The 1,119,414-nt window shown below is 39.5% G+C and overlaps 3 protein-coding genes across 12 annotated transcripts; 2 read left to right on the top strand and 1 right to left on the bottom strand.

Moving 5' to 3' along the window:
• The first annotated feature begins 12,828 nt into the window (after positions 1-12,828).
• Positions 12,829-77,439, top strand: BCAT1 (branched chain amino acid transaminase 1). 3 transcript variants are annotated; one of them, XM_051639845.1, is made up of 12 exons: positions 12,829-13,021; positions 30,520-30,591; positions 46,997-47,197; positions 48,806-48,862; positions 50,945-51,055; positions 51,960-52,079; positions 54,287-54,450; positions 56,134-56,276; positions 61,803-61,888; positions 63,710-63,850; positions 65,622-65,696; positions 70,172-77,439. In XM_051639845.1, exons 1-12 carry the CDS (start codon positions 13,013-13,015, stop codon positions 70,211-70,213), a joined length of 1,221 nt encoding a protein of 406 aa, XP_051495805.1. In that variant the 5' UTR covers positions 12,829-13,012; the 3' UTR covers positions 70,214-77,439. The 3 variants fall into 3 exon arrangements, with proteins under 3 accessions (XP_051495805.1, XP_051495812.1, XP_051495821.1); XM_051639852.1 differs by lacking the exon at positions 48,806-48,862; XM_051639861.1 differs by lacking the exons at positions 48,806-48,862; positions 63,710-63,850.
• Positions 77,440-190,998: 113,559 nt separating this feature from the next.
• SOX5 (SRY-box transcription factor 5) lies at positions 190,999-822,120 on the top strand. Of its 8 annotated transcripts, XM_051632698.1 has the most exons (18): positions 190,999-191,169; positions 335,814-335,900; positions 369,561-369,617; positions 483,519-483,679; positions 567,398-567,629; positions 600,838-601,048; positions 660,010-660,096; positions 673,959-674,131; positions 676,590-676,658; positions 720,758-720,878; positions 733,115-733,200; positions 761,967-762,113; positions 784,475-784,652; positions 789,481-789,653; positions 805,160-805,268; positions 806,172-806,345; positions 812,697-812,913; positions 816,310-822,120. In XM_051632698.1, exons 5-18 carry the CDS (start codon positions 567,399-567,401, stop codon positions 816,611-816,613), a joined length of 2,280 nt encoding a protein of 759 aa, XP_051488658.1. In that variant the 5' UTR covers positions 190,999-191,169; positions 335,814-335,900; positions 369,561-369,617; positions 483,519-483,679; position 567,398; the 3' UTR covers positions 816,614-822,120. The 8 variants fall into 8 exon arrangements, with proteins under 8 accessions (XP_051488658.1, XP_051488675.1, XP_051488666.1 ...); XM_051632715.1 differs by lacking the exon at positions 369,561-369,617; XM_051632706.1 differs by lacking the exon at positions 483,519-483,679.
• Positions 822,121-1,079,623: 257,503 nt separating this feature from the next.
• Positions 1,079,624-1,111,914, bottom strand: ETNK1 (ethanolamine kinase 1). The gene is made up of 8 exons (XM_051619854.1): positions 1,111,640-1,111,914; positions 1,100,566-1,100,825; positions 1,099,580-1,099,720; positions 1,097,951-1,098,093; positions 1,091,481-1,091,564; positions 1,089,678-1,089,838; positions 1,087,343-1,087,416; positions 1,079,624-1,086,150 (listed from the first exon to the last, which is right to left on the bottom strand). The coding sequence occupies exons 1-8, from the start codon at positions 1,111,793-1,111,795 to the stop codon at positions 1,086,078-1,086,080; spliced, it is 1,092 nt and encodes a 363-aa protein (XP_051475814.1). The 5' UTR covers positions 1,111,796-1,111,914; the 3' UTR covers positions 1,079,624-1,086,077.
• Between the last annotated feature and the right edge of the window lie 7,500 nt (positions 1,111,915-1,119,414).

Below are 1,119,414 nucleotides of genomic sequence, written 5' to 3'. Positions count from 1 at the left end.
CAGGGCTTTTAATTGGTTGTTGAGGGGTTGTTTTAGTGCTGTGTGTCAGTTAATGCCCTAAAACTAAATTTTGACTGAAGTTCCAGCCTCTCCACTAACTTTTACTGAGGTTGGTTCTATCCTAAGAATTCCAAAGAATTAGCCCTTCTTAATTTCGAAGGAAAATAACTCAGATCTAGTTGTATTTGATAAACTGGGGGAGGTATAATGCCAATGTAGCTCATGGCCAGTTACTTTCAGTGAACACTTGCCACTAATGAATCAGGAATACTTTGTCTTTGTTACAGCTCATCATATGGTACCACTGTAGTTTAGAGCCTGTGTCAAAAGCATTGGAAAGACAGGGATCTTGTCTGCAGTAGATGTCAAAGGCAAGGTTTTATTAGTTTACTTTAAAGTCATTTCCTTGCTAGATTCCAAGGTACAGACTCACTTAATTGTTGCCTTTCTGGTTTGCTTTATCATCAGGATGGAAAGCAGAGTTCATGTCCCTAAACCAAATATAATAGGTGTATCTCCCTGCTGGCTCTTCAGATGTCACTGCCAGCCCCTGGACTCCTGTCTGTTTCTGCCATGTCCTGGCTTGCTTTGGCTGTTAATTCTACTCTTCAGATTGCCATTACCAGAGAAACACCCAGCAGAATTTGGCGTTTGTGGCCCATTAGGTCTGAGCTTCACCCCTCTAGTCTTGGCATATTAAAGCATCTTTCAGAAGACTTGGATCTCATGCTCAGTCCAACAAAGAGTTTCTGCAGCTGCTGAAATTCCTCACCAAGCCTAATTTCAGCACAATTATGATACAGTAAAGCATCCTTCTCAAATAGTAGCAACTTACAGAAAAATTAACGGTACTGATGTGGAATAATTTTGTGTGGAATTAAATATCTCAAACTGTTATGACTGGTAACTTGTGATGTTGCTTGCAATCTATTTCTAGAAAAGCACTGATGTGTTTTTTACCGCTCATAAATGTGTCTGTTTTACCTGCTGAAGCAGTGCATGTTTGGAGGTGTGCTTGCTGCAAAGCACGTGTTCCTGTACTTCCTAGCAGACAGCGTTTTTCATTGAAGTGGTAGGACTGCTTTGCTAGGGAGCGTAATGGATCCCCTATGAAAATTCACAGGTTTGACGTATCTGACTGCACGTGATGCCAAAAGCTCGTTAAAGCACTGGGGTTCTATCTGACTTGCCGCACACGGGAGGAATGTCTCTGCTGAAATGGCAGCAGCGTTTGACCTCCTGTTTGGTACAGCAGCGTAGGTCTCTGAAGTCCAGGAGTTGAGATGCTCGTAACGGAGAACTGGCCTCTGACCATCAAATTAGCGGTGCAGCTGACCGCGGGCAAAACCTGAGTGACCCACGCTCTTCATATTCCTTTTTTCGGTGCCTGGCTCTGACCCTCTCGGCGGCGACGGTGACCCCGCGGGCCGAGGGGCGCTCCGCGGCCACCAGGGGGAGCCGCGGGGGAGAGAAGCGCCCGGGGCCGCTGCGCCCCGCCGGGCTCGGCGGAGGCTGGAAGGGCGGGGTGCGGGGTGCGGGCTGCGGGGTGCTCGGTGCTCCCTGCCCGCTGTGAGCGCCGGCACCGAGCCTGTGCTGCCCGGGAGCCCTGAGGCAGCAAGCGGGGCTAGACCTGCAAAGCCGGGGACTGCAGAAGCGTGTGGTGATGTCTCGTGGTCAAGGGTGAATCACAGAACGGTAGGATGGTTTGGGTTGGAAGGGACTTTAAAGATCACCTAGTTCCAACCCCCCTGCATGGGCAGGGACACCTCCCGCTGGACCAGGTTGCTCAAAGCCCCGTGCAACCTGGCCTTGAACACTTCCAAGGAGGGGGCATTGACAACTTCCCTGGGCAACCTGTTCCAGTGTCTCACCACCCTCATAGTGAAGAATTCCTTCCTAATGTCTAACCTAAATCCATCCTCTTCCAGTTTAAAGCCATTACCCCTTGTACTATCACTACATGCGCTTAATAAAAAGTCTTCCACAAAGACCTGCATCCCTGGAGTCCCTCATGGGGCAGAGCCCTTAGAGAAACAGCAGCATCAGTGCTTTCTTCAAGCCTGGAAAGCAGATGAAAGCATGACATGGCACTGGAGAAAACCCAAAGCATAGGATAAAAATGACCAAAGGCTTGAGAATTACAAAAAAGAAAGGAAGCATTGGGTGTAACGTGCTGAAGGTAACCCAGTGTTTCCAAGGGGCTGGGGGTAACCTGTGCTGGATAGGGTGAAGGTGTGAGGCTTTGTAGGAAACACAAAACACACCAACCTGCCTGTAGTTTTCCTCAAGTCTCTTAATCTCCAGGCAGATGTTGACCTTTGACTCTTTGCAAAATCTAATTTATTGGACCTAGCTGAGCTGTCTGCCCTGAGACAAGATCAATGAGCGATTCCTAACAAGGGCCAGTTTCTCTGCAGGGATTCTGAACAAAGCCTTTGGAGAGGGGTCTCTTCGGTGCCTGTCCCTGCAGGAATGTGTGTTTGGTGACACAAATAGGAGGCATCCAGGTGCCAGCTGCTTGCAGAGAGATCCATGGGGACACTTCTGCTCAGTGAGCAGTGGTGGGGGATACGGCACCAGCAGAGCCAAGGACTCCTTGGCAGGGTTGGGGTCCACCCCCAGCCTTCAGACTTGCTTCTCTTTAATGTTATGCATGATGGCATCTGTCTTCCCCTGCAGGTTGATGTATTTCAGATTCTCTAGGGTGCTGAGGTGCTCAGAGGAAGTGAAGGAGCCACGGCTGGCAGCCTTGCTCCCTCAGGTCCTAGCATGCTGCCTGCCAGGTGCCAGGGTCCTGCGCATCCAAGGATCACAGCCCTAGTGATGCCCTGGGCCTGGCTGCAGTGGGTGCAGCTGAGCCTGCCCACCCCTTGCTGCCTCCAGAACAGGGAAGGGCACCTGAGCCATGGGGCCAGGAGCCTAGAAGTGATCTGTATGGCCTCTCTTCTTCCCTTTCATCTTTGCATCCATGTCCCTTCCTGAGTTACTTGCAGGGCTCCACGTTGTGGCTGACGTGGAGGGCACCCTCAGCTCCTCCACCATCTTGCCTCTCCCCTTTTCCCAGGTGCAATGGAGGGAAAGGAGGTGGTGCAGTACTGGGGCTCTGCAGCACGACTCACTGCCTCTGGCTATAGGCTATCTCCTGAAAGCCAGAATCCAGCCCAGCTCCAAGGCCTGCAAGGGTTGTCCCAGCCTTAGAGAGGGGCCAAAGCAGGTCCCCAAGGTGGCACCACAATGGCTACAGTTGGGCTCAGCACACCTGGGGCTATAAATCCTCAAGAAGCAGGAGGCAGCAGTGGAGCAGGGCTTGGGATGCTGCTCACAACAGCCAAGCTCCAAGGCCTGGACAAGACATCCCAGAAGGAGACCAAGGTAGGCTGCATGTATGTGCATTTGTTAGAGAACCAGAGACACCACCTTTAATTAGTTCATGGAGCTATATTGTCTGGAAGGTAAAAAGCTTGCTCAGTATCTTCAGCAATGTCCACCAAATTGCCTGTACTGCTCTAAAGGCTGGAGCCCCACTCTGCTTGTGGCAGACAGTGGAGCAGTGCCCAGCAACACAACATGGGCTGAGCAAGCTCAAGTTTAGGATCACAGAATCATTCTGGTTAGAAAAGACCTTTAAGATCACCAAGTCCAACCATTAACTTAACTCCTCCAAGTCCAGTGCTTAAACCATGTCCCTAAGCACCACATCCACACATCTTTTAAACATCTCTGAGAATGGAGATACAACCACCTCTCTAGGCAGCCTAATCCAGTGTTTGATTACTCTTTCAGTTAAGAAGCTTCTTCTAATATCCAATCTAAACCTCCCCTGGCACAACTTGAGGTAATTTCCTCTTGTCCTGTTGCTTGTTACTAGGGAGAAGAGACTGACCTTCAACTCACTACAACCTCCTTTCAGATAGCTGTGGAGAGCAATAAGGTCATCCCTCAGCCTTATTCTCTACAGACTGAACAACCTCAGTTCCCTCATACTCTTCTCATAAGGCTTGTGCTCTAGACCCTTCACCACCTTGCTCTTCTCTGGGCTTGTTCCAGCACCTTGATGTCTTTCTTGTAGTAAGGGGCCCAAAACTGAATTACAGTACTCAAGGTGCAGCCTCACCACTGCTGAGTACAAGGCAGCACCTGTATTTTTCCTATGAGCTACAGTTTTGAAATAATACATGAATTTTTGTAAATAATGATATAAAGTAGAACTGCTTACTTTCTTTCCTCATCACATCATCATATTGTGTTCTGCTGGTCACACTATTTCTGATACAAGCCAGGATGTCATTGGCCTTCCTGGCCACATGAGCACACTGTTGGCTCATATTCAGCCAGCTGTCAGTCGACACCCCCAGGTCCTTTTCTTCTGGCCAGCTCTCCAGTCCTTCTCCCCCTAGCCTGTACCATGGCATGAGGTTGTTGTGACCCAAGGGCAGCACCTGGTACTTGGCCTTGTTGAACCACATACAACTGGTCTTGGCCAAGATCCAGCCTGTTCCTCTATAGAACCTTCCTACCCTCCCAGCTTAGTGTCATCTGCAAACTGAAGGTGCTTGATCCCCTCATCCAGATCACTGAAGACATTAAAGAGAACTGACTCCAGTACTGATCCCTGGGGAACACCAACTGTGACTGGCCACCAGCTGGACTTAACTCCATTGACCACAACTTTTTGAGCCTGACCATCCAGCCAGTTTTTTACCCAGCAAAGAGTACTCTGGTCTAAGCAATGAGCAGCCAGGTACTCTGGGAGAATGCTGTGAGAAACTGTGTCAAAGGCTTTAGTAAAGTCCAGGTAAACAACATTCACATCCCCTCATCCACTAAGCAGGTCACCTTTTCATAGAAGAAGTAGCTCATCAGGCAGGATGTGCCTTCCATTAACCTATTCTGAATAGGCCTGATCACCTGGTTGTCTTGTACATGCTGCATAATGGCACTCAGGATGATCTGCGTCAGATTGACAGGCCTGTAATTCCTTGAATCTTCCTTTCAGCCCTTCTTGCAGATGGGGGTCACATTTGCCAATCTCCAGTCTACTGGGATCTCCCTGGTTACCCAGGACCGCTGGTAAATGATGGAAAGTGGCTTGGTGAACACTTCTGCCAACTTCTTCAGTACCCTTGGCTGTATCCCATCTGGCTCCAGAGAGTTGTGTATGTCTAAGTGGTGCAGTAGGTCTCTAACCATCTCCTTTTGGATTACAGGGACTTTAAACTGTTCCCCGTCCCTGTCTTCCTGCTCAGGGGACTGGGTACCCAGTGAACAACTGCTCCTACTACTAAAGACTGAGGCAAAGAAGGCATTAAGTACCTCAGCCTTCTCCTCAGCCCTGATCACTCTGTTTCCTCTGCATCCCATAAGGGATAGAGGTTCTCCTTAGTCCTCCTTTTGTTGTTAATATGTTTATAGAAGCATTTCTTGTTATCTTTGACAGCTGTAATTTCAGGTTGGGATTTTCTCCCTGCATAGCCTGATGACATCTTTGTAATCATTCTGAGTGTCTTTCCCCTTTTTCCAAAGGCCAAAAACTCTCCATTTGCCCTTGAGTAGAAGCCAGATCTCTTTATTCAGCCAGGCCAGCCTTCTTCTCTGCTGGCTCATCTTTTGGCACAGGGGAATAGCCTGCTCTTGTGTCTTTAGGACTTCCTTCTTGAAGAATGTCTAACCTTCTTGGGCTCTTTTGCCCTTAAGGACTGCTTCCCAAGGGACTCTGTCGACCAGTCTCTGAAAGCGGTCAAAGCCTGCCCTCTGGAAGTCTGAGATGACAGTTCTGCTGACCCTCCTCCTTATTTCTCCAAGAATAGAGAACTCTTATCTTTCGTGGCTGCCAATCCCAAGATGGCCTCTGACCATCACATCCTCCACAAGCCCACCTCTGTTGACAAACAGCAGATCCAGCAGGGTGTCTTCCCTAGTTGGCTTCCTCACCAGCTGCTTCAGCAAGTTTACCTCTACACACTTTAGGAACCTCTGGGACTGTTACCTCTCTCCTGCATCATGTTTCCAGCAGATATCTGGGAAGTTGAAATCCCCCATGAGGACAAGAGCACGCAATTGAGAGACTTCTCTCAGATGTCTATAGAATATTTTATCTCTCTTCTTGGGGAAGGGCCTAGCCAGCTGCCTCCTCAGGTAACAGCTGCCTGAGGGACACTTGTCTCTCCCCTGAGACAGATGGTTTCCTTTGGAGGTTTTTTTCTTCTCACAAATCAACAACACAATGAGCTGACAGTTCGAGATCCAATAAGTGAGAGTCAAAAAGGTATTAAAAATTTCTGGCTAGCTTGTTGTGTATTTTGGGAGTCTTTTTGAGCTTGATTAATTTAGATTGGGGAACCTCAATGTGACTTTAAAACATGAAGCGGATGTTTAGCTTTTTAGAGCAAGCCATTTGTGCCAAAACTCTGCACACTGGCCCCTCACTCCTCTGGCACAATTTGAAGCAGCTGAGTTGTAATTTGGAGATTAGAAAAGCAGGCTTTCCACTTGCCACAGCCCAGCTGCCTTGCTGCTTTCTTTCCTCCAGGCACTCAAAAGCTCTTCCAGTAACATCAGAGAAATCAACATTTCACATTGATTTCTACAATTTAATTCTCCTGGTTTTAAATAATAGGCATTTTTGGCCCAAAATGCCAAAACAAATAACCTTAGATCAGTCTTTAGAAGTATATTGACTTAGTTTTCCTATTGAAAACATGCAGTGCAGAAGGGAGTCTTCCACATGGTCTGGCTGACTCACTTTCATCATTAGCCATCTAACTTACATGGAGAATTATCCTCAGCTAGCTCACCCACACCAGAAACAGTCAAAACAGCCCAACATGCAGAGTGTTTCCCCTCTCTTACTTTTTTGTCAGTTTTTTAAGCCAGCTTGAGTGAGGGGGAAGTAAGTGACTTACTAGTTATTAAATCTTGGGAGTTACCTTGGATGGAGAAAATGGGCTGGAGAAGAATCATGGCACTTCCCTTAAAAGGTGAAGAAGTGGGTTGATTTTGATGAGAGCTCAGGATTCAGGTGGCCTGGGTGCTAAAGCCTCAAATGGCACCAGCTGAGGGTAGTCCTGCAGCTGCCCTGGCCTCTGATCTGCTGCTGCCACCTGCGGCATCTCCCTGCAGCCCCACCCCTGGTGCACCTGAGCTAATTAATGTTAAACCCTTCTGAGGGTCTTGCTTTTTAAGCCTGATTGACACCTTATCTTCTGTGAGTGAGTGAGGGAAGCCAGCCCTAGCCTGGCAGGACTGTGGGGGCAGTGGTGCTGAGTTGAGGGAGTAGGGGCAGCCTAGAACCTTCTGGAGGAGGCCTGTGTGGAGGGGCCTGCCCTGCTGAGGAGGTGGAGAGGTGAGTGCCTAGAAAAGAGAAGTCTGTAAGAAGTGTTGGTAACAAACTCTGTTATTGGTTAATTTGCAGGACATGATGGTTTTCTTGCCTCTCAGGGCAGAAATAAGTGACATATTCAAGTGTTCATTTAGGAGGAATGTGTAAAATGTTATTTCCATGGGTGGGAATGAAAGAGCAGGAGATGTTGTGTTTATTTGGTTCTGACTACCCTCACACATGCAGGCCTTTTCCATTCAGTCTTTTTCTTAGTGTTTTCCTGGTTGTCAGGTGTTGTGTTGCCACGTTTCCCTTCCTATTCTCTCGTTACTTGTTTTTTGATGTTATTTTTTTAAGAGTGTAACTATGCAGTCTCCTTCTTTGTGAGGATGTCAGTTTAGTTGTTTCTTGCCCTTTAGCATCTATAACAATTATTTTATTTTTTTTTTAAATCCATATAATTCTGTTAATCCATTTTACAGCAGAACTCACAACAGAATTGGCATGTCCAAGGAGGCAGAAAATGGTATGAGCACTAGAAGGTGCTGCCACAAAAAACCCCTCACTTCTCTGAAAATAACATTGAATGAAACCTCATGTCTCACTTGAACCCTTCTGTGAGGTCATGTGTGCCTATGACTACAAGAGAGTCCACTGTGTCTTTGTCCTTATTTCTAGAATTCTAACAGTTTCTTCTCCTTTTCCTAAATTAAGACTAGTAATTGCAACCATTGTTTTCTGTTTATAAGTCTTATTATTTGAGCTTCTTTCATAATTTTGTTGTAGCCCAAGATGACAAGAGTTTAACTGATTTTGTATGTATACTAACTCATATATACATATCATATTTACATAATACTTTTCCCCCCCCGTTATGAAATTTCTAAAACACCAACCTGATTCTCATCTAAGGGTTTTCCTTCACTCCCACTTTAAAATCTTTCTGCAGCTCTATTCCCAGGTCTGCAAGGCAGCTAAGGGAAAATTATACTTGGCAGTAACCTTCTTAATTGTTCTGAAGAGTTTTGGTTTTGGGATTGAAATCCATCACAGGTTTTCCCTGAAGAATACTTTAGGTGAAAGTTGATGTTTCCTTATTTTAAATGTCTGTGCCAAAGCACTTTCATGCAGTTGCAGAACCAAAGCACAATTCATTTTTTATTACTAAAGTTAAGTAGAAGCAAAGTATTTCAGAAAGATCCAAACATACCATTCTGATATAGTTGAAGAAGATGCATTTATTTTTTTAAGTATCTTTGGAACTTATATTGCAAAAAAGCTTTGAAAAAATTAGAAGACCAAAATCAAACTAAGACATGTTTTGTCAAAATTATGACTCTTGATTGAATCAAAATTGCTTTCCCTGCATTTTACTACAAAAAGTTTTCATTCTGTTTTGGAAGGAAAAAATAATTGGAATCCCAGCTTCTCTTAGATGGAAAACCTGGTTTCTACCCACCTTCACCCTATCTTTTTTATGCAGGCAGGGTTGGAAAAGGAAACCTTTGAAAGTGCATCAAGCTATGGAATTATAAAAGCTGCCTCTTTCAAAATTCCCTGTTTGGCTTCATATCATAGACCCTTTTCATTTTCCCAATGGTAGCTCCTCATATTTCAGTGGCTAAAATATGAGTTTGTTCACTTCTGGTTTGGATAGTGTGTGCAATTTAAACCCCTTTGGTCTCCTGCAAAAATTGCACTCATGAGCCCAGAGCAAGCAGATGGAATGCTGTGCTCTTTGTGGCTTCTGTGCAGAGCAGCAAAAGGAATGAAACATGCTAATCACAGGTTTTTGTGGCTATTCTACAAACCTCATGTGCCCATAGGGCCCCAGGTATCACAGCTTCTATTCACCTTGTGAATCTCTAGAACTTGCAGAGACACTTTGGACTCGAAGCATATAAATTACCTAGTTCTCTCATATCTGTGAAAAACTTACTCATTAAAACCTCTAAAGTTTAACAGTGCTGTCAAGCGTTGACAGAATGCTTCACATTAATGGAAAATCTAGCGTAGAAATTAACAATGGCCTGTTTTATCAAAATGAAATATTCAAAAAGTAGAAAATTCATGTCGATGGATCAATGCAACTGATTGAACAGGTGGAGGTGAAGATAAACCCAGTGTGCCTTGCATTTATAGCTTCTGGAGTCTTACATAAGCAAGAGTAACTAGATTGAGATAATGCAAGCAAACACTGCAAAAATATGTCCATACGGCACACTTATTAAAAGAAATTTCAGGTTTTGAGGTGTTGCATCAAGATCCAAGTCTTGAAGTAAGTATGTAACTTTTCTGAGTTTTGGTCTCCTGTTTGTCATTTTTTATTTACAAGTATAGGGCTAGCTTGGCTCCCCATAAAAATAACTCTTTTTAAATATATATACTAGATTACCTGATGTTTTGGCTTTGCACAAATTCAGGTAGTTCTAGAGAGTGATAAGGTTTCCCCTCAGGCTCCTCTTCTCCAGACTGAACAACTCCAGTTCCCTCAGATGCTCTTCATAAGATTTTTTTCTCCAGACTCTTCACCAGCTTAGTTGCTCTTCTCTGGACTCACTCCAGCACCTCAGTGTCTGGCTTGAATTGAGGTGCTCAAAACTGAACACAGTATGGTACAGCATGATGCAGAGGGTTTAAAAAGGAGAAAAAAAAGGCTCATAGCAAAATACTTTTCAGACTGGCAAACTGAAGTCTGAAAACAGTAAAACTGCATTCAAACAGCTAGAGGGTTCCAGGATTCTGAAGGAAGTGTGGAGAAACTAGAACCTGTAATAAGAAATGCAAAAATATAAATATGGATAAATATGACATTGAAGGGCAGACTCAGCATAACTTTTCTGAAAGGAAATCCTGACCTTCTGGTCTAGAAGCTTCTCTGAGGGAATCAATGAACATGCAGACAGCAGCAGTCTAATTGATATAATTTCTTGGATTTCCAAAGGCCTTGACAAGGTCCCGTATCAAAGACTAGTAGAAAATAAGCTCCCATAAGAAAGGTGGTTTTATGGTTGCACTTGTTAGTTGGTTAAAAGATAAGAAACAGAAGAGAGTCGGTGCAATAGAGAAAATGGCAGGGAAATGGAGAGAAATAAAGATAGGGTGAAGTTTGCTGTTGAAATTAAAACCTTCAGGGTAATGGTGTTAAACAATTCAGCCAAATTGGAGCTATCTGCAAAAGAGCTGCAGAACAACCTTATGAAACGGAGGACACAGTTATCAAAACAACATGTAACAATGTCTGCAAATGAAAAATTATGAACATGGGGGGGGAAGCATCAATGTTTATGTAAACAGTGATGAGTTACAGACATGTTACCTTTCCGGAGAAAACTCTTGGAATTAGATAACTTGCAAAAATATAAGTTCAGTTTAATGCTCAGAAAAAGTCAAATTAGGAGCCAGGACACCAGACATTATTAGGAGAAGAAACAGGGAGGGGAGGGGGCAAATGTTGTATAGTTCATGCTCCCATCCTAAATCAAGCATGATCAAGAGTAGGGAACTATTCTTATATTCAGACTAAAAAGATTAGGACTCCTCATCTGGAAAAAGGAGATAGCTGACAGAGGATTTAAACAGTAGTCAGTAAAATCACAAATTACAGAGGATTAGTATTTTCGTCTTCGTGTTTGCAGTCTTAAATATCAGAAGAAGGGAGCATTATGTGAAATTTTTCAAGTGGCAAGTTCAAATTAACCAAAATTATATATTTCTCTACAGAGTAGAGCTAAACTTGGCCAACTCACAAGCACAAGATCTTATAGATGCCAAATTTTACGTGGGTTCAAGAAACAAATTAATAGAACAAAAATCCATGGAGAACCATTACGCCTGTCTTTTAGGAAACTGCTGTGGTACAAACCCCTGGAGGCTGAAAGAGCATATTAGGGAAGTGCTCCTACGTGCTTATTCTGTTCTAGTAGCTCTTCTGTAGGCATCGTTATTGTCAACTGCCAGAGACAGGATATTGAATTAAATGGACCTGTGGCCTGACCCAGTATGGTTGTTCCTATGTTGTGGTTGTAATAGGAAGATAATTCAACATGAGTGGCTTGAATTGCTCTGGAGAGCACTGAGTTGGAGTTCACTGATGATGAATTTCATCTGTCTGCTACTTCTTTGCTGCCTTTTCTGCCTCCTGATTTTTGCTCCATCTTTCTGCTTGCTTAAACAGCCACTAAAATGTCAGTGTTCATGTGAACTTTTGGTTTGGGTATCATTGTTTTCCCATGTTTCTTTGGGATCCGAAGTTGTGTAATTCCTTTAAATAGTACTTTCTTACCTGGCTGAAGAGTGGCAGAAACAGAGATCTGTTTACATTTATGTAACAAATCTCTGTCATTATACAAGACATCATGCAAAAGCAGAACCTGGGACTTTTGACAGCAGTATGGAGGTAAAACAGCTTTCTACAGCTACTCTCAAGCAGATCAGAAAACGAAAATACTTACCAGAACTGTGGTAAAGGAAGAAAAGTTGTGACTATAAAATCAGTAAAGTAAGATGTAAGTAACAACTTCACAAAAACTGGGATTTTCTCTTAAAAATTCATGGCTTTGTTGTACTACTACTGTACGGTTTCAGTGGCAGCAGCACTGACGGAAGTAACAGAGTCGACCAGCTTCTGATATTTATTCTTTTGTCTCCAGGTGCCTGCCTCTTTGTCTTCACCTGCCTGCTGAGCACCTACGCCCAGGAATCGGAGACACAGTGGCAGATGCCAGCTGAGGTACGAGAAGCTGTGGAGGTCCACGGAGCTCAGGATGGGGAGGACCCAGAGCCCCGTTGTGAACTATCTGGCAATCCCAGCTAGCTCCAACGAAAAAGGGATGTGTGGGCCCCGCCTGTGATCCTTTCCAATGCTGTAGGAGTTGGCAGAAGTTGTGCACGCAGGGGCGGGGAGGCCTGGGGAAAGCCTGCTCTGCCGCCAGAAAGCTGAGGAGCTCGCTAGCCATGGGAGGGATGAGCTGCGAGGTGTTTGATGTGTCAGACAACTCGGATGCAAGGAGGAAATGAGTCAGAGACAGAAAATGATGGGTTTCTTAATGCTTGTTAAGGAAGAGGGGTAAGAACAACGCGTGTATCCTCAGTATACATTACAATAAAAGCATGTAATTGTCTCCGCCGGGTAGGGCGCAGCTCACGGTGCGGGGCCATTTTAGGGGCGAGCCACAGGCCACGGCTGACCCCGCACACTGACCTGCCCCAGCAGGGAGGTGCGGGCGGTGGGTCGGGTGGCGCCGGTCCCGGCCGGGGCGCTGCCGGTGCTCCCCCAGGGCGGGGGCCCGGCGGGAGGTGTGCCGTGCCGTGCCGTGCTGTGCCGTGCCTGCCCGCCGGGAGGAGCGAGGCGGGGCGGCCGCAGCCCCTCGCCGCTTTCCCCAGCGGCGGCCGCCGTGCGCGCCGCCCTCGCCCGCTGATGCAATCGGAGCCCGCGAGCGGCAGCAGTGGCAGCAGCCCCGGTAGCAGCGGCAGCCCCGGTAGCAGCGGCAGCCCCGGTAGCAGCGGCAGCCCCGGTAGCAGCGGCAGCCCCGGCGGACCCCGCAGGCGGATCGGCCGGCCCGGAGCCCGCACAGCCGCACCCAGGGGCTCAGCCACCCGGTGGGGGCTCCCCCAGGAGCGCTGCCAGAAACGAGCGGCTTCCCGCCCAGGGCTCGCTCCGCCGCGGCAGGGGAATACCCCCCGTTTGCCAGCATGATCAAGGTAAGCGGGGCGGGTTTTCCTGCCAAAAGCCCCTCGCCCATCCTTCGGGGGAGGCGGAGTAGCAGAGGGGCTTTTCCTTGGCAAACAAGGAAAAGGGGTACTGCTTTGTGTTTACAGATTTCATTGCTGTTATTTGTTACATGTGCTTTGCGATGGAGATCTCTGTCCCCAGAAGATTTATTGTTTGAGATTCAGAGGCAGGATGTGTGGGATTCTACCTCTTTCCGTGTTCTTTCATTGCAGACAGCATGTGTGGAAAAGAAAATGAGTCGGGAGGGAGAAGCGGGGAGGGGGGAGGGAAGGTGTTTAATTCCTTCTTGGGGGGAATTTCTTACTGTTTGTTTGTAGTATAGGACCCTTAATTATTAAAAAAACTGCAAAGGATATGGTCTCCTGGCAGACATCATGCCTTTTTATGCCTATGAGTTTACTATAGGTCTTATGTCTGCCATTGTACTAAAATAGGCTCTTGGTAAAACCCAGTAACATATATTTGGAAGTTTTGAGTCATTTCAGAAATAACTAAGTAATCGGAGAGAAGGTGTCAGTAGCGAACAGCAACGTGAGAGATGAGCATCTGTGGGAACTATCCTGTTATAAATGTTGTCTTTATGTTCTGCTTAGTGAGGCTGATCTGGGGATTAAAAAGAAGTCTTCCTTGTCAAGACAAAGGACATGGAGGTAGCATGGGTGCTTTTCAGTTAAACTGAGGGAACATCACAGCAACTTACACCCTGTAGAACAGCTGCATGAAGAATAATTCTTGGGTTTTGAAGAAGGACTGTGCTGGGCTGACTGAACTTCACAGCCGTAGCGTGATGCCAAAGTAAACAGCTGACAAAAAACCAAGACTGAGTTATTTGCTTTCCTTGGGTAACTATAACAGATGGTATATGGACACAACAGGTATGTGACTGGCAGGTGTCTCCCCAGCTCCTCTCTGTCACTGATGACAAGCGTTACTCTCATGCCATCCTAGGTCACGTCTGGGTGGGTCTAGCAGTAGTGCAGGTGCTGCTGATGTCACCAGGGCTAGAGTGGGTGAGTGATCTGGAGCGGCCTCAGGAGGCTCTGATTAGTCCCGTTTGCACTTTATGCAACTGGAGAGCAGCAGACCAGATATGGGAGAAGACTGATCTGAAACTGCTCAGGGAAAATACTTAAGCAGCTGTCCCCAGCCAGAACATGTAGGGACAGAATGCAAGCATATTAAGGAGTGAAAAAAAACTGTAATGTTTGATATCACTTTTGATGTACCTGTTGTGTGTCTAGGAGAGAGGGCGTGACCCTGTCTCTGGGGTGTTATCCATGACCTGTCATTAGTGCTCTGGCATGCCTGTGCAAAAAACAAGTTGAAGGCAAGCAATAGATTTACCTGCCTGTTCAAAGCATCACTGATGTCTCATTGGGTTCTTCTCACCTGCACAACACCTGACTTTGCCTTGTATTTTTACTGTAGGAAAGACAGCATAGAGGAATAGCTACAGCAGTAAAAGTACATCCTTGTTGCTTGCAAATCGTGTAGCCTTGGGCAAGTCAGTTCTGTCTGAGCCCTTTACCCGTTATTTGCCTCATCTGTTCAGACTGTGAGCTCTTCAGGGCTATGACTGTCACTGTGTATTTGTAGAGCATGCATCAAAGATGCAGAAAATTACCATTTGATTATCATTACACTTATGCAACACTTAATAAATTTATCAAGGTATCAAAAAGCGACAGCATTATTATAGCTCCTTATCCCTTTGTCTCCCCCTTCAACATTTCCTGCTTTTATTGACAACCCTTCCTTTCCCCTTGAACCATTTCCAGCTCAACCTCAACCCTCTCCTTTTGTCCTGTTTAAAGGAATGTTATGCATAAGGAATGAATTATGTCTCTGGTTTCTTCAGTCCTGCCTTGTCCACCTCTTGCACTGATTGTTACTGACAGGCCTAGCACGCCTAGGATTGTGTGATCCAGTAGATATTCTGATTTTTCACATGGAAATTGAGTACTGAAATATGGTGCAAAGTCATAAGTAAAAAAGAGAATTGCAGAACGATTAGGTAGCTCTAACATAGTTGATAACTTGCTAAACCAGTCCATAGGTCATATCCTTTAATTTCATAGCTGAAAATAAATTCATCACTAGTGAATTCCACTTGAATTATCCCTGGGAGGACAATGTTAGGAAAGGAAGTAAATCAGCTCGTTAATTGTGTAAGCACTCAGTTACTCTGAATTTGTTAAGCCATTTTAAAGCAATTTATTTGGTGTGGGCTTAATAAAGAATCGGAACAGGCATTTTCATTTCTTCCCCATGTTACACCATTTTCTTAAATGGGTAATCATACCTGAATGTATGGCAAACTGCAGATTACTAGTAGGTTTGAAGGCAAGACCTTCAGTGTTAGAATGAAGAATTTAAGGGGTAAATTCTGTTTGGAACATTTGCACAATTAGCCTTCTTAGGCCACGGATGTGAGGACTGGCATCTTTGTGTCACTACAGTGACATATTATGTACTCCACAGCGCTAGATAAGCTCATTAGAGGCATTTGTGAGCTCAAGCCACTCAGTACTGATTGTGGGGTTTGATAATAAATTGTGGCTCTCCAGCTGCTGTGATGGCTGTAGTGTAGATGTTAAAAGCACAACCTTCATCTTGAACCACGTCTGAATTTCAGTGATACTTGGGCATAAATCAAAGTAGTATGGGACCCTAATTTGTAATTCATAGTCACTGACATGCAGCTCGGTACCTCCAATTCTTACCTAGTATGAAGTGAACGGGTGGTCCCATTTACCTTGGAAATTATTTCATTACTTCATGACTTTATGCATTAAAGGGATAAGTAATATTACCTTGTAAAATAGAGCACCTGTTGTAGAAGGGGCAATTTAGCAAATATTACTATATGCTATTGCAGATGAAAATCCAGTGTTATGCTTATGGAAAGGCCTGATACTGTCTTTTGGTGTGACTATCAAATGATCCAAAAGGGTTAACATTAACTAAGTAATTTAATCTATCTTTAAAATGATCAAGATTTTTTACCCATCTGTCTTTCATGCGTCTGGCCCATAGTTTATTACTGTTTTTACGAGCTAATGTCACAATACACTTCCAACAGTTATTCATTTACTTTTTTGCCTTGAGGCCTGCAGTTTGTTCCAAGTTTTATTTTAGATTATACTTGATGCATTAATGAAGCACAGCATATGACTTCTCAGTAGTTACACAATTATTCCTCCAGTTTACTTATTAGAGCATTTCACACAGTAATTGATAAAAACACTCCTAATAAGCACAGAAAATACATTGTTTTTTTCCTGGTATATGAAAAAGGTTTAAGTCCACAAGGTTCTGGTTGTATTAATTTCCACTAGCATTCAGAGAGATCACTGCCACACAAGTCATGTCCACTTGTTTATTTTTATGTAGACTGTTGTCTTAGGGAATATCACTTTCATAAGAAATGACTGAATTTGCATTACCTTTACTGAGAATTAAATTTTTTGAACTTTTATATTGAGAGGCTGAGAAAATTTGGTTTGTTCAGTATGGAGAAAGGAGGCTTTGAGGTGTAATAACAGCAGCCTTTCCAAATCTAGAGCAAAATCGAGCAGATGGGGCCAGGCTCAGCAATGATGTATGGTAGGAGGACAAAAGACAATGGCATAAATTGAAACAAAAGGTTCAGACTGGATAAAAGGAACAACTTCTCCCCACAAAGACAGTCAGGCAAGTATAATGGGTTGCCAAGAGGGGCTGTGTAGTTTCCATCCTTGGAAGTTCTCAAGAGCCAAGTGAATAAAGACTTGAGAAACCTGGTCTGAGTTCCGAGCTGAACCAGCATTGAGTGGGAGGTTGAACTGGAGACCTTCTGAAGTCTGAAACCTTTCCAGCTTGGATTTTCATATGGTCCTGGAAGACACCTTACAAACTAAGATTTTTAATTTTTTTAAATTTTGTTGTTTAATCTAGCCTTAGTCTTTGACAGAGTAGTATGGATCAGTAGCAGTTTGTCCAGAGCTCTGCTTGCTAAGCTTTTAACGGTACGAAGAACTCTGTGCAAAGAAAGTCACAAGTATCAAGTCATCAGCATAGGCAGATTTCTTTGCAGAAGGTAATTTCTTTAACATGTTGCTGTAGTGTTAATACTTTGTTCTTCTCTGTCTCAAGGAACTCCAAGTGCTTAACAGAAAAGGTTGAACAGTAATATTAGTGCAAGTTTCTTTACAAGATTGCAGCTTTATTTGCAGCCTTTGGAGTTTGTTGGGGATTGTTTATGAGAGGGTGGGTTTGTTTTGTTTCCTCTGGGACTCTTGTTGCTTTAGTTACCTCATTAGGATCCATGGTAAGATTAATCAATACTCCACCAATGTGCCTACCACTGAGTCAGGAAAGAGGACTATACCTCCTTCCTACACTCTCAACATCTTCCCCCTAAGGACTCTTTTTTTTTTTTTTTTTTTCCCCTATTCACAGAGCCAAGCTAGTGCTTCTTCCTCATAATCAGAAAACATCCTGGTTTTGCTAGACTTGTGGTTGTTTGTTGTTGTTTTTTCTTCCCATGTATTTTAAGAATATTTAGGTGAGGATCATTGTATCTGTAAGCACTGACTATGGAAAGGGAAAAGAGGTATGTTGAAGCTCTTAGGGGAGTTACTAAAGTCAAGGGAAAGTTAAAGTGATATTTCAGGGATTCAAACCTCTTTTTGTTAGGGTTGGGGTTTTTATAATACAGCTAGGTTTTTAAAAAATAATGTCATCTTGTTGGTTTTGCAATTAATTTACAAGGTCGTCTTTTTACTTCTTTTCAATGCATCTGACTGCAAGTAAAGTTCAATGCACTGTTGAAATTCTTACGACTTTTGAAAAGCTCCTGTCTAGTAGCTTTCACTTCTTTAATATTGGATGCTATATTTTCTAAATATGTGATCTTTCCATTAATATGTAGAAAGAAAACAACAATGGCAAAACTATACGAAGTACTGAAAAAAAAGGAAACATTTTTTATTTTCTGGAATGTGATCTTTAAATTACTTTATCTTAAATAAATTTGATTTTATAGAATCATAGAATGCCTAAGGTTTGAAGGGACCTTAAAGATCATCAGGTTCCAACCTTCCTGCTATGAGCAGGGACACCTCACACCAGGCTGCACAAAGCCTCATCCAGCCTGGTCTTGAACACCTCTAGGGAGGGGGCTTTCACAACCTCTGTGGGCAACCTGTTCCAGTGCCTTACTACCCTCATGGTGAAGAATTTCTGCCTGATGTCTAACCTAAACCTGGAACATGGTATGTTTATATTCTATTCTTACAACTAAATTATTAATGCACAAGGTTTTATACAACTGCATACCATAATGCAATTAATTGAAAATCATATAAAGTCCACTTAAAATCAGCAGTAACGTTATACTTTCTGTTGATGCATAGAGTTTCTCATGCTCCAGTAAAATAAAGGAAATTCTTAATAAAAACAATATGGGAAAGAAAACTTTATAGCAAATTCTAGTACTTGCAGTATCCTCAAAGTACTTAGGAGGCTACTTGTGAAGTAAGTTTCTTACTAGGTGCATGATTCAGATTTCATTTCTATGATTTCAAAGACTGAGGTAACAGGTGGGGTGGAGAGGTGGAGAGGTTAAGTTTTTTATCCTGGAAGAATAAAAGCAATAAGTAATTATTTTTTTTTTTTTTTTTTTAAATAGGATCTATAGTTTTAAAAAATTCAGAAGTAACAATTTTTAAGAACAGAATGTCGGAATTTATTGAAATCATAAAGTTATCAAGGTTACAGTCAGTGCTAGTGTTAAGTGTCAAAACTGTAAGTCCTTCTGAATCCTGCCCTATGCTGTGGCAGCGCTTACACAGCCAAATAACCCCTTCTTATTTGTCAGAAAGTATTGCCTGAAGTATAGGGAGTAAAGTTATAAAAAAAAAGAATATCTGTGTAATAGTACAAAAATGTAATGTGACCCAAGTTTATTCCTTGCACAGCACGAAGTAGTAATTGTAACATAGGGTATTATAGCATAGATTGTTTTCACAGCCACAATTTTTGCCACAGCTCTACAGCTGCATATATACATGCATGTACTCAGAAAAAAAAAATAATAATCCTATTCACATGCTCGTATATTGAGGCATTTATCCACTGCGAGTCTATAATTTGGTTTTAAGCAAGTATGGTGGTTAGATGTGCTGTAGCCTATTTATATGTGCATGGGAACTAAACTGCAGACTGCCTTAAACTCGATTAACTGCCTTTCAAAACCGAAGTGCAGTTTGGGAGTCAAATGAAACAAAGTATCCCCCACCAGGAAGTGTTTTGTTTCTGTAACCATAAAGGACGTCCATTGGGTTGTTTGACTGTATTTGGTTTATGTCCTTCTGACATAGCTGTGCTTTTTTCTAAATCTGATCCTGTGCTGTGGCCCAGTTCATGGCCCAGACTTCATCCTCAGTATTACAGTGTTTTGTGGAATAAAGACACAAGTTCTTTATTTAGTCTATGCCTTTTTCATACTGACAAGTGCCTGTACCATTAGAATAGTTTCATTTCTTAATCATTTGCCTTTCAACACCTTTTCAGAGATTATTTTGGCATTTATAGGTTCGTTCTCTTCTTGACACCTGGAGACGGAAATTCAGTCATATCAACATTCTTTTCTGGTTTTCCATTGACTGGAAAATGCTGCATTTACAATTGTTTCCTTTTGGTTGTTCTTCTAAGTGGTTTTGCTATAACCAGCAATGTTTTCATCATGTCGATTGGGCAAACTATTGTGACATACATAGAAAATTAATGTTCTATCCTGCTATTTCCAGGAGAACTGTATTTCAACAATGGATAAATCAGATCCCATTCTAAACTCTTTCAAGATGCTTAAGATCAGCTTCATAAATTCAGAAATGATAGGGACATATGGGTTGAATCTGGACAAAACCCTTCAAGGTGGTATTATAAATAACTCATTTGTCAATTTAGATTTATTGGGCTGAGCACAGCTGGTTGATCATTAATACTGGACTATAAATGGACAAGCCTACATTACTTGTCATGAGCCTGTTTATAATCTTCATTACTAGTGCCATTTCTTATTATTTCAAGGTTATCTTTTTTCCTAATAGAGACTCTATCACTCATTATTTATGATGGCCTTTTACCATGCTATAATTTTGGCAAAGGGCCTCTGCTTTGCATGCTTAATGCATGCTTAATGCTGACACCTCTACAAATACCTCATTTGTGACCATACTTTCTCAAGGCCACTTTTAGTGTGCTGAGTACTATTTTGCTGTCAAATTCCCTGGGCAGAATCCAGTGTTCTCTGGTTACTGTCAACAACAGATAGGGGATTTCAGATGAAGGACTTGCTCAAAGGGATATTTGGAAAGGATGAATAGGGTAGCTATAACACAAAATTTTGGAGTGCTACAATGTGTGTTTTTTCCGTGTCTTAGAGGTGTTATATATACTAAGTTGAATATATACCAAGTAAGTGGAGTATCTGGCTTTGTCACTGCTTTAAAATATTTTACCTCTTTTGAGCAGACAAGAAGAGCAGCTTCTTGCGGGTGTTATCTCAGTCTTTTTCCACATTCAGGGGAGTCATGTGTAGCACTGTATGGTGACAATGTAGCTGTGGTCTGCTTTCTGCTAGTGAACTTCCATGGGATCATTGACGTGCTTGGTGTGGTAGATTCGGTTTATTACCTTTTGTTGCACCCACTGAAACTCATGAAGACTGTAAAGCAAGAGAAGTTCATAGCTTATTCTGAGCTAGATGTCTGTTGTGCAAATACATTCCCTCTCTGTTGTTAATTTGAACAAGAACACAAACATCATTGTAGGTGCTGCCTTTAAACAGGTTTCAAAGATTTTCCCTGCAGGTTAGCTCTGCTTCTAGTGCCCTTTACATCAAGAGGAAAGTTTTACATTTCTTTCCACTTTGTTGAATTGTGTCCGGTTAAATCAAATTAAGGCAGTGTTTGAACACACAGCAAAAGACACATCTAAAGGATATAACCCGGGATTTGGTATAAGCCAGGCAGAGAACTCCCATGACTTCAAACTTATTATGCCAGGCTTAAAACCCATTTGAGCTAGAATGGACAGGTCTTCTGCAGCCATCACCTGTGTGCTGTTAATCAAGACACTTGCATAGGGCGTAGCTGTGAGTTGAATGCACAGCCAAAACCACATCAATTGATTCACACTTGTTCTTCCTTAAGAACAACTATAATGAATCTTATTCATACATCTCCATAAGGAAGAGGAGCTATAGATTGAGTTCCTGGGGAGCTGTGCATGCCCTGTTCTGGCACCTGGCTGCCTCCCAGTGAGTTCTCTGAAGGAACTGCTAACTAGTGTTAGGTATGCCTAAATTTCCTGTCTGTAGAATGGAGATATTTCTGCCTTGGGTGTTGTGACTGTAGAGCCAGTATTAATTTTTAAGGCTTCCATTTATTGCAATGAGAAGATTAATTTAAAGATTACTAATAATTAATGTCCCAGTTCTTTATCTGTAACAAACAGTAAAATAACTGCAAGCATCATACAGACCAGCCCACCATCTGGATTCAAGAGAGAGCCTAATATTTGAAGCACCTCTAGACAAAGTTTGCTGTCTTTCTGGTTGTTTTGATTTTTGTTTGTTTTCCTACGCTAGCCTGCATCACATGTTTAAAGAGACTTACTAAATCACTCAATCCACTTCCAACCTTGAAAGCTCAAGTCTGGGTCCTTCTGCAGCATTGTGGCCAAATGATCAGGGAGAACACATATGTAGGTGCAAGCAAAAACCAGGAACCATGCTCAGCCATTTGAAAAGAGCAAGGCGACAGAGAAGCACATTTATAAGGAGTATTCTGACTAGTCAGGCAAAGTGCACCTGCAGTATGGAGCCTGTTCAGATGCCCAGGTTAGATAGCTGCTGCCATGCTCTATCACCTTAATCTGTTGGACACTTAACAGCTAAACAAACTACTTGGGGAGCAGGGAACAGGCAATAAGGGCACTGACTGCCTAATGCAATACAGAAAGTCATGCTTCTTATGCTTTTGCACCAGTGGCATTTGATACTCAGTGATTAATTAAATAGGCCATGCAAAGTTATCAAGGCTAGACGTGCTATCAAGCCAGCATGTCTGCCCTTTACAGACCAGCAACCACATGCACAGTTGCATAATGTTTTATTGTACTTAGTATTATTCGAGAGCCAGCTGTGTAAGTTACTGTTTTATTATCTCTAGTGGGACTCTATACAGGAATTGTGGTGAAAAAAGTAACTAATTTCTTCTCCAAAAGCTTCCCTCCCCCCAAGCTTTTGTTTCCAGTGTGTGATTCATCATTGCTCAGCTTCTTATGTAAACCTTTATTCCAGTGCAAAATGGACTTAAATGGGACACGGTCTAAGCACTCTGAGAACAGCTACAAATGACCCCTTATACAGGCCAGTGATTCCTGCCTGACCCTGTGTTTCTTCTGGTTCCTCTGTAGTCATAAGGGAGCTTGCAAACAGGAGTTATGTCCTTTAATCCAGGTTTTTGTCTGCTAACTCTTTTCTTTAAGCATGTCAGTTCTCATTTTGGAATCCATCACTGTCTCTGCTGTGGTTTGGGTTTTTTTCCCCCTAGGAGTCTACAATGATGTATTTCCAAACTGCAGAAGCTTTGGTCTTCCACACTAAATCGTCTGCTTCCAGTTCTAAGCTCTCAGTGACAATTATTTTGTTTGTTTCTGCTGTGTATGCATTCATGTTATTCACATTATCATTTGTTAATTGCATCAAGCCCCTTGCCTTGGTCATCAGCTGTAGAATCTGTGTAGTTTCCATCATCAGGGAGTTTCACAAAGAAATTGTAAGTTATGTTTTATGCATCTTTAAATCAGACCTGTATTTTATGCCGGTAGTTGTCTCAGGATAAAAGATACAGCCACTATAACTGAATTCCTGAGGAAGATAAGCAGAATAATTTTTATTGAGCTTGAACTCATCTTTGCTGGTGTGACAGTGTATTTAAAAATGCATCCCATAGCTAGTTAACTTTACTATAAAATTTTCAAATGCTAGTTTAGTACCTGGCATTATAGGATACGTAAGCAAAGAGAAATGTTAGAAAAAAAGACCACGAGCTTCCTTATGGTTAACAGCAAAGCCCTTTCAGAGTGTTAGGGGAAAGTATACAATAGCATTTTTACCCTTTCTTGTTGCCAGTTTGATGTAAAAGATCTCCTATCAATGAAAAGACAAAAAAATCATGACCTCCAGAATTTTAATGTATTTTGTTTAAGAAATAACCATATCACACAGCAATGAGCCACCATCTAGTTAGAAAACAGGCGGATTAATTTATGGATCAACACAATCTAGCTGGTTCCTTTAACATGTTTTCCTTTACGCCATTCTAGCGAACAATACACTTGTTAAAAACCTAATTAATGCTCGAGCAGGCAAACAAACCAACAAAAGGGGCACTTAGAGACACTGTTCATAGGAGTTAGAGATGGAAGAGCTCCATTAGGTCATCTGCCTATTCCCCTAATAGTACGAGGCTGTTTTCCTCAATCAAGGGAACCGTCGGTGAACTGAGACAGATGGTAAAGACGGAGGAAATGGCATTGAGGACTGACAGAGCAAGAACAGGATCATAGGAAGGAAAACAAACAAGAACAAACAAGAGCAGTGGGCTTAGAAATCAAGGCTAAAGCACATGGCATTTGGAGGTCATGTGCAAAGAGGATTTCTTTAGAGGATGCGCCTAGTCTGTAAAGAAAATAGGAAGGAGGGTTGTGTATGATTGTGCAGGCAATGTATTAAGGCAGAACTCTTGAATAATGGGCCACCCTGTGGAAATCTGCTGCTTTATGTCCTGTCATTGGATAGCCCTGCTGGTAGGTTTTCAATATTTTTAAATTTGAAAGGATCACAGTTTAGTCCCCACTTTGTATGAGTGTACTTCACAGCTCATGTAATTTTTCTGAAATATCTGGCAAAATAATTTTAGCCTCAAGCTGAGTAGGTCCCTGGTCAGGTTCTCTTTAGTTACATCAAATTAATTTATCTTCTATTTTAGTGAACTCTTTTCTTCCCTTTAGCCTTCTTGATAATCTAGTTTGCCAAGCACACGTTCTTTTTGGATTTCAGACTCCAAGATTCTCCTTCACCTTGCCTAACCTTGCTACCTTTCAGGTGAACTGATACAAACTTTCTGGTACAACTGGTTAGGCATTACTGACCTAATTCAGATATTAATTGAAGCACTGAGTCAAAACATTGGCATTATTTCCTAGAGAGGTTTCTCACTTGATTGCTGACTGAAATGACTTTATTTTGGCAATATTGTCCTGCATTTATTTCATCTCATGGTCTGCTTTTAGAGTTGCTGTACAGCTATAAATGTTACTAAATATGCATCTGGATTATGCTGACTGAATATTTCCATTTGTTTATGTTCTCTGTTTCAAAGTTTTCCTAACCAATAAGTTGTGCTCATGTAAGCTGAATTGTCATTTATTTAAACATATTAAAACAGTGATACTTGTTTTAAGAGGAACATATTTCAGTTTTATTCAAACTACTTAAATTGCTTTATATTAAACCAAATAAGCTGCTCAAGTCAGAAGATAAGTGCCTGCACAGTCTTTTGGGATAATTTATTAGTAATCTATTTAAATTCAACCTTTATGAAATGCAGCTTTCTTAGATAAAAAAACCCAAAACCCTCTTTTACATTCTAAGCCTGGATGTTTTCATTCTGATGCAAAATTAAATAATGTGGTAGCTTTCTTTTTCTGCTGTGCTAGTTGCCTCATATTTTTCTTTATTGTATATTATTACACTGCCTCACTGTTTAACCAACATCAGAGCCACCTCAAGATTGAACAAGCAGCCACAGTAAGGTGATAATGCCCAGCTGACAAGGCATCAAGGCTGATATGTTAGGTAAGAGTAGTCTTAGAGAAATGCATTAGAAGTGTAGAAATTAAAAAAAAGAGAATTCTTGGTGAACCAAGTAAAAAGCTAAGCACTAGAACTGTGTATGTCAAGCTGTCTTTCCTTTTTTTTTTTTCCTTTGGGTGGTTTTGTTTTTTTGTTTGTTTTCCCCCCAGTGCTGATCTGTGCACACATGGAGCTGTATCATTGGAGCTGCTCTAGAATTTGTACTGTACATGTTCTTCATTATTGAAGACTGTCAAGCCAATGCATGGAGAATGCTCCAGCCTAATGACCAGAGATACCTCAGGGATCTCTGTTTGGCTTGATAAGTAGTTAGAAATGCAATTTGAGTTAGTCTTCTTTCTCTTTCTGTCTTGATTTTGTACAGAGTAGATTTAAAAGAAGTTGTGTGGATAAGGCATGCCATGCTGTTATGTAAATGATCCAGCCAAATTAATTGACTTGTTGACTTTTCATGATAATGTATACATATGTGTATATTCACATTCATATACATACAATATAAAGACAGTATTAAAATATTTTTATATAATGCAACTGCTTCCATCACAGCTGAGGTAAACATGCCTGGCTGTTAAATTCCATAAATAAGCTTCCTGAGCTCTGGAGGTCTTTCATAAATGTTAAGTAAATAACTTTTAGCTGATATTAAAAATAGTATTATATGACTTGGCCCTACAGCAATATTCAGAATTTCTCTCTCAGTCTGACAGCAAGTGGTTTATTTTTTTCTTTAAAGCTATGAACATCATTACCGTGGTTTTGTTTGTTTGCTTTTTTTTCCCCTGCAAATTCATCTTTCATGTGGTGTGGCTGCCAATTTGTATCAACATTTCCTGGGGGCAGACAAAAACTGTTTTGAAGTCATTGAAGTGTTTTATATGACTGTAGCATACACAGAATATGTAGCATTTGTACATGTGAGACTCTTTTATACTTGGAACAGAAGGGCAACATGCCAAGGTGCCAGTCATCACACACCTAGTTTGACTTGCCTGTAGGCAGTAACATATTATAGACATATATTGAATGTATTGATCTACTAGATTCCTGGAATCTGACAAGTATTCTAATTTCATTATCCTTCCAGTGTAAATTAGAACATGAAATAATATTTAGACACTTAAAAGCAAGCATGGGTAAAAGTAGTAAGACACTGCTTTAGCTTGGAGAAGTGTATCAGGAAAGACTTTCTTAATTGAAAAGTGTTTTTCGTGTGACTTCTGACTGAGAGCAAACTCCCACTCCACCTTTGCTGGGGCCTGATGATTACCAAGATAGTCCTGTATTTGTTTCCCTGCATAGCAGAAGATGGAGTGGCCCCAGTAGAAGAAACTATATGCAGTCTTATCTGTGTATCTGTGGCTTATGTGCTTCTTTAGGTTCTTGTCCTCCATGAGTAGCCACTGCCTGCCCAAAATCACAGTCTACAATTCTTTCATGGGCACAAAAGTGGGTTTTCTGATGTTCCCTGTCACTCATAGCACTCTAACAGCACTAGTGCTGTTGATGAAATTTTTACTCAGAGTGGAGACTGTCTAGTGAGAAGTGTCCCTGCCCATGCAGGGTGGTTGGAACTAGATGATCTTTAAGGTCTTCCAACCCAAACCATTCTATGATCAGAGTTGTCTGTGGGCTGATTTGGATAAGCATGTACTGATGAAACCAAAACAATGACTAAGGAGTTTGTAAAACTGCAGGTCTTGATTTGTTTTGAAATGCAGCCAATATGATTTCCTAGCTGAAAGTGTGAACGCTGTAGAAATTATTTGCAATGTGAGAAGAGTAATCAAACAACAAGCAAAATTAGTGAGCAGAGAACTAATTAAAGAATTAGATGCCTTGAAAAAGGGGGACAAAGTACATGGCATATAGGGGTAACTGCAATTTTTTTTTTTCTAGAACTGATGCCATTTTAAAAATCAAATAATGTAACCCATGGTGTATGAAAGTAAGTTTGCAGCTTAAGTTTACAGTGATGAAATGAAGTTTATGGAAATTTTCTGTTCCTATTTCATAAGCGAGGATGAGTATGGGATAATGAGCTAGCTAAAATTTAAGAATAGTGGTTTGACAAAGGATCTGGAAGGGCTGTAGTTTATAGAACAGATAATCCCAAGAGAGAACAAAGACATTGGTGCTAACACTGGGTCTCAAAAGCCACCAAGTGTGAGGGCACAGGAAAAATTAAGGCAGATTCAGGTAGTCTAGGAAGCCTAAGGAGTTCAGGCAGAAGATGTGCCTATTTTTGTTGCAGAGGGTCTTTTTGGCTGAAGGACAAGTGATCTGACTGCATAAAAGGGATAGATAATCTGTTTTGGTGAAGCAGTGAGATGCAGAAAGATACCCTAAAAGATGACCATAACTAGAGGCTTGGCAAAATGGTGATAGTGAAGTTGATGGGCTGCTCTTGCAGGTCAGTACTGTAGCTGCAATGTCTCATGCTCTTCTCGTAAGAGTTGTCAGAGAAGGTGTGCCAAAGACAGCAGGGAAAGCCCAGAGGCCTTAATTGGAGCATCCTGATGTGAAAAGATGTTGAAAATCAGTATGTCTAATGCAGTCTGAGGACCAAATGCAGGATTTGAATGATAAGGTTTGTGAAGGGTCTAGCAGAAGTGGAGATGGCAACTATTAAGTAAAAAAATTCCAGAACTGTTACACACAGAATAGTCCCTCACATGTTGGGAGGAGACTAACCTCCCTAAGGCTTACTTCTTCAGTACTTACTTCCAATCTAACTCTTATATAATGTGAGGAAGCACTATTATCCAACTGAATATATGGTGATTAATTTTTGTGAAGGCTAAAGCATTTGCAAAACTTAATACTGCACTGAGATCTTCTGTAAAAGTAAAGACAGAATTACTTATTGCTAGGTCTTTAGTAGTGTTTCTCAATGATACATTGACATATAAAACTGATTATCCAACAAAATGTAATCTAATGTGATGCATTGTGCATTTTTTTCTCATACAGGCTTTACAAAATTATAAAATCTATATGAAATTTCAATATTTCTGAAGGAAAACGGTGCAATATTGTCCTGTTTCAAATTTAGAAAAAGCAGTTACATACAACATAAAGAAAATGGTGTTAGATGTACATCACAACATAAGAAATACAGTCATGCATTTGTGTAATTGAATAGCAACTTGATACAGACTTGAATGACTTTTGAGGAGACATTGACCCAGTATATTTAGGTTAACATGTTTTAATGGATGCAGTTTTAAATCTACCATGCTATTAAACACAAAGGGCAAATTGATGGTTGGCATATCTCCCTTGGCAATGCTGGCACTAAATCAGGGAGTAATTTTCTCTATTGCATTTAACAACATGTTTCAGATTTAAAAGCCATGGAGCCATTAAAATATGACTTCATCAATTAGAAAGCAATTGTGGTTATGTCTTTCTTGTCCTGGGGATTAATGCAATTTAATCTCAGTGTGGTTAACAAAAGCAGTTAGCTACTTGCTTTAAATATTAGTTAAATCTGTAAAACATAATGGTTTCATGGAGAACAGGATTGGGCTCTATGGCATATGCCCAAAAACTGGGCTGTTGACTTAATTGAGTTCAGTGGAAACTATGAACTAACCAGCAGCACAACTGAAGCCCGTAAGAGCTGTTCCTATAGATGGTCCACCCTTGAAATGCACATACAAATTTTATTTTTTAAAGATCATGAAAGAGCATATGAAACTATATCCAGATTAAATCCTCTCTGTGTTGATGCAAACACTTACTTTAGGGCAACTTGATAAAGCAGAGATGGGAAGAAACCAAAGCCTGATGGGTTATTTGTCAGTATTTGCTGTCACCAGTAGTAATAATTAAAAAATCCAGCTTTGCATGCTAGATATTAGACAAAAGCCAGCAATGGAGCTTGAGCTGCTTGAGAAATTCTTGCTCCACAGCTACCATCCTGTTAGCTGGTGACCAGCATGATCTCCATCCTAATTCACTACACTGCAAAGAAAAATCAGTTGGCTTAATTGATCTACAGAATACTTAACTATTATAAACTGGTGGTGGCATGAAGGCCTTCTGGGATTCTACCACCGAATGTGGAAGTATTTAAAGAAGGGTTAAAGCTGACTGTGACAAAAGGCAGGAGGGATGTTATGGCCTCTCTGGGGCACTGCAGGAGGAGAGGAAGTGAGATTTGCTGTGGCTGAGAGTTTGCTTTTTCTTTTGTTGGTAGCAAGCCTGCCATTGGCTAAAGGCCCACTGAAGTTACCTCTTTCTTTTTTTTTTTTTTTCTTTATCTACTGTACCATCAAGATTTGCAAAAAGGGAAGAAAATACTGTGTTTTGCCTTGTGTGTCATGTTTCCTAGTCTGTGGGCCATGTGGCCCCAGTCTGCAGGACTGTGGTGCTGGTGTCTCCCTGACACTGCCATCCACCACTGCCTCCTTGCAGGGTGAGGGCTGTCTCCTGGTAAGAACTTGGGGCAAGGATCTCACAGGCTGACTATGAAGGGTTTTCTTTGCACAGCTCTCCTTCAGAGGACTATACCTTTGGCCTGGGGCTTTCCCACCTGGGTGGGGACTTCCCAGTCAAGATGCTACAGGGCTGAGGGGTGGCAGGGTGAAAGCCAGCCACCAAATGGTGAGCAGCCAGTGCAGGCACCTGCTAGGGCTTTTCCCTTGTAGTGTTGAAAGCCCCTTCCTTACCTGTCACACCTGGCAACAACATCCCTTAGTGCCTCTGTCTTTCCTTCAGCCCACTACAACAGCACTTCTGACCAGCCTGTTTCCCCATGCCCCACCCATCCCTGGTCTCAGGAGCCATCCCTTCTGCCATCCCCCTCCATCTTGCAAGTTCTACTTCCCTTAAGCCATCCCCTTTGTGGCCCATCCCCATGATGTTCCTTGCACCTCCCTTCCTCTCCCAAACCTCTGTCCCCACATCACCTTTCCAGTTCTTTCTTAAAGGCTGCTTGGAAACAGGAAATACCATCTGGGCTGTATTTTTTGCCTTCACTCCATGCTGTTGGGTGCAATATGCATTTACTGGCAAAGAGGGTCTAGGTTGTGCAGGAGGGTCCACAACAGTGCTAGCCTAATGCTGTGAAAACCAGGAATCTAGATTTTAGGTAGATGGTGTGCACCTGTCTGTTATCCTTCTGTCCTTTTGTTCTCTGACAAAAGGCAAAAGCAAATCTGATAGGTGAATACTTTAGTAGAGAATCTAGAACCTGATGGAATTGTGTAAAACCACTATTTATTTATTTGGCTTTGAATGAGACTTTTGACATTGTCCATACCCTTCTGCGCTGCAGAGTGATAATCTAATCTCCTATAGAGGCCTGGAATATAGTTGCACAGAATAATGTAACTGAAGTAAAACTAAAAACCCCAAATGTGGAAAGTTATGCTGAGAAACTACCAAAAAGTTCTTGCTACTGTATTTACTGCTGACGAAGTTTGAGTGATCATTCAGTACAATCTGTCCCAAAGAGTATTTACCTGCATGTGTATCAACTTTCCTGCAATGTTCATTGAATTAGATTTCCTCTGGTTTTATTTCTTCTAGGGCTGTCAGAATGAATGCACAGGTGGAGGATGTTCAGGAGAAACAGCAAAGCATGTGACAGAATCTTTCAAGGTATGTTGTTTGTCAAAGACCATCTGAAGCCTTTCAGTTGATGGTGCCAGGCAGCATCTGTAACATGGTAGTGATTGTTGTGCAGGTGTCATAATTCTGTAAGTTGTATTTGCTGAAAATGTTTTCAATGTAGAAATTAAGGATGTTACAAGAAGAACTTTAATTTATTATAGTTTCAGGTACTAACTCAGAGGTTATTATTCATTAAGCAAAAATTAAAACCATACAGGTGATTATGTTTTTAACTCTGATCTGCTTTGAAAGCAATAGAAATAAAAACTAATTCTCCATTAAGGGTTTTTTTCCAAAGTTACGTAACACTATTTGTTGAACTTTGGCATTATGGTATTCAAAAGTAACTTTTTTCCATCTGGTCTTGAAGTTGCAGAGCTAAGGATGTTAGAAGGATTCCAAAGCACACCACAGCTCTGGCACATTATCAGCATTCCACAAGCAAACAGGGCTATAATATTAAGGAATGCTGAGCAGTTGCCACAGACTGACATGAAATTGAATTTCTTTTTTCTTTTTCTTTCTTTCATCTTATGCTTAGAACTGAGCTCAGTTAAGATATCACTCTTTTCCTCTGCCTCCTTCCTGAACGCTGTGCTAGTAACTAAGATCTTATTTTAAATACTGTATGAACACAGATGTCAGCTTCCAGTTTTCTGTTGGAAATGTAAAGCCTGTCAGCAGGTGCTCCTTCGAACACTACCTTCTGTCCTGATCCCTTTTTTTTTTCCTGCCTCTTTTATACCTCTTTTGCCTTTAGTCTTTATGCCACAGATCTGTAATTCCTTCTCCATCTCTTTCCCTGCTTTACAATCTTTAAAAAGCTTCATCTCTGTTTTGCAGCTGTGTAAAAGTAGTACCCAGAAAAAGGTGACCTCACTTGTGCTTTTTCAGCAGTTCCCTTCCTGTTATTGCTGACTGTTGTCAGCAGTACGTGAGATGAAATTGTAATGATATACACTTCGTAACTGTCATGTTCTTCCCGATTTTTTGGGCAGTGTCACTGTTGTGCAATCTTCTGAATCATGCTTCAGTATTTTCCTTTTAGTTGTCAGGCGTCAACCAGATACAAAAAATAAATGCTGCAGAAAATGTGGGGCACTCCTTGGTAAGGTTTATTCTGATGCTAGTCTCCTTGAAATCAGCAAAGAATAATTGTGAGTCCTGGACTATAGAATTTTGTCACGTAGCAACATGCCATTTATTTCTTCTTCCTCATTCTCAGCCCTTCCCAGTTCTTCTCTTCCTCATTTCTTTGCTTTTTGTCTCTCTGGTAATTCTGCCCAAGAAGGAAAATTTAGGATCATTTTTTATCCAGGAGGTCTGATTTGGAAAATGTTGACAAAAACAGCCATGCAACCAGTTTTGAATCTTCAAGAATTCACAAGTATGGAGTGCAGAGTTGTTTTGTGAATCCTCCTTTAATAAATGGACAAGATAGATCTCAACAGATTCGTTCAGTAGAGTGTGCTAGTGTATTTCAGAACAAAAACTTGCTTTACAGAGAGGACACTTGGGTATCTTCACTGTATGGTTTCCTTCCATTCATTGACATAGTCCGGAGGGAAGACAGAGTGACAACAGAGTGTTTGGGTCATAGGTGAACTGGGCATAAATTAAAGCAGACTTAATTATACCAGCAGTCAAGCAGATGCCTTACCAAAGCTTCAAATATTGAGTGGCACAAAGTGGGATTTAATTTTTTTCCTTTCCATTAATACTTTTAAGTCAGCCAGAATGGCAAATCATTGTAGTGGAGAGTGTGTGAGCAGGAAAAACATACTAGTAGTTGGGACAGATGCTCATAAAGTGAATAATTCTAGAAAAAATAGCTGGCACAGGCTGAAGTCTAATTTCTAACTCCATTCCTGCCTTATGGCTCATGTTTCTGAAGATTAGCTGCATTCACCAGCAAGGGGTACAGTTTTTTAGAAAATATTGTGCTGTGGGGGGCTTGTGTGTGAAAGTTATGATGGCAATACAGTACTGATTGCAGTGTCATGTATTATAATAATTTGCATTCTCTAACTTTTTTGTCAAATTAAAAAGAAGAACTTTCTAAATTAAGAAAAAAAATAACACCAATGACAATAGCTTGGATTAATTCTAGGGAGCTTCACAAACTTGTATAGTTATAATTACAATTTCAGAAACTGTAGCTAATAACATTTCAAAGGAATCAAGTTGACTCATGGGGCTAACTGTGCTCAAGAAAGCTGCTATTTTTTTTACCAGTAACCAAGTAATCCAAAATTGTGGGAATGTAGAAAACAGGCTATGGTTTTGTTCTATGCTTACATAAAACATTTTGTTTAAAGTGGATGATGTCCAATGTTTGAATGCCAGATTAGCCCTCTGAAGACACTGCTTTTTAGAATGCAGGGCTGTGCTTTTTAGCTGGGGTGACCTTCCTAGAATTTTACTGCAATTTCTGCCTGACTTGGAAAGGTGGACTTGGAGAGTCCCTGTACACTGACAGGAGAGGAATGAATAGTACCTACAGCTTCTAGCAAGCAGTGAGCCCCTCTGCTACCTGCTCACTGTTTTCAGTTCACGTGGGTTTCTTTTATGTCAATAGATCCAAACTGGCACTTTATCCATTTTTATTGCTACTGAACTACCTTAATTTGACTCACTTCTGCAGTTAAAAATCTCACCCTAACAGCTTTGTTATTTACAAGATCCTTAATGTATCACATGTGAGCAGTGATCTTGGAACTGGTAAGAACATTGAAGGAAATAGTGATTATGCTAGAGTTTCTTGTGTTGTAGAAAATGTGAAATCTCCTAGTTATCTACCCATCTCCTTCCACTGGAGTGAAATCTTCCCACCTCCCCCAACTGTTGTTTGCACTTATTTAAATAAATAACTGGCTGTTTGTAAGCATAACCTAAGAAGTTATACTTATAGTTTTTGTGTTTTGTCAGCATTGGATTTATAAGAGGGGCATATGAAGCCAGTAAGAGAAATTTCAGTCATCCTTTGTACCACTGAACATATTTCAGAATGCTGAGACAAGAAATGCACATTACTGGTTTTGCTCTTATACATGTTTCTGCATTCAGTAATACCATGAAATGTCACTTAAATCACCAGATTTTTAATCATAAACATTCTTCAATGCATTTATTCTGCTTATTGTACCATCACAACACAGAGTGAATGTAATTTGGATAATGTAGTGATCAATTTCTTGATGTAACTCTAATCTAGTTTATTTTAATGTGTGTATTAGCTCTGACTTTGCTCTTAAGAAACTAAAGGCAACTATTATATCCTTTCCTCACCCTCATTTTACCAACACAGATCCAGAAAGATTATTTTAGTTTTTATATAACCTTTCATAATTGGATTTATTTTCTCCTTGAGAGACAGGTACATGGAACACTTTAAGAAGGTATTACCTATTCTTTTGATGTTACTCTTTGTTTTAAAGAACTGAAGCTTGTAGAATTAGTTGGGCATCTTAATGGTGCAAAGTTCAGTTCTTTTGCTCTGATTTTTGAGGGACTATTTACTGTACCAAAATGTTGCAAACCTTCTAGGGAATACTGGCTAGCCTGCTTCACTAAAGCAGAATAGAGTAGTTGTAGTTTACACTTGGGTCTGGATTGACTTGCTAATAGAAAACTTGTGGTGGTGGAATGAAAAATGTGGAAGTGGAGCTTTGGTATCTGAATGGCTCCTCATATTATTCTGAATAACCGTGAGTGTTCCCCAACAGTCTTCTAGAGGTAGACCTGACCTTTCCAGGCTCCAAGCCAGTGGGATGTGAGGCCATGGCAAACTGAAAGCTATATAGGCAGGTTAGTGCAGTGCTGTGCTCAAACTAATCTCTGTTGAGATCTAGGACTTGCTAGACTGAAAAAAGTGTTATGTTAATGTTTGCATGGCTCCTAGTTTGAAGCTAGCTCATGTCTCACTGTGTGAGATGCTGGATATAGTGAATTTTCTGTAATGCTGTATGTTCTAGTATTTGTTTCTTGCATTGCTATGTTTTAGAGCCCAAGCTGTGAACTAGCTGACATTGTGCTAGGTATTGGTACGAATTAGAGCATAAAAGTTTTTTTCCACACTACAGGTATAACCTACAAATAAACAAGCAAAATCTCTGGCAAATTTCCCACAGAATCTAAAGCTGTAGTGTACCTCTGGATGAAGTATGAAGAAACTGAAAATTTATGTCCAGTGTAGGATTTTGTGGTTCAAATTGAGAGGTGGACAATGAAAGCTTTACAGATGTTGATCTTGTGCCTGTAGGCCTCTTCACACAAATGTAGTTGATCCTTATAATACGACCTTTAGTTGCAGATTTTAAAATGTGTAGCCTTGGCATGAAAATGACTGAACTTGATTGGATCTGTGCAAAACATACTGTGCTGATTCCAGTTCTCTGCCTTGTTTCACATTCTTGACAAATAATGCAGTAGTATTAAATATGAAGAACAAATCTATGTTTTATCCTGGAAAAATTAAAAATAAGGTAGTATTACAGGAGCAATCTGTGCACTTAAGAGATAGGTTAGATGTTATTGCAGTATGCAGCATTTCCTGTACATTAGAAAGGGTTGGAAAAATTCCTTTTTTTTCTGTAGAGAAAGATATGCCTGGTTTTGAAACAGTCTTTCAAAGGAAAAACTGAGTAACTATTGCATTTTCTAGATTTACATTAATGAAGCTACATTACTATGATTCATTACCATGTTTAAATTAATGAATTAATTTAATTCATTAAATGCATTAAATTCATTAAAAGTGCATCTTCAATCCCTGCCAAAAAGTGGGATGTGTTACTTCTTATTCTGGGATATGAGAGAACCACCAACCTGTTTTGAGATATTAGACAGTTTTAAGCTTTATTTTTGGAAAATATTTTACTTGTAAAAGGTTGCTGGCAGAGATAAGAAATGAACAATTCTCCGTTTTTTTAAAACAAAAAAATAGTTTCATCACCTCATTTTCTTCTTTCCTCTCCAATGCAAAATTAAAAACCTATAAAATACAGAAAAAACTACTTGTTTAAACATCTTTTAAAAATCTGAAATAATTGGCAGTATCACATTGGCACAACATTAGACTTAGATGGTGAAAGTTCCACTCCTTGAAGAGTTTAAGAAGTATGTAGCACTTCTCTTATGTTTACTCTTTCTATGAGTAGTCGGTAGAGTTTCTGACATGTTCGGAGCTTATGGAGCAGGGGAAGGCTAAAATATTTTTGGGATGAGGACACATATGTGTTGTAGTTAGCTCATTATGTACAAGGCTAAAATATGCAGTTTACATGGTTTATATGTTCTCACATCTCTTCCTTTCCACATTGTTCTCAATTTGTTGTTTTCTATTAATATCAGTAAATTATTTACCTGCCAAAGCATACAGGCATTTGGTGAGGCTTTTTGTCATGATGAAGCTGTTGATTCTTCTGTGTTTCAGAGTTCAGGATCTGTTAGAATGCCTTGCATTTCCATTTTAAATTCTGTATTAGACCCCATTTTGAATTTTGATAGATCAGATAAATCTTTTCCTTTTTGTTAAGTTGTATGAGGGAAGATTGATTGCAGAAATGTACCGATATCTTGATGCTGTGATGAGCAGTAGATCCCCAAAGTGTGTATATAGAAAAGATGCTTTTATATAAACTGTCCTGAGGCAGTAAAAGAAAGGCAACCAGTTGGAGATATATGCATAGGTGTATGTGTGTATATAATGTTACACAATAAGGCATCTACAAGTATTTTGTCTTAGGCCAACTAGTCCATCCACAGGTCAGCTGTGGCTTTGTCTTTTGAATGCAGTGCTGCACTACTCCCTTTAAGAAAATATTTTCTCTCGCGTCCGGTTTGCACCTCCTAAGCTAAAACTGTCCTCGTTTGAGAAAATTTGCTTCATCCTCGCTTAAACCAGGACACTGTGTTAGTTACAGTTTGATGGGTCATCTCCATAAAATTTTCATGGAACTACATAGCTTTTCCCACTGTTATATCGAGATGCCAAGCTACAAGCCAATTGTCATTGTTGTAACAGTATTTTGCATGTAGAAAAGGTCATTCTGATTTTATCTTTATTTCAGCTGAATCTATTCATTTAGCTTTTTATTGATGGGAGGAATATTATTTGCCTTTTGTCATGTGTTGAATAAAAAAAAGAAAATGGGAGAGTATGGTCACAGAGCCTTCATAGCACTTGACTGTGCCTCCTAGCACGGTATGTATATGCTGCAGCATTACTTCAGGTGATTTACAAAGACATTCCCTCATTTTCACCTGCCAAGAGGGAAACCAGCTGCAGCACAGAGAAGATTGAGTGCCAAGGGGTTTCTGTGGCATTCTGCATCTGACATTGCTCAAAGTCGTTTGAGTACTACTCTCAGTAACTGGGCAAGACTGGCTTATGTATCTGCTGCTGCCATTCCAGTTACTAGGAAAGTATGGGTGTAGGTCACAGTCATAATCAACACAGTGTGCTTATGGCAGAGCACCATGTTGTGATGAGAGAGAGGAGAAACAAAGCTCAGGTTGTGTTAATAATGTTCCAGTGGTGGTGGGTTGCCAGGAGAAAGTGGCTCTCCCGAAGGAGACCACATGAGTTGTGTGTGCAGGTGGAGGGTATCCTAATGCAGCTTAGTATTACTGATAGCTCTACTTGGGACATCAGTGTTTCTAAATCAAACTTGTTATAGCACAGTAGTAGCAGTAGTGTCACTGCTTCATGATTGTAGTAGACAAGAAATTCTACTGAGAAACAAGAAGTTGTTAGTGCTGTGAAAATAATTCACCGTGATTCTTCCATGATACGTTAAGGGGTGATTTCCCAACAGTCTGCAACTAAGTTTCTCATGCTATCAGGAACCCATCTATACTGTGGCATTTGAGATCTGTGGCAGTGCTATTCAGTTTTAGCTTGGTGGCAAGTAGTTCTGTGTTACTTTTCAGGGAAGTATTGTCCTTCAAGTAGTTGCAGGCTTTTAGCAAATGGGTTTTCTAAGCTGTAGTAGAGAAACTGATTGTCCCAGTATCTGAAGCTGTAGGATTTGCACATAGAGCTACTTGTCTTCAACAAATAACAGGAGCTTTTAGCAAAGATAAAAGGAAGATGCTCGAAAAACAGCTGGGGCTGTTGACTAACAAGCTGGCTGACGATTTATACCATCAAGAAAGTGATACTTTATCTTCTTTTTAACTAGGAGCTGAAGATATAGCTGCTGTCTTTAAAGGCACGGAAATTCTATTAGAATTTTGGAAATTCCATTTGGGTTATATATTTTTCTGGATTTATTTTTCCCAAGGGGAAGAATTGCTTTTAAAATTTAGGGCTTTAGCACCAGCTAATGATTCCCAAAGGAAATTATCTGACTCCAAAGCTTATAAAATACATGATGTTACTTTCTAAGAATTCTTACATTCTAATGTCATTGTGTTGTCACGTCCCTAGATCTGATATTAAATGTTTTCTTTGTTTAACACACATGGATAGGAACTACAATTTAAGAAGATAATTTAGTCTTTTTTTTTTTTCCCCAATAGGATTCTATTGACCTTTCTGCTTGCTTTTGAAATTTTCTATATCCTAAATCTCATGAGCCTAGAGAGCTAGAAAAGTTTCCATACTTTGTCCCCATTTCTAGGAACTACTGAATGAAACAAACTGGCAAAATGTTGCACTTTCAGTGGCAGATCAAACATGGAAATACATGGCAATTTCTAAATTTGTCTGTCTACCAGTGTGAGAGGGAGATGGGATAAAATAAAAAGGCAAGTGTGGTTAACTGAATGTTTGAAATTATTCCTGTAACCTCTACATAAGAGACTGTACTATGAAGTATGAAATTCCATATGAAATGATAAATTCTGAAGGCCTTCATTCCTTGAATCCACTCCCATGCATGTCTGCAAGCTTATAATCAGGGTAAGAAGATTTAATTGCAACTGCTCAGGATTTGGACATGTGAGATTATGATTCTATTCTTGGCTATTCCACATAACATGTTTGTGACTAGCCGGGCTACTTAGGCAAAATATTCCCAACTTCTCTGAAATACAGGTTTGTAATTAATTTCCTCTTTAATATGCTGCTTTCTAGGAAAGCTTAGATGTAAATGTCTTATTTTTGTTTTCACTTTCTTCACAAATAGAAACTGTGTTTACCAGATGAGAAGACAGTGGTATCTTAAATCTTTGTAGACCAAATGAATATGTTTTGTTTTCATACAGCATTATTTGAACACCTGAAACACTGTGCCACTGTACAAAAATGTGGTATCAGTGAAATGTCGCAGATCTCTACTCCTGATTTGTGTCCCAGGCCAGTGTAAGCTCTCAGCTTGTGTTAGGCTCAAACCTTCTCCCAGGCAAACTCTTTCTAAAAATGGAACGTTGTGTTTATGCTACAATGCAGAAATACAGTGGTTGTGAGGCAAGGAGCAGCACAGCATCAGGAACTGGGAATTGCATTAACCGAGCTGTCAGATCTTTTGAGAAGAAGCAGCATTTACTAATATTGAATAATATGTATAGTTTAATTAGCTAATATGTTCCATTAGTGAAGAATGGTCCTAGTTTTGTATTTATGGAAACATTTGAGTATGAGTCTGAGAGGATTTTCTGTGAAAGGAATCAGTCTATTAATGACTTGCAGTCTGTAATTTTCCCTTACTTTTCTCTATGGAATTGCTTCTTTCTAATCAAAAGCCCAGGTATATCTACATTGCAGACATGAAGCGCAGTTGAGGATTTTTTTGAATAGCTAACTTGACCAGCAGTGAGTTCTTCAGTCCAGTACAATGACTGCATTGAAGTCTGCTCATGCTTCCTCCCTATAAACACTTTATTATCACCTCACTGAGTTAACTGTAAGAGCTGTTAGCAAACAGAAATAGTTCATAGGACCAAAATGCAATAATGTTCCCAGTTGCTGTTTCTGTTTAATAGTCTTATCAGCACCTTGATGGTTAATATTTTAGAGGTAGTTATATTTGAAATGTTTAATATAATTCTTTGATAGATGAAATACGATGTGACTGTTTTTCATAGCTCTGAAAATACCATTAGCTGGAGTGGAGGAAATAGACCACATTAATATCAAATAGGCACATTCCTTAGGATTTCCTCAACATCAGGTAGGTTTCCTTAGGATCTATAGGAACCCCATTTCTTCATTTTTTTTTTTCTTTAAAAATACATATCTTCTGAAACTTACGTCAGTGGAGAACTGACTACTCTAAGGGACAAAAAAAACCAAACCAACCCCCTGCCCACCACCCCCCCAAAAAAAACCCCACAACTAAACAACACCAAAAAAAACCAACACAAAAAAACCCTGAAAAAAACCCCAAACCCACAACAAAACCCACCAACCAAAACTCAAACCATTACTAGTCCATTTAATTTTCCTGAAGCAGAAGAAATGGATAAGGCTATAAAGATTTAGGTAGTTTTGCCTGCTTTACAATACAAATTCCTGCAAAGCTAGAGGAAGAAGTCTGGGTAAATTTAAATAGGCTTTGGATCAAATCAATGGGAGTTGGTGCAGGGCAACATTTCAGCAACACATGCAAAAGCTCTCAAAATTTAGTTAGTGCCATTGAAATCAATGACATTATTCATTATCCATGTTCTTGACATGTTCCATGTTTTTTAGGCCATGATTGGTTTCTTCTATGCTTTCTCTACAGTCTATCTGGACTATAGCTTTTCAACATTTTCATTTCCCCTCTGATGCATTTTGGGGACTACATTATCAGCTGTGCTGCTGTCCCAGGTGTCCTCCTCTACGGCAAGAAGACTGTCAATTCCAACCACTTCTCTGTTTTGTCAGAGCTGGTTTATTTCCTTGCCTTTTGCTTCAAAGCAAACATTCCTGTGTTGGAGTTGGAGCATCCATCAGGTCAGGGCAAAGGTTAAAGAAGCCAGCAATGTGTTGTCCCCTTCTCATTTTCTTCCTATTGCTTGCAGAGTTTAGCAGAAGCTCATTCTATGGTTTGACAAATATTTGATAAATATCTGTTATGAATAGTTTAGGTAGATGCCCTGCAGACAACAGAGTAGACAGTCCTTCCACCCATATTTTCTTTTGCTTCCATGATTGACTCACAACTGATTCAGAGACTTGACTCCCTTTTGCTTTGTCATTTGTTCTGTGTTTTAATAACCTATGTACTGTCAACCTGATGCAATGATTCTAGGCCCCAGTCCAATTGCATGTGCTAACATATCCACAGATGAAGTCTCAGGGAAGCTTTATAAAGATTTCTGGGTATTCTCACTGGGGTTGCAGAAGATATTTCATTATATTTTTCTATCTCTCTTTTTTTAATAGGAGGAAAATTTATTCCTCTCAAATCTTGTATGTTGGCACACTTTGCATTCTCGAGCCTCAAGCTCTGCTGCAAATTTAAAATAGTAATGATGGTAAAGGGATTATAGGATAGCTTACATTAACATTACATTTTATACTTACAAGCTAGTAATAGATTTCTAAGAATTTATTTAACTGTCTTATTCTATTTTGAGTTGATAGAACTCTTATTATTCTTATTGTTTCTATTATGGACTTCATTATTGTGATCAGAGCTATCAACTTAGCCTTGTACCAGAAGTGATGGTCTCTTTCCCAGAAAACTAGCAGTCTTTTCCAGGGACTGTAAGGATGGAACAAGAGAGAAATCCACAGACCTTGGTTTACCCAAGGACTGTAGAACATAAATCTCCTATTTTTTTTACCCAAGGAGATGCTGTGGTGTCAGCTAGTGATTAGTGGGTAGAGCTTAGAGGGAGTAAGTCAGGCAAACTAGAAAAAGAAATAATTTCTGGAAGCGGTTGCATTTGGTTTCATCTGCTGGAGCAGTATTCAGCATTTCTCTTTCTAAGATATGGTTTAGGAATAGGCAGAACAGGTGATTGCTTATTTTGGCCAAATGGAGGACAAACATACCAGTTTCCCTAGCACCACGCACAGCCTCCATAACCTTTTCCTGCTTTCTAGTTGCATAGCCTGGTGCTGCTGCTGTCTGCTCTGATTCCACTGATGGAGGAGTTGGCACATCATTGCTGATTCTTTTCAGAGTTGAGCAGTAGTTTGGCACAAGCTTTTTTTTTTTGTCTGTGTGCAGTAGTAGCTGTAAAGCATGATTCATGATGTCTGCCTACAGAAAGCAGGCCCATGTGTGAAGGCTGTTCCTGGATCAGGAATTCCCTGTGTGCTGCTCCTAGTAGCTGCTCTACAGGAGCAATTACCTGCATCATAAAGTAGCCTGAACCCTACTGCATGAGCCTGCTGGGCTGGAATATCTAATGGATGAGCTTCTCCAGCCAGCTAAGATCACTGCTCTGGTCAGCAAGAAAATTGAGGCAATTCTTTGCCATCTACAGCTGGACATCCGGAAAGCTATGAAGGTGACTGAATTGCAGGAGAATGATGGTAGCTTGCTCACTGACTGAAATGCCAAAAAAAGAGGGAAAAAGAAGTTTAAGAGAACAGAGTGTTTCAGCTTCCAAAGGTGAATTAGCAAGCCACTTTCTTCAGCCTAGCAAATATCCTAAACCTAATTCCCCACCACTGCTTCTCTTTGACAGTGCAAATCTCTTCAGTCTGTCATATACGAGGAGCCTCAGGTTTAGGAGGCCAGACAGATGGTGTGGGGTGAAAACAGCTGCTCCAGCAGAAACAATGCCTTCCTGGGATAGAGATGTATGTACTGGGGAGGGCTCAAAAGCCACGATGAGGGTGCCACAGCCATAAAGACTGAACAGTAGGAAAATGACATCCTCATCCTTGGAGCCCTCCTCAAAACCATTCTGTCTAGTCCCAGCCTCATTCTCTCTACCTCCCTCTGGCTTTCTCCTTTTTTAGTAATTCCTCATGTGGTTTGTAATCTGTCACCTCAAAATTTGCTTTGCTACTGCAACCACATTTTGCTGTTCACAAGTGCAAGGACAAACCAAGTTACTCTATTTTGCCTATGCTTTTGTGTCTGTTATTGCAACAGAAGGCCATGATCTTTCCTAGGATATGCTTACAAACTCAGCATAAGTAATAAAAAAGAATAATTGCAGTTGCCTTGTGATCTTAAATGAATCACCTTGACTAGAAGTCAAGGAGATTACTTATTTCATGTTAATGTTTTGAGGATCTCTGCTGAAACTTGCTGTTGTAGTTAGGTAACTTGCCAGTTCTTTTTTTTACTAGGTAACTGATAGAAATGTTTGACCCAGCACAATGTTTAGAAAAGGAGGTATGTCAAATGAATTACACCTGTTACAGCTGCTCAACCTAGTGCTTATGGTCTAGTAGTTTCAGTGCAGTGAAAATAACCACAGCCAAGGATTGTTTGAGAAGGCTCTGGCAAAACTTGACAGAAAAAGTAGGACAAAATATGCACTTGCCATTTACAACAAGCTGAGATATCTCTCTAGGGTAAGAAAGGTAGGATTGTAGTAATGAGAGTAACAGCTGTGGCCAGAGGCTGCTGTTAGCTCCAAATCCACTTCAGGCTATTGCAAAGGCTGGGTAGAGTAAGCATCAGACTGACATCTTGGCTAGAGGCACCAGAATGTCTTACTACAGCTTTAGTTAAAATTGACACTGACCAACACATCACTTTTAATTTGACCTAGCTCATAATTGACAAGATCTATTTTGATCAAATGATGAATTTTAATTTCAGGAGCTCACAATATATCATCTTTGCTTGGGCTGGGTAAAGCTTAGCTCTGGAAGAACTTGTGTGAGAAAAGCAACAAGCACTTCTCAGATGAGGGGCTATTCAGAAAAGTGTGTCGTGTAGAAATGGGCTGTTTGAAGTCGTAGAGCTACCCTATAAGGCCTGAAAATCAGTGGTATCCAGCTGGCTTCCCCACCACTTCCTTTTGCCTACTATAGGCAAGGCAGTCTGGTTCTTTCCATGTCTTACCAGTGTGCCCTGGGCTGAGATATATCTTGTACATACTGTATTGCTGTGACATGCAGAGTTTGCAGGGCTAGAACTATGTCACTTTACTGAGGTAACAGAGGCTGAATAGCTGCACTCAGTAGACTGGGTGCCACATCTGTTTTTCTTTATCTCCTTTATCCACTTTGTTCCTGCATTTACTTGTTTTCCTTCCAGTTGAATGGTTTTATTAGGCAGCAGCGTCAGAAGGTGCTTGAGCACACGCTGATAAACAAAGCAGGCAAACACAAACCTAGTTGAAAATTGCCCTTTGTATTGGCAGTACAAACAGCGGAGATCTGGATGGGTGTAAATGCCAATCCCTAATGCATCCTTAGTGCTGCTTTCAGGGTTGGGGAAATGTTGACAAAGGAAAGAAATAAATTGCCATTTGTAAGGGTCATAGGTGTCACCATGGTAGCCTGCAATAGTTTTTTAATGAGTAGTATTAAAGTAATAGGCATTGATACTTAATCTGGTATTAGTCACCTGGCCTTCCTCTGATCTCTTGAACAGCACCACAGAATGCTGGGGCAGGACTTTGGGGCAAGTTAAGCCAAAAGAGTGTGGGCCAGGTGAGATGTTATGTAGTGGGTCTTATCATTCAGGGACCTAGAGGAAGTCGAGGGTACTGGCACTATTTTGTGCTGCAGACTATACTGTGGAAGAGAGTATTCCAAGGATGGGTTGTCCAACTTCCCCCTCCATATCCATCCATGGAAAAAAAAATTGAATGTGTCGTAGCTCTTGATGGTGTCTTGACATAAAAAGCATTGGGGCTCTGAATGATTCAGGTGGTTTTTTACACTGTTAACTTGCATTACTCACTGGTTGGTAAAAGAGGGAGAAAAATACAATAGAATGGATATGGGGGAAGAGCCTTAAGAAAGTAAAGGCCATAACAAACCTTAAATGCATCTCCTGAGAGCTCAGGAGGATTATAAGGATCCGGAAGTTACCTTTTTGCCTGTTTGATTGTTGCCTTCCTCATCTATGCAGTTTAGCCTATATTTGAGGTCTTATGCAAGGTGTTCCTACTGTTTGAAGGAAGTGTTATGGGTCAGGTGTTGTACCTGTTGTTGTTGAGTCAGTTGTTTGCAGAATGTGTGAATGACAGCTGGTTTACCTAAATGCTGAAGAAGAAGGGCCTCCTTGTTCAGAGTGCACAGCTCCAGGAAGGAATGAAGACTTGGCCCACATCTTACTTCTGACGAGACAGTTTAGGAGTGACTCTATCTGTAGTCCTCTGTGGATTAACCATTAGAGCATAACAGTGTGCTTGTATTTGATCGGTCTGGTTTTACTGAAGTGTCACTCACGTGACAAAGACTCTGTCCAAGACTTTCTTGAACCCCAGGTCTCCAAATCTGGAGAAATATCTTTGATGGCAAAACTGAGTCAGAGAAAGCATATGTGCTCCCAGGTGAGCCTGCTTGTTTCTTTACTTGATGCTGCAGCTTGCTGTTCCTTCTGCATGTGCTTGTGGGCCTGTGAGAAGAGCCAGGTTAAAATCCTTTCCCATCTTTAAAGTAAAAGCTATTTGTTAACCCTAGTGAACTAAGCAAAGTGTTTTATAGTGTTGCCTTTCAACTAGGTGTGCTGCCACAACTGAGGATGTGAAAAACGAGGCATAAAATTAGCACACCGGTGGGAGTCCTAAGGGCTGAGACTCCACACAATAATTTTGGTCCCCAGGCCAGGTTGTTGTAAAGATAATTGCATTAATAAAACTAACCTTAGATGAGACAGAAGCCTTGAATATAGGGAGAGCTGTTAATACCACTGGCAGTAGGAGTTCTTTGGCAGCAGTGGTTCTGTCCAGAGATAAAGTCAAGGATTCTACATCCTCCCTTAAGCCCCATTCACATCCTGCTCCGGTGTGTTTTCCTGTGCTGAGTTTTGCATTGAGAATAATTGCAAACTCTCCTTTGGGGCTTTTGTTTTGCTCTGTGCTCTTCTGTGATGTCATCTTTTGCAAAGCACGTGATAAGGGTTGTCAGGTAAAATAAATTTTTATTTTCAGGACATCATTAAGCAGTGCTCTTTCCATTGGAGCATTCACTGTCAGCAGGATAAAGGGTACTCCAAATTGGAGTTAAGAAGAGTAACTGTTGTTTCATCAGATTATGTATTAATTCAACCAAGCTAATGCACTGTAATATCTAGGCAAGGCCTATAATTGGAGATAGTTTGAAACAAGCTTTTAGTGAATCATGTGTTCCAGCTCTAAGTTAATTGCACATCTAAGCTATTAAGCAAAAAAACCCCAACACATCAAAACACCCCAAACCAAAACCAACAAATCAGTTAAAATAGTTCATTATTCATTAAAGACATATTGAAAATCAAGTTGTTTACAAAGACTGGGCTGTGTGTGTTCTTTTGGGACTTTTTCTCATGTTTCAAAATGTGTGTTGAATTTGAAAAGTCAAAGTCAGTGCTGTCTCTTGCAGAACGAGCTTTTTAGTGCATGTGCAAATAATTTGAACAATAGTCTGAAGTACCTATGTTCTGGTCTATTCCATATATATCCAACATAGAGAAGCAAGATTTCACTTGGGGGTCTGTAATAAGGCTCAGTGCTTTTTGAGTCATGTTAGGAAGGAAAATGGAACTTCAAATATAACTCTCTGAATTCTTCCTTGCCTCTCTGCGAAGCACTGTTTAAAGGCTCAGGTGGCATTGAAAGTGAATGGAGAGGGGTGATTCAGACTGCCCACTTCATAGCCTTCTCTAGTTGTTTAGCCCTCCCCTATCTGTGTATAAAAGGGGAGTAAAGTGCTAGAAATCCTGCTTTCCTTCTTCACCCTGTAGGATGATTTGTACCATAGGAACTACTATAAAAAAATTAACTAGTCAAGCTAGCAAAAAATAGTACAAAAAACTATGCTGCGTTTCTGCAGCTCGTCATGGCTTGTAAGAGGAAATCTCTACAGTTAATCATGCAAGGCAACATTTATCCTTCTTTGCTAATGGAATCTTTCTAGTAAAATACGAATGTGACTGAAAAAGCTAGCATGACTCTAGTAGTCTGCTGACTCCACTCTATAACACTGGTTCTATGCATTAAAGGAAAATCAGCATAATGTATCTACTTGTGAGGAGGATTAGTTTCTGATGATCAGCTTAAGTTCTGAGATACAGCAGTTGTGTTTCTGAAAGTTGTATAGATGGGTTCATCTAAATGTCCAAGAAATGTTTGTTTGCTAGTTTTCTGTTTTTACACTTTGTACAGTGCTTCAAAATATGCTAACAACTGCTGGTATGGGCAGCACTGTGTATATGTGTGCATACACAGTGGGAGTACTTTGCCAGCTACTTAGAGGTAACCACCTTTTGACCATTTAGTTATTAAATGTCCCCACAGATGAAATATTGCATTTGCTTGTGTTCACTGATGCAGAATAATTTTTAAATCCATCTGACTTATTTTTATATGCTTCATTTTTGTCTTCATATTCTTTCAGGCTTCAGACTTGGTTATCACCCCAGCTACAACTTTCAAGGAAAAGCCAGACCCCAGTGGTTTGGTATTTGGAACTGTGTTCACTGATAATATGCTGACAATTGAATGGTCCTTGGCTTCAGGATGGGAGAAACCTTATATTAAGCCGCTTGAGAACCTTTCGTTGCATCCAGCCTCCTCATCTCTGCATTATGCTGTAGAAGTGAGTACTGAATTGATTTGAAAACTGCTGTTTTGTTCCATTAGCTCTTGAAGCCATTGCTTTGTAATACAAAGTCTATTACTGTCTTTTGTGGTTTGACCTGGTAGGGCAGCTAAACACCACACAGCTGTTTGCCCACTCCCCTGGCAGTGGGATGTGGGAGAGAACTGGAAAAAAGGTAAAATTCATGAGTTGAAATAAAGACAGTTGAATAAGACAGAAAAGAAAGGGAAAATATTAAGAATAATAAAAGAATATGCAAAAGAAGCAATGCACAGTGCAATTGCTCACCACTTGCTGACCAATGCCCAGGCAGTCCCCAGGCAGCCACCTCTGACCCCCAGCCAACTCCCTGCAGTTTTATTGGTCAGCGTGTTCATCATGACATCATATGGTATAGAATACAGCTGTTCCAGCTGTGCCCTTTCCCATCTTGTGCAACCCCAGCCTGCTCACTGGCAGGGCAGTATGAGAAGCTGAAAGGTCCTTGACTTGGTGCAAGCACTAAGTTGTGCTTGGCAACAGCTAAAACATCAGTTTGTTACCAACAGTATTCACATTCTAAATCCAGAACACAGTGTTATACCAGCTACTAGGAAGTAAATTAACTCTATCCCAGCCAAAACTAGGATACTGTCTGAAGTTTATTAGTATTGAGTTACGTTTTGTTTTGTTAACTGATGTTCTTCAAGTATAATTCCATTATTTACAACAGGGTTATGTTTATGTTGCTATAACTCAGAAGCAACTGTGGTCTCTGGATTCTAGCTCATTTAACCTTGTGAAGGTGAACCTTTTCTTCTGTGGTGACAAATTTGAGAAAGGATTCTAGTTCACTGATGGTGGATCAGTGTAGCTATTCTCATGTGGTTATAACCACTGGATATAAGACCATGTGAGATTCCAAGAGTAGCTTTAATCTGGGGACTGAACATGCACTTTGTGGAAGTTATTTTAAGCTGTTTTAAAGATTCATATATTGGATTGCAGGACAGGCTAGACAGATGCTTGTTTGCAGCTCCAGGCAGGTCTAGAGAGCTGCACGTACACATGTATTTAAACAGAGAATATTCAGCAAGGAACTTTGGAAAGTGAAATGTTAAGTCGGAAACCAGCGTGGTTAAGTTTCCGTGCTTAGCTGCTGAATGTCTGTAGCTGCCTTTTGTGTCTCCAGCTTTGGCTATACTCACATCTGTGTGAGAGCCTCAGTAGGGTGCTTATGCTGAAATGGAAGCCTGCTTCTCCTCCCTCCTCTGGGTCGGTGGGAGCATCTCCACTGAATGGAGTTGCTTGTGCTTCTTTTATTATTTTTTTTTCCTTCTTTTTTTTCTTTTTTTTTTTCTTTTTTGACCACTAATATAAGGGCCAAGCTTTTCCCTCCTTGTTGTCCCTGAGGTCCTGCCTTCAAGGCTGCAGTTCTTGATCTGCCCAAGAAGTAAGAAACCACGCTGGAGTTCCAAATCTGTATTTCACTCTTAGTAGCATATTGCTTTAATGCTCAGCCTATGGCCCAGTCTGAAATGATTGCTAATATGAATATGCTCTTTTTTTTTTCCCCAATTTTTTTTTTTTTATTCTTTTACCCTTATTGCATCACGTTTCCTCTAGCCAAGAGGACAGACAGACGAGAATCTGGTGCCAATGCTGTGGCTCAATGAATACACAGTGGGTATAGTAAAAATGATGAATTTGGCATTCCCTCCCCTTTCTCCTTGCCCTCCATGATGCAATGTGATAGTCTGGATCTTCTGTACTCCAGATCCAGTTCCTGTGATGTACAGATGTCAGATAATTTTGTTTGCATACCACTGTAGCAACCAACCATCAAGCAATCACAGCAGTTGCTTTTATTCAAGTTGAGCATTTCTGGAACACATCACTGTCTCCCTTTTTAATGAGTGAAAGGTTTTTAACAGCTCTGGAAGGTTAAAAGAATTTCTCTTTGGAGAAAAAGATTGAACAGCTCGAGAAGGCTTTGTGTTTCAGTAATGATGTGATTCTTACTTCTCTCAAACCATTGATCAAATCTTAGTAGTAACATTCCTTCCTCTTCCCTCTCATTAAAAGTTCTGTGAATGTGTTTGGGAGAAGGGGGGTGTGGGGGGGAAACAACTGTTCTGTCATAAGAAAGTAGCATTACAGAAATGTGGCATTAGTTAGCAACTGGCACAATAAAAATCATATCAAAGTATCAGCCATACTACCAGCTATGCTGTCCTTCATTAAAGATAGAATTTATTTCTTGTATCTACAATGTCTATCCTAGGAACAGGTTTTTTTTCAAAACTTAGTACAAAGCTTTTAATAAGGTTGGCATTGCCATAGGAATAAGATAAACGTTGAAGGCAAGTAGTTCTGGGTTCTAACTCTGGTTCTAATTCTGGTTCTGCTGCATGGTTGGCATGTAGCCTGAAGAAAACTGCTGGGATTCCTGCAACCCAGTTACAACCCAATTGAAATTTGTCATGTGGAAGGACCTAGCTCTGTCATGGAACTGCACAAAAGATCTCTAAACATCCCATTTCACTGATCCTTATGGGAAAATTGTATAGAATTTAATAATAATGAAGCCTTGAGTATTGTACAAAAACTATTACTACACAAAGAGACAGGATTGTTTTTTTTTAAAAAAAACAACCTGCATAAGTAGACTTCCAATGGCATAGAATGTATTTCCAGCCAGTTTTTTGTAACAGGACAAAAAGTCTGAGGAGTCTGATAGCAGTGATGCAGTTAAATTCATAGAACTGGTACTCTAATGTAATGTACAGATAAATGCTTTAGAAAATAAATTGTAAAAATCTGAACTCTTTTCTGAAAGCATAGGTGATCCTTTAATACTTAATCTAAATAATACCTCTATGTATTAAAAAATGTCATCTCATATGTGTGGTTTCTGTCTATAACTGGAAATTATCAACCTATATCTGAGAATAGCTATGGATATTTTATGGGCATATGGGGTTTTTTTTGCAGTGGTTAGGAGATGCTGTACAGCATTCTGTTGAGAGGGCACTGGTGGGATAAGGGTTTCTGGTAAATTAATTGTCAACACCAGTCATCCAGATTCTGCAGTTTGATGCAATAATTATGGCTAATTTATGTTTACCTAACATATAGATAAAACTTTTGCATGCATTATTCCTCTGTTGTAAGGCTGATGCATCTGTCTTTCATGCTGGCTGAATCCCCTTCCACAACTTAGGGGCATAAGGGGAAAATAAGTGACAAGGTTTTCGCTACTAATAAAGCAAGAACTGCAACAGAGTTCTCTTAATTATCTTATTTTGTATTTCCTGCCAAAATGCATTTTGGACAGAGCTCTAAAAGTGATTAATGTATGTAATTAAATTCTATAGATGTTTTCCATAAGGGACAATACTCTTTTGGCTCAGTCTTAGGTATTAGTCAGGACATGATGGAATAGTTAAGTCAAACACGCTACAAATTTTAATTGCTGTAACCAAATTATGGGGGGAAAACAAAAGGTTATTGTAAGTCCCTTGACAGAGAAAGATATACCTGAGGCGTAGGCAGGTCATCTTTGTGATATAAACTTCATGATACTATACACAAGAGTGTGTTGCAAGGATTAACTAGTTAGCATTTATGCTTTGAGTGCTGTGAGCAGGAAAGTGAAGTTCTTTTATTTCCGAAGGATGTGTTCTGCTTTTGCACAGATCATCCTGGGAACAACAAGTCTCTATTATTATTTTATTTCCTTTCCCTCCTTTTTTGGCTTGCTAGTTGTTTGAAGGAATGAAGGCTTACCGAGGAGTGGATGGCAAAATCCGCCTGTTCCGGCCAACCCTCAACATGGACAGGATGGCACGATCAGCAAGACGAGCAACTCTGCCAGTATGTAGCCAAGGCATCTTATTCTCCCAAAGTTAGAGTGTGTTTTAATTTTCAGAGTGCAAATCTCTGAAACTTCACAGTAATGTAATGTTCATCTAACACACCAACTCTTGAATAGTTCAGTTAAACTTTGGTAAGAGATCATATTCAGTGAATTGTCTGAATAGCTTTTTTTCTGTTAAATCACAACAGTGTTTTGCTTTCTTAGTTTTCTCCCTACTGCCTCTATTTCTAAGGGGTGAGCACTGCAGGTACTTACATGCAGACAGCTGATGAAATTGTTCTGGCACTAATGTTCATCCTTTTCTTCTTTCCTCTTCAGTTAAGTCCTGCAGCTCCAAGTGCTTCATACTTGGTCACGCTAGCAACCTAATGCTGCTTTTAACAGTTCTGTATTGGCCAATGAATTTCCTCCTGGACTTAATAGCTTATTAGTAAGCACTTTGCAACTTTGTAAAAGTGGGAAATTTGGTGGGCCCCTAGGAGTTATAACCCAAAGTACTCTTCTGCAGAATAGGTGGTGCCATAACTTGCAGCATGCCGAAGTGAAGGTGCAAGCTGCACAGGGAGTTCTCTCTGTGTGTGTTGGAGGCAAGAAGGGTTAATGATGCTTTTTTACAATCTCAGGAGGATACTTTGTAGTGTTCAGGGTATTGTATTAAAAGGCACAGTGACAAAGACTATATATAATATAATATATAATTTTTATATAAACAATATATATAATATATATATGAAATAATAAAAGAAATTAACTTAAGGATTATCATGTCCTATGAACCTCTACTTACTGTCACTAACATACCCTGATGAAGTCTTCCCCTTAGCATATAGGTCTGTAAAGACCACAGTGTTCAGGCTATATTTCTCCATTTTTTTTTCTCCCTTTGTTTTTCATTCCCAGTGTTTTGACCAGAATGAGCTGTTAGAGTGCATCCGGAAGCTTGTGGAAGTGGAAAAGGAGTGGGTCCCATACTCAACTACTGCCAGCCTGTATATCCGTCCTACCTTAATTGGAACTGAGGTGTGAAACATTTCCCCTCCCGCCCCCCCCCCTCCCCATTAACTTCTTTGTATTTAAGCACGAGGCAAAAGCCTCCGTCCATAAAGGGAAACACGCAGCAGTCACTAGACAACAGTATTACAGTCTGGAGGCAAAGTCACCTGTAGCTCGACTTCACAAATTTATGTTGACCACACCACCACCTAGTGGACACACTGATTCAGACCACAGAAAGTAAACTTCGGTTAACTATTCTGAATGGTAACGGCAACATTTAGATTAACTAAAAGGAGAGCTATTTGTGAGATGGTAGTGTATGTCTTTAAAATACTAATAATCAGGAGAAAAAGTGAGGAAACAAACTTTCTTTGTAGAGTATGTGATTTCATCTCACACCTCCATCCTGACCTTCAGAGATTTCTACCCAGTAAATAAGGTGGCTCTTCTGAGAGAGACTTTTAGCAGAACTAAGAAAAGTTATTGGATCAACTTATTCTTGAACCCCGATAAACCCGACCCTATAAAAGGCTCCTTAGCAACTAGGTATTAGTGTGTACTCCGTGTTTCATGTGGGTGAGTTGAGCTTATAGTATTTATAAAGAGAATTAGAAACAGGAAGTTTATTTAAATTAAAACTCTGAGGTTTTTTTTTAACAGTGGCAAGAGAGAAGTGTAAAAGGTAGAGCATAGGGCAAGGAAGCCAAAGAGTGTATAGTTCCCAATTAGGCAAGTTACACTTCTGCAATATCCACATCTGTAAGTAGTTACCATACGTGAGCATGATACATTTCACATGTGCTCTAGAACACTGTTAATTTAATGCTTGTAAAGTAGTTGCAGATTTTCAGATGGAAGGATCTCTACTCAATGACTGTACAGTATTAATATTAAAAAAGGAGTTTTCTTCCTGTTTAGGTTAGGCAACATATCTGTCCTTTCTGTGATGTTGTATGTTGTCTCCAGGTTGCATGTTCTGATAATATTTTGTGAATCAGCACAATTAGGAAACCAAATCAGCATGATCTATTGAATGATTGTGTAAGAATCAGGAAAAATATCAAGATCTCAGTTAGTTTATCTTTCTCTTTTTAGAAGTTTTGCTGAAGGAGTAAGGTAGACAGAAATCAAAAGAACTTGGCAGCTGAGGAAGGCCTTTTTTCCAGTATTTCCATTTTTACAGTGTTATTTTCCTTCTCCCTTCCCAGTTTAGCTTGACCTGTTTTGTGCACAGGACCTTTGATCCTAAAAATTTAAGTTAAATAACTTTTTTTCAATGAAGACCTAATCTTAGAAACCAAGGATCAGCGTGCTCTTTTTACAAGACTCATTCTTCTGAGTGGAGATAAAATACAAACCCATTCAGTTGCTCAGAAGATCATAAGAATTGCCTGCAAACAGCTGTATGAAGCATTGCTTGGGCAAGGGATTTGGACAAAGTGACCTTCACAGGTGCCTCGTAACATCAGTCATTCTGTGATTCTGTCAGTCCTAAGCTTTTTAAAGAATTGTTTAATTAAGCAGTCTCCTACCACCATTCCAACTTCAACCAGTGTCAGACTTTTCACCTCCACCATTAAGTATAGAAGGTGATGACTTGAAGTATGAGGGGCTGTCTCGCAGACAGGAAATGGGAAGTGATACATACCAGGTTATTTTCTGTGCTTCTGTGTGAACCACTTCTAGGAGGCAGATAATTTTAGCTTGTCACAGTCATTCACAGAGCCAGCGCTCAGCTCTACCAATACCAGTTCTAAGAGCCACTGGCTAATTCTCATTAGTAGTGCAGCTAAGTGGTTCCTCCATTGTTGTTGTTAGCACTGGCCCTTGCCACTCCTTTTCCTAAAAGGCTTTTGCAGGCTTCTGCTGTGATTAATATAATTATATAGCATCTTATTAAGCTAATATCTGAGTTCTCATAAGCTTGAAATAATTTGAGAAGATTAGGTATGTCTGTGTTTAACTACGTATAGGTATATATAGAATGCATAGATAAATGAAACAGCTGTAAGTTAATGGTAACAGTGTGTAAAATTAGGGCTGTTTATGTTGTTTGGATGGAGAGGAAGTTATATAAATATTTTCTCTTCATTGTAGCACTTTATATTGTCCTAGTAAAAGGACTCTTGTGCTGCGAGTCCTCTGAAAGTAGTGTTTCAGAAGCTAATTGTGCAGCATCTCATGTTTGAAGTGAAATACACAAGTAACTTCTGATTTGTTTACATTTTCAGCCTTCTCTTGGAGTGAAGAAGCCGACTAAAGCCCTACTGTACGTCATACTGAGCCCTGTGGGCCCTTACTTTGCAAGTGGAAGCTTTAGTCCAATATCCTTATGGGCAGATCCAAAATATGTAAGAGCCTGGAAAGGAGGAACGGGGGACTGCAAACTTGGAGGGTAAGAAAACAAAATTCTGCATCTTCTGCATAGCTTACAAAGGGACTTTGTTTTTTAGTGAAGTATATAATCCAGCAAAAGTAGAGGTATTCAATGTAGCAGTTAAACAATGTGTATACCTATATATCTATAACAGATGTCTATAACAATATATCTATAACAAATATTTCAAAATTGTACTTTGTATTATTTATACAATTCAGTGGCATGTTTTTGTTTGGCTATTACATCCAAGTGGACTATCTGCAGGAGCAGTTTCACAGCATCTCAAGCTGAGGAACTGTACCTGGAAGGTGTCTATGTAGTACTTTGGCTGTTCCCTTTGCAGAAAATGACCCTAAATGTATCACGTCTGTGATGCAGCATTCAGCATAGGAGCCTGCTGCCAACTGGGCAGTGAGCGGCATTGATTACTGACCTCCATCCTTGGCAGAGAGTCCTGACAAGCCATCTGCAGTTATGTCAGGGGTATGGGTGTTTAAGGGAAAGCAGGAGACAGTTATCTGCCTCGGCTGGACAATAGTCTGACAGTTTTCTGCTGAACTAGGCCAAAGCACTAGTTAGGTGGAACGGTGATTTTTAATGTTTGAATACTTGACTTGTAGAGTGAAGCTGCTTAGGACTTGACTGGAGGGAGCAACTTGGAAGGGGTTAAATAAATGACTTGATTGTGCATCCTTGGTCTTTGGTTTAAACAAAGGTTATTGTCTCTAGCTATGAGTTTCTTTTCTAGGCAGGAAGTTAGCAGTTGTTAAGGGCTGCTCCACTGAGCTAGTAGAATAATCAAAGGGCAAGAAAATTATTTAGAACTACTCTTTCTTTGTGATTTTTTGCTTAGTTATAGAAGTATATTAATTGTTTCCTGTGCATCCTTCATACATCAGCTGTGAAAAAAGGAATAGTCTGGAGTCACTACTGCTTTGGTTTGTGCCTAGAGGTGGCAACTTAACTCCTGTGTGGTCAGCACCTTAGAGCTGCTGACTTTGGGTCTTGATAATTGTTGAATATCAAGAAGAGAAAAGGGCTTTTCTCCTCCTCAAAGCAGCTGCAGAGTAAACATACTATTCAGCCAGGTTCACAGTATAGGCAGCATTTTAGGAAAACCTTTCTTCCTTGAGGATATGGAATTCATCGAGGCCAATTTGCAGCTCCTGAAGCTGTTAATTGTGCAAATATCTTTTACTAAGAAGAAATAACTGTCTTCTGGTGATTTTTGTGTTTCAAGAGGTTCATCTAACATATGTGACCCATCTCTTTGCCTGACATATATGAGATGAGGTAAATGATTTTGTTTTTTGTTTTTTTTTAAACCATGAACTGTATGGGAATTGCTGCATTCTCTTAAGAATTCCATATGCTAAATTAATAAAAATGCTTTCCTAAGGTGTCTAACTGCAATGATTAGGATGTCCAGAAAATGGAACAAAAGGTATTTTAAAGACAATTTGGATGGATATGTTTGAGCTGTTGGTGCTGTTCAGCCCTTCAAAGTTTTTGTTGTAGATACAAATGACCTAGTAAAATACTAGTAGAGTACTTCCAATGAAATATTTCAGGGGCAAGTAGTGACTGTGCAGAGCACTTACTGATAAGGTTAAAGTGTACACATCCTTGCATAGAAATGATAAAATATTCAACCAGATACTTACAACTCTTTGCTCTTCCTTTTTTTATTTCTGGAAGGAATTATGGTTCTTCTATTTATGCCCAACAAGAAGCCCAGGAGTTTGGCTGCCAGCAGGTTTTGTGGCTCTATGGAGAAGATCACCAAATAACTGAAGTTGGAACAATGAATCTGTTTCTCTACTGGATAAACGAAGATGGAGGTACAGTAACACAAAATATATAAACTTTAATATTAGAATAGACAGTTGGGACTATAATCCATAAAATTATTATTAGAATGCATATCATAAACTCTTAAATGAAGTTGATTTAACAAAGGAAATACATACTGTCTTCTTAAAACTGATGGGTGACTTAGTTATACCATTGTGAAATAGGAGTTTCTGGGGGAGCTGTGAGTATTGCCTGCTGATAACATACTAAATTTTTGGGCTAGTCCATGGGCTCCAAGGGTAAAATCTAGCTGTATACAAGGTCACACTGCAGGTTTGCTGTCAATGTTATTAGCGTGCTTGATCTTGAAGGAGGTGTTGAGTTAGAAACCACACAGTCATACTAAATACACCTTATGGCTGTGTAGCTCTTCAAACTTTGTGGTTTTGGACATGAGTGGTTCCCATCTTCACTTTCTGGAGAGTCAAATGTTCCTGAAACATAGGCAAAAGTGTTTCAGCATCCAGGTGATGAAGAACTCAGCTCTTTCTTTGAGGAATTTGAAGTCCTGTCCAGAGAGAGAGGAACATGTCAGTCAATGTTCCAAATGCTCAAATGATGCTTTCAAGATACACTGCCTTTCCTTAAGCCATTGTACCTCTTTGTACCCAGAGTCATCTCTGAATAATGTAAAAGCTGATTAGAGAGCTATTTACATAATGAGCAGCCAACTATTTAGTAATCTCAAAAGCACTGATCAGGCATGCAAGTATTCAGTGCTTGAGAAGTGGTAGTTGCACCTGAGAACTGGTTTGGAAGGCAACATGACTGAGCCAATGCATAAAGGAGGATTGAGCCAATGCATAGGGAAGTGAATAAAAAGACACCTCCTGACTTTCATGAGTACTGGCCCTCAACAAATAGGAAGTGTTACTGAAGTTTTGCATGGCCGCAGATGCAGGGTTCAGATGCAGATTTTATCATAGTACCATGGATACCCCAGAAAATTGTCATTTTTCTGACAGTGCTCAGCTGCAGTACAGAGGCAGCATTCTGTGGGGACAGCAGTATGCTGTGGATAGTGCAGAGTAATGGGAATCTAGCTACCTGACTCCCATCTCCAGTTTCATTACTTGTTCTTCTGCAAAAGCTTTACCAATTTGGTAAGAAGAAGAATGATGCTCCCTCAGTGCTGCATCTGTGAAGCTTTATGAATTAACCTATAAATATGAGAAATCTTGTCAGTGTTAGAGTAGTGGTAGATTTGTCAGTGTAGCTAGAGGGCCAAATTCAAGCCTTGTCTAACTTCACTGGAGAGACACAAAAATAGATTTTGGCTCATTCTGCCCAGGGAAAGGACACTGAAGGGAGGACATAATTAGAATTCAATGTTCTCATTGTACTTAAACCAGGAATATGCTGGAATTATCCAGCTGCAGCACTGCACTGTTCCAAAGATCTGCCAATCACTGTGTTACCAGTGCACTACTGAATAGTACTATTGTGAGGTGGCCATAGCAAACAACTTGTAATTCATGCCACTCAAGCTAACTGTACACAGGCAAACCTGCAGTTTCACACGACATGGTCATTAGCATCATTGAGGCCACTTTGCTGTCCTCCATCAAAGTGCATTAAAAAATTAATGCTTAATTTATGAGATCTTTGGCTGAGAATCGCTCTTGCTGCTAATGTGTGTCATCCCATACCTGCCTATGGCTTTACATTGTGGTTTGAAAAGTGTTATGTTCTGTCACTTCACAACAGATTCTTACTTTGGCTGTGGTTCTGCTTTGTTATGCAAATTTTGCAGCTGACAGAGTGATCTAATATAAAAATAGACAGAAACTGCAAATCATGATCAAAAAGAACATGCCCTTATTTGTGTGTTAGGAGGTCACTGCAGAGTAGTCTCAACTGCTCCCCTTGGTACCTAACAGATCAGACTCAGCCCAGTAAAGCCTAGACTAAAGGACATCTGTGCTTCCAATGAGAGTAACCTTTCCTTGCAAGCCTTTGCTATTTTTCCAATTAAAGCATTGTGACTAAACATGACACATTATCTTGGGCAGCAGGAGGAGCCTGGTAAAATCTTCCATTTGCAACACTGAGGAAGGAGTATGGGAGCTAACTACTCAACCTTGTGGAAAATAACAGGATGTATTCTCTGCTGCTCTTCTGTGCCTGCAGATGCTCTGGCTGAGGCTTGTAACATGACCAAATCTGGATCCCTGCTGTTGCATAAATGCAGAAGTGTGATATTTCATTAATCAAATACTGTTCACAGTTTATGTTCACAAAGTGAAAATTTTGGTCACTTGGCATCCCCTTCTACCTGCCCCTTCAGAGCATGTAGCAGTCTCAGGAGGCTGTTAACATTGAAACTAATTTCCTTTGACAGTGTCTGTTCTTCCATCTAGAATGTAAGCTTGACTTTATGGAAAACCTTAAATTTTAAACATACATGCATCCTGAAGATTGCTAACTATGAAATTTGTGTGTACTTTCCAAGAATTCAGTTTCGTGAGGATAGTTTGGAACCATCTGGGCTTTACTTCTAGCTTTAATGTTAAGGTATTGTGAATAGCATTGAAGTATTGCTTAACATTTTTATGCTGTTATTAAAATGGGGATTAATACTGCCCACTTCAAAATACCTTACATACATTAAAAATGAAATATCTTAAAAGATTCTTTGGAACAGTCAGGTAAAATACCAGGCAAGTTTGCATAGTGTTCTGTAGGCAGATCATTATTTGTGCTGCAGAAGTAACTTGAACAAGTAGACTATTAACAAAATAAGTATTGTACCTTCTGCTCTAATAGAAAGACACAGCAATAGCATGGAGGGGAGAGCAGCAGCAGAATGAGATGGCAGATGAAGAAGGTGAAGTAATTGAGGAAAGTAAATTGACAAAGAGGTGAAGACAGAGTGATGGAGAGAAAGAATATAAGAAAACCCTGAGGGAAATAAGGAGAAAGAAATAGAAAGGTCCAGAACAAAATGGAGGCAGAAGTCAGCTATCAATAATAGTGAAATCAGGATTTCCTGGACTGATAGTGCTACTACTATAACAGTAACAGTAGTCGACTGAATGGAAAGCCTGCCATTTCTCCTCACTCTTTGCAACTACACATTTGAAGGCTTTTAGCCCATCAAAATAATTCAAAAGGCAAATGAAGTCTGTGATCTCACAGTCTGTGTTTTTGGAGATGGACAAACTGATGTCATATGGAGCCTGGTTTGGCATCAGTTCACAGAGCTGATGAGCTATTTGGCATGCTGTGTCTTACAGCATTATCATCTCTGCCGGAAACCAGGGGAGCAGATGATCCTTGGGTGGACCCAGACTGGTAGGCATCATATGTATACTTGACAAAATTCTGTAATTCAGGCTGTTTGAATAATTTTGAGGTTCCCATGTCCTGTCTGCTCAGTGCTATTTGGTGGCTGGTTAGGCTTGGCACTTTGTCAGACTAGCTCAAATCAATTAATATGTTGTTGAGCTTGAACAGGTCCTGGGTAAGATCTGTGGCAAAATCACAGAACAGAGAAGAATATCTTGTGTATAGTCACAGTCTTTGGTATTTAAGTCCACATTATTTGAAACTTTCTGATAATGAAAGGGGAGCACTTTTATATGACTGGGTGACAAATGCAAAGCATCAGGTTTTCAGTGTTTAGAATTGGGTGAGCCCTTTGGCTCCTTGAAAGCTTTTAAGTACTCTTCTTTTGATGTGGTGCTATCAAATGTGCCAGAATTAGGACCAGGCATCATGATTAGGAGTGATGCTAGATAGAATCCAAAAAAGGGAAAGCTATTGTTTCTGACTCTATGAGAAGAGACCACCTCTGTACTTAAAAGTCTGGGATAGAAAGGGCACTATTGGTTAGTCAAACTAGGGCAGAATATATAGCCTGTTCTAGAGCAGCTTTTTTTCACGTGTTGTCATGGCGGTTTGTATCTTAAGTATGTATGGATCCTCATAAAAGGAACATGGAAGCATAGGAAGAAAAATCTTGTAGTCCAAATTAATAAATCCAGGGATGGCTGCATTAAAAAGTAACAGATGTTTCCTAAGAGAATGGACAGTGAGTAGCAGATTAAATGAACAATACCATCAATTTATCCTCCATTTCCACTATCCCACCCCAGCTCCCAAAGAAAGCAAAGCAGGAGAAAGTCCATCCATGCTGTAGTCAGTCTGGAGTTGTGTATGCACAGGCTAGCAGCACTGTTTATGCAGAGAATTCTCTTGCTTTCTACCCAGCTGCAAGTTTTCACAGGACCTATAGAAACATTTTTAAGACATCTTCTCCTTTGAGACTGGTTCAAACAGGCCTGAATTCTGTGATCTTTTGCAGGTACGGAGAAGGGGGCATAACAAAAACATTAGATAAATACCTTGTTCTTTTATATGACCTAGGTAAAAATTAATAAAAAACCTTAATAGTTTGTGGATTTAATGGGCACAATAGAATCCTCATAAGATCAAGAAAGAAAAGAGAAAAGGGTTAAAAAAAAGAGTATTACTGAAAGGTCTGTGGATGTCTTCACTTCTCATTGCAAATTTGAGGCTGTCTTAAAAGAGTCTGGCTGTCTGAAAGAGTAAATGCTCAGTATTCTCTGATAATAGAAACTACTGAGTATGCTATGTGATATTAAAAATGAAAGTGATGGTTTAAAATGAAAAATATTAACTCTAGTTTGCTGAAAAGATTAGATGGAAGACCATAGACTACATACCTACTTTTGTGTTGTAATTTAAATGTTTACCAAGTACTGATTACCATTTATCTACTGCTTCATTAGTTATGTTAGATGAAAATTTATTTGACTCTTTTTTTTTTTCTTCAAAAAAAAACAAACAAGAAAAACCAATTAACAAACAACACTAGTTGAACACTTTGAATTGTTGGTGCTTTTGGAATTTTATTAGGCTTGCTCTTCTTGTGTAAAGAGAAAATTAGGAAGAAAAGGTATATCTAGAGTAAGACAAAAGATCATTAAGGAAGTCTCCTCTCAAGATACATTTGGCAAGATTTCTACTGCTTTGCTTATTCAGTAGATGACCCTCCAAATTTCTGAAAGATGTTTCACATTAGTGCTAAGAATTTGATATACTGGATCCCATAATCCTAAATTAAGTGAAGTAGTTCAGGGAAAGGCATGATCTGCCCTGGGACTATTAGAATTTAGCTTTCCTTTGTACCTCACTATTCTGAATTTGCAGACTGAGCCATTCAGTGCTTCCTAGAAGTTATAGAGTGAATCTATAATACCCTGACGAGTAAAACCTACTACTAGGCTCTAGCCACATATTTGTTATGTATTAAGTGTTTCTTCCCCCTCACTGAAGCCTACTCAAAAGGTTTGAAACACTCAACAACTTATTGAAGTTGAATTTGTGTACCTTCTGTTCTTAGAGAACTCTGATAAATGTTACATCATACTGGATAGGCAACTTTATTGTTTGACTTCTTTCTAATTTTTGTGTTTGGTGTAATATCAGTAAACATTTTTATTTCTTTGTTTTTCAACCTGTGCTTCTGTTTCTTCTGTATCTGACAGAAGATGAACTGGCGACACCACCTTTAGATGGCATCATCCTTCCAGGAGTGACAAGACAAAGCATTTTGGACCTGGCACACAACTGGGTGAGTGTTTTGACCTTGGCAGTAATCGTTTTGACTATCACATTATTACGTCAATGCGAGTAAGCATTTCTGGTGCTCAGTATCTTGAAGTTCAGCTGATCTGGTCAAATCCATCAACCTAAATGGGAACTAAGGGCATGCTAATTCATAGATTCCCAGCAACATCATCAGAATAGCCCCACCTGTCACATAGCACAATACCAAGCTTGTTAAAGTAGATCCGTGTAGTATTTAACATGGAAATTCTCATTAAATCCTCTGGTACTAGCAACTTAAAGCAATGAAACAATTATCGTGCATGACCTCAGCTATACTGCAGTCATCAGCTCCCTTAGTTGTCATGGTTCCACCCTTATTTCTAATAACTAGCAAGGCAGTCTAAAATCCAGCCACAGTTTTGCAGTTGTCTCTTTGTTTCCAGATTCCAGTTCTATCATGTAGCCACCAAGTATTTATTTTGACACTTGGAATTACCTCATATCTCGAAATGCTGCTAACTGTTAACTCTGCCTATATAAGAATGCAGTCAAAGGCTTATCAAACCCCATATCCTGTCCACTGGTTCTGGTGCAGCTTATGTTTAGGGAAGAGTAAAAGAAGTAGCACAGGCATGTGTGATATGTTCCCCTGATATTAACTCTACTTCCCTTTGCCTGTATCTGAAAGGCTTTCTGAAATATAGTTCACAATTGTATCACTCAAATCTAATTTGCAGTGAAGAGAGCTAGGTGTGTCCTTCATGGTGCATGTGTGCCATTTGTTGACCTGTTCTGAGCTCTTATGCACCTTTAGTCGTACTGGTACTCCCCTAGTGCAGATGTGCATGTGTGCTTCTCAGTCCTGTCTTCTTTACAAGACAGACATATTTCTAGTTGATAGGCCTTGTGTGTGAGATACTAGACTCTCACCTCAGTCCTCTTGAATAATTAGGTGTTGTCTTCTCTCAGAAAGGTTGTTTTCTTCCTGACCTCCATTCCCTGTCTGAAACTCTGCTTACCCAGTGTCTCTGTCTCTCTCCAAATACTATCCTGTTAAGAGCTAATAATGTTCTCTGCTATCATAAGCATCTCTGTTTCATGTTCAAGATCTTGCATATAAAATTAATGACTGAGCTTTCGTTTGCTCTGAGACAATAAAGTCCACATAAATCCATGAAATGAAAATTTCTAAGTTCTATTTTTATCTTTGTTCTTTAAACATGTCCCTTCAATCAGTTGCTATGCATTCTTCACTTATAGAAAGTAAAACTCCTCTTATATTAAGACTTACTAATGTTAGTTGCTATACTTATACCTGCAGTACAGTCATTTTTTTTATGTAACAGCTGTGTACAGGCTACAGTGTAAAATTTCATCAGGGGTTAAAGAAATGTGTCACATCTAGTTGACATTGCAAGTGGAATTATCAATGTATTTTGCATAGGAGTTGTCCGAGAGTGGGATGCAAAGCTCTCTTGACATAATTGAGTAATTTTTGTACAAGCTCTAGCATGCTAGAGGTCTTGAGTAGTCAGATCTTTTGCCACATAACCCATGACAAATTCTGCTGTGTTATTCCTTAATGCAATATTGATATTCTGAGGAAACTTCCACTTCATTGTCAGCATTGTATCTGGCACACCACTGGCTTCCTTAAATGTCATTGTTTGATTAGAGTTTATCTTCTGTGATACTGGGAGATTTGAAAAGATCGAAAGGTCACAGTCAACACTTGTTGCCACAAGGCTAATAGTTCTGATAGAGATGTTTTAACATGGAAAATAAAAAGACAATCAATATTTAAAGGTGTTTACAGTTTTTATGGTTGATTCTTCTTCTGAAGGGAGAATTTAAAGTGTCTGAGCGATACATCACCATGAGTGACCTGACAGCTGCCTTGGAAGAGAACAGAGTAAAGGAGATGTTTGGTGCTGGAACAGCTTGTATTGTATGTCCTATCTCTAAAATTTTATATAAGGGCAAGGTAAGATAGTGTCTCTTCAATTTTTTTTTCCTCTTCTTTCTTCAAAGTGGTTTCATAATTAATTGCAGCTGAAGCATAAAACAAGTGAGTTAGAAAAAGAGTGCTGCCAGAGGCCCCTGGAAAAATGAATAGTGTCAGTATGTTTTTTCCCAAGTGAGTTACTAGTTGTCAGAAGACAACATTTCCCTCATATTTTCTGGGGTTTTTGAGTAGTTAAAATTCTTAAATATCATTCCTGGGAAAAGGAAGAAACTGAAATGAAAACCAACAGTTCCCAGCCCATTTGAAAAGATAGAAAAATACTTTATCCTGCATTCCTTCTATTGAACATTTTCCAAAGCAAAGGCACTTGGGAAAGGTGAGGAGAGGAAGGACTTTTGCAGGGGACAAAATTTTGTTTCTCAAGTTAATTTCTTCCTCACCCCTCACTGCAGGGAACCCAGCTCTGATGGAAGCAGTTTCAGGAGGGTGCACAGCTACTTCCACCTACTATACACCATGTGGGAGATTTCTCCTGTAGAGGTCGAATTCCACAGGCATTCAGCCTGTTAAGCTGACTTGATGCTGTTTAGCTAGGTCTAAGTTAGTTCAGAAGGCTGGTTTATTGCAACTGTATATATAGATGTTTTTTTCCATTAAATGTGACAAGTACAGCAAAAGCCTGTTAGGTGATACTTCTTGAATTAATAAGATGGAATGAATAGAGTAGAATAGACTGTTTCAATTGGAAGTGACCTACAATGATCAATCTAGTCCAACTGCCTGACCACTTCAGGGATGACCAAAGTTAAAGCATGTTGTTAAGGGCACTGTCTGAATGCTTCTTAACTACTGACAGGCTTGGGGCATTGACCACCTCTCTAGGAAGCTTGCTCCAGTGTTCAGCCACCCTCTCAGTAAATAAATATTTCCTAATGTCTAGTCTAAACCTCCCCTGATGCAGCTTTGAACCATCCCCATGTGTCCTGTCACTGGATATCAAGAAGAGATCAGCTCCTCCCTCAATGTAGCAGGATGCTCGATCTCTCAGTATGCCCTCCTCAGGAAGATGTTGAGAGCAATGAGGTTGTTCCTCAGTCTCCTTTTCTCCAAACTAGACAAGCCTGAAGCCCTTAGCCACTCCTCATAAGACATACCTTCCATCCCTTTCACCAGGTTTGTTGCCCTCTTCATGACACACTCAAGGACCTTCACATCCTTCTTAAATTGTAGGGCCCAGAACTGCACACATTGCTTGATGTGAGGTTGCACCAATGCTGAATACAGTGGGAGAATCACCTCTTTTGACTGGCTGGTTATGCTGTGATTGCACCCCAGCAAGCAGTTTGCTTTCCTTGCTGCCAGGGCAGCCAATATAAAATTATATTTCTTATATAATATTTATATATTATCTTATATGATGCTAAGATAATACAGGAGACATCAAGGTGCTGAGTGTTAATAAGTGCTATAAATGTACCTATTGTATTTCTACGTTATGTACTTTGAAATTAAATATTGTACATAGTGTTTCTACTCCTGCCTGTATTATATACCCTCTGGTTTGAACAGGTATTTTAGAAGGTTTAGATTAAAATAATTTAATGTTTCACTGGCTCAGCATGCCCTCCTATAATTACCTTACAACAATTTTTGCCTAATTGTAAGGAGGGCTGAAAAGCTTGATAAATATTTATTAAAATTCTTGGTGACCCTAAGGTGTAAAGCTTCTATTATATGTTATTCTCTCTCTCTTTTCACCCCCTCTTCTCTCTTCTTTATTCAACATCAGCATTTGCACATTCCAACTATGGAGAATGGACCTCAGTTAACAACCCGTTTCCTGAATAAGCTGAGTGATATCCAGGTGAGGTGCTTCCTCTTCTTTAAGCAGATAAAATAGTAAAAGGTGAAAATTTGAAAACACCTGAAAATAGTGTTTTAATGGTGATGTTATAGGCACCATTAAATAACAATATAGGCTCTTTTGTTTGGTGTGGTTATTCTACCAATTTTTTTTTCCTTGAGAAAACATGATACAGATGTAGAGTGTTATCTTTTTCCCTGTTCATCTTGGAAGCTGGAAGAGAGTTGTAAGATTTTACTGCTATCAGTGATATCCAGTACTGTTGTCATAAGTTCCTTCTTAAAGGAAAAAATAGATTAAACATCTTAATAATCCAAATTACAGATTAATAGAGGCTAATCAATAAAGAGATGGGTGAAGTAGTAAGCTCTCACTGAATGCCTCCACTGATCACAATTTGTTTCTCAGCATCTTTCCAATCATATGGTCACTACTTGTTCAAAGAGATCCTCTGTGATTGGCTAAATACCAAAGTCTTTTTGGAATCTGTGCTTGACCTTGATATCTGGGCAAAGGAGTCAACAGTGTTTTAGCTAAAGTCAATGAGCAGAATGTGATGACCCTTCTTATTTTAGTTGCCTGTTTTCTTTTACTTAGTTTATGGTGAAGACGATTTGGGAATAAGAGTAAGTCTTGGCAAATTAGAAGTCACTTAATTTAACATCTGACAGCAATTGCTTGGCAGTATTGTAATGATTTCTTCAAATCAACTCTGATGGTTTCTGTTCTACACTTTCAGCTTTTGGCTCAATAGGTTCTTAGATTTGCTACCAAAATTTTTATCTTCCTGCCTGTAAGCCCTGAACTAAGAATCATCTTGAAAGCTTGTGAGATGTACTGCACCACATTGCAAATCTCTGAATACCAGAAAATAATCAGAATTTTTTCTCTAAAAGTCTTCAAAATTATTTTTCTTTTTATTTTACAGATCCTTTACTAGTGTGTAGAAATAATCTGACACAGGGCTCTTCTGATGAGACCCTAAACAAAAATGCTTATGAATTACATTTTGCTGTCATATGTTGACCCCCCTGAAATGCTGTGATAAGCAGGTTCACTCATGTAGTGTTATTTATTCAGTATTTAGTGCCATGGTGCAGTCCAGGTTTAAATCTATTGTTACTGGTTGTGGGTTTTTTAATTGTTCAATTGCAGTAGGGTGAAGCAGTCACCAGGGGAAGTCAGGGCGTCTCATGGTTCTTCTGTATTCTTTCTGCTCTACATATTTTCACTTTTCACAGCTGCTGGTCTCCAGCATAACTATTTTTTTTTTCTTTCCCCAGCACCTGCCCAAGACTTATAGCTCAAATAATGCAGCAAAACCACTTGACTGTTATTCACTAGGAGAGTAGCATGGGATCAGCATCTCTTGTTCTTTAGAGTAGTCTTGGACATTTCTGGCTGTAACTCAGGGAGGAAATTCCTGATATTGTGGTACCTTTTTGTTGGTGGCTGAGCCAACTTTCAGGAGGCGGAAAGAGACACTCTCACCTATGATGTTTTTATTGTTTCAGCTGTGTAATGGCTTGAGATCTGGGTCTTCAAACAGTAGGACTGATAGGAAGAAGCAAAGGCTCTTCTAGTTCTAGATTTTAGGGGAAAAAGAGGCTTAGGATTTCATTTGTCCATGTCAGTTACATTTTTATCATCTTACTGTATGACAATACACAGTAGCCTTTCTCCAGATTCCCACTACATACCACAGTTCTATTTCATCTTTCTCATCCCAAATGCCTGATATACATCTAGCTAAAATAACTTCTGGTGTCTATCACTTTATTTTTCTTGTTCTTGTATATCCAGATCTATTTTAGGGACAGACTGTAAGCTGATTTTATTGATACATTGTGATGCATACTGATCATCACTCTTTCCATAACACTCTGTATTAAAGCCATCATGTTAGTATTTAAAGTATCTGCCATTAATGTCTGAAGGCACTTGTGTAACTCCTGTTACCTTTTGGTGTCTAGGTGATGCAGTGTATGTCAGGGCCTTCAGCAATTTGTGGTCAGTTGAGTCTCTACCGCTTGCTTGTAATTGCAGTCATGGAACAGCTCAGCATCAGAAAGAGCTGAGGCCATTTGTAGCTCTTTGTTGAGTGCTGCACATGGCAATAGGTACTGCTTAGAAGTTTGTGCTGTGAAACAAGCAAGAACCGTCTCTAGAAGAAGGGCTTGCAAAATCCAGAGTTCTGTTTCAGAAGACAGCAGTGGAATATGTGTCTTTCTCTCTTGGATAATAGATAATGAGTGAATTCTTAAGAAAAATTTGTCCAGCCTGTTCCTTGAGGCTTCTTCCCATGCCCTCCTCTATCATCCTAGTTCTTCCATACCCCCAAACCCTCCCCGACCAACATTCAAGCAGAGGCTGGAAATGTATGGATTGCTTCTAACCATTATCTATCTTGGACCTTTTAACTTTCAGACTACTCATATAAACCTTTTGCCTTGCAGCTATGTACATGGCAAGTGTTTGTTAGTTACATGCCAAGAGTAAATCCATCTCTTCTGAAAAGTGCTAGACGATTATGCATATGCTTACTTCTGGGTTTTCTTCCTTTTTTAAAAAAAAGCCAAAAAAGTTAGAACACTTCATAGTTAAAAACATGATTTTAAAGAGAAAAATGGCTGCTTCCCCTTAAAGAGTCAGTCAGTGGTTGCTGATTGTGTTCTGTACTTTCCTGTCTGTGGAGAGATGGATTCATATCCAAATGGACTCCAGGTCATCATATGGAAAACAATGCTGCAATATAGAAAATGGAGTATATAATATTCTTAAACTGTCCAGGGAGTTTTCAGGGTCTTTCACAAAAATTCTTTATGTATTCTGCTAGGATGGAAAAAAACCCAAACCAAAACAAAAAACAACCTCTTTGCAGTGTCATTGGGCTATTGTCATATCATTTTAACAGTCTGAGGCTGTTGCTCCAAAGAATGTTCAAGCTCTAAAGAACCAAATGTAATGAAAATTACAGACAAACACAGCTTTGGTCTCTGTGCTGTGCTGTTGCTCTAACTAGAGCAATGTATCCATTTCACATTGGACAACGAACATTTGTAAAAGAGTGTAAGTTCTCAGTACCAACACTGTCCTGCATTTGAACCTGTGACCAAGAGGTGCAGAGCTCCATATGTAATATCATTATGCCAGTTCCCTTGTGTACAACACATGCTTGTTTAACATTTTCTGATTATCGTTATTATTGTGTTTCCAAGTCTGTTTTCATGCTGCTCATTGTTCTTTTGCAAGTCTTCTGTGTTCAACAGGATTTCTTTGGATTTGAACAGCTGTTCAGTGGAACTAGAGCTAGAGTGACAAATTAGAAACTCATGGGCAGAACTGATTCCATTTCTCATGCTAATGGAGAGAGACAGCAGTAGCACTGCAATACACATTTTCTTTCCTATCACTGAGTTGGAACTCATAATTACTAAAGCTTGATAAAGATTTCAGATTAAATCATTTACATTGTGTAGAGTAATGGTGTGCTTATGAATTAATTAGTCATAGTACACGGTGTTCTTTACCAGCTTGAGTTAGAGATGAGATTCTTTTCCCTGGGAATACACTCAGTGAAATACCACTCAGATGTGGTTTTGCATTCTATGCTTTGAGAATAAACAAACCTTTCCTATACTATTTAAAGTGTAATTTGGATGAAACTTGGAATGGATGGAAAGAAGGTAATATATGATGTTTACACAACATGATGTAGAATACTTTTAAACACTGCAGTCGAGACAGCAGTGAATAGACAGGAGGTCTAAAACCCTGTCTTTCTCAAAGTTGCATATTCTAAATGGGTAGGCCAGTAGAGAGCAACCAGGGAAGGAGAATGAATGTGTTCATTTTTACAAAGCAAGAGCTCCAGGGGGAGAAAGAGGGATAGGATTGTCTAGCTGGAGGTCACAAGGACTTTGACAGAATCAGAAAAGGAAATCTGCTAAATCTACTTTTATTTCCAGACTGAAAACATCTTAATTGTGGTATAACATAGAGTCATAGAAAGATTTCAATTGGAAAGGACCTTAAAGATCATCTAGTTCCAACCCCCCTGCATAGGTAGGGACACCTCCCACTAGATCAGGTTGCTCAGGGCCCCATCCAGCCTTGTCTTGAACACTTCCAGAGCTTGAGAAGGAGCATACTTATGAATGAATTAGTGAACTGATCTCAGGTTATAACTGTATTCAGCTGTATGGAAAGCTTTAGAGAAGCAGGACTATTTATATCATCTCTAGTGAATATAATTATCGTGCCTTCCTAGGCTACTTACTGGAAGATGGATAAAACTTCAAGCTGCCTTGAGGCTTTGCTTAAATCGAAGACAGAAGGAAAGGCATAAGAAATAATATAAACTAGTATCAGAGTGGTGGATATGAATCTTTCTGAGGATAGACCTAAGAAGTTATCGTCATTGTACACTGTTACTCTTAACCTTTGTTCTTAAACGCTATTTTTTTTCATTTCAGTATGGAAGAGAAGACAGCGATTGGGCAGTGCTGGTGTCATGAAAGTAGAAGAGTTGAGTCAGATTCTCCAGACAGAAAAGCCACGAATAATGACAACTTCTGTAGCTGCCTGTGCGTAGCGTAGTTTCTGTATCAATTTTGCTCTCCAGGATGATTATTTCCACAATCTGGCAAATGTGAACACAATCATTTTGATTTCTACTGTAATCCTGTTAGTAGAAGCCCATTTCCTTGGTAGAGGTGCTAAATGTTAGCAATAGAACTTTCCTAATGGGTTTCTTAGTGCCTCCTTGTGTCTTATGTACAGTCTGAAAACTTGTAAAATGCTCTTCAACTGCTCTTCAGTTTGTTCGGTTTGTTTTAACTGCCATCACCAGCAGAGCATGTGTCAAATAACACAAAGACGGTGCCTGTTAGTTTGCCACAGGGTTCTGTTGACATTATTCTGCCTTTTGCTCTGTGTTTGGGAAACAAGTTTAGCCATATGTTCTTTCCTTTCATACTTTGTTTGTATGGGAGATTCCCACGTTTGCATAGTCTGTTAGATCTCCTCATGCTTACTCTGTCAAATAACAGCTCTGTCCTTTAGGCCAAAATTCTTTTTGAGTAGATCTAGCCTGCAATATGCTTTCTGTTTGCCTATTGCCTTTCCCTCCATGGGGGATATGCAGTGGCTGCTTGGGCAATACATACCTCTCTAATAATTAAATCATCCTTCCACACATGATATACAGGGCTGGGCCAGGCCCTGCTGCGACAAAAAACACCCTTTGTCTGGCCTAGCTCAGAGCTGGGCATTGCAGACACAGTGTAGCCTTCTGAGTCATTGTCTGGAAAATAAGATTAGACAACTATGGTGGTGAAAATTGAACCACTCTTCAAAGAAACCCAACCTTTGTTTTGAGGAATTTCTTTCAACATCAAGTCACTTAATTTAGATCAGCAAAACATTTTTCTTGTTCCCTTCACCACTCGCCGTGAAATGTATCCAGCCTCCATTGACACCTGCCTTAATAGGGCCTTCCTATTAAGGAACAACTGATGTTGTCAACAGAAAATACCTAACACAAGAAGGAAAAATGTTTAATTCAAACTCTGGTTTTGTTCTGATACTTCATGTAATGCTACTCTCTCACATGCAGTCTTGGTACTATTGAGAAGCAATATAGAGCATGTAGCCTGCAGTTAGGGAAATAACTTGTGCAAATGTTCACTAACAATTATACTGTAATGTTTATTATCTTTCTCTTTTTGCACACAGCTTTGTCGAACAGCTTTAAGATACCTCTTGCCAAAAATAATCACCATATTCTATATCAATGTTCCAAAGTGCTACTTCAGTGTAAAACTGGTGGAACTTAACTAACACTGATGGAGTCCTATAAGAAGTAAAAGTGAAACATTTATTGCCATAGCTGCACCAGTATTAAGGGAAATATTTAGCACTTTATTTTTTTTTTTTTAAGACTCAGAAGTATCTCTGCCATGCTTTATAGGCCCATTGCAATTACTGGCATTCATTAACGTATTTTAAAAAGGCAAACTATAATTTCTGTTAGACTGTGCATGCCTTATGCAACTGCTAAGAAGTAGCCTTATGGCTTTCCCTGATCGTTTTTGGTCAGATTTTAAAGACAACCATCACTTTCCTTTGCTCCCTCAAATCCTGTCTTTTACTGTCTTTCACTGTAGTCCAATCTGATCTTTTAACGAAGAACAGTTGAAGGTTCTCTCTAACAATGTAACCATTGTTAAAATTTGTTGGATAGTTTTCTCTTTAGAGTACTACTGTGCAAGCACAAAATGTTGTTTCACTTACAGTAGCAATAGTATTATGTGTCTCCTTTCCTGATTATTTGAATCTGTATGTATTGTGTGCTGGTCTTCATTTAGTATCTTGCTATGTATTATAAGCTGCTGGTAGTCTTTCTTTTTTATTTAATTAGGTGGGTGGAAAAATGAACATGGGCAATATTTCAAGATGCAACATGGGGTAGAGCGTTTTATCCAATAAGATAAGTATCATAAATGAAGAGTGCCTTTAACTAGAGTATGGCATGGAGCTCTCTGAAGATTTTGTAACAAGCAACCACATGCATTTTCCTGTTACTGAACCATCTATCCTGTCTCCTTATGTTGATCTTGGATTTAGCAGCAGAAGGAAAAATGGAAATATCAAATTTCAGATGCATGGCAAAGTGGTTGTATTATACTTTAACATCTCAGGATGTTGACAGAGTTGACAGGTGTCATATATCAAAAATCCCCATGAAGGCCTCAGTATACCAGCAGTAATCTATTCACTAGTCAGAACAAATAAGCACTAGCTAAAAAAATTGTTTTACAGCAGTGTCAACATTAAAGCTGTGTAAAACTGTTCTTAAATTGGATGCAAGTAATTTAATGAGAGGAAACAAGGTGTTTTCATTTATTGGGGTTTGCACTACACTGACCAGAAAGACACCTTTCTTTTTACTGCACGTTTTGAACTCATGGAGAGTTCATTGTGAGAGTTGAAACTGGAATCGCTCACAGGAATGCTTAGACTTTTCTAGCAGAGAAGAATGAAAATGTAGTGTGCATATGTTAACTGTTGTCTTTAATATCTTGGTTAATTACTTTAGTCTGGCTACGTCAACTCGAAGTTGTGCTTGTTTCCAAATTGTATCCAGGTGAATAAGTTCTAGATTTTACACTTTAAAATCTCTAATAAGGGAGCTGATGGGTCAATATAATACAGAAAATTCTTCTGATGATGCATGTTGTCCTACCCTGTGTTCTGCTACTGTTTTTTTATCCTGTTAACCAAAGCAAAGAAATAATACATGTAAATAATAGTATTTGGTATTACATTCTTCCTATTTTTTCCTGTAAAATTTAGGAAGGAACTGTGGTATTCCCTGAGCTAATAATGGATTGTAAAAGAACATCTGCAGATCTTTTCTCCATGTGCCCTATTTGTTTAATTGCAACAGATTTACATATAAAGAGTTTGGTACATCATAACTAGGCAATTATCTATTCTTCATCACTTAGTTATAGTTCTGCTAATTGATCATTGAAGACATAAGATAGTCTAGCATTAGGAGAATTTGAGACTGTTCAAAAAAGATAAACAATTTAATATTGTTGTGTGATACTTGCATAATTGGCTGCAATTATTTAATGTTTAATTGGGTTGATCAAATGAGACTCAGCCTTTCACATGCTTATGTTTTACAAATAATGGTACTTTAAAATTATAATAATGAAATCTAATTTCTGTATGTTCTTTCTTCTCCCCTTCATTCTTTTGATTATTATTTTCAGTATTGAGCATGTCCTGAATTTTCAGTTTGGTGAGCATTATTCATGCATAGGAAAGAAGTCTTTCAAATGAGAGAAATTTCATCAATCTGGCATTTCATATAAAGCTGTTCTGATGCCAAGATTTATGGCATTACTCAACTAGATTCTTACCTGTGCTGAGGGCAACTTTGCTGTGAATTTACAGGGACATATTCTGGTGCCTGCTTAAGTTAGATAATCTGCTCAGTTTGTAGCAGTCCAAAGCAAGCATGAGTTTTCTGGGATATAGAAGGGAAGCCAGGTAAGATAGTGAGAGTTTTCTCTGCCCAGCCATTGTTTACACCTTATCAACTATCTCAAGCCAAAAAAACCCCACTTGTCCTCCACTCCTCTTTCTAGATAAATTATTTGTTAGGGTTTAACTAATTCAACAGAGATATCATTGATCCTCTCCTGTACACTTATTTTATACTTATTTTTCCTCAGGTGTGAAGAATGGTAATTTGGAAAAATGTGGTATTTGAAAGAGTCACACTTGGTCTTCCAAGGAGGCAGACAGAAAAACATCTGGGACTGATATCATAGCCACCTAAGGAGAGGAGGAACCCTCTCAAATACAATAGCCTCTCCAAAACAATCTGCGTAGTCTCAACAGATTTCTTAGTGTGAACTGTCTGTTGATAGTGCCTTGCTATGAAATAGAATACAGAGATGATAGCACAGCCTGCCAGACTATGGCACATTGTCTCTCTCTGCTTGGGATTCACCCTACTGATGGTAGGTTTTAATGTTCTAGTGGCAGGCTTGGACACTGAGATGTGGGCAGGTGTAAATGATGGCTGAGTGTGCCCTGAGGTGGACTATTCCTTCCTGTCCTCTCCGCACAGACTCGCAGCCCCTTTTCCTCAACCTCCTATCATGATGCCCCTTAGTCTCATATCTAAAAGTGACCATTTAATCAAATTTTCATTATTTTTGTTTTTAGCAGTAGTGACTGTTTAGGGGGAGAAGTGTTTAATCTTATCTTGCAGGTTTTCAGGACTCAGAATTGCTCTTTACCACCTGCATATGCAATGCCTGAACAGACTACCACATTGTGACCCTGGACAAGTTATCTAACCTCTGTGTAAGTGTAGAGTAGTAGTATTTATACCACTTTTAACTCTAAGCCAAATTTTGCATAAAAAAGTTATTTTACTACAGATCAAATAAGCTTTCTAGAAAGCTTTTTAAGGGGCAGAGAAATATGTCATATAAAGGTTAGTGTATCAAGGATTGCTTTAGAGTGGGAGTATTTTGATTATTCAGGAGAAAAATGTTACATGAATGAGAAATATATTTAAGGTTTGCTCTATGAACCCATAAACAAGTAAAATATGTAGTTCAGAATATAAAGGAACATACAGAAAAATCTTGACAAGACAATTCACCTCCACCTCTCAAACAGTGCTATGTTATTTAAAAGTGATGTTGCAAGACAGCATTGTACCTCTCAATGTAGAGTCATTAGATGAAAACTGTTCTACAGGTACACTTTTTCACATACCAGGGGAAAGACCTCTTTATTGATTATGACTACAAATTTTCTGAGCTGTAGTCTTTGCTGCATTTTGCTGTATTTTGTCACTATCCTCAAGTTTGGGAAAAAATAATTCATAGGGTGTAAATCACTTAAGTCATAACAGCACAAGTCAGTACTGGTATTGAATTGGTGAAAAAAAGCTATCGTAGCAATCCATCTATCCAAGGCTTGCTTTAAGCATGACAGTTATTAGTGGAAATTCCAGGATATTTTCCCTGACTGCAAAATCTGAGTGCCATCTATAGCACAGTTAGCAAATATGTCCCCAACTCCATAAACAAAACTAACTTACCTGTTATCTTGAGCTAGATCAGTCAAGTACATTAGGGCTTAGCAGTTGTGGAGCAATACTAAGTTAGAATAGTCAAGCCTCAGATTTGGAATTAGTAGCTCAGATAGAAATAAATCTCATTGACCACAGTAGCGAGGTTAACCACACCCAAATTTACTAATAGTGGTGTTTAACTTGGAATAACAGCACAGCTAGATCTTTGTCCCTTTCTCTGAACATGGATTTATGCTGTTTGCTTATATTAAAACTTAGCTTATTGTGTCTGATTTTTACTACAATCCTGAATAATCATGCTATGCTTTTAAAAAAAGCATCTTAAATTTTGTGTTCATAGAAGATCTTAAGAATGATGCAAGACCTTGATATAGAATTTTAAAGTCTTTTGAATATCTTCTGGGTAAAGTTAAGGTAGAAAAAGACAGCTTTGTGGAAATAACTACAGTGTTCCAAATGGCTTTTCAACACTGATCATTTTTGTTTTTTACCAAAGAAGCATGCAGGGAATAGTAGATAAGTGTACTTTTTTTTTCTAAGCAAGAGTTGGGAGAGTTTTTAAGAGCTGGTTCTCTTAATAATGTTAACTCTTCATAGGACTTGATTCTGTCAAGCTTATAGCAGTCATTTATGTGTGAGATGGAGGAGCTCAGAAGCTATCTCAGGTGGTACTGTCTTGCAGGAACAGATGTTTTTTCATTTTATGATCAAAGTGGTCAAGATACAAAAATGGAAGCTTTTAAATTTTGCAGATTTGTATTTAAAAAATTGCTTTTCATTTGAAAATTCTGATATAGTATCACTGAACTGTTATCTTAAACTATCGTGTCTCAGTAAGTTAGAAGAAGAAAGCAAACGTTCTTATTCTTTATATTATCACCTTCTTCCTGTATCCTAAATCTCCTCTTCATTATGATTTGGTCACCACTTGAACTGTGACCTCTTTGGGTGAAATAACAGGTTGTCTTTACTGCACCTACTAGCATGCTCTCAGATTTTAAGTAAGTACTAAGTGCTTGCAGCAAATGCCAGAGCAAAAAGTAAAATGAAAAGTCTTCTGTCTCCAGAACAGGCATACTAAGGAATTCAAGTAAATTTACCCAGCAAGTCAGTCAAGGCAGGAGGTCAGAAGATCATTACCAGTCTCAAACAGAGACTACCTAGACATAGCAAATATGTCTAGCAGGATGGTAGATTGCTACTGCTATTTAAGAACACTCTTAATCAGTTGCTTAAATACTTACATCTGTGCCTACGTTTTCATAACTTGGCCCCAGTATCTTAACTGAAACAGTAAAATATTAGATCAAAACAAACAGGTAAAGCTCCAGATCATCTAACAGTGAGAAACTGCTGTCTACAGGGCAGTGGTCTGTTCTGTTCCTATAATGTATGTTCATTTTCTAATGGCCTCATAGTTGACTAGAACTGCAAGATGGAGACAAATGTATCTTTAACTCTATCCCATAGTTGATGATGTCGACAAAGAGTTAATCTATTCCTTCCATCTCTTGGGGACATGCTTTGGACTCTAGCTTGGCCACTATAGTATAGAGTGGCAGAATGGGAAAGGTTCTTTGCCATGATGGAGACAAGAGTTTTATCAGAAGCTGTTTGCAAACAATTTCTGTCAAAGCAGTAAATTAGGAAAGACGGATACCCCAATCTACCTGACCTTCGAGGCATTTGGAAGGGTGCAGTACTAGTTACTGGAATTGTTGCATATAAACAGTGGGAAATTAGCAACTTACATAGGGAGAAGTAAACGCCTCTGAAGGGTCTCTGTTTTCTCCAGTATTAAAGTTAACAATGTATTTTACAAGGATCTGAACAGTAAAGGATAGATGTGTGAAAAAGTGCTGGATAAACTAAAGGAAACTCTACCTCATTCTTCTCTAAAGGTTTTGTAGAAGCACAATTAAGCACTCCTAATGGCATTGTTATGTGCAGACCATCTGGTATGAAAGGAACACTTTATATTTGTATGTCTATAAATCCTGTAATAACTGTTATTTTGCTGGCAGTAGAAACAGTCTATACTATTTGCAGTTTTCCTCATCAAATCTGTAATTCTGCAATGTTTCTGTCTCCAATAAAGGAATTTAATGGGCACCTGCTTGTGGCATGTTATGAAATCATCATTGTTGAGTACAGCTAACTTAGCATAATAATCCCATAGATGGGAGCTATTGAAGCCCGAGTTAAAAGAGAAAAGAATTACTGAATGAAGTGTGGCATTTAAGAAGAGCAGAGCAAGATGGAAGTTGTAAGACATAAGCTAACTCTATGATCAAAATGCAAAGCCCTTATTCTCTCTTCTGGCTTCCACTGAAGAGTAAGGATATGACAAAGGTAAGAATGAGGCCTTAATAATGGCAGACATGCATTTACCCTGCCAAGCCTGGAGGCTGAGACAGTTGTTTCACTTACAGTTAAATGCTGGACAAATCCAGCAGCAACACTACCTACCTGATAACTATGTTGGAATAAAATAGCTTTTAACATGCCAGGATTATGTATCAGTGATTGAATCCAGCCACCATTCTAAGGCTTTCAAGGTGGTGAACTCAAGGGAGAGAGGAAAGCCAGAAAACAACTTTATACTTTGAGCAGCTTTGAATAGTCACTTCTCCTAAGTCAACCAATGGGAAGCCCTTTGAAGATGGTAAGCACCAAAAAGTGAGTGTCATTAAAATCTTGACATTTGCCACATGTATTAGCTATATTTTCCAAAATATTTGACGTGTTCCCCCTTTTCAGTGCAGAGTATACTGTGATTAAAGGTGATGCCGATCCATGCTGTGGTGAAGTACACACCAGGGTAGATTTTCTGTCAGGTGTAGTTCTCAGTGTCTTCAGAGAAAGCTGGCATGGATACAGGATGCTTTAAAGAAGCTGTAGACAGGTAAGTACTAGGAGTTGTTAATTACTGCTAAGAGAATGAGCCCAACATGTCAGAATCAGACTTTATTCCTGTATTTGGTCTCTCCACTTTCATTCTAGGGGAGCCTTTCTTAACTGTAACTCTAACCTGAGCTTCAGTAAGGCAGCTTTCAAAACTTTCTTGGCCCAAGTAGTAATAATTTGAAAACTCATCCTAAAAGGTGCTGAGTGGGCTTCAGGGACAAACAGACCTGTGCCTTTTAGCAAAACTTAAAAGACTAATTTTTTCCCTCTCTTTTGAAACATCTCAGTAGCTGCCAATAGTTCTGTTTACTAAAGCAGTACTGCCACCAGCACTGTGTTCTTGGGGATGGAGAGTATAAATTCTGAGCATTCTGATCTGGGATGTACATAGTCTTGTAAAGTCAATGTGACAAAAATATTTTAAAATCTTACAAGGGGAGGACAAAGCAGAAAGAAAAAACTGCATTCTGTATGTATAAACAAGGCAGGGAAAAAGTTTTGGGTTCCAAAATAAGCAGTCAATACTGGAATTAAAAGTGCCAGTTTTGAGGGGTATATCAAGAAAAGTGTTGAATTCCAGTTCTTCCTTTCCTTTTACTCAGAGTTCTGATATTGTGGCATCACAGTGGTGATTTTAACAGAGCTGCTAAAGAATTGGCCTGTTGCCAAGAAGAACAATTTTCAATAATAGCATCGTTGTTATTCTGGGTGCTTCTCCAAAGAGGAGCTTTTTAAAGCAAATGCAGGGCTGTGGAAGGTGTGTACTTCTCTCTCTCCCAAGGAAATTATTTTTAATGCTAGGTAAGAAAATTTTTGCCTGCTTCACCTGCAGGTGGTATTGTATCCATACAAATTTAGGATATTAAATTCTGAGCATTGCCAATGCCATTTTATAAAATACAAAACTGTTTATTTTAACTCATATTAGTTCTTGTGGGTCATTCAAAGAAATCACTTTCTTCTGAATTTATTAAAGAAGTTATTACTGTTTTATAACTTTCTTAGTCTTACTCATGGATTAATTATTTTCAAAGGCTTAACTTTGGTTAATTATGTTTTTGTAGTGATATAGAGGCATTTATCCTTTACTTTGATGGCAGTATAGGCTAACATTTTTTTAGAGTGAGGTAAAGAATATTCAAATAGAACAAAGATATTCTAACCAAACCAAGTATTTGTGAGATAAACGCCCAATTTTAAAGGATAAGCAGAAAAACAGATGTTTAAAATGGGTCAGTTCTACCACTGACTGTAAAATGCACCCACACTTTAACATTAGGCACTCTACATACTAACAAAGGGACTCAATATTTAAATATTTTAAATAATCTTCTTACTGGGTGAGGTAACAGTTACATGTCTAAGGCACATATGTATATTCATAGCCTATGAGACACATGCCTTTCAAGCAAAAGGCTGATCAACTCAATACTGATTTGCTGTGTGATAACATTTGTGAATATTTTATAAATGCTCAGCAGGCAGGCCAGGCATCTTCAGTGCACAGCAGGTATTCAAGGATGCCTCTGTGTCTGGCCAAAGGTAAACCCTTGGTCTAGATGGAGCATATGCAGCTGAAGCTGTGTCATAAGTTGCTGGAATGTGTACACAGAAGGGCAACTAAGCTGGTGAAGTGGCCAGAGCACAAGTCCTACAAGGAGCAGCTGAGGGAACTGTTGTTTGCTTTGGAGAAAAGGAGGCTGAGGGGAGACCTTATCACTCTGTACAACTACCTGAAAGGAGGTTGTAGCAAGGTGGGGGTTGGCCTCTTCTCCCAAGTAACAAGTAATAGAACATGATGAAATGGCCTCTAGGTGTGCCAGGGGAGGTTTAGATATTAGGAAATGGGTTGTCAGACACTGGAACAGACTGCCCTGGGAAGTGGTTGAGTCATCATCCTTGGAGGTATTTGAAAGATGAGTAGAAGTGGTGCTTAGGGATGCGGTTTAGTGGTGGACTTGGTAGTGTACTAGGGTAATGGTTGGACTCGATGGCGTTAAAGGTCTTTTCCAACCAAAACAGTTCTATGACAGAGAAGTGTGTGCTTCACAGGCTTGTATGTTGGGAGGCTGCTACTACCAGAAACAGCATCACTTGTAAAACAGCTAGGGCTCTTCTCTCCTTTTGACTGGGCTGCAGTTCATTCAGTTTATCTCACCTAAGTTCAAATCAAAGGCTGTGACTCACCTGCCTTCTAGGGGATGTTTATAGACCATTACCAAGCAGAGCTAGTGGAAAACATATCAGTGGAAACTTCAAATTCAACTGGTATTAGCTTAGACCCTAACTTGAGGTGACTTCATGGTCTGAGCATGATGAAGAAATGGCTCCACTCTTATTATTTCCAGCTGCTCCATCCCTAACCTTCCCTTTGTGGCATGGCTGGCACTAAAGCAGTTGCAGAGTGATCAGATCACTGCTTGACCACACAAAGGGAGAAGCATATGCACAGACCTCATGGATAGAAAGAGCAGGACTGCTCTTCTAGCTGTGGCAGAGATTTTAAGGAACTGAATTCAGCTAAGAAGTCACACCCATATGAAATATTTGGATTTTAATATCTAAGTGCTAGATACCATCTGCTAGCCACTTTTATTTTAGCTCTTAAAATTTTATGCACCAGACCTTGCTTATGTCATTGCTGAATTCTGGATTCTTTTGGTTGTTGGTTTGGTTTGTTGTTGTTTTGTTTGATTGTGTTTGGGGGTTTTTTTAGCTTATGTAAGCCTTGTGCCTGAGCAAAGACTGTAATATTTGCTTTGCTGTGAGGTTCAAAGTTGAAAAAGAAAGGAACTTGTAAAGATTTTATATCTTCATCATAAGGGCATGGCTGAAAGCTGATTAGGACAAAGTGAAAAACACTCCCATCTTTTTAGGAAATTTTTAGGTGCTTGAAAATTTGAAGAAAAATGCCACAGATCAGACTCCTGTCCCAGTATCTTTTACCTCTAGGTGATGGGACTATGACAATCCAATTGCTCTGGATCCTAGCAGCTAAGACTCACATTACTCCTAAATGCTTGTAAACTTAACATTATTCTCTTCCTTTAGCACAGAGTCTGTTCTTGCTTATGTCACACAAAGAACAGAAAACCTGAGTGGTTTGTCAGCTGATTATATTCCTGTCTCAAAAAGGCAACCCCCAAATACCAAACTCTAAGCATCATTCATAGCACAGGTTCCCTTGGCAATTCCTTCCTTTTGCAGGTGGAATATTTTTATGGCTCTCAAGGAAAAACAGTTGAGTTTGAGCTGAACTCAAGGTGAGAAATTGTCCCTAATAGCTGCTGCCTATCAGTTTTCTACAGGGTGGTCTCCCTCTGAAGGAGTAGGGTCAGTAATTCACTGGTAGGGAGAGATTCTGTCTGTCCTGTACTTGACGTAGTCAAGATGCGAGGCTTGCGGAGGTGAGGCAGAAGTTGGTTATCCATGGATACATTGCCTTACGAAGATAAATTACATTTTCTCTTGCTCCATTTTTGTATCTTCATCTACCGTTGGTGATAGTGTTATGCTGGGAAGTGCTAGTAGCTGCTATCAGGCGAGTCATTAATCCCAAAATCATCAGGTTTGTCAATGGCTATGCCAGGGACTTTTCAGATTGCAGAGCTTGTAGCCTTCGTGCTGGAAAGCAGAGAAAGGCAGTGTAGCATATGCTTTTCTGAAGAAGAAAAGAAATCATAGGGTTTACTTGCATTGCACACTTGAGGATTCCTGAGTGAAGAACCTACCTCTTGCTGTTGGGTCCCATCATATTCTTGAATGGAGAGCTTTTTTTTTAACAAATAAGCAATTTAAGAAATTATATTACCTAAATTCATTTGCTGTATATTTGCTGTCATGGAAAAAGTCTGGTGAGGTCCCAAATGCTGGTGCACTTTCTCCGCATGCAGTATGCCCTTTATTCTTTTGATTTCAGGGAGACAAGACAGTCTGCCAGCTTAAGCAGAGGCTTATTTCACAAGATGTGAATGAAAGCCTTGCAACTGATAATGTCATTATGCATATGAACCATAACCAACCAGCAAATTTTTTTAGGTCAGATGGCTGTTCTGTTTTTGAAAGTTAAGTGTTACTGAGTTTCTACCTTGCAACTCCTTATCTCTGCTAAGGTGACTCTTAACATCTGTAAGCTCTTAACTCGGAGTCCATTGGAAGGATTCCCTTTGTCAGCCTATGTGCAGCTACATCCAGGTAGCGTAGAAGAGAACTTGTTTGACATTTCACTTCACATTCCAATGAAAAAGGTATCAACATCTGTACTATTTCCCCATCTTTTCATGCCTATAATATTAGCAAGCTTTTTCAGTATTGGAGAGATGTCAATAAGGCCAAAAGGGAAATTCCCCAAGTTTTACAGGGTAAGAGCATGTTTAAACACAAACTTTATTTTCTGAATGCATATATATCTCTGCCAAATTTCACAGCCTCTTTGTGGCAACTTTTTCCTGGAAAGAGAAAGTAACATGAACAAGGCTTTGCTATCTGTTACTACAATTTAAGCAGCATGAGGGAGAGCCAACAGTGTTTTAACCAGTGAAACTCATCAAGTCATATATGACTTTCAGGGCAAAATTCATCTGCTGTATAGTTGTTTAACCTGCTTTAACCATTGTTGTTCTGTTGGGTTGTGGTTTTTTTTAGCAGGAAAATTATTTTGTGTTTGTGCAAAGCTGGTAGCCAGAAATTGGATGGTTTTCATTTTTTAAAATGAAAAGTAATTTTTCAGGGGAAAAAAAGAAGATGAGGAACCACAGATCATCAGTAATCAATCAAGTATATTTTAACAATTACTGTTTCATTCAGTCATAAGATGATAAGTTTGAGATTTTTCACAGAAGAACTGAAAATCAAACTGCAATTATAGTAAATTGCTAAAGCCATGTTGGCTTATAATGATTTCTTTTTAAAGGACACTTCTTCTCTTGGTTTTCTCTGCAGTGTATAATATAAGTTTATCAGATAAGAAGTGATTTTCATTAGGGAAAAATTATAAGCAATCTGGAAAAGAAGAAAAGATTAGCGGTTAGTCTTGATCAATTTCTTTCTGTGCCTTTGAGCAAGGCAGGTAACTCTCCTAGCTCCTATTTTCCAGCTGTAAAATGGGGTAATAGTTCTCAGCCAACTGAGAGACTCCTCTGAGGGTAAATGCATGACAGGCTGTATGATCAATGAGCAATGGAGAACCATATGGACTCGAAGACAGATTCTACCATGGCTGCCTTCTCCACATTAATTTGTAATAGTGTGCTTACTCTTTCAATTAAACCTTACAATCAAATTTCTGCCAAGCTCAGTGTTGCTTCCAGTTTCACTGAAACTTTGCAAGCTGGAACATTGCCTACAGCTGACAGTGACATTTAAATGCAAGAAAATCAAGCTTATGCATGGCCAAAACTCTTATAATTCCAGGCCTTGTCAGTCTACAGCATAGATTCTGGTTAAACAAATAAACACCCAGCTCATTTTCACCTAACCTTGGAAGAGTTTGTAATGTCTAAATGTTCCACTCTCAATCTCAGGTGATGTCTTCTGGGATTATGAGTATTCAAAAAGCAAGTTAATTATACCAACAACAGGCACTTGGGCACAGTGCTGTGTTTTTTCAAGAGTGGCCACCTGAAATTTAAGCCCTTCTTCTCTGTGCATAGGAATCAAACACAACTTGGACCTCAGAGGAAGGATGCAAGTAGCAAGAGGAAGGACATTGGAGACTGCACGAAAGTCAGGTTTCTGTGCCTTTGTATGTGTTTAGTGGCCATATTTTTGGCATACACAGTTTTCTTAATTGAGGACCAGCTGTTTTGCAAGTACAAAGTTCTTTTATGTTGCTAACCAGCAGAGAGTCAAAGAATCCACACAGGTGAGACTTGAAGCATTTATTGTGTTTATTTTTGTGATCTTGACCCAAGCCCACACAACTAGGAAACCCCACAGCCATTTGTGGAAAAAACAACACATTGGTTACTGCTTATGAGAGACAAGATGGACTTGAGTCGCAGTTCAGTCACTTAACCAAGATCTTCCTGCTCCAAAACTGCCTGGCTGCATGTGTAGTTCATAACTGCAAGAGCCTTTTGGTGCCTCTGTGTGTTAGTGAAGAATGGAGCATTGTGGACCCTTGCCTGGCCAGCCCAGGGCAGGATGTGGTCAGGCTGGCTCTGCTTGCTCTACCTGCAGGAGAGACCCCTCCACAATGAGGTTATTCTACAGCTGCCTTCTGACTCCTTTAAGTAGCACCACATTTATTTCACTGACCAGATAATCTTTGGGTGTACAAGATGAGGTAAAGAGGCTGACATATAGAAAGTAAGCCCCATGTTTGGCCTCTTCCTTCCTGCCTACAAGTGATCCCTCTGATTTCCACTGGCAGAATGACTCTAGGTTATTTATTACAATTTTAACTTTCCAGGCAAATTATTATTTTTACTTGAGATGCATGACTGGATTTTTCTTCCTACATGAAGGAAGATGTCCATTGAGGGGTATGTGCAGTTGTCTCCTTGAAAACTGTAGGGAATCAATGAAGTTGTTTTTCATGCACAAAAGAAACAAACTAAAAAAAGCCTTGCATGTTTTCAGGTCCCAATAGCTTCCCCTGAGTAAAAACAACACTGCAAAAGAGAACAGTAAAGCCTCTGTGAGGTAGCAATGGATTTGTAGACCTCCTGTACATAATCCAACACTGCTTACAACCTAATGTGATGTACTGTGCCCTTATATCTATGCTTAGGTGCATTTTATCAGTGCAGACAGATAGCTGCAGCTCTACCAGTGAAGCTGCATTTTTTGTTTATATAGTAAGACCATACTTGGCCAAGACCCCCCACAGGAAAAGCTATATAAAGAAAAGCACTTTTTTACTAGAACAACGGAGTCATTTGGGGCTCTGGTTGGCACAGCTTTGCTCGGGAAATCACATTTCACCATGGTCCTAGTTGGCATTGCTGTTAGCAGAAGTTTGGAATGGAGTCGTGGTCTCACAGGACTCTCATAGCTCAGGAAGAACAGATTGCCTTTAAACCTACTGATCCCAGGTGACTCTAGTCTTTGGTGTTTTCTTGACAGCCCTGGGAGTTTGTGTAAGTTAGATCACGCTTTTGGTGAGCTTTTGTAACATACCATGATTTGTTTAAAACTAGAATATCCCTTCTTCACCCATAACTGCTTATAGGAGTAGATTTGAATACTGCCTTTTCCAGAAGATAATTTGTAACCATTTTTGCTTTAACCCATAACCACTTACTTGATCTGAGAAGTCTGCCAATAGATAGGGAAATCAGATCTTTTTCTGGTTACCTTCCCAGCTTTAAATTTGGTGCAGGAAAAAAACAAGTAAACTCTCCAGACAAAACAACATCTTCCCCTTCCCCTGCCATCCAGCACCCTGTCCTCAAAAAAGAAAGCAAAAACAAATAGAGAGAACAGAGTTAGAGAGTGTATTTCAATGTGAAACCTTCTGTGTCAGTTCTGCCAAGAAACACAACAGTATTAATTCATTTTGTACTTATTTAAAAGCTTTAGTACTATGTTTCTTCCAAACCAAACAAAAATGGAAATAAAATCTCCCTTATGCTGAAATAATGTACAAAGAGGAGCATTTGGAATAATCTACTGAATAATGGACAACAATCAGCATCATCGTCCCATGAGCTCTACCTTAAGAGTATGTCACATTCTCCGCTTTCCATTAATACACCTCAGACCATTACCAATAGTATTCAGATTTGTAGTAAAATAATTTTTAATTCTTTGCTGTCTGAATTTCAGCCTGCCACTCACTTTTCAGTTATTTTACTGGCCTGTTAAGTAACAGTCTTGTGGTGGAAGGATGGCCTGAGCAGACACAGGGCAGCTTTACTGCTCCTGAACCCTCTGTGCTTGTATCTCAGAGAGCTCATGGACTGGCCAAGTGGCTTTGCACCCTGACTGTTCCTATTGTGTGCCAGAGCTGAGCGAGTGAGTAGGTATCCTCTGCTTGCCTTGTCCTTGATATTGCCCTAAATTTGAGCTGACCAGTGGATGGGCCAGATCTGGTCCGTAATCAAGTTTTACTCTTCCCTTCTCCTGGTAAGGCTGATAGGACAACTTGATTGCTGCCACTGCTGATGTAAGGCTCTGGGAAACAGGGAAAGGAGTTGGGGATAAAATAGAGAGTCAAAGTCAAAGCTGTCAGGACTGGCTTAGTGACAGGGCTGTGTGAACCACATGGTGTCCTATAAACACATGGTGGGAAACGAAAGTGGTCTCCTAACTTCTGGGCAGTATTAGGAAATTATCTGGACTATCAAATTAAGCTGAGGGAATAGCAGAATGTCCAGGAGAACACAGCTGAATTTGTTATTTAATTCTCTTTTTGATTTCTTGTTCACCTTTATGTGTCTTTTTGAGGAAAAAAGGTGTTTTTTTTTATTGTTTTGTGGGTTTTGGTGTTGATTGGTTTTGGTTCTTTGGTGGTTCTTTTTAATTTGCCGAAAGTAAGAAGTCATTGGCATTCTGACTGCAGTTTATGTTGATTTTTTATGTTGATTTTTTAGGATCAGTAGTTTGGCGGAACCCAAAATCATGAGTCAGGTCTTGCAACCCTTCAAGAGAACCTTCAAAAGATCCCAAGCATCTTTTGCAATGTAAATGAAACATTTGGATCTCACTTTCTTGGCTTTCCTGTCTTTAAGCTGCATGATACACATTTCCACCTTCCCTCTCTATCATATGTGCTAAAAAAGAATGTTTAAAAATATTTTTTCCTGTCTACAGCAAGTAGAGCTTTTAAAAAAACTTACTAGGTAATATGCAGCTAGCAATAAAACACAGACAGCTGTTTACATCATATCAGGTATTTTTTTTAACAGTTCAAAGGTGTCCCTTTATGGCTGCAGGCACTGAAATATTGTTGCTCATCTTTTTTGTCATCTTACCTCTCCTTTTCTTAGGGATCTTTGCAGCCATATCTATTGGATAAATCACAGAGACAATGTGCTTCTGTCTGTGCAGGTCAGGTATAGCAGCACTGGTTTAATAAGTGTTATCAAATGTCTATTTGTCTATCCTACTAACTGTAACTGTCACACCACAGTTTCTACTTTCCATGAAAAAGATTTCAGTATCAGAAGTAGCTTACAGTAAGAAGCAGAGACCAACAGCATTATAATCTGGCATTAACATGTCATGCAATTAATGCACATCACTTCAAATGTATTTAAATACCATCTATGGAGCTCTGAAAGGGTGCAGCTTTTGCTCCTGTCATGAAAGCCGACACACCCTCCTCTCTAGCCCTTGTCTCTTGATAAGATTTTTCAGGGTTTGTGTCATATTAGAGATATGAATTTGGTTGGACTTGATGATCTCAGAAGTCCTTCCCAACCATGACAATTCTGTAAATTATTTACTTCCATGCAAGTGAAGACCTTTGACTTGAATGTAACCTTCAGCTTCATTACTGTCTCTTCAGAAGCATAGTCCTCCCCATCAGCCAGCAATGCTGACCATGTAGTCTCCATCTCAGCTCCTTGGGGTGTCCCTCTGCTGCAGCTGAGCTCGGAGGGAAGCTTCTTGCCATCGAGTTTACTTGCTTCTTTCACTTAATTTGCTCACAGTAGGAAAGAGGTTACAGTCAGTGTTGCCATGGGCTTGGGCCTACAAACTGTGAATAAAAGACCAGCTTTATAGTTTGCCTATGGTAGATGTATGGTTTAGGGAATTGTTACCAAAAATACCAGTAGGGTGACAGGGAGAGAGAGAGAGAGAGATTAGCACCACAGTATTTCAGGACAAATTTTAATTCATACATCTGAGAAATTGTACAAGAATGCCGGCTTTCACAATATTTCCAGAAGACATTTTCTGGGGTCACACCTCAGATTTATAGTTGTATTTTCTAAAAAACTGCAAGGCTTTAGGGAGCAGAAGAGTTTCTGGCAGCCGTGGAGCTGCTTCTGCTGTACAGCAGGATTCCTACAGCCAAGGCTTCTGCAGGGAACGGGCCTCTCTCGCATTCCTACAATAGTGTTTTACTAGTAAGCAATAGATGGCGCTAAATTTCCACCTGTCCGACGCCGTCAGCCAGAAAATGTATTTGAAGTAATTAGGCCTGCAAGATAACACTTAAAAGGGTTACTGCTGAAGTTGATGAAAGTGTGTGGGCATAGAGAGGCAGGAGCGCCAAGATGCTTCACCAGCTGGAGAAGTCTTAGGTGAGATAGTCTGGCTGCCAGAACAGGCTGCCAAGATAGTCAAAGGGAAGGAGCCAGGAACTGGAGAACGATTTGCAAATTCTTGAGAACAGCTATTGCGATCCTCTTGCTGGCTGGGTCAGGTAATGCCTGTCATTATCAGCGATTGAGGATCCCAGGCCAGACGTGTTAAAATCCCACTAGAGATTCTCAGTCTAGTCAGTGGTTTGTCACAAACTCCCCTTGTCCTGCGATTAACCCCTTTGCCTGTGCAGGGGATGCATTTGAGCTGTGTCATTTGGAGCGAGGCAGTGCTGGCAGGACTGGGGAAAAGGGCTTCAACAACTTTTTCACAGTCCTGCTGGTTAATCACCCCTCTTGGCACTTAAAGGTGTGGGGAGACGACAATAATTTCTTACATGAAGGAGAAGGGAGAGGCTACCCTACTGAATTTTGCACTCTTTCTGGTGGCAGCAGGAAGCACCTCCACAGCATGGGGCTTGGTGCTTGAAGTTTTTATTGCACTGGCTTTTCCCCCTGTGTGATAACCCAGTATCCTGGAGGTGACAGGTATAGGAAAGGAAGAGGGCAGAATAGCTTATTGCAATAGTGATTCATTCTCATGCATGTTGTGGAAATTATATTCCTAAGAAGAGATGTCCTGCTGGGAGCCAGAGCACAGCTGGTGCCATATGGCCTTCTCTATACTGCTTGGTTAGCTATCCTCACCTGGCTACGCTGAGCAGCTGCTCAGTTAGCCCCCTCATGGATTTCTTAATGCTTCACAGTTTGCCTTTGTGCGAGATCATGCCTGAGATCTCTGCTTTTTAAGGTATAGACATGATGTTTCTTAGAGAGGTGTGGAATGGGGAGATGAGGCTGTGTCTACCGTGGTTAGTTTGGAGGAATATGTATTATGTGCTGCTAGGCAGTTGTGGGCACCAGCAGCCCTCAAAAAGTGAAAACACATCATGAAGAGGACTTGCAAACCTGTTTGCCTAAACAACTTGTTTTCCCCTCACAGAAATGCCTAAAAATAACTTGCAGGGTGTTTCTTTTCCCTGATGGAAAATACCTTTCTGCATGTCTCAGAAAGCTTCTCCTCAGAGATATTTTGCACATGAATTGTTGAAGTGTCTCGTGGATGGTGGCTGCATTGCATGCACACTTTGCAATACACTGGCTTCTTCATTAGGTGGGCAGGAGCTGGTGTTGCTGAAGCCAATTCAAGGAAGAGTGTGCAGAAAGGAAAGGAATAGCCCACAAAATAAAATCCTGACCAGCTATGTGAATAGGGCATGGAAGATAGAGAAATACAGTGTCAGAACAAAGAACACAGGCAAATTTGGATCAGAGGCACATCTGTATTAACATTTGAAAATGAAAATGAAAACATGGAAATCTTGTATTAACCTTGCCAAATCATCAGAATTTGTCAGGTCTCACCCTAGATCCAGTTGCCCATCAGGAAGAACCAGACTGTGACTTGCCTTCTGTAAGGAAAAGCATCAGGTTTGTGAGGCTCATCTAGACTCTCAGTCCCGCATCCTCTAAAAAACTGAATATTGCAGGACATAATAACCCATCTCCTGAATAATGCCTGTTGCTTTAGAATGTGACAAGTCACCAATTCAGCACCATTGAAGCAAGGTACAGTGGATTTGATTCTTGAAATGTGTAGCCTAGAGATTTAAATGCAGAAACTCCTCTTCTCCTCTCCTTGCCTCTTGTCCCTTGATCGAGGCTTTCACCAAGGACTTCAGTTCTCTCTCCTTGTTCCTCTGTACTCACCTCATGACAGTGGTGTGAAAATGGTTGCTTGCATCTCTGTTCAAAGATACAGTTAGAGGTGGTATTATTATTTTATTATCATCATAATCTTTATCATCATCATAATTACAACAATGGTATTTCTCTCCAGTACAGAAGCAAATATTGATATAGATTGAAGTTAAAGATATTTAAAGGGGTCTCCATGCCACCAACCCCCTGTTCCCTCCCTGAGCTCACAAAGCTCTCTTGTAGCTACATGCAGAAATGTTTGCCTGTCCTCTTTGGCAGCAGCTTAGGAGTCCCAATGTCAAAGGCTTTTAAGGGTGCTTCAGTGGCTGAGGTTTGTTGATGAAGACATTAGGAAGGGTGTGGTACTTATCTAAGGTTGTGAGACTTTGACACACTCACTTGATGTTAAATATAGGCTGTTGCACTTTGGTTGCCTGTCTGTGGCTTCGGGAGCTCTGCTGCAGGCAGCAGGGTTTGGAAACGCTGGTCTTTGTGCTGGCAGCTCCTGCTGTTCTGAGGAAAGAAGAGGTGGCTGCTGCCACCGAGCAGCAGGGCGCTCCTCTGCTTTTTCATATCAACAGACAAACGGCGTGTAGAGCAGAGACTTAGACCCATAAATTCTGTGTAATTAAAATACTGAATGTTAACTGCTAAAAGTATTCCGAACAAAAAGACTGAAAGAGTTATTAAAAAACCATAGAGTTTTCAATTACTGCTAAATGAAGCAATAAATGCACACAGAGTTAGTGATGTATCCTAATTATTATTCTGAACTTCTGCCTTATTAGTAACGTATGTTGGCTGGTGGGTGCAACAAGCTGCAAGAGGCAGAAATGGTTCTCCAGTGTCTCCCTTCTTCCAGAAGGTGTTGCTGTTATACAGCTCTGTTAAAGACACAGAAAGTGCAGAAAGCAGGGTGGAATAAAATGTGGTAAGGCTGGATTAAAAAATGTAAACCATACTAAGTATATAGAATTCAGTCACAAGGATTTCTATTATGCAGGGAAAAGAGAGCCTTTAGTGTAGTATGTGTCCACAGTATAAATAGTTCGGCAAAATGTAAACACCAAATATTTCCACCAGAGATCTTTGCAACCTCACATACAGTAGCTCTACTTTTCTTTTTCATTAAGGACTTCTTTTAATAAAGGGGCTTTTGTGAACTGAATTGGGAAAAATAGCAGCCACCTGTAACTTTTTTTTTTTAAACCTAACAGTACATACAGTACATCTATCAAAAGCAGAGGAATTTGAAACCTGCAGACTTTTTAAAGAAGCAAGTTCCACACATGACATAAAACAAATGCTGTGTGTGCACCAAGCCAAGCAAATTAACAAAAGGGCAGGGGCATTTCCAATATTGCTTAAATAACTCAGGCTTAATAATGGGCTCTTTTCACAAAAGCTCACAAAAGCTAAAATGTGTTTAAGAAGAAAAACATGCATTTTCATTGTATTGTGTGGCAAGAACCCTGATTCTTTTTTTAAAAAGCCGTTAGCGTAAGCACATGAATTCCCCATGGCTTTTTTTTTTTTGAGGGGTGAGTGTGGCACCTTGACGTAGAGCTGTTCTCTGCGGATAAGGGGGAAAGATTGGTTTGTCTGGACCATTATGTATTGCTTTCCCATCAGAAGTACTGTCCTGGGGTCCCTTCTCCACCAGATAGGCATCACAAGAGTCCTTTGGGTGTTGCTGTGTTTGCTATCAGTACTCGGGGAGAAGCCAAGTGTTACGTGGGTAGAGAGACTGATGCAGTGCGGAGGCTGGTTTTCAGAGAGGCAGAACTTGCTCCATTCCTGCTAGAGATGGGTTTGTGCCTTTGGATGCTCAACAGTTCACATGTATAATCATGAAATGTTTGCAGAGGTGCTATCTTTAAGTCAGGGCAAGTGTATTCAGTTGAATTATTTCCCAGAGCTAGCAAGTCCCGTATTCTTTGCAGTCCCAGATAACTTATAAACCCCTTCCTTAGCGTAACCATTCAGCTTCAGCTCTTGGTGGCTGGTGTGCTAGTAGTGAATCATGGTGGTGTTTACAGGGATCTAGATTAATTAGGATTTCTTTAAAAAGGAAAAAAAAATGTTTTTAACATGATCATGCTTATATTTTTCAGTCCAGTGGAGAGTTACAAAGAGGACAAAAAGATACCAAAAAAATTACTCATGCAGGAAATTTAAAATTATGTTATAAACAGTCCTTTGTATAGAACTGTTGTTCCCAATCTTCATTGGCTTTGAATAAGCAATACAACATGTCACACTTTGCTTTTCCTGTTGGCCTCTGTTTAAACTTCTCAATTTCCTGTAGCCACAGCAACATTAAAAGGTCTTGTGAATAAACTATTTACCCTCCTAACATGTAAAAAAAAAAAAGGACTCCTACCACAGATCCAGTAGAGATGAACTTGGGCAACTCTGTCCCTGTGATACAGAACTCTGTGACTACAGCACTTAAAAATTCCTGCTGTTTGACTCCAGCCCTGTCTGATTGCTCAGCCTGAGCCTAAGGACTTATGTATCACAATGCTACTGCTATACTTGCCAGGTGTCTGGAGATGTTAGTGGCTTGTTCTGTGTCTCAGGTGTTACAGAGGCCTCTGCATCAACTGCTCAAATGCAATTGGCATTCAAGGTGTTCCAGAAACTTCCCAGATGGCATTTTGTGAGTTCCAGGGGTTAAAAGTGGGAACAAGAGCCACTTGCACCCATCAGAGTCTGTGTTGTAGCAGAAAACCTAGAGCTCTCAGCTAGGCTTTATTATGGTCTTTCTAGTGTCAGCCAAGATCTTCCCTCCAGCTAAATGTTCTTTGTAAACATTAACAAATAACTGTATGATTTCCAATTTTGTTCCCCTTTGGAGAACACAGAAGTATGTCAGAGAAGCTAGTATGTCCAAGAATCAAAAAGTCACATGAGGGATGTGAATAGAAGCTATTAGTTCCCAGTTCCTCTTTTCAAGCCATGGGTTTTTTCTTGTAATTTATTCTCAGTGGTCTCCTATTGTCTTGCCACTAAATTAGATACAGCTTTTTGAGACAGGGACCTCACCAGGTTTTTTTGCCTGTTACAGAGCTCACAAATTGTTACCTTTAGGGACATAGTGAGTATAATGATCGTTATTATTCGGTTGGACTTTAAGCTGCTTGGCTGCATAATTTCACTGCACTTGAATTAGAGCCCGAACTTTGATTTGATGTTGAATGCAATGGTTCAGATGCAGAACCAGGTCATATTGGATGAACTAGCTGCTGTGCATAAGCTGAGAAAGGGTAGATTGAATGCTAAGGCCTGATGCTGTACCAGTTCCTCAGTTTTGCTGCTCATTTAAAAAAGATGTGGCTCTGTGTATAGGCTACTGTGGCATTTTCAGCCTACCTAAAGAGCAACTGTTACTGTTACTATCTGCCATCATAATAAAAAGAGACTTCTTTTTGTTAAGTATTTTAAATGTACAAATTGCATCCTAATGTATTGGCCTAGTATGTGTATGAAACAATTGCCTTCAGTAAGTAGAGTTAGAATTGTTTTACTTCATCCTGTACTTGTGTATGTGACCTGTTTGCACTGCCCTGAAATGTCCTTAAAAAGTGAGAGCTATGCTTCATGCTACCAGATGCTGTGGAGTAGTTGTTGTGCACTAGATGAAGTTCCTGGATAGGTGTGCATTTGTTACTGTGCTCATCAGTATGAAACCAAATAGCTTAGTGTAATAGATATGTACATAAGCCAACGTAAGGAACAAGATACAATCTTTTTCCACCATTAAAACTCCTTCACCTTTTCTCCTTTGAACAGTATTGAGGTTTTTGGATCCAGCTGTAGCAAAGAAGGTAGATTGTCACTATACATTTCAAGAAACAAGATACCAGACTTTGGGAAGGGGCTTCTGTCAGCTTTGAAAGAGAGTACTAGTTTGCTATTACACTCTTTCAGTTGGTACCTCTGAATTTGGTTGGTTTTCCCACATTTATTTATTTGTAATTATTAATCATGTTTTAAAATACAAGAATAAATTATGTATTTGTCAATTTTAACTGGCAAATGTGTCCCCCAGCCTCTCCCTACATTCTTCTTTTCCATACAAAAATGAAAAGGAGAAAATGTGAAAAAAAAAAAAAATAAAATGGAGGAACTGAAACAGTCAACAAACTGCTTTAAACTGAAAAACTGAAGGATCTTTGAAGATAACAGTTATTTGCAAAATACCTGTGTTTTTAAATAAATTAGAAAAAAAAAAGGTGGGATTTTTTAATACCAAAACAGCTTTCAGGACAAAGCATTGCAACCAGCTTTGCTACACTGCTATCTGTGTTGGTGTTGATTTTCCTGACATGGCTCTGCATTACTTGCCTACCATAATAAACTATAAAACTGCCTTTAGTGAGTGCAGTGTCCTCTCCCATGGCTGGCTGCACTCTTAACCTGACATTTGGTCTGATTAAAGATGAGGCAGCTTAAAATGATGACTGAAAATAATGACAAAGTGACAGTAACCTCTTTCTGATCTGATGCTGCCCTTCACCTCTCCTGGGCAGACTCATGCATCTTCAAAACCCAATAGGCCAAGCATTTCAAAAGCCTTGTCTGGGCAATTTTGTCAGTGGATCAGTCAGATTTCAAAACAATCTCTGATCTACATGTAGTAATAAAAAGGGCCCTTTTGAACAGCCCAGTAATAGAGCAATCCCAGAGCTCCAGTTTGACCAGCACAGGTCACTGCTGCCTATGTGCAGCCTGTGTCTGTTAAGGAAACTTGCTATCCCACCAGCTGTAGAAGCCAAAGGAAAACAATTGCATCTTGCAGGGATTTTTTCCTCTAGTGAAGGAGAGGAAATGCTGTGTAGAAGTCATCAAGCAGCAATCTGTAAGGTTTTGGTTTGTTTTTTAGTGCTGAGCAATCGGGGTAGTAATCTGCACTTAGCAACTGAACTTGGTGTGTCCTGGTGCGATTGCTTGTGGCCTCAGTATCAGTCTAATGATTAGAAATTCAGGACTATGTGCTTTATCACTCTCCAAGTAATCTAGATTTTAACAGGTCTCCTTTGGAGCTCTTCTCCTGACAGTTTCAAATGTAACCCTCACAGTCTGTAGGTGTGAGCAATACCACTCTTTCTTACCCTACATCCTTGGGGCACCTATAGCAGGCACAGGCAGAAGCCAGCTCCCACTCTTCTCCTTAGTATCAAAGAGCACCCTGGCTCTGTGATCCTTCCTTGTGGCAGGAAGGGAGGAAGGGAAAGCAGAAGGAAGTCCATCTATGATTTTCAATAAGCAGACAAATTTTGCCGGGGAAATGGCCCATACATGGCTTGCTGGCTGGATTCAGCAGCAGGGGAACCCACAGTTAATCAGCTCTGCCTTTGCCACTGGGTTTCACAGCAGCTGGAGCCATGTCCCAGAGGAGGCACAGATGATTCAGCTGCTGGACAAACAAGGAATTAACACAGCAATATTAAGCAAGAAATATCACTGTGAGCTCCTACTTCTTTGCCCTCTCCCCTTCCTCCCCTTATATAAGCCTGTATTAAAAAATCAAACCTTGGCTGGTGATTTAAAGAGGAAAATTTGACATGCTGAAACGGATAAGTAAGTCTAGCGTTGTGGCTCCCTTTGGCCAAGGCAGAGCTGGGGAGGAGGTAGCAGAACCCCTGCAGCTGTGCTGGGTGCTTGTGCATGGCCAGGAGCCTGGCCCATCTCCAGCTTTTTGACATGCCTGGCCAGAGAGATTTTACTGTGTGTAGCCATAACAGTGTTTTGGGGGCAGCCCAAGAAGGAGCGTACATCTGTTCCTTGCCTACTCTGAGAGAAGTAGCAAAAAGTTGAGGAATGGGGCCAGGTCATGGTGTTTAGATACCCCACAGCATCACCTTATGCCAGTGGGGAGAAAGCCCTGTGAGAAATGGCTCCTTCCCTCCCCCATCCCAGCCCTCACTCCTTCACAAGCAATGGCTGAAATCTGCTCAAGGCTGAAACGGTGTTAGTGGGAAGCTGAAAAACATGTTGATGCACTACCTCTTTGCTGGCTTTCACAATCTCACTGCACCAGTGATCCATACTGCTCTTTGAATTGAGCTGACCCTGAAAAACTTCTTTAGCTGATAAATAAAGTAAAGAATATCTCGACTTATTCTGCTTAGAAAAAAGCATAAGGGGACATTTGGCATTGCTGCACTTTCCCAGTCAGTTCTCAGTCCTAACAAGTAAATGACTGATGAACTACCTGAAGACTGTCTTCCTTTGTGATCCAACATGCCACTGGAGCTATTTTTCACCTGGATGGCCACCTGTGAGAGAGAGATTTTAGTGAGGGGGCAACCTAAGATGGGGTTCTGACACTGACTAGGGAGCCCCCCCTGACATCAGTCCTCTTACATTCATGTCCACTGGGAAGCACCTGCACTGGGCTGAATTCCTTCCTCATTCAGCTGATACTGATAAGTTTTAAAATATGTAGATTCTGCTCAAGATCAAGGAAATGTACAGGATATTCACACAGGCAAACATAAGCCACAGAAAAATGGTCTCAAATACAATAAAGTTATTCTTCCTACCAACCAAGGTGGTAAAAAGAGAAGTGGATTGCTGTTGTCATCCAATTAAAAATGCTTAGGCAGCACTCAGGCATAGTTCTATGCCAGATATAATCTGTATTTGCATAGATAAACCCACCATATCAGTCAAGAATGTTGGGCACTTGAGGGACGTGCATTGTCCTCACAGTTGGAAGGAAATTGTTTGTGATCATAGTTATCCTTCATTATTGCTTAGTGTTACTTAATGCTCCTATTTCAATAATACCCTAAGGCTTTGATTAAGAGCTGGCAATGAACTAGAGTGCAGTCAAACTGCTCTTGCTGTTACTGCAGTTGTACCCTGTCACAAGAGAAATGACCTTTTCCTTTAATTCTCTCCTTCTGCAGGTCTTCCTCTGCTTTTCCTACTGTGTATGTGGGCATGTCAGCACTCTGAGCAGTGAGATGTGCTTACTGGGCATTTGTCCATCACTTCTTTGATATCAGTCACAGTATTTAATTTGCATCTGCGTTTGGAGACGCAAAATACTGAATGGTTGGTGGGGGCTATTGCTGTTATAATTTGATTTCAGATGGGGGTTTGTGTCCCTGGCATGCAGTTGTGGTTCTGGCAGTCCTGGTAGGTGATCTTTTGCAAGTCACTTTCCTAACTGCTTCTTCAGTCATATACTGGCTGGCATGGGTGGTATAAAGTAGATGAAGAAAATAATACTGTTCTCTACCTAGAACTTCACAAATATTGAAAACTGCAATATCTTGTTTACATTTTACTTTTGTTCTGTAATACCATTAACATGAGAGATATATATTATATATCTTGAGGCTTAATACATTGCTTTGATTATTTATCTATATCACATCCATTTTGTTATATTTTCTAGTTGTCATGTCCACTTGTTCTGCCCAGCCCCTGCTCTTGAAGTGAAATGTTTCAAACCTTGATACTTGCTGTTTACTCAGTAAGTGCCCTGATAGAAAGTGGCTATCAATACTCTGAGTGACCTGATGCAATTTCCATAAGACAAAACTTTGGTCAATTTAGTCAGTAAAAAAACCTAGCAAAACCCATACAATTAATCAGAAGGTATTTTAAAAGAAGAAAAGCTTGACACATCTTACCCAAGCTTGACCACCTGAATGAGAGAGGACATCTCTCTGAGTATCAGTCTTTTCCTCATGGAAAGTTACCAGTCAATTGCTTTTCTTCAGGTGGAATTAAATTGAAAAACTGTTCTTGGTCAGTTGATTATCTGAGCTTCAGGACTGGCAAAATTGGCAGTATAACTTGCCTCAGCCAAGAAATCAAGACAGACTCAGTTCCTCCCAGAGCACTCACTGGTTCATCTCTTAACTGAAGCTATTGATGTGTCCTTTGTCTTCCATAGCCTACTGTTAAATTAAAACAGGATGCAAGAAATAATGTATCTGCATCCTATCAGCTGATGAGCGTTATTCAGAGCAGCCCTCTGGTCCTCATCTTTAAATATCCAAAAGGATTGATCTTTCTACCACTGAAGATAAATATGTGAGATTCAGTGTCCTTAGGGAGGCACAGGTCACCTGTAGCAAGGGGCAATGCAAATCTGAAGAAAGCAAAGATGTTACAAAGGTATCTAGATTAAGAAGGGTATGAAACATGATGAGAGGTACTGGGTAATGAGTTTGAATAGGAAAACAAATAAGGAGATTGGAAGTATCAATTGTAAAGTCTTGATTTATTCTAAGAAATAATTAACTGGGGGGTTATTATTGTTCACTCACTCCTGTAAAAAATAGCTATTGAGCAAAATCTCACGTGATTTGTAAAAATGGTTTGTTTAATTTACAAGGCATTTGTGAAGTGTGTTGACCACTGTGGAACTATAATGCTTACAAACACCACCTGTTGAGGAAACCAAGTGTTAATATTTCCTAATTTCACAGGGAGAAATGGAGATGAGGAGAACAGTCTCATACTAAAGGCTGAAAATCAAACATTTCTGATTCCTTTGTCTTTTTCACTGGCTTTAAACCATGGAATGAAGATGCAAAAAGAGTTTTGGAGAAGTCACTGGTGACAGCTCAAAGAAAATGATACAGATTCTGTAAGCAGTAAGTTCTTACATATCTAGTATTTTCCATAATTTGCTTTGCTTATAAATATTGATCCAATCCCATGAATGTGTGTAATGTTTCAATACACAATTATGTCTATTTTTAGTTCTTTGACTCATGAGAAAAGTTTGGGATCTTGGCAATCCTGGAGTACTTTTTCTTTGTTTTTCCTCTCACGTTGTTACACTAAGGCTAGCTAAATTGTTGAAAGTATTTTTGAACCTTGAGAAGCCAAATGGAAAATTGAATTATGCGTAGTAAGGGCCTTCTTGTTCCTTACCTTGCATCTTAGTTAGCAACTTACAACTGCTATGAGTACATGAACAGCACTGATCTGGTAATATTTAGATGCTAAATTTGTTCAGTTAAAAGTGACTGTTCAGTGTGCAGTGTGGTGAAAAATCTGGTCTTTTGTCTTCTCCCAGTATTGTTAGGATGGGTGCTGTATGTTACTTCTGTCCTCTGGTAACAATTCAGTATCATATTTAGGGTGACCAGTTTAGCTGAGAACATTCTAACCAAACTCAGCATTAAAATAACCATGTCTTAAGTCAGACATCCGTTACTCTTTATTTTTTAAATGGTAAATGTTGGAACAAATAGTATCCCATATTGCTCTTGTAATTAAGATATGCATATGTTGGCTCCAGAGATCCCTAATTACATCTGCTTTAGGGATGAGGTTAGAGAGGAGATAATTGTATATAGTTGCTGCAGAGACAGTAGAGGAGCTTACTCTGAAGCACAGGAAAAGCTCAGAATAGTAGCTGTGGACCACAGCTTGTGAATTCTTTGTTGCAATATTACTGCAAGCTTTCATTGCCCAACACATTTTATTAAAAAGATGATAGATATTTGGATTTAAATACAGCCTTTCAACTGTGGGTTTCCTCTTCTTGATTAAGTCAATGACAAAACTCCCATAGATTTTAATGGTACAGTCTCATGTCCTCGAATAATAGATGCAGCTCCTGCTGAAAATGGCTTTCATTATGTATTTTATTTTGTCCTAAGATTCCTGAAACGTCCCAGACTTCACGAGCCAAGTTCAGCACCATAAGCAATTCTTAAGGCTAAATGTACAATTTTGTCCAAAAAGATAGGTGGGGGTGTCAGATGCCAGGTAAAAATCTCCCATAGAACTTCTTCCTTTGTGGTTGATGAGGTAAGCCCAAACAAAAGAACCAAGAAGCACATGATACGGGCATAAAAAGACATGATGCCACGGAGCTGCAAGCTGCAGTATACTAGAGACTGCAGAAAACATAGCAGTGAGGAACTTGGAGTAGAGGCACCAAGACAAAATGGCCACAGCCTGCCAGTGCCTAAAAGAGTAATTTTAAAATTATCTGTGAATGGATGCTGTCTGATGATGTAGGCAGAATTTGAAGAGAAGCTTCCCATCTGGGCATTGGCAACCTTGCAAACAGCAAGAGTTAAAAATTAACAACCTGAAGACAAGTCAAAATATACTCCCTGTCTTTAAATCAAAAAGTACTGCTTCAAGCTCAGCCAAATCTAGCTGCTCCTTTATCCTCCACAACCACCATCATAATTACAGCAGCTGATTTTCCTCACACCCACCTCAGAGATTTCTGGGGGTTTTGGCCAGGTTTGCATCCCCATATGATTCAGCCTACTTTTACTTATGTTTAGCTCATTGTGCAATAAGCAAAGCTTACATAAGCTGAGGACTGTGGCTCCAGCTTCACAAACCTTCATCAAAAATAGGAGATCAGAAGCAGGATAGCAACTCATGTCGTTTTTTTCTTAAGTACTGATACAGAATTAACTGTTTAACTAAATGCTCAGCTGTTTAAAGACTGTGTAGAAACATTCATTCCTCCTCAGCTAAGCTAATTTACACCTTGTTGAAGGCCTGGTTCTCACCAGTAAGTGTTTCAGTGTTGAAACCTTGACAGTAGCTAGTCAAAAAGAAGCAGGTTGAAATTTTGACTTGTTAAATTCAGAGGGAATTTTCTCATTACCACTAGATAAGCCTTACCTTACTCCAGAACAACCAGCTATTTAGAGTAAAAAAAAAAACAACCAGAACAGACTCTGCTGTGTCTCTCTGTTCCTGTCCTGAAACTCTTTCCACTAGAACAGCCAGCAGTCCCCGCTCCAACTCATTTTATCTGGAAAAGGTAAATAGAAACTGTCAGTTTCTCACAAGGTGTTTGATTGTTTCATTGGACTGATACAAACTGGATTGAGTGAGCTACAGATGCATGGAACATTTTCACATGGTCCAGAAAGTGCTGATTGGCTGTATTACTCTAGCACCTCAACAGCCAAGGATGTGGGTTTCCTTGCAATAGATACTGCAAAAATATAGTCAGAACGCTTATGGAGAAGTTAATGTTATGGACATGATATCTACTAGCCTGAATGATGTAATGTTTTCTAAAGGTTAGTTTAATTCAGTTGGTATCTTTTGGGGTGAAATTGCTTCTAAAAATACCTTTATTTTCAGGGTAAGCAATCACAGGATCACTATTACATTGCTGTAGACCCAGAATTGTGCTTCTGAAGTTAATACTTATTGCAAAGTTATGCTGTAGTGGAGACCAGTCTCCAGTCTTGTATTTTAAAACATTTGTGTCCTTATAAATCTAGTGTTTTCCACTTTATGAAAAATAAATTTATAAGGATATTGCTAGTAATGAAGGATTTAAAAAATACAGCCCCAAAAAAGGCCCAGCTAAAACCCAGGCAGCTTCTGTATTTAAGAATTTATTTTTTCACTGTCTCTGCACCTTCAAGTTTTTATGTTGTTTTTTTTTCTTTTGCTTTAACAATTTAATCTTTCACGTAATGGGACAGACACAAAGCCTTGGTTGGAAATCTCCCCCTAGCCTGTTGCAATATTTATAAAGCTGTGCTTTTTAAGTGTGCTGCAAGATGGGTTTAGTAAAACAAAAGGCATTATAATTTATTGTTCCAAGATTATTGATTCAATAAATTAACATTAATTTCCATGGAGGGTAGAAGCCCTGGCACTACAAACGTTTATTTATCTGTGCTTTAACTAGCATTGATTAGAGTATTCAAATTGTCCCAGTGCTGTATAATTGCTCTTTATAGGTGGAATGCCCTCTGCTGTGCAAGAGACAGTAAAATAAACATTCAGCCAGAAGTGACAATGGCTCTTTTAAAAGCCAGGATTATTATTTTATTTATTTTTGTTTTAAGAGGAAAGAAATAGTTTGTGTAATGCTTTAAAAAACACAGCCAGCTTTGGCCAAACTACCTTGTAACATTGCAAGGACAGACAAGCAAAAGGTTGCTATTGCTGTTGTTCTGAGAGGCACAAGACAAAGATAGTAGTTATATCTTTATATTTGAGTAAAACCAAATGAGACAGTCTTTTGCTGTTGTTGTTTTAAAGTGCCATTTTGTGTAGCACTGAAGGGCCTGGTGGAAAATTTTGTTGCACATGCTTTAGCCTTTCTCCCTTTTGTTTCTGAAGTGCCCGCTGAACCTGTTCAAGGTAAGTCTGAAGCTATTGTAGATATGTTAATAATTCAGGCAAAACAAGCCATACTTCCAGGTTCACATTCACCATGCAGGATTGCTCAGAAAAGAACATCTTGCCATCGTGGAGAATAATAGCTGATTTAGTTCATAACTAATTGTATTCCCCTTATGTAGAATACTTAGAAGAGTTACATTTTTTAGACAGAGTTATGATAGATCCATCTTCTGATACCTATGATAACACTACTTTTATTTTACATCTCTGTTGATGTAAAAGATTAACAGTACCTTTTCCCTCTTTCAGATTTAATAAAACATCCAACTGCTACAAATGTCACTTAGAACCATGAGTTTGCAATAATTCAAACAAATTATGCATCTTAGTAACCCAAGGTGGATGATTAATGCAGGCTTTAAATGATTGTTTGTGTTAAATTGTTTCTCCAAATGCAATTCAGGAATTTGAAGTTGTCAGATTAACTGCTGTATTTACTGGTCTGTTTGATTAGGTGAGCATAGTTTTATATTCCCTCTTGGAGACCTAAATAGCAACCATTTCCTACCAAAACAGCACACAAAACAAAGGCCCCATTCAGAGGACTATTCAGAGTGGGCAATGCTCTATAGCCCTTTGTATCCTGAAACAACATGGTTACTGAAGTGCCACTAAAAGGTAAAACAAATTTTTAAAAGAAAATAATAATGGCCATTTTATATAATATTTGGAATTTTATATTTTTGTCTAAAGGTAAATACATTCCATCATCAATTAATGGATTCATTTCATTATTGAACTTAAAGACACCTCTCAGAGGTCTTTATTATTAATACTGTGAAATAGGGTTTAATGAATGCTGTTAAAAGGATGGCTAATATTCTTGTGAAACTAATCCACAGTGCCAGAGTTTGACCACTCTGTACTCTGTTCATGAACATCCATGGAGTTGAATTTTAATTAGCATTCATAGGAAATGAATTCTGGGCTTGGAGTTGTGAATGTTTAACCAAAGTTAGTTTTCTTTTCTTCTTCTTTGGGACTTTTGCACCAGAAACTTGATCAATGGGACCAAACGGAGAATGGAAATAACGCCATGTGTCTTCTTTCTCTTTTTCCAGTCAGTAAGTGCATAATAAACACAGCTTGAATTTGGTCCTCACAGTTAAAATATCCAGACAAATTGAGTGTTTACAATAGATTTTGATGAAAATTGTATAGTACCTATGTCCAGATGAGATACTAAGCATTTTTCTTTTTGTTTTATAATAGGAGAGTTTTTTTATATATACTTTTCAAGAGCAGCTAGCTAGCAGCTTTGCTAGGGCAGTGGAAAAACACTGAGGAATAATAAATATTATTAATAACTTCTTGGTATTTCTGTGCAAAGCCAACCTGACTACCACATCATTCCTGAGAAGGGAGGGAAACTGGAGGACACAATGTCCTTCACTTTCTCTTGATGCAATTTCTCTTTCATTTTGAAGGATGACTTAAGGTAGGAACAACTACAAACACCAGTGGAGGTGGGAGGGCTCTGCCTTTCAGCATCTCATGCTCAGTGCTGTGGCTGGAGGAAAGTCAGCTATGTGTGGAAAGACTTTGGTAGGGGCACACTTACATGTAGCTCCACTTCATTACTTTTAGACCTGGAAGGGTCAGACTCCTATTAGGCTCAGGGCTGGCTCTACACTGTTCAGAGAGGACGTGCAGATCAGGATTTTTGGAAAAGAGGATATGGTTTCACCAGAGGAGGAATTTTCTGAGTAAGAAATTGTTGGAAGCTGAGGGAATATTTTTGAGAAATATCCCTTTCTTGTTCTATATTTTCACTCTTTCCCAGGCATTCACTGGTGGCCTCAGTTGGAGACAGAATAGCAAACCAAATGGTCTGACCCACTACCGATTTTTTGCTCGTATTTTCTCGGGATTATCCTTTCTAGAAAAACATGGTCCATTTGCCATTCATGTGGACGTAGGTGGAGTAAAGCAACATGTGCAACATGGGATTTAGAGAGATAAAAAAATATCTACCTTCATAATTATTAATTTGCTGGTTTGAGGGAATCTAACATATGGGATGAATACTAGTGAAATCCAGAGAAGCTGTTATGGTTTTCCAGCTCAGGATTCTATAAAGTCTTCAGCAGCACTGAATCCAAAGCACCCTTGGTGAGAAGACTTGGCTATTGCTTTTTTCTCATCCTTATGGGGAGATACATGATGCTCTGCATGGTTAGCAGGAAAAATGTACCTCTGGGAATTTTCTGTGGCTCTTTACTCTGGACTGCTAAACCGTATCAAAGCAGCAGACTACTGGAAAAATCTAATGAATGTGTTCACAGCTGTAAGAACACATGCTCTTCCTCCATAGTTTGAGTTATAGAGATCTTGAGGCAATGCCTCTGCAGTCTGCCTTCCAGATTCCCAGGTGAACTATGATGGACAACTGTCAAAAATTGACACTCTGCTTCCCAAACTGCCTCCCAGACATTAGCAGTAAAGGACTCATATCTAGGATGCCAGCTGCATGGTGTAACCAGGGGTAGCTGTTGGGAAACTGCTTGTTGGAGAACACCCACAGGGTTCTCAAACATGTCCTGGACACTGGAGGAAATGAGGCACTCAAAGAGAAATTCTTCCATTGGTATCAGTAATGTTGTTTGACATGGTGCTGCTGTAACTGTCTCAAGGCCTAGATGACTAATTGCAAAGGTATAAGCAAGGGGAGGAGACTTCTTCATCAAGCAGGAATGTCACAGCCCTTGGGAAAAAAACAGGAAAACTATTCATTAAATTTAAATTTGGAATTTACAGCTCAAATTGGTTCCTATTCCTAATAAAGATATGGGTATATTTCAGCTAGTGGTGAACTATTTCTCTTCCTTTTCTGTGGTACTCAGGGGAAGTCACTTGAACAAGCCACATACAGAAAAGCAGACTGGGAAGCTGGACTGTGATTTTAGTTTGAAGGAACTATGGATCATAGAAAACTGCCCTAGTGGTACCTTCTGCTATTTACATTTAAATTTCAAGTAAGAACTTCCGCACAGATGTGTTGCTAGAAGTTCTTCAAGCTTAGCAGCTGGATGTCAATTTCCAGGAAAGCCTGGCTTGATCTCTGGATTTGGCCTGTTGGGTGCTCTGGGAGTCAGATGTTTGTTGTATACCCACTCACTCTCTGATTGTGCTTGTGAAGTCTGCCTAAGCTTGTCTTTAAAAATGACCTTCACCCATGTTTTTTTTTACTAGCAGTTTACCAATTAGTACATTAATTTCCCCTTCCTTCTGACTGCCAATGAAAACGTTATTTTCCTTGACTAATTTTAACATGTAAAACATGGTATCTGAGGGAGATCCTGACTCTTCTCTTAGTTAAGGAACTGCTCTGCTACAAAGCTTCAACTATCTGAAATGCTTTTCTCTATGAAAGCAAAACAAATCCAGTCACACTGAAGGCACTGAAGTTCTGAAGGCTGTTCCACAAGAGCAGTAACTCAGAATAAATCTCTCAAATATACTGCTCAAACACTAGTGAAATGACTCTGCAAATCTGAACCAAAGTTGCACAGCTAATGTGGATTATGCTATTTTGGTTGTATTATCTCATTTTAATTTTATATTCAAGCATCCAAAGATGACATAAGGACTTCTGATTGAAAGAAATAAAAAGAAAAAGAGGTATGTGTTAGATATTGCAGATTTTCACTTTTTGAGTGGACATTGATTTCTTTCACACTACCACACATCTCTGACAGAACTAAATACCTACATAGATGTCAGTCTCTATGTCACAGATGACAAGTATCTTTTCAGTATTAGAGCTTGAGCCTGCACACTCAGTCAAACCCACTGAAGTTAGGCGCTCAGCTTCTGCTGCTGAGTGTCATCATATTTTGGAAGCTAATTTCCTTTGAAAATCCCAGCACAAAGGAACATCAAAGAGAAATGACTGAACGTCATACTATTGTGAAATGAAAGAAGGAGGGAATGTATAGCAAAGGACATTTTTTTGCTGTAAGACTCCATTAGCAGTAAAAAGTGTAGGGAAGCATGGAGACTAGTAGAGGTAACTCCAAAATATTTGTGGCTAAAATACTCAAACCTTTTGTTTCAACAAAGTTCAGATGATTTCTAAGGGAAGAGTATGTTATTCAACATAGCAGTGAGCAAAAAGTCAGTCTTCTAGCATAAAGCTCTTTTTAGCTTTAAAACAGAAGAGGTGACTGAAGACACTATTTGTGCTGTCAGCTAGGAGAGACGTTCCTACTACTGGATATTGTGACTCTTGCAAAGGTCATTAGTGAAGGGAGTTGTTTGTCCCTTTCACTGTGTTGGTAAAGAGCCTTGAGGTGGGCTATCCAGAGTCCATGCCCCCTTCCCCCCCTTCCACCCCCCCCCCTCCAACAGCCCAGGACCCCATTTTTGCCCTGTGAGGCCATCAGATGCTCCTCCAGCAACCCCACAGTAGGGCTGGTCTCCAGCTCCCTGCAGCCCTGCCCTGCCTGGCCATGGGTCCACATCACACTAGAAAACACTATTGCTAGTAGACACATAGAGCACAGAAATAACTCAGATAGCAGTATACTGCTGCTTTTTGCAGGGCTTATTTTTAAAAATATAAATAAATTAAAATAATCTAGTATTGAGATTTATAAAAAGAAATGTTTCCATTGTCTTTAGTCTGCTTCCCCTGCCTGCAGTGAGAGATTTTTTCCCCCCTTGAGTGTCGTGGGATCAAAGGCAGGTCAGTATTGAGCACTTCAAGCTCTTGTCCAGTATTGTGAGTTGAAAATATTTGATACAGAATACACTAAGGGTCTGTTTTCACTGAACTATTAACAAGAGTATTGCCCCTAACATGAAACTTACTGACACAAAAAACTCTTTAACTATTCATATGGGTTGTCTGGCTTGTTGTGGAAAAGTGGGGGAACTTGCTGTAGCTCACACACCTCATCTGTTGCTAACCCTGCAGCAACTCAAGTTCTATCTGTCAGCATGGTTATTCTCACTTAAGCTTCCCTAGCTCTAGAGGTGAGCAGGCAAGTTGAGCTAATTCTGTAGCAAATGTATAGCATGAGATGGTTAACTTTACTAAATTATTTTACAGCACAACATGCTGAATTATACCTCATGTTGTATGAACCCAGGTTTATACACATTTACTTAAAATTCTGAAGTAAGAAGACCATTCTGCAGAGAACTATATTAGAGTTTGCAAGGGACGTAGAATTACCTTGAATAAAGAAATATTATCTGTAATTGGTAACCTTATGCCAAGAGGGGAAGACTTTACATGGCTACCCAAATTTTTTTAGATAACTATAAGCAATGACTGTTGACTGGATTCTCATGCTGCCTTGCCTTCTGCTGAGCTGTTTACTCATGACCAAAAATGGTTTGCAATTGTGGAGTGCTTGCACTGTATGCAGTCCTGGAGCTCAGAAGCATTAGATTCACTGCTAACAATTGAATCAGCTGGTTAATGAGTCTGTGAGATCTGGCAGTGGCATTCCTTAGTTCACAGCAGTCAGTAATATATAGGCTCTGTGTGTATACATGCTGAAGCTTAATTTGCAGTCCTATTTAAAGTGGAAAAAAATGCCACACTTAAAAAAAAAAAAAGTGCAAACAGGGTTCTTTTCACAGTGGACAGAGAATACTGTTAAACAGAGGAAGCACAATATCCCTTTTCATAGCAGGAGATCAAATGTCTGCTGAAGAGTTTAATTTATACTTCTTCATGTGCCAGAGCTGTGCCTGAGACATTGCAGCATTTCAGTACTTTCAATCAGGTCATAGTTTCCAGCACAGATGACTTCATCGCTTTTAAAATAGAACAAATAGAATAAATGGAATTCCACATAATCATGGTAGGGGCTGGGATTGTAGGAAATTAAAACACATATTTAAAAGCAGAGGTCTGTGTGGTAAATAATTGTGACACAGAGGTAGGAGAGTAGTGCTTGGTCTCTTCTTGGTAGTTAATGGGCAACAAGGTTCTTTGGCTCTGCAGCTTTCTGTAGCATGGGGGTGTGGTGGTTTCCTAGAGGAGGATGACAAGAGTGATGGTGGATAATGAGCAGTGTCACATTTAATTAAGTTGCTACCTTTCCAGAAGAAATACTGAAATAACGCCACTTGATTCAAATGCAACTTAGAGGAATGCTGGCTGATGCAAACTGGGCATGGACATGATAGTCTGTGCACCACCATGCAATTTTGATTGCTTTCCCCACTTAGGTCCTCTGTTCCCTAGCTGCTACAGCATATTTCACATCTCCCAGCCACAGCTCTGAGTTGGCAGTCGGAGAAAAGGTGTTGATGAATTCTGTCTCAAATTTCTGCATGTCTGAAGAAAGCCCTTACAAAATACCAGCATATATTATACTGGTATCCCCCAAGCAGAAAAGTAGCTCACTGCAACGTGGAATGCTTTTAACTGGCACTGTAAGACAAGTGTTTGCAGTATTTATTACAACAGGAGAAAATGAAAACAGAAACATGTTGTTCCTTATTTGCCCAACACTGCCCTCATTGTGATCTGTTTTTGGCAACTGAAAAAAGGACTATCAATAACTTATTTTTGACATGACAAAATTCCAACTCACCTCAGAGCTATTTCACGAGGCAATGTACAAGCATGCCGTGAAGGCAGCCCTTGCCCCCAAAGGACTTTTTTGTCTACATAAGTGAATGAGAGGCTAGGATAGTACATGTATTACCTCAAGTCACAGAGTTCAGTAGCAAGGCTGGGAATCATATTGGTTTCCTGAGTCACAATTCTGTCTCATTAAAGTTAAGCTCACTCAGGTCATGTGAGTATGTATAAATATGCGTGAATACAATTGCATTTATCTAGTTTGACATACAAGCTGAACTGTGGGTCTATAACTTGCATATTTGTATCCTTTTTTTGCATCATGTCTAACTATGGTAAAGATTGCACTGACAGACTAATTCCGTTTGTGAAGGTTTCTGCTTAACAGCAAGTAAAACTCTGGAAGAGAAGGCAAATTCATCACTGGTGAGTTGGCTGAATCCAGTCACATGCTGTATAATATAACTTATCCTTAGGAATTCATGCCTCCATTGAGTCTGCCTACCAGATAAGCTACACCGAGATGAAAGTGAGTTGCATCAGATTCTGGTGCCCAGAGCACAAAGTTCAGGCTCTGTTTCTCCTTTGTCAGCTGGATGCAATATAGGAAACAACATTATCTCAGAAAAAGAAGTTAATCGAGAGGAAGATACACAGGTAAAATTTTTATGCGTGCACTCGGTTAATATTTCTGAACATGTAAAAATGTGAGTCAAAGTTACTTGTGTTGGCTTGGCTTCTTAAAGAATTTAACCTGGATTGCTTTAATGGCAGAAAGCAGAACTCTTTTGCTTGATTTTGGTAAATGCAGTCTCCTAATGACATCAAAGATTATAGTAACTGCAGGCCACTAGTTTGTCTTTGTAGTCTCAAATTGCTCAAAAAACTTTTAATGTATTCTTGTAGGTGTAAGCATGTGTCATCAATATACCCACCAACAAGAGACAAACCCTAACTTGAAAACAACTGTTCATCGATTACTGCAGAAAAACTGGCAAACTCACAGTGAATAATGCTAAAAGGTGTTAATTTGTGGATTTCTGTAGGCTTTGAAAAGCAAAATTAAGTCTATATGGGATTTTGGATGTGCAACATAAACTGTGGGCCCTGTGCCTCACTTGTATAAATCAGCATAATTGCACTGAGAGCCAGGAGAGCTCTGCTGTGCTCCAGCTGGGGAAGTGGCTCATGATTCTGAAAACATGGTGATCAACATCAGTTTTTGTTTGGTTTCATTTATTTGGGGAGGGAGGGAAACAAATCTAATGGGGATTTGCTAGGCTGTTACTCAGGTCCCTAAACATTTTTCATTTTCTGCATGAATGCTGCTGCTACTGACTGGTGCAAACTGAGTATGACCAATATTCCGTGCTTGCACCAAGCTCTAGACCCCAAGCCTTGGGGACTGTGGCAATGATGCTGGGAGATTATATGATCCACAGGAAAACAAATCCAGGCAGGCAGCAGTAGCCAACACTGTCAATTAAGAGGGGCAGCACTGGCATCTCTAAGCATTGTCCTGCCTTGCTAAATGGCCCCTCTTTCCATGCAAAAACACAGGCACACTAAAAAACACTTCAGATCTAGGCAGAATGTTTGCCGTGAAATTTCTTACCAAGTCTGCATATTTAGCTCCAGAAGAAACAAATTCACAAATCTGTCAAAAAAAAAAAAAAAGTTTTTAATTTAAAAAATAAATGTTTTGTTTTTTAAAATGTTTTTGATTTTTAAAAATAATGTTTTTATCTGAAGTGCTTTGTTCTGTTATCTTAGATTTTACTTACATTCATAGTTTTAAAAACAATTATAAAAAATGACCAAAGGGTTGATTCAGGTAGAACAAAGGAAGGAAAAAATGGAATGTAAAACTAGAGGAAAACAGATGTTTGGTTTGGTCAGTAAGGGAAAAGATCACTTTAGTCATAAACTTACCTGCTTGTTTTCCTTTGCTCCATGCTTCTCTGCATGATTTTGCAAGGTGTACATCAACATTTATTAAGGAACAAATTCAGACAGAAGGCCACTAGAATATTGGTTGAGATGGATATCAGACACCATGTGACTCTAATGTGCTGAAAAGTCAGGTGAACTATACGTTTGCCTTTGTGGCAGAACTGATATAGGGAAAGGCAAACGAGGGAGCAAATAATGTTGGATGTGTGTATGTATGTACGTATATGTGTATTTTTATTTTAATACTTCAAGGTAGAATTGAGAAATCTCCTTCCTGCTTTTGGATTGTGCTTGCAAAGCTTTATGTAGCTTTTTGCCTTGTGTTGGTAAAGAAGAAGAGAAGATAGATTTACTATCATGGGTCATAGTAACCATTGAAGTTAGTGATGGGTATATTAAATTTAGCATGCTAAAAATGTCAGCAAACAAAGCTCCCCTGCTCCTTGGTGCCATGAAGTGATGATGAAACCAAACAAGCTTTAGTATCCTTAACAAACCTTTTGTCCTACAGCATTGTGAGTGAACCAAGCCTTGTTGTCTCTGGGACTGCAGAGGTCTTGTGAACAACGGGATAAGGCTGATGGCAGGCTGTGCTGGAAAAGGTTGGCTTCACTGGCATATGTCAGGTTTGGTTCTACGGCCTAGGGGCTGCTCAGCCTCATAGGAGGGCTGGTGGCACTGTCCTGCTGAGGGGATGTCCACAACCTAGCACCGCCACTGCGCTTGACTCACATTAAAGTGAGAGACAGGGAAGCTGCTCCAGGCAGGGAGCAAATTGCTCAGCCTTGCTGACTTCCCACTGGCTCAGTTTCGTGGAGTGGGATGAGACTTGGAGCTGGCAGGGAAACGTTTTAACTTGCTCAGGTTCTTCTGGGTGCAAATAGTTGCCCTGGTAAGGGTTTAGGGTGGTTGGCAGTTAGATTAGTGATGTAAAAAAAAAGTGAAGGGCAGGCATGAAAAACCCTTGCCTCGAGCACTTCCCACACTATCTGCACTGCTTTAGCCTGCTTGATGTAGGTGGGGCCATAACCCGGAGCATCATAAAGCACATCCATACCAAAGCACTTGTCCCTTCTGTAGGGGTTGTGGTCATTTCTGGGATGGGAAGAAACTGCTAATTTTGCAGCTGAAATTATTCCACAGTTACACAAACTACTGAGGTAGCTATCATGTTATGCAGGCAGTGCCTGGCCCTCGTCTCAGTAGTTGTTTTCTCAAAAGAACCAGAAACAAAGCAGCCCAGCCTCAATCATCATGCGCTTTTCATTTTTATGTTATTTGCCTAGTTTTCACCCTCACTGGCTATAGGCATTTTCTTCCCAGCAGGGCCTGATGTTGTCATGCAAGGGGAAAAAATCTCACATTGCAACTTTTAGCTGATCTCAGGATGCATTGTAGATTAAACCTTTGCAACTCAGGGTCCATTTGAGTCCATTGTACTGAATATCTCTTTGACTACACTGACATCAGTGAGACTTTTTTCCCCACCCTGCACCACCAGGACCAAATGTTGGAAACAGCAAATTTGCTTTTCACAAATTGAGATAAAAGACAAGGTATGCGTAACGTGGCTGAGTTAATTGTGCAGGAGAAACATGGGGCCAGATACACAGCTATTATCGATTGAACTGAAGCCAGAGACTCAGCCCCTTAACTTTTCAAATTTTTGACTCCCTGATGTTGCCTCTCCCTCTATTGCACTGCATTAACTCACAGTGTAGCTGGAACATTCCACAGTTACTTACAAAAAAGGATCTGTGTGGGAAGGTGAAGGAGGATGGTGGGGGCGACAGGCAATTCATGGGGAGGAAAAAAAAGGAGCTGGAAAAATCAAGAAATAGAAAGAACATAAGGGGGAATTGCATCTTTCCCTATATTTGAGTGGGACACTCTTGGCATTTCTGCCACTATGAAGTGCTGCATGAAGTTATATATTGGCTCACCTCTAGCTCAAATAATTTACAATGGTGTTTCAGAGCAGTCGAGTGCTTCATTATCCTGTCCCTAATTATGCATTGCTCCATCAAAAAACTGTGGTGAAACGAGTCCATTTAATGGTCTTGCAATGTTGTCTCAGAGTTCTGAAATATTCTGGAATGCGGATGGCATAATTTTTTATAATCGGCATCTGCGAATGTGGTCATTCAAATACCCTTTGGCCACTTTGCCTCAGACTTTATTTTTTTCAGTAGGGGCTATAAAAACTGAAGGAAACTGTGTTTGAAGTTTCCAATATTGGCCATTAAAAAAAAAAAAAAAATTACACTTGAAGCTTACAGCAAAAGTTTTTTCCATCCCACTTTGGCAAATGACATCAAATGTCTAAGCAGACTTTCTCCCAAGCTTTCTATAGATTACTTTCCATTGGGACCACACATGGAAAATTCCAGTGCAGAATTTATTTCATAAAACTGACAATAACAAGAGATTAGAGTGGAATCTCAGGGTATTTAACTAAGGCACCTGCTCTTCTCCAAAGTTATGTTCCTCTGACATACACACACACACAAAGAGAACTACCACAGCAATGCAAAAGCCACTGTTTGTCAACAGACAGGAGAAGTCATTGCATTTATTTCCCATTCAAAGCAATAGAGAGGAAACAGTGGTGTATCAGGCCCTACTGTGTGATAAATAATGGCTGGTAAACAGAGAGCTAATTTTTACATTTATGAATGTAGGTGCAAATACAGAGGTGTGTGGTATGTGTTTGGACTCCGTTGGTGTGCACAGACAAGATACAGCCAGGAAGGTGGGTAGTTCCCAGAATGTGTATGTTAGGGGAGAATGGCTTCTGAGAGAAACACTTTGACATCCGCTGTAGATTTGCATAATACTACGTGGCCACTGAGAGCGGAAGCAAGGACTGAATCTCCCAAATTTATCTCTATAATCTCCTAAGAAGCACACAGCAAATGATCTGCCCAAGCATGTATTCCTTCTCTGTAAAATGGCTGGTTTTCTTCCTCACTGGAAACCTGCGGGTCTTAACTGATGCCTGTGAAACATCACATGCTGGGATGGCATCATGTGCTGCAGAAATGCAAAAAATATAATAAGCGTTGCTGTCCAGTGGTAGAGCTTGATCCAAAGCCCATTGACTTCCTTATATCTTGTCTCAGGTCAAATAATTTGTAAGTGTTATGATTGCACACCCTGCTTCTCCAGTCTTTTGATCCTTAGTTACAAAGGAGAGATAAGGAGCAGAAAGGAGAAGAAATGCTTTGGGTTTGCTGCTGAGCATCTCAGGAAAAACTGGCATTTGGGCAGGAGAAGCCTGCTGTGCAGCTCTCCACTCAGACTTTACTGACTAGAATAAAAATCTAAGCTGTATCAGAAGAAACCTGCGTACCAAACCAGATTTGAACTGTTTTGAAAGAGTCTTGCAAACTAGGGAGCCAGTGTAGTACAACACATGGGACAAAGTATTTTTTGCAGAAGTAATTAAACTACGAGTATTTTGCTGAAGAAGAGAGACAAGGGGGCACTGCTGCATCAAGCCCGTGAAGGCCCTGGCTGGCAGAGCACAGGCTTGCTGCTTTCTGTTTGTTTGTTTGTTTTCTTTTAACATTTCCTATCTCGTTCTCTAATTACCACCAGCTCTTAACGCTCCGTGACAGCACCTGAGAACATGGGCCAGCCACGAGCAGTTGTGCCGAGCTCCTCGGAGCCGCTGGCAGCCAAGGCAGCCGTGGCTCCAGCAGAGCCTGCCAAGCGCAGGCAGCACCGGCTGGGCTGCGGGGAGCCCACGCCTGCCAGGGGCAACCTCTTTGAAGTGCAGCCACTCTTCCCGGCCCCGTTCTCTCCCTTCTGCTAGGTGTTAACACAAACATCTCCCCGTCCAAAAAAGAAGTTCATTATTTATCGGAGGCTACTTTTCTGCCAGCTAAGTCCCAGACTTCAGGAGCTTTGCAGGAGCCAAACAACTGGATATACGTCTCCAAAGATACCATAAAAACCTGGGTAAAATGGCTATTGAATGGGCATAGGAGCACCTTATGAAAGTAATCTCTTGTGAGTGTCAGAGCACCGTGAGCCAAGAGAAACAGCTAGTGAGTGAGGGAGCTCTGGAGAGAGGTGCTGACAGTGACAGGTATTAGTGCACCAATTACAATGGAAACATTTGTATATTAATTGCAAACCACTCAGACTTATTCCTCTCCTTGGTTTGCCTTTTTTTTTTTTTTTTTCCTTGAAAAGAAAAAGAAAAAAAAAGAGAGAAAAAAGAAAAAAGGTGGAGAAGGGAGGTTGTTATTATTGCTGGCCAGGGAGGATTACTTGCATCTCTCTCATGGCATATGTTGATACGCCTGTGGGCTCACACACACAGCGTTCCCGTTTCAAAGCTGAACAGCTCTCTTAGCTATTTTTCTTTTCCCTCTCCGGGACTTCAAGGAGCGAGTAGGATGTAATCTCAGAGTGAGGAGGCTTGGTTCTGTGCCAGGCACTACTGACTTGCCACATTGTCCCTGAGTAAGTCACCTCGTCTCTCTTCTCCTTCATCTTGCCACCTGTAAAAAAGGGAGTGTGACATTTTCCTTCCTTTGTTTAATTAACTAGCAGCACTTTAAAAATCCGTGGACTGAAAGCTTTCTCTTCACTTTTTTTTTTTTTTCTTTTTTTAATTAAAACCTAATTGACTTCAGGGCATTGTTGAGTCTTATCTTACATGATTACTGTAGCCTCGTTGTTTTAGATAACTTCCATCATTTTAAATGCTGATCTGCCTGTTGCAGGGGATGTAGTAAGGGGGCAGTCCTAACCCAGCAAGGCTCATCACTGGCACAAGACTTACAGAGGCCACTGCTGAGCGGTAGGAGGGAAACACTGCTACAGCAAGGGCCACAGGAAAGATTTCACACTAACAAGAAATGGACAACTTTCCAAAGCAGGCACTGAATTTGTATCGTATTGTAAAAGAGTGCAAGTTGCAGGACATAGGTGAGAGGAAAACCATACCACTGTCACCTGACTCAGCTTTCTGCTTGTTGTCTTATGCTTTTTAGTTTTTCTGTATTTATATAATTGAAGCTTAAAAATTAGAGATGGAAAAGGACACTTGGGTCACCTAAATTGTTTTTGTGTGCTACAAAGTTGCCTCCAATGTATCTTCTGTTTTATGTGTCAGCACATAGGGCAGAAAGGAGCAGAGAGGTGATAAAAAATAAGGGCAATTTGGCCATGCCAGAGACCCCCATTCACACTTTTCCTGTAAGCCCTTCTTTCAGGTAGCATCTGGGATCTGATTCTGTGATTCCTGCTAATTTGAATATAAGCCATTTTTGTATGCAAAAGATTGCTGACACCAGCAAGTTTCACTGTAATGATTACTATGGAAACGTTTATCTATAAATATAAAATTCTTTAAAGCTTAGCCTTTTATCTTTATAGAAAAAGGCCTGTTTATGTCACTTCTAAGCTTCCAGCTTTAATGTAGACATGAGCTGTTCTCATGCCAAACAAGATAACCTCAGTGTTAGAGCTGGGGGAGCTTTGAAACATGGGAATTTGAGCTAAAACTCTTATTTTTTTTAATACAATATTAATAGCTGAATGGAAATATTTTAAAATGCCTTTCTAGCCCAAAGCTCTAGTTCACTTGCAGTCTTCTTTTCTATAGGTTTTACTGTAGTGTTGCTTTTATGGAATAGCTGCTTTAAGCTCTCAGTCAGTCCTTAAAATCTGTGTTCATGTGTGCGTGTGCACACACACTTGTGCACTTGTGTGTATGGATGGTGGTGAGGCTCTTAAAGCAGAGGAAAAATGCAGAAGTTCCTTACTCATTAACCTTTTTCCTTTGGAATGTTTTTAGATATTGCTTTTCAAAGCCTATGCAAAATACGGTTTCTAAGTTTAGGCCCCCAAAAGAAGTTTTGGGGTGTTTTTCTTTGCCAAATGGCAAAAAAGATATATGATCTTAAGTTAATAAGGTTAAGGGGTTTGCCTCATAAAACATACAGTGAAAAGGATGAATTAAGGAAGATTAGGATGGGTGTTTTTCTTGCATTTCTATCTAAGAATTTTTTGGAAATATTTTTCCATAACTTCAACATTTACACTTGAGAAATATTATAATAACATAGATTTTATTTTTTTTTTTCAAACATACACACTAATACCACAAACACATTTGCAGATACTCAAAGCTGCTCCATAAAAGTTATTCTCAAATAAGATGGAATCATGAGGGTTAAGTAATGTATATCTAGGGTCAAAACCTACAGTGTTCCAAAATGTTTGCAGGATCAGATCTTCACTGACTTTGGGGACAGAATTCATGACATACGCAGAGTAAAATCATAGCTGCTGATGATCAGAAGGTTAATTTGTTATTCATTGCCAGGGAGCAATTGATAGCAGCAACCTTGTCTACAAGGGCACGATTCATATGTATGTATTAAACTTTCTCTTTGTGTAGGTTTTGATTATTAATACTGATGATTTTTTCTTCCACTTTGGGATGGAATGAGAAAATGGACAATTAAATATTTCATTTAAAATTCAGCACTAGCCCAATGAGCTAAAACGAAGTTCAGTTCAAGGATAGAGAGGGCTTTAAGTTGCCTTTTGTTCTTCCAGTATTATAGGAGGAATAGAGAGATCCTTGACATAATATAGACACCAGGGAGAGTCAGTTTTTGCATTTAAATTTCTTTTTTGGGTTGTTCTAGGGACTGCAGTCCCATCCATAGTGCGTCCCCCATGGGTGTTTGAGAGGGAATCCTGTGTTACAGGACTGAGGAGGCAGTGAGACATGGTCTCATCTTCCTGTTTGATTCTCCCTTTGTTCATTTCCCTTCCTCTTTTTTTCTCATCAGTGGACTGTTATTAAAGTTGTCTGAAATCTTTAATGGAAGTGCAGCTGAAGTACAGACAAACCATCCCCGACTTCACTGGTATATACTTCTTCTTGCTCTCACTCTGCTCTTAAAAGTTCACTTAATGGTTTCATGGTCTCAGAATAGCAGCAATCAGAGGAGTCAATTGGACACTGCTATTAATTGAACAGATTGTCTGGAAATAAAAGATCTAAGAGCCAGCATTAAACCCTTAAATAGGACATGCAGTAAAAGCACAACAATATACTGTGGCTCCCATAAGGCTGAGGGAAATTCAAATAGTGAAGATCTCATATTGGATTCAGAGAGATACTCTCAAATTTAGAAGCTTATTTGAATCCAATCCCAATAATTCAAACTTGTTAGAGCTGTAAAATTAGTCTGTAAATCTCACAGGAAAGGCTGTGGGGTATTTCAACACTTTCATTTGTGCTCCTGGCAGGAGCATGAGTATTAGTATAAAAACATAAAAATGACCATGAAAGTAACTTTTAAAGCAGTAGCAGCTTTTTATTCCCTTTCGAATCCTACAGAAAGGATTAGAGTTGTGGGAAAAGATTTAGCTTACTTTCTATTCAGTCCTAATTGGCTTGCCCAGCCTTGATATAATAAACTGTACGTTGTGAATGTCTTTATCATGTCTTTATTTCTTGTCCCATTTCAAGGTTCAGATCACGGTCATCAATCCTACCAGAAAACAGTCTCCTTTCCTAGAGTGTTGCATTGTAAATGTAATGGAGATTAAACTGGGAGGACCGAGGGTAGAGGGTTACCATGATCACTGGTACTTGGAAGGAGGAGTATGGATGAAGTTCCTTGAAGTAGAGACAGGAACATCACTGAGAGGGACTTGCATGTATGGCATTCTGCTCAGCCTAACACTGTGCAATATTCCTCTATTCCCCTGCTCACAAGCTGGTTCACTGCGGTGCTCCAGTAACACCATAATCAGGATTAATGTGTCTGGGTCTTTGGGATGTGAAATGTTTTCTACTGCATGTCTCTGTGGCATCTTACCCAAGGGGGCAGAGCTACAGCAGGCAGTGAGAAATGCATGGGTCTATAGCAGAACTATAGCAGTAAATTCAGCATCTTCTTTCCTTTAGGAAGCTAGAACCAGGCTGTTCCCAGCTTTGCCCAGTGATAGAACAGGAGACATTGTGCACAGAATGCAACCCAGGAAATTCCACTTAAACATAAGAAAACACATTTTTACTCTGAGGGTTGCCCAGGGAGGCTGTTGAATCTTCATCCTTAGAGGTATGAAAAACCCAGCTAGACATGGTCCTGGACAAAGTGCTGTAGATGACACTGCTTGAACAAGGGGATTGGGTGAGATGATCTTCAGGCATGCCTTCCCACTGTGGCCTTTCTGTGGTATGGCTAACTGATGGAAGTACGAGTGAGACACTGCATAGGAGGAATGGTTGTGTGGGGACCACACAGAGAAATTTGCATAGCTTTGCATGTTATAAAGCCTGCCAGACCTGATTTGAGATTGCAAACATTCACTGCAACCCACAGAAATACCCCAAATTTGTTTGGCCTGAAGACTTGCTGACATTTTGGGAGGATAAGTAAAAGACAGTAACCTCTACTACTTGCAGATACACTGGTGCAAGTGTGATGCTTTGTCCCTCTTCCAGAAGATGAAGACAAGCCTGTGTGACAGGGAAGCAAAGTTCAACAGATTTTGCCTTCATTGGCAGAAACTTGTACTAGGTAAAATTGCAAGGCAGGTCTGCCCTGTTTGGTCACATCGGGATACTCTGCCTTTGCATTCTGAGAAGGTTCATGTGTTTTCTATGCACCCTGGAAGTGTTCACCCCATCTTTCCAGCACAACTGTAAATTTTATGCAGAACAAGACACACATGTATTACATATATATCTACATGTACACAGGCAGTAGGTCTGAGGGTCTGGTGGAATATTAGGTCACAGCTCAGTCACTCAGTTTAGTCAACACCTTCTTTGCTGGGAGATATTGCTGTTATATGATAGCAGGCATCAACCTTTCTGATAGGTATGAACCTGGAGGTTTTTAGCCTTCTTAATCAAGTACACCATAGAAGTGATGATTTGTCTGAGAAACTAATGCATCAAGTTGGTCAGTTTTAATCACCAAGAGCTAAAACGCACTCTTTCCAAATTAAGCACATTGTTCTTTGGACTCTCTTTCCATAAAGTTTGTGATGGAAGTACCTGTTTCCATTCACAAACAGATAAAAACAATGATACGTTTACTCTTCTGACTCTGGGAAAAAGATTGCTAGCAAGCTGACATAGAGGAGGCCCAACATACCTGGAATAATATGAAACACCCCTTTTGTATGTATTAGTTTACATACTGTGTTCAGGAAACAGGGTACAGAAACTTCCTAAAAACTCCAGAAACAATAGCTATTGTTGGTTGTTGATATGGCATGAGCTCATATCCAGGATACCAAGAAAGGAACTCCTGGCTACAATAAATAACACACTTCTTAACTCCTGGTGTGAAAGAATGTAGTATTGTTTTTGCAAGGAGTGATGGAGAAACTGTGCTTTAAAAAGGGGGGGGTTGCATGGCAGGACAAAAGCTCTGATTTTTTTTTTTTTCCTTTTTTTTAGTTTTTCTTTTTAGAAATGCAATTATGGAATTTCTTATGGAAGAAAAAGTTTTATAGCCAAGTTCCCAACGGTCTGTGTTGAAATCTAGTTTGAATCTAACTGCATTATGTGAAAATTTTAAGATTAATGTGACAGGTCTGTAAAACTATTCTTTCTGGTTTTTACTTGCCTACATCTGCAGTGGGGTGGGAAACTATTCATCACATAGCTCAAAGCTCTTGGTCAAAGTTACATAGGAATATATTTCTCCAGATTTTTACAAAGTTGATTAGGGTAGAGGAGCTTCTTTAATGCTACAGTCTGTCAGTCCTTTAGGAGCACAGCCTTAAGTTGTTTGAAAAAGAAATTTGCAGAACACTGGCTGTTCTATCTCAAACTGACACTTAAGCCGGATTTAGTGGATACTCATGACTAAATCGTGCACTAGAAAAGGGAAGGCCTTGAAGGCAGCCTAATCTTTAAATGGTATGCACCAGTTAAAACACAGGAGTGGGAGTTAGGGGGCTCTGCAGCATTTCTGATACTGTGGCACCAGTCATGTCACTTACTAGAGGAAAAGGGGAAAGGCTCCTATCTGTCCTGTGGATCCTCCACCTCCTAGAAGCATTACCTCTTTTCATCCCTTTAATGCTTCCCAAGAGAGCCATCTGGAGTACTTTGGTGAAGCAAAACTTTGTCACATTCATCATTTTATTGAAATGTTAGCCTCTGCAAAGCTTTGCTTTTCATGGATTTTGGGTTCAGAGGGAGTGCTTGCTTGGCTTGCTGGAAGTCTGGACTGTGTAACACTGAAGCTGAATCCCCACTCCCTCCTACTCAGTCCCTTGGAGCAGACACTCATACTCCTGAACTCCCAGTCTTGTCATAGGCACCCAGCTGATGCCTGTGAGGTAGACTCCCCTGGAAAACTGAGTTGTCTTTCCTCGTTCCTAAGACAAAGCAACAGACACTCAAAACTATTATAATTTTTTAAAAAGGTCTCCTACCTCAAAGCCTAATTTTTAACTACCTAAATGACTATTTCAGATGTTTTCCGAGCTTATGTTGCTATACAGGTGTCTTTTAAGGGCAAGTATTACACCTTGCAGTGACACTTCTTAAATGAAGTGGTAAATTCTGTAAATATAAGCCCAACCAGTATTAAAACCCAATATATTCTAAGCACTGATGTCCAGCAGTGGGTTTTTTTTAATGATAGATGTGGTTGGAGCCACAGTTTCCTGTATAATTATGTATTACTGGCTATTGCACTATGTAGATGCCACAGAAATAAAAAGTCAGCATTACAGGCTCCAGTCCAAAGGTGAAAACTGGAGAGTGACCTTTATTGTGTTATTTTTTCTTGATATCTTCTAGTCACTTGCTCCTAATAACTGAACAATTATTGGAATATCAAAGTCTTACGCTAAGTTTTGCAGTAAGTAATTCTTGGTTAGAGACATCTCCGATTTTTTTCATTTGAATATGTGCACTTTATATGTGCTTGGAAGAGAACATGGCATTCTTTTGGTTCCTCAGATGCAAGGCTTTAAAAATAAACTCAGTGCAACATTGGAAATGAGATAAGATGCATACTTTGACATTTACTTTTGTTTCTCCAAATTTTAATGAGAAATTTAAATAACTTCCTATGAAACACGCCTAGGAAGTGGTAAAGCTGTGCAAGTGAATGGCTTCAAGGCAAAAAGCGTCCAGTTCAAGTTGGGGTCTATGAACAGGCCAATATTTGCTCAGCCTGGAGTTGCTTACACACTTAGGCCAAATTCTTGATTTTCCCAGGTAAAAAACAAGGAGTTTTGGATGGGGCTTGTTCTTAGACTTTCTCATTTTAACTGAACTTAAGAAAAGAGTGAAAAGCAAACCTAGATCTCTGCAGAGTAAAGCTGTGAAACTGCTTCATAGCTGTTAGGGCCCAAAGTTGTGATCTTGGAGGGGCGTTGGACAGATGCTCTGTACCCGTTCAAAGCTCTCTGCACACACCAAACAGCCAAACATCTTTCTGTCAATAGCAAGGTCAAGTCGCACGCTTATAATCTACATTTAAATGTTTTTTCAAGCAAACCTCTGCCAGCATTCCCCATGTAAAAAATAACCCATATATGGTTAAAACCATTTACCAGAGGAATAACATCTCCTCAAAACCTCCCCAAGTGTGCTGGCAGAGAGGTTTAATATCCATAATCCATCAGAAATGTTCCAATATCTAAAGCAGAGACACTTTTTAAATTATCTTGGGTTTAAAGTGAGCACTACCATATTTAAAGAATAAGAGTAATTTTCTTCTACTGGCTAACCAGTAGCCAATTCCCTATGGAGTTTTCTTCAACAAAGTTAGGACCAGTTTGTCTTTAGGTGATTAAAAATCATACCACTTAGTGCTGAAGTGATTAAGACTTTGTATCTAGTCTTAGAATATTATTTGGTGTTCTTGCTGATTCCTTATATCAATATTTGAAATTAACTTACGATGGTGAAAAAAGTTGTTCAGCTTGGAGAAAAAAAAAAGAGCGCATTTCACTTGACAGATATAATTAAATAATTAAATAATCTTTAAGTATGTGGAGTCTTTGCTTATGTTTGAGAACATTTTTCTGAATGTCCACATTCCAAGGCAGCCAACAAGTCAGCTCAGCTAGTATAAATCTGAGCAGGGAGAGAAGCTGGTTTAGAACTAATTTTGTAGGGCTATTTTTGTTACCTTGGAAAACTACAGGGACATTAGTTTAGCAAGTTGCAGCTTTGACTAGAAGGTTATATACTCACCACTTTCCACTGTATAATCCAGCTACAAAAGCTGCCATAAAGGCTGCCTTTTAAATGTCCAAGTGCAACCTTGCCAAATTAGAATGACAAAAACATTCCTTCCTAATGGATAAGCCTTGCTCTCCTGCCTTCCGATGTGACTGTGTCTCCTCTGATTATTTTACAACAAAAACCAGAAGTTGCTGCACCAAAAATACTGAAAATACTTAATCCTCTCATGCCAGCTTTTTCCTGTTGATCCTGCTGCCAGTTCCTTATCAATGTTTATAGAGATTATTCTTCTCCCCCTCTCTTACTTAGATTCCCTTAAAAAGTACAGGGAGTGTAGTTCAAGTACTCAAAAGATGATTCTTGTGGGATGATACTGAGACAAATAGCTTACAGATTTGATTTTATTTTTAAAACAAATAGATTAAGCACTTCTGTCAGTACAAATAGCATTACAGTAACTGGAACTAAAAGACAAGGACTCCAGTCACTCTGCTTCTCTGTAGGGGACACTTGACATCTGGGGCTGTGACTCAGTCTCTTCAGTATTATGATGAACGTGCTATGAAGTGCATCATGAGAACTTCTTTCTTCTTCTGATGTACCAAATGGTAATTTTTGTTACAATCACTACACCAGTGATATGTAGTACTTACCCATGCTCTGTTTGCAACTCTTAAAAAAATTGATGTACTCATCATCTAGCAATTGTCACACGAGTGAAAAAAATATTTTCCTTACCTTTACCCTCAACCCTGATCTATTTTTGGAAGTTTAAGCACAGATGCTGAAAATTATTTCACACTGATTCTGTAGTAGAAGCAGCAATCTAGACCCTAGTATAGTTTTGTAAAGTTCAGAGGAAAAAGAAAGGTAGGAAATAAATTTATGTAAAAAGCTAATTATTGTTTTGTCTTCTGGGTTCTGGTCCAAAGACAGGGCTTAAGGAGCCATGAAGGGTGCTGCAATATTAAAACACATTCATACAGGCTGTCCAGAGTTCCTAGTCCCCCTCCAACATGCCAACTATACTAGTACTTGCAGAAAAATGGCCATAAAGACCTTAAAGTGTGTTCTAGTTTGTCTTGGATGATTAGGAGCCATATACCACAGTTATCATGTAAAGAAGCTTGAACCATTCCCTCTGATTCTAGTTAAAACAGCTACCTTCTTAGATAAGTGCTTTGGATGTGTGTTACAAAAACATATTTTAAATTTTTTTCAGAGAAAATTTTGAAAAGTATTCTAGGAGTCCTGGAGTAGTTAAAACACCCCCTTCTACCCACAAGGGGACAGACAATTTTTTATTATTTTTCCCTTTTGGTCATCTGGTGGCTTCATTCTTTAGACTACTTAGATTCTTTTAATAGTTCTTGGTTCTCTACTTGGATAATCAAGTGTTTATGCAAGCATAATTCACCTTTTCAGACTAAAGGCAAATTTATCTGTGCTATACTGCAGAATTCAGAGTAGGTTTTATTTTACTTTGCTTTGTTTTTTTTTAAAAATGCAATAGTTTGGGTAAGAAAGAATTCCTCTGGTCAGCCTGGTGTACTCCAGAATAGTTCAGTTGCTATGGTTATGAGCTTCAGCCTCTGTAAAGACAGAAAACAAGTAGTAAGAAGATAAACATCAATACAAGAAATCTCTGTTATGTGGTTTCCAAAAGCATCACCATTACGATGGCATAATCATGATGGAATTGCAGGACACCAGAAAGGTATTCGGATAGCAGATAAGGCAACATATAATCCAAAACTTCTTTGTCACAATCGTTAAAGATAAGGAATGGAAAACTGATACTAGAGAGGAGACCTCTTCCAGCTTGTTCTGTTTCTTTTTAGTGTCTAACATTCAGAGTCATCACCAAAATTCTATGGCTTTGCTTTCATCAAAGCATTGCAATTCCTCCGCAAAGATAAGGTAGACAATCCATCAAGGGGAGATATATCCACAGAGCTCCTTAAGGCACATCGAAACTGCCTTTTGTGGCAGCTGCCCTTCTCAAAGCCATCCCACGAAAAAGGTGTGATCTTGCTAGGACTGACCTATCCATTGTCTTCTCTTAGCTTTTAGCTTTACAGTTGCAAGCAGCTTTGCAAAAAAATTGTGTTTCTGACCTCCAGAGAAGAGACTTTATATTGCTGTGCCATGTGGCTTTTTTTTTCTTCTTTTTTCCTTCATGCCAAGCATTTGGAAGCTCTCCAGTATTTCCAGTATTTGCACTCTGCATCCCTCTCTACTGATGCTATTTGGAGCTGCTGCATTTTAGTCCTTTAAATTGTAATGCCTTTTCTCAAAGAGTAACTGACTACATTTCAGAAATTAGGTGCACTTTGGACATGTGAGACCAAGTGCCCAGGTAATGAATGACTTTTTAAGTATGGGGAAAAAATGAAATTATTTCAAAAGGAAAACCAAGTATTGCTTTCCTCAGCTTTGCTCCCACCTGTAGTTCTGCATCTGTATACCATAACAGACATGACCACAGTCTATTAGGAGATAGTTTTTTAAAATACCCCTCCAAAATGGGAGAAATTAAAATTCAAATGCCTGGATTTAATCATATAGAAGAAGGAGAAAAAAAACAGAGCTCTTCAAATATCAGCTGACCACTCAAATTCAAGAAGCTACAGGCTGTTTTTTTACAGTAGAGTTTATTTCTGGTTTTCAGAATGAAGTTGAGACTGAGAATTAGTTGAAAACTTCCAAGTTTGTCTTGGAGAAGAGGTAGATTCTGTATTCTCTGTGACATTTAAATTAAAAAATTTGCTTTCAATTAAGGAATCTGCTTCAGTGTGCTTGGTGAGCTGATAATCTCTAGCCTTCATTTTGATTTTATATGGTAGACACCTCTTACAAACAAGGCAAGAGCAGGATGGGCAAGATGTTAGTGAGATGAGAGGGAGCTCCCTAATTTCTGGTGGTAGTTACTGGCATGCCTAAAATGGAGGAAGGTGACTGCTCTTTGTAACTGTGAATCATGGGTTAGCTATATTGTTGGGCACAGAGGAAGAAGCTGCGGCCAGTGCTGTTTTCATTAGTGTTCATCAATGCCCTTCTTACCTCAAATGCAACTTCCCCTAATGGAAGCAAAGGCACTCAGCAGAGTAATAAAGCACTAACTCAAAGGCAGAAACCACTCCAGAATTTTCCCTTTGCAGAGCTTTGCACTAGGAACATGTCAGAGTCATGATCTCAAGTCTAGTGAATACTCGTGGTCATGTGAGTGGCTGTTTGTGTTGAGTGGGGAACAAAGACAACAGTTGCCAGCTGTTCTTTTTAGGGTAAACAGCTGTGTATGGGAGGGGGGAGAAAGTTCCAGCCCACAGTGATCAGGTGGAGGTAGGGTGAGTGTAAGGAGCAGGATCTTGGGACAGATGCTCACAGAGCAAAAAAGATTGCTGTAGAGAGCAGGGTGTAAAACCCATGGCCTGGTCTGGTGATGAGAACGAGCAGTTCCTAGACATCAGAGGGGACTGGAGTACCTGTGCAGTTTGCTGCAAAGAGCCATTAATTTGAATCCATGCTTAGACGCAATGACCTACTTCAATAATGTAGCTAACAGGGGAAGCCTTGGGTATAAACCTTTTTTATTTCTGTTCTGCTTTACCTACCCTCTTTTGAGTTTTCTCCATTTAGAACCAGCTAATTAGTTTATAATCTAATTAAATTTGGGTTTTGGTTCTTTTTAGCTTGGTCACCTTTAGGGAGCTCACTATAAGGAAAAGCTCTGGGAAGATGTAGTTCAAAGCTCTGACTGATGAGGAATCCCATCAGGTTTCCTGTCTCATGCAGGGAAGACCTGACCTGCATGGTTTGCTGCCAGTTAAGATCTGGGCAATGGTGCAGCCCCTCCCTACCCCAATTAAGATAAGGAAAAGGAAGGAGCTGATGGAGGTTAGAAGCTCCAAGCCTGCTGAGCCAAGCCAGGTGCCTGTCTCTACCCTGAGCATGAATGGTGGCCCCTGCAGTAGGGTGTGCAACTTGCTTTTGTTGTTCTCATAGGTGGAAGGTTTTTGTGGTAAAACTGAGGAATATAGTCTCACCTTTTCTTACATGTGATTTTTGCATGTAATGCCATTCTAGAACTAACTATAACCTTCAGATGAATTGATAATTATGAAAGAATAACCAAACTATCTGCAATACAGCTGGGCATAGGAGCACCTGGCTGATACCTTAGAAAATGAAAAGGGGATTTTGGAGAAACATTTCCTATTAATTTGTGCTGCCAGTTGGTCCTGGAATTCCTGTGGATATTACTGGGAGTGGTTCATCTAATTATGAAGGGTCTTCAGTGACTCATTTGATTCTCTTACACAATGATGGTTAGAGTTACAAGTTTTAAGTGCATTATTTTTTTAGGTCTGTCTCCCTGAAAACTTACTGCTGTCCACATACCTCTTAGAAGAGACCATTTTGTATTGAACAAAGACATTCATGCAGGTCTCATTGTTGGGCTTGCTGTTATCTATTTATTTCTAAAGTAAATTCAAGGTTAGAACTAACTGCAGGTATTGGTGATTTCTTACAGTAACTAGTACCCATGTAAAAATCTCATTTCCATCTGATTTTGAAAAATCTTGGCCTTCAGATTTTATTGTGAAGTTCTTAGTAGGTCATCCAATTAATAGAATGACCTATATTTATTTTATTTCTCTTGCTATAGGTTAATTTTGACCTCTGGAACTCGGCAGAAAAATAAAGTACAATATAATGCAGCATCAGATAAATGAAACCATTGCAGCATAAGTTGAAAAGCCAAAGCTGAAGGGCAAAGGTGGCAGGAAGGAAGGCACAGTACATAATTTCTGATGGTGATATTCATGGCGTCTCACAGTAAGTGCATTCAGATTTGTTTCTATTGCCTAACAGTTGCTTCTTTTGGATTGGGGGGGTTTAGCAGTAACGGGAGGTAGGACTTTTAAGTGAAAACATATTAAAATAGACTATTTACAAAAGAGTTTGGCTCTCTCGACCTTTTCAAGGCTCATGTTTTCATTGCTATGTACTGTGTTTGTATCAATAGAACAATTTGTGTTTGCAGCTTGTAGGGATTTGACTTGGCAACTGCTACCACCTTATTTAGAGGACTGCATGTTTTGTTGTTGTTTGTTTGTTTTTGAAAAAAGTAAGTGCTGTTCTTTAGCATATTTCATGTCTAGTCTCCAGAAGTAATGTTCTAGGTTTTAGGCCAATACCTTACTGCGAGGAATCACCTGCTTTTGCCTAGTTTACAAACAGAACTAGTTGGGTATGCGGACTTGTGATGGAGCTCATTTGGGCACCACAGGATTTAGAGCTGCAGCCATTCAGAGAGCATGAACATTTTGAAAGGTTTAACCAACAAAAACAGACTTGTGGCTTGGGGAAAATACGGATGCTGGGAAAAGATTTAAATTCATGTAATGATTTGGATCTTCAGGACCGCTTGATTCACCCTTGCAACCTTGTCTCCAGACAGTGCCACAGGCTTAACTCACCTGCCAAGAAGTGTGAGCATTCCTTGAGTCTCTGTAAAACGCATCTGTGTGCAACTCTGATAGCTTGTACAAGGCATAAAATTACTGTTCAGAGTCATTCCCTTCAGCTACTTTTAAGTCAAGTTAAGTAAGAGTAAATATTTCTCAGCAGGTTGGAATTCCAAATGCCACTTCCCTGTCTGTCTTTGGAGCCTCTTTATATTTTTGTATGCCATATACTTCATGCAGGCTCAAGATGAGACATTTAGGGGTCAACAGAAGAGGAGTCTGGAAAAATCACAGAACATTCTTGATAATTATTCACTAATATGGTACATTCTCTGTAAGGGGTGGGGAAGGGATATTTAAAAAACATATGAGTACATAAAAATGCTAAATCCACATGTAGAGCTTTTTGTGTGGTGATGAAATGAGAAAAAATTACATTTACCTTGAGATTTTGTTGGTACTCTGAGTATATGAAACTTCAATATAACATATCCATTACTATTTTTCTATGTTGGTGAATATGGGCTTTTCTGAGAAGGAAATTATGTGCTGATGTGATGGGCATTGCACTAACATGGTCTTATTGCTAACACAATGAGGGTGGGAAAACTAAGTATGGTGAAATCAAGCTTGTAGGGAATTGTGTCTCTGGAGTAGAGTTCCTGTGTCATTGCTCAGTAGCAAGGGTTGGCTCATGAAAGCATGCCAGTGGGTGGTGGAGAGGGCTCCCACTGTACTGTGGTGCTCCAAACTTTCAAAAGGGTACTTTCATAAAGTACTTTTCATAGACTTTCACAGAGTACTGTGGATGAATTCCTGCCCTGACCAGGAGTAGATGCAGCCTTGATCTCCATGGTCTCTAGGTTTTGCAGTGTTGCAAGGGATCCCATGCTATGCTGACTGGTGCTAGAGCCTCATTACCTCTGTGATGGATGCACACCTCAAGTATTTTTGTTTGGTTATGTATGTCTGCTTCGGCAAAAACCTTGGGTTTAAGCCTTTTCTATCTCTGGCCAGGCTGTTTGATGTATAGAAATGTACATGTCTAAAAATTTACATCTCCTTTTCTTGCTCCTTCTTTCTCATGTTTACAGGCTCCACATTTCTGATAAATAGTGGTTAGCTGTGATTTTTCCACTTCCGTAGAACACATTTTAATAGTGGCTAGTCCCATATTTCCCAGTTCTGCATATGTGTTGGTGCACAGGGGAGTGCTGCTCTCATCTGGGTCACCTCTGCTCTCACAGTAAGCGAGACTTGCTCCTTCTTTGGTTCAGTGGTGTTTGTACACAGCCCTGAAAGAAAGACTATGGTTAGCTCAAAGCGTAATTGTTACTTTTTCAGTCCATAAGGCAGATAGGACATATTGCTTTGCGTCCATGAAGCTGGAAGTTTATTTTCCCATTCTCAGTCTCAGAACTGAATTCTTCCAAAGGGTTGAGTCTTCAGACTCTAAACAGGCTCTTTTGCAGTGACTGTAAACATAGTGCAGGTGTGATAATTCTCAGAACAACTTCAGACAGTTCAGGTTTCTTGCATGTCCTCAGCAAATGTCTTCTGAATTGGAATCAACATGATCAAGGTCATGAAAGATGAATTTGTGGTTCTTTGCTCAGAAGGTGTGCTGGCTTTGCCTCTTTACTCCATCTGAAAAGGAATCTTCATTATCTCATTATGCATGCTCTACAGTGGTTCACATTTCAGATTGTGCTTACTTCCTTGCAGTTCCTTTGGTTTTGTTTTCATTTTTTCTAAAGTCATGTTATCACCTTCTGTTAACTGATTAACTCAGAAAAGGGCTGGATGAATAATTCATTATGTATTATTTAATCAAAGAATTCACGTTTCCTTTTGTTTCAAAAAATGTCTGCAAATATATCAAAGCTTTCTTTCAGCTATTTGTTTTTGCAAAGTTATTTTATGAAATAATTGCAATAAATATTCCTTTGTGCTGAAAGTGAAACACTCTTTGTGCAAGAATTTGATATGGATATCTAACAACATTACAATGCCAGTAGAGACAAAGGGGAAAGTCATTATGGAGTAGTTTGGTTGGAATTTTTTAGGTCCATGCCCTCATCTCCCTTGAAGAAGCAGAGGAGGATAGGTCTGTTTTGGAAGTGGGTAGGTAACCAGATTGCTTCCTCTATGATTCTGTGTCTGAAGAATTAGACAGGTGACCTTGTAGTAATTACACTTTAATTTCTTCTTTAGAGCTAAAAGGACTAAAAATTAGATGTACATATAGCTTTAAATATTTCCCTTCTAGCTTCTGATACTCATCAGTCTGAGAGTCAGGTTATTAGGTATGCACCTAATAATGTATATGGAGCAGCATAGACAGTTTGTTCCCAAGGAGATAGTCCTGTTACCTGTTTTGTCCTGTTGTAGATCTCTTGCTTTTTGTCTATCAAAGCTAGAGAACAAAATGGCATTTGTTATTCACAGTGTTTCAATCACTCTTTGTAATCCACAGACTTAGAAGTCTATTAGAAGTCTACTGTTAGAAGTAGATTTTAAATGGAAAAATCTTATTTGGTGGAGGAAAAATTTACTAGTTGTGCAGAAAAGGCCTGGAATCTGGGGGCAGTGAATGAGCTCTGAGCACTTCTTTCTCTGCAAATGGCTAAACTGGTAAGAAACTATTGGTATCTGGTGGTGCCTGTTAACTAGAGACCAAAGCTTCTTTACCAACATTTTCCAGCTGCAGATTTTGGGTCTTGCAGGTACTTATAATATTTTTATAAATTCTATATATTAAACAAATTTTATTTGTTATGTTGCATGTGCTTATGTGTGTGTGTTTTGTTTTATCTTATCTTCATAACCACTCCTAAGGAGACAGAGGGAAGATTTACCCTCCTAAAGTAATGGCAAAGATAGTAAATCAGATGGTAGTGGGGGAGGGGAGGAGCAGCCTTGAGGAGACTGTTTATGAAGGCTTTCATTCCATCATGTACCTTGGACATAGCTCAAGTGAAGGAGAATCTGCTATGCCAAATCTAAACTTGGCACTGGTAGAGGCAGATAAGGACCTGTGCCTAGTGCAAGCCATGGGAAGAATTGTATTTGGAGACAGACACAGCTGATTGAATCAAAGATAGTGATAACCTGTGGATCAGACTATGCATCTTTTTGACAAGCATCAGCTGTTCATTCCCAGCCTCTGGGTGACTCCTTTATACCAGATGCAGTATTTCTAAAAAACAATTGCTAGTGATGTGGATTAGGGAGGAAAAAAATGTAAATTGGAAGCAACCCAAGTTCTGACTGTGCATGGGTGTCTCATGGGTCAGATGAGAGAGACTGTTTCCCAGGAATCACAGGCCAGATGACATTTGCAGAAAATGCAGAGGCAAAGGCTATTAGAAATGGAATTGTCTGAGTAGGGAGAGGCCACCTAAGAGGACTTAAATTCACTAATGCCGTAAGGTCACTTTTAGCAACAATTAGTATCTCCACTGTAGCCAGCTACCCTTAAACCAATGCCGTTATTTGTCTGGAGTCACAATGAGATAAAAGGTTACCGTGGACAAAGGATGCAAATTGTGTGATCCCTGGAAAATGACATGTATGGAGGACAAGCCCATTTTTGACTGCAGGAGTCAAATAGGTGGCCACTGCTCGTCAGCTACTGCGTACAGCAGGAGAAATCCAGCTGTTTATTCCATCAAGGCTGCTGCATAGCTACATGCTGTTTCAAGCTGGACAAAGCAAAAGTAAAAGCAAATGGCATTACTTACTGTGAGGTGCAGTTAGTGGAAAAATTGGATGTCTAGAAAAGAGTTTCAAAGCTTCTCACAAGAGAAAGATGTCAACAGCTTTGGGCAGGACTTGCCAGAAGCTTCTACTGATGGCAGCTAAGAGAAATATGCAAGCAGTTGAAGCAGTTGTTTTACCTTTCTTTCTTTTTTTTTTTTCTTTCCCCCAGCCCCCCAAAAAAAAGGTCTTTGTAAGACTGTGCTTAAATACTGGAGTCCTCAAACAGGCAGCTTTCATGTCTTGTTCCTCAGGAATGGCAGGTACTAGAGACAGCTTGAGTGTCTGCCTTGATTCTCATGTGTTTTACAACTTCAGATGTGATCTGTGGTTTTGGATACATACTGCCAGCAACATAGTTTAGCAAGTTCAGAGAGAGCCTGAGTGTATTTCTGTTTCCCAGAACTTTTTTATCAGTGTCCAGCATGGTTTGTTCTCACTCCTGCTCATATTTATCTACCTGTGACTTTCCCTCCATTATGACTTCTGAGAAATGTCAATTCTATGTGAGCTAGTGCAGGGGCAGTGGCAAGAGCCTCCTAGAGCCAGCTATAAAGGCCTATGACTGAGCTGAGCATTAGATCTGAGATCTGAGGACTCCTTTCTAGAAGGGTGAGGGGAAAAAGTAGGATGTGAAGAGCAGGAAAAAGGTGGGGAACCACGTGTCATGCAAGAAGAGAAAGCATAGCAATGATCTGGAGAAAGAGACTGAATATTTCTTCCTTTCTTGTGGGACATCATAACTAGTCACTTCAAAGCAAGAGCTCCTCACATCAGTGTTTCGAGATATGAGGAGAGTAAATGCTGGGAACAGCTGAGAAGGGGTCCCAGAGGTCTGCATGCAAGGAATTAAACAGCTCCAGCAAGGATCTCCAGCTCATAGTGTGAGCTCAGCTGGAGAGAGGTATTGCTAATACATTCTCAGGACATTATAGTCTTCCACAAATTTACCAAGCCCACAAACACCCTCCTACTAATCCAGAACTTTGATTGGTGCTCAATGTACGCTACTCACACAGTCAGAGCACCAGAAAAACTTGTGGTGGACTGTGTGTACCTGGTTTGCAGGGGCAGCAGTAGCATCTGAACTTCTCATTGCTGCCATATCACACTGGAAATTTGTGCTGTCTTTATTTTCTGTCCCTGGGAAGGGCACGGGGGAAAGAAGAAAGTTAAGGCCCGTATGTGTCAGAATGGGACTGGTAAAACAATTCAAACCGAGTGGAGGTGTTTTGTTTTCCTAAAGAAAAGTGTTTTTTATGGTTGAATCTGCCGAAAATTGTGTATGGTTGGATTTCACTTTTGGCATTGGGCTGTTTCTTATAAGCTCTTATTGAGAGCTTGATGTGAGTCAAGCTCAGCCCCAGCCAAGCACAACTCCTCCAGTAATGGCACAGGCATAAGACCTCTGTTGCCAGACACACTGGAAAGTCACAATTCCTGTCCCACGGTGTCCAGTTTGGAATGACAATAAGCAAGTTGCACAATGACAAAGATTCAAAATGATAAGGGAAGATTAATAGATTATTTTCTTTTTCTCCCTAATATTCTGAGGAAATCTCCTACATCTTTTAAAATACATTAAAAAGGACAAGAGGAAAGGAGGCTAGTTTTAAGATAACATAGCCAACTAATGGGAGTCATTGCTGTGAGATAACTTAGAGCCCTGAATTTTAATGGATTTGAAAAAGAAGTGGGTGTATTTGCAGGGATGGGAAGATTAAAAACAGAACCACAGAGAGTTGCACTCAGCATTGTGAAGATGAAATCTAAGCTCAAATTGACAGAAACAGGCAGATGTTTCTCTTTTTTTGTGTATCTTTCTGTAATTGTCCACAAGGGTTTCCTTGCCCTTTCCTCTGAAGCTTGAAAGTATGAGTGCTGTCAAAGACAGCAAAAGTAGAACTGCTGAAAGCTCTGTTATGAAGCTAAAAACCCAGCAGAATGGCTTAATGCTTGAAAATTGCATTTTGTAATGTGAGCATCAGACACAAAAGTTCCAAGCCATGAAGGGTAAGTAGCAGTAGATGTTTAAAGAGTAAAGTAAACTGGTTTTATCCAGAGGGTCTTCTTAAGGCTTCTATTAGAAGGATTAGGTCTTTTCTTCTCCATTAACTCTTGTTCTCAGCTTGTACATCAGTCTTCCAGCAACATAAGACTAAAATTGTCTGAGACAACTGAATGCACTTTGTGGGAGAGGAGGACTTGCTGTTTGGAGAAATAGTTTTCAAACTCTATCACTTTGACCCAGGATACTTCAAGTTAATGACAAGTGTACTATTCTTAAAGAGGAGGGATTAGCAAGAACCAGGTAAAGACACTTCCCAGAGTGTCAAGTGTTTCATGTCAGAACTATGACAAGGCAAATTAATAAAGTTATGAACTTTCATTATGTGAGGGTGTTTGTATATATGTGTATGTATGTCTATGTGTATAGAATGAGTTCTGAAGATGCCAGGTCAAATAATTTCATGAAATAGCAGGTTCAAAGCCAAACAATTCTTTTGTTTCATTTTGTTTTCTTAGCATAGGAATAGCTGGTTTGAAACCCACAAGCATTTTTATGTCCGTAAGAGTATTAAGTGAGAAGTTTCAATATGAAATCATTATCTTCCCTCTTTTAAATCCAAATACTAATTGCAACCTTGCTGTGAGCCTACAATATTAAGGCTATCATAGCCATGGCAACCAAAAGCAACGTTAAATGGAGTACATATTTGCTGCACAAGACTGAGTTTTTTGTTAGGGCAGTAGACATGCACGTCTTTTCAGCAGCCATGATATACAGGTCAAAAGAACTACCAGTTCTTCAAACCTCTGAGCCATTTTGCCACATATGCTCTGCTATCACTCAATGTTTTGTGTATCTGTATAATTAATTTCAGCGCAGAATGGTTTGTTAATCCACAGGCACAACTAAAAGGACAAATTAAAATTTCAGCATGCAATTTACAATGGCCTATTTACATTTCAGGATTAAATCCATAAGAAAAACTTTTGTGTTGTTATAATTGGCCTGATTTTTCTTAAAACCAAGAGATAAACATCTATGTAAATAGCCTCAAAAAGATATTGTGCTTAAGAAAAGAGCACTTCAAATGAGCTGCTTAAAGTCACCTTCTATGCTTTGCATGATAATTGTTATGCAAAATAATAAACAGCACGGGGCACCAAGCACAGCACTTCAAAAATTATATTCTGCCATTTATATGAAGATAACTAGGCATTTAAAAACAACCGATGTAACTTTAAACCCTTCCAATTAAAATCAAATTTAAAAAAAAGGAGGGATGAGGGGGGAGGGGTAGTGCAAGGTAAAATTCTTGAAATGTTTCCATTTGATTTTCCTGAGAGTTATGTGTCCGTAATGTTCTGACTTCAAAGAATATGAGTACACCATGAATATAATTGCTGGGGACATTGCAGTGCACAGGAGTTCTGTAGGCCATGGGAGATGCTTCAGAGGTGGATACGCTTTACCTGTTTGAGAGTATATATGAAGGTTAGTTTCACCTGGAAAAGACGCTGTTGTTTCCTCATGTAACACGGTGAAAAAATCACTAAAGAACTGATTGCTTGGATTGCTTATTCCAGTTTTAAAACGTGAGAGAGAAAGCTGTATCAACACAAGTGTCTTGATGCAGGTATAATTATGTTGATGCTAACAAGGTCTGTCTACCAGAAAAAGCTCTAAAACATTGCACTTTAATTCAATACTACTGTCAGCAAAAAAATGTATTCTATAATGTAATATTTATGTGTGTTTATAAATGGTTAAGAAAGGGCTAATATAGTCAGACATCATTAGCATGGGCAGAAACTACTGGGAGGTGTTAGAGATTAGCTGCTTATACCCATGATTTACAGCAATTGTCCTGCTGGAACCAGTAATTATCTAGCAATTGATTTTTAAAACACCCTTTAGCAAATTATTTATAAGGATGATTTTCATGTAAATTACACCAAAAGTTATTCAGGGGAGAGCTTTACATTGATAAATAAATATTTTAATGCAGACTATTGAAAAACAGCTTTCACCAAGTCTTGAAGCTTTGGTTTTAAAGGTAAAAATCTGTTTGGGTGGTTTGTTTAGGTAATAAGAAATATCATGTGAGTCCATTTCATCTGAAGAAATCTCTCACGTCCTGCTGCTCTGTGGCTGTAATTGCAGAGGGCAGCAGTGGAGGAGGTGCCAGCTGCTTGTGGCTGCTCAGCTCTACACCTTGAGCAGAGTGCTGTGGGCCAAACCCAGTGTCCTCCAGGTGCAAACAGGCCTTGCCTGAAGGACTCCTACAGAGCACCTGAAATTGTAACCCTTTGTCCAGAATGGGATATATCATGAACTTTTCTAGATTCTGTCCCACATGCAACTCATGTAGTGGTTGGGTGTAAAACACAGTGTCACTTCAGACATCCATTCCGACCTGTAGAGAGAAATATTCCTCTGTGTCTCAGTAGACATTGTGGGGATGAGGGAACTGAAGACACTCCTGCAGTGACACGTCATGAATTCCAATGGCCATTTTTTAAAAGACTATTTGCTGCTAATGAGTCTAAACCAGGAATCTCTGCAGTGCTCAGTGTACCCATACCATTAGCAAAGAGCTCAGTGATACTGCTTCACTTCCCTCTGAGCTTTGCCTGGGTTCTTGATTCTCTCGTTCTTTTCATGGGGGGACTATTCAGCTCTTCAGCTCAGCATGGCTATTTTCTTGTGCAAAAATTCAAAAAAGGATGCTGTGATGAGTCTGAACTGTGATGTACACTTAGCTGAACAAAAGCTTGTAGACTTGATGGTGGTATGAATCAATATAAAAAGACTGATTATCTTATCTCAAGTGTATCTGCTTGGGTGCTTGGCTATCATGGCTACAATTACACTTGGACATCAGCTTCTGTAGGGAGAATGCATAACATTTTAATTAATTCTACAAGGACTCAGTATAGTGCTCAACTAAGTTATTACAGGTATATTGTTTACCCTGGGCAGGCTCAGAACTTTAAAATGTGTTTTGTGTAGCTCCTTATTGCTATTTTCATGCTGGATCAGCCTTTTTTTCCCATGCTAATAGTGTGACACCTGACTTTGTGTCATTGTTGTAGGAGGAAAAATAAGGCTAACCCTCATAAATTCAAATATACTCATATGATTTTGACACAACTTGTAAAAATTAAAAAGCACTTTTAATAGCAATCTTGTCAGTAATATTCAAAGTGATAATTCTCTAGTATTCTAAAGGCACAGATTACCCAAAGTGACTGAAAGAGACTTCAAAGAATCTATAATTAAAATCAGTAATATGTACCATACGTTTTAAAATCCTGAACTCTATTTGAGAGATTATTTTCTTTATATAGTACCTAAGAACATATTCAGATCTACTGATATCACTATTGTCCTATTTAATGACTATTCCTACTAAAGACCAGCCTCCCAGTCTGCAGGTTGAATCCTGCATGTGGGACGATATGCCATTTTACTGTCCCAGGAGGCACGCTGACAAAAAATGTGTCTCAGTCACAATACTGTCCCATTCTCCTCTCTCAAACCAGAGAAAACAAAAAAGGTGCAGTTTACTTCCCTTTGCCTGTCTGTGGTTCCCCTGGCAAGCATGGTATGAGCAAATTCCTCTTCGTCTCCATTCATGTGCAAAGGCACAAAAGGAGAGAACAATATTTGCATTTGTCACTGTAACCCACACAATATCTGGTTAGGCAGTGTGGCTAGACAGGGATTTGGGGAATTGTTCTCCTGCTTGAGACTGAATGACAAACTGTTCTTTTAAGAGCGGGGTCTGCTGGTGTCATTATACTGAACTATCACTGACACCAGCCACACGCATCTGGAGCCACCTGTGGGGGAAAGGCACTTTAAAACCAAAATTTGTGCCCTTCAGAAGGATTTATGGACTGTTTGGACAACAGTGTAAATTTAACAGTACTGCTAGGAAGCTTTTGGTGAATTGACTGTGAGTTATACATGCAGAAGAAATGAGCATTCAGCTGCCCATAAAGATTCTGAGATTTAGAAAATGGAAAGAGGCAAAGGGCTGGCCTGTTTCAACAATCTGGGACCCTATTCTTTCTTCTCATCCTCCACAACAGTTAGACACAGCTGTAGTAAGATCCTTAAGTGTGTCACAGTGACCTTCACCTGGAGAACTGCCTTAAATACATCTACCTTTTATAGATGTTCTTGAATTCTTCCTTCCTTAGTCTGTTCTTTACCTTTATTCTATTATCAGTGTTAATTTTGTGGGTGCATCTTGGCATAACTAACATTTTATGTGGATGTGAGAGCAAGAAAAGACATGACAGTGTGTCAGCCTTTTGTTGTCCCCCATTCTTGTCCTCCCTCATTGAAGAATGGAATTATTTTCTTTGCCTTCCCCTTATCTTGTTGCATATAGTAGTAATACTGAGAAATATACAACTTTTTTTAGAAGTTAACTTGTTAAAAATCAAATGCTAGTGTTTTTTTGTGGAGAAAGGTTTTGGATTTTAATATATTTTTTAAATTATTATTATTCGAATAAAACTAATTTTCAGGCATCTTCATCATCTGGTTTTCAAGTGAGCTTTTAGGAGCTCCCCTTTAGTATGGCTTTGAATATGAAAGGTCTGAAAGCAAAATGGGTTATCTCTTAAACTGTTACCACTGGGTTGTTTGAAATACAGATTAAGCTAGAGACAAAATAGTTTTGTTGGCCTGCTAGCCATTTATTTAAAGAATTATGTTTTTCTTTCTCCGGCTGGAACTAGCAGGTCTGCTGGAAGTAAGGAGTAAATAGGGAGTAAAGCTGAATCCTTTTTTTTTTTTTTTTGTGTCCTTTCACTGGGAGCAATGGGAAGATAATTCCTTATTGCTGGAATTGTTATCTGGAAGTAGAAGGAAAGCCTATGTAAAGAGAGTGGTAAGAAAGACGATTTGGATTTAAATATTCATGTTTTTGTGGCTATTCAATGACATCAGGAATAAATTACCAGCTAAGGACACACTTGATTGATTCTGTCTGAATTTGTTTTATAATATTTTCACGTAATTTCATTTATTCCTTAACATCCATTAGAGGAAGAGCAAAAATATACAGCATATGAAAAGAGCACGGGGAAGTTTTTAATATAATGTTAATAATAGTTGATATTTAATTGAGATCGTATCTTTAATCTTTTCTTCTTTTCCCCTGCCAGTGTTTCATCTCTATTCTTATTATCTTGTTTTCAGTACAGAATTATCACCCACTGCTTTTCAATTACAGCGATGCCCATATTGATTCTCCCCTTGATTTTAACTCAAAGCTGAAAAATTGCTCACTTAAGCCAATAAAAGTAGATGATGTGGTTAGTTTTGGGTTCCTTTTCTAAAATGATAAACGAATAAAGAAGACTGATAAGCTTATAATGATTCTGAGTTACAACAAACTGGTATGGAAATGCATTTTAAATCATTAGAACTCAAAATAGTGTTATAAATTTATATTTATCTCTTCATGTTGAAGTAAGTGGTCCCTAAGGACACAAAACCTGTGTCTACAATTCTAAGTTGCATTTTTCTGCTAGTACTTGGGCACTGAGGCCACCTGGCAGAAAATGGATTCTGTCTCTGCTTCTCTTAGCTTCCGAAAACAGGGTGTCTCCATGCAAAGTGCCTATTGGGAATGATCCACGGTCCATGCTAGCTCCCAGACTGCAGCCAGGAATTGTTTGGGGGACTGCCAGCTGGCATGGGCCAAAGTCACCACTCTTTTGGTTTAATAGCAGAGATTATCACATTCCCGGGCTTGGGAAAGTTCCCAGGCACTGCTAAATTTACTAACACAGATGTAGCCAGAGAACACTGTCCCATCTAGAAAAATGTACATCATTTCTCCAGACACTTCTGTGCATACCTATCTTCTTAACACACAAATAGTGGCATGATGCAATGACAGCAAATTACAGGCTTAAAATCAAAAGTCAGATTGCAGAGGGAAGTGTTAAGAGCTATCATGGTGTGGTTTTGGTGGCCATGTGCAATTAAGAAGCGGTCTTTGTTGATGTTTAGAAAGTATGATCCAAATGAATTCAGGAGCAGAAGCTCTACGGAAGCTTCCCTGAGTGGTGTGCTTAAGGGTTTGATTCTGCACCTGTTGATGTTAACGGAAAACCCTCCTTTTGTTAGAGCTAGCTATGGAGAAACATCACTTAAAGCCATCAATTTCACACACAAAAACAAAAATATAGATAGGGAAGGGTCAAAGTTATCCAAGTCCAAAAGATCTTCCTTTTTATAAACTTTAATATGACAAGTAAGTCATCTCATACTTTTGATGGAATGATTGATTTGTAAGGCAATCCACCTAAATGCACCCATTAAACTATTGGTAGGTATACATGTAGGTGGGATTTCTCCACAGGAGGAGGAAAGAAAGGTATTATGTCTCAACTTTAGGAAGATGCTCAATATCTACAGAAGGAAATTCCTTTACTAACTACACCATAGTGATCTGGGTTTGATACTCCCAGCTACATCCAACACCTCCTATGTAGACATACTATAAAACCAATTCTTATTACCCTGACCAAGAAACACTGAAAAGCTAAAACATGTACACTTTTGAGCTGCTACTGAGGCTGCTGCATGTAATCTTTCCTTTCCTTTGAGTCCGTTCAGTATTCCTGCTCATGTTTTATTCTGAATCTAACTTTCAAACCGGAGTCTACTAATCCCTCATCTACTAATGATACTTAAAAATTTGAGTCAAGATTTTCAGACATGATCTTGTAGTCACAAAAATTCCAGAGGACCCCTAGCCTAAGAGGGCTTTTCTTAGGAGCAGAGCTATCATGAAACTTCTGGTGTCATCCATTTTCTAGGCATCTGTTCTGCTTTAGTCGCTGGTTGTCCTCTCCTTGCTTCATAAAATCCTACTTTCTCAGGGGCTCAGGTGTATTTGCGCCATTTCAACATCCATTTCGTGTGCTTAAACCAAATATTTGCTTTAAGGAAGGCAAAGTTTTTCCTAGAGTTCGCAATGCACTGGATTCTTTTTACATGTTTAATTTTGAGGTTCTATGCATTGTAGCAGTGTTCCCCTCTTTGAAAATGTTTCAGAAAGCACCTGTAAACACTTGCTCATTTGTGAAATGTCAGTATGGTAGGTTGTAATTTGCCAGCCCGTTTCTTCTCCAGGAGGAAATTAATGGAGTTGATAGGAACAAAGTTTGTAGTTTTAGACAGGCTACATATACATGCTATGGTATATTTTAGCATTAGGATGGGGTAAATGAGTCATGACTGTTTACGGAGCAACTCCTGTCTAGGAAGTGATAGGAAACAAAGGCTTCTCTTTCTATTTAGTCTGGGACACCTATCCTGTGAGTAAGTTACCTTGAACAGTTTCCTATTTCCCCTCCCTTCTCTTTGGAACTTAGTATCATGTGTCTCAGGGCACAGATCTTCAAAGGGTTTGCAGAACTGCAGAAGACACACGTTTTCTGGGGTGGCTTTCCATTATGTGACATTGTTTTTTACTGCCTTTTGTATTTGAAGCAGGCATGTTGATGAGTGCTTCAGACTTGGTAGGTACTCCTGTGCATCATACATGTTCTAATTTTTATCCCTCAACTGCCAATTCTTTAAATGGAATTCATTTTTCTTTCTTTAGGGTTAGGCCAACAGGTCTGTGGCTTTTTCAGAACCTGCATAGAGGTTCTTCTACCACAGCCAGTCCTTCATCCCGCACCTCCATCATACTAAAACATTTATTTAGACTATAGTACCCTCTATACCATCAAAAATGTGTTGTTGTTTCCTGTGAAACACCTTGGGTGCCAAACACAACCCCAATGAAGCCTGTGGAAATTGAGTCTCCTAAAGGGGATGCTGAGTATGCATAAAAGTGGGCTCTGTTTTTCCAAGGCACCTGTCAGAACCTTGCTGACATATTCAGCATAGGAAAATATTTGGCACTGAACAGCTGCTCAGAAACTTTTCCCCTTGTAGGTAGTAGAAAATGTTCCCTTTTTAAAACCTATTTTTATAACTCTTTTTGGGCCTATACGTATGTGAAAGGCTTCATTTTTTTCCCCACTGTGATCTTCAGGAAATTTACCTCCTCAGTTCCTCCTGTTTGCTCTATCATTCCTCAAAGTGACCATACCCAGCTCTCCTTTTTAGTCTCTGTCTTTTCTAGCAACCTGAGCTGCAGGATGGTTAATTGCTTTTACTCCAATTTCCAACAAGTCACCTTAGAATTTGGATTCTAGCATCTATTTATTAATTTTAGATTCTTCTAATAAGTGCACCTTGTTGAATGCTTAATATGTTTGTTTTTTAACACCTCCTCCCCCAGTACTTTTACAATTTTTTCTCTTCCAGCTTATTCACTCACAAAATTAATGGGGATAAGATTGTACCTGCAAGCACCAAGGTTTACCACTTTGCACCTTTCTGTCAATAAGATTATCAAGATTGTGAGGTGCAATTAGCTTCTGTTCTTGTATTCAGCATAAAATTACCAAGCATCCTATTGGCTTGTAGTTTGAAATTTTAGCACAGGTAAATTGATGTTTTAACTATTTCTTATACAAAGAATTCATAAGAGCTAGTGGTCCTGTGTTTGTCACCTTTGTGTCCTGCACAGTTCACTTGCTTTGGCAAAGAGACAGTCCAGCACAGCTGCAAGTGCCAGGCAATGTCTTGACTTGGGGTGGTTGCTCTGGAGTGTTTGTTGCGTTATCCTTCCTCACTACTCACCTTGCTTTCCTTTTTCTTTAAATCCCAGCTAAGAGCTTTGCATGCCTTTCTCCCCAGGTCTCTTTCCTTTCAGCATTGTGGATTTTCCAGAAAGTCTACTGAAGGGTCATGTAAATATTGTCTGTGAGACTCTTGATGGTGATGGCTCTTCTTCTATAAACCTTGTTGTTAACCTTATTCCACATACTGCAAAGTCTATTTGTTCTCTATGGTTTTCTTTACTTCAAGGGTTTCTAATCATCTCCCTGAAGTTGGAGTTTTTCTCTGTCTCGCAGCTTAGACATAGTCACAATAGGCTACCTTCTTCCCTTCTTCAGCCCATTGCAGTTAGGGGGGAAAAAAAACAAAAGAAAGAAGCAAACTGTAAACCTACTCTTCAGCCTTGGATCATTTACAGACTCATCTGTTTCTGCTACTATTTTATACCTTGTTCTAAGACATTTGTAGATAGAAGTAGAATGCAATATTCAAATGCCTCTAATGCACTGCTCTTCAGAACTAGAAATTGTCAGATTTAAGGTAGTCTTGGAAGTTTTTGGTTGTTTGTTGTTTTGTGGGGTTTTTTTGGTTGTTTGTTTTTTTTAAAAAAACGTGCTTGCTTGGTGAATACAACAAATACTGTGCAGGGAGAAGCTCTGAGATAGACCTTAGTCACCTTTCATTTTTCAGGATAGTTTCAACAAAGGAGTGTTGTTTATCTTGTTATTAAGCAATTGATCAGAGTCCAAGATTGGCTTTCCTTCAGTGCTGAATTCTCACTGATTAGCAGTATGGGACCCAGGTCTTCATACACCACAAAAGACAGCCTGATTCAACAAATTCATTGTGCTGGGCTGAAAATGGGAAGGAAATACTAGTAAAGTTGTGAACTGTATTGTCAGGACATGCTCTTTCATTTTATTCTATTAAAAAATACCAATAGGATATAACTTAGCCGCCTCTGAGGGAAAATATAGGCTGCATTATAGAGAACTACACATGTAAAGTGTTAGACCATGGATAAGATTATATGCAATTACTTCAGTGCATCATAATTGAATAAATTCAGTCACATTGAGAAATTTCCCGAAATACCTCTCCAGAATAATTTAGGACAGTATGTTCTCAAATGTGTGCATAGGAACAGTGCTGAATAAATACATGCACAAACCGCACGTCCCCAAAACTCGTCGGAGTTTGTTGTCTGTTCTCAACTACTATGGACTGAAAAACAACAAAAAAAAGCTTCAGTCATAACTGTTTCTTCTACTCTCACGTTCACTAATTCTGCAACCTGACATATGCTTTCTGTAGGCAGGAAATAACTGTATCTCTGGTTTGATAAAACTGTAGAAGATACTGTAAAATTGATCTGCACAGTTTCTGTCCTATTCATCAAAACAGGACTCGAATCATCTACAAGTGGTGAGCAGTGCAATGCACACCACCAGCAGCTTCAACCTTCTGTCCTTAGGAAAGGAATAACTAGACTGTGAAAGATGTTTTTTAAAGGATTCAGGCATTTGTCTACTAAATAAAATTAGAAATAAAATCTAAAGTGAAACCAATACAACCATCAGACAACAGAAAATTTCCTTTTAGAAATTTCCTTTTAGAAATTTTCCTCTGGAAAACAGACTTACAAATGGGTTTTTAAAAAGCAAGTTGTTCCTGTTAGACTAGATTAGTGATAGGCTGTGGTTTAAGTAAGCGAGATGAACTAGCTGTCAATACCAGTTCCTTGCTCCTCAAAGTTTTAAAATTTTGGAGCTCTGGTTTATGTGCTAGCCTTTTCTTTTTTGGGAGGAAAAAAAAAAAAAAAATCTATTCCTTCAAAATGGGGCAGGCTGGAGTGTGGGGGAGCAAGAATTACTGAATAAAGATTTCTTTTAATGTATTCACTAAAGATTTCTGGCAGGTAAAACTCGTTTAAAGGAAACACATTTTTTCATGATCTTCTGAATTCCCATCTGTACTCAGACAGTTGTATTTACACTGTTACATTCTTCAGGAGCAAAAATTCTCTGATGTGAAATGCTGAAGGAGTTGTGCATGAAGGTTGCTGAAAAAAATGTCTGTGAATAATATATCTTGAAAATGACAGTGGTTTTCATCATGACAGCCTCGTGTAATCAAACTCCCAGAGTACCATATGTACTGATCTATTAAGTTGTTGCAGCCCTAGCTAAGAAGACAGGGCTCTTTTCATTAAGTTGTAACAGCTCTTGGTTTTAATTCAGAAAGTCCTCAGCTTGTTCCCTGATCTGTCAAGCTCAGGATAGCTAACATAACTGTGGTAAAGATATTTTATTTCTGGGATACTTACGTATAAGTATACCAAAAATAAAGCAAATGAGGAGAGGAACTGACAGCAAGAGTGATGTCCAGTAAGTGCAATCAATAGAAATTACTTGAAATTACTTAGATGACTTAAAAAAAAACCCCAACAAAACCCAGAAAAAAACCCAAAACCCAAATTACTTGAAATTGCTTAGATGGCTTAAAAAAAAACCCAAACAACACACACACACAAAAAAAACTCCAACAAAAAAATACAACAAAAAAACCCCACAACCAAACAAAAACCAAAACCAACCAACCAAACTAAAAACAAAAAGCAGAACAAACAAACAAAAAGACAAAAAAAACCCCAAATCAAACCCTAGCTCCCATTCTTTGATTTGTTAGCACTTTTATATTTAAAATGTTTCACAGCTGCCTTGTCCAGAAAGTTCTGACAGTTTTGTATTTGCCAGATTTAAATCTGTATTTACTCTTCATTCATCTTGGACCTAAGAAACATTTTCTCTCCATGCTCTTTGCCGTGGCCTGGATTTTTGCAGCGTACTTGGGCATTGGCATCAATGCTGAAGTAGAGTTTCTCTCTTCAAAGTCTCCAATTGCCTTCAGAGGCTGACAAATCTAGGTGGTATTTGGTATCTGAAGTCCAAAGGAATGAATTATTTCAAAATATCAATAGAAGAGTGGTAAATTTTCATTATGATGTTTACAGCAGTAGCATTTTCTCTGCTCACGGCAGGGGGTTTGAAACTTTATGCTCTTTAAGGTTTCTTCCAGCCTTTCTGATTCTATGATTACAACAAAGCAATGCACTTACAGCAGTTAATTTTTTTATATTTTCTGCCAGACACTAAAACTGTGCTGGAATAGAAAACCTATATAACAGTACTCCAGGCATGGATTTTGACTTCTTGGATGGTACCGTATGCAGGTTGTCAAGATCTCAAACTCTGTGCATTGTCAGGATCTTTGTGTTGCAATTTCTGAAATGCCAGAAAGTAAAAAGTTGTCACTGTTTATAATACCTGCAGAGAGTAAGACAGAATTCACCATCCCTTGCTTGAAATTGTCAGCATATGCTGAGACATGTTCTTCCAGGTTCCTTAGTAGATTCACAAATTAGGTTTTCTTTGTGGGAAATGTATACTGGTGTGGGAAATCCCTGGACTTCAATTGCATAAAATAGGGTATCTACAAAAGAGTGAAGTGTTAAAATACGTGCATGACAATTTGGTAGAGCAAAATGGTACATTGTTGGAAGCATCAAAATAATTGAAGATACAGTGATGGGTGTTTATGCAAAGCTTTCTGTGTAGACATATGGAAGCGATACAGTATAAGGGTTCACAATCACAAGCTTAGGAAATTTCTGTAATTAATTCCCAGTCAGATAACAAAGGAGAGCCATGATACATAGACTGCCTTGCTGTCCTTGAGTCAAGTTAGGTATTTGCTTGTTTACAAGCACTGACAAGAAGCTCTGTGGTGTCTGACTCCTGTTTGGGTGGCTGGGAAACAGATCCCTTGCATGCAACAGCATCCACTCTCATTGAGAGCTCATTTGCCTGGCATGGAATTCCAGAGACTGTAATTACAGATAATGTAACTCAATTTTCCTGTCAGGAATCTGCTATTTGTAGTACCAGCAGAACCAGAGTGTGTCACATCCCTGCCACACTCCAGCCAAAGCAAAAGCAGCTGTCAGGATTGCTAAGCACATTGGCACAAGGGATGCAGAGGAAGCACTTTGGTTCTCTGTTTGGTGCTCAGCAAGTCTATAGGATCATCATATGCCACAACATGCATTGATACTGAGGTGCACAAATGCTGCAACTCAATCAAGGTAGAAAAGCACTTCATCTGCTGTGGACTAATCAGTAAAATAAGACTGTAAAAACTAAACCAAATAGATTTCCTTGAGTGAAAAGCTCTGTTATGCTCAATGTTACGTCCCATACAGCAGCAGAGTACGAGGGCTTATTTGAATAAGGATGGATGTAGTTCAGTCAGAATATCAGATATGATATGTAGTCAGACAGGATATCAGAATCAAAGCTACACACAAAATCAGAACCAAAGCTGTTAAATTTAAGGATGTTGTATTTGTTCGAATTCATGCATTTAGCAAACTAGGCCTCTGGCTTTTTCCTCTGTTTACAGTAAAATATTGCCTTCTTACCAATAGGATGCACAAGAAAAGACACAGTATGAAATTCTGGGCAGTTACTGAACTTCCATTGCCTGGGACTAAACACTGAAGCTTAGAAGTAAAACATCATCATTAAACCCAGTGGAAATGACAATAAGATTTCTGTTTTAAAAGCTAGCATCAAGACACCCACTGTTAGTGAATACTGGGTATCGAAGATTTTTTCACCAAACAAAGGTCATCCTTTCTCTTCAGCTCTTTGTATTTGTAAAAGTAAAATTGACTTGACTCAGTCAAGACTGGCTTTTTCACCTCTATGCATAAAGGAATTTAGTTTACATGAGAAAATGAAGGACATTTCCTCAGGTTCCAGAAATCCAGTGGCTATTTGTGACTCTTTTTTAGTTTTGATTCAGGTTAGAATAACTGGTCAGTGAATCTACCTCTCAGTAACCCTCATTCTTATACACATTGACTATCCATCCTACAGTTATTTAAAGCAGAGAGGTCTTCACTTGCAGTCAGCTGGAAAGAGAATCTCCACTCTCCTATTCCTGTCTTCCATCTTACCCAATAATTTTATTCTGAAAGAAAATTTAAAATCAACTTAGAGGAAGATGAGAGTTATGTTTCAATGCATGCAGAAGCAGTGGCTCTGAAATAGCACTAATAATGCTATGACAAGCACCTTGTAATTCCTAAAGATGTTCCAGTTCATTTGATGTCATTCATATGCCATGTACTAGTAAGAAAGGAGAAGTGCCTAGGATGTATAAACAGTTGCATGCTGGTGGGCTGGAAATGAGGACAGACTTTGTTGGGGCAGATTAGAGTCAGAGAATCTGATAATTCAGATCATGGAAGTCATGTAGCCTAACCTCCTGACCACTGCAAGGCCAGCTTGACAAGGATTTCAGGACTGTATTAAAATTTTGAAAATCTCCCGGGGATGAAGCTCCTTCAGCTGCTCTGCATTTTTTTTCAGTTCTGCACCAGCCTCAGCAGGAAGATTTTCATTTAGCCCAGTCAGAGTTTCCTTTGCTGCAATTTGTTATCCTGGCTCAGTCTTCTTTGTCACCTCCCTGTAGGACCGGGCAGGCTGTCATTAGGACCCCCGAAGCCATCTCTTCCCCAGACTGAACCAGCCCAGCTCCTTCAGGCTCTTCTCCCAGGGCAGGTGCTCCAGCCCCTGACCATCATGGTGGCCCTCTGCTCATTCTCTCTGGTTTGTTGGTATCCCAAACCAGACACCACACTCCAGCTGTCTCACTAATACCAAGCAGAAGGGAATAACCACTTCCTTTGGCCTGCTGGCTGCAGTCTTGCTAACGCAGCTCATGATGAAGTTAAATTTTGTTGCCAATCAATTCATTTTGCCCTCCTGCTGGGCTTTGAAGCATGTGAGAAAAATATGGATAGATAGTAGGTTTATGAAGGCAAGCAGGCGAAAATAATTGTTCTTATGGCAAATCATGAGCAACATATCTCATCCAGAAAATTCAACATTATGCAAGACTTTGAGGATAAAAAAGGAAGAAATGGGGAATGACAGAAATTGAAAAAAATGTGGGACCAAAGAGAGCTTTTAGGGCAAACACACACAAAACCAACAGCTTCTTGTTTCCAAATGTATCCAGATGGGGATCTCAATATTTCTGGAGATGTTAAAGAGCTGTGTAATGTGGGTTTGAAAAAATACCTGTGGATTCTGGTGGTTTTGGTGTGGTTTTGATTTTGTTTGTTTTTCTGCCTCAAACCCACATACTTGTTCATAATGCTGGGTTTATATCCCTAATTTGTGAGTACAAACAATTAATTTTCACAATTGATGCACCAGGTATACAGTGGGACAATCATGCTTTTTGGCCACTAGCCATGCACCTCACTTGTCTAGAATCATAGTATGGTTTAAGGGACGTTAAAGATCATCTAGTTCCAACCCCTCTGCCATGGGCATGGACACCTCCCACTAGACCAAGTTGCTCAAAGCTGCATCCAGCGTGGCCTTGAACATTTCCAGAGAGCGGGCAGCCATAACTTCTTTGAGTAGCCTGTTCCATTGTCTCACCACCCTTACAGTCACTAATTGTCCAGCAATCCTAGCAGCTTATTGTCTAGAAAAGTGGTATATCACTCCTCAAAACTGCACTCTCCTCCTTAAATCAGGAGAATGAGAATTGCAGCTTTAGCTAGCAAGATGGATTAAAGCTAGTCCTCCAGCTAACAGAACACTCCCAAATACATAAAAATTTGTTTTTAGATGCTGGTGTTTACCTCCTTTAAAAAGTTTTAAATTTTCCAAGAAGATGCCATATGTAGAGTTACATAGAAAGGTTATACTGAAAAGACAAGCTTATTCACAGTGACATGATATTCTAAAACTTGAGTATCACTATGATTTTTAGGTTTTCTTCTTTAGCAATGTCTGTCTCTGTTTTGCAGTGTTTATGGCATAAAATTAATAAGTAAAATGGTTAGGTAAGATATTAGCAGACATACCTCATGCTTTCATTTATGAGTATAAACTCATCAGGAAAATGTTAATATTCTTAGGTTTGTGTCACTTGGAAGAAAGTGAACAAGAAAGAGAATAAACATGTTGAGAATATATAGCAACATTGGGTTAAATGTGAGGACTTCTCAATGGAATGAACTAGAGAAAACATTGCAGTCTTTTGTCACACCTGTTAATCTAGAAGTGAAAGGGTGAGTGCACTGCAGTCACAAGGTATTTATTTTTAAAAACAGTCCTCCTGGAGTGGCTTACTTTGTATTGTGATACTACTTGGAGTCTTTGCCAGGGATAAAGACTTTTTCCTCTAAATGCCATGCAAATGCAATCGGAAGGCAGTACTTTTCCCAGCACACCACATCTGAATTTGTGCCTGGAAGCACCTGCAAGATCTGACACTGAAAACTAACTAGTGAGTGATCTTGGCTCTGCCTCTGCGATTCGATGAATGAAACAAACTGTGTCCACTGAAACAGCAGCAACTGGTGCAAATACCAGAGGTGTGTAACAGGAGCAAGGGCTTGGCTGTACTCCACAGTGACGGATGGGAGGGGAGGTTGATGCCACGCAGAGCCCTGGGGCAGCGTCACGGGCACAGAGTTGTGCCAGCCTCACCCCCCTGGCTCTGCCTGCCCCGCTTGGGAATCTGTCTGCCACAGTTGCTGGTCTCACCTGTGGATGTGCCTGGCGTGTTTCAAACAACCGCTACATCCATTTTGCAACTTTTTAAAGGAGGAGTTTCACTGCACATGAAATGCTCTGTTTGCTTCTAAGATTAACAGCCTGAATTAGCAGGGGAAGACAAGAAAAGACAGAAGCATCATTCTCTCTGTTTTGTCACAACTTCTATTTACGTGAGGAAAATGTTAGCGTTCCTTAGTCTCCTCGGGGTATCTGTCAGTGCCCCAGTTCCAGCATTTGCTACATCGCTCCTCAGGGAAACCCTTTAAGCCATATGGTTCACTTGCTGTTCCTGCATTTCTGTGTGCCTAAGGAGTTGGTGGTGGTAGTGGTCCCTGTTCTTTCTGCTACTTCACTCTGTGTCTCGTTTGCTTTATATGCTTTTTCCAAATGAAAAAGTGTCTGTGGCACTCTCTAGCTTTCCTCCAGCTCAACACTAGCAACACACAAATACGTTTCTGCCAGCACATGTGTTCCTTCTCCCATTTCAAAGCAGCCAAAGAGAAAAAACTTTTCTGCATAGTGAAGGTATTAAGAAAATCAAGATTATTCACCTTTTACATATAGTTAATAGTTTCTTAGTTAAGTCAATGGACTAGAATTTTCTTCCAGTGTAATCGTATGTATCTCTCCAGGCCTTTTCCTCTGTGACTCTAACCCCACAGGGAGAGAAATCTTATAGTGTGTTTTACAAAGGCCAAAACCAAAGAAGTTGCTTTTGGAGAGTGTGTGCATGTGCATGGATGTGTGCAGCATGACACGGCTGGCTAATAATTTCTGAAGTGAATGCAAGGAGACTGTAACAGGAAAGGCTGTTTGAAAGTGAAACAGACTATACTATGATACATACAAACCCCACCTAAGTGTTTTCACCGGGTAGGGATCCCCAGTGTGTTTGCAAGGGATCTGTTAGTCCCAAGTGACAAAGATCTAAATGGTGCATAATGGCCTGATAAATTTTATCTTTTTTGTCGGAGCTTGCTGGGACTCATTCTTAGACACAATGAATTAATGAATTCCACTGACATGTCTCTGAAGTACTGGTTCATATTTTCAAATACATTACATTTGGTTCAAGGGTTGCAGAGACCTTTAGTCTCTGCAGGCAAGATCAGTGGGAAAATAACATGAAATGCACTATCAGCAACAATGTTCCATAGCTACATGTAAAAGAATTACATACAAATGCCACAGTAAGTACTACTGATGTGAAGGTCAGTGTTGTATGCTAGAACTGTGGCTCTGTGGCTCCAGAATGCAATTGCTTTCATTCAAAGCAGTGCATGATCAGCAGTAGAATGGGAATTCATGGGATTGTTGCAGGAGCTACTATTGTCCAAAGTGTTTGTCAACAGCTCTCGAAACATGAGCTTGCAAAAAGAGCTGGCAAAGTACCCACAGCCTGAACCAGCAAACCAGTCTGCATTTCTCCCAAGCAATTCAGTCCATGACAAGAGCTTAAAATAACCTTCTGAAGGCTAAGAATTTCACTGCACCTAAAGAATTAGCACTTTTAGAAGCATTAAAGAGAATAAACTGATTTGTGTGTTCAAAGATTTGACCGTGTATTTCTCAAGGGGAAGGTATTTGTGACAGTATGGTGTTTTTACATCCAAGAAATATAATGGAAGTTCTCTGTAATGCATTATTTTGGACATTTGCATCTGAATTCTGCTTTTATATTAACATTTTTTTCCAGGTTCAGACTTGTCCCTTAAAATTTTAGTGCTCGTTAACAACAAAACAATTTAATATGCAACATTTTTTTTTTCCAATTTAATTTTACTTAAGTCATTAGGAGAAAAAGATCCAGAGATAAACAGAGATTCTGCAAACACTGAGTAGTACATCTGTTCCTGAACCTACTCCTTGTCCTAGGAGAGGTGATGGATACTAAGGCATCACATCCAGTATTTCAAGAACTTAGGCACATTTTATGGCATATCTGAAAAATGGTTGTGTCATTATTTACATCATACAGAACAAAGGAGTGCTTCAGAAAATGTCATGGGTGATTAAAGAGGGGAAAAATTGATTCCATCCCCCATACTGCCAATAATTTTGTCTGTGTCCTCATACAAGTTTCATCTTGCAAGCTGTTAAGCACATGCTTTCTAGATGACCCAACTCACTTCAGTGGGAATACTCCAATACATAAAACTATTATATATTCAACACATGCAAGTGTTTTCAGAAAGAAAGGCCTTCAATTTTGCATGCCTCATTTCCCATATCCTTAACATCAGGAGGATATATTTATTAATTTTATTGGACTGTGAGGGTATATTAATATTTGAGATGTCAAAGGGAATGTTTTAGCAAGTAAGATGAACATAGAGATAGCAAAAATGCCAGTGCACAAGGTCCGAGTGCAGCTGGATTGAAAATCTACCCTTTCCAGGGATGTAATATACCCACTATCCTAGAATTTTATCTAAATGTTTCATCATCAAATTATTTTAAGCTCTGAAACAAGAGTGCTTTAAATAAGACTGCCTTGTAGAAGAAAAAAGACATCAGAAGCAAAATATTTATACATCTTGAGATTACAGGCTTTTAAGGTATTTAGTTCAGCATTTACGTAAATGGTTGCCCATCCTTAAGCATATCCGTAGATAAAAATGAATTATTTAGTGTGACACTTTGGTGTCATTCAGAATTCTTATTTGATTTTATTTGATTCTCAGTGTTTGTTAGGTGGCTACATAATTGTGATGGCTACAGTTGATTCTTACAGAATCATCCTTTGTCACACACAATAGGTTTAAGCTGAATATAAGATAAATAGCAGATTCACACCATCTTGTTCCTTATAAGGAATTTTAGTCTTTTGAGTGTTAGTGTTGGCGTTTTGTTGATGTTCAATTGTTTGTTTTTCTTTTCTAGTGGTTCACCATTTCTGTGAGGTGTCAGCCTAACAATCCTCCAGCTAGTGATCATTATAAGAGTATAGTACAGTATGATGGGAGCAAAGAGAGCAGAAGTTTTATTGGAGATGGACACTGCTGTAAACTGTGTTTTATTGGTTTAAAGCGTTGGGATTTTGCTTACCTTTCCTCATAGTTCTGTACAGTAGCAATTCTACAACAAAAGAAACACCCGCACAAACACACACAAGTTTCCTCAAGACGTTTTTAGATGCAATAACCTATGAGGTATATTTGTTGGTTTTCCACAAAAAGGAAAACAAAATTTTCAAATAATGGATATGAAGCTTCCTTATATACTAAAAAGTAAAATGTTTGTCCATAAATGTGAAAAAGAGTTTTTCTTCAATCCCAGGATTTCTTTCCTTTGTAGCAGTATTTGTGATACGTCTTGAGATCCAGAATGAAATCATTACACTTACTTCACGTTGTGCAGAAGAGAACTGTTGGACAGGTACAGTGTGGTAACTTGGGCCCACTGCTAACTTTTCATGGAAATTGGTATAAGTCAATACTTAATTGCTTTTGAGTATCTGGGCCTTTTTATATAGTCTAGATGACTAATCCAAATGCAAGAAACCCTGTATCTTTCTACTGGTTTTACTCTCTTGCTCTCAGAAAATGTTCTATTAAGACCTATTTTACTGTGAAAAATGATGTCCACTAGTCACCTTGCAGTCAGACATGTACTGGCACACAGCAGGAAATTCCTGCTGTCTCTCTCAGTTATTAAACTGTTGAAATATACGGTGCCATCAGTATTTTTAGATTCTAAAAAGATTTCAAAATAGGTTTGCCATTGAAATATTGGGATGTTCTCATCCATCTGGACCTTAATTTTAAGAAAATATGAAGGAAGATCATAGTAGATGCCTGCTGAAGGTTATTTTATTCATCACTAGGAGTCCTCTGCTAGAAACATCTTTTCTGGCCATCAAGTTGTGTTCATTTTAGATGAGATTTCACCATACAGAAGCAGGTAGGAGGCAAGAGGTGTACCAGCTTTGGTTAATAGGTCAAAGACCTGTTGCACGAGCACCCCACCCCTTTCATAAAGAAGAGCTGTAGGTCTCTGGTACCAGTCCAAAGCAGGAAAAACAAGGCTTGAGCAACCCTCTTTCTATCTTTCCTGAGGCACTAAAACTTCTCCTTGAAAGTGTCTTTTCCTTCCACTTGGTCCCTTTTATTTTATAATGAAGTAGAGTGAAAAGAGTAAAAAAACTTCAATTTACATACTACTTACTTTATTGTGGCAAAATTATGCTTTATGAATGGACCCTTTGAAGGTCTCTGAAATGAGTGTTCCATTTAGGTGAACTCCATCCCTTCTTAAAGGGCTTTGTGAAGTTTCTTCTTTCTCAGTCCCCCATGACAGTTTTCAAAATAATCTTGGTGTGACCTTTAGCTATACTGTTAAAATGCATGCGAAAATTCTACACCTTTTGAAAAAAAATTGGCTTTATTTATAGGATTGATTTTCTTAAACTTACCAAGTCCAAATGGGTACCTCATACACATTGATTGCTCCCGGCCACGCATAAAATCTACAAGAATAAATGGAAAAAGGCAGAATCCTCACCATTGTTATGTACACAGACTTGGAGTCTGGCACTTGCTCATTTGCACAGTTACCTGGCTGAAGGCAGGAAGGATTTTGGATGAGGTAACATGAATAACCTGGCAGTTGTACTACTGCATCACGCAGCAGGTGCAGCAGCTCCAAATTCTGCTGTTTGCTGGCTGGGACATCCTTCTCGTTAGGCTAATCAGTCCTGGCTGCAGAGCTATGAGTTAAGGGGTAAGCATGTCAGTTCCATGAAGGTGGACTCTGTTTTGGGGAGAAGCAGAAATAGGATCAGACACGGATACCTCCTCTTCAGCATACAATTCATAGAAATTAAATGCTCTGTGTTATAGCTATAGATAGGGTGGGATTTGAGGCATGTCACAGCATGGAGCCAGGAGCAGCTGCTCTCATTTTTAGTGGCAATTCCAGAGCAAACTAAATTTGAAAGCCCTTCTGGTAAGAGCATCCTTATGAATTTCATCCTTATGAATTTACGGGCTACATAGATAAGACAATGGGTGAGAGGAATGTATATGAACATATATATGAAATGGATGAACAGAATAAAACACACCTCATAAATGTAATATATATAAAGGATATAATACAGATTATATAATTAGAAATAAAATTGAATGTATGGACAAAAATTATGATTCGCCTAAAGCATGTGGTAAATTGGTGGTAGAGCTAGAAATTATACAACACCATGTGTTAGGTGGAAGATCACTCTTCTGTAACTGCAGCAAAAAGCTGAAGGAAGGTTTATTCCTACATTAACTTTCATTTTTTTCAGGCAGCATTGCCCTTCTAAAGATTTCCCTTTAAAAGATGGACCTTTTAAGAATGTCTGCAGATCTGGACTCTCTCAGATTAACTGGGGGCACACATTTCAAAGGCAAGTGGTGTTCATGGGGAATTCTCTGCCAGCCGCCCAGATCTCGGCTGTAGAAGTAAAGGATAAGTAGTAAAGGAGTTTAAATTTCCCCAAGCTGCCTTCTGTTGTGCTTCAGCTTTGATCTGCTAGGATTACCTCAAGAGGTGGGAATAGTAGTTAATTTTCCACTTGACAGTTCCCCTTTCTCTAGGGGCTGCTGAGTTAGTGCCCACTACCTACTAGGTGAGCTGAATGTAGTACCAGAACTTGCAGTTTCTTGGCATTGACCATCTTTACAGGCTGTCAGATACAGGAGACATTTGATTTTTCATTGATTTCAGTCTAGCTGCCAGGCACCTACAACCAGCAAGGTAGACTTTCTACTCTGGTCAGCCCATGATGCCATCATCTTTATCTGGCTTTTTCCAGTGTTCCTCCTGTAGTCTCATACAACCTTAGTCCCCAGAGGACATCCTTTAAATGTCCTTATTGTTTCTGTACTTTTCTCCAGCTCCAGATTAAAACCATTCTTTTTGGTGATGCTTACCAAAACTTGACTGTACTTAGGTGACTTCTGCTATGCTTATTAAGTTAAATGTGTTATTTTACTCCCTCATCTTTAGTCTTTGGCATTATATTTAGGCTTTGTGTTTTATTATTAATTAGACATCATCCTTTTGTTCTGCTCTTGTAGCATCCTCAAACAATGGATTCTCAGCCATGACTAAGGCTCCTGACTTCTTCAGTAATACAAATATTTGGCAAGAGAGTAGAGTATGTGTTGTTTTTTATGCAGCCATCAAATGGAAGTTCTCATGTCTTTACCCTGTTGTCAGCAGTTGCAAAGGACAGAACAGCAGATGGGAAAATGGACTAGAAAAAATTACTGTGGCTTGAGCTCTACTCCTGCATAGGAGGGATCAGAAATAATGATGCCCTTGCCTCCAGGCCCCATCTTTTTGCAAACTTTTTGCACTGGTATCCTGGTTGCATGCATACTTGGGTGGTCCTTGTGCTATGAGCTATGTTGTGTTATAAAAGGACCAACCAGGCCTGCCTCTGTGGTCTGTGTTTGGGGTAAGCCTCTTCTGGCCTTCTCAGTTTCACTCCCAAGACACAAAAGGCAGATAAAATAGGATCGTGGCAATTTCTAACAAATGTAATGAGTCAGTTCCTGTTAACGATGAGACCCCTGTGAGTAAGATCATTAGCACTGATTTCCATTTCCATTGCTCTTGCTGGTTTGTTGTTTTTTTTAATAAAGGGAGGAATTTTTTTTAAGCTGCTTTCCTAAGGAAATAGGTCTTATGTGGTGATGATCTCTGTTTGCCCATCCTTCTTTCCCCTCTCAGGAGCTTTTGTGCCCGTCAGCAAGAATTGGTAGAAAGACAGCAATTTCTAAGTTGCTAAGTCCCTGCAATCTTCATGAAAGTAGCTTGCTAGATTGAAGAAAAAGACCCTGTTAGTGCTGTGGTGAGAGAGATGCCACAAAGGCAACTCACTCTATTAGTCACCAGAGAATCCACACCTCTAGATGGCAGGAAAAGCTTCAGACTTTGCATGTTATTAGACCTTGAACAGAGATCCATCTATTAGAAACTAAAAATAATTCTCACCACTGGTCCCAGAAAAACTGATTTTTTAATGGTATAAAATCTGTCCTGTACAAGAAGCATCTGTACCTTGCTCTGTAGGTTCCTATGCTTCCCTCTCCCCATTCACATTAAGATTTAAGGTACTCATCAGTGGGAAATATGTATAATCTCCCACAGGACTGCAGTCTCTCCTTCAGTACTAACATATTAAAACTAGATGACTTAAACATTCATATTAATTAGTCTGTAAGGAACCATTATCAAAATCTGGTGTGAATATATAATGACGAGGGTGTGTTGTCTGGCAGGAAAATGAGGGTCTGATCCTGCTTCCTTCAAAATAGATGACAGCTTCACCACTATTTTTTGTAGAAGCAATAGTGAGCCCTAAGGCAGCAGAAACAGGAGACAGTTTCCCCCTTCCTGCCTCATTGGAAGCACTGTCCCACCCTTGCTGAGAAAGCACTTCACCCCTCCTGGGAGGGGAGATAGAAAGAAGAGCATTTGGTGGCTATTATCAATATTCATGTACAGCTGCAATTCATAGGCCTTGTTCCCTGCTGAAATGTGCCATTAGCTTCAGCAGGGCTTGACCTGCCAAGAGTGGGACCTATGTTAGCGGCAGTCAGGCATGTCCAGCCAGACCACAGCCTGTCAAGCTCTAGATGCATCTGCTGTCCTGCTCCCAGAGAGGACAGCCTGATTCTTCTCCGGTGTTGGTGTTGCCTTTGACACCTCGTCCTGGGGCTTGTGAGGTGGAGCAGTAAACCACCCTGCATGTGGTAATGCTTCAGCATAGACTGGAGGCTTCAGACAGTTGCAGAAATTCAAATTCTGTTGTTTCACTGGGAAAAACGTTTGCTTGCCCCAGATAAATGCAGTGCCAGAGCCTACAAGATACAGCAAGCTACGTGTTAATTTTCAAATATCAAGCCTGCAGTTCATCTCAGATTAGGATCTCTTTTGTGTGTGTGTGCGTATTTGTCTGGTTTTCCTTAAATAAAAAATAGCATGGTCTAGGAAATGCAGAATGGGACTGGAAAACTAGAAAGAGATCTTAGATCTTGTTTTTCTGCTACTGATTTGTTTGCAGCCTTGGGAGAACATGAGAAAATTTTTTTCTCCCGCCCCAATTACTGTCTTGTTTATAATCTGGTGGAAGAGCTTTCCTTGCTGTTTCCCATTCCCAAGTTTCCCTTCTTCTTGGCTTAGCTGTATGCAAGAGCAGTGTTTTTTTGCTAGCACTAAACATTTTCCCTCCTTAGCCAACATTTCTTTCTCTCTTGTGGCTCCTGTCTCTCCCATTCACTGCAGCAAAGTAGCATAGCACTGGGAAGAGAAAGGATATAATATGGGCTTGTTCCCAGCTGCCACCCTGCTGCCCTCCCCACCCACGTGCTTTGGGGGCAACTGTCCCAACAGAGACATCAAGGTGTCCAAAATCTGGGTGCTCCACCCCCCAGCATAGCTGCCTGATGTTTTAGGGAATGGTGCTCTGGCAAGACAACTGCAAAGGGATTACATTTCACTTATACTCTGTGCTGGTGTAACTGAACAGGTATGCTTAAGAACACCATAATGAGATTTTTAGTCTTGAGGCTTTACTGAGTCCTATTGCAAGATATGCAGCTTTGGAGATGGAAATATTCTAATTACACACACAACCTTGTCAGTGGCAGTATAGAGCTCTCCTCAGTGTCTTACTGTAACAAGTTCCTACCCCAGTCAACATCAGTGACCCTGGTGGTGGTTGGACACTAAAGGCTGGATAGAAATGTGTATTTTCTTTTCATCGAACAAGTGCTGCATATCAGTAAAAGTGAAGGTCAGTTGTTGTATTGAGAAAATGGAATGTATAGCAGTTTTCAAAAGGGCAGGCATTCAGTGGGATTTTTGGATGGGGCTTTGAGCAACCTGGTCTAGTGGGAGGTGTCCCTGCCCATGCAGGGGGGTTGGAACTAGGGGATCTTTAAGGTCCCTTCCAACTCAGACCACTCTACAATTCTATTATTTTCTCCATACGTGCAACAGAGAATTTCAGAAGTCCCTTTTAGGGGCATAATTATTATCTTTTTTGTATCCAGTTACCTCTAAAAATCTGGCCTTTGGTCACCAGTTACTTGAACTGAACTGTTGTTTATGAGCAAGAAGAGAGGAAGAGAGAACCTGTATCAAGTTAGCAGCCTCTTAACACTCAAATATCACCCTCTTTTATTAGCATATCTCCCTCTTGAACATTCTCTCGGCTCTTAGGAGAACAAGAAGTTGAAATACATCAGGAGGTGAGAGAGAACCTTATTCTCGCCCTCTGCCTCAACATTATATATCCTTGGGATTTGAGAAGTGTCCTGAGACACCCAGTGCCAAAAGCTTAAGTTTGGTTGCGATATACTTAGCCAGAAAAGCTTGGGTATTTTCACCAACTTTCACCTCTTTCTAAGCAATATGCTTGCTGTAAAATTAAACAGCTAACAATCCCTGCAAAATGAGCATTTGCTAATTGGATTTAGTGAAATCAGGACTGCATGCTGATGCAGTGCTCAATGAAGTGCTTAGACCTGGGACCTTTAGCACAGAATTTGACTGCGGAAGCGATTGTTTAACTAGAAAATGTCATCAAAACTGCAAGTAAAGCAGGCTGCTATACTGACTGTACCTAGCCACTAGAGAGAGACATTATCCCATGCAGCATGTAGGAAACTGAAATGTTTCATTTGTGAGTGTCCAGGGACCTCTCCTCAGAGGGAGGTACCCTGTTCATCTGGAGAGGATGACACTGTCAACTCACAGACTAAGTCTTGGAGAGCCATGGCTATGAGCACTGCTTGTACAAGGAGGGCATTCCAAAGTGCTGTAATGCTAACTTGGGGGAAGGTTTTAAATGTATATTTATGTATTTTCAATCACATCAATGCTTCCGTGGTTAGACAAAGGAAGAAGCAAGTTAACCTGTTCTTGGATGAAGCAGAGCAGATGCTAGTCAAGCCCACGCAGCCAGCTTCTTGCAGCTTGACACTTGGGCATACACAGACTTCTCAGGTTTTACAAATAGGTCAAGACCCAGATCTTAAAAGGTGCACAACTCTCTATATTTTTTGTACACATTGTTGCAAAGCCCTCAGCACCAGAGGTGCCCTCTGTGGTGTTTACTGAAAATACATAATGCTGGCCTTGTTTTGTCCAGACATGTCACCATGCCTATTTGCTTTCAAGTACTCCTTACAGGTGCTACCTGCACCTCTTAGGTGCCAGCAGAGTGATTGGTGACTGCCCCAGCATGGCGCCTTTTGCGTTGGCAGACCTGCTTTGTTTCGGTTTACTCTCGGTTTTTCAGCGCTGACACAAGCCTTGTGTGCCCATGGGATTTGCCGTGGGGATGTGGGAGCGCTCAGGTGCGCTGCGCTGGCGGTGGCGGCCTCGGAGGCTGCCCCGGAGCGCGAAGAGTTAACGTGGGCTGCCCGGCCCTGGGGCTAACAGGTGCTCCTCTGATCGGAAAGGAGAACTGGGCGGACTTGAAACTTGCATGAACTGATAGCGGAAACGTCCATAAAACTAACACCGCGTTCAGGCTGATAAATGTGTGGCGAGGACTTGAATAATGCCCGGAGGTCAAAAGCTGCACTTCTATTTGTAAAGCCTGCCAAAACATTCAAGCTTCCAAGCGCAGGAAAATCCAGTTAAAGTAACAGTGGTGGGAAACGTAGTAAGTCAGATCGGGCTAAAAATCCATCTGGAGACAAAACCGGCTTGTCCTGTGACTAAGCAGGATAGTGCCTGATGTGTAAGTGGGGCTGCGTGTTTAACCTCGGTGATTTCCTGCAGTCAGGTGCCAGCTCGGAGTCCCAGAAGGAATTCCTGGAGTGGGGAGTAAGCACTGCCTTGCCGTTTTGATCTTTCACAGAGCACTGAGCAGGGATGTGCTATTAGGATCAAGTGGTCATTTCCTACATGATTAGTTTTCTTTTAATGCAGGCAATGAACGACACCAGCATAGCATGAGTTCTTGTGTGTGCTGTTTAAGTTATTTAGCAAGTCATGTAGTTCTCCTTTTTGCTAATGCGTAGATAAGAAGCATTTGATTTATTACTTCTAATTAATTATTTTTATAGGTTCTTTAACTTCGAGATAGAATTTTTATTGGTAACTTTGTTTGCACCTGCACTTACTCTCAGTTTCTCAAAATAGAGTAGAGACTTGCATTGTGAAAATCCCACTACATTTCACAGGCTGCTTTGAAAATCTCGGTAGCAGCAGCACTTTAATGCTCTGAAGGTACAGATTCAGCTGTATGCAAACATGCAAAGAGAAGTCTCAGCCATGGGTTTCCTCTAGGACTTAACATGGTGCCTGTTGAAAGTGAGCATTCATTTTTTTTGTCTTGCAAATTAGCAAGCACTCAACTGAGGGGAGTCCTCAATCATTATACAAATAATAAATGGGTGAAATCCCCTTTCCTCCTTTTTTTATATAGCAGCACACCCTTTAGCGCATCCTCAGAATTAATCAGTTTTAAGGATTGATTACTGTAAGGCGCCGCAATCTGCTGTGACTTTAAAACATTAAAATGAAACCTTCTAAAATCCCCTTGTTGAAAACTAACAAAACGTGGGTTGCAGGCAGGGGTATTTCCTGGCCAGCTGTGTTGATTCCGAGAAGCTTTTCTAGAATCTGGCATGACACTTTCTAGCATCTTACAACTGTTTCACACTTCTACTTTTACCAAGTTTTACGAATACTGGAAAATTACCTGTAAACATGAACGTTTAAATGAAAAAAAAAACCTGTGTAGTACATACTCATGTGTCACAGGATGGTGCAAACAGCACTTGAAAAGTCTGTAAATCAATAAAGAGTTTTGAGGTTATACACTGAGTGAAGAATATAGAATTGTAGACACAACTAACATCTTGACAGCTGACATTAATCTTGTAAGATGAGAAAACAAGTTAAAAAAAAAAAATTAAAAAATTAAAGGAAAATGCTTCCTTCAGTTTCCATGAGAAGAAAAACATAAAAGTGAAAGAGATTCACAGAAAGGAGAATTGTTTTCTGTTTCTGCTTTGAAAAAAAATGTACCAGGATAGGGCTTTCTGCTTCTCCCATCTGAACAGTTGCCCAGCTTCTGGCCTCCATGGCATATTGCCAATATGGATCCATCACCCCACCCTAAAATTCAGTAAATGTATACTTCTGTGCAGAGGGAACAAGACTAGGTTCGGGAACATTCTGGAGACTTGAGCTTGGCTGTGAGGGGGCTTCACTTCTCTCTTGAAAGAAACCTGCTGCGAAAAGTTTGTGGCATTCCCAGTCTACCAGGAAATCTACTTCTACCATACAAATCTAACTTCATTACAGCTGTGCATAGACACAAAATGATTAACCTAATCTTGCAAAGAATGGTGTATTAAAGCTTTTCTTTCACAATTATCTTTTTACCTAATGGAAAAAACCAAAACCAAACAGCATTTCCATGCTCTCACCCAATACAAAGGACCTCTTTTGGGGGTCCAGAGACCCTTTTGTCCTGTGTCTAAAGTTATTTCCCATTTTCATTTAGATATGGAGGTGACACAGTGTTTAAAGAGTGGCTGTCATTGCAATACAAGAATTCCTGACCAGGAGAAGGAGCACACAACTAAGATGCCATTGCTTGGTGTACCCAGAGCAGTTTTCATCTGCATGCAAAGGTGGGGACTTTGGGAACCCAAGTGGCCAGTGCTGTGTGCTTACACACTTGTGCTGTGTATATATACTTAACAACTTTCCTTTGCTGCTGAGTGTACACTTCACCTCTGAAGAACCCCAAAGGAAAGTATTTTCACTAGTTTGAAGATGGAGAAACTGCGATGGGAGAAAGCCAGTGGCTTGTGTAAGGAAGGAATTCCTGACTAGCTCAGGACTCTGAGGCTTATAGTTCTGTGTGCAGAACCATGCAACCACAGCATTCTGCAACAGTAACATGTTTCAGTTCATTCCCATTTGTGGAAGAAATACCTAAACAGGATCCTTCCCTGGAATGGGAATGCATCCTACTAAAACATGGTTAACAAGAAATAACGGTAGGCTAAGTTTGTACCTGTCATTTTTTTTCTTTTTCTCTGTTGATTGCGTTGTTTCAGAATCCACTTTCTAAAGGACATTGTAACTGAAGTGGCTGTTTATTGAAAGGAAACTTCTTAGGGTGGCTCAGCTTAACTGTGTTCTTGTTGGACTGAAACAGGATGCTTGGCCCAAACCTTATTTCCTTCATTTCACTCTGTTCTATTCCAAGCACTTTCCTGTATCCTGCAGTAAAATAAGTGCGACGCTGCACCTTTTTCTAGCCCGGGCCATTTGAAAGGATGTGTGATCACGGAAATTTTCAGTTATCAACCCTGGGGGCAATGGGGATGCCGGAATCTTGTTCTTTAGAGCCACTATTCATTTTTCACTTTTTCCACTAGAGGGCGTTACATGTTCTCGTTCAGAGCGCTACAGCAGCCCAAGAGAAGATGGAGCTGCCCCTTGTCCACCTATATTTTTAACTGGTGCAGTTAACTCATAAATACAATAATAAACTGACAGTACTAGGACTTGAGGCCTTAATAACCATTACAAAAATCATTAATTATCAGGAAATTAGAGAGGTGTCTGTTAAGTGCTTATATTTGCAACCTTCTGTCCACAAACAAGAAATCCAAACGCTTGCCTGAATCATAGCTAACTTCCCACACATTGCTTATAAGCTGTATCTTGTTTATTTCTCCATATACTACTCTCAGTAAATGATTAGATTTGTCACCCATGACCCAGTATGCTGTTTGCAATTATTTCTTTAATTAATCACTACATATTTACTTTGAGAAATTATGTATGATACATCAATGCATGCATGTGTGTAAGTATGTGTGAGCACATGAACTTTCCTGATTGCCCTTACTCTTGTATGGCAAATTAGAAATAATGGCATTCAAGCTAGTAGAATTATGCTGGCGGGGAAGCTAGTACAGGAAGAGGGGGGAAATTGCTATACAAGCTTACTTTTTTTTCCATATTTTAAGTATTTCTACTCCTTTACTGGATTCTGAGGATATGGACAGCCTAATCTCTGTTAGCAGATCTGCGGACACTTGTGGCTCTAAGTGTTAAGGATACTGGTGTGAACTGCTCTCAGCCTTGCTGAGCCCAACTCCCACGTCCTGCAGTTGCACCTGGGTGGGGTGATCTGCATTCATATGGACTCTCACCTTATCTTCGGCACTTGGTGTAGCAGTAATACTGCCCCATAACTACTTTGCAGAATCAGACCCTGTGTGAATTACTTACTGGGTGGAAGTAACTCACGTGGCTTGTGACTTTTTCCCGGGGCAATGCAAAGCCTCTCCTCTGTACAAAGGTAATGAATTTGTTGCAGCTTATCTTCTAGGAAAACTAAAGCTTATACTATGTATAGAAACAGGACTTATAATAATTTGGGTTCCTGTAATGTAATTTTTTTGGCTTTTCTTTCTTTTTTTTTTTTTTTAGAAAAAGGTTTATATTTCTGTTTAGTTTTCATCTGATATTTTAGATTTTTTTTATTCTCACAGATTTCTCTGTTGTTTTATTTTCATTGCAATGCTTTCTCTGTCTTCTCTGAACATAATTTCTTCTCACCAGAATTCACCCCAACAACTTCCAAGTCTAAGCTGAATATACAGATCCATTGTGTATGAGTTGAGTTCAAAACAAGACAGAAATATTCATTTTTATTCTGTTATATTTCTGAGGTGCTAATTACTTTGCCACATCTTATTTGCCACCAAATTCAAACTGGCAACCCAAATGCTATGAGAAAACCTTTAAATAATTTTAAGAAAATTGTATGAAGTTAATTTACTTCTGAAACAAGTAACTTCCTTTAAGAGGGCATCACTGGGACTCAGATAGTTGTGATAATGTGGATTTCAAGTCATAAACACTTCAGGTTGAAAGGAAACCAGAATTATATCTATTAAGAACCGAGGTTTAACCAACCTTGTAGGTTTCATTACTTTTGTCTGTAAACATAGTGTTCTTTATCTCCATACAAAGAAGCCTCTAGTATGAACACATACAAAGTCCTTTCTTGACTTTTTGACTCTGTTCCTTGCTTAACTTGTACTAAGGATGAATTCAGGGACACTGGGTTTTACATCACCTCAGTGGTTGATCTTCTCAGTCACACCTTGTTGCAAAGCAGCAAGGCAGAGATGGGAGAGTAGAGATACTGTTAGAAAAGAAATAGCCTCGTACCTTCACAGAGTGAGTATGTGTGTGAACTCTTATTGACACATATGAAGTGTGTTTTTTGAAGTATTACATTGTTTTGTCTTGTGGGCTACCTGGAGTTTTTCCAAGCACAACTAACAAAGGCTTGAAGAAAGGATTCAGAACATCACAGGGAGAAGAAAAAAAAAAAAGAAAAATTATCTTTGCTGAAGACTAGAATGGTTTTTTGGTTTGTTGCCATGTACCCAGGGGAGGGTGCATCCAGCTCATGCAAAGGCAGTGAGCTCTGGGCAGGTACCCAGCTGCCTGCAGAGATGCCAGGCAGCTGCCACTTCTCAAGCTATGGGTGGAGGCTGAGAAGGGTGCAGCAAAGCAACAGGTATGGGAAGGAGGAAAGGGGCATCCCTTCTAGAAAATGCTTCTGTGGGCCCCAGCTGAGACCTATTCTTAGACTTTTCCTTTATTGCCTGCTTGCGTCCCTCCTCTCTGCTCTCAACCAAAAATACTGCTCATCACAAATGAAAGCAACATTGGTCCAGCTAGAGATTAGTAAATGTATGGATTACAGACAGAAAGATGTGCTGAGTAGAAATTATTTTCTCATTTTATATAAACAGAAGTGAACTAGCTTGCCTTCAGAAATAAAATCAATAGATGGTAGTACCAGAAGAACCCTGCTAGTCACAGACCCGTCCCCATGTTTGCTATTCAACTCAAATGTTCAGCTCAAATTTTGTAAGATTTTCCTTTCTCTTTTGGACTTAATGGAGGCTGCTGTGGGCCATTCTGATAACAGGTTTCACTGCATTAATTGAAATATCCAGTGTCTGCTCACATACAGAAACATAGTTTCCTAGAAAATTATTTTACTAGTCCCTGAGCATTAAAGTCCCTTAGCTGTTAATATATAGACATTGTATATTTCAGCTGCTTTTGTGAAAAAGAGCATGTTAATGGCAAAGCAAAATATGGCATGGCCATGCGTATACTCACTTTGTAACACTGAAATTTATGAACCTTCCATTAGAAATAAATCCCAACTCAAATAGCTGTACTTTGGCCCTCAGTCTGCAATACAGGGATTTGGCCTATGGATTCAGCTTATAGCGAGTACAATTTATCTATGTACTGTGTCACTGGAAGACACCTGTCTAGAAGCCTCCCAGTTGCCCAAATGAGTTGTGGAATGAGTTGTCAGATGTAGAAGCACGTGGAAAATCCAGCTGTCACCCTGCCAAGTAGTCCCAACACTAGCTGTGGAAATGCAGCTCTTAAAAATGCTCACAGCTCCTTCCTACAGGGGCATCTCTGGAGAACTCCTCCTCTTCTAGGGTTAAAAATACCAGTGGCTAGCAGTATACCTAAGGAAGGCCCAGTTAGCACCTTTTAGCTGTTCTGCCTGTGTGAACACACATCCCATTGAACACAGCTGCCAAGATGATAATCACTTTGAGCCAGTGACATTTTTCATGAATGCTACAGTTTGAGCAGAGCACATTTTTTGATCTGTTATCCTTCCCTCCCCTATCTGTCAGAAGTTGGTTGTAATCAATTGGCATTTGTACAAGAAGCCTTCAAACCAGCCGAGGATCTTTAAAATAGCTTCACCTACTTCTGTTCTCATTTTTCAGAGAAAGGATTTGAAGCCAGGGCGGTGGACATGCCTAACTCTAGGTCACACAGGAGGAATCAGTGACAGAGATGCAGCTGGAACTGGGTATCAACCCTGTTGCTTAATTTCCTACACTAGGTTTTCCTCTGTGCTTACCTTAAGCATGTTTTCTCCTCCCATTCCTGTCTGACATCCTTTACTAGAAATTTGCTAATCTCAGGATTATGAAGGGGAGCATATTTTCAGTCATAGGATGCTCACATGCTTCACGGACCAGGGTGAACTTGAGCTCTCTGTTGCACACTTTTTGCCTGACACACATGCACACAGGCATACACAAGCATGGGCATTGATCATCAGGGAATTGATTAGGCCAAGAGGAGTGAAGATATGAGCTTGTCAGTGACAGTAACAAGCAGGATCCTGCATACCACCTCTGTTGAATAAATCTGTCCAAAAAAAGTTTCCTACTGCTACAAAAATAATATTCAACTCTGTGCATTCTTCTCTGATGAGCTGTGTCACCACACAGTTTGTAAGCCTGCCACTTTTCAGTAAGCTGGTTTTAAAAAAACAACTGGCTGAAGAGGGTAAACAGGTTGTAGAGAAAAGTAACACAAGAGTGGGATGGTGATTAGTTTTCAATGTCATTCCAACTACTCAGCAACTAAGTAGATTGTAACTCTGAACAAAGGAAGCTGAAATAGGAAAACACAGCTTTTCCAGCTCTGGAGTGCTTAAAAAGGTGCTCACCCTTCCTAAGCAAAACAATGTTACCTGCTATAATCTAAATACTAATTATTTAATTATCCTGAAACTGGTGTGTCTTTCAAAGCCTCAAAAGGCCAGGAGCAGCCTAACTACCATAAGCAGTGTGAACACTTGCTACTTCATGACTGATGCTGTTCAGGGTTCCTGTAGAGTCTTCTTTGGTGTCTCTTCCTCTTGTGGCAGTTCTTGACCCTTTTTTGCTCCATTAAAATTCAATCTCTGCTGCCTTATGGCTACTAGTTATCTCAAGGTTTTGTCTTTGAAGACTTCTGTACCTGAAAAAGATATTTAATTAATCAGCTGCATGAAGGCCTTCATTATTGAAGTGTCTGTATGCATCTAAGAAAGAGAAAAGACTTCCAGTTATTAACAGCTGGTGTCTGGGTGAGAAGGACTTCAGGAATATTATAGTATGAGAGTCCTTGCTGTGAATTCTTGGATTTACTCTTTGTCTGCAAGCCTGGCTTCTAATCCCTGCCCTGGTTTACAAATACCAGCCCTGCTTCTGGCTTGGAAGATGAATACAAAAGAGGCGGGGGTTTTTTTGGTGTGTATATATATGTGTGTGTGTATATATGTGTGTATATATATATATTTCTTTTTTTAAAAAAAAGAAAACTCCAAACCAGGGGTCTTCTGTGCTTTACATTCTGTTTCAAAGTCAGTTAAAATATAAAACCCCAAAAAACAACAAACCACAAAAACCCAACCCATCTAATTCAGATTCCAACTAATGCCTAATATATCTCTTTCTGCAGTTACTAGGAAGCCACTTGATGTTTTGTTTCTATTGTGATTTCACTCTTCTGGCCTGCCTTCTTCCCGTCTGTCCTTTTTTTCTGCTTTGACTCTTTTGCATAAAGACCTGAAACTGCTGCTAGCCAGTAGCTAAACCTTGAATTTCCCGGCCCAGGAGCACAGCCCAAGAGCTCATTTTTTAATTCTAGCAAGTGCTGGGATAGTCCCATGCTTAGCTATACTGCAGGCCTTGGGCTTTTCACCTACAGCAGATCATCTCACACAATCTGGTGTTTCAATGACATTGTCAGAAGAGAAAAAAAGCCAGTTTAAACAAATTCAAAACAACAGTGATGTTTTTACTAGTGAAAATTTCAAGTTTATCAATAACAGCTCTTCACAGAAACATTTTCATTGGTTTACTCAATCTCTTTACTTCATGTTGTCTGGAGGGAAGTAGTTCCCTAGGAATAAAAAAAAAAAACAACAGAACAAAACAAAAACAAAAAACCCAAACATTTTCCTGAATAACCTTAATTTTTTGGCAAAAGATTTGCAATCAAGTCTTACATGTCAGAATGACTAAGAATGAATGGATGGTGGGACACGTTCTTGAAAGCTCTTCTGTGCTGCAATGTGAACCGAGACAGCCAGGTGACCAATCATACAGCATACGTTTAAATATATAGTTGAAGTGAAACTCTTTTAAAAATTAGTATACAAGCCAGTAGCCTAAGAGGGTTTTTGTGACTGCATGCACATACATCTTCTTTGTGTTGGTGTTTTGGGTTTTTTTTTCTGGTGACTGAAACTGAGCACCAGGGCAGCTATTTAGGGACACATGTAAGTGCCGTTGACTTTCAGTCAGATAGCAGGTATGTAATTGCTTTTAAACAGTTCCATCAGTTATGTGACAATAAGGATCAATGTTTTTAACATGTGGTCTAAAAGTTTTGCTCTTCTGCAGAGAGAGGTCTTTGGAATTTTTGGATGCTGAAATCAGCATGTTGAAATGTAAGAATATCTGTGCCTTTCTGGTGATAAGCTGCAATCTGATTCTCACTGAGGTTCAGCATATGAAACTTCTAAGATTTAGACAGCTTTGTGTGTTTATATATTTTGCTACTTCACATTGCTGGTATCTGGCACTTCCTATAGCTTGATGATATTTGCATACTGTATATAATGATTGTTTATGCAATAGTATTATATTTCTGACTTAAATGGAACATTATATAAAGCTGTAAAGTTCCACAAAACAGCTCTGCAGTGTAAAATACCATGATGTAAATTATGGCATACTTATTATGTGTTTCCTACATTGTGGACTATGTTCTTTTACCACAGAAGCATACAAAAATAGTAAGAAAGTAATGTGTTTGGGTTTGTTGGGTTGTGTTTTTTTTTCCCTTATGCTATTATTTATAATTTCTAATGCTGTGTCTTACGTCCTACTTCACAACAAGAGTCAGGCTGGTTTAACCACTAAGGAAGTCTGAGCAATTTGATCACAAATGAGGACAGTTCTGTTTAGATACACCAAGAAAATAAAAGACAAAACCCAGTCTCCTCTCCTGGATGCAACCTGACTGCCAGAGTAGTTCCCACAGTACTGCACAGATAGCTAGGTTCATTTTGGAGCATCCAGCTGTGAGGTGACACACTTAATGCACCAGTGATCTGATCCAGTATAGAAAATCTTTGGGGCCTGATTCTCCAGTGCCTCTCACCTTGTGCAGTCATTTGTAGTGAACAGCCTGAATGCCTACACACTGTAAAAGCAGAGAATAAAATATTTTGCATTGCTTATCCTTCACTGCATACCTGTAACCACAGAAGCAGGTGTGGGAGGTGAAGTGTGCTTTACATTCCTAAGGGAATTTTGAGTAGAATTGTAAGACTTCTTGATTTCTTTAAAGGTAAAATAGAAATATGTATGAGCCTTCTAGACAGTGATCTTACAAGCATTACTATAGGATACTTTCAGAGCAACAGAACACTCACATGTAAAAATGTGCAGGTCTAATACTCAAAACACATACTAGGACAAGTGCTCAACCTGAGCCTCTCCTCAAAAATTCTGAGGTTGCTAGTTGTTTTGAAGTGTTGTTTTCCTAACCTAGCAATCACTTCAGAAAGAGTTTCAATGCCAATTTTAAATCAGTGATTGCCCTGTTACACATACCAACAACATCTCATTGCAGAGCAGCCTCCCTCTCCTCTTTGTTTTTATGAAGGTAATTTAGTGACGTGAGGAGCCGTGTTACTCCAGAAAAGATGGTAGAGCAAGAAAACAGCTTTGCACGAAAAATGTTGCAGCAAAAATACTATATGCTCTATTATTTTTCAAACAAAGCTCACAAATTAACAGAACAAACTTTCTTGTAAAGAACAGTACCTTTGTCTGGAGATTTGGCCGCTACATTACTTAATTTTTTGTTGTGTTTGTTTGCCTGCCTTGTGGGTACTGCTTACATGCTGGATGGTAAACCTACAGCAACTGTGCTAAATTTTAAACAGGGTCACACTATTTTTTCAGATTTATTTTATTATTAATTACTGCACCTAAATATTAAAAAACCCCTCTGTCTTGTGGCATGGAGGTTGCTTATATTCAAAATTAGAAGCTTTAGGCAATGAAGGGAAATTGAGTCACTCTGTCTGTCCTTTTAGGGGTTTTTTTATTATTTTATTTTCATTTAAGGAACACTGTAGAGATACTAATCTTATTAAAACAGTATATACAAATCCCTGTTCCTGTGCTACTGATAAGACATTAAGTGCTCGGTCCTGTTAAAACCTACCCACAGGCTCTGGTCTCTATTTTAAGAAGTCACAGATGATTTTGATTACCTCCCTCTTTCAGTTGATCACCAGTTTTAGAAAACAGGGCTGGATTTTAAAAATGAAAGACATCTGCTCTTGGAAAACTCTGTGCCACCTGAGGCATCACAATTTCTTCAACTCACAGAGCATCCAAAACTCCTAATCACTCTGAAAACTGTATCTTGCAGACCTTGCTTGAATTTAATGTGCATGCTGTGCACAATGCTTAGCCATGCTGACATACCTGGACTACTTGGGAGCCTGGAAGTACCATACTTGCACTGTCCTAATGGTCTGACCTGACTAATTAGTCCCAAATGGCCCCCACTGAGCCATGAAAGACACATTCCTAGTGGTCTCCATATGTAAGTAAGCATCACCACATGATTTCTCATCCTGCAAGGGCTTCCTCCACCTCCAGAGGAGCCTCCATGAAAAACATGATTAATTAACCTGGCAGTGGGGTAAACAGCCAAGAAAGAGGACAGCCAGAATATATGCATAAGACTGCTGGCTGTAATGCTTGACTGGTTCTCTGGCTTTTGGTAGGCATGTCTGTGAAGCTACGCTTTGAGGGTGTCTCTACCTTAGGCTACAGTATTTCTTCTCCCTCTGTGCCATGGTGTAGGAAAGGTGGTCTTGGGATGCTGTAATTTGATCAGGAATTCTGGTATCAAGAAATGTATGTTCTTTTACTAGTTATAGTTGAGGAAGGCATAAAATGTTTTCATGGCCTTTAGAGCATCATGGGGTCATGGATCAGCTGAACAGTTGGATTTGCATATGGAATATATGAGAATACACATATTTATTCATCTGTTTGGATTCATAGAAATTCTGAGACAATGTCCAGTGTAGACTAGGGCTGAAATCTGGAACTTCACAATTAGATCTGTGCCTAGGAAACAAGCAAGTATAAATGAAGTGTTTTGGGGTTTATGTCCTCCTTCCTTTTCTTGGGGAAGAGCTGACAGGTGGACTTCTGATGTGAGCTTGTTGTGAGAGATTAGGGAGGATGTGCCCTAAATTGTAGTTTTGTAATCCTTGCACTGGGCCCACTTAACTGCTTGACATATGAAAATATTGCATTAATGAAGTTTCAACCTGCTTCTTAAATCCATCCTTGTGACTGTCTTTATTCATCTGTATGTCCTGATAGATTTTGCATATTTTTATATACGTGAGTAATCTCATTGAAATCTGCGTGACTAAGGGTAGCATGATAGATAAGTGTGGTTCGGGCCTTCAATCCATTACTGAAAGAGAAAGCTTTTTACAGATGGTTGTAATATTTAATTTTTGCTCAGCACAGCCAACTAAAAACAAGTATCTTAACTTTTTCAGCTGGCTTTTTTCTTTTTATCATTCCGTATGCCTGCATAGTTTAAATTACAGAAAACCTAATCAACATTTGATTTAATTCACATTTCCTGTTTCTTTCAGCTCTTGTACCCACCTTCTACTAAAAATGGGTATATTCCTTATTTAGATAATATGACCTAAACACTGGATCAAAACTGCATTTAAGACCAGCAGTTATGCTGCTGGAACATCACTCTATCACTTAGTTCAAGGAACAAACAAGGAACTGGATAGAGAGCCCTATTGAGGGACACAACAGCAGCACGCTTTATGTTCCCTAGGAAGTTATTTGGATGTCTTTTTGAAATATCAGAGCTGGGATTCTCTGTTGCCTCTGGGGGAAGGAGATAGGACCTGCATGGAAGCAGATTGCTTCAATTTAAGTAACTGAGGCTTTTCCTGCTAACAGAAATCAGTGTGAGTATCACCCTGATTTTATTATGGAGAAGCAGATAAGCTGTGCTGAATGTAAAAGGCGAGAGCGATACTTTGACTGATTAGGACTCCATAAGGGTGTTCTTGCACTGATGCACTCTGATACAAAAACAGATGTTTGTAAGTTCCTAAGTGGTTTCTTCATTTTGATACGGCTCTAAGGTTATCACAGTAGCTCAATAATTGGGTTACTCTGGCACAAAGATAATGTTGTTTTATAGGACTAGGGCTTTGTTCTTCAATGCTGTCATGTACCTTTGAAAGATGGTAAAAAACTATTGTAAGTATGGGGGTGGGGGCTATTTAGTGGAAGTGTACCTGTGTTTAAACCACCTTCACTAAGCATGCACGAGTAGATTTCTAGGTGCACACTGCTCACTGTAAAGATCCGTGATGCTCTTTCCATTTGAACAGTCATGTTCCACAAACTCAGCTAGAACAGAACCAGACTCAAGCTTTGCTTCCCTGAAAATTAGCCAGAGCTTTACAAATTTCAAGTGTAAAACAGGTAGCAATCTTTGCACAGTAGCCTACCTTTCATTGGTTAAGTTATGATGAAAATTTTCTTCAGTGCTTTCTTGGGTTATTCAGGGTGGAAAAGCTGCTCGAAGCTGTGCTCCCAGCTGTGTCCAGCCCGTGTGTACTAATATTCAACATCCTGTGCTCTCAAATAGGCACAGCTAAATAAGGAGCTGTCTTTAGGTTTTACTAAAAATCGTTCGGTTGACTTAAAATTTTGAAATGAGTCAATAGAGAAATGGAAACATCCTTCTGTTAAAAAACAATTTTAAAAAGGCAGAAAGAATCCTCAGCAATACATACTAAAAGTTAAAATTATTATTGGCATTCACAATTATTGTTTTTTAAAATGTTTGGAAATAGGATATTGGGTCCTGGAGGGATGAAATATCCTCATTATTTAAGAAAAACTCAAATGCAGCCAGAGCCAGTCCAATGGGTTGTTGTTCTGGGTTTTTTTTAATTCTCTTTTCCACTGAACACCTTAATCCTATTGTAGAAGTAGAAAAATACATCTCCTGTGGAGAGCATAATACAATCTCACACCATTGTGCTTTTGATCTTAAATAAAATGCACCCGCATCTGGCTTTTTCTCTTTGCTCCAGATTAGTTTTAGAACCAACCACCCTAATTCCTTTCTTGTGTTGAACTGCAAAGAACTTCAGCATGATTGAAAGGAGCTGGCACAAAGCAAGAAGTGAAGCAGGGGGGTGGTGCCAGTGTTTACTTAAAAAAAAAAAAAAGGTAAAAAAAAAGGTGGGAATTGTATAAATAGAGAAGAACTTTGGAGATCTGGAGAGGACACCTATACCCATGCCAGCCTAACCCTAAGAGTTCCGGCTCTTGGTCCCTAGGCTTGAGATTGCCTGAAACAGAACAGAGCTACATGCCCAACCTGTGTCATTGTCCATGCCAGTTCTGGGGGCCACCAGCCATCAGAAGTGGGGTCTGCATGAGCAGGCGGGGACTGCAGAGTTCTGACTCTGATGACCAATATGAGAACTTGTGCAGAATTTGGTGGCTTGGGCAATGCTGGGTGAAATGTTGCCATTCAGAGCGTGGGCACCTTCCTCAAATGTCTAAATTTGTTCCAGATGAGGCAAGTTTGAGTAGTTTGGATTTGGTTGTTGGTTTTTTTTGATCCAAGTGGGCCATGGGCCATTACCCATCTGGCCTGCTTGGCTCTCTGCACCCATATGCAGCAAATGGGTCCTGAAAGTCACGCTGGGTCCTCAAGCCCTTGCCAGCTCAGAAATGCTGCTGCAGAGCTTGGCATCCTGTTCCTCTCCCAGTCTGGCTTTTCCTCTGGTAAGAGAAGTTACCGGGCTGCCTGGGAAGGCTAACGCTCACAACTAGGCAGCATTGGCCAAACTAGTGCCAGGTAGTGTGTGTTACACATCTGTGCTGCTCCCATCCCACCCACAGGACTCCCGTGGGAGTTCCTGCCACAGAGGTAGGGAGGAAGCCAAGAAATTCCTCCATCTCTCTTTTTTTTTTTTCTCTTTCTTTTTCCCGTCAGGGTTACCACCCCCCCCTCCCTACTCCTACGGAAAGGTCTGAAGCCTCACTAAATAAGCAGTTGTGAATATTATCTGTGCCGTTAATGGTTTGCATCTTTTTGCATCAAAGGGTAAAACCACTTAGGGACACACACCCATACACACTGAAAAGCTCGTATAGAATAATGCATCCAAAAACAAAAAAAAAAAAAAAAAAAAAAAAAGGAAGAGGAGGCTGTAATGCTCATGAATTCCAGATGATGACTTTTTAAATCCCTGAGAAGGCAGTGAAATTGTTTGATTGTTCTTGTTAATTATTGGACTTGTCCCAGTATCAAATATTTGTAGAAGATAAGACTTCCCTCGTGGAGATGAATAATAACCGGACTTGCTCTTCTCTGAACGGTTTGGCTCAGGCTGCACGGCTCTGCCTTCCCCACTCCCAGGCTCCAAGCCCGTCCAGCCGGCTTCGCCGCTTCCTAACAGCACGTGTAGAAACCTCTCAATTAACAATAAAAGACCCCGTAAGTAAACAAGGGAGGAAGAGCGAGCGAGCGAGAGAAAAAGAGAGAGAGAGAGAGACCTCTTACTTGTGGAGCGAGACTTTTATTAGCAGCGGGGGCGGCGGGCGGGCTCCCTCCCTCCCCAGCCCCGCTCGGCCCGGAGCCGCGGCCGCCGCTTGCGTCCCTTCTCCCCCCGCACCCCGCGCCCCGGCACCGCAGCCCGCCGGCAGAGGTACTTGCTTCCCCAACAGCTGGTTGAAGTACAGGCACAACAAATGGCTGCGGGGAGGAAAACACAATCCCCCCCCGCACCCACATCCATGCCCCCGGGAACGGGCCGGCCGGATCGCCGCTGGCGGGCGCGGGTTTCCCCCCAGCTGGTGGCGGTCGGACCCCGGGGCCAGCCCGGAACAGGGGGCTGCGCTCCCCCGAGGAGCCGGCGGAGAGGAGGGGGAGGAGGTAACGCGGGGTCCGGGGCAGAGGCGGGCTACGGAGCCAGGCGCGACCCTCGCTGCCCGCCTAGCCTGCGGGAGCGGTGACACGGCGGGGCTCCCCCGGCCCCTCCGCCCCGCGGACGGGCTCCAGGCCGCCGGGCGCGGAGCTGCGCGCCACAGCCCGCCTCCCGGCCCCGCGGCGGCCACCGGGGCGGGCGGGGAGCCCGCAGGCCGCCCGCCGCTAAGGTAACTCTGCCGCTGCGGGGACCCACCCCCCCCCCCCCCCCCCGCCCGGGGCGAACAGCGGCGACATCCGAACCCGCCGCGGCTTGCTGAGGAGGGGAGGGCGCGGCGGGACCCCAAAACTTCTGCTTCCCCCTCGGGTTCCTTCGCACGCGTGGGCGGCTGCGCCCCGGGCAGGGGTCTCGGAAATGAAGGGGGGTTGAAGAGAGGGGCCGCGGCCGGCGTCCCCGCGGGCGGCCGAGCGTGTGTGTGCGCGGTGGCCCCGGTGTGACAGGCTGCCGGTGCAGGAGGTGCCGGCGGACACGCACACGGCCACGCAGCTCCCGGGTGTTTCCTCTTAGCAAAGAGCCGGAGGGTGACCCGGTGGCGACGTCCTCAGGACCCGCGACAGCCTGGCTCGCACGGTGAAGAAGTTGCCGGGGGGTGGCAGCAAGGCGAAAGGCGGGAAGGGCTCGGTGCCCCCCGCCGCTGTGAGCCCCCCTAGTTCAAGCGGCGGCCGCCCGCCCTCCCGCCCTCCCTCCTCTCCGGAGACCCTGCTGGTGCTGCTGCTGGCGGCGATGGCCGTTCGCGGGGCCGGCGTCACTTACCGCTGGCCGCCCCGCGGGGCCGCCCCGGTGCGCGGCGGGGCGGGGAGGAGGTCGGGGCTGGGCTGAGGCAGCCTCGGCGCGCCGGGGGGACTCCCCGCGCAACCCTCTCCCTGCTGCCGCCACCTCGCCTTCCTCCTCCTCCGCCTCCTCCTCCTCCTGCCTGCCGGGGTGCTGGCGCGGCCAGGCGCGGCGAGCCTCTCCTCCCCCATTGTTCCCGGTCTCCCTCCTCTGCCTCTCCTGGTTTTGTTTTTTTTTTTTTCTGGTTTTTTTTTTTTTTTCCCTTTTGTTATTTGCACTCGCATTGTGGTGTTTGTCTCTGAAGCCTCCTCATGACCAGCAAGGGGATTTCACCTCGTCCTTGAGAGACAGAAGGGAAAAGGGGGGGAAGAAGGGGGAAGAGAAAGGAAGAGATCACCAAACACCCATCTCCCGGTCCCTCCCCGCACCTCTGCCTCTCCCCTCCCCGCCAGTGTCTCACAGGGAGGAGACACTACAGACAGCGGGTAGGTGCGCGACCACCGCCGTTTCAACTTTCTTCCCTCGCTGCGGCCGCTCCGCGGGGCTGCCCGGGCGGGCCCCGGCGAGGGGCAGCGCGGGGGGTGGGCGCGCAGCGGGGCGGGGGAGGCGGCAGGGCCGGCTGTCAGCGCGGCCGGCTGCCTGCCGGGCGCTCCGACACCTCCCGAAGTTTGGCACAACTTGTCACGCCCCCCCCCCTTCCTCCTCCTCCTCCTCCTGCCGCTGCCGCCGGGGCTGGGGGCGGGCGGGGGCGGGCCAGCCGCGGTGCCCGCGCGTGTGTGGCGGGGGAGCAGCTGCTCCGCGCCCTGCCCGGGCATGGCTCAGCCCTCGGGAACCCGGCGGACAGGAAGCTTTAAATTATTGTAATTGTCTCTCCGTGCGTGCGTGCGTGAGTGCCAGAGCGGCGGCCGCCGCCGCTGCCGGGGAAGCGGGCCGGGGCGAGCCGGGCGCTGCGCTGCGGGGCGCGGGGGGCACCGGCGGGCACCGGCACCGGGGGAAGGGGAAACCGTGGGCTGGAGGCAGCGGGACCAGGGTGTTGTGCGGAGCACGCTCCTGGCTTCCGACGGAGCAAGCGGGTGACTCCGTGGAAGGGGCTGAAGGCTCTGGGTTCACTCGTTTTCGGCTGCTTTCCCCTCAAAAAGAAAACGGGTGGTGGGGGGAAGATGATCTGGTCAGAGTGCAGAGCTCGTCCCCGCCGTGCCCCGATCGGGCTGGCCCAGGCACTGGCGGTGGGAGCGAGCTGTGCCTCCTCAGAAAAGTTAAGGGACTTTACTCCAGCCTTACTGCGGTCCTGGAATAACTGGAGCCGCTCGCCGGGAGGAACGTGATCGGCTTTTCCCTGGGGATGGCACTCTGCCTTAGCCCTGTACTTTGGTCGAGGGTAGAACCAATAGCAAGCTGTGGGATTTTGGGTAATAAGTGTGGGAATCTGCAAGAGCAGTAGGACTAAGAGTGATTTGTTTTCTTACTTCTCATGAATAATGGCCTCTAGCATTTTTCATTTTTTTTAAACCAGCAGGCCAACGAAATAGGCACGTGGGAGATTTGTAGGCGTTCAACATCGCGATCATCAACAACAACAACAATGCAGTAGGGACGTCCAGGAGAACGGTGTCTGATGAGAACTGTTCTTTGAGGGGCTAGTGTCGCGTGCTGGCACAGGTAGCTTTGTTGCTGCTACTGCTTAACTCTTGTAAAGAAAGAAAGCCAGCCGGATCCTAAAATTAAGAGGAGAAATTGTTCTGGTTTTATTTTTTGTTTTATTGTGTTTTTTTTTTTTTTTTTTTTTAATACTGCTGCCTTTTGCTCCATTTTCGTCAAATAATGGAATATTAGCCTCAATTCAATTTAAAGAAGGAAGTTTGATTCCAGCTGTGGAACTGTACTGACTTCTCCTAGTTTAAATACAGCTAGCTGTTCATAGCCTTGCTGAAATGAACCACTCAGATTAAAAAGCAACTCCTTATACATGAGGAGTTACTACAAAGTTCTTCATAAAAATATTTTATCATCTGAAACTTAACTGAGAACAGCTACTTGTATTTCCTGCTGTTTTAATACCGTCTTACAACTTCTCAGAGCAAAGAAATACATTGTTGCCTCAGAAAGTCTTCATCCTGCAAAATACACTACTTAGAACTATTAAATTGGAATGGCAAGGGCATTATTTTTTTTTTAGCTATCATATCTGGCAAGGTTATAGAAAGCTTTGTTTCATGATGCTTATCCAGCTGAAGAGGGAAAGGCTGGCACCAATGTGTTGCTTTTTGTGAATGGATAACATGTCTATTCTGACATGATTTGAACGCAAGGACCAAATAAACACATGGTCATTATGCATGGAAGTCTCGCAGGAAAGCTTTCTGGTTGAACTTCAGCTGTTTTGGTTGAGAGTTACACTATAAGGAGTACAAGACTTGAAAGCTGCAAGTGTCTTATGTAAACAGATGGACATTTAAGATGTATTGACTGCTTCAAGTTAATTCAGTTAACATGTGGGTGCACATGTTTTTAATTTATCCTAGTATAAGTTTTTATAAGCACTGGAAGCTAATACATGCTCTTTAGGAAGAAAAGTAAAGCCTGTTCATTTTTTCTATACATTCTGGAGCTCCAGCTGTAGAGATTCTTCAGGACTGTGATTGTCCTGTTGTTGTGATCTTGTAGTACCAGGTGAGACTTAACAGCTTACCATTTTTCACTTAAGTGTGCAGGTAGTTTGCTAATGAATTTTGAAACGGTAAGGTACCTTCCTATGCTGAGAAAACACAAGTGCTTAAACATACATCTTGCTGCACCTTTATCTTACGTGCTGCTTGCTAAAACCAGTTAGGTTGAGCAATATCATTAAACTGTCAGATGTGTTGTTTACAGTGAGATAGTTCCTCAGCTTTCAGGATGAAGAAATGGCAGTTTCCTGTTACTCATCGTAAAAATGCACCTCTGTGTTCCAAGAAGGTTCCTAAGTGGGGTAGCCAACCATCGCTGCATAAAGCACAGGAGGAGATTGAGACCTGGCATCTCTGACAGAGCTGCTGTGGTGCAGCGTGTGTGCAGGAGCTTTGTTTCTGCCTGTGGTTCGTGCTTACCCTGGTACGAAGCACCATGGTGTTGGCACATGGATACACCAAAAAAGAGAGCATTTATTGAAAAACAAGAATTCCAGCATTTAGGAGAAAGTAAATGAACAGTCCTTCTAAAAATACAACAGTATGCTAAAATATTGCCAAAGCACTGCTGTGACGCTGTTGTAAGCTGTCATATTTTTTGACCATTATAAATAGATTAGTATTATTATAAGGATTTTTTTCCGATTAGCAAATACGTTTTTTTCCCCTGTTTTCTACATAAGGATCCTCATGAGTCCCCTCAACAGGCTTCTGCTGAAGGAAGGGAATGTTGCTGGTGAGGAAGTGGACAACTCGGCCTTACACCCTGGGAATGGCCCATGTAAAGCCTTAGAGTCTCCTGTATTGTCAACTTGGTTTTTTATAACCTGTTTTGCTTCTGTTGTGCCATTTCTACAAGACATTAGAGATGGTCCAGTTAATCACTTATGATACATTGTGTAGTCAAGTTCAGATCCAGATTTGGTTTAGATAGTGTACGAATTGAAGTCTGAAGCAAGAATGAGCTCCTCTTCAGTGGCACTGGAGTGCTGGGAGTTTTCCTCCTTTTACTTGGTGTGCTTACACCCAGTTAGGACAATTTCCTTTCAGATTTGTGACCAAACTGTAGGAGTAGGGGAACTGGAAGTTGTTTCTGTTTTCCTTTGTGAAATTTACTAGCTAGTAAGAACATTCAGGTCAAGACCAAAACATTAGGTTCACATCCTAATGCTAGTTATTGCTACGGTTAAGCCTTCTTAGGGTGTTCTATGGAGAGTGAAGGCTACAGATCAAGTGGATTTCCAGTGTCTTGTGTACAGTTTGTTAAAAGCAGCTTGAGTCCATAGGCTAGATAAGATGGTAATTCTTCCAGTATCTTTTTCCGTATCTCTGGCAGCTTCAAACACGTGGTGAATACACACAGGCACATACACAGTGCGTTCTGTATACGTAAAGTGCATTATCTGGACAAGTTTTTGTTGCTTGCAGAGCACACCTCCTTTCTAGTTGCACACATTTCTAGGGGAGGAGGCCATATGTTTCATGACAGCTTGAGGAGGGTCTCCTCTAATATTTCTGATGACTTTATTTTCTGCCTTCTCCAGCCTCTCTCTTCTTTGAGCTGCAAGCATAGATTGAAACTCAGGTGATCCATAAGGGGATCATTTAATATTGGCTATTTTCAGAGGCACAAAGGACAATTACTTTCTCTTCCTACTAGCCTCCTGCTGGCTTACTAGCTGCTTGGGAGGCTGGTGATTTTAAAAATGCCACTTTACCCAATGCATCAAATACAGAACAAATCTTAGCTCACCAAGATCCCGGTTCCTACACCCCGTGGTAACACCAAAAATTGAACTTGAGTGGCCCAGAGCACGAGCACCTACTGTGACGACTCATACAAGCATCAGCACTTTTTAGAGTTAAATTTGATCCACTGGCCCTGAGCAGTGCTGAAAATTGCCAGCTAAAAGACTCTTCAGGGAATTGTCCTTTAACAGAAGTCTTTCCCCCACTTCCCATTTCTTCTTGTTCTTTTAAATAAAAAGAAATCCTGGTGACAAAGCTAAAGTGTATTCTGTGATTATTGTTTAAAGAAAGAGCATTTACCTAGATCTCAAGAAAATCACCTGAAAATCACAGGTCAGAGTTGCTTTATAAGGATAGCATTCTTCACTACTGCAAAATATCCTCAAGGAAAAAAACCTCACACTATTTACATGATGCATTTATGTACGAGTATATGATCCCTTGAATGGTTGTAGTTAAAATACATGGGAGAGCCTGTGCTGTATTAGTACTGTCTTAGTCTGATAAAGGACACTGAACATGTAAGCACATCTGTTTTGTTCGTGAGCATATCCTGAGAGAAACTGACTAGGCTCAACTGGCCTAGTTTGATGACATTTTGTACTTTATGCAAGGAGCACAGTTTTACAGAACTCAATCCAAATAAAACCACATCCCATAGAGGAGCGATTCCCATTATAGTCTCCTTGTCCCCAGCAGGGTGGTCCGGGTTTTACCTGAAATGAGTCTAAAAGGTCTTGGTAAAGCTAATGTCTTGTTCAGTAGGCTTAGATTTACTACATACGATACTTGCCTTTGCTAGTCAAAGCCTAAAGAGATGTCTAAGGTATACTGGAGCATTAGTAAAATTGTCTTTAAGGTCTTGCTCTTAGTGGCAGTGATGATAATCTACTTAATTTTAAACCAGATTTTCAGCACTTCCTTTTGGTCTAGGTAGGGTAGAAGTTTGGCTAGGACAGCAAAGAATGAGTGGGAAAGGGTGAGGTTGCCCACTCGTAGCAGAGCAATAATGGCTCCTCCTGTTCTGGGAAGTTGCTTTGCCCACATTTTTGAGGAGAGGGGACAAAATTGAGTTCAGTTTTCCCTGGTCAGAAACATTGAGTTGGCTATGGAGCAAATGTAAATATAGTTTGCAGTATCTCCAGGTTTTATAAGGGATGTGTGAATACAACAGGTCTAAATTTGACAGAATGCCATGCTCCAGTTTGTAGGAGTCAGTCTAAAGACACATTTAATTAAATTGGTTCAATTTCTAAACTAGGATTATGGAGTCTACCTTTTACACTGCCATAAAATCCTTGCATATGAGTAAGCTTTCAGTGTAATGAAAAGAGCTGGGGGACACAGTTGTAATCCCCAGCTAACCAATTAAATATTTACTTAATAAGGATCTAAAAGTTAATTTCAAAGTCTGTTTAAAAAAAAAAAAAAAAGAAAGCAAAATACCTGTTACATGGCTAAGTCAGTGTCTTTGGTCAGTGAATGGAAGACTCGCTTTTCTTAGCTGGGAGCAGCATTTTAAAGTCACAACTGACCTTCTAGTGGGAGATTAGTCCTAATGGTCCAGGTTTATAGTGAGAAACAGAAACCATTAGAGGAGAGAAAAAAATGAGAAAATGAATGATTTTCAGATGATTTCAGAGCAGACTGAACTAAAGGCAGATACCAACTTCTGCATTAAAGAATTACTTACAAACACAAAGAAAATACCTATTCCGTAACAGTGATTCATCCACCAAATCACCCTCTCTGGAGTCTCTGCTTGTTCTCTGACTCAAGGAGCCCAGGGACATTGAGGTTCCTGGGGAAAGAGCCATCATGGCTCTTCATGTGCTGCCCTTATGTGTGCACATACAACTGTGTTTTCACTGAAATGAGATTGCTCCTTATGCCATGGTATTAAAAGATCACACTTCTCATGCCAGAATATAGGCAAATGCATAAATAATAACCAGAAATGCAATATATGTGTCAATTCTGCTTCCGTTTAATAATAAATTGAACGCATCTGCTACGAAGGGTATGCAAAATGTATAAGAAGCGTATGTAGTCACAGAAAAGTGAACGTGCTAATGCAATAGTCTGCTTTATGAAATCAAATCTGGGAGAAGAGTATGTTTAGTAGGAGATACTGTGCACTTTGCTGTGCTTCAGATTGATTTTATATTTGTAATTGTATGCAGGTAGCTGCCAGAAGCAGGACAGTCTGATTCTGAGAAAACAAAATGATTTGTTCCAATTCTGGGAATGTGAATTTGTTTAGCAGCACCATGGTGCATTAAGTGCGTTGTGGTTGAGATTAACAAATGTAGGACAATTAATTAGTTCAGGTTTGCGAGTCATGCACAGATAGTCAGTACATGCACACACAGTGGGAGTTTTTTAGTTCTCACTGAAACTTGTTGCTGAGGTCGGTTTCATGTCTCTTGTTGAAAGTCAGAAAAGACAGAGCTGGAGTAGAAATACTGAAGTACATGTCACTTCTGTAAAACAGTTTCCATTTGAAACCTGAAATCATATATAATGAGGCATTCCTATAAACAGGGTTGCTGTAGGTAAGTAGCAGTTTGCATGGGAAGATGTATGTTTTGTGGCTGTAGAGGAATAATATTAATTCTCATGAGAGATTACAAATGAGTAAATGCTGTATGTATACATAAGGATATGTATGTGCAAATTCAGTGCTTCTGAAAGGCAACTGGCAGTTTGGGAAACTGAAGGCCTCTCTGTGCCAGGAAAGTGCTGCAGAGGAAAGCAGCACTGTAGAAATGTGTGTGGTGGTCCCCAGTGTGAGCTGGGGCATGTTCTGTGGGCAGCCCCTCTTGCGGTGACAAGGGGAGTCAGATCTGCACACATTTGGGGTCCTCTCGGTGAAACTCTTGCGGGTGTGATTCTGTAAGTGTGCGTGTAGTAGATTACTGACACCTTAAAATGTGTGCTTGGGAACTTTATGTGGAAGCTTAACCTCCTTCCCCAGTCCCAAAATATCATTAGACCATTGTTTTTCTTTCTATAAGTTGTTATATTTGAATTATAGCAGTATATGTGTTTTGATGAACAGTAATGGGGGAGGAGGGAAGTAACACTGAGTCTTGCACCATTTACTGGATGTCCCGCTGCTTTTTTATAACTAATGCATTGTGTTGGTACAGAAAGTGGCTCCTAGTGAGAAGTAACAAGCTGAAATGGGGTAGAAGATGGAGAAACCAAGATATTCTAATGCTTAAAGGTGTACTGAAGTTAAAGGTAGAGGTACAGCAGCATGAATATCAGCAGCAGTTCTATACCCAAGCACCTGTGCAATGCACACAAAAATAGCATGAAGAAGTAGCAGTAAGAGGCACAATAGTGTACAGTTTTAGGAATGCAAGATTTTTCTTCTTGCTTTGCTTAATTTTAAATTCTGTGGTTTGTGTATGAGAAGAAGGATAATGTTTACTTGTATAACCGTACATCTTTATATTATTTTTTTTTATTTCATCACTGGTAATTTTGCTCTTTCTAAGCTTAAGTGCTGGGAAAAGTTTCTGTGTCTTCGCTCGCCATTTGTGGTGAACTCAGAATACGGCATGTGAGTTGTAGAGATGCAGTTCATGGCTTTCATTCAGAGCAATATTGGAGTATAGGCTTAACTTTAGGAATGTAACTTAATTCATTTAAATTCAACAAAATGTGAGTGTTTGCATCAGAGCAGTGTTCAGTTGGAAAAGTGAGATTTCAGTGCAGCCAAAGCCACATTTTTGAAGGTAGCATACATGATGCCCTGTTGACCTTCAGGGAGGTCTAGGTGCCTACCTCACTCTAGTGAAAGAAAAACAAACAAACAAAGTCTGTTTCCTAAGTTACCCGCATTGTTAAACATTAGTTGTCTGTTTTGAAACCCTGCAGGGACTGTGACAAGTGTATGTGAGAGGTGTCTTCCAGGAGCTCCAGAGACCATAGAATTTACTGGCATTCCAGTTCTAAGGAATTATATGAAGGCACTTTAAATCATTAATGGTGGGAGAGATTGGCATCTCTAAATCCCTGTAGAGTTTTGTTTTCTTTCATAGCACCAAGGATGTTGGTCAGGTCAAGCGTCAATGTGGTAATCTGGTGTGGACCAGGACTGGTGCCAGCAGCAAGATCTGGTCAGCTGTGGTTTTGTGTAATTCAGGGTTTAAAACCTTCATGTAATGAGGTGTCACAACCTCTCTAAGAACCCTTTGGTTTGTTTTGGTGTGTTCTGTTTCTCTGATTATATTTCAGTTTGTGTTATGTTGCTGTCAAGTACATCTGTGTTCATTTTATGATACTTTCTGGTCTTTTTTCATAGTTTGATATGCTAGATCAATAATGTGAATATGTGTAGGATCTTTGTTTACAGTTTACTTACAAAGGGTAGCTTCAACCTAGTGAGGCTGACCCTTCGTGGCTCCCCCCGTCAATAGAGGGAGGCTCCTGCAGAAAGTAATGCAGAGGAAGAACTTCCATCTCACCGTTGACTATGATAGGGATGACTCATCTCAGGAGGCCAAAGTTGCCTGGGTGAGAGTGGAGCCGTAAGCGTTGGGCTTGGTTTTGTACCTGCTGCCATCAGGGCAGACTTTGCTAAGTGTTTTAGTCTGTTGATGTGAAAAGCCTGAGGTGGTGAGCCTTTGGAAGTGCTAGCCACTTGAGGGTGCACCCACGTGGAATTTCCAAAACAGTGGAAAGAGGCTGTGCAGTTTCCAAAAAACAGCTGTTTAAAAAAAAAAAACAAACCTCTTTCTAAAAAACTGAGTGAAACACTGGGAGTTTTGCTATTAATTTTCTTTATATTGTGGGATAAGATGTAGCCCTCTTTTTTTTCTGTTCAGAAAGTATGGAGTCTTTTCAGTGGCTTAATCGGTTTTAGTTCAGCCCCTTGTACAGTTTTCCATGTAGAGCTTTTGTTTGTTTGTTAAAGCTCCAGCTTTGGAGAGCAACGAGTGGGGTGTTTCTCTGGAGCTGTGGACTTCTTTTATTCACTCAAACACACAGTTTAAGGAAAATGGGGTTGTATATGGGGGAGCAAATGAAAGTACATTGTTTTTTATAAAGTGTCACCTGCAATGTGCTTTTAAATAAGCCCCTGTATAACCATGTGTGGTTTTTTTCACTTGAAAGACACTATCTCCTTCTTCTAAACATTTGCACAGCAAAGTAATGCATTATTGCATTTTCATAAATAATTGAAAAGCAACTTAAAAGAAAGTAGGCCAACAGAAAAAAAAAAAAGGAAGAAAGTGTCAGTTTCAAATTTGAGAGAAGAAAAATATGTTTCCTTCTTGATAGCAAGTCAGTTAAATGTTATTAAATCCCATTTTCCCACCCTGACATGACCAAAGACAAATCTGACAATTGACAGTTTCATTTAAATGAGGGATAAATGGGGAAAAAGGTTTTGAAACACCAAGTCTGGTTTGTTTAGTTTCTTCTTTTTAAAAAAAAAATAAAAAAAATCCCCTTGCTAAGAAAGGAATTGTGACCCCTTAATCATTCTGCAAGTGACTGAGGAGCAGATCTCTGGAGGTCTGCGTGTTGGCTTTTCAGCGCCGTTCTCCGTGCTGGGCTGTAATAATGCAAGCTATTTTAGAACTGTGCATACGTTAGTGTTCTGGCGCGGCATGATACAATAATGTGTGAAAAAGCAGAAGATCACACCTTGGTGAAACTTGCAGATTTCCTGCATAATCCGACAGTGAGCTCTTGTCAGGTTTTGACTATATGTAAAGTGAGAATAAAGTTTCCAGAAGCAAAGCGCACGCCTTGGATGCATTTTGAATGGCTGTGCAGGGATTTTGGCCCTGACGTGGTTATGAATTGTGCCTGAATTAAGGCCCTTTTGTCCTACCATAGCCAGTGGGCATCCTGTGGCACTTAAAATTTGGCCGACACAGTCAGCCCTTAGCCAAATTGGAGCTTTATTTTTGCAAGTGCTGTGAAAGATCCAAGAGTCAGGGTAAATAATGTCTTAAAAACAATCAGTGACATGAGCTGTTTTAATGGAACATACAGTGTGATGTATCTGGTGACAGAACCAGGTGTCATCTGTGGGAACAGTTTATGGCCATGGGTCTTTTCATCAGGCTGCTGGCTCATTGGTCCTGAGCTGGTGTGGCTGAGAGAGGATGGGTGGGCTGGAAGCAAAAATGTATATGGCTACAAATAGTTTCAATGCAAGATAAGGACCTTTGTTCCAGCAGAGGCTGTTCATAGGCTCTGGACATCAACTTGCGCTATACCAGAAGTTACAGGCATCTTGTGGGAATTGCTGGGTGAGGTTCCTGCGTCAGGCAGGAGGCCTGACCAACTGCTCCTAACAGTTCTTTCTGGCCTGGAAAAGAGATCAAGAGATCAGTGATTGCTGGTATTAACGTCTTGCCTAGTGTGCTTTAAGATCAGAGATACTCAGAGAGTAGACCCCAGTGGAGGGGAAGCTTCATGCAATTGGTCTGTCCTCCAGAGAGGAAAATGTCAGCATGTGCATTGTTTCCCACTTTCCTCCCAGATTTACTCCATCTCCTTTTATTTTTTATAACCAGTGTGGCTGTTATTTTAAGTCACAGCCCACCATTTTCAAAATGTGTGATGCATTTGTTAAGGGTTTGGAATTTGGGATGCTTGATATAACTTCATGTAGGTTTTATAGAAACACCTGATGTGTATGTTCAGTTCCTAAACACCTTCTGTGCTTGATTTATCCTCACAGGTTGTCAGGGTATTCAGATGACCTGAAACTGAGGAAGTGAGAGGGAGCTCAGCTGGCAAAAGTCTGACATTGAGTCTGACTGGGGCTCAAATTTGTTTTGCAGAATTGAGCCCAGGCTGCGTAGGCAGTGAAGAAAGCTTTCTTCACCTTCACTACTGTATCCAAAAAGCTCTGAGCAGCATGATTTTTTGCAGGTGATGAATAACCTCGTTAGTTCACATTGTTTCAGTCCAGTGACAGTTCTCCGCTGAGTAGCCACGGTGGTAATTCGTGATAGCAGACTCATCTTCAGGCTCGGTGGAGACACTCTGCTGCTTCTTTGGTAGGTTTTCTCAGCCAGAGGAACCACGCTGTCAGCCATCTACCATGGACCACCATGCTCTAGTTACTTCTTTGCAATAGACCCTACTGTTGATTTTGGCAGGTTGGTCTCTAGTGAAGCAGGCTCACAACTTTTAACCTCACTGGGTATTTTAAGGGTCCTGTGGCAACTGTGATCATCAGAGACATGAGGTTAAATGGATGGAGGATGGTATGTGCCAGAGGCATGCAGATCTCAAAATTAAATGCATGGAGGATGCTCATAAAGCAGTGCAATCTTCTGTTGTCATGGAATTTCCTCTCCTTTTGCTTGTACTGACTGGTGTCTCTTAGGGTGTAAGGCCAGGCCTGTCTGTCTTGGGGAGGTTTCTTGTATAGCTTGAAGGAGGGCTTTCTGGGCAAAAGACAGACATTTTGTTGACAGAAAACAGTGTGCATTATTGCTTGTGTTATTACTGTTTTACATTTTTTTGTATTTGTGATAACAGCATCTTGATGACTGCGTGTTAAAACTCTGTCTTTTAGTGGCTCATTTTCTTCCTGAAAAAGGAATAAAGCTACATTCTAAGAAAAACCCAGAATTACATTGGAACGAGTACTAGTGCTGTATTCATACATGATCAAATTCAGGAAGATTAGGGCACTGTGTATAAATTGCCTTCATGTTCATTGGGTTAGCAGCTGTCAAATAAGTGATTATAGATGTTGGCAAAGCTTTTCTTTCCATAATCGCTGTGAAACAGGAATGGAAATATAACAGATGCCATTTAATATGGACCAGCACCTAGGTTCTGTTTCTTGGTCTGGCTCTTTATTGCCTCATGGCCAAAGTTTCTAAGCATCTTTTTTTGCTTTAATTCCTCAGTACTTATAAATACAGATAAAATTACTCTCCCTTTACAGGAGGTTTCTGAGGCTGTTAAATCATTTGAGATCCTTTGATGAAAGGTATGAAATATATGCAATAGCATGAATGATAACATTAAATAGAAATAACTCTGTTGAGATTGAGGAAAATTATTGCTCCTAGATGAGCTTTGCTTTGCTGGGCCGTGTTAACCTTCTGCAGGAAATAATTTGGTCCAAGACTGTGTTGGGGTTTCATTTCCTGGGATTTTTTAATTTGCTATCAAACAAGGCTTTTTGGTACCAGGCACTACACTTGAAGTCCTGTTGAAGAGCAAATGAAGCATTGTGGTGCTATTTTTTGCAGCATAGGAGTCTATGGTGACTCATTTAGTGTTCGTAATGCCTGTGACAGATTAAAAAAAATCAAATCAGCTACTCCCAGTGAGACGGATACACTCAGCCAGACCCTATTTGAGAGTTATTTGCTGCACTGTTGAAGACCAAAGTACACATCTTCCCCCTCCCCCCTGAAAGAATCCAGCTTATCATGAAATGTTTATCAGAGCTGTATAAACATTTCTTGACTGCTGAATTTTGAAGGGAAATTCTTTTGGTCTAACATATGAATTACAAGCAAAACTCTTAACAGATTGAAAAAAAAAGGAATTAGCTCGGTTACAGCCCTACTTATTACCAAGCATGCCAGCATCTGGCAAGGGTACGGCGATCTGGGAATTCACTGCTTGAAGCCATGGAACAAAGTGTTCTGATCCGACCCCAGGCAGCGAGTCCAGGACTTGAACTGGAATCTTCAGGAGCAGAGAAGTCTTAAGTGTCTGGAAAATTGGCCTGTTGAGTCACCACGCAGGCACTAAAAACAAAACTAATTTTAAGCAGGTCAGAGTTCAGTGATTCCCTCTGGAATCTAATTTTTTTTCCCTTAAAAAAAAAAGAAGTCTCATGTTTTAAGTGAAAAGGGTCAAAGTTGATGCACTGCTACAATTTTTGAATGCTTTCCCTTAAGAACAGCCACCCAGGCTAGGATTAGCATGAAGGGCTGCTAGGCTGGCACTTCACTGTCTGGGTTAAAAATATTTTAAAGCAGTAAATACAGTCAGAACGGATAGAGAGATCCCTGGGAGCCTTCCTGTTCAAAAATGTGCAAGCTCAGGGCAGCAACTGCAATGTAATTTAGGGCAGTATATGCTTCATAGCTTTGGAGAATATTGCCTCTTGTTAATGTTACATTGGAGGACAGTGGGATAGTAGTAATTTTAGAAAGGTGGTGTTCCTGTTTGGTTTACATTGGAAACTTCAGAATAAATAAAAAGGACCATCAATTGAGAAAGAAAATGTGACTGCCGAAACCCAGCTATGAATCCACCTCTGAGAAGACTATAGAAACGACAGGGGAAAGCGGGTGTAGAAACAATTTCGTGGAAATGCAGCTGCAAAAGGAACTTAACAGCGAAAGGCAAAAACAGGTATGTACTTCAAAAGGCATGTGGGCAAACTTTTGTCTGGGAGCCCAGTGAGGAGCCTGCTCACATTAAATTACAAAACGTTTGGGGGGATCAAATGACAAAAAGCTTCTATTGCTTTTCCATTGCTGAAGAAGCGGGGCTGTCTATAAGCAGAGATGATTTAAATAGCCATTAAAAAAAACAAACAACAAACAAAAAGCAAAAATGTGAGAATGAGGAAAATATTTTGTTCCCATTCCTTAATGAAAATGATTTCCCTCTTTTTCCCTTCGGATCTTGCAGAGTTCCCTTCACATTTGCAAATGAGAAGGACAGGGACTAGGCTCTCTAGTCCCTAGCTTGAATCTGAACTCTGTGTCAGGCATTGTGAGCTTGGTGATCTCTGTTTATCTCTTAGGAAATAGCCGTGCTTGCACAACAGAGCAAATGCAATGTGCAGATGACAGAACAGCTAAAACAAAGAGTACTGTCTGGGAAGAGATGTGCCAAACCTAATGACTAGAGTGGAGAAGTAGCAGCAAGGACTTCTGGCTTCTTTTCTTCCCTGTGCCTCTTCATAGGGGCAGGCAAATCTCTAGGCCAAACAGAAAGCTCCTTATTCTGGGTAGTGAATTGTAACTCATGTGAACTATACTGTTGACGGAGGATGTTGGTGGGGATGGTTGCCCACATGTGGGTGCAAAGATTTGTGCTCTGGTCATCGGTGCAATAGTCAGACCATTCTTCAAGATCATCTATTCCACAGGACATCCCCCTTTAATTATGAAGTATGTGGTATTTTGAGTGAAGGAGATAAAAAGCTTAAAATTTATCAAGAGAACCTCAGTCTGCCTTGCAAGTACACAGAGTTATTGGAATGCTTCTCCTTTGTATTCCTCAAGGCATACAATGCACAGGGTTTTGAATGGATGTGTGAGACTCTGAGATCCAATTTGACCTTCAGGGTACAGCAAGGCTCCATTTTTCTCAGCCTTAACAAGTAGTGACCATCATTTACTGAAATATTTATTTAAATTTAGAGAAAACTTACTGACATGCAATTGCTTTTGCACTTAAGACCACAGTTTATAGCCCTTTGAAGTCTGCATGTTTGAAGGAGAAAGAAGTACTTAGGATAAGCTGAACTCAAATTAAATCGTGTGGGCAGATAACAGATTGAATTTGTGGTATGGCTCGTTTTGCCAAGGAAGTAAGTCAAGCAATGAGTAATGCTGGGCCAACATGTATCACAACAGGAGGTGGTGTAGCTTTAGTGCAAGGTAATGTGGTTCTCAGAAGCTGAATTATGGACCAGTTCTCCTAGCTTCAGGGATGATGGTGGTTCTGAAGAAAAAAAGTTCATTTATGATTTGTATAACTTTATGATTCACAAATGTAAAGCTGGAATAAATCATGCAGATTTATTTTCAAATAAATATTTTCAAATACTTTCATTTGCAGTGATTTGAAAAATGAAAACTACAAATTGTTTAAAGGTTTCTGGTTTTGTTGGTTGTTTGTTGTGTTGGTTTTTTCCTTTTTGAACAATGTATTTCTCTTTTTTTACTTTTTAATATGTGACCCAGTGGAAACTTTGCAATAGGGGAGAATTTTTGGGAGCTAAGAGGCTTTCGCTTAGTTCCCAAATGTAGTACTGCCTTTTTTTTTTTTTTTTTTCTTCTTTATGTCTGTGTTAATAATTCCACAGTTGTCCTTGTACCCAGCCCCTTTTGAATCTTCCGTTAGCACAAGGGGGTTGCTGCATGTGCATGCTGTTCTGATCCCTTTTGTTTAACTGGTGATGCTTTTGCACTCAAACTGGCTGTCAGAATATGATGGGTCAACAGGATTGTTCTCTTTATCACAAAGCACACCTGAAATATCTGCTTAGGTAGCTCCTGTGATTTCTCAGCAAATATTCAACCCAGTAGGGAGCTGCAGGACTCACCTCCATCTCCCAAGGGTTAACAGTAACCTATAATAATAATCTTGTGGCACAAAAATGCTTCTTTTTATGCATTACCTATTTCCAGAGGCCTAATTTAGGTTTTGTATCAAAATGGATATCAAAAACGCTTGAACTTCCTGCTGAGAAAGAAAGTGCTAGTGAGAGACTTCCTTCTCTGTTATTCTTATGGTGTCCGGGAGGGGTGAGGAACCAAGGAAACAATTGCTGATACCTAACAGTATAAATAGTTGCAGGATAGGTTGCAGAGGTAATATAGTTTGACAGTATTGTTCCTCTGAATGCCTGGCTTTTGCCTTTGGTTAGAATATATATGTGCGTATATAAATATATGTCTTTGTATACAGGGCAAATTTACAAACCAACAAGAAAAAACCAAAACAGTTATAGCTGCACAAAAATTACACCTGTGGTTAAAAGATAATTGTCATGGAATAAAATGAGATTGTGTGTTCTTGCCTAAATCATACAGAATCACAGAATCTTAGGGGTTGGAAGGGACCTGAAAAGATCATCCAGTCCAACATACACTACGCTCAAAGATCATCACGTGTGTGTCCCTGCTCTCTCTGTGTTCATTTCATGCCAGATTCTGCTGCAGATCGAGTTGAGCTGTTTTCATCAGTTACCTTCCTCAAGGATCTGCTTGTTGAATATTTTCACATAAAAAAAAACCAAACCAAAACAAAAAACAAAACATGTTTGGATTTGTTGTTGTTGTTGTAAGAAGTAGAAACAAGGAAGGCAAAAGCTGGATTTAAAAAAATACTTTTTTTTTGTGAGATCAGAAATGCATACTGAACACCCAGATAGTTTCTTCATCCCTGGTATAGATTTTTCCATTGGAAGCACATTCGGGAGCTGATTTTAACAAAACTTAAAAATACTTGTGTTTCTGGATTTCCTGGCAGTTGGTATTTTTTCCCGCTCTTTTGTACAGAACTTATTTATATCGAATTTGTCCTAAATTTGTTCTGGACCTCCTCCATCTGCCTGTGCAGATGCCCTCAGGAATGGAGGAGCTCTTGCCTTGCAGCCTGCCTCCTGCCCAGCCTGTAGGCCTGTGCCCCATTCTCCTCTCCCCAACCCCTCCTTTGGATGGAAGGGCAGTTCTTGTTGGGGAACCTGTCATCTTTGCTCCATCTCTAGAAACAAGGGAATTTCTAGGGTTCCCCGTTGCTTTAGTCTGGCAGATTCGGGTGCTGAAATGCAGATGATGTGAAAAGTGCTCAACTGGTCTTCCACCTCTAAGGGGTGTAGGCACAGTGTGTTACATGTGAGGTCTTAACTGGGCACAGCGGTGGGGTCTGGTGGGGAGAGGACAGGAGTCCTGCCTAGTCCCTGATACAGGTCTGCCTTGGCTTGCTGGCCTGCAGAAGGCCATCTGTGTTGGACATATGGTAAGTGTGCTTGGGGGGATACATGTGTGTACTGGCTTGCATGCTGTGGGAATAGAGAGGGCGGAGCCAGTCAGGTCTGGTGACATGTATTGAGTTGGTTTCAGCCCTGCTCATCTAGAGTTGCATTGGCTTTTGTCTGCAGTTGCCTGATTGAGCATAAAAGTGGTCCTCGAGCAGACTGGCATTCACCATGTCAAGTGTAGAGGATGAGTGCATGGCGGAGAGCATGGAGAGCATGAGCTGCAGGCCCTTCTGCTGCTGAAGTGCTCTGGTGTGCTGGGTAGCTCTCTTGACCTTTCATTCCTCGGTTTTCTTGTGTTTAAGGATGTAGACTTAACCATCACACATGGGTGTTGCAAGAATTAATTACCATTCGTATGGTTTTGAAGACTTATAAACCTAAGTAAATAAGAACCTAATCAGTTATTTTTCTTCATATTTCTACTATAGGAAAAATCTAATTTATTTCCAAGCACATGACACACAAAAACTATCTTCGCACTTCTAAGTGGAGCTGGGGCTCGATGCCAACACTTTTTTTTCCTGCTGAGTATGGTATACTTGTACACTCAGATAGAATGTTAGAACCTTACAGTTTCACTCAGGAGGTTGAAATTTTTTTTCTTACTATGTTTTTATATTTACAAGCTGTAAATATGAGACACTTTTATTTGGTCAGGTTCTTTGTCCTTGTGACTGCACCCATTGCCAATGTCCTTTAGCGTGTGCACTTAACTCCTTTGGAGTAGCTCTGGCTAAGTAATTAACTATACATGTGGTGTTTTTTTTTCCCATATGTTCTGTAGTCTTCTTATACATTAATTACTACACTTACAGAATCTGGGAATTAGGGAAGGGGGATGGAAACAAAATATAATAGGGATTCTTGTCACCTCTTGTCCTTGTTCCTCTGTGTGTGAAGACCCTGTTGCTGGGAGCAGGAGAAGTAACTTGTCTCACACCTGATGCAACACTACAGAACTGCTGTATAGTGCCCTGGTTTCACATAGAACATCTAGGCACAATGGGGTGAAGGAAGTCAGACTTTGTAACTGTCTCTGCATTTGCCATCATAAGGGAGTTAAATCAGAGCTAGGGTTTTTTTTTTCTTTTGTGTTATAAGTTCCTTTGTTTTAAGAAAGTATTTTTTTAAATGAAGTGGGGGAGGAGGATAATATGCCACTGACATGCTTTGGGATCTGAGGCTCCTGTGGACCCCATAGGATGTCAATGGACTCATTAAGATTTAGCCAAGTTTTATGCATTATTCATAATACACATTCACAGCATGCACCCTAAAGACTGTCTCCTGTGAATGCTTAGTCAGAATCATTTGCATTCTGTATTATGGATCCACAATATAGAACACATTTAGCTACATTTTGTGTATTATCCTTTACACATATTTCCAGCCTTTACTGTTCTGGCATATGCAGGAAATGTGTTTAAACAATAGTTTAGATGCAGTTGTGTTTTGTCGCTCCATAGAAACTAATGCATAATAAGGACCCCAATGAAAATTAGTTATTGCATAAGAGCAATGGACAGGCTTTTTCTTCCCTTTAGCTTCAGTGACATTTTAAATGTACTTCTAAAACATATTTAAGAAGTGTTTTAAATTCTAGACTGATATTTTGTAAATTTTTTGTTTCAAATACACACAAAATCATTTTTGATGTGGAAGGTTGGCAGATGATGAAACATCAAATTGAAGCTGAGATGCTTAATAATCATAAGAGTTGTTTGCTGTGAGTTTACTCTAATCCTATCAACATTATTGCTGCTGTACATGACAAGACAAAAGAATCAACAAAACACCACATCAGAAAATTAATTCCTTTCCTGTCATCTCGAGTGGTGAAGCTCCTCTGTTTTCTCTTTTCCTTGGCTGCCATTACATCATGGTGATTGGCCTGATCTCAGCTTTGCCACTGATGCAGAGGGTGGCTCAGATGTGTTCCTTAGCACATCTCTGCCTCGGTTTCCCTGTCTGTTACACAGGAATAGCAGAGATGGTGCTGCTTAAAATCCTCTATAGTAGCTGTCTACTTAGATTTACTCCTTCAGTACCCTGTCACTGCCAATAGAGAACATTCCTGTAGGAAATAATTCTCTTGCGATAAAACAATTTCTTTTATGGTCTAACTGCAGTAGAGTCAGGTAGTTATAAGGATTATCTTCCTTGTGCAGAATCTTTTAAGGGATCATTTTTAAGAAGTGTCTTCCAATTTGGGGACCATTAAAATATTTCTAGTTCTCAGTCACTATGCATAGAATCATAGAACTGTTCAAGTCGGAAAAGACCCTTGGGATCACTGAGTCCAACCATCATCCCTACTCTACAAAGTTCTCCCCTAAACCATATCCACCAACACCACTTCCAAACGACCCTTAAACACATCCAGGGATGGTGACTCCACCACCTCCCTGGGCAGCCTATTCCAGTGTCTGACCGCTCTTTCTGTGAATTTTTTTTCCTAATGTCCAGTCTAAACCTACCCTGTTGCAGCTTGAAGCCTTTCCCTCTTGTTCTATTGCTAATTACCTGTGAGAAGAGACCAGCACCAGCCTCTCTACAATGTCATTTCAGGTAGTTGTAGAGACTGATGAGGTCTCCCCTCAGTCTCCTCTTCCTCAAACTAAACATTCCCAGCTCCTTCAAGCGTTCTTCGTAAGATTGATTCTCTAGGCCCTTCACCAACTTCGTTGCCCTCCTCTGTACTTGCTCCAGCACCTCAATATCTCTCTTGAGGTGCCCAAAACTGGAAGCAATACTTCAGGTGTCACCTCAAATGAAAACACCAGACAGGCCAAATCCAGGATCTCGTGGCATCTTTTGCAGATCCATTTCCTCTAGGGAGATTCCTGCGTATCTTAAGGAAGACATAGGGAATGTCAGCCTTTCATCCCTTTCCATGTTCAGGGAAGCACTACAAGGTTGTTGAGGTTACAGAAAATCTGTTCATACAGTGATGTCCTCATCTCAGGAGCCTAGCTCACAGTGCCCAACAGCAGTTCCTCGAGCCTGAATATATCAAAGGGTATCAAGTGACTTCCTATGTCAAGTGTTTTGCAGGTGTTGCAATATGTGATGAAAAGCCAGTGCTTATCAAAATACTTACAAGAAAAAAACAACACAACACTTGATACCACATAAGAGTGAAATGTTTTTTCACATCATAGGCTTAACACAGGAGAGTGTTTTGGCCAAGTGCACTTGGGGGGCAAATAGTTGCTATAAAATGTGTTCAAAATGTTAAGGATTATTTATATTTCCTTTTTTTCCACTAGTTCTTGAAGTTTACCTTTAGACAGCATTTACACATACATGCCCTGAAGATAGAACAGTTAGGAAGGATTATGCTGTGGCCTAAGCAAAGTGGAAACATGGTATTCTTTCATGCAAAACTGATTGTCAAGCTCTCAGTAGAATAACATCTAAAATATAAAAGATTTTATTGCCTTTCAGTTCAAGAGAGATGATCAGTTTTTCATGAGAATTTTTCACAAGTGAATTGTAAAATGTAAATTTGTCTATAAATACATGTATTTTACAGCATGTCATTGCTGTTATTTGTTCATTTTGCTTACGTAGCAATTGACAGTTCGTAATGTTTAAGTCTTATGCATAGAAGCAAAGTATTTCTTTTTTATTTTATATAAGACGTAGTGCAGCGGAGTCCTCACCTATGTGCAGTGTAGTAATAGTCTATGTAAACTGTAGTAATGTGAAGTAAGAGTAATCATAGAGGAAGTACTGGCTTTGGGAGCAAACGTTGGCTGCATGTGGTGGCTTCGTGTCCAGTGGAGCCATTAGTTGCTTATGTTACTGTTGCATCGATGTGACAGGACAGGAAAGAAAGACATCAGGTCTGAGGCTGAGATCCAGGCTTCCCCTCAGTTTTCTGCTGAAGTTTTTTCTTAATATCTCCCTTGCATCTTGAGCTTTCCTTCCTTTTCCTCTTGTATTCCTTCCTCAGCTCTTGCTGCAGCCCTGACGCTTCTCTGCTGCACCCTTCTTGCTGTATCCTGAAAGCTCAAGCACAAACCCCGAAAAGAATACATGCATGAAAGATTATTAGCTTGGTCTCTGCTGCATGCTTATGGCATTTAGACTGTTGATCCACCTCACTAATTGGACATCAGCATCTGAGACTAGTGAGAACATATTTTTTTCCCCATTGCAAATCAACGGAACAGGAACATAACGCTCAAAAAAACAAGATGTCAAAATACCCCTTTCAGATTCATGAAAATGCTATATATAAGCCTAACTTCTGAGATTTTCTTTTTGCTCTCATGAATACCATTTACATTTGAGCAAATGCAAATTCATTTCCACTTTCGATACTCTGGAAAGTGCTTCTGGAGAGTGAGTAAAACGTGCCCTTTAGTCCATCCCAGTTCAAGACCCAGCGCTGCATGTATAACACCTGAATCTGCAGCGCATTTGGCAGTTCTCCTCCATTTGTATTTCTTTTCAGGAATCCAAATTCATTTTGTAAAATGTGCAGTAGTGTAATGAGCATGGTTTTTGTTAGTGTTATTAGTCTTATGATGTGGAAAATAAAGAACTTGCTTCCTACTGTTTCTAGGAAATTCCTAGCAGTTTTATTTAATAGTTGCAATAGGTAGCTTTATCTTTCTAAATTATTTTAAACAGTCTTTCTTCAGTGAACAGCTGTTTAAATAGCAACTAGGGTACATAGAAAATGAGCATTGTACATTAGTTGGATTCACAAGGGATAGTAAGAGAAGGAGTGTTTTCTTTTTCTGCGCATATTTCTGGGCCTTCGTGGCACATGGTAACTGGCCTAATAGAATACCTCTATACTGGTTTTCAATTCAAAACTCCTCACGTACTGTGTACCATTATTAATAATTATACTCTAGAAGCAGTGGTTTGAATGGATAGATTTTAAAGGATTTCACTCTGGGTTGCCTTCTGTATTGTTACGCCATTTTACGTTTGGAAATATTCTGCATTTTTACTTCTGACTAAGCTCGCCAGAGGAAAGCCAGACTTTCCAGTTAGCTGGTACTGTTGTACACTTTGTTCTTTTGGTGTTCCCTCTGTCCTTTGTCCAAAATCATCTGCATAGTGTTTCTGTCCAACCATAGTGTTAAAAAGTTTACTGTTAAAGCCCTCATGCATCATGGGGTTTTAAAAGCAATTCTGATTTTTCTGAGTCTGATTTCCTTTTTATTTGCTCTGGTTCTCAGCCTTTATAGTTCAGGCTCTTTAAATTTGCAACAGTAAGATTCAGCGCTGTAAAAAAAGAAGCTGAGATTTTCATGTGATCACAAGCATTGAGGCTTTAAGGAAAGCACCAGGTATTCCGAAACAATAGAAAAAGTTCATGGGTATTTGAAACTCTGGAACTTCCTGGAATGCATGATTAAAAGGGGCCACAAAGACTCTGAGGTTGTGTGTTCCTCCCACACAGAAGATCTTTCACCTTATGGTGTTCCATGGGGTACATAATAACCAAAGAAGAAAGGTGAGACTGCACCTCTTTATATCCCCATTCTCCATGTAGTGGAGTTGGAAATGGAGGAACATGGAGAATAATGAACTGCATTTAGTGAAGATAACACTTTCAGATAATTCTTTTTGCTAGGTAAAATTAGCAGAGGGATAATTTTCCTCAAAATTCAGTTGAGGGAGTGATGAAAATTTGCACAAATTTCTGTACTGGGCATAGCTCAACAGCTTCTTTCTGAAGATTTGTGCCTTTGAAAGGAGTATTCCTCATCAGTGCTCTGAATCTGCCCCCTTCCTTTGGATTTTGCTTCATTGCTTGTATCATCAGGAGGGCAGGGAGCAGAGACCCTTCTACCTCCCTGTTTCCTTCCTTACAAGAGCTGCAGAAATCATCTGTGCTCAGCTGGCAGGACTCTTCACCTCCCAGTGTGGACAAAGCATCACCTATGTTCTGGGTTGTGTTGTCTGTCTAAAATACTGAGGTCTCTGATAAGACTGTTCAGAAGTAGTTTTCTCTGCATTTTTTTCTGGAACATTTTTTATGCACATACAGGTTTCTCCTAAGAATAACATGAAAATTTCCCCTACCCCTTTTCTGGTGATTGCTAATAAAGCTTTGCGTCATATTGGGGCTTGCAGTCCTTGCTGCTCTGTTCCTTTGTCTCTGTTGCATCTCATCTTCAGCCCAATTATCAAGAGGTACAGTAGTCTGCCTGTTATTTGTTCCCAAGTTTAAAACCCTAAATGGACTTTTCTCCATTTTCTCACTTTTGCCAGTTTTGCAACAGTAGCATTTGCTTTGATCTTACTGATTGGTCTTAGCGCTGAAACCATTTTGTAGTGATGACAAAAAAAGCAAAGACAAGAGTTTAGAGCTGCATTAATTCATCTCTGTGTTGTTTTAATGCTAAATCTCAATGATCGATATTAGTGTTATATTACTGCTGATTAAGATGTAGAAGGAAAAGAGTCCTGTTTTGACGATCTGCCTGTAGTACTGAGCAGAGGGGATGAGAGCCCTGTTGGAAAGGGTAAAAGCTGAGAAGCCTGGTAGGTATGTCCATCTTAAATGTGTGCCATGTGTGCTGAGAGTGACTTGGTTCACACAGAATATTTGCAGTCAAGTCAAAAATAGAACTCATAACTTGCATGCTTGTGCTTCCTCAGTCCAGTCCCTTCAGAAACAAATCTCCACATTACTTTAAAAGAACAGAACTGAAACATGACCGCTGGGGTTTGCATCAATTGCCTGGTGATCTAGAGGGAGAGTCAGGAGGAAGGCAAGGGAGAAAAATTGGGACAATATAAAATTGGGACAAGGATTATGCAGATGTTGTGAGTGCTGAACTAGTGCTGCTCTGTGGTACTTTGGTCTTTGTGGGTGTCAGTCCAGCATCTTCTTTAAGTACTGGATTAATACAAATATTTCAAGACTAGTGCTAGTACAGTGATGCTGTACTATTGTAGTTCACCAGGACTAGGGTTTATGTGTAGTAAATAAACTGCAGACAACTGCAGTCTTGATTGCAGCTGGCTTGTTTCCTAAATATTAATACTAATACTGCACTGAAAAAGTAAAACAATTTAAAAGAACTGGTTGGAAAATCTGTACAGGTGTAAAAGTTAAGCATATGGCAGAGCGGGGACTGCCAATGAAATGACAGATGATTAACATTCATTAAAACTTTCAATTAACACCTTGAGAAATTCCATAAAATATTACTGCCTGTAAATAATGTGTGCTCTCTCGAACCGTTCTTCTACCTGATTTTGAGAGAAGGAAAGAGAGAGAGAGAGAGAGGAGTGGAAATGTATTCCAAAAGTACTTACTACAAAGATTTTTTTAGCCCTTGGTTTGTTTTGGAGTTCAGTGGTCTAGTGGTGAATAAATCAAGTTTGAGCTGTCAGTATGGGAAAAGATTTGGCCTGGATAAAAGTTAGTCCATTATGTTCCCAAAGATGAGCAAAGATTTTCTTATCCGTATTTTTATTGTGAGCATGAGAAAGAACCCGTGAGAAACTGCAGGACAATGTGAAAGATGCTCTGTTCAGTTAGCTAATTACAGAGATTAGTACATGACAGTAGTTGCAGTCTTGCCTGTCATTCCACATGGCTCTCAGCTTCAGTGAGATCTCTCCACATTATGAAGATTTCTAGGTCTGTGCCTTTATCTTGTTGGTGCATAAACATGAACTAAGGAAGAAAGATTTGTCTCATCTAAGTAAGCTTTGTGATAGTAAATTAAAAAGTCAATATTAAGAACTGATTTAGATGTCAGCTCTTAACATCAGCTATTAATTATACTGAAAAAAGCTTCCAACATGAGGCATGCACTGTCTGCATGTTTGACCAAAATAATTGTATTTCTGGAGGGAAAGAAGCATCTTGGTCTAGTGTGGTGTGTAGTTTAAGCAATGCAAGTAAATTCATGTGAATATTATCTATGGATTCTTTGGCCTGTGGAATTTGACTCGTGTATTTCAGAAGACATCCATTGACACTGGCACTTAAAATCCTTTTTCTCTTCAGAGCACTTCTGTGGTCCTGGCTGGACTCAAGTGCCACAGAGCTCTAGGGTTATGGGGATCTGAACTTCAGGCTTCATTTCCTCTACTCCAATCCTGTTTGAAGTTCCTGCATTCATTCCTTCATCATCTTTATCTCTTCTTCATAGCTGGGTCCAATCAGGCACGAGTGGGGCATTTTAAAATGTAAACTCCCTTTTCCTTCCATCTTAAAATGCTTTCTTAGGTTTAGAGTGTGTCTGCATGTCACCATGTTTTCACACTCTTAATGTCTTAGAGCTATTTGTTTGACGTAGCTGAGGACTCATGAACAGGATGTAATAGCTAGTAAAAAATACTACAAAATAACTTAATTTGTACAAGTGTTGTACACTTGTACACAGCACCCTTTGGTGCTGTGGAAGGGATGGAGGAGTACCTAAGAAAGCCTCTATCTAAAATACCAATTAAAGTGCTCAGGACCTACTTTGACCAGTATTTTATGCTTGTTGTTAAGAACTATTTTTTCCTGTTTTGGACTTGGCCGTCACTGTGTTCCTCTTAGCACCACCTGTAATGACTGACTAGACTGCCATATCAAGACTGCAGCTCCCTCTCCACCCCACTGCATCTGCAGTTCGGGTTGTGTGTTTCATGTTCTGGGTTGTCGGTTTGTGGGTCTTAGAGGATGAGAGGTCCATCAGAAAGGTTGAGGGAGCCAAATTTGGCATTACATGTAGATCTGCTCTTTGTGTAGCAGACTTTTTCCCCTTGGAGGGTCCTCACAATTTACTGCAGAAGGGAGTCAAGGAGAAAACTAGAGGGTTTTTTTGCAGTGTGGGTGATCAGAGCACTTCAGTACAGGAATAAATAGGAAGTGAACTAAATAAACTGTGGGCACACACACACCCTTCCAGTTGAAGGCCAAATGAGAAGGCTGTGTTGCAGAAATAGCATCAATTTAACCATACTTGCGAAGGGCCTTGACCCCTCCATTCTGTCCTGGGGGCCTTTCCCTGAAGCAGCATGCAGATGATGGGTACAGTGAAACGAAACTACAATTAGAAGCAACAGGAGGGAAAAGAAAAATCTGTTGGTTTGCTATCTTTTTGCATTTGACTGTTCTTCGATTGCTGTTTTCAAAAGTGATCCTCAGTGGCATCCCTTGGCTTCCAGGAAGGCAATGGGAATTTTATAGCTGACGTCAATGGGAGCAGAATGAGACTGATGTGCTTTTTTATAACCCAGTCCCTAGTGTACAGTCAGTTTCATTGTTTTCTCTGATATTTTTGTGGGTGTTACACAGATCAAAAAGGAGAAAATAGCACTTAAGAAAGACAAGTTATGATTGCAAAACCACAGAACTGCCATAGAGGCTCTGGGGAGGCAGCTGTGGGGCTTGGGACTGCTGTTAATTACTGTTAGAGATTTGACTAGATTTTGATACAGCGCTACTTCTTTGAGCACCTTTCCAGAGGACATTGTCAGTAAAGTCCATCCTCTCTGACACAAAATTGAGAGCAGTTCTACCAATGAGCTCATGATTTGCTGCAAATGAGAAGAGTTGCGCTGTTTGGATGCCAGCTTGTGTTGTCCACCTGATGCCTGACACCATTCCTAAGTTCATGCGTTTGGCATGGGTAGTAGAAAGAACATGTTTTCCTGCAGCCTTTTGGCAGGCTGATCTGTGGTGAGACCTTTACACTGTGGTGTCTACTCTCCCTTGATCCATGACTGACGTTCACTACAATGAATGGCTGATACATGTTCTGTTGTTCTTTTATTTGTTCTTTTACTCATTTTCTTGTTCCTTTGTTCTTTTTTTTGTTCTTTACCTCATTTTCTCATTCCTTCATTCTATTTTTTTGTTCTTTACCTCATTTTCTCATTCTGTCATTCTTTTATTCATCCATTTACTCATTTGCTCGTTCTGTCATTCTGTTATTCGTCCCTTTGCATCATTTTCTCATTCTGACATTCTTTTATTCGTCCCTTTGCCTCATTTTCTCCTTCTCTCCTTTTATTTATCCCTTTGCCTCATTTTCTCAATTCTGTCATTCTTTTATTTGTTCATTTGCCTCATTTTCTCGTTCTGTCATTCGTTTATTCATCCATTTGCCTAATTTTATCATTTTGTCATTCTTTTATTCGTCCATTTGGTAATTTTCTCATTCTGTCCTTTTATTAGTTAATTCCCCTCATTTTCTCGCTCTGTCCTTGTTTTATTCGTGTTTTGCAAAGGGCTGGTTAGGCTCAGACTCACTTACCCTGGCACTGACGCCCATCTCTCTCACTCCACTAAGGTCCAGGTTGAAAGATGACTCCAAAGAGCAAAGAAAGGGAAGACAGGTTTGAAAACGGATACAGGGAGGATGCACAAAACATGCCACCGTCAATGCAGATTTGTTATCTCTCCCTTCCTCTCTTGCTGTCCTTTTTTCTTTCCCTGACGTGGGTTATTCAGTAAGTGTTTATTGAAATACATGGTAAAAAGAACGTGTGTCATAGTTATAAGTGCTGATTTTTGGATTAGGCAGTAGGTGGTGGATTTAAATGTGGAGAATTCATATTCAGACACAGATGCCTGAGGGTGGGGTCAAAAGTTACCTCTGCACACTTTGTCTGTCTGACAGGACGGATTCTCACATACTGCAATAGAGTGGTGCTCCTGTGGCATGTGGGGAAAAACTTGTGGTATGTGGGACAAAAACTGATTAGGCTGATCAGCCTTTGCCCCATCTCCAGTGGGTTGCTTTTTAGGTCAATCAGGAGAAATCTGTGTGGAATGTAGTGGCGTTTGTTGAGCAATCAAAAACTTACCCTTGAGCCTACAAACTGCTCTTATGGTATTTAAAAGGACAAAAAAACCCCAACAAAACAACAAGATAACCTGTGTTGGTTTTTCCCCCTCTCTTTAAGCAAGGAATAATAGACATTTGGCACTGGCAGGAGCTGTTGTAGCTATGTTACTGTTTTTAACTGAGTGGTTTAAAAAATAATGTGAGGGATAGTTTTAGTACAGATAAGTTAGAGGATGCAGTAAGCCTAGTTTTTAGTAGTCAATGTGCCATCATATGTAATACAGTATTTTTTTTAAATTATAAATGAAGTGTAACATATGGGAAGAAGCCAAGCCTTGCACTGAAAGCATTGATTTAATTGGTCTGTATCTGTATATTTCTTTGAGTTCTAGTACTAGCAAAACAAACTAGTACTAACAGTACTGGCCAAAACAAAATCTTTGCCTCAGTGTTTTTCTTCTAGTAGAAAGAAAAAAATAAGGTTTCTATGTGTAGGTTTATCACCTTTATATCTAGTCGGAGAACCTTACATGAAAAGAGTACCAAAATTATGATTAAGTGCAGTGGATTTGTAAAAGTGGACTCTTTAAGGTAGCATTTAAGTGCGTAAGATGAAATAACTTCCTGCTCCAGAGCTCATTTAATCACACACGTGAACTCCTGACATAAGAAGAGTAGCAGTATTCTGACTGCTGTGTTGCGAAGACAGTAGTAATTTCAAACCTCAGCAGCCCTTCAGATGAGAGTTTCTGTCTGCCTGTGGTTCGTTTTTCTTCAGAGTAAAATGTGTGTTCACTGAAGCCCCAGTCACACAAATTGTTTTGCAAGGAGAGGAGCTTTACTGGTACTCTCGTGCCAGTGTGGAAGTTGATGAGGCTTTGCATGCAGTGGTCTACACATGTGTCTGGCAGGACTTTGGCCTAAGTTCTCTGGCTCATGATCTGAGAAGAAAGAATTCACCCTTCCGTCGTGAAGAGGCTCTTATTTCTGCTCTTGTATATATGAAGCCTGAGATTGTCTTTGTTTGAAAATAATTTTAGTATTTCTTTTGTTTGGAGCATACCATGTCATAGCATCATCTGACTTTAGCACAGCATTTGCTTTCAGTGTTGGAAAGCCAAAGCTCTCGTAAAGATTTTAAATTGTCTGATAATATTTAATCAGTTTGTAGACTGCATGCTTGAATAGTAAGCACTGCTGAAGAGCTTGCACCTTTTAAAAAAAAAGTGAAGTACACTGATAATATTGCAGAGCAGAGCATAGAGAGGTTTAAAATTATTGCAGCACTTAATTTTTTCTATAATTGCTTCAATTTGAAGGGAACTAGGCAAAATACCAAGCTGAAATTGAGTTGCATTAATCGAAACATTCATCACTCAGAAAGCAGGATTTAAACCAAAATGCCCAATTAAAAAATAAAAAACAACAACAACAAACCAAACCACTAAGCATTTTGGAGCTAACGCCTCAAAGTGATGGGGCTCATATTGCTCCGTGTTGGCTGTTGACTTTGGGGGATATTAGAATAGCTTCACACATTCATTTCACTCAAAACAGCAGAGGAGCTAAGGTGGAGTCTGAGGCATGTTGCTGAGAAAGGAAAGCAGTGCACAGGGAAACCCTGGCTCCTTGCAGTGTGCTGCAGTGGATAGCAATCAAATGAGGACAGATCAGCTAAAGGTTAAAATCTTTTTATAGTAAGCTGACAATAAGATTAAATATTTAGCACCGCTGTGGATACCTTATGGTGGATAAAGAGTTTTTTGGTACTGTGTAATTATATTTCATAATAATTTAATGAGACTTATTTAAAAAAAAAAAAAAGTTGTATCACTTGAAAGGTACCACACAAGCCTAAGCAAAAATGAGGCACGTTGCTGCAGTTCAAGGCTCTTATTAAATTTTCAAGTCAATAAGCTTACCATTACAAGTAAAATTTGGTTAATGGATAGTCTGCTTTCCTGGTCTGAAAGTTTGCTTATTAGCATAAACACTGTTACTAGATGAGGGAGAGCTCAAAAACTTTATTTTTTAAAGAGGATGAAATAGTAAGTGTGCATAGTATGTGTCACTGAAACAGCAGGTCCTAACAAGTCCTGACCACATGTGGCTCCCATACACCACGTGGTAGATTTTCATATACCAGGTTTCACTGGGTGGTTGGCACTGATGCAGTCAAGCAGAGACAGACGCCCAGCTTTCAGTAGGGAAGTAGTCATCTTTGAATCCCTGCGACAGCTCGTGGACTGGAACTTCATTATGGGCTTGTATATATTTCTGAACCTTGTTCACCTTTTCTTTGCCATCATGCAGAATATTTCACAATGCAGCACTGTGGTAGAATGTGAACAACTGCTGTAATTTCCTATTTTGCATTTACTTTGCAATGTTCAGCTGGTTGTGATACGCAGAGGCATGAGAGGTGACTAGTAGCAAATGTCCAGGGGAAGGCACACTGTTCTGTGTGGATCTTGAGAGCGTTTGGTGTGCTGGTTACCACTGGGTTCCTGTGAAGGCAACAGCACTTGCATTTTGTCCAAGGTCTCTGCAGCAGCAGCTGGCTTCACAGTAACACTGGCAACAACCATTTATTTCCTTGTCTCAAATCACCAGCTGTGTAGCTGCAGGATTGCATCCTGGTTGTTCCTAAACCGCATGTAAAGAAAGGTCATGGGTAAGGTCTGCTGCTGTTGATCTTTTTGTCATCTCTTACAAAAAATGTGTTTGGGCCAGAACATGTCACCAGTGGGTAAGTGATGTTCAATTTTTTTGTAAATAATGAGTGGAGAAAAACAATGCACTTCATTTTTATTTAAAGTCTAATAATTTAATTACTATTTTCAAAGGTTCGTACTCCTTTTGTTCATACAGGAAAGTGCTGTTTTGTGTGTGGCCCTGGTGACAGGACTGGGCTAGACCCACAGCCCTTTCCAAAATGGCATAAAAGTTTGAGGGAGGGAAGCCTGCATCCAAGTCCCAGTGTTTCTTAGCTGGGGAACATTAATCTGACCTGCACTACAAGTACTGTTACTTGGCTTGAATGCAAAGTGATGTCTGCCTCAGTAATATGGGGGAAAATATTTGTAGCCGTGTCCTTTGCACTTGTCTCGCGGGGAAGTACCACATGGTGTTGGCTGTGGTGGTAGCAAGAGCAGGGGGACTGGATGGAAGGACACAGTGTGTGTGGGAGTCATGTCAGAGCAGCAGATGAAGAGAACATCTCTGGTTTGATAAAACCAAGAGGCCTGGAGGAGTTGTAGCCTTGTCCTCACAGCTTCTTTGCTCCTCATCCTTGTAGTCGTGGGAGGACTTGAGCTGTGTACCCCATGCAGAGCTCAGGGAAGCTGCAGTAAGGCAAGTAGGTTGGAGGTTGTCAATGATGGAGCCTTTGGCGAAGATGAGCTCTCTGGTTTTTTGGCCAGTTTTACTTCTGCTCTTCCAAAAGTATGTGTTGCTTTACAATTGCCACCACTCTGTTCAGATGAGTTCAGTATGGTCTCTCAGACCAAGGGCCCAATTTGGGAGACAAATTAAAGGAAAGCACTTGTAGCTGTGAAAACAGCGTGTGGTCAGGCCTAGTACTATTTTCTAAATATCTTGCCTTATTTACTTAAAGATGATGACAGATAATTAAGATTTTGTAGCATTTCTCCAAATAAAGAGATGAAGGGTCAGATTTTTGAAGGAACTTGAACATTACTCTCTGGTCAGGGCTGGAAAAGCTTCCCTGGACCACTGTTGACATTATGTGTGAGTTTCTAACACACCAGTTTTGATTTATCAGCCTCCTCACCTAACCAGTCCACAAATCATTGTCTTCTTCTGTGATGTCCCCTTCTTGTGCCACATATATCTCAAGTTTTCCTCTTTCTGTTCTTTCAGCTGAGTTCTAGCCTGCTACAGATAATATGCAACTGTTGATCTGAGGTGATACTTGGATAAATTATGTTTACTATTTTTATGCTTTTTTTCCCCAGAAATGCGCACAATAAATATTAATAAAATACTTGATCATTACTTCATATGACCCAACTGCATGCTTGATTCTTACTTCTGATACTCTGCTTCCATTCTTCCCCTCTCTTGATGGTGGTGATATAAAAACATCCTCAAGAGCACAGATAATGTAAGTTGCTGTGCTGCAAGTTAATACTTTTAAGTAGTCAGAGGTTTGGGTTTCTTTACCCCTTTCACACCTGCACTTAATCCTATCTTCAGTGCAGAATGAAAAGAAATGAGAGGAACAGCAGTGGTGGTTAGCTGTATTGCAATTCCACTGCATTTTGATTAGCCTTAGGCTCAGTTTGCTTGGGTTTCTAATCCACTCATCAAGGTGGATACAAACTCAGAGAAATTAAACCCCAACTTTGTTAAGAGATCTTGCTTTTCTGTTTTTTGTATTGGAAACCAAATTCACACCATTAAGCAGTGTGGAGAGAGGAGAAGAGAATCTGCTTCCTTTGGAAAATGTCTGCATTTTTAGATTAATTTTTATTCCTCTACTTCTCTGTGTCTGGTAGTATTGAAAAAAATTGTTGTCCAATATGCTTATTTAAACCATAAAGGCAATTTTTTTACTTCTCAGTGAATGTTTCTTGCTTTGAATAGCTAAAGCTGGCTTGTGTGATCTCTTTTCTTCCCACCTGTGTTATGTCTCTGTAACATATCTGTGAACACCTGTGAGCACTTCCTAAGGTTATACCTCTTCTGGAAATAAGTATTATGGTGGAAATACAACAGTGGGTCAGAAAAATGTCAATCATGAATCTTCTATTACCCTGCTTTGACATATACAGTGCATTCTGTTTCTTGGTTTTAATAATCTTTGTTTGTTTGTTTGTTTGTTAGCTGCTCAATGCTCAGAATCCGTTTTTGAGAGACCTATGGAGGGTGTGTGGCTCAACCCCATACTAAAAACAAGGCCAGCTTTGAAGTTAGATCCTATTTTTAAGTTAAATCAGGGTGCTCAGGTCACGAATCATGCCAGGCACCAAACAGATAGAATATGGTTGTACAGGTTTTCTCCGCACAGCCTGGCTGTGTGAATTCCAGCTCCTGTGCCTCAGATGGGCCCCACAATGAAGAGCTCCCTAGTTGCCGGAGCCTTGCTGCCACACTCGCGCTCTGCTCCTGCGAGGGCTGCGTGTGAGGACCAAGGGCTTCCTGCATCTGGTCTCACAAACATTCTGTGCCTCATGGCGAGTCAGTACCGGGCTCTTCAGTAGCAACTTCGTGGAGAAGAGACTCGACAGCTGAAATGTGAGGTCTAACTTATTTGTAGGAGGAGACTTTATTTTGAATGCAAATATGAATGTTTTCATCCACACATGCATTAATCTTGTTGAGTCCTGCCAGGATCTTTTAGCTAGTTTCTCCAGTTAATTATATGTTACAGAGTGTCTGGATCTTTTTGTATTTCTTGAAATAGTGTTTTAGTTTTGAATGCATTGTATGCCATTTAACTGTGTGTCTCATGTTAAGAAAAGAGGTAAATATGAGCAAATTATCTTTCCCCCACTTACCATTTCACATGAATGCCCTCTATGAACTGCAGAGAATTTTTTTCAGGATGTCACGTACACGGATCCCATGCTTTTGAGTATGGGAGTAAGAGGAAAGAGATTCTTTCCAATTTGTCCATTTTAAGACAGAATAATCAGAACTATCAAACATTGTTTTCAAATAGGGGGCTCAGTTCACGGAGGATTTGATGGGAAGTTCTGCCAGTTCTTTTATTTCAGCAAGGTACAATCTTGTTACAGGAGTCCTTTTTCCAGCCCTTTCAACCAACAGTGAATGATTGTGGACTACTTCAAAGCACCTGTGAATGGGAGCTGGGAAAAGCAAGTGGTTCTCAATAGGCTTGAATTTATTGTCTAGGAGCCTGAGTTTTTACTGGCAAGTTGTAGGGTTACTACAAAGTGATGACGGTCATAACATATTTTGCTAAGTACTGATCTATCTCAGAATCAGTGGACTAAAAGTGAAAGACACAAACTGTACCTGCATAACCACTTCAAAGTGGCACCAGAACAGGATGTCACTGAATAGAGCAGTCATGCATCCTTTCTAGGTGCTCAGCAGTTGTGGAGAGCCAGAGCAAGGGACTGATCTAGCTGCAAAGTAACATTTAGTTTGTTTTTTACATTACATACCCTCTCACATGAGCATCAGCAGTTGCCTTAATGGTGTAGCATGAGCACAGGGCTAGGTGGCAAGGGGAGGAAACTTTTAGCAGACACTGGCTTTTCCATTGTCTTCTGGTTGATCCTGCTTTGATCACAGCTGACCCTGTTTTGAGCATTAGGTTAAACTAAAGGCCTGCTGTGATCTGTCTGAACCTGAATTTTTCTATGATCCCATGGAAGTGATTGTGGAAGTGCAGCATCTTTTTAAATAGCTCGGTTGGGTGGGTTTTTTTTTCCAACTGCAATGTTGAAAGTAGCTGAAGGAGGAAATTTTCTGTTTGGCAGTTGGGTAAATACATGGATTCTGCTTGTGCAATTTGCCTTTTGGGGAAGGCAGCTGACCTGTGGGTGTGAACTTGCTGTATGTGTGCTACATCACTGCCCTTGCTGCAGCCTAGTGGTTTATGGGGAATATACCAAGACCGCACCTGCTGGCGATGTTTGAAGCTGCTGAGCAGGAGCTGTGAAGATCTGGTTGCATTGACATACAAGGTAAAGACAATGGAGGAGCCCTATTGTGGGGTTTTATTCTGTCTTGAGTGGCAAAGGTATAGTTAGATACACTTTGGGGCTAAGTATGGACTGGTATTTTTTAATACGATCCTGGTTATAGCTAGAGAAGGGGATGGATGAGCCTTTTTTCTTACTGGATCTGACTCCATACCACCCCTTGAAGTCCTTTTTTGAAATCTGTTTTCTATAGTTGTGTGAATTGGGGAGTGTAGTCAAACTGCTTATACTCTTCATGGTGAGAGTTTGCTACTTGGAGTTGAAATAGCTTTGAACTACTTGATGATTTTGCACTGCCATTTAAAAAAACAACAACCCAACATGGTAAATATTATTGTTATATTTTCTTATTTGACTTCTGTTTGCAGAACCAGCTGTTACTGTGTAGCAAATCAAGATTTTGACTGGTGAAGTTACAGCACATTTAAATGGGCTAAAGACAATATCCTACATCAGTCTGCTTCTTGTTGTACTGAAGTATGCTTGGGTATGAGTCCTGGTCCTCTGAGACCTCAACAAAAGTCTCATCTCCAGATGAGAATTTATGAGACTTTCCTACTGTGTAAAATAGATCCACTACACTGACTGTGCAGTTTGGAGATACTGATAAGGGATTTATATTTGTATGTCTAGATGCCATTTGTAAACGACAGGAGAAAAAAGGCTAAGCTAAATATTTTTATAAATTCTCCTTTCTGATCCTCATTTTAAAATAGCTCTTGCTGTATTTCTTAGGAATTATGAGTCCAAATCTTGCAGTTAGGTCTCTGCTTTTGCAGGGCTGAAGTCAGCAGGGCTCCACAGCAGCACGGGGATTTGTCCACTAGGATCCAGCTGCAAGCCTGGAAGCAGACTTTGTTTGTGTGTTGATCTTAGTTGCTCTGGACTGGAGTCAAAGTTTTGCCTCTGCTTAAGGGCAGAATTGTACTCTGACAGGCCTTCTGCTGGTGCAAATTGCTGCTGGACTGTATGCTGATCCAGTATATTCCAAACATATAATGCAGATTAAATTGCTACCCCTAACTGACTGTTAGCACTTCCGACTTTTCCTCCTGAAGCCTGGTTATACTGGCATTGATACTCACATGGAAAAGTTAGTGAACTAACTTGTTCACTGTGATCAAGGCCTGGTTTTGAGAGGCATCATTAGGATCATGTGTGTCTGTGTGCTTCTTTATGGGCTGTGGGATTTGCATAGCCTCGTTTGTTTAATCTTGTAGACTAGTTATGGGCTTTTACATACTTTTTCAATGTCTGTCTGGCTTGTTTTCTCAAAGTGATGGGCAGGCCTTTCCCAAACAACTCTGATCCTCTAATTGATCTGGTTTTGCAGCTCCCATTGAATTCAACAGATGTTTTGAGCATGGAACAATTACAGGATCAGGACAATGTCTATTTAAGTTTAGTCAAGTCATATAAAAGTGTCTTTTGCCCCTCCCTCCCAGCAGGAAATTGATTTCATGCTTTTCAATCTCTTGGCATATTTATTAAACTATTATTTATTAATTTAGTTACTTTCTTATTTGATTTTATACCAAGATGTGGCATTAGATTCTAGAAGGAAAAGTGGGAAACATTTCAATACTGTTTTTTTTTCTCAAACAGTACTTATGGTCTGGCCTCTTCTTTTATGGTACAACACTACTGTGCACCTTGGAACAGCCACAGCTAACAGCTCTTAACAATAGGAGCAGGAATAATGGCAGGGGTAGCAAAGACATGAAGAATTTTGAAAAGCAATATTCTTCAATGTTGGGAAAGTAATAAAAGGTCAGAAGGAAGCTCAATAGAAAAGCCATTATGAAAGGAATGGGCAGAGTTCTGGTTTTATGTTGTTGTCAAGGCTTTGGATTTGTTTTCTTTCCATTCTGACAAGTTTTATTTAGTTTAATTCAGATTATTATTATTATTTGCTTTAACTCGTACAGTTTTAGTAGGTGTGATTTTAACAGTGCACAACTGTAAATGGCTATGTTTCAGAGACTTCTTTCTCTTTCCCTTTTTTATTTGGATCCTTCTGTACAATGAATTCTTAACCAAGAATTATTGTTTAGTATTATTTACTCAGAGTCAGGCTGTGCTACCAAAATACAGACTGAGTAGCACCATACTCAGCTGTTAGCTCTGCTAACTTCTCTAGGACAACTTACAAAGGAGGGTAGGTGCTATTGAGTGCATTTCATATACTGTCCAAAAGTCTTTGTCATTTGTTGAATTCCACTGTTCCTGCAGTCAGGGTTGAAATGTCCACTAATTTCCATGTCAGCAAAACTAAATCAGCTGTGACTGCTTTTGATAACATCATCCTAGAATTAATTTTCTTACCCCTAATTAATTAAAGAGATATTCTGTCCCCATTAGTTATGGCAAAAGTATGTTTTGAAAATAGGACTGATGAAGGAAAATATGTATAGTTTAAAGAGACACATAATAGCTATCATTCTGGAATCTATCCTCATTTCCTTTTGGTTTTGATCTAAGATCTGTATGGTTCTGTATGATGGGGCGCTTTTGTAAAGCACAATCCTCCTCTTCTGTTTTTCCTTCCCTAGATGTAAGAGCTGCAAAGTTGGCCAATACAGTTTAAAATCAGCATCCTTCAGGTAGGTCTTTCTTCCAGATACCTCACTGGTTGGTCAGCAGATTCTCAGTCATATGTTCAGATAGCCAGTAATTTGGCCTACTTTGAACCTAAATAATGTGTAGTGACTACACGTGGGGAGACCCAGCATAACTCACATTTATTTCCTCTCTAGCACATTTCATATTTTTTCATCATTTTCATTTCTCCCAGCAGTGTCTGATAATAAGATCCTGCTGTAGCTAGTGCTGGAAGTCTGGAAGGTCTGTAGAAAAGTCCTCCTGGAACTGTTAGGGACAGATTAGACATCCATAGCAAATAAATAGTCCAAACCCTGGACCAGTCCATCAGGGCAGTTTTATGCAGACATCTTTTTTTCTGCAGTTTTTTTGAGCAGAGAATGTTTCTGGTCTTGTTGTGTCGTAGGGGGTGGTGATTTAAAAGCACTCACGATTTCTCTCTGCTGCTATGGAATTAAATACCAAAGCTCTCAATTACCTCAAAGGCAGATGAACTCTGCCACAGGCTGAATGCCTGGACATTCCCAGCCTGGAAGTCTAATGATGAGCCCCATATGCAATCCACCATTGCCACAGTAGAGGTTAGTCTCAAATATAAGCAGTGAGTACAACAGCTGCTGGATTGCTGCTCAAAAGATGCAAGTCCCCAAATAAACAAGTAATTTCTTCATCATTTCCTCTTCCATTATGCACAGGGAGGAGTTTTCTGTTTTCTTTTATATGTCTTCAGTTGTTTTTGCCAAGTGCACTTAACAGATGAGAGTATCCTTCCTTGCCTTTACTGGATATCAGCATTCTGAAAAATGAACACAAAATGCATTTGGGCTTGCTTTTAGATCCAGAGGTTGGAATTAAAAATAATTGTAATTCTAAAATCTTGCTTACATTTCTGTCTAAGTTTACCTTTTTCTCTTGCCATTTTTTAATTCAAAATTGTCAGACTAACATGTTTGTTGAAAATTGTTTTGTTACTGGGAAAAGGCAATGTTTTCAATATATAAATCCAACTGAAGACTGGCTTATCCTTTTTCTTTCCTTTTTTAACCTCTCCAAACATGTACTTTTCAGATTCCTTCTTAGCTGTCTGAATTTCCCCTATGCCCTTTCTGGTTGACTTTGTTAGCATGGTACATTCCTTTTATGGTGTTCTCCATTTTTCATTTTTTGTCCAGTGGATTCTTTGGATGGGAGTCTTGGTTGCCTACGTCCATCTCATTCTGGGTACCAGTGTGTGCTATCATATCTTTAATGGGTAATTTGGCTTGTGTCCTTTCCTTAGAGAGTCAACATGGAGAAACAAGGTGCAAAGTTGTCCCTTGCCTTAACCAGGGCTGCTGCTGAAAGCATGCCAGAGGAAGCCTCTTTACATGTTGTAGTACTTGAGCACACTATTTGGCAGCATTCCTGGGATGCTACACTTGTTGTGTGATTCAGGCTCTCAAAAGTTTTGTCTGCAGTGGTGCTACTGTGTGCACTTCTTACCTCTAAGGAAAGTGAAAGTATTCAAATTACCAGGTTGATCAACACTTGCTTTAAATTTTGGATGAGCTTAACAGGAAGAATACATACATGTCCTTTTAATCTACTGGAGCAATGGGTAATGTAATGTTCTTGATTACAAAACTGGAACCCAAGCAGGTGGCAAAAAGAGTGCAACAACAAAGTACACCTCCAGATTGCGTTCCGAGCCTCCTCTTTAGTTGCAGTAGTGCCCAAACTGATGTGAGCACTGACAGCCTAACCCCCACCTGTACCTCTAGCCCTGAAAAATTCTCATCTTTCCTCTGTCTTGACATCAGATGCCAAAACCTGAGATGAAATTGTAGAGCCATCGCTGGAAGCTAGGGTTATTTCTTTAGTTTATGGGGTTTGGGTTTTTTCCCGCCAAGATTCTTCTATTTTCTGTCTTCCTGTCTCTCTCTTACAGGTTTACTTTTACATTTAAATAAATTGTTATTCTGCTTCGCCTACTTCAAGGATTACAGGAAAGCATACCTTGGATTTTTAATACATTGAAATGAATGATTTTTAATCTAATTGTAATTTGTTTAACTTTATGTCCAGTTTAGAGCTTTGAACTTCTTGTAAAACACCATATAAAGTACTGCTTGTTCTTGTACTTCCTAATTCTGTCTGGCATTTACAACAATTCTTTCACTATCTGTGAGGGTATGGCTCCTAGCTGTGCCAAGATGGGCTTAGAGACTGATCTACTCTTTTGCTGTGAATGTCTGTCCATGGACTTCAGTGAGAGTTGATTCAGGCTCTTTATTGCTTCACCTTTACAAACTGAATTCCAGGCTGTTCTCCATGGTAAAAATCTTAGCAGTGTTTAAGTGAATGGGATGTTGGCTGTGAAATTAAAAGAAGCCAGGATTTCAGCTAGAATATTTAATATCTCACAATTTAAAATAACCTATTTTCAGCTCTTGATTTTGATTTGGACATTCTGCTTTGAAATAGACACAGGAGATTAAGGTGAAATAGAATTTCCATACTGAAGGTTGATTAAGGTCAGAGTTACTATTAGATAATTGGTGTTAACTACACCTGTGTAGGACAGTATTTGTTGAAGTCTGTAGTTTGCCCCTTGAAGGAAATCCTGCAACATGTCTGAGTCAAGGGGATACCACCCAAGTGGTAATTGACTTTACATCTCATGTGTCAATACTTGCTTTTGACTAATAAAAGTGCATATACTCCTTGCAAAAAGGAAACAAACTGTGTGTGTGTGGGTAAATCTAATTGTCACTTTATTTATATATATCTTATGGGGCAGTATTTAATACATTTGTGAGCCAACCAATGAACATTGAAAAAAAAGTCAGATGGTGGCTGCTCTTGCAGAGGCTTCACAGGGACCCTGTGAGATTTTCCATCTTTGACCTGAGGTTTTTCTTTTATAACTTTAATACTCACCACCAAATGCAAAATCAAAACAGGAATCATAACTACATAGGACTTGTTGCAGATGTGCTACCCTGCTTAAAATTTCCCACCCCCAACCATAACACCATTTTTTTTTTTTTTTCCCTTTTTTAAGTGTGTGGCTAATACTAAATATAGTTGGATGGCCTTCCAAGAGAACGTATTGGATAGCCAGGTAACTTGTTCACTCTTGGATTCTTACATTAAGGAAAAGAAATGTTGCATTTGGTAGGAGCCATGATTAGGAACCATAATTTTACCTGTATTGTTAACTAAATTTTTCTTCACAAATATTGTCAACTAACTGAAAATGAAAAAGGCATCCAGATCTGTGCCTAAAATTTATATATTGGAATATATGCTTGTGCATATTTTTATTTACTATATTAGACTACACACACGAAAGTCTTCATTTAGAATTTTATGAAGGCTAAGGTTGCTCTATATTTCATAATGTTTTAATTTTTAAAAATCCTTTTAACAGTTACCATGTAACTAAACTCTTAAACTGTTTCTGTCTGCCCCAAGGGTTTTTTCTCTTCTTCTATGTGTTGAAGGGAAATCTGAGCCTAAGAACACTAAAGAGGAAAAACATGTCTCATCTACTTGTCACGGCATCTATACTTTGCCATTTTTTTGCCACCCAAATGTGACAGGGCAGCACATAAATGTGTGAAGTCTGTCACAAATGGCAGCCAGAGCTGGGAATTCAGGAAAATGAGCTTTGCCTTTTTGAGGCTTTTGCATTTGAATCCTGCAAAGTGCTGGGTGCCTTCTGAAAGGTTATGCTAAGCCTGCTCAGTGATAGTTCATGGGAGGCATTCACCTTGTGGGACTCAGCCTGGAAAAGGCGTATCTTCTACATGGTGAGGGATGCGTGGGGTGGGAAAACATGACATGTTGCCTGTACTCTCATGTGTCTCATGTATGTGATGTATTGTACATCAGAAATGACAGGTGTGGCTCAGAAGTGTGGGATTGATGGCTGTTGAGACAGGAAGCCTCACTGCAGAAGAGAGCAGTGGCAATGCAGGCAGTAGTGGCGGAGTTTCTCCTAGTGCAGCAGGATTGTCTCCTTGGAAATGCAAAGGTGTCCACAGTTCCACAATGTGCATACCGTAGTTCTTTCTTCTAAAGTGCTGTTTAGTGTCTTGTAGTGTCCCATATCTGCAGGAGCTCACAATCTGCTCAGACTAAGGAGATTTGAGGATAATGTGACAGCACTGAGCAGGAGGATGAGGCCGCCACATTGATCTTACACTAACACTGAAGAGAGAGCATCTGTGCACTCATAAAGATGGGCTGTGTTTTAAATTATCATGTGAGACTCCAGGTGTTTTGCCAGTCTGTAACCATTCAGAGCTATGGACTTCATACTCAAATCCATCTACGTATCTCTCTGCCTCTTTGTGTGTCTATCATATGTGCATGGGGTTTTTTATTTAATCAGCAGCGTCTTGGCAACACTGAACAGTTACAGCCAGGCCCTTCTGAGAGAAGCAGCTGGATATGACTGCAGGAGGCTCTGTTTAGGTAGGAAAACAGCATTATCATAGATTTTTGAAAAAAGAACTGACTGTGTCACCATGTCCTACCTTCTAAGTCAAATGGCATCATGTGCTCTTTTTCTTACAGGAGGCGAGGGGAGGTCTGATACCTTCCCCTGCCTTTTCTCTCTCTCACAAATGCTCTACCTTTCACTTGGTTGGAGGGCGGTTTGGGAACCAGGTACATCAGCAAGCTGCTTGTCTTATGTGTCTGGCAGGATGGGCAGAGCTGTGGATGAGCAGCACAAGGTGTGGAGTGGTTATGCAGTCCGTGCTGTCTTCTGTGGTGAGGTATTTCTTTTGAAGGGGAGAGGGTTAGAAGTATAAGGGAGGGGGAGAGAGTGAAATGCAAACATCACCACTATCCTCAGTAAGAGATTTAGATCTCTGTGTTGGCATAAAAAGGTCATTTTGGGCCTGAGGGTTTTGACATTGTTCCTTTAAGTTAGACCCACAACATAAACTATTTTCAACACTTGCCATGAAGAGCAAATGACCTTTACTAACTTGCCCAGAAGACAAATGGTATGTTAACACAATAAATACACTTTGCTAGTATCATGCTTCTTGCTTTAATTTTCAATTAGAAATGTTACCCTTCCCTCTCCCTTTTACTGAAAGGACTGCACTTTCATGCTTTGGTTTTGTAACAGAAATTTCTTTGACCTCTGTGGCAGTGGTAATATTCACTGATAATTATGGGCTATACAGTAAAATTCCTTCTGTTCAGGGACAGCATTTTGTACTTACCTGCTCAAAGTGGGCTGGATGGAGGATAGGAGGGGATAGTTAATGAGCGTCACCAGACAGATCTGCTGCAAGAGGAAAGGAAAGGGAGTCAAAGGGACAAACAGATAAGAGCTAGTGCTGGTAAGTACACCTTTGGTTTCACTGAGCTTTGATAGCATGTAAAGTGAGAAATGAAACTGAAATTAAAGGTGAAATTATTTCAGTTTGCATCAGTAGGAGGTATGGATATTGGCATGTTGACTTCTGTTCAGGGAACTGAAGGCACTCTGTGTTCATTTTTATTTTAGTTAATGTGTCCAGGCTGGGTTGTTATGAAGCTAGCTGCAAAAAGCACAAACTTGTTGGAGGACCTGGAAGTGCATCAGTGGTTGTATGAGAGTGGGAACACCAGGTTTTCTGCTGGAAGGGGGAAGAAAGGGAAGTCTGCAGTGTGCTGGTGTGGGGAGGGGAGGACACCTGAGGGAAGAGAGGAGGAAAATTATAGTAGGGATGCACCAGCTCTCCTCCATGCAGTGCTGTGGCTTCCCTGAAAGGGTGGGGAAAGGAGGCGGAGAATAGGAGATGCTACTAGGGAGCTGGCTAGAGTTTTCCCAAGGGTATGAGGGAAAAGATGTCACTGTCACACAAGCAATCAGCAATCAAAACCTGGAAGAAGGGGGAGCGTGTTTGTGGTGGGAAGATAGTGGATCAAGGGATGGCACACTGGCAAGGAAGTATTTAGAAAAAGGAGAGTGATTTGTCATCCATTGGAGTCACAGATACAGTTCCCTTAACATTAATAGTATTTGGAAGGTGGGAAGATCTAATGAGTAATGCAGAGGCTCATTTGGCATTCCTTAAATGTTGGTTAATTATTTTGAGGGCTGATACAGTGCTCTTCATCCCAAAGGGATTCAGAACACTTTACACAAAAGTAGATTTTTCAATTTGCTGATTGGTTTGAGGGTTACAGTTACTTCACATAAAATAAAAGCTTTTTGGAGAAGTGTGAGGGTTTTGTTTTGGTGGGGTTTTTTTGGTTTTCTTTGGGGGGGCAGGAGGGGGAAGATCTTTTGTCTCAGCTACAAAGAAGTTATTTTACAGAACCAAAAATGAAAGCTTTCTTTTCTGTATAGGATCCTAAACCCTTCAGAATCTTACTGAGGGTGTGTTTACGTAAATAACTTTTAAGCAAAATACCTGGACATGTAAAACTTGAATACTTAAATTTGAAATAGCCCTTTTTTGCATCAGACTTTCAACTGAGTCTAACCTTACTTTATACATAAATTAGTCTTTTTTTTTTTTTGATCAGCTGTAGTAGTCTCAATTTTTTTTTTTCCTCAGCTATATGCTTATGCCTTTTTATCCTCATTGAAGTGGACTTAAATAGAGCTGCAGAAGAGTGCTGCTCTGAGGCAGTTTTATTAGGGAAAAGCTGAGCTGGGGAGAAGGAGCTTGAAGTGGAAGGAAGCAAGGGATTGAATCAACTCCAAATGGAAAACTGAAAAGAGCTGGACAATGTGAATAATGGTGACAGTTACTCCTTGGAGTAAAAACAGGAGTGAGGAAATGAGGATTAGGGATATGAAGATGAAAAGGGGAGTTGAGAGGAAAAAAAAACAAAAAAGCTGAATAAAAGGGCAAAAATAGGACACTCCACCTTTATTTTAGGGAATTCTCCATTTTCCTCAGAAATGCCATATATTTCTACATTTGGAAAGGAGGCTAGGATTACTATTTTTAGGAATTACTTTCTGGCTGCTTGTGATTCTTTAGTTAATCAGAGAAAAAGGAAAAATACAACAATGTAAAAGTTAGTGGAACTTGAGAAAGTTCTCGAGAAAGGTCTGAGAAAACAGACCCGAGCAACACCTACACTGTCAGGTCATTCTACTTCTAAAGCGACAACATGAAGGCATAACCCTGTAAACAATCACAGGTCATTGGCATTTATTTTTTTCAAGTGGAAACTGATACCCCTATGCAATCAAGTGGCTCTAGAAACTAAGGGCTTCAATCTTGCTAGACTTGTGATAAGAAATCACAGAAGTTTGGAATGCATTTTTATACTGGTCTTTGGCCCCAGGAGGGGATTCACCCTTAAAAGTTGGGTTTTTAAAAAATTATTTTTCTTCAGACATTTCAACTGTGTGTGCCTGGTTCCCAGCTTAGGGACCCTGGCTTGTGTTTATTTAGTAGATAAGACTACTGGAAACTGATAATTCCTTCGGGTCATCCTTCAATCTCACTTTTTCTGTGTTGTTTTTTTGTTTTGTTTTGTTTTTCTTTTACTTGAAATTAATTTGTTAAAGTGGGATACTGGTCTTAACGGCCCTCCCAGAAGCCCTGAGGCGGGTTTTGCTGATCTCTGCCTTTCGATTGTTCATCCTTTTATACAACAACGTAGGGGAGCCTTGAGGATATGGTTGACTAGCAGCCACAGTCAAGAGCTCACAATGTGAGAAGGGGAAGAAAAAGAAAAAAAAAAAAAGACCTGGGTCAGCAGTACAAACAGGGAAATGACACCAGCATGGTGGTGAGACTTGAGGATTTCTGCTTCGCTGGTAATTTCTAACTTTCTCTTTAAATGGGTTTTAGATGTGGATTTTCAGATGAGCTCTTTGGAGACAAGGCTATGCAAATTTTTTTTTACAAAAAAAAAAAAAAAAAAAAGGAGGGAAAATTTAAAACATCCTCCACTCTCCCTCTCTCTTTCCCTGCCATGGTATATACAGAGAGGGACGTGGTTATTGATTAGCGTGTCCATGGACCAACTACATCCAAGCTAGAGGTTAGGCATACTGCAGTTACTTGATCAGCGGTCACCATTGCAACACTCTTACTAGCACCTCACTTCTACATTAGGTCAGTGCTTGATTGGTTGTTTTTTAATGACATACTGGGTCACAATCCTCATCCAATGTTGTTAAAGTCAATGGGTATTTTGTTACTTCGTGAAATTGGGATTTGTGTCAGATACTTTGTGGGTTATTTTATGGTTCTCTCCTTGCTTGGACAACATGTAGAGTCACAGTAGAAAATCCGTGCTGTCAAAATTAACTGTTGCTCTACTGTAGAATTTTATTACATTTTGGTCTTAAGTAGTCATTGCCCACACAGAGTTAAGATACTAGCTCAGTAAACATTTCAAATTACTCTTAAATGGAAACAGCTTCTTCCCTACCCCTCCCCCCACCCCCCGATTTCTTTGCAAATTCATTCTCCCGTCTGTCTGATTCTCCTTGGAGCGTTAATTATTAAGTTGTGTGGTCTGGTTTTGTTGATGGCTTCTTTAGCTTTAATTCTTTCCTTTCACTTGATTTTCTACCCAGAGAAGTTGGCTGGTGTGGCTCTTCAGCCCTGCTAGGCAAAAAGATGTCATTATCAATATTGCTGGAAGATTAAACACAGAAACTGGGCTGCTCTCATCCAGGTGAAGAGGAGTCTTAAACATGAGCTGGTGCCCTGAGCTAACAACTGCTTTGCCTGCAAAAACGTCTTCCCCCACTAAAACTTTATTAACAGTTGTGTAGCTTCATCAGTGGGAGTAATGGCAGGAGGAGGCCTGATGTAAACAAAGCACAGGTGGCTGTGGAGGGGATTTTATTGCAACGGCATCTGGACCTGTTCTGAGCAAAGTTATATGTATCTATAGAAGCAATCCCATTATTTCTACCATTGGGGGAACAGAACTGGTTTTAATAATGGTGGGAAATGATAGGGAAAAGGAGTTAGGGCCACATAAGGGAGGGGTGGATTCTTGTCCTCTCCGTGCTTCTCTGTACACCTCTCTTGACCTCATTTTCCCAGCTGGTGGAATTGGCGTATTCCTTACAGACATACAGGATGAGGCTCATGGGTAGTTAATATTTTTGAACTTGAAATACTAAGAATGATGAAAGTAGTAGGGATTGTTAATATTCCCCATTTAGCATAAAGTTGAAATACTGAGAGGCTAAAAACTCTCAAGCAGTTAGCCACAAGCCCCAGTTTGACTACAGGGGAAATCTGTTACTCATTTCCTGCCTTTACTTAAATAAAGAACACCCTGCTGCCCAGCACCATGTCTAAGAAGACACATCATCACTAATTTTTTGCCAGAATAATAAAAGTGACAGAAGGGGATTCCCCTGAATGTTTGATGCTTTTCTTCTGTGTGGCCCTGTCAGTCTCAGAATAGCCATGCAGAATCTGCATCGAAACGGGAAGTCAAAGGCTCACACGTGCCCCTTCTCTGCTTACTGGGAACACGTGTCCCTGTTTCAAGAAATAACTAAAGGGGCATGGTGGGAGAAGGCTGATGGACTTAAATCCAGGAAAAAAAGTGTCATTAAGGAGCAGAAGAGAAACAGCCTCTTCAGAGAACTTGGGGGGAAGGCACTGAAGTGAGCTGAGCACAAATTCAGTCTGGCTCCTTACCTGTGACACCACCTTATTCTCTGACATGCAGAAGGCATATGTGCTTTTGGTATTGTATTTCTGGATAAGGACGTGACATCTCACTGTTACGCAACACAAGTCCTAAGGAAATTGTCATCATCGTGGACTCAGGGCATGTGTACCTGTGGCACTATGGAGGGTTGTACATACAGAGGTTGCAGCAGTGGTGTGCTGGTCTGAAGACAGTTGCGAGTAGAGCCCTGTCTGTACTTACAAAGAGGTGAGCTATGGATGAGTTGTCATACTGGAATTAATCTGTGTAGCTTTAACTATATCAATGCAGATAAGTCGGTACAAATTTTATGTGCTGACGAGAGATGAACTTCGTCAGCATGTGCTAATTGCATAATGAATTGAAGGCATTCAGCTCTCCTTGGCTGATACTTGCAGTTCTTAGGTTTGGCCTCTTTGAAATTAATCTGGTGTCTGCAGTGAGGCTAGATGTGAAAACAAGGTTTACATGTGTGGAAATTTCAGCATGCCTGGTAGGTAAGCAGATGTACACAACTGGAGTTCTAAAGCTTAGAGAGGTCTTGAAAATTTGTGCCTTGTTTAAGTACCTGTGCAAACCTCTCCAAGAGCTCTATTTAAAATATGGATGTTGAGTACCAAAAACTCTGGGCCCAGTGTAATTTTTTTGCAGTTATTTAAACTTTGGGTTTGAGTTACTAGAACTTTGCAATGGGGATTACATGTTAGAAAACTGCAGTGCTGAGGCCGCAGATCAAGAACATGCCTTCTAATAGGTCTCCATTGAACAGAAGGCCCTCCTAAGCAGCTGCTGACAGAGAAATAAATATACTGATTACCTGGTGTAAGTGAAAAGCTTTTAAAATTAATTCAAAACTTGCAGTATGCTCCAAAAGAGTGTTATTTCTACATCTGCATGTTAATTTACAGACAACAGGCGACCACTTAGTGAATTCTAAGAAGCAGAGTATATTCGCATTACTGTTATTGTCATGCTGACAACTGGAACATCATTTTCTAATAAATGAAATTAAAAAAGCCAGACACATAGCCAGCATAAATCATATTAATTCCACAGACTTCAGTGAAGCTCCAATGCCATTCAGTAACTGCACTTCATTTGCCCTTTGGTGATCTGTGGTTTGTGTTCAAAGACTGGTAACATGGAAACACTAGACTTAAGCACCATCTGTAAGCCACAGCAGTATTTAGTACTACCTATGAGCATCTAGTACCATACACTCCAAATATCTCAACTTAACAGTAATGGAAAGAATCACAGAATCACTAAGGTTGGAAAAGACCTCTAAGATCATCAAGTCCAGCTGTCAACCCAGCAGCACCAGGCCAACTAAACCATGTCCTGAAATGCTACATCCACACATTTTTTTTAACACCTCCAGAGGTGGTGACTCCACTGTTTCCCTGGGCAGCCTGTTCCAATGCCTGACCACTCAGTTAAGAAATTTTTCCTAATATCCAGTCTGAACCTCTGAAAGTGTCCCCCTGTAGCAGCACCACTCCACACAAGAGAAGGGTGGCTTTGCAAGGGAGCAGTTGTCAGATCACAGGGCAGGCAGGCACATGCCATGTGCCTCTTCTTGCACTCCCCAGCACTGAGCCGAGGGGATGTGCACAGAGCACAGCCCCAGCTGCAGAGCCATGTGTCAGTGAAGATGGGGCTTTGCTGGGGGACCCCTTTTCTGGCTGCAGTGCAGTGTCATGGCCTCCTGCCTGTTTCCTTTCTTCCAGGTTCACAGGTAGGGCTGTACGTGGCTTCCTGGAGAAGGAGAGACTGGAGCCCCGTGGTTTGAAGGTGGGAGATACGGGCCAGTGGTGGGGGAGCATAAGGAAGGAGCCAGTTGTGCATCTTGTCTTCACCACATACAGCTTAACATTCCTGTCTCCTTGGGCTGAAGCACCCTCACATAAGGGTATCACAACACAGGGGTTTTTTTGGACCTTGGGTGAGTTGTAAGAGGTTGCCATCCTGTTTGGCTTAACTAGAAAAGTAATAAATAAACTCAGGAAATAAATAAATACAGTGAGAAAGAGAAGCTGGAAGAAGGATCTTTATCTCTTCATTAGTATTTGTTATGAGAAAAGGAAAACCTGCTCTTTTTACAAACCACACATTTTAATATTGTCTACAATAAATGGTGCTTGAGAGAGTAAAGGGTCTGAGGTAGCTGGTGAGTGTCAATAATTCCACAGTTGTCTTTGACTTCATCTGCATCTCTCCCACTCAGAAAAATACACCCATGCAAACATGTATATGTACGTGTTCATATATAAGGCACAGCACTGCATATGATACTTTGTGAGTGTTAACTGCCTGGCCTAACACCTTCCTTTTGATTTTTCTCTGTCACAGAAGCACCCCTAAAATGACTAAAACGTGAGTTTTTCACATTTTGTTGGGGAGCCTCTCTTTTTCTGGGGAGGAATGCTTTCTTGGGTGGTTTCAAGACTCGCTGAAATTTCAAAAGAGCTGACTTCATCTTTCTGATAATGAGCAGAACATAAGGTTGAATTCTGCCCTCAGCTGTACAGACACAGCTGCCATCGACTTCAGTGGGAGCTGCATGTACACATTCAAGGGCAGAACGTGGATCAGAATTTTTAGGTGCATGTAAATGCTGTTGGAGGCTAAACAGAGGTCATGGAGAGTTGCTGGCATAGAGCCACATATGATAAAGTAGACTGTGTTTTATCCTCCTCAGGATGCTTACTTTTAAAGCCTCTTGTGTGTTTTAGATATGAGGACATAGAGTGTCTTCAGTTAGTTGGTGATTTTATTTTGGAAATTGTATCTAATACATTGATTTTGTACTATGAACTGTGCTAGAAGAGTTATACGCTGCTTTTCAGCTCCTGGATTCCTCTCTGGAAGTGGCTGCGTTTTCAGTGATGAGACACTATAAAAATTCTGCAACCCAGAAGATGAATCAATTCTAATCAATATTTTCGTTAGGTTAAAATATTTAATCTTTTTTTAATATGATGGCATGTGATCTGGCGAAAGAGGAGTATGTACAATTTTAGAGTTTTATATGATAAATATTTCTGTCACCAGAAGTGCTTTAAGGAAACAAGGCTTGTACTAATGTGGCATGCCACCAAAAGGTATGTACCTTTTTTATTGCTTCATGTATGCTGAAAGTATGGAAACTTGAGTCAAGGTTTGCACTGATGAGTAACTTTGCAAGTTGCAAAGTCTTCCTGTGTTACCTGCTCATGTTCTTTTGAAAGAGAAATTTTGAGACCTGTAGAAAGATCTTCCCTGAGACCTTTGAGATGGTGCTGAAGTCCTTTAAAAATGAATTTTCAGTGTGCTTATTTAAGTGCTGTTCAGGTGAGCTTTAGATCACTGAGATTAAGCCTATTTTAATAAACCTTTTAAATGCAAATCAGCTTCTGGAGTTTGTGAGCATCTCATGGAAGAATGTGCAAGAAACCTCCATTTATGTAGTATATCACACGCACACAAGCACACTGACAGAGACATTTATTACTTTGATATTTCTAATATTATTGAAGTTACTACATGTGAGGCAGAGATCCTGCAAATCTATGAAAACTAATTCTGTTGAATGATGCTGTGGTCTAAGGATATGCATCTTCTCACATGTTCACGTTTTAAGTTTTTTTAATCCATATGAAGAATATCTGAAGTGTCAAAATGTTTAGGCATTCTAATCCAAATGGTATGAGTAAGAGGGACAAGTATTCTTCGTTTAACAGAAGATTATATAGTTGCAATGACAAAAACCCCAAAGCTAAATCTGTTACTCTTCACAAAAAATAATTTTGCTTCCAAAGTATCTCTTGAAGCCACCTGTGATGCTCGCCAAGCCACCTAGAAGATGAATTTCTTGATAAAAACTGCTTACTTCACTATGGTCTTTGATTGCTGGGGGGGGATCTAGTTTTAGTATCTTACTAGAAATCCTGAACACTGGAGGACTTGCTAGTGATTAAACTTGTTTTAAAGTATGGAGTTTGGGTTCGATTCAGCAATATACTTTCTGAATCCCACTAGCAGGAATGACATGTTTTCCCTTTTCTTTACACAGTGCATGTGAGCTTATGAATGAGGTTTCAGTAGGATGCAACTTCCCACTGTAAGAGACCAGCTTCATTGGCAAAGGGGTTCACCAAATTGTTCTAACCTAAAAAAAGCCTCCTCACTAAGCAATAGTTGTGAGCTGGAATATAACTCCAGGAGATGATTTACAGTGAAATTTCCTCTTCCGTCATGTGTATATCTGAATGTCTTCATTTGCAAATGAAACCTGCTGCTTCTGTTGCTGATCCTGCCACTGTTGTTATGAAAGAGTTTACCCTGTACATTTGAAGCTCACTGCTTCTTTTCTTTTGTCCTACACCAAAAGCTCATGTTTGGTAGAAAATACAGCCTAAATGGTGTATGTGAAGAGAACACATTTATGATAGCAAACACCACCAGTACAATAATGTAAACTTCCACTAATGCAAGTATCAATGCAGTCCTGAGGTGTATATTAGTAAGAAGATAATCAGAGCTGTTGAAAGGACCCGTTTGGCTCTGTCCTTGGGTAATACCATGGTGTGGCGTTTACACAGTCCAACAGTGATGACGTGGCTTTTTTTTTTTAACCTGGGCAGAGTTATTCTCTGCTGTAAAGCTGTAACTAGTGACACTGCATGGCTTGGCTTTATGCCTTACTATACTCAGGTATTTTCTCTTAATGAACTCAGAATACAGGACATGCAAGCTGGCTAGATGGGCGGTATTCTACCTTTACTTGTCTCTCTGCACTAACAATTTACGTATTATAGATCATCATGGCTCAATAAATATCCAGCCATAGTTCTGATATGAAAATAGGTTTTCCTCTGACAGAAGTCAGTGCTCTAATTTAAGCTTATTCCACTTTTTGAAACTGTACTGTGATTGGTGTGTCACCCAGATGGATTTATTCAAGCAAAGTATAAAAATGGCCATTACAGAAATAGGCACAGTCATGATGTAAAACCTGACAGAGATACCACTGTAGTGGTAATGTAACTTCATAAAATCACATTTACAGTTCTCCATTCAGTAAAGTCCTGTTATTTAGGTATTGGAATGAAAACATGATTTAGTACCTTTCGGTTTGGATGAAAACTAAACCCAAAGGTTTTTCCAATGGAAAACATAAAATATGGAAGATTCAGTGATACTGTATAGGAATTCCAAATTCCAGCATGCAGAATTTCTAAAAAGTTCCAAACATATCTTTTTGTTTGGTTGGTTTTTTTGGTTTTGTTTGTTTGTTTGAAAGTAATTGTTGGTTGTTTTTGATCCTATGGGAAAAATTCTTTGAAAACCTTTTTGATAAAAAAAACCCTCACCACATTGTGCTGTACATTACTGTTTATTGTTTGCTTCTGGTTTGTTTTACTTTTGTCCTACTCATGATTATATTCCCAGTTATTGCCATGCTTCTTAGTAAGGTAAATCATGTACTTGATTTAAACAAGGCTTCCTAATATGGAATTAGAATACAGTATACTACTTACTTGAGATTTCAAATTCTAAATTCTTCAAATGAAAAGACTTTAAAAATTATCATTATTATTATTTGATGCCTAGGTTTGCCACACTTTTATTCAGAACTTGATTTTGAGGAATTGGCTTGTTATATGTTACTTATGTTTCCTTTGGAAGAAGCATGATAGTTAGCAAGGGTAGTCAGATCTTTGGAGGCAGATAGTTCGTGCCATTCGTTGTGCTGTGTAAAATTGCTGCTGAAAGCCTTAATACTGATGCAGCTGATAGTAGTAGCAGTTTGACATCTGATTTTAATGCAGAGATGTCCTTTTAAACATCTAAAAGAGAGAACAGTTGTTACACACACACACATAGAGGAGGGAATGTGCAAGTTTGTGTGCTTATTTTGTGTTTATATTCTGGGCTTTGGTTATGCTTGCTAAAATTGGCCTTTTAGGTAAGATGAAATACTGTTTTGTTTTGCAGAGCTAAAACTTGATGGATTTTTTTTTTTTTCCCTGATGTGAATTAGGCAGGAGAAACTGAAGTCAAATTGAAAAGTTAATAGGTTCTATATTAAAAAATCAAATAGCTACTTTGGCAATTAAGAGCTATGGTTGTAATTCTAGTTGTTTGAAACAATTTTCATAGAGACCAGAAGCAAGCCAAATTATTGTTTCCTTCTCGGGTAATCTTTTGGTACAAAAATTGTGATAATTTTAGCATAAGTGGTGGTACTAAAGTAATTACTGCCTTTAACATTCAGTGTATAACTTGTTGATACATAAATATGGCCTGAATTTGAAAATACTGCTTTGGCTGTAGTGAGCTGATAAAGCAGCTGCTTATCACTCATTGCTATCCAATATGGTTACTGATGTGATGCTAGTGGTAGGATAACATTAGTATCCAGCTGGGATTCTGACTTACTTTCCTTTTTTTGTCTTGTTCCCACAGTGTAATTCTTTTAGGCACATTTTGGCAACCTTGGTTTGTGCCTGTTGAAAAACTGTTGCATCTTTCTGCTTGTCTTTTTTCAGGCAACACCACCATTGCTGGTGGGTTTTCATATTTGAAAACCAAAACATGGCCTTGTCTAAATCGAATTAGCCCAGCTGTAGTCTGTTCTGGCTGCTGATCTGAAAGCTGAAGTCATTCAGTCTGAGATTCCCAGCCAGCAGCACAATACATCATACTGTTTCAGTAGTAATGAAATTCCTCTACAGTATATAGTGATACTTGTTTTTGATAGGGAATATGTCTGATGTTCAGAGTTATATTAACAAAATATTTGAAGGCCAGGGAGATTGCTCCTGTGATGAAGTTCTGCTCTGATGTTGTTATCATTAAAGCTGACTGAAAATGTGCTGTTTAAAACTGGTTTTGGAAAGCTGAGTTCTAAGAAATGTATGTAGGATAACTTTTACTTTGCAGTTTCAGCTGAAAACAGAAAAATCTTTGTATGTGGATGCTGCTGTGATGCCTCATGGGAATTTTAGGTCAGCCGCACCCTGCAGTTTTGTGCGTTTGGCAGCCTGACTTTCCTGTGCATCCCAGAGTGCCCATAGTCACTTACCTCCTGTTGTCCCAGCAAGAAGAGGGACTGTAAACATTTGAGGAGATGTAATGTGTGCTGCCAGCTCTGTGCCACTTTTCTCGCTGGAATACCTAAATTTATTGCAGCAACTTGTTCATTAATGTGGCTAACACCTGTTAGTGTCTTCCAGTGCAAGTCTTCAGACCCTTTTCAAGTGGGGCTTCTTTTGTTGTTTTAAATAAGCAAGCTGTGGTGATTGGCATTAGGAAAAGCAGGTTGACGAAGTTCATCCATCAGATGCAACGGGAAATGATGAGGTTTTTCCACAGACCCTTATTCCAAGGAGAGCTGCTGCCACATTTTTTACCAGCTTCTGCGGAAACTCTGCCTCCTGCTGTACTACTACCATGATGGCTTAAGACTACAGTGCTTAAGTGGAGCAATTCTCTGTGATTTTTGCAAGTTTAAATGATATTTGGAATACGCTGAAAAATGCAGTCCTGCGGGGTCCTGAAAACTGGGACCTTGTCCTTATATCTGAAGGACCGTGGAAGCTCATGCAGATGACTCAGGACATGCTGTTACACGTGTGAATTAGTGATGCTGAGGAAGTGCTGCAGGTTGCTGTACCAGAGGGCTTCTTGTCAAGAGAAGGGTGGGAATGTTGCACACTTGAAGTGCAGGGAAGCATTTTTTAATTGGTGATATTTATTCTTTATTCTTTGCAGCCTAAAACATCTAGGTTTTTTGTTTTGGTTTTTTTTCTGTTGTTGTTGTGGTTTTTTTGAGGGGGGTTGGAGCATGGGAGGAACAGAGGGAGATTTATTACTTTCATTGGTGGGTAAAAAGTCAAGGGACCTTTTTCATGTATCAAGAATAATGTTTTTGCTTCATTGCCTTACTCTACAGTGTTACATGTTTTAATGCACTTAAAAATGCACTTGGAAGCTATGTTTGAAAATCAGTAAATGACATTTGTCTAACAGGATTAACCAACACAGATATAAAAAAATTGAAAACCCGAAAATTGTTGTCTTCGCTGCAACTCCAGCCTGCATTTCAGGTTTACTGAACTTAGCTGGAAAGCTGGATTTTGTCCCAGCACTTGCTGTGCATGTTACTTACCAGGACTTTTCAGGGACCTCAATGGACTTTCTGTATATCCTAGAAGCTGGCAAACTGAGCAATACAGCACTGTCTGGCCCCTCTTCTGGTGCCAGGGTTAAGTGCAGGCAGAGAAATCAGAGTGCCCTTGTTTCTTCCTTTTCTACAACATTTTACTTTCTTGTTAGATTCTGTACAGAGATGCAAACCAGGCTTGTTGTGTGATCTGAGGATTTAGCAAAATAGGATGTCACTGGTGCATGCTTGGCCCTGCAGAAGATGAAACTCCTTGCAGCCGGATGCTCAGATGGGGAGACTAGAGAAAATAGGGATAGACTAGAGAAAATAGGGATCTAAAATACGGTATTTTCCTGCTGGAAGGAGCTGTGGCCATGCTTTTTCACCTCTGGAAACCATTCCTCCCCTTGCTTTGCTGTCTCCCTGCTGTCAATCCAGAGAGTGTCTCAAACTTCATTTGCGCTCCTTTCACACAGAGTTTGCTTATCAGTCTGAAAGGCGACTGTCTGATCTTTCCTTTTGCATGCTTTCACTTTTAAGATCTTCCCTTTCTTATGTAAAAAAGGCAATTAGAGTCGTATCTGTTTATTTTAAACAAAATGGCTGTTAATTAGCGTGATCAAAAACCCTGCCATTGTAGACTATGGGTTTCACTTTGTAGTCGCACTAAATTGCATACAGTTTGGTGCCAGCTGACATGATAGCAACACAAAGTCTAGCTTTTTTTAACTTAATGAACAAACAGATTTATGAGGCTTTGTTATCTTCTGGTTTAGATCTATAGGTTCTGAATGCATTATTTAGAGTTCTTGTTTCTTAATGACTAATGTCATGTTGTTACTTATTAAGAGTGCTTTAACTTGCTGAAGAAGTTTCCCTCTCTTTTGTATCCCCTTTTTTCTGTTTTCCTTTTTTTGTTGTTGTTTTTTGATGGCTTAATTAAACAGTACGTCTGTGGTATACAAAACAGTCGAGATGCACTTCTCTGATCGTGTTGAGATGTTTTAGCACTCACTCTAATGCTGGTGTCCTTGTAAGGAAATGGGATATTCTGTTATCCCTCCAAATGAGAATAAGGGCAGTTCCTTTTTTTTTTTTTTTTTTTTTTTTTTTTTTTTCTTGCCTCCATCACTGTCTGGTATTGATTCATGGTGTCTGGAAAAAAGACACCCATAATAATCCATCAACACAGACTTGAATTGGAAAAGAAAAAGAGTAAGAATATTGCTGATAAGCTGTGATAGTTTGGTATGCATCCATCTCAACTCACACATGCAGATCTGCCATCTTAATGTGAATGACAGCTTCTTGTAAATGAAAAAAGACATTTTAAAAATAAAGGCATTTAAACTAATAAGTAAGAATTCTGGGTGCCTTCTTTTTTTATTACTGTTACTATTTTTGGAGGCAAGCTGCTCATTCAAGACTATTTAAAAACCTGGTTTTTGTATTTGGTGTGGTAACTTCTAATTGCCATTGAAACAGCAGCCAGAACTGGTGAAAATGTAGAGTTGTACATTGCTCTGAAGATCATCTTCTCTTGTCACCACTGGAGAGCTGGGAACTGCAGTGCAGTTTCCAGAATTTACTTTGCTTTGAATGCACGTATTCCCATCACTGAGGTTTTCACTGTGTCCTTAGCCATTTAGATGTTAACTTCTTCTGTAAGCTGATACAAGGCCTAATTGACCCAATATTTCTAAAAGGAGCTGATTATTCATGTATGTAATTATTTTTCTGCCTTTTTATCTGTTGGTCATTATTGAAGGACTCAAGCAAAATCCTTATTTGCATAACAAAAATCAAAGCTGAAGTGAAGTCATAAGCGAAGTCAGTGAGCTGGCATAAATTTGAGTATCTGAAGGTGTGATCACATAGGAGTTTTGCTTTCATTAAAAACTTTGCACTGAGTATAACTCTTGGTTATAATTTGCCAAATACATATTTAATTTAAATATGTAAGGCAATTAGTACTTTTCCACTTCGTTATATTTGAGTATCAAATCATATGTGATTTAATATAAAATATTGAAGAAAATGTACTTGCTATTGCAAAAGAAACACTAAGGTAATAATATTCTATTTGTTCCACGGGGTAAATAGTGTGTGCAGACTCACAGCAAAGAAAAAAAAAAAGACAGGAGAAAATTAATATGAAAATAAACTGAATGTAGTGCAAGTGTTAGCTCTGATAGATTTTCATCTTTGTAACTGTTGCAATTGTAACTTCCTAAGAAGGGGGAATGAAATAAATTTGAAATTTCCAGAGAAGCATTTTTAGAAAGTTTTATAGTTTAATCTGTCACGACATAATAATGAAATAAAATGAAAGATTCCTTTTCTATTTTAACACCATAAAGTAGAAACAGAAGCATAAGTAAAAGAATTTTCGGATCATAATTTGTCTTTACATATCTGATAGAGCTTGTTAGGGCTAACAACTGAAATGGAAAATTTTCAACCTTGTCAAGAGGTCTTGTCTAAGTTTTAGAAAAAACTGGACTATTTATTGAAAATGTTCGATATAGATGAAATAGCAATTTACAGTAGAAATATTGTTTACAAGTTCTTTTATTAGATCTGTTCTTGAAGTAGAGAGCAAAAGAATAAACAATTACAATTAACACAAATGATTCTGCAGGGAATGGAAGTCAAGCACTGTGGTCCGTTTAATCCTTAATTCAAGAACAAGGTATTGGTCAATGAAAATAGCAAGGAAAAAAATTTGATAAAATAAGCTTATTAGGCACTAACTGCAAATAACTTCTGGATCTTATTAATAAAACGAAACTTATTTTAATAAAATTGAAAGTTGACAAATCAAGCTTTCACATTAATGATTGAAGTCTGAAGATAAGTAAGATGTGCTTTCTGTCTCTATTTTCTACTTTATGCCTCAGAACATAATCTACTTAGTGAAGAGATGGTTTATGAAGGAAAGTCTCTTATGGCAACGTATTTCAAAATTGTTCAGTTCCAGGAATTTTTCACCTTTTGATGAAATGGCTGATATTAGCAGTTTTTCTTCACATTGGTTAACTGGAATATCCCATTATTACAAATTGTATAGGGGTATAAAAAATCATGCAAGTGCTCTTTTTCATGTGCTAGTTAATTTACACAGTTTTTACGTTTAATTAACATATATAATATTTTTTCTGTATTTGTGATTGAAATGGGGCTTTGATCCATCCTAGTTCTTCAGCAGATGCTTAACCTTAAGCACATAAATAATCCCATTGTTTTCAGCATCTTTAATTTGTGCCCTTAAGTGCTTTGTTGGATTGTGGCCTAGTATAATTATATGTTTGCAATAACAGTTGCTTATTAAAAGCAGTTGTTAGATCTCAAAAATAATACAAAAGAAATAACATGAAAAAGTATGTATCAAACAGTATTGCAAAAAAATATGAAAATTGGTTCAGAATCCTTATTTGCTTGTCATTGCCCATCACGTTGCAGATTCTGCTTTTTTGGAACACTCTTAATTTGTGAAGTAAAAACCAAGGCACATTAAGTAAGATCCCCCAGATATTTATGTTAAAATCCAGGGATTTTTAATACAGTTTTATTTGTCATCACCACTCAATTCTATAACAAAAGTGAGATTTTATTATATGTTTTTCTTACATTTCATTCTAAAGTACTTAGAAGGACAGTCATTAGCTGTTATTTCCTACAGGACTTTGGTTTGCTCTTTAATAAGAACAACTGAGTAGAAGTAGTGTTCGTATATTAGACATGCTGATCTCTTTTTCCAGTGTTTCATGTCTTTATGTACTCAGGGCCTTTCACATTTCCTCACTCTTCTTGTTCCTGAGTCTGTACTGTAATATTCCATACTGTGTCAAACCACTTTATTACTTTTAACCCAAAGCAAAGTGTAAAGACCTAAGGGTCAAACATTGATTTATACTGTGGTAAAATATTCTGATGGATGTGAGTGATGTTGTTCACCTGACTGCCACCCCAGCTGCATTTCACAGATACTTGCTATGAGAGTGCCTCGGTTTCTAGTTTGCAAATCCTCTGAAATTTAGGGTTGATACTGACAGAGGTGCATGAGTTTTCCACTGACAAGTTTAAGACACCACTTGCATGGCAAAAACACTGGTTTTACCATGCATTGCTTGTGCCTGCAGCTTGGTACTGATATCTCCTCTCTCCATTAATTAATTTACTGCTTCCCCAGCAATTTCAAGGCAGTTTTCCTTGGCCTTCTGTGTTTCTGAGTCAGAGCTTAAGTGTGTTTTACAACGAGTTGTCCCTTCAACTCTTCCATCGTAAGCATCAAGCCTGGACTGCCAGCCAGATTTTTTGAGTGCATTTTCAACTAATGGGAGCGTGAGCGAGCGAGCCCAAGCAGATAGCAGCATTTGAAGGGTAAAAGAAATGTGAAATGATCTGTAAATATCACTTTTGTGTGTGATAAAAAGGAGGGCATGGCTCTTCTAAGTTAGAATATCCAGCAGTAATTAGTGAATTTAATACTCAAATAAATTCAAAGCAAATTTGTTTTCTTACATATAGTGGAGGTTCTCCTGTAGGTGCAATGAATGGGTCATGTGCCTACTGTTGAGTTGTTTCTTTGCAGAGGGGCACACAGCCCAACGTGCTGTGTTGCTATTTCACATGCCTGTTGTAGGATGGGTCACACAGAGCTTCCAACTACATGGCCTTGCCTGAAGGTGCTGTGTATAGCTGTGTGAAGTAGCACTGTTTGGAAAAGGTGAAAATACAGCAAAAGATCACAAGAAAACTAGAAGCCCTTCTGGTTGGAGTGGCGGAGTAGTCTCCTCCCCCACCCACTTGGGAAGTAACAATTTCCCCCTAGAAATTAGTTCATTAGTGTGTATTGCTGTTCATGCAAGAAGGTGTGTGATGTCCTGCGGCTGTATGTATTTGAGTAGAAAATGTCACCTCATATCAGATTTGCAATACTCCAGCCCGTGCTGGCCCAGGGCATACAGTCTCTTGAGATCTTCCGTAATGCACAGTGACTGCCTCACTACAGCTGAATCAAACTTCACTGTGTTCAAGGAGAAGATAATGGTTGCCACCTTACGCAGCTTAGATAAATGACAAGTTTGGGGAAGGTCACAGCTCAGTATGTAAAGTCTTCCACATCTCACAAGAAAAAGAAAAATCCCACATCGCGCTTGGCACCTCCCATCCCCCTCCCTTTTGCTTACATGGGTGGAAATGCTGAGACAAAATAGGCACTTGGCAAAGTGAGCGTGAGTGTATGGCTGTTACGTTGTGATGTGGTTCTTAAATTGCCCTTCATTGTCAGAAGCTGTTAGGCTGAGGAGTGAAATATGCTCCATGAGTGGTGGTAGGAATTGGTAATTATCTTTAATTCTCTACAGGGGCATGTGGAGGTGGGATGATTGCCCGTGTGTCTGTCAGAGCTGACGGAGGGAGAATAGGGGCAAGGGCCGTCTGTGACACTCGAGCGCATAGAGGACAAAATGGGTTGATGCTGTCCCGTATGTCAGTGACCCCTGTGTGCAGGGAGTGCTGTGGATAGGTTGCAGGGCAGCTGGGTGGGAGTTTTTTGCTGGGGCTCCTACCCTGCTTCAGCCCCACTGCAAAGGGAGCCTTGGGGTTGTGCAGAGGAAGGGCTGCACACACAGAGCTGGGAGCATCCCTGATATTTTTTTTAGCAGGTCTGATGAGCCCTTCACCATCCCAAGTCCTTTAAGAAAGCAGGCTTCTCATCCTGGGAGCAGGCAGAAGGGTGAGGGAGATACACGCTGAAGGTGGGTGGGATGCTAGGAGCCGTGAGCAATCTGCATTAGGAATTGATCTCAGCCATGGTTAAATGCATTTGCAAATACACAAGGAAGTTTTTGCAGTCTCCAGCCCTTCAGTTGAAGCAAGACTGAAAAATGTAACACACCATGCCTTAATCCACTTAATATGGTCTCTGTCCGTAGCTACCCACTAGCTGTCTTACAGTAAAGCTGTTTGGTTTCTCCATGTCCAAGCAGAAGAGAAAGATTAAGTACGCTGCTGCGCCACTTATTTTCTGGCAGAACTTCTTTTCTGCTACACAGACTGTAAGATGCGTTTTGTTTTATTTTCTCCCTTTCTTTTGAAAGGTACAAAGTACAGGGACAGGAACTATCATATTCAATTGGACATGCTTTCTACAAATTTGTTAAGGATTTACTCTACACATTTGTAGCATTTAGTTGCCATGGCAATGACCTCAGTGCAAGAGGGAACAGCCTTTAGGTTGGACCTCAGATTTCCCTTTCATTTCCATTTAATTTGATTTGACTGCGAAATGTCACTTCCATTGCATTGATTAAGTTTCATTGTGGCCACCAGCTCTGTTAGAAAGGTTAAAGGGCAGGCCAGTGGCTGTCATTTTTCTTCCCCCACCCTTTTCTGATACCAGTACAGATGGGTTTTTTTCAGAGGAAGAATAAGGTTTTACCCCATGGTGTTTCACAGTAAAAGCAAAACTAATGCAGCAACAGTTTGATGCTGTGCTAACCTGCAGCTTCCCAATGCGATTTTGTAGCACTTTAAAAACTCGGGATTTGTTTCTCTTTTTCTTCCTGACATATGCTGCCCCCAGATAAATAAAAGTGAATGTACCCTCCAGCACTAGTGAGCATACTGGAAGGAGGATGGCCGTCTCTTTTTCAAAATCCCCAGGGTGTATAATAACTGCTTGCCAGTTTCCATGAGGCTGGTAATTACTGCGAGCTGGTGCAGGGAGTTCCCCTTTGGACAGACTCTTTCTAGTTCATTGGGTATTTGCTGATTATGCAACAAGTGTAAAATAGAGAATAGCAGCACATTGCGATGGGAGGCTCCAAAGAAGACCCAGGCGAAAGCAAGGATCGCTTATGCAGTTTTATTAATGGCAAACAAAATAAAAACATAACCGTGGTATTTCTTCAGTAATAGTCAAAAGCATTCTACTTTTGAAAGTGATGTTGCCCATCTGCAGAATACAAAGGTACAAAAATGGTGCTGTATTTATAAAGACTTCCCCCTTTGGGTGCCCTGAGACCTCTGCTTTGTACTGTGTGGGCTGTCAAGGACTGAGATAAATTAGGTCTGTTCATTTAGGTATTGCAGAACCTAGGACACCTCTTTTGTCTCCATCTTTGTAGTAGCAGGCACACAAGCCTTACTGGCAAGCTGGCTTTTTGCTGTAAGCCAGGTTTTCTGCCACATGCTTCAACATCAGCTAAAATATCATTTTGAAATTTGCATATCGCTTGCTAACTGAAGTTAAGATTTCTCCTGCCTAGTTTGGTCAAAACTTCAGGTAAGAGCCTTAGAGTTACATTTTGGATTTTTAAAATATATCAGATGTTCATTTTGAAAACACTGAGAAACTTTGCTTTTATCTTACTAGTGCTGAAAATAATTCTGTCATTGGTTTTCTAAGTTTGTTTAGTTGGATGGAAATAAAAAAATGAATAAAGCAGAAATATTAAATAAGGTTAGTATGAAGGGAAGTATATAACGATGGGTCATTAAAGCAGGCATGTGAGTACGAGCAAGTGGGTTGGTAAGGTAAAGGCCTGGAAAGGTCAAAGGAGAGAAAATGTTTGTCCAGCCACAGGGTAAACAATGCAAGAAAAAAACTGGAAAACTACGTACTACATACAGCTTGAAAGACTTTGCAGTTGAATTCCCATTTTTCTTTCCTGACTGAACTAAGCTTCAAATTAAGCCTCTTTCTCTTTGGAAAGGAATAAACTAGCATGAAAAAATCTCAAGTTCTAGAGCTTGTATACTGGCTGATGTTGAGAAATAACACACGTGAGGAAGGGGGAATGTATTTAATTCCTTTTTCTTATTTCTGCTCTCTGTGATCTGCAACATAAAATATCAGGGCCATCCTGTCACAGAAACATCTTCCCATCACTGGTGGTCAGAGCCAGGCGTGGAAAGGTGCCAATGCCTGGGGATGCACATTTTTACTTCCACAACACAGCTTGCAGGTGGAGGAGGCTTGAACTGAAGAAAGGGCTTCAGAGGGAAAATACTTTCTCATGTGTCCCTGTGTGTCATGGAGGAGGGGTACGACTTGACCTGGCAGCCTTGAAGCTCAGAGCTTCATTGGTGATTCAGGTAAAGGAGCAAGCCACCTGGCTGCAAGCATGTCTTGGTTCAAGCTAGGACAGAACCAGTTTTCTTTTTAGTAATTTTACATTTAAGTTAAGTCTGCTCTAGGTGACTACTCTGTTACTGGTGTTTCACTCTGCTGATGGGCTGACTGTCAGAGAGGGGACACAGCCACACAGTGGGAGCATCACCCGCTCACCCTTCCTACGAGCACTGGCTGTGCTGACTCCCTTTTTGGTTTGCTTCCAAAAAGTTATTCTTTTAACTGGGAGAAGAAAGAAGGAAGGGAGGGAGAGAAGGAAGCAACTTCCCACACCAAAGAGTAAGATGAAAAAAATATCTTCAATCTGAAATACCTTGGAGCAGTCCAGCTGGTGACCTGTGAGATGATGCAGTATGGACCTGCTGGCTTTTCTGCTGTGGCCTTGCACTGGGACTGGGGGTGAAGGAGAGAAGTCGTATGTGAAATCCAGCAGCTGTTGAAGACTTTTGCTTAGCCATGCAAATTGCTGCTGTGCCAGTGGAGGGAGAGGAGGAGTTTGGCATTGCTTGAGGCTGGACACTAGCCTGTGAAGGTGCCCCAAAAAATCAAGATGTTACTCATGGCTTTGGCAGCACTGTATTGACTTGGCTGGGTTTGTAACAGAAAACATTAGTATTCAATTTTGTGTGTATTTCTGAAAAGATACTAACTACTACTTTTTCAGCTTTCCATTGTTTCGTAAGGACACAAATTTTAGAGGAAGGTGATTAATTCTCCTTTTGAACAGAATGTTAATATTCTTAAGAGTATAAATTTGGATGCTGTGGACTTCCACAGAAGGTAAGTTCTTCTGCAGTAGTATTTTAAAAGCTCCAAAACTCCAAATTACTTAAACTCCAAGTTAGTGTTTGGAGATGAAGAAAATGTGGGACTGTGAATAAAACATCAGGTTAAGAAAAAAGACTTGACTTCTCCTCTGTTCATTTTATGTTTTTGTTCTTTAATATTGATCAAGGTGTCTGGTTTCCTATGTAAAACCAATTTGAGGCTCTTAGGGGTTTTTAAATGGTCAGTGTTGGTATTGCTAATTTTTGTTGTGATTTATGAAGTGTTTTTGAGGAAAGTAGTGTTTAAAGATTCAATGTTTGCTCTTCTTGGCAGTTCTGCTATGTGGTAGGAATACCAGCTTTCTGAACTCTCAGCCACAGTCTGTGACAGGGACAGAAGAGCAACTGATAGATCTCTCCTTTGCCATCCTCTCAGTTATGAACAGCGTACAAAAAATCTGAAGCAGGTGCTGAAAGTGGAAAGCCAAATTCTGAAAATCCCATTTTATACAGTATCCCAGGTCTTTGCTCAAAAATGAGACAAAACTTATTTATTGGATTGATTTGGGTAATTCCTTAAGGCTGCTTTTTTTTTGCCTTCCTCCCCCCCCCCAACGCCCCCCCGGGTGCAAAAACAATTGCTTCTGTCACCAAAAGCTTGTCTGTGACTGAAGGTCTGAACAATTAAGATGCTCCTTCATGGAGGAGCTGCTGCACCCCCTTGCCTCCCTGAGGCAGGTGTGGAGGGGCTCACCATCTAGCACACAATTCCCATTTCCCATGGATGCTGCTTGTGGCAGCAGTGGGATTGAACTGACACATCCTTTTTTACCACAAACCTACATGTTTTTATTTTTAGTATTTATGGTGCACCATCAGTGTATGACACTGTCCTGCCCAGGTAAACAAAATCTGCCCTATTTAGTCAGGGAAGGGAGATTCTGTTCAATTCCATTGCACAAAGTGAGCAGGATTCAGCAGCTCCAGCTCCAACACATTTTTTTTTTCTCTTCTCAGCAGGAGCTGAGTATTGGCATTTCTCCCACAGCATCATTCCTTGTTGTTTTCGCTGAAGCAAAAACAACAAAAAAGGAAGATTAAAAGGAAGAAGTAGACAGATTTGAAAGAGGATCGTTAGCTCCAAGGTCTGATGGGACCTCCTTGAAAGTATTCACAGCCCCGTGTCACTCATGCCAAAGTCACACTGCAGTTTTCAGAAGCTTTTATAATCCCCAACATATAAACAGTCTTTGTCTTTTCCTTTTTCTGTTTGCTCTTGAATGGAAACAGTTTATAGTAGATACTGTATATTTACATCTTCTTTTTAGAATTTAATAATTACTTTGTGATATTCATGTTCATGTCATGGTGCACTATTAATATCTTTGTTTTGTGTGAGCCTTCTCAAAGCCTTTGTACGGAGGCATACATGGAGAGGAGTCTCCCCTGCTTTCAAGTTGAATTACCAATTTGAATGTCAGGCCAGGTTCACAAAAATTTCCAAAATAGGTGAGAGGTGTAAATAAAACTGAATGTGTTAGTGTTTTAGGGGAAAGCTGTGGAACTCATTTTTTTCTTCCAGCTCAGCCCCAGAATAGATACATGCTGTTAGTTTTTTCACTTTGAGCTTTTCAATTCCAGCAGACCTAAAACTTAGCAAAAAGATAAGAAGAATTTTATGAACTGAAGGGTGACTTTCATGCAGATATGAATCAGCACTGATATCTTGGCTATGGTCATCATGTGAGTATGCTGTCATTGCAGTGTATATGATAAATCTGAGAATATTAAACTGAGCACACTTGTCCACCGTGCCTGTGAGGCAAAACAGGGAAAAGACAATTTTTCACATGCCAGAAATGGCATATTTAGAGAAAAAAATGTTACCTGGAGTATCTTAATTCAGTCTGTAAACTCCATTCAGATCTTGAGATGCAGGAGGACTTACTGGGGTTTTTGGGCATCAAGCCAATATCAACATTAAAAATAAGAGGAAACCATAGAGCTGTTGTCTTATTGTCAATAGCATAATGCATCTTTTGTTGGGTTTCCTCTCTGCAGGACTCTCCCTGCTGCAGTAGGGCTGTTTACCTCTGTCTTGTCTTATAAACATAGTTCCAAAAGCCCTGTTCTGCTGAACTGCTTCCACAAACTGTCTTAAAGGCTGAAAATTCTTGCAGAGAACTGCACAGATGTGAGTGACCAAGTAAACATAATTCCCAGTGACAACAGAAAAGCATTAATTCAAGCATTTAGAGATGAGATTGGGGGGATTTTTTAGTGTTAGTCTATAATATGAGTCTTTAATGTCTGAAGGCTTGAGTCCATGTTTATAAAGAAACCTTTTCACTTTACCCCCATTTTGAAGCACTTATTTTCCTCTCTGCTTGCAAAGATCTTAGAAAGATCTCAAGTCTTTGTACTCGAGGTTGCTTTTGTTCAGAGTTGTACAGTGTTTTCTCCCCTTTCATGTTTTTTTACACTGCTTTCTTTGCTGTATGTGAACATGCAGCCTGGGCTGTGTGCACATTGTGAGTTTTAATGTGAATTTTTGGTGGATTAAACTGTCCATATCTCCTCCTGTCTTGTCCTTTTTACTTTGTGAAGGAACCAGCAAAAGGGAAAATGTTGTACTAAACATATAAATAAATCATAGAGTGCTAGTTTCATAATCAATTTAGCAGATTTTATTCTAGTTGATAGATAATACTGCATGTTTGTATGTGAAAATGAAGAGAAAGTGAAAACAAAATTATATTTATCATCAATTTTGTTAATTACAAGAAACTAGTTCACAAATACACAGGAGTACTATCTCCAGCAAATCCTTTGTCTTCTTGTTAGTTTAATAAATTAGATGGATGTACCAAATAGCATGCTGCTGGGGCAACATTAATTTTATTATAGAATAAAAAGTAGAACTATTAGTCTCTGATTCTGGCATGTTTGTAAGCTATCTGACCTATTTTCTTCTCCTGCCCCCTTCACAGTGCTTACCAAATTCCCCTCTCCTAAGCCTAACATAAAACTGTCTTACAGTTAACCCAGCTGATAGTCAGCCCTGGAGACATTACCCAGTATCCTGGCAAATAGATAAGATACATTGTTTTATATATTTGTGCAACAGGGAGAGACAGCTTCATCACTTTAAGCAAGGGAATAATCTGTTTACACTAGAGGAATAGGCTCACTCGGTTTTCTTCCCTTCAGTTGTGGAGATATTTTCAGGGGGCAATATTTAACTCATTTTTACCAATAGAGATATCTGGGTGGTTTATCTTACATTTATTACATTTTAAGAGAAGAGTAAGCTAGGAGACTACAGTTCCCAGAATCCTCAAGAAGTGTATAATGCCTCATATGGACTTCTAAAATTGAAACACTGTGTGCGTGATGAGTTTTTTGCTACTGCTTGTCTTCAGGAGTTGGAAGTCTCATCTGGACTGTTTTAAAATTATGTTCCTTGCAAAAAACCCAACCAAAAAAGATCTACCGCTTAGTGCTGTGCTGTCACTGAAGAGGAAAAGCAGGTCTTTAAGATGGAAAAAAATGTTACAGTCATTCCAGATCTTCAAAAATCAGGACTCTGATGAAAAAAAATCTGTTTTGACTCAACAATCTTTGACACATTGAAAGTCACAAGTCTTCTTTCCTCTTAACAACTGCCTTTCTTTCTTTTTGTTTTGGACAGTACGTGATGACTTTTAGATTTTAGTACATTGAAAGAGGTATTCGTTATTTAAGATATTGTGTGAAAATTTAAAAAGTGTACCAATTAATATAGCACTTAATACAACATAACTTGGAACTTCTGTTATGACCTTGACTTTTTTTTTTTTTATTGAGGGCCATGTCTGCAGGGAAGGGCATGCTCAGACTAGTGTGGAAGTCAAGAAACTAGGTTAATGTATGCCAGCACTGCAGGTGGACAGAACATCATGTCTCTGGCCACCCCTTGAACTGCAGGCATTTGTATAATCTTCAGCTTGGCCCAACTGGCTGCATACTTGGCCCGAGGAACAGAAGTGTCTCAGCAGCCCAAGTAAGAAATGCAGCCCCATGTGGTGTGTTGCCCAGTTCAATGCCTTAACCAGTAGACTGTGCTGTTTCCTCATCTCAGTCCTCATCAATCCGTTTCTCTATTTTGTCCTGAGTTTTGAGCCTTCTGTCACACATTAGCAAGGCCAGTGTGAAACATTCGGATATTGAGGACTGCAAGCTCTCAGTTGTACTGATTGTGTTTTATTACTGGACACAGTTACAATAATATTTTTCCATGTCCTCTATAATTTTCCTGTAGAAAGCACATTGTAAACTTCATCTTATTAATAGTCAATAATGCATGTCTAGTGCATTTTTAATGGTAGTGGAGGGAACTGCCATTTGAGAAAACTCACAATGTGCTGAGATCCTAAAATACAACATTATCTGCTTCTCCACCATCCCTTTGGTTCATACATTCTTTCAAGATGTGCCAAAACAAGTCTTAATCTGTTTCTTCAAGATACTGTATTGTAGTGTGTGTTTCAGCCTAGCTAAGCTATCCGGGATGAATTTTTATTACAGTGCACGGTACTATTACTGTTCATGTACAGTAATAGAAAAAAATACTGATTTTATAATTTGTATTTTTTGAGCTTTGTATATACCCCACAGGTAAAGAGTTTATGAAGAAAGGTTATATTTAAGAGAAGTGGGTATCAGTGCTATGAGATTATACCCATGACAGATGGTTGTAACTAAAGCTTCATCTTGGTGCTGAAAAGCTGAATGAAACAGTATTCAGATTTTGAAGTAATGTTGGCTTCATTTCAATGGGACTTTTGCCTGAGTAAGAACAGACTAAAAACTCAGTAATGACTCTAATTTTTTGTGTCAGGTTTGAGTAGATTTTAAAAACTCAATTTTCTTTTTTCTTATTTTGGATTGATAAAATTCCAACTGAAAACATGGAGGATTGGTTGTTTGTTTGTTTAAGTAAATGTGTGCAACATTATGCCTTTGTTCACTGGTATGACAAGTTATAAAACAACATTGTTTTTTTATTTGCACTGAAAAGTAAAACATCTTACCCAGAATCATGAAAGAGCTGTTAAAGTAATTTCTTTTGCTCTTAGTTTCTGAGTTGCTTGTGAACCTCAAAATTTCTTGAGATTCAGTCTCAATAGTTATGTGAAAGTTCAGACGCTAACCTTCAGCAAATCCAAATATCTTGAGGCTGGAAATCTCGACAAGAACATATTTCCCCTTGACTTGTCTAATACAATGAGTTCAGCGAGGCTACACCCTGGGGAGTTTTGGCCCACCATGTAGTGTGTTTGCTTTAAGTGCTCACACTCAGCCATAAGGGTATTTTTAATTTAATCTTGAGAAACTAAACTGAGGGACTTCACAAATGAAACCATCAGGAAGACAAGGTTAATTCTGGCCGCTGTTTGTGGGAGTATGGTGCCTTCAAATACCAACACTTTTTTTTTCAGTGGTGGCATTTGGAAGAATAAATGAAGTGTGACTCCCGGCATCTCTTTAGTTGCCCTGAAAATGGAATGTCAAACAGCATATAATCATCTTCCTTGTTTAAAGAAAGAGGAGCGAGTGAGAGACCTAGTTTTCTATTTGCGTCAGTTTTTGGATGTCTTAATATTCTATCTTGTCTAATTTTCCAGAGAGTGATAATAGAGTTCCTGTCAAATTAAAGGTTACAGACTTTTTAACCTATGTCACAAAAAAACCTCTACATTACTTGTTATTACCATGAATATAATCCAAATAAAAATTTAGTTTTTAATGCTGTTATGCTGAAGGTTGCATTCCAAGCATATAATTTTATTCATTACAAATATTAAAAATATTCAGCCTGACATTACCCTGCTTGCTCCCCCATCGCTTCAAAAAAAGGCTGAATTTGATGTGGACCAAATGTGCCACCGCTTGGTCAGGGAAGCTGAAATTTGTCCTCAGCCCCCTGCACCATCAAGACTGAGCAGGCATCGTAACTGTGCTGCAAAGTGCAGCTCTTGGGTCTAATTGATGTAGCAGAGAGGCTATTTTCAGATGGGCCAGCCTGACGTAACTATCTTGTAGCAGGGAGTGGGGATGAGGCAGGAGGGTAAATTAAAAGAAGCATACGGGCTCACCTACATAAAAGTATTATGTGATTACGTATTTTTGGTTCAAAATCCAAATTCCCAGGACTTCTGTACCAAAGTCTGTAGTGCCCAGTGTTCACAAAGATGCAAATCCAAGACTGTGGGTTTTGGTTTTCTTTTAAATCAGGTGAGTGTCACATGCTTCGGTTTTGTAATGGGAGTTTTTTTACTGTCCTAATTAATACAGTGTGCCTGTCCTGGACCTTTGAAGTAAGTGGGAGTTCTGCCACCAATTTAAATAGGAGAAGGACTTGAGCCAATTTGAACAGAAGTTTTCACTTATCTTAGTGCCTAATCTTCTTTTTAAAGGGATGTGGGAGTATCAGCACCTCCTACGTAACGCTCAGCAGCGTGCAAAAGTAGACTAGTCTGGTCACTTATGGAGGCCCATTTAAAACCAGTAGGATTGTTCAGGTGAGTGACAAGGCTTTCGGAACAGATTTTAGGGAAGTTAATTCAGAGTGCAAAATGACATTTAACCCATCTGTGTGTATATTACCAGTTGAAGCAGTGAAGCAGGCCACAGAATCATTTAGACATTGTAGGGTAAAAAAACCCCACAGATCCCTCTCTATATTTTTCTTGCTTTTGAATTGTCAGGGTTCACACTTTCAAGGGTGGAGGTTTTTTAAGCATCAGAGCTGGTAGTTCCATTTCTTCATTAAATTGAAGCTGATACTCTCCAATATGCACAGCACATCTTTAAGAGAAAAGCTTGTTATGAATCTTACAATAAACTCACAATATTTTGACAACATTAGGTCTGTGTGAATGTGTATGTATTTTTGCAGTGCTTTGTCCCTGGAGAAACAGGGTCTTCTAGACTTCTTCTACCATCTCCTGAATTGCAATGTGTAGCTCCAGAGTGGCTGACTAAGTATGGTTGATTTATCAGGAAACTGGCAGACTTCGACTGTTGATTTAGGAGGATATTGCAAAAAGTAATGTAAATTTGCTTTAAGGTTTCTGCATTTCACTGGAATACTTCAAGTATCTGTAAAATGAAGAAGGTAGAAAACTGATGTTCTCTTCATACTCTGTCTCTTTTTCTTCACTGAGTGCAGAAGGAGGCTATAAACAATGACCTCCTCTAGTCTGCCTCATGGTGTTTTTAGATTAACTTTGATTTTTTTCCAAACTTCCAGTAAAATTATGTGTTGGAGTTTGTGTACTACATGCATGTCTCTTCAGTCTCCATACACCAATAACCTAACTAAAGCCTTGCAGACAGCAGCATTAAAAACTTTGCATATTGTGTTAGTTTTATAGAAAGACTTTTTGTCCTTCACTCCAAATGGCATGTTACATCACATCATTGACAAAGTTCTATGCATTTTTAATTTAAAGGGAATCTCTTTCCCTTAGATATTAATTTTCAGACTGTTAATATAGTAGCCACAACTGCAGGTACTGCTGCGTGAGGACAGAACTGGGAAAAACACCCCCCATTTGCTCTGGTGCATCTCTGGCTGCCACTTAAAATAGGGTTGCATTTTTGAAAAATTACAATATAGCTTTATTTGTGTGTTTTATAATAGAACAGAAAAGATTTTATAAGTTCTTTGAAGCAAGTACAGTGAGATTTTCTTTGCCTAAATTTTTGTTTTGCTCTGTTGCATAGAGGCCAGCTGGTTTGGTAGCTTGAGTGACCTCACATTCCTTAGATGTACTCATAAATCAAGCCAAGGCCACGCTTTAAAAACTCAGCTCTGACATTAATTCAAAGGGGGGAAAGTTCGATACACTGTGGGGGAAGTACATAGGTGGACACCTAAGGCCAGATTTTTCAGTTCTTACCCACATCTACCAAAGTGGTGTCATGCTGAGATTTTCACAGAAAACATGGAAATCAACTGGACCCTGTAGTACTTAAGGTGAATGCAGGTTGAAACAGCATGGCCCGAAGAACCAATAGCTATTTTAAACAGTGCAAACAAGGTGATTTAATAAAAAAAAATAATAATATTGACTTTATTATTTAATACTTAATTACTTGAAAGTGTCATTCTTGTGGATGTCTAATAAAGGAAGTTGGGCAACATGTTCAATGAGATTGTCAGAATGGATCATTTTGGTGTGATTTGTTGAAAAGCATGTAAAGCATCAGGTTTGCATTAATAGGCTAGCATGTAATTGTATTTTTGGAAAGTGGTGATGTTTCTGGGTCACACAAGGATTTTGGGCTCTGCAAATATTTCATTATAAGAACCCAAGAAATAATGAGCAAAACTTGTTTGATTTTAGAAGCAGAAAGAGAATGATGATTGGAAACACAAAAGTAAATTTTTTTTTTAATGCCTCTGCTTTTTAAGACTGCTTGGGTCCCTAAGAGATTGATAGTAGTTAATTTAATATCCACTTAATATTATAATTTATTTTTATTTACAAAAAGAACTCTATACAAAAACTGAAACAAGCTGAAGATTAATATTTCCAAGACTGAAAGGCATTGTAATGCTGTCTGCTTATCACTATGCTTGCTGAGTGATCCTTGCTAGCACAGAACACTCACCTCTGGACTTGGTATGGATGAAGGCAGACCCAGGCTTAGCACCACCAGGGCTGCAAAGACTCTGTGGTGTGGTTGTGTGTGTTAGGGATCAAAAAATAAGGACACACAGAGACAGCTCTGGACCAGAAACATCTCTTCATCAATTAGGATGGTGTAGATAGATTTAGTCTAACTTGGGAAAGAGGGAAGGCCTGCATGAATTCTTGGGTGTTCCTACTGGCCACAGTAGCTAGGGTTTGATGGTAGGTGAATTTGTTTATGTACATGGCCTCATCAGCTTGTACACAACACTGTACAGTCATCTCTAAATGCTTCCTGTGATGCTCCCTGTCTCATTTGTACTGTGTGGTATCCAGCTGTATCTTGAATTTTTGTGCAGAGCTCACATCATGATTATCTTTAAGATTTTGCTCCTGTTTGAATCTATCTTTAAGGTATAAGGTATTCAAACAGCATTTGTCTGGGGCATTAGAACATTTTTAAATTATTAGAACATTATTTAAATATAAACTTGTTCTGTGGATGCCTAGCCACAGGGACTAACTACAAGGTAATAACAGCGAAGTAGCACTAAAATCTGGTTGTAGTAACTTCAGGTTAATTCGGATTGACCTTAAGTTGAAAGGGTATATATGAGGACTGTAACTGAGTATCAGTAGCAGGAGTCCAAAAGAATATAGATAAAATAAATAATACCATTCTGCAAGTGGATCCAAATTAATACCTCGCAAACCTGAAATACTTCTACTTTAAAGAGTTTCTAAAGCATTTTTAATGGAGATTACAAATTAAATGTTAAAATTTGGGAATACTTCAGTGGGATTTGGCTGTCAAAATTGAGGCAATTGCACTTCAAAATAAAACCATGTATTTTAAACCCTTTAGTTAAAGAGATAAAGTATATGGAATGCTGTTCACAAAAGGGTTATTAAGAAAGTCTAACTTAAGGGCTAACTTTCATCTGTTCCACTACTATGGGGAAAGGGCATGGGTAGGTGGCTCAGAGACAATGTTTTGCTCAGGTGCTCTAACTTAAATACTCCCTGAATAAGCTTTTATCTCTTTACTAGTTACAAGTAACCAAAGAAGATTAGCTTCCTGGTGCTTGAAGTAACCTTTTTGAATATACTCCTCATTATTGTTGATTGCTCACTAATTTCACCAGAAGAATAGAAGTCTCCACCTCTTGTAGTTAAAAACACAGTAACAACAACATGGAAGTCTTCCTACTAGAAATATTGTTTGGCCTGTATCAAGATGTTATCCTTTTTCTGTACTTACTAAACACTCTTAATACTGCCCTTATCAAATGTCTTTATACAGTCACTCTCCAAATAATTGTTTCATATACAAAATAGGACATAATTAGGTGTACTTTAAATGGTTATGTATGTTCTCTGTTCCTTCAACAAGATAAATGCTGTAACAGGATTTGTAACAGTAAAATGTCCTTTCAGATCAACAGTAATTTGGAAGATACAACATACAAACAAAAAAAATAAGACTAATGGTTAACACTAATATTTAAATACATTACTGTTGGGAAAAGTACGTTTCTAGCATAGATGCTAAGCCAAATAGTTCTTCAACATAGTGTGACTGTATGAATAAAGACACTGTGATAGAAACTGTATCATGGAGTAAGACCTGACTGCCGTAAGTACTATCCCAAAAGTTTATGCCTTAGACCAGTTATGCTACAGTGAGGAAACTGGTTTAAAATATCTGGCACCAGATATTTATTTCTGCCTTTGCACATCAATTATTTGCACTTTAACTTGTGCCATTTGCACTTCAGCTTGTGCCAGCTGCTTGTGAGTCCATGTAAACTGCAGCCAGAAGCAGTCTTTGTAGAGTGGCTACCACCAAAACTTGACATGTTGTAAAACTTGCACATATCTTGAAGATTAAAAAAAATCAACAAAACACAACAGGATATGGATAAGGAGATGGAGGGAATGCATAAAGAAAACCTGTAGTAGTCAGCATTGGTTACACCTTTTTTTAGTATTTTGGTTTGGAGCACTAAGTGTGGTTTTGAAGAAAATCTCCCTGGTCGTTTTACTTATCATATGTCAGCTATTGAAGAATGGTTTTGGTTTGTGTTGAACTAAATTAATCAGGAGGAATATAAAGCGGAATCTCCTTTCCAGAAACACACAAGAGGTGCTCTGAGCACTGATTGAAATACAAATATCTAAACCAATGATTGGTCCCTCAAGACAAGTATGAACTACGTGCAAGACTCAGTATAGAGGACAAGGCTGAATCTAGTCAATATTAAACCTCAGCCCCAGATAATATAGATGTAGGTGCCTCAGTATCAACTTCTATAATCTACTGCTCAGCCTCTATTGCACTAAATTGCTTGCTAATGTAGACATACTTCTAATAGGCAGATATCTTAATACACCAGCTGCCCAACAGTCAAGATATCATTTGTAGACATCAAGGCAAGGAAGGAGCCTTGAGAGAAGATTTGCAGGAGGGCAGTGAGGTAGCCTTAATTAATATAACTTAGTTAAATCATCTTGATAATACACCCAGGAGGACAATACTATCACCCCATTAGACATGAAAGGAAGTGGTCTAAGAGATTGTATGGCTTAACCAATTTGGCATAGGCATTCTGGAATTAGAGGTAGGATTATGAGTGCCCAGCTCTCTAATTTGTCTTCGTTTTCTTACCACCTTTCTTAAATGCTGGGCATAAACCTTCTCTATTTGCAACTGTGTTCTTAAATGTTTTTTTAAAGTAACGAGTCCATGTAAGACATCACTTCTCTCACTTCTTTTAACCTCTTTTTTTAGAATTTTTGTTCCTCCCTATGCCCAGATTTTTCACACCTTGTTTAGACTTGTGTTTACTGTAACTCTACTGTTTCAAGTTTCCTACCTCCTTAAGACCACAAAGCACTTCAAGAAAGGATTTCCATGTATTATATTTTGTTCTGAAAGCCTTATCTCATACAGACATATTTGTAATTTTCTTTTATATATATATAAAAAATATAAATGATGTTTCAAAACCATTATATATGCAGCATTCTGCTTCCATAGCCTGGGTTAAGATCTCTTTCTGAAACTGTAGACAACAAAGCATTTTCCCCTAAGAAAAGTTAACAATGTGATAAATACTGATGCAGTGTTTCAACATACTTAATTATTTCTTTTTTCACTGTTTATCATAATTTTGTCAACTTTCCATATCATTTCCCACAATGCCTTGTGCTAGATTTTCTTTGAAAATTCCTTTCCTCTGAACTTACAGTGAACTTGTCTGTAAAATATGGCTGTAAAATGCCACTGACAAAACAAAACAAAATCCTCTATTCACTAATAAAAGAACACCCCGTTTCCATTTCATTCCTCACTAAAAAACGAGACAAAACCAGAATTTGTGTGGAAAAATATTTTTGTGATTGCAAGTAGGGAAGTAGGGAGCAGAACATGAAGGCTGATTAGAAAACTGAAATAATCAGTTGTGAGTATGTGGTATAAGCCGTGTATAGAGTTTGTGCTTCATTCCATTTGTTCTTGCTGTGCTGGTGACTATTTAGTGAGTAATGTCAGAAGTGTTGGGATTAGACTTGGTGTGATTGATGGGTAGGAGGAGAATTGTGTTTCTTGAGATGCTCTGTGGGAGGAGAAGGATTATGCATGTGCCTTATGTAATGACGGAGAGGCTGAAGAACTTGCATGTCTAGAAGGAGGAGGTAGGAGGATAGGCTTTTGATATAAAGGCGAGGGAATGGCCCTGGTCCTGATCGCTGGAGAAGGAAATCAGAAATACATTACTTTCCTGTATATCCTGTTTTGTATATTAAAGAAAGGCGTATTGTTTGGATTTTTTTCTGAGGTGGAAAACAACTGGATTGCAGGAGAGACAGGAAGGCAGGGGGTGATGTGGGGAGGCTGAATTATGCCAGTGTGTTAGGTGACGGTTTACAACGGAGACCTGGGAGAGGGCTGGAGTTGTGACTAGAGCTACCTGGAATACTAATCTCTAAGGATGGGATGTCCTCATGGTGCTCCAGACGACCAGCGAGAGGGTAGGGAAGTCCCGGTGTCTCGGTTTAGGTGAGCTTTGGTTTCTGTAGCAATGCCCTTTGATGAGGGATGGCCAGCTGGCAGTGCAAGGTGAGGTTTCTCCAAAAGCCTCTGCAAGCCCTGCCCCTTCCCAGGCCCTGCACATAAGGCTGCAGGGCCCACCGCAGGGCTCAGTAAACGCAACTTTTTGCCCTTTGAGGGAGAGATAAAGAGGGGGGAACCAAGACACTGAGGGATGGAGCAATGGGGATTCAGGAAGGAGGAGTCACAGAGGTGACCCTTCCCCCTGATTTGAGACAAGATGTTGGGCCCCAGAGCGCTGCCTGCACTTTCACCTTGCTGGAACAAGGCATGGTGACATGGCTTTGGGTGAGGCCGAACAGTCTTTACACCAACAGGGCTCAGAGGCAGCTTAGGAGTTACCACAGGCCAGGCAAGATTCCCGGTGACCAGTCTGGGTGTTCGATATGGGCGCAAGCAGTGTTGCACCATCTGTTTTTAAGGCCTGTTTTGTTAAATAATGCCGATGCGGGCCCATCAGCTGGGCCTGTCCTTAGAAAGGCGGCAGGACTAAGGCGAGGTAGCTGCCACCTGCAGCCCGTGGCTTGTAGGGGCTTTTGGTGTGCCATGGCAGCGGCCAGCACCCCAGCCAGGATCTGCACCTCATTTGAGGGACAGTGGCAACAGAGACATCCTGTGAGGCATCTTGGGCGAGTCTGTCCTGTGCAGGAGGAGGAAGGAGCATCGAGCCGCAGAGCTGCAAGCCATGTTGTGCCAAAGAACAGGCCGTGGCCCGCATTTGCCAGTCTGGGTGTAGCTGGTTGATGCTGCCAGCTTCCCTCTGAGAGACTACCCCTGCTGGCTTTTGTCCTCCCCTCTTGGGGCTGCTTCTGGTTGAGGACACCAGGTGTCCCTGGCACTGCTTTGCGGCCTTTGAGCAGGCCCCAAATTCACCGTGCAGTGGCAGTGAATGTCCTTCCCCCCACGGATGGCTGCTTCCTTTTCTGACCCCAGGAAATCCAATCTCAAGCAAAAGTGAGAAGACTTACGGGAATCAGCATGGAGAAGCTGGGTAGGATTTTTTTGTTGTTGTTTAACTCTGCCTCTGCTTTACCAATGAGTAAAAACTGTACAAGTACAAGTAAGGGCTGAAGCACATCTATCCCAGGAGACAAATTCAAAATTAAAACTCCACAGCCAATGAGGATTCTGACTTTGAAAACTTGGGCATGAGCTACTTTTTCAAACTGGTCAAGTTACCACAGTTTAAAAGATTTTCAGAGGCTCTTGCAACAGCCCGAGGACATCCTCACAGAAAGTTACGGCTCAGCCGACACATCTTGACCAATTACTCTGTGTTAAGTTTGTGTCACCGTCATGTCTGCAATTGCTTCACAGATGCATTTATCCTAAGCATATTAACATTCATTCTTTCTAATGTTGAGTTTACAGTTTGTACAGCTGAGTGAAGAAGGTAAAGATGGTCTGAAAGACTACCCCCAGGAAATAAGTAACAATAAATCAGAGCTTGGATGCTTTTATGTTCTCTTTATTTTTGCCAAATGCTACTTAGACTGTAATAACACCTAATTATGAAATTCAGCTGTTTCATGGTGCCTTTACTAACAGATTTCAAAATACTTTATCAAAGATGTAAGTTACTGTTATTCCTATTTTATGGGTGGAGAAATGACAACAAAAGTGGTTAAGATCACTCACCCAAACAAGGATCAAGCTGGAATAATACATGTGTATGTCTTTACTCTGAATCAAGCATGTTACCCATTGAATCCTAATACTGTTCTCACAAACATGAAGTTTTGAAGAGTTTTGAGAAATGGACTAGGTTCAGGATTTACTGATTGTTCAGGGAATCAGAGCTGAACCTAAAGATCTCCAAGAGACAGTGTTGACTTGCAGATTCAGAGGGAAGGAGATGATTAATAGAGGACAGGGTGGACAAGATGATGGGCCTGTCCTGTGTCTGTAAGCATGCCTGCAGGACCATATATGCAATGTGGGGTTGAACAGTTTTACCCTGCTTTTGGTGTGAGAAAAAGAGACAAAGGATCTCAGGTTAGGCTTACCCCTGCTAGATTATTCAGAAAATCTCCACTTATATTGGTGTTTGTGGAAGCCATACAAAGCATTAAGAGAGATGTACATTAGAAAAGCAAGCATTTTCAGTACTTTCAAGTATCTGTTTTTTGTGATTGGATCCAGGTTTGGAATTATCTTTATTTTCTGCATAAAACCAGCAATACTTGCGGCTGACAGGTTGTGGAAGATACCTATGTAGAGACTGGGAGAATTTACCCCACTGACTTTGTGAAGCAGCAATGACATTTTCTTTAAAGAGGTGGAATTATTTCTGGAGAGCTATCAAAAATAAATCAGATTTTATTGCATCATTTACGTAACTCAGAGAAGCTATCATAAGTAGTTGTGTCCAGGGAGAGGTTAATAATGGAACGAGGAGATGACAAAACCCACCACATACCTTTTAATGCCTGTGGATTTACAGTAGCTTTTGGGTTTTAGTGCCATTGTCTTTTTCCCAGTATGATTGTCTCTTTCTTCAACCACTATTGAAAAAAATAATAAAAATTACAAAAGTTTTCAATGTACAGTAGTTAATTACTATATTACAAGCTCTAATTAAATTCTTGGAGACTCAGCACAGTGTGATGTCCATGCCAAGAGGGACATATCCCATTCTTAAGTGAATACATATTCTTGTCAAGTTAACTTACCTGCATTTTACTTACATGAAATATTCCTCATCTCTTGGTTCTTGACGCACGTGACTGATAAATGTTTTAAAGGCACATTTAACAATGATATTTTTGTCATATGAAATGACAGTGGTTTCAATAATTCCCGGATTTTATTTTATAGAAAGTGACACATTATGTGATGGCAGACTCCCCAGACCATAATGTAAGCCACACACTGGTAGGAATATATATTGCATCAAAACTTGGTCTTTGTATGATTCAAACATAGGCTTCTAATGTTTCAGCCATATGTGAGTAGTTAAACCTTAAGAGTGTTAATATTACAACATGTCTTACAAATTCCATGGACATTGAGAATAGTCAGAGCTCAGGTTCCTCTATCAGCTATACAGTTTTCTTTGAGATATTTAATGCACAGGGATTTGTTCTTACTTTTTTGTAATCAAGTAATCTGAGAAAGGAGATACAGTAGAAAGATAGGCAAATTTTTATTAAGTCATTTTCAGATTAAAATAAAGTGTTACACAGAATTTTATTAATTCTTCTATACTTTTTATCAGACATCTATCAGGGTCATAGGTAAATTTTTTTGTTCAGCTTTTTAGATAAACATTGAAGTCCTTGTTCTATGTGTGGAAAAGTCTTGTCTTTACTCTGAGAGTAAAGACAAGCTTTACTCTTGAGGAAACTTTTCTATTCACAAACCAATAATTTTGTTTTCACATTGGAATAGATGGGAAAGATCATTCTGCTTGACTTCAGAGTTCCATTAGATCAGATGTCTCCAGGAATTAGGTGTGTGTGTAGCTTAATGACAGTGAAATTCAGCTGAATGAGCTTTGTGTTGGCCTCATTATTCATTTGCTATTAAGCTTTTCTATTATACCATGTCAACACTTATTCTGACTTTGGCCCTGATTCAGCTTAGTACTTAAACACCTGGGTAACTTTAAGGACTTTAGCAAGCACTTACTCAAACATTTAAAGCTAGACACTTGCTGAATGTGGGCCTGCTTACGTCTCAATTAAATAGTAATGCAAGATTTAACAAGTGAGTTATGTTGGCAGCACACATATGGACTCACGTGTATAGTAGCTACATTTATATCATAATATGCATCTTCATTTGGAAACACTACAAAGTACTGCAGAGCAGCCAAATATTGAATCTTGATGATGGCCGTGATAAGCAGAAATAGTTCATGCAGTTAGAATAGTGTATCCCAGACTTAGTTAAAAATGCAGTTGTGTGCTTTGATACTTCAATTTGATTTTTTTACATGAATTGTAAGTAGGCTTTGGACTTACATTACTGCTCAAAGCTGCCAGAAAGTGCTTTGTTCAGTTTATGATAGTGCATAGTGCTGACCAAAGCATGAGTGAGAACTGTGTACAATTATTTATTTATTTACTAAGTATGTCTATTTTATTTTTTTTTTCATTTATTTTCTCTTTTCCTATATGGGTCAGTTTGAAAGAGACAAGCTCTACCTCTGAAGTTAATATTGACGAGACTATCACTGTATAAAATACATTGCCTTCCAAGCAGATGACACGAGGCCAAATAGGCTTACGTTACTACTGTGAGTAAACGAGTGGCAATTCTGTCAAAAGCAAGTGAAGTGGAGTTTGCCGTTTTTCTATATTTGCAGTATTAATGCAGTGAGATGTCCTCATAGATGAGGAAAAGCTATTATAGACATATCTCAGGAGCCAGTGAGAATTTAGCTAAGGGACATGGACAAGTTTACAGCTTGGCACGGACAGATATTTTTAAGATAGATTGTGTGGGTTTTTGCGGGGGTTTTTTTGCCTTTTTTTCTTATCTTGAACAAAATTAATTAATTGGTCCCTTTTGCTGGTCAGCTTCAGGTCTTAGTTTTCATTGAACATAAAAAGCTTACATAATTTCTTTTTCTGTTGAGTTAAGACGAAAGCTAGTCAGGTGAAGAGGATTACACTGATTTAAATGTCTCTGTGTTGATTTCTGAAAGTTGAAGTGCTGACCCATTGTACTTTTCATTAACCTTTAAAAAAAATCTAGTGTTCTTGTCTTTTTCTGAAGCAGAATGAAAAAGGAATTTTCACTTGGAAAAAGAAAAAAAAAAAGCCCACTGTCCCAGAAATCAAATCTAACCATGGGACAAACACATCACTTTGGACTTCAAAGCCCAGAGGTTAATATACTCCCATAAGATGTGGAACTGAGGTTCAGGGCTCTCTGAAGCAGGGGTTTGATTGAACATGCAGTGTGGGTAAGCACCCATCCTGCTGGCCTGTGAGGTGTTTTCGGGGTGAGGTTTTTTCTGTTTTCTTCAACTCATTCACTCTGGGCTTGAGAATTTTGCTGTTGAAACTAGCCAGTTTCAATTTGAAAAAATATTTCAATTAAAATGCATTTAATTGAGAAAGAGTAATTATTATTGCTGGGTAAGTTCTGGTTAGTGTACCAAATACAGCAGCTGAGATGGGAGATACAAAAGTTACAGCAAGTGAAAAAGTAAATAATTTTAGCCTGTGAGGAACAGGCTCTTACTCCCATTGGGAATCCCTTGAACTCCAGTAGAAGGGGAAGGGATCTGCACTTGCAAACTGCCTTGCTGGGCTGTCATCTATAAATTGAATTTTTGCTGTAGGGAAGAATCAGCTCTAGAAACATACATTACTGGTGGCCTTCAGTTTTATTATTTCTTGTTAAACTTCCATAGATCTTTTTATTACTGATTTTATTTGGAAGAAAACACTTTCCCAGGTTTCCCACTTCAAATGATATGTAGCTTCACTGGAGATGTAGTATTGTTTCCTAGTCATGTAATTAATAGTTTTTTCCTTCCTTAAAATGGAAGTTATTTTCCCTGGCAGAATGAAATGCCACTGTCAGAACTGGAGATCCACAGACTGCAGTTTTGTACCAAAGCATAAAAGAGATCAATTGCCTTTGCTCAGAGTCATCTGTGTTGAAGAACTGTCCCACAGAGTAAGGTGAGATAGCTCGGAGGTTACAGTGCAAGAGAACTGCTTTTTTTTTTCCGGAGCAATCTGCAGCTTTTTGTCTTCTATGAGTCAAAGCACACTGAAAGAGGGGAAGGATTTCCACTGACTTGTGTACTCCTTGTATCAAGTGCTCCATCCTGTGCTGCTGACCTTTACAAGTGATGGTAATCCTGACTTAAAGCTGTATGTTGTGAATTGGCTGGGGGTGGCAAAGGTGTTTCTTTACTGCTTGTGCAGTCATGGTGAGGCCCTAGTTTTGGTTGAGGATTCTTAAGCAGTAATGAAATACAAATGATGTGTAGGAGTAGTGATTTACCCTCCTGTTATAATACCTGTGAAATTGCTGGACCAAACTGGGAGCTTTGGTATAGCTGACTTAAGTTATGACAGACTAAATCAGAAGCTTTTCCTTTTTTCGTTTACTGTTTCCTTTTTCCTTTCCCCCTTCAATTTCAATATTTCTTTTTTTGAAATAAATTATTGCCACATTCAGGTTTTTTTAGTGTTGTTTTTTGAACCCGTTGTTTCTTGTTTTAGAAGGAGCATTTCATATGAGGTCCCTATTCAAAGTGAATATATATAAGAAAAATTGTTTCAACACTTGCTTGTGAGGCCAATAAAAAGCTATGCTGTAGTGCAAATTACCCTTGCAAATGCTCTCTAAAAAGCTAATAACATTCTTCCCCCCAAAGGATAGTTTCCAGCCATAAGGAGAGTTTCTCTTTCATGTTCATTTGCCACACAGATTTATAAAATGATCCCAAATCCTTGCATAGGCTGTGAGGGATTGCAGCTTTGAACTGCTGAATTGGAAAAGCTATTAATGGAAGAGGAAAAGTTTTCAATTTCAGTCAGATTGGGTCAGGATGGTATAAACTCAACCCTCTGAGTTTTGGTGTAAGATGGAAGGCTGTTTCTTCTTTGTTGATAATTTTCATTGTAAGATTCACAAGGTTTTCTGTTTAAAGGCATGAAACGAGAGGATAAGAATGTAAGGAAAATCATTAGCCTATTCACTGCTTCTTTTTTTTTTTTTTTTTCTTCAAGTAAAACCAGTCATTTTAATTTGCTTTCTGTGGAACATGGTATAATTGGAAACTTTTCAAAACCAGAACTATTAGGCAAGTGGTCAAAATCTCTCCAGTCCAGCCCTTCTGCACTGGAGCTCATATTCCATGAAGGCCTGCAGGCAAGGCCAGGGACTGTAGTTTCCCCATCGGCTTTGTGTGCTGGCATGTGATATTTTCCCCTTCTTTAAAACCCAGGGCAGCATAAAGGGGCAGCCCTGCAGTTCTCACTCCTGTTTAGCCTTGTAGTGATTGGGGGTGGGAGGTGGGGTGCTTATCCCCCAGTATCAGCAGGCTGCATTTTCAACCCTGCAATAACCCTGGACTTCTTCCACCCAGGGACAGTTTCCAGCTACGCAAGCTTTTGCTTTTTAATCCAACCTGTGGTGGCTCAGTGATTGTAAAGGGCCTTGAAAATCGGAGCTTGGCCAAATTACTTCTCCTTCATGCCATTTTGACAGAAGGCTTTCACAAAAATTAAACAGTAAATAACTCCTGTGAAATTGCATCTTGTATTTACTGCTTTTAGTGATGGTGAGATAAGCGATCAACTGAAAGCCAAGCAAGCTGGATTTGTGTGTTTAGACAAAGAATGGCTACCACCAACTTTTCCTGCAGCACTGCGCTACACGCCCTGGGTAGATTGGGAGGGGGACTTTGCAAATAGAGTGGCTGTTTGCAGTTCTTTGCTTCTCAGCCTCTGTAAGTGACTGTGAAATGCACTGGCCACTAAGCACTGGGCTTGGAGCACTGACTGATGTTATATGGGCTCCCACCAGATACCTGGTGGTACCAACTCTCAGACCTTTCCAGATTTGCCTGTAACAGCCTCCCTAGCCTTACCTTGCACACACTGTGATAGATGGGACTGGCGAAACTGTAGCTGCTGTTTCCACTCTTGTAACTGTTCATGACATCATTTTGAAGTGGAACATGTGTGGTGGTGTGTCCTTCTGATGGAGCCATCTCTGTCTCCTTCCCCTGCTTCCTTTCTGCTGTTAATCTGGTAACTGACCACTTATTGCATTTATTATCTTTGTAATTGAAAAAGCCTGTGGCAGGTAAGCCTCGTGCCCCTGTGCGCTTGCTTTGATTTTTCCTCCCACAGCCCTGAAACCACAACCCTTCCCCCTCTCCCCGTAACAGCAGGCTCTAAACACAAGTAACTCCCAGAAGCCTGATGCTACTCTATATTTGATTTTGTTTGCAAGCTTGTCTTATGACCAGCTCTCAGCGTGGGAAGAAGCAGGGAGTAGGGAGATGGAGAGAGAGAGTTGTTGCAACATATTTTAACATATGTGCTTTAGGCCTCTTGGTGGACTCCCTCTTGGGAAGAGGGGAGGGAGCGTGCCCCTAAGCAGTTGGTTGGCTTTGCTTGTTTCTATAGCAGCCTGAATGAGGAAAATCATGTTTTAACTCTTAATATATTCAACCAAAAGCCCCTAACAATTACAGGAAGATTCTTTTTTATTATTATTAAAGAAATTGCATTAAAAATAAATGAGCATATATTGGAATAATTATGTTTTAAGGTGTGTAACATTAAAAGGTACTGAATGGAATATCGACTGTTTTGTAGGAACAGTAATAATGAGATTTCTGTCACCTAATCTTACAATAATTGGGTTATTACTATGCAAATTAAGGTATTACTTAAATAAAAAAAGGAGGTAAAACAGATCCTTGAGGCAGCCGTTTATCTATCCTTAAAGTTATGCTGTCGATTCTCTTCAGGCTGAAGATCCTTTTTAAAACAATTTGGAGATGCTAATTTCATTATTTTTTTACCTATGTTTCCTACTAGGTCTTTTTTTTATTCTCCCCAGGTAGCAGATCAGGAGTGGTGGTTTCTTATGTATTTTCTAGTCTCTTATGGATACCTTTAGGAATAATTAGATCAAATAGCTATGATTATTACCTTTTTGTCCCCTCTTTCTTTTAAATAAAACAATGATGTGTGTATTTTGCCTGAGATTTTTACATCAGGATCACAGAGAATATACATAAATTATTTTTATCCTTCCTTCCCTTTAGCAAAGAATTATTGAGCAGCTTTTTGTATTTTTCTTGATATTAAATTATTATTATTAAAGTTTACATACTGGCCAGTTAATGGCCTTGAAGAGGAGTCGAAGAATGCTTGGAATTGCATTTTCGAGTTTGAGACTGATAGCTTTCACTGAATCTGCCAGAGGCCTCATGGCATTTGCTCTGGTTGTTGGAGGTAATATGTAAGACTGAGCTGCTGATGGGAATTTTCTTGTTCATCATGAATATTAGTTCCTTTGTAATGCATAATATCTGTAGAAATGTTGTTTGTAGGTGAAAAAGATGCTCATAAAGGCTTTCTGAAGCCTTGATCTCTGCACTGTGAACGCTGTGATTATCTGAGGTAGTTCCATTCAAACTGGCGTGGTTTTGCCCAGACACGCTGCCATCACGCTTCTGATTGCAGAATACATATCCCGTTGGAGGTGCTGAGCACTTCTAACTCCCACTGACTTCAGCATTCCCAGTTTTTTCTTTGTATCAAGAGTATAGATGTGTCACGGCATTAATCCAGATATTTACTACTTCTGTCAGCAAGTCACTCTGGAAAGCAACGCAAGATTTAGCAGCTGCATTTCAAGTAATTATAGTGTGTTACTCCATGTCAGACCCCCTTGCAGTGCCTGCCTTGGTCTTTTTCCTAGGGAGTTCGTGATGACTCTTGCTTTCTCCTATTTTGGTTCACTGTTCTCCCACTCCATTGAAGCCTGGTTTTGATTACATTTAGTTTTAAGACTTTCAGATCTTTCTTTTTATTGAATACGTGACTCCTAAAAGAAGTGTATAATCAACCAGAATGGGCACAGAATTACCATTTGAGGTCTTACCCCATCACAGGCAGCTTCCTCTGCAGCTTTCTGCAAGCAGCTAATCTCTCCTCACTTTCTGTCTTTATTACAAATGGGATGTAAGTATATCTAAAATTCATCTACCCTATGGGTAGTTAAAGGAAAGTTTAATTACCTCGCTATTTACCTATTTATACTGCAGGAAGAATAAGAGCATACTGAGAACATATTTATAGATTAAAAAGTAAATTAATCAGGGCTTTTAAGGTGATTTGTTTAATTAATTAATAAGAAGTTTCTTCATGATGCTGAGTAAAGTTACAAAAACATACTTTGGTCACACTTTAGATTTTGCAACACTGTGAAGTAATTTGTATTACTTGTGTCAGCAGTTGTTGCGAGGTGCTGCCTGTGAAAGGGGAGGGCACTTAGGCCGATACTGGTCAGTTCCAGGCCATACTTCAGGCCATCATAACTCTTCCGAAGCATTTGCTGCCAGTATCATTTGTAAAGGAGAAAGCTTGGTGAAAGCTCTGAACTTCCACAGTGTCCTTGAACATGAAACCAACAAACTACACATTAACAGTAATGTGGGGTCACAGTTACATGTTTCATGGTACCTGTCATCCATCCAAAAGAAAGCTGTTAATCTATTAGGGATTCGCAAAGAGATGAAGTCCTTTTATTGACTCTTAACTGACAATTTCTTTTATGTTCAGTGTATTCATTCTTGCTTGATTAACAGCTCTGGCATAAACTGAGCCATTGACTTCATGGACCCCGGGTTGTTTGACTTAATAATCAGGAAAAGCCTGTCTGTTTACCTGGGTGTGCCTGAAAAAATGAGTTGTGATCTTGGTTTTAGCTCTGAATTGCAGCAGCATACAGTGAAAGAAAATCCACCATAAGAGAAATAACAAAATTTCCTGAAAAAAAAAGACTTCTACAATTTCTTCCTAGAAAGGCCATGTAAAACACTCACTTGGTGATCCCTGCATCTTTGCTGCACCACTGTTCCTAATGTGGGGCATGGTTGAACCTACTGCAGTGAAATAAAATGAAATAAACCATTTTCCAGAATTCAGAGTAAAAAAAAAATCAACAAACCAACAACAACAAAAAACAAACCAACCAAGAACAAAAAAAACCTGCTTGAAGCTCAAAAAATTATTTTGTTTAAGATTTCAGTATAACACATATGCAACCTGCCCTGGTGATTGCTGGTGGTTGCCAGGAAGTTCTCCAAGAAATCTGCAAAATGTCTAGTCTGTGTAACAGACGGGAGAGCTGGAAAAATTGTGTGAAAGTCCAGAGAGTTTTAGATTTCTTTCTCTCTTTTCTCCAGAGAGTGTTTTGGACCATTTAGATAAAGCTTAAAATCTCTCTTTATACCCATTTGAACAGAACCTCTGAGCCTGTATTGATTCTGTTCTTCCCTGTCAGTTACAGGTTGAGAACAGGGTGAACTCCTAAGCAAGCTGTGCAAGGCAGAATTAATGAGTGAACAAACTAAACCTTCCTTAGGCAGGAACTGAAATCTGAGCAGCTACTTTGCATGTTTTAGTTAGTACTGCTGCTATTTTCCATGGTGTGGAAGACCTATAGTATAACTAGCTAGGTATGAAGATCTCTTGAGTCTACCGTGGTGTGTGTGTCACATGGTTGGAGAGCTGGCACACCTACTGGAGTGATGGGGATCCCATGGTGACACTAATTAATTGATGAAATAAAAACTGCTACACTAAGACTGCATTTCCATTTGCTGACTATTACTTCTCTGACTGGGGCCATGATTTCCCATGCTAGTAACAGATCAGAACAACAGGGGAAAGGAGACCCTGTTTGATTTTGATATCTGCCCCAGGTTCCCTCAGCTTCGCATGCCTCAACAACTGGATGCACCTTCACTACTTTTAACTCCACCTCCTCCAAGGGTCCTTTGACAAAACATCACCCTCTTCTGTGTCGCCCCAGGCTACCTCTACAAGTTTATTGCTATTTTTCTTGGTTTAATTTACTCTTGATCTCCTAAACCTGTTATTTACTATTTGCTAATCATTACTAGGTAGGAGGTGTAAATTCGGTATTGGTCTGTAATGAACTGAACTTGTTGGTAGGTAGTTCTAACAGCCACATAGAAAGAGTGGTGTTTCATTGTGGGGGTTTTTCTGTTAAAACCCATGATTTTTCTAAATCACTTGATTAGAAGTTTACATAGTGAGCCTAGAAGTACTCTGATCTTTCCTAATGCCATTGACTTTAGTGATAGATATTCAGTAATTCCATTAGATATTTTATAGTCTGTCTCTTTATAAAGGCAAATAAAACAAAACAAAACAAAACAAAACCAAAAAAAAAAAAGAAAAATGCTGTCCCATCACTGTGTCTGAAGTCACTGCTGTTGAGTCTTCAGTAACAGACGGAACAAGGTTTTAACAGTTGTAAGATGAAGCAAAACTGGCTGAAATGTGTGTTCAGATAGATGGATTAGGAATGAGATGTGGTAGAAATCAGCACAGAGGTGGTGAATTGAAGCCATCATTCCTCAGTGATGTGAAAATACAGAACTATAATGCATAAAATTGCTTGGATGCTACAAGGACATTAAAAATATGAAAAATATGAAGTGTTTTATGTAATGTAGCAATTTATAAGATGCAGTAGCAGTTAGTGGGGGGGTAGTGGGGAAACCCTATAATTATTTGGGATATGATGTTAATAGATCCAACAGTTAAGTTGAGATGCAGCTCCAGAGTTAACTTTTGTTTTACTTTTTGTTGGTTTTGCTGGCTTTCATCTTTTTTCTCCCTTTATATTTCTCATTTTAAACTCTGTCATCTCTTTCCTTTCTCACTTATTGGTAGGTGATTTCACTCTTGTTAGTGACGGCAGGCAGATGGCTCTCTCTGCAAATAATATTTAATGCTGTTCTGTCACTTGGCCACTGAGCAGTGTTGTAGCAATAGGGCAGTTGAACTCACTGTGAAAAGTATTAACGCACTTGGCCTCTTCTGGTGTAAGGTTTGTGATTCTAGGCTTGCTCATGAGCGTGCTTTTTTCCAGGGGACTGTGCAAAACACTTGCTGAGGCACCAGGTCAGCGGTTAAAAGCTAATTCTCAGATGGGTTCAGCTCTCAGTCCATATGTGGATAACCTATAAGTGGCAGTAATTTAGACATTTAACCAGACAAAAATCCATGCCACAAACCAAATGAATGTGTTATTATAGATTCATGATGCATTGTTTTTCTGTGTAGTCAAAGATGATGATACTGGGTGGATGTCAAAAGAAACATATACATGAAGGTAGAAGTGTTTATAGGTTTAAACCTGAATAAATAAAATGCTATTACTTTAAACTTAGCACGTGCCTGAAAATATTAATGGATTATATGAGGCAAAGTCCTTCCAGCTAAAAATATGGAAGGCTTCATGAATGAAAAGTAATTTCTATTAACCTCACATTTCCAAGTCTGTATAAAGAATTGCTCCAAACAGATAGCAATAGTGGAGATTAGAATTAGCATTATATATATGGTGAATTTTAAGCCCCAGGCCTGTGTGTTGGTTGGGGCTTTTGCCCTTCTCCTCATTTCTTGAAACCTACTCCTTCTTTTCAGTGTTCATGCAAAACTAATTTCCGTTTCGTGTTGAGAGGTTTCATGTCTCTTTAGTTTCCCTTAGAATTCAAGCTTTGAACAAAACCTAAACCCCAGAATGAAACTCAGCTGAAAGCATCACATTTTGCATAGTTTCCACCAAAAAAACATAAATTGACCTAGGTTCACTCTATATTTGGCCTGGATACACCAAAAAGTTACTGAAGCCTTACAAAAATTTTCTGTGAAACTGGATTCCTTAGATTTCTATATTCCCTGATACTCTGCTTTCAAGCATGGGTGTAGTAAAAAATGTTTGGAACTGCTCTTTAGGATCTCTGATGACTTTTGGGAGCATAGGAGTTTGGTTTTGACCTATAAAATGGCTTAAGCTGGCTTGAAAGATCTATCTGAAGAGCCTCTATTTCTTGCATAGTGTGCTAGAAATGCAGTAAGCAGAACACCTCATGTTCCTCTGACAGGAAGGGTGCTAAGTGCAGGCTCTTCTCAAGTGTCCCTCTGAATCACACTGGATTTGGGCATAGGTGTGCTCGTTTTTTGTGGGTTTTTTTATGTTTTTAACATGGGGGAGAACCTATTGAATAGTTTTATAGCATTAACAGTAGTATAATATCTTGGGAGTTCATTTGACGTTAACAATACTATAATCTCCTTGGAATTATTTTTTTATAATTTCATGAGTAAGAATCACTTTGATTTTTGACACCTCCTCTCTTACCCCATATCCCCTGAAAAAGTCACTTGTATGCAGACTGCTGGTATTTTTTTGTGACGTTCAATGAGGAGTGTTGAACAAAGATGCACTCTCTGTGTGTACAACCAGTTACAGCTTTATTTCTCACAAGCTATATGTGAAGTGCTTGGAATCCATAAAAAGCTAAATCTTTACCTTTAAACAGCTTCCAGAGTTTTCCCCTGTAGACCCTACTTCTGGGCCCAGGAGTTGCACTTCTGTTTGTGAGCCCTGCTTCTCTGATTTAATTTTGTTTAGGCTTGAGACCCCAATTGTCAAGGCCTCCACCTCTGAATTGGGAGCCACTGGCTCAGGCAATTTGTGTTGTGTTCTGGCAAATTGCCGCTTGGGTAATTACATACTGTTTACTTTTGATATCTTCTTTGACTTCAAATCTGGGAGCAATTCTGTGTCATTTGTTGTTGTGAAGTGGTGCCATTTCTTGGTTGTCACAGTCTGTTTTAGAAGAGGGCTGCCTCTTGAGTGGCTGGAAGGTGGGGGAAGTGGTCCCTGTTCATAATCTGTAAATGATGGTTGGGTGCTTTGAACTGCAGGGAAGTTGGTGTCTGTGGATGCATATGTCCATGTATGTATGTTTATATATAGTTGTGGGACTTGCCCAAACAAGAGTCGTAATGAAGCTAAAAACATCAGGGTGTAACAGCTATGATCTTTGTTTAAGATCAGATGGCGAGCTTGTTCTTCAGCATCTCCATGTATGACAGTGGGATGCTCTGTAGGGACACAAGGTCTCTAATTGGGTTTGTAATGGGAAACTTCATTTGTGGTGTATGTTTTAGGTTGCTTTTATCCATTTTTTGTTCCAGAAAATGTTTGTTTCATTTATAGCTTTACAGTACCTTCATGAGCAATGGGGATACCATGCATTCCCACATGCAGTTTTCTCTTTGCATTGGTAAAATTTGGTTTACAATTGTTGCTGGGGGATTTCTTTGGCAGTAATTCAGTAGATGACAGTATTACAGTCCAAAATCAAATATTTAATTCCAGACTGTACCTAAGATAAGGAATTTTGATTTGAAATTTTTTAAGAGTTTGTTCCAAGATTTTCTTCAAACCAGATAAATAACTTATAATTCTGATTGGATGTGCAGTTTTTAAAAGGCGAATATCATATTTATTCTTGTAAGACATCAGTATCCAAACCTTGACCAATATTTTATGTTGGTTAGGAACAACATCCTAAATCAGTACTGAAATCTTCTTCCTGACCCATTTGCCACTATTGTATTAATAACTGTCATTTATGTAACATCTTTCATCATGCTGAATATCCAAGCAATTTACAAACACGTGCCTTCATTCTTCAGAGAAATCTGCAGTTAGTCAGGTTTAAATTTGTCTGGGGTCACAGAGGTTAATAACTTGATTCCTTCAAAAAGTGCCACAGTTTTAATGACCACAGCCCTTAGGATCTTTGAGACTCTCATGCCTAAGTCAGTGCTTCTGTCTGCAGGATGCCTGCAGCACCATGCTGGCACGCTGACCGACTCGTGCAGCCCAGTGGGGAGAGTGCTACCTCTTGGATTAGCCCTGCTTTCTGCAGGACCTTTGTTTTTTTGGGTTTGTTTTAGATCCACCCCTCTTTAGAGGCCATCCATCTCCATACTTGGCCATCCTGACATATGGGTCTTTCAGAGATTCAGGTCGGTCAGATATCAGGGCAACAGGATATGTCTGTATGATTTTATTTTATTTTAATTTAAAAAACTGGGAGGAGAGGAGAAAATATGGAACCGTAATTCTTCCAAAACTGAGGTTTGGAGGCTATCTTACCTGTTGGGCTTTATCCTAATATTTCAAAGGAGTGATGATTTTGAATTAGCAGAAAGCTGGGGGTGTTTGAGCCCTGGTGATTCTAAAAGCAGATATTTATGCAGATGAGCATGATGTGTGCATGCTGCAATTCACCACTGTTTAACTCCAGATGTCAAGCTCCTCGCTGTTCCCTGTGCATAGGTCTAAAATATGTTTGTGCATAACATAAACTTGGTTTTACAACCAGACTCACATTTAGACTGATTATAGGAACTGGGCTATATCTGTGTACTTCTTGCATGAATTCTTGTACAGAAAAGTATCAAAAAAGATTACTAAAAGGAGTGCTTCATTTATTGTTTCTGAAGTTAAAGAGGTTAGTCTTTAAAGAAATAGATCTCATAACATGAAAGACTTTGTTTTATTATGACAGATGTATATTTTATATGGAGGCATTAACATCCTTATGTATTTAAACAGCATTCAAGGATCTTCTTGAATTGGGCCTTACATTTTAAGCAGATAAAAAAGAGTTAAGTATAGTCTCCAGGATACCAAATGACAAAAAAAGTCCTAGTAACTAAATTGTGTACAATAATTACATCCAAGATACTATGTTTAATGTTTTCATTCTCCTGTTAACTTACTATTACCTGCATTCTTGAGCCATTTATAGATAGGTGCATATTTATCCAGATAACTAGTAAAGTAAACATGCAGTCAATGAGATTTTGACTCTGTGGAAATCACTACAATAAAGCTGGAATTTTATCCTATATATGCAAGTAGAGAGTATCAGTGTAAGTGCTCTTACATAATATTCTCATATGAACTATGCTGTAAATGTCACAGTAAAGTGTAGCTGCAGGGCTATTTGAAATTAGTCGTTTAGGTAATATAAATATTATTTTATGAGGTTTATCCATTTATCAGCGCTTCACAATTCTGTTGTATCCTAGAGAAATGCCTTAGCACTAGATAGAGACAAATATATACGTACAATTCACTCTTTTGTTGGCGAGGGGGGGAAGTTATGATTTTGACTGCTCCAGAGCAGAGTCACTTTAGTGGTTGTCTTCTGTCAGTATGACTGCGGTTTGTATAACTAGTGATATTTTTAATAGATATGCTTTTTCTTTGTCAATTTAGTACAAAATACAGATCAAAGGGAGAAATTGGTACAATACTTGTCACTATGATTATAAGACAACTTGTCACCTGTGCTTGAGCTGTTGTCTTAAAGTACTAAAGAATTTCTCATTAAAAATAAAGCTATTACCCTCAATATTGCAGTTTATAATAGTATTACTTTTACAGCATTTGGGGCTGTTACTAATATTTTTGCCAATATTCTGGGTATGGTTTCTACTTTTGTCATGGGCTAAGCAACCCAAGCCCTGTGGTGGGAGCAGGTACTGCTGAGCTCTCTGAAGCATCAGGCCCTTCAGAATAAAGCAGTGACACAGTGCTTGATGCTGGCACAAGTGGAGTTTTATTTGAAAGTGCATTTCATGAAACAGTGTTAAGCCTTTCTGTAAATAGAAGCTTTGCATTAAGTCAAGCCAAAGGAAGACCAGTTAATAATATCCTTCTCTGGTTTCAGGAGAATGGGCATTGCCTGCTTGAACATTCACTACCTTTCCTGTAGTAGCCATTCACCTTATGCTTAAGATCGTTCCCTGAGAGGGAAGACTGTGCCTGGCCCTGTGCAGTGGAAACGCTGAGGCACTTACAAAGTAGGTTTCAGAATAGCTGGAGGCGAGGAGCCCTGTGGCAGCAGGGTTTGAAGCCTTGGGCTGTAGTGCTCTGTTGACAGCAATAGGCTGTCTGCACACAGCAACAGCAGCTGCACACTTGAACAGCGTTAGCCATTGCTTTCTATACATTGCTAGACTATACATTTCTTTTGACATACTGTTTACTATCCAGAGTTCCTGAAACTTAAAATAAAACAACACAACAAACAAACAAACAAACCCAACTAACCAAACAAAAGCTAATTCTCTGAGAGCAGTTCATCATCTGGTTGGGGTTAAGTCAAGGTTAGCAGGACTTTCACAGGTGTGAGGAATTAGGTGAAAACTATCGTTAATGGCAGCTGCATTCTTGCCTTCATTAAGCACAGGAATATCCTTGACCCTTGCTAAGTATTGTTTTGTTTATCTTCTCTACAAAGTGGTAGAAGCCTGGAAGTTAATTTTTATTTTCCTTAAAGTTCACTAATTGGAAAAAAACCAACAAATATCCTCTTGCTGACCTTTGAAATCTGCCTGACTGTTCAAGGCCTCGGTTTCAGGCAGAAGCAGAGCAGAGGGACAGAGAGTGAGCAGTTGTTGTGGCGGCACCAGCAAGGGTTAATCATCTTTGCCAGCCTGAACAATGGAGACAGGGGCAGCTTTAAACGAAATGAGCTGAATATTTCATTCGGCCACTCAGCTGCCTGCTCCAATTGCCATCTTTGCTAAAACGAGAGCTTAATCTAAAGTGACAACAACATCAGTTTCTATGTGCTCCAGTCACACAGAACATGACTTCCTTAACATAAACACTATTTACATGGACCGTCTGGATATAGCAGGGAATCGGGAGCGTGCCCAGCTAAGACAGAAGCTACAATGAAGGACGAATAACAGGCAGCTGAGAATTAACTTCAGCAAATGAAAGCCTGACCCTCAGAGGGCATGTCCCTGTTACATTTTAAAGCTAGAAAGCCTTGCACCGGTAACCCTACTTCCAGTAAAGACTATATAATTTAGAAAGAAAATAGTACCTTTTCAGCTTAGATACTTAACCAAATGCATTACATCTGACCCATTTTCCTACTCTGTACGACACGAGATGAAGGACCCCCAGCTGCAATTACCAGTTGTTCAAACAGCTGTAACTGATAAGCCTCCCCCTTCCTTGTGCTCTCATCTCAGAGCAGCTCCTGCTTTTTTTTGGCACAAAAGTGGGGAAGGTGCTAAGCAGAAGCAGGGGTCTCAGCTCAAGAGAGCTGAGAAACTCTGTTCCTCCAGCCCTGTGCTACCAGGGTTAGAACCCTGTGCTGCTGCTGCCGCCGTGTGAAGATGCCATTGCTAAATGCAGAACCTTGGAGTTGCTGTGTTGCTTCTGGAAGATCAAGCTATGCTTTGACAAGTCACAAACAAGGGGTGTTTGCAGCCTGGCTTCTTCCCCCAGACTGTGGAAAGCGGCACTATTCAGAAGTAAGTGTTTATGGCCTCCCCTCCACCTCAACAGGGGAGCTCTGCCGAGAGCTGTGGTATACAGGCTTGGTTTCTTCCTCCTCTCCCTCTGCTGTATCTATAAGGCAATGGTGTTTATTCTAGCGGAATCCCAGACTTGCAATCTAGCTCCCTCCTTTCTTTGGCTTTTGGTAAGGAGGAGGGGCGGGATTTGTTTTTAATTTTTTGCTAGGCTACAGGATTTTAGTCCACTGGAAGATTTAGGTATTCAGACTACTCTTTGTCAAATCTTTGAAAAGAGAAGGCCTCCTAATTGGGAAAACTGGAGGGTAGGGCAGAGTGCAAGGGAGCTTGGGGTAGTGTGATGCTTTCCACAGCTGAACTCAGGAGGGATTACTCCAACTTCTTTCTGCCCTGATGTGGGTGCTCTGAAGGCCTGGCCACGCTCCAACAGGAACTTGGCTTCTTCCATCTTCCTTGCAATGGATGCTGGGGCTGCTGAGGAGGACAGCTCTGTTATTTCCTCTTTTCCTCATTCCTTCCCCCCTTCCCTCAGGCTTGCTGTTTATGCAGAGTCACTTCTTCAGCTGGGCAGGCAGACATACTGTGCAACAGTAGGTCCACATAGCCATTCCTCTTTGGGTAGTACTGGCAAATTCACTTTTCTTGGCAGCTGTGTTAAGCTGACAATTCCTCGAGCAGGCATTACTCACTAGTTATTTTATAGGATTTTTTAGCTGGTTTTACCATCCTCAAATTACAAGTCTGTCTAAAAAATAAAAAAGAAGGTGTGGAATAACTCAGTGGTTGAGCTGAACTGTGTGACAATAAGGTACCTAGCTCTTAATCAGACCCTGCAGTTAGCCTTGAGAAATAGGGCAGGATTGTGTGTTTTTAAGCAGTTTTGTTCTCCATCATGCAGACAAATACTTTTTGCTTAAATGAAGGGCAACAGATCTGTCCTGCTGAAGAGGAGACTGTTTCTTTCCCTTTGTTGGGTTAATAGCAGAATCAACAAAAAAAGTACTGATCTTGAAAGGATATTTTTTAATCATGTTGGAACATTAGCTATTCTGGAAATTCAGAATGTGCACATCATAATTTAATATGTACCATATTTTATTATTGACTGTTAACTATAAAAATTTAGGAAGTTTTTAATGTGAAGAAAATTAACATCTGCATCAAAATATGAGAGGTTCAGTGAGTATAATTCCATAGCTGAAATCCTGAGCAGCTTCCTTTTCATATTAAAGAGTAATTACTGTTGCCAAGTTAAGTGGACTTTTGTGACACTTTTTTTAAAACATACTGTAGTTAACTTTGAGCTGATGTATCTTAACTTTAAAGAAAGAACACAGATCACTTATGGTGTCAATACAAGACTTAAAATAGTAGCCAAAATCTGTGCTTTTTGATTCTGTCTGACTACCATCTTTCCTTTTTCCTCACTTTTGGTTCCAGGAGGGAGTGTCAGCAGTCACAGATTTACAGAATTACAGATGTATTCCTTACCACCATCAGAAAACAAGGTCTACTATTCTTGAGATGCAATGTGCTGGCATTGGTTCAAGAACTAACACCTCTTCAAAGAGAGCAGTCACTAAAATCAGCTCATCATTGAAATGCAAGGGAAAAAAAAACAAGACAGAAATGGGGCTATAGGGATTTTTAGGGGTCATCCAAAACACCATCTCACAAATCACTTTTGTTAGGTAATGATGTGGCCATCAGCTGGGAGTGATAGATTTCCAGAGGTGCAGGATTTAAGTTTATATTCTTACTGTTATATTAAATAGCCCTTACAGCTTCAGCTGAGGGATTGGTGATCATTCTGTTAAGCTTATTTCCTAAAAAGGGCACTCAGTCCTATTCTATAAATAGCTCCCATAGTTCCAGTCCTAGAAATCAGGACCAAGTCTGTCTGCCTTTGGTTAGTGTCTAACTGGAGTTAGGTATCAGATGAATAACATGGTATGCCTGTCTCTTCATAGCCTTTTTTTGAAAAAGGTACCAAAAGAATGTATGAGAAATAGAAGTGCATCTCTGCACAGCTGGGTATGCATTTAGCCTGATTCCAAACAACTGGGAGCCCCAGAGAGTTATTTGGTTTTAGAGATTTATCTTGTTGAATCTGCTTATCTCTTTTAGACTAAATTCTCTGTCTTGAAAACAGACTGATATTTGGCTGTGTCACACAGTTGATGTTAGAAAAGAGGTGTGATCTCAGGTGCTTCAAGGGAATATGAGAGTTGTAGGTAGATGAGCTTCTTCAAGCTCCCCTGTCCTCATCCTGCATTTCTGTAGGCAGGGGAAATGCAACACACTGGCCATTGTGTTGATGAGTAGGTCCTGGGTGTATTAAAAAACCTCCTTTTCTGAAAATTACTAATCTGAGTATTAGATGTATGCTTATTACATAGTTATTAAACCTAATGAATTTATTTTTTAACATGCAATAATTATCTAATTAAATATAAAGCGCGAGATTAAGTAGGCTAGCTCTCATACTAAAATGCTGTCTATTACAAGTAGATTTATTGAGGATTAACAACTACATAATAGAATGGTATCTATTTCATGATTGTTAATCCTCACCAAATGTTTTTAATAATTAATTGGCACTTAACGAAAGGATTATGTTCATTGTGTGATGGAGTTTATGAAGCAATATAACATTTTTTGTGGAAGATTAAGTGCCAAAGGGAATATTGCTGTGATATTGCTAAATAACTGGGGAGGATGGGAAAACACCCAAAACCCCCCAACAAACCAGTCAGAAAACCCAGGAAGCTGGAGGGGAATGGGCAAATCACATGTGGTAGCAATGTTCTTATTTCTGTTGTTACCTGATAACAATGTGAAACTTTGTTTGGTTTTGTATATATTATGTAGGAGACGTAACCAGGTACTTAGGCGGCAAGATATTTAATGCTAGAAAATAGTTAAATGGCAGTATTGTGGTTACAGACAGTGAAATATTTCAGTGTGGCTGACAAAAATCCTTCAGTATTTAATTCATTATTTCATTCTTGAAGCCTATTATGTGTGTGAATTAGTGAACTAGAACAGAAATGCACTATACATTTTGACTAAATGAGTTTCAGGAATATGTCCCCATGCTGGCTCTTAGACGATACAGAAGAAAGTTGCATGTTTTACTTTAGCACAAAGATGTGCCCTAAATTTTTCATAGAGTCAATTATGGAAGCAAACAGGAGAAAGCACGTATTCTGTTGGTTTAGCTGACCCCAAGAGAAGACATTGGTCCTGGCATCCAGTTAAGGTTTCAGCTGTTAACAACTAGGAAGGCTGAGTCAGTGGGATTAATCATCAGCTGTTACTCTGAGCACCTTAAGATTTTTAGTGGATGGAAGAATTCTAATGCAACCAGGAAGCTTCCAAATGTATACTTGGTAAATTCCTGTAATTAAGGTATGTGCACAGATCCATGCACAGATATATATAGTGAGTTGCTTCAGAAAGGTGTTGCATGCATGGAATATTTTCAAGTGAAAACTGATAAATTGAAATAAATGGCAAATATTTTATCTAATAATGAGGGATATTGATAAGTAAATATTCTGTTGACATTAACAAACATAGCCAGCTTTACTGTTTGAGAAGCTTTGAGAAAAATTATTAGACTTCATGAGAAAATGCGGCACCTTTTCAGGTGAATCAAATGGGGGAAAAGGTTTATTTCTGTGCATGTGAACACATATATTTTTCTACTTGAAAGGCATACATTAAATGTTCCTTCTTTTTAATTGAAGTTGTACTTTGTAATATTTGCTGTAGTTGTTTGGGGGGGAGGGTAATGGGATGCTTTGTCATCCAGACATCTTAAACAAACTATTTGCTGTGATTTTTATTGCGTACTGTTGAAATTTGATCTTTCTGGCTTGGAGTATGTTTGAATCTGGGCATTTTTTCTGGTGGGTTTTGGAGGGGAAAGAAATTATGCTGTCTCTTTTAGGCAGTGTTGGAAGTGGCAGCATTATATAGGGGTCAGAATAGTTTGAGGGCTGGGAAAAAGCAAGGTACATTAGATATCCAAAAATCACTATTTTTTAACAATAATGGATTTTGGTTACCTTGAGAGAAACTCTGCGAGTAATGAGGAAATCGGAGTGTAGAGTCAGATCTCAGTCTGAGAAGTCCTGGTGTCCTCTTCAAGCTTTGGATCTCTGAACTTGGACTTTAATTAGAAGGACCCTAACAGCTGGCAAGGCCTTGAAGGGTCAAGTTCTGCAGATTCCTAGAACTTCAGAGGGTGCTGTGCAGGTGACCATCTCCATCATACACAGCTCTGTGGGCTTTTTAAAAATAGAAATTAAAAACAAACCCCCAAAAATCTTGTTATCAGATTAATTGCATTTTCCAAAGGGTGGCAACCCTGACTGCCTAAAGGATTTGGCAAACTACAAGACAAAGCTCGGCTTTCCCCCTAAAGCTTAACAGCAGTTGTGTTGCAGCAGCAGCTGCTGCAGAAGGTGAATGTAGTGACGATATTGATGAGATTACTAATTTGTTTAGTAGACAGGGAATGAGGATTCGTCTGTTGGCTGTCATCATCCATCAGCCGTATGTTGCCCCAGGCAGTGGGTATATGCTGTTAGCCTGTTACTAATTTTACTTTGTTTTTTCTCAGCTTAGTTCTTTTCTTTGGTTCATTTCATTCATTTGTTGTGACTGAAAACTAAACAAGAAGGAGGAAAAAAAGCCCGCTGCTACCTCTCTTTGTTTGTCAAAGCAGGTACCCTGCAGCTCCTGCCTGCAGCCTCTTCCATCCGAGTTGGCTGAACGCTGTCAGCAAGAGATGTGGTGGTCTATAATAAGTTTTCTCTAGAAACTGGGGTCTTATCTGTAGTTACACTTCAAAATCAGCAGGTGAGAGCTGCTTCATCATTACATGGTATTGCACCAGCCTGCAAATGAATTGGTGATGCCTTGGCTTTGCCATACCTGTGTTGACATATTGCATTGTTGCATGTGTCATGGCTGTTTTGGTTTTCTGTTTGTGGGTGGTTTTGTTTTGTTGTTGTTTGTTTGTGGTGGTGTTGCTGTTGTGGCTGGTTTTTAGTTTTGTTTTTCTTTAAATTCTGGGACTTCCAGTTTTGCAAGGGATAGGAAGTTTGTGCAAAGAAATTTCGGGGACAGCAGTACTAATCGGATGCTCATAGAGGGTTTTCTCTCATACCGATTATAATTTCCCATTAGGCCAGTTCTAAAGGGGGAGGTATAATTTGTAACTGCAGATTATTTTGCTTGGATTAAGCTTTCCAAATTAAGCATCCCTGTCAGAAATTGTTTAATATTGTACCAAAAGAATCAGTTCCCACTGTGGCAATTAAAACTGTACCATAACATCGTCACACTCTTCTCATTGAAAAAGTGCTTAGCATTGTGTTTATGCGTATCATCAGGATCTTTTCCAGAGATGAGAGAGGTGTGAAGAGCTGTAAGGCAATCTGAATTTCCAGGCTTCATAGCAATGTCTCATTTTTAAATCCTAATACTTCTAGGACTGATTTTTAGTGGCACTGGCCACAGCTTTAGATATTTGATAAGTTTTGCAGCAACTTTGAAAAGTATTAAGGAGTCATCCACAGGGAAGTGAAGTTGTTGGTACTGTTGCTATGGAAGACGTGTGAATTTGAAAAAATGTAGTTAAAAACTTAACAGGAGGTAGATGTTGGTAGGTAGTGAGGAAAATGTATTGATTTATGGCTGTATTTCTTTCTCTTCTTTGTATTTTCTCCTGTCTGTTTCCTCTCCTGGTAAAAAGTAATTTATGGCCCACCTCCTTAAGTTGTCATTCATTTGGAGTCATCATTTTGATGATGACTATACTGTTAAATAGTATTGGTGGTGTGGTCAGCATGGAATAGACATCTGCTTCCTACCTGAATGAATGGCAGTGGTGGAAGGCATACTGTCGGTGGCCTTGCTGGGCCCTATTGTGCTTCTGGGTCTGAAGTCGGTCTCTTTTGTGCTCCCCTTCCCTGCCTTGTCTTGTCCAATGCTGAGGAGACTTGCCAGCCCACTGCAGGGCCTTGAGTGACAGCTTCCCAGACTCCCTTCCTGGCTTCCTGCCTGTTGCCACGCCCCAGTAGAGGTGAGGAGTCGTTCAGACCAGATCTTGAAAGAATTTGCAAATCAGATGTTGGGTGTTCGTGGCTTTGGGTAATCTCTCCTGACTACGGTGACTCTGGCTGATGAAGAGTCTTGTAAGTATCACTGCAGACCTGTCTCTCCCTTACAACCCCTGCCTCAACCAAAAACATCTGAGATAATTTACAGTATAGGCATTGCAGAGAGCAAGTGCTCAGTATGATCTTGTGGTAGTAAGTTCATAAAGAAGTTGTAGGTTGTACAGGCAGAGTAGGATTAGACAAGTTCAAGGAGATTCCAGGGAACAGACAAAAAATAAATGGTGTGATAATCCCCCTGCAAAACAGAGGGATTCTGCTAATCGCATAAAACTACGTTTTCTAACCAGATCTTTGTATCAGGTTGGTGGCTTGGTAAGCCATGAGCTGAGGGATGACTTTGGGCAGACTGGAGTGAGAATCCCAACTTTGAAAGCTTGTTAGTTTAAGCATCTCCTCACATATAAATAATTTCAGCATGTTTTCTGGGTGTCTTTCAACATTTCTCTTTAATTTTTAAATACAATTTTTGGTGCATATCTACCATAGTTTTATTTTGCTGTTTGCAACCGCTTTCTTTTGCTTGCATTAGCATTTGTTGATGCTTTAATTCCAGGTTATATTGAACCCCACGCAGGGGAAAAGTAGCTGCAGGAAATGTGTCAGGTAGCAATGCAGTAACAAATCCTCTGAATGATCGATGGGGCCTGGGAGAGCAGAGGATGGTTAGAAGAACTAGGTAACAGCTTGTAGGTTGGCGTTGGTGGTCAATGAAACTTCCATCTCTGTTTGAAGTGGTTAGTTGCAAGTTAGTGGGATAAGACATGCAACATGGTCCTCCTTGAGCAAAGAACTTCCCTGCATGTGCCTTGGCCTTCTAGTTAGGAAAATTGGATGTTGTTTTCAAGCTCAGTGTAACCATTGCAGTGCCTTGATATTTATCTTTTTAAAATGTATAGAAGAAGCAAGGCTTAGACATTTGCATGTTAGATGGAGTGTTTGTAACATTGAAATTAGAGAGCACTTTTCAACATGCCACAAGGATAAACAGCGTTCTTGAACGCTGAGGGAAACTCACTATTGGCTTTGCCCCTATTTTTTGGTAGTTGTGAAGACGTCCAGGTATGTGATTTTTCTTGTCTAACACTTTGAATGGGAGCATTTTTGTTTGAATGTGTGGTGATGATTATGATGAGATCCTTTGTGGTATCTCATAAATTCCCGAGGTGAAAAGAGGTTTTTTGCTGTCTAGGAACTTGTGATAGTTTGTTTTTAAATAGGCACAAGTAAAGTTGGTGTGTTTTCCTACTTTCTTCTCAACTGACTTATGTGAGGGGAAAAAAAACCCCAAAACAACAAACCAAAACAACTATCAAGAAGTGATGAGAAGTGTGGAAGCTCTTTCTGTAAAATACTACTGTTAAAAGATGGCAATATTTTGAGTACTTCCAGATAGTTAAAAGGCTTTTATCAAAGTGTTCTTTTTGCAAATTGTTTCTGTGCTCTGCATGTGTGTCTGTGTACTTTAAGAGAGCAAATTATAACAGCGAGGGAAGAAAGCCATCCTTCAGTAGGTAGCAGCACAGGGCTGGCTGTGTGTACATGCTGGGGACTGTGAGGTCACATCCTGGTCCACTTGGGGAGGTGAAGGGAAAGGAAGGCAAGGGGGCAAATCAGTAGAAGGAGGAAAAAGTAAAAACAAAGAACGGGAAGCAATCCGTGTGTGTGTGTGTTTGCGTCTGTTAGTGATGCCTCTAACAGCATTGGATGTACCCAGAGGATCCTGAGTAGGGGCAGTGTCTCTTTAAAAGCAGTAGGGGGTTGAAGGGGGGGAGTGCTCACAGCAGTAAGTATAACACAGCTGTGCTCTGTTTATGCTTAGGCTACAATAAAAAAGCTATAAAATGTGAGATGTCATAGCTCCACTTTGCTTTATTTATACTATTTCCTCTGAGCTCTGTCACACTGCACATTCATCTGCTAAGTTGCAGCAAGAATGGAGATTAAAATATCACAGCTCAAAATAGGAGTCAAGCGGAAGGAGATTCATCATAGCCCTATTAAAAATATGTAAATATGGGAATGAAGTCATTTTAAAGCTGTATGGCTCTCTTCCTCAGTGGGCTGGGGAAAGCTGTGAGTGATGTGCTATGCAAGTGACAGATTTATGGGACTTGTTCTTCTTTCTATTTTTCACTCCATTCCACCAAAATACTTTTAAGATTAAAAATATCAATTTGAATTGCAAATGTTCTCAATGCTATATATATTTTTTTAAAAAAGGTTTTCTTCTTAACCATTGCCTATACTAATAACAGAAAGAAACAGTATGCCCGATTAAAAGAAGTTGGAAGCATGGTCTGATGTTGAACTTGCAGTAGATGAGATTTGCCCTTCTAGAGCACTTTTCATCCAGGGTCCTCGGAGCACTCTGCAGGCATTATGTCAAGCCTCTTGTGCCTGTGGAGACTGAGACCTGCCTTACCCTCTCTACATGAAAGCATACTGAATACTTGAGGATGCGGTTCTCAGAAATGCCCCGTGGCACCCAAACCACAGTATTTTTAATGGAGGTTTGTTCCTTTTCTCACCTACAGCTATTCTGAAAATGAAAATTAAAAATTGCGGTAAGAACTTCAGAGTTCTTACCCCAATTTCTGATTACTTTCTCTAAGTGTCGGACAAAGAGAGCTGCCTCCACTAGCAGGAGCAGTGAACTTAGCAGCGAATCTGTGGTTTTTGATGTGGTCAGATTTGGGTACAAGTTTTTCCTCTGGAAAAGAAAAACACAGATGCTACAAGATATTAGAGAAATAAAGGATTTTAATTAATACCCTGACAATGCAAGAAAGTCACCAAGATATTTCACCCATGTTTGGTTCTGAAGCCTAGTTTTGAATAAAGGAGGTAAAATGTGCTGCCGTTAAATAGAGCTGTGTTTTGTAGGTCAGTGTGGGTAGAGTGCAAGGATGGCAGAGTCAAAGGGGAGCCAATGGAAAGAGAGGACTGCCCTGCCAGTGCTGTTTCTTGAAATTGCCATGTGAGCCAAGGGGCTTTAAGAAAAGCTGGGAAGTGTGTGAAGCAAGGTAGCCAAGGACAACTAGCAATTTTGTCTGCACAACCTTTGTAGCCATTCAGTTGGCCTGCCATTGAAGAACAATGTTATATGTATGTCCATTTAGGTAGGATCACTCTTCAGCTTTTGATCAGCAGCTAAGCAGTTTGGAGAAATTTCATTCAAAGGAGGTATTAAAATTTATCATTAAAGATGGTTGAGAAACAGTAGCTTTCCTCTTTCTTTTTTCATTAAATGATGGTATAAAACCACCAGAAGTTAACCAAAACTTGGTTGACCAACATCCTTAGCAGTTGATGCTTTGTGGATAAACAAAGGGCTGAGGTCAATTTTATGAAGTTCAACAAGGCCAAGGGTGAGGTCCTGCTCTTGGGCCACAACAACCCCATGCAACCCTACAGGCTGGGGGAGAGCGACTGGAAAGCTGTCCAGCAGAAAGGGACCTGGAGCTTCGGATTGATAGGCAGCTGAATATGAGTCAACAGTGTGCCCAGGTGGCCAAGAAGGCAAATGGCATCCTGGTCTGTATCAGAAACAGCATGACCAGCAGGGCTAGGGAGGTGATCTTCCTTCTGTACTTGGCATTGGTGAGGCCACACTTCAAATACTGTGTCCAGGTTTGGGCCTCAATACAAGAAAGATATTGAGGTGCTGGGGTGTGTCTAAAGAATGGCAATGAAGCTGGTAAAGGGCCTTTAGAAAGAGTCTTAAGAGGAGGGGCTGAGGGAACAGGGCCTATTTAGTCTGAAGAAAAGGAAGCTGAGAGGAGACCTCATTGCCCTCTACAACTACTCGAAAGGACATTGTAAAGAGGTAGGCACTGGTCTCTTCTCACAAGTGACTGGTGATGTAACAAGAGGAAATGGCCTCAAGCTGCACCAGGGAGGTTTAGACTAGACATTAGGAAGAACTTTTTCACTAAGGGGTTGTCAGGCATTGGAACATGCTGTCCAGGGTTGAGTCACCATTCCTGGATGTGTTTAAAAAATTCATCTAGATGTGGTGCTTGGGAATATGGTTTAGTGCTGGACTTGGTAGAGTAGGGTTAATGGTGGGACTTCATGATCTCAAAGGTATTTTCCAACCTAAGTGCTTCTATGAAGATTCAGCTGAGAAAGACCAGGTGACCTGTCTGTCCTGGAACTATGTCAAGTGCAGTGCTAAGAACTGAAGGAGTCAGACTGCTATTTAGTCTCCAATTGTCTTATTCCTGGGACTGCCAACACATCTCATAGCTTGTGCAAACAGGTTCTAGTGCAAGTTAAAAGTTTTCCACTAAGAACAGGACTAAATTGACTTCTCATGGCATTTGATTTATTTCCTGGAATGGTGGTTTTTCTAATCGTGACACTGTCTTCTGTAGTTTTGGTTTTAGGTTTGTTTCAGTTTTTTATTTGTTTTTTTCCTCTTTTTTCCTTTGATACTGTGAAATTTGAGAAAAGTCAGTAACTATTAGTACCTCCGTATGTGATTCTGGAGTAGTCCTGGGGTATACTGATTTATTCATTAAGCTCTTATTGCAGGCAGAAAAGACAAATTTCCTTGATAAGCTGCTTTTGTGCCATGCGAGTTAGCGCATTGCTGCTTGTGGCTGAGGGCAGCACTCTCTTTTGAGTTGTTTAACCTGAGAAGAGCTGTGCATACAGGATTCAAGCAGAGGAATAATTGCTTGTTTCTTTAAGAAGGTTCTGTACTCCATCACAGCTTATGAAATGAGTATCCAGGAAATGCTTTGCATTTATGAACATGTAGCCTTCTCTATACTGGGTGCGTTGGTATCCTGCTGTGTTCATCAATGTGGTGTTATAATAGAGCACCTTGCTTAGTATGGGGTGAGAGTAGCATGGACTTGTGCAGGGTTTTTTGTTTGTTTGTGTGCTGTTTTGGCATGTTGGTATAAGCCTATTGACCTGATAACATTAACATGTGTATCTGTATTTTCTTAATGCAGCTATAGTCTTGTAAGCTAAAGAAAGCTAGAAAAATGTAATTGAGCTTGACATATTTGTAACTCTTTGAAGCACCAGTATGTTGTAGTGTACATATAAATAGTGATCCTCCTTTGCCTGGTTCAATTGTCCTTTTTCTTCTGTTTGGTTTTGCTTCAATCTAATGATGAATTATTTGGTGGAGGAACTAAGAATAACACTTTTCAGGACCCAGTATGATTTTTATAAGTGCAAGATACTGCTTCAGAAGTGACTTGGGAATAATTTAAGAACTTATGGCTTGTTGGAAAACAATAGCTTTGGACAAAAAAAGTGCTTTGTAATATCTGTCTCTTAAAAAAAATACTGCCTAAGCTGCGAATTTTCAGGATATATGTGTTGTTTCATTTAGCTAATGTTTTGCTTGATATGTTTCTTGAAAGAAAGGCATTGATATATATGAGACAAGGCAATAGTCTCAATATTGTGATACCTGTTCAGCAATGGGCCTTCCTGTGGGGACCTAGGAGGTTTCAAGGTCCAGGCAAGTTTGGAAGAGCATGTGTCCTTTCATTAAGATGGTGCTGTGCAGAAAACTCATGAATTTAAATTGTGTTTTGGGGGGGATTCTCAGTGTTCTCTGAATACCAGACTCAGCTCATGCTTTCTCAAGTCAATCAAATTCTTGATTTCTCCCAAAATCTTATCCCATGCACTTCTAAAATAAATTTCTGACTACATATGTAACCTGCAGTGATGTATTTGTTCTGTATCAGTGATATCAAGCTTAATGTTTAAGAACCAGAAGTGTCCCCCCCACCCATGGCTTAGAGTTTGGATCTAGGTGATCTTTAAGGTCCCTTCCAGTCCAAACCATTCTATGATTCTATGAATTAATGTATTTCATATGTGTGACAAAGAAAATAGTGGGTTTACATTAACATAACTGATAATAAATTCTAATACAAAATTCTAAGAATAAAAGTCTTACTTGATTATAAATATCAGTGGGTTCTGACTTGAATCTTAAGTCAATGCTTTTATATACATATATAGCTTCATAAGGCTGTCTTATTGACTGATTGGATTTACATATGAAATCATCAAAGTATTATGCAAAGTTTAAGGGGTACAGCTATGATACATTTGGTTAAAATTGGAAATTAACTTTGGAATTAGTTACTAAATTTGAACATCTTAGTCCAGCAAGAATGTGATTTAATTATTTGGGAGTCTTCCTTAAAAATCCTTGATCTGTGAATTCAGTAGATTATGAGAACCTAAATTGAGACTAAGCTGTATAGACAGTTTTTATGATAAAACTGAGTTCTTGTTTGCCCACAGTAATCTGTCCAGTTGATATGACCTGCAGCTGTTTTCCTCTTTGAATCCAAGCAAAGAAATATTAGGTAAGAAGTCAACATTGCTACATGTCTCTTCCTTGCTAGCAATGTTAATTTTAAGCCAAATGCAGTACAGCTGGGCTATGCTGAACAATAAAATACAGGTAATTCAGTGAATCTACTAAAAGATTAGTATTTACAAAACATAAGGCTCTCCCAGGCATACTATATCTATTTAGGTAAGTATGGAAGACTATTAAAGCTTGACAATACAACAGTGTAAGTCATTTGCTATCAGTTACATTTTAATGAGAGGGTTTCCTAATGCCCTGGTTGGCACTGATGCTTCACAGCCTGAATAACATTTATTCAATATATTTAGTAACAGTCTTAATACTACTACATTGAGTATCAGAATTGCTCCTAATGCTGCCCTGAATAATACTTTTTTAGGTAATTTGAGAGTAAATTTTAAATTGTTTTCCACAGCTGCAAATTCATACAGTCCTGTTGATGTTGTGAATGGTTTTTTTTAATGGACAAATTCCTTTTTTTTTTTTTACACATTTCAGTCTTCACTCTCTTTGAAAGAGCAAGTCTTTAAAATTATATAAGGTGTCATTAGGTTAATGACTTTGAAAATGGCCATGCTTTTAAAATGTGCATACAATTTAGAAACAAAAAAAGAAATTAAACTTTCACTGTTTATAGACCTTTTTGGAGGCAACTGCTAAATCTGTTATTTTTCCACATAAATACAATTGTATCAAAGGGTGTACAAGAAATTATGAAATAAGCTTTATGATTATTTTGAAATAGCTACAATAGTAATTAAGGTAAAATTAGTTTTTGGCTTTCCCAAAATAAACTTATAGTGCATAATTTGTGTTTCAGTAGCACCGGAAAATCCAATTCCCTCCTCTGTTCTGTTTTGAAGGCTGTGAGATTTCTTATTACTGTCTAGTTACCATGCATGACTCTCTCTGAACCAGTTGCTTAAAGCACAAGGCTGTTATGCCTGTGGACATATACCTTTCCTGGAAGAACTCTAATACCCATGTTAACTAGTTAGCATTTTATTCTTGTTGCTGATTCAGTGTAAAGTTGAAACCACCTGATTTCCTCTGATTCACAAGTACTTGAGACTCTCTAGAGAGGAGGAAAGAGGGTTGTCTTTTGTCATCTTATTCTCTGCTTCTAGGAATACAGGTATTTGTGTTTTGGTAGATAGTATATTTAGGTGCTCATGAGGTGCAGACCATGCTCTGCTCTCAGTTAATCTGTGTCTTTTGCATCACAGGTTGCAGGTCAGCAGGTCTTTGTTCCTTCCTGAAGTCTTCTGTGATTTCAAAGGCTACCTTCTGTAGTGAGTCACTAGGTCAGTCTTTCACAGAATTACAGTTTCTTGTGACCTGCCTTTGACTGTATCAGTTAGGATCATACATCTCCCCCTCTTCCATTCTGCCAACCTGTGTAAAAATGAGCAGCACTTAATGTGCAACTTCTCTTTCCTCCCAGACCTTGCTGGGTGTGGCTTAGATGTGGGCAGGTCAGATGGGGGACTGTAAGTCCTTCCCAAGCTACTAGACATGATCCAGTCCTGTATAGTTCTGTGTCTTGTGTTCTAATGCCATGATTGCTTCCATATTACGTATTTTAATGTGGGTCTCCACTGACTACCCGCAAAAAATAATTGAATAATAAGAGCAAGCAAAGAGGCTAAACTGGAAGCTTCTGGCTTAATGCAGCATTGACATCTGAGTCAATAAAAGGGGCAATTTTCTTTCTTTTTTTTTTTTTTTAATGTACTTGCAGCTCCAGTAATCAGGAAAGAACATGCCTCCCTCGTTATGCTTTTGAGGTAGGCTTGCTAGCCATAATTAAGAAACTGCAGGCAGTGGTGAAGCAACTGGTAATAAAAGTGGATGGAATAAATTCCCTTGGTGCCTGAAGCTGCTTGGATGCTGTCCCACCACTGCCCGGGAGCACTCCTGTTTAAATTATGAGATCCTGTAGTGGCCACACATCATTTTGGGGACCACACAGATGTGGGTTCCTTGAATACAGCTATTGATCTCTTTGGCCAAATCAGAGAGGTTACAGAGCAGATCCAAACACTTAGCAGTTAGTGAGGATGATTGGGGGGGGAGAATCTTTTAAAAATACAGTTCTACAAAGTACAGTAAAGAAAATGAAGTAAATGGCATTACACACTACTCACCTGCAACCCCTGCAGAGACAATGAGTTTACACTTAAATTTACAGCTTCCAAGGATAATGAGGAGCAGTAACTACATGACTGTGCCCTGGAGGAAGAAAGAAAGAAAACTAAAGATAATGTACTACTTACTAGCTACCCTAATGACGGCTATGAGACAGTGCACTATTAGTCCTACTATGTGCAACAGTTTATTGAGAGAGAGTGGCTCTCTGACTCTCTTGCTCTCAATGGAGTCACAGTTACATTTTCTCATCTAAAACACAACAGATAAGAAGACAAATCCTTCCTTTGGATACAGTGTTGAGATTTTTTTCTTTGTCCAGCAAACATCACAGTTATGTTTCAGGGGATGAACGGAGTGAGAGTAAATCTCAACTCAGTTTATTTGGCTGGAAAATTTTTCACTAGTAATGTGGGAACACGTCAGACTGTAAAAATAAGCAAATAAGTAAAAACAAGGCTGCTATTCTAGTTCAGCAGTCATTTTTATTTTTATTTTTTTTAAAGAGATGACTGTTTAAGTATCTTTTTTTTCTCCCTACTGCAATTTTTCTGCTATAAGAAGATTATAGGAAAATATGTACATAACTGTGACAACTTTTTAGTGTTGCAAAAGATTATTGATAGCATATCATGATGCCAGATTACCATGTTATTTTATTTCTCAGATTACACTTGTTACTTGCTTTTAATACCTTTATTCCAAGAATCCTTAATGTGCTAATTGTTTTATTATTAGTAGTAACGGGAATGATAAAATGTTTATTTGAATTGCAGTACTTACTTGAAGTCATTGTCTCTTATTAAAGTCTCAAAACTTCTAATATCAATGGGAATTTTTTCACTGACTTCATAGATTTCAACCCTGCCCTACGAGAATATTCGAATATATTCTTAATGCTATTGGTTATGCTACTGTTCACTCCGATACTCATTGTAATTTGTAGGTTCATCACACTTGCCTACAATTAAACTTTTTTCAGAAGTATGATGATAATTGGATTTCTCAGTCAAGACAACTGCTGACATCAGTGCAAGAATAACAGCACAGAATGAGGATCCTTGAAGTCAGATAACACAGAAGTGTAAGTGAGGAGCTAAGTTACAAAAAGGCCTGAAAAGTGGCAAGCACAATGGTTCCCAGAACTCTGTGCAAAGTGTGGAGGGGGTGAATTGCCTGAGAAGAGGAGCTGCAAGAGAGACCTGCTGAGCAAGAAACAGTCTGCAGCAAATGAGTGCTGAGGGTATGAGGTGTTACTGCCCCTTGGTAGGTGCTGTTCTGTTTTATGGGGGTCAAAAGCCATGATACACCATGACCAGAAGAAAAATAGAAGCAGCACTAGTGTTTAATGGAAATAGTGATATTTCAAGGATGGTGTACTACTTAGTGTTTTTTTCCCCAAATTACAGGTTAAGCACCCAAAGGACAACAGCTGAGTATGTTGTACAAGTACGTGGGTGCGGGGGGGTCACTGTCTTTTGCAGGAGCCAGATGCAATCCATCAGCTGCTTAGCAGTGCTTTGCTTTTGCATGACCCTCTCTGCTTATCAGACAACCAGAAAAAGAGTGAAATGACTGAATGAAGTTGTTCCACATTAATGGAAATGTATTTAAACTAATGCTGCAATAACTGCCTAACAAATAATTAAAAAAAAAATATATTTACTTACTGAGGAGTAAAATAGCTGTTACCTTTTTTGTAATTTATGTATGGAGAAATCTGTGTCCTGTACCAGTTTTATCACCTCAGACTGTATTGTATTTTATATGGCCCATCATCCAAAGCATAGATGAAGGTTTGGCACACTTATTTTATAACAATAAGCAAGACTCTTCTCTGTGCCCTTTTTGATATTTATATTTATATAAAACACTTCAATACACTAAAGTTCATATAGACAAATACTGTATCTTGAGGGGTAGACCAGATTAAGAGATGATTAAACATTCCCATATATCATGTTAGATACAGATTTATAACGTGTTTCATGGTGTATGCCAGTCACTAGGTGCCCACAGTCAGGAAGAAGTTTCCTGTGTGATACATAAGCTGTGACAGGACTGCAGATACCTTGTACTTCTGAGCTGTTGGGTTCTGGTGGTTGTTTGGATACTGGACAGGGAGCTACTTGGTTTAGTGAGCAAAGCACATATATATATATTTTTTTTTTAATTTCCTCAATAACAGCATTGTTTTGTGAGTTCACATAGAAATCTTTGTTAGCATTAGTTACCAAAGATATAGCAGTATTAATATAACTAGCAGAATTTTTAATCCTGGTTTTCTTTTGTTTGTCTCTCCATCCATTTGTGATCAATCTCTTACTAAAATACAAACCACGATAGTGTCAAGTTGATTTGCACTTGCCTGTATGGATGTGCCAAATGTGTACTGAGAAGCAGTGCCTGTGCACATGCTTTTCTTGTTTTGTCTCATCAGGTAACATCTGGGATGCCATGAACTTTTCTTTAGTCTCCAGTTGCTAATCATTTGCTTTTAAAACAAGGATGATTATTATAGACTGAGAAAGTAAAAGCCGTCCTGCGGGGGACAGTGGTATCTAGGCATGTTAAGTTTGACTGTAATCACCTAATCTGAGCTCCTACTTCTTTATGAAGATGATACCACTAACTCTATAAAATGCAAAGTCTACAAATGTCCACAGGTAAGACAACAGAGATGCCAGCTAGACTGCATTTTTGTGTCGGCTAGGCTAAGTCAGCAGTGTGCATTAATGACAAATGATGTGAGGGGAAGTGATAGAGAAATATCTTCACTATGAATGCTGAGATTTCAGTTCTGCATATTGGGCTGCAGTCACTAAAGAAGTGTTAGCCTGACCCCAGCTTGTATTTCCTATCTGCTGGTCCTTACTGCTTGAGATGATTCTCAAAACTTGACTCTTGTGGATTGCTATCTACCCCGTTCCTGAATGGGAACTCAAACACTATCTGATATGTTTGGTCTTTTCACAATATGTGCTCTACTGTTGCAGCACTGCTTTCATTGACACAGTACATAATTCTTTGCTACAGAGAAGTACAGTGTAAAACCAGAAGTGCTTAAACTTGTTTATCTAAACCAGCATCTTGAATTTTTATAGTGTGGTCAAAATTATAGATGAGGTTAAAAACAAAACTCTGAACCTTTCACTTGAGGAAAGGCTGAGGGAGCTGGGTCTCTTTAGCTTGGACAAAAGGAGACTGAGGGGTGACCTCATCAATGTTTACAAATATGTAAGGGGTGAGTGTCAGGGAGATGGAGTTAGGCTTTTCTCAGTGTTGACCAGTGATAGGACAAGAGGTAATGGGATCAAATTGGAGCATAGGAGGTTCAAGGTGAATATTCAAAAATTTTTTTTTACTGTGAGAGTGACAGAGCACTGGAACAGGCTGCCCAGAGAGGTTGTGGAGTCTCCTTCTCTGGAGACATTCAAAACCCACCTGGATGCGTTCCTGTGTGATGTGCTCTAGATGACCCTGCTTTGGCAGGGGGGTTGGACTAGATGATCTTCTGAGGTCCCTTCCAACTCCTAGGATTCTATGATTCTATGAACACATACTGCTCCATTTGGAGCTATTCAGGAACAGAAGAAAATATGTCAATATTAAAACTGATTAATATGTTAACTAATACAACTCAAAAGGCAAGTGCATGTTTTTAGTGCCACCCTCTGCTGCTCAGGGAAAATATGAGCTGTTAACCTCCAAGCAAGGGGGTCTCTGCTCTTTGCTTTAAGCTGTAGCTGCTTGTGCTTTCAGTTTGAGATCCCTGGTCCAGTCCCCAGTGTGTTGGCCAAGAGAGCAGCTGTCATACTAGCATGAGGCAAGAACAGTCTCTCTTGTAATGTTTCTGGCCTGGAAGCAGAGAGAGAATATTTAAAATCTCATGAGAAAGAGCTTGTCCTGATAAGTTCTCTGTTAGGAAGATATGATGGTTCAATGAGCCATGGGAATGGACAGGCAGCTTTCTACAGGAAGTCTTGGAACAGAAAGTATCTGTACCCAGCAGTAAATTTGAGTTTTTAAGCAAAGCAGGGCTCACAAGACCCAAATTGTACAGAACCAGGCCCTTAAAAAATGTACTAAGATTGTGTAGTGAGAAAATATCAGGAAACAGAGACTAATATTCTATCTGCCTTTAAGTGCCCAGAGTGTTTTGCCCTGACCAGTGTTGCTACCAGGCCATTGCTTCTCTGTGCAGAATCATCCAGGAGGACCATCTTTCCCAAGTGGTGACCTGGTCCTAGCAATTAGGTCAGTGCCACTGCAGACTGAGTTCCAATAACTTGTATTTGGACCAAATGCTTAGAATTTTTTTTTTAAACATGCTTTACATTATGGCTGTGTATTTGCTAAAGGTAAGCCATGTGCTAAAGGAATGGGTTGGTGGCTTCTGGATGCCTTGGTGGGGACCACAAGAGAAGGCAGCTAATCTCTACAAATTTGGTGAAAGCAGAAGCTGGTTGTGCATAACAGCATCAAGGTACTCCAGGCAGCACAGAGACAAATCTGTGGTTTAGGATATGCAGTCCTCTGGCTGTACTCACTTTCTGAGACTTTTTTTCCCCAAAGTTGTTAATCCAGCGTGACAGATAAGGACTAGTACATATTCTTTACCACTGACCTACCTTTCCTGTCAGTAGAGCAAAAGACAGGCAAGAAACTGTATGCAGTGGGATACTTCCCCAACAACTAGTTCTTCTGTAAGTAATAAAGAAGTGTAGTGTTAAAAATGGTAACATTTCTGGATAGGTGCCATGCTTTCAGGTTAATTTAAGAATATATTTTCATTTTGAGGAAAGGTTAAATTTTTTGGAGATTTGCTGCTGTCATCAGTTCCTAGCATCAGTAAATAGCTGAATTCAGAGGAGCCCTCTCTTGCAACTGCTTTTTCTTCGAAAGCACAAGATCCACCTGCAGCTCCTGAGGGAACTGATGGATGCAGTTGCAGTGCTGCTTTCCATCACATCTGAACAGTCATGGCAGTTTGGTGAATTTCCCACTCACTGGAAAAGGGGAAACATGACCCCAATTTTTAAAAATGTAAAATAAGGTCTGGGGAACTACAGGACAGTCAGTCTCACCTCTGTGCCCATCAAGATCATGAAACAGATCCTCCTGAAGGTTCAGTGAAGGCACATTGAAAATGAGGACATGGTTGGTGGCAACCAGCATGGCTTCAGCAAGGTCAAATTGTGCCTGACAAGTCTGGTGGCTTTTTACAATGGGGTTACAGCATGGTGGACAAGGGGAGAGGAACTGGCATCATCTACCTGGACTTGTGCAAAGCATTACACACTGTCCCACACAACAACCTTGTCTCTAAATTGGAAAGAGATTGATTCGATGGGTAAACCACTCAGTGGATAAGAAATTGGCTGGATAGTTGCACTCAAAAAGTTGTGGTCAAGAGCTTAATGTCCAAATGAAGTCCTCAACAGTTTTTACTAAGACCAGTGTGGATTAACATCTTTATCAGTGACATAAACAGTGGACTTGAGTGCACCCTCGGCAACTTTGCTGTTGAAATACAGGTGGAGCAGAGAATGGCTTGGGAGTGCTGGTTGATGAGAAGTTCAATCTGAGCCAACAATGTGAGCTTGCAGCCCGGAAGGCCGACCATGTCCTGGGCTGAATCAAAAGAAGTGTGGCAAGCAGGTCAGGGGAGGTGATTTGCACCTTCTACTCCACTCTCATGAGACCCCACTTGAAGTACTGTGTCTACTTCTGGAGCCTTCCAACACAAGAAGGACATGGAGTGAGTCTAGAGAAGGGCCATGAAGATGATCAGAGGGCTGGAGCACCTCTCCTACAAAGACAGGCTGAGAGAGTTGAGGCTGTTCAGCCTGAAGAAGAGAATGCTCTGGGGAGACCTTACAGGGGCCTTCCAGTACCTGAAGGGGGTACAAGAAAGCTGGGGAGGGACTTTTTATAAGGGTTTGTAGTGATAGGATGAGGGGGAATGGTTTTAAATGCTAAGAGGAGAGATTTAGGTTAGACATTAAGAAGAAATTCTTTAGGGTAAGGCTGGTGAGACACTGGCACAGGTTGCCCAGGAAGCTTTGGATGTCCCCTCCCTGGAAGTGTTCAAGGCCAGATTGGATGGGGTTTTGAGCAACCTGGTCTAGTGGGAGGTGTCTCTGCCCATGCAGGGGAGTTGTAACTAGATGATATCAAGGTACCTTCCAAGCCAAACCATTATATGATTCTGCATGCAAAATATTGTGGGAAAGTTTGCTTTCATCCCTTGACACTGTTTAATGTTTAGGATTTATGGTAGTTTATTGTGTGTAAACACAATAGACATTTTATAAATTGGATTGTTTGTAGAGTAATATGAGACGTAAATGATATTGTTCCTATTGGTTACATTATATAAAATATATAACTAGCTGCTGAATTTGTAGCACAGAGGCCTGTCATACTATCTTTCTTTTTTTGTGCTGTGAGCTATGTGCATCACTTCATTTACTCCAACAGCATACTTTTGGAAATATTACTGCGTATATTGGCTATGGAAAGGAGTAGCTATATTTTGAAGTACCAAAGACTGTAATGGCAATTTTCCAGGAGCCTTGAGATCTGCATGTGATTTGCATAAAATATAGCATGTTTGTATGTTTTTTTCATCTCAGATAAATGTATGCTAATAAGGTATGTATTAACTAGATGGATGTATACTAATATTATTTGTTTCATCAATAATCATTCTGTGACTTGTGCCTTCTATCCAATGTGCCAGCATTTGTAACTGTCATGTAATGTTTAATTCAGAGTAATTTTTGGGGGGAGGACAGGGTGGTGGTGGTGTGGGTTTTTTCTCAGGTATTTTAGACAATATGTAGAAAACACATTTGACCAAGCAGCGTTCTAGTGTGCGTGAGGAGCAAGTTAGTAAAAAGATGATGAGGATGTTGCTGACACCAGTATCTGTGAAAGAATCTTTCTTTTAGTACAAACTAGAAATGACAACATCTGGCCTTTCTAAAGGGCATTTTAGCACTATCCCTGTGTTTTAAAGCCTGGCTGCAGAGTGGATCTGCAAACAACAATCAGCAGGCGTGGATTCCAGGGAATGGGCAAAGTGTCTAATGACTAAATGCAATGATTAGGGGAGGTAGGATCAAGGCAGGACTGTAATCCCCAGAACAACCAATGTAACTTTTTTCTTTCCAAAGCTAGTTAATATCTTGCCCTTTTAATTATCCTAGTGGCAGAGGGCAGTGCCATCTTCTACCTGGTTTTCATTATTCCATCAGATGCATTAATTTAAATTCTTCTGAACATACAAAACAGGCTTGTTGAGCAAGAGGCTTCTTTATTTTTTTACAGAGATTTTTAGACCTCTCTGGGTTTTTATGTTTTATAGCCTGTTCTAAAGTGTGCAGCTCTCTTCAGCTGCATAGCATGCAGAACTGGGGTCCGCTCAGGATGTCCAAGCTGGATTTGGCAGCTTCTGTGAGACTTGTGCTAACAGCCCTGCTCCAGGTAGCAGATCCCTAGAGGCACAGAACTTTAAGTGGATCCCCATCGCTGTCTACTGTGAGCTCCAAGATCCAGTGGAGAAAACTGGGTGGCTTCAACTGGGAGATTTACTTCTTTCCTTCATCCAAAACTTTTATCACATGAAGGAAGTAGGAAGGAGCTGTGAGTAGTTATACCTTCCTTTTTCCGATCCTGACCAGCAGTTTGAGCAGCCTTGGGATAAAAAGAAGTGGAAGGAAAAGAGGGGTAGGGAATCAGCAGGTGTAAACTCTGGAAAAAGGGAGTAAAAGCAGTTGAGAGAAATCCTAGGGAGTAAGTGAAAGGAACGCATATGCTTCTTAAGCTCCTGCAGCTTTGGAGACTTCATCACCAAAACTCAATTGACCTTTCAGCACTTTTGGGTTTGTTTGTTTTTAATTATTTTTTTTAAAGTTTTTATTATGCCCTTGACTGTATGGGTTTTGTCCTCCCAGGTCTTTTGGAGGTGGTGGTAGTTGTGAAAAATGCTGTGAATTGTTGGTGTGGCTGCAAAAGTAATGTTGATTTAAACAGGGGTTGTAAATCCCTGTTTAATTTCACTTAACATTTTGGTTTTTGAAAATTCATTTGGCATTGATAATGTGAGCAGAGCATTATTGCAGGAGTGAGAATACTGGCCATTTTTGCCTTACGGGCAATGAAGAATGTTTTTTTTTTTCTGAATTTAATAATTTGTCAAAAAGACTTGTCACTGTGAAAAATTTCTTCATAGCTCTTCCTAATAAAATCTTAAATGAGTAGTTATCATGGTTTTAGTTATTTTTGATGACCTGCCATTTGTTCTTATTGATGTAAAGGTAAAACTGGAAAATATAAGGAAATAAAGCTCTTCTAAAAGCCATGAACAACACAAACATTACAGTTTATTGAGGCTCAAGATTTTGATGACTTGTGGAAGTTGTAGTAGTCTTTTTAGGCATCCCAGCCCTTTTAAAAGAAACAGAAGACATGAGGCACACAGTGACAGTTTTGCTGAGACACTATGGAAGTGTTTTCAGGATTCACTTTGTCTTTCTGGGAAGGGCAATAATTTGTGTTTCTAAGGTTCTTTGTAAAGAAACCCTTATTTATAGTGTGCAGGGAAATATCTGACTGTTGTGTTGTCGTGTTTTTTTTTTTTTCTTGTAAGAATCCTGACATATATAGTAGTTTTAAGTAGGAACATAATTTGCAAGCAAAGGGTGGTGGTATACTCAGGGTGAAGGACCACCGCTTCATGCTTATCTTGAAGATAGCTGTAAACCAGACCATGTTTCAGGTTAAAAGGAAGGCATTGGTATAAAGCTGACCTCTGTACAGAATAGAAAGCTGTTGCTTTTTAATAAGTGCCCTTTTAAATTAGATTTCCTTTTTTTCAGACAGTGGTTAAATTTCGAATTGCTACTTCACTTGCAAAGGGATTGAAATAAGCTAAGACAGTGAGTAAATGGTCTTACCCATTCTAAATGTGCTTTTTTTTGATAATTTATTTACTGATACAGATGTAGTCTGAAAGTACTTCCTTGACCACAGGATGAAATGGAGAGAAGCTAATTTGAGACTTTTTCCAAGCATGTACTCTAGAAGTGTTGTGCTTAAGGGGACAACTACACAAGAGCTTTTGATGTGTAATGCCTGTCTGGTGGCACAAAATCAGTGTGGTAGGTGACCTTGTGGAAGATCACTTATTGTGGTCAGCTGTACTCCCTGTCCCACTCATGACACTCCCCTAGCTATACTCTACCCTCCTGATGGAAGGAGCTCCCTGCTACTTTCTACTTTCTTACACTCAACATACTGTCCTATGGTATACAGACTTTAAACAAGCAGTATTTCCAGGTTTAGTGGTAGTATCAGGCTTTATTTTATAAGTAGGGCGAAAACCTTGGGGGATGATGATGAGCTAGTTCAGGAAAATAAATTAATAATACTCTCTTACTATTCCCCAGTAAGAAAGAAAAAATATGCTGAGGAAAATAAACAGTGGTAGTTGTTCCTATAAAAACTATAGAAGAAAATGAAACTCTTTTTAATTGACATTTCAGTCATGGTTTTTTTTTTTTTCTATTTCCTATGTAATTTTTGTTTAATTTTATTTTTAATTATTTTCAGTTGTGGTTTGTATTACAGAGGAACTCCGAGTTAGATTAATAGTTGGACTCAATGATCTTAAGGGTCTTTTCCAACCAGGACAATTCTGTAATTCTGTTAATTTTTTGCTTTCTCTTTCCCTACTCAGAAAGAGTAAGAGGAGAGCAATTAATATATAGAAAAGGAAGAGTAAAATGGGTATTCAGAAAAAAAAACATAAATTGATTAATATGTGATAAATTGAGCAATGTAACTAAATGTAGAAATCTTTCATTCTTTTCTGAAAAGCTACACTTGTAAAAGCAACCTTATTTTACCTTTTTTCCACCCCTTACTCATTTTTAAAAAAATTGTTTTAAAAATCTAGCAATAAGGTAGAGACAAAAATGTAAGACCGTTGATAGAGTAGGAGTCTTCATGAAAAACTGTGGGATGGCAATGTGTGTGTCTAAAAAGTCAGAAAATTTCAGGGAGTAGTAGGCAGCTGAACTGAAAGTTCATCAGTATGCAATAATCAGTGTCTGATGCTCTTGAAACACATCATGGAATTTGCAGTGATCTCAATCAGGTGAGATCGTGTTTCTCTAGCAATATGAAATAAAGATGGAGGAAAAAGATTGGTGCCCTCCAATGTTGTGCTGGGAGCTCTTTATGATTTTCAGTGATGAAAACAAAGTAAATCTTAGATATTTGAGGAAAGTTTTGTGTGTTCTTGGTAATAGTTAACAGTAGGTTTTTGTTGACTGCCTCTTTTGTACACTTACATTGAGGAAGTAGTAAGGAACTTGTTTCTTCTTGCCTTTATTGATACTGTCTTTTATTTTCATTCATGACATTCAAAACCTCTCAGTTAGGTAACAGCAGATAACAGGGCTGCTGGTTTTATTAATATGTCTTTGGAGGATAACAAAAGGAATGGGTGTAACCAGCTGAAATGCTGCTCTTGGACTGTCAATATTGGGAGGCAGTAGCAAAGCCTTTACTGTCTCTAGATGAGCAAATAGATTACTTTTCCACTCAGGCTCTCCTAGCTCTTTAGGATGATTGTAATTGAATCTTTGCCTGCTGCTTAATAGAAACTTTTACAAACAGCAAAAATGTTTAGAGAGAGAGTGAAATCTCAATAACCTTGCTTACACGGACTCGTCCTTGTGAACATTTTTGTGTTTGTCTTTTTTCATCCTACCTCCAATGATGTCTGTGTGTCAGTGGAATTAACAGTTACTTCAAAGACTTTCTTTGGGTCATTATGAGAGATATCTGAAGTGACAAGGAAATAGGAGGCAAGAAAGAGCTAATTTTTGCAAGGATGTATAGTACTGGAGTGTAAAGAAGGATCTGTGCCTTTGTTTTAAGGGTCTGACATATGCCCCCTACTTCTGCTGTGTCTCCACCTGCTAGTTGAAACATGAGGTAGCTTTCCCCATCAGACAGAGGGAGAAAGTGACAGTATATTCCAGGCTACTGATCTCTTTTTGTTTGTTTTAACTTTTCTAGAAAGAATGTAGTAAATCTGGGATTTCAGTGCTGTGTTTGTCACAGTTCCTCAGCTGTTTTGGGATGGTGAATATCTAAGCTTGTTCTGTTCTCTGATGGATATTGGCCATCAGGCATCCCTGAGGTGCTACTATTAAAGCTCTGTGCCACACTACATAGATTTCAGGAACTACTGAAATTAAAAAAAAGTATACTTGCCCTCAATGCAGCCCTACACCAGCACAGCTGAGAAAGCACATAATGCTTGTGTTTATCTAATTGATATGGAAGATGGTTGTAAACAGCAAAGAATACAATTACTTAGTTTCTTACCAAACTTTTGTTCTTTTTAGGTGTATGGATCAGTTAAACTCTGTAGATGTGGGACATGTTTATGAGCTTCTGTTACACTTTCCACCCCCCCCCCCCCTTTTCCCTGCATTTTTCCCATAGGCTTGTTCACAGCAACACCCACTGGAGGTAATGAGCAGTGACAGTATCACTGCAGCTTTCCCCTAGGGAGCCGAACAACATTGGCTCTTGTAAGCCAATGCTGTAAGCAGTGGTTTTTTATGCAAAGGGTGGGATGCCTCTAGTCTCCAGCAGCATGTTTGCTGTCAACCAGGAGAAAACGCTTAAATAAAGAGGTCTAATAAACCTGGTGAAAGTGAAGCTGGGCTTCAGTTTACTCGGCTGCTACAATTGGTTATGAGAATGACACAAATTTTAATGCAATCTAGTTTATTTTATTCCCAAAGTAGTTTTATTGTAATCCGAGCAAGAAGTGGAGCTGTCACAATAATGTGAGCATGTTCAGTAAAAGAAGCATGAGAATCTATTTTTAACAGAAACTCAACCCTAAGTGTATGAAAATGTGGTATTAAGAGTATAAATGTAAGAAGCTTCTGCTAAAGACATGGAAATGGCCCTTGCATGGCCTTCTGATAGGAAGACAGATCAACTGAATGTACAAGACCTGAGAGTTGTGTTGCTGTGAGAGCTGGGCTATAATTTAGCAACCTGACAGGACGAGTGAAGTATCTCCTCAATATCTGTGTTTGGCAGAGGAGATGAATGCATACATCAGGAAACAATGTTTAAGTGTTTTATTTCCTTATTTCAGCCTGTCAAACTGTCAATGTAGTTAATGGCCACCAAGAGAGAGTGAAGGGAAGGAAGGGAGGGGAGGAGGAGGATAAATAGAAGGAAACAAAGGTGCTGTGGAGTCTGGAAGAAAGGAAAGCTGGGAGACATTAGCAGAGTGCTGAGGCATAATGGTCCCCTGGACCCAAATGTCCCAACTCCCTCCATCAGCTTGAACCTCCTCTCCCTCCCCTGCCCCCAACCATCCAAGGAAATGTGTAGAGATAATGAATGTCCCAGTACACTGCACACAGTAACTTTATTTTACTATATGAATTTTGCAGCAGTAGTACTTAAGTCCAGAGTCAGCAAGGCACTTCAGCGGGACTTCATATCATATATAAGTTGGGTATTTTGCTGAAGTGGGATCCAAGTGGAACAAGATTGAATTGGCTTGTCCAGACTTTGAGATCTTGGGATTCAGGCAATTTCTTTGTGTTGTTTTACAAACTGTCTATTGCTGGGCTCTTTCTTTTAAACAAAGAAGATTTGAATTGTTATTTTATTAAATATACAGAGATACAAGTGTCTTGGGACTTAATTCTTCTTTCTGACACACCCACGCACCTTCCACTAAAGTCAGTACAAATGGAATGTTTTTCATAAGAGAAGTATTTTTAAGGCGAAGCCAATATTATGTATTATTTTCATTGCATGGAAACAGAACAGAGTAAAAAACTTTTTTAATATATGAAAGACTGTTTGGTTCAGTAACTGCAGAGGGGAGGATAATGCAAACTATTTCTGTACTTTAGTCAAAGATGACACTTTGTTTTTGCTGCCTTGTTAATCATGGGGGTTGGCAGCAAAAGGACTTAAGGTTCTGCCATGGGAGGTGGAGTTAGCTTGCACACACGAAGATGAAGCACCTTCCAAACTGCTTTTTGGAGGTGCCGTACCCATATACCACGTGTCCTAAGCTGGATAAATGACAAAGCTAAAGTTTTCCAGGCTCTGTGGGGAATATTTGACTCAGTTGTGGCTTGACTTGAGCAACAAAAAGCCCTCCCTCTGTGAACCAAGGCAGAGAGCAGAGCCCGTAGCTGTTGGGCTTAAACCTTGGGATATGCATCTTTGACTGAGAGACAAGCTTTAGGTTTTGCCGATTTGTGTTAGTAGAATTATGAGGCCACAATATTTTTCATGGGAAGCCACTATCTCATCGTGCCATGTCATCAGGTATGAATTTGAATGGAGCATGGTAAAAATGGGTTTTCCTTTGGCATAGCATTGTCATAATAGAGTTGTGTACATTCTATCCAAAATATACAATTTATGTAAATTGGTCCAGTAAAAGCCACTTTAATCCTGTAGTTCTTGGTTTTGCCTGTCTGGTGCATCTTTTAAAATTTCCCTCATTGGAACAAAGAAATGTAAAATAAGGAAAGAGTGATACAATGGCATTCAGCATGGTTTAGTGTTTTTATTATACTAGCAGTCAAAAAAGTTGTTAAATTTTCTGTAGTCATTTCAGCAGAGAGGGATTTTAAGAGAAGTTTTGAAGGAGGATAAAGTAGTAGTTTTGTGATGTCTTATGTGGTTTTGGTTATGAGGGGAGCTGTGGAGGAATAAGTGATGTACATTTTTGGAAATGCAGTTAACAGTTGAAGGGTGGTGCTGCTGGCTGCCTTGAGTGGTGATTCATTCAGCCTGGCCATACAGAATTGAAGAGAGTAAGATGGCATTAGGCTGGGAAGAGCCTCGAAAGTCAGGACAACAGCAGATACATACTGTGATGGAGAAGGTAGTTATGTTATGAGGAATGCAAGGGATAAGAAGGGGGATTTTTTTCTCTGACAAGTGGCAAGAGGGGGATCAGACTGCTTTTGTGGACACTGAAATAGCCGTGTCCTTAGGCCACACTTTTAATGGCTTTATAGCGGAACTCAGGCTGAACTCTCGGTGGTATTAGAAGTGCTTTGGTTTAGCACCCTTAGAAAGAGGTCGGTCTTGTCTCTATCATCGTATGGGTAACTGAAAGGATAAAGCCTGAAAACAATACACAAACTTCAGAAACGTTATGTCAGTAGAATACAGTTGTGCTTTTTAAAATGCAAATTTATTAAAACTTGTGTACCCAGCTTGTCATATGTAAAATCATGTCCCCAGGCTCTGTGGTCTCAAGAGATGCAGCAGATTAAGAGAGCAATGTCTGCCCAAAATCTGACTTAGGGATTTCCAGTGACTCAGGACAGATGGAGCTGGTGATTGAGTGATACATGAACTGAATGGACCAACTAGTGGACCACCATTGCTGTGCTGAGGAGAACTGAGCTGCTAGTGAGCCTTTGTTTCCAGTAAGATGTGAAATCCATAGTTCATTGAAAAAGCATATGCTTCATTTCACACCTGTAGCAGCATTACTGATGTCTTTGTGAATATGGAGACAAGTAACTGTATCTGCATGTTTAAACTTTGCATATTTAAGTTTTACATATGATCCTGATTCAGATGTGAGTTACCTTTCTATGCTAAGCTGTCTTAAGACCTCAATACTAAATTATAACTGTGTTTCACCCCTGAATTGAAGTTTTTGCTAGAGTGGACAAATGAGCCCAATATGCAGGCTTGTATGGCTGGAAGTACTGAAGAGCTGAAGCAGAACTTGCAAAGGAAGTGACTGTTAGTCAGCCAGTTTTTGAAAAGGAAAAAAGTTTATGTGAATCACTGGAAACTACTTCACATTGTTCTCACTCAGGAATATACATAGGAGATACTTTTTGCCAATAAAAGCATTAATTCTTGGGTAATGAGGAGTCCTTGCCATTCCCATGTGAAAGCTCTGCCAGATTGGGTCAGATGACTCCACCTACTAAAACTATGTATGCTTATGACATGCACTGCTTTAAGCCATAAATAAATCTGTGGCATTGTGCCTGTAATAATCTTTCTGCAGAACTCTGCAGCCTACTACCCATTAGCTGATGTATTTATCATGCTTACTATTCTTTTCCATTATTTATGTAGTATACGTATGATGGTATCTGGTAAAGTAATTTAAAAAGTATTGTTAAAAGTACAAAACTACAGACCATATGAAGTACCCCTGGAGGTAATGGAGCTCTGTGTGGGTGCAGAAGTAAGTACTGTGGATCAGCTTGTTGCTCATGTAATGGAAGTTCTTCATCCATATACACATGCTGTGTGTGGATATATATATACACACACACAAATACATTGGTTTGTGTTATATTTAAACTTTAGTGCTTGTGCATACTTGGCTATTACAATAGGAAAGTGTATTTAAATATGTAAGATTATAAGATTCTACATTTGCAGATGTACATAGAGAGGTACTATTTTAGGATTCAGGAGAAGGTGATGGTGTAATTAAAGGGAGGTGGTGGAGGCACCATCCCTTGAGGTGTTCAAACAACAGGTAGATGTGGTGCTTTGGGAGATAATTTAGTGGTCATAAAAGTGGAGGGCTGACAACTGGACTTCATGATCTTGAAGGTCTTTTTCAACCTTAATGATTCTATGATTCTATAGGTGACATTTGTGCATATATAATGTTAGTCATGTGCGTTTTAGTAATTACAAGTGTGTTTTGATAATTACTTTATTGTAACTTACTTGAATTAAAGTGATTGGCTCAGTGTTTTTAGTGTTGAAAGGTGCAAAAGAGAAGTGTTGGGGAATATGTAATGAAATTCATCACAGGATGATGCTAAAATTTTTTTAGAGTAATTTGGGAATTAAAATTATCCTTCTGTGTGTATTTTTATGTGTAATAGACTGGTATCATCAGGTAATGATTATTCAGTAGAGGTGACACTTTATGTAGGATTCCAAGTATGAAAAACAATATTCAAATTAAAGGCTAATTTTTCTTCCACCAAAAGTGATTAAAGTATTCCACTGGACTTCAAGAAGGACTATATGCTTTACATTGTAGTGGCTGTCCTGCAGGTGCTTTAGAATCATAGAATCATTTAGACTCAGAAAGACCCTTAAGACAGAGAGTCCAACTGTAAACCTAACACTGCAAATTCCACCACTAAGCCATGTTCCTAAACGCCACGTCAGGGTTAGAAATGGCTGTCTGTAAGATTCTTCAGGGATACCAATGCAAGAGTCTAAAAGACTTTCAAACAAACTTAACCCTTTTTTTTTTTTAGGGTGTTTTTTTTTTAGTTTTCAGTTTTTGTTGCCTTAGGAATTAGGTTTACCAGCTGTGCTTCAAACAGTGTTTTATATCCAAGAAGGGAAGTATATCTCACACAGGAAAATGGACACTGTCTTTTGTTGTTGCACTCATGAAAACGTCTTATTTCTTGGGAACTTTTTTATTAATTGTCTGTCATGCTAAAACCTTAACACCATTTTATTTTTGTGGTTTTCCATATATTACTTTATTAGGGAGGGGGAGCCAAGTATAAGAGCGTATTCAGAGAATAGTAATTCTTACAGTTACCATCCTTTCTGGTAAGACTGTGATGCTAAATTTCAATTGTGCCCACTCTTTTGATTTTTTTTTTTTGTCTGTTCTGCATTCTTGCCTTGTGAGTGTAACTCAATAACTCAGGAAGCAGCTGCAAGACCTCTTCCAGTCAAGCAAAAGTCCAGGAGTCCAGATCCCTGGTTTCTATTGCTGATTCTGCTGTAGTATCACCATGTTATTTATTTGTCCCTTGATTTACCTGTATGTAAAATGAGAATAGTGATATTTATCTTGCCATTTGCTGGAGACTTGATCCAAACTCTACTCCAGTCACTGGGAGCTTTCCACCTCCATCTAAATTTCTGAACCAGACCTTTAGTGTACTGCTGTTTGCTGAGTCCTGTGAGATCCTTAGATAGAATTAGGTATTAAATGTGCAAAATTGCTGGTATTTGCACATTTTTAGTGTGATAAGATAAATGCAAATGAAGTGTCCTTGACCCTGGTTGTGAGCAGTCTAAATTAGACATAACACATCAAGAATATGGGTTTATATATTTTTTTAAGTCTGGATGGGGAATCATAAAATGTGTTGTTTCTTATGTCTTCCCTAAATGCAGCAATAGGGTGCTTCCCAGTCTCTACCTTGTTCATAGTTTTACAGCATTCTGTTCATTTCTGAGACTGGAAAACCACAGAGATCAAAATAACTGTTGATAGCTCTGTCTGTTACTCTGGTTTGCTGGAATGCCCCCATCATGGGTATTCATGTAGTAAAAATCTCAGTAGCACAGAGATTCCCACTCTATAGCCCTCTAGCTTGCATTTTTCTCTCAAATACAGCATTTGGGGGAGGGGGGGGAGGAAAAACCAAAACCAAAACCAACACAAAACCCAAAACTGCCAAGATAAGTTTAATTTTTTATAACTAAGGCAAAACCAACAAATTATCCCTGTTTAGTATATATTTTGAGATTGCTTGGGTGCTAGGAGTTCTGCCACTTGTTCCCAGCAGGACAATATGGGGCTAAGAAGAAAACTGGTAATCTTTGTGGAATGATATATGTATGCATTTACAAAGTGAACTTTGATATCTTTTTAGTGAGGGAGATACACCTTTTAAGTATTGCAAATCACTGCAAGGATGAGCTGCTTTAGTGTAGCCCAGACAGCCAGGGACTGTTTTCATTTATTTAAAGGGACCTCAGCAGGCAGCTTCAAACAGAAAGTAGTGAGGTTTTTAAAAAAACCCAACAAAACAGCCAGAGAAAACCAAACCCACAAGGCAAACAAACAAACATTCTGTGATGGCAAAAGGTCTGTATGATGTTCTTTCCTTCCTTCTGTGTGTTTTGTATTCTGCTTTTCCTAATGCTTGCAAATGAGACAGCAAAATTCATTCTACAACAGAAGTGATGCTGCTTGGTGTAAACCAAGAAGTTTGAGTATAAATTATATAGGTGGTGTGCTCAGGCAAATCAGCATAACACTTGGCACCTCGGTGGCCTGCTGAGGAACTGACCTGTTAGGTGATGTGGAGGCAAAACCATTTATAACCATTAGTAAATTAGGAGGTGCCCTAAGCAAAACAGAATGCAAGAAAAAAAACACAAAACAAAACCTTTCCAGGCAGAGGTTGGGCTGGGGGTCCTCAGCAGGAAGGCCTACTTCCCCAAAGGCATTTTCCCATCCTTGCTTTCCCCCAGCAGCTGTTCTGACAGACCCTCTCTCCAGCAAGAAAGGGGACAAGAGAAAGGCAGGGAATTAACACTTTACTTACAAGAGAATAGGCTTAATCTCATAGTTGGCAAATAACAATCAGAAGATAATAAGTAAAGAAAAAAATCTGCATGTGGTGTAATCAAAGAGGGTCAGAGGTCACAGATAAGAACATCCTTCTGTTTAAAATAGGTATTTTATAATATCTCTTTAGATAGATGCTGTTAAACCAGGGGCAGTGGAGTGTTGTGTTCTGGTAGTAATGAAGGGGTTAAATAATTTTGGCAGCCCGTTGATCATGTAAAACCATGAAACAGTTCCAGTAGAAAGAGATGTGTAGAGGTAGAAAATATCGGACAGAGTGCATGCTCTCTGTGGATAATAAAAATTACCCACTTTCTCACAGATGTCGAATCTGGCAGTTTTCCACTAAAAATTTGGATTGCATATCAACTATCCAAATTATTTTAGTGTCTGTTGAAGAGTGTGTTTGGCAGGGTTTCCAGTAGGAAAATAGGAAGTCGATTTGAAAACATTAATACTATTTGAATACAACTGCTTAAGCTGATTGTTCCTTAGATGAACTCCAGTGGCAGCACACTCTGCCCTGCAAGTCCCCAACAAGTGTCCAGGTGGGGAAAGTGAAGATGTGAAACTAGTGCTTGAGAAGGTAGGGAGAGGTCTAGCTCCAGGACATGGGGGTTTTAACTTCCTTTTTTTTATTATTTTTTCTTCTCCTTCTTTCTGTCTTTCTCAATTATATTTAGCCTGGTTAAATAAGAGGGAGATACAATGTTTGGACAAGCATTTGAGAGGAACAGGAACCAAAAAAGATGGTATGGTCATTGAAGAGAGCAAATATGCAAAGCTTACAGGATTTTGAATGGCCTTCACCAATTTGGAAAAGGGAGCTGAAATCATAGAGGCCTCAGCTAAGATGTACATGTCAATGTGCAGATACCATGAAGAAGGTAACTGAGGGATTGGGTGCACCAACCCTGGGAAAAGAGAACAGAATAGAAAGCAGTCAGAGGTATGTCTGCATTTAAAATTGTGCATATGGCACTAGTCTGCCCCTCTCAGAGTAACAGAGGGTTATTTGGGTTACAACTGGGCCTTGTAAGAGAATGGACAAACAAGCATAGAGGAGTCTAAAGCAGAGATGGGATAATGAATCAGAAGAGCGGCAATACTGCTATTCCTAGGCTATAAATGAGATACAGTAGGATGAAGTCAGGAGAGGAAAGCATCAGAAGAATAAACTGAACATTTCCTGATGCTGAGTTTGGCTAGAAATTAACTTATAACTATAGGTCATGGATATCATAAAATACTTGAAAACTAAACAACAGGACACTGATGCACTTCTGAAAGGAAGTGATGGAAGTGATGTTCTGGCAGACACTTCCACTGGCTTTGACAGACTATTTTAATGCCAGCAGAAGTTAGTATTTCTAACTGGGGATGTAATCAGAGTAATGTTGTACTGAGTTTTTCACAGAAAAAAAATTAATAGGAAAAAATGCAATCTGATTGTCCTGGTGTTCTAGACACCTTCTGTCAGATCATGAAAATATCTTGTTCCACTGAGCATCACAAAGGATGCAGGTTTGATAGCTTGGGCTGGGAGAAGTGCTAGATATAATAAAGCTGCTGCACTAAGGTGAGTTTTATTTTTTAAAGCCAGTGCAGTATTAACAGGGCTGCAGGCAGAGTAGCAGAGTGTTTCTTTTGGTAAATCCTGTGGCTCCTCTGTTTTTTCTCTCCTATCTTTGTCCCTTTACTAGGCCTAAATATGCTTCAGCAGAGAACTTCAGTCCTGCCTCTTTATTTATTGTTGTTACTACACTGCCAGGAAGATTGGCATATTGCTGTAGTATGAAGTGTGTGTGTGAGAGAGGGAGTTTCTGCTCCAGAGGGCTTGTGCTCTGTGGAGGTCAGAGTCAAGTGCTTCTCCTGTCTCTGCTCTGTCAGTACGTTGATACACTTCTGAAAACACTCCTCATAAAAATTCTCAGGCTTTACCACATTTAATCTTTTGATCTGGTGCTTGGAGAATTATTGTCAAACCCTACCCGGTATCTGAAGGGTAACAATGGAAATTGTATAGTTTTTTGGTCTGGTGAAATTCTTGACATCATGAAATTGTTAAAAATATATTACTTGGATTTCAGAGGAAATCAGAATTCCATCTTTTGGAGGACTTTTAGGACTCTTCCAATAGGTGATCTGGTCCAGCATTCCCATTTGCCTGGAGTCAAACCAGATTCCCAGAGGTGGTATGTGACGTGTGTTGTCTCCCAGGCAGTGTTATCCACTGTGGGAGAATAGATCTGTGGATGGAAGGTGCCACAGCATTCTTGAGCTGAAGAAGACCATGGAGTAAGTCTTAGAGGATAGGAAATACACTTGAACTATGGGACTTGGAGCAGTCAAGGGGAGAACGAAAAAGGTAGAGAGGTGTATGAAAGTTACCTGTTTTTTTGTTTGAAGTGAAAAGTGTACCAATCAGGTCATAACTAGATTAATTTTTTAAATAATCTTTTGTTTGTACTTAGTCTTTTGTGTCAGGAAATGTGTCCCCAGATTCTTAAATGGCCTATTGGAAAAGCTGAATTGATCTGCAGAGTATTTGAATAATTTTGACACATCTTGTAAAATGGTGACTACTGTACCTTTGTGAATAGGTGCAGTTTCTTGCATAGGTGTGTTAGAGCATCGCCTGTCTATCTTCAGCCATTGTCATGGCACACAAGATCTTAATTGTAGGATCCCTACATTCACAAATGGTGAGAAGTGTTCAGTTTTTACTTCACTGTGTCTGTTAGGGAATGCCACGGGCCAAAATGGTGGGTTTGGGTAGAGTAGTTCTACCTCTTCTTTTTGCCAGCCACCAGAGAGAACTGGTGAGATTATTCAGTATGCGTATGTGAGATCTGTCAGCTTGCTGAAACACCATCTTACCAGTTTTGATACTGTAATAAGACTAAGAGAAATCCTGGTCAAACCTGAAGCACAGCTATAATTGACCATCCAACCATCAAATAGGGAAAGATTTCTTTTTATTATCAAGGAGGACTTCTGACAAAATAACTTTTCAGTCTCTTAATCTGTGTCTGTGTTCTCAAACCCTCAAAAAAACCTGAATTCTGCCTTATGTAATAAGGCTTGTTCATATATAAATTCAGGCTTTTTAGTATGCATCTTTTGTTGTTTGGCTCACCCATCCTTTCAGGATAGACGGTTTGATAAAAATGTCTCTGCTTCTTCCTAATCTTTAATGTCAAACTAGGATACCAACTCAGCAATAGGCCCTTTTGTCTAGATCGTTTGCTTGGAACTGTCAGTGCAATTTTTCAGTTAAAGACCTGTATTACATGTTTATTTAATTTTAGGTTTGAAGGAAACCTTTCAGTATTTCGCTGCTTTCTAAGTTTTCTACAACTTGGATTTTAGAAAGTAAAAAAGCAAGTCAAAGCCTGATACTGTGGTGGAGTCTAGGTCCAAGTTTTAATCTTTGTGGCTTCAGCCCAGCTCTCCCCCAGGGCTTGTACGGGAAACTGCTTTTGTCATTCCTGTCACATGAAAACAAGAACTTATAGGAGTTTCATGACAGCCAGTTTGTGTAATATTTCAACCCCAATTATATTAATTGTTTTTTCATAGTTTACTTAAGATTATAATAATGCTTCAATTATTTATTTATTTTGCTATTCTTCATGATTCAACAGAACCAAGTTTAACGTTTTGCTGATACTGCCAGCACTCCAGTCCTCAAATTTACACAATCATTTGACTTTTGGGCATACTTTCATATGTAAAATATGACTATTTTATTGTAGAGGCTTCCCTAAAAGGACGGGCACTCTCTCTTACTGTTCTTTGGCCATGTATATTTCTTCTGGTATGACAGGTATAAATGTCCTTTATCTTCACAAACATATAGCTGGTGGGCGTTATAACAAGTCTCGGCTTGCTGGGAGAATTCTGTAAAACTAAGAATGTTTTTCCAGTGTGGACGATAAAATACTTTCCTGCTCCTTTATATGGTTTTAACAGATGCTCAGGGTTCCAGTTCCTCTTAACCTGCTTTCCAGATTTATTTGGAAATCAAACTTAAAGTTGTGAGAGCACCAGTGGCTTAGAGAGATCCAGATTCTGCAGGTTGTAAGCAATCAAAGCTGTTTAGGACTTCTGGTTGTTTACAGAGTTAAAGTTTATGGAAACCTGTTATTTGTGATACTTTTGCCGTCAAAGCTTGGATTCATCTCTCTAGGCTTAGTATTAGAAATTTCATTAAATACTCACTTTTGATCTTGCTATCTGAGATCTGTGGCTTGGCCAGAGAACCAACTGTCAGGATTTTTAGTTTGTTTAATTTTTGCTTTAAAATGGGCTGGTGCACTTTTTTTTTTTTTATCCAGTGGAAAACCTTAGCATGTGCTAACAGATGAAGTTAATACTGGTCAATCCCAACATAAGAAGAAAGCATACCTTAAGTGAAGCATCGACAGGTGTATAAAGACAATATGTAATTTTCTGATTCTCATCCTCTCATTCCCCATCCTTCATCCAGCTTTAGGTGAAGGTGATAATAAGGACTTACCTGAAACAAAGTATTTTTGTCTTGTTAGTTATTTGATTTAATTTTTCTGTATTTGGTTACACTGTAGTCTCAGCTAGACTGTCTTGGTAGAGTTTTAGCAAGAATTTCTGCTAGCTTTCATCACTTTAGCATTTTTCAGAGTACTTTTGTGTTTTTCAGGTTTTTCCTAGTTTCTGCATCTTGGAGGATTAAAAAAATTTCTTCCATGCAGCTCTACCTCAAATGATGACTTGTAGAACTGCAAGGTACTAAGCATGTATTCTGGATGACTGAGATGAAGCCTTCCCCGTTAATCATCAGGAGTGGCTTTGGCCACCTTTCCATTTGGAAGTTGGAATTTGAAAAGCTCCTGTATCTAACCATTCTGCATTTGAAAATCAATTAACAATTAAGACTTTTGATGAATCAATCGATTTGGTATCCTTAATGCAGAAAAGGCTCTTTGCAGGAGTAACAAGAATAAAATGCAGGTAAATACTTGTGTTGTTGAATCTGGAAACCAGCACTTGCAGGACTATGCTGAGCCCCAGAGTGCCAGTGTAGAGGGATAGGTGCAGGAGCAAGCATCATCCAGATATGAGTAGGCTTGCAGTCTGGGCTCAGCCAGGCAGTAATCTGATGGAGACATATGGGTGCATGGTTGCCTTTGTATGAATGGTGAAATGAAATCAAAGCTACTTCAATTATCAGATGCATTTATGCAGTTAAAGGGCGAAACCAGGTCTGTATCACTCCAGTGAGAACCACCCAGGTCTTTGAAGCTCTCTGGAGCCCATTGGTTTACTTACCTTGTGTCATTTTTACTAATACACCTACATGTATCTAAACAATTATTGTTTTAAAAAAACAGTATCCTACTTAAGTGAAACCAACATACAAATGACATCTACAACTCTCCAGCTACCTTTGGAAGGAAATGTTCTCCAGATCCTTTCTTGGTGGTTCCTTGTAACTGGAAAATGTAGCTGAAATTTCACTGAATTTTCCCTTTTTTGCAGGCAATTTTTAGAAATTTATTTAAATACCTATTGGAAAAGGAGCTTTATCCTTAGGCAGGGTAGTCCTTACTAGCTTTTTGAGCAATTTGACAGAAGAAAGTAAATGAAGCAGTGCATTTTAAATGAACTGCATTCTAAAAAGAAACATTTTTTTATCCACACCACCCACATATATGTTAACATACAGAATTAGTCCAAACCTGCCAAAAGAAGAAAATACGCAACACCTTTCAGAGATGCAAATTGACAATTAACAAAACAATAGAGTTCCTGTCTTCCTTTGCTGAGGTGCAAATTGATAATCAGATTGCAAGGAAAAACTGGTGGCTTCTATTTAAAATTTAGTTTGAGATGAAGGCTCCCTACTGAAGAAGGGGAGAGAAGGGGACAAAGTAATGCAACCACTTCTACAGTGGGGAAAAACCTGCATAAGAAGCGCTGGGATATCAGGCCTTCATCAGCTGTATAGTTTGTACATTTTTAGTTGTGACAACAACAGTAATGAGAAGGGAATAGTAAAATTTGGTTATGTTGTGCAATGGCAGAGGGCAGAATCTGAGTGATAGCAATCTTTGTTCCTGTACACACCGTATGCCCTGCAGTGATGCTGATGAGAGAAACTGCAGACCTTGTGCGAGAATTTTTTGTCACTTATCTTTGGCAGTCTCGCCTTCATTCTGCCCATTAAACTCCTTATCTTGTATTTATCCTAATGTTTCACATACCCCTGAGCTGCTGCAGGTAACTACCCATTTATTTTATCCTGACTTGCCTCACATATTCTCAATCTTTTCCAAATACCTAAGTTCTACATAATGATTTCTACTTGAGTTTAAGAGCAAATAAATAATAAGAACTGCCATTGGCTTTCCTAACAGTAAGTTTTAGTGTCCACTGCTTGGCAGATGGCAATGCAGGCTGCAGGAGGTTTCCTTCTTAAAAATTAAAGTGGACATGAGGAATTGGAGAGCTGTTTGCAAGTTGCAACTTGGATGCAAATTTTGAAGAATTGTTGTAAACTTTTTGTATTTTCCTACTGTATGACTGGTTTGTTCTGTGCTTTTGGACAACTCCAATGAAATTGGTACCATGAGCTATGTCACTTTGTGGCTTGTAGTATTCCTGATGCTATGTACTTAAGACTTGTTGCTGGGTTTTAAAGGGATTTTTGCTTATTTTAATTTTTGTTCACCAATGACTGTTGCCAACACTATTTGCTTTTTTAACATTGAATCCCCCTTGAAAGGTCTTCATTGTAGGATGTGTATGTTAATTTTAATTTTGTTCTTCTAAATTCTTTTTACTGGAAGTTTTGTTACTATGGGAGCAGAATGTTAAAAGTAGAAGAGTAATTTAAGGATAAGACCTTTTTAATAATCTGAATAATTTGTGGCATTTGACAAATATATAGATGTATAGTCTAGGATTTTAAGATTGGTTGGAGTATTTGAGACTTTGCTAATTTGAATCTACACTGTATGATTAACTGTCCTAGATATCTTGGAAAGTTTCAGCCATAATTATACACTTTTAATGAATTTGTTGCTCTTGAAAATGTTGAGTTGACAGCTGCTTAGGATAAAGTCCTGGATAGTTGCAGCACATGATAGGTAGGGGATTGCAGAGCTCTGAGTGTGCTGTGCATTACTCAATGCTCTCTCAAAATGAAGTTGAAGATCACCCTGTAAATGAGCTGATGAGCTTTCCCTTCCCATCAACAGGAGCAACTAGATTTTATTTTTTTGACAGCTGATTAGTATCAAATATTTGACATTTTCCTCTCATTTGTTGTAGGCATATGTCAGTGCATGTCAGTCCATGGGATGGTTGTCACAGCCCTCATCATGTGAGGACGAATGGAGAAATTTTGGATGCTGACACTGGCAGTGACAGTACTCTAGAGCCTGTATTCAGGAAACATATTAATCCCTCTTTTAGGTGTCAAGATTTAGCACCTCTTATGTATTTTGACTAGCACTGAATAGGAGGTTTTTATTCTTAGTGATATAGTGGCTTGTTGCATTTAGATACCATTTATTATGAACTAGATCTTGACACTGAATATTATCTGACTTCCCTGAAAGCCAACCCCTCTTGAGTGAATGTAGTGTTTGACAAGTAAATAATAGTGTATGGTGCCCTGTGAATGTGTTTTAACCTGCTCCGCATAAGTTTTCTTAGGCTTGATGCATGTATTTAAAGAGTATGGTATGCAAGACATGTAAGGATGGAAAAGTTTGTACATTCAATGATTTCTTCTTGGGCATGATTCATGTTGATACACAGCATTTTATTATCCTGCCTCTGGTACAAATGGGTATGTAATTTGAAGTTTGGAGGGTGGACTTATTTTTCAAATAAAAGCCACTAAGGCCAGTGCCTTTGTCCCCTTTTCATGTCTTGTGAAGTCTGTGTGATTTCTAACCCTTTATTTCTTTTTTCTGAGCTATTCACGTTTGCTGTCAGGCAGGGCAAATCAATCTTTTCTAACTACTCTTTAATAATAAATCTAGATGTATTAACCTTGCTATTACCTAGCCAGTGGTAGTCAGAAACAGAGAAAGGCAGGGATGAATATCTAGTCAGTATGGCTGAACTGGAATTGGGATTGTGGGGTTCTTGCTCTGTACACCTTGACTCTTGACTTCAGTGGTGCTTTTGGTTTTGTTGGTGAGCTGCTTTTTTTTTTTCTTTTTTTCTTTTTCTTTTATTAGGGGCTACTTCAGTATTCTGTCTAATTAATGTGCTTTGCAATGTCTGCTTCATATGTTCTGAATGTTCATTTTCCTTAGCTTCCATTTCCCCTCTGGTTTTCAATAAATCTTGGTGCACCTTTGTATCCTGCCGTCTTTCTGCTCTTTCTCCCTAGAGTGCTAATTCCCACCCCCTGAATATCTGTAAAATCAGCATTTTATTTTTTCCCTCCTGAGCAGCTATTGCCATCAGCTGTTATAAAATAATGGCTTTAGATGTGTCCCTTATAGTACATTGACCCCTCTGTCTGATATATCATTAATTTCCAGAGATTTGTTCCAGGCTTCAACTAATTCCTTCCCCCAGGGTCCTGAGTTAAAAACCATTCTGAAATATACTGCCTTGTTCTTTTGTATCTGGGATATTAATCACATTGCCACCAGCATCTCTGGCACTTGGAGGCATCCCGCTACGGTATTCTGAGTGTCTTCTGTTGGCTTCTGGTACGACAACATTCAAGCTTCTCAAACTTATTTCCGAGCTTGTATCATATCTTGCTACTGTTTCTATCATGCATTTCTTCCCCAACACCCACACTCAGTGAAAAAGTAGCAGTTGGCTCCCCCAGGTTCTTGCCCGATTACTTCTTTCTGCTTTTAGATTTCTTCTCTGCTTCCCACAGTTAAAAAGGGATGTGCTGGCCGACTGGACAGAAAATACGGTCAATTGCAGGAGAACTCAGGAATAGGAATATTTGCAAGTTACAGGTTTATGAGGTCCATAAGAGTTTCTATGTGTAATTAAGAATATTGAAAGAGGATAATCTTATGATTGCTGCAATGTGGTCAGCAGAAAGTATTGAATCTTGGGTTGTAGTTTTCTTCATTTGAATGCATTGGTCGTGGAGTGGGATGTGTTTGGAACTAGGAGGAAAGAGATACGGTCCCTGGCAAAGCAGTTTACAGTATCTGCTTGGCCCTGCTGAGCATAATAAATATTGCTGTGTTCACTGCAGGATTTTTGGAAATAGAGGTAAAGGAACCTTAAAAGACTTGTGACCCACCATACTTGACATATTCTCCTAACTTACCCACCATACTTGACATATTCTCCTAACTTACCTTTCTAGGCACAGTGAAAGCTTTGTTGCCTCCTGAAACTTAAAATCATACATATCAGCTAGTCCTTTGGAGATAAATCCCATGGCAGAATGCATTTATTAATGTCCTGTTTCTTAAAATTGCAGTCAGCTCTTTCTAGGAAAAGGACTGAAACATTGCTGTGCCAGAACCTGTTTTTGTAGCTAAGGCTCATCAATACCCTCTATAATTTTCCTGTTGCTGCAGTGTAGCCTGGCAAGCAGTTACAAACGGCTGCTTAGGATATGATTGCAAATGGAGTTTACCCATACATCTCCCTCTCAAGACAATAGGAGCTGTCAGTGCTTGCTAGTTCAGAAAATTAACACCCCAGAAAACTAAATCCATCCTGCCCCATTTTGAATTTTAGCCCTCCCAATATTAAAAAAAAAAGTTATTTTGACAGTGTGAAAATCTTCATATTTAATTGTTTGATTTGGAATTGCTTTGGACTGCTACTGGATTGATTTATCATAGAATTGTAGAAGGGTTTGGGTTGGAAGGGACCTTCAAGATCATCTAGATCAAACCCCCTGCATTGGCAGGGACACCTCCCACTAGACCAGACTGCTCAGAGCCCCATCCAACCTGGCCTTGAACTTCCCTGGGCAACCTGTTCCAGTATCTCACCACCTCACACTAAAAAATTTCTTCCTAATGTCTAATCTAACTCTACCATCTTTCAGTTTTAATCCGTTACCCCTTGTCCTCTTTTTACGAGAGCTTGTAGCAAGTCCCTCCCCAGCTTTCCTTTAGCCCCCTTCAGGTACTGGAAGGCCCCTATAAGGTCTCCCCAGAGCTTTATCTTCTTGAGGCTGAACAGCCCCAACTCTTTCAGCCTGTCTTTGTAGGAGAGGTGCTCCAGCCCTCTGACCATCTTTGTAGCCCTTCTCTGGACTTGCTCCAAGAATTCCATGTCTTTCCTGTGATGAGGGCTCCAGAAGTAGACACAGTACTTCAGGGAGGGTCTCACAAGAGCAGAATAGAGGGGAGAATCACCTCCCTTGACCCACAGGCTGTGCTTCCTTTGATGCAGCTTGGGACACGGTTGGCTTTCTGGTCTGCAAACGCACATTGCCAGCTTACATTGAGCTTCTCGTCCACCATCATCTTCCCACGTCATCCTTCTCCTCCAGGCTGTTTTTAATCCATTCTCCACCCAGCCTGTAGCTGTGCTTGGGATTGCCTGGACCCAGGTGCAGGACCTTGCACTTGGCCTTGTTGAACTTCATGAAGTTTGCACAAGCCACCTCTCAAGCCTGTCAAGGTCCATCTAGATGGCATCTATGTAGTGTGTCGACATCATCACACAGTTTGATGTCATCAGGAAACTTGCTGAGGGTGCATTTAATGCCGCTGCCCGTGTCACCAACAAGATGTTAAACTGCACCGGTCTGAGTACTGACGCTTGGGAAGCACCACTTGTCACTGGTCTCCATATGGACATTGAGTCATTGATCACCACTCTTTGAGTGCAACCATCCAGCCAGTTCCTTACCCAATGAGTGGTCCATCCATCAAATCCTTATTATTTCAGTTTCAATACCAGGATGTCTTGTTTTATCATATAAATAAAATGTATGCACCTTTATGTATAAGAAGCAAAGAATAATGACAGGTATGCTCTACATGACTTCTTGTTTGCAATCCTGATGCAAACTAAATTCAATTTTAATCTACAAGGATCCACAGTCATATTAGCCAGCAGAGCTAATATGTAATAGCAATACAGACAAACATTTTGAAAGGAAAACGTCTGACCCATACTCATCAAAATGTTTATTGATTTAGAGACTTCAAACACTGAAGCTATAGCATAGCATGCAGCTTGCTCCTCGCCTCTGCCCCATGTTAGGACACACTGCTTCTCATGCCTGGAGTAAATTTGCTCAAGGCCAAAGTATATCTTGGAAGTTTTGTTTCTTGCAGACTCAATTTCTGAGTAGTAGTACAGTTAATAAATGGTACCAAGAGCTATGCAAAAGTAATACTGCCACATTTTCAGGTCTGCTTGCCAGATTAGGGGCATGTGGGGGTAAGACATTGCTAGTTATCCCTTCACTCACACCTGGCATCCTTAGTTGTTTTTCTGAAGGCTCAAATACCTGAGGACATTTTCTAGTAATAGGAGGCCAGAATTATTTTTTTTAAGTGCATAGTCTAAAAATATCATAAGATTGATCTATAAATGTTAAACATCAGGATGTATTTTGTTTTAATTCTGTTTTACTTCAGGCCTTAAGTCAGAAGTAGTGCTTATACTAGCATTCCCCTGAAGGAGGAGAGATAAAGACCTAATAAAACTAACACAAGCTGGATTGTTGTGTATTAACAGATGTCTAGGAGATGGAGCTTTAAGAGAAGTGCAGATGCAATGGCTTGTGTGCTAACAACATCAAGAACAGTCTTGTGTGCACAGTGTTACCACATATTGGTGTGTGATAAAGCTGCCAAAGTGATGGCAGCCACATAGCCATATACTAGCTGCCCTTAGATGTCATTAATAGTCTGTCTGTCCCTACTTAGGCTAATCTACCCAGTGTAGCTGAGCTCCATGTTGTGGAGCACCTTCTGACTGCAGGGCAGATGGGCTTGTTTTGGTGCTTGTGTAGTTTCTTGGGAGTTTTTTGGTAGTTTGGGTGGGTTTTTTTAAAGCATATCTGGTAGTTTTTTGTGACACTTGTCAACATAGACTCTTGCCTTTGCTGGCTTGTAGTTGACTATACCAAGTAAGTGGCATGGCATGGGAAGCATCATGCAGCATTATCTCTGTGGGCCAGGAGAGTCACTGCTGGTGGTGAAATGTGGTTACTGTGGGTCATCTCAGGTTTCACTGATGACATCTTGCCTTCAGCTCCCTGGGTGGGCATCACTGCTTCGAAGCCACAACAGTGTGTGATGACAGTATAGAAACCAGATGCAGTGGTGACTTTCTGACTAGAAACCAGTATTTCAGCTGTCCTTTATGGGTCCGCTTTCAATTGCTGCTAGCAGGACGGGTATGACGGGCAGCAGCAATACAGTCATAGAACAGCATGCACAATATCTCTACTAGAGGAAAATATCCCAAAATGGTCTATTTCTATCAAATCTTTCAGACAAAAGGGTCATTTGAGGTTTTGGAGGGCTTGGTAGTTCTTTGTTCTCTTCCTCTTCTCTGTGCTTTAACTGCTTCCTGTTTGAGCTTATGGGAGCACCCATGGTCACAGAATCACAGAATTTTTGGAGTTGGAAAGGACCTTGAAGATCATAGAGTTACAGCTCCCCTGCATGGGCAGGAACACCTCCTACTAGAACAGGCTGCTCAGAGCCTCATCCAGCCTGCCCTTGAACATCTCCAGGGATGGAGCCCCCACAACATCTCTGGGCAGCCTGTTCCAGTGTCTCACCACCCTTACATGGAAGAATTTCTGCCTGATCTCTAACATAAATCTCTCTTCTTTCAGCTTAAAACCATTACCCCTTGTCCTCTCACTGCAAGCCCCTGTAAAAAGTTCCTCCCCAGCTTTCCTGTAGGCCCCCTTCAGATACTGGAAGGCCACTATGAGGTCCCCCTGGAGCCTTCTCCTCTTCAGGCTGAACAACCCCAACTCCCTCAGCCTGTACTCATAAGAGAGGTGCTCCAGCCCTTGGATCATTTTCATGGCCCTTCTCTGGACACGTTCCAACAGGTCCACATCTTTCTTGTGCTGGGGGCACCAGAGCTGGACACAATATTCTAGGTGAGGTCTCACCAGGGCAGAGTAGAGGGGCAGAATCTCCTCTGTCAATCTGCTGGCCACACTTCTTTTGATACAGCCCAGGATGGAGTTGAGCTTCTGGGCTGCAACTGCACATTGGTGGCTCACGTTCAGCTTTTGATCCACTAGTACCCCCAGGTCCTTTTCCACAGGGCTGCTCTCAAGCCTGACCCCCCCCAGCCTGTATTCATATCTTGGGTTACCTCAGCCCAGGTGCAGGACCCTGCACTTGGCTTTGTTGAATCTCATGAGGTTCACCTGGGCCCACTTCTCCAGCTTGTCCAGGTGCCTCTGGATGGCATCCCTTCCCTCTGGCATATCAGCTGCACCTTTGTGCAGCTTGGTGTCATCAGCAAACTTGCTGAGGGTGCTCTCAATGCCACCAACAATATAATTCATGAAGATATTAAACAACACTGGTCCCAGCACTGACCCCTGAGGGACACCACTTGTCACTGTTTTCCATCTGGACTTGGAGCCATTGACCACTGCCCTCTGGATTCGACCATCCAACCAGCTCCTTATCCACTGAACAGTCCACCCATCAAACCCATATCTCCAATTTAGTGAGAAGGATGTTGTGGAGGACCATGTCAAAGGCCTTCGAGATGTCCAGATAGATGACATCCGCTGCTTTTCCCTGGTTGACTGATGTAGTCACTTCATTGTAGAAAGCCACTAGGCTGGTCAGGCAGGATTTGCCCCTGGTAAAGCCATGCTGGCTGTCCTGGATCACCTCTTTGTCCTCCACATGCCCTAGCATGTCTTCCAGGAGGAGACTGATCATCAGTGTTTACGAATATATTAAGGGCGAGTGTCTGGAGGACGGAGCCAGGCTTTTTTCAGTGATGTCTAGAGATAGGACAAGGGGCAATGGGTACAAACTGGAACATAGGAGGTTCCATGTAAACATCAGAAAAAACTCCTTTACTGTGAGAGTGACAGAGCACTGGAACAGGCTGCCCAGAGAGGTTGTGGAGTCTCCTTCAAAACCTGCCTGGATGCATTCCTGTGTGATGTGCTCTAGGCGATCCTGCTCTGGCAGGGGGGGTTGGACTAGCTCTTTCGAGGTCCCTTCCAACCCCTAAGATTCTGTGATCTGTTCCGTGATCTTCCCAGGCACAGAGGTGAGGCTGACAGGTCGGTAATTCCCAGGGTCCTCCTTTCTACCCTTTTTTAATATGGGTGTAACATGTCCTTTCTTCCAATCACCAGGGACTTCACCTGACTGCCATGACTTTTCAAATATAATGGACAGTGGTTTGGCAACTACATCCGCCAGTTCCTTCAAGACTCTGGGATGTATCTTATCAGGTCCCATGGACTTGTATATCTTCAGATTCCTCAGATGGTCGTGAACCTTATCTTCACTTACAGTGGGGGGGACTTTGTCTCTCTGGTCTGCATCTTGAGGGCCATCAACATGAGGGTTGTGAGGAGAGAGGCTGCCAGTGAAGACTGAGGCAAAAGGTCAGGCATTGCAGTGTCTGGATTCTCCCCTTCCTCATCATGGTTGCCTGTTTTCTCTCCTAGAAACTTCACACATCACATTTTTGCTATGAAACAGTTGTCTCCTGGGCAGACAAAGGAGCGTAGTGCTACTGGCTTGCTTGTTGCTCCTCCTGCCCACCCATGCTGCTGCAGACACCTTGCAGAGTGTGGGGAGAGGTGTGAGTGCCACAGTGGCAAGTCAGACCAGCTCCAAGTCCGTGTGCCTGAAGCAGGGCCAAGCTGCATTGAGCAGAACAGCTCAGAGGAGGCTGCAGGAGCAGTATATCAGACCCCACAGTGGCAGTGACACCTAATAATTTTGGCATTGTTTGGAACTACGTACATTTATAATCAGAGTCTTACTGCCGGGTCTGCACTGCAAAGAGAGCGATTAACAAGGAACTTGAGGATGGTGAGGAGTCAACTGGGAAGCTGCAGTTTCTGCCTATTTTGGTTAACTGATTCAGCTTTTCGAGGTCATTTAGGGTGGATTGATATGTTCTTATTCTCCGTATGTGCGGCAGTGCAAGGATCCTGCAGATTGCAATAAACGGGGAAAGGGAAGGAGCAGATTGGCCTACCGGAAAGTAAAAGACTCTTTCAGGATTGTGTAGGTTGTGCAATTTGAAGATCAACGTTACTTATGGTGAACAGATGGAGAGGATGATTAGAAGCTACAAGTGCCCTCCTGTGCTATAGGCCCAATGTCAGATAAACTACCTCTAGAGAAAATTATCACTTTCTGAAATTCTAGGACAACTGTAGGTTGCATTCTATGAAATTGAGAGAGAAAACTGGTGTGAGGAGGAGGAAAAAGGATCTAGACTGTTAACTGTGTGAGACTGCAAACTGCCTCTCGGGAAGCTCAGATTCAAGGTGGTTTTAGTGTCTGTGAGTGCTCAGTGTTGTTTTTATGAAACTCTGCAAGAGGAAATGCCCATTATTTCAGTCCCAGAGTTCACTGTGGCTATCATTAGTGCAAACCAGGGTGATTTTTCCCTCAGTGAGGGCACGCTTGCCTGCCTCATGAGGTCTAGCAGTGCAGTATTTATTGTATGCCAGAGCACACATGCTAAAGCCTGACCAAACAATGCGTTTTGTCACATATGGCTGTAGCGATAGCATGTCTGAGAGTCTCTGGTTGAGAGCTGTAGACCAGCGTGTGTGTATTGCAACATAGTGTGTAGTTAGTATTTAAAGCTGGTTGTGAGGTTTTTATTGTTTGTTTTGAAAGATGTAATTAAGGTATTAGTGAATGACAATGATGTAAAGCGATGGACAGTGATTGGGGATTAAATGGTGGGTGTGCACTGGGTTGACACATCTTCTTCCAGCTGGGAATGAAGCTTCTTTCTCTGAGCTTAGCTGGCAAAACAGGGATCCCAGCTAGAATCAATACTGTGAGATTTGGAAGGGCATATAAATGGTAGGCTGGAAAATCCCATAACTGGGTGAGTAAATGTTAGTGTCTGATCAGAGCTTGGCAGGCAAAAGAGGCAGTGTCTTAGTAGAACACTTTCTGCTAGTTCTTTAAGGGAGGGGATAAAGTTCTACTCAGTAAGTAGAAAAAATAGTTAAATCAGAGGAGGGGGAGAAAAAATGTATTTACCCACAGATAAACCAAACTGAACTACAACATGTGAAAAGGAAGAATTTTGTCATACTCGTGGTTAAATAAGTGGGAGTTAGGCCAATGAATTAGGAGGGAAGATGGTCAAGCTGCTCATCCCCCTCTCTGCCTTCTATGGGGAGTCTTGGTACTGCGTGTGGAGAGCAGTTCCTTCTCCAGCCCTAGAAGCCAAAGTCTTCTCAGGCACCCACAGCAGGCTGAAGAGTTGTGTGTGCCATGGGTCCAAAAGCAACGTGTGCTCAAATCCTGCCTTCTTAAAATGCCAAAGAATGATCAGCTCTGCAGGCTTTTCCTAACAGTGGAGCCTCTGTTCAGACCCCAGGGCGCGTGCTTCACTTATCTGTGCACGTGTGCTCTGATTGACAAATGGCTCATACACAGTAAATGCTATTTAAAATGGTTTTTAGCAGTGGGCAAGAGGCTGGAAGTGTTGACACGTATTCTGTGTACTTAAAAGAATGTTTTAACTGCTGGCAGTCCTTGTGCTGAGGGGGTGATTCTTGATGGTGGTAAATATAATGGTGGGAGTATGATGCGCAAGAGGTAAAGGGCGATGGCCAGAATATGATACTGTTCTGCTTTTGCAGTATGTGTCTGTTCATATGTGTGTAAACATGCCTTACGGAGTTAGAATATGCAGCAATATGGCAGATGTTACCAACACATGTATATAATGTATGGTATTACATACAGAAACTTTGTTAAATGAATGCTAAGATTGTGAAGTCAGGCACTCAGAGCATAGGAAATGCCAGAATTAGAATTGCCTGCACAACCTTAATTCAGCCCTTTTGTGCATATGCATTATGATACAGTCTTTAATTACACGTTCACGTATCACACCACTGAAACGATGGTGCTGACAGAAGAAGATGATATTAATTTTTTTTTTAATCCCTATTGTTTGTGTGGCCCTGAGGCAGGCATACCCTGTACACATTCAAACCCCATCTTAAAATCAGCAATTCCATAATATTCCATAATACTATTGGTATAATAAATACATATGAATATTATAAACTTCCTATTAACTTCTCTGTGATGTTTATCACTAAATTACCTGTATATTGTAAAGATGTTAATTGATTATCATAACATCCATCTTGGTGATTTTATATCCATTTTACATTAGGAGAAATAAACTCTTAAAGGGGGAGAAAACAGCCCAATCCCCGCAAGACCTACCTATGTAGCTACACTGGACACAAATCCTGGCAGATGTACAGTTTATTTAAGTCGGCCTAATTCTGATATTTATTTTTCTGGGCAGTTTCTGGAACTTCTGAAAGTGTTTGAATGCCAGAGAACTGCCCTTGTCATCTGTCTTAGGGGAAGCCTGAGCAAAAGCATCTTCTTCCCTTCCAAAGTGAAGCTACTGTGCACCCAGGAGATAAAAGCCACATGGCAAGCCAGGTACCAAGCTGGCCTGGCCACAGGCTAGTAGGGGGACTGGAAAGCCAACTGTGTCCTGGGCTGCATCAAAAGAAGCATAGCCAGTAGGTCAAGGGAGGTGATTCTCCCCCTTTACTCGGCTCTCGTGAGACCCCACCTGCAGTGCAGTGTCCATTTCTGGAGCCCCCAGCACAGGAAGGACATGGAACTGTTGGAGCACGTCTAGAGAAGGGCTACAGAGATGATCAGAGGGCTGGAGCTTCTCTCCTACAAGGACAGGCTGGGACAGTTGAGGCTGTTCAGCCTGGAGAAGAGAGGGCTCTAGAGATACTTCACAGTGGTCTTCCAGTACCTGAAGGGGACCTACAGGAAAGCTGAGGTGGAACTTTTTACAAGGGCTTGTAGTGAGAGGACTAGAGGTAATGGTTCAGAACTGGAAGAGGGGAGATTTAGGTTAGACATTAGGAGGAAATTCTTTAGTGTGAGGGTGGTGAGACACTGGAACAAGTTTCTCAGGGAAGCTGTGGAAGCCCTACCCCTGGAAGTGTTCAAGACTGTGTTGGATGGGGCTCTGAGCAACGTGGTCTAGTAGGAGGTGTCCCAGCCCATGCAGGGGGGTTGGAACTAGGTGATCTTTTAAAGTCCTTTCCAATCCAGACCGTTCTATGATTCTATGACTTTCAGTGAAGTGGTTGATCCCAGGTAGATGCAGGCACTTAGCCTTTTCTGTTAGTTTCCTATGATGATAACTGAAGAGAAGGTATCTATCTTAAGCAGAACTTATCCTATCTGAAGGCCTCTGTTCAGTCAGTGAAGAGAGGGAAAAGCAGAGTTGTGTTGGACTAGACTACTTGCGAGTCTTCAGAGGTACCCCTCTGTCTCCATTTGATGTGTGGGGAAGCCCATCTAAATGCATGTGAGTCATATCTGACTTTTTAAAGTGTTATCTTTGCTTTATTGTAACTGTAAATTTAAAATATAGCATCAGTTGACTTGAAAATATGGCACCTGCAAGTGTCTGTTCAGGTGTATCGGGTCAGAAAGTGGGGCATGTATGACTAATGACTTCCTGCAAAAACTTTGGATTCCTGCAAAACTGTCCTCCTTTTTGCTTGCAAATGTTGGCCACTTTCACTTCTCTTGTTCCAGTACCTAAAATGAATTAGTTAATGGTCCAGCAGGCAAGTTTGTCTTTTAAGTATGCAGCTCATGTTCATTTCCAGAGCTGGCTCTTCTTGGGTAATATTCTTCTAGAAAAAAATTGGAATGTGATCATATAATTAGAGAGTATTGCAATGCATATGCACAAAGACTGAATCTTAGCTCATGCTTTCAATGTCTAAATTAGGAACGACTGTACAATCTTAAGTATAGCATTTTGTAATTAAGTATAGTATTTGGTTGAATGCTCACTTTTATTCAGCCTTTTTTAACCAGATAATTTTTATAATGTAAAACTAAAAAACAAGAATATCCTGTGCAGCTCCACTGCCCTTTCCCTCTTGCTCAAGTCACCAGAGGGCTATTACTTACAGATACTTAGTAGAAAGTATTGCCACCTGAGCTGGATTAATTAGGCCATTACTGCTGCACTAAGTAGGCTATTGCTACTGTCCACTCAGAGGTGTTTCTGCTGGTAGTTGTGGACTGCAGAAGATGGGTTGAGTTGGTCAGCAGTTACTCCAGGTTGTGGGGGGAGTGGTGTCCTCTGGTAGTGCTGAGGCGTTCTGCCAGGTGCTCTGACTTAGCTTTGTTTTTCTTATCATCACCGATGGTTCTTGCTTCTCTGCTCCTGCCAGCACCTGTTGCTCCTTTTTATACTCAGTGCCACTTTTCTGTGCTTTAGGTCTTTTTGTTGTGTCAGATTGTTTAATCTGTCTTCACAATTTGGAAGCATTCAGAGTGGTGTTGAGATGACCCCACAATCGCTGCTGGAGGAGAGGCTTCTGAAGCCTTCAGGGTGAAGGAGGTTGGCACCATAGGGGCGGCATGCTGAGCTGTGTGGGATGAAGCATGCCCAGCATACCAAGCTGTTCAGTCTGTTACGCTGATTTTCAGCAGATATTTTCTGCATTTGTGCAAACTGAGCCCCTCCTCTTCCCCAGGCTTGGACAACACTCAGGTGGATAGTAACAAAGGTCATAAAGGTCACGTTCCCCCAGTCACATATCAAGGTCATCCAAGAATGGTTTAAGCTAAGTCCCTTCACAACCACTGTGACCAAAGAAAAGATGTGTACCTCAGATCATGAATGGTAAGTCATGTAGCTGCAGCTTTTCAATTTTTATACTCATTGCAGTAGTACTGCCTGCTATATTTATTTTCTTAATATAAAATACGTATTATGTTAGGCCAAACGCAATTAGAAGTGTGGCATTTCTGATGAACTGGTGGTAAAGGTCTTACCAGCACTGGTGTGCTTCCAACTGATACTTACAGCAGGTATCTGAGGAGAAATGCAAACTGTGTAACAGAGGCTTTACAGCATAAGTTGGAGAGAATTCTGTCCTTTGCAGAGGACTAGTGGAGAGGTTTAGAAAAGTACTCTAAAACTTACTTTGCCTTCTACTATGGGGCTGCTTGTTCTGACTGGTTGCATGTACTGCAGTTGCTAAAGTAAGAAATACTGCTTTGCATTCAAGGAAGCAGACTTTCATGGTTGCATCTGAAAAAATTGTCATAACTGAAATAAGCAACATTATCAGCAATATCAATTTTCAGAAATAATCTGTATTAAAGTATTATAATTCAAGGTTGGGGTATGTAAGGTGTAGCCATAGTTGGAGGTTCTAGTCAGCCTGCTGTATTGGTGATTATCTGCTGTGAGGAGGGATGAGGATTTGCTGCTTTGTCAGTTTTCATAGAGGTGAGGTAACTAATTTGATTCTAGATACTCTCATCATGAGTTGCTTGAAGGTGTTCAAATTTGCTTATGAAATAGTCCCTTCTGAGCTAAGGAGATGGAAATGAGACACTAAAAGGCTTTCTTGAAGTGCTTCCATGTTTCTCAGCTCAGAACATCACATTTGATATTAATATTAGGTACTGAGGCAAAGTCATCAGGTAGAAAAGGGAGGAAATGTAGAAATAGTAATTTTCTTGTGTGTTTCCTCAGGATGCTATTTTGAGGCTTTAAAAAAAATTCATGCTTTGCTGATGAGGCTGCTGTAAACCAGGAAAGTGGCAGATGTAATTTAAGTCCCAGGGCCCTGCCCTAGAAGAGGTCCAATACTGGCAGCATACATATTGCTTATATGAAAGCGAACAGATGGATACATTTGGTCAATTCTGCTGGGTTCATATGGAAACCTTCAGAATTTTTCTTACTATTTTGAGTGGAATACTTAAATCTGTTATCTGCTGAGAGTCTGTACTTGCATGGGATGGGTGCTTTTGTATTTTTGAGCAGGGAGCATTGCTTTACTGTGAATGTCTTCAGATCAGATATGTTTATCTGACTGATGGCAGTTTCACCCCACCCTTCCCCGTCCCCCCCATACTCCAGGACCAATTCAGCTACTGGAGGAGTGAGCTGGATTTTTTTTTTTTTCAGCTTCTGTAGCATAAGAACTGTCAGCTGAGTCTTAATCATGGAGTTATTACTAGTAGTGAAAATGCAGGAAAGAGGAGAAACCCAGTTTGCTTTTCAGATGCTAGATTTTTGGCAGAGGCACACTTTTCCTTATTGGTGGGGTGGGGAGGGGAGAGGAAGGAGGAGATGGGGAGAATGAACATGTAATATTTTCTTTAATTAAGAAAACCACTAATTTTCTGATAGTAATTAATGCAAAATTCTTGCTGACAGTTTTTGATGTTTCCCAATTCAAAGCAACTGAAAGCAATCAAATGAAGGGAGAAGAATGGAGAATCAAAGAGGAGGGATGTAGCTGTATTAGAAGAACATAGCTTGAAGTGTTAATACTTAGTCTGGGGGTGGAGGGGAAGGTGGTATTAATCTAAAATGCCTAAAATTAAGCTGTTTTGAGTATCCTCATAGGTTAGTGTGTGTGCATGTGTGTAATAATCTAATAACATATGCTATCTATAGCATCAAGGAAAGAATTGGCATACAACTAAATTTTTTTGAAAGCTTATCATACAGATATGCCAGCATCTGTATTGTCATCTAGTTACCTTTGTTCAAGTGTATAACATGTTAAAATACATACATCAAGTATTTAGACACTATCCTTGACTACTATGTTCAGTATTAAACTCACTCTTGCATTTGGAATCATGTAAGAACTAGGATACTCTTACCAGAAAGTTTTAGATTTAAAGCTTTCCAGGAAAGTGGTAAACAAAGCAGAAAAAAATAAATCTCTGATACTAAAAGGATAATTCTGTGAAGATTGTGGTTGTGCAAGTACTCATTGCTTTTTCTTTTTAAAAGAAAATAAAGTCCTTAAACCATTAGTAACAATAACTTTCATCAGAAGTGGAGGTTAGAAGAGTTGGAGCTGAGCTCATTGGGAGAGAGAAAGAGGGCTTGAATTTGACAAAATAATTTCTTCTCTATTTCCATCTCATCCTCTTGAGCTGCATACTTCTCACAAAAACGAGTCCACCCACTGTTACAGAAAATGGCCATCTCTTTGTAGTTCTCTGGAGGTTTTATTTTGATAGTGCTAGTGCTAGTTTTGGGGATTAACACGAATAGCCCCATCAAAGTTTGTTAAGATTTGGTACCAATACAGACAGATCTTTGTGTACTCTTTAAAATACACTTGCTAACAGACATTTAACAGTCATTTCATTCTCCACTGTTCATCATATTCACACATGTAGGATGGGCATTAACAGATTGAGGTACATCTTTTCATTTCAATTCTGTGGCAGCATCTCTTTGCAGGAATATTTTATGTAGTAATAATTTTCTTCCTATTACAGATTTCTAACTATGTTAATGGCAGTAGACTGGCCACAGAAGCATTCGTGAGAACTACCTTTGCAGTGACATTTAAACAATTTATTTGATCTTGCTTTAGCATACCTGCTCATGCCTTTTTGTCTCTGTTGTCAACCTTAGGAGAACTTTGCATATAATCGTGGGTCTTTCAATCACACTTAACAAAATGGTATGCAAATTTCTGTTATATGTCATTTCCAAACTCTTGAGGATTTGCAGTGTGTATGCCATCAGGTGGTTACCCCTTGACTGTATGGGCATGTTTAAGTAGCAGCTGCCTAGCAGCTTCGAGCCCAGTTGCAGGAGAATGCTCTCCCTTACAGATACTGCAGTTGTTGGGTGTGCCTTGACTTGCCCAAAGCAGGAGATGGTATCAAAATCGTTAGGGTTTTTGGTTGGTGATTTGTTTGTTTTTTTATTGTGCTAATGGAAAGAGCAGAGAAAAGTTGATGGCAAAGGGGGACTTCTATATATCTCACCATGTTGTATTGATCATCTTTTCGTCATTTAGAGAAACTGAAAGTTGTGGATTTGTGCCTGAAATGTGTTACTGGTGTAGGAGTGCTCTTGGCTAAAAGCCTAAATTGAGGGCTTTAGCTTTGTAAGGGCATATCTGGTCCTGTGTTTGATGTAGTTTCTCCCATATGGAAGCATGTGAAAGAGTGCTCTTAGGATGAGAATGGTTAAAACGAATTACCACTGGCACGATAGTTGTTAACACTTGTATCAGTTTCTATCAGAATCAAAAGTCCTAGTGTAAAGTGGTCTTATAAAGCCATCCAAGCTGAAACCAGGGAAATTGAAAGGCAATGAATTAACTTATTTAATTGGCAAAAAATACATTTATCAGCTGGTTGATTTTTAGTATAATTCATGGAAATTAATTCTGAAATTTTCATTCTGTGACAGCTGATTGGGTGGCAAAAATGTAGGATTCCTGCTTTATGTTTGCATTGACAGGAACATTCCCATCCATTAAAAATAAAAACCTTGGACACTAATGTAATAGAAATGTGTGTGTGTTACCTGCTGTATTATGTCCCCTATCTGGGAAACACTGGCAGCACATAGTTAATCTCTTCAATTTCTGTTGAAATTATTTATATTTATATATATATATATATAAAAAATATAAGCCCACATGTTTTAAGTTTGGCTTTTTCATAAACATTTATCAAATGAGGTGCAACTTACTCTGCTGGGTATATTTCATGCTTTTCCATTTCCTAATCCTGGTCATGAAAACAGAATTAGTGCCTCAGAAAGTTTTGTGGAAAGAAAGCTGGTTGCTTGGATGGGCCATACAGCTGCCCTTAGCATGTGCAGGTGAAAATGTGTTGTTACTGAATTACTGAACTGTATTGTTATTCCTGTGTAATAGCCTGCCTACAAACTATAATAATAATGGCATATATCACAGTCTGTTCTCTGCAGCACTGAAGCTCCTCTGTTGAGGAAAAAAATCAAAGCAATCATCATTTCTCCTAAAATTGTCAGGTTTAGTTTCTATGTTCAGACCAATTTATTGTCTGGGTCTGATTTTTTCCATTATCCTGCATCTTCTATACAACTATGGTTTGCTGTCAGAAATGAGTAGTCCAATGATAAGACAAGGGAAAATCAAGCTTTCTGTCCCTGAGGTAAAGGAAATTATATATAGTTCAACTTTCTCAAGTGACAACATACATTAGGCTGTTAGTACAGACATTTGTATGTAGGCACAGATTAGTTGGTATTTTCTGATCACTTCCAGTAAAAAATCCTAAATCAGTGTTTACAGATGTGACAAGCTTTTTTCAGTGAGTTCTTCACATGTAACTTTTCTCTAAAAATCTCTGGAAATCTGCAGTCAGTGAAAGCTAAGCTGAGGGTCCACTATGAATCTTCTTAGACATCATTATTTTGCTTCATTCCTTTGGAGGTGTGTGTGGGTCCTGCTTAAGATGTACTCAACCAAATGTACATTCTGGTTGCTCCCATCTGGGCTCTGCATTAGTACCAGCTCCACTGTTAGCCTCTGAAGAGCACCTTAGCTATCTGTCTACTGGAAAAAAACAAAACCCAGAGTTGAAGATATGAGTGTGGGGATGGAAGAGATAGTTCTTTCCATTTATTAATTTATTTATTTGCATTATATTTTGTTTGCTTTTATGGTTTAGTTTTATTTTTTGGGGCAAGTTTCTTGCCATTTACCTTTGCATTTGCATTTCCTATTGATTGGCAATTTTTAAACTGTTTATTGTGTTCTTTTGTTTAGCTGTTCAAGAGCTAAAACAAAAGCCACCAGGCCCTGTGAGGGACACATTTGCATGCGGCAAGCGTTGCCCGAGGAAAAAGTAATTGCTAATGCATATTTATGTGGCACAAATTTGCCATTTGTTTATGCATAAAATTATCAATAGTGCAGGGCGGCCCAGCCGTAGAAAATGGTGACCTTTTTAGCTTAATAAATAGAAATCAGCTGTTATTGTGAAGAGATCAGCCATTTATTCTGTGTTGAGGGACACTGTCGGGAAAATGTAGATTGGTGCCGGCAATATCATTAAATGGAAGGCCAGTGACCCTTTCGGTATAGTCTATTATACTTTATCTAATAGGAGATAAATGACTCTGGTTGGCAAATAGATTAAAAAAAAGAAAAAAAAAAAGAGAGAGAGAAAAGAAAAAGATCTTCCCTCCAGACTTCTCTCATTGCTCAGCCATATGAACAGGTACATACTGAGGAGGTAATCTTGCACAAGCCAGCTGGTATTTTTTTAGCAGAAAAGTGAGTTTACAAACCAGCAAAACCCAACAAAAACAATCAAAAAAACCTAACCCCTAAGTCCACTCTGTTTATACTAGTTTTGACTGTTTCAGAGTGGGAAAAACAGCCAGAGCCAGCCTGTCATTCTTCCTAGTTCATGCTGTCAAGAGCAATGTTCTGAAAGGGTATGTACATGGATTGCATTTTGTCTTGTGAAATGAGAATGCATAGTTTGAAAGCAGAAGGTAGGGTCTTCTCTGAAGACAACAGGTTTTCAAGAACAGCTATGCCTTATTCGGGTTTTTTAAGAGTGGATAAGAAATTATACCCCAAGACAGTGAAGATTTCATCTGCAGAAGATTTAGCAACTGAGTTTTCTTAATGCTTCTCCACTGATTCACCTCAACCTTGATGGGCAGGTCTAAGACTTGAAGAGTTAAACCAACAGCCGCAAGCCTCAGGAAGTTCTTCTGAAAGTGAAAGTATATGCAGAACACCTCAGGTTTCTGTGTTTCTCCCATTCTCTGTAATGCACTGCACCGTGTATAAAGGGAAGCAGCTTTAACCACCTCACAGGTGAAATCTGGAGAGATGTGAGTCACAGTGACTGTAAATGGTTGAGTTTTCAGTGCACATTGTGTGGTGGGCTGGGTGTTTGGCTCTTGGGGGTTTTTTTGATTCCTGAGAAAGATCCAGCAGATGTTTGCCCTGGCAGTATTTTACTTTGCAAAGGCTGTGTTAGTTTTACCTGTATATCCACATTGGTTAGGTGAGATGAGATCCCACCCACCAGCACTGTGGGACTGCCCACCTTCAGAAGATGGTGCCTGGTCTCTGCCTATACTTTTCTCCCTTGTTCCTTCAGAATGTCCTGCTGTTATTCTGTGCTGGAAAAGGACTGTTCAGAGTAGTTTTGTGGCTTTGCTCCATTTCCTTCCTAAAAAACCTATCACAGACTAATGGCATCATCACAGAAAAGTTAACACAATGTTTGTCAGGGTGTGACGTCTTTCTGGTGGCCTCAGTAAAGAGGCAAAGGGTTGAACATGACAAAGAAACTTGCAGATTACATCAGCAGAAGCCTTTTTGAGCCAGGGTTTTCTGGGGACGATGATGTGCAGGTTGTGGTCAGACACAGGGCTTAGGCCTTACTGTTGATCTGTTTTCACCACTATTAAAATTCAGGGAAAGTGTTAGAAAAATAATAAAATACATACAATTTAGTTTAGGAAATCTTATACAGTATATGATGTATTACTGTCTATAATAATGTTGTAAAAGTCTTCATAAGAATATGTGCTGCAGTTTGAGACTTAATACCTACAACTTTCTCTCATGTTGGGACAGTTTTTGGAAAGTGTTTCTTTCCTCTTCTGTTTATGCTCTTCCATGTATTTAACTCCTATCTGTAGGGCTCCTGTCTGCTTCTGGCCCTTGCAGTCCTCCCAAATGGTGGTCCCCAAACCATATTGCTGTAGAAACAAAAATATTGTAGGACATGTTATGGAAATAGAAAGCCAAACAGCTAAAAGTTTAAATTTTCTGAGGTACCTCCTATGGAAACCATAGTTAAGGTGAACGTCTAATTGCAGAGTAGGATCTAGGTTTTTTTTCACAGAGCAACAGGTCCTTTTTTTTTCTGCTCCTGTCACTCCATTCAAGACCATAAGCTACGAACGACAATTTCTGAAGTCTCTATTAATGTTTATGGGTGGCCTCAATTTCTCCTTAATAAACAGTGGTAATTAGGTGGTATTTTACCTTTATAAACAGATTTTTATTTTTATTTCAACAAATTATTAAGCTTTGTTTATTCCAAGTAGATCTAATTTTTCCAAGGGATCTTCTGCCATACAGGTATCTCCAGCTCTGCTCCTGAAAAAAATCTTACACGTTTAAAGCTTGTGGCCGGTCATTAGTCTCAATTTTGCTTTTTCATTTTTAACAGTCATAAAAAAACCCTTTTGAAGTATGCTGCTTGACACCAACTAGAAATTTTTGTGTAGATAAAATTAAGAAGTAGAAAATGCTTAAATCTAATGTGTGGGAATAAACTGGAGGCCACGCTGTTGTAAACTAACCTGGATTCAGCTGAGATTCTAGATCTAAGCTATTATTATTGCTACTGTGACTGGTTTTACTACATATTTTTTGTTGTATCTGTGCCTGCCCAGGCCTGGTTGTGGAAGATCCTGTACTAAGTACAGAGAAATAGAAAGGAAGGCTTCTTCAAAAATCTGAAAATATCTAGGTTTATGGAAAATAGCAAAAGTTTCATAAAGAAGAGTTGGTTAAGAGAGGAGATAGGTCAGAGACAAGACAAGGATGAGCAACTTCTCTAATCAAAGTTTGTAGCAGAATGAGCAAAAGGAGTATTACTTTTTCCTTGAGTTCTGCTTATATGAAGAAGACAGGGAGTAGCATCCTGCTTGGTTCTAGGTTGCTGAGACAGACAAAAACATCCTGAGGAATAATTGTTTACTGTAAACAGGCATTACAGGTCTCTGTCCTGTGACTTGTCTTCATTATCCTGGAATCTCATTGTAAATAGGAGTGAATTGAGTGGGGTTTGCTCTTTCTTCAGCTTTTGGTGCATGTCTGCTGTATTAATAATGTGTTGGTTAGGGAAGGAAGATAAAGGACAAATTCTAGATTATGCTAGTTAGTTTGTGAATGTTTAATAGCATAACCAAGTAGAAAGAGTTAAGCATCTTTTATTTTCTGGTTCTTTGAGATGTTGGTAACCAGGCAGCTTGATAGGTCAAGATTTGCAGGATCTTTCTTTGTCAAATGAAATGTTGATGATTTATCCTCACTGAAGACTGACTTTTTCTCCTTTCTTCAGCATAGATTTATTTGAAAAACCCATAGAGATATTAATCTTTCTAAGAGCAGAAGTATATGTTTGAGAAACTTTTTATAGAGAACACATTTCTGTTTGCTCATCTGATTGCTAAAAAAAAATAACATAGGAAATTGAGGTTTATATTCACAGAGTTTGTCTGCGTGCAGAGCTCAGTATGAACCAGAGATGGTTGTCTTTTGAAACTTCATGCACCAGTCTGCTCTTGGTGGTAGTCTTATGTGCTGCCGCTTTTCACGGAGTGCTCTCAAAGCTGTAGGGCTGGCAAAGTAATTCCATCAAGTTAAACCAGTAGGGAAAGTTCTTGAGTTTATATATATTGAGATTACTTGTTTCAGAATTTGGTTGTATATGTATTTTGTAGTTTAAAAATAAAATAAATTCCTATTTTAATTTTGTTTCATACTACACATTATTTGCTTTAGCTAGACTAGATTGATATTAATGGAGTGTAACACAGCTTAGGGATGCAAAACCTGACTTAAAGGAGACTTTGGCTGATGTGATATCAGCATGTCATGTGACAGGTATGGTCTCAGGCTTGCTTATGTGTTTACATTTATGTGATCAAACTAAACAACAGTAGTACTAGAGATGTAATTATTTTTTATATCAAATCACTGCTTTGATGTGCACTTGACTGTCATCAAATTTATTTTCCTGGTTTTGCAATCAGGTAAACCAAGGCACAAAGTTAGTAATGAGGAACCTATGGCTAGGCTAGGTCACTGGGTTAAACAGCCCAGCTGTGCTCTTCCATGCAAGTGTCATGGGCATCTGCAGAGAGGTTTCGGCTTCTACCTCATGTGTCCTTCACATGTACACCTTGTGCCACAAAACACTTCTCCCCTTTCTGCTGAAGGCTTGGGGATAAAACAACAGCAGCCATAACTGGAACAGGTGCCCAGAGAGATTTGGGGTGCATCGCGCTCCTGAACTGCAAAGCATGAGGTAGGGCTTGGGAAGTCATGCTGTGTAATGTTAGTTATTGAAGTTCTGGGCTTTGTCACTCCATCACCAAGGCAGGAAGGTCAGGTGCAGTTCAGAGAACCTTGAGACGGGGGTCTAAATCATGGAGTAAATGTGGGAGTAGCCCTTCTACTCATGAGGTGACAGCTGAGAGCAGAGGCAAAGGCAGAGGACTTTGTGCTCCCAGTGCTGTACTTGCACCACTAACCAAGCTAAACGGGCTAATTCTGCAAGCAAGCTATGCTGGGGATATAAATAAATAATTGGCGAGTGTAGGTGAGCTCTTTAAATGCTCAAAAGAAACAGGAATATATAGTCATATCTTTCTCCTAGTTCAATCTTTGTATTGATTTATCATAAGAGGTGCCATTTTAGTTCTAATAATGTCTACTTTTTTTTTTTTTTCCTTGGTATTGCCTATTTCTATGACAGTTTTTCCATGTGATGTATTTTGGGTCACACATTAATTTACACCAGCCTCTGTTCTGCAAAAAAGAATTCATGAACTAAATAAGATGGAACAGGGAGGGGGATGTCTAGCAGAGCCCAGGCTTTTGTTTCATGTTTTGAATGTATTTTCTTTTTAAAATCAAATTGTTGATATGCATTTGCTTTTATTTTTTCTAGCCTTCCGCTTGCTGATGACCACGTTCCTGTTTGATCCTCTTTACAAGCTTCTGAAGATAGAAAATAACCCCAACTCCTCTGCATTGGGTAGGAAAACAAAACGACATAAAAACATAAGGCAATTACTCTGGAGGGCTAGCAATATGGAAGTGTGTGGTATGAAGGAAGAGGCTGTGGAGAAAAAGGAGAAAGTTGTTAGGTTACCACAAATGACATTAGTGTACACAATATTTCTCACCCACTCTTTTGGACTGGGGAGGAGGGGGAGGAGTATGCATATCAACAAGTAAATACTGATGGTATCCAGCATGTGTATTGCCAGTGTGAATGTCTATACTTTCTGTTACTCATTCAAGCTGCTTTGCAATTCTATTTTAATCTAACACTCCCAAAAAGGTAACTTAAGCCCCCACCCCCCAATCTTTTTGTGTGTGTTTTTGGTTTGTTGTTTGTTTGTTTGTTTTGTTTGGGTTGGTTTTTTTTGGAGGGGAGGGGGTATTATTTACATTTATTTATTAATTTATATATATATTTTATATTATTCTTTTTTTGTTTTTCTTTTGGGTTTTACTGGCAAGATAGTCTTTCCTAAATTGCTATCAACTTAGCGATATATGTGTAATTTTTTAGTAGTATTGGTGTGTAAGTATATGTATCCCAAGTACTACATTCTTACATATACTTTTTAAAATGACCTTTTCTTGGAGTTAGAGGGAGTGGGTGGGGAACAATCCGAGTAAGTGTTGTGGTGGGCCTGACACGACACTTGGATAGGGGTAGTCCCACTCTTCATGTGTCTGCTTGATCCTATAGTAGTTTTTGGGCTTAACCTGACAGACATGAATAGTAAATGTTTGCTAAATTCAGGTGTCAAACACAAGCACGTCCTTTTGGGTTTTTATCTGGTTATTGTGGACTTTAGAAACTAGAGCTAAATATGTCAAATGCTGTTGAGTGTGATGAGTTTGTCCTAGAGTTAGGCTTCACCTAGTTTGACCAGGTTGCTGTCATAGTCATGTGTTCTGTTATTATAATTAGTGCCTTTGCAAAGGGAGAGGCAATTGCTACCACATCAGGATTAGAAATGCAGCCATGGTGACAGGTAACACTTGTGTCCAGTTTTCATAGGTGGAAACGAGGAAAAGGTTTGGAAGGCAGTACAGGGCTGGAGCTAATGTAAGGTAGGATTTAGGGCCAACTCTTAGTTGAAATCCTGGGGCAGTCATATTGATTTCAGTATGTATGATTTTGTCCACATGCAAAGGGCTATTCTACTGTTCTTGTTGGGACAAAATTTCTAGTTAAGTTTGAATGCAGGATTACATGATTGATTGATAATATGTTGGTGTAAACCAGTGCTTTTCTGCTTTGTAGTGAGGCCTTAGACATTCATATGAGATGACAGTCAAAGTCATGATATTTTAAAATTATTGATTCATAAACAAAAAAGTTTTATGATTCACTTTTCTCTAACTGCCACAAGTCAGTTGTGACATTCTTGTATTTTTTCCTCTTCTAAGTAAGCTTATCAAAGAAAAAAATCACTAATTTACCAGCCAGTGCTCAATAATCAAGGAAGTGAAACTTCTGATTTAGAGGAAATAAAGAAATAGTTTGCTGAGTTTCTGAATGTTTTTTCAATAATAAAAGCTAACCATCTACGGGACAACTGATGATTTTTTTCCTTTTTTTTTCTTTTTTCTTTTTTAAATGGCTATTATTTTAAAGGTTTTCATTCTGAGAGGGGTCACTAGCCTTTGAGAATTGAGCCATGTTGTTGACAAATCTGTCCTCTAAATTGAACAGCATTAATTAGAACTTTGTGCTGCAGTTCTTACTTTTTAATGTGGGTGGTGGTATCAACAAAAATGTCTAATGTATTTGATTGAAGATGATTTTAAAAGGTCTGCCACCTGTAGATAAAAATGTGCATTACTACACATGGTAATTATCAAGACTGGAGGCCGTGACATGATCCATTGACCTTTTGAAATCAAAACACTTACTGTAAAGAAAAAAAGATGCCCATTTCTCCATCTATGTTAATATAGGATGTCTGGATATTCAACTATATCAATACACTGTTATATATCTAGCGGAGAAAAAAAGATACTTTTGATTACTTTAGACCCAAGTTTCCCATCTTCTGTACGGGCTTGTAAAGCTCTTGCTATTTTTGTAAGTGTTGAGGGATCTTTTTTTGATCTAATGAAATAGATTGCTAAAAATATTCAGGTGTCTGAGACAGCAGCAAAACATCTCTGAGCCACCCTACCAAAATAAACTAGTTCTGTGCGAGCAGGATGAAAAAGAAAGTGCATAGGGAAAAGATGTCAGCTTCAGGCTTTCTAGAAGGGCATTTGCTATAAGGGAGGGGAGCAATAACACAGCAACTATCATTGTAAAAATTATGAAAAGCACTTTGATGCTCCTTTTTAAAGTCAGTTCACTAAACGGGGGCCAAAGCAAAAGACTGAAAGGCAACTTGTAGTTTGCCATTAACATCCTCAGCCCTTTGCTGTTATTTGCAGTCGAGAACGAGTGCTTCTGCATACAGTAATGGTGAGAAAAACTAAAGGGAAATAAAGGATACAAATGAAATATTTTCTGTTTTCATATGAGTATTTGGAACACCAAGCCAGCGAAGAAGCAGCAATTTTAGCTAAGCTAATGTAATAGAAGACCATTGCACCCAAACTGTCTCAGCAGAACTTCCTGCATAATTAGATTGTAAATCTCCTCAACTGAGGAGGTTTTGCCCAGGGTCAGATTGTCTAAGTAATAATCCATTCTACATAAATTAGAAGATTTGAACTGCTGGGATACATTATTACATTAGTTTTGGGTTTTTTATTTCTAATATAACTAAGGAGAACAACAGCAACAGTTATTTTTTTCTTCTTTTTTATTTTGTTATGTCTCTTCAGCTTTTGATTACCTCAGAAGGCCTTTCCTGTAGGTTTTTGGATTTTTTCCTGAGCAGTGATTATGAAGTTGCCATATAGGCAAATTAATACATTTTTTATATACTTTAGAAAGTGATACCGCAGAATCCTTTGGCCACTGAGTTCTGTGATATCACTTCCTCAGAGAAGCATTTAGCCAGAGGTGCTGCTCTTCTTTGTGCTGAAGTTTTACCTTCCACTATGACCCCCTTGTTCTGCAAAGAATAGAATTGCCATTCAGGGTAAGAATTAATGGATGAAAATTTACTAACAACTACTTTACAGTAAACAAACTTCATGGTTTTCAATTCAATTATTTTGTTTGAGAAAAAGAAGACTGCAGGTACTTGACATGCATATACAGCTATTTATAAAAGTGACAGGTAAATCCTGAGGTCATTATTTGGGAAAAAAAAATTCCTATTGAAACTTCAGTATTTAATCTGCTCGAAGGAAGCAGAGTTCACAGTGTAGCACGGATTAATTCGTATGGACTTGTTAGTGATTTTTATTTGTTTGTTTTACATATGACTTCTACCATGAAATGGAGTAGTGGCCAACTTTTCAGGAGAGCCTTTTGGAGTTACGGTTTTTGAACTTCAGACTCAGGGTGTCTGTGTATACTCTGTTGGTGCTAAAAACTAGAGATAAGAGAACTTGTGGAAGTGCTCACAATGGTGTGAACTCCCAGTTCTTGAAGCTGCTTGGAGCATGCACCAACTCCACAGTCTCCTTTAGATGCATGTATTATGAATCTAGACCTGCTCAGTGGCAGTGACTGATGGTAGGATGGCAAAACCAACTTAATCTACCTCCCTGAAGGGTTGTCTTTTTGTTGTTTGTTGTATGTGCAACTGTGGGGAAAAAGGTAATATGAGCAAAAGGTTGGCTTCTGTCCTTACTGATGTCTTTAAATATCTCTGTTTTTACTGAAAGTTCATGCATAATATTACAATAGTTTCCTTCTTCTATTTCAAAATAATGATCTGAGGTGGGGGAGGTGCTGAACTGCCCATTTCCCATCTGCTTCCTTTGATCAGGGGTAAAAAAAAAATTAAAAATGTAATAGATAATGCTGTATTTTCAAATACCAGAGTAGTTTGATTACTTGATTCCAGTTCTGTGAGCTCAGGTGTCTGGTGGGTCTATGGTCAGCCTACTCTGCAGAGCACTGACAAGGGAGAAGCATAAGTTTTGGTGCACTTCAGTGCTCTCAGAGGTCCTGGAAATGGGTGTTCTTCCAGATGCAAGGATTGTGGTTGCCCATCTTTCAACAGCTGTGCAAGGAGCAGACTTTGTTATACTTCTTAATTTTTCTCTATTGCTATGAGATACAAATGGATGTGAAGAAAGGAATAAGACTTTAGAAGACATGAAAAAAATAATGAAGATCTGTGAAAGCCCTTTGAAAGTGGTATTTTGGGAAAACACCAAAGCATTCAGGTTGCCCTTGGAAACATACAAGAGCACTGGAAGTCAGGAAATAAAACATTGTATTTTGCTTCCACTTAAAATCCAGACTTGCTCTCATTACTTCCATTATAATCCTTATAAAATTAATTTTACATCTTTAAATTGTCATTATTATTATTAAACAGTAAGTAGCTGTGTCTTTTCTCAGGAACATTAGATATAAGGAAAATCAGAAATCAGACCTCAAGACTACTTTTGAGGCAGAAATAATCCAACCATTATTTCTGGTGTAAAAGGTTTGCAAATAGCATAATTTGCCTAGAAGCTGTTTTCCAACCTAATAACTCCTGGAATAATGATCTAAAACTGTTTCGAAGAGGATTAAGACCCACATAACTATTAGGAAGTATAAGTTTCTGAAAAAGCTTCTTTCTGATTGGCAAATAGGTGAATTTTGATTTAGGTTAAAGCTGCTTGCTTAGGAGAATCCGTTTCAATCTCTCTGAAGTCAAAAGTGTTGAAGTAATCCTCTGAAGAAGGATTGTCTGAGGGTTTATTTTTCTTTATATATAATATATGCATATATCTAGATATTACTTATTGCTATAATGACCTCAAAAGATGGCCATTTAACTGAGTTTTTAATCAATTCGGGAAGATTTTTTTTAATATTTTGCTTTAGTTTGCCTTGGGCAAAAAAATGTTCAAAATGAGCTGAGACTGCAGCTGAACACTTAGCTTGTTGGTTAATCATCACTTGAACACTCTTCATTGGAGAGACTGTGGCACAGAGAATTTATCATCTCTAATGATATTGGTGTGTTTTTAAGGTTGTGCTCATGTTGTATGCACTTTGTTCTTGTTAATTGCTTTTTTTAGCTAGTGTGATCTGAAAAAGGGAGAGCGGAGAAAATGGGCTCAGGATTATTTGGGAATATGCACTGTACAGGGGTCAGGTATTAGAGGTTAGAGAAATACAAGGATTTGCAGCTGAATCTGTTTGAAAAAGAACTGCTTGCTGAGTTGCACTTTTACGTTGGCAAAACTTCCCAACTGTGCATCAAAATATTGGTGACAGAAGTTCATTCCAGAAAGCGTGTGAATTCATATTCACTGAAATGGCTGTTAACTGTTGACCACCTATTGTCTTTCACTTCTTGAGTTAACTGGAGCTAAAGCAGTAGCTTCTGGCTGAATCCCAGAAATGTCTCAGCAGATCACACCAAGAACCAGAAATCAGCAGTGAGTTCAGCCAACTTTATCCTAGGGTGCCTTCATTGACAGCAATCAGGATTGGTTTACATTTGTCCCAAGAGCATACTTGTGTAAGAGTGTGAAATAAACATCTGGCATAAGCAATGTAAAATAGAGTTACTTGTTTTATTTACCTAAGGAACTAGTATCGCCATTCAGGAATTTGTAATAATATGCATATGCTGAAGTAAATCTGGCCTTTAGATAAGTTTGGCCTTGTGTGCAATTTAAAGGTTGTTTAGCAGATCTTCTCACTAATAAGGTAACAGTAAGTTTTGACTCTCAGCTAAGTTGTTACAGAACACAGGACCAGTTCTGTGGGGCACTGAAATCCCTCTTTAAAAAATGCAACTGAACTGAGCCTTGTTCTGAAAACAATCACTCTTAAGTTTTGCAGTGGTTGACTGTAGTCACAATAGCGAAAGGTAAAGGAGTGTTTGCTGATCAGATCTATGGCCAAATTTTGATTTGTGATGCAGAATGAAGAGTGCCAAAAATCTGATGCATATGCTTATGAAAGATTTTTCTGATTCTATATGTACTATAAATACATTCCACATGGCTTTATACAAAGCTCTCTGTTATTTGAGTAAATCACATGCTACTAAGCCAGATTCAAAGAAGGTGAAGCTTTGAATAAAATTCTTCAACATTTTATAACTTTGAAACACCATTTTAGAGTATACTTGTTTCATTAATTTGTGGCTTTCACTGTCTCAGTTGGGTAAGCATTGAAAAGATAGGCAAATTTTTAATGGAAAAAATATTTTCTAAAAGTTCATAGAATCATGGAATGCCAATTTGGAAGGGACCTCAGGGATCATCTGGTCCAACCTTTCTAGGTACTACTACAGTTTATATGAGAGATCGCAGCACCCTGTCAAGCTGAGACTTAAAACTGTCCAGTGGGGTGGAATCTACCACTTCCCTTGGGAGGCTATTCCAGTGTTTGACTGTCCTCATAGTGAAAAATTTACCTCTTGTGTCCAACTGAAATCTATCCAGGATCAACTTGTGCCCATCACCCCTTGTCTTTTCCATGTGACTCCTTGTAAATGGGGAGTCTCCATCTTTTTGGTAGCCACCCTTTAAGTACTGGAACACAGTAATAATGTCTCCCCAAAGCCTTCTTTTCTCAAGGCTGAAGAAACCCAGTTTTCTGAGCCTCTCCTTATATGGCAGGTCCTCCAGTTCTCTGATCATCCTTGTGAACCTTCTCTGGACCCTCTCCTGGCTATCTGTTCTATAAATTCAAGGTTTTCTCTTCTCCCTTGCCTGTCTTTACGAAACAGCCTATTGCCATCTATCATGATCCTCCAGCCATGTGAATCATCCCAACATGTTTCAGTTATTCCTATGATACAACTATCTGACTAGGCACAGAGCTCCAGTTCTTCCTGTTTATTTCCCAGGCTGCATGTGTTAGTATACATACACTTCAGGAGGCTGATCTTTTGGTTCTTATTTAGGGAGATAGCTGAGACACATTTTACACTACTCTGGTTGGTCTGGTTTATTCTCCAATTGGTTGTAGTGGTGATGGTTGCCTGATCACTGCCATTTTGATTCCCTCCCACCCAGGTCCTTCAGCTTAAAGCCCACATCACAAAGTTGGCCAGCCTGTTGCCAAAGATTCCCTTGCCTCTCTTAGGAGGATTCCAACTCTTCCCAGCTGGTTGTAGTCCTCATAGAAGGTCCCTTGTGGTGACACCAGCCATGTAGCCAGAAGTTGATCTGCATTATGTGTCTGTTCCTGATTGCCCCCAATCCTTGAACTGGTAACATTGAAGAAAAGATAACTTCAGGACCCTAACTCTTAACTTTCTCCCCTACAGCCTTATAGTCTTTCTTGATTCTGCCTACATTTGGTCTTACGTTGTTGTTCATGCCCACATGAAAGAGTAATAGGGGATGGTAGTCCGTGGTCTTGAGAAGTTGTGGCACCATCTCAGCAACATCGTGGACCTTAGCTCCAGGAAGTCAGCATACCTCACATGACTCCCTGTCAGGTCAGCAGATGGGCACTTCAGTGCCCTTTAATAGGGAGTCTTCCACTACGAGCACACGTCCTTTCTTTTTGCAGTATCTGCCACGTGCTGTTGGTTCTGCTGCACCTTGTGGGCCTTGCTTGTGGGTGTCTACTGTTGTTAAAACTTCAAATCCGGTTTTAGTTGTGATGCTGGATGGTGGAGACTGTGGTGGAAATCTGAGTGTATGGGACACCATGGTCCAAGGTGCTTCATCTTCAGTGGCGTCTGTGGTTTTGTTGCACTTCAGCTAGCAGACAGAAGAAGGTTTCTTTTATTTTTGGTATTCTAGTTTTGATTTAAAACCATAATATGTAGCTTTATTTAAACTATCTTGTTTAAGGAATACTGTTGCTGAAGATATTATTTGATGTGACTGGGTTTGGCAAGACTGCTTGCCTGATGTAAATATGAGTCTTTCTGAGATTTCAGAGGGAAAAAATCAAATAAATCTGTGCTTTCTCCACTGTGATTGTGCAGTATTGTCTTCCCAAGGCCCCAGGCAGTTTTGTTTGGTGGCCAGAGAGCTCCTTGTAGTGTCCCCAAGCAGCAGTGGAATGAAGTCTGGCTGTGGCTGGGTTGGTTTCCCTTTTTTATATAAAAAGTTATAATTTCAGCATTATAATTAAGAGGACAAGAAGAGAAGGTGGATTAGATGCAGAAGTAAAGCAAAGAGTAAACTAAGAGTAGAACTGCAGAGATACTTTCCCTGCTGCTGCAACAGATTGCTCTAGTTTCTCTCCCTTTTTTTATAAAACCAGCACTATATAGTCAGGCCTCAGAGTAAAATGACATTAAGAATGAACACTTCGCCCCACCCTGCAGCAGCTAGATGTTTCCAATGGCAAGTGCAGTTTTGTTCTCAAGATTGGTGGTACAAATACAGTATCGTCCCACTCAGTTGCTTTGTGCCTTGCTTGTAGACTCAGAATTATGCCTTCTTATTGTACCTGTTCCACATATGTGAGCTTTTATGCTTTCTAGCATTGCAAGTCTGGGAGAGTAAACTGTCCTACTCCCTGCCATGCATTGTCTGCGCATCTGCCAGGTAAACACCAAGTATTAAGGCAGCTTATGGTTGTTGCTTATACTGGTGTAACTGTGGTGGAGGTTACTGGGTTTGGGAATTGACAATTTTGGGACATTTGCAGTGCATAATATCTTCAGGGGAGTGTATTGGGGGTGTCTCATGGGCACACTGAGAACAAAGCTGGGCTTTGGGGTCTCATACCAGGTACTCATCAGCCACAGTCATAGCAAGTGCTCTGCATCCCTTTCCTCAGGTATGAGGGGAAAGGGAGCATCAAAGAATACTGACATCCTACAGATACTTTTTTATGAACCTCCACAAACTTAAATGAAAGATGTAAAATGTGAAGATAATTTTATAAACAGGCCAGTATTCTGTGGCTTTCTCTTCTGAGTTGTTCACAGGACAATGTCTTGACTGACAGCTGGGGAGTGTTGGGTCCCTACCCTTGGAAAATTAGGCTTCCTTGCAGCATCTCGGGTGGGGTGCCCCAGGCTGAAGCACCTGAAGACTCCAGCTGCTCCTGTGTCATCAGATGGGAGCCCTCATAAGGAAAAAGGAAACTGGGAGTCCAGCACCTGGAAGTTGAGAGATGGGAAGCAAAAGGCTTCAGATTTCTGTGCCTTTGAAAGGGTTAATGCTGAGGTGCTCTATTGTATTAATGATGGTTGTCTCTTCACAGAGCCCGTTGGGCTCTTTCAGGGCCCTCTCAAAACAATGAGTGCAGTGAGGCTGTTCTGTCTAATTACTCCAAGACAGGGATGCTAAAGAGGAATTAATGACAGTTGACAAGTGCAATTAATAATTATAGCAAAGCTGGGAGTCATGCAGCAGGCAGATGACAATAACAGGGTAACTGTACATGACAGCTTTCATTCGTTCTTCCCCTCCCCACCCGCTTCTTCTTTCTTTTACCCTTTCATGTGAGCTGCTGCATGCAGCCAGGCTGCACCGTGTGCACACAAGGAATGAGAAGGCACTGAGATCTAGTCACTTAGGTTTCTCCCATTTCCGGCCTGTCCACCCCCCCTCCCCAATCTCTCCCTCCTAAAAAAATATTATTTATTTTTTTAAAATTGAAATTTAAAAATTACCAACAGGACCAACTAGCAGCACAGGCTTCTGTTAGCTTTCATGGTCAGGTGTTGACAAGACTACTTAAAATTCATGTTGGGAGATTGGAAGGAGAAGGGGACTGGGAAAGGCAGCAGCAAGCTGGAGTTGAAGTGGGATTTCCATATCAAAGGCCAGGCCTTTGGCTCTGAATGGTAATTAAAGTACCCAGATTTCATCTCCTTGGTCAGCTCATGAAAAGGAAAAAAAAATTAGAGAGAGGATTTTTTCACTCCCTTTAGACTACAGTACAGCAAGCAGTAAATTAAATGAAAGTTGAGCTAAAAGGTGCCTAACGCTTCAATCTTTTGCATCTAATAGAATCTATGATGTTTTTAAAGCTTTTATTCAGTTCACATCTTCATCTTGCTGTGATTATAAAGGATATCATGTCTGCTTACATTTATTGGGCACACATCTTGGCCTTCCCAGGGTTGTAAAGGGGTTTCACTTTGCATTATGTTGCTGTTGTGTTACGGCCTTTTGGTTTAAAAAAAAAAAAAAAGAAGGAGGGGGAGAGAGAGCAAAAAGGAAGAAAAAAGGCACATTTCTGTGTAATTTTTAGCTGGTTATTGTAGGAACCACTAACAGTGAGAACCAAATAAATGCAAATTTAGTGAGGCTTTGGGAACTAGTAATGAGATACAACAGCCCTTCACCTTGTGGGTGCTGATTCAAACCTAGACCATGGCACTATTGAAAATGGCTACAAACCAGCAGTCACGTGGCAGTAAATGTGCAAAGTTTTGTCACTTTGGTCCAGTTCCTAGTGGATGCGTAGTGATGAAATGAAAGCCCTGGTTGCATTTGCTATTACTCCCTCTTCAGGGACAATGACTGCGTGCTCTCTGGATTTCCTGCCCTTGGCATATGTCACGTTCAAGTCAGAGTTATGCTGTAGTGTGTGGAATCTTGCCTCGAGCTCCTCCTTGGCTGTCCTGGTTCCAGGTCTTCTATAGATGTGCTGAGGTCTCCAGTTTCTGGAGCTATAGGTCTGGCCTTTCAGCAGCAGCGAGTGAACACCCAAAGCCTGTCTCACCAACACCATTGGTGTCCTTATGTGCCCTGCAGTTTCTTTTTAGACCTGAGTGGGTCTAGCAGTTTCTTAACACCTTAGGCTCCTGCCTTTGGGTTTGCACCTCAGTAAATCTGTGGTTATACCCTCTTTGGCTGAATTCTCTGAAGGAAAAAGTAGTTTAGCTCTTTTCATTTCAGCTAGGAAAGACTGGAACCCTAAATCTCAGAGCCTCACATACATGACTAAAAGTGACTGGGCTGTGTCTCTTTGATCTTGGGACTGAGTTGGAACCTGCTACAGGTCACAGATTATCTCTCCTGACCCCATGGGATGCTGGGTCAGTTCCTTGAGCTGAAACCCTTAAGTCTAGATGTTGTGGTGTGTTTTCCTGTAATTACATCTCTGCTATAGCAACTGTGTGCCTTTTGACATAGCCATTTTGGTATGAGGCATTATAGATGGGGGCAGTGCTGGTGGAGTCTCATTTGTAGGAGTACAGATTCTGTGATGGAAGGAGTAAGAAGAGCTCCTTGAAACAAAATATGGAAGAGTTAGGGTAAAAATTTAAAATGGGGGGGGGGAGGCGAATTATTGTTGCTGTAGCAAATAACAAAGACTTTTAAATGAGAAACACTAAATATTCACTGAACACAAAACCAGCCTGAACATCAGAGATTTTTAAATCTAGATGTGTATTCTAAATGCGGAGGTTATTTTTCTTCCTCCCCTTCTTCCTCTTTCTTTCTCTTCCTTTCTTGCTCCCTCTCTAACGTGCACTCTCCTTTTTTCCCCTTTCAGCTCAAGTGCATCATTTTCTGCTATTGTGTTTAAAAAACTCTGCTGCAGGGGCACTGAAATGAATAAAAATGTAATCCTCAATGTGCCCATTGTGCGCTCTCATTTGTTTTTGCTGTATCGATTTATCAGCGGAGGGAAATTACTCGCTGGAAGAGAGGATGCCAGTCAGAATGACATTTATTTCATAGTACAAGGAGGCTCTCCAGCGTGTTTCCATGTAGCCCAGATATTGGAGCTGTAAAAGGGCTTGTAACAAGGTTTAGTGCTACGATTAGATCATGTGGAGCACCTTGCTTTCATAACAACAGGCACTTGGATGGAGCCAAGGCCTCAGGTTATGGTCAACTTTTTCTTTTTAATTCCTTTTTCCTTAACATGGAGTATTTGGCTTGCACTCCAAAATATGTTTGTTCAAAACTCAACCATGCAAACTTGTGAAATCTCATTTGGTGCTTATAAGTGTCTTGAGCTTTCATGTCACTGAGTTAAGAGGAGAAAAAAGATAAAATATTTACCTGTTAATATTTTTAGCTTTTTGTTTCCTTGCATTTCTAGTGAAATCACCCCATGATTTTAATCTACCAAAGCAAACCTTTTCCTTCAGTGATGGTAAGCTACACTTGCTCAGGGTTAATAATTACCTGCAAAAAGGAAGCATATTCTTTACCAAAAACCTGTAATAACTATATATGTGTTGCAAATAAAGGTGGAATTGAGGAGGCAGAATCCTGGCCCTGGGGTTAATGTTTGGCTGCTGTTGCTGGGTCGTTTGCTCTGAGGGCTTTGCTGTGCCAACTGATGTCCAGTGTCTGTCAAGCTCAGCAGCCCCTTTTCAACATTGTCCAAGGTGACATGGTTCAAAGGAAGATCCCTAAACTCCAGACTAAGTCTTCCTGCATGGGGACTCCTCTTTAGCAGGTAGATGTTGATTTACTCTACACAGGATGTTATATTCCTTCAGAAATGTCCTGTCAGGAAGCATTCTTAAAATTCTTGATGTATTTACAGGTACTTAAGAACCTGCACCTGAAAGTAACTTTCTGAATTGTCAAGCTGTTCCCTCTGACATGGATATTGATACCATATAACCTTCATTAATTTAATGTGATTTTATTTATTATCACAGATATTAAGTTACTGCTGATTTCTGTACATCTATAGTTATCCCTCTTTGATTGATCTGGTCATGATATAGTGTCATCATATAACAGGGAGCTTTGGGGGTGAAACCTGCCCTGTGTAGGAGCACAAATGCTGGCAGGGAGCCCACCACCTCTGACCATTGCAAGGATGTGGGGAAATAGGCAATAGGAGGTAAGGGAAGTTAGGTCTGTGCTGAAGATTGCTTGATGCTTTCCATCAAAAACTCTCTTTTCATCTGTTTATATCTTTGCCAAATGATTTCAGCTTTGGCTGATATTTTCCATTTTGGGTGTTTGCCTCAGACATTTAAAAAAAATAAATTTTAAATACTTTTTCGGCCAAAATGGCTCAGCTGTCCCCAAGCTAAGAGAAAAAAATAAGTTGTTTTGCTTTCATTAAAAATATTCTTTGCAGTGTCTTGATGGAAAGCTCATCTTCCTAGTCACAAGCCTCTGAAATCTAAATTACTTGCATCTACTAGTAAATTTATTGAGTGTTAAAACTAAGCAGATTTAACAAATACGTGGAGTTCCTTGGGTTCCTTGGAACTGTGAACCTACTGGCCCACATCTCTTGCTGCCTTTCTTTTTGGGATGGTGGCTGGGAAGTACTGGTTAAGGTGAACTTAACCAGAGCTAGTTAGCCCATCTGCCTACATCACTCTTTCTGTTTTAAGCAGGGGATAATGCCATTTCTGCAGCTGTATCCAGTTGAGCTATAGCTCAGGCTGCATTTGAGCCATAGAGTTAGCTGAACATCTTGCTAGCTAAGCTTGACCTAAATTGAACTGTTCCTTTCTAGTCTAGATGAGGTGTATTACTCCTAAAGTTCAGGTCAGAAAGAAAGAGAGACCAAAATGGGGAAGTAAAATTGAGTTAAGTGCCTGGCAGAAACAGAGGACAACACTATTGCTTTTGGTAAAGTTGGGAGGAGGCATTTGAATTGGTCTGATGGCACTTGTCACAGCAGTGGGAGCGTGGCTCTTCCCTGAACTGGCAGATGCCTATTATTTGTTCCAGACATCCCATTCTGCAAGCAGGTATTGAACTTTTCAGGAGAGAATAAATTTCATATTTCCTTTTTCTGCCTTACTGTGATAGCAAATGGCTAGTGCAAGGAAATAGGAATGCCTGTTTGGGGAGTAAGAAATGGAGTCTGTGAATATGTGAACCTGAGGAAAGGAGGTCGCAGCACACCAAAGATCGTGAGGAAGATGTGCAAGTGGGTTGAAGTAGCCAGGAAATCATCCAGGTAGCTATGCAGGCCTGAATTCTTGAAGTCTGATACTGTTTAAGAATTACCTCTTTTGTCAATTGTCAATTCATTGGCCAATGGGGAGTTTGATTTTTATTATTTATTTTTTTTTCCTCTTGGTTGTCTGAATACCCAACCAGCTATATTTGGAATGAAATATGGATTCTGATAAGAAGAAGATAAATGGAAAAAAACCTAAGTTTAAATGGTGTTGTTATCTTAAAAGAAATGCTTCAGTAGCATACAGTCTGAAGTTATTTAAGCATATGGAAATGTATGTAAAATCAATATACTACTATGTCATTTTTTGCGTCAGAATCAGCATGTGTCTTAGCTGACAAAATGGCATGCATTACCTTTCCCCATCTGTTCAAAGCACAGTTAGTAGTGCCTTAAAAAGCTTTTGCAAGTCATGACATAAATACACAACTGGATGGTGCAGTGTAGATAGAGCAGCAATCTAGTGCAACCTCCTTTAAAGGGAAATTATTTTAATCCTTTTCAAGCAAGAAATTAGTTTTCAACAACAAGATTTTGGTTTTAGTATAAAAGTCAAGTAGCATTTACCAGTCATATCCACATAAAATATTTCTTCCCATTACAATCTCAGAAAATAGCTTCCAATGTGGATAAAATCCAAAATCAATTAGTTCAGTTGAAGTTATGTGAGATTTCATTGTTAGTTTTTAAAGAATGTCTTCCAGATTGTCTCTAAACTTTGCATGAAAACTAATTTAGTTAGAAGTTTCTTCCCACTTGCATATTAAAGTTTAGAGGAGCTGAAGATTTGCAAAGATCACCAGTAAAAATAGTACTATTAATTCCCACGCAGTAGTACCTGGGTAGTGCTTCAAATGTCACTTTCTTTGTAATTATTGACTTTTAATTGGATTTTTAGCAGAGATTCTTGTACTATGTATGCAGCAAAACCACACCACTCTCCCTTACCTGATGAGTGTTAGGTGTTACGATGTTATTGAAGATTTTACATCAATATTAAAAATTATTTTGAGAAGTCTTTTGCTCATAGGTATGTAGAAGGCTGAGAGGTAGCTCACTGTCTATATGTTGTCCTAAAATATAAGTCTCTTTACATGCCCCAGGTGATTGCCATTTCTAGGGTGGAGTAGTGTCAATTTTTTAGGCAACATGCAGGACCACAAAATTTTAAGCTGTTTTTATCCATGGTTTTGTCCTCATCTGTGTAATTTGAGTATAACTCCTTCTATCAATTCAGTTTTCTTCTAGCAAAACTCCTGGTAAATCTTGATGTACAACAGCTGGTGGTATGTGTGCTTGTCACGTCCATCTCCATTATCAGAAGGAACCGTATAAATGAGACCTGGTCAGAGAGTTTAAAATTACTATTCAGTAGTGAGTGGGTTGTTTGGTTGGTTTGGTTGGTTGACTGCAAGGCCTTAGAAGTTTTGGGGAGCAAAGACCTTAGGTATTAGATAAATGCTTGTGGAGTACCTGTTCCTATTTCTGTGGCACCTGGTGCAGGACTAGGAGAAAATAATGGAAGTATGAACAAGTGAATTATTTTGGAAGGTTTCTCTTTAAAATCACAATGTAATTGGAGAACCTCCAAAGTATTAACAGAGTCAGGGCCAAGGGGAATCATAGGAGGGTGCATCTAATCAAGTTCCTCCTACGGGCTTAGAATAGTCCTTAGCAGTTTTCTGCATCAAAACTGGTGAAATAAAGTTTTATACAGGTGGGTATTGGTAGTAGCTATTATTGTGACTTTTATCTTCTAATTCTTTGCCTATGTTATATTTGGAAAGTATTTGAAACAAGAAAAAGCAATGGAAAGACCTTGCTTTTGAAGCAAAATTAGAACCGTTAGTTGGAAAATCTCGCACTGTGATGTTTGTTCATCTCTTCACTATTGCTGAAATTTGCTTTCACTTGCAAGTGTGAACCAGCAGATTAGACACTTCCAAGGGCTCATTCACTGTGAGGTTTTGCAGGTGATTTCAGTTTAATGCAACCAGATAATTGTAGCCCTGGGGCCTGGCTAGGTTATAAAGCTGCTAATCCAGACAATATTATCCGATCACATGTTGTGCTTATATGAGAGACCTCTGCCTTTAATAGTCTCTCCCCGTGCTTGTAAGTGGTTTTTCTGTGTGTGGTGGTTTTTGGCTTGTTTGGGGGGTTTTTTGTTTGTTTTGTTTTGGGTTTTTTGGGTTTTGTTTGTTGGTTTTATGTCTTTTTTTGTTTTGGTTTGTTTCAGCAGCCCTATAAAAATGAGACACAGGCTAAGATTAAGCCCCTGAACAAGTCACTAGAGTTATGCAGCAGTGTATATACACCCTACATGTACTACACAGAGTGTAATATCAGGTGGTTCATGATGCTATTGTGTATACTCAGCTCCATATTTAAGAGAAGGTCTTCTGAACCAGCCAGCAAAACATGCTCCCTGGGTTTGGGTGAAGTGCTGTAGCTGGAATAAGAGATAATCTGGAAACTGAGAGCAGCATTGGTAAGACTTGCAATTTAGTGATTTGACAGAAAGAGATCTCTATTCTGTTCATTTTATAAGTGTGATTGCTTCCAGTTACTCCTTTGCATGCCACTTATTTCTCTGTATGTTGCTTGAGCAAATGTATAGCCTGGCTGTGCAGATCTGTATGCTGAGGAACAAGGCAGAGTCCTCACCTTCTTGGAGGATGTTGTCGGGATGAACAGCATGCCCATAGAATACGAGTGCTGGGCTTTTCCCTGGAAAAGTTGTTTGTAACAATTTTCTCTTCTGTCTTGTATTACTGTTACTAGATACTACATGCTTATATAGCTAATTTCAACTCTTTATCACCAAATGTTTGGAAGTTTCAAACTATCAGAGCGAAATAAATCCATTTACACTTGTCCTGCTTGCAGAAAAAAAGTAGCTGTCAACTAGGAACTACGCCTCTCGGTTGAACCTGTTCTGATGCTTGTTTAACCATACTCTGAGCTCGCTCAACTTGCTGAATTTCAGCCCTTGACCTAGTGTTGAGCATTGTTTTCCTGCTTCCTTAAACTGGAGCAGAGAGTGCCTGTTTCAAAACGTGCTGTTTTCTCAAGGAATCACGATGGCAGTACAGAGTTACTGGGGTGTAGGAAAAAAGTCACTCCACTTCTTTGCAGTACTTCTAGGCTTGAACTGATTTCAAGGAAGGAAGAGATATATAAAATTAGTGGGATTGTGCAGTACTAGAGTCTTTTGATACCTGTTTTGTTAATCTTTTAGAGGAGAGAGACCCAATGATTTTCCCATAAAATTTCTGTTAAGTATATTTCTTTTTAAATGAATTTGACTTCAGGCAGTTGTGACAAGGTCTACAGTGTTCAGTGTGGTACTGCCTGTGGCTCTTATTTTGCAAAGGCTTAGCAAGTACATGTTAGTTTATTCATCTGAACATTCCCTCTAACTTCAGCAAGACTATTGACTTGTGCAGAGTTACAGGCTTGCTGAACTCTTTGTAAGATGCAAGTCTAAAAAATTACACAGATTTTACACTGGGGAATATTAATGTCAAATGTGTAATTAAAAATCTTCAGGACAGGCAAATTTATGAGCATGTGTGGTGTCCTTTTTGTGGACCTCAGGATCTCAGCTGGTTTTGGTGAAAAACAGAAAGCAATTATCTGGCATCTTAGAGGCTAATAATAACTGAGCCTTTTGGCAGATTTCGTGATGGGATGATTTTCTCTCAGTGAGAGAAGCCAAATGAATTAATAAAACAGATTTTTAAAAATCACTTATTCTAACAGTCATTTTGCTGTCAGAGGTGCATAAAAGTGAAGAATTTGAATCCTGGACTCTGCTGCTCTGCACTTCAGACCTTTTTCTAAGGATCAGTTTCATGTATTTCTGTCATTCTAAAGCAATTTTCTCTGGATAAACAAAATGAGTGAGATATGGAGATTTGGTTCTAAGTCAGAAAACGGGGTGTGGTGCTTGTCCTTGAAATCAATGTCTGTGTTCCCCAAAAAGACAATAGTAGTAAGTAGGCTTACCACCGACTGCCTTCTTAATGTACTTCAGCTCTGACCCAAAGTGACCTTGCCACTGCACCAATGTATTCAATCCCTACGATTGGTTGGTCATTGTGGTCTCTCTGAGCATCACCAGAGATTCAGCATTGCAATGAGAATGGATGAAATGCTGCCTGCGTGCACACAAATGTCACAGTTCTTTGCATGGACAAGTCCGGTAGCTTTAAACAAGGGTAATACTGGTTGCTAAAATGCAGGCATGAGAAACCCTGGTTGTGAAGAGAAATATGGTCACTCCTGTGGTAATAATCTGAGGCTGAGGCTTGGTTCCAAGTTTTGCCACAAGCTTTCATGGCTGGCCAAAGGCAGGACGGATCATGCATATGTCTAACTTCCAGAAAAGGAGAACAGTGAGGGGGGTGTGCTAGGTGGTGATGCAGCCCTCGGGTGCTGCAGTGATGTGGGCCACACTGGGCCCAAGACACAAATGATATGGTCAACCCTGGAGTTGCCAGGTGGGTATCTGGACCTTACTGGTAGAGGACAGTGTAATCACACAGAAGTCATGGCAGCAGTGCTTTACAAATAGTGAGAAGGAGTTCTTGTGGAAAGAAGCAGGAGCTGCAGGAAGAGAGAAAAGTAAAGGAGTAAAGAGATGTACTCCTAGTTATCTTAGGTTAATTTAGTTAGTGATACAGAGGCAACACTGAAGAATGGTGCCTGTTAGGTGAAAACTTCACTATCATGCATTGGAATTAGATGTTTCTGGAAAAGAAGACATCACTTTCCCTTTTGAAATTGTAACTGGCTTTATAATGCATCCAAACAGGACTTAAATTCCCTCAAGCCTCTGTTCACCTTGTGTCTGTTTCCCAGCTCTGGAGTTCTCTAATGTAGGACAGTGCTGAGACACTAGAAATGGTATCAAAAGACATTCCCTCACTGTCTCCTGCCCTTGTCTTAGGGTGAGTCAAGCTTCATGCCCTGGACTGAACCAAACATGCCTGATGCGCACTGGGCATTTTAACTGTTGTTTTGATCTTGTTAACTGTAAGCCTAGAAGGTTTTATCTCTTCTGCTGAACTATGAAACACATGCTGATTCTTCTTAACAGGTAGCCTAGAAACCAAATGTTTATGCCTCTTAGTTTTAAAACCTATAATAGTGTTGTTTGATGTTACGTTTGAAAAAGACTTACACCCACACCAACAGTCTTCTGAGTAACCAGAAAATACTGGAAGTGCTTCATCCTCACCTGGGGCTCATGTCCAGCCTTAGGACTCCTTAGCCACTTTTCCTGTTCCCGTTCCCTATCAAAAGCAGCGATGTGCAAAATACAGGCTGAAGCCGTTGCTGCCTAAGGCCACTCTCTGGGCTGAGAATCAATCTGATCAGCTGCAGACTCAGAATTTTCAGTGGAGCCTCTTTCTTCTGTCCAAGAAAATGTTCACACAGCGCTTATCAGGAGAATTACTTTTCCTTTCAGCTTCTCATGGTGTGCACCCATGGCCATGCTCTCTGAGGTCTGGTGGTTTTGTAGGTGGAACTCTAGAGTCTTAGTGCAGGCAGGACTGTCCTCTGATGATGTGACTTCTTTGTGCCTTTTCCTCTATGCTTGCTATGGAAATGCAATGCTGCTTTGCATCCTGGGGTTCAGGATTAATGAAATAGCCATCTGAGAAAGCTTTTTTTAGATTAAAGGTAAGAGGAGGCAAATTATCATTTGGTGCTTACGCCAGTCTCTCAAATGTAGGCTTACAATACTAGATGAGGTGTTTTAAGGTATTCTGACTTGCATCCAATTGCCTTCCCAGTAATGTCTCAGTCTGGTGCTATGCCCTTGTGTCCAAGGGGTAGGTACAGGTTAGCCATAGCTGGATTTTCAGCTCAGTAAAAATGGGGGCAGTGTGTATCTGTGGAACCACTGAAGAATCTAGCTACTAGTGCCATTGTGACATCTCTCTGCCTGGCCCAATTAGCATTGCTGTGAGGCCAGCCTTATTAGCTCAGAGTGAGTGCTTTGGAAATACGGTGCAGTGCAGCTGGGTATCTCTGCAGAGCAATGTTTTTGGCTGTGGGTCTTCACCCTGAGGTTTCTTCCCTTGATCTGAAGGCACTAGAGGAAGTCCATTAAACCTGGCCCTTCGTTTTCTGATGAGCTGTTGGTGTGGTGCTCACTGTCCCCTCACCTGGGTGTCCCTGTTCTAGTGCTATCCTTCTTAAATTTTTGTACCCAGTGCAAGTCTTGCCCACAGTGATCTACCCCACCTGGTATGTGGAGCTCTTTTAAAGAATAATAACCTTCATGGAAGCATGTTCAGAGAAGTTAAAGATCAGTGTAACCTTTTGCTCCTCTCTGCCCATCTCTTTCAAGCAGCAGTGAAGAGGGAAGATCTCTCCTCCTTCCCCACTTCCCCTCTGCCCCAGCTCCTTCTCCTTCCTGCCTGGGAGTAAACAGTAGATGTTACATGTATTAACACCACGCTCTAACACAATGCTCCTGGGCATGCTCTACGTGCAAGTCCCTGGCAGCTGTAAATTAATTAAAAGTAGACAGAAACCCTAGAAGAAAAGCAAGTTCCCTTCCCCCTTCTCCCCCGCCCCTCTTTTCCTTTCTCTCTCTGTGGGTAAATAGCTAATTCCTTTGTTCCTTGCTGCACTATTTCATTTCTGCCATCATTGTCCTCATTGTTCTGTGAAACAGGAGGGGTCTGGGCCAGGAGCAGCCAAGGTCTTGGCTAATGACGGGAAGTCTTTAAAGTTTGCGCTGCATTTCATCTTCTCTGTGGGAGTTTTAGGACGCATCCAGTGTTTGATCCCCACCGTGCAACTTTGCTTCTAGTTAATTAACAGATCCCCATTACACTCTCTCATCTGCAAGCACATGGGAGGCCTATCAGGAGGTAATTCAAGGCCAATCTGAGTGATGGCAGAAATTAGTGAAAACGGTTGTTTTAGGGTTCTAACATTCAGGAATGAAGCTCTCTCTTTGCAGAGGTGCCCTGTAAATTTGGGCTTGTTTCATTGTATCATTAAAGTTTTTAAGTGATCTTCACCATCAGGTCTCTTTTGGGGGTTCGGTTTTTTAGGAACTGTAGATGGGAAGGCAGTTCATTTGTTTTGCGGCTGCTTTGCCATGCTGGCAGCCTGCATGGTGTATGGTTTTGAGGGCTTGTTGAAATGAAACCACAGTGTTATTAGCAAGATGTTTGCACCTTCCTTTCATTCCCAGCTTCCCCGTTCCCACCAAGCCTATTATACAGGTTACAAGTGTCTTATGGCAACTTTTTTAGTGTTGAGTAAAACCACCACAGGCCTCCCAGCTGCAGAGCTTTGTCAGGCTTTCAGCTAAATACTGCATCTCTCAGGAGTGCAACCTTCTGTCGACTGAATGTTTAAAGTTGTCTGATATTTCCCCCCACTTTCCTCTTTCCCTCCCTCTTCCCCACCCTATGAGCAATGACCCCCTTTAACTAATGAATTAGGAACTGCTCCTGCAGTTGCAATTCTCAGTTCAGCACTTGGCAATGAGAATCAAACCAGGGCTATTTAGTGCAGCGTTAAATGGCCCACCACATTAGCCCCCTGGCATGCTAAGCTATTAGATTGTTTTACTGTTGTTAAAGTTACATTTGTTAGGTGGAGTTGCTGCTCTAACAGAAACTTGGTAATGTAGGAAGACACAGACAGCCTGGTGTCTTTTGGATGTATTGTGTGGCTACAGGAGGCCAAAGTGTCCCCCTCGCTCCATGAGTCTATTACAGAGGAAAGTTTTTAGCTTTGTTGTGATTGAGCAGTCTCAACTGACCAGTCCACTGTGGCAGGGAGTAATGAAATCTTTAGTTGTTGCTTACCTGTTCCTCGGTCATCTTTCAGCTGGGCTGCAGCAAGCTGGCGTACCCTGGCAGGAAGCCTCCAGCACTTTGGGAGCTCCAGGTAGTATCAAACTTTAGAGGCCATGTCCTCAGTGTCACGGGGTACTGCTGCTATGCTCACCTGGATCTCTGGACTCATCATTGCATCTCAAGTGAAGAGCAGTACATGGACTTGTTCTCCATTTGTACATGTTGGGCTGACGTGAGGACCTCTGAATGACTGTGGCTGCACAGTGTCCCCCCAGAGGCTCCTCTAGCCCATATCATGCAGCATAACACAGCCCAACAATGGGTCTTTCTCAGAAATGCTCTAAAACTCCCTCATAATAGGCTGTTACAGAAGAGGGAGTCACTATTTTCTGCTACAACTGAGAAAGGAGTATTGTTTCTATCATCTTGCTATCAGGACTGTCTTGAAGATCATGGGCACAGTTTCTGTATCTGCAGAGGATACATACCACACTGGGAGGTGGGATTTACCACTGGCCATGAACTTAATGTACAAGTGTAGAAAGTTAACTAGAAGTTATATGCATCTTTGGTATGCTTGACTTTCCAATGCTTATTCTCAGTCTTTGTCTAAAAATAGTATTACTTGTCTGCTTATTTAACGAGCCTGATGCCTTATATTCTGAATGAGTATCTTACTAGTCTTTCCCTATATATATGCATGCAAAGGTATAAAATTTGTGCCATGGGTTAAAATGACATGCATAGAAAATAAAAATTTAAAACCTACCAAAAAAACCCAGGAAGGACAGCACAAGGAATTACTTAGTATTTGAGCCTCGAATACCAGTTTGAATCCAGACAGGGTCAGCAAATCTTTCTCTGTTCCTGATTTTTCTCTAGCTCACTGAAGGTTTTATGGACAAGGGGCAAAGGAGTGACATCCTTTTGCTCCAGTTAGACATCTGTGTTCTGTGGAGCTAATTGTAGGTGCAGGAGTTTGCTCAGCTTGCCTGACTGATGTCTATTTTGTTGTTGTTTTGTTCTTACGTTACAGCAATTTGCATCCTCTCTTTCTGCAGCAGCAATACTTCTCCATTGCTGAATACAAAGATATTATAAGGCACAGACTGATTCTTTGGGACAGGAGGGGGAATCAATGCACCCAAGTGTCATTGTTTGATTTGATTTGAGTATAATAAAATGGGCAGCGCATTCACAGTCAGAGCACCCTGTTGCTGACGTGACTGGGGCAGACAGGGTCCTCAGCTGCTAAGCAGGGATGCTTGGACGTGCCACAGGGTTTCAGAGAGAATCCCCCTGCAAAAGGAAGTGTGTGCCAGTATTGTAGAGTGCTTGTGCCAGCCAGCTTGCAGGGTTGATTTGGCATTTGGCGTATTGGTAGCTGCTGCCAGTGTATGTGGTGGAAGAGAAAGGAATAGACAAGAAAAACACATAGGGGTTTAAAATAAAAATGTAAATTATTTGCTTTGTGCCATATGGACTCCAATATTTTGACAAAACTAAGGCCAAAAGTAATCATGCCAGGTTAGAATTTTCGTTGAAAAACATATGCATAACTGTCCCCTAGAGTGTGTATTTGAGTTACCATTTTAATGTAAAAAAACCTTAACCTTTTCAGTTTCTTGTTCTCTACTCCACTGTCAATTGCTCCACCTGGGTAATTTTTCCTATTGTGTGAACATTTAAAATAACTTTTGCCTTTTTGATAGTTTCTTAGTTAAATATCAAAGGTACTGTTGTTTGCTCTTTACAATCTTATTTGTAACTTTTCATGGAACTAAATGGATTTTGACAAAAGTTATGTAGTATTCAAGCTGGACTGTTTGGTCAAAAATAAAGGGAGAAGGGATGAAAGGGTAAGAGGATGAGGGAGAAAGAGTAACCAGGAGTGCTAGTTAATGGTAAGAGAGGTATTATATGAAAAGTGGAAGTCTGTCATGCCAATCCTGCTTGTTCTAAGATGCTGTCCCCACTGCACCTGTAGCATAGGGATTTTAGAATCTTTTAAGTTTAAATTTTTAGATTTGAGTTTAGACATATGCAATGTGGCCCATCTGTGGATTTTTAATTTATAGAGACCGTTCTGAATATCTACAGTAATATGACCTTTTCCACAATGTAAACCATCACATTTTCCACTACAACTTTTTCATCAAGCACTGAGCATCTTGTTATACCCAAGCACATTATTCAGGCTTACCCTGTATTAGGTCATTATTGGACAAGGTTGGCTATGCATTGAAGCACAATATTGTTCTGCACTAGTTCCTGGTGTGGGCACTTTGCTCCACCACTAAAAATGCCATATGGAGTCTAGCTTAATCCACTTCAAAAGCAAAGCTAAGCCATACAAAGGCAGTCCTGAAAATGAATAAGAATGATTGAGGAGTAAGGCTATTCTGTATTAGTTTTTCAGGGCTGGTTCACTATAAACCCAAGTCCACAGGATGACATCAAAACTTGAAAGATCCTGTTTTTTATAGAGTTCAGGTGTGATTGAATCAGATATTTTTGTTCATCCCACTATAGAGATATGAGATGGATATGAAATTCAAATATAGATCTCTATCTTTTTAAAGTTTGGAAATGTTCAGAGGCAGGATTTGGGCAATCTTTAATTCATGTGAAAGTAAGCAATAGTATGACTATCCGAGGATAGTAAATATATCTCTATCTGTGACTGATCTCCAGATCAGCCTATATATTATCATAAAGACCTTCCTTTGAGAGTGGGAGGAGGTGGGTGGAAATTTGAAAGAACAAATTTAAGCAACTGGTTTCCTTTCACTTTTAAAACCAAATAGAGAGAGAGGCATAAAAGGGCTCCAGTTTGGATGATAACGAAGCATTGCTTTGAAGTTCTAACTAAATTGCATTTCTTGTTCACTGCTGTCGCCTTTAAGACTCAAAAAAATTGGACAAGCAATGATTAGTATATAATAATGTATGTTCAAATAGCTTATGGTATTATGAAAACAAAAATTCAAAAGGCCAATAGACTGACAGTTAAAATCTGTCTAAGGGGCAATAGGGGGGGAACCTTCACAAAAACAATATGCTGATTGCATGCAGCTATCCTGCCGAGTCAAATCTTAAATAAATTATACATACATAGCTGTACTGGAGTGGAGTAATGAAACAGTTTCAAATGTTCCTGGTTCTGTGCTTTAGGCAAAACCCATATCCACTCTGTGTCCTTAATGCATCAGATGTTTGGTCTGTTAGTTTGGGTGCACTGCTTCGGAGGCCTGTGGAAAAATCCAGCTTAGTGCTAGATCAGATACAGGGACAAGTGTGAGTGATAAACAATCTCTCTTGATTCTTTGATAAAGAGTCCCTTTCTCTCAACTGCACCTCACCCCCTCAATCCCCTCCACCCACTGGTAAGAAATCCCAATGAAGTACTGAAATGTCACATATTTGGGTAGACTTTTATTCCACAGAAAAAAAATTATGCATCAAAAAATTCAGTTTCTAAGCAGCTGAAGTTCTTCAGAAATTTGGGTCAAATCTGATACGTAATTTTAGCCAAAATAAAGATAGAAATAAAATTCTGAACATCAAAATTATTCATTTCAACATGATACTAAGCAGATTAATTTCTTGGGATTTCCAAGACTCAGTAACTATACAGCCCAGTTATGAGGACTGTTCACAGGCACAGGGGAGATCCATGTTCTTATCTGCTTTTCTCCTAAATTGAAGAAATGTCTTGAATGTAGTTTTTCCTCTTCTCACATTCCATTTTCAGTCTCTCTCTCTCTATATGTATGTATGTGTGTATGTATGTACACTCATGCATCCGTCTTCAGGGAGGGATAAACAAAATAATTCTGTAGGTTTTTGAGCAGGCTGATCCCTGTGAAAAGAGGTGACTGGAGTCCACTCCCTGTCCCAAGGAATATGTATGTGCTTATGCTGAGCTTCAACTGGGAAGACTGATAAGTGGATCCTCATGTACCATGGGTTAGGGCAGATAGTAGGATATGGTGCAAACACAGGTCCTTGCTCCAAATCATGTTTAAGTTCAGGTCTTCCTGATATTAGTGGATACTTTCATTCCTAAGACACAGTAGTAGGGAGAATTTGGCAGTAGCATCTTGTTCACAGGATCTACTTTTAAATTGCTCACAGCACCTTCTTCTGCCCAGTAAAAGTATTCTTAAACCACAGTTATTTTTACAGCTCCACTTTCAACAGTGGAAGATTTGGACCTAGATTAGCAGTAATAATTTAGAAATATTTAATGAAGATTAACAGACTTTGTTCAGGTTTTGTGAATTTCTTGGGGTCAAATCACACTTCCTAAACATCAACCATTCAAAGCCCATGTTAAACAAACAAGCATAGAAAATTTTGTATACTACTCAGGAGACAATGCAGTTTTGGTCTTTGGCTATCAGAATTCATCAAATCACTAACTGTAAACCTAGCACAAGAGGATGTAAGCAAAGCACGCTGCTGCTCCAAGCCTAGAGAACTGTCATTAAACTCTTGCTGTTCTACCAAAATCCCCTTGCAAAGTTATAGAGTTAAATCACAGTGAATAAGAGCAAAATTTGGCCCTGACTTTTGGCACAGTATTGGTAGCTTGGCATCTTTTTATTGGTTTTATTTGCTAGAATATATACTACTTGAACTTATTTTAAAATTTTATTTTAATATAACTTAGATGCAGATAGAGGCTACTTGCATCTGCCTTTCAGACAGCTTATTACTATTCAAATACTCTGTAGATAAATTATATTTAAAAAAAAACCAAACAAAACACAACAAAAAAACAACAGAAAAAAAAAAACACCCAAACCACCAACCACCCCATTTCAGCTCCTGACTCATTCTGAATGGAGACTTAGCTCCAAGTAATCAAAATTGCCTTGGTTGCGCATAGCAGCATTAAAAGCCTTGTCCACTAATTGAGTGAAGCGGCTCCAGTGAAGCAGCCTTGCCCCCTCATTATGTGATCTTGCAAGTGCTGTTTGTCGTCGCTTGCCGGTCTCAATCTAACTGTACTGCTGGTGCAAATTAACAGTAATTCGTTATGACACGCTGTGTCCTTCCAGTGAAACAACAATATGGATCTTATACCACCGCTGTGCTTCTCTCCTTTCCTCCCCACACCTTCCAGATCCTTTTCCAACCTGTGACTGAGCCTTGCAACTCATTCTGACTAGCTGGTGTGTCAGGGTGTATTGTGGTTTGACTGATGGAGGGCACCCCGTGCTCCTCTGCTGACATGTTATAGAGATATGTGTCAGACAAAAGGCAGCACTTTCTGGTGGCTCAGGCAGCCTCAGTGCTGATGGAGGACCTGTACTTCAGGGAAATGCTTCCTGTGCACAAGGGTATGATCATCCACCACCTTCTGCAGCTGAGGAACCCTACAGACAGCATAGTCCAGAAAGCAGGAAAGATCAGCAGGTAACACTTTAAAAATCAAAGTTAGCTAATATATGCGGAGTTTGGATGGGTGACTACTGTACTTAAACACTATTGGTTGTTTTTAATTTATTGTTACTTCCTTCTTGACTGTAAAAAATGGCCTTAAGAAAGAAAGGATAAGTTAGGGACTCAGAATTCAAGAAATCCATGCCTTGCTTTTCCCCAGTTTTCTTTGTCACTTTGTGACAGACACTTGGTGCACCTTTTAATAATGATCCCAATGATCCCTACTTCTCATCTTTTGCTTATACTGTCCTTTTAAATTACAAACTGTATTGTGAGGGATGTCTCTTGCTTTGTGTGTATAGAGAGGTTCCTAGAAGGGAGCCCTGATTTCAGCTGGGGCTTCTGTCCCAGATTCTCAGCTGGTGGAAATTGGCTGAGTGCCATGGAAGTCATTAAGTATATGTGAAGGGCCTGTGGTGTATCGTTGTTATTTGCTTTGCTGGAGAAAGGGATCTTCAGCTAGTTTGATCTTAGCACACATCTTAGAGAACATCCAATTCTTAAAGATATGCGGTCTTTTCTCACTTCAGTTATTTTAATTTAAAATTAAAACAAACAATTTTGATGTGAAAATTGAATGCTTTTGTTTTGAAATATCAGCTTTGGAACAAAATATTTGTATTTTAATGGGGGAAATTATTCAAGATTTTTGCCAAAGTTAATAGTTTTTAGTAGATTTTTCACATAAAAGTAAACCTGCTGTAGTTTCTCAAAAAAAATATATATATTTGGGGGTTGAAGCAAGAAAAGGAAGGAAGTTCAGATCAAACTTTAGGTTTTTTTCACAGAAAATTTCAGAAGAATCCAGAACTGATTAAAATCAAGGTAATAGCTCGAGATTCATCCTAAGTAACGTTAAGTACTTTTCTGAGGTCACTAGATTTTGAATGTTGTCACCTGAGCCTTTTTGAGTAGTCAGCACAGAGAGATACTTTTCAGCAAAGATTTTTCAGCCCCCATTAAGTCTTTGCAACTGGTAGGGCAGTATGTCCATCTTTGCTGGAAGGATCCTGAGCTGACTGTGTTCTTAATCTGGACAGCTGAATTTAAGTTAGGTTAGTCATCACTTGCCAACTGGTAATTGACTCTTTAATGATTTTATTTTTTTAATTGATACTGAAAGGTCCACAAAATCATCTGTTATCACTGAAATATAACGTAAACCCATCTACAATGCTATTTATCATTAACAGGGTTAATGCTATTACCTTTGTTCCACAAATGAGAAACCTGAAGCAAAGGAAATGACTTGGCAGAGGTCAGCCAGAAAAGATGTGTTTCCACCCATACCTCACCCAGCCAGTCTCGTAGTATTTATTAGGAGAGGGCAAAAGCAAGGTTTTCTCTAACCTTAAGTCCTGGAGTCGTTATTTCATATGTTAGACTTTCAGCTAAATTAGTTCTTTCCCTGGTGAGTTCAAAGCTTGAAGATGTGATTTCTAACAGTTAAAAGCCAAGTAAATAATCTCCTACAAGAGTTTGTCTGTAAAATGCCACTATACCTTATTGCTGATTGTGTGATTTTGAGGTTTTGAAGTATGCCTGAAAACAGCACTTCCAGAATCTACTGCATCCTAAAACGTCTCTCATGGCTGCATGGGCTATTTAATGTGCAAGACTAAGGGCAAATATTTTAGAGGTTGTGTCCCTGTGGATATATCATAGAAAAGGAGAAGGCTGGGAATTCTGACCACAGAGAGGAAGGGTCAGTCACCTTCTTCAGGTTCTGTGCTGTGCCCACTTTCCTGCAATACCACCAAGTTAACTGGTTTAGTGTAAGCTCAAGGATCTCTGTGCTACCTTGAAATAATTGCTGAGAAATACAGCATATGTAGAAACTGGTGATACAGCAAAAATTACTGTTATAGACACTTCAGGGTCAATACTAGGATAGGGGTGTATGCTCTATCAAATTATTTTGGGAAACAAATCTGAATTTTACTTCTTCAGAAGGGTAGAATTGTCAAGATATTTAACTCTTTGCCTAGTGTCCTGTCACCTCTCCATTGAAAGTAGCAGCAAAAGTCCTAGCTGATTTTGGTACTTATACAGGATCCAGTTGCTGATCAGGTGTTGCAGGGCACTTGCATACTCAGTGCAAAGAACTTTGGGTTCTTTGAACTGAGGAAAAATACCTTTACTTTAGATGATATATAATCATTTTTTATTAGAGCTTTACCTTCTTAAGTATAATCAGATAGCTATTGTATAAATTAAATGACCAGTGATTGTTATTTGATAACTTACATTTATATAGTGCTGTGTATCCCAAAGGGATCCCAGTTCTTTAAAGACTCAACAAAAAATACACAACAAAGTAAATATTAATTACAATTAAATCATTTCTTGAAAATATGAGAATATTAAAAATCTGTCAGAATGTGGCTTGCTTCTGCTCTCTTTTAATTCATTAGCCAAACTTGCCCAGAGTGCAAAGAGATTATTAGTGGTTCTGCCGTATCTGAGTTAAGACATGTTCTGTACAAGTATTGCAGTGAGAGCAGAGGAGGCTAGAAAGGGGTGTAAATAGCCTTCTGAGGTTCCCTACAAAAACAGCTCCATTTGTGCAAGTTGCTTAAGTGGGATGTTATTTTTGTACTCTGTTGAGCCATTTGAATTCATCCCTCTTTTATTTGGGCAGTTGTTGTACTGTGTTAGCCTCTGTGAATTGTTCCTTGTTAGATGGGAGGAAGCTAGACAGGTTATCTTTCAAATGCCACATGCCTGTAACATCAGAATAGGAACTCCTGTAGCCCTTTGTATGACCTGTTCTTTTTTTATACATAAGCCTTGAAATAGTTAAAACTTTGACCCTGTTATTATCATTCAGTGTTAACACCTCACAGAGGTGAACAGACCAGTTTATTCCTCTTGAGCTGCTCTTCCGGTCTTTTGTATGTTCAAGTCCAAATTTCTTCACTGTAAGGGTTGTCAAGCATTGGAACAGGCTGCCCAGGGAAGTGGTTGAGTCACCATCCTTGGAGGTATTTACAAGATGTGTAGTTGTGGCACTTAGAGACATGGTTATTGTCTCTAAGTGTTAGAGTGAGTCCAGCTGTTAACCTTAAGGGTCTTTTCCAACATAAATGATTCTATGATTCCGAATGTCTAGCTTTATACTTTGTTTCCCCTGTGTTTGAGAGGTCACTATGTAGGACTTGAAAAGCAGAAAAATAAGCCCAGAATTGTTTGGGAGGGGAATCACTGAAGTGATGGGACTGCTTTCAGAGTAAAGTTTTGCTGACCACAAAAACAGAGCCAGGAAGCCTGGTTTTGTGGAGTGTTCATATAGGTGGCTTGTTTTGTCCTCCTTCTTTTTGAACATAGATTAAATTCTAGCTTAATTTTGAAAAAATTCAAGAACCCCCTGAAATCCTCTTAAATTATGAAGTTTTTTCAACTGTTGAGACAAGTTGTTTCCTTGCACCCGAAGACATACTGCTGTTAAAGATGAATATGGGGATGTCCAAGAGGATATGTAAATCACTTCTTTTTACTGGTTTGCAACAGTTCTTGCCTATCAAAATGCTTTTCAGTTTCTAAAAATATTATTTTTCCCTGGCTTTTAGCCACAGCATATGAAAACACTTCAAATACTTTCTTCTTAAAACCATAGTTCTTTCTCAGTTTCAGAACTTTTCTTAAGTTTCTGTTTTATTACTCTTAATCATCATGTAAAAGTTATTTGCTGATAGACTGTCTTGTTTTTTAGATTTGTAATGAACCATGAGGGATTTTTACATTTTGTGGTGAAAGTTTTGCATGGGTCTTACTGTAAACCTTCCACAATGTCTTTAATTGTGTCTTTTTGGGAGGTGGTAACTTACAAGTTTTCTGCTCAATTTCCTCTATGCAGCAGATGATATCTCCAAAGTACAAATACTGTTACACCCAAGACACTGAGCTCTAGTTTTTGATCATAGGTATAAGCATTAGTGACCTATTTACTAACCTGTAATAAATTTCTCATAATATAGTTGAGAGCTTAATCTCTGAGTAAAGTTGAGAAGACATTCTCAAATAAATATTCAGGTGGAACCTTCTGAAGTTCCCTCCCAAAGTGTTTTGGATCATATCTTTCTGATCCTGCTGCAGTCAAGTGTTGGGAATCAAAAAGCATGTAACTCCCAGGAAAATGCTCTAAAACGGTTGTTTCTTTTTCAAGCTGTTGTTAAGAGTGGGTTGACTAGTAATAGTAATAATAATAATAATGGCAGTTTTGATCATTAGTCCCTGGAATAGGACCTGTGGCTTTTCACTCATCAGTGTTACACAAACTATGAGAAGAATGGTAGGTTGGAGTGTGTCATGCTATGTTTGACATAGCGCTGTTATAAACACACATATATGAAACACAAATTCACCATCTATATGGGAAGGTGTAGCTTGCCACTTTCTACTCCACAGCATTATAGGAAGTACTTCCTTTTGTTGAGGTTAAAGTTGTCTTATGTTTTGGAAAGTCTGGATATATCCTCTGAGAAAATAATCTAGCCAAGGACATAATCTTCTCTGAAGGGAAATACTTATTCTCCCTTAAAAGGCCTTAGTAAAATTATTTTATCTTTTATAAGCTTACTTGATAAATTTTTCTTTAATGGTCTGATTACTAGTTGGAATATAGGGACTGAACTTGCAGTTACTAGTCAAAGTTTACCTGTGAGAACAGGAACCAGATAGAACCTCATTTCACTTTAGACATAAATCTCTACAATTTGAGATTAAATAGATTTCTGTGGGTTGCTAGTAGTAGCCACCTCTCCTTTGTGCCTGTAGGCCAGCTACTAAAAAGTGAAAAAAAGCCTGTGTATGTGGGTGACAGTCCCAAAGTGTGGCTCATTTTGTTCTAGTTATCATCAGATATGGGTGGATTTTGTGGGCTAAAGATGGAAATAAAAGGGAGACTTAGTTAGAATTTATATATATATATATATGTAATAAAACCAAATAATGTTAATTTGAAATCCCCGTGGTAATGACGTGGTTACAACATGATAATTGCAGTGATTATAGAAGGAAATAAGTAAATAAAAGGTAAGAAATATTAGCTTAAGTCAGAGCTATAATTTTTATTTAGGTTTGTGTTTTTTAGAACACAGGCAGCATGTACATGACATAAGGAACAGCAGTGCATCAGTGAAAGTGGAGATGTCTGAAAGAAACTGATCTGTACTTGTGGGAGCATGAAACTGTTGAAAAGAAACTGCTACTTTCATACTGTCATACACAAAACTCACAATGAGCCTAACAATGAAGTGTAGAGAAAATCTCAGTTGTTCTTCCAAGAAAAATAGTGCATGTCTCCTGGTATAAATAGGTCTGGGTTTAGTTTTTGTAGAGCTTGGTATTAGTCTGTAAGACTCGAAGATGACACAATCTAAATAAGAACATGAAAGTTCTGGTTAAAAACTTTTTAAAAATACTTTTACAAAACACCTTTATGTTAGCACTGACCTCAAGAGTGGGAAATAATTGTAATTATTTTTACTGCAAGTTCTATAAAGCATCTCCTTTGTATGTTTATAATATGCAGGAAAATATGAATAATAGCTCATTAGTAATCTTGACGTAGAGCTCTCTATTTCCTCCCGTTATTGCATAAATTTCCTACTGATGGATCAATCTTTTAATCAATCTACTAACATGGCCTTCAGCACTATAGTATCTGAGTGCCTCCCAGTGTTGGAACGCTCAATAATGCTTGGTTTTTCCCCAGTTACTCTGTGCTCCTTAATTTGATTTTGTTCTTAGTTACACTGATGTAAATCCAAAACTAGTCCATTGATTTTGATGGAGCAAGCCAGCATTTATCAGCCTGAAGAGCTGAGTCTAACCCAGCTACAGTTCCCCAGCTATTCTTAAATTGTAGTAATAATTTCTTGTAATTATTAATCTTCTCTCTTGTTTATTCTCACTGTTCCTGCTCTGTCTTATTTTCTTCTGCTGCTTTGGCTGTGATCCAAAGTCCACTGAAATTGCTGTCAATCTTTCTATCCATTTCAGCTGACTGTGGCTCAGTTTCTCACTTACCCCTCTCCTTGTTTTGCACCTCTGCAGACCCTGAAGGAGTTTGTGTCCATCTGAGTAGAGTTGTCTAATTAATTAAAGTTACATGTATTCCTACAGCTCTGTGATTAAGCACCTTCGTGTACTGGAATCCTAATCCCCGTCTTTTCCTTAATACACATTGCTTCCCTTAATTTAGTTTTCCTCTAACGAGATACCCCTGTCCTCCATACGCCTCATGTCTCACCCTCAAGTTCAACATCTCGTATTTCAGGGAGGTCTTTGCTAAGGGCCTGACCTGAGTTCTGTGGAAAACTGAATGGAGAAACCCCTCTTATTTCTTTGAGATTTTTGCTCAGGATAAAATGTAGAGTGAATATGAAAAAGGTTTTGAATTTAGATAGTTGTGGCTCTTCCTTTAATGTATCTTTTTTCTTTTCTTTCCTTTCCCTGCATTCAGTCTTGGAAGCAGAAGAAAATAAAAGGAGTTGAAAATTTAAGCTGGGATACTTGGCAGGTAAGAGGTGTGTTTTCTTGCTTTCCAGCAAAGCTTTTCTAGAAGTGCTGATGTGAATTGGCAGAAGGATGGCTTAGCTCTGGGAGACAAGGCTGGCCCAGGACCTGGACAGTCAGGTTGAGTTTCCGGTTCCTTCACAAACTTTTTCTGTGCAACCACGGGCAAATGCTCCTGTTGTGGGTTCCTCACCTGTGACGAGGCAGAACTGCTTCCCTGCTGCAGGAAGGCAACTTGAGGAGAAATGCGATAAAGCCTGAGAAATATCTAATGAGAAACTGTAATAAGCAGCAGTGCATATGAGATAATTGGACACAGTTGCCCAGTTTAAGGGTAACAACTGTGTTGTGTGGACAGCTGGTGTTTGCATTATTTCAAGAAATGCTTTCTGAAGGTCCTTGTGTGATATCTGTAACTTCACTGCATATTCTTCTTTGAAGACTCACTTGATTACTTTAGCCTCATTTCCTGTTCTACATGTTTTTTAAATGGCGTGGAGGTGAAATACAGATGCAACACTTGCTTTCAAATAAAAACTGTACTGAAAGCACAGTAACAACTTTGGAAAGTCTGCTGTTGTTGTTAGGAACTGTCTTTACACACTGCAGTTCTCTAAGGGTTTATTTGAGGCACATCTGAGTGCAAAAGGCTTTTCTCAGGGACAAAAGCTACAGCCAGGCTGTCAGATTTAAAGCCTTCCTCCAAAGCTTGAAGTGCCAGAGCTTTTTTTCAGAGGATGAGCTCGAAGAATTTTAAGTGTAATATTCCATAACCTTGTTCTTGGAAAAAGTTGTCCCATTTCCAGACTGCTCAGCCTGAGGCAGTCATGCATCATAGATAAATCAGCTGAAATGGCAAAATATTGGCAGGGTATGAACAACTGCAGGTAGTTGTTTAATCGCTTGTGTCAAGTAATCTTAATAACAGGTGTAACTACTGATTCAGTCAATTATATAAATTGTCCTGCAGTCTTTTCTGGGTTCTTACTGAGGCTAAGCTATTGATACATAAGATGTGCCTGAGTGAAACTGCAGTACTTGGCCCTGTCACTCTGTCTTAAAAGACAGAACTTATCCAAACAGGGAGTGACTGATGTATTTCTGCTTCCCTGCCTCATCCTCATAGCACACTGTAACAAGAGTCCTTGATTTTCTTCCCCGTCCTATAAATTTGTGAGAATACATTTAAATATTAATATTCAGAGATCCAGAGGATGTAAATAACACCAAAAAGAATATTGCCCTGTTTGAAATTCTCTGCTGGGTCCACCTGTCATGCTTTGTCTGACACAGGGATAATAAGCTCCGTGGGGCTGCAAGTGCCTCCCTTACTCATCTGCACAGCCTTCAGTATGATGGCACTGAACTGCTTTTATGGAGGGGGCTTCTAGCAACACATAACACGAGGAATGTGTGACTCCTGTGACTGAGAGTTTACAGGCACACAGAGCAAGTTTGGCTCAAACACAGAGGTCAAAAGAAGTTCGTGGCTGATAAAAGAATAAATAAATTTCTAATCTGAAATAATTCTCTAATCTAAAATAATTCAGTCCCCGAGCACTTCTGAGAAAATTCATCAATGCAGACTAAACGGCATCACTGGAAAAAAAAATAATTTTAGTTGCAAAATTTTTCTGAGAATGAAGTATTTGTATTTTCACTGTCTATGTCACTAATAGACCTCTAACAAGCTGTGCATGAAGGTGATTAGGGATGTGTTGTTTGGTTTTAAAGAATTTATCTCCTGGGTTTGGATGCTTTTTGTGTTTGTTTTGTTCTTTTAATCTGTGAGTGCTTTCTTGGCTTCTCGAAATTTTCAAAACTGTATAATGACATCTGGCTTTTGCTGTGAAGTTACATCATCTCTGAGCAAACCAGTGTAATGCATCAGGCTGTCTCCCTGTGTGTGCTAGGTCATATGTTTAGTATTAAAGCTCTGTTTCTGTGCTTTTTCATAACAGTTTAGTTGTCTGCTAGGAACTGGTAGTTTAAGTATGGCAGACTTCAGATAGTTCTTCAGACTCAGCCTATGTTTCCCCTGCCTTTGATCAGGATTCCTTCAACTCTCAAATATTTATAATTTTTTTCTCGTGTGCTCCTCTTTATTTTCCTGGATGTGCCTTTCACACAATAGGAATAGTGAGGGATTCATTAATATAGTTCCTTAGCATATGAGCATTATGTTATTGTAAACTCTCATCAAATTTGGACCATGAGTGCAATTAAGAATAGAAAAACATTGATCCCATTATGCAGATTTTGCAGTTGAGGTGGTAGCAAGTGACATGGAAAAGGTGAAGACAACTGTCAAATACAGCATGTTCGTGTATATACAAATATACATATAGACTTATATTCCCTTGTTTATCCCCGCAATTTAATTTAACATAATATTTTTTTTTGAGTGACAGTAGAAAGATTGATCTATAAAAAATTTGAACCATGTGGCAGAACTTGTCTTACTGATGAAAAGGAATAGCAGCCAAAGATTGAGAGAAGGGGGGATATTGTTCTTTTTTTCTGGATAGGTTGTCTTAATGTCATTAAAAACCAAATTATTCAACCTTTTCCCAAATAATGTATATATTTTTATGATTTTTTTCCCTCTGTATGATTTTCGTTATGCCACGGCCGGTGAAAGGGTGGGTATTGGTGCAGTTGCATAAACTTCCTCCATGCAGATGTGTTAAAGTACATTAAATCTGTAGTCTGCAGTTTGGATTCTCACTGCAGACCAGAGACCATAGCTCTGTGAAACAATGAGAAGGAGTTTTTCTAAAGGTGTATGTCTGACTCAGATTTTGCTCCTAGTTTGGTAAATAATATAAATGTTCTCAGGCAAATTCTCATTATAATCCCATTTTCTGTTGCAGATAAGCTTTTGGTCAACCTGAAAGTTTGAGTCTGTGTTGCAGTGGTGAAAAGTGGGTTGGGAGGAATTGCTGTTACTTTATTACTTCCCCTCCACAAAGGTCTCAAAATGAAACCAACTGCTAAATTGGGAATCTGCAAGCTCACAATATTTGCATGCACTTCTGAGTGTGGCAGTGAGAGGGAGGAAGCCCCGTTCTTGCACACCATTTGTTTTCTGTGTCATCCTGAACTTTGAGATCTGAATCTTTTATTTGCATGCATGGCTTTAGTTTTGGTTGGGTTTGTGCTAGTTTTTATAAAACTCCAGGACTGAGGCTTGTTTGCAAGAGTGGCTTCTGAGTGGGTACCTCTCCATGATTGATCAGTAGACCCACCAGGTGTGTAAAGAGGATCATATTTATATTAAAGGAACAAGTCCAAATCGTATGGTGTTATTTTATTGGAGTATTCATATGTGAGGGTGCTTACTGCTACATCTTTGCATTTCAGCTGCAACAACTGTGACCTAAAAAGGAGTTAGGATGATTTTACAGCACTGAAGAGGTTTAGGATAAGGTTCTTGTCCTTTCATTTTACATCCAGCAGTTGCTTGAGTAGTTGAGAATCAGTGGATGACTACACCTAGATGACAAGCTAAAATCATTCACTGATATATCCATGAGAATGGGACCAAATAGGAAATGCTAACTAAAGAATCTGAGTGTACCAGCAAACATGCATGTAATGTCTTTTCTCGTGTGCCATTCTGACGAGCAGAAACTATTGGTTTGTCTCTCTTTTTAAAATAAAATGTTTCAATGCAACTGAGACCAGATTGGGTAATCTTGGTGGGTTTGGGAGTCACATTAGGTAGGATGAGTGGTGATGTCTTGCCTAAATATTGTAAGCAATGAAAATCATGTGGCTCTGAGAAACAGCAGAGTAAATGTCTGATCAAATGTGATGACTTTATAAAAGCAGTGTTGCTAGGGCATCTGAGATGATATTGGGAGTGAGAAAGTGGCACTAGACTCATAGAGAAATGTCATAAACCTAAAAATGCCTTGGATCACCTTGCTTGGGACCTGAAATTGTAATTTGGTGGGTTATGGCTTGTTCCTGATATCCTCAGGAATAGAGCAAATTTCTGTGTGCGTGACTGGATTCTTTTTACCTCTTTAGTTTAGCTTGGTGTGCTCCTAGTAATCTTTCTGCTCTTAATTTTGCTTCTTCTTTAGAAACACTTTTTTAAAACAGAAAAATTCCCATTATTAAATTGTGAAGATTTGTGAAGCATTGTGAAGATGCGCCTGAAGATAAGTGATTCATCTGTCTTCCTCCTGGAACAAGTTGGTTTTGGTTTTTCTTTTTTAATGTATGTGTCCTCCACAGGGGTATACTTTGTGATAGGTGTATGAATAAGTGAATGAGTAGTTAAAAGCTCGAATACTTCATTCCTGCTTCCTTATGGGAAGTCCCATAACTGTTTCCATGACTGGTCTGTGGGATCTAACCAGCCCTGATGTAGCTGGGCCAGCTGAGGGGCACAGTTTCTCAAAAGGTTTGCCTTTTTTTGGCTTTGAGGCTTATGTGTGGGTGTTAACTGCTTGTTAATTTTTTTTTTCTGAAAGAGGAAATGGTCTTTATTTAGGAAAAAAAGAGTCAATAGTTTTATCTGACTTTCCTGCTTTCTGTGTGTGTTTAGTAATGTTGCTTTATACGGGGAGGTGTTGGTCCAGCTTACCTGGAAGCACTGTACATCTGGCCTGTTTTTCTGAGGTAGTGACTAAGTCTCCTTCTGAAGCTGACGTGGTGTGTGGGCACATCAGAACCTGTGAAAATCAGCTAGTGAACATTTTTCACGGTTTTCTTAAGCGTCACTTAAAAGTTAGTTAAAATTACAGCAAATGACAGTTCTGTGAATCTGTTAAGCTTCAGCAAAATACAGGATCAATGCAGTGGACAAATCTTGCCTTCTCTCTTTGGCCAATATCAAGATCATTTACAAAGCTAAATGAAGTTTTTGTCTGCTTTTCTTCTTCGGGTTAAATATTTGTTCAACAAAGGAAAGAGACCACCTCATCTCCCAAGTTCTGTTCTGAAGTGTAAGTAACATTTATGGTATTTGTTCGGGTGAAAAATCATAGATTTTGATTTCTAGAGTTTTAATTACTTTAAAGAAAAATATGTTAAACAGATTAATGTAACTGTGTGAATAAGTAATCACATTATAAACATAGAATGATTTATCAAGGAAATTAACTTGGTCAGAGTAAGGATGCAAGAATGTAGATGTGCTCGCTTTTCACATGAAAGGCTTGATGGTCACAGAATAAAGTGACCAAACCAAGCTGGACCCCTCTTGTTCCCACAGGGCAAGTGAGACGGACACCCAGGGCTTGTAGGTGCAGCCACAGGTGCAGGTGTCTGTTTGCTCCATAGATTCACCGGAAGGAGGACTTCGGGTTTCAGTGCCTACGCTTCGTGGATCAAAGCACACTTTGACTGTGGCTTCCTCTGAGAGGAAACAAGATCTACCAGAAAGTTATCTGGGTGATTTGTGTTGGTTATCTGCCACATAAACTCACCACAGAGCAGCTAGCAGTTGTTCTTCCATTTCCTGATATGGCACAGAGACCATCCAAGGTTGAGCGTGAGAGAAAGAGAACGAAGAAATATTGGGCAAGAGCTTGCAAAATTATTTCCAGTCGCGAGTTTTGATATCAAGTGAAATGTCAGTAAAAGGGATTTCAGATTTTTGTTGTTGCTGTAAGCACAATTGTAAGCTTTCCAGTTTGTCTGACCCATCATCCTGAAATGCTGTTGCCAGTATCATTAGCAAGTCAAGTGTTGCTAACATACTGAAATGCACAGCAGAATTCTGGCTCTTAGGTGTCTGGATGGACTCCCAACATTAGGAACAGGAGTCAAATGGCCATCCGTTCTTCTGTGCTAGCACACACCTCACCATTAGCAGTCTGAAGGCAATTTTAATAAAATACCTAGGCCTGCTGAGCTGGTCTCGGAAGATAAATAAACGGTGTAGAAAATAAGCTTTTGTTTAAAAGTAATTATTTAAACTATGCATTACAGGTAATTTTCCTTTACCAGTAAAGCAGGTGCTATCAGAATGTCAATAATAGCTTTGTGTTACTTATCTGGATAACATGATATTGTCATTTCCAGGAGCTTAAAATGCTGTTTTAGTTTCATTTGTGTCAAATATAACAGTAAATGAGAACTGAATATATATTTAAAAAAAGAAGATGGGTTTTGTATAATTTTCTGAAAGCAGTATTTTGTTTACCAACCTTTTTATATTAATATAACAATCTAATGATTGTTATGTTAAGTGTGGACTTAAAACAGTAGGGTGAGTAGCATCTTTTTTTCTGTTTGCGTCAACATGCTGCATTTCATTTTTGACAGAAAACACTGTTCTTTGTAGAGGTTTGTCAATAAAAATTGTAACAGCACAGTAACTTTATAATGTACATATAGACATAGCTGAACACTAAGTGCTTCAACCCATCTATGGCTCAGAAAGAGCAGAGGTGTCATTTTTTGCCCACGAGATTTTTCACTTTCAAAAATTAAATTAAAAACTTAGCCTCCGTGTTTCTTCTTCTCAGCATTATTTCTGCAGTTTGAACCTCTCTAATAATCACAAAAGAGTTTATTATAAGGAAGATGAGGCAACTGAGGGAGGAGAGCAACTTTTGGGTTTTTTTTCCGCATGAAGAGGTATCTTCTCTGCATTGGATCTTTAACTGACAGGATGGGCATTTTGTTATAATGAAAACTTTATTTTTATTCCTATTATGGATATTTGTATATTTTCAATTTTAGTTATGGATGAAGGAAGGGTTGCTGCTTTCAGAACTGACTGTCTGAAGCCCTGGTTGCAGAGCTGAACCCATGTGGGGTTATCCCCTGTGGTGCTGGGCTGCAGCCAGAGCTCCTAGCTGGGAGCTATGTGGTGTACTTTGGCTGCAAGGAGCTACAGCAGGAAAGATACCCAAATGCATTAAGGGCAATTTTCAACCAAAATTTAAGTCTAAATTCTGCCTAATCCCTAGCCTAATGTTTTCTTAGTGGATGTCTTTAGAAATACCTAGCCAGTCGAAAGTGGAGGCCCAGGGATTAGGTGGATTTTTAGATCATTTACATCTGGCCATAGTCTGTCTGCACCGGAGTTTCCAATTACCCAAAATGGAGAAAATAGCATTTCCCTACTTTGGAGAAGATTTGTGAGGATCAATGTGTTTGAGATTGTGACAGTAGAATATATCTGTAACTTACATAGGCAATAGATCAACTTAAATACTTTTAATAAAAGTGGGCACAATAATTCATAACTCTGTCACAGGAACATTGTGACGCTTAGTGTTTGTGATCTATGTGAAAGAGGTTGAGATCTTTTGATTAAAAAGTGATATTGATATAACTGTGTGAATTACGAGCACGGCTTCTTCCACGCTGCATTTACTTTTCGACCTAGCTAGACTGGAGTTTGAATCTGCAGCAGAGGAAAATTGTTGTTCCCCCTGCAGAGTTTTGCCCATTTCCAGCTGTGCTGACCCTTGCTCAGCCTTTTTCTGCTGCTTGGGGAGAAGGTGGCCTTTCTACCTGGCAGAGGGCAGAGCAGGCAGGCGATGCCAGGCAGGGGTCTTGCTGCCCAGGAGCCCAGCCGATAGCAAGGTAGTGCCGCGACTTGGAGCTGGCAGGCAGAAATCAAAATGTGGCCCCTTGGCTGCAGAAAGACTTGTCTCCAGCAAGTGACAGGAGCCAAGGTACTGTCTCCCGTTTTCTAATTTTAGCGGGAAGGCTGGCATGGATCTTACCTAGACAGACAAGTGTAGTTTCTGCCCGGGCTGATCTGCTGCTGCGGGTTCTGTTCCAAGTTGCTCGGCTTGGTGCCTCCCTGGCTTTCAGGAGGTGGTGTGCTGGCGGGAGGGAGAGGGGAAACCCCAACCTTTCTCTCAGAAGGCTTGTGAAACTTCCGAGCCTGTTTCAAGACAGTAAAACTCATACATTATACTAGGTGTCTGAAAATAAGTGTTTGTAGGAATGTTAGTAATGCAGTGATTGATTTACAGAGCCAGTTTGAAGTGCCCGTGACTGTGTATGTGTGGTTGCATGCATATGAGAAGGTCTTGCCCGATGACTTGGGTGCGGTTCCAGTACAGAAGCAGAAGTGGTTAGAGGAGTCCACGAAGGGGGAAAGAGAATGGGCCTTTCCCTCTCCAAAATGAGTGGGGCTTGTGCAATTATTACACAGCCTTTTCTGTCAAGTTGCTCTGTTTTTTACTTTTGATTTTTGGAAATAAGTGTCTGGTGTGATGTATAAAGGAGTTTGAAATAGTCTTCTATCTCCTCCTAGTCTTTAGTTAGAAGTAATTTTTGCTGCTTAGAAGTTCTGCTCCATGATGCATCCACCTAGGCATTTTTCCACTTCTCTGCCTCTTGCAGAGTGGCGTGATATTCAAGATGTCACTAGAAATATCTACATTAGGGAGCTGGTCAGCCAGTTCCAGGATAAGCTTTGTTGGCACTTTACCTAATTGTTCCCATGGTCTCATGGTCTTACTTTAGAAAGGTGTTATTTGATATTTTGCCTTTAGAGAAATCAAAGCACAAGAGAGAGACTGCAGAAGGCTTCAGTAGCAGAGCTGGAGGTCACTGTAAGTCCTCTTCTGGGATGTGGTTTGGTAATGCTCTTATTCACACCTACTGCTTGAAGAAAGGGACAGCCCTGCTCTGCCGCTCTTCTGCCGTGGCCACGTCATCCCTTAGCTCTCCTTTGCCTGGCACTGGAATCTTCTGCCACATCCCGAGTCCAGCCAGAAAATTAAACTGGCAGTAAACTGATTTTGGGACACACTGAAGCATTTTCTGCTGGTTTAGCTCACCGAACTGGTTCCTTGTGAGCTCAGAAAAATGCCAACAAGGCACAGTTTTTGTACAGTCTTAAATAGCAAACAGGAAGTGATCTGTCACGTTTTGAAGATATCTGTAAGTACACTACAGAAAATAGTCTAGCTGTACTTTCTTCAAGTAGCTCATATTCAGATGTAATCTTAAACTGAAGAGAGCCTATTGGCATATGATATTACTGTACTATTAACACTAGCTTTTATTAATGTGCTTTTCATTGTTGTAACAATGGCATATCCAATACTTAGCTATTCTGGGCATTACATAAATAATAATTGGGAGTTTCCTTTTGTCAAACGTGGCTGAGATGGACAATATTTATCACATATTTCAGAGGTCATTTTACCATCTCCACTGAAAGCTGTGCTTGCTCCAAGCACATCTTGCTTGATGGAGGATAAGTTCTGCCATTTTGAGAGGGGTAGTTTTTATTTATAATTGTGAATGTGTTTACCTACAAAAGGCTGTCAATCAGTGAGAAGAAATCCCAGTAGGATTATTCCTGTAAGTGGCCAATTTCCCCCGCCCTTCCGCTCCAAATTAAGGACACATGAAAGGTCATGATTAAACCAGTGATTTTTTCCTAAATTATAAGTAAGAGTTTGTAACTGTTTTTTTACCAAGATGTCAAAGCTGTATTTTATCTTGGGGAAAGGCGAGCAGAAGAAAATTATAAGTTCTTGAAAATGTTGGCAATTTTCCAAATGGCTGTGTTGAAATTTATTTTAATTACTGTACTTGTGTCAGTTCCTAGCAGGGGTAAAAGTGGGGAAAATAATTCAGTACAGTATTATGCAGCTATGGATTAAACAATTAATGGTGAACCTCTATATCCTATTAGTATATTTGAATTCATTATTTCAACAAATTGTTTCATGACCCAGTGACTAGTGGATTTAACTATTTATTTTGTAGTCAAAACAGAACAGAAGAATAATTGTCTTGCTGAAGTACACTTTTATGTGTATGAACCTATCCAAGGAATTAACTTGAGACAGTCAAATAATGCAGAATGTCATTAGGAAGTTATCTTGTCCCAAGAGTTTTGTTTTTCTTATGTGCAGTCAAGGAACTTGCTGTTTGGGAGGGATTTGGCAGCTGCCTGCTAAGCGTTGCAACAGCTACAGTCCCTTAAAAATGTTGAGGACTTCGGCCTAATAAGCATTTCCTGAGAAATATCTCCATTGGCATTGTATGTGGTGTTCTTCTCTTGAATATGTGCTAACCACTCACAAGTCAGAAATAACACTTCTTGACTGATGGTGTGTAGATAATCACCAAAGTAAATAATCCCGTGAGCAATCTGTGGGCTCAGTTTTGTGTGTAAGATCTATTAACAGTGATCAAATAAAAACATACTCTCAAGAAGTACCATGGGGCAAATGAACCACAAGAGGACATCACTGGTGTTTCTCTTTGCAGTTCACATTAAGTGTATGCTAAGACCCTCATGGAATTTGGGCCAGACACATCTTCATAAACATTATTTATGTTAAATATTTTCTTCTCAAATTAGGCATGAAACCATGATGCTGTCTTTCTGTGTCATTAGGTAACAAATTTATCTTGATAAAGAAGGTAAAATGGGTAATATTCTAATCTCAATAGCTTCTAGTTTTTCTATTTAGTGGTTTTTTTCTGCAATGGTATGATTTCCTTTTTTGCCCTAAAGAATCCTATGCCTTTGTAATGTGTGATAAAATATGTCATCTTCCACCACCACAAGAGATGCGTAATTGGAACTTACTCTTATCACTGATGATGTGAGTGGTACAAGTTATACTGTGTGACTTCAGTCATCTTTGCTCTAGTACACAGTTAATCTACAAATTTGATAATGCACAGGACCCATGAATCAAGTACAGTTGACTGCTTAAATGATAGCGAATCATTGCAGGGTGTATTTTACAACTGCCAAAGTCCTTTCAAATAGAGGTTTTGTGTTTGATGTGTATGTAGGTTTTATGACCATTTTTTCTCATTTCCTTTCATTCTTCTGTGCTGAGCCATTGTTTTCAATTAAAGAGCTTCCTTTTTTTATGTTTGGGTTTGGTTTTTTTCCATGTGAGCAGATCAGCAGGACATAATAGTCCTACCCTCCTTACGATCTTTTAGGTTGCCTAAGAAAATTGGCTGTTGGTTTTGGTTGTGTTTTAGTTTTTGTTGTTATTTTTTGGTTGTGTTTTTTTGTTTGTTTGTTTTGTGAGTGTTGTTGTTGTGGGGTTTTTTTTGTATGCAAATCCTTCTTTAGTAGTCAGTTTTAATTACAGGCAAGATGCTGAAGCAACCTTCTGAATGTCTGTGGTGGTTGGTGGAACTGACAGTGTATTCTGCTGAACTTCTGCTGCAGACTGTTCTCTTACTTTCCACCTCTGGGTGAGTCACATAAAATCTAATGTCAAGCTGTAGGACCAAGAGATGAGATAGAGAGACTAAGCATAACTATTCTAAGGACATCTCCAAAACATCAAGGGTGTTGATGTTCTATATAGGTGTGTTGCAGAGAGGTGTTTATCACTGGGTGTGTTCATTGCTGGGGAGGGGAGGTAGAAGCAGAGGTGCTACCCAGGCTGGTTATGAGGAAGGGTGTTCTGTCCTTTTCTTCTCCAACTTCGATAGCCTGGATTAACTAAAGGCATTTCTTGTCTTGACTTTTTAAACTTCATTTATTTGTTGACCTGTTTTCAACATACGAAGTCAGGTGGACATGGAAAGGGAAGAAGGTACGGGAGCCAGCTGAGAAGAATATTGCAGGGGTCTTAATCTTTCATGGATCACAGATAGTGCAAGCTTTAGGGCAGCAAGACAATTGATATGAAGAAAAAAATGTGAACATGGTGTTGGGAGCACTTGCAGGTTATGCCAGTATAAAAATATAAACAGTAGGCCATTTAAAGGGATGAAAATAAGTGGAAAAAGTAATTTTTTTACATGCACAAGCCTTTCCTTACTTTTCACTACAGAAGTAAAAACAAGAAAAAAACAAAAGGGATTATTTGTTTCCAAGCCTTTTCTGAAACTCTGAAATGATTTATAGGTGAGGTGTGCTGTATACAAGAGCTTTTACTGGCTGCCTTGCCAATGAATTAGGGCCCTATTCTACAAAAAAAAAAAAAAGAAAAAAAGAAAAAAAAAAAAGAAAAAAAAGAAAATGTTAGCACTTTCTTTGCAGCCATCCGAGGCATCTGTGGTGTGGAAGTCAAATGTAAATTCTGGCTGAATTGGACCTTTATGGAGGCAGTGTTCAAACAGCCTGTGAGGAGAAGAGAAACCATTCAGGTTGTGGGCCTCTGTGTGCTTCAGAGTCCTTCGATCACTCCTATAATTCTCTGAAAGCAAACTAATAAAACTTCCTATTGACTTGCACTTGTGTGTGCTTTGAGCAGTTATTTACAGTCTACCGTCAGCAGATTAAAAATCAATTAAAATCCATAGAAACAGCTGAAATTACATACTCCTCTCTGCTGGTAAAGATTTTTTAAAAAAAAAAATATTTTACATTAATGCTTGCTGCTTGGTATTGCTGAAGATAGTTAATCACATTTAGGCAGTCCATGCATCTTTAACTCTACAGATTTGTGCATCTTTAACTTTACAGAAGCTCTGCTAAGAACATCTTATCCTCTGTGCCTCTCGCCCTCTGTAGAAATAGGAGGATTTATGCAATTCATTTAACTGAAATGGAGATGTTGAAAGCTCTCCAATACTGTCATGATGGATGCTATTGCGAATGTGTGGGGAAAACAATGATCTTAATGATAAAATGATAAGTTTAATACCAGTACATTAGAATTGGAAGTGAATTTTAGTGCCACCAATACATTAAAGTAAAGGAGACTTCTGTTTCTATTCCTGATTTTCCACAGAAGCCCTGCAGATCAGTTTGGTTCCATTCTGCAATTTAGGGGGAGGCTCTCTCTTGGGGAGAAGCCACTGAGCTGGAACTGTGGAGACCTGGGTCTTCCAGCAACCTGCTCTGGGGGATTTCTGCATGTGTGGGGTTTTTTCTTGAGTTTCCTCTCTGTCTGCCTCACCTTCTTTGCAAGTCTAATCTGTTTATATCATTAAACTCTCAAACACAGTGCTGTTTTCTCCTTTCTTTAGCGGTATGTTCTCCAAAGACTATTATGTCATTGAATAGTCATGATACTTGTTCTAATATGTTATTCATGTGTAGACTGGAAGGATAAAATTTGCATTTCTAATTACTGTTTGTATTCATTCTTTCTGTTTCATATCTTAATGCAACTTTTGTCTGAAAGTTTACAGTAACTAAAGAAGCCATTACTTCAGTGCATTGCAGTGATATTCAGGTATCAACCACAAAAGGCAATGTTGATTACGCTAGTAAGATGGAAAGCAAATCACTGGGAAACTGGGGGGAGAGACAGAATTAAGGTAACTTGTGCAACCTTAATTTAGTCCTCTTGTGAGTATGTAAGTTGGTAGACTGCTTTATGTGATAAAGCATAATGATTCTGTTGATGGGCAGGTACAGAAAAGCCAAAAAGCAGTTGCCTTATAAGAGAGGAGTCTGAATAACATAGAGTAAGTCCAGGCTTTTACAATAAATGCTGAAAATAAAATATTAAATGACTGCTTGTTAAGTAAATAGAATCTATTCTGGGGGGGAATGACATTTTACATAAAAAAGACTGGCATGATATATTTAAAGACTACTATAATACACATGCAGAAGACAACTGAATTAAGATTGCACCATCAACTTAAATCTTGTAATTCTCTTTTAGTTCTTTACTTTGCAAACTGATTTGTGCCTATGTATGTGTGTGGTGAAAAAAAAGGGAAGTGCCATCCTGTCCATCATACTGACTCCTTGTTGTTTTTCCTGTGAGAACCTCACATCCAGCTGCACCGATTTCTATCCCTCTCTGCCTACAGGAGTATAGTTATAAGTTGCTGCCCTCTCATCACACTGGAGAAGGGGGAGAATTGTCAGGGTGTTGGCTCTTTTTCTTAAGCTCTTTTCCCTGTTTAGCCATCTCCATCAGGCAATTAATGGCTTATCTACAGCATTAATTATCTTCTTGCCTTAGTGCCTTTTTTCCCAGTAAACTGGTTCTGGTGTCCACCTTTTGGTAGATGTTAGCACTCCCTGCATGTTTTGATTTTGCTTTTTCAGATTACCAGGTGTTTTTTTTCATATTCCCCATTTGTTCTGCAACAGCCCTCGGTTACCTGCTCACATTATTCATCTCCCCTAGCTCCAACTGTAAGAAATCCTCTTCTCCCGGTTCTGCGGTCTTCTCTCTTTCTTGATGGTACATCCCAACACCTCATTCTGTTGTTTTTAACAATCTAGTAACTCTCTTATTTCTCCCACCCACCACATTCAGTGGCTCAGAAAGCTACACTCCCACTCTGCCTTGGCATGGGCACTGACTGCAAAGGTGCACTCACCTCCCAGTGGGTGTCTGGGGCTCAGGGATGCTCAGGGCTCTGTGCAAGCACAGTGTGATCAGACCTGAGCATTGGGAAAGGTAGGCTTCTGCCCACTGAAGGTGGGATCTTAAAATTACTTATTATTGTTTTTTTAAGCTGAGGGTGTTTTTTAAGTCTCGTCTGTATTTGTAAAGCTGTAGACATTTTCTGGTATATTTGCCTAACTCCCTCTCCAGGTTTATATTGTTAGCACTAACAAATTAATTTACTGAAGTTATCATATTGAGATACTGAAGTTCTTCTGCTTTCCTTTTCGTTACTATGTATACCTCCTAAAATCTGTCAAAAAAATATGTCTTTTTGAAGCTATACAAAAATACCATTGCTTTCAATAGTGCTACCATTTCATTCTTGGAACATATCACTTTACTGCTTTTGGGATTGATTTGGCTACTTTTTTCTATGCTGAGCCCTGACTCATAACAATTAGCATTACATATGTGCTAAATTCATTTCTCAAACAGAGAAGCTTTTCTGAGAGGGATTTTACTTCCCAAACATTCTCACTAACTGAGACTGCTCGTGTGTTGGGGTTTTAGATAGCAGAGGGTCAGAGTGTGTCCTGCAATGCAATCGCATTCAAAAAGAAACAAAACTAAACCGATGGAGCTTTCACTATTTTACTTAAATCCAAAGAGTTGTATTTGCAGGTAAAGTTAAGATTCCTACATTTCTGAGTTATTTTAACATAGTATATTAACTGCTCTCATAGAGCTATACACTCTTTCAGTTCTTTCTCAGCATATAATTACTCTTTTTAGATAACCGACCTTTCTGTAATTCTTCTAATCCATAGAATAGTGCCATTTATCTTTTCTTTTACACATCATCTTACTTAAGGTGGCTGAGTGGAGGGACCGAGTGGATGTGTATATCTTCTTGTTACTTTCTTCTGACTCAATGTTTAGTCATTATTTTCAGTATCATTTAATCTGTGGAAAGTTTTCCCGTATGTCAGGCATATCTTAAACATGCAGCCGAGATCTATATTACAGTAAGCCCTTTTCAGATATGATGCTTAGCAAAGGGCAAAGTTAAATCCTACAGCATTTATGGAAGGGAAGCTTTTTCAAGTGATGTTATTTAAGCAAATACAAAAACTATGCATTTTTGTCTTGTTAAACACATGAATCAGGTTTCCCTATATGCCTTTTTTCCCTTGAAGTCCATTTCTTCTACAGAAACACTTAGAAGTATTAGGTGAGCAAGGTTTTCTCAGTCTGTGGTACCCATTGTTTCAAGATATTTCAAGTATTGAAAGTTCTTGCAAGAATCCATTAAGTACTATGAAGAATGGAGATGCAACCTGTGGCTGAGAAAGTTCCTGTGTCAGATATCCCTCCATGCTTGTAGATGTTATATTGAATATTACTGTATATTTGTCCTCTCTGGCCATCTGCTGCCCAACACTGTTCGAGTCAGGCTGATGGACTAGGCAGTTCTTTGAGCTGACCCAATAGGCTTCTTAGAAAATCAATACAGTTGGGTATGTCTACAATTGTCAAATGGGTATAAAGCAATCCTGTGGTTTTGTACTGACCTCTTGTTCTTCTTATGCATTACTAATAATAATTTCTGTTGGGTCTGTCGTCCAGATTCCATGTTTGTATGTGTACACATGCACACAAGAATACGTGAGTGTTTTTAGAAATGTTCTAATATATTACAAGCCTATGAGTTCCCGATTTGGGGTGCAAAGAATTCATAGTGGTCTCCCCCTAGATTTCGGTGCATGTTGAATCTCAAACTAGTCAATAATTGTTTTAGAGATGTGCCAAAAATGTCAAATGGTTTACAGAAGGAGCATTTAAAAAATACAGCAAGCAACTGTAAGAATACTATCAAAATTATATTACAGAAGCTTTGATTATTAAGTTTGTTTTCTGCATAAGTTTTATGCTAGTTTATTGAGAATGTTGGACCTAAGAATATTGACTTTTCTTTAGCACATATGTTTGGATGTTTAATTGAAAGTAGTGGGTTTTGTATGCTAATAGTGGAGAGCACAAGGTTATAGGTATTCCTTAACCTTTCTCTTTGCTGCAATTATTGAATAATGCCATTTTATGGTTGTGTATGTGTGCATGTCTTGCGAGAAGGATGGGGGATTACTTTTTAACAAAGAAATGGCATTCCTTTTCACAGGGAATTAGAATTTTGATTCTAGACTTGCTGATTTAAATAACTTGCTGGCTAAACAGACTTTTATAAAGCTTTAAATGCTATTATGTTTTGTGAACATTATACACATTTTCTGAAAATATTACTTCCCATTGGTTTTCTTGCTTTCTTCTTGTTGCTTTTACTTGAGACTGTGTGATAATCCATCCTTGACACACCAAAGGCCGGGGATTTCCATGACTGCTTTGCTGCCTGGTTTTACCAGTACTGTTACCCTCCCCTACAGCTTTTACCTCTGTTTTCTTGAACAGGAGGAGTTCACCATGTGGACTGATTCAGGGTGAGGGAGTAAATGAGTTTGCAGGAACCGGGTATCCTTGGTGATAATGTAAACCTTGAGTGTGGTACCCTAGCAGCTGTGAGCATGGAACTTCCAAATTTTGAAAAAAACAGTAGCTAGCTCTTTCTAAAGCCTGAAGACCAGTGCAGAAATAGGATGAAGAAAACAGCAGATGGTCTTGGATTTTCAGGGAAAATAGGTAATGAATGGTCAGCTCCAGAAATTAATACACATCAGTCTGACTTGTGTTTTGTTGACTAGCTGCCCAAAGAAGGGATTGACCTTTTTTTGAGTGTTATTTGAGGTGGGAGGAGGACGAGGTTGGAATAAGTTGAAATTCCCTTTATATAGGTCCATCTCCCATACCCAGAAACTTGAAAAGTTTGATTTTGATCATAGTTATGTTAGTGTGTGGGAAGGTTTTATGGCTGCCATTTTTCACAGAATCACAGAACAGCCATGGTTGAAAGGGACCTCAAAACTTCATCTGGTCCAGCTTTTCTAATTAGATAATTTTAAGCTGAGACATATCCCGGGCAAATCACCTTGGCAAGCAGTTGTACCTATGAAGAAAAAGAAGCTTTAAAACTGAACACTGCAGCTAGTGCTTATCCTCAAGTCAGACAGTGCTGTAGGCCATGCTCCATTACTACAGGTTTTAGAAAGTTTGAATGAAATATGAGTGTAATTTTGAACATTGTTTATATAGCTCCTATTAACTCATATTGGCTACTGATTATGTAGTTTCTGTTCTGGTCACTTCGATTAGCCTTGATCATTTGGAAAAAAAAAATCAATTCACTCTCCTGGTTTTAATTTTGATAATTCAAATTCACGGTGTTCTTCATCTGCTTTGTTTGATGCTATACATAAATCAAAGTTATAGACGAAACCAATTCATGAATGAAAAGTCTCAATTTTCTTTTCTTTTTGGCTACAACTATGCAAAGAAATCATCGTTTGGGCAACTAATATGCCTAAGTATCCTTCAAAAGTAACCATGATATATTAGAGCTGTTCAAACGTCCTCACAAATCATTTTGCCTTACAGCTTTGATCCTGAAATATGTGAAATGATGTCTGATTTATGCCACTGATCCTTCTTTTAGATAGTTAAGTGTTCTTGCTTAATGTTATTAAATAAGTTCAAAGCAGCAAATAGGCCATCCTGGGCTGAGGACATTGAAAAATAGCATTCTCAGCAGGCTGCATATACAATATACATTCTTCAGTTATTTCCTTTGCTTTTCTGTGTACAGCAAGCTACTAGAACATTCTTCTGTTTGCATCCTTGGTTAAAATGTGTTTGGGTTTGCTGTGGTTTTTTATCTCTTCTTAATAGCTTTCTCCTGGGCTTTATTTTCATTGGTATATTTTTTCTGGGGAGGTGGGCAAAAATAACCTCAGGACAAGATGGGAAGATGGAAAATATGTTGCAGTCTCCCCAGCTGGGAGGCTGGTAACATGTGCTAGAAATGGTATAAAACAAGTTGTGTGACCCAGCTGAAAGAGTAAGAGGGGAAAAAAAAAAAACACAACTCTGAGGGTATAAATCAGTGGGTCAAATTCACACCAAGGCACAGAGTAAGTTTGACTACTTTTAATGAAAAACTATTGATGTGTTGTGATTTCTGTTTTAACAGGCAAAAGGAGAAAGAGAGATGAGGAAACACTTGATTCTAAAATATTTATCAGTAGAAATATTCCAAACTTGCATCACAATACCAAAGCACAAATCTCTCCAGCTATAAGGGTTGCATAGGAATCACATCAGCTCTAGATTTAGTAAACCTTTTAATGGAAATGTCACACAGTTCAGACACAAGATTTAGGGATTTCAATATGTTATATGAGCTTTATAACCAATATTATTCTTGTGAAATTTCAGTAGGAAATATTAAATCATCATTTCTAGTCTGGTGTGATCCTTGTTGAAGCAACAAGAGCTATCTCAGTTACCTTCTGATGGAGAAGAGCTATTAGCTAGAAGGAACTTCCCAACACTGTGCTTTCAGCAATACCAGCCCCTAAACATCCGGCTTTCCGATATAAGACCGAAAACAAGGATTACATTTGAACATGAGATATCATCCCAGTATCTCTCTAACTGTGTTGACTTTCCTGTCTAGATTTGGGAGCTGAAAGTTGAGAACCTGATCTTGTCCTGAGTTGCATGCCTCCTTGGCTTCTGAACTGGTTTTATGTCTCTCTCTCCTCACTTACATGCTCCTGGAGTACAAATGTAAATGTGTACAGTGGCTTGTCTAGAGCCAGTCCTCTTTGATAGATAACAGTGGGTTTTGCAGTTCACAACTCACTGTACTTGGATGCCATTAAATGATACAAGAGGCTGTTTCTGGAGCTGACTGCGTTGGAGATATCATTGTTATTTTGCCTAGTGTGTTATTAGCACACTAGCTGACTCTTCCCATCCTTAATTCCTTTCTAGAGGTTCCTGATAGGTTTTTATAAAATATTATTCCAGATGTAGTTGTATGTACGTTTATTTAAGTTTGTGGTTTCTGTTATCCTACAAGCTTTCACAGAGACTGCTGATGATGAGGTAGTAATACAAATGAGACAGTTTGGGCCTCATGAAACTTACCATCAGTTTTAGACACCTATTTCTGCTGGCAGCATAGACAAAAATATGCTTCTTGGTAAGGAGGTCAGCTAATTATGAGTTCTGCTACTCCAGTTGGTCTGCTTACACATAGTTTGTCCATCTCCAGATAATGCTACTACACTCCTCAGTAAAGCATAACTTGAATGATCCTGTGTTTCTTGGTGTTAGCTGCTGGGTCCTCCTCCTTTTTCTTAGGAAATTGGGACCTTCCAAAAGTTGATGTTGATACCAGTTTTGAGGTTTTGCTTTGTTGTTTTTTTTGTTTGTGTTTTTTGTTTGTTTTGTGTGTTGTTTGGTTTGGTTTGTTTTTTTCTTTTTATAGCCCTTTTCCTTGTGGAGACAGCTGTGAAAAGCACAATGACAGCAATCTGTAGGATTGCTTTTTTTCTGTGATTTTCTGATGCCGAGTCTTCAAAATTATGTCCATCAGGTTGTCCTGGAGAGAGGGTCAGATGGGTTGATGTTAGGTGTGGTGTTAAAGCCAAGATTGGTCTGCTACCCAGATTCTGTAACATTGCACAAGTGAATGAGAACCTGGTGTAAGCAAGCGAGAAACTAGCTGAAGTCTATCTGTGTAATATTTAAAATTCCCAGTTTTTCTTTGTTTGGCTTTTCTCTCATGAGCACTGTTTATAAAGATCTCAGTCTTCAAATAATTTGTTTAGTAAGCTTCCATTAAAAAAAAATAAAATGAGTGGGACAATGGAAACAAAAGTAACAATACAAATATTTAAATGTTACGGGTACCAAAATCTTTTAAATTAATAAATACATATATTTTTACTTGCTTTTCCAATATTTTTATATAGCATCCTGAAGAAATATGCATGAACAGGATAGCAGCAGAGGCTCATCAGCTGGCTATTTTGGTGACTGTATCTGCTGCTCTTCATGCCATCCATTTAATTTCCCTTTCACCTGCTTCAAAGACATTCTTAGCCTGGGATTTAGGATGTCTGGATTGATATTAATTCTCTGCCATGAAAAAGTGTAATCATTGTTAAATAATTTTTATGTCTTTGGGGCCACAGTGGGTGTGTGGACAGGAGACATGCTGACATGACTTCTTACTTGTGCAGTTCTAGCCCTGTTAAAGGATAGGAGGGGTTCAAGTACTGCTGTGGCATTAAAGAGAAGTTAAGATAGAGGTGTTTCAGAGGGATTAAAACAAGTGCTCCCATCTCTGACTTGGTGCAAAATACTACAGTATTCTGGTTATGTTCCCAAAGGATACAATTTGCAATCATGTTTTCACAAGGTTTTAGACCATTACATTCATGGAGAGATGGATTGTATTGTTTTTCATGTTTGCTTTTTATATTTTTTTAAAGGAATAAAATCTTAAATAATAAATGAAAGCACAAAAGACAGTGAGGCGTGTTTTTTGTGGTTGGAGTTGGTTGGGGTTTTTTATTTTGTTGGGAAGCTGCATTTCTGACACTCAGATGACTGTGAGCATTGGACTTTTGCTGTATATGGACAGACAGATCTAATCATTAGTGAACGCCAGAAAGCAGGAGAGCCGGGAAGGGGGAGAGAGTGTGCAAGCGGGAGCTGAGTTTATTTCTGCGGTGTCACATCAATCTGCCCAGTTAAGTGATTGAAGGGGAGAAACGCAGGCTGCAAAAGAAACTGGGCCCTGATTTGTTCAGGGTCACCAGCAGTGGTTTGAAACCATCTTGTTTGCAGATACCTCTTTCATGTTATTAGGCTGTCAGTTGAGTGACTTTGTAAGATTTATGGCTCGAAGCTGGAGCGCGTGCATGTGTGCGGCGACGGCAGTGATGGGCAGCGGGCGGGGGGGAACAGAGACGTTATTGAGAAGACAGTGATCCATGCCTGCCTTGATTGAGCTTTGCAGCCTTTTGTCTCGTCCTAGTTAACCTCCTTATGCATTTTGTTTCACATGCCGCGTAAGTAGTTCAAGCAGAAGGTGAAGCAACAAGTGGTGAAAGGTTGCTCGTAACAACGTAGCTCAACAATGTGATGGACTCGGTGCAGACTTTATTCCATCGTTATACAGTCAATAAGCTGTTTACTGGGCAGACCCCAGGTTTAACTAATGTCTTTCAAATAGTTTTATTTGCTGTAATATGGTGAAAGCTGTTGCTTGAGCATTCTGTTGTCACTGGTAACCTTATAGGGAAATGTGGTCTTTGAAAGAAAATTTAGAGGCAACACTGGCTTACACTAAAAGTGAAAATATTTTTTGTTTAATTTCAAAAAAAGGAGGGGTGATTACTTGATCCAAAGCAACATTTAATTTAACTTAACTTTGTCTGTGTATTAGTACTAAGAAGAGATTTTATTTTACATAAATTTGAAACTTTTAAAGTACTGGGTTTAAAGAACCTTGATTTGGGTTTGGTTTTTTTTTTTTGTTGCAGTTGGTTAAAATTCAGAAAATAATGCTTTCTTCTCTTCTCTCTATAGAGTTCCTAGTTGTGCCAAGATCGAGGCAGGTATTTTAAAATATGAGTAAGAAAATTTTCAGGAACTAGACTCAGTTTCAACTGTGGTGATTTGAAGTCAACAAAATAAGTCCAACAGTATGAGAGCTGGAGAACCTTTTGAAGTGAATTGTCACAGGCTCCTCCTATTTGGAGGTTTACAAGAGATAATTTTTTTGTAATTATTTATCCATAGGTTAAAGGAGTAAATAGAAACTGCTGTCTGTTGACATTCACTTAAAAAGCAAGCCTAGTAAAGTTAATTAACTTAGAAAAATAGACTCTGTTATAGATGTGTTGTAAGGATCTGCTAATGCGTTTGGTGTCAGGGCAAGTTTCATGTACTTGACCATGAAATGCAAGTGCTGCTTCATGAAGATGTTGTACCACACTGTTGTTTGCTAATTGACATAGTTATGTGAAAACTTACAGTAGTTCTGCAGAACTGTAAAGGGAGCTAATATTTGTCTGAAGATTGTTTCCTCTCTCACCAGTTTGAAAATGAGCCCCTAGTGGTGCAGCCTTCCTAGGCAGTTGTTGTTTCCATGTTAAAATGGTCCAGCAGTTCCAGCAGGAAGGATGCAGTATGAGTCTTGCAGGGAAAAGAGTATAGCTGCCTGCTTCCTCCTCTCTCCATATTACAGCAAGATTTACTTACTGCATCACTTCTCTAGCCTTTTGAACTTTTTGTTATGTAGTGTATGATTTTCAGTTTATATTTTAAAATTTCCCAGAAATAATTCTGGTTTTTGTTAAAAGCAACACCCCAAATCCTTACCTAGTTCATTTTTTTGTATTAAGTCACCAAGAAAACACCTGTTCTTTTCATCTGTGATTACTGTGCACGTTTTGACTTGATAGTAATCAGATACATTTTAGTATAAATGGGATCTTGGTTGTACAGACACAGAGATGCCATTCTTCCTCTATTTATGGAGGAATATTGATGGGAATCTAAGGTTCTTAAGCTGAATAAAATACTGCTTTCAGTAGAGAATTCAATAACAAAGTCCTGCCATAATCCCTGGAGAAAAGATGATACTATCTCTAAGTCACAGAATGGGGAGTTGGCAGACCATCACCTTGCCCGGTGCCTGGCATGGCCACAGCCATGCTGTGTGACCTTGCACCAGAGCCATGGTCCCATCTGCTCTCTGTGTACTCCTGCTGCAAAATGTATGATGTGTTGGTTGGAAAATGCCCGAGATCCTTGAATGGAAAACAATCTGTAGTGTAAGTGCACTATGAATTACACCGCAAAGTTAGTAGTTGATTTGATTGATTATTTTGCAAATGAAGATTCAGATTCGATTTTTTTTTTCCCCCTTCATTTTTGATCAAAAGGTAAATGGTATTTTGGGGAATTTTTGACAAATATGTTAACATTTATTGTTAAGATAATTTAATTAAATTCTGAATTATATGAAAAAAAAGTTACTTTAACTATTTTCAGAAGTATGAAATAATTCTGATCAACTACAATTAAACATAATTTTGGGAATTACAAAGGAGGAGCTTAAGAGACACTGCCTGGGCATACAGGGACGGTGTCAGGAATGACAGACGTCAGAAAGAGTGAAAACTTGCAAAGAGCATCAAGGGCTGCAAGAGCAGCTTGGTGGGCAGCAAGCTGCACATGAGCCAGCGGTGCCTTGGCAGCAGAGACAGCCAGGTGCTTCCTGGGCTGTAGCAACAGAAGCACAGTCATGGGAGCAAGGGGTCATCTCCTCTACTCAGCGCTTGTTAGATCATACCCAGAGTGCTGTGTCCAGTTTTGGCCCCTCAGTAGGACAAAGTCATTGACAAACTGCTGTGAGTTCAGTGGAGAGTCACCATGGTGGTTGAGTGCTGGAGCACCTGCCCTGTGAGGAGAGGCTGAGAGAGCTGAGTTGGTTCAGCCTGGAGAGGAGATGGCTTTGGGGATCCTAACAGCAGCATGCCTGGTCATATGGGGAGGGGACTGAGAAGACAGAGTCTTTAGGGTGGTTGAGGGTGGCAGGAAAAAAAGGCAATGAACACAGATAGAAACCAGAGGAGTTCAGACTGGACACAAGGGAAAACCTCTTCATACAGGACAGTCAGGCAGTGGGGGAGGTTGCCAAGATAGGCTGTGCAGTCTCCATCCTTGGGGGCTCTCAGGACCCTACAGGATAAAGCTCTCAGCAGCCTGGCCTGAACTGACCCTGCTTTGTGCAGGAGACTGGACTAGGGACCACCTGAAATCCCTTTCAGCCCATATTATTCAGAGAGGGATTCTGTGATGTCTTCTGAGAAATTAGTTCAGATTTGTTATTCTGCATCTCATTTCTGTAATTTTAAGAAATTCTTCAGAGAAACTTCCTGATGTAGTTGTTTGTTGTGCTGACTAGCAAATACAATTCCTGGAACAAATAATATTTGCATGTTGCAAAACATTAAATGTAGATTCCTGTAGAGCTGGGAATGTTCAGTATGTATCTTAAATAATGAAAACTGTTTTCAAGGCAAAGTATTTGGAAAAGAGAAAAGGAACTCTATACCATGTGGTTATTTTAGGCATTCGTGTTTTGCTTTTTTGACTAGATTCATTCTACTCTTGAAAACTGTCCTGTCTTAACTCCATGGTGGCAGCTACTGTATTGCTTCATTCCCTAATTTAAATGCTTTCAGCCTCTACTTTTCAGCTGCTCACACTTAGGTGAAATTAAGAAGTCTAACTGTTGGGTATTACCTTTTAGGCCTGCTGAAATAGCTCTTCCTGCTTGCATCCTTATGGTCTCATTAAGACGATACTCACAGCATGCCTGACTCTAGTGAATATTTGCCTATCTCATTTGCCTACATTAGAGACAAAAGGTTTTTTTTAAAAAAAACTTCTTGAGCAATAAAAGGGTGAGTTTGTCAGTATCGGTGATGCCAGAGCGGGTGCCTCCCAAAGCAAGGACTGAATGTTGTCCTTGTGACTGTTGAAATGCTTCATACAAGCCCTTTCCATTGCTGTGATGACAGACTTGCTTCATGGCTTTGAGTACTGGTTTTAAAGTGTGAGGGCTGCTAAAATTGGTGAGAAGTGATGGTATGTGCCACTGTTGCAGCAAGCCCTGTAGATCAAGGATCTATGTAGGCAATATTATCATTATCTTTCCTAATTTTTTTTATACCAATTCCTCTACTTGTTTACAGAGTTCGGGGGGGTTTTTTAATTATAATTTTATTTTAATGAGTTCAGTTTTGTTGAGTCAAGTTATGGTAGGTCATCATAAAGCAAGACCTAAGATCTTTGGAGCAAAATCCAACAAGTGAGAGTCATCTTTGTAGTTTACAATTGTGATTCAACTCTTTTGTCTTCTCTGTGCTCAGACTTTCTGGCTAAGACTTTGGTTCTCTAGGGGTTTGAAAAATCCTTGACCTATTCTGTGAAATTGAGTTCATGCTTTAATGCCAGCCAAAATTTCCATTCTTTCTCCACTTCAGTTATGCATTGTGTTGTGCTTCAGCTGTCCATGTGCCCACCACAGGTGACTCATTTCATTTTTGGGTTGATAACGATATATGATGGATATATATTTTTTAAAGCATGTTAGAATCACTTTGCAATGAAAGATGTCATATGAATCTGAAGTAATATTGATGGTACATTTTTGTTCAACAAAATGGAAATAGAATTAATTGCAGAAGTGTTAATCACACAAGATGTAACTATCATCTTAATGAGAAGTGCTTGAAGATTCCTGAGCTCTGCTCTAAATAGATAGTAATCTCATGGATTTTCAGCCTTTATTTACTATATTGAAATCTTGTGGTCCTGAAGAAGTAGTCCAGAAAACTTAAGATGGAAGTTTTTCCATTATAGTTATTGAATTTTCCTGACAAAACACTTTTTATAGCACTCCCTCCATTTACATCTATATACCATGAAAATAAAGTTTCTCATTATATTAGAGTAATGTTGCTGCTCTTGTAGCTCTTGTGAATATAGGAATGAGAAGCCACTAAAAAATGGCAGTCTTCATTAGAAGATTAATTTTATTGTTGAAATGCCAAAGAAGAATAATTTTTTAGAGACAATTTGGATAAGCTTCTTTTAGTGGAACCTCTAAAGGAAGTGAAGAAAGGATGATAAAAGGGATTTTCTCATCTAAAGTGTCTCTTATTTTCTTTTTTAATATATTTTTAACCCTTCATAATATAAAGCTCTGAATGGTAGGAATCCAAATAACTTACACATTTGTGCAAAACTGTTTCTTCTGTACCTCAGCTTTTTTGATGTTGTTTTTTTTTTTTCTTTTGGAAAATTAATCTCAGACATAGTGGAGAGGAGGGCTCCAGAAAAATAATTTTTGTCTGTGTTCAGTTTTGTAAAAGTTTTGTTTCTTTGGATAATTATCATCCTTACCTTTTGAAGCAGTAACCTGAAATGCAATAATTGTTGGTCTTTGAATGCATATGTGTCTTCTATGTCAGGAATGTTCCTTCTTCGGTTCCAATGCACATATAATAAATTTTAACCCATATTTAATCAGCCTATAAAAATCAATTTGCAAGTGGTTATTAGAGTCTTCCAGGTTTTTGCAGATCAACCTCCAGTGCATCCATTCTTACAAAGCTTGCTCAAGCCTTGAATAGGTCACAGCAGTGACGTTTTTATTTCATCAGTCTCCCAGGTCATAAGCCATTTCATTTTTAGTTCGAGTAGGTAACCAAACTAAGATGTGTCATTCGTAGGCCATGGTAGTTTAAAAATACTCAAATTGTTTACAGTATCCACTTCTTCCTAGACTATATGTGCACTGTCCATACAGTATGAAATGCAATTGCACAGTGAACAGTATTTCTTAGTTTTTGAGAGGTCAGTTTTGCAGTTCTCATAGTTAACTTTTCTGTTGCTATCTTCAGTTTTAGCCTTTAGTTTTTATGTGCAACAGGGTATCACTGAAGCAAATTTCAGCAGCCTTCCAATCACTTCTGTTTATTGCCCTAATCTGGAAAAGTTATTAAAGATAACTGGATGGTGATATGCTTCTCTTGAGTGATCCTGAGTGATGTTGGACTATTACATGGTCTGTGTCACAAACCTCTTCCACTTTTGATCAAGGTGTCTTGTTCAAAGAGCACTGGGATCTGGCAATGCCTGGCTCGTGAGAGGACTAGATGAGGAAAGAAAACACTGGACAAGGAATGTGTTTTCTTGTTGCTTGAATTACCAGTAATGCCATAAGCATTACTATGGGAGCAATGCATGTTAATGCTACACATAGGTGTTGCAATAATAATAATAATAATAATAATAATAATAATAATAATAATAATAATAATAATAATAATAATAATAATAATAGAGAAAGCTTTACTTCAAACTTCCCCCTAACAAAGTGTGTGGACATTTTCCAATCTGCTGACTTATGACATAAGAGCTGTTATTAGATGCATGGTTCCTGAAGACATCAGGGTGCATTGCAAAGCACACTTTTTGTCTGTATGTAGCAGGGTTGACCAATATGTATTCTGTAGGGCACACACAGCCTAGCAGGAGGATTCATCTGATCCATGGTCCTCTTTGTTGTGCACACTGAGCCCATTTCTGACGTGGGCTGCAGGCTGGTTGACTTACTGTGGTGGTGGTAGCTGTCATGCAGCAAAACGTGGTGTATGACCACACTACTTTATTAGAAAAGGCTCAGTCATTTATAGAGATGCAAGATCGGGCTATACAATGTTAGAAAATAGATTTTTTAGGCAGAAGATTTCCTAGCTGGCCATTGTCACAAGATTCCACCTTTGTGTGTGACCTCTAGTCTCCAATCAGGTAATTTTTTAAATCAAGTTTTTCTTTTCTTCATAGAAATTGAGGCATTTAACCAAAGAGTGTGCTTCATCTTGGATTTCCTGTTTCTAATCCATGAGCATGAATTGAGTACTTCTGGAATTTGCTATTAAGCAAGTTATGAAAGATTGCCTGCATTCTCCCTAACGATTTTCATTTCCACTTTATTCTGTGTATCAGTGCAGATATAATCACTGTAGTGTTCATAACTAACATAGTTTAAAGTTAAAGTTTAGAGCCAGTCACATTTTAGAACTTATTTTCCTCTGGATTTTTTCTAATTAACCCATACATTTCAGTTGGAATGTGTCAAATTCAGTAGTTTCAAATTGCACAGTTTTTCTCAAGGAGAGGAAAACTAGTCTCTGCTCAGTTAAATTTGAGAATTTTGAGAAAAATTGTTTGCATGTCTCTTCTGTACTGTCATGATGCATAGACCTACTAAACAAGAGAAATGTGTTTTTTCATTTGTTGCCAGCATAAACAGGTGTTATGTCCCTGGAGGATTGTGATAAGAGAGCTGGCTGCTATAAAGCTTTCAAGTTTTGCTATTTTATATGCAATCAGTAGCAGTCTTGTCATTTCTCTCAGGATTTTTGGTAACAGTAGTAGTGGGCAAGTCATCTGAAGGTCTCCAATTCTGTCCCAAGAGTTGAGAGTTCAGAAATGTTATAAATCTTAAAGTATATTTTTTGGATGTGATGTTAGTGTTTTTATATTAATATCAAGACTTTATATGTGGTACCTTTCATTCTATAAGACTCCAAAACATTGTGTGGAACTATGGGAGAGAAAAAGCCTCCCTCCTTCTCCCTCCCTGCACAGCTCCTCCACCCCCCAACAAAAGGGAAGGAACCCCAAACCTGTAGGCAGTGCTTGTTTCCTTCAGTGAATTTATTCTGTTTGCTTCAGCTTCCCTCTGTGATGTTCCTCTCTGTCAGACTGCCTGGAAGAGAGCAAGGAGGGAGGAAGAAGGGCTCAGAAAGTCCCGTCAAGGAACCAGAATTAACATGCTAAACTCCCATGTGCTTTTAAGTTTCCATACACCTTCCCATCCCTTTGCATAGAGCTTTGTGGATTTGCAGGAACTATGAAAGGAAAAGCCTGAAGCACTCATTGCAGCAAATATTCTTCTCAAAACCATCCATATATCAAAACAGGATTTAATGCTTGTAAAATGTGGAAATCTCTCCTATGATGTTTAAGGCTTCCAGAAAAGGAAGCACTGGGGAGAGGGAGCTTTCCTGAGCTGCTGCTTTTTAGGAACAGACTCTCAAAGAAAGACTTCTCCTATATAACCTGCATGGTGAATGCATGAATGAAAAGCAAGCAACAGTAAATTAATTTGAAGGGCTGAGATGATATACAGGTTTGATAGCCTGTTTGAACAGGGCATTTGTTGTACAATGCCAATATAAGGCATGTAGCATCAGAGAGAATAATCAGATGCTCTAACCTGTACTAGAAATAGAAGTAAAAATATGCAAACTAAATGACTCAATGTTGGAGCTACTAGGAACTGTGCAAAGAACCAAACCCAACTCAATTAAGTATGGAATATTTCTATTATGTTTGTAAGGGTCAGGAGACAAATCTGATACACATTTTGTGCAACTGCAAAATTATAGAATAATTTTGTTTGAAAGGGACCTCTAGAGAACGTCTTGCCCAACATCCTACAGGAGGTTGCTCAGGGCTGTGCCCAGTTGGGTTTTCAATGTCTGCAAAAATGGAAACTCCATAACCCCTTTGATCACCTATGCCAGCATTTGACCACTCTCCTGCTGTAAAAAAAAAAAAAAAAAAAAAAAAAGGCATTTCTGTTGCCTCCTGTCCTATTGCTGTGTGGCTCTGAGAAAACTCTGACTTTGCCTTCACTCTCCCCTCACACTGGATAGTTTTAAGCAGCAACCTACCTCTGCCTCTGGGCTTCCTTTTGCTTTCTCTTTTTTAGTGCTGAACAGACCCTGTTCCCCAAGCCTCTCCTCACATGCTATGTGCTCCTGTACCCAGCCATCTTTGCAGCCCTTCACTGGACTTGCTCCACTGGATCAATGTCTTCTGAGGGAAGCCTGAAGCTGGACACGGTGCTCCAAGTAGGGTCCCACAAGTGCCTTCTGGTAGCATTCCTTTTTGCACAGCCTGGGAGGCTGTTGGCTGGTTTCACTGCCAGGCCCACGCTGGCTCACACTTAGCTTGCCATCTATCTCCCTTAGTTGCCATGACCCTTCAGAGATGATACAGTGGGACATTGCTGTGATATCAGCCCTCAAATGGAACTCATCTGTCTGGTGCTACTGCATATGTCCCATTGGCTTAAGTGATCCCAAACATGACTTTGGTCTGCTGTAGGTGCTGCTTTATACTCAAAGACTGCAAGTGGGCTTGGACATCTGGGAGGTCTGAAGACAAACCTTACCAGTGAAAATGAGGAAAAAATGAGTTGAGTATATTGAGTCTTTTCCATGTCCTGTGTCACTTGCTCCTCTGCCTGACTAAGCAGTGGAACAGTACTTACAGAACTTTTCCTACTGCCTTTCACATCCTTTGCTAGTTCCACCTCCAGCTGAGCTCTTTGAGCTTTTCCATTTTTAACTCCCTCCCTGCACGCTCAGACAATGTCTCTATTTGTCTTGTGTACCTTCTTCCATTATCTGTAGACTTCTTGTGTTTGAGCTATCCAAGGAGTTCTCTGTTTCACCCATGCTGGCCTTCTGCCTCCCTTGCTCGACATTCTACACAGAGGAATAGACTATTTGTGTTTTCAGGAGGCTGTGGCTGGAAATCAAGCAGTTCTCCTTGATGTCCTTTGCCTTCCAGGGCACTGTCCCTGGGATCCTTACAAGCAGATCCCTGAAAAAGCTGAAATCTGCTTTCCTGAGGTCCTAGGCAGTGTTCTCACTAGGTCTTTCTCACTCCTCTGTGAAACTTAATATCCTGAATGTCACAGACACTGTGGCCAAGTTTCCTGGTGCCTTTCAGATTCACAACCATTTCTTCTGTGTTCTTGAGTAAAAGGCCCAGCAGAGCATCTTCCTTATTTGGCTTGTCCATTTCTTAATTAGTTCTTTGGATGTTTTGCAGAAGGTTTCAAACTATGTCCCTAACGGTACATTCCTGAGATAATCAAGGTCTTCTGTTAAAATTATTTAATATTTGTATTGTGTTGGTTGTAAAGTGAATCAATAAAATAATGCACAACCTCCATTCATGGCAGTGTTAGAATGACCTACAGATGAATTAAGCTTAGCAGAACAGTGTGAAAGGCTTTGGTTATTGGAATGGGATGGAGTGTTTTGCTTGTTTAGTTTTGTTTTTCTCTTGTAGGGAAAACAGTGACCTTGGTAGGTAGACCCTTTTTGTCATTCTTTGAGGAGTGTTCTCACTTGAGTTTTTAAGTATATAAAAGTAAAATAATACAAAACAGATCTTATGCACACATATGCTTAAGTGCAAAAGCGTCCTTTGTTGTGTGGGAGACAGCACCTTGGTATTCTACAAAAGCTGATAGACAATAGCCACACGTTTTATACCCTCTGCTAATAACTCTGATATTGAAGATTGTCTTCTCCAGAACATAGATGCTTTTCACGGAGGGTCTTCGACGCACTTGTGCTGTGTTGGTCAGCCACCTTCTCTGTATAGCACGTGGGAGCCGTAACGTTATGGAATATGCCAAGGTTTTAGATCATTGCTAATGTACTAATATTTGTTTTGGTTTTTTCTGCATAATCTTTTTTTACATCCACTGCCAACTGATCTGATAACACCTGCGTGCTAATAGAATTACAGTTAGCGATTAGCAAAGGTGTCTTTGTTTTACACCCTCTTCTCTCTTTATGCTTTATTAAAGAGGATTTTAGTACAGATGCTGTGACTTTTTTTCTTCTGCTTCCTCCCACACCATAACAGAATTTCTGCCTGTGAAGTCTTGCTTCGTTACTATATTAATATGGACAAGGGCATTCCACCCTTAGACATGAAATGAAAAAATAAACATATAAGGACTCATCTTTCTCCCAGAGTTTTGGCTGACAGAAAGCACTTTCAAGGGGACTAAATCAGGCTGTGCAAATAGTTGAAGGTTCTAAATTCAGGTATAGTTCAGGGAAGCAATCAACTTTTTTTTATTCAGCTCTGCAGAGTTTGAAGTATGCTGTTAGAATAGCATTATGCCAAAATTTTCTGCTGGGAAATTTCTTGTTCTGGTTTTTGGAAACTGAGACCAAAAATTCCTTTAAACAAACATTTCAGGGTTTAAAAATTAGTATTGCCTGTAAAAAGTAAATTAATTTATTTTGCTTTCTAAACCAATTAATGCATCTTCATTCTTTATGTTCTTGAGCAAAAGTAATACTTTAACTCCATTCTTACAAAGTGGAAACTCCAACTTATACTAGTAACTTTTACTTGTCTCTATCTTGTTGTGCAAAATCTCATTCTAGTTATGTGTTTCTAGGGATTTTGTCCTAGTGTGCTAATGAGGGGTTGAACTAGCAGGAAATTTTCCATCATCTGGCCATCTTTGTTGTTAAAGAGATGTAAACTGTATTGTGAAATAAACCTGTGTACAATTGGGATGCAGCAAGAAAACAACACTGCTTGTAAGACAAAATGTTTGTATACCACAACATTTAAGCAGGAACTTAGAAGAAATAGTGAAGTTTTAGATATTTTAACACTTTGACCTTTTCCAGAAAATGAACATATTCTCCAAAGCACAGAATATGTTGAATCAGCAGCAGGCGATGTGAAACCAGATTGTGATGTAATCTTCAAGAAAACCATATTTGTAATAAGGTTAATTAAATTTGCTGCAAGCTTGTGACAGGCATGCTGTAAGTTTGCCAGTAAATCTGGTCTTGCTTTATCAAACTGAAGGGCAAGCATTAAAAAAGAAAAGGGGGGGAGGGAGGGGAAAGAAAAAGCTTCCCTCCTCCAGAACAAGTAGTGTGTTGCCAAAGGACATGCAGACTGGCAACAATAACTAATACGTTATGAGAGGTTGAACAAGTTTAAATGGGATTTGTCTCTGAACTGAAAGGCATATTGTAAGAAATTTCTTTGTCTCCTTGTGATGCTGTTAAATTGAAAGCGCGATGGGAGGCTTCAGTAGAGGCAACAAAGGTTGAAATGATAGCCTGCTGTTTGCAGCAAGCATCATGGTTCCACTGATGGTCCAGACATCTGGTAACAACAGCCACTCCTTGTCAGGTTTTGCCCCACACTGGGCTCCTGAGCACTTTGCACTGTTTAACTCATCAGACTCTTCTAGCTCAGTATGCTCTGCATCAAGAATGTTTATGTAATAAAACAAAGCTAATTAAACATTTCAAAGGGAAACATTATTTTAACTCTAATTAGATATGATTACGGTTTCCTTATGCCTGTGCTGGATTGGTACTGAAGCTCTCTTATGTTGCCTCCTTACTGAATTCTGCAGCATTGTTGTTTCAAAATAATTTTTGACATCTGCTTAAATAGGCTTTTTATTCCCCTTGCCCAGTAACAAACTCAAAATCTTTGATCCAGGATCCATGTATTTCAAGTAACAGTGTGTGACCCTGAAACACATGGGGTAAGTCGATACCCCAGGCAATCAGGGAAATAAGAAAAGCCCCCTTGCTTGAAACGGTTGAGGAGATTCCAGACAACCAGCAATGCTGGCAGGTGAGTGCAAGTGACGTACACAATGTCTGCTTTCCAGCTATTTGTTCTGTGACCCAAACTTTTCATAGTTAATAAATCTAGCTTGAGTGGAGACAGTCAGGTATCACAAAGTTGTTCTCGCATGCACAGATCGACAGAGGTTCTGTGACCATCCTGCAAGTCCATCGTTAAAGAAGGCACTTGTCGCAGGCAAATATAAAGCATATCTTTCTGTATGTATTTAATCTAGAAAGATAGCATCTGACAAAGCTTTGGAGACACATCATGTCAGGATACTAAACATCCAAAATGCTGAGAAACAAATACATAGCGAAATCAAAAAGAACAGGCTAATGGCAGTAATAATCAGTGAATATTTTGTCAGTTAAGCAAATGCTGTATAACTTGTTTAGTGTTTTCTAGCTTTTATGACAGAGCCAGTCTGCAGATCATATGGGAGAAGCAGACTGAATATAAGAACCCATCCTTTCTTTGTCATTCCTAAATCCAAGTTTTTATAAGGAATTTCTTCAGCTTAAGAACCTTCAAATGCAAGTTTAATTCAGCTTTTCACTTGTTTTTTACCCCTACCCAAGAATTTTTTTACACTTTAGCTTGGATTTTAAAAAAGAGAAAAAAGCAAGGGGGAGTGGGGGGAAGGGCAGGCTTTCATTCAAAGCAGTTCTCTGCAGTCCTAATTAAAATAGACTTCAATGAGAAGTTTTCTTTTCCTCTTCCAACTAAAGCTTAAGGGCATGGTTCTAGCTGGAGAGTATATTGTGTTCATTTTACTGTTTGAGTGGTTTGGTAGAGAAGCTGTCTTTCAAAAGCAGAGTGACTACTATGATGCCTTAGGACTCAGCTGTCACATCAAGGCTGTTTTCCACATATATGTATTATATAATGTGCATATATCATCACCATCATGTAGCTGAACTTGTACATCTTACATGGAAGCAACTTTTTCTCACCTTTAAGAACTTCTCTCTACAGAGGGATTAGACATAAATGTGTCATATATTTTAAAGGGAATACTGACATGTGTTGTCCCTTTAAAAAGAAAAGAATGATGCAAATCGAAAGACATGTATAAATCTCTACATAAATTCAGCTGCAGTATTGGTGCAGTATTCTTTCCTTTGTGCTAGGAAAACCAAAGGGGGGAATTATTTCCTTCAAATGTTACAGTCAACTTAAGTGACTGCAAGAGTTGCTAGACTGAGAGCAGCACTAGAAAAAGAAACCTCCCATTTAGCCACAGAGGAAATATTCCATTTAGCTGTTTAATTAAATAGGAAATGGCAGTGCATAGCCCAGTCATTGTCTCAGCCCTCGTGGAGAGGATCAGAAGAAGGTCAGGAGCTTGTTCATTTTCTGTGCCCACGGCCTCTGTCCTGAGACCACCAGCAACGATAGCCAATTAATACCAAGTGCTTTAAGGGGTTCTGGGTTGTGGGATGGTGGGTTTTTTTGTCCACTGGGATCTAGACTGAGGTTGCAAATTCATTTCAGAGAAGCTGCTGCACAGCCAGTGACAAGGATTTCAGAGTATGAATGAGATTAGTCAATGAAAAGTGAAAAATCGGTGCCTCGGGTTTTGTTTGTTGTTTGTTTTTTGTTTTGGTGGGGGTTGTTTTGTTTTTAACTAACACTGCCACACCATCAAAAGACACTTTCTTGAAAGCTCCTGTGCAGTTTTGGTTTCAGAATTCAGTCTCCTGCCCAATGCACTGAAAATACAGCCTATGTCAAAATGAAACACAGAAAACCCCCAAATTTTCTCAGCTTCAAATAACTATTTTTAAATTTTATTGTCAAAATAATTTTCTGAATCACCTCTACCTTTAGTTGTGTACAGTTTGTACACAGCTATTGCTGCTTGCTGATGAACTTTTTAAACCTTACCAAAACAGCAGTACTGCTGCTGGGCTCTCATTTGCTCTAACCCATTATCTCTGATTTTTAAACACTCAGATTGATGCAGTGAAATTCTGGCAAATTTGAGCTCTGGGAGCATCCACAAGCCAGGCAGTGCACTATCACTGGTAGAGTCAGCATCAGCAGTAGCAGTCTGCTTGAGATAGTATTTATGATGATATCTCCTGGAAATTAGACTGACAACCTCAGTTTGTGTTGCATGCTGTAAATCACCCAGCAGAACAAAAGGTTGGGGTTTTTTTGCTTACAGTTGACCTCAGCTGGATTCACTCTCTCTGCGAAGTGAAAGTCTGACTGATATTACTGGAGAAGGGTGTCTGAGATCTGCTGGCTGCTGGCTTCTTCTGGCCTGATTCAGGCATGAATGCTGGTGCTCACGTTGCCTCCAAGCTGTGGCTGTGGCAGCCTGGTCTGATGCCATGATCCAGGGCTGGCTAGTTCCCGAGTAAGTTGCACAGGCTTGAATGCTGTGGGCTGGAGGTCTGGAAATCAGTGAAGTATCAGGCAGATAATTGAGAATTTAGGAAACCATCCAACTCTTACAACAGCCACTGAAAGTCTTCTGTTTCTTCTGCTGATTGCAGTGAGATGTGGGTTTTCAGTGCTGTTTTAAAAAATGTGTGGCTTCAGTTGGTACCTGCTTGGCTATGCAGGTTGCTGTGTGCAAAGATACAGGTACTACTTACGTCATGAACTTACTTGGAACGAATGCATGATTGTAGAGATAATCTCATGAAGACTTGTGATGCAGTTTTTCTTGAGGAGCTGCAGTCTGATTCATTGGTGGTGTGTGTAGCTGTGCACATATATGTGCTGTACACACACATGCCACATATATAAATTCCCAGTTTTGATGGTGGTGAGCAGAGGTTTGGAGGTAACTTTTTAAAGTAATTAAGGTTTCATAGAACCATCTGACTGTACATGTAAGGAAAGGTTAGCAGTTATCTTTCATTGCTCATATTTAAAAACTAGTTTCAGGAGCCCATCTTTACAGTTAAATATTTAAATTCCCTGTTGGGAAACTCAACTTCATTTATGAATGTATTTAAATGATAAATCATTACAAATACAAAAAAGAAGGGAGCATCAGGGAGATGCCCTGCTCACTTGTGTAACTCAAAGGCAGTCTAGGCCGAGGGAGCAAGTACATAGGTCAGTTTTGTGTGGGTCCAGCCTGCATAGGGGTCCAGGGTCAATCTCGGGGTTTACCCTGGGATTGCCTGGGTGAGATGAAAGGAGATGGTGAGACATGGCTTGTTGCTTTGCTCATCCTCAGAGCTGCCAGGCTCTGCCCAGCATCACGAAGGGTGTGGGACTGGCTGCCATCCACCCTACCCATGTGTTTTATTTATTTCAACATCTGAGAGCAGTTTGTGGCTGTGCAGTTTAGCTCTGGGGAGCAGCATGACCATGCCCAGGCTCTTTGCAGCCCCCTACAGCAGGGTCCAAGGTGCTGTACGGCCGGCCAGTGGGAGCTGGGGGAGAGGATACCAGGACAAGCTTTCTTCTGTCGAACTGCTTGCAGAATGGAAATGCAGCCTGACATGTCTGAAGCCGTGTATAGAAAGAGATAGATAAACTCTGTTAACCACAGAAGCAGGTTTTAAACACATTACAATATTTTATCCCATTATTTGTTTTGACCAATTGACCACAATATTAAAAATTCAATCATGGAGCAGCTGACAAGTGCAGTTGCCTAATTTTATTTAAGGGTTCTGTCCACCCCCCCTTCCATTTTTCCATCCTGTTAACGCTGCTGCCTGTGCCCAGACAGTAATGGGCTTCTTGTATGCCCACGACTGTTATGATCATGTAAATTTATTGGTGCTTAGAAGAAGCGAGCTATTAAAACATTACAACAACCATTACAGCCAGGCTCGTGTTGGCTTTCGCTCCCAATGAACATATGCTTCCGAGTGAATGCCTAAACTCTTATTTATGGATTTAATTTAATATGCGGAAAGAATTCAAAATTAAATTTTGTGTCTGCCTCCAGAGAGTGTCAGTGTATAATAACATGGTAATTTTTACACATCTTTATGAGAAATGGGAAAATTAATTCTTTCTGACAAGTTGTAATTATTCGACTTGGAACAGTTGCAGCTGAGCAGTTTGCATGCCTGTTGTCTGTTGTTGCACAGTGTAAGGGGAAAACGTGGGGATGGAGATATATTGTATGTCTGAGAGGTTCTAATAGCTTCTGACATTTTTGCCCTGTGTATTATCAGGGTGCTCTTTAAAGAAGTGGGGACCGTAATCTGCTGCCTGGCCAGGGACACACATGCAGCAGTGGACCCAGTGCCGGGAGATGGGGTAGGAATTATTTTGGTCTGAGGCTAAGGAAGGGGCTCTCTCCATTACTTTTTGAATGGTTAAAGCTGCAAGTGAGATAACATTATTTGTACTCTTTGGCCTGGCTTATTTTTCCCCTTGAAGATACAGGTGGAAGAAAAGTGTTGATTTTAGCTGTGTGCAAGTAGAGCTATCCTGTGTAAGTGTATTCTCTTTCTCACCAAAATAAATGACAGTCAAAGGCACTTAGCATCTTTGGACCACTAGGGACTGATTCCCCATAAAGTTAGTGGTCTTCTGCAATGAGAATACTTAAAAATAAAGCACACCTCTTGTTTAAATGTGAGCTTTCATGACAATTATTTTCATGAGGGTGACTTTATTCTTAGCTAACTTAACTTCTGTTTCGAAGTCTCTGCTGAAAGGTAGGACGTGTTCATCAAGTACAAGCCTGAAGCATCACTGGATGTACTAGATAAAAAGGAAATTTATTCAAGTGAATGAAGTGTGTGTTCATGGCTTTGAAGACAAACCTGGCAGTAGTGGGTGCTGCATTTTTTGTCCTTCTGGAATGGTCCCTTTGGGATAAACACATACTAACGGCAATGCTTAGAAAACATTTTATCAGACACATTAAAGGAAATAGAAGTGCCACAAATAAACCAGCACTGTGCTTGCTTTTATTCCCAGTGACTTATCATAGTTGCACTAGCTTGAAGGGCGCTAATGGTTTAGAAGGTGCTACACTAGCCTGTAAGTCACTGAAGAGGTTTTGTTGATGCGGGTAATTGGCATATGAAGATACCATGGTTTAGGAATATTTATTTCTCCAGAATATAGTGTGCTAGCTCTGATATATGTCCTGGTTACAGTCTGGATTATTACTGAAGGTAGCTAAGTAGTGCAAAACCCTGTGAATTCAAGACTGCTTGGTTTTTGTAGGTGTTTACCTTGAACCAAAGAATAACTTGGCTTCCAAGGTCTCAGAAGTCTCTACCTAGTGGACAGCTTGGCCTGGTAAGACCCCAGCAACTCTGTAGAAGGCTGCTAACAGGCATTGCAGCTCAGTGTGGCTTAGCTGGGTGCTGGAAGCTTCTGGGAGAGGGTGGAAAATGCTACTGGTTTCATCTGAGCAAGCATCTTTATGTAGTCAAAAGGCTTTGAGGTATTGTACAGATGGGCAAGTCCAAGGAGTTTTCGTACAAGGTAATATGCTTGTAAGAGGACTGGTGTAGATCAAATTTCATTTGGAACAATTCATGTCCAGAGATCCTAAAGTCTTTGGATATCACTTACTTCATTTAGACCTCCACAGTGGGCTCATCAACAACGCTTAAAGTTAGGGATCGTAGTGAAGCAAATACTCACCAGCTGGCACAGCAAGAGCACAGGGTGCTTCCCCAGGGAACCTCCTCTTTTATTTTTCAAACCAGTGAAAGTGTTCTTTCCAGTTGCAATAAGTCAAGTATTGCATGAAGAGTTTCTTTCACCAGCATTAGTAAATAACATTCAAAACATTTAATGAGTTACGAGAATTACTCCTTAGCAAGAACACATGCAACACTTAGTGTACGCTTTCAGGTCTTCATTTCTCTTTCCTTCCAGGAAAGGCTGAAGTTTATTCCTGCTTTGGAGAAACCTTTCCTAACTGCTGTCATCTGGCACTCTGAGCCCCTTTATTCTCTCTGTTCTGCTGTTAAAGAAACATTGCTCAGACCTCTTTCTTCCTGAGAACATGTTCTTCTTGCTTCATACTGAGCAGCTGCATTCAGGAATGCAAGAGTACAGAGAGATTGTCAGTTTTCTTCCAGCTCATTTTGAACCACATCAGGATACAAATTTAAGGGAAAGGCAAAGTTTGGGCTTATTTAGGAAGACTTAAGAGTAGTCTTGTAATGACAAGTTGGAAACAGAAAATATATTTTTTAAAAAGGCAAATAAATGTTGCAATTCTGTCTTAACAAGTGGACATATTGGCTAGGTAGAATATATGCAGTGTATATATGCATACATTTCTGTAGATGGTTAAGTTCTTACCTTACCTAGAACCACCTAGAGAAGGTTCCAAGTTGGTGAGAGCTTGAGCTTCAGCAAAATCCCGTGACCTGTGCATGTTTCCTTCAGTTTTCACCGTCCTCATTTTTAATTTTCTCCTTCCTCTCTTACTCCTGTTTGGAATTAAATGTTTGCTGCCACGTGTGGGGCTTGTGTTAACAGTCGTAAGTATGTCACACAGACTTCCTTTCATTCACACTGACTAGCGAAGGGTATCTGTGACCTTTGTGATTGCAAAAATGCTTTGACCACATTTAGCTTGGAGCTGATCAACTGCTTTCCACTTGCCCTTACGTATTCTCCATATAGGTCTACAAATGGATTTGCGCGAAGATTGTACATAAGAAAATACCCTGGTAACCAGTTTTTACCCCTGAGCCCTCCAGCCCATCATGTCTGAAAATAGGTGTGCAGTCGCACTGTACTGCTGTGTCAGCACAGCCCTGTTTCTAGTAGTCTTTCCACATTTTTGCTATCAGTGAGAGGTGTCGGGGTAGAGGTCTGTGAATTCTCTTTGGCTGCTGATTGTGCCAGCTGTGCTGCCCAAGGTGCCTAAGGAGGATGGTTACGCCGTGTCCTTGTTTGCTGGGAGGTGTTGGAAGCCCAGGGAGTGTTTGCTGTTCTGTCCAGTTGACTAGCATGAGTAGGTCATGCTGGTCATGTTGAAGGCATGGTGGAGTGGGAATGGTTTTTGGGAAGAATTGGTGAAAGAAGGGTTTGTTTCATGGGTATTCAATACAGGAGGATACGCTTTACTAGTTTTGGTCTTGCAACACACATAAGGTATATCTAGAAGTATATGGAGAAATCTACCTCAGAGCATCATGATTTTTGCCAAATTACTTCACTTAATAAAAACTTGGTTAGTTCAGATTTCATCTTATTATTTTATCTACTCTCATGATGTTTGTGCTAGATGGTATTACTTTTCAACCTCTGTCCTCATCCCCCAGACAGCTAAAGAACCCACCAAAACAAACAACCCCCCCCCCCCCAACCCCCAAATCAACAACCCAACCTCCAAAAAACCAAAACAAACAAAACCCCCACTCAAAACATCTTTCAGACCTTAACTCCTGTTAGGTGGCAGTTGGAATGATGGTCTTGTTTCAATAAGACAAATGCAACTCCTGGAGAGTTCATTGCTCATTAAATAACATACATTTTTCTTAAAATAGGAGAGCTTGCCCTTCCTGTCTGAACATGAGTGAAAAGGAACATTTTGAGAGGTCTTCAGGCCATTCTGAAAAGCTCATTCTAGCTAATACTCTTACATTTGTAATCCTCAGCTTTAGTATTATTGATAGAGAAGGAAGTAATGGCAAATCATAGAATCACAAAATCGTTTGGGTTGGAAGGGGCCTTAAAGATCCTCTAGTTCCAACCCGCCTGCATGGGCAGGGGCACTTTCCACTAGTCCAGGTTGCTCAAAGTCCTGTCCAGCCTGTCCTTGAACACTTCCAGGGATGGACATCCAGAACCATATCTTACAATAACAGGTTTTGCAAAATGGTCGTGGTTGCAGCATTTCTTCTTTTTATGTGTTTCAATTATTTGGGGAACAGACGGTGGTTTAGAATGAGATGTCCAGGCTACATACCTTTCCATAGTTCATGAAACAGAAAGATTGCCATTTAAACATAAGTGAGCTTTTATCTGTAATAATGCCTCCCTTCTGTGGGGCATTTTCCACAAACCCAGTTTCTCCATACCACTTTTTTCTTTTACAGATGGCAAAATGAGACTCAGAGAGCTTAATTACTCCAGGACTCACAAAAAGATAGCAGCAGATTAAGGAATAAATAATGTTTCTTAAATTGCAGTCCAGTGTTTGAAAATAACAGCATCTTTCTTTACTGTGCTAGATCAAGCTTAGTGATGAGTGAATAAAATAATCACTGATACAATAAAGGGATCTAGTTGAAGTATACATTCAGAATTTGAGGTGGTGGTGTTTTGTTGTTGTTTTTTTTACTGGAAGTTGCTAGAGTTATCCGAGAGACTTATATTGCCAAATGCATGCTTGTGCTCTTCTGGAGTGCTCCCCTTCAGAGGCTTCCCTGTACTAATGGCATCCAATAAAATACTGTACATATTGCAATATCTGGCAGTCTTCTGGAGGTTTTGCTGACTGAGCAGCAAACTTGCTGAAGAAGTTGGGTAGACAGCTGATCATTGCTACTGATTGTTCTGTGGCTTATGGTTGCTAAATTAATCTCTCTATTGCATTTTCTCCTGTAAAACAGAAATAACACCTCCTTCTTTGGTGTGTGAGGTTTAACAAGTTGTATTGAGTTTGGTGAGGTAAAGTACTGTAAAAGTTTTAGCACAGTGCATCTGCTTCTAGTTTCAGCACAATTCAGGCACTCTACAGAGGGGCTTTGCAGTGTGAATAGCAGTTACGGGAAGGGATTGAGGAACTTTTGAGCACGCTGCTACAATTTGATCTGGCTTGAAGGAGCAAATCTGTATATCCTCACCTATTTATACAAGTCACCAAGCACCACCGTGGCTCCTTCCTAGTCTGAAGCCTGTAACTTGACCCAAATTTTTATCCAGTCACAAACCTTGAAATTCAGGCCTAGTTAGGACTTGGGTGCACCAAACCTGCCCGACTCTTCCTTGGCGATAGGTGGCATTTCCACCAGCCTCCCAGATCGTGTTTTCCTTCTCCGTCTTTTTTTGGTTCTGCATATCAGAACGTGATTAAAATCATTAAATCCCTATCTATATCTTGCTGTCTGTTTTCCTTTTAATTAGGTTGTAAAACAATTAGTTACCACCATGTCTTTCTCTTCCCCTCTCCATCTCTTTCTTTTGCAACTCCCCCAGTGTGCCCAGAGCTGTTTGTTCTCCCAGGGCAGGGAGGAGGGGGCCCTACCGTCTTGCTTTATTTACAGCAGGGTGAAGGTCAGATATAAACAGTTTTTGTTCTTGTGCTGTTGCTTTCTTTTGTGACCTATCCTGCATTGTTTGGCTTTTTTCCTCCCTCGTGCTTTGAAGTGCCGCACACCAGGTGTTCCTGTTCTGAATTACACATGAAAGGACCACATCCCTGGACTAATTAACTAGTAAACTGCTCCCGTCTCCCCTGGGTTTAATTGATGCTGCTCTTAAAAGGGGAAGCCAGTTTCTTATTCCTCCTGATTTCACACCGTAGTCATCTTCTCTTTATCTCCCTAAATACGGGAGATACTCTCAAATTTCTCACTCTTGAGCCAGGCAGTTCTTAATGTCTTCTCATTTCACAATTAATAAAACAATTATCCGGCACAAAATTTTTTAAAGAAGCCCTCCACGTTGGTTTGTTGTTGTTTTTTTCTTGGCTTCTAATTTCTTTGTGCCTGATGGTTGCAGCCTCTCTGGGGAGTGTGATGTGTAGAACCGCATTGCTTCCCCAGAGCAGGAAGATCCAGTATCTTGCTGTTAATTATTTTAGTTGATTGTCTTGACCCAACAAAAGCATTGGTGTATGCCAGCATCTTCCATGGCTCACAGTTTCCTTCCTCGGGCAACGCTTCTCGCAGTGTAATGAGCAGGAGCTTTTGTGCTTTCTTTGTTAGACCTGGTGGTAGCACATCCATACACATCTAGGTTGTCTCTGTGGTAGGGTGGGCCATGCAGAAAACTGCATGAAGTGATCAAAACTAGTTTAAAATCAGCAAGCCTAAATCAAAACCAGTTCCTTTCTGTGGGCCCTCCAAAACTGCTCAGTGCAGATTTGTCTTAAATCAGTAAAGACCCATCTTCAGCCAAACTAGGATAAAAGTGGTTGGGGATCTGTAGAATGTTGTCATGTGCCAGTCACTGTGCCACTTATCCAAATCGGGGTGTGCGCACGTGTGTGTATTATCCTTCCCATGCTCCAGCTGTGTCCTGTAACAGCTAAAGGGCATTTCAGGCTGGGGCACAGCAAGCAGCCCCTCGTATGTTTAGCAGGTGCTCTCTTCGTGCCCAGACCTCTGGTTGGCTTCCCGATGCTGGACAGAGGCAGGACGCGGTCCCTGGGGCAGCAGCCCAGCCGTAACACGGCACGTTGCAAATGATGTGCTGTATTGCAGAGATGTGCAAAAACAAACATTGTATTTGGGCTTCAGGACCCTGTGTGCTGTTGGGGCTGCGCTAGTGCTGGGGTGTGGGGAGCTCCCAGGCTGGCAGTGCTGGCAGAGAAACGCTACACAAATATTTGTATAATGGTTTATTAATTATTGATTTCCAGGTCCTTAAATGCAGTTTTTGTGTCTTACTGGTGCATTGGCATTTTGAGGTGTTTGGCATTATTTCATTCCTTGATTTTCTTTACTCCAAATGGGAAATTTCTTCAAAGGGTACTGGTTTAGGTTTATGGTTGGGTTATGCTTGTTTTATGTACTTATTCACTCACCATGAGCATCCTGTATTCATCTTTTAATTGAAGTCCTTGTGAAGTTCAGTGAAGTCTTCCCACCGACTTCAATGGGAGCCAGTCCCTATTAATTTGATTCAAGTTGTTTTCAATTTAAAGTGGAATTTCAAACTTAACTGTCTTATGAAATAGAGGGGAAGGATTCGGGATATTATCAGAAAGAGAGTGGGATGTAGCAACATTTTTACTTACTTAAAAGACATTTTCCTCTTGGGGTGGATGCCACAGTATAGGTATCAGTGTCTCACTGCCTCTTTCTTGGATACCAGCCAAAGGGAAAACTGTAACACCTTGCTGTATGTGAGCATTAGGTTTCAGAGGTGGAACCTGAATGTTGGTCAGATATGTATTTATTCCAGGCAAAAGTCCATGTCTGCAAAGTAATAGTTTGGGGCCAGATGCAGAATGGTCAAAAGAAATAGGAGCTTTGCTGTTAATGCCAGAGTTTTGGATTAGGGGTTTAGTGTTGTGACATACAATGTAGAAGGGAGAGCATGCTGCTTTCCTCTGAAATTATGGCAGTTCAGCACTGATGTGAAATAGGGCTGCAGTGTGCCTGCTGTCGGGTTTTGTTGCTGAAGATTTCACAAAACATAATCTCTTGTCCTGCTTCCTTATTCTTCCTAGCCCCACATGCTAAAGTTCCCTACTTGTGTTTCTGTTTGGTTGGTGTTTTGTGTGTGTGTGGTTTTGGGGGGCTTTTTTGGTTTTGTTTGTTTGTTTGTTTTACTCGTTTTTTTCTGGCAAGACCCAGCTAAATCATCCTTTTGTTTTCCCCAAGGAGGGTAAATTTTGCATGTTTGTAGGGTGCAAAGTGACTTTTGTGGATCATGCCATTTCACGGAGGGACCTTAGGCTTAGGAGCAAGCCAGCTAACTGACACCAGAGAAACAGAGCTCAGTGCAATTAATTGTAAACTGACTGAAGCTTCTATGTCAAAGATAGACTGAACTTCAATTAACATGCAGCTTAACACAGACATTTTTATACTCTGAAGCAACTATTTTAAAACAAACAAAAAGCCGTGAACTCATTGAATTTGAGCAGAGGGTGAAGGTAGAACTTTAGCCTTTATAAGCTTTATAGCTCTATTGAAATCAATGTAATGTTATCTTGATTTAAACAGCTTAAAATCTGGAGCCTCTTTTGTATTTCATTTGATTGCTTAGATTTAGTATTTCCCAAATTCCTAAATTTTATTTTAATCAGTTTTTTGCTAGCATTTGCAATACATTAATTTTTAGGGAAATTTTGCTTTAAAAATACTTTCAACCTGGTTTTGCTTATTTCCTGTATTATTTTCTAGCAAAGATGTTTTCAGCTTAGGGCAGATACAAATGAAAACTCAAAAAAAGACATTTTATTGCCAAAAAGCACTGGTATAATTCAAAAGCACTTCTTGCTAAATCATTTGTGAGTGTCTCATCAAAGCATAGGATATGGTTTTGCTAGTGTAGATCAGGTCTTTGAGAATGGTTGTCATGCACTTTCTTAATCTTAGTCATTTTAACCCTTTTACAATTCTTTCTAACTTTCCCTCCGAGCTCTGATGTTCTGTAATTTTTTGCTGCCTTCCTCTTCAAAGGCAGGTTTGTCAGTGTTTTTGTGATTAACTTTTATATGTCTGAGTTTTTAAAAACACTATCAGGTTATAACATATGGTTTAAAAGCCCATACTAATATTTTTTTATTATTATTCCAACCTTTCTTAATCAAAACTGAAAGTCTTGTCACATCCTGTTTACATTTCAGCTTTTATTTAATTTCATCCTTCAGAGAAAAGGAAAAAGGTATCAGGGCAGAATCTGAAATTTGAGAGAAAATTTGAAGTGGCCCCTGTTATTCTTGCCATCTGGCTACTAGCTGGGTTACCCCACTTCAAAGAAGCAGCAGTCGTGGGTAACTTATTTTTCAAACTGCTTTACATTTCATTATATCTCAATTATAATATCTAGACAATATATGACAAGTTGGCATTAAAAATGTAAAGGAAAAGGATATATGGATTTGTTGTTGCTTAAAGAAGATGCTGGCAATGCTTCTTCTCATAAAACATGTAACAATTTATTTTCAAAATTTCCCTTGTTCTGTAGGCTTCGATGTTGGGCTTAAAAATGTTTGTAATTACCATTTTTACAATGGCTGCAGAACAGGAAAAGGCTAGTATATCTTAATGTGCAGAGTTATTTTTTGCTGCTAGACTTAAATTAATAAAAGTTAATATTTCATATATAATTGTGTTTTGGCACTTTACTCTTTCTAGCTGGCCCTTCTCCCTGAATGGGTCCTACCTCTGTCTCATCTTTGCTCTCCTGCAGTGCCCACCCACTGAATCTCCGGGCAAAGAGATTTCATAAGGAGAATGCACTGAGCTCTCATTTGCACTCAGATGAAAGAACTGATTTGTTGATTTGATCTCTTTTTCAAAATAAGACCTAAATTAAGTATTATCTTAATCAGCAATAAAACACATTCTTTCAATTACTTGTTTCTCTGACTTATTAAGAGAACTCTAAATAGTTTCAGCAAGTATTGTTGTAATTGTTTCCTCCTTTGATTTTCACTTCCTTAGTTGTCATCATCTCCTGGCAGTGGCAGCAGCTGTAAAGCAGATCTTTCAACAGCCTTGTTAATTGTGTAGAAATTAATCTGATTTAGAAAACCTTGTTGATATACGGATTCATGTGCCATAATGTGTGTGTGCATATGCCTGCTCACCTCTTTTACTCAGTGTATTCTTCTGCATCTCAGACTGACCTAATGTGCAGGTTGGGTCATTATCTCTGCTTGCCCGTGAGGACTCACACATTCCTGTGGGGTCAGATTTCATTTCAGTGTTCTTATCAAGTGCACTGGATACCTCCATGGAAATGCAGAAGCTTATATGAAATTCATTCATGGCTTTTATGTTGGTAAGGAAAACATTTTTTCTAACCAATCTGTCTTCCTTTTATTTACTTCCATTCTTTGTGTGCAAGGGGAGATATATAAGTTATATAAACTATATAATATAGTTACATATATATTTGATGAATATATATATATATATTCATCAAAGTGTGTTGCTATTGTCTTGTTCAGTTACTTATCACTGTAAGTGAGGAGATCTACTTGGAAGGAGCTAGGAGCCCCACATCTCCTGAAATCCTGACCAGTTAGTGGATAAAGAATGTTACCAAAATAAGGTTTCATTCTTTAAGGGCCCTCAGATGACCTGAAAGTACATAATGCTCAATATTCATGTTTTGCAGGCAGCCATCTATGTTTTCTTGAGAGTGAAGATAAAGCTCCTTTATCAGAAAAAATATTATAAAAGTAAATTAACATATTCAACAATATTTCATAATAAGGAAAAATATTATTATAGCATTCTATAACTCCACAAAGAATATTAAAAAAAAAAAAAAAAAAGGTTTTCTGTAGTTGGTACTTACTGGTCTATGCTGCTAGGCAAATGAGAAGGTTATTGTTAAATAATAAAAGTATTAATTTAAGTTGTATACAATTGAACAATAGATAATCTTCATGAGCCTACTTGAGGTCATTACAACTTCTGTGGTACCAGTTATTAATTTTAGCATTCTATTTTAATTTCCAGACTGTAATCTGCAAAGGCTGTGCTGTCTACAATAAAAGGTTACCTCTTTCTTCCTGTCTTATATATCAGTGCTCTGGTAGAGAGCAGCACTCCCTCGATGTGTTGGTGAAATGATAATTTGTACATCATTATGTACAGTGCTGGATAGTCTTTGCATTTCTTTAGGATAAATAGCAACGTAGAAGGATAACATTTTATCATTTTAAAGATGATAAAACAACAGGTTCTGTATGCCAACACAAGTGGCAGAGGCAGACATAGCTTTTTCAACTGCATTTAGATTTGGGTCAGGTTCTTAAAAGAAATTCAAATTGAAGCTCTCCTTTCTACACATGTATCTGTCAGTAAAATGAACAATTCTGTCGTGTAGAGGAACTTTAGATGTGGAGCCCCTGCACTCGCTTGCTGATGACTAGAGCTAGATTAGTGTTTTTGTATTTTAAAGCCACTATTCAGTGATTTTTAGCCCAATAGGAGATGAAGACTGAGTGTTTTCTTTCTCTCATCCTGTCATGTAAAGTCAGGAATCTGGGGAGGAAACTTCACATGCAATTCAGGCTTGTGAATACCTACAAAAAAAGTTACAACAATTATTTGCTTTGTAGAGTTGCTCTTTATCTCATTACTTGCAACGCCAAACAATAACATAAGTAAAAAATTACCAACAAATGTAGTGAAAATGCTATTTGGGAGTCATAAGTAAACTCTCCATGAAAATCCCAGACTCAAATTGCTGGAGAATAGGCTGAACCTTTCATCCTTATGAGACAGATAAATTGAGTACCATGCAGCTTACAACTAGCATTTCTTCTGGATGAGAGTTATAAAATGAGCATTCCATCTTTCACTCATTGACACCAGACTGCTTCCTACTTTATTTTTTAAATTATTGTTTTTTATTTGGAAGACTAAGAGTTCTTCTTCCTTATACTAGCTGAGAGTTTTATTTCAGTGGTTGTATACATGCTGTATATATTTGCAGAAGACTTTGCATTTGTTCAGGTGAAAATATATGCCACGGTATTAAGTTATATATAAAACATGAGACCAACTGAAAATTCATTCCTATTGTCAAATGCAGGCTTTTGCCAGTGACTCTTCATTTAAACTTTGCACATCTAACTTGAACAGAAACATAAAAATGGAGACCAACCCTGTGCTAAGGCGTGTCTTCAGTCATTGCGCTGAAGTAGCGTATGTATTTGGGCAAACCTTGAATTTATTATTTCTGTGCTGGCAGAGATGTAGGTGTTCTTGCAGTCTGATGCTTACAGAGGCAACTCTCTTTTAGAAGTGATAAAAGAATAAAGGGCAATGCTTGAGTTTTAAATTTGCAGCCATGGGTGAGATTATATATGTACACATGGATGCACACACTGGTTTAAGGTTGCTCTCCAAGAGTAGATGAGTTGGGCTGCAGGAGTTTTTTCCATATAGTATTTGGGGTTGATGAAAATGCTACAAGGCAGTCTTGCTGAGACTGATACACCTCTTTTCCTCAACTTCCAAGGACTTTGAATTCTGTCCTGTATGAATAGAAAATATTATTGGTCTGTTGTTTATGGTGACAGAAGGTGACAGAAATGAGGAGAAGTTCCAGAGTGTTACCTACGTGTCAACTGTTACTTGTCAAATGAGATTCATCTCTTATTGATCCAGCAACTTTTCTTTTAGGTGCTTGAGCTAAGCGAAAAATTTAAACTTGTTTGATCATTAATAGATACAGATGCTTATGTGAAGTGAACAGTTCTTCCTGCCTTAGATGCTCATTTTCTTGGATGCTCTCTGCAATGATCGAAGGGGTAATTGATTGAAAGTAATCACTGACTTTCAGATTATCAGTTACATAGGACCAAAACCATCTTTTTCTTTATCTCTAGTCTTCATAGAATCATAGAATCATAGAATCATAGAATCCTAGGGGTTGGAAGGGACCTCGAAAGATCATCTAGTCCAACCCCCCTGCCAGAGCAGGGTCACCTAGAGTACATCACACAGGAAGGCGTCCAGGCGGGTTTTGAATGTCTCCAGCGAAGGAGACTCCACAACCTCTCTGGGCAGCCTGTTCCAGTGCTCTGTCACTCTTACAGTAAAAAAATTTTTCCTGATATTCATCTTAAACCTCCTATGCTCCAACTTGTATCCATTACTCCTTGTCCTATCACTGGTCATCACCGAAAAAAGCTTAACTCCATCGTCTTGACACTCACCCTTTACATATTTGTAAACATTGATGAGGTCCCCCCTCAGTCTCCTTTTCTCCAAACTAAAGAGACCCAGCTCCCTCAGCCTTTCCTCATAAGGGAGATGTTCCACTCCCTTAATCATCCTTGTGGCTCTGCGCTGGACTCTTTCAAGCACTTCCCTGTCCTTCTTGAACTGAGGGGCCCAGAACTGGACACAATATTCCAGATGTGGCCTCACCAATGCAGAATAGAGGGGGAGGAGAACCTCTCTTGACCTACTAACCACACCCTTTCTAATGCACCCCAGGATGCCACTGGCCTTCTTAGCCACAAGGGCACACTGCTGACTCATGGTCATCCTCCTGTCTACCATGACCCCCAGGTCCCTTTCACCTACACTGCTCTCCAGCAGGTCAGCCCCCAACCTGTACTGGTGCATGGCGTTTTTCTTCCCCAAATGCAAAACTCTGCACTTGCTCTTGTTAAACTTCATCAGGTTTTTCCCCGCCCAAGTCTCCAGCCTGTCTAAGTCTCTCTGAATGGCAGCACAGCCTTCTGGTGTGTCAGCCACTCCTCCCAGCTTGGTGTCATCAGCAAACTTGCTGAGGGTACATTCTGTGCCCTCATCCAGGTCGTTGATGAAGATACTGAACAACACCGGTCCCAGTACCGACCCCTGAGGGACTCCACTAGTCACAGGCCTCCAACTAGATTCTGCCTGTATTTACACTATCTCATAGCTGCCACTTATGTATTACAAGGCAAAGAGTCTAAAACAGGTTTTAGAAGAGTTTTGCTTTTCAGATAGGAAAATGTGTATTTTATTTTGGCCATTTTTTCATTAAATGTCTCTCAAAACTGGAGCTGGACAACAGCAAGTCCACTCAGGCAACATCCTTGTGGAAAGACAAGGTGCCATTTTGAGACTACCCCGCTTCGCAGAGTTTGGGAAAGAGTAGGAGTCAAAATCATCAGATACTTCGAGGCTCCTTCAACACATGAATAGTTTGAAACTCTTTTATATGGCAGGTTTATCCACAATGGTCTATGTTAATACATTGCCTCTTCCTTGCAAATGCCTGCTTAATGTCTCTGTGGAACACTTGGAACAACACAAAATATCTTTGAAGGGATCATGAGGGCTTCCAGATGATATCAGATGAGTCAGAGGTCTGTTACTTAAAAGGAGTCCTGCAGGACTCTTGTTTCGCTGGCTTCCATTCTCCTCTGGTCTCCACTGGAGACTAATGGACTAATTGGGCTAAAATATTACTCAAATGAAGCTGCTGCCCTTTCCTAAACTAAAAGGGGTTACTGAGCCACTATAGTCATTTAGTTATTCAACACAGAAGAAATGAAGAATACATTAGTTATAAATATGCGTGGGATGGCTTTTTAATATACAGTCTGCTCAGTGTTATTTTGCAGTAGGTGCTCTGTTAAAAACAGAGGACCTTAGTGAAACAGAGTTGGTGCAAAGTACCGGCTGGGATTTGCATGACAAAACCTGTAGGGTTTTAAGCTTTTCTGACTGGTGCCGGTATCTTGTATGCAGCATCCTTTGCTTGTGTAAAAGACAGGAGCTATTTTCAGATTTGAATTTTATGTCTAGACTTAGATTTTTGAACACCCAGATTTGCTTTTGTCTGTATTGGGGAGGGTCTTGTCTATTTAAGTGTGTGTGTGATGCACCAGATGAGATGATAGGGAATGATCATACGAACACAAATCTGCTTGTACTGCTGACAGAAAATACTCTGAATATTGTCTGCCAGAACCCTTATCTACTGGGAAAATGAGAGGTGGGGGGTGTGTCACAGGATCTGACTCAACCTCCAGTTTCAGTAGGGAAGGACAGAATAAATCAACAAAATGTGGAGTATCACATTACCAGGACTGGGTAGTATTCATCTATGATCTCTAAAGGAATTCAAATGGGAACTAGACACCATAACAGACCGTTTGGAGGAAGCACTGGTGAAAAATAGCATAAGTAAACACCAAGATAAATATGTTATATTGCAGAAGTGTTAATGTGGTTTCTGTTAACAGAAGTTGTGTTTCACCAATTACTGCAGTTCTGTAGAGGAGTCAAGCAGAGATCTGGTGTTAACTACTTTGATTTGAAAGGGCATTCAACAGGTCCCTTGCCAAAGGCTCCTGGAAAAACTTAGCTGTCATGAGATAAGGAGTAAGAGTCTCTATGGATAAATAATTGGCTAAAGGGTAGGAAACAAAGGGCAGGAATAAACAGACAGTTTGACAGTGTAAGGAAGCCAGTGGTGTAGTCTCATAGGTTGTCTGTGCTGTGAGGATCTCTATTGCTCAACATATCGTAAATTATCTGCAAAAGGAAAATTGAAAATAAGGTTGCAGGTGCTAATAGGTTATTCAAGGAGTTGAAACCAAAACAGATTGCAGAGAAGGATCTTAAGTTTGAGAGTGACTGGTTGCTAAAATTAATGGCAGGTAAAAATCTGTGTGTATAAATTGTGAAGTAATGCATATGGGAGGAAAAATAATTCTAATTTTGCATACAAAGTGGTAAACTATAAACTAGCTTACCACTCCAGACTGTCAGCTCGATGCTTAGTACCAAAGAATAAACAAAGTAGTATGCTAACAGCTATCAGCAAAGGAACAGAGAACACTATTATGCCACTGTATTTATGTGGTTATTATGTCCTTACTGTTGTATCCATGGTTCAACCACATATGTAAGACTATGCCTTTCTGATTGTTCTCTCTCCTCTCCACATCTCCAAGGTAGAAAAGACGTAAAAAAAGATCGCAGCTAAAATCAGCTGTACAAAGTGAATTCCACATGAGGAAAGGTAGATTGAGATTGAGATGCTGCATTGCATTAGGCAGAAGAGAGAGCTGAACTGTGCTAGCTGAACTGTAAAAACATAGGAATATGTGAATAGGTATGGAACTTCTTTAGTGTCCGCTTGATAACAGAAATCTTTCATTATCATCCCATGGTTTCCTGCTCAATTGTTTCAAGCAGTATTTGTGGGGAGATCAAGCTGACAAAAGCTGTGGTACAAACTTTTTTTTTTCCATCAAATGTATGGATCATACTTGTGCAGTAGCTGGATGGCCACATAGACAGGGCATTATGCTATAGAGAGAGAGTCAACCCTACTGATACAGAATGCCAGAGCTACTGAGTCACTGGGTTTCCATTTACCATGCTCCAGATAATTTTTAAGTGGAGATACTAGGCTCCTAGTCTTGCTAAAAGCTGTGAATTTTTCCAGTTGATGCCAATGGAGTTAGATTCTCTCTTTTATTATTTCTTTTAGCTTGAGTATAATATAATTTGTTCAAAAGGAAGTTGTATATTTTCTCTACACTTGTTTCTATTTCCACAAGCAATGGCTGGAAGTCTTGAAGGAACCTGAAGCATAAGACTGATCTGTATCAGTGGAACTGGGTCTCTAACTCTATCAAGATTCTTTGTGAAGTCCTTGACAATGGATTACAATTATTAGATTGCTTATCTTAGTGTTATTAGTGGACCTACATTTGCATAATCAGAAAAGCACCAGTAGTGCAGTGCTTTATATAAAAATAAATGTTAGACTACATTATGTTTCAATTTCTGATACACCTTTATTTCTCGGGAAGGTACAGGCTTTGGGGAGAATGGCTAGACAGCAGTCCTGAGGAAAAGGACTTGGTGGAGGTAGCAGGTGAGAAGCTCGACATGAGCCACCAGTGTGTGCTGGAGCCCAGAGGGCCAACTGCATCCGGGCTTACAGGGAAGCTGGGGGAGGGGCTTTTCACCAGAGAGTGTACTGATAGGACAAAGGGTAATGGTTTTAAACTGACAAATTTAGGTTAGACATCAGGAAGAAATTCTTGACCATGAGGGTAGTAAAGTGCTGGAATAGGTTACCTAGGGAGGTTGTGGAAGTCCCCTCCCTGGAGGTTTTTAAGGCCAGGTTGGATGAGGCTTTGTGCAACCTGGTCTAGTATGAGGTGTCCCTGCTCATAGCGGGGAGGTTGCAACCTGATGATCTTTAAGGTCCCTTCCAACCTTAACCATTCTATGATTCTATGTTTCAAACATAATGTGACACACGTAGACTAAAAGTTAAACGTTTATTTTGGTGGTTAGATGTGTTATAACAGCCAAAGCCAAGAAATGTGAACTATTCCAGGATTAGATCCAAGAGTTTGTAAGAGCACGAGAGATAAATGACCAGGAGATCTAAGAGAGATCTGAGCTGAGAGAGGCCAGGTACAAATTAAAATAGCTCATTAAAAACATCTATGTTAATAGGACATTTCATTGCCTAACTGAAAATGTCTCTTATATTTTACATAGTCATTAACTCAATTGTTCGTGATTCTGCTCCTGGTGTAATAAGCGCTTTTAACAGGTGTTTTTTTTTGAAGGGAATCTCATTTGTGCTTTGTTCACATAATAATATAGGATAATATACATTCCCATAATCTTGTTAACGTATTGTTATATTTAAAAGGCAAGATGTTGAAACTGTGTATAAAAATAAAAGAATGGAAAGTTCTTTACTAGGTGGGCATGCAGTGAATCTTATTTCCTATTCCTTCAGTCCCTAGACTCTAAATGGTGAGGGTTCCAGAGACTTTTGGGTATGTACATGCAGCGTAGTTGATTCTGATACAGACAGAGCTCAAGCTGAGAGAAGGAATGATGTTCAGAAATAGTTTTCAAGGGATAAAGTACTTAGATATTTTTAGTTCTAAGGTAAAATATATGATGGCGTCTCAACTGCAGGACTGTATGTCAATTTACAAAATGTATTAGACATTTTTTACTCTAATTGCACTGATATTATATTATTTTGGTCTGGTATCATTTGTGTGTTGTTATTTCAGTACTGCAGTTTGTAGAAGATGCAAGCAATCACACAAATAATTACTGAAACCAGAAGGGGGAAAAGAAAAAAAAAGACCTGCATCTCTGTGGACAAAACTCTTGTCAGTGCTGATAATGCAAGATGTACTTCAAGAGGAAACAGAGAAAGCAGAGAGTGCAGCTGTCTCTAATTAATTGAAGAAATAATATAATAACTATTATTAGAACAAACCAAACAATAGTTTTGGCAAATATTTTTGTAGTGACTTAAATGAAGATGATAAGCAACTGTCATAGGGACAGCATTTATGTACTAATGATGATCAAAGGCAGCAGTCAGCAAAGGTTGAATGGCACATAACCACAGTGGAAACCTGCCGAAACCCCTCCTCACTCTCGCCTCTCCAGATATGTGACATATCTGGTCTTTCATCCCCGGAATGCTCCACTCGCTGTTCACCAGCCACAGTGACACGGGGTACATAATGCATGCCCATACAGACGCATGCAACACTTTGCCCTGGCTGAGAAGTCCTCCTGGGTCTCCGAGCTGCAGCCCAAGGGACCTTTCCCGCCCTTTGGTGGACCTGTACCTGCTCTGCTCTTGGCTGATCCCACTCTGCATCCAGTGGGAAGGCAGTTCCAGCTGCATGGCATTTAAATGTTACCATAGTGATGAGTAGTGGACACTGCCACCTTTCTCTTTTTAATTAAAGAACAGATGCAGGGAAAGCTGATCTCTCGGTGACCCTCTTTAAGCTGACATCAACACGCTAATTGTTTGCAATTCTTTTCTTCCCTCAGCAGTTGCAGCTCTGTCCTTCATTCCTATCAAGGTCTTGCCTCCGGTTAGGTTAAAGAAGCAGTAACTCTTTTCAGAGGCTCCCTTTGGGAACTGTTTCATGCGATGGCTGCTTCAGAGCGACTAAACACTCTCCTCTCCTCTTCATTAACGAGGCGGGTACAGACGAAACAGTGCTTCTGCCTGTGATGGGAAACTTCTGGCTTTCCTCTGCTAAAATCAATCCTAGCAACAGCACTAAGTGGGGATTTGCTTGGACTATCCAGAAAAGTGTATGATTATGAAACGTAGGCATGCCTCCTTCCAGCCTCCCCTCACCTTGCCCCATTTCAGTACAACACAATCCTTGCAAAACAAACAAGGCAGTTGTGGCTGGGATGGATTTGACTCAGGAAGAAGTCACCTGCCTTTTAATCCCACTCTCAAAACAGCCTCAGCTTTCTGCCTTTGTTTCCTCTTTTAGAAAACAGCAGTAGAGTTGCCATTCACCTCTTACAGAAAATAACTGTGCTTTGCCCAGGTGTTTTAAATGCATAGAATATTCTATAAAGAAGAACTGCTGCTAGAGCAGTCAGTCTTCATCAGCAATTGCTGTATACCAATGTCAGAGATTGTTATGGCTTTTCTTTAGGAATTGAAATTGCACATGGTATTCATGTTAATGATAGGCAAAAAAAAAAATACATTATTTAATGGCTTCTGCTGTATTATCTGCCCTTTTTGCTTAGCTTCAGGCTAGAGTCAATAGGCAATTTAGCTCAGGAAAAACAGTCACCAAACAAGAAAAAGGATATTATTCATCTCATGCAGGTGTAAGTAAAACAAAAATAGTCTCAAAATACCAAATTCAGAGTTGCAGAAAGCACTTGCATTGCCTAAGTTAACTGGTGATTGCCACTGGATGTCCTCATTGCTGAAGTGTAGAGTTCAGCTACAAGATCCCAAAGATCATCAGTGACAAGAACCCTTGAAATGCAGGAGGCTATTCAAACTGTTTATACAGGGAGATGGAAGGGCTGATATTCTTTGTTGTTGTTGTCTCCTTTATCTCTGGGCTTGCTTGAGTTGGAGCAAGATCTCATTTTTGTGATAACCTTACAAGACAGAAGGTAATTTATACATATGAAATACATCATTCTAACACATTCACAATACTAAAAAAAATAATTATCTGTAGAGCCAAGCTATCTGATGCAGCAAGATTTACATTTGGGGTCATGAGTTGCTTTGTATACAGTTCACATGGCTTCTTTCCTTAGTATTTTGTCTATTGAAATGTAAAACAGAAACACAGAATTTGTCAGTTGGTCTGTGAAGCTCAGATCACTTTGTCCATCATTTAAATACTCTTTTATCTGGCAGTTCTTGGTATTTGTTGTCTAAGAGGAAGACAAAACCATCTAAAATACCCCTAAATACATGGTTGTTCCTGGAAGGAAAGACGGATATTTTCTCTCTGCTTTTGTCAACCTCAACTGAGAATTGAGGTTGAAGAATAAAAGACCAGATGACCCTGTCATAATCCACCTAACCACTGTTCTGTTACCTACAAACAGATGTGGTCCTTTTTAAAATACACCAGAAGTGTGGCCTCAATAAGTATTTAGAACAAATGCTTCTTTACACACAGAACTCCTTCATTTGAAATAGGCAGAAATTACATAGCAGTGTTGAGCTGCACAGTACAAGCCCTAGTGAGCTTCCCCAGAGTTTGCCAAGTTTTAGGACGTAGGACTATATTTTGCTGCATCGTGAGGTTAAAGTGAAGGTGTGAAGTTCGTATCTGAATGTCAACATCCCACAAGTAATCTTTTAATGCATTATGCTCCCACTTTAATTTGTCTGTAGGCATTTGAATTTTCTGTATCAAGTCAGGGAAAACTGACAGGCACAGCCAAAAATGCATGTTGGCCTTCTATTCAAGTGAGACAGTGTGGGGTTTCCTTTCCCAGCAGAACCTGGAGTCTCATTTATTTGACTGTAGCTGAAAAATGGCAGACTGTTCATTTAAACCAAAATGCTAATAATAATACTGATGCAGAAAGACCTTTAATAATTTTAAACAATGGTGATTTGTGACTTCATTTATGCCAAGAACACGACCACAGAGAGAAGTGCTGTGTGCTGTAATAAAGTGCAGAACGTAAGAACCAGCTTAAGCTCGGACTAAATGCTCAGTAGGTCAGTACGTTCTGTCTTAATTTGAGCCCATCTACAGTAAGCCTTTTTTGCAGGATATGAAGCTGAAAGGGCAAGGCTTGTCACAGTTCTTCTGGGGAGAGCATCTGTGTGCTTCTGAGGTTTTATTGGAAGTTATTTGGTGCTAGATGTTTGCTCCATCATGACAGTAATTTTAACAATATTTTGGAATGAAAATAATTTGAGCAGATTAGTAATTGGACCACCCATTTCCTCAACATCAGGAGGCCAATTTCCCTTTGAGAATTGTCAATTGCAAAGCCACAATTTATTCTAAGTTACATATTTGGTTGTATTTATTTCCTTTGCCTCCAAATACTGGTTTAATATTTCCTTTGTTGTTGACAAGCTGTTGACAACATGCCAAGGAAACAGGGCCACAGCTTAACCAAGGGCCCTGGGTTTTCTTACATTTTCTTTAAGGTCCTTCCTGCTAAGTATTTGATCTTTGTCACATGTAAAGGTTGTGAAGTCAGATTCTTAAATACAATGCACTCACACATTTAAAGATGACAAATAATTAGTTTGGCACTTCAGCAATGATGCAAGGGCTCTTACTGGTGCATTTCAGAAGGTTGTTTGCCACTTTGTAGTTGATATGTATGTGACTGTGTCTTTAAACAGAAATGTCTTGTGAACACAATGCATGTTTTAAACACTTGAAATTGAATTTAGTTTTATGTGAATCTTGCCCCATATAATATGAATTTCTAAAGAAAGCACATGGGGCTAAAACTCTACATCAAGTTTTTGTCATATGCTGAGTGTCCGAACTGTAATCGGCTCCTGCCTCATGCTCACCCACAGCTGCAGTTCCGTTTTGAAGTGATTTGTCATATATCAGTACAGCCAGCAGACCAAGTACATCCAGTATTTTGACTCCTGGAATGCATGATCCCACCCCATCTTATCAACATAGCCAACTTTGTTTCTTATAACACCTTCAATGCACAATATGTGCATCTGACATTGTACCCTAATGCTCTAGAGGCCCTCCATGGTGTATGCAGGGTCTCATTCAGAAAGAGGGGAGAAACCTGGGAGAGGTGCTTCTGCTTTTCCCAAATAAGGATTTTTTTTAATTGCTGGAAAAGTAGGTCCTCAAATCCATATATAGCTATTCAAATTGATGTTCTGACTTTCTGGGAAATTGTTGGACACTTTGGAGTCTTGAGAATTAGATTGGCGCATGAGACTGGGAACCCAACTTTACATCATGTCTTTGAAAATACTGCACCTACATGTAGTTGGCCCAACTCACTTCTGCGGTCCAAAAGGGAGCCCACAAAGCAGAGCAGGAGGACCATACTCTCCTTGTCTATCATCAAGTATTCTCTTGTTCCTTCTCAGTATGGAAGCAGTACTGTACAGATCCTCTGTCAAAAACAGGATAGGTTGGCATCACAGAAGGTCACTATTCAGAAAAACTACTGGAGATTGTCTGTGTAAAGTCGTTTTGCTGTGGAATGTATAGAGGGATTTACTGTCATCCATAACTACTGGAAATACAAATCCCAGTTAGGAAGCAGGCATTACACAAGTGTGTGGTGAAAAGACAGAAACTCATAGAGCTGCAAGGGTCCTTTGGTAAAATGCGTGTGAGTAGCCAAGTGAGACAATAGTAACATTGCTAATTCATTTAATTAATATGTAATTTACTTGGAGTAGTGTTCATTCTAGTCTGTCTTTCTTCAGAAAGATGTTTTCTGCTGTGATTCATTTCCATTTCACTACTTTCATTTTCATGGTCTCTTTGTTAATTGTCAAGGCCTGTTTGATGATTACAGTGGCTAGTAAATGCATTGCTAAATTATAGTCATAAACAACAATGGAAAAAAAAGACCCATTCATTTAGAGGGTTTTTTTCTCTTTCTCTTTTTGTTTTGTTTTTTTTTTGTTGTTGTTTTTTTTTTCCCCAATCCCAAGAAAGAGACTGTGCTGTGGACTCTAGCAAAACCAGTGTAGTTTCTCTTACCCTGTTCACTTTGCTTCACAGCTTCTTTGTTTTGGGGCTTTTTTTGCTTTCATACGCTCTTCTATGGGGTTATGTATATTTGCTGTATGACAACTTGGAATGTACCATATGAAGTAGAGCAGGAGTTTGAGTAGATTGAAAGTCTGAGGATGCAAGGGGTGTACAGGTATATTGGGTCCCCTTAGAGGGAACTGCAAATCCCTGAAGCATCCCATCACTCCCTTGTGCATGCTCCTCAGAGGAAATCCCCCTGAGGAGAGTTTCCAGCTAGGTTTGAAAGATACGAGCTAGAAAATTAGATAACTTATGTCTGCTCTGCAGCAGAAAAAAGGATGTCACTCATTGGGCCAGAAGTTAGGGCACAACAATTTGGGGGAAATGTAAGCACCAGCCTTGTTGGGTTTGTGCTCTCTGTGTATGCAGTTGTATTAAATTAAGCTGTGCAGAAGGAAATAGAGCTTGAGACTTTTGCCAAGTTGGTGTCAAACTAGGCATTACCACAGGCTCTTTAGCAAAAAATCTCCACAGAGGATATTTGTATGCAAGCCTTTAAATTTTTTTCCTTGGTTTTGCTTTTGATGTTTTGCTCCTGCTCAACAACAGCAAGTATGAAAATAACTCTCTTCAGTCTGGCTCTAATTTCAGTCCTCCTCCTTTTTCTGCAGAATTGTGGCATTTTGAGCTTAAAACCATCTTCACTTCAGAATATATGAAAACATTTTGCCCAGCCAAAGATGAAAGATTTTTTTGTGCACACACTCAAAATATTGCTTGGTCCTGTCTAACCCGTGAGACTAGTTTGATAAGTTTAACATAGGTAGCTTTCCCAATACCATAGCATTTCCTCTTAGAAACAGAATCTGAATTGGTTTCAGTGTAATGGAATATTTATTTTGCCTGTTTTAGAAAACTTGTAGCTTGAGAATGTATGTTTGTAGCAGGGTTTTATATAATTTATTCTTTAAAGCAATACAGTTTTGGATAAATTTTAGATGTTACAGTTAGGAAGTTAGGCTTGTAAATGAAATCTTTTGTGCTTTCTATTAAATGTAGTTCCAATTGACTCAACCAAAGTGATTAGTGCCCAACCTGTGTTATCCAGACATTTGTCAGATATTTTCTTTCATTTTATACATCTTGAACTACCACGGCAACCTTGTCATTGCAATTTTCACACCCTTTCTTTTTCTTTGTTCTTTATGTCAGTGAAATCTTATCTCTGCAGTCTTCTGTCATAGGTTAATAGTGTGGAACAAACTTCATTTCAGACTCTTACACAGGAAAAAATGGAGGAGAAGGTTGGTGGCCACTGCTAGATGGTATCTCACAGACAGATAGTTTTGTAATACCAACCAAAAGTGTGGAAGAGGCAGAGAAGAGCCAGCCTCAAAAGATTGACTCTCTTACTTTAGGTGCCTGGCTTGAAGCCCCAGGACCTCCTTTCACATCACAGAGTTTGGTTTTTATGTGCAAAACTAGAAGTTGTTCAAGTTTTACGTGGCTTTTCTTTTCAGGATGGGAGAAAACCACACAGGTCAGGCCTGGATTTATATTTGTTCAGTGTTGTTGTTATTGTACATATAAACGTATAAAAGTATGCATAGACTCCTGGAAAACCTTTGGGAAAGTTTTCTTATTTCACAGTCTTACAAAAAGATCTACGCTTGTGTTGGGTTTTTTTTCAGTACATCCTTTCATTGACAGGTCCAGGTACATCTTTTAAACAAGGAACTGTCTTGTTTACATGTTCCTTTCTTCCTTCTGTTTCCACCTGCAGTTGCTGTTTACAGTGGCTCAGAACAGCTTTTTAAAAGCAAAGCATTATTTTTGCACAGAAAGAGAAACTGCAAGCAGAAAAAATGTAAAAAGAGAAGGTCTGGAATAAACCCTAGTCGATCTAGAATCCCTGCTTTTTGCCTGAGAGAAGCAGAGAGCCCCTGAGTAGCATTTTCCTTTGTCCCCTTCCAATATTTGCTCAACTACCCTCTCTGTTGAGGACGTGGACTTTTACTATCCCCTTTGATGCTGTGCTCAGTCCTGGAAAGAATAAACTTTGCCAGCCTAGATTCAGACAGCGGGAGGCATTCTCCTATTAATAACTTTTCTACTGTTTCCTCCAGGACATCATTATTGTTTTTAACAAATAATCTTTACTCTCACTTCATTTCCTGTTTGTCTCCCTGTCTGTTCTCTTCGGTTTAATTGTTTCCAATTACCCAGCATAATAATAAGGACACCGTGATTGATAGCAGCTTCTTAAAATGCAGCATTATTTTTATTTTTTTTTTCCTTTTTCATAAGGTGCATTACAGATCATAGACTCAAAACTCTTTGACTCCCTGGAGGCCTTACTTCAAGTCCTGGTAGAATAGCCTTATGTTTTGCCTGCCCTTAAGAAAGAAAATAAATCAACACAAGTTGCTATTGAGACTTTGCATGGATAAAGCCTTACAAAACAGAGCCTCTCTGCTGCTCACATGGGTGGTTGTTTACAGATAAAATTTGATGAGGAAGACATTACTGTTATGCTGGTGACATTATTGGCTTTCTGAAATGTGGGCCAACATCTCCCAATGCACAGAGAACTCAGGAACCTCTGGTAGATACAAAACCCAGATTTTTGAGGTGACCTTCACCTGCTGATAGTTGTAATAATTCTCTAATCTGAACCCACAGCAGTCTTTGACTGGTCAGGCAGCTGTGGTGTGATGGGGGAAGAACCATGTCTGCACCCTGAGTGCTTGAAACCTTTGGAAAGCAAAACCCTGGGACTTTATATCAGCAGGTCCCCTGGGTAAGACCAGCAAAAAAAAAAAAAAAAAAGAGCATAAATCTGCTTTTCTATAGGATGTTTCTCGCCTTTATAAGGTTGGCCACAGTCTTCATAAAGCACCAAGTCACCAGTGAAAGAGGTGCTGGGAGACCCATGTGTGCCCTGCTTAGCCTCTCTTTGTCCAAATATTTCTAACCCGTCTTTCCTTTGAAGACACAGAACAACATGGGGCTGCTGACCAGTGTTGTATCAAACACTGGTGTGCTGCTCCCACATCTCACGAAGGTCAGGCACTCTATATGTGGGGCTGTGGAGGTACAGCTGCTGGGGAACAAGTCTACAGTGCTGCTGAGACTTCAGGTGCTTTGTTTTTCTTCTGACCACTCTGTTTATATATTACATACAGTTTATATCTTTTCTGTTTGTTGTTTTTTTCCCTAAACCTCCTTCCTTTTTGCTCCACACACCTGCCATACCTCCCCCCCTCCCCCCAGCTCCCGTGCCCCAATTTCTTGTATCTCTTATTTTGATTTATTTTAAAGAAGATTCAGTAGTTCATAGTGGAAGTTGAAAAATATGATACTTTGCTGGGCAGGCCAGGGTCAGTCAGAAATCACTGTAGGTTAACCAAGAATGTGAGGCATTTGGGAGCCACTTAATAGCAATTGTAGCTCAGGTTTGCAATTACAACACTTCACTGATGTTGAGTTTGCATCTTCCGTATAAAAACACACACTACAAAACAAGGAGGCCTCTTTCTTTGACAAACAGGCCTTTTTCTTTAAAACTAGGTCTGCATGAATTGCATTGGAGTAGAAAGTTGAGGTGAATGGAAGATTGTGTATCTTGGGGAGGGGGAATATAAGTTTTGATAAAAGTTAACATCTTACTAGCATGTTTTGCACAAGAAGAAAAAAACGCAGACTGGAAGGATGAGCTATAGACCAGAAGTATTATTGTTCATATTCCTTGAGGAACTGTTTTCCCCTATTATATGTTATTATCTGGTCTCAACAATTACAGCCTCTCCAGTGGAATTTTGTGAATGTAACTAAAATTTACAGAGTGCTAGAGAAGAAAAATATTTTTGAAGTTGTCAAACACTTCCTGTTATAAGACTGTATAGTGTTGAATATCTGCCTCAGGCAGGTTTATTGATTTATTTAAATTTGCTGTTCCCTAGACATCTGTTTTGGTCACTCTCATAGAGAAGATAGCAGGCAAGATGGACCTTTGGTCTGACCTCACACTCTTATTTTTGTTTGTGTACTGTTCTTACATTGAATTATATGAGAGAAAATACTTGATTTACCCATTTTAAGAAAGAAAAAAAAAAAAAGAGAGAGAAACTGGTAGGCTTTCATTCAAATAGTCTTAATACTCCACAGCCATGAAAAAAAGCAGAATTTCCCAAGTGGTCATCTCTGAGTCAGGGATATGCCTTTGCCATGCTCTTGAGTATGTGCCCATATATGTCTATTTTATGTGCTTTAGAGATACGCTGAGGTAGAGGGGTGGAAGTAAAGGGAAAGATTTGGTCTTGGATGGTGAAGATTGTGTGTTAATACTGATAGACCAGAAGACTAGGGCTGAACTGAAAGAGGAGTGGAGGAAAGGTAGAGTTAGATAAAGTATGGAGGATTTAGGGAAGAGAGCCAAGTAAGTATCCTTTATCAGGAACCTGGAATGCATCCCCTTCCTTTGCTACCATCAAGTATCTCAAGCTTCAGTGGAAGATTCACTGTGTAAGTGCTGCACAGGTATTACTTTATTTTTACCTCCATTAGCAGAAGAATGGAGATGCAGGAGGTGGAGCTGAAGGTCCTGAGCCAGATGATTAACATGTTGTTGGCAGCATGATAAATACAGTGAAACTGCTCTTTTCTCTGTTTGCCTTTTTTGAAGAACGTAGGAAATGATGTGCACAAAAGCTGTATTAAAATAACATTGCTTGCAAAGTCAAGCACTCAAACAAATTACATTGCTCAACACTCTTGTCTGTGTAATTTCTTTTCGGGATTCTTCTATCTGTTCATATGATACGGTCTACAATTACATGATCATGTACCATTTTTCTCCTACACAGAGCCTCATTGACCACATAGCATGAAGATGGTCAATTAATGAGCAACTGTTCAGTGTTCCATTATTCCTTATTGTACAGTGTGTAGCACTATCCCTGCCATTCAATCACATATCATTCTTGCTCGGAAGACAGAATTATTTATTTTCTTGTAGTCTTTTGTATGGCAATGATCAAGAGAATATCTGAATACATCATCTTCACAATAGGTGTGTTGGGAAGCTGAGAAAGGGGAGTATCTCCGTTTTCCAGATGGGGAAACTAGACAGCAGAAATTTTGCTAATACAGTGCATCTAAGACAATTTAAGATACTAAAAATTGTCTGGTTTTTATGTATTACTTTTCAATGATAAACCTTATCTTCCACTTTTTATCCTTAGAGTAATGCATCAAATTATTCAGGTTGCAGCCATGAGTGCTCAGTGGTTCTGCATATCACTTTCAAGTCCCACACCAAGAAAATGGGGAAGACAGTTAGAAATACCTAGGAAAGTTCAGTTACACAGGTGGCCTCACATAGGCTGTAGCAAGGTGGAGATCCAGCCCTCCCAAGCAGGATCCACCTGTCTGCTAAAGTGAGTTTTTGCTTCCTTCCTTTCATCCCTTGTCTCATTCACAACAGACCTTCACAATCTGCAACAAATGAATGAAACCCCCAAAACTCCATCCTCACTGACAACCCATACTTGATTTGTTCTGCAAGATTTGTTCTCTGCAATGATACAGGGATCTTACAGAAAAATAATATGTGATTATGCAATTATTGTATTGCAATTCATCTACATGATAGGACCAAATAAAGGTTGCATAGGCAGTTATAATTGTGCATGTCCCAACTTTAAAGCACTGGTTTTAGAAGTCTTTGTAGTATTTTGTGTGTGTTATTTTGCCTTTCAGACTAGGCCTGATGTATAAAAAAAAAACTTTTTTCTTCATTTCATCTTCCTTTTGCCTTCTTTATCCTTCCCCAACAGCATCAGGTGATTTTATTTTTTTTTTTACCTTTTTTTTTCTACTTTTTACAGCTCTAATACAGATATTTCAATGTCCTGTAATTTATTTTCTCTCTAAATGTCAATTTCCTTGCTGCTGCTGATTTGCTTTCAGATATAATGCCTAAAGCAGACTGTCAGCCATTCTGAAAGTATATGATTCTTCCTTCTCAATATCACACAAGCCAAGTCTGGCTGGAAGGACAGGGGGAAAATGAAATTGTTCTCATAAAAAAGAAAACATAGCACTAATATATCTTTATACTTATGTTCAGGTATCCCCTTTGTGTTATTAAGGGGACTCATGATCTTGTGTGTTTTCTCTACAGGGGATCACATTAATTTATATTTATAAGGTCTCCCATAATAGATGCTTTCCAGAAACATAAAAGCAAGTCCAAAAGTTCTTTGGATGCTATCAAACCAGAAATAAACACTGCATTGTATTATCCAGCAGCAAAAGAAAAGAGCTCCTCAGGATTAAAAAAAATAATAATAATGAACTGATAAAGTTGTATATATTAGCTTAAGGCTGGTCCTACCACCATTGTGGAGCTCTCATGAGTTCAGTGCAAGGGAGCATTGAAATCAAGCATCTTCATGAAAGCTTGGCACTCCCTGAGATGGCTCTAAGACATCAGGTGTGTGGATATATTTGTGTATACCCAAGTGTTTAAGTCCTCACATACAAATGATTTGCTACAATTCAACAGGTTGCCAACCTGGGCCAATACCTAGTTATTGTTGGTCCCTGTCTGGGTGTGGTAACCTGTCCCAACTGCAAGGTAATGAAACAGCAGAGTAAAAGCAGTTCAGATGAAGTTTTGTTACCTTCCAATTGGGGAGGGTTGCAAGGCGCGTTGTGCTAGCTTGGCTGGTGGACTTAGATACCCAGAGAGTTTCTGAGTTGCAACTTAACACTCAGAAATATAATTTCACTTCAGAAAACATGATCTTTCTTGGTGGTTCCTGACATCCTCTTAGATTTTGCTGACTGTGTTTTTAGAAAAGCAGTGGGTTGGTTTGCTTTTTTTTCTTTTTTTAAATCTCAAGAAAGGTCACATCAGAAAGATAGGTGCCTGAATCCCACAGCAATAATGGCATAACTCTTGAGTTGAATACAAGTTTAAAAGAGCAGTAAACATTGACTCCATTTCAGTGGTTTCCAAGGTATCTCTAAATAGATTATTATAAACAACTTAAAGAAAAACATAGTTCAGCCTCTGTTATTCTCCCTTCCATGTTCCGATCTCTGGAACAGGCAACATTTTTTCAAGTGTCATTAGCTGTTGTTCTGTTGAGGCTTCTCTTCTCACCTGTGGGCATCATGCTGTTGCCCTCCTAGGAGTGAATTCTACTGCAAACCGAACAATGGGCCTACACTGGTTTCATCAAACAACCCTGAAATATTAAATAGCACTCACTCCAGTGCAATTAGTCAGGTACCTATAAATTTCACCTGGTAGAAGAGCATCAGAGTTCACCCACTTGTGTTGGTGGCCACTGAAAAGTCAGTAACACTCCCACAGTGGCCCTGTTTGCTGGGCACAAGTTGTCCCAGCTGTGATGAGTGAGCAGCTGTGTTGTCACACAGCCCTCTCATTGAAGCTCCAAGCCTCTCCTGGCATCCATCCTCTCATGGGACTGTGAGTCAGCTAGAGTTTGGGGGTGGACTTGACTTTAGTGAGCTTCCTAGAGGGCTAGAAAAAAAGCTTTTAAACTCTACATCTGGGTTTTACTTAAAGAAACAAAGACTTTTTTTGTATATGTATACATTGAATGCTTTATATATGGGGGTCAGGAGGGTGGGAGAGGGGAGGATGAAATCACTCAGAGAAGTGAGGATAAATAGCATAGAAAACCTGGTTATTAATATGTTTCTCCTGCTCTTTGTGGTTTAGACTCTGCTTCGGTCTTGGTTTAAGCCTAACCCATGCCATGGTCACTTCTCTTCTAGCAAACTGTCCACAGTCCAGTCTGAGACACCACGAAAAGTCTCTTTCCATCACTTGAGGCGCTTGGCTGAGCGTAATCTCCTTGCTCGACAAGGGTGTTTCTCTTGATAGAGTGACTCCCTAGGAGCTGAACAGGCATACTTGGTCCAGGCACTTTTCTCTCTTGCCATCTCTAGCTGTCCCCCTGCAGCATGCCCCTAGAAGAGAGGGTCCTTGTTCCCTCCAGGACATGGCAAGAGGGGCAGAGAAGAAAACCTCCTTGCTGACTCCCAGCCCTAGCTTTTCAAAGAAATGTAACTGTGCAAGCACCCACCCTGCAATCCTTCAGAAACCTGCAGGATATGAGCTTTAAAGGAGGGAGGACATTTTCCAGCAATACTTTAATTAGCTTACATATGTGCAGCTATGGAAAGGCATGAAAAATTTTGGCCTAAAGATCAGCAGTGCCCCGTGTTCTCACATCAGAGGTTTGTTTGAGCAGCTGATTGTGTTGCTATGTTAATGATGTGCATTTCAGGTGATGAAAAAAATTGAGGATGAAGGGAGATCTCCTATCAGAAGGCAAAGCTGGACTTCCCACCCTGTTTCCTCCCACTTGTTAAGTGCCATCTTATAATGGAAAGAAATCCTGGGTCTGAAACAAGAGAATTTAAATCTAAGATCTAAAACCAGTTGCATTCATGATGAAGGGCTGTATACTTTGTTTAGTTCAGTTGTAATTGGTTTTAATTTGTTGTATTTAAAAAAAAAAAACAAACTTGATTTGAATATAAATGTGGTTCACATTAGCTTTTGATTATAAAAAATAAATTATATGAGATTAAGTAGATTCAGCAATTTCTTTGAGAGTGGTACTTTCTCAGCCCACCCAACAGTGGCATCTGCCAGAAAGAAGCGTTTCAGCTTGTAATCCATAACTGTGAGGCATCACTTGGAGGGCTGCAGTCATCTTCAGGGCTGAGTATGCACAGCACCAACAATGGCTGAGAAAATAAGCACCTCTTCTCTGGGGTGTCAGTTTATCTGCCACTCAATCATTGCTAGTAGCACACAGGGATAGATTGAGCTGTAGTCCAGGGTTCAGTGTAAAAGGACTAGTTGCATATTTTTAGTAAATATGTTCAGATTTCTTCTGTGACATTTTAGATCAATGTCTGGAAAAAAAAAAAAAAAGAAGAAAAAAAAAAAGAGGGCTTAAAACCATGATCCATATATTTCTGCCTTTTCCTTCCTTTGTGCCTGGTGTTTGGTTTTTTCATTGCTAGATGGAGCATTGGCTACAGAAGTTTCTTCTAGGACCCAGATTAATCTACTGGAGATCTACAGATCTATTTCCAGAAGTATGTTAGATTTAGTAAAAGTGATCTTTAGTAAAAAGATCACAAAGAGTAGGGCTAAGTATTTATGGTTTTTTTCTATGTATTTGGGGGGCTCAGAAGAAATTTCCAAGTCTACTTATCCACTAGGTAGTAAACAAAAGCCTATATTGTGGCTTAAAAGAAGACCTAATATAGAAACTGTAGAAATCAAGCTTCCAAAGAGAATGTGGTCTATCTCTTGAAGATACTGTCTTATTTTTAGTGTACAAAGACAGTAATTGCAAGTAAGACTTGTTAACAAAACACTTTAACATGTATTCACCTAGCTGAGCAATTTTAAAGGCAGGTTCAATACAATAGATACAGGTTAAATGCTGTGTTATCACATTTTTTCAAGTAGATGTTTTATTCTTGTATTCTTTCATTAAGGAGTCTTATAAGATGTACTTCCTTATTTATTTATTTAGTTAGTTTTTAAGAAAGCAGAAAGAGATGCTATTGACCAGCAAACTTTCAATAAGTCCTTTTTCTAACCTCTTAATTTGCTTTTTCCATTTGACAAAGGCTACCACTGTAGACAGAAACTCTTGGCTATCAGTCGATAGATGATGCTCACGTGTGTGATCAGATAGTTAAGTTTTACTCTATCAAATAAGAATGTGCTAATGGTATGACTCACTCCTTTCTGGATCTGCATACCATCAAAATGTGGGGAGCAAATTTGGAAGTAACTTAGTGGTATTAAAAAATTGGCTGTCTTTTCCACATGTCTGGAACCCATGAGTCAGTACTCCAACACATACATTTTGCTGTTTAAATAGAATATGCTGTAGGTTTGATTTTTTTTTTATATTAACAATATGGTTTATCATTCTATAGAACTTCTCATCCATAGATCTCCTGTAGGTTTACCAGATAAGTACCTTACTCCTGATGGATCCTGAGATTCTTATAGACATTAATACACCACTAGCTTCAGCCTGAATTAGATGTTCAGCTTCTGATTGAGATGAACACTCATACTGGGAAAAGTTCTTAAAATTAAGCCCATGCTTACGGGATTTCCTAAAGTGAGCTGGAATTAAATACTTGTTTGTTTTCCTTGGGAGTGAAAGCAGAATTTGGTCCCTAGCATCATGCTAGTTCCGTGACATAACTGTTCCTGGGAGGCTTAGTATCATGATTCAGTTAAAGTGTGTTTGTTCCTGGTGGAAAAAAATACCCAGCCATCTAGCTGAAGCCATATTTCTGTGATTCTTCACTGTCCTAAATGATCGTATATGGCATGTAGTAGGTATGGCTAACCGTGTCCTCGGTGTACTGGGCCTTTTGAGAACAGCTAGATGCAGCTTTCAGGTTTGCTCACCTTGGATGTCTCTCTTCCAGCTGTGTGAGGGGGAAACAAAGCGCTTTCTGGTGCAGGAGCAGCTCCTAACACTACCAGGATTTGTTTCATGAGGCTGGGGCCTAGCTTTTTGAGGAAAGGAAGGTAGGAGTCTGCAGCAGCTGAATGCCATGAAAACAGCATGGTACAAAATGGAGGGAAAAACTTGCCTTAAAGGTCAGAAACAGAAATGGAGAAAAAACATCATCTCATTATAGGGTGAGTACTCTGAAATTATTCTCTGACAATGAGTTTAGTGGCATTTGACTGTCTGCAGGTTAGGTTGCTGTGCGCCCTGTTGTCAGGCAAAGGGTTGGGAGTTCAAAGCTGTGTGTGTTTTGGAGTTGTGTGGGTGAAGCAGTGCAAATGTCAAGTAAAGTGCTGGTTATAAACAGTCTTTTTAAACAGCAGCACATTTTCATTCAGATCTTTTTAGGTTGTGAAGAATACTGTATCCCTAGCGCATATTTAAAATAAAAATCTTACTGGCAGCAAGCTCGCCGTATCTAGTTCAGAATTCTCACTCTGTCTTTCATCCTCATCTGTTGAAGGAGTAAAACTTCTGAGGTACATCTTCAGAAATAGCAGCAGTAGCCAGCACAAATGTGCAGTAATTGATTTGGTGCTGTTGTTTGCAATTGAAGCAGTTAAAGCTTTCTAAGTAAAACCAAATCGTGCATGCAAGCGTCTGCATTGTTGTTCAAACCGTGAGTTTTCTAATGCAGCTAGTGGCAAACGAGAGGATGAAAAAGAATAGCTTCTGTTTTATCCTTCGTTTCCGTTTCGCGCTGAGCAGTACACTCAGCCATGCATATGCAGGCTATAATGTAGCATATTTAATCTTCCACTTCATCTCTGCAGCTTCTCCCTATATACCAAAATAGCAAGGACTGGAGTAGCTACTCTCTCAAACGGCACTTACTGTTCCTAGATGGGCTTTTTTGTTGTTTTTAGAGTTTTCTTTTTTTAATCTGAGCTAAGTTTGAACAACTGTAATGGTGGGAAAATCTATCCAGGGTTCATTCTTTTTTACCGCGGGATTGGCAAACCAGGAAGAATAGACTTTGTCATGTGCAAATATGGTGACCATAAATGGTGCTGGAGGCTTTCTCCATTGTTCTGTGACTTTGCCACGAGAGAAAGCGCGCGCGAGAAAGAAAGACACATTTGATAGAGTTGTGAAGAACGCCTGAATGGCTATTGGGTGTTGGGCATTGTCTGGCGGTGACCTCAATTCGGTACAGTAGAGACCCTTGAAAGCACTGTCTGAAGTCACAATACCACTATTCTCCTCTGCTCCCCAAAAGGGATTAGTTAAAAGGGTGACGTTCCGTGCAGAGAGTTCCAAGTATTCCCTGAAACAAAGGGCCCTGAAATGTTTTTGAAGTTATTTTTAATTGAGTTGAACTAATTTAATAAAGGTCCTAAGAAGGAGGGGGGAGAAAAAAAAATATAAAGGAATGTGATTGTTTTATGATTCTTCGCAGATGGAATGGACATTTATAGCATACTTCTTTAGTCTTCCAGAGAACAGTAGCCCCATTTACAGCTACAGTTAGCAATTTAAAACTGCTCCAAAATGAAGTCTTTCAAGAAGTTGACAGCTTATAAATAAATCTGTCTGATAAAATTGAACATAAACTGCATCTGTGGTTAGTTTGCCAAAATTAATTTTACATTTAATTAGAGATAGCAGTCAAACATATTTAATAAAAAACAGTCTTGGAGAGTAAATCAAATGAAGTCGGATTTTAGCCTTGCTTCCCCCCTCCCTTGCCCCCATTCCCTCCTTTTCTTTTTCCTCCCAAGGAGTGACAAAATGACCTCACCTCTATGACCCTCAGATATTTAGAAGACGAGGTTGAGGGGAGGCCCGGGCAACCCAGTGAGATTATGCGGGAGAAGCCATGTCTGACTTGGCTCAGATAGAGGGGTACAATTACTGTGCTGTAATTTTTTAGTGATTCTATAATTAGGATTTTCAGCAATGCCACTGTGTTTGCTGTAAACATGAAAATGAATTAATATGCAAATTATTAACCAAATGGCATAATTTGGGCTCAGTCTGGATTCAAACCCTCTGCAACCCCAAAGTTCAGGTGCATTGGCACAGGTAGACTGGAAGTTAAACTGTGCTGTAATTATTAGTTACCAGCACTGTGAGCAAAGTTTTGTTGTTACATCTTCAAATCGAGGAACCGAGCACCCGCATGCAAAATTTATATTCACTGCTTCGCATCTTTTATCATGTGCAGCTCATTCACGTCTCTGCAAAAATATTATTAGATAGACTCCTTAGCTGGTGTAAATAGGCGCAGCTCCTGCTGTGTAAGGGGAGTCTGGCTCTTGGCAATAATTTAAAAAATACAAGATAATAAAATAATTCACTGTCCCTGTTCTCCACATAAAGTCAGACAAGCTGTATCAAAAACATTTGATCCATTACCTTTTAAAATGAAGTGGAATGTTTTTCTTCTATAATCCTCCCTCTGAAAGCAGCTATATTTCTACCACCAAAACCAAACCAAACCTTATTTAAAGCTCAGGCCTTCTATAGGAGATTTAAACCCACGCTGTAAAGACATTAAAAACTTGTTAAGGTTACTAGAGAAATCCTGTCTGCTTGGCTTTTTTTTTTGTGCTGTAGAAAACGACATGATTTTTAGGCATAAGTTTGAGTGCATGTGCTGATAATAGACGATCCTTCTTTCAGGAGTTTAGATTGTTTTTGTATATTTTGTACCTCAAAATAAATACTCTAGGAACTCACTGTTTCCCATGTAGAAGGTATTGATTAACTATAACTACAGAATTCTTTCTTCTCTTTTTTTTTTTTTTTTTTAAATCTAGTAACTATTTTCAGAACAGTTTTAAGTTTGTAGAAATAATAAAAAATAAAGGAACACATACAGGAAACCCTGATAGGTAGTGTTGCTTAGACATCCCTGGAGGTCATGATTAAAACCTTATTTAGTTAACCTTGTTAAAGTTCTACTGTTACCAAAAACTCAAGTGATCCAGCTATAGATGGGAGCCCCTCACTAAGAATTGTGGAACATTTTTTGTTACACTTTTTTGTTACGTGCTGTAGCAGCAGCACAGTAGCTTGCAGACTGAAATAAATATTTGTTTCTACTTTGAACTCAAAGAGAAAGGGATCTCATTGCTTTCCTTTTCACCCTTAAATTATGAATAGTAATGTTGTTCAGCAGGGACTGTTTTTTTAAATCCAGTTTATGAGGATATCATGCATGTACATCTCATTTTAGGGAAGCTGCAACTTGCAATTCTAACAAATCACAGCAGAGCTACTGCCTTAAAATAAACCATAGCCATGTTGGCTTTAACTTTCTAGGAATTGTGGCTGAAATTTCCAGTCACCTAGGGAATTGGAAGTCACTGTCTGTATTTAAATTACCTGGAAATTTAGATATAAAATTCCACAGGTAGCTCTGAAATACTCAGCTCTTTCATATTCAAGCAGTGAAGAACTATTTTCTTATTTCCAGAATATTTTGGATTAGATAGGTCCTGAATCCTTAGAGCTACCATGTTACAACTTCTACTGATTTTTAGAAAAACTGGATTTGACCCTGCTGACATCTGTTTATGACGTATGTGTAGCTATTTTTCAGAGCATTCCTTGAGTGAAATGTTGACTCAAGCAGGACTTCATATGGTTCACTATGCTGAAACAAAAGCTCTTTGCTGAATGGGAGGTTTTAACCCTACTGTTTTGTGAGCATTATTCTTATAGGAGTTTTAGTAATTATATATATGTGTATACTTTTTACCTGCAACACATGTTCATATGAATACGTGTCTTTTTAAGAACAACTGATTCTTCAAGATCTAATGTATTTCTCTGAGTATGGCCTAGTGATGATATATGTCATTCTTCTCTTTAGCCTTCATAATTACTTATTCAAATATTTCCTACTTACCCACATTTTTTAAGTTTTCAAAGGCTTATCTTTTTAATGTGATGTTCAAAAGTGCTATGCGAAGGTCATTAAGACTTTAAATTGCCATTTTGAAGCCAAGCTAGAGATTTCACTCTTCACTTAACACACAGTTACAGTTTGAATTTGGAAGAAAAAAATATCGCTTACATAAAGATGTCTTTAAAAGTAGAGAACCTCCTTACAGAAATTAGCTCTTTCTTTTAATTGCATATCAGTGCTTGAATCTGGTATGGTTTTCTGAAGTAATAGGAGGCTTTGATATTTAATAAAACATTTTTTAAAAGGTGGGACTTTCTGAGAATTAAGCATGCATATTGTATTTTATGTACCAGGAGCATGATGATTTCTGTTACCAGTACTCAAGGAATCTAATTGGGAACTGCTTTTCCATTTGTTGTAGTTTATATTTAACACTTGATGTGTGAAAGCTGTTTTTCAAAGGTATTTATTCAATGCAAGTAAAAGGCAAGGAGATCATGTGTGTGAAGGAAAGCAAGGACACTGTCTTTTTCCCCCTGCCTCCAAAGTGAGGAAGTCTGTCCTGTGGTAAAGAACACTTTCTGCACAAGTTGTCATTTTTAGACAGGGTGGAAAATTTGGAAGTTTTGATTGCTCCCCTGCAAAGGAGTGCACAGCAGAACCTCTCAGCATCTTCGGATCCTTTGTCATCAGAATATGAATGAGAATCTCAGGAGTTTGTTTATTTTGTTGTGTTGTTTGGTTTTGGTTTTTTTTAAAGAATCTGGTGCTTGTTGATCACATCCAGTATGAAAACAAAGAGCACTCAGGCTTTCCATTGTGATAAGAAGAGAGCCAAGGTTCAATAACAGCCATGTTCCCCACCCCTTTACTCATCTTGTGTCACCTTTGGTGGACATATCCCATTACTCCATCTCCTTCATCTGCTTCATTCTATGTATTTATGCAGTGGAAATAAATGGTGGGTATCTGAAAGTAGAGATATTTGCAGCTGGTTTCCTTTAATTGCAGTGGTTGGAAAAAAAGGAAGAGGTTTTTTATTATGTCATAGTGGGTACAAGTTGAAGTAGCAATAACAGTGTGTCTGAAGACAGGGATTCAAATGTTGGATGAACTTTTGGGTTAAGCGTATCTATCTCTCTCAAATACATGGATAGAGGAGACTATTATTAGGCTGAGAGATTAAACTGAATTAGAAGTGTGAGGCTGCCCACAAAATCATTCCCCATGCAGAGATTGCTGTTATGAAGGCCAAGTGGAATGAGGAGTTATTCTGAAAGAAGCAAACAAAATTGGGTACTTTTATAATAGTTTGAGTGGAGTTGGTTAAATCATTTTAGGGGCAGATGATGTTGAGTTGGAAAGAAGGGTCTCTAATCCATCAAGCTTTTCAGTAAGCTGCTCTTTAAGAAAATGTGCCTGCAGGTGCAACAGAACTTGAACCTGATTGCTGTGTTATTCTCTCCATAAAACTGGTTTTGAGTATTTTCTCTGTCTTACTAGCTTTCCTTCCTGATTGATATAATCTAAAAAAGTTGCCAGAGGGTAAGAGGAGGTTTTGGGGGAAAAAAAAAAGCAGGAAAACATGTTCTCATGCTGTTGCAGCCACCCCACCAACCTTTACCATGCTGTAAGCAGTTCTAACTTTGGGGGAGGAGGAAAAAAACAACAACAAAAAAGCAAAACAAAACAAAACCAAACCAAAATAAATAAATAAATAAAACCACCACAACAAAACCAAACAAAAAATACCTCAACAAACACAAAAGCAAGAAAGCAAGGGTGAAGTGGTTTGGATGAAGTTGCTCAAGGAGCAAACGGATTGAGTTAGAACAGTTTGCTTCTCCTACCAGAACATAAGGGGTTTTATTAACAGAGAGGAATTACAGGGGGAAGCAGAGTAATTTATGTAAGATCTGTGCAGGTGTTGCTTATGCTGTTCTTTATCCTTTACCCTGTACTTTGCAGAAAAATAAATACTTTGAGTGCAGGATGGTATTATTTTACTCTAACTAACTGGCTGGCCAGAGTTCCTCAGACTGACAAAACCTGCAGGCATCAAAATGAAGTGGTCCTGCCATAGAATCATGGCCAGGAAACAACAGAATAATGCTCAGAGACTTAATCAAGTATTCAGCGACACATGATTTGCACCACTCTGAGGATGGGGAAGGCCAGTCTGTGTCTCACAGGTTCTGTGCAGGTGCAATTAGAGAGGAAGAAGGCACAGTTTGTAACTGATGAACTGGAAGCCATCTTTAACAGAGAGATTTCTTTTTTTTCCTTCCCTTCCACCCCCTTCACCCCTCCCCCATGTCACTCTCTGAGACTATAAAAGATTCTTAAAAATCAGAAGGGGAAAAAAAAAGTCTTGGAACCTTTGCAGCTTTTTGTACAAAATTCTCTGTTGCATTTAGAATTGCTGGAACATTTCCATTCCTGTACAAGGGACATGAAAAAACAAGCAAAAACATTCTTGACTGAATACAGTGCTTAGCACCTCTGGTGATTGCTGGCTCACTTGGATGAAAGGAGAGGCAAAAAAAGCATAGACTGCAGAGTTCTGCATGCTCTACCTTATCGTCATTATAGACAAGTCACTCATGGCAGGTATTTGCAGGATAGTATTGCCTAATGTCTCTAAATCAAACAAGGATGTATCGCAGAAATGAACTAAGAGGATGATTTCAAATCTGAGTAAAGGCAGAGGTTTGGTTTAGATAAGAGGCCAATACTGCTGCAAACACAGAACTGGTTTGAAGCTGAAAAAAAGCAGATTGTTTTGTACTAAAACTGAGTGAAGATTTTCAGGACTAACCATTTTAATTAAATTTCTACTGTAGAGGGAAGAGCTTTAATGAGAGGAACATTTTTTCTCTTCCTCTATACCAGTGCTGGAAAATGATCCTGTTCTGGTCTCAAATACAGTCTGCGTTCAGTAGGCTAGTAAGGAGTTCATATCGTGGGACCTTAGAGTAAACTCTTGACTTAATTCTGTGTATTTCTGTGGGGTCTGGGCTGTGGGTGGGATAACTGCTTCCAGCAGTTTCATTTCATAAATGTGCCAGGCACCATTTCACGTCAAATGTCCTATGTATCACTGGGCTTGAGTTGTCAATGGAGTCATCAGAGATGCCTCTGAAAACAAAACTGACCACTTTTCATCAAGCCGTCGGAGGTATATTCTGTATTGTGGCTTCACTTACCCTGCATTCAGCTGAGGAGAGCCTAAACCTTAAGATGGAGTAAGTACTGGTCCCAGTGCAAATGTCCACAGCCAAAATGAACATCCATTCAGCCACTGAATCCTTTTTTGGGCTGGTACCTGAAGGGAAAAAAGTGTATGTTATCATGGAAAACCTTCTCATGGTATTACCAGTTTGCCCACAATAGAAAATACTAAAGAAGTTTTTTTGTTTATAAAAAAATAAAAAGGCACTCTGTCTCTGAATAAGTCTGTTTCTGAGCAATCCCAGGTCTGAATATTTTTGAAGATTCAAGTTTTATACTGTTTGACTGAAGCTCACCTAAGATCCCACATTTTGGGCTTCCTTCTTTGAATTGATGAGAGCCTTGTGAGGATTGCTCGTTACACCTGGAAACCACACAAATTTCCCTCCTCTGTGCTGGAAACTCCTATACTTTTGGCTTCTCTCCCATTCTGAATTTAATTATTTTGAAATCCAGCATGCCAAGCCAAGTTTAACTGCTACTTTTCTGCAAGTACATTTAATGCTTCGACTCTCGTGCTGCTGAGTCTGTCGTGGTCTGAAAGTGAGCAGCAGCAGAATGACAGGGAAGAAGGTTTGTTAAATTAAGACCTTCTTAGTCCCAAAGGAAAAGGGTTACTCACTCTTCCATAGATGAAAAATGACCTCTTCCTCTCCCCTTGCCCCTGAGGGATATTTTCCTGATATAACAACATGAAAACTTGGCAGGCTCCATGTGTTAGATGACACTGTGTGTTGATGAAGAACATTTCTGCGATATCTCAGCAGGGGCAGACAAGATGGTATTTGGAGAGCAAGAAGAAAAGAAATCAGATGGGGGGTAGAAGTGGATTTGCACAGGTCATGCAGGCTGCTGGTTGCAACTCGTAACCTGCCAAGACCCACATGCATGACACAGGCCTTTAAAAACATGTGACAAATACCTCAAATGAGGGACGGGACACCAAAGCGCAGGGGAGACAAAAAGCTTAGAATGAATGTGGAATTTGCACCCTTGTGTGTGTGTGTGTGCATGAATTGTAATCTTGGCCTGAAAAATCTTTTTTTTTTAATATCCTTAAACTCACAGGATTAAAAAGAGTGCCAGCATTAGGGAAACAAGTAAATTGTTTTCTGATTTATTTATTTTTTAGGAAATTATGCTTGAGTACAATCAAGTATCAAATCCATTTGTGTGGAGCAAAATACATTCACAGGCAGAGGGGGAAAGAAAATGCAGGAGTCGCCACTGCAGAGACATGATAATCAAAACACAGCTAAACAGATTTGGATATAAAGTTAGGGGTGTACTTCATAGTGAGGGAGTGGAGAGCTGTGTGGCTCTCCTAGTAGTAGAGGGTAATGCTGCTGACAGCAAATAGCATTGAGATAATGGAATTTCTTTCCACCTTTTTTTTTGTGGAGGATGAATGAGAGATTTGAAGAGATATTAAGATTTTAATATATATTTAACCAGCTAGATTCACTCCTGGCACAGACCCATTTATGTCAGATTTCACCTAGCAATTTTTTCCTTTCCCCCCCCGCCCCGGTTTGTATCTCTACAATTTTGTCAGTCAGGTCTGATACACTGCATCAGTCTGATTGCTAACATAACGTGATTATATATGTGAGGAGAAAACGTTAATTCCCCGAGACATGGATAGTTAAGTCATCTAACTGTAACTTTGGGTTACACATCCCTTTTAATTCTCTACCGTAGTGTTTTGAAAGGAAATCATCAAAGCAAGTGAGAATGAAATAAGCTGAAGGCTCTTGTTTCAACGTGGCACCATGAATAGTTTGCTGTGCAGTGTGGGCTGGGCTGGGGAAGTGCTGCCCTCCAACCTGTGGCACTGGCAATGGGCTCTGTTTGTCCCTTGGAACAAGAGGTGTGATCCAAGGATTTTGTCCTGTGAGGCTTCTTCTAACCAGCATACGCAACTGGAAGTTGAAGTTCATATGTTAGGATTTCCCCAAAATTCTGACATTTATCAAGTGCTTTTGACATGATAATGGCAAATTGAGTTTTATTTCAAGTGTGGTTGAAAACCACATGAACTCTCACTATCTAACTACATCTGTTGCTTGCTCCTTCCAGAACAAATATTGCAGTTCCTGATGCCAAAACAGCTGGAAATCTTGCGTTCATTTTTCTCGACATGAAGTGTGTCCTGTGGGTTTACCTGGTGACACTCCTTATGTACCATTTGTTAAAGAAAGCTAGCTATGAAAAAGAGATACACAGTGCAATACTTTTAATGCTAATAATTGCCAGCCTGGATGTCTAGAGCAATGTGTCTTGATCGCTATTACCTGAATGTCTCCAGGCAGATTCAATTTTTAGAGGTGGTTAATATTTCTAATGACAGTGGCTTTCTCTAGGAAAGAAATGAGAACTATCTTAATCAAACCAGCTCATCCTGACATGAAGTAGCACAATGAGAGCTTAATCTAGGTGCTGCTTCAGAATAAGTAACTGAAATAATTCGCAGCTGACGGAGAGTAAAATTTGCAGTGTGTTTCAACCCCAAACATACAAAGTTTTTGTTTTTATAATGTCATTTTAGGTAATTTGTGGGTTTTTTGCCCCCGTAACATGATGAACACTGGTCTAACTTGCTGTTGCAAATAATATAATGTACTCATTCCAGTTGTGCAGTGGGAGGACTGAGGTGGAGTGGCATAAACATTTAACCAGTACACAGCAGTGAAGAAAGGCATCTTTTGTCTGCCTGTTTCCAGCAGAAGTTCTTGCTTGTGCTGCTGAAGATAGGCTGAGAAGATTAGAAGAGACTCAGCTGGGGCAAGACAAAAGGAGACTGTGTAAAGCAGGATCAAGCCTGTTTGCTTAGCAGAGCTCTCTGTCTTCTTGTTGACAGATGTGGCCGGTGCAGTATCAGACCTCGCAGGCTCCTCCTCTGGATTGTCAAGTGACAATGGTTGCGGTAGTAAATGACAGTGTAAAGAACTCCATGAATCCTTTATTTGTTTGGCAGTTGTAGCCTGGGATGAGGATTTAATATTGAATGGACTCCAGATTGTCTAAATTGCAATCGCAGTGTTTGTTTAAGCAGTCTGTGGGGACTGCTAAAGCATGTCAACTTTTGCTTCCATCCTTTTCATGTTGCAAACTATTGAGGTAGGAAAAAAGGATGAAGGGGATTGGAAAGGAAAAGTTAGCACTATAAAAACATAAGGATGCTAGCAGTTCTCCTTAGCTGCTAAGGAATCATCAGGAGTTTCAGGTCACCAAATTAACATGTAAAATGGTGGACAAAAGCCTGCTGTGTTACCTAAATAAGAGCTTTTCCTTTTGCTGGTGCACTAATCTGTCACACAGGACATGCCACTATCTCAGCTCAGTTAAGTTGCTTTCAATGCCAGATGCAGCGTGTAATGTCAGCAAAGAGCATGTACAGTAATTTGTACTTTGATAGCATCGCGGCATCTAAAAAAACCCGGGCCAAGTTCACAAAGCAAGGGACTATGTACTGAAGTAATAAAAAATTGCTTTCATTGATTCCTATTTCAAAATATAAGGGAAAACTTGATCCCCTTTATGAGTCAAAAGTACCCTGAATGTACACTTACCACTAAGTGAGCTAGAAAGTTAGGGGAAAAAACAGCCAGATGTAATGAATTCTAACTATAGAAAAAAAAGTGTTATTACAAAATCTGGGACAGAGAAGGTTTTTCTTTAGCAGAAAGGGCCCTTTATTTCATATCAAGGTTCAAGACACACGATCACGTTGGAAGTGCTAACAAACACATTCAGTAACAGGTCGCTGCTTGTCCAGTCAATAAAGACCCTTTCTTGCTCCATGTTTTGCAGGATCCTAAGCCTTAGGTATCTTTGACAGAGCTGTAAACAATTATATGTGGCTATGTGTTTGCACAATCTGATAAAGAGAGCTTTAATAACCTTGATGCCACATCTGGAGCACAGTTCATCTTTACGACATTGGGATCCTCTGCAGCTCTTCTCTCGTCTTACTAATTCAGCTGCTTTTCCCCAACTACACACTGATCTGCAGCTTCTGTCTCCAAAAACCCCCTCCTATTCACTACATTGAACACAGCTCCTATCTGACCCATCTGGGGCAGGGCAAAGGTGGGGAAAAAAGCTTATTTTCCCACATAATATATAGTTGTTGAGACTTCAGCCCTGGCATAGAGGGCATGTGAGACACTTGTCTGAAGATCGTTGTCTGAGTCCTCCCCAGCGAGCTGGGGATTTTGCAGGAGCATCCTTTTGCTTGCAGAGGTATGGGTGTACAACACTGGTCTGTATTCACTGCCAGCAAGGAGAGAATGCTCTCATTTTCAGGAGAGTTTCTTTCTCCAAGTGCTTCGTTTTCCCTTAAAGCAATCATCCTTTTCAAAGCTAATAGAGTTTTTCAGTGAGGGAAGAGGTTAGTAGTCATGACTTGATGTCTCAGGTGGGGTAGGACCTTAACGTGTACCAAGGAAATCTTGGCTGTCTGAGTTTTGCTGAACCTATGCACTTCATGTGAAAAATATAAAGCACCTAGAGATTATTTTATGTAGAGTTCTTTCATTTATTTAAAACCAAGGAATGTTTGGGCTCTTAGTTTCAGAATTAGGGTGAGGGTTTTTTTATTTATTATGCACAAATTTAAAGTGTCTGTTACTGTACTTCTCTGTGTCTTTGTATGTAAATATATAATACAAAAACTGGCCAGATGACAATTTTTTAAAGGGTTTGGTGTTCATAAATCACCAGTCACATCATCCAGACTTGTGCTGGAAGCCCAGTTTTTAGTAGGCTTTGGTAACATCAGCTCTGAGAAACTGAGAGCCCAGTTCAGAGAAATGCTTCTTTGTTTGAGTACACATCCAAGTTTTCCGAGATACAGGTACATTTAAGCATGTCCTGAAATACCTTCTCCATTCAGGGACTAAGAGGGGTAATCAGTCTTAGTAGGTGGATGTAAAATCTTAAGATATAACACAGGCTCAGCTTGAAGTTTGGTGGATGATTTTGTTGCAAGAGCATCAGTGCTGTTAATTTCTGAGTTGCCATCTATATTCTTCACACCCTGAAATAGCTCAATTTAATGACAGACCACAGTTTTTATTTATAATCACATAGTACATTCCTTCAGAGTTGCACGTCTCCAGTACTTAAGCATGGATTAAGTAAAATCTAATATCTGATTATTTGTTTTTATAATTACTATTGCCATTGTATATATGGAAAGCTGACGATGGGTATGAAGTATTTTTGAGGTCTGCACCCTCCCTGCTCTAATATCCAAATTAGTCTCCTTCCCCTTTTTTTTTTTCCCATCCCCCCCACCTCCTTCTGTGGTGTCCTTTTCTCAAATGAACAGGAAGAACTAATCCTCCTGTCCTCTAGCATAGATCTTATCTTCTTTATCCTCAGACACATGGTGTTCAAGGCTACAAACAGTAAAGCCTCTCCCCCCCCATTAATTCCTTTCATCCCTCGGCAACACTTGTGAGTAAGAAAAAATTTCCCTACCAACCCCAGCAGTAATTTTTAATCCCCCCAAATAACTGATGTGAATGTATTTTTAAGAGATTACACAACATGATGGGAAAAGGTTGCTTCTGTGTGTGGTTGTCACTAACTCTGTGCAGTGTTTGCACTCAGATAGTGATTCACTGCTTCCAAGTCCTCCCTGGTTACTGTAGGGCCTTGAGCCATCCCTCACCCAGCAGCTGGGCACCAGTGACAGCAAAGTCATCAAAGAAAGGAGCAGTGTATGGGACAGCAGCTTTGCTTTTTTCTCTTCCCCGGCCCACCCAAGGGCAATGCATGTGCTGGGACTTAGAGTGGCTATGAGACCTGGCAGTCAATCTGAAGTCTGAGTTTTGGTAATTGCTTGATGGACACCTTAGTTCCACTGAAGAATCCATTAGTGTGTAGCTGGTTCATGGTAGGTGGACAAGCTGCCCTTCAGTATGTGCTCTTCTGTGTTTCTGCTAGCAACTGCTTGTACAAACATGAGAAAAAACCTGCTTTTTAGGTGCATATATAACAAATTACATGAATTCTCTCTGAAAAAGGTATGGCATTGAATATATGAAAGTGCATCTTATTAGTATGTGGCGATGATATTACTCCATTACTCCATACAACAACCATTGTTGCCAATAGTGGGATGCATGGTATGATACCAATTTTATATTAAGAATGTACCTAGTGTGTTCAGCAGCTGAGCAATTTTGGGTAATGTTCAGCACTAAGATCCTGGCTTAGCAAAAGAGATAAGCCCTGTCTTCACTTGCGCTGGAGTCAAGCTAAACATGTATTTATGTGCATTGCTGATCACAAGTAACTAAATTACTCTGACTTTTGTGTGGCTTTGGTGTGTCCCTTTCGTTTTTCCTTTTTAACTGATATTTTTAAAGTGTCATTCCAAAGAGATAGTAGTGCCAGCTATGACTCTTTTAATGCACAGATGATTGACTCAGTTAGACCACAAACACTTCATTGGAGCTGTTACAATCCAGTGCATTAAAGCCTGCTCAGGGATGGAGAGATGCTGTATTTCCCACATTACTGATACAGTGGCTCTATTGTGTTGGAGCGGCTGTTGCGCATGTGTATCGTTTCCATCTGTCTGCTGAGACTCCTTAGCAAACTTGTGATGAGAACTAGTTACTGGGCTTGTGCAGCAGCCAGATCTGAAATGCTTGCCTCAGAAAACTGTGGAAGAGCATGAATCACAAGACTGTGAAAAAGAGCATCTCTGATACACTAAGTCAGTCCTGACCTTCCCAATCCCATCTCTTCACACACACGTATTATTTAATTGAAATAACAATAAAATATATCTGGCTAATTTTTAAAGTAACCCAACATTCAGAACATTTTTAGTAATGGTAGTACTGTTCAAATATGGTTTGTTTATTCTGTTTTGGATCATGCATTTGTCCTTGTTACAGTCAGTGAATATGAGGAACTGTAGACATCAGTGCAAAACCAGAAGGAACCATCATCTGGGCTGTGCATTCTTCCTGCCTCTGTCTCCTTATGACAGACCATAAAATTTCAGATTACGATTTTATCATAAAAACATAGCACTGTTCTGTCAGATCCAATATATATTTGAGGAGTCCAGTACATAGAAAAAAAGTTATGTTTTATAAGACTATGAGAAGTATTGGCATAGTAGATCATTAATAGTATCTTGCATGTTATTTAGAGAGAAAATATTATATGTTTTAAAACTGTGAACTCTAGTAAGAGCTGACCTTTGGCAAAGCCTGTTGCCTGATGGGGAACTGCAGTTTTGAGGTTTTTTTTCTTTTCTCTTGTAGTGTCAGCTTTGAAAATGTTCAATCAATATAAATCTATCATGGGGGTTAAAAGGAATAAACAACCTACCAGTCTTTCAGCAGTGAGAGGGGTTGGTACATGACAGTTATGGAATTAATGCTCAAAACCTCATATGGTTGGCTTCTCTTTAAAAGAAACAAACAAAAATACTAAATCATTACTTACACTATCTTTTTCATCATTCATGTACCTAAATAAATGTGAAAAAAGAGGTCAAATAAAGAAAGAATTTTAATTGTGCTTTCAATTATGTTTTAAACAAAAAACAACCATACAAATTTGAGAGGCACTATCATTTTAGGTGAGGATCAGAATGCCATCATGAAAAATTAGATGACATTGAGGAATAGGGGCTTAACGGTCAGATAAAACTTTACAGCATAAACAACAAGGTCATTTGGTTAAGGACTAACAACAAGAATGTTTGCTATACCTTGTCATCTCCTACCTTCCTCAGAGTGAGAGGGAAACACCTGGACATCAGATGATCATAGGATTACTCTGAAATGTTAAGTGTGACAATGTGGAAAAGGCAATAGGAGCGCAGGTTTGGTATTGCCAGCAAAAGAGGGAAGAAAGACATTGTACAAAGCATGTAGAATACTGTGTATAGCTCCATTTATGTGTGTTTAAAGAGATTCATTTAGACTGGAACCAGTTGAAGAACAGCTAGAAAAATTATCTGGGGAACAGAGAGTCAGCTTAATGAAAAAGAATGAAGAGTTTGATTTGTTTAACCTAGCAAGATGGAGTAGTTACAAGATTTATCTGGTATTAATACACCAAGAAAAAGAAGAACAATTTAAGTTAAAGCATGTTCAGATGTGTGGTGGTTGTTAAATTTAGGTTCGAAATTAGAAACCATTTACACCTAGACCACATCTCTTTTTGAGAGAAGTGTCTCCAAGTAGTTCCCTACAGAGCTCTCACCAGTGATACAACAGAGTGAAAAATTTTCTTTGTGTACCTTCGTGTATCACAGGATGATATGTAGCCCAGCATGAAGCTGGCCTTTTTCAAACATCATTGTGTTGTTGGCTCACAATTGACAACATTTGGCTCCTTTCCCAAAGAACTGCTCCCTAATCAATTGTTCTACTTAATTATAGTTGCATCTCCTTGTCCCTTTGCATTCTTTTCCTAAGTCATAAGTCATAGAATTGTTAGGGTTGGAAGAAACCTTAAAGATCATCTAGTTGCAAATGCCCTGCTTGGGTAGGGACACCTCCCACTAGATCAGGTTGCTCAGGGCCCATCCAACCTGGCCTTCAATGCTTCCAGGGGTGGGGCTTCCACAACTTCCCTGGGCAACCTGTTCCAGTGTCCTACCACCCTCACACTAAAGAATTTCCTCCTAATGTGTAACCTAAATCTCCCCTTTCCAGTTTTGATCCATTTCCTGCTTCTCCAGTTCTCAAGATCGTTTTGAATTCCAATGCTGTCTTCCTACTCACAGTCTCTGTTGATTTAATATTATCTGCAGATTTTATAGGGACACTCTTCATTGTCCCAGTTGTTAGTGAAAATATTGAGTAATACCAGATCCTTACAGAACACCGCTCTATGCATTATTCCATTTTAGCAATGAACTATTAAGAGTGCTTTCCTTGTAATAATGTATTGTTTTCCTATCTGCCCTTGAATATCTTATAGTTTACCTATGGGAAGGCAGCATCAGGCAGTTTCAAAAACTGAACCAAACTCCAGGTATGGCAACTACTACTTCTGTGTGCTGCACAGAATTATAAGTAACAGAAAGAAACTGGATTTTTCTTGACTCATAAATACTGATGTGTATTGTTTATCTTCTTGATACCACCCATGTGCTTACAAAAAATTGTGTATTTTCTCAGATTTTCTAAGAAGTGAAGGTAAACAGAAGTGTGTATTTCTCCCAATTTTAATTTCTTTGAAGGCAAGTATTATTTTGTTATTTCCTACCTGTACTTCTGCCCTTCATAAATTTTATGCTAGCAGTTCCAGAATTGCTTCAGTTGCTTGCACAAATGCATCAGGATAAATTCTATCAGTTATAGTCATTTTCAGATAGCTTAATTATACTGAAATTATTCAAATTTCATTGATCTTTACCCAAAAAACACTTAATTTCATTAGAGTATTCTGGCACAATCAAAATTTACTTGGCACAATCAAAATTTACTTGTAGAAGTTTTGATACAGGAAAGGCTATTTTTCTGTCAAGAAAACATAACAAAGTTCCTGAACATCCCTAAGAAACATGGAGCATATGGTAATTTCAGCTTCCGAGCAATTAATATTTTAGATCTATAAAAATTAGTTCTGATACTAATTGAAGTATTAAGCAGTCATAGTAAAATATATTTAGTAAATAAATGCTGGAGTATCCAACTATGTACTGTTCAGCATCAAGATTTTTTCACTGCATCTTCTGAACAGATGACGGTGCTGCCTGGCTAGCGCTGCCACAAACCTGATCTGGAGAAATGCCTTCTAGGAGTAACTCTGTTTCCCGTATATGGTCTGTGAGCTGAGACCTTCAGAGTTAGGGTCAGCTAATATTAATTGTAAAGGTGATTTTTGCAGTGCTAGTTCCTAGTGGTTTCGTGTTAGCATGATGCACTCCTATCCCGTTATTCAGTCTGTTCTGATCTTCAGTGTGTTCAAACAGCTGGCCAAAGTAATACATATCCTGTAATCAATCCTTGTAGACATCCATTCTCAATCTTTTTTGTGTAAAAAACATATTCGGGGTTGAGGTTTAAAAATAATAGATAAAAGAATGGCTTCCTCTAGAAAGGTTTTGGGGTGCTTTTTTTGTTGCTAGTGTTCTTACCAGACCATGAATTCCCACCAAAGGAGACTATAAAAGGTCCTTGAAAGTTTAAAGCAGAGATGATCGACATTGTGGATCGGAGAGCTCAGGGAGGCTGAATATCGCCCTGGCTGGCAGTTGCGAGGTGATAGTATTGATTTCTATTCAAAGTACACACAGATGCCTACAGATACATTCTGTGTCCATTAGGTTCTGAATGCAGAGCTTTTAATTCTTGGTAAGTAGCAGCACGATGCGTGGGCAGGCTTTACCCTGGTTTGTTTGTTTTAAGCATAAGTAGAAATAATACTGTGTGCGTCCATTTAAAATGAATTGACCTTTTGTTAGAGCGAGGGTTGTGTGTTACTTGTTATGGAGTGACTCCATTTGTCCATGCAAATAGGTGCAAAACAAGGATTATATCAGGCTACTACAAAACTGAAAGGTAGGTCAGATTTAATGGAAACATCAGTCATTAACCCTTTTTGCAGCAGCTGCCTAGGGATATCCTTGCAGAGAGAAGTTGTGTTACGTTATCTTACCTAGCTCTGCTGAGCTGTGAAAAAACGTGAGCCTAATGCACGTACTCAGCCTAGCAGAGTTTACTTAGCAGCTCTGCAAGGAGACAAACATAGACCTTTTATTTTTCTTTTCACAGAATATGAATCAATTAAGTCTGCTAAGTTCCAGGCTTTTACCATTACTCATGGTCCTGCTGCTTTTCCACTGCTGTGCCAAGACAGCGGGGATTAGGTACAGGGTGGGCAAAGGCACAGAATGGGAGTCACAGTGCTAAAGCATGTTGCCTTTTCTGAATATAAAAATGAACAGTTTCTTGAACTTGCAATTATAACAGAAAAGGGACTACATTTTTTGCAAACTGTTGGGATTTCCATGCTGCATGTGATCTGCACAACAGCAATAATAAATCCAAATGGTTATGAGGACATAAATAAGATTAATTTAAAACACTAAACGATTGTTCATTTCAAAATGATAGTAGCTCTTAGAAGGAAATAGTTGCAAATAAATAATAGCTCACGCAAATGATTTTAAAATATTATCTGCATGATGGTTTTTTCTATGGCACAGAAACAAGAATGATCTCTACCCCAAAAAGCCAGCATACAAAACAGAAGTAAACAGTTTCTTGGGGATAGGTTACTGAGGGCTAGACCAGGGAACAGTCTAAATCAGGTATCATCTCGAATAAGATGCTAAAATTAGAAGCCTGAACTACCTCCTCTGTTGAGTGGGAAAAAATGTCCTGTTTAGTCCCCAGATTTTGTTGTAAAATTGGTTTCATGTTTCTTTGTTCTGCTTTGCTTGTCATGTTAAGCGGCAACATTACAATACATGGAAACTAAAAGCATTGATTGCAAGTTGTAGGAAAGTAGTGGGTTTTTTTTTGTAAGCGCTCCCACCCATCTGGAACTTACTGCTCCCTTATAATCAGTCACAGATTGTTAAATAAAGTAGACTTTTCTTCACCCTGAGCCCTTGCTTTATTCTTCTGTAAGTAGTCCAATGTAAGTATTGGATCCCTTAATTAGAACTGAATAACCAATTGGCTTGCATTACCTGCTGGCCTTCAGAGGTCTGTAGCCACTTTTCTATTTCCTTCTGATCATATTGTATTTAATGAAGGGGTTTGCTGGCCAGCTTCCACGCAGGGTGCTCGCATTCTTGGTGGCTGCAGTTAGTGTTTTTATTTATAATGTGTGCAGTGCTGCTTTAAATATTTCATTATCCAAAATGCAAATTATCTCCTTTAGCTTCCCTTTGTGGACGAACCTGTTTGCTTGACTTTCTGTATGTGTGTCATCTTTCCAAGTGCCATATAGCAGTGTGGGATCTCACATTTGGATACATCTCACTTGGTGCCGTGCTCATCCTTCCACTTACATTTTGAAGAGTAATTTCATATTTTCTTCTCTATCATTTTGTTTGCCAGCATGGATGAGAGCCATTCCTGGAAGGGGGTGTGCATCAGAGCTGGCACTGAGCAAACCACTGGCATAGGGAAGAGAAGCTGTTCCTATGTCAAGAAGGCTTGGGCATGTCTAGGTTGTGCCGCCTATTCCACTCTCAGCTTGTTGCCAAAATTCTGTGTGCTCCCTTATGCCAAGACCTATTGAGAGAGACTGTCTGTGAGTGTGTGAATTTATAGATATTTAACTAATAATCAAGCAGACAATTTCCATAGTAATCACCTTACCTAGGGTGAGGGAAGAAAGGGAAGGTATGCTGGCACATCACATACTTTACCCTTGACTATAGCCACAGTTTGATTTCCAACCTGAGCTTGACAGGTGAGAGATTTATTTATTTATTTATTTATTTTCTTTGTTTGTACTCTGTTTTTTGTTTTGGGGGAAAATCTGTGAGGACTTGTTTGTTTTGCTTAACTGATGCCATACAGGGTTCTTCCAAACCAGCCCTCTCATCAGAAATCTTTGTTATCAGAAGCCTACACTAATAAGGATTTATTGCACATTAATGTAACATGTTGGTGATAGTGTGCCATAGATACTCCTCTACGTTTGAGCTAAACATGAATCTTTCAGTCCTAGCTGGTGAGCCGTGACTGTTTTTAGTTTAAGCTAAAGCAGCTTGTGGTTTTAGCTGTAGTTCTTTATTAGTCATTATGAATGTTAGTCATTACAGTGGCTAAAACTAGACCATATTTTTTGGCCCCACTACAAAAAAGTAACCTCTCCTAAGGAGACCCAGAGACATGGGATCTAGGAGGCGAGATTAAGAGTCATCACATTGTTGAGACCTGAGCACATTCCACACACAGTTAACTTACTGGCTGGATCACTTGAGGAGCAGTGATCTACGGACTGCTTTGTCCACTGTCTTCAGTTGTCCTTTCGCCCTTCAGAATTTGCTGGGTTTTCTTGTGGGATTTCTAGGTAAACTTCAAAGTAGTTGCGGAGTTTAGATGCCATCATTATCCTTTGGGTTATTTACGTATTTATAGTACAAAACACTCAGTCTCCATCTTGTCACTATAATTTTTGCCAGTTTAGCAGCCCTTAAGTCCAGGGAGATGAGCAGAGACTCTTCTTCCATTCTTGGTACAAAGCTGCCTTAACTCTAGGATTTCTTGCAAGATTTAGTTGCTGTGCTAACACCATGTCAGCTGCCTATAATTACTGGTGAGGCAGCATATGACTGTGCTTCCATCATGCCAGAGCTGCAAGAATGAGACAAGTGTGGCCATTTTATTGAGTACTGTGTGCATGTGCAGCAGTGTGTTTGTCTGTCAGACTGGGGGCACTGGTCAAAACAGTGGAAAGAAGGACACCCAAAAAACCCATCCAGACCTTAAGGCCTAGTGAACAAACAGCAGATAAGAGGTGGACTGTAAAACAACTGCATTTTGCAGAACTTCAAAGTGATTTTGAACAGTTGTAGTCTAGTCACTGACTCATCACCTCCTCCCCCTTTTTACTTTTCCTGCCACTCCGTGAAGAGCATGTAAAAGCACTGAAAGAAAATGAGAATCTTAAACTCTCAAACATACCTGCCTCCCATCTGGCACTCATCCCAGCAGCCTGGTGATCTCTTTAGTTGTCCAGCAGATAGTTGAAAAACAAGAGTCCTGTGAAGATTAGCGTGTCACCATATCCCTGCCAGATGGTGGTTAGTAAAACATGGGCAAATTGCATTGGCTCTGCTTCCATCATGACAATCACAACAGAAACACTACAGTGTTGCAACATAGCTATTTTTTGAGCTACGAAAATGAAGGGACCGTAAAATAGGGCAATCGTGGAATGCTAAACACCACTTAAACCTAATTGCAATGAAGTAAGTAGACTCTGAAGAGTACAAAGCACTGCTGAAGGTGACAAAGCACTGCTGAAGGCGACCCATAGGTTTTAGCTTCTTGCTCTAGGAGTATGGGGATGAGATTCAGAAACATGGCACTGAGCATATTTACCTCACCACTCTATTGAAAACTTCTTGTCAACTTCAACTCTATTTTTAATCCATATTTTGCTAAACGGCTAGTCTTAATTTAATAAGCTTTTGAGTCTTCAGACCTCAGCAAAAAGGGAAGAGAACTGGACTGTAAGGCTTGATCACTGAGAGTCTCATGCTTCATGAAGATAAACACTTTAGGATAATAATGGCACAGAAAAGAGAGAAACTTCAGCATGCAGTAGGAAGTCAGGCTCCTGCTCGTGTAATGTGCTGCAGCAGGAAAATGCCTTGATGCCTCAACTACAAATTTGCAGCACAAAATGCAAAAGATAATCTCTTCTCTACCCACTTTGTCATGTAGTGGTACAATTCAATGCTCTGCTGAGCCACTGAACCTGCTGCTGCTGAAAGGGGAGGTCCTGCTCCTCCCTGCTTGCAGCCACTTGGTCCCATGCTCTTCTTTGTACCAGTTATGACATTTTTCAGACCCTTCTCTGAGCTGTGACCAATTAGATGAGAGATTTGAATCAGTGTGGGCACAATCGTTTTGTTTCTGGGGTGAGGGGCAAGAACCATCTCCTCAGACACTGCTTTCCAGCTGGCACAGAAAACCATTTTCCCTGAGGTGAGTGGAAGCTGACTGGCTGTGTGGATGCTCAGGAAGCAGAGGTCTGGAATGTTGGATCTTTTCTGTGCAGATCAGAAAAAGCATGGCACAGGGCACTGACTTTCTGCACCATACAGAGCTGCCCTGAGCTTCGTGCAGGGGTGCAGGACTGACCCAGTAATGTGCCTTAGAGTTTGAGGTAGCAAAAAACTGCTGTGAGGGAGTATAGACTGCTTTTTGCTGTTGACTTGTGGTGGTGTTAGTGCGCATTCAGGCTGACTGAAGAGTCATCCTTCTCTTCTCTTCCCAGGTCCCTCACACCATTATGAACAATTTGGTTTGGCTGGTAATGGTAGAAAGTCCCAAAAGCATCAGAACTTGCAGAGTTATCCAAAGATGTTTGAGCCTCTGTAGTCCTGCTGGTTAGTAGCTAATCTGTTACTGCAGGCTTTCTGCAGGCATTTGAGTTCCTTCTGAACCATCATAGTAAAAAATGCTTGGGGGATGACTTTGGTAGGAGTGTCTTACAAAACAAAATTTTAGATCAGCCTCAGATAAAGAATTCAATCTGAAAAAGGTGCTTATTTTTGTGTTTGGGTGTGTTTTAGGCAAAAGTGTCCATTACCCTTGTGGTTACTTGAAGCTGTGAACAACTTACTTCAGTCCTATTTTAAGGATAAAAGCAAGTAAGTGGGCAGACTGAAGCAGCTTTACCCGCTCAGAGTAAATGCACTGCAAGCTGGGATGCTGGCAAGGTACGTGCCTCTGCTATCTGGAGAATTAGCTTTTTTGTTGCTTTGGATTAATTTTAGGTCAGGTAGATGGGGAGAGATGGAGTTTTTTAGCCCTTGGATGAGTAAAAAAGCAGTTTAGCAGTTGCAAGACTATTCTACTCTCAGGCAGGTTGAGTGCCATGGCTTTCAGTAGAGCTGCCATGCCCAGCACAGACCCTGCCCCAGGTTAATTTTCTATCTAGTGACACCAGGCAAAGACTTACGAAGTCTTCTACAGGCATCAGATGAACTCAAATGTAATTTATTTAAAAACTCATGTTTAGTTTACAGCGTTTATATGTTTGTTTGAATTCAGCTTGCTTTCCTCTTAATCATGGATATATTTCATGTTTCAGTGCTGCTTGTTCTGCTGAGACCAGAAAAAGACTAAAAATTTTCAGCAACATTTTTTAAATTCTTGTATCAATCACAGCAACTGTTTTTCTGCTTTTATGATCTAAATTACCTGCCAATTTCTTGTTTCAATTGATAACATTAGCATTATTATCTTGGTTTGAATCAGAATTCAAGAGTTATTCCGTAGCAGCAGTTCAGCTTATTGCTGGCTGGAGAAAAACAGGGCATCTCCTCCAAACCAAACTTTTTACATCGCATCTTAATTTCTTTCCAGTTCTCCCTTGCCCCTCTCGTTTTTATTCTTGCCCTCAAGCCTTATCCCCTTCTCTCACCATTGCTCTTAAACATGCCTGTGCCCCACAGGCTTTGACCTTGCACAGGCAGTAAGCGCAAAGCCGTGTTATTTGGAGTGAAGTAACACCAGTAGTCAGGAAGGAACAATGTAGTTCAGGCCAGATAAAATAAATCTCGCATTTCCTGTCAAGAAACTGGGCCAAAAGCAATGATGAGAGACAGAGGGGGCAAACCACGCGGCTCAAAACTAGAGACATATGGGTTAGAAACAACCGCAACCCTTGCTTAAAAACAGAAAACAAAAAGCAAAGGCATTGGATGAAAGAGAAATAATACCAGCTCCTGGGCAATAAAAACCACACGACGTGGGGTCTAGCCAGCTTCCAAACCCATCGCACATGTGGCACAAGTGGGGTCTGAATTTCCTGCTACTGTACAATATATTATTTGTCCTTTGATTAATTTCTGTAATTGATGCTTTGTGTTGTAAATTAGAGAGCTGATCTTACTCTGAGTGATTTGTTTCTTCACCAGACTCCCTTCTAAACCTGGGGAGATACGCCGATTAGAAGTTGTTGCTCCTTTTGTTGTGTTTTAGGAACTCTCCAGCTCGTTTGCATAGCAGTAAAAATTTCAAAATTATGTAGGTTTTATACTTTTACTTCATCCAGCCATTCATCCAGCACTGCTGGTGCAAATGAATATTAATGTGTATGAGTAAAGGGTTCAGGATTGGTCCCCAAACCAGCAGGAGTTTTGAGAATGTGTTTATTTATAGAGAAAGGTCTGTAGTATACAGGCGAACTACAGAGTTAAGATTTGTAGGTTGTTTTTATTTTTTCTCTGGGAGGATATTGATGTGTGTGGGGAGAGTGACGTCATCTGAGGAGCATCCCAACAAGGCAGAAAGCGAGGGTGGTGGCTGGAGCTCTTTGGGCTGGTTCCCATGGGGACCACTGTTGGATCCTGATTCGTTTGGGAGACTAAACCAAAAGCAATGCACCAAGTGGTGTAAGAATGTTTAAACAGACATAGCACTTTTAATCTTCCGAGTATTGTGTAAAGATTAACTAATTAGATTGTTCCTCCTCCTAAGGAAGAGTTTGCAAAATAGTGGTCAGGGAGCAACTGGGGATATGATTTATTTAAGTGCTGAAATGCTTTGTATAAAGTCCCCCACAGGAGGCCATTAGGAAAATGCAGTTACTTTAGGAAGTGAAGAAAAGTCCTTTGTGGTGAAGAGGCAGGAAACAAAGAGCAGTCAGTTTTATTATGGACAAATATAGTATTTGAGCACCTCAGTTATAAGTGCTGAGAATTCAAAATGGTCTTGACAGTATATTGGAGAGGCAAAATTTTCTATCACAAAACGTGTTTGGATTAAGTCAGAGAGGGGATATTTGTGAAGCACCCCAGGAAAATTTTTCCATTTTCAAGAGTCCAGTTGAATGGGTGCAAAGGAGACTGGCAGGATGGAGTTCTTTCTCCTGTCCTAGAAGAGATTAGGCATTGAGTTGAGGAGGGCATATTACATACCTGCTAGTAAAAAATTAAAGCCCCAAGAAGGAGGCATGAAAGGACACAAAAGGAAGGGGCAGTTTGAAGTCGTAGTCACTTAGACTGGAAATAAAGAGAAGCAGTCCATGAGCATTTAGAGGACAAGTGTCTACACTCTGTGTAGAGAGGAGGTAGTGAGCATGTCCCATAGGGTGCAGTGTGCTCCCTGAGGTGCTGATGGAGCTGCCTCTCTCCTGGGCAGCCCAGGAAGGAGGAACGAAGCAGGGCTTGAGTGCAGTACAGTCCCACCACAACCTGTCCTGTGGGCTTGTATGTGCCGACAAGCCCAGAGTCTGATCGTCACCAAAGTGAACATCCTGATGGAAAGCTTAACTGATCTGACACAAAACTCCAGCCACAGAGTCATCTAGCAGGATATCAAATAGCAATATATTCAACCAGTGAACCACTGTGTTAGAACAACACATCATCAAAACAAACTGAGCACACCCTGCAGGTGTTTTTTTCTAGGTATTTCTGAAAGCTTTCCTCACTCTCTTAACCCTTTCAGGTGCTCTACATCCAGCACAGATGGAGAACTATCACCGAGGCATGCTCTTTGCCTGGTTCAACATAACTGCATTGTGCTGGTAGAATTTTCTTTGCAGCTTTAACAGGATGTAGTTGTCTGCTTGTTTTCCACCTCTGTCTTGTGAGCTGGGGGCAGAAAGAATGGAGGTAATGCTTTAATGGGGAGTGATATGCAAATGCCAGGCATGGGATTTGTACTTCTCTGTAAAGATTTGTAAAGTTCTCTGCCACTTACTAAGTATAATATAAAAAGTATAATATAAAAACTGTTCAGCAATGATGACTGAACAGTCAAAAACAATTAACATTGCCATATCATTGAAATAAAACAAATAAGGCACCTGTGGACTATGAGTTTATAACTTCTTTTAGGAAAAGAACAATCCAAATTTTCAGCCATAGCTATAGGTAGGTCAGAGAAATTTGCATCTAGAATGGGATATTTGATTCTTAGAGCTTGAGGGCATCTAGATATGCATTTACTTAGGCCCATTTTTGGCTAAAATCTGAATTTAATACAGACCCCACTCATTTGGGATTGAGTTGGCTTGCGACTGACTAACTTGTATATATGTATGCTACAGTAGGACTTGAGGACAAAATTATGACACCGTGTAACCTCATCTAAATCAGGTACCTAAATTTGGAGCCAAAACCACCTGTACAGACAGGCTCATCCAAAGGGGGCTTTGGAACAGCCATGATAGGAAGCTCCACTGGGTCTGTGAACAGTCAGATGCCTGAAGTTAGGTGGTACAAATACCCTCTTAGTTGCCTGATGAGTGAGTTTTGTCTTTTGATTTCAGTTTTCAAAGGACCAAAACAATATGAGAAACTCTGGGCTTGCACTTGAACCAGGAATTCAATCTGAAACACATGATTTTTCTCTGATTTAAAGAAGAAGGATCTTGGAGAATTATTTTGAATTTCAGTGTCCCCTATAGCAGAGTTCAACATGCATTCCTGATCAAAGTCAGGATTAAAATCTCATTTTGAATGTGCATATCTGTTAAAATATTAACCTGTTATGTATCAGAATTCTGTAGGTTTGCTGGCAAGTCATGCTCAGGATAAAGTCTTTCCAACTGTGTGTGTTTTCGAGGACATATTTCTGTCTATGAGTATATACAAACACATTCTAGACAGTGTGTAGGTAAGAATGTTATTACTAAGAAAGATTCTTCCAAATTATTTCTTGCAAGAGACAGTAGCAGTCCCTTGCATTTGGGTCGCCTCAGTGAATTTTAAAAGTTCCCATTAAACAAAAAATTGTTAATGTTTGTTCTTCATAATTCTTTAGAATTTATTAGTGAAAAAAAATCCAGTTTCAAAAGTACAATTTTGTCATGCCACGAGGGTCTGTTCAAACCTGGTGGTCATACAAGCCTGTTAAAGTGACCATTTCACTTTCATTGTAATTGTCTAGGAGGCATGTCACAGTGTCACATCAGCAGCCAAACAGGGCTGTCATAAGAAGGTGAGCTCAGCTGTGCCAAAACACCTTCAGTTCTGCAACATGTACCAAAGGCACCCTTAGACCTGCCAGAGCAGTGGAAGCAAGACAGGCAGCACGTGCTCTCCCAACCTCCTCCCTGAACATCCAGTTTCCCCTTCTCCCTCCCTAGGCTGGTGTTGGCTGGAGTTGCCCCAGCAATGTAGCTGGGAAATGAGAAAAAATGGTGACGTCTCCTGGCTAAAGACCAGACTGTACCTTATTTTTTGCAGACTCCAGCTTCTACCCTGAAGTTTAAATGATAGACCAATGTGCAGAGGGGCAGAGGCTCAGCCTTGCCGGGAGTTGTGATTTATTTATTTATTCCTTTTAGAGAAGGAGGAAAGTTCATGCAGAAACAATGGTTAAAGCAAATGGCAAAGCCAAACATTGACCATTAAGGCCAAATTCAGGTTGTCCCTCCAATCACACTTCTGCCCTCTTGTGTGAATGCCCTGTGATACACTTTTGAACTGCAAGAACCTGGGCGAGTTTTCCCTCTTCAGTGCAGAGGATGGACTCACATTGGGACAGAATTAATGGGCAAGTTGAATACCAGTATTTTCTAACTTTGAAATTCTTGACTTTAACCTTTTTTCCCCAATGTTTTTTTGAGTGTAGGCTCTCTTATTATTGATTTCATAATAAACACTTAACTAGACCTGAAGAGAGATATTTGTGTCTCATAGAGCTTCTCTGAAGTTACTGGTTTCATCAGGGGTGAATTTGGCCCATTACATCTAATGAATTGTATATTCTAAAATCAATATTAATAAAACTGGACACTCTTTTAAAATAGATTGCAGAGATTAATATATTCTATGTAAAGCTCATTAGAAGTGATACTTGCCTATTCTTTATGAATCCTTTTTGTTAATAAATAATCCTTTTCCTTTTCAGTAGTTGGTTTCTGGGATCCTGTTGGACATCTGTATTTATCATTTATCACCAGTAAATCTTTCTCTCTTTAGATTTTTGACAGAAAGCCCAGGGTTTTCAGACGTATTGGCTACTTACTGTGTTGGGAGTTTGGCTTTTTAAAACTATATTTATAATCTGTCCTATGGGTGAACTACAGTTTATCAGTTGAGAAGTTGTTTAGCAAAATGCATGGCATTGGTGAAGCACTGAGAAGGAAAATCAACCATCCACTTGCTGAATCTCTGCAAATGCTGCGAGGCATCATTTCATCTGGGGATATGAGTGACTCACAGAGGTTGGAGGGATTAATAATTTCCATACTACAGCTCTGTTTGCTAGGATTTTTGGACTTTTGTATTTATCATTAGAGGCAACGTTACATGATGTCGAAGAAAAAAAATCTAGCCTTCATAATGTGCTTTCCTGATTGTGAGACTGGATATCCTCTACTGAAATGTCAGGTTAGATCCTTTGTAAACTCTGAAGCCTGCTCTCAGAATAGAACACTTCTGGAGTGTATTAAATTGGTGTTAATTGAGAAACACATATGCCAATGACATTTTAAGCTACGCTAAATAAAACCAAACCTTTAGCAGGTCCCTATCACAGAGAGATCCTGAGATTTCACTGAACCTGCTGCTGCCGTCATCTTTTTTCCATCTATGCATATGTTGCTTGCAGTGATATATGGTAACTCCTGATGCAAATACCACTCATGCTGTTACAGCTTAAAAGGCCCAGAAATAGAATGCAAACACAATGTCTGTTTTTTTCTGCCACACATTATAAAAACCTATGACCAACAGCCTAAAGTTTGATTCCTTTTCCCTGCAGTTTTCACACCAGCTGACTTCAAAACATACGTTTAGCGGTGTAAGTCATAAAAAATTCATCGTCTCTTTCTTTTTTTAGGGAGACTAATTCTGCAAGTGTCTCAGGGTTCTCTAGCTCCTGTTGCAGCTGAGCCACAGGTCAGCACCTCAGGAGGGGCCCCGTCCTCAGGCGACCCAGTGCCCAGTATATTCATTGACTCCACTTCCCTGACATGCCTGGCCCCCTGGATCAGGCCCTAAAGCATATTGGTAAAGTACACACACTTTATCTTAAAATAAATAAAGCCATTTGAAAAACACAAAGCAAAATTGGGGTTGAAGTCCCAATTGTGTCAATATACTCATGGGATGTGGCAATATTTTGTTGCACATTTGATTTGTTGCAGAAAAGAAAGGGCAGCCTGGAAGTTAACTAGGGCTGGGTCTTGGCAGTGCTGGCCACACAACAGCACAGCAGAGCAGAGGTGAAATCCTCTAGTGCAACCACATCAACTCTCCCAGCTGGCTTTGTGGGGCTGTTCTTGTTAGAGCAGCTGTCTTCTGCTGCAAGTTAGGGCAAGAGGTCAAGAGCCATTTATGAAAGGTCTGGTACCATTAAGCTGGCATGATAACAGCTACGAGTCAGTTTCTCACTGGCAACTCATTGATTTCCAAGTGACAAAGCCCGCTACTCCTTTGCCACTTAGTAACTTTTTGCCTTTGAAGCAAAGAACCTCAATTTTTCTTCTTCAGATAGCTTATGCAGCTTTTGAAGGTGCATTGTATTGCCACTGTGCAGCAGCACTATAGGACCTCTCTTGGTGAGAAATTGCTATGTGGCTGTGTCCTGACTATGTCCTGAAGGTGCTTAGGTTTGTTTCTGACTCACTGCCTTTATGAGCATTAACTAAATAGATGCTAAATCCTTGAAAGGAATTTGGTGTCTATAAAACCCAGACTTGTAGGTGCCTGGCTTCTAAGTGGAGCAGAACAGGGGTCTCTTCCCTGATTGCTGCTCCCAGGTGTAGACACAGGGAGTACACCAGTGCCTGCCTGATGCTCAGCTTGAAAGAGCAACAAGGAAGTTGCTCCTCTCAGGACAGATGAACAAACTGCTAAGGTGTTGCAAAGTCTGCCTTATCCTACTGTAACCCCCAGCAAATGTTTATTCCTTTAATGTACAGTTCCAGAAGTTCATCACACCTGCTGCCTACTTACCAAAGAACACTTATTTCTGGTGTTTCAGATAGGGCCTTAGGTTATGGGAAGTCTGGTGGGAAGTGTGTCAGTGGGAGTGTGTCACTATGTGGGACATGGTCAACTAGTGGCTGTGCTCCAGGTGGAGCCAATAAGCTGGATGTGGGCCTGTGGTGTCTGTCAGGAAAAAGGACTAGGGTTTGTAAATCCAGTTATCTGATAAATGGAAATGAATGAAGCCATTTATTTTTTGAAGAAATATCTCCCTTCCAAGTCTCTGGTGTGAGAAGTATTAGACTGTGTGTTTTGGTAATTTCTAATTCAGGATATGTATTTTTCAGGTCAGTCAGGTTTTCCTGCTCTTGTTTGTTACATACAGTACAACACATGGTTTTAAAGTGAGTACATACCTACCACGTCCTACAAAGATGGTAGCACCTTTATTTTCATTTAGCAAGTGAAAAAACAGAGCGATCAAGTGTTTTGCTAAGAGCGGAAAGGAAAACTGTGACAGGAGGAGGGAGGATTCCTCAGCTGTCCTTTGTGGACATTGTCTGTCCAGCCTATCTATCTGTCCTTCCTCCTTATGGCATGGCATCCCACCACCATCTGTTGGATCAGCGCCAGAGCACTTGCTTGCTGTAGTGACCAGCCAGCTGTTTGTCATGCAGTCTTTCACAGGGTTGCTGCATGCAGAATTTGATTATAGCTCGCTTAATTGTCCACTTCCTTGTAATTGTTCATGCTGCTGCCTCTCCTCTTAATGGTGCCCTCATGTTGGCAGCACCAGGAGGGCAATGCTGTGCTATGTCAGAGGAACCCTCTTTTCTCCTTTTGCATGTCTCTCAGATATGATAGCTGTCCTGCAGCCAGCATGCAACCACAGTGTTACATGCTCAAACACACTTCTATTAACCCCAGAATGGGGACTCCCTCGGTGATAGCACTGCACATGCAGTACTCAGGCTATGCAGACTTTAACATAAAGTATTACATTCTGTCTGTCTGCTTGTCTGTCTGTCTGTCCATCTATCTAATGGACCTATGCACACACTGGAATAGCTTGGGAAAGGTCAGAGAGAGTTCAGGATCACAGAAAAAAAGGTCAATTTTTGTGTGCCTCCATGTGCTGCCCCAGCTAACTGATGAGGCGTCTTAGCAGAGCGTTTCGACTTAAAGAGACAGCCCCATCCATTCAGAGGAAGTGAGCACCCTTCTTGAGAAATGTGGTCGAGAGTTAATTGCAAGAGGTGACTTTTTTATGGCTTTCCCAATGATAATGTTGCCTTGCAAATGTCTCTGCTGGAAACCTGCAAATATCTCCAGCGATTCTGCTGGACTTGTTGGAGATAAGCATGGTATGCACAGCAGGGCCCAAGATTTGGTTTGTGTTTAATTGGGACATCTGTACGTTTGCACATGTTGTAAAATAGAGGGAAGCTGAGTGTGTGCAATGGGGCCAAGGGGGCTCGAGCATTTCAGGATGGATGCATGCGTGTGGTGGGGTCTGTTGGATACATCCAGAGGGCTCTTTTTCGATTCCAAGCAAGTTTTTGTACATGAGCTGTAGATTTAATTCCTGATCCCTGTCCCCAGCCACTAAGTTGAGGATTGGAGGGCTGGCCTGGCACTGGGTTCCTGCACTTCAGAGCCACCAGTGGGAAGGGAGCAGCCGGGTTTCCAGCAGCAGTCCCAGCTGACAGAGCAGCCATTAGGCAGGCGGAAGCCCCCGGCAGGGTTACGGACCAGACAGTCTATCCCAAGGCAGGTCAAAGGGTGAACTTACTGTTTACTGAATCGGTAAATAGCTAATTATTCAGCCCAGCAACAGGGCAAAACCCCACACGGGATGTAAATCCTTGGCAATTCAGCGTTATCTGGTGGGAGAACTGATTTGATATCTGGGGATCCCTTGCAGTAGCAAAGGGGAGCTCTCTGCACTTTAAAACCTTTTAGGGTCATTGTACAATACCGTGGAGCCATTAAGGAGCTCTCACGTGCCAGCAGCAGTTTAACAGGCCCAGTGTTGGGCACTTAATTGTGTCAATAATTATTCACGCATTAGCACCAGCTCCTCCTTAAAGTGTGTACTGCGGTGACTCATTAAGTTATTACGGGTATTCATTACTAGTAAAATTAGCCTTTTTTTTAAAGTGTAAAATTTATGTTTTATAGAAAAATATTGCTAGGAGTGCAACAGCTTTGCTCTGTGCTTGATGCAGAGAAAAACAACATTAGGTCGAGATAAAGCAATATTTTTTGTCCAAAAAGAGGCCCTCAAATTAGGAAGTCTTGTGCTTCCCCCCCCTCTACCCCTGCTCCCTTTCACCCCTCCACCCCCTTTTTTTTTTCATTTGTGTGGGTTTTATGTGCTTAAAATTGGGCTAAGGGAGAAGCTACATCTCTGCCTGGCTTTGGCTGTCAGTCCTGTGTGCGTAAGTGCTGGTATAATGAGTTAGAAAGATACCCAGTGTCTTTTGATTAATATACTATTAATGTATATACAGCTGTCTTTATGTTAAGTGCTTCATGGTGCACTTTGTTTCTTTAAATGCTGATCATTTACAGTGAGCGTGTACAGTATATAAGCCTGGAGGGAGAGCAATTGTTATACAACTCTTTAATCCGAACCATGATTAAAACCCCTTTTGTTCCTCCCTCCCCGCATTACTCCAGCCTATCATCTTCTCCAAGAAATCATTTGGCAAGTAGATACATGTGTATTTTAAAAGAATAACTCCTTTTAAAGAATCAGTTTTGCTTTTGTTCTGCTTTTAAAACTTATTTTTTTGCATTTCAATATACAGTGCTGTTCAAAAGGTGTAGGAGGGTCATAGGCATTTTTTTGCGTGAATAAGGTATAATTGGAACATCATGTATGCAGATATCATCACTTCTGCAGCAATTATGTGGATTGTTTGTTTAGTGGGAACATACTTTCAAGTAGGGGTTGGTCAGTGGCAATCATGTTGTGTGACATAGCTAAGAAAAATGACAAAGAATATGTAAAGTCTCACACTGAAATTTTATGTTAGGCAGGGAGCATCTACTGGGGGGAATCATTAGGAATTTTTAAGGTGGAGGGCCGAGGCGGTTTCAGAGGGAAATGGAAAGGAGGACTGGGAGGCTGGCGCTTAGATCTTGGGGAGAGGCTGGGGTTTGGCATTCTGTTTCGTGTGGAGATCAGCAGTTAATGTGGTCCTTGTTGAAACTTGAAACAGCTCTATTAGTAGCTTGATTGGGAAGGGGAGAAAAGACCAAAAGTAAACAAAAAATCTGCGGTCTGGAGATGGGCTTAATTGTGCACAATACATCTTGCCTCTGTGCTGCTTATTCTAATCACTCCAAATGGCAACACACGCTCGCACACACACACACACAAATTTGATCTGCTCAAGCAGATAGAACTGCTACGTGTATAATATTGCCAGGCTAGAAGGAAAAAAAAAAAAAAAAAGGACATCTGTTTAACAATTCTCTATTGTAGACAGGATCATAGAAACACTGTTGCCTGCCTGTCGTGTTCAATCAAAATGAATAAAATGCTGATTTAAGAAAAAAAAAAAAAAAAAAATAAATAAAATAAAATAAAACAGCAGAAGAGAGCCTTAAAGTATTTGCTTACACTTTTTTTGCTTTAATTTCAACAGCATGATGAGGAGTGGGAATCCCAAGGGCAGGAGGAGGTTTCAGGAACAGTGAAGGGAAGAAATTGTTTTGTTTTGTGTTGGTTTTTATCCTCCGTACAGCCGAGAGAGGCAAACAGCAGTCGGAACTAATTGTAGCTCGCTCAGGAAAGTCTTCATTAGCACTTGCCACACATGGTTACCAGATGTGCTGAAGAAGGGGTGGGAGAAGGGGGGAAGGGGTATGTGGAGAATGGGCTACATACTTAAACCTAATAATCTGTCTTTTGTTTTCAGGTCTATTGTGTTGGGGAGGGGAAGAATGGGGAGAGGGAGAAATCCCGGCTGCTTTTTGATGCAGCCAGTCCCTATTAGCTGAATGGCATTCCTTGTCTTGCAGCCTCCTTCAAGGATAGGAAAAAATCCTCAGTCATGGCCAAGTAAAGTGGAATTTATTTAATTTTATTTTTAAAATTTTTTAAAGTCTATCGGTGAGCTATTATTCCACTGATCCTGGCTGGAAGTATTTGGATAATCAAACTGGTAAACCACTGTATTTCTGGCCAGCTTGTGAGGGTTGAGGGTTTTTTGGTGAGCTTGTGGGCTCGCAGAGTATTGGTGGGGCTGTTGAACTGTCAGCGTCCTCTTAGTTCACATGTACTTTGCTAGGGAGTGTGAGATGTAAGCAGGAAGGTAATAAGCGCTCTGTGGTCCTGTCAGTCAGCCCTGAGACTGTCGTCTTGCTCAGGTGTTTAACTTCTTGCCTGTTGCTTTGCCTGTTGCTATTAAAAAAAATAAAATAATTAAATAGATCTTCCAAATATAGTGGCTGTCACTGCTGCAGACCAAATCACTGTCTTGCTGCCCACATAGATGATTTTCACAGGAACCAGTGTTAATTTTACTGTAGACGTTACCAGAAACGTCGCTGGTTGCTCTTTAGGGAAAAAAAGAGCCCACCCCTCCCTCATCCATTGAACAGGTCATCTCCAGGGGATCCTGCATAGCTCTCCCCACCATCTCCCTGTGCTTCCACAGCACTGCAGCTTCTTTCCCCTCTTGGCCCCTGAAATCTTCCCACAAGGTGAGCATTTTTTGTACTATCATTGTACTTGGATGTCTTCTTTCTTACCAGACTCCCTTCTTCATTCCAGCGGTAAGAGAACATCACTGTCTGGATGACAAGGCTTAGATGACTCTCCAAGCTCTGAATAATCAGGGATGAAGGTTTAATTATGGCACTACACATGATATCCACAAGATTTGGCACTCTGGTCATGTGAGAGAACAGCACTAGATGAACTTTTACTAATTAAGCACTCTGTTTCCTTTCCTTCTGGAAATTGCAAGGAGGTATAAATGTGGGAAATTACTTATGTTAAAGCAAAATAGAGACATTTTTTGAATCTAAATCGATCTGAGTTGAACGTAAACCTTGTGGCTCCAGCCTTGTTTTATCCAGCTCAGTTCGCCAGTCTGTAATCTCATCCTGCTTTGGAGCCTGGAAATGTTCTTGCTCACAATCTCAAAGTGGAGCAGATGTTGCATAAATAGAAAATAGGTTGTGTGTGCAGCCTAATCTAAGCACAGAAGGGCACAGAAGAAGGTTTGGATGAATGTAAGCTAATCAGGGCACAGATCTGCTGTACTTTGGGACTTAGGACCAAATTTTTTTCAGATATATTCTGCCTACCAGATCCCAAATATGCCATTCACATTTTTTCCCCACTGCATGGCAACTCCCACTTGGAGCTTTTTTAATTTTTGGAGAATAGGGTAATGCCTGTCAGCTCAAGCTCACCAGAGCAAATGTCTGGTAAGAGTCCATTTCTTCTGTTCTTTCGTCCATATTTGAGTTCTCCATCCAGTCGTCCTGATGTTCCAAGTCTGAATTAATCAAAGTCCAGGAATTCTTCTTTCAGATTCTCTCAAAGGAAATAATAAAGGCAAATCACTTAGATCACTTAGCTGACTTAGTTGTGTCTGCCTTTCCTACTGTAGGATTGTAGAGACTCCTTCGACCCTATTGAAATGGGTTGGAACAACATAACTAGCATAGACAGAGTCATTCAGTGTATGGCTTTTGTATACTATCTTTATTAACTGTCAGAAAGGATCAAGGAAAAGTTTGATAAAAATTAACCTATTTACCAGCCCAATTTTGCTGTAGCTGCTATTGCATCAGTTGTTTACTTTAATAAAATTAAGTGCCATATTTGCAATTTGTATAATGCTATCCCACATTATTTACACAAGAATGAATGGTGGTTCTGCCAACATGCAGTATGTAGAGACAATACCTCCGCTTACAGTAATTCATGATTAGGAAAAACAGCACTGCAGACTTGATGTTTTTGTCAAAGTTTCTTTCTTCTGGAGGCGCACATATGTGGGGGTTTTTTCCCCATGTGTTACCCACAGAATGGTTTTACATTTAAGTGCTGGTGCGTTTGTGGTGAAATCACAGCAATACACAACAAATATAATCTTAGTTGATTTTTATTGTCATGTATTCCACAGAGATATTAAGTTAAATTTGAAATGGCTATTGATGGCTCAGGTGTCCGTGCTCTCCACTCAACAGGTTTTCAGTTACTTGGCGCGGAACGCTGAAGCAGAACTTAGACAAAAGTGCTTTCAGAAATGTGACACACTGTAACTTCAATATATTCTTCGTATTAAAAACTTCATTTTTAATTATTATAAGTCAATTATATAAACATTTTTTATTAACTTGTAGATGGAAAGCAGAAAGATCTATTTCCTGCTTTTTGTGCATTTCTGCACTGAAGTGAAGGTTTCAGGCAACAAGGCAAATATTTTTATGCAGATGCAAAACTAATCAGCCAAACATGAAAATACTCCTACAGGGTTTCCTGGGGGCCTTGCTAGGGGATACTGCAATGCAAATAATATATAATACAAATAAATAATATAGTATAAGTACTGTAAGGCAGTAGGATTCAGTTATGACCAAACATAGTGGGTGGTTCATGTGAACTGGTACTACTGTCCTTTTTAAGACTCTCAAAATCACATGTCTGTGCTGCCTGGATCTCCTGTCATGTTTTTTTAAACTCTCACAATATTCTTCTATAATACACTCCATCAAAATGCATGTTTCCTCACAGTGATGTCATTTAAGTGGAAAAGAATTGCAAATCCTTCTTTGGCCTCCTGTAGTTTTTCCTGGGTAACTGGCTGAGCTCAAACTACTTCGCTTTCCAGTATGTTATATAAGTAATCAATACGGGGTTTTTTATATGCATATCAACACTACTCTGTGTAATTAGAGAGTATCCAGCACTATTATAATGCTATGTAGTAATTACATATGGCCGAATTTTTGCTCCTTGTGGTTTGCAATGTTCTCCAATACACAGCATGTGACTGAAACGATAGGCAGGAAAGTTTCATTGTAATGTTAGGAAAATCAAGAAGAGCAAGTTTACTGGGGAGAGTACAAATAGCTTTTCTCTTTTCCAGGGTAATGACTCGAAGATAGATATGCAGTGCAGCAACATGAGGTCCATCTTTTTGTCACCTCAAAATGAGGTTCTGGCAGTGTGCTGTCCAGGGAGGAACCTGCAGGCTGCTCACGGACAGATGCTGGCACAGGAGATTGCAGCCTGGTTTGTTTACAGGATGGCACGATGAGAGCAGAGCAGCCTGTTGCTCCCAGCCTGCACTGACTTCCAATAAGTTTATGATACTTAAAATGGATTTGCAGGTGTTGGCTCTAACCTGTACTGTTTCCAGAAAGGTTGGTGACTCAGTTACATTCTCTTGTTGGGAATGTTGCTACAGCTGAGACCAGTGCAAGGCTAGGCTGAAACTTAGGAGCAAGGGAAGGTGCTGGTAAGATATAAAGCATCTTGGCATAAATATCCCCCCACAGCACCACCTTTTCTTTTTCCTTCTCCACCCCTAAATCTGCTGAAAAAGATAGGGGTCAGATTTATATAGGGTGATCTTTATATTGTAATTTTTAATGATTGAGTATTTACGGTTTCACCATACACACTGGAAGAAACATAACTATGAAATGAGAAGAATTCCTGATTGAATAAGTGTGGGGTTTTTTGTTTGTTATTTACTTGATTCTGTTTAAGTGACAAAACAGATTAGTCTCCCAACACTACGTCTGCAATTTTATCATAAAGTTTACAATATGTAATGTGTCTTCTAAAGCCCTGTTCTGAGACTCCATCAGTGTGTAAGAATCTTTACCTCCACTTCTGTGAAAGTAATTTTTTTCTGGAATGAATTGCATTGAAAATATTAAAAATATGACACAGAAGCACCCTAAAGAAGTAAGAGAAAAATAAAAACAAAAGGATCTCAGATGCATTGGAAGGTATTTGTGTACAGTTTAGCATCTTTTTTTTTTTTTTTTTTTTTTTTTTCCCTAAGCATCACTATTTATGGCAAATCTTATGAATTTTAGTACTGGAATGATGACTTTTGGGTGGTTGGGAGAGGTAGTATCTAAAATATCCTTCAGACTATCAGTCCTCTCCTTGAGTTGTCTAGTTTCTTCTGTCCTAAAGATATATACCTAATTCTGCGTGGTTTTTCCCTTTCCCCATGCTCTTAGGTGCTGGGTCCTGACAGTGCTCCTTAGTGTAACTGTGGAGGTCTTGGCTTCTTTCTGGTCCTAATGAAGCCAAGGTGCCTGGGAAAGTAAAGCACTTCTAGTCCTGCTTTCCCTCTCCCCCCAACACCGCCTTCGGCTCAGTCTCCGTCGTTTCCCCATGTGTTGAGCATCTTCACTTAAATTTGGCGCCGGGAACAATGAGTTGTGCTGAACATCCAGCCATCTTTTGCATTAAATGTTAAGGAGCATAGAAAGCAGATGACTTAGAGTATAAACTAAGTCCTTAAGTAAAAGTTTTAATCTCACTTGGGGCAGTTTGACAAAAGAATGAAAACATACCACGTGCATCTGTGTCTGCACATAATCATTGTCATCCTGGTTTGCTTTTGTTGTCAGCAAAATTAAGCTGAGGAGCATTTGCAATTTGGTGCCCAGCCTGAGCTCGTGGCAGGGGTGCCCAGCTTTTGCTAAGGGCATCGGCAGCACAGGAGCTGAGCCTTAGCCCTGTGGCTCTGCAGACCTGTAAGGACGGCCTCTGCGTGTGCACAAGTACCTGCTTTTTACACCACGGGAGAATCAAGGTCTCAAATGCTCATTCTTTGGTTTCACCTGAAGGTATGGCTTGCCAAATTTCAGCCTGTTGCTGAGCCATGATAGAGCAGTGAAAGCTGTAGTGCTTTCTAGAGATGAGGTCGCATTGTAATCCAAACCAGAAGAAAGAAATTGTGTCCCATCTTGGTACATTAATTTCAAACTCTGTGCAAATGTTTGAGTGGATTTTTTTTCACCAGACAGTGCAACTGTGATCTTTTTCATCAAAAGGAAATAAACAGCAGCAACAGTAGTTCTCACCGGTGCATTATCAATTGTTTGCACCATTAGTGAATTGGAAACAAAATTAAATATGCTAAAAAAAGAAATAGTTTACTATAGAAATAGCAATTTCTAGGCCATTTCTTGACTTCTTCCAGTTTATGAAATTCAGGTTTGTTTTCACGTTTTTTAAGAATGGAACATCTATTCAACAAACGATAAAGGCTGCTTAAACTTGTTAAATACTATGAAATAGATGTGTACAGCTAATTAAGGTATGTGTTGAATAGTAATTATGTCATCCTGAGGGATTTACAAATAGAGTCTAGTTAAAATTTGATTCAATCTTCTATCATTCACAGAAGGTGCAAATTATTATTCATTTAATGTGCTCTGATTTCAGTTCTAAAGGTAATCCAGAAAAAAGGGAGAGGGATTTCTGTTTTATCAGCATTGTTTAAGAACTAAGATCCCTTAATTATCACACTGTACCAATAGTCTGCTACCCAAATTACTGAAGCAGTCATTCAGCTTTGAAACTAACAATTTACCCTCCAAGCAAAGAAAGATATAAGAAAAAGTGTTTAGTCAGCAAGCAAATATAAAAAATTGTATGTTTTGGCTTTTGTTGGCACTTGTGTTCCTCAGCAGCACAAACGTGAGTCACCTACACAATACCTTTCAATCAAAGGCATCAAAGCAAAGGAGAAGGATTTCACAAGAAAAAGAAAAAAAAAAAAGAAAGAAATAAGGCTCCATGGGATCTCATTCTGTGAAGCTTCTGGAACCTCTTCCCAGGCTCTTTCTTTTTAGGTAACATTGGCAGACTCTTGACCTTACTCCTTAGTGTAATTTCTTATCATAGTAACAAAGAATTACGTAAGACTCTAGACCACCTTGTGAAAGTATTGTAGTTTCTTTTACAAGGAAGTTTCTTTTAGTGACTTAAAAGAAAAACTTCCTGTATTTCTGGATTTAGAACAGTAATTTTCCCTCCCTGTAGCTACCATTAAAACTGGCCTAAAACAAAAATAAATAAATAAATAAATAAATAAATAAATAGGTAGTTGTTCCATTATATGCTTTTATGTCTTGGAATGAAAAAGGTATCTTCCAAAGTTATTGTGAAATTCCTGAGAAGCCAGAAGACTCCAGAAGCTACAGTGGTAGTGGTGGTGTGGAAAACAGGTGAATTTTCTGTTCTGCCTGATTTGGAGTTCCAGACTCTCTAACTGCTGGACCTTGCCTTCTGCATGTCTGAGCTTTTCTGGAAATTTTGTCAAAACCAAAATATTTTCTCAATAAATTTTTTTTTGTTTGATGAACTTTATATTTTTTAAGTAGGAAGAGCTTTTCCCACAATATTTCCTCACTAAGCTTATTTCTTCCATTTAAAAAAAAAAAAAAAAAAATTAAAAATCAGCCAATAGTCATATTACCAAAGATACAAGACATTACTCTAGTTTTTCCATAAACTAAGAACAGATAATCTGTGCACTTACATTGGCGGTTGTTGTATGGGCTTCATGGGAAGTAACTTCTACTAGGCTTAGACTGTGTATATTTGCTGTGTGGTTTTATTGCAGAAAGGTGAATGTTCTCCTGCACTACTTTTTTTTTTTTTTTTTCAGTATGTTTTTTCCTATTTATATCAGTGGGACTACATATATTGAACAGCTTTGTAAGAATAAGGATTGTGTATCCTGCCCTGCTTCACACCAGCCAGTACTGAGGAGCAGCCACCCCTGAGAGGGAGCACAGTAGCTACCCAGCAGCTCTCACAGTGGTGTGCAGTTCTTAAAGCTGAGGTTAAGCAAAGGTGCTGGATTTCTTTGGAAAAATTATCCAGAAATATAACCTAGTTTGCTGTATTCTGATTTTATCTTTCTAACTGAAGTGGCATTTGGGTAAGGTGAATACAAGAACCCACTTCATCTTTGGTTGGTTGGGTAGGGGTTTTTTGGAGAGAGATGAATGTGCTTGACGTAACTGGTTTCCTCTGCATGTCCCATCATATTTAATCATTTGACAGAGCTGCTCACGTACAGTAGAGTTTGGAGTACTAACCACTGGAAAACTGTAGTCCTAATTGTCACTTGGAATTTGGCAGAAAAGCATATTTATGCTTTTATTTCTTTTTGTGCTTCTGAACTGCTTTATAGATGTGAGTAACTTTGTGGATTATATTGTAATAGAAGTGGTAAGTGTTCCCAGTTCTTAGCAAGATAAGAAAATGTTCTTTTATGTTATTTGAAAGGAGATGAAGGGTCAGAGAGGTAGAGATACATGAAAGCTATTGCGCACTTGGTAGGAGATGCAGAGGAGGAATATCTCTCACCAGTGGCTTGTTTGAGTGGAAGGGAAGAGAAAAGGGCAGCTTCTAAGTAAAGAAACAGGGTTGGAAAAAAGGTCAAGTAAAATCAGACAAGTTTGTTGGTTTCTTTGCTTGAAGAAATGAGTACACAATTTTGAGATGGTTACTGAAAAGAAGAATGCAAGTGAAGTTGAGGGCAACTTTAAATGCTTGCCTGCTGTTGATACTTTGGGATTTATAAAAATTCATAGGCCCCTTTGGTCTTTGGAGACAGAGCTGAGAGAAGCAAGGAGAATGGGACAGACTCTAAGCTACCTTCAGTTCTGAGGGTTAGCAGAAAGTACAGGGCAGTCTGCTGGTCCCCTGGGATAGCTTAGCTGGAGTTTGCCTTGTCTTCCCATCTGCCTCAGCACAGCAGCATCAGAGAAGACAGGAGTTGTGTGGAAGTGGTAAAGGAAGATTATAGGCTACATCTGTCACCAGCGAAGAGTTAAGAGAATTTGCTTTTCTCAGCAGCATATGCAAGAGCTATGAAGGTGGGCAATGTATGATTTCAAGATGCAGAACGTGTGTGCTAAACTTGGCAATAGGGTCTGGTTGGGTCAGCAGGCACTTAAATTCCTCACCATCCTCAGCAGATTTGTAGCTGATTTTCATCTGATACAAATGCAGGAACTGCTGGCTACCTGTCCTGTGCTGACATTTGAGTTGGGAGTGGAGCAGATGCCCCAATACCTACCTGCCCTCTCCTTCTTCTCTACAAAGCAGAAGAGACCTGTCTTTTTTATATTACAATAGCACTTGATGTCACTGTGGTAAGCAAATACTGAGTTTTTCTCTTGCATTTATTTACACACCATCCTCAGATCAGTGAGATGTGCATATCCTGTACTGAGAGGAATAATGACATCTCATGGGCCTGAGGACCAAGGCTATGAAATTAGGCCCTGAAATACATGAGTGTGTCCCAATGGTTGAAGAAAACCTCATGTTTGTTCTTGAAGAATTAGAATACAATGGAAATGTGTGGCCAGTCTTGCCCCTGTTAGACTGACAGAAGGCTACAACCTTAACTTTGAACATGAAAGCTGAAATTCTTCAATGTTCAGCTGATGCAAAAAGTTGAAGCTTTGTGTAAAGCAGTATTGCAGGATGCTAGTGTGCAGCCTGAGGGGAGTCCATTTGGATTTTATGAAAGTGAGCCCTTTGCTTGCCTTACAGAAATAACATAAATTAATACCAACACTGGAGAGTAATTTCCCTAAAAGTGCTGCAGAATGTTTCCCAGCAGAGATTTTTGCAATGGAGTCATTATCATAGAATTGTATCGTAGAATGGTTTGAGTTGGAAGGAAGCTTAAAGATCATCTAGTTTTGACCACCCTGCATGTGCAGGGACACCTCCCACTAGATCAGGTTGCTCAGGGCCCCATCCAACCTGGCCTTGAACGCTTCCAGGGATGCGGCTTCCACAACTTCCCTGGGCAACCTGTTGCAATGTCCTATCACCCTCACTAAAGAATTTCCTCCTAATGTGTAACCTAAACCTCCCCTCTTCCAGTTTTGATCCATTACCCCTTGTCCTCTCAATACAAGCCCTTGTAAAAAGTCCCTTCCCAGCTTTCCTGTAGGCCCCTTCAGGTACTGGAAGGCCTCTATAAGGTCTCCCTGGAGCCTTCTCTTCTCCAGGCTGAACAGCCCCAACTCTCTCAGCCTGTCCTCGTAGGAGAGGTGCTCCAGCCCTCTGATCATCTTCATGGCCCCTCCTCTGGATTTACTCTAAGAATGCCCCTGTCCTTTTTGTGTTGGGGACCCCAGAACTGGGCACAGCACTCCAGGTGGGTTCTCATGAGAGCCAAGTAAATGGGGAGAATCACCTCCTTTGACCTGCTGGCCACGCTTCCTTTGATGCAGTCCAGAACACGGTTGGCTTTCTGAGATACAAGCACACATTTCTGGCTCATGTTGACCTTCTTGTCCACCATCACTCCTACAGTCAAGGACTGTAAAGTCTTTGACTGTACTCAAAGGCTACTGTCATTTATCTATATGCAATGAATTATTGTTTCATATCAGATAATAAAAACAACTTCAAGTTCAGAATTTATTATAAAGCAGGAGGATTTTTCCAAGAGAGTGCTGTCTCTTAGGGACAAGGAGATGAACTGCTCCACAGCACTTGTATTAGGTACAGTGGAAAAGGACAAGCTTGCCCTACTATTTCTTCCTACTGGGATGTGCACACAGCTTACCTTCTTTTACAGACAGATAAGTTGGGCTTAAGTTTTTGAGCTGCACATTTAAAGCTTAGCTCTTACTTTTGCCCTGAAGAGTGGAAGTAGCTACAATAACTGATAGTGCGCATTAATTCATTTGTTACTGAGCTTCTAATAGCAAGAGATTTAAAAAATTACGCTTGCATTTTGAAGCTGGTGGAACATTTGAGGGATTTATGTCTAACAGAATTTACATTCCATGTAATTTGGGTTTAATGACACAGGCAAAAGGGTTTCTGAGTATGTGACTCTCCTTTTCCATGGCACAGTAGGTATTTCATCTTAATTTTTAGTTGCACACTAGAAATCAATATGTAAAGTAAAAGTTAACAGATAATTAAAAGGAAAGCATGAGAGAAATTGAATAGTCATTTACTGGGTTAGTATTTAAAGCTGGCATGTATTTCTGAGTGGGAAAGAGCTTCAGAATGGGGCAATTCACAAACCACTTCTTCCCCTTCATCAACAGCTAATTCAGAGACAGCAGGTGTGTAAGCAGCCCCTTGGAAAGAGGAACAATTGTAGTTTGTGACAGAATTGAGTGGAGATGATCCCAAGCTGAAAGTCAAAACAGGATCTTCTTTTAAGTTCACCGAGTGACCTGCACTTTTATTCCAGTGCCTAACACAGGTAAGAGATTTCTACATAATCTGCATTTCCCAAGGTGTTTTGATATGTGAATCCTAACCCTTATTCATTGTTGCCTTCAGGTTTTGAAACTACTGCTGCAGTGCCAGGAACCAGTACCAGGTTTTTAGTAGTTTTATTGGGCTTTAAGGCATGTCTTTTGGCAAAATCAAGGCAGAGAGCCATGGTGCATTTGTCAGCAATCCTTACAGTAATGAATGCATACACAGAATATGCTTGGGACCAGAATTTGAGAATAAAAGAGGACTGTTCTTAAATCTTTGTATCTTATTTCCATGTAAATCAAGAGAAATTTGAGTTAAGCAAAGAGGTCTGCAGGAAGGGAAGTGTTGGCTCTTAGCCCCTTGCTGGAGATGATTCCTGGAGAAAGTTAATTTGGTTCTAACTGTGTTGTTATTACAGAATATGTAACAAAAAAACCCCACCATAAGAAGTTCCAGCATGCCTTTTAAATGTTGTGTATAAATACTAGGAATCTGGCTGAGAGAGAGAGACTACCTGCACCATCCAGGCTGGGCCAGCTGCAGGCAGACATGTGGCAAACTGTTGTTACTGGGCTGATGGGCAGAGTCCTTCAGGAAAGCAGTGCAGGCAGGAATGGATTCTGTGTTGCAGATCACCAATCTGAAGCTCCTTTCCATTTTCTGTAGGAATTTATACTTGCCCTTGGGCATGAGGTGGCAGGTTTCTGGGGAGACCTGGGCTTTCCTTTTTACTTTATATAAGATGAACTGTGCAGTCCCTGTGAAAGATCCTGCCATGTAAGTTACTTGAGAAGTTGTGTTCGGTGGGAGTAGAGGGCACTCTCTGTGTCTGCTCACTGGAGGGACAATGTATTTGAGATCCTGAAAACTGAGGGCTGCTTTGCTCCATGATCATTTCATTGGGGGTCAACAGCAAGAAAAGATGCAATTCTATTCTCTGTGGCTTAATTTCAGTCAGAAATAGGTCTTCAGGGCAGTAATATCCTTCTTCTTCAGCTGACGTAACCACAAGACTTCAGTATTAAGATGTAGGCCGTGCATTAAATGTGTGCAGCACATCCTATTCTACCCATACCCCACACTTCCCAAGTGCTGTTTGTTGTAAGTGACTGCATGATGCCAAAGGGCAGCCACAGTATGTGGCTACAGTTGTTGTGGAAGACCCCCACTCAAAATGAGGGGGCATGGCTGCATGGGCAGTGAGAGCCAGGGTGCTTCCATGCAGCAGCAGCCACAAAAAACCACTTTCTGACAAATAGTGTCCTTATTCCTGAATCATTAGCCCTAATGAAGGGGTTTTGTCATATTTATTTAAAACCAAAAAACAAAACAACTGAGAAAGAAACTGAAAAAGAGAAAAAGCCAAGAAGGAGAAAAGATGGGGAATAGTTGGGATTATCTCTGTGCCGTCTCTCAGGTCCAGTGACAACACGACTACAATGGGTAGCTTTCAGGACTGCATATGGTCTTCCTTCCGAGGGAGTTGATTAAGCGACTCCGGATGAAATTGAAATCCTGTGATTTGACCTTTGTCTGGCCTGGGAGGGCTGCAATTCGCATAACAATTTCCTTTTGTTCTTTGTTTGGAGTTATTAATCCAACATGAGCCTCGAATTAATCAGGGGTAGTGCGTTGTTACATTTCTAATTCACAGCTCTACTGCTTGTGTCTTTTTTAATTAAGGCCGAATGATAGCAGGCCTTAGCCCCTGATTGCAACACTTACTAACCACACATTGAGGGATGAAGGGGCTAAATAGGCAGAATGAGATTACTTCAAGGTTTCACTTAATTGTTTTCTTCCTTTAAGTAAAGAGCACTGAATGAACATTGTTAATGCCAGGCTGGGAGTATTTCTTTTCTATGTGTGTTATGTGTGTGTGTGTGTGCTGGGGTGGGGGAGGTTATGATGGGTGCACTGAGGACTCAGAGCTCTAATGGCTCAAGGGTTTGTAAAATTGAAGCCTTTGGTTATTGATTTAAACCATTCCTCCCACCTCCCCCGGGGGACAGGGGCAAGAGCAGAGGAAGGAGGAACAAAGTTGAAGAACACTGAATTTAAGTTAGCTGCTTGGATTTTCTTATGTCCTGCATGAACCCATTTGTTAATGTAATTTTTCTTGCTGTTTGAAAGTGGTTCAAAGGTAGAAAATGCAGGAAGACTGAAGGCTATAAGAGATGCTAAAGAAATATATTGAGAGACAGAGCTCTCCAAAGCCTAGGAGTGGTAATAGTATAATAAAATAAAGGTGAGCCAGTTGTGTCACATCAAGTTTTGCTTATACTCAAGGATCTTTGAGTCATGTTTCAAAAGCTGTTTGTATTTGTATTGTCAGAGCAGTTCAGGGCCACAAAGGCACAGGTGCTGTTCCAGGGGAACAGTGTAGATGCTCTCAGGTTAATGCTGGATAACGTAGCCTGTGCCAGCCACTCGGGATGCTGGGAAAGAAAACACACTGAGCATCCAGCCTTGCAACATTTATTTGCACAAATAGTTTCAGTAGCTTAAAATAAAATAGAAGTAATGATGACAGGATTCATATTGCAGGATCAGGCCCAGTGTTTTGGCCTCCTCTGGTGCAGTACATTGGATATGATTGTTATGGAAAAAGGTTAATATTTAAGTTCTCAAACATTCAGTTGCTGCATATACATTGAACTCAATTTGTGTTTTGTGCCTTCAATATCAGATAGAGCTCTGCAGCTGTGGGAAGCTTACTCTTCCTGAGTTATTTCATCCATCCAAGGAGTTGGATGGATGAAGGAAGCACTTGCTTGGAAGAGTTAATATTTCTATGTAAAGCAGCAAGTTGGTGTTGATCATAGCAGGTTCCACAGATACAGAGCTGCAGTTCTGAGTCTGGCGTGGGATATACTGGACAGCAATGATGTTTCTGCTTTTCTGAACTGTCCATATGCAGTGGCTGTTCCATGCAGGATTATCTAAGAATGCAATGATAAAACCTCAAGACAGATTAAGCAAAAGTAGGGTATAAGCTCTAAAGGAGAAAAATGCTCCAGGTAATAACTTATTTCTGTGTTTAGAAATCTAAACCATGAACTGGGTCTGCATTTTCAGATGAGCCAGAAAAGAACAGGCTGTATAGTCAGTCTTCCACAGAAATGTACGTACTATTGGGAAACAAAAATAAATACACACACAAATCTTTAGGTCTGGCCTTCAGTAATGGCAAAGAAGCACCAGTGACTCCATTTCTTTCCGTGCTCAGTCATGTCAACACAGGATTTACACTGAATTGGGTTCACAGGTTCAAAGCCATTTTCTTGACTTTCCTGCTCTTTTCTTAGGTGCTTTCTGATCCTGTGTGTCAGGATACTTCTGGTAGATTGCCAGCTCCTGTGCAGGGAGAAGTCAATGGGATAAGAAAATGCTCAGCATTTGTTGGAGCAGGGCTACCTTACTGGCAGTTCAAGTATGTTACACATAATTTTGTTTTTCAGAACCATTTCTGGTGTTGTTACACCAAATAACACCTTATTCTGCAAGTACCACTATTGAATCAGACTTTGCATGGAGATAACAGTATTAAGTATAAGTAAGCACATCAGAATCTGACCATCAATCACTTATTGTTGTTTATTTCCATTTAAAGACCTAGTGCTTCATGTTTGTCCACCTTGTTCTCTTTTTCCTAGAAATCTCTGCAGAGCAGGGTACGTTTGTTTATAGCAGACACAATTCCAGAGTTGAAACCTCCTTTCAGTGCCATTCTGTGCTTTAAATCTGCATGCTTCTTTTTAAATTATATTTTGAAGTTTCACTGTCATTGATTTAAAGGTGTCACATTACACTTCCAAAGGGTCTCAGGATGAATGGGTATCCCCATGTGTTTCTTGTGTGAGTGTTTTGAATAACATCTTAAAACCCAAAGTCCAGTGTGTTCTGTCTCCTGTTTAAAAACCTCATGGCAGTGGTCATTAGAATGGGTATTTTTGGGGTACTTCTGAAATCTCCTTCTTTTCCTTATTCTTGTGTAGCACAATGTTCATCATTAATGTATTCAGGAGCTCTCCTCAGCAAACTTATAATACCATTTAAGTGCTTTGAGGTCCCTGAGATGAAAGAAGTTGTATAAACAGATGGCAGCAGCATTACAATGCTTCTTTGGATGGTTAACCCTCAATGTAAACTGTTGCAGGACCTTGCTGTACAGCTAGAGCCAGGTACCCTGTCAGCAGTTTTCAGCAGTTGGTTTGCTCTCTCTATAATATGACATTTCTGATTCCTTTCAATTAGTCTGTGAAGGAGGTTAGGATTCTTGCCATACTCAGGAACCAGAAGACAAGGTCAGGGTGCATGATAATGTTTTCCTGTCCTTGCTCAAAGTGGCTTTCATTACACTTATTTAAGGCACAATCCATTGATCAGTAGTTCTTGAATATTTGCAGCTGCAATAGTCAACAGCGATGAGTCCATAAATAAATGAGGAATGACTTTTGCTGCTGCTGTTAATCTTGGTAGTTTTAGACAATCTGTTGCTATTTATGAAGTACTTCTATTGAGATCAAAACTGCCCCGAACTCTTCCCTCTCTGCTCCACTCCAGCAGGGATGTTCTCCTTATGTCTGCAATGACCAGTTGCCCTTGTGCAGCAAAATGCCAAATTTCAGTGGCCGCCTGGCAGCTGTGCCGCTCCTCCACTGGGTGTAGAGGTGCTGTCACTCCTTCACCTTGAAATCGGCGGCCGGTCGGCCCTGGCCCGTCAGCTCTCCCCTTTCGGACATAAGGTAAAGATTACAATTAATGGTACTTTGAGTTGCTGAGCGCTCCTCCCTCTGCGCTGTCTCCCCACGATCCCCCTTCCCGCGCCCTCCCTCACCCCCCCCCCCCCCGTCAATGGGAGCCTTTGATGTCGCACAAGAGAAGACTGTTGGCTAACAGTCTGGAGGCTGCTTCGTTTGAGCTAACCACCACATGAAAACAAATGCGATCCATCATATTTCATTAACTAGCTGCCCCCTGTTCGGGTGCCCTTTTTTGATGTCAGAGCGCATCCTGACAGAAATCAGAAAGATATGTGTGATTAAGACCAGTAATAATAGTTAGTGCATTGTATTGTAAATTACCTTTCTGGGCCCTGGTACTTTATCAGCTCCACTGGCCTTGGCTTGGGTACATTTTTGACTACTCTGTATATACAGTGTATTAGCGCAATGGAGATCATTATGTGGCCTGTATTTGAGTCATTTTTATTTAAGATGCCAAACAATAAGCTGTTGATTGGGGGAACAAGAGGCGAACAATAATGTTCTGTGTCACATAATACACCACCATTTTCCAGCTTTGCTTTAGAAGGGCCCTCTTTATTGTTTTTGTATAAAAATGGTTCTTAGGAGGAGGAATATTTTGCTGAGGTATGTCATTATTTTGCAAATTTCTATTATCTCATCATGTTGTCTTCATTGTAAATTGCAGCTAATTAGGAACCTAGTTAGAGCCCCAGCTTTGAGGCTGGCTTTTTTGTGAAAAGAGCCCACCGATTACCGCACTACAAGAGAGGAAGGGAGAGAAAAAGGAGATTAATCTGGTTACCTAGGCGACACTCGCTTCCATCTGCGAGGAACAATACATTTTTGTTTCCTTGGCTCAGTTCAGATCTGTTTTGTTTAGGGGGAAAAAAAAGAGAGAGAGCGAGAGGGAGAGGGAGAGAGAGAGAAGGGGAGAGAGGGAGAGGGAGAGGAGGCAGCCCCACAACAATGCTGGACTCTGTCTGGCCCCGGCTTACCCGCTTCCATCCCTCCGCAAGTTAGGGGTCTCAGGGGAGTGGGAAGATGAAAGAGATAAGCTCCAAAGTTGTCAAAGGTCATAACCTTGCCACACAAAGCCAGCAGTTTTACTTCTAAATCCCCTTCTCCCGAAAAGCACTTAATGAAATAATATACTGTGCTTCTCAACACCCCAGTCTTTATTAAGCAGCAAGGCCCCCAAGATGGTGAATTTAAGGAGTCAGTTGAAACTTCTGACTAAACAGTCGCTGACTTGGAGCGTCTACAGTAGATGTGTTGGGATTTTTGTGAACGAGAGACAACTTTTCTTCCACTGTCTCTTGTTAGCAGTGTTGTGGCTTCCCTGACATGTTTTATAGCTGCCTACACACAAAAGGCAGAGGTCTGTGAAGGCAGGGCAGTCTGATTTTTTTATTATTTTTTTTAGATTTCTTTTTAGTTACCTTCACAAGGTGATGGTTTAACAGACAACAGCGACCTGTGTCTTTTCTGTTGTGCATCAAACTATTAAACCCTTGCAAAGCTTTTGCATAGGGTAGACAATGCAGCTGCATTATTTGCTTCTTATTTTGGAGCAGCTTGCCAGAAAAAGGACAGAGGTAATAACCAGACCTGATAGAGCCTGGCTAAAAGCTCAGAAATGCTCACTAGCTCTTGAACTGAATTGGCTAAACCCACAGCCTTTTGATAAGCATAATGCTTTCTCCAGGTGTTATGTCATCATGTATAATGTTTTGCTATCTGGTAGCATTATGGATGATGACATAAAGTCACAAAAATATCGAAGTTAACAATTTTAGCTTATCTGAGCTTTCCAAACCTGGACTGTGCCGATACAATCACACCAAGTATCAGGTTAACAATCCTAAGCCTCCTATTCTGCATTGCTCTGAAGTACTGTTCTTATATTTTCTTCCTCTAAAGAAGGTTCAGAGAGCTGCTTCAGTGACAGTGCCTTCCTCTCTCTGACTGGAAATGACAGTCATCGTATTAAAAAAAATACAAATATTTAGGAGAAAAGAATGAATGAAAGTACAACAGTTTTTCCATATAGGGAGCATAAGGAGTTTTGGAATTGGAGTAATTTGAATTTCCAGTTGTGCCAGGTGCTTTCTGTGGGATCATGTCCAATTCATTTGGCTTGTTTCTTCCTCAGACCTTGACAGTAGGCAAAGATAGATTTCTCTACCACAGAGGATAACTTGAGTCTTAATTAATAGAGGACTTAAAGAGAGTTTGATCATTTAATCCTTACCTATTCTGTTTCAATAAATGCCTTGTTTGGTACACCTGAACCAATTCTTCTGAGAAGAACTCTGACGTGAAAATTAAATCAATCATACTTGACTTTGTTAATTGAAGAGACTTACTGAGATGTTTTGCAGACATTTAGATGGAGCAGTTGTCACCTCACAGAGAATTAGCCCAGTGTTAGCTGTTGTTTTACAAGCTCTGAGGAGAACGTCCTCAGTAGTTCTGCAACATGTTAAGATGAGACAGGGGAGGAAAGATGTTGTATGTTATTCATGTGCAGAAAAGAGAAGGGACGGTGCTCTTTGGCACACAATTGGTACTGCTTGAGACAAAGATTTGGGGAGCAAAGTAGCGAGTAGAGACTGTTAGCAGTATAAAGGAAGGAAGAGGAATATTTTACAAGTTTGTTTAAATAGCATTTTTGTAGGTTAGTAGCCATGTTCACTCTGAAGCAATCATTAAGAACTCTCCAAAATTGTAGGGAGAGCAACTTGCACCCGTTACTAGAGAGAACCAGTGTGACTCCATGTAACAAGTTAGAGGAAGGTGTTACTTTGAACTCATTATAATTTGGGGAAACACTAGGGTTACCCTTCCTATTCTTAGATATGGGTGAGAAGGTGGAATTTAGTAACTTTTGTTGGCCCACACTTCTTAGAGTGATGGAGTGTTGGGACAGCCCATTACTTGTTAAACAGATAACATAACATGAAAGAAAAAAAAAAAGTTACATTACTCCTACTGGAATGTGCTGCGTATGTGTTTAGTCACCAATTACCAAAGAAAGAGAAAAATAAAGAAAATGCAATGTCACTTTAAGTGACTGCTAGGGGAAAATTAGAGTACATTTCAGTCTGATAAGGTTTCACTTGGGCTCAGAAGACTGGGAATCTAGGATCAAAAAGGAAGCTTGGAAGAGATCTGTTATTCCAAGGAAGGGAACTGCAAAAGACCCCATTTCCTCTCGCATCCTATACACTGTCTCTAAGGTCTGCAGTACTAAATCTTTATCTAGATAGACCCTATTTACAGTTGCCCCAAACAGCTACTGTTTCTGGGATGATGAAGGTGAGATACTCTGCACTGCTGCCTGCAGTCTCACAAGCTGTGGCACCGCTGGTCTGTTGCCCACATAACAGCACCCTGGAGCATGCAATAGGGACAGATTTCCAGAAAGGAGTGCCAGGATCTTACTCCTGGAGACTCTGATGCTTCCCTGGAAGGTCTTTCTGTCTTTATTGCTAATTGGTATAAAGTCTGCTTGGATCTGTCAAACAAAATAAAACCCAGAAGGGAATACTGTGGCAGCTTCACATTATAACCTTCATGTTGCATTTTGGAGCAACACAGAGTGTCATCTTGAGCTGTTAGTCTGAAAGTTCCTCAGAGGGTTTCTGTTCAGGTCAGTCCCTTATCAGAGCCAGTTTAAGAAATTTAGCTCTTAAATTCAATTTCATTTGAAACTCTTTTTTCTGTGTTGTGTAGTGGTTTCCCTGCATTTCCAGTTCGTTACTGTCAGTTCTTTTTGGGAATAGCAGATTGCATAAAAGTTGATATAAACATTCAGCAGAGCTTGAAGCAGCCCCTGAATGAATTCTGTCTTGGCAAACCTACTAGTTTACCAAAATAATTCCTGAATAATCATTGCAAGGACCAAGATCTGTGTAATTCTGTTATTTTATAATAAAGAATTGGTAATTATTTTGCATATAGGAGTTTGAGGACAGGTGAAGAACTCAGAGGGACAAGATACAATAGTTCATGTTTCTTAGTCTAGCACTTCTTCAGATAATTTTACTGTCTCTTTTGACCTGATGAGAAATTTTCCCTGGGATAACAGTGTATGTTGCAAATTTGTGACCAGTCTGCCACATAAGCAACTCTGCAACTAGCCAATTGGCCTGGACAATTTGGCTGTTTAAACCCTAGTTTGAGTCAGAATTTAGGTTGGAAAGAACCTATGAAAGTCATCTGGTCCAACCCTCTGCTCAAAGGAGGGCCAACTTGGAAATCAGTTTAAGTTGTTCAGGGTCTTAGTTTCTGGGCACTTGGTCTAATGCTGTACCACCCTCACTTTCAGTACTATTTTTTCTATGTATCTAATTTTTATTTCCCTTGTTATTATTGTTTTACTTCATAATATAGGCTGGATCTAAAAACATTGTAGTCAAGTTTTGGGATAATGTTAAAGCTGGTATCTGGTAGAGGGAATTTACGTGGTACAGAATTGAATGTCCAATTACTGGCAAACTTGGAAGATGCAGATCATGACTGGGTCCGCTGAGATGACAAAATTATTATTGGTGCATGTTGGCTATTGGAGAACATGGTGCTAATGAGTAACCATCTCTCTGTCTTCCTCACTTATACAGCAATCTCTTTTCTGACAAAAGAGAAGGGAGGAGGGGAGGAAACGAAAGCAAGAAAATGCTACTTCTGTTATTTAGGTAGCAAATACTTTATAAGAGGCCAGTGTGCTATATGCACATGAGCTGTAGATAGTAATTTGGTTTATCCCTTTCTAGGCCATATCACATCAGTGGCTTGACTGGAGGCAATTGAAAAGGAATTAGAGGAAAGTTGCTGATCACTTTTACTTCTTCCTTACTTTATTTTTATCCATGGTTACCCAGTGCCAAAATGAGAGGACTTCTTTTGTGTGTCATTTTTATTTTGTCTGTGAACAGGGAGCTATGTTTAGATTCTCATGACTGAATAAATTTCCTACAGATAAGAGCTTTCTTTAAGACAGGGCCTATCATGTGGACACTCTGTGAGACTATTTCTCTGTTCTACTTCAACCCCTTTCTGCTCCTTCAAAAGTGAAAAAGACCAGTAGAAACAGATTTTGAGGAAATATCCTTGGTATAAAGAGTTTCCCAGGTTAATACAGAACCAGCAGAATAACTGTGTTTTCCTCTGCAAATGAAATTGTTCTCTATTAGCTCTTGAGAGAGGCTGACAGATACTAACCCTCTGTTTCTTCATGAAACATATGTTTGAGATCTTTGAAGAGGACTTCAGTACAGTGCACAGAGATTTTATTGGTTGTTTCATTAATATGCTTTGGTTCAATAGTCTGTAGAATAAAACAGATGTATTGCCAGCAAAGACTATTCAAAAGTCATAAATTAAGTCCCAAAATGTGATCTTGGCATAATGGTCCTGGTATTATAAACTAATATATCCTGCATGCTTTTCTCTTTGCCTTTATGTTTCTGAACTTCTTAAGGGCGTTCAGCTGATACATTCTAGGCATTAAAACTAAATCTCAGATTTTACAAAGTGAAGCCCAATGTGATCTAGTGTGGTCACTTGATTCAAGGAGTAGCAGCTCTGAGAGAATCCCAGACACTGTAAGACTTCTGAATAATAAAGGGTGACTCTCAGAAGACTCAGAAAGTCAACTCCTGAAATCTTGTCTGTGTAATTCAGGCAGTTAAATGGGTTTTCCTATGAGCTCCCCAGGATTTTGTCTCCTGCTTATTGTTTACCAACATGCACATATTTCCTGTGACAGATGATGACAGGAGAGAGTGTTTGTTATAATGGAAGTACTATGACCTTCAAAAAAGAAAGAAAAAAAAAGATGTGTAACAGAAAAGTAGCAGTCAATTGAGGTTTTGGTTTTTTTGCAGTAGATATTTCATGGTGCTCTGTTAAGCCCCCTCCTACAGAGGTTCTCCTTGAGCAGGTTTACAGAGCCATTCCAACCTGGAATTCTATGAATCCTTAAATTGCAAATGATATTTTTTATCTCCCTTGGAATGTTGCATCTGCTATAATTCATGAACAATGAATAACTGAGTTAGCAGTGAAAAAAAATAATATTTTTTCTGTTCATTGTGATCTGCTTCTTTGTTGCATACACTTTTGAGAGACTTTATTCTCCACCTGATCCTTCTAATGCTCAGTTGTGTGCTTGGCTCTGTGCAGGTCAGTAGTTCACAGGTCTGGGGTACCAGTTCACGTCATTCTTGCTGAAAAGATCCTTCTAGACAACAAAAGGGGAGTTCGAAAGTAACAAAAAAAGAACGTGAAGCATGTATTTAAAGTATATACAACATTTATCAGGAACTCAATTTGAAACATTTTAGATATGTATTTATTTTTAATTGAGACTTCTAAAAATGTCACGCTGATTGGCTTCTTTTCAGAAGATTTTTTGGGTGTTGTTTTTTTTTCTTTACTAGTGCCCCCTGTGGACCTGCATGCATTGATTACTCTTTCTTCAAGCTTTCAGTCTGTAACTTTTCATCACATTGATGATCAGTAATTAAAAACAACAACAAACAAAAAAGTGAAGGGAAATGGAGGGATTGACGATCTTTCACACTTTGAAAAGTGACTTTGTGAGTCAGATTTAAACAGAAAAAGACAAGGAAATTAAGATTTCTCAAGAGTTGTTTTTTTCTCAGCTGTGCTTATATGTGATGTTACAAAATTCCCCAAACTCGGCTGATTGCATACATTGGATTGACTGAAGGCTTTGATAATTTAGCATAAAAATCAAGTGCACTGTGCACTATTCTCCATACTTCCTCAACTCTTCCTGCCATCTCATGTATATTCCAGCCTTTAAGGACAATCTTTCTGTAGACAGTGCTTTGTATATGTAAATGTTTCAGCAGCTAGATGAAGTCTTTGGCCAGCAAGTCAATAAAACTTGCTGTGAATCTGCACATTTTCTGTTGCATTCAACTTTTATGCTTCCAGAGTGAAGATGATTAAGTTTTAAAAAGTTTGGAGAATTTGACTTTAAACATTGTTGACAGTTTCAGGAATCATTGGGCAGCCTGACATAATGTTATTCATGATGAGAGAGCTGTCAGCACAGATCAGGAGTAGTACCAGTGAGAAATGTAAGGCGATATTTTTGCTATAGTATGTGGGGATTTAGCTGTGTGACTTCTATTTATTAATAATGGGAGTTTTGCTGTTAAATCCCCAAGCATCATTCTGAAAAAAATGCTGAAAACATGCCCTGTAGTGTAGCTTGAATTAATTTTTTTGTTGGCTGTTGTTTGGACATTGAAAATCATTGTGTCTGAGCAGTGGCTCTGGTTCCAGTTTCCTTCAGGTGCTGCTGAAGACTAGAGGACTGCAGCAGTGGATGGATGGAGACAAACCACATGACCAATTTGTGATCTCTGTCTCTTTTTGTGCATTTAAGCATCAGCAGATACATCTGTCTTCCAACAGATGTGCCATCTTTGGGCAGATCTGATCTATCAGTATTCATATACATTATGACTGGTCCATCAGGATTCTGTTCTGCGCATCGCAGTCGCCCGGCAATGCCTATAGTCATGTTTGTCAGAATTTCTGAGCGAGTTTCTGTTTGGACCTTTCTTTTCTTGGGTTATGTTTTCGCTGAGTTTCCAGCACACTGAGTAGTACCTTGCTCCAGATGATGCAAATGGAATTAATAACTGGCCTGGAAAAGTCAACAGGAGCAAAGGCACGAGATCTTCTCTGTAATAATTCTCTCATTCTCTCTCTCTCCCCCTCTCAAACTGACCAGGATTATGCATGGCTTGGAACATCAGAAAAGGAGAGGGCAGTCTGTATGAGGGGTGTCTCATCTTGTGAAGGCTCAGGGAGGGAATGGAAGGCTGCTGGGAATGACCAGCAAGCCTCAGTAATGAGGGCAACCCATAGGCTAAATGTCTGAATTTGCTTTTAAATTAATTTATTTCTATTGCTATATAGGGTCTATTAGAAATGCAGGGACTTTAGGAGCTTTCCTGTCTTGTAACTGTATGGAACAAAGAAGGAAAAGCAAACTAGTCCAGAAATATTCTGTAACTGGCATTGCATGTCCAAGTTAATGTATTTCTGTGACAGAAACAGCCATAAAACTGTGGCTGCATGCCATTAGAAAACTCTTTTTATTTGGCTTCACAACTGACCAGTGAAAAAAGCCATAGGTAGTGACTAGAAACCAAACCCAACAAGTTACATCTTCCAAGAGGGTACAGCTCCTCATTCTCATTGTCTTCAGAAAGTAATTTTTTTATTCTAGGATAAAGATCATGTGTCTGTATTTGTCAAGTGTATATTATATTTTGAGTGCTAATGTAATGTCAGTAGTAATAATGACAACTTCAGGATTTTTATGGCTGCTAAATCTTTGTTATCTAAATGATTCCGTAGCTCTTTTCCCTTTTCCTTACATTTATGTATTCATTAAATTTGATGCAACTCTATGGGGGGGAAAAAAAGGAAACATAATGTATTTATCCATCAGAAGGTGTGATGAAAATGTTTGCACACTTCTGCTGAAAGGTCTCCCGCCTCAATTTTAAGCCACAGCCTCAATCCATTCTTATTTCTGTTTGCTTTTCAAGTATTTTCAGACATTGTATACTTATGAAGTAATTAGCATACTTCAAAACCTACTATTTTTGTAAAGCCAAGGTTTCTATGGTATTAATTCTTCCCAGCTGTGATAAAACACACTTGAAATTAACAGTAGATCGATGAAATCTATATGGGACTTAGTAAACAGGAGCAACTTTTGTGCTGCTGTGGCTGAAGTTACCTCAGCACTTCCAGCTGCAGCCTGAGTTTTCATGTGATTGTTCAGCTGTCCACACATCCTCTGCAATGATGTTTATTGTACAACATTTCAGGTTTCGAGCGCACATCTATCAGATGTAAATATAAAACATTTGACTGTTTCTTTTCTAATTATACCCCTTAAAAGCTGTTTTTTCTCATTATATCATTATGAATATTTCCTTTCTTTCAAAGTAATTTGTTAGACTCACTGGTAAATCCTGATGTCAGTTACCTTTGGTTTTGTATGCATGTCTCTTAAATATTTTATTGAGGCTTGCTGTTGTAAGGTCCAAAGTACTTACTTGATTAAATATGGGTAAGTGTTCTGCAGGATCTTCAGTGAGAGTGCTGGGGCAGAAGAAAGCCTTATAGCAGTGCCAGGGTGAGCTTTTGGCTAAGGACTGGCACTCATTACTCCTGACAGTCTGGGACCCAGGGATTCACTTCACTGTTGGGGTTTTATCAACCGATGCTTGAAAAATTCTGAGTTCTTACAGAGAAGTACACAGCGTGCCTATTTGTACTTTGTGTGTATGTGTGTTTATAAATATGCTAAATATGTATTTATTTCAATATGATGTAGTGATAGTCCCAGCTTGAAAGTAGTCTCCTGCAGATGTACTGCAAAATGAGTAAAAAACCCAAGCTTTTAAATGCATCAACCACTGTAATGTGGCCATGTCCCATCCTCTAAGCTGTTACAATGCTAGAACTGGAATAGCTGCAGAATGCCAGGTGAAAATCATCTTTGGCCATATATAAGGGTTTCAGGCAATTATACATGTTTATGCTGATTATGGACAGGTCTAGTCTCTATGGCAAGTGTTTTAATTTAAAAAGCTTTGTGACAGCCTTGAAGTCTTTTAGAAATGCGAGCACAAAGGAACTTGGTGTTCCCCAAATGCTGTACTGCTCCACAGAATAAGGCTGGGTAACCGCTGATTTTTGAAAAACAGAAGTGTGGCTCCCAAACCTGAACTGAAGCATGAGATCAGCCATAAGTGCCCACTATCACAAGGTCTGAAAGCAATCTAAATCTGGCATTACCAGGTGTCTTTAGGATTATTACACATACTGATCTATGTACTCAGATGAGGTAGAGCGCTGGAATTCCTGGAGGAACTTTGCTGTCTCCTGTCCATGAGATTCTCCTCTCTTTGGCTCTCAAGCTATGTGATAAAAGCACTGAGGATCCTGGCCAGAGAAAGATTTTGTTGTATGGTTCCTGGGGGCAAGGTACCAGCCACCCCAGCAGTAATGTGTGTCACAAGCAGAGTAACTCACTTTGAAATTCCCTTTTATTTTCCAGTAGAGCTGGGATGCTAACTCTTTAAAGACTAAAGCAGTGGATGTATTTCTTTTGAGTACTTTGTTGTGGACTACTTAGCTGATCTCATTTTTCTGGGGTGTACAAGAAAACAACAGGATGATAGAGATATTCTGATTGCACTGAAGCCCTGGGCTATGGTGTTCAGCTTGTTATGTTGCTTCTCACATCATGGTTTCACTCCTGTGTGATGAACAGACTGCTAAGACAGCCTTAAGTGTCAGAAGATGTTCTCAAATTTCACGTACCTGGTTTTAATCCTATTAATCAGCAATGTACCAGAATTCCTGACTTTATTTTGATTAGCATTCAGGGATACAGCAAAGGTGATTCTTCCATCTCCATCACACTGGGCTACATGACAAGGTTTGTGTTCTTTAGGTTTTTCTTCCCTCCAGCAGAACTCTGTTATTGTACATTAATTAATTCTTTGACTTGGATGGGTTATTTGGGTCTGGGTGGTGATGTGATGTTTGAAGGCAATTCTGCATGGTTAGTCCACGTGCAGTTGTTTCACTTAGAGTGGTTGCATCTTCCTGTGTTGAAGGAGATAAAATAGCTCCTTTCTGGTTTCCCCAGAGACCAAATGACCATCTGAAAAACCTGATTATATTAATTCCAGATGAACACGACGATCTTTCTAATAATTAGAAGTTACAATGCATTAAGCAACAAGGAGTTTCTGTTGTTGATTATTCCCTTTTCAGCTTTTGATTCCTTTCTGCTGCCATACTGATTACCAAATTTATTCAGATATTGACTGGAGTTTTTCCAGGTAGACTGAGCACTGTGGTGGGAAGGTTTATATTGTGGAGTGACTTGCTTAGTGTGTCAGTCACTGAAGACTTGGTGATAGAGATTCTTTGTACTATGTATATTAATTTCCTTCATGCCCTGCTTTTAGCCAAACTTGTATCCAGCTAATAATGCAATAGACATTAATTGTTATAATCTGGCTAAGAAAAGCACACAGACAAGGCAAGTTTTTAGTATTCAGTTTGTATTGGTGTACATGAAAGATAACCCCCACAGGGGCTTTGTCTACAAGCACGAGGGACTTCTCAGAGGAAAACGTACTGACAGATCTCAGGTCAATACCATAATCATCCCTCACAGAGATTGATTCTGGACATACCATAGGTAATGGATATATTTTCATTCATCTGGGATTTATGTCACTTTGTGGTCCAATTGTTCTAGACATCTTGTCCATCAAAATAGGAGCATCTACACAGAGCAATAAAATAACAGCTTGTCTCCTTGGATCTAACAAACAAAAAACCAAAAATGCTTTCTGATCATTCAGGCTTTTCCATATCTGTAGCACTTAAAAAATGTATTGCAGTAGCTTGTATTGGCAAGACTTAGCTACTAGGGGCTTTCTTGACTAGGAATGAATGCAGTTACCTACCGTTGTATCTCTAAATGTGCACCTAGGAAAAGGTAGCAGTTTTACCTGACTCTTTTAGGGTGTATCCCCCTCCTTCTTCCATACCACGATGGCCTGTAGTGGCTACTACAGAGTGCTTGCAGGAATCTAACAGTGGGACAAAAAAGGCAAGCCCTACCAGGCCCAGTGTGAAGGGAAACTGCTCAAAGATGGTTATGTCTGTAGCAAAAGAAGGTCTTGGGTTGCCTCAGTGCCTCTGGAAGTATTGTAGGGGATTTCTTTGGCGAGAATCAATCCTGCCAGGCAGCAGAATGGCAGAGTGAGCTGCAAAGATTTATGAGTCTGAATAAAAGAGGAAACTGACAGAAAATTTTAGGGCTTTGGGTATAAACTTGGTCACTCACAGGTTAAGTATTTGTCCTGTCCTCCCTTGCTCTCTACACATCCTGTGGTTTTCTTTAACCTCTTTCTGCATTTCCAGTTTGCCTCCTTCCAGTGTCCCTCTCTCCATGCCTGTTCTTCTTCCTCTTTCACTGTTTCTTTCAGTCTTCCTTATTTTCTCTCAGAAATGGCTTACATTTTTACAACGTTTTACAGCCAGCCGGAAGAGCTGCTTCTAGCACTGAAAGTTACTCTGGCTCTGGGGTCATTTAGTCTGGCCCATTGAGGTATCTAGGAGAAACACTTGGTATGTTGACATACTAAGATGAAGTTGTCACGATGGCTGTTTGGAACTCTGTCTGATTTGACAGTATTTACTTTCTGTGCAGTTTCAGTTGAAAAGAAAATCAGTGCATCTAGGGAGTAAAGCTGCAGCTTGTAGCTGGGACCTAGTGCTCTGAAGAAAAGCCTTATTTTATGAAGGGAGAGTGAAATGGTTAGCCATCAAAGAAGATCACGTGTTATTGATCTGTGATAATTTTTCAAGGCTATTAAACTTCCAGGCATCACGGAAACAGTCTTCACTTGTTAAGCCAGAACTTTTTAGGTGAGGGTAATGTATTTTTATTCATAAATGTTGCCTGTTAATAGCCTGATATCACCAACTAAAATATATGAATGTAGTATGTTCTATTATATTGCACATGTATATGGAGCCAGTAATACTTGTGAAATAGTCCCATTCTTACTCTGTTTCAAAGAAATAATGTTAATGCTTTTGCAGGATAATGAATTGAGCTCTAGGGACTGAAATTCTCTGTTCATTTACAGAAACTGTTATACCACAGTCAGCAGCAAAGTTCAGCCACATTATATTACAGAAATACCCTGGTTTTATGATGGATTTCTACTGCAGTCAGACAGGTAGTTCTCCATTTGGCTCATTCCCTGGCCTGCTTAGTTCTGTAGACAGAATCAGGATTATCAGTCCCAATCCTGAATCTAATTTGCTGAATGTTGCAAACAAGAAACAGTCCTGTTGAAATCATTACTCATAATTGGTAACCAGAGCGATACATTTCTTTGATATATTTCTCTGTTCTAGGAGTATTCTTAGCTGGGTTTACTCCCAGTCCTGTCATTTGTGCTAGGTAGTGTCAAGAAAAGAGCAAAAGCTGCAGCTGAAGGCTGGGTCACATCTTAATTTCTAGTAGAAGTTATTTTTCTTTTCTCTGTCCTGAAAAAAATATCTGAATCATTTGAACAGAAGGAATATCTGATTAATGTAATATCAGATATATTATCTAATATAATAGATAACACTAATCCTTAAATGGTGCTAAATGGAAATTCCTGCCTGTTTTGATGTGTTTACTTAGGCATGATTTCATTTCAGCTGGAAAAAAAAGGAAAGTGTCAAATTGTGCCCTCACAGGCAAATCCAAAGAAAACATTTACATCTAAATATACAATTAGGTCATAACAAATCACTTGATCAAGCAGTGAGCTGCCTGAGCTTTTCTGCCTGGCAATCAAAGGGCAGATTCTGGTGCATTTTTGGTAGGTAGCCAAATTGATTCACAAGAACTTTAATTTAAAGAAACTTCTTAATTTGTATTTCATACATGCACGAAACCTGTAGCTCCCTTTTGAGTTCACAGATCTGAGTACAGAAACAGTGCTCAAGATGTGGCAGCCTAGTTTCCTGCGGATATAAAAAGTAGCTGGGACTGTACCCCTGAGCAGTTACACCTTACATCATAAAAAGAGATGTAAAAAATTTGTCCCCCAAATTCCCATAGTTATCTTGAACAGCTCTATGAGTGATCCCAGTTCCAGCTGCACTTCCAGAGGTTTTCCAGAGCTCTGTTGATTCTTCTGTCAGTAACTAACTCTCCAGCTGTTGACAGTGACTTTCTCCTGTAGTACCTATTCAAACCAGAGCCTAAAAATGCATTTAAAAACCTTTGTAATTGCTCTTTCATGCTACTCTGACATCAAAATCCACAGAGGGCAATCGGAAAACCAGGGACTTCTGTCCTCATAAACCTCCAGGAGTGCGTGCTACTAGTCTGTTATGTGTTGTTCTAAACTTTAATGTGTTTTATAATCTGTTCAGCTGAATAGTCTCCCGTGGTCTGCAAACATGAAATGCTTACCTTAAAAACCTAGTGCATTTCACAGGAGAGAAAGGCATGTTAAAACTTCTCAGGATTAATTACATGAAGTGGTTAGGAAACCTCGGAGAGTCTAATAACCACAGAGAGTTTCCTCTACTTTTTCACGGAGACCAAGTGAATCAGCCAGGTTAGTAGAATGCTGCACAAGTCAAGTAGGTACAAAATATTAGCTATGTAAAAAGTTACCTGCTGTGTAGATGGGCTTAGCCTGTGCTATTAGGGTATACGTGAATTTAGCTGGAAAGCTGGATGGCTTGCCTGTAATCTTTGGGGTCACTGGGATTGCTTTTCATGAGTAACACTGTCAGATTTTTTTTTTAATTGAAATGGTCAGCTTCTGGAGTATAATATTTATTCAAATAAACAAACACTACTTCAAAGCCAGGGCTCTAGAGAGTAGCAAAAATATACCCCATCTTCACTTCTCTACCCTTTATTTCCCAGTGAAATCCATTATACAGTTTTGCACACTACAGCAGGGTGAGCATATTGGCTGCTATTTCCACCTTTTAATAGTATTAACTGGCTTCCTATAATGCTTTTGGAATGTGATGCTCTTAATTTGCTACGGTTTATATCTAAACTATTGTACATTGGCCACTGACCTGCCATCAATCAACTCAAATGCCTCAGTGCCCTTTCCATCCATTTGTGTTTTCTCTATGTGTGCTGAGAATTAGATTTAAAGCAATGTGCCAGTGATTAAACAATTACTCTGTCCTCTCTCTTACATATCAATAATTTGAAAGAGAAAAAAGCCAGCTATTCTTTTGTGTGTTTGACTGTGGCCTCTCTCTTTGAATCTAGTATATGATGACAAAGTGGTGTCTGCTTAAAAAAAAAATTATAATTGTAACACATGTGGCCTTTTCAATTCCATTTGGGGACCTCTAACCATCATAAAACAAAGAGAGCAATTTAATGTGGGCTTTGATAATGTCATTTTCGGTCACCTTTTAATTAATAAACATGAAAAGCCTGAAATTGGATAGATCTTCTGAACTAACAATGGCAGCGATATGAACTCATTTTCAAAGACAATTTTAAGGGTATTTGAAGGTGGGCATTACTATTTAGGAAAAGAGCTGGGATGACAAGCTACCAATTAACAGCCACAAAGATGTATTTGGCTGAGACTGCAGGACACTGATATTAAACTGCTCTTCATGTGAGCAACTATTTTATGCTAAACAGTAAGAGAAGTTTATTACTGTGAATGCAAGGAAAGCACAGGGTAGCTGACTTCCCTACTAAACTGGAAGGAGGATTGGCTGTGAGCCTGAGCCATGTCTGATGCATGTCTTCTCCTTGTCTCCACAGACCTTACTGAAGGGTGCCGCTTCTCCATATGCTCACTGTGGAGGAAGAGGCATAATCCCTGCTACTGTAGCCCATATTAGTATACACACTAGCCTTTTGGATGCTGTTAAAATAATCATTCTAAGTGGATAGAAGTCCACAGAGACTGCATGTTGTTTATTAGACCCCAGGGCTTCTGTTCTGTTTCCTGGTATTTCTGGACTCGATAGCAGCACTGCTTCTTGAGGAGGCCTGTTCCCAGACTTCCTCTTTTCAGGAGCTCATAAAACAGGGGAGGGAAGAGACAACGAGAGGCAGAATGGCTGTGATACTGGAAATGGCTCTGCTTCTGACTTCCTGTGGCTTTTCAATTTCTCTTGCACACACGTGTGATTACACATGCAATGTGGAACCTGCAGCCAGAGCTGAACTCCTGGTATTTTGAGATAAGTTTACTCCAGGTTCCTACTTTGAGCAATGAGCAGCAATGAGATCAAGGAAAGTAAAAGTTCTGTTCCGGTTTACATAGTCCTGAAAAAAATTATGTTCAGTAATGTTTATTGGAACATCAAGTGCTGATTATGATTATCGGGGGAACTTGTGTCTCAACAATGGCAGTACTGTAGCAAGAAGTCTTGTTATTTTCAGAAGGATCAGAGTATTACTGGTCATCAGTGTTTTGCAGTGGCCAAAACACTTTGATTTTGGTTTTGGCTGGTTGGTTTGTTGGGGTTTTTTGGTGCTTTGTCTGTTTGGGGTTTTTTTATTTTGTTTTCCAAAAATGGGCATGCCAGTATTTTTAGGTTATTTCAAAATGCTTCAAAATTCAATACATTCATACAATTGAATTCCTCAAATTACACAAGAGAAATTCCATCATAGTCCATCTAATTGGACAGATAGTAACCTAAAGCATGATCTCTGTATTACAATGCTCCTTTTGATCTGAAATGGGAAAGACTGGTGCCCTTTGTTATTGTGACCTGAAGGAGTACAATTCCATGCACTGATGTAAGCTATTAAGGAAGCAGATAAAGGGGTCCTGAATACACATACAACCCTGAGGTTTGCATGTGGGGAAGGTATCTGCCTGCCATGTGTCAAGCTGTTAATCTTAAGTGTATAGATGATGTTGCTAAGCCATCAGTGATTCACCAATCCTAGGTAAATGTAGAATATGTGAGGCTCTGTTTGTAAAGTAAGCAGGACTATTCTCTGGTGACTGCTGGTTTCAAAGTATAATACTTTTATAATTCATTATATTAGAGTAAATCCCCAATCCTTAAAGAGATTTAAATTCCTAAATTCCATTGATTCGGGTGGAAGTTAACACCTAACACAGTACGAGCATAGGTTTCCAAGTGGCCACAGTGTTGATATTTATAGTACAAGTTTCGTTTGAAATGGAAGGTTGTACTCTGCTTGGGAAGGATGAAAAATAAATACCACTGAGGAAAGTCAAAGGGTGTGCTCCCGTTAAAAGCATTACCAGTACCCACTAAAATAAGGATGTTCTGTATCCCACAACCTTGAGTTGAAAATGCTTCACAGATAGTCAGGAGTGGGATTTGGCTCAGCCACTAATGAAATACAGAAGTGGAGACATCATTGAACTGAATGAAAGGCCATTGAGCTGAAGGAAAGGCACAACAGGCTGAAGGGAAAGGCCATATCAATTTGAAGTAGCAGGCACAATTTAAAGCCTACAGCTATCCAGATTTTTCCTAACAGTGTTCTGTCCTGGTACTACCTGCACTCACACTGGTGAATTTGCAAGAACACATTTGAGTAATCCTTTTGCAAGCATCTTTTCTGAACAAAAAAAAAAGAGCAGTTAATACATATGCAGAAAGGAAAATATTCTTATCTCATTAACAGACTTTCTTTAAGCTTGCTAAGATTAGAATACTTAGTTATTTCAAATTGGTAAAACATGCATTCATTATAAACATGATTATAATGATAACTTTGTAGATAATAATCAATTATTTAAATATGAATTATTTCCCTACATTAGAGTCATGTTTTCAGCTATAATCACCTCGGGTGCTCGATTCCTCCCTCCTTTACAGCACCTCTGGCTGTGTGTGGAGCATTAACCATTTGCTTCCAGACACAGACTGGGAGAGTGCCAAATCAAGAAACAAAATTTACCACGTTGTCCTAGCTAATAACTTAAACTTTCTTAGACGGGAAAAGGGAAAAAAATAATCCATGCAAATGGCCGTTTTAACTCTCACTTTTTTTCATTTCATTTTTATAAAAAGATTGCAAAAATGCACTGGGAGCAATGCTTAAGGAGTTAGTAAATCAAAAACTGATGCCCTGGCTGTTTGGAAGTGTATGCAATCATCCATTTTTAATAAGAATTCTGAGAAGATTAGCACCCTGCAACAAGAGCTTCATTTACACTGTTGCAAGGCTTAGCAGCACAATAAAGTCTCCTATCTTGCATATTCTCTGTAACTCTAGATGACAATTTATCCAAGTTCTCTGCTTCTCCTCATGGTATGGAAAAAATCCACCTTGAAATATTAGATCTCTTGAGCATGTGCAACATGCTAAACATTTGTAAGATAGACTATTCACAACATTTATGTGCAGCAAGTGGAATTTAATGTCTTCTATTCCTTGCTCCAAGTATTGTTCAGTTGTTTTCCCCATTCTTTAGTAGTCTCTTTAATATGGTTTGCACATACTTAATATATTCCCTGTGAGGTTCTCAACACACTTTCAAGAGCTAGTTTTGCCTTGGTATGACTCTGCAGCCAATCTAGAATGTAATAGCACTATAATATACCTTTTTTATAGATACGTAAACTGAAACATTGAGAAGTTAAATTATTTGCTGGTGGTTATGTTTGGAGTCAATGACAGAATGAAAGAAATTCATAAAACTGGGCTATTGACATTCTGTTTTAACCTCCAGACAGTGGTATAATCCATCTCAGCTAACTTAACATAGATACTATGGCAAAGTTAGTTATCTCCTCTTCCTTTCTGATCAAAGCAGAGATACATGCACTTCTGAGGTGCAACTCACCAAATCCTTTAGTCGTTATGTAAAATAGGTCAAATTAATTCTGACCTGTGAGACCCTACTTCTCTCTGCTAGCTGTGAACGGAGCCTAGCCCAGATATTAACAGCTATGCTGAAGGTGTGTAATGTTAGGTGAGATAAATCCCATCCAAGCTTTCCTTCGCATAAATGTTAATTTTGAGTGCTAAGTGGCTCTTTATCAACATTTCAAGAAGAATACTTCGGCAATAAGATTAATTAAATACTTTAAGGGAAAACCTGGCTGCTACCAGATTTAACCCAGGAAGAGAAGGTTTGCTATTGTCTCAGAGCACTGAGCTGTGTATGGGAAGAGGAGGAGGCTTTGAGCCTTTTTTTTTTAGTATGATAGGTCAGTACTTAAGATATTTAGGTACTGGGAGGTTCATCAGGGTATCAGCCGGGATTTTTAAAGGTGCTTAAACGCTACTTCTGTAAGCACTTTTGAATACTACTGAATGATCTTCTAGTTACGTTTTAAAGCATTTTTGAGAATCTGGCCCTAGGTGCTTAAGGAAAAAAATATCTGTGGATATCATAAGGGAGGTTGAGCAAGAGAAATTCATCTTTCAGAGGGGGAGTAAAATATTCTAGAGAAACCATACTGCATTTGAACACGGCGATTTATATGCTTGTAGGGATTAATAACTCCTTCATAACTGCTTCATAGCACAGCTGTGTCTTTCTGTCTGTTCTCTCAGCTTTCAAAGTAGCAGTCACAGCCCTGGATGGAAGTCCATTACTGCAGAAAGTGAAATGGTACAGTTGAGCCACTCCTAAGCAATAAACCACAAAATAGTGGTAGTCTGCAAAGCTTGACAATGAGGTGTATGAAGTTGTTGAAACTGTAGCTGGACTAATGGATTGTCTTAGTAGCTAAAAGAACTTGATAGGTCTTTGTGAGACAACTGCATAATAATCTTGAGCAAATGTATTCATTGCTTCCATACTGCTGCAGTCTAACTGCTGCATTGTTTCATAACTTGGAAAATGCCTGGGGCAGGAACTATGATTTTCTCTGTGTTTATCTAGCAGCTACCATCCACTGGTGGCTGAGGTTCCTAGGCACTACCATTATGATAGTTCTGTTCTGATAATTGCATAGGCATACAGGCAGATGCTTAAAATTTCATGTATTCCTAGATGACTCACTGAATTAGAGAAGCATAGAGGCAAAGAAAAAGACAAAAAAAGAAAAAGAAGTGAAGAGTGGGGTTTGTGTGTAATTTTTTTAACAATGTCAATCCCTAAAAATATGCTCTTTGGTTTAGAAGGTTTTGCACTTGTGCAGAATATGGAAAGATCCTGTGCTGATGCCTGAAAATGTTTCTAATGGAATTTGTCTTGTTTCAACAGAATACAATGATAGGTGTGTTTTATGTTGGGCTGGGAAAGAAGGTAAGAATTTAATTATGAATATCTTTGTATATAGACCATTCATCATCATGATGGATATAAAGTCAAAAACATGGCATAGCTGGCAAGCACATTCCTTAAGTGAATCTAACCTGAACTTAATAAAGAAATGCCAAACTAACTGCAAAACACTATTCTGCCAAGATTCAGACTCTAGTCAATCATTCTGCCAGGTGACAGTGTGTTAAATGCTAGGACAATATATCACTAACAATCTCAGCTGCTACCAACTCAGCAGAATTAGACTACATACTGAACAAAAGCCAGTGAAGTACTGCCAGTGGCACAGGAGTTAGATCCGCTGCTATTTTTAGAGGAAGATCATGAGCCCACATGGAAAAGGAAGTACGAAGGCAGAGTAGCCAGCCCTGCTCTCAAATGGCCCAAAGCTGACACAGCGGCGGCTCTATCAATTGCATCACTACTCAGTGTGGTTGGAAAGTGAAGAATTCAGAGCATGGTTCCATGCTCATACCCCTTTACTGTGGCTGATGGCCTTCAAAACACAACAGCTACTCACTTAAAAGCTGAAAGGGGTGGAAAGACTCTTGTCCCCTTTTGCAGTGTTTGAAAGAAAAAGTAGATACGGTGGTCTTAGTGTCTCAGATAAGTTCAGATAACTGTCCTGCAAAAAAACCCAGAAAATTACTGTTTGTTTTCTCAAGTATTTTTCATTTTTTAATTGCTTGCAGTTATCTATTCTACCCTAATCAGTTTGTTGCATATATGTGTATTTACTCTGACCAATTTAAAATGTTTGTCAAGTCTCGAAAGTGGAAGAGTTCTGTGAATTTAAACAAGTGCAAGGGCACATGTAATGATTTTAAGTGTATTTTTCTTTAAAGTGTGTGTCTGAGCACTGGAATTGCCCTCATGCCCCTGGACAGAAACTCAAAGTTACAAATAAACTTTCAAGACTGAGGAAGTTTGTGTTATTTCCCATGACTTTGCAAGCTTCAGGGAGCATTAAATGCTATTTACTTTTAGTCCTTTGTGTTAGAATTGGTGCCCAAGTTGGGATATGGCTTTGAATTCTGGTCAGATTTTTAGGGTAGAAGCTTGGAGCTGGCCACTCATGGCATTGATGCCATAGGGCAGAGTGAGAATGGCACACAGGAAGACCTGTGCAGGAGGTGTCTCTGAGAGGCACTGGCTCCTACCAGTATCCTGACTCCCCAGGAACCCAGAGCCCCTGCCTCACACAGAGGCAAGATACTGCCAATCAGCTGATTGGCAGCATGTTGCCTCTTTGAGAGGCAGCGTCTGTTGGCTCCTGCAAAGTTCCTGCCAGCATTCTTAAACTCTAATTTGGGAAAGAAAATTACAATCTGGCACATCACCGTTGGAAGGTTGCCGACCCCTGCTCCACACTGTATGAGCGGCAGCTTCAGAGAACAGTGGTATGAAACTTCTTTTGTTTCATGCATCAGGAGCAGGCATCTGAATGTGGCTCCTCCACAAGGCTGTGCAGCCCCACTGAAGGCAGCGAAGGCAATGGAGTTGTCCACCTGTTGACAGTGAACAAATTGTCTGTTCTATTGTTGCTGGATGAGCCACTAGGTAACCAGATTGATTTTATGATCCCTTACTGAGTGTTCAGGACTGGTTCTTGAAAAAGACATCTTTTATCTGTCAGCCAGTAAATCTCACATTGAGTTGCAAACATACTGGAGAGCTAGAATTCAGCAAGACCGTTTTTATGAATAGAAACATTTTCAGAATAGACACTCTCCTGAACACACAGTTGTTTTACAGGAACTAAAGAAGTCCTTATGGTGGATGGATAAGCCAACTCAGGATAAAATAAGAACCAGACTATACTTTGAACTGCTGTTTGAACAGAACCTTTTTGAAGAACTTAAAAAGTTCCAAGTTGTGTTGGTCTTTTTTGCCTTCTTTTCTCTTTTCAGGCTTAATTGGAAGCAAATAGTACACAATATGAGATAAGAGGCTTCTTTTTTTTCTTTTTTTCAGCATTATTGATATGAAATATGTCTGATTTGCAGCAAAGGTTTTTCTGATTTTCAACATTACTCAAGATCTTTGACATTTGACATGTATATAAAGCCAAGTACTCCATTGACCAAAATCCAAATACCACACCAAACATTCTGGCAGCTACAAAGGCCACCACTGTTAGCTTCACCTCTTCAGAACAGCCATAAATCCAAAAGAATGCAAACTTAATATGAGCAAACATTGAATTTTCTTCAGATGAGTATTTGTGACACTTCCAGGTCATCCAGTAAGTAGTATTCCATCCTTTGCATCACTTCTGCCTTTTCAGTAACAGGTGATTGATGAGAGGACTATAGAGGAACCTGCAGAATATAGCCTCACTGACATCCACCTCTATTCTGAACTATTGTCTTGGTTGGTTTCCACAAATCCTTGCTATCTGTTAGAAAAGTTAATTACATGCTAGCAGTGATTAAAAGAAAATGGAGTCTCTCAATGAGAGAAATTGTGGCTGTTGAGACAACCATTTCACCAAAGGAAAATTCCAGGTACATTGTCATTTCTTTTAGCAATTCTGTGTACTTCTGCAGTACTCTGTATTTTTGAAAGCACTATAAAAAAAAACCATTAACTAGCTGATTCTCTTGGAAGCCCCAAAAATATATATACTAAGTATTTTCTGAGTTGAGATGCTTAGTGCTAGAGTTGGCAAAACCATAAAAGTCTGAAAGAAGCTGGACCAGCACTGGTATTAACAATTGGGGAATTCTTACTCTATGGTTACCTGTTCAAACTATTTTAGGTCGCTTTGCTTTACCTTAATTAGATTTTCTGTATCTAGAGATTACATTATATGTATTTTTTTGGTGGTGCATGTTGAAATTAAAAAAAAAAAATAAAAAAAATTGATTTTATAGTTGAAATTGCTCAGAAATTACTAAGTAAGTGTCTTTGGAGTGTTCATTTGAGAGAGTGTCCTGATGATATAATAGTACTTAGCTCATACTGTAGTGCTGCGATCTTATGTTGTCTTTGCTGAGTGCGTTGTTCATCTCTACTGAAAGAACCATGTGATGAATTCTGCATGTTATCTTAGTGCGGTTTGACAGGAACACTTCCCAGGAATTAACTGTTGCCACTCCTTGAACATTAGAATGGCTTTGAGCGGATAGTACAGTTGTAGCAAATGTGTATTTTTTAGGAAACAAAGATTCTAATTCTAAGGGATTGCTAAGTACCCGGTTAAAGCTCTTGAGTTTACATGTATTTCCAGCCTGTTGCCTGTCTGGGAGTTTTATTCCAGCCACATCCCTTTTCTTTACATTGGGAATATCTTATTCTCTTTAATTGGAGATACACTTATGCTCAGATCTGCAAGTGTTTAAAGTGAACAGTGACAGAGCCTCAGTGTCTAAATGAAATCCTGTGATCCCAAGAACCTCTTCTGTCTATCCTGATTGTGCTAAAACTTCCCAGTTGCATGAGATCCTTAACTTAAAATAAAGCGGGCTCAGAAATGCTGCTGTGTCTGTAGAAATTAACAGCATAGCGCTTATCTTCCTCAAAGATCCCTCCAGATCCACAAATTAAAAGCTGCTTTGTGGGGGTTAGTCTCTCCTCTCGCTGAAGGGGGATCAGATGTGCACTTCCCACTTTTGAGGAGAGTGGCCCGACTACCAGAATGTAGGGGTCTGTGATGGGCTGAGATCTGCAATGCTTTTAAGGAAATTGCTCAAACTGGCAAGAAAGAGGAAAAGACTAATTTGGCTGCAGAAAGAGATTTTTCTTCTATCTTAATGAATTAGGTAATGAAACAATTTCAATACTTCATCCATGGACATTGAATGTAAAATGAAGGAAGAGCCCATAGAAGAGAGTCTGAAAGCTGGACGACCATCTTGTTGGTTGCATACCTTACCTGCCGTGCTGGCAGGTTGTAATTGTTCTATTTAACCTTCCCATCAAAGTAAGTTTTCTGCAACTTGTAGCAGCTTCTAGAGACACTTAAATGTGTTTGACTAGTTGGTAGTTGCAGCTATAAAGCTTGCTGATTGAAGCAAGTCTTCAGGAGCAGCAGAGTGTGAGTTTTCAGCCTTCAGGCAGAGAGAGGGCTGGCCCCAGCTTCTCTATTTCCTGAGTGTGGTCAGTCATTCTTAATGGTTGAACTGTTACATGTGTGGAGCATGGAGAGCCATAGGCACTGCCCTCCTGTCTTCTTCCTCTGGCAGTGTTCAGAGGAACTAGGTGGTCCCTTCTCTCTTCATGAAAGAAAGGCCCTGAGAAGATCTCAAGGCAGAAGATACAATAGAATTATGGGGTCCAAGGGCAAGGAGAGTTTTCTCAGTTGCAGTGACTTCAAATAGTGGTGGGGATTTCAGTTAAATACTATCCCCACTACTTCCTTACTGACTGCAGCAGATCAGTCTTTGTCTAGTGTTTAAGGCACTTTATTTCTCTATGGTAGATAGACAATTTCCGTGTGTAACTAGGAGCAGTGTGTTCATGGATGGATGGTGTGTTCCCACTTTCCTCTCCATAGGGAGCATGCTTGTGATGTTGATTTTTGTCTGGTTTAGATGCTGGAGGTTATCAAGTACGTTTTGTTACCGGCATTTGGTTACTGCTTGTGTTACGGGTGGGTGATGATGTAGGGCCTATCATCAGGGTGCCAACAGGGGCTGGTGGCTCCCTGGGAGCTATGGAGCCTCCCCCCGTGCTGGCTGGGCAGGGTCTGGCAGCCAGTGCCCATCCCACCACTCTGCCCAGGAGCCAGGCAGCAGGGAGCACTGGGGCAGCTCCAGCACAGGCATGGGGCACCTCCATAGGAGCAGGCCAAGGCCAGGCCAGGATGTGGGCCCATGTGGGGCAGGAAGGGTTGCAGGAAGGTGCAGACTGACCCTGCTCTGGTGTCACTGGGGCAAGGACTGATGGTCTCAGGGGCTGAAACGGGGTCCTGAGTGGTGGGTAGGGTGGGCAGGGCCCCTCGGGGCTGGCAGTGCCTCTGGGGCCCTGGCACCTAACACCAGTCAGTCAGTCAGACCTGCTGTGTAACAGCCCTACCAGATGAAAACAGTTCGTTTCTTCCTGCTTTACATTTTCTGAATACTCTAACGATAGGTTTGCTTTCACATCCTTTGAGATTAGTCTTTATTTCAGACAATGCTTTCAACACTAAAAGGGTCATAAAAATAGACAGTTCCTGAGAGCTTAGAAAGAAAAACTGCTAGTCTTCCGTCCTTCTCCCTCCCCCGGAATTATTTGATAATGGAATGGGAAGCTTTCCCATAATCTTTTGCTTGATTTTTGCTAATATGAACCTGTCAAAGATCATGGCATTTCCTTACTCTGTGATGTGGAGCCAGCTGGAACCAAATAATCCACCCACGTTTTCTATCATCTTTGTATTCTGATAGGAGCTTCTGCTTAGCAGAAATGAGAAAATACCCATTATTCCTTCCTTTCTGTCATGGTGGCCATGCTGAGGCAGTTTCCTACTTGGCTGAAGTCTGGCTAGATCTGAATGAATGTGACCAGACCAAAAATAATGGGTCTTCTGCCTGGAACCCACACCCTACTCTTATGTCTGTTCAAGAGGAAAGTAATTTAAGAAATTACACTTTCCTTTCCACTCACTGCCCCAAAGAAATACCTCCAAGGATGAGTTAAGAACATTCCTCCTTTGGCTTGAAAGTGCAGAGATTTGAGTCTGTAAAAATTCTTTCCTTCATCCTCAACTTACTCTTACAGAAAGGAGAAACATCACTTTTATGTAAGCACTCTACCTGCTTACCAGAGAAAATGCGTAACCCGTTATAATTTGAATTGTACCCTTCCCAAAGAAAGCATCTACAAGGGTGGGCAGCAAATGCAAAATACAGCCCCTTGGCCCTTGGTTTTGAGGCCTGATTTCTCTGTAGCTGTAGGAAAGAATCTCTCCCACTTGATTTTCCTGTTTCCAGACTCTATTTTAGTCTGTATTGCATCTGTTTTAAGCATTAATGTTTTGCATGTAACATCTCTTGAAATCTAATCCATTGCTATGGACCCACCTAGTGACGGCTTTATAGATTCTTTATATTCATAGAGACACTTCAGGCTTATCTTTTCATGATTTTTGTTAATTTGTGGTTTTCTGATGTTAGAAATGGATCACAGTATGCAAACTGAATGCTTTCTGTGAATACTTTATATATTTTAATTACTGAGAAAACAACGACACTTGTGTTGTTACCTGTGAATAACATAAACACAAGGAATATGGTCACACTATTAGGGAGGTGGCCTCAGATATTATAGATGTATTTTATCTTACCAGAAGTAAGAACTGTCAGTTGTCTGTGTGTGAGGAAACTTTTACTCCCTGGTATGGGAATGGAAATGGCCAGTGTCAGCTTTCACTTTAGAATGATGCCATAAGACCTGCACATGTTTCTTACAGGGATCCTCTTTTGTATCATAACTGACTCAGTGAATGTAGTAAGTCTGAAAGCTTGTCTAGACACGCAAACTCTAAAGAATTGGGCAATGTGCTCTGGCTTTCAGTGATAATCTGCTGCCTTGTTGCTTTGTGCAGTGATCTGTGAGATTTTTGGATGGCCAGAAGCTGCTCAGCAACATCTGACTCTTCAGCAACTACTACTGAAAATCTGAAAATCCTAGACAGGTGCTCCTGGTTTATGCAGAGTAACTGTGCGCAGTCAGGCTACTGTCACAAAGATGCACGGGGCTCACTCTCCACATGATTGAGATAAAGCATGTGTAATGGGTCTGTTGCCTTTGTACTGCCCATGTAGGTGAGGATGAGCCTCCTTTCTGTTATTCCTGGTGTTTGTTAACCTGTGAATCTGAATAGTCCAATGGATTGTTTCCAAGAGGTTTGCCCACACTAGATCTCCCAATGTAGTATAGTCACTGTATTATATTAATAACTTAATATTCACATATGAACAATCATTGTAGTACACAGATTTTGTATGTAGCAACCTTTTAAAATACAGTACTAAGAATTTTCTTCAATATCTGTATTTTAGGTACAGGTCAGGATACAGGTCCTAGATGGGTGTTAGAGAAAGTGGCAGGGAAACTGTGTATATTTATGAATAATGAAAGCAGGTTTACAGCTAAAATTCTAATGCAAAGAAATACTTTGAAAGGCTTATAAGAAATATGTAGCTTTTAAAAGAAAAAAACCCAAAACAACACAAACTCTTGGGTTTTGGTTAATATGGAAACTTTTCCATCCTGGTTTCACATGCTTTCTTTTTTGCCTATGAAAATAGTGCAAGCTTTGCCGAGTAGTCACAAAAAACTCTGTAATCAGATTTGTAAATGCCGATCATTTGATCATTACTAAAAAATACTGTATTTCTCCTTATGTGGGTTAGTCTAACCATGTGCAGAGACTGTGGAAACTCTTACATGGTGGCTTAATCTTGTAAAATCCCAGGCCAAATTGCCTGATACAGGAAGCTATAGTTCCCTCAGCTTTACAAAGCTGGTGCCAATTCATAGCTCCTTGACAAAGACAGGCTCTGATTTTATAGGCTGCTGTGGTAAATCAGTGTATGGTGAAAGTTTATCAAACCCTTAGGGCTTACTGAATCTAGGGGATGCACTTGGTTCCAAGTTGTTTGAAGACTTGGTTTGCATTGCCCAGGATACAGTATTAGGAAAGGAAGATTGCTATTAGAATGGGTGTGGCTTAAAATTGGAGGACATCAGGATTATTGCGAGCTGGAAACGCAAGAGAACCCCATACAAAACAAAAAAAGTGTCTTGAGGAGGGGCTGGTCTGCTGAAATGACAAGGAGTAAATTCAGATACTTTCTAAAAGGTTGTGCTGTCCACATAAAGTCTGTAAATTTTTTTCCCTCAGTACTGTAACACATAATAGTATTTAAGGATTTTTTCCTTAGTATACACAGAATAATAGGTAAGGAGGATAATGGGTTTGCTGAGAAATGAAATTATTTCCTTGTCATATGGTGTCACAGAAGACTTAAGAGGGAAATCTAACCTGTAGCCATTCTTTTGCAATATTAAGGATTAGGTACTGTCAAAGCAGAAATTGAAGGAAAAGTAGCTGCTAAACTCATCAAATGAAGAGCAACAGAGTACCAGGTAAAGTTGGACATATCAAAATGTGCTACTGGAAATTGATGATGAGCTCAAATAGGGCTGCTAACTTAATATGTAGTCTTTGCTTTAATATTGGCTTCTAACCTGTAAGGTTGGAGAAAGCAATTTTTCTGCTTCTCTTTAATTGAACAGTAGAATTGATGCGGAGAATTAGTCTAATGAATTTTCTTTCCTTACTTGATAAATTGTTTGAAATAGTAATAAAAAATAAAATTAGGAGACATATAGATGAGTATTGTGATACCATAGCTATCTATCAGCATAGCTTTTGTAAAGAAAAATTATGTCTAATGATAATTCCTTGAACTTGTCAACAAATAGTAAAAGACAATCATTAGATTTATTCTTTTTTCCTCCTGAAGGAAAGTTTTTGAAAAATGCCTCCACAAGGGGCTGTTAGAAATGTCGTTGTGGAATAGGAGTACTTTCAAGAATTAGTCTTCTGAGGGACTACATTTATATATCTCATTTTTTATATATATGTATATATCATATATAAAAATGAACTGAAAATTACTATGACCAGTGGTACAGAAACATTGGCTTCTGAGGCAGAATCTTTCCAGTTGGGGCTGGAAAAGATAGTGGAGGACTCCATGCAGGAAGACAGGCAGGTTAGCTACACAAGTGTGAGTATTGCACATCGGGCAGAAAAATGTATGTAACAATACTCACTGCGTTGTTCTACCGTAACTATGACCACTTGGGAATGTAAGGAAAGATGACATATGTTTCCTTATGGAATACTAAATTAAACTAGGTGGAGTGATTCAAGGACAAGAGTCAGTTGTTAGAAATGGAATAGGAAATAATGCTGAAAATTGTAGAGTGGCATGTGTCGGTAGTAAGGCCTCTCCTGCAATACTGAGTTCTTTATGGGTTAGGCTACCTGAAGGACCTGCACCTGGGTTGGCACAAATCCAGGCTGGGGGGAGAATGGCTAGAGAGCAGTCCTGAGGAGAAGGACTTGGGGGTGGTGATAGATGAGAAGCTCGACATGAGCTGCCAGTGTGCTCTGGAGCCCAGAAAGCCAATTGTGTCCTGGGCTGCATCAAAAGAAGTGTGGCCAGCAGGGCCAGGGAGGGGATTCTGCCCCTCTGCTCTGCTCTCATAAGACCCCACCTGGAATACTGTGTGCAGTCTTGTGCCCTCAGCACAAGATATAGACCTGTTGGAGAGGGTCTAGAGAAGGGCCACCAAGATGATCAGAGGGCTGGAGCACCTCTGCTATGAAGACAGGCTGAGAGAGTTGGGGCTGTTCAGCTTGGAGAAGAAAAGGCTCCGGGGAGACCTTATAGCAGCCTTCCAGTACTTGAAAGGGGCCTACAGGAAAGCTGGGGAGGGAATTTTCATCAGAGAAGATAGTGATAGGACAAGGGATAATGGTTTTAAACAGAGAGGGGAGATTTAGGTTAGATGTTAGGAAGAAATTCTTCACTGTAAGGGTGGTGAGGCACTGGAATGGGTTGCCCAGGGAGGTTGTTGATGCCCCATCCCTGGAGGTTTTTAAGGCCAGGTTGGATGAGGTTTTGTGCAACCTCATCTAGTGGTAGGTTTCCCTGCTCGTGGCAGGGGGGTTGGAACTTGATGATCTTTAAGTTCCCTTCCAACCTTAATGATTCTATGATTCTAAAAACATATATAGCAGAAACAGAAGAAATTCAAAGAGAAGCAAACGCAGTGCAAATTTTAATCTTAAATAGGCTGCCTTGTATATGAGGAAAAAGCTGAGACTGTTCAGAGAAAAGATAAATAAAAACCCCTAAAGTCTATGAAATAAAAGGAAGGTTGGTTACTTGTTTTTACTTTTTCAATTATTACAAGAACAAGAAGTCTTTCAGTCAAATGCAAACTAATGCAAAATAGGAAACAGTGTTTTATGGAGCTTTTAATTCACTTTTGCTCCAGATTCCCAGAGTGTTCCAGTATCAGGGAAATAAGATACTCGTATGATTATTTCTGCATTATGTGTCCAAATACAAGGTTTTGGAACTAGTAATGAAAAAAGTTTCTCTCACTCTGACCTTGCAGACCACACCTCTAAGAGGTGAGGTTCTGTAATACATGTCCATCCAACTTGGCCTGTGTAGTCGTGAGGTCCAACCAGGGGTGCTTGGGCACCAGTCAGCTGTGGTACTCAGGGATGTTGTGATGTCATGGTGCATCTTGGTTGGTACTTCAAGTTAGGTACTGTGCTTGCTGGTTTCTTATTCATGCATTGATTTTTTTTCCCATCTTACAAAATTTGATTTATTTTATATTTAAAGCCACTTAACACTTTGGCCACGGTTGTATTAAATAATGTACATGCCAGAGTTAGAGCAACCAGTAGGAGAGGAGGGACAGGAATAAACTTCCCTCTCTTGTCTGGGGGAACGGTTGTCTGGTCTGAGCCCACCTTGCTTTGAAACATCTAGGACATATATAATGGAGAACTGTCTCGTTTTGAAGCAAGCTGTAGTTTTTGTGTTTCTTGTGGCAGATTTTTCAAACTAGCATAAGCAAATCTGCTTTTATTAAATGACGTGCATCTTTTTCATGCAATTAAACACAAATCCTTGGTAACATCATGGTGTCATGGTGTACGCCTAGCCAACAACAAAGTGCGTGACCGCTCACTCACCACCTCCCCCCCACTGTGGGATGGGGAGAACAAAAACCAACTAGAAACTTGTGGGTTGAGACAGAGAGGGTTCACTCACCAGTTATGGTCACAAGCAAAACAGACTCAGCTTGGGAAAAAATAAGAATTTAATTTATCCCTAATCAGATGTTCACTGGACATGGACAAAAACAAGGAATCGTGCTTAAATACTTTACCCCACTCCTCCCTTCTTCCCAGGCCCAAATTACTTTGCTCCAGATTTCTTCACCTCCTTCTCTCCAGCTGCACATGGGTACAGGGGATGGGGTTCAGAGACATGTTGTTTTCTGCCACTCCTTCCTCCTCACGGAGAAGGATTCATTACAGTCCTTCCTTGCTTCCCCATGGAGTCTCTCCCATGGGAGAGTCCTTCATGAACCCTTCTGATATGAGTCCACCCCACGAGGTGCAGTCCCTCAGGAGCAAGCTGCTCCAGTGTGGGCTTCCCACAGAGTCACAGGCTGCCTTGGGAATAGTCATCTCTTCTGGTGCAGGGTCCTCCACAGCTGCAGATCCACATTTGTCCCACTGTGCACCTTCACAGGATGCTCTACCATCCTCCTCCATGGGTTGCAGGGGGACAGCCTGTTGTCTCACCATGGGTGAACTTCTGCTTGGGCACCTACTCCACCTTCTTTCTCACCAGCCTGCTCTGGCACTCTTCTCACCTCTGCTCTTCTCCTCCTTCTCTGCTCTCAGGTCTTATATCAGTTCTTTCATATGTTAATCACAGAGGCCCATCCATTGTCTCTCAATGTCTTGGCCTTGACCACAGGAGCTGAGAGAGCTTTTCAGCTCACTGCTATGCCAAAGGCCTGTCCTGATTGCATACAGCAGGGTTTAACTTTGACTATGGTACTGGGCTCCCTGTGAGAAATATATAGCAAGTTGGGGGGGGGGGGAGGAAGAAAAGGACAGCTAAAAGGAAAGAAAAGGTAGATGCCCCTCCCTTTTATTTTCCACTCCATTTGCACTTCTTGAGACACCTGCTGCTATTCTATTGCTAGCTCAGAATTCATTAGAAAACAAGTTTCACCTGTGACATTCTCATATGTGAAATCTTTGCCCAGATTTTGAACCACATTGCTCTCAAGAAAGGGCAGTAGCCACATGCAACTACCAGGAGAGGCGGTTGACAGGATTGATTGTGTGGGGTCAGATGCTGAAAAGGTATATACAGATGTCATTGTGTTTCTTGGAAAGCGTGTCAGAAGAGTATCTCTGATATCTGATGTGGTGACATTCACTGTTTCTCCATTTTGACATTTTTTCTGCATATGCCTTAGGCTGTTAACATGCAGAAATTATCTAATTTATTTCATTGTATTTATTGGACAGGGGTCAGCCACTTTGTAAATTATGGACTGCATTCTCAGTGAATCAAAATATTTAGGTTGCTTGTGAGGTTCAGTCCTTGGCACTGTGTCACTAATTGCTTTTACACAACTCTGAAATAATGACAAAAGGAAAATGCATCAACAAAGGAAGAGAAATTAAACTTTGTAAAACAAAACAAAAGACACATCAGAAATAGAAAGTGTTATTTAAGGGGAAAAGCGAGTGACCAAATGTGCAGTCTGGATTCAGTACAACGTTACATGGCAAGAGAAGAGACACTCAGCTTTGAATCTTCTCCAGGCAGAGGAAAATTTATGACATAAATTTTCTTTGATAAACATTCCTGAGAAACTTCTTTGTGTTTTAATCTTAGTGACTGTCTCAATCCCGTGGTCTCTCTCTTTTTTTTCTTTTTTCTTTTTTTTATTTGTGTGTGTTGGTTTTGGACTTTTTTTCTTGGCTGTGGTTTTTCATATCTCCTTTCTGACTTTCTTACATTCTGAATATACCTCAGTGGCGACTCTTGAAGATCTGTCTTGCTCACAAGCTAATTGGTAGTAGAAGGTAGTTAACCCTGTACCTGGATTGCATTAGGGCCTTTGAAAAGTGTCCCCAGATACTCTGTTTTTCCCATGCTTATGCTTCAGAATACTTCAGCAGTCTTTTCTCAGCTTTTCCCAAGTATTCCTAGGGGCCTTTAGTATGCTACCCCAGCAATGGTTCCAGCCTCTAGCTGTCCCAGGTAATGAGAGATGAGAAGCAAGAGTTAAGCCTCCATTGAAATACCAGTAACAACAAGCCATTGGTCTGTTTTATACCATACTTACGTATTTATTTCTCTATAATAGTGGCTGAATTTGAGTCTGTGTATTGGAAGTAGGAGTTCAGCTTTTTCTTTGACAGAACCAAAGGGCATTAGTTTTGCTTTTACACAAAGGTGGAAAATCACTCATAAAACTGGATGAGAGCACCATTAAGATAAACAAATGGGTATGGTATGCTTTTCTAACTTTATAAATGAAACATAACTCTACATACTCATTGATTGCTGTTTCAGTGTGCAAGGTGTAAGTAGCAGAAATGTTTTATGACTCCTCCCCTTACAGAGATGTGTTTAACATCATCAGAATTGTTTTACAGTTTGATCTTCCCAGTATAACAAGTTAAATATCAGTAGGCTACACTGAATAAACACTAATTTGTATTAATCTTATCACAGACCATACAGGGGGCTTGTGTGCTGTACAGTAGAAAGGGAATGTATGTACAAATGTATTCTGAATTTACAAACTGCATATTTAATTATCTGTATTTTTAAAAATACTTACTAGAGAGCAGTTACTTGAGCTCTTATGATTATATGGAGTGAAAAGGAATAAAACAGATAAGCGATTTACACAATGTAAGAATATTACCTTTTTGTGGTCTATGTCTAATTACCAGTGCAGTCTATAAACGGGTTTAGGTAGAGGATATTTCTTACAAAAGACCTAATTCTTCACTGCACTTCCAGTAAGAAGTAACTAGGAAAGGGTAATATTATTTGGAAGTATTTTATATTCTTAGTTGTCCTCTAAACCAATGGAGTATACAAAATGCAGAACAATGGTGAATTGAGCTCTCTGTGCTTGTATCTCGCCAACAGCAAAGGAGCTCAAGCTGGTTAGCTGAAGGTGGCCACTAGCCCTATGCTAATAGTGCAATAAATGATGGTAATGGCACTTAAAGACAATTGCTTCTAGTGAAGAGAAGCAGACAGTAGCTTTACTTGTGGGTGTGGAGAATTTTCATTGCAAACACCAGAGGAAACTGCATGACTACAAGAGGAAGGCTGGAAGGCCTTCACAGAACACTTAGGACTAGGTGATGTGGATTATTCCAGAGCACCCGTGCACTTTTAATTGCATGATGCTTGTTGTAGATCAGACAGTCAGTGGAAGCAACTCTGTTTTAAACCCGGTGTCCTTAGTGTACAAATTATTTAGAGCAGCCTATAGTGGAAAAAACAGATTAGAAATAGAGAGACAAAATATGATTACTGTAACCTCGTTCAGTGGATGAGTTAAAAAAAGAGACAGAATTGTTGTTGAGGAAATGATGAGAATGCAGTGATAAAACCTGCAAACATTATATTGAAAGCCACACAGGAAAAGCCCACTGGGTCAAGCAGAAATATCTCCATTTCAGTGCACTTGGAACCACTCTCAACAATTATAATCGACTTTTACAAATAGATCAAAGATGAGTTATTAGGATACTTAGGCTCAGAAGCTTATGTTTAGCTCTAAAACTTAGGTTGCCTGTTCAAAAGAGACTCGATTTCTACCAACGACTCCTCTGCACACGCACCGTGGGAAAAGGGAGTAGTTTCCGTTTGATGGGAGTTGGTTATCTGAATGAAATGAGTTAGGGTCATTGTTGGGTATATTGTGGCAGGCATTTACATGTTCCTAAGAGTCACTGGAAATGACACCGAGGAGGAACATTCCTGCTGGCATTGTCATCCGAGAGGCTGAAGACTGGATGGGCACTGAGAGTAAACAGGCCTGTCACTCAGAAAGTGATCAGCCTGGTCAGATTGAAGGCAGAGGATGCAGGAAACTGCAGGAAAGGTGAAGCTGTGAGCTTCGGTCAGGATGGTACGTTCTGTGCAAAATACCTACACTGAAAAAAGAAAACAGAAGAAAAAAAAACAAATTAGAGCAACAGGTTCCTATGTTAGAGGCATTTTATGTTTAGAACCTTAACAAGAAACTGTAAATTGGAAATCCAGTCAGCTTCTTAAATCTTTTCAAGCACAGTTCCTATCCATGCATATGCTCTCTATTTTTGTGACTTTTTTTAACTGTCCTGTTTTTATTTAATTTTGTTTCAAGCTGCTTCTGTGCAGACCAAGGCTACTAAGAAAGGCAGTAGAGGGACCCTGTAGGTAGCTGACAGTATTGAGCAATAATAAAACAAGCTGAACTCAAAATAATGGAACTGGGGGGTGTGAGGTGGCAACACAAAATCAGGAATGTGTTGTCTTTCTACTTTTTCTTGTTTTCACAATTAGATGCTACTTTTTGCTAAAACATAAATTAATTTAATTTTAGATGTGTTTATGTATACTATTTTTATTTCTAAAAAAATAATCTGTATTATCGTTTACATCTGTATTAATTTTGATATTCCTTTACCCTGGCTGACGCAGAATGGACAGGATCAAAGAACGCCAACCTCCTTTTAAAAAATGATTAGGAACTTTATTGTAGTATTTAGTGACCCTGAGGGAAGTTTGAATTAAAATTTTAGATAAAGGTTCCGATTTCTTCTTAAGGGTAGTGTCAGTTCTCTTTTACAGGGAGGCTTGCAGATGGTAAGCCCCTGCTGAAATTGCAAATAAATAGCTGATAAACGAGGGCTTCCCACTTGCAAATGGGATGATTTTACTTTTCCTTGAAGAAATTCAGTAAATTAAAAAACTGTAAATAGCACAGAAATTTCAGTCCTCCAGATCGCCTTCTCCTCAGATTTTGCTGTACTATATTCAGCACTCAGTTTTGCCAACACTGAACATGCCTGATGTGGCATTTACATTCTTTAAAAAAAGCATAGATTAGTTATATTTCTAAGAGTTAACTTCTCCTCTTGACACATGTACTTAATTCCCATTAATGGAAATGGCAGCTAGGCATGCACACTGAAAGGAAAAATCTGTTCCTAAGCATATGATCCAAACTGCATTGTAGCTAAACATTTCCATACTCTGAAGTAAGCACTCATTATTTGCGAGATATTCTTCATAGTAAATGCATCAGTCCCACTCTATTCTGCCTCCACTCTCTCATAACCTGTTCCAAAACACCCTTTCTTAGAAATCTTACAGATTTGTTCTTAATGCTGCAGTTGTTTTGGATGCATGCCTAAAAAAGAAAATCCATTTAGGACCTTCAGAGTTTTGCATTTTTTCTGTGAGAATTTTCCAGTAAATCATTCTGTGAAACATCTTACATTTCCTTGGATTTTTTAGGTCTCTATTATTAAAACCTACAGTGGAAACAACAAACCCCAAAAAGCTGTTGTTTTTTTTTTTCTTTTTCCCAGCCCTTCCTTTACTTACTGTACTGCAGGATCTGCCAAAGGCACTGGGCTAAAGTGCTATCATTTGATGATTTAAAAAAAATGAATTAATGTTTCATTTAAGGTTTTCCTTCTGCCAATATGCTTGTATAAAGACCTGTGGGCTCTATTTGTGTAATATTCCAGAGTTATGGTATGTCTAGCTTGAGCTGGGTGGATGATTGATTTTTTTGGTTTACCTCTTGAACTGGAAAACCGCAATAGCAACAAGTTAGTTAAACACAAAAATTCAGATAGGAGTTTATGATTTTTTTTCCCTTGCCTAAATGAAAATCAGAGCTTTTTTTGTTAAGTTTGACCCAAATTATCTTGTTTTACCTGGGCTGGTTCGTTTTGGGTACCCCTTAAAGAAAGCAAAGGAAGGGAAATGCAGATTCACTGCTGGGGGAGGAATGGGGGAGGTTTCATTTTTCTCAGCAGTTGAAGATATTTGAACTCATATCCTGAATTGTCAGTTTGATAAGAGAATTGAGAGAACTGAACATGGATCTCTCAGGTTGCAAGTGGGTTTTGTAACTACAATCTGCTAGGAAAAAAAAAAAGGGGTGTTAGGGATGGCTATTAGTTGTAATCTGTGTTAAAAGGTGGACAGTTGTGTGTTAGATACATTTTCTTCTTTCTCGATTAGTGTTTATTTACCCCAGTTCCTCAGTTCTTCCCCCTTCTGATATGACAGCAGCCTTTGTGATATGTCCTAGCAATTTCTAAAAAGCAAGCCTTAAAGTTAATACGAAATGATTTGTAGAAAGGTTTCAGAGATTCCCTCAAACCATTTGTTCAGCTTGCTTTTTTGTCCTCTTACTGTTCCAGTTGAACTTACTATGATAACATTATTTTCTTGATAAGTCTATACAATAGACCGTTAATAATCCAATAATAACAACACAATGATACAGTAATACAATATAATATTAATACAATGGTAGCAGCAATTTTTTTTCTGCTTTTCAGACCCAACTCTAATCCCTGCCCGTCCTCAGCTGGGAGAGGGAGCTCAGTAGTTGCAGAAAACATAAGATAAAGGAAACTAGGAAGCAGGTTAGGTACCTGAGCACAAAATGTAATCAGGTAAATGTAAACCAGGGTAAGGGAAAAGAAGTATTCATGTCAGATTCATTCAGGGGAATGATCTCTACTTCCTTCCTTTCTTCCATTTCCTCTCCCCTTCTCTACTCTCCCTCTTGCTCAGTTATGGTTGTTTTCTCCCCTGCACATTTATTTGCTTTTTCCTCCCTTTTATTGTGGTGCTTTGTACTTCTTCCTAGTGAAGCCACTGCCCTGTTCCATAATTCCTAATGTTGGTAGTTATTGCTTGGGTTTATAATAATACTAGCTGAGAGCCAGGAACCCAAGGAGCCTGATTGTGCTATACCAGCTTCGAGGAGTATGTGATTATTGCCCTGAAGAAGCTCAAATGGGAAATTATATAGGCAGGGGTAAATACATGTGAACAGATGACAGAAGGATGATGTAGAAGAAGGGCAGTTGTGGAGTGGAGCTTAGTTGAAAAAAAGATAGGAGGTTTGAGAGCTGAGTGGAGCTAATGTGCAGTCAAAATATGATAGTCCTGCCAAAACTGTTGAATTATTTTTTTTTTTGAAAAAGGTCTTCTTAATCTTCCTCCAGCTGGGGCTTCTGAGTAGCATCTCTCCGCATACTTTGCCCAAGGCCAAATGCAACAGCATAGGGGAAGGAAACCAAAAAGTGGCAGAGAAGGAACAGTGTTTATGGAGAGGCCATGGTGCATCGAGGGAAAACGAAAGACTAAGAAAAGGGGCCTGACAAATGTGAATATAGCAATGAAGGTACCAAATAGTAGATGCAAGAGTGATGCCTTTGTGGGGAAAAAAAGCTAAAATATACCATGTGTTTTAGCAGCATAGGGGCTATTATCGAGTGTAAGGCACATAGGATCTTTGTTTTTCATCCTTTTGCTGGAGTTGGCTAACTCTGTCAACTTGGGCAAGCTACTAAGCCTGTCTGCATCTCAGTTTCCTTATTTGAGGCCAAATTCTCCTACTAAGAAGCCTCCTACTCCACACAGAGATTTGCTGATTTCAATTGAGCCCCTGCGGAGCAAGATACTTTTCAATACAAATAAAGTTTTGGAATAGGCCCTAATTATATTTATTACCTGCAGAGGAGTAATGTGAGACTTAACATGGTTTGAGACCCTCAGATGAAAGAGAAAGTATTTGGAATTGTTCCTTTTAATCATCTGCTGCCTTTTCAATGTCTGCTTCATAGCTGTCCTAAAAGGGCTAGCTACTAAATAACAAATGAAAAATCCTTGCACATGTTAACTAGGTTTGTCAGGCTCCTATGAATGGACCTCTGTGGAAAATATTATTTCCTAGGGGCTACTGAAGGAAGGCAGTTTACCCTGCCCCACAGTGAGGAGCCATTAGATCTACCTCATGCCAGAAGTTGACAGATTGTACACGACTGCACTCGGAGCGCCGCGGTGGTGTAAGGCAGGCTTGGAGGCGGCCTTCGCAGATCCGCTTTTGTGAGCGGCGGCAAAGGCGCCTTCGCGAACTTCGCTGTGGCGTTTTGTTTCGTCAGTGGTCTCATGCTCTGTGGGGATGATGTGCACAAGCTACAAGTGGGTTTGCTACTTGTGATTTAAATCAGCATCCCAGGCTTCTAGCTGCTGATGCCTTTATGCCCACACTGGACTGGATGAGCCCGATCTTTTATAACGTACACATTGAGAGGGAAAGGAGTGAGTTCAACAGTGTAGATGTCAGATATTAATAAAAATAATAAGCTTTTCTATTTGGAATTTTTTTAAGCCAGTGGGCATGAAAATGTGGAACATTTTATGGCCGTTCTGTGTGCATATGTAGATAGATTTCAAAAAGTAAACTTGCTTTCTCCATGTCACTGGGAGGCAGGGATAAGAGGGGAAGAGAGGGGGCAGTGGACCTAATCAAACTGTTGTGGGGTCAAAACCTCGTGGTTTTTAAAGGCCCTTAATGTTGTCCAGCTGCAAATTAAAGGGGGGGGGGGGGGGGGGAAGCGAAAGGAATTAGGGCTGGGGAACTGGAAAGAATAGAGTATAGATATGTGGTTGTGTGTGGGTGTGTGTGCATGTGTGTGCTAAAGAACAGGGAGACCAGTTTGGGTTTCTTCTTTCTCTTCCCCCGCCCCCCCCCCCCCCCTCTCCCCGCTTCTTAGTGCGAGCTCAGTGCCAGGCTGGACACGGGCCGTGCAGACTATTGAGGCATTGTGCGCTCTGCTTCCAGAGTAGCCCCCGGCTAATCCCCGGGGCTTGGACGGGAATTTCTTCGCGGCGTTGCCCGGCCGCTTCCCCCCACTCCCCGCCGGGGCGGACTCGGGCGCTGCAGCCTTCCCCGCCGGAACGGCGCAGCGGGGCGTCCCCGGGATGCGCGGTGCGGGGTGCGGGGCTGGCCCCGCAGCGACAGCTGCTGCCGCCGCCTTCGTCCCCGCGTGTGAAAGGTCCATTACCTGATGGCCTTCCTCGCCTGCCACACTTTTATGTGGATCATTGGAAGTGCCGCGGAGGCTGCGCTCCGCCGGCCAGCCGAGGGGCTCGGCAGCCGCGCTCCGTCCACCTTGTTATCAGGGGCTGTCTGGTCAGGAGAAAATAGGGGGATCCCCAAAGGAGGGTGTCCTATAGCTCGTCCAGGGGAGGAAGGGAGGTGGGAGGTAAATAAAGCAAGAAAAGCTCTCGCAGACGAACGGGAAGTTTATTTTTGTTGTTGTTTGTACCGTGCGTGCGCGCGTGTGTGTGTGCGCGCCCGCTGTTTTGGCATGTGGCTACCTTTTCCCTTGCACACAACACGGCTGTTTGATGGAGTTTGGAGCTGAGGAAACTTTGGGTTTGTTGCCAGGACGGTTCGCAGCACTTTGTGGAAAGCAAGAGCTAACAGTGAGACCGACAGAGTGAGTGACAAGTTGTTTACAGGTTTCCTTGAAGGGGCCTCTGCTATATTTCAATCTGTCAAAGTTGCTTTTCTTCCCTCAGAACAATGCCTGATTGTTGTGCGGGGTAGTTTTTTTTTTGTGGTTGTTGTTTTTTTTTTTTTTCCCCTCCCCAAGGAGAGAAAGAGGGAGAGAGAAGGCGAGAGGGGGGAGAGAAAAGAATGAAAATTCTTCGGAACACAAATGCCTTTGGTAACATTTTTCTGTGTCTAATCTTTTCTCCCCTATTTCAACTCCTAGAGAGTTGATAACTGTTTCAATTTAATCAGTCTGCTCTTGTTTTATCTTCTTTCTCCACTGATCTTCCTCAGCGCAGGGGATTTGCTCCTGGTTTGCCGGTTTAGGTGGATTGTCGGGCGCTTTTTTTTTTTTTTCCCTTACTCCCTCCTATTTACACCTCCCTCCCCCCTTCCCCCCCCCCGCCTCGGTTTGTAGGACATTGAACGAGTTGACTTTTCCCGTGTGGCGGCGGCGGGCGGACAGACGAGCAGGGCAGGGCAGGGCCGGGCGGCGGGCGGAGGTTGCCCAGCGCCGGGGCCGCCGCGCCGCGGTGGGGGGAGCTGTGCGCGCAGCCTGCTGCGAGGCGCTGCCCCTTTAAGAGACTGGTCAAGGAGTCCTAGCTCAGAGCGAGCCGGGAGGGAGGGAGGGAGGGGAGGGGAGGGAAGGGAGAGAGAGAGAGAGAGAGAGAGAGAGGGAGAGAGAGAGAGAGAGAGAAAATCAATCGGTTTAGAAGGTTTGGACTCACTTGACAGGTTCAGTTGGAGGCGACCATAGGTGGCTGCTGTGACAAAGGGAAATTGTGCTTTTCCAGCATGCTAACTGACCCTGATTTACCTCAGGAGTTTGAAAGGTGAGTCGAGTTGTTGGGGCGGGGGGGGGGGGTCGCTGCCTTTTGCGGTGGGGGGGGGCGGAGGAGGGAGGAGTGGGGGAGGCGTGTGTCTTTTTATCTTTTTTTGTTGTTGTTGTTGTTTGTTGTTGTTCTGTTTCGTGGCTTGTTTGATGTTGCATTATTTTTTTTTTAAATGATTTTTTTTTATTATTATTTATGCATACGAGCGCGCGTGTTGGCGCGCGTGTGCGCGGATGGGCTGCCCGCGCTGCGGGCTCGCACAGGCAGACGGGGCCGGGCGCGCAACTCCGGCGCTGGGCGGCAGGCCGGCGAGATGCTGCCCCCGCCCCAGCCGCTGTCCCCGTCCCCCTCCCCGGCCTTACCTTGGCCATTCAAACGGCGTGTCAGGGTAGCCGGGCGTGGGGTGGGGGCGGGGGAGCCCCCAGCCCCACCGAGCCCCTCGCCCGGCCGCCCCGGCGCTGCGCAGCTTTGTTCCGCTGCCTCCGAGGCCGACCTGCCTTGCCCTGCCCTGCCCTGCCCTGCCCAGCCCACCCTCCCCTGCCCGAACCGGCCCGCCGAGGCACGGGGAGCGAGGTGCCCTCCTCGGCAGCACTTCCCCGCCCCTGCCCGGGGACTCCCCGGGCGACAGAGGATGCCCCGGCGGCCGGCGAGGCGGGGGGTTCAACTTCCAACCTCAGCCTCCCGTCAAACTTGGGAAAGGCTCTCCGCTGAGCACATGACCTTTTGTTGATCTAGTAGAAGCGATTATTTTTAGGCAAGTTAACATCCCGGCCCTCCGTCAGGAGAACATCCTTCTGCCTGAGGAGGGGAAAAAAAAAAAAAGAAAAAAAAAAAAGAAAAAGGGAAAAAAGGAAAAAGTGAAACTCCTGCCTCCAAGTTTTGGCCGTCACCTCTCTCGCCGAGTGTCAAGAGTGGGGCTTGGGAATGACGTAGATGCGCCTGTCTCCCCCTGCCCGAAGCAGGAGCCTTCCCTGCCTGGAATTAAGTTTTTGCTGTCACTGGCGACGGCTTGTGACCGCCAAGAGTTTAGTCCTTATTTCGTATGATCTGGCGCTCCTGAGAGGTTTTGAAGCATTTTCTCAGGCGCTTGTACACATGTCCATTGATGATCTGGCATCCCTTCCCTCCGGCTGAATTTTAAAAGGTTATTAATAGTCCCTCGCACGGCGGCTTCAGTAAACAATCGCAACTTTCATTTCTAAGCGGTGCATAAAAGAATGCCAGGATGCGCCTTACTTAGGTTTTTCTCATCTTCGTGAAAGCTACCTCCTGTATAAACATTTGGTTGTATCTGACTATGCAATACAAGCTAGGTGCTAGACCAGCTGGTTAAAAATATGCTAAGTCAAGCTGTTCATCGTTCAAACCTACTGAATTTGATAGTAAAGGCATAGAGAAGAAGGCAAGAGAAAAACATTTTAAGTGGGCTGAGGAACACGCGTGCAGAGAAAGGACAGGGAAGAACACTTGAGTTAAAAGATTGGAGAAAAATAAAATTGGGAAATGCAGGAAAGAACTACTTTAACGCTTTCTGTCCTCGTTCTGCAGCTAGAGTGCTTCCTTACTAGAAAGTCGAATTGGCATGGTTGCACTGCTCCAAGGTTGTCTTTAATGCAATTAGTTTTTCATACTTACTTGGAATACTTTTTGTTTTTCTTTGGGTTGTTATCATGACAACACTAGGACAAAATTGGTTCTGTTCACATGCATTGTATTAACTTAGTTAACTACCTGAGGAAACTGTCACTGTTTCTGGTGTCGAATCTGATCTAGCATCACAATAATGCATTTGTCCCGTTCATACAATTAACGGATTGAAGTATTTCATCTTCTTTGCCAAGATTATACGTATAAATTTATAAGCAAGCAATTTCAATTATTCTTTGAACTTTGTGATGCACAGAACACTTGGAAACTCTGTCAAGCAGAATGAAGTCCTTTCGTGTTCCTGCTGGGGAACTTTAAAATTTGCAGTCTCTCTGCATTATAAATATATATTTATGTAATTTTTATATGTAAACAAATAATTTTGGACAAAAGATCTTGCTTAGAAATAGAATGAGCTTCTCTACTCTTCCTCCTCTCCCTCCTGTCCCCCGGCATACGTTTTATTTTCAGAGATCCCAGCATTAATCATTCTAGTGAAATAATCAATAGGCTGCTCTCCTTTTGCTATGTAGATAATCGCAAGCAGTAGAAATGGGAAGCCATAAAAACAAATCTCAGGACATGTAATATATGTTTTTTTAACTATTTTCCCTCTGCAGCTGAAATTGGTAATAGAAACCAACATCTTTGTTAATCATTACCATTTGTTTACATTGTGTGTGTTTGACTATAGTTACACACATACACAGAGCAGATACTGTCCATGTAATGTGTGTGTGTGTTTATCAGGAAACAGACACGAGGAGACACTTTCTCTTGCAGAGATGCACAGACCCTCAGACACATGCTCACAGAGTTCATGGGTGTACATATGCACGATGTGCAGATGCCTGGCTTTTAGGCATTTATGGCAGATTATTTTCTCAGTTCCTTAGTAAACGCAGTTCTTGGAACACATTTCCACAGTTGCTGGGGTCTGGTGTGTTGTATCTGCACGACCGACTTCAGATTTGTTATTGCTATCCATCTTCCACTATCCCCTTTTAAACTTGAACAGCAAATTACAAAGAGGTAAAGATTTATCAAGCAAAGGTGTTTGCATTTCAGATCTCGGAGCGTCTGTATATGTCTCAGGAGGTTATTCTTCTCTCTCTGTCATCTTCCCTGCAATGTTTCCGTGTATTTGGGTAAATTGCAAACAGTTCAGAAACTTTCAGTCACCCCAACTGAAGGGATCTGAATCAAGGGGACTTCTCTTGTGTGTCTGTGGCCATTAGCACGGGGCATTTACGATACACACTCAGAATGAAAATGATCCTCGGTGTCAGACGAATAAACATTCATTAATTCATTCAGCATCACTAGTAAATTGCAGTAGGTTTTGTGAATTAGCATGTATAATTAATTACCACACCAAAAATGTGAAGGTTTTTGTCCTTTCCTGAGAAGTTACTTGCACGTCTTTATTTCTGTTTGTGGCAGTTCAGCTGTGTGATTGAGAGGAGCATCCGAATGCATGCTCTGAGAGGGATGATGTTTGCAGAAATGTTGTAGAAAGAAATTATAACTGAAATCTGCTCCGATTGTTACCCAGGGAAAGGATAACTTCAGAGATATACTTTGTGGTGTACCTGTAGCACTCTGAATAGGCTTTAAAGGTCTCAAAAAGAGTAACTCTTTTGTTGTTCAGATTTTCTTTTTTTTTAGAAAAACGAGTCGTTATGCTTAAATATAACAAGTATGGCCACAATAGAAAGTTTACTTCATTGAATAAAAAGGTAGAGATAATGCAACCAGAATCATCATGAACAGCTGTGAAATTTATAGAATGATAAAATCTCAGAAATACCCAGCATAAAGTTTTAATGTCTTAATAAAATCTGATAAATGAAAAATATATGAAGTGACTGCTTAACAATGTCCCTAGTGTATGGAATGTTCTTAAACCCAAATTAATTACTGCATATTTACATTTTTCTGTAGACTGTGAGAGAAGCTGCACTAAGCATCCAGACAGAGTAACATCCTTTTTCTTTTTGTTTCTCTTTTTCATTCTTTTTAAATTGTATGTATGAATTTATTTATTTATTTATTTTTAAATTTTATTTTTAACATGCCAGTTCAAGGTAAAGAGGTATGCAGCATTTGTAGAAGAAGGAGGGGTGGGTTAGTGCTTCCATAAGAAAAAAGGAGGAGTAGAAAAGACAAAAGGCATGGTTGGAAGCGTGGGGATGGGGACAGCAGAACAGATTTAACATTTACAGTCACCAGTTCTGTTCAACTCAGAATGTTCTCTGTGCTAGTGACTAGCTTGTAGAAAGGAAGGGCTTAGGGATGTAAAGCAAGTCTCTGCTGGGAGGAAAAAAATATACTTAGCTGCTTCACTGCTGCACTGCACGAGTCATTTCAGACTCCCACAGAATTTATTTTGGGGTTGTACCAACACTGTCAAATGGAGAAATCATTTTCCTAAAAGGAAACTTTGCGTATTCCTAAGTGCTTTTCTTAGCTAAAGTTACCCTAAAAGCTTTCTTCTGCTGCTGTGTTTGCTGCGAATTTTGGAGAAAGGATAATACCATTCTATTAACCGGCTTGCTCAGAATGACGTTCTGCTCTCCTAAAATCTACCTGTAGAAGTAAGAGTGATTATTCCTTCATTTAAAATAAAATGATGAGATTTATTTAATATCAGGCTGAACAGCTTTCACCTTCCAGTGAGATATTTTGAGAAAGGGACTTCATTGCTTATGTTTGTAGGTCTAGGGGTCTGGGTTCTGAAGATTAAATACAGGGCCAGTTTAAAGTTTCAGATAGTGGTTTTTCACAGTGACAAAAATTAACATGATTTTATTTTACTGAGATAAGGCTGAAGGAAGTAATGCATTTACAGACTACTCATTAATGTCCTATGTGTGCTAATTTCATATGTTGTGCGTATGCTTAGTGAGGAAGAAGTTGACTGTTACAGATTAGGGATTTAATGAACATCTCCATAATTTACCAGTTGCTGAAATTGTGAACTAGACTTGGAAGGCAAAAGCCCAAATGAGAGAGCTGATGAGTGACACACCAGCCTGCACAATTCAACTGTTGTATTCATTGCATTTGAATCAAATTGGGAGTTTGGCATTACTAATTCTGGGTGGCTGCCTCATCATATGCATTCAACGAGTTAATTAAAACACACACAAACACATACACACACTCTCCCACTAAGCATCTTGCGATGTTTATATGCATAGTATGTTTGATTGGTACCTTTAGATAGGAGAGGAATTGTTTCTCTTTCCTTGTTGTCCAGAGATCTTAAATCTATAACTAGTTTACAAAATATTTACTACTTTGCAGGGAGCAGGGAGCTTTTAATGAGCATTTATGGCTTTATCATTTAGGAGGCATATAGTATCTGATTGAGTTACTTAACTGGGAAGCATACGTGTCTGTGTAATGTGATACATCTGTAACTGTATAAAATACACTTTTACAATATTTATACAGCAAAAAGAGTATCTCTTCCCAGGTTAGATTTATGGTTTCTTAGCATGCTTCTCATACTATACTTGTAAAAAATCCGTTAATATTGAGTGGGGTATCTGCATGTTTGTGTGTCACATACCTCTGCCTTCACAACTCTTTGCAGAATTCAGTTTGACATCCTCTTGGTTTTATTTTTTGTTGTTGTTTTGTTTGTTTGTATTTTTTTTTTTTGTTTTCTTTTTAATTTGTTGCTCAGGCCTTGTTATAGCATAAGTAACTCGTAAGTGGACGGGGCAAAACATGTTGTAATATTGTACCTATACACACTGGATGTATTCAATGTCTGTGAAATCTGCCACTGTAGTCAAGAGAAAAGAAGCACTCACAACAAGGAAGCAATAGCTGTAGTACGTCTCTGCTGATAGCAAGGGGTTTGTTTAACATACACCATCCCTAGAAGCAAAGCGCATTTTCTTTCTAAAGTGTATGTGGATTTTTATCTAACTCAGAAAATGGGCGAAGTCTTCCTGGACTTCCTATGAAAGGTAAAATTATGTTGTGTTTGAGTACATTAGAAACTGTGCTGCAAATTAAGCAAATCCTTGTCACATCATTGCATTACCTAAACCCAAACTTACTTCTCCAACTTCTGAAACGGGTTGCGTTTTTCTCTTGAGCCGTCGGCTTTGGGCAGCGGGCGAGGGCGAGCGATGGCGTGTGCTGCCCCTGACGGGGATTGACGGTGTTTCTACCTTCCACATCTCCTCTGGGAGACCCCCTGGCAAAACCCTGCCGCTCTCGGCGGCCATAAAGTTTTCACCCATGCCTTTGCTGAGGGTTACGATGCTAGCCTGTGGTCTGCCACGTGTCCCACCTCACCCACACCCTACTGAGGGGCTGACTCGGTCCAAGTGGCTTGTGCCTCGCCGGAGGCTGGGCTCAGCCTGTGGCCAGCAGCCACCACAGGGGCAGTGGGGAGCCCTGCAGAGCCCTGCACGCCACAACCTCCGCTTGGGAGACACCACTTGTCGCCTCCGTGCCGAGCCCAGCCTTCGCCAGCCTGAGGAGCCAGGAGTCTCTAGAAGTTGTTCCTGAGCCCACATGTCCTTGTGACAGCGTGAAGTTCTGTGTGCAGTAGTTGTTGGAAGAGAGCACCTTGAGACAGGATTTTGGAAGGATTTTGGTGAGTGCTGCTTGTGGAGGCCGTGGTACTTGAAAAGAATGTAAGGAGTGAATGGAAACTGTGAGATGTGCAGTGGTCATTCAGAGAAGCCGTCTACCTTTTTTTAGGTTGTAATTTCTTTATTTTTTAAACAGAAAAAGAAAGAAGGAAAAGAGAGACATGGGCTGCTAGAATAATCAGATGTTAATACGAAGTTCATGAGTGTTAGAGGTGCTGCCCATGGTATTAGGGTGGGAGGGGTTGTTTTGAAATAAATTTGAAAACATTTTCCTACCTCTCATTTTGGATCTGGCATGGCATTTCTCTTCAAGTTGCCCTTTTGTCACCTTGTTTAAGAAAAAAAAATTTCAACATGACGATATTATTTTTGACTTGTAGAACTCTGAGAGTTGAAGCGAAAATGAGAAAAAGCTTGGGGCTCTTTCTGAAAGTTTGAAATGGCTTTGACCTTGTTTCCCTTTAAAGTATCGTGGAATTAATCAGGTAACATTTCTCAACTCTGAAATTGTAATTATATTTGCTATTTTTAAAATGTATCTTTGGCATTCCAAATTTCCTTTTTATACTTTTTTTTTTGTTTTTTTTGAAAGAGCAAGTACAGAAATTCCTGTCGGCAACTGCTCTTTGAGATCTGTAATAATTTAATTTTATTTTCTTTTACCGTGTACTTGTGCTTTTGTGTTTTCTCAGGTTCATATAGACTGTCTTGATTGTGTTTTGGTTTTTTTTCCTAGGTTGTGGGTGTCTGCATGCTGCTTGATCTAAATATATTATAAAACATTACCTTGGTGCTAATTTTTCTGTGTGGTTGTATTATAGTCTTATTACTATGTATCTGTTTCTGTTTTACTAATCTTAATGTAATTCTGTTACTTTGGGGGGGCAAAAAAATAAGCAGAGGGAGTAGGAATTTCATTTTCTTGTTTGAGTAATCTGAATTATTTTTAGGGGTGAGGAACTGTGTGTGTAGGTATGTGTTATTTGTGCCTAGTTAAGACCATTGTCTACATCTAATGTTCTTCATGAGCCTTTGTAGCTCAGAGAAAAAAGGCCTAGGGATGCAGTTTATGTAAAGAGAACCCCATGCAGTTTACCATCCTTTTGGTTTCTTTGGTGCTAAGCTTGAAATTTTTGTGATTTTTTTTTTTTTTTTAAAAGACTGTAGGAGTGAAAAAATGCCCCATGTTTCATTCATTCATCTCACAGGTTTGTCATAGGCAAAGATAATGTATCTGACAGTGAGCTGGAGTTACTTGCCATTGACAACTCGGTAGATAGCATAAGGCCAAGAGTAGGGAAAATGTTACTGGTTCCGAACAATTTTTATTTATTCCTTTTTTTACCATGCATTGTGTGAAAAGATTTCACTATTCTTTTGGCCCATTTTAATAGCCTAAAAAAAGTCTCAAAGAGTGTGTGTGCCCATACCTGCAGATGCGTTCATGTTTGTTCTTTGTAGTTTGGTACGTCTGTTTACTGGGTTGCATTTAGTTGTGTTATCTGCAGTTTGTTGGGAATCTGTACTTTAGTAGTGCAATGTGACTATAGTTCATCACAGTCTGAAAGAAAAAAGCGCACATGTGCATACAGTTTGTGTAATGTTGAGATATTACTTGTTTCAAGAGAGAAAATGTTTATTGAAGGGCATGAAGTGTGCCATGTCCTCTCACCTTTTGTGGTCACCTACCTGAGTTAGGGTTGAGGCTGTTCAGTGGAGCTTTGTGCTGGGAGGGAGCGTGGGCTCTCTGTAGTGCTGCCCAGCCTGTATTTGACCATAGAGAAGTATTCTGCTTTCAGAGAAATTCCCTTGGAGGCCTCATTACATTCACTTTGTAAAACAAGACTGCGCACATTTTCTCTGAAGGTTTACTCAAGTTTCTGTTAGTAGGTTTTCTCCCTGAATTTCATTGCTGTGGCCTGACTGGGGCAGAGGCTTTTTTGGATAGAAATGAGATGTGTGGGAAGGTGATGGTTGGTAAGGGTGGAGGGAAGGATGTTCTTACCCGTTTGGCATGTCTGTTAACAAACTGGGTCGTTTTGTTGTGTTGTATTTACATTACTTGTTCCTGTGCTGGTGTGAAATGTGAATCACCAAAACATGATGATTATTTAAAAAAAATATAACAGGCTAAATGAAACAAAACTGAAATAGAACTGAAAGCCTAAATGAAAGCAAATGAAAACAGAACATGCAGCATTATTCTTCTGGTACAGTTTTCTTCTGCAGTTGCTGAGTAAAGCCAAATAAGTTTTTTTTTCTATGTCTTTTAAAAATATCTAGGGTTTTGGGGGACATAGAAAACACAGCTCACTTCTCAGGTTCAGCCTTTGGTTTGTGTTTTTCTCATGGGTTTTGGAGATTTAAGTAGATATTTATGGACAGTGTGTTGTAAAGAAGGCTATGGATTCTCATCTTTGAAACCGTATGAACATTGTGTTGATTCTGGTTCTGCAACCAAGACTGAAATTTGCTAGGATTTCTCAGCGAAGGGCTCTCATCCTTTGCTTATGTTTTGTGAGTTCTGCTCACTTTTGCTGTTCTTGCCCAAACTCTAACACTAAATGTGTGACTCAGGAAAACGTATTAAGTTATGGTGTTTCCATGAAATACCATGCAAAGTATGGGAAAAATACTGTACCACTCTCAAGTATTTCATGCATCTCTTTTGAAGATAATCTGCATGTGTATTAGTGTCATTGATTTAGTGTTTTTTTTGTAGAGTGTAAGCATCCTGAATCAGGACCCCATTATACTTGTCACTGTACAAACACAAAAAAGAAGGTTTCTTTCCATTCCACAGAGCAGCCTTTGTGCTTAGAGCTTAGAGAAATATCAATGTGTCTTTGTATGGGGAAAATTCAGAAATGGAGAGTAGGTAAGGGATCCCTAGCATGGTTCATGAATGAGATTTCAGTCCTGAAGCCATGCTTTATAAATTGAGCAATGTATGTGCATGTGTATTCTCGCTCTGTGTCTTTTCTACATATATGTGTATGTAGAAGTTGCTTTACTGTTAGAAGTACTGATAATATTAATAATAGATTCATACTTCCTATAAAGTCTTTTGATTAGGAATTCAGAGCATTTGGAAAGCATTAATATACAAATCATGAATATTTCTGTGCTCTTTAGATTGAGAAGCAAGATTAGCCTCAACCTATAGATGAGAAAACTGAGAGACAGTATCACAAATTCATTTGCATGAGTGAGTATAAAAAAGTAGAGATACTGACTACTAGTCCTGTTTTTTAACCTCAGCACCCTCTTTTTCCTTCTTAAGATCCAAAGAACTGCAAATTAGAGACTTCTGTCTGTCCAATTATAATTTCTAAAGGTCTCATTCTAGCAAGATGGAATATAATATTCTAATTACTTAAATATGCAAAGTAGGGACTTTGGAGTATAATTAATAATATAAAGTACAGAAATATTTACAGCCCCAGCGACATCAGTTAAGGCTGGGGAGTGGGGGATATCGTCTGGAGCCCCTCCGATTAATTACCTTAGTGTGCTTCTAAACTAGCTCCCTACCTGGAGGCAAGTTCAGAGGACTGGAGTTAGCAGCACCTGCGGTGTTTAAGCAGCAAATTGAGAGACGGTGTGTGCTACTAATGGTCAGGTAACGCTTCCGTCCTGGAGAACAATTAACATCTTCAGCCATATGTACAAGAGCTGTCGTATGTTTTATAACGTGAGGACCAGGCACTAGGGAATCTAGGAAAAAATTCTTCACATGGAGAGTATTAATGTGAGGAACAGACTCTACTGAAAGCAGCAATGTAGGCAGCCACAGTGAGCAAACCAATGAGCTTGAAAGCAAAGACTACGTTGCAGAACACAAAATACGTTGTGATTCTTACTTGCATATTTGACATCTGTTTTTAAAAACATGTCAGAGATCCAAAATTAAGGAAATTATACAGGCTTATTATAAAAGGGAGGAGTTGCTTTCCTATTTATGTTAAAAGTTCTTCTGATCTGTTTTGTTTTGTTGTTCTTGTTTCCAGCTGTATGCTCAGTAAGAGTAGAGCTGAATCACTGGGGTCTCCCGGTGGATTTAGATCTGGTCTCTATATTTCATCTCTTACTCCACTCAGGGAGTCTTGGTTGGATTTGATCTCTGTAGTCTATGAATATTATGACTGAGCTATTAAGATATTTTCTTTGATAAGCTCTTTGAGAGGGACACTACTTTCAAGATAATGGATTACGATCAGTCACGTTCCATAGTATTTCAGTAGTAGTTATTCAGCAGTGTGTTCACAAAGACCTATTTTGTGATCAGGCTAGTCAAGGCAGCATTTTAAAAAGTATCCATTCATTCTGTTTGGACTCAGTGGCACTGAAGTTCAGTGTCAGGTCCTAAAAACGTAGGCCTAATTAATTAATGTTCTGATCAACTCTAAGAAAAAGTCTGATGTTTTTCACCCCAGGAAGCCAGAATAGCTTGAATTGGTCACTCACAAGGAGATCACTGAGCTGAAGCCTGACTTTCCCTAATCTGCAGTGCACTTCCATCAATTGCAATACCACCAGAATTTCTGAAGCATTGGGAGAGATTTCTGCAGGCTTCTTGTGATCTGTAGATTTCCAAAGTTCCATGCCAGTGTTAAGACACATTAACTGTTCCTCCTAAACAACTTGTATCCCTGGCAGACTAGAATAATCAGAACGGCAGTGATGAACATGTACCTGAATTCTGCCAGGGCTAACATCTGGGCCTTAGTGGACTTGGCACTGTACACAAAATCAATCTTTGTTTTGAAACTCTATGTTTCCTAAGGTAGTAATTCCCAGTTGTGGCCACCAAGGTCTTAAGCCAGACCACTGCACAAAAATGCAGTCTTCTTAATACACATTTGTTTGATAACCTCAATTGTCAAAAGTGTGACCTCTGTTAATTTGTCACGAGGCAAATTATTGTCACCAGTTCCCAGATTCCATGAGAACCTCAGGCAAATAGCAGAGCCCCATGCTGGTAAGCTTTTCTGGTTTTGCTCTTTGTGGTAATAAACAACCTACTTACAAATGAGTTGAACGAAGTACCTGCAACTGAGGTAACTTGCCATGGGTTGTCTGCTGTAGCAGCAGCAGATTCATCAGTGGATTCTTGGAGAGCTCACTGCCCTGTCAGGAGCTTATTCCCCTGGAGCAGCATAGCCTATCTTGTGTTTTCATGTTAAATAAACTAAATGGTTAGCAAATAAGAAACACAGAGCCTTATTATTAAAACAATTTGTAGAATTTCCCACTTGATGTTTATTAGAAAAAGAAAAGCAAGATGCACGAAGTTGCTGCTGTTAGGGTTGAGTAGAGTCTGACATGGAAGCCTGTATTTTTAAAAGCAGCTATAAAATATTAGAGTGTAATAGAAGTTAGAGCATTATTTTTTAAAGTAGATAAATAAAATAGCTTTTTACATACATGTTCAGTCTACTGAAAGGCCATCCAAAGCACTGATACCAATTTAAGAAGATGATCTTTTGCCTTAATTATACATCTGGGAGATATTAGCTGAACATTTTGTGGAGAACTGCAAATACCTTAGTTGCCAGTTGTCTAAAATGCTGCTAATGATTGCTTCAGTGCCAGTGTTTTGATGGCTAGAACCTAGGCCTGAATATGAATACAAAGAACTCAATCTAAAAAAACCACGTATGCGCACACACATTTCATACAAAACAGATTTCAACCATCTGCTTGGCGCTTAGCTTTGCAACTGTGGGCTTTGATATGAAAGGGAGCACTGTCCAGGTTATGAATGGTATGACTTTTATTGGTACCTTAGAAAAATCATAGTGGTTTTAGAAAGCTTGTGTATCCAATGGTTTTCTTCAGCAGAATAATGAAAACAACTGCCTTAGCCAAAATTTTGTGCCTTCCGTTGTTCCGTTGACAGCAGTGTCTCCTTACGCTTACAAAAAGGGATTCTGTAGTAAAGGGAAGTTTCTCTTCTGCACCTCAGCATTTCCAAGTGTATCAGAGGAGTTTAGATGAGTGGCCCTTCGAACTGACACCCCAGATGGTTTATGACACAAAGCACTGTTTGCTTAGGAATACGTTGTATAGCAGAGTCTGTTGCCCAAGCACTGCAGAGCGTGTCAAATCAGCATGGAAGTTAATGGACCAAAAGCCCTTCTGAATGTAACACTTTCCCATTTGATCAGAATTTACAGCTTTATATCAAGACTGCAGTTTTCCTTTAGTGGTGCAGTTGTGGAAAGTAAAGTTGATAGCATAAATTACACCATATAATACAGTTTGACTTGTCAAGTCTGACTTGACACTTCATCTGTTTAAAGGTTTAGAATGAATGAGTCTGAGTAAAATCTTTGGTAAATGCCTAATAATTTACATATATATATACATGTATATATATATATATAAAGTTAGGAGCAGATTTGAGTGTATGTTAGTTTGATACTCTGAACAGTCCATATTTTAATAAGTTAAGTAGAAAAAAATGCACCGTAAAAAAATTTAAAAATCTTGGGCGGCGGTTTCACTCTCTGTTAGCAATTTAGGTATTATTTCTTTGCCTTTACTAGAGTTATCCTTAAAATATGCAGGACAAAATATGTGTCTTCTTTGCTTTTCTTCTTTGAAAAGTTTTGATAGTATTTTCCCTTACATTTGGAAAAAGATGACGAATGTGCAACCTCCTGCATGTAACAAAGCCTCTGTGTTTGGCCATCCATTTAGTGCCGTGCCACATTAATACTGCATTGTTAACACCTTTGGACAGGGCTAAAGGTTCCTTGCTGCTGTGTCTAGAGAGCTGCTTATGTCAGATCATAATGTTGCTAGATGGTTTTCTGCATAAATGTAACTGTCATTTAAAAGTAGGGCTGGATTGTTTTCTGCTGAGATGTCAGGAGAGTGAGTAAAAGGACTGTTATTTATGCTCTTATTTCATAAAGATTCCCTTTTCTCTATGTTATTGGTGTTGAGAAAGTGCTGCTTTTAATTATTACATTTAATTTGCCTGAGTCTGTGTTTTTGCGGAGAACATCCGACGTTATGAGAGAAAGATGAAGTTGGATTTCTGTGGATAAAATGATGGTAATACTGGAAACTTAAAAGCTTCTACATAGTTTTAGATGAATCATAATGTACAGACAGACAGCAAAAATCTCTCTTTTTTTGTGAAATAAGCCTTAACAGTATTAAGGTTATAGCCCTAACAAGCTAACAGACTTGCAGCTCTCTGTATTATTCCCATCCTGTCTCTTCTTTCCTCAGCTCTTCTCCTTTCACCTTCTCCCCACGAGGATACTGCCTACATTTTTATGAGGAGCACTGGTTTTCTCACAGGTAGAGACTAAAACAATAAACTTACTAAACTTACTAAACTAAAAAAAATTCTGAGTATTGATCCTAATGGAAACCAGGAAAGCCAGTTCTTCGGCCACTGTCACCATGGCTTCCCATAGCGACTTTACTGAAGTTGCTTAACCATCTTAATAGTGAAGCAGTTCTTCCTGTTGCATGCCATAAAATGGGTTTCTTCAGGAAATAGCAGCCTATCTGCTCTTCAGCATTAATGATTGCACAAGAATAAGCTCCTGTATTCGTGGATGGGTGAGAAGAAATTCTGTAAGAAACACTATGAGCAGATTCATAATTAAACCTTTGCTATTTGGCCCTCGTGTTCTTGGAAATTTTAGAGGGGAAAGTCTCCTTGACCAATGTAAACAATTTGGTCATTTTCTTTGCTTCCCCTCCTCCCTCTGGGTAATATAGTAATATTTATTGTCAGTTTATTTTCTGTAGATTCCACCAATCCACTGTGGTTGGGAGGGAGTTCCTGAGTGAGTGCGTGGCAAGGTAAATTTGAGATGGCAGTTAGTGGTGTGGGAGAGAGGGTTGGGAGAAGGAGACGAGGGTGCGAGACTACAGCTACAGTTTTAAACAACCTGCCAATTGTCCCCCGTTTTTATTTAAAAGGTAGCTTGCAAACCAGGTCTCTGAACTGTCTAATTTGATTTACACAGTTGAAGCTAATTTCCGTTATGCTGTTAATAAGAACCGACCAAATCCTTGCTCTCTCCCTTCTTCCTTTTTATTTTCCCCCTTTTTTTTTTTCCTTCTCCCACCCTTTTATTTTGTTTTAATGTATCTTGCTATCTTCCTTCTTTCCATTACTAAAATGCTGGTTTTAAACAAAATGCTGTGTTGTGTTATCCTTCCCATTAAGTTTAGATGTCTGATTCATTAAAAGCTTGAGATGGAGAGATGATAGTTTGCAAAGGAAGATGCACTTGGTAGAAATGTTGTGTGGCTCCTTCTGATTTTCCACCAGTTCAGTGTTACCATCAGGGTTCAGTTGCATTTTTCATTAAAGCTGGGTGTGAATGACTGGGTTCAAAGGTTGGACTTTTGAGCTTTGTGGCCTGTCATTGTCATAATCTAAAATAAAATGGGGGCCACAATATGCAGGTGCCAAATTGCTGTGAAATATCAATCTGCTGGTTTGACTGTCTAGCTCCAGTGTGTGAGGGAAAGTGAGGTCAGGCACGTCAGTGCAGGACTTTGGAAATCCCTTGAAGTATTAAGGGCTTCTTATGCCTTCCAGGAAGCCCTGGATACAGATTTGAAAAGCTCTAGAATGGAGTTGGCTATATAACATCTGTATTTTCAAAGATTCTGATATATTTAACACTGTAAGCAGGAGGAAATGGTTAACGCATGTGAAGGAAGAGTGTATGATTTTCCTAAAGAAATAAAAAAAAATTGTGTGAAAGAGTGGCACCTGAGTCAGCTAGTGCAAAAAAAATTGTGTCCCCTTTTAGAATTTTGGGGCAATTAAATGTTTTTAACAGTTTGGCTCATGCATCTACTCTGTTTGCAAATGCGCTACTTCCGGGAGTGTTTGGGGGAAAAGTCAGAACTCGTTTTTCTCTCTTCTAATTTTTATCTGTATGAACATCAAAGTGAGTGTCTGGAATAAATTGATCTACGTTTTTAGACCCATTTATCAGATAGAGTTAAATAAAGCAATACACATGCATTGTAATTGTGAACTATTGTGCAGATGACTTGTGTTTTCTTTGAGATGAAAATAACTCTGTTGAATAGGAGGGTGTATGTGACACCAAGAGTGGGTCTTGTGTTGAGTTTTTACATATTAAAAAACACTTCAGGAGAGGATTAGGTAAAAGTTGCTTCATATCAGGTACCAAGTGCCTTGTGTCTTTCTGGTTTTCAGCAAATGAGCTTGACACTCTTGTTGGTAGGCTTAAAAAAGAGGACAGGGACAGAGGAAGTCCAGAGAGCACTTTTTGCCCTTGCTTCCAAAGCATTTATTACTGGCTCCTCTGCAGCTTTGGGTAATAGGAGCATCACAGGGAAATTTCTTCTTCCTCTGTCTTTGCAGTAGCGTTGTGTGAATAAACAGAGGCTGTGCTTGTTATTTGGCCTCCTTGCACAAGCCCCACATTCATATATGAGCATAAGGCTCTGTCCAGCTCCTACTGAAAACAATTTTAAGACTCTCAATTGACTTAACTCGGTTGTTGGATTGGGCCCATTAAACAGGAAGAAAATAAAGTCGAAGCATTGTTAATGATTCCTATTGATGCTTTTCTTGGCACAAAGTACTGCAGATAATTGTTTTAAGATTAAATACAGTTGCATGTAAGTATTACATTTATTAGCTTTTTAAAGGAGGAATAACCAAACTGGACATATGGGGTGTCTGAAGTGTGATTGTGTGAGACTAAGATAATTTCAGGAGAATAGTTTAAGTCGCGGGATATGTGTGATGCATTATGCCCTTTGTATACAAGATGTGGGATTGTGGAATTTATTTTGCATGCACTGGTTTTCACTGAGAAAGAATCCAAAATGCAAATGTATAGTCGCATTTAGAATATATAAGGAGTGCAGCCTCACTGCTGAAGACTTCAAGACCTATTAATCAGGCCTGATAGTGATGTGATCTCTGAAAATGCTTTTGTTAAGCAGGTTTAATCCTTATTAACAGTAAGTTGCTTGAAACCATTTTGAATAAAGTCTGAGAAGGAATATGGTAGATTGAACACACAAATAGAGCCTTTCCCTATTAGGCTCTGAGTGGCATTGACTTCTTTGAAGTTCTGTAGATTTTGGACTTGCTGCAAGATCAGGACACTAACAAAAGAATTTTCACCTTGTCTTCTTATTTTTCTGCTATAATTGGTCATATCACTTCCACATTAAAATGGGGCAATACTCAACGTTTTGGCATAATTTAGGTGTTGCCACACACCTCATGACTTGGTTAGAACATGTGGTATAGGCAGATATTAAACAGTACGTTTTTCCTAAGCCTTATTCTGGAGTGTTCAGGCTAAATTATGTATCTAATTCCTCCACGTTGTGTTTCCTGTTGACTTCAGTGTGATTTAGCTGTGGATGACTGTGATCTAGAGCCTTTTAAGAGCAAGGAGATAGGAGAGGGCACCGCTTGTTTCACTGCTTTCACATTCATCAAGAGGTTGGAGGGAAGGAATGAAGTGGCAGAGCTTTTGTTGCTACTGTTTTTGGGGAAATGCGTTGCATTGTTTTGGAAAATGATGGTGAAGTTGTTCATACTTCTTGCACTGCATTGCCAAAACGTTGTGCTCTTCTAGGGGGTAATAGCTGTGTTTGTGGCAACATTATGAAAATATTGGATTGTGATGATGATTGCAGGAAAAATCCCAGATACTTGGTAATGTATGTGTAATATTTTACTGAAGTGAAACATGGAAAATACAGCATAGCTTGGAATCTGCTTGGACTGATTTCATGTTTCGGGAATGAAGAAGCAATTGTGCAAAACTGAAATGGGTGTACATGACATCAATTAAATAATAGATTTTGGGCCATTTTACTATAATTTATTCTCTCTTTTTCTTGTTGCGTGGTGTGTTTTTATGTTGTTTGTTTTTTTATTCTTATCATTACCGTAGGTTACATTTGGTTGGTAGTAGGATGTATTTTACAGTGCTAATAATCCAAATTAGAATGTATATTTTCTTTTTGTCTTGTGAAATAGAGGCACTACTAACTAAAAGATAACATTGCCACTGGACACTGTTGTAGAATGAGGAGTGGGACATAGGTAGGACCTTGTGGATTATATAGTATAGTAATTGGAAGCTAACTATCTAGATAGGCAAGACAACCACAGAGTCTTTCCTCTTAACATCTAATCTTGAGGCAAGGCACTCAGCGTAATAAACAGAGAGGATTCATGCTGTCACTTTAGATGCTTCACCTGGATAGGCTAAGCATCTGGGTTTCCCAGCTATGCTGAATGAGAGGTTTGAAATGAATTTTTGAACTTTCAAAAGCTTCTGTGTTTATGCAACCTATTTTTGCTTCTTCTTTAATTCTTTTTTAGTTCTGAGCATTGCTAAGTATGAAAGCTTGGATCATGTCTTCTAGTTTTCGTTGTTTGGCTTTTTTTTGATTTATTAAGGGATAAGAATTAAAGCAACACATTATGGCCATGATGGTCCAAAGCTGTAGGTGTCTAAAACGGCTTGTTATCCTATTTTGAAAATTTTATATGCTTGTGAGGTATGTGGGTCTTTCAGTTCAAAAGCTCTACTTATCTGCAATTGGTGTCTTCCATTGTATTCAGCTAATCAAGCCAGGATCTCTAAATGTTTAGTAGGCAACAGTTGCAAGAGAGCACCAGTGATAAGTATTATCAGATTGTAGGAGAAGCAAGTTCCAAAATAAGTGTATGGCACTATAACAGCAAACCAACACTGTTGTTTGCTTCATCCTCTTTTTTCCCTTTGACTCTTTTATTCACCTTTTTATCACACATCGCAAAAGACTAAGACATTTATCTTCTAGAGAGTTGAAACTTGTGCAGTATTTTTGCAATGCCTGTTGTTATGACACATCTCCTGTAAAGCAGAGCAGGATCTACAGCAGAGATGTAATGAATGACCACAGTCAATTACTGTGATTAACAATTGATTTCTGGTTTTTTGAAAGCATACCCTTAATAATTATTCATTTGGCTGAACTATCTTATTCTTCTTTATATGAATTGTGTACAGAAAGATAGAGACATAATACACGATATTACTCATCTAGCTGTGTCAATGATGATATAAGCTATATGGATGTGACAAATGGACTAGAATAAATAATGGGAAAGAGCTGAACGAAAATATTTTGCTTTAGGTAAAAACCGTCTCTTTCTGGTGTGTTAAAGAAGCTAGACAGTAAGAAAAACACAATCTCGGAACAATTACATAAAAAAACACCTCTGAAGAGGTTTTGGTCGAGTCAGTGGGGTACTTTTTCTGGATGTCTCTTATTCTGCTTTATGTGATGATTCATCTGAATATGCGACGTTACATTTATTTCGTGTAAGAAAGCGGTAGAGTCACATTCTGTTTGTGCTGGAGTGTCCTTTTATAATGCAATAGGTAGTACTGGACTAACAAGGCAGAACAGTTAGACTCTCAAGGTATATACATTTAGAGAAGATCCCCACACATTAATTAAAAAAAAGAGAGAATAGTAATTTATTATCCTGATATTGTAAAGCTCAAAATGGAGTCCCCAAAGTTTCTGTTGCAATCAGTGGCAGCTGAAAATGTTGAGAACTTTGCAGGGTTAGGCATCCTCCTCACACACTTCAGAAGGTGCTAAAGTCAAAAGGAGCTTTTAACTCTTTGAGGTGATACAGCTTCTCTCAGAAATGCTTGTCTGCAGAGCGTTCACAATCTTGTGATGGGGTAAGAAAGGGAATGGGAGAAGGAGTGGCGAGGGAAGGAAGAGAGGAAAGACTACTTACACAAGTAAATTTGTATGAGGAAGGCAACTAGCTGCCTTCTGTCCTACTTTTTGCATTGTAAATGGATGGTGGCATGATAGTGGGCACTCCGTTCTTTTTCTTGGATTAATGTTTTTTTTTTAATTTGTTGTTTGTTTATTTTAAGTAGTGGCAGTAGTCATTTGGCATTGTGTCTTTTTGTTCTGTGACCAGGGTGAACAGGAAAATTTGGTTTGCAATTTGAAGTTTTGGGAGGGTGCAGCTGGAAATGTACAGAAGTGGCAAAAAGGAATTAAAAAAAAAGGAAACAAAGGTTGTTTTAGTATTTTCTAAGGTGCATGCCTATAGGGGTTTAGGATTCATCATCCAGTGGAAAAAAGTGAGAGATGGACCAAGGGAAGTAACCCTGTTTATTTGACTGCGTCTTCCCTTGACTCAGTATGCTATAATCATCTTTATGCTGGTTGTCTTTCAAAGTATAATTAGCCTGGGAGTGAATGTGGGTGGTAGGTGCAATGGCAAAGTATTTATTCAGAAAAAAAAGAAAAAAAAAGAGAAATGGTCTACTGAAGAAAAGTCTTGTGTAGCTTTCCAATTTTTTGGTTTGGACAGTGTCTGTATGTAACTCCAGAAGCCAAAGACATCCTGAGTCAAAGTCCGGAGAGAGTTCACTAGAAACAGTCTAATTGGAACATGCCCCAATTTATTACCATGATGATAACACTTTGTACTTCTTTTGTGCCCTCCGTGCTAAGATCTCAAGGTGCTTTACAAATATTAAGGGATTAACTTGCACAATGCCGCTGACAAATAGGTATTATTACTGTCCCCTTTTACATGCCTGGGAGTTGAAGTATGGAGGAGTGCAACGGCTCAGTTGTGCATGGCTTTTGCCTGGAGAGAAGAGCTTTGGTTAAGTCAGTCAGCCCACTGTAGCCAGAAGTTTGAATATAGCAGGAGGAAAACTTAGTACCTGCGTCCTCTGAGCTCTGCACTTAGCTGCATTCAGATTAGCTTGGTAGCCAAACTTGCAACCTTAGAGGGCAGGAGACAAAGTTGTAATTAGTTCCTCCTTAATTGGCATAACAGGAATTCTGCTTAATTCATTCCTTGCTGGGACGATGAAGCAAGGCAAAACTTTTGAGTTGTGTAGAAGACAAGGGGAAGAGAGGGAGTAGGCAGTGGAAGATGGACAGAAACAGACGTTTCTTAAGCTGTTGTAGGCACATAGTAACAAATACCTGCATAAATAAGACAACTTTCTTATTTTTCCCTCACATTGCTCCTTGACTTAATTAGGTAAAATGCAAAGAAATAGATTATTTGGTTTGGAAAAAAAATCACTAAATTTTCCCTACCACTTCTTGTCTTTCATTCAGTCCATAAGAGGCTCTGGAGTGTGAAATGTGAAGACACCAAATTGGAATTAATTTTGCTTTTTCGTTTAACAGATTGTGTTACATTAACACCACACTATTGCCAAGCAGCAAACCTTTCCTTTCCTCAGATGTTAGCTACTAATACAGACTAAAGACTGATGAAAGAATGGTTATAGTGAAATGCTTTATTTAAGTTTATCCTCCCATGTGGCTTGAACGGGCCCTGATTCTGCTAAGATGTATTCACACGAGCAGTCTCACTGAGTTTGCTTTCATTGCTTCCTGGCAAGTAAGTGGGATTCTATTTCATATAAGATCACCCAAGTTAAAATTTCAAAGCTCACTCAATCCTCAGAGAGACCTTTTCAAGACTCTCCTCTTGTATCTACACAGGCACTGAACACACTGAGGACACAATTGAATTAATCAGGACTACTCATGTATTTAAGAGATGACAACTTTGATATCATATTGTTCATTATGAGCCAAGGAATTGTTACTGCTTATGTAACTAGATTATTAAATTGTTTACTCATGATAAATCTTGCTTCCAATATTAAGCATACATTGAGAGTCTTAGTGTAGTTCTACTGAAAAGAACTAGCTATAAGTGACATCAGAGGATTTATTTTGTCTCACTGAATTGTGTTTTGTTTGCACTTGGGAGTGCATTTTTTAATTTTCAGTCCTACAAGTTTAGCCCAGGACTGGACAGTCAGGCTGAATTCTCTCATGCTCTTGGATGATGACCAACACTCACATTCTGCAGGTTAACTTCTCCTGAAGATGCCAGCCTATCTGCAAAATGTTGGTTTTGGGCTTCTCATGGTCATGATAGGTCCTGGAAATAAGTTATGCAGATCCCAGGTAATAGATACCTGATTCTGCAGTTAGTACATTATTCTGTGGTATGTGACTAGAATGAAATGCTGTTCAGTGGTCTGTGGAGTAATTGGTTCTCCAGGACTTAGGAACGTAGAAGTAGTAATAAAGAGGCATCAAATTGAAAGATCAAACACGCACGCACAAAAAATGGACGTGCCTGTCAGTACATTCAGTGCTCAGGGCTGTTCAGTGAGGAGGTGTCATTTGACATTAACCCTGTCTAGAACAGAATTGCGTCTTGATAGTTTGGATCCCTTGGTTTTCTTTGCTGAAGATGGCAGTATTTAAGGCTCAGTCTCACTCAAGACCAGTGGCCCATGCACTGGCACCATCTCACTGAAGAAAATACAGGTATATTCCCTTTGCTTTTATCAGAATTATGTCTTATTTCTCTTTAAGAGACTATTCCATTTCAGGCTTCCTGCCCTTTGAACTAGAATTTTCGTATGCATTATTTAAAAGATTCTGTGCTACAGTTGTAAGCATAAATTATATGAATTTGAGAGAACCTGAGCAAAACTGTCTTTGAGGGATGGTTCGTCTTTCAGCCGTGGTGCTGTTGCCTTTTTTTTGTCATTACAACTGTAATCCCGTTGCGTTTGGAATCATCAGGACTCGGTGTGGAGTAGCTGGTGATGGACTTGGTTCATAAGTCTTCTTTAACGTGAACAAAATTCTTTTACTCTCTGTGTGTCTGTGTGTGTGTTAAGGAGGATTTTGTTGCACATACATAGAATTATCCTACATTTATCTATTACAAAAATAGATAAATAAATTGCGGTGCTGGTGGGACTGCCATGCTCATGTGAAAGGCTTCTGCTGTTACTGTGTTATACCCACCACCCATGGTGGTGGGCACTTCACCTGTCTTGGGTTTTTTTAGACCATTTTTAAAGAAAAATACAATCACACACTTTGTAATCTATAGCCTTTTCCAAGGATGCTACGTTTCTAAACATCTTCGTTACCTTCCCTCTAATATTCTTATTTTCCTTATGCTATCATATGCATGACAATGCACAAATAAATAGTTGCCAAGCTTGCAGTTTATTGCTGTCATGGTTGGGTTTCCTGGTTGGTGAAATAGGTTTTTAAAATACAATTTGTCAGGTGTGTTTGATTGCACTGGAGATAAAAGGTGCATGACATCCTGGGCTGCTCCAGTGAAGTTAACAAGTGACTATCCATTATGTTAAATGGAGTTAAATTAGGGATGTTGAGAATACCAGATGTTATACATTGGTCATAGTATTGCCCAAAATTCTGAAAATGGTGTGTAGTGTATCACGCCCAGCAATTTTGAAGAACATTGGTCAAAAATTTTGTATCAAGTCTCAACTGCATGTTGTCAAGCAGTTTCTTGTACAAAAAGGGTCCCCCTCAGTTTCTATGCAACATGGACCTGCGGGTAGCTAATACTAATCTGCTTTATGTGCAGCTATCTCTTCCCAAGTTATTTTTTCACAAATGAAATATGGAAAGATCTTTTTAGGTTTTTTACTGTTAGATTGTAACCATTCATTTCTACTAGAAGAAAATCAGAAAACTGCAAAAGGGAAAAAGGAAGTTTCTGTACATCAGCTCGAGTTTGGCAGTACAAAACAATGTGTGCTTTGTTGGGTCTAAATTCATTGTAACTCCTGTATATGTGGGAAGGTATAGAATGAAAGATATAATAGTAATAATTCTTTCTTGTTGGTGGATATCTAATTTTTAAACTGCCTGTAAAACGGATTTGCAGTTAGTGAGTCTGCTTTCTGCCATGCAACTTTGCTGGTTTTAGTAATGGCTGAGTACACAGGTGGCAATAACAATGATGATAGATTTTCTTAGAAATCCATTATTTTCACAGTGCTGCTGATGGGAGAAATGCTTACTAGCAGCTGATAATTAGTGATCAATTTGGAGATTATCACAAACGATTTACAAAGGTTGACTTGTCCTTTAGAAGTACCTTTGGATAAACTGGATGGTAAATTACCTGCCTAAGGCTTTTACTTTACTTGTGCTAATAAGATGAAAATGAATGTGTTTGAAGAGCTCTGAACTGAATTTTTCAGACTGTCTGATAATCCATACAACTGTTCTTTAAACATCTTAAGTGTGTGAGCAAACAGAGACTATAATAAAATTGAAAACCATCATACGGGAGTATGTTACCACCCGGTCTAAGTAATGGGGCATGACAAATAAGAGTCACTGCTGTAGAGTTCATATTTTCATTTTATGGCATACATTAAATATTTGATCGTCAGCCAGCAGATAGAAACAATTGAGCTAAGAGTATCATATGCAAATAGAAGAATAAGATTTAGAATGTCATAGTCTGGGCATGGGATGGAGAACTTCTGTATCTTAATCCATGCTTCAATATAGTATTTTTTTATGTTGTGGTGTGCAAACCACTCAGTCTTCTTCTGTATTTCCTCAGTGTGTAAAAAGGAGTTAGTAACCTGTATTTACTTTAGAGGGGATTATATTCCTTAGTTATGTCACAGAAGGGCTATGTGAAGAGTAATTAGTATTTTAAAGTGCTTTTAAGGATGAAGGGAGTAGTGCAAGCATAGAAAACTCTGTAATAAGTTGTATAAAGGAAAAAAGAGAAGGAGGATGAGATATAAAGGTGTTTAGAGACACAAACGGGCTCCTAGTCAGATTTTCAGAAGTGTATAGGTTTCCTAATATTGGAAACATATTTGAAGACAAACTCCATGGTTTTGGCACTTTAATGTCTTTATAAATCTGGCTTATATTTTATATCCATGACATACGGGGGGTGGAGGGAATGGGGAATAGGGCTTTAAAGGCCTGGTAACAGCTGCACTTTCTGATCTTCCCCCTCTAAAGCAAGGGTGGAGATGGGGCTGAGATGAGAGTAGGAGAGAAAGGAAAAAAAGTGTGTATATCTGATGAGCTCTTTTACAGTGGAGTTTTGCAGACTCTTAAAAAATGCCAGCCAGCAATCCCAGCATACAGCTACATGCTTGGTTAATCTTGTGAGTAGAACCGGAAGTGTGCTGTTGGTTAAAAATGTTCCTCTAGCATTAGCTTTTATATCTTTGAGACTTTATTTTATGGTTGACATTTTTAAAGCTTAAAATCTGATACACTTCTGTGAGCCATTAAAAAGAGAGAAAAACTAAACAGAAAAATCTTTGCTTTGTTTGTGAATGAAGGGACAGGTGGTTAGATACAAGTTACAGTATACAGAAAGTCCCCTTTCTAGGGTTTTGTGTCTTTTCAGTATGCCCTTAGAGTTAGTTATCCAGGGCAGATGTTGGAAGAGTAGGGCGGCTGGTTTTAGCTTTCCATCATTATCTTGATAGTACGTTTGATGAATGCAGGATGCCACATTTTCATTGTACTGAGGAGTTAGCATCACAGCTCTGGCATAACTGGAAATTGGAGCTTACGGCTCACTCTTTAAATTTGGCCCTGCTGTGCTGTGAGAGGGCGGGTTAAAGCTCTGGCTTTCACTTTGGGTGTCAGTACTGGGTAGTTGTCTGGGTAAATGAGCCAAACTGGCATCTGTAAATCTTAATCTGTGAAATGGGTGTTTTCATTAGTATTTTGTGATGAACATGGGTGACATTAATTTTAAATATTTTTTTTTCTGAGTAAAAAGTGATCAGTAATTATGAATGACCATGGCATTACCTGGCTAGGATTAAGTTTTCTTCTTGTATGAAGGACAGAGAGAGCGATCCAGTGAAACTGGACAGTGACGTTCTCCTGCAAAATCGGTTCTTTTTGTTTAGGGGTTTTGGGTTGTGTTTTGGTTTGGGACTTTTTTTGTTGTTGTTGGTTGTTGTTTTTTTTTGTTGTTTTGTTGTTTGTTTGTTTGTTTGTTGGGGTTTTTTTGCATTGCATTATCACTGCTCAGAGAGAAGAGATGAATAGATTTTTACATAAATATAGTCAATAGGTAAAAAGAAATTATTCTTAGGATCTGTTGGCAGGACTGTATGAAGAAACTTAGTTTTGCAGTTTCAAAGTACGGTAGCTGAATAGATTACTTTGTTGTTGCCCTTGCTTATATGTCAGTATACACAAAACCATCAGTTAAATTAACGATACAAGCAAGTAATACAAACAGCAATCACCAATAAAATACTTTCTTTAAAAAAAGAAAATCAGAGCTTGCAGAGCTTTTTATAAAGGCAGTTAAACATTCTTATCTCTTACATAGAAATAGAAAAACTGGGAGCCAGAACGATTCAATAAATTATGTGGGATCACATGGGAAGTTTCTGTCTTGTGAATTCTTAGTGTTGTGTAATGTAGCCCATACTGAGGCAGAGAGGGTATTCAGAAGTAAACTATCTGGTCATAGTTTCAATGTTTGTGCTTCTTTGGCAACGATCAACTCCAAAGGATGTTGCTACACTGCAGAATTAAATTTCTGTGATGTATTTCAATCAGTACCAATGCACTATCCGAGGCATCATTCAAACAACTGTAGAGCTTGCCAGATGACTACTTACCCAAATCAAATGTTATTTATTACCTTTTTGAAATTAGAAATGGGACAGTGGACCTTTCTTGCTCCATTTTGCATCCAGTTAAGGCTGGCAACCTTGAAAACATAGCTGATCATCAGCCCTGTGATACGGGGGGATTTGTTAATGGCTGATACAATGAATCCATTCTTTTTCTCAATGTCCTAGTTTAATGTGACTATAGTTATCGTAGAATCATAGACTGGTTTGGGTTGGAAGGGACCTTGAAGATCATCCAGATCTAACCCCTGTGCATTGACAGGAGACTTCCCACTAGATCAGGTTGCTAAGGGCCCCATCCAGCGTAGCCTTGAACACTTTCAGGGAGGGAGCATTCGCAGCTTCCCTGGGCAACCTGTTCCAGTGTCTCACCACCCTCACACTACAGGATTTCTTCCTGATGTCTAACCTAAATTTTCCCTCTTCCAGTTTTGATCCATTACCCCTTGTCCTCTCCTAATCAGTTGCTTTGGTTGCAGTAGATAGCCCATGGAGTGACTGGGCATCCTCTTGCAATTGGTGACTGTTCTTTCCAGTATCAACTTGAGATACATCAAAGGGCTTTCTACCTTCTGTTGTCCATGCACTATCTTTTTAATAGGGATTCATGCTTGAATTGTTCTCAGTGCCAAATTTATGTAGTTAGAAAAACAAAGGAGTGGTGCATATGTGGAAAGTATAGAATTAAAGAAAAAAAATGAAGTGGAAAGTAAGGAATTTTGTTTTTTCGTTTTTGTTTAACAGAGAAGTAAATTTTCTGAGGTGCTTAGCACTTACATGACTTAGCTGGAAGGCCTCTGAAGTTCCTCACTGCCTTTAGAGCTCAGGCCAGTGGTGCCCTTTGAATGCCTTGTTCTCCATGCAGTGGAGTGGTCGTTTTCCTTGTAATAGTCATGACATGCATTTTAGATCTGAACATCTGGATTCAGATTCCCTTATAATACAATTAGGTGTATCCTCAGCAGGGAGGTTTTTGATGGAAGAAGTCTTTTAAAGAAAGCTATTATACCACTTACTATGGCAATAGCAGCCAGGTTTACTTTACTGTAATGTATATTTAGTTTTTTCAGAAAGCTGTAGCTCTCATCTGATTTTGGACTTCCATGGCAATATATGCCTTAGACTGCTAATTTTTTTAATACATCTTGGTAAAAACAATTCTAGGCAAGCTCATTTTAATGGTGATTTTTTTTTTAAGTATGTTTGAAGGCATTCAAAAACACTCAAAACCCGCCTGGATGCCTTCCTGTGTGATGTGCTCTAGGTGACCCTGCTCTGGCAGGGGGGTTGGACTAGATGATCTTTCGAGGTCCCTTCCAACCCCTATGATTCTATGATTCTATGATTCTAAGGCAGTATGTGGACAGTGTGATGTAGAGGAAGAGCCAAATGTTTATTTTAAGATGTGTTTGAATGAATCTGCCTACATAAACTTGCCAGTGTTAAGAAAGAGGGGCTCTACCCCTTTTAGATCACAAAGGCTTCTCAGTGGGGGATGGTTTTGGTAATGGAAAAAACAAAAAAGGTTCCAGTATGTGGTGGAGGAGGTAAAATAAACAAACAGCAATGGATGATTACTTCTCTCCATCAAGGGTTCTTTATCCTTGCAAGCTCAGTCAGTGGTCAGCATGTTAGACACCCCTCCCTGTTTTATCCATCCCTTAACTGTGTTCTTTGACAGCATTGGTTTATACAGCTGGGTCTTTGTGGAGCTGGCTGGGAATCTCTGTTGAACAACAGACGTGAGGGTAGACAAAGCACCTATGAAAGGTGCTTTCCCTGGAGGGAAAGATACGGGTTTCAGGGTTTTTCCTCCTCCTTTTCACTTCACCCCCAACTTCTGAAGATTTTTCAAGGGGACATCTTTTTGCCATGCTGTTTTAGGGCCTAAATCTGCTGCCTTTCTAAAGTAAAATTTGAGACTTCTGATAGTCCTAAAGGTATGTTGTCTGTTCAGAATTGTATCTCATTTTCAAATTTGTGGATTTGTTCTTACACTGTATATACCAATATACATTTGTTTGTGCAAGCATGTGCGTGTTATATGATGAATTGTGATGTTTTTCTTTGGTAAGAGCTCCAGCAGTATGTAGGTTTAATGTTTGTTAAGGTGGGTAGTTATCAGCTGTTTATAATTGTTCTTTCTCTTGAAATTTGACACCCATTTTTTGGACCAGATAAAAGAAAAATTGGCTTTTAGACAGTGGTGAGCTGAAGATAATCCACTTACCTACGAGCACTGTTACAGCTGTGAGGAAGCATGTTAGTGTGTGCAAGGAACAGTTTTGGGAAGTGTTCAGTTGCACTTGAAACTGATCATGGACGTTCCAAAATCTGAAAATGAAATACCTGAAAGTGCCTTAGCAATACTACTGCAAGTGAAAGGGCATGTGCTGTTATTGGCGATCACACCACATTTGTTAATGTAGATTTTTAATTCTTACGGTTTTATGAATAAAACCTGTGAAGAGAATTCAACTGTCACCCTTTCACAGGACAACTGAAGAAGAGTTCACAATACCATATACACAGTGAGTGAAGGAGGAGTCCTCACATGATACCCTAAACTTTTATCCCTTATCCCTGTTGGAACAGAGATGGCATGACTCCATGGATAATCTGAAGTAGGAGATACGAGCTGAACACCTGAACACTTGAATAAAGTTCATCTCTTTTGGAATATCAGAATGTCTGAGTAAAATTATTTTTATTTAAATTATTTTTGTTTTACTCTATTTGTATTTCAGAGTAATTTTCAAAGGCAGCAATTTTCACTGGTTTCTGAAAAGCAACATCTGGGCTTTGGAACGATCCCTTTTCAGCTTTGAAAATTCTACCTCAAATTGCTTAGACATTATAGATGTTAAATTTTTTTGTGTTTTTTTTTTTTTTTTAACATAATAGAAAGACAATAATCTATTTGTTCCCTGTCATTTTATTTTCAAGTTCAGCTTGATTTTATTTTTTTTTCTCAGGCTCTCCAGGATTCCTGGGCCTAGCATGCACTTGTTATGTATAAACCCTCCAAAAAGGGGGGGCACACACATGCATGTGAACAAAAAAATAATTGTATGCAGCTGGAATTAACCTGTTGGAAAGAAAATATTTACATCCATTAAAGACATTGCTCTACCTAAGTATATTTTTTTCATACACATGCACACACACACACTGCAGCTATAATTGTTTAAGGTACATAAGGGTTCTCTGAAGCTCCAACTCTGCTTCCACTAAAGTCATTTAGAGGCCAAATATTACAGTAATGCAAGTTCAAGCTAAGAATGGATATGAATAAATACTTCAGTAGTATGATCAGTTTTACCAAGGAACATACAGTATATATGCAAGTGTATGTGCTTATGTGTTACCATGTTTATTTGCATGGGGTTTTGGTTTTTGTTGTTGTTTGTTGTGTTTTTGGTTTTGGTGTTTTTCTTGTTTTTTAATAAAGTGGTAGACATGATGTGAATGTGCATGTGATCAGTGGTTGGAGAAATAGTTTATATAATAGTGGTAGAAAGATACTGTAAGTTCAGACTTATTCTGAACTTACTAGTAGGGAAATTCAGAATGAAGATGGAAGAAAAGAGTATTTTTTCTTTCTTTCTTGTTTCTGCTGATTAAACACAAACTTTGGTGAGGGAATGTCATTTCAAAAAAACCTTAAAATTCCATTTGTTGAGTTTGAAATGTAAGGAAGGAAAGAGAGGGCAAAGAACAGGGTGCTTGAAAATCCATAGCTATTTCTTTGGTATTCCTCTTAATTAAGCAATGTCACGATGGAACAGGGGGAAAAGCTGTGTCATAATTTACCAAGATCCCAATTAAAAGACTGCCTTCTCTTATGGAAATCTCTGCATCTTTTGGGAGACAGTTCTTATTAGTAACATTGATTCTACTGAAAGTAAGTAATCATATAATGTTTGAAGAAAATTTTATGTCAGCTTGATTAGGCAAAGACTGCGAATGACCAAATATAAGTTTTCTGTATTGCAAAAGTTTTAATATTTCCTGATTTTTCAGAATGAGCATATGCTTCCTCAGGTTTCTTGGTAATAAGCAAGTAATTCATAATTGTAATAAAGTTAAAGCTTTTTCAACTCCTTTCCTTCATTTCACTCAATGTCAATGGAAATAAGGCATGCACATCTGTGTGTGATGTGTAGATTCCTTGTAGCATGTAGCACATCTCTCCCATTCAGCATCTGGAGATTGACTGACTTCTGTCATTTTCAAGTATTAGTTTGTACAGTGACATTTCAAGGCCTGAAATCTCGAATCATTTTACTAGATTCCTCTTTGTAGTTCAGCAGGCAGAAGAGTGACGATTACCTAATGTCGTAGTGATTGTGTTAGTCCTTTCAGCAGTGAGCAATTTGTAAAACTTGATGTGAAAATAAAACCAATACTATGCTATTTCTACTGTGACATGAGGACAAATATAAAATAATAATAATAATAATTTTAAAAAGTAAAACAGCAAGATGTATGAGAAGCTGAAGAGTGGGGGGAGGTACATTTCTAAAAGGGGGGCAGGGTGGGGAGAGAAGGAAGCCAGTTAATTTGAGGATGCAGTGGAAAATAAATGAGCTTGTGGATTTAATTCAGAATCATCCAAGCAGAGTCTTTTGCATGAAAGAAGCCAGTGATCAGGCTCAGTTTACTTGAAACATCAACAATGACTGCATCCTGCTGTTTCAGAGTTTGTGCTGATAGATGCTCATCGTCTTTGACACTGCACCATTAGGGTTGTGTTGCCTGTACCGTAACCACATTTTCTCTGTGTGCCTCTTCTGGTTTTGAGAAGTTCTCAAAAAATCCAGGGTTTGAAGTTGGAGCTTTTAGAAACATACTTTTCAGCAGAAGTAAACCTGATGCTGTAGTTTCTGGTTTATAAACACACTATTAGATTTTTTAATTGACGTACAGACTAGAGGAAAACAAAAGGCCTATGAAATTGACAGATACCAGACAAAAAAAAATAGGATACTGGTTCTCATGCTAAAAATTATGTTGAATATGTGCTTCTGGGTGAATCACTGAATGTTTCTGCTTACCACCTACTAGTTACTGTACAAAACAGAGACAATAGTTCAAACTGTATGACATCTAAAAAAGAATTGGGTAATAATCTTTAAAGTAATAGAATATAGTATCTTGATAGGAGTTCTTTTATCACCTTACAAATTCTGTTGTGGTTGAAGGTTCCTTTTTTTCAGGCTAGAGTATTTCACTAAACAACTTAGTCATGCAAAAAGAATCTTTTGCAGTTACCTGCTTCAAAAGGTCAGTGAAAATCTTTGCATAACACGCGTGTGGAAGATTCAACATGAACTTTTTTTCACAATGTATTTTCCTTAGACTTGATTTTACAGTATTTTTTCATGCGTAAATTCCTTGCAAATGCAAGAAATCGAGGTGATAAATTTTTAGTTGAGAGCATAGAGTTCATAAAAAGTTGGGTGTTGTTTTTTTTTTCATTTTTCTGATGACAAAAAGAAGAATTGTACAAGATTTTTGTTAATGTTTTATTGAAAGACACTTGTAACAACTTTCTCATTCTGACACTTGCCAAAATGAAACCATTTACTACTGGAATTTTGAACAGTACCTTTTTTCAAAAAAACAATTTCCACAATATATAGAATATCAGGCTTAACAAGCTGCTGATAATTTACTGTACTATACTTTAAATTACAAACGTTGGGATACCATATTCCCTGCCCTTTTTATATGAACAATCTTTTAAACTGGTGGACCAGAAGACATTATGAAAGTTAACCCCATATAGGGAGTAAGTCTGGAAAGCAAAAGGGAGAAAGTGAGTTGGGTGAAATGGAAATTATTGAGTGGCCTTAACCATAGAATTACTTGTGGCAACTATAATGATAGACAATTGGACAGAAATATTACACAGATTATGCCATAGCAATTTTGGTTTGCATTACCAAACATGACTTGGTCACCAAAACCTTTTTCAAATAACACAACTTATTTGTAGCATATGTGCATTTTAAATGATGGCTGAGTGATTTGAGCCTAGAAAGTAATAACAGATTATTCCATCTCAGTGTGAGTGACAGATGAGAGCATGTTTCATGCACATTTTTTATTGATTAATAGCAGATTATAAATTTTTCCTGCTCTTTTTTTTTTTTTTTTTAATTGTAAAATTACTTCAGTGAAGAAGTAATTCCAAGCCAGGCTGTAAATGACTCAAAGATATTGCCAAGTGAAGTCTGTTTTTAGTGGTATGTGTAGAAACAAGTCGGGCTTGCAGTTCCCAGTGGGACAGAGTGTGGGAGTCTGACACCCTAACTCACGTTGAGTAATACCTTATTAGTAATCCTGTCAGAATGAGCAGAGTTGTGTATTTAAAGGTACCAGTTATTCAGTGTACATAGATGATGAATTAATTTGGGGCCAAAACGGAATGGAGACAGTAATTAGTATTAACTAACACTTTTGCTTAGACAGTCTGTGGAGAGATCATAGCTTCAATAAACCTGGGAATATGGACCATTTCATTAACACTAAATATGATCAGAGATGAGATGGTTGTATTGCTGACATTTTAGATGAGCTTGTGTTTGTCCATCTGTACCTGTGTGCATGTATGTGTGTATGCTTACATGTTAGATATACATATATGTAATATTGCTGCTGTCTGTAATTGTATTTCCTGTGGAAAAACCGAGGAAATACAGATTCTCAACATGTATTTTAACTAGAGGGAAGTGTCTCTGCAGATTGGGATGAGAGTCAGACTGAATCCCATTGAAGTTCCTTCCTGGGACTAGTTTAGCATATAGCATTTGGTTTGGAATCAGGCCGTGTTAGGGAGTGAATTCCTGATGCTGTTGGTAGCTGGAATGACCCTCCACGCTGCTGCTAGCAGATCAAATCTGCTCCTCTTGTCCTTCTGCATCTCTTCAGAATGCAGCTCTGTGCCTCTCTCCGACGTACGGGGCTGAGTGATTTAAACACTACTCATGAGAAAGACTTAGTTTATAGCTGCCAGAGAAACTCAAGAGGTGAGCATTTTCATGCCGATTCAGAAGCTGGCTATGCGACTCCAGTCAGGCGCTGTCACGCCTAGTTATGGTGAGAAAACAACAATGCCTCTCTTGATAAGGGGAAAAAAGGAAGTCTTGCACAGTCAAAATTTTGACATACAATTTAAATCATCTCTCTACATCCTGTGGACTTGGAGCTGTCAAAAAAGGCAAAGCCTGTGTTTGAATGGAAAAGCTTTTTATTTCTTTAAAAAGTGTACCAACTATAATTATCCATAACTATGCAGGCCTGTTTTAATGCTGTTTTATAATTACAGGTCTTAATGCTAGATTATACAAAGTAATTTATAAATAGTCAGAACAGAGAGAGACTTTGGGAGTTTTGAACCTGTAGATTGCTGTGGGTTATGGCAGCTGACGGGATTTTGCCTGTGTATGTATGGAGTGATCTGTGTAATGACTGATGAATCCCTTAATTAACTCCCAACAAGTTAAGATTTATGGCCTCATATCTATTTCTCCTGACACATCTGTGTTTGTCACTTTTGAAGACATGGATAAGCCATTTCTCCTAAAGCTTTTGTGGGTATCTCAAATGTTTCTGAGGTATTTTGCTTTAATGTAACAAGATTAGAGTTCTATGACATAAAATTTACGAAATTTTATGGCACAGGCAATCAACTTGGGATGGATGCTAGTTGTGTGCTAGAGGGCACTATCTCCTTGAATACTGGATACCATTTTAGATTTATGTATGAAATGAACCAAAAACAATAAACAAATGGAAATGTAGTGGGAATACTTAAATTATGTTCTGTTTAATAATAATAAAAAAACAGAACTGTGGAAGGATGGCTGTTGTGAGGCACTGAATTCAAGGGAAGACAAAATGAAACAAACAAAATAATGTGGTTTTGGTAGCCTGCAATTATTTTATTGTAGATGGCATGAGGCAACAGTGTTGTTGGATGTAGGTGGCATGAGGAAACAATTCATGCGAATGCAGTGTGGCTCTTACTGTTTCTAGTGGGAAAATCCAGCCTTGCTGAAGTCAGTCTTAAAAGCACTGAGATCACTAGACAGAGGGTATCAGTTTAAGCCTACAGAGAGTCTGTTGTAAATTGAAGGGGAATAAAATACATGGAGAAGCTATTGTAAGATGAATTACATCAAATATTTGTGGAATAAGAGTGAGTTGGAAGAGTGAGGCTTTACTTCCCTAAATTTGCTACCAGAAAAAAAGTGTTTATTTAATGAAAATTTAACAAAAAACACGTGCTTTTACTACAATTTCTTCATATTAAGAAACCTTTCCAAAACCAGAAAAAAAAAGAGTTCCTTTCCAAGAAATGGAGTCTTATCTGAATTTGTCACCAAAATTGATGGGGTTTATGTTCCCTAACTCTGATGTGTCTCTGCAGTGGGCTGAGTACTGCCTGCATCCCACTGTGTCTGAACTTTGAAGATTTAGGTTGTGTGAAAAATTACTATTCAGCTATTCTGTAGAAATGATAATTCATATCAATGGCAGTTCAAAATGCAACTCTTCTTGCGATTCTTAAGTTGCAACAGATTTTGTCTGAAGAGACACCCTTTTAGATTCAGAATCTGGTCCACCGTATTGCTGCTCTTCTGGGAGTTGAATCTTGGGATTTTGTTGCATTTTTAAAGTCTATCTATAAATTGATATTTGAGAAAACTGGTGTTCCCTTACTGTTTGTAAACCTTCTTTCAGAGGGGTGAAATTGAAAACTCTTCCGAGTTTAAACTAGTTTGAGAAAAAGATCTTCAAGTCATACAAGTTGTAAACTGTAGTGTTATCATTGAGGGCAGATCCAGGATGTTTGCAGTCTTTTGTTAAGGATAATTCCAGTCAGTCATTAGACCTAGATCTGTTGAAAAGAGCTCAGTTTCAGATTACGTTGTTATTCAGAATTTAGCTGTTCCCCTTTGCTTGTTGTTTATAACGGGAACTCTACTTGCTTCTCAGATATGGAAACTGTGAAAATGTAGTATTAGCTCAGGAGGAAAATGAAGATCTATGAAAATAAGAGAATTCAAGGATATAGGGTGTAGGAACATTTCAAATTCAGAAAAGGAACCAATAAAGCTGTAGAAATCATGAAAGACAATCTGTGAATCTATTTACCTTTTGTCATATTTTCTGCTTGTGAAACTATCAGGGATCTGAGCCTTCGCTGCTTTAGGCTTTGATTGTTGCTTTCCTTTTGAAAGACATTTCCAAAACTAGATACTGATTTATTTATTTATTTAAACAGTACAAAATTTTTGTGGACATTTCCCAGAAGTTCCTCAGGAGAAAATAATTTCTCTGAAACTGTGGTGTTTGTGTTTGATGTTAAAGGGAATGATGAGTTTTCTGAAAGGCCAGATTATGCCTGACTCATGTTGGCTACGGACAGACCTGCCTGAAAACAAATTGCAGTCATTGTCTGGGTTGTGTGACCCTTGCCTAGGGTTGTGCAACTGCTTCTTTGAGCATCCTTTTCACTTGGAAGACTAGTGCAGATTGGATCTATAACTGCTCCACCTTAGCTATTTTAGTAATTTCTTAGGCTTATAGTATTACGTTGAGTACACAGCTTGTAATTTACACTGGATGGTAAAAGAGCTGTGTGAGGAAGGAGAAAGCTTCTTCTTCCCATGCTAGTATCACTTTAGGGTTACCCTACAGTCCAACCCATAGGTTTTCATTTTAGATCAAAAACATAATAACCTCATTAATTGCTAGTGCATGCAGGTGGTCACCTCTGTCGCCTTCCTTGCCTGATTTGATAAATTCCCCACAGAAAATTATATTATCCACGTTGGGAACAGTGACAAGCAGACGGCAACAGTGATGTTCAGCACTCCAGGTGAACACAGTAGAAGAAACTGTCTGTTCACTGTTAAGGTTAGCAGAAGAGCTTTACTTCAACATGGTAGTCAAACTCTCCTCTTGAAGCAATGTGACAGAATCTGGGTTGTTCTGGGTCAACATCAGTAGGTTTTTAACACAAATTTGGTGTGTAGTATGTGATACAAATCATCAATACAAAGGAAGGTATCTTCTCCTTTATTGAATTGTCAAAGTGAATTGTGGTGGAGGGTTTTGTAGATGGTTTAAAATGTTTTCTGTCATCGATTATAAATGTCCTAAAGTATAGAACATTAGTGTGGAATAATTGACTAATGATTTCATGTCCCTCCTTTTTTGTTGCCAAAATTGAGACAACTGCTTAGTGCTGATTTTCAGAAAGAGAGATTTTGTAAAAAGCCAAGCTTCTATTAAGTCAGTGTTGAAATGAGTAACCAAAATGTTACGCTTGAAATCAATAGCAAATGTGTATCTTGGTCCAGTGCAATGCAGAATATTAATAATTCACATTAACTTTAGGAGGAAGTTGCATGCTTTCTGCAGAAGAAAGCTTGAGATCTGTCGTGTCAAACATAGCTGGAAAATGCTGAATTCAGTGGGCTAGGAGAAAACTGCCAGTAAGAGTCTATCTGCTGATCTCTGTCTTGATACATATGCTTCACTGCAGACACGTAGGTGGGAAAGCCTAGAAGACAGAATTCAGGTAGGATGCATGAAGTGTTAGTCTGTTGGACTAAGTCAAACATTAATAGAAAATACAGATTGCTTCTCTATGTGCAAGCAATAGGTGGTGTTCAGAACATGCAATGTGCAGCAGAGTATAGGTTCTGGTAAGGATTTTTTAATCAGATATTTTTTGTTGGATTTTTTTTTTTAAATCTAACTTGGCTCAGGAGGCAAAACTCAAAATGAGATCATTGGAAACAAAATAAGTCCTAACAAAGGGCTGCTTAAAGCCACTGTTTGTTTTCAGACCCAGTTGACTGCTGCTAAGAACCATTTCGTGCTCAATATGCCAAATCATATGGACATGCTCCACCTCACAGCAGCCCCACACATGGTTCAAGAGGCTGCTGGGCTTTTGAAATGCAGTCCTTTAACTGTGAAGTGGAAAATCAAAATGGGGTAATTAGAGTCATAAATGCTAGATTTTTGAGGAGGAGCAGTATTACTTCAGCTTGTCTTTTCAGCTTTTACAGACAATAATCTTCAGTTTCCCTGTTCATAACTTCCTGTTTTCCATGAAATATTAATATTTTTAAATTTCTTTTCTTCTTTTGACTATGCCTGTAGGATTTCTTACTTCTCATTCCACTCCTTATTACAGATGCCCCTGCTTAGCACAGTGGTCCATTGTGCCATCCATGCACACACCCTGATTTTTATGAACAATGTTGCTGTAATTAATGCCAGAAGTTGCCTGCATTTTAATACTTCACTGGATCCCTGTATTTTGAAGACCAAGCAAGAAGTGTTCTGTGTTCAGATTGTCCTGTAGTATTTTCAATGGTGTCTAGTTGGATTGAGAACTGGATTTTCCAGTGTGATGAGAATTCTTTTAGTCTTCCTGAAAGATACACTCGTCAGAGAATCTCAACAAATTTGGAATGTAGGTCTCAATTTTAAGTCAAGATTTGTGAGTTATTTTTGCAGTGTGCGCTCCGTGTATCTTCCTTGTGCATCCTTTTTTATATAGGTAGAGATGTAAATTACATCTTCAAGTATTTTTTCCTGATCTGGCTATAGATAGGAAGTATAAGGTATCTTGAGAGCAAATCTTCATTTACTTAGTACAACCCTGAATTTGTTGTCAAAACGCTTAGATTATTAATGTCCAAATGTTTAATTGCTTAACTATCCCAGATCTGCAAACCTGAAAAGATTATAGCGACGTGACTGTAACACTCTTGTTCACAAGGGTGAAGATTTATAAACACGGATGTTTTGGCTTCCTAGCAAGTTCTTTTATTTTACTTTATGTTTTTATCAGTTATGGTTAAATACATGCAGATGATTATTCCTTAAAAGCTAAGTTGACAATAGCTTGTATCAGGAGACATTCTATCTTCTTACAGGCTCTTGCAAATGCAAAACCAGATGGGTATTTTTTTAAAGGAATTGCATTTCATTTTACAGTCTTCTTAGGTGAATTTTCATGTTTAAGAAGCCAGAATACAAGAGAGTACTATATTAGTGTATTATTCTCACAACAAACAAGCCACTGTTCTGTTGCTACCTGCTTGGCCATTGTTCCCAATTGTGTATGCTTTGCAGTGGTATTTGGATGGTTTCCTGCTCTCTGCCAGCACAAAAAAGGCATTTCTGTTACAATGGCCCCTAACCACACAATGACGGCATTAAGGATTTATTTGGAGGTTTCATTATTTTCTCCTCTTTTGTTCCTTCCAGGATGTCTTCCAAGCGACCAGCCTCTCCGTATGGGGAAGCAGATGGAGAGGTAGCCATGGTGACAAGCAGACAGAAAGTGGGAGAAGAGGAGAGTGACGGGCTCCCAGCCTTTCACCTTCCCTTGCATGTGAGTTTTCCCAACAAGCCTCACTCTGAGGAATTTCAGCCAGTTTCTCTGCTGACGCAAGAGAACTGTGGCCATAGGACTCCCACTTCTCAGCACAACACAATGGTAGGTTTGCTAATGGTCTATTGTGCTTACATCCATTCTTTGAATTTTGCCTCTACAGTAGTTTGGCATCCAGATCTGTACTTTATGGCATATACAATGCACAGTTAAATGTACAGAACATGCTACAATAATGTGAAAGCTTTGACCTGGCTGGACTGCCTCTACCCTCCACTACAAATCATTTGCAGTGCAAACTCCACTTTCCTCACCTTTGCCTGCTGGCATTTAGGGTGCTAAAATTTTTTTAGCTACAGTAACAGGAATCTGAAGTGTATGTATTCAGCAAACAGTAAATGGTTTTGGAACACTGTAAGTGAGAGTCATGTTTGGCATGGTGTCTGAAATATCACCCCAATGCCAAGTTTATGCAATAGTAAGGCACGGAAGTCTGTATAAAGGGTAAAAAAGGAAACTTAGGATTCTGCTGGTTTTAAAAATTCACATCTGATGTGTATTTCCCATGCCACAGATACCTACAAGAAAATTTGCTGTACTGCGGGAATTAAACCTGCCTAGCACTTTTTTACTTGTGAACTCCCACCTTTTTGTGCACTTCACAAATGACACTGTGCACTTAATTCATTATGTTTAGCAGTCCACTGAAGTCCAGAACTGGCTTTATCTGAAAACAGACAAAAAAAACAAAAAGCAATGCCATGTTCCTCACTACTATTGTAGTGTCCCTATTGTAACATGACATGTTTGGGCCCTTCGTACAGAGTGCTGTGATACATTTAAATAAAGGTTTAAAGGTGCTGAAAAAGGCATGGAGACTCCAGGGCTCAGGCACCTTGACAAAGCTGTCTGCTGTGAACACACTTATACAGCTCTTGCCTGTTTATAAATTGACCCTAAGTTTTCTGTTAGTCTCTCACTTTGACAAGGGCACTGACAATTTCACTTTAAGCAAAGATAATGAACGGACCTGCATATCTGAAGGCTTTTAAAAAGGCATTGAAAAATACATGATAGTGTATTCTCATAAAAGTCTGCAAGAGCTCCATAGTGGTATTTAAGCCCTTACAGCTCATTACGCATATGTAACAAGCCCTAAGTAAAAAGCCTTAAGGATTATTATTTCTCATAGGACCAAGTCGCTGGATATTCACTGAAGCTGCAGTCCTAGACAAAATAACTCACTGATCCCAATTCATTTTTCTTCCTCTTTGGTCTAATCCTTAAGTTTAAAGAGTCGTTTGAAATATTTAATTTTACTTTGCATTATTGCAACTTTAAATGAAGAAAGAACATCATTGACAAAATTACTCACAGCCAGATGTGTCATTATCTTTTTCTAGGTTGTTTACTTCTCAGCCTTTACTATATATTTTATGTAGATGTAATTAATTAATAGACAGTTCCAGCCAGTAGGGTGTTACAATATGTAACTTGTGCATGAGCTTTGCTGTATTTTGGCCCTATTTTAAGAGAGTGTGTTGAAGATAAGGGGTTCTTCCTGACAGCACTGAAGTCAATAGATAAACTTGCAAGGACACCAGTAGTGTAGAATCAGACCCTAATGAAATAAAAACTCATTGTCTTTGAAGGAGCCCAGCAGGAGTATTTTAACTACACCTCACTGAAGCACTTAACTGCTCATTAGCTCTCTTTAACTAACTTCTTTATTAATTTATAGTTTTTAAGACCAAAAATTTTAGCTGATCATCTAGTGTGACTTCCTGCTATGAAGGCTGTATTTAATGTGATGTCAAAACAGTGTGTTCTGTCTTTTTATAGTACAAGATACTGAATTGTTGCATGTCTTAGACAGTTTTGCTGTAGCAGTGAGATGCTGTAAGCTTATGTGAAGCATGTTTGGGGGTTGTAGAGACTCGTTATGTCTTCATACATGTTTAAGAAAATTGCTAGTTCGTATGAATGTGACTTTTTGGTAATACCACTCTTTTGGTGAGGAGTGTCTTGTAAAAATCATCATCCAGGTAGGTCAGAGAGGATGTAGTCTGTGTGTCTCCAGCAAGAAAGAAGTTATCAGTGTAATTGAGTAAAATAGACATAATCGCTTCCTCTGCTGTTGTGATATGTATTTATAAGAAGGAAGTAACTGAACCTAGTGCTTGGATAACTTTTAGATTACTTCAGTTTGGGTGATTAGCAGTTATGGAAGTAATTCCCAAAGATTATTCACTTAGGTAGCATTTCAGAGGTCATCTTTATACCATCTCACTCGACATTGTGTGCTATTTTATAAGTCTCTGAGAAGGAAATTCAAGTGTATGCACATGTGCACACACCACCGCACAGCGCAGTCCAGTAGTTTTATTGATAAAGCTCCAGCAGTGTGCTTCACACTTATTAATAGCTTGTCAGCTGCACTACTACACCTAGTGACTGAGTCTGCAAGTGACTATGGAGGTCTTATTTTGTGGCCACATGTTGTCCTTTAGCGGGGTACACCTTTACAGATCTCTCCCGTGTCCGCTAAGACAGGATCAGACATAGAGCCAGTCCGAAATCATGTAGGGCATCACTCTGCTGCACCCCTCTAAACCATACTGCTTTGTGCATTGATTGTTGGCTAAGGCTCTTCAGAAAGATTCTTCGATAGACGTGGTATAGATCCAGAGAGACCTTCTGGTGTTAGCTACAGGTACAGCATCTGTTTGGCTAAGGGAACAATTCCAGCAGAAGAAATCCACAGCCAAGGGATCTGTAAAAGGTATGGAATTGCACAGCTTTGTCTCATCAGTAGGCTGCATAGCTGAATTCCACTTGTCACCACAGCCGTCCCTGCCTCCTCATGTTCTGCCTCTCAGCACTGAGTCATGAATGGACAGTTAGGAAAAGAATTTCAGCCTTGAGAATCAATTTATTGACCTTACTTTTCTGGTTGCTAATTGACCCTCTGTTTCATAGGTTACTTCCAGCTGTGCCTCCTTTTACAAGTCCTGCCATTTGGGACTTCCTAGGATACTTAAGGTAAAGGGCTGCTTGCACCAGAGTGATAACTCTTTACCCAACTCAGACTTTTGAAAATTTACCATGTTTCACTTTACAACTTGTAACAACTGCTAACTTAGAGACACAGCTCTATGCTGGGTGGAGTTTTATAAAAGGAGGGCAAATTTCCTAGTAAGAAATCTTCAAACCTAACCAAAATTGACCAAAAGCTGCAAAACCTTTCTTCCCATCATAATTAACAAGATATTTTTGAGGATGCTGGAACTTCAGTCAGAGAAAGGTTAGTGCAGTGGGCACAAACTGAAATGCAGAAGACTCATGCTGAACATCATTTTACTATGAGGATGACTGAGCATAGGAACACGTTGCCCAGGGAGGCTGTGGAGTTCCCCTCCTTAGAGATCCTCAAAAGGTGTCTGGACATGGTCTTGGGCAACTGACCTTCAGTCGCTGTGCTTGACCGGGGGGAGGGTTGGACCGTATGACCCCCAGAGGTCCCTTCCAACCTCAACCATTTTGTGTTTCTGTGGAAGGCACGGGCAACTCTATCCCAAATTCTGTTCCTCTTGATAGAAGAAACTAGATACTTATTGTAAATAGGAAAGCTCTTCCACTGATAAGAAAAGAAACGATAATTTATCTGACTTAAACCAAAGGCTCGAAAGGAAATACAAGATAAATCATTCGACCTAGAATATATTTGAGCATCCCCTTAAACTGTTCATAGCAGACCACAAGCTTAGCAGGGGAACACTCGAGGATTACAGTATCAGTCAATACCTCTTTTGAAGAAACCTATTAAGGCTACAGTGTTTGGACAGCACAGATAGTTGTTAGCTCATCTAAGTTATGAGGGTTTATTGTATTTATTTCTATCTGTCTGCTTTGCCATGTTTCTTTTGCCACCTCTCAAAACTACTGATCTCACCAGTGGTGTCTTTGTGCTAATTTCTGAAAACATGAGATGTCAAGGCTAAAAGCACTGTTGAAAGTATACCACGGGCATGGTATGCTGTGGTTAAATTTGACTGTTCTTCCAAACTGTAGAATATCAGTGGGATGCTGGATGAGATTTTAATATTTTTTTTAAAAGAGGAAGTTCTGACCAAAAGATGAAACTGGTAAGATGTAATATTGCTGCTGTGCAGTTGTTCCAAACTGCATGACTGCACTGCTAGCCCACATTCATCCTGTACTTTCAGTGGAAATTAGAATTAATTTTCAGCAGTGCTTGAAATTTATAGGAAATATTACAGTGCACTGTTAAGCAGCTTTATTTCTTCACACTAAAAAGATGTTGTATTCCTGTGGTGAACGAAGTTATTCGTCTGTAACTTGATAATAAAATTATTAAATTTTGGTCATATTAAAGAATAAAAGTACTACTGGTCAAGCAGCTTACCAACATGATGCATCATGCTTGTTCTCCACTTGTCCAAAACAAAAGGTCGTTTAATGCTGCATTTGAATTCTCTTATCACATACATCCTGGCCTGCACGTCACCTGTTGGTCTGGAGTCGTCGTCAGCATGCGAATAGTATTAGATCAGAGCAACATGCAGCTAGAGCACTTAGCTGCTATTCAGAAGTTGCAAAGAGAATGGAAATTTGAATGCATACCGCCTTTTAAAAAGTCAAATGGGACTCTAATCATACTGAGCTAAAGAATGCCTATTAAAAAAACAAAACACAACACATAGTGCTTTTAGAGAAATTTTAATTTTCAGTGTACCTTTGTGCATCAAGCTTAGGATAAGTTATTGTGATGGTACAATGCACAGTGTTGTGAGCACCAGTGCTGTTATTGTGCCAGCTGTAATAATGAGAATTTCATTGTTTGGGGAGAGCAGTCTCCTACACTCTAGACAAAAGTGTAATTACTTTTGAACGATGTGGAATGTGCTCAGTTTAATAGCACAGAGAATAGATTCACAAAGATTCAGATAAAGCTAGCTTGGAAGCCATATGTGCAGTGTGGCAGTATGAAATTGTTAGCAGGCACCATAATTACAACACACACACACAGTTTCACAGTTTAAACTATAAACTTGTTTTTGCAAGAGATAGACAAGCTTATCTGAACAAGACTAGCTCAATTGAAACAATGCAGGAATGGTGGTAAGTTTGCATTTGTCTTTTTTTGAAGTTCTTTCCTTCCTCTCTTAACGGTAAATTTATAAGAAGATGAAATTGCATCGTTACAAACATTTCATTATAAATGTCCTCGCAAAAGTGGCAAGTGAAAGCACTTTCCACAGATATAATTTTAGGCTTGTATCAGAGCTTGATCTTTTCAATCTTTACACTTGCACCATTTCAGAGAATGACTCTGCAGGCTATTAGGAAAGGGAACAAGTAAAGAAAAACCAGCCAGGACCCATCAAACAGCTGTGAAGTTGCCTCCTGCATCATGTAGTCTAGATGCTAGAAAACTGTGTGCAGTTCATAATAACCGATTGTGATGGAGCCAGAAAACGTTTTGATGTCTCTCTTATCTGCCTGGCAAAATATCTTCCATTTAAGTTGTTATAACCTACCTGCCGTCCTTGTCATGATCTCTGTTCTCCCAGCTCTCCAATCCAGTCCCACCTATGTATGTAAGTCATGCTTATAGTATTTAGCATTTACTGGCAATCTACTTGTTCTACAGGTCCTGTATAGGGCAAATAAACAACAACAAAAAGTTTTCATTCTTCAGGTGAGGCAGGAATCAAAGCCATAGTGCAATTCAGGAGCAGTACGCTAGTTTATGGAAATTCCCTTGGTTTGTTGTACCACTCTGTGCATTTTGCTTCCTTGAGGCCATGGAGAACTAGAGTGGGTATATTCCAGCAGAAGTCAACGGGCAGAAAGACTTGCTGAAGTCTTTGAGATGACCCATGGGTGTTTTGATCAAACTCTGAAGGGTACAAAGGTTGGTCAGGAGACAATAAATAAGTAATGAGATAAGAAAACATTTTTTTTCCCAAGCAGGAGAATTAGAACTACATTTAAAACAATAAATTAACAAATCAAGACCAGACTTACAATCTATAAATTGCCTGAAATACAGGGTACAGATGACTGTAGTTTTCAAAGGCCATGAAGAGAAGTGGAAACAGCAGTTGTTTGTTTTTACTGAAGATCATCTTACTGTGAAGCAGTCACGTTTTTAATGGATTCATTTGAATGCACTTAAGCAGAAAATAATCAACAGAAAAGTAAACACCTTTGTTTTATAGAAGTGCTGGGAACTGTATGTATCCATTGTTTGCAAGTGATTATACGCCTAGGAATCAGTTCATTGACTTCATACTGGAAAATATCTTCATTTCAGCTTCTTGCATAAATACTAGTAAAATCTAACGGAAGTGAATAGCTGAAAAATTTCACAGGAAAAAAAGACAGGTAAAACCATAAAACCCACTGTCAGGAATATTTGAACCAGATGGTCTCTTTTATGATGAGAAGAACTATTAAGTGCATTATTGAAAAAATATGTAAGCTTTAAGATAAAAAAACAAACAAACAACCAAACACCCATGGTCATCTTTCTAAGCGGTCTGCCGTCGGAATTGCATAGCAGACACAGTCGTTTAATTCCAGATTAATATCTCAGTCCACACTGCCTTTAGTAAGTAGCTCAGTTTGGGATTACACACAGTTACTGATACCTGCTAGGTAATTTCACTGAGGATTGTACGTTTTTACTGGAAATAGTGCACTGGCATCTGCTTTGCCAGGTCAGCCTAGTGGTATGTACAGCACTCATGGCTTGGAAGTGCAGCAGCACATTGCAACCAGTGTCCAGAAGATGGGGACCATGATGTCTTCCAGAGGGAGGTAGAAGATACCACAGATTTGAAACAAAACTTCGAAGATACCAATTTGAGGAGCACTGATGGAGATGAGGAGCACTGGTGGAGATGTGGAGCATTGATGAAGATGAGGACTAGGGTATGGAGAAATCCCTAGCAGGACTGCAGGTTACAGCAACAATGTAAAGAGACTACATTTAAGTGTTGCTACTTCTTGATACAGCTTTTGCTTTCAGTAGTCGGTTCCTAGGTGTGACATCACGTATGTAGAATCTGTGGTATCTCCATCTTACTGGAACTCAAACAGCAGCTGTGGACTTTGTATAGTTTCTTAAGTCCAGGCCCATCACGTGTGGTACTCTGCCCAATTTTTTTTCTGAAACACTAAGTTTCCTTAGGTGATGGTGAATCTTTATGGTATGGTAGTGAGGCAGAAATTCAAACACCCACTTCTCTGTGATTCTGAAAAGAGAAGACAACAGCAACATAGTTAAGTTTTCATGCTTTTCCTTTCAAACCATAAGGTTATCTCCTTTGGCCAAGCTTCTGCACTGTTAAGAACTTTGTGGCCTTGGGCTGGCAGTGTAACTACTAACAGAATAGAAGGCAGCATACAGGGCTTTCTTATTCTTATCTGACACATGCCTCAAGGCAAGGCACGTGAGAATCTAAGTCTATTATGTTTTGCCTTCTGTGTAATGCAAACTTCTACTTTTGGACACCACCGTGACTCATTTTTGCTTCAGTAGTTGCCCATTCATTTTAGAACTTCCATGTGCTTTGTGTCTGCTCCTTAAGCTTTTCATATCCACCTTACTTCCTCCAAACAGCTGGTGTGGCTTTCTCCCTTTCTATTCACTGCAGGCCAGAAAGACTTTTTCTCTATTTCCAGCTTTATAAGAACAATATTACTCTTATCACTTTCTGTCTGCTTGCAGTTGTCCTCTGAAAACCTTTTTCTTCCTTGCCTATTTTCTTCCTCTGCTTGTAGTCGTATTTAACTTAGTCATTTTTATTATTTAATCCATTCTAAAGCATTTTAGTAAATAGCTCATATGAAGACATTGCCAGTAAAAAAAGTATTGCACTATTTGCTCCGACAGAATGTCAATAAACGAGGGGATGGTTGTTTTTTGATATGCAGCTCTACTTTCAGTAGAGATATACCAAAACTGAAATGCATTGTGAAGGATTGGTCATGGTTTCTTGAATTTCAGGATTGCAAGGAATCTCTGTGATTATCAGCTCTGGCACGTAGAAGTGCAGTACTCACTCAGGACTCACAATCATGTTTCACAGTCTCTCACTATCAAATGTTTGTGTCCATAGTTAGGATGTTATCCATTGCAATGACAATTGAAGCATTTCTTTATCCTCTGTCCTTTTAATGGCTGAGTGAAATGCTCTGTCATGTTTTCTGTCCTGTCTCTTTAAGTACGTTTTCTCAGGTCATACAAATTTAAGTTAGATTAGGCTGTGCCAAGGCCAGCTTTTTTTCTCTCATTTTTCTTTCCACTGCTAATGCTTTTACAGATTCACCAAAATTAATGATGGTTGGAGTGGTAATGAAAATGTGGCTTCGGGCAGTTGCTAGCATTTAAAGTGTCATGTCATCCAGTCATGTTTTTTTCTTTCATGGAGCTAACTACTTCCTCCTGTCTTGAGTATATCAGTGAAATATCACCATCTTCTCTACTGTAATAAAGGGGTTTATTAATTTTCTCTAGAGATTCATGGCTGGAGAAAGACCTGTGGTAAAACAGACTACAGATTTCGATGTGTGCTTGCTTAATTATGGTTATCTAACATAGATGGGTTAACTCTAAGGCATGTGCAGAATCCTCCCTACAGAGAAGACTGACATGCTGCAATGTTTCTGAACCAGCAAATGTTCCAAAGTGTTTATGACAATTAAACAGGGAGGAAAGGTAGCAAGCTTGTCTGAATAGTTTGGGCAGCCTCATTTCCAAATTCTCTTTAACACTCTTAAGTTCTTTGTTTCTTTTTCCAGTTTAGGTACAGTTGTGTGACCAGATAAGGCGTTTTCACTCTTTGCAAAGGAGAAGTAGACTCAAAGAATCCTGTGAACTTAGCATCACTAGATAAACTGAAGAATGTAACTGAGTGGTGTCAGTGGCCAGTTTAACTAAGGATAATTTTTGCAAGAGCTGTGTAAACAAGTCAGTCATTATGCATGGAAATAATCTGTCTCAGCATCCTTCTCTTACGCTTTTAAACTGAATCCACCCCAAGGCAAAAAAGGGCTATAAAGATTAAATTTTTGTTGTAGTTTGTACATGCAACAGGCACATTATATAGGTTGTCCGAAACATAGACCAATAAAATTTAGCATCAGACTGTTATTATCTTTATTTATATTGTACCCAGAGCATGATTTATTTTTATAGACAGAAAAAAGAAACATTCCTGCCTCAGAATGCTTAGCTTATGACCCCGATCCTGCAAAATAATCTGGTTGATTGGAACCTAATGCTGATGGTAGCAAGAGGGAGGGAAGAAGAGGTCACTGACTATAAACTCCTTCTGCACATAGCTTTTTGTAGGATTGGAGTTTGATGACACAAAATAAGAAATATTATAGCAAAAGGTAAAATCCTTTTGACATTTTGAGTCTGAAGTACTGTGGTAGATTGTATGTGTATCTATACACTAAATTGTGTCAGAAGTGGAAGCTTGCATTGCTTATTAAAATTGCTAGCCAGAAATAATACAAAATATCTGTGCTTCAAAGCCTCCTCCATGTTGATTTTCAATTGAATTTAAAGTGTGTGTTTCATCTCTGGAACCCTAAGTGAAACTTCCCTCTTTCTCATTCTTTTCATTTCAAAAGGCTGCGGTTGTAATCAGGAGAGTTGCTCAGGTTTGGATCCATCTGTTTTGAAAGGGAGTAGCATTTGTTGAGGTTAGCATCCAGCTGCCTAGGATCTGTGGGTCTTCAGAAAACAACCATATACAAATGCAGAGCTTAGTGGATTTAGGAGAGAGCTGGTTTCTTGTATAATTTTGAGTTAAATCTGTGGGTGGATTTTTTTATGGTACATGACAACAGTTTTAATAGAAAATATATATTGATCATAGGTCTCTTGGTGCAGTAAGAGAACATTTTTACTTTCTCTTTTGTCGAAAGGAAGTTAGCAGAAATGTGGTCACTAACACATAATGCAATGTCACATCAATCATGGTGTCACTTTTAGGGTGAGGATTCAAGAGTGAGGACTGGTAAGACTAATGTTTACAAAGTGTATGTCCAGAAGTAAGCTAGTAACTTTAGGTTTAACTTTATGATTAATGGAAGTAAATAGGGAAGAGCAAAGCGTGATTGATTTTGTCCTAACATAGCTTCTAAGTAGGTCAGAAAAATCACACCCTAGAAGTGCCTACTTTTCTTCATAGGTTACAACTGCAGCTTAGGGTGATAAACTCAGCTGTGGATCTCTATAGTTTAGAAATCTGTAGTTAGATAACTTCAGATGAAAAAGCTTAGAGCAAGCAGTAAGTGCCTGGCCAGAGAATTTGCTTATTTTTGGTAAGTAAGTATTTGTTATATAGTGCTTTGCTCTGTTGGGAATACAAAGCATTCAACATCTCAGAGCTGAAAACACTCAACTTGCTTGTGTTTGTGCTCTTCATCTGGCTGCTGTTAGACTGTGAGCTCATGCTATATTATTTACTTTTATCAATATAAAATCTGTAAATAACTTTTTTTAAAAAAATGTATTCTTAAATTTATATTGTCGTGACATGGACAGTAATGCATGTAGACTGTAAGGGAGAACAGACTGACCGTTCATGATAGTTACATGTATAAGCATTGTTTAAATTCTTTTTAAACCAATTGATAAGTTTTATTGGAAAGCAGTTTTCAGAATTTCACATATCTACAAACAGAATTAAAAATAGTGTGATTCAGTTCTGAAAAGAATACATCTGTGGTAGATGATGTACTTTTCTTGTTTGCTTGTGGCCAGTGTAAACTTAGCTTTGGGCAGAGACCATAGCTGCAGTTTTGAAGCTGTCAACATGAGTATTGGGTAATGTGTTGACACAGGACCACAGTGAATTCCCTAGTTTTCCATCTGGATTAACTAAATTGACTGAAATCTTACTTTTATATTTAGGGCCTGTATTTTTATTTTGCTCTGTAAAATACCACAAACAGTTGTTTGACTCCATACTTGTGATTTCATAAATGTTAACAAAAATGACAAGTTTTCATTTTACTGGATGAAATTAGACTCTATTTCCAGCTTTTTCGGTTGTTGATTTATCATTGGTGATTCCTTTGTCCATGCCTTAATTTGTAGGCTGGTACAATGGAAATTATATTTTTCCTTCATCCATGATAGTCTATGGTCTGTTAAGTGTTTCCTGACTCATGGGAATTCTTGAATGCCATGCAGTGGCTGAAATTTGGACTCAGAAAAATTGTCTGGGCTTTCTTCACAGTTTATGGAAAACATTATCACCCTCCTAGAACAACCTTTCCAGTCTTAAAATAATATCACAAGAAAGATGAATTACCTTCTGAAAGTGCTTGTCTATTGACTATAGAGGGAACCTTGATGAATAGTTTAGACTAGGTATCTAATTTGGGTCCTAAAGTAGATGAGAATATTATATTGTATTATTTTCTATTTTATTATTTTGTATTTTTGTAGAAGTAATCGTGTTCAGACTCCTTTTTTTTGTGGTTGAATGTGTGTTCTAGCAAGTTCTAGCAAACTTCTTTTTTAACTAGCACTGATGGTATTTAGTGGGTTTTTAAGAACTGGACATTCCCAAAAAGCAGACACTTAGTTGTATCTTCCATCAGCAGTGTTAAGTTCAAACAATGAATTTTATGCTTATATGTATAGTTTGAAATGTGTTTATTAGGAACATAAATCAGAGAACAGATGCAATCCAACCCTCCCTTTAGAAGGCTTTTTTGAGAAGATTCTCTTGATGTTGAAAAGTGCCATTTATTCTAGTGGTTTTCCCTGTTTTAAATTTAGAGAATTATTTCTCAATTACTATTAGAAACTTAGGTACATAATAAAGCATTCATCATTCTTACTATCAGCGGCAATGAATGTCAGATTTTAGTACTAAATTGAATTCATTAAAGAGAAGACGGTCTGCATAACCCGTTGTGTCAGAAAGGTTTGATTTAGCCTTGCTAGGTCACTTTATAGCAGGACTGGCAAGTCCAAATGACATGCATAGGCTTAGTAGATGGACCTGGCAATATATATTAGTTAAGAAACTAGAGTTAAGTTCCCGGCTTACTCTGTAGAAACCTGTCTGCTGTGCTTGTTTTAGTTCTATTTATGTCCTTATCTGTGTTTAATCCAGAAAGTGGTTGTATATGCATAAGTGCAGTTTCACATTTTGGCACTGTATTTGGTATATTGTGTTCTGTGACTTGTATCATGCCTGCAGGCCGTAGAAAAGCGACACAAATTAAATGTGAAATAGAGAGGAGACATAATTTAAAACTTGCATGTTCTAGAGATGCGGTATGGCATATGAGAGTTGCAACATATTGCAAAAAATTCACCCTATTTCCCCAACAAGAAGACCATGTTTTCAGCTGTGCAGGCTGCTGGAGACACAGGCAGCTTTCTTAGCTGTTCACACGATGTAGCTGTCATTGCATTTTGTTTGAGGCTGTATCCTGCTACACGTAGCTCTGACCACTGCTACACATGCTCTGTCTTCTATTCATTCCTGTCTAACTACACAGGTCAGTATTCTCCTCTGCCCTCTTCTGTGATTCTGTAATTATACTTATTTTACACTGACATGCGAGTTCCCTTTTCCCTTTTACATGTGTTGTTTTGCTTCATGCTGAGAAAACCCCACAGCCTGACAGGGCGCTTTTTTTTTCTTTTTTCTCTTTTTTTTTTTTTTTTTTTTAAGCACTCCAAATTCTATCCAGCTTTAAACTCTTATGTTTATAACCCTGAATATCTCTAAAATGTCTTTACCTAAAACACTTTATGGTTTTATTACCAGGTTTATGCCAGTAATAATATTCACATCAGCTTTCTTAGGGATAATCTTTAAGCAGAACCTAGCAAGAAAGGCTTTGAAAACTATCATTCCCAGGAACGCAAATCTCAGAACATGAAACATCGGTTTAATCGCCCTCTCTGACAACTTAACACGACAGATTGAAAAATACAAGCCGATATGGAAGTGGGATCAATGGATTATCAAAGTCCTAAACATCTTCTCTTGAGGAAGGGGGGGGGCGGGCAGGCAGGGGGAGCTTTGGGGTCCATTGGCATGCGTAAGACATGAAGTTTGCATAGCTTACTGCAGATCCGATGCTGTCTGACTGGCAGGGAAGTTGAGAGGGAGAGAGAGAGATTTACATGAGGGAACTCAGGGGGCTTTGTCACGGCAATTGTATAAAGTGATATACAGTGCAAATCGACTCGAGCATGTCCCTGGATAGCAGGCGGTTTACAGCCTCTTCGAGCAGAGATTACTGCTTTATCTTGTCATACTAAATTAACGTGGCAGCACACTGTTAAACAGTGGTGACCTCTTCATCTGTGGAAATTGCTGCCTAGAGGAGAGATGGTATTTAAGACTCTTTTTCTCTCTCTTTCTCCCCTCCCCACTTTCTCTCCCTCTCCCCCTCCCTCCCTCTCTCTATCTTGTCTTTTTTTCCCTGTAGGGCCCTGAGGCATTTTTGGGTTAGGTTGTAACATTAAAGACAAAAAGAAGGAAAGAAGGGGGAAGGGAAAGGCTTTTAACATCAAGGTGACAACAGCTATGTGTTAATTGGGCCTTTGTTGTTTGATTAATAGCCACTTTGGTGTAGAATATTAAGACAGTTGTTTGGACAACTTTCTAAAAATGACATGTCCTTTCAGTAAACTGGGATTAAGCAGTGTTCTCTGGTCTGCACATTTTAACTCCTTATTGTTGTTGAATTTAGTCCTGATTTTACTGTGTGATTTAGGAGTGAGGATGCTGTTGGGCTCTTCTGGCACCATCCTCAGCTGGCATAGGTTGACATAGTGGCCCTCCACTGCACTCATGTGGGTATTACTGAGGGTCAAGGTGTTGAAGATGCCTCTGAAATGTAGTCCACTCTTGTGTTAGGCTGTACCAGAGAATTTTTAGAATAAAATAATGCTCCTGGAAATGCAGCTAAGCGGGAGAAGAGCCGTAGCCATTTCACTGGGCTGGCAGTGTGATACAAAATGGGCAAAATAAATCTCGTGTTCCCATTCTTTTTAGTAATCTGAGGCAATGAAGGAGAGAATGACATCTCTTCTGTAGACCAGGTTTTCTCTTCCTGATTTTTGTATTTACTGTGCATTGATTCATTGTGGGTCCAGTCAAAAGCTCTTTGAAGTCAATATAAAGACTGTTTTGTCTTTCGTAGGCTTTGGATCAAGGCTTATGTGACCTTAGGCAAAATATTGCAAAGCAGTGTTATGAAGTGCTTTGAAATTAGCAAATGTGTATGTCCAAAGTACTAATTTTTGCTGTATTTTTTATAAGCAGTTGGGAGACCAGGTGAGGTCAGGGTGGCCAGCCTAGGGTTGGAGATAGCCATATGTGCTGAAAACTGTAATACTGTGGCTGCATGTTTGGGTGAAGGAGCCCTTCTCTATCTCTTCCTTTGCTGAAGGATTTAGCATTTAGCAAGTTTTGTTCCGATGTTGTTGAGGTTACCAGTTGACAAGAGAAAATGATTTTTCTTCAAAAACTCAGCAGTGACTCTGGGATGCCATAGGATTTTCAATCCTTGAGTCACATGAAGAAGGTTGTGGAAATTTAATTGTCTGAGATGGAAGAGGACTTTAAGATCATATAGCCTGATTTTTCCTTGCTGTAGACAGTTGTTCCTTATTGTGAATTTCTTGAACTGCCACCTACACAGATTCATGCAAAATTCTGTGCATTTTGTATTGTACATTTTGTATGTAACATTTTCAGAGGCAAGCTTTTATTCATTTCTCTGAGATGCCAGCAAAGCTTATTTTTGCAGCAAAATATTTGCCATTTGAGATGCAATGTATCTGTGAACACTGATGTTATCATTGTTTTATTTGGATTAATTTTGGAGACCATTGAGCTAAGTATTTATACTAGAGATATAGAAAAGACTGACTATCCGATTTATTATTTTTAGAAATCAATGCATTTGATAATTAATGTACAGCTTACAGAGGCTGTGTAAGTGACTTGTGAATCGATGAGCAGCCAGCAGAAATGAAAGCTAATGAGCTCATTTCAGTAGCAAGTTGCTCATTAGTAGGTAGGCTCACTGATCTTTCAGGTTTTCCAGTTCAAAGTCACATGGTCTTCCTGTGTTCTTGGAAGAAGTAGTTTCCTTGAAAAGCACAGAACAGAAAAGGAAAGCGTGGCAAGGTTTTGAATATTTTCTTATTGCTTTGAAAAATATATTTACAGTAAATGTTTGATGCTGGGCTGGAGAGGCAACCACCCAACGGTCTGCATGGCTAAGTCTGTGCCCATAGAACCAAGAATTTCCACAGCTGAAATTGAATGTATTAGTGAATTTACAAGATGTATGGGAAGAGGAGTATGGAGGCCACTTGGCTGCTTCTTCACAGAAATGGATACATTTCCAGCACAGCATTTTCAGCCCAGGTTTTCTCCAGCTCAACAGTCAGATGTGGGATGCTAGAAGCTGCCTTACTGTGCAGAGCTGGTCTGTGTGTTCTTCCCCCCCTGTTCACAGTCCACACTGTGGCCCATCCTCATTCGATAACACTAGGCCTCTGTCCTCTCCTCTCCTAGTAATAATTACTTGATGCCTTGTTTGAAACACTTCAGTGATTCCAGTTGAATATTTTTAGAGTGTATACAAAATCTAGCTCATTTGGCCCAATTATCCTTCTTGGTAGACATACCAAAGGCTGAAGAAAAATGGGAATTAACCTTCCCCTAGAAAGTTCTCTAAGGGGCAGTTCTAAGAAATATTGTAGATTTTATGTGCTAGGGCTTGTAAACCTGCCTGAGATCAAGGAACTGTTTTTAGCTTTGTACATTAATAGAGTACATTGGTGTCCAGCCCTACCATTGATTTTTTTTTTTCCTTTTAATAAAGGAGCAAATTAATTATTAATCTTTTTGAAAAGCAAATCCACTGCTTTAATTACCAAACCTTTGATTGAAAATTCTTGAATCCTTATTTTATTTGTATATGTAAAAATATATAGGTGTATATATATACAAACACAGGTACTTTATCTCATGAGACTGGGGAAAAAAAAATATTGTTGGAGTTGCCTAAGGTCCTTGGAAAAGAGGGACTCTTGGAACCTATTTTTAAAACAATTACTAAAAAGGCAGATTTTCCAAATCTCAGGAATAGAATTTCAACTGTCTGTTTTGGCTTAAAATGAGATGGCTGAATTAGTTTCTTTTTCTTTTAAGTTAGTCTATAAAGCTTTGATGAATCTGGCTCATTGTTTAGCACTTATCTCATGAGTAAAGCTTGAGAGGTTTGGCTTGAAACTTACCAAATCACATCTTTGGAAAATGGCCCAAGCCTATTGATTTATTTGAGGGAAAAAAAAAATTAAAGCAAAAATACAACCAAAAAAACCCTGATCCAGCTTATTGAGTAAGTCCTTTACAGATCTATAGAACCCCTACTAAATGAACCCATCTATTTGTCAACATATATGAGTCCTGCACTTAATGGAATTGTAAAGCTGAGAGGGATTGTGAGAGGTCATCCAATCCTAGCTTCAGTCCAGGGATCAGCTGTCCCAGTGTCATTTCTATCAGATAATAGTCTAACTTCCTGAAGTTACTCAGTGCAGCAGACTTAAAACTACCAGTCTATCTGTCCCAGGGTATAGCTGTCTTTACCATTAGAAAGCTGTTCCTAATGTGTAACTCCACTCTTTTCTGCTTCAGTTTTAGATCATTAATTCTTGTCCTAGCCACTGCAGCAAAAAGAAATACGCTTCTCTCTTCAGCAAATGTTCTTGTATTTGAAGACCGGTATGACATCCTCTATTCTCAAACTTTTCTTTTGGTGTCTGGAGTTCTTGTCTGCAGCAGTTTTTGTTCTAAGAATTTTTTATTCTTTTGTTGCTTCTCTAAGACTATTAGTAGTGGGAACATTCACGTTTTAATAGCTATGTCTTCTGCTCAACAGCAGATGATTTTCCATTAATGGGAATTATGTCTGCAGCAGGTGCATCTGAGATGCTACTAAAAACCTCTTAATTCCTAGTAAAGCCAGACTCAGGGTGACTCAGTCACCATTTCATAAATGGTGCTAAGTAGTTTCGTTCAATTAACTTGCAGTTAAATCCTCTCTGGTACTAATCTGTCTAGTTAACCACTAGTAGTAACATTTTCTAATGGAAGAAAGGCTTTGTATGCCACTGGCTTTTGCTTATTTCACTGGCAGAAGACAAGTTTTGGAGCTGCTTAGCTTTGCAGAGCTCTGACTGCATACTTGTGGAATAGTAAAATGGATTAAAGAGCCTCTTGCATATCAGAAGAATTGTCAGTGAAGTCTGACTACAGTATCTTTTCTTATAGGGAGGAAGAAGAAGAAATGTTGAGTCTCAGGTCATAGAGTGAGTTTTCCAAGACAAGAAGTTGGCAGGGAGGAAATCTTTTGAATGTAAAGACACCTCATCTGGAAGTCAGTGGGAAAAAATAAACATCGGATCTCATGATACCAGTTAGCTAAGTCACGTTTTAAAAGTACCCAGTCTTCTGAATGTAATTATATTCATATGTACAGATAAAGTGTGCAACATATTTAAAATAAAAATCAATTTCCTTTTATGATCTTTAAGGAATCCACTGTTTGCACAAGCTCAAATAATGTAACAGATCTAACGAGGGTTGTGCTTTTCTGTATTTTATGGATTTAATAAATCCTCTGTTAAAGGGAGTTATCAAGTCAATCTTTCCACTTCATTAGAAGAAATTTAGTAGAAATTGACCTTTATATCAGTAAACAGTTCTTTTTACTGTGTTTTGGGCTACTTGGTAAGAGAAAAGCCACATTTTCCTTGAAGCAATTCTTTCTTCCTTGTCTCTCTATTTTTACATGCTGAGGTTTTATCTTGTGACCACCAGAAAAAAGGTATATGTATGAGCCATGTGGAAATCAGAGCTGTTTCTACTCATGGAACTTGATGCATTTTTACAAAGCAGTGAAATAAGTACTGATCTTAAAGACAGAGTGAAGACTAGAAAGATACTTAATTTGCTGCTCACCACTGCTATTTTTTGGAGCTCTGCTGTGGTAACTACAACTCCAGTGGTGAATACTTAGTGATTTCTTCCCATCTGTGCATCTGAGAGAGGCTGGAGATTGCTCTATAGTGCAGTGGAAAAACAGAATGTGCTTTACTGCCAAAGGAAAACCAGTATGTGAGGCAAGATGGCAATGATGAATGAAACTTCCAGTTGCTCATGAGTGAATCTTCATGTGGTGAAGTCCTTTTCTTTTCACTCTCCCTCCTGGCACTTTTTGGTGGAAGGTTTTGAGTAAAATCCCCCTCCTTTGGAAGTGCAGAGTGCTACTACAGTCAAAAATTCAAAGTAACTGATGGCAGATGACAGCTGCTGGTGAACAGCTCAACTTCGTGCTTCAGTGAGGAATTTGGGTAGAATTTCATGACATAAAGATATTATAGAAATCTTACAGAATTAATAAAATTTGAAGGCCACATGCTTGTAAACCACCATAGGTCTTGTATGAGAAAGCAAGTGAGGTTTATATGCTGGTAAGAAGATCGTGGTCAGCTCACCAAAGAGAAATAGTGTGAACAGGCATGATCCTTGTGCTGAAGCTAAAAGCACAAAATAGTAGATATGACCAAGCATATCAGAACTCTTCTGAATTTTTTGCGTGTGTTTCTGAGGAGAGTGAAGATGCCTATAAATACAGGATATTAGCATATATTATTTCTAAAAAGGATGGAAATAAAAAAGAACAAAAAAGCTCTGAGATTTTGCCAAAACTGATGTGAATTAAAGTGAATGGCTGTGTTAGAAAACTGACTGGAGGACTTGCCTTGGGATTCATGGTAGGAAATAGCTCTTCATCACTGGAAAGGATCAGTTTGTTCTGTTACAGTACTGTTTTTTGCTTCCAGATTTATCAGTTCTCTGTTGGGCACTCTTTTGAACTGTTTTGATAAATAATTGTACTTGTGAAGGTTAATGGAGTGTCAGTCCCTTATTTACTCTCAAGTCAAATGTGGTGCATGTTAGTCAGAAGTGTAGCTCATGCTTCATGACCAGCTGACCTTAACGCTTTAAAGTGTGGTCATAGTCAGATAAATGACTGTAAAAATGACATTAAAGGGTCCCACGTTTTCTGTCTTGCTGTGGCTTTAGAGGTCACATTTTGTTGCATAAAAATACGGTATTTTTATTAATTGCCTATAATGCTAACTTAACCTGGGGTTTGAAAATAAAGCTGTGTCCTTTTTGCCTCACGTCATCCCTAGTAATAAACATTTTGCAAATGGTTCTTAACTGACTATTTTGTTGATGATATGTCTGCAAAGCAGAGTCCAGTTTCTTCTTTTGTAACTGTGTTGACTCTTTAGTGCTAATGGCAGTTAGAAAAAATTAGTCAATAAAGCAAGCAGCTAGACATGATTCAGAAAGACGACATTTTAAAGTCACTGTTCTGGTTGTCCCCATAAGTTGTTGGAAGTTCACCTGTTACAAAAGCAGGACACAAATGCATCCATGTAAACATCTACTAGTCTGTGCCAATCTTGAATTAATGGAACCCTTGGAGTCACAAGAAAGACTAGCAGTTTTCAAAGATGCATGTTGCTTTCTGTTTTCCAGTGCATTTTCATTAGTATCTTTTCTGGATATTGTAGGGAAGTGTTTCTTTTCATCAGTGTTTAAGCAAAAGAGTGAAAGCTAAGATAAACTTCTAGCTCTTGTGAGAAATTTGTGTAGCTAATTTTGGTCATATTTTATTAAGTGTACACTGCACATAAGCTGACCTCTGTGGTACTAAAACTTAATTCTGTCACTTCCATGGAAGAAAGTTCTGCTTTTTATTGAAGTGAATAGTAGTTGTGATGAAACTAGTGATGAACTTGCACACAAAAGCTTAAAATAAAATATATTCTGGAAGTGAGATTTCTGGAACAGTTTAGCCTTCTGAACAAGTGATCCCATTTTAACTGAAAATAACATGTATAGGTAAATGCAACTGATGAAGATCTTCTGAAACTCATGGTAATTGCTCAATATTCTGGCCAACTTTTTTAGAGAGTAGGTATGTGCTGAAATGAAGAGAAGCAGGCTCATAATTAACAACTTAATAGAAGAAAAAAAATAGAAAAAGGTTGTTGTTTAGACAGTCCTCAGAAGCTCTCCATTTCGTCACTGAAAGTACAATTGTGCATCCCTGTTTCATACTATGGATCTTCCTAATGCCCCATCTTCTCCTTTAAAGATGATGTTTTGGCTGATTTGGGTACCTGTGATTTATATAGCATCTAATCTTTTCACATTACTAGCTCCTTATGTGATAACAGTATCTTGGTTTGTATAGGCTTGAGATCAGTTTGAACCTACAATGTGAAGACTTCCTTAGTTTATGAATCTGGTTCCTGAAAACAATCACGGAAAACTAATGTCATGGTAAAATTGTGTAAAATCAGGTTGAGAGACAGGGCAGCTGGCAGAGTACGTATGTGCTCCTTCCAAATTGTTCAGTTGTTCTTTAACATAAGGCCTGGGTGGAAGGAAGGAAGCACTTTACATTTCTATCAGTGACACAAATATGCTTACCAATTAACATGTGGTTCTGATGAAAGAAACAAAATGGTCACGTTATAACTATTGCTAATACTAATAGTCATGCATGTGACTATAGTGTACTACGTTAACCACTCAAGAAAGCAGTCAGTGGTCAGGTGTGTCGGAGCTTGCAGCATAACCCCTTCTTTCTGCCCTCTACTTTTAAGTGTTTCATTGAACCTTAAGTTATGAGACAATATGTAACATTTGAATAACAAAATTGTAATACCTAAATGTGTGAAGAAGAGCCTTATATAAATGTGTAAGTGCAACTTCCAGTACTGTCAAATATACTGTAAGGAAGATTGGATGCCTTTCAGATGGACTGGTCTTACATATCAGAAACTAGCTTTTGCTTCCCTGTACTCTTGTACAGTACAAATAAGCTCTCAGCATAGGTCCTTTTTAAATTTTTTTTATTATTTTTTTTAGTGCCATTTGCATGTGATTTTCACTCTTTCTTCACAAAGTTGAATTTATTCAGGCAACTTATTTTTCAAATACGTAGTCTCCACATAACATGTACATCTAAAGACTTAAAGAAATATGGAAATTTTATGTAACTGTTTTAAGCATGGTTAAATATGTATACTGTAAGTGTAGACACTCGTAGACCAGAGTAGAAGGAAAGAAGAAAATAAGAAAACCCTCCAAAATATACTGTAATTTCTTTTAATGGGTATGAATATATAGAGGGATTTATAAAAAGATTATGTGACTCTTACAACCAAATACCCTGTCTTTGTCTTCAACCCCAGTCTGTGCTGAAGGTCTCTAGGTGCTCAATAGGAGCTCTCTAATTATTTTTCCCTGATTGATGTTGCTAAGTATAACGAATGGATTGCAGAGAACTTTTTGTTAGAAACCCGCTGTACATCAGCTGAGTGCTGGTAGGCACAGTGATACCTGGTTGTATCACATCCTGATACTCACTCTTGATAAATTTAAGGTCAGAAAAAGACAAATTTTGTAAAACCATGCTCTATTAGTCAACCAGCGCTTCCTCGTGACAAAGTAGGCTTACATACTTTCCATCCAAAGTGGAGAAAATTGTGTCTGTCTTACTTGGGTTGGGCAGTTCAGTGGGTTTTTCAGCATCACTTCATGATGACTGAAAACTACAGGGAATACTTAGAAATCGGTGATTCAGAGAGGACCTTTGAGAAGAAGGACTGTTTCCAGCAGAAGTTATTAATTCTCTGCTGATGGTGGGTAATTGACTATGACTGTAGAAGAATAGATATTCTTTGGGGTTTTTTGTTTGTGAACATGACATACAACAGTGCACAAAATCAATTATTAAGGAAAACACTGGACTTTATCAGCTTTTCTTTAAAAACATGGCATAAGAAAAACTGCCTTAAAGCTAATAAAGATTAATATGTATTACTTAGAATAATTTAGGTAAGTGATGAGAAAAGGGAGGGGAATTAACATCTCTGTACAGTTTTGTTACTGTATAATTCTTAATCAGGAGTGTCACAACATCCCTTGATATCATCTTATCACAAAGGTCTCCTTGTAGTAGGCAGTGTATGCTGCTGACTGTAATTTAAAGGAACAGAAGAAAGCATAAATGATCTACAGAGTGAGTGCAATTGTAAATTTGTCATAAATTGGATTTTTTTGTGTTTTTTGCATCAGTCAAACGTGGTCTAAACTGGCTCCTGTGTGCAGTGTCTGTGTGCATTTTAAATCTTGTTTAAGCTCTGCTTGAATGAGCTTTAGAGTGGAACTTAAATGATAAAATGACATCATGCTGTTCCCCTGAGCAGAACATAATGTTACCATTTGAGGTGTTCTAAGACCCAGAAGAGTGAACAGACAATTCATTCTCTTGAACCCTTGGATGCCAAATGTGCTTTGTCATTACCTTGCTTTGGAACCTGACAAGTCAGTTAATGTAATTTCCTAGTTTTCCCTAAGTGCAATGTCACAGAAGGATTTTGTGAGGATTAATTAACATTTTTTGAGTAACTCTTAACACATACTATGTTTATGTATCAGTGTTATGTGGATTGACTTACCACATTTGTTTTTATTAATTTTTCTGAGGTATTTGACTTGCTCTGGTCAAACAACATCCTCTGTTTGAAGTGCATAAGTTCCAAATAAGATACATTCCTACTCTGTAAACATCCTCTATGAAACTGACTTTCTGTGAATGTATTTATTCTGTGTTGATAAACACAGAACATAAATTTATTATTATTTTTTTTTATTTAGAGTCTTATTACTATTGCTATTGTTTCCTGGGCAACCTGTCCTCCAAAGTTGAGAAAACTACTTTGATTTATACCAGAATTCCAAATTCTATTTCACTAAAATTATGGACCAGTCATTGATAAAGGGAAAATCAAGTCAGAAAAGACATAATGAGAAGAGCAGGTGAAATAAATTTTTGAGGTAAAATAGGTCTTTTAATAACTATTAAAGAGGATGAAAACAGTTACTGTTTGTAAAAATCTATACAGTACTGTTTTATTAACTGTTACCTGAGAAGTTTAATAGAGTAAGCAGTAGACAGTCAATGGTGATGTCTATAATAAGCAGGTAAAATAACAGGGAACTTAGATAAAAGCAGATCCATGCTAGATGTGAAATGAGAAGGCTCACGAACAATATACAACATATAGAAAGCAGAACTTGATTATTTTAAGAGTGGTGGATTTAGCCACACACCCTTCATGTAGGATACGTGCACGATTCCTGGTACTAAATGTGTGGGCTAGGAGCTTCAAAAGTATAAAGAACAAAGAATTGTGAAAGAGTTGATTACTGGAATTTGCATGGAATTCAATCCAAAAGTGTTTGTGCCTTGCAAGGTGCTGCCTTCAAACAGTGTTTCATGCATCTCATTTGAATGTTTCAGGTAAAGTAGCTATAAAGAAAAATAGTAACGTGTTAATTTTTGAGAGGACATCAGAATGATGTTGTGTGAGATGAGTTTTATTTACCTAGTAGAATGAGGCAGATACACTGAGGTGAGAAAAAAAGATAGGTACCTTCTTTGAAAAGCCACAGTGGCAGAGATTGTCAGAGGAGTTCCTTCAGCAGAAATGAGGAAAAAAAAATCCTAGGATGGCATGCTCTGCACAGGTGTCCTTCATTATGGTACCTTTTTTGCTTACCTTGGCCTGTCAGAGCCTCCTAGTTGTGTAGCAACATCTGTCTCTTGCGTTGTTCTGAAGGTGGCTGGAAAAAAACAGGGACTGAAAGAAATTATGGTATGGTAGTCCTTTGCCTGCTGTAAGCTGTCTAGTTCTTGGTATGGGATTTATAGGACAGTGAGCGTCTGTAGCAACAGTTTAGAAATATGGGGAAATAAATACATTGCTACAGAAGTTTGAATAAGGGAATTTCAGTACAATCATTAAAATTGCCAGTGGTGCACCAGGGAGAACAGAACTGTAATATCAAAGGAATCAAGGGAAGACAGCATGACAGGAAAGAATGAAATGTAAAATTACAAACTGATACAGCTGGATAAAGTAATCCAAAACACAGATAATCAATGGGAGTAAGACACTTGGAAAACAGTAATGCTGAAAAAGATTTAGGTGTGTTAAAACAAATTACATATGAGCTTGTCATTCAGCAAGGCAGCAAAAAAAGGCGGTAACAAGGAGGTAATTGTCCCTCTCCTCATAACTCTGCTAAGATTACATGTGAAATAATGTGTTCAATTCTGGCCACATTAGAGAATTCAGCAAATTGGAGGGATTACAGATGCAAGCAACAGATGATTAAAGAGTTGTAGGAGCTGATTTGTGAGGGAAGACTGAAAGAGGAAAGGCTAAATATGGGCCAGTAATAACAAAGTAAATATATGCTAACTGTCCAGATAGATGTGGATGGTACAAGCTCTAACAGGGAAAAGGAATAGTCCAGAGGCTGGAAGAAGCAGCTGTAGAAGAAGAGTTTTAGGCTGAAAGAAAGCAAATACGAGACAGTGTTTAAAAGCAATGAGCCTTTTTTTTGCTCTGTAGAATGTTTGTAGGGGGAATGGGGAACTTCAGTGTCTGAGACATTTTACTTGCGCAAATTAAAGAACTGGGACCACACCAGACATACCTGCTTCAGGTACCTGGCAGAATCACACGGCCTTGGGCATGAGCACAGGATCTTCTATATGCAGGATATTTTCTTTTTTTGGCCAGTTTGGAAGGTTGTGCTGTCCAGACAAGATACCCTCCGAATTGTCCTCAATGCAGAGGATGCCATTTTGGCCAAAGCATATGTGGCTTGTGAACAGTTCTTTACTTCACTCTCTGCCACCCAAAGGAGTGAGCTGAAGTATGTGGTTTTGGTATGATTTTCTGTAGACTACCAGAGAACAGATGAGGTGATCGTACCATCCCTTTCCCATTTAAAAACTGCAGTTAATCATAATATGAAAGCTGGGTAGCTGGAAGTAGCCCTGGAGCCATTGCTAGCCTTTGGCATTCCTGTTACTGTATCACTAAATTCTGTTGAGATGGTCCTCTCCTGTTCTCTCGAGGAGACAGCACAGACAATAGGTTTCTTTCATACTAAAAAGGCTGGTGATGAAGCTGTTTTTGACACTGAACATAAGTTTTAGAACACAACACCAGAGTTGTTGTATATGATTGGTAAGCTTGTCTTTTTACAAAGATAATCGTTTTATACTGCATGATTTCCAAACTATTAGAAGGATTTAATGTATGCTGAAGACTCTACCAAGCTGTTTTGATAAGTAGTCTTATTTTTTGTTTAGCAAGGTCTTAAGGGTGATCTTTAGTCTCCCAGGGAAGAGATCATAAAAGTCTTAAAAGTGCTTTTGCAGAGTTTTATATATTATTTTTAAGCATGAAGATTACTAGCATGAAGATAACAAGGCTGTTATAGTACAACATGTTCTTTGTTTTTACAGGTTATAGCTAACATATTAGGATTCTTAAAATGCCAGTTTTGTTTGTTAAGTATTTTGAGAGCAAATAGATGTAATCCTATCTTACATTCTTAAAATGAGTTTTGCTGGAGAACGAAGCAGTAGGAGAGATCTGGTCTGAGGATGGGTGACAGAAATTATGTCACTAACCACATTTTCCCAATGCAAGTAGTCATTACTGTTTTACTATATTTAATATCTATTTTCTGTAGAAAGACTTGCAATTTCCTTTTATATATGAGGGAACACTTCATTGCAATAAATAGGGCAAAGAGGTGGGCTAAAAATAAAACCAGAATCTGTAGCACACAAGAAAATAATTTAAAAAACCAACCTCTTAGACATCCACTATAAAAAGGTTCTAAAATTTCACTCACAGCATTTTCTCATATAATTTTTACTACAAACAGATCCACAGTTTAGATGTAATTCTTTGATTTGTAATAAATCAAGTAGGAATGGTGGGGTAAGCAGTAAGAAATACGAAACTTGTGCTGTATGTTTGGGGATGGGCTGGAATGCAGAACAGCCAGAGGAGAAGAAATGTTTGTCTTAAAGTATTGGTTATCAGATTGTGCTCTGTACTGTAGATAGTCTGATAATGGTCTGTTGAAGAATGGCAGAGTGTCAGCCAGTTGCACTGTGCTGGTTCCAACTCTTTATTTTCAGACACATATAGTGAAATCAGTGGGAATTAAAGGAATATATTTTATTGTGCATTTTCAAAAATCCCACTAGGCACCTCCTTATATCTTTTGATACTTTAAATCCTTGAAAAATCTGTTTCTACATTCTGTAAATCACAGAGGATGAAGTTAAAAATCAATGCAAAATGGATTTTAAGTTATTCCTTTTGTGTGAACACAACTGAACAGCTTTTTCAAACTCATCTCCAAACCTTGGAAAGGCTTGGAATTTTCTCTTGCTTGTGCATTTATGGCAGCAGTCTGAGTAGAATGATATTTGGAAAAAAATGAAGTATGTTGCTGTGTTACTGTCAGATATTGTGGGGTGGTGCTTGATATATGAGAGAGTTCCCAATTTCCGGTTTCAGATGATTGGGCTGTAGTACACCGCAGAGTAATGTAAGACCTGAGTATTTATTGCATCAATAAAAATGAAAATACAACTGCTATGAGGCTTCTGTCCAATAATCTCTAGGCTTTGTACATCAATTATATAAAATGCCGTAAGCTGCAGGAAATAGTTGTTATTATTGTCTCAGTTCTACATATGGAGGAAAAAGGTAGAAGAAAGGAAAGTATCTCATGTAGCAGAGTTCGTAGAGCAGATGGTCTTCTTTTTGAGCTTCAAATCATTTTCACCCAGGATCATAAATGTCAAACACTTGAAATACCTGTTACTCTTCCCATTGAAACCTCTGCAAGTATATCTGTAGCTTCATCAAAAAGAGGTCATTAATTAAATACAGCACTGGATGTCAAATAAATACAACCTGAAGGACAAGAGACAGTAATGATTGCCAAAAAAAAGGAGTAATTCCAGTACTAAGCAAATACATTAATAGGGAGAGCTAGATGTGATCAGGATTCTGTAAGTCTGATAATTGGTAATACTTCTAAAATACGGATCATGCAGTCCCAAACACATCATCTCAGCAAAGCCAAAACAGTATTTGACTTGAATGCATTTTGCTTGACTGAGCATGGTCACAGTAAAAAAAAAAAAAAAAAAGTTAATCTCTATTTACTATGTTTAGTTCACCTCATCCAGGTAAACTTCTTCCTTCTCTGCCATGATGAACCTCCTCAGCTGACTCTTTAGATCCATTCATCAACTTTGCTGTCCATTACATTTCAGTTGCTCATCACCATTAAAACCAGTCCTAGGAAAAAAAAAAAGTGTATAAGAATAGCTGTTGGTTTGCATGGATCTAATTGCAGAACCACAGCCTGTGGATGTACATCTTTCTGTTTGTTTACATGACACTCTTTGACGTCACTTTTATCCCTCCTGGGATTATGTGTTCTTGTCAGTTCTTACTTCCTAATGGTGTATTTATCTTCCACGTTTTTTTCCCCTCTATGCCCTTTTATATAGTCTCCCCCTTTCTCATTGTATCTTGCACTGTGTTTGTTTAAATCTCCTTGGGATAATTACTTTCCACCACTGATGAAAAACTTTGCTTTAGGAAAGAAACTACAGACAAAAGACCTATTAAATGTAAGATACAAGTAAAGAAATTCTGATGTATAAAAAGAGCAGTGTTCACTGAGAAGCCTTATGGAATACGTATTTCATCTTCCTGAAGCTGCCAGGTTGACAGCCACCATAAACCACACAGGTTTGTGGTTATATCTGCCCTACAGCCCCTATGACATAGAATGTAGAAAGGGGATAATTTTCCCAATCAGTTAAGTGATTTGAAGATATGCTTCCCATTGAAAATTGGGACTTAAGGTCCTAGAGTAAGCTAATTACATTAATTAAGGCAAAGATTGTAAATGGAAGGTTAAGAAAAAATAAAATAGCATTCTTACTTTGTGAATGTTATGTCTGTGTTTTGTTTCTTTTAGACCTTAAAAATATTGGAAATGTCAAGTTTCTCATAATTACTGGTGGACCTCCTGTGGGCATTGGGAGTGTTCTTACAGCTTTCTGATTTTCATTTGAAGTAGTTATACTGTTGAATCTTAAACATAGATTTTAATTTCATAACAGTTTATTAGGTAAAATAAATGAAAATAAATAGCAAACAGAACTAAACTGCTTAAGAATAATTTGTCTTCAGAAGTGTGAAGTATTCTTTTTTCTGATTATCTCTTTTGTCAGTATTCTGGTCACTGTGGAGACTATAACATAGATAGGCCTAAATGTCTAATGTAGAAAGCAGAGAAAAAAAAAATTGCTTTCATGTCTTCTTTACACATTCTGAAGAGCAAAGAACGGGTAAAATTCCAGCTTTGAAAAAAGAACATGTTGGGTTGCTTTTAGGATCACAGACTTCTTAAATCAGACGGTATCATTGGTTGTTTTAAAGATACAAGTATTTTATTCCAGGTGTTTTGGCTGCAAAGTCAGAAGCTTGATTCTCATAATAGTGGGGTTTTTTTTTGCTGCAGATGCAGCCTCCTTGCATACCATATGGTGGTAATTAACAGTTTCAGACTTAGTTCTGAGTTTTCTTCTGCTTCGATTATTGGTTGGTTTGGGACAAAATTTTAATGTCACAGAAACTGAGTTTTCTGAGTTTAACTGCAGATAGGAGTAATGTGCATCTCCAGATGAGGAAGGAGAAGATGAGATATATTTAGAACACAAAGACATAACATTAAAAAACTCACCAAGTACAACCTGTTTCTTTTCATTAAGTGTTTTACCATCCCTCTGTAGAACTGAAATAGGTCTTGATTGGACCCTGGAAATGGAGAGAGACAATTTGAAAGACACAGTTGGAATGAACAGTTTCCTTTAACAACAAGATGTTTGCGCTTTTTATGAGAGCAAGGGTAACATTGTGTAATCTTTAAAAAAGATATTGCTCTGTGAGGATAAGTCCATTGTCCAGTGACGTGACTTTTCCTGTCAATCACAAAGGTGACAAGGGGGCTAGATTAAGTAAAGCTTGCCCAAGATTAACAAAGGAAGATTATTGACCTCATCCTGAAAGGGCAGAAGCCTGTTTTATCATTAAACCTTGGAAGAGGTATTTCCTTCATAGGTGGAAAGCTGTTTGGCAATATAGAGGCAACTTTCTTGTAAATGAACAAGTCTTCCTGTGGATTCTAGCTTGGAACAGAAGCAGAAGACACAAAACGTGGGCCAGTCTTTCTTTGGTGCTGTCATTGGCAGAGGTGGGGGGAGAAGGGCCTAGAGTGTTTGACTCAGCGTGATCGATGTAGGTTCTTGTCTGCCTTTCCGAAGCGGGAAAAGCAAGAAGCAGCAGCATCAGGTGTTGGTGAGTACAATCCCAGCTCAGAGTTGGATGAAATGTTGTGCCAGCACACATTAGCAGAGCAATTCGCAATGCAAATGAACAATAGAGCCCCATCCATGAAGCAGCTGCTAACTGCATAAAACTGTTACCAGGATTAACAGTGCCAGAGGCTGGAATGTAATCAAACTTGAACAGGTGAAATGGTTACACAGCTGAGAGAGACTGTTCTCTGGTACAAGGTGTCTCTTTTTCCACTGTTTGGTGACTGAGAGATAGGTCTTGTGTGTAGCGTGATGGACTTCATTTTAAAATGTCGGTAGTGGGTATTTGGGTTCTTTAATACCACTCTTTACAATGTTGTTGCTTTTCTCAGTGAAGTGAATAAAGCCGCATGAATTTGTCAGAAAAGGTAAATCTCACTTGTTGGGAGGGAACTTCTTTCTCAGGGTTTTAATTTTAAACTGTTGCTGACATATCTTTCTTGACATCAAGGATTTTTCTGAGTGTTTTCAGGGGGATAGTTAAACTCTCATATATAATATTGGAGCATTTTCCTTGCTAGAAGATTTTTAGCTTTGTACAACTATTGACACACATAGGTTCTATGTGGAAGTGTCCTTTCTTTTTCACATGGTAAAAGTAAAAATCCAGACCCGCTGAAAGTTCTTTTTCACTTTCTCCAGTAACGGCATAAGAAAGAGCAAAATAAAACAGATATGTAAAGTAAAAACCCAGCTAACAGTTGAACATTTCAGGTGGTTGTTCTGAACAGCAGCAGAAAAAGATCATGAACAAGTGGGGAAGACAGATTCTCGAGCTGGTGTGCTAGAGGATACGTGTTGAACTCGTCAACAGCAGTAGCTGATGTGTGCTCTCATCTGCTGGTACAGAAAGGAGAGGATTCCTCTTAGATTGCAAATCACGCAATGAATGTGTGATTGCTACAGATCTTTTTGAATGAATAATTCACTGGTGTACTGTAATTTAGCCTACTGAGATGTGATTGCAGCTGTTCCCCTACTGTATATATGTTTTGATTAAGCGAAGTGTTTCTTAAACCCAGTAAGTGTATAAATAGCCCATGTATGTGATATGCAAACACTGCATATATGCACTCCTAACAAGAGCAGTCTAAGGAAACATTTTGTTTTGTGGATGATTACTTACATGGGTATTTTAATATATAATCTTTTATAATATAATATAATATATATATCTTTTAAAAGATTCTGTGTATAATACTTCCCTTTCCTTTTTTGTCCAGCTATGAATTTTTCTTGATTGTGATCCTACAACAAATTATTTTAGCCAGTATTGTAGTATCAGCATATCTTTGTGTTACTAATGAGTTTATCATTCCAAGACCTTTACAATATGAGGAATTATTTCTTTTTTGCCTATTTACAGGTAGAAAACAGAAATGCAGAAACAAAAGGAAAACCAAAGTTTTCCATGGTTACAGAGAACATTTGAAAGCACTAGGAATTGAGTATCCAGAGTCCTTTCGTGATGCTTTACCGATAAACTACTCTGTTACCCTCTCTCCCTCACAATTCCTTTTCTCCAGAAAGAGAATGCCAAGCAATTTGTGATCTTGAAAATCACTTTATACTGCTTTACTTATCATTCAATCCTTGTGTACTTATATTTATTGTCTTATAACAAACTTGTTTTATACTCAGAATGTATTATTACATACAAAAACACCTGCATGTACCCAAAATGTATAGCAACGGTGATTCTTGAGGTTTAGGCAGCTGTTCCAAGCACTTTGTAACCAATGTGTGACACAGAAACACGCGTGTCTTTGGGGCCCCCTTTGGAATAAAACCAAGAAACTTGTTCCTGGTAAAATTTGGAGCAATACTGTTCCAATACATAATTGATGATATAGGTGGATTTAAGAACTGTAACTAAGGGTAGCATTTGGTTTATCTCTCTTCAAAGTGTGAATAAGCAAGCAGCTTTCAAGGTATTTCTTCTTTTGGCCTTGTGTGTAGGAAAAAAATACCACTTGGTGATAATGGGTTTGAATGTTTGACAAAATCTGAACTGATACTGAAATTAACTAATTTAGTTCTCTAGGTCAGTGTTAAAAAACAGTTTGTTCAGGTCTACATATGTAGAAAAAATTACTTTCAGCTTCACCTCATTTTTTAAGCCCACTGTTCGCAACTAGTAATTTTCCAAGTGCAGAACAAAAATTGAAGGAGTTGCAAAAGGAAAAAAGGAGCATTTCTGTTGACTAGAGTTGGAAATTTTTTTAGGGCTTGGTCAAAAGCTCATTGACGTCAGTAGAAAGTCTCTCATTAACATCACTAGGCTTGGCTTTTGGGGCATATGATGGCCCAGATTGTAATCTCAGTTAAATCCGATTCTGTTAGGGAATTTATTCACTAGTATAACACATTCAAGCTGCTCAAAACTATTTGTACTAAAAGTTTTCTTAACCAGTGGTAATCTTTTTGCCCAATTGAAGGAGTCTGTGAAAACAGATACATTCTTTTCTTCATAATTTCATGATACTTTATTCAAATTTTATTGAGAACATTTTCAGCAATTACGTTTTATTTATGAAAAGACACCCTTTTTTTTTTTTTTTTTTTTTTCTGAAATATTTGGATTAATTAAACCAGAGACACCAAAAATTACCCGGGGAAAAAAATTATAAAATTGTAACACAAATCACTAAAACAATATATGCTGCTTTCATACCCAATAAAATTAAAACAATTAAAAACTATCAAGACTTTTTCAACAAAGTCTGTAACTCAGATCACAGTATGGTCCAGTGACTTTTTTAGAAATGATACATATTAAAAAAACAGAATACAAAAATTTAAGGAAATAGGAAAATGAAAACTCTGAAGAATCTGATCAAAATAAAAACTGTTGATGCTTGCAGCATTATATGCAGTCTGTGTACTCAGCAGCAAGCTTTGTTCGTAGACACTAGCCTAAGTTTTGCAAGGTATCGATGGCCTATGTTAGCAGAGAAAAAAATAAAAGGTTTCAAAGATACGTACAGAAGGGTAGAGTTTAGAGACATGAAAGGGGAGAGGAATATATGCAGAGAATGTTGCTTTATGTTGGAGGAGGCGTGCAGGAGAAGGCTTTCACATTAATGAAGGCAAGTTTGAAGATGCTGGAACCAGTTTTGGTTTCCATTAAAATTAATGAGTAGACCTCTGTGGACTCTCACGTGAGGAGGATTGTTTGTGTGTTCCAGGAAGTTACAGAGTTTTGCCATTGTGCCACCAGTGAAAGTCATTAGGACCACCTTTGTGAAAAATATTATCTCAATAAGATATGAGATAGAAGAGGAGAATAGAAAGAGAATTAGGAGAGCAGAAAACAATTACTACATCTTTTATAGATGGGAGATCTAATTGAACTCTGAGTTCAAAAAAGTCCTATGGTGAAGGGCATTTAATATTTTGTTACCATTTCATTTCTTACAACAACTAGCCATCAGGGCATTAAGTACTTTATAATGTCAGAAAATTAATGGTCCTTGTAAAAACAGAAGATTTTTTTCAAAAGAAAGCTGTAAAAGAACAAACAATTAAAGGTAATCAATATCATTGTTATTCGGAAACCTGTGAGTACAACACTTCTCAGGGAAAAACTGTATTTTGTGTTTCTTTCTTGCAAGATGATCTTTGTTCACTTCAGCCTGTAATCTTGGTTTGTGCTTTATGGATGGGCTTTGTTCTGAGTGTTTTTGAAGCTTTGCATGCCTTTTTAAAGGTTTCAACAGAAGAACAAACAGCAATGAACTCAAAGAACAAAGAATTCTTCTTTCTTTCCATCTTTTTTTTTTTTCTTCTTTACGAAAAGAAATAAATGTTTCATCTCGGTTTTCTCCCCTTCCAGGAAGTTGATGGCAATAAAGTGATGTCTTCATTTGCCCCGCACAACTCATCTACCTCACCCTTGAAGGCAGAAGAAGGTGGGCGTCAGAGTGGAGAATCGTTGTCCAGCACAGCCCTGGGAACCCCTGAAAGGCGCAAAGGGAGCCTAGCGGATGTTGTAGACACCCTTAAGCAAAGAAAAATGGAAGAGCTCATCAAAAATGAGCCAGAAGGTAAGGCCTGGGAAACTGGCCAAAATTTTCTGGTTTGTTTTATTTTCTCCAGATTCTTCGGATACGTATACTTTTTAATCTTCTCATTTTCTGCTCCATTTGCTTTTTCTTGCTAGCAAAATGGAAGTAAAGAACTCATAGTTCTTGTCTACATTAGGGATGAATTTCAACAATGTCCTGTCATAGCTAAGATTTTTAGCTTTTCCCAAATGAGAGCCTTTGTCTGACATAACCATCTTTGTCACAGTTGCAGTAGACTCAGCAACCTCCTCAACATGGGTACAATGAACACTGTAATTTTAACAGCCTGGGGGTCATTTACACCGCTGCTTTCCCCTCCCCCATTTCTAGAGCAAAAAGCAGTGTTATCAGCAAAGTCAATGTTTTTGTGAAATTATCTAGTAGGCTTGTCATTATTTAAAAGGTAAGAAGTTAAATTTGGAATTCATGAAAGCTTTTGTCTGAAGCACATCCTACATTGTCATCCTCTATTTATCGGTAGTGCAGGTACTATACAAACAGACACAGTGCAGGCTTTCTCTGCATTATGTCTGGCCAGCAGGTTTCAGCCTTGGCTTATAAGTATAATCTCATGAGAATCAGATTCTTTTTGAGAATGTATGTCCAGTCAATGAGAGTGCCACTTGTGCTCCATGGGCTGAGACTAATACTGAACATCTCACTTCTGAGAAGCTGCCAAACAACTTTAAGTAAGATTTTCAATTCCTGTCTATTTGGGGCAGAGTCAAATCCCTAACTGGAAGATGAAGTTCTCACTTATATTCTCCATAGGTATCCAAAATGTATACTTGCATCTGGTTTTCTAGGAGACTATGATCCAGTTGTGTGAACATACTGAACCTTATTCCCTAATGCACACTAATAAGACTTCATTTTCATTTAGACCCACCTATCCCGTTGTAGAAATGTATTTCAAATGTTTAAAAGCATGACCCTCCGCACCTGCCTCAGTGTTGAAGCATGAATTGACAACACCTACAAGAAAATTTTAGGACAACCTGCATACCGGGATGAAAATACGAGTACAAACACAGCCACATGTGTCACATACATGAGCATGACAGGATTGCAAATTAGGAAACAAATTCTTTGTCTAAGCATTTTTTTGAATATATAAGTATAATCATAGCATTTAATTTTGCATTTATGTTGACTTAATGGTAAGTGCCATGACCTACCTTGAGCCTTTGAATGGAAGAGACCTTTCATGTGTATGTTATGGGACAGGGGAGGGGAAGGAGACCAGACTTTATTGTAAGAGAGAGAGGAAAGAACAGGGGCTTCTGTGCAATGTATAAACACTTTCTTGAGTATGAGGTTGTACAAGCTGCCCAGACTCCATTAAGGAAAGGCCTCAGATAGACATGAGAATGGTTACAGAGCCTGTGCATTATCTCAGCCCTACTAAAATGAAAATATACAGTACAAACAAAAGATCTACAGCTTTGTGAAGAGATTGGGAGAGAAAGGAGGGGGAGCAACTGAATGTTGGGCTTTGCAAATGCATGCAACAAAAAATCTTTTCTTCCCTCTAGCCATTGTTCTATTGTCTTTCAAAGGCCATTAAAATGAACAGCAGGTTGTGATGAAAATTTCATTAAGCCCTAGTTAAATCATTATGAGGGTGCCATATTCATGTCTCTGCTTACTCCCCATCCAGGAAAAAATGAATAGGAAAGGGTTGTTGTTTTTTTTTCCCCTTTCTCCTAAAAAGCGAACTAACAAAAGTTCAGAAGTTAGAAGAGAATGGGAAATGGGACATGAAACAAAAGGAGGCCAGAGAGGTGAGCTTGCTAAGAAGAAAATTAGACTTGCATAGGAGCATTGAAAGGTGGTGAGGGACAAATACATCATTTTGACAAGTCTCCCTCCCCCTTCCCTTCAGCCAACATGATTGTTTTTAGAGTGGCTAATTAAAAAATACATATTTCTGGGTGGAGATGGCAAAACTGTTCTTAGAGATCTTCCACAAATAAGAGTCTTTTTTCCCTAAAAGAAGTATGTATTAGTGCAAGCACAATGTCTTCTCTGTTTGAACTCCAGCAGAAAATCGACTTATTGTCATGTTGTCTTCATGTAGTGCTAAAGTGAAGTTGTCAGTCATCACTGGTTGCTAGTCAGTTAATTAGCATATTAATGAATTTCCCCATGAATAAGATAAGTTACAAGTGGGAATCTTTGGTAGTACATGTGGGTAGCAGCTCAACAATGCATGATCACTGTGTATTGCAGTAATAATTTTTAGTCTTGCTAGTTTGTGGAGCTTTGTAGAAGACCAAGAATCTTGCTTAAGCTTTGCTGCATTATGTCAACAACAATAATATAATACTTTATTTCTCTTTGGGAAGAATGGGAAACATTAGCACCAGTAGCTGAGGTTTAAATAAATCAATTTCCTGTGAATTTTTCAAAGTCCAGATATGAGCCAGATTCCCATTTCTCTATGTACTCAGAACTTTATATATTATTTAACCTGTACAATGGGGTATGTTTGTTCTGTTTTTATTGTTTGAAATTGTCTTCTGAATTACTATGGGAAATGTACTTTTGAAGCACTCTTTTCAATGGTCTCTTTATTCAAAACTGGAAAAAGGGAATGTCTGGATAGACAGCTTTAGGTCTTGATGCAAACCTTGTATCAGTCAGGAAAAGGACCTCTTGTTTCTTAAATGGGTTATGAGGACAAATGAGGTAATCCAAAGTATTGATAATAGGTCTGACCGTTATCAAGAAACTTTCTTGATATACAGTAAATTATTTTCTTACATTTGTTAGAAAGTAATAGTTAATACTTAGTAAATTTTGCCAGTAAACAACAAGGATTTTTACAGTGTTATGAAACATACTACTCAGAGTGCACAAATGTGCACATGTATGTGTGCATAAATGTAAGCACATATGTGTGCCCACACATGAGTGGCACAGGAAGCATCACCGTTCATATAAATTGTTTCAATGTTGCTTTGTTTTATGTATGCCCTTGGTTAATCTTCCCTGTAGGAAGCCATGCTGCCTACTCATTCCTAAACACTTCCCAAAAGCTTGTAACTTCCTTTTTCTCCTTGTGTATGTGTATGATATTGTTTTTTGTTGGGGTGTATACTTGGCTCTAAAGCCCTGTGCTCTTCCCTCCCCTTGTAAACTTGCCATTTTACTCTTGCTATATGGAAGTATGTGACTGATAATGGGTCATGCTGACACAGAGAGATGGAGTGTTTCAGTGAATCTAAAACTTGTGGAATTTTACTCATTGCTAATACAGTGTCCATTTTTCTTCTTTCAAATTCTGCAGAAATTCCTCATACGTAGCTTTAGTATTAGGCCCCCAAAGGCACAAACCTATTACTGAAGTCACACAATGTTATTTTACATGAAACATTCTGTCCTTTCTAACTTGAACTTCAGAAGAGGAGTCAGTCCCCTTTTATTCCTGGTGTACAATAATGAGGATAATGGAGTGGGTTTTGGAGAAGCCTTATATACTGTGACAGACCTCAAGCCCTTGCCCTGAGGGTCGTCTGCCAACCATGGGATTCCTTTTGCAGCTAAAATCATTAGGCGAATGAGATACAGGCATGTTTTTCTTCTGTTTTCTTAAGGCATCAGAGGATGGCAGAGACTCTCTGTCTGTCTGTTCTGTTCATTTGTAGAAATGAAATGGAAATCTCTTTGAAGTCACTGAGCTTGACACAAGTTCATGAAAGCAAAGACCAAAGCAGCCACTTAGCTTTTTCTTGCACTATTAATGAGATTGGATTGCTGTATTTTAATTTATGTGCCGTGCTTGTGGAAAATTAAATCTCTGAAATCTGTGTAGCCTTTTCCTCTAAACGTATGGCTTGGCTTCTGGAAAAACAATAGGAAGCAAGTGAGTTCTCCTATTTTTTTACAGTAAGCCGGAGTACTCACCACCTCTTTACATCTTCTAACTTTTAATTAAGAATCAATCTTTTTTTTTCCATTTTGGCAGTACATATTTTAAACAGGTTATATATCTGTCTGTTTATCTTTAAAACTTATGTACTGTATCTTCTGAGGCAAGATCTATGTTATTGTACAGAATTTGTAGGAATAAAAGGGATCTACCTGATCACAGAGACTGTGCATATGGGCGTGTAGGCAAATTAATTCATCTGCATGGCTCATTCTATAATAAGGACCTCTGAAACTCCATTTGATTTGGCTGCTTAAATGAATTACTTGAATCTTTTATAAATACATGTACACAGATACACATATGTATATAAAGTGTATGTATTATGTATATTCAGATACACACACACACACGAATTTTGTATATGTAGTACTTAATATTGCTCCTACTCCAAAATTTTGATCTACTAGTCCTTAGGTCTTCTGAGCAGGAACAATTAATCCCAAGCGTTTAGTAAGCAGGTAACATATATGTTTGCAGGGCTTTAAGAGGCAATTTAAGTATTAGAGTGTCATGTATTATAGTATGCTGCAATGCTAGAAGTAATTATTGTGTCGTAAAGAAAAGGAGGATAAAGGCCTCTCGGGCATGATTTTTGTCTTCTGAACGTCCCCCAAAGGCTATTTGTGTTTGATGTTTAAGTTTCCATTATAAATCACAACACCTGTTCTTCTGGTAATTTAAATGGCTGTTGTTTAAGCAGTTCTGTAGTCTATAAAAGTGAACCATGTTGAATTCAGGCTTTCTATTTGAAATAAGATCCCAGAATAGCTTCTAATATTATCAAACTTTTAATCAACATATCTTGTAAAGAAATCAAGAGGTTTCCCTTTTCTTAAGGCATAAATTCCAAAGCAGGCCATTAATAGGCATAAGAAGGGAGGCCTTTGAAATGCAGACTTTTGTTTTTAAATCACATCTGATGAGATGGGAAGCAATAAAGTGAACAGATTCAGGAGAAGCCTAAGGATACTCTAATTGGTTGAGGTTTGAATTTCTTCTATTTCGTTCTTTACTGTCCCTTGACAAAGTACATATTGAAGAGTCTTTGTAATGCTCTTCTACTGAAGGACAAACAAGGATACTTTGCAGTTGAGTACTCTTAAGTTTTGATCATACAGTCCTGATGCTGTGGAAGGATGCTTCAATGCATTGTGGTTCCATGTTCATCTGTGCAGTCTGTCACCAGAAATTTTGTCTTTCTGTGTGGAGTAAGCCAGCATTAAACTTCTGTTCACCACTTTCAAAGCCTCTGCCATATGGAAATCTGCATTCATATACTGCTGATAAAATATAAAAAAAATAAGTAATAAAGTAAAAGATGAAGTTTATTAAATAGGCCTATGAAGAGTAGACACTGGTAAATGCTGTGATGGCTTAAACCTTTATTAACACGTGTTTTAACTCTGGAACAGAGCTAGTCCAGTTTGAAGCCTTGCCAGCTCTTACTTGCTCAAAGTGAAGTTTATTCATTTGTCACCTTCAGTTTTAAGTATTACTTTCTTCCTAATATTTTAGCTCGATAGTCACAGTTTATTTCAATGGATCTTTTCAAAATTTGCTTAGATTCCCTTCCAAGTCACTCTTGATTGCATCCTCAAAGGTTTGGAGCTTTTGGATTTTTCTTTTTGATTTTTGATAAAGGCATCTGAAGTGCTGATACAGCATCTTAAATATAAAGCGTTACAGTCAAGTGAGATTCAGAAAACCTGTGCTTTTGGAGAGAAGTCTCTCTCCCCCTCCATGTTTTAGAATTAAGTCTTCTCTGATTCATCTCCATAACTAAAATTTCCTTCCAGGGTACATGAGTTGAATAATATTGGACAAACAGAAGCCAAAGCAAAGTGCTTGATCTCTAACTTCCCATGTTACACAGTGCAGCATGTAAGTGGTTCACCAAGACCCAAATAATTTTTTGGCGTTCTGTCTGCCCCTGATGCTCCAGGTAATCAGACTCTTCAATAGCCATGATTCATTTAAATAGGGATTTTCAAAACTTGCTGCCAGTCGTAACCCCAGATAATTTTGCCTGTTGCCCCCAGTGTGTTCTACCTAGATGAGCTTGCAGCCTGCCTTCATTTCCCCCCGCCCCCCCCCCTTCATTTCACCCTCCCTTGGAAAAGCCACTAGCTTTCTGAGCTTCATTTCACTCCTTGGATCATTGCTGGAGAAACCTCTGACGCAGACTGGTAATACACAAATATACATGGGAGTGTGTGCCAGCTCTTTCTGTATGCTTCTGTGCCACAGCTTTTGGGGATGTCATTTATTCAAGAGTGAAGAGCGAGCCACCTGTTTCTCATGCCTCTTGTCCCTCATATTAAAGGTTCAAGCCCTTGCTGAATAGTAACATCTTAATCTGGGCCACATACACATTTAACTGAAACCTTTTTGTCGAGCTAGCAGGGTACGTGGGATTTTTTTTTTTCCCTCTCTCTTACCCCCGAGGCGCTTGTCACGACCGTGCATATTAAAATTAATCAGACCTCCCAGGCTTCTGTGACTGTGTGGTTTAACATGAAGAAGTGGATATCAAGCATTTGCCCTAATTAAATAGGCCTGCTTGGTTTTGTTCTAGTGGATACTTGGTCCTTTTTTTAATAAGAGCTGCTTATGGAGGAGGCACGGACAGCTCTAGAGTTACTGGAGAGCTCACTTCAAAGTTTTCCCCACCACCTGCGCCCAGGATGCTGAGACCTGAAGGGCTCCCCACGTTATTTCTTAACAGCACAATTTGCAGGAAGTAAGTGGAGGGGGAAGGGGAAAATACAGCCAAATGAGTGAGAGAGCAATGAGGGAAGGAGAGGCGAGGAGCTGGGACGAGCATGTAGATTGGCTTTTTGAAGTTGATTAAGATGACCTATCATCCTGTCTGATTAGCTTTAGATCTCAGTCTGTGCCATGAGCTGTTCACAAGGCTGTCTTGTATCTTCTGTTTACCAGAAGCAAGGGAAAGCCTCTAGTATGGCAAGGAGCAACATTTGCAGCAACTCCCACTTGCTTGTTACGCTAATGAAGTAGCCTTGTAAAAACACTCTTAAAGTTTGAAGCTGTTGCTTACTTTTATTATGTGTCTGCTTAACGTTGATATTTTTAAGGTGGTTTGAGCCTTGCCAGTTTTGTACAACTCTCTTCATCTCCTGCATTGTAAATAAGCTGTACTGGCAAGATACAACTCCTTTCATCATTTTTTCTTGTCATACAATTTAATTGTATTGTGATTCCTGCATTTCCTCAGGAGAAAACAAGCTGTATCTATGTGATTTCTATCCTGTAATGTATAAATGCAAAAAGCACTCAAAACAGGGTAAAGGAGAATTGGGGAGGCAGACATCCTAAAACCTGTGAAATTGTAACTAAAGGCTGAAACCATTTAGCAATTCAACAAGTTAATTTTAGCCAAAAATAGTAGAAAATTTGGAACGGTCAACATTTTTAGACAAAATGTTTCATTGGAAATGGTAGCTTTTGTTTTTAGATGTTTTAAGATGATTAAGCTGAAAGAGAGATGAAAACATTTCAACTAGGATTAAATAAAACATTTTGGGTCAGGTGGAAACAGCTTTTCCCCTGACTTGGTTTGGCAGCTGAAATGAAAAAATTGAAACTAGTTGAATGAAAATGAGTTTCAAACCTGGAGAGGTTTTGGGTATGTATGTGTGTCTAATGACCTGAGGAGGGCAAGTAAGCAGTTGTTATTAAGACACATTTATATATTTGAATGTTATGCACTGTGGTTTTGAGGGTAAACTATAATATTTCAGTCAGAAAAGCTTTCAAAATTTTATTTCCTCCAAATGTGCAAATTTCTATGTCTTCTGAAGCCTCAGTCAGAAGAGTTTTGCAGCACCTAGGGCATTTGATTTTGAAACAGATTTTGGAAGTTTATCATACTTCCTATGTTAGACATACTTGGCGTGCATTTGCAGCAGAAACCGATGAATCTATTCTAGAGGGCCTAGAAATCTGCAGTCATTACACCCTCAGAATGTGATTTTGCTTTCTATTAACATTCTTGCAACCCAGTATGCAGGCAAAATGAAAAGCTTTATTTATCTGTTTCCATAACAGTTCAAATCGCTGAAGTAAAACCCAGCAGGTAGGATGATACTCCATTGATTTAAAAATTTATTGCATGTCCGTGCACTAACTCGTTCCCCTCTTTCTCTGTCTCTCGAAGTATTATTGTTATTCCTATTTTATTTTTCATTTCAAACCTTGGCACAACCCAAATGTAACCATATTGACACTGCCAAGCATCTGTCTGGTGCTTGACAGCATCATAGAAACCCTTCCACTGTTTCATCTGGGTTGCTATTGGTTATTTAACAACACAATGCAAACGGTGCAGTGTGGGTGTGTATGAAATGGAAAGAAAGGTTGAGGTGGGGGGAAGGAACCCTGTACAAGTAAATACATCTTTCATTGTATCTTTTGTTTGGTCTGTTTGCTGTGTGCTATTTGGTAGTCAATAGTGTTGTTTGACAATTCTGCAAAAGAGTAAGAAACCTTTTCTTAAACTTTTATTCCCGTGCATTTATCTCAGTCCAGAAAGTTTTCTTCTTTTTATTGTTGCTGTTTAGCTGATGTGACGTAAGCTGATACTTAAGAAACGCTCCTTATTGAGCCGTGATCTTGTACAGGTGAAGTGGACGTTTTGAGAGCTTATGGAAGGTTTACTGTGAAGGTCTTTGGGGCAATAGAGTTCTTTGAAGTTTGTGTCTTCGTTTATTTATTCAGCCAGGGAATGAAAGTGAAAAGTGAACGAAGAGAAAAATTAGTCCATGCTTTCTGCTGAAGAATGCCCTGTTAGCACTTGTGCGACACGGTAAGGCTTTCTGAGATGTTTAGCCTTGATTTAATTTGTATTTAAGATCTCTCCTCCCAGCACATTAATATAATGTCAATGTAGAATGCATTGTATGGTGTAATTACTGAAGAGAGCAGTAGTTGGGAAAACAGACGGTAATTGAACACATGGCTGTTTATTACAACAGGACAGTGCTCCTACGCTGGTATTTAGGGCATTAATAGGGAAGAATTGATTTGTTGTTTTAAGATGAATTCAATCACTGTTGCTTAGGCCTTTGTTTGTTCAGGCCGAGTTATGCTTTGTTTGTGTTATGTGCCCAAGAGGTTTACACACCACAGCGTGGCATTAGTCATGCAGAGGGCTTGGGAGCAGAGAGCCATTTAAATGAACAAAGGACATTTTTCTTTTTTGGCTCTGTTTATCTTCCTCTCTAGTTTTCTTACCCTCTAATCTATCTCCATCTCTCTCTCCATCTTTCTCCCTCCTCTTTCTGCCTCAAACATTTTTGATCAATGCAGAGATCCTCCTGCTTTTCTCCTGCCCCCTCTTTATTCACCCTCCCAAAGACGAACGGAGCTCTGATTGACAGGTGGAAACACGGGGTTGTGGTATGGTGTAACTAGGAGTGGTTGCTCCCAAGTTTGTGCAGGGAAGAACTGGGATAGAGCTGGGGGGTTGGGGAGACACAGGAACGTTCAACTTGAAAGAAAATTATAATTTCAAAGCAAACAGAGGGGGAATGAGATGTACCACTGGACGCCTGAGCTCTGGTGTGTTTGAAAGAGGGAAGGGGTGCACCTTTTGTGGCCCTTTAAATCCTGGGATTGAATTGGCCTTCTGCCCCCTTCTCCTTTCTACAGACTAGAGTCAGAGGGAGGAAGAGTGAACCATGTGATTGAAGCTGAATTCCTGGTCTCCTCTTTGAGAGTGGTATGGTTTATATTCTAGGCTCATTGTGCTTGAGAGGAATCTCATCTTGATTTATTGATGAGTGTGGAAGAGTTAATAGACACTTCAAAACAATGTGGGCCAAGTTCTGATCTCAGGTGTAAGTTCACAATTCCCACTGAATGGGCAAAAGCTTGAAGAAGGCAACATTTGACCCAATACAGGATTTGTAAAGAACCCAGTGTGAATTGCTTTTTTATCCCTGTACAGACAGGGATTAGGCCTATTCCTAGAAAGAGCATTATTAAGAGAACTGAAAGGTAACAAGAACAAAGTCTACGCAGTCCTCTGTTTCCTAGATGGTGAGATAGTTGTATCTAAGTAACATAGTGCATGATGAATTAGCACTCAGACTTAACCTTTTGGAGGTATAGAAAATACTAGCTTATACAGCACAAGGAAGGAGAGCTACAGATGTGCGACATGGAGAGCCAGATTCTTCCTGCCGGGGAAAATAGCCACATGTTCATACACTGCAACACACAGGAAAGGATATCAACCTCAGTTGTTCATCTGATCCTTTTAGTCATAGTTAATGAAATTATTGAATCTCTGAACAAATAATAGAAGCACAGGAAGTGACAAGTAGAAGAGGATCTGAAGTCCAACAGTGTCTTTATCCATGCCTGCAATCATAGGCAGTTGGTTGTGTATGGGACATGCTACTTGGCCATTACTCATAAATCTTTTCTGAATACCTGGAAAGTGCAGTTAAAAAGGCCCAGTCCATATGCCCGAGGGGAAATTTCCTTCGCACTTAAAAATAAAACCAAAAAAACCCAACAAAGCCAGATCTTGTATTGCTCTGCCAATAAGCAAGAATGATCACAGCTAAAGACTTCTACAACCCTGAAGTTACAACTGGAGTCCAAGTGCTTTATCAGTAAGGAAGGTGTCTCTCCCAACTTGGAAGTGCTTATCCAAGTGTCCTGTTTTTCCAGTACAGTTTGGAATGTTTCATTAGTTTTGTACTGTAGATTAGCCCACCCAATCTCAAGGTAAATAGTCTAGAGACAAAGATCACATGGAAGAAGAAAGCCTCTCTGTTTTGTATGCATCATTGATTTTTTTTTTGCTAAACTTCTTTTTGTTCTTTCTCTATTTTGCCCACAACACATATCCCTCCATAACTGAGTGTCTTATCTCCCACAGAGTCAGACACCAGGGGGAATAAAAAAAGAGGGAAAAAAGTCAACAACTAAGCAGAAAAATTGCTTCAACTGTAGTCATTACCGTGTAGTCGATCAAATACCGTAAGATCACTGTTTGCGAAATCTGAAGCACGCCAATGTCTTTTTGCTGGGATGTCTATACACTAGCCTTAAATAGAGCAACGTATTTCCAAATAACTCCTTTTCCTCATATGGGAAATTAATATATGAAGATGAAACTAGAGGACAGCAGGTTTTCGCTAATGATTTTCAGCTGCAACAATTCTGGATTCACACTGAGCTCATGTACAGCCTTAATCAGCAATGCTGTTTAAACTAAATATGGAGACATCTCACTGAAGATTATTTTATTTTAAGTCTTTTTAAATGCATTTCCTCTTGCTGTGTCATCTAATTGATTCGCAGCTCCTGTGAAGTTTTGGGGTATGGGACACAGATCCAGGCAAAAGGCATCCTTCCTTTAAAATTTTGGCCAAGCCAATCCTGTATGAGTTCAGAGGAATTAAGAAACTGTCATTGGGAATCAGTCTGTAACTAACCATAAAATTATTAGATTAATAATACACATGATGTAGGTATTTAGGCTATAACCTGTTCTTTCCGCTGGAAAAAAAAAAAAATGCTGTCCTTTAGAGATGATCAAGTTATTACATTACCATTTTTACCAGTATTTTATTGCTAGACCAGTTGCTGAATGGGGGAACATAGTACCCAGTGGATGTTACACAGTGTGCATGAACCACTGTTTTAAAGTCAAGGGGCCCTCAGAAGTAAAAAAGACAATGTAATTAGGGGTTGCATTCTTACACTGCCAGCCTGCAGAATTTTTCCAGTTTTTCTGTTGTAAAACTCTTTTTGTTGGTTGTTGGTTTTGTTTTGGCCTAAGGCCTTAAATACAGCACATAGGAAACTGCCATTAAGGTTCTAGAGAGAGAGAGAGAGTACAGATACAGTTCTATTTAATCTTTGGTTTCTCAATGTCTTTGCTAACAATTCATTTGCTTATATTGGACATTATAAATGTTCACCAGAAATCACACCAAATGTACCATCCACCATACTCCTAAGTATTTTCAGGAGCAAATGAGATGCACTTTATGGCCATTTTTTAACTTACCTGCTTTGGGTATTTTTAGTATACAGGTTCCTGTAGACATAAAGGCAGGTGAAAAAGCATCAAGAGAAGAATGAAGATGCCTTCTTCATTTGCATAAACAGGCACCACTGTGGGAAAAAACAAGGAGTCAATTTTTGTAAGCTTTTAGGATAGTTCTTTGAGGAAGTTGAAGGATGTGCCGTAGTTTGGGGTTTTTGTTGTTGTTTTTGTTTGTTTGTTTTCAAAATAATTTTCCTACTAGAAGGGAGCATTGGGATTGTTTAGGCAATCCCAGGTAGCTTTCCTCCCAGGCTGAATGCGTTCCATGAAGCTGTCAGTTCTTTAGCTTAATACTGGGTCTTAGTGTATTAATTCAAAGCTTTCAGTGATCTAGGACACAACATGTGCCAGGAGTAGGAACTAAAATTAGAGGCAGACTTTTGGCTGTGAGAGCTGCTTGAGGCTACTTGAGGTGAAAGAGGGAAGAGGCCTGACGTCAGTCGCAGCCCAAGGACTGCATGATGTCCAGAGCATCCCCTCGGGTACAGGTTTTTCTTTAAAACACACTGCAGTGAATGACCCTTCCTCTCTTGTCTTATCTCACTCACTGATACTATAGGTGGTTTGCTTTACCCACCAGCTCCTTGTCAAAAGCTCACTTGTCAAAAGTTCACTTGTTCCTGTTCTTGGTAGGATTATTATTTTATTTTTCCCCACTGTAAAAGAGGACTGAAAACTTAAATAGTAGCTAATCTTTGATAACATGCACCTAAAAAAAGTGAAAACGTTGTGAAACACAGTGAAATTCTTATGAAAGATTCTGAGTTCCCATTCATAGAAAACAGTTGTTAATAATGTAACCTAACAGTAGAAAAATTAGTAAGTGAAATAGGACTGAGTGACAGGAAAATTGCTTCTCTCTCCTTCACTTCAGTGAATGTATTTTTTATGTAGAATTTTATGCTCTTGGCTGTATGCAAGAATCATTTCCCTCTTTTTTTTTTTTTATGTATCATAATTCCATTAAGGACTATGAATGCGAAATAATTAGACATTGTTGTTTGGTTATGTAGATTCTCCTGTGATCCCTTCTTGTTTACTTCTTTTAAACTGTCAATACTGTTCTTGCCATGTAGAAATAATGGCTATGTTACTTCATGAATATGAGATTACAGAGACTTTGTTTTAAATTGCTGTAACAATTGTTCCTCCTCTGTCATTGTTTCAGGCCATTTTCTTCATGAAAGGATAAATAGTAAGAAACACAAGTTCATAGACATTTAGTCTTTACTAAAAACTCTTCCAGTCTTTACCTGACTGGCTGGTTTCTTTCTAATAAAGTCATAAAGCTGCACTTTGGTACTTGTGTGGGATTCACATAAAAGTAAGAGGGGGTCCTGGTCTAAATGAGATACATAGAAACCATCTGCAGTACAAGAATTTTGTCTTATATTCAAACATAGAAAGATGTATCAGTTTTTACTGTTAGGGAAAAAAGTCTTCCCCTCTGAAATCTGTACTGTGAATCTAAACTCTGATATTTCTCTCTATTCATGCACAGCACTTTCTTTGATGACTGTTGGAGTTCTGATCTCACAGGGAGAGGAGAATATTGGAGTTGAAATTTCTTGAACAGAGCTTAGGGGATAATACTGTGTTTAGTTTGTTTCGCTAGATGCAAGCTAATCAGAGAGTAATTAACAGTCAAATTGCCAAGGTCCTTATTTGTGTAAAGGATCTGGTATTGAAGTCCTCAATGAAGTAACACTCACATTGAATTCAATGAGACTTTAAACTAAACAAATGCTTCAGGATTTATCCCCAGCTATCTTCTCACTGTCAGTTTTTTAATGAGCATCCTGTAAAATTGTTGAACAATTGTACTGACTTTGATTTTTCAAGGTTTTGAAGAAAATTGCTTGCTCAGGTGGTGGAAAAAAATATTGAAACAAAACAAGCACATTTTTCATGTGTTGTCTAATGTACTGTTAAGCAGATTCAGACTGTCTCACCTCATGCTTGCTGATAGGCAGCATGTTAAGGATGTTATAAAGAGTATCATATAGGAATTGCCAGGAGGAAGAATTACATCTGATAAAGGCATTTTAGACCTCATGTTCAGTTATTGAAGTTGAGATAAAATTTAGACAGAGACATAGCTATAGATGCCAGTACTTTGTTTGTTTGTTTTAGAAATTAAAGGGAAAAAATGCCACTGCTAAGATCACCATGGTGTTTAAATGCCATCATTTTGTGTCAGAAGAAGCAGCTAATATATCTGGATTCATCCTTTGCCTTGCTTTCCTCAGTTGTCACTGAGAGCTCCCAGGCTGAGACAGATGGCTGCTGGTTTAGTTGTGTGCGTGGGAGACAGGAACTTCCACATGTGATTTTTTACCATTTGGTAGTAATTAGTTTGTTGTATAAATTAACATTAACTGAACCATTCTTCAGGCATTGTTTGTAATTATCTTATTTGAGCCTCTGAGTTGTGTAAAGAAATAAAAAGCAGGGAAGAAACGGCTTCTTATTTTGTACAGGGAAAGGACTCTATCATTAAGCAGAACAGAGCAGCAATTACCATCGCATACCCAGTAGACTGAAAACTTTGAAAAAACACTTTAAGAAAAAAGATATTTTTTTTTTCTGTAAATATTAATGGAAATTAATGATGTAGAAGTGCAGAAGATTATATAAAATTTGTAAGAATGAGCTATAAATGCAAGCAATGGTGATCATGCCTCCCTGGCATCATCATTACTGCTACTACAATGACCACCGCGGCTACTTCATTTGTTGTGTGTTTGTGAGGAGTAGAGGGTTTATTTATTTTTTAAAATATATGTTTTCTCAATTTTATTCCAGTTTTTTTCCCCCAAGTATTTTCTCATTTAGTTATTTTTTTTGTGGTAGACAGTATGGATCTTGTGTCTGCGTATCAAGCAGTGAACTATTGTTAGTGCTGGTTTTCTCCAGGGATTTCTGTCACTTCCAGAGACCAGCCAAATTGGAATTGTCAGGAGAACAGCCTCTCACATGTTCCGTGGCACTTCTGTTTCCAGACTTGGCCAGGATCCAGACATGCAGAGGTTCATGGATGTGAAAAATAAAAGGGAAAATACCCTCTGGTATTAGCCCAATATTTCAGTAACGTATTGGGAATCTCTAGGTTCATTGGCTGGAGAAGTTCAATGCTTCAGCAAGTAAGAAAGTTTTATATTTCATTAGACTGAAGTTCTTCCCTTTCCTACCTAGGAGTAGGTGAGAATTGGTGTTGGTGTCCATCTTTTAGTATAGCTCTCCTGCCCTGGATACAACACTGGCAAGATGGGCAACACAGTGCTGTGCAGTAAATCCTCTTGCATATAGGCTAGGTTGCAGTAGTAAAACTCAGGTGCAGTCCATCACAAGGCATTCCACAGCTTCATTAAAATTAATGTAGTATCCAGAGTGTACCCTCTAGAGTAAAGTTCATGTGACTTGAGTTTTAAAGTGTATTGGCATTTTCTTGTGAAACAAAATGAAGACCATTTTAGATCCAGACTTGAACTTGCCTAGGTGAATTCGTGTGGAGTCTGGTTTTACCTAAACTCATTGCATACAGGGCCCATCCCTGAGAGTTGTGTTTGGGTCTTCTTTGTCTTGTCAGAATTGCCAGTAATAGTCACATTTGTCCAGTTACCTGGACAATACATGCTGAAAGAGGACTTGAAATTCTGAAATGTGTAAATATAGCTGCAGCTTAGTAAAGAATTGTTCTGTTTTTCTTGGCATGGTGAATTAGCCTATATGAAGCTCCATGCTGTTTAGGGAAGAGGAAGGTGGGAGGGAGTGTGTGGGAGCTTTAGTAGATGGAAACACAAAGAGAATGTAAGCTGAAACAGTTGAAACCTGTGGCGAAGAGAAAGCTACTGTGGTTGGTTTTCTTTCTGGTTTTCTTTCTGACAAGGGCGAATGCTGTAACCGAGAATATCTGTGGTTCTCTAGCTTTTGGTATCAATGAATCAAGCATTTTCTGAACCATTCAACTGAACACTTTTTTTTCTTTTTTCAACTATGAAAACTGAAGGTAACAACCATGCTGTCACTGATGTGGCAGAGGTGGATAGGCTTGCATTTAGCTGAAGTAAGCATGTGAGCTTTCAGTTCACCTTCAACTTGTTGAAGGCTTGTGGAGCAAGAAGGAAGAGAGCTGAACAAAGCCTCTTGTTGTATGAATTTTACAGCTGCAGCATCATTGTACCAACTGTAGGGCCATTTTTTTTCGTCCCTGGAGGAACAGAAGGACAAAAAATTGGTCCTGTGGCTAAAAGCACAGAGCAGAGTCAGAAAATACAGTTTCTTCAGTTTTGTGTTTTGTAGGCATTTTTTTCAACAGATTTTGCACACAAACTCCATTCTGTGTCCAAGTTCTGCAGTTTTAAAGCATGGTTGATAATAGTAACTGTGTATTTCTTCACAGTGGAGAAATTGAATTCCTGCTTGGGAGATACAGCCTGAGAGTGGCCCTCCTTACAAGAAGGGACTAGTTGTAATTCTTAGGAAACAAGCTGGCTGGAAATGTTTCTGTCACGAGTCAGCCCCATTTGTCTGCCTTACCGGAAGTAAGATTGCAGATTGAGTTTGGAAGCCTCTGGCCTGAATTCAGTAGGTACCTCACGGGCAGAGCTCACTTTTGCCTCAATGGGATTTCTGCAAGTGGAGCAGCTGCAAAGTTGGGCCCATAGGGTTATGCAATGTGAACTTGGCACTGCAGCTTCATGTGGTAGTTACACTACTAGGAGGTTTGGTTTCCATGCCTCCTCCTAGATTCTTTCTTGGACCAGACTGTTCTCCTTGTGGAATCTTGGTGCTCTTACCTGGAGCAAGTGCTGTGCCAGGACATCAGGCTGTGGTCTGTCAGGCTTGCAGTCCTTATGGCACCAGGCACTGCGCCCACGTGCCAGAGAAGAGAATTGTAGTCATAGAAGCAAACATAAAATCATCCCCTCCTTGCCTGACACTTGAAAAATTTCTTGTTGCTTCATACGCTTTTCCTCACATGCCTTGTAGAATTTATTTATGTATTTTATGGACACGCGAGTTACAAGCTTTGGCGTGGCAAGAAGGGGAGGAATTTTTTGTTTTGTTTTTAATTTGGGGAAGAAGGCGGGTGGGAGGGAGCATGTGGGAGCTTCAGTGACTTGGAGCTCAAGGAGAATGCATTAATTAATTAACCCAGGAGAATCGCTGAGATGCGGGAGTGAGAAACTGCAGCTTTAAAATCCAGTGATCTTTATCCACTGTTGGGTTTGGGTCAAAGACCTTGGATAAGAGAAGGGGGGAAGAAGGGTGAGCAGGAGGGTGGGCACAATGAGAACCAGATGTTTCAAGCTGGCAGGGGTTGGCCTCTCTGTTATTGTGTGACAAGCCACCCATCTCCCCCACACACCCAGCCTTCAAAAGTATGTCATTCTTTTCTGAAGTCCTTCCATCCTCTGCAGAGGGAGGGAGAGAAGAAGGGAAGGAGAGGCACACACATGCATGTAGACACACACATACATGCATGTGTACATACATACATGCATGCACACATGTTCACACAGACAGCCCTGGCTTTGCTTTTTTCCTTTGGCCTACCTTGTCGAGTGGCCCTGGAAGACTAAACAGGTGTTATCTACTTTTGATTTCAGTGCATTTAAATTAATCCTGTCAGCTCAGCTGTTAAAACAACTGTCATCTCCAGCTGTTAGTAATTTTCGACTGGGCACTTTTACAGGTTGCCAAGTTCTGAGCCTGCATTGTGAATCTCTCGCTCCCTTTCTCTCAAAGCACTATAGTAACAATTTGTATTTTTTTTAAAGGGGACTTGCATTGCACTGGTTTTATATCAAACCCTGTTTATTATATATTGAAATAATAATATCACAAAACCCAACATCATCATGCCAGACTTTGGAATAAAGAGCTAAACCATGTGTGGAGTGCAGTGCATATCAATCTTCTGTGGGTTTGTTGCAGCCTCTCTGTGCATTTTAAATTTGAATGAGAGATGAATCAACCTGAGGGTTTGGGAGGGAGGAAGAGGGGGGCTCTCAATTTTTATTGCCAAAAATAAAGCCTCCATTTTAGAAGCACTGGTCTCTTTTTTGTTTTCCTTTTCCTCAGTGTACATTTAACTGTCCTAAGTAGCATTAACAGGGGGGACCTTGTCATGAAAATATTTAAAATACCTTTCAATTTTTAGATTAATGACATACCCAAGGTAGCCTTAAGAATTATAGGGGGAAAAAAAAACATAAATTGAATACGTGTTACTGATTTCAGTAGACACACTCTAATGTGACTTACTCCTATGTGGTTGGGATCTATAGTCCATTACCAGTGCTTCAGACTCAGATAGCACTTGTGGATTATACAGATCTGAATCCTGACAAGGAAGGCTTTCTGTACCTTTAAGGTTCCCACTCATTACAGTTGTCTGGCCAGATTTTCAACTGGTATAGAACTGAGGCTGCTCCCTCGACTTAAGTTGCAAGCTGTCCTTAAAACACTGGAAAGGATTAGTCAGGCATTCTTTTGCATGCTCCTCGGAAAAGGATGTGCTTAAAAAGTGGCTACAGGTGATCTTTTTCTTTAGCAGACCACAGATTATTTCAAGTGTCAGGTAGCCAAATAAAGGGGATCCTTTAAAAAGTCATGTTTTGTATTGTCTGTCCCCTACATAACTGGACTGTTTCTGTATCTTCTAGCAAAATAAAGATTTCAAATTTCATACGTCGTTTCTTAAGATTTTAACTATCTTCTGGTTTTGAATTTCTTCAAGAAAATTCTGTTAAAATAGGAAATACTCTGCAATTAATACCAGCATAATCCTTTTCCTGTCACTTCATCTTTGTTTGGCTGAAGAATTTCAGAAGTGTCAGGAAGTGTCAGATGCTGAAGTACCATCTAATTCAGCAGGGCACATGCTGATCCCATTTCCACCTTTAAAATAAATTTCTGCTTTATGGCGTGTTCAGCCCGTAATACAGAATTGCAGCGATCTGAGCAGCTTCCTGAATTCCAGTACAGTTGTGGCTCTTTTTTAAGGCCCCCACATGAATGTCTTCGTAAAGAAGTTTTGAATTCTTTATGAAATAAGTGTTTTCATATACCTCAGTCTCTGGATGAGCCATCATTATTATCTTTCTTCTCAAACAGTGCTACCATTTAAGTAGGAGATGAAGCAGCTTCTTCAGAGTTCTCATCCCTCACTAAACAATTCTAGTATTTTTCAGTTAAATGTGAAATGATTACTTAAGGTTCCATTTAGTATTAAAATCTGGAATACTAGCTACAAAGCATGCATCTGTACATAGAAATCTGTGGATATATAGGACCAAATTACATACATACCTACATACACAAAACTACTATTGCTACTAATGTTAACAGGAGCTGTGGTTGCTCATCTTGAATTCTGCTCTCTTTCATGCTGCGTGGATAAATACTGGAGCTACAGTGGTATACCAGACACATTTTAGTAGAGAGTTTAACATCATTTCCTTAATGTAAGAGTTTAATCAATAATATATTCATCTAAAATTCTGATTTCAAAGAAGCTGCTACTGGGCAGAAATGTCGTTAGCAATTACTTCTATAAAATACTCCTATTTTGAAAAAGAAATTAACTGATTGAAAATTCAAATAAAGAAGAGACACGCTATGATGGAAACCTTTCTCTACCCAAAATCCAAGCATTTTGGTTTAGGGAGGTTAAAGAGTTCAGAGTCTAATGCATTTTCATTTGGTCATTTATAGTGTATGTTATACTTCTTCGTTTAAAACTGCTGCAAGCCCTGATTAAGATGCGTTGTCAAATGTTCCTGCTTACAAGGATTTATCAATATAGGTTTAGGTTCTGCTTTGCAAGACGTCTCTAGTTTTTGAAAAAAATTGAACTTTGAAGGCAGATTTACTTATGGCTTCTTAGGTGGACTGCTGCTTCTTTACCCCTTCCATCTCCACATCTGGTTCCCACCACCTTTCACACCAGAACTGACTTTTAACTCATGGCTCCTTCAACAAGCTGTCACTATCTCTTTGATGCCAAATACTTTTACAGGTACAGCATCTGTTACCTGAACGCTGCAAAGGTTAATTTACACATACAATATATTAATATATAATAATAATTATTAATAATAAATAATCATCAATATACTTGTTGACTGTTCTCTTTTGCAAGTTCCTTTCCTTGCAGACATATAGGTTGAATCTCCTTTGGCATGAAACCATTGTAAAAGGCAGCTAATTCCAGTGATATCAGTGAAATTATCTCTATGTGAAATTTAAGTGAGACTTAATTAGAGCACAGTGTCTTCAACATACAAAATGTGTCTACTTTTGCTTAGTCAAATTAAAAGGTGCTTGCAAACCTGTGAGGGTTTTGTGCAAAGGTTCTGTTTTTTGAAAGGTTCTATTAATCTTATCTATATGTAGTAAAACCTTGTCAATTCACACTGAAGATTCTGGGAGTTAACAGGTAAGCACATTTTTCAGCTCGCTTCCACTTTGGTGAGGGACTGCACCTAAACTCTTGACCTTACACATCTAAATTCAGGGGTATTCAAAATCTGAATTTTGCAACTCAAGTCAATATTTAAATTTATCTGACTTTGCATTTAGTAGTTTTGGACAACTCATTTATGTTTGACAATCCAAAGGTGTAAGAGATACCTACATATGTTATTATCTCTCAGAAGATAGTCAGAGCACACAAATGAAGGGTGGGGGCTGTGGAATGCTCTGGTCTGGCTGAGGAGGAATCTGCAGGTACACAAATATTTGTCCTGCTGAATTCATAAAACCTATCCCAATCTTCAGGGAACGAGGAGACATGTTAGTGGCCCAAAACTCAAGGGACCTGTGATACTTAAAAGAGCATTTTTCCATCCATTTGTTTCTTTCTTGTGTGACTGGAGTAAGTAGAGGAAGATTACACTGAAGTCTGGTTTTTGAGAGGAGAAGAAAGATTGCTCCATTGCTTTTTTTCCCACTATTGACTGGAAAAAATGTATAACATGAGGAAAAACAGGCTCTGGTTATTTTTTTACTCTTTATTTCAGTTTTCATCTTTCTGTATCTTATTTTCCTTTTCTTCTTACCTTTTTTTCAAATCTTTCCACTTTTCTTCTTGAAGGAGCTCATTAACATCCATTAAGTAGATTTGACAAGCATGAACAAGCATCTCTAAGGCAAGCAAGAAAAGCAACAGTAATAGCAAAAATAATAATGAAAATTTGTTATCAACAGGACATGACTATGTAAAGTGCACTGCAATGTCAATATAGTGCAGAATATTGATAGGCTCTTAATTAAGCAGTGGTTTCTGTTAGATGAGATATTAAATGCAATTCTTGACTGTTCTTACAGATCTCTAGCCCCAATATGCAGTAAGCTATGCTTCTGAAGTTCCTATATTCATAAAACCGAAAGTGCAAATTTAAAATTGTCAGTATATTGCCATGACCCACCGTGTGGTTGTTCTTATTTTGGAGGGAGAGTGACATATTCAGTTTAGTTTGTTGTCTAGGAAGGGACTGTAAGCTAAGAGGAAAAAAAACCTCATTTGCATTCAAAGCTATAATGGTAAATGTATTACAAGCAAAAAATCTGTGCCCTGCTAACCATTGCCAACTAATTTTGATAGATAGACCTCAAAGTAAGCACATTCAAATAACTGCACCTGTTTTCAGTGGTACCAACGTGATGTGCTTCCAACCTGAGAAAAGACATGGGTGTTGGTTTCCATAATAAAGTGGTTGTTTTGTTGCCGTTGAACAAAACTTCATCCGCTGCTGATGGGTGTCCTGGATCATACAGTTAAGTATTTCTGTCCTCTCCAGGTGGACTGCTTGTCAGTGGTCATGTGTCTAGATTTTTTTTATTCTGTCCAGGTCGTGGAAGATGACATTTTTCAGTGCTTTCAGAAAAACACAGGAGATAAACATGTTTATGTGGCATTGTTGGGCTGCCATGAGCAGAGTCAACAGAGCTAAGATTAGGATTGTATATTTCTCTGTGTGTGTACACATGTGCATGAGTTTATGTTCCTGTGAGAAGCTAATGTAATCTGATGCCTTTTTCTACTTTTCTATGGAGGACAGGAAAAAAAAAACAACAACATTTACACTGTGTTTTGAGACTTGATATGTTATAAACTCGTTGAGGCAGAGACAGTGGTTACTTTGTGCTTTCTGTAGTGGTAACTGTAATGTTAGCATTATAAAAAATAGCTCACCTCACACAGCATACACTAGTAAAGGTGATATTTATTTGTGATTTCCTTCAAAATTTTGCTTTAGAATTTCCAAAATATTAATGTTTTTTGAACAGTTGTTATGACAAAGAAGAAAAGGAATTTTACCTTAGATACTGATTTCTTAAGCGGATTTTATTTTCTAGTTGTGAAGAAGCCACAAAATATATCATTGTAAGTGACTTTTCTCCCACCCCATTTCTGCCCACCTTTTTCCACAGTCAAAAATGTTGTACTTACCCATAGCATATTTTTCAGTAGGATAAATGCTTGTAAGTACTTCACCTCAAAACAGTTAGAGCAGACACCTTTATGCTAAGCTTGAAGAGTAAGTGCAGGTTTTCCCCCATTGAGCAAGCCCACTTTAAAACAAGTTTAACGTGCAATTATTGCGTTTTTCTGCAGTTTTAGAGTATGGTCATGAACAAATTGTCATGAGGTAAACTAAAAATAAGAATTTGCAACTTGTCAACTACTTCTAGTTATTCTCTGCATGATTTGTCTTTACCTGTTGTAAACTGATGTCTCCTTTCATCGATCATAGGTTAGGATGTGTACTGTGGAGTAAGAGCAGATGTACAAGCAGTTACTGAGGAGTGACCAGTGTTCTGCAAGGTCATATTGCAGCCTGTCTTACAAGATGATGTTCTGATGTTTTTAATTTGTACAAGGTCCGTGGCTGCTTTAGGGGTATTTCCTTTTGAGGTTGCTGCATCATACTAATACAAGCTGTTATCCTAGCAAATCAACCATATGAACCTTTTAGAATTAATGTTACTCTCCTTTAATGCACGCTTTTCAGTTATTTCTTTTCCTGCTAGAGAACCAGTTGATCAGTTTTGTTCTCTTGCATAAATTATTTCCTTTCATTGTTTTTTTTTACAGTTGTCATATCTTTGTTTTTCAAAGTGCACATTGAACATTCTGAGAACATTTTCATGTTCTTACAACTATACGGAGGGTGGCTAGAATGTAGTTCTAGGAGGCTTACTTAATTGCTCTGGATAGAGACCTCCGCCAGTGCTCTTGAGGAGTGTCAGTGGAAGGAAAACTCGTGAGCAAGCAGGTTCACGTGCAACTTGTGAAATACAGGAAATATAAAAAGTAAAATGTAGGAATTTTACTTTGATCTTGTTCCCAGAACTGTATAACAATTTGTAAACTATCTAGTCAGACCACCCCCCACCTCCTTGCTTTTTTGGACTTAGCTGAAAGAAATGTAATGGTAAATAGAATAAGGTAATTGTAAACCTTTTGCCAAGCTCCTTTCTGCCTCTGTCCTGTACCTTCTCTCTTTTTCCCCACTTCCATTATATTCAATCAAAGTATTGGTAATGGCTTCTGTGGTTCAGAAAAGTCGTGTAGCCCTTTCCCTGGCACATAAAAATCTGTATTACAAGATGAAGATACTTCATGGTAAAATCCTGACTTACTATTTCTCTTCCATATTTTAGTAAGGATATTTATACTGCTAGGTATCTAACTTAGGTGGGCTAAATCAAGCTCTGACAATACCTGCTCCACTTCAACTCTGTGGGAAAATTAACCCTTAAGCATCCAGCTTGAAATACCTTGAAACCAGCTTGGACACACGAAGGAGTCTAAAGTAAATAGTTTAAACACAGTTCTCCCCAGCCAGCCAACCATTATGTATCATAACTGTAATTCTGAGCTTTAAGTTTGCCCTACATATGCATGGCAAATGCAGATTGTATCAGACGGACTAGATAATCTTGGCCAAGAGAAGATGAAAGATCTTGAAGCATTTTCAGAGTCAGTGTTATGCATTGTGCCGTGACATTTCATTGTGATACGATGGGACAATATTATGACGCAGGCAGTTTGACTTTTAAGTTTTGCCTGCAGGGCAAACTCAACATGGTACAACTTCCCCTCCCACATATCTAACAGTAGTTGTAGGACACAGTCACCCAAACTCCTTAAAGCCAAAGGCTATGCTGGCAGTGCTCCAGAAGGAACAGCGCTGCAGCTAATGCTTATATTTCCAGCCTGCATTGAGAGTGCTGAAGCATCTGACTTTGGTTGGAGTCCTAGACTTTCTTCTTTCCTAACCCTGCCTTTCCATGCAGACTGTGACATGAAATTAATATTTGAGGGATGTATTGAGACTGCTTGATAGAAAATCACAGTTGAGAAACCAGAAATTTCTGTTCTTTTCAATACATGTGTGAATATGAACAATATTATCTCATCTTTTGTGATAGGTAACTTCAGCTTATTTGTTCTTTTCATAGGGTTAAAAGATTAAATAGACCTGTATTTGAGTTACCAAAGGGCATAGGGAGTTGGTTGCAATTACTTTCTGTGGATCCTTTCTTTTTTAGGAGAACAGTGGGTACTTTAAAGGATGGGTTGGGTTTTGTTTGTTTGCAGTTTTTCCCTCTCTTTTGGAAGTGTCTTCTCTGTGTCAGGGGTAGAGCCTTCAGCCAGTGCTTAGCTCATGGTGTAATTGTATTGTGCTTGTGTCAAGCCTGCTGTGGGGAAGCTCTCCTTTGGCAAGGAGGACAGACATGAGGGGTGATGCTAAGAAATAATACTCAATAGTAAAAATAATACTGTGCATAAATTTTCAAACCTGACCAATTCTATCCAGTAGAGTTTTGAGGCAATTTCTGGACAGCTGCACTTTGGAAAAATACATACATGCAAATAATGTGCTAGGTAAGACCTTAAGCAAGAAAGCTTTGAGTGGAACGGTAGTGTGTAATTTTCATTGTAAACAACATGGGCGAGTTTTGCCTTGACAGGAGTCTGCCAAAATGAGTTGTAGCTAAAAGGATTTGGTGTGCCATTCAGTACAGAAAGCTAACAGTTGGGTGCCTTGCAAGGTTTCCTTTAATGTGGTTATGCTCAGGTTGTATATCGGACAGCTTCAGACTATTAAATTACATTCTTCTTGCTAGCGCTCACTTCTCACCTTCTAGAATATTTTCCTTTCTGTTTGTGTATTTGTTAAACACCGTTTCAGCAATTCAGATGCCAAAATGAACCGTCTTCCAGCATGATTGCAGGACACTTTAATCCAGTGGTATATTACAAGTAGTTCAATGCTTCATTTTGGTTTTTCTTGAGAATTTTTGTTCTGTTTGATCTCTGTTTGTGCCATGCAGAAAATCCCAATGGTGTACATGTTGAGGCTCATATATTCTTTGCTCAGTATCTGCTAGTAGCAAAACTTCAGGTCTGATCCACTTTATCATGCCCATACTGAAAGCATCAGAGCCCACAGGTTGAATGGCCACCTTCTCCTTTCAAGCAGTCCTGGGAAAGCAAATCAGACAGTGCTGGTTTCCTGTAAGACTGTTCCCTTGTTGGAACACTAAATCATGAAGACAGCTTATAAAGCCCTACATTCTCCTGGCGCTGTTGTGCAGACGCATGCATGTTGTGGGGCTGTGTTGACACAGCCCTGCCACATGCAGGCACAGAAAGACTCATCATCAGTTTGCACCAGAGCAATATTTCCACCTGAAAGCACAAAGAGTATAATGCAAATAGCTTGTTTTCATTTTTAGAGGGAAAAAAAAAAAGTAAAACCACCCACAAACCCCACCTAGAACCTTACAGATAAGTAAAAAAGGCTAAGGTGATGTTTTTTTGAAGGGGAGTTAATGATTGAAAAGGCAGAATCAGATTTTCAGATGAGGCTGAAGGCCATTTCAACTTTCATAGAATCATTAAGGTTGGAAAAGACCTTAAAGATCATCAAGAACAACCGTCAGCCTTACAATCCCATGACCACTAAACCATTTCCAAAGTGCCATGGCTACCCATTTTTTAAACACTCTCAGGAACATTGCCTCCACCACCTCCCTGGGCAGCCTGTCAGTGCAACTCAGAACCACAAGTATCTACTTTACCTTGAAACTGGGCTTGGTTTCCCAAATAATTTAAATGTTTGAATATTATGTTCTGATAGTTCATTAGCATTTATTTCATGTGCAACCCTGCATGTCTTTTACTTACATTACAAAGAGAAACAAGACTAATATTGTTAAATACCTACTAAAGCAAACAAACAAAATCCAACAACAACAAAAACAACAACACATTTAAAAATCAGCACTGTTCTAGAAAAGTGGTTCTGTCACTTTACTATTTTACCACTAATAGCATGTATTCTTGACTGTTGCAGTGTTTCAGGTCTAAAGCATTCCTTCTTGTGGAAGAGACAGCTGTCACCAAAGCCCAATATTGTCAGTATTTTATTTAATGCCAGGAGCAGTAACCTTGTGAGGTGCAAACTCAGACTGGGATGTGGTGTGCTAGGTTTTGTAGCAGCAAACTGTAAAAACATTGATTGCCTCAGAGACCATAGTCTAAAAGTAGGCTGACAGTAGTAAATGTGAGCCAGGGGACAGAACGTAGTGGGGACCTGGGTTGGAATCACCTCAACATCACTCCCATATTCTAGCCTACACAGTGCGTTTCCAGATAGAGATTAGAACATCGCAGCTTGGGCTCACACCTAATTAAGTTTGAATGTGGCAGAGTGAATTAGCGTGTGGGTGTATATTGTCACGTGTGTACCAGGGCCATAGCTCCATCCTACGCTAATTAACCAAGTTTTTGTGAGAGGTGACAAAAAGCAACTCTGGGATTTCTGTCTTTGGTGTGGCTGTAACCTAAGAGAGAAGAGTAGGACAATAATGCACATTAAATAATTTAATGCCATGCTTTTAGTTGTGGATTAGTTTTCTCATAAAATACCTTTGCCTATAGTATTTGGTTAATGAAACAAGAGTTGAACTGTGACATTATGAGTATAAATAGCACCTATAATTTCTGCTCTTATTTACTTCAATAGCCAATTTTTAGTCAACAGAAGGGAGTATTTAACAAAAAAGCAGAATTTGCCCCAATTCCAATTATGATGGCCTGAAAAACCTATTTATATTTCTCTCTATTTTTATTTTTAAATTTTATTTCTGTAAATTAAGATTTAGCTTTTTGAAGAGAGTTTATTTAAATTCCCCAAGTCCTTCTTCACAAATACATAACACTGAAAGAAAAGGCTCTTCTTAAAATACGAGGATTGGGCTTTTCACACCAATTTGGTAATAACCAGACTTGATCAATGTTTTTGTTTTAAAAAACCCACTTTTTACTACAGTATTAGCTTAGTATAAAATTCACCGAAAGTGGAGGCACTTAAGCCATGCTTTACAAAGCTGGATTTAAGCAAACATTTTAAATTAAGCACATACTACATTACTTTCTGAGTTAGGGCAGTAAGAAGAGTGGTGGTAGCTATTTTCATGTGGTGTAGGTAATGCTAAAGAGTTAAAAACAGAGCAGCTTGACTTTGAAATATGCAATATCCCTGTTTCAGCTGCTACTGTAAAAAGAACTTTGTTGCATTTATTTTAATTTTGAAAGCAATAGATTTGCCATATTCAAATTTGATTCTCTTTTACACATTGTCTTTTGCCTCTGCTAATATCTAATTACTGGAGATGAACAGGGAGAAAGGTTTTTCCTTCTTTCCAAAAAAGAAAAATGGAGGGGAAAATAAGATAAATAAATGCTTAATGCACCTACGTGCACTGTTCTGTGTTAGTGGGAAGAAATCCAGCCTGTCCTTTGAAATTGATCACTTTAAAATATAATACTTGATAACTTTTAGCTTAGCTAACGTATCCCCAAATTTTATTATTGGCTATAAAACTTCCGAGATCTTTTGGGTAGCCTCACAGCTGCAGTGTTTTACTTTTTAGTATCTTGTCAGTAGAAACAAAGTTGAGATGCCTGACAACATGGACAAGGAAGTAAAAACCTGAAGTTGAAATCCATATGCAAAATTAAAAGCTGCAACCAAGATGCACACAGTCTTTATAGACTTTGCCATTTGTATTTATAAAATTGATTAAGGCCTATGCAGTAAGTTTAAATTTGCAAACTGCTGGGGGTTTGTGTGTAAGGACCATAGTCACATTAGCATTGCTTTAAATATGGTTTTGTTTGCTTTAATATCCTATAAATTTTCCTTTGGCATGAAATGTGTCATGGAGTGTGATGAAGCTGGAGGGTAATATCTCACTCAAGTATAATTTTTGTCATAGTTCAAAACTATGGTAATGCATTTGATGATTCTTATCTATTCTTCAATGTATGTGGTTATCTTTCTTATTTTCATTCTCATACATATCTATAGCTCTGTCTAGATCTGGAAGATTTGATTTGCTGCATATGTTGAAAGAACTGAAAATCTGATCCTATGTTTTTATTATATTTTTCTGCAATCTTGTAGACCTTGAAATTGAAGCTGGCACATTTGTAAATACAATTTGCTTCCTTGAATGTTTTGAAAGTTCATTTTCTCCATAGGTAAATTAATCTGTGATTCTAACGGTGACTTTGGCAAAATCAACACAGTGGGGTATGGATAGAAGGATTGTTCAGAGTTCTGTGTTAATAATGCCACTCTCTTGTCCAGTACACAAATCTATCACTCAGCTAATTGTATGTAATGGAGCTGACAAAGAGGAAGCTTTGCTCGATAGGAGGAGTTCTGACAGAGGATTCAGTGTTTGGGTGGGAACTGAATTAATACCTAACCCATTCCTGATACATGAGTTTAATTGATCACTTGCCTGTCTATCTCTACAAGTTTTTTACTCCATTACAAAGTCTAGAATAATTCCACAAAGCCACAAACTAATGCTTTTAGTCTTCTTATTTTTATTTTTTTTTTCTAAAATGCTCTCTTGTTCAAATCAATATGCTCTATTTGTCCTGCTTTAAGTCCTTGTAAGAGCAGAAAGTTTTTTCCATATACATACACATATATTTAGTTGGTGATGCCCTTTAAAGTCTCAGTGTTAGAAAAAAACTATAAAAGAAAATGTTTCTTTTACATGAAGAAGTATTTTTCCCTCTTGTGCACATCTGTTATTTATTACTGCACAAGAGGGTTGTGTGTGTCATATTCATGCTGGAATGTAAGTACAGGTTAGCATTATTTATCATACTTATTCTTTCCTTATTCTTGGTAGTAAATATTAATAATCTGTTGGAAGCATGTACACAAATTTTGGACAGAAGAACAGCACAAACCCTTTTGAAATTGAATAAACTTAAGCGTGAAAGTTAAAAAGCTTCTGCATTAGACTATTAATTGTTTTTGTCACTGCTTGTATGCTAGCAGCTTAGACACCTGTTAGAATAAAGTCAGAGGTAGTAACAGTTTCTATGTGAAAATTTATTTCCGTCCCTCAGGTATTTTCACATGCATGTTGTTAGAGCTGAGCCATGTTATGCAATCACAGGATGGTCATCAGGTCTAATTTGGTCTAATTAAATTCAAAATTTGAGGTATGGACATCCTGTCAGGTTAGTTCAAGGCTCAAGAAAACACTTGAGCCAAACTCCCTGATTCTCTCTATTTGTTGACTGTTCTTTCTCCTCTTCATTCTGCTGTGGAGTAAACTGATTTCCCCTCCAAACATGTCAAGGATAGGGCAGACTCATTCTGAAATACTATTTCTGTTGACAGTTTATGTACAACTGGTTCTGAGTCTGTAAGACCTCAGCCCACGTTTGAGCACTGAAGGAAAGAAAGAAGAAGCCTAAGATACTGTAATATTTACCTGGCATAATTCTGCTTGGTTGCAGTGAAATTATGGAAAAATGCTACAGAATTAGGGACTTTTCATCAAAAGCCGGTGACCACAGTTCTTCCATCCACAGCTCACTGCACCTTACTTTGGCTTGTCCTTTATCCTTGTAAGCAGAACATTTTCCTAGTTGTCGCACCTCCCCCCAACAAATTACTAGTACCTGTCTGTTCCCCAGAGTAACAGCTTTGACCTGACAGCCTTATATGTTTCTTTTGTAGCTCATACTTTCTGTTTGAGGATTTGGAATGCGTCTTCATTTGTTTTGGGGAAGCATATAACCTTTTCTTTGTGCTCCCACAGTTAAAAATACTATGTAAAAACAACTGCTTAACATTGCTACCCATACCTTGTTAGACAGCTGTGCACTGTATCCAGAGTTCACCGAACAGGACAGAGACTGGAAACTAACCTTTTCCTGTGATGATATGAATAGTAATTAGTAGTAGTGGTTTCTGTTTTGTTTAGGTTTTAGTTTAAATACTCAATTCATGAAAGTACATTTTATAGGTTAGTAGACAAATGGAAGTGGTGAGTTTTTTTTGTAATATTCTATTACCTAGCTGAGTCTTCCTTATATTAATAACTTTTAATTGCTACGTTAGCTTTTTTTCAAATGTTGCCTGTGTAAGGGATAATAACATGTCTGATGAGCTTAGTTTCAAGAAGTGGTGTTTGTCGACTAGAGGATGTGTGCACTGAAGCAAATATAGGACAAATTCTGCCTGTGGACTCAACTGTTGGTCATCTAGTAAGCCAAATTCATTCTCAGAGTAACTTGAAAGTTAAGAAATGCTATCCCAAATGGTGCCTGCTTTCAGGAGATACAAGCAAGCATCCGTCTTCATTGGACAGTTTCATTGGACGGGGACCCACAATTTCAGTGGCCCTAAAAAAAAGAAAGACTGGCCACGAGTAGAGGTGTTCTGAAAATTAGGTTTTTAATAATTAGAACAGTGGGATTCTGGAACAGTACGTTGAAACAAAAATAATCCCAAACTATACAGAAGAGCTGTATAAGCAAATGAAAAGGATCACACGACATGCTAACTGCGGCATCCAAAGGACAAACCTGATGACCTAGAAGACCCCCTGCAGTCCTGTAGAGTCATGTAGTATTTGTATGCGGTTACAAAGAGAAAAACATGAACAAGCCGTAAGATTTACCATGTGTTCTTCCAAAGAACTATTACAAACCCCACAGGTTAATAAGAACATTGAACATTAAAATACATATTGCAAATACTGAAGTGTGTCACAGCTGTCTGCATTCTTCTGACTTTCTCTAAAGACAATACTGAAAGAAGTCTATACTTATTTAGTGTTCACTTGACAAAATTTTGCATTCTTGTGTAGCATAGCTGTCGTTGACAAAATAGCTGAAGGAAGTTATACACTAAAATCCATTGCAAATTTTGCTTAGGAATGGCAGCTTAAACTGACAGATAGCAAGAAAGTAATACTGCCCGTGTGACTCTTCTGTTTTCATTTTTTCCCTATCTTGGAGGCTAAGCATTTCAGTGAGGAAATTCAAAGTTTGCGAAGTTAAAAACAATCAAGGACAGAAGGGGGATTTTAGGCAATCCAATTAGCATTCATTATTTTCAGCATCTTGTGTAGCATAAATTCTGTTTTTCTTTTGTTGGCACTTTTGAAAAAATAACAGCTATTGATGAGGCCAGTTAAGCCCTCATGGCCTGACAAGGTATCTTTGCTGTAGTTGTGTGAGCACAAGCTAGAAATGATGCTGAGAGAGTGAGACCCTCTACAATCAATTCTCATTGTTATTTTTAGTGGGCTTTTTTTTAGATGTACTGTATACAGTAGAACCTTATTAAAGCCTCCCTTAAGATCCTTAGATAATCACCATCACCAGGCTGCTTCTGAGAGGTTTTCAGCAAACCATTTTTAAACACAGCAATATATTGATTTCTGAGGAGGGCAAGTGGGAGGTTGCTAATCTGGGCACTTGGGTCAAAGCTAGTGTTCATGTCCCCAATTCCTTATTTTAGTGGGAGTGGGCAGCAAGTGTAGGCGCATCTCTGTCACTGATTAGAACTTGGTTGTTAGTTTTTGGTGCTGGCAGTCTGAAAAACCGTGAATGTTGTCTCTTAAATGTAGAACAGATGCAGATTTTTACTCTGATGAAATTAAATGGGGAACCAACACTGACAGGGGCATGAAGAATTTCAGAGGTGACAGCAAGAGGATATAGTGGTTTGTTTTCATGTTCAGATCTGAGCTGAGGGATAAGTATTGTAATGCTTGCAAAAATCTGGTATTTTGAGGCTGAGTATAAGCATATTAGGGTGAGATGGACAAGTCTTAGGGCTTCATGTTGTCGGGTGAAACAGGTACATGAGTCTGAAAATTCGGTTTCCTAAGATTTTCTGGTCCCTATTAGTTTGGTATCAAGATGTGAAATGAGAGGGTTACTCCTTGCTTTCCTTTTTGAGAGTCTTTTACCAGCATAGTCCATGTTTAGATCTAGCAGCAGTCTCTGATACTTGAGCAGCAAACATTGTTAAATTAGCTGTGGTGCCACCCAAGGGGGATGGCATCAATCTTGGGTGCTCCTCTATTTTATTTTCTAAATAATCCCAGACAGTTGTGGTCACTTGTTCATTTGGCAAGGGAAGCCATGAATTTCCTCATTGTTATTTTGAGATAAGTAAAATAAGCAGAGGTCCACATATCAGTGAATGGAATAATTAATTCTCTTTTTCCTGCTTTTCTTCATTGGAGTTCAATGTATTGTCAGGAACGATGACTTGAGGCAGAGGGAATTTGGGTTCCAGTGAAAGGGGCAGCTGGCTCTGGTTGCTAGGACATCTTTGTCTTTGGTCAAGTAAGTGTATGGAGTTAAGAATAAATCCCCCAAAACCAGCTCAGATGAGAGAGTAGTGTCAGACATTAGGAAAGGTTTTAGGTGTGATGAAGGGTGATTCCCATTCCTCTCCCTCATTGATGATGGTCTTTTTCTCTCCAGCTCGTGCCTGGGACTGTCTCTGTGCTGTCATTTATTCCTGGAGTTTGAGGTGGCTCTAATAGCTAAAAAATCCCTTTGCTTGTTTGTGCTTGGCTGGAAGATTGCAGTCTTGCCTTTTTTATCGGGACCCGACCATTGTAATCCTTGCCAGTGTGATTTTTAACTGAGATTATTTCAATGCATTGTGCAGAGGGCTGATATTTAGGACACTACAAAGAAGATAATCACTCCTGCAGAATGCCCTTCTGAATGACGTTTGCTATAGGGGACACACTGGATCTGCTTTTTGACACCTTCATTGGGATTCTTACTTATTTCCAGGTGCAGCTCAACCAGGTGCTAGGGAGTAGCAGAAAGCCCTGATTATTTTGGCACCTGACTCAGCTCTAGAATAGAAAACTTCAATTCTGCCACTAGGCCTTCTTGAGTGACCTGGGGCAAACCATTTCCCACTTGAGGACAATGATGTCTCTCCAACTAAACCTGGAAAATTACACAACTGTTAGAACATACAAAGTCCTTGTCAAATTTGACACAGACAAGCGAACGTTGTCAATATCAGCCAATCTAATGAAATTCCCTGCTTTTCACCACAAACCTTACTTGAGACATACACCCATAGACTGGACAGCTAAAACACTACTACTGTAATGATAATGACCTCTTTTGTAAAGCACTGAGATCTAATTATGAGAAGCACTATACTAAACGGCCTGGTTGGTCTAATTGGGACCCTCAGAGTAACAGCCCTCAAAATGATTGTCTTCCACAGGCCAGGAGGAAATTTTTTCGTGTACTGGTTTATGTCTCCCAGCTTCCCTAAGTCTGAGTTGGTTGATTATTCAAGGTATGGTGCAAGGTTTAGTCTTTCATTTGTTGTATCAGAAGAGTGGTTGGAGTGTATCAGTTTGCTTTATAGGTTTTTAGAGGTATAATAAGATACTGAGCTGGCATCCTGGGAGTGATATAGTGCAACAGTTAAAATACATTTATCAGTAATACTCTTGGTTTAATTGCTGTTGCTATTCCATGTAAGACTTGTATCCTTTCTGTCCTTACAACCACTTCCTCAAAATACTGGATCCGTAAGTCTCCTGCTGAGATTTTTTGGTATGCCTCCTTTATTCTTCTCCCCTGTTGATTTTCAAACTTTCAAGGACTAGATTTAAATCAAAGGGCCTGTCTTTGACTTTAATAAGCTTTTAATAAAATCTGAAAAAAAAAATGCCACCAACACCCGTACAATAGTAGTTTTTATGAGGGTTTGCCTCCCTGCTCTAACCCCACAAGACCCCATATTCTGTGAATATAGCTCCCCTACACACCTGGCTATAATTAAGTAGTCTTTGTTTTCCTTTCAGTCTTAGCCTTATTTCACCAAACAGGGTGTAATGTAGTATTGGGGGGAGCTTATAAAAGAACCAGCTTCCACGTAAAGTAAAATCCTGACTGCCTGGTGAACATGCCACCCAGTAAGAGACTTACTTATTTCAAGGCAAGTTTTAAAATGCTGATTGATTTGAAGCTGTGGAGATCTCCCTTTACAGTAGGATCATTAATTTTCTTATTATATTTTCTGTCACGATCCCCATCCTGATTTTTTTGTTTGTTTAATGGGAAGTTGCAAGTAGGTGAGGATTTTCTCAGAGCCCTAGAAACCTGGCCATGTGAAGCTGACCAGCAGATAAACTGGTTAATGAGAGCAGATCCCCCACATTAAAGCACTTCAGTGGGGTTTGGATTGAAAAGGAAAACATGGAAGAGAAGATGAAGGGAATGCAATATGGACATCAGCACGTGATCTTGCTCTGCTTTCAGGTAGGACCTAGCACAGCAGTTTTTAACAATCAGCCCTTGTGTGTTTATGTGTTTTCCTTCCCTCCATGTTATTTCACAGTTATCTGTTAGTAACAGCAGTATTATTACACACAGATTAAAAGACCGGCAGCTTTTCGGCTCCCGGACAGTTGGCCGAAGCAGAGATTAGAGATAAAAGTTAATCCAGTGAGGTAATAGCAAAAAAAGAGTACAAAGGCATGAGATGAGCCGATAATGGTTTGTTTAGGTAAGAAGGCTTCCCTTGCCTTGGTGATTGGCTCTTGCTCGGTGGTGCTCTGGGTGATCGCTTCCCAAATCCTTTCGAAGGTTTGTAAGGGTTAGCTGTGGGCTGGAGAGAGAGCTAGGGGAAAAATACGGCAGCCAGCAGTGGTAAAACATCATGAAATCATTCTAACCGTACATGGAAGGTGCCGGACCATGGGGGACATGAGAGATGTTTTCTTCCACAGCTGCAGAGCTATTAGTCAGTTAACACTTGGACGGAGGGAGGTTAAAACAGGCTGTAAGTCGGGGTTTAAAATATCAAAGAAACGTATGTTTATGTTTCTCGTAAAGGGAAAATAACTTGAAAATGTAACAACATGAATATGACTGAGAGTGGTTAAAATGTTAATAGTCTGATAGATTTAAAGTTACATTTCTCTTAAGTTTCACTGTTCCTGGCTGTTTCATTATACCTATTGCATGTTCAGAGAGAAAAGTTTCAAAGATACTTTTGTATTTCATATATTTAGGAATGCTTTTAAATCTGCATGGCGTCACAAGTGAAATTCAAATAAACCCATCCCTTTATAGTCAAGTTATGAAGGAATATTCAGCAGAAGATTAGGAACATGAAACAAGTGAATTTTTACTTTTGTACAGCCCTATCATATTTTGCAGCTAGCACAGATAAATACGTGGTTTAAACAGAAGCTATCTGCCAACCACTGGCAATTCAGCACTTTGCTGCAGTCTCGAAATTGAAGAGGTGAAAATTCATATCTTTGTTTTTTTAAACAAAGATTGAGAAAATCAGTAGCCTTTCCGATTCTTGAGTATAATAATAATATGATTTTGAAATAAGCAATTAGCAAGTTAGAATTACTGGACCTGCATTAAAACTGGCTATTGCTCACGTGAGGCTAAGAAGTGAACTGTAATAGAAAGGATTGCTATATTAGGGCATCTAGCCATCAGAATTGATGGAAGAAAAAAATTGCCCTCCCATTTGCTTCTTTGTACTCATCTTCTTATGAGGGTAGGAAAGTAGTATGAATACCAAAAGGCACAATTATGAAGAACTTCAGAGTGATGATAAGAATGAGTTCCACAAGATACAATTTGTTTTAATATCTGTATTTCTTTAGTTCTCCTAAGAATCTGTTTCAAGGAGTCAGTAAATCAAACTCCTGTTTATGCTTCTTTTCTGTCAAGGATTGGATAGAAAAATATTAATTAATATCTCACTCTGAACATAAATGAAAATTATGTGTGTCATCACTATAAGGAGGTCTTGGAAGGAAAAGTGATGAGAAGGTTGGAAATTAACCAGTCAGTTTTTTTCCCTACTTATAAGGAAGTAAAAATATTATTTTTAAGTTTTTTTGGTGTTTTGTTGGTTTTGTTTTTATTTGTTTTTGTGTTTTTTTTTCCATATCATAGGAAAGTACTTTGATCACTCATTAGAGTGTTCGCAACTCTTCCAGGGTCTGTAGACTGTAGGACAGGCTGGCCTGGTAATATTTGTAGATTAGTGTACAAATTAATGAAATCTGAATTGTTCATAATCATTGTCTGAGAGAGCTCCTTTGAGATTTGAGACAAAAATAGTAGTTAGCAATCAGTAAGTATTATACTGTGTCTTCTTTCTGCAGTTACACACAACCTGAAGTGTTTGCAAAAAGCCATCTAACAGTGGAATGAAAACACCCCTCCACAAATCAGTAATCTGACAGTTTTACTTGGGAGACCCACCATCTTTCAGGAAATACCAGTTTCCTCCAAACATAGAAACAGAGAATGCTGTAGGTACATGGCAGAGCTACAGACTGTCACCTTCTGATGGGTGAGATCCTTTCATTGCTAAAGTAACACTTAAGATGTCACAGAGGCAGTATATCCCCCTACAGAACGGTGTCTAGAAGTGTCTTGCGTGGTGACCAGAGCTGCAGACACTACCAGGAGGCTAATTTCTGAATAAAAAAGGGTGACAGGTGGGAGCATTCACTTTCAGAATTTCCTGACGGGGGAAAAAAAAAAAGGAGCATTTTTAATAGCTATTTTCAAGTCAGGTCTGTCTTTTTTGCAAGCATTTGTCCAAATATGATGGATTTTTACATCCTTCAGTGCCTGAAAGCCTGTAAACTTGCCAAGGTGTGTCATGTCCTGTTTTGTTGTTTTGGTTTTGGCCATAGAAATTCCAGTCCCATTTTCTCTTTTTTGTGCTTGAATGAGCAGGAAAAACAAGTCAGGGTTTGGAGAATGTACTTTCCAAAGGAGCTCAGCTGAATTGCTCTTCCTTAAATAATTCTGAGGCTCCTTGCTTCCGGCTTAGTTAGATTGGTACAAAGTCAGGTTATGAAGTTGTAAGAAGTTGTAAGAAACTGTGGTAACAAAATTTAGCCTAGATTTTTTTCCTTAGAACAATTAGATGAGAGAAGGAAGCTAGAAAAAATACCAACCTCTCCATTTGCCAAAATAAAGGTCCCATTCCTCTCTTCTGTTCACAGGTAATTCATGTTTCTGGATAACAATTTGCCATAGCTTTCATCAACACTGCTAATAAAATATGTTTCTAATAGAATTTCATGGTGCACATAGTTTGCAGATAATTGGTTTAGGAGTAAATTGAGGGGAGTGTTTTTCTCCAGTCTCTCTTTTTATCATTTGCTGCTACTGTGTGTCATTCAGAGTCCAACTCAATCAAGAGTCTATTACTGATAGCTGAACAATGTGGTGCCTACAGATCTTTTATGATGCAAAAGCAGGCAGTTGCATTGTGCCTGTTTCAAAAGGCATGACATAAAAAAAGACCGAGAGAAAGAACTTTACATACAGGCTTTTAGATAGGAAAGTGATTCATTTGAAATAGGTTTGGCAATCATTTCCTTGTTTAGAAACCTAAATTCAGTAACCTAGCTTCTTCAAGATTTTAATTTTTTGAGAGTCAAGGAAGTGATGTGAAGTTGGGGTCTCTCTCCATTTAGTATGTCAGGGCTGCTGTGCTCCTCCAACAGTGTATCTCAATGCTTCACATATCCTTAACTTTTCCCAAACTAAAGAATGAGAAAATAAGACAATTTTAGCTCTCTCCAGCACAGTTTGGTACCATCACATGCAACAGTCTGTGTAGTACCAGCAGTTGGTGTTATAAGCTTCAGCACTCAGCATCAGAAGGGAAACACAGGTTATCCAGGTTTTTTTAAAAAGCAAACTAAAACATTTTTTGAAAGTCTTATCCTGATGAATGACTTTCTCTTAACTGAATGGGTTTGTTCCCTTTAGGACTAGTGTACAAATTACATGAATAGCGTATTTCTTGGTCTTTTGATGTGGGTCATATTGGAAAAAGTCTCCCATTTTCCATTGTTGAAGTTGAACTTCACAAAATGATAATGACTTGATACAGCCCTCAGTTTAGATGATATTAAAGTATTTGTGCACTTCTTCTTAACTGTGATAATGTATAAATAAGGAAGAAGATCCCACAAAAACAGTCTTTTAAACAACATTTTGTCTTTGTTCATTAACTTACAGGGTCAGACATGCCAGAGAAATAGGTGTGGTTTTGTTGTGCTTTAGTATATTGGTCTAGACCAAAAAGCTGAAGTCTTAAACCCCAGAAAAGTGAGGAAGAATTAAAAATACCCCTAAGTTTTTTTACTTGTCAGAATCATAGTCTTTTATTCCAATTGCCCTATTCCTAACTGTAAAAAGCTGTAAAGTTAAATGAAAATCAGATACTGTGATCACAAATCAAACTGTAATTTATAAAAGAAATGTAGCTTCACTGGGGTACGATTGGAGTTTCCTGCTGTACTGCTCAACTCAAAAGTTGTACCTTTCTCCCAGAGATACAGTGTAGGGAAACAGCAGTGATTGATGTTGCTCTTGTACAGTGCTTTGCAAGAGTATGTGTCTGGAAGTAAAATCTGACCACTGATAAAATATATTCACTCTGAATCACACAGTTTTTGTATGCTATATAGTATGAAGTAAAAAAGTAACATTTTTTCTTTAGCTTCTTGCACCTTCATGTGTTAGTAGGGCAGTAGGAAATAGAAATGAAAAAAGTAACAGGAATCTCTTTATCATAAAAAGTGAACATTTAGAAGATTTAGAGGAATTTGCTTTTCTCTGTTTTCAGAAACAAGATTCTATACAGAGATGATTGTTTTGATCAGAGACAATAGTCTTTTACAAAAAAACCCCAACAAACCCCCACAAAAAAAAACCCCAACCAGCCAACCAACCAAAAAAACCCCCAAACCCAAAAAAAGCCACTTTAAGCATGATCTCCATCAGCCGTTCACAGGAAGATGTAGGGGATTTTCCTTCTATTTTTTCCCCACTGTTCTACTGGTCTGGGTTTATAGGTGGGGTCAAGTTGGGAAGCGTTAAAAATCAGAGCAGAACAATTTTTGGTATGCTTAACATTTATCCAAAAGTAAGGAAAGCCATTCAAAAGGCTTTTTTAGTGAGTGAACTTTCCTGATGGTTTAAGAGACCCAGGTGATTCCGGGAGTCTCAACAACGTCTATAATTTTAAGTAATTACCTGAACTTTCGGAGTTTTAAAGGTTATTCCCATCACTAGCGGTACAATACGTTGACCGTGACTGGCAACTTCAGGGAGCATGCAGTTTTTACTCTATTGGCTACTGTTTTGTTCATGCACTGCTCTGTATTCTTGACAGCAAATTGATTTAACTTGCAGCAGGAAAGAGAGAGTGTGTGTGTGAGCGTGCAAGCGAGTGCGCAGGAGAGACGGAGAGAAAGAAATGTGCCTATATGAAATGTACTGGGGGGGGGGGGGGGGGGGGCAAGGCGAGGATACTGAATGGCAACATTTAGGCATTGACTGTGACATTGTATTAACCTTTTTAATGGATGTATGTAATAAAGTGACATGTAAATGGAGCACAAGGGGAGATATGACACTATATCTGGAAAAGGATAAAACAAGCAGTGAATACTGGGCTATTATAGCAGTTTGCAAACCTTGGATAAACTCAGTCAGCGGTTGTATAATTGGTTATTCAATCCCGACCCTTGTTCACAGCTCAAAGCCAGGAACACTGAGACCTGTTGCCAATTTGAGTGAATGCAGTGACTGTACTCGGCCGGGGCCTAACACTGGAGCCAGGCCTTTTCCTGTGGGCTGGTTTCCACCATGTCTGGGACTGGCGCGGTGACAGTAGCCCTTTTGTTGTGAAAGGCTGGCTGGTACTCCCCTCCTTTGCAAAATGTCTAACAGCTACACAAATATAAGAAAATAGGAGAAGGGACTTACTGTAGCTTTTCTCTTACCAAGTTAAACGTGGAGGCTTTGAGAAGGAGGCAAAGTCCAAGAAATAAGGAGAACTGAAGCATGTTGTGAAGAGTTATCGCAAGATAAGGAAAGCGCCACATTCTTCCCATGTATGATACAAACCATGGGGAAAACTGGATTCTCTTAAATCATGTGGGACACACACTGTACATCCAGAGCAATATTCTGCTCTCTTTCAAAATACTCGCCCCTGCATGTGATGTTGTCTTCCAGACTGTGCTGAGCAGCCAGGGAACGATGCTGTGGAGAAATTATTCCTGTGGGCCTGCTGCAGTGTCCCCTCGCATGAGCACAGGAGCTCCTGCGTGGACCCACTCCATAAAAAGTTCCAGAATGTTGATGTTGTCATCATGGGTTTGTTAGAGAACCACTGGTATGGAGGTTGTCTCTCACATTATGGAGGCAGCATTGTATGAGCCAGCTGGAGATGAACAGAGAGAGTGTTACAAGTACCCCGGCTCCCTCCACCCTCATCCCTACACACACAACTTTCCAGTAAAATCAGGGAACTATTTATGGAATGTCCTGACTCAGAGGCCAGCTGTTTCTCTTCTAGTAAAATGGTAGTTAGAAATAAATCAGAAGGTTTGATTTTCGTTGATGAAATTATGAATATTCAGTAATATATATAGAAGATGAGCTTAGATGAGCTAATGGTCCCTTTTGGTTTCCAACTTTTTGTGAATGAATCTGCAGTGCTATGAATCTAGAGTTTCTCGTTTCTTTTTATCCTGTTCAGTCCCTTTAGTCCCCACTTTTCTCTGCCTTTCAGTAGTGGCATCTTGCTCCTTTACATGTATTATAGTTTCTACACGTACCTAGGTTAAATAGTAGTGTTTTTGTCATGTCATCAAACTGCACCACATCGGAGAGAAGGGAATTACTGACACAGCAGATTATGCACAATCTTTTTAAGTTACAAAATAAAATCGAGGTAATGGTTAAAAAATATATGCCTCTAGATCACAAAGAGATGGGCTTGGGGGCTAATCTCTTTGCCATTCTGATTTACTCTAGTTCAGGGAAAATAATACAGAGTGCCCAATTTAATGAAAGGCTGCAATTCAATCAAGAGGTTCTGCTGAGGTCATATAATATAAATGGTTACAGCACCTCTTGACTGAGTTACAGCCTTGATAATAATTCAGTACTTTGTTGTTATTTATGAGGGTAACTTTTCAAAGCAATCTGCATATCTCCCACTAAAACCTGCTTTGAAAATTTTATACCGTGATGTCATTGAAAAAGAATTTTTTTCTTTTGGTAAGAAAGGAAAAAAAAACCAACACAAAAAACAACACACCAGCAAAATGAGAGGGGAAAGGAATGCATTGTTTTAGAATAGAAAATTAATCACTTGGAATGGACTGGTTATTGTGAAGCAAATGCAGAAAGAGTATTGAACTTGCGATACATGAGAAAAACTACAGAAACTCCTGCGGAGGCTTTTAATGGAAACTACACCACACTATCTCATTACAAACACAGCTTTGGGAGGGAAGAGTTATAGCAGTGGAGGAAAAGTGGTGTTATGGAAATACACATATTTTTTACAGTCACAGTTAATGTAGCTCAGCCTTAATTGAAGTATTGTTTGGAGCAGCAGGAACACATGGTAGTAGGGACTCCTGGAACTTGGGTGCTTTGGGTGTTTGTATGAAGAAGGATGTAGCACTGGTGAAACTCGAATGGTTTAGTGGTCAGGAGAACTGAGCTGAGTCCGCTGAAGCCTATCCCTATTGATGTTAAAAAATCCACTAAATATACACCTTATCTTCTTAATCCCTCAAATATGATCTGTGTTTTATGTTACAATGCAATATTGTCTGCAAGGATAATGCACTGATGTCTCCCTTAGGTCAATGTTTCCAATTTAGTGAATTGTAGGTGTCTGACTGGAGAGTCTACACTCTTCAGTGGAAGAGTGAATGCTTGAGATGCCTCATTAATTTAATGTAGCTAAGAGACTAGTGAGCTTAAAGGATTTTGTAGTAGCCCCACAGAGAACTACCCAAATGTAATTTAAATAGGATGGAGGAAACTTTTTATTCCTTTATTTTCTCCAAGTTAGAAATGTTCAAGGTGGTAATAGCTGCTTTTGTTTTAAACTTAAAAAAAGTATCTGAAATATATATGGAAACAAGTGTTTCAATTAAACTCACATCAAGGCTTTGCAGAAGCTTTTGTGCAGAGTGCTGTAGCATTGCACACTTTTTTTTTTTTTTTTTTTTTTACTAGCAAAAGGTAAATGGGAGAGGGAAGAAAGGTAAAAAAGCACAACACACTGCCTACCAATTAAACCACACGTCACAGCTGAGCTACACTTCTTCAACTCTGAATTCTTGGAAAACAAAAACTTTTCTGTGATCAGTTGTTTTAAAATTGAATATCATTCACAAGGCTCTCTGACAATTGAAGAATTTCTGTTATCAAATTTAGAACTCACTAGTAAATTCCATCTAGATGCAGTAGGAATTTGCAAATTTAGAGGACAAGTTTTATGAAGATCTGCAAAAAGTTTGATTTGTGGATGGCTGCATTACATTTCTCCATTTCACTTCTCTACCTGAGTTAGAAAGAGATGATTTTTTTTTTTTTCCAAATAAGAATCTACTTTTTTTTTTAGTGAAGAAATATTGTCGTTTGAGATTGAGAAATGCATATTTCTACCTTTCCTATGAAAACCAGTTATTTTACATTTTCCTTAATCCCCTGGCTATATAACAAATAATATCCTGGGTGTTCTGTGATACATAAAGCAAAAGTTGGTGGTGCCATTTTTAGCGTTGTTCTGTTTTCCACTTTCTACCTTGCCATCCTTGCAAGGGTAGGCATAATGTATTTTATATTATGGCATAGAGTGTGACCTTTACTTTTTTAATTAGACTGCTTTTTCTGTATTCATGATTCACTTTCTGTTGAAATAACTGGAAAGATGCTCTCTTTGATATACCAGGAATTAGATAGGACCCTTCAGCTCCATCATATGCTATAATAGGGCTTGAGAAATGCATGAGCAAGTGGGAAAGTTTCCCAAAGACATATGAGGCTGTGTGAGAGACTTGGAAGGTTAGCCTCCGTTTTACACCAAGTGTCTATTAAGACTCTTCCATTTCTTCAGCAAGGGAGCAGGAAGCTGTAAATTGGTGGTGTAGTGCTTAATGGCTGTGTTCATGTAACCAGGAGGCTCTGAGTTTAAGTCAGTAGTTAGAACATAGGAGAGAAGGGAAGACAGCACAGAATAATTCATTCTTTCTCAGCTGTTCTTTGCTGTAACCATTGCATTTTATATGGCAGTTGACCATGTCTTTTTGTCATTCATGTGGCTTATTGCACCCTTCGCCTCCCGTGTATACTGGAAAATACTGTTGAAGATGGAAAGGGGGAGATGGGAAGGCATGATTGTGTGGTTTTTGCCAGTTGCAAGTTTTAAGACTTTGCTGAAAGCTGCAGTCGTCAGTGTGGTTATGTGATACAGAAATTTATTCCATCGGCTTTCAAGGTATAGACTGCTTTCATTTATGCCATAGCATCCCCCCAGGATTAAGTCATTTGTTGCTCTGGCATTCTCTTAAAGCCTGGTCACAAAAGAGAAGTTTCTGAACAATGGGCCTGTTATCCCATTCAGCCTTTTCTGATCTATTAAATTCCCTGTTACACCATTCTGCAATTACTCCACACCCCACCTTCCCAGACCCCCTGTTCTCAAGCAATCTGGGAATTTGCCCTTGTCATTTGCCTCACTCCGCAGGAGCCCCACATCCCTGTATCCACTTTTGATACTGACTGTGGGTCCTTTTCTGTGCTTGGTGTACTCACACATACTTAGTATGACTCTCCTTCATACCTGCATACCAGAGAAACATTTAATAATGTTTATTCTAAGACTTCTCTATCTTATTGAGAGAAAAGTAGGTTTAAAAGAAAATATTTCAGTCTCAGTTTTATCTCAGGGTTGAAAAAGAAAGGCAAAATTGTGTGTGGTTCTTTTTCCAAACTATTCTTACTAGATATGAAAGAAATCTGTGTGTAAACTGCATACCGTTGTGCACTGTATCTGCACAGAGAGTTAGGTACCATACATGAGAGGTGAATATTAGTCACAAAACTGAACTGCAACAGATAGGATTCCACATAACAGTTTGATAATATTATTATGCAGACAAAGTTCGTTAGTGCATTTTAGATGTGTCCATGTTAAAAAGGGCATACTGTTGATAAGGGACTTCGATTTCTTTTTTCACAGCAGCACCAACAGTTCTCTGAAAGAACTGATTTCAGTGCAAACATTAAAATGTAGCTAAGTTTCTTAGGGACTTGGATATGGTCTGAGACAAAGTTCAAACTTACCCTACAAAGATAAAGACACAAGAAGACAGAGCCAGGAATGCCAGTGGTAAAGCTGCAGAGCTGTGTGCACGAATCTGTTCTTTGGCTTCTTTCATAGATCTGTTCTTTGGTCCAATATGCTCTGAATTTAGAGATTTGGTCTTTATTTCAAGCACCACTCCAAAAAGCACACACTTTTACTGTCTGAAGGATCGTTTTTAGTTCTTGAAATATTGCATTCCTGTGTATGGGTCAAGCTTCTCATAAGGATTTGTCTCACTAATTCTTAGATCATGCATTATGATTCCTGTGTCCTGTTCTTTTATTCAGTTATAATTCAGTCCATGAGATCATGGTCATGAAGGGAAGTTTGCATTTGTTGCTTTGGTGTTGTTTTTTTTTTTCAATAGGTAGATAAGATCCCATTGAGGGTTTTGAATATGAGAGCAGAGTCTTGGGAGAGCCACAGCAGTGATTAGGACTTCAGATTTGTAAAGACCTCTCATTGACCCAGGTGATTTCCTGCTTTCTGTACCAGCCAGAGCTTTTCAGAAGATGCCTTGATCCTTTAGCAGCCATGGAAGGTAGCAATAAGCAAGACGAGAGCACAAATATGAAGATCACTGGTAGCAGCTGTCTGTGTGATAAAACAAAGTGCACCGTCTGCTCATTTACAGCAGAAGCCAGATGTTTCTTACAACCATACTGGTAGTAAGTGAAGAATGAATAGAATCCTGAACTGCAGATGTTGCAGAGAAGGTGATCCCTTCCAGGTCGTTCTTTCCTCATCTGAACTTCTTTATCCTACTTCAGTTCACTGATGTTGTCAGACTATGCAGGTGAATGCCTTGAAATTGCAAAAAGGAATTGTTTTTGGGTTTTTTTATGAGAAGGACCTAATTTCAGTGATCCTCAAGTACTAGAGGCACACCTCTTCAAATGGGTAGTTTGAGAAATCCAGGAGGATGAGTACACCTACTTGTTTTTCAGTGGAACTAATTAGCTATCAGAGCAACAAGGACAATTTGTTAGACCAGGTGGGAGAAGACTAACTCTGTGGCGGTTGATGAGATTGGTAGTACAGAGGTGAGGAGAATGTTTCTTGTTTTAAAGTAACTTCCCTTCATCAGAGGAAATGTTGACATTCTTCATATTTCTGGGATCTGTGTTCTTTTTACTAGGGAGAATGTAATGCCTATTGATTGTCATAATTGTGTAAAGAGCTGCTCAGTGAACGACCTTAATTCTTGGGAAGGTATTCTGTTCCTGCTCTGCATTCACCTTACTGGTCCTTGGTGATGCATGAAGCCATCCTGAATGCAGATGATCTTTCTCATGGAACTGGAAACTATTTGCAGAGGAAGTTGTGTTATCTTGAGGTGAATGGTTGAAGCTTAAGTTCTCTACAGTAATCTGAAAAAGTTCTACTGCAGGGTATGAGTAAGATTCCTCTCTAATAAAAACAAAATAAGATTTTGTCCCTTTAGAGTCCTGGCAATCCAAGTTTAGGTTTGAAGCTAAATCCTATTGTCTTGTGATAGCAAAAGTTCATGTTACAGCTCTTAATCTCCTCTCTCATGTTTGCCCAGGCTGCTGCAGTTAGCTATTGGATGGCTGGGGAACAGGGAGCTTGGTGTTTGTGATAATTTTCAGTGGTCAGGGAGTGGCTGCAGAGTTGCCCTGACTATCCTACTCCTTCAGTGCATTGTGTAATATAAGAACGTTTTGGATTTTGACGAATGAGTCCCTTTTCTTAGTCTTGTTCTTTCCTTGTTCTCAGTATTGTTTTCTTTGTCTCTCTTTTTTTCCCCTTTAACTTTCCTGCTTTTACTTTCTGACTTTCCCCTTGTCTAGAACTGTTTTGTTAAAGAGCTATGCATAATAGACTTTTTCTGATTCCGCTTTGCTTATTTGGGGATTACCTGTCACAAATGTTACATGGCTGACCCACCCATGTATCTCAATGTTATTAACTAACTCAGGAAGCAAGATGCTTGATCAAAAGGAAACCCAGTGTATTTCCTCTTCCTATTTATGCCGAAAATAACAGAGTCCAAAAAATCCATGAATGGAGACAAGTGAGAACAAACAGAACAACTTGTCAAGGCAGATGGAATGCTGTACTTCAGTGGAGAAGCCTGCAAATCTTGGAAGATTATTTTAAGCAACTCCAAAGATGACACTAGCTTTAATAATTTCTACTTAATTTGACATCATGTTTCCATGCAAATATAATTTACATCACAACTAGCAGTCTGATGCATTGTGAAACCACCTGCACTTCAGAAGCCTTGATTTATAGTGTGCATATTTTTTATTATTATGGTCGTTCATATCTTTTTGGCATCTGGCAATCAAGGATTGAGATTTTGTTTTCACATATGTTGTGCAAGAGGAGATTGGGATGTGTAGTTGTTTAGCATCAGGCGTATGTGCTTTAATTCTCACTTCCAGTGGTAAAACAGTCTGTCATATTTTTAAAGAGAATAGAAATCTGAGCCTACTATGTGTTTTCTTGGTTTGAGGGGGATATCCTTTTCAGTTTTCTATTTTCATTTTTTAAAAATCCTTTTTAATGGTTTTCTCAACATCCCAAATGAGTATTTTATGGTTCTTTCAGTGTTATCATTAGGTTCAAATTATAATAGTACACATTTACTCTAGGAAGTACACAGACAAGCTGATGACTGTAACCCTTTCACTACACAATTATGTCAATTTATAATTTAAACAAATGGGTCCAGATGATCAAAAGATATACATGCTCTTAGCTCAATTTGATTGGTAGCATATGACTCTAAACCAATGAGTACCATGATAGGTCAATATTTTGGTGTTTTTTAGCATTATATTTTCAACTTTAAAGTGTATTTGCACTCCAGGTAACTTACCTGCTGGTTTGCTGATTTTGTTTGGACATGGCCTGATTTGCCTTCATATTTACCTGGCTTGCCAGGACAGTGGCAAGACGGGGTTTGCATTTGATGGAGCTTATCCACTATATACAGTTTCTTGAGTAACCTCAACTAGTAAATATACGTGTACGAATGCGTGTATTCATTATTAGGATCAGAAAACATTTGGGCACGTTTTTTTTTCTCCTAGCAGTAACAGGTCTGAGTGCATCATTTAAATGGGAGCAGTCACTTTCATTTAAGGGAAAACTAACTTCTCTGCCATTGTTCTCTGAAGAGGATTATAGTACGGTTGGTGAAATGCTAAGAAGGGTAAAGAAAAATTACGTTAACCTCAGAAGAGGGGATGTCTTATTTATTGCCTGGCCTTGTAATTACCCTGCAAAAACAAAGATTGGGGAGGGGGGAAACATCTTCTTCTTATTCAGCTTCCACCTCCCCTTACTCTCACTGCCACTCCTGGTAATGTGACTAATGGTCATATCTGGATGCAGCCCTCCCCACCTCCGCTCCACTGACATCATAAATTATCCAGATCTAAATGGACAACATTCATTAGCTGTGCACTTTACAGAAAGAGCCAGCTCAGGAGCTAAGCACTCGCCCATTTTTATTAAAAGTTAAAAAGCTCCTTGCTGTCACGGAAAGGGGAGGTTGGAGGAGGTACAATGGAGGACAGTGCTGCAGAGCTAATAAATAAAAATAATAACTATTACCATTGGTTGAGTGACCCGGGGAGAAGAGCACTACCGAGCCATTTGTTGTTCCCTTTCACTTGTCAACAGCAGAGGCTTAAAAGCCTTCGCCATTGTTCAGGCCCTAATAGCACCTGTTGGGAAGATAGGAAGACAGCTGTCAAAAAAAAAAAAAAAAAAAAAAAAAAAAAAGGAAAAAAGAGGGTGGGGATTGAGGCTGGAAACTGATTATTAGTTCAGTATCATGCACTTGGGTGCAGCTGCAGCAGGACATTTCTTGGCTTCCACTGGGCAGTGGAGCTCTACCCTCCCCAGCCCCTGTGCTGACCAGGGTGGGCACTGGCACAGCCCAGAGCGCACAGGAGGGCCAGGTCAGGAGAACCCAGATCTACCTGCCCCTTTCCCAGGACAGTGATTGTTAGCCAAAAAATTTCCCCAAAACAGGCTTCAACAGCAGAAGTTGCAGCTTTGTGACAAGGGTGCTCATTTCACTTCTGTTTGGTTTGTTGGGTTTTTTTGCTTCCTTGTGTTGGCAAATAAGGTTCCTCTCTCCTCTTTGTTTTCCAACCAAAACGCTTCTATGATTCTGTGTAAGAAGGATGGAGAGGTAAGAAACTCCAGGTACCAACAGCTCCCTTTGCTCATCTGAAGGCCAGAGCTGCATGCTTTTCGGTAGTGGGAGATAATGGCTGTGGCAAGGGGTGAAAGGCAGGCTATTTAGAAAATTGTCCCCTCAGCTTCATCACATATAGTCCTTGCTTTTGTCATTTTGAGGAAAATCATGTGCACTTCAGGACTAATTTTTTTTCCATTTTCAAAAAAGTTACTTTTAGATTTTCAGGTTAAAATGCTATAGTAACTGTATCTGAGGGGTTACATTGTTGCTGTTGAATTTAGGATTTGAGAAGTACAGTGGTTGAGCTTCAGAAGGATTTCCTTGAAACTCTAGCCAAACACTGTAACTCTCAATTTATGTTTTACGATTATTTATATTATATACTTTTTTGCTCTCTTAGGGTTTTATTTTAGATTTTTTTCAAGAAAGCATTTAATTACTTAAAAAGAGACAGGTCAGCACCAAAGATCTTTTCTGTCAAAGGATAAACTGTGGAATCTCCCTGCAACATCATTAATGATGTGTCAATACCCATAAAAAGTGTGTAGTCGTCTTGTTGAATGGGATTTTTAAGCTCTCTTGCTTACTAAGGATGTACTGAAGATGTAAAAAATTAGCAGACCAAAAACATTGCCCTCTGTTAATATTAGCATGATATTATAGCCCTTTAATTAGAAACTGGCTCTGTTGGTAGCACTAATACAAAAAATGTATTTCAGGGGGAAATGTCTTTCAGTGGAGTGTCTTTGTCCAACTGAGACAGAAAAATAAAACTAAAGTGAAATTTAATGGTATTTAATTCCAGATGTCTCTGTTTTTATGTTGCTACTCTTGAAATAGTCTCTGGAAATATTAAAACATCATTGTGGTTTCAGAATTTCAGTGAAGCTCAGTCTTGATATAGTGCCTCCTTCTGTCAACTGACACAGGTTTTTTTGCTGGGTGGACCGCTCCTGAGAAAATAAATTCCTTCTTTGATTTAGAGATGCCTGGAATTGGAGAGGCATTAGAAAGTTGAAGAGCACGGATTAAGACAAAATTCTCTTTTTTCGTGCACAGGATAATTTTTTTATTTTTTTTTTTTTACTGTTGGCCTTCTTTTCATAAGGATTCCTACTGGTGTAATTATAACATCAGTGACAAATGAAAAGGTTGCTGTTCAGGTGTTTGAAAGTGAGCTACTCTGTTTCATTTGTTATTTTTGTGTGTCAGGAAAGTGCAGGGAATGTTTTTAAAACTCAGCTTATTTTTAAAAATTTGGTAAGGTTAAAGAACTCACTTCCTTCTTGTCTGTTGATTTAATTAATGTTGAATAAGATGGTGGTAGCAGGGAGTTAGGGTCATTCTTAAAATTGTGTATGCTGAAAAAAAGATGTTCCAGCAGCAGTTTGTGCCAGTGAAATGCCACATTTGACAGAATGCATTCACGATCAGCTCTTTCCGCCAGCTCACTGGCCTGGATCTCCAGAGGCAGTCAGGAGCCTAATTCCTTTCCAGAATGAGATTTATGCTCCTGAATGCCTTTGGGAATCCAAAGCTCCGAGTCCCAACAAATTTCAGTGACAAAAGATATATTGTCCTGTGCATGGCATCCAATGCCTCTGCATGCCCTTCTCTGGAGGACACAGCTGCTCTGCTACAGAATGGGAAAGGCAGAGATTGAATCAATTCTCCACTGTAATGTCTGGCCACATCCTACTGTGTATTTGCAAGGACAAGGATTTAGATGGTGGGTAATTGAGCAGTGACTACAAACTACGCTGTTCCAGTGTTTCTTCGGAATAATTAAGCTATAGTCGTTTTGGGGGTATCCTGCAAGTAATGCAGCCCCATCTCCCGGCAAATCTGAGGCAACCAGCAGTGGCTCCAGGCTTGATGTGGAAGGCCAGATTCATGGAGGTGTGAATGGAGCATGCCACTGCCCAGCTGCCCTGGCACACAGATAGGAATGCCACCCCCACAGCAGTGGAATATTTGGCTATTACTACAAAGGAGCTTGCAACCTTAGACTGTTATTGTTTAGAGGGTAATCAGTGTACACTTAGGCAATGATGTATGTACTCTACAAGTTATCATGCTGGAAACAACAGAGATTGAGCTGGAATTCCCTGTTTTTCTTAGGTGAGTATGAGGATGCAGGCAAGAGGTGGTTTTGTTGAATATGCAGGCCTTGGAAGGTCTTCATGGACATTTTATTGACATGGACATTGTCAGTCCAGAAGCATGTTTGACGGACAGACTTTTAGAAATACCTGAATTTTTAATGTTCTGAAAGCAGACTCTGTTCCAAAACTGTATACCAATAAAGAGGATTGAAGACTGAGAAAATCTTGACTGTTGCCTGTGTAACCCCAAAATGAACATAGACTCTGCTGCTGGGAGACTGAAGGACTGGCAGAAGACAGAACATGACAGGTTTGATATCTTTGTATTGTATGAGTCATATCTGGAGTGTGACACTGCTCCTGGAATAGGTGACCATTTGTTGAAACAAGACAGCCTGAAAAGTACACAGCTTATGGTGCAACTGCCAGTGCACTCAGGTGATGGAAACTATAAAAAATTCAGACAATAGCTTGACTGTCCCTTAGGGTGTAGTTGAATGAGATGCTGGTTTTGGCCACAAACCTAGCTTAAGAAGTCCCCTTGCCCTCCCCCTGTCCTGCTTAGCCATGTGTTCCTGCCTTGTGCTGTGGTTTGCTGGCTCCTCACTTACATCCTAAGGGATAATTAGTTCAACAACTGGTAGTATAGTGTATCTGAAGACTATTCTAACCTTTTCTTCCTTACAAAAGTCCTTGTGTTTTTAGGTAACTTTCTTGTCAGACTGACAGTATGCATTGGTAAGCAGTTGTAAAAATAACTGCTTCTGTATTTGTAGATAGAGTAAAATCATGTTTTTAGTAGCATTCATAGGTTACTGATTTTGATTTTAAATTCTTGAATAATTTATTTATTGTGCTATGGAACCTTTTCTGGCTGTGTGAATTATTTTTTTTAGCAGAAGAAGCAGTATTATTGTGCCAGAAATCACAATAAAAATGTCTTATCATTCATATAGTGTATATTTCATTAATGCAGCATGATGAGTATTACAAAAGAGAGCCAGCAACTTGAAAACAACTCTTGTATTATTAAGCATACACAAAAAAATGGTATGTGCAACAGGAATACTCTGGTGACCTGATGTCATTGTGCACCACAGGTAACTATCATCTGTAGATCCAGGAGTTTATTTCATCCTCTGAAATAAAATGCCATGAGAGCTAACATGTGGCTGGGGTGGAACTGGAGATTCCAAGAGCAAGAAGGCTGGTTATCCCTGCCAGAGAAGGGAGCTTTTTAGTAGGTTTGGAAGCCACCCACAGACATATGTAGCCCAGCTGTTTTCTGCACAGTGGTTGTGATAGAGTGGTCTAGTAAGAATCATTTGATGATGTGCTGGCCAGAGCACCATAGCTTCCTTTATATCTCACTGTAACTTCACTATGTTGTTTGGCTCTTTGAGTTTCTGCCCAAAGACTAAAAAGCATTTTCTGTATTAAAAATGAAAAACACAAAGAAAGCCCAAAGAACCCAACACCATGCTATTTTCTGTCTAGTCAGGGAAGCCCCAGGTAGTATTGTACAGTTTTGCTTATCGCACCTGAGCAACCATGTCCTACGTTTGAACAATATTTGTATTTACAGAGCTGTTTACTAGTGTCTTCTCCAAAAGTTTAAAACTTTTAGACTGCTGAAAAATTGCACTTCCTAGAAGGAAGAGAAAAATGTATGTTGTGTGGTCTTTCATTTCCAAACTTAAATACATTCTGTGTTGTGCCTGCTCATGATTCATAGTGTCTTGCCTAGCTGCAAGTAGTTCCCTAAAAGCATGATTCTGTTGATGGAGAACCATATGTGTATGCAGATGCTGTATGTCTATGTAACCTGCTGATACAAATCATATCTTCATAATAGTTGCTTTATTTTCTTTGCTATGGAATTTGTTTCTGATTTTGTATAGGTAAGATCTTCATAATAAAAAATGGGGGGATTAAAAGAGAAATTGTCTGCTCCATTAATGGAAGACTGGAAATCTGTCCATCTTCTTTCTAGATTTAAACCAGGAAGGGTTTGTTATTGCACATGAACACAGAACAGAGTGCCAGCGGGGTGACATGTCAGTAGGTGAGGGTTGTAGAAACGATGAGTGGCACTGTGGCCAACAGGTGTAACGTATTTATGACCATAGCAAAAGAAAAGGGTGAATAATGGAAGGAGGGTATTTGCCAGCTCTTTCATAATATAAAGGAAGCTTCTTGCCAGAAGTGGAAGGTAGATCAGCCAGTGCTAAAGTTTATTCATGATCATTTGTGCCGAACAAAGACTCTTTCCTCTAGGAATGACATATGTTGGCAGGAAATGTCTAGTGGTCTGGCTCGGTATTGACCAACTCCTGGCTTCTTTCCACTCTGCTGCACTTAATATCATCATCCTTTCTGAGGCCAAACATCTCTCTTTTACTTTGTTCTAAGGAGGAGTCTTTCTCTTTCATCCCAGAACAAGAACTGTTCACAGTAGTTATGAGGAGAGAGCACTTTGGGCATCTCCTTGAGAGAGCCCCCGTTCTTGGACACCCAAATACTGTGCAAGTGGCAGGCTCCAGGACTCATATTGTTCCTCTGACTTGTGGTCAACTTGCATCAGCCTTCTTCCCTTTTTTCATAGTTGTCTCTTCCTCACATCAGAGCTCTGCTCTCCCCTTTCCTCTTCAAATACGGGTCTTCTGGAAGTGCCTCAAGTGAAGGGCCACTGTCCTGCACCTTGTTACACATGGTGGAATTGCATTCCTTTCTCTGGAAACAGGCAGCTGCATGAGACCAAAGCTTGCTTGTAGTAAATAATCAGCAGGAGAGAAAGAGGTAATAGGAAGAGATTTGGCAATGAAGACCATTCTAAGCTTTTGTAAGTGGATTTCCAGGACTATCACCCTGGAGCATGGATTGAAAAGAGCTACTGGAGAGCTTGGGCCTCAAGGGAATGCTGAGCTGTGGGACTGCATTTTTGGAAGGCTGCTGAGGCAGGTTCAGGTACATGTGCATCTGTGCTGCTGTTAAACAGGATTAGGTCACTCCCAAAGGGAGTTAAAATGCCGGGGGGGGAAGCGCAACTTCTGGACGTAGACTAAATTAAATAGAAGTCTGCCAGACGGTTTTAAAAATGGTGCCTCTTTCTATGGCTTTGGAGCCTTGGCCTGTTCCTGGAAACAAACTGCTCCTTTCTCAGCATGAAAACTTAAAGTCTTTTAAGCAAATAAGTCAATCAAGCTGTATTTAAACATCAAATGCAGAAGCAGAGGGACAGTGGCATCCTTGTTAGCATACAAGAAGTTAGATTAAAAAGCATTTTTTTGTTAGTTTCCTTAGATGCTTTGGTTTCCAGTACTGTAAGGGCATATGCACATGTGTGCTCAAGCAGGACTGATGCACACGTGCATATGGACATGCCAATCAGAGCAGCTGACGTGGGACTGTTACGCCACGGAGATGGTGGTTGAATTCTGTGCGCTGAAGGGGCGCGTGAGAATGATGGGCTGTTGGCATCGGTTGCCGGGTCTCATTGTTGTAGAGGCAGGAGTCAGCCTCGTTGGTACTTGGCACAGGAGGGAGGGGAGGAGGGAGAGCAGCGGGGCCAGGGGGCACCGAGGAGCCCGTGTGCTGCTGCCACAATGGCTGGCACAGTCGGAGGGCCATTCACCAGTGGGTATTGCCATAGGCAGTGATGCGAAGAAGCATATGCAAGCAACAGAGGCAAGGGTGAAACAAGAAAAACAAAATGTGCCATAAATATCTCTAGAAAGAGCTAATGACTGATAAATGTGCTGAACAGAGACAGCAGAAATATTTTTTGTAGATTAATTTGTATCTCTATTAATTCAGTCAGTCTCCTCTTTGCCAACATTTGCCTAATGTTTCCTATTACTCTTTCCATCTTTCTCTTTGGTGCCCTACCAGTAATCCTCTTTTATAACAACACTTGACACTTTTCATAGTGTTCTGGAACGAAAATGTTTCCCAAACTTTAATGAATTACTGTTCACAAACAATCCGTGAACAACTCTTTTGTATTCATACTGTGCTGTGGATAGACTTGGAATTGTTTTACTGTGTGCTGTAGGACCTATGCTGCAAATAGGTAATAGGGGGTCTTCTCAGCTCAAGTAGGGCTCAGAAGAAGTGGGGCTAATCCCAAATTCCTCTGAAAAATGGAATTAGGAGATGTTCTGAGAAGTCAGAATACTCAGAACGGCCAAGTGCACTGTGTATAGCTTTTTGAAAATGATAATTTAGATTGTCATGATATGTAGTTGTCCTGATGCAGATCCCAAATCTGTCACAATATAGTTAAGATTTTGGATGTGGCAACGTTGTTCTGGTGAATCCAAGAGGAGAGTAAACGTTGGAGCAGGGATTAGGAATAACAATTCCTGCATGCAGGCCACCTTGCCCAATGTCAAGCTGTGAAATACATATGCAGGCATTAGAAGTTGTACTGACTTTCTAACAAATTGAGAACAAGTGCTTGGCAAACAAGATATACAGTGTTTCTTAATTTGAGAGCATCATCTTCCCAATGAAGACTTAAAAAAAAACTGAACAAAAGACACTTTGATTCTGTATAATTCATGAAAGCTCTACAGTTATAACCTTTTAAACATTTATTTTTATTCAAGATGTGTAAATTTAAAATGTTTTTTAAGGAAGTATATAAAATACATAATGTTTGTTTCCACGGTATGGTGCGTAATGTATTTCACAAGCAGTTACTGAAATGGGATAGGTTGAGTATATGAATAGCATATTTTATGTAAATACAGTATGTTAACACTGTATATAATAGAATTAAACTAGCTCTAATTTAATACAGCTCTTTAGCTCTATAAAGCTATAGGGGTGGGGAAGCTATTGTCTTTCAGAATTAAAATTCTTTTAAAGTATTAGCAAAAGGACAATTATTTGCTGATTCTGTATCAAAATTCTAGATAAAAATTTTGTTTAAGTGTCTTGTATAAAAATTGCAGTTCAAGACAAGTAAGGTTTGAAACAAAGTTAGTACATCAATTAAATATTAATACCTTTTTTTAAGGAAAAAAAATGTTTATAATACTATTTTAAATAGTTAACATACTGTGTTTCAACAGGGGAAACGCTGATTAGATCACCACAATCTATTTTCTGCCATCGGGCTTGCTGAGGGGCTTATAATTGTGTTAAATTTTCATATTACTCATATTCACACATTAATGAACAGATGCATGGTTGCTATTGGGATTTTGCCATTTGCCCTTTCCCATCTCTCATCGTGATTTCCTACCGAGATCTTTCACCATTCTCGCAGAAATTCAGTCCCTGATACACGGCCATCCAACCGCACTCATTTATCCCCCCTCCCCGGAATCACCGGCGGGGTCAGCTTGCAAGGGACACTCGCTTGTAACGCGAGCCTTTGGGTGGGTGGGGGGATGCTCAGCGGTGAAAGGCGATACCTTTTTTACTGACAAAGCCGACACCCCCCCCCCCGGCACACACATCCCTCTCACAGCCGAAAGGAGCACCCGGCCCCGGCGCCGCTCCCGGAGCGGCTGCAGCGGCGCGGTCCCCGCAGCCCCGGGGGAGACGGGGGCAGACAGACAAACACAGACAGACAGACAGACAGACAAACAGCTCGGCGGGCGATGGCGACGGCTCTGCCGCGGCCCGAGTCCGGCTACTGTTGCTTTAAGGCGACAAGTTAGTCAGAAGACTTCTGTGTCTTGAATATTTTTGTCTAGCTGGAGGGGGAAAAAAAAAAGTGGACTTTGCTGACAATAGACTTAAAAAAGTAAGACGGGGGCTGCCTTCCCGCCCCCCCCCCCCCCTTTTTTTTTTTTTTTGGTGCCTGGAGGCTCCGGAGCCTATTGTCAGCTCACAATAGATTTCTATTGCCGCATTCCTGCTTTGCAAAGGTTTGTTAGCTTTTAATGACTGACAGCCCTCACTGCAAATACCGCATTTGCTCTGGCCTGTTGACACGCTACTCGAGAGTTTTTTGAAAAGCGCAGGAGGAGGAAGAAAAAAAAAATATTAAAAGAAAAGAAAAGAAAAGCAAGCAGAAAAAGCAAGCGGTGGCGTTTATTTGACCTCTTCAGATAGGTTTGGGAAAATGGTTTCCTCGGTGGGTGCTTCCAGGGGACGTACAAACTTCAGAAGTAGCCGTGCAAAGTGCCTGGAGCGCGGTGGCATCTCCGCATCGTCAGCCCCGGCACTGAGACGTTCGTTGCAGAGCAGCTTCTCTCATCTCTTTCGTTAGGATTTAATTGCAGTTTTAGGGTTTCTAACAGAAGACTTGGATTCAGGCAGCCTTGGGTGACTGGGTCCCTGGCCCTCCCTGCGCGGGGCTCCCGCTCGACGAGCAGGAACCGCAGGATGAAATAGGAGAGAATCGGAGTGCTGCAACGTGTGTAAAAATGTTAGGGGGGGGGGGGATTATAATCTCTTCTGCTGTGAATGGGATGCGGCTCGTTGCTACGTTGGCAGCGCCCAGCGAGGCTCGGGCGTGGGGATGTGCCTGCGCGGAGTGTCCGCCTGCGCGCAGCCTGTGCGGGGCGGCGGGGGGCGCGGGGCGGGTTGTGTGTAAGGCAGGAGGGCTCGTCTCAGGGTACTTACCTGCACGTCAACGTGAGCCTGCGTGTGGTTGGTGTAACGGGAGTTTGGGCTGGTTCCGTTCCTCTCCCTCCTGGTAGGGAGGGAGAAGGGCCGGGAGCTCCCGGAGCCGCCCGGGGGTGCGGGGAGCCCCGCCGGGGCGCTGCAGCGCTGCTTCCCCGGAGCTCCAAGTTGGGGCTTGAAGGAAGGAGGCAGAATTAGCCAAACAAGATAATGAAGGTTGCTCATAATGGTTTTTACTGTGGGGAAAATTAACCAGTTGCTAATAATTGTATGGTCTCTAGGCCAGACGGTCCCTTTGATAAGTTAACATGTACTCCCTTTATGCTCCTGGTAGGGGGTAAACAAATGCCTGAACAAATACAAATACACATAAACACGAATGTGGAGAATAGCAGTATATGTCTTAGATCCAGATAATAAGTGTGGGTATTGTTATTTAGATGGCGCATACTGGGACACTTATCTTTTAGTACACTCCATTTTCTAACTGAATGCAGTGCTAATCGTGGGATTGAAAGCTATTGTAATTGTGTACCCATCTAAATGCTGACAAGAATATACAATTACATTGTTTGGAATTGAGTTTAATGTTCTCTGAATTTTATTAGCATTTATATTTACTTATGCATTAAAATTCTACACAAAAAGAGGTCAGAATACAAGAGTTACAGACATAAATATCAGACCCATCCACACCCTCAATGCATTTTTCCTGAAAATACCGAACAAATATATTTTATTTTTATTTTATTTTTAAGGGAAGTGATAGAATCTGAAATGAGCAAATAATGGGTTTCCATTCTAAGCAATGCCTTTTCTCCCTCTGGATTTTACAATCTTTTAAAGCTTTTTTCATACCCAACTTTTTATTATTATTTATAATGTGCGTGTTACCGGAAAATCTTTCCACAGTATGCTTACCACCACACGATGTTTAAACACACATTATAAAGTGGATGTAATTGTAAACACTCAGAGGGATATAATTACATGTAGCAGATTTAGGAGCTAATACTTTGCTTCTCTCTCTTTCTCTCTCTCTCTCTCTCTCTCTCTCTCTTTACTCTGCATTTTATCAACATAATTATTTTTTGACTGCAGACTAACACCCAGAAATTGACAGGCATCCATTATAGGCAGCAACTTGTTCACCAAATTGAAGAACAATGAACTACAGGTTTATATGTGCCCATTGTCATACAGAATTACCGGGGCTTTGTTCCACAAGAGCAAAAAGCTAATGGTTTTGAAACAGCAGGTGACAAAGCACATTCTTTTTTTCTCCCCCCCACCTTTTTTTTTTTTTTTTTTCCTTATCAGTTTGTTGATGAAGTCATTATGAACAGGGGCCCAGAATAGGGGTGGCCTTATTTTTAGCAGATAGACTTTTAATGGGTTCTATTGTGGAGACAGTCATGTTGATTTGCTTACATTTTTTTTCCCCCCCTTCACTCAGAAACTCCCAGTATTGAAAAGCTACTATCAAAGGACTGGAAAGACAAGCTTCTTGCCATGGGATCAGGGAACTTTGGAGAAATAAAAGGTAACGCTGTTTCTGTGCTAAAGCAAATTGAAAATGAGTATACAGATATCACTGGCTTTATGGAACTTTGTCTGTTTGATCCTCTTCCCCTCCCCTTGAAGTATCATTATTTGGAGCTTAAATGAAATGTGTGCTCTCCATCTCTGATAATATAAATACATGAAATTATATAATTGCCCTAAGTGAATGACCTTATGTAAAGCTTCTGTTGCATATAGTGGTCTGTATTGTAAGAGGACACACTGTTGCTAGATTGAAAAAAAAAAAGTCAATTCACATATCAAACACAGGCTTATGAGAAATCAGGGTATAGCAGAGCTCAGCTTCTGAAATCTAAGGGTGGTCAGAAGCCTGTGTTCATGTTTTGACAGATTTTGATGTTGTAGGGTTTTTTTACTTTCCTGCTTGCAGGAAAAAAAAAAAAAGAAAAAAAAGAAAAAAAAAAGAAAAAAGCAAAGTTTGTGTTATGATACCTCTAGGTACCAAAATTAGCCAGTACAGATTTTAAAAGACAGTGTACAACATCTGTGCACTAAAGCATGTTCTTTTAAAGCCGTACTCCAGAAGGAAAATGACAAAATTTGACCACTCTCCAGCAGCAGTAGCTTCTGCTTTGCCAAGATATTTCCCCATTTTATACAAGTGAGGCAATTTTAGGGAACCTGTAGTTTTTTTTGTTTTGATGTAATTTAATATTTATATAATTCTTCCTCAATGATTGTGATGAGGAGTTGACTCAAAATGCATGTGTGTAAACATTTTTAGTTTCCAGAACAGCCTTTTATCACTCTGAAAAGAAACAGTGACTCTGATTCTTCTCCCATTTATATCAGTGTGCATCTGGAGTAGGAAAATCAAAGCCAATGTTGTTTTGGAAATGTGAAAGTAGAAGGAGATTAAAATTAAACCCTTCTTTTATGTTCATAATGAGATTTCATTTCTCTCCATCATTTTTTGTTTGTTTGCTTACTAATGTTGTCCCTCATACCCAGATCCTCATTCGGGCAGGCCCGCAAAACTTGTGTCAGACAGGTTTAAGGACCTGCTGCAGGAGAAGTGGGCACTTTTCAGTAAAGAATACAACATGACATGTTCAGAGAGATTAATGTATTGGTACATGTGCAGAGATGGCGTTATTTTAATTATATGTGCCTTCCAGCTTGTCACCGATAAGCCACCGGCATTAGTTTGTGCTAGTCCACTGACTTACACAAGCAGGAAAGTATGCCACTCGCTTCCCCAGCTTCTCCCTGGGAGGCTGTAATTCAAAAATATATATTCATTACATATGTAGAATAACTTTAAAACAGAATATAGTGCTTCGGCCCCAAATAGGCTGAGATGATATTATTATAACAGAGGGCCAAACCCTGGGTTCTTTATTCCCACTGTGTACGTTTTTTCCATGTGCATAAAGCAACAGGTCATAAAGAGGCAAGGTAGCCACTGGGCTTTTCTCGGAGTTCTGGCTTTTAAAAGCGTATTGTTTTAAACCAACTTCATCGTCTGCCATGAGCTGATGAATCTTTAAAATGTTTCAGGCCCAAAGTACACAGGCGGCTTTCATATTCACTTTCGGGTGTGTGTTTCAGCAGTTCTTGTGTGTTGTCCGGAGCCTCTTTAACTCTTGATATGCCAGAGCCTTGAGAAGGACTCCCAGCGATTCTCCTCTGGCTTTGGGCTCGGTGAAGCTGCTCTGAAAAGTGCTGTGCACTGAGAAGACGGTCTCTTCCCAGTCCTTATGATCTTGTTCTGTTAGAAGGCAATCTTTTTATTCTCCCTTCCTCCCTTTCCCTTTCACAAGTTCAACTTGAAAGCAGCAGCAGCTATATGCTAGCACGAAAGAAATTCCAACAGTCCTTTCAGTCTTGCTCGGGGGAGGATGGGGAGTAACAGCACAGCCTCAAAGAAGAGTTTTCTTTGCTTTAATTTTTGTTTTTTAGCTTCATATTTTGAACACAAGTCGAGTTATTGTTCTGTAGCTCAGTTCAAAAGCCTCACATCTGAGGCTTTTTAGTGCAACTGTGGTTCTATGGTTGGGGGCATGGTTATTAGGTGTTTGGATCAGGTTTGGCAGTAAGCTGTGAAAACAGGCACTGGTTTATTTTTCCTACTGACTGCCGTGACAGTTGCAATTATTGTCCATTGTTCCTAGGTGGCTAGAAAGGAGGGAGGATACAATAGAGCATTGCCCTCTGGGGGTAAATGAATTTGACTTACAGGTTCTTGGGGGGTCAGGAAGGCTGATTATTTAGTGCTCAGGAATGTGGTTTTCATGGTACCGCCAGCCATGAGCGGCCAACAAACAATGCTCAGCTGTATTGCAGCTGTATTTAGCAAGGACACGTGAAAGGTGTGCAAGTTGAGCTGTTTTACACTCACATATGCATGTACAAACACACGTATATTATGCTAGAAAATGTTTTTGTCCTTCTGTAGGCATGTCAAATTATTAAGTTTCCCAGTTGTGATTTTTTAATTAACTTCTCTGTATATTTGGCTTGGCAGCTGCTCTTTTTTTCCTCATTTCTCCATTAGTGATATTTGGAAACCCTGCACAAGTAGTGTCTTATTATTAATACACCCTGGAATGTGGACAGCACTAGAAGCTGTACTGCCCAACTGTCTTATGCACTGAATAGTTTTTTCCATTTAACTGTTCAAAATTTCATTGTGTTTTTCATTAGATCTGGGGGAGTTTTAGTATGTCATGTGCTAAAGTCTCAGTACTAGGCTACATATTGTTAATGCCCCAGTCTGTGTTATTGCCATTGAGTTTTATTCTCTGAGAGAGATTAAAAGAAAGGGAGATGAAGCGGAAGACTATATTTTCTATTAGTGTTATTTCTTTTAAGCTGGAAAGCAGTAATATTTTATTAAAGATAGGGGAGTTGTAAATGGCTGGAAGTCACCAAACTCCCACGTTTTCTATTCTGCTGTTTCTCTTGGCTTTGTTACTTTTGGCATCTACTTTATGACCCCATCTCTTCATCTGCCTGCCTGTAAAATGGGAGAACCATCACTGAGGATCTGTAGAGGTCTAGCTGCAAACTTCAAGATTACAGTTAGAAGGTTTTGTGTATACCCAGTTGCTAATGGAAAAGGAAATGTAATATTTCAGGGCTTGACTGAAAGGTACTGCAAGGGAATACTCTTACACTTAAAATGGGGCAAAATCTAGAACCTTTCATAACTGTAGAAATTTTAACTCAAATGCCTCTGTTTGTTTAAAGAGGTAGTCTGGGGCTAAATAAGTTGGGTATGGGAAAGTTCTTAAGAAATTTTTATTTGAAATCCCCAGAATTTTTACTCTGTTGAAAACAAATCAGTCTGTAGTAAAACCCACAAAACCTGCTGTTAAATAGAATTATCTTAAAATAAAGCTGTAAAATTATATATTGAATTGGTTAAAGCCTATTCAAACTTACTTATAAACATCATATTCGAGAACAAGGCTCAAATGGCTTCTGGATATTTCATGCATAATGTAGTTTATTGGATTCAGTGGAGCAGAGAGAAATTCAGATCTCAAACTAATCATCTGCAGGAAGGAAAATTACACTCCCTTTCTGCCTCCTGATACCTGTGCATTCCAGGGTGAAAGTGGTTGCTTCCCTCCAAAGGAACATTGTCAAACACAGCAGATGCAGCCCACTGGTAAGAAAAGGTATAAGAAGTTTTATTTCAATGCTCTTCAATGTTGGTGGCCATCTCCATACACAGAAATCAGCCATTAAACTTTTGTTTCACTGGTGTTGGGCCTCCTCTGAGAAGACTTCTGGGAATGGTACCAGCCCCCCGGGTGACCATGTACATCATGAGGTGCACAGTTTTGCTAACATGAGTGAGGCAGCTTTAACCATGATGAGAACTCTTTTTTAAAACTTCCTCTGTGTACACGGAGCCTTTCTGCTAATCTTGTCCATCTCTCGCTTATCAAGACTTGTCAAGAAATAATAATGCATATTTTATATGTTCCCCACTTAGCTAATTTTGAATAGGTGTGTGGAACAAAAGGCTAAACTGCCTTTTCTTTCTAATCTTTCTGAGTTGGTTTTCTGTTGAAGTGAAGGCATTGTTAACAGTGATTGTGCCTGAGTCTCCCAAGAAAGACTGGGCAAGCCTGAACCTGATTTTTTTTGTTATTTGAAAATCCTTCTCTATTGTACAGGTCAGTTCCTAAACAACTTTGTGAAATGTTTTCTGCACTCGTTGTGAAAGAGATCATCATTAGGGTAAAATCAGCTCTTCCTTGTAGCCACTCTAGGTAACTCCAAAGACTGTCCTGCAGTAACCACAGATTGTGAGTGTAATTGAAAGCAAGATTAGCCTACCAATTCTAATCTTTAATGCATAATAACACAGGCCTTTGTTCTGTGTGAGCAACTGGGTTCCAGGTTCCATAAAGTATCAGTGCAAGTATTATATCCAGCTGTGTTTGATGTGTGATAGAGCTGGGTTTGCTGGGGACTCTAATCTTGCTTATATATTGAGAAGATGGGGCATGCGAGAGTATGCAGTGAACGGTTTTACAACTGCCAATAATGGATAAAGAGAAATAATCCATTCAGTGATACTATAGCTCATCAGAGCCCATGAATTAAAGACATATGTTATGTAGATTCAATGTATGGATTAAAACGGATAATCTGGTAGGTGACACACAGAATCTTGAGATAAGTGGGCTATGCAGATTCGGTATATGGATTGTGACGGATAATTCCTTTTAAGCAATGCTGGACGAGTTGAAGACAAGTAAGCTTTGGGTAGTGCTCAGGTTATGTGCAGTAATCCAGTGAGTGACACTTAGGATCTCATAATCTGTAAACTGAAGACAGGGAAACTGGGGATTCTGCATTTAGATGTGGACAGGAAGAAGGAAGGGGAAGGGGAGAGAGATTATTCATGTGGAATACACCGGGTTTAAACCTTTGACTAATAAAGCAGAGATCCCCAGGAGATGTGTGAAAGCAGCACACTTTCTTAGGAGCTAAGTGAATTTTGCACTTGCAAATTAATAGTTGCAAAATGGTTGCAAACTTGTGTCAGATGTGAATGTTCAGCATTAATTTTTTGTGGATAGTATTGTGTTTGGAGTGGGGAGAGAAGGCGGGTGAGAGAGTCGTAAGTGAAGGAGGTAAGATATGTCTGGTTGTCAGCTTTTAACCGTGATAAATTCAGTATTTATTGCAACCTACTTAGTATCTTCTTCTCTGTATTTATTTTTTTGGGGAGTTTAATAGTAGCAAATTGCTGAGCTTTAGTCCTTTGTTAATATTCCAAAAGTGCCAGGAGCCGGGGGGAACCTGCCCAGTGGCACACAGGGGAACCTACGTTTTGAGAGGAAATTTGGCAGCTGCCGAAATAGTGGAGGTTGATCACAAAGCAATATGATACTCTCAGGCTGCAGAGAAGTAGACTGTGCCAACTGAGGCACACCAACGCAGAACTTCTTTCAGGCCAAATGGAAGCCTGAAATGGAGATTGTGACTGGATGGAGCTGCTCCTATTTGACCCTAGAGCAGGAGGTTAGTCAAGGGTAGTATCTGTGGAAGGTGGGTCGGAGGAATCTTTTTTTAAAGCATCTAAAATGCAAAAAAGTTGTGAATTTGTGAAAAAATAGGAAATTCGGGCTGTTCTGGATTTACATCTTGACATCTAAGAAGACAGGGTCAGGATTTAGTGGTGGATGCTGCAGAGTTAGGGTGGTGGTTGGACTCGATGATCCTGCAGGTCTTTTCCAACCAGAATGATACTGTGATACACTTTTTTAAAATGTAAAGATACTTAATTTGATCAGAAAAAATCAGGTTCTAATTAAATAAAATACAACTTCTATTTTTAAGAAGTGATTATTAGTAGAGAAAATAGAATAAAATTGTACTAATTGAAGTAGCAAATGCCAGTGGCTTTATTTTGTTTGAACATATGGAGGCCAAACCACTATATTTAAAAATTATCTGGAGGGTTGTATGACAAAAGGGACCTAAACCAGTTCTTCTTTTTACTAAAATTACCTGAAAGATGTGCTGATAGGGATGAATGTTGTTGAGCTACAATTACCAGTTTGTCAAAACAAAGCAAATACACATAAACATATATTTTTTTTTTACTACTTTTCCTGCTGCTGCATATAATTCCAGCAGCAAAAGCTGTTTCTCTAGCCTAGTTCTAGCTTGTTGTCTAGACAGTAAAACAGTAACTTCTGAGAAATAGTTTCAGTACAAATGTTGTCTATTCCTTTTGTAACCTTGACAATAAGTTACTAACCTGGTTGAATACCAAGCTTTGTTTGCAGTCTACTGTACCAAAACTTTTTCTGACAGCAAATAAAGCACACTCACTGACAACTTCTTTCCAGCATTGCGAAATAGTAGTGTGCTGGTCTGTTGCAGAGCAGACAGCTAAGGTTTTATCCCCACAGCATATTAATTCTTAACGGTAGTAATGGCAAAAGATGGTAATTGTTCATAATTTGGTTTTAGTCATTCTGTAAAGTCTTCCACGGAAACTTTAAATATTGACTGTCCATATGCTGAAATAAGTATCTTCCTTCTAGCTTGCTGTTCTAAAAAGTACTTTGTCAAACAAAGAAGATTCACTACAAAGATCTGTAGGTATAGGCAAATCAGTTTGAATTCTGGGCTTGTTTCTTTTTCTGGTGGCTGCAGCTTGCTGAGTAAAAAGCAGTCAGAACGGTTTCTTCTGTTAACGCTGACTTCCCATAAAAATCAGATGAAGTCATTTAATTTAGCAAGGTAGGTAGTTGTAAGTGATGGCAGTCATTGTGTAGTAAAGTTGGCTTAAACGGCTTAATGAAACATGCCAGGTTTTAGATGTTTATATCCTGGCAGCTCCTAGATTTACCAGCTGTCTGCAAGTCCATAATAAAACATTCTCTGAAGTATTGATTAGGGAAGCATCAAGGGAGTTTTACATGTGCCCAAGCCCATGCCCACATCCACCCACAAATACATACCGGCAAAGACGTAGTTTAAAACATATACTCATTGCCTGATCATAAACATTTGACATTTCTGTTCAGAGGGAGAGGAAAGAAGATTTTAAATTCTGAACTTACCTCAGCCAGTTAGATCTGCATATCAGAGTACGTTTCCTGAGGGCCCGTAACATCAGCTCCCCATTGCCTCACATATACAACTTCAGGTGACGTCAGCAGCACGGCTGTCTGCGGCAAGGGCAGGAATACTCCTCTTTAAAATAATCAGGTTTTTAATAGATTTTTATTTATTTATTTATTTATTTTCCTAGGGTAAGCATGACAAAGATTAGTTTGCTTTTAAGTAGAAGATGACTAGGTGGCCTCTCTGTTTTACTTTCCACGTTTCCTTACAGAGTTGAGTAATACTGGGATTTCTAATGTGTCAGAACAAAGTTAAAACTGGCGTGGGGAATGGGGAAAGAAAAATAGCTGACAATGGGAAGAGAATGAAACTCTTAAGAAAAGAAACTGGAATAAAACCCTCAAGAACAGATACTTATTTTATGGACTGCTGATACTTTATTTATTCTTTGGATATAATAACATTATTGCTAGTGGGAGTTTAATTGTTCTGAGGACAGCTTAGTTAATAGGCTATCCAGTTTGAAAAACCTCCTTCTTGGCTAATTTTCTTTTTTTCTATTGCAACTGTTAAGTCCCTAGCTTAAAAAAGGCACTGAAGAAAACATCACAGGAAGTGCCTGGAGATGACTCAGTTTTCAGCCTGTGCATAGGTTATGGTTACATCCTCATCGCACTGTTGTTGCATCAGAGCAAAGTTACACAGAAACTGTTGTGGCATGGTACCCTCTCTGAGTTAGTGTGATGGTGTGAGTCATTGCTTCATTCATAGGGTTCCTTTAGAACCCTACCTGGTAGTAAACCAGGTCAAGCCAAGATTTAATTATTTATATAACATGTATCCCTGTTAAAATCGGTGGGGAAATTCTAAGCCTTACCAATAACAGTTCTGCTGGTGACTTTAGTGAGACCAGCAATAAAAGGGCTTACAGTGTGTAAAGTTAAGAATGACTTCAGGCAAGTTTCTGAAAACTTCATGCCTCAGTTTTCCCATTTGTAAAAGTAAAACATACCACTGCCTTTCTGCTTGCTTCCAGACTTTAAGAAGATCAGTCACCTAATGCTTTGAAACTAAAAAGTGCTCTAATTATTATTATACATCTAAACATCATTTGAATACAGAGTATTTTAGAATATTCTTATTTTCATTTAGTGGTTGTTGTTTTTTTTGTGTTTTTCCTATAAAGCTTTGCAGATACAGGAGTTTTTTTTTCTTTTGTAACCATAGATAATAATATGAACATAATACAATAATATAGTCTCTTCCAGGCTTTGTACTTGTGCATTGTTTTCTTTGATTTTTCTTTGAAAGACAGATGCTGACAGTTCAAAAGCTATTTACATAATTACTTTGATAGTAAACTGACTCCAGGGATAAATTTCACTGTCTGTTTGGGTGTGCGTGGATGTGCACACGAGCACCATGATTGATAACAATCCCAGCAGTTGAATGGAAACATGTCAGAGGGATGGAGGAGAGCCTTGCCATATCTCTGCCCTTTGCAGAATATACTGGGTGCTGTGTGTCTGGGAGCAGATCTGTAGGCTGGCTGCAAACAAACATTTCCATCGCTTGAGCATTCGCAACACAAGCTTAAAATGCTTGTTAAAGAAAATATTGGCTTTCCTAATTTCTTATTTACATTCTCATTCTGTCTAATAAATTATAATAAAGTATTTACTATTTTGATTGCAAAAGTGGTTTCTCTGCCTTTTTTTTTGCTTTGGTTCTGTTTTGAGTGGATATGCCAAGGTTTCTCCTGTTCGTTTTCTCACTTCAAGTGTGTCATTTGGTCATATTGGTGTCTTCATTCTAATGTTTATTAAAATGTTACTGTCACTGCCAGTCTGAGACTGTGAATCAGAACTAAGAATGTGTAATAGTTTGTTTCACATTTGAGTAAATTTCTTTTACTACTTATACAGTATTATGGATAGTGTTGATCTGTGATGAAGTTTAGGTTTGGCGATACAGAATGCCATTAATTTGAGTCTTCTTTTATTGCCATCTGCTGTGGGTGTTGCATCCACAAACGTTTTTTTTTTCTTTACGAATCTGTTTTTGTGCTGATAGAGAATAAGCTGATGCATCTGGAAAGCATCTTCTCTTGGGGTATTCATTGTATCAACCCGTAATGTATACTTCAATTCTTTCTTGCCTGAGTTGTTTTTTGATAAGTTGTGAAAAATCCATGCTTTGCCATTGCCGTGATAGAGCACAGAGAGAACAGTCTGAGCACCTACAGCAATCTCCTGAAAGGCGGGTGGTCTGATGGCTAAAAGCTTTGTTAAACCTAAAATGTGCAGTATCTATTTGTTGTGGATCTGACAGTAATTAAGCGTAATTTTTTGATGCAGTCATTGATGTAAGCCACTCTCCTTTTACTCCTCACTCAGTATCTGCGTGAAGTGGGTCTAGCTTGCTGTCAACTTGTACAAAGCAATAAGGGACACTTGCTTTTTCTTCAGACACTCTGCATGGCTGGAGTGAAAGCACTGCAACCCTACAGATACTGTGTGTAGAGCACAGGCCAGCTCCAGAACTATTCCCAACTCTGTACTACCTGGAGCAGCTGTGAGTTTGATAATGAAGCAGCTGCAAGTAGCTGCTGGGGCTGATGGCTGATCCTTGCTGAGGTTTGCACCATCTCTCAAGTTCTTAGCAATGTTGGCAGCCACGAGGATACTTCATCAATTCCCAAGTAGCGTGAATTAAGCAACTGTTCTTATGCATTTGGTGCTGTAGGTACTTCAAATGCTAAAATGTTTTGCCCTATAAGCTACAGAATTCTTAAAATGGAAATCCTGAAGCTGGCAAGGCACTTCACACGATGCTAAAGGTTGAGATCTCATGCAGGTTAACAGAGAGAAAGTAGCGGTGATAGAACAGAAAGAAGTCCACCATCCTTGCCTACCCACTATCTGCAGCATCTAGGAAGGGATACAAAAATGGCAACTGGTGCTCTAGCTCTGCAATGCATTTTAATGCACTGGAAAAAAATCCTATAATTGAATATACTTATTTAGTGACCAAGCTGTTGCCCTCAGGTCACCAGGAAGGTGGTAGAGTCACCATCCCTGAAGGTATTCAAAAAACATGTAGACGTGGCACTACAGGACATGTTCTAGTGGGCAGGGTGTTTTTTTTCTGGGTTAGCGGTTGGACTTGGTGATCTTGGAGGTCTTTTGCAGCCATGACAATTCTGTGATTACATAAAAAGTCAATTATCATTTGGCCTTCTTTTGTTATGTAAACTAAGTAATTTATGAATGGCATCTGTGAAATGGCAGTTTGGTTGGCCGTTTTCATGAAAGAAATTATGGATAAGGTGTGCTGGGTAATAATGGTAACAAAAAATACTAAACTTAAGCTAAATGCAAACACATTACATTATTATCAAAACAGTCTGATTCAAGTACTTTCCTTCTTTTTAGTTCTCACACTTTTATAAGCCAGTTGTCTGCAAGAAACCTCAAAACTATCTGTGATTTGTCATCGGTGTGACTTACATGGATCTGTGTTTAAGGCAAAGGGAAATCTACCTCAGAACTCACCAGCTCACAGTAGACCCACATATCTCTTCTCTCTTGCCTCTGTTTTTTGCAGGTCACTGGAGAGTATAGCTATCCAAGTACTTCCTGTGCAAGGAATGATACCTTAAAGGACTGAAATTGTAACTATTATTGAGGTTATTGGGAGGATGTGCAAATCATATGAAAATAAAGTGCCCACTAAGCCTTGCTTTCCAGAAAGTATTCTCCAACAAAAGTTGTTTTGTTTATTTTTGAATTGACAGTGATAAATTCTGCCACTTGGTGTATTAGCAAACTGAAATTGCTCAAGAAATAAAATGCAAGAAGGCTACCTTTGGACAGACTACTTCCACTCCAGTTTATAAACCAGAGGATTTATATCTTTTAATTACTGAGTTAGTGGATATAGCACCCGCTTTGGGCATCTTGAAGTTTCTTTAAAAACTGAATAATAACGAAGAGATTGAGTTTGGTGGGTTTTTCCCCAGCTGCACAGCTGTGGTGTGCTGGTATCTCCAGCCCCTGCCCTGCCACCTGGCTGTCCCAGCCGCTTGCTCTTAGTTCATTCAGACTTTCCTGATGTTGTTTTCCCGAGGAAGAAGGTTTTTGCGCCTCTCTAGGTAAACCAGATCAGAGGAGAAGCTGCAGTAGGTGGATGGCCCCCCGGCTGTGCCGCTGTTCGGGGCGGCAGGCAGGGCGGCAGCACGTGGAGCACTGTGCGCCTGCGGGAAGCGCAGCCTGAGCTTCGCAGCTCAGGGCTGGGCACCAACATTTCTTCTTCTGCCGCTGTCGGCAGCTGACTCTGTGACCCCTCTGTCTTGTCAGTTTACACATTAGGAAACATTTTTCCACCTTTCAAAGGTGTGGTGGGGATTAATTTAGCTTTACAAAGTGCTTTTCGATTCCCAACTGGAAACTACTGTGGTAGCTCAAAATATGCTGATGAACCAGCACTGGCTGAAGAGCTTTGATGTGTGTCAGTGTATTTGTCAAACAGTTTATTTGACAGTGATTTATTTTTGCTTACCTTAACTTTAGGACTAAGCCAGTCCTTTGTATTCCTTCTCTAGGTCCTTCTGCCTCTCTCTTGCACACACAGACTAAGTTTGAAATAAAATATCTGCTGAATAAATAATCAGAATCGGTATTTTTCATGTTTCAGTGTGCCCATCATGGTATACTGCCAGTCTCTGCATGCTGACAGTTTCATTAGATGAGCAGTAAAGTAAACTAACACACTAGCTGCAGATAGGACTAGGAAGGGACTGCCTTCTAGAATAATTCTTCTGTGCCACTTGGAAACGCTGTACCTTTTTCCTAAGGACAAACAAATGAAGGATAGAAGAATGGCAACAGACACTTTGGATTAATTCTGTGGCCACATGGCAAATGCATTACTTGTAGCAGTTCTCTGTCTCCAATGTTTGAAATAAAAATCGCAAGTTAAAAGTGTTTTCATCAGCAGTGTTAGTGTTTTAGCACTGGCTTCCATTCTTTCTCACAGCTTTTAACAGAACAGTTTTAAAGTCCTATGGTTTTTGTTTCAGTCTCAAGTTTCCAGTTGGTACCATGAGTGTGTTTGAGACTCTAGCTGAGAGTATTTTTCTGATAATGCTTTCACATAAATCTCTAGTATCTTAATAAAAAGTTCATCGAGCTACATTACCTTTATATGAAAATGCTGATTCTTTGTGTTTCCCCACTTGTATATGTCTGTCTACAAATTTATCTAAGGGCTTGGACTTGGCTGTCGTAGCAAGTGGGATGTTGTTTGGGAGCACAAAGTTGAAATTAAGTGAATGTAAGTTAAACTCAAGCCGAGAGGCCTAGCAGTGACACCTCAAAGGCTGTGGTACAGTCTTCCAAAGAAAGCAGTAGATGATTCACCATTTTGGATGTTTCAATCCAATCTAGAATGCTGCAGTGAATGTATTGTAGGGAACATTCCTGCACTGGCAGGGGGGTAGACTAAACGAGCTATTAGCAGTAGCTTTTTTCCATGTCTGACTGATATTTGGCTAGGAACATGTTTAATATAGTCGCCAATTTTTCTTCTTTCCTTTTTTTTTTTTTTCTCCACTTGGAGAGCACTGATGACATTGGCAGAAGAAAGCTTTCCTGTGTTTGAGAAGGGTTTGCGTGGCAGAGTTGTCCCAAAACCAGACTATATTCAGAGAAGTCACAGACACTGATAGCCTTAATCCTTTCCTAAAGCTTTTTGAGAAAGTTTCATAGGATCTGACTCATGTGAGAGAGTGTGGTGGTATTGGAGATATCTGTGGATTAGCTGCTACACATATTTTTCTGGTCTTTTAAATTCAAAATCAAATGATGCTGAATATCCTAGTAGTGCCATTTTTTTGTCTTAGTGTATGATTCATAGCTTTTGGGTTTTCTTGGAATTTTTTCTTCCCTTATAACCAACTGTCCTCTTGGGTAGGAAGATGCATTTTGCAGAGGGATTACGAGAGCAAGGTAGTCAGTTCCTCTGTCTGTAGCTGCTGAACTACCCTATAAAAAACATCTTATGACAGTTCAAATGAGAGAGATGGTGAGTTGCATTTAACTCAGTTCTTCTGATACATTTATTCAAGACTTCTTCTTTTAACATTAATCGGTGGCAGCAACAGTAGTTATTGACAATTTAAATACTATATAATTTCATCCTGATTAGGGCAGCTGTAGATGATATAGTAAGTAGCAACCTGACAGCTGTTGTGTGCTGAGCTAGTAACTGTGAGAAAGCTGGGTGTGGGGCGCTAGAGAGGTACCCAGTACCCAGGAGACTTCTTTGCTTCCCCCTGATTATAGAGGGGAAACCTTGCAGTTTCTGTATCCATCAAAGCAGTGATGCATTCTTGTCATAAGTTTCTGACAAAAATGTGATTGTCTTTCAAAACTGGAGGTGTCAGTTTTGATCCCCACAAAGTGTAAGCAGTGTCTAGCATTTGAAACTTTCAAAACAGGCAGTATTTTTTCCCCTAGTCATCTGATAAAAAGGCAACAGGAAAAAGGGGAAAGGTAAGGAAACACTGAAGGGGGACACCAAATCAAAGCCTGTGTATAAAATTATCCTCTATGGCTTATTCTCCTGTAGAGAAACAAGTGTTAATGTACAGTATATGGCAATATGCTGCTGCTCTTTGGTTCTACTAAAACTTCGCTGACAGTGAAGCTGCAAAATAAAAATGTAGCTAGCTCTAAATTTCCTCTCTTTTTATCTTTTTCACCATATGATACCCAGGGACTCCAGAAAGCCTTGCTGAGAAAGAAAGGCAGCTCATGGGTATGATCAATCAGCTGACCAGTTTGCGAGAACAGCTGCTAGCAGCTCATGATGAACAGAAGAAACTGGCTGCATCACAGATCGAGAAGCAACGCCAACAAATGGAGCTGGCTAAGCAGCAACAAGAACAGGTGAGTGATTAGTATAGTGGCTTTCAGCTTAGATAATTTTATAGGAGGACTTGACAGGAGCTTATCTTTTAGGGTTGACACTTCTCAAATTTGCTCTCTGACCAGAATTTTTTTCCATTTGTTTCTTGGGTGAAGAAGTTTGAACAAAAACCTATTGGAAGAATGTTTTGATTTGCAGTATATGAAAAAGAGCTCTATGTTTTTTAAAGATGCATCTTCCAGTTGAGGTATTATCTTCCAATACTGGTATTTTAAAGAAAAATAAGTGTAAATAAACATACAAATTCAGCCCTCCTGAATAATCTTCCAGTTCTGCTTAAATTCAGTGATGCTGAATAAAAGGAACAAAATGTGGCATTTGGATTATAATATGACAAACAAAAAGGTTAGTTTTGCCAACTGTGCAAAAAAAGGTGAGGGAGCAGAATATAAAGTCAGTGAATAAGTGTGACTTTTTTTTCTACTTCACTTGAGAGGCTTGATTTTCGGCTCTCGTAACTATGCCCTCCATGTAAAACACAGGTGTGTTTTCACGCATGAACAGATCCAACAGGCACGCATGGACACATGATATGTTATGCAAGAGCACAGCTTTTCTACCATACTTGAGCTGTGCAAGTTTTACCAGAAATGAATGGTCATTTTTGTACCTGAACATGAGGAGAGAAAACATAGACATCTGGTTTAAAATTTTCTCAGGAGTCCATCCTGATATCTCTTATGTGAAAGTGTTCTAGTCTGACTGACCATTTATTTGAGATTGTAATGACCTTTGAGTTTATATAATAGAATTGCAGCTAGTGAATTTTATGAAAATCACAAAATTCTTTGAAATCTGTAGTTGTCATACTTAAAGTTTTGCATTATACCAAACAAGTCTTAAGGTTCTAAACCACTGCTGACGTCTTCAGATATTTTAGCCGTGGTTTTCCTTATTTTTGGTTATTTATTTTGTCTCAAATACTGTGTATTTTCACCTCACACCTGAAATCCCACATAGGGAGAATAGGAGAAGTGACTTATCTATTAAACTAGAGAACTTGTATCACATTGCTGTTTACATGGAGAAGGTAGATGAAGGTGTGATGGTGGAATTAGCAAAATTACTCCACCGGGAGACATACTGCAAGGAGCTATTTCCTTTACCCTGACTTTTAAAGTCACTACTGCTACAGGTTGGCTGAGTGATCTGAAAGTGAAAAAGAAAAATGAGAGAATAGAAAAAGAGAGTAGGAAGTCCTGCGGGATTATAATTAGGACAAGATTTTGTTTTAATTATAAAAATTGTGTATAATTCTGTATTATATAGAAACTAAAATAACCGCACTTCTAAAAAAAAAGTATAGATCAAAAATATTTTGGTTGCCTATAGAGAGGCTCTAGAAAGAAAACATTTAATCTTTCAGATATAGAGTTAACTATGAGTGGGTATTTCTTATGTTAATAGTTTAATAATAGAAATGAAAGAAAATACCTAAGGGAAAGAATGCATAAAATTCTTCCCAGTAAGTGTGTTTAAGTTCCCATCTGACCCTGAGGTGTGTACACATACCACAGGGGAAGAACCATGCTCCTTCTAATGTTTGTACTGCTGTGCTAGCTATTCATGACAGCAAAGCTTTTGTGATGACTCAAATGAAAGTTTTTCAGGTTTGCTTTTTAAGTTTGGGGTATATGATGGTTTGTTTCCATTAGACCAGTGTGACCTCTAATTTGGTTCCATTACTGTCTGCTTTTTCCTTCACTGTATGTAAAATGTGTCTGTGGTAAGGTTCTCAATCATTCAGTCAGTTGAGAGGGAAGATGGAAGTCCTTATGGAAAATGCACATGACTTTTAAAGGAGACTTACGATGATGCCATCAACTTCTATAAATCAGTTTCAATGTTGAGCCGTGTAGCCTTGCAGTGCCCCCTGAGCTCCTTTCAGCTGATACACACATTGAAAATCCAGTGATTTTCCCAAGCTCTTTGTGTCTGTTTCTGCATCAAGGAAATATGAACACAAAGACCTTCCTCCTGGGTGTCAGAATCCCTTTTTTTGGAATTTTTGTATAGGTAGTGCCAAACATAAAAAGAATATTACTGTCCATCCTACTTTTTTTTGTCTTTCCTGCCTTCTACTACTTCCCAGTTTCTCTGCCAGTATGGTTCTTCCTCCAGCAAGCTGGAGCGAGTGAGTCCTCACTTTTTGAGCATTTTAGCAGTGCCATTTCAGATACTGACAGAGGACAGATTTTTGCATGAATCCTTCTCTCATTATTTTCTATGAGATTCCCTTTCACACCGGTGTTAGCTATTAATTGCTCCAGCAGCAGTCCAGGCTGCTGTTCCTGCACTTGAAGATTCCTTAGCTTAATAGAGCAGTTTAAAGAAAAGAGCAGGGTGGAAGTTTCCTGTGTACTGATTCCAGGAATGGTGATACATATCTCACATTTCTTCTGTGCAATTTCTCCACAGATTGCAAGACAACAGCAGCAGCTCCTGCAGCAGCAACACAAAATTAACCTTCTTCAGCAACAGATCCAGGTCAGAGACTGTGGCTCCACCCGTGCCCCTGTTATCTCTCTTCCCTCCTTTCCATTTTCTCGCACTTTTCCCTCAGCCATTATTGTCATAATTTCTTTAAGACTCTCAGCAGATGGCTTACATCTTATTTATGGAAACACATGAGGATGTTACCTGTCATTAAGCAAAAAAGGTCAGTTTCTGGAATGCCTTGTATTATTACCACAGCTCCTGTAGGATCAGGAGGCAGAGAGAAGGAGCTGGTCATGTGAGCAAGGGTTTACAGGACCAAATCCTCTTCCAGCTCTAGATCAGGAGTGGCCAAAGTGTGCCAGAATGAGCTGGATTGTTATGAGACTCCTACAACTCTATTTTTGAGGTGTTGCAGAAGCAGTTCTTAACAGTGATTGGTAATCAAGTGTCCCTCCTTCCCTCTGCCCAGGTGTCCCGAATTTTTTGACGCTTTTGGTGAAGTATTGCCTGAATGAAAAGCTGTTTGAAAAGTTGATTAGACTCAGGAGAGCAACTGTGTAGGTTCTTGGTATCTACAGGTTTATTTCTAGTAGTAGAAAAAAGTTGTTAAGCAAGCATAACCAGTAAACTTTATTTAACCTCTTTTTCCTTAAAATATTCAGAGGTTTCTTTTCATGCCATTGACTGTATTTCAATACTTTTCTTCCATTTGTATATATGCATGCCCCTGTTCGGGGAATTATGCAAATCAGTTTGCTCAGGGAGGTTTTCAAAGAATAACAAAGGAGGGGTTTGACATTTCACAGATACCTAGAATCATGGTAAAATCTCTGGCTGTTTAAGTATGCAATTACGTATAAAGCATTGCAGGTTGCTGTGGAAGTGGATGCTATGTTCTGTGTTCAACAGTATTTTCCTTCCAAAGCTCCTCTTTAATGTTTCAGAATTAGTTGCCTAAAATTATGGGCCACACGGGTAACTCATCTAAGAAAACTTAATTCTAGCAAACTCAGAGGAGTTGTATGGCTTCACACTCGAGGAAAAACTGACTCTGTAATTTTGGAGGATGTTTGCTCAGTACCAGGACTAGTGCAACTATGAAAAACTTCTGGGGAAGGTCCACCACTCTCTTACAAGGCAACTTATATACAAGATGTGCTTTGCTGAAAATAATTTTGAGATTGGTAAGGCCTGGCCTGGCCTTGACCTCTGTAATTCTTTTCTTCTTTAAATTTGTGTGTGGGAGGGATTTTTCTTTATTTTTGTATCTTTAATAAGACTTTAAAAGAAAAACAATAGTACAACCTCTACAAGGAAAAAGTATTTACATTTTTAGCATTTAGGTATGGCAGTGAGAGAGGAAGTTGTTTTATAAGCAGTGAATAAAAATAAATTGAAGTAACATAATTTGACCCCAACCCTTTTAAGTTTTAAGGCCTTGTAGATAAGAATGAAGTATGTAGTTTTTTAGGGTAGTGGAGAACTGATTATTGATAATGAGATATAGAGCCTTTCATCTCTTGATCCCTGGTCCAAGTTTGACCTAAGTCAGTAGTAAATGAAAGTCAGCTAGCTACCATCTGATAGAAGCTGCAAGCCTAAGAAATTATTTGGAGGTCTGTCTCAGGGGATTTTGGATGAAATATTGACCCTGGTGAGGTCAGAATTTCACCTCCAGGGTCCACTTCACACAAAATCCATCAGATTTGGGGCACCCTCCTTATGGATGGTCATGTGATAAAGGTCAAGAATTGGACAGGCAGAGAGACAGTACTGTCCTCTCATTCTCACAGAGATGATCTTTTTGTAGTGAAATTTTGATTATACTGTGTGCCTCTTGACAGTTCCATGGTCTGTATGGTCTTGCAGTCTCATGAACCCTGGTTGCAGTCCAGTTACTGTGAAGTCACTGATAGGGAAAACATTTACAAATAAAAACCCCCTTATTTACAGTGAATAAAAGCAAAACATTTCTGCTCAGTTGCGTGCTTAGTTGGCTGTTGTCAGAGAGAAGAGACAATTTTTGAAGAAATCTGCCTTTGTATACAAATTGAGACAATGAAGTAATCCTAATATGGCCATATTTGAAACAGACTGTGAGTTTCCAGTCAGGTTACGGTAGGTGGAACAAAACTGTGACATGAATGTAGCTGTGAGTTCAGCTTTTCTGACCTTGTCCTAATTAATCTAACAGGCTTCTGTCACATTGGGCCAGAGTTTAAAACAGGATTAGATTTGACAGGGAAATATTCCTATAAAGTCTGGATAACTGTTTGACTTACGTGCAATTGAATGATTAGGCTGCAGTTACGAATACAACGTATTTATGACAAAAGATTCGTTTTACTCAAGCCAGTTTTTTCTAAGAGTTGCCATAATTCCAGATAAATTATTACACAGAAAAAAGCTATTGAAATATTGTATTGAGAACATAATACCCTAAAGTTAAATAAAAGCAGAACCTAACTGACCCCGTGATTTATGACTCCTTTCTCTAAGTGCGCTAACTTGGAAACAGTTCCTTCTCTCCTTACCCTAGCATACAATCACCAATAACGCATACAATACATAAGCAGGGAGAAACTGCAACATGTCTCTCCTCCTTAGAGGATTGTAGATGCTGAGGATAACTACAGCTCAATTAAACTAGCCACTTCTGTGACGCCAAAGAAAAATGTGTTAGTTACTTAAGCTTAGAAAAATGTACCTGGCACATGAGTCTCTAATTGACATTATGTCTTTTTCAAGTCCATCTCTTCTGAATTAACTGGAAGAAGGTGTCACTAAGGCAGAAGACAAACAGCTTATCTTCATAGTGAGAGTTAAGTAAAGAGATACTGCTAACCTGGAGAAAACTTGCAGATGAGATTAAATTTAAGAATCTATATGACCTTAGAATGCTATAAAATGTGACCTAGGCAGGATTTTGTGTTTTGGCAAACATTTATGATATTTTTTTTTCTGCTTTTCAGGATGTTCTAGATGTAATTTGTGAAGAGGTTTGAGTTTCTCTGAATAATTAACTAACCCACTCCATTTTATTTGATGCCACTTTGGAATGCATCTTCCCATGCACACTGCTTTCTGTTCTATTTAATCTTTGTGTGTATGTGTATTGAAAAGATTTTCACTTGTGACAGTTTCTGCTTGCTGAGTAGTTGGTGTCTTCTTACCTGCACACCTCTGTTTTACCAGAAATGAAGTTGTAATGTCTGATCAGTCAACTCTTGTGCACCAACAACCCCTAAGATCTCAGGTTGTGTTTTAGAACAACTCTGTAGTAGTCTAAAGCTTAGAACAGACTGAGGAGAGCGCGTGCATTCACCAAGTTCTTGGACTAAACCTAGTTTTGTCCTTCAGGGTCTCAGGGAGACTCTGATGGTCACCCCCTCATCTTCTTTTGTGTGGCCACAATCTACTTCCTGGTCTTCTTGCTCCAGTGCATGGCAAAGTCTGGGACTCTGTAGCTGGTGGGCAGAGAGTGAAAGAAACTGGAAATCTGCATGCTCCTTTTTCGTGACACTGACCTTGTCCCCAGAACAGGCATTGGGCATGTGTGGTGTTCTGCTTTGAGGGGTGTATCCAAGATGCAAACATTTTTAGGTGGTGCAGTTTACACTTTTCACTTGTTCAGAGAAAAAGTCTAGCCCAGGTTGACAACTGAATAGTTTGCTTTGAAGCTTAGTGGAGAATGTCACTTTAATTGAACTATACTGAAAATGAAATATGATTGGTAACATTCATAAAGCAATTCATATTCAGTAGGGCACTGCTGATAAAATAGGTCAACTTTGCAGCCTAAATTGTGATAAAACTGATGTTGCTCATGTCACAGTTCTATAGAAAGACTGACAATGTTTTATGTTTTTCCCTCAAGCCCCAGCTCTTGGAGTCATGTGATGACAAAAATGCCAGCTTTCGTTTCTTCAAAATGTAAACTTTCAGTTCTCAAATTTCCAGGCAAAATCTGAAACCACAAGCACTACAAGTTCCAAAATTAGAAGGCAAACAAAAACCAAGGCCAAATGTTTTTTAAACTGTTCTGATTTTTAGTCAGAATTTTTTTGGAGAGCCCAGCATAAGATCTTGGAACACTTCAGGTTGCCAATAATGTGAAACTAAGATTTCTAAGCAGCAAGAAGCAACAGTGCTGCTTTACAATGTCTGTAACATTTGGACCACCGTTTTGTTTGACTTTTTAGTTTAATATTTCCAGTACTTTGGTCACTAATTTTTATTAATTTCTGGGCAATGCACTTAGCCCAAGAACCAAGTGCTATCTGAAATCTGAGAGGAATTCCTGCCAGACAGCAACCATTTGATGACTCTGTGTGTTTTAACAGAGCATTTCCTTTTTACTTCAGAGCTAGGGACTTGTCAGCAGATGTTCTAATGGGATTTCTGTGAGAAAGCTTGGACCTCTGAAGAATGAGAGGATCCTGACTAAATTCTCGTGTGGAGCTAGAAAGGCATGCTTCTGCCTGCTCTTCGCCTGCCTGGTGGGAGGTAACTTCTGCCTGGTGCCTAGTCAGATGGTGCAAGCAGCTCCAGGGCCTGGTGGCACCTGGCTTGGAGGCCCTGCTCCCAGCCAAAAAGCTTACTGTGGTCTTGATGGCCTCAAGCTTTGTAGAACCTTAGCCTCTTGTCTGGCAGGGAGTTGTGCACGCATGGCCCTCCAGAATCCATGGCCATTTAGGTTCCAGGCTTCCTGGTTTCCCTGAATCCCTCAGCTGCCCTGGGTATCCTCCCAGCTCTAAATAAGGCTTTTCCTTTTGAGTCTGGATTCAGATTTCCATCCTCCCCACCCACTGTCAGCTGGCTTCCTCCCTTTCCCCATGAGTTGTGTTGGTAGATGGAGAAGCCTGGCTGCGCTAGTATGTTCCCAAATCAGAATATTCCCATTCTCATTAAGTTCTGAGGTTAAATGTGTTGTTCCAGTTTGGAATGTAATAAAATCTTGAACACTTGGAATTTCCTGCAGAATGGTTAGTCCCTTTGGTAGCCAGATCTGTTTTTTAAAATCTAGCTATACTTTTGGGGAGGAAAAAAGGATTTGGTTTCTGGGTTACACAGAAGTTCAGAAAAATACTTAAGTTTCACATGCAAAGTTTTGAAATGACACAGTTGTTATTGTAAAAATTTTCCAAGCACCAAGAGGCTCTGGGTTGATTCCAGCCTTCCAAAACACTGGTAAAGAGACCTGCTTCCAGAGAGCTTTACATATGGTACATTATCCACACAGTTATTTGTGGTTATAATTGTTATTGTTTACAGTTGTTGCTGCTTTTGAACTCCTCAGGTGAGCAATCATGTGTTACCCAGAACTGGCTGAGTGATATTTGGGCCTGTTCGTGTTCTCTTTGTTTAAGAAAACATTGAGATTTCAATTGACCCATTTCGGATGAAGTTTAGTTGCATAATGTACCAGTTTCTCTTTCTTGTTGTGAGAAGATGCTAACCACTTGACTGAACATAAAGAAATGTGAAGATTTGTTCCCATCCCTCAACAAGCTTGCACTCTATACTTCTAACACAGCTTGTGCTTCAAATTTCTGTCTCCTGTTGGAAAGCAAACTCCAGCAGGCCACTATGGGAGCTCAATACTTGGAGTACTTTGTGCCTGTAATAAGGAGAGTAGAGATCTTTACTCTTTAGCCTTGCCCTGTTAGTATCACCTTAGTGCATTAGGACTTAGGACTTCTGAAGTTTCTTTCCTGGTCCTCAACTTCTTGCATGCCTGTAAGTCACTGTTCTCTAGGAGGCTTGAAAGGGCTGTAGATGATGGATCTGTCACTTGAGCTACAAAAATTAACAACCACTCCTCAAGTGCTTGGTTACAGGTTTAGTGGTGTCTCTTGCTTCTGTATTACCATTTTCCCTGGGAATTCTGATTTTCTAAGTCAATAACAGCAGAGCAGTGCTTCATGATGCTGCAATCTCTTTGCAAGCCCTTGTAGGGCAGAACAGTATTAATTCTTCTGTAATCGGAGTCCTCTTTGCATATCAGAGAGAGGTAAGGACAAAAGGTTTCCTTGGTAAACAATAAAGCTGTTGGAGTGAGGGCCTGATCCAGCTCCCACTGAACATAGTGAAAAGGCTCTTATTTATATTAGTGGGAGTTTAATGAGACCTTTCTTCAGTAGGAAACTGTGAGAAAGTATCTTCCTTCTCACTATCCAAAATGTTTTCAGAACAGGCTCTGTCCACTGAGACCGTTTGTTTTTTGGGGTTTTTTTTGTGTGTTTTTTTTGCCAGTGTGGATATGACAAGCTGTGACTGCACATTCAAACCGAAGAGGCTCATAGGTTGGGGACATTTTGTCCAAATTCATCATGTGTCAGGAGCAGCTGTTTTCCTGCAACTTATAAACATGGGCATACTGGATTCAGTGAGACAGGCCCAAGGAGGAGTCACACTGCAGCCTTTCCCATGACTTTGCAACCTCTTCCCAAACAACTGAGGTTGCCGGCAAAGAGGCTAAACAATTGTTTCTCACAAAAACTCTGCAGCTGATGTCCTGTCTGTTATCAGAGTAACTCGCCTGTCCCTTGAGCAGGAAAAATCCCCTGGGAAATGAAATACTCAAAAAAAGCACACACAAAATAAGAAAAAAGACATGGTTGGGGGAGGAAGTAGGGAAAGGGAGGAGTGAAAAGAAGAATCTAGGCTAGCAGTCAGAATGAGCTAATTTCTTGCTGGCCTCTCAGGTTCAGCTAATAATGTGTGTGTTTGGCTGAAGGATATGATGCATGTACTTTAAAGTAACTTATGGCCCTTCACTTCCTTCCATTACCATAAAAATTAAGTTACATAAAGGAATTGCACAGGCATTTGTCTACACTTATTTCTGTGCAGAGCAACATTTTGCACCAATATATACCACATTCTTATTTCCAAAGATTACTTGTAGAGCAAGCATCTACAGATAATGTGGTCTCAGACCTTCCCTGCACTCTTCATTCAGTCCAAATTTGCGGACTCATGTAGTTGCACCAATGTAGACAAGGAGAATCCACTTGGGATTTGTACAAGTTGAGTTGATTGAGATTGCAAGGGTATGTTTTAATCAGATAAATCAGCTTTGTTTGCCTGTGCTGATTGCAGCAGTTCTTGCAGATTATGAATCTTCCTCCAATTATACCAGTCCAAATGTTCTAAACTTATGAAACTGTTTTGAACTTTGTGACTTTTTAATTGAAATTTTGGCATGTTTTCTTAATTTTATTTTTTTTTTTAACTGAGCTTTCAGTGTTCCAGTTCTCTCACACAATCATAAGGGAGGCCCAGAAACTTATTTTTATTAAAAAAACAAAACAGAACACTGAAGCATCCAACATAATCCACCAACTAGGACTGTAAGAAAAATGCCAGCAGTCAAATACAGTCATCACAGGTAGCAACATTGCACTCCAAGGCCTCATCTTGGTCTCTCTCCTCAGCAAGCATTCTTTCAGAGACCTCTTTCCAGTCTTTGTTTCTAGGTACCTTCTGCAATTTCAGCATCTCTCTGAGGCACCTCCCAGCTTTTACCACTTCCTTCTACTTCACAGCTCCCTGACATTGCAGTACTGAGCAATCTTCCTTAGGCAGCTGCCCCTCCTTTTCCTCACAAACTCCTCCTTTCTGCCAGCCCTGCCTTTTCCCTCCTTGTCATTATTTTTCTGGTCTTTGTAGTGGTTTGGATCCACATTGTATTTGCTATAGAGTGTGCACATGTCATTTTGTGAATGTTTGTGTTCAAAACACATGGTGTGGTGTACCTGTGTGCATGTGTTCACTTTTGTGTACCCTTGCACATATTTACCCAGCAGGCAGCAGAGGTACAGAAGTGCCACAGCAGTTTGTCTAAGTGGTTTGGGAAGATGAACATGAACTCTTTATGGCTGAGATCTTCTCTGTGTGGAGTGTGTGTAGTCATGAGCACTTTTGTTGTGCAGCCAAAAAAGGCTGCTGCTGCTGCCTCTGCAGTAAGGTAAAACAGGAGATAACAATAAATTTTTTACTGCTGGCTGGCGGAGGTGTTTAGGATGTGTTTTCTTTATATCTTCATCCGCCCCTAATTGAAGATGCTTTAAAATTGAATGACTAGCAGTCAAAACGTGTTTGCTTCAAGCTGAGAAGAAAAATGCTGGTGTCTCTGCTTCCAAACTGATTGCGCTTTGTACACAACTGACAGCCACAGTCACTTTGAGTGACTGATAAGTGGGAAGCTTTGCCACTTATCAAGGAATGCACGCCGAAAAGAAAGGACTGGAGCCATTCAGATGCTTTGGCATGTTCAAAATAACATCTCACATCAGTCAGACTCAGAGGCACTAGGAGACATTTTAAAATAAACTTTATATCTATCTATCTATCTAGAGGCAAAGATTCAATTTAACAGACAAATCACTGTGTGGCATCACATTGGCTCTGAAAACGAGAACATCATTATAAGGGTCACCAGTTGCAAAATGACTCAGATAGCTGCATAATTTGAGAGCCTTTATTGTAGGGTCTCACTCCCCAGAACAAACCTAGATTTGAAAATTCACAACTGTGTATCATTCTGGTGATTTCTCTAAATTGGGGGCTTTCACCCCTGTTGGCCAAACAGTTTTTAGCTTATAGTTTATATGGCACGTGACGTCCTGAAACACCCAAGAGAATGAAACCTTAAGCCAAATTATGATGTCATGTATTTCCTCTCTGGTATTACAGAATATGTTTGGGTATGCCTGGTGTTAGTGAAAATCACAAATTGTTTTTCAGGGTTATTTAGGAGTTGCTTTGCTTTTCAGTGGTATGCAGCATGAGCAGAAGAGAGAATTTTTTTGGTACGTGTTTGTTGGTGATCCTATTTGGTAATACTTACATTATGAGATGTTGACCTGCAGAGCTGAGGTGTGAGGGTACATTTTCTTGTCCTGACTTTTTAATAACTGCAGCAGCAGCCAACATAGGGTTTGGTCACTCCACTGGAGGTGGTAATATTTCATCCTGCCTTAGCAAGCATTGTAGGAGTAAGCCTGTTAGAGCCATCCCTGCAAACATCGGTTAGAAATATAAGCACACATCACACTCAGAGTTGAGATGGGGTGCGGGACTTCACATAAAATGGGAGAACAAGGAGGTGCAAGCAAGTAGTGTGTCATTTCCCAAACAGGAATTTGGACAGGAGATACATAGTGTTGACCTGGTTCCACTAGTAGTACTCCAAGAAAAAACATTCTCATGACTGCTTCCAGGTTTGCATCTCTTGTCCTAGCTAAATTTGGAGCATTGATGTATAACAACCATTGTTTTCTGTTATGATTCTAAGCACTACATCTTGACATGTAGTTCTGCCCAGCTTGTTCTATCTAAAATGGTTGCTTTTCCAACTCAAGTGTCTATACTTGAGAGACAGGTTATGTTTGGCATTCCAAAGTTGCTATCAGCCCCCATATGTGTATTTTTAAGAGGGGGAAATTTGAGGATTATTTAGTTTCTTCTGGCGAAGGCTTGCGTTTCTGATTCATCTCTTGCCATGTTTAGTGGTCATGACTTTATTTTGATGGCTCATTCAAAATAGAGTACTTCAAACTCTCTGCTAGAACAACGGCTTAAGATGATTCAGAGGGAAAACTATGGTTCCGCCTACTGAGTCAACACCACTGTCTTCGCTACCTTGGATTTTCCTCAGACATCTGGCATCATGAAAGCTGCTGATGCCTTACCCTGCGTAGCTTAGGAGACAAGATGGGATCACCATTGGTGGTAATAGCATGCAAGAGGCCAGAGAAAATGGTTCTGGTTTTGGTGTACAGTTTCTATCAGTTACCGGCTGCTGAATTTTATTGTATAAATTAAAGTGGAGGACAGTTATCGATGCTTGGTATTTGTAAGAAGAAAAACCTGTTCAGTCACTGGAGGGGTGGTGATAGAAGGGGTAATGTGAGCGAAGTCTTGACTTAGAAGTTTGGAGAAAGAGAGGGAAAGGTACAGTTGTCTCATGGAAGTCTCTGTTGAGCAAGGATGAACTACAGAGTTACAGATCTCATGTCAGCTGTATTTTATGTATTGTATTTAAATTCAACTTTCACGTCAAAAAGTTGAATAAAGTGTGCATTGGGTGAATAATTGTAAGGAACCATTTCAGATTTTGTCTCAAATTGGTTTGGAATATGCTTTGAGGCTAAGAAATATACGTTAGATTTTCTTGTATTTAGAATTTAAATTAAAAAACTGAAGTTCCAACATAAACATAATAAAGTTAGAAAAACTAAACTGAAGACTTAAATGAAAGGTAATAAAAATAAATTAATGGGACAAATTTAATTTGCAATATTTGTAATTTATAAATTAATACTTTTTCTAAAATTAGTTTCTTTTCTGTGTCAATTATTTATAAATTCCAAGTATTACAAAAATAGTTTTAATCAGATTTTTCTTCTTTGAAGGACAATAGTGATAGTGTTCAAGAAAGTATTCTAAAGTTGAAACTTGGATATTTTCCACAGAATTGTTCATAGATAGCAATTTAAAATGGATTTGGAAAGAACATTTTAAAGTTACAAGTGCTAGAATTAGGTTAAATGGGTATCTTTTATTTTATTTCCATGTATCTCTGTCATACATATTGAATAAAAAATGGTATCCTGGGGGAGTAGAATTAGGTGATAATATAATTGCAGACTGTACTCACAAGAGGGAAAATTAAAATTATGTTGACAACCTTAATTCTGGCATTCCCTAATGTTTGAGTCCTTGACTTTTCATCCAAAGTAGCTTTAACGGTATTTCTATATAATTTTAATGGCCAAAAAAGTATATAGTACTGATACACCAACCACCTCTAATGTATTGTCAGCACAGCTTGAACCCTGAAATATCAGCATGGGAGAAGTACCAAATGTCACTTGAGTTACAGGAGAAATGCTGTTTCTCCTTGACTAGCAGGAGGACACATTTCTTTGTGTGTCATGGATAGGAACCTGTGTTGTGAAGCCCCTCTCTTTCTGTATCTTGTTTCCTTTCTTCCTCCTGTTTTTTATTTTGCTCTCCATTGAAATAGAGAAGTTGTTTCGCTGTTGCAGTCTTCCTTGGAAAGGGAGATAGATTGCTTGAGTGCCTTTGTTCAGTTTGGGCTGGCTATGTTAAAAATGAATTTTGACTATTTCCAGTGCCTTCCAGAGCTCCCTTACTGGGATTGAGACCAGATTGGTTGTAATCACAAGTTGCCACTAATCTATTATTTTTACCTAATGCACCACAGTCTTTATGCTTTAGCAAGTAAGCCAAGGATGAGGGCACAAAATTCAAAGCCACAGATCTTTTAGTTAAGGAGTCCCTTGCTTTGAGTGTTTGATGGAAGCCTGTTTAAGCATTTGTCCCTTCAAAGCTCAGTGTGGTGAGAATATGTTTTCTTATCTTTCACACTGCATGTAGGATCTTGTCTGCGGTTTAAGCAGTACTGAGTTGTGGCTTGTCAGCGAGAGGGGCTGTTTTATATGCTATGTGTAATGAGTTTTAAATTCTTAGCATCCATAAGAATAATGTATGTCTAAATTAAGCATGATTTCCAGTTTCTTTTACCCTGGAGTCCAAATTTCTAGTCTAGGAAGAAGTAAGCCTATATTAAACAGCTGATTGATTACATTCTCACCTTATACACAGAAGCAAGCTGCCTTATACTTGCATAGACATACATTTTCATGCATGCATTTGTAATACCCCAATGCAGATATCAATTACAATCATGATAACTTTTCTGGACATTGATTTTTTGTGTCTCTGAAGGAGTTAAGGAGGAGGAATAGGGATGCTTTCTATGTGGGAGCCGTAGGTTATTAATACTTGCCAAATTATAGGTGCTTTTCTATGTAAATTGTCCAAGGCTTTATGAATTCAAGGCTATGATTCTATGAATTCTTCAGCCCTGCTGACAGTTCCTCTTCAGCTGAAACCATAGCAAATAGAGAGATTTCTTTGTTTAGGTCAAGACGCTGATGATTGCACTATTTCCCAGTGGTGCAGAATGATGTGTGCAGCAGGAGATCCAAAGTAAGCAGAAATGGACTCAAATTATTTGAAATTATAAAACTCTAAGGAAATAAACCTTTAAAGCTTCCTTCTTTCTCCCCTTTGTGATTCTTTGGATACCTCTATAGCTATAGACACCCCTGCAAGGGTGATGCCTGTTCTTCCATGGAACCTAGTTCTGGTAGCAGGAGATTTCTTTTGGTAGGGTAGCTCCCCAGATACGTGATAGATGCAGAAGTTTCTTTGCCATTGTGTTAGGATGTTAAGTTTTGGAGAACAGATACGTTCTAGTGATTGAAATTAGAATTATGCTCTATTTCTTGTATTTCTTCTTTATTTGAGACAAAAGGTAAATTTGAAATGTTATTTTTTAAGAATTTTAGCATTCTGTATTGTATGTTTCCGGGTGTTATTTGTATCTACTTTCACTGTGTTATTTCTTAGTGCACAGGTAAGAATTCCTGTCTTTTTGATACAATCAGAATAAATAGATTCAAATTGTAGTCCACTTACTGACATAAAATTCTGTACTCTACATTAATAATATTCACACTTCTTATTTAAAAGGAATCTCATCTGGTTTAGGTGTTCTTCACATCCCCTCTGTCTGTAGAGATGGATTTGTTGAAATCCCAAGTTTGCTTTCTGTGTCTTTTGTGAGGGTTGTTTGAGCTCAGTATCCTCTTAGCAGAAACTCTTGCAAAGGCCCCGTGGGAGGAAAATTGTCCATTGTGTTCTTTTGAAAGGCACAGCTATCTTTTTTCCTGGAGCTAGGCACAAGCAAGTTTATTCTTCCACTCAGGGATATCTTAGGAGGTTCCTGTCCTTTCTGGTGCCTAGGAAGCAGAGCTCAGATATGTATATTGTATTTGTTGCCATCATATAATCAGTGCAACTTCCCTGCAAATATAAAGAATTGTGCTTTCCCCAGCTGTTCATTTGATAGGATTCTAGCCCTTCATTTAGAGAAAACTGTGCTGCTCCGATTCACATTGTTTGAACCATGGCCTCCCTTCTATACCTATTGTTTGTTTTGTCTTTTTTTTTGTTGTACGTAACAGGTGTTTCTTTCAGACAGCCAAGGCAGCAAGGCAAGGGCTTCCTTTATGACGGGTCTCTTGAGACTTTGATTAAACTCTTCTTTGTGACAAAAATGCCACTGCCTTCAAATGAATTGCACATGTAATTTGTATTTGCACAAATGCCCTCCATCCCTCTGCCCACGTTGCTGAAGCCTGTTTCTCTTTTGGTAGGTGTGTTTGCCTTTTCTCCTGTCTTTCGCCACAGAACTGATTCTGTTTTACCTTCCTGATACTGCACTCCCCTTAGAGCCATGGGAATCGTTGCAGTCATGGGAATGATTTAAAAAGAGCAAACTGCTTCTGCAAAAAGATCTTTTCTCCTGGTGTTTCCTGTTGCTGCCTCCACAAATACCATGGTCAGAAGGCTGGGAGAACCTTCCTCAGTTTCTCAAAGGGAAACCAAGGGATAGAAACTAGGCACTTTTTCTGCATCTGCTGGAGCAGGTCTCAGTTATAAGTAGCATGGATATTTTCCTGCCCATCTTTTTTCTTTGACACAATCTCACCTACTATTGAGGAAGGCCCACTGCTAACAAGTTACCTTTCCTGGGTTAGGCATGGGAATACTTAGGGGAGATCTGGTCCACTATGGCAAAAGCTTAGTTGTGTTGTAGGCAGTTAGGTATGTGTAAATAAGCAAACCATGCTACCAACTTGTGTAACCTACATTTAATGTTCTTTCTAGCTTTTGTTTAGAGTAGGACTTTCACACTCTCCAGTATGAACCTCTTGATTGTGTTAAAACAGCCAGAGAAGCACAGCAAACCAAAGAGAGCTTGTACCATGTTTTTTAGTAGCTCAGTTGGCCTACACTGTTGAGGTGCCTTGGTGAAGTATTGCTCACCTATAATGCATTATTTTCATGCCCTTTTCTTTATGCCAGGACATTTATTGGTAAGAAGCTCCAGGGGTGAAGAGATACAAATATGCATTAGTCAGAAGAGATGTAATTGATGTCCTGGGAACTGTGCCAAACAATTAAGAGTATGGGTGTAATGATTTACAGGGTAGGCAAAACCTCCAGAGAACACTACATCTGTACAGGCTGCCCTGTGGATCTGCAGAAGTCAAATAACTTGCATCGTTTCAATCTACCAGAGATAATGCATATATAGGGGACAAGTACGGATGGACTTCCACTTGCAGCCTGAGACATACCTACTGCTGATGACTTCTATTGCTTTGATCAGTTGCTAGAACTTCCCAAATGTAATCTACAGAGCCTCTGAGATCCTCTCTATATAAAGATGGACCGGCTGTTGCAGTGGCAGAGGGGTATCAGCACAGCCTGGATGTGACACCAGCATTGTATCTATTTTAGTGCCTAACTTTGTGGCAGTGGCAGCATCTGTGGAAAATACAAAGATAACTGTCAGAAAGTGTGTTTGAAGGATGTTTAATTTAGAAGCATTAAACCCCCCCCCAGCTGATATTTTCTTTAGCATGCCGTAGTTAACAGTTGAAGATGGGACTTCAATAATGCCATATAATATGGTTTCCTAAATTGGTTCTTTCTCTTGAAATGTGCTGTCTGTTTTTGTTAGTATTTAGTTATGTAGTGCAATAAACACAGTTCATTGCATTACTTGACTTAAAACCCATGAAGTTTGATTTTATTTTTCCTTAACACATAGATGGTGGAGGCCTGAAATTCCCTCTTCCCATACAAGTTTAAAGTATCATAAAGTCAGAACATGAGTATTTAGAGACACTTTGTGCTGAGATCAAGGACCAAGATGCAGAAAAGACTAACATGATGTAACAATTTTATCTAGTTCCACACAGCTTCTTCTCTGTATTAATTTTATTTACCTTCAAAGAACCTGAGCCACTGTTTTGATACATAAATATATATTTTAAAAATACTTTTAAACCCCCAAACTGTTTTTAAAGCAACCATTTCTTATATTCAGGCATGCAAACTTCGCTCACAGGCAGCTCTTGTTAGCGTATGGGGGCATTTTCTAAGAGCCCCGCACCTGTTTTTCTTTCAGACATCAACTCCCTATTCCTTCGGGAGGTGTCCTTTTGTAGGAGGTTAAGCCTTCTTTCCACCAACAGGGAACTTGAAGAGGGTCCCTTGGAAGCCTGTCATTGCTTGGGATTTCGCAAGACAGCGATGCTTCCTGAGACGTGTGAAGCTCACCTGCCCAGAAAGATTGCTACTCAACAGTCTGCCTTAAGACGGCTTTGCATGCAAAAGACTGATTTTCTTCATTTTGGGACTATTGCTCAATGGAAATGTCAGAAATACGGAAGGATAAATACCAAGTTACATTCAAAAGAGAAAAAAAAGCACTCTGAAATTATCTCCTGGCTCCATGTTTTCCGAGGTTTTGCATTAGCGGGGACAAAGTCATGGTGTGTTGACACAGTCTAATGTGCAATGACATAATACCTGGAATATGGAGACAGCGAGAGGCGCAAAATCGAACTTATCTGAGTTTTCACAGGAAAAGAAGGGATTAAACTTTGCTGGCTAAAATATGGATTTTTAATTTTTTTTTAAATAAAAACTATCCTAGTTTGATTGAGATAAACCTACTCAGATCTAATTCTATCCAGTCCCTGGGAAAAGTGGGCCTTAAGATGTTGAGCCTATTTGCCCAATCCCTTTTTTTAGAAATAAAGATTAGGGTAGGAAGTTTGGTCCTTATCTCTGAGGTTCTTACTGCTTCAGAAGGAAACTGAAATACTTATATGAAGGACAATTTCTTGAACTCTTGATTTGTCTCCACTTAGATTATTGCAGAAAGCTTTGGCAATGTAGATTTCCCACAATGCTTGGCTATTTTTGTTTTACATATCTTAGAGAAACTATGGGAAGTTGTTGTTACTGCCTATTAAATAGTAGAAAGAGATGTCAAAAAACTCTGGAGATTTAAAACTCAACTGTTACTGCATGTGTATGGAAACGTTGATCTGGAAGCATCATCCCCCAGCTTGTAACTGCCAGGTGTGATTCTTCTCTGTCTTTTCATCCCATGTGGTAACTTACAGCTTTACAAAATAACAGTCGATCATTAAGCTTTATTTGTGTTTCACAGCCTATTTGCATAGATATTGATATTAGTGTGTGATCCAGATCTTATGTAGCATCGTCATCACTGGATCTTGGAATTATTTAATTTTTTTATCATTTCTTCCCTCTTTTTAAAGCATCTGTTTTTCTGACCAGGGGAATTGAGGACAGAGGGGAAGCAGCTTGCTCATTGTTAGGCTGTAGCTCATTGCCAGAACCAGGAACAGAACCCAGATTGTCAGTCATCTCCCATTGGGCCACAATACAAAATGTGACCTGAGGTGCAGAGAGTTACCAGAGATTCAGGCCTTCTAGGTTTTTATCTTCTGTCTCCATTTTTACTCTTTTTCTGTAGAATTTCCTGTTGCAGTGGTAGAAATAAAATACAGGCTGCAATGATTGTGGGGTGAGAATACAGCAGGGAAGCAAGAAGTAAACAATCCCTGTTAGTTTCAGTCAGATTTGTGTTGGTGCTGTTCCACTGAATCACATCACTGGAGTTCAATGGAGAAAATTATCTGATCCATCAGGAAAATATGAGTGAATAAGCTGTAAAAAGTTTGTGAGGGTCCATTTCTGTCCTCTTCTAGGTGAGAAAATAATTGTCCTTGCATTTTAAAAATATTCTTTGTTTAAATTTTTCTAGATCCGTTCATTGTAATAAAGCCAATACTTTTTCAGCACATGTATTTCTTTTTCAAGCATCCTGTGATTCCATGAAAACTGCCTAAACAAATCAGAGTGTGAGGCACTTAACAGTCATAATAAATGAACCCTCTCCTCACCTGGGCCACTGCTAAGTATTTATTCCATTCTGGCGGTGCTAAGCTGTGCTAAATGTCAGTGGGATGCCTGCCCATGTTTTTTTTGTCCTGGATTGATCTGCTCCAACTCAGAGTGGTTCATTCACTGACTTGATTTCTTTTCAGTTTCTGGATTCTTAACCTGTTTTCATGCCAGTCTCAGGGCTCTGGTTACATAAGGCCAGCTTGTTGTATTTAACAGGCACAAATGGCTGTGCCTCAGGCCTGCTTTTCTCATCTCTCCCCCTTCTTTTTCTGTTTTCCATTTAATGGCTTGCTAATAATGAAACCACAAAGGCAACAGTAGGGGCAGCATAAACACATGCTCACCTACGGGAGAGTTGCTGATGTTTTAGAATTAAAAAACAGAACAGGATTCTTACGATAATAAAAGCCAAGATAGGTGCTGAGCACTTTGTTTCTTCATTGATTAAAACAGTCACAGTTTGACATTTTTTCATATAATAAACTAAAGAGAAAGGTGGGTTATTGCATTGCCAAGGCTTTGAGTATACCTTAACAGAAAATTTGAGGACCACCTGATTTTTAAGGTTCAGTGTGTATCACTGCATACCAGGAGTATACCTGTTTTGCAGGGTGGTGGGCAGGAAGTAAAATATTCTGAATAATTAGTCAGCTGCCAGGGCATTTGTTTCCTTCTAAATTGGCACAGCCCCTTGTTAAGTCCCCAAGAAACAAGAGGGGGAACTGTCTAAATCTCTGCCTCTCCCATTGAATAGGATGACAAATAGTGGAGGCAAGACATATGTTTTGCTCCTTCTTTCTCCCGTCTTCAGAGTACGATGCTCAGCTGCTTGTTAGGTGATTGTGAGCCCTTATCCTATTATAAACCAATATTAAGGTGTTTTGGATTGAGTTTTAAAAATTCTTAATCCTGTTTATCCTCCTTTGAACATATTGTGCTTGTGTTGTTATAAAAATGCTTTCCTAGATTAGTCTTTCCTATTATTTTAATAAATAATTTACTTCATATCCAGTAGAATTTTGTCTGTGGGAAGAGGTTTTAGCCGTAAGTGCCCTCATTTTCTATCCTTTAGACTCTTTACACTTGCATCAAGTTCTTGGCATAGCAAAAACTTCGATATGTTGGGAGTTCCATCTTTACACTTTAATGTGCGTGTGTCATATAATTATCTACATTGTGCAATAAACAGTTTATTCTGCTGCCTGATGTTCTAAACCTGCAAGTGCAGTACATAGATACTTCTTTTTTCTTCCTCAGGCTGCTTCAGGCTAAACTATTAGACTGCCAGTTTGAGTTAATTAAACACCTATTTGAAGTTAAGATGTTGAATGGCAAATAAAATAGCTGTTGCAGCCCTGTGGAATGGTTATTAAGGTTGACACAATATTTTCTGCTTAGCCCCTTTCTAGTTTCAATCTTTCTACCTGCTACATGCTGCTTTTCTAGAAAGCACCACAATATTTGACAGGAAAGAAAATACCTTTAGCAAAGGGGCACTAGCTGATGTTTCGGAAGGTGTGTATGCAGAAGTAATGCTGATAGTCCTTGTCAAAGTTTTAAATTTTGCAAGTGAAAGAAACATATTCTTTGTATGAGAGCTGTGTAATTTCATTTCTACCAACTATGACTAAGAATATTGATTGGTAAAAGTAGCCACAGATCCTGGTAAAACTGCTAACTGTAGCTGTTAACTCTATGGAATGAAAGAATATAGTGGGCTCTGCCTCTTTTTCCCATTCGTTTCCAGTTTCCACAGTTTTTCTAATCTCCTGCTGCCATGGGAAATAGGTGTTCATAGGGTAGACAGCTCCTTTTCACACAGCAGTTATTCCTGTCTTGCTACTTGCGGAAGTATCAGGTTTTCTTAGGTAAAAATGTATTTCACTGAATTTGTGGGGGAAACTGAGGGATTCAGTATTTGTTTTGAAATGAGATGATAAACAGACTAAAGCATAAAAACTTGTTGTACTGATAAAATTTTTCATGTAAACTCTTTTCTTTTAGTGAAAGACTTAAGATTTTTACCCATGAGCACCTTAAGCATGAAGTCTAAGATAGCAGGAAATTGTTACAGCACCCATTAAAAGCAGTAATAAAATCCTTTGTCCCTGGCAGGTGTTGTTTTGGGAGAAGAAATTTTGATGAGTGGTCAAGTCAGAAACCTCTGGGAGTCTAAAAGTTTGTTACTTTCTTTAACCTTCTTTGCATATTCTTTGCCTTCTTAGTATACATGTACATACTTCTCTGCATTCCTGGAATTCACTTGTGTTAGTTGACAGCATATTCTGATTTTACTTAGCAGCCTCATACAGTATGAGAGTGATGAAAGTGCACTTGGGCTTCAGAGGAAAAACAGGACAAGAATTAATTTCTTGTTCAGTTGGTGTCAGAATCAGCTAGACATAGGAAAGAAATTGGGATCTTCTTAGACTGCCTGTTTGATTTTAGAGGAGGATTAGATATTTACTGAAATTTCCAGCCATTCGAGATTCACTCAAGAGCACTTTATTAATAGCTGCCACTGAAATAAAATATGTCACCAGCATAGTGCAGTTCTTTTCAGCTGGGCTAACATCTCTATACTAAACATTTTGTGTGTGCATGTGTAAGTCAGCAATGACAGTTCAGCAAACCACTAGGACAGAAGTGGGTTAAATGGTAATATTTTTCAGAGTGTATGCAGTTATTTCCATTTTTTCCTGAGATTGTAGCATAATAAAACTATAGTTGGTTTTGTTCACATTTTTCTTGTATATGGTAGTGCTGCTGAATGCCTTCTTGCAGTGTTTATTTCAATCACAGAGGACTGAAGAGGTGTGAATGACCTGGAGCAGGCAAAATCAGTGGAGGGACCAATGTTTGTGACTTATTTATTCACTGAATCCTGTAGGAAAAGTGTCTTCTTTTTATACTACTGCTGCTAAATAATCTAGTTTGGCTGATTTTTTTGGTACTTCTGCAGACAAGGTTTCAGCCAGCTCTTCCAAGCAGTTCTCCTTAGAAATGCAGCAGAGCATGCTTTAAAGTAACAAGTACAAACTTGAATATGAGTTCTGAGTAAGTGCTTGCAGGTACACCTCAAAAGCCAATAAACTTAATGAGAATTAATTTCATAAAACACTGGGCAAGAGAACCCTGTTGTCTTCAAGTGTGTGTGCACATGCACACAATCCTGCAAAGGCAAAACTATTTTTATCTTCCCCAGACATCATTGTGCATAAGCATTATTCTCATTATACATATGGGAAGATAAAGTTTGGAGGAGTTAGTAATCTTGTTAAAGTTAAAATATAGAAACCTGATTCTTCCAGCTAAACAAGACAAGACCTTGTCATTCCTCAGACATGACCAGCTGGAATATCTAAATGATCTCCGAAGGAGCTATTTTACTTAAACAAAGACTGTGATTCTTTTTTGTCGAGCAATATGATCATACCATGATGATACGGGGTAAGGGTTAGAAAGCATAAGACAGTAGAATAAAATAAAAATCCTTCTCTTCTATTTCTTACATCATTGCTTTGTAATAATATTGTAAAGAATTTTTGTATCTTCCTCTTCTTCCTTAAAATACATAGGGTGGTTCAGATGTTGTTTAATATTGTTGTAATCCTGTGTTTCCCCAAGGTATTATTTACAGCACATTAGATCCTCTACAGAATCTCAGACCTTCTGAACTCTTAATTACTCAATGAGATTTAGATTTAAAACAATAGGATTGTGTACTGGATAAGATACCAGTTTAGTCCTGTCATCACTCAATAATTGAAGTGTTTATGATACAGAGTTTATCTGGACTTTGACCTGTGTCCTTTATCAAAATTAGATGGACTCCATAGGCAGTTAGCTGTCAAGCTTCAATATAGGGAATCAGTCTCTTCCAGGTGCTCTTCCATGGCCAGCAAGTAAGAAAGGTGATAAATTAGTTGTGATTGAAGTGCCTTAATCTCTAGCTAGAGGGAACATCAATGACACTAACCTCAAATGAACTCACTAGCTGTCTTCCCAAAGCTTCTCTGCTTCCTCTGGTTTTTATTACTGTTAGCATCATCCTCTTCCTCCCTATCAAGCAGTCATTTCCCAAGAAACGATTTTGACTCCTTCTTCCACTGTCTGATGTCCCAAATCTTCTTGATTGTTTTGGTGTGGCATTTCTAAAATCCAGCTTCTTCTTTTCTTCTGCCTAAAACTTTCAGCCATATCTTGCTCAATCTTCTGATTTAATTGCCAAGTCTTTTGTTAAGTCATTACACTTGTGTCATATCCATGCTTCCCTGGCAGGATATTCACCAAACACTTACTGTCATCCCTTCACTTCTGTCAATATCATTGGACCCAGCTCTTTCCTCCAGCTTAGGCATTAGCTCCTTGTTTTCCATAACATGAAATTAAAGTTCAGTGTTGTTTTTCAAAGTTCTTCACAGTTCTGTTACTCATATTTTTTCTTGTATAGTTAATTCTGTTCCTGCTGGTGACGCACCTCAGTGTTTTGTTTGTTCACTTTTCCTATCCTGTCTTAGGCTTTGTTCCAAAGTGCCCCAAATTTGTAGTGTAACCTTTTCAAAATGTTGTAAGACTCAGTATTGCCCAGATTATTCCTCAAATGTTAATGCTACTGTTACATGCAGGCAATTAACAAATCCATGAAATCTAGACTGGAGACAAGCACAGCACCCCAGATATGCTTCATACTTGTGGCATCTTGTCTTAAAAAAAGATACAAGAATATGCAGGACTCTCTTTGATCATGCACAGTCAGATGTTGGACCTCTGGAGTCCTTTGAACTTTCACAATGTAACTAATAAATGATGACAGTAATAGAAAAATTCATGTGACTTACTTCCCTCTATGAATTCACCTGGATTCTGAGAATTAGTGTTGTTGTATGACACAGCCTTGTGTTAAAGAGCCTGGGCTAATGTGGGACATCAATGCGATCATGATAGTTACTTCCCGCCAATTGCTACTTTATTGCACAAATCCCTAAAGTTCCTCTTTGTGGTTAGGTAATTATCTAAAAGAACTCCGTCTAACTACTTTTGAAGGCTTTTGACATTATGTAGGTTGAGCGTTGCTATAAAGTGTCTACCCAAATTTGGTTTTGCAGCATCAGTTTCTCTCTGCTTCCTATTGTCTGCTCACTAGACTTTAGCTTGCTACCTATGCCTGGACTCAGGGATGCTGAGGAGTGAAGGAAGCTTCTTTTATCAGTAAAGATGTGAGTAAATTTCAACTTATTTGGCCAATTTCCATTCAGTTGGGGCCTCATCAAAAGTGCACGTTGAATTGTAGCCTGTATCACGCACGGCATTTTTTCCCCTTATGCCACAGAAAGCAAATAATGGCAAAAAGCAAGCTGTAATAAAAGCAAAAAGTACCTGATGTTATCTGTTCCCTCTTGGGAACTCCTGCAGCTTTCAGTACTTTTGTGTGCAGCTGAGTAAAAGAAAGATAGTGGTGGGATTATTAGTGAAGAGAGCAGCTTAGGAGAGACATGAAAATGGTAGCAGTTCTGATTCCCTTTCTTCCCATGCAGTTAAAAAGAGAGAATCGTTTAAACATGCTTCTGTCAAACCCCTTTCATTGGTCTCTTTTTCTCAGCAAAGTTACTGGTGGTTTCATTCATAAGATGATCTTGAAGGTTGTTTCACTGTCACTGGGAGATAGTTAAAGCATTTTGTAAAAGGGTACCACTCAAGTGTAAAGATGCCTGGTAGGTAAAATAAGGCCCTTGCAGAAAGAGAGCAGCAGCCCATCAGATCTTGGTTTTTCAAACCAGGCAGGTTCCCCTATGGAAAGATTAATTACAGTCAGGTTTGGAAGACAGCCTTGCTGTGGTTTTTTTCTTCTAACATTAGAAAAGATAAAGGGGGTGATTAGTGTGCACAAAGCCTCTGATCAAACCAGCACTGAGGTTTGTGACAGGAGGTTCAAACACTTTATGGATCACTGGTGCTGACAGGTAGATCACACAAGCCTTAAACAGATGTTTAGTGAGAAGATGAATGTGTGAGATCTCAAACATGCAGGGCTCCTTTGCCTGGCCATAATAGCCCGTGAAGCATTAAAAACCTGTGGTTTTGTTTTTCGTTGTTTTGTTGTATTTAGTTTTTTAAACTGCCCCACTAAAAATGGGAAAAAGAAAGCACTAACAAGCTTGCATTAAATTTTTTATATGTTTTTTTTTTAATTTAAGTTAAATATGGCCAGGTTGTTACAGTTTTTAAACTTTTTCTTTATGAAATGAAGGCTGTTCTTTTGGGATGTGTCACCACAATTTGCCCTCTCTATAAAACTGTTGCTGTGAGCCAGTGAGTGTACCTGCTCTAATGAGGTGCATATGAGATGCTCAATTGGAGTAGAGATATGTTCAAATTAAATTACAAAGGTCTTTGTACCAGAAAGCTTCAGAGACAGCGTGCTTTTTATAGGCTATGTGTGCTCTGTAGGATATACTAAATCAGCACAATGACTTGAAAATACAATAATTATATAAGGCTTGTTGAGCAAACGGTATTTACTAGACCTCTTTGAAACATTTTGAGTTGTTGATATGAAGGGAGGAAAATATTGCATTGGTGCCATTTATTATGAAAATTCAGAGGTTCTGGGCATGATTTTTAGTCCCTTCTCAAGAGAAATTATCTTTAGCCTTGCACTTTGTAGTCACAGAATCCTCTCATTTGGAGGTGAAAATGTCCTGTCTGGGGGACAAGTGGAGACTTTCCCTATCTTGTAATGTATTAAGACCTTGGCAGAATGTCTGATGAATGTCAGATACCTGGAGGGATCTATTCAATTTAGAAATGGGCTCAAGCCAAAAAATTCAGAACCCAAACTCAAGATTTGAACACTCCGGAGTTCCAGGATTTTTTTGGATAAAGGCTTTAAGCCACTCCATATAAATTATCAAATTACAGAATTTGATTTGGGCATGGATTACAAGCACCCCTAAAATTTGAGAGTATTCTTTAGGGTTTGTTTGATTTGTCTGGAAAACCCTGATCCAGGGTTTAAAAAAAATCTTTGCCATCAACCTTGAAAGATGTTCATTCGTAAGGGTTTTTTTCCTCTCCCTCCCCCCCCCGCCCCTTTACTGGTTTTTAGTTCTTTTTAAAGAAATGCAGAAGAAAAGGTGTTTGTAAGCAACTTCCCAAATTATTTTTTTGCTATCCACAAGTGTAGGGCTGCCTGTTTGAATGTTTCCAAGAAAGTATTGTTCTTATGTGACAACAGGTCAGAAAGACTCTGCATTAATTACACTAACATATGGTTATTAACAGATTCTAGCTCAGGGAGCAATACTTTACAATGTTATCTTCCACATAGTCAGATGTTAGCCATATTGTCAGTGCTGGCAGCTATTGTTTCACTCATTTACTTCACAGAGCTAATTACTCCCTAATAATAACTTTACCTTGGAGTTTTTCACTTGCTTGTGCCAGCAAACCTGTTCACACTACATATGCTAATTATTGGCACTTATTCATTATGTTAAGATAGCTTTAAGTTCAAGCTGTGCAGCCTGGCTTTCGCTATGGAGCCAGCTGGCTGCAAAGTTCCACCTTTTTTTTTTCTTTTCTATTTTTTTTTTTTTTTTAAACTAAAGTCATTAAAAGTTTTAATATGGGCCTATCATGTTCTCTTTACAAGAGCGAGTCTTTCAGGAATTCAGGTGCATAGTTGGGTTACTCATGGACAGTTGCAAGTTTATAAGGAGTTCCTGATTTCTTAAAGTATTTCTTAGAGCTTGCAGTCAGGTCTTTTCTGTTAAATGGATTGTAAATGAATTTATAATTTGAGCTATGAGGCCAGTTAGCAAAATGGATATTAATGTTCCTCCTTCCTCCACCCAGTTGTAGCTCCTTGCCTGTTTAATCACTGTTTCTGCTTTACCACTGGGGGTCCCAAGGCCTTTTCAGTGCCTGGTGAGGTTGCTTGCTGTTGATTTTGTTTTGCTGTGCTTTCAATGTCCAAGAGCCTCAGCCTTCAGTGAGCTTTGTATGGATGGATTCACTTATTTGTCTTGGGCTCAGCGTAAGTACAGCAAATTAGATCATTCAGATTTGCAGCCTAAACCAGACAAATTTCTTGGGATTTGGTCTACTGTATCTTTCCAGAATTCTCTGTGATCCTTTTTCACACTCTAGAATAGTGTATATTCTCATAAAACCCAGAGAAATGTGGTGTCTTCTAAAGATAAAATACTGTCCTTGATTTGCATGAAGAATTTTATGAATACCAAATGAACGTCTAAATGGGAATCAAATCAATTGATGGCTCATCTTGGTTAATGCTGTATATACAGGATGGGATGTTACAAAACTGACTGTTTCAGCTGTGACTCTGAAGAGTTCTGTGTCAGATGACTGTCTAGTGTAAATCAGTGTAAGTGCTTTTCCACTATCTGGTGAACTGGTCTGACACTGTGAAGTTCTTAAAAACATATTTTTACCCAAGGTAGGGTGAACCTATGTGAAATCCCATTCATTTTTATCAGTAAAAAGGAGAGACTGAAATCTTCCATATGTAAGAATTCAATCCATATTTCTGCTTCCCCATGGTCTAAAAGCTTTGAATTCTATAAACCTTTGAGCTACCCTGACATCACAAATAAAAGGTTTATTTTATGTTGTGGTCTAGCTAACTTTATTAGAAAAAATGCATGCAGAAAACTGCCATGTGGCTGTCTTATCATCCTGGTGTGCACATTACATACATTAGGATTTCTCTTCATGCTTGTTGTAGTATCGAAGAAAACATGGATGAATTAAGTAAGATTATTTCATAATCAGGAGTGACTCTCCTCTCCTGTGTGTACTTCCTTCCAGCTTTCCAGTCAGTATGAACTGGTTTTGTATACCTCAGTGCAGAATTTAGCCATACAACAGGGAAGAAAAAGCAGACCACCCAAAACCGAAAGAAAATATTTACTTGAAATGAAAATACTGTTTCCTGCACAATCCCATTTTACAGGCTCAGACCATTAGACTGGATTCCCTCCTGTGTAACTGCAGTTCAGCTTTGGTACAATTCCAGTGATATCAATAAGCAGTTTGAATACAATTTTTAATAAAACTGAAGTAAACAAATGTTTAGTTGAGCCATAATAGATGATCTTTACAGACTTTTTTTACTTCTGGTATTTCTTGGCCTAAAAAGTCAGAGTATTGCTTAGTAAAAATACTGTAATTGTGAGTTTATCCCATCATGAGATGATTTGGACCTATGGAGACAAGCCATACACAAAAGGTAGGGAAGAAAAAACTTAGGTCTGCTTCTGGTACACAGCTTATGCAGTCAGTGGCTGCATTCTGTGGGTAAAACATGTAGAGTAAATCTAGCAGCTAGCTTGGAGGTTGGTTTTCAGTTGGAAAGAAACTACAGATCATTTCTAAAAGTTTGTGCTCAGCAGAAACCCTGGAGCTGCCTGTTTGGTGCACTGTCTGGTGAAACACCAGCTCACTTAAAACAAGGGGAGTGTGGGGTGTCATATCAACTAAATAGATCACATTTAAACAAAAGAAATGGTCATTATGTTTAGAGAAGGTTTTAACCAAAACCTTCAAACTGTGGCACATCTTTCTTGGGAGTTGACCTTTGCCTGTTTTTATGAAAGGCTGAGTCTAAATGCCAGATCTGGATTCATTGTGGAGCTTTGGATTGAAACTTGGACTTTGCGCTTTAAGAGAGCCTGATAGCACTGCTGAGACAGCACTCAGTTTCTACTTCAGTGGCCTTCTCCTTTCTTGATAGACCTAGAACACTACCAAAATAGCCATACCATGCAAAAATGGTATGCAAGGAATTGAAGTGGAGCATGGCTGAAGAACCTGTACTGGGAAGCTCAAACAGCATTATGGTTTACTGGTTTTAAGAACAATGGAAAAGGGGAACCCAGAGAGCCTGTGTGGGCAGTTAGATTGATCTTAAGGTTAGTTTTCCCGATTAGGCTTGGTGTTTCAGAAGACATGAAGACAGAGGAAAGCAAATAATTCTGGCTTTTCTTCCTAACTGCTCCTTTTGCAGTTGAAATTTGTATTTTTGCAACCTTCCCATACTAGAAGTTTGACAACTAGTTACTGAATCTACTGAAGGTGACAGTAAATGGGAATTTCTGGAGGTAATGTTAGTATCGGTGTCCATCTGACCAGTGAGTGAAAAAAAAGAAGAATGTTGGAGGTTATTTTGTCAGGTGCTTTTGTGTCTGATGACACGGGGACTATCTGCCAGAGGTTATTCGGACAGACAAGAAAAAAACAATTGAGAAAAGGCATTCAGCAAAAATGCTGTGACAAAACTTTTAGAAACTTGTTTATATTTTTAAGACTTTTTCCTCAAGGAAAACCATGAGGGAACACGTGTGTGTGTGTGTGTGTGTTAATAAAAGTTTAGTTCCTCCTCAGATAGTTGGCACTCCTTAAAATCTGCTGAAGCCTGACGGACTGTTCTGCCATTCTTAATGCACCTGAGAGTTACTTCCCAAACATGCCTTTCCTTATGCTAGATCTTGCCAAGATCTTTTGGATAAACCTCATTTGAAGTTTCTAGGACACAGTGATGTGGCATGAAGGAGCTCTAGAAGAATTTTCAAAATGTGATTAGTACCTATTTCTAAATCCCATATCACAAAAAGATCTTGGCCAAATCACCTGTAATGCAGCTGAAAGTATGTTCTTTGACAGCTGACCACCTGTAAAGACTTTGGAGGATAAATGACCTCTCATGAAATTGGGGGAACTAGTGAAAAAGTATCTAATCTAGGTATTTATCTGTGCTTTGAACCATGCACTTTGAATTCTTGGGTTTACAACAAAAAGCCAATCTTGGTCTTAACTATGGGCAGCCTATCTGTATTCTCATACAAAATGCCTGTGGGAGAGCAGTAAATATCCAGTGAACTGATGGAGTAGGGAGGGTTTATTGACTTGTTTAAGGGGGGGTGTGCTACTTGCCACTTGGGTGTTATGGTTGATATCTTCAACTAATAGCAATAAAACCTTTATACTACCTTTTACTGTTATGTATTATATGGAAGTAGCGTATTTTAAAAAATCAGTTTAAATAGAGTTTGGAGTAGTTCAGAAGAATTACTGATACACATTTTTGAGCCCCTCTACCTGTAGAACTGCTTCATACCGTAGGTCAAATAAACATAAAAAACTCACCTGAAATAGCTTTACCATAGTGTTACGGTTGGAGGCTAATGTCTTGACTCATGTGAAAGCTACATGCAGGTGTTGTGGGCCTAGGACAGAGTATGTGTCAGCTCAGTAATATTATATGAAAAGTGGGGGAGGAAAAGACGTGTGTCTGTTAAGTGGCTGAGACATTTGGGGTTATATGGTTCTGTCCCTGTTCAGACAGGGGAGAGTGTGCTGTGCGAGTGAAACTGTCTGGGCTGTGTGATAAATACTGTTTGCATTCTGTTTTAAATTTTCCCTTGGGTATCACCATCTATTGTATGGTGTGTGCCTATATGCTTGCATATGCATGTGGACTCCTGTGTGTTGGGCATCTGTTTCGTGGGTACTGTGTGTATATATATATGTGTAAATATCAGTACATGTGCACATACACATTTACATTTTGAAATAAATACCAGAAATGAGATTTATAGATAGCTTTCCTCATTTGCTTGTGTGGTGTGTGAGACGTGTGCACACACATCTACTGGAAAAATGTGTGTGTTTATAGTTCCGGATGGGCACAGATGATGCGTGTGTGTATACAGGCGCAGACAAACATACACTCACATTATAATACATTAGATGCACTTAGATCTGTAGGGCTCACTATTGACTTTTAGGAGAATATCAGCATAGAGTTCTTGTAAAAATTATTAACTTACAGTTATTCTTACATTCTTCTGAATATATATTTAATATACTTCTTGTCTGAAGTGAGATGTAATGGAGATTTAGAGCATGGGTTGAGTCTGAGGAAATTTAAGTCCATGGAAAAATCAAGGTATGAAGCTAGACCAGCCTGTCAGTGTGCTCTACTGGTCCTTCCCTCACACTCAGTTGTTTCAAGCCATGACAGACATCGCCACATCATTCTCTTAAATATATGGTGTTCCAGGAGAGACCCAAGCCATTGCAGTTCTTGAAAAAGGCTCCTAAGCAAACCATAGGCATAGTGCTTCAGACATTAATATAAAGGTATCAAAACCATTTGATTAACTGAAGATGCTTCTTCATGATTACTTAATGACATGGTGGGAGTTTGAAGCTCGTCATTAGTCTTGTCATTTGTCTAAAAAATAACTTCTAAGTGCTTCACCACATTGTCACCTGAGCCTGGGTCCGTCTCAATGTATTGTTAAATTTGTTGCGTCAGGACATTCTGTCATACAGCCCTAGGGGACCCTATGAAAGGCATTTGCAGGCAGGAACTTGAAATAAGCACAAGCTCAGCGTAATTGTAGCCAAACAATTCCACAGAAGGAGCGTCTGTGTGGAGTCTGAGCGTCCAGCTGTTCGGAGGAGGATTACGAGGGCTTTAATGGAGAGCACAGATGGAATCAGTACTATTGTCCGGAGTATTCTGGGCCAGAGGCTAAAGTGTGAAGGATGATCAGTGGAGAGCTGATTGGAAAGGGGGAAAAAAAAAAAGTAAGAAAGAAAGAAGGGGGGTGGAAATCCCCTTGTTCTCAAAGAAGTGAAAGGATTGATGCTGTCCAGTGGTGAGAGTGCAGAGGAAATCGTTCCCAAAGCTTGCTTTCATGGTTAGCAGGCATTGTAAAGATGGCACAGGTCATGTGTTGTGTGCAGCTGTTTAGAGGTTCTTACAGAACTGTTAGAGACTTAGCAAGGCCCATTATTCAAGGCTCTAAGGCAGTTTTACTGGTTATGGACTACTGCAATTGTATAAGGTCTCCATTGTGTGAGTACTAATTTGGAGTGCGACCATAAGCTAGCCATACAATCCATGCTTCCCATGAATGAATGAGTTGTCTTGATGAAAAAGCTGAGAGCACACAGCTCTTTTAGTCTTAAAGGGGACCTGATGTGTTCAGAATGGATCACATTTTAATGACCAAACTCACTGGCAAAATATTTTTGGTTTCGACTGCTAAAATAATGCTTTTCTTCTTGGAGAAAGGTATCGTGCCCAAAGACTTTAGATAGGTTTTCAGTTGCCTTTTCACATTAGACATATTTGTAGTTACTGATTTGTTATGGGATATTAAAGTGTTACTAATGTGCTTGTATAAACATAACAGGTTTCAAGACCACTGGGTAAGCCAGCAATTTATGTCCTAAATCATTCCTTTAGGTGCCAAGGAGCCCTGTTATTGTTTTATTTGAAACCATTTGGCTGCAGGAATGCAGCTGTTTTTCATTACCTGTTGTTGTATAGCTCTGCTGTCTTTTTATTTCCTTGCCTACGACGAATATGAGAACAGTATTAAGACCTCTAACATAGTTGCAACATTGGTTGGTAGTTTTCTGTAGAATTCTTACCTGGATGGCTTAGGGTTACATCCAAAAAGAGGATTTACTCTCTGAAAGCAGGACTTTGATAGCCTTTGGGAAAATGTCAACTGAGGGACCCAAGAGCTCTTCCTGGGTTCATACACACATCCTATCCAACCATCAATTATTGACAGACCCTATGAAAGCTTTAGTTAAAATATGAGGTCTGAAGCTTTGGGGGCATCTAAACATACAGAGCACCTGCTGATGTGATCCGTGAGTTTTCTCTATTTCCTTCTCCTTCAGCATATGCCCTGAAACTGCTCTGCTCTAAACACCTAGACACTTAGCTCCTGCCTAAAGGTCAGAGCAATCCAGAAATAAGGCAGAGCAGCACTGGCATCATCAGAAAGTCTCAACCAACAGGTGTGGTGCCTGAAGCACAGTGACAGGATTGTAGAATGTAGCTGTTTCCTTTCCAGCATAGGGCAGCTAAAGAGGGATAGTCCTTCTGTATTTTGTGTGTGCTGTATCCTGGCAAAAGCTTAACAGTTGCCTGAGAAATGGAAAGAACTGAACTGAGGCTTCTGTTTCCCTAATGCAATTCACATTATGTCTTCTACATCTCAGGAGAGACAAGGCTCTTATCCACCTCTGCTGAAACTCAGCTTCAAGCAAAAAGATACATAGTGTTCTTGTCATAAATTGAGCCAAAAAAGAAGTGTCATAGCTCAGTATCCTGCTAGTGGTGACATTTGAGCCTGTGTTCTGCTCCATGGATGCCGTGTGGGGTTTTTTTTTTAATTATTTTTTAAAAATCAAGTTATTTTTGCCAAGTACCATTGGGGTCAATTTGTATTGACTTCAGCAGAGCAGGGACTCAGCACAACGTTCCCACAGGTCAAATTTTGCCCTTAAGAAAATAATGATCATTACAAAGTCCCTTTTCTGATCTGAATACTACTTAAAAGATAAAGGCATTTAAAAATTAAAATCTTTCTGTTTTTATCATGTTAACTGCTGGTTTCCTTTTTTATCTCTCTTACTATAAAACTAAGTTTATTGAGTCAGCTTTGTTTAATTAGTTCAATTTTACTTATTCAGCAGCATTGCTGGAGTTTTACTTTTCATATTAAAAGAGAAAACAAAAACTAAAGTAGAAAAAGGAATTATTCAGATGCTTATATTTGCTAAGGTAAAATGCTTCCAGAACTGAAATTTGGAGCAGAAAGTATGTAAGGATACTGATACTTAGCTAGCTAACTTAAATCTGTTCTTACTGAAGTGTCAGAGCTTCCATTAGCTTTATTGTGAATCAGGTTTACCCCACAAAGCATGTTGAGTGTTAATGCCTACATTAAGAAAAAAAAAAAAAAAAAGAAACTAAAGATAAAAAGCACTCACTTCCAGTAAACATTTGCAAAATTGTTTATCTGGCAAAAATATAGGTAGGGAGTTTCAAATAAATCTATGCATCTTCATTCAAGCTAGTGAGTGTGTGAAGACTACTCAAGGTCTTTCCCTCCTCTCCTTTCAACCAAACTCAGTGGCATCAAGAGCTGTCATCTTGTGTGGCATGATGACAGCCATGAGGTGCCTCAGCTCCTACCGTTCCATTCGGGTTGAGGCTGTCCCATACTAGCATAAAATAAAATTGCTGATTTGTATTAGTGAACCTTAGTAAGCCCCTGATTTTCAGTTACACCAAGCATCCAGCCTCAGAGACCATGTTCTGGTGTTCTGTGTTCTGGCCAGCGGTGTTTCAATATAAACAGTACTAAATCAATTTATCAGAAAATGCATTTTATTGCTAAAGAGAAATGTATGTCTGAAGAGCAGAACTTAAAAATTAATCCTAAATGGTCATGGTTTATGCCTAGAATAGAGTAGATGATAACTGTAAGGGTTATGCCCCTTACCACAAAAAATACATGTCACTAGTTATTTTCAGAGTTTTTTACAGTGCTCTGGTATATCTCTCTCTCCCAGACACATCACATCTACCTTTCTCTTTAGTATGCAAATGCAATTAAAAGCATTCAACAGATTGAGATGAATAAGCTAGTACAGTGTGCTGCTAGTAACTTATTTTTATTAACTGCAAGTATGTGGAAGTACCCTAAAGAGCAAAGAGATGCTGAAAAGTTGTAATAGATAAGAATCTACTGACTGCCTTTATGTAAAACAATAGATCTTGTGAATATTCCGCTTCCTCTCCAGGCAGTGAGCTAGTATGGTTAACCAAAATTGTTGAGTAATTGTTCTGTGGTTGAGAACAAAATGCTGAATTAAACTGTTCCCAGCACAATAATTGTGTGATTACAGCATTTATGTTGCTGGCCAAAAGAACAGTCATTAGGTTTGGAAGACTTACCAAAACCACAGGCACAGAAAAAAAAAATGCAAATCACATGTAAATTGTCCTCTATTACCTATAGTGGCTTAAAATTTGATCTAGGAGTATGGTATGTGTATAGTTAAAGGCAGTTAAGCCAGAAAAAATTATTAGACATTCAAGAACTACTTCAGACTAGGAAGAAAATACCCACAGATTATTTGTTGTCATTATGTTGTACTTTTCCCCCTCTTTGAGATTCTGCACTTCATATGTTATGTGTGTATTCTGCTTTGTGAAGGCTATTGTATTTTTCCCCACTGCATACCAATCAGATACTGTCTGGGAGTTGTAGGGTAGGTAGGACTCCTACACCTAACTGTGTTTTGTGCCAGACTGCTTCAAAGAGCAGTATACAGGGGAAACAGGCAGCAAATGTTTATCTGATTGCTGTAATCCACCAGTAAAATTAAAAACTGATTTATAATGATAGGTGGTCTTGTGAGGCAGACAGTTTTCTTCTCCAGTGCATGGTCCATATCTAGAAGCACCAAAGAAACAATTACATTTAGTCTTTACTTTTTTTTTTGTTTTCCTTTTGCTGTTTTTCCTCATATTTTCAGTAATAAAGGAAGAGGAGGAAAACAAGAACTGAAGGAGACAGCAAAGCAAAAAAAAGACAAAATGTTTAAGACAATGAAATTTTTTGTGTCTGCAATTCAGTGCAGTAACAAGCTGCAGGATTTGGATAGCTGGTTACCTGGCTGCATACAGAAATCAGATGATGAGATGTCCAAACTTTATCCCTATATCTAGAGTTAATTGTGCTTTAACTGTATTGCTGTCACCAAATTGTAGGCACGAGATGAGAGACTATCTTGAGTCCTATTCAAAAACTGTTCCCAAACAAAACTTGCAGAAAGCATTTTTGTGTGAGGATTTTCAAAACAAGGTAAAAAAAAGCGTCAGGACATGAATGCAGGAGTGGCTGTGTATCTATTTAAATAGGCTTTCATCTACAACTTGAATCCATTTCACTTTGAAAGACTAACTTTTGATGGTAAAAAGGAACTCTATTGAGGAACAATTCCACTGGCAAAAGGGACAGTCAGAAACAAGTCTGAACAGCTGAAAGATTGAAAAGAAGTCTCTATTGTGCATTTCCCTGGGCAGTAGTGAGAGGCTATCCAGTACGAGCAATGTGTTTTCCGCACAGGTTTCTACTAACGTTTGGTCTTAGTTTTTCTTACTGTTTGTTGATCATGTTTAAGTGCAGGGTGTTTTAAGATCACATAGATAGCAATAACACTAAAGAATAAGAATAAGATTAAGAATAATGAGAACATTATTAATAATAATGTCTTCAGGAAGGAATTCCATTGAGTTGTTATTGCAACTAGTGCTCTGAAACTTATGTCACTGGAGACCAGACATACACTGAAATATGTATCTGATTTAATAAGAAGAAAATTGGGAAAAAGAGGGGGCATTCAAAGGGTTTAATTAGTGGATTTAAGTGTAAGATTCTCTGAGCAGACCCAGTTTTGCCAAAGTCCACAGTGATCAAGTCATGAAGAATGAATGCTTCTTTCCCTGCATGGTATTAGATTTTATACCATATTATTAACTACATCCTCAAAGTTTCAGTTTGAAGAAAGCAAGCAGAAGTACAGACTTTCAGTGTGGAATTTGTTTTTGTGAATCCTTTATGTCTGTTTTTTTTTTGTCTTTCTAGATAGTATGATTTTAAGTGAATGACTTTGATAAGACTTTCATGTTTGTTTACGCTGTTGCACTATTCAGCAGCCGAATGGGTTTTGAATTTCTGCCCACTACATGATACTAAATAAAATAAGCCCTGTTTCTTGCCCCCCGCCTGCATGTTAAGATTGTTGTGTTTGTTTTAATTAAGGATATTCCACTTGTCAAAGAGATACTGAGTGAAAAATACATCTTGAAACCTTAGGGGTTTGTTTGAATGAATACTTCTTCCTCTCTATTTAGTACTATTACATTAGATCATATTGAGGAAATTGACACCAAAAAAACCCAAACCAAAACAAGAAATAGTTATTATAAGGCAGAATATCATGATCTCCTTGTCTTCTGTGTCACCTAATTTATAAAACCAAGATTTCTGCATTAAGGGTTAGGAAAGTAGAATTGTTTCATATCAGTTGATGCAACTTAAATGTTTTACTGTAATTATGTGTAGAATCATAACAAGCAGTGTGTCATGGGTGACTCATAATGAATGGCAGTGGAAGAGTTGAAAATACAAGGTCAGATTGTGGTGATAGAGCTGTTTAAGAGCATTAGATGGGGAGAGATCACTTCAGGAGCAGAGGAAAGCTTTAGGGAGCTATCACTTCCCAATACTGGTACTTACCACGCTTGCCATGGTAGGGATGAAAAGACCAGGATGAGAGATGGAATTGCCTTGCAAACCTTTCATTTTCCACTGAAGTACCACAGCACACTCACTTCCTTCGTATTTCATCCTCTCTTACTTTATGGTCCCTCAAGCAGTGTTTTAACAAATGGATGAGTACTATTCTTGATTCACAGCTTTTCTCCAGGAGTGCCTCAGGGTCATTATTTAAAAAGTTAGTCTTTTGAAGAAGGCAGTCCACTGTTAATGGTTTTGGCCTTAGATATTGATCTATTAATGAATTTGGACTTAACCATTGTGACAAAAATGAGATCATGGCACCTGCCTTCATTTATACACCATCTTATACAGTGGTTTCCATATTATTACTGTTCTGCCTTTTTCAGAAGTTAAACATTTCTTACTTTTAGAACAGTAGACAGGAAAAATACTACTGCAATTTACATATCAAAATGATTAGTTACTAGTGTTTGAATGTGTTACAGAAAAATCAACAATGGCTAAAATGGGAGGAGTAGCAGCAGACCTTAACACACAGATGCCTCTGAATAATTTTATATGACAAAAAATACCAGTCAGCCTTGCTTAAATATAATGTTATCAGCCTTTCTCTTGCCACCCGTTTCCTGATCTTCTGGGGAAAATGCACTAAAGAAAAGTGAATAGGTTAAAACCCTAAAAGATGCATCCATCTCAGTCTGCATAGCAGTAAGAACCACAATTAGAATAAATATATTTACCTAAGCTGCATTCTCAACCTGAAAACCGTGTTGGGCAGGGTAACAGCCAAGCATTTTATGGTCTTGTTTGCATGAAAACTTTCACAATAATGCTTTGATGTCAGGATGATTCCAAAGAGACCTCAGAGGAGCTGAAAATATACCTAGGTGGGGCATTTCTCCCAGCCCGGACAATTTATCTGTCAAAAAGGAGCCAGACTTGCTGCCTGTGATGGTGTGTAATGCTACAATTTATTTCTTTACCTGAATTGTTTTACTTCCAACATTCACAGAGAAGTTCTTGAAAAGTCAGTTTTGGATGATTCCTCTTCTCCCTCTCTCTCTACATCCCATTCCCAGTTGTTCTTACAGTCTACCCATTGATTAATAATGATAAGATTTGCAGAGTCAACCTTGTATATGTTTAAAAAAACCCTGTGCTCTTACAGGAAAAGTCCTCTGGATCATCTTCACTGTTATACCTGCCACTCTATTCAGTTTCAAACAGAAACAGCCCCCATTTAACACAGATCTGACACAGACTGTCCTGTTTGCTCTTCTCTGCTTCCTCTGCAGCAATAGTTAATACTAGACCTTCTTTCCAGAGCTCTTTTGACAGCACTCCTTGATACTGTTGCACAAAGACTTTTGATCTGGTAAAATGTGAGCATTTGGTATACCAAAGAAGTGACTTAGAAAAGAAAGTGGGCTGAGTTAGAAGCACACACAAAAACCTGACCACTTCACTCTCTTTAAAAAGAATGTGGGAAATCAGAAGGAAACAGTATACAGGTGACTTCTGGAGGGCTTATATGAACAATGGCAAAGGAAATATACTTATTTTTGTCTCTGATTCTTTATGACATACACAAAAAAAACCCTGTAGTTCATTTTAATTGGAATAACTGAACCAATATATAATAGATCAGCTAACTATACAAAACAGTACACGTGCAGCTCGAGAAATTATCCTACATGCTGTCTTTTAAAACACATCAGGAAATCTCACACCTGTTTTCTTTTCACTGACAAACGTTTTGCTGAATAGCTTACTGCTAGAATGCTCAGCACTGATCCAGACCTCATTGGGAAAAGCATTAACCAAGCATCTGGGAACTGCATGCTCTGTCATATGCTGTGAGGTAGCATCAGTCATTAATGTAAGTTCATAGATTTTCCAGTTTGAAGGGAGTGACTTTGCTGATTAACTCTTGCTACGTGAAAGTTATCTTAGGAGCAAGTCAGTGCTAGCCAGCAAAAACACAAATAGAGAACAATATACCATATAAACCAGCAGCTTTGACAGCTGCAGGTTTATGGCAGGTTTCCATTATAGTCCTGGCTTATTCTTCTAGGAGGAGTACTACTATTTAAACAAGGTGCCTAGGTGCTTGGAAGCTATGGCACAAGTGTTTGTGTGAATATTAAGTGAGGTGAAATAAGTCTGTTTGGCCCCAACGCTAGTCATCATACTTGAAAAGCCAGTTTTGTGTCCTCTTCTGGATTTAACCTCTTCATGAATCAAATGGCTCAATAAACCAAACAAGGGATCTTTTTCTTTTATAAAAAGGAAAGAGGAAATTATTTATTTGTTTTGATTAGAAAGGGCTTTTTTGAGAGTGCACTTCAGTCTGCCATTGTAGTTGTTACCTGAATTACAGTAGCTTGCTCTGGAAGTCCTGGTTATGCCAGAGGACCCTCCACACCTCGGTGTTATGTAGTCTGAAGTGACCATTCCTGCATGAACTCTGAGGCATTTAACTTTAAACAGTTGCATATTGAAATGAATCCCAGTTTATGTTCCTTTTATTTCAGGTAACCTATTTCTTTTCAGTTAGGCTATTTCTTCAAAAACCTTTGTGGCAGAACCACCCTGTAGATAGCATCCATGCCAAGTGTCACAAGCATGAAGACTTATTGTTACACGTCATCCCAAATGGAAATAATAGTCATCTTATTGCATTTCCCTCCTCTGTATGTTTTTTTTCTATACCAAACCAAATACAAAAGAAGTGTTCTAAAGCTCTTTATTTTAGTGACATAAATGAATAAGTAATTCTGCTTTTTCCTTTCAAAGTATGCAAGAGATGTTCCTTAATGCAAAAGGTCGTTTTGTCTTATGTCCTTCAGAGTGCTGCTGGAAGTGTTTGTCTCTTACCAGCACATTTTGTTCTTTAGTATGAAGAGGAGGAGGGAAGCCTTTGGAAGCAAGTTACTGACATGGAAACAGCTACTGTCTGTATTATTTGGCAGTTTAAGGCACTTTTCTGCACTTTAGTTAAAAAGGCTATGCATGTGTTCATTTAGTAGTACTTACAGGCTTCATGATGAGAGGAATTTGAGATGGATGCTGGTAGTGACACCTAGATTCTCTTGCAGGACTGAGCAAAGACAGAAAGTACTTAGCTTGGAAAGTCTTGCTTTTTAAAAAATGAAAAGTGTTTAGGTAATTCTCTGAGGTGCATTTCAGTTTTCCTGAAAGTTTGGTCCAGGTTGCATACATACTATTACCTGTTAAAGATTGTTTCCATATTCCATGAAACTAATAATTTTTTCCACACTGTCACTCCAAACAGAGCTCTGCTATGCTAATGGAGTTGTAATGGAAGAGTGAGGGTGTCTCCCTAAGTAGCCTTCTTTATTCTTCTTAAAAGGTTGCCACCATGAGCGCATGTTTTTCTACGATCAGTATCACTGTTTGCAAACAATTGTGAACAGTGAGATGCTGCTATTGAGTGAACTGAGGTGTTCAGGCAGAATGAATTAAGTGGCGGTATGAACTGTGTAAGCCTCCTATGCAGCAAAAGGAAGAATAGTATTTAGGGCCAAAATAATCCATTGCAGAATATTTTTGAGGTAGAGATTAGTAAGAAAAAACCTTCACAAAATCTTTGTCAGGATCCCCTATACCAGTATGTCTGGCAGAGGAATGAGCTGCTCCTCAGTAGTTAAAGGAAAGCTTTAGGTCAGAGCAAGGGGTAGAAAGGGTGTGCTGGCTGTCTTGTCAGTGTCTTCCTCTTTACATTTCTGCTTCTTGGCATCCACCTTCCTTTTCAAGTCTTCAGCACTCACTAAACACCCCATAAAAAACCACCTGAAACTCAGTAGGAGAGTGATCATTGCATTACCTGGATAGGCAAGGCTCTCTGCAGTATAGATTTAGGACACACTCATGTCAATTTAGATAATTCATGTAGGGAAGAGAATGAGGAGAACAACATTTTGTTTTCTTATTTTAAACATCACTGTAAGGGAAAATAGCAGATTGTAGTTATATGAGGACTTATATTTTTATTTCCCTTAAGATAGATGGGGGGGGGTGTGAGGAAGAGAGAAAGTGATGGCGAGCACATACACTAATTAAAGAATCCCATCCTTCAGCATGGTGTGCACCACCATGAGCCAAGTGTTTCTGGACGAAGGGGGACGGATGCAATTAAACATATAATTTTGAAGGATAGATTTGTATTACTGCATGTTAAATATACATTACATTGAGGCAGCTGAGAACCACTCAAATGAAAATAAAAGTTGGCCACAGTTTTACATGAAGAAGCCATGTAAGATCATGTCAGCAAAGATGCTCGTCCAGCTCTTGAAGAGCATCTTCTAAACCACTCAAGATTAAAGTACTGCTCCGAATTTTGTCAGTTTGTAGAGAAAGGAGTGTTGCTTTCAGCAGCCATTCTTATTCACACAGAGTAATGTGTTCCTCCATCACCAGTCCCATCCAAATTGATAGAATTGCTTCTGAAGAGCTACGGGTGCGTGGAAGATCAGTATTCACCCCTCAGGAGGAAGTGTTATATATGGATGCTGGGAAATATATTGAAATATTTACCTTGGAGAGAGAAAATCTTCTATAAAAGTTTATGCTAATAATTATGTAATGAGCAACTGTGGAAATTAAATTGGTGGAAGTATATAAAGATAAAACTAATAGCAGCTGCTATGTTAGAGGCTTAGATTTGTTGCAAGTATGGGCTTATGTTACTTGACAAATATTATAAGCCTGCAAGATTAAGCAAGAGTCATGTGAGACAGAAAATTGTGAACTTTTTAATTAAATACTGTCAGGATGCATGGGCATAAAGGACCAAAATAAGGTCAGGCATGCTATCCTGATTCTGGCATTTCCTACGTTCTTGAATGCCTAACTTTGCAACCTTAATGTTCACTGAAACTGTTTTGTCTTTTTAGCTATTTATATAGTGGCCCAAAGCACACGTTAAGTTTTACAGAAAATAGAGTAAAACTGTAGTTATCAAGTGTTTGGAATCTAAATTTATGTAAGTCACAGCAGGAGCTAGTAACAAACAGTAGGGGTGACTGTTAAAAGCATACTACTGCTTAGTGCTTAGGTACCTGTGGTAACCATAGTATGTTCCTAAAACTAGATAGGAGACCAAAATTTAGGTGGAAATACTACAATTACAATGAATCTAGGATTGCTGGGGATCTAGCTGTGGCTACACTGAATGCACATCTTTGTGCCATTGGATTTTTATGGTTGGGTCATAAAGGACCTGCACAGATTTGTGAAGATGCTGGCCCAGGCTTCAACAACTTGGATCAGTTCCAAGTTTACTCAGAAATTTCTTTTGCTAAGTCATTTAAGGGCAGATTTTTCAAAGGCACTCAAACAAATAAAATATTCAGTGAGACACTTCCCAAAATTGAAAACCTCTACACACAACTCTGGATGCTTCATTTTCTCACTGGGACAGTAGATACATGATTAGTCTCTTGTAATGTGCTTGTACTGTTTTTTTCATTGATAAGTTCTTTAGGGCTAGTACCCTTTTTGAATTTTCAGTGACAAGTATGAAGGGTCCCGGTTTTGCTTTGGGCTCTAGGTGAAACTTGGTGGCGATTTCCTCTGCTCCTAAAGTAGTTTAGCATTACAGATTACTCATTGCCCCCATTGTGAATTAGGGAACCTTTACTTTCTTGGCCTGTTTGAACTCCTGTGTATCAGCTTCCTAAAGAGGGGTATTTCTCATAAACTAAATGTCAGGTGGTGGGGTTTTACTTCCTTTATTGCATCTCAGGCTTCCCTCTTGCCCCAAATTATTTGTCAAAGATACGTGAAAGTGTGAATTCCATGACTACTGAATTGAATTGAATTGTATAGAATATTAAAGCTCTCATGACATAAATTCATTTATTTGTTATTTTATATATGTCATATGCTTTTTCTGTGCATACTATGCCTTTACAGTTTGTCATGCAGTACAAGAGAATTCTGGTTAATTTCATACAGGGTAACAGCATGCAAATTAAAAGAAAGATCAGGGAGCTAACTGTGTGTTCAGTTAACATTGTGACAATAGTGAAAAACAGGCCCTTAGAAGATTGTATCGTTATCATCCAAAGTAATATCCTAAAGTAGGTAAGAAGTTACAAGGGTAAATTATAGCCTGTTAAATCTATTGGGAATTTTGTGAGGATCTAAACTACAATCTTTACCTTCAGGTAATTAGAACTAAGAAGTACTCACATAGAGAAATTGGCAAGTGGAGAATATTGACAGTTATATATATGCATTTTTAGGTTGTTAAACATGTATTTCTTTTTATGGACATATACATATCCAGTAGCAGAACAAATTGAAAGGCCTGAAAAACAGCTCTGATTTTCAGTTCATTATGTTCAAATTGGAAGTGCAATATTAATGAGTTATGATTAAGATAACATTGGAAAGCATGTAAACTTTATAACAAAAAAAAATAGTGAGAGATGTGATGTAGTAATAGCTTTTTTTAAAAAACAGAATAAAGTACCCTTCATGTAAAACTCATAAGGAGGGTCTGTATTCTACTCCACTTGAAACAGTTGTATCCTAGCAATTCTGGGTAATAATAATAAACATTTAAAAGTTAAGATGTAATAGTTAAAGGAGCCATAAAAATGAGGAGTCCATAATTTGTATGGTATCATGTCAGGTAATGGTATTAAAATAAACTAATGTTTGCACTTCCATGTATTTGGGACAAAACGAAGTGTAGCTGTTTGATTGGTGCTACATACATTCCATCCTGGAATGAAAATGACATTGTTTTGACTGCGTTATTTCTGTATCCATGCAAACCATCCTCATCACTCTATAGTTCTTACCACTTTAATGCAACCAGGGTTGTGTTGTGTCATTTGAAATTAGTGGGTATAAGGCCCCTTGGAGAGATAAAGAGAAGCAGTGATTTGAAAAAATGAAATGCAGCAGTCAGATTTAAGAAGAAAGGGCATTTTCCTGGTAAATGTTTTCCTAAATGGGAATTTTTCAATGTGGTGTTTTGCTCGTGTATTTGGCAGTCACTTGGAATCAAGTGCAGACTTGTGCTACATTGTGGGCTTGGCAATGACAACTGTGTGTGTGTGTGGTGCTTTAGTTATATTAGCCCTGGAGGCAGAGTTAACACTTGCAGTGGGACAAGAGTATTTGCAGTCATCAGAGAACTTTGCAGTCAGCTTCAATAACATCACTCCATTTTTTTCACTTTTTTTTAACATTTTATTTGGCAGCAAACCTCTTAGTAGAACCATCTGTCTTTCTATTAGTGTTTTTGAGTCCTGTTTTGAAGCTTCTTTGCTTGGCAAAGTCACTTTCATCCTTGGAAACCATTTAAAAAAAAAAAGTTCTGTGGCTTTTTGCCGAAGAAGAGTACTATGCAAAAATTCCACATGGCTGTTCATTTTTGTTCTAAAAGAATACAGTTACTTTGTCTTTGTTTTAAAAAGAAACAAAAACGGAAGAAAAAATACAAATCCCCAAACAAAACAAACAAAAAATAACATATGAAGAAAAGGCAGCTGTTGGGCAGTTCTGGGGTGACAGAGTGGAGACAGAGAAGAAATCACATTTTACATGTTAGGTTTTTTTCTCAAGCAATCCAGTTAAAAGTATCTCTTCTGGTTAACAGGATCAGAATAGCAAGAAGACTACTGAAGTAACAACAAATGGATCAAATTAGTTCCGTGAGCAGAGCTCCATCAACTCTAGCTTCAGTCCCAACCTTAATCTCTCAGTGCAAGAATTTCCATCAGCAGTGCTCCTCATCTCCATCTTTGCCTTTGGTTTCAAACTGTGAAGATGCAGTCAGCACACATACAGGTGTTGACAGGTCCTGGCATAAATGAAGAAATTACCTTCCCAAAGTTCATATCACTCTTCTGCTTTGTGCCTTGTGAACCAAGACATCTCCTAGATCCTCAGGAAATTAAATTAAAAGAAAATTAAGTCAAGATGCTGTGGTCTGACCTGTGGCAACCGAGGAGCTGGCACAGGTTCTCTTTTGCCAGTTCTGCTATGCAGGCAGTAATGAAGGGAGTGACATCTTCTTATTCCTCTGGCCAGAAAAGGTTATCAGCTCTCTAATTGTCCTTGTTTCTTAAGGCTACAGATGGCAAACTAAATTTTAGTCTTTAATAATGTATCTGTATCTGCAATGCCTTAACTTTACAGTGCCATTAAAAATCTAGATGACCGCTCTTAAAAAATGAGTCAGTTTCCCTTTACTGACTGATCTGGTCAGTACAATGTGTTTTTTTAATTAAAACCCACCATTTAATGTTTTAATCAAACTTTTAATCCAATGTTTTAAACTTTTCATTTCTCATATGTGTGAAATACAAAGATGGCGTTTATTTCTAGTAATTAAAAACTCTGACAGGACTAGGTAAAAGCAATAATACTAGATGTTGTGCCATGGCCAACTTCCAGTTTTGATGACTAATTTCTGCATGTCTTAAGTCCCCTGCAGTATCCACTTACAATATAATATTTTCCATTTCCTGACTTGCATGGTTGTGTACAGTTGCAGTGCAAAGTTGAGCAGCTAACACTTCAGATATAGCTGTGTTTTGTTGGTGAATAAAGTGTCTCAGCCTTTTTTCTTACCATGCCAGAAACTTTATTACCACATGTACAAATAAGTGCATATGTATGGGCAGAAAAAATAGTACTGACTGTGCTGGACACTACTTACGTGTGTATTTGTATTTCTGTGTGTGTATTTTTGTGTTTGGGCTCAGTCAAGGTGAAGGCTGGGTTAGAGATATTGTTACACAGTGCAATGAAAAAGAAAAACCCACCCTGCCATCAAAAAGGAGTGAGGCCTTATGGACTGTGGGGGAAATAATTAATTGGGGTACAAGTATGCATTGGTGGAATATTTTGATTTATTTTGGATTGAGGTAATTCATACAAAGAGATATTAAGTGGTAATTAAGATGAGGCTGAATAGTTGATGCTACTGGAACACCATCCCATTATGGAGAAGCTTACTCAAACCTAACCTATCAGATCAGAAGTAAAAGAGAGCATGTAGGCAGTCGTATTCCCAAAAAAAATTCCACGTTTGATTTTCCCTCTCCTGTTCAGCAGGTCCAGGGTCAGCTGCCTCCATTAATGATTCCCGTATTCCCTCCAGACCAACGAACCCTAGCAGCAGCTGCACAACAAGGATTCCTTCTTCCTCCTGGTTTCAGCTACAAAGCGGGATGCAGTAAGTCCTGTAGATTTTTTTTTTTTAGCCGAAAGTGGGTATAGGGCACAATTTCATGCCAACCTGCATAAAAGTACCACCTCTCTCACCAGATGGACAAAGCCATTAACTTGCACAGATAAGTGCAAAATAGGGAATTAGTCGGTATAATTTGAGAAAAGATTGTCAGAGATGAAATACGTGTTTCAACGTCACAGCAAAACATTTCACACAACAAGTAGATTTGTACACCTTCTTTCTGACAGATCTTTTTGACAAGTGAACATGCTCATGGCCGCACGTACATACATACATCTGAAGAGAAGCTGTTTGAAACTTCCCATTATATTTCAACACTGTTGTAAGAAAATACGTTTTTTTCCTGAAGCAGCCTGCTTACTATTTGTGAACTGAGGGCCTATTCTAGTCTCTTTCTTCACACAGAACTCACATTAATCTCAACAGGGATTCTGCACAGAGATCAAAGATAGCATATGCCTTTCAATTTGATGGAGTAACATAAACTATGAGTATATTTATGAGAGCATAACACTAAAAAATATAGCATCTACATTTCTAATCTTTGAAAGATTCATATTGTTCTCCATACTCCTCAGATTTGTTTATTTTTAAAATTTTATTTAAGTCTTCTATAGGATTTAGTGTTCCTGTCAACAGGATGATAATAAGTACAAGTTAAAGAATAACTGAGGAACTCCATTTCCATGAATAGATTTTTCTAAAGCAGGAATTTCATAGACTTCTTTTCATACATTTGTGCTTGTATAACTCTTCTGACATCAGTTTCCTACTGAGTTATCTAGGACTTGTTTGTTGTACTGGTCTCTTGTTTGTCTCTAGCATGGGTGTTTAGCTTTATTGTTTCCACATCAGTGTATCCATCTGTGTCATTGAGTAACTCATGAATTCATTGGTTGTTTTGAGTTACTCAGGTCTTGCCACAGTGGCAGTTTCACAAAGTTAGAACATAAAAAGATTCTTTTAGTTAAACTGCCTTGGCCAACAATTTCAGATTTCTTTCAGTTTCTGTAACATTGTAGGTACAGTGCTTGAAAGCAAACTTGGGTCTCTTTGGCCACTAATCCCTTTTCCTAATATTGTGCAGACTGGAACCACTACTGAAAAATACTGTTGAAAAGACTTTATGCCCCTCAGCAGCTGAGGTATCAAAGCATGGGCTCATTCAGTTCTTCCAGTGCTTTCACACTCGGTCTCTCTCAAATGGGAGTAGTAGTGATTCATGTTACAGAATGTTTAACTGAAAGCCACACTGAATATGAATTCTGCCATAACTGTAGGCCTGGAAAAGGTCAGGAAAGCACCCTGTTAGATATATCTGGCAGATTAAATTAGTTCCACATTAATTAAGTCTGTTTTGGATAGTAAGAGTTGAGGTTGTTTTTTCTCCTTTTTATTGCGTGAACGTTAGCTGTAAGACAGTCCTATAGTTCCTCACATCCCTCAAGTACATATGACATGGCATGTTTGTGAAACTTTGAAAATGAAAATGAAAAAATAGCAAAGTTGCTGCTGCTCCTGGCACTAAGGCTTGGAAATTACAGCATGCCAAGGTCTAGGGCTGAGCAGAAGCCAGTGGAAAAAGACAGCTCTGTGTTTGGTGATTCCCTGGCATGTTTGACTGAATTTGACTGAGAAGCTGAGAAAAAAGTAGTCCAATGGATTTTTTCTTTTTACTTACAGTTTAGTGTAAACAAAAACCCATATATGGATTTTGCTACACCTAGAAAACTTGTAGCGATCAAAAACATTGCTGCCTTAAAACTGTAACATTCACCTCTAATGTTTTTGACAGGCCATTAAAGCACATTTCTCCCACTTCCCTGCTTGCCCTTGTATGCACCCGTCCTCTTGGCAAAGATGTCGTCCATTGTAAGCCAAAGAGCTTTGAATAAAATTTTCTAAAGCACCTGAGTGGTGTAGGAGACTCAATCTTCACTTGGAAGATTTAGACAGGGGCACTAGGATCTATGTCTCAGGGGTGTTTAGCACATCTTTGAACTGTAAACTTTAGTAACAGTCACTTGAGCTAGCTCGAACTGAGCTCAAGTGGGTACCAGTACAGCACTGCTACACAGGATGTGCAGCAGATTAATTTGCTCAGCTTCTCAGCATATTAAATGCTTAACTTTCACAGAGCTTGCTTTTGAATCCGAGGCCTTCCTGTGAGTGTCTGAAGATCCTACTACCAGCATCTTTACCTGACTGCTACCATATGTTTTAAATTTGACTTATGTAACTTACGAAAAATCAAATCTCACTTGTACATCTTCCTGAGCCTTTTGGAAAACCCTGCCTTTTTTCTGGACTGGTGAATTTTCAGAATTATTTTGGCTGATTGACAGGAAGTCCCTAGTGATGATTCTGTTATTTATTAGCATTAACAACCTACACGTAGGAACAATAAAAATCTCCATGGGATGATTGAGCTCCATTCACAAATAACCAAAGAACTATGAAGGTTTTCACATGCTGTTTCTCAGTGAAAGAGAAATTTAAAAATCTGGGAGAGAAGGTAGAGGGAATTGTTGTGACAACCAATATTTCTATAGCTAATACCGAGAACCTTGATTAGGTGGCTGGTTGGGGACATCTTCAAAGGGGCATTTATACTGTTATCTGCCCTGCCCCTTTGAAAAGTGGGATCTCTAAAAGGGTATCTCAAATTCAGCAGCATGTCCTCTAAACCACTGCAGGACTCTAGTCAGTCGTGCTGTTGGTTACACGTCGTGACTCGGTTTTTCACTGGTTCTGTCTGCAGGGCAACTAGCTGAACAGGGAACTGCCTCCCATTGCTCATCACTGTGCCTCTACCTTCTGACATAATGGCCAAGCTTCTTTGTTAAGCGCTCCTTAACTTGCCTCTGTCCAGGCTGGGATAACAAGGACTGTCTGTTAAAATTGCTTAAATGGAGCTGGCTTATTTTTAATGGAAACATGTTGGGAAGTGATCAAACAAGCAGCTTGGTTTCAATGGTAACCTTTACAGGGGGCTGTGGTTGAAGGTAGTGTCCTCTTCAGCGCAGCTGCAGCAGAAAGAGAATACATCATCAGGCCTTGAGGTCAGTGAATGAGAAAAAAATATTAATACCTTTTATTCAGCTTAGATAATGCAACCAAACTAACTTAGTCAATGCTTTCTGATTCACTTGTCCGTGTCAGAGCAACAGAGGGTCAAATTTATGTTTCCCAGTGTTTTCAGAGAGTATATGTGATCTGTCATTGGAAACAAAGAGGTTTCTCTGCTTGGGTTCATACTTCATTGGAAACATTATAGGTGGCTGAAATGCTCAAAAGAATACAAAATATCAATCTCTAATATGTGCAGAGTGAATTCTTCACTTACACTTCTCCAAATATGTTGCAAAATTGGGTGAATACAGAGAAGAGAGGGGTAAATATTTTCTCCATGATCACATGGCAGACCATGGGCTATGACTTCTAGTTCAACACAGTAATTTCCTTTTCTTTCTTTTTCTCCATAGCAAATCATGCTTGGGAGTGGCTTGGTTTTGAATTTTGTTTTGTTTTTTAAACAGATGGTTTGCATTGCATAAGGGACAATTTACACAAGTTGACACTTCCCCTTTTTTTCTCTATGGCATATTGTGTGGTGGTAATGTTGGCAGAGAAAAAGAAAGGAATTTCTATCAGGATTACATTTCTAATTGAGAAAAGGATTAATAATCTGTGGTTCCAGTTGATTTTTAACCTCCATACTTAGATATGATTGCATGATGTGTAAAATATTTAATATTATTATTTACAACCAAAGCATTTTTTTATATGAGAAAAGTAAGTTGGCAGTATGTGCTAGACTATATGGTCTATGATTAGCAAAAAAAAATACTGGTTACCTACTTATTTGGTACATACCTGGTTATCCATTTACTATGTGCTATTTGAAATGTAAGTCTTACTTTTGATTTTTATGCTAACTTCCTTATATGTGTTTTACTATATACATCATATATAATATTTATATAGAGGTACAAAGGTCTCTTTATGAAGAGTTGATGTTTCAAAGTAGGGTGTTAACTAAGTGACCTGTGGCATAAGTGGGTGTTAGGAGTTAACTCCAGTACCCTAAGTTTATGAATTGGCTTTAGCAGCAGGTGAGCTCCTTCCATTTCAGCTGATGTTGAAACCAAACAGAGCCTGATTACTGCACTTGCCAAACTCTGGCAAAGCTGCTCCCACCCTGGGGCTGTGCATATGGGCCCAGGTAATTTAACCATTCTATTATTGTCAGCCAGCATTCCTTGACCCTATCATTTGATCCTACTTCTATTACTGGTTCAGCTTTACTTGTGATACTTGCCAGATAATATACATGACTCCCAGCATTTTAGCAATGGTGAGTAAAATGTCAGCTCTGCTGAGGTCTGAGGAACTGCTGCTGTTGACTTCACTGAAGTCAGATTTCACAACAGATGAGAACAGATCTGCTAGGGCCACTCTTAGAAATAATGAGAGTTTATTTAGAAGTAACTAATACTAGTGAAGTGCTTTTAAGTTATAGAAACAGCTTAAGTGATAGAATGTAAGTTTAGTATTAGGGCCTTTGAAAATTGCATAGTTCCACCTCAGAGGAGGCTGCTCTTTAGGCATAGCTACTGTGATCCTTTTACTAATGCACATATGTCTGGATTCATATGTGGAATATTAAGGCATGATTGTCTCTCCTGTGTAAGATACAATAAAGGGAAGATTGCGGAAAGCAAAAGGGGCTTCTTCTGGGGAGCTGTTTACAGAAAAGACCGAAAGGGTTAGGCTGAGAACAGTGGTAAATTTGGTATTCAGCAACTGTAAGGAGCAGAATGCAGCAGGTCAGAATGCTTCCCTATGCTTCCTCTGGTTCTGCATTTGCAGCACAGTTGGCAATTAGCTGTCCAGTAAAAGACACAGAATAGCCCAAACTGTGTAAAGGAGATAGGCCTTCCCCAGCTCATGGTGCTAAGCAAGATTAATTTTGGAAACTGCACTCCATTGCTTCTTAAAGCATTTGATGAATGCGATAAAAAGGAAGTGAAATGTTGACTAGCCACTGATGGCAGTGTGGTATGTTGTATCAGTCCTGAGGGTTTTCACTATGATTAAGGCTGTCAAATGCCAGGTAGTTTCTTCTCTGAAGGATGGAGAGCAACATACTTAATTTTCTTAACTGAGGTGTGCAAGAAATTGAATTCTATGGAGATTTTTCAGATTTGTTTTCTCAGGAACCAATAGTTACGGAGTCTGTATTTCTTGAAGTGGGATCTACCCCAAATATATTCTCCAGGTTATTCTCAAATTCTCAGGAAGGCTATTGGGGAGCCTTTTATGTAGCTGATACCTATGTTCTTTTTATGGAACTATGCCAAATTTTGGAAACAGGAATTGTTTTTCTTTGCCCATTCCTCCTCTCCCCTGTGGATAATTTGTTGTAACAAATCATATTGTGTTACCAGTCAGATGTCATCAACATGAGGTTTTCTGAAAGTGCTTTAATCACTATTTCAACCATATCCAATTAGGGGGGAAAAAATCTGAATATACAATAGATACATTGTATGTGTCTTACATATCAGCTCATTGCTGCTGGAAGTGTTCTAAATAAAATAATGCACACAAAGTTATTGATGAAGAATCTAATTACCTTTTAAAATTAGCAAAAGTGTGAGATGAACAAGCTAAGCCTAATAAAATTAAAATATGCTGAATTTACTATTCATCTGTATTCTGAACAATAATTCCAATGTCCGATAAAATGAGACTCTCAGTTAATTGGTTCCTCATACAGTACAATAAAATTAATGTTTAGGAGTTAAATACCATAAACTTCCTCAGGGAAATTTGCTGATGTATCTCTGGTTTTTAGTCAGTCACATGTTTCATTGTTTAATGAAGTATCATGTGGACTGTCTTATAATTTTTCTTGTGCTCAGTGTCCATGTGTCTGGCTTCTAAAGAGACTGAACACTAATTTCTGATTTAACTGTGTCAGCTGTATCAGCTGACATACAGGTCATTGACAATCACCAAATCACAAGAAAAAAATACTGGCATTGCTATGCTTTTATCAGAATGACAAAAATAGGAACCATGTGTTGTGAGGACCACATACTGTAACTTCTTTATAAAGATACTAGTCATCTTTCAGGGCTACTGTTTATGCCTTGGAAAAGAACAAGCATATGACTAAACCCTCATGGTCCCCCCACGATAAGAAAAGAGTAATAGCATTGAGGATAGAAACAGAAAGAAGGAGGAATTTCTGCTAACAACATTGCCTTTTAACATACATGAGAATGTGTCACTTCTGTAATGCTGCAAAAGCAATGAAAGGCATCAAGAGTAGAAAAAATAACAACACAACTAAAGCTATTACTAACTGAAAGAATCCCATAAAAACCTCCAAGGACAGGGACTGCACAATCCTGATTTGACAGCCTGTTGGATGTCTTGCTCTTGTCATGGGGAAAATCTGATCCTCTCTTGATTTAGTTTATGTCCATTGACTGTTATCCTCCAACCAGACAAGCATGGGCAGGGACACCTCCCACCAGACCAGGTTGCTCAAAGTTCCATCCTTGAACACTTGAGAAAGAGGGCATCCACGACTTCCCTGGTCAACCTGTTCAGTGTTTCACTACCCTCACACTAAAGTATTTCTTCTAATGTCAAACCTAAATTTGCCCTCTTCCCGTTTAAGGCCACTTAAAGGCTGCGTTTAGGTCCCTCACAAGCCATCCTTTCTGTGGACTGAATTGTTTCTATAAACTGCTAAGCAGGCTAATCCCTTGTAGGCAGAACTTGGTCAATACTGTGCAGAGCTATCCTCAAAGAAAATCAGGAAATCAGTTTGTATTTCTTTTTTGAAGCCACTGGTGGCATCTTCTTCATACTCTTTTTCTTAATGCCTAGAGCCAGATATCAGGGACCACTGCTCGTGTCTTTCACAGCCTCCTGTTAGTCTTACTACATGTCCACTGTCACACCAAGAAAAAGAAAAAAAAAGAAAGGAAAACAGTGATAAGGATGAGAATGAATGAGTGGTGAGATGAGATGCAGTGGCTTACCTGTCAGCTAGCCATCAGCTGTGACTGTTAATTATAAATACACTTAAATGATAAATGGAGTGTAAAATTATTGTGGCTTTTTCTAGAGCTTGTCAAAAATAGGGTGAAGATTTGAAAATTTCCTTTTCATTCAACAGATTCTACTATAAGGAAATGTTTATTCCAGTATTTTTCATTGAATTTTGTTTAGCATTCTGGTGTGGGAAATTATAATTTAAAATTTTGGGGTTGTTTCCTACTCTTTATAGTCTTTACACTGTTTTATTTTTTTCTTCTTCCATGACCTCCATCATTTTTCACTTGCTCTCCCTGAAAGACAGGTAGGAGAAAAACCATAAGCTTTAAAAAAATAATAGGAAATAGAACCCTTACTTCCCCTCTTCTGGTATAATTTTTATTTAAGAAGAAAATTTCAGGAAGAAAAAATCAGAGAGTTCTATTGTTTCATATAATCAGGTTCAACTTTAAAATCCTGTCAAAACATTATAATTTAACATTAGCATGTAACTCGATTTATATAGCAAGTAAGACAATTGTGCCTGCTCTGAAGAGCTTGCAGCCTGTCAGGAGACAAGACAAGACACTAGGGGGGATTACACCATGAAGGAGAATAAATGAGATGAGTGACAGGAAAAGGAATACAAAAAACATCTTAGGAGTTTAGGTGAGTGGTGCAACATGCATAATGTTAGCTCCTATGCTTTCTTTTATGTGTTTAAAAGAAAAATACTTAATGTTTTTTAACTTACTAAATGCCTTTGATCAATTTTGCAAACATATCAGTGCTGTAAGAGTCACTGTTAAATTTCCACAAGTATACAGTTGTGTAATATCCATGAGTTAGTCAGTTGAAAATCAAGTTCCTAAACACACAGGGTTGTTATATTGAGTTTTGGACAGGATGTCCACTTGGCTCTGTACCACAACTTACTTTCTCAGAAAAGTGTTTTCAGTGGAGGATGAGAGGGAAAGTTCATAGAAAGAGTGGTTTAAAAGTGAATGTGCTTCATGAAAAATTCTCTTGTAAGCAAGATCTTGGAAGATTATTTTGGGCAAGGATGAAGGTGTGATTTGAAATTGAAAGAAATTGCAGTGAATAAATTATCAGGAAAGAGGTTCTGGGTATGGTTGTGGAAGACGGACCAAAAGAAGGATAGAGAAAGAGGGTAAAGAATTGGCACAGAATTGAGGGTTTAGCCTTGCCTCTGGCATTCTCCTTTGCTCTGGGTGTGCACCAACACCTCTAATACACCCCATCAGCTCCTCCAGGTCCACATATCTCAATCACTTCTTTAAGTGCTGTATCACCAGTACATAGGTCCTTCTATGCTCCTTTCATGTAGTCAGTCTTGAATAATTCTTTTCTTCAAAATGATAAAACTGAGTAGCTGGGAAACAACTATATATTAGAAAAAAACATTTCAGCTAATTAAATAATTTTTAGCTTGCTCTTACAATAAAAATCCCAGTCTTTGACTTGTTCCAGATTTTGCTGTAGAGTGTACTAAAGAAAACATCAACAAAACAACAAAACTTCTTAGTGATGCTTTGTTTATAAGAAAAGTCCTCTCTTAATGAGAGACAGTTCAGAACATGAAAGGAATGCACAAAATATATCTTTGGGTACATAATGCAGGGTGGTACGTTCCTGCCTACGTGCTTTAGTAGATTCATAGTGAATTTTGTGAACTGAAATGTGTAGTTGTTTGAGAATTTATTGGTGTTTTCAGTGGTGCAAACTTGAGAATGGCTTGGGAAATGCTTCTAATAAGTGTGTATCTTGCCTCGCATTCCTGAGCTTGGGAAAAAATGTAGTGACTTTTTACATCTAAAAATAAGATATTTACTGAATAATTAAATAGTAATTAAATAGTTAAGACATGCATTTCCCAGACATCAGAATCAACAAAAACTGCTCAGGCAAAACCTTCAGTCTGCTACGGGAATAAATTTAAGGACAGTAGAAAGAGGTATCAAGTTCTAGAGTAACAGCAAAGAGTGAGCAGTTCCCTGTTTATAAGAGGAGACTTGAGGCCTTTGTTAGTATTTTGAGGGGTGGCAGTTGCTCCTACAGTATATGATGCAAGTCTGTAAATGTTTGGCCTCTTCATGGATACAGAGCCAGGTTCCCTCCCTGGGAAAGACACTGAAGAGTTGTTTGTGGGTTTCAATCTTGTCTCTTCCACTGGCCTGTTGTGTGACCCAGGGCATGGCATGGTGTTTGAGCATATTCCTCTCTCTTTTGTGCATTGTCTCCTGTGGACAGTAAGCTCCTCCAGACAGAGCTGATCTTTTGGTAGACATTTGTACCAGGGCAAACACAGTCGATGGCTAAACCTACTGGCATCTCCACTCATTATTGTACCTTCCTCCAACTTCTTTGCTGCTCCTGTGTCTGTACCGTAGAGGTAATGTGGATGCACTGTGTATGAGTAGCACTTCGGAAAGAATTGCAACACAGGCAGGATGAACTTTTCGCCATAAGAAGAATTGATAAACCCCAAAATGATAGCAAGAGGGTTTTATAAAAGCAGAACAGTGCAAAAATTCGTAATAGGTTACAGAAGCCTTTCAGCTTTTTTTTGGTTGTTTTTGCTTCTTAAAAATACTTTGGAGCACTGGAATAACGTAAGAACCTTTAAAAAGTGAACTAACAAAAAAAACCAACCTGGTAAACAGGAGAGCCGAGCTCTGCACAGCTATAATCTGGTTTTAGGATGAATTTCAGGTTTTTTTCCTTATAATTCCAAAAACCTGCATTAGCATGTTTTGGTGCAGAAGTTTCTGGCATGGTCTGCTAAAGAGTTCCAGTGCTCGTGACCATGCGGATGGCCATGGACTATGGATGTGGCCATGGGGACTTTAGCATGTTCTTATCTCAGAAGCACCTCCTTGATATTGCTACCAAATGAACTGTAAAAAATAAGAATTACCACAACAGATGAAAGTATGAGAATCTGCCTGGCTCTTTAGGGAGGTGAGAGTAGTGGGAGTTTTGAATTAGCGTGAGGTTGTGGGAAGATGGGCTGAGGCTTATACATGTCTGTGGAGAGAAGATGAATGTGGGACAGTGCATGGAAGTTAATCTTTTAATATGTGTGTTTTAATATAAATAATTCATAACTAAAAGTTTTAATGGGCTGTAAAATCAACATTCTAGTGAGAAACTTTTCCCTCATTTTTTCTTTGCACTTGAGAAATTAATAGTTTGATATTATTGCATAGCTGGTTCTTGAACAAAATGTCACCTTCTAGAGAAGAGCCTTTTAGACCCCAGGTCTTTGACCACTGTCTCTTTATTCTCCATGTTTCACAAGTTTAAGGTCCACTTCTTGGGTCACAGGATAACTCGTCAGAAAATTTCACAACAGAGAAATATTTCATACAATCTGTGATATGGTATGGAAAATGGATGTCTCAGTTAAAGCAAAGGAAAATGGGAAAAAATGGCATTCTTTGGGGGGAAAAAAACCACAAGCAAAAAAAGTCAGGAAATGTGTTGCTAATTGACAATAAATAAATAAACAGAGAACTTGTGTAGTGGTGCTAGTGCAAAGACATTAATAAATGGGGTTGCCTGGGTGGACCTTTGGGTTCCCATTGTTTGGCTGGCTGGCCTTGAAAGTCTCTGAGGTTTCAGTCAGCAAAGTTTTATTTAAGATGTTTTTAAATATAAGAAGGCATGCTTATTGAAGTTAAACATCTGACAGCACAGTATTTTTCTGGCCTTCCATTTCTGGAAGTCATGGTATTTAATTATTAAAAGCAGATCAAAATGCTCAAATTAAAACATCTCTGTAAAGAATGTGCATATCTAACACAGCTTGTTCCTAACATTTCAAAAACATGAGATAAACGTCTTTCTCCTTGTTTTCTGTTTCCTGTAACTTAGGCTTGATAGCAGTATAAACTTTGATTCAGTAATAGTTAATAATGATTGTACAGAACAGCCTGCATTGCCTTCTTAATTTGTCTCTTTTTTTTTTTTCCAAAGTTCACTTAAAAAAGCACAATAAAGGAGTAAAATTTTTAATCTGCCTCCCTAATGAAATGTGCAGGAACATTTAGGTAGATTTTCATGATAATCTGTTCTGCCTTTTCTGTAGTCTGATTTCAAGTGGCTGTTTTAATGCTATTAAAATCATGCATAGGGACATACAGAAATGCTCTGGTGATCCGTATTTGAGTGGAAAGAGCTTAAACATTTTACTATTTCGAGTAGCAGTACAATGCATGTAACATATATTATTCTTTTTTACCAGTTTTCTTAATAGTTTTTTTTGAATGGCTCGTATGTTGTTTATTTTTAAAAATCAGATTGGTAAGGAGTGACTAAAAGTGAGTGCTCTATAACATTAAAACATGCTTGTTTCCATCTTGACGTTTGCCTTCTCAGGTAATTTTCCTTTATAAATGCCTGCAACTTTTTCTTAAATCCTTACTGTGCCCCTTTATCTCATTCAGCACAATGCAGTTCTTACTAAGCCTGAAATAGTTTTCCCTCAGAAGCAAAACTGTATGTGATGAAGTGGAGTTGGTGCAGGGATTTTGGAGGCTTGTATCTGATTTCCTTAACTTCACATGCTTTTTCCTGTTGTAGGATCAAACCCTGACACTAAAGCAAGATTTTATTTCTCACTTAAAAGAAAGCACGGTAGGCCAGGGAGTGCCATTTCTGATCGGCGTGAGGCTCAGTTTACTAACAGTGAACAGAGTTTGGTTAACTTCATATTCTGGACAAGCTTGTAAATTTGTCCTCTTCTAATGCTGTGATCTTATCAAGGTTGTACTGTTTTCCTTTTCCTCTGCTTCACCCCCATCTTCTTTCTTTCCTTTTTTTTTTTTTTCTTTTTCTTTTTTTTTTTTTTTGAAGTGCAGCCTTCTGATCAATGTGCACTTTTTTTTTTTCCCATTTCCCTAAATACATCATGAAAAAGGATGAGGTTTCCGCCTTAATTGCTTGTGCCTTTTATTCACATTCCTCTCTCAGCCAGAATTGTGAAAAGAGTGTTAGTAAAAGGCTGCACAATAGAGCTTTTCATTAGGCCTCAACAAGGCACACAAAAGAAGGCTTTTGGAAAGAGTGAATGCAGGACTTTAATTTGCAGGTGGAGAGTAGATAAAAGGTGCTGACGCCTCTATTATTCTCTTACTTAGGTGACCCTTACCCCGTTCAGCTGATCCCAACTACCATGGCAGCTGCTGCCGCAGCAACACCGGGCTTAGGCCCACTCCAACTGCAGGTAAGTCTGAAAACAATGCGAAGGAGGCAAAGGTTAAATAAATATGAAAAACAGTTTTCTCTTCCGTGTGAACACAAAGCAATTAAGAGGGTTTTTGGGTGGCTCTTCTCCTCACATAAAATTTGCATCTGAAGCGAAAGAGTCCTCAAATCATACACATTTTGCTTGTACCTTGGGGGAAGTTTTTGTTACATTTTTTTGTCTTTACTGTCAATTTAACGACTTTTAGGTTTGCACTTGAAATTTCCGCAGAGTTTGCTGTTCTTTGCCATGAGCTCGTCCTGATGCAGGCTGTAAAGGCCGGCTGCTGCAAAGCAGCAGAAGGAAAGGCATTGCCGGGCAGAAAAGCTCTGTCCTGACAAGCACTTTTAAACTGCTTAAAAGTCGCTTAACGTGATTATGGCCTTTTAGGCTGTAAGCTCTTCAGAGCAATGACTGGCCCCTCCTACAGTGTTTTTATGGTACCCAGCACATTTTAGGCCCTGCTGTAGTGCACATATTTAGCGATTATACTAATTTAACACAGGCAATTAGAAAACAGGTGGAAAGATAGTAAAGAATTTTTTTGAGCTACATTAAAGAGTTAGCCAGCTGTGTCTGATTCTAAACGCCCAATATAATTCTAAATTTTGGAGGAGGTGTCCATTGGTCCTAATGATGGCAGTGCAGATGTCCCTCAGGTATTCCTGATCAGCTCCACAACCCCCCACAAGTCATAGGATTTAAGAAGATGTCATGTCCATCTCCACAGTTTGCTTTTTGTTACATGCCATGTATCCTTTGCTGGTAGGATGAAGCTAGGTAAAATTTGGGACTAAAATGAAATAAAGCTCCGAATCATCTCTAGTTCTGCAAAATCCAGATTGACACTCTTTTGTAGAAACAAAAAAGAAATCCCATGCTCTCCATTGCTAATTCATCTCCCCGCTCATTATTATTTGCCAGGTCATATGGAACTGCAGAGCTTTATACCTGCTTGGAAAAGCTCAGCATTAATAAACAGTACATGTAAAATGCATTTTCAAACTCAGTTTGGCCAGCATCAGCATGAAGTAGACTCTCTACAAGATCAGATATTTCAGTTGTTTGGCCAGCATATGAGAGCGTGGGACATAGTTCTGGGGAAGATTTTTTTTGTTTTTTTACTTTAACACAGCCAGCGGAAGTTAGCTGAGTTTCACAGAAATAGCTGCCAGTGTGTAAGCTGACACATTCCATGCACCACAGAGGTTAATACATTCGTTCCTATTGTGCCTTTGTGTGAAAAGCTACACTGTCTGTGTGTTAGTGTCTGATTCTGTGAGTTAGAAATACCATAGGCGGCTTAAGAATCATGGGAGCCATAAAAGTCATCCCTCTGAAATGAATTTTGAGGAGTAACATCAGTATTGATAAAGTGCTTACAATAGCCAAAAACACATATGGAAGAAAGAGGAGGAAAAAAAGAAAGATAACAAAAAGACAACAAAACAGAAAACCACAAACAAAAAACGGAGTAGCTAACAATGATGAAATAGAGGTCTGAGTCTAATTCTCTTTATGGTCATTCAAGCTGTTCCTAAAATAACGCCTCAGCGCTCCAGTAACTTGGGAGGATAGTTTATTTTCATTTCAGGACAAGCTTTGGGCTGTATCTCTGCATGTGGTGGGCTGAAGTATTCTGATTAAAATAGGCTTTATCACAATGACAGTTTTATAAAAAGGTGGGCTTTGTGCAAATGTGACTGAGTTCATAAGTATCTTAAGATGAGTTTGGGTAGAAAATTTGAAAACCTCAAAGGCCTTTTATTTCTATGCGAAGGAGCACATTAAAAAGAAAAGTAGTGACCAAATTCACCTATGTTGTTTTGCTACATGATAACTTAGTCTGGAGTTAAAGGAAGAGTTTGGCAGCCAGTCAGTGGGAAAGATACAAATTACTAGCTCTGTAGACTCCTTCAGACCTTTCAGACTTCATCTCTAGGGTTATGCATATTCAGGAAAAAAATTACAGTTGTCTTTCTTCACGTCTTAAAGAGTGTTTTTTAGCTATCAGCACAACTTGTCTAATAGAAATTGGACATGCCTCTAATTTCTGGTGCCATTTTAAAGAGTCAGGTAAGCTAGATGTGCTTTGAGAAAGCTTTTATGAGGCAGTGGAGCTGAATCTGGCACAGCTGCTAGCCTAGAAGCCTTGTCCCTTCCAAACTCCCCTCAAATCCAGTTTAGCTCAGTGATGACTGTTTCTTCAGCCATGAAGAAACATTCATGTTTGTAATGAATAACTGGTCCAAAACCACCTTTAAATGGCATGAGTGAATGTGCAGCCATTACAGTCTCTTTCAAGGAGGAACTCTTCTTTCTTTAGACATTCCGTTACATTACAGATAACCACAGTGTTCCTTTCAAACCCTCTGTCCTCTGGTCATCAGGCAGTTGAAAGTAAAAAAGTACAATATTCCTTCTTCTTCTTCTATTCTCCCTATCACTCATCTTTCAGGCTTTGTATACTAAAAGCAGTAGTTCTCAAGGGAGATCAAAGAGCCTGACACAATACTCAGTTTGTTGCTCCCAGCAGAATTTGGTACACAACATTATCTTTGTGAAGACAAAGCCAAGGAATTTTTCTTGTTTGTTTGTATAGCGATAAACATGTCTTTGTTATTTTATTAGAGGATTTTAAGTCTGAGCCTGGCTTCAGTAGTGTACTATAGGATCAACAGGAAGTACTTTTTTTATTCCTGGTTGTCAAAATTAAATTTTGTTGTTGTAAATGAAATGCAGACAGCGTTTACAGAAGAACAGCTAACACCCAGTTGTTTTCCTGTGGCAAAGATACCCTTTGTCAGTGAAAATATAATCTCTCATTTTGAAATGCCCTATTGGTTCCCACTGATGGGTTTGTAATCTGAAGCCCTGCATTTCTCTCCCTGCCTTTGGGTCCCTACCAGAGTATACAGATTCTGTCATTTGATATCCACCACAATTAGCCATATGTGATTGCCTTTATTTCCAGTATCCACAGAGAGACTAATGACTCAATAAGAGTAGAAACTAAAACTTATATTTTTAGATGTCAGGATAGGAGTAGATGGACAGGGCCATGTTGGAGAAGCTGGAACTAACATGATCCCTGCTTGAACCTGTCCTTTGATAAAGAGCTGTCTTGTCAGCCCTGTGTATTCAGTCATCCCCATATTTAATGACACAAGTGTCATGTGAAAAAAAAAAACCAAACAAACCAAACTTTTAGCTTTCCTCTGTTAATGAGAAGATTCAGTCCTAAACATTGTGTGAGGTGTCATTTCAAAATACACCTTCACTGCAGTAAAATTCCTCTTGGTTAGCGCATGAGTTTCTTATGTTGGTCTTTTCCCCCTGTAAATTTCATATGTTCTTTAAGAGTGAGGTGATTATGTTTCGAATAAAGAAGAACAAAACTTAAGTGGCCTTCTGATTGTGTTTTACTGAACAAGACTAATGAATTGAAAGTACTGCTGTATGCTAAATATGAACATTATGTTTTCATATATGGTTCAGCAGAGGAGGAAAATAAATTCCACTATCTTGAAGATAAACTTTCAAACCTGTAGCCATAGATACCATGTTACGATTTTACACAAAGTAAACTGAAATTATTTTACTTGGGCATACCTAGTATTAAATAGATGTTTCCAGAAGCCTGGGCAAATTCAGTATAAAATGATATCTAGTGGTTTCTTTTCTGAGAAAAAAAATAATTCCTGAGTGCTTTCCAAGCATTAGGAGACAAGGGACCTGATTGCCTGAGCTGAAAATTGGGAAGAATCTACACCATTGGGAGAGTGAATGGTTCAGATTTACCAGATTGTTTGTTTAATAACCAAATAGTGACAACGACTGATTTCTTGGCAGTAACACAAGTGCTGTATATACCCATAACTATACTGAAAGATAATGCTGGAAGTATAATGACAGCTGCCCATGTAGTGTTGCTGTATGGACATTTTGTGTCCTGTCAAAACAATATCACAGTCTGATGTAATACAGACTTCCTGCAAACATCTGCTCTTGGAAGAACACCCCAAAAAGTTTCAAATGCCCACTTTCTTTCTTGCCCAACTTTCTTTCCTCTTCATTTTAACGTGAAACAAGGCATCATGATTATTGGTGGTTTTCTTCAACATTATGACCAAACCTGTCACTATATGGATCAAGGGAATGTCATGTCAGCATATGAGTATGAAAGCCTTTTAGTTGGATCTCAGTTCTGAAAACCATCCATTTGGAGAATCAGAATTGAGTCTCTTTGGCATTTGTGTAAAGATGAGTGGACCTTAAACATACCTGGAAAAATAATTTGGCTGGAGTTTTTAGTCTGCACATTCTTTGTGAAGTACTTGTCTCCATTTTTTTTTTCTTACTACAAGCCTGGTCTTTTCAGTGGTGTGGGAAGATGCATACCAAGGCTGAATCTCATTGGAATTTAGCATACATAGTCTGGACCACATTTTTAGAAGACTTTGGGCCACATGTAGGCACTGACATCAGGGACTAGACTTCAAAAGAATTTAAACCCATACGGAGTTTGAGTGCTTCTTGAAGTTGTTCATCTTACTGTTATTTAGGTGTCTGACTCATTACAAATTTTTCTTTGGAATACCTTGCTTCTGGGTATCTTAAGGGTTACATAATCGTCTGTGGTCTCCATGCTTGTTTTACTTGAAGGAAACAGAAATGATAGAGCTGTTTAACAAGTGTACAGTGACTGATCTGAAGATTGTTCTAATGGTCATACGAGTATTACATAAAACATGTTGCCTGTGAAACAAAAATAAAGCATGAGACTGCCTACTCAGTCAGATACCTTCTTTTTTTTCTTACATACTAACTTCCTTTTGGCTTCTGCACCATTGCAGGGATGAGCTACATCTCTCCGCTTGCCAGATCAGGTTATTTCTCTGAAATACATCCTTAAGTGTAATTTGAAATGTTGCTGATGATAGCACTTCCCCTTTCTCTTAAAGAGATGGCACTGTGTTTTCATGCATTAATTGTCAAGAACATTTAAATATTTCATTTTGCATATCTCTTTCTGTTTTCTCACTATAATCGGGAGACATAACCAGTTTTGACCAGATTAAGCAGTTGGCCTTTCAGTGTTTCAAGACTGCAAGTCTGCGAAAGAGGACTCTGACAAAACTGTATGAACTGTAGTGATACTTCTGAATACTGTGAAAGTTTGATTCTTTCCTTATATTGGGGGACCAATTTGCCAGAGCTGCAAAGACATGTGAATTATTTCTGTTTGAGAAAAATCCAAGGCCCCATTATTGTCTCTACAGAATGTGGCCAAGAGATGGCAATACTTTATCCATTATTCATTAACTTGTTAATCTACATTCATTGGGATATTACTATAAACAATTCTTTGCCTACAAGAGGGTAAACTATTTCTTAGCAGTGCAAGGTTATTCCTTCTATTTGCTTGGCAGTGTCTACCCTTAAATACCGTCTAAGCTGGCTTTTCAACAGTGAGAGGCAGTATCCTTTCCTGTTTGCTTTTCTACTTTACCTGTTTTCATTAATAGGACTCTGACTTAATTTGTAAGGAATGAATCATTAGTGCACAGTTTAATTACAATATTATAAAACTCATGCAATCCACTTAAGCATGAAAAAACAGAATTAGTTTTTCACTATAGGCACACACATCTGGGGAAGAAAAGCAGCTAAGTACATGAAAAGTGACATTTCTCATTAGCATAACCAAAAGATGGCAGTTGTCCATCTGCCATTAGCTCAGTGTATTGCTATGCTGTTCCTGATGGCCATCACAAATAATGATAATAATAGGAGTAATAAAGCAACATAATACGTATATGTATACATTTTGGTTGGATGCCATTTAAAATAGTTCTTAAAATTGCTATGTTCATGCAGATTCTGTGTTTCCTACTTCTGTCTGCCACTGTTCCTGGCTTTGTAAGTGGATGTGTTCAGCTACTAGGTATTTGCCACCAGTTCTGCAAATGAGTAACCAAGATGGCTGTTTTAAGAGAGTTTGCTAAAGACCAAGGTCCGGTTCTTCAGCTAGATAAATGTGCCATAGTATTCTTCAAGTAAGTAAGGCTAAAACCATCTAAACTGAGTGAAGGTCTCTATGTGGCTGTGGAGAAAATTGGCTTAAAAAATTTGAACTTTGCAGAATTTAATATTATTAAGAAGTTTTAGTGATGATTTTAAAATATTCATCAAACTGTGTAAATAAGGTTTGGGGTGAGAGGCTATTGATTGCCAAGAGCATTACTGATCAATGAGCTTCTGTTTTTAAACAGAAGTTGTTCCTCCCAATTAACTCAAAAGCAAGCCTCACAACATCAGGATGCAACTAGCCCTCACTTTCAGGATACCTGCTGAGAGCTAGAGATTGTGACAGATTGTGTAAAAGCATGAACCACAGAACATATCAGCTCAAATAAATCTTGTTCATGGTGGGTAAATGCGCTTTGTAGTTGGCATCTAAATAGCTCATACTTGCCTTTGATATAATCTTACACAATTTTATGGGTAAACTCAATACTTTCTATCAAAATAGATTTGAATGGAAAGGTTGATCACATCATTTTATCGGAATCCAATCAATTTACAAAAGACAGTCATTACGACAGACTATATATAAGTGCTTTCTATTTTATTGAGCACTGTGAGTGTCTGAACTTACATACGCACAGTGGACATTTTACAGGTAGTAAACACACATGGTAAAACAATGTCATGGCTACTCTGTGGGTTGTCAGATTATAACTCCCTTCCCAGCCCTCCAGGGGAAAGAATTAGCAGTGTTAACATATTCATTTTATCTAGATTAACGGTCCTTTCTGCAGAACTTTCCAATTCCATCCATATCTATGAAAAATGAAAGACTGAAAAATGACCAGCCTGTCTTCCTTCCAGTTGTAACTCAGGCCTGCTGTTTGCTAGCAGACCTCTGTCTGCATGAGTGAGTTTTCTTGTAGGTTAAAGAGACTGAATTCCCTCTTCCCCCTCCCTCCGACCCTGAGCCTGCAGGGCAGACAGATAGAAGCACACATATGATTAATACAGCACAGCTGCAGTAGTGACTCATTTGCATATGTATTAATAGAGGCAAAAACAACAATTCAATTACATACAGAGACATTCTGCATACTAAAGAACATATGCAAATAGCCTGGAAAAAGTGCAGCCAGCGTTTCCCTGACTTTCCTGAGCCCATATGGGCTAGCATAAGAGCCTAGCAGTTTTGAAGAAATCCCCTTTAGGAAGAACCTGCTACAAAATGCTTATGCAGCTATTACTTCTCCTCCCCTCACCCCCAAGGTTCCCAGAAGGCATTTGACATTTGGACAATGGAAATAGCATAAGCAATGTCTTTTCCATGTTATTTCATATTTGCCAGCCTTCGGCTTCCTATTGTTGTCTCCTTACATGTAAGCCCCACCATGAAGAAACCAAATCCTTTGCCTTGTTTTTTGTGTGCATATGTTTATTCTGTTTTCCTTTCTCCTTATCTCTTGTGTTGTTTCCATTTCCCTTTTTCTCTATCTGAAGCTTTCTTTTATTTTCTTGACTGCTGTGAATGAGCACAGGATGACCATTTCTGTGCCTTGTAGAGACCTTAAATATCTCATGATAGCATAATTCAGTGATTTTCTACTAGGGAGATATTAAATACTTTTAATGGGTCTGAAAGGTGACTTAAAAAATCAGTTGGTCTTTGTCTCTACTAAGAAGATTGTGGAGTTTTCAATCCAAAAAGGTTGAAAATCACGGGTAATTCATACTACAGGCAATGGGGATCTTCATAACTAGCATGGAATCTGAATCTAGTAGTTGAAACAGATGTTCTGTAAATCTCATGGTAATTTAATAGGCAATAGTTTTGAGCATCTTTCAGAAGCAGGTTGAAAGTATTCTGGCTGCGAAACTTAGGCTGTAGGAAGGCTTACTTAAGCTATAAATAGTTTCTTTAGCTGTAAGTTATTCTTTCTGTTAGGTTGTGTTATAACTTAAACACCAAGTACACTAGGTGTATGTACTCAGTATACTTCTTCACAGGGGCCATTCACACATTGTGTTACCCAAGAAAATATCAGGCAGTGATCCATACCCAGTACACTTAATTTCTGGAAAAGCTGACATTTGACATTGTCCTATCTGGACTAGACAAACAGAGCTCTATTTCAACTTGAAAAAAGGTAACAAGTCAGTAAAAACTTTTGGAAGCCTGACAAAGCCATTCAGATGCCCAACTGTCTTGTTTGGGTGGCAGCCCTCTGTGTTTCAAGCAGTCTAAATTACTGGCCCATTTGTTTGAAACGTCTCCGCGGTGTGAGCAGGGAAAAAATAGGTCATGCAAGAAAGAGTGCGTAACTGTCTGGCAAGTGTACTTGCGAGGTCAGGTCATCCTTAATTTCTTTTCTCTTGAAAAAATGTTACACTTCTTTCTTTTTGGGGTTAGCCTGACAGACGGAAGCAGATTACTCCTTGATTATTTATAAGGCATTAATTTTAGATGAATATTGCTGAAGTAACTGACATCGTAAGTAGTTTTAGCAGCCAGCAGAGGAGCCTGTTTGCAGATTGGAATATGACAGTCTTCGCTTACACAACATCCAGACTAGGACAAAGTCTAACGTGTATGAAAGAAGAGAAAACTCGAAGAGTGGAGGCATATATATCAGCTAAGACTTTGTTTATTCTTCTGTGTGATATAGCTGGGACTTCAGATGGTTGGAGTGATGTTGTCCATATTACGAGTTCAACCAACTGCAAGAAAAAAGCAGTATCAAAATAGTAGCAGTGGCAACACCTGCCTGCCAGACTCCAAAACCAGGAGAGGGGAAGAAACATCTGAGAAGTGTCTTATAATACCCCGAAGTCACTTCTGTTGAGAAAGAGGAGAATAGCTACATAGTTGTACGTACACCTTGAGATAACCGAAACGATGCCTCCCTCCCTAGAGAGCAAACCCATGAAGTGCTTGTGTTACCCAGAATGCAGTGTTTTGTGGCTTACATTCATTTAGAATTTAATTTTCCCTGGAAAGGTTTGTATGAAAAAATAGTTTTGTTGTTGTTTTTTTATTTTTACTTTGTGCCCTTTGCACATTCCAGACACTGAGTTTTGAAACAGTTGGCTTATGTTACAGGTTTTCCTATTCTGTTGTTTGCTCTTTTCAGAGGGATGTTGCTGAAAAGAAGATTATATAATCATGCAAATAAGATTGTATAATCCTGAACAAACCATTATGAGGGGGGGACAATGGACACACAGGGCCAGATAGGAAACCACAGGGAAGGGGCTGTGGGGGCACCCACTCTGAAAACTTCAACTGGGGGGCTGTGGGCCTCCTATCAAACAGGCCAGCTGCAACCAGAATAGTGACTTTTTCTGGGTATTTTTGGAATTTGTGGCCTTCATGCTGAGCTCTGCCAATAGTGTGTATTTACAGTGCCTCAGCAAAGCATCGTGACAGACAAACACAGAGGGAAACTGCAAATCACTAACATGCACACTCTTCAGAGCTTGCAGAACAATGCTACAAATAACAAATAACAATGGTGAGAAAAGCTGACTTACACAAAACTAAGTGTTAGCACTCCTTTAGGTCCACAAATCAGATTACTGCATCTTATGCATCCCAGAAGTGAACACAAGAAAATCTCCCTTGAAATCTTGCAAGCTTTGTTGCACCTCAGTCATATGACATGTTTTTTTGTTAGATGCAAAACATAGTATATGAGCATGTAAGAATTTAGATTTATGTCTTATTTCTTTCTACAGTCTTATTTATGACAGTTCTTTTTTCTCTGAAGTTTTAGGTCATTTCCAGTTGACAAGGCAGAATGGGATAGAAGTAAGCAAACAGCATAGTAAATGTGTGCATGAGGAGAGTATCACTTGCCAGTTATATAAATTGCATACAAAAAGAACAGTTCAAGCCATTAAAAGTTCTTGTGCTCCTATTCTTATCCTGTCTTTCTTACGTCTGATTCCTTGCCAGGGTTAACTGTTGCCATCCAGGCTATTTTAGCATCTTTTATGAATGGAGTTTAATAATTAGGCACAGTTTGTAACTGTGAAATACCTAGTTACTGTATACTATGGATCTAAGCCTTAGACAGAAAACCACTGAGGTCAGGCCGCTTGTTCTGTTTGTTTTCTTTCCAAAGTCATCAATTGAACTTAGCTGAATAGAAGATACCATAAGATCTGGAGACATAACTTTCAAAGTGTTAATTATTCTGTTGTGCCTGGATAGCAAAAGCCTGCTCCTGAGTTTAAGTCAAAGTTCAATTATTTCCCCAATACCTAGGGTCAATTTCCTCACATTCCTTTTCTCCTTTCAGAGGTTCCTAGTGTTTTCCACTCCAATGGATTTTGTAAGACCAGCCTGAACACAAAAATTTAGACAAAACAGTACCTGGAGCTCCTAGTAGTCCTCCAAACTAACTTTTATGTTTGTAAACCCCATGAGCTCTGGTCTCCTGAGTTTGAGTCTAATTCCAAGATTAGTTTCTAAGCATCCCTTTCACTTTGCAGAACTGAGTTATTTGTTCGCCATTTTTACCAATGGTCTGTATCTGTTCCTGTCCATTCATTAGATAGCTAAGGAGAAAAGTATTGCAGACTACTGGATTTACGTTCTTTAACCCCTTAGGTATAGCGAGCAGTCACATCACAGATCACTTACCCAACCAGAAACATTCAACAAGTTCATTAAGTCATCTCTTTCAGAGACTGACAAATGCTAGAATTGCAGAGAGCAGTGCCCTCAGGAAGCTACTACTTGAGTTGTCTTTCCCTAATGAACAAACATATACATCAAACTAGAAAAACAAAATAAAAAACAAGTACCCAAGAAAGAAAAGCATTCTATAAAATTCAGTGTGGTTTTCCAATGGGAAAAGCTTTAAAATCAGCATCCTACAATTGCTACTACCCCAGGAAAGCAATAAGAAAGTTTTAAACGCTTTCATATTAGTAGAAACTGAGATTTTTAAAAGTATTTTCCAGCTATATCTACACCTTTATGTCATGCTGTTCGGGGTGATTCCTCACTCTATTTAAAATCTGCACTACAGCAGAATCCTTTACCCTATTGCAAGCTGTAGTTTGGTTTAGTAACCACAGCAGTGGCTGACAGGGGCAGTCTGTTTGAGGCATGTTGAGGGAGTCAAATTCTCCTTGCGGACTGCTGCGGAGTGAGTTTTTTCAGCTTCTTCTGTAGGAACACTATCTGTTGCTCCCAGAGGGACATGAAACTGCCAGTTTGTGTGCAAGGGAATAAGGTTAAACCCTCAGAGACCTGGAGTGCCATGAGAGGTGGCAGCCAGACCTCAACCCGATGCACTCAGGGACCCAAAAAGCAGCATCCCTGTGTTCCTCACCACAAGCCCTGTGCCGGGAAGACTGGCTGTTCCCCAGCACACCTGGGAGCAAGGCCAGCAGCTCTCTGCCCTTCGTAAAGGTGAAGTGTCCACCCTGCAGCTTACACTTCTCTCCATGCTGGAGTGTGAAAATAGCAACCGGCAGCAAAGCCTTTTCTTTTCGTCATTTTTTCTTTTTCCTTTCATGGCTCAAAACACAAATTATAACAGTGTGTTCTCTGTTAATGCACCAAAACGTTACAGCTTATGATAGTATTATTAAAGTGTTTTAGGCCATTACCATAGAATACAGTAGCATATTTATTTAATTAAGGGAACCAAATGGGTCTAACTGAGTTTGGCAAAAGAACATGGCTGAAATCCTATTTTATCTCCAATGTTGATTTTACTGTTAAACTCTGAACTTCAGACAATTAAAAAGTTCATTACAGAAATCTCATCGGTGTGCTACATTTTGTATTTGGTTAAACTGTCTTTAAATATCTGTTGCTTTCTCCAGAGTAATTCTGCAATGGTATTTGTTCAGTATTTACTTTATAAGTTCGGGGCCTATTGATTTTTTGGGGTAAGCAGTATGTCATGTATGTATAGCTGACACTTAACTTACTGTCCTGATGTGTCACCAATAGCTGCCTTAAAATACAGTTTGTTCGGGCCAATCAACCCTGTTCATCCCATTCCCATTATTGTGGCAGACTTAACTTCTTGCTGCCTGCTAGTCTGATATACTGGTGGCGAAAGTAATTTGAACAGTATGTATCGATGTATGGATACCTTCTTGGGTATATATATGATACGTATGTAATACATTATATATATATAAAAATATAAAATAGATACCCAATATATATATATCTGTATTGGGCATATATAATCTTGGGTAAGATTTTTTAAGAGCCCTGAAGTTATTTGGGAGCCTAGCAATAATTAATTTCTTACAACGGCTTTGAAAATAAGATGTGCAACATTCACACTTAATCCTTCCCCCTTTCCACAGCTGTTTTATTTTTCTCGTGATTTGTTTTGCGGAAGAGGAACCAGTCACCAAAATTATATCAGAATGTTTAATGGAGAGGTGACGTTCATTTGGTAACTCAGTTTTCATTAGATACATTGAAAGACATGAGTACTCGGCGTTTCCTACCTGTAGTCCAAGCTGGCCAAGCTCACATTTATGTAGTGAGTTGTGTTTCAGTGTATAGTGCTTGTTTTCACTTGAAGTAGGAGAAAGAGAGAATGAGCATAATTTCCCAGCATTTTGTGTTGTGTACTAGTTTGTGAAATTCCATATACTCTTGCATTATAATTGCATTATTGCACAGGTGTGAGGCTCTAAACCAAATTGAATGCTGCCCCTAAAGCCGTGTTGTGTACCCTCATTCTTACCATGCTGTGTGGGCATAGGTAGATGAACTTGTATATGTGACCTGAGCTCAGACAGAAGAAGTTAGAAAAGATTCTAACCTAGTTAAAACTGAAAATATTATGCTTAGGTTTAAGCATTTTTAAAGTCTGGATTTATTTTTTTTTTTTATCAGTTCATTCAGATAATGTTATTTCACTTCACTTTAATTGGTGCTCTGAATCAGATCCTAAATGGATGTAGGATAGGTAGCAGCTCACAGATCACACGTTTCTTTTGTATCACACTGGGTGGCATTACAGGTTTGATTTCACTAAAAGGTATTGTTAACCATCAAGTGTAGAAAGAAACTAATAGTAAAAAAACGAGGAAATGTTAGATTTAAAAAAAAAAGCTGATTTGTCACTTTGCTCATTGACTATGAACTGAATAGACTTCTAACCCTTAAAATACTTTCTCCCCCCCTTTTCCTTTTTATTGCCTGGAATCTTAAGAGCTTTATCATTTGCAGTCATAAAATGAAAATATACACCAAACCCTCAAAGGGCAAGTATGAAATTAAATTATATTTGGGCAGCTGTAACCTTTTAAAACGATCAGATTCCAGTTAATGTATTTCTTCCTGTTCCGAGTGCTGCCATGGTGTTTGATGGCGGGAAGCAGTCCAAAGGGCATTGGGAGATAATAAATTCACTGGAAATTTCACCCTGAGGCGAGCCTCGATACACCAAAGCTTCCATTTAGCGGGACTGACCTAAAAATCTTGTCACATCCAAAGGTCACTTAGGTTGGGGTTGGTGTGTCCCATCTATCTTTCCCTGGTGCAAAGAATGACAGCTGAGCTCATAAACAGCCATCGGAATATGGAAGACAAGCAGGGGGGAGAGGGAGTAAGGATAATACAGCTGACAACTTCTTTGATTTCCTCTAGACCAATGAGAATAGATACCATCTTTGGGGTTGCTTGTTTCTGCTACTGCAGAAATGGCATTCAATTTAAGGAGGTGGAAGTCAGACACGATGTCTGCAAATGCTGTGCAATCCTGCTAGTACCCATTATACTGAACATTTCTTACTTGTTAACCATCTTGTTAGTCAAAACAATTTCCAGTTTATACAAGGCTTTACTTTCAAGGAGGGTCAAAAGTCAAAAAAGCTGTCAGTGATGACACTGATCGGTGTCATCTATAAGAACAATGATTCTAAGGGAAATAATTTGGACAATGACACTCATTATAAATGATACTGGAAGTTAAGATATTTTCAGTCTTACGAGAAAATCTGTGATGTATGTCCTCTAGGACTTTACTTATCCTGAACTAATTAAAATCGGTATAAACCTCCTACGTAGTAAATTGAAGCAAAAGGACTCTCAGGATGACTGTTGTCTTCCAGTCATAATTCTTCTGCAGTGTGAAGCTCCAGTGGATCTTTCCTGTGCTTGCAGTAGATGAAATACTGGGGATATGGCTCAGAGTTGCATAATAGAAGTATATTTGAAGACCAGAGATCTAGCTTTTCATAATTGGGGATGAGCCGTGCAGCATATATCCATTTTATCCTAATGGTGTGAATCTCCTTCTTAAAATTCCCTAAGAGGAGGATGAGAGAGGCTGTCTGCCAGTCACTACTGGGATGCAGGTGGTAAGATTTCCCCTTCTACATTCTGTCTTGGTTTTAAAAAGAAATTGTAGTTGGTGATCAGTGTCCTTCTGAAGTGTAGTAACAACCCAGTGATGGAAGAAGGATGCCATATATAGTCTAATCATAGGGCTGATTCTTTTTGGAAAATTAAATTGAAGATAAAAAGAAATAATTATATTCAATCAGTATAACCTTGAACATATGAGAGAAAACAAACAAACAAACAAACAAAAAAAAAAAACAACAAAAAAAACCCCACAAAAAACAACACAGAATGAAACACCCATGTTCCAGAATTTGCAAGATATTGGATAAGTTAGGTATTTTACTCCTCCTGGGAATTCGCTGACATCTCTCCATGAATTTTAGTAAATCAGATCCTTCTGTAGAGGATTGTAAATTGTATGTTCCTTTGCTTGTTAAAACTAAATGTAGTATAACTGTTATTTTCAGAAGTATTTCACACATTCTTACAAACATACTATATTTGAGGCAAACACAGTAAAGAAGGGCAAGATTGGCCAGCTGTCAGTGTTTGTCTTAATTTTCCTTGGGTTCACACTCTACTTTATGTTAACATGTATGTTCTCTACACAAATGCAAAGTAATTTGCAGGCAACTTTGAGGGAGTTATATGCCCTTTCCCACATGTTCTGTGCTGAAAATGTAGCTTTATGTCTTACCAGTTGTACAGCTTTGAGGAAGAGAGGTTTCTCTGTGTTTCTTGGGTAACACAAGGAAAGCAAATGTGTAATATTAATGAACTTCAGAGAGGACAGAGATATTTCACTCTAAAAAAATCAGCTACTAACACAAAATTAAAATAATTCCATAGACAGGCTGAGCACAGACTAGCTGTTTTTTTTTCCTGGTTTGTACTGAAGATGACAGGATGAGAATCACCTTTAGCCGTAGATGTCTAACTTGTATAATTCATCTGGCCTGAAGTTGCAGGTTCCATTCTAGCTTTTTATGATGGGAGCCTAAGGGTCATTATCTCAGACCTAGTGAGGTGGATTCCACACTTATCCCCACCTTGTGTACTTTTCTGCTGTGATTCAGTTTTCTTTTTCATTTGCCCAGGCAGTTCCATTGAGTAAGCAAATAACAGCGGACAAAAAGTCAGAATATTTCTGCAATTGCTGGTGGGACATGAGGCCTTAAGGCCACCTGATTTCACATGTCTCTAGTGATTGCAATTTGTGAAAGACAGTTGAAATCAGTGCAGACTATTTTTTAACTGCTAAGTATGTATAGCTTTCCGGTGTCTGTTGAGTTTTCCATCCTTGGAAAGAAGAGATAGCCCGTTGTGTGCTGGTCAGTGCATTGCTTCTCTACGTTTTCATTTCATTTTGTGCCAGATGGCTTTGGACTGTCGACAGTGGTCCTGAATTATGTCAATGTTGTTAAATACATTATGAAAAGATAGATGGTGAGAATAAGGAATGCATTTAATGCCTACAATATTGTGAATTGCTTGTTGTTACCTTAGATGCTCCTCTTATTGTAGTGAATACGATCACTTTGACCGAAAGCCTGTCATGTGCCATGATATTAACTGGGGAAGTTGAGGGATACTTCACAGTTGCTGACTTTGGCAAAAACAAGATGTGTCCCTGCGTAATGGAGGACTGTGCTATTTCTTGCGTTATTCATGCTTCCCACGCTGGAGTCACAAACATTGGGTAATGTTAATACTTGTCATGGAAAAATCTAATCGGCAGAAATGTTTAATATATTAGTGATAGACAAGAGGGCCCACAAGAGACCGTCCCTCCTCTGGATTGAAATGAGACACATAATTAGTGATAAAGGAAGGCACTATATGGAGTGGATCATTACTATATAGAGAGAAGTGAGGAGGATCCCTGCTTGACATTCCCAGTCTTTTCCGAAATGGAGATGTATTTATGAGTTGGTAACTGAAGAAGCAATGAGTGCTGTTCACCCTCCCACTGCAGTGAACAGCTAGTCTTGGAGCAGCATAAAAAGGGTCAATCCAATAGGTCATACATCATATGAGGAGGCAGATGTTAGAACATATCGTAATGGATTGCCTTGCGGTATGTGAAGATGGCTTGTAGAGTACAGGGAGGAGGGAGAGGAGCTGTCAGTGATGTTTTCTGTCATGGTCACTGTAAGTATCCAAATGTTTGAGAAGAACTTCCGAACAGAGAAAATCAAACCATTAGCATTCCTGCTACGTTAGACTTGTGGATAGAATGATGGAGAGAGAAAAGAACTAGAAGCCTGAGTCCCTCTGTAATTCTCTGTGCCATATGAGTATGTCTAGGTATATTACCTGTGTTCTGCCAAAGTCAGTGTTAGCCTTGGAATGTGTGAGTATTTTACCTGAAAAAAAAATTACAGACCTTCAGACTATATTCAACACGGAAATATTAAAATAGCTTCTATTTTAGCAGCGCCCCTAATTCAAACCAACTCAAAACACCTCCTCGCTCGTTAACCCCATCATAGTAACTCAAGTGAAATGAAGTTGCGTTAGGAATGAGGTAATGAACAAAGATTTCTGGATAATGTTATTACTTCACGATAGCAGCTCTTGTTAGTGTGACTACAGTTAAGAACTTCTCGGTATTTCCATTGCATACCCTTTGGTACTCCCACCCTTTCTGCTTTACAGGCAACTACTCAGCCAGAAGCAGTTTAAAATTTGATTTTATATCAAATTTTGGCTGTGGCTTTAAATTGAAGAGAGTTGATACTTTTGGTACTGCTTTCCCAAATGTAAAAATTGCTATTTTTTCCCTCCTAATCCAAATTTCTAGATTAGCAATTTAAAATAGATACTAGCTCTTTTTATAACCCAGCTACATTATCAAAAATGGAAAAATGTTTCCCAGGAATACACCGTAATTTCAGTATTTAATGTTTTTGGACAAGCAGATCCACCTTTATGTTATAAAAAAATTCCATAATAAAATATATGTGAAGGGGATAATTTTCAAAAAGGCCCCATTTTCAGTCAGGAGTCTACAGTTTTTGGGTCTTTTTAAATTTACTCTGTGCCTCAAATTGTGAAAATGAACTTTAATAAACAGTCATGGATGGATCAGATATACTAACAGATTATAGAGCTTGTTACTAGCTAAGTAGCATTAATGTAGCGTGTGTCACTGGTTGTAGAATATGCGGCTATGTCAGATCCTTTAAGAGATGGGTTAGAGCTGAGAGCCCTGTTGCTGATAAATGGCATCCTTTTTGCCTGAAAGACAGGAGTTCAGAGATAAGTATTTCTGCATTGACACCCTCTAGGTTTAAGAGCAAAGTGCTGTAGAGTTGTAGGAGAGAGAGGACACTTCCTTCGGGTAACCTAGGTAAGCTGGAAGAGTCTGGACTTAACAGCTTTCATCGAGATGGGAGGGTAGCAGTGGAGAAATATGGAGAAGCTTGCATTTTCCTTTGGTCAGTTGGATACTAAAGAGCAGAAAGCTCAGGCTTGATATGGGAGCGTGAGGTGCCAGCAGCTCTTTGTTATCCATATGGATTGGTAAAACTAGAAGCAACCATCGTATTCCTCTTACCAGAATGTAAAGTTTCAAAGTTCATTATATAAGCTGTTCTTATGCTTAGGTGATGCATAGCATGTGAGGAACATGAAAGTTAAAGATGTAATTCCCTTTGACCTTCAATCATGTTATTGTGCCTACAGCTTCTTAAATCTTGAGTACAGCATGTGCTGAAAGAGACACATTGGCGTGAGTTTCAGGCTGCATTGAAGGCTTTTCATGCGTGGGCTGAAGTCTAACCATGCAGTGTCATTGGACCTTGATGTTTGTAGTTTCATTGTGCTGAGAGTCAAAAACTGAATCCTGAGGGATTTCAGATACTTTCAGAGACCACTTTTGGGGGAACAAATTCTCCAAGAATTAAGAATTGAACTTCTGTATGTGTCCTAATGGAATATGCAAAGTGTCACTCTTCCCATTACATCAGTGTAAGCATGGAAATAATGAGATGAACCAGAAAACAGTTTCTAATGTTATTTCCTGAGAAGTTTGCCAAAGCTTCACAGAGATTTCAGGCTCTCTGGAATTTTACGGGCTCCATTAGAAGAGGGAGTTTTACAGACCACGCCCATTTTTATTGTAAAATCAAAGAGTGAAAAGATTGAGCAGATATTGAGTTGTTTCTACTACTTCATTTGGTTAAAGGGGGACTTGTATATATTGTAGCAAAATCCAAAATAATTAAATTAATTGAGTGCTTTTCTACCCTCTCAGCTCTCCTCAGTGGTTTTGTTAACAATAGCTCTTTCTCTTCCACGCAGTCTTTGTACCATGTCATCTCCTAACCTCAAGGACTCCAGTTGGACAAACATGCCTTTGTTTTTCTAAGCATCTGCATTATCCAGATTATAGCAATATGGGGCTAGTTGGAAGTAAGGCTCTCTGTGAATTTTAAGTGGTTGGGACTCACTGTGGAAAACACTAGGAAGAATCTGACCAGAGCAAAACTCATCTGATTTCTGGTTTGAAACAAATCAGATTTGTTCTGATTCAGTGAGGCTCAAAATGTTCTCAGTCAAAGTTAGGCCAGTTTCTATGTGCTTGGTTGGAATTAGTTTCCCTACATGTCTAGTAAGTTTGAACTTTACTGCAGGCTTTGTCTTTAGTAATACCTAGAATGCTCTGTTTTAGAAGAGGGGAGTCCATGTGAGTTAAAGACAAAGTACATGTTAGCTGGAGCTTTCAACAGTTCTTTTCCTATGTTCTGCTCTGATGGAAAAGGGATCACAGAATGCTGCTGGGAAGGTGAACTGGTGCCCTGTATTGATAACATAACTTCTCTACAGGATCCTATAGGACGAGGTAGGACTTGTCATCCTTCTGGAGGACTTTGGTAATTAGCATGTAAGGCAATTAATATGAACAAAAATTAAAGGTTAACGGATTCCTATTGAAGTCTTAATGGGACTGATTTGGAGGTTTTCTGCCGAACAGAAACCCTTAAACTGGAAAGCTAGAACTGTGGGACTGATGTTCTTCTGCAAAATAATAACCTTACTCTACTTTCTCCACCTCCAAAAATAAAATGACTGCTGCAGCTGAATGTTACATCCGATTAGTGCTCCCTGCTAAGGAAAAAGGGAGAGGGAAAAAATTTCTTCAGAGCTATTCTAGGAATCGATTTGTTTTAGTTTAGCTGTTGGAATAAGTACATTTTCTTTTGCAGCTCAGATGGTCTATCCATTCTCTTTCAATATTCTTCTTCTACCCGTACTTCCTCCTTTATGCATTCTCTTCAGAAAGGCTTGGCACAAGGGAAGCAGCTCAGATGCAGTGCTTAGTTCCCCTTTAAGGCATGAATGTCACATTCTTTTGTCTCTGCCCAAAGTGGAAGAGGGTACCTGTGGCTTGCTGCGCCTGTGGAAGTGAGCTCTGTTGCAAGTTGCTTATGATGGACTGAGAATTCCTAACGCTCTGTCTCCTGTGCCTTTATCTAGACCTTTTGACCACATAATACAACACAGTTCAAAGAGCAAATTAAGCTTTTGAATGAGCTGAGCAGATGTCACTGAGCTCCTGTACGCATCAGATAACTGAGGAACAATGTTAATTTATACTTCCAAGGACAACAGATACAATTGCCTGGTACACCAGGTTCAGAAATATTCTTATTGTCAAAAGGGACACAAAGTAGAATATGTTTCTCATTTCACTGTTTGGTATCATAATAACAAATGAATTTATAACCATGGGGGAGCATTAGAAATGTGCTGGGAAAAATAACCAAGTGAGCTTTTTTAAACCTGTTTTGTTGTTTAATTTATTTCTTGTCCTCTGCCACACACTGTAATTTGGTAATACGACACTGTTGCTTCTGGTAGGTGATTAGTATCCTTCTGCTACCTTTAAGGAGGGACTTCCGTATTTTAGGACTCTTTTCTTATCACGGCTTTAGTCACAAAGGAGCAGGCTGAGTGCTGTGGTCCACAGGTACTGCAAAATACCTATTTCACTAATTTTGTACCTGAAGAAGAGGAAGGACAACTCACTGAGTAATCTTGCAATCATCGATATAAGAACCTGATACCATATCAGCATTCAAGAGAGCAAATCCGTGTTCTCAATATAAGAAATGCAGCTGACCTTCATCTTTCTACCATGAGCTCTGCACTTCAGCAGAAATGGAGTATTCAGATTTGAAGTAATTAATTCAGTATCGGTCCTGAAGCAGGCACAGAGTTTTCCTGACTTAATTCCCTGTTGAATACAACAACTTAAAATGCAAACAGAAAATCTATAAATAAAAACTGGAGAGAGTTGCTTAAGGAGATGTGTATAAAATAGTGAAATGCCTTAATTATAGCTCAGCAATCTGAAATATATAGAACCTTGTTTACAGTAATTCTGCTGGCAGTGTTTGCTTATTAACTACTCTAGTCACTAAATGGATAACAATGAATGATTATATACAGTACCAGTCAATTAAAGCAATGTAATACGAAATAAATATTTTGTCAAATGGCCACTCATAGAATTTTTTTCTCTCAAAGGGGAAATTACACTTACTGCAGTCAGGTGTTCTGAGCTAGGTGCCAAAAATCTGGATATACCAAAAAATAAGCTCTTGGGAAACATACTTAGGGTAAACACATAGGCAGTGGTGGTTTTTTCCTACAAGACTACAATGTCTGGGTTGCTTTACTGACATCAAGCTTCTAATTTGGAAAAGCTGTACTGGGACAGAAGTCTTCATGTGGAACCTTCAGACAAGCAGTTCATTTTCATTACAGAATTAGCTCTAGTCTTCATTATAGAATAATCAAAGATAAAGGGAATACAGTTTACAAAACAAGTGGCCCTTCTTCTTAAGTTACACATCCCTGTTTGTTGCTGGTCTTCTCCGTTACCACTGCCCATCTTACTGTATAGTTCTTAAGTAGTATGCTGTCAAAAGTATGTCCTTACTGTAAAGAAATTACTTTCTCTTTTTTTCTAACAAAATAAGTTCTGTTGGCATAAAAATAAATAATAGTAATGGCAGGAGGAATACATTATATTCTGGTGCTGCACAACAAACTACAATAATAAATTGTTGCCAGATTATATATATTTTTAAAATGCATACAGTATTAATTACTTTTCTTTGAAGGGGACACTGTTCATCTGCAACATTTCATCCAACAAGCTTTTTCCAGAAGACATTATCAAGTTTCTCTCCAACATGCATTCCATATAGTCACTCTCTTTCAATTACTGTCAGAGGGTGTGAATATGGTATGTATGAATATGTAGGCCACTTGGGCAGTTTTCCAGTTAAAAAACTCTTCATTTGTAAAGAGCAGGCAATCTTAAACACACAGTTTGCAATGATATTTTATCACAGAAACTAACAGATCTTATTAGGCTCTGATAGGAAGTGTCTATTGATAAGTTCCTACAGTTACATCCTGTAGAAGGATTGTCTTCTTGTTAAGGCATGGAACAAAGGAGCCATGAGGTCTAGGCTCTAATCAGGAGTTTCCTACAGTCTTCCTGTGTCACCAGGAACAGTCAGTTGATGTCATGGGTGCTGATTCTCACCTAGCTAATATGTGAATAGCATTTATCCATTGCCAGAATTAAAGACTGCTTTTCAAGGAAAACTGAATTTCTTACAGTTTTTAGAGCATTATGGTTAGTGTCTTTCCTATAGAAGGTACTATAAGTACAAATATAGTTGTACTTTAGCTAAAGTGATTGTCCTATCCATCAAAATTACATTAGTTTCTAATAAAACTCAGACCTACCATAAAATGTATCTGCATTTTTTACTTCATCCACTGTTTTACAAGCAATGCAAGCATTGTTTGAATGCACTGCAGTGATGATAGAAGTCTTTATTGCTTCAAATGTAGACTTAAAGCTCATTCAGTTTTTCAGTGACATGGACTTCAGCCTTGTTTCTGGATGCCAATGATCCCCAGTTGGTCGTACCATGGAAGTTCCAAATGAGAAATGAACTAGTGCATTCAGCCTGGCACGGGCAAAGCAGTCCTGTTGACTACAGTGAGATTATTATCAGGAATAAGGGCTGTGGGCCTGGAACCCTAGAGATCAGCTACCAGAATCATATTTTATGGAGACTTGTGGTTACTGATTCTAAAAGTGGTGTTTTTCTAATAGGAGAGAGATGGTGGTTACAAGGCTGTGCTTGTAACTTGCATGGAAGAAGTGTATAAATGAGCCCTTATTCTGTTTGTGAATGCTTTTCAGTTTTTCTAATGAGAACTTGTTTTTCTTAATGTTTCTTTCTAAGTCTCAGGGTTTTTTTAAAGCTAGAGAGACTATTAGATTGTCTAGTTTGACAAAACAAGATGTAAAATAATATAGGGCATAAAAAACTCTTTGTTTAAAGTTCATTTTCCAGAAACACATCTGATCTTGACTGAAACATCAAGCATCAAAATCCACTATTTCTCTAGGCAGTTTCTCCAAGTGGTGCCAATGCTGTCTGGTTAGAAGCAGCGTATTACTTATCTATTAATTTGCCCAGCCTTAAGTTTCAAATATTTATTATTGTCCCTTGATTCATGCTTTACTTACGTGTTTTCTTCCCTTAGGCTAAAATACAGAGCAAAGCTAGGATGGGAGTTTTCAAAGGAAGTTCACTGGTTTCTGTGGCTACAGGGAAGAACAGTGTCGCTTTTCAACATTTAGTCTACCTTTTCTAGTCTCTGTGTGGTCCACAGTTTTGGGGTGAATTCATCCAGCTTGCTATTTTTCACTTGGAGAATAAAGGAAACACTACTTCAGACAAGATTCTATGCCAGAAAGAGTCTGTGGGATATATGCGTACCTCAGCACTGGGACCCAGGGAAATTCCTTTTAGGAAATGGGTGTGATAAAGACATACAGGTAGAACAGTAGTAGTTATCCAAGTCAGTTCAGAATTCTCAAGAACAAAGATGAAATAAAACCAAAATAAACCAAAATACTCTGAAGGTCATCCCAGGATCTTAAGCTATATTGTTCCTACCTGAAATTAGCCCGAAGGAAAAGCTAGGACACTCAAGCACTGAAGCTCAGTAAAATTCACCTTGCAGTGGGTTCTTTGGGCAAGGTTTTAAAGGAGCTAATTGAATTTATGTTCACTTAGGTTTGTTTTCTGAAAATCTCCCAGTTGGTACAAACAAATGGCAGTTTAAGGCCTTTGCTGAAGTTTTGAATGTACAAATTAGTGTTTGACTAACACTCTTTGAAGGAAACTCAGACACAGAAAAAATTAAAATCTGGCATTTGTACCTCTCAGATGTGTAATGAAGAACTTTATACCATTCATTAATGAGTTTAGCTTTAATTCTCATTTCTATAGATAAGTTTTTATCTATGTTGCCACTGCCTTTAAAAAACTGTCTTGCAGAATAATGCATGTCAGATGTTAGTTTAGAGTGAATTAATTTTTGCTTTCTAATTCAGTGCCCTTTTTTTTTAAATAAAAAACTTAACCTGAACAGATCCAAAATTAATTCTTTCTGCCATAATCACTTTCCATGCCTTCTATAAATACGAAGTACAAGGTAAAGAAAATTAAATTAATGTATTCTGAATGAGAGAATTTCAGTTTATACAGTTTTTTTCCCCAGCTTATGCAAAAATCAAAGAACAGGGCCATCCATGTGTATATTTTTAATGATGGGTCTCAGGATGACAAAGAAATTGAAGTGTTGGATCAGTCAGCAGTTCAAACATTTAAGCACAGTGGTTTGTAAATTCATTGCTGTGGTAACTCCACTGAAAAACTAGTTCATATCAGAAACAAATTTATTGCAGAAATGGATTTGGTTTCCAGTACCACCTGTCTCTATCTCTCTGTGTTTTTTTAATAACAGCTCTTAATCTCTACTGCTCATTAATGAAAATATTTTAATAAGAGATAATACTGTAATCCAAATGCCTATAGGTGCTTGAATCAACTGTCTCTGCCTATGTAATTGGTAACACTTTGTTCAACCCGTTTTAAAATTGCTATTAAATCTCATTCTCATTTTCTATATTAATAGAACAAGAATTCATTTTTAGTGTACCCTCAAAGCAGTAATGAACATTGTTAACATGTAACAACAATGCCCAAGGGGAAAGTTTTCGAAGCTGGTCTAGCCTTAAGGCTTTGCTATTGATGTACTACAGAGTCATCAAGCCAAGAGCCGTTAGAGCTAGTCCTTTTGGAGAGTTCAGCTGAATATTTCTGTTTAATATATTGGAAGAACTATAAATGGTTTAGTTGGTGACCTGGGGAGAAAGGGGAATTTTTGTTTAATAGCTGAAGAACAACATTAAAAAAAATAACTATATCTCCTGCTCATTTTAAAGCTTATCACATTGTGCTTTTGTTCTAATGATTTTGCTTCTGTACAGACTTTCATAAGAGGTTAATGAGAAAACATTAACAAGGTGTGCTGTATTGCACATGGACAGGGGGAGCTGAAACGTAGTTTTTTAGTTATAAACAAACATTAGGTGTTACTTTTAATTGCTTTTTCAGAAGCCCGGTTCTGCCTTCTTGAAGAAGTGTTATCTGTCTTAGTAAATCCAGAATATTATCCTTATTTTATTTATTATGTGTAGCAAAAATAAGCTTGTCTAAAGCAGTAGTACTTCAGTCATTTCAACTGAATACCTTGGTCACAATAAACCAGTCAAGATCCTATAGACTGAAAGTCCTATGTAAGTTGTTGTGTGGCAAAATTAACTCCTGGAGTGGCAGAATTTGAAACTGTAAGTTAGCTGAAGATAGCAGAAGTGGCTTCAGGAGTCTCCGTTTGGGGTACAAATTAGAAGGCTCAAAAACAGATCTTGCAGCAGTGATACAGAATAACAAAATTTTCATTGCACTTTTTGAGGTCTTGGTTTCATCACTGTGAAAAGTATAAGGGTGCATTTCAGATGATGGTTGAGTGTTTCAGCAGTGACGGATTCATATACTGTACCAAAATCTGAAGCTCTGCTGGGGAGGCAAGGTTAGACATGTTCCTTTGTTGTTGTGCAGTTTGTCTACAAAACAAAAGCGTAAGTTGTTTTAATTTAGCCATCTTGATTCACAGCTTTTGGTCACACCAAAATTGCCCTTTCCTTGGGTCTAAGCTAAAGGTCATCAGGTCCTAAACCAGCTAAATGTGAACAGACAAGTCCAATAATGTCAAAGCTCAAAAGCACCGAGAGTCTAAAAACTGTGCTGCGTGCTGTGTATTTCTGTCAATTATTTTTTTTGTAACGGGGCAGGGGGAATGTACAAACAATCTTTCTGGTCAAATAGGATTCAGACCCTTGCAGTTTCATAAGCTACATGTTTTTCATTTCAGAGCTGGGCCTGATGTTGCTTTTCAATAGTTGGTTTGTGTTGCAGGAAGGGACTTCTTAAGAGGGTACTCTAACAAGGGACCTCTTATAAGATTTTATTTAATGTTTGTTTTTAATTCTCAAAATGAATTAAATTGAGGTGAGATGTTGTATCTGATAATATGAGGACAGGAGTTTTTACAAAGCATGAATGAAGGCTTTATAGCGGTTTTTTTGGTTGTTTGTTTTGGGTTTTTTTTCTTCCACTCCTCCTTCCAGATCACTGCACGCTGTACTGTGTGCTTCACTCTTGGAGTTGTATCTGCCCTTGAACTGAGAATAAGGCATGCAGTTGAAATTCCATATATTCCGTTTATCACATAAAAATGTGGCTTTCTCCTGGGCTGTTGACTAGGCAAATTCATTCCCCGTGCTTGTTTAGTCGTTGTTGGCTGTGCATACATTGCCAAAAAGGTGGTTGATGACAATACTGTAAGGAGGAGCCATGACTTCCAGCACATTTCTTAGTGACCACTGAACAGATGTAAGGTGGTACAAATTCTTGGACACAATGTCATGCATGGGTTTCATATAGCCCAGTTCTCATGTTTCACTCTTTAGATGTCAGCAGAAGGTTGAAAGCTATGTTTGAGGTAGAGATTTCCATCGCTTTTCAGGGTAGGGATTCTATTTGAAAAGTCTTCCCCGAAGGCTCGCAGAAATTTCCGGGAGGATCAGTCCTCAACAGACCAGTGCCCATGTGTCTTATCAATGACCTCCATTTGGTTTAGAACTGCAAAATGTCCAAACTGATGATGTGATTTTTACCTTTCCTTGTGGGCTAGACATACTCTCTGGTTTCTATAGATTAGCAGTAAGCTTGAACCTTTCCTGCTCAATGTCTATCTTTTGTCTTTTCCCCATAGTTGCCTCAATTTGTTCTGTCATTTTTTTCAATAAGAGAGCAAAAGAAAAGGAGAAGCTTTCCCTAGATCTACTCTGTCATCACCAAAGTTCAATTATGTTTGAATAGTTCCCTAGTCATGTATCCTATTTCTTAAACAACTGTTGCATTCTGATATATGAATTCATACATAAAGCTGGCTTGGTTTTCCTTGAACTGCCTGCTGCAGTTCTTTTCTAGTTCAGACAGATCCTTGTTCCTTTTCCCTGCTGGATTTAGTCTTCTTTTGAAAGAAAGAATGGATATGAACTTCAACTGATAAATACATGCATTTGAATCTGTGACTGATTTGTGGCTGGATTGTTTCTGATGACTTTTATCTGTAGTCGATTTGCATCTATTTGGCTCAGACTCGCTGGGGGTAACACATAGAATAAATGAATAAATAAATTTGAGGAAGAGGCAAGGAGAGAATGGATGAATTAATGGATGACGGGGAAAGAGAGGGAGACTAAACAGAAAGGCATGGATAAACGGTGATTAAGAAGTACAGAAAAATAAGGAACAAGCAGTGATCAACGTGGAGAAAAGAAATAAAAAGAATTCAAAACTGAGAAGAATACAAAATCTGAAAAGAATAGAAAGAATAAAAAATAAATAAGTAAGAACTGGGTGTCTGATTACACCTAACAGAAGAAATAGATTACTCTTAATTATTGTAAAGGGCTAGGATTGTGCACCAACGAAGGGAAGAGCTTGTGCAGGGAACCACTGGACAACGCCCCGCGCAGTCCAAGACTCAGAGCAGTAAATCTTGCCCATTTGGTCAAGTTAAGTGTTTACTACAGGGCTTTGTCTCTCTACCTTTTGCACAGCTCCATGTGCAATACTCTTGTAATGAATCCTCATTTTCCTCTTTCAGACTTGCTGGTTTGGGTTAGCATTTCTTTGTGGCCTCCAACCTGACCTTTTTTCTTTTACCAGCATATACAATAAATAAAAAAACCCGAAGCAACTAAGCACCGCTAACAAGACCTCTTAGACTATTCCTATCAAAGACCCCTTGTTTTTCCATATCCACTTCCATGTTCCTGAAACTCATGTTGTATCGCAGAAGCTCTGTTAACACCTGCAGGCAGAGAACACTGTCATTCAGTGTTACACATTACACATGTACTTCACAGCACAAATAATACATAGCGTGAGTCTTTGAAACTGATACTGTGACCAAGAAGGGAAACCTTTGTTACCTGCTCTCTCAGGCACCTGACTTCTGTTTGGCTTCATTTAGATTCCTCTCTGTCCACAAAGCAGCAACAATTGCTGCTTCTCCTGCCCATTAAGTATATTTTCTTCACTTTTTATTTGGATGTCATGGGAGCTTCCAGGCATTGCCAGCTTGCCTGATTTCACTCTGTGTTTGACCTCTGTCCATCAAACTCTTACTGTAGTGCTTAACTTTAAACAGATGATTGTGATTGTAAGTATTCACATCCTAATAATCAAATATGTGTTTTAAGTGCCTTACTGGTTTAGTTTTGAAGAGAAAAATATTCCCACTGTATATCTGCTTTGCATCTTATCACAGAAAGGGTTCTTAGTCCTAATTGGAGCTTCTTGTTGCTAATGGACAGTACATTACTAGTGATGTGAATATATATATATTGACTGTAGTGGTTCCCCAGAACCCAACTGAGACTGGACTCTCACAGTAAGTTTTAAACAAAATTTTGGCATTCCCTCTCCCAGACAACTTACAACCTGTGCAAACAAGACAAACATAGCAAGTAAGATATCAAACGTGAATTTCCCAAGGGTTGATGCATATTATCAGTGGAGATGCTGTTATGCTTAAGTCATCTCACAAAAGGAATGATTGCTCAGTGGCTCAGGCAAACCATGAAGATGAGCTTTTGTTCTTTGTTTTGAATCCTTGGACACACAGGGAAGCTAGGACATTACTTATGGTGACGTCTGTCATTCATCCCCTGAGGAGTGAGTCACAAAAGTTGAGATGACAGTTCTTGCCTTGAAATATACCAGTGTGCTAAATAAAAAATACACATTGGAAGGAAAATAGATCATCCACAGTAGGAGAAGTTTTGTGAAAATTACTTATTTGTTGATGATATCTCTCCTTTCTCTCTCTTCCCTCCCATTTTGGTTTGTTTTTACAGCAGTTGTATGCTGCCCAACTTGCTGCGATGCAAGTGTCTCCAGGAGGCAAGATCCCTGGCATACCCCAGGGTAACCTTGGTGCTGCTGTATCCCCTACCAGCATCCACACAGACAAGAGCACAAACAGCCCTCCACCCAAAAGCAAGGTACTGTACCAGGCCCTGCAGCATGATGTTTCTCATGGTGTGTGTATTGCATGTGGGTTTTCTCTTTTTTCCTGAAGAGTATCTTTCTGAAGAGAGCCTTTCTGTTGTGGGAAGGTGTTCTCATGATGGCTTCCTGAAATAGGAGAGTATTCGTAGTGCTATTTTTCAGTGGGAGGACCCCAGCACAGTAATAGCAAAGAACTGTTCATACACAATGTCAGTAACAGACACCATCTTAGCTGAGATCCCATGGGTCCTCTTGTTGTGCCCTTTCTATCACACTGCAGTTTCTTCCATCTTAAGTAGCAAGTAGCAGGCAGACCCAGCTGAGCTGGGTCTAAATTGAATGGCACATCTTAGGTGTTGCAAAACAACTAGGAAGAAGTTAGCAGAGGAATACAGGGGAAAAGCAGTCGCAGTAAGGTGACAGCAAAAGCTTGATAAAAACTTGTCCTTTCTTTCTGTTAGTGTCCTCTAGCATGATGGCCATGTCCTTTTTCATGTCAGAAAAGATTTCTTGAATTGACAGTACTGTCTTCTTTTCACCCTAAGAGTAAAACAGCACAGATTAAAAATAACCAGACAAAGATATAATACTGTTGTCAGCTCAGTGAGATGCATGTTCAAGGAATAAAATAGGTTGTATGGAACCAATAGCTGTTGTATTAATGAATCAAGCTTTGGCTCTACATTTTTTTTTGTCTCTCCTCAATGTAGACTTCTGTGACTTCCCAAAGTTTATTCTTGACTTGGCCTCTTCTTTTATATGCTGTAGAGCAAGGAATCACAAAGCCATGCAGTGCTTGATGATAGTTTTTGGGTTTTTTTCCAGAAAGACACATCCATGGTTAACAAGAGATTTTTTTGTGCGTTCTACAAGGTTTTTTTTGTGTGTGGCTAGTGGCTTGTGAGAACCACTAGGATGAAAATCCTGGTGTTTTTTTGATCTCTCCTGCACACGCAGAATGTTGGATGAGATCTAAGGGGACTCAGTATTTATTTTGTGGCAATTGTGGAATTAGAAGTCCTGCTGTACTTACCGGTAACATCAAGCATAACCATCTTACAGGCAGCTGTCAAGATCAGCTCTGTTCTCCCTAGTGTTTTGGTTCTTTTTCCTATTTGTAGGTGTTTCAGTGCCTTTGGCTTGTAGGACACAAACAAAACTTATTTGCAAATTGCAGGGGGAAAAAAAACACAAAACACAAAAAAGAGGGCCAAAAGGAAAGGAAGGGGGCTCCAAAAGGCTGTAAAATTGTGCAGCATGAGCCCTGTGATGCATGCTGTTTTCAATCTGCTGTGTGCCAGTTGGAGGCTCAGAGAGAGAGCGAGAGAAAGAGAGGGGATAATGCTGAGAAATGATAGAGTGGCTGTGACCTCCAAGCTCAGCCTGGAAATCCAAGACATTGATTTCACTTAGCATTCCTGCTGAGAAATCCGGCGGAGTTCAGTTGTAATAAAAGAACAAGATTCTGTTCTAATGGTAATGGCGTATGACAGACATATCACTTTGTCTGTCCTCAGCACCAGAGAGAGGAGATTTGGAGAAAGGTCACCTGACCTGCCTGTGCTGTTGTGCGAATGCTGCACTGAGCTTTGAACTCCAGCCTGGAAGCACAATTATTTATAACACTAAATGGTAAAGAAACCTTTATAGAGTCTACAGTAATTAGAATAAAGCTTATACAATAGTGCAAGTGGCCTGGCTCAGAAAACAAGCTGGCAAATCTGTCACAGTGGCAGAATCTGAAGCTTATGTGTTGAAACTAAACACCTTCGTTTATGTCTGTGTGAACCTTACTTTGCTTTTTCAAAGCTTGTCTGTGTTCAACAGCTCCAAAAGTTTATTGTGTTTGCTGATTTTTGTTTTTAATTTCATCTTTCTAGCCGTTGCCAGAGAGTATCTGTCTGGGTTTCAAAGCCAATTATTTTTTTTTTTTTTTTCTTTTAATCCTTAGCAGCAACTTGATTAGTGAAGTTAGTTCACAGTGGTCTTTCTCACTGTTACTGCACATTGAAGCTTCACAGATGAACAGTTAATGCCTTAGACAAGCTTTCAATAGATGCTCTTTGCTGAATCTCTGTTTTCAGCCCACAGTTTACACTGGCGCAGCTTTGGTAGTACGCTCAAGTGTTTGGAGACAAGAAGACAGCCTTACCTGAGAGCGTGTCAAGCTACTGGCAAACAACTAGGTCACTTCTGAAAAGCTGTGTTTTTTTCCCTCTTGTACAGTGTTAAAGTTAGTTTGCTGCTCTTTGCAAGGATTCTTCAAAGTCGGCCTCAGCAGCAGATGGAACAACTGTTGGCTCTAGAAATGCTGAGAAGCATCAGGGGGAGTTTGCCAAGGATCATCCTTTAAATCTAGTAAGACTTGAACACATCCCTGAAACTCCTCTAAGACCTTGGCAACCCCTGTATTGGCAAACCTTTTATCAGTGGCCCTCACCAGTGTTTGAATATTGTGCTGGGCAGACTACCCTGGCGTCTTCTGTTGTCTAACCCGCCTTTCGACAGTTGTGACCTGGAATAGTCAGATTCACTTCCTAGGTTTCTGTACTGTAACTTTTAGTAAGCCATGAAGTAGAGATGCCATTATGCTGTGCTGCACACATTCTGCTGTCAAGTTTTGGTTAGGAAACTGAGCTGGTGTCGTACATTATTCCAAGAAGAAATCTGTGCCAGAAGAATTGATTTAAGAAACAGAGCTAGTGGAGCCCGTCCAAAAGAAAATGCGTGTGTCTTGCGGAAATGGATTTTAACACAGCTTCTTCTTGAGCAGTTTTAAAAACAGCCGGTATGCTAATCATACCATTCAAATTTACCAAGGCCTCCTCCACAACCCATTTGAAAGGCAACTATCTTTGAAGTTTGCCAAATTGTGCTGGATTTCCAAAGTCTGTCTAAAGCACATTTTGCCTTTGATCATGTAAATGCTTGCATGCTGCTCTGTTGGGTGTTCAAGGTGGTTACACGCTCCCAAGTAAGCGGGAGAGAGCAGGCACAGGTGCAGATAAGGAACTGGGCATAAAAGCCTACCAGTCCATTTTGGGATTAACTTCAAGCCTCTTGCTTGTAGGGGGCCATGCAGGAGATTAAAAAAAAAACAACAGCGAAACACAAAACCGAACCAAAACAAAAAAAGCCCAACAACAAAAAACAGTGCTATAGAGAATATATTTATCTGAGCAATGACCTTTACCATGCCACCAGAATTCTCACCTGATAGCTACAGTCTTCACTGACTTCAGGTGAGGTGCATCATAAGGACAGCAACATGACCAACACTTGTAAACAGCCAGGGCTGTGTTCATTCCTGCCTTTGTTCCTTGCTTTTTATGTTGCACAGATAAATATAGCATCTAGTGCTTGCATGATGCAATATCCCTAACCCTTTCCATGTAACCTTTAAAGTACAGAAATTCTGGGGTGAATTTTCAGTGTAGTTTGTAAATGTAGCTAAACAATTCCCTATTTTTTTTATGGAGCACAGTGCATTGTCTGTAGCATATGCTGAGAAACAGGAGCAATTCAGTGTGAAATGTGACAGGAGAGAATTCCTGGGCACTTTTCTTTTAACCTTGTTATGATCTCAGCCCTAACCCTACTCACAGTTGTGTCTCCATCAATGGCAACAGCACACAGATTGTCCAAATCAATTTTTTTGTTCTTTTGAAATATTTCTGGCAGTGATGTTACTATTTGCTCAGCAGTAGCACCTGGGAGTTGTGACAGGGAAAGGAAATGTGTTTCAGACAAGCCAGAAACAGCACTAAGCAGTTGGATATACACAGTCAGATTCTCCTCAACTGCAATATCCAGACAGATACCAGTGTGAATCCTTAACCAAAGATGGTACTTCATTTTCACGTTACCTGATCATCTGGTCGCCAAAGTAAACACTGGATTTGAAATTTTTCATGTTGCCTATAGTCAGCAATAGAATTGCCTTGGAAAGACTTAGCTTGCCTCTCTACCACAACACAGATTGGCCTTAAAATGGCCAGAGACTCTCTGGGGGAACCTGTTCAATTTTTGAGGAATGCTACAGTTGTTGCTGTATGCACCAGGTGTGTCTTGCATCTTGTTTATAGTATACGAAGGATAGAAAGGGGCCAGCAGTGTACTTGTTCCATTGTCACCCACGCAAGGTAAACCTGGTAAAACAAAACTACGGAGTCACTTTTGACTTCTTACAAAGTACATTTGTTACCAGGGACAAAAAAAAAAAAAGAAAACAGGAGTCTTTGGAATGGGCATTTTAATTCAGGCACACCACAGGTTATGTCATTAGGAAAAATAAGTAAACAATTTACTATGGGGAGCTGGTTGGGTATTTTCCTGTTCCAGTCAAAACTGATGATGAGACTATGCTCCTCAGTTTCAGTAGGAAAGCTTTCTGGACTCAGGATAAAAATATGATGGAAAAAAACCCCACAAAACGTCTGAAGGGAAGGAAAAAGGAAAAGGCCCTAAAATGGCCTGATAATAAGAACACTTATCTAGATGGTATTTCTGATTCTTCCTTGGGCAGATTGTTGACTTGAACTACATTTTAGATGACTACCCTGAACAGCTGTGTTAACTTGGGTATATTTCTCTCCTTTTCCCTTATTTCTCTCTTTTGAATGAGAGCGCAGAATGTGAAAATTTATTCTGGGGAGATCTTGGGGAAAACATTAAGCTCCATCGTGTACATAGCTGCGTCAGTGCGCTTGCCACATCAAGCTATGATGATTGCAGAAGCCCGGGTGATAAGTAGACATACAGATTCCTCATACCCTCAGAACTGCCGTTTTTGGACAAGTTAAATGAAACTCTTTAATTTCAGCTCTTCAGATGTTAGATGCATTGGTCTTCAAATGCAGAAAGATATTGGGGTTTCCTCTTCGTAACACTTCTTTTTATTTAGGGTTATCAGTTTTGAAAACATGAACTAATTGTTCTGCACAGCACTGTGAAGTACTTCAGCTCTGAACAGAACAGCTGTGTGATAAAGAAGACTGCTCATGGCTGTGTTCAGGTGATCAGAGGGCGTTACTCTGTTAGATGGGGCCAGACTGTGTTCTCTGAAGAGAGGAGGAGCCTGTCTGAAACCAGCCCATTGCACATGTTAGGCTTCATTTTCTAATGGCAGTTGCTGTCCTCTTTATTGGCCAAAGAGCTCAGCAGCTGTTGAATGCTTATGCAAGCAGCGGGAAATTAAGGCATCCTTATTTTCATTAGAGAGAGTACTGAGGTCTTTTAGAGTGAAGAGCAAGAGTTCTTATGAAAGTGATGTAAGAGGCACCATCCCTGCTAGAACATCAAGGCTATGTTTACAGAAGGTTTATCTCCCAAGATAGGCAAGGCTTTTCTATTTTTGGAAATTTCTGTTCTGGACACAATTCTTTATATGCCACTAATTAAAAAAAAGCCTTGTGAATTAATCTATTAAGCTCTTCAGGACCAGGGTAGCAGTTAGCATTATAATACTACAAATGAGTATATTCAAAACATTTTTCAGTGCTTGAATTTCCCAGTTCCCTTGTCATTGCATCAAACAGGTTAGAAATAGCTGTAAGATAATTAAGGAAAAGATTATAGTATGGATGCAGTGATGTATAGGGAGCAGTAAACTGAGACCTCATCTGCCTTATCTGTTCTGTGCTACTTCTTTAGTGTCCCTGTCCATCCTTAATGGAGATCTTGTAGCTAATTACCTCTTTACCTGAAAGCCTTTTTCCTTTGCTGCCCATGCTTTTAATACCAAAATACCAAGTTGATAGCAGAATCTTTGAGAATATTTTCCTGTTCCTTGCTCTTTTTCCTATAGATGACATCCAGGCATATAAACAGTTACTTTTTTAACCATTTTCTAGAAGACAGTGAAGTGTTGTGTATTAATGGAACTTAAGATGCTTTTCGAAAATAGAGAATGGGTTCCAAACAATAAAAACAATGTTATTAGTATCTAAAAAGCAGCAGCAGTAGAGACCTGCACAGTATTCTTCCTGCCTTCTACCCCTCCCTGCTTTCCTAAAAATAAATATAATATATGGTGGGGCTCCTAGGATGCTTTTTCAGATTAACTCTCCACAAGCTCACTTTCCTGATATCACATCTCTCTGGCAGGAGCCTGTCTCTCAAGCACAGTTGCCAGCCAGTCAACCCTTGTCAGGCTCATTTGGCACGTTTTATAATGAAAACTCAGAAGACATGACAAAAAGAAAAGGGGGGGGGAACCCAATCTCTGAAATCTATGATCACAAAAGAGTGAGACACAAGAATTAAGCAAGACCATTTCTGAGAGGTCTTCAAAATCAGATAGGGAACAACAGAGATGTAGAGCAAAGTGGCAATGACAAACATACAGAGTGTGCTTCTTACTAGTTCACTACTGTTCCTTGCTGCTAGAGCCTTCCTTACCTGGTATGAAAAAATTAAACACCCACTTCTTCCTAAGTGGGAAAGTTGTGAGGGTGGAAGGGTGGGTAGCAGGTACTAGTTTTCAGTCTTTTTTGGTTATATGATCCATAGCATTGGCTTTGTGCTGAAGACAAAGATATTACATCAATCTCTACTGCTTTCAGGAGGTAGCTACTAAAGACAGGTTTAGTTACAGAATCCCTTGGTCTTCAGGAGTGCTGGGACCTGCACTGCTCTGCATCTTACTCTGTTACTTAGAACTACCTGACTTCTGCTGAAGCTTTTTGACAGAACTGCCCATCTAGTGTCTATTGGAACAAAGAGCTTGAATAAAAAACAGCAGCATTTGCAATAAGAGACTGGAGGAGTCATGAACAGTGACAGAAAGTTGAGGTTTTTCTAATGCCACAAAGATAGCTGTTGAGCTGATACTGCCAGCTGGCCACACAGTCCTAACAATTGCAGTAAAAGGGCTTTAGGAGAGTGTGGAATCCAGAGTGGCATAATGAAAGGGAGAAAAATCAGATTTTCCTGGTTGCAGTGGTTTTTGTTGATCACCCTCATGTTTGGGTGGGCTTGTTCTGTGGGGAGAGTTGGAAAATACTTCTTTTTGCTGTGGAAGGGGAAACAACCACAAGAAGAAATATATGCAGTTTAGTTTGGGATGCAGCATTCTTCGCTTGGGGCTGCAGAGTGTCACAGCACTGTAAAGATGAAAGACTGATATTAGCTCAAAGTTAGATACAGGTAACAAACCACTAGCTATGCCAATATAAGATTCATTTATAATTTCCTTCATAATATGAAATTCCTGTAAGTTAAAGGTCATCCTTTATTCTAGAGACTTATTTTTTAGACTCTGAGCTGTTAGACTGTTTAAATCCAGGAATGTGTTTGTTCCAGCAGCACAGGCTTGTTCAAAATAATAGTACTGAAGCAGTGTACTGATTTAATGGGTTAGGAGCCTGCTAGAAATGGAGCAGAGGACTCTCATTCTACCAGATCCTTCTAACAGGGACCTGGGTGCTTTAGGAATTACATGTTCGCTGTTGCAGCTTTAGCTTGAAGTGTTTGAGTATTCTGTGACATGTATTAATAATCAAAAGTGAAGTGCATAGGTGGCATTGGCAGGGTTGTCTACTGGACAGCAGTGTAGCCATCTTCTACCAAATGCAGAACTTGTTTTCAACAGAGAAAGTAGATTTCTGAGGTGATTGAATCAAATTCTAATGTGATCGGTCTAGCAGCTTCCAGACACTGCTTGCTTTGTCTTCAGAAGGGTGGTTTGCTTCCATGTTGCATGCTAGATTTGAAATTACATCGCCTTGTCACATTCAGGCAGAATGCAGTTCAAAGTAACCATCAAAGAAATATATTTTGCAGTAAGTATTCCTGTACCCACTGCTGAATTATTGTCGGGTAACAATGGGGCTCTACAAATTTTTTAATTGGAAACATTTTCATCTGTAATCTCTGGTAACTGTGAATAGCTGAAGAGAAGCAACATTTGGGAGCAGAGTGGAGAAGAAATCTATTTTATTTTCTAATTCAAAGAGACAGTTTCTTATAGGCTAGTAGTAACTCTAGAGTTGTATGAAGTGCTTGGCAATTATTTCACTGAAGTTTCTGAGAACTATACATTTATTGTACAGAATGCAGTTTGAATTGTTCAGTGTAACATGAAAGGGTGCAAAAGAGGGTTTCAGAAAAAATCGTGGAAATTGTCACTTTAGAGTACACATATTTTTTTCAAAGGAGTATGGCTACATCTTGTGATTTCATGATGGATAGTTTCCTTAAAGTCCCAGCTCCTGGAGTCATGTGAATGTGTAAGAATCTCATTAAAACAAAAAGTTTTAAGCTGTTGTGGCTAAAAATTACAGATTGGTATAAATGTATCCCAAAGGCTTAGAAAGCAGCTAGCAAATGCAATGAATCTATGAGTTACTATTTTAATCAAGTGGGATTAATTTCCAGTCTCAAATCATAGAAGACAATGTTGGCAATGCTCCTAAGGCATAAATATTTCTCAGCAGAACTAGACCTTTTACCATAGTATCTCACAGTAAAAGCACTTCAGTGGTATCCACAGAGAATATTTGAGAGCCTCCAAAAAACATCAGAGACAGGCAAGCTGATGCAACAAACCATTTTGGGTTTTGATGTAATTTGACAGGATTTAATAGATGAAACCAGTTAAAAATTTTTATCTTGATCATGTGTCTTTTTCAACTAATGCTGCCAGACTGTGAATTCAAATATGTACTTTTAATGCTAACGAATGAGTTTAATTTCTCTGTGTCTCATTTCAGTTGCTACATTTTTCCCTGCTGCTTTTAAAGGAAAGATAAGCTAGTGCCATGAATAGTATATCTGGAAAAAAAATACTAAAAAAAATGTCTTTGATTAAAGATTCTTCAGTGTCTTGACATGTGGAATGCATGGAGGGGAAGATCTTGTATCTTATGGGAACACAGGAGAGAAGGCTTTTCAGTTTCTAATCCACGATGCTACAGAAAGAATGTAACTTTGAGTATTTTGTAAGTTCTTAGTGTTTCATAAACTTTTTTGAGTGGATGTGCCAGCACCTGCTAGTAGATGTAAAATGAGGGGCCATTTCTAGGAGCTATGTATGTATGCAGATGTGTAGCACATTGGTCTGTACAGGCTTTCGTCTGACATGCCAGGCAGTGACATGTCATGTCATGTATCAGCCACATCGTGTTATGTGATTTCAAGCTAACAGAACACAACAGGAGTTACGTAGTTACAAACACAACCCAACATGACATATCCATGGGAAAACTGGCACAAAAAGCTTCTGAAAGTTGAGTTTCAGGGGTACATTTATTCATTTCCAAAACGCTCCAGAGAAAACTATGAAGCAGTGTACTGGAAAGGGGAGTAATATAGTGACAGAATTGCTAAAGCAGCTTTATTTCAGTGTACAATTAGGTAGAGAACGTATGTATATAGCAATTCTGAAGAGTATTTTTGGTTATATTGGATTATTGCGAATTTCTTTCTTTCCAAAGGTAGCTCTCTCAGGGCTGCAGTCATTCCAGGTCAGTGATCATTTTTATCTTTAGCCATGCTAAGAGCTGTATAGACTTCAGGTTATAGCTGTAAGTCAATATATTTTGAATTTAGCTGTTGGTTGCCTCAGTTAATCTTGAGTCCTTCTAGTATAAATTGTTGTTTTTCTCTGCTTTGCTTGCGGATCAAAATAACCCCCTTTTGCGCCCACTTCCAATATTCTGGGTCTTCGCTGAAATGACCTTCTTGCCCCTTCTGAGTCCTCCTATCCTAGTTTCTGATATCTACTGAAAATAGAGTCCACACTTAAAACTCTGGGATGAATTAATTCATCTCCGTTTGCTTATTATTAATCATAAATGCCCAGATAGCCTGGGCTGTCAACATTCTGTATAAGAGGCACAAACCTAATTTGAGGGTAGGGAAATTCAACTCATACATTTGGCGAGGAAATGCGTGTCAAGTAGCATTTTGTTTGTGGTATCAGAAGTTAAAATGGTGTCACATTACTCTTTGCCCACAACATTTCATGTCTGGATTTACAATTCTTAATTTCACAGCCTTGGAAATATCTACACAAAATGAGTTGTCCTAGTGAACAGCAGCTCAGAGGCAGAATGATGTGGTGGTGTAATACCTGGGAAATTCACTACTTCAGCAAACAACTGAAGGTCATTTAGGCTAGCGGGGGAGGAAGACAACATCCATTTTGTTTTGGCTAGTCTAAGTCAGAAAATAGCACAGAGAACTGCAGAGCAGAACAAACTGAATAAATACTTTCTCTTCTGCCTTCAGTTTAAAATGAGCGAGATGCTCCCAGAGTGTCAGGAGTGGTGATGCCTAGCTTCTTTTGGGAGGTCTCACAATACTTGGATTCTGGGTGGACATTTAGAATACCTGTTTCTAATCCCCTGGTGCCTGTTAAAGCACAGGTAAGGAGTCTTCTCCTAAGGGGAGAGGCTAAGAGCATGCCCCCTACCCTGCCGTCCTTCCTACCCTACTTTCTCTCTACATAAATTATGTGGGACCTTTGAGCATTTCGTCAAATCAGATGAAGACTGGCCAGTGCACTCAACCTGTCTATAGAGAAGAAGATTACCAAACATGCATTCATGCACACAGACCCCACCTGCCCAGCTCACACACATGCAGACTAATGTTGAGGCTGAAAGTATTCTCACATTTTGACAGCTCTCAGGGATTTTACTGGCATGACATCTTAAATTTCAAGTAGATGCAGTATGTCTTGCTACTGCTTTTCCTCTGTTGTTTTTCTTCACCCCCAAATGATTATAGTTCAGTGCTTGGTGGAAGGATTCCCAAGACAATATCATTTGGGACTCACTTTGTAAATTGCTCTGGGCTCAAACAGAGGAAAATAATGCTATATAAATACATGTTATTACTGGTGAAGCAATAAAAATATCTTATGCTTACCAAGTATCCTGGTGTCTTGTCTTGATCATAATTAACCAGTGACATACATGTTGAGTCAGTGCTATGGATTTGTGCCCAGAATAAGTCACAAAAACATTGCAGCTTTAGTAGGGGAAAAAAAGGATGAAGGGGGCTTTTTTTATTTCCTCTCTTTTTCTCTTCTGGATAAGATGTAAAAACTGCCCAGAGCTGGCCGTGTTCAGAAACAGCGAATCAGCCTCTTGGAATTTTTTTAAGATGTCAACTTCCCTCTTGTACACTTCTGTGAAGACAAAGAATGTCTTAAAGTCTGTATTGAAGTCATCATTAAAATAAAAGGAGATCTGTAGACATCAGCTATAAATCATCAAGAAATAGCTTGTGGGTAACCTTTGACACAGTTGAAGCTACTTGAAATGAGCTAGGGCTGGATTCATTGCCTTTAGTGAAGCCAGTAGGTGGATTAAAGGTCTCCACTCTCTCTCCCTCTCTCTTTCCATATCTCACAGTGTTCGCTTCTGGGAGGTGAGTGTGTTCTGGCTGAGTGATGGAAATGCATTTGGATGTGTTCTTAAATAGACATTTGTTTTATGTCTGAAAAGAATAGGCCAATCTTAACAGTGTGATGCTGGGGCTATTTGAAAGGTATTTTTTAAGGCAGTTGTCTTCTTTCAGCTTTACAAAAACTATTTTAACCAATTGTTTAGGCTTGAGGAACAGCATGGCATATCTATTGTGTGTGGATGCATGCATGTTCTCCAGAATTAACAGGAAAATGGTAGATAAAAATCTGCCTAATTTTACATAATAGATTTTTGGCGCTCTTGTGATCTGACTTCAAATTCATGCTGAGTTCCTACAGTATAAGAGAAATAAGAGTTTGCAGTTGTTAATTTTAATTTCTAAGATGCTAGGTTTTAAAAGGAGCTGAAAGTGTTCAGCGTCTCGTGGGGACAAACTATGAGTCTTACTAATGAAGCCAGCAATTAGTGGTTCATTGTGCCTGCCAGCAATTTGGCCCTGGTACCAGTCCTGATGGTGATTTCGTTTTTGCTGGTGTGAATCAGGAACAGGATCTGAAGTCTGTTCACCAAGGGGGGCTGAATACTTCTTCAGCACTGTTCTGCTTGTAATCTACACTTGGTGCTGACAGCAGCAAACAAAAAAAGGAAATACAATGTCTTTCGGTTTTAATTATGATTATTACATTTGATTAATATGTTCATTAGGATAATTATGTAATACCAGTAGTACTTACTAAACTTAAAGGGTTATAAATGGTGATGTCCCCATGAAGTTAGATAAGCATGTATATTATGTATGCCCACTTTGCACAGAAGAAACCCATTTCATAGATCAAAGTATTTATTTTCTCCAATTTTTTAAGTAGAGAATTGAGACAAAAGAGGGGGCCCCTTTTACTTTCTGTAGCCATTTGCACTTGTGCAAAGCACACTAGCATATATTTGGTAATATTTTATCAGAACTTCACAAAGATATCAGTGACTGTGTGCATAAGAAGATAAGCTCATGAGTTACTCATTCAAGTTCACAGAGAAAGTTTGTTGGAAATTTAGGAACTGAACCCAAGTCTCTTTGGCGTGACCCAAGGAATCAGCAATAAATAATGGCATGACCATGGCATGGGAAAAGGAATGACCCTTCCCGACAGGTGTACTCTCAAGTAAACCCTACACATGTAATTATGAGTAGGGAAATAAATAGTGAACAAATTATTTTTCTATGCATGCAGTATTTTGTGATGGAGCATGTGTTTGCTTTTAACACTCCCTACAGTATGTGAAACTCTCTCCAGTTTCGGGAAGTGCTGATTAGATTTAATCTTTCTGCTAAAAGGAGGTGAAATGAAGAAATACCCAGGAAGACAGAGTTGTAAAATCATTTTGATTTTAGTGATCTGTGATGTTGTTAATAGCACGCAAGCTTTAAACACGGATGATTTTCATATTGATAGTTTCCCTTTGAAAAGCTATTAGTTGGAAAAACAAATTGTCAAGTAGGTCATATCTACAGTTGCAAAACAGATTTTGACATTTTTCTTACGGTTGTATGTATCCATAAATAAAACCAGTGCATGTTATCTTTGCACTACTTACTCATAGTGCTGCATATATCACTGCCTCCCTTCATTAAAAATCTACCGAGACTACATAGAGATACCCAAAGTCAGAGAAAGCACAGGTGGTTTTTAAAAAGAATTTCTAAGTCTACTGCCAGTTGTTCAAGCTGTTTGAAATTTCTTTGCTTTCAAGCTCTTTTGACTTGTTTCTTCTAAAGTTTTCAACAGCTGAGTTTTTTTGGTTTTGTTGCCCCCCCATCAAATCTTAGAATCCTTGCAGCATCTTTGCTTCTCCTGCCTGACCCCAGCAGGAGGAGGGGTCTGTTGCTAATTTGTTTTGATACGGTACGCTTTGGTCTGTATTCTTTTTGAAATTAATTCCTTTTGCAGGTGTGGGGTTAGAGGTGGTGGTGTGCTCCCAGCGAAGGTGTCATCCACCACAGAGAGGAGGTGGGAGGCTTTGATCAGTGTGGCTTCTGTTTTCTTGTTGTTCATTTAAAATGTACCAGTTTGTAATGCTGTTTGGCTTTGCAGGTCCTTGTTTTATTTCCTTCCAAGTCCTTCCCGTCCTTTCAGGTTTTGTTGTTTTCATTGCTGTTCATTCTGCTTAACACTTACTGGGGATTATTTGTTGGAAGGTACTGACTTCCAAGTTCAATTTGGGCAGCAAACAAAATCCAGTCTAATGTCTATCTTCATTTTTTAAATAGCCTTGTTATGGGTGGGAGAGTGCATTATTAAGGACACAGCACCACATGTTTAAACTGCTGGATTTTATTGGGACAGAATTACATAGTAAGGATTAAAAAAAAAAATAAATCTAGCCAAGACTCAGGCTTCAAGGCATCATGCTTCAGGGCATGGGCCACAACAGTTTCTACCCAGCACTAGCTCAGGAATACATGCCACAGATCAAAGTGGCAACTATCTACTTTTTCTTGAAACTTCTTTTGAAGCAGATGGACATTTCAGGAGGTTCAGTGCAGTAGTGAAAAAAACCCAGAACGTTGGTCTTAATAAGTGTGACAGTTGCTCTGCTCTTCTTATGACTCAGCTGTTTACTCATTGTAGGAGATAAGGTAAATAATTTAGCCACTTTGTGCCTTGTTTTTCCTGTTTGTAAAATAAGGCAAAAGCTGTCAGGGTAAATATGAGTTTTAATTAAGTACTGTTCCTATGGTACACTGGAGAAGTGATTTTTTTTTTTCCCTCTTGCACTTTACTACTTGCCATGTAGTTCAGTGGGGGGCAGCTAGGAAGAAGCATTCATTCGAGGAAGAATCCTTTTCCCTCCTGTCCCCCACAATTTTGTGATCCTTCCTAATGATTTTTACCTCATGAAGTGATTTGCATGGTTCAAAGCATGAAAAATCAGTTGTTGTCTTTCCCTGAAGATTTGCAGTATAAGAGTTAATCCCTTCTGACCTGTGCCTAAATCACTCTTCCTGCTTAGCAGCTGACATGAGTCTTCTTAGAGAAGCACTTCATTAAGAGAATTATACCAAATAATACAATACAAATTATACCAAAAGTACAGCAGTGATGTTAGAAATACAGCTGAAAAATAATTAATTTAAGCAAAATACTAACAAGAGGACCCCAGTTTGGCACAAAATATGGACTAGCACAATCCCAAGTGGCTGGTCTCTGCACTGGCTCATGTTGTATCTATTCAACATGGACCGTTCTCATTTCAGGCTAATCCTGGCAGGTTATGCTCAGAACAAGCTTTGCTGAAGGTTGTTTTGTAAATGAGGCTACTGAGTTAAATTTTCACTCACTCAGAGATGCAGAGTGAGAAGGAGCTTTTCCATTATGAGGTGCAAGCAAATGCTAAAAGCTCTTTGCTCCTGCAGTTTTGTTTCATGCTGTATTGAAAATCCACGTACTGGATCCTAAGCAGTGGGGTGAGCAACCCACACTTCTGCTTGTTTCAGTCTAACAGAAGAGCAAATGCCCAAGCAGCAGGATAACAGCAATAGTAGTAGGTCACTTTTGTATAGATGAAAAATAATACTTGAAGTTGGGATAAGCATCTAAAAATGGTCAGGTTTCCTTAGAGGTTGATGTGACGGAAAAGTCATGATCCAGCAAAAGTAGCCTAGAAATCTCAAACCAGCCACTTCCATCAAACACATGTAGCTATCTGTCTGTGGAGATTCTCAAGAGACTTCACAAGGGTGGTGGGTGTTTTGGCAGTCCAAAATCAACCTGAAGCTGCAAGTATGATTTGGAGGATGCTTCTCTGAGGATCTCAGAAACTACATGAATGAATTTTGAGTGAACACATACCAGTCTGCTCATTTTGCTAAGCTACATGCCCTGGTTTATTCTGCTGGCCAACAGCCTGCCTTGGTCTCCACGAGACCCCACAGGGATAGGTCACAGTGCAGCTTTTGCCTTTCCTGAAGAATTTTAAGGAGTTGCTTTTAGGTTCTTACCAGTTGCTACACAAAATTAAGATCTTTGCCCCAGGTTATCTTTGGATGTAGACTTTGAAGAGAACTTACGTAGCTCTCTCCACAACACTGCTTTTAGGCTGCCTTGGAACTGAAACAGCCCATACTCTTCCATGTCTTAGTTAGCTGGAGCATTAAAATTATCCTAGACTTGTTTGGTGTTTGGTCCTCTGGTATTTCAGCATCTGTATGCTATGGTTCATAGAACAGAACGATACTTCAGAGCAAGTGCTATGCATTGCATGAAGAGGTTGTAGGGATGAGGGGAGGGCATCCAGCTTCTAGGGCCATCCGTGTATATAGACAGGTCATTTTGCATACTCCCCTTTTATCCTTCCTGTGTCTGCTTGTGAATTCCACTTTGGGAAACAACTGCAAAATACAAAGCTGAAACTACCCAGCAGCTCACTTATTTGAATGTGGACTAGACAAAATCAAAGCTTGGGGTTTCCAGGGCACCAAATTAGTCGTCGTAACTGCAGACTTCTTTCCTGGCATCTAGGCTTTCTGTAAAGAAAAATTAAGAAAGATATTAAGAATCTTTCTGAGAGAACCAAGTCCTCAGGGAGTATCTTCATCAAAACCCCTAGTGTTGTGAAAAAGGACTGGAAAAATACCCTGTTTGTCCCTGATATTACACAACAGTTTAAATTGTGGTCCTGCACCACTTTTCCCCATGATCTGGAATGGAGACTGTGCAATAATATTCCCAGTGTAGAAATCAGCATCTGGGAGTAATTTATTCCTTAAGTAGTCTCCTAAAAGAAGGAGATAGGAGAACAAAAGGAGTATTTGTCACAAATATAAGGCCGCTCAGTTCCCCCCTTTGTTTTGACTGCCATGGATAAGAATATTCGGGCATTAGCAGGCAAGACTGGAAATGCTAACTTTGGTTGGGTAACATTTGCTGAGTCCAGAAAGTGTCTATACCTTCTGAGAACAAGGCCTTCAGGAAAGACACTTAACAAAGCAACACCCTAAAAATACATATAATCTATGCCTGCTCTGGGTTTACATAGCAATCCAGGCTGAGATGTTTCTGCAGCTGTCTTATCACAGAAGTCTGTGCACTTTGCAGGATCAGAAAGAAAGAAGACAGTTCTTCCTAATATTTGCTGTCTGTCTTCTCTTTCGTGCTTTTTTCTTTCTGACAAGAGTCTAGCTGAGCCTTCTGCTTTTGGCACTGAAACTTGCACCTACCCACAATAGGGTAAACTGAATTATCTGAAGCTGAAGAATAATTCTGCTGTGTTTTTTTATCATATCATAACCAAGATGCCTGTTTATATGTCTTCATCTCTTTTTCTATGTAGTTAGAGAAATTTCCACCTTTGCAGGAAGGGACACATTATTCTTAATCAAAACTTGAGAATGTGGCAGGAGGAGGTACAGCTGCAGATGAGCATTATTTAATTCACCCATCCTGTCATGTGAACATCCCCGCTTAATTTAATACAATTATTTCATCAGTGAGGATAATATCAGCAGCATGATTCATTTATACAACATGTTTCACAACTGCCTTTACCTCTCGGTTTCTTATTATCACTACTGATAATTTCACCATGAGTGCCTTCAGAGGAATGGGAGGGGATGTGGAGGAAGCTGCCAGTATCTTTGTGTGAATATTTGGACAACTGTAGGCTTGAGGGACAGTGATGCCAAAGGATTTTCTTTGCATATATGCTGTTGCACCTTTATTTCTGATACATTTCAGATAGATGTCCCTGGATGAGCAAGAGACTGAATGAGTAAGGCACTGAATGGCTGCATTGTTCAGTGGGCAACAATAGCATCATTGTTTTCTGCCCCAGACATGCCAATATGCTCCATATTTTGCATTTCTGTTGAAATGAAGATCTCCATGAAACAGAACCAGGTGGAGGGAATGAGGCTTTGTTTCTGGTGAGGTGGCAGAGGCATTCTTTTAGAAATCCCCTCTCTGGCTTCTTATTTCTAACTCATTTGGCTGTAATTTGTACTGTCAAGGTCATTTAAATAGGCAGCAAGATGTGGCAAATGTGTTCCCAGAGGTCATGAAAAGCCTCTTTAGTAGAGCATGCTAGGCTGTGCTTATGCCAGGTCATTTAAGCACATTTGTATTGCCAGTCAGATGATACACAGAGCAGTCCATGATTTTGTAATAAACCGTGCAACCTGGACCTTCAGTGTGTGCCACAGTGGGATACAGCACTTGGATTTAAACGACAGTACAATAATTCAGTAACAGTATTTTAATACTATACTAATCTTTAAAATATGTGGAAAAAACTGAGATTATGAAACCAAATGAATCGTCTGGTACTTCACCACCACCACCTTTTTTTTTCTTTCTCTGAAACTGGTTCATTCATCTGGGCTATCAGTCATTTATTCAGCTCTTGGTGCTGAAATAGTGCCATTTTTAATAAATGGTTTAGAGAGATTCTGAAAAGCAGATTTTATTCTCTTATTTTTCTGTATCCATTCTCTATAGAGATAAATTAACCTTTTAGCTTAGGAGGAAGTAAATAGAGACAACATGATTGAAAGATTACAAAAGACACCATTTTGGCCAACTATTTGCAACACTGATGACCACGAGTCAGAATTCCTGGGTCTGTCTAAATTCTTCCGCTACATGACTGTATGACTGTGACCAAATACTTTCCTTTTCTCTCTCTTTCATTTTTTCCTCCCATATTAATAACTACTTCATATTTACCTAGCATTTCACCTTTTCAAAGGACCATATAAACCTTATAAAAGCAGTGTGACACACACTCGAACTTACCAGCAGTATTTCTATTTAAATGTCGCTTGTCAGGCGGAGATTTCCAGTGTCTGATGCTTAAATACGAAAGCTCAAAGTTACACAAATCCAGATTCAGTGAAGCTACAAAATACAGCTCTTGAATATTTTCTTTACCCCCCAAATTCTGGTGTAGATGAAGGATTTTTCTTTCTTCCCTTGTATGTCTAGACATCAGCTGGGAAAAAAAAATCGAGATCAAATCAAGTATTTAAAGTTCCCTGAGCTCCAGAGGTTTGGAGTCTTCCAATCTTGGGAAGGAAGCCACCAGCTTTCCCTGAAGTAGAGACTGTTCTGACACTGGTTCTGGTAAAGGGGATGGGAATCTCTTTGCCAGTGCTTTGCTCTTGCTGTGGGTACTTCATTTTGTTAGCCCTCTGTTGTGCGTTTCTGCTTATGCTTTAGTCTCTACATTTATTTGTGTGTGTATGTGTTTTGTTTTGTTAGAAAAATAACACTACTTTAAAGGAAACATTTCATAACCTTTAATCAAGATCATATTTTATTTTCATCACATCTGTATTTATATTATTACAAGCCTTTTGGGTCTTCCTGGCCTCTGGTCTAAGCATTAATTGTTTTGGCTGATATAGAAATAAATGTTAGACTTAACTCTTAAAAAATTGGCTTGAAAAAAACCTCTTTATCGATGTTATCTTAGAATAACTGCGTGTCAAAAAAAGGCAGGGACCAGTAAACACTGAGCTTTCTCTAACAAAAACTAAGTGCAGGGTGTAGTTCTAGATTCTGTGATCCCACTGTATAAAATCAAATCTCCTAGCTGTTGAAAGATACCATCTACCTGGAGTGAACATGCTTCATCTACTTCTTTTTTTTGTTTGTTTTATCACTCTTATTTGCCCTAACTATCATGCTGCAATTCTATACAGCCTTGATAAAACTGAGAGTGAAGCCTGCTAATCTGTAACGTCACAGAATGTTAGCTGGGAGATTTTATAGTTAAAAATAAAGGTAGGGCAGCACCTAATTCTTCTCATGGTTACGCAACTGCAAATCAAGTTCTTGATTTAAACTGGATGAGCAGAGAGTTTTGAATGTATGTCTGCAGACAAGAGAAAGAATGAAATGGCTGAGTATAGGAGTGAAGATCCTAACAGTCATGTTCGCACTTAACACACTTGTATATTATCACCTATCTCCCAGATATTTGTTTAATCTCTCATAGAACAAATTAGTCTAGTTCCACCGTGGTAAGGGAGATTACTTAAATTATTATCAACTCACGATCCAACACAGGATTGATAAAGTCTCTCTATGAATTTTTAATGTATTTTACTTTAGTGAGGGTTTGAGAATTCTCCTTGAAATAACAGAAGTAACAATGTTATGATGACCAAACAGTAAAGTAATATCAGTTTGTAAATACATATAATATCTGAAAATCGTTTACTTTCCCTCTTTTATGAGAACTAGGCTTCTGTGACCTCCGATTAATTTACCATTAGCCTGAACACACAATGAAAGTGAATGAAGGGGCAATTTGGAATGACATTTATCAGCTCTGGAGCTGTCGACTTCTATTATTTCCACAAGGCCTTATACTTCTTGGCTCCAGAGAGATCCGTGCTGACTTGAATGAAGAAGAGCATTCTTAATACCAAGAATAGTTACAAGGCAGACAACTTCTTTGCTGGATGCCTGTGATGGACAAAACAGTTCCCCACTTTCTAACTTGCATTAAATGAGACCAGAATGACTGCTCTGTAGTGGACTCGCACAAGACCTTGCCTTCACACCAGATTAAAAAAAGGGAACAGAAGAATTGAGGAAACGGAGGAGGGAGAGAGGGGAAAGAAATTGACTTTATAGGGTCAGGATAGCCAAGGGGTTGAATCAAAAAGATGAGACTGAAAAAAACCTTTCAGCATGAGGATGCAGGTTGGAATCCAAGCTAGTTTTGCAACAAGTACAAGCTATTCCCATCAAGGATGACTTGCTGCTCTGTATGAGCTGCAGTGCTGCTCTTGGTCAGATTTCCAGTGGCCAGAGAGCACATGGCAGCTTTTACTACCATATCTGAAACTAATCAGCCTCTTCTGTTGAGATTTACAAGAGAAGTCAAGAATTGTATACAAATGGAAGTTAACCTCTTATGGATTGAGCCAAATCAAGTCTGCAGGCAGTTTTGCATTGCTTCTGATGCAAGTAGATGACTTTACTCTTTCGGGATCCTTGTCTGGAACAGGGTCCCTGTGTTGGATTGATTCATTGGCTAGTTTGTACTTAAGTCTTTTATGCAACTGTGTCTTTTATGCATCTATGTGAATACTGATTTTACAACATTATAGTTGCACCGTTGTGAGATTTATTTTTTTTTTAGTTAAAAATGATGGAACAGCAGAGCATGTCCCCTTCCATTTGGCTAATATGTTAATCTATTTTATTCTAATACAGATGGATTTGTATTTCTGTAAAGTGATGAATACCTTCTTAAAATGTCAAATGCTGGTTGGACTGGGCAATGATTTTAACCTTGAGGCTTATATCTTCTAGAAGATCAACAGAACTCTTAAGTGCCTTCTAAGTGCCTAAGTCCCTTCTGAGAAAATATAATATAGGCTCCTAAATCCATTTTATGCATTGATTTTTTGCACAAGTTGCATTTAGGATGGCTCAAACTCCACTTTAAGGATAACAGCTTTGTCCACTATGTCCCTAATACATTAGTTTGCTAATCTTTATTTTTTTTTTAACCATGACTATTACAAAAGTATAGAAGTAAACAAATATAACAACAGTGCTTTGCTCAAAGCTTGCTTTTTTAAAGTCATGGAGAAGTTATATGACAGTGCTTTGCAGACTTGTCCTGTGTTTGGAGACGTACATCTACATCATACTCCCACAAGCAATAGGTAACTGTAAAATTTCTTCTTTACTGCAGCACACCACCCTCTGTGGAAAAGAATCAGTATTATATGATAGTAGTTACAGTTACCTGTGTGGTAACAATAAAGCATTCAAACATTATGAGTCTAATTCCAGCCAGCTTTGCATTGCTGTAAGTCAGGAATCATTTTGTAAAGGTGAATGTACTTACAACTTAGGGAGATCAGAATCGGCTTCTTCAGTGCCTAGAGCCAAAACCCAGTTGTGTGATGTAACATTTCCAGTAGCTAAAGGATTACTTTCCTAAGCTAAGCTTATATGTGATGATGGGATCTAATACTATTTCCATTAGTTCTGGTTATTTAGAAGTCAGTTAAAGTCACTTCTAAAATATCCCCCTTGCTGAAAAGCTTTTTCTCCCTTCCGTGTTGTTTTGGATTCCTACCCCTGCCCCCCCCTTATTGTTGTTTCTTTTGGTCAAACAAAAATATGTGCCTTAGATTTTTAATGTGCTTTGGAGCACTGTCTGTTACTCTGTACAATCAACCCAGGTTTAGGAATAAGTCCAGTTACTGTGCAAAAAATGTCACCCAGTTTGTCTATTTTGCATAATAATAATTACTGAAACCTTAAAGTCCGGCTCTGCTGAAGGTAAAAAAATCTAAGGGTTTATGCAGACTTATCCAAATTATTGTTTCAAATTTTGTGGAAAGAAAGAGTGGGTTCTTCCTGCTCTCTCATGATGGAAGAGAAGTGTTTATTTCCTATGATATTTTTGTGCTTGAAATTCTAAGCCTAGTAAGTTCAGAAGAAAGCACAGTTTTAAACAAAACAAAATAAAACAACAAAAAAAACCAATGAAAAACAAAAGACCAACAACAAACCCCAACTGAGGACCTATTCACTCAAACATATTTGCCCAATTTGGGTGATGGTGGTTGAATTTTAAGTGAAAATTATCTATAGTTCTTATTTAATTTATCCTCACAGTGTTAAAATAACAAGAAAACGTAACTGTAAAAATGCTCTTCATTTTCATCATAGAAGCATATATCTTGTTGGTGTAATTGATTTCATCAGATACAATTATTACATACTAAGTGCAAATGGAGGGTATTCTCTGATTATGTGATACTGATTTTCCCATTTATCAGTTATCTCAGTTCCACACTGAAATGACAAGATGGTATCACATTTGATCTTACTAGATATCGTACAGCCTTTCAGGGTTAGAAGTTTATGTGAGTTGAAGACAATTGACTTTGCTTCAACAGTGTTGTGCCAACAGCAGTTTTTTAATAGCATTCTTTTTTCTTCTTGTTGTAGGATGAAGTGGCCCAGCCTCTGAACCTTTCAGCCAAACCCAAGACATCTGATGGCAAGTCTCCCACATCACCCACCTCTCCTCATATGCCAACTCTGAGAATAAATAGTGGGGCCAGTTCACTAAAATCCTCCGTGCCAGCAACATTAGCTAGTCCTTCAGCCAGAGCTAACACAATAGGTAAGCTCAGTTTCATTTGTCTCTCCTTAAAACAATTAATAGATATTATTGGAAAGTGGGCATTTATCAGCCAGTGCCAGACAATGTCACGGGTTGACCATACTATGACATTTGTTGGTGTCAGTAAAGAAACTCACACAGATTTGCCATTTCAGGAGGAGTATATTAGCTTTTACAGACTCAGAAAACAAAGACCTGTGTTATTTCAAATACTGTTTTATCAATAGAAATTAATAAATGCTGTTTGTATAATGCCATACATTAAAGACAGTGACCTGTCTAATAGTGGGCATTAATGGCACATGATATTGTGCTATGTCATCTAAAAGTGAAGGATAAACTTTTTTAAACTTTCCCTTTAGGTTAAAAGTTTACATGTGCAAATAAATCTTTGCAAAATTACGGGTTTAATCTTTAGTCTGCCAAAAAGCTACATGAAACATTATTTTACCTTGGTTTAATAAGCAAGGTTCATTCACAAAACCATGTTTGATCTTGTATCTTGCAAAAATCTTGACTGGCTGTTCTTCACATGGTTCCACAAAATAGTGTTTATTCTTCCTCCTGTCAAAGTTACCTCTTTGCCTAAAGACCATCTGAATAATAACTCTACTAGTGGTGATTTTACAAGTCTGATGTGTTTAAGGGACTGTTCACTGTGTGTGTAAGTAAAATGTGTACACACCCCATTCTTCAGCCTTCTAACTGAAATATTTTATTCCATGAAATGATGGAATATAACCAGAATTAAGATTTCAGGATGTAAAGAAAGCCATGTTTAGGGAATTAAGTGAGGTAGATTATTGTATCTTTGATACTGTGTGTCACGTTGCTCCCAAAACATCTCCTGCTGGCCACTTTCAGAGACGGCACAAAGAACAAAAGAAGGCATAGGTCAAACCTATCAGAAGCTGTTTCTGCAATATCTCAGTGTGATATAGTAATTTTTTTTGTCTCTATGGGTCTCTCCCAAACTCTCTGTAGTATGTATTCTACCTACATCTTCACCAGGAAGACCCATAGTTATGGCCATGGTTCAAAACACATCTATCTCCCACTATATTGCTCTCCCACTGGGCACACATGTTTACTGCTAGTGTTGATGGTTGCATATATCAGACAGACAATATGCTTCTATGCCTTTTAGAAAATAAAATAACTTTGTTTGGTACGACATGCTACATTTGCATTAAAATGTTTAAAATAATCACATTGTTAATTTTTAATGCATATATTATTAGCACTACACTCTTTAGCTTTTGTAGGTAATGGTGTATTTCATCTTTAATTTGCTTGGCTCTACTGCTCTTTGTGTACGATGCATTGAGTTTCAATTTTTTTTCTTATTAATTCTTTTGTCCCTAATAGAGTGAGCATCACATTTAAATGTGGAGTTAAGCATCTGACCTGAGTCTTAGTGGCAGGACATTTTCTGTTCTCTTCTCTCCAGTCTTCTTTCCCTACACACCTGATATTTTTCATGGTTTTGAGACCCTCGCAATTTACTTCTTTTAACAAAATGTAGATTTTGAAACGCTGTACCTGTAATGAGTGATAATGTAATTGGATAAAAGCTGTGAGGATGAATGGAGCTTTAAAGGTCACTCTTGTAAGAAGAATTAATGTGTTATACCATTAATAAACCATGGAAAACTGTGGAGCAAAAGATAACATACTTAAGTTATTGTTAATGACATAGAGTTCACTGCTGTATATCTCTCAGCGACAAATACAGAAAGTGACTTTTTGAGGTTGCTGAGCAGTATCACTGTGCACACGGTATATATAAGATAAGCAGTCTTTAACTGTGGTGCAGGAGCTGGGCAGACATAGCCTGCTTCTAGCAAAGGGCTGTCCTTTAATGGAGGACTAGAAGAACAAAAAGGCTTGTGAATGCTCTACAGGGTCTTTTCCTGCTGACTGCTAAGTCAGATACAGCCAAAGTTACAGCAAGTAAAACTCATTACCATCACCATTTGGTGATATTAAAAAAGTACACATGCAATTTAAAGTCACCCTGCAGTAGGAGCTATGTCACAAAAAAAAACATTTTACAGTATTTTTAGCAAAAGGACTAAGGTCCCTAAAAATGGTAGAGAAACTGGATCACTTTTTTCAGGGATTGATCCCTCCAGGGAAGTTCACTGGCAAGCATACAGTCATTTGCCAGACAGTTGCTTCCACCATTTGAATGACTGGGACTGTCAATGCAAGACACAGGTTGTCTGCCCTGGGTGTGCATGGCTCACCTTGCTGGGGTGCAGCTGAGCTTTCACTGTTCACTGCCACTGACTTCAAATTAAAACTGTTCTCTGAAGACAGTTCTTCAAATGGCATGGCAAAATGATCGTGTATAGTTGAGTTCTTTGGAGGATGTAAACCTACAGCCTCCTGTGCTTAACAGTAGAGCTGCTTTCAGGCATACATCTATGTAGTCCTTTTCTACAGCTATCCTTATAGCTTATAAATTATGCTACAGACTGAGCAGTCACAAATGTCATGGCTTCATGTATGACTTTAAATCCAAGCATTTCTTTTTGGGAACAGGCATATGTCCGTGTACTAAAAACAGAAACAACTTCTCTCTGCCCTTTGCCATTATATTCAACATCTCCATGCTAGTTTGGCAATCCTTGTAACTAAGTGCATTTTATGTAATGCAGTTCCCCTCTCTGTCAATAATTCACCACCTACCCTAAACAACAATAATTTACATTCAACTCGCTTCTATATTAATCATTTCCCTGCACACCAGCATCTTGGCAGCTACTGAAAAACATAAGGAGTGCTTGCTTTTATTCACTGTCATGTGCCAAACTGTCTCAAAGATAGCAGTATTCAGGAAAAGCCAAATCGTCTGGAGAAGGGCATGAATTCCAGTTCCTAGGCAAATTCAGCTGTATTACAGACTGAAAGTACTATACCTTGCCTAATCAAGAGCACAAGCAGCAGTAATACCTCTGTTTATTTATTTGCTTGCTGCCTTTTTAGTTTATTCAGGCTTGATCTGTAGCAGATGGAAAGTGTGGAAGAAACCAAGCAAGTTGATAAAATGGAGGTAAAAGAAAATCAGCTGGTAGCACTGTGCTGGTGCAGGTTATATCATTCCTGATGCTGGGAAAGCTGGAATTACTGGGATTCTGTTGGCTGGGAATTATTGAACTGGGTCATTTGATAAAAGCAGTATGCATCAAGTTACTTAATATAAAACTCTCAGGGTTCCTAGGTATTTAGCCAAAATCTAACTGTTAGTACAATTAACAGCAGTCAAACCACACAGAAACTTCTCTTTCTAGTTTTTGCATGCCAAGGAAGGTGGGAATACCAGTCCCATTCTGTCTGCAGTCTAAAAAACCAACAATAAAATCCCAAACAAAACTAAAAGCCTGACAGCAGCACAGCACTGAACTAATCTGACATCAGCTTCTTCCCCTGAAATGTTTTAAGCAGCAAGACAATGTCCTACGTTTTTTGGCAATCGGCGGATCAGATAGAAGAGTCTAGCAATACAACAAGGATGTGTAATCTGACATGATTAGACAAGGCTCTTTAGGAACAGAACATTCATAATTGAGACAAAGAAAGAGTATTAATAACACTTTCCTAACACGGCAGTTAGCCATTTTATATTTCCTTTCTTTAATCTTAGTGTTTTTCAACAAATCATGGGATTTAATAGCGTGTTTTGGCAGATTAGAGGATTTATGGCCCAGATGTTTTTTGTTCTAAAAATGGATTAGGGTGTAAAGTTTGCTGGAATCCATGGAACATGTTGAGGCAAGCCGGTCATTTTGTGTGTGATTAGTGCCTGCCTTCTGTCTCACAGTCCCTCCATCTGTCACAATTCACCAATGGATCTGGTTAGATTTAGCCTCGTGTCACAAACAGAAGTCCCTTTTCTGGGCAATTTCATATTACAGATTCATTTTATGCCGTTTTTATGCCCTAGTTAAAAGACAGAAAGAAGTGTGTGTGTGCACACGCGTGTGGGGATGTGGAGAGGGGGAGGGAGATTGATAGATATTAGCCTCTCCTTTAATGTTGGAAAAATAGACTGGGGCTTGAAGTCTCCCATCAGTATTCTATCCTACAAATCACATGCAGATCATAATAAGTATAATCTACAGTACGCTAACGGAAAAAAATGACAAAGTGTCACATTTAAAATTAAAGAGTATTAGCTGTGCTGGTGATGCTTGTAACATTTTAAAAGGAAATAATCCAGTGACTACTAAGGCTAAGCCCTAGGCTGTGAATTTTCAGCAAAACAGTGGACATTTGACCTACTATTAGCAGCATGAATAGGAGTGGGAATGTAGGTCCGTGTAGCTATGGTTTCTTATACATTTCTGAATGACAGGTGGTGGTGGTGAGCACTCAGTGGATGAGGTTTCTCTTCCCAGCCATTATGCATTTCATATCTACAGCAAACCACCGCCACCTGTGGTTTATTTTAATGTATTCACAAGTTTTAAGAAGGGGAAGAATGAAATGGTCTATTTTGAAGAGTTTGGGATTGCCGGCATGATCAAAGCTTCCCCTAACTCCTATCCAGTTACATCCTGCTGCATACAAACCACAGGGCTAACCTCTGCAGCATCAGGAAAGTATTGAAACTAATGGGATCAAATACCAGGACAATGACTTTACCACTGAGGTTTCTCATGCTCTCTATCCAGGTGGCTCTGTCATAACAGTAACAGAATTACAAAGCACGGATGGGTTTCTGGGCATTAGCTTTTAACTCTTTCTCATTAATAATGATAAACTATTGGTGCATTTCATTGATGAAAGCTAAAGTGTTTTCTTGTAACTTTCTTTTTTTAAGATATCCTTTCTTCTATCACGTCGTCAGGTTATTTAAATGACCACGATGCTGTTACCAAGGCAATCCAGGAGGCCCGACAGATGAAGGAGCAACTTCGGAGGGAACAACAGGTGCTGGATGGGAAGGTGGCCGTTGTGAATAGCCTGGGTCTCAATAACTGCAGGACAGAAAAGGTAAGTTTCCAAGACTCCCTTTGCAAGCCTTTGTATCCCTACAGATACATAGGTTCTTCCTCCTTTTTTTTACTCCTTTTTCTTGCTCTATTTTCTTCTTCCACATTTTTAAATGGAATAGGTGCTTTTTTCAAAAATGTGAAAAGTAAAATGAAAACCACAACCAAAAGAAGACATGAGGGAGAGACCTGGAGACCCTTGGGGCAAAGTGGGGAGGAGGCAGAGATGGTTAAAACCCTCACAAGAACTTTGGAGGCCACTAATTCTCTGTTCCAGCCTGTCTACGTGTATTATGAGAAGGTGATCTTGGAATTCACTGGGTCTAAGCAGAAATCTTGCTTTATGGAAATGCTTACATGTGTTTGTGAGATGAGCTGGATTTGAAAATATTCAAGCTTCTTTAGGAATATAAGCTTTGCTGATACTCAGGCTCAGCTTCTGGGTATTTAGCCTTGTGAGGTTGTCATGTATGATATTTTGTGACCATTGCAATGTAGCTCTGTCATATCACATTAGATGACTTAACAAAATTCAAAAAATGGAGAATTGACAACACAAACTGCACCAAGTATTTGCAGTGAAACTTGAAGGAAGCAGAATGTATGGGTTTTACAACCTTCTGCTTTTGAACTGGCCTGTGAAGCTGTGTTGTAACAAAATACTGACAAAGTGAATATTCTTTAGTAAGATTTGCATGTACTGTAACTCACACATATGTCAAAGAGGTTGTGATTTGCTGTTTTTCTCTGGAAATACCTGATGTCTTCCCGTGCACTGCCCTGGCTTGTTGGAGGATAAATAGACCTGCCAGTCCTTGCTGCCACATTTTTAGTGAGTTGTCCCTACAACACTGCTGCCTAAGATACACATCCAAACTCTTGTATGTGTGTCTCGACATTGTACCCTTAGCAAGACTTTTTTCTCAATTCCTCTCTTCCCCTGCAATATTTTCTGAGGTGATACAGCCTTCGTCGTGCAGTACAACAAAGATGACCAGTTGTTGCATTTGGTGTAAACTGAATTTCACTGAAACCGCTTCTAGTGGCTTTTCACTGGGAGCCCTTGTGTGAACACTGAGATAGGCAAGTAAATAGAATAGAGAAAAATGATCAGCTCTTTAGCAGAAACTTGAAAGTCCGTCATCCTAGGAAGCTTGTGAGTCAAACAGTATTGTCCAGAATGAGCAGATTGCTGATTTGGATAGCTTTCCATTTTCCTTGTTTTTAGATGGAGTTTGATCAATAAGCTGTGAGAAGCCAGCAGTCTGGGTAATGAATGTTAAACGTACATGTGTGTCTCTCACTACTGTACTTTTTTCATCAGCCTATCCTGGGTGTAAGTGTTGTAGAAATTACTCCAGTTTCGTGCACTTTCTTGAGATGAGGAGGAAGGAAAAAAGAGGTCAGTGTAATAGGTATCTGGCTGTACATACAGTGTCTCTGAGAAGAATAAGATCGCTGGTATGGGGAGAGAGAAAGAAAGAGAGGGATGGAGCATGTTTACGGCATTTCACATAGAAGAGTACCAGAAGGGAAAAGGGAAAAGCAGAGTGTTGGATATAAGAAGAAGTGATCACAAGCACAAAGGAATTTATATTCAAATATTTAAGCATTCTTGAAAGGATGCTCGGAGCAGAAATTTCTTTTCTCTGCTCCCCATGTAGAAATGACTTTAACACTCAGCCAGATGCTAATGCAAAGTGACTCAAGCTATTCCTCGCAAGCATAGCTAAATTGCCGTTATTTGTTAAGCGCATTGAATTCAGCTGTGGATACAGCAGTTGGTTGCATTCAGAAAGCATCTGTACTCTTTTTTCCCTTTTTTTTTTTTTTAATCCTCCAAAGCAGAGACAACTCTACCTATCTCCCCCCTCTCCTCCCTTGTGCTGGCTGGGAATTGTCAAGTGACAACCGACCAAATCCTTTTGGACAGGAAGCCTTCATCCTGACTTCTATATACTTGCAAAGCAGGCCTTGTGGTTGGATCAGGAAGCCCATTAAAAGCACTTTGATGGTATGGAAATTCATCTTCATGAAGCACCCAGGCCCCTAAGCAGCATGCTGTTTAGCTGTGGTTACAGATCAGTCATTCACATCGGAGGGCAGTAATTGTGCTGACGGCTTGTTCAGCAATGGAAGTACATAAAATAATCCCAGGCCCTCCACCATGGCATTGCGAGTTAATCTTCTTTAATACAGATCAGCTGTTGTTCTAACACATGACTTTATGCTGGCTCTAGTGACTCTGCACAGCCTTTTGATTAAGTAACAGGAGTGGAACCATCTGCATTCACTTTATTCTGTTACTTTCCTATTGTTGGGATTCTCCTTACCCCTTCTGTTTTCACTTCTCACCCTCAACCCCAGTTGAAGTTTATTTTCCTCTCTAATTCATGCCTCCTGGTGGGCTTGTGGAGGGCAGAGAGGAGTTCTTTTACAAGGTAGCAGAAAGAAAAAATTATTTGCTCAGCTGAAATTTTTTCTAAAGCAACTGTAGGATTTGGGGCTGTAGAATAAAGGCCAAGACTTTACCAGAGTGCACTGATTTATTTTATTTTATTTATTTTAATTTTTAAAGTGGAGACAGGAAAAGACAGAAACATGTTTGAGCTCTCCTGGGCTATAATGTGACCACTAAAGAAACTAGTTAAGAATTTGCAGTTTTTAACTCCTGATATGTCTCTTGCATTTGACCCAACAGAGGACAAGACGTAAACTGTAAAGACTGGGTTCTTATCCTCCTTTCCCACAGGTCGCCCACTGACAAGCTGTGAAGTTCAGATCCAGACCAACACCCCAAGTTCTCTAAAGTTTGATCTAGGACTTTAAAGTTTTTCTCTTACTAAGAACAAGATTTGAGAGGAAGACAAGTGTTGCCATTTTGAATTAAAGTTTATTTGGGTTTTCCCTGTTTTTAGGGGAAATAAAATGAGGTAGCTGGGAAGGTGCGTAGTGAGAAATAGAGGGCTGCAGTGTTACCATTGAGGGTTTCCCATCGGAAGCTCAAGGTCCCGCTGGGGACTTCTAGGCAGCCAGCTGGCCTTTTGGGACATTATGTTTGCTCACTGGTTGCTTCCTGACAGGGAGATTTTGAGGTGGGGGTTGGGATTAAAAAAACCTAATCTAACTGTGTGTTCAGAAGCGTGTTTGTACTTAGAAATGTACATTATGTCTGTAATTATGTTATATAATAAGTTAAGACTCTTCTTCCTGTAGAGTGATCTCAGTCTTCTCGGTCAACAAACATCCATCTGGGGCTATCCCAAATTTTCCTCCCTTCTTTGCTGCAGTGGCTAGCGTAGTTATGGAGGGCTACCATTCTCCGAAGCATGTTGAGTTTTTTTGTTGGCTGAGTTGCTGCTGCAGTTGACCAGTGAAGGTTGGCTCTGTGCAGTCCTGAACATGTATGTTAGACTCCTGGTAGAGATTTATATACTAGGGGTAGCTGGGCAGGGTCTGGGCTGAAACACCACCTTTGTGAGTCTCTGTTAAAGCTCTTGGGTCTTTTCTCCACACTTGTGCATGACCTGTTACCTAGCCTGTGTTCCCAGATATATTGATCCCTGTGGACAGCTAGACCTGCCAGCTGTAAGGCAGTGGTCAGACCAGAATTTTGTGGAATTGGCGGGAAACTACATGAAAGGAGTCATAAATGAGAAAAAAAAATATTTAAATGACTAGGATGATTTGGGTGAGTCACTTTATGGGCACCCAACTTGGACTATCTTGAGGGATTTGATTTTCAAAGGATTACAGTAAAAACTATGAGCATCATGATGAACATGGATTTTACTAAAACCTATTTTAATTGCAAATGCAATAAAACATATTTTTACATTACTTTTCTTGGAAACATTTCCATGTATAAATGAGAAGTCTCTGCATATGTTTTTCTGGTTTCTTGGAAACCTAGGAGCGTAGTTTTATTTGTAATTGTCATCTACAGTTAATTATAGCTTGATACATACTATACATAAACAGTGTTACCTTTTATACATGTAGCTTAAAGTTTGGATTGTCACAGTGGGCAACATCAGCAAGTGGGGTATGGTCTATCTGTTGGGCCTCAAAACTGCCTGTTCCTCTGCAAAGAGGATGTACAGACACCAAAAGCCAGCATGTGTGTGCATGCATACAAGCCTACAGTGCATTCTTTCAGAGATACACAGCACAAACATGCACTGAGCTAGCCAGTAATTTTCTGACTACAGTCAGACTCTCAAAACATTTGCGTATGTACCCTGGTAACTGTAAAAAAAGGTGGAAGGAGGCACACAGGCCGGTATTTGAGCGTGTCTGTGTGCACTGGTACAAAGGCAGGTCCTGATTTCCGACTGCTGGTGCCTGCTGCTGGAAGTGCGGGCGGCTGTGTCAGCGAGGTGCAGGTGCACAGGCACACAGGCCTTTCAGACGGGTACGGACGCAGTCACACTCCTAGCACCCTCTGAGATGATTGCATCCCAATAGGTATACCTGCTGTGCTGAAGTGTTTCTTAACCTGTGATACAAGTTCTCCCTGTTAGCGCTTGGAGTGTGTCCTTTTAAAAGGCTCTGACATGTACTTGTCTGCTGGGCTGTAACTAAAGAGCTATTTGTAACAATGTTTCTTGCAGCATGTAAGCAGGAGCCTATTTATTACTCATGCTTATGGAAGACCGGGTTCAGGATGCATTTCCTCCTTTTCCCACTCACCCCTCCTCCCACCATCCTCCCCATTCCCACCCCTAGCTCTCCCTCTTCCCCTTAAGAGAGTGCCAAACATGAAATGACAGTGACCAATGTTGACTTAATGTGGATGTTTAATAATGAAAAAAGTGTGTCAGTACCAGCGTTAGTTACAAATGGCAGTAACTATATCGGGTGGCAGCCCTGTAATAATTTTACATCCATCATTCCTTCCTGATGCCTCACTGGCTGCCTGATGGATGGGGATAGCAGAGTTAACTCTTAAGGAACTGCTGTGATCTGCTGAGATGAAATAAATTCTGTCCCTGCTTTCCCCTCGGGGAGGTGGAAGATATTAAGAATCTCAAACCTGCAGATCCTGCTGTCTTTGAGAAATAAAACACTGGAGCTCACTTTACTAAAGGCATAAGAAGAAGCTGGTTTAGCACAAGGGATTTAAATTTCTCTTGCAGTAGATTATTTTACTTCAGTAACACTTTTTTTCTTTCTCTGATGGTTAAATTTGAACCAGAAAATCAAGAAAAAAACTGGAGGAGAATAGGGGCACGGAGGAGACGAAAAGAGAAGGGTTGGTACAACAGAATCTGACCCCATGCTTGTTGCAGACACTGATGGTCTGTAGGTCAGACTAGAGTGAATAACTTGTAATGATTGAAACCGGGAAGAACAGGACATGGTGCAAGCTGGGCTTCCCAAACAGAAGAAACTCACTGGAAATAAGTCCAGAGGTACAGTACTAACATCATAAACCAGATCACTTCATAAAAGTTAAAACCTGCCCATTTTCATAACCTCTGTAGTATTTTACTGGAAAAATACTTCAGTATTCCTAATGACTAGCAGAGGCTGTGTTATCCACTGACAATTACATACACACACACACACACACTAATCCCTGCAAGCTCAGCAGACTGCTAATACATATGTCCTGTAATTTGTATCTCACTCTATTCCTCACTGGCCCATAAAACACTAGGAAAGATGATCAGTGTAATATTTTTGTTCTTTTCTCACAGCGTGAGCGGAGATCCTTCTTTTCTGGAATAATTGTTATACAATATGGGAACCAGGGAATTTCTTGCAGACAATAGTCTGTTACAGTCCCACAACACAAAAATTAACATCTTATCCTAACAACTCTATGTCCCCTTCTAATTACCCTTTTCCGTACCCTCTTCATAGTTTTGTCTTACTGAGGTTCTTAGCCAGCAGAAAATCTTGCATGTGGGTTGCAGTCCTCTTTGTTAATGCTATCGACACAGAACGGACAGTTTTCAAAAAGCGCAACAAGAAGGCAAGCAGGTATTATGTCATCACCATCCGTCACCCGGTATGTCAGCCTTTCAGTAAGTCCAATCAGCAGGCTCAACAGAATCATTCATGTTCTAGGAGTCCTCTGTTCAACAGGGCTACTGTATCCATTGCCATTTATCCTAAAACTTTTCTTAAATTTAATTTAAAACACATGTCAAGTTTACACAATGCAAAGATCATAATTGGTTTTGCCCAGCAGTGGTGATGAAGCATTCAGTATTTTTATTTCAGCTGAAAGCTTATTCATAGAATCACAGAACTATTCAGGTTGGAAAAGACCCTTGGGATCACTGAGTCCAACCATCATCCCTACTCTACAAAGTTCTTCCATTTTCCTTTTTCTTTCCTTCCATTTTTTTTACCTTGTGGAGCTTGTGTATATTTATATTTACAACCTCTGCATTCAACGGCCACATGCCTTATTTTCACAGATGGCCAGTGGAAGACTTCCCCTCCCCCTTTTCTTTTAGTAAAACCTGCCTTTGGTTTTGCTGCTTTTGTCACAGTGCCACTACTCTCAGTTAGCAAGTGCCTACGCATGGGAGGGAGATATTCTGCAATGACAATTCTTTTTTATTCCCTCAAGGACTTCAGTTCTTTATTTTAAAATGCCTTCCACCCCCCCACACACAATTGACCATCATCTATTAAATGCCTAGATATGTTTTTCAGAGAAAAACTGTGTGTGACTTTAGTGAGTGCTATCTCAATCATCATTAATAGCAGAGGTGCATGGGTAGAGTTAGCTAATAAAAATGAAACATACAGAAGGAGGGACAAATTCCTGCCCTTGGATGTGTGCATGAAACTCCCACTGAAGTCAGGAAGAGCAGGCAGAGAGGCAAGGGAAGAAATGTGAATCCTTGCAGATGCTGAAGTCTGAATGGGAATTTTAAGTCCGTTCACTCCAAAGAGCAGAGATTAGAAACAGTCACAGGCTAGTGTGGATCAAGGAGGACTGCAGCTGTTTATACCTTAGTGGGAATTTTATTAAGCCCAATAAAGATGGATCAACTTCCTTCTGCAAAAAAAACCAACGTACAATTCATTTGGAGTTCTTGCTATGTCTTTTGAGCTTTTTGGCTCTTTGGGTTTAAGTTCTAAGCTGCGCCCTGCAGCCATGAAAACTAATTACTTCCTGAGGTTTTATTAGTATTTTTACATAATCACATCCCTTCAATATCTCAGGCTTTCAGCATGTTCATGGGCTCCATCATCTTCAGTTTAACAGAGGCTGAGCCTGATTCTTCTGTGAATTGCATCCACTTAGTCTCCAGAGGGAACAGCCTGTCCTGTTCTGCCCTTTCTAGTAAACAGGCATTCACTTAACTGTGTGACAAGCAGCCTGCTATGTTTTAGGGGTGCAGAACTTTACTTTTAATTGCATTGATCCTGGTGCTGGGGAATAGACAAGCTAAGGCTTACTGCACAACTAGGAAAATGTTGTGGGTTCTTTCTTAAGACATAGCCTAGATAGCATGTCAGCTTCTTCATTAGGGCTGGAATAAATGTAGGTAAAGGTACAGCAGCCTTCGTAATTTTAATACCTTCTAGAGAAAACCAAAAAGAATAGTCAATATATCTGCAATCCTGCCGCACAGTTTAGTCACCTACTGTTTAATAAACAATTGCCAGGAGAGAAGAGATGGTGTTCTTGCTTTCTCTTTACATGTTTTTAGACCCTCTTTCCCAGGATATCCTGCATGGGTTGTGGTTTTCATCTTGTTTGATTTTTGGTGTGCCACCTCTCTTCCTCAGGTAACCCTTCCTTGCCTTGCTGATCTGTTGTAGCTGCACTTCCTGACTTGCTGTGAAATCCTCCATGAAAAATTTGCACAGTAGATTTCATCCAGAGATCTCAATACTCTTCACAATGGTGGGAAAATACCACAATCTCCATCCTGCTTATTTGGGGAAACTAAGGTGCTGCGATTGAACAATTTATGGAAAGGTACAGAGCATGTCAGCCCAGAAAGCAGCCTAGAAGAGAAACTGGGTCATGTAGTTCTTAGCCTATTTGCAATCAGTGGATTACAGCTGGATCTGGTTGAGGTCAATGTCTGTGCCCACACTGTGAAAACTTTCATAGGAAGGAAGGAGTGTCTCATTATTTTGCTTTTGCTTTCCTTTTTAGTTCTTCTTTAAAATAAGGGGCTGGGCCAGCCCTACCTGTGTTTTTTATTTAGAAATCCTGACTTACACTATCAGAGCTCATAACCAAAGAAAAGGACTTCAGTGTTCTCATTTCCTGTAGAATTGCTATGTCACATCAGTTTGTTTCCAAGTCAAATAATATATTTTACTGAGGAGGTCATTCTTTCTTGACTAAAGAATTCAAAAACAAATAAACAAAACAATTTTAGGAACCTGAGCCCTGGCAAGTTAGGAGGTTTTTTTGTGGGTTTTTTTGGTGGCTCTATCTTGTCTTTAGTATTTTGGAATGTACTGGCTTGAGAGCCCTTAGAAACCAAAGACCTATGTCCACAGCATATGGCAAAGAAAACGACTAGATAAATTTAAGCAAATTCTCTCGGTGACTGGGTGTCTGTTCTGGAGAGGAGAGTGGTTAAATGTCTGGGCCTACTTGATCTTTTCCCCCTCATAGGGGGAACTCCTCATAGAGCACGTCTCTACTGAGTTCCTACATAGGACTTCATATGGATTACAGATGTAATGACTGCCAGACAATATTGAACCAATCTGGATTTTAGTACATACTGTAAACCAGAAGAACCAAGTGGTTCCTTTACCAAGTGATGCAGCCCGGATTAAGACTGAATGTAGTAATTCTGAAAGAAGTACCATAAAATCAGAAGAGGCACAAATAAAGGATGTTATTATTCCTTGCTTCTAATGTTGCTTTTAGGTTCTGTGACTGGATTATTCCATGAAAAAGAGATCTCAGATAAGCAAGACTGAAAGAGCTGAGGGGTGGTGAATGCATTGTTTCTTAATACGCAACTTTGATGCAACAACCAAAAAAATCTCCCAAATGATAAATTGCTGTGACATTATAAATAATCTTTCATCTTCTTTGGTGGTCCACAGAATTTATATAATTGGAAGGCTAAAACCCTTCTTTGTTGTTTCTTCCCTTTTCATTAGTACAGTAGAAGACTATAAAAGTGTGCAGCCAGAAGGGCTTTAACAATTACTGAGTCAACATTTGAAAGTCTCACTTTATTTTATCATTTCATGCATGTGCTTTTTATGAGTTTTACAGCCCTGCAAGCGTTACTTAAGCAAGGTCTATTGTAATGGCAGATCTCTAGCTGCTCTTTATTTTATTTTGCTTTTCCTAGTAACATGCCATCAACAAGAGCCACAATTCCACACTCCCAATGAAATTATGAGCATGAGGTTATAATTTTTAGATAAGATTCAGAAGTGCTAGTTTCAGTTCCTAAAACTACTAGTCTTACTAAGGAACCTTTGGCAAGTCAGTTAATATGTGACTCTGTTTCCCATCTGGTAACCAGAGTTAATAATACTGCCTTTCTTTGTGAAATTTTGTGGCTAAATTCACACAGAAAAACCTAAATCTAAATAGAAGATTGCTCGGAAAAGAGCCAGAAATTCTCTTACGGCAGTTATAGGTGTAACACGATCTGCACTCCAGCGTGGTTTGGACTGAGACATAGACAGTGTGCACAGTACCTATTTTGAAGTACCATGGCATTAATATGCAGGAGTAGAGCCTGGACTGCAAATAATTCATCATGTGCAAACCTCTGCTCACACCTCTCACTGCTGCCAGTGGTTCCTCTAAGTTCTTCCAGCTCTCTGTTACCCATAATGCCTACCTACCTCATGTTTTCCACATTTTGAAAGGCTATGGGTGAAGATGTATAACACAAGCTATTCTGATGTTTATTACTGAAAGAGGCAAAGAAATTACACAGAAAGATTACTTCTACAAAATCTTCACTCATGTCAGATGTAGGATAAGACTCTCCACCTTTTTGGAGAGCTAAGGAAAATATCATGATGTTGAATGGATAACACCTGGCACCACCAGTGCATCTGATAATTAAAGATACTTTTCTGTCATAAGCAGAAGAGAACTTCCATTGCAGGATCATAATCTAGCAGGTAATCTGCCTATTACTTGAAGATTTGGTGCATATTGACCAACGTATGTGTCTGAATGATTGATATTTACTGGGGCTTACTAAGAGACTTCTGCCTCAGTACCACAACATTAGATGCTGTCACAGGCCATGTTCAACAATCTAAGATAAAAACAATCTTATCAAAACTCAGTCTATTCAAAAATACCACCTTTAGAGTTTAGATGTGGGAATTTTTCCCACAGGGCAGAGTGGTAAGTAGCTGGACAAGCTGCACTTGGAGTGAGACGGGGAAAACTAAAAAGGACAGTAACAGGCTACCATCTGTCTCTTTTTACATATTGACATTGAAGGGAACAAAGGTAGCAAGCACTCTGACCATCAGTGTATTTCTAATTCTTAGGTACAAGAGCTGATGAGCAGGTTCCTCCTTGCAGTCCAGATGTAATTGTGTTTGGCTCTCTCCAGTTACTCTACAAATGCATTTTTTTTTCTCCTGGCCTTTCAGTTCATTTGGAGTAAGAAAAGCAGGAATGTGAAGAGATGTGCCTGCACACTCCTCCTCTGATGTTCTACACTGGCTGTATCTCTACAGGCATCAAACTGAGGCAAAATATTCATATCAGGGGAAACGGGGGTAGGGTTAGGGGAGTAGAAAAGTGAAGAGTGGACTGCTTCAGTAAAGCTGCTAATCTTGAATTATGCAATCGGAAAAACAGCTCTTGCCAAAATAGAATTCTAACAGAGTTCAGAGTACTGTCAGTGTTTGCCAAATACCCCAGCCAAAAGGATGTCTCAAAGAGGGGGAGGAGGGATCCGTTGCTGTATGCCCAGCATTCACAGTGTTTGGGAAGAGGTGTGGAGTCTTTCAGGAGTGGAGGCATGCACATGGTCTCAGATGCACTCTGGGCATTGGTACCACAATTGGTACCACAAGACAGGAGCAGCAAGGTCAGAGGGGAGTAAGCAAATCGATCAGAATGCCTTTATTTCTGAGACCTTCACATTCGTATAGTAGTGGGAGGAGTTCTGGCAAACATGATCAGGCTGTTCTACATATGTTTTGACTCTTCTTGTTTTATGTTTCTTCTATGAAAGAGACTGCAACCAAGTTCTTGTCATTTTTAGATCAATGTTTTGTTAAACTATGACAGCTATCCATGACAGAGAGCCAAGTAACTTTTGCAGCTGACCACAAATCTGAGTTTGACTTGTGGTGCTTAGTCATTTTTATATATATTTTTTCTACATGACACATTCCATGTGTGTATGTGTTTTTCATTGTGCTTTTAAATATAACTAGAACATTGCTAGGAGCTGTGGTACAATCTTCTCCAGCAGATTACTTTCTTTGATTAATAAAGTTTTAGAAACTTCTCATCACGTTGTGTCTGTTGATGAGACCTCTCTGGTTATTCTTTGAACAATTGGGCGATTGTGGAATTGATTGGTCTCTACAGTGTTACCTTCTCTGGTTTGCCCATTACAATTTTTAATGGTCCAGAAAATAGAGCTCTTGCTGCCCCTGTGGAGAGTCTCTCCTACAATCCAACAGAAGTTACCATTAGGTAGTTTTTTCTAGTCTCCAATGAAGTTCTTAATAGAGGAGAAAGCTGTTTATAAGATGCCTTTCAGCCTTCTGGGGCCTAATCCAAAACTCAAAAATTTAGAAGAACAGGAATCGCTTCATCTTTACCAAGAGAACCCTATGTTTCTCCTCCTGCAAGAGCAGAAGCGTTCCTTACCATTTGTTTCTCTGCTTCAAGCAGTCTGATTTTTAGCAGGTCTCACAAGCAAGACTTGGCAGTGTTTCCCTGCGTCTGGACCAGCTTTGCCTGTTCATCATGGCAGTATTGGTTCTATGCTGCAATTGATGCCCCTCATGCATTGCTTGGAGGATGAATAGCATTTAATACTTCTGGGGTGTGGGGCAAATCTGAGACAAAGGGATTATCACACTGATTGTTTTCTTGTTGCTTTAAAATCCTGAAAGCATGTGTGATTTCATCAGCTGAATACTCTTCCCCATTTCTCTCTCTGCCCAGCAAGACAATTGGATGTAGAGCTTGATATAATGTTAAAATAAGTTTAAGGCATCGTCCAGTTTAGTGTGCAGGAATGTGCTACTGCCTCCGGAGTTGCAGTGCTGTCTCACAACTACTTCATTCAAGTGTGCTGCTCAACCTCATGTGCATGTACTGCAACTTTTCTCACTGGATGGTACCACAGCTTGCTACTGAGGACACAGCTAATCCAACATAGCAGAGTGGTGGCAGTTTTAAAAATGTGTAATTTGCTGTGGAATTAAGATAATGGTGATAAATAGATCCTCCTTTTACATAATCTTGAAACCGTTGTGGATCTCTTTTCTGAAGTTCTTAAGTAGGTTCTGTGAGAGGCCACTGGGCTGGCAATGTCAGCAGGTTGCCGGTTTCTTTAGGGTCAAGGAAGAAATTATTTTTTCTCTTTGTTTCATCAGAGGTCCCATAAATACTTTGCCCATGAACTCTGTAGGAAAGGTAAAAACATGCTCCCATCAAAACAAACAAACAAACAAACAAAACCCAAAAAAAACCCCAAAAACTCCAGCGTGTCATCAACTGAATGCTTTCAGGCAAAACAACATGGGAATGCTGCTTAGCCCCTTTGAAATATTTTGTAATTCTAAAGGCATTTCTTTATGTCTGGATTGGGGAAAATCAGCTGCCATGTGTTTAATGGGAAGAGCGTAGGACAGGAAATAGGAATGCTGCTTACATACAGCCAGGCTTTCACATCCTGCCAGGGTGTCCCTGATCTCTTTCCACTCTCCTGATGCTGTTGCAGAGGCTTAGGAAAGAGCAGGCCTTAGACTTACTCTTGCCTGAGTACTTTTTAAACTGAGAAATTTCTGCACATGAACACAGAAAAGTACAGCTGACTGTTTTGACATCCTCTGTTTCAAGAGCAACGTGGTGCAGAAGTCCTTTTCAACTGTCACCTTATTGTTGCTGATTGAATTATATTATCATTCTCTATGTTTAAATAGCAGGGAGCAAGTTGTCACAATGTTGAAAGGGTGGTTTCCACTGTGTCCCATGTTTTGGCTGTCCAGAGAGCCCCCTCCAAGCACTGTGGCTGGCAGTGCAGCCCAGCAGCTCAGCACTCATCTGGCATTCCTTTGCAGCCCCTCTTCAGTCACGCCTGCGCTCCCTCACATCACCCGATGTGACCATACCTCAAAATGCAAAACTTTGCCCAAGATGGATAGCAGGAGAGCATCTGTAGTCTTGTGAGGTCTCACTCTGATAAATGTGCTGTGCCCGGTGTGTACCTTGCAGACAGCATGCCGGAGTATTTGCTGACCTTAAGACCCAATCAGATCATGTCAGCAGAGTGTGGTTCTGAATGTAACTGCCTCTGACTTCAACAGCTGCGTTTGCTGCATAAAGGAAGAGCTGTTAAGCCTGTGCCCTTTGCGCTCTCTGCTCTGTTTCTCTAAGAGGTTTATGCATGATTCAAGAAAAGTCTGCAACAGAATAACTCCCCTCCCCTGTAATACACCCAGCCAGAGGAGATGTTCTGTTGTATTTTAGGTTGGTGGCAGCATTTTTAAGGGATTTCTGATAGAAATGTTTTTGAATCATCATGAAGTTGACAGTAAATAGAGAGTTTTTTTGAGGGAAAACTGTTGACTGGCATTATATAGCTGAAATCCATTTGGAAGAAATACAGAGTCAACTTATTCCTGAATGTCTGTCTGCTGATGGGCTGCTTTGGAAATGAGAGCTGATTTAAAACCGGTAGATCAAAGAGTTTGGTAAAGCTAAATGCCTGAATAGTTCAGGTGTTATTCAAAGCTTCTCCAAGCTTTCTGGATCTGCTGTGCCTGGAAATGTTACAGAAGCCCTTTTGCTTGTGATAGCCTGACTCTGCTGCATGAGCTTTTCCTGCAAAAACTGAATGGGTAACTCCTCTTGCACTCTTGCGGTGCTGATGTGCCTTCGTATAGACAGAGCACCAGGAGTGTGAAAGGAATCCACAATGGAAATGAATGTGAGGAGAAGACAAGTCAACCTCACATTCCCTAAACTTTGTGAGTATACGAAGTTGAGCTGATTAGCTTCCTTTCAAACTCTCTCCAAAAAATCTATGTGAAATAGCTTACACGAATTTGAACTGTTTTTTGAATTGCAGATGCAGGGACATCACATCGCAGAAAGCGTTTCTGTATTCGTATTGTTCTCTTTTCTGTTTTCTTCTATAATACAATCCAGTGACATTATTAGGCTACATAGAACAGTTGTAAAGTCTTTGGTTGCCATGTGAAATCTGGAAGTTTTTTTTAGTTTGTTGATCTTTCACAATCGTCAGGAGTGGAATAGAGTAACAAAACACCAGTCTTTCTTTCAGGAAGAAGCTCAAAAGAATTTTTTCAACTGGAGCCACTTTATTATCATTCCGTATCATGTCATTTTCTTAGCTTTGCAAAAGGCACAGTGCCTAACATTTTGAAATGTTACTATTACTTTCCTGAAAGATTTATTTTTAAACATATGATTGTCAGCAAGATAGAATGTTTATGAGTAAAATTCATTGGGAAAACAAAAACAGTTGGAAAATGGAACACCTTTGTATTTGTGAAATCAAACAATTTGGGGGGGGGGGAAGTGAGGTGTTTTGCAGAGAACATTGGAATTAATGGCCCTGGCATGTTGTTCTGGCAATGCCTTTAGACACCACTGCAGCCTGACAGATGAATTGGCAGCATGCACTAGCCTGTTGCAATCCAGGGTTCACAGATAGTTCTGACTGGATGAATGATGGACGGGGTGTTAGTAGGGTTGGGCAAAACAGTCTGGATGAGAACACAAACTGCTGCCCAAGTATCATGCTTGAATCAGGCTGACCCTTTCCGAAGGTCTGAATAACTTTGAACTGCCGGGGGTGGGTGGGGGGAGAGTGGAGAGTGGAGAGGTGTCCCCTGTGGGCTGCTTCCTAAAATATTGCCTTTTAAAAAAGAAAAAGGGCAGAGTCAGCCATGTGTCCACGCTTTGATTGCAGGCTGGGAATAGAGTAAAACAGTAAATACATTGCAAAAGAGTGTGTATCATCTAAACTTCCAGTCCAGCTCTGCAGTCCTGGGGACATAGAGAACTGAAGCATTCCTCAGATGTGCAGCCAATTTTACTGTGCCTAACTAAACCAATCTTTTCAACACTATGAAGTTTGCTCATCACTAGCTAATAAGCATGTTTTGAGAAGGACTGAATAGAGTCTGCAAACATATCCTTTCCAGAAAAAAAATAATACTATGTATTGTTAAATACCTGACTCAGTAAAATGTTGTGAATTGTTATCCAACTTCCTTATCAACCTTCTAAATTACACATGCGCTTTCCAGTGATAGTGTTTAATTTTTTTTGCTGATGCAAATCCCGTCATCTTACCCATATAGGACAAAACAACACTGGAGACCCTGACTCAACAACTGGCAGTAAAACAGAGTGAGGACGGGAAGTTTAGCCACACAATGATGGATTTCAACATGAGTGGAGATTCTGACGGTCAGTACAAATGGCTTATCCTTATTTCCACGTTTGCATGTACATGTCAATGGGATCTGGAGGAGAATCCAAGTGCGTTGGAGGCCTGTGAGGAGTAAGAGCAGTTAGCAGTAAGTGACTATGAAACAAGGCAGGAAAAAATGATTCATCGAGTGGTGGTTTAAGTCTGGAGGTGATTTTTAGCCATCTCTTTCATACACTGCATTTCCCAAGACTGGACCAAGAATTTATATCTGATGGTAAAAGGGAATAAAGGAGGCAAATGGATGTGGGATAAATGAGATCACACAGTGAGTCCATGAATTGCAGACCTGGTCATCCATAGATGATGCACACTCTGCATCTGTAAGAATTTTTTTGGTTTGATGAAGCAAGTGTAATATTAATTCTTTCTCTGCTGTTGCTTATGTTGTTATGGAGTGGTAAACGCAGAACTAGGAAGATTTGTACATGTTGATTCACTAGTCAGAGACGTGCTTAAGAAAAAGTCCTGATGTTGCCATTTATTGCCCCCTTCCCATCACAAAAAACGGCAGAATATAGGTAACATGACCAGCATTCTGTAAGGAAGAAAGGAAGAAAGTAAAAAGAAAACCTACATGGATAAGCGTTGGGTTTACAGTGATAATAGTAAAAGACGTTTTAGAAAAGCTGTTCAGTGCTTTGTGTTGGAAAAAAACAATTGAAACTCCTCATCAAGTCTATGCTAAGTGATACTGAATCAAAAGAATACCCAAAAACAAACCAGCGTATGGTATTTCTTACTGCTTTAAGTACAAAAAAGAAACACTTTAACCTATTGGGATCACTGACTTAGTGAATGTAACGTGACATAGGTTACTGATGGCAGAGGAAGCTGCGTAATGAAGCAAAGGCTGGGAATGTTCTTCTCCTTTGTTTCAGGAAGCGCAGGAGTTTCAGAGTCTAGAATTTATCGGGAATCCAGAGGACGTGGCAGCAATGAGCCCCATATCAAACGTCCAATGAACGCATTCATGGTGTGGGCTAAAGATGAAAGGAGGAAGATCCTTCAAGCCTTCCCTGACATGCACAACTCCAATATCAGCAAGATACTAGGTAAGAATGATTGAGCACTGTTCTTTCAGTAGCAAAACTGAAAAAAAAATTTACTGAATGGAGCTGAGCACCTGACGCAACAGAATTACTGTCTCTACATCATCTATCTTACTACTTGGTGCCTTGCACCAAGGACGACAGCAGCTTCCACTGTGCTGCCCAGCAATATACATTATCTATAACATAAAATGGTCTTGTGTCTTTGTAACTACTGAGATTGTGGTGGCCATTTTGTTACAAAAACATGAACTGAATAGACAAAATCAGTTCATTTCATTAGGTTGCTAAAGAAGCACAAAATGACTGCTATCATTTATTTGCCTACATATCTCATATGACTAGATTCTGTGGGGGAGCACACCACAGCATTTGATTTGTGCCTTAGCACTTTCTGTTCAAACCAATGGCCATAGGGAAAAGATCCTAAAATGCATCCTTTTATTTTAGACACTGACAATTTTAAGCATTTTTTATTACCTTCCTGTTCTATTAAATTTGCCTTTAGTACATGATCTCTATCACAAGCTGCTTTTTTTCTAAATATTCTGAAAAGAATCCTGAAATAAAAAAAGAAACATCAGAACTAATTTACGTATCCTCTACTGTTCACATCCCAAGCAATATTTATCATGAACATCATCTACTGAATTTCATGCCATAGTCTTCCAACTTTTCACTACTTGCTCAAATGCCTAGGTCCACATTCTGTCCTCAGTTATTCCGCTAGGACACACTGAATGATACAGAAGGTGAATAATGAGGATCTCTGAGGCTAATTAATTACTCTTCTGCAGAAAAAAAATAATAATCTGTGACCAAATTGGAGTTACTGCATTTTTACTGGTAAAAACTGTATTGCAGGAACTAAACATCCCTCAGGCCAATGGGTAAAACCTCTTTGTTTTGCAGACTACTCGAGAGTTTATAGCACAATTGTAATGGCAGCATTAACCAGCTGCAGGGCTGGTAAATATGCCTTTAGACTGGTCAGAGGTTTGAAGTTTAGTTTGATTTGAGTGATATTATGAAAAGCTAGCAGGGGGCAAGTGGAAATGAGATAAATTGGTCGGAGAGGTAGAATGTATTGGCTGTGGATGGCAGATGTGACAATATTAACCTATGATTAAAAGGGTTGTACAAGATGATTAGATTAGTTATGGGAACAGGATTAGAAGACTAAATTGGTTATGTTAATGGTAAAATAACCTTATACTGGTTAAAAGGGATTATACTGGTCAGAGGTGTATGATGTGATTAGACTGAGGACAGGGCAGTAATAGTTTTGGTCTGTTTCTAAGTTGAGAGTAGACCTGGTTAAACCTTTTTTTAAATAATCAGCTTCAGAAATCTACACGATCATTCTGAATGGCCCTTTTCATATAAAAAGTACAAAGAGAGCTTGATGTTTTCACTCTTAACTGATTGTTTTGGATAATAACCTCCGACAGCACGCTGCTAATTCATTCTGCTTAAAACAGGCGCTTGAGCTGGGCTGACATTTTACGCAGTCTCTGGGGATTCTGGTTGACATTTTAAAGGGCTTCTAAGCATTTTATAATACCCTAAAATCTGGTTTTAATAAGCCATTCTGCTGAAATTGTTAACATAAGGAATCACCTTTTACTATTTGGCACTAGATCAGGGAGATATGGGGACATCTTTTTCTGATTAGATATACAGTAGTTGGAGCAAAATGTGCAAATTCATTACAGATCCTTGAGGTGACAGACAGTATAGCTGACTCCAAACTCTTTCTGTTTTGCTGCCAGATATGGGGAAAAACAAGGTCTGAAGCAGTAAGAGATGATGTTTCTATTTCTTTCCAGCATCAAATTTAACTTTTTTATTCCACCTGTGCAATGGAAAGGGTTGTCCTGACATCTTCATTCTTGACAGAAACATTACAAAGGTCTTCCCTCAGCTGCAAAAGGCCAGTCTTTTGAAGTCAGCAGGGAGCTCCCTGTTAACTGGCATAGGGTGAGCAACTAGAAGCTTACAGTTCAGCCAGGTATTAGGGTCTCTCTATTAGAAAGCCACAATTTTCCCGTACCATTTTTTTTGCAGCACTGCCAGACATCAAGGTCAGAGAGCTTGTTGTCACGGGGAGTGGCTTAGATGGAGTTGTCACTGGTTGAGGGTCATTTTTATAGTAAAATGAGAAAAGGTGCCCTTCCCAGTATTAGAATTCTCTAGGGATTATGTTTGACACAGTGGTATTATGTTTTGGGCATAAAAATGAGATACATGGATTTGTCACTAAATTCATCTGTGCATACGTTTGTCATCCATCTGTTCATTGCAACTTAAACTTGTGGATAATTATTATTTTTTTTTAGTAAATGTTAAAATATTGCTAAAATGGGTCTGCTGGACCCTCACGATTTAAGAATGCATTGTTTAGATATTTTTGTAAATATTTTAATTAATTTCACTGAGAAATCTACATAAAGAGATTAAGAAAACATGAAGTTAGATACTACCTTCAGAAATTCTCTCATGGATCTGAAGGTGTGTGAATACAAGCCTATACACATAACGATATGAGTGTTTGTGTAGATGAGGTTATTTTTTAAATGTAAAATCAACCGGATTCAGATACTTAGATTGAAAAATGTCAGCCTAATGGACTATAAATTAGACAATATTAGAAACAGCTGAAAATTCTTGTCAGAGAAACTTGGCTTAAAAGCAGCGATAAGCAGAGCTCCCAACCCCACCTGGTGCCTGCACGTGTGTGCTCGGGCACAAGTGCCGGGGCACACATGGGGACATCTCCTGTCTGCCCTGGGCTTGGAGAGCTGACCTCTACAGTCATGTTCACAGGCATTTTGCTGGGACTGCTCCACCTGCCTGAGCTCAGTTTGGGGGCAGGAGCTGTGTTTGGTGCTGCAAAGGCTTAACATTTTCTCATTTCTTTTCTAAATACCTCAGCCACCAGGTCAGGGAGAATTGTGTGAGAATCCTGCTTGCCATTATGTATACAATGCAGCAAGGGGAAAGAGCTCTGGTTTTTATAGTCAAGGAGAAAAGCCTTGCATACTTGACCCACTCAAAGATTTCTAACACTGGTGGTGAGCAGAAAGCTCACTCAAGATTGTAAATCTTCCTTTAAAAAGAAAGATTTTTCAAGATTCTTCAATCACACCTTGCTTGGGCTTGAGCTTAGCGCTGTGCGTAAGTGCCCGTGTGTGCCTCTGTGTATTAATTGACACATTAAAAAAATGGCAGATAAAGCTATTACTAATACATTTTGTCCAAACACGAGGTACTTTCAACCAGTTTTAGTAGGTTGATTGATGATACTCATTCATAGCCTAGCTTGCCTGTGGGTGGAAGTTCAAAGATCAGAGTTATGTTTTCTTCAAATTTTCATAATTAATTAAGACCAATCAGAGAGCTGTTTGGATTTTGTATCTATTACTAAAAAATAAGTGAAAATTATAAAATGTAAAAAACACGGGTTTATCATCAGAAATGTGCCCTTTTTCTAAATTTCTTTTGACAGGATTGTTTGTTTAATTATTTATGATACTTGAAAACGTACTAGTCAGTTATATTTAGTATATTTTGTAAAAATGGTAAAGTCATATTAAGAGGAGATATCACTGCAGAAGGCAGCTATTAAAAATTTTCTAGGAAGAGCGGTGACAATGCCAGGATTTTTCTTGTATTGAGTTTGCAGCTTAGAAAGGAAAAACATAACAAATGACATTTATATATAAATATTGTATGTGTAACTGTATGTACAAATATTATGCATAAAAATTTCAGTTTTTTATGGCCCTGATCCTGCAAAGACTTACGTGTTTGCCTAGCTTCACCCACTATTTACAGATCTTTTCACATGATGGGGTAGGAACTTGCCTGTCCAGATCTGACTGTATGATTATAGCAAGTGAGCTAGGAGGATAATTGTGCTGCGATATAATATTTTCACAGCAATTTTGCAACAATGTATTCTAATTTCTACCTTTCTGTCTATCCATCGGCCTCAGAATGTATCTGACTTCTACACTGCAGGTCCCCTCACAGTTTGCAAAGCAGACGTCAGGATTTGTGTAAAGACTGAGGTTTTCAACTTTATTATTCATAAATAAAGGCTGAAACAAATAAAAGCATCAGAAGCAAATGGGACTGGGGCTGTTTTTCTGGGATTACAGCAGGCGTGTGATGAGAGGACTCTAGGTTTAGACTAGTTTTTATTATTTTCTTCAATAGCTAAAACACCAGTGTGCAGTGTCTATGAGGTAGAATTTTGAAAGTAGACCTACATCTGCGCATCTTCCAATAGGGCTCTTACATAGGCTTTACCCTGAATTCTTAACATTATTCAACAGGGGCAGTACCTATGTTTCCATCTTACACAGCATTAGTGGGTGTTAAGTGTTTTGGCACTCTCCACATGTTTATCACTGTGTCATTTAGCCCAAAACCTAGGAGGCATGTGTGGAAAGTTGGTGTAGCTTTTTCTAGCCACTCTCTTTGCCAGAATAAGCTTGGAGCAATTTCTCTGCAGGAGACAAGGCTGCTGACCAGGACTCTGACCACAGAGGTTTTCTGCCCTGTGTAGCGCAGACCCCTGCCACAGATCCCCATGCGCAGACACTAGCTCTGTGTGGCATACAAAGTGCCAAGGGGGAGTTCTAGTCCAAGTTCTAGAAGCTATTTAGTCATGCTAATATGGTGCTGCACCTAAGTTAATTATATTATTAAGCTGTTTCCCATTCCAGATCTAGCTGAAGGATCTCTATGTGTTGTAAACATCATGAAAAATTATGGGTTTGACTCCAAAGTAATGTTTACTAGGAAAGGGCTGTCCATTGCTCCTCTGCAGAACAAAGACATCAGTATATTTCCAAATGGGTTATCTCTAGGTTTGAGGTCAGGCTGTACCAGCCTGTTCGCCCTTCATTTCAGAAACCCAAACTGCCGCTTGGAATAAAGACTCAGAGAAGATGGGGAAAATGGTGTCAATAATGAGAAGGGGCCTTTCCAGAGGGAACCAAACTGTTTTCCTTCCTGGGAAGGGATAACTGCACTCTCAATATTGCCAATCTTGGGGGCACACTGAGCTAAGACCAGCCTGAGTAATAGCATGAACTCAGTACGGTATGAGTAACCATAAAAAATAAAGAACAAGAGGAAGTCGAGTATGACATATGACATTATGAAGCTATTAAACTGAGAAACTGTCCAAGCTTTTTTTTTTCCAGTGGGGAAATTGACTATTTTCCAATAACGTTTTCCTTCTAGGCCACATGTTTCACGGCTTGGACCATTTCTGTTTTTTGAAATCTGTCTTGCCCTGAAGCCCTTCTGTAGTTCATGGAAAAATAAAACAGGATAACTGCTTCAAGAATTTTTACTTTTCTGCTTCCATATTATGTCCTTTAAGAAATAATAATTTATGAATTTCAGGAGGTATTTGAAAACAATTTTAAAGTCTTCATTATTTCCCTCGCTCAATATCCACACTAACATAGGCAGAGTGTCAGAAACAAGCTTGCCAGCAATGAAGCCATAGTGTGGCTCTGTGAAGAGGTGTGCCAGTATCCCACTGCTCTTCCCTTCATAACACATACTAAATTCTTGAAGATGGTTCTGGCAGTGTTCACCAGGACTTGGTCTTGGAGTTAAAACCCCACTGAGACATATGGGATAGTTTATAGCTTTTAGAGGCATTGCTTCAGGGTCTTTGCAGGCTCCTGTACCCAGCAGCATAGCATTAATGATCAGTTCATATTCTGCTTCTCACAAAACCGGAAGCTGGAAAGATACGGTGTTTATCATGAAAGACTAAGCTGTAGACACGTGCATATCCAGAGTTGATGCCTTGATCCCTCTCTGGTGGAGCACAGTGACTAGATGGCAGCACACGGGAGTGGTGCCTCTGCTAGAACAGGAGGTGAAAACAGGCCCATGGTTGAAGGAAAGTGGGGGGAACGTGGCAGAGCAGGCTCCTCTGTATCTAAAGGGTCTTTGGCCATTCCGCTACAATGCACTGCTTGTTTTCCATAAAAAGTGTCAGGGATTGCTCGTTATCAGGATGATGGTTTTATTTCCCACCTGAAAAACATTAGAATGTAGATAAGTTTACGTAAAATACTGAGACAAAACTTGTAGTATCATCTTTCTCTGCCTCTTGGCCATACCCAAGAGGTTTACCAGCCAAATACAAACAAGACCCGACCCCTGTCTAGAAGCTCTGACAGCTTCCCAGCCCAAAGCAAAATGACCGTAGGTATCTTGTTCTGGGTGACCTACTTGTTTCTCTGCCTTTCAGTGTTTGTGTATGAGTAGAATCTCATTTATTATTATTTTTTATTATTTTTTTTTTTTTTCTGGTGACAGGATCTCGCTGGAAAGCTATGACAAACCTAGAGAAGCAGCCATACTATGAGGAGCAGGCCCGACTCAGCAAACAGCACCTGGAGAAATACCCAGACTACAAATACAAGCCCAGGCCGAAGCGTACTTGCCTCGTAGATGGCAAAAAGTTACGCATTGGCGAGTACAAGGCCATCATGCGCAACAGACGCCAGGAGATGAGGCAGTATTTTAATGTTGGGTATGGGACCTTTAAAAACTACTACTTGTTTCAGCAAAAAAAAACAACAAAAAATTTCATGGAGAATTCTTAATTCAGTGTGGTAGATGTTATATTTTATTGGCAAGAACATCCTCTATTGCTAACAGAATATGAAGCGTTTGCTTTGAAACAACGTGTTCCAGGAGGAAGTTGGGCAGTTAGGGATTTTTGTGTTGGCTGTGCTGTGTACTCATCTTATAGCTGTGGCCAACTGTCTCATTTCCACTCTGATCATGCAAAAGAAAAAAAAACCCTGAAGATTTTCCAGTGAAACATAAGTCTTCTATTAAAACCTTATAAGTATTACTTTATTATGAGGCCTCTGAGAGTATATCTGAATGAATCTTTGGTAGTACCTTCTGACCCAAAAAGCCAAAAATACAAGTTTGCATTCAGCATGATCTGTGGCGAAGTGGTCTGCAAAAGGACTGCTGAGCATACTGAACTTCAGCTGGAATATAGACTTGGCTCACTTAATTCATATCAGGCATGAAGTTGTCTTCATTGTTCATCGTCACAGCATTTGTCATAGTAGTGAGTGTCTTCCAGTACAGTATGCTAAATGCTTTGTGTTGAGCATAAATGTCAAGAAGACTGGTTCTGATAAACAGCTTGATATGGTTAGATTAAAATCTCCTAGAAAACTAGCGTGTATTTTCCTTCTGCAAAGACTCCTTGGTTTTGGTTACAGCAGATCAAAGAATTATAAATAACCAAATATTCCGCAATATTTCTGTATTCACTCCAGAAAATTAAAAGCTAGACAGCGGTCTTGAAAAAAGGGAAAACCAGCATTAAGAATAACCCTCAGAAGTAATGGAATTTGCGTTCTGTTTCATCTGAATTTGGAATCATTTTAATATTAACTGAGTTGCACATCTCTTTAATTAATGGCTAGAAGTAGCAATAAAGGAGAGAATATCTGTCCAGCAACTGTAAAGTGTCATCAGACTGTGTTTTAAACAGCTACAGTGTGCATTGTTATAATAAGCCGCTCAGCAGAGAAATTTGAGCTGCTTAACCCTGTGGTGCTGGCAGGTCCAGTGATCCCAATGGTAAGCACTGAAACAAACACAGGGAAGTCAGCCAACATTTGGCATCAAGAGATTAGAAAAAGAGGAGGGGGGCCTTCTGGAAAAAGAATAGGTGGCAACAGAGCCCCCAAAATACTGCTTATCTGGTTAACATGCATGCTTCATCATGGGAAAAAAAAATAACCTTGTAACATTCTGCATATTATTTAGCTTTCCAAACAAGGCTGACATTGAAATCAAGTCATTTCTGAAGATAATTTGCACTGGGGCATTAGAACACAGAAACTGGGGTGAAATCTTTATAGAAGTTACTGACAGAGTCACCGATGTCTGCAGTGGGGTCAGCGTTTGATGCTGGCAGTCACAACACCACAGTTGCATTCCTGGTTTTAGTTTCCCATCTGCTGCATTGCCCAGTACAGGTCATTTAGAGCTAAACTTCCAAACACCATTCCAGCTCTTGCCTGGGCACCAAAATAAGTGATCTGGCTTACAAAAGCTGTGGCTGTGCCAGCTGCTGGGACATTCTGAAGGCCTATCCAAAGGTATCACAATGGGAGGGATTGGGCATTTTTTGCAGGTTTTGAATTTAATACTTTATGCCTCAGTGTCCTCATCTTTAATGGTGGTGTGGCAAGCTCACCTGACTGGACTGCTGAGAGCCCTAATACATTAGTATCTCAGTGCTGCTTTGAGATCCTGTGGAGTGGACATCCTATAGAAGTGGAAAAATACTATTCTTAAATTATTTAATATTTGGAAAGCAGTCTGAAAAGCACCATTTAAGTGCAAAGTGTTCCTAGTGTTAAATATTAAAAGCAATTTAAGTGTGCTGAATCTTGTTAGAGAAATGCTGACTCCAAAAAACAAAAGCCTTCCTATTGAATTAGAAATAAAATGCAAATTAGATCCGCTCCCTACTTTAAGAGCGAGCTATATCTTCAGCTGCAACAACTTCTACTTGTTTCAGAAACTCAGAAATAAGGCCTGTGAGGAGGGAGGCCTCGCTCCAATGGCAGGCAGGAAGTATCTGAAAATGCAGCAAGCAATTCCAAACAAATGTAAAGCTGTTTGGCAGAGGAAAGTCTTTCAGGATCATTGTACTGTGCAAGGCTTACTGTACAGCCAGGGCACAGGCAGGCAGGGGAACAGGGGAGGGTTTCATTCTTAATAAGAATGTTCATCTCAAGAGACTCTGCCCTGTCTCCTGTGGCAAGGCTTTTCAGTGCAGATGGACACACTGCTGATGACATTACAATGTGCAGCATGTTCTGAAGAGTATTACTGCAATGGAATTACTTCATGCAGCAAGGAAACAAAAGGAGCATGAATTTTAAACCTCTAGCCTTGCTGGGACCCTGAAGCTTCTCAGGGAAACAAACAGTGGTATAACACAGCTAGTGTTCTTGATGCAAAAGGAATTTCTATGGCCTCGAATAATTCTTCTTTCATTACTGCAGACAGGTTTCCAAGGCTTAGATGCCATATAAAGGCATCCTGTAGAGGATTTTCTCAAATGCTCATGTTGCTTGCTTGCTGTTTATTTATTTTTAAATAATGCATGCTTCCTTTTTAAGTCTGCCTTTTCCCAATTTTATCCACCTTCCTTTAAAGGTTCTGCTTTTCACAAGTGTTGCTCACTGTGGAGACTATCACCTTCCAGTGCGAGGCCCTTAGTGATCATCTTATAAACGCGAGCTGGCCTCAGAAGGCCCACTCTTCCTCTCCCTAATAATGGCCAGGTCCCTTGAGTGAATGTGGAGTAAGCATTGCCTCTTTGGAGAGACCTGCCTTGCTTTCTCCTCAGCTGCTGGTGCTTCCCTACAACACCTTCCCATACTTGTTCTAACTATCTAGCTGTCGCCACATCCCTCCTTGGCCGATATGTTAGTTTTGTGTCTATTCCTGCAGCAGCTTGGATTATTTAAAGGGAAAATTTTTCGAAATAGATGTTTTTTAAGTTGGACCACAATTGAAGGGGTGGGGTTTTTTGGCTGGCATTTCATGGGACACCCAGTTTACCCAGTAAAGAACTTTGCATCACAAGCAGGCAAGCTGAAGCTGTGTAGTTCAGGTACAGCTGTTCCTGTAGTACAGGTACAGATGTTTACAGAGATAGGGTTTTGTGCTCAGTTAAGTTCCTTTGGGTTTGATGTTCATTTCAAGAGCCTCAGTCAGTGTTTCTGGAATATTGATAGAAGGGTTGTCTTGCAGGGGCCATCCAGGAGCTTCCTCTGCATGCCTAAGAGCACATGCTGTGGGCTTGCAAAGTGCTATTGTACTTGCCATCCCTTTACTCCTTCCAGCATTCAAACGTCCTTTTACTTTTTCTCCATGGCAGGCAACAAGCACAGATTCCCATTGCCACCGCAGGTGTAGTTTACCCAGGAGCCATTGCCATGGCAGGAATGCCTTCCCCACATCTGCCCTCCGAGCACTCGAGCGTGTCCAGCAGCCCGGAGCCCGGGATGCCCGTCATCCAGAGCACTTACGGCATCAAAGGTGAGGAGCCTCATATCAAGGAGGAGATGCAGACCGATGACGTCAATGGAGAAATCTACGATGAATACGATGAGGAAGAGGATGACCCTGATGCGGACTATGGCAGTGACAGTGAAAACCACATTGCGGGGCAAGCCAACTGATCAGGGTCCAAATATCTCGTGACCTACAGGACTTCAAGCAGAAAAGAAAAAAATAAATAACGCCCCATCTGGTTTATCCTTGCCAGTGGCCAAGCACATTAACTTTCTCATACACTGACTGTTACTTTAACTGTTAGTCTTAACTAGTTGGGACATCAGCTGACTAATAGACATCAGCCTGCATCAGAAGAAAAAAGGCTCAGAAGAAAGGAAACAAAGACAACGACGACAACAACAGAATGATATAAGCTATGGGTAAAATAATGCCAGTAATTCAGCTGCTATACCCAAGCACTGAAGTCTTACCCGTCGACCTTTTATTATTATTATTTTTTTTTCAAATAAACTTTATGGCTGTTTGTTCTACAATGTTCTAGAAATTCTCACTCAGGTACACAGTGCCAACAAGTGGCTTGTGAATGTGTTTTGTTGTTTTGTGCTACAGTTTAAAGAGAAATAAATTTTTTTTTTTTTTGGTAATGCACCTGACAGGAAAGAAAAAAGATAAAATTCCTTTTACCCCTCTCTGTCTCCTCCTCCTCCTCCTCCCTGGCAAATCTGGGTCAGAAGTGTGTGTGTGAGTGCGTGTGTGCCTGTGCGCGTGGCTGGCAAGGAAGGAAGTGGGGAGTCTGTTTCTGTTAACCCCAACAAGCAATTATTTCCTTTCAAGAGAGGACTTCTCTTCATCAGTTGCACACCATACTGAGTCTTTGAGCAAGTGCCAAATTTGTACTAAAGCGCTGAACTAGTCCAATTTGCTTTTTTTTTGGTTGGTTTCTTCTTTTTGTTTAGTTTTTCTTTTCTTCTGCTTCCTGCTCTGTCTCAAGTTAGGACAGTGTTGTATCTTAGACAATCCCTTGCAGAACCTGATATACCAGCAGCTGGTGAGATTAGACATATATTTTTGGTTTTGCTTTTGCTTTTTAAAGGAAACTGTAGGTGCCGTTCTCAGGTGAAAAAGAGAGAGAGAAAGAGAGAGAGACATAAGAAATTTAGAGAAAAAAATATTTTACGGTCTTGGATTTTCATGTGTGTGTGTTTATGGTACTAATAAGAATAATATTGGACTATTGTGAGCAAAAAGCATGTTCCAGAATGAAGTCCTGCACTCTCCAAATGACTTGGTCCGTAAGGAGCCTTTGCTTTTAATTTACACTTCAAGTGGCAGCATGTACAACATAAAAAAGGCTTGTCCAGACTGCCCCGGACAGGGCAACTGGAGACATTGCCTTCTCACTGAGCGTCCTTAGGTGACCACGATGCCCTGTTTTGATGAACTTGTACCTTCAGGGTGGCTGAGTACTGATCTCTGATTCAAAATGCGATTTTTTTTTAAACTGACATTTTTTTTCTCCTTTGCACTTGCAGAAATTAGAAATCCATTTTTAGCAGTGGCATGTTTCTATAGGAAGAAAGACTAATAGCTCTGAAGAGAGTTCCATAGTCAAAGTGGGCATGTAAGAACTTAAACCTTTGTGGTACTGAAGTTCCCTAGCTGCTGGCTCTTACAAGTGAAAAATTGTTCTTCTGGACTAAAGTATTTTCAGCATTGTTCTAGAGCTCTTAGATATGTTGCTTGGGCAGTTTTTGTGTTCCTTGGGCAACAGCAACTGGGTGAGGAAGGTGTAATCCTGAGCAGAAGTTAGCCTCTTGTATTTCCCATAAGGTAACTGAATGTTATGCTTTATGGCGAGGGGGAGAAGTAAATATAAATGAATGAAAAAGTGTTTTTCTTTTCGTCTCCTCAGTCTGATTTTTCTGTAGAAGGACCCAGGTTCATGTAGCAAGACAGAAGCATTAGATCTAAACCAACCAACCAAAAAGGCTACCCCTAATTTCAAACAGTGGCTATCAAGGAGCTCCTCTTTGGCCTGGGAAGGAAAGTCTTAGGATTGTACTGAGGCAAAAGCCTTCCTCTGAGTCAGTTTTCTGAGAGTTCATTGTGCTCCCCATTAAATTCCTGCTCCTAGAGAGAGACTCACTGCAATCCTTCTCTCTTTTAACGTGTAAAAGTAACTTTGTCTATCTCGGTGCCAGTGAGATCCCAGCCCAAATGTTCACTAGAAATGTGGTCTTCAGTACTTGGCAACATTGATTTTGCAAATGGTCCCTTAGTCGGGCAAGTTGAGTCCTTGGTGCCATCAGCCATTTAAGTCCAGGTACAGGATGAAAGGGGCAGGTAGGAGGAGACACTGGAAAGGAGGATGTGGGGGGTCATTCCGTGCCTCTCAAAATCCCACTTGAAGTGTAACTTGACCTCGGCAGATCTTGTGCAAAGCAAACAAGCAAATGCCGTTGAAGACTTAGGACAATACTCCAACAAGAAGTTTGGATGTGTGATAGTTTTACCCTGCATCATCTGTTTTGTTCTTCCTGTTTTCCCTTTTTTGGTTTCCACCTCTGCCTCAAAAATTTCTTTTCTATTTTCTCTCTCTCAGAAGATTTGCTCTGAAGTTATGCTTGGAGTAGCTGATCATATCCTCCATGTCAGAGAGGGTTCTTTTTGTTTGTATTTTATAACTGTGTTGGGTTTGGTTTTGTTTTTTTTCAGTTGAACTGCCTCTTCTTGCTAGTGTTGTAATGGTAATTATAATAATAATAATAATAATAATGGTCAGCTGTTCCCAGATTAGTAAATTATGTATAATTTATTTTATCCCTCCCCTTTTTTTAACTTTATTTTATTCTGTTCTAATTTGGCAGTGCAGCAAATGAAGCTGTTAGGCTATTTAAAATGGATACCCCTCCCCACCTTGCCTTTTTATATATATATAAATATATATATATACATATGAAAACAAATTGCTTCTTCTTCTACTCACACCATTCCTCTTTCTTTTATTTTAATTTTGGCCCCAGCCATGTCAACTTCTGATGTTTATTATGATGGAGTGAATTAATGGGAGTGTTGTTTTCAATCTTAATTAACTTCTGCTCTCTCATCACTCATTTTAGTTATTTAATTACACCAGTCATCTAGAGCCAATTTTTTTAAGCACTCTGTTTGGATAAGAAGGAAAAAAATAGACAATTGTTTTTTATATCGTTATTATGTACAATGTGAAAACAGATATTTGCTCCTTTTTTTTTTTTTTTTTTTAACTTTAAAATTTGTTCCCTGTCTTTGTGAACAAATTACTTCTGACTCTTGTGGGTTCACCTCACATTTGCTGGATGCTTGATTTCCACCATGTTATAGAGACTCTCTGGTTTAATTGTGTCACTTTGGGCTACCAGAATACTTTGTTTTAGCTCCAGGTAGGTGCCACTGTGGCAGGCATGATCGATTGGAGCAAGTCTTAGAAGCAGGGGCTGGAAAACTGGCCTTGGGGAAGTCAATGGGAAAAAGGCCCTTTGACTTCAGTGGGACCAAATTTCAGCCCCAAACTATGGGCTGTGCAGCAGGAGATGCTCCTGGAGGGAACCTTGTCTCCGTGGGCAGGGTCGCTCCCATTCCAAGGTTGTGCCAGAACTGCCAGACTGAGCTCTGCTCTTGGCAATGGAAGGCACGACACAGCCCTTCTCCAGAGCGATCCATGTTACTCCCTGCCATGGTCTGGGCCGGGGCTCAGGTGAACGCTGATTCTGTTACCATGTACGTTTCTGTCTGAGAAACTGTGCTAGAGCCTGGCGTTCTGTCAGGCTTTTTGAATGGGTAGCTCTAGCAGACTATCCATGTCCTGCATTTGGGTGTTGAAACCAATGCAGCAATGTTAAAAAGAAAACAGGAAAAAAAACCAACCCCAAAACAAAACAGAAAAAGGCTCTGGGGTCCCAAACTAGCAAAATGCTTAACACCTGTGACAATGTTTTGTTGGGTCTAAGGATGAGCGCCCATGTATCCTTCAGCAGTAGAAGACCAGAATTTAAAATGAACCCGTTTGTCCCTCCTGAATTTCTTAAGAAAAAACCCTAAACAAAACGTACATTTATGAAAAGATCTTCTTGTCTTGTTTCTTTTTTTTTTTTTTCTTTTTTTTTTTTCCTGGGTTCTGTGCCCTGGAGTGTGTAGAAAAAACAGGTTAGAAGAGATTAGGATGGTAATAACCTAAAAACGCATTGAGGCTCTAATGCCGAGTCGGGCTCCGTTCCCCTCTTCCCTGGGAACCTGGCGAGCGAGGTTGGTCTTGGGGGAGCTGCAGTGGGGCAGCAGGGTACAGGCCATCTCCTCCTAAATCAGGGAAGGCGCTCACGCTGTGCGTCTCACAAGCTTACAAAAGAACAACACCAGCAGTGGGGAAAAGGGGAAGAGAATGAAGAAAAAAAACTGAGGCACTTGCTTCTAAGCTCAATTAAATAACACAGAGTATATCCTTTTTCAATTTATTCATGCCTTATATTAGTAAAATAGGATTTTTAAGTGCATTTAACATCTTTATTTAACCGTTCCGCTATATTAATCAGGCCCCGAGAAAAGAACACTAGCTATTATTATAGCATTTAATTAGTTTTGTAACCAAATCCTCTTATTACGAATGCATATGGAAGAAATTCTTTCTTCTAAGACATTATTTCAAAGATTTGGTTACTGCAGTAGACTCTCTCTTTAATTAAATCATTTTTTAGAAAGTAAATTGTCTTTAACCTTTTTACAACACATTTTCAGAGCTTTTTCTTTTTAATCCAAAGAGATGAGCTGTTATTGTCCCCGAAGAAGCCTCTGACATCACGTTCGTAACATGAAAAATAATTATACTCCATGGAAACGTAGACCTTACTTAGCAAGAATTCATCTGCTAGCATGAATGGCGACTCTCTGGTATCTCGTATGTTTAAGGGCATGATATATCGGATAGGAAGTATTTTTGTCTGCCCACTTCTCGATAGAACCGTACCTTCGATTTTGCAAAGAACTGTGTATAATTCACCAGATGTGGATTCAAGTGTATCCTCAATTCACAGGGCATGGGCTGGCTGTTTAGCTTGGTTTATATTTACATTTTTTCAACTTTATCTTAACTTGTCGGTTTCCCAGATTGAAGAACATGTCAAGTTTGTTTTTTTCTACTGACTGATTTCTCTACTCCCCAGTGTTTTTGTCACTGGTTCGCTGAAACAGTATTTATATAGCTCCATTGGCTCTAAATCTCTTACTCCTTCTAACATTTTGGATTTTACAAGTGAAATGAAAATAGAAAAAAAATAGAGACAATCAAATGCCTGGAGCTTAAAACAAAGTATGTGCAACCTACCATCTCACTTGAAATTTAATAAAAGAAATAATTATGTAAATATAACATAGAGTTATAGATTTATATTTTGTTCATAACACATAGTGTAATATAAGTTGTATATTTTCATGTTTTGGTTTTATGTTATCATTCATGCCACAATAAATAAAAAAAAAAAAAAGGAGTTGATGGACTCTTTAAAAAAAATACAATGTGGGTTGCCACCATCCTGGGTTTTTGGTTTTGGTTTTGGTTTTTTTGTTTCTTTGCGTTCCCCTTTTTCAGTATTATTGCCCTGCAAGGCACCAATAAAACAGCAAATGTGTTCTTTACCTATACTGTGGTCTGTTTCCCACTTATTAAAGTGAAGGGTGTGCCAGTTGATTTTGTTATCAGGAGTACAAAACACCTGAGCTCAAGGAGTGAAAAATGAGATTTAGATTGGGCTTACCAGGCTGCTTCAAAATTAAAGGTTTTTGTCAAATCATGGGAAAAAAATTCCCCCTAACTTTAAAATATAAGTGTCAGACCAGGAGAAAAGTTGGTTCCTGAACAAAGGAGGACAGTGCAATTTCCAGTTCAGAGTCAGGGTACCTCATAAACAGGGATGGTTGAATCCAGAGGGTTGGCACGTGCCCACTTTCCCAAGTTACGTTTGCTTTCAACAGGCTTATCAGTTCCTCGACCAAAGCAAATGCAGGGAAATACCCGATTATAAACACTGATGACACAAAGCTATGAAGAAAATATCTCTGCTCCTAGTTAGTCAAAATGTCCCAACATGCTGCCTAAACAGTTCATGAAGTTTTGACAGCAGCATATGGCACAAAGTGGGATGAAATGAATTTGTACCTGGTTTTGACAGTAAGTTATTCTGATGGGTGCTTACTCTCAAGTGCCTACGGCTTGACAGATGCCATTCTATGGTTCCAGATTTCCTAAAGGGAAAAGGCAATATTTGGGGAAGCAGGAGGAAGCTGGTGGAGGTCCTATGAACCAACCCACACTTCTCTTGCTTGCCAGCTTGTCCTCTGTGCTCCTCCTGGGAGTGTGGTGGCACCTGGAACATCTCGTCAGCAAACCAGAGGTCTGTTTTCTTACAGCTTCATGTTACCGCACATAGCCATATGTAGCACCTATCCAGTGGAAGTGGAAATGCTATATAATGTGTCAGTGTCCTGTAATCCCCTAAAGTCCCTTTATCCATTACTGTCATCAACAGCTGATGAAGGGTGCACCTGTCTACCTGAAAGGTGAGAGGAACAGACATGACCACACTGGGCAGTGTGCCTGTCAAATCAAGGTGTAATTTGTGTTCAGTGTGCCTGAAACCTTATCTGCAACTTGAGATGAGGCACTTTGCTTTTTTGCACTTTTAACAAATATGACCCTGGAGTTCTATCTATATTGTAATATGAGTGGACAGGGCTGAACATTGCAAAAATGGGAATGAAGACCAGCGAAATCTTGAAGATGCAGCTGAACTAAAACTGTTCTAGAGTTTCATGCTTACGTGATATTATGGCCTAGGCATGGGAATAGTAACAATTCTTTCCCTAGACAAATTGTGGGGTGTTGAGGGGTTTTGTTTGTTTAGTTTTGTTTAGTTTTGGTGGTTTGGGTTATTTTCTGTTGTGGGGGTTTTTTATTGTTTCTTATTTTGTTGTTGTTGTTCTTTTTCAAAAAATGCTAAAGCATTCCAGCAATTGCCTGCAGCAGGAAGGAAGAAAATGAGGATAATTACGACATTAATCTATTTCAAAAAGAAAGACGTGTGACAATTAGCACATTCCTACCAAGAAAGTAACGTACAAAGCTATATGTGTGTAGGAAGGTGAAAAGACCCCCCCCCCACAGAAGCCATGAAAGGTTATGGAAAGTGTGTGTGCCTCACAAGGAAGCACAGTGGTGTGACCTTGGCAGAGAGTGAGAATGTGCACGATAAGTTTGCAGTTAATAAATACTCAGAAATATTATAGCAAAGCAATGCTGAAGAAGAATGGTGTCTCTTGGGCCAACTAGTGGAAAGCGCATACTGAAAAGGTACAGTAAGTTGTAAAAATATATATCAAAGTGATCTAGAGCCTGAGACTGGTGGGCTTGAGATAGCAGGAGTAGCTAATTCAGTCCCCGGATGCTTATGCTTATGTCTGTTGGTATTACGGTAGTGCTGATGGCTGGGCACTGAAATCAGAAGTTGCTTGCAAGCTTATGATATGAACAGGAAAAAGATAATTGTACTGCAGCATCGTTGGCATAACTCGGAAAGGCTGGAGGTGCCAGCAGCACTGTGAGCATCAGCTACACCCTGCAGCAAAACCTTCCTGCTAAGAGGGCTACACAGACTAAGGGGCAGCAGCCTCCCTTCCCTGTTCCCAGATGGACCAGCAAGTCTGGCAGTTAGCAAACACTGTCAGGCTTTTTCTCCACTAAGTAAATCTGATTGAAAGCTAATGCAAAAGAGATCTGACAGGTTCCCTGGTATCATTCTTCAGGAGCAGTGCAGCCTGGCCACAGGCTCCCACTCCCCCTGCGCTCCCCTTCCACTACTTCCTACCCATCCTGGCTCACTCCGTGCCACGCCTGGCCTGGCTACTGAAAACCATATAAATCTATATACTTGTGGCCAGCTGTATCTGCCATGTTGAGTGATGAGCTGGTGCTTACTGGTTTGGGGTTTTGTAGCATATTTGGGCTTCCTGCTGGCAGAGCAGTCTTGTCAGGGCACAACAGTTGCCTGGGGCCAGAGAAGCAGGGAGAGCACCCAGTGCTCAGCTGGAGTCCTTCTCCATCTTGGACCAGATTTGGCTCAGAGCGCTGTGTGTGTCCAGTGAACTCAGCTGTTGCTGCCGCACTGGGACTGTGCAGCTGGAGGGCATGTGACAGCAGGACCAAGGAATGGCCATTCCTGACCCATGAACATAATTGAAGCCAACTGTTTGGCATGAGAGGAAAAATTTATTGAGTGTGGGTTTGGTTCTTTGCAGGCTTATACCAGTTTACCTTTTCAGATGGTTCTAAAATTGCTGCCAGAGGCAGCACAAAAGTTACTTTGGCCAAAATCAGGCTTGGCTCTGCCCCAGCCCCTGTGGAGGCCATGTCAATTAGGAAGAGGTTAAAGTCACATCAAGGTATGCCTCTCCATGAAGTCCAAAATATTTCAAGCAGAAAGCCTTTCCATGCAGCTGGGTCTTAACAGCATTAGAATGGTACATACCTAATTGAAGATATAAGTGCATTTTAGTTAAAGATGGAGATCTTTAGTTAAAGTTGGAGATGCTTTTTGGGCTAAGTAAATTAGGCTTGGTTTAAGTCATAGAATCATAGAATGGTTTGTGTTGGAAGGGACTTTAAACATCATCTAGTTCCAATCCCCCTGCTTGGGCAGGGACACCTCCCACTAGACCTGTCCTAACTATATGTTTAGTCTTAGTTAAGAACATCAGGAAGGAGAAAGGCTGGTCCACCACAAAGATTTTAAACTGCTTGCATAGATACAGTTCTAGCTGTACACAGGACCATTCCCAGCACGAATCGTTGCCCACAGGAAACAGCATCGTTAATACCAGACAGCTTTGCCAGGGCACCAGTAACTGGAGTGGGTGGATGGGTGTCAGCCTCACTCATGTAGCTGTGCAGCACTGAGCATGTGTGCCTGAAGACACGGGCTCAAACTAAGCCCTAAAAAAAAAAAACAACCCTCCTATCCCCCCTGCAAGAGCATCCCCACACAGGGATTTGTGTCAGTTTAACTTCACATTATCAGCGCAACTTTCACAGGCAGTGAATGGCGAACCCACCAGTGATAAATCAATGCCTCCCCTTATATTTAACAGAGATATGACTTTAATACAGTAAGTAAATCAAAGTAATTATTTAAAATTAAAATTATTTAAGAGACTTAGTCTGGGAGAATGGCGTGGCGGATAGAGAAGAGGCTGAGACGCAGGACTTCGGCCGGTTATTCCTGACTCTGTCAGAGACTTGCTCTACAACTTCAGGAAAATTACTCAGCCCATCTCTAAGACTGCTATAATAATACCTACTTCAAAGGGGTGTTATGAGGCTTAATTCATTAATGCCTGCAAAGCACTTTGAGATCTTTGGATTAAAGGCACTACAGCAGTGCAAAGTATTATTAGCTACAGGAAAAAGCTCTCAAGCAAGCATGGCACTAAATGTCTGGTTTAAAAAAATAGGAAGGGGGGAAAAAAAACACTAAAGATGGACAAATTGTGAGTGGTTTGTTGTTTTTTTTTCCTTGGCCAGGTTTCTATTAGTCATATCTATGCTTTGCTGAACAAAGGCCAGGAGTGGTACAGCTCAAAGCCCAGTTTTGCTCTCCGTTCTAGAACACCTTGATTACATATATAACTGTTTCAATTTTGGCCTTCTTTTTATAAAAAATACTGACTTTGTGGCTCAAAAGCAAGCATAACTTCCCCTTAAGGACATACCTAAGCACTGAATTAAACAAGAAGAATAATAAAATAATTTTACCTTGTATTGACTACCTACATTTTTTAGAATTCAGTACAAGCATTTACTCTCCCAATCATTCCATTTGATTTAAAAGGGGTAAGATTTTCATCTTTGGTAATGAATTTGGATCCAGGGGCATTAAAAACATACAGAACATGACCTTTTTCATTACCCTCAATAGAGCTGCTCCACCTACTGTGAGCACAATTCCAAATGAACAAATTGCAAGGGACAATTGCAAATTAACTAAATGGAGGGAAGTTTTTTTATGAGTACCATAGTCCCATGTATTCATTTCTTTCTGATGTTAAGTTTTAAAAGCAAACTATTAAAGACAGCAGGTTTTTCTGTTGGTCCACATTTGAATCTTGTCTGATCTTATAATTGATTTGGTACCTGTGGCAGGGCTCGTGCACTAACTCAGGGCACATCAGAGCCCCACAGGGGCAGGAGTAAGTGGGATTTCTTCCACCAAAACCAGGCAACAAAGGTGAGAGGACAAGCAAGGTTCTCAAAACAATCAGCTGAAGAGCAATCTTCAAGCCGACACATTTACCTTGGTAACCAAATCAATCTGGATTTTAAGTTTTTTTTAAATACTCTTTAAATCTTTGAAACTTTTGAAGTACAGCTCACTGACTCAAAAATAAACATAACCAACAGCCCCCCTCTACACACCTTTAATGTAAAGAATGTAATATAACTGCCTGGAAATTTATTTTTGTTTTGTTTTGTTTTCTTTTAAAGCATTTCTGACTTCATTGAGGAAAACCTTTTACCTTCACTTTGTTTCCAGGTCCCATTGAAAAAGAACACAGGGGAAGTGAAGTATAAGTGATTCTGGCTCCCAGAGATGCTTTGTTTCTCTTCTGATAGAATATGAAACTTCATGTAGGTGGTGGGTAGAGCCACCATAACCTGCTTTCTTCTGACTGAAAGAGGGAGGTCAATATATTATCGTATCAAGGAAGAAGAAATTACATAGGCGATTCCCCCACAGACATAAAGACAATTCTGACAGCATGATCAAAACAACTATATAACTTTTCTTTTCTCTTCTTTTCTTACAGACACACCAGCATTTAAATGACAGCTGAAAGAGGATGACGGACTAAACACATTATTCTCCGTTCTGTCTACTTTTTAATAATAGAAATGTATCTTGAAGACTATATTCAAGTTGATCAAATAATAAGTCAATTTGTCAATAAAACAGATTAGGCAACCTGTCTGCTGAGATGATATCTGTCAAACAACATATTTTGTTAATACAATCTGGAAGAAAATGCCTTTATGAAAGACAATACAAAAAAAAACCCTCAATGCCACTTTGAAGTTTATTGAAACAGAGCGCTGCCTTACTTCAGTTTTAGATGTTGAGACTTCTTTCCTTCAAGTTTTAGTTACTAGTTAACAAACTGCAATTTGGAAAAGACTGGAAACAATTGTTGATGGCCTGATGAGTGGTACTGGCTCCTAAAATGTGGATATATTTCCAAGCCACTTGGCAATGCCCACACTGTGGGCACAAGTCAATGTTCGCGGTGATGGCAGAGGGATATTCCATCTCTCCATACACTGATTTTTCTTCACCCTCACCACATTGCTAACCCATGTTACCCACTACTGGCAAGACCTCTACAGCATTGACTGATCTGCCCTGTCACATCACAAGCCCTGTCAGTGTGCTCACAGGCTCAAGGCATGATGCTTTGACATGTTGTGTATGCTGATGCAAATAATCCCTTGGAGATGTTGGGCCATGGCCTGATCTCAGCTGCGTGGGGGGATCTCTCCATTAACCCTGAGTGACCAAAAAAAATACAGAAAGCACTATCACACACGATTGCACAGGGTGATCAAATATGAGTAATATGGAACTAAATAGCATAAAGATGAAGGCCCACTGCTGAAAATATGGATTCATAACTCAGCTACAGTCTGAGTTGCCCAGTATAAGGTATAAATCAGTGGCTGGAAAAGGCTAGAAAATTTCCATTCTGAACACTGAGAACTTAGATAAACCAGTCTTGGATATTATGGGGTTTGCCAGGTGAAGTTTGAGCCAGCTGTTCTAGTTTGTGTGGTTTTCTCCAACTCCCCGCCCATGCTAATCCCACGTAATCCTCATGAAAGTGGCTCGTTCAGAAAGTCAGATTCTTCTTTCTTGGTTGTGAAGAAACATGTGATATGCACTAATAGGATGGAAATTCAAGTAGAATAATCTTGCTTTTGATTTATGGGGTGTTTTTTTTTAACAGAACTTGGGAAGCATTTTGTTGCTGAACTAGCGAACGCAAAATATACAGGCTGAGGAAAACTGAAGCTACTAAACAGTGTGAACAGGGACTCAAACAGGAGGATCAGCCATGGTGGCTGAAAACAAACCAACCAACCAACCAAAAAAAAAAAAAAAAAGATTTTAAATGCTGACAGAGATTTAAGGACTTTCCCACCCAGGCTTGCCTCTGCAGGCTCAGACTGCTGTTAAGAATTAATGAGCTAATTTGCTATTGCTCTCAATAATGCATCAACACTTTGTGGGACAGAAGAGCTTTCATTCAGAAAAATCTTTCCAAAAACTACAATTATAGAATCTATATTATGAAGGCCATAGATTTTTTAAAAAATAATAAATCTCTGTGGCAAAGCTGGTATTAGAATGAAAAAGTCCAAAAAAGCCCTGTCCAAAAATTATGTCAGAACAAAAATTTTTGTTGTGAAGTTTCAGTAATAGTCAAAGATATTCCCATAAAGCCTACTGTGAAGTTCATTCAACTTCTTGTAGGGGAAGTTGACTGGATGGCACACCTGGTAGGAACCTGAGCTTCCACATTAATTTCTCCAACCCTCTAGGTTTATGTGACTACACGGTGATGTCGGGAATGCTCAGTTATCCACCCAGCCCTACAAACCTTGAAGCACAAGATAGCCAGCAATCCACTCTCATTCAGAACAGTTTGGCATGGCTCCATGTTGTAACTAACCAGTGTTACCCCTAGCAATTGCTCTTTAAAGTAAAAACATGTGCAAAATGTCTTCGTTCAGCCTAGTAGTATCATATGTCAATCACTTTCAGGATGCAGAACTGGCCAGCAATACCCTAAAAAAAAAACACAACCAAAAAAAAAGAAAAAAAAGGAGTCTTTCTTGTTTGAATCACTTTGAATTAACTTAACTCTGTCATGTTACTGGCAAGGACATGCTCTCTTGTGCATCTGATTTCTAATTTTTTTCTTTTTCATTTCCTTTTTTTTTGGGGGGGTCTTTGGATTTGTCTGCAAGTTCCAAGGATCTGGTTTAAGTTTTACAAGCCTGACTTAGCCTGGGTCTTTGGCAAGCAATTTAACATTGTCTACAGCACCCTGAAGTTTATTAACATCTTTCAAAACCTCTGCAAGTTTGTAAATCAAGCAGTGGTTCATTCTCCAAGAATACTATGGGTCTGGTTTTGTTAATGCATTCAAACACAAATGACATAATTACGATAATATGTGGGTAGGTATGACATGCATATACTTACATTCAAGTGACATTATGTATTTGCTGCACATCATAATGCTGGCATTGAGACTTATAGAGTTAAAGCCACAGAAAGGCAGCATCTATCAGACTAAAAGTCTAGCACAACTCGGCCTTTTTTTTTTTTTAACAACAACAAAAAAAAAAGCAGAGATTTTTTTTTTAATCTGGTCCTATGCTTCTCTGCTCTGAAAGGGACTGACACTGCTGACACCTGATGCTAACATGTGGCAAATCCCATCTATAGTGTAGCGTCAGTGTTATATTCATGCCCAAACCACTTTTATTTCCTTTTTCGTTTTTTTTTTTTGTAGTCCTAGGTGACTTTATCAGGATTCAGAGTTGCACAAAGGGTATCACCAATTTTATGGTGTCTCTTCCAGATCTAGAGGGAAAATACTGCTTTACACTAAGGTACCACTAAGATACCCCTGCTCCCTCCCAGCAGAGCAAAGAGAGCCATCTGTAACTCATAGAGGAAAATGAATGTTGCTGCAGTTTACAATAAATCAATTAATAGTTCTTTCATTAGCATGCCTTCAGCCTCCGTGGTAGTTTCATAATCCTCAACATCAAATGTTTGTGTGGATTGCTCACAGACCCCACACCAAGGTATAAGCTGGATGTCACAGGGCGAGGCTTATATGTCATCGTACTGACTTGTGTCAGGAGTCATCTCCCATGTAACTGCTATGGAAATGGAAGAAAAAGTACAGCTGTAGCACACGCAGAGCAGTACTGAACAGGCACAGAAGAAGTCATGGTAAAAGAAAATTTCACTGGGCTATATGCACTTTGGGTGTGTGTAGTGTCCCTAGCCATGCTACTGTGAGGAGAGTCTTACATTGAAAGAAGGAAAGCTTCAAAAACTGCACTATCTGTGCAAACTTACACAGATCTCCTCGGGCATATGCATTATGCTCCAGTCTTCAACAACATGATTTGGAACAGGCTGCCCAGGGAAGTGGTAGAGTCACCATCCCTAGAGGTATTTAAAAGACATGTTGAAGTGATTCTTAGGGACATGGCTTAATGGTGGACTTGGCAGTGCTCTGGGTTTACTGTTGGACTTGATGATCTTATATATCTTTTCCAACCAAAAATGATTTTATGATTATTTACCTTTTTTTTTTTTTCTTCCTGGGGCCTCGGCTTAGCATGGAGGAGGAAATAAACTGACTTCAAGGTAGACTCAAAGCCAGCGTTTCTCTTCAAGCTCGCTGTTCCAATCACAGCTCCAGGCCTCTGCCACAGCCCACCCCGTGAGCCCTGCCCCTGAGGCAGATGTGCTGACTCCACTTGGCACGCACCACTACATTATTTGCATTCTTCTCAGCTGTTTGCTAGCTTCATCAGATCTCCGGAAGGTCAGAGCACAGGATTAGCATCATTTTGTTGACGAACAGTGAAGGCATAGTGAATGTAAGGTCAAATAACTTCACCAATTTTAAGCATGCAAGTGGATAATTTGGCTAGAGCAGTTTAGGAGTGGGGCCTGGTTTCTTTGCCCTTCGGTCGCTAACCCCGAGCACTAAGCCTTTCCATCAGCCAGATTAAAACCCAAATTCAGAAAATGGGGACTAAACAAACAGTGGAAAATTGCGACACTTTTGTCAAGAACAGCCCAGGTATGTAGAGAATTCAGACATCTATTTCTTTAATTATTTTGCCCGTTGAAAGCCTTTTCTTCTCACACCCCACCACGACCACTCTCTGCAATACAGGAAGCAGAGATCTCACCGAAAGGCACCTCCTTCCCAGCGTGGCTCCTGCTCAGCTGGAGCAGCCCCTCAGCAAGGCCAAGCTGCTGCAGAGAAACAAGATGTCATCCTGCCCATGCTCAGGAGAGGTTGTGGGTGAAATGTTACACTGAACCTTTATTGATACAACTCCTCTTTTCCTAGCCAGAGCAGGCTTGGCCTGACAAGGTTCGTGGCGCTTCTTAACACCACTGCGTATCTGTCATCTCATACACACCCACAAGTATCTATACACACTCCTCATGTTGTCTGACCACTTTCTAAACTGTATTTCACACCAGGTTTTTTCTTTCCTCTTCTCTCAAATTGTCTCCCTTATACCTGGAGTTGCTAAAAGCAGTAGGCAGTTGCTTTCCCACAGAAAAATCTCCCGGACCAGCACAGTGCCATCTGATGTCAGCGTCGGCATAAATCCTTCCTTTGACCTCCACTGGCAATAGATCAACCCCACTGGCTTTTTGTGGCATTTCTGGGGGCGAAGGATGAATTTATTTTTAAATGGCAAGAGTTACTGAATTTGCTGTACCTGGATGCTGCACAACTCTTTGTAATCGTTACCAACAGATGATGTCACTGAAACTTATTTTTATGTCATTATCCTCACCCAAGGTAAATATGGAATGCTGTCATGCCATTACATGATGTAAATATGTCATCATAATTTGTCTTTACACATCATAAATATGTTATTATTACACCTCCAGATATCTTTTTCCATATGAATAGTAATTACTCAAAGTATTTACTGTAATTATGTCACTTGATGAAATTACAGTAATTACATCGAAAAATGATAGCCCATGACTAATGAATTAAAATAGCATGGAAATTCGCATAAAAAATGACATTAGAAATGTTAAGGATCTGAGGCAAACTCACAAAAGCAAGGAAATTCATAATTAAGAATTTAATCTCTAATAACATGCAGGGTGCCACATTTTTAGATTATATCACAGAATAAGGGGGGGGAAAATAAAGAAGAGCAATTACCTGAAAAGGAATAAAATGCAGAAATGAACTGCTACAATGCATAGCCTGGCATTTTGTATATGTGTATAACAATATAGGCAAGTGCTGTATAGCAGTATTCAATGTTTCATCAGGAGCAAAAGGCAGCAGACCAGAGTTAGAGCTAGAGTAAGGAGCTGTCACTTGGGTGGGAGTTTCTATCTAAGCCACCAGTGAACATAATTTTGTGGTGAGGATAAAGCCACTGAAGCGCCATAGCACCAAACTAAGGAGCAAGGTATCTGACAGATCCCAGGAATGTATGTGGGTCTCATGGCACATGTAGGGGTTTGATCCCTAATCTGTGCTCACTGATTTTTGTAATGCCAGTTCCCTCACATCTGCCAAGAAGCAAGTATTTTCATAAACCTAGCTACCCCAAGCAGCCACACAAGGCACTGCTCTGGCACCCATGCCATGTTCTTGCTGCCACTTGCATCCCAGGGAGGCACAAGGCCATTGGTGGAAAAAATTCACAAACAAATCTTCTGTATTTGGACCTTCACGAAAAAATATTATTACATTATTGTTTAATCCTGTAGTCATTTTTTGCATGAACTTAAACTATCCTATAGACATTGTAAACAAAGGAGTAAAAGCTGGTGGTGCCTGAGAAGCAAAGAGGAACCACTGATACCATGTTTGCTCATTTGCTGTGTAGCTCAGGAGCATGTAATGAGCCCATACCTAGCAGAAACTCAAGGTTCATCTCCTCCTTTCTCTGATATCTCTCTTTTGGTCCCAGTGAGGTATGGTACCTCCATGGGCTTCACTCTTTCTTGAAGTTGCCCTCCAGCTGCTTTCATAATGAGGTGCTCAAATTATATGATACACTGGAACAAGGAACCCTTCTGAGCTGAAACAGCTCCTCACCAAGTATAAGGAGAAAGCTGGGGCTTTAGATAAGTTAAGAAAGAAACAGTGAGACAGATGGACAGACTGGGTCAAGGACAGGCTCGGGGGGGGGGTGTGGTAGAGAGAGAAAAAAGGGAAGAAAAGAAGGAAAAAATGGAAAAAAGAAAGAAGGAAAGAGAGAAAGAGAAATTCTGTTTCCAGTTAGAATATCCAGTAATAATTTAATATATGGTGCCATTTTAGAAAATGTGCTATTCATATTTATGAAAGGCTTAATAGATGCAGCTGCATCCTTTAACAAATTATTATAAGGCTTGGTATGAAATGCATTAGTAAGAAATGCTTAACAGATGATGCTGTGACAAGCTGTTACAACGCGTGTTAGAAGACGTCAATATTATTAAATCTATGGGCTTGGTTAGCACATGAATATAAATAATTTTTATGCATGCTACAAATTGCCATGCTTTATTAATAATGAAGTGTTTATAAATGGAACCTTACTGTAAAGCATTATTAAATGCAGCTACTCAGAAGACCTTAGAGTAATACTGTAGTAGCATTATCATGCTGAGAAGCAGACTAGAAAGGCTGCTTTATTTTACTGTCTGAGTCGACATGGGTTCAAACACACTGGGCTTTGATTCCTGAAAACCCATGTGGTAGGGGCTGCCAGTAGGCACCGGTTGAAAGCTGCTGTTGTCACATTCTTTGTTACTCTGAAATCACTCTGGCCTCACTTACATGGGATTTACACCAATGTAAGTACTCGTGTCAGTGGAGTAACTCCTGGTTAACCCTGCTGTAAGTGATACATGCTGCAGGCCACATTATTTTCCTTCCCAAGTGAAAGCTGGATGAAAAGTAACTGTGCATTGCAAAGCATTCTTCTGAAAAGAAGGGAAAAAAAAAAAAAAAAAGAAAAGAAAATGAAAGAAAAAAACTATGTAAATTTGAAACGTACAATTCCCCATGTCTCAGATTCTGCCCTTTCAGCAAATATCTTCCAAAAGGTTACTTCTGTATTAAAAGAAACGTCTTTCTACAGAGTTTTTCAATGAAAAAAAATCATGTTGCTCCAAAAGTTACTGTGACTCAGTAACACGCAGGAGTGGCTCTGCTTGTCTGGCGTGAGCACCATGCAGGAAAGCATCATTTGCTTTTGTTCTTTTAACTATTTCATGCCTTCATGTTTAAGGTTAAGTTTCCAATTCCACATTGAGTTGGAGCAATATACTTACAGAGAGCTACCAGAGAATATATGTCTAGACCTGCAGAGATTTCAGATAATTAATAAAAAGCCATAGTAAATCTAGGACAACATAAGCAAGAAATGCTTATCATGTGATGGTAAATGGAATCTTTTAAATTCTCAGTTACATTTTTTTTCCAAATTCTTAGTGGTTTAGTTAATGTTTAAACGGGGCACTCTGTTTTCAGCCATCTGCCTATTCTACCTTCTAATGCAAACTTTTTCTAAAAATAATTTTTCACAACTCCCAGGTTATTTGGAAGATCACCTCCTCCAAGATATAGCTTACTATTTTTACTAAGGATTTCTGAAAAAAGTGGATTTCAAGTTACTGAACTATGATGATGGCACAGCCTCTTCCCCTGATCCAGACAGTTATCTTGTGTTAGCAGCCAGCAGGCACAGGTTTCAACTCAAGCTTGTGCTGCACTTTGCAGGGGAAAACTTACGCCCATTTGAAACCACCACCACGGGGATCTGTGGGTGAAAAATGCTGATCTTCCAGATCAGCTTTCACAGCATTACCAGTATCATTATCTGAATATGCTTTGGCAGGGAGACTTTGTTCTGGTGTGGTAAAGGGATTTACATGGTTCAAGTGTGTGCTCGTGCATCTATACTCAAACACGAGTTTGCGGGCACATCCAGTGCACATCTCTGCTCACATAAAGTGCTTTCACGTCCACTGGTACTGCATTATCTCAGCACTTCAGCACAGGACAGAAGAGCTTTAACTCAGTGTTCCAGGGGGATCTTAAATGTAGGGAGCAGGACATCAACAGCCAGATGTGGAGAAGTGTGTAGGTGTCGTCTGCTGGTAATTTCAGGGGAGGCAAAACCACTCAGCTGACCTGGGGAAAAAAGGATGTGGCCCTCATGGCTCAAGCTCCTCCACAGTGGCTGGGCAATCCCTCTTCTCTTCTGGCTCTGCTTCATTTAATGCCAGCAGTCAGAGCAACCCTCTTCACAAGTGATGTAGACCACTTAATTTATCACCTCTATTATCACCTCTATTATCACCTCTATTATCCCCTAGGAATTGAAAAACAAACCAAAAATATTACCTAACTGCATGAAACTCATAAATGTTGCAGATGGGTTCATTCTAAGTTCTAGGCAAATGTTCAAACAGATTTATTTTATTTAAAAAACAGATACAAGACTGACCAATGTCTTAGTTTTGACCATTCCATGCCTTTTTTTTCCTCCAGTGTTTCATGGCACACACAGGCTAGTGTCAAACAAGCATGCTGAAAGACTCGTATTATATTTCTCTATCAGCCTTGATGTGATTGCAATCTTCTGTATCTTCATGCATTCATTTCTGGTCTAGTTTACAGTTCCTCCTGTTATAATTCATCTCATATCACTGCTTTTCTTTGTTTTCCCATTCTTCATCATTAATTCCTGAGCCAACTTTTTACTTATTCCATGACTCCTGCACTCGAAACATTATTATTAACCTTGGATGTGGAACTTGGTCAAAAATCCTCTATGAAGTGTAAACAGCTCTGGCATTTCATTACAAAATTCACCATTGTGTTCCAAAAACACTCCTTACTATAAACTTCAAGGTCACTCGCGTCTTCCCCTGTAACTGTTTCAGCTCCAGGTGGAGCCTCCTCCATCACGCCAGACCCTGGAAAGGGAGATGTCGAAACCGCAGGAGTCAGCGCTTCAGAAATCGCACCCAGATTTACAGTTTGGCAACGGGGCTTCGCTCGAGGAAATCCGGAGCGAGATTTCCACATCGTGCTGCTGAAGAGGGACAAAAAAAGGGCAAACGCCGCTTTTGGGTCAAACGGCTCTCCCTCTTCCTTCAAGGCTTTCCAAGAGCTGTACTGGGGTCTCACATGAGTGTGAGAGATAGGCAGAGACAGAAAGGAGGCACGAGTCCTGCTAAATGCCTGGGTTGGAGCTGAGCTGATCCAAAGCCAAGGTCCAAGGCTGAGGGCAGGACATGGCACGGAGGGGTGAAGCCCTCCCTGCCAGCCTCGCACGCTGCTTGCTTGCGGTGCACCAAGAAGTCAGCTCCTGCCTGCTCTCTCTCCTCACACATCAGCAAAAGCAAAGCAGCCCTTGGTACTTTTTGAAGCACCCCTTGAGCTCTTCCATGCATCAATTGATTGATAGCCTTATTACTTAGCACGTCTTTATATCTGCAGTAACTGTAGCAATCAGCGAAACAGCAGACGACTGTATTAACTATGACTGGGGAAAAGTGAAAATAACACCTGGCATTTAGCACAGTTCGTCAAAGGATCTCAAAATGCTCAGCAAACTTTAATAAAGACACATGATGCCCAGTGAGTCTGGAAATATTGTGACAGCTGTATTAAATCCAGCCAAACTGATAAATCAAGGCAGGCTGGAGCAGCACCAGCGCAGCAGCCAGGCTGTCACGTTGGGGTAGCACGCTGCCAGGGTGTCACCTCTGCACCCCCTGCCACGGCCTCCCTCCTCCCTGCACTGCCCTCCAAATTGTCTGAGCTGGGCTGGGTCTGGCTGCTTGCAGTCCTGCCTGTATCCCACAGGCGTTTTACCTGGGAACATCGGGATACCGTCTTGATGGCTTCCCACTCCTCTTCCCTGTGGCGTGGTAGACAGACCAGCAAGAAAGTAGGACCACTGATGGTCCTGTTTAGCCTTTATTTACATGATTGGTTCATTCTGCTTTTCTGTTTCATACGTTTGTCTATTTAGATGATGTGTGAATTCCACGTACACTTTTTTTTCCTCAGAGTCATGCAGCGAGTGTTTGTTTGTGCATCTGTATTGTGCTCTACTTTTCCTCATGTTCACAGATTTTTATTAAAATATTTCCATAAAACAGGTTGCTACCAAAAATAAATGAACACATACAAATTAATACATAAAAACAGATGAGTTATATAGAATATTTACAAACAATGGGATGGAATTCAAAACTTCTCAGAAACACAGCATATAAATAAGCATATACATACCCCATGTTTACTACCATTTATTTTAAGAGTTACTTAGTAGATCTGAGGTAGACTAAGGCTGACAGACAAGCTTTTGCTTCCCATTGCAGATTGTGTGTGCAGCAAAAAATCTCATTTAACAGCCAAATGAAAAATATCTTGTTTTATACCCAGCTTGTTTGTTCCTCAGCCAGCAGAAATAAACACATGCCATGTAAAAACTGGGTTCAAGAGCAGTACTGACATGACCAAGCTCTTCATGTGGGGTAAATGAAGCACGGAGCTTCTAGGTGACCTGGCCCAGGCAGGCAGCAGGTAAGGAGCAAGCACTAAGGGTCTGGTCTGCTGACTGCTGGGCTTTCAGTTCATCTGCTCCTTACCTAAAGCTTTTGAAAGAGAGCACTATCACTGTGAATAAGAAATATCCACAACAGCAATGGGCTGAGCATTCAGACAGGGAATGGGTATGCCCTCAAGATGTGCAAAGAGAGAAAAATCCAAAAAGTTAATGACTGTCCCAGCCGTCAGTCAAAAATAAAAATTAAAAATAAATAATTATAAAGGCTGTACAGTGGAAATCTATTTTTATTAGATCAGACTCACTGGAGGCAGTGGAGCCTACTGAGAGATCCATGTTCACAGACTGTTGATGCTGCTTTGCCCTGCAGCTGGGCACTGAGGTGGCCTGGGAGGCAATGAGGGGCTGCAGCCTGGTCCAAGGAGGGGGAGCTCAGGTGAAGTGGCCACAGCATCAGCATGGCTTGGGGCACATATTGGTGGTCATCCCAGGGCACACCTGGGGCTGGCAGGAGCTGGCAGAGACACATGTTCCGAAGCCAAGGGCTGGAGCCTCAGAAAAAGCAATGGTTGCAGTGGTGCTAGTCAGGGCCCTGCAGCATTAGGATTTGGTGCAGAGGTTGGGTAGTCCTGTGCACTGACACCTCACTGGAGGGCAGGAAAGTGGGATGGAGCCCACATCTGTCCGTGTTTGAAAGAGCTGTTTCATGATGGGCAAGGTCCACGTTGTGTGTTCAGCTGCTCCTTTGGCATTGCTGGGAGTAAGGTGCGCAGCGCTGCACTGAAGTATGAGCTAACAGTTTGGGCCTTCTGCCCAAACTGATACTAGCAAATATTTGCACTTTATATCCTGAAGTCACAGAGGCAAAACTCTGTAGAACTTAATGATGGTCTTCTGTCTGCAGCGCCAGATCACTTTCTGTGCCCTTTGACCAACAGGAGGCTTATTAAAAACTCAGAAAGACAGGGCTGACTTTTTCTCCATTTCTGAGAGGAGGCTGTTTTGTCAACGTTTTGCCAAAGTCTAGGAGTGTGAAATTAGCTGTTCATGTGCAGCCGGTACAAGTACTGTAGTTTGAAAGTGAAAGCAATTAATTTTAGTTGTTGACTTAAACTGCTGTTGAGAGGTACTTCATTTCCCGATTCTTCCTCCTATAAATAGATTAAGGGTTACATGAAAGTCAAGTTGTGCTCGTTTGTCCTCCCTCTAGATAGATTTCTCATGACTGCTTATCTATCAGCTCACCCCCCCCCCTTAATACAATTTGTTTCTCAAATTAATTTAGCTCACTCGCTGTCATTGGTCCACAGCCAAAAAAAAATGTCTCCTGTTGCCTTTTTTTTTTGTTAATAATTTAAAAAAAGAAACAAAATAAAATACTTTGGAATGAATGTTTTTTGGAAGGAAGATTGAGCAATGTGTGCCTTGAACTTACGATGGAGAGAGCTAAAGAAAATGTATCTTTTGGAGGGATAAACATTTGTGTTAGCAGTTTGGAAGGACTACCAGCACTGGAGAGCAGCAGCTCTGTGCACAACACTGCAACGCCTCCAGGCGTGCCATGTCACTCATCCATACTCATGGAAGCTGCAAGTGCCCAGCAGCTGCAGTATCAATCCCTCTGCTTATTGATCAGCTATTGTTTGGCAAATTTCCTCATTATTATTTATTTGTATATTGGCTGCAATTTTTTCCTTGCTTTCTGGTGTGACCCACAAAGACAACCATGATACCTACAAAAGCAAAGGACAATTTTTTTCATACCTAACCTTGTTTACAAGCAGGAACATTACCAATACTGAAGATATTTAAAGTGCCCAACTTGAACATTCACACTAGAGAATGTGCCTGGAGAAGTTCAGGCTCCATCCTGCTGCTCAATCCAAATTAATCAGGGCGCTTGCCCATGGGCTACCTCATCTGTCCACAACAGTTCCAGTACCAGGATCCAGGCCATAGAACACACACAATAAATAACAGTGACAGTTTGAAGGACAGTCATATTTTCTGATGCAGATAAGGACATCTGGATAAGTAAGAATCACTGTTCTGAGGGCCGTGTTTGGATTTTCCATAGAGTGAATATTTAAAGGAAAATTATCCCTTGATCTAAGGATTCTGTGGTTGTCTTACTGCCGCTCATCTGATCTCTGATTTGGAGCTGCAAAATAAATTTACTTTTCACCATGTAATACAGAGCTGAACAGAATTAGAAAAGGTCTGCGTTTCATCACTGGAGATGCCAAATCCTTATCTGCTAGCACTGCACTACAGAGTTCTTGCCAAAAGAGGAGGAGAAACTGAAATAATTTAAAAATAATAGTGTGCATTTTGAGATATTTATTTTTCTAATAATGGTATTCTGGAGTGTAGGAATTCATGCTTATTCAAGGTGCCTAAAGTGTTTTGATAGGCCAAAATATGGACCCATAGCTTTTAATTTGTGAAAGGAGTGTGCCATACAGTTCAGACCTAAAGCTCGGATGGGTTTTCTGGTCATGTTTTTTTTTTTTACTTCAAATATTTGTGATGTTAGAAATGGAGGATTTCATATGGCTGTCCATCAGCTTGGCCAGCATAGTTGTTCCCACTGCATTCCTGGCTATTCAGAGGTCCCAGATGTGTGAGACCACCTTGCTACACCTCTTCAGCAAGTTGTCAACTTCCAAGAAGCATCAGACAGTGCTGCTACAGTTAGGTCAGCCTAACACCTTGCAGTCTCACTAGAATTAATGTGCCTGTGCAGATAACTTGGCGGTACAAGAGCAGAAAGCCTGACATCTTCTGGAATGACTAAGCTTATTGTACATAGGGACATTCGCCCACCCAGGAAACTCACCAAAAATACATTTAATGTAAGGTAACCTTCTGCAGACCTTCTGGAGTCAGGAAGCTTGTATGTCATTCAAGCACGATGACATTCTGGAACCATAGGAGGAGGTAACAAAAAAGTTGTGGAGTTTGCCTGTGAGCTGAAATATGATACAAATGTCGGTTAAATACTTTTGAAGAAAATATACAGAAGGCGTAAAAGGTGGCGCAATTTTGTGCTATTCCTTTTCTTTAAATACTTAGAATGTTAGGAGAACACTAAGCATCTGAGAAGTTAATAAATGCACTATGCACTGTGCACTCAGTTACATATTGGTAATCTTGTGTTCCAGGTGTAAGATTAACCATTTAGTAGGAAGTTGCCCAGTAAAACTATCAATGAACTAAACTGGTGTAATTACAGCAAAGTACTACCATTGTAACAACAGGGTAAAACCAGTGCTCATTTTAAGTACTGAGATATGTCAAACGTGTCAGGCAGCTACTACACAGTTAAAGATCCAGGTCAAAGCAGGGCTACAAGTGAATACTGAGTGTCACAGCTGCTCTATGCAGAAAGGAAAGCCTGCTTTTTTAATAAAGACTACTCAAGATAATAAACAAACAAAACTACTATTTAACTGTCATATTGCATCATTTTATATCTCACCCGTTGCTCCTGTAATTGTTGCTAGTGATTCCATGCATGAATTGTATAGCGGGGCACACAGAATTATTAAGGTAACAGGTCAGGTTACATCAATGCCACCATAGGTTTTCAGAAGCTCTCAAACCCTGTTCAGCAGAAGTGTGCATTTAAATTACACTCATGCTGAATTTCAAAGACTACTTAACTATTGCTTGGTCAAAATCCACAATATAGCAAAAGTACTAGTGTCAAAATTCAGCAGGGTTCATAAAATAGATTTAGGTCACCTCCACACTCTCTGGGGTTTTGGTGTGCAGTTTCCCCCTGCCCATTGCTACTATGAGTTGGACATTGACCTATTCTGAGGTAACAATCATTATTTTGCTGCATCTGATTTTAGGAAAATTATAGTTTTTTTCAATTTTTACTTCAGAAAGGTGAGAAACCACAAGAGGTTTACTCCTCCTTTCTTTTTAAATTATCCTCATAGTGACAAATTGGGATTCCCCATAGAGGTGGCATTACGGAGTCCACCTCTGTCCTTTGCGAGCTTCCTTGCTCTGCACAGAAGCATCCAGTGGCGCCCAACTTCCACCTCTTCCTCCTGGCCCATTTCTCCTTCTCCAGTTCTTTGCTTTAAAATGATGATGTTATGAAGTTACACAGTTATACACATTCTCATTTGGCTTAGCCTGAACTAATTTCTTGTCCTAGGTTAGATCTGTCTTGGCTGATCTTTCATGCAAAGGTAGTTGTTGCAGTGCTAATCTGATGGGTTAAAGACTATGCTAATGACTCTCTGGGATTATTTTATACCTGGTCTAGCTCTTTATTCCTTCATTTTGCTTCTTTCTGACTGCAGCCTGCAGTCCGATTTTTGACAGATGCATCTGCTGAGAAAATACCAAATTGAACCTCATTGTCCAGTCCTATTACTGGATGTTAGGGAGTAATTTCAAACTCTCAGTATTTCTGTTATTGCCCCAAATCTGAGGACAAGCTGGACAGACATTTCTATGGGATATGGGACATTTCTATGCTCAAAGCACTGCAGCTCACAGAAGTAGATCTCACGTCAATTTAAGGCAGTTCTTCTGGGGAACAATAACACAAGACTTGCAAAAGCATCCCTTCCAGAATGGGGAAAAAGTCTGTGTATTTATCAAGCCCTTTTAGAGAGCTTTGCAGCCTGTGCCAAGCACGTGGCTTCTAGCAGTTCTGCTGCTTGCAGTACCCAAGCTGGCAAGATTAAATGATACTTGGGCATAGACACACATTGTGTGTATATATATTTATGTGTTTTTATATATGTGTGTGCATGTGTGTATGCATACACATATATAATATAAACATACAGGATACTGTGCATTTATATATACACCTATAGACACATTATATATGTTATATATATTTTTGTACTGATACATATGTGTTTATGTATATCTAAAAAGGGTTAACATCACCTTTGTTCCCACCTTTTCACTGCTCTGTCAGGTACAGCTCAGGTTGAGGGGCAGTTTCTGCTCTCAGAAGCTACAAGAAAGAGTATCTGGGAGCTCCCAAACAGTTAGCAAACACCTCTTTTACATTGCATGCTGAATCCAAATTAATGTAATGCAATAACAAATTAAGCAAATAAACCTATGCAATATGTTTTTTTTTTCATATTTTTGGGTCCCCAAAGGTTTTTACATCTTTGGCAGGTCTACTCTGTAAGCAAAGTCAAGAAATGTTCTTTCTCTGGGTTGCACATCAAGTGCAGTAGTAATGTGTAGCATCAATTAATACAGTATTCATATAGCATAATGCAATACACATTAGCACAATACAAAATAATATTATATGGTTTTATTAGCTTGCAATAGTAAACAGAGATTGCATTAAAAGCTGTTTCAGTTTTATTTTTAAAATGTTTATATATGAAAGAATAGCCCAAACTACAGAAGTTGATTTTTTGACACTACAAAAATTAGCTGTCTGCAGATCAGCTTAATTTAAAGGCTTTCTGTCTTCTTTGAAAAGGTTAATAAAACTGTGGCTAAAGAAGACCCTGTGAACCTACTTATTAGGATTTCAAAAGCTTTTTGACAAGTTCTCAGAACATGAGGGTATGAAATAAAATAATTACGAATCAGATGATAGACAAAGCTCATAAAGAAATTAAAGCCCACTTTAAAGTCTGACAGTTTCACTTTGTTTTAATCATTTTGTGCTACAGTCATATGTGACTGCATTAAAAAAAAAAAATTAAAAAAAATTAAAAACCTTTCTAGTCCATGTTAGAAAAATAAATAAAAGGGCACCATCACACTAATAGTAATGTTTTTAGGGAGAAAAAAATAACAAACCAAACAAATTTAATTTCACTTTTAAGTTTAGACTAGTAATTTAAAGTTTGTGTCATGCAAGAGACATACAGCAGGCACTACCCTTAATCTGTCAGATCACTGTGCTCACAATCTCTGCAGAGTTTACAAGCTCAGGATTTGGGTGGATAGATAAAATAATGCCCCATACATATGCTGAGATACCTAAAGACACAGAAAGAACTAGAAAGGGAGCCTCCATAAAAGATATTATGTGTTCGTTGTCAATATGTTGAATGAACATTTGCCCTCTGGACCATATATATTTCAACAGATAATTGTCTTTTCCAAACATTTCCGTTTTCCCATCAATATTGTACATGACAAGTTTTTATTTTGCTACTGATGATGATAATGCCTCAGACTGTGTTGCATTTTATGGGAGCAAACTGTCTGCAGCATAATGAAGACAATTCTGGCTCAGCAAACGGTGGACAGGTACAGCTTTCACACAGCAGAGTAATTTATTAAAATATGAAGTAGATACTAATGCTGCTCTTAAAAGCAGGCAAAGCACATTTCATTGCACTCACTGTGGGCTTTTTAATTAATTTTATCTGGAAACAATGAAAAGGTATACAAACATGCACATGCACAATTACTCTTCACATAATCACAGTTGCACTGCAGGGACAATGGCCTTGGTATGGAAATCACCTTGACTAAAGCAGATAAATGGTTTCTATACCTTGGAAAGTCTTCCTTGCTTAGAGAAAATAAAAAGAGGACACACAGGCTTTCTGTTTATCGGATTGAATGAATACATTATAAAACCCTGGAGTCTTTTAAAAATAAAATCATTTGAGCTTTTCTTTAACCCATGGATGTAGACATCTCTGAACCATGATAATATTTCACAGGTACTATAAAATTGCAAAAATGGGGCAAGCTCACAAAGCAGCATCACATCCACTAAATTCACATACCCCACATTTCCTCATTTATACTCAGTATATCACAAGGGATTCCAGAAATATCAGGACATAGTGACATGCCAATGTAGTAATCTTAATCCCCTTCATAAAACACGAAGTGTTTGTCACATCTATTGCATAGTGAAACTAGGTCTATAATGCACATATTTGCATAGCCAGGTACATCTGGACAGCTGGGAGAAGAGATGCCATCCCAGAAAGTATGTGCCAGAAGAGACCCTTAGCTCACAGAGTTTCACCAGTGTTACTGTCTGTGCTGGCAATTTTTTAAGTTTTGTTTAGTTTTGTTTTGTGTTGTTTGGGGTTTTTTTTGTTTGTTTGTTTAGGTATACCAATAAATGTTGAAAATCACTAAATAAGAAAAATACATGTATTAACTCCTAAACTAGCAAAATTTCAATGGTCACACTAACTATGCTGTTAGATTGCTCCCAAATTAGCAAAATACTTTCTTTCAAGCACCTTGAAATGTTTATCTGTAAAGGTAGAAATGTAATCAGCTGGGTAGAAGGGGGCCCTGTTGCCCTCAACGCTCTGCTTCATGCAGCAGTAGCTTTTGCCAAGGCAGGAGGAGAAGTGCCATGGAGCCTGCAGCCCCCAGCCTGGCAAGAACCTGCCTGTCCCGGCTCCCCTTGCTCCCCCAGGGAAAAACACGGGAACCATAAGTCTCTCCACCTGCCCAACCCTCCCTAAACCAGTTTTCATTTGGCTACTAATTTCCTGTTCCCTATCAGGGGACATGAGAGCAGTGTTACAGCAGGTGCCCTGGCCGGCACCGGGGTTTCAGTGTTTCAGGCAGCAGAGGCCTCACGGCAGAGAGCACCTGCCAGAGCGCAGTCTGGCAGCCAGTGAGGCCACACTCTTCATCCAGACAATGAGGAGTCCCGGTTCCTCAGCTGGGACCTGCTCCCTTGATCGAGCAAAAATTAAGAAACCTATAAATTACCCGAGAAAGCGCTATTTTGTGATCCTTCAATAAGAAGCGGAAGCCATCTTGTGCTATTAGAGCACTCCAGAGCCTGAACACAACTTCTAATAATTGGTGTAAAACCCCGCAGAATCCTGCTGAGATGTAACAGAATGAAATGCCACACAATGTCACTGTGAGTCTACGGTGGAAAATACAGGCAAAACAATGTCAGTGGATGTCTGCATAGACAATGTTATGACTTGAGGAAAGGCAAAATGCTGTCAATGGGACTCTATATGCTGCAGATAGCATTACCACAGTATGTGAATAAAGGCAAAATGATGTCAGGGCAATACACAATATGCTCAAGACAGAATATATTTAGTCTGAATAGAAAATCTGTCATGTAAAATAGCTGCATTGATTCTCATCTTCCACAGTGATGTGTTGTCATTTTTTACACTCACTGTCTTTTTTATTTAGATTTACCCTATAGTCTAATCTGGGTTTTTTTCCACATTAACACTTCCTTTACGTGCCGTAAGTGAACCCACTACAATTGTCTTCTTTACCTTTGGTTTATTGTATTTAAAAGAAAAACAAATTTGAACCAAAATCCCCACTAAAAAACCACCAGTTATATCCACAGTAGAATTAGCAGGTCCAAGATTTGAATTTCAGTTTGTCTGAATTTCACAGACAGAAATAAGTTGCCTATAAAATATGCATATATATATATGCGTGTGTATATATATATACACACGCATATATATATATGCACACGTGCTCAGGCACACCTCTGGTGAGGGGAAGTATTGTTATTGAGGGGCAAGTAATTTCATATTTTTTTCATAATCATATGGCATTTCTGCCTAAAAATGCTCCAGTGGTGACCTCACATGATTTACCCTTCTGTAAAATGTGGCCTTATATTCAAAGTAATTTCATTTGTATACATTTCATACTTTTTCTTAGTTATAATATTACTAGAGTCTGGGTCCAAGTAATTTCTAGTTTTCTCTAGTCCTCTTAATGCCAGTCAAACCTCATATCCTAAATTGTTGGGTAATTTCTGTTTGTGATGTTTCAGCTGCCAGGGGAAATGAAATGAAATTTTCTTGTATATTTTGGGCCCAGCCTGCCCTCTTTTCTAAATCACAGCTCACTTCAACTTCCAACAGCTCCAGCACCTTAAAGGTTAAATTTCCCCACAAACTCTACTTTGCAAAGCAAAGTATCTGTACTTATTGATGAAAGGCTCAAAAATATAACTTGTAATAATCTAGATTATAATCAATCAAGGAGACCACTGAAGCACTCTGACTTCTCCAGCCCAGTTATAGCTGACATTATCGCATTCACTGTTCTCTTCTCAAGAGTGTTTTGACTCTGGCCACAAGCAAGTCTACCTACATCTAAATTAGCAGGTAATTTGGTGTAATCAGGGCAGATCAGTGGACTGAAGCATCTGATGGTGAGGTCCATGCAGCTATGTTGTGTGTGGTGGGTGTTTTTCCTTTGGACAAGTGTTAGTCTACTCCCCTTGGATAAATGACTCTCAGGTATGTGGTTCATAACCTTCCCATTGCCCACTCGTTTGTGTGGATCTGTGGGATTTTGACAAACACACAGTTTTGATGCTGACATTTAACACATGCACTTGAGAAGGGTCATTTGTGTTAACTGCCTTCCCATGGGATCCTGTATGAACACTTGGCAGCTCTGTTGGAACAAACCAACTTGCAGCACCTAAGGGAAAATGGGGAATTTGCTTTGAACACCAATTCTACCGCTCTGACTCAACACACAGAAGGAGCTGCAGCCTCCATTTAAAAGATTCTGTTTCTAAAAAGCTGGTTTCATGCTGACTCCAAACTAAGATTTTTGATATCATGGAGAAAAATAGTCACAAATTTCAAATACAATGTGTTTTCATTTTGGACACACAGACTGGGAAACTTGGGCACTCTCATGGGGACAGCATTGCAGAGGCACCTCTGGAGCACAAGTTCTCCAAAGCAGCAGAAGGGCAAATTTCTGGGGAGTGGCAAATGAGCTCCTTGTCCTCCCACCTAAAATGCTGAATAATTGGAGTTTTGAAAGCTTGGTTGATTGTTTTGGGAGCTGAGGTCTACTGAGTCATTAAGGTGCAAAACTGACAGCATCTCAGAAATAACTGGCAGGAGAGGATGACACAATCTTGGAAACTAGGCCATTTAAGTGGGCTGCTTAAGTGGTGGAAGACAAATTATAAAGGAAGAATTCCAATTTTAGACAGGGTCTTGACTGTATTCCATGTTTCCTGGAAAATATTTATTTTTATATAATCAGCAATTTTTTGAAAAGAAAAATTCTGTAGGAATATATCTAGTCCTCCACCTATATCTTTGCAAGAGTGCTCCAGCATGTTACAAAAAAGACAAATTCAGATCCAGTCACAATAGTTCTTAAGTTGTGGCGTAGAGAGTTTTAACCTAAATTTTTCTTGCTGTTGCTGTTTTGCATTATAACCTTTACATTACGTTAGCATAGTGTTCCCATGCCTAATTTGCCTCTCATCTGGATAATGATAATGAGCTGTTATTGACTAGCTTTTCCAGTCCAGTGCAGTGAACACTGGGTAGTATTCATAAAATGTTCCTCTTGTGCCAGCTGAAATTGGTAGTGGTTTTGAGGCAAAAGGCCAGATTCATCAAAAGGATAATGGGCAGATATATTTTTTGTTTGGTTTCGTTGTTGGGTTTTTTTTTATTATTTTAATGACCAAATCACATTGCTATTCTTTGTTTATCTGTTTTTGAATTCTACCAGATAGCTTTAGGGATAACCACCCAATTTCTGTATTTATAGGAAACTGGCACAAATTGAGAAAACAGAACAATTCCATGTTTATGAAGCATGAATTCTCACAGTAAATGTCAATATATTGTGCATTAATACACAAGAATTCTACATTAAAGCACATGTATTAAATATGTGTTTCTTCAGCTCCAGCTTGGCTATTTTGTATGACGTATTTTGAATGATCATGCCAGAGTCCTCCTGGGGAGTGTACGACCCAGCTGTACCCACTGCTGCTGATCTGTGACAGGAGCCCCTGCACCGTCCTGCCACGCTTAACCTCCTCCCCAAACCCTGCTGATGGAGGGCCCAGGGCAGGGACTGGCCCTGCACCCCCACGGGGGGTTTGGGCCCTCCAGGAGGTGGGCACAAGCAGAAGAGGATGCTTTTTTTTTTGAGGAAGTAGGAAAGAGATTTGTCTGAGCTGGCTTTGCAGGGAAGGCTGGTTGGGTTTAAAATACATCATGCAGACGTACATTTTTAAGGTAACTGTATGGCCCATATGTGTTGTGTTGGCCAGACTGTTACAGAAAATAAGAAATGGATGTCATTTTGGCAGTTTGGAACCTACACTTGTGGTATGTACATCTTCTGCCAGTGCCCACTTGTATCTCATGCTTAAATTTAGTATGGAATCTCCTTTCCTGGTGAATGCCTTGGAAATATGAGAACACATATTTTTTTCCCCCACTAAAATCAGTTGAGAAAGAGACCACCAAACATCCTGCATTAGGCAAGAGGACTTTGCCTGCTCAGGTGCAGCACCAACAGTGAGAGGCATTTTCCTAATCTTGGCCAGGAACAGCTTGTCCTTTGGAGGCTGCAGAGGCACAGAGAATGGTTCTGTTATTAAACAAAAAAACAAACAAGCAACCAAACCACAAAAAATATAAAAAAAACCAACAAAAAGACAGACACTCAAAAAACTGCATACAGATCACCTTCCTACCAGCATACTAGCATGAAAATCCAAAAAACAAGCCCCAACCCTTGTATAAAATGCAGAGCGGAGCAAGACAGGATGGGCAGGGGAGCAGGGCTTGGTCCAGGCTCACCCCCTGTGCCCAGGGTGGGGCTGGGCAGAAAGAGGAGAGCAGGGGTGGGTCTGTTATCATATGTGGTTGCATTTTGGTACACACCTAGTCAGGCTTTGTGGAAGAATAAATACTAGTTTGTATTTATGGAGCGTGGCTTGGAGGAGCAAGGTGATATCAAGCTTCAATGTAGGACACAAAATCACAGATAGGAAGGGGTGTCCCATTGGAAAAGGCATGGGAAAAAGCAGCAGCTCACAGCTGGATGGGGCTTCAGGAGGACATGGGCATAAAGGACAATGCAAACAATTAATGGTCAGGACCCTTATTCTATGCCACCTTCAGTGGTGCATGATCTCCCACCACTGAACTGTGATGTCTTTCATCATCATCTTACTGACAATATTCACTCTGTTAAGGAAAACAATTTTTACAGCATTTGCATCTTACCCCTGAAGCATGGCAGTCCAATCAACCTTTCTATGGGCATGGAAAAGGCATCTTCACAGATGCAAGAGGAAAGGTATGCATGTTTATAGCACTGTTTGGGGTCATTGGACATGTCTCATAGAAGCTTCACATTCCTTGATCTCTGAATCTTGTCAGATGGTTCACTATGAATATCTGGAGGCTTGCAGAGGTGGGTTTTAAGATGGCTCTTAGACTGTGTAATACTGTATTGGTTCAGGATTTGGGCTTCTGCAAGATGAAGCCAAGTATTAGAGGGTAGGTCATTCAGTGACTTAGACGAGTTATTCCTACTTTGCCTTGATTCATTAAAGTCAAAATCTTTTCTACACAGCTTATGTGAGGCAAGCCTTTAATAACCTATTTCTTCTGCTTCATGAAACTGTGGCATCTCCAGACTCTCCTGCATTCCAGATAAGGAGACAGATATGATGCCGAGATCACAGAAAACTCTCAGAGAATGTCTACCCAGGCAAAAGCCTGGCACTTCTAGCTCACAGCACAAATGTGGCTTCTACTGTCTTGAAATCTGTTGAAATGATGTCTGTATCAGGCAGAAAAAATATTCCACCCCTTAGGTAAAGCAATAGCTGAGCATAAGCCACCTCAGATGACGAGACACAAGCTGTGTCACATTCTCTCCTCCCTGATACTCATGCAACACTCCACAAAACACAGCAGCCTCCATCACTCTCCCCTAAACTTTAACCTACTGAAGACAACAAACATGATGTGACAGACAGGAGGGTCCAGAGGAAGAATTGTGTGAACTTCGGCCCATGTAGGATACTGAGCATTTTTTTGAAAACACCATCTGAGATAAACCACTGTGAAAAAATCTTTTGGATTAACTGCCATGACCTTGAGTCGTCCTGCATAAACATATGCTTATTGCATCTGGAATTAGGCTACTCTTACTTCTGTGTCATCTTTGGGGTGGAAGAGCACAGGAACAAAACCTGTGCTTGCCAAGAGTAGCAGTTTACCTTGATCAAAGAACAGATATAAATTGCAGTATAGAATCATACAGAGTCTGCTCTATCTTGGACACAATGGCAAAAATTATTGTCTGCATCAGTACACACTCTTGTACCTCAGCCTTGTCACCTGCAAAGCATGTTCATTTTTACTTCCTGTCCTCTACTTATGAGGATAAGGAGCAAAAATTCATGGAATTTCAGCATGGTTGATAAAAAATTTCTCATTTACTGCAAAACGCTGTGAGGGGAAACAATCTGATCGTTGGTGGAGAATTAGCTGAACATACGAGCTGGGAGTCTTTATGAAATGCCTCCTCACAGCTATATCCATCAAAGCTTGCTGAAGTTGCAGGCATATGGCAATTCAGAACAAGGGTGGGTGAACACATTTAACCTAGTTAGAAACTCAGTGGAAGACTGTGGAGTCTAAGACATTGTGCAGCCTATACTGAGCTCTCAGGCTGCTTAGGAGAGATTCAGGAAAACAAGCATAACAGACAAGAAAAAAAGCTGGTCAAGAAGAGGTCATATTAAGCACAGCAAGAACAATTTCTTTGCAAAGACCCACCTCTCCCAAAATGTCTAGCATTTATAAGGCATATTTGTTCCACAGCAGAGATGTGCAGCTCTGAGTTAATTTGATTATGACATTTCAGAGGATACTTTAAGACTGTTTTTATAATTAATCCTTGAAAAGAAATACAGGGAAAATATTTATTAGATAAATTCAAAGATTAATAAAACTTCTGCCTTCATGAATGAGGCTTACCTTTTCTTAATTCAAAGTGAGCTTTTCTGCCTTCCTGTGTGACTGCAAGGGGTGTATCAAGCCACACATCTTCCTAAAACGAGGAGCTGACTCCAGTTCAATGAGAGTCTGACCCACACTGAAGCTTTTACATGCTCCTTCTCTATAAAAGAAAAGAAGTTACTTCAAGATAAAAGGTTTTAACTGTATTTTAAGAAACATAAATCCTTTATTAAGGATTTGAATAATAATTGTAGGAAACAGTTTAGTTGTTTGGTTAATTATCCTTTTTGCTCTCAGCTCTTAATTTGATGATGTTGGGTTCACTTCTAGAGAAGTGCTAACTGGATATGACTAATGATAATTATAAAGAGAGCAGCCTCAGAAATAAAGCCGCCTGAGCTATTTTAACTTCTCTCATGTATACACAGTAGTTTTTGGCAACTAATTGGCTTCTACTGAGATATAGCTCTTGCTCTGACCAGACATTACTAGCTGTTGTTTTCTTTCACTGTAAATGCAGCATGTCCAGGACCTCATGGAAAACTTTGAAAAACTTCTTAGTTTGCTAAATTTCTGCCACAGTGCCAAATGTCTTCCTTATTTGTTTTCCTAAGTGTTTTATTGAAATGAGCATTTTTGAGTCCACAGCATAGTTTCCCATTTGCACAAAAAGGCTCCATCCCCCTATCCTTGCAATACCAATTCCACCCCACCTTGGCATCCCTTTCCACTGCCAGAGCTGGATTTGCACAGATGAGAACAAGAATTTCAGTTCAATCTTTGGTGACATCCCGATACTGCCTTCCCCTTTAATTCTGTGCAAATATCATACAATCTTAGAATCATAGAATGGTTAAGGTTGGCAGGGACCTTAAAGATCATTAGGTTCCAACCTCCCTGTCATGAAGGACATCTCCTACTAGACCAGGCTGCACAAAGCCTCATCCAACCTGGCCTTAAACACCTCCAGGGGAAACCACAACCTCCCTAGGCCCAGCTTGTCTAGGTCCCTCTGGATGGTATCCCTTCCCTCTAGGATGTCAACAGCTCCACACAGCTTGGTATTGTCAGCAAACTTGCTAAGGATACACTCAATCTTACTGTCCACATCTTCAACAAAGATGGAGACACCATCTCCACCATGGCCACTACCACCAAGGCTGTCCTTGAACTTAGCATCACTCACCAGCCCTTCTTTGTTGGTGAGAACAAGGTCCAGCATAGGTCCAATCTCTCCTTGTTGGTTCCTCAATTACTTGGAAAAGAAAGTTGTCATCAACACACTCTAGGAACTCTGGATTATCTGTGCTTTGCAGAGCTGTCCCTCCAACAGATATCAGAGTGGTTGAAGTCACCCATGAGTACCATGGCTTGTGAATGTGAGGCTGTTCCTATCTGTCTGTAACATGATGATATTATCTGCTGTTTGTGGTGATCTGCTGGCCCAACACCAGCTGTTTGTCTTAATCTTAAACAAGGTCCAGAACCTGAAAATACTTATTTTTGGAGGTATGAGCTGCCCCACTAGTGAAACTGTCTTTCAGAAGTGCAAATATTCACCTGACTTACCTTGACATAAATTAGAGAGATGAGGTTCTGATCTAACTTGCTGTGGAGGCTTAACAGCGTAATACACATTTTTTGTAGTTGAGAAGAAAGCTAAAAGCTATAGAGCACAACATGCAAATATCTAGTTACTAAGTCTCTGCAGTTTGAATTCAGACTCCTTTCAAGTATATATTTTCATGTTGCCCTTATATATATGATCAGATTCCAATTTTTCTAATGTCCACAGTTAGTTCACTTAGCAGTTGGTACTGAATATTTTCCATGGAGCTACCCAGCTAAATACTTCTTAAAATCTTCCCGCTTTTGGCAGGCATAGAGGCAACATCCAGATCTCCAGGAAGCGTTCAACTACACAAAGTACAAGCAATTTTTCCTCTTTCTTAATTCCCATGCCTGCTCCTCTTGAGTGGTTGCCTTTCAGATTTGGAGAACAAATGATCCCTTCTTCACCATGGGCTGCACAGGCCCATCCTGTGCTCTGCATGAGGCCAGGTCTACTGAGGAAAAAAAATCAGAATATGATCCTGTAATTAAATACAGTATACTAATTCTTACACAGAAGGTGGAGGTCTAATTAAAGCTAGCAAAGCAACCTGAATTCTGGAATTTCCTAACTTTTTCCGCTCCAGCCCCTACTGTGTTAGAGAATTTAGCTGCCAAAGTCTCAAAATTTTCCATTAAGTGTGAGTTTAAGTGAGTTTTTGGCAGAGGGTCACAGGTTGACAGTTTTGTAGGGGTGCAGACAGAGGCAAACCCCAAGCAAAAAACAAGGGATTCACTGAATCCTTGAAATCTCCCCACCAAAATATGGAGCTGCTAGTGCTTTTGAACAAAACACTGGTAAGAATTCTTTCAAATGGCTAAACCATGGCATTTTTCCTTAATTGCATTTTCAGAACTGTCTAAACCAGTCTAGCTGAAACTTCCCAGAAAAATTTTGCTTGAGACACCTGGCATGGAAAAATTCAGTCCAAGTAATTTAAAGCTACAAAATTATAAGCAACTAAAAACAAAATCTTGTAATGGGAAATGTCAGGCAATTTTAGCTACTGATGATCCTACCAGCTCTGTCTGTTAAAACACAAAAAATAGAGAGAGACAAGAAGAAGAAAAAAAAAGACAGAATTATAAATGATAAAAGGAGAAAGCTTGCTTACTGGAAGAGGTGGGTTTTAAGAGAATTTTGGATGTGAATAAAAGGACGTTTGACAGATGAGGTCATGGAGACTAATGTGTTAGGAAGCAGCATGAGTGAACACATAAAGCTGAGAGTGAGTAAAGGGAGGAAAAGAGCAAGGTAAGACTATGGGAGGGTAGAGGTGGAAGCAGAAATGTACAATAGCACAAAAAAGATAGTATCAGAGTTCCACTGTTATGATCATTAAGCTAAAATAATATACAGAACATCATCTTTCTTCACTTGGGGTGCTCAGGTACTTTTGTTGACAGGAAGGTGGATGAGAGCTTGCCTCCTTAAGAGAAATCTTATTTAAATGTAAGCCCTTGTAAAATATCAAGGGGGGAACAGCCAAACCCACTTCTCATAAGTCATAGCTGCAGCTCATTTCTAAATAAAATTTTTCCCAAGGTCTTTATTCCTACTAGTACTGCTGACTTCAGCGGAATTCAGCAAGAAGCAGAAAATATCTCAAAGTCAGAATGTGACTTCCAGATCATTTTTTTCAGATCAGAGTGCCCAATACTGAATTCCTTGACTTCTTCGGAGACTTTTGAAGAGCTATGCACCATAGAGCCAGTGCCAGGTATCATTCTAAATCTTTCTTCACTTGGCAGGGTCCAGTCCTCCAACACTTGAGAAGTGGTCTTTAATCATCTGAGAAGTCCCTTTGACTGAGCTGGGTCATATTTAGTTTTGTGACAAAAGGTCTCAAGAACTAGTCATTATTCTTCTTTGTTTTGCAAATCTAAGGGCTTTAGTCTTAATTGAATATTGAATCTCCTACAAGTTTTCATGGTGCAATATTGGTTTTTAACTCTTCTACCAGCACTCACTCTCAGAGCCCGAGTGCTTATAACTGCACGTCACTTATGAAAAGCATTTTTCTCCGTTTACATGCTAGGATCATATTTATTTGGGAACTGCTTGGAAATCTGTCATTATGGTGTTTGTGACAGCTTGACAAGGCCTGTTGCCATGGAAAAGCTTTGTGATGTTGTATAAATATACTCCTAGGTCAGAAGTTCTATGTATTTTTTGGACATGGATGCTAAAGGAAAAAAAAGAATGACTAAACATTAAAAAAACAGAATAATGAAAAATAACAACAACTAACATTTTATACTGTATCTATGCCTGGTAACCAAACAAACTATTTCTCAAAGCTTTTAACTTGTGCTGTAACAATCCTGCTAGAATGAAAGTTCATTTATTTCCAAGGTTCACCCCTATCCTTAAAATATTCTTACCAGTCATTTTGCAATATTGATGGTTCCTCTGTTAATAGACCAGCAGACAAGGGAGCTATTATTCTCGCCCTCTATCTGTTATTCTGTTAGGTAAGGCTGACAGTCTCCGACTGCTTGCAGTTCTATAACCTACCCTGTGTTCATTCCACTAACTAAAACTCATCCTCACATGTTGTTTTTGGTAAAAATTATGACTAGACAGGAAAAGAGACAACAAAAACACGTAGAAAAGTACAAGAGAAAGCTCAGTGTAGGTTTGCATCCAAAACAGCGATATTTTTTTGACTCAGACAGAAATGAGGAAGTGTCGGCACAACGATGTGGAAAGTCATCTGAGACAGTCTCTGCAGTTTGTCCCTGTTGATGACTGATGTCCTGTGTTTTAGTTCCAACTGTATCTTCATGCCGACACATAAAGAGTCTTTCCAGCCCTTCTTGCTGTCTGTAAAACAACATCTTTTATGCATTTTGTAAGGGGATTCTTAAGCATGGGCAAGTTCAGGCTATCCTAAACTGATTTGATCTGTGGGCATGAGCCTTCTTTCTTGGGTGTGAGCAGTAGACTCTAGGAAAGCCAGTTCTCACTTAGCTTCCTTTCTCTCCCCTATATGTTTCAATACAGATGTTTCATATGGATCATAAAGCACTTCTCTAAAAACAGTGTTTGAAATGAAGGAGTGAGGATAGGTTATAACCCTACCTTTGTAAAAGGTTGAGGCACAAGTACAAGTTACAACCCTGACTGAGGATCCAGGCTTCTGTTGATCATGAGATCCATGAAGACCTCTGGGGTGGGGCTGCTGTCTCTCAGGTAGGTAAGACACCACTGAATAGCAGACTGCCTTCGTTTTGCACTTGTGAAAGACAGTGTCTCCCAAGACAACCAGCTTGACAGGGCTTGCAGGAAACCAGTGCAAGCAGCTGACCCTGTGTACCTGGCCTCTGTGCATGGCAATGACTCCTGCTGAGTTTTTCCTGTTACCCTAGACACAGCCATTTCTGAAAGAGTCATAGAATACTCAGATGGTTTGGGTTGGAAGGGACCTTAAAGATCATCTATTTTCAATGCCTCTACCATGGGCAGGGACACGTTCCTCTAGACCAGGAGACCTGGTTGCTTCAAGCCCCATCCAACCTGTCCTCAGGCACTTCCAGGGAAGAGGCAGCCACAGCTTTTCTGGGCAACCTGTGCCAGTGTCTCATCACCACAAAGAAACAAGATATATTATGAAGTTCAAGATAAAAATGTGGTGGTGTGGCTTGACACTGTGTACCACTGTATTTCAAACCTGACTCAGTGACATGTAGTAAACCAGACAAAGCTTTGACCAGGTTTCCTCATCCACTTCTCTTGGCTGCTGCCTTCCCACTGACTGTCCAGCTGTGAAAGTAGCCAGGGAAAGTGGTGTCCTTTGGAGCTACAGCCAAAAACAGATGTCGCATAACTCACTGGGCCTCCTTAGTCATCTGTCAGGACACAAATGGTTTGCAAAAATAGAATTAGAATCCTTTTAAAAAATCATGAAGAATCACAAATCCTCCAAATTTGCTGCTATCCCTAGACTTTGTTGATTAGCCAACTCTTTTTCCACTGTAGGGTTTCTCTGTGCTCTATTCCACAAGGATTTTGGCTTCTGTTTCTCTATTTACTTAATTATCTCCCATCAAGCTATGAGGTACTGTTTTTGAGAGCCTTAAACATCAAAATACAATGTCTTTTTATTTAAAGTTCCCTGCCATTTGATTCTTATTTCTAAGTGCTAACTTAACAGAAAGGGGAAACGTCTGGAAGCAGAGACATGTGAATTGATCTATAGTTTGAATGCAAGCCACAAATATGCCATGAGAATATAGACACATGCACACAGTGCCATCAAGAAAAATATCCCAGCCCTCCCACACTTTTTACACATTACAACATATTAAAAATATATCTGGTCATAGTGAAATATGTTAAAATGAAAAATAAAAAAACAAACCTTACCAAGTTGCCAGAATTTTCTACAGAGGCACTGTTCTTGCTCAGAAAAACTTTCATGACAGTTCATTAAGCTAATCTTGATTCTGGAAGTTGCAGTCTACCAAAAAGAATAGAAATAAAAGAGAAGGAAATGATTTGTTACTAGTTTAGCTACTCTCTGCTCAGGTAGGGAGACCAGAACTTCTATAACGAGAATTAAGATACTGTTGCACAAGACAAGTCCCCCTCAGGAGCCTGTATGGTGTTGAGAGCCAAAAGATGGTCATTTGACTGCACACTTCACATGCCCAGTGTAGCACCAGATCTGCTGGTCACCAGTTCAGCAAAGCATCCTTTTAGACAAGGACAAGTGGAAGCCTTGGCTAATAGCATCAGTGACCCTGAATATGGGACATTCCATGCACACGGGTGGACACGTATCAAAAGCTTGAAACAGAAGTGTTATTAAGTCTGTCTAAAGACTCTGGGAAACTGAGGCAGGGGATGATGTGGTCCAGCCAATGCAGAATATCACTAGTGAAGCTATGACTGTGAGGACATGACTCATGGTTCTGTGATCTATGGAGCAAGGCAAGGTTTTTGGTCCTCTTTGGAGAAGTGTTGTTATATATAGTACATTTCAGAAAAGACACTGGAAAACTCCCCCAGTAATTTATCTTTCAGCTTGGTATCTGTGAAAGCTTTTAAGGAGAAGATTCTAAATAAGGAACCAAGAAATGTTGCTGTTTCTAACCATAATTGTAAACTGAAAATAAGCACTTATACAACCTAGCCCAAATATTTAGTTAAAGAACAGGTTTATAACTAAGGATATCTTAAAATGTGTTTGAATTATTATATACACTACTTAAACAGTTAAACTGTCAGCTTAGAATTTTGTATATCTACCTCATTAGCCTGCCTCCACGGCCTGTGGTAGGTGAATCTGCATTTTAAAATTTTGTATTTTTCCATGCTTTATGCATCCTGTAAAATGCCTTGAGAACTTTATGAGGGATGTTGCATTAAAATGTGTGATTATAAATATGATTTAAATATCTGAAACATTACAGGGTGATTATTGTTCAATAAGGCAGGGTGCATAAAAGGGTTATCTGCATGCTGTGCTTAGGTTTCGACAATATAATGTAATGAATTGTTCAATATAGTGTGTATGCTATTTGTCTCTGTTTCTTCTCATACTCCAGAGATGCCTGACATGCACTGCTCTAACAAGGCTATCATAAATTGTTGAACAATAAACAGCCCTTGAGATTTTTAGATAGTATGAGGTTAGTATGTAATCCATCTTGAGGAACTTGATTTAGTGCCACAAAGGAACATCCTTGACAATGCTCAACATTGTTTTAAACTGCTGCTAAATCAATTACTGCATTTGGGAAAAGGCATGCTGCTTCCGCTCCCTGCTCCATGCCGGTGGCCAGGCTGCTCAAGGAGAGATTTAGGGAGCCACACTACCCAGGCAGATGGATTCCCTGGAAAACTGCTGAAGTAACCCAGCTTGAAACAGTGATAAGTAAGGCCTCCTAAAATCTGCACTAAACAGCCCAAACTCATATACTGCTTGGCTGGATCATCTTAGCTGTGTCTAGCAGTAAAGGAATCCTGAAACAAATAAAAATGCTTCCTTTTGGATCAGCGCTGTGTCATGAACAACAATGTCCACATGCACTAGTAACCTCTGGTGCTTACACAACAGTTTTCGTGTTTGGAGTATGCTATGTACATTGAGGAATTGTCCTTTGCAACATCCCAGTGAGTTGGAGAAGTGTTACTACCCCCTTCTCACAGATGAGATACACCAGTCACTCAGGCAGCTTGAGGCTGTGGGGGTGCTCATGGTCCAAAGATGAATGTTCTCTTGAATGTACAGATGTTACAAAGATTGACCCAAAAAGTTAAACAAGACCAAGGCCGCTTGTATTTCTTTCATGTTTTCTTCTGCTCCTCTCTTAAGGCAAATGCTGAGGACACTGAAGGCAAAAGGAGAAGGGCACGTCAAGTATCTAAGCTGTAACCTTGCCCCTCTGCTTTAAAGACATAAATAAGGATTCCTAGGCAGTATTTTCTATATCCCAGGAGACTGCACAGGAGGAATATTAAGATGCAGTTATTACAACAAAAATGTTCTGACATGTTTCAGAGGCTATGTCAGTGTCAGAAATATCACTCTCTTATTATGAGAAAGTAAGATTAGAGGGAGAGAGAAAGCATCACAAGATCAAGATAAAAGGAGGTAAATTGTGCAGGGTTCATCACTGAGAGCCACACAATTTAGTTTCTGAAGGATCAATACACTTTCACAAACTATACATTACATCATCTGCCAGGGGGACCCTGAAAGCCTGCCTTCAAATTCAGCATTCCCTCCAGGATTTGGAGTTTTGCCTATATCTCCCTAACTTCTGTCCTTAGAAGGCAGTAGAGTGATGGTCACCTCTATTTCTCATAAACAGTCTCATGTTCCACTGATGCCATACCTCTCATAAAGCAAATCTGATCAGGTATTGATTTTTGATCTACAGCATTGCTGGAAATGGCAGCCAGCTGTAGCCATGAAGAACAACAACTGGCAGACACTCTGGTTAGTGTTGGCACTGGCTTTCTCTTACGAGATCCAAATTCCTGGGAACCAAATGTTCCTCTGATTCTGGCTTTCTGCTGCCAATAAAGCTTTTGATACAAAGCTAATTGGCTTGCAACTTTTCTTTGAAATCTGGAAAGGAAATGGATAGGTTGCCTTTATTTATACACCGATACGCTGAGAATCTGCACTAAGATACATGGAAAAATATATTCAGCAGTAGCCATAAAATAAAGCCAATGTTTACCCATCTTCACTGTGAAGTGGTTTCAGAGACATATAGGTAACTTTTATTTCATATGAGCTAACAAGACTGTAAGGGTTCTTTTGGCCTCTGTTACCACTGTGAAGAATATCAGCAGGCAGAGTTCATTGCAGAAGGGCATTTGTAGAGGCTTCTTCAGGGAGTGACTTCATTTGGGATTTGAGTCCATTGTGCATCAAAACAGTGGCCAGTCATCACCCAGACAATGAGAGCTAAAACCTGCTGTGACAAGGATGTTTGTGGGAGCTTCCCTTTGCTCATTTGACTGCTGATTCCTATCTCCATTGATTTGTATGTAAAGGATGGGTTTATGACTGAAGAATATCTTATTCATCTTTCCCTGCTTCCTCCTAGCTGGTCCTACTCATATCAGTTGACAGCTGACTGTAACAGCAGTAAAATTAACATCTTCCAGGGATTAAAGGAGAGGAATTCTACCAGCTATAGAAAAGATGCTTTAGATTTGGCTATCATGTTAGGATTGGCTTTTGCTAAAAAAAATCAAGAGGACCATTTAATTTTGAATGCATTTTAAAGTATTTCAAGAAGTGTAGCCATGGAAATATAGCTCCCAGACAAGTGGTAAAAAAAAAATAAATCCTTGTAGGATAGAGGGAATTAAGATTAAAATTGTCTCAGAACATTTGTGCCAAAATCCAAACAAGCTACTGCTGCAAGTTTGTGGGTGAAAAAGCACTTTTCTCCTGTGAAATGATTCCTTCTGTTACAGACCAGATTCTGTTTTCACCCATGTACCTGAGAGCAGTGACTGGATCCAGTTCAGCAGACATTTTGTTTTATGGGTCTTCCTGGAATGAGAAGAAACAAACTTGAATTGTGGAAGAACAGATCTTTTTTCATCTGTCCTCCTGAAATGTTTTCACAAGGACTGTTGACCAGATTGAGAGGACCAGAGGAGTTATAGCTGGAGCAAAGCTGGGATGACATGCTTCTGTACAAATCACAGAGGGGCGCAAAAGGAGGTAGGATCCAACTTCAAATGTTTCCAGCTTCTCCCTCTGTTCACAATATACTACTGTTCTCATGCTATTACTAATTTGCCTCTTTCAAAAGCAACAGGGAGAAACAGAAGCAGCTCTTCTACACAAGGTGGGATTGAAGGGGTTAAAGCAACACAATTCTATCATTCTTGATTTGTCTTTTTATTTTCTTCTAGTTCATCTTTCCCTCAAAAGAATACACACATTATTTTTACCTTAGGTGTATCTGCTTCACTTGTTTTACTTTTCAGACAGTTACCTGGCTGTAAGCCAGCACTGCAAAATCAAATCCTGCCATTTATTTTAGGATTTGCTTTTATTATTCTTCCCTGAATTTCACTTTTTTTTTTTTCATTTCTTATTACTTTATGTCATGCCTTCTCTTTTCTCTTTTCTTTGTTAGCTTTGTTTGCTTCCTGTCACTCACTTCAGTAGCTCAACAACCAGAGAAGAATGAAAAAGCTACATGCTAACTTATATATATTACTGTCACTTTCCTACCACCGAAAAATACAGCAGCAACCAGAAGGCAAGCAGATCTGAGGTAGGTCAGCAACTTAGACTGCAGTTCTTTCAGCTCTGCCAAGTCACAAGGAATCTTGAATTGCAGATACAAGAGGCGTTGGGCTTTTAAAAGAATATTTTGTTTATTGAAGATGAAAGCAATACAATAACAATGAGAATAACCATGAACATGATGAAAAGCAAACAAGAAGCAGCCCAAGTCTCAGCCTGAGTGTAATATACACATAGTTTCTTTTTATTCCTAAAAAGAGCAAAAAAGTATTTGTAACAGCTGGTCTGAACCCAAAAAGTTTGTTTGGATCACTGAATCATGCCCTCGTATTGTTTAGTGCTATACATAGCTGTCCCTGAAATGATCCTGGAAAAATCCCCATCTACTGCTAAGAAATTTTTTTCCCTTTGCTGCTAAACATATTTTGTTGTTAAAGATGCTCGGGGAAATGGAAACTGGTGAAAAAACAAAGGCCAGATTACTAAAAATGGCCACTTAAAATTAGTTTCTTACACTTCTAAGAAGCTGCCTGATTTTTCCTGAGAGCTGGGCATCTGCCAGCTTCCAGTGTGCTCTGGGGGAAAAGCAAGGAGACGTAGTCCCTCTGAAAACCTGCTGGGTGCCTACATGCCACCTCAGAGAGCCATATTCTCTCTGCCTGTGCTGGTCTGAGGGTTGATGATAAATCCAACTTAAAGCTTCCACTTTGAAATTTTTGTCCCCAGCTTTTCCTGTGGTCTGGCAGCACAGAGGAGATCTGTCCCCATATGTAACATGGGTTTGTGCCTGACAGATGAGACAGAGACTCAGCTAGAGCACCAGCCCAGGATGAGTGCAGGGTGTTGCACATGTTTTCTCTCAGGAAATAGGGCACACTTTCCCACTATTCTTCTTGTCATTCTAAGGTGCTCTCTTCTGACTAATTGTTGGAATTGTCTTTTCAATTGTACACCAGATCTAGCATCTGCCTTTTAGATCCCCTTCCTAACCATATAATAACCCACTTGCATGGGGGTAATGAAACCTGTGAGTGATACGACTTTGTTGTTTGAGCCTTTCAAGAACTACTCCTTTTCTCTGGAACAATTTGCCCTTCCTCTGAATGTGAAGAAATCTACTAACCTCAACCACAGTAACTGCAGCTTTCTGCACACCTTGAGAGAAACAAAAAGATTTTGGGTGGCTGGAACAAAAGGGTGAGAGGTAAAAATTAGGGGTATTTTAGACACTGAGTAGCTTTGTAGTCAGCCTAGTGGAAATTTGCTGTGGCCCAAGAAGAGAGGAGAGCCCTTAAGCAAGGCAGTGAGCCAGGAGGGATGCTACAGCCACTCCCCTACCAGACACTGCTACTGCCACAGGAGTAGGGGCGCTACTGCCCACCCAACATTCCCTGTGGCATTCGTTTGCCTGAGTGTACTCCCATGAGGGAAGCCCTTCCCACACAAGTTACTTACACCCAAGCATCCTGCCTGGAATGACAGCACACCTTGCTGTGGTGGCATCCTGGTTGGTCTTCTGGTGATGAGTCACTGTCTCACATCCACACTGGTAAACAGGCAGGTGTAAATACCAGCTGGTATAACACTTGTGCTGCTCTACTCCCTGGCTCACTTTAGGTTATTAACTCATAACTCTTAATCAGTGAAATCTGCCTCTGGTCTGTTTTTTTAAGAGGACAAGGACAGTGCTTTCTGTCCTGCACTTCCTGACCTTATGTGCCAGTGTAATATGCAGAAATATGTCAAATGCCATTTAATCTTCATAATCCAAGCAGATTATGTTCATGACTTCACCTCTATCTGCTCATAGCATTATCTTCTTTCAAAAATGTCACAGTGCTTGTTTTTAGACAAGATTCACCCTTTACAAGTTGGATTTATTTTTAGCAGCCAGGTCTCATGTCCTACCTGCACCAGTGCAGTCCAATGCACCATCTGGGGCTCCACATTCCTGCTGTAGTCTTCTCAAAGTGCAATATGGCAACAGCATTTGCAGTTTTGAACTTGCATTTCAGAAATCTACAGTAGTTGAAAGTAGTAGTGTGAAATAGTAGTTAGTCTACTGATTATTGTTTTTACAAAATAGACTATTTGCATTCTTATTTAGACAGGCTGCAGCCTAGCTCTGGACCCAGGCTGCTCAGGCCTACTGGGGCAAGAACAAGGCCACAACAATAGAGTGCAGCTACAGCAACAGATTATTTATGTTTGGCATCACTGAGAGTGTGAAAACCTTGTCAAGGAGGAAGAGGTCAGAAAACGGGCAGCTGATGGGGAGAGAGAATGCATGCTGCCGGCAAGTGTGGGAGGAGCTCCTTGCTTGGCAAAAGAGCTGCTTTTTGCAGGTCCTCATCCACCCCTGGCTTCCAGCCCTGACCACCTCCAGAGCTTCTGCCTCCTCTGTTGGGTCCACTGTCTAATCAGCTGTCTGTGTGATTCATTTTAATTGAGGAGGCAAATAATTCTAGCAGAGGGGACAGCAAAGAAGGAGGAGGGATAATAGGCTGGGGAGGTTTCCCCTATTGGTGTTACTGGTTTGTTTGGTTTGGGGTTTTTTTCAAAATAATTGCTAGCCATCACACAACAAATTTATCAGTCCTGTTTAGGAACATTCTGGGTTGTAATCTTGAGAAGTTTTATCATTGCGTGTAACTGAAACAGGTCCAAGCTCTGACAGTTCTCAAATCCTATTCCTTTTGCTTTTCTTATGTACTTAATCCTTGCTGTGAACTGAATGAGGCAATGATTCTATAGAAAATAATGTATTATCACATAATTGCAGATTGCATTATATGGTATATCCATTATGGGGGCTAAACTGAGGTTACACAGACATCCTTGATTCTGGCATCTCCTAGTTGCTTAATGTTTGAATTTACATGCCTTAAAATGGCATTTGAATGAAGTTTGCAGTTGTAACTAATGATTAATTTTTATGTAATTGTTGCAACTTCTTGTTGGCATCTTATAGAGAATTTCACAGCTGTGTCCTTCATAAACAAGGCTAGGAGTTTGCTTGTTGCATGTTTAAGTTGCTGAGTTTTCTTCAGCGTTTTTTAAAGAGCTCTGGTGACTTTGGACATCCCTGTCACTGCAATTCTTTCACTCTGATTCAGTAGCAAGCTGCATCATTCCAAATAGGAACTGTGTAACTGATTTTGGTGGACTGAAGTTGGAAAATGCCCTTCATGAACTTTACATATGTTTTTTACAGATACTTTTATCTGTCTACTGCATCCTTTTACCTCTTTTTATTGTCACTGTTATTTGGTGGTTTCTTGCAACAAATCTAGTGTTGAAGTGCTAAGATATGAATCAGACTAAAACCTGCTCTGTTGTTATGAATAATTAGAAGTTTAGCAAAAAGCTTATGTCACATTTTCAAAACACAAAAAATGCCCGGGATTTCAAGTTTGGAAGTTCTGAAGCCCTTGGGGTTTGTATCTATACATAACTGTGAGCACGAAGGTCATCCTATGAACTTTGAGGTTTCTGAAGGGAAGTAAAATAACTCTAGATGTAATATTGTAGGATTGGAACCTTAATTTGAAATCACATCAAAGGACCCTCATCTCAGATCATACCATATCCTATTCACTTCTTGACCCTTTGGTAAAAAAGTTAACACTCTAATAGGTAGGATAATGAGGTACATATGTAAGACATGTGAAGCAAAGTACCTCAGCTATGTCGCTATTAAAGTCAACTTTGTGCCTCTTACTGTCTTGCTCCCTACTCTCCAAATTATTCAGAGAAAAAAATCAGAACATCAGGAGAGAGTGCTAATGTTGCTGTTTGTAGTTTACAGCAGAAAATGTTAGAGAAGACAATAGCCTCACCACCTGCTGGAGAAAGTAATTGGAGGAGAGTAGTATTCAATAGCTATTTTTCTTTGGAACGCATTTTTCATTGATGATACATTAGAGTGTATGGCAGTTTACTTTGAAAGAAATACAAAATAAAACCTAGAAAGTTCAAATTCCCTTGGTTGCAGGTACAGCAAAATTTGAAGAAATTCCAAGTAGGTATTCTTTACAGTTGTTCAAAGGATTGTCTAGCAGAAAGCTAGGAAGTCTTGAATTAGACTAAATATGACCTACAAATCTTAGTTGCTATATTTGAATATTTCTACTATGATTAAACTGTCTGTAGGATGATGTTGCCCACAGACCATCCCCCGTGACAAAACTTAGGTTTTGTCAGCATTTCCATTATTACTTTTTAGCCAAATTTCCAGTGGTTTTAAAATTCATTCATAGCAGTGTTACTACAGGTTAGAAACGAACGTAGAACATCCCTTTTCCGCACTCCTTCCTCAGACATTCATATTATCGAAATCTGTAATACTGCCACTGAATTGCCCTGGTCAGACATCTCTATTACTCAGGATCTGAGTCATAATATAGCAGTAATCTTTTCTTTCCATCTTATTTTTTATAAGTGATCATAGTTGCTTCTTCAGATAAGCCAGGAACGCACTAAGAGGAGGAAGCAACCTTTTTATCATTAGCGTGGCTGTTGAAATCTAGCAAACTTTTCAGTTGCTAGAAGTAAATCATAAATCCTAGAAAAATTTAAAAATAAGGATTTGGACACTGAGGAACTGTGGAGCGTGGGGTAATGTTAGCTGAGGTACTGCTAGCCTTTGAACACGTGGACGAAAGCACAGTCAGGCCTTTCTCAGGCTGGAAATGTCCACACCAGACTTTCAAAAGATGGCACAGACACCTGGCTCCAGGAATTGCACAAGGCTCTAGCCACTCAAAACTGGCAAGAGGGATATGACTCATGGAAGAGTTTTGTTGTAAGGGAGCATGTGTTGATACCAAACCACTTCAGTTTTGACTGAAGGTCCAAGGAGAAGTTTTCCTGTGTCCAAGATACAGAAAAAAAAAAGAGAATAGGCAGAGGGGAGGGAAAAGGCTCCTCACACCTTACTTGACAGCAGCTGCTGTGCTTGCTATTGGAGTATTATGAAGGACAGCAAAGCTCAGGCTCTGAATCCAACCCTTAATGTGTTCCTAGTAGGGTCTATGGCAGGCGCATGCAAATATAGATGTAATTTAAATTCCATGTATCCTCATTTTATTTTGATGCAGGTTTCATATTTTTCATATTTTGAAACCACTCAGTTTCTCAAGAAATTAAATTGCTTTTGATTTAAACTTTTCTGAGACTGCTGCTTAGGCATTGTACTCCTCTCCCGTTAGTATTGCTCTGTCTTCAAAAAAGCAACATTACTTTTTCCTGAAATAGGAATATCAATGTCTTTTAATTATTCTGTATATGCAATTACCTTTAGGAAATGTCTGCTAAATAAGCCTATGAACAAAGCCGGGAGTCCTGCTGTTGCCATGATGCTGTTGCCATGTAAGGTGGCAAATTCTAATAATACTTTCTGAAGGCATCTATATCCATTTACTTTTATTTAAATGTTATAATCTTCTGTTGCTGGTAGCTTAGTAGTCACAGTTTTCTTCTTATTGGCTGTTCAGCAATTATATCTGTATTTATAATTTATTTTGGATGGTGAGACTTCACTTATCTATTATTTGGGAGCATTTTTAATAAAAATGGATAAAAAATGTCATGAGGAAAGAGAAGAGCCTTTAACCTCAATTAAGAATACTAGCTGTACTCTAAAGGGCACTCGAGACAGTAGATGTATACTCCTAAAACAGTGATCTCATTTGGATCTTCATTAAAGCAACTTTGTAGAACTTCTTCAGTCTTCTTCGGTACCGCTTCGCTAAGTCCTCAGCCCAAGCCTTTGGAGTCATTTGCATAATTTATGCATGCTTTGGTGTGTCATGGACAGGGTGGACTTCCAATTCCTAGGCTTCAGAGCAGCTTTGGATGGTTCAGATTCCCTTTGGCAGCAGTTGTCTTGCCAATGCTGCAGAGCACAATGCTAGGGGGTTAAGAGAGGTTATATTATCTTCACATTCCTGCGTGAGAGCACACAAGCAGTGCCCTTTGAAAAGAGAGTCTATACATTGGGAAGCTGGCCGGAAACCACTTAACTCAGCTGGCACTGAAATGTTGATAACAATATTCACTGATAGTGCCTGTTGCACTTTTAGGGACAGACATGTAGCACATAAGTTTTTAATTGCCTAAAGAAATCTGTTTCTCCTGTGCTAGCCCAAGGCTCAGAGATTTGGTAATATACTCTCTCTGCAGGTGATTCAAGGCTCTCAGCTTTCTGCTGTCACTAAACCCACTGTAATCATGAAAAAGTTGAGCAGACTTTGTGCACTGTTTTCTGCACACTTGTTTCACTGTTTTATTGTTTTTTACAGAGTGAAGTGGAATTCATTTACACACTTGCTCCAACCTGCTCAGATATCAGACAAGATAATGCTGTTTGTGGAATTGGGAGTACAAAGAAGTTTGTCTTCAGAAATGATTGTCTTATTTGTCCTCACCAGTTGAAACATGGGGTATATACAAAGTAAAGATCTCATGGGAAATAGAGAACATGTCTTGCACAGCTTATCTCTGCATTCCTTCTTCCACCATTCCTTAGCTAAGAATTCACTAGGGCTTAACTAGTGATGCCCTACTCAAGTATTTTCTCCTTTTGGAAGCTGTGCCCAGCTTTATATCCTTAAAATTACTTCTAGCACTGGATCCTCTACTGTTCCTCTTGGACCTTTCATGGTATCTCCCAGGATATGCTGAAAAGTGCATCCATTCTGTAGCTTTCTGCCCTGCCAGGGAGGGCTAATCACAGGATACATTCTGCAAATGTATTAACCATTAATTTCACAGAAATACAGACAGATGGCCTAAGGATGGTTTCAGCAGGGTCCACATTTGTTTTTTTCTCTCTACCTATAATTGGCATGCTTGATTTTTGTCATAGTTTTTTTCCATATTGCCAGCTCTTTGAGCCAGCAGTGTGCCCTTGTGGCCAAGAAAGCCAATGGCATCCTGGGAGGTACTAGAAAGGGTGTGGTTAGTAGGTCAAGAGAGGTTCTCCTCCCCCTATATTCTGCCTTGGTGAGGCCACATCTGGAATATTGTGTCCAGTTCTGAGCCCCTCCATTCAAGAAGGACAGGGAAGTGCTTGAAAAGTCCAGTGCAGAGCCACAAAAATGATTAAGGGAGTGGAACATCTCCCTTATGAGGAAAGGCTGAAGGAGCTGGGCCTCTTTAGCTTGGGGAAGAGGAGACTGAGGGGTGACCTTGTCAATGTTTACAAATATGTAAAGGGTTAGTGTCAGGACGATGGAGCCAAGCTTTTTTCAGTGATGACCAGTGATAGGACAAGGGGCAATGGGTGCAATTTGGAGCATTGGAGGTTCCATGTAAACATCAGAAAAAACTTCTTTACTGTGAGAGTGACAGAGCACTGGAACAGGCTGCCCAGAGAGGTTGTGGAGTCTCCTTTGCTGGAGACATTCAAAACCCGCCTGGACACGTTCCTGTGTGATGTGCTCTGGGTGACCCTGCCTGGCAGGGGGGTTGGACTAGATGATCTTTCGAGGTCCCTTCCAACCCCTACAATTCTGTGATTCTGTGATTCTGTAATGGGATCTATGTAGGCATGATAGCACAATTCTGATCTCTAATTCTCTGCTTTGAACATCAACCAAATTTCAAGATGAATTCTCATCTGCTCAGAAGATAGGTGCCTCTCCCAAGAACTTACAAATAACTTTTTTATCACTGATGTCTGAAACAGCCAAAATTTCTGTTTGGACAACTGGTCATAACATTTTTATGAAGACAAGTCAGCCTATTAATACAGCCTCTTCTTGAAATCAGGGTATGCTTGCTTCTTTATGTGCTTTCAGTAGCTATCCATAGGCTAGCTACAGGCTATCTACAGTTTTGCAAGCTAGCTGACAAACAGGCAAAACCTGTCCAATTAACACTAGTTGTGCATATCCATCTATCCTCAGTAACAGTAAGTACGTATTGAACATCTGCACAGTCTTAAGGAATCCTTGGTATCTAAAAACATGCTTGAGTTGAATTGCAATTTTAAAGTTGTATTATGTCACTCTGTTGTGGCACCTATTGACTACCCTTGTTTGACAGTAAATTCCTCTACATCTTTGCATCTCAGTACTTTTATTTATTTTCTCCTCAAGGATCTAATATTCTATTGGTTGGTTGTAATTTTCCTTGCCAAAGAGTATAAATAAACCAGTCTAAACCAAGAATTCTCCACAGTTACAATAGAAATGGAAAAATCAATAGCAAATAATAAGTTTCATTTGTATATGGTAGATTGGCAAGTGTATGTGAAAGTCCACATGTGAAAACTGCATTTCAAGGCAGTTCGAAGTGTTCAAAGATTGTTTTAGTGTGTGAGCAAGGAAGCATCAAAGCCAGGCTCTTCAAGCACTGCAATCCTTTGTCCTTCACCTGTCCCACTGTTGTTCTTCAAAGCATTACACAGGGGCTCTTTCTTGCTGTTACCTAGCAAATAGAGGCTGAGAAGCAGTGATGTATCTTCTCTGCATAGTCTCCTCAAGTCTATCAGCATGATCACAAGCCAGTACACCATACACATGGCAGACAATGTATGGTGACAGTACCAGCTCTTCTACTGAGACTGATCCCAGCTTATAGATAAAAAGGCCTGTATCAGTCTTTTTAGTTTGAAATCTGCCATATCAGAGTCAAATAAGCTCCACATTGCCTCTTAAAGACTGAACAATAAATAGCAGCAAAATGTGCTTTGGTGGATAGATTTCTTTCAGCAGGTGACTGCATAAACTAAACCATGGCAATAGAACTTCAAGTGAGTGAAGTATTGTGGTTGATGTGCTTAAATCTTTCTTCTGCTAATGCGGTGCAGGGAAGACTGTGACTGAAATAGGTATAATTAGTGAAGCATGATGAATTCTCAGCATCAAGAAGACAACAGCTTTTTCACAGTTTCTACTTTGATGTCATCTCTCATCTGTAAAGCTGTTCTACTCAGAACCACTTGAAGGTATTTTTCTTTTGAATTGGCTGCTTTAAACTGTCTTTAGCACTAGATTATCTGTGTCAGGTTTATCACAAGCTGCCTGGATACAGGATGATTTTTCTTCTCATGGTGAAACACAGCACTCTTCTAAACTCTGCTTCCATTTTATGAGGAAGGCCCTTCTTGGTTGAATCTTCTGTTGCTGGTTTCCAAATACTCAGAATCTGGATCAACAATCTTACAATCTTCTGCTTCGCTATTTTTGTTGTATTTACACTTCACAGTAACAACTTGGGTGATAATGACTTGCTACAGTCACTGTCTCTCTGCTGACAAGAGCAAAGATCTGTCATCATCTTCATCTAGTAGCATTTTGCACTTTTGAATCTGCATGTAGTGTATTACCAGCACTTCACAAGTCCTTAGTCTAAAGCACTTGTTATATTTTGGTTTGTTGTTTTGTTTTTCCTGAAAAAGATACTATTCACCTCATATGTTTTTCTTCCACTTGATGACTTCTAGGAGTGTCTTCTGAATCACGGAGCTGCTGTTTGTTCTTTTGATGTAATAATATGCAAAAGATTTTCCTTAGAACTATTCTGCAGAATTGCTGATAACATATGTGGTATTTTACCAGCACGTAAGTTTCTGCCATAACCACACCTTGAATACTGAGGAAAACTATTCAATGATTTTATACTTTAAAATTATATTAGATTGTCACTTGAGTCTTACTAACTTGCACTGTGCATGTGCATGCTTGGAAAGTTGCTGACAGGTACCTTCTTATTTTCCAGTTCTCTCTACCTTTGCTTCAGAACTGTAATGAAAACTGCATGAATTTGTGCATTATGAAAAAAATTCAGCAGCATTATGGAAGTAGAAGCCTTAGTAGCAGACATACAGAATGACTGATATTGTGGTATCCAATTTTCATTTCAGCAATCACCCTGGGAAAGCTAGTCATGCAGAAACGGTACCACATTTTTTTTCTTCTTTAAAAAGGCATAGTAAACCACACAAATACATATCCCTCACCCAAACTTCGACCCCCTCTTAATACAACCCTGTATAGCTCATGGATAAAATTACTAGATGCCAAGTGGATATATGGATTGGAGGTACACAGCTAATAGGATACACTTCCTGTTTGACCCTGTACCTGAAAGAAATCACCAATTTCCCACTGAGCATTTTTTAAGTCAAGCTTTGACATCTAATTAGTTATTTTCTTTTTGAATATCATCTTTTGTCTTTGGAGTGTTCCATTGTCCCTGTGAAAAGCAAGAAGTCTTGCAGATCTAGCAGCTGTGTGAATGAGGGAAATAATTAAATGGGGTCACCGTGTTGATGTTTTGTAGTGCAACATGGAACTAACACCCACTTCTTGTTTTTTAAGTACTAAAAATCTGTAATCTAATTAGTTTCTTTAATCTGGCAAGCAAAGATAGCTCCTCTTGACTCTATTGCTTTCTTGCAAAGGCAACACCTTGAAGATCAGAAATGTTCAGTGAGGGACTGTATTAGGCTAGCTAATTGAAATAAGTCAAGAGAACCTGGAATCAGTCTGTCTCTGCTGCAAGGAGTGGTTTGTACTTAAGCTTTCTGGTAATTATAGAGGAGCAGCTCAGATGAAGATTTCCAAGCACCTCTGTATTATTTGCTTGCTTGTAAAACAAAATTTAGTTGTGCATTGGAATCAGCTGACAGTGAGTCTGGATAAACTAATACTTCTTTTATGTCCTTTAGTAAAATATAAGTAGCTAAACATTAAGACAAGGAGGAAAGAGCTGCCTATGTGAGGCCACAGAAAAGCCAGAAGGCAAGTTTGCGTGGAGTTCACACATAATTCTGTGAAACCAGCATTAGACATTGCACACCCACAAAAAAATTTGTGTTTTAATTTTAATTCTCTGTACTTCAGGTGAGAGTGCCATGAAGCAGGAGATAAATACTTGTTTTCCTGCCAGGTGCAGGTCCCATCACCTTTCTTGTTGAGCTTGGGCTGCTCCAATAACCTCCTCCCCTTCCACTCTTCTTTTTATTCCAATTTTTGTCTTTGTCTTTTTGCTACTCTTTTTCATGGGTCAATTTTGAGGCAGAGGGCTGGAGGAAGATTAAATGGTAGCTTTCTTTCACTCTGGGGTCAAGGAGTCTTCTCTTCCATGGTGGACTGGCAGCAGGAAAGCAAAGGGATCCATCAAACTGAGGAGATAAGAGGAGCAGGCAGGGTGGGAGAGTTAACCCCAGGAGCTCTGCTGTAAAGTTGGGGATTAGGCAAATCAAATGAAAATAATAAGAGCTTCTTCCCCTGCACTGTATGTGTTTGTGTGACTGACATAGCCAGTGCCTTAGAATGATTCTAGACCATTGTGATAAGCATTTACCAACCCTAGGTTTTAGCCGTGACTAGAATCTGGGTGGCCGAGAATATGTTGGTTGCTGGTGTTTTTTTTCTCGGCTTAGAGAATTTCACACTTAATCTAAAACTCCACTGTAAGCTTTCAAATTTGAGTTTCCATTATTAAGTACAACTTTTAGCTTTTCCTCTCTTACAGGATTAAATTCACCTCTCCACCAAAAAAAGGCCAAACCCTAGATGTGTTCGCACGTTTGGTGCCAAGAAAATACAGATTGCAGTTAAGAGGCTAAAATGAAGCTTGCCATGCCATCAAAGCATAGAGCTGAGCACAGCAGCAGCACAGCTTGAGATGAGACTCACGATTCAAACAGTACTAGCACAAGTGCTTCAAATACACACATCCGCAAAATTCAGAATCTGCAGCTGACCTTTGCTCACACCCAGCCCATCCTTCAAACTGCTCAGTACAGGCGTATCACCCTAAAGGCCATGGGACAGGCACAGGGACAAAGCCAGTCCCTTAGATCACCAAAGCCTAAAGGTGGTGGAAGTAGCAGCATGGAGTTTATAAAAACAAACACCAAACACAATATTAATGACAGCTAATGCTTGCCACCTCCAAACGCCCACCCCCTAGTTGTCCCATGCCTAGCGCTGCTTTGGGAGCTGGGACATGGCGGGGTGGTGAGGGAAGCGGGTGCTGAGGTGGGGCTGCAGACAGACACGAGCTCCCCGGGATGCGCTGCTGTGCGGGCGCCTGCCCCACCGCACATCGGGAGCGGCAGAGCTACCGCGAGATGGAAGGGTGGGCATGAAATAACAGATTCCTCCTGCTGCTCTGGTGGCTGTCACATTTCACACCATACCTCTCTCCTTTTCACAGGCACTCTGGCTGGATTAAATGGATTAAGAACTGGTTGATAAATATGAATGGAGTTGCAAGTTGATGTGGAAAAAGGTTTTCACTGTTTCTTTCTCTATGAATGAATCATGAACAGAAATTTCTTCAAGTGCATTAGAAATTAATTCCTAGAGACTTTTTTTTTCCTCCTCAGGCTTAAAAAGGAAGAGCTAAATTTTGCAAGAGAAAAAAAAAAAAGGCATTTTAATTTATCTTAAAATCTCTTGCTTCAGACTCTAACCTCTAAGTCATGAAGTAGCTTATTCCCATAAAACTATATAACACTACAATTCATTCCAACTAAAAGGATCTAATTACAGGAGAAAGATTCATATTTGATAGCATGTCTTTGCTGTATCAAATGACTACATCTGATCAAGTCTCCCCAGCATTGTGTTGCATGCTATAGCTGGTCGAAATCTGAGATGAATTGATGAAGAATTTGGCTGCAGAATTTTTTTTTAATTTTTTTTTTGCAATACCAGGCTGCTGTCCCAAGATATGGAAATGCTGTTTTATGATGTTCATAAATTGACAGTAAATGTAGCACATATAGCTACGTATATACACAGACACACATGTATAAAATTCAAATCTAATTTTAGAGGCCTTGACAGTATGTTTAGGCTGGTCAGTCACTGTAAATACATTTTGATGGTAAATTTGTCCATTTACCTTACATGGATAGTGTGTTCGTCAACTTGTGGCTAGAAATAAAAATACCATAGATATAAGCACAAACTTCTGAAATTTGCTTAAAGAAGAAACTCTCATGGCATCAACAAAATCTTGGGAACTTTAAGAAAAAGGGGCTTATCACATTGTCCCATATGTGATTCTGTTCATCTGTCACTACCCCCACGTCTTTCCCCAATAAATTTTGAACATGTTACCTACTGTCAGCTTAATCTGTCAAAAGGCTTGAAGCTCGTGAAATAATGAAGAATAACAGTGGAGTAATGGAGTCTGACTGCCAGATACAGAGAACACTTCTCCATGCCATGGGGCCACCAAGCGGCAATGGCTAGCAAGAAGAAGTTCTCGCTTGATAGAACACTGACAGTCCTTTGAGATGTTGTAGAAAGCCACTGGGTTAGGCAGGATTTGCTCTGAGTGAAGTATTCAGACTAAAGCATTCACTCTGAGTAAAGCCATGCTGGCTGTCCTGAATCACCTCCTCCCTATCCTCCATGTGCCTTAGCATGTCTTCTAGGAGCATTTCTTTCTTTTGGTCCGGCTCTGGCAGGGGGGGTTGGACTCAATGATCTTCAGAGGTCCCTTCCAACCCCTAATATTCTGTGATTTGTTCCATGATCTTCCCAGGCACAGAGATGAGGCTGACAGGTTGGTAGTTTCCAGGGTCTTCCTTTCTACCCTTTTAAAAAACAGGCATAATGTTTCCTTTCTTCCAGCCACTAGGGACTTCACCTGACTGCTACGACTTTTCTAATATCACAGAGTGGCTTGGCAACTACATCAGCCAATTGGGCCTGCTGGTCACAAATGCAAGTGATGCAACATCAGGGATGTCAAAATTGAAGGCAGCTGGGCTGCAGTGTCCACACACTAGTGCAGTTCACTGTCCTAAGGCATATGAGGCAGATGAGAAGCATAGTCAGAACTCTAAATTTTAGGAAAGCAAACTCCCAGCTCTTCAAGGAGTTAATAAATAGGACCCCATGGGAAACAGTCCTCAGAGACAAGGGAGCAGAACAGAGCTGGCAGATCTTCAAGGATGCTTTCCATAGAGTGCAAGAGGTCTCAATCCCCAGGTGTAAGAAATCAGGCAAGGAAGGTAAGAGACCAGCATGGCTGAGTCGAGACTTGCTGGTCAAACTAAAAGGCAAGATGGATCTGCACAGGCAGTGGAAGAGGAGACTGGTATCCTGGGCAGAGTATAGGGACGTTGTCTGGTTATGTAGGGATGAGGTCAGGAAGGCCAAGGCACAACTAGAACTGAATTTGGCAAGACATGTAAAGAAAAACAAGAAGGGCTTCTACAGGTACATAAACCAGAAAGGGAATGTTAAAGAAAGCAAACGCCTACAGGAGAGTGAACACGGATCTTTAGAAAACTAGGTTTTTCTATTCCTTGGCTTAGAATATTTGTTTGAAAGTGGTGAGGGGAGAGAATGTCCCCTTTTTAATTTTTCTGAACTCTCTGGTCATAGCAGCTTCAGTGGCAGTGAAGTCTGCTCCTGGCTAGTAATCAGCACTTGTGGAAGTCTCACAAGAAATCTTCCTGTGAGATTACCAGCTGATACAGTAGACACGAGAAGCTGAAGCAATTGAGTAATAACAACAAACAGTCTTACCTGTACAGGTGTACTGGATTCACTTTTGGGATGACCTTCTGGCCCTACCTCAGAGGAGGGCTGGTATAAGGTGATTTCAGCAACACAGACTACTCACACCCAAAGACCAACTGTTGGAAGAAGACAAGTTCCAACATATAACCTTGCACTGGGAGCCTGACCTTCCACAGCTGAAATTGAGGAAATCCTAAGCCTGATGGGTAGGTGCCTGCTAGCAAACCTGCCAGTAATTACCACCTCCCTGCATCAACACAGCCGGAAATGGGGGCAGCTGTGCAGCCAGGAGTAGTGTCTGGCAATAGATGGTATCCATGCTGAATTACTTAACCAGCTCTCTTCTGAGGTTTGTTCAAAATAGTCTGGGCATTCATGTTATACCCAGGATAAAACCACAGTAAGGACTGAAGGCTTTAGTGGCGAACACAGCCCTTGTGCGGTACATGTTGATAAAATGAAAATACTGGTCTGTGGATGCATGCAGAATTGCATCTTGACAAGGGATGCTGTATAGATGTCTCTCGTCCATATGCTGCCACACAGGGGGGAATTCAAAGTGTACAGAGCAAGAAAGCTATTTGAAGATTTGGAGTATGATCCATCACACAGATCAGCACTTCAGTGAAGAGGCCAGAGGAGGAAGAGCATGTCAGGATGAAGATTTGTAGCATATTAGACAGCCTGCAATAAGTCCAGCTTGGACACTCAGTGCTCTCACACATTCCTGCAAGAAAGGAGAGCTCACCGAGGCAGTTCAAGCATAGCAGCTAATGCCATAGGAGAGTAGTAAACCCTCATCCTCCCTTCTTCCCAGTAATGAGTCTGTGTAGTTATATCCTTAACGTGCTTTAGATAGAGTAAGCCACAATGCAATTAGGATGTCCATATGGAGAGTCAGTGCAGCATAGCTAGTACACTGTAAATTCATATCCTCGCTTACTGAGAATTAATTATCTTGTAGACAAGCCATGTGTCAGTGAAATCCGTTGTTACTTTATAAGATATGTGGTCTTCTAGGAAGGCTGGCCCAAAGGAAATGGGGGACTGAAACTATGATTGGCAAAGTAAATATATTGGTATGAAATGCAGTTTTATGCCAAGCCAGTTGATTTAAAACAATCTGGCTCGCTTTTCAAACCCACCACCCACCCCAGCCCCCTCCCCCAGTACACTAATTTGGGTCAAACAAAGCCAAACTGAAATGTTTTGGTTTGTTTTTTTGTAGGAAAAAATAGACTTTAAAAAATGTTAATTAAAATTTTCTTACAAAATTTTTCAGTGTGTCTTTCTTCTGTAAAATGAAATTTTCTTATAAAAACCTACTTGTCCAAACTTGTATTTGCTATATATTCATGGGAGTTGAACCAGAATGAATAATACCTTTACATGACATGCTTTGTGGGAATGACAGACTTCTTTCCCCCCCTGTAACAAAACTATCACTGGAAGTAAATTTGCATTGCCATTGCACCTATATAACAAAGACTGTCTTCAGAATTCTTGTGATTTGAAAACTAGGTCACTTAATTGTCCAAAAAATAATAAATAAAAAGGAATGGGGAATAATTGTTGGAAACAAATCTGTATTTCAAATTTCAGTGAGACTGCTCTTGATGTAGTCAGGCTTGGTTGTAGTTAATAAACCTTTGAGATGGAGATTGGGTAGTGTGTCTTGTATCTTCATTCAGTGTGATTTTAGAAAAACATATGCATGTGTCAGGGCACCTCGTTGTTCCTCTGATTATTTTTCATATCTTTGTGGGATGGTTTTGTTTCCCACTATGAAATGCAAATGTAGCTTGCAGTGCTCCTGCTGCCTGTATAAAAGTTAAAAAGATATATAGATATACATTTAATGCTATTCTTGCTACTTTTAGAACTGGCTTTGAATGATGATTCTAGCACAATAAAGTTTTTTCACTGTCTGTGCTTTCCGATTTTACTTGGGGCTTTTTTAATTACCTTTTTTGAAACTTTGCAGTTGGGATTATATAAGCACAGCTCAGCTGCTGACAGACCAACTTGCAGCATATGGTCGGTTCCAAGACACTGCAAGTTACTGTTATGAACATTCAGCTGTTGGTCTAAGGTGTCTTGAAGTGAAGACTGCAAATACACTACCCCCAGAAATAATATCCCTGTGTGTGTTCAGGGGTGCTGGGCACTGTTGATATCAAAAGGTTTGTAATCCTTACGTGAGTAATCAGCTGAACTGTTGGAAGTACTTCAGGCCTTTGGTGCCTCAGTAAAACTGGTGTACGATAGGACAGGTGGCTTTGAGACTCTCCCACTACTCGAGCACACCACTGAAATGAAGCACCTTCCCCAAAGTTTCTGTAGAGCCATGATTGTGCATCTCCTTAAGGTTCAGCTCAGCTCTTAAGCAGCTGGACATTAAAAACACATATGACTTCAGCTAAGCTCCTAGGCCTAGCCTTTTTCACTGGTGGTGTTTCAGTACTATCAACACATCAACTTTGCTTCACTGAAGTGAAGCCCAATTTGTAATAAAATGTAATTCTCTCCCTGGTGTTCATTATATTTTCTCATGCAAGAGATGGAAGAGGTAATAGTGCTGTATCACCAGTGGTAAGATCTCACTGAGATCAGAGAGAAACACCATCATTTTCTTGGTTGTTACAAAAAGTGGAAGTGAAATTCTGAGTATTGAAAGCCTAGGTCCTGTGGACCGAGCTGAGCCCAAATTCTTTCTGTATCAACTCAATTTTGTGTATATGTTCAGTTTGTTTCCATTGTTTTTCTTACAGGCTCCATGCCAATGAAAGGGAATTTCTCTTTTTGGTTGGTTTCCATTGCTCCATATTAGGTTTCACACCAGTCTTGCTCTTTGTCTTCTTGACAGATAAAGGCAAAAACTACTTACCAGTGTCTTTCTCTTACAAAATGTCTACTGGTAGCTAAAATTAATTATGAATCTGTTCTTTCAGGTCTTCTATTCTGTTTGACTCACTTTAACAATTATTAGCTTCAAGTTCTGGTTCTCCCAAAAATCCTGATAATGTAGATAAAATTTCCTCTTTCCTAAACCTCAATCCTTTGCTTTGTAACTTATTAAAATAGTATACACCGTAACATAAGCCAGTAGGGAAATTAAAGTGCTGAACTTGAATATGAAATCTTGTCCTAGCTTTCTATTATGCCTATGACAGTCACTTTAGCTGAAGTTTTAAAAATCAGAGGTTTAAAATTATGCATCTACTGCCATAACTAACATCAAAGGAAATACAGCCACAAACTTTATTTTCAGCAGTTCTTAAGACCTTCACATACCACCTGCCTGATTGGACCAGCACACCTTCACTAGGATGCAACTAAGATCACATTGAGATGCAGTCAAGCAAACTTCTCGTCTAAGAAGGAGCAGATAGGATGCAAAATGACTTTAAAGCAACCTCATGCCTGATGCCAGCACCTGGAGGCACACTCTTCTGGCCAGAGTTTACACTATGCTGTTTGACTTTGTGCGGGAGCAGAGGGGAGGGGAAGAAATGCTCAAGTGGTTGAGCATTAATCTCAGCTGGGGAGCAGAAAGAGACAGCCAGGCACAATACAGTGGTCACAAGAGTTTTCCCATGATGATGCTGATGCTCTCCTGGGAAGGCCAGGCCACCTCCAGATGGGTTTCTGAGTGGAGAGTCCCCTGGGAGACAATCAGAGCAGTTTGGGTGGTCAGAAAATTCAGGTTCTCATCTGGACGGAAGCCTGGCCCTAATTAACAATGTGAACATACCCTGAGTTAGTTTTCAGCATCATTGTCTTTGATGAAGGACTTCAGTCCCTGACTTCTTAAACTTGCCGTTTCACTTGAAATCAGCATTTCCCAAGTGAAAATGTTTGCATTGGGGCTGGTTTTTAGCTCATGTGTCAAAGTGTGGCAAAGATGTGCTTCAGAAATAGAATCTGAATGCCAAATAAACTGCAAAGAAATCCTCATCTTTTACAATTATCATTTACTCATTCTTAAGGTTTAAGCTCAGATAAGACAAATCTATCCATTTAATTTGCATGAGGGCAGAATTTTGCCTCTAGTGAAACCACATCAGTGGAAATTACTTAAACAGAAGGGAGTTTGCATGTCTGATGTGAAGAACCATGTTTGTTATTCTTTCTCATGGCACTGTAAATATTTTTCCAGAGAATAAACTTGTGTATTCATTAGCACCACGGCCCCTTCCACACAAGGTGCTCCTTGGAAAATCACCGATCGAGCACAACTATTAATTCAGATCAATATGTGACTCTGACAGAGAACGTGAAACATACCTAACCCAGCTAACTATGCCCCTGATAAATGTCATGAGAGCTGTGTGTCACCCGTGCCTTGCCTTTCTTTATTTCCATTATCCATCAGGACAGGCCATGAGGGAATGCCTGGGAACTGTGTCGTTCTCTGCAATAAGCCACAATGCTAATGAGGCATAACAAATTGAGGAAGTATCATGTATAATCCTGATCCCTCATTGACACTATTACCAGTATAGATTTCAATTCACCATTTGTTACATGCTTAATACAGACAAAATGGGAGGGTGTAGAAGAATTACTCCTTCAGTCATTGCATTTTTTAAACAGTTGTCATCCTCCAAGACAAAACTCTCTGGTAATACCCTCTGTTTTTGCTACTGCTGTTTCTCAGCAGGATTTGCTGCTTGTTCTTGCAGGGGGTCAGCCAGACTTTGTCTTTCTCACAGTTTCAGTTTCCTACTGGGATTAAGGGTCTAGCATGTTTCTGCAACAAATCAACTGAGCCCAAGATAAACAAGCCTACTGAAAAGCATGGCTCTGGTACGTGCCTGTATTTTAGGAGTCAGCTGCAAAGTTTGTTTTTCATGAGAGGGAAAAGGAGGCAAACACATGATTTTAGTGAGTTTTCATCAAAATGATGGCATTTTTTTGTAGTCTGTCAGGGATTTTTTTTTTTTTTGATGTGCCCTCTTTCTTTCTTCATATGTGTTGTTTTTAGTCAAGTGCTCTGCAATGCTTCCCAGAAATGGTATTTTGCATTACTTCTAAGAATCCCAGGGTGTCCCACAGAAAACAAATAATGTTTCAATTCATAATTATGACAGAAAACCATAAAGGTTTATCTACAGATTGAAAAACCCAGATATTGGGCCATGCTATTGGTTCTCAAACCTCCCTCTCTCCCTCTTTTTACCCTAACAGCTCAGTGATGGGTTTTTCTGGCCTGTGGAGAGACTCCCCACAGGTTGCTCTTCCCTTGTAATCTTGCTTGCAGTTTCTACTGACAGTGGACCTCACAAAGGCATCCCATGCACATGCTGAGACCAAAGGGATGTAGACAAAAAACAGGTTTTGTCACAGATGGCAAGCAGATGCTCAGCCTGCCAGCCATGAGGGACCTGCCCTACCTAGCCAGTGCATCCCTGGGTCAACCTGCATCCTCCCCACTGCAAGGCTGTTGTGTCCTAAGATTTTCCTGGCCCCTCACTTTTTCCATGGGCTCCTGTTACCTCCTTTTTGGAGCAATTCTGCCTCCTATCACCCAGGCAGAGGGAAATGAGTAGATAGGTTGAAGTCTCAGCTGAGAAAACAATACCCCTTGATCAGCGTTACTCAAGCCTGGGGGACCCTTGCTGCCACGAAACCTACTTCTGGCCCACAGATACTATATAGTAATCAAACCCAAGCACAACAACTTACACTGCTCTCAGACAACGTAGTACTTCACTGACAGTAGCATACCTGGAAACCAATGCCCTCAACCAAAGGATTAATCTCTAGTTTCGACTTTCACACCAGCACAACACTGATATTCATCTAGATCAGAGTCTGGCACCTATACACACTTTAAATGACTCATTTTAACTTCTGTTTAATCAATAAATAAAGAGCTTTTCAAATCGAAGTAGAAATTTTTCCCATAGTAGTGAATGTATTTTAAATGGTAATAAGGTGAGACTTTCACGGAGATAAGACAAAATTGAAGGCACATAACAGAAATAAGGTATTTGACAATGAAGTATAAAGTTATTATTACCACTTGATTAGGAAGATTCTTATTAGTCACCTCTGATTGCTTCTCATAAATAGTGAGACCTTCTAATACCGCCTGTAACGATGGCCACTAAGCTTGAGTATTGTGATAGGCATAGTAAATGTGCTATGTAAGAGAAAGAGCACTTGACTGTCTTTTTAAAACCAGACCTGATTAGGAATTGTACTCCAGATGTGCTTGTGTTAAACTGCGTATAACTTCCAGGCCATATATTAGTTGTGCTGAGGGCTTGCAGCTTCAGGGTGAAGAATTAGTTCCTGTTCCATTCAGTATTTTATTTTCTGGACAAATGCACTGGTATGAGAAAAAAGGTATTAACTTTGGCTCAGATATGACTATTTCCATAGAAATATATTGCATTTGAAAAGTCTTTGATTTAAGTTCTTGACATGCTTTCAAATGATCAAGTGTCACAAAAATGGTAACTTTTGATCTCATTAATGAGCTAACTGAACGATAGTTTAAAAGTAGCATAGCATTTTCATGATTTAAATTTTTATCAGGCTGTTTTAAATTGAAAGGCTGATTAATTTTAATAGGATTTCTATCATAAATGGGAAAACTGTCCAAATTTTGTAACCAATACATTTTTCACTTGGAACACTCTAAAGTAGAAAGCTACTTAATTAGCTGACTCAAGATAATATAGGGCAGGTTTACACTATTAGCTGCTGTCTCATTCATAGGTCTCCCTTAAATTCATTTCCAAGTGTTTATGAACAACCAGAGATGTTCAACATAAAATGGCAGCTCTTTGGGTAAATTCACACCAATTTATTAGTCATACTAGCTATAAATTACAGCAAACTTGAAGTCCTGTTCAAGAAACTATGTTACAAAAGCTATAAAAAATTATTATTAAAAAAAAAAATATTGAGAAAATACTCTCATAGACTGATAATTCTGAATCCAACCAAAAATGTCTACTGCTGTAGAGACAGAGAGACAACTGGTCATTTAACCCCAATTTATGACTCAGCTGACAGCTTTGGACAGCTGACTGTAGAGACCTAAAGAACCTGCAGAGTATTTAGACCTGATTTCTCAAGTTACAAAAAGATGGGTTTCTAGTGCCCTGACTTTGGTGTCTAATGGTGTCCTCAGTTAAGTATAATTTTGACCCAAGAAGTTTAAAGGATTGAAGTAAAAATGCAAATCCATCTACTGGATTTGTAAAACAAATTATTCTTTGGAAGACAAATAAATACTACAAATTCCATTGTTTTGCACTTTGTTTTATTTACTTATTGGTGATTCTTGTTTCTTTTCTTGCTTCTGCCCCCACATCCCTTTTTCCTTATTTCAGTGTTTTCTTTTATCCTGAAAAATAACTGAAATTCTCTCCATTTAGTATGATTCAATAATCATGTACCTACCTGAAATACAAGGACATTTTCCATACAAAAGAATGGTTTGTGTGTTATGTTGTGTTCTGCATTCAAATAACCATAGAAAACTAATAACAAATCATGAAAAGAAGGCAATAGATAACATGGGGTTTTTTGTAAGGTTATGAAGTTGATTAGCTTTTTAAAATTATTTTTATTAGACATCCTGTAGCAATAAATGATCAAATCTATTACACATAATTAACTATAATTTATTATTGTATCCACTGTTTGCAATTCAACAGATAATTTCCTATTCATTTTATACTATCTGAGACATTCAGCAAGCCCTAAATCTGCATAGTAGTGTCAATATGTAAATACAGTTAAACCATGTAGCTAATTTAAGTAGACTAGAAACCTAAAACCCCCTAAGTTTCTTCAATTTGTGGTTGAGTTTGCATTACGCTTGAGATCAAGCCACATAAATTGTGTGCCTTGGTTTATTCATCTGTGTTCTGGCAGTAACAAAGCCTGCCTTTCTCAAGTGTTTTCATAGTCTTGGATGAAAGGCTCTAAGTGCAAAGTATGATCTGTTATAGCTGTGGCTTTGCTAAATCTTTGCTAGTTAATAATGCAGTGTAAGTTGCTGAAAATTGAGAAAATTTGCTTGCAAATAACAAAGGATGTCTGCTTCTGCAGCCTTACCTCTGCTTATTTCCTTTTTTGTCATTCTAATGGTAGCTATGAATATGCATCCTTGTTGCATTACACAAGAGGCAGTTATTTGCCCCGTTCTAAAAAAGCAACAGATTATACTTCAAAGTTAACTGAAGATGGCATATTTTTTTTCCCTTTATGTTTTTCTTTTTTAAAATTAGTTTGGGAAAGCTGTGAGACTGAACATAAACTCACAAGGTCTGTGGACATGAAATTCAATGGGGAGCAATACAAATAAAACTAGAAAAGTCAGAAGTTTTCTCCCATAAACTGGAGATGTTCCAGCATTTTAGCTATTTTAAACATGGATTTCTACAGCAAAGTCAAAGCAAAAGATAGTCAAAATGGTAAATAGTAAGAAGACCAAATGTCTTAAGCCTTCTCAATGTACAGAGATACACTAGTTGAAAGCTAGTATGAAAAATAATTTCTAGGCAGTGCTGTGACACATACAGAATCAAAGAAGGGCTGAGGTTGGATTGGACCTCCAGAAGTAATTTGGTCTGACCCCTCTGCTCAAGCAGGGCCACTGGAAGCCAATTGCTCAGAGAGCTTTTGAATATGTCTTAGGATGGAGACTCCAGGACCTCTCTGGACAAACAGTTCCTGGGCTCAGTTAAACCCACAGTACAAAAGTTTCCTGACGTTCAGAGGCAACTTACTGTGCATTTCAAAATTCATGGGTTTGTTAAATCCAAGTGTACTGAATAACTGAATATTAACTCTCTGTTACTGGATTTCCCCCTCCTTTAATTTTTCACAGATCCTCTGTGAAAAAGGCAATCTAACTTCTTCACAGCTACTAGCAACTTGAGTACTGACCTGATTACCTAATAGGCAAATAGATCACTCATTATTTAATGAGAAATAGTTTCCATATTGCATCCTCTTCATTTAGGTAAACTTCCAATAGCAATGTAGCTGTCAGTGTTCATTTACCCCTCAAAGTGTACCCAGCTGAAACATTTTTGCTGGTTTGCAAGATAAAGGGGGGCCTTGCCTACCTCTTTCTTCTTGGTTGGCAGAAGAACAATAAAATATAATTTTTAAAGATTTTTGCAGCTTTGTAGATGGGTAGGGAGCTAAGTTGGCACATGACCCTTAGCAGCCACCTGCCATAAATGGGGCAGGTGCTGGGTGACTCAGGACAACTGGTCCAGGCAAAACAGTTTTTAGGTTATTTCTCCATGCAAACCAACAAAAAAACAGCCTTCAAATATGCAGGAGCTGTGGCTTCCCCCTTGATCTGTCAACTCCCTGTTGTGGTTTTCACAGTCTCCAGCACTCCAGTACTTAGCACTTCAGAGCATGAAACCCAAATGTGCAATACCTGAGGAGAAAAAGTCTCATCTCCAGGCCATGAGGCAATTTCCTTCTACTCTGAAACATGAAGCATGATTACCCTTGCTCTGCTTCGCTGCTCTAAATTTGGCAAGAGTCCTATAAAATTGAGGCATCCTTCATCTTTTCTGGAGTCTTAAAAGCAGCTTTACAGGGCGCTGTGTGAAGAGTTAGCTGCACAACTGGCATTAACATTGATGAGACATTTGGGTGTAACTTCAGGGCAGCAGGTAGAAAATGTTTCTCTAAGTGACTTGTTTCAACTTTTTACTTGAAGTATTTTTCTATGTTATTTGGTGAAGGAAAGTACTGTGAGTCAATCACAAATATCTGAAGGCAGCACAACACATAATTAAGTTAAGGCTGGCAAATAAATATTTTTGACCTGTTTTTAATCCATACTGGGGCCACTTCACACCAATACATCAAGGGAGAGGGCTTGAGAGAGGGTGCAGAGACCTTTACAGTTTATGCTTACATTGACAATTCTGCTGTTCTCATATTCTGAAAATAACATGCATCTTTCTCTTTTTTTTTTTATCAGTAGCTTTATAATATGGATTTTAAATAGCTGGCCAGTTTCAGCCCAGGCTTTCCTTTAAGTCTTGGGGAAAAAAAAAAAAAAAAAAAAAAAAGAGATTTGCACAAGAATGTGAATGATTTAAAAATGAGATGCTTTCATCTCTTGAAAGATTTCAACTGTGCTGAAAAATAGATTGCAATACTAAAAAAATAAAGATTTCGAAATATTTAAAATAAGTTCATTTTCTTTATGCTTGAATTACTCTGCAAAACTCACTGAGAACTAAAACTTCTTGAAGTATATGCATTGTAATTTCTCGCTTATATAATTTCAAGAGAAATCTCATTTTCACTTAAAGTGTGTTGACTACACATTTATTTATATTTTAACAGAAAGAACTGGAGCAGGTAGCAAGTAAAACAAAAATATCTGCAAACATTTCAGTGTGGGTTTCTTATTTAAATATGAAATTTCACCACGAATGTGTCAAAGTACCCCATTCAACATCACTGTTTAGCTCTGGCTGTATTTTAAAGAATAAGCTCAACGATGCAATACCAAGATTGCGGACTTTTCTTCTTTTCATTAATCTGCATTTTGTGACTTTTCCTGTTCTTACCTAAAGATTGCAGCACCAGTCATTGTTTTCATGGAACTGCTGTGGGTTTTTTTAGAAACTATATTTTTTACAGATCTATTTTTCTATATTTTATTTATATATATACACACACACAAACAACACCCTAGCTATCACTTTGGGATGGTACCTGCCTTTTCCTGAAACTTCAAAAGTGAAATAAACTAGTGAAGAGAGCTCCAGAAAGCAGGGTTTATAACTCCAGCAGACAGGTATTTGGATAATAAAAATTTTTGGTGGCTTTGGTTCAAACTTTGATCTTACTGTTGGAGTGGTTTTGGCATGTTTTGATTTTGCTTTGTGTCCTCAAATGTGCAGGAGGAAGAGTGGCAGGGACAGGCTCCTGAGGTGCAGTAAAGAAAATGGTAGGTGCTTAAGAGATCAGAGACCTGATAGTTTGAGTAAAGGACTGCTGGCATTTTACCAACTTTATTTCAATACCTGGCACATCTGTGGCATCACCAAATAGCATATGGTTCAGCTAAAACATCATGAAGATATTCAGTGTCATAAAAGTAACATTTTATTTAACCTCCCTCTAACAACTTTAAGAACAGTAATCTGTTAGAGTAGGCTGCATGTCTGGCACATGATAGCGGATGAGAATGAGTAATCAAATCTTAAATATGCATTTGTAGCAATATTGCTTCAAAGTTTTTGCAAATATTGCTCAAAAGTGTGTAATGGGAAGAAATAAAAAGAGATAGAGCAAGGGAAAATGTCACTGTCCTTAATGGGGAATCGAAAGAATAGAGCTTCCCAGCACATCAAAAGGTTTTATATTTGTTGCTTCATGTCTCTGTGTGCCAATCCCACAGTGGTTTTCCCCCCTCCCCTGCCACAAGCAATGGAGATAAAGGATGTATCTTCACAAAGAAAAACATTCTGAGCAGATTCCTGGACTTGTCAATTTTTTTCCTTCGTGCCTCCAACTAGGGCCCTCAGTCAGGCATCTGGCATAATTTATGCCTGAGAAAGCACCGAGGCAAAGGTGCATGGCACATCTCGATGCTTTAAAAGGGCAGGCTGCGGCATCAGGGCTTGGGAGTCTTGCCGCCAGCCCTTCCCACCCGAGCTGCCTCAGAGAGGGAAGAGGAATTTTGCAAGCCTTGCCAGGCCTCCCCGGGATATGTGCCATGTCCCACTCGCTCGGCTTAAGACCAGCTCATCTGGAGAGGTTCGTCCTAATGGTATGGGGGCAAACGCAAGCAAAAACAAAGCTCTAGCACCTCAAATCTGAGGAAAATCTGATTCCACAATAATCAGTACATAAAACGTTTAAACAGGCATCTTACTGTATTTTACCTTATTTGTATTTATTTTTTCCTGATTGGGGTTTTCTACCTCGTTCATGTGTATTTGATATCTTCATCTGCAAGGAAGGATAAAATTATATCTATGCCACATTTCTGTAAATACAGAACCCCTGAGAAAATGTAGACCCTCAGGAGAGGACTTTTTATCCCTCTGAAATCCATACTATTCTCTGGCATCTCTAAATTACTGACAGATTTCCTAAATTTCCTCCTGGGCTCTGTTTTGCCTGGCTATTTCTCGGTGCTGTTTACTGCAGTTAACTCAGACATCCTCTCCCCAGCCTCATCCCTACATGCCTCCCAAATCAGGGTTTCTTCATGAATCTTCAAGAAGAAACCTCCTGGCATTTGCATGGGTACACACCAGTTCATCATGGCCTGGGAAAACCTTTCATGGGTGAAAGTTTCTGTGCTGGTCCACCAGCACTCAGATATGCCAGTGGCTAGGATGGCTGCTAGACAATTTACACTCCCTTTATACGTAAGAGGAAGGAAGCACAAGGCAAAGAATAGCAAAATATATGTATGAAGTAGCATTGTGCTTTGGTAGAACCCATGTTGAGAACTGTGTGGCTTCTGAGGTGTTTATTTTTGTTGCCTTTACCACAGTGTTCCTGTTCTTGTTTTTATTTATTTCCAAATAGAGGGAGAGCAAGTGCTCAGTTTGTTACTGATGGACACATGGTCACACAGCTCTTTAATTCTTGCAGCCAGTGGACATACTGCACAGGGAGCTATGCAGTAAATGCCAAGGAGATGTACACATAGATCCATGAAAGAAATACCTCTGGGTGTTTTAAACACCCTTCTGAAGGATGGTGCTGTATCTTTGCTCAGGTACAGCAGAAGTGAGCAGAGGCACTGTGCCTCTGTCAGTCCAGCTCCATGCTAATACTACTGTGCTCACTGCCTACACTGCTGCTTTGCACAGCCTGCTCCTCCCTGAAGCAGCCATCCATACCCATCTGTGCTTAAAATAATAATCAGTGTGTCATTCAGGCAAGGGCTGACAGTTCAGGAGAGAAGATAACCATCAATTTCTGTACCTCACAGTTTCTCTCACAAATAACATTTGTTAACCAGGTTATAGCACAAGCGTCAGATGCTCTCCTTCTTCCTTCTCTTGTGCTCACCTTTCCAAGCATATTTTGGTCTGTGTTGTCTTAAAGAAATCTAAAATGATCATTTGAAATCCTGCCAGAGTCTGTTACTGTGCTGAACCTTGGCAATCACGTAAGAGTATGTAGGTGTTTACTGTCCTCTTAACAGAGCAGTTGTTCTCACCACATAATCTCATCTCCACTTGTAAGAAAATTAGCAGGTTGGTACTGACAGCATGTGCAAGGTGAAGGACAGTGAACGTGATCACTGGATTTGTCAGGGGAGGGGTTTCCAGGCGACACAGTGAATTATCATGGCCATCATAGAAGGCATTAGTGAGGCTCCATCAGGAATACAGAACACATCCTTTGGCCGTCAAAGTCGACAAAGATGAACAAAAGCACAAGCAAAGAAAGACTGCCAGGAAGATGAGGGAAATGTCATATGAACAGAGAGTAAGATCTTAATTCTTTTTGCATTGCAAAATATTCTGCGAGGGTGATTACTCCTTTCTGCCTACATTTGGGGATAAACACTAGGAGGAGAAAGAGTTCATTGGGTAAATTATAATACTGGCATGGTATAAAGTTTCTGTAACCTGCCCTGACTAATTTTGGGCTGAAAAGGAGAAAAGATTAATTCACTCTCAGAGCAGTAAGATGCTGGGTGTGTTTTTGAAACAGTTCATGGAAAGTGATAACGTGGTCTTCCAGAAAAGCCAGTGCATTGAGTCTGGAGATCCTTAGCCTTTGTCTCTTTGCTACATACATACATACTTTACAATAATAGTGAGAGAACCAAGATGGAAAAAAATCAAGGGAAAAGCACGGCATTTTTAATATGTAAATATACCTCAGTCCATTCTCAGATTCATAAAGCAAAGGCAAAATCATTTCATGATTTTGAAGGGGGAAAGGAGCAATAAGATCACCTGTTTTTATCAAGTTTTCATCTAGTTACTCTTGGATAGTGCTCAGTAATGTGTTTGACTGAAGCATGCAATCTGCTGGTTACCTGGGATGAAGACAGGGGACAAGCTCTTGTACCATCTCACAATGATTGGCTCACATGAGGTCGTCCAGTCTTTTTCAGCCCTTTGGATTAAGTCTCTAGAGTTCTAACAATTACTGATTGAAGTGTATCAATGTAACTTACCTTCAAGGGGGTGACTGGTTTTCTCAATGACACGAAAACAAACATAACCTGAAACATGATGTTTTGCATGCGCTTGAAATAAGAGCCAAGTTGTTTCTGGTTGTACAAGGCTGGCCTACGTGACTATCTTTGCTGAGGAGCTAATGAAGTCCAATGATGAAGAACACATGTTGGTGGCTACAGCAAGGGCTAATACTGTGGTTTCCTTCCTAGGTTGTGCAAGGACTCAGTATGTTGTTCTTTAGCATTCAAAGGTACTGTCTAGGTACATTAATATCTGTAAGATGGATTGCTACTGATCAACCTCACATCCTATTTCAGTACAAAGCCATTAATATCTGTGAAGGAACTTGCACTACAGCAGTGCAATGTAATTCTGTGCTTACACAAAAAGAGATACATGCACTTGTGCTAGAGGGGAAGAAACCCTATAATGGACTAGGTTTTTATTTTAATTAGAAGAAATCCAAAAGAACAATAGTGAATCAAGCCACTTTTAAAATTTACCGTTAACTTACTCATTTAACTAAGAGTAGAACTTGCCCCTGTGTCAGAATCTAGAATATTAATAAATAATGACATAAATAGTAACCACAGAATTAAGCAATTAATGAGTTCTTTTTACCACATGAAAGGCCCTGATACAGGCCCTTTAGCTCTTGCTAATGAGAAAACCAGACAGTTTCTCCCACAGGCAGTCTGTCAGCTCTCTTCAGGCATTTCACGAATTTTGGTCAGAGTGTCTATGACACACATGAGGTGAGCGGGATGGCACAAAGTCTCCTCAGTGCAGATGGATGCCTAGAACCAGACTGAGGTTGGCCAGCAGTCCAAAACTTTGTGTCATGGTTTATCCAACTTAGGTAAAAAGGGCAATTTTGCAGTGTGTTTAGAAATATAATTATTTGGTCCTTTCAGTTATTTTATATTATTTTTTTCTCTCTCTTTTCCACATAAATCCACTTTATGAGAACAGACGTGAGCAGAAGAAAGCCAATTATTTGACAATTTAAAAGGTGGGGGGGAGTTAAAACAGTCGCTAAACAATAATGAAACTAATGTTGAATGGCATTCAATTAATATTTATAATGTGCAGCAACAATAACAGCAGAATTAACTTATTTTTGTACGTCTGACAGCTCTCTGGTTGATTTGGAATTGCATGATGATATTTTGCATATTTTCCATGCAAATAGAGTATTATTTGCAGAATTATTTTTATCCTTAATTGAAGTTTCATTTTGAAATCACTGTTGTCTGCTGTACTAAAGCTCTGTAAGTGATCTTATTAGGGATTTGACTTTTTTTCTGTTACCTAATTGTGCAAATCTACATTTAATATGCTGTATATTGGCAGCGTCCTCTGAGGCATAACATGAGCCTCAAAAATATAGGAACTCTTGCTCAGAGATTGGTGGGAAGACTCCCTGTAGCAATAGCCACAGTAGTGAACGTAAGAGTGCTTCTGAGATGCTTCAAGGGTGGTGGAAGTCTTGTTTGTATCATGACACTTCAGAAACACAAAAGAAATGTTCTGCTTGCCTCATAAAATCAGAGCACACATTATCTTGATTTTACAATGTTATTTTAGGGGATAATTTTGGTGAAACCAGTCAAGACCCCTCAACTACATGAGGAGAATTATTCAGTTAACACTACTTTGCAACAATACTTTGATTTTTAACAATGTCCCTGCTCGTCTATTGCCACCTGTCAGTAGCTAGCATTTTCAAAAGTATCTGTCTGATCCCCATTGCTGTTAAAGCTCCCAAGTTAATTAGATAAAAAATAACATATTACGTATGCCTAGAAGTGCAAATAACTGCCCAGTCAGTTTTATGGAAAGAAGCAGGCCAGGAGATGTCTAACCTTCACTGAAAATCAAGGGAACTGGTGTTTACCCTTGTTTCCATTAGATTTAGACATCTCTTAGACATAGCTAAGAACTCTTCTAAACCCGGGTTTAAGCAGCTTTGTAAAAGGATGAAGGAAAAGGAAACAAAGTAAGGGCTTGGAGCACTCACTTTGGCTCTTCCTAATTTTTGTGGTGTATTGTGAACATCCCACAATACAACAGTGTCTCCAGTAAAATGCATGCAAAACCAGTAGCTTGCCACACACTGTATGATGAACACTCAGCAATACAGCTTGATGCTGTAAGGATAGGGTGCCCAAGTACAAACAGCCTTTCTGCACCACTGTCTGTTAGTAATATTTTGCACATTTCACTTCCTATAGGGAATAATTTTCATCAGTTTTTGGTCAGACTTGACCTACTTCTGGTTTCAGTTTTAAAACCATGTAGGGATTTGGCTGAGTTATTGGGTTAGGACAATGGTGGCCAAAATCTAAATTAAATGTAGATGTAATGGCAAGAACAACTAACAAAAATAACTTAATTTGGTCCATCCAAAATATAATGTCAGAGGTGGAGCAGAAGCCCCCATGACATGAGTAATTTCAAATTTCCCTGGCAAAGGTACTAGTCAAAAGACAGGTTTAATCCTGTACTAAGTCAGTATGACAATTTAATAAAACTTTTCTTTCTCCCACACTAGTGATTCTGTGCTAAAGGTTTGCACTGGGACATATTTCTCTGCACTACTCTGAAAGAGAAGAAAAGCTGCAAGTGGAGGGAAACGGAGTGAACAGAGAAGAAAGGGGTTTGTTGGTGGTTTCCCACTCTCAGCATGATTTTTTTCACTTACAGTACTGCTCTGCTTTCAACAAGAAGGAAACAAAGGATGAATGCTGCAGTAAGAATGTATCCTCTTCCCTAATTCCTTCCATTCCTCTTTGGGTGACATTCAGATTCCAGGCTGTGAAAAAAAGCATCTTCCAGTTGCCACATTTTCATGCACTCCAGAAACAGCCAGGTTTACAAGTTTAGGATCTACAACCGCATCTTCATGATCTTTTGCCATTTCTTCCAAGACCTGTTGCCTGTAGAGTTTAGGAAATTCCATCTCTATGGGCAGAGAGGGAGCTCTGACTACCAGGCTAAAACATATTTGGCAATAAAAGAAACTCAGCAGCTCCATTTTGCTGGAGTTGTCCTGCTGTTCCCTGTAATTGACCATTCGGTCAGACACTAAGAGAAGAAGGGAAGGATGTCAGCCCTCCAGACAATCTGACAGTAGCTTGTGGATTGCAGCACATACTCCAATGTCTTTATAACCATTTTTCCAGTAATAGCATATCTAATATTGATTAAAGTGAAGGACTGTTCCTGGGAGCAGGACTTCTTCCTTCCAGGCAAATATTCTAATCTTTAGGCTATATTCTCATATATACTCTTATTCTTTTTGATAGATATATAAAAATACATGAATAGTACAATGCTTATTCAGAGGCATTCTCTGTTTCCCAGTTATTTTTATTACTCCCTGACTACCTTTAAACTGCCCACAAATGTGGCCCTGATAAGAAGTTAGGACCTCTCCTCAGGAGCAGTAGCTGTGGGCTCAAATCCCATAAGAATAAGAGCAAAAATGAAAATAAGTTTCCCACACCACAACTGAGTGCTCTACCTCCTGACCTGGGGAACAGAAGGAGGAAGGGGGAAGGCATCTTCTCTACTGGCATTTGACGAGAGGACAGCCTCCACAGCTCTGCTCAGCACCAGCTTGCCTCTCTAGCTGCTTGCTGGGAACACCTGCCTGCACACACCTCCAGCTTGCACTCCAAACTCAGTTTAGGAATGATCTAGATACTAAGTGGGTCAGCCCAGTCAAACCTCAGGGGCCTCTGGGCCTGAGCAGAAGTAGAATTTGGTCACCTGAAGGTCAGTGGTGAAAAGGGAGGTACCTCCAGGTCTGTGTCTGAGGTTAGTGTCAGCTAAATGAGGGTTTAGAAGATGTTAAAATCTTACCAATAAGTCCCAGTTTCTGTGAATAGATGTATCAGTGAGGTGTGACCGTATCCCATGCTGTAACAAGGATTGCTGGCTCCTAGAGAGGGAACCAGCTGGTGCTTGCCCCTTCCCGTGTTACTCACCCAGGTGGCACCTGGGTGCAGAGGTTTGGTGCCTGCAGGGTATGGTAAGCCCCTCTGCTGCCTCCCTAGCAAAACTCCTTCCTCCAAGGCATCTGTTAATGCTGATGAGTGAGTTTTTACACTGGTGCTACTGGGGCTGCACCTTGTCCTTGAGAGAGAGGCTTCCACATCTGTCCTGTCTGAATGTCTTTTGCCCTGTGCTGAAGGCCCTTTTGCCCTGGGTGCTGGCTGCTGTCAAAGGCCTCCTCACTCTTCCACCTTCATCCCCAAAACCTCTTTTTTTGGTTTCCTCTACCAGGGAGAAGGCAGGCTGGGAAGGTATCTGTGGAGGTGGAAGCTGATTAAGCCTGGGAATTCCCTACCCCCCTGCAGCACAATATGACCATGGCACTGTGGTCATGATAGCCTTAAACATACACCCACATTAAGTAGTTTGCCTACCACTTAAGGAATCCTATTGATTTAGATCCTAAATTTACTCAGGTTGGATGCAGTTTTGTTATCTCTAATAAGTGAGAATGGCTTGCACGAGGCGTTAACACCGTAACACTGAGGTAGCAGAATGTGTTATCACACCAGAGTGAAAAATCCCACAAGATTGTTCGTTTCCCTTTCTCCCACAGGGAGAGGCTCGTGGCTGGGTGAGAGTGGTGGCTCTGTGGTCTGCCACCCCTCAGGCCCTAACATGAAGTCCTGGAAATGTGAAGGCATTGCCAGCGTGTTCCCTAGAGACCTGTTGCCCAGCTCCGTGGGACTTCATCTCACTAGAGCATGCAGGCTGTGGGCTGCTCTTTTAAACTGAACCAAAGTCAAATTTTTGAGGTTCCCCCACCCTGCTGCAGCTTGAGGGCAGAGTGGGCTTCCTCCTTCTTCTGAGAGAAGATGCAGGATGGGACATGGTGGGCAGGGAGCAATAATAAGTATGAGAGAAACATTAGCTTCAAGTAATTAAAGAAAGCAGTTAGATCCCTTTTTGGTCATGTTTTGAAAGCAAAATGAAAGGGGCAACCTTCTGATTTAAATTGTTTAAGAAAAAAGAAAAATAAGAAGAAAAGCGCACTGTGTATACAAAAAAAAAATCTCTAAAATTTGCCTGAGCATAAGTATGCTAACGAGCGCAGAGTTCTCCTAATATGGACTCGATGTGAGTTGGAGGGGCATGAGCCAGGTCTCATGAGTAAACAAAACAAAAATACCAGAGGGAATGTTTTAATAGCTTCTTTCAATTCCCAGTTCAAATAGATTCCTTGCTTAATTTGTTCAAGTGAAGCCGTGTCAATTTGGTAGTTGTTATCAGTTTGTTTTACTGAATGCACTAGGGTCTGATCCCAGGCTCTGTTTCAGTGAGTGTACACCAGCAAAACACCCCTGGTGCCAGGAGGGTTAGAGCTAACCCACACACCAGCAGCAGCAAGCCAAAGAACCACAACCTTCATTTCCAACAGGCTGTTTTGCAAGTAAACCTTTTAACCACTGGAAAATCACTGTTCCTCTGACTGCTGTGAAAGCACGAGATTTAAAGCTTTGCCGAGACCATGCAAATCTTGTACACTGAATTTTCCCAGAAAAGAATATTAATCTGTCAGCTACAGGAGTTTCAGACAGAAACGCTGACAGGGTATTGAGCTGAGATTTGGGAAGCCCACGTTCAGCTCCTGGCCTGTCTCTGTGGTTGGACCGCAGCAATTTTAGACCTGACTTCTGTCTGCACAGTGCCTCAGTTTCTGCAGCTGGATGCTGGAGATGATAAAACTGTGTTAAGTAATTAGGGTCCTACTAACAGTAGCAAACTTCACCAGCAGTCATGAAGCCCACAAACTGCTGCCCTCTAGAAATATCTCTGCTGTTGGGTCACCAGATGCCTGCGTGCAAGTCACTGAACTTTGCTGTTCCTCAGTGTAATTGCATGCCAGTTGGACACCATGAGTTTTACCCACTGTGCACAGGACTAGTAATAGTAAACTATATTTGCAAAGTCCCTTAGAAGCACTAATGATTAAATGTGATCATTTGAATCAGCATAAAGTGTCAGAAAGTTGGCCAGGTGCAGCTGAAACTTGCAGTACAGATTCTCATTGAAATAACTGCGCTTTTTCTTAAATTAATTTCAGTGACCAAAGCCTGACTGAAAAACTATTACTTGTGAATGGTAACACCACCTATGGTTTTTAAACTTGATACCTCTCTTTTATCCTCAGACTGGTTGAACTAACTTTCATTTTCAGTTAAATTACTCCAGACAGCTATTATTTCTATCTGGCTCTATGCCTACTGTCCAGTTGTACAGAAAGACATTTAGTTAGCGAACTCAGTGCCATTTCGTTGAAGTTTCTGAAGAAGGATTTGTAGAAAATAAGAAAATTGGCCCATTGCCATGAACTACTGCTCAAAACTCATAAATAATATATTCTGCTGGACTTATAATTTAAGGAGGGGGATTAGCTATAGCAATATGAATTATATTTTTGTCACCACCCCACTCTCATATCCTTTGCTCCTCAGACACATTTTTACCAGGTGGACAGGTAGGTTTTTAATGCAGAGCAGGACTCTGTCTGAGATCTGGGTTTTACCTCCAGAGCTGGATGAATGTGATCAATTTATCCTTTTCCTGCACTGATTTGTCTGTTGGCAAATCACCAAGCAATTCCCAGCTAAGAAAATGCCACTGTAAGATGATATATAGGGTGAAATGGAGAGCAGTTCCTTCCTCAATATAGCTGCAGATGATGTAGTCAATGATAGCCATTTTAGGTGGAGGATAAAATTCAGCCATCTAGAAAGCAGGCTTCCATCTTGTTTATAAGTTCTGAAAAAGCTGCTACACTGGAAACATTTTATTTGCATGGGCAAAGAAAGCTATTTTAGATGTAAAGTTCAGTCTCGTGGACAGCAGAGCTTCATTTTTTAATGCATCCTGAAGGAGCTCTTACACTGAAAACATTTTACTTGCCTACTCATAGTCAAGGGGCTCCCATGTTTTAAAGGCAAGGGAAGAAACAGTACATGTGAGTAAGCCAAGGATACCACGGCTAGTGTCACAAATAGGATTTAGGCTCAGCATTAGCGTGTCCAACTTTCAGGTGCCCTGACCCTCGGGCTGGGGACATTCAGCACCTCGTGGTGTTGGTGGGGAGAGAGAGGTGCCTGTCAATGAGACTGGCTAAGCAACCAGCAAATCTAAATTAGCAATTAGCAAATGTGGATCTTCAGTCTCTGCCATTTCTGTGCAAGATGACTTCAGGTGTTGGGGGAAAGGTCTTGCTGTATATTCCAGTATTAAATGGGGATTTGGAGAGATTCAGTTGTGGCACTCAGATTGTAGCTTGGCATCTAAGCTCCAGTAGATCTAAATCCCTTGTCTTCAACCACCTCCTGGCTGAAGTCTTCTGAGAAAAACTCCCAAATTTGCTCTGGGTACAGATGAATAACTAGATCTGCCTTTTGTGAAGTTTGTTAAGCTTAGGACAGCTGAACTCAGCCATGAGGCTATTTTAAGAATGGGCACAAGAGGTAGCTCAGAAGACAATCCTTTCCTTAGTAGGGACTGCTATTTTATTTTCAGGTGGCTGTGGCTTTGTACATTTCTTTATTACAGAACAAATATAATCCAGGAAGAACCACTGGATCTGGAGAGGAGACTGGAAGAGAGGTGAGGAAATGGTTCGACCTCAGAACAGGAAAAGAAAGGGAACTCAAGATGTTTCTGGTATGAATGGCAAGGAAAAGAAGATCCCATCAATCTAAAGCTTCTTTTTTCAGGGGTGACAGTTTATGTTTTCTCTCTGTGTTTTCATGCCCCATTGTCTCGATAAGTGGGCTTCCCCCCACAGTCTGCCTGAAGATATCATCATAACAAACCCAGTGGAAGTAGCATGCTTATCCCAGATGTAAGAGGCTGCTGAACAAGCACAAGAGAAAGCTGGGATGAAAGAGTCATGAGGACAGGATTCAGGAATTTCTTCCAATCCTTATTTCAATTACTTCCTGTCCCTTAACAGGAAAATAGCTACCACAGTGTAAGTGCAAGAACATCCATAAACAAAGCTTGGAACACAACAGGAGTAACTGATGATTTAAAGAAATTACATATAATTTCTTTTAAATTTTCTTATAAAACATCATAAAGAAAAACTCTGTCAGCTTGCTAATTGAACTCAACACAATCAGTTCAATTATCCAGGTTTGCAAAGTGTCCCAGTAAATCCTATACCACATTCCATTTTCCAGGCTCACCCCACTTGTGCTGACAGGGAAATAACTGGTTCTTTGCTGTCCATACTGTGAGGAATTCCTCACAGAGCCGAGGATTAAATGTGGCTGTTTTAAACAGATTGTCTTTCTTTAAAGTGATGTTAGTTAAACAAAGCTATCATTTCCTATCACAATATTTATGCTTGCTACTAGCTCTTCTGTCTCCAAGTAACTTGCCAGTGCAAGGTGGTGATCAGAAAGGAGGAAAGTCTATGTTTTGGGTTTTTTTATTTATAAAACACTGGAGGAAAGATTAAGTAGCATTAATTCATCTTACAATGTTTTCACAGCAGAAAAAAAGTTGGCAAAAAGTATATTATACAAGCTCAGTCAGCCAGCTCCCAGGGTTGTACTGCTATTTGCCTTGGGCCAATTATATTTTACATGATCAACACACCCAATAATTAAATAATGAATTGGTTTCTTTTGGAAACTCTATAAAATGTCATGGACCAGAGAATATTTATCTTGCCTCTGTGATTCCTGCTGAAGAAACATCTGTTTCTTTTTTCTTCAATCAACATGAAGCCTGAAGGGGCCCAAATTCAAAAGCAATTATATTTTATGTCATTTATGTGCATTACAGGCTGACAAATTTAACTTATTGGAATATGTGATCCCACCCTCCCTATCCAATTTATGTTGATCGCATTTTCAGACAGCCATGGAAAGAGCTGTTGCAGCTTGATAGAAGTTGTTGATCTATCAACTCCTACAACTTCATTGCCAGAGTTTACAATAACGAGGTCCTTCTTCAAACATAAAAGCTGCTGCTAGACTGTGCTTCCTTTCTACAGGGATTACTGGTAGGGTAAACCCCAGAAAACATTTCTTTGTATACACCTTGTAGCAGGTCCTCCAAGTGCTTTCAGCCTTCATCTGAGTTTGAAGAAGCAGCACACTTTTTTTCCTTTAAAAACAGCTTTGACTTTGAAAACAACAGTAGACTTCAGTGGAAAAGGATCATCGATGCAAATTCTGAATGGCATAACTTTTCACTTCTCACAGAGGTCTTTTTTGATACTGAAGCTTTGCTGTTTCAGACGTGTTGTAGAGCAGTGATATCTATAATATTTGCTCATAAGCCATAAGGCAGGTGTATTTGAGCATGTCACCTCTGCATGCTGCTCTCCTAACAGAGCTCAAAAGCTAAGCTTGTGAGGAGACCCTGTGGTACCTCTACTGTCACAGTGTGGGGTGTTGATGATTTAGTAAATGGTAACACTTCTGGTGAGTTTTATTTGAATCAAAATCCCTTGGACTGTGCTAGGAAGCTTAAATAGTACCATGATAATACTCAGTAATGTCTGGTGTGGGTGGATTAAAAGTCAGGCTGCTAGAAGTACCCTCTTTGAGAAGAAAAGAAAAACAAATGCGCTTACGTCTTCTATAAGTATTGTCATGTATTCAAAATAGACAAGCTTAGGCTCCTCCAATTTAGACAGCTGATCTCAAAACTCATAAGATTAAACAAAAACAGAAAAAAAAAAAAAAAGAATAATACATGTTGGGTGAGCTATTGGGATTACTCCATCATCACTCTGAGCTTTTCTCCCAACTCATCAGAAACTAACTTAAAAATTGTAACTGCCTCTGACAATGTGCTGGAATGTGAAACAATGCAGCTGGAGCTTGCCACCTTGTAAAAGGGATGTCACAGCTGCTCTGGTGAGAATTGGAAAAACCACCTCATGAGTCACTTTATGAGTCTTATGAGTCAGTTCCACCACGGGTAATTACATTTACCAATGTAATACCCATTTACAGTTTCTGCTGGGTCTTTATTTCCCTTCTAGTATGTTCTACTGCCTTACTATACTGGGGATGAAGTGTTGGAGAAGATGTGGAGGTGGAGAGTTGCATTCAGATAAATGTGTAAGTCAGTTTCTTAGCTTTGGAAAGTATTTTAGGATTTCTTGTCTACATTTTTTTTCCTTGTACATATTGAGATCACTTATGTTTACTGAGAAATCCCCATAATTTTCCTACAGCTAACCTTCTGCAATGCAAACTACATGCAGTTGAGTGATCTGTAGCTAGGCCTAATCTGGAAAGAGCTGTATAGCTTTCTTGCTCCAGCCCTCTGCCCTTCCACATATGGTCTGAAGATGCCACTGCCACCACTCCTTCCCTTCTCTCTGGGATGCCCATCACCTCCTTTCCACTTCTGCCAGGTCCGTGGTCTGCTTTGATAGCTCCAGAAACGAGCCAGACCAATTCTGTCCACCGGCACGATGGGTGACACTCTCCAGAGCTGCTTGGGTGAGCCAGCACCCTGGTCCCTCTCTGGGAGCTGTGGGCGAGACTCAGGCTCATCCCAGCAGGGGAGTCCTGCCCTGCAACAGTGTGCTCATGCTTCCCTGGTAAGCTGCCTCACCTCTTGGGTACTGCTTTGCTAGTGAATACCTGGAGATGACACTTGCCCAAGGATCTTGTCCATCTCTGCCTACTTGCAGCTGCATAGCTACACATCAGCTCACAGCATCATATAGCTAGAGCACAGTGCTCCTTGTTTCCAGCTTCTAAGCTGTATTAAAATGCAGCTAAAAATACCTTAAATACTTTCCTAATGTTCCTTTTCCATGTAAATAACTGCTGTGGGAGGAAGTGGCTTGTACATTTTTGTCTGGTAGGGGCGGTTCATGTTAAGAAAATGTTTAAGAACTCTTATACGAGACCGTACTATCTGATGAACCAATCAATTGCCAAATTTGTGTTAAAAAAGAAAAAAAAATACACCTTGTGTAGCTGCTCAAGTTCAGAAAGCTTCTTGAACTGCTTAAGGAACTTTTAGGCCATCCTATAACTGCAAATTGCTGAACTGTTGTTTTCATAAATAGTCCCTCACAGGCATACAAGAAACAGGCTGTGTTGACAAGTAGGAACTTCTGCTTGAACCAAAACTTTGGCAAAACTTTTCTTCTGGAAGCCAGGGCAGCAACACTTCTCCAGCCCTGACAGAAGAGGCAAAACATTCTCCAGCCCAGCCTACCACTCCTGACATATTTCTAATGCCACAAAATGCCATAGGTGCAGTGTCAGGCAGTCCATAAGGGAGGTAAATGTCCCACAGCCGCCGTTCCCAGCTACAGCACCTGCCCTGGCACCTTTGCCCAACAAAGCTGGTACTCCACATCTTGTGGTTAAGCTGCACTCCCAGTGGGTGCTGTACGACTTGTGATTTTCTGCACAAACTTCTCAAGCAGGGTAACGCATATTTCTTGTTGACAGTTTGAAGTAAGAGAGAACTGTCTGCCAGGCTGGCATATAGAGCCTCAAGCACTGATGGATGCTGTAATGCCTGAGTCAGTGCTGAGCCACTGCCCTAGCACAGTGCTAAGAGGGCTGGATATGCCCTGATTTGGAACAGGCACAACATTTTAAGTATTTCATCTTGTCACCCTCTTCCTAACAATGGTAATTATAAGTCCTCTGGTATTTTTTCATTAAAAAAAGACTGTTAGCTTGAGCTACCCTGGCCAAAATTCCACTTCAGGTCATTTCCTTTGCCTTCCCACACTCATTGCCTCTGTAATTTAGATCTTATATTCGTTCTCCTAAGCCACGTAGTGTTACTTTGCTCTGATCTAATTAGATGGTTACTGCATTGCAATGGTAATTAAGAAATCTGTTTCCAGAACTAGGACCAGAGCAGTTTCATCTTTCTTGTGTGTTCAGAACACTTTGGAGGGTAAAGCAATATAGAAATTTGGCCTGATTTTATTCAACAATTCTTTAATTTTTCAGTTTGTTGTAAAATTCTCAAAAGTTATGATGGATTTGCAAAACTGTAATTTCAGGAAAGGTATGTGCAAAGGTAAGAGCTCAAGCAACAATTATCTCTTGAGGGTATTAGCACCCACTGTTTATATGTGGCAGCAGGGATTTGATGGGGTCTCAACACCTTTCAAAATCAGGCCCAAAGTATTTCATGTTGGTTCTTCAAAAGCAGAAATAATTTCTGAAATTTTTTTAATTAAATAAACACAAGTTTCCCCAGCAAGCTACTGTAAGCAGAACATGAATGAGGCAGTTCTTTGTATAGAAAAGTTGCAGCAATAGTAACAAAGGCAGCTTTTCTAGGCAGCTTGTTAAGTTAGCATTTGTATCACCTTCAGAGTTTTTCTTCTCACCCTTGTGCCGTGTTTCAGCCAGTCCCATTTAAGATTGCAAGACTATAAAATTATCACAGCAAATGCTTAAAATAATTCAGGTCTCTGTTTTACAGTCAGTAACATTTCCTGTAACCATTCTGTATCAGCCAGAATTTTTGCTGATGCTAATTCATAATACAGGCAAAACACCAAATCCTTCATTGAAACCAATGGCCACATGCTTCCTGATTTTAATGAGACGATGTGTCTACTTGAAGTAAATTCAGAGAGGTAGAGATTATTTTCATTTAGGCCCTTGACTTTACAGGGCTACTCATCTATTCTGCTATATTTAGCTCTTCAGGTAGAGTCTCTATTCTGGAAGAAAGTCAGGCCTATTTAAACATAGCACTTCTGCAGGAGAAGCTCTGCCAGAACAGCTCTGCCAGGCAGCTTCTCCAGATTCGCTGGTAGTAGTTCAAAGTGACTGAAAACCTCAGTCATTTAGTTCTTGGGAGCCCATCAGACACAAGCAGCTCCCTTGTTCCTGGTCTTACTAGACACTTGTCTGCAGCTCAGCTGGCAGTAAGCAAGTACCCTAGTAGAAGCAGCAATATACTTAACTAGTTTTAGCATCTCAGGAGGAATTCCCAGACTAAACCTTTGAACCACAATGGCAATTCAGGTGGGGAAATCTTGTCCTGCTACTGCCTGTGCTGTATCTGTTCTACATGGAGGACACAAGTTTCCACAAAATACAGAGCTGTTGCCAATAAAAAGTGTCCCTTTCACAGCAGCTTGAAATATATTATCCATTTTAGTCCCCCAAAATGGTCTGTTATTGCTGTAAGAGTCTTGGTGTATCTATCCTAACATACATCAATAGTGAAAGAAATCAGAAAGACCTACTATCCTGCTTTGCAAACAAATAATGTAAAGATAGGGCTCTAGACAGACACTGTTTTCCTGATTTGGATGTGATGTAATACTATACCTCAGGTGCTCTCAAATGCAACAAACCCTAAAGTTACTACTGGCTGACTGATTGTTCACACCTCCTATGGTGTTTAAGCTCAGTCACACTCTGAAATGACTTCTTAAAGCTCTATAAGCTGTATTTTGCCTGTTCCAGGTTAAGAAGTGCTTTCAGAAACCAATGAGGATAGCAACACTGGCAAAGGGAAAAAGCAAACAGGTGAATTATGGCAATTTGTTAAAGCACACAGGTGTTTGCTAAATTAATGTCTGTCCATGGAATAATGGCAGACTTTCAACAGAATTTCACTGCTTAAATCTTGCCTCATTGCCTCTGTGAATGATGAAGTCTTTATCCACAAAATCTCCTGTTGGCTACTAGTCCTTTTGAAGTTTAAAGGCACAGAGAATACCTACATTTTTCCCAGCAGCTTCGCTAAGTATTTTAAAGTCTGCTTTATACTTCCCTGGGTCTGGAAGTTTTCTCATGGGCCCTATCAAGGGCTAAAGAACACATCCTTGCCCTGCCCATCAGGGTTGTAATTGGGATGGCATTTTGGAGCCCTCAGCTTGGACTGAGCCTTCCCACACAGCCCCTAAAGAAAGTCCAGAAGAAAACCCTGTTTGGCTTTTCCCCAAACTCAGCAGTTAGGGGTATCCACCAAGACATAGTAGGTTCAGATTTAATTCTATACTCTGTTTGGAAAGATTTGAACCCACGTCTCCCACTGTGAATTCTCTAACCATGGGATCACATTGTATATACAAGGAGGGCTTCTACAAATCTATTTTGAAGCAGTTCTAGTGTTCTTGGACTAATGAAGTATTCACTGGGCCAGACAGAATACAAGAGAGAATAAGCATAACTCCAATGCCCTGTGAATACAGCATGCCCTCCAAAGGAGGAGACCTAAGTTTTGTCCCTGCTATAATGGCTATTTAATGTTCTATCATTAGATGATACTGCATTATATCACTGCACTTTATATGACATATACACAGATATACATTAAAAAAAAAAAAGTAAAATAGTCATTAAATCAGGAACTGGAACCCAGATTTCTTCCCCTAACCTGCTCTTCAGGAGGTGCCATAATTACTGGACTATGAAGTCATACTTATTCTCTCATTCTCACTTTCTCTGGCCAATTAACATTCAATTATTCCAGCCAAAGTGCAACATTTATGATAGGAGGATCTTGGGCCCTGCAGTATTCTGTAACCTGGTGGTTAGACCTCCATGGTTCAGTGCCTCTGGGTCAAGGAGGGATGGTGTCTTACCCCCATGGCCCCTCCTCACCAGTACTTGCTAGACAGCCTTATCCTGTGAGCGGACATTTGTGGTTCCCACCCTTAAGCTCCCAACTCTCCTCTCACAGTGTATGGGCAGTAACACATGGGCCACCTAGGAACTTAATGCAGAACTGTAGAGGCCATTTTTGTTGAATAAACCTTGGATGCTGTGTTGCCTGAGCTCTTTTTTGCATCTAACTCAAAGTTACCTCCTAAAGCCAGTCTTTTAAGCCAAGCAGAGTCCTGAATTCTGGGCTATACTTCCTTTTTTTTCTTCAGTTTCTCAAGTTAGGCAGATCTGTGTCTAGCTAATAAGCAGATGGGTGAGTTCAGAGGAAAACTGAAGTGATAACGTTGCTAGGAGTTTCAAAATTATTTCATAGTGGTTGCAATGTTTTTAGGGAGGGGTATCTGTAATCATGCAGTTTATGAATCATAGTTGATATTATGAGGTTGACAGTCTGAAAACTATCCAGTCTTTGACCTAGCATGGACATACATACATGGGTAAGCCAGGAACTACTGGATGTCATTGGGGAGAGCCCTTTGGAGAGTGGACTAGTCATTAGGCATTTGTGATCATTAGTAACAGCGGAACAAAGAGGAGTGTGAGTGTGGTTTTAAAGAAAAAAGTGAGTATGGCTTTAAAATAAATGCCTCACAAGATGAAGGCCATGCAAGATGGGCATAGAAGTTAACAGAATAAAAGCAGATCTTCAAGTCAAATATGTAAAACTAAAGGCTAGATCCCTCAGTTGGCAAACAATGCACTGCTTTAGAAAATGGAGGTGTCCCAGCAGTGCTAGCTGAAGTTTAAAGTACATGTTATCATGTTGCAGGACCAGAGGTGGAGAAGCCTATGCATGGATATATTTCTTCTGTTATCAAGAACAGAGTAAGTGATGCACATGACTGTTCAGTAAAATCTGCAGATTTTGTTTTCTTTTCCTACTTTGTTCTGGCTAAGGGAGTCTGTGTCAGAAGGTTCATGCCTTTTGGAGGTTCTGAGACATCCAGCATGGGATTGGGAGGGAGGTGTAGGGCACCATAGCAGGAACTCAGGCCAGATGGAGTAGCCAGATTGTAGATGCCCATTTTCAGAAGGAAAGTAGTAGAGGTTGCTCCTGCCAGAATATCTAGACTAGAGAACCAAAGCCAAAAGCAGGGACTGAATATCAGTAACTCTCTGAAAACTAAAACTTTTGGGGGTCTGGCCACCAGGTCTTTTTAAACAGGCAGTGTAACTTCCTTCAAAAAACTGTAAAGAGATCTTGACCAAACTGCAGCTAGGGGAATGGCTACCCATATTTCCCTTAGCTTTGATAGTGTGCACTTTTCTATTTGATTTGTTAGCTACGTGAGAGCTATGTATCAGCCCTGCTATTAATACAATCTAACAAAGAGGTGTCTGTGTTTTATTAGGGGGAAAACATATGTCTTCACAGTTACTGTTAATAACACAGCCTAATGTCAGTAAAGATCTATAGACAGACAGATAAATATAGATATCTTTTGTAATTAAACATGATTACATAAAACTTCAAGTTTAACAATTTCACTGCATAAAAGATCTCCATCCATTGCTTAACATGCACATTGCATCTTGCTTATTTTTCAAAGTGTAAGACAGATCTTAAAATATCAAACAGTATCCCTGTACTTAAAGGTTAATACTCTTTTTTCACTTCAGTGAATGTTGATCTCCAGAACATTTTTCATTACACATCGGTCAAGTTAGACTTGGTGATTCTGCCCCTCACACCTGTAAATCAAAGGAAAGATGTGCAGGGCTGTGCTGCTCTGACACCTCATCTATTCCCTGACCATCACATTTTCACCTGTTCATTGTGTGAACACAGGTGGCAATGCAGCTGGTCGCAAGCTCTGTGCTAATCTGAGCTGGGCACAGATTCTTTGTCCTTTCAGCACTGGTTTGTCTCCTGACTCTGGGTCACTTCTCTAGTCCTGATCCTGAGGTTGGGCCATGCTGTAAAGATTTCAGTTCTGGCCTAAACCTGGATTGTCCTTGGATCTACATCCCTTCATACAGTTTATCTGTAAAAATCTAGTTTTTAGTAAGTATATTATAAACCAAAATGTAATGAAAACTTTCCTTTGAAAATTACTTTAAAATATTGTATATGAAGAACTTACTAACTTTCATCTAATCAAACTATTTATAAACTAAAAATGTTGAAATAGTACCCATATAAAATAGCTCTTTTTAACTTGGAAAAAACAGCTGTCTGATCTAACCTGGTAACTCCTCGTAGTCAGGAATTTTTCTTTCCTGTCAATGTGCCCTGGATGAAGCTTGAGAAAAGCTTTGCAACAAGCACCTTCCCTTCTTACTTCTCAGGCACAGATGCATGCACAAATACATACATACCAACAAACTTCGACTTTTTTTTTTTTTTTAATGCAAATTTCATGCAGATTCAGGCTACAGGACCCACAAGGCTACACTGTATTAAATGGGAGTTTGACACTGTGCTCCCTGACCAACCAGTGGATTATTTTTTATTACAACATAAACTTAACAGACCCTTGGCCAAAATAATTTTATGTACATTTTATTTCAAGATTTGCTGGTTTTATGTCATGAGGATATGCTACAGGCTGACAAACCCTGCATTCAATAAACTTCCTATAGTCTTCTTCCACCTTTTTCATCTCTAAGTCAAGGTAGATAAAGCACAAGATAATCACAGTCCCTTTTCCTGCACTGGGGCCATGTGATGTAAGATCTGTGTGTAGGGGCAAACGCCTTATTCACTCCCAGTATATATGAATAGTCTTTAATTTCTTCACACAGAAAGAAAAAAACTTGTCTCAGGTACAGTGGGACCCTTTAAAACAGAAACATCTGTCTACCAGAATTTAAATCAAGAACAAAGCTCATTTATCTTACGTTCTACTAACACCAGCAGCAAGCATATACCATGCGTCCTGTCAGGAGTGCCTTTATCTTCAAGTAAGAGAGCTGCAAAATAAGAAAAGAACAAATAGAAAGTTCCTAGAGGAGAGCACAGCACGTTCTGCCTTTGTAACACATTACAGAAAAGTAAGAGTAAGAAGCCTTAAAGAAAGAGGAATAGGCAGGGAACAGGGCAAGAGCAGACAAAGCTGAAGGAAGACAATGGAAACATTTAAACCACCACACCCTCTGAAGCCAGTTTTTCTTTTTCAACAGCAGTTTTGGGACTTCCAGGAAGTTTTATGCCTTTGTTTATGGTAAACACCAACCTGGTCGCACTCAATATCAGCAGAGGACTTGTTGTTCTGGCGATTGTTGCTATTGTTTAGGAAAACAAAAGGGGGACTGATGAAACTAGGTCCTGGGTCTGTGCTGTTACTGAAATGGAAGACGAGCTCTGAAAAGATGGGAGTAAAGGAAAACACAGTGATGCAAAAAGCCACAGAAGTGTAATAAAAATCCCAAACATACAAGAAAGAAAAGGGGAAGCATATAGGAGAAAAAGACCTACACAGAAGTTAATCTAAACTTCAGAATTTTCCTTTTTTTACCCTTTTTTTTTTTGGTGGTGGTGGTAGGTTTTTTACTGATAAGTTTCTAGCAGAAAATGCTCCATGTTCAGCCTGATATTCAGAGTGTTGTTTTAATATTGTTCTTTAAAACACAGAATAAACACTTTAGTAAAAAGAAGCTATGTTGCTACCTCAGTCAGGAGACAACATATTGCACTCTTTGAACAAAAGGCAAGAAGCTGAAACAATAACAGAGAGCCTAGCAAGACATACCCTACTCTTCTTAAAGCTTCTTTATTTGCCAATGAACACAAGTGTTTGTGTGCAATGATATACATGCATACCTGATACACAGAAGCTCTGCTTGCCAAAGCAACCTAATCCTACATCTGCTTCCCCATTTTCAACGTTAGAGTTCAAGATCCAATATTCCCTCATGGAAGCTCTTTCCATCCTGATTTTGGAAAAAGTCACGCTGAAGTTGTCACCAAATAGTGTTCTCATACTTGTATAAACTCATTGGGATTTACTGTGTTTACAGGAGAATTTGATTTCATATATCCCCTGAAGCAATTAACACAATCCTGCTGCAGTTGGGTATGGGGATGTGTGGGCGTGTGTGTGCAAAACAGTTCCCAAGTAACCTGATTTCCAGAAGTACCAGCAACACGAAATTGCTCTTTGCCACAATCTCTTTGGCATTTCTGGAAAAAGAACTATGTTTTTAGGCATCAGATTATTAATTTATGACACTAACTTCAGGATGCTCTTCTTCTGGGTCCTGAGCTAGTGAAAAGCTAAATTCTACCTCTAATTATCACACTGCAGCCCCTTGGTCTTGGGGAGCACATAACTGAACTGCATGTGCAGAGCCTTTTAAATGTGCAAAACTGGGGCATTAAAAATTTTCCTCCACTTTGCAGGTAAAGTACCAGACACAGCCAGTCTCAAAGTCAGTCAGAACAGGTTTCTGTAGAAAACTCATAAGCAATAGCTTTACCTGCAAGCTGTAGGAGGAAAAAAAAATTAAAAAGAAAAAAAAAAAAAAAAGCAGGCCCATAGATTGTGATAGTCTGCACTTTTCACACCTACTCAGTGTCAACATCTGTTTAGCTGTAGATTTCTGAAAAAGCAATTACTTATTTTAATATTGCTTCAAAAGCACTTTATTCCTACATAAATTATTTATTTTATTTCAAATTATTCAACATAAGCTATTTCTAGTATATATCTGTAATGTATTGTGGGTAGAAAGAGAATCTCCGATGAACATATACTAGTAAGTTCTAGAAAGGCAGATAATTTCCTTCACTTAATAGTAGTTTTCTTTCCTCTTGGCTGCAGTCTCTCATAACTAGCACCATGCCAAACATTCGAAGATTGGATTATGGCCTGTCGTACTTGATTATTTTTGTCAGCATGCTGACCCAGGGTGCCCTTTTCTTGTGTTGTTCCTTCTGTTTCCATTTTTCATGTCATCCAGCTTTTCATCTTGTCAATCAGCTTTTGACTTCCTGATTAAAGTGTCTGTCACAGGAGCAGCCTGGTCTCCAGTCAGTTGTTTAATTTGTTCCTCATGGCATCCAATTGAGTTATTCATCTGGCCCAGCTGTTCCCAAGTGCTTCCAGCATCACTTTTTCATGTGTTTGGGTTTAACCTCTATATCTATGTACAACAGTGTGAATTGTTCCATTCATTCTGTTGACTGTGGATTGCTTTGCCTCTGTCTAATGCCTTGACATTGCTAGGACGGCTGCTACTGTATTCTGCGGCTTAACCAGCTGAGAGAAAAGCAGTAATTCACCCTAGTGTTATGGTAACAAGTACAACTAAACAGACTAGTTCTCAAGTATTACAGCAGGCCCAATTTTTAACAATTAGGAACATGTAATGGAAAACTCTGCTCTCAGAGATGTGAATCCACCCAAAAAAATATTGTTGATGACGCTTGGCAGGAGGAGAGAAACATTACTTTGCCAGGAATTTTTAGCATTCACTTGAAATCAGTTCACTTCATTATCATGAGGGATGTTTTCTCAGTGCCAAGCCTAGGCCTGGTATAACCCAGCCATAACTCCCAGTGACTTATGTGGGAGTTGCACAAGCTCACAGCAGGGCTAAATTTGGTGATCTGACTGAAGTCGTAGAGACATCCAGTTTGAACAATGGAATTTAAATCAATTCAGTGTCATCGCAGTAAAATGCTCAAATCTTGTTGTGTTGCTTTAATTGCTGCTTTTCCAAGAGCATTAGGGGAGAGGAATTAGCATTAAATTCTGACTCTACTCCATGATTTTTTCCCCTCTGGAATAACAACTGGTATGCCTCAATTTCCTTAGTGCATATAGCAATACATACACCACATCAGGACACAGGAACGATTGTTTATTAAATAAGATTAAGCTGAAAAATGCTGAGTATTGTTATTTATGGTTATTGGAAGCTATGCTGGAATAGTTTTGAACTGGGTGTTATGGGGAAGGAAGGCATTTTCTGATAACTAACTTTCATTTTTTATGGTAGTCAAGCAAGTCCACGCTGCTGGTCACATGCTGATTGTTTTAGTGTTCGGGAAGAATCTTTTTTCTTCACATTTTTTCTGTTGTTTCATCTCTTTTTTCCTGTCTAATACTGCATCACAAAGTATTGTAATTTGCTAATGTCAGGATGACTTAGTGACATTTCTCTGCTTCATTGTTAAATGAAGCTACATTTATAGCTACTACATTTATACTACATTTATATAAGTTTTAACTGATAAAGATACAGAGCAAAAAAATTTCTCTCAAGCTGGGTAGGTTTTCAGCAGACTGCTTTCCTATTGTGCTAACATTCATTTCTCTACAGACAAATCAAGATGTGCTGATGCCCTAGCACTGAGATTTTACTAGGGTTTTATATACCAGAAGAATTTTATTAAAACAACATTAACTTAGTCAATCCCTTCTGGATACCTGTCCACATCATAAAAACCACTAGCTTGACTGGCACTGACTGGCGCTCATATAGGAACTCTCAGTGGGGAAGCCAAGGACTAAATGGACCTGGGTCCTGAAGTGCTCTTTTATCCCTACAGGTGGTCCTTCCAGCTCAGAAGTGAGGTACATTCTTGGAGCAGTACCATACCTGTTCTGGGGCTAAACAAATGACTTCAGCTTTCATCACCTTCATGCCAAAACTTTTCAAGAGCCTTAGGTTTTTCTCCCCCACCTTTTTTTAAAAAAGTAACAAATCAGAAGTTTTGTTTGCTTGTTAAGAGGACTGCATTCTTTCCAGTTGTAGTTTTTGCATTTATTTAGAAAACAGAGGCATACGTAACAGAGGATCAGGAAACATCTCCAGCAGCATTTGGGGTTTGGAGCCATGGTACATCTAAGAGATTCCCGCCTTCCTCATACTTCCTCACTGACTTTGCAGAAACAGCTACAGGACCTTTGTACAAAATGCAATCTGGCTTTAATCACCATTAAATGGCTTCCATCCTAATGGAGATTTGTTTGGGAAGGACTATTCCTGAAAAACACTGCTGCGATGCATACTAGTTGGAATGAGTTTGTATTCAAAGTGCATTCTATTTGGAATTAATTTGTATTTTCTAATCTCACAATATTTTAGGATGGGTTAAAATATATGGCAGAACAGAGGGAATATGTGCATTGGGCCTAATAAGTGGGCATTTTATATTAGTATCTGCATCTCTCCTGGGTGCAAAAATGGAAAAAGGAAGAATTAATTCTGCAAAATAAATTGAATCCCAGGACCACATAAAATGCAGCCATTCAAAATAGGCTGTGCAGTTAGCACTGCTGGGTTTGGTTGGAAACTTTGCCCTGAGTCCTCTGAATTTGGTTTCTTCTTATATTTTCCATGAGCTTGACTCCTTCTTGGTTAGTCAAGAAAATAATTGCACAATGTCTCAAATTTGCCCTTCCCCCAGCTTCTTGTATCATAAAATAACTCCAGGCGCAATATGTTATGCAAGTCTGTGATCATCCCTCTAATTTCTTATAAAAGAGTTGACCTCGTTATCAATGAAGGTATTTTTAAAGTACTGATCATCAGAGCTAAAACCTCATGGATAGAAATGCAAAATATGTTCTAATCTCTCTTGAAGCTCAACTCCACACTGGCTACATTCAATTCTAATTCTACATGATTTTCTTTGCAACTAAAACCAATTATTCTACTTTAAAGATGCATGAAGTTTAAGATGCATGGAGTTGAAATTTTGGGGTGCAGCCATAATCTTCAGAGGTTATGCTACAATGTTTGGGGATGTACTGACTTAACTAACACTTGAGAATGAAACTTGGCAGTTGGGCACACATTTATTAGATCATTCTAAAAAATTGCACACTATAAAGCCCAGATCAGGGTGAGCTATTAAATTGCATTTTGGGATCATAACCGGAGTTGATTCTCTTTATGCATAGAGAAAGGAGTATGTAGCTTTCAGATTGTGACACTGTTTGGTTGTGTGTTACGCACTGTACTCCCCACCAGTTGGGAAGCCATTTTATTCTCAAAGCTCAATATGGACTGCAGAAGGAGATGTATACTCAACACTCCTCCGCAGGGGTTTACTTTTTTTTCTCTCTCTCTTTTTTTTTCCTTTTTATGTTCTCAACCTAAAAGAAAGGTCACTTTAAGTGATGCTATAGATATTGTGCTCTTTATGCTCCTAACAGTAGAGTGTCTGTGCTCTAATAAGACAGAAGATCTGTAGCCCCTCGTTCCTTTTACCTTTGATGTCTTCAAGTGACTGAAATATCAATATGTTTACTGCACACAGAGGAAAAACTACTTCCCCCAGGGTGAAGTAACTAGGTTTAGGATGGTTTACAAGACACCTCCCCTATGGAAGAGGACGAGCTTCAGGGCACATATAAATATGCATCATATACACATAGTCATCCTCCCAGCCAGAAGAAACACATGTTTAACAAGCACAGTTCAAATGCAACCTGGTTTAGCTTCTCCTGCACTAGTAACTCCTGCAATTAAGCAATGTTGGTAGCCAATTAGCTCACTTTTTTTTTTTTTTTTTTTTCATATTAAAGAAACAAATATAGGCAGGTATTTAACCCTTTTTGTGCCCTTGTGCCATAAACATGCCTAACATTGGGGAAACTGTAATTGTAATCTGCTCAGATACAGTTTTTCTTCTGTTATATCAGGAGGTCATAAAATGAAACAGCACGGTTGAATATGGAAAAGGCTGGATAACTTTATAAGAATTGCTACTACTAATAGCCACCTTATGTTTAAGTGAAATCTTTTGCATGGGAGGATCTAAAAACTTCCCAATATGCATAGAAGGATCATTTCACTTACCACTGAACTTTTCTGAGGCAATTGGGCTGTGTAAAAGGAAGACTCTGTTAGATGCACAGCAAGCCTGGCACTTAGTGGAAATGCTACTGCTACTCTAAAACCTGCACAGCAGGACCTACTTTGTGATGGGGAAGTAATATTGTGTGATCATTCCCTGACTGTAAGCCACTATGGTGGTTCTAGAAGTTGTCACCCAACAGTACTTTATTCTCCTTTGTACTCTCTGAGTATAGCTAGAGGCTTAAGGCTATAGTTTTGTCCTCATAATTCAGGTTGCCAATTTTTCTAAAGCAATATAAAGTGAATATTATATATCTAATATTAATTTACTTCCATCTTCTATGCATTCAGTTTCAACACATCATCCTATAGCCACCTATTGCAATGCTGGACTAGGTGATATTTTAATGCACTCACATTTCTGTTTAAAATTCTACTGGAAAAGTGTGAAATACCTTTTTTTTTTTTTTTTTTGTATGTGTGTGAATAGAGCCTTTAATGCTCAAGTTTAAATGAATGGTGTATTTTTTGGCTAGGCGTCAAAGATTTAACAGAACTTGTACTATAGTCTTCTCACAGGAAAAAACAAATAGTTTCACACTGAAGTATTTGGAAACAGGTGTGCCGAACAATTACAGAATGTTACAGCTCTTGGAGGCAGCACTCCAAGAAATTAAGGTCTAAAAATTTATGGTAACACTATCACATTGATAAAATATCTAGTACTGAATCCCACTGGACAGGAGGAAGACTGACTAGATAGCAAGGAGGAGTTGTGATCACTTCTATGTCAGGGCAAGAAGCAGCTACAGTCATTGCCAACAGGTCTGGAAGGAAAACAATAGGAAAGTTTCACTTGGGATGTGGTTTGGAACTAGAGATCAGCAGTGTCCACTCCCACTTTCATGGCCACCACCCTGACTCGAGCAACAAAACACTCTCCTGGACATACTCAGCAAAGTGCCGGATGGAGCCATCGCTGCTTATTTAGCACATGGCTCTACAAAACTAACAGCAACCTTCTGTTGCTGGTGGCGCTCTTTGCTAAGCACCAGTTCCACATTTCTGTTTCACCATATATCCAACTCATTTGGATTCTCTGCTGAAAAAAAAAAAATCTTTCCATGCTTCTCTTCCTGGGTCACAAGGCCAGTCAAACTCTTTCATATAAGTTGTAAAGCCAAGTTTTGACTTCCACCCCCCGATTACTAACAAACATCTGTAAACAACAGCAAGTATTTCAAAGTTGTTATAAATCCACAAAAAGGAATTCAGCCTTTGGTTCATCCTCCCTGCAATGTTCTTCTGCTCTTCCAGAAATTATTTGTGTCCCCAGTCACATTTGCATAGCAAATCTTTGCCAGGACCTCTTCACTTGATTTGCACTTACCCACTTTGAGACAAATATTCTCAGAAACTAGAATTAGTCTTATCCATAAAGTGGGACTTCTCTGCTACCTCAAGACAAGGTGACTCCACCTTTTCCAACTCCCCAAATCCACCAGCTTTTAGGTGTGCAGTGCTTCCATGTGGCTTAGAGGGGAATTCCTCCTTGACTCTCTCTGCATTCAGGTTATGGCCCTATCATTATTTTAGCATGTGTAGCTACACATTTTATTACTGGTCACAAAATTATTCCTCTCAGTTTTCAAATCCAGCCATACTGTTTGACTCCATGACCTCCCATGGCAGCAGATCCCAGAGACAATTCTCCGCCTTTGCCAAGACTGTAACAGAATGTTTAATGTTGAAGGATGAAAATATATTATCCCATCTTTGATGTTTAAAGAGAGGGGAGAGACCTCAAGACCTTTCTGCATATTATAAAGTGTAACACATTTGTATGCTCTCTGCAGAGCTGGCATGTCTTATTCAAGGTCAGCTCTGCTCCACACTCTGGTCCAGCAACCTCCCTCCCTAAGTTTTCGTATTTCACTTACAAACTGAATTACTGAATTGTGAAGCCAAGGCTAAAGCAAATGAGCAGACAAATGATAAATAGAAAATTAAAAAAAAACCCTAATGCTTCCTGCTGCTGCTGTGTTTCTCTGAAAAGATCAACTCAATAGCACCCTGCATTTACAGACATCAAAGTGTCTGTAAAACTGGGCCAATGCCTTCAGCCCCAGTACCAGGAGAGCTCTGAAATGCACACTCACTCACAGAAGACAGATTGAGAAGCAATTTTACTGGTGTTACAGCAGAGACAATGGTGAAAGTTCATCAAATGTGTCAGGAGAATCAAGTTTACAGAACTTGAGGCATGGAAAATATTTTATTTGATCCACAGTTACAGAGCTATTTAGCAGCACAGTAAAGAAAACAGCGTACATCTCCTGGCTTTCAGTCCTCTCTCTAGCTGCTGGGCAGTACCACCACTGTTCCCATAATAATTATACTATGTGCTTAACAAATTGTGTGAAAGACAGTAAATGGCAATTTAGCCTAAGGATGCTCTTCAGGCTCCAAACAGCCCTTCTTCTGTAAGGCTTTATCCTTAACAAGCTAAGACTGGATCATCAGCCACTTGAAACTGCCTAAGAGGCATAAAAAAGAAACACCAAGTCAGACTCCAGGTCTCTTTATGATCCTCTTTGGGGTTGTCAAGGGACAAATGTTTCCACCCAAGTTTGGTGAGACTTCCTGATCTCATTATGGCTTCCAATGGGGCAAGAGTCTTCCTACTTTTTACTTCTTATTGTGAATTCTGACCAAATGTTGTCCAAAGAAAACCATATTTTTCTTGAGGAAAAAAAAGACCACTGTCATTCTCTTTTGTCCTAACTGAATTGCTGCAGAACTTACTTCCTAAAAAAAAAATAATTTATGTCTCCATCAAATTACCTCTACTGTGTCTGGGATTTTCCCTGTTTATGAATGTTATTTCATTATTTGTTTCCAAAAAATCTTTTTATTTAAAAAAACAGAGTGTACTGAAATCAGCTTTGCACCTCAAACAGTCAGTTAAATAAGTTCCTCAAACCTCAGTTAATGAAGTTCAGTGATGGAGACCTCTGTCCTCTTCTACAGAACAGACTGCTCCTCCTACCTCATTCCTCTTTGCTGCTTCTTCCTCTTTCTCAGGTGGCTGAGAGAGCAAAAACAGCCACAAGACTTCTGGTTCTGCTCAGAGAAAGGAGACAGTGTGGCTTTCCAGGAAGGTACGAAAACCAGGCTTGGACTTGAGAGGTCACAGGTTCTGTTTCTACCTCTGCTGTAGCAGTTTCTCCTTTGGTACAATACTGATGACCTGCCTTGCAAAGAGGTTTGAGATTGGTGTTGAAAATCCAACTTCACAGAAGTATTATCTCATGGAATATGACATTTCAGGATCTGCCATTCCAGCTGACCTTGAATTTGGTTTGCAACACTTGGCTTGCCTACTGATTTTGTTGTTAGTATTAAATTTTTTTTGTGATGTTGGAAGGTTGGATAGAGACAATGAAAACTCAGTATTTGTGGTATTGGAGGGGTGAATAAGACAATGGAAACTCAGTACCAGTCATAATGATAAAATATACACTGCCACTTTACAATAGTGCATTACATATACACACATGCAAATATATACATTCACACACACAAAATCTGTTGCATCGTTTCTTTAGCGTTCTTTGTTGTATGTAAATGTAAGTCATTATAATCCCCATACAAAATTAATTTCAGTCAGAAATTCCCACACTCGCATTTTCAGAGGGTTCCCAGATATTCTTTTAATTTGGCTCTACTGTCTTGTCAAAATAAAAGCCCTTTGCCTCTAAGCTTAATTGCATTCATCTTTATCAAGTCTTGAAACTGGCTGATATGTTTAAATGAGCTAAAATAAAAAGGTTTGAGGCAACTGAAGTCTCTTCAATAAACTGAAGAAAAATTTGCAAAAGACTATGGAAGCAGTAGTGACCAAAGGTGTAAAGAAGAAAGATTTAAAAACTAGTAAGTTGCCAAGTGGCTCCTTTTCTTAATTAGCCTTCCTTTCAAACAATTACTGAGTAAAAGGCTTATAGAAGATGAAGTGAAATTTGAATGTTACCCACAGTCTATAAAAAAGATTTAAATTAGTCTTTCATTTGGCCAGTGATAATTCCGTTATATGTCCTGCCATATTCTAATTTCTTTGTCTGCCTTCCTACAGTTCTTCACCACCGAGAGATCACAGAATCACAGAATCTTAGGGGTTGGAAGGGACCTCGAAAGATCATCTAGTCCAACGCCCCTGCCAGAGCAGGATCACCTAGAGCACATCACACAGGAATGCATCCAGGCAGGTTTGGAAGGAGACTCCACAACCTCTCTGGGCAGCCTGTTCCAGGGCTCTGTCACTCTCACAGTAAAGGAGTTTTTTCTGATGTTTACGTGGAACCTCCTATGTTCCAGTTTGCACCCACTGCCCCTTGTCCTAGCACTGGACATCACTGAAAAAAGCCTGGCTCTGTCCTCCAGACACTCGCCCTTAACATATTTGTAAACATTGATGAGGTCACCTCTCAGTCTCCTCCAAGCTAGAGAGACCCAGCTCCCTCAGGCTTTCCTCATCAGGGAGATGTTCCGCTCCCTTCATCATCTTTGTGGCTCTGCTCTGGACTCTTTCAAGCAGTACCCTGTCCTTGAACTGTGGGGCCCAGAACTGGACACAATATTCCAGATGTGGCCTCAGCAATGCAGAATAGAGGGGAAGGAGAACCTCCCTTGACCTACTAACCACACCCTTTCTAATGCACCCCAGGATGCCATTGGCCTTCTTAGCCACAAGGGCACACTGCTGGCTCATGGTCATCCTCCTGTCTACCAGGACCCCCAGGTCCCTTTCTCCTACACTGCTCTCCAGCAGGTCAGCCCCCAACCTGTACTGGCACATGGGGTTGTTCTTCCCCAGCTGCAAGACTCTACACTTGCCCTTATTAAATTTCATCAAGTTTCTCCCTGCCCAACTCTCCAGCCTGTCCTGGTCTCCCTGAATGGCAGCACAGCCTTCTGGTGTGTCAGCCACTCCTCCCAGTTTAGTGTCATCAGCAAACTTGCTGAGGGCACACTCTGTTCCCTCATACAGGTCGTTGATGAAAATACTGAACAACACCGGTCCCAGTACCAACCCCTGAGGGACTCCACTAGTCACAGGCCTCCAACTAGATTCTGTCCCATTGACCACAACTCTCTGACTTCTTCCTTTCAACCAGTTCATGATCCACCTCACTACCTGACCATCAAGAGCACACTTCTTCAGTTTATCTACGAGGATGCTGTGGGAGACAGTGTCAAATGCTTTACTGAAATCAAGATAAAACACATCTACCACAGATAGACTTTGATGTGACTTTGATTACTGGATAAGACTTTGAGTATTTTTCAGCCTATAAAACTGCTAAGGTACACTGGTACTCTTGTCCACTTAGTTGTGGTGTTGGGATTTTTTTAGCTTTCATTGTAAAATGGTGTATTTTAGGGTTTACACTTGGAAATTATAGTGAAAGGTGGTGGGTTCAACTCTTCTGTTGCAGACATCCTCAGCAGCCCTAGGAGGTAGTGGCAAGGGACCGCACTGAGTGGAGGTGGCTGTTCTCCCTAGAGTCCAACCCCTCTGAAAAAGGCACTGTCAAGATGTGATTTGTGGACCACCAAGGGTCAGAGGGTCTATGATAGCTAATGAAGAAAGACAAATATACTGTCAGGTTTTACCAAAACCGGCACCATCACTGGAAAATTACCGGAGGACTCTGAACAGAGCCAGGTTGTCTGCACGCCACTGAAAAGACACTTTTGTGGTAAAAAAAATGTCCTCTTGTTGACTAGTCTTCTATGCCTGAAGATAATTTTAATTTTTCTGTGACTGAATTCCCAGCCACTAAAGTGATGGAGTTGTGGGAACACTGGGAATGTTTCCCACCCTGTCTTCCTTGTCTATTGTATAAAAACATAAGCTCATAGATTCTGTTTCTACAGAGTTTATTCTGTCTCTGCAGGCAACATTGCTCTTTTATCTGCTGTTAAAGAGTAGTTCTGAGCAGTGATTACCAGTGAGCTCCCTCTCTGTTCAGGGAATAGCTCTCCAAAGCCTGACCCATGGGTCTGAGATGAGACAGCAGCTCTGGCCCACACCATGCTTAGGAACTCTGGTCTTTGCCTGTGACAAAAAGTGACAAATTAGGATAAATGCAAAACTGTGAGATCCTCAGAACTACTTTCTTCATTGTCTCAGACTTTTATTTTAAGTGAATCCTTGAGAAGGACCAGAGCAGAACTGGACTTAGAGGACTGAAATTCATGGGTCTTTGTATATCCACTCTTTGGAGGCCAGGAAAGAACCACCTGATTTTTCTCAGAGCTTCATATTGCTATTGTCTACCACACAGTATGGTCAATAGCTATGCCTGTGAAATTTATCTGGTGCCATACAAATAGGTGATGTCAAAAATAGCTTTCATGTAGATCTGTGACAAAGCCACAGAAGAGCTGAATTTCTCTAATGGCTGGAATGAGGAGATGCAAACTATGGCAACTCTAGGCAGTTTCTTATTTTGACAGAAGCAATGAATCATGTGTGACCATGGACAAGTCACTCAATTTTCTTGTGCTTTAGTCAACAAAACTATAAAATTATTAAAAGACAAAAAACAAAAAGTCCCCAGATTTTACTGAAAAACAAATCCTTCCTCTGAGCTCAGTTGGTGAATAAATGACAAAAACAACAAGATGAAACATGGGTGTAACCCATAGCTTTGCCAAATAGACCACAGAAATATGGAGAGGGTACAGAGGAAGAGAAGGCAGAGGGAAAAAAAAAAAGATCAGTGAGAACACTGAAATGCCCCAAAGCACATGAAATCATATGAACAGAAAGAACTTCAACAAAAGAGAGTATAGATGCCCACAGGGTGGTGAGTAGGAGGGTGTATTCCAAAGAAAAATAGCAATCAAATGATCTAATGCTCTTTTCATCACAAGCAGCCTTTAAAACTAGATAGTGATCGTCTCATCCTTTCAGGAGGTGCAGTATGACAACAATTTAAATGTGCCCAGAAACAACAACAATCAGACTTTAGCACAGTTAATGGAGGATGCTTTGTCCAGTACTAACTGTGGGGAGAAACACAGATGCCTAAAAGGCACCACTGCCTACCAATGATGGTCACCTGGTTTAGCCCACTCAGTGACACCACCTGCGGAAACCAGAGGACTCGGGCATCACTCCCACTGAGCGAGCCCAGAAGGAACTGCACCACCTAGCAGGGCAACTGAGGGCTACCTTACACTGTTTGGCATCCCCTGTGCATGCCAATATGTTTGAGGCAGCCTACAAAAACCCCACTGCATGCTGGCATCTGGTTTTCTCAGCCATTCTTCTAGACGGGGTCTCAGGTGCTTTGGCGCTGCCTACCACACTGTATCCTCTGTTCTTGCCTGGAACGAGTGTGCAAAAACAGTGACACCTCCTGAGACATTAGCATTATTTCTAGGACTTACTCTGCGCTGCCTGCCACAGCTGACATAATTTTCTACACAGAATGAGGGTGCAGCAGAAGGTGCTGTTGCATTAGACTGCTCCTTGGAATGAAAGCAGGATGATGCTTTAGCCCTGGCTGCAGCAGCCAAATGGCTGTAATGGAGTGAGAACATGAAACACAGAGGAAAACAATGAACAGCGGAAAAGTCAAAGTTAGGCCTGCAGCAGAAGAGAGTCTACAAAGGTATCTTCAAAGGGCTTTCTGCAGGAAAAAAGAAACAAAAAGAAAAAAAGAAAAAAAGAGCAGACAACATACATATTAATGAACCAGAAACAATATTGAAAAACAACCTATTATCCTTACTCAGATCAAAAGAACATGAAGATTAACACCTCAGACATCAGACCTCTGCAACAGGAGAGTGGGTTTAGCAACAAGTCTGATTCCCTCAGTTTTTCTTTGTTTTTGTAACTAGGACCGAGGCAGAGAGGGGGCAGGTTCATTGTGAAGAGCTGCAGAAGTGGGCCCACAAGGCCAGCAGCTGCACGTGGAAGTTTTTTGGGTTTGGTTTTGTTTTGTTTTTTAAAAAAGAGCATTAAAACTGAGCAAAGACTCAGTAAAATCTGGATGAACATGGGAAGAAAGTGAAGAAGAAAACTAGATGGGCTACAGTGCAAAGATAAGATTTACTGTCTTGTCTTGCTTGAGGGGAGTGCTGGAGCACTCAGAGAAAGATGCAGCATTATTTGCACATTCCTCACTGAACTGCCAAAAGGCTTCCCAGTGGCTGACAATCTCCTCTCCCCTCCTCCCACCCCAGAGCCCAATTCTCCTACAAGCCCGTAAGGCTCCCCAGCTTTCCAAGAGAAAGACAGCCCTACAGTGCTCATCCCTGCAAAGGCATTTTTATCTGAAATTCAGAGACATTCTCTGCTGGGGATTGTATCTGCTTGCAATGGGAATGGCTCAATGATCTGACAAAACTTTTCCATATTTGGCAAAATAGCAATCTGATCAAATTAGATTTTCTCTAAATAATTTCCCACGGCACAAACTGTTATTTAAGGATTCCTGCCTGATGCATGAAACCACATCTGCATGGTAAGGCCATTTACAGTAATTAAATGAAAGCTACCCCAAAAGTGGCTACAGTGAAGGAAAGGTGCCTCTAATTATGACAATAGGGAGAGACACAATCACTCTGTGAAATTCAGACCAGCTTCTTTCTGATTTTTTTGCACTCATGTTCATGCACTGATGATGAAACAGGGTCAAAATACAAAGTTAGAATCCAGAACATTTTTCATAGCTACTTTGATGCTTCAGAAATTATACCATTCAAAAAAACCTCAACAAAACAAAACCACCAAATAAACAAAACCAACCCCCAAAAATCCAGTTTTGCCACAAATGTGACTGGACAAATGGATCATAGAAAGCTTTGGTTTACCATCAAGGAAGTGGGCCAAGTTCGGGGTTGACTTCTACCTTCTGCAACTTCAGTAGCAAATTTCACAGTGAGGTAGGACAGGACATGTTCTAGTGCTCTTCAAAATTGTAAAGCTTCCTCCTTTTCAGACTGAGTGGGAAATTTTGCATGAACAGACTGATGCCTGAGGTTTCTAACGTTTCTTTGTTGGGTCAGAGTTGAATTACCAAAAACATTTTTCAGGGTATTTTTGTATTCCCGTTTCCTATTTTCCCTCCCTCCAAACTTTCTTACCTTCTCTTTCCGTATATTCTCCCTTTGCCTCACTCCTAGGAAAAAAAAAGGTAGGAAAGAAAGATGGAGAAACTTGCATTTCTATGTGGGTGGGAGGAATCAGCAAAACGGTTTTCAAATTTTACATTCCTGCTGCAATCAGGACTGTTCTAGTTTTAAATACATAATCTGCAGATCCTGTTTTCCATCTTTCCTATAGCAGTAAGTAGGTTTCAGATGCCTACTGGAAGCCACTCAAACCGCTAAAGTTTTTATAGGTTAACCCATCATAAATTACTATTTATTCAATTACACAGAATGCCGAGCAAAAAATATATAGCATCTGGTTAACTGTATGAGGGAAAGTAATGAATAAAATATTTAAGCAGATGAGTCACAACAGATCATTGTTTCCTAAAGGCTGAGACATATCCTCTTGTGGGGTATGAAGAGCTAACAATGGGTCATGGAAGATGAATACATTAAAATGGGCGTGTATTTAACAACATGTGGTAGTTAAGCAGGAGAAGCAAAACTATTTTTCTCTTAATGCAGTAGCGCTTAGTTTTTAAAAGTTTGGGTAACGGTCTGGTACATGATGATCTGAGGCAGCATGTTACTACCAGCCCATGGTACAGGAAGATTGTTTTTATAAGAATTTCAGACATTTTTTGTATGTAATGGAGGCTCCCGTGATCATTTAATAATAGTACAAAAATGTGACCACACTCATCTGATCCAATATGCAGTTAAGTTCTGCATTACATATGAACCACTACCAAAAAGCAAAAAAAAAAGATTGATGGTGGGGATGAAGTCTTAACATACTAGATTGAATGGAATTTCTTCCTGGACTTCAACACATCCATCACTCAAGTGGTACAGCTCACGGAAGAAGTCCAGCTGCGATTCCTCTGTCTCTTTGGCTGTGGTTTCACAATGGGCCCAGAGGTTAAATGAGCCAGCCGTTACTGCTCGTGCGTGAAACCCAACCGCGCTAAAATTCCTCCTTAAATGCTGCATTCAAACAGGAGCTTAGACCCACCAGGGAAAGACTTTTGCTATCTTGTTCTTCTGGAAAGCAGCATTACTTTCCAATGCAGGTTACATTTCCGTATAATATACGTTGCACTCTTCTCACATCAGTTAAGAGTCAAAGTTTTCAACTGTCTCCATAGGATACATTTTCAAGAGCACCCATCCACAAATCAGCAAAAAGTTGTTAGATTTTCAACAGAGCCAAGAGAGCAGGGAAAAGTTTTCTCACAAATAAGGCCACAAAATTCACAAGAAAACAGCTGGGGGGAAAGAGTTATCTTAAAAATGTGGGTCCACTTGTGGGTGTCAACACTAGACAGTCTGGCACTCTGGTGCATTAAGAAAATTGCTTCTTTTGTCTCTCTGATCTGTCGACCTCCTCCCTCACTAGCAAAGACCGTGGCCTTGAGCTTTAAGGAATTGAAGTTAAAATTTGCTTACACATACCAATTTCTGTGTCAGATGTGTGTAGGCAGTTACACAACACACACTTCCGTACTCCTACTACCACCAAAAGAGATCCCTCTATTCTTTATTGTTATCCTAATCTTAGTGCAATTTTCAAAGCTCCTAAGCCATTTGTGGTCTAGGAAATATCAAGGCCAAATTGTATTAACCATTTATTTCTAAAGAGATATGCTCAGCAATTCTTAGCTGAATTTGGTCCGACATAAAGTTCTCAGAATATGTTCTATTGGCTGTTGGTGGTCTCTGGGAATCTGCCACATGGTCCATCTTTTCTTTGTTTTCTTCCAGGTATGAAATACTTCACTAAAAGTTAACATTAAATTAAAAAATAGAGACACATAATTAGGACAGGGACTGGACTGAGATTAAGAAGACTTGAGTTTTGTTCTTGTTTGTATAACTGACCTCTTGTGTGTTCTAGGACAGGCCACCTCCTCTTTGTCTAGCTTATTTTGCTCTGCTTACCTTGCTACATTTTGCCTAGCTGAATAAAGAACCATGGGTAAATCATGCCTGACCGGCTAGATTGCTTCCTAGGATAAAATGACTGGATCTGTGGAAAACTAGATAGGAGTAGCTGCTATTTACCTTGACTTCAGTAAGGCTTTAAGCACTGTCTGCTACAGCACACTTGTATCCAATGTGAAGTCTCACATTGGGTGAACAACTAGCTGGTTAAAAAAACTGGTTGGATGTTCAAGCTCAGAGGCTTATAGTTAATGAGCCATACTCCACCTGGGTGTCTGCAATGGGACCTAGACTGTTTAATATCTTTATGAATTATTTGGAGGGGGTGTTGAATTGCACTCCTGTTAAGTCTGCAGATGGCACCAATATGGGAGGGACCACTCAATAAACTTGAGGGTCTGCCATAAGAAGGATCCAGACAGGTCAGAAGAAGGGGCCGACAGGAACTTTATGAAATTCAGCAAGGCTAAATGCAGAGTCCTGCCACTGGGAAGGAAATGCTCCTCAATGAAACTGACAAAGTAGCACAAGTTCAGCAGAGGGGCACCATGATGATCAGGGTCTGAAACACCTGTCCTGTAGGGAGAGGCTGAGGGATCTGGGCTGGTTCAGCCCTGAGAGGAGACATCTTTAGAGGTCCTAGCAGTAGCCTGCTTGGACCTATAGGGAAGTACTTGAAAAGACAGAGCCAGGGTTTTCATTGGTGTGTGGTGAGAGGAGCAGAGACAACAGACTTTTGTTGAAGAAAGGCAGATTGAGACTGGATATAAGGAAAACTTTCTTCTCCATAAAAGCAGCACCTGTTGGCAATGCCCAAGAGGCTGTACAGTTTCCATCTTCAGAGGTTTTCAAAATCCAACTGGATAAAGCTCTGAGCAGCCTGGGCTGAGTTTAGAGCTGACTCTACTTTGAGCAGGAGTTTGGACTAGAGACCTCCAGAAGTCACTTCCCAGCTGAATTACTCTGTGATTGCACAAAGTCCAGGGACCACCAAATTAGATCCACAGACAAGGACCAGAGTGCACTGTCTGTGCATTCTTGTGCTCCCTAGAGCACCCATGTTCCTGCCTTGACTCCAGGAAATAGTGGTGTACATCCCCTGGTTATGTTGGACTGACAGTGCAGATGCCATGTGCCTGCCAACCACGTACCACTCAGCTTGTTTCATTGTACATACATTGAATACATGAGCAGGTTACCAAGAATAGGTACAATGCACTTGAGAACTCACCCGCCCTTGGACAGAGTTAAGAGAGACCTCGATCTGCCATGTATGCCTGTGCCCTCTCTAAATCCTTCTAGAGAGTGCTGTTGTTCCATGTTATTATGAAGTTGAAGTATTACTAGATGCTTAAATAATCACTGTGGCAAAAAGCAAGAGAGTTACAGGGGAAAAGGCTTTTTAGCCTTACAGCTGAGGCAACTGCTTTCAACATCCTGCTCCTCACAGCCTCCAAGATGAAAAGGAAGAGATGCACACACAGAGCATGGAGCAGACCTGCTGTTACAAAAGATGGTAGCCAGGTGAAGCAGGAGCATTTGCAGGATGCAGAGGTTCACATTAGGTGTGGAAGGAAACTTACCTCCTGCCTCCTGTGGTGTGGAAATAAAGATACCTGGGAAGAGCTTTTTGCCCCTGCAAAAGCCTGTGCTTTCTTTCCCTGTGCTAAGGTCACATAATGAGCCCATGGGTCACTTTTCAAGTAACAGTCATGTGCAAATATAACATCCCCCATACCAGCTGCTAGATAAAAAGCATTGCCACCTCTGAAAACCTGGCAAACCCCAGCCCTTTATTTCCTTTACTTTTCCTCTACATGCTTCAAAATGAACATTTTTGTTTTGGATGAAATGGAATGTATGTTTGCATTTTGCACTAAATAAATGTTTTCAGATTTCCATTTTGGCAAGAAAAACAAAAAATGAAGTTCCATTTGGTTCAACTCTAACTTATTTTTTCTCCCTCTTTTTTAGGTTCAGCACTCTAGCTGAAAAAAAAACAATTATTCTCACAGCCTTAGTCACACGTTTTCCAGGCAGTGCCTGAAATGTTTCCTTTCAACTCTTTGCAAGCATTTTATAGGTTGTCATTTCACTGCTGCTTCAAGAACAAGAGACTGCAATTCTTCCAAGTGAACAGCTTCAGTGACTTTCCTGACTGATGCAAAAGTGTTACACTGTTGACAAATACTAACCATGAGACTTGACTTGGCTATTGCTGCTTGCTGTAACTGGTATTTCCTTTGAAAATTCTCCTCCTACCCATCAAATGGAGCATTCTGGTTTATGAAGTAAGCTTTTAATAAGCTTTTTGTATGCCTTATCTTTTCTCTAAACAAATAGGAGCTAATCAGTTTTCAAGACCTGTAATTTGCCACTTAAATGGCCGTAAACAATTCCCTGAGGAGAGGCCAAGCTCTGAAAGCATATGGCAGTCAGAATATCTCCTACCATTAAAACTGACTCTAAGAGTCCCCACTGAAACACATGGACAGACTAACATGGACATTTCAGCTATACCTCTATGTATCTTAATTTCAGCTATTTGCAGCCTGGTTTGAAAATAAACAGGAGGTGCAGCAATTTTATTCCCATAAGCATTGCCAATACCTGTAGCACACAAAAACTGATGAGGTTCCTGCCCTGAGGAACTTGTAATCTAAATTAGCACACAACAAAACTTGTGAAGAGATGCAGCAGATTACAGAGGTCAAAGACTCAAGCTGGACAAAATGCAACCCTGCCCCTAGTGAAAATCCTGTTCAGGAAAATGTAGGCAAGCACCTATACTTGTGGACCTAAGTCCTGAACCTGCTTCTTAAAATATATGAAAATATGCACACACATTAATAGAAGGATTAACTATAGACATTTTTTTGCTGTAGACTAGCTGCGAGAGTTGATGTTAGGCTTCAGGAGGGTGTAAATCTGGTGTATCCTAACTCTGACACCATCTTCAAAAGTGGTTCTCAACCTCATTAAAATTACTACAAGGAAAAAATAAAACAAGTAAATTACTTTTTAGAACTACTAATCCACATGGATTAACAGCCATATCTCAATTTCAGGGAGATGACTGGATTTTCATAACACATGCACACACACATAAAATAGACACCAGGATATTGGGGCTCAGTCAACTATTTAAATAAGATCAACATACAATTAAAATAGATTTTTTTATTTCATATTTGTATTTTTAATTGGCTGGAAAATGGAAAGAAGACACTGAAAGACTCTATTAATAACTATGCTATTTCCACTGGCTATGCAAAGATTTGCTTCTGATTTTAAAGTTTCTCAGCTCAAGAAATGTAGATTTTCTTGGCAACAGCTGCTGTGTAAAATATTCTGAGATAGAATTTTTTATCATAATTAATAATAGATGAAAATTTCTGCATTTTTGATGTTCTAAACTCTATGCTGTTTGATTTACGATGTCTTTATAGTTGTTTTTCTAGTAATTCTATGCCTCTTTCTGTTGGTATAAGGCTGGTTGTCTCTTTTATTTCCCTAGTGGAGTTGGTACAGTACTCTTTTCTTACTTTTCTTGCCTTCTTTTTTTCTGTAAATATATTTCATAAAGTTCTCCTTTCTTCCTTAATGAGACTGATCCCTGGGTTCTGTAAGTTTGTTGCTGTGGAATTATTTTTCCATTTTTTAATTCTGCACAGGGCAGTAATAAAACCTTGGTAGAGGCTATTGCAGTGAGGAGTGTGTTCTGTGCACGCTCTTGTAGAGCTGCTGTATTCTCTGTAATGAATGTTTTAAACCAGAGGGTGACAGAAGAGTTGTAGTCTGGTTGGGGGGCTGAGGTTTTTTGGCTTGTATTGTGATTCTTTCATTTGGTGTTGGAGTTTTAGGGAACTGCACCTTTCAAAACTTACTGGTTAATGCTCCATGACTGGTATTTTAGGAGAAGGTAGATACAGGTGCTTATAGGTTGTTATTATTGTGTCAGCATTTCCAGCTCTTTCTACAGCAGAGGAACATATGTCTTAGCAGGGATACTAGTGACTGCTGAAGTTAAAGCTGCCAAAGGGTTTCCAGTGGAACCCTTGTTTTCCATCATTCATAACTCTTTTCCAGAATTCCACTTGAAGAGTGCAAAATTTCCAGGAAACATTTATACCTCAAAAGGAAGTTTTTTTAATATGCTTAGCCAGTGTTGACATGTGAAATTTAAAAAAGAAACAAACAAAAAAAAACCAAAACCAAACACAAACGAACAAAAAATCAAGTCACCTTCTATCAAGAAATTAAAATTATTTATCAAGCCAACCATTTGTCAGGCTGTGAAACAGCCTGAAACATGTTGGGGACACCCTGCATGGAAGAAAGTAGCTCCAGGGAAAACTGTCAGATACTTGACAGGGTTGGGAGGCTCTGACTTACTGGAAACCGTGAAGGACAAGAACTAATACCAAAACCAGGCACAAGGCTGTTCCTCAGCATGCTAGGGACAGGCTGGGTATTTATAAATATATGGAATTTTTATTTATAAATAAACAAACAAAAAGACTCCAAATCAGCTCCAAACAAAAATAATAAATACCCTCTCTGGCTCTTTGGCAGCATTATTGTAACAAGAAAGCTGCTAAAATTTCACCAGAGAAGAAACTGCAAGTAAAAGGCAGCAGTAAGAAATCCCGTCTGTTCTCCTGAACTGCCTGCTTCTGTGTTTCAGTGCTGTGCAAGCTTGAAAGGCCACTTCCATCCTTAGTCTGTAATATCCTTTTAAGTAGCATTTGTGCATCGAGCGTGTCAATTACCTCATAAACATTATGTCAATTACATCATAAGCAGCAGCATTGTTTAGATAGCTGGTTCTCAGTATATATGCTTACAGAAGAATAAACTTTGCTTCTTATATCATCCCACTTCTGTGGTTTGGGGGTTTTTTTCAGTAAGATCTATATACTTGCCTATATTGCAACATGCCATATGGGTATACTCATGGTAGTGTGGCTTTTTCTACTGACTGCGTTTTTATTTGTAACAGTGCACTTTCCATAAAAGATTTTGGCAAAGGCAAGGGAGAGTCATAGTTTAAATATAATAATATTAATTTACCATCCTTGGTCTCCTTTTATTTTTTCTTTTGGAGTTATATCTTAACAAACAGCCTCTAGTGCACAGAGACTAATTTTTTCTTTGATAACCCCAGGAGCTAATATTCTGGCATTCCTCAGTAAATCGGGTCTTGTAAAAACTATGCCCGGGTGGTCCATGATTATCTTTCTAGAACCAGGCTGCTCTCAGTCAGCATTGTTGGGGTTTTTATTTTTTAATTAAAAAATGCTCACTGAGAAATATGTGTCCTTCAAATTAATGCCATTTTAAATGCTGGTTAGGAAATAAGAGTTAGAGTTACTACATGGCACTCACTTTCATTGTTTAACTATCATCATAATTGTCTTAGAAGTGCAAATTTGACAAATCTTACTACCTGGTATTTATGTACCATCCCTCGTCCTGAGGGATCCCCTCATGTTACTGAGAGCCTGAGTGGGTTCCTGCACTTGTATTAGCATTTTGCAACAAGATCTGTGCTAAGTAAAAAGAAGGGCAGAAAGATGAGGCAATCTATCAAATGCATGTGGTAGTCTGAAACATCAGTAACTGCAGTGGTACATTCTGCTCAGTAACAGCATTAGCTGTGTTACAAGTGCTATCGTCTGCAGCTACAACTAACGGGGACGGACGCTGGTATTTGACCGCATCTTCATAGCAAGGACCACACAGAACTTACCTAACCGAGGCAATTAAATACAGCAGACAAGGATTTGGCCTCACCCTTTGTGGCAGGCAAAATACATGCATGCATCATACAAAATTACGTTGTCTGAATGTGGTGAGAGAAAATTAATTTTACATCTGACCACAGCCTCCGCTATTACAATAACCTAATATTTTTAACAGCGATGCACTTGGCAAAGCCCAATTACAGTAGCCAGAAGATTATTTAAAAATAAGTGCTAAGCATTCTCTGCTCTCACAGACCTCCTAAGGCCAGAAACTTTCCCTACTCTTTCTTTTTTAGCTCATTAAAGGTCTGAAGACCAAACTGTGGCTTACTCTTCTTTATGCGTTTGTACTCAGCCTGCTGGAGAACAGGGACAGGTACCAAGCCATAAAAATGGCCCTGCTTGCCAAGGTAGGAAAGATCACAGATAAAGCAGACTGTATTTGTGAGTAATCCCAAAGATGCCCCTTAATCACCACAATAACAACAATAATAACAACAGCAGCAATAACAACAACAACAACAATATTTATGAGAATAAGAACAAAAATTGTATGTATCCTTATACCAAAAAATAGCAAAACTGATTAATTGTATGAAATAATTCACTACTCCAGTTGATCACAAATTACAGTCACTTTGTGAAAGACAATACTTGTTTCTTAATCGTTTCAGCAATGCAACACGATAGCTTTTCTAGCATTCAATCTTAAGGTCAGAATAAGTGTTGTACAAGTGATGTACAGACCCATAGTTGCACCAATGGTATTTTTAAACTGAAAGGTATGTTTTATACAAGTAAGTGCATGAGGCACTACAAAGGCTGAAAAGGAGCTAACAAGTCCAAAAAACTTGAGAGACACTGGGTTAGGAGGTGAATAAGGAGAAATGTCTTAGAGTTGAAACTACAGAAACATATGCAGAATAATATTTCCTATGGCAGATTCTGATCAGGTTGGTAGAATGTCCAAGCACCCCATGATTTTTAATAACCATAAAAAAACAGAAGTCCATTTTATGTTTTACTTGGAAACGTACCTTCTTGGCAGTTGCAGATCCATTTATATCATTTGTTAAGCAAAACATTTGCTTATTACTGATGCAGAAGGCAGGCCAAAGATTCACTTGGCAATTCTCTGTATCCATTATCCAACTTCAAGCTTCACTCAAAATCGCTCCACTTATGAGCTCAGATGACATAACCACATACAACAGTATCACAGATGCCAGAAGAAGTCCAGAGGTGCTCACTTAGTCATAAATGGTTTGGACATAATTTTTAATCAGAGTTAATAATATTCAGAGCATAATTCTAACAGTCCAACAGTTTATGGATAAAAATTGCAGAATTTATCAATAAATGTGAAAGTTCCATTTGTTCTATTACTCCAGTTGGGACCATTTTTCTATTAAATAGATTTTTGTTATGTGTCCTTTAACACAAGATTGGAAGGGACCTCTTGAGTCATCAGGGCCAGACAACCATCCAACTATCATAAGCAGTCACATCACATCATCTCTTATACAGATATTGCCTGAACTGTGTTTTACAAGCAGTTCCATTTTTATTCCCACTACATCTCTGGAGATGCTGTTCTAAGCTTCAATAATTTAATGTCTGAGAACTTTGTTTTGTCTTCTAACTTCCTGCAGTTTTTGTGACTGGTTAAATGCATTTAATCTTTTTTTATATATACTGAGTTTAACTATCTTTTCTCCACCCCCAGCATATGCTCTCCTGATACATTCATATATATTCCTTTGCTAGATTAAAACAGCCAGGTTGTTTTCAGCATCCTCTCAAAACTTAGCTTTTTTATAAAGACCTACTAAAAAGTTGTCCCATGAAAACGCATTAAGAATACCCCCTCTACCTTTGAGGTGGTTTCTCTCTAGCTTAAAAACAAGCTGTACAATAACAGAAAGGTGATGTCTCATGGTGACCCCACAGGTTAAATATTTTTATGCACTGAGTACAGAAACAGCAGAAAGACTGCACAACAAAAAATATGCAGTCCAAATAACATCTTCAAATTTCTTCATCCCTCTTCCTTTTAAATACCAATGAGGAGGGACCATAGCAGGGAGGAGTATACTCATTCAATCAGTTTGATCATTCCTGTGTTACTTCTGTGGTGCTCTTCATGGAGAATGATCACAAGAACTTCACTTAATCTGAACTCAAATGCTTACTAAACTAAAGCGGAAGGAAAGGAGAATGAAACAAATTAGTCTAGTCAAGACTAAGGCTTAAAGATGCTGAAGACCCTATTGACTATTGAAAGCTTAGAGTGTTTCTGTGTGTATGCACTTGCAAGCATGAGAGAGAAGCTATATACATACATGAAAAAAAAAAAAAAAAGGAATTAGTAATTCATGCTGCTTCAGAGAGATTGTGCACTTCATTCTTGATTCACAAAGAAATCTTGCCTTAAAAGTGACCCATATTCTAGAATTCAAGACCTTCTTAGGCTACCATCCAGATTAACATAGGTAACAAGGCTGGCTGGAAACAGCAAAAATCTCTTTCAGCAATTCAATTATGATACAGCACATGGACATGTGTTTCAGCGTGGATTTAGCACAGGGCCTTATCCATTGGGATAGAAAGGCATGGCATAGCATTCCTTGTGCTCATAAATACTGGAAACATGCAAAGTGCAAATTAGCTGGAATTGGCAGGACTAATATCTGTTACAACATCAGATTAAAAGCCTGCAAGTACTGGCAATTTTATGGATCATGCTGTGTTAACATTTTGTTAATGTTTTCCTAGGGAAGTAGAGAAAATAATTGTAAAACTTCCCTGTATAAACATATACTTGTATCTTAACAGAAAGCTAGGGGAGAACATCAAGGAAGTTAAAAGCACAACAGCTATAGACAAGCAACATCCTAAAACATTGAGGGCACAATCACACACAACCATTTTTCTCCTTGCCTACCCCAGCTGTCGTGGACTGTTCTCCCCATACTGAAAACTAATAGAGAAAGATGTTTAAAAGGCTTTTGTGGGAAAAGAGAGGTGCTCAGGGAAGGATAAGCTCTGGGGAAAGCATAGTGGAAGGTGAGGTGACTGCCCTAACTGGGGGGGAGAGGTTGGCAGCCTGGGGGCTGAGGAGTTCACGCTTGAGGCGATTTGGAGGTTTCAGAGATAAACACACTTGGGTAGGTAAGATTGGGAAAACAGGATATAGTGACATCTCTGTTACGATGCAGTATTTAGGATAGCTGAAACAGGTAAGGCAGAAGACCAAGAATTCACAGGACAACATCTTTGTGGAGCTGCAGAAAATAGGCCCACAATTTGCTAGCAAAACTTAGAGATTGCTGAGAAGCCTTCTACCTAAATGGCACTCAAAAAATGGAGGAAGAGACCATAAACAATGACAAAACAAAATAGAAGCCTCACTCAGCAGGAAAATCTAATTGTAAGTTAACATAAATCAGATAGACATTTTGTAAGAGCTAAGAAGGCTTCCAAGTCATGGCAATCTCAGAGCCTACTCCTACGAATGTACAGCCTCAATGAGTGTTCCTTGGCTGTTACTATGAAACAGGGACCCTGCACCACTAGCCTGTGTGGACACAGCTACTGTGTCCATCAGGAACAAAGCTGATTACAGTACATCAAAATAAATTATTTCTGCCAGAGGTACTTTTATTATGAAATAAGAGTGTGCATCTCTAAATAAAATTAAAAATAATAATTTTTAAAACTTAACAAAAAATCTACTATGGAGCAGCTTTTCAGATTTAAAATTGTACTACTGCTTTCTCTCAGAAGGTTGACCATGTAGAACAGTCCTCACTGAGGCAAGATAACCTGAAAAGAAAAGTACCTCTTAAACTTAATTTTAAATGGCATTGGAAGGAATTTTGAAAAATGTTCTCTCCATTGTACAGTGGTAGTGGGGAAGAAGTGTCTCTAAACAGCTTTTTTTCTCCAAGAAAAAAATAATTTTTCCAGACTTTGAAACAAAAACTTTCTCTGTAATATTTCTTGGTTTTGCTAGTTCAAAGCCATTTCAGAACGCAAAGACTTAAAAACAGAACAAATTTCAATTCATTTTTTAAAATTATTATTCATCTTTTCAGCTATTGAAAGAATGTATCCAGGCTCAAAACACTCCCTATGGTAATTTTCAGTGTTTCTTGCCACTGAAAACATAATATTTTGAACAAAAAAACGTCAAAACCAGAATGTTTAGGGAACAACATTAACCAGATTACATTCCCACAACTAATTAGTAGCACAAGTAGCTGTTACCAACCAACCAACAAAACTTCAAAATTTCAAGGCAGTGCCTTATTCTTACACATTTTTGTCAATGAGAAAAGATACTCTGCACAAACTGCCAATGAAAGAAAATCATGGCAAAAACATCTTGGCTACATCAGATTCTCATAATAGAAGGATGAAACATTTTTTGAGCCCAAGGTTTCTACATCCACTGCACCAAATCAAAATTTTCTGAAAACATATTGCTTCATAGTTATTAAAAATAAATCATAAAAAGTATTACTTTCTCATATTACAGATATACACATGATAATAGTTTGTTCTCTCTTGCATCCAACTCTTCAGGCTCAATGACATAATCTTTTAGCAGGGTGTCTACTAGTTCTTAAACGGAAGACACAGTGTACTTTTTTCAGCTGTAGGTACATTTTACAAGAAGTGCCCAACTATTTTGAACTAGGATATTGTTTAGAAACATATTCCAACCTTTTATAGAAATGTGATTGCCAGCTAAAGCCATATGTATAACTGTGCTAGAAGATGGGGAAAAAAAAAAAAAAAAGGACATCTTCACAAAGATTTTCCAAATGCTAGTGCCCCCCTCCCCATACTTATGACTGGTTGGAAATTAGCAACTTCATTTATTTAAAAATAAAGGTTACACCCAAGACCAAGTCCAATAGTGAAATCAGCCATGTAAACAGGATGGAAAAATCAGTTATTCTCACATATGGGGAGTTATAAAAGGTATGTGACATATAGAATCTGTGTTTCAGTAAGGTCACAGTTTTTCTCGAATACTTTCTTTTAACCTACTGGTCTTCAATCAAGGACACAAAGATGAAGAAGAAAACCTACAGACTGTTGAATCTGAAGCCCTCTCAAGGCATGATGTTTGTACCCAAGAAACATACGTTAAGTAACAAGTTTATAACATGCATGGAGGCAAATTAGATGAGTGTGTAATGTGCTTGGATTGAAGAGCTAACAAATAAAAATGTAGAAAAATTAATCTTTGTTTATTCTATTATGAGAAACTCCAGGTTCTTTAATATTCTGTATATTCATTAGAGTAGGAAAATATGAAAACTAAAATTCTTGTGGGATGGGAAAACTGTTTCCTGCCCATCTCTGAGCTCTTAGTGTAAAACTGCTAAGAGCTTTGGTTTACAGTACAAATATTTTTTTATATGATATCCATCTGTTATGTATTAGTGAAATGTTTCTGATATTCAGCATTCTTTTAAACAGGACTACTACAATTTCATCGAGAAAGGTTAACAGCTAAGTAATAATCTGACAGGTTTACAGTGGATGGTATTTCTGGAAAGAGTATTTGCTGTTTAGCATTTTTAAGCAGAGCTGTTAAAATTTCAACCAAAGAGTTTTCGAAACTTCAGGGTGATATATCATATGTGGGGTGATTACACAGAGTATTACTCTTAAAATGTTTTTTCAAGGAAATTTTACTATTTTTAACACATAACTAAAGGCTTTAAATGGTATGCTTGAGTTCATCATAGTTATCTGTAAAGATAACTTGGTATCAGTTTTTCAAACATTCCTTGTTTGGATACATCTCGATTGCAGATCTTTATTTGTTCAGTAAATTTTATAGGTGTAACCTCCTTACAATAATGGAAGAGATGCTGTAATCCTAAGAAGTCAACACACAGAACAAGAAAGGAAATTAAAAATCTCAAACTGAAGACCTACAGGAAACATCTGCTAAAACCAGTGGATGGGTTCCATTTCCATTCCAATTGCTTTCTAGCTGCATGCAATTACTGTGCTCAGTATTTGCTTGCCAGACTTTCCAATCTTGTACGCACAAATGATTGGGAAGCTGTTTCCCTGGACAAGTATATACCTGGAGGAAAATGGTACCGAAGTGTGGAAAGCTATCCAGACACTCCTCACCAGCTCCTGGCTCAGGGCTGAGACAGAAACTCAGATGCTTCAGTCTTTCTTGTCAGGATGAGAGTCCCAGGGGCTTGCCCCTAGCTTGATTTTTTCTTTGAGGTCCTTATAAAATCTTCAGATCCTTGGCTCCTCGTCATCGTCATCATATTTTGGCTCTGTAAACTTTTTCCCTAACAGCCAAATGCCCATGGCATTTTCATTCCCCAGAGGCCTGGGAAAAAAGAAATGGTCCCAGATTTCTTTCTAACTTGACTATTGTGAGGGTGACAGAGCACTGGCAGAGGTTGCTGAGGAAGGTTGTAGAGTATCCCTGAAGATATACAAAACCTGACTTGCACATGGTCCTGGGCAACAAGGTTCTAGGTGACCCCACTTGAGAAGGGGGATTTGACAAGATGACTTCCAGAGGTCCCTTCCAACCTCAACCTTTCTGTGATTCTGCATGAATCTGTGATTCCTTCATGCTGCCCACCCCACCTCATCCCCATTTCTCCTTTTCCTTAACGTGTGTGGGAGTTCCTGATACTGATGGTGATCTCTAGGGATTTTCTTCATCTAATTAATGGTAACGGCTAATAAACTAAGCATACACGATGCAAAGCCTACTTTTTCAACCATATTAGTTGCAAAACTGTGATAACTATAAAAATATTCCTTTCTTCTGCTTTGCATCCTCCTCTCTCCTCCTCCAGTTCTCCCAGGAGATTGGAAGAGTGATACCTGCTGAGCCTTTCTGATCCAGGAAGAGGAGAGGAAGAGCTCAAAGAGACACTTCCCACTCCCTCTCTCCAGCCAAAAGTGCTGCTTCCTCTCTTTCTGAATGTGCTGGAGTATAGGAGAGATGCTGCATGTATCCACCACAGGGCAGAGCAAGGAGACATTTGAGCTAGTACATGGACACCTTAGATCCAGACAGAGGGCACAGTAGAAGGTCCTAGACACCTCACTGTCACTTCTACTCAAGTGCTTGGGTAAGAACTGCCAGGCAGATGCCCTAAATGGAGCTGCAGAGAGGACCAGGGAAAAAATAAGAGCAAGATCCCCAGCACCAGCACTGCTGTCAAAGTATCTCTGTGCCTTTGCTTCCAGTGTTTAGTATCATAGAAATCAGTGATGTTAAGATGCCTTTTCTGCATCAGTACTGTAAAAGAGTCCAGCAGAGCTGCCCATCACTACCCCACCAATTTTCTTCCTGAAGTACCTTTTCTCCCAGTTTCAGGTTCAGTTGAAAATGAAGCTACTGCTATAAGGTTTCATGAGCAGCTTTGGCTGGGGAGCCACCTCCCAAAAGCAGGCCTGTCTTTATGCAAAACAGCACTCACTTTTCACAAGTTCTTCAGCAAAATCTTGGCAATACTGACAAACAAATGGGAAATCTCACATGCAGGATTTATGATTTTAAACTAAAGAGAAACTTTCCTTTAAATGTACATATTTTTAACCTGGAAAGAAAATAAGCACCCATGGCAAAAAGAGTTTGCAGATAAGCTGCAGTAAATAAACCTTATGTACAGAGAAGTCTGGTGGGATGAAAAGCACTCTTGAGTTTCACCACTAGAGCTGGGACCAACAACTCTGCACAACTGCAGAAAGGAGGTAGAATGAACTTTGCGCTGTTCTGCAGTCAAGGCAGCAGACCTATTTCACACAAAGAACCAGCTAATCAATCTATCTAGACTGCAAAACCAATGTGATAGACCCACGTATCAACTGTTGTGAAAAGCTGTCTATGTGCTTCACTGATTAGGTCAGCTGAATACATATGGAACTAATTGAGAAAGAAAATTCCAGCTGTAAACAAAATGTGTTGTCTGCCCCACCATGTATGGCTGAACATAACTCCTATCACAAAACTAAAGAAGCCTTGAAAAATACTGAAAGATACTACAGCTGCCCTGTGTACACCCATGTGCCTGACAAAAGCCAAGAAAGACCTTCCTCTTTATAGGAAAGAGTTTATGCTTTTGTCAGAAGTACTCTTTAAAAGGGAATTACACTCTCTAGACTCTTTTTAATTAACTGCACCATTTCTAGTTTCCCCTTTCTGCCCAAAATACATATGAAAGTATTCATCAGTAAGTTCCTGTCATCCCTGGGGCCTTACAGTAAAGTTTGGATGATGACACTAAACAGAACTGGACCTACACAAGACTGGAGCCACTCTGCTCAGAAAGGAATGTGCTTTGAAAACTTCTAGAGCTAAAATATACTGTCATTACGGAAGGCATTTATTCCCCCAGTCACTGGGGAGTCTGAAGCCACAGAGCATTTTTGACCTTCTACTAAGCAAGGAGATCAGGTATCCAGGGACACCTTCAACAGGGTTGAGGAGTGTGAAGGCTTGAGACAAACCCCTGGGAGACTCTTGCATCACCTCTCTCTATAAAGAGTTATTATCAGTAACTTCAGTGTTATAGCTGAAAATGAAAATAGCACTGTACTTTCTCAGAAAGGAAAAGGAGCTGCCTACCTTACCCACATGACAAGCTATGCCAAGTCTGTTCTCCTGTCACCTTGGGTTTGTTCCTAATGCCTATCTATTTAGTTCTTTGGTCTCAGTCTTCAAAAGCATGACTAACATGCATATGAATGAAATTTGACCTACGCACCAAAGTGGTAGATGCATCCCTCTGCAGCAATGAAGCTCACAAAGCACAGAACAATACAAAAGCTGTGAACAAAATACATTCTGATAAAACCCACTTTCCAGAGAAATCTCAGTGTAATCTAGCATCCAACTATCTTAAGGAACAGTGGAAAACTTTCTTCTGAAAAATTCTTTCTGCAAGGGATGGCTTTTTCATACAAACTGTAAAGGTAATATCAAGAGAAAACTCAGTTTTTGCAAACTGAGTCTTGTTCCTTAGGAAAACAACTTTTTGTGGAGGCACAACAGGCAATCTTTGCAGTCACACTTTTTTTCCTACTCTGAAAAATTATTTGCTTCCACCAGCTTTTGTGTTTGAATCTCAGTACTTCCTTCTTCTGCAATCCTGTTAGCCCTTACTCCCACATCATGTCCAGACTCCTCTCCCATCATGAACAGCTTTGCATCTTTATTCCAGACAACATGTAATGCTAAGAATTGAATACAGACTTTGGTTTTACTGACTTTGTCTACTAAGACTACTAAGATTGGTGTCTACTAAGATTACAATTAGGATGGCCAACAGCATAAAATATAAAAAAGCATCCTTGGAAGACCTCCCCAGGTCACTGTCATACTTCCAAAATAAGAACTACATGTAGGAGGAAGAGGTTATGTCACTGAAGGTATTGTACTGATAAGATTTCAGTGATTTTCCACTTTCAAACCAGAGCATATCCTGATGCAAGCCAGTTTGCAGTAAAGAAAATACCAGTATTTACCAAGAATCATCTGTGAAATGGTCTGTGAGACCCTGGCAACAGGAACGACATAAACAAAAATATGCAGTGAACTCTGGGGCATCTTTTACAAGTGTCAACAAAGCACTGTCAAAAACCAACACTATCTCTCCCTTGTTATGACCTGCAGATACATGTGGTAATTATAATTGGACTTGATCCTGCCCCTTGTATTTGGCAAATAAATGTCAGACCTTCAGACAGAAGGAGGAAAACAGTTGTTTGAATACCAGTGTTTTGCAGACCTCCATCATAAGTATTGCTTGGAGCACTACTCAGTAGGAAATGGTGATGCTAAATTTACATAAAACCAGTAAAAAACCCAGACAATTCCATGAATCCTGGAAAAAGAAACCTCATACACACTTTTAAAGCTCAGGAAGCACCATATGTAATGGCTCATACATATAGCTGACAAGCTTCAGGTAAATGAAAGTACAATTTTAACAGATAACTGCCTGAAAGATCAGAAAAACTTTTATTTGACCAAAGCAGTCTCACCTACAACACAGAATAGGAATCCAAGGCAATGTACTAAAAAAACCCAACAGTTGAGAAATAACAAGAAAGAGTGAAAGTTAGCAATAAGTACTGTTTAAAGTAGATATGGCTGAAATGTCTTGGTCAAAAATTAGGATTTTTAGCATCTTTAGAATTTTTAGAACTCTTCCATTTTGTAACTAAAAGTATAATCCCTTTGTGTTTTCAAATTACATACACAAATAATATAAAATTACACTTTTTCAAATGTTTTTGTGTAAAGCAAGCAAGCAGATGGCACAAATGCAGATTCTCCAGCAAAAAAACCGTTCTTCCAAAATTTGTGCTACTTTCTATTTTTAAGATGAGCTTCCAACTTAAAACTGAGATTCCACTTAATAATTTGCCTTCCTGGTCTCAAAGTAATACACATCAATGCCGTTGTACTGTGACACTGTCTGGCTGTGAATGTTCAGTATTTATTTCATTACAATTACATTTAGCCATCGAGACCTCCTCAGAGGACAACAGAGTTGCATCAATAACTGATGGAGAAAGGCGTAAGTGGAAAGGAAGGATATGAGTGTAATACTAAAGCTCTGTTTGTTAGTTCATGTAATCAGTCAGATCTTCAATGGAATACACAGCTTTCACTAACACATATGTTGCTTACACTTGAATATGCAATGACACACCATCATCAACTCCCCCTTAATTTATTTTGATAAACTTTTTGTATTCTCTCATAGCTGCTTTATAGGACAGCGTTAAACAAAAACAAACAAAAAAAGAAACCCAAAAGAACAAAAAAAACCCCACAACATAACAAAAAAAAAAACAACACCCCAATCAACCAACAACATAAAACCCAAACAAAAACAAACAACAACAACAAAACAACAAAAAACAAGCAAAATGAACCTTTCCTACTTGCACAGCTTACTTCCTACTTTTAACAGTTACAATTTTGACAATTAAATATTAGATGAGCTTATTTGGCCTGTATGTGGGAACAAAAGGCAAAAGGAGGGTTTTTTTCACAAATGGTTCTGTGCAGAACAAGGCACAGTAGGCGTAGGTGCTGGTATTGCCATTGCTTCTCAGTCTTACAAGCTGCAAAAGATCTGTTATTCTTCCAGACTAAAGCTGTCAATCAGGGGGAACTGTGAGAAGTGATGCAGTGGTTAGTGATGTGGACTAAAGTTCACAAGAGACCAACTGATTTGCTCTTGTGACCTAACACAAATTTGAAATTCCTGTCTCTAGAGGTAAAAGGTTAATGGAATAACCTGTTTTTTCATCTAGCTTCCTACTACAGAAGACCATTTTAATTATTGCTATTATTTATTGATTTATAAAGTAACATGTAACATAAGGTACTCAGCAAGGAAATTATGAAGCATATAAAACACAGTTAAAATGATCAAAGAGATGTCTGATCTGAAGAGATCTGTGATGACAAATATGGAAAATCACTTCTCCATCTTGGAGACAAACATCAACTTCACTGTCTCACTATGCAGACACAGAAAACACACACACATGAAAAAAAAAAATCCATCTTTAAGTAAAGGAAGAACAGGGTTTTTTAAAACACACACTTGGTTTATAAATGTAAAGACAATCATATAGAGAGTCCAAACACTAAGGAATAGACATTTTAATTCTTACCAGAAGTCAAATAACTGGTCAGTAACACAAACTTCTTTTAGTGTCCAAATAAATCTCTTTGATTATTTTAATGTGACAATAGTTGAAGCAGGATTTCAAGCCATATTGCTCTGAAGTAATAAACAGAGAACCAAACTCAAATGTTCCCCATGTCTGACTGGAGTCAGATGTGATGTACCAATGCTATGACCCATAGCAGGGCTCCTAGAGGGTGCAAGGGTGTCATGAGAAGCTGTAAGAACTGGAAAATATCAAGGACGTTGATGCATTGCCAGTAGGAAATGGGAATAGGGGCTGCAAAAGAGATGAGTACACTGTGATGGAGACCTGCTGTTGTGCTCCCCTGCATTCATTCAGCTGCCACGAGTGTGTTAGGTGCCCTCAAGTCCAGTGTGCAAACACTACATCCTACCAGCTTTCACACGCAGTGCTAAGGCTGTATTTGATGCTTTTCTAATGCAGCCTCGAGCCAGTAACTTCAAAGGAGCACATCAAAGCTGTTATTCACAGTGGAGAAGAGAGTGTGAAGCTGGGTGGCATTTTTTTTTTCTCCCCAGTGAATATGAAACTTTAGGGGGCTTCCCAAAGGACATATGAGTGATTAAAAAAAAAGGATAACTCTCCTTCGTATCCTAGGGAAAGGAGGGTAGCAGCCCCATAGAGGAAGATGGAGGAAAAAATGAAAATTTCTTCCTATTAATATATCTCCTGGATAGCCTGCTATGCTGCAAAGGGAGAGGGGAGGACGGGAAAAAAAAGAACTAAGTTTCATCTTTGTTTCATTGGTCTTTTTGTAGTTTGTTTTTTTTAATCTGAGTCACTAAGGCTTAAAATGATGAAATGAGCATGTGCAGTCTGACTGAGATAGGAGACAGGCAATTACTGAAACTCTGGGCCACAATATCAGCTGCCTGCTGACTTCTGCGATTAAATTAAAACTATCATAAGAATAATGCAAGGACTTGCCCTTGTCCTGCTTGTCTATGTGTTTATTTAATTTTCTGTCCAACTGACTCTCAAATAAATTGGAAACAGCTGCCATTTTTTTGATTCAGTAGCTCCATTACCCCCCAATGACATCATTCTGGGCACACTCACCAACAATAGGTCATTATGCAGCAATTACTTTATTGATTTATGGAAGTTTTTAAGCTTCACCAGGAATATGCACATTCAAGGGAAAAAAAGGACTTTTCCATCTCTGCCATTGTAAGTAATGAGTTGCTGCACTAGGCAGGGATAGTATTACAGACACAAAATTGAAATTTAGATTACAAAGGGAGAAGGAGAAAACCTTTTTGTTATTGGTTACACCACCCAAGAAAAAAGGTGAGATTTCAGAGAAGAATCCTGCTGTGAGGCGATGCTTAGAAACCATGATTTAATGTGGTAATTAGACATATGACGCAAGTAAAATTGCGACGTAACAAGCTGGCAACAAAAGCATGCAACATTTGCTGTAATCCACCCTAATGAAAGCTCTGATGCATGGGCTCTTTGAGGTAAAACACATTTAAGAATTATTATCACATGAAAACATTTGCTTTCTTCTGTTCCTATCAGTATGTTAGATCAGTCATCATTTATACATTGTACACAATTCTAAGGGAGGAATGCAAAAGCCATATAGTGCAATAATTCATTATGGTCTTTCAGCCTTTCATTATCTGCTCAGTTTGAAAGCTTGGAATTTTGAAGAAGACTGACACTGCAAATTGTGACAATTTGCCATTTTCTGTATAAAAAATAAACAACCTGTTTGAATACTCAGGAAAAATTGTTGTTGTGGTTAATAAAACAGTGGTGCGCAAGGCAAGAAATTTATAATATTTTGAAATAAAATGGACACAGATAGATACATCCTTTTATGAAAAGTTTAGAAGTGGGTAAATACCTGCAAAAACTGTGTCTGAACATGCATTCGAATATTTGAAGGAGGCTTATATTTGTACCTCTTAACATTCACTTCTAAAACTTCTGTCATTTGCTTTTCTTCACACCAATGTTTGGAGTCTAAAAATGGCCTGCTGCACTAATCAGTAGTGTAACTAGGATTTTCAAAATTCTAGAGGAACTGGGGGCCTAAGCATCACAGTTTTTAGCAAGAGCTGAGTGCCTGACTTATATATTCAGCTCTGCTCCTATTTTTCTTCCTGTTCCTGACTTTGATGCTTAAAATGTTTCAGTCATCCACTGAGGGTTAAGAAGCCGAACTATGTGTTTTAGGTGAATCATCAGGGTTGTGCACAACAAAGGCTGTGATCTTCAAGGGCAAACAGATGATAGCAACAAGATCCTAATTCAAAGGATGATATGTACAAACCAGCAATATTGCTGCAATGATTTGAGTTCTTTTTGAAGATGTGGCCATACTGGATGACTGAAATGTACAACTTACGAACATCACATAGTTGGATATTCCTTCATATTAACTTTTCCATACCAGCTGCACATAGCAGAGTCACAGAAACTAGCCTTGGCTTGTGAATGATTCATAAAGAGGAAAAATGGTTGGGTAATTTAATTATAAGGGAAAAAAAATGCTTTCTAGAAAATACCTCAGGGAAATGTCTTCAGGTCTGCAATCAGCACCATGCAGTACTCTGTCTAGCAGAACTGCAGCTTAGCTGCAGATTGCCATCACAAGTGCTTTGAGAAAGTATCAGAATAATATGGGTGAATTTCTCTTCATTTACAGATGGATTTTACAATCAAGTCAATTCATTTGTTATGATACATCCAATGTTCCTTTTCACATGAAATATATGTTAATATTTGAAAAGATGGGTGGTTTTTCAGCAAAATCACCCTGGATGAAAAAAAAATATTAAAATTTTTAGGAGGTCATGCTTTGAAATGCAAAAAACTCTAAACAACTCATTACAGTTCACAGAATCATTCTAGTTGGAAAAGACCTTTAAGATCATTTGGTCCAACCATAACCTAATTCTACCAATTTCAGTGCTACCTCAGCCAGAAGGAAAGCAATTTGCTGGTCTCACTTTATTATCACAACACCTGAGCCACACAGAGATCCCACGTCATCTTTAGTTTTATATATGAAATGTAAAAATATTATTGTTCTGGTTTGGTGGGGTTTTTTGGTAGTGGGGGAAGGGCCACAGGAGTGGCTCCAGTAAGAAGCTGAGAAGGTCCCCCTGCTCCAAAACCCAGCCAAAGAGCCATCAGAGAGGGACTACAGATGCGTCTCTGCGATTACCGTATGAAAGAATCAACATAAAACCTGAGCAGAGAAGCACTTAGAGGAGAAGAGCTGTGCTGGAGGAGGAGAGCAGTGCTGGGGAAGGAGAGTAGTGCTGGTGGTTGGTGAGGAAGAAGGGGAAGAAGGTGCCCAAGCAGAAGTTTCCCTGCAACCCATGACAAGATGGCAGCTGTCCTCCTGCACTCACGGAGGAACGTGGTGGAACATTCCCTGAAGGCGCCAGGAGGGGTGAACTTGCCCACCAGACTTGGATTCTGTGGCCAGAGGATTTGCTGCCAGTGCACTCTGATTGCGCAGCTGTGGAAGACCCCAGCACCAGGGGAGGTGGCTGTTCCCAAAGCAGCCCCTGACTCCGTGGGAAGCCCAGGCTGGAGCAGCTCCGGACCTCGTGGGAAGGACTCATGAAGGAGAGGCTGGTGGAGGACTCTCTGCCATGGGAGGGACCCCGTGGGGAAGCAGGGCAGGACTGTAAGGAATCCTTCTTCCTGAGGAGGAAGGAGCAGCAGGAACCACCAGCCTGTGAAGTGACTCTAAACCCCATCCCCTGTCCCCCTGTGCCGCTGGGGGGAAAGAGGGAGAGAAACCGGGAACAAAGGGATTTGGGCCTGGGAAAAAGGGAGGGGTGGGGTAGCATATGCAAGCCCTGCTCTTTGTGTTGTCTGTGTCCTGTGTGTGTTTGATTAGTGTGAAATTAAATTATTATTTTTCCCCAAGTTGAGTCTGTTTTGCCTGGGACCTTAATCAGTGAAGAACCCTCCTAGTCCTTTGTCTCAACCCATGAGCTTTGTCCTCCTCATCCCAGTGTGTGTGTGTGTGTGTGTGTGGAGTTGAGTGAGTGGCCATAGGGCTGTTCCTTTGTTGTCATGTTGGGCCCAAACCACGACAATTATCAAATACATGTATGTTATCATTATCATCAATAATATCTTGCTGCATTTTTTGTTGTTCCTTCTAATGTGATACCAGAAGATCTAGTATATCTATAATATATCTATTATATTCATAATAAAAGGAGGACTAAGGAGAATCTCTATCCCTTATTTGATGCATAGTGACCAGGGCTTAGGAGATGGCTGAGGTACTTAATGCCTTCTTTGCCTCAGTCTTTAACAATCCCACCCTGTGACTCTCCTTTGAATGATGATCCTGACCCTCTAATGGCTGCTCTTGCTGACTGCATTACGTGAGACTTGGTAGCCCCATAACTGAAAATGGATCTGTGCAACTGGAAGGGAAACAGCACAAACCCACAGAGACAAAGCAGGGGAGCACAGGGCAAAGCAGGGTGCTGAAATTCCCCCTTGGCTACTGGAAATCCTTCAAAGGCAGCAAACTGGCGCACTACCAAAACCAATTGCAAGTGCCAGAACACATTTCTATGGTAAATCAAGTGACAGATTTTGCAGTCATACGGTAAATAATGCACGTTCTCCTCAACTGCAGCGAAATGTAGTTCTACTGAAATTAATAGCACTACCTCAATTTATAGTGGCTAAGAATCTGGTTCAGCATGTTAATATCTCCATTGACATCTTCTGGTTTTAAGTTATGACTCCTCACTTTAAAAATTCCACCTGGAGTTATTTGTAATAAAAGGGAAATTCCTCTTTCTTCCTTCCACCACCCCACTGGTATTGAGAAGGCTGTGAACACTATGAAACTACACATTCTGTGCCTTTACAATAACCAGGTTTTCTCATGAAATGGACATTCTTCTCTACTACAGAGTGACCAAGATGAAGCCCTCTGTTTCAGCCAACTGATGTAAATACACTTGAGCCAGTGGTATAATGTTAAGTCTCTGTAATACTCCTATAGTATTTTTCTATCTTGAAACCTTAGGTAAATGGTCCTCTATATCATTATTTATGCCCAAAGGCACAGTAGGTAAGAGAGGCAACAGGTTAAATTAACTGCTTGCTGCTACAAAAGATCAGTGCTAGAGGTAGGATCAGAAGTTATGAATCTCTGGATCTGCTAATTACATTCACTACTTACAGATATTAAAGATAGGTACACATTGAAAAATGGCAGAAAAAAATATCCACCATCTGCAATGGTGTCTGTGTCTGTCCTATTGTCTATATGGACATTCCAGGAAAATGCATGAAGATAAAACAGTGAACCCGTTAGCCAGATAGTTATAGAGACAGCCAAGGGATGCATTAGCAAAAATAATCACTGGTTAACCTCAAAAAATGAGGAATTAATTTTTGCTTTTTGGCCCAGGCAGCCTGACTTTTAGTCCTATGTTTTTTCTTTCTCTCTTTCTACAATTTCCATTTGCTCTGGCTGCTTTCATCACCTTCATTAATGGGATTTTAGCTTCACAGTGGCCCATGCAACTTTAGTTTCAGAATTAGGAATGTATAGCAAGGTGTATTTTTAGGCATAAATCATAGCAGCAGAGTTGCAAGAGACTCAGTTTTCCTACATACCAAAGCAGCTCTTTGTGCAGCGGATCATCTCAGGTTAAGCCACATGAGAGGAGTGACCCATGCAGTGCCCAGCTGGGCCCCCACTGGTGTCCCAGCACCATCTTGCCTTCGCACTTGGCTGCTGCCTTTCGTATAGACAAGGCCACAGGCAGGAAGATGGTATCACAGAGGCATTCCCCTGATTGTAAAAGTGAGCCTGAGATCCAAACCGTGTCCAGCGAATTCGCTCTGTCCTGTGCTGAACTGCAGCACCGTTTGGAAAGACTGTGGTAACCTCTCCCACACGGGCAGTGCTGGCTGATGCAGCCACCGCTCCCCGGCCTGGGGTCGGGCACCCACCCAAGCAGAGCTGCGCTTTTCCTTGTGAACCGCCAGGACCCTCGCTGCTCTGGCTGATATAGTTCACGTGTCACAATAAAAACTGATATATTCAAATTGGCAAAAGAGTGTTTGCTTTTTACCTTAAACATAGTTTTTCAGCTGAACTTTGTATTCTATGGAGATGCATTTTTGAAAACCAGAACTGAGCATAAAATTCCATTATTTAAGTGGCATATACTAGGTAAACATGGTCTAAGAAACCTGGCAGTAACTTACTGTGTTTGTGGTTTCTACTTTGTTAGACTCTGTGGAGCCATGAATCTATCTTGTCCTTAAAAAACTGAAAGAGGGGGCCTTTAAAATGAATATAATGCTAAATTTATGTGCCACAGGAGCAGCATATCAAGGCCTCTGTGCTGATTAGACCCAGATGTTAGTAACAATGTTAGTGTTATGGACCAACTGCAGGTGTGGGAATAAATCCCTTTCCCTGGGACCCTCAGCAATCAGACCAGTGGTTTCTTCTGGCTCTCAGCTCACGGTTTTCAATTAGCACTACAATGGTATTGTTGTTCTCCACCATTAGATCATATGTCATGTAAATGAAGTTGAATATACACTTTAACTCGACAAGGTGATTAAGGCCAAGGATACATATGTTCACTATTATAACATGATCAAGGTTAAAAAATAATAATAAAAAAATAGCCCTCACATGCCATAAAGTTTTTATTGTTTTGTCTTATCAGTAGATTTTCACATTTTACTTTCATAAAACAGAACCTAGTGTAAAGCAAGGCTAAACCAGAACTATAATAAAAGGCAGACAAAAATACCGTATGTGTAAAATTATATGTGTGTGTGTGAGGATATAATGCTTAATTTTGGACTTTTATGTATTTATGTGACAGTCTGACATCTGACAGCTTGGATTGCTCTGTATATCCTTTCCCCATTTTCTATCCACTCTCCTTACCTTTACCTTTTCCTCATTCATGTCTGTGAATAGTGCATGCAGAACTATTTCCAAAGGAGGAAAAACGGGGATGTTCCTGAAAAGCCATCCACCTCAGAGCAATGAATCCAGCTCATCAGTGCCAGAGACGGTTTCCTCTGTCTCCTTTGGGTTTCATGATATTTAGAACACCACCATGGCACACTAAAACATATTAAGGGCTCTATTAACTAAAGGGGCCATAGTCCTCTTCCACACATGCATAATTCCTATTAATGTCAATGGCCATTACCTTTGCAAGAAGAGTGAGCCACTAATATTTTTCTTATATGTTCGCTTTCATCAGGTTCTCTGTGCCAGAGCTGTGGGGCTGCATATTATTCAGTGGTAGCAAAACAAAAATAAAAGGGAAAGTTATGGAAAAGTAAAGTAAAAGAATTAGACAAACCACCATAGAGACAGGTTGTTATTTGTCATTTCCAAGGGAACATTACAAAAGGACAGCAGACACGAAGCCATTTAGAAATGCAGGAACTGAAGGAGATCCCTAGAGTTATCAAGTCTTACCAAATGTTATCAAGCACCCATCTCTTGCCACTGCAGGACATCACAGAATATATATGGGACCAATTCTGAATAGAGAACAAACCACAGAACAACAGAAATTAACTGTATCCACAGACCAAATGAATCCCAACACTGACAACTACATTTCCTCTCACTGAGAGTGGAAATCAAGAGCTCATCACTTTATTACTGGTGATCTCAAGGACTATCAGTTTCTCTGCTGCCTGCTTACACTCTGGCAGTAGGCAGTAGGTTCCTTTGAGTGTTCCCAACCAATTGAACATGTAATAAGAAAGCAAATGTCCCTTATGGAGGTACATCTTGGTGGGAGAGCAAAAAACTGTAAGCCTTAGATGCTCTGTCCTTCTCCAATCCTTTGTTATTCTGCACATGCTATAATCTTCTCAGTCTCTCACCTTCAGTTAAAATGGGTACCATAGCTAATGAACAGGTATTATCTAGATTGACTTTCACCATTTATGTACATTTCAACCCAGAAACCAGAGTAGCATAACACAGGCCATAAAAATATTTAATGAATACAAATGATTCTGTGAACATCTATCAATAACGAATATTTCCTATATGTTGTTTACTCTGCAGTAATTCTAAAATATCTGTTGTGTCCATCTGCCTTAGGTATGTCTCCTTAAACTCTTAAACTTTTCCTGCAAGCTCCTTGGAACAGAGATTTCTGTTGTGCATCCAGAGGCTGTGAAGCAATAAGGAATGAAGTACTGAGTCTCAAGGTGTTATTGTTAAATAGCTGCATACTACTTCTACTATTTATAGATTTGCTTTTGCATCCCAACTTTTGTTTCAGCAGCATTGATAAATATATGAACTGTACCTAGGAAGAGTAATAATTCAAGCTGACCAATGAAAAATTAGTCTAGTTCATGTAGGATTTGAGAACTCAACATTTCTTCACAAATTTGAAGAAAAAAAAATGAGAAAACTCTCTATGAGGAGTAGTTGCAGGCCCTAGGAAGTCTGAGATTCCTCACTCAGAGGCAGACTGGTGAGAAACACAGCACAGAAGTGCCAAAATTACAAGAATAATAAAAAACCCAGAAAGACATGCAAGCCAGAATCTTACCTGGGCTTCATTAGAGTTTGCAGTTCACCCTTGGGAAGCCTTTGAAATTCCATTGTTTATGTGTACTCCAATGAAAAAAAATGTTGCCTGACCTGTTTCAACTATTTCAGACTGTAAAGATGGCAAGTACTACTTTATAGTGATGAAGCAACCTGGAAACCTGCCTTGTACATTTTTATCCACACTGTATTAACTCAGGACACTGGAAGTCCCAGAATAGGTGATGTAGGAAGAAAAAATAAAACTCTAGCGTTAATGATGAATAAATGGGAAAACCTAGTGACTGCTGGCATGCTCAGTTGCAGGTGACAGGTCTCAAACACACACTCACACAATGTCCTGTTTGTAGCTTGAATGCTGTTTTCACACTGTGAAAAATCATTCATTCCTGTTAAGTACTGTCTTTGTAACAATGTCGGTGCATATTAACTTCAGCAGAAATGTAAGCAACATAAGTTAGCAATGATACGTAAGATTTAACTCATAAGAAGGCTTCAGAAGTTTGTAGATTTTGAGGCAGGAAACCATCAAGTTATTTAAGGAACAAGGTTCTCCCTCCTGGCGTTATCTTCAGATAAAGTTTCCTCATCTGGTCTGCTCTGTATGGCTAACTGTCCTCCTGAACAACAATTAGTCCATGCTGACAAATTTGGCTGATGTATTGGAGTTATTAGCCAAGGTTTCAACAGGTTATTCCCAGGTTACCTAAACAGGAGCCTTTGTGTACAGTCATAACAGTAAATCATCATAATAAAAGTGCTCATACTGGTATATAAAAATAGTATTAATAATATCTAACTCCTACATGGAACTTTTAAAGTTATTCAAATGTTTCAGGGGAGAAAATAAAATTTGTGGGGGAGAGAGAAAACGATCATAAAGATACAAATATGTTCATTTAATATGAGCAACATAAAGAAGAACTCATAAATTATCTGCCTAGGAAATAAACATATAAATCAAGGAATAGTCAAGCTTTCTAAGATCTATGAAGTTCTGAGGAACACAAAACTCTAAACGATATTTTCAATCTATGACACCCCTTCTATCTAGTGATTATAAATGTTTTACAACGCTTGCAAGAAGCATCTGTCCTGTTTCAGAGACTGATAGAAAAATGAAATGTGCAAGAAAAAATTCTCCTCTAATCCATGCTCTGAAAATACCTCCAGCTCAATGACCCCAAATCCTACATGCACAGTGGGAGGGTACATGTCTAGAGGAGAAAAGAAGAGGCAGAGATCTGGTCTCAATCCAAGGTAGAGAAGTCAGCTCTCTACTCTGAGTGAAGAAAATCAGCTTGTTCCAAGAACCGTATCTCAGAGGATGCAAGGGTGGCCTCATGTTTTTCTGATGTAGTTGGATATACTCATTAATTCATGGAATGCTACAGGCCTTTCTGCAGAAACTTTGTCTTTAGCAAAGATTTCCCAAGCAGAAGTACTCCTCCAGGGCTTCATTCTACCAGCCTCAAAATCAGACTCAGGGTCAGAGAAGGCAATACAGAAGGTATGTATATCAAGATGAAATCTATCTCCAGTAATGAGGCCACAGTGAAAGACAGAGAGAAAACAAACCAGAACTCTTGACATATTCTAGTATTTGTCTTCCACCACTCCAGTTTCCTTTCATTTGTTATTTTATTCAATATCCTAGACACCAGCCCATCTTTTGAATTTATAAAAATAGCGACTGCAAAGACAAAGGTGTGGTTGAGTAAAGTAGCAGCACGAAACTAGTAAAGGCCAAGCTAACAGGAGTTTGTTGTAGCAGGCATTGATTCATAGTTGCTAACGGCTGTGAAAAAATACAGACAACAAGTGTGCCACTTATAACTGACTATGTGTGCCATTTACCCATTGATTGGAGGGAATTAAATCAATGGTGCTGGCTCTGCTCCACAGCAATCACACCACATACAGAGGAGTATATTTCAACAAGACATCAATTAAATGGATTCTTCTGTTGTTATAGACCCCATCATGATTTGAGCAGTTTTGGTTTTAAGTAAAAGCAATGGGCCTGTGTAATCACAACGTATTAAAAAAATGGCAATCTATAATTTAGATCATTTTGGTGCAGGTGTCAAAGCACAAGAGTTAATATGAACAGAGGATATATAATAAACTTAGGCCATGATAGTCCTGTGTAGTTATCTTTCTGAGCTCTACCTCCCATTAGCAAGGCAAGTGCTGTGGAGCAAGGCCAGCCCTGGCATCTTGAGGAGGACAAAAGGCTGGAGAAATTGAGAGGAGACTATTATTTTACTGTTTGCTTTCTGTTGACAGGAGGTTAGTGAGTTCAAAGGGAAGTCTGTAGAGGCAAAAGGTCATATCTCTTGCTACAAGAAACACCCAGCTCCTTCCTACTCCTCTGCCAATGGTTTATATGAAAAATGTAAGAGTGGTTTAGGCACTTAAAGATTTTTTCTAAGTGTAGGCAAAATACCTTCCCAATTAAATACAAGTACTCAGATGCAAGCCACCAGCACAGCAAGCACTGTAAACAGTACTTACATAGAGTGGCTTAATGAGTCATATATCAAAGAACTAGAAATACCCACCTCAAACAGACCCCCCATAGTAACCACTAAGCTCAGTGGCTGAGCTGTTTACACTAAAGGCCATTAGTTATGCATGCCCTGGCAGTGAACAATAGCAATATTATGCTGAAAAGTTTAGTAAATCTATCCCACCTTTCACCAATACCTTTGTGAACCAATGAATCCATGGGGAGGAATGATATTATTCCACAAAGTATTGTGAAAATAGGTGCCATTGTTAGACCCACAATACATTACTGATAAGCAAGTAGAGGCAGAGCCTCTCATTATTGCAGGTGAAGAAAAGAGAAGTGTTCTGCAAACACATGTAGAGGAAAGAATATGCTTTTTGTACTTCTCACTCATTGTTAAAGTATAACTGATTTTCACTTTTAAGCAATGGCTTCCTATGTATAGCCTTGACAAACATCTATCTTTCCTTCACCTTCCTGTCTGGCTTCAGAATGGATTCTGACCAATGCTAATATGAGTAATTTAAGGTTAAACGTAGGATACTTGAAAAATTGGATCTTTTTTGAAGCTCTATTTCACTTGTACTGGGAGATCTAGCATGAAGGCCAGCAGTGGTTGAGGTTGGAAGGAGAGAGGCAGAGGTGAAGGAGGGAGAGGGGTGGCGATGAAGTGAGCTGAGACAAAGATGTCTCATTAGTGCAAGAGCATCCCTCACTGGCCAAGAGAAGGCAATGACCTAGAATAGGCTTTGCCTCTCTTCTGCTTAATATACTACTGGTCCTGAAGCCACGAATAGCAGAGACATCTTGAGGTGTAAGAAAATGGGTTATAAAAGCACAGATGATGTCTACGAAATTACAGTCAATTAAGGATTTCTCTGCCTCATAGTCATGCCTCACACATTGCATGTGTTATTCCTGTATTAAACACAGAGAAACATATGACTAGAGTATTTCCATACAGATAGCACATGTATTTCTGGAGAGAGTGAGTGAGCATACAGTTACTTCTATTTAATCCAAACTATTGATGTTTCTTTTTAAAGGTTACATTTAACTCAAATGAATTAATTTGGTAAGGATGTAGCATGGTCTAGATTTTGGCATGGGATGAACAGCAGTAAAAGCAGCTGTAATAGCAATTCTTATGTCTTAATGTAACTGCTCTGGAAATGACCTGTATGCACATCTCACACTATCCATGTCTAGTCTAGAGGAGGCATGGAGGTAGGAAACGTAGATGAAAAGGCTCACACTGTTCAGTCATCCTAGGCACCTTACCAACACATGAAAAAGCACAGTCCCCAGATAAAGGAATTTATAACCTCATTTAGGACTAGCTGTAACTTACAGTAGACCTCTCAACTGCAGTATCCCAGTCTGTCATTTCTATCTATTGGACATATGTGCTGAAAGTGAACATAAAGTAACCACATCTTACTCAAATGTCATACACTCCTTAAGTGAAAATTAACTAGGTCCTGTGTTTATTACAGTAGAGATTGGTAGACCTCCTTGGGTTCAGGGTCAGTTGGTGTTTCTTTATGAACCCCTTTATGAAAGTTTTCAGTGCTTTATAGCTTAGCCATTAAATTTTGCTCCAGGCTGAAGCTTCTCACAAAAGGTTTAATTCTAGGACTTTTTTTTTTCTTTTTGGCAATATATTTTCAAAGAGATGTCTTTGGTCATTTTTACAACATAAAAAGAATACAAAAAAAAAATTTAATTAGTTTTAGGCTGTCTTTAGGGCTTGCCATAATTCAGAAACAGCTTAAAGCTAGCAATTTTTGGTGTTTGAAGCCCGTCTACTGAGTTTGTACTGGGACTTTTAATTGCTTTTCTAACATGCACATCTACAAATAAGCAGTTCTATGCCTTTTTACAGCTATTGCAGTTTGTTTTCACCCCCATGGGCTGAAATCTTGTTTGTCTGACTCATGCAAAGTAACCTATATCAAGTATGATAAGCAGTTCTAGGTCTCCATTGTTAGAGATTAAATTCTAGAGAACTAAATCTGTGCTTCAATTAATTGTGTAATTTTAGGACGTTCATTACATTTCCCATTTTCATAGAATTTCAGTAGTGTTGAATGTTGCATGGCACTTCCATGTTTGTGCTGAAATAAGTTCCTGCCCTGGCCACACTCGTGCTTTTATTCCAGTTCCAGGAAGATGGGCTTGGCAGCACTACCTAAAACTGGTTTTGTTGAAACTGCCCTGGTACAAAGGTTTTCTGCATGTTTCTGGCTCCTAAAGTCAGGGAAGGTTAGGGTCTGAATGTTTAATAACATCCTCCTCACATGTGACCAGCACAACAAACAGAGAGACATAGCTTGTCCCTGTGAGTGTTGGAGAGCTTCAGGGGAAGGGGACCAGGACTGACATTGGATCTCTACATGCTGTGTGAGACTCTCCACACAGCTTCTTCCAAAGAGCTAGAAATGAAATCATGATACGTTTGCAGAAGTATCTACGTGAATATCCACACTGAAGAACTTGACATCAAAAAAGTGCTGGCAGCTGTATAAAAAATCTCCATGTGGCTGACTTTTGCCTGTGGATCCTGAGATCTGTGAAACTCCATCAGCATGCTCAGCTGCCCCAGTCCTGACACAGCTTAAAAATCCCTCCCTCATCAGCTCCTTCAGGGCAAGAAGCTAGTTTTAGTGCAAAAATCTTTTTTTAAAAGTGCTTTAGTTCCATTTTTATCTCATCTAGGAGCCAACCAAGGCCTATCTTCAACCTGTCTTTCCCCCTGCACCCTGGTGTCCAAGTCCTAACTACAAACTGGTGCCCTCCTCACTCTTCTTTCCAACTCCACAGCTCTCCCCACCAGCTCCACTTTCCTCTCTCCCTGTCTCATGCCTTTCCCTCCCAAAATCTCATACCCACACTCTCACCTGAAATAATCAGGAAAATACTATTTAAAATTATTGTAAAGGCAGTAAGAAGTTGGGGGTAACTTTTAAGTGGTACCTGCAACACACAAGCTGTGTCTGCCTGTAATTGTAATGATCTGCCTGCATTTATCATGCAGCAACAAGGAAAGTGGCCTGCCCTGTGCATCCTGCCAGACCTGCAACATAGAAGCTTGATGGAAGGAGACGCCCTGCAAAGATGAGTCCAAAGCTCCTGTATGTGTTGCGTATACCTGAGGGTGACCCTGAACTCACCCAAGCTGGGAGAGTTATACTTAAGGTAGTTAGCATTGCTATGCACATCACATGATTAGCATATTACAACCGATATAAAATTAAAGGACCAGCAACAAAGAAAAGTTCCTTGTAATTTATGATAAGAGGAGAAATAGATTTTTGTAAAAAGATAAAGGAAGCAAGCAAAAAAATGAAGAAATAAACTTTCTTGTGCTCTGTTTTTGTTAAACCTCAGGGGCAAAACTCATGTTTGAACAGGAAAAAAAATACCTGTTGCTTATTAAATGAAGATTTACTAGCATTGTTAGGACAGCCAGCATAAATACAAACCTATACTTTACCTGTAAACTTAAACTTTTATTAGATTGTTTCATCCTACAGTTGAATCCCCCTCTACAACCACTCCTTCGGGCTATGTCTCTACCTAGTAGATGCTTTCTGCATAACAGCTCTAATATATAGCTCTTCTGATCCAGTAATAACAGCACATCTTGATTACTGCAACATTCTTTTCTCTGGCCTTAACAAAAGCAATCATTCTCATGTCCATCAAGGATATGCCTGGCAAAAAATTATTTCCTAGCCTGTTCCTCGTAAACATTTAACTCCGTCTTTTCATTTTCTTCTGTTGGCATCATTTTCCTATTATATCAAATACAAAATTACTTGTTCTTTTAAAAGAACCTCAGAGCTGACCTCACTCACACTTCCTATAAATTTCTCTTCATTAACAAGTTGTTCACTCCTGCCTAGCCCATTAAAATTTAGAACAAATTATTTCATAGTTTGTCCCACAGGTTCTCCTCACAGTCTTCAAACAAAAGGTTTTCATAGTCATATATAATTTCAGTGTTCTTCAGACTTTTCCTTAAAATATGCCTTCTCCATGAAATCCAGAAAGACTTGCTAGTATTTAAACTCACAGTGTGCTGAGACCACCGTCCACCATGCTGACCTATATTGTCCCTTGGTTTCCCTGAAATACCCTCAGTTATGTCTGAAGCCATATGTTGTCTCTTGTCTTGGGCTCAGATGCATAACTGAATTGCCACAGCTTAATGAGTCCCACGTGTTAGCTGAACCAAAGTAGTTATCTGCATAGTTTTAAGCCACAGCACATGCAAGTTAAAATGCACTAACTTAAACCTAGGAGAAATGGGTTTAAGAAGATAAGTCTACATTACAACAGCTAAAAGCATGTATTCAGAGAGTCATCATGGCAACTTGTTAGATGATTGCGACTTAATTGTGTGTCTGGAGCTTTACATGTTGAACTGTGTTTGAAGCAAAACTGTTTGGTTTTTTTCATACATCCATATAACATTTAGAGGTTTTGTCCAGAACAGAGCTCCTAGGATTTATCACCATGGAGTGAGAAACTACAAGAAATGGCACTACATAAAGACAATAATGTTATGTGAACAGCCAGATGCACTGTTCCTGAAGTGCACTGATCTGTCTCTGTTCTTACAACAGCTCCCTGCTGTAGCATGCTTCTCAAGAGCTGATAACACATTATCACATTGTTCTGAGGTCGAATGTTTCTCTCCATACTCAAAGTCATTTTGACCATGTATGTATTTGACTTCCACATATACATCTTGCCCTCTGCTTTCCTGCAGGTTTTTTTCCCTCCCATCCCTTCTTCAATACCTAAACCACTTCCTCAATTGACTTTCTCCTCTTCTTCCTCCTTCTGCTTTTTTTGTTTTCTTGTTTGTAGCAGCAGCTCTGGGAAAGAGAAACTGAAGAAGTATTTTTCATGCTCCGAAGCTCTTGAGACTTGGTGTTGCCAATGTGACAAGGTAACAGTTTCCTGGAATAAACAAAACTTAAAAAAACATTTTGGTATTAAAGTTCCCATTGTTTGAGGGTGAGTTGCAGTCCCAAAGGCCCACAAGACTGTCTGGCCAAGATCATGTCAACAAATAAAAGTACCTTCTTTTACTTGTGATAGTGGAGAGGACACAGGGAGAAGCTGAGGACATGTCTCAAAAAGAGCTGCTGAGTAATTTGAAAATATTAGATAATGAGCTCTTTTGTCAACAGGAAAGAGATAATTGTTAGGCTTCCATTCTCTCATTCCACAAGCTCTACCTTCCAGCAGTTCTTCTTAGTGTATTTCTCTGTCTTCTCTGCCTGTATAAGCCTCAAAACTGTCTGCAGCAGGAATCCTGGGCTGCAGTGGTATAAAGCAGTGCATCTTTATACATAATCCAACTGGCCAGGGAGAGATTAAGAAGTTAATGATTCATCCCTTGATGAGCTGGAGAAGATATGAACTGGCATATTGGTCTTCAAATAAAGAATTCCCTCGATTGGCAAAACAGGCTTGTACAAGCAGCTATCATATACAATTCTTAGATTTGCTAAAGTGTCTTTGGAATACGAGTCTAACAGAAAAGTATTATTAAAACATGTACTCTCCTAAATTGTTAGCCAGAAAATACAACCAAAGCTTCTGAATGCCTAAGGAAAAACAAATGCACATATTCATTTTCAAGCACTCTCAGAGACAAAATAATTAATTCTTTCTGCAATCTAGTGAAGCAAGCATTTAACCTTCTGAAACACTACAGAAGCCAGAGAAAGGAAGACAGGGAGAAAGGGAAGGGAAGGGAAAGGAGAAAGAAAAAAAAGAAAGAAAAGAGAAAGGAAAGAGAACGAAAGAACAAACGAAAGAACGAAAGAAAGAACGAAAGAAAGAACAAAAGAAAGAACGAAAGAAAGAACGAAAGAAAGAACGAAAGAAAGAAAGTTATTAGCTTGGCATGGTTAAGTGATTTGATCATGACCATAGATTTAAAAAAATGATCCAGCTTCCAATGAGTTTTACAAAACTTAGAAGCTCCAACACAGGGATCAAAGAGGATGTGATCCTGACATACCTACCTAATTGGTGAATAGTTCTTTGCATGGTACGCATAGTTTAGACCAAGAATAAGACAATATGGGTTTTGTTATTGAGGGTATTTTTCCAACATTACTGTCTAAAAAAATAATGAAGTAAATATTGCAAGAATACAAGCTAAATCATTGACATTCCTGCAAACCGAATAGTCAGATACTGATAATGCTGCCACTATGGATTTCTATTCTCAAAAAAACAATCCAAAATTTAAAATATGGCTAGTTTGAAAACAACTTTGCAAACATGTGCTTGGCTCTTTTCTAGATCATGGTCACAACTGTTGCTACAGTTGCAATCAGTCAGACTAAATTTAGGGCTGATTGATAGCTGACCTTTGGCTCACATAATTTATACAACAAGAAAAAGAGGAGTTACAACTTGGAAAGCACATATCAGGAAAGCTACAAGAGATAGCAATCCCTTTTACTATATTCTCTTGCCCACTCCCATATGCACTTTGGCTTCTTGGTCAACTTAACATTTCTCATAACAGGTTGCTGCCATTGGGCTAACCCACTGTTGCCACAGCTGTGAGCTGTGCTGTCTTACTGAAGACATCATAGGAAAGGATATGACACAGGAAACCCACCTGGCTCTGCAATGGCAGGTGGAGATTTAACAGGTTAACCTAGAATATGTAAAATGGCACTAAATGGCTATGCTTAAGCAAGTGGATTGAAAACTTAAAGTCAGCAGCAAAATATCCACTGATGTCAAAGTAGGTGAATTGCATTCTCACTGGATATTTCTGAAATGACATTAACAAAATTCTTATCTAAGGCATAGACCAGTCCTGCCCAATTGAGTCTGTCTGGGCTCTTATGGTGACAGCATTGCCATTTTGGAGGTAAATTTTAACTGTTGTTATTGTGCTATTCATCACTGTTACCTAGGCCCATGCTGAAAGCCTACCCCTTGGCCATTCCGTGTAGCACTTTTTGGCTGAACCAGTGAGCATGGATATGATCTGGTCATCTCATTTGTGCTCTGTCAGATTATGAAAGAAGAAAGGGAGTCTCAGAAGGGTGGAGACTCAATACAGAAACCATCAGAGACTCTCATGTCTGTTGCACAGTCTGACCAGCAACCAAGAGGACACAGGTTGTTTTTGCAGTGTGGCACTGGTTTCTGTCTTTTGTAGTTCCCATATTATAATTCCTGTCCCAGGTAGCAACTGGGCACTAAATTAATTTATTTTAATATTTTGAAAGCTGAGAGATAAATAAGCCTTAGCCTGCACTCCTGAGCTTTAATAACTATTGCATTTAGATATTTTTTGCAAAGTAACTACCACCCATGTAGTAGGCTAAGAGACTTTCCTAGATCTCAAGGACCCTAGTCTTTAGAAACATCCTTCCAGCTTTATCAGTATTTCCTCTGAGGAGAGGGAAAAGGTAGCTTTGGCTTTTTCAGTGGTTGATGTATTTCCTGAGGTGAGGGAAATCTTATTATTTTCCACACCAGTTCACCTAGGTCTCTTTGTAGGGTAAGATATAACCCTTGTAATTACATGTTTTATATTTTTCTAAGATTCTAAGCAAATTTATTTCTGCACAAAAGGGTAACTTTAAATTGTGAAAATTACACCATAAATTCTGAGTTAGAACAGTCAAGGTCTGATACCTTATCTGTGCTCTTACTGTGTACAAGGTCACATCATCAGCATGTAGATGTACAGAATATTTCATGAACTATACAGAGTCGACAGGTCATTAATAAAAACTGCAAAAGTAAAAGCCCTCTAATTAGTTCCTGAGGTAACTTCGCATGTAACATTTTCACCTCAGATTCAACACCATTAAACAAAATGACTAGTGTTTGCTCTGTAATGTAGCCAGAGAACCATTCTACTGTAGCTAAACTCAGCCAAATTGAGGGAAACTTAGATAGCAATATGTTGTGATTTATTGGATCAAAGGCCACAGTCAAATCAATATGGATAGTTCCAGCATAAAAAAATTATAATGTATGTCTATAACAATATCAAGGTTACCTTGGAAAGAGCAATGTAGCAGGCCAAAAACATGACTAAAATAGGGTCAGTACATTATCTTTGAAAGGAACACTCATTAATTTTTGAGCAATTGGAAGAAAACAGAGAAAACACAAATAGGTTATAATTAGGGCAGTACAACAGGGTTACTACCACATCATTTCAAACGGTTGGTTATCTCAAATTAGAAAGTAGATAATATAATAAGGATCCAGCAACAGGTTTGAGCAGAGCTTACAGAAGGCATTTAAAGCAACACAGAATAATGCTCCCAATGGCTGGCACACTGACTAGAGGGTGGGCTGAGTGCAATGAGGCTACTTTTTCTGTAGACTCAGTTTCTCCACTGAAGCTTAGATGACTGACATGACATGTTCATGAGGGCTTAGTAAGGCGAGCTAAAGCCAAGTATACGGGTGTTATCAAATCCAACAGGAATGCAGATAGCAAAATAGGAGATTAACTCCTATTTTAACTCATCAACTCCTTCTCCTTATTAAAAAAAAATGCATTCCATAGGGGAAGGGAAGAATGGAAGATTAACTGAGTGACACTGGCTGTGTCGAAAAGCAGTAAATTCTTCTTCCTGCATTAACTGCTTGTGATTAGGAGCAGCCCACTAATCAGAAATTAACCTGCCACAGCTTTGACCCACTAGCATTTCCCAGTTGATACCAACGTACACCTTATGGGGTAGCATGTGGAAATACTACTTCCTACTGTTGTCATGACCTTTTTGATTTAACGCTTTAGGTTTGGCCCTTGAGTCCAAACAAACAGAATGGACGGAGCAACATGTTCCCTGTGTGGACCAAAGAAAATTCTTTATTACAAATAGCATGTCTGGTAAATGTCACCTTTATTCTGTCTGCAAATTGCCACTGTCCAATTTTTCATTAATGTGTTTGTTATTTGATCTCATCAGATGAATAGGTTGTGAAAAAAGGTATCTCAGTACATGTTCTGAGTGCTTTTTGGTGGGCATATTACTTGTTTGCTATTCGATATTTATAGTGGTTGGTCACCCAAAGCACATTTGCATTGCTTCTGCTTTCTGGATTACTTGAGAGAGAAATAGATTAATGAAAATTTGAGATGGCCAGACAAACTAATCCAAGTGTGAACAGAATAGCATGCATATCCATGAATTACATTCTGCAACCATCTTGTAACCTTAAAGCCTTTAGTATAAAAGGTATACATGGCCTTTTACATCAGTAGCTAAACATGAATGACATACTGACAATTTAAAACAACTAGAATTATCCTACAGCAAATTAAAAACCTGATAACCTACTTCATTCTAATATAATAGAGACATTAAAACTGAAATTAATTCATGTCAGTTTTTAACAGCAGTAAATTTTTACCTCTTTCTATCAGTTTACACAAACAATGTGAGGTTTTATGTTTTTAAAATCTTGCAGTCCTTCTAAAAGCTAACCTGAAAGTAGCTCAGGCCCAGTGTTGTGACGTTCACCACAGAGGGGCAAGTTGCCAGTCTCTAAATGTACCTCTCCCTAACAATCACACCCTAACTGTTCTTTCTGTCACCCTCCATATGCAAGGTAGGTTATTTCCACAGAGGGCTGGTGGTCTTCAACATGGAGAAAACAAATGGGCAGAGATGAAGGTACAGGAACCTCAGGTCTCATCCAGGGTCTCATACTGATGCCACAGAATCACCAAGACTGGAAAAGACCTTTAAGATCATCAAGTCCAGCCTATGACCTAACACCACCACACTGGCTAGACCATGACACTAAGTGCCACATCCAGCCTTTCCCTGAACACATCCAGGGATGGTGCCTCCACCACTGCCCTGGGAAGTCCATTCCAATGTCTAATCACCCTTTCCATTAGGAAGTGCTTCCTAATATCCAACCTAAACCTCCCCTGGTGCAGCTTCAGGCAATGCTCTCCTGTCTTGTTGCTAGTTGCCTGGGAGAAGAGCCCAGCCCCCACCTGACTACAGCCCCCCTTCAGGTAGTTGAAGAGAGTGATAAGGTCCCCCCTGAGTCTCCTCTTCTCCAGGCTAAACAATCCCAGCTCCCTCAGCCTATCCCTATAAGACTTCCCCTCTAGTCCCTTCACCAGCCTCGTTGCTCTCCTCTGGACCTGCTCCAGTACCTCAATATCCTTCTTGAAGTGAGGGGCTCAGAACTGTACACAGTGCTCAAGGTGAAGCCTCACCAGTGCTGAGTACAGGGGGAGAGTTACAACCCTACTCCTGTTGGTGACCCTATTCCTGATACAAGCCAGGATGCCACTGGTCTTCTGGCCCACTTGGGCACACTGCTGGCTCATCAGCTGGTTGTCAACCAGTACTCCCAGGTTACTCTCTGCTGGGATGCTCTCCAGGCACTCTTCCCCTGGTCTGTAGCATTGCCTGGGGTTATTGTGGCCAAGGCGCAAGACCCTGCACTTGGTCTTGTTGAATTTCATGCCATTAGCCTCAGCCCATTGACCCAGCCTGTCCAGGTCCTCCTGCAGCTTCTTCCTACCCTCTGGCAGATCAACACTCCCCCCAACTTGGTGTCATCTGCAAACTTGCTAACACACCATGAGGCAAAAAAAGATGAAGGAACAGGAAGGCCAACTTTTCTTTTATGTCAGTAACTTTTCTTGACAGTGAGGCAAACTTATTTTACATCTGAACAGTTTTTCAAAGGACAGAGAGTCATTGCATGGTCCTAGAGAAAGCACATTAATGGAGATTGTATTCCTGGGAATCATTCTGCAGCAACCCATAGAGGGTTCACTATAAGACCTAATGGCTCTTTAGCCAACTGTCCTGTGATTTCCTTCTACTCAGGCTTAATAACTTTCTTAACACATCTCTTTGTACAACTATATGTGAATCTGGGTTTTTTTCCCAAAGTGGTAATTGCCCCAAATATACTGGAATAGAGCTATTATAGCTACCAGTGCAGTTGTTACCATAGTTCCTAAACAGAAGATTGCAATAATATCCCAAGGGAGTGCTCCTCCTGAGCACTCAGGCCATGCCTAGAAGTCAATAGGACTTCTTCCTACTCTACCATGAACCTATCAGGTGGTGGTCTTTATCTTACGTTCCCCAGTTCGTAAACGGAATTTAAAAACGCAACACATCTACATAAAATGTTTTAAGATCTACTGCTGAGAAGCTATATTTCACCTATATTTCACCTTTGCATCCCTATGATTGAAAACAAAAATGGTATTTATAGCTAATTGTTTAGCCTAAGTAGGGAACATGGAATAACAGTGCTATTCCATTGAATAGAAAATAGACTCCTTATGGTGTCAGTTGAAACAGCTGAACATCGTCCAGATATTATTGAAAAGTTACCTGCCCGTATCTGAATATGAGAGATACACAGAAATAAATACAAATTATTACAATTTACATGTTAAAAACACAAGCAATAGAAAGAGTACGTGCTAGCTAATAAGAAATTATTTCTACATTGTTACAGTATCAACTTGTTAATCATATTTAAATTTTTATATTATATTTAGTGTCATGTCAGTCCTATGATGACTTAGTTGTCAGTGTTGTCTGTGGCAGTCATAAGAAATACTAACATCTGGGAATAACAGTAGAAATCCAGTGATACCTTTTACTTTTAATTGAGACCTTATGTGATTGAATAGTTAATACTTGACACACAGATGTCTTTTCTTACTAAACTTAATTCAGATAGTGACTAATGCAGAGATAGTAGCAGAAATTTTTGCACAAGCAAATGAGTGAGAGATTTACCCTGCTGACATCTCCCATTTGTGTGCTTATCCAAGCTGAGGCCCATACTTCCATGTCTCCATGACTATGGCTACCCTTCCAGACTCAACATAGATGTATCTGTCTATACAAGGACAAGCTCCAAGGCACCACCCCATGAACACTATATAACTCATGACCTAACCAAATGGTCAGTCTTGGTTTCTATGTCTGGGTACTGTTAATCTGTAGTAAATTTAATGGAGGGAGAAAGGCTTATAAGTTTCTGCCTATCAGCCCTATTTTACTTCATGTTTTGCAGATACATTCTTATTTCAGTGGTTCACTAACGAATATGCACCTGTATTTACTCCAAAATTCATAGCTGAATGGTATTTAATAGGCAAAGCTTTCTCTTAAAATTAACATAGTCTTCTACAAAAATAAACTAAACATAAACTCCAAAGCTGATGGAAAAGAATGTTAAAACAAATTGTAAATTATTAGTGAAGAACTAGAGACATGCACTAGGACTATAATCTCTTTCACTGAACAGCTTTTTTTCCTTCTGGAGCTACTGAGATCCAGGGATCCTCAATCTGACTGTTTTACTTATGAGAAGAGACATTCTTGCATGCTGTGTTTTCAGTTGTCCTAACTGGACATCTGACTGATTGCCAGGGCCCTCATTTCTGCTTTAATTGCTAACAGAAGAATAATCTTTAATATGGATAAAATCCTGAGCAAAATTAAAAGACAACCAAAAACCTGAGAATGGTCTACTCAACAGCTTGCATTGCTCCTCCCAGCAGAAGATGCAGTTAACAATGAATAGAAGATCTCAGGTGTGGAGATGATTACAGAAAGTGTCTATGAATTTGAAAAAAACTGAGCAAGAAAAATGAGCGTGGAGCAGATGCAGACACATTACCAGAATGAGATTTAGCCACAGGAGGCAGAAAACCAAATGGTAAGAGGTGAGGTGCAAAAGGAGCTAAACCTCATCTCAGATGGCATTTGCTTTTTTTTTTACAGTTTATAGCTGAAGGCAAAGTACTGCAGTTACTGAACACCAGGGGCCAGTTCCCTTTGTCCAGAAGAGTTGAGTCCAACTAAAGAACAAGACCCAACAGGAATACACAAATAAAGAATGACATTATAACACACAGAAGAAAATAGTGTGCTGCTTATCATCACCTACATCTAAGCCTTTGCAGAGATCTGATGATCTTGCTTAGTCCATAGATTAAGATCTCAGCAGAAATGTAATAAAATTACAATAAAGATTATGTATCAATAAGGTGTCAGTTGAGCATAGGAATGAAGTGTTCTAGTCATAATTAAATTTCAAATCTAATTATAATTTGAGGACTCCTTTTAATTACATTGCAATATTTTGCTTTTGGAGGACGAAGATTACTATAGCATCTTTTATCTGTAATTTTCTTTTAATTAAAAAACTGAAATAAATAAAACCCACCTACTTAAAATATTTACATTTTAAATGAAAGCAAACAAAAAATAGAAGAATTTCTCCATCCAGCTCTTATCTGATGAATCACATTCAAATCTACTTTGTTGGGTTTTTTTCCCCTAACAAAATGGTGGATTTTACATTATTACTTCTCCCACATAACCAAAAATGGCAAAAAAAGGAGAAAAAAAATGCTTCCTCAAAGCAAAGACTTCAGACAGGAAAGCTATCAAATCTTTCTTTGAAAAGGTGTTGAGACTGTAGGACATCCTTCGAAAAGCTGCTGGATGCTTTCCTATACTGCACTCCTCCACCCAGCCTCACCAGATGCAACTGTTGCACAGCACAGCAATTTTGGGTGCCTCTGGTTATTAATTGCTCACAAGTCTCCTTCTGCTTACATTTCTTCATCCTCCTTGCATTTCTCTGAAGCACTTAGTCTTGGTCATTATATATATCACCTGCCTGTGTGCTAACATTGTGTATTGGTTTAAGATGCTCCTTTTTCTCCCTGCCTGTAGGCTTCCTTTGTGATGGCTTGATAAGACAATTATTTCTTCTTGGACACAGGAAAGTGTCTTTTAGTCTTTTAAGACAGAGTCTCAATTTGCCCACGCACCTCCTCCACTTTGAGTTAGTATTTCCTCAACAGAGGAGACTAGAATTTTACCAGGAAAGAGCAAGGTACTCCTGGCAGATTCCCAAAAATACCAAAATTATTTAATCAAATCAATACAATGCTTGTAGAGGAACAAAAATAATAATTACTTTCAACCTCTACCCCTCCTTTGTGTGTCTGCTGTAGCAGATTCCTTACCCAGTTGTTTTAGTCTTCTGTATGAGATTCCTTAGTCTATTGTGTTAATCTACGGTTATTTTATCTTCCTTTCTCCAGCTGAAAAATGTACTCAAAAATTTTAATGAAGCATTAACTACTTACTGCAGTACTATGTACCAGTTCAGATAGATAGCATATACCTTTTCCTTGCAAGACCAGCTATTTTATGAAAGACTGCTATCATTTTAGTCTGCCATAATCTATTACTGTAAACTCATATTGTATTTTTTCTCATTTTGCATTTATCCTGCATCCTTACTGTATTCTACAAGCTTTGTTTTAAAATCTGACTCACAACTGATGCCAGACAGCTAGACTTCTAATTGTCCAGATACTCTTTTTCCTACTCTCAAATATATACAGATACTGCAAATATGTATGTGAATAGATATGTGTATATATATGTATGTGTGTAGTTACATGTAGCTATAGTTATTCTCTTTTCATACAGTACTGCCCTGACCTGGCAGCTGTCTGCCACAACACATGAAAAATCAGAGTACTGGAATGGAAGTTATCTAAGACTTGAATAGGTTACATTCTTTGAGCCTTGTTACCTTCCATGTCATAATCTCCACTTTCATTTCCATACCTTTGTTCCTATTAGCTGACCTACCTTTGCCTTCCATATTAAAGATTATTATGCTAATAGCAAAAGACAAATGTTTATTCCCCCTTTTGGGACCTTACACTACTTTTCATCTCTATCCCATCCTACTGTAGAGTACTACTGTTTTGTCTTTTCTTAGTCCTTCATATGCCTGGGGAAAAAAGACCTAACAATTTGGGGTTATATTATTTGCAAAGCATAGGATAGCCTTACTAGTGATAACGCCTTCTTTATCAACATAACTCCTGACCTTTAAGGCACAGTTTTCTTTGCTATTCACTCCTTTCTTCCATTCCTCTTAAGCTTTGTGCATATTTCTACTATACAGGTAGTTTGGGCATGCTTTTTTTTGTTAAATACTGTCTCCCCTTTTGCTGAGATACAAATTCTTAACTGATTTTGAAGTGTGGATTAAAGAAATTTCAAATTTCTTCTGTATTTAAATTCATAGTTTCTCAGCCCAACTCATTAAAAAAACTACATTTATTAGAGTTTGTCTTTTTGAACTGAACCTTTGAACCTTTACTTATCCTGTCATTTAATTTAAATTCTATCAACTCACAGTCACTCTTTGCAAGGGTTATTTGCTACCACTCTACTTCCCTTAGGTCTAAATTAGTATTGATTCTCAGTTTTTCTGTGAATTTTGTTGAAAGAAACAATTTTTTTCTCATTGTATTCTGTCATAACTAATCTTTAACATTACTGCTAGGATTTGATCTCCAAACCACAGTTGATATGTTTGTCCATAATTGCTAGCATGGAAACAAATATAAGTACCACTTTAGAAAGGACTGGGCACAGAAATTAAATATTCCCTTTAAATTCAAGTAGACTGTTTACACGTACAAAGTTAGTCACATGTGTGAGTTATTCCTGGATCATGGCACTCTTGTGGACTGGACCAAACAGATTAATTAAAGTCTCCTTGTATCTACAAAAATGTGTGATAAAAAAGTGTGAGCATTTGCTAGTACATTCAGACAGGTCCTTGGACCATTTAGAATTAATAAAATGTGATCCTTATCCATAAATTCTCTTTGATGGTAATAGTAGTGGGGATTGCTTTTTCACTTCCATGATCTGTAATCTCTGTGCGAATGAAGAAGAGTGGCTGGTGAGGAACATGTATTTGTGTTAATCTGCAAATTTGTCAGCAGGAGAGCAGAGTGGAAGCACTGCATCTGTTCCTGAGCCTGACTACTCTTCTGATATATGGGGCAGGAGGGTTGCAAAGGGGCAGGTAGAGGAGACAGCATAATCTGCATTAAACTGTGTATACTCAGAGACCTGAGAGTCACCCTACATAATGGCTGTCATACAGAGATTTCTCAGGCTGTGGATATACACCCAGTTTATCAGTGTCAGTGACACTGAAGATATTAATGCTCCCTTGCTGCCTTTTTCTTCCAGTAGTGGCCATCTGCACAGCAGACCTGGTGGTAAGGAATCTATGAGCAATTTTCATTTGTTTCAGCACAGAATTAGAAAGATTAGTTTAAACTACTGATGAAGACAGTTTGAGCTGATGTTGATGAGTCTGCAACTGGAGCTGACTGGGGTGCATTCACACATTGGCTTCTGCAGGCAGGACTGCAAAACTGAGAACTTGCAGCTGGTAGGCAGCCTCCCAAGCAGCTGGGAAGCTGGTAATGTATTCACCATGTAGATGTCTGCAAAATTATTATCTATCTCAGCTTTATTTTCCAGAGGAATCAACCACAAGCTACAGAGGCTCTGAGGTGGATATCAACCAGGCCATGCCCCTTCTCTCTGACCCTAGGATCTCACATGCAAAATGAGAGAGAGGACAAAAGTACCTGTACGTCTTGATGCCCCACTTAATCCCTGGATTTCAACAGGTATATGCTCCAGACTCCAGGGAAAGGCAAAACATCTGTAAGTAGCTGGTTTAGCAGCCAGTGATCACTGGGGTACAGCAATACTCCAGGCTTAGCTTTTTCCCTCAGACTCTTTATTTGAAGTTACAAGAGTGTAACTTACATTGGATAATTGCAGTATTCCACTTAGATAAATGAAGCCATTGGCTCAATTCCTATTAGCATTACCTAACAAAATCTTAATTAGGCTAGAATTGCAAATACTGTTAAAGTTCATGTTAGCACATCAAGAGATAATCGTCACAGAATTTTTACTAATCAATGTCCCAACTTTGCTGTTAACAGTTTTGGGTTGTTGGCTTTCAACTTTAGCACTAACAATTTCTCATTTTCAAGCATACTTTATGTGTCTAATGCAACTTTATGTGTGTAATGTAATTTTGCATCGACAGTCCACGTAGAATCTAAAATTTATTTTAATAAAGTTCTTAACTGGAGATCTTTTTGAAGGCCAACTTTTATAACAATATGTGAAAACTATTTTTTCATACCAGCAAAAAAAGACTATAAATTTGCATTCATATGCAGAATGTGCTTTGAAGGCATTTCTGAAGCACTCATAAACCACTGGATCACATGAGAATTTTCAAAACTCTTGTCTTGAATTATCCATAAATTAACACTTTTATATTTGAAGTCATCCACAACCAGCAAAACCTTTAGTAACTACAACAGATGTGTTAGTGAATGAAAAGAGCCAAATAACTCAAATATTTGATTTCTACATTTTGTATATGTTGATAGCATTTGGCCCTAGAAGGAGAAAACAGTAAGCCAAAACCAGAGTTTCTAGGTAGGACTGCCAAGTTTTTCAAAAAGTCTAAATACCTGACCCTGCATTGCTTCCTCTTCGAGGAGTAGCTTGTTAATGGTGGTCAGATGTGAACAGCAACAGCATTAAGTTCTTTTTCAGCACAGTGCCATAGGAAAAAGATGATCACAATTATTTTTGGACAGGATGCAGCTGAAGCAGTTGCCATCACTGTCAGATGTACCCCTCTGCCAAAGGTCACCAGCCCCTGAGGAGCCTGCAGCATACATGCTTCTCATCCATGGCAGCTCACAGCCTAGTGCGTTAATGGAAAATGCCTTAGTCTTCCTTTTACTTCTGTGCATGCAGAAGGGACAAAGACAGGGTCGTTTTTCCTGGTGGAAAAACTTCCCAATTACTGTGGAAGTGACCTCCCACAGAGACAGGGGACACAGCTGAGGAGGGAAGGTCTTTTGCTGCCATGGCCACATCCAGCCAAGCTGCTTGATCAGAGTCCTGGAGCAAATGCAGACAGACAGACATTTAACAGTAACACAGTCACTGTTGCACTGAGCTGAGTGAACACCTCTGCCATAAACATTTTAAGGAGTGATTTATGGTCCAAATGATTCTGAGTGAGATTTTTTAAGACCTGTCTTGGTGTAACTTCCCCTTAAAAAAATACCAAAACCTCCTAAGATTTCATGTGATTTCAGTAGGAGCAGAATTAGGCCAAGAGAAAATACCTCTGAAAACCTGCCCTTTGCACATTCTCAGCAGGCAGCAGTGAGAGAGGAGCAGTATTTTACATTTAGCATAACCAGTTCAGTGCCAGTTTGCTAACACTGTTTTCTAAAGGTGCCATCTTTATGGAGCTGAGGCTGCTTTCCTTTTTTTTTTTTCTTTTTTTTTCTTCTTCCTTTTTCTTTCTAGTTTACTTTGGAATTTTTTTAATGTGACTTTTTTGGACTGGAGGAATAGTTACTGCAGTGCTCTTTTGCAACTTGGCTCTAGCCAGTGTCTCTGGGTGATCACCAAAGCTTACGTTATTTTGCAATAGCTCCCACCCCGATGCACAGCACAAGCACAGCCCTCTCGCAGAGGAGCTCAGGAGTTTCCTACACTAATTGTACCCCCGCCAGTTGCCGAGTTCCCCGCAGCAGCACAAGCCAGACTTTCTTACAGGCTGTTAATATTTTCCAGTCCGGTACTCAGTGCCAAATTCTCCCACGGCTTGCTACGAGTTTCCTGACAAGATACGCTTTTAGCACGGCATGCAGGGGATTCACACAGGCAGCTGAGGCCAGGCTCCCATCACCCTGCCAGCAGGCACTGGAGGAGAGCCTGGGCATCAAGGTGGGGCCTGGACTCCTTGGCCTTCTCCAGCAAACTTCCTGGCTATGGAGTGTTTGTGCCAGTGTGACCAAAATGAGAGGGCTGCCCACCAGAGCCTGCAGTCATGCCATTACCCTCCCCGAGGTGCGAGGGCATGAGGTTTCCTGGGGAAAGCAAGACACGGGTGCCACTGGCAGCCAAGAGAATCCAGGGCATGGCTCCAGGCAAGCAGCAGTGACTAAGCCATGCCAGGGCCCAGGGCATGTGGTGACTCAGAGGCACATCCCTGGCCCCCTATCCTTCCCTTGCATCCTCTGGCACAAATGGGGGGATGGCTGCAAACTGCAGCATGCCCCCATGGCTCCCTGGAGGGGGGCACACACAGCAGCACACACAGACCTCCTCTACACACATCTGGAGCTGCTGTGGGGCCGGGCAGCTGTGGGACATGGGCCAGCCTGCAGAGGGGAAAGGCCTGCCCTCAAGGGCTGCCAAAAGGAGAGCTCAGTCCTGCCTCTGCCAAGGGAGCCCCATGGTTAGAAACTGGCCTGGCAGGAGCAAGTAGAGAGCAGAAACTGTCTGTGCTTGTCAGGAGACAATGGTACCAGGTCTTGGTGGTGCTTGAGAGAAAGAGGCCTGATACTGCACCAGTTTTGGTGGGCTCAGAACAATCCCTTCAGGAACTGCATGGCAGCTGACAAAGGGGGCAAGCAGTATGAGTCACTGGAGTCCTCTCATTCTTACTGTAACACAGAGAAAAAAGGCCAAAAAAGCCCCAAATCAGGTTTTGGAAGTTGCATTATTATTTTCCCAAGGAGGCTGGGCAAAGCAGCGATCTGCCCAGCTGCCAGCATCAGGGGGAAGACACCTGGTGCAGATGCAGGACCCAGGGTGATGGTGGAGGGCTGCCTGCCTCCTCTGCCCTGCCCACAAGCAGGTGAGTCACAGCCACAACTGCTCTACTCCAGGTGGCAGAGCTCAACCAGCCACTGCCAGCCTCTGCCAGCTCCCTGGGAATGGTGGCAGAGGCAGGCAGGAACATTCCCAGGAAGGGCATAAGGTTTGCTGACAACACCTTTGATATTGCAAAATTGTAAATTTCAAGTCTGGAAGTCAGGGCATGATATGAGGACCTACACTTTTGGTTGCTTCTATTCTAGGGTTTTAGTCCTAAAAAGAGCAAAAGGCTACAAGTGTCATCTACAAGTATGCTGAAAGGTACATAGAAAAAAATGACAAATACACAAAAACCCCAAGTTAACCAATGTGTCAACACTCATGGCTCTTAAATTGGCCTTGAATTTTTTAGGTGGGTCAGTTTCTAGTTCCTGACTTGCAGCTCTTTAATTGCTGGAGTTAGTGATACCACATACCAAAAAGCCACCCCAGAAAAAGCTGTAGCACACATTGCTCTCATTCTTCTGCTAGTAAAGAGTGGTTTTGTTTCTAATAAAAGCAGTAAGAAGGTATAGCACATACCGATGAAAGCAATAGGTTTGCAACACTGCACGTGCATTTTCCTAAGACACTCCTGCCTCCCTCTGTCCCCTGGCCACAGGGCTGCTGGTGCACACACACACACATCATGCCCCTGAAGCAGGGACTCTTGCCTGTTCCTGCACAGATCCAAGTCAGGATTGTGGGAGTTCACCAGACCAGCATTTAAGTGGGGAAAAAAAAGCTCTTCAAACCATGGCATATCTCACCTCTCTCACACAGAAGTAGGCAAGTGCAACTATTCTGTAGGTAATGCATATAGTTTGTTGTATATTTAAAAGAAAAATACACCTTTCTTTCTGTATCCTGGATGCAGCCTAATCAACACAAGAGCTGTTTCCCACTCTGCTGCAGCCTGCTTAGTTCAGTAGTTCCCACAACATTGTGTCAGTTTATCTTTGCTGGCTACAACTCTCTCAGACTCCTGCCCTTTACTCTCTGCTCACCGATCTCTTTCCCAGACAGCTACTATTTTCCAAGCAGAAGAAACAGTCACAGCCTCTCAAACATGTTATGATTTGTACCATTGTCTCTGTGTTTGCTGCTGCTTTGGAAGGGCACAGCTTCTCCCCACTTGCTGATTTCCCTTTGATCTTTCAGACACCATCTCATATAATTTTGCCACAGCTTTACTGCCCAGTCACTTGCCAAATCACTTGTAGCTTTTTTTTTCTGAGCTGCTCTGCAGAGATTCTGTACTTTGGTTCTGTACATGCCTTTCAGTGTCAACTTTTTTTCCTTTGTACTCTACCAGCCAAAGATTATCCATATAAAGCAATGTAAAACACACCATTAAAAGGCCTCCTTGCCATAGTGTTCCCAGTTATTTTAGCTTTAGGCTTCTGTCCTGGGTTACTACAATATTTTTTCAAGTTCATTTTTCCAAGATTAAGTCCAGAAATATCTGTTCTGACAGGGTCTGGTAAAACACTGCAGAAATACCTCCAAAAAACTCAGGAGTGTCTGCATGATTTACAGCTTTTGTTCCTTGTTTAGGTCAAAGTTTGGAAATGCTGGGATCTACGCATTTGACCCCAGCAGTTTTTTCCAATTTGGTTGACAGCCCCTTTTGGCAGAGACCTGCTATATTCTCCATCCAAAGAACTAGACTAGTTCTTTATAGAATTGTCAGGTAGTGACAGCCCCAGAAACCAGGTTACTTGGCACATAGAAATACTTAAGGAGTAGAAGATGGAAGCAATGTTTGTGTCTGAGGAACAACTAATTCAGACCCCACAAGAAAGATGTGCTAGCGTGAAGATGGACTGATGAAGTTGAGAAGTAGTAAGGTTACCTAGACTGTGTAATAGAAAGTTTTATAAGACCATGAGCCCAAGTGAGCACCAGAAGTTCTGTTGATGTATCGGAGTGCTGAGGTGTCAAGCTAATTAACACTGCTGCTGCTAATGTTGCTTTCCAAAATGTTTTGCATCAAGCCATGTGGGTGCACCACTTCCAGTTCTGCTATTCTGAAATGGTACATCACATCCCCAAGCTCTCTAGCTGCTGAGCTCCTCAGGTCACGTTTAGACACTTAATAGATCCATATAGTTAGTTAATTAAGGACAGTAAATTGTCTCTGCTTATGGAGTAGGTCTGGAGAAACAGGGGAATAGGGGAAGGCAAAGGATATTAATTGAGATCCCATGGATTTTATTTTCTCAGGAATAAAGCTTGTTTTTAAGAAGTAAAATGGGGAAGTTGGTGACACAATGTCATTTCGTGAGGGGACTGAAACAGAAGATAGAGCTCCAGGCAAGTAGGAGATTCCTGGTCTCAGTGCCATCAGGGTACTGGACTTAGGAGGGAGGAAGCATCCAACAGGACCTATAATATATTTCAGGGTCATGTGACATAAACTATTCAGCTCCATTAATTAGCAATCTCTGGAGTGAAAAGGACCTGGTGCCAGCTGATGGACAAGGATTTTATTGGACTCAAGGAACATATTTAAAATCTTGATTAATTTTTTTAAACTTTGTGTGTAGTCCATTCCTTTTGGCATGTGTAGTTTGCATCTTTGAATAGGTGATATGACATATTTATGTGTGAGATTACCAATTACTGTGTGATGAGTGATTAAATTTATATGTTCAAAACCTGATTGACTTTCACTTTTTCCATTTAACAAAACCCATGCTTATATGGAAAGCATAAATCATCAGCCCATTCTTAAAAGGCAATGATTGTAGAATAATAATTTATAATAGCAACATTAATATAAATTATTCTGCCTGCAAGAACAGTTCCCCCATACACTAAAATAGGAATGTGGAAGAGATAATAACTAAGATTCTGTGATCTTTTACTTTTGACTATGTTTGCTAAGGCTCGGGCACTAGCATATGTGAAAGGGGCAAAAGCTTCGTATGGTCTCATCTATCTACACTTCTGACAATGCAGGTGTTACTCATTTTGATAATTTACCACTAACTACCCTAAATCCAACATTGTTTTGGTTCACTACCAGTAACTCAGCTGGAACTGAAGCAAGACTCCAGAGGGAGATAACAAAACAAAGAACTTTGAATTGGTAAAATAATATAAGAATCCCAGAAAATAAAGAAAAGCTCTTGTTCACAGAGCAACAGATGAAACAAATATACATAGAGATAATTCACCAGGATAATTTTTGTTCTTACTGGTATGATTAAAAAATACTTTGGGTTGACCAGACATTTAGCATAGAGATTTCCAAATATTAGGAGAGCGGTGGGTTTTTCTCCAAGGACAAGTGATGCCAAAGACCTAACACAAACCAGGACACCTACTGAGATTTTCTGCTGAAGGCTAGGCATCAAAGGCAGTGTCTTTTCAGTAGGTTTCGTAATTTCACCATCTCATGTGTCTTTTTCCTCAGTTTCGAACCTTAAGATTTTGAAGGAAAACTTGAAAACAAGAGTTACTCATGTAAGATTTTGCCACATCCCCATATACAATCCCCCCACTTGTACAACTGTACAAGTGTTCTTGTGAACCCTTACATGGATCTTTGCATGATCTCCACCAACATTTTCCCAGTGGAAGAGCTTGGCAGGGAAGAAGATAAAAGTGGAGCGGGCCTTACAAACAACCATCTGGCAAAAGAGAAGCTTGTCTTTTGACCTCTAAAACCTCAAAACCACTTTCTCCTTGTGACAGAGGATTGCAATGCAGAGATAAGAGCATGAAGTGGAGATACACCTCATTTCCATATACTAGAAACCCTATGTTGGTCTTGTCTCTCTTACTACCCACCACTTACTCCAGTCCTGTCACAAGAGGAAAAAAGGTAGATGAATGATCCCAGACTTCTGGGAACCCGCTCTTGCAGAAAACCTTCACAGGTAACGTAAATGACCTGGGGGGTCAAATGAGAGGGGGGTGAGCTACGCAGCATGGTATGCCTAAGTACATCCTCTATCTCAAACAGCCTAAATAAGTGTAAATTACTACAGACAAATCCTGTGGTCATTATTTAGTCCCTCTTCAAATAAAGCTTCCCTTGACTTGAAGGGGGAAGTGTTCTGATGTTAATGAAAGGTCTCTGAGAGAAGAATATAGCCCTTTGGCTTGTTATGATCATATTGGACGATAACTTGGTAAGTATGTTCCCAAACTTAAAACAGCTAACTTTAGCAATAGAAAATTACAGCCAGGAATCATGCTTGCTTAAGAAATCAGTATGTTCACATACAGTAAGAACTGAACAAGACTAGATCATGATATTCTCTGAGATTTGTAAGGAAAAAATAAATAAAGTTTTTGTATGTCTCTGCACTTCAACACTCACTATAGAGACTGCAGTTATAGGTTCTTTGGAAATGCAAATTAGACAACAGTGCCTGATTTTGCCTGGCACAAGGAAGAGAAGCGCTAAAATATTTTGCGATGGGTCTGAGCCAGAAGTCTAGAAGGAAGACTAGATTTAAAGCTAGAGGTTTAAGCTGATCTTTAAAAAAAAAAGCTATTGTCACAGATTTTCTATTGCCACTGAATTCAGGATATACTTAGATCTCCTGAAAACCTCTTGAGATTTCCTACCTCCCAGTTTCCATCGAGTTTGTACAAGAGCGCTGCCTCATTTCATGGATTTGAAAACTTGCATAAGAAATGTAAGATCAAACTACAAAGTTTGGATAGTGATATCTACTTTTTGCAAGTTTGTAGGTGGTATTAGGATCACAACTGCTCTACTTAAAATAATTCCCACTAGGTCTGAACTGAAAAATAAAACTAGGCTTGTCTGCAAACACTGGAACAAACTTTGATCCAAGTTATGTCCAACAAAATAATGGTGGAGGCGTAATTGGCCTGTTTCCCTCTCCCTTCTGGGACGACTTAATAGATATACATCTATTCCATCACTGAACATCTGTAAATTAATGTCCATCCATTTTGTAATGCTTTTATAGCACTGCCCTGTACTTTTATGTCAACATACATATTTCTATTCAAGAGATCATTACTATTATTTTAAAACAGATGGTTTGAACATAATCCACATAAATAGTAGATTGGCACTGCCAGTCATGATGGCATGTGTAGAAAAGAGCTGGCTGATGCAACAATATTTAAAGATTAGCAGTCTGGGACACTACAAATGACAGTGTCTCTTGCCACTGAACCTAATGCTTGTTCTCCAGCATTCAAATAAAGACACAGCAGTCATCATGCCAAGAGATCTGATAAACTCACACATTAAAAAAAAAAAAAAAAAGTTAAGTTTTACTGTAGGTATCTACTGAAAACAGTGGGGGGTGGCATAGACCCCTCTGTAAGAAAGGAGGTATGAAACTCACACTCCTTCCTGTCCCTGTGTTTACATCAACAGATGGAGGGCTCACGACAATCTGTGCCCTGACCACTTCTGTGAATATGCCAGGCATGGCTTTGGCTTTTTTCTCTGCAACACTAAGAAATTACCATTAATATAAAATATATAATTGTTTAAAATTACCTATAATCAGTGTCCAGTAGAACCTGTGAAAACACTGCATATTTTAGAAGTGCTCTCAGTGTATGTGTGCCCTGTAGCTGACCCTATTGCAGCTGTAAGTATCTCAAGTTGCAGCTGATCAGGAGGAATGCAACATCACTCCAAGTTGTCAGTTGTGTCCATGACACTTCATCAAAATACCCACTTAATAGCCCACATCTCTGCTGTCTGGCTGGTTTATTCCCTCTGCCTGGATTGCCATGCTGACTCATCTCCCATTCCTAAACTTTACATATTAAGGCTGGCATTTTAATTCAGGCAGTTCTCTTTGGTTTGTCTTGCTTGCAGGCATATTAGGTCTTCTTGACCAACCTACTTTCTAACTCCTTGCTACAAGAACATCTTGGACATGGTTGCATTTGTCATTAGGTAGCAGATACATGTGCTCTTACTGTTTTGACACACAGGTCCTTATTTTGGCTCCAAGGGCAACATTCTCACTGAGGTCAAGGGGGAGAACTGAGACCCATGCAACACCCCATCAATACTAAGAAACAGTAAAAACAACAAGACTGTCAGTGTGGCTTTCATTGCTGGTTAAAGGGAAGGGATAATGTGCTGGTTCAAACAACAGAGCTAATAAAGGACACATTTTGAATTTCAGTAGCTAGTTGAAAGACTGGAAGCTTGAAGGGCATGACAAACCCTTTGAGGGTCTACACATGATGTGCATTCACAAGTCATGAAGTCTGCCCACAATGCTTGCTTAACCACATGACACTTCAGTAGAACAGCCTGTCTCGTGTTCAAAGTGCCACTGCTGCCTTCCTGGCCGTGCACTGACATGCCTCAAGGGTACTGAGGGGCTTTATGCAGGACTCAGGGGAAAAGGAAAAAAAAAAAGAGAAATTGGTTGAAGGCTTAGCTTTCAGACTCCCAAGACCATTACAGCATACGTGGAAATGTAAAACAACTTCTTGCACTAGCTGTAACATACCAACAGAAAAACCACTTTAAACATCTTCAAACTATCAAAGTCAGAGATTATTTGATAGAACCTCACAAATCCCATAATCTACTGTAAGTAGTAGCTAAGACTTTGGCTTCACCCATGTGTCTGCAACTGGGGAAGAAGCAGAAGGATAATTTATCCAAGTCTGGGGTAATGAAGTGTTAACAAAAACCATATGAAGTTATTATTACAACCACAGGCCGCAGAATGTGAAGGAAAGAGGATCTCAGGAGACCCACCTATTTTCAGTCATCTCCTGCTTCATAGTTCATCAAAAGGTGTTCACCAAAACAGGAGGCAAGCAACAGAAATTAAGTAATTCATTAACCCTAATGAACAATGCTGATCATATCATCTCTAAAATACAGTCAGCTGACATTGATATATACGTACTTTAACTCATTCTTCCCAACTTTATTAGGTACATATGTCTACGGCAGACACAAATGAAACATTCTACAACTAGGCTCCAAGCCAAAAACTAATTTATTCTTTAATGTGGTAGTGATTACTTGGTGGTTCCTTGAGCAGAGATGACAGGTCTGAGCTAATGGAGTTGTACTGTAAGTTAATATAAATCATGACAGAGCAATTAATTACAGAAACCACTGCAAATCCCTTTGTTAGTTTTCCCCATCACCAGAAGGATTTAATAATGTTCATTTTGCTAAGTTCCAGTGACATTTACAAGTCTTAAACCATTTTTAATCAAATCAATATCTCTGGCTGCTAAATTTAGTTGTGCTATGCTAGCAAGTCCTGGGATGCATCAATACTAATGTTTCATACCTTCTGTTCAAGTAAATTGTACTAAAGCCCCACACTTCCTCTTCATTTGTTTACATTGAGTAATTGGGATTTTATTTTTTTTTTTAATGATCAGCATCAGAAAGAAGTGCATCCAAAGGAGTTAGGAGACATTGAGCTAGACAGATACACAAACATCAGTGCTTACAATGCATATCATGTAGTTGAAAAATTTAAGGAAATTTCCCTTCATTGGTTGAAAGCACTCCAAACCAATGTAGCTTTTTTAGTAACTGGGATGCCCAAACAGAGCTATGGGTGAGCCTGTGTGGCTAACACAAGACACTGGGCACAGGGACCTCTTTCTGTCCCTATGCATTCTTGCATCTGTCACCTAAGTGCCCAATACAATTGAGTAGCATCTAATTACCATTTATGTCAGTGATCCACACATACCTAAGTACTGTTGAGGACTGTGGATGGTGACCTCACACTTTTTTTTTTTTTTTTTTTTTTCCACGGGAAGGTCTCCTTCTCTATATCTCACATTTATAGCTATAATCTAGGGATAATCATACTCCCTCTGTTTGTCATATCCACTTAGATTTTAAGTCCTCTGAGACACATGCTGTCTCTAATTTTATACCCATACTATGCCCAACAAAAAGGGAGTTGTGGAGCAAATTGAACAAGACATTAGCAGAAACACCAATAACAGTCCTGTATGATTGTGTCTAGAGACATTTTCCAGATAAGTTACTGTAAAACACTGAATATTTGCAAAACAGGTTGAAAACTGGCAGTACAAACATGAAGAACAATTAGGCCAAGTCTGTGTGCTCCTGAAACTGGTTTAATTGTGAAATGGACTTTTCTAAGAGCAAGATTATAACTATTATCTCTCAGTGTGGGTTTTTTTCATTTATGTGTTTTTTAATATTATTGTCGTCAACCTGCAAAAAATACATCTGGCTTCTGAATTTTTCAGCAAAGCAATTTAGCAAAGATACTTAATTTTACTCTGCAAAAACAAAGCACAGAAATTTAGCAGCTCTGGATTGTTATTTTGCTCTGTCCTTAACAGCAACCACAACAGAATATGGAGAGGGTTGACTTTCTGTTGCATTTAGATCAGTATCTTTTTCTTCATACCTAATGAACACACTCACAACAATGGCTCTCAGATCTCCAGCATCCTCAAGGGACTGCACATAGGTCATGGACTCCGAACACCAGCACATCAGCACAGAATAATAATAATAAAATAAAAAAACTTTAAAAAAAAATAAGTAAAACTTCAAAGTCACAGCTACCTCCAAGGTTTCTTCTTTAGAAACCCTGTACCAAGTTCTACCTTATTTATTTAATTTTAAGTACTTATCTAATTAATTGTTGTGAGATTCAGCAATAAAGTAATGATACAGTTCCCTGGTCTATGACCTGTGTTCTGTTCCCCACAGGTGGGAAAGAATTGTTGTAGCTTTTGTATTTTTCATTTTTCTGGAAGCATGAAAACAAAACAACAAGATCTAAAGGAAGAATGGGAGAGAAAAAAAGAAACACCCAGACTTTAAAAGTAGAGTCACTCCCTCTGAGGTTCAAAGGCTGAGCTGAGCCAGTTCCTTATCTGCACTCTCCATTAATGTTGGGTCTCTGTGTAAACAGTATAGATTGGCAACTAGAGTTTCATGTCTTTTGTTCTTCCTCTGAACAATTGCTTTCTATTTTACTTCGGATGACACCACGTCATTGTGACAGAAGCACCCAAGACCTTGCTGTGATTCTGTAATGACTTAAATTCCCCACTTTCCCAGAGTGCACTAAGACATTAGGCTTTTATATCTTGAGCTGCTGCATTAAGTCCTAATGGAAAATTTTTCTCCTAACTTCAGAACTACCTTACCCCCCATGAATAAACAATTACAGCATATGGATCAAGAATGACCTCTGATACATCTGTCTTTAATGTAGGAATCATTGTAAAAATTGATTGCCTTTCACCCTCAAGCAACAAGGTCTTCCCCATGCAGAATTAAATGCATACAAAGCATAAGATATATTCAAATGCAGTGCTGCAAGTAGAGGCATTTCATTTTATATGCAGCTATGCTCGAGGCTCAGACCAATCTGAAATTCAATTTGCATTATAATTCTAAAAATAATAATTCTCTAATGAGAATATTTGCGTGTATGTAAGTGTGCAGACATAACGTTCAATCTAGGATAAGTAAGAGCTAACACAATTGATTTTCTGTGGGGAGTTTAAAGTTAACTTAAGTGTGGGGTTTTTTGTTGTTTTTTTTCCTTTTTGTCTTTTTTTTTTTTTTCTTTCAATCAAAAGCTGACCTTTTTTGAAATTTGCTTAGCTGAGTCTGTTTTCTGAATTAAACACTGAAAGACATCTGAGCAGGGAATGTATTCCCTTTTGTGTAAGGACAATATAGATGGCTTGAACACAACTGCTGTTACAGGTAAAATCATGTTTGGCACGTTTTTGGCTAAACAAAATCTAACTTCATCTAATTACAATCCATGTTACCATGCCTATTTTAAACAGTAACAGGGCTTCTCTAATTCCACACTAGAACCAGTGTGAATCCTGGAGTGGATCAGCTAACACTGTATCCTTCACAGCATTGTAAAGATGCTAGACTTTCTGTGCAGTGTACAGGAGCACCTTTTGACCAAGTTAGTATTGCACTTACTACGGGGTAGTTATTAACAGAATCAATATTTGGTTATCAGATAATGAAAAATATTTTAGTTTTCTAGTATAAAAAATTGTTATTATTGTTGCTGCTGTTGTTGCTTACCTTTCAATCAGAAAAAAATTAACTTCTTAGAGGAAAAAACAAACAAACAAACAAACCACCCTATAATCTAAATATTAGAAACTATTCATACCTTCCCTCTCTTTTCTGGATGGAAAATGAACCAAGAAGCAAAAATTATTGCATCTTCTGGATGTAACCAATAAGCAAAAGTGAGCGGAGATATTGTGTCCCTCTAAGCAGCTACTTTTTCCTATTAATATGATACTAAGTGTCCTCCTCCTATCACACTCTATCACCACATTGTAAATAACAATAAAATATTTACTATTATTTGAATAATAACTAGGACTAATAGGTTTTCTTCTTCAGAGTTTTTTATGATCTGGCCCCCTAAATATGGTGGACAGCCCATACGACAGATTATTTAGATCATATCTTCTTTCTCTAACAATGGCTTCAATTTTAAATCAAAGTTTATATGCACATTCAAAGAAAGCATGATGTCTAAGCTAAAACAAGAAAATGAAAGGTATACTCTTTTAAAAAGACTTAGGAACATATCCAGATTGTAAGTAAGTCCACTTGCCATAGCAGTATACTTAGTGCAGCACTGAATTTTTAAGCTAAATGTTTAACTTCATAGAATTCAAATGTACATATGTGTTTGTATAGAAAGTAAGTATACTCTTGTTTTATCCTCTATGTGCAGTTTATTTTTAATTTGCAAGGCATTAATTTGCTTTCAAGATGCTCTAAGGACAGTACATGAGCTTTTAGGCTGCTTTGAGGCTTTTTTTGCCTCCTGTGAGAATTCCCAAAATCTCATTCTGTGAAGATGCATGCTCAAAGCCTTTCCCTCTCTTCTCACCCTATGCAGAAGCTCCAATAGAGCAGATGGTTTTATAAAGATATCCTGTCATTTTCACTGTTGTTTTCTTTCTAAATAGAAAGAATAATCCGTGTAAATAATCTTCCAATGACAAAAATCTTAAAATTCACTGTGACACAGGTATAACATCAAACACAACTGGTCTTCCTGGTCCTTTCTATCACTAACCTCCACACTTTTGAACTCTTCCCTGCTTCCTCAGGCTCCTGCCCTGGTCAGTAGGAACTCTATGCTCCTTACTAGAGTCATGGCTCATCTCCTGCTCACTCCAACAGCATCAACTGCAGAGAAACAGGGAAAAAAGAGTTTGCAGTTGCTCAATGACGCCGAACAAGTCACTTTTTCTTGACTGTCTAAGTATGCGGAACTGAGTATGGCCTTGGGAACTCTGGGCCATTTCATATTGCCATAAATGTTGCAAAGTACGTGTGAAAGACCTTATCAGTGTAAGAAATAGACAGATAAAAGCATTAACATACAGATCAGCTATCAGCCCAAATAAACCCAGCCTGTATTCAAAAGGGATTCATAACACCACATTTGAGGTGAAAACAATAGCCAACACAGTTTGTAGCTATAAGGAAAAAACAGCATTGCCTGACTACTTCTTCCTTTCTTAATTCTTGCATTGTGTTTACTGCTTCTTTGGACAGACTGATAGCTAATTTGGGCAGCAACATACTGGGAAGTATTCTGAAGATATTGACCTTGGTTATAGGCTTCGTTATTTGACACTTAAGTTACTTGTATGGTAAAGAAAAAAAAGAAAAAAAAAAAGCAGCAGCAAGCTCTCTGTTGTCTCTGTTTCCAGTAACAGCACACTATGTATTTGGACTTAACTTCTATATCAGTGATTTCCAGTTATGAGGTCTCCTCACTCCTCTAAGGGAAGCTGAGGATTAGATTTATCAGTCTGATAGCCTAATTTTCTACACAAAGCTTGCAGGCCGTTGAGGGTAAGAGTAACATGACTGTCCAAATACACTGAAGTTATCTGCAGCAGTGTCTGTCATTCACTACATATTTGTGCTGCAAAGAGCCCAGCATAACTGAGACCCCAGAGCCTCGATGAGAAAAAGTTTATAACTGGCCATCAATATACGTCTATCAGCAAACTCCTCCTGAAGTAGCAGCTCACCATGAAATCAAAAGCTCCGTGTTACCAGCCCAAAGGAAACAGCATCAGCATTTAAGGAGGTTTCCATAAAAGCACTCAGCAAAGAACAGAATTAAGAGTTAAACCAACACAGACTTGATACAAAGCCCATTTGAGTAACAGGCAAGGCTCCCCATTCATTTCAACACTTTTTGGCTCAGTTTTTTGAGGTAGCGTATAGTAAAGCAAATGGCAAAGAACTGTCACACAGACTCTCAAAGGAGGATGGAACAGAAATATTTTGTGTAGTCAGATCAATCAGATTCTCTGCTTCATGGCTGCATTTCTTTCTTAGCATTGCAAATCGCCATCTCTAAATTACAATATTTCAACACCTGACAGATAAGCTTTCCTCCCAGTAATAATATTGCATACCTGAATAAGTTGCTTGTAATGAGGTTTACAATTTAACCTTATGATGCCTTTTTTAATTCAAATAATGCTGACTGTTGGAAGGAATCAAAGACTTCACATGTTCTCATAGTTTGATTAGAACTGGTTGTTAAATTTTAAGATCAGAGTGTTTCCTTCTGGTCCTTCCTCTTTCTCCAGCATTCTTGCTTTACAGGAAGCTCATTAATAGATCAGTTTGCCCAGTTTGTCATCTGTTTCATTATGTAAAATACGTATGTTTCATTTACCTACCCTGTGGAAAAATCAGTTATCTTCAGCTAGCTAAAATGACTTATTTGGGTTTCTTTTCAACCCCTGAACAGCTCGGCTAGTGGCTGAATATCAGGGAACCCTGATGTACACCAATTGCAACATAATGATCTTTATGTTCCCGTTTAAATGGGAAGTGCAATAGCTCAGAAAGCTGACCACTAGGCAAACCTTATATTGACCTGAAAAGAAACTAAAATAGTTTAAAAGCTCTCTGAACATTATTGAAAGATCTATTTGACACAGAAATGAAAGGCTGCATTCCTAGAATGGAGCTTTATTTCCCAACACTTTGATTTTTACAGTATCTATGAGAATTAAATTCCAAAAGATTTGTTGGTTGCTTATTTCTTGACTTTTCTAAGTAAAGTTCTGGGTTTCTCTTCACTAAATAGATCAGAAACTCCTTGCCCTGTAGAACTGCTTCTGTATCTTTCTAGAATACTCAAGATTGTTTTTGACTTGTTTCCAAAAAATATACCAGCACTCTACAGATATAGTACATTCTGTTTATTACTATTTATTTGAAATGTACTGCAGGCTCATAAAGATGCATGGAACACTATAACTTTGAAATAATGAAAAATTAATTATCCTAATTGATCATAATTTAAGTTCAACAAAGCATTTAAACATGCAGTAAATTTTATGCAGGTACCTTTGTCCCCTGACTTTGTAGGAACTAGATGGGATCACCAACATGATGAAATTTAGTCCTTGCATGTAATCCTAGCAGTCTGGTGGCTTTGATGATTTTATTTCCTGATAAAACATGGGCAGGTATTTAAGAGTTTTGTGGCTTAAAGTCTCTGTCATGTTAATAAGTACCTGTGAGACAAACTCTTTGTGCAAATACCCCCATGAATTCAACACAAATTGCTTGCCTACTTGAAAGAGCAAGGTTCAAATGGATATGACAATAAATGAAAGACAAGACAAGACTGAAGTGAAGAAGGGCAGATATAAGTCAGTATGTTCACATATTCACTTGAAATGTCTGCAAGATAATGGGACTTTGCCACAATCAGAGAAGTGTGTGAGTTGTCATACAAAACCACTATTAACTGCAAATGTAGGTATTGATGAGAGCAGTGGAAACAGGGAATGCAGGGGAATCTCTGCTGGCAGTCACATGCCATATGACTTCTAGGGAAATTCATAGGAAAATGCAGGATATGCGCTGCCCAGGCACATAATGACAAAGTCATACCTTGTGTAAGGAAAGTAAACTCAAAGTATAGAAAGAAAGAAAATATTAAACTGAATTCTGGCCTTCTCATCAAACCATTAGATTTCTTTCACTTGGCCCTGGTTTCACTCTCAGTCCTGAAAAATATGTTTGATAGAACTCTGTGTTGCAAAAAAAAACCCAAAGCAGCTTCATCGTTCCAGGGTGTTTAAGCTACACCTCAGATCTGTACTGCACGGGGACAACAGAACAAGTATTCAGTGAACTCTCTTCGTTAGCAAACAGATGAAAATTATGCCCAGAACAATACACCCCATTTCTGTACAGGATAACTAGCCATGAACGTGCATCAGCAAGCTTCTTCATCCAGACTTATGATACCTCAGGAGTTGTTTCTTTCAGCATCACTTTAACTGTCTCTAGACATGGTTACAAAGATACACTTCATAGATACATACAAGAGCAACTCATGTGTGACTTTCTCCATTTACACAGCTTTTTATGTAGTCATAATATTGGAGCACCTCCTGATTAGATGGAGAGAAGGCAAAAAAGTCATTGTCTTGCTTTCGTTTCTCTCTTTTACCCACAAAAAAGATTCAAAAGGAAATTTTGTATGATAGCTTCCTCAATTTGGTGAGCTAAAGTTCTAAGTTGGAATTAATGATTATCACTATAAAAGAGTTACATACTAAAGAAATCAGAGAAAGAACTCCATTTAATTCCATATGAGAATATGTGCTTTTTTTCCTGAGGTGTGTATGATCCATGAAACTAGTGCAAAGTTCATGTTAGGATTAGAATTCCATAAGGCTTTGGAACAAAGCCAAATGTTTCAAGATGTGATCTCTTTCTGTTTTAAGAGAGAGAAGATATCATCATGACCTCTGGGCCTATGCAGATCATAGAAGCTTGTTCACTAAATTTCCAAGATAACCTGTAAGTATAAAGCCATTCTTGATTGAAAAGCTCCAGGTGATGAAGAACTATTACATCCTTACACAAACTTTTGCTGTGGCTGACCCTCTACCATGAAAAGTACGCCATTATTTGGTTTTACTTTTCTAGCTACTGGATGTTGCAGTACCTTTTGTTCTGTTATTTAATTTTGTTCTTCTAGATTAAATAGCTGTTTCCTAGAAGTCTTTTCCTTATGCAGATGCTTAAAGCCAACAGTCACCTCTAGCCTTGTCTCAGATAACCTGATAGTTTATGCTTCTGAAAATTCTAAGTGTCCTGCTTTCCAAACCTTTTTTCCCATGTTACAGATTACACAGTCTTCTTTAAATAGTGTTACTAATTCTGAATACTATTGCAATTTTACTTTCCTACTACACTGAATAACAGTTTTAGCACATGCAAAGATTTTTTCCTATTTAGTCAAGTTTCATGCTAGGTGTTAATTTTCAATTACTAATTCTAAATACTGCTTATTGATGTTCTATCTTGCACACAAATGCTTAAACTGTAAAAACGGTTTACATTTCTTTTGGACAAATGAACATGTATTTAACAATGTTAAAAGGTATGTTTGTTTAAATGTGCCCCTTATGTCTAGCAATCCAGACCTCAGTGTAACATGTGACCTGCTTCCATTACAGTCTTTCACTTCACAAACACTTGTATTATTAACAATGTCAGTCAGAAGTTGTTCTATGTTTTCCAGACAAGAGATACTGACTAATGAGGTATGACCTTATAAATGTCATCTTTGGATGACGATTCCCATTTATAATTCCTTTTGAGACAATTTTATAAGATTATAATTAACTTAATATGGATGCAATTACTTTAACTCAATATTAAGATTTGCCTACATTTTTTTTGCACAACTATGTCAAATAATTGTTATTATATCAACACAGCTACGTTGTGTTAATATACAATAAAATTAAGAGAACATCAGATATGCTTGAGAAAACTTTTTCTTAAGTAGAATCATTCCAACAGGCAGTAATAAGGCACCCATCATTCCACTCTTTACTGGCAATGTCATCTTCAACTTCTTCACATTTTTTTCCAGGATCTCTATCTTAACTAGCCTGCTCAGGTATCTAATTAAAAAAAAAATAAAAAAATTTGGAATGACAATACCTTTTTTCTAGCACTCATATTTTGCCCATCTTTAAAGATTAATTCAGTGTCCACAATCTTACTGTAAGACACCCCTTGGCCAGTTCTTTTAATAGAATTGGCATTATCTTACACAGTTCTGAAGATTTTGAAACATTTCATTTAAACAATTGCTGTTTTATCTCCTAAATATTTCAGTATTTCAGTATCATGCCAAAATATAATTCTACATCATTCCAATTGTAAAATATAGTATCCATTGATTACATTGTTATGTATATTGCTAGAGAACTTTGTCATCTTTATCCAATATTGAGGACATATCATCACTAAGATTTGATTTATACTTTTCAGGCTTTAGAAATGCTTTCCTGGTTTTGGTACCATCTTGAGCACAGAGAGGTTTTTTAATTGATTTATTTATTTTTCTCTACCAGTTGATTTTATTTCCTAAATGTTGGTTTATTCTAACTACGATGAGCTTTTCCTTTTTTCATTTCCTACACACTGTTGTTTTGTAGATTTTATTGATTTTCAGGGGGGTTTTTTAACTGTCTTCACTTCCCTTTTTGGTGGGTTGTTTTCAGCCACAGAAACCTTTCTTGATTGCAGAGCTGGGGTTTTTTGGCATCTAATAAAGCATTCTTAAACAATTCCTAATTATCATGCACATTCTTGTGTTTGAATTTTTCCTCCCACTCAATTTTGCTCATGATTGTTTTCTGCTTTGGGAAATTGGCGTTTTTAAAGCACCAAGAATATAATACTGTTTGCACAAAACAAATAAAATTAGATCATGATTTCTTGCACCTAGACAACCATCTAGTTCAGTGATCAATTCACCCTTATCTGTCAGAATACATAATTAGGAATGTCCCAGTTGCGCTGCAGTGTCCACACTACTGGTTTTAGAAACTTACCTTTTGGAAGAAGCAGTACGGAACTTCCAACACACACGCCACAAAATAATACAGCAGCTCTTTTTAGGACAGAGAGGTGTTTAAAAAGTTGCCTCAAATGCTTCCTTTCCTTTATCTTGTGGCTTGTAAGGTAGTTGCAATTTTCTACATGACTATCAGCAAGACCCTCATCTCTTAGATGTTCACCACCTTATGCCAAAAGCTAGCAATCATTAACAAGACATAATGAAGTAATATCTAAATTGAAACTGCAATCAGAAAATACATGCTCTCTGTTTTTGATTCAGGACATAAACTAAATAATTTGGGGACAGATCCTAGCACACGGATGCAATCCACCTCCACTAAATACAGGGTTCAGGATTCCAGGCTTGCTTTTTTTTTTTTTCTTTTATTCCTGCATTTATTTTGCCTCCAAATATGGGAAGCACTAGAGTAAGTTTTATTTGTCATCTTGAAGCACAGACTACCTGAAAACTGAAACGATGTGTGTTCTGAGACTAATGACTGCTCTCAGGTTTTTATGGGACCTCCTCATCCCTTAGAAAGACAGTTTCCTGCATTGCAAGACTGTCATTTTGTGGTTAATATTAAGTATATTTTAATGGAATCAAGTCAAGGGAGAGTACAAAACTCCCATTTTACACAGAAAAATGCATCCCTAGCTTTCAACTTTTGGCTTTTTTAGAGAAACTTTAAAAATACATTAGAGAGAGTTCTGTAGCATCACCTATTTTACAAAGTAGCTATTTTGTATTTTTGTGGGCAAAAAAATCAAAGAACACCAGACAAAGAAATTTGACCCTTCTTGCAGTTTCAGTTCTTTATCTTTTTCTAAGTTTTTGTTGCCAAGGATACTGAAAAAAAAAACACCAAAACAAAACCACAAATCAATCAAACAAATAAAAAACCAACTCAACACCTAACTCATGAAGAATGCTGAAAAGCCAAAACCTTCACTTCTTCTTTCCCCTCTCCCAAAGACAGTTTCACTTTGGAAATTCCAAAATGTTGTCAAAGTGGGAACAATGTAATCAGAGTATGCTTCTCCAATTTTTTGGCTCCCGCTTGCCCAGCTGGCAGGCTGCTCAGCTCCCTACAGTTGGGGAAATGTAGAACCCAGGTAACAACACTCCTGGGGAAACTGGTAGACCAGAGAGAGAAAGGGTAACAGGCAGCTCTCTCACCTAGATGGGAGGCACCAGTGGATAGGAGGCTGGGGGGAGTTGCAAGCATGACAACTCACCTCAAGCTGTTGGGTCCGTTACAGAATTTGATATCTGAAAATCAGGAGATTAACTGTTGACTGGGCTGTAAGGTTGGTAGAAATCTTGCTATCAAATATTGTGACAGGGAGAAGTGAATATTGTACGCACAAACGTAAACAGCTTGAACGTTGAGATAGCTCTTGTTTTAAAGTACTGGTATGAAGGGAAGCTCCTCTCCCACTGACCTCACAAACTGCTGCAACATTTTACATTTGCCTGAGATGTGATTATTTATACATAGGTGTGCACAGAGCTGGAGCATACCATGGTCTGTCTTAAATCTCCCACCCTCCTAAATGAATTTTTATTGTAGTAATCATTCAGAGTTCATCACTGGTGGGGAGCCTGTTCATTGAAACTCATTATTGTTCTAATGAATTACACGCGAGAGCTGTAAGTGATTACATTATAATAGTCAGACTCAGTCATTCAATGAAAATTTAATTACAGAGTACAGGGACATGACAAAAAATCCACGCCTGTGTTCTGGAATGCAGCCTTTCCAGCCACAGCTGGCTATTGAAATCTTCATGCAATTATGTTTTTTCATAATCACACCCATTTTTTAAGAAATTAAACAGGAACTGAAGTACCAAGCATTTGGAGCAGCTCCCATGCCTGCCCCTTCATTGGCAATTCTGAAGATCTTTTGTCCACTCCTTGGGTGATCCACATACCAAAATCTGAAAATATCCCACTCCCAGTACATAGAAAGAGTGGTATCCTGAAAGCCTGATGTAAAGTAATTGACACCAGCAGAGTTACACTATCTTACTGCAAATGAGGATCCTCTATGGTCAAAAGGATTCAAAGCCACCCTAATGAATAAATTTTAAAGCACTGTTCAAGAGACTTTGCCTTTGGTCTCAGTTCTTTTCCTGTAAAACACCACATAAATAAATGGATTACTACAAGCAATTATTAGGTTGCTCTTCCAGTAGTGTCCTTAGTAGGATCCATGCTATCACATATATCTTGGTGCTAACAACATAGTGCCTGATGGCAATGACTCCCAGACATGAATCTGGCACACATTGGAAGAGCCCAAAGGCCTCCTGAAATGGTTTCTCCTCCCTGTCTGCCAACTATTCTATAATCAACAATCTCCCACCACTAGTGAAATAATTGGATTATAAACCAATAGTACCTGAGCATCAACCAAAGCATCCTCTTAGCAAGGAGTCCTGTGCTCAAGAAGTCAACCACCAGCATCACATTACCCTTGACTGGTAACGTGAAAAGGTTAGTGAAGGTAAAATCTATCATGATGAGGGTAAGTATTGCACTGATATCCAAGAAACATCAACTTGTTGCTTATACAGTAACAATCTCTCTGCATCCAAACAATCTTTAACAATTCTGAAAAGAATCCTTGTCATGTATATACAATGCTGTAAAGTTACTTACTAAATCACAGTCACTGTTTTCCTTTTTGTGTCTCTTTACAATGCCACTGTGAGACAATGAAGGTTTCTAAGAAGAATTTTTGTATTATTTAAACAGTTTTTGATATCCCTCTGAGAAATTCATGGAAGGTCTTGCTGGATAAGTTTAAAAACCATTATTGTATTATGTCTGCTTGAATACCCCCATCATCCTTTTTTCAGCAATATTTATGAGTTGAGAAACAACTACACCTGACACTTGAGGTGCTTAAGAGAAAGTACTTTTTGTCTAAGAGGTAGGGAAAATGGGACAATAAGGGTTAGTATCCATGATAAACAGAGCCCACTGTTCCCTTCAGTGAATCATCTACAAGTCAGAGTTTCTTCACTTCCCCTAAGAAAAATTACTCTTCACATAAACTGGGATTGTTGCACAAGTTACACTGCAGTCTAATGAGATAACGTAATCACTAACACATGCCTCCAAATCACATACTGTGATTAAAGCTGTGCATCTTGCATGAGCACACTATGCAGTGTACATCTGATATTAACTGGTCAGTGTTATTAAAACAGAGAGGTTATAACCTGCCAGCATACCATCCTTGCTGTGTTTTCAGTTTATTCCCTTTCACATATGCACACAAATGCTGTCCCACACAGAGAGCTCACGTTAGCTAAGTCAGTGGGCACTTCAACAGTTAGGCTATTTGACAACACATATTCACATTAGAAACATTTTCCAGTGCTGTATCAATGATGTTCAAAATTAAAGCACATCTGTTTAACATTGCACTTGTCATAGTCTGCAAAGTACCAAGACAAATTTACTAAATTCAAGACCCTATGCTCTTAGCTGGAGAAACTGGCACACCAGAAAACATCTGCATAATGAGTGACAATATAGACAGCATCATGAAATTGGGAAAGTGTTACTAACACACATCATCAGATCCCCTTGCAGAGGGCTTCTACATTTTACATGGAAGTAGCTGAAAGCCTGTGCCTGATTCTTGTTCCCACCTGATGTGTAATTATAAATAGTGTGTTACTTTAAATACCAGAGTTTTAAAAAGGACCTCTTTTTAAAAATTAGTTTCCGGTACTTACTGGATGTCAGGGGTATATTGCAAAGGTCAAGATCAGCATCATCCAACTCAGCTAAGAACTGCGTTAAAATATGCTGAAGGTTTCTAAGGTGGCAGGGCTTCAGCTGCAATTCTGCTGCAATCACTTACAGATGTGAACTGATTTAGGAGGAGGAATTATTTATTTTTTTTATTTCCAGGTAAAAGTATTAAGGGGGGGCGGGGGATCATAACAGCCAGCATAATATTTTTGCCTTCAGATAAATGTGGGGTACTGGGATACTCCTGAAATAAAGGGTTAAGGCCTAGTGATGTCTGATTCCAGAGTTTTTCACACTAGTCACACCTTAGGAAACATTACAGATAAGCAAGGAAGAGTACAAGACATCAGGATTATTGTTGGGAGTTCCTCCTGCACAGATCATGAGATCTTGCTAGGGGCAGACTAGTCATTCTAGAGTTTCTTCCCATGGTGGCTGTTAGGATTCTCATTTCTCTGGTGCCTAGGTCCTGCCACCTCAGTCCACTGCTTGGTGCCCAGGAACCTCCCCAAAGCTCTTCTCAGCTCTAAATATGTTGCTGAAAAGAAGCAGAAGGGATGCTGGCTGGGGCAGAGAAAGAGTAGGGGCAGTGAAAAGTAAGGGAAGTGGGAAGGTACACAGGACTCTGAGTGAGAGAGACATTGACCAGAGGCCAGAGCATGAAATCAGCACCACAACTGTTGTGATCCTACCAGTACCTGATAGCTTTAGCATTATACTCATCAAGCACTGCAGTACTGCCACGACACTGCTTTAATGCCAATCATGCTTACTTCATGAGAAACCTCAGAGGATGGCAGGACAAAAATAAACAATAGTGCTAGATACACCACAGGCAGATGTTAAGAAAAAGCCCTAGGGAGAGGCACGTCAGCAAGGGCATGATTTGGTAGATGTGCTCCACTCTGCCAGAAATGACATTGATATTCCAAACCAGAAGAAAATTAGTCTCGACACAAAATCCAGGATCCTACAACAGGATTTATATGGAGGCCACCAGACTTGGACAATGCGACATGCTTTCTGTTTTCCTCTGCTTCTACCCCCTGTGGATGCCAACACTCACACATTCATCAAGTACAGATTTCTGGGTTTCCTGATTGCCAGCTTTACAATTAAACCACAATTAAAACACAGGAGTCCTGGCTCCTACTTCTCTCTTCTAGCCTCAGAGGATGGCAGACACCATCTACTCATCCCTGTGGCTGGGATAGTTGATGTTTTACTCCATGATTACTGTCCATAACACCTGTCAAAACTGGTTATATTTTGGGTATCAGTTGGATATGTTAGATATGTATGTGTCAAGCAACCTTCATTAAAGGCATATAAAAATAAGGAACAAATCTGTAGGATACTGAGTATGCTGAAATATTAAAACTATGGTCTATGTGAGTGGTATACAAGTAGAAGCATGAGTACATGTATAGGCATTTGATCAGGTGCTACCATGAAGTAGTAAAAATAAATACAAGATCTTTCAAACTAAAAATGAAATTCTTTGTATCAGTACAATTAAAGTGTCCCAATTATGCCTACACCATCAGTGTTTATCTAACTTGAGAGAAAGCAGAGGTATGTGGACTGTTGGAATAATATTTTCCACTATCATTAAAAAAAAATTAAGTTTGGACAATTTTCACATAAATAGAATTTTATAAGTGGGTTATGATCCAAAACAGGGTATTTTAGTAAGTGAACCACTTCAGTTTATATACTAAGCAATTCATTATCCTTTTAACAAAACTGATTATAGCAAGGGCACATTTCCCCCCTCAAGGAAACAAAACTAAATAAAAACAAATTAAAAAAAAAAAGGAGGGGAGGAAACCCCAAACTGCAAAAATTTTACCAATTGAAATCAAGGAACTAATAAAATCCTGCAGCAATTAACAAGCAAAAGGTTTTGCTCTTTTAATACAATTTGCACTAATTCTATTTGAAGAGGGAATACAGAGGAAGTAAGCTCTTTGCTGTATCTGGCAAGGAAAGACAAACAAAACAAAGAATTAATGAAAAAAAGGGGGTTTTTTTAAATGTAGATTTGATAAAGTAGTGATAATTTAGCTTGGTTCTAAGTACACTGGGCAATAAATAGCCTCATAAATGTGCTGGGTAAACTCTGAGGATACAGCAAGGAGCCATTTATAGCCTTGTAACCTCAACGGCAAACTAAAATTATCTCCTAAATAACAGATTTTCTAGTTGCACTATATTATTGCATAACAGAGGGGCAATAACTTCCCTGTATCTCTCCCCTGGTTACTAGTAAAATGAACTGCAGGAATTAGTTCCAGTTTATGTTAGGTGTCACTATTTTTAGCAAATCCAACCTTGAAAACTTTTTCCAAGCTAATGCAAGTGAAAACCAGGCTGGATTTGGGGTTCAATTATGTGGTTTCCAGGAAAAACATAAAGCAGTTGCTACCTTCTGATGAGACTCTATATGGAAATTCATCTCTGTATCCTGAGGCAAAGCTGGCACTTAAGCTAGCTGGCATGGTGACACTACAGGTTAACAAGTTATGCTGACTGGTGACGGGTACCCAAGTTTCAGCAGCTTCTGGGGGATTCACTTCTGGTGCAATTAAAATTCAGTCTGACAAAAAAACAAACTGAAAACTTTGTGAGATTTTTACCAATTCATGCTCTGACTTGTCTTTAGGTCATGTCTCTGGGGAAATCTTGAGAGCTGCACTGGGGGACAGGCTGCCTCTTGGAGGTGCACAAGGTTCTCCATCCCAGCTACTCCTCTCCCCCATACCAAAGTCCCCTCCAACCAAGTGCATACACATCTTCCCTGGCTGGTTACACTCAGTTGTAGTGAATAAGGTGATTAGCTGAAGAGTACTAAGAGATAGATGAGGGGCTGTCATATTTATTTATTTATTTATTTATTATTGGGGGGGTTGGGTGTAGAAGGTGGAAAAAAAAAAAATCACTGACAATACAATAACTCACAGATTACCTAAATGGGCACATTAAGTTTAAATGGTCTAAATGTCTCAAATCAAGGTACTCTTCCCCTCCAACCATCACCCAGCAATTCTCAAGTATGCACTAATGAAACCAGTGCTCTCTTGCACATTTCTGACCTTCAAGCAAAACCTAGTTCATGTTTTGGAACATTTCCTAACCTACCTCACCCTAGGTTTTCTGCATCTGCCAGTAGTCTTACAACTAATATTTGCATTATAACTAGGAGTTAACTGGTCTTACAAAATTCTATATATGGAAAGCACAAACAAATAGCATAAAAGGGTAGAACAAAACGTTCTTTGTCAAATGTAAGTTCAAGTTTGCACTCAGAAATACACAGAGATCTATAATAATAATATTTATCTATTATGTATCTAGTATCTTAGACATTTTACAATGAAACAAACAGATAAATTAATTCCCAAGATACAAGAGTAAAACAGTCCAAGCTAGTATAAAACCATAAATAAAATCAAGATATAATGCCAAGAGCTTTCTGGAATAGAGCTGGTTTTTATTTCAAAACAACTCAGGCTGTGTTGGTTCACAGGTCAAAAAGTCATATAGGCAAAAATACTGGCAACACATCAAGTGCTCTTAAATATGCCAACTGTCCCATTTCTTTCTTAGAGGGATAAATATTGATACAAAATATTTTTTTCATTTTAAGGCAAAGGGCAGCAAAAGGAACTGTAGGCCTATCTGAATAAGGAGATAAATCAATAAGCAGGTAAATGCTTGATGCTGGGAATGAGCACAAGGATTGGAGGGAAAGCAAATCTATTTGGGTTTCCCAAGCTTCAAACACTGCTATGTGAACAATCACCAAATACAGTTTTTCACATGGTTCACATGGATTCTAGAGAGAAAGCAAGGCAAGACAGGCAGCATAGGTCTGGTAGGATAAGGGAAAGATGCCTACCCTGAGGCTTTGGCAAGAAGAAAACCATCTGTGAGCTGAATGTGCTGCTTCTGTTCAAAGGATTAGACTCTTCCCTACATTTTAAATATATGGCATTTATGCTAAGAAAATACACTGACTCCACATTACCAGGGTTTTTTTTTTTAGCCAAATAGAAACTAACTTTCAAAGCTCAAAATTATCTTTATTAATTAGCCAAGGAAATAAGAGTATAAAGTCAGACATTAAAAAAGTCTACAAACAAGTTATTTAAAAGCCTGGAAAGCCATTTGTAAAGTTGAACTCCAGCTTTGCTGGAATTTCATGGCACTCTCTTGGCATATCACAGCTCCTTACATATTTGAGTTTTAGAGATGCTCTTCAGAGTTTTTCTGAAAAAGTAAGCAATTCTGTGGGCAAGAAGTGACACACAGTAATCTTCTTGCCAAGTAAAGCTGCTAGATAGACATGAGACCCTCCAAAAGATGAAATGCCTAATCAATGCAAAAGTTTAGGCATGACACAAACAATATTATCATGTTGGACATGTTCTGCGAAATAACAGTTGAGCAGGGGACAAAGGCACAGAATGTAGGAGAGAAAGACTGAAAGAATACCATCCTGGAGATACCCTGCCAGCATCTGCCAGAGGGACTCGAGCAATACCCAGTTTGGCTGGTGGCCAGCACCATCTGTGTATTATCTTACACTATATGGAAAAACGAAACAAACCGAGGGGCGTTATTTCTTGTCATACCAGGAGCTCCCCACTCCATCTCTGAGTTTGTGGAACACCTCCTTTCCAAACTTCCTCTGGAAGTCCCAGTGCAACAAAAAACATCAAGAAATAGAAAGTTCTCTTACCATTAGGTTGAAATCAGTTAATTGGACAACGATTTGTCAGTACATTTCAACTTCTGAAACTACAGAGATAAAAAAAATGCTTAAATCTGAAACACAGCTGTTTCTGCCTCTTATAAAAACACTAAAATTATGGATATCCTCTTACCTAAAAAGTACATCCATAAGTGGGTACTATCAATATGGTCAAATTGGATAACAGAGAAAACTACCAGTATACTAGGGGAAAGTGGTTTTTTTTCTAATTCTGTTGACCTCAATGCATGTTTTTTACTCTTTCAGTTCTTTTTTTTCAGCCAATGAAAAATGAAAAAAAACTAATTTTGCAGGAGACAGAAGTACCTTTTTGAAAGGAGGATTAATAAATAAGAAACAAATAATATATTTACTTGTTGGTAGGAGAATGAAAAATTGAATGGAATCAAGTCCAGTGTGTATTATGGCTTCATTTCTTTCTGAAATACTTGATGAAGGACATACATCACTTTATCAGAGCTATTAAATTTTGTCTGGTATTCAGCATACCTCTCAACCTCAGGAATTTGACATGCACACGAACATTTCGGAGATGTATTGAAGATTTCTGAAATGTCCTGAAAGACTCAAGGCTTTAACTTCATATTCACATCCATTGAAATAAAAATGTGTCCAAGAATTTCTTGCTTGGAAAGTGTAGCCCTTTATATGCTTCATTTGAAGGATCTTGTAGGACTTAATCCAACAAGGTAGTCAGAAAGCACTACAATGAAAGAGCAAACAGTATGCTCATCAAGTCATTTGTTCATTCAGCGGAAGAACCTCTGGTGGCTTACTTTGCCACAAAGTACAGAGGAACAAACTGTGTGGGGCATGTTTAAAGTGGTTGGTGCTTTCCATACACTGAGCATGCTACTGAGGTGCTTCTTCATTGGTATTTACAACGTGAAATTATTTGAACAGTTCATATTACTGAATTACTACTCACATTTGTTGGGCAGTAAATTACTTCCCTAGAAAATAGAGACAACTGAATGAAATTTGGCTTGGACAACCAGGTGCCATGAATGCTTTCAATGTCCATCTTGCAATATGCATGCAGGGAACTTTAATTAACATTTCCTGAATGCAGCTTCTATGGTATCTAGAGCCTTCAATTTCCTCCAAAGCCAAGAATTTAAAGTGCATTTCTTCCACATTGGCTGGAGGTGCACATAGATCATTGCCACTAGAGTCTGCCAGTTTTTCAATTTATATTGAGCAATTCTGCATTCCCAGTTTAGTAAGTGACTTCAGTAATCCTACTTATGAAAAACTGCTTCTCTGGGGAAGTTATATAAGGGAATCTGTACAACATCCTCCAGGTAGCAAGTCAGTATTAACCCTAAAAAACATATATACATGTATGTGTCCTTCTGTGTGTATGTATGTTTATGTGTTTATATATATTTTCATGGTCCTCATCAACAGTTCAAAAACAGTGCAAAGTCCACAAAGTCTGTGAAATAATTCCTCTGTGTGCCACATGCAGACTTCAGGTAAGCTAGTGGAATTATTCCAAAGATTTTAAATGCGTCCACTTGCAAATTATATGTTGAAATCTGAATCACAGTCTCATAAGATTTAATAATTACACACAGTGACAAAACTCCAAGGATTGTAGGTATTATCACAGATCCTCTAGCAAGATCATACCTAGATACTCTTACAGAACAAGAATACATGGTAAGAAGTTCACATATAAGTAACTTTACACATCTGCCATAATGCAGTTCAGCACATATGGAGGAAGAAATTACCTATCTGTAAAGTAGAGCAATGCGGTCACTGCCACTTTTTAGTTACCAGTTCAAATGAAAAAGCTGAGCAAGTTAATACATGAACTTCTCCTGACAACCAATATAAAACTGATTATACTGTGTCAATTCCAAAATGCAGATTAGACACTCTTATTGCAGTTCTTTGCCTGTGACATTTTATCCATTTTTTTAATCTTCTCTTAAAACCTTATCTCAAGATTCAAATCTTGTGCCATTTCTTGTCCTTCTCACAATCTCTTGCCCTAGAGTAGGGTTTTTTAATCCTTCTTTCTTTCTGTGAAAAACACCACTTTACCTGATTCACTCTGACCTTTCAGTGTTCCTCATTTACTTGGATGGACAATTTCCTTCCCTACTCATCTGTCTTTTTAGCAGACTATGAGAAAGAACTGGAAACAGCAAGACCTTAAGGGTTGCCAACACTTAAAATGTTAATGTGTTGTTTTCTTCCTAGGGGCTAGGTAGGATGGCTGACATCATTATGATTGCCACAACACCAAAACTGTGCAGTCCTGATTCCCTGCTAACCAAGATTCCCAGAAAAATCCCCAAGATGTAGTATTCAAAAGTTCCAACATTTCCTGTTACAAATAAGATACTCTGGTAACCGTAAGATCAGCACAAAAAGGGAAACTCAGTATTAATCAAAAGGCATTCAACTCTGATGGCATTTCTGATGCCATCAGCAAAGGCACAGAAAATGTAGATTGTCAGAAAATGAAACCAAAGCAAATTAAAGATTTGTAGCATTTCTATATGTAATAAAATAAGTAAATTAAAACTTCATAAGCCACTTTTAATGGCCTGTGAAAAAATAATCTAAGGAAACCATAATATCTTACTTTCTCAACACTGAAAAATTCTCTCTTCCAACATTATATTCAACATGAGGAACTAAATACACAGAACTTGTCCTGGTTTGGGTTGCTAGATTATTAAGGCAGGTAAATGGTGCAGTAATTAAGAGCCAGACTTTGCCTCTAGATAACAAGAAGCAACTCCCAGTGAAGCACATAAGAACCTTTGTGAATATGAAATTAGTATACCAGAGAAAAGTAAAATGCATGTTAACGGAAGACAGAGGAGCACTTATTCTAAGGAGTTTACTGCGGGCAAGACAAATGCTTAGCAACATGCGTGGCAGTCCTGTTGATTTCAGGGACCATTAGTTGAATCTGAGAAATATGTTTGGTCAAAAACCACCTGGGAAGGAAAATAAGAAGTTTTGTAAACTACGTATTTAGTTTAGTTGAATATATGCACCATGAAATAAGGACTTTTGCCTGTCTTAAATAACAAAGCTTATCAGTACAGTCTTTTCTAAATCTCTTTTACCCGGCTCCTTCTTTTAGGATGCTCTGTAGGGGTCTGCAAGATGCTAGGCCTGCTGCATAGAAGATTGATCAGCAAGGCAGGTACAGCAGCATAATGTACACCCCATAACCATCACCTTCCTCCCTGAAGCTGATTATTCAGGAAAGAGCCCATAGCTCTTTTTTGTATTAAAAAATAGACACCTTTGACATGATTCTTTCTGTAACTGCCTTTCCACAAGAAAAAAAGTTTTTTCATAAAGAAGCTTGTAATTAAAATCCTTCTGAATTTTGTTTAGATATTGAAATTACAGTATTAATATTTCACCAAGATCAGCTTTAAAAGCCAAAATAAACCCTAAGAAAATATGCTAAAAGTTTAACCACTATAGTTATATGCCTTAAGGCATTTATAAATACTTATAACATCTAAATATTTACCATTAAATTCTAAATTTTAAAAACTTGTTTTACTGTCTCTTAAATGTACACTTCCTATTTTCCTATTAAGTGGATCAATAATATAGTCCAAGATTTTTCAAATATGTATGTATTTGCTCTATGTGACTGCTGAAATTAAAGCAAAAATTTTTTTTCACTCAGATTTTTCTGGTTACTAATATCTTAACAAAATATTTTAGCTTTTGTCAGGCGCAATTTAAAGCTTCTAAAAGACTTTCAGAAAATGGATGTTTTCTGACATGCAGCCATACTTTAAGGATTTCTAGACAGGAAACAAACTCAGGAACATGGAATCAGTAGTCACTTTAGCCCTTGGGGACTAGGGGCTAGTGTATGTGGCCACCTCCTTGTTGTACAGCCCACTAAGGGAGATCCTGCACTGTAGCACAGGCAGTGTACTCCTTGTTACCATCGAGTTTTGCTGATCATAGCACTGCAAACAAGAATCCAATTAAGCCATTAATATCACTTCTTTCAGAAATCCTTATTTGCCTTTGAAAATAAATTGAGAGTTCACTCAGCATCATTAATTTTCTATCCTCTGCTGCTAAATAAATGTGGCGTAGTGGAGGCTTACCCTTCTCAGCCTACTGAAACTCTTGCTAAGAGAAGTATGAGACTTTATCTCAATTCATCTCATCTGACGGTGAAACTAATGACAGCTGGCAGTATGAACATCTAACAGATATCATCCCTTATCATTCAGCTTTTCGACCTCAGGTGAGGACTGTTAAATAATAAGTTTCTCCATCTAATGAGCCTCATTATCAGTGATGCAAGATGCAGGAGGAATATAAAAAAAATGAATGCAGGCACTGTCGTGTCAGGAGATGGACTTTACAGAGTACTAACTCTACATGCAGAGCTAAAAATCTCTCATGAAATTAAAATACTTCCCTCCTTAGCTCAAGTCACATCATATGATGGACCAATAGTGAATAGTATCACAAAGCAGAAGTGAAAAGCTTCATGATCTAACCCTGCCTGCTCAGACAGACTAACTGTGGTGGTAGGTGCTGCTGTGAAAGCAGCAGAGCAGTGCGAGCATGAGACAGAGCAGTGGGACTGATACCGTATCTACAGACTTCAACAGGATTTCCAGGGTGTTTCTACTTTGGGATTATTTTAATTCCAAGTTCCTGCAGAGCCAGACCCTTCTTCACTCAGAGCTCAACCAAAAGCTGTTAATAGTAAGTTTCTGCAGTTGGTGTTGAAAGATGTGCACCACAGTGTTGAGTGTGCCACTGAACAGGAAAGGGAGAAGAGGGGAGAAGAGACACCAACAGATGATTTCTGGAGCATTTATTCAGGATGCAAAATATGTACTAACACCTCAAGAAACGGAGACCCACAATTTCTGCTTCCAAAAGCTATACCTGCACAACAGAGGGAGAACCCCCCTGACAGACCCCAGCCCCATCTGGCCTGGGACAGAACCCCTTGGGTCCACGATGAGTTATTGGTTCATCCCAGCTCCCTCACTGAGGGCCACCAGCCCTCCTGATGATGGTGACGAAGGGACAAGGATTTTGGCACTTGCTGCCAGGGTAAGGGCTGTCCATGCCAGCTGCTACTATGTTAGGCAGGGAGCAGCCATGTCTGAGGAGCTAGTGGTAGCCTGCAGTGAGTCCCATAGCCTGAGACGGTCCCTGTTGCTGCCAAGGCTGAATTGTACTCATCTAATGCCTCATATGTGCCAGGCATTGCACAGGGAATCCAACAATTTCAATTCTACTAGAAGCTGGGGAGAACAGAGAGAGGCTTAAACACAGATGCTCTTCCAAATGTAACCCAACAGGCTCACCTATAACAAAGGGAGTAAAAACACAGAAACAGCAGTGGAGGAATATTGATGGCAATAGAAACCATATAGCAGGGGGTATAAGGATGCAATTAAAAAGAAGAATCTTTCATGATGTATTTTCTGATATCTTCAAAATACAAGCTGATCTGTAAGGGTGGTAATTAGAGTTCTGACACTGGGAGGATGAGAGATCTGGAACACACATGGGACAGACTCCTGAGACTCAAACACTCATCCTAATTAAAATCTATTATTATAAATCAGTATTGCCTTTTTCCTTTCTTCAAAGTTACATTAATTTGATAAAACAAGCAGCAGAATTTTGAATGTTAATCAAAGAGAGAACAGTTTCACAGGACAGATCTTTAAAATTCTCCCTCTTGTACTTTCACAGAGAAGACTGGAGCTGAAAAAAAAAAAGAAAAGAAATGTTTTTTCTATTATTGCTGAACTAGAAATAGGCAGCTAATCAAAAGAAGATGCAGTAAAAACAAAAATACACAAAATCCCATGTCTGCTATCTCAATAACGTATCAGAAAAATCCTCTTCATTTCTGTGTAACAAGACAGCATCATTTAAAACATGACGGTAAATTTTCAAAGCAGCAAGGTCATCTGACTGTAGAGATTCTATTGACCCTACACTGGCCATATAGCTAAATCTCCAAGTGAATCTTTGATGACATATCCTTAAAGAAGATTAAAGGTGTCAGCTGATTTTGGTGTTAAAGATGTGCACTGTCTTGTGGAAAACCACATAGCAATAAAAATTCATTTTCATAAATAATAAAAGCAAAAGTAACATCCATCTTCCTTTCACCTTCCTTTCTGTGCACCAGGAGTTTCTATGGGAAGAAGAGGAAGTTCTCTTTTTAGTTACACACACCAAAGCCTAACTTTACCACTCTGACCAACTTTCTATATAAGATCTGAAATGAGGTTTTGTACCTAATATGCAGCTATGATTAAATACCATATACAAGATAACTGATGTGCACTGCTTTAGCTTACAGGTACTGCAATCCTGCCAGACCACATTACTGGGCTTACTTCCACTCATTTGCTCATGTATGGTACATGTAGGTTACAACAATGCATGAACAAAAGGGAGGTTGCTCTTTGAAAGAAGACAGATATGGTCCATAGGTGAGCTGTTATTAAGCACTGAAATCAAAGGCAATTGACATATAGTAATGATTTCCTCAGAAAAAAAAAAAATGCATAGAAAAAAAAAAAAGCAACAAATAATGAAAGACATGGTCTTCTGGGTTTTTCACTACCTGTAGGGGATTACATCTGATAGCCTGTAAATATCCCATCATTAGCTTTTCACAAACACAGTTCTGCACAACTGCTTTCAAATCATTACAGGGAACTGTGTAAATATTTTCTTCAGCATGAGTTTTTTAGTCCGCTTCAGGCTTCTGAATTTTACTTCAAATTTTTACCTTAAAAAATCATGAAGAACACTAATTTTCCACTTCCAAAGGTTTCCTGGTCTCAATTGGAACCATATAACCAAAAATAAAACTTTGCCAAGCTTTATAACTTGCAAATACTTTCAGCTGTGTGGGTTGTGATGCAGGATTTTGTTCATGCATTGTTTCAAGGTTTTTGTGTCAAAGCATTATGTGGTTCAGTTAAATACAGCATAAAAAACTTCCACTCATTGTCCAATTTGAACCAATGGGACCCAAGAACAGTCCTGTAATTTGAAAAAGTTTATCTGCTTTTTTTTTTTTTTTTGAGAAATCTCTACTGATTACAGAGTAATGGTAATTTATACTTGCCTTTTTCCTTTAGACCAGAGATACTTATAATAAAGTGCTAGAGAAAATACTGATTGATCACCTTTCTAGAAGGTACACTCTCTAGTTTTCTCCAGCCTAGTTTTTTCACTCATGTTTCAGGTACATTCAACCCTATTCTGAAAGAAAATTCAACTCGAGGACCCAGATTCTAAATAGCAAGCACTAAGTATTATGCTTTCACAGATTAAAAATAAGCAAATAAAGGGAAGGTGTCAAAATGGCAGCAAACAGCACATTTACATGTCGGCCTGCTACAAAATTGTAATAGTAAACAAATATTAAAAGTGGTGCAGAAGCTGCAGCCTTCTTTCCTTCACATAAGGGCTGCTAAATTACTACACTGCCCAATCTTGAAAACTGTTAAATAGAACTTCAAACTAAAAATAAGTGCTGCCAGAAACACTGAATTTTGGAAATGAAAATGAGCCCAATGTGTAAAGACATTTTCAAACCCTCCCACAGCTCCCAGCAGCTCTGCAGGCCTAGTCCCCAGTTACCCTCTCTGGCTGCATCTGCACCCCCTGCTCTCTCCCCTTCCTCCTGCCCCACAAGAGGACATGCCCCACTCTTCTTCCCCCTTCTCTCCTGCCCTGCCACCACTGCCCTCTTGTCCATTGCAAACCTGGCACAGAGAGCCTTGAAGAGGGTAGGTAGAGGAAGAAAGTGGATATCAAGACCCATGTTCAAGCAAGGGGTGGAAAGCAGCTGGGTGGAGACTATCCTCAGGTGTGCAGATGGGGAGCAGGGGGTGTCCACAGGGGAAGGAGCTGCCTGATATGGGCACCAACTGGGACAGCTAGGGCAGTGATTCTGCAATTCTGTGACTTTTGGGAGAAGATGGGGCAGGAGGTTTCCAACCATACACTTTTACTTGTTTTCACTCATAGACCTGTTTGTTTCCTTCCAAATCTGTCACCCCTCTAGGGGCAGGTGGGAGCAGGAAAGTGTGTTAGGGACACCATTTTGTTTGCTCAGCTGCATACCAGGGTATGATACTTTTCAAATCTCAGTGGTGTCATTTGCAAGATATTACTTGTTTTTGAAACAAATGGGAAGCTCCTCTACAGGTTGTGATATCAACATTACGGATTTATTTTTTAACTAAATAATTATATTTGGTTTACATGACAAGGTTTTTGTAGTGCTACCAAACCCTTACCATGTAAATCCACTACAAAAGTAAACATTGCCTGGTTTTTAGAAGGGAAAACTCTGCCTGGAGGTTTAGACTTTTCCCCTCCAGGTAAGCATTGTATTGCATACAGCTTTTGCTGTCTGTACTCCACAGACCATGTGTTGGCTGATGCTGGTATCTCTACAATGAAGATTTCACATTTAACTAGGACCGTTAACCAAAGTGGGTATTAGGTCTCCAGGAACTATTTCTATTGTCACAGTTTTGTCAGTGGAGGAACTGACAAGCAGCAGACCTGAGGCTAAGGTAATGCAGGAAACAGCTCACTAGTTTAAGACATGCAGAAAGAGGGACTGAAGCCCAGAAGAACTGTCTGAAAATAGCCATTGCCTCATGAGGGCATGAAGAAGAACAACAGCTATTTCTGCATGCATGGACAAGGACAGCTGCTTTTGGGCCTCTCAATTAGCAAAATCTTGCCCCTTTTTGCAGCCTTTTCTTCATTTAGCAGGTACCAGCAAGAGAAACCAACTGACATACTTGCTACTGATGCATGTTTCATTAAAGCCATTGGGGTTACAGTAGCCACTGCCTTGCAGTGACTGTGATTTGGAGCACCCTGTGGTGCTCCTAGGCTCTTCCTGGAGAGACCTCCTCTCGTCTCTGCAGCTTTTGATCCCTTGGCAGACCTGCATATGAATCAGCCATTTTCTGTCCTCTTCAGCACAGAGGTTTGGAGATCCTTAGTTTGCCTCAACCATGAGTGCCAACAGTTCCCATTACCATACATATGCACATTATACATCCTTTACATTCAAAGCATGGATACCAGGGTCACCTTCTCTGACCAGAATTCAAACCACATTATTTCCATCTTTAAACCTCCAAAACAGGAAATTACTTAAACACATGAAAAGCGTGCTTAAGCCCAGCACTTTTTAAGTTCATTTCCATGAAGTTCATGGTAGTTCAGCTTGTGTCTGATGACTTTGCAGAGACAAGGTCTAAAACTTCCCATAAACATCTTCTATTTTACAAATTGAGTCCAAGCACCATTTGGGTTTAGAATTAATTCCTCAGTATATTAAATACATTTTTTATACTGCCAGTGATTTCGACAGAATGAATATTTGGGGCTTTGTTTCTAAGTTTTGTACTTAAGAGAGAATTTTTTTTTTTTTTCCCCTTTCCTAACTAAAGGATAGGAAGCAAAGTACAGCTTCTGATATTATCACTCATAGTCCACAGCCACTATGTCAGAACATGACAGAAGTAAGCTATATGATACTCATGTTAAAATAGGGGTCAACTCAAAAAAAGTCAGCTTTTCCACACAGTAGGTTGTCACAGTTTGTTTGCCACTACCTTTCTTTTTTGAGAGTAGTAGGAATAGTATAGGGCTGTGTATATTGTACTGGTCAGTAAACCCTTGGTAGCGTTGGGGTGTGAATTTCACTTACTGTTTCACAAACAAAACCTCATCTCAGAGCTACTAATCCAATATTCCAGGCCTCAGTTCATAAAAGGATTAGAATCTCAATGTTAACTCTTCCTAAAGTGTTTCCATCTGTGAATCTCTGCTTGTGGATAATGCCAGTTTCTACTACTGTACTCTGGCAACTACAGTTCTAATTTCTGCAGTTCCAACTTTTCAATGTTTTAAAGATTAATTTGAAGCATTAACAGAAGAGTTTACAATTAATATGTGGCAGAGGCAAAAAGTGAAGTGAAGCACATCCCTAAAAAGAAAACATTTATAAAATGGTGTATACACCATCACTTGGGCATGCTGAGTCTCAAAAGTAATGCAAAGAGATGGAGTTTGTTTTCCTTTCCTTCTGCAAAACTACAATGAAGTGATAATGACCTCAGGAGTGTACATGTGTGTTTATTCCATCTTTGGCCCATTTGATGTGGTTTTGGCCTGAGGAAAAGCGAAAGGCGAAATGTATTTTAAGTGGGCTAAAACCAAGATAAACACACATCCCTGAGATCATTATTTCCATTAGGTGACAGCTTGCATAAAATATCAAAAGCATTGTAAAAACAGTGTAAACTTAAAAAAAATATATTCTTTCATAGGTCAGCACATCTTTTAGAAAGTGTACACTGTTTCGAAGCGATTGTTTCTTCTATTGTCAAAGTTCCTTCTTCAGAAACAGAGAAATCAAAGTTTATTTGGACTTTGGCTATGCATGACATAGTCTGGGCTTTGTAAATCCTACACATAGCACTGTAAAATACAAACAGTGTATCCGAGCAGTAATCATGCTCATCATGCACATAAGAACTGTGTACATAGAAGTATCTATCAATGACATTACAACTTCAAAGATTTTATCCACACGAGAAAGATTGTCAATGCTTTAGAGATCATGCTAGGACCTGATTACAGCTACAAAATTTAATAAGGTTTGTTCCTGATGTGGACAAAATCCACACTTGTAACTAAGGAAATTATATTAGTGCAGTTTTGTGTTGCTTTTTGGTACATACTTTTTTTGTGGGTGACAATAAGCAAGACAAAAAAGCTGTTTGAAAAACACAATTCTTCCTCCTCAGGTGAGTCAGAGGAGCAGGGAGCTCTTCCCTGGTGTCAGTGCCCAAGCTTCCTTCTGCAGCTTTGCACTGTACTGGTGAAGTTTGTCAAAAGAGGGCTTGTCAAAATCACCCCCCCAACTTTTTCTACTCAGCTCCCCCAGATACAAAATTGGCATGCTTTCTATTGCTTGCTCTTGGCCTACTCTGTCCTGCTGATGCTCCTAGACTGGTTTTGTGGATCAGAGTTTCAAAAATATTTTCCACACAAAAGGTTAGTATTGGAAAGATTCACTTTTGGATAAAAATAACACACACACAAAAGGATAATTATTTTTCTCCCCTTCTTTTTAAAGCCCTAATTCTGCATACCCTATATTTACCACAAGCTTTTTTATTTTTTTTTCTGGTTTTCTACACTCTGAAAATCAAAAGGGAACCCAAAATCTTACATTTATTTTCTCAAAATAGTTTTGCTGAATCCGGGGTTGAAATAAGTGCTGCAAGTATTTCACAGTTCCCAGCAACTGAAACAATTTGGGAGGCATTGTGCCTTCAAGATGTCAATTGTACCACAGTTAATTTACAACTTCTCTTTCCCAGCCATTCAGAATAGAAAAAGTGAAAAGCTGAGGCTTTTATCAATAAGCATGTCACAAGACAAAAGCATGGTTGAGCCTAAATCCACACCTGGGCTTAATCTATTTTCAGTCTGCTCCTTTCTCCTTAGTCCTGTTAGACTTAATGCTATCCGCAGCGTTTCTTTTCTGTAATATTATCACCTCACTGTTGTTTTAGGAAAATGCAGTAATTTTTTAACCTTCACTAAGTGATGTATGTAAGACCTTTCTCCAGAGGAGGCAGAAAAACAAGGACAGCTTCTGACAATACCATCACTTTTTCTTCTAACACAGTTTTCCTAAAATTAGCTTTTTGGTATATGTTTAGTAAATTTGCTTGCAATAGACTGGAGGGAAGTAAACCATTTCAGCTAAGACTACACTTCCTTTTCTTTGGATCAATCACCCTTTTGAAGATAATCTAATACCACCACATCATACTCTTAGTAACACAGCTCTTTTTTACCTTAGATAAGTGACTTCTTTACTTGCATTAAATATATGGACTGATTTGCATAATGACCAAAATGCTGTGCTTTTGTATTCCTATGCAAGTAGAGAATATAAAAGCATTGTTATGAGTAAAATACAGGGTTGGGTTCTAGGAGGAATTGTAGGATTCAGATTGGAGAATTATGTGAGTGATTTAACAATATGACAAGCATTGCTTACATGACCTTAAAAGGCTTAGAGCTGATTTCAATTTTGTTATTCCAGGAGAAATTTCTTCCATTATTCTTTGTTACAATCTTCTGAACTCTTATTAGCCTCAGTATATCAACATTCACACTGAACTGGAATGATTTTTATGTAAATCTGCTCTCATTGCTTCATTTATATAAATGCAGTTGGATCCCTGTTCAAAGTAAGCAACAATTACAGTGTCCATTTCCATTTTATGTACAGTTCAGCCTCCTCTGCTATGTAGTTACAAACAACAGTATGTTACTGCTCCATTACTAAGATACTGGCCCTGGCAAAGAAACGTTGGGGGCCAGATGTGTCCAGTTGAAATGAAATGGTGAGCTATGGCTCAGGATTTTCCTTCCACTACCTTCCTACCACTTTGGATAACTGGCACTCTTACTGTCACTGATGTTTATGAGGGTCACGATTTAATCTGTGGGCTTGCTTGGCTGGTTCTTGGTTCTGCCATCAAATGTTCCTCTTGCTGGTGAATGGAAGGAACTAACAGCTGCCTGCCAATTGTCTTGGCAGTAACAAGTAGATCTACTAAATGGAAAATGCTAAGAGGGAAAAAAAAAAGAGAGAAATAAGGAAAAAAAGAGAAGGAAGTAATTGAGTAGGGAATGTCATGCTTGGGGTGGACAGTGAAAAATGGGACAAATAGAACAGGGACAAAAAATACTAAAGCAAATTTCATCTCTTACACTAGAGAAAGTCCATTGACTTCAGTGGAGTTACTGTCACTTCTGTCCAGACATTTGTTTTCAAAAAAAACAAGAAGAGGTTCACAATAAAAATGGTAGTGGAAGAATGGACATTGAGTTCAGAAAGGAAAAGGAAATCCTGAGATGGTATAAAAAAGAACCCAAACACTACTCACTGGTACAAAATGCTGTTTCCCTCTCTCATGCTCTCTCCATGCTCTCTTTAAACTAACTACATCCAAGCAATATCCCCTCTTCAATTTGGGTTTGTTTGTGGGTTGGTTTTTTTTTTAATCTCCCCAACATTGCATAGGCACCTCTGTACATCAAAATACTACAAACATGAAAAAAATAACTTTCCTAAAGAGGAAGTGGAGGAAACAAGATTCACAATGTTGTTGAGTATACACTGCTTTATTTAGGACAGGAATGGAAGTAGTGAGCCTACTTTTGCTAGCAGTTGCACATTTTTTAGGTGTTTGCATCTGTAGTATTTTGGTTGCTAGGATTCCTGACCCCCTTCCCCTCACTTCTCCCTCTCCCCCCAGTACTTATGAAACGACACTGAAAAGAAGGGAGGAGAGATGGCTTTGGAGCTTCACTCTTATTGTCCATTCTCTTCTTTACATGTCTAGTTCTCCCAGAACGGTAAAAGCCAGGCACACTTTTTTCTTCCTGAAACAGTCCCATTCTGTGCATTTCCAGTGTTATCTGTAGTTTTGCTTTTATTAGTGTTCCTTTAATTTCTCCATTTCTTTTTACAGTCTGATCTTTATAGCATCTTCCTCTGATTTTTTTTTTTTAATTTATTAAAAAAACCAAACCAAACAAACAAACAAAAAACCACGTACAATTGTGTTTAAACTTCACCCTTTTCTCTCTCTCTTTAATTTTTTTTTTTAAGAAAGGGCTAAAATATGCAGGGAGGAATAAAAACGCCTTTGAATAAAAGGCCAATTACACTTATATAACATTACATTTCCTGCATTGAATTTGCATACGGCATCAATAGTTTTCAGAAGACTTCCAAGAAATAACAAAGAAAAGAACAAGAACAGTCTATGCCAAGAACATCCCTAAAGAAAAAAAACAGCCATTCTTTTTGAATACTAAGAAAACAGTGTTTTACTGCTCAGAGCTCACGATATCCTCCCTTCATTAGAGAAATATCTGCAAGCTGTAAAATATCTTCCCTGGCAGAGGATTCACAAATCACAACAATTACCTGCTTCTTTGGGATATTGAATCAGCTAATTACCCACCAAAGTTTGGATCGGACATCTGCTACCTGCCTTATTTTAGTATCCACCACAGCGTGCTTCTTGGCAAAGGTTTTGAGCTTTTCCCCTCACCCACCTCTCAATGGGAAAATGGGAAGTTATTTGGATGCCATCACTAACCATCAAGTAAATTTAGGATGGTCTGGCCTACAGTAGCTGATCCCTGGATGACCGATAGGATTTCTCCATGCTTCAGGCCAAAATGGGTATTAACGCAGGTGGAAGAAAAGTAAATGAGAGGGAAAAAAAAAAGGGGGGGGGAGAAGAGGTGGAGAAATAGTCAGACTTCTAGTGGGCTGAAAAATAAATAACGGGTAGCCCCTAATGTAATATGTATTACAGTTTGGCAAGCACTAGGGATGAATCACAACATCTGGCATCCTAGGTGTTACTGTTTACCTAAACTACCAATAGCATCTGTTTAAGCAAGTCCTGCCAGTACCATTGCCTAGTATCATCTTTTACGTTAGAAAACCAGTGTAAAAATGTTATACAAGGCTCTGTTAAAAGCCCACTTTTAAAACTCTGTGCCAGAACCTCCTCCCCAAGGAGAAAACACAGCCATGTGTAGGCAAGGGGCACTCCCACTGAAATCATAGGAAGTTCCACCCACTGAAATGAAAGATGAATTTGCCCCAGTAATAAATATTGCTTCTGTTTAAGATAACTAGCTATATGTGCAGAGCCAATGACTCATGGCAACACCAGGATAGAATCCCAGGCATCCTGACTGTGACACATGGACCTTGGTACAGACACCCATGATATATACAGCAAACAACATTCCCTGCCTGCTTGCCATTTCAGCATACCAAGTTTAACACTCCATCTGTATTGATAAGCTAAATTTAAATATAATTATTAAATTTTAAATTGTAGTATAAAAAGGAGGCCGGTTTCTTTACAAGAAGACCATGTCCACCATAAAAACTATTACTCCCATTCAGAAGGATGAGCGTGGGACCTGACTACAACTCTAGCTTCCAAGATACTAGGAAATAGAGGACAATGAAATAAAAATGGATAATTTGCCCTGACAGAAGAATTAAGACAAGAATGGCATGGGTCTAATGTTACAAAAGATCAAGGCAAAACACTGACTATATTGCTGAGACTGACATGGTCTGCTTTTGCATTTCACTGAAACTCATGTTTACATTAAACGAAGACTCAAAACTGTGCTTTCAGCTCCAGAGGTCTCCAGCTGAATTTTTTTTTGTAAGTTCAGCCATTTCTTATTAGCCAGAAGGAAAATGATAGATCCTATTTTGAAGTCCTGGAAAGACTTCATCAATTACCTGGCCACCCACTAGGCTCAGCAGATAGCAAGTATCCGTTCAACTAGGAAATACACAGAGTTACTTTCATAACTTCTAAGCATATTCCTACATATTTTGCAACTTACATTGCAAAACATGTTCTAGGATTACCCCTAATGAAGTAACTGTGAAAGACATCACAAGCTCTTAAAAAGAAAGAGGGTGGTGGGGAGGAACAACCAACCAAGAGAGGATGCGTCATTCTACTGCACATTGAAAACCTCTGAAACCACTAGCTCTGCATAGTCAACTCTGCTGCTGCACAGCTGTGAACAAGTCACTGTTTTTCTCATATGGCTTCTCTTTTCCACACAAAATTACTATGGGAAATGAATTTACACGTGGGTCACTCCTGGGATCAAGGTCTACCCTGACTTGAAGTCTGCATGGTATGACACTTAATACAGTGTCACACTCCATAGCACTGCATCAACAGTCTCTGAAAAAAATTGCAAAATACATACAATGTTAGGTCTAGAGGTGAACTATGGCTATTTAAATGTAAGTATTTTCACCTTCAGGAATAATTACAAAATTGCTGATTCAAGACACAATATTGAACATTGCAGCTGGAACTGTTGGATTTTGTCTGCGCGTGAGTGAACTGATAAGTGTCTTTCAGCCTAAAGCAAATGAAAGAGAGTGAGAGGACATGTTCCAGGCTCACAAAACCCAAATTATCTCACTAAAGGGAAGTAATTAATCTAAAGAGTATCCTATGCAAGGCCTTGATTTTTTTCTGCTGAAAACTTTTTAAGTACAGACATACATTATCATAACAAAGTTTTGTGGCATGTTGAAAATGTAGGGAACACGTTAAAAAATTGAATTTGATAATGTAAACTACAAGGATTACTGTACCAATTGTATTATTCATGTGCATATTTAATTTAGTAAAAATGAATTGAACCTCAGTTTATTTGTCGCTGCCACAAAATTCCCATTTTACCACAGGATTCCCCGGAGTGTTGCAACAACAAGAGGGCCTTGATGCAGAATTTAGATCTAGGCAACACACAGCACACAGTACATGAAGTGCAAACCAAGAGCAGGTAACAAAGTGGATTCTTTGTCCATTTACACCACATTATGGAAGTTAACAACACTGCACACAGCCATACCTGCCTGAATCAAAAACCAGGCCAATTAACATAATTTAAGACTCTTTAATTTTTAAATGTAGCAACCAGTGATAAGCAAATCTATAGGGACCAGAGATGGCTTTAGGTGTGGAATATAAACTAGGAGTGGAGTTATTTATCCAGAGCTCACCCACTTTATTTGAGCGTCCTCCTATTCTTGATTAATTTTGCATTTAGCTGAAGCTACTATTGTTGAGAGTCATGAAACACTCTTCCTACAGTAACCACAGCAATGAGCAAAGCACTATATTTGTCATAAGAGTTTCTCAAGATCTGTGGGAAGGTACCTGCATTCAGACAGAGATTTAAGTCAATGAAGAAACATTTGCTGTCCTTTCACCAAGTAAACATTAAGCATTGAACCCTAGTTGTCCCCTCTTGCACACCTTCACAGACTATTTCTGAGGTCCAATTACAGCACAAAAAGCAAAAATGGTCTTCATTCCATGCACAAGTAAATCACACAATTTCATGCCCCTTCCACTCTTTCCCATCCCCATTCTCAAAGCAGAATTTCCTTCTCCAGATGCTCAGAAAAGACAAATGTTCCTTCACCCCATGTCACTCCTGTGGACCCATCTCCTGCTGAGGGGTTGAACAGCAGCCCCCCACAGCCCCAGACCATGCTTTTGCCCTGGGGGTGAGGGTCTGCAGCAGGTCTGCAGAAATGTTTTAATTGCCAGACAGTATTAAGAATAAAAGTTAAAGAATAAGAAAGAAAAAAACACTAGAGAGGGTGATTTTTCTTAACATATATAGTTATTTGTCCCTCAGCTTGAGAGGACTTTTGCATATTTCAAAGACAGAAAGACTAACAGACAATACATACAGGCATTTACCCAGTCTTTGTGTTTTACAGATGATACAAAAATTTTTATACAGCAATAGAAGAATCCTCCTCACTCAAAAAGACATACAGATGGACAGAAAAGGACAGACAGATAATGAAAGTAGGACAGAACAACACTCCTTCTTGCATGAGAAAAGCTGGAAAAAACAATTTTATTGCTCCTTTTAATCCTGGATGATTACTGAAAAAAAAAGAGTCAGCTAAGTACTAATCTTCTCTTGGATCTGAGGAACTAAGAAATATGACTTATGAACATTTATCCTTCACTAACAAAAACATAAAAGAGAAGATTAATAAAAATTAGCCCTAACCTGCTGTTCAACCATAGCTGTCACTTCAGGGGCTGACCACAGTCTCTTTAAAACATAGAGATGACTGGTTCAAGATTCTAGTCCTGAATCTGGAGATTGGTTGCATTTTAAACAATCATTAGTAAAGAACTAAAGGTGTGCATTACCAGATGGAGATGAGGTGGAGCAGGAGAGCTCAGTAAAGCCTTTGGGTTTCAAATGGCCTTTTCCTGCACAACACAGGGCTCTGAAGAAAGAGATGGCCAGTGTGGAGGTCTGTGTATGTTTCATCTACTCTGCTGCCCTAGCATAACCACATTGGGTTGCAAAAAGAGGCTGCCTTTCAGTCATGGAAGCAGGCTTATTATCTCTGTTGCACAACATAGGCAGTTTAAGGTTAATCTGGCTCTGGATCCTGCTCTTCATCTTAGATGGTGTCAGGCAAATCAGCTTGAAAATATTTCTAGGTGTCCAGACTGAGACAACTGACTCAAGTTCAGGATGCAGGCAATCAGCAACCTAGTATTTGCAGCCTCTTTGCCAACACTGGTAGATATCTCTACACAGATGTTTTGTCAACTCTAAATTAGTATCAAATGCTTAATTCTTTCATAAGAACATTTGAAATCCTCCACGACTGATTTAGGTTTTAAATGGCTTGAATTTTTTCAGTGAAAGGAGCTGTAGAGATGTTGATCATGTTCCTTGCCTCAGCTGTCCAGTTTAATTCACCAGCCCTAATTCCTCCATAAAACTCTAAAATGCTTATTCTTCTTCACATATTTCTAACAACAAAGCATCAGGGTCCTTAAGCACATGACAAACGGTGCATGGAACAGAGCCTACATTCAGCAGTAATGAGAGAGCAAGAAATGCCAGCATCAGTTGAAATGGCAAGTCACCACAAACCATGATAGTTTGTCTATTCAAGGCACTGATGAGACTGATCCTACAATAACCATTTCAGTTTGGGGTGCCTGACATCAGAAAGAGGTCCCAGAAGAGGAGAGTCTGCGTTTTGACATGATGTGAAAGGAAGGAAATGTAAGTGAGAATATAATAAACAAGGATGGGAATGTTTATTTACGGGCTGGAGTCTGAAAAAGTCAAGATGAGAGTAATGGGAATAGTTTAGCAGCCGCAAGGGGTGAACTAGCAGCAATATGATAAAAATAAGCAAAGGAAAAGTTTAGTCTGAATGGGAGGAAATATTTCTTAATGTCAAGGTATGTTAGGCTGTGAAATAGCCTCCCCAGAGACACTTCAATTGCTTGAGTAATTTAAAACTCGATGAGACAAAGCACTTGAGAATTCACTGGGGGAACAGTCATGCCCTGCCATTATCTAATAGGATCTAACTTGTATGATTCAACAGACGTTAATTGGCACTAGGGTGTGAATCAAAATAAAATACAGTCCCTAAGTGTTACCAGACGTCACAGTGATCAGTTTCCCTGTTACTGCTTTTCAGCAAAATTAATGAAAGTAACAATAACTTCAGAGTCTTGAGTGTCATGATCAGTTACACCAAATCTACGTCATGCTAAGAAATATGTTTAGTGTAATACCACTCTCGTATGTTACGCTGACAGCTAAGATCTGTAGCACCTACAAAAGTGCCTTTCAGTTGAGATGCTCCTAGTGCTCCACAGGGAGTAACTGAATCATAGAGTGAAGAATCTGGGCTAGGAGAGAAGAAACCATTTTACTTAGAGAACTATAAGCTGAAGATAGGGAAGGAAAGTTAAGGTTTTCAAGTACAAGAGCAAGATCAGCTCTGGGAAGGGCAAGTTACATCAAGGATTTATCTCCCATAGTCTAACTACTGGTATGTTTAATCTCCACCTCTCCAGTAGACAACTAAGGCTTACATGCTGTACTGAACTCCTGTCATGTTTTTTAATCACTTTGCTTACATTTTTTGCTGTACTTTTACTATAGCTGTAATATTCTTCTTTAGTGTAATTAGCTCTGTTAGTTTAGCTCTGCTCCTGCTAAAGTCCAAAGAATAAAACATTAAACCAACACTAAAGGCATTTTATAAACTTATCCTCCACATGTGAAGTTGCTTTTGAATATTTTTAAATATTTAATATTTTAAAAGCAGTGTCTATGCAGGCTAGTTCATAAATTTTATTGAAATACTGAAGGTAATAATAATTTTAATTTCTGGAATATGAGGAAGGCAGAACACCTTTAAAATCCTAGCAAAGCACTGTGAAGTGCTGTGAAAAGTTTTCACCCATTTTAGAAATGCATAAACAGAAGAGAAGCTAAGTAACTTTCCAAAGAAGTCTCTACAAGAAAAGCAAAAGTCATCCATCCTGATACTAGTCCCAGGAAGGAACTCCAGACCAAAGGTTCCCAAAATCAGTATGAGCTGCCAACTCAGGGCTCCTGAGTAACAGAGAAATAGTGGAAATGAACAAAGAGGGATTTCTGTTGAAACAGGACCTATGCAATGAAGTGATGAATATCTAGTAACAGTGAAAGCTCAATGGGCTTTAGGGTCAAGTAATTTTGTGTGAATGTGCCTGGGGAGTAGTCACCTGAAGGGATGTCAATAGCTTCCAGCACTGAGCTACAAAAGTTTCATGGAGTTCTTTTTCTCTCCTTTCCAAATATTACCAATTTTTAAGCAGTGACTCGATGCTTCTGAGTTGGGAAAATTAACGTATTGAGCACCAGAAGTTTGAATTTTGCTGGGTTTGGTATAGGGCTTGAGGTAACATATTAGCAAAAATCTCCTAAAATGTGAGCCTGAGTCTTGCTAATGTCAATCAATTCCTGGCAAAAGGTCTATATATACTGTCAGAGCATGCCTGTTTATACTATTACCTTAATTTTGCAGGAGCTGCATAAAGAGATTAAGCAATTTGCGCAAAGTTGTGCAAAGATCTGTAGCAGAACAAGGAACTGAAGTACCTGCCAAGTACTCCACTCCTTGGATCTCCATTTCTCTACTTCTAAAAGTGCAAAAGGAGGAATCTATTTGTCAGCTTACTGAAAACCTTACACAATTTGGAGAATTCTTTGTATCCCAGGCCCCAGAACAGAATAAAGATTGTACAGAAATTCACCTTTACTGGCAGATGGGAGGATGTAAATGAAAGAAACAAACTCCAGTAGTTCTATTTATTTTTTTCTGAAGTCTTTTGTGTATAAAAATATCTCTCTAATTTTCTATTTTTAAGTGGGACCAGTGGTTAAAAATACGAAACTCTTGCAACAAGAGTGACCCTTTTTGTACTCAGTCCTGTCTGGAACACAAGATGGAACTATGTAAATCCTTTAGGAATGCTGAGTGTAACAATAATCTTGTCTCTGTTTTTCAGATCAAGTAAATCACAATGGTTCAACCTAGCACATGATTGTTTTAGACTCCTATTTATACAGGCAAAACACTATCCATTTTTTGCAGCCAAATTGTGCTAACCTCTCTCTCCAGTGAAAAAAAACCCAGTGAGAGGGATTACCAGACAACTTAAATTGCCTTGTAATTTCAAAAAAAGATTTCTCAGACTGTTATGATGTATCTGTTCTTTCAGATGTCTTTGTGTCAACTGGGAGCTGAACAACACCAACCCAACGCCACAGCTGGGAGTGGTGGGCAGAACCGACCACCTGAGAAAAGGTCTCTTCAAAGACAGATGATCTGAACCACGATCACCACCAAGGCCAAAATTACAGGAGAATCCAGAGGAGGACAGAAAACATGGATTTCTGTCTTTAGAGAAAAGAGAGAAATTTGTATTCAAATATGATGCAGTGTGCATTTCTCTATACTGTTCCCCTGCCACTCCTCATCTCAAATGGCCTATCTTCTCCAGGGGACTGGAGTGCTCCATTTGTGTGCTCAGGATTTTTTTATTTTCACCAATTGAGTTTGTCTGTCTACAGTGAAAGTGCATAACGTGTCTTCTGCTGGAAAGTGCACTCCCATTTAGCCAACTAAATTAATTCCATGCCTGCTAGTAAACCCTACCCAGACAGTTTTAATGTTCTACTTCTTTTCTAACTTGGAGCAGATCTGAACTAGCAAAAGAAAAAGGCTCCTGCAGTTAATAATGAACCACCTGAGCCACTCAGTTCCCTGTCTTGATGCAAATTTACATTTTAGGAGCCATTCCTAATTTATAGGTATTTAAATAACCTTTATTGTATGAAGGGCTCTGTCTGAGCCATCCATGCCATACAAGGCACCCCACATTGAAAGTCGACTCTGTGACCTTTTATTCTCAGGCCAGGGAATGAGGCATGCCATGCACTCATATGCTCTGCCCCTGGGCACTACTCTGGGTAAGTTACTTGGACAGCACCTCTTGCCAGCTGATTCACAGAGTGGAATCTGCATAAGCTCTTGAAAAGAAATGCTCATTAATATTCCTAGCCAGAGGCAAGTGTGCTACAACCCAGTGAGAGGAAGGGTCAGGGGAAGGGGGGGGGAAGGAAAAAGAATTTAAGGCCTCCTAGAACAAGTCAGTACCCCAAGACAAGTGGTCCCTTTGTTGACGGAAGAAGAACAGACCATTCTGCTCTAGGAAGAACTATGCAAATAGACTGAAAACAAAGAGATATTCTGTATTCTATTTTTATCAATAAAACAAGAGTATCAGACAGACTAGGACAGCCCCTTCCCCTAGGATACTTGAAAAATTTATGGAAACAAATAAAAGGACCAGGGATTTTCTTGGAGCATTGTCTCACCTTTAGTTGGCAAAGCAATTGCAAAAACTCCCCATTTTGCTCAAAACATTTTAGGGGTATGTTCTCCTTCCCCAGCATGCTTTCTTTCTGTATTTGCCATTTTCTTTTCCCCTCCTTCTGTTCCATTCCTGGAATTATGCTTCCCTTCAGCTACCGACATTTCCATCTCTCTACAGCAAAATGCATGGATGTTGCTAGTACCAGAAACCATAAGAAGATTGCAATGGTACTAATGTTTTCATCTGAAAACAAGAATTACCTACCATTACCTTCCCCCACTTACAGAAAAAGAGGGGAAGAAAGGTAGAAAAGAGCCGTTATGTTATAGTTATTCATTTTCTTTTGATCTAAATGATATATCACTTTTCCTATTAGGATTTAAATTGCTTTAGCATGAAGAGATCAGCAAGTGAGTTTTGTTTTAATTAGACAGGTACTAAACAGTTTTATAGTAATTTGAATACTGACAAGTTGGGGTGCTCACCTGTCCATGAACAGAAATGATATTACAGTGTTCAGTCTGCTTGAAAAGAAAAAGTCCCTTTAATATTTTATGGGCAAGGGAAAAATGGAAGAGAAAGATATGCCAAATGGTGAGATGAAACATGGGCAACACAATACCAAGACTGGCCTGTAATCCACCTGCAAGTCTTGTTAGCTACCTGTCTGTATTTTCTGCTCCTTAGCAGGAGACCCAAGTTAGCAACATATTCTGTAGGTATGAGTGTGAAGTCAGAACACAGTGCCTGGAAAACTGTCTCATAACCAAGATTTTGGACTAATCAATGTAGATACTGGCACTCAAGAAGAATGAGTCATAAATATGTCATAAAAGACAGCTGCAGGTACAGAAAATGAGAAGTATGTAAGTGCTGAACTTGTTCAGGTAGGCTTACTGCTCCTTACCACAGTGCAGCCTTTGTGTGCTCCTTCAGACTGTCCATCATTATTGACTTCTCCTCCTCCACACAATTTCTGTGTTGAGCTTTCTACCAACAACCCATTTATGACAATAGGCTCAACAACTCTTTTGCCTCACACAGCATGTGTACCAGCTTGCAAGGGTTAAATCCTTAAAAAGAATCATAGAATCATATAATAGTTTGGGTTGGAAGGGACCTTAAAGATCATCAGGTTCTAACTCCCCTGCATGGGCGGGGACAACTCCCATTAGACCAAGTTACTCAGAGCCCCATCCAACCTGCCCTTGAACACTTCTGGGGTGGGGCTACCTCAACTTCCCTGGGCAAACTGTTCCAGTTTCTTACCATTTTCTTCACACTAAAGAAGGCTACCTGGGAATCTTTTTCTGGATTGAAGGAGGTTCATCTCTTTGTTCATCTCTCTTTTATTGCTCCTACAGGAGCAATTTCTTTCCTTCTTTGCTCTTCTTCCAGCAAATCACACTTCCAGGAGTGGTGTCACTAGTCCAGCAAGCAAAGGCTCTGTTTTATTTAAGGTTTCTCTATTACTGCTGTCCAAAAACCAGAACCAAAAGCAGCATACTGATATTTTTTTAATTCTTTTTTTTGCTGAGCCAAACAGAAATATACATACACATATATATAGATACAAACTCCCCTTCATCTACAGAAAAACTGGCATCTCCAGCTTCTGAACACATCAACAGGAGGCACTGTAAATCATATTCACTCAGTTGTGCTCATCTGCACTGCAGCCACCAATAACACTCTAACCTGTTCTGGGAAAGACTCTGAATCATAACATTTGTCCCTTGCAATACAAGCTATTATCTTTCCCGCTATCATTTGCATCAGAAGGTTTATCTTCTAAGTCACTCGAGCAGTGAGATGTATAATATTAAAGGTACAATATCAGGGAAAATAAATAAAGAAATAAAACATCAAAGCAAAGCACCAGTGAAACTAATAATGCGATGTAAAAAGTGCTGAGCTAATGAAAGATATCTCCCCAAAAGATATCTAATAGCCCTGGATCTTCTTTAGTAGGAAGAGACAAACAAGTGGTTCTAATAGTCTAGCAGCCTGGTGTAATATCCAGATTCACAAACTCCCCTTTAACATTTTAAAAGAATGAGACAAATGTTATCTTTAGGAGTGAGAGCCGGGATTTCAAAGCTGCCACAGTCTTTGAATTTCTTTGGGTTATGAATGCTTAACTCCTGTAAATTCCTTTAAAAGTCCTATTTTAAGATTCAAAATTGAGATTTGTTTGAAGAACTACATAACAATTGTGAGAGGCAGAGCTGCCCAGTCACTAGAAGAGCACAGCAGAGCAGTCACCATTATTCGTTTCCATTCAGGACTCTTGCCCAAATCACTGTGCAACCATAGGCAATATAACCTCAGAATCTTAGGGGTTGGAAGGGACCTTGAAAGATCATCTAGTGTAGTTTCCTTAGTTCACGCACATGTGAAATAAACAGTGTTTTTTCCATTCCCTCAGAATTACATTGTAAAGCTTATTTAGTTACAATATGTATGGTTGTGTTTTTCTCACATAATCACCTGTAGTTAAGCCAATCACTCAGATGGAGACCTGCATCATTTAATACAGATCTAAACTACTCAGCCTGTGTAATAATGATTTCCCATTAATTAAGGACACAGCTTCAAAAAACTTCAGTTTCCCACACTTTGGATTTACCTACTGAAAAACAACGGAAACAAAGTATTGTTTATTCTAGTTACTTCTCTTATCCCATGACCTTAGTAAAGTCTTAATTTCTTTCCTCTTTATTTTTTATTTAAATCCATTTTGCCTTGAAGTTAATGCTTCTACGATATTTAGCACTGATGTTCAGTCCACTGAAACTTTTTCAACTCATCCCAGCTTTCTGTCCAAAGCACAAATCTGTTGTGTTCAATGATTTTATATATATATATATATATATATATATATATATATATTTTTTTTTTTTAAGTAAATTGACAGAGAAAATGCTTTGCTCGAGCTGGTAGCTTCACCAAAACACAAGTTACAGGCATACAAGCTGTTGCTTCTGTTGTCATGTCCAGAGTTGTTGCAGATCTGTACTGCAAACACATCTTCTAAAAAGCAGCAGGGCTTCATGCTGGTTGCTGTGTTAACAGTCAGACAAGCTGACATGCTTGTAAGCAAGACAAATATTTATTTATCTGGCTTTGGTAATCAGGTGTTGGTCAAATTTTAGAAAACTCGTGGCAGTTCAGTTCATCAAATGAAGATATAACAATGATAGAATACAGAAAGAGCACACGTGAACACACGTAATGACATATTTAAATCCCAGTGAAGGTGCACAGCGATTGACTGCTTCACTGAGTTATATGTCAACCATTTTAACTTACATATTTCCAGTACTAAATTTTCAGGCCTGAGTTCCTCTTCTCTTGACTTTCCCATATATACCCCTTTTTTTCCATGTTCTCTCCTACTTTTTAATTTCCATGTCAATACAATCAGCGCTATGCAAAAATCCATTCTTCCACTTTTTTCCTGTCCTCATCCCTGGAAAAACCTGGCTCTGCCTTTCTGATACTGTCTCTATGTCCATTCTCACAGCCATTTCCCCTTATCCTATTTTCCTGCCTTTTACAAAGTAGCAAAGACATTGTGTTGGGAGACTCACAGTTTAAAAAAATCCTGATCCTTCAACTCTCAGCATTTCCATATCCTGCCTACCTCATACTCTGTTTAGTTTATGACCTCTGCCAGTTCTTGCTTGTCTTTCTCTCCAGGCTCACCTTTCCCTATGAAATATCCTTGGGGATCTAGAAATCTCTTCCAGCCTCTCCCATTGTCTTTTCCTGCAAGGACCACTTGTCTTACAGTAGCTGGAATGAAACTTTCAAACAGTAAAGCACAGGTAGATGGACACTAATGGCTACTCATACTTTTTGTTTTACATCACTGATTTTGGTGATTTAGAGCACTCAGTTACATTCATCTGTTGTCTAACACTCTCTCTGATTTTATTCTCCTGTGAGTCTCAGTCTGGAATTGGATGGCAAATAAGAACTTCATGACAACTAAACACTTGCCTTTAAAGAGACTGCAGGACCTTACTCCTACTGCTTGCAATACATTCAAAGATTATAACCCATCTTCATCCTGCTTTCAAAGGCTGAAATTCAATAGAGTACAAGCACCTTAGTACCTGAATCAGTTTTGAAAACAGAATTAAAGAGGGTTTTTGACTACAACCCTATTTGGATTAGGGAACCTCTTTTTCCTGTTGTTGCTCATAATCAGTGTGGGTCAGACCTGTGAGCACTGTTGCAAAGCAAATAATATCAGCACAGCTCAAGATTATTTTCCACTCTGCAATATTTAAGTGTGTAAAATCAAAACACATAGAAACTTCCAAACTGTACTTTTAGCTATAGAACTCTTGGATCTAAAGTTTTGGGGTTTTTTTTCTAGAAATCAAAGATTACTGTTAGGCCCCGTATATGTTAAAACCTGTATCTGGGAAGCTTCCAACTAATGCTATCACCTACAGCCTTTTCCAGGGATTATGCCTATTTCACATGGAGGTCCCTTGCTTGTAGCTGTCTTCAGAGCTACAATCACCCAGATCAAGCCACCTAGGACAATTGGGATAAACAGATTCTAGGGGTTTTAGGACCTAGCAAAGTTGAATGCTTGCACATGTACATACGTATTTTTATTAAATAGTCCCATGGCTATTGAATATATTATAGACAGAGTTATTTAATAGCCACATAGCTCTGCTGCTGGGGTCTAGGAAACACACCTTCATCTCTTCACTATTTGTAGTTATATAGATAATGAGATTCAGATCAGCTCAATCATGCTCAGTGACTGCCATATCGGTTCTGCAGCTTGTCTGCTGGGTAAATGTAGGAGAGGAAGAAGGGTGTCTCTCAAGTCTTCAAGAACAGCAACACAAGAGAGCCTAAGAAATGCCTTGCTGGGACCCCCTGTGGTCTATGCAGCCCAGGAGTCAATCTGTGACAGCAGCAAGAGTAGATGTTGTGCCACCCAGGCCACCTCTACCACCCACACTCCTTGTACTTCCCCAGCGCCCCTAACTGCTATTTTAACAATGTTAGAGGAAACTTCCCCAAACCATTTCCTTCTGCATATGCATACAGACCTGGTGCCCATGTGCTTGTCTAATCCCTTTTTGAATTTGCTAAAACAAAAGGCTGGCACAGATCCAATCAAGCAGCAGGAGAGGGTTCCTGACAAAGAGCCTCAGATAGGGGAAAAACACCTCATTCTGGTCTGGAGTTGAGTACCAAAGTAATTCTGAGCAAAAAGACATAGGCTTGCCCCAACCCCATATCTTTTCCTGTTGGTGATGTCAGGTGTTCCATTCTCATCTTGCTTTTTGGGGTGAGATAGTGATCAGAAGCTAGCTCCCATGTGATCTATGATTTACAGGCTGAAGACCAGTACAATATAGCTTTTGGATATAGCTGAAAATGAATGTTAAAAAAGATGTAATTATAGCAATTATTTGTGGGAGAACATTATGAAAAAGCAAAATGAGTCATACTTCATCCTACACATAATGCTAATATTTTGAAGTCAGACAAGTATCTCCTAGCTAGCAAAAAGAGAAGTATGAACCTGTATATATCCAAAGAATGGACGCACCCAGGAGAGAAAAGCTTACTTACATTTCAAAAACTGTTAACAGAATAGGAATTCAGGAGTGGTAGCATGATATGAGACCTGTGTAATTCTTTTTAAAAAGCTGTAATATCTCTTTGTCTCTTGCATTTCAGAAATAATTGACACAGGGCAAAATCTTGGCTGACCTTGAAAAACTCCAACAAAGTTAGAGCCACAATGGCACACATTAAACTGCCCTTTTCTTTCCTGCCATTCCCCTAGCTCCTTCAGTGAACACAGTTTTCCTCAGACAATATTCTTCTTTCTCCATATTTTTAATTCCTTTTTTATTTAACCCTGATTCCCAACTTCCTGAATATGCCATGCTCACTTTCAAAGAATCATGGATTAACAAAGCTGGAAGGAACCTTGCAAGGTCACCTTGCTCCTTTTCCTGTCTCAAGACAGGATCTACTCCTCCTGTAGCATTCCTGGTGTTTGTCCAACTTTTCTGTAAGAGACCAAATGGTGGAGTTCCCATAACCTCTTCCGCATGCTCCCTCCATTTTTATATAGTCACATACAGTTGTCATGTCCACCCTAGTACTTGCTTCTTAGAAGAAAATTAATTTACTCGTCCTTTGTAGATCCTGTTTCCTGGACCTCTGCTCACTATCCCTGTTCTCCTCTGCATTTTCTCCAGTAAGTCAGCATTGTTCTCAAACTTCACTACACAAAAGCAGATCCAGCCTTAAAACTGAGATCTTTCCAGTGCCAGATAAAGCACAAAAAAATCTGTGGGTCATGTTGGCTGTACTCCTGTTTTTACATCCCAGTATGACATTTACCTTTACCATATACCTCAGATCCTTTCCTACAGAACTGCTATCAAAGGCTTTTTTCCCCTATCCTGTACTTCAGCAGCTGGTCATATGAGCTTGAGTGCAACACCTGTAGCTCTTCCTATCAAATTGCATTTAATTTCTTTCAAACTATGAATCCATCTTTATGAGGCTTATTTTTTATTCTAATCAAGTTCTCTGATGTTCTCTCATTCTCTCCTAGCACTATGTCATCTGGGAATTTAATAAACATCCTCTCTGTTTCATCATCCAAATTGCAATTGAAATATTGGATAGTCCTGAACCCAGGACAGACTCCTGCAGAACACCTTCAATCCACCCTTTTATTTTGACAGCAAACTCCTGATAACTCACATTCAGTACTTTCACCAACATTAGGCTTCCCTAGCTTTCTTACCAAAATGTCACAAAAGACAGTGTCAAAAGCCTAACAAAAGTGAAAATATTACATCTGCCACTTTTCCTTTATCCACAGGATGTGATATCCTTCACAAAAGGAAATCAGATGTGTTTGACATTCTTTGTTCTTGACAAATTTATTTGGTTGCTATTCAGCTTGTTAACTTCTCTGTGCTTAACACAGAATTTCACTGGTTACTTTTCCCAGATTTTTTCTGAGAGTTAAGGAAAAACAAAAGGACTAAAATGCCCAAGCTCCTGTTCTCCTCCCATGCAAGAGTTGACCCAACATGAGCCTTTCCCAGGACTTTTGTGTCTCATCCAGTTCTGAAAGCCAAGCCAGTGACAGCTCTGAGACTACTTCATCCATCCCAGGAAGGAGCTGATGAAGTCCAGTTGACTTTTAAACATTTAGGTATTTTCTGTCATGTTTTAGAAATAAAGGAAACACTGTGAGAATGTTCTTTGACTTACTGATCACCAAATCACAGTTTTTGCATGAAAGTATTTATAAGTCTGACCCAATCTGCAATCCTGAATTAGGCTGGGAGCCTGAACCCAAAGGGTGGCAAGTGCTCACAAGTTCTACCATAATTAAGCCTGTTTAATTGACCCTGTTACGGCTCACTTTCTCAGCTCTCTTGTGACTTGAGAGATGATATTTTCCTATTTAATGCCTCTGAAAAACATGTGAGTGGTATTTGTGGCGATAGGTCAGCTCTCTCTTGACTGTGTGAAGAATCACAGACAACAGCCTACTGTACTTGCAATGAGTTAATATTTCACTGCCTCCAAGAAAAAAAAAAGAAAATAAAAACAAATAAACAAACAACAACTCCTTTTGTTTGCTGTCCTTCTTTACAAGTATCAGATATATCACAAGACACTTTAAGTTAAGAAAAACAGGGACAATTAAACTAGCCTAATGCCAGCAAACCAGTCATATGCTTCTTGCTTTTACAGAGCCCGATCATGTGTTGTCTCCTGCAGCTAGATAGGATGCAGTTTAGTAGGTACTTCAGATCTTTCTGAGATTCTCTGACTGTGGTTATCAAAGCTTTTTTGCCCTAAGATTTGTGACCATTACTAGGACATATATGCTGGCAGTTATTTCTAGCTCAGCTCACATGGGAAAACCCCAGAGGTGTTTTTCTACAGTTATTTTACTTTCCATTTCTACTTTTGTTTAGATGAAGGGAAATCAATACATTAACTTCTGTACCCTTTAAACTCAGTGAATTCAGACAAGCAACAAAAAGCTAATCTCTTCTTGGAGTAGGCTCTTCTTTTCACCCACTACCATCAATTAATAAAACTTTTTGGAAACTTGCTTCAAAACTTACTTCACTAAAACAGAAAGTCAGAGCTGTGTACTGTGATGTCCAGCAAACCGGGTTTGCCACCTGAAAGTGAGGTGGGTACACTCTTTAACTGAGACAGTCCTGCATTTTTCCAACAATAAGTATGTGATCCTGCAGTGTTACCATTACATGAAATGGTCACACAAAAGATGGGGCATCTTTTCTGTGAAATTAGTGAGACCATTCAGGCTCCTAGCAACCCTCCAAACCAAAAGTAACTGCTAGCCCTGCTAAACCGTGAAAGAAAAAAAAGCTTACAGACAGAAAATGTGATCCTCCACTACCAAATGGCCTGGACTCCTTTTCTCGACATACAAAATACTATTAAAACCAGCTGTACATGGTTGTGCCTTGAACTAACATAGTTGATGTACCCCTCTCGAATTCCTAACCAGATCTTGCTGAATCTTCCTGATTACTAAGCTCAAGACACCTCCAATAAACGTGTCTGCTTTACTCTCTCTTATTCAGACAGAGGACAAAATTAAAAGCAGTTTCTGCTCAGTAAAATATCCTTGTGGATGTTGGGAAGAGAAAGTAATTTTTGGAGTAACAGCCCCAGGGAAGCTGGAAGTCAAAACTCCTTGTTAGTCAAATCGTCAAAGCTTTCTCAGAAATACAATTCTTTATTTTCCTCCTTCCTCTGTCTTTGATTCTTTGAAATATCTGGATGAAGCACTCATTTTGCAGTCAGAAATGACACCTCATTTTCTTTCTGCCTTCCCCTGGATCAGCATAATTTTATTATTTTCTTTTAAAAAAACAAAGCATTCTTGAGTTGCAGCTCTTGATCGGCAGCAATGCCGCATCTTTCTATCCCTGCATGTACACACAGCAAGAGCAGCAGCAGCTGCCAGTGGTGTACAGACCTCCTCCCCTCGGACTGACAACCTGTCTCACTGTTGAAAAACAGTTCAAGGTAGCACTTGAGACCAAACGTGCCATTTTCCTTGTCAAAATGAAAGCTGTAAATTTTAAGCTTAATGCTTAATGTATCCAGATATTGAACAGAGGGACTTTTATCCTCAGCTTAATGGTCTGTCTAAAATCATCAAAAAAGATTACTTAAAAATTCAAGGTCCTCAGAGGTCCCATAAAAATTGCATGGAACATTTTTTCAGGTTTTTTTGGGGGGTTAGACTGTCTTTTTTTTTTAGTATTTTTTTCCACGTATAATGAAAAAACATGTATAGAAGGATTTTTTTGTTTTCTTTTTTATTTTTTTTTTCCTGAACTTGAAAGACTTACAGACAATTCTGACTATATTCAGGAGAACCAGAGCTTTGGCTGGAGTAAATCATTCTAGCTCTACTAGTTCGTAAGAAACAAGGATGATTTACACCACCAGCCGATCTTGCCCTGGCCGTTTCCTTTAAAAGCTGCACATTGAAGTGAGATCTAATACTTCCAAGTACTCCTCAGAGACTTGGATTCTAGAAATCATGTCTCACTCAACCTGTCTGCTTTGTGGACTTTGTTTATTTTGCTAACACTGGTTAGATGTCTAAGGATTTGAAGGTTCTGTTTATTTAGTTTTTAGATGTTAAACTTGGACAATCAGCTGTATTTTCCTGCAGGGATTTTAGAAAGGGTTTGTACAAACCTCCCCTCTTTGCAATCCCAAGCGCAGAGAAATTACTGGCGAAGCATTCAGCATTAGTGCAAACTTCCCCCCTTTTCCCAAAACAACAAAGCATCTCCCTTTTCCCAGCACTGCAGCACCTTCTGGCACCCAAAGGTACCCATCATGGGTTAGGACTAGGATTCACACGAGGAAAAGGCAAGCAATATTTAGTGACAGTACATTAAAAAAACTTCTGATTTAATACATATTTTCCAAAACCTCCCTCCCATACACTAAAAATTGGCATAAATGTATACTGACAAATCTTTCTCCCTCACTGCTGTAGTTTGACAGAACTGAAATCCAAATGTATTTTGAATTTGTAGAACTAAAAGCTTTTGAAGTGTGTCAGCATCTGTCCATACCTAATGGCGACATTGTGCAGCCTGCATTCAGAGATCTGTCTGTTTGTCTGTAACTTGCAGTAAAAAGCATTATTAAAATAACAAGTGTACACGGATTATAGCCTGCATTTTGAAGTGTTGGTAAACACAGTATTTATACGTCAGACCACAATGCTTCCAGAGAAGCTGTCAGTAGGAGTCAGCTTTATAAAAACTTTCTAATTGTTTCCTTATTTTTGTTCCCACTTTTTTGTTATAATAAAAAAAATAATAAAAATATAGAAGTAGGCACACATTACTCACACTGTGGCTGCCTCTTGGACAAACTACATTCAAATTTAAGCCTGATGTTGTGTATCTGTAAAAGGCAGTTCTGCGAATAAATAGAATGCAGAAAATTCCTTGCTCGGTTATGCTTTTGCAAAAAAGCAAAACTATCAGGCAGGAACTTTGCTTCATCTGGTTTTCCACATACGACCTGAAACTTTGCCACGACTTTAGAACACGGAGACATGTAAATCTCAAAGTTTAAGGTTACAGTTCCTTTAATCAAACATAGTGGGATGTGTACATGCAGCTCCGGTGAACTGATAAAGCAGCCTTAGTTCCTTGTGTTCAGCTGCTGTACACCATTTTTTTCCCCAAAGTCTGAGCTATATCAATTTATATAATCTAGGGATCTGTCCCTGTCTCTACAAAATGGTGCTGCAAATTTTACCAGGCTTACTTGCAAGATTTCTAGCACCTCCACTTTCTATTTTTGGTTAGCAGTATCATATAAGCAACCTGATTTTTGTGTTTAAAACTGTCTTTCAGTCCCTCCATGTCCAAGCTGCTTGCACACTTTGTTAGCTCTTTGAATTGCTAAGAGGAATTTGGTCTCACTTCAGATCTAGATAGAGGGCAAAGACTTGGAAATGTGTTTTCTGGTGATTTGTTGGTGTCTTTTTTCCCCAAAGATAATTTTGTATGGTTGTTTGGTTTAATGATGGACATGGACAGAAAGAAAAGTACATTTTTCACAGCTTTGGCTCTACAGATAATTCTATTCAAAATATAGAAATTTGAGTTTAAAATTAATTTGAAATATTAAATCTATTTTGTAAGCTTTTTTAAAAATACAAGAGTTTGTAGTCAATGTTTAGAAAGGAAAATAAGCTTGTCTTTACAATAACTATCTGTCTCCAGAGGGTGCAAAATATACTTTTATAGTGCCAGATCTCCTTAGCTGGGAAATAAGACAATTCCAGGGAGGAGGCAGATGTGCTGCTCAGAAATCCTGCAGCAGCTCCAGTCGTGTGTCATTCAAGACAAAGTGTCAGGCAAAGAACAATGTGGAACTGCTCTCTATTACCTGTGCCTGTTCCTCCAGGTTCAGTTGAGCACTTAAAAAAAAACTATAATAAATGCATTCGATAATTGTTTGAATTGCTGCTGTGCATTCTGTCATAAATGGTTTATGGATAACCATCAATTCGTTCTGCTCATCACTCTAACAAGTTCAATGTACTATTCGGAGCAAAGGATGACTATTTATTTAACAGCTTTTGGCAGGAAAATTTGTTGTGTGCCACAACTTTACAAAGAACATTAAAATCAATGACAATTTATAAACCAAAGACTTGGAATTATGCTTTGGATTCCCATAATTCATCAGAATAAAGCTGTCAGATACCTTTTATTATAAATTAATAGCCTGTTGTCTAGAGGTTTGGCAGCAGCATCTGTTTTGCCAGGTCAGTAGTGACATCTAGTGGTAATTTTACCCATTGCTATTGGTTTGTAGTCCCTTCCCATAAAGGCTCACTGCCGTTCTATCTCCTGGTAGTACAGAGAATATACAAAGAAAAAAATTATTACATCCTGCAGACATCAACATCACTTAACATTACTTATGTATTTTAATTATAAAGAAAGAGCTGCGATCGTGCCTAATATGCTACTACTAATGCAATCTAGAAATTTGGAGAGAGCATTTTTATAGCCTACTCCTGCCAGTTACGTTGGATATTTATTGCTCTCACATTACATTTAATAGTGAATTTAATAATTTCCTAATGGAAACTTCTGGTATATTTATAATCCACAATTATTTAGTGTGAAGATGGGTGTTTATCTCACATTATATTGGTTTTAGAAATCCACCTTTAAATGGTCTGAGTTCCAGCCTTTTCTTTAATTTTTCAGCATTCTTTAACCTTTTGCAAGTGCTCCCCCACAAACCACATGTTTGTCGTCTCCTTTCAGGATCCACTTAAGTTACATACAGATCAGTAAAAGACATTATTGGATACTACAAAATGGTAGATTTCTGGTGGGTTTTTTTTTTTTCATATTCTGCAGGACAGTTACTCTTGCTTTACTGTTAATAAAAAATGAAGGAGCAGGCCTTAACAGGCTCCTTGTTTTTCACCTTTTTTCTTCTCTATTTCTTGTAACTACAGAATAGTACATAGAAGTTGTAAAGAAGTTATATCTGTTTCCAGCATCTTTGTTGGTTTACAGAGGTCCTGATTATAAATAGAATACATGAAAAGGTAATGTGTGAAAATTTTCTTTCTACTGTATAATGCCACGGGATACAGAGCTGATAATCTTCCAACAATGAGTGAACAGTAGTAATCTTTACATACACACTTATTTTTCTATGTATTCCGATCTTATTATATTCTTAAGAAGAAAGGTCTGTGTTTATTTCTCCACTGAGAAAAATAAATCACTTGTGCAGCAATTCTCAGACTAATATACTCATCTGTGGCACATGCCACGATCTCTGGGTATTAGATCAACAGAGGCATTGAGGGGTGACAGCCAGGGGGGTATCTGCCTATGGAGATCTAATGGAAAGTGCTACATGCAGCCTGCTGTCAAGAGCAGCTGCCTCCCATCGTGGGCATCCTCAAAGTCATCTTTTCCTAATTTCCCTGTAAGCCATCTCTAGCTGTTGCAGGGGTGCACTATAAATGAGTTGGGGAGGTTCCTGTTTCTGTAAGGGTGTGATGGTTTTACAAAGCATCTGAAAGTCTGAGCTACTGACACACAGCTCCTGCCAACTTGCAGTACTCCTATTTTGGCCTTTCCAGCTATTTATGCTCTTCCCAGTTTTGTGGGCTCTTAGCACCTCAGAGTCTTAACTCTTACACACTCCTACCAGAGCAGAAAAATATTATTGTCTGCCTAGCCAATGATATGGTGATCAGAGATGAGACCCAGGTCAGTTTGAAACTGCATGGTGAAGCTGAACACGCATTTCCCAAAAGCAGTGCTACAGTAATGGGATCATCTTCCCCTTCCTCATGTAAGCTGTTTTTTCACAGTTCATCTCCCCGTCTGCTTCATAAGCCTGGCCAGCATTTGCAGAACTACCTGAAGCTTCACTCAGTATCAATGACATGCCGAGGTGTATTGAGCTAGAAGAACTGCATCCCATGTTAGCAGTGTGTAGCTAGAAAGTCTGATTCAAGAACACCTGGGATAAGTAGTGAACATCCTGCTCAACTTCAGCCATCTAAAGTTAGGCATCTAGTCTGAATTGTCTCTCAAGGATTCCTGTTCTCAATGGGAAGGGATATGCATCTCCAATAGTTGATTTATCTCACCTTTCTGAGAAAAAAACATCAGTGTCTGGAGGTGCTTCTCTCTTTCCTTTAACATAAAGAGAGTACAGATGACTAGCTTAGATTGGATGCTAGAAAGCTGAAATGAAGTCAAGTAAATCCCATCCATAGATAAGGAGTTGCATGAAAAACAAAGGTAGAAAGAGCGGGATTTCCAAGTGGCCAGAAATAAGGCAGCTGCCAGCCCCATGTTTTACTCTAACTCCAGCCTAGCATTTCTACAGCAGACTACAATAAGTTTAGAAAACTATCAGCATTTTAATAACCAAAATACACTGTCAAAAACTAAAGCATCATATATATCCCAGTAAAGAAGCCTCTTGGGATGAAACAACACAAAAATAAGAGGTTTTAAAGTTTTCATCTTGAAGGAGTTTGAAATGTTGCCTGTGCCAGCAATTTTACAACAAATCTTACATAGCAGTGTTCATCTGAAAGCCCCAGCTCTTTTAGAATTCACCACTAAGAATTTTTGGGAGGCAATCAGGGGAGCTGCTGAAAAAAACCAAAAACAACACAAAATACTTCTCCCTCCCACTGCACTATTACAAAGTTACAAAGGGAAGATGCTAATCTACTACAAATAGCAATATCTCAGGTTCAAGAGGCAGAAAAGGAAAATTCCACACTCACTATTTTAAAGTATCTTGTAACACAATCTTCTCCCACCAACACAGCTAATTGATGTTTTTTCTCATGCAACATACAGAGAAGATTTTTGAGTCCCAGAGGCCCCTTACTGGGCAGGAACATGGATTATAATTTCTGATATGGGTTATAATTTCAAATGTGTCACTCATCGTTATCTTACTCTTGAATAGTAATCTTCTCTAACTTCCAAGATTTGTTTACAACTACTCACACACAGCTGAAAATTATTCCAAAGAGCAGCAATCTGCCTCCTTTGCAATGCTTTCATCACTGATTTGTGAAATGATGCCAAAGCTTTAGCCCCCACCCATCCTAAGAACTTCTGGAAAATCTCATTGATTCTTCATAATCCATCATGTCTGTCACTGTCACAAAGGCACTAACTCTTAACAATTGCATTTAGCCTGATCCCCAGGCCTTCAGGACATCACCTAGCCTGGCAGGGATGAGGGGAGCCATTTGTGTTTAGACACCTTGTGTCAGCCTTTCCAAGCGGAAGCACAGCCTGGTGCGGGTGCTTGCATTATTATGAGAGCTGCAGCCCTAATAATATATAATTAAAATCATAAAGAGTGGTGATAATAAAGATTGAAATGGGGCAGAATGATGATAACCTGCCATAAAGGTCAAAGCATCTCAAAAGGTTATCCTGTGACCTGTGTGCCCATATATCTGCAAAGGGCTCTCACAGCATATTTCAGCAATAGATTCAATGGGTTTGGTGAAAGACACTCCCCACCTGTTTCCGTTTTAGCCATCACAAGGCACAGAACTCCAGCACGCGGCAAGCTACATGGGGGGCAGTTTCTGCAGGAGGAGAGATAGCCTCTTTGCAGCAGTCATCCTTAAAAATCAAAGCTCTTCAGAAGGATTCAAGCGTCCAAATTCAGGAGTGATGAGTAAAGTTGAATATGCCAGGCCTTTTAACTATTTACACCCTCTGACTGATATGTAAATCAACACCAGGGTCTCTCCAGCAGCACAATTGACACAGGAGGGAGCTGGAAGAAAGACTGCAATGGCAACCTACACCTTCAGCAACAGTTTCCTCCTGCACACCCCCCCACATTCCTTTCTTCTGGCCCATTACAACGAAACTACTGTGTAGGCTTTTTTTAAAATCACTTTCAGGATCTATGCATCAACTCTAACTCGTCACTCAGGCTCAGTAAGTCAGCTGTGTAATAAAGTTAGAAAATAACACAACAGGACTAACCTGCAATCAGCTAGTGCACAACTACAAAAATCTGTCCTCTATCCCTTGCTGTGGCTTGCGTTACCTCTGCCTTCTATAATTTTCTATTTGAAATTGTCTACATTGTTTCCAGATCTTAACTTCAGCCTGGGATTCATGCTTATCCTAGAAAGCTTTTAATAGCTTATTTTCTCTGGCTTTCTGAACAGCATGGGTAGCCTCACACCTCACCTCTGGTTCACCACAGCTGAAGTCATCTCAGTGAGTCACATCTGCAAGTCTTACATGGGGAGGAACCGCATGTTTGGTTTGGTGTGGCAAAGCACCCAGACAGTACAGCAAGCAAAAGAAAATACTTCACTATTTTGCAAAGCACATTGCCACAATATTACTGAGGCACAGATGTTAAAACCAGTATGAGTAAGTGAAGTCCTGGGGTTTACACTATCCATCACCCACAAGCAAGAAAGAAGAGATGTAGTCTGTTATGGGCAGAGCTATGCAGCAATTGACACTCTGGGAGTTTCTGAAATTACCACCAAAATACCTGGCTCTTGCTCTGCCATGGAAGCGCCCTGTAATGAGTGGACTATTGGTCAGATCCAAGACTGAAGGTTCCTATTTTCCTCAATATGCATCTAAAAGCTTAACAGAGCACATTCTCAGCATCTTTGTCTTCTAGAAATCAACACAGAAATACTGCAAACCTTTGTTGCTTATGAGACAGATTTTCTGTACTTCTGATTCAAGTGGGGCTAGAATTACTGTATCAGAAAAAAAAGCTTTATAGTGATAGAAGACAAGCTAATGAACTCCGTAAGGGTGCACATATGCCCACACAGCACAGCCCAAACACATTCAGCAGTTAGGTGTCTTCTTTTCAAAATTATATGGGGGGGGGGGGAAGAGATATCCCTTATTTTTTTGAGAGTTGGACTAGAGATACAAAACAGCTGCTTGAAATTAAGAGTGTGCTACCACCAACAGCAGTCAACACAAGATGTATCTAGTGACAAACTCTGGGAGGTATATCAATTGTTGACATTCAGGCAAACTAAACAGGGGAAAAAAAAAAAGAAAAGAAAAAAAAGAAAAAAAGTAAAGTCACGTTTCCTAAAACCTGGTTTACATCCACTTTTGCTTCCAAGTCCCTGTGTATTAAGCAGGTCATAAAAGCATGCTGGGAAGCTGTTTGAATTCCTCAGATGAGAAGTGCCAAAAGCTTTCTCCAAGCTCAAAACTAGAGCTAGTCAGAAAACAGGAAATATTTTGCATAACATTTTTGCAAGCCAGGGAGCTGAACATTATCCATTAAGACTGACATGAAACAAGTTGGGTTTTTTTACCTATAAGACAAGCAAGTTTTATATACAGGACCATGCCTTTAATATTAGGCCAAAAAAAGAAAAACTAAGTGCTGACTACAACTAGTTTCAGCTAAAATAATTTTTTTTGTTCACTCCAGTCCTATCCCTTGATAATGGACTGTTTCCTGGGTCCCCAAGTGGTCAGGAAACATGAGCTTCATTTTCTATTGTTACCTAAAGAAAGCTGAAAGGGCAGAAAGCCAGAGCTTCCAAAGCCTCATCCCCAGGGCTTTGCTCATTGCTTCTGTGCAGCAGCTCTTCAGTCTTTCTGATTTCCTAACATGAATTTACATCACAAATACATTACAGATGGAATAATGGCATCACATATACACCAAGAACTTTGCTAATCTAAATGCATAAATACGATGGTCATTCTCTTGCAGCTAGTCACAGCGAGGACAGGGAGAACTTCCAGCCCCAAAGACTATCTGATCAGCAAGGACAACAACAAAGGAATATCTCTCTGGGAACAACTGTCTTAATTGACAGCACCTTTAAGTTATTCTGTCAACCACATGGAAGAAATGGCTTGGTCGCATAAAGACAAATAAAAGCAGTGTCCAAGATCAGGTAAAAATAAACCAACTTTATCAAATACATCAAGGAATAGTAAATAAGATACCTGCAGTTAGCTTTTAATCCTCGTAATTCAAAGTCCTCATTGCAGACCTGGCAAGAAAATATTCAGAGATGCATCCTCAAATATTTGAAAATATAGAAAAATAGGTCCAAAATGCCTGCTCCTAGGAGCCTCTATGCAGAGAAATATTAACAAGCCAACCATAAAAATGGCTTTTGTTTTTGCATTGGAACTCTTCGGCTGAAGTCTGGAGGTGCAGCAACACTCAAAAGCAAAAAATTATTCAGAAAACAAACCTAACAGCTAAAACACATTAACCACCCCATGGATTGGTTTAGTGTACAGGAAAAGGTCTGAGCTCTGATTATGTAATAAGGGATGAATGAATAAAAAAACAGCTCTCCAATTCAAATAATTTATGTTTAAAACTAAAAGAGCATAAGAAAATCCTGTAACAATGAAATTCAATAATAATAATATATACTGGTTTTAAATTTAAGAAAAGGACATCAGAAGGTAAAACTCTATGACTGGTTCACACTCCATCTCTATACATTTAAATGTTTATATAAATATCTATCTATAAATCACTGTTTCTAGAACCCTAAGTGTCTCGTAAGTCTAAAGCTTTTTCTACAAAATGTGGAATCGTGACAGAAAACTGAAAACTGTCTAAGATGCAATAGTCTATCAGCAGCAAGTTTAGGAAAAATGTGGGTATTCACATGTCCAGGACCTGTGCTTCTTCCATTTCTCATAAACGTAAAACATTTTAAAAACATTAACACACTTGAGCAGAGAACATGCTTTGAGCCTAGTTTGCAAAAAGATGAGGGGGGTTGCCTTTATCTTGTAAAGTAAAACAGGGGAAAAAAAGCAGTAGCTAGCACATCTACATTGCCATATGGGCTTCAGAGATATTAGTTACATGACAAGAATTCAACTCCATAAACAGAGAAAAATCCTTGTATCAAAAGGAGCTGAACAACTGTGATAAAAAAAAAAAAAAAAAGTTGCACTCTCACTGTGAAAAGTGCACTGGACAACTAGGTGATGACTCAACTGGTAAATGGGTTTCGGGTTGTTTTTTTTTACCTGCTGCATTCAAATGCCAACTACTGCTCTTGATCCTAACTGTCAAGTAGATAAACTTGCAGTCTATCCAAGGTGCAATAAATGAGGAAGTCTATCTTCAGTGACATTCAAATATTCCAAATGCTTAGGCAATCCTTTAATGACACAAAGTAAGTGAGATAAGGTAAAGTATTTAGCAGTGTATCAGCTACATATATGGGCCTGTAACTGTGGATATATACATCTCAGAAAATATTATCAGACAAGTACACAGAAGGGACAAAACCTGGTTCTAAGGAAGCCAATGGGAAAATTCCTATTGATTTCACCAGAGCCAAGACTAGCACTATAATGTTTTGCAGCTCTCTCTTTCAGGAAGATATAAAATGGACTTGTTCAGTCCTACTGCTCCTTAGGCTTCTCTGCCTATATTTCATTGCCAGCATTAAGGCCAGGTGTATCCCCTGACTACCAGAGAGCATGCCCGTGAAGTGGTTCTTATACTACCTACAGTCACTCACCCTCTCTCTTCCACCTCTGATCATGCCCTGTTCATTTTCATTCGGAGCCAGTATTGCCCAGTCCTTAAAAAACTAGGACACATGGAAAGCAGTAATTTATATGTGGACTCCTTCACACAGGAGGATTTCAACAGTTAGCAGGTCAAACTAGGATGGAGAGATGTCCCATAAAAAACTCCTGTATATAGCCAGAAAAACTCCTGCATACAGCCACCAACCAAGTCACAGAATGCAAAGGCAGAGACTGGAAAAAGGAAGATTCACCCACTGTAGGGGAAGAACAGGTCTGAGACCATTTGAAGAACTTGAAAGTGCACAGATCCATGAGACCTGACAAGATCCATCCACAGCTCCTAAGGGAGCTAGCAGATGAAGTTGCAACTCCACTCTCCATCATATTTGAAAAGTCATGACAGTCTGGTAAAGTTTACACTGACTGGAAAAGGGGAAACATAACCCCCATTTTCAAAAACAGAAGGAAAGAATACCCAGTGAACTACAGGCCAGTCAGTCTCACCTCTGTGCCTGGCAAGATCATGGAGCAGAGCCTCCTGAAGGCTCTGCTAAGGCACATAGAAAACAGGGAGGGGGTTGGTGGCAACCAACACAGCTTCACCAAGGGCAAAGCATGCCTGACAAATCTGGTGGCCTTTTATGATGGGGTCACAGCGTCAGTGGACAAGGGAAGAGCAACTGACATCATCTACCTGGACTGGTGCAAAGCATTTGACACTGTCCTGCCTGATGTGCTGGTCTCAAAACTGGAAGGATATGTATTTGATGGATGGACTACTTGGCAGGAATTGGCTGTGTGGTCACACTCAGGGAGTAGTGATCAACAGCTCAATGTCCACATGGAGACCAGTGACAAGTGGCATTCCTCATGGGTTGGTACTGGGACTGGTGCTGTCTGACATCTTTGTCAGCAACATGGACAGTGCACCCTCAGTAAGTCTGCTGATGACACCAAGCTGCGTGGTGTGATTGACAGGCTGGAGGGAAAAGATGCCATCCGGAGAACCTTGACAGGCTTGAGAAGTGGGCTCATGCAAACTGTATGAAGTTCAACCAAGCCAAGTGCAAAGTCTTTCCCCTAGGTCAGGGCAATCCCAAGCACAAATACAGGTCAGGCAGAGAATGGATTGAGAACAGCCTCGAGGAGAAGGACCCGGGGGTGTGGGTTGATTAAAAGCTCAACATGAGTTGGCAGTGTACACTTGCAGCCCAGAAATCCAACCGTGTCTGTTATATTAGACAATAGGAAGAAATTCTTCAGTGTAAGGGTGGTGAGATACTGTAACAGGTTGCCCAGATGAGTTGTGGCTGCCCCCTCCCTGGAAGCATTTAAGGCCAGGTTGGATGGGATTCTGAAGAACCCGTTCTACTGGAAGGTGTCCTTTCCCATGACAGGGAGGTTGGAAGTAGATGGTCTTCAAGGTCCCTTCTAACCCAAACCATTCTATGATTCTATGAAAATACCACCATTCTCAAAGGAGGTATTTGTTCAAAGACAGACCTGCTTCACTTATTATACAAAAAGTTTTTTAAAAAAATAAATAAATCACTACATATGAAGCTCTCCAAACCAGTCAATAAAGACAGGATTTTTTGCAAGAATTACACAACTAGTCCCTTCTGTCAGTTACATTTAAAATATCATGCACTGAAAAGTACAAGCACTGACTTGATTATCTAGCTAAACAGTACAACATCTCATATAAACTATACATACACTATTTACAGCTAACTCTCCTCAGCTTCCCCATGGTACATACAATACATGACAATAGCTTTTCAAGTTATAAAGCTTTAGATGTTACCAAAAGAAGCCATCACATTTTGATCTCTTAAAACAAAACAGAAGAAAAAAAAAAAAAGGTGTGGAGAAGATGCTTGATTATCCACATAAATCTGGCATTTTTTCCTGAGCTATGAAAGGATAAAACTTTCCCTCTTCCTCTGAAGTCTTTTTTTAAATAGCATCTTAAAGATTTTTACATGTCCTTTCCTCCTCCTGCTTTGGAAAAGAATGTAAGTAGCCCAGGATTGCTGAGTTTAGAACATGTGAATTATAGAGGATCTTCAGGTCTTCACAGCAACTGTTTCTCAAGCGTTGTTCTTAAATCATAAAAGGCAGAATACAATTATGAAGATAAATAAATAAATAAAATCTGAGCTCCAAGGAGAAAATATGAGAAAAATTTGATCCTGAAGAACACATTTCAGGAAAGCTCTTAAGAATCTTCTTAATTAATTCAAATTATTCACTTCTGCAAAAGAAGGCATCTGTCTAAACACTTAGATGGACAAGGCTGAAGTCCTGGAGCTCTGTAATCCTGATACCTTCCATTCCTGATGGTACTTATCTTGTAGGAAATACTGCTGCAAGACGGTATCAACATCATTGGAGGGGAAGATTTATTTTTATTACTAGAAAAACTGAAACGAAGCAATTTTCACTCTCTCACTCAGAAACACCAGAATGTGGGCAATGCCAAGAAGTCCATCCAGCTTTTGGGCATATCAATGTTTGTCTCCAGCCATTAGGGCCAGGATCCATTGTGATGCCAGGGAAGACAAAAGACATCAAGGCCTCCTTAAGCACCTTTTTGTACTCTTCTAGAGCTGACAGTGATCAGTTTCACCATCCTCCCCACCTTTGCAAGTCACTGGGATTTGTCAACAATTCTATTCCTGTGTAGCTGGGTGTCCTCTGAAATTGCAGGTAGATGTGGTGGGGTCTTGGTGGGCTGCTCACCTGCAAGCCACCAAAACATGTGTTTGTAGAGCCTTTATCTGCTGCATTTACCTTTTGGGATGCCCACACCCAGGCAACCTTAGCCTTTCCATTACTCTGTACTACCTCTGACTTTAGTTTCTGATGCAATGAAGAACAAATCCCATTCCTCACAATAATTTGATTTTCACCTGGCTGATCCTACAACACACCATTGCAAAGCAGGGGAAGGGTGAAGAGGGAGAGACAGGGATAGAGAGAAAGAAAGAAAATCCAGACTAACTAACCTCCATCTCAGATGGCAAAGCTGAGGCAAACCTGAGTACCAATGAGTGGAAGATGCTGTAAACTGGCAGACAATGATTGCTGTATTGCCAGTAGGGGACTGAAGACGTATAGCCACCACGCCTTATCTACAGCAACAGGATAAAACTTATTTAACTCAACTGTATTTCTTTACCTGACAGTTCTGCTATCGGAATAAATTACCGCTTTTCTTATAAAATCAAAAGAAGGAGCTTCTCTCCCATAAAGAAGTGTCAATAAGCTTGAGTGCCCTGAATTTCCAAAACAGAAAACTACCCAAAGCATACAAATGGACACATACAACCAAAAGCTATAGCAGGGTTAGTCTTATAGAATTTCACTGTTTTGGACCTCCGCCTTCCACTTTCCTCTTTTCCTAATTCCCAAGATTTTAACTTTAGCACTTCATTTCTAGCTTCTGAGGGAGGATATGTGGAATGGGCTCCTCTTTGCATACAGTGAATATAAAGGAAAAGGAGGTTTTTTCTTCTTTCTTTTCCTTTGTCCTATAAATGCAGCATGACATTTGTTGGCCTGTTATCATCAACATCCAAAATCCCAGAGGTTTTGAAAGCAACTTGGGGAATGTTAACATCGAGAACACATTGGGGGCTCAGGAAAATGGAATAAGAGAGCATTGGCTGTTCTGTATGCATCTACATTTAGCCTTTTTGCTTGACTTGTGATCTCAAATTCTGGGACCCGATACATAATAAACCAAAGCAGCTGGAGAAAGCTCTTCCTGGATTATGCCCAAGTGGAGCAGTTGCATGACGGATTTCAGCAGCTTCCAAGGAAGAAGTTCAAAGACATCAAGGCGTGTGACAACTCTGGCAAGCTGCTGCAGTCTCCTTAGTGGAAAATTATGTTGAATATGAACTGTCGGAAAAAATGTCTCTCTCTCTTACATACAGAAGACAATACAATTTATACCAGTGAGTTTAATCATACTGTTCCCTTAAAGAAGCTGCATCTCCCACTTACAACATCTTAATTTATCACATTTCTAGTTATAAAACCTAATAAGTCATGTTTATAAAATGACATCAAGAATCTTTACACAAGTTTGGTACAAATAGGTGTAAACACACATAGCTCTACTGTAGTCACGGTTACTAAATTGATGTGCAAACTCTAACTGGTTACAAAGCAAAAATATTTGCAGAAACCCACACTGGAAATTCTACAGACAAACAGTATCAAGCTCTCTTTTCAGCTACACAGCTGGATAGCAGATAAAATTTACTGACAGCAATACAATGACTGTGATTCATAGTGAGGTAACAAAGGCAGAATTTGGCCCATACATTTTGATGTGTATCATTAAGGAAACAAATTCTTTGGCAATAAATGCAAGAGAAAGCCTTTAAACAGCAATCCTACAAAGGAAGTTAGTAACATCATTAAATCAAGGAAGCCAGACCTTCTGCAGATGCAAATCAAAATTAGCTCTATTGGAAAGTATGTAGCTGTGCTAATCTATAGCAGTTGAAGATCTGACTGTCAAACTGAAGAGGAATTTCAGCAGCAGCATCCTCGGTGAAGATAACAATGAAAGTAGGATTTACAAAGGAACTTTCATCTTCAGAATGTTTTATGAACTAATTACTTCTCCTAATACCCCTAAGATAACCAAATCCCTGGTTACACTTCCAATGGCATCTCAGCTTTAAGTGTAAAAGGAAGACGCTACCAGGCCTGACAAAAATGGTTTCACATGTATATATGCACACCAGTTCCTCCCTATTAATCAAGAACAGTATTCCCCAACTTTTAAAAGTTGCACCTCCAGCACCTGGCCTCCACCCAAACTACTTTGTTTCCCAGAGTCCCACCTTCTACAGCAAGAGGTGACATTCACTGGGAAAGCACCCTTCTTTACAAATACTTATCTGTACTGCCAATAAGAACTCTTATCTCTTGATGCAGATGTTGCATCTAAGATGTGGATTCTAGAATTGCAGGGGGGGGGAAAAACAACATTACTTTCCCCTGCCTGCCTTTCAAGGCCTGCTAATGGTCCGTGGCAGCATTCCTTCACAGAGGAGGCTCCTTCTCAGAGACTCTGAGCCAGCTCTGCTCTGCCCCCGCTTTCCTCTCTCTCCCACCCTGCAACTGATCCTTGCACATGTGGCAAAAGCCAACAATGTGCCAGTTCTCCTGGGCAAAACTTCACCCTCTCCAAGTCACTCTCTCCCTGTTAGTAAATGCCAACAACATTTTCGTTTTTTTAGGTTGGTGGGCTGTTTCTTCCCCACCTTTTCTAAGCTAAAGCATAACCTCTGGAACTGAGAAAGATCAGGTTTCTTTAAATGAAATGCCAGGTATCTGCAAGACATTATATTCTTACAAAAAAACAGTGCGTGGAACAGAAAGAACACCAGACTAAAAGTTTATGAACAAGCTCTTAAAATGCAAATCCAAAAGCTACTTTTGTCTTACCTGCAAAACAAAGTATAATTATAACTTCAACTGGTCATAAAAGACAAATGTAGAATATTATTGTACAATGTCAGATTAATGGCTCAGTCATACAGTAATATTCTACATGTGTCTTAAAAAACTCTCAATGATGCAACTGTATAAGCTCATAAAAAGCTTGTTATGGGCTTCTTTATTTAATAGAAATAATTAACCTTACTTTCCCAATTTTTTTCATATAAGAGAAGGTTTTGTTAACTCAAGATTAAGACTATAAATATTCAGCCTGCCTGGTCATGTTGCCACCTTAAGACAATAACCATAATTAGCAGTCCTAAGTTCTTTTCCTAGAGATGTTCACCCACGATCATATTTTAAGTGCCTTAGGTAGTTACTGAATAAGATCAAAATTCATCTGAAGTGTGAACTACTAACAAACTACAACATGAAATAATTAAAACCAGAGTATGGCATGCTTTGGTGTCTAAAACACTAAAAATGTTAATAATAACACCTAGTGTTTAAATAGCACTTTTTAACACAGATCTCGAAGAACTTCATAGAAGCAGGAGTCATCATGATATCCAACTTACAGATACAGAAACAGGGGCAACATGAAGGGGGCATGGGCCAAGGTGTTAGACCCAGCATGCTGGCAGCAAAATCATGGCTTAAAAAAAGAAAGGCAAGAGAAAAACTGGAAGACTACAATCCTTATTGTTAGAGGAAAGATTGCAACAACACTGCAGTATTTCAGGTGCATGCATGGTAGTATCATTGAATCCATCCATGTCTTATTTCCTACTTTACCATCTCTGCCACATGAATCTTGTGGCAAGGACCTGATTCTGGAAGACAACCTTTCAGACTTTATCACTCTGTACCTAAAGACACTACAGGCACAGCAGCTGCCCATTCTGGCATACAGACTGTCACAGAGTATTGTGTACCCAAAAAGTGACACCCAAGCAAACAACTGCATGAACCCAGGCCTGACTAAACTAACCTGATGTGACTTGGAAAAGAAAGCAGTAGATTGACCTCATTACATAAGTTCTGTTAACTTCATGCTTTTTGACCAAAGAGTTAAAGAAACCACAGAGGAATCTTATGTGTCCCTAGGAATGGAGAATTATGCCATTGGTGTCTTATGCCAACGATCTGTTACATAAAGCAAAAGATACCTAAGACAGTAGCCATGGGCCAAAAGAGACATCATCAACATGTATCACCTGCAGAAGGCCTAAGCCTGAAGTGGACTCACTACATGTAGGAATCAGGGCAGTATCTAGGACCCAGCAGGTGAAACCACTGGAGTAAGGGTCCCACTCTGCTACATTTGCAACATTGGTCTAAGCTAGTAGGGACTCTGATCCATCTAAGTATGTGGAGTGAGTGAGTCAGAGAACAGGCCTTGCAGGTTAAAAATCCTGAAATCACTTAAAATACAAAATTTTAGATCATCACCAAGTGGTCTTGCAACCACCCCACACAATTTGCCCTTACATAATCATAAGGAAAGTAGCACCCTTTGCTCATTCAGAGTCTGAGTACTTCTTTCTTAGTACCCAAGCGGATTATTCCTACTTTATACAAAACAGACTTTCCCTGTTGTGAAAGGATATATTAAAAGAAAAAGAAGGAAAGCCACTTGTCCATAGGGCTTTCAGTGTCTCCCTTAGAATCTTCAGACAAATAGATGAAGCACAGGCTACATATGCATGGTCTGTGAGGTAGACTGAAAACTGGTCAAACTGGTGGGCTCAAGAGGGCTGTCAGCAACTCAAATTCCAGATGGGCACCAGTCACTAGTGCTGTGCCCTAGGCTGATCAGCCTTGGGGCTAATAACTTTTAACCTCTTCATTAATTACCTGGATCATAAGGCACACTGCCCTCAGCAAGCTTGCAGTTTATATGGAACTGGTAAGGGTGGTTGATAGACCAAATGGTTGTGCTGCCATTGTGCTGCCAAGGGTGACCTTGAGAGGCAAGAGAAATGGACAGAGAGGAATCTCATGAAGTTCAAAGGGAAATGCAAAGCCCTCCAGCACCTGAGGATAAATAATCCCATGCACCAGTAAAGACCAAGCAGCTGGAAAGCAGATCTGCAGAAAAGGTCCTGATGGATAAATTTACCGCTAGCCAGCAATGCACCTTTGCTAAAAGGCCAAAAGCATCCTGAATTGCATTAAATAGAGTGTTGCCAGCAGGTTGTGGGAGGTGATACTTTCCCTCAGCTTCCCTCAGCACTGGTGAGGCCATATCTGGAGTGCTGGGTCCAGTTCTGGGCTTCCTAGTACAAGAGAGATACAGATTTCCAGGAACAGGTCCAGCAAACGGCTAGGATTAAGGAAATGGAGGACCTCTCAAACAAGGAGTCAGAGAGCTCTGACTGCCCCCTGGACAAAAGGCAGCTTGAGGGACTTGGGGTAGAGCTGATCAGTGTGTGTAAATACATGTAGAGGTGAGTAAAGAAAAGTAAGCCAGATTCTTCTCAAGAGCAGCCAGTGAAAAGACAAGCAGCAGTCAATATGGTAAAATACAAGAAATTCCATTTAAATGTAAGCAGTTATTTTGCTGTTGTTTTTCTAATATGAAGATGGTCAAACACTGAAAGAGGCTTCCAGAGGGACTGTGGAGTTTCCATCCTTGGAGATATTGAAAATCTGGCGGGCCATAGTCCTAGGCAACCTCTTTTAGCTGGCTCTGTTTTGAACATGGAGACTAGGAAAATCTATGAGGTCCCTTCCAATGTCAACCCTTCTGTGATTTATGTTATTCCTAAACATCACAGACATTTGATGTCATTTTCCCACTGTTGCCTCCCCAAAGTGGCAATAAGTTATTTGTTATACCTATGCACAACCAGCTCCCTTCATCAGCAAGTTTCAAATTGAGTTTTAAAGAAAACCCAAGGTCAAAAAAACCTTGTTGGTCTCTTATGTTCTGGGTTTTTTCCCAGTTTCAGAATACAAGCTCTTAATAGCAAATGTTGCAACAATGTTGCTTGCTTTGTTCTTTAAAACAAGGTAAGTGACTGAAGAGCTCAACTAGCTTTCCTTTGTAGTTGAAAGTGTGTTGGACTCAGTTGTGAAGGCTGGTTTCAGGAAGTGCTGTAGAGACAATGAGGGTTAATTACCAGGTTTCTGCATGGGTTGCTATAACAAGTGGCCTCTGCTCCCTTTCAAGCAGACGCCACTGCTTAAACAGTCATGGAATGTGGCAATGTCCCAGTATTTACAATGTCAATCCAGAATTCACAAGTGAGTAATTAGCAGTGAACTTGCTATTTTAAAGGCAAGGATAAGAAAAAAAAAAAAAAACAATTCTCCTCTCACAGAAGTAATGTACAGAAGTCCCCAATAGCTTAAAAAAAAAAAAAAAAAAAAAAAAAAAAAGAAGACTCAAAGAAATATTTTTTCTTCCTCTGCTATTTAGAGAAAGTAACTCACTACACCCTTTTAGACATTGCAGGTTCCTTTCTGCTGGTGTTTCTAGCTAGAGCATAGAGAATTCTCTGTTTCTCTTCTCCTTGATCTCAGTTCCCACCTCCCCAAGGGCAGAAGACCAGAGCTCTTCTCTCTTTCCCTTTAAGTCATGAGACAATGGGAACTAGGGTAGCCAGAGCAAAAAGACCTTTGAAAAAAAGAAGAAACAGGGTGCAGCATTTTGTATCTCCAGTTACTTTAGACTGCCTAGCACAAATTCAACCAATAAGGATATGGGGTTTATCTCATTGACTAACCCCTGCCATTTAACTAAGTCATACGTGACCAAAGCCAAGAAATAAACTATTTTGGCAGCAACACAACTCTGTGCTTTGCAGAGATACCAGCATTAACATCCAATGAGTATCTCACCATGAAGATCAGTGTGCTCAGATCAGTATGGTGTGCTTCCAGGTCTACAGATCCATGCTAACAAGCATGGATTTCTTTCAGGGCCTCAGCAAGTACCTCTGGGCAGTATGATCTGCAGCTACCTCAATGCACCTAAATCTTCTCCCTATAGTCATAACATTATCAGTGAAATTGCTGCAAAATATGTTGTCTCTTGCTTAAAAAGAGGTGACCAAGAGGCAGAACCCTGTTTTTATCCACCTCCAAGCATTACTTAAAAACTTGAGTTTCAGTTTACTCCTCTGTGAAATGGGTCTAAAAATAATGGGCCAGATACTTAGCTCAAAATAACTCCATAGACATCAGTACTTACCCTTGATGACAAGATAAAAAGTGATGTTTTCATAGAAAAGGAGGCATATAAGATCACAGACAGTAACTGTATTATTTTAAGTATCTTGTGCTGGAGTAAAGTTTATGGATATGTCTGTCATCTGAAAGCACAATTTTGTGTGGCCATGAAGAACAGTGTATTTAGAAGAAATGTAATAGAAAACGTCTTTGCTTCTTGACAAATTATGTGCCACAAGCATTTTTTGTAATGGCTCATCCACTCAAGAAAGAATTTATGGCAGTTTAATTCCCTGAGTTAAAGGGGAGAAAAATGTAAATGATGCTGCAAAGGTAACTGGGCTACCAAGAAGCAGATGGCTTTAATTACCTATTTACAGGATTGTTTAGACTGGGAATTTGAAAGAGACACACAGCTTAGAAACAATACTCATTGTGGGAACACTCTGTACATTTTAATTAAGCCAGATTTTAAATGGGAATAAGAAGAGATTATTGAATGTTACCCGAAGTCAAATTGACACTTCAAAATTGTATGTGCCTAGCACACAAAGATTTGGTTAGACCAGATGTGTACAAAGATACACAAATTCTTACATGCTGAGCCTCACCCTCATTTTTACTCCTCTTGTTTTCCTGCTGCTCCAGCCGTGCAAAGAGGCCACAGCTGTGTGAGGCAACACTACTGCACCCAAGAGTCAAGTTCACTGGGTCAAGTTTGTTTCTGGAACTCAGCAGGGTTCTCTCAGAGGTGAATTTATCTCCCAGTGCTGGACTCTAGCAATCTGAGTCTGATCCTCCTTTCCCTGAGGAAAGTGTTTCCTGCACAGTGCCAGAATTTGAAACAGCAAAGTACAACTGGTGTCTACCAGGTGTTGAGCACCTGCTGACCTGGTCTGGTACTGACTTGGAATGAAGTTATGGTGGCAATGTGTGGAGCTGATCTAGCAGCTTGCTGCTGCAAGTGTGAGAGGATGAGCTCCCACTCAAAGGCTTTACTGGGCTTTCTTCCCCACTCCCAGATGCTGTTGCCCATTTCCCATTACTTCCTTAGGTCCTCAGACCCTTTCCAGGAGCCAATGTATGTCATTAACCTGACAGAAACTGAGTGAACAGAAAAATGCTTTTTGTGGTTTTGTGCTACTACTCACTAGTAGCACGCTCTAGTGAGGCCCAGACACAGCAGGAGGAGAAGGCAGGACCATGCAGTGGCTAGTAGGGGCTGGAGGGGGAAGGCAGAGAAGCAGCACCGAGTCCTCCCCCTAGCAGATACAATCAAAGCTGCTGCCCGTGAAACCACAGCCTAAGATCAATTTTTGGAAAACAGTTTAAACAAGTGCAAAGCCCTGTAGGACCACCAGGTGTTTTGATTGAAGTATAGTTTCTTTCAGATCTTCTGTCCCATTCATTCCTTCAAGTGTTTTTATGGTCCAAACATGGGCAGACAGTCAACAGCAACCAAGAGTACTGGTTTTCTGCCCCTTCTTGAGCATGCCAAATACCAAACAAAAGGTGTTCACTTGGAGCACTTCAGCATGCACCACCTCTTCTACTTATTTACTAGATCAGTCTAAAATTACACTTTAAATTAAGCTGGTGAATGGATGCCAGGTGTTATCTGCAACTCAGAGTAACAATGAGCACTTTTTTTTTTTTAATCAAGATCAAACATAAGTAGCATAAACACACTAATAAATCAAGTGAGCAAATTATATCTGTAAACAAAATATTCATAAGGAAGGGGTATTCAGCTTCAGTGACTCAGTACAAACAAACCCACAGGGCAAAGAATAATTACATTACACTGTCTACAAATGAATAGAATAACCAAATCAAGCCAAAATTCAAATGTATGGCAGTAGCTCTGAGGTGCCCCTAAGTCAGAAGAGGACAATTTGTCTATGAGACAAATCAAGAGCAGCAGAAGCACTACCTCTTTACCTCTCCTAGAAAAACTGAAAATATACACAACTTCACAGAGAAAAAGCCTGAGCCAAGATATACTATTACGAAGAGAAACAGTCAACAAGAAATGCCTGGCCATTCTGCAATATAACAACATGTCCTCTGCAAGTGACACCTGATATGAAATGGTTGTATCAGTACCCAGAAGAGTGGTTCAACACTAGAAATCAACTTAATAAGTCTTCAGGATTTCACAAGTCTGGATTGAAAACATTTATTTGTTTTCAAACTGCTGTATCTTCTCAAAAGTCATTATGTAAAAAATCAGTTACTTCTTACTCAACTGAGACCACAGTCAATCTAAGCTCATAGATACTGTGTTCTTCTGGCCTTACAAACTCTTTGGACACTTCCATGTCTGTTCTCTTGGACAGCAACTGTAAAGTCTTTAGGACTATGACCACATTTGTTTACTAAGTATCTACACCAATGCTATCACAACAACAAGGATGTCTGTGTGGCCATAGTTTCAGTTTAGATTAGTGTTTAACGAGACATCAGAGATTACCTGCAAATTCTTCACAAATCAGGTATTTTAATCCCATGCATAAAAATACACAAACTGAAAATTCAGAAGAAAAATAAGAATAACAAGCCTAATAATTTTCTGTTGCCAGTGAAAGCAATTACAGCAACAAGGCTGTCCTGGTTTGAGCCAGGATGAAGCCAATTTTACTGATTTTTTTTTTTTCCCTTCAGTAAGCTTTCTTTCAACTAGGAGCAGAGTGTTCCAACTAAGACTGATAATGGTGGAATGTTTTTCTAACTGTTGGGTCTTCAAGGTCACATCTTTACTCTGCTGGCTCAGACACTACAGGGAGATCTATGACCCCCCCCCCCGTAGGAGGCTGAGTTAGACAGACTGCAAAATTGGCCAGAGATATTCCATTCCATATATCCATGTAAGCTCAGAGGAAGGTCAGAGATCACAGAAAACAACTTCCTTCCTGCTTCTTCTTCCCTTCTCTTCCATCCCTGGCAAACATCCAGGGAGAACTCTGTCCATCCATCACCATCAACCCCCAGGCTCAAGCTCTCCTGACCCTCGTAACTCTCTGTTCTCTCCAGCATCAGTCCAGAATTTCTCGGGACTGTTCCAGCTCAGGGGAGTGTGGTGGGAGTTGCTGGGGCTGGGGGGAGGTGAGAGGCTTTTGCACATACCTGAACACATTTCTATATAATTGTATATATTTTCTTATATCATTAGTGTTTAATTAAAGCTGTGTAGTTTAGTTTTCAATCCAGCCAAGTCTCTCTTTTTCTCTCTCTCTCTCCTTCCCTACCTGGGTGGGAGGGGGAGGGGATCAAGAGCATTGTTGTTGTCATTGTTTGACTCAGGTTCAAAGGGGATCTCACTTTTTCTTTCTCCTGTAAAATTTTCAATGATCCAACTTCCTCACATGGATATGAAGGACTGCAGAAGGTGCAAAGCCTCAAGCGGAGTCCATTCTACCTTGTTAAAAACATGTCATAATTCCATGGAAAACCATCAAACTGCAACAGTATGTGCCAGCTGGCGGTGTATTCCACAGGAAGCAAATCCTGGCCAAAAAGATGAAAGTGGCAGAATTCTCACTGCATTCAAGAAGGCTGGATGATGTCCTTGAGTTTCTTCTATTTTTTCATCTGTGACAAGTATCCAGGGTTTATCTTTATCTTTCTTCTAGATTTCAGGTACAGGTTTATTGTCTCATTTTATTTGTAGACATTGGCTTTCTATTAATTTTTTAATACTTTTTTTTATCACCCCTGCTGTTACGACTTTTTTGGCATACTGACTACAGCCTTCTGGACTATGCTAATCTCTGACAAGACTGAGACACAGACCTAACTAAAATTGTCTAGTACAGCCAACACTGTGCTTAAAATAGTTTCATATTTTTTAAATCTATTTTTACTGGCTAGGGCAGGATTTAATCTTTCAATCATAAGGTTGTGTCTTAGATTTTATTTTAAAATGTGTTAGAAACTTTTAAATATCTGGTTTACTATGTATATTTTCTGATGTGGGTTAGATAACTTCAAACCAGTACAAAATTAGGAGGCTCAAGTTAGTCTTCAGCAAGCAGAAATATCACATAACTTGCTTTTTCCAGAAGAACACCTTATACTGAAAGTCTGATTATCATCAGGTCAATGTGTGGTTATACCTGGAGGACATCCACATTTTTAATGCAGAGTCATCCTGCTTTGACATTCTGATCTATGTTTGTGTTTTTTTTTTCCACAAACCTGTTGCTCACAGTACCATATTTTGTCCAGCTTATGCTCCTAGAGCAATCAGGAAAACAGTAGTAATAAGATGATGATTAAATTATTCAAAAGTTTACTCTAGGTTCTGTTTGCTTTCTTTTCAGCTATGGGAATGGGTGAGGTTAAAGACCTTCAGGACTCCCTCCCTGGCCATGTAGTCAATTTTAACCTGAAAGACCAAGCTATTGGAGGGTGTAGACAGGGATACATATTATGCCACTCAAGTCTCTTCTTTGTTTGTAAGTCCAGACTCATTCCTTCTCTCTTGCCATCTAGAAACTCTGCATTTGCTGTTGTCTTTTGGATACCAAGCAGTAGAAATTTTGAGTCTTTTTATGGAGCTCGTAATTGAATTTTGATTTTTATAGGTTTTTTCCTCAGATGTTCTAAAAAGCCTTTCAAGCCAAACACAGGATGAGACCCTGGCACAGCCTATGGGAGACTGCAATACCTGAGCCTGGAACCACAGGTTTTAAAGGAGGAGCTACAGTTGAGGTAACAACAGGACTGAACAGACACAAAGCTTAAAATGTCCCATCTAACATACCAAAAAATGGCAACTGTATCCTGTGATGGGCAGATTACTAGTTTTGTGAGTGTGTTTTATTCTGTAAGCTGCCCAGAAGAGAATCAAGACATAAATTAAATGGAAATTATACAAGAAATGTGGAGATCAACTTAAGTACTACTTACAGCTCTGCAGCAGCAGGCAGGAGGGAGCAGGAGGTACCAAAGCTCCCAGAGCAACAACCTGGCCTGTCCCATTCTTCCTGCTGCTGCTTAGCCCCTTCCCTACAGCCTCCACCAATACATAGGAAGATAGCTTTGTGTGCTCAAACCAACAAAAGGGCCCTTTTCTCTGTATTTCTGACCACCTAAGACACAAGAGCAGGGAAGCCAAACAAGTGGCCATCATTCCCCACTTCTTCACAGCACTTATCAGTGAAATAACACAACTGAGGCTCAGTTCTTTGTCATGGATTTTAGGGTGAGAAATAGTGTTACACTGGGATACCACACCAGCCTGGCCCTTTGACTAAAGAATCTTTGACTAAATTTCTTCTGAAAGTGGAGATGGCTGTAGCAAGAGGAAAGGCAGAGTTCATGTCTCATAGTTGGAGAAGATAACAAAGACTTATGTATTCTACTCTCAGCTCTCCACTCAACTCACTTGGTAAGTTACAAAGCTCAAATTTAAGAAATTCAGAGCTGTTGATCTGTAGCTACAGACAAGGTTGGTTAGTCTGAGCTACAGATACATTAACCTCCTCTTGAGAAAGTTGTCCTTAAGCAGCTTAGGTTTGAGATCTTCATCTAAGCTGGGCATGGTAATGCCAGCTTCTATCAGAAGAAGAGCAAGACCAGCTTAATCAATTGTTTATAAATTTCTTTGAGATGTCAGAAGAAAATATTACTTAAATATTAAAAACTTAACATGAAATCCTTCTAACCTATTGGAAGTTGAAAAGTAATTTTCTCTGGATATGCAGAATCATCTAGAAGTGATGTGTGACTGAAGTTAAGAGACTTTAGGATAGCTACACAAAAGTATGCAGGCAAACAAGTCTACAATTTTCATTTGTTATTTACAAAGGCTGTATTAATTTACAAGTATACACTCATTAGCAAAACTCCTACATTTGTAACATCTGACAAGTACAGCCTCTAGCTTAACACTGTAACTGAGACCTACAATCAAAGATATCAGCCTAGAGCATATGGGATCCTAATAACAAAGTTAATGATTAGAAACAATACCAGTTATTGAAACAGACTTTTAAATTAAGACTATGAAGATCAAAAAGTCACTTACATGTAGTATATACATGCATCAAATAAAACCTCTTTCTGCAGATATTTCATATCTTTAAAACAGCCTGGATTCTTCTACCAGAGAAGTTAGGAAGATTTTTGCTATATCAGGACTGTGTGAAGCAGATTGTAATTTGACACCCTTTTAGAATGAAAGTTGTGTCTTACCTAAAATTATTTTTCTGGCAGGAAAAAAATATGCATTTAATATGTTTTTACAAATATTTGGGGGGGTTTTCAGGGGTTGTTTGTCTAATTTTAGGGACACTGGATTTTCTTCACTCATGTTTTCTGTTTTCTTTTTGTAGTTGAATGACAGGGAAAGAGGACCCAAAGAAAACTTTTATTTTTAAAAACACATTTGCATGCATATAATTGTAGAGTAGGTTTTTTTTTTAATTATTAAAATGAAAATAATTTGATAGTTTCTCAAAAATTATCAACAATAATTGTTCTCTTATTGGCAAGCTTCAACAGTGCCCCAAAGGCTGCTGGGTTGCAGCTCAGTCAGCGTGGCAGCTATAGGTAAAGATTCCTTCAGGAAGCATTCAGAAATAGCTAGTAATTTCCACTTATATTAGCAAGAGTAAACTTACTTGTTCATGGAAGAGTAAGCTACTTCTAGAGCACAGATCAACTCCTAGAATACAGTCAATTTATCTGCTTATTCAAAGCAAATGAAAAGGTGATGTTAACATTTGTGTGCTTTGAAAACATAAAACATCGCATGCAACTTATGTCAAGTATAAACTTAACAATGTTTGTTACCTAAAAATGGAAGAGTCATTTTTATTCTTCTTATGTTTCTCTGTTAATCCTCTGTTGTTGCTTCAGATTAACACACTGCTTGTTAAGAAGTACAGATTGTAGGTAAGTAAAACACAAACTTTATTTCACAGGTAAAAAAATAAAATAAAACACTGCCTTATACAGGAGAACTTTCTGCACAGTAGACCAGTAATAGAGATACACTGGGAATAGGTTTTAGAAGCATGCATCCAATGATCCATTTACTTTATTACCTCTGAAAATCTGATGTTCCCAGACTAACACACTCATAATCATCCTCCCTAGAAAATTATCTGTTAGTGTTATTAGAAAACCGAATCTGTGGCTTCTTTTCCAGTTCTTACAGTTCAGATTAAAAAGGCAATCATGCTTCATAAAATTAAGAGGCATCTCTCATGGTTGCTTAAAGCAACTTTTCAATGGACAGTCTGCCCCCCCCCAAAAAAAAAACACAACAAAACAAACAAACAAACCACAACACAGTACATGCTTCCTCATTGGTTTTAATAAATGCAAAATTTAAAGTTTCTAAACTTCACATTTTTAAACCATATAGTCAACACTGCCAGAAGTGACTGGCAATTTGGGTGCACTGACCATGAGGTGCCTAAATGGAGACACCTCCAAGAACTTGGCTTTAAGAGCAAGGATGTCCCCATGGAGAATCTTGGCCCAGGTTTCTATTAATAGTAACCAGTGACAGTCTTTGTGCAATAGTAGCTGTACACCGGTTTCTGTCTGATGAAAGATCCTTTTAGTCTCCTGTGCAGGCAGGGACTCCACTATTTCCCTGCTGTTGGAACACACCTTCATTTACTCCTATCAGTAATTAAAGCTGACATATCTTACGTGGGCTATTCACCTTTTATTCAACATGAAGAGCCTGCAAAAATGGCTGAGAGGTTCACAGGAAGGAAGCAGTTAAATGATAAAAATGTGAAATGTTATGCAGCAAGCTGTGTACAATTAACTAGAATTCAGATATACACCTTGTTCCAATCCAAGTCATTTATCAGATAAAAATAGTCTGCTAGAAGAATGTCATGATTAATGAGGTGAGACTCCAGCTAATTACTGTTTCCTCCAGAAGTAATTAGGTTGGCATTGCTAATCAAGATGAATGAACACTCTGACCCGCTTTTTTAAATGTAAAACTATGAGCTGCAGCAGCAATAACATCATTTAGTTCAGGCAATGTAGTCTTTATCAGGCTTGTAGTTTGATTAAATTCTTTTGTTACACCAGGCTTTCCACACATGAACAGATGAATGCTGTGATGTTCAAAGAGTTTGTCACCCTTAATTAAAGACTGAAAAGGCTTGTTCAATTCACAGGGCAATACACAGGACAGCTCTAAATTGATAGCTTTTAAGTGGGGGATAACCGAGGTAGTCGTAGGGTTTGCCCGTCTGCAAGAGGATCCCTCCTCCTTCCATAATTTTCCATCAAAGTAGCTGGAAAATTAGTATCAGATATTTTTGTATTGATTCCATTAGGCAACACTCATTTCAGCAGAGCACCTTTTCACACGCAACTATATATACAGCTTTACTTGTACAGAGCAAATCCATTATAAATTAAGAGAAAGTAGTAAGAAGTACATTCAAAATATAAGCTAATTTATTGTGCTGTTTCTGACTGTGACCCTTTTGCACAACTTATGAGTCCCTCCACAGCCTTGTTCCCCACTATTTCAAAAGTTCACATCATGACTATGTATGTTATTTCACACTGGGGAGAAGCACAGGAATTTACGGCTAAGCATCTGAAATATGTAAAGATATAACATGTTACAACGGAGTTAACACGTAGTGATTTCCTTTTTCACCCCCTCCTATTACAGAAAGTACTTCCTTATTCCTAAAATTTATTTTAAGCAAATGCTAGGTCCAGATTTTCACCTGAGAACTTTAATTTAATGCACAAATTAGACTGGGTAAGAAAATTAACAAGATAGTGCCAAGATACCTTTTGATCTACTCACTGCCTACTAAAAGAAAAGCACCACAGTTAAGCAGGCAGGGACCCAGGGCCAGGAGCAGCAGTGGAGGCAGAGGGAAGGAGTGAGGGCATTGGACACAGAAGTCCTGTCTCTCTCCACGGCAGCAAGTGCAGGCTTAATTCCAGCCCTGTGGTTAGGCTGTCCTACACCCAGTCATCTTGGTACAAAGCAGCAGACTCTTCACTGAGGCATGGAGCAGGCCAGCGCCTGTTCCTCCCAGAGAGAGGGGACATGCTCACGAGACTGCCACAGCCCAGCAGCACCACCACTAACAGCAGCTGGTCCTTCACCACAGGATAAGTCATTACGCAAAATGGCAACACAAAAACCAGCCTGAGCTTTCTCTCATGCACATTTGGTAGGCTAATGGCTCACCCTGCCAGTGGGACAAGACACTGTGCCACGGCTCCTCAGCCAGGCCTTTCTCTGTGATCTACCAGTACACAAGATGAGAGGCACTCAACCTAAGCAACCTCAGACCTGTCAGTATTTGGCTAACAAGCTACCCACATGCCTCAGGTGAAAGGCAAAACTTCACACCTGAGCTGAGCAGCCACAGCCACCAAGTCAGCCGAAGGACACCATTTGCCTCTCTCAGTGCAGTTCCACTCAGCCACTGCCCATGGCAGACACAACTCCCCACCCCAGCAGGTAGAAGTTGCTTGCTGCATCTTACATCTTTGTCACGACAGTTGGGAGGACCACAGTAGCCCCTATGAGCCACACCACAGGAGACAGACAGACATCAACCCCCTGAGAGAGCTCAAGCTCATAGACCTTGCTGCCCCCAGCACCCTGCACTGGGCTACACAGTGCCTTCTTCTTCTCCAGCTTTCTGACACTTCATAATTTAACAAAAGTCCTTACCTTAAGGGTGGGAACAGCATCTCTTTCCTTCCTCTGCCATCTGGTTGATATTTCCGCTTGCTAGATTGCAAAAGCCTATTTTTAATCTCTCCTGCCTAATGACACTGCAATGCCAGCAGCTGATTGACACAGGCTTGCCTCCCGCTGCTGCTTCTCCCCAGCTCCTCACCCGAGCCAGGCTGGTCCGACCTCACACACCACCTACTCTGGGAGCAGAGCAACAGCCAGACCCTCATGTGCACTGAGGGTCACCCCAAGCAGCCACGGGCAGGATTTTCAGAGGAGGCTCCAGGTGGAAACCCTGAGGGCTGATTTGGGGGGTGGTGCCTGGCAGGCCACAATAGAACTCACACAAAACTTCTCCTTCCTTACTGCTCCCTGATCTTACTCCTCTCTGCTGTACCCCACTTCACCTTGTGCCCACAGCATCTCTCGGCAGGAATACCTGTGCCCTCCCCACAGGAGGTGCAGGCCCTGCCCAGCTGCCTATGTGTCAGGCTCTGAGCCCCACAAGTGTGTGTTTGTGGTATGAAGGCCTTTCACTTCTAATTTATGTGTTGCTTCTTTTTTTGTTCTTCTCTTTCCTGAAAAAGGATGGGGTTTTTTTAGAGTCAAGTCTTCCTCAAAGTGGAAGCCAAGATGGTGGTTCTGCCATCCAACAGCTTTGACTCATTTTTGTTTTGCTTACTGAATCAGCTTGCTGGTTACAGATTCCTGTGATGATGAATTTGCTAGGAAATGAGAAAAGGAGGCACACTCATTGTACCTAAATGCTCTGCTTCTTGACCCTTGGTGACTGTAGGCAGGGTATTGCAGGTCACCTGCCACTTTATGACTGCATGGTATGAACTGCAGGGAACAAAACTTACCTCACCTTCTGGGTAAATATGCCACCACCTCCATTTTAGTCTTTGACCAAGAAGGTATACAGTGTAAAAAATTATTTTTAAAAATGTAAAACCTGTAAAAGACAGATGTTTCATATTAATGGACAGGCATGCTAGTCTCACAAATGCAGAGCTCTGGTTTTCTCACAACCCAGGGAGAGGTGTGAAAAGACAGTCTTTAGGTACACTGCTCTGATCTGTGCTGACTTGATGAAGTATACTAAGTATTTTTTTATTAATGTAGTTGGTTCATGAATCCCTGGGTTGCCAATGGCTTTCTTAACTGTGTAGCTCTTAAAAGTGAACCAAGTAATTTCTGAGCTGCTACATGCTATTGAAGCAACTCCAGTGATTCATTTATGAAAGGTTTATTGATCTATGCCAGTTGTAGATGCTCGTTCCCTTGTTTTGATGCACACTCCTAATTACTGTTGTGAGGACATTGGTTAACTAAGCCAAATTAAAACAGGGTACCCTATACCCTGTATATATACCCTATATGCCCTGAGGAACAGTCTAGTTTATAGGGACTGATGGATATATTTTTTTTGGCTCTTTCCTTTCCTACATGTGGTCTATGGCGACCCTTACAGTGAGCTGTGGTGTCCCCTCAAAGGTCTGCCAGGACATAGACCTGTTTAGACAGAGTGTGTTGCAGATGAACTCTCATTTTGTTTAGGACATATGAGAGCTGATTGATTGCCTTTTATTTTGTTTGGTTTGGGTTTTTTAAATTATTTTTGTACTAGTAAAACTTCAAACAATTTTACTGCCAAAGACTGACCTCTACCCTAGCAGTGTAAGCAAAATTATTCTTAGTTCCCCTTTTTTATGGCTGATAATAGGACCCAGGGGTAGTTTAAGAAGTACTGAGAGAAATAAAATATTGGATGGGTAAATGAAAAATGCAAGTGAAAAAATGCAAGTGAAGTAAGAAGCAATAATAAGCCCATGAGGTCACTGATCATGTCCAGACCGTGTTGGGATGAGGGGAACTTGCAGTCATCTGCACAGCAGCTATCACCCCCCATGGAGAAAGGAGGGTGGAGTCCAGACCTCATCAGTGAGGTCATCTCCTTCCTAATCCTACACTCTTCATACTTTTTGAACACAACCTCTGTGGTTTTAGCAGGAACTGAGCTCAGCCCTGCCAGCCTAGGGGCACAGAGTGTCAGGAATTTCCAGACCACTCATCAGTCCAGCCCGCCCCCCCCAAATGACGTTGTTTATGAGTCCCTGGACCCTCTCTGCTTAAAGAGAAATCTAGATCCACCTACTCTCTGCACATTTTGTGCTGTTGATACATTGCAGGGCTGAACGTGGCCAGCCTGGGGACCTGACCCACAAATATCAGTGCATGCACTGGTATTTGGCATGCACGAGTTAGGGGTGTTTGGGTGCCTAAACCACAGGGCAAGTAAATCAGTCACACTTCTCAAACCCAAAATGTATTAATGTGAAATGGAGAAATACCTGTGCCATGTTCTGGGAGGGCCACAATTCACTGCCCTACTGTTGGACAAAGTAGCAGGTATTATGCTTCGTATGCATCATGCATTGCATTCAGTGTGGTTTGGACAGCAGAGATCAGAGTTATTTTTCCTGCCTGCTCTGCATAAGCAGCTGAAAGAGTTTGTCCCCAGCTTTTCAATATAGGCACCAGTGCTGGGTGTACAAAGGTGGACAGAAGGAATATCATCCTTTTCCCTTGCCTTTTTTTCTTTCCAGCAGTTTTCCAGATATGCTCCAGAGCTTGTCAGATTTATCAAAAGCACAACCTGGATCTCCTCAAAATTGTTCCAGTGCTTTTCACAGACCCCCACCTATTGTGCTGCTGCAGCTATGGCTGAGAGAGTGTGGGCACACAACCAGGCTTGTCTGCTGTGTGTTTCCTTTAGCTGATCTTTTTTTTAACAAATCTAATTCAGGTTTTGCAATTCTTGATGTGGGTTTTTCTTCCTGAAAGAATAAAATAGAAAAGTCACTGATGATTTGTTCTTTCGCTATATTTCAGTGCCAATGCATCACTTAGCACTGAACAGCCATCAATACCCACTCAGACACTATCATGCAGCTTTTCCCTGTCATTCACTGTGTCACTTAGAAAGTGATAAAAATCCCAGCTTAGAGCAGTATATTCGCTTTTGTGGTCCCCTACTTCCAGCAACCTATTAGAACCCTGAACAAAATTAGCAACGAATTACTTTATGCATACCAAGCTCTTTTGTTACAGTGTTCTGAGAGTTTGCAATACTGTCAGATTTCAATTAAATTTAAGAAAAATTAAGCTGCTCTGTGTGGCTGCTTGCTTATACAGTGAGGTAATTATTTATAATAAGGAGATCTCTTTAACAATTGTTCCTAGTCATGGCAACGTTGCACCGTTATTGTGCTTAACATGAAGACAGACTGTTTCATTGTTTTTGGAATGTGGGAAACAAGCAACAGCAGAGGCACATCATGAGCTTAAGACATAGAGTAGGTTTAACATTACCAGCTGCACTGAATTAATTGGTACAACCTTTTTGTTCTTTCAGGGAGTCTGGTCTTGCACACAGGTTAAAAAATGTTCGAGATCCCCAGCAACTTGTACACCATGCCTTCAGTAGTAGGTATGCAACAGAAGTACCATTAAGTCTAAGTTTTTGTTGATTGAAACAAAAACAACTCTATGGGTGTTGGTTTTTTTCTTTTTTAAAAGAAAAGGAGGCCACAGCATAAAATAGTCATTGTCCTATCCACATGTCCCAGTGAGATATGATGGCAGGTAGTAATAGCAAACGTCCAGGAGGAAGGGACCTCCACTGAGTCCAGGCCTAGCAGTCTCCCAGAGCTTTCCTTTTAGCCATCCAGTGTATCTTACTGGAAGTGATTCTGTGTATTTGGGAAGGCTATAGGTTATGGAGAGTTCCAACATAATCCTTCACACTTGGGCACAATGACTTTTACTCCCTCTGTCCAAGCAGCCCTAAGGGCACACACGCTGTTTGTCTAGAAATGTAGCGCTCCACTGAACACAGGGGTCAGTGGAGCTTTTTAGCCTGTAGGATGGAAAGAGGAATTTTACAAATAGTGCAGTTTTTTGCTGTGTTGGTAAAGTGTCTTTTTCAGGGTTAGAAGAAAGCATCACTATTCTGGGACTCTTCACGGTAGTGTGGCATTTCGAACTCAGAGAAGCAGCTGGAGAAGAAAATGTCAAAGTTCAGTTCTGTTCAAGACTGAGTTTTGAATCTTGGCTAAGCTTAACCAGTCAATCAAGGAATGTAAATCAGCTTGCTGATTTGTGCTATGAAAAGGGAACAGCTCAGGCCTAAGCAAATACAAAACAAACAGTCACACTTTTCTAAAGGGGACAATACATAAGACTATGAAAGAGCCTTCTTACCAGAGCAGGAGGAGAGCTGGGAGGGAGAAAACAGCAGGGAGGCCCATACAAGAACTCACTTGGTACCGAGGGGTTTTAAGAAACATTTGAGAATCATTTCAAAACTAAGAGTGAAAACAGAGTGGAAACTTCTTGTAGGGCAGTGGTAGCCAAGTTAAGCTCCCAAACATCTCTAGTGCAGCTCCCACGCTGGGACTGTGACACAAGCCAGCAGCACAATTATTTGGCACAGGCAGCATCTCAGAAATCCAAAGGTCCATCTGTGGGAGAAAGTTATTGGGTGAGTAGGTGATAAGGTAGCCAGGAAAAGCACATAAACACCAAGAAAAGCAAAGAACTGCGCTCAGGCATGGAGTCACTAATTATCACTCAGGAAAAGCCTGGCGTCACTGTGGATAGTGCCATAGGAATGTCGAGCCCATGCTTTGCGATGATCTAAAAGACAAATAGGACACTGGGAACCATGAGGGAAGGAAGAGCAAACAAAACAGAAAAGAGACTTGCACACCGTGCCAGAGTCTGCTTCAAGACCCTGTTGTTCCCCTCAAAAATGACACAAAGGATACAGAAATGACAGAACAACAGCCATGATCACAGTTACAGAGCAGCATCTTTGTGGGGAGTGGAGAGCTACCCTGGGATGCTCCAGCCTGGAGAACAGATAACTTGATCTTCAACATGCTGGTGACTGCGACAAAGGGCAGGAGGGGAAGATTTGGGGCTGCTTCTCAGCATCTGAGGCCTAAGGACATGAAATTAATTACCTCGCAACAGAACTGGAATGAGCAGAGGAAGCATTTTTCCATGTGGCACATAATTAAGCTCAAGTACAGATAACTCTGGAAGCCAGAAATATAAATTGGTTTAAAATGTAATTTGACAGATTCATGGAGGAACATCTATCAAGGGCTGTTGAACAAAAAGCCACAAGTCTCCAGCTCAGAAAGTTCCTGAGCAACAGGGGAGGGGAAAGTTTCATGACACGTTAGACCTCTTCCTGCACTCCTTTTTTAAACTTCCACAGGAGGCAGAAAGCATCATCTGGTCTGACACCATAATGCTATCCCAGTGCTCCTAATTTAGCCTTCCCAGGCTGCTGTAACTGAATTGTCTTAAGACTCAACTGTATGGCTGGCTGTGCCTTGCGGGACCTGTTGGGGAAAACTTCCTATCTCTTACTTGCAACTCACTCCCAGAACTACCTCTCCCCATTGTTCTTTAGGGTATGCTGTGTGTCTTTTGTGTCTCAGCTATATGAAGATTTTTGAAGGATTTCATGAGGGAGGTTGCTCACACCATTATACAGAATAGCAAACCAGAAATTACTGTGAAAAAAAAAAAAAAAAAAAAAGAAAAAAGAAAAGAAAAAAAAAGAGGTGTTTTGCAATAAAAACAAATGTAAATCCCTACTGAAAACTCTGACTCATGGTCTGAAGTAGCACAAAGGAAAACTCAGGAAAACTCGTGACTACCAAGCCCATGAAAGTAGTTACATGAAGTTCAAGAATAAAGGCTACCAGGATTCTGTCTGTCAGAGGAAAGGAATTGGGGAACACTGAATCACACTTCTTAGGACCTCTGTCCAAAGAAAAGGTATCAAAGAAGAGCTAATGGTTACATAGAATGAGTACATCCAAGAACATTTCAATGTTTTCATATGTCTTCAGAAACAAATCAGGTTTTTTTATATTCTCCAAATCAATTGTTTCATTTCAGTGTGTTAAGCTGATCTGCAACATGCCATTTAAAGACATATAAGGGTATGCAGTACTTCCCTCCTTTGGCACAGCGTCTCCATGAGTATTATTCAGGATCCCAGTGCCTCTATTTTCCTTATGGGATTTACCTTCTTGTTACGCACCATGCTTGGTCACAGGAAAGTATTCAGTATGTTGTGGGAGATCTGGTCCTCTAGGGAGCCTTGCTCATAGAACAGAAAAGGGCCTCAATGTCTCCATAAAACAATGTGCTGGAAGTGACATGTAGTTTAGTCTTCTACTGCAGGATGAAAAAAATTACATGTTCCTTTTACTTCTAGTAAAGTGTTATGCACTAATTACTTCTGCTTGGATCAAATCTGCTAAAACCTAATTATTATTTGTTTCAGTCTCTTTTTAAAATTAACATTCTCATATTTTTTTCAGGTTGCATTTTGCATCATAAAATAATTCTTCAGAAAATTTGCAATAGATTTTTAATAATCAGACTTGGGTCATGAATTTTAAATTTGACAGTCTGAATAAATGTATTTTGGTCATAGATATCTAAGAGACTTTTAGTAATAATAGTAATAATTTTAGTAATAATAATAGGCCCCACTCTGAAGCAATCTAGCAGAGCTTGGTAGCTCAGAGGAAGAATAAAATCTATTAAAAAGCACAGTAACCCAAGAGGAGGGGCTATGCATTTGTTACTGTGCCATGAACAATTCTGCTATCAATATTGTGACATGGGTCAAAAAAAACACTGAGGTGACTGCAGTTAAACTCAGAGGAAATGGACTTAGCAATAAAAACATCTGAGACAGCAGCAATTGGTTAACACCTAGAAGAAGCTACTATGGAAAGTCATCAGATCATTGTATTTCCAGGTGCATTTGTGTACACTTTTCAACCACAATGGTGGAGATGCAAGGGAATAATTGGGAAGGGACTTTGCCGTGCAGCTTCCTATACATACATAAGCCTGGAGCCTTCCAGTGAAAAGACAGGTGAATGATAGGTAAGAAATGCAAATAAGCCTCATGAGCAAATTAGTACAGTGGAGCATTAGTCCAGCACAGTCCTCCTGCATGCTGTTCAAGCTATTGCAAGACACAAACCATTATTAGATTATATGTAGCATGGAATAAAAGGTTCGTTTGAAAAGCATACTCATAGTCATATCCTAAATTACGTAGAAAGAAAGATTCCAGTCTAAATGTTGCAGAAGTTTGGGGGTGGCAGCCAGTCTGCCTCAGGTTTTAGTCCTATTTTTTTCCTAGAGCATGTTGAATTCATCATCTTATTGAACAGGCTTTAGCAATGAACAACTGTGAAAAATCTAACTTCAGAAAAGTCTACTTGGTGAGGAGGAGAAACAGTGTTCTCCTCCAGAGAGCAAAGGTATCTACTCAAAAAAGTAAAAGTAATACAGTCTCTCATTAAAAACAAACAACCAAACTAGAATAATAATAATAATAATAATAATAATAATAATAATAATAAAAAAACAAAACCAAAACACACCACAACCCACCAAACAGAAAAGCCTCCTTTCTTTGATTGCAACGATCTTTAAAAATACCTATAATCACTTTTGGATGCAGAGTTTGTATGGAAAAATCCAGTCCAAATGGTGAAAGTTTGAGAAAGTTGAAGACCTTTGAAACAAGGGAGTTACAGGTGAAACCATGTTTCCAACCCTACCTCAGGCAGATGCCCCCAGTCTTCTCATTCAGGGGTGTCAATAGCCATTTTCTCTGGTGGAGAAATGATATTCAGTGGAGGCTAACAAGAGAGGTGGACATCTGTAAAAACGGCATGAATGAAACTCATATACATTACTCAGTTTGTGCTTTATTCTCACTATAACATGAACTCGTAGATGTTCATGTCATCTTGCTACTTGCACTTTGTTTATTACATATTTCTTTACTATCTGTTGTTACCTGAGTAGCTTGTTAGGTCATTTGGGGTTTTTTTATTCTCTTTCACTTATTTTATTTATTTATTTAATTATTTTTACTTTATGTTAGGCATTGGTTTATGGGACACAAATCAAGCAGGAAATATTGTAAAGTGTCTTTTTATCTGTCTCTGTAAAATGTAGCTTGAAAAGTAGAGCTTGCGTCCTCTTCAGATTGTTACTTGTTGAAAAACTTCAAGATCTGAAGAATTCTGAGTACAACTCACTTGATCAAAGGAATTACAACCTCTTTGTCAACATTTTATTGAATCAGAATACAAGCCAGAAAAATACTTCCAGATCTTCTAGACAGGGCATAAAATACCTACCAGAAAAATATATAATAAAAAAAGATAAGTTGTGTAGATTTTATAGAGACTAATTATCTTCTTTGCATAACATCTATACCATATATACTATAGTATACATACCAACAATCGTTGGTAATGATGTGCAAATGATGTAAGCAAAGTATCATCCTTATGCATCACTAGCACTAAAAGTTCTTCAGCCAAAATGAGGTTCTCTATTAAAAACGTACTTTACTGAATTTGCATGGGAGAAATAGAATAAAGTTTAGCAAAATTCACTTCCTGGTGCAAAAGGGCATCTAGGTCAGTTATTGCTACTCTTTCTCTACAATGTTAATTTTTGTCCCTTGGAATCTAAGTCAGAAAAAGAGACAGATGATCTACTTATTAGGAAAGAGGGGTTTGTTCATTTAGTTAAATAGCTACTTAATGAATTTAAATGACACTTTAAGTATCTAAGCCTGCAAAGAGTTCAGGAACACTCTAAGCATTTGTATTTCAAAAGTAGCAAGGTTATTTCTCCTTAAGAGGTGACATCGTGGTTTTACAGATGGAGAAAGGACTTTGAGTTCTAGCAAGACCAGTCATTGCCAGTAACACCATCACTGTACAGTAAGGAAAATACATTTTTTGGTATAATGTTACTTCCTGATACTTGGGGACTACAGTTGCATAGATGCAGTAAAAGATTATTTTTTTTTTTTAATGAAAAATGTTGACAGGGAAGGCAATCTTGTTTCAGCATTTTTTCGTAAATTTTCTTTTGTCCAAAATCTCAAACCGAAGAGGTTTGGACATGAGCAAACTGAAATATTGAAGCTGAAAATAGCATGTGTAATTTTTTTGCCAAATATTTCACCAGCTTGGATATTTAATGGGTATTATTAAAAAGTTTTAAAGTTTAGCTGTACTTTGGAAATAAATTGCTTTTTTAAAAAGAGCACTTTCTTAAAAAAATATTTTTTATTGAGAAAACCAAAAAAATATCAGGCTTAAGTCTTTGTGTGTGACACAGAATTGAAAACAGATATTTCCCCTAGGAATGTCCATTTCATCAAATTTTCCATTTTGACCAAGTGGTTGTTTTTCTACACACAGGGTGGGGAAGGAGTTTTATGACCTTTTTTGTATTAGTTTTATGGTCTTTTCTTATTTTCTATATTATGCCACTCTGGGCTGGGGGTACAGTGATCACAGCTGCCCCCACCCAACTGGGTTTGGGCACCTGCCTGCTGGTTGCTGGGGAAAAAAAGAGTAAGGCTTCACTTGAAGCTTATTTATGGCTCACTGGTTTTCAAGTGAACTCTCTTCCACCGCAGCTCGATAAATGCAAGTGCTTCCTTCACACATTTATTAGGGAGCAGATGCCTTCAGCTCCTCTGCACAAGCAAAATCTTCACTCAAGTCATAACACAGCTCAGTCATTTAAAATGTCATTTACACCAGAAGGGCAGATACAGGACCGCCTCTCCTCACCATGCTTTTCCACAGTGGTGGGTCCTTGTGTGGAAAGTCAGCTATTCCGCAAGAGGCTTAACGTTGTTTTTCCAGCCATCCCTTGCAATGTTGCGTAGCGGTTTGAGAAGAGGCAGCTGAGGCTCCTTGGGCACTGACCATGCTGGGGAGGCTGTGGGGTGGCTGCCTGCCAGCACCAGCTGCATGGGGACGAGTTCAGATTCAGATGCCACCATCCTACGTGGACTGAACAATGGGAGTATTGGCTTTGGCACAGGCAGATATTCAGCCACGTTGCAGTAGGGACAGGAGGAGGGGAGCAAAAGAGAAAAGGGGAAAGAAAGGTTGAAAAGAAGAACATACATGCAAGCCAGAAACTGCAGGAAAAGGCAGGATTGTGCCTGAAGGTCTATTTTTAAATTGGCTGACAAGAATCCAATGTGTTGTTTGGGTAAGGATACTGTGCTGGCATATAAGCGGAGCCAGTCGTGGGATGGTGAGAACAGTGCAAATCCCCATTTTTTGCTTCTGCTCATTTCTTCTGCTCAGACTCCCAACCAGCAACACTGGTCTCCAGCTCCTGCAAGGAGTCCAGGGCACTGGGCCTGAAATGACAAGTATTGGAGCTTCAGCTAGTATACAGCTTGCCAGTCTCCAGTGACTTCTCTGCAGCTTGGTGACTGAACACAAGCTGAAGACCTGGACCTTCATTATAAAAATTATTGTGCTCTGTTAGTTCTAAGAGAAGGAATACATCCAAAGAGGATGGAGGGCTGTGAGGGGTTGTCAGGCAAGCCAGGCTTCCTAACATCATCTGGAGTCTTGCCATGCGCTCCGCATTGCGCCAGAATTTGTCTTTTAATTTGTACTCCTTGGTGGAATGATCTTTGGCAAACCACCTACCTTTTGTGCCTCAATTACCTGTATATGAACAGCAAAATGATAAATGCCACCTAACCTTTGTGTCATGGGAAGCCCATTGCTTTTAGTATCTTTATTGATTTGGAAGAGTTTCATTTGTTCTTTGACACATGCACAGGTATTTAGATAGGTGAAGTACTTTGAGATGTCAACAGCACTTCAATCACAATGGGAATTTCTACCAGGGACGTTTTTGGCCCACAATTTCACTACCTGTGTCCTACTCAGAAATTACCATCTATTTTTGAAGCCTGTAAAAATTAAAACCCTTCAACCTTTTTGGAATATTTCTACCAAGTTCATCCAGATCAGCTTAATTTTGTTATACTCAAAATGGAGATACACTGCAGAAGAGCTGACGGACAAAAGAGGAGCATAATGCATGACTCTTTCATGCCCCTCCCCACACAAGCACATCCCCAGAAGTGCAAGGGCTGCACTCTTGCTTACACAAACTTGCCTGGTGGTCAGGTTCACTGAAGGTCTCTCCCCTGCTTTCATGACAAGTCTCAAATTAATTATTTAGCTGCAAAAGAAAATACAGTAACTTTCTTCATGTAACTTTTTCTTCATATATGACATCTTTTTCTGTCAGATTTTTTGCTGTTTTTTTAGTGCTTCCATCTTTCATTTCTTCACTGTTATTCCTTCCACTCACACTCTATTTCAAACTCCATTTCCCCACCATTCCATTTATTATATTTTTTTTATTTCTGCTTTTCTACTCTAGCCACAGACAATTTTGAAAAATCATTCTTGGACAAATAATTCTCTTAGTGCCCAGCTACCCATCAGGGCAAAAGTCTGCAACAGGCCAAGTTCCATCTTCATGCCCCACTCAACTGGGCAGCAGTGGGGATATCTGCCCTCGCCACCCTGCAGCGTTTCATATTTTACGAGCCAGAAAGCTGCTGCAGCACAGCAGCCACCACCGAGACACACAGCCCAACCTAGCTGTGAGCTGCTGCCCAAAAGCACAGCCTTGGTCTCATTTTGGATGCCAGTCCCACACTTTGCCCTTTCCATGTGGTGGCTCCCATGGCCACACCTTAAGCTGGGTCAAGAAAATGTCCTGGCTGAAAATTAGGTGCTCCCAAAAGCTGACTTGTGGGGGTTCAGCTGTTTCTGCCCAGACTCCCTCCTCAGGCACCCAGCTGCACGCTTGTGGCAGCATCTGAGACTGGGATTTACCCCTTTTCTCTGCAAACAGCTTTTTGCTGATGGGCTCTTGTTGGTGGGGAAATTGTGAGTGTCAGAGCTGTAGCCTTTGCTGCATGTTGCTCACACATTTGCCAGGAGATTTGGAAGAGAACCCCCCATTCTTTCTGCTGTGCCTCATTGAAATGGCTCCAATTTAGCAATGCTTCATCTGTAGTACTAATGTATGAGTCCCAGCTCCAACATCTTAAGCCATGGCCCTCCCAGACCAAAAACTGTAAGAAGGCAGCTTCCATAGCTAAAACTAAAAATAATAATAATAAAAAACAGATTTTTTTTTCCATTTAGAAAGTGACAGAATGAGTTCACTTTAGTAGGTGGAACAATTATACTACCATTATAACTGAAACATTGTTACTGCTTATCATTTATAGCATGGATGTTAAATAGATCCAGAATGCAAACTTACCTTGCAGAAAGCTCAGAGTTAGGGAGAATGGTTGAAAAAGTTTCCTAATCACAGCAGTTTTTATTTTTTACTTCAAAATCAGCAATGGATTAAAAGTTGCCTCCAATTTGATTTACAGCAACCAACATATTTCCAATAATTCAGTTGTATAATGTTTATCCATCTCATTTGAGCTTCTCTTATGTTAAATATGATGTGTTAGCTGGTACATTAAAAATGAAGCATGTTCAAGATACTTTAATATAAAAAGAAAATTATATGAAAACATTATAAAGTCAAAACAATTTTATCTTATACCAAAACAAAATGTTTTGATATTATTAAAATAAATCAAGAAAGTAAAAATGAAATGTTTTGACTTTTTCTTGTTAAAAATATTTGTCAGAACTGACACATTCTTGCAAAACATTTGGATTTTGACAAACAGAACTCTCTCTTACAGAAGAATTGTTTCACTGAGCTCTAATTAAAAACTGGCTAACTCACAGATCTCAAAAAATAGTTGTCAGTGGTGAATTATTACTGTGCATCAGAGACACGGTGAAAGCAATCAGTTCATGGCCCGGTACTATTCGATGTTACCATCTGTGATCCTGAAGAGTATACAAAAACACTTTTGAAAAATTCCTAGGTAATAAGAAGTTTGGCAGAGTAGCCAAGGCCATTGTAGTGTGATGGGGATCATCTTGGGAGACTGATGTCTCAAACATCATGCGTTTTGTATCAGGAGAATCTAGACCTTGCCCCCACGAACAGAGATAGCAACTCTGCTGCCTGACAGGGATTCTACCTTGGCAGGAAGGAATCATTGAGTTTGAATTGATAAATAACTAAGCAGCAAATGAAAATGAGGGAGAAACCAGTAGGATACAGAGAGGGGACCAATAGTGGAATATGGCATCCCACTCGTATCAGCAGTGTAAACTGTAAGCATGGAAAAAGCATGATGAAGAGAGTGTTTATAAGTTGAGTTAATGTGCTTAACTGTTCTGCCTGTCAGAAAGAAGACTAAAAGATAACAGGAGAAAAATGAGGTTAAAATGTTGCTTGCTTGCTACTCTTTTTTTTTTTTTTTTAAGCAGAGAGATAGAAAAAGGAGTTTAAGGCAGACAAATTCAGGGAAAAAATAAAGCAACTGTTTTTACTGGTGAGTCTGACTGGCCATAGGAACATAGAACCCGTCAAAGTGGCAAACTTGTCATTTAAGGCTGCCTTTAAATCAAGAGTGGCTGGTTTACTAAAGGCACAAGTTATTTTGGTTCAGCAGCCTAGCAGAAGGGGAAAAAATGTATGACCTGAATTACAGAAAATATCAGCGTTATTAATACCTGCTACATTTTAATTCCATGTGCATCTACATAATATTTGTACATGGTTGCTAATTTGAAGACAGGCAGGAAATTGTCAGTGAATCTTAAATTATGTTGAAAATAATGAATTTATCATCAATATTGTCAACAGTTGTTGAAGGTGGATGCTTGGATTTCAAATATTGTCCAAGACATCACTTCACGAAAGCATTTCCAACTTTGAAAATTTTGGTAGCTACTCTAACAAGAATGAGTTTTTAACCTCCAATTTAGGGGAGGAAGAAGAGACCCGATCTAGCATCACTGCCCTGATGACAGGGAGACTCACACAGATGCAAGAGAGGTACCTGCTTTCCTTCCCAATTCAAAGCTTCATCGATGCCTCATACATCACCCAAGATCTCAGGAAATTTTCAGTAAGCAGAATATAATTGTAGAAACATTCATGTCTCAGTGAGCATCATTTTCTCAGAAAAAGGAAAAGAAAGAGAGGAGAGAAGAGAGAGGAAAAAAAGAAGTCTTTGAAAAGCTCGGTCAGTTTAATATCTGTGTTTAATTCCTGTTCATGCTACAAAAGTCATTGTGTGAAGCTAGATTTGCAATTTATATTTCTATTATGTTCTTCTCTCCTAGTAAAATGGGAATATGACTTTTTTCTACCTTTATTTCTATTGTAAAGTCCATGGGTATAAGACTGCCTCTTTCATTGTGTGTGTATATTTACACACGAAGTAAGCAAACCAGCTTGGGGTTTCTAAGCTCATTTGTAGCATAGACAATGTTTGTTCTTCTACTGCTCTATTTTAAAAATACAGTCAAATATTAGAAAGTGCAACTCAGAGATATTATCTGCCATCCATTACTTGAACAATATATATTTAAATAAAATTTTGAATTATTTGAAGGAATGGAATTATTTTCTGCCATGTGTTTCTTTGCAGAATAATGTAACAATAAGATAACATTTTGCCATTTCAGATCATTTCCCATGGCAAGGAAATCATATTTGTCAGCCAGCTGGTTTTTTTGCTCCATTTCATGTACACATGATAGATACTGGTGTTTTTAGCAGAATGTTGTTCACAACTAAGTCTAATAACCAATGCAATAATAGAAAATAATGTATCAGCTTCTGATATTTTCAACTCTCAAAATTTAATAATGCTCTTCAGTTTTAGAAGTTTTTGTTTTGCTCCTAGAGTAGGATAACTTTTAATGAATTGATTTATTACATGTTATTATAACACATTATACATAATATTAATGTAATTATTAGCAAGAAACAATGTAGTGTAGAGAATAATATATGTTCTATGATATATACTACTTTGTTCGATATTATTTCATATATTTATAACTATATTAAATTTAAATTTATTGTATTAATTTTGTTATTATGTCGGTACTTTTTACAATAATTTCACATTAAATATAAAGACAGGGATTTGCTTGTTCTGTGACAGTAGTAGCTGTCTGTATCTCTGACACAGGGGACTCCTGTCCTCAGGCAAATCTAGGACTTTGGCAATATAAATACGCAAAATAAGACAGGAAAAAAGAAACGAAGAAAACAAGATTGGTCCAAATCAGGTTAGTTAACAGGTTAGTTGCAGATCAGGCAGATACATATTCCTGCTAGTGAACCCAGCTGTTAATGTGTGTATTGGTTCACAGCCCAAAAGAAGATTTGAAGCAGCAGTAATACCCTATCTGGTCCAGCATTATGGAACATAACATAGCAACAATAACATTAGTCAGTGGCAAAGTTTAAAACATCACTTTTTTTGCCACTCAGAGTAATTCTCCATCTGCAATATCCTCATACAAGCATGAACTCCTCAAGTGAAACAGCCATAAATCAGTATACTGAATTACATGACTTATAAAAACTTGGCACAAAGACCTGATCTCAGTAGCCTCCATCTCACCTATTCATTGGTCCCATCCATATACTATTTCTTGCAAACTGAATTTCTCAGTCATCTTTCCCCGCCAGTTTTCTCTGGCCTCCCTTGCAGATGCCCAGGTTATACAGAATATAAGGTAGTATTTACAGCTCTTTCATTGCACACACACACACACACAAATAGGTATTAACCAGTAACTTACTAAAATCTCTGCCCTTCTGGTTCACAATCTACCAAGTCAACTCCAGCAGGTCTTGCTAATCTCAGCCATAGAAAACAGGCTAGGAGGAATTCTGCAGTGCTACTCTGCACCTCAGGCCATAACCAGCTAAACACTGAAAGAAACCCTTTTATTCTTGTTTTGTTTGAGGTGGCCCATGAGGTCACTTTTTGCCTTTCCTTCTCAAACTTCTGCATAATCAGCCAGACCAGGAAAATCTTGGGTACAAATGTTCAGATTCATGTGAACACAATGTAAATAGCAACAAGTTTTGTTCAACAAGTAGTTCTGGTACTAAATGTGAAATGGCACTAGGAAATTATCTCCTGCACGCATTTCTATTTTTTCCTCAGTTTTTTTGCCTAGAGAATCATAAACAGTTGCAATTAACCCCATGTCTAATGAATAAATACATTTCCAAAACATGAAACAGAACTTGCAACTAGACCTGGTTTTGGGACACTGTGGCAAACTGCCCTGAACACTGCCAAGTTTCCAGACATTCAAACAAAATATCCAGTTGATAATACCTGCTAGAGAAAAAAAAAAAGTAAATTAACTATGACACCTTCATAAGGAGGTCTCAATTTTTTTCCTCAGCTGCAAACTGATTATTCACACCAAATCTCTGATTTACTCTTACCACTCTATTTAGTATCTTCTCCTCATCATCCTGGGTGCTCCCTTTTTTTCATGTACACATTCCAGTCCCTCAGTTTTTCACTAATAGCTCTTTTTTTTCCATTCTCTTTTCCAATCTGTATTCTATTCTTTCCCCATAATCCTTTCTTCACCTTCCTCCTCCATGGTGCTAGCTCTTCCTCCTCCTCAGAGAGGCGCACTCTTCTTTCTGATCCCTGCAAATGAAGATCTCTTTTTCCCTCTTCCCTCTACATACCACTATCTTAGACAACTCCCCCGATTTCAACCACAAACATCAGTATTCACATAAGTTAAGATTAGGGTAAAACATTTTCTTGGTCTAGTGCATAAGATACAGAAAAATACTTACTCATCTTTGTGCCATATTAAGCATAATGTGATTAGCTTTGCTTGTTTCAACCTGCTTCTGAAATCTTGGTACTAATCAGCACCTTCACTCAGAGACTGCACAATTTGGGCCTGAGTTAGGAGTAGACATGCATCTCTAGTACACAGCACAGAGAAAAGTTCTTGTTTCTTGTAAAGCTTTAACAGTCTGACACCTGCATGACAACTTAATTCACCCACCTCTGCAAGTTAGTCAGCCCCATTTTATATAGAGCATGTATCAACAAGCTGCAAGACAGTTTGGTGCAGAGAGAACATTGGCACTGATGGGTTACTAGAATTGCTAAATCTGGACAAGTGCGCCAGGACAGTCAGGAACCCAATGCTCCTCTAGTTTTTGGACACATGCAGCGGTACAATCCAAGGGAGCAGAGACTGGGTGGTAGATCTCTAGTCATCATTTTTCCAAGCTTGAAAAGAAACTTTACTTTAAAAGCTTAACTGAATTTTGTAATGAGTCACAGGAAGCCCAGTGGCCAGGTCAACACTGTAGCTTGGAGAAACTCAGGTTTCATAGGTGAGATCCATTTCAGTTCCCATCAGTTCTCACAAGAGCTCTCGCAGCATTACCACAGCCCAGAGAAAAGTGGGGCAGCAGCTGCTCCCAAGCTGAAACTTCAGACAAGCTTTCAGAGAGCATCGCAAGTATTTAAAAGGTCAAATGAATGAGTTTTTTTGTCTCACTCCCTCCATGGTCTTTTCTTGTTATCTTACTGTTAAAATCCAAGGAAAATATGCTGCTGTTTTCATAGTGCAATACGACTGGCAAACCCCCATTTTTGAGAAGTGTAGGTTGCAGCATGCTTGGCTAACGATTAATGATGCTCATTAAAAAATGAAGTTCTGATGAAATTCATTAATGCTTGGCTTGAGCCTTGCTAACAGTTACGCAACATTAAGAGCAAGGCAATTACTGATCTTGGCTGCAACTCATTGAGAGATAAAAGAATACCCTTTTTCCTTTTTAACTCAAGATATGATATGCTGTACTACTAAAATAAGCTGCCTTGAAAAGCTTCTTCAACAATGAGACGCAGCCTGCAGCTCCATTGCCACCTGCGGGTAAGTGCTGGAGTCTTCCATCCTGCTCTGTTTCCCAGGGCACAGAGAAGCAAAGGTATCAGTAAAAAGAAAAAACACAAAAAACAAACAGTAAAGTAAGAGCCATGCTTCTGACTTGTCCCAGTCAGTCATAAAGTGATTTTAAGTAGACACCACCTTTGGCTTCTCAGATGACTTGCTATTATTTGAACAGTTCTATGTATTGCTCCTTTCACACTCCTAAAGAATTAAAAAAAAAAAAACACAACAGCTTTATTCTTAGTAGCAGAGCAAGAGACCAGAATGAGGATCAACTGCAGATAAATTGTAGGGAATATTAACAGGGAACAGGAAGGAAACAACTCCTGGTTAGCAGCTTAAGCTTGGAGTCTCAAGGAAGGCTTCCAAAAGGATGTGCAGCAAGAGGTTCACACTCCTGTCTCAAAGCCAGTTCCTGTAGAAAGAAATGTTTTTCCTGCTACGTATCAGCAATCAAAGCACACTCCAGAGCTTTAAAAATAAAGTCTTCTCTACCCCTTCAGTAGCAAGAGAAGACTCTGAAAGGGGACTGTTGGCAACACACACATGGATGTGCTTAAAACAGATTCCTGTGCACTCTCACACAGCTTGCATCTGAAGTGCTAGTGGGAGCAGTCTTCTCTTTAATATACCTTCATAGGTTATAGATATATAGAAAACCTATATGCATTCTATATAACACAAATCAGCTTTCTATTGCTACTAAGGATAACACTGCTATTTTGAATTCATTCAGGGAAATTCCTAGGAACGCACATTTTATGTAGTTCACATTTAAATATATTACATATTGAAGCCCACTACATATGCCATTGCTTTTCCTCTTATCGTACTTGTGCAGTTTGCTTTGTATCTTGAGGGAAATACCCTAGTTAAGGCCATTTTTTCCAGACTGGTGTCAAACATGCCCTACACCTCTACTCTTTTCCACCGACAACTTGTAGCTTAGGAAGAGCTTGCTCCGCATTTTCTGTAATAACAAGGCCAACATGTGAATGAAAAAGGGTTTTACCTGGAGAAGAAAATAAAGACTGCATGTTACGATGGCTTATCTACTCAGCACAGGAGATCTCCTTTCACTGCAATTATGACAGCAAAGACTAGTTACAACTTAGCCCTATAGTAGGTAGGCCTTGCTAGTTGAAAAGGGATTATGCACAAAACCCTACTTGAACAAAGACACAGGGTTCAAGTCTCCAGTTTCCTGCATTGCTGGGTCCATGCTTTTTCATAGCCTAAAGGTTACTTTACTTTTGCACTTAGCAGAACCTTTTAAGGTTTTGCTCTATTTGCATGTTCTGTCTGTCCCTTACTACACATACACTAACTCTGGTAACACCTTGAAGCCCACTATAAATGAGAGCAAAATTTTCTATTCAATGTATATGGGGAATGTCCCATTTTCAGTGACAACAGCAGTCACATCATGGAGCACAGACTGGCCCAAGGAATACTTTCCTCAATAAATTCACTGTGGGTAATTGCACTGGATAACACAAGACCAAGTAAAATCCCTCCCTTGGTGAAATAAATTTCTTTAAAATGTACAACCAAGATGGAGGAAGCAAGAGTTTTGTTGATGCACATCAAAACATCCCAATTAAGCCTCAAGTATCTCAACATTGTGATACAAATGTGCTTCTGGATGCAGAATCTTTCTTGAATGTCATGGATTGGCCTCTAGAATGGGTCCCCTCTAATTAACACAGCCCTTATTTTGCATAAATTGAACTCCAGAGCAGCCCCACTTCAAATCTTGTCCTTCAGTTCAGTGGTGACAATTCCTACTGATAGTTGTATTCCATCTAATTCCTGCCTCACAGATGAGAAATTTCAGTGGTCGAGGACAAAACCTATTTAATATGCAAAACTGCTCAAAAAGAGTTAACTTTGTGCAAGCCAATTATGAGCTCAAAGTATTTCCGGGTTAGAAATAGAGAGGTATGGATTTGAACACAAGTCAAAAGCCTTTAAGAACTCAAGTATTCCCTATCAAGTGCTTTCAAACCTAGGGAAAGCAAAATCATGACAATATAAACTAACGGTGCAGTTAGAAACAAACTTTATTGTTGCAGTTTGAAGTTATTTACACAATATAAATCTCTTTGAAAGGTACATTACTTCATTTAAGGCCTGCTACCACTGATTATAATAGCTTCAATTACATTTACTTCAAAAGAAATACAATTCACTAAAATGGATAAATGATGCATCTAAACTCCACAACAAGAAGGGTCATGAGGACTTCCAGGAGGATGACAGTGCTGGACGATGAAAAAGGCTTCTTTGTAAAAGGAGCTTGTTTTATTCACAGGACATAAATGGACTTGTGTTTAAAAGAACACTGAAAACACACAGTAACAACAAAAGGACACAAAATAGAACATATCCCTAATATGCCACAGCCCTGGTTCTCCAAGTATTTAAAGGATTTTACATAGGTGGATTAAGAGGCTTGAGACAGAACTGATGAACTGAATTTTAAGTCATATTTAAGAAAGATTAGGTACATTCTCAGTGTGGAGATTATTCAAAGTACTTGTGTACCAAGCAGCAGTTGACCACCACAGAGTGCATCTGAGATACAACATGTTAAAAGGAACACTTCTATGAAAAAAATAAATACCTTTCACACACTGAAGACTTGACAACTACCACTTTTTACACACTTAATTACTACTACAAATGCTTAGAGACATTTTTTTCCAGTTTACACTGTGTTTTATGGCATTGTATATATTTTTCATTTTTCTCTTCCATGCTCTCTTTCATCTTGTGCTTTGCATGAATCTTCAAGTGGGGAAGCAAAAAAAACCACTTAACATAGGAAAAACTCAGTTGCAATACCACAAAAATAGGTTGGTGCAGTACCAGAAGTTATTTTAGCACTTTTCAAAATTTGTTAAGATTTCAAGTAACTTGTTTACTTTGTAAAGGTTCACACGACTCCTGATTTCCACCAAGTTGTCTCTTTGTCATCTCTCTAAAAACATCAAATCAAATATATTTTGGTTAGTTCCACACCATAGGGAACCTCAACAATTACAGAATTTTTTCCCCTCTCCCACCAGGTTTACTGGTTTCCTCATCACAGGATCTGTATCTCTACAGATCAGACCAACTGGAAAAGTAACTTAAAAATCAGACTATGTTTCTCCACTGTCTTACCACATCAGCTAAATGGAGCACCTCAATGCAACTGGCACATGGAAACACTTCACACATTTTTCTTTCCACTGCAGTCTATAGGAAACAAAGTTTGGTTTCTTCTGACATATCCCACCTAGATTTGTGTGGTTTCTCACTGCCAAGAACCTCTTCCTTCAGGTTGTGTGGTTGTCTAACAGAACCTCTGCCTTGCACAAGACAAAAGGTTCTAGCTTTTCACATCTTTCACAAGCAAAAACAATTAGCTGCAAGATCAACATCAGCCTTACATTCCCTCAAATTTTGACCAAGTGTTTTCTGTTCTACTATAATTACAACCTGCGTGCTGTGGAAGAGATGATGGTAGCTAAATCCAGTAGTTGAATATTCTAGCACACCTTAGAAGGCATCCAAGAACATAGAAAATACAAAAACATTGAAACAAACCAAGAATAGACACTCAGACACAGACAGGCAAGATGCAGTCAACCTCCTCCACAAACTACAAGAAAGACTACCCCAAATGAGATTTTTCTATAACCCAGTGGAATATAAAGTTTTGTTTAATCAAAAAGTTACCCAAAGCTGCTTTAAGACTTCTTTTGGTAGGAGTAACAGAGGAACATTTTGTCAGCTTTTGTTAGCTTCCTAAGGCTTTAAAATATCTGAACGAAATTTTCAAACAATCCTTACCCTTTATGATTTGCTGTTGTCCTTAACCCATTCAAGTAAATAAGCATATCCAATACCTTAGTACATCAAAAGCTTAAGCTTGAGTTTCCACACAAATTATTTCCTTTTACTTTTATTGAACCCATTCCTCCTCTTGACTAACACTTCTTTGACAAACTCCTTTCCCAGGACCAATGTCAACATTAATAAGCACAAGTACCTTTCACCCAGTGCAGGGAACACTGACAGGATGTACAAACTGCATCAATCTTTGTCAGATGGACAGTAAGATTTGCACACCAGTACTTTCCAGCAGTTATTAAGCACAGCTGTGACATGAATGAACTAACAGCCTGAAGGACACTATGGAGTTCCAAACAGTGAAAGGCAGCAGTAATGAAATATAGGCAGGCATTTGGGGAAAACTATGCTTCATTCTGCCTATGCTTCCAAGAAGAAAGGCCTCTTCAGAAAAGGACTTCCTACACACAAAAATACTGATGAGAACTCATACTGACAAAAAAAAAAAAGAACACTATTTTAGTCAAAAAGGAAATAGTGATGATTAAGTAGGGAAAGGAAGCTTTTATATTCATGGTTCCCTAATGAAGTAGGGTGGAGGGAATGGCACACAGGGAAAATACCTGTGTTTCAAATAGTCTAAAAGGGCTATGAATAATTCTAGTGTTGAGGAAAATGACTGGCAGACTATTTTAGTGATTTGGGCATTTATTATAAGCATTGACTAGTTAGCAACTGCTTCTATTATGAGGCTATAGCCACCAAAACCATTTAAATTGGGGGACTTCTATCACAGCTCAACTTGTCACCATGGGAACATTTTGAAGAGTACTTCAACATGCTGACATTTAGAAGTCACCAGTATTCAAGAACGTAATAGGAAGTTTTGGGGAATTTAAGTTCACAGTTTTAACAGCTTTCCCTATGCCATAGGTACTACATGTACCTGTGACACATGATTTGCCCCATTATTAGAACAGACTTTCTCTTCATCTTAGTATTGTATAAACTCCTTTATTCCCAGAATCGTTCCCAAGAGCAGGATCTCAAAAAAGCTAACAGAGAAAAAAATAGACACTGGATGCCCACAGCTATAAATGGATACCCTTAACATAAAACTATTATGCTCTGTTACACGTCAATTTAATAAAAGAAGTCCGCACACAAGAGTTAGAATTCTTCTTTACATCAAAGTTTCTACAAAATAGGATAGAATACAATGCAATACACAATCCATAAATGCAAGATACAGTACAATTCACACTAATTTACAAATGGTTATTTACAGTGTTGTATATACATACACAGTCAGACCTGGTTAATGCAAAGTTGGTGAGTCCTTTTAAAACAAAAATCAAGAACTGCAAATGAAGGAATTTAAAATTATGTGACAAAATACTAATTATCATCCAGAAATCTTTGATGCCTAGGTGACCCAAGAAATTAGGCATGGATTATCCAGATCTGACTGCAAAAATGAGAAGAAAAAAATTCACACTATTCTGCTTTACAAAAGCAACCAGGCCACTACAGTCTATTGACTTGATGCTATTTGTGCAAGAATACCATTACTAATAATCCTTTTTATATTTACAATATGAGTTTAACTACAGTAAGAATTATTAATTTTGGCATTCATGCCCTTAGCTTAACATAAAGGCAACAGCGTATCTTCTTGGCAAGTCACAGTCAAAACTACAAAAGGATGTTTCTAGAGCTCAGTCATTTTTTGTCCTCCACCAAATATCTTCATGTTGCTATTAAAGAGACTGAGATAAATTAATTGAAACAAGCACATGTTCTCTAGTACCTAACTTACATTCAGAATGTCCTGTATTCACAGTTTCAAGCTACCTTATAATCTGCAATGCTATTGCAAACTACTGCTTCTCACTTAACACGTCTGTAGATATTCCTCAGCAAGCAAGAATACCAGAGTGCTACTGGCTCAAATGGATGTGGAACAAGGCTCAAGGTAACCAGCATGTCATTTTGGAAAATGTTTTCTAGAATTTCCTCAGAACTTTGTCAGGAATAGTTTTAACCAGCACTTGTCCTGAAAGAAAGCTGATGCAAAGCAGTATAGAAGTGTGTCAAATTATTTTGAACATGCAAAATGAAAGCCTCTGCCAGTACTGCAAAGTCAACCACTGTAACCTGTGATAATCCTTGTGCTTCTTCAAAGTGGCTCAGGAAAAGCTTGCAGTATTTACTATCTGCTTCAAAGTGCTTTTACGGGATTCAGTGGAACTTCACAAGTATGAGATTGAGCTGCACTCATCAAGAGCTTTGGTTCTGCAGAAGCAAGTTTCCATTCCTACAGTTATTGCTACTTGAGCTAAACAAACAAAAATGCTACTGAAAAGAATTACACTGACTCCAAACTTAAATAGTACTAAAAGGAATGCGTTTTGCCAACTGTTGGGAAAGTCAGGATTGGATTTCCCAAGTGTTCCCAAGTGTTGAATTTCCCAAGATCAAGTGAACTTCACAGCCTTTTTCAAATATTTCACCAATACAAAGCCAGAAATCAAGCCACCACTTGAAGAAAACAGCAGTAAGAGCTCTAAAATCTTTATCAATCTTCCTTCCAAGCAGATCATGGTGAACTTTGAGACACCACCCAGACAGCAGGGTATTATTCAACAGGGAGAAAGTACAGAAAATTATAGTCTTCAGTGTTTTCATGAGCTCTAGCAACATCCTTAATAACCGCTACACAGGAAAATATAGATTTTAGCTATTTGTGTCTATTTAACTACCAAGAAAATCTGTCCAGTATAGTAGTCTCCAACTAACAAACGCTAATTAAAATTACCTAATTTCAAGTTACAAAAAAATCCCAGTTCTCTCATTTGTATCAATATTTTTAAGGTTTTGACTGAAGGAAATAAAAAAATGGGAAACATTCCGAGATTAATATAAACAAGTTAGGAGGAAAAAAAAATCCAGACCTTGCTTTTGTAAAGTACCAGAATGCTATGCAAAATGGTCTTTCAAGGTGAACATTTTTCATCCACATTAATTTTCTTTGTCCTGAATCTATCCAAGCTTTTGTAAAGCACTTATGTATATATGTGTGCATATACACAGATACACACATACATACACAGCAGTGTGCCATAAAGCAATTTTGAATAAATATCTTTGTTGGAATCTGTACAACAGACTCCCCATAATATTTATTCTTCAGGTAAGTTTGTGTTTGCATGTGTATATGAAAACACACAGACTTTGTACACGTGGGCACTTACGTGACCAAAGTGCAAAGTTTTCAGAGTATAATCAGTGTTGAGTACATGCCTGCTCAACTCCACACTGCATTGTTGGGTTTTAGTTTTCTGTTCTTTCTTCCCTTCCTGCCCCCTATTTCACCCCCTTTCAGATTTAAAGCCTCTTTTCGACATAAAATTATGCATTGTTAAGTAAACATTTTCTTTTCAATTCACATTTTGTAATCCAGACCATTCTTGGTATAATAGCTTTAAGAAATAAGAAAGTGTGTGTGATGATCAAAGCCCTGTTATTCAAGTTCATATTATCCTTCAATATGGAGACTTTGAAAAGCAATTTGCTGCCACAGAAAATAAAAAAACAGACATACCAGAATCTGCAACTACAGGACAAATTTAAGACTAGAATCCAAGGTTAGAAGATGACAAAGCAGGAAGATGTCAACAATACACAAACTGTAAACCTAAGTGTCTTGCTCCCCAGTGCAACAGGATCTCTATTCAGTCATCTTCAGTTCAATAGTCCATTCTGCTAGATACTACTGAAGCACAAATAGACACCAGAATAGTGTTCAAATTTAGAATCAAGTTTCCAAAAGGATTATAGATTTGGAATAGTGGTCTTTTGCTTTAAAAGTACACTTAATAAACAAGCAGTTTTCCCACAGAAGTTAGAGACAGCAACCTTGTCCACCTAACACTATGATGGTACCTATCCTCAAATAATCTCATGGATGGTCAAGGAACCTTCACATTTCTACAGTTTAACACAGCAAGAAGGAAAAACCAAAACATTATTCATCATTTCAGCAAGCTGCTTGATTCTTATACAAAAGAAAAGTACCATAGTATGGAAAGCACCTTCTTTTTTATAAAAAAAGAGGGAAAAAATAAAGATCATCTTAACCTTTTTCCCTAGTTACAGCACACTGGTGATCTCAAGTCTATTTCCACTCATTTTGCTTGTATACATCTAAAAGGTTAATATTCACTGATCATATTTCTTTTAATATAAGTTAATGCAACTTCAATAAAATAAGTTGTTGAATGAATCCTTTGGAACAACTTCACTGTCTGCGTCCAACTTCCACAAAAACTGATGAAAGCAGCAATGGAATCATGTTAAACTTATAATAAATAATTCACATACAACATATGTTAAATTACAAAGAAGAATTAAATTGCCATTTCTACAACTTCTTACAGATTTAGCAAATTTCTAATCCGTTTCATATCAACAGCAGTATGTATGCTCTTCATACTAAATGTAACATTGAAGGACTGTTTAGAGGCATTGTTTTATAAAGCAAGAACCACCAAGTGAGCATTACAGAACTTCAACAAATGTTTTAGCTTTTTTCCAGTATCTGTTCTCAGAAAAGATTCAGGGGTTGTCTCTCCACTTGGTTAAGTTTCTTCCTCTTCATTACTCAGGAAGAGTTAATGTCATGACCTCCAGCTTCATTTTGAAATATTGGTTAAACCGAACAATTGCATACCTATTCAAATAGGGAAAGAGAGAGAGACTGAGATGTGAAGTTAAGAGCAGATAACTCCTTCCAAAAAACCAGCCATGCTAGACAGGACTAGTCAAAAGTCCAGCTACCCCAGGTACCCTGTCTCCAATATTGACACATAGCAGCTGCCAAAGGAATCAATTAAGAACAGAGCAACCACATTACAGCACTTCCTGACCACCTTGCTTGCCACGGTTTGCAAAACAGATACTGTTCCAGGACTATGGAAAGGTGGCATTTTCGTGTTGAATAGCTCATAATGGACTGCCCAACAACTGACAGCTACAATTCCAGAGACATCTCATGTTCATCTTTGCAAGAACAACACTTTATCCAAAACCGGCAAGTTTTTGGGTTCTACCACCTGTGCTTTAACTTGGTTTTTGTGCCATCTAGCGGTTACTAACAAGTACTTCTACTTGAGAAAAACTGGTCACAAGAAGAAATTCACCTTTGTCTCATTTACAAAATGACAATATTAAGCCTTGCAAAACTGGCTTAGTCAGTGCAAAAAAATTCTGAAGTGGGCTCTTTTACCAAGATAAATTATTAATTTTAGCACCCCTCCCAGCCCCAAATGGAGAGATTAATTCCCCTGCTGCCACAAAAGACCAGTTAAAAAAAATGCCAAAGATGCACATCTACCTGAAATGGAACAGCACTGGCCAGCATCTCAGGAAACACAACTTAGTATTCATGGGCATTACAAAGATTCTTTAGCAAAGATTAGGAATTTCCAAGATCAACACTGTGCACTTCTGTACAAGAGCCCCCCTTCTTCACTCTTGCAGCTGGAAATGTACATCTTTGTCTGACAGCACACCATCCTGACCAACTTGGCATTTAGGCCTTTGTCTCTCCAACAAAAAACACTCAATGCCCAAAAACATTACCTCCTCTCATTATGTTTGTTGCCTTTTTATACCATGTTTTAGCCCAGGGAAACATACTAATTTAGAGAATTTTCAGCAACAAAATGCATGGACAGCTTTTACTGTCTTGCTTTCTCTTAAAAATTGTTATAGTATGATTACAGAGATCAGGTTCATTGCTCAGACTTCACCTTTTCTGACAGCTGTGGTGTTGGATGAGATGGCCCCCAGGTCCGTCCCAGCCTATGGATTTTTCTGTGATAATATATAGTATTCTATGATGACATGTAGCAAACACTTACCCTAGAAAATCAAAGTCGATGGTGGAGTATTTGGCTTGAATAAGAGCCCACAATCCCCAAAAGAAGTGGGAAGCCTGAAAAAAGTTATTAGCAAAAGATTAACATTATATAATATCCACCATGTAATCATTCTCACACTGAGACAAATAGTTATCTACAAGAGAACTCTCAAAACACAACCTGTTTTTAAAGTTTTTTTGCTACCTCTTTACCCAAGAGATCGGTAAACAACTATTATTAAATTAATTCCGGGCAACTGTAGGAGCAAATCCATTGGCCTCCAGATCCATGTTTCATTTTCAAGAAAAATAATGTTCCATTTATGAAAATGGTCACCTATTAAGTGGGCTGGTGTACTATATATTTCTGTGCATTTTTTTAACGTGGTATATAACTAATTTCTACTGCTGCTAATTAAATCTGTATTATTCTACATGTAATCAGCTCTAGTGCACATATGAAATTTCTTAATGGCCATGAGCTTGACTGTCTCCTTATTGAAGACACTTCTGGACCTTCCAGGTTACAAGTGATATACCTCAGACTTTTGTTCAGTAGAACTGCTTACAGTAACTACCTAAATTGCTTTCTGAAGCCTACATGTAACACCTTTACCAGAAGTGCTGAAGACACTTGCATGCACACACACCTGAGAACATGGAAACTACTCTATATACATGTGAATCTGGCTTGTACCTCTAGCTTAGATAATTTTGCCTGAGAGTGAGCAGTCTGGCCTTTTCCCCCTCATCCACTAACTTCAGTTTGTACTTTCTCTAAACAAAGTTTCCCACAATAACTGACATGAGTGTGTATGGCAGTATCTGTGCATCATGTGTGGTCTATAAGCAAGTCTTGAGTCGTTCTCTAAACAGAACTCTATCCTCTTAAACACTAGTACAACCACAATTTACAACTGACAGAACAATGTTAATATATATTAAAACAGACCACCAACCTACTTAATTGCAGATCTAACTTTTCTAAATGAACGGGACAGCTGAAATTAAACCTTCCAATTAATGAGAGAGATTTTAAAAGAATAACAGCAAACAAGCTGGTATTTTTAAGGGTTTGTTTAATAGCTATCTTCCTAGAAAGTGAACTGCATTTTCTTACTGCAACAAATAGCTTCTGCCAGAAAACTGAAGGTATTACAGTAACAGAGGTGTGCCTGTGTTAGTCAGATAGAGGACTGAAATAAGGTCAAACTGGGTTCTTAAGCCTTAGTCCGCCTGTGAGTAGTTTGGCACATTATTCCTCATGAAAAGCAAAATAAAAGTTCTCCAGCTATTGGGTCAAGGGCATTTTGCTGTAATATTTTCTGTCACATCACCCTAGGTAGAACAAGAACAGGGAGAGTCAGAAAATGTAACAAAAAAAACATGAACCTGTATAGTATCTTCAGAAATCAAACAGGAATCAAGGTTGGAAAGAGACATCCTCCAGCTGCTTCTAACAGTATACGTAATTGGGACATTCCAAGACTCAATGCCACATTTATTCTGACTCAATGCCACATATATTCTGACTCAATGAATTCCTCTTGATGTGCTTTTTTTTCCCTGAAGGACAAGGCACCAAAGCCAGACTAAAACTGTACGTGCTGCATCTTTTAACAAGGAAAGAACACGGGAGCAGAGCTTTTAATTTGAAAGTCTGCAGAAGACAGACTGACAGGAGACAGCTTATAACACAAGAGAAAGGAGGAACAGTGAATAGGCTCATACAGCCAACTCTCACTCTCCGCAGGAAGACAGATCTTCTGGGGAATCACAGCAGACTACATGTGCCCTTTGCTACAATTTAAACCACCGAGGTGGACAAAACAACTCTCTTAATCACCAAGACACTGCAGGCAAGGGAAGAGTTATGGTAGGAATGGCAGATTCTACCTCTAACAAAAAAAAAATTCAAAGTATCCTAACTTTACTGTAACAAAGTTTTATCGTATTTTTAAAAAGCTTCTAATGTCAGAAGATTTAGAAGTCTTTATAAAATGCTCTACCATCATCTTACCATTACAAGAGGTTGCTCAACACAGACCCACCATAAGCTCTAGCCAACTCAGGAACTTGCCAGAACAATAAACAGCCAATAGAAATATCTGCTAAAAGCCCATCTCCTTGTTTTTTGAACGCTCATACCTCTTTCACTAGGAATATTCTACAGAGACTTTTTAACACACAACATAGGAGAAAGTTTCTATAGAACAGGCTAAGGAAGATTTTCTTCACATGCCACAGCACTCAGAGAAAGAAACTCAACTTTGTCCACAGAGTAGCAGGCTTCTCTATAGAATTTAATATATTCTAATCAAGTGTTTGTTATTTACCAGTGCAAACTGATTGACTTGGACATATAGAACCTCAACTTCTTTTTCACTGACTTCTGTGCCAAATCCTTTATATTCTTTGTAGGCCTCAAGGTAAGATCTCAGCCACTGTTCCTGTAATTTCCTGTTAGGATAAAGGCTGTAGTCTACTTCATTTACCCCTAAAGGAAGAAAAAAAAAAATCTATTAAAACCTTTTGGTATCTAAAAAGACCATTAGAATCACATTACTGGACTACTCCCCCCCTCCCCACCTTGAACATACAAATTTATGTGGACAAACATCAGTATTTTTTAGTTTGATGTGACTTAATCAGTTACATGTTGGCAGGAATTTCACACGCTCTCATCGGAGCATTCAACATAACAAGTTTTCAGCCACACACAGTCTACTTGTAGTTGTAGTTCACCAAGTTTGGCCTTGAGAGAACCCTCAAAAAATATACACACATTATGAAACAAAAGCCCTCCCAAACATAACCAAATATAACAGATTTGATATGAAAGGTGACTTCTATGTAAAAATATCCAAAGCTGAATCCAGATGCATGTACATTGTCACCAAACAAGCTGCTATTTATGAAAAAAAAATAATTATGTCCAACTCTCCACAGATTATTCGTAGAAGTCTGATCTCCATAAATACTTTTTGCCTATTTTCCTTCCTATACTGGAGATGTCTAGTCACAGGTCATATAGCGTGTGCCAGGAGTCCGAAACTGGGATCACAGTTCTCTCCCACTAGCTGTCATTCCCAGAGGACTTGAGACGTTGCTCTTTGAATCTTATTTTATGAACAGAACAATGCTCTAATGCCTACATTCTTTCTTGTGTCAGATACACTCAAATTTAGCTTTTTTAAAAAATCAGATTTTTACTGGATGGATAGAGAACAGCAGAGGTAAAGCACAACTGTCTTCATAGGCAAAACATATTTGTTCATTTAGTCTTCTTACCATGCTTAGCTCCTTAAAGATACAGTCAGACTCTGAAAAGTGCCACATGAAAACCTGAACTTTCAAATATATCTTGTAAAGAATTTACCTTTCTTTCCAAATACCTACACTCCGAATTTTTTTAAGTTATCTAGACTCAACATTCAGTTTGTGAAACAATGACTGGTAGATTAAGACTCCTAATTTCACTGTGCTTTCCATCATTATCTCTAATCATTATGTAGCTTTTTTTCCTGTTATCTTGTCTTCTGAAATAACACAGCATACACTCAAAGTTATTTCTCTTATGGAAAGAGTAAAGAGAAAGGGAATTCACTGAAAAATTTCTAACAAATTAATGAATTAAATCTACCATTAGCTTATTCCTAAAATTCCACCTTTTTCCTACCACACAATCTTAGCCCTTCCTTCTTATTTCAGGACATGACTCAAGGGCAAGCACTTAGACACATTCAAAACCAAAAAACCCACAGAAGCCTGCCATTTGGAACAGTTGAACCACACAGTGTATTCTCACTATATACCTATACTGTAAAAGATACATCTGCAGTATTTCATTACTATGGGCTGTCTCTGCTATGTCATTCATAAAACGACACTGTGAAAGTGGCAAGTTCTGTATTTATCTAACTCTACCAAAACACAGGACATGATGTTCTCATTACTAGTTTAGCAGAGCTGCAAAGGAAAGGCATAACTGGCTTGTGAGACAGCAATACATTTTGATACCATCAGATGAACAGCTACATACATGTATCTAAATATACAGACAGAAAAAAAATGTGCAAGAATAAGGGTGGGTTTTTTTATAAAATCAGTTTATGTTTCCTCAGAAATTCAATTTTTACCTGCAAATTCATTGAAGTGATTTCCAATATCATAAGCCAGGTAGTTGTATCCAGAGTACTCATAGTCTATGAACTGCACATCATCTAGGTGAGACACAACAGCAGCAACATCAGAGTCCATATCAAACGAGGTCACAGAACTAATCCTCTGGTGTCCTTTGAATTTTTACAGGAAAAACAGAAGAAAACCACACACCCATCTTACTTGTACCCCACTGTGTGCACTCAGACATTCCAGGGTAAGGCTGTAATTTTTATGAGATTTACCTGAATATTCATTCAAAAAGCTCTTAAATAATTACTTAAGAGCTTACAGTTCTCTATTTTTAAACTTCACATAGCAGAATTTCTATTTTAACTTCTACCACATGAGGGCATCCCTTGCCTTCAAAATAAGAAACCTAGTAGAGGATTCTTTATTTAAACTTTATTAGAAATAGCACAACATTTTTTCCCCAACTTAAAAAAAGAACAGTCCTGTTTATTCTCAGAGAAGTGTCCAACCACAATGTACTAGCATGTTACCACATGTTGGTATTTCCTGCTTCCTCCAACCACATTTACAAAGTAAGGCTATTCTTAATTGTTGCTTTCTTTAGCTGACTTAAACTAGTCTGAAGAAATGATCAGAAAATCCTCAAGGCATCAAAACTATGAAAATATGCAGTGTTGTGTAAACAAGGATTGATAAAGCAGCAAACACAGCCTCAAATGTTTCCAAATTACATTTACCTGTAGTGAAGCTGAGGAAAATGCTTCACTCAAGGTAACACAGCATCAAACATGCTCAAGAATGCCTACAACCATATTAGTCAAGACATTAACAAGACAGATGAGGTAAAACTAGAGCTCTTGAATTTTAAGGGAAACCAGCAAAATTACTAAAAATATTATAAAAGGAAGCAATGGGTTAATTTAAGAGCCACTTGCACTAGAACATGTAAAAGCCTCTATTTCCCATGGCTATGCTGAAATTTATAATTTTAATAGTTGCACCTTTCTCCTTCTCTACATCCGTTCCTTTGATGACTAGCTGTATATTTACTCAATGCAAACATATTTCTTCTATTACAATCAACAATCTTCTTAGCATGACAAAGTATCTTAAAAATACTAATGTTAACTATCAGAACTCCAGGCCAAAAAAAATCCAGTAAATCAATAACATTAGGTATCTTATGCATTTCCTAGATTAAGTATTTTAAGTGTTTCATATACTGCCACAAGATTTAGGGATATTGGTCATATCAAATGCAACAGCTTTGCCAGATACACGTCCTGACCAACTTATCACAAACTTAGAAGCATTTCTTTTATCTATGCAGTTTGTCTTTACCATATTTGAAATATGAACACAATCCAGATGGATAAATCTTGTCTAAGCACTTATAATGGAAGTTAAATGGCACAACACAAAATCACTTACTCACAATCCTCCAAGTCAGAGTTTACCCTTACTTCCACAGGAGAGGATTGTTTACCAAGGTTCTGAGGTTAAACCTTTTAGGCTCTGACAAACCAGTATGAAAATGGCCTGCAGAACAGAAAGCTCCTTCCAGGAAAATCTTTCAGGCCCCAGAAAAGTGAGGTTCTCTAGAACTCTGAAGGGACAAGAAATTTTACAGCAGCTGCAGACAAGATCTTATAATGCTGTCACAGATTAACTTCTGCCACTGCTTGACTTGCAGATTCACATACTTGAATATACTTTAATTTCCCACTGGTTCTTCAGCACAGTCCAACCCTGATTAATATTCTGCTACATAATCGACCTCCTGAACTTCCCACTTTCACACATCCCCAAACATTTGATACTGCTTGTATTCAGAGGGTTTTCCTTCCTCCTACATAGAATACAAATATAGCAGGTACAAGCTCACTTGTAAAATACCAACATAAGACATATTTAAATTTATTTCATGTGCAAATTTCCTCATTAATATACCTACATGCTATCATGCTTTTTAAAGTACAGATTTTTATATAAAAATAGTATCACGTACAATAAGAAATCAAATCTAACAAGATACAAATAAGGCTGTTACCAGGCCTTACGCACATGAACAAATGATGTGATAAGCCTCCATCCAGTGCACAAGTAGCCTGGTGTATGCCACCACAAGTAACAACAATGGCTTCCCTCATCTGTAGCAGATCAAGAAAAATTTGGCAAACTCCCATTTGATAAGTCAAAAGTTCAAAGTGAAAGAGTCCTGCATTTTTACTGATCTCTTTCAGACTTATCTATTGTGGAATTCAACCTTGAGTTTCATTTTCTTCGTTACAGGTTCAAAATAGATATACAGTCCTTTCTGTAAAACTTAGAGAAAGCAAAAACCTTTGTCACTTCATAAATGCAATGTCTGAGCTACCTTGTTTTAGAAGAATCAAAAGAAAATTTGCATTAATTATTTAAATATCCACAGTATTAGATGCTACTTACTGCAGTTCATACAGGAAAGCCATTTCTAAAAGATACAGTTTACCCTAGTAGTTAGGCCGACAGCTTTTGTTTTAAAGGTTTGTAGTAAGTACAAATAATTTATACATCCCACCAATCTCACTGGGAGCAGGCAGGGCAACAAGAGATACTAGTCTACACACATTTGGTTTTCACTGAAAAATTTGAAACTTCCATCGTCTCTCCGAAAAAGCTACTGTTATCAACAGGAATAGAGACATCAAGAATATTGAACAACTCAAGTTGAAACACACTCCTTTCATCAGGGGGTCTACTAGTGTCAACAACTGTAAGGTAATCTATGAAAACTACATGAAGACACATATGGAATGCATGCCATGTTCTGCACATCAGAAATTCTTTTTTTTTTAAATAGATCAAGTAGTAGTCAGGAGGACATCCATTAGATCTCCTCAGGGAACTGAAAGGTAGGAGGGTGATCATCTCTCTCTAGCGGCTTTCTTCACTTGTAACTGTTTAATAAAGGAAGCACTTTCAGTGTGCAAGTTCTAGCTGTAGTTACCACAGCAGAATGATGTATCCTGAGTTCCATCCCATCCTGCTCATCAGGTGAGCCACTGAGGCCCTAGAAGACAGCTTTAGTAAAGACAATGATCTATGCTATAAGCATACTTGAAAATTCACAAATGGGTCATATACCCAAAGAATTATTTTAGCTATAAAAACCCAATATACCTTTGCAAAACAAAAACAAAACAAAAAGGTTTAGGTCAAAACCAGAAGCCTTAAACATACCTCAGTCTTCAGAAGCACTGAGCACCCACAGACTCCTACCAAAGATCATAGAAAACATTGGGTAGGCAGAGGGAATAAACACAACAAAACTAGCCATGTACCTACACACTTAACTTCCTGGCAGGTGACTTTCATACATTGGAAAAGAACACACAGAAACAGACAAAAGAATACTGATACTTGGTCTTACTGAATAGCAACTTGAATTTCCTTAAAACATCAGGTATTTTTGCAAACTCTCAGGTCACATTGAAAAAACCCAAACTTTAAGAGCATCAGAACACAAAGTCTGTAAATAAGTAGTACCAAGCATCCATCAAATTTTTACTGTCTTGATGCCCAAGTGGTAAAAGCATCATGAAGCTCCAAGTTATAGACTTCAAAGAGTACTTCACACTGATAATTGTAAGTTATGTAAAAATAACACTTGCAAATTTTCATATCCTGAGTGACTGCAAAAAGACATTAACAAAACAGCAAGAGGCAGAGTCCTCTCAGCCTCAGCATGAACAAATTGAAATAAAGTGAGTGACACTCCACGAAATGAAGCTAGCACTCAACATGCTATTCAAGCCTCATAAATAAATTTTAACAACATGAGACACATTCTTCTTAAAATCAGTATGTGGCACAACTATAACTTTTCTTTCAAGTCTGAAAATTTGCCATTAATTTAATGCAGAGGACCAGTCTAAAGCAAGGCACTGTGACATGCCCCAATTAGTTTAAATGCATTGGATGGAAGTCCTAGTCTCTGCTGATAATCTGTAGCTTAAAAAAAACACATACATGCACGTACCCTGTGCCTAGTAAGTGTGCAAATTAAGCATTCACAACTAAAATTATAAATACAGTGTTGCAAAAAAATATGAGTTATTTGGTTTGTGCCATCTCCTAAAAAGAAAGAAACACTACCAGCTTTGCTCAAACTTTTCTAGGGGAAAAAAAAAGTAGTTAATCTAGGAGACTGATTCTCTTTCTTTAGTTCCAGCTTAGGGTCACCAAGGTCTTTTTGATACACAGCAGCCTCTCTAGATCAAAGAGTAAATGTAGTAAGAGTACAGCATCACCAAAGCCATTAACTACCTTCATACAGCTTGAAGTCATTCCTAATGAAGTACATCTTTAAATATTCCATTTTGTGCTTTGCAAAGTTATTTGTATACCGATAAAAGCTTTTGCTCTGCTAAACAGAATTCAAGCAATACATATTTATAGTTAAAAGTTGAGCTTCCACTTCTAAAACACGTTCCTCATTTTAAGGTTTTACTAACAGACAGACTGATGTCTTTACTATGTCCAAAGTTCACTGTAAGTAACAGCTTTCAAACAAGTCAGTCTACAAATGGCATTGAGGTTTGGTTACTATGAAAATGGTACCTGATGTATCCAGGTCACAGAAGTGTTACAACACATATGCAATGTTCAATTGTTAAGTTTAATAAATATTTCATATGTCCAAGTCTTTTTCTCCCCAAGGATGTTTAGCTTGAAGCCAAAGTGCTTTATGTACCTCCCTCCTCCCCACCCTGTTCCCGAACACTAAGAACTCACACACTCATTACTGTAGGATTGCTCATAAGTGATGCACTGCTGACATTGCTTTTTCCTCCATTCTGTTTACAAAAAGAAAAGCATAAAGCATTTGTTTTAAAGATATAAACTTAAAGCCTCTTAGAGAGCCTTTTAAAAGAATTCCTCCCGTTTTTTTTGCAACATGGTTCTACTATGAAAAGTGACTGTAAGAATTATTTTTACCTTAATGGGTCCATTATGGAATGCTAAAACTCAAAGTAGTTTCAGCACTGAAAAGACCCACACTGTAACAGTAGATTTATTTCTTTTTGGTACTGCAGTAACACAACTCCACTCTGTAATACCACAAGCCAATTTTTTTTTTTTTTGCATACCTTGCCTGCTTTTCCCCTCCTCTTTTTAAGCTACCATTGAAACTAAGTAAAACCACGGAGGTTTTGTAATGAATTCTGAGAATTTAATATTGCTGTTCATAGCACTATACAGGTATATACTATATACCTGTAGAGCTAGGAGTACTAGCAATTCCTTTAAAAATGGTACTACTCAGACAGAAATTTGTATACAAGCCACCAAGATTTTCTTAATTCACATGTATTCAGTGTATATCTGATACACAAACTGGTTATACATAAAGAGCCAGTTTTCATACTAGAACCAACTCTAGCATGTTTTTGCTAGTTTTTATTTAGAAATTAAGGTACATAAGCTTAAAAGGTCAACGACCAATGGCGACTGATGGAGAATACTTCAGTTCCATTCAGTCATGTACTTCACACACTTGTGGACTTACATATCAACAGTCACATCAAACTGTCACAAATATAAAACTCCTGAAAGGAACATGTCATCCTCGCTTCAAAAGAAAATCTTGATCTAACTGTAACCTGATCAATTTGTTGCACTCAGCTGAACTCAGATATTTGAAATGGGAAGAAATTTGTGCATTTTTAATGCACTGTGGGTCTTTTACTGTCATAAAGTTTGCCTTTTTCATTTGCTCAGATGTCCTGTGGAATTGATTCCTTTAGTAACCGAACCTCAAACCACTAAAATCCAAAAATAAAAGCAAATGCGTTTATACAAAAACTCTGTAATTTTGATTAAGGCATTATTTAATAACATGAATTGAGTTAAATGTATTATAATAAAAAATAAAAATGTACTTCATCTTTGCTAAGATGTACTGCTTGTACAACTGTTTAAATACAGTACGTATTTAAAAAATAAATCTTTAAGATGCCTATGTACCTCACACAGGAAATACTACTACAACCTATGCCTCAATTGAAGTACCACTAAGATAATGCATTATGAATGTATTTTTCCACAATCACAAACCAAAACAATACACATATTAAAGGAGATAATGTCTTCACGTTATTTTCTATGCTTGTGTGATTTTTTTCCTCCAAAAAGCTTTATATGTTTAGAATAGAACAATTACATACTTTGAAGCCTAACCGTACAGGCAGGCTAGGGATTAACAAATTCATTAAAAGAAAGCAAGGAACACCAACATTCTTCTTCTATACAGTAATATAAATGAGAATTAGCTAATTAAGCAACTTAATATTTTCACAAATATCACTATCATTGTGTCTTAAAAGCTCAAATTGAGTTCACTTAAAGTCACTAAAATCACACTACTGATATAACAAATGCAATTACAGCATAAACAAACTAAACCACTACTTACTGTTGAGTTCATACCTACCTCGTTTCTTGTTGTAAATAATATTTTTACACAATAGGTCATTGTGACAGAGTACCACTGGTGATCCTAAATTTGACAGTCTTTCCTTCATCCAGGCCATCTCTTCCTGAAGGACTTCAGGACTTGGAATGTCACTTAAAAACCTTTTCAGGTATAAGAAATGTGATTGTTAAGATTTAGTACTGTGTGTTCCATACCAAGCATTTGTGATGAAATAAGTTACTTTCCTCCACATTCTTATTTCAAATAATTCAACAGACTTTCTCATAAGCTGAAGTACTCCTGTCTTTGACACCATGGCAATCAAATTATGACATTTATCTCCCTCTGTCCTCCCCAAAAACTATTTTCTAAAGACTGTCCAAGCAATAAAAATAACCAGTCCAAAAATCAGGAGTCTAACTTAAACACAACCTTGCATATTTTAAAAAAGAGTAAAGATGGTAAGTGTTAGAGCATGACTTTAATTCACTTCTTGCTCACATTACATTAGTTCCTTTAAGTAGAATAACTGGGATTGATTTTTAGTTCTAGTCACCATAAATATGCTTAATTGGAAATTAAGAAAAAATGCCTACTTAAATACTCAATTTTCTCATTTTTCTTAAAAATTTTACATTGCTAAAGAAAAAATTCAACTTTGCTAGATCATTCTTTGATAACAATGCAGCAAGAAGGGCAGCTGGCATCAGTGATTTCAAAGATAGTCTATGAAGAATATTTTTAGCTGCAATCTGCATACTGACTGATAACTGAGTCTGAAGACATTGTACAAAATACTTCCACATCACAGTTTTAAAAGTTTGATCTCCAACCCCCAAGAAACGTTGTCCTTAATTCAAGCTTTAGATTATAGCACAGAAATTTGATTCAGGTTAACATAAATGTTAAACATTGCCATTCTTATCTTAATCTTCCACTGACTGATGCTAAAACCCCTTGTAAATATTTTCTTATTTTGTTAGTCTTCTAAGAAAATGTTCTACTTACACGTCAAGAGTTATACTATGATGCTAAAAAAATTAAACACCGGTGAGTAACTCCATGAGAGCATGAATCTGACTGTATTGATACCTTTTCTTCCTCTGGGAAACACTTTGACAGCTCATCCCATCACCCAAGAGTCTTTCATTAATTTTGCTTTTATGGCACCCAATTTTGAACAAATTTATAAACTGAATAAATACAAGACAGTCAAGAGGTGCAGGTTAGAAACAGCAACAAGCAGTACTCCCCTGCAGCCCCAGGAAATATGCTTACAGTATTCACCCCAGAACACTTGTCTCAGTTCGAGAGACTGATGGATCTCTTAAAAGCTGTTGAGACACAACTAACTACTTCAAGTACTTCTGTAAAACTTCATTTTTTAAAAAAGAGTAAAGAAAACTATTATTTATTAAGTGTCTAATCAAACCAAGAACTATATATATAAACATACACAACATACCAAATAAAAGTATCTCCTTATTATATTTGACATTTATATAGCTACTTCAGTATATAACAGTATGACAAAACTCAATTTTACAAACTTCATTAAATGGTAAGCCAAACCTATTTTTTAAGCATTCTTCTATACCCTCAACCAGAAGGAAGGGAAATATAGAAAGCACATAATGAAATACACACCTTCTATTTACTTCCTCATCCATAAATTCTGTGGGTATGAGAGAGAAGTATTTCCCCATCTTCAGCCATAGATTAGATTTAGGGATCCATCCATTGTGTGCATGAATAGCGTGGATTTTAGCAAGCTGTCTGGCAATGAGTCTAAAAAAACCACCAGAGTTTAATTTAATGTTATGTTTGCAATAGATCTTACCCTCTTTATCATATTTTTCCTAGCAAAAAGAGAAGACAACTACAATATATTTAACAGAAAAACTATAGACAATGGAGCAAGGGAATTCAAAGAGGGTTTAACTAAGAGCAACATAGCTATAGGGTAGCATCTCTAAAGACTCAAAAGGTTATTACCAGCACTATTTCAGAGAGGGGAGGCAGAAGTTCAGGTACAGCATGCAGACTTGACCTGTATTTATAGTCGACTCTTCAACTTGATTATCTTTAGAAGAGTTGACTCAAATCAGCTGCCATTGTTAGGAAAATACATTTCAGTGCACAGATGGAAAGCTAAAATCTTAAGACATCAGCACTTTCTTTTCACTGCTAATGGCTTAAACAATGGAAGACTATCTTGACCCTATTCAGAAAAGCAATGTATTAGAAACAGAGCTAGGAGTACTTGCTTTAATCAAGTCCAGCCCCCTGCAGCTCCCATCATGTTAAATGATCTCCGCAAAAGTAATGTGCAAGTGTTAAATACTCACAACAAGCAGACCTCTAATTAGTATATAGTCTTCTGGGGAGGCAGCAAGGACCATTTGTTCAGCACTGAAATACCATGTTAACTAAGACAGAGGACAGTGAGCCACGAAGAGTGTGAACACCAACTTAGTGCAGCCTTACAGAAGTAATTCTTTTCTGCCTGCTCATAAACTAAGCTTGAGATCCTTTGGGCCTGACAGAACACTATAAATGAATCATGGAACTTTAATAATGAAATTATAATATGAACAAAGGAACAGTAATTTTAAAAAAATGTAAAAGCTTACCTGAAAATATCTGGATTGCATACATGCTCTGGGTCCAGTGCTTCTCCCTGCATGAACTCGTAGCACAGGCCATTATTGAAAGTACAGTATAGTTGAGGTGCACAGCCATGAGCCTGCAACACACGGAAACTCTTCACTTCCTCATCTCGGTCTACTAAGAGCTCAGTCTTGTTTCCATAGATCCTAACTAGAACCACATCATCTGTTATGTCACCCACATAGCAGCCAATTAGTTTATTGGTGATTCCATCGGTGAACAGCTGAAAAGTAAACAACAATGCATAAGCAACTCAGATCTGCATTTTCAAGATGCAGGAAAAAAAATGCAGAGTTATTCTTTAGTGCATAACACACAAATGTTTGAGCATTAACTAAATAAAACTAAGATACAGAAAAAAAAGGAGAAAACTGCAAGTTGTTTTTTTTTGTTCCTCAGCCACACATGAAAGGAGAAGAGAAAAATGTGGATGTTACAGTGAACTAAAGAAATATCACATGTAAAAGGCAGTAACTGAAAGCTCAATACAGTAAAATGAGTTTCTACATAACCACTCAAACTGATGCATTGAAATGGTTTAAATCAAAGTCCCAACAAAGCAGCAATCCTCAACCACTACGAAAAGTGATGAATACAGGCAGCAAATTGGAGACAGTACTTAAAATTCAAGACCTCAGCCAAATTAAAAGCTTTTGACAAGACTATCCTTCCATTTTACTTAATAATTGGTACATCATTTTAAAAGCATTTTAAAACATAAATACAATTTGTAAAGCCCTGCAACTCACTAGACTTTTATCAGTCTAATCACTGATGCCTGAACATACTGAAGATTAAGTAGCTTTCTATAAAAACAAGAACATTATTGGACCATTATGTTTACATTTAATGATAACTTACTCACTGCCTTTCAAATAATGATGGAGGTATGGATACTAGAAGTTCCTAGCTGTGGGGGGGATGCAAAAAACCACCCACTCCTTAATTGCTGCTTCTCTTTTCACATTTTATAAGAAGGCCTAAAATACACATTATACAGGCTGAACTCTTGCAGATGCTACTTGACAACAACTAGACCGCTCTGTGTGCCCAGTTGCATGTAGTTAAGCACTTGAAATGCCACCCAATGCCTGCAAGAATAACACAGAAGCTCTTAATCTCCTCCTCCAATCCAGGACAGTTTTACAGCCCAGAAAACAAGATCTTTGGCACTTTCAAACTCTTTGCACTCTGTCAACTCAAACTGAATGCTTACGAACTTGCTAGGTGAGCAATACCCATATCAACCCTAACTGTTAGGTAAGTGACAGAAGGACAAGCTATTAACAGGTGACAATCAACAACACAAGGAATAACACTAAATGTTTCCATAACTACTGAACTGTCTCCTGCAGACTTAAAGGTGAGAATCAAACAACTTGAAAGTCAAGGATCTCACAGCAACTGTAATTTATATTCAAATAGAAATTTTTTTTGTGTTTACAGTCATGCCTCTCCTTCCACTGTTGCACCCAAAACCCTACATAAAACCCAATTAAAAAAGAACAAATCCTACCACAAAGAACATAACCTCCTTTCAGGTCCTTGCACCAAAACAAGCGAGCCACAAGAAGCAGCTTCAAGTTGGTTAACATATACAGACATATAAAATTTGGGGAAAGCATACAAAAATGGGGAAGCATCCTGAAGATTTAACTTGACATCTTTCTTTAGGAAGTGTTCTCATCATTAATTCTCATTTAGCTAACTCTTCTGGCATATGTACAAGAGACAAGTAGAGACACAGTCTGATTACCTTCATTAGATCTTTTTCAAAATACGCAGGTCCTTGAAGCTGCAAGCAACTTTAATTTAAAGGCAATCTGATGACCCAGTACAGATTTTTGTTTTAAAATTCCTAACAGAAGTCAGAAAATCATCTGGAAAATGAAATCTATTTATCAGAATTAAAATACCAACTGTTTAATAACAAGTTTTAATTCCTTATTTAGAGATGTTCCTTCAATACTCCCTTCCCTGCATGTCTTCTTCAAGCCCAGATCAAAAATACTGACAAATAGAGCCATCGGTGGCATTTCAGACCTTTCACTAAAACTTAATATTTACTAAAAAAAAAGTTTATTAAGAATACATGTCAACAACAGGCAAATTCTCAGCATCATCATTCCTTAGAACCTTGGACAGTTTGCATGGGTTTTTTCTGTTGTGGGCTTTGGTTTGGTTGTTCTTTAAGACAAAACAAAATTCAGAATCTTCAACTTCTTTTCTCATGTCCAAGACATAACTGTTATTTTGAAAAGTGAAGTTGTATCATTCGAACACCAGTGACAGTTTATTTCCAACTATCAGCAGTTTAGAGAATCGGGAGCAATTTATTTTATTTCTTAAATGAAAAATTCTGCAGTCGGGTCAAGACTCCCCATTTAGGAAAATACAAGACATGCACAGTGGAAGAGGTTGTGTTTCAGCTCTTAGCCTTGCTTTCCTCAACAGCCTCTTATGATGAGGTGAACAAACTTATAAATACAGAAAAGGACTGTGGAAGCTTTAGTTGTAACCATAAATAACAAGAAACAGACGGAGTTCCTGAGAAAAGATGCAGAACAGCAGAGGGAGGATACATGGATAGTCCATTTTTCTTAAACAGTTAGAAACAATCTTGCAGAAGTAGGTTCAGCAAGTCGCTACCTCTAATCCACATGTGGTAACCAGAAATCCAAATCAACTGGCTTACAAAGCCTCCTTGATATACTCAAAATTAAGACTTTACAGTTTATGGACATATTTTATTACTAGCTATTATTTTAGTAACCCAGAATAGGAGTCAACTAATTAAGAACAATGTCTGAAACAGTCTTCATAGTAACTAAATGTTACAATGTTAATTAATACAACTAAAATCTGTTGCCCAGGGCTGTGTCCACTGAAATCACTGGCAAGTCTGGAGACTCTACAACCTGTCTGGGCAACTTATTCCAGTTTTTTACCATCCCACAGTAAACAGAAGTACTTTACGTTCAGGTGGAATTTCATGTTTTATTTTGTGACTATTGCCTTGTCTGTCACTGGGCAAAGAGGAAAGTGCATGGCTCCCTCGTCATTCCCTCTCATCAGGTATTTATTTATAAGATGCCTTCAAGTCCTCTTTTATCCAGGCCAAATATTCTCAGCTCCTCCTCATATGCAAGATACTCCATCTTTTCTAGACTTGCTCAAGTGAGCCTCTTTCTCATAGTGGGGAGCTAAGAACAGGACAAACCACTTGAATATGGCAAATCAATGTAGAAGTATCAGCTCTCATACATTTTAGCATAAAACCAGAATTAACTTACTACAAATTTTGAAGAGCACTTTGCAAAGTTGTGTCTTGAGTTGTTGTTTAAGTTAAAGTCTCTTGTCTGCCATACTTAAATGAAAACTTGTACAATGTAGCACTAGAAAAAGCTCTTACTCTGTCACTGCAGGGCTGAAAGTGAAAGTTCTGGTGAACCAAGAAGGTGTAAAACTAGCAAGTATAAAATTCACTACCTCCTCAAAAGAAAACTGCTGTGATTATCAATTGGTAAAGGCACCAACTAAAATAGGCAGTAACTCTTAACACACAACAGCAGTATTTCAAGTAACTGGAACTTCTGTTACTGTTTTCTACTTCCTATAAAACAATCCTCTAATAAAGCCTGTCTTTCTCCATACAAAATTGTACCATGCAGTATACAAGGCTCTAAGGTCATCAGAAACGGTGATACTAAAAAGAAAACAGATGTTAAGTAGTGCTGATGCAACATAATGGTAAGAATTTGACATGCTTATGCTGTTAAACAGAAGCTTCTGGCCACTGTACAGCTTTTGTCATACTGCACAGGTCATTTATCCCCTTAAAAAGAGTCTCATTACTGTTAATAAAAAGAAAACTACAACAAGGAAATTGGACTCCCTCAACTGTTAATTTAGGAACTCTACTTATTAGCATCAATTTGTAACATGCTGTTATAAGTAATTGTTTACACCCAGGAGTGCTTTAGTTATTGCTTCTTAAAAAAAAAGTTTGCTTACTTTTCTAACAACATTATTCAGAGTAGACAATTTCCATATTCCACTGTGAAAAAAAACCTAATGTTTCCTACCAGTAAATAAATGTAACACTCCATTATTTATTCAGAATGTCTTCACTGCAGCATTTGAAGAATCAGCTTAGAATGCCTTGCCCGAAAGGTAACGTGAGATACAGCAAAGCAAGACAGGAGCTCTATAACAAAAGCACCAGTTGAGAAGCATAAATGAAGAATGTGCTCTGGACATGGATAAGAGAGTAAATTCCCTAGGCCATGTGGAAGACAGTGGAAGAATCTACACATTGTTATGAATAGCCGATAGGAAATTCTAGAAATAGATTTAAAAAAAATACAGAGAGTCAAGAGAAATCAAGAACATGATGCAACACACAAAAAAAGCCAAGAAGCAAGATTCTGCTACTCTTCTCATCTGCAACAATTTAATTATCATGATATGTACTTCGCGCACTGTAACACCTGCTTTTAAGTGAGGTGACACAAAGCTAAAACTAAATTCTGAAAACATTTCCAGAATGTTATTTATACTGTCCCACAATCCAGTCAAGAGGTTGAGCTTGAAGTCAAGGCTTTCTAGCTCTTGGGAACACATAGAAACTGTTTACTGAAATAGAGTGACAGCTACAAATACACTCGAGTTACTCAAATGCAGCCTGCAAGCAGCATATGGTAGAACATAGGCCGAATGAATCTAGGAAGAGCAGCAAAAACTCAGCCAAGACATGAAGCATCTTTCTGAGACATTTGCACTAAAAGCACTCTTTATCAGTAATCATCAGGTTATTAGAAAAGGGCATGGGATGGATACGTTCCTATCCCCTAAGCAGGTCCTTCAAGAAAAGCTTTTAACTGCTCTGTTACTCCAGGTGTTCAAAAGGAGAACAAAATTATGATCACATGTAACAAGCATGAACAGGCAGAAATAAAGTGTCATGGGACAACAGAGAGAGAACTTATCACTGACAGAAAAGATGTAAAACCAAGCCGGTTTTTTTCATTCTAGACTATTACTACACCCATAAGAGCAGAAATTCAGAAAGCAGTATTGCATCACTGTGGTAATAAAACAGTGATGCAAAGCTTCAGCATAAGTAAGTAGAAATTCCCTCCATTCTGCTGCTGAACCCCAGAACTGCACATTGATATCTCCAGAAAGAAACAGACTTTTAAAACATGCTTCTTCAACAGTCACAAAACTTCAAGTTTGTATTGTAAGACAATTTCACTTTTTCTGGGAACACAGAGTCTACACAGGCACATCCACAAGTATACATCTTTCAGTAATTCAACTTCTTGAACCAAAGCTAGTTGTTTCTCAATTTCTTCTTTCTGTAGCTATTCATAAAAGAAAGACAAAGTACAATTACTTGAAAATGCAGGCTTTTGGTAAATTCTCATCTATTCAGCAGGGCTTAGAAGAAACACCATCCAAAGGTCTCCAGGCTCTGGAGCCGTATTTTCTAGATCATTACACTCTGCAGGTGAAAGCCATTGTCTACATAATTTTGGTGGTTACAATCATGAATAAGACCATTTGGTGTTATAAGTACAAAGGCAAGCAAGGAGCCAGAAAGTTAACATCACCATTCTAGAGTAAGGTAGCCACAGACTTGAACTGAGTTTTCTACTGAACTCGTGATGTGCTCTGCCATGACAGCAGCATGGACAAAGCAATACCTACCTATGCTGTAAAATAGTACATTAAATATTTTTTTGGCTGCCAAACCATCAATCCTACAGCTTCATGGAAGAATGAAGGGGTGCTTTTTTTCACTACATGTGTTTTTGTTTTAGGTTTGTTTTTCATTTTGTTTTTCTTAAGTTGTTAACTGAAGATCCATATCCTCCATATTCTCAATATAAATACCATATAAAATTATATTTAACATCTATTTTAAAATACTACAGGTATGTCACCCCTCACAAGGACTTATTCTGATCTAAATGTGTGATAAGATCACAATCACAGAATGCGTAAGGTTTGAAGGGACTTTAAAGTATCAACAGGTTCCAACCTCATGTAGCTAGTTACAACTTTTTAAGTGATGAGTTGTTTTAAATATTTTTACAGATTTTCGTTATACTGACAAAAACAGTTACAGATAAATGAAAAAAAGCTAATAGAAAATGAGTCTAAGATTTTTATTTTAACTCATAGAATTAATTTGCTGGTCCTACCTGGAAGATTTTCACATTAAATAGCCATATAACAGTGGAGGAAGAAAACCCAGAATTACAACATTTCAGATAGCTAACTTCCTTTCCAATGTTAGAAGTCTAAAGCATAAGCTATAAGCCACTACATGGCTAGATACAAGCTTTGCCCAAGCAAATATTGATTTGCTGTAATTAGAACCAATCATTAATACAAACACAACCACATAACGCACTGTGATGTGGCACATCGATTACACAGAACATCACCACATGCACAGCTGCTGCCCCACCCACTGATAGCACAGAAAACCCTTAACAAGGAATTGAGATCATGAAGCTTTATCAGCAGCTTAGTAAGAATGGAGAAACACAAACCCAGCCTCAAATGACAACTAAGACTGCTTACATTTCCCACTTACTGTGACACTGCATTTAAGGCACACCTCAAATTACGGTTTTTCCACAACACATCAGCAATGCACATTCTGCAACACTAGCTTTTCTTAAGTCTTTCTTTGTATCACCACTTCCCCCTTGAAGACATATTAGCACTTCAGCATGTTAGTCTGTGAACTCAGTTCTTCTTCTACTACTTCCACAACTGCTGAAAAGCATGACCAGCTAAGCAATTAAAAACAACCCTCTTAAAATGTAGTAATGCTAAGATACAAAAGTTTACTTCATTTCCCAGAGACAAATACTATTTCCATTCAAGTATTTCAATGCTTGAAAACCCACACTCAGTCTGTTTAAATAAACTGTGAAATATTTCAATTAGTTCAGAAATCTGAATCTAATCATAGCTTGTTATAAAGAACATACCAAGATTTACACAAGAAATTAGAGCAGCAGCCAGAAAATACTGCCTGATGAAAAACTGAGTGCAAGACAGGAAGAAAAAGCAAAGAGACAGAGAAAAGTTAATCTGGTATACTAAAAAAAGGGGGGGATGAGTGTTTTTCTAGTGAAAGTACAATTCTTCACAAGCATGGGTCTGTCTTGTATGTTCACATTTCATAGTTACAGGAACAACTTACTGCAAAAAAACATAAAATGCTGCAGTAGTAAAGTCACAGATAGTGTTGACAGATGCAAGGAAATATACATCTTGCAAACACAGACAGAGCACCAGAAAAGAAAGGTCAAAAAAACCCCAAACTTAGTTATTTGGAGATACCAGGAACTTGCAGGATTCAAAGGGGGAGGAAGAATCTTGTTGAAGAATTTGATCCCTTCTGCAAAACTGATATTTTCTTTTTCCCCTCTCTCCTCAGGTTTGGGCCAGGAGAACACTGTTCGCTAGCACATCATTTTTGTAATTTTAAATCTGTGACTAATTTTGCAGCAGATTTTTTTGCATAAAAGAGATAATGCTGGTCTATCCAAATAATGGTGTAAAATAACACTATAAATATCAATCCTTTTCACTAATAAGTTTACTTCATAGTGGAAAGAAACAGATTGTTTTTCCTGCACTAAAATATTACACTGCAGACAAGAAATTGTGGATCAACCAACTGAATCCTTCATGATGACCAGACCTACCTGCTGCAGAATAGGTCATGAGATAAAAGGATCCTGAATCTGCATTTACTTAGTAGCAAGTAACCTTCTCATACTGTAACCAAACACTGGTCCTCCTTCAAATACTAATATAAATTAAGCCATAGAAGAAGGAAAAATAAAAAATTCTGAAAGTGGGAAACATTCCCTTTCACATTAGGAAGAGTGACAAAAACTCTTTAAGACAGGAAAAAGTTAAAATTATTATATTTTTATATTTCATTAATAAAGTATTGTCCTAAATATAAATAACTTAATGTTCACTGTCATAATTCAAGCTGCTAACTAACTCAAAACAGGTTTTGACTGAGTTTTGAAAAGTATTTGTTTATGAATTTTTTTTTTTAAATCTGTTTCTCCCATTTACCACAGCCATTTTCAGAGTTAGCAAGCAGTGAGCTTTTTCAGCAGGAGGCTGGGAGGCCTCCAGAGATCCCTTCCAACCTGAACTACAATGTTATTACTAGAATCAGCAGTTACACAATCAAAAGCAACTATTGCAAAAAAGCACAATTTGTTTTAATGACACTGCTTTGTATTACTGTAAAGCAGAGAAAGCAAACGTCAAAAATTTAAGAGTCAAAAAATAACAACCAGTTCCACGCAGCTTCTAGTACATTTGCACATGACAACTGCACAGAGGATCTACACGAAGATAAGTGTTTCAACAGGAAAATTTTCTTCCTCCTTACCAGAGAACGTCAATATTTGTACCGTGATTCACTTATTGAACAGATACAGGTTAACATAACAACTTGAGATAGGAAATAAATTACAGTAGAACTGCTGTGATTCAGCAAATAATTGAAATGTTTGTGGTTTCTATGGGTTTTCTGATAACTCAAATAAAAATTGAAGTGCTGCAGATTTAAATTAGTTCATCCTCTGTCCTCTACTTACGTCTCATGCTATGACGCAAAAACTTAAAATGCTCATATATTCATTATTTCAGATACTTATTAATCTTACAGAAAGTGAGGGTTAAGCATTAAATTTTTTTAACTACACTGTTTTAAAATTGTTTAGCTGACTAAACAATTTGATACACAACAGTAACTTTTTCCAAGAGAAGTTAATTAACTTTTTACAGTCAAACTCTGGACTCTTCAACTTCTTACCAATTGTTCTGACCTAAGAAGCACTAAGAACAAATGGAAGGGTCCAACAGAGGAAGCAGGATTTCCTTCCACCTATCAATGTTCTTTGTCTACTTTCCTATGATGCTGCTGTTTCAGATTAGTCAGTTATATTTCCAATGCAAGACATTATTTTCACTTTCATTTCCCTACAAAATAGATGACCCTCTAATGAGAAGACTCCAAGGCAGACCTTCTGTTCACTCCCATCCTCTTAAAACCATCATCTTTCATTTCAGCATCTTACTGTGTGATGCATGCGTAAGATTGCAGCAATGGTAGCAACACAACTAGTTTTGAACCACATGCATTGCTTGGTACACACAACAGTTTTAATTCAGGAGTTAAACATAAAAGGCCTCTGAAGAGCTTCACCAATACAATCTTCTTCCATCGTTTAAATGGAGGAGAAAAAAAAAAGGGGGGGGGGGAAGTTGTAAAGCTTTGGTCTTAAGCTAACTCGGTTGAAACAAAACTTAAACCATTTTTAAACAGAAACCTCTAACCGCAGACAGCAGTCTGTTACTTTAGTATTGCATGGCCAGGCAAATGAGTCCTTGTTCCACACCAATGGTACCAGTGGTTTGTATTTTGTTAATTGCATCTTTCAAAGTGGGTGACAGGAAGAAAGCAGCTTTTTTTTCTTAAACGTCCTAGAACCTTCCCAAAAGGTTAGAGTCATCCCTCCTTCGTAAGAAGTTGTCTCCATTTAACATATAAGCATTGCTGAATTAAAAAAATTAAAATGTTCTGTTGAGAAGTACCTTCACAAGATAACTAAGAACAAAAACACAGACAGTCCTCAAAGGAGCAGGAAAATTGGACTCGATGATCCTCATGCATCCCTTCCAACTAGAGACATTCTATAATTCCATGAACTCTAACACCCCCATTTGGTATTACTTGTGGTACACTATATTCCTTGTACAGCAAGATGTTGAGACTCTGCTTGACTTACGGCTACAGCCCTCCAAGAAATTACATTAAAAACCTCATTAGCTTTATTTTCATACTAACTGGATTGTCATGTGTCAAGCTGTTTTTCCTGTCAATAAACTTCTTCAGCCAGTTTATGTGCCGTTACCTCGATGCACTCGGTTTTTCTATACAAAATGGTCCCAGCAGCTCCCTTCAGAGGAAGTTCACTAAAATAGGACACTTCTACATATTAGTAAATGATGAATATCACAGATCAAGAGCATATAACAAAATGCTCAACTAAACACAGGCAGCAACGGAGCTGCTATTTTGGCGAGGTAAAGTGAGTGAAGGCTTGTGTGGGGCCAGGTTAAGTATATTCTAGAAGCACGAAAGCAGCCAATCCTCAAGCCGATGGCTCGTCATACATATGAATGACTGCTCACCTAGAGAAGACCAGAGACCGAGCGGCGATACTTCTACGATGCAAGCGAGGTCGTTAACGGGACCCGATTCTGAGACACCCTCAGCCTAAAACCAAACCCCGCAGCGAACCCAAGGCACGCACTCGTGTTCAGCTGCTACACGGGAGGGCGCGGGGCCGGTGGCGCCCGGGGGAGCGGCCCCCGCCCCCTCCTCTGCCCCGGGGAGCTGGGGGAGCCCCCCAGCCGCTTCACGAACACGCCCTGCTCAGCACGGATCCGGCAAGAGCGAACCCCACGGGACCCTCCCCTTCCCTTTCCCCTTCCTCTCCCTCGCCGGCATCGCCGCCCTCGGGCCGGCAGCGGGCGCCGGGCGTGCGGCGGGGCGGGGGGCGCCAACCCGGAGCGGGGGGTAGAGCCTGCCCACCCCCCGGGTCCCGGCGGGGAGCCAAGCTCCAGCGGGGGAGACGCGCAAGGAGGAAGAGGCAGGCGAGCGGCAGGGCAGGAAGAGAGAGGGCCGGGGGGGGCCGGCAGCGGGAGCAGGGGATGCTGCCGCGCCGACACGCCCCGCCGCCAGGCTGCCGAGCGAATGGGGCTCAGCACAGGGGGCTGCGCTGGGAGAGCGAGGAGGAAGGGGGAGGGGAAGGAAGCGCGGCAGCAGCTCCCCCGCACAATGGCCGCCCGCCCTCCCCCCTTCCTTCCTTCCTTCCTTCCTCTTTCCTTTCCCTCTCCCCCCGAGCTGGGGCCGCCGCATCCTGCGCCGGGGACCCGAGCACAAGGCCTCGGCGACGGGCCCAGCGCCCCGCGTACCTGCAGCGTCACCTCCTCGGGTCTCCAGTGGGGCCGCAGGCGGCGCAAGAGCTGGAGGGCGCCCTGGCGGCAGCCGGGCCCCTCCTGCTCGCTGACCGTGATGTCCAGCTTCGGCACCTCCGGGGAGCCGGGCGGGACGTGGATGTAGTTGGACATGACGGCGGGCGGGCGGGCGGCGGTGCGGGACGCGGCGCAGGGCGGCAAGGACGGGCGGACCCGGCGAGCGTCTCCTCCGCGGCGGCGGCGCCGGCAACTGAGGGGGAAATTTCCACTTGGGCTGCCGATATAGCGGCTCCACCTCCCCCCGGCTGCGGCGCGGAGCAGCCTGGGAGAGCGGGCGGGGTCTGCGGTGCCCTGCCCTCCGCCTGCCCCGCGGGGCTCCGCGCCCGCCCGTCCGCCCCCGCACCTGCCCGTCCGCCCCCGCACCTGCCCGCCCGCACCTGCCGCCGGGGGGGGGTCACCAGCAAGCGCTCCTCGCGGCTGTGGCGGGGCCGGCGCGGGGGAGCGGCCCGCAGGCGCCCGCGGGTGGGGCGTGAGGGAGCGCGGGCCGGCAGCGGCCGCCCAGCCTCTCGCCGGGCAAGCGGCTGATTCTCATCAGGCTTCGAGTTACCTGCTGCCTTTCGTTTGCGTCTTGAATTCCTGTGCTCGCCTTCGCAACGCTCCCCCCCCCCCACCCGCCTCAACTCCGCTTTCCCCTGCAGGGTGTAGAGCTGCTCACCGCCTCGCTCCGCGTTCCGGTTTCAGGCAGCTGCGGTGTGATGCTGTTCGGGGACCCTCGGGGCGCCGAGGGAGTGTCGCGACACGCGCCCGCCCTGGTTTGAACACCCTTATGAGGATCATCCTTGTTCAGCCAGGAGCAAATGATACTGACTTCTTTAGAAATATCTTGATGCTGCCCCTAATTCTCCTGTTGAGTACCTTGCTCCTGTCACATTCTGTGATCTTGCCACATAGGGAACACTGAAGGCTCAGGAAGATCCTGTTATAAAGCAACTTATAAATTTAGCCTAAGGTGCAGGAATTATCCGAACAGAATAATGGCCGGTCTCTTCCCTGAAGAGTTAATACTCTAAATAAACCCAGGTCAGGAGAAAGGGGCGTAATTTACACTCAAATATTCCTGTGAGGGAAACACGTCGTTCTACAGGTTTAGTTCTCAATATTTTCCTAAGGGTTCCTCTCCAAAAGTGCAATGACCTTTCTACTGTGTCATCCATGACCATCTGCTTGTGAATGTGTCTTGTCTTTTACCAAGAGTTGCTGTTGTCAACAAAGAGTTTTGCCTGGCCTTGCTACGTAAGTGCACCATCACTTCTATTATTTCTGTTGAGCACCCCACCCTATCCCAATATTTGTTTTTCGTTCACTCACCTGTATGCCTTTCCCCTTATACAGGATTAAACTTTTGGAATAGTCTGTCAACAATTTTTCAAGTAGTTTCCTTCTTAAATATTTTTTCTCTCATTCCTTGTGATCATTAATCTTAGCATTCTCTTCTGTCTAATCTTTGGTTCAGACCAAGTGTTTAAAATGTTTAGAGCCAGGAGTCTATTTTGTAGGAGTTCAACAAATCAAATTTCCCCTCTTGCATTTTAAATGAAAATGTAATGTTTATGGGTTGGTGTTATTAGTGTAAATATGTTATTCTCTATTTATAGCCTTTTTCTGTTATGGATTAAAATGCTAAGAATATAGGAATCCAAATAAAATTTCAAACATAACAAAATTTTCAGAAAATTTGTTTGAATCTCCTCCCTAAAAAAAATAAAGTTTCAAGTTTTATAACTTCCTTCCCTGTGATTTTCTATCTGTCTTTTACATACACCAACTCACCACATTCTTAAAATCTTCTTTCACTGTCTCACCTGATTGAACCTACCCATTTCTTCCATTAGACCACACCACTGTTTTAAAAGTAAGGACATTTTGAAAGTTAAACTTTTTTTTTTTTTTAATTTGAAAAAAAACATTTCTTTAAACACACTCACCTTTATACATTGCTCAGTCCTGTGAGTTATACTATTACCATAATAGCACGATATCACTCTTTTTGATCAAGAATGTGATACATGATGCCCTCTGCTTCTGCTCAGGCAGCTTGGTAGATGATAAACTAAGGCTTACTTAAAGACTAAGGGCGAAGTGACATTACTGTTGAAATAAAATACCAAAGGTTGAATGCTCCAGCTTCAATATGTTAATTTCAACAAGAACTGGTCTAAACAGAGATTCAATCTTGCTGATGCTGAACATAATACTCCTACCAGAAGCTTCCAGCAGTTAACTAAGGGAAGTCTTGCTAACTTACCCAAGTTTGACTAAATTTCCAGAAGTTGGCTGTGAGGATTAAATATAAAGAGTGGAAGTTGAAGCGTTCATGGTGCTTGGGAATTAAGGGATCTGAGCTTCTGCCTACTAAATACTTAACAAATAAATGAGAGAGCCAAGAACATGAAGGCACTAGCACCTTCATCTTTCTGGTCATGGTATAAAGACACATCCTTTTTACTTTTCCTCATGGTGCACTGGGAATTTTTAATTCCTGTTTTAAAATAGTTCAATAATAGTTATAGTTAGCTACTCAGCCTGTTTCCTTGCCTTTTTACCTCGTTTCCTGCAAATTTCACTGTGTCTAAATAAAAAAACAGAAAATATTTTCTGAAGGCTGGGACTCTTTCTGAAGATTCCAAGAACAGTGTATTTTTTCTTTTTTGAAAAAATTATTTTCCCTCTTCTTTCCCCACCTCCTGACACCTGTGCCTCACAAACTGTGAAATTCATTAATAAGGACTCCAGTAGGTTCCTCCTCACAGGCTACAAACTGCACATGACAGCTGTAGACTTGTTCTTAGAAAGACCTTATGTTTTTTTTTATTAATATGCTTTCTCTTAATGCCTGATATTTTTGTAGGCAGACCATACTGAAGTAATTTTAAGTCTACATCACAGATGTACACAACATGGGACTGAAGAAAACAGGGCACTTTAGTTCTATCCTAGGCCTGTGGTCTGCCAGGCAGTCTAGGTACTAACTACTTATTACCTGTCTGACCCACTTACCCTCACTTTTCTGCCATTCTCTTTTCCATATTCTGCTAATCAGAAACCAGGTTGTGCCATTTCATTTATTCCTATATTTTTCACCTTGCCTTTAGGTCAGTGCTGGATGCTTTATAAGCTCTTGTTTTGTTGTGTTTTTTTTTTCCCCAAGAGAAAAAAAAAAGGCAGCACAAAGGAAAGAGCAACGTCAGGCTCAGAACCAGTTTTAACTTCCCAGGTGCAGTTCTCCTGGCTGCTTTCCAAATCCAGTAATTCAGCAATTGCTTCAAAAGAACTCAGTGCATAAATGTGACTATAAATGAGAAATGTATCCCTTCTAGCCGTAATTAATTTTAATAACATTTTGCATTGCAGAGAGTCTCAAAATACTTTCTATTGTCCTCATTTCACAAATACAAAAAACAAGTCATCAGAAGGTTAAACCTGCCGTTAGGCAAGTCAGTCAGCAGGCCTAGAAATAACGTTTGACTTCCAGCACAGCCCTTTGATGGCAGGCTTTCTTCAGTGCTTTAAAGAATGTCACCTCTGTTGATTATCCGGCATGCGTTATTTGTGTCAAGATGAATCACATCTCTGCACACACAGTGTTTAAATGCAATTCAACTCTTACATTTATTTATTTATTAAATCAATTTTTAAGGTGCCTGGTGCCCTATCATCCACATCCATTTACCAGCAACAACTCTCAGCATGCAAAGTTGATAGTTCTGTCATAGGTTTATGTACTATTTAAGCAGATTTAATTTTGATATTGGTGAAGGGTAGCTTGAAATAGATTATTTTTTAAAACTCTTGACAGTTTACAAATTTCTCTATGATGGATACTGCTTGGTATGTTGCTGAAATGGTAAAAACCCTTTTTTTGTGTAAGTTGCCTGACAGAATAATAGGCGGTAGCTTTTTCTCAAGTATATTTTGAAAGCTGCATATACTGGCAGAGTAAAGGCCTCAATGCTTGCTGCAGTTTTATGGCTTAATTTTCTAGTAAGCTACCGATTAGTGACACTCATTTGACAAACTCCATGTGATAACCTAGTTCTTGGCTCTCTAACCCCTATTTTTTCCCACATGGAAGTGGTGCAGTGATAACAGATGTGATTACATATTAAATAGCTTAGTGGTTTCCAGCTCTTTCAGCTTTTCAGGGTTTCACCTGGAAACCTCAGAAGTTTCTAGTGGAAGTCTGGACATCTGTGCCAATAGTCTTGGTTACTTCCAAGGCCCCTTCAGATGGATGCACGGGTGCCTTCCCTCTGTGCTGCCCCTGGCTCTGAGCCCATGAACTGGCTGAACTGCCCTGAGTAGTTACCTGGTCACGAGTCCTGCCAGAAATCTAAGCAAACTAAGCAAAACACTTAAACATGCCTGTTCATTAATTTCAGTTCAGTGAAGAGACAAAACCTGCTCAGGTCAGGCTTATGCTTAAGCAGGTGCTCAATAAAAATGAACAGCTTAACAAGCAGTTCTATGATGTCTCTGTGCTGGTGGGGCTAAACTGTACATTTGTTTAGGGCTATTTATAAAACATTGTAGCCACTGGGTAAAAGGAGAAAAGAGAATATCTTCATACTAATCACACTACTCAAAAGCACAAGTTAAACAAAGCAGTATAAACAAGGCCAGTGTTTGCATTTATTTTAATAGGCACATCTGTATTTTAAAATGAAGAAAAATAACAAATTGACTGATCCTTGACTAAACCTGAACTGCACACATGTCCAATGATTTACCATATCCTGGTGTTTTTCCCAAGAGCAGCAAATACATATATACTATGTAACTACCCAAAAAGAGTCAACTTAAGCAGATATAGGGTGCCTTGCATGCATGAGTAAATTCACCTGCAGCAATAAAAGAGGAAATGAACAGCTTTTATACTTTATAGAAATGTAAGCTTTTCTAACATTTTATTGACTAATTAAATGTCCTCCTATGAAGAAAATGTATAAACCTCAGCAATTTGAAACAGTGTCTGTGAACAAAGACAATATCAAACGTGCATTTAAATGTTATGTTGCTTATATAAAAAAAGAAGCCTAGAATACTTTTTTCTATTTTTAAGGTACTATCAGAATGCCATTCTGTATTCTCTAGTGAAATTTCTAATCAATTTTATAGCATAAAAAGCATGGGGGGAGTTAGCTGAACTAAATTAAAACAATTTAAAAATGTGTACAGAATTATCTTGAGAGACTGAGAGTACGGTTATCACATATAAATGCCAATTCATATTCAACCTGAATCAATAATAAAGAAGAAGTGAAGGCAAAGAAGGGTGGCAGAGGGGCGAGATGAGAGAGAGAAGGGGAAGGAAAGAGCAGGAAATCGTAGTGAGAGAAACTGGCAGAATTATTTTCCTCACAAAAACAACATTCCCAGCAATTTTCTTGGTAGTTTCAAGAAGTCAAGGACTGAAGAAAAAAAAAAAAAAAAAAATTATGCAGAAACTATGCTGCTTTATCATGTTTATATCTAATTACATCAAATGGATACATAATCAGAAGGATTCTGCTTCTTGCATGCTTTCTGGAAGCATTTGAGCTAATGTACAAAGGCCTGTGTGTTCAGTACACTTCAAGCTAGGTGCTTTCTTTTGGTGCCCCTATGTGCATTTTTTCTCTGCCATCCCTATTTATAGTTTATTTCCTACAGATCTGAGGTTAATGTGACCAGACTTTGTGTCCTCCCTTAATAACTTGAGGAGGAACAACTTTGAATTTCACCATGACTTTCAATCCCAAAGATAGTTTTAAACCCCGTAACTAGGAATTACCAAACAAGTGGAAAGAATCACTAGTATTTCTCCCTGAAAGAGAGGATAGTTGAGCTAAACTTTCATCCATTCTCTTGCTGCCAATGAAGTAAGTAACACGTTTGGGTGTTGTCTCTACGTTTGCCACTTCTCAGCTGGGTAGATGGGAGAGGTCCCTTCACTTTTGAAAAGCCTGTAATCCCAGTTTCCCTGGAATGAAACTGACTAGTATAGCCTAGTGCTCAGTCTTTGCCTCTTTCTTTGCTTCCATCCTCCTGCCTTGTTTCTAATGTAGCACTTTCATGCTTTGGTCCTTTCCTGCAGGTAGAATGGAAGTACAGAGAGGTGATTCTGTGAAGTATGTAGCTCCTTAATGAATGATTTGTGCTGTGTCCAAGGAAAAAGGAACAGCACCCCAGATTAATCCCTGGCTCTGCAGTAATTTTCCTTTACTAAAGCTCTTAATTTTGTTCTATAATAGACATGCTTATTACTGCTTGGTTGGGGGTTTTTCCACTGTCTTTTGGGTTTTGTTTGAGGTTTTTTTTGCTAAGCTGATTCCTGTATTCCTTGTGGTGTTCTCCTTTTGTTGTATAACCAGCCTGGTTAAAATCAGTTACGCCAGAGGAGCAGACCTTTGAGCAGCCTGTTCAGTTTCCATTGTCGTCACCAGGAAAACCACCATTTACTTCTTCAGGAGCCCAATGAAGTGAAACAGGCTACATACATCTGTATGGTCACATGAGCTGGGATTAAAGTTCAGAGAGGAGAGCGGCTCCCTCGATGTCAACACTGCTCACCCAGCCACGGTGCATGTTCCACCCACCCCTCAGGGTGCATCATGGCTGGAGGTGCCCCCAGGGCCAGGGGCTATGGGGGCTCCCCCCAGGGCGGCAAGGCAGGGCTCATCCCACCACCCCAGCCAACAACTAGGACAGACTGGGCTGAAATGGGGTCCTGAGTCAGCTGGGCAGGGTCACCAAAGCCCATGAGTGTCCCAGAGCCTGGCAGCACCCCCTCCTCCCCAGTTCCACCCTGGAGCAAAGCAACCGAGTCTCAAGGGGGTAGAGGAGAAGCAAATCTGACTCTCAGAGAGGCAGAGTTATTTTCATTCTGTACCTACAAGCTGTAGGTCACCATCTCAGGCTGCTTTTGGAAGTCCTGTATAATTATTTTTTTCCAGTGCTGTTTATTTCATTATTTATCATACAGATTTTATTTACTCCTGAAACTTGAAAACTTAGGGGAGCTTGCCAAAGAAGTACAGTGGGCATAAGAGCAGAATGGCTCAGAACAGCCTGATATTTAATCATAGGCTGTAAATACCTTTTAAAGACTTATCTGCTTGCAACTGTTGCTAAGCATGGGAAATTACTGAATTAGTCAGCTTCATTTGTATTATTGTTAAGGGAGAGCTTGGCACATTAATTAAACTACATTTCCATTTTAGGGATAATAAAGCTGTGTATTACCACTGGAAAAGTAAATCAATAATACTATGAAAAATAAATACAATGAAACGATAGCAAGTATACTAAGGGTAAAGGGCTAAACTTTGCTGAAGTCTCTGCTGGGGAAGTCTATTGCTTCCTTGGCTCCTGCCAGTGCTGACAACAAGCGTTAAGCAATCAGGACAGTAATCAAGGAGAAAGGTAACAAGAGTTGCTATTACCAGAACATCATGTCTTACTAGGAGTTCCCAGTGCAAGTGGAGTTTAAGCTTTATCAAAACACCTTGAAAGAGAACTGGAAGGCTCACTGCAGTGCAAGCAAACACATTCTTAATCATTACCAGCTTTCCTAAATTCTATTTCTTTCTGATCTTCCCTTAAAATATTTCGGTTTGTACAACAGATTCTACTCTGTTGTCTTTACACCGAAGATGTGACAACTTTTTCGGTTTGTTGGAATCTGCAAATTTTTTAACATGCAAATAGGAGTGAATATTCATTCCGGCTTCACC

Source organism: Apus apus, chromosome 1 (genome assembly GCF_020740795.1).
Source record: "Apus apus isolate bApuApu2 chromosome 1, bApuApu2.pri.cur, whole genome shotgun sequence".
Taxonomy (NCBI): Eukaryota; Metazoa; Chordata; class Aves; order Apodiformes; family Apodidae; genus Apus; species Apus apus.
Note: the sequence above shows the minus strand (reverse complement) of the source record. Positions and strands in the feature narration are given on the sequence as shown.

Bases quoted from the DNA above. Each gene is read 5' to 3' on its own strand.
- BCAT1 (XM_051639845.1), top strand. The intron at 51,056-51,959 runs GTATGTAGCCAA...TTTCATTCCCAG, and splicing joins CAAGACGAGCAACTCTGCCA to TGTTTTGACCAGAATGAGCT. The intron at 52,080-54,286 runs GTGTGAAACATT...TTACATTTTCAG, and splicing joins CTACCTTAATTGGAACTGAG to CCTTCTCTTGGAGTGAAGAA.
- SOX5 (XM_051632679.1), top strand. From the start codon at position 529,259: ATGCTAACTGACCCTGATTTACCTCAGGAGTTTGAAAG. The intron at 720,879-733,114 runs GTAAGTCCTGTA...TCTCTTACTTAG, and splicing joins CAGCTACAAAGCGGGATGCA to GTGACCCTTACCCCGTTCAG. The intron at 733,201-761,966 runs GTAAGTCTGAAA...TTGTTTTTACAG, and splicing joins TAGGCCCACTCCAACTGCAG to CAGTTGTATGCTGCCCAACT.
- ETNK1 (XM_051619854.1), bottom strand. From the start codon at position 1,111,795: ATGTCCAACTACATCCACGTCCCGCCCGGCTCCCCGGAGGTGCCGAAG. The intron at 1,099,721-1,100,565 runs GTAAGCTTTTAC...TGGTTTTTTTAG, and splicing joins TGCAATCCAGATATTTTCAG to ACTCATTGCCAGACAGCTTG. The intron at 1,091,565-1,097,950 runs GTAGGTATGAAC...TGTCTCACCTAG, and splicing joins TATTTACAACAAGAAACGAG to ATGATGTGCAGTTCATAGAC.